The sequence below is a fragment of the Mobula birostris genome, chromosome 5 (genome assembly GCF_030028105.1).
Source record: "Mobula birostris isolate sMobBir1 chromosome 5, sMobBir1.hap1, whole genome shotgun sequence".
Classification (NCBI taxonomy): Eukaryota; Metazoa; Chordata; class Chondrichthyes; order Myliobatiformes; family Myliobatidae; genus Mobula; species Mobula birostris.
The window spans coordinates 99,297,247-100,194,041 of record NC_092374.1 but is presented as its reverse complement, the minus strand read 5'-3'; the positions used below and the strand labels follow the sequence as shown (position 1 = coordinate 100,194,041).

Genomic DNA, 896,795 nt, shown 5'->3' with positions numbered 1-896,795 from the left:
CTGTACTCAGAGTGTGGAGGTGTGGGAAGGTCTGTACTCAGGGAGTGTGGTGGTGTGGAGGGTCTGTATTCGGAGCATGGAGGTATGGAAGGTCTGTATTCGGAGTATAGATGTGCGAAAGGTCTGTACTCGGAGTGTGGATGTGTGGGAAGGTCTGTACTCGGAGTGTGGAGGTGTGGAAGGTCTGTACTCAGGGAGTGTGGAGGTGTGGGAAGGTCTGTACTCGGAGTGTGGAGGTGTGGGAAGGTCTGTACTCGCAGTATGGCGATGTGGAAGGTCTGTAATCAGGGAGTGTGTAGGTTAGGAAGGTCTGTACTCAGGGGGTGCCGAGGTGAGGAAGGTCTGTACTCAGGGAGTGTGGAGGTGTGGAAGGTCTGTATTCGGAGTATAGAGGTGCGGAAGTTCTGTACTCGGAGTGTAGAGGTGTTTGAAGGTCTGTACTCGGAGTGTGGATGTGTGGAAGGTCTGTACTCAGGGATTGTGGAGGTGTGGAAGGCCTGTATTCAGAGTATTGAGGTATGGAAGGTCTGTATTCGGAGTATAGATGTGCGGAATGTCTGTACTCGGAGTGTGGAGGTGTGGGAAGGTCTGTACTCGGAGTGTGGAGGTGTGGGACGTCTGTACTCAGGGAGTGTGGAGGTGTGGGAAGGTCTGTACTCGGAGTGTGGAGGTGTGGGAAAGTCTGTATTCAGGCAGTGTGGAGGTGTGGAATGTCTGTACTCGGAGTATGGAGGTGTGGAAGGACTGTACTCAATGAGTGTGTAGGTTAGGAAGGTCTGTACTCAGGGGGTGCGGAGGTGAGGAAGGTCTGTACTCAGGGAGTGTGGAGGTGTAGAAAGGTCTGTACTCTGAGTATGGAAGTGTGGAAGGTCTGTACTCGGAGTGTGGAGGTGTGGGAAGGTCTGTACTCAGGGAGTGTGGAGGTGTGGAAGGTCTGTACTCGGAGTGTGGAGGTGTGGGAAGGTCTGTACTCGGAGTGTGGAGGTGTGGGAAGGTCTGTACTCAGGGAGTGTGGAGGTGTGGAAGGTCTGTACTCGGAGTGTGGATGTGTGGAAGGTCTGTACTCAGGGAGTGTGGAGGTGTGGGAAGCTCTGTACTCAGGGAGTGTGGAGGTGTGGAAGGTCTGTATTCGGAGTATGGAGGTATGGAAGATCTGTATTCGGAGTATAGATGTGTGGAAGGTCTGTACTCGGAGTGTGGAGGTGTGGGTAGGTCTGTACTTGGAGTGTGGAGGTGTGGGAGGTCTGTACTCAGGGAGTGTGGAGGTGTGGGAGGTCTTTACTCGGACTGTGGAGGTGTAGAAGGTCTGTACTCGGAGTATGGCGATGTGGAAGGTCTATAATCAGGGAGTGTGTAGGTTAGGAAGGTCTGTACTCAGGGGGTGCCGAGGTGAGGAAGGTCTGTACTCAGGGAGTGTGGAGGTGTGGAAGGTCTGTATTCGGAGTATAGAGGTGCGGAAGTTCTGTACTCGGTGTGTAGAGGTGTTTGAAGTTCTGTACTCGGAGTGTGGATGTGTGGAAGGTCTGTACTCAGGGACTGTGGAGGTGTGGAAGGTCTGTATTCGGAGTATGGAGGTATGGAAGGTCTGTATTCGGAGTATAGATGTGCGGAAGGTCTATACTCGGAGTGTGGAGGTGTGGGAAGGTCTGTACTCGGAGTGTGGAGGTGTGGGAAGGTCTGTACTCAGGGAGTGTGGAGGTGTGGAAGGTCTGTACTCGGAGTGTGGATGTGTGGAAGGTCTGTACTCAGGGAGTGTGGAGGTGTGGGAAGCTCTGTACTCAGGGAGTGTGGAGGTGTGGAAGGTCTGTATTCGGAGTATGGAGGTATGGAAGATCTGTATTCGGAGTATAGATGTGTGGAAGGTCTGTACTCGGAGTGTGGAGGTGTGGGAAGGTCTGTACTTGGAGTGTGGAGGTGTGGGAGGTCTGTACTCAGGGAGTGTGGAGGTGTGGGAGCTCTTTACTCGGACTGTGGAGGTGTAGAAGGTCTGTACTCGGAGTATGGCGATGTGGAAGGTCTGTAATCAGGGAGTGTGTAGGTTAGGAAGGTCTGTACTCAGGAGGTGCCGAGGTGGGGAAGGTCTGTACTCAGGGAGTGTGGAGGTGTGGAAAGTCTGTATTCGGAGTATAGAGGTGCGGAAGTTCTGTACTCGGTGTGTAGATGTGTTTGAAGTTCTGTACTCGGAGTGTGGAGGTGTGGGAGGTCTGTACTCAGGGAGTGTGGAGGTGTGGGAAGGTCTGTACTCGGAGTGTGGAGGTGTGGGAAAGTCTGTATTCAGGCAGTGTGGAGGTGTGGAATGTCTGTACTCATGGAGTGTGGATGTGTCGAAGGTCTGTGGTCGGTGTGTGGAGGTGTAGAAAGGTCTGTACTCGGAGTATGGAAGTGTGGAAGGTCTGTACTCAGGGAGTGTGCAGGTTAGGAAGGATTGTACTCTGAGTATGGAAGTGTGGGAAGGTCTGTACTCGGAGTTTGGATGTGTGGGAAGTCTGTAATCAGAGTGTGGAGGTGCAATAGTTCTCTACTCTGAGTATGGAGGTGTGGGAAGGTCTGTGCTCGGAGTGTGGAGGTGTGGGGTGTCTGTACTCGGGGAGTGTGGAGGGTCTGTTCTCGGGGAGTGTGGAGGTGTGGAAGGTTTGTATTTGGACTGTGGATGTGAGAAAGGTCTGTACTCAGGGAGTCTGGATGTGTGGAAGGTTTGTAATCGGAGTGTGGAGGTGAGGAAGGTCTGTACTCGGAGTGTGGAGGTATGGGAAGGTCTGTACTCGGAGTGTGGAGGCGTGGGGAGGTCTGTACTCGGAGTGTGGGGGTGTGGAAGGTCTGTACTCAGGGAGTGTAGATGTGTGGAAGTTTTGTATTCAGGGAGTGTGGAGGTGTGGGAAGGTCTGTACTCAGGGAGTTTGGAGGTGTAGGAAGGTCTGTACTCAGAGTGTGGAAGTGTGGGAATGTCTGTACTCAGAGTGTGAACGTGCAGAAGGTCTGTACTCAGGGAGTGTGCAGTTGAGGAAGGTCTGTACTCAGGGAGTGTGGAAGTGTGGGAAGCTCTGTACTCAGGGGTGTGGAGGTGAGTAAGGTCTGTACTCAGGGAGTGTGGAAGTGTAGGAAGGTCTGTACTCGGAGTATGGCGATGTGGAAGGTCTGCAATCAGGGAGTGTCGAGGTGTAGAAAGGTCTGTACTCGGAGTATGGAAGTGTGGAAGGTCTGTACTCGGAGTGTGGAGGTGTGGAAGGTTTGTATTTGGACTGTGGATGTGAGGAAGGTCTGTACTAAGGGAGTGTGGATGTGTGGAAGGTTTGTAATCGGAGTGTGGAGGTGAGGAAGGTCTGTACTCAGAGTGTGTAGGTTAGGAAGGTCTGTACTCAGGGGGTGCGGAGGTGAGGAAGGTCTGTACTCAGGGAGTGTGGAGGTGTAGAAAGGTCTGTACTCGGAGTGTGGGGGTGTGGAAAGTCTGTACTCAGGGAATGTAGAGGTGTGGAAGTTTTGTATTCAGGGAGTGTGGAAGTGTGGGAACGTCTGTACTCAGAGTGTGAAGGTGCAGAAGATCTGTACTCAGGGAGTGTGGAGGTGAGGAAGGTCTGTACTCAGGGAGTGTGGAGGTGTGGATGGTCTGTACTCGGACTGTGGAGGTGTAGAAGGTCTGTACTCAGGGGTGTGGAGGTGAGTAAGGTCTGTACTCAGGGAGTGTGGAGGTGTGGAAGGTCTGTACTCGCACTGTGGAGGTGTAGAAGGTCTGTACTCAGGGGTGTGGAGGTGAGTAGGGTCTGTACTCAGGGAGTGTGGAAGTGTAGGAAGGTCTGTACTCGGAGTATGGCGATGTGGAAGGTCTGTAATCAGGGAGTGTGCAGGTTAGGAAGGTCTGCACTCAGGGGGTGCGGAGGTGAGGAAGGTCTGTACTCAGGGTGTGTGGAGGTGTAGAAAGGTCTGTACTCGGAGTATGGAAGTGTGGAAGGTCTGTACTCAGGGAGTGTGCAGGTTAGGAAGGTCTGTACTCTGAGTATGGAGGTGTGGGCAGGTCTGTACTCGGAGTTTGGTTGTGTGGAAAGTCTCTAATCGGAGTGTGGAGGTGCGGAAGATCTGTACCCAGAGTGTAAAGGTGCAGAAGGTCTGTACTCGGGGTGTGGAGGTGTAGAAAGGTCTGTACTCGGAGTATGGAGGTGTGGAAGGTCTGTACTCAGGGAATATGGAGGTGAGGAAGGTCTGTACTCAGGGATTGTGGAGGTTTAGAAAGGTCTGTACTCGGAGTATTGAGGTGTGGAAGGTCTGTACTCAGGGAGTGTGGAGGAGAGGAATGTCTGTATTCGGAGTGTGGATGTGTAGAAGGTCTGTATTCGGAGTATGGAGGTGCGGAAAGTCTGTACTCGGAGTGTGGAGGTGTGGAAAGGTCTGTAATCGGAATGTGGAGGTGTGGGAAGGTCTGTACCTTGGGAGTGTGGAGGTGTGGAAGGTCTGTATTCTGAGTGTGGAGATATGGAAGGTCTGTATTCAGAGTACAGAGGTGCGGAAGGTCTGTACTCGGAGTGTAGAGGTGTGGGAAGGTCTGTACTCGGAGCGTGGAGGTGTGGGAAGGTCTGTACTCAGGGTGTGTGGAGGTGTGGAAAGTCTGTATTTGGAGTGTGGAGATTTGGAAGGTCTGTATTCGGACTATAAAGGTGTGGAACGTCTGTACTCGGAGTGTGGAGGTGTGGGAATGTCTGTACTCGGAGTGTGGAGGTGTGGAAGGTCTGTACTCGGATTGTGGAGATGTGGAAAGTCTGTACGCAGGGGATGAGTAGGTGAGGAAGGTCTGTACTCAGGGAGTGTGGAGGTGCAGAAAGGTCTGTACTCTGAGTATGGAGGTGTGGGAAGGTCTGTACTCGGAGTTTGGATGTGTGGAAAGTCTGTAATCGGAGTGTGGTGGTGTGGAATGTGTGTACTCAGGGAGTGTGGAGTTCTGGAAGATCTGTACTCGGTGTGTGGAGGAGCGGAAGGTTTGTATTTGGAGTGTGGAGGTCAGGAAGGTCTGTACTCAGGGAGTGTGGAGGTGAGAAGGTCTGTACTCAGGTAGTGTGGAGGTGTGCGAAGGTCTGTACTCAGAGTGTGGAGGTGTGGGAAGGTCTGTACTCAGGGAGTGTGGTGGTGTGAAGGGTCTGTATTCGGAGCATGGAGGTATGGAAGGTCTGTATTCGGAGTATAGATGAGCGAAAGGTCTGTACTCGGAGTGTGGATGTGTGGGAAGGTCTGTACTCGGAGTGTGGAGGTGTGGAAGGTCTGTACTCAGGGAGTGTGGAGGTGTGGGAAGGTCTGTACTCGGAGTGTGGAGGTGTGGGAAGGTCTGTACTCGCAGTATGGCGATGTGGAAGGTCTGTAATCAGGGAGTGTGTAGGTTAGGAAGGTCTGTACTCAGGGGGTGCCGAGGTGAGGAAGGTCTGTACTCAGGGAGTGTGGAGGTGTGGAAGGTCTGTATTCGGAGTATAGAGGTGCGGAAGTTCTGTACTCGGAGTGTAGAGGTGTTTGAAGGTCTGTACTCGGAGTGTGGATGTGTGGAAGGTCTGTACTCAGGGATTGTGGAGGTGTGGAAGGCCTGTATTCAGAGTATTGAGGTATGGAAGGTCTGTATTCGGAGTATAGATGTGCGGAATGTCTGTACTCGGAGTGTGGAGGTGTGGGAAGGTCTGTACTCGGAGTGTGGAGGTGTGGGACGTCTGTACTCAGGGAGTGTGGAGGTGTGGGAAGGTCTGTACTCGGAGTGTGGAGGTGTGGGAAAGTCTGTATTCAGGCAGTGTGGAGGTGTGAAATGTCTGTACTCGGAGTATGGAGGTGTGGAAGGACTGTACTCAATGAGTGTGTAGGTTAGGAAGGTCTGTACTCAGGGGGTGCGGAGGTGAGGAAGGTCTGTACTCAGGGAGTGTGGAGGTGTAGAAAGGTCTGTACTCTGAGTATGGAAGTGTGGAAGGTCTGTACTCGGAGTGTGGAGGTGTGGGAAGGTCTGTACTCAGGGAGTGTGGAGGTGTGGAAGGTCTGTACTCGGAGTGTGGAGGTGTGGGAAGGTCTGTACTCGGAGTGTGGAGGTGTGGGAAGGTCTGTACTCAGGGAGTGTGGAGGTGTGGAAGGTCTGTACTCGGAGTGTGGATGTGTGGAAGGTCTGTACTCAGGGAGTGTGGAGGTGTGGGAAGCTCTGTACTCAGGGAGTGTGGAGGTGTGGAAGGTCTGTATTCGGAGTATGGAGGTATGGAAGATCTGTATTCGGAGTATAGATGTGTGGAAGGTCTGTACTCGGAGTGTGGAGGTGTGGGAAGGTCTGTACTTGGAGTGTGGAGGTGTGGGAGGTCTGTACTCAGGGAGTGTGGAGGTGTGGGAGCTCTTTACTCGGACTGTGGAGGTGTAGAAGGTCTGTACTCGGAGTATGGCGATGTGGAAGGTCTGTAATCAGGGAGTGTGTAGGTTAGGAAGGTCTGTACTCAGGAGGTGCCGAGGTGGGGAAGGTCTGTACTCAGGGAGTGTGGAGGTGTGGAAAGTCTGTATTCGGAGTATAGAGGTGCGGAAGTTCTGTACTCGGTGTGTAGATGTGTTTGAAGTTCTGTACTCGGAGTGTGGAGGTGTGGGAGGTCTGTACTCAGGGAGTGTGGAGGTGTGGGAAGGTCTGTACTCGGAGTGTGGAGGTGTGGGAAAGTCTGTATTCAGGCAGTGTGGAGGTGTGGAATGTCTGTACTCATGGAGTGTGGATGTGTCGAAGGTCTGTGGTCGGTGTGTGGAGGTGTAGAAAGGTCTGTACTCGGAGTATGGAAGTGTGGAAGGTCTGTACTCAGGGAGTGTGCAGGTTAGGAAGGATTGTACTCTGAGTATGGAGGTGTGGGAAGGTCTGTACTCGGAGTTTGGATGTGTGGGAAGTCTGTAATCAGAGTGTGGAGGTGCAATAGTTCTCTACTCTGAGTATGGAGGTGTGGGAAGGTCTGTGCTCGGAGTGTGGAGGTGTGGGAAGGTCTGTACTCGGAGTGTGGAGGTGTGGGAGGTCTGTACTCAGCGAGTGTGGAGGTGCGGGAAGGTCTGTACTCAGGGAGTGTGGAGGTGTGGAAGGTTTGTATTTGGACTGTGGATGTGAGAAAGGTCTGTACTCAGGGAGTCTGGATGTGTGGAAGGTTTGTAATCGGAGTGTGGAGGTGAGGAAGGTCTGTACTCGGAGTGTGGAGGTATGGGAAGGTCTGTACTCGGAGTGTGGAGGCGTGGGGAGGTCTGTACTCGGAGTGTGGGGGTGTGGAAGGTATGTACTCAGGGAGTGTAGATGTGTGGAAGTTTTGTATTCAGGGAGTGTGGAGGTGTGGGAAGGTCTGTACTCAGGGAGTTTGGAGGTGTAGGAAGGTCTGTACTCAGAGTGTGGAAGTGTGGGAATGTCTGTACTCAGAGTGTGAACGTGCAGAAGGTCTGTACTCAGGGAGTGTGCAGTTGAGGAAGGTCTGTACTCAGGGAGTGTGGAAGTGTGGGAAGCTCTGTACTCAGGGGTGTGGAGGTGAGTAAGGTCTGTACTCAGGGAGTGTGGAAGTGTAGGAAGGTCTGTACTCGGAGTATGGCGATGTGGAAGGTCTGCAATCAGGGAGTGTGGAGGTGTAGAAAGGTCTGTACTCGGAGTATGGAAGTGTGGAAGGTCTGTACTCGGAGTGTGGAGGTGTGGAAGGTTTGTATTTGGACTGTGGATGTGAGGAAGGTCTGTACTAAGGGAGTGTGGATGTGTGGAAGGTTTGTAATCGGAGTGTGGAGGTGAGGAAGGTCTGTACTCAGAGTGTGTAGGTTAGGAAGGTCTGTACTCAGGGGGTGCGGAGGTGAGGAAGGTCTGTACTCAGGGAGTGTGGAGGTGTAGAAAGGTCTGTACTCGGAGTGTGGGGGTGTGGAAAGTCTGTACTCAGGGAATGTAGAGGTGTGGAAGTTTTGTATTCAGGGAGTGTGGAAGTGTGGGAACGTCTGTACTCAGAGTGTGAAGGTGCAGAAGATCTGTACTCAGGGAGTGTGGAGGTGAGGAAGGTCTGTACTCAGGGAGTGTGGAGGTGTGGATGGTCTGTACTCGGACTGTGGAGGTGTAGAAGGTCTGTAATCAGGGGTGTGGAGGTGAGTAAGGTCTGTACTCAGGGAGTGTGGAAGTGTAGGAAGGTCTGTACTCGGAGTATAGCGATGTGGAAGGTCTGTAATCAGGGAGTGTGTAGGTTAGGAAGGTCTGTACTCAGGGGGTGCCGAGGTGAGGAAGGTCTGTACTCAGGGAGTGTGGAGGTGTAGAAAGGTCTGTACTCGGAGTATGGAAGTGTGGAAGGTCTGTACTCAGGGAGTGTGCAGGTTAGGAAGGTCTGTACTCTGAGTATGGAGGTGTGGGCAGGTCTGTACTCAGAGTTTGGTTGTGTGGAAAGTCTCTAATCGGAGTGTGGAGGTGCGGAAGATCTGTATTCAGAGTGTAAAGGTGCAGAAGGACTGTACTCGGGGTGTGGAGGTGTAGAAAGGTCTGTAGTCGGAGTATGGAGGTGTGGAAGGTCTGTACTCGGAGTGTGGAGATGTGGAAAGTCTGTACGCAGGGGGTGAGTAGGTGAGGAAGGTCTGCACTCAGGGAGTGTGGAGGTGCAGAAAGGTCTGTACTCGGAGTATGGAAGTGTGGAAGGTCTGTACTCAGGGAGTGTGCAGGTTAGGAAGGTCTGTACTCTGAGTATGGAGGTGTGGGAAGGTCTGTACTCGGAGTTTGGATGTGTGGAAAGTCTGTAATCGGAGTGTGGAGGTGTGGAATGTGTGTACTCAGGGAGTGTGGAGTTCTGGAAGATCTGTACTCAGGGTGTGTGGAGGAGCGGAAGGTTTGTATTTGGAGTGTGGAGGTCAGGAAGGTCTGTACTCAGGGAGTGTTTAGGTGAGAAGGTCTGTACTCAGGGAGTGTAGATGTGTGGAAGTTTTGTATTCAGGGAGTGTGGAGGTGTGGGAAGGTCTGTACTCAGGGAATTTGGAGGTGTAGGAAGGTCTGTACTCAGAGTGTGGAAGTGTGGGAATGTCTGTACTCCGAGTGTGAATGTGCAGAAGGTCTGTACTCAGGGAGTGTGCAGTTGAGGAAGGTCTGTACTCAGGGAGTGTGGAGGTGTGGAAGGTCTGTACTCGGACTGTGGAGGTGTAGAAGGTCTGTACTCAGGGGTGTGGAGGTGAGTAAGGTCTGTACTCAGGGAGTGTGGAAGTGTGGGAAGCTCTGTACTCAGGGGTGTGGAGGTGAGTAAGGTCTGCACTCAGGGAGTGTGGAAGTGTAGGAAGGTCTGTACTCGGAGTATGGCGATGTGGAAGGTCTGTAATCAGGGAGTGTGGAGGTGTAGAAAGGTCTGTACTCGAAGTATGGAAGTGTGGAAGGTCTGTACTCAGGGAGTGTGGAGGTGTAGAAAGGTCTGTACTCTGAGTATGGAGGTGTGGGCAGGTCTGTACTCGGAGTTTGGTTGTGTGGAAAGTCTCTAATCGGAGTGTGGGGGTGTGGAATGTGTGTACTCAGGGAGTGTGGAGTTCTGGAAGATCTGTACTCAGGGTGTGTGGAGGAGCGGAAGGTTTGTATTTGGAGTCTGGAGGTCAGGAAGGTCTGTACTCAGGGAGTGTGGAGGTGAGAAGGTCTGTACTCAGGTAGTGTGGAGGTGTGGGAAGGTGTGTACTCAGAGTGTGGAGGTGTGGGAAGGTCTGTACTCAGGGAGTGTGGAGGTGCGAAAGGTCTCTATTCAGGGAGTGTGGAGGTGCGGAAGGTCTGTACTCAGCGAGTGTGGAGGTGCGGGAAGGTCTGTACACGGAGTATTGAGGTGTGGAAGGTCTGTACTCAGGAGTGTGGAGGTGTGGAATGTCTGTACTCAGGGAGTGTGGAGGTGTGGATGGTCTGTACTCAGGGAGTGTGGAAGTGTGGGAAGGTTTGTAATCAGAGTGTGGAGGTGTGGAAGGTCTGTACTCGGAGTGTGGAGGTGTGGAAGGTCTGTATTCGGAGTGTGGAGGTTAGGAAGGTCTGTACTCAGGGAGTGTGGAGGTGTGGGAAGGTCTGTACTCGGAGTGTGGAGGTGTGGAAGGTGTGTACTCAGGGAGTGTGGAGTTCTAGAGGATCTGTACTCAGGGTGTGTGGAGGAGCGGAAGGTTTCTATTTGGAGTGTGGAGGTGAGGAAGGTCTGTACTCGGGGTGTGGAGGTGTGGAAGATCTGTATTCAGGGAGTGTGGAGGTGTGGGAAGGTCTGTACTCAGGGAGTGTGGAGGTGTGGGAAGGTCTGTACTCAGGGTGTGAAGGTGCAGAAGGTCTGTACTCAGGGAGTGTAGAGGTGTTGGAGGTTTGTATTCAGGGAGTGTGGAGGTGTGGGAAGGTCTGTACTCAGGGAGTGTGGAGGTGTAGGAAGGTCTGTACTCAGAGTGTGGAAATGTGGGAAGGTCTGTACTCAGGGAGTGTGGAGGTGCAGATGGTCTGTATTCAGGGAGTGTGTAGGTGCGGAAGGTCTGTACTCAGGGACTGTGGAGGTGCAGAACTTCTGTACTCAGAGTTTGGAGGTGCAGAAGGTCTGTACTCAGGGAGTGTGGAGGTGTAGAAAGGTCTGTACTCGTAGTATGGAGGTGTGGAAGGTCTGTACTCGGTGAGTGTGGAGGTGTAGAAGGTCTGTACTCAGGAACTGTGGAGGTGCGAAAGTTCTGTACTCGGAGTGTGGAGGTGCGGAAGGTCTGTACTCAGCGAGTGTGGAGGTGCGGGAGGGTCTGTACTCAGGGAGTGTGGAGGTGTGGATGGTTTGTATTTGGAGTGTGGAGGTGGAGTAAGGTCTCTACTCAGGGAGTGTGGATGTGTGGAAGGTTTGTATTTGGAGTGTGGAGGTGAAGAACGTCTGTACTCAGGGTGTATGGAGGTGTGGAAGGTCTTTATTCAGGGAGTGTGGAGGTGTGGAAGGTCTGTTCTCAGAGCGTGGAGGAGTAGAATGTCTGTACTCAGAGAGCGTGGAGGTGAGGAAGGTCTGTACTCAGCGAGTGTGGAGGTGATGAAGGTTTGTACTCGGAGTGTGGAGGTGTGGAAGGACTGTTCTCAGGGAGTGTGTAGGTTAGGAAGGTCTGTACTCAGGGGGTGCGGAGGTGAGGAAGGTCTGTACTCAGGGTGTGTGGAGGTGTAGAAAGGTCTGTACTCGGAGTATGGAAGTGTGGAAGGTCTGTACTCGGAGTGTGGAGGTGTGGAAGGTTTGTATTTGGACTGTGGATGTGAGGAAGGTCTGTACTAAGGGAGTGTGGATGTGTGGAAGGTTTGTAATCGGAGTGTGGAGGTGAGGAAGGTCTGTACTCGGGGTGTGGAGGTGTAGAAAGGTCTGTACTCGGAGTATGGAGGTGTGGAAGGTCTGTACTCAGGGAATATGGAGGTGAGGAAGGTCTGTACTCAGGGATTGTGGAGGTTTAGAAAGGTCTGTACTCGGAGTATTGAGGTGTGGAAGGTCTGTACTCAGGGAGTGTGGAGGAGAGGAATGTCTGTATTCGGAGTGTGGATGTGTAGAAGGTCTGTATTCGGAGTATGGAGGTGCGGAAAGTCTGTACTCGGAGTGTGGAGGTGTGGAAAGGTCTGTAATCGGAATGTGGAGGTGTGGGAAGGTCTGTACCTTGGGAGTGTGGAGGTGTGGAAGGTCTGTATTCTGAGTGTGGAGATATGGAAGGTCTGTATTCAGAGTACAGAGGTGCGGAAGGTCTGTACTCGGAGTGTAGAGGTGTGGGAAGGTCTGTACTCGGAGCGTGGAGGTGTGGGAAGGTCTGTACTCAGGGTGTGTGGAGGTGTGGAAAGTCTGTATTTGGAGTGTGGAGATTTGGAAGGTCTGTATTCGGACTATAAAGGTGTGGAACGTCTGTACTCGGAGTGTGGAGGTGTGGGAATGTCTGTACTCGGAGTGTGGAGGTGTGGAAGGTCTGTACTCGGATTGTGGAGATGTGGAAAGTCTGTACGCAGGGGATGAGTAGGTGAGGAAGGTCTGTACTCAGGGAGTGTGGAGGTGCAGAAAGGTCTGTACTCTGAGTATGGAGGTGTGGGAAGGTCTGTACTCGGAGTTTGGATGTGTGGAAAGTCTGTAATCGGAGTGTGGTGGTGTGGAATGTGTGTACTCAGGGAGTGTGGAGTTCTGGAAGATCTGTACTCGGTGTGTGGAGGAGCGGAAGGTTTGTATTTGGAGTGTGGAGGTCAGGAAGGTCTGTACTCAGGGAGTGTGGAGGTGAGAAGGTCTGTACTCAGGTAGTGTGGAGGTGTGCGAAGGTCTGTACTCAGAGTGTGGAGGTGTGGGAAGGTCTGTACTCAGGGAGTGTGGTGGTGTGGAGGGTCTGTATTCGGAGCATGGAGGTATGGAAGGTCTGTATTCGGAGTATAGATGTGCGAAAGGTCTGTACTCGGAGTGTGGATGTGTGGGAAGGTCTGTACTCGGAGTGTGGAGGTGTGGAAGGTCTGTACTCAGGGAGTGTGGAGGTGTGGGAAGGTCTGTACTCGGAGTGTGGAGGTGTGGGAAGGTCTGTACTCGCAGTATGGCGATGTGGAAGGTCTGTAATCAGGGAGTGTGTAGGTTAGGAAGGTCTGTACTCAGGGGGTGCCGAGGTGAGGAAGGTCTGTACTCAGGGAGTGTGGAGGTGTGGAAGGTCTGTATTCGGAGTATAGAGGTGCGGAAGTTCTGTACTCGGAGTGTAGAGGTGTTTGAAGGTCTGTACTCGGAGTGTGGATGTGTGGAAGGTCTGTACTCAGGGATTGTGGAGGTGTGGAAGGCCTGTATTCAGAGTATTGAGGTATGGAAGGTGTGTATTCGGAGTATAGATGTGCGGAATGTCTGTACTCGGAGTGTGGAGGTGTGGGAAGGTCTGTACTCGGAGTGTGGAGGTGTGGGACGTCTGTACTCAGGGAGTGTGGAGGTGTGGGAAGGTCTGTACTCGGAGTGTGGAGGTGTGGGAAAGTCTGTATTCAGGCAGTGTGGAGGTGTGGAATGTCTGTACTCGGAGTATGGAGGTGTGGAAGGACTGTACTCAATGAGTGTGTAGGTTAGGAAGGTCTGTACTCAGGGGGTGCGGAGGTGAGGAAGGTCTGTACTCAGGGAGTGTGGAGGTGTAGAAAGGTCTGTACTCTGAGTATGGAAGTGTGGAAGGTCTGTACTCGGAGTGTGGAGGTGTGGGAAGGTCTGTACTCAGGGAGTGTGGAGGTGTGGAAGGTCTGTACTCGGAGTGTGGAGGTGTGGGAAGGTCTGTACTCGGAGTGTGGAGGTGTGGGAAGGTCTGTACTCAGGGAGTGTGGAGGTGTGGAAGGTCTGTACTCGGAGTGTGGATGTGTGGAAGGTCTGTACTCAGGGAGTGTGGAGGTGTGGGAAGCTCTGTACTCAGGGAGTGTGGAGGTGTGGAAGGTCTGTATTCGGAGTATGGAGGTATGGAAGATCTGTATTCGGAGTATAGATGTGTGGAAGGTCTGTACTCGGAGTGTGGAGGTGTGGGTAGGTCTGTACTTGGAGTGTGGAGGTGTGGGAGGTCTGTACTCAGGGAGTGTGGAGGTGTGGGAGGTCTTTACTCGGACTGTGGAGGTGTAGAAGGTCTGTACTCGGAGTATGGCGATGTGGAAGGTCTATAATCAGGGAGTGTGTAGGTTAGGAAGGTCTGTACTCAGGGGGTGCCGAGGTGAGGAAGGTCTGTACTCAGGGAGTGTGGAGGTGTGGAAGGTCTGTATTCGGAGTATAGAGGTGCGGAAGTTCTGTACTCGGTGTGTAGAGGTGTTTGAAGTTCTGTACTCGGAGTGTGGATGTGTGGAAGGTCTGTACTCAGGGACTGTGGAGGTGTGGAAGGTCTGTATTCGGAGTATGGAGGTATGGAAGGTCTGTATTCGGAGTATAGATGTGCGGAAGGTCTATACTCGGAGTGTGGAGGTGTGGGAAGGTCTGTACTCGGAGTGTGGAGGTGTGGGAAGGTCTGTACTCAGGGAGTGTGGAGGTGTGGAAGGTCTGTACTCGGAGTGTGGATGTGTGGAAGGTCTGTACTCAGGGAGTGTGGAGGTGTGGGAAGCTCTGTACTCAGGGAGTGTGGAGGTGTGGAAGGTCTGTATTCGGAGTATGGAGGTATGGAAGATCTGTATTCGGAGTATAGATGTGTGGAAGGTCTGTACTCGGAGTGTGGAGGTGTGGGAAGGTCTGTACTTGGAGTGTGGAGGTGTGGGAGGTCTGTACTCAGGGAGTGTGGAGGTGTGGGAGCTCTTTACTCGGACTGTGGAGGTGTAGAAGGTCTGTACTCGGAGTATGGCGATGTGGAAGGTCTGTAATCAGGGAGTGTGTAGGTTAGGAAGGTCTGTACTCAGGAGGTGCCGAGGTGGGGAAGGTCTGTACTCAGGGAGTGTGGAGGTGTGGAAAGTCTGTATTCGGAGTATAGAGGTGCGGAAGTTCTGTACTCGGTGTGTAGATGTGTTTGAAGTTCTGTACTCGGAGTGTGGAGGTGTGGGAGGTCTGTACTCATGGAGTGTGGATGTGTCGAAGGTCTGTGGTCGGTGTGTGGAGGTGTAGAAAGGTCTGTACTCGGAGTATGGAAGTGTGGAAGGTCTGTACTCAGGGAGTGTGCAGGTTAGGAAGGATTGTACTCTGAGTATGGAAGTGTGGGAAGGTCTGTACTCGGAGTTTGGATGTGTGGGAAGTCTGTAATCAGAGTGTGGAGGTGCAATAGTTCTCTACTCTGAGTATGGAGGTGTGGGAAGGTCTGTGCTCGGAGTGTGGAGGTGTGGGAAGGTCTGTACTCGGAGTGTGGAGGTGTGGGAGGTCTGTACTCAGCGAGTGTGGAGGTGCGGGAAGGTCTGTACTCAGGGAGTGTGGAGGTGTGGAAGGTTTGTATTTGGACTGTGGATGTGAGAAAGGTCTGTACTCAGGGAGTCTGGATGTGTGGAAGGTTTGTAATCGGAGTGTGGAGGTGAGGAAGGTCTGTACTCGGAGTGTGGAGGTATGGGAAGGTCTGTACTCGGAGTGTGGAGGCGTGGGGAGGTCTGTACTCGGAGTGTGGGGGTGTGGAAGGTCTGTACTCAGGGAGTGTAGATGTGTGGAAGTTTTGTATTCAGGGAGTGTGGAGGTGTGGGAAGGTCTGTACTCAGGGAGTTTGGAGGTGTAGGAAGGTCTGTACTCAGAGTGTGGAAGTGTGGGAATGTCTGTACTCAGAGTGTGAACGTGCAGAAGGTCTGTACTCAGGGAGTGTGCAGTTGAGGAAGGTCTGTACTCAGGGAGTGTGGAAGTGTGGGAAGCTCTGTACTCAGGGGTGTGGAGGTGAGTAAGGTCTGTACTCAGGGAGTGTGGAAGTGTAGGAAGGTCTGTACTCGGAGTATGGCGATGTGGAAGGTCTGCAATCAGGGAGTGTGGAGGTGTAGAAAGGTCTGTACTCGGAGTATGGAAGTGTGGAAGGTCTGTACTCGGAGTGTGGAGGTGTGGAAGGTTTGTATTTGGACTGTGGATGTGAGGAAGGTCTGTACTAAGGGAGTGTGGATGTGTGGAAGGTTTGTAATCGGAGTGTGGAGGTGAGGAAGGTCTGTACTCAGAGTGTGTAGGTTAGGAAGGTCTGTACTCAGGGGGTGCGGAGGTGAGGAAGGTCTGTACTCAGGGAGTGTGGAGGTGTAGAAAGGTCTGTACTCGGAGTGTGGGGGTGTGGAAAGTCTGTACTCAGGGAATGTAGAGGTGTGGAAGTTTTGTATTCAGGGAGTGTGGAAGTGTGGGAACGTCTGTACTCAGAGTGTGAAGGTGCAGAAGATCTGTACTCAGGGAGTGTGGAGGTGAGGAAGGTCTGTACTCAGGGAGTGTGGAGGTGTGGATGGTCTGTACTCGGACTGTGGAGGTGTAGAAGGTCTGTACTCAGGGGTGTGGAGGTGAGTAAGGTCTGTACTCAGGGAGTGTGGAGGTGTGGAAGGTCTGTACTCGCACTGTGGAGGTGTAGAAGGTCTGTACTCAGGGGTGTGGAGGTGAGTAGGGTCTGTACTCAGGGAGTGTGGAAGTGTAGGAAGGTCTGTACTCGGAGTATGGCGATGTGGAAGGTCTGTAATCAGGGAGTGTGCAGGTTAGGAAGGTCTGCACTCAGGGGGTGCGGAGGTGAGGAAGGTCTGTACTCAGGGTGTGTGGAGGTGTAGAAAGGTCTGTACTCGGAGTATGGAAGTGTGGAAGGTCTGTACTCAGGGAGTGTGCAGGTTAGGAAGGTCTGTACTCTGAGTATGGAGGTGTGGGCAGGTCTGTACTCGGAGTTTGGTTGTGTGGAAAGTCTCTAATCGGAGTGTGGAGGTGCGGAAGATCTGTACCCAGAGTGTAAAGGTGCAGAAGGTCTGTACTCGGGGTGTGGAGGTGTAGAAAGGTCTGTACTCGGAGTATGGAGGTGTGGAAGGTCTGTACTCAGGGAATATGGAGGTGAGGAAGGTCTGTACTCAGGGATTGTGGAGGTTTAGAAAGGTCTGTACTCGGAGTATTGAGGTGTGGAAGGTCTGTACTCAGGGAGTGTGGAGGAGAGGAATGTCTGTATTCGGAGTGTGGATGTGTAGAAGGTCTGTATTCGGAGTATGGAGGTGCGGAAAGTCTGTACTCGGAGTGTGGAGGTGTGGAAAGGTCTGTAATCGGAATGTGGAGGTGTGGGAAGGTCTGTACCTTGGGAGTGTGGAGGTGTGGAAGGTCTGTATTCTGAGTGTGGAGATATGGAAGGTCTGTATTCAGAGTACAGAGGTGCGGAAGGTCTGTACTCGGAGTGTAGAGGTGTGGGACGGTCTGTACTCGGAGCGTGGAGGTGTGGGAAGGTCTGTACTCAGGGTGTGTGGAGGTGTGGAAAGTCTGTATTTGGAGTGTGGAGATTTGGAAGGTCTGTATTCGGACTATAAAGGTGTGGAACGTCTGTACTCGGAGTGTGGAGGTGTGGGAATGTCTGTACTCGGAGTGTGGAGGTGTGGAAGGTCTGTACTCGGATTGTGGAGATGTGGAAAGTCTGTACGCAGGGGATGAGTAGGTGAGGAAGGTCTGTACTCAGGGAGTGTGGAGGTGCAGAAAGGTCTGTACTCTGAGTATGGAGGTGTGGGAAGGTCTGTACTCGGAGTTTGGATGTGTGGAAAGTCTGTAATCGGAGTGTGGTGGTGTGGAATGTGTGTACTCAGGGAGTGTGGAGTTCTGGAAGATCTGTACTCGGTGTGTGGAGGAGCGGAAGGTTTGTATTTGGAGTGTGGAGGTCAGGAAGGTCTGTACTCAGGGAGTGTGGAGGTGAGAAGGTCTGTACTCAGGTAGTGTGGAGGTGTGCGAAGGTCTGTACTCAGAGTGTGGAGGTGTGGGAAGGTCTGTACTCAGGGAGTGTGGTGGTGTGGAGGGTCTGTATTCGGAGCATGGAGGTATGGAAGGTCTGTATTCGGAGTATAGATGAGCGAAAGGTCTGTACTCGGAGTGTGGATGTGTGGGAAGGTCTGTACTCGGAGTGTGGAGGTGTGGAAGGTCTGTACTCAGGGAGTGTGGAGGTGTGGGAAGGTCTGTACTCGGAGTGTGGAGGTGTGGGAAGGTCTGTACTCGCAGTATGGCGATGTGGAAGGTCTGTAATCAGGGAGTGTGTAGGTTAGGAAGGTCTGTACTCAGGGGGTGCCGAGGTGAGGAAGGTCTGTACTCAGGGAGTGTGGAGGTGTGGAAGGTCTGTATTCGGAGTATAGAGGTGCGGAAGTTCTGTACTCGGAGTGTAGAGGTGTTTGAAGGTCTGTACTCGGAGTGTGGATGTGTGGAAGGTCTGTACTCAGGGATTGTGGAGGTGTGGAAGGCCTGTATTCAGAGTATTGAGGTATGGAAGGTGTGTATTCGGAGTATAGATGTGCGGAATGTCTGTACTCGGAGTGTGGAGGTGTGGGAAGGTCTGTACTCGGAGTGTGGAGGTGTGGGACGTCTGTACTCAGGGAGTGTGGAGGTGTGGGAAGGTCTGTACTCGGAGTGTGGAGGTGTGGGAAAGTCTGTATTCAGGCAGTGTGGAGGTGTGGAATGTCTGTACTCGGAGTATGGAGGTGTGGAAGGACTGTACTCAATGAGTGTGTAGGTTAGGAAGGTCTGTACTCAGGGGGTGCGGAGGTGAGGAAGGTCTGTACTCAGGGAGTGTGGAGGTGTAGAAAGGTCTGTACTCTGAGTATGGAAGTGTGGAAGGTCTGTACTCGGAGTGTGGAGGTGTGGGAAGGTCTGTACTCAGGGAGTGTGGAGGTGTGGAAGGTCTGTACTCGGAGTGTGGAGGTGTGGGAAGGTCTGTACTCGGAGTGTGGAGGTGTGGGAAGGTCTGTACTCAGGGAGTGTGGAGGTGTGGAAGGTCTGTACTCGGAGTGTGGATGTGTGGAAGGTCTGTACTCAGGGAGTGTGGAGGTGTGGGAAGCTCTGTACTCAGGGAGTGTGGAGGTGTGGAAGGTCTGTATTCGGAGTATGGAGGTATGGAAGATCTGTATTCGGAGTATAGATGTGTGGAAGGTCTGTACTCGGAGTGTGGAGGTGTGGGTAGGTCTGTACTTGGAGTGTGGAGGTGTGGGAGGTCTGTACTCAGGGAGTGTGGAGGTGTGGGAGGTCTTTACTCGGACTGTGGAGGTGTAGAAGGTCTGTACTCGGAGTATGGCGATGTGGAAGGTCTATAATCAGGGAGTGTGTAGGTTAGGAAGGTCTGTACTCAGGGGGTGCCGAGGTGAGGAAGGTCTGTACTCAGGGAGTGTGGAGGTGTGGAAGGTCTGTATTCGGAGTATAGAGGTGCGGAAGTTCTGTACTCGGTGTGTAGAGGTGTTTGAAGTTCTGTACTCGGAGTGTGGATGTGTGGAAGGTCTGTACTCAGGGACTGTGGAGGTGTGGAAGGTCTGTATTCGGAGTATGGAGGTATGGAAGGTCTGTATTCGGAGTATAGATGTGCGGAAGGTCTGTACTCGGAGTGTGGAGGTGTGGGAAGGTCTGTACTCGGAGTGTGGAGGTGTGGGAAGGTCTGTACTCAGGGAGTGTGGAGGTGTGGAAGGTCTGTACTCGGAGTGTGGATGTGTGGAAGGTCTGTACTCAGGGAGTGCGGAGGTGTGGGAAGCTCTGTACTCAGGGAGTGTGGAGGTGTGGAAGGTCTGTATTCGGAGTATGGAGGTATGGAAGATCTGTATTCGGAGTATAGATGTGTGGAAGGTCTGTACTCGGAGTGTGGAGGTGTGGGAAGGTCTGTACTTGGAGTGTGGAGGTGTGGGAGGTCTGTACTCAGGGAGTGTGGAGGTGTGGGAGCTCTTTACTCGGACTGTGGAGGTGTAGAAGGTCTGTACTCGGAGTATGGCGATGTGGAAGGTCTGTAATCAGGGAGTGTGTAGGTTAGGAAGGTCTGTACTCAGGAGGTGCCGAGGTGGGGAAGGTCTGTACTCAGGGAGTGTGGAGGTGTGGAAAGTCTGTATTCGGAGTATAGAGGTGCGGAAGTTCTGTACTCGGTGTGTAGATGTGTTTGAAGTTCTGTACTCGGAGTGTGGAGGTGTGGGAGGTCTGTACTCAGGGAGTGTGGAGGTGTGGGAAGGTCTGTACTCGGAGTGTGGAGGTGTGGGAAAGTCTGTATTCAGGCAGTGTGGAGGTGTGGAATGTCTGTACTCATGGAGTGTGGATGTGTCGAAGGTCTGTGGTCGGTGTGTGGAGGTGTAGAAAGGTCTGTACTCGGAGTATGGAAGTGTGGAAGGTCTGTACTCAGGGAGTGTGCAGGTTAGGAAGGATTGTACTCTGAGTATGGAGGTGTGGGAAGGTCTGTACTCGGAGTTTGGATGTGTGGGAAGTCTGTAATCAGAGTGTGGAGGTGCAATAGTTCTCTACTCTGAGTATGGAGGTGTGGGAAGGTCTGTGCTCGGAGTGTGGAGGTGTGGGAAGGTCTGTACTCGGAGTGTGGAGGTGTGGGAGGTCTGTACTCAGCGAGTGTGGAGGTGCGGGAAGGTCTGTACTCAGGGAGTGTGGAGGTGTGGAAGGTTTGTATTTGGACTGTGGATGTGAGAAAGGTCTGTACTCAGGGAGTCTGGATGTGTGGAAGGTTTGTAATCGGAGTGTGGAGGTGAGGAAGGTCTGTACTCGGAGTGTGGAGGTATGGGAAGGTCTGTACTCGGAGTGTGGAGGCGTGGGGAGGTCTGTACTCGGAGTGTGGGGGTGTGGAAGGTATGTACTCAGGGAGTGTAGATGTGTGGAAGTTTTGTATTCAGGGAGTGTGGAGGTGTGGGAAGGTCTGTACTCAGGGAGTTTGGAGGTGTAGGAAGGTCTGTACTCAGAGTGTGGAAGTGTGGGAATGTCTGTACTCAGAGTGTGAACGTGCAGAAGGTCTGTACTCAGGGAGTGTGCAGTTGAGGAAGGTCTGTACTCAGGGAGTGTGGAAGTGTGGGAAGCTCTGTACTCAGGGGTGTGGAGGTGAGTAAGGTCTGTACTCAGGGAGTGTGGAAGTGTAGGAAGGTCTGTACTCGGAGTATGGCGATGTGGAAGGTCTGCAATCAGGGAGTGTGGAGGTGTAGAAAGGTCTGTACTCGGAGTATGGAAGTGTGGAAGGTCTGTACTCGGAGTGTGGAGGTGTGGAAGGTTTGTATTTGGACTGTGGATGTGAGGAAGGTCTGTACTAAGGGAGTGTGGATGTGTGGAAGGTTTGTAATCGGAGTGTGGAGGTGAGGAAGGTCTGTACTCAGAGTGTGTAGGTTAGGAAGGTCTGTACTCAGGGGGTGCGGAGGTGAGGAAGGTCTGTACTCAGGGAGTGTGGAGGTGTAGAAAGGTCTGTACTCGGAGTGTGGGGGTGTGGAAAGTCTGTACTCAGGGAATGTAGAGGTGTGGAAGTTTTGTATTCAGGGAGTGTGGAAGTGTGGGAACGTCTGTACTCAGAGTGTGAAGGTGCAGAAGATCTGTACTCAGGGAGTGTGGAGGTGAGGAAGGTCTGTACTCAGGGAGTGTGGAGGTGTGGATGGTCTGTACTCGGACTGTGGAGGTGTAGAAGGTCTGTACTCAGGGGTGTGGAGGTGAGTAAGGTCTGTACTCAGGGAGTGTGGAAGTGTAGGAAGGTCTGTACTCGGAGTATAGCGATGTGGAAGGTCTGTAATCAGGGAGTGTGTAGGTTAGGAAGGTCTGTACTCAGGGGGTGCCGAGGTGAGGAAGGTCTGTACTCAGGGAGTGTGGAGGTGTAGAAAGGTCTGTACTCGGAGTATGGAAGTGTGGAAGGTCTGTACTCAGGGAGTGTGCAGGTTAGGAAGGTCTGTACTCTGAGTATGGAGGTGTGGGCAGGTCTGTACTCGGAGTTTGGTTGTGTGGAAAGTCTCTAATCGGAGTGTGGAGGTGCGGAAGATCTGTATTCAGAGTGTAAAGGTGCAGAAGGACTGTACTCGGGGTGTGGAGGTGTAGAAAGGTCTGTAGTCGGAGTATGGAGGTGTGGAAGGTCTGTACTCGGAGTGTGGAGATGTGGAAAGTCTGTACGCAGGGGGTGAGTAGGTGAGGAAGGTCTGCACTCAGGGAGTGTGGAGGTGCAGAAAGGTCTGTACTCGGAGTATGGAAGTGTGGAAGGTCTGTACTCAGGGAGTGTGCAGGTTAGGAAGGTCTGTACTCTGAGTATGGAGGTGTGGGAAGGTCTGTACTCGGAGTTTGGATGTGTGGAAAGTCTGTAATCGGAGTGTGGAGGTGTGGAATGTGTGTACTCAGGGAGTGTGGAGTTCTGGAAGATCTGTACTCAGGGTGTGTGGAGGAGCGGAAGGTTTGTATTTGGAGTGTGGAGGTCAGGAAGGTCTGTACTCAGGGAGTGTTTAGGTGAGAAGGTCTGTACTCAGGGAGTGTAGATGTGTGGAAGTTTTGTATTCAGGGAGTGTGGAGGTGTGGGAAGGTCTGTACTCAGGGAATTTGGAGGTGTAGGAAGGTCTGTACTCAGAGTGTGGAAGTGTGGGAATGTCTGTACTCCGAGTGTGAATGTGCAGAAGGTCTGTACTCAGGGAGTGTGCAGTTGAGGAAGGTCTGTACTCAGGGAGTGTGGAGGTGTGGAAGGTCTGTACTCGGACTGTGGAGGTGTAGAAGGTCTGTACTCAGGGGTGTGGAGGTGAGTAAGGTCTGTACTCAGGGAGTGTGGAAGTGTGGGAAGCTCTGTACTCAGGGGTGTGGAGGTGAGTAAGGTCTGCACTCAGGGAGTGTGGAAGTGTAGGAAGGTCTGTACTCGGAGTATGGCGATGTGGAAGGTCTGTAATCAGGGAGTGTGGAGGTGTAGAAAGGTCTGTACTCGAAGTATGGAAGTGTGGAAGGTCTGTACTCAGGGAGTGTGGAGGTGTAGAAAGGTCTGTACTCTGAGTATGGAGGTGTGGGCAGGTCTGTACTCGGAGTTTGGTTGTGTGGAAAGTCTCTAATCGGAGTGTGGGGGTGTGGAATGTGTGTACTCAGGGAGTGTGGAGTTCTGGAAGATCTGTACTCAGGGTGTGTGGAGGAGCGGAAGGTTTGTATTTGGAGTCTGGAGGTCAGGAAGGTCTGTACTCAGGGAGTGTGGAGGTGAGAAGGTCTGTACTCAGGTAGTGTGGAGGTGTGGGAAGGTGTGTACTCAGAGTGTGGAGGTGTGGGAAGGTCTGTACTCAGGGAGTGTGGAGGTGCGAAAGGTCTCTATTCAGGGAGTGTGGAGGTGCGGAAGGTCTGTACTCAGCGAGTGTGGAGGTGCGGGAAGGTCTGTACACGGAGTATTGAGGTGTGGAAGGTCTGTACTCAGGAGTGTGGAGGTGTGGAATGTCTGTACTCAGGGAGTGTGGAGGTGTGGATGGTCTGTACTCAGGGAGTGTGGAAGTGTGGGAAGGTTTGTAATCAGAGTGTGGAGGTGTGGAAGGTCTGTACTCGGAGTGTGGAGGTGTGGAAGGTCTGTATTCGGAGTGTGGAGGTTAGGAAGGTCTGTACTCAGGGAGTGTGGAGGTGTGGGAAGGTCTGTACTCGGAGTGTGGAGGTGTGGAAGGTGTGTACTCAGGGAGTGTGGAGTTCTAGAGGATCTGTACTCAGGGTGTGTGGAGGAGCGGAAGGTTTCTATTTGGAGTGTGGAGGTGAGGAAGGTCTGTACTCGGGGTGTGGAGGTGTGGAAGATCTGTATTCAGGGAGTGTGGAGGTGTGGGAAGGTCTGTACTCAGGGAGTGTGGAGGTGTGGGAAGGTCTGTACTCAGGGTGTGAAGGTGCAGAAGGTCTGTACTCAGGGAGTGTAGAGGTGTTGGAGGTTTGTATTCAGGGAGTGTGGAGGTGTGGGAAGGTCTGTACTCAGGGAGTGTGGAGGTGTAGGAAGGTCTGTACTCAGAGTGTGGAAATGTGGGAAGGTCTGTACTCAGGGAGTGTGGAGGTGCAGATGGTCTGTATTCAGGGAGTGTGTAGGTGCGGAAGGTCTGTACTCAGGGACTGTGGAGGTGCAGAACTTCTGTACTCAGAGTTTGGAGGTGCAGAAGGTCTGTACTCAGGGAGTGTGGAGGTGTAGAAAGGTCTGTACTCGTAGTATGGAGGTGTGGAAGGTCTGTACTCGGTGAGTGTGGAGGTGTAGAAGGTCTGTACTCAGGAACTGTGGAGGTGCGAAAGTTCTGTACTCGGAGTGTGGAGGTGCGGAAGGTCTGTACTCAGCGAGTGTGGAGGTGCGGGAGGGTCTGTACTCAGGGAGTGTGGAGGTGTGGATGGTTTGTATTTGGAGTGTGGAGGTGGAGTAAGGTCTCTACTCAGGGAGTGTGGATGTGTGGAAGGTTTGTATTTGGAGTGTGGAGGTGAAGAACGTCTGTACTCAGGGTGTATGGAGGTGTGGAAGGTCTTTATTCAGGGAGTGTGGAGGTGTGGAAGGTCTGTTCTCAGAGCGTGGAGGAGTAGAATGTCTGTACTCAGAGAGCGTGGAGGTGAGGAAGGTCTGTACTCAGCGAGTGTGGAGGTGATGAAGGTTTGTACTCGGAGTGTGGAGGTGTGGAAGGACTGTTCTCAGGGAGTGTGTAGGTTAGGAAGGTCTGTACTCAGGGGGTGCGGAGGTGAGGAAGGTCTGTACTCAGGGTGTGTGGAGGTGTAGAAAGGTCTGTACTCGGAGTATGGAAGTGTGGAAGGTCTGTACTCGGAGTGTGGAGGTGTGGAAGGTTTGTATTTGGACTGTGGATGTGAGGAAGGTCTGTACTAAGGGAGTGTGGATGTGTGGAAGGTTTGTAATCGGAGTGTGGAGGTGAGGAAGGTCTGTACTCAGAGTGTGTAGGTTAGGAAGGTCTGTACTCAGGGGGTGCGGAGGTGAGGAAGGTCTGTACTCAGGGAGTGTGGAGGTGTAGAAAGGTCTGTACTCGGAGTGTGGGGGTGTGGAAGGTCTGTACTCAGGGAATGTAGAGGTGTGGAAGTTTTGTATTCAGGGAGTGTGGAGGTGTGGGAAGGTCTGTACTCAGGGAGTGTGGAGGTGTAGGAAGGTCTGTACTCAGAGTGTGGAAGTGTGGGAACGTCTGTACTCAGAGTGTGAAGGTGCAGAAGATCTGTACTCAGGGAGTGTGGAGGTGAGGAAGGTCTTTACTCAGGGAGTGTGGAGGTGTGGAAGGTCTGTACTCGGACTGTGGAGGTGTAGAAGGTCTGTACTCAGGGGTGTGGAGGTGAGTAAGGTCTGTACTCAGGGAGTGTGGAAGTGTAGGAAGGTCTGTACTCGGAGTATAGCGATGTGGAAGGTCTGTAATCAGGGAGTGTGTAGGTTAGGAAGGTCTGTACTCAGGGGGTGCCGAGGTGAGGAAGGTCTGTACTCAGGGAGTGTGGAGGTGTAGAAAGGTCTGTACTCGTAGTATGGAGGTGTGGAAGGTCTGTACTCGGTGAGTGTGGAGGTGCGGAAGGTCTGTACTCAGCGAGTGTGGAGGTGCGGGAAGGTCTGTACACGGAGTATTGAGGTGTGGAAGGTCTGTACTCAGGGAGTGTGGAGGTGAGGAAGGTCTGTACTCACGTAGTGTGGAGGTGTGGAAGGTCTCTACTCGGGGTGTGTGGAGATGTGGAAGGTTTCTATTTAAGGGTGGAGGTGTGGAAGGTCTGTACTCAGGGAACGTGGAGGTGTGGAAGGTCTGTACTCGGACTGTGGAGGTGTAGAAGGTCTGTACTCAGGGGTGTGGAGGTGAGTAAGGTCTGTACTCAGGGAGTGTGGAAGTGTAGGAAGGTCTGTACTCGGAGTATAGCGATGTGGAAGGTCTGTAATCAGGGAGTGTGTAGGTTAGGAAGGTCTGTACTCAGGGGGTGCCGAGGTGAGGAAGGTCTGTACTCAGGGAGTGTGGAGGTGTAGAAAGGTCTGTACTCGGAGTATGGAAGTGTGGAAGGTCTGTACTCAGGGAGTGTGCAGGTTAGGAAGGTCTGTACTCTGAGTATGGAGGTGTGGGAAGGTCTGTACTCGGAGTTTGGATGTGTGGAAAGTCTGTAATCGGAGTGTGGAGGTGTGGAATGTGTGTACTCAGGGAGTGTGGAGTTCTGGAAGATCTGTACTCAGGGTGTGTGGAGGAGCGGAAGGTTTGTATTTGGAGTGTGGAGGTCAGGAAGGTCTGTACTCAGGGAGTGTGGAGGTGAGAAGGTCTGTACTCAGGTAGTGCGGAGGTGCGGAAGGTCTGTACTCAGCGAGTGTGGAGGTGCGGGAAGGTCTGTACACGGAGTATTGAGGTGTGGAAGGTCTGTACTCAGGAGTGTGGAGGTGTGGAATGTCTGTACTCAGGGAGTGTGGAGGTGTGGATGGTCTGTACTCAGGGAGTGTGGAAGTTTGGGAAGGTTTGTAATCAGAGTGTGGAGGTGTGGAAGGTCTGTACTCGGAGTGTGGAGGTGTGGAAGGTCTGTATTCGGAGTGTGGAGGTTAGGAAGGTCTGTACTCAGGGAGTGTGGAGGTATGGAAGGTGTGTACTCAGGGAGTGTGGAGTTCTAGAGGATCTGTACTCAGGGTGTGTGGAGGAGCGGAAGGTTTCTATTTGGAGTGTGGAGGTGAGGAAGGTCTGTACTCGGGGTGTGGAGGTGTGGAAGATCTGTATTCAGGGAGTGTGGAGGTGTGGGAAGGTCTGTACTCAGGGAGTGTGGAGGTGTGGGAAGGTCTGTACTCAGGGTGTGAAGGTGCAGAAGGTCTGTACTCAGGGAGTGTAGAGGTGTTGGAGGTTTGTATTCAGGGAGTGTGGAGGTGTGGGAAGGTCTGTACTCAGGGAGTGTGGAGGTGTAGGAAGGTCTGTACTCAGAGTGTGGAAATGTGGGAAGGTCTGTACTCAGGGAGTGTGGAGGTGCAGATGGTCTGTATTCAGGGAGTGTGTAGGTGCGGAAGGTCTGTACTCAGGGACTGTGGAGGTGCAGAACTTCTGTACTCAGAGTTTGGAGGTGCAGAAGGTCTGTACTCAGGGAGTGTGGAGGTGTAGAAAGGTCTGTACTCGTAGTATGGAGGTGTGGAAGGTCTGTACTCGGTGAGTGTGGAGGTGTAGAAGGTCTGTACTCAGGAACTGTGGAGGTGCGAAAGTTCTGTACTCGGAGTGTGGAGGTGCGGAAGGTCTGTACTCAGCGAGTGTGGAGGTGCGGGAGGGTCTGTACTCAGGGAGTGTGCAGGTGTGGATGGTTTGTATTTGGAGTGTGGAGGTGGAGTAAGGTCTCTACTCAGGGAGTGTGGATGTGTGGAAGGTTTGTATTTGGAGTGTGGAGGTGAAGAACGTCTGTACTCAGGGTGTATGGAGGTGTGGAAGGTCTTTATTCAAGGAGTGTGGAGGTGTGGAAGGTCTGTTCTCAGAGCGTGGAGGAGTAGAATGTCTGTACTCAGAGAGCGTGGAGGTGAGGAAGGTCTGTACTCAGCGAGTGTGGAGGTGAGGAAGGTTTGTACTCGGAGTGTGGAGGTGTGGAAGGTCTGTACTCAGGGAGTGTGTAGGTTAGGAAGGTCTGTACTCAGGGGGTGCGGAGGTGAGGAAGGTCTGTACTCAGGGAGTGTGGAGCTGTAGAAAGGTCTGTACTCGGAGTATGGAAGTGTGGAAGGTCTGTAATCAGGGAGTGTGCAGGTTAGGAAGGTCTGTACTCTGAGTATGGAGGTGTGGGCAGGTCTGTACTCGGAGTTTGGTTGTGTGGAAAGTCTCTAATCGGAGTGTGGAGGTGCGGAAGATCTGTATTCAGAGTGTAAAGGTGCAGAAGGTCTGTACTCGGGGTGTGGAGGTGTAGAAAGGTCTGTAGTCGGAGTATGGAGGTGTGGAAGGTCTGTACTCGGAGTGTGGAGATGTGGAAAGTCTGTACGCAGGGGGTGAGTAGGTGAGGAAGGTCTGCACTCAGGGAGTGTGGAGGTGCAGAAAGGTCTGTACTCGGAGTATGGAAGTGTGGAAGGTCTGTACTCAGGGAGTGTGCAGGTTAGGAAGGTCTGTACTCTGAGTATGGAGGTGTGGGAAGGTCTGTACTCGGAGTTTGGATGTGTGGAAAGTCTGTAATCGGAGTGTGGAGGTGTGGAATGTGTGTACTCAGGGAGTGTGGAGTTCTGGAAGATCTGTACTCAGGGTGTGTGGAGGAGCGGAAGGTTTGTATTTGGAGTGTGGAGGTCAGGAAGGTCTGTACTCAGGGAGTGTGGAGGTGAGAAGGTCTGTACTCAGGTAGTGTGGAGGTGGGGGAAGGTCTGTACTCAGAGTGTGGAGGTGTGGGAAGGTCTGTACTCAGGGAGTGTGGAGGTGCGAAAGGTCTCTATTCAGGGAGTGTGGAGGTGCGGAAGGTCTGTACTCAGCGAGTGTGGAGGTGCGGGAAGGTCTGTACACGGAGTATTGAGGTGTGGAAGGTCTGTACTCAGGGAGTGTGGAGGTGAGGAAGGTCTGTACTCACGTAGTGTGGAGGTGTGGAAGGTCTCTACTCGGGGTGTGTGGAGATGTGGAAGGTTTCTATTTAAGGGTGGAGGTGAGGAAGGTCTGTACTCAGGGAATGTGGATCTGTGGAAGGTTTGTAATCGGAATGTGGAGGTGAGAAAGGTCTGTACTCAGGGAGTGTGGAGGTGTGGGAAGGTCTGTACTCCGGTAGTATGGAGGTGCGGAAGGTCTGTACTCTGGGAGTGTGGAGGTGTGGGTCGATCTGTACTCGGAGTGTGGAGGTGTGGTTAGGTCTGTACTCAGGGAGTGTGGAGGTGTGGAAGGTCTGTATTCGGAGTTTGGAGGCGCCGGAAGGTCTGTACTCAGGAACTGTGGAGGTGCAAAAGTTCTGTACTCAGAGTATGGAGGTGCGGAAGGTCTGTACTCAGCGAGTGTGGAGGTGCGGGAGGGTCTGTACTCAGGGAGTGTGGAGGTGTGGATGGTTTCTATTTGGAGTGTGGAGGTGGAGTAAGGTCTCTACTCAGGGAGTGTGGATGTGTGGAAGGTTTGTATTTGGAGTGTGGAGGTGAAGAACGTCTGTACTCAGGGTGTATGGAAGTGCGGAAGGTCTTTATTCAGGGAGTGTGGAGGTGTGGAAGGTCTGTTCTCAGAGCGTGGAGGAGTAGAATGTCTGTACTCAGTGAGCGTGGAGGTGAGGAAGGTCTGTACTCAGCGAGTGTGGAGGTGAGGAAGGTTTGTAGTCAGAGTGTGGAGGTGTGGAAGGTCTGTACTCAGGGAGTGTGGATGTGTGGAAGGTCTGTACTCAGGGAGTGTGGAGGTGAGGAAGGTCTGTACTCACGTAGTGTGGAGGTGTGGAAAGTCTCTACTCGGGGTGTGTGGAGATGTGGAAGGTTTCTATTTAAGGGTGGAGGTGAGGAAGGTCTGTACTCAGGGAATGTGGAGGTGTGGAAGGTCTGTACTCGGACTGTGGAGGTGTAGAAGGTCTGTACTCAGGGGTGTGGAGGTGAGTAAGGTCTGTACTCAGGGAGTGTGGAAGTGTAGGAAGGTCTGTACTCGGAGTATAGCGATGTGGAAGGTCTGTAATCAGGGAGTGTGTAGGTTAGGAAGGTCTGTACTCAGGGGGTGCCGAGGTGAGGAAGGTCTGTACTCAGGGAGTGTGGAGGTGTAGAAAGGTCTGTACTCGGAGTATGGAAGTGTGGAAGGACTGTACTCAGGGAGTGTGCAGGTTAGGAAGGTCTGTACTCTGAGTATGGAGGTGTGGGCAGGTCTGTACTCGGAGTTTGGTTGTGTGAAAAGTCTCTAATCGGAGTGTGGAGGTGCGGAAGATCTGTATTCAGAGTGTAAAGGTGCAGAAGGTCTGTACTCGGGGTGTGGAGGTGTAGAAAGGTCTGTAGTCGGAGTATGGAGGTGTGGAAGGTCTGTACTCGGAGTGTGGAGATGTGGAAAGTCTGTACGCAGGGGGTGAGTAGGTGAGGAAGGTCTGCACTCAGGGAGTGTGGAGGTGCAGAAAGGTCTGTACTCGGAGTATGGAAGTGTGGAAGGTCTGTTCTCAGGGAGTGTGCAGGTTAGGAAGGTCTGTACTCTGAGTATGGAGGTGTGGGAAGGTCTGTACTCGGAGTTTGGATGTGTGGAAAGTCTGTAATCGGAGTGTGGAGGTGTGGAATGTGTGTACTCAGGGAGTGTGGAGTTCTGGAAGATCTGTACTCAGGGTGTGTGGAGGAGCGGAAGGTTTGTATTTGGAGTGTGGAGGTCAGGAAGGTCTGTACTCAGGGAGTGTGGAGGTGAGAAGGTCTGTACTCAGGTAGTGTGGGGGTGTGGGAAGGTCTGTACTCAGAGTGTGGAGGTGTGGGAAGGTCTGTACTCAGGGAGTGTGGAGGTGCGAAAGGTCTCTATTCAGGGAGTGTGGAGGTGCGGAAGGTCTGTACTCAGCGAGTGTGGAGGTGCGGGAAGGTCTGTACACGGAGTATTGAGGTGTGGAAGGTCTGTACTCAGGGAGTGTGGAGGTGAGGAAGGTCTGTACTCACGTAGTGTGGAGGTGTGGAAGGTCTCTACTCGGGGTGTGTGGAGATGTGGAAGGTTTCTATTTAAGGGTGGAGGTGTGGAAGGTCTGTACTCGGAGTGTGGAGGTGTGGAAGGTCTGTATTCGGAGTGTGGAGGTTAGGAAGGTCTGTACTCAGGGAGTGTGGAGGTGTGGGAAGGTCTGTACTCAGAGTGTGGAGGTGTGGAAGGTGTGTACTCAGGGAGTGTGGAGTTCTAGAGGATCTGTACTCAGGGTGTGTGGAGGAGCGGAAGGTTTCTATTTGGAGTGTGGAGGTGAGGAAGGTCTGTACTCGGGGTGTGGAGGTGTGGAAGATCTGTATTCAGGGAGTGTGGAGGTGTGGGAAGGTCTGTACTCAGGGAGTGTGGAGGTGTGGGAAGGTCTGTACTCAGGGTGTGAAGGTGCAGAAGGTCTGTACTCAGGGAGTGTAGAGGTGTTGGAGGTTTGTATTCAGGGAGTGTGGAGGTGTGGGAAGGTCTGTACTCAGGGAGTGTGGAGGTGTAGGAAGGTCTGTACTCAGAGTGTGGAAATGTGGGAAGGTCTGTACTCAGGGAGTGTGGAGGTGCAGATGGTCTGTATTCAGGGAGTGTGTAGGTGCGGAAGGTCTGTACTCAGGGACTGTGGAGGTGCAGAACTTCTGTACTCAGAGTTTGGAGGTGCAGAAGGTCTGTACTCAGGGAGTGTGGAGGTGTAGAAAGGTCTGTACTCGTAGTATGGAGGTGTGGAATGTCTGTACTCGGTGAGTGTGGAGGTGTAGAAGGTCTGTACTCAGGAACTGTGGAGGTGCGAAAGTTCTGTACTCGGAGTGTGGAGGTGCGGAAGGTCTGTACTCAGCGAGTGTGGAGGTGCGGGAGGGTCTGTTCTCAGGGAGTGTGGAGGTGTGGATGGTTTGTATTTGGAGTGTGGAGGTGGAGTAGGGTCTCTACTCAGGAAGTGTGGATGTGTGGAAGGTTTGTATTTGGAGTGTGGAGGTGAAGAACGTCTGTACTCAGGGTGTATGGAGGTGCGGAAGGTCTTTATTCAGGGAGTGTGGAGGTGTGGAAGGTCTGTTCTCAGAGCGTGGAGGAGTAGAATGTCTGTACTCAGAGAGCGTGGAGGTGAGGAAGGTCTGTACTCAGCGAGTGTGGTGAGGAAGGTTTGTACTCGGAGTGTGGAGGTGTGGAACTTCTGTAGTCGGGGAGTGTGGAGGTGTGGAAGGTTAGTATTTGAAGTGTGGAGGTGTAGGAAGGTCTATACTCAGGGAATGTGGAGGTGAGGAAAGTCTGTACTCGGAGTGTGGAGGTGAGGAAGGTCTGTTCTCTGGGAGTGTGGAGGTGTGGGTCGATCTGAACTCGGAATGTGCAGGTGTGGGAAGGTCTGTACTCAGGGAGTGTGGAGGTGTGGAAGGCCTGTATTCGGAGTGTGGAGGTGCGGGAAGGTCTGTACTCGGAGTGTGGAGGTGTGGGAAGGTCTGTACTCAGGGAGTCTGGAGGTGAGGAAGGTTATACTCTGCGAGTGTGGAGGTGTGGGGTGTCTGTACTCGGGGAGTGTGGAGGGTCTGTTCTCGGGGAGTGTGGAGGTGTGGAAGGTTTGTATTTGGAGTGTGGAGGTGAGGAAGGTCTGTACTCAGGGAATGTGGAGGTGAGGAAGGTCAGTACCCAGGGAGTGTGGAGGTGTGGGTCGATCTGTACTCGGAGTGTGGAGGTATGGAAGGTCTGTATTCGGAGTATAGAGGTGCGGAAGGTCTGTACTCGGAGTGTGCAGGTCTGGGAAGGTCTGTACTCGGAGTGTGGAGGTGTGGGAAGGTTTGTACTCAGGGAGTGTGGAGGTGTGGGAGGTCTGTATTCGGAGTGTGGAGGTATGGAAGGTCTGTATTCGGAGTATAGAGGTGTGGAAGGTCTGTAGTCGGAGTGTGGAAGTGTGGGAAGGTCTGTACTCAGGGAGTGTGAAGGTGTGGAAGGTCTGTATTTGGAGTGTGGAGGTATGATTGGTCTGTATTCGGAGTATAGAGGTGCGGAAGGTCTGTACTCGGAGTGTGGAGGTGTGGGAAGTTCTGTACTCAGGGAGTGTGGAGGTGTGGGAACGTCTGTACTCAGGGAGTGTGGAAGTGCAAGTGGTCTGTATTCAGGGAGTATGTAGGTGTGAACGGTCTGTACTCAGGGACTGTGGAGGTGCAGAAGTTTTGTACTTGGAGTGTGGAGTTGTGGAAGGTCTGTACTCGGAGTGTGGAGGTGTGGGAAGGTCTGTACTCAGGGAGTCTGGAGGTGAGGAAGGTCTATACTCTAGGAGTGTGGAGGTGTGGAGGTTCTGTACTCGGGGAGTGTGGAGGGTCTGTACTCGGGGAATGTGGAGGTGTGGAAGGTTTGTATTTGGAGTGTGGAAGTGAGGAAGGTCTGTAGTCAGGGAATGTGGAGGTGAGGAAGGTCAGTACCCAGGGAGTGTGGAGGTGTGGGTCGATCTGTACTCGGAGTGTGGAGGCGTGGGAAGGTCTGTACTCAGGGAGTGTGGAGGTGTGGACGGTCTGTAGTGGTGTGGATATGTGGATGGTTGGAAGGTGTGGAGGTGTGGATGGTTTGTATTTGGAGTGTGGAGGTGGGGGAAGTTCTGTACTCAGGGGGTGTGGATGTGTGGAAGGTTTGTACTCGGAGTGTGGAGGTGAGGAAGGTCTGTACTCAGGGAGTATGGAGGTGTGGAAGGTCTCTACTCAGGGAGTGTGGAGGTTTGGAAGGTCTGTAGTCGGGGAGTGTGGAGGTGCAGAATGTCTATACTCAGAGAGTGTGGACGTGAGGAAGGTCTATACTCAGGGAATGTGGAGGTGAGGAAAGTCTGTACTCGGAGTGTGGAGGTGAAGAAGGTCTGTACTCAGGGAGTGTGGAGGTGTGGGTCGATCTGTACTCGGAGTATGGAGGTGAGGAAGGTCTGTACTCAGGGAGTATGGAGGTGTGGAAGGTCTCTACTCAGGGAGTGTGGAGGTTTGGAAGGTCTGTAGTCGGGGAGTGTGGAGGTGCAGAATGTCTATACTCAGAGAGTGTGGACGTGAGGAAGGTCTATACTCAGGGAATGTGGAGATGAGGAAAGTCTGTACTCGGAGTGTGGAGGTGAGGAAGGTCTGTACTCAGGGAGTGTGGAGGTGTGGGTCGATCTGTACTCGGAGTGTGGAGGTGTGGGAAGGTCTGTACTCAAGAAGTGTGGAGGTGTGGAAGGTCTGTATTCGGAGTGTGGAGGTGTGGGAAGGTCTGTACTCGGAGTGTGGAGGTGTGGAAGGTCTGTAGTCAGGGAGTGTGGAGGTGAGGAAGGTCTATACTCTGGGAGTGTGGAGGTGTGGAGGGTCTGTACTCGGGGAGTGTGGAGGTGAGGAAGGTCTGTACTCAGGGAATGTGGAGGTGAGGAAGGTCAGTACCCAGGGAGTGTGGAGCTGTGGGTCGATCTGTACTCGGAGTGTGGAGGTGTGGGAAGGTCTGTACTCAGGGAGTGTGGAGGTGTGGAAGGTCTGTAGGAATGTGGAGGTGTGGGAAGGTCTGTACTCGGAGTGTGGAGGTGTGGGAAGGTCTGTACTCGGAGTGTGGAGGTGTGGGAAGGTCTGTACTCGGAGTGTGGAGGTGCGGAAGGTCTGTACTCAGGGAGCGTGGAGGTGTGGAAGGTCTGTAGTGGTGTGGATATGTGGATGGTTGGAAGGTGTGGAGGTGTGGATGGTTTGTATTTGGAGTGTGGCGGTGGGGGAAGGTCTGTACTCAGGGGGTGTGGATGTGTGGAAGGTTTGTACTCGGAGTGTGGAGGTGAGGAAGGTCTGTACTCAGGGAGTATGGAGGTGTGGAAGGTCTCTACTCAGGGAGTGTGGAGGTTTGGAAGGTCTGTAGTCGGGGAGTGTGGAGGTGCAGAATGTCTATACTCAGAGAGTGTGGACGTGAGGAAGGTCTATACTCAGGGAATGTGGAGGTGAGGAAAGTCCGTACTCGGAGTGTGGAGGTGAAGAAGGTCTGTACTCAGGGAGTGTGGAGGTGTGGGTCGATCTGTACTTGGAGTGTGGAGGTGAGGAAGGTCTGTACTCAGGGAGTATGGAGGTGTGGAAAGTCTCTACTCAGGGAGTGTGGAGGTGCAGAATGTCTATACTCAGAGAGTGTGGACGTGAGGAAGGTCTATACTCAGGGAATGTGGAGATGAGGAAAGTCTGTACTCGGAGTGTGGAGGTGAGGAAGGTCTGTACTCAGGGAGTGTGGAGGTGTGGGTCGATCTGTACTCGTAGTGTGGAGGTGTGGGAAGGTCTGTACTCAAGAAGTGTGGAGGTGTGGAAGGTCTGTATTCGGAGTGTGGAGGTGCGGGAAGGTCTGTACTCGGAGTGTGGAGGTGTGGAAGGTCTGTACTCAGGGAGTGTGGAAGTGCAAGTGGTCTGTATTCAGGGAGTGTGTAGGTGTGGACGGTCTGTACTCAGGGACTGTGGAGGTGCAGAAGTTTTGTACTTGGAGTGTGGAGTTGTGGAAGGTCTGTACTCAGGGAGTCTGGAGGTGAGGAAGGTCTATACTCTAGGAGTGTGGAGGTGTGGAGGTTCTGTACTCGGGGAGTGTGGAGGGTCTGTACTCGGGGAGTGTGGAGGTGTGGAAGGTTTGTATTTGGAGTGTGGAAGTGAGGAAGGTTTGTAGTCAGGGAATGTGGAGGTGAGGATCGTCAGTACCCAGGGAGTGTGGAGGTGTGGGTCGATCTGTACTCGGAGTGTGGAGGTGTGGGAAGGTCTGTGCTCAGGGAGTGTGGGGGTGTGGGAAGGTCTGTACTCAGACTGTGGAGGTGTCGGAAGGTCTGTACTCAGTGAGTGTGGAGGTGTGGGAAGGTCTGTACTCGGAGTGTGGAGGTGTGGGAAGGTCTGTACTCAGGGAGTCTGGAGGTGAGGAAGGTCTATACTCTAGGAGTGTGGAGGTGTGGAGGTTCTGTACTCGGGGAGTGTGGAGGGTCTGTACTCGGGGAGTGTGGAGGTGTGGAAGGTTTGTATTTGGAGTGTGGAAGTGAGGAAGGTCTGTAGTCAGGGAATGTGGAGGTGAGGAAGGTCAGTACCCAGGGAGTGTGGAGGTGTGGGTCGATCTGTACTCGGAGTGTGGAGGCGTGGGAAGGTCTGTACTCAGGGAGTGTGGAGGTGTGGAAGGTCTGTAGTGGTGTGGATATGTGGATGGTTGGAAGGTGTGGAGGTGTGGATGGTTTGTATTTGGAGTGTGGAGGTGGGGGAAGTTCTGTACTCAGGGGGTGTGGATGTGTGGAAGGTTTGTACTCGGAGTGTGGAGGTGAGGAAGGTCTGTACTCAGGGAGTATGGAGGTGTGGAAGGTCTCTACTCAGGGAGTGTGGAGGTTTGGAAGGTCTGTAGTCGGGGAGTGTGGAGGTGCAGAATGTCTATACTCAGAGAGTGTGGACGTGAGGAAGGTCTATACTCAGGGAATGTGGAGGTGAGGAAAGTCTGTACTCGGAGTGTGGAGGTGAAGAAGGTCTGTACTCAGGGAGTGTGGAGGTGTGGGTCGATCTGTACTCGGAGTATGGAGGTGAGGAAGGTCTGTACTCAGGGAGTATGGAGGTGTGGAAGGTCTCTACTCAGGGAGTGTGGAGGTTTGGAAGGTCTGTAGTCGGGGAGTGTGGAGGTGCAGAATGTCTATACTCAGAGAGTGTGGACGTGAGGAAGGTCTATACTCAGGGAATGTGGAGATGAGGAAAGTCTGTACTCGGAGTGTGGAGGTGAGGAAGGTCTGTACTCAGGGAGTGTGGAGGTGTGGGTCGATCTGTACTCAGAGTGTGGAGGTGAGGAAGGTCTGTACTCAGGGAGTGTGGAGGTGTGGGTCGATCTGTACTCGGAGTGTGGAGGTGTGGGAAGGTCTGTACTCAAGAAGTGTGGAGGTGTGGAAGGTCTGTATTCGGAGTGTGGAGGTGTGGGAAGGTCTGTACTCGGAGTGTGGAGGTGTGGAAGGTCTGTAGTCAGGGAGTGTGGAGGTGAGGAAGGTCTATACTCTGGGAGTGTGGAGGTGTGGAGGGTCTGTACTCGGGGAGTGTGGAGGTGAGGAAGGTCTGTACTCAGGGAATGTGGAGGTGAGGAAGGTCAGTACCCAGGGAGTGTGGAGCTGTGGGTCGATCTGTACTCGGAGTGTGGAGGTGTGGGAAGGTCTGTACTCAGGGAGTGTGGAGGTGTGGAAGGTCTGTAGGAATGTGGAGGTGTGGGAAGGTCTGTACTCGGAGTGTGGAGGTGTGGGAAGGTCTGTACTCGGAGTGTGGAGGTGTGGGAAGGTCTGTACTCGGAGTGTGGAGGTGCGGAAGGTCTGTACTCAGGGAGCGTGGAGGTGTGGAAGGTCTGTAGTGGTGTGGATATGTGGATGGTTGGAAGGTGTGGAGGTGTGGATGGTTTGTATTTGGAGTGTGGCGGTGGGGGAAGTTCTGTACTCAGGGGGTGTGGATGTGTGGAAGGTTTGTACTCGGAGTGTGGAGGTGAGGAAGGTCTGTACTCAGGGAGTATGGAGGTGTGGAAGGTCTCTACTCAGGGAGTGTGGAGGTTTGGAAGGTCTGTAGTCGGGGAGTGTGGAGGTGCAGAATGTCTATACTCAGAGAGTGTGGACGTGAGGAAGGTCTATACTCAGGGAATGTGGAGGTGAGGAAAGTCCGTACTCGGAGTGTGGAGGTGAAGAAGGTCTGTACTCAGGGAGTGTGGAGGTGTGGGTCGATCTGTACTTGGAGTGTGGAGGTGAGGAAGGTCTGTACTCAGGGAGTATGGAGGTGTGGAAAGTCTCTACTCAGGGAGTGTGGAGGTGCAGAATGTCTATACTCAGAGAGTGTGGACGTGAGGAAGGTCTATACTCAGGGAATGTGGAGATGAGGAAAGTCTGTACTCGGAGTGTGGAGGTGAGGAAGGTCTGTACTCAGGGAGTGTGGAGGTGTGGGTCGATCTGTACTCGTAGTGTGGAGGTGTGGGAAGGTCTGTACTCAAGAAGTGTGGAGGTGTGGAAGGTCTGTATTCGGAGTGTGGAGGTGCAGGAATGTCTGTACTCGGAGTGTGGAGGTGTGGAAGGTCTGTACTCAGGGAGTGTGGAAGTGCAAGTGGTCTGTATTCAGGGAGTGTGTAGGTGTGGACGGTCTGTACTCAGGGACTGTGGAGGTGCAGAAGTTTTGTACTTGGAGTGTGGAGTTGTGGAAGGTCTGTACTCAGGGAGTCTGGAGGTGAGGAAGGTCTATACTCTAGGAGTGTGGAGGTGTGGAGGTTCTGTACTCGGGGAGTGTGGAGGGTCTGTACTCGGGGAGTGTGGAGGTGTGGAAGGTTTGTATTTGGAGTGTGGAAGTGAGGAAGGTTTGTAGTCAGGGAATGTGGAGGTGAGGAACGTCAGTACCCAGGGAGTGTGGAGGTGTGGGTCGATCTGTACTCGGAGTGTGGAGGTGTGGGAAGGTCTGTGCTCAGGGAGTGTGGGGGTGTGGGAAGGTCTGTACTCAGACTGTGGAGGTGTCGGAAGGTCTGTACTCAGTGAGTGTGGAGGTGCGGAAGGTCTGTATTCAGGGAGTGTGGAGGTGTGGAAGGTTTGTATTTGGAGTGTGGAGGTGAGGAAGGTCTGTACTCTGGGAGTGTGGAGGTGTGGAAGGTTTGTATTTGGAGTGTGCAGGTGAGGATGGTCTGTACTCCGGGAGTGTGGAGGTGCGGAAGGTCTGTATTCAGGGAGTGTGGACGTGTGGGTCGATCTGTACTCGGAGTGCGAGGTATGAGAATTTCTTTCCAGTGAGTGTGTAGAGGTGTGAGAAGATGTGTTTTAAGAGTATGGAGGTGCAGGAAGGTCTGTACTTGGAGTGTGGTGGTGTGGGAAGGTCTGTATTCGGAGTATGGATGTGTAGAAGGTCTGTATTCGGAGTATGGAGGTGCGGAAGGTCTGTAGGAGTGTGGAGGTGTGGGAAGGTCTGTACTCGGAGTGTGGAGGTGTGGGAAGGTCTGTATTCAGGGAGTGTGGAGGTGTGGAATGGTCTGTACTCAGACTGTGGAGGTGTGGGAAGGTCTGTACTCAGGGAGTGTGGAGGTGCGGAAGGTCTCAATTCAGTGAGTGTGGAGGTGTGGAAGGTCTGTACTCAGGGACTGTGGAGGTGCGAAAGTTCTGTACTCGGAGTGTGGAGGTGCGGAAAGGTCTTTACTCTGAGTGTGGAGGTGCGGAAGGTCTGTACTCAGAAAGTGTGGAGGTGAGGAAGGTCTGTACTCGGAGTGTGGAGGTGCAGAAGGTCTGTACTCAGGTAGTGTGGAGGTGTGGGAAGGTCTGTACTCAGGCAGTGTAGAGGTGTGGAAGTTCTGTACTCAGGGAGTGTAGAGGTGTGGAAGGTCTGTTCTCAGAGTGTGGAGGTGCAAAAGGTCTGTACTCAGGGAGTGTAGAGGTGCAGATGGTCTGTATTCAGGGAGTGTGGAGGTGTGGACGGTCTGTACTCAAGGACTGTGGAGGTGCAGAAGTTCTGTACTCGGAGTTTGGAGTTGCGGAATGTCTGTACTCAGGGAGTGTGGAGGTGTACAAAGGTCTGTACTCATATTATGGAGGTGTGGAAGGTCTGTACTCGGAGTGTGGAGGTTAGCAAGGTCTGTACTCAGGGAGTGTGGAGGTGCGGAAGGTCTCTATTCAGGGAGTGTGGAGGTGTGGAAGGTCTGTACTCAGGAACTGTGGAGGTGCGAAAGTTCTGTACTCGGAGTGTGGAGATGCAGAAGGTCTGTACTCAGCGACTGTGGAGGTGCGGGAGGGTCTGTACTCAGGGAGTGTGGAGGTGTGGATTGTTTGTATTTGGAGTGTGGAGGTGGGGAAATGTCTGTACTCAGGGAGTGTGGATGTGTGGAAGGTTTGTACTCGGAGTGTGGAGGTGAGGAAGGTCTGTACACAGGGAGTATGGAGGTGTGGAAGGTCTGTACTCAGGGAGTGTGGAGGTGTGGAAGGTCTGTAATCGGGGAGTGTGGAGGTGCAGAATGTCTGTACTCAGATAGTGTGGAGGTGAAGAAGGCCTGTACTCAGGGAGTGTGGAGGTGTGGGTCGATCTGTACTCGGAGTGTGGATGTGTGGAAGGTCTGTACTCAGAGTGTGGAGGTGTGGGTTGATCTGTACTCAGAGTGTGGAGGTGTGGAAGGTCTGTATTCGGAGTATGGATGTGTAGAAGGTCTGTATTCGGAGTATGGAGGTGCGGAAGGTCTGTAGGAGTGTGGAGGTGTGGGAAGGTCTGTACTCGGAGTGTGGAGGTGTGGGAAGGTCTGTACTCAGGGAGTGTGGAGGTGAGGAAGGTCTGTACCCGGAGTGTGGAGGTGCGGAAGGTCTGTACTCAGGTAGTGTGGAGGTGTGGGAAGGTCTGCACTCAGCGAGTGTGGAGGTGCGGAAGGTCTGTAGGAGTGTGGAGGTGTGGGAAGGTCTGTACTCGGAGTATGGAGGTGTGGGAAGGTCTGTACTCAGGGAGTGTGGAGGTGTGGAAGGTTTGTATTTGGAGTGTGCAGGTGCAGATGGTCTGTTCTCCTGGAGTGTGAAGGTGCGGAAGGCCTGTATTCAGGGAGTGTGGACGTGTGGGTCGATCTGTACTCGGAGTGCGAGGTATGAGAATTTCTTTCCAGTGGGTGTGTGGAGGTGTGGGAAGATGTGTTTTCAGAGTATGGAGGTGCAGGAAGGTCTGTACTCGGAGTGTGGTGGTGTGGGAAGGTCTGTACTGGGAGTGTGGAGATGTGGAAGGTCTGTGCTTGGAGTGTGGAGGTGCGGGAAGGTCTTTACTCAGGGAGTGTGGAGGTGTGGGATGCTCTGTATTCAGGGAGTGTGGAGGTGTGGGAAGGTCTGTACTCAGGGAATGTGGAGGTGTGGGAAGGTCTGTACTCAGGGAGTGTGGAGGTGTGGGAAGGTCTGTACTCAGGGAGTGTGGAGGTGCGGAAGGTCTCAATTCAGGGAGTGTGGAGGTGTGGAAGGTCTGTACTCAGGGACTGTGGAGCTGCGAAAGTTCTGTACTCAGAGTGTGGAGGTGCGGAAAGTCTGTACTCACCAAGTGTGGAGGTGCGGGAAGGTCTGAACTCAGGGAATGTGGAGGTGTGGAAGGTTTGTATTTGGAGTGTAGAGGTGAGGAAGGTCTGTACTCAGGGAGTGTGGATGTGTGGAAAGTTTGTATTTGGAGTGTGGAGGTGTGGGAAGGTCTGTACTCTGAGTGTGGAAGTGCGGAAGGTCTGTACTCAGGGAGTGTGGAGGTGAGGAAGGTCTGTACTCAGGGAGTGTGGAGGTGTAGAAACGTCTGTACTCGGAGTATTGAGGTGTAGAAGGACTGTACTCAGTGAGTGTTGAGGTGAGGAAGGTCTGTACTCATGGAGTGTGGATGTGTGGAAGGTTTGTATTTGAAGTGTGGAGGTGAGGAAGGTCTGTACTCAGGGAGTGTGGAATTGTGGAAGGTTTGTAATCGGAGTGTGGAGGTGAGAAAGGTCTGTACTCGGAGTGTGGAGGTGAGGAAGGTCTGTACTCAGGGAGTGTGGAGGTGAGGAAGGTCTGTTCTCAGAGTGTGGAGGTGCAGAACGTCTGTACTCAGGGAGTGTGGAGGTGTGGAAAGTCTGTACTTGGACTGTGGAGGTATGGAAGGTCTGTACTCAGGGAGTGTGGAGGTGAGGAAGGTCTGTACTCAGGGAGTGTGGAGGTGTGGGTCGATCGGTACTTGGAGTGCGAGGTATGAGAATTTCTGTCTGGTGGGTGTGTGGAGGTTTGGGAAGATCTGCACTGTGGGAGCACCACACAATGACTTGCAATACATGGGCATGTCTGCACAGTGAGGTGAGCCTTGTTTCTTACAATAACCCAAGTTCCCATCTGCTTCTTCGAATATAAATTCTACAAATATAATTTTTAGGAGCTGATACTTTGCTAAGACCATTAGACCCAAAGTGCAGATAAAGGCACTTGGCACATCGATTTCGCTACCCCATTCCATCACAGCTGATTTACCTTCCCTCTCAACCTCTGTCTACTGTCTTCTCCCCATAACCTTTGACACCATTACTAATCAAGATGTATTAACCTCTGCTTTAATTATACCCACTGCTCGTCCCTACAGCCATCTATGGCAATGAATTCCACAGGTTCACCACCCTCTGGCTGACAAAATTTCTCCTTATCTCTGTTCTAAAGGGATGTTCTTCTATTCTAAGTTTGTGTCTTCTGGTCCTCGACTTTCCCCGCTATTGGAACATACACTGTGTCCACTTTAACTAGACTTTTCAACATTTGATAGGTTTAGATGAGATCCACCCCCAGTCTTCTTAACTCCAGCAAGTACAGGCCCAAAGCCATCAAACATATGTTAACCCTTTGAGTCCTGGGAGCATCCTCGTGAACCTTCTCTGGCCCCTCCAATGCCAGCATGTCCTTTCTTAGATCAGGGTCCTGACACTGCCCACAATACTCCAGTTGCAGTCTCAGCAGTGGCCTATAAAACCTCAATGTTAAATCCTTGCTTTTATAATCTAGTTCTCTCAAAAATTCCTGAAACAACATTCTCAATCCAGTAACTCTGGTCATTGCTGTCTGGGAGTTTTGGGAACTTGCTGAATGCAGACTGACATTAGGACGATATGAGTGTCTGTACTACGGAAAATTATTACTTTTCTGCAAGGTGCCTTGGGAAGTGTTGAACATGAACGACTTTTTATAAACATGTGAAAGTTGACAGCACTTTATTCAGTGAGATCTCACAGGTACATGCAGCAACTCAGCTGTGCTGGCAGGGCGCAGGGGCACTTGGGTCGTCTTCCTCATCTTCGGCAAGTTTCTTCAAAGATGCACTGTATTATTTAATTCAAATTTTTTTCTAAACTTCGTGTGAATTTGAGCGCCCATTACGCTCGGAAAAGTTGAATGCAGATGTGTAGAGGGAGAGGGTGTAGAGGCAATTTACCACAATGATGGGCAAAACACACAAAATGCTGGAGGAACTCAGCAGGTCCAAATAAAGGGTCTTGACCTGAAACTTTGACTGTTTATTCATTTCCATAGATGCTGCCTGACCTGCTGAGTTTTTCTAGCATTTTGTGTGTGTGGTCTTGGATTTCCAGCATCTGCAGATTTTCTCATGTTTCTGTCACCAGGATGCTGCCTGGATTAGCAAGCATATCTTATGAGAATGGGCTGAACGAGCCAGGGCTTTTCTTTCTGGAGCGAAGGAGGATGAGGAGTGACTTGAGAGAGATGTACAAGATGATAAGAGAGATACAGTAGATAGCCAGAGACTTTTTCCCCAGGGTAGCAATCTCTAATATCAGGGGGCATCATATTTAGGTAAATGGAGGAAAATATAGAGTGGTGTCAGAGGTAGGTTTTTTTTTAAACACAGATTACTGGCCGTGTGGAATGCACTGCTAGGTTGTGATAAAGGCAGATACATTAGGGCCATCTAAGAGACTGTTAGATAGGCTCATGGATGATAGAAGAACTATGTGGGAGGGAAGGGTCGGATTTGATCTTAGAGTAGGTTAGAAGGTCGGCACACCATTGTGGGCCAAAGAGCCTGTGCTATTCAATGTTCAATGATCTAAACTGGTCAATAGAAGGATCAGAGGAAGGCTGTTCTCACTCAGAAGGTGATGGAGTCTGGAGCTTGCTGCATGAAGGGATGGGAGGGGCAGAAAGCCATGTTACACTTGATCTTGAACAGCAGAGACCTAGCAGGTAGGACCCAGTGCCTAGAGGTGGTGTTTACCTGTTTCTGAATGAGTGGACCAAGTTGTCTGCTCTTCTGCTGTGAAGTTTCTACTATCCATTCAGACTCAGTTTTAAATTTATTTATCACGTGTTCTTCGAAACATTGAAACATATAAGATTATTAAGGGATTGGACACCCTAGAGGCAGAAAACATGTTCCCGATGTTGGGAGAGTCCAGAACCAGAGGCCACAATTTGAGAATAAGTGGTAGACAATTTAGAACGGAGTTGAGGAAAAACCTTTTCACCCAGAGAGTTGTGGATCTGTGGAATGCTCTGCCTCAGAAGGCAGTGGAGGCCAATTCTCCAGATGCTTTCAAGAAAGAGTTAGATAGAGCTCTTAATGATTGCAGAGTCAAGGGATATGGGGAGAAGGCAGGAACGGGGCACTGATTGTGGATGTTCAGCCATGATCACAGTGATTGGCGGTGCTGGCTCAAAGGGCCGAATGGCCTACTGCTGTACCTGTTGTCTATTGAAACATTCAGTGAAAAGTGCCAATTGCGTAAACAAGCACCCAAGGGTGCATTGGGGCAGCCCACAGGTGTTGCCACACATTCTGGCATCAACATAGGTGTCCACAATGCTCAGCAGTACATCAGAGAGCACAACATGCAACAAAGGAACAACAGCAAAACAAGCTCCATTCCTCCCTCCACCCCCACCCACACACACCATCCATGCACAGACACAATCTTCTAACCCCAGGACAGGCTGTCTTCTTCGGTTTGCAGCAAGTTCCTGGATCCACAGACATGGAGCCCCGACTTTCCCAATGGAGTTGCAGAGATTTACAGACGGGTTCAGACTTCTAGACCTCCAGCTGACCTTCGGGCTTCGATCTAGGCCTCCGATTTATTCTCTGGGAAGAGTTGAGTCCCCTGGTCGAGCTGACGTTAGAGGTGTCAGTAACTCAGAACTGGTCAGACACTGACTTTCACGAACAGCCTCTTCCACACTAACCAACCCACCCTTCCAAGCAGAGGGAGCACAGTCACTGGGGTGGGGGCAGTGTGTGGGAGAGACACTGAGCAGCCTGTGACTTGAATGACTACTGTGGAGGGAAGATGTTTTCTGGAGGTAGCTGGACTGGGTCACTATGTTGGACACCATCAGCTGCTTGATCAGTACAGCTAATCACTGTATCACTGCTAGTCACTCTGATAATCCTGCAGATTACTATATTGCTCTGCTAGATACTATGCTAATCCTGATGGTTATTGATTCACTTTGATAGTTTCTATGCTAATCCTGCCAGCTGCTGTACTAATCCTACAGTACACAGATCCCTGAAAGTTGCCTCACAGGTGGATAGGGTAGTTAAGAAAGCTTATGGGGTGTTAGCTTTCATAAATCGAGGGATAGAGTTTAAGAGCCGTGATGTAATGATGCAGCTCTATAAAACTCTGGTTAGGCCACACTTGGAGTACTGTGTCCAGTTCCCGTCGCCTCACTATAGGAAGGATGTGAAAGCATTGGAAAGGGTACAGAGGAGATTTACCAGGATGCTGTCTGGTTTAGAGAGTATGGATTATGATCAGAGATTAAGGGAGCTGGGGCTTTACTCTCTGGAGAGAAGGAGGATGAGAGAAGACATGATAGAGGTGTACAAGATAATAAGAGGAATAGATAGAGTGGACAGCCAGCGCCTCTTCCCCAGGGCACCACCGCTCAATACAAGAGGACATGGCTTTAAGGTAAAGGGTGGGAAGTTCAAGGGGGATATTAGAGGAAGGTTTTTTACTCAGAGAGTGGTTGGTGTGTGGAATGCACTGCCTGAGTCAGTGATAGAAGCAGATACACTAGTGAAATTTAACAGACTACTAGACAGGTATATGGAGGAATTTAAGGTGGGGGGGGTTACATGGGAGGCAGGGTTTAAGGGTCGGCACAACACTGTGGGCCGAAGGGCCTGTACTGTGCTGTACTATTCTATGTTCTATGTACAGGATATTATATCACGTTGCTGGTTCTTATGCTGATACTGCTAGTTATTGTTTCACTCTGCAATTTACTATGCTCGTCATCTTGGTTACTATTTCATTCTGCTGGTTATTGTTTCACTGTGATAGTTACTGTGGTAATCCTACTGGTTATTGATTCACTCTGCTGGTTACTCAAAGTAGTGAGAGCCATCGGCCCACATGCTGACCATTTGTTCTTTTGCACCAATCTCAATTGCCTGGGGTAGGACTCTGTCCCTCTTTATTTTCCCAATTTAAGTGCCTGTCTAAATGTTTCTTAAATGTACTGACTCTGTCCAATTCCACCATATCCTCTGACAGCACGTTCCATATCCCAACCAGTGTCTGGAAAAATAAACTTACCTTCAAATCCCCTTCAAATTATATAGCAGCTAAACCCTGTCATTGTAACCTCTACAATGGGAAAAAGCTTCTGTCTATCCACCCTAGGCATGCTCCATCATTTTACATCCCACCATCAGGTAATCCCTCAGCCCCCTCCACTCCAGACAAACAAGCCAAGGCTATCCAATCTCTCCCTAAAGTTCTCTGATCCAGGTGACATCCTAGTGAATTTTCTCCAGTGTAAACACATTCTTCCTAACATGGGATCATCCTGATCAACAGTGCCACCGTGTGGTATGCCAGCTGCACAGCCGCTGAGCGACAAGACCTGCATCGCGTGGTGAAGGCGGCTCAGCGAATTGTCAGGATGCAGCTCCCACGACTGGACACCATCTATTCCAGCAGACTCAGGAGGAAAGCGATCAGCATAACCAGAGATACCACACACCCCGGCCACTCCCTGTTTGACCCACTGCCATCCAGCAAAAGGTTCAGGACACTAAAAACCAGAATAGACTGAGGAACAGCTTCTATCTCAGAGCTGTGGCCTCCATCACACCACTCTCACAGAACAATGACAAACTGTGAGCACACACATGCAGACACAAGGACTCAAATACTTGCACTAACAGCACTTTGTGCATTATTGTGATATCCTGGTGTTGCTGCAACTTATTTTCTGCTACTTATCCATTTAATACTGTTTTTCTATTACTACCATGTTTTTATCTACCGCTTTATTTAATTGCCTGAGAGGAAGCCAAACAGAGTTTCATTGTACCTACGTATAATGACAATAAAGATCATTCAATTCAATTCAATTTAATAATCAGATCTGTAAACAGTACCCCATGTGGGTGCTAACCAGTTTTTGGTAAAGTTGCCACATAACCTCCCATCTTTATATACTGGGGTGCCCGCTACAGTTACCTGATGAGGAATCGTAGCCTTTGGCCGGGGCAGATGTTGTCAGGTGATGCCCAACCTTCACAGAGTGTTTCCACCCTTAACACTCTCCAGTTGGCAGGTCAAGAGTGGTGGCCAAGTCACTGCTCATCTGCTCCTGAATTACAGCTCAACTCCTCTCACCTGCTTCATATCAGCAAGAGGCTCTTTCTGCTCCCCCTTCTCCCCATCCCGTGAGCTGCTTGGTTCTTGCTCTTTTCATCAAGGCCCAGCACACACATCAACCTCCATGCTCACCTTGTCGGGAACCATCTACAACTGATCTCCATGGGGAATAGCCACATCTACCATCCTTTGTTCCTGTACGCCAGGACTAAGGACTGGTATTTCAGGGTCTTCCTCTCGTGAGCCTCCTCACATCTTTCCTCCCATGGTACTGAGAGTTCCACCAGAATGATTTTCTTCTCTCCGGTAGACCACAATACCATGTCTGGTTGAAGTGTGGTTTGCACCACCTCCAGGAACTGTAGCTTCCTCCCCACATCGACCCTCATCTCCCATGATCTGGCAGTTTGCAGCAGGTTGGATTTAGGCCTCTATGATATGACCGGTGTGGCCCTCTCCTTGATGAAATTGACTGCCCTGTTTGCCTCTCAGCCAGCTGGTCTCCTTTTACACCTCTCCCTCTCCGGTGTGTCAGCAAGGGTCAGCAGGACCTTGTCGTGGTGCCACCTATAGTGTCCTTGTGTTAAAGCTGTTTTGCATCCTGACAGTATGTGTGCCAGTGAACCCTGCGGACCACAAAGCTTGCAGTTAGGGTCCTCTCAGCCCCCATGTGTGCAGCTGTGATGATGTAGGGACACAGACCATAGGAGGAAAGAAATGTGGAAAGGCTGTAGTCTCTGCCCAAGTGATCTTGCGCTTGGGAAGATTTCATTTTGTCCAAGCGCCTGTAACCCCAACTCCACTGCCTTCGATACCCACCTTTCAGCCTCACAGTTCCGAACCTCTGCCTGGACCATGTCACGCCTATCCCTTGCACTTGTCCCCATTGTAGGAAGTGTGCAGAGCCAAGGCCTTGCCATCCAGGCATGAGTTACCAATAATGTCTCTCAATTAAAGGGAACTCACTGTCTGGTCTATGGCCGAGTTGGCGGCCCACTTTTGGCCCAATCTTGTTGTGACTCCTGCTTGACTTATTAACATCGTTGGAGCCTCTCAGTGCTAACACTTTTTGCCACTACTGATGACAATAGAAGCTGTAGCTGGCCTGATCTTATGTCAAGCCCCACTGAAGAAAAACTTGGGATCCCCAGCCACCTCCGCATTTTCCTCTTGATGCCTTCTACAGTGGCTATAGGGAACTCCTACACCGTGAAAAGCCAGAGCAGACTTGGTAGAAGACCATGTTAGTACAACCATGTCTTAAATTTACCAGGGAGTCCAGTTTTGTCGATCTTCTTCAGCCACCCTTCAGTCTGCTTTACAGTGTCAGTGATGTTGGCACTGTCCGTCATTGCTGCATTAAACCACTTTGCAAGACACTTTACTGGGTTGTCCTCTATGGATGGAATGACTTCTCCCTGTACTTGAAGACTGAACTTGCTAGTAACCTTGCCCTTTTTGATCACCATGCATCTGGACTTCTTGAGTTTGAAGGTCATCCTAGCCCAGGTAGCTACATTGTCCAGGCTTTCCAATATCCACCTTGCTTGGACATGGGTTACAGTGGTCACTGTGATGTTATCCATGAATCCCCATGTTGCAGATCGTCAGATGCCGGGCTCCAACACTGGGTCTTGGGTTACGCCTGCTGCTACTGATATGAGGAGGTTCATACCCATGACAAACAAAAGGGGGAAGATCATACAGCTGGTTAGAATCCCTTTTTAGAGGTCTTGCTACCTAGTTGTAAAGTGGGCTGAAGTGAAGTGTAGCTTGAATCCTCCTAGGTAGCTGGTGATCATGTCTTGTGTTACTGGCGAGATATGGTAGTGGTTCAGGCCAACCTGGATGAGGACGTGTGGAATTGATCCACAGGCATTGGCTAGGTCGAACCAGTCACCTTTCTTCTGCAACACTCACGGATCTATTGGCTGATTATTGAGGTTGTTCCAGGCACCCAGAAAAACCCGGGCTACCACCTTTCTGGATGGATGTGTTGCTATAGTGATTCTCCATTAAGTAATAGGTCAACCTTCTCACAAGCACCAAGAACAATATCTTGCACTCTACACTAAGGAGGGAGATTGTCCTAATCTGGGTGATTGTAGAGGAATCTTACTCCTTGGGAACAAAGCTTCCTTCAGTCATTTTCCACCTTGGTGGGATAGAGCCTTTAGTCCAAATCTTCCTCATTATCTTCCACAACCTCCAAAGGAGTTTTGGGCATTTCTTATATACCTTGTAGGGTATACCACTTGGTCCTAGGGTAGCAGATGACTTTGCTCTGTTGATGATATCCTGGACCTCCTGCCAACGTGGGCTCTGCCACATTCAGTTCAGTTGCTGGGATTCTTGGTTGGAGGACTTTTGGATTGAATTCTAGTCCCTGTTTCCTACAGGAATCACTGTGTGATTCCCACAGAAATTCATCCACCTCCTGCTTTGAGCTGGTTAGGGAGCCAGGTTTTTGGTGGCTGACAATAGCCCTGATGAATCTAAATAGGTTTTTAACAAACTGCATTCTACTTCTCTCTTTCTCCCTTCTTCGATTTCGCAGCTGATCCACTCTCCTGAACTTGTGCAGCTGTTCCCGCAGTTTGCTAGTCAGATCTCTGAAGCCGCCTTTTTCGTCAGGTGAGCTGTATTTGAATTGTTTGTTCAGGGTCTTTATCCTACTTCCCAGGTGGTGAATCTCCCTTTCATTCCTGTTTGGTTTCCTTGATGTTTTAAGATCCCCTTTCTTCTCCAGTGGGCCGAACTATGGAGCTGAGTATTCCAAAAACTTTCTTCACCACCTGTATTGCCACTTTCAGGGGACTATGGACTTGACATCAACACTCCCTAGGGGCTTACCACTTACACATCTTATCTCCATTTGACTCTCCAAAATGCGTCACATTATCCTCGTGAGAATTAAATTCCATGTGCCGATACACTGCCCAACTTTCCACCTGATCGACATCCTGCTTTACCCTTGCTATCCACAACACCACTAATATCTGTGTTGTCTTCCAAGATTCTAATCATACCTCCTAAATCCACATCCAAGTCAAGTGCACATATCAAAAATGATAGAAGTGCCAGCAATAATCCCTGTGGTATACCATTAGTCATGGACTTCCAATTAGTAAAGCACACCACCACCACAACCCCCTGTCCCTTATCATCAGGCCAGTCGTGGGTCCAATCAGTCAGCTCACCTTGGATTCTATGTGGCTTAGCTTTGAGACCAACCTACCATCCAGGACCTTGTCAAATGCCTTCATAAAGTCCATGTAGACAAAATCTACTTCTTAATTCTTCTGGTTATTACATTAATCAATTGGGTCACTGTTTCACGCTGGGGGTTATTGTGTCAATTCTGCTGGTTACTGTTTAATTCTTGCTGGTTATTGACCTGATTCTGCTGGTTATTGTGATAATGCTGCTTGTTATTGCTTCACTCTGCTGGTTACAGTTTGCTCAATTACATATCAACAAGAACTTACTGCTTAGAGTCATTGTCCCTGGGCCCCGAGCAATCGTGGCATCCTTGGGCCCTGGTGTGTGTGTGTGTGTGTGTGTGTGTGTGTGTGTGTGTGTGTGTGTGTGTGTGTGTGTGTGTGTGTGTGTGTGTGTGTGAGAGAGAGAGAGAGAGAGATAAGATATAGTGAAGGTGGATGAGCGGTGTCTTGATAGAGGTATGAAAGAGACATGATAAGTGGATAGCCACAGACTTCACCCTAGCACAGAAATGGCTAATATGAGTGACCATAATGTTAAGGTGATTGGTGGGATGTCAGTGAAAGGTTTTTTTTACACAGAGTGTGTGAAGTGCTCTGCCAGGGGTGGAGGTAGAGGCAAATGCATTAGGGACATTTAAAAGACTCTTAGATAGGTACATGGCTGATAGAAATAATGGAAGACAATGAAGGAGGGAATGGTTAGATTGATCTCAGAGTAGGTTAAAGGATGACATAACATCATGGGATGAAGGACCTGTACTATGCAATGACTATAATGAGGTAGGTTGTGGGATTGGAGTGAGATGCAGGCACTCACAACAAGTAGCAACTGAACCTAAACTGAGCTGAGGCTGTAGATAACAGGCCAGGAGTGGTTGATCTGTCACTGTGGGTGGGGAGGAGGAGAGGGTGGCGGGATCTCATAGAGACATGGAGAAACAACCCATCTAGTCCATGCCCAAATGTTACTCTGCATGGTCCCATCAACCTGGATCTGGGCCATACCTTTCCATACCCCTTTCAACCAGGTACTTACTCAAACTTTTCTTAACTGTTGCAATTAAATGCACTTTCCCACTTCTACTGGCAGTTCATTCCACATTCATGCTATCCTCTGAGTGAAGAAGTTCCCCCTAAACATTTTGCTGTTCAATCTTAACCTATGACCTAGAGGATCTAATAGAGTGAGTAGGGGAGATGGAAATACAGAATGGGGAAGAAGGTGACACAGAGAAAGAGGAGGGTGTGAGAACCTGGTAGGGAGAGAATGGGGTGAGGAGGAGAGAGATTGAGAATGGAGGAGGATGGTAGATATGGTAGTTAAGAAAGCTTATGGGATGTTAGCTTTCATAAGTCGAGGGATAGAGTTTAAGAGTCACGATGTAATGATGCAGCTCTATAAAACTCTGGTTAGGCCACACTTGGAGTACAGTGTCCAGTTTTGGTCACCTCACTATAGGAAGGATGTGGAAGCGTTGGAAAGGGTACAGAGGAGATTTACCAGGATGCTGCCTGGTTTAGAGAGTATGGATTATGATCAGAGATTAAGGGAGCTAGGGCTTTACTCTCTGGAGAGAAGGAGGATGAGAAGAGACATGATAGAGGTGTACAAGATAATAAGAGGACTAGATAGAGTGGATAGCCAGCGCCTCTTCCCCAGGGCACCACTGCTCAATACAAGAGGACATGGCTTTAAGGTAAGGGGTGGGAAGTTCAAGGGGGATATTAGAGGAAGGTTTTTTACTCAGAGAGTGGTTGGTGCGTGGAATGCACTGCCTGAGTCAGTGGTGGAGGCAGATACACTCGTGAAGTTTAAGAGACTACTAGACAGGTATATGGAGGAATTTAAGGTGGGGGGTTATACGGGAGGCAGGGTTTGAGGGTCGGCACAACATTGTGGTCCGAAGGGCCTGTAATGTGCTGTACTATTCTATGATTCTATGAGGAGAGTGCAAAAATGGGGGAGAAAGAAGTGGGGGTGCGAGAGAATGAATGATTTTTAATGGGAGAAACTAAAGGGCGGGAGTATGAACATCCTGCTCTGAGACCCTTCCACAGAGTCCCAGATCAGGAGCCAGGTGGAGGAACTCAAAATACAGAAAATACTGGAGGAACTCAGCACATCAGGCAGCATCTATGCAGGAGAATAACCAATCAATGTTTCTAGCTGAGACCCTTCATCAGGACTGAAAAGGAAGTTCGATGTTCAAAGATAATTCTTATCAAAGTACATAAATTTCATTGTACACAACCTCAAGATTCATTTTCTTGTGGGCACACTCAACTAATCTATCAAATAGTAACGATAACAATACCAATGAAAGACCACCCAATTAGGACGTTCAACCAGAGTTCAGAAGACAGCAAACTGTGCAAATATAAATGAATAGCAATAAATATGGAGAACATGAGACGAAGAGTCGTTGGTATTGGGTAAGGGGAGCAGTGCAAGCTGGCAAGAGATAGGTGAGACCCGGTGAAGGGGATGGTGGGTGGGAAGGGAAGGGGATGAAGTGTGAGCAGGCAAGACACAGGTGAGACCAGGATTAGGGGATGGTAGGTGGGTAGAGAAGGGGATGAAGTGTGAAGCTGGCAAGAGATAGGTGAGGCCAGGTGAAGGGGATGGTGGGTGGGTAGGGAAGGGGATGAAGTGAGACACTGGGAGGTGATAGGTGAGACCAGCTGAAGGTGATGGTGGGTGAGTAGGGGAGGTGTTGAAGTGAGAATCTGAGAGGTGATGGGTGAGACCAGGTGAAGGGGATGGTGAGAGGGTGAGTAGGGGAGGGGATGAAGTGAGACACTGGGAGGTGATAGGTGAGACCAGGTGAAGGGGATGGTGGTAGGGTGAGTAGGGGAGGGGATGAAGTGAGACACTGGGAGGTGATAGGTGAGACCAGGTGAAGGGGATGGTGGTAGGGTGAGTAGGGGAGGGGATGAAGTGAGAAGCTCAGAGGTGATAGGTGAGACCAGGTGAAGGGTATAGTGGAAGGGCGGGTAGGGGAGGTGATGAAGTGAGAAGCTGAGAGGTGATGGGTGAAACCAGGTGAAGGGGATGGTGGGTGGGGAGGGGAGGGGATGAAGTGAGAAGCTCAGAGGTGATAGGTGAGACCAGGTGAAGGGGATGGTGAGAGGGTGAGTAGGGGAGGGGATGAAGTGAGACACTGGGAGGTGATAGGTGAGACCAGGTGAAGGGGATGGTGGTAGGGTGAGTAGGGGAGGGGATGAAGTGAGACACTGGGAGGTGATAGGTGAGACCAGGTGAAGGGGATGGTGGGTGGTTGGGTAGGGGAGGGGAAAAAGTGAGACACTGGGAGGTGATAGGTGAGACCAGGTGAAGGGGATGGTGGGTGGGTCAGGGAGGTGATCAAGTGCGACACTGGGATGTGATAGGTGAGACCAGGTGAAGCGGATGGTGAGAGGGTGTGTAGGGCAGGGGATGAACTGAGACACTGGGAGCTGATAGGTGAGACCAGGTGATGGTGGGTGGGTGAGTAGGGGAGCGGATGAAGTGAGAAGCTGAGAGGTGATAGGTGAGACCTGGTGAAGGGGATGGTGGGTGGGTGGGTAGGAGAGGGGATGAAGTGAGACAATAGGAGGTGATAGGTGAGACCAGGTATTGGTTGGTGGGTAGGGGAGGGGATGAAGTGAGAAGCTGAGAGGTGATAGGTGAAACCAGGTGAAGGGGATGGTGGGTGAGTAGGGGAGGGGATGAAGTGAGACACTGGGAGGTGATAGGTGAGACCAGGTAATTGAGGGAGGGTGAGTAGGGGAGTGGATGAAGTGAGAAGCTGAGAGGTGATAGGTGAGACCAGGTAAAGGGGATGCTAGGTGGGTAGGGGAGGGATGAAGTGAGACACTGGGAGATGATTTGTGAGACCAAGTGAAGGGGATGGTGGGTGGGTGGGTGGGTGGGTAGGGGAGGTGATCAAGTGCGACACTGGGAGGTGATAGGTGAGACCAGGTAAAGGCGATGGTGCGAGGGCGAGTAGGGGAGGTGATGAAGTGAGAATCTGAGAGGTGATAGGTGAGACCAGGTGAAGGGGATGGTGGGTGAGTAGGGAAGGGGATGAAGTGAGACACTGGGAGGTGATAGGTGAGACCAGGTGTTGGTGGGTGGGTAGGGGAGGGGATGAAGTAAGAAGCTGAGAGCTGATAGGTGAGACCAGGTGAAGGGGATGGTGGGTGAGTAGGGGAGGGGATGAAGTGGTAAGCTGAGAGGTGATGAGTGAGACCAGGTGAAGGGGGATGGTGGGTGGGTGGGTAGAAGAGGGGATGAAGGAGACACTGGGAGGTGATAGGTGAGACCAGGTAATTGAGGGAGGGTGAGTAGGGGAGTGGATGAAGTGAGAGGTGATAAGTGAGACCAGGTGAAGGGGATGGTGGGTGATTAGGGGACGGGATGAAGTGAGACACTGGGAGGTGATAGGTGAGACCAAGTGAAGGGGATGGTGGGTGGGTGGGTGAGTAGGGGAGGGGATGAAGTGCGACACTGGGAGGTGATAGGTGAGACCAGGTGAAGGGGATGTTGGGAGGGGAGGGAAGGGGATGAAGTGAGACACTGGGAGGTGATAGGTGAGACAAGGTGAAGGGGATGGTGGGTGAGTAGGGGAGGGGATGAAGTGAGACACTGGGAGGTGATAGGTGAGACGAGATGAAGGGAATGGTGGGTGGCTAGGGGAGGGGATGAAGTGAGACACTCGGAGGTGATAGGTGAGACAAGGTGAAGGGGATGGTGAGAGGGTGAGTAGGGGAGGAGATGAAGTGAGACACTGGGAGGTGATAGGTGGCACCAGGTGATGGGGATGGTGGGTGACTAGGGAGGGGATGAAGTGAGACACTGGGAGGTGATAGGTGAGACAAGGTGAAGGGGATGGTGAGAGGGTGAGTAGGGGAGGGGTTGAAGTGATACACTGGAAGGTGATAGGTGAGACCAGGTGATGGTGATGCTGAGTGGTGAGGGGAAGGGATGAAGTGAGACACTGAGAGTTGATGAGAGAGACCGGGTGAAGGGGATGGTGGGTGGGTCGGGGAGGTTATGAAGTGAGACACTGGAAGGTGATAGGTTAGACCAGGTGAAGGGGAAGGTGGGTGGGTGGGTGAGTCGGGGTGGTGATAGGTGAGACCAGGTGAAGGGGATCGTGGGAGAGTGAGTAGGGGAGGAGATGAAGTGAGACACTGGGAGGTGATAGGTGAGACCAGGTAATTGAGGGAGGGTGAGTAGGGGAGTGGATGAAGTGAGAAGCTGAGAGGTGATAGGTGAGACCAGGTGAAGGTGATGCTGGGTGGGTACGGGAGGGATGAAGTGAGACACTCAGAGGTGATAGGTCAGACCAGCTGAAGGGGATGGTGGGTGGATAGGGGAGGGGATGAAGTGCAACACTGGGAGGTGATAGGTGAGACCAGGTGAAGGGGATGGTGAGAGGGTGAGTAGGGGAGGAAATGAAGTGAGACACTGGGAGGTGACAGGTGAGACCAGGTGGAGGGGATGGTGGGAGGGTGAGTAGGGGAGGGGTTGAAGTGAGACACTGGGAGGTGATAGGTGAGACCAGGTGATGGTGGGAGGGTGACTAGGGTAGGGGATTAAGTGAGAAGCTGAGGGGTGATAGGTGAGACCAGGTGAAGGGGATGCTGGGTGGGGAGGGGAAAGGATGAACTGAGACACTGAGAGGTGATGAGTGAGACCAGGTGAAGGGGATGGTGGGTGGGTCGGGGAGGGGATGAAGTGCAACACTGGGAGGTGATAGGTGAGACCAGGTGAAGGGGATGGTGAGAGTGTGAGTAGGGGAGGGGATGAAGTGAGCCACTGGGAGGTGATAGGTGAGACCAGGTGAAGGGGATGGTGGGAGAGTGAGTAGGGGAGGGGATATAGTGAGACACTGGGAGGTGATAGGTGAGACCAGGTAATTGAGGGAGGGTGAGTAGGGGAGTGGATGAAGTGAGAAGCTGAGAGGTGATAGGTGAGACCAGGTGAAGGGGATGCTGGGTGGGGAGGGGAAAGGATGAACTGAGACACTGAGAGGTGATGAGTGAGACCAGGTGAAGGGGATGGTGGGTGGGGAGGGGAAAGGATGAACTGAGACACTGAGAGGTGATGAGTGAGACCAGGTGAAGGGGATGGTGGGTGGGTCGGGGAGGTTATGAAGTGAGACACTGGAAGGTGATAGGTTAGACCAGGTGAAGGGGAAGGTGGGTGGGTGGGTGAGTCGGGGTGGTGATAGGTGAGACCAGGTGAAGGGGATCGTGGGAGAGTGAGTAGGGGAGGAGATGAAGTGAGACACTGGGAGGTGATAGGTGAGACCAGGTAATTGAGGGAGGGTGAGTAGGGGAGTGGATGAAGTGAGAAGCTGAGAGGTGATAGGTGAGACCAGGTGAAGGTGATGCTGGGTGGGTACGGGAGGGATGAAGTGAGACACTCAGAGGTGATAGGTCAGACCAGCTGAAGGGGATGGTGGGTGGATAGGGGAGGGGATGAAGTGCAACACTGGGAGGTGATAGGTGAGACCAGGTGAAGGGGATGGTGAGAGGGTGAGTAGGGGAGGAAATGAAGTGAGACACTGGAAGGTGACAGGTGAGACCAGGTGGAGGGGATGGTGGGAGGGTGAGTAGGGGAGGGGTTGAAGTGAGACACTGGGAGGTGATAGGTGAGACCAGGTGATGGTGGGAGGGTGACTAGGGTAGGGGATTAAGTGAGAAGCTGAGGGGTGATAGGTGAGACCAGGTGAAGGGGATGCTGGGTGGGGAGGGGAAAGGATGAATTGAGACACTGAGAGGTGATGAGTGAGACCAGGTGAAGGGGATGCTGGGTGGGGAGGGGAAAGGATGAACTGAGACACTGAGAGGTGATGAGTGAGACCAGGTGAAGGGGATGGTGGGTGGGTCGGGGAGGGGATGAAGTGCAACACTGGGAGGTGATAGGTGAGACCAGGTGAAGGGGATGGTGAGAGTGTGAGTAGGGGAGGGGATGAAGTGAGCCACTGGGAGGTGATAGGTGAGACCAGGTGAAGGGGATGGTGGGAGAGTGAGTAGGGGAGGGGATATAGTGAGACACTGGGAGGTGATAGGTGAGACCAGGTAATTGAGGGAGGGTGAGTAGGGGAGTGGATGAAGTGAGAAGCTGAGAGGTGATAGGTGAGACCAGATGAAGGGGATGCTGGGTGGGGAGGGGAAGGGATGAAGTGAGACACTGAGAGTTGATGAGAGAGACCAGGTGAAGGGGATGGTGGGTGGGTCAGGGAGGTTATGAAGTGCGACACTGGGAGGTGATAGGTGAGACCAGGTGAAGAGGTTGGTGAGAGGGTGAGTAGGGGAGGGGATATAGTGAGACACTGGGAGGTGATAGGTGAGACCAGGTAATTGAGGGAGGGTGAGTAGGGGAGTGGATGAAGTGAGAAGCTGAGAGGTGATAGGTGAGAGAAGGTGAAGGTGATGCTGGGTGGGTAGGGGAGGGATGAAGTGAGACACTCGGAGGTGATAGGTGAGACCAGGTGAAGGGGATCGTGGGAGAGTGAGTAGGGGAGGAGATGAAGTGAGACACTGGGAGGTGATAGGTGAGACCAGGTAATTGAGGGAGGGTGAGTAGGGGAGTGGATGAAGTGAGAAGCTGAGAGGTGATAGGTGAGACCAGATGAAGGGGATGCTGGGTGGGGAGGGGAAGGGATGAAGTGAGACACTGAGAGTTGATGAGAGAGACCAGGTGAAGGGGATGGTGGGTGGGTCAGGGAGGTTATGAAGTGCGACACTGGGAGGTGATAGGTGAGACCAGGTGAAGAGGTTGGTGAGAGGGTGAGTAGGGGAGGGGATATAGTGAGACACTGGGAGGTGATAGGTGAGACCAGGTAATTGAGGGAGGGTGAGTAGGGGAGTGGATGAAGTGAGAAGCTGAGAGGTGATAGGTGAGAGAAGGTGAAGGTGATGCTGGGTGGGTAGGGGAGGGATGAAGTGAGACACTCGGAGGTGATAGGTGAGACCAGGTGAAGGGGATCGTGGGAGAGTGAGTAGGGGAGGAGATGAAGTGAGACACTGGGAGGTGATAGGTGAGACCAGGTAATTGAGGGAGGGTGAGTAGGGGAGTGGATGAAGTGAGAAGCTGAGAGGTGATAGGTGAGACCAGGTGAAGGTGATGCTGGGTGGGTACGGGAGGGATGAAGTGAGACACTCAGAGGTGATAGGTCAGACCAGCTGAAGGGGATGGTGGGTGGATAGGGGAGGGGATGAAGTGCAACACTGGGAGGTGATAGGTGAGACCAGGTGAAGGGGATGGTGAGAGGGTGAGTAGGGGAGGAAATGAAGTGAGACACTGGGAGGTGACAGGTGAGACCAGGTGGAGGGGATGGTGGGAGGGTGAGTAGGGGAGGGGTTGAAGTGAGACACTGGGAGGTGATAGGTGAGACCAGGTGATGGTGGGAGGGTGACTAGGGTAGGGGATTAAGTGAGAAGCTGAGGGGTGATAGGTGAGACCAGGTGAAGGGGATGCTGGGTGGGGAGGGGAAAGGATGAACTGAGACACTGAGAGGTGATGAGTGAGACCAGGTGAAGGGGATGGTGGGTGGGTCGGGGAGGGGATGAAGTGCAACACTGGGAGGTGATAGGTGAGACCAGGTGAAGGGGATGGTGAGAGTGTGAGTAGGGGAGGGGATGAAGTGAGCCACTGGGAGGTGATAGGTGAGACCAGGTGAAGGGGATGGTGGGAGAGTGAGTAGGGGAGGGGATATAGTGAGACACTGGGAGGTGATAGGTGAGACCAGGTAATTGAGGGAGGGTGAGTAGGGGAGTGGATGAAGTGAGAAGCTGAGAGGTGATAGGTGAGACCAGGTGAAGGGGATGCTGGGTGGGGAGGGGAAAGGATGAACTGAGACACTGAGAGGTGATGAGTGAGACCAGGTGAAGGGGATGGTGGGTGGGGAGGGGAAAGGATGAACTGAGACACTGAGAGGTGATGAGTGAGACCAGGTGAAGGGGATGGTGGGTGGGTCGGGGAGGTTATGAAGTGAGACACTGGAAGGTGATAGGTTAGACCAGGTGAAGGGGAAGGTGGGTGGGTGGGTGAGTCGGGGTGGTGATAGGTGAGACCAGGTGAAGGGGATCGTGGGAGAGTGAGTAGGGGAGGAGATGAAGTGAGACACTGGGAGGTGATAGGTGAGACCAGGTAATTGAGGGAGGGTGAGTAGGGGAGTGGATGAAGTGAGAAGCTGAGAGGTGATAGGTGAGACCAGGTGAAGGTGATGCTGGGTGGGTACGGGAGGGATGAAGTGAGACACTCAGAGGTGATAGGTCAGACCAGCTGAAGGGGATGGTGGGTGGATAGGGGAGGGGATGAAGTGCAACACTGGGAGGTGATAGGTGAGACCAGGTGAAGGGGATGGTGAGAGGGTGAGTAGGGGAGGAAATGAAGTGAGACACTGGAAGGTGACAGGTGAGACCAGGTGGAGGGGATGGTGGGAGGGTGAGTAGGGGAGGGGTTGAAGTGAGACACTGGGAGGTGATAGGTGAGACCAGGTGATGGTGGGAGGGTGACTAGGGTAGGGGATTAAGTGAGAAGCTGAGGGGTGATAGGTGAGACCAGGTGAAGGGGATGCTGGGTGGGGAGGGGAAAGGATGAATTGAGACACTGAGAGGTGATGAGTGAGACCAGGTGAAGGGGATGCTGGGTGGGGAGGGGAAAGGATGAACTGAGACACTGAGAGGTGATGAGTGAGACCAGGTGAAGGGGATGGTGGGTGGGTCGGGGAGGGGATGAAGTGCAACACTGGGAGGTGATAGGTGAGACCAGGTGAAGGGGATGGTGAGAGTGTGAGTAGGGGAGGGGATGAAGTGAGCCACTGGGAGGTGATAGGTGAGACCAGGTGAAGGGGATGGTGGGAGAGTGAGTAGGGGAGGGGATATAGTGAGACACTGGGAGGTGATAGGTGAGACCAGGTAATTGAGGGAGGGTGAGTAGGGGAGTGGATGAAGTGAGAAGCTGAGAGGTGATAGGTGAGACCAGATGAAGGGGATGCTGGGTGGGGAGGGGAAGGGATGAAGTGAGACACTGAGAGTTGATGAGAGAGACCAGGTGAAGGGGATGGTGGGTGGGTCAGGGAGGTTATGAAGTGCGACACTGGGAGGTGATAGGTGAGACCAGGTGAAGAGGTTGGTGAGAGGGTGAGTAGGGGAGGGGATATAGTGAGACACTGGGAGGTGATAGGTGAGACCAGGTAATTGAGGGAGGGTGAGTAGGGGAGTGGATGAAGTGAGAAGCTGAGAGGTGATAGGTGAGAGAAGGTGAAGGTGATGCTGGGTGGGTAGGGGAGGGATGAAGTGAGACACTCGGAGGTGATAGGTGAGACCAGGTGAAGGGGATCGTGGGAGAGTGAGTAGGGGAGGAGATGAAGTGAGACACTGGGAGGTGATAGGTGAGACCAGGTAATTGAGGGAGGGTGAGTAGGGGAGTGGATGAAGTGAGAAGCTGAGAGGTGATAGGTGAGACCAGGTGAAGGTGATGCTGGGTGGGTACGGGAGGGATGAAGTGAGACACTCAGAGGTGATAGGTCAGACCAGCTGAAGGGGATGGTGGGTGGATAGGGGAGGGGATGAAGTGCAACACTGGGAGGTGATAGGTGAGACCAGGTGAAGGGGATGGTGAGAGGGTGAGTAGGGGAGGAAATGAAGTGAGACACTGGGAGGTGACAGGTGAGACCAGGTGGAGGGGATGGTGGGAGGGTGAGTAGGGGAGGGGTTGAAGTGAGACACTGGGAGGTGATAGGTGAGACCAGGTGATGGTGGGAGGGTGACTAGGGTAGGGGATTAAGTGAGAAGCTGAGGGGTGATAGGTGAGACCAGGTGAAGGGGATGCTGGGTGGGGAGGGGAAAGGATGAACTGAGACACTGAGAGGTGATGAGTGAGACCAGGTGAAGGGGATGGTGGGTGGGTCGGGGAGGGGATGAAGTGCAACACTGGGAGGTGATAGGTGAGACCAGGTGAAGGGGATGGTGAGAGTGTGAGTAGGGGAGGGGATGAAGTGAGCCACTGGGAGGTGATAGGTGAGACCAGGTGAAGGGGATGGTGGGAGAGTGAGTAGGGGAGGGGATATAGTGAGACACTGGGAGGTGATAGGTGAGACCAGGTAATTGAGGGAGGGTGAGTAGGGGAGTGGATGAAGTGAGAAGCTGAGAGGTGATAGGTGAGACCAGGTGAAGGGGATGCTGGGTGGGGAGGGGAAAGGATGAACTGAGACACTGAGAGGTGATGAGTGAGACCAGGTGAAGGGGATGGTGGGTGGGGAGGGGAAAGGATGAACTGAGACACTGAGAGGTGATGAGTGAGACCAGGTGAAGGGGATGGTGGGTGGGTCGGGGAGGTTATGAAGTGAGACACTGGAAGGTGATAGGTTAGACCAGGTGAAGGGGAAGGTGGGTGGGTGGGTGAGTCGGGGTGGTGATAGGTGAGACCAGGTGAAGGGGATCGTGGGAGAGTGAGTAGGGGAGGAGATGAAGTGAGACACTGGGAGGTGATAGGTGAGACCAGGTAATTGAGGGAGGGTGAGTAGGGGAGTGGATGAAGTGAGAAGCTGAGAGGTGATAGGTGAGACCAGGTGAAGGTGATGCTGGGTGGGTACGGGAGGGATGAAGTGAGACACTCAGAGGTGATAGGTCAGACCAGCTGAAGGGGATGGTGGGTGGATAGGGGAGGGGATGAAGTGCAACACTGGGAGGTGATAGGTGAGACCAGGTGAAGGGGATGGTGAGAGGGTGAGTAGGGGAGGGGTTGAAGTGAGACACTGGGAGGTGATAGGTGAGACCAGGTGATGGTGGGAGGGTGACTAGGGTAGGGGATTAAGTGAGAAGCTGAGGGGTGATAGGTGAGACCAGGTGAAGGGGATGCTGGGTGGGGAGGGGAAAGGATGAATTGAGACACTGAGAGGTGATGAGTGAGACCAGGTGAAGGGGATGCTGGGTGGGGAGGGGAAAGGATGAACTGAGACACTGAGAGGTGATGAGTGAGACCAGGTGAAGGGGATGGTGAGAGTGTGAGTAGGGGAGGGGATGAAGTGAGCCACTGGGAGGTGATAGGTGAGACCAGGTGAAGGGGATGGTGGGAGAGTGAGTAGGGGAGGGGATATAGTGAGACACTGGGAGGTGATAGGTGAGACCAGGTAATTGAGGGAGGGTGAGTAGGGGAGTGGATGAAGTGAGAAGCTGAGAGGTGATAGGTGAGACCAGATGAAGGGGATGCTGGGTGGGGAGGGGAAGGGATGAAGTGAGACACTGAGAGTTGATGAGAGAGACCAGGTGAAGGGGATGGTGGGTGGGTCAGGGAGGTTATGAAGTGCGACACTGGGAGGTGATAGGTGAGACCAGGTGAAGAGGTTGGTGAGAGGGTGAGTAGGGGAGGGGATATAGTGAGACACTGGGAGGTGATAGGTGAGACCAGGTAATTGAGGGAGGGTGAGTAGGGGAGTGGATGAAGTGAGAAGCTGAGAGGTGATAGGTGAGAGAAGGTGAAGGTGATGCTGGGTGGGTAGGGGAGGGATGAAGTGAGACACTCGGAGGTGATAGGTGAGACCAGGTGAAGGGGATGGTGGGTGGGTTGGGGAGGTTATGAAGTGCGACACTGGGAGGTGATAGGTGAGACAAGGTGAAGTGGATGGTGAGAGGGTGGGTAGGGAAGGGGATGAAGTGAGAAGCTGAGAGGTGATAGCTGAGACCAGGTGAAGGTGATGTTGGGTGGGTCGGGGAGGGGATGAAGTGAGACACTGGGAGGTGAAAGGTGAGACCAGGTGAACGGATGGTGGTTGGGTTGGGGAGGGGATGAAGTGAGACTCTGGGAGGTGATAGGTGAGACCAGGTGAAGGTGATGCTGCGTGGGTCGGGGAGGGGATGAAGTGACACACAGGGAGGTGATAGGTGAGACCAAGTGAAGGGGGCGGTGGGTGGGTGGGTGGGTGGGTAGGGGAGTGGATGAAGTGAGACACTGGGAGGTGAAAGGTGAGACCAGGTGAAGGTGATGCTGGGTGGGTCGGGGAGGGGATGAAGTGAGAAACTGGGAGGTGATAGGTGAGAGCTGGTGAAGGGGATGGTGAGAGGGTGGGTAGGGGAGGGGATGAAGTGAGACACTACGAGGTGATAGGTGAGACCAGGTGAACGGATGGTGGTTGGGTTGGGGAGGGGGATGAAGTGAGGCTCTGGGAGGTGATAGGTGAGACCAGGTGAAGGTGATGCTGCGTGGGTCGGGGAGGGGATGAAGTGACACACTGGGAGGTGATAGGTGAGACCAAGTGAAATGGGTAGTGGTGGGTGGGTGGGTAGGGGAGTGGATGAAGTGAGACACTGGGAGATGAAAGGTGAGACCAGGTGAAGGTGATGCTGGGTGGGTCGGGGAGGGGATGAAGTGCGACACTGGGAGGTGATAGGTGAGACCAGGTGAAGAGGTTGGTGAGAGGGTGAGTAGGGGAGGGGATATAGTGAGACACTGGGAGGTGATAGGTGAGACCAGGTAATTGAGGGAGGGTGAGTAGGGGAGTGGATGAAGTGAGAAGCTGAGAGGTGATAGGTGAGAGAAGGTGAAGGTGATGCTGGGTGGGTAGGGGAGGGATGAAGTGAGACACTCGGAGGTGATAGGTGAGACCAGGTGAAGGGGATCGTGGGAGAGTGAGTAGGGGAGGAGATGAAGTGAGACACTGGGAGGTGATAGGTGAGACCAGGTAATTGAGGGAGGGTGAGTAGGGGAGTGGATGAAGTGAGAAGTTGAGAGGTGATAGGTGAGACCAGGTGAAGGTGATGCTGAGTGGGTACGGGAGGGATGAAGTGAGACACTCAGAGGTGATAGGTCAGACCAGCTGAAGGGGATGGTGGGTGGATAGGGGAGCGGATGAAGTGCAACACTGGGAGGTGATAGGTGAGACCAGGTGAAGGGGATGGTGAGAGGGTGAGTAGGGGAGGAAATGAAGTGAGACACTGGGAGGTGACAGGTGAGACCAGGTGGAGGGGATGGTGGGAGAGTGAGTAGGGGAGGGGATATAGTGAGACACTGGGAGGTGATAGGTGAGACCAGGTAATTGAGGGAGGGTGAGTAGGGGAGTGGATGAAGTGAGAAGCTGAGAGGTGATAGGTGAGACCAGGTGAAGGGGATGCTGGGTGGGGAGGGGAAAGGATGAACTGAGACACTGAGAGGTGATGAGTGAGACCAGGTGAAGGGGATGGTGGGTGGGGAGGGGAAAGGATGAACTGAGACACTGAGAGGTGATGAGTGAGACCAGGTGAAGGGGATGGTGGGTGGGTCGGGGAGGTTATGAAGTGAGACACTGGAAGGTGATAGGTTAGACCAGGTGAAGGGGAAGGTGGGTGGGTGGGTGAGTCGGGGTGGTGATAGGTGAGACCAGGTGAAGGGGATCGTGGGAGAGTGAGTAGGGGAGGAGATGAAGTGAGACACTGGGAGGTGATAGGTGAGACCAGGTAATTGAGGGAGGGTGAGTAGGGGAGTGGATGAAGTGAGAAGCTGAGAGGTGATAGGTGAGACCAGGTGAAGGTGATGCTGGGTGGGTACGGGAGGGATGAAGTGAGACACTCAGAGGTGATAGGTCAGACCAGCTGAAGGGGATGGTGGGTGGATAGGGGAGGGGATGAAGTGCAACACTGGGAGGTGATAGGTGAGACCAGGTGAAGGGGATGGTGAGAGGGTGAGTAGGGGAGGAAATGAAGTGAGACACTGGGAGGTGACAGGTGAGACCAGGTGGAGGGGATGGTGGGAGGGTGAGTAGGGGAGGGGTTGAAGTGAGACACTGGGAGGTGATAGGTGAGACCAGGTGATGGTGGGAGGGTGACTAGGGTAGGGGATTAAGTGAGAAGCTGAGGGGTGATAGGTGAGACCAGGTGAAGGGGATGCTGGGTGGGGAGGGGAAAGGATGAATTGAGACACTGAGAGGTGATGAGTGAGACCAGGTGAAGGGGATGGTGGGTGGGTCGGGGAGGGGATGAAGTGCAACACTGGGAGGTGATAGGTGAGACCAGGTGAAGGGGATGGTGAGAGTGTGAGTAGGGGAGGGGATGAAGTGAGCCACTGGGAGGTGATAGGTGAGACCAGGTGAAGGGGATGGTGGGAGAGTGAGTAGGGGAGGGGATATAGTGAGACACTGGGAGGTGATAGGTGAGACCAGGTAATTGAGGGAGGGTGAGTAGGGGAGTGGATGAAGTGAGAAGCTGAGAGGTGATAGGTGAGACCAGATGAAGGGGATGCTGGGTGGGGAGGGGAAGGGATGAAGTGAGACACTGAGAGTTGATGAGAGAGACCAGGTGAAGGGGATGGTGGGTGGGTCAGGGAGGTTATGAAGTGCGACACTGGGAGGTGATAGGTGAGACCAGGTGAAGAGGTTGGTGAGAGGGTGAGTAGGGGAGGGGATATAGTGAGACACTGGGAGGTGATAGGTGAGACCAGGTAATTGAGGGAGGGTGAGTAGGGGAGTGGATGAAGTGAGAAGCTGAGAGGTGATAGGTGAGAGAAGGTGAAGGTGATGCTGGGTGGGTAGGGGAGGGATGAAGTGAGACACTCGGAGGTGATAGGTGAGACCAGGTGAAGGGGATGGTGGGTGGGTTGTGGAGGTTATGAAGTGCGACACTGGGAGGTGATAGGTGAGACAAGGTGAAGTGGATGGTGAGAGGGTGGGTAGGGAAGGGGATGAAGTGAGAAGCTGAGAGGTGATAGCTGAGACCAGGTGAAGGTGATGTTGGGTGGGTCGGGGAGGGGATGAAGTGAGACACTGGGAGGTGAAAGGTGAGACCAGGTGAACGGATGGTGGTTGGGTTGGGGAGGGGATGAAGTGAGACTCTGGGAGGTGATAGGTGAGACCAGGTGAAGGTGATGCTGCGTGGGTCGGGGAGGGGATGAAGTGACACACAGGGAGGTGATAGGTGAGACCAAGTGAAGGGGGCGGTGGGTGGGTGGGTGGGTGGGTAGGGGAGTGGATGAAGTGAGACACTGGGAGGTGAAAGGTGAGACCAGGTGAAGGTGATGCTGGGTGGGTCGGGGAGGGGATGAAGTGAGAAACTGGGAGGTGATAGGTGAGAGCTGGTGAAGGGGATGGTGAGAGGGTGGGTAGGGGAGGGGATGAAGTGAGACACTACGAGGTGATAGGTGAGACCAGGTGAACGGATGGTGGTTGGGTTGGGGAGGGGGATGAAGTGAGGCTCTGGGAGGTGATAGGTGAGACCAGGTGAAGGTGATGCTGCGTGGGTCGGGGAGGGGATGAAGTGACACACTGGGAGGTGATAGGTGAGACCAAGTGAAATGGGTAGTGGTGGGTGGGTGGGTAGGGGAGTGGATGAAGTGAGACACTGGGAGATGAAAGGTGAGACCAGGTGAAGGTGATGCTGGGTGGGTCGGGGAGGGGATGAAGTGAGAAACTGGGAGGTGATAGGTGAGACCAGGTGAAGGGGATGGTGAGAGGGTTGGTAGGGGAGGGGATGAAGTGAGACACTACAATGTGATAGGTGAGACCAGGTGAAGGGATGGTGGTTTGGTTGGGGAGGGGATGAAGTGAGATACTGGAAGGTGATAGGTGAGACCAGGTGAAGGTGATGCTGCGTGGGTCGAGGAGGGGATGAAGTGACACACTGGGAGGTGATAGGTGAGACCAGGTGAAGGGGATGGTGGGTGTGTGGGTGAGTAGGGGAGGGGATGAAGTGAGAAGCTGAGAGGTGATAGGTGAGACCAGGTGAAGGGGATGGTGGGTGGTTGGGTAGGGGAGGGGAAAAAGTGAGACACTGGGTGGTGATAGGTGAGACCAGATGAAGGGATGGTGGGTGAGTAGGGGAGGGGATAAAGTGAGAAGCTGAGAGGTGATAGGTGAGACCAGGTGAAGGGGATGGTGAGAGGGTTGGTAGGGGAGGGGATGAAGTGAGACACTACGATGTGATAGGTGAGACCAGGTGAAGGTGATGTTGGGTGGGTCGGGGAGGGGATGAAGTGAGACACTGGGAGGTGAAAGGTGAGACCAGGTGAAGGTGATGCTGGGTGGGTCGGGGTGGGGATGAAGTGAGAAACTGGGAGGTGATAGGTGAGACCAGGTGAAGGGGATGGTGAGAGGGTGGGTAGGAGAGAGGATTAACTGAGAAGCTGAGAGGTGATAGGTGAGACCAGGTGAAGGGATGGTGGGTGGGTGGGTTGGGGAGGGGATGAACTGAGAAGCTGAGAGGTGACAGGTGAGACCAGGTGAAGGGATGGTGGTTGGGTTGGTGAGGGGATGAAGTGAGACACTGGGAGGTGATAGGTGACACTAGGTGAAGGTGATGCTGGGTGGGTCGGGGAGGGGATGAAGTGAGAAACTGGGAGGTGATAGGTGAGAGCAGGTGAAGGGGATGGTGAGAGGGTGGGTAGGGGAGGGGATGAAGTGAGACACTACGAGGTGATAGGTGAGACCAGCTGAACGGATGGTGGTTGGGTTGGGGAGGGGGATGAAGTGAGGCTCTGGGAGGTGATAGGTGAGACCAGGTGAAGGTGATGCTGCGTGGGTCGGGGAGGGGATGAAGTGACACACTGGGAGGTGATAGGTGAGACCAAGTGAAGGGGGTGGTGGGTGGGTGGGTAGGGGAGTGGATGAAGTGAGACACTGGGAGGTGAAAGGTGAGACCAGGTGAAGGTGATGCTGGGTGGGTCGGGGAGGGGATGAAGTGAGAAACTGGGAGGTGATAGGTGAGACCAGGTGAAGGGGATGGTGAGAGGGTGGGTAGGGGAGGGAATGAAATGAGAAGCTGAGAGGTGATAGTTGAGTCCAGGTGAAGGGATGGTGGGTGGTTAGTGGAGAGGATGCATTGAGACACTGGGAGGTGATAGGTGAGACCAGGTGATGGTAGGAGGGTGAGTAGGGGAGGGGATGAAGTGAGAAGCTTAGAGGTGATAGGTGAGACCAGGTGAAGGGGATGCTGGGTGGGTGAGTAGGGGAGGGGATGAAGTGAGACACTGGGAGGTGATAGGTGAGACCAGGTGAAGGGGATGGTGGTAGGGTGAGTAGGGGAGGGGATGAAGTGAGACATTGGAAGGTGATAGGTGATACCAGGTGAAGGGGATAGTGGGAGGGCGGGTAGGGGAGGTGATGAAGTGAGAAGCTGAGAGGTGATGGGTGAAACCAGGTGAAGGGGATGGTGGGTGGGGAGGGGAGGGGATGAAGTGAAAAGCTCAGAGGTGATAGGTGAGACCAGGTGAAGGGGATGGTGGGTGTGTGGGTGAGTAGGGGAGGGGATGAAGTGGGAAGCTGAGAGGTGATAGGTGAGACCAGGTGAAGGGGATGGTGGGTGGTTGGGTAGGGGAGGGGAAAAAGTGAGACACTGGGAGGTGATTGGTGAGACCAGGTGAAGGGATGGTGGGTGAGTAGGGGAGGGGATAAAGTGAGCTGAGAGGTGATAGGTGAGACCAGGTGAGGGGGATGGTGGGTGGGTGCGTGAGTCGGGGAGGTGATAGGTGAGACCAGGTGAATGGGATCGTGGGAGAGTGAGTAGGGGAGTGGATGAAGTGAGAAGCTGAGAGGTGATAGGTGAGAGAAGGTGAAGGTGATGCTGGGTGGGTAGGGGAGGGATGAAGTGAGACACTCGGAGGTGATATGTGAGACCAGGTGAAGGGGATGGTGGGTGGGTTGTGGAGGTTATGAAGTGCGACACTGGGAGGTGATAGGTGAGACAAGGTGAAGTGGATGGTGAGAGGGTGGGTAGGGAAGGGGATGAAGTGAGAAGCTGAGAGGTGATAGCTGAGACCAGGTGAAGGTGATGTTGGGTGGGTCGGGGAGGGGATGAAGTGAGACACTGGGAGGTGAAAGGTGAGACCAGGTGAACGGATGGTGGTTGGGTTGGGGAGGGGATGAAGTGAGACTCTGGGAGGTGATAGGTGAGACCAGGTGAAGGTGATGCTGCGTGGGTCGGGGAGGGGATGAAGTGACACACAGGGAGGTGATAGGTGAGACCAAGTGAAGGGGGCGGTGGGTGGGTGGGTGGGTGGGTAGGGGAGTGGATGAAGTGAGACACTGGGAGGTGAAAGGTGAGACCAGGTGAAGGTGATGCTGGGTGGGTCGGGGAGGGGATGAAGTGAGAAACTGGGAGGTGATAGGTGAGAGCTGGTGAAGGGGATGGTGAGAGGGTGGGTAGGGGAGGGGATGAAGTGAGACACTACGAGGTGATAGGTGAGACCAGGTGAACGGATGGTGGTTGGGTTGGGGAGGGGGATGAAGTGAGGCTCTGGGAGGTGATAGGTGAGACCAGGTGAAGGTGATGCTGCGTGGGTCGGGGAGGGGATGAAGTGACACACTGGGAGGTGATAGGTGAGACCAAGTGAAATGGGTAGTGGTGGGTGGGTGGGTAGGGGAGTGGATGAAGTGAGACACTGGGAGATGAAAGGTGAGACCAGGTGAAGGTGATGCTGGGTGGGTCGGGGAGGGGATGAAGTGAGAAACTGGGAGGTGATAGGTGAGACCAGGTGAAGGGGATGGTGAGAGGGTTGGTAGGGGAGGGGATGAAGTGAGACACTACAATGTGATAGGTGAGACCAGGTGAAGGGATGGTGGTTTGGTTGGGGAGGGGATGAAGTGAGATACTGGAAGGTGATAGGTGAGACCAGGTGAAGGTGATGCTGCGTGGGTCGAGGAGGGGATGAAGTGACACACTGGGAGGTGATAGGTGAGACCAGGTGAAGGGGATGGTGGGTGTGTGGGTGAGTAGGGGAGGGGATGAAGTGAGAAGCTGAGAGGTGATAGGTGAGACCAGGTGAAGGGGATGGTGGGTGGTTGGGTAGGGGAGGGGAAAAAGTGAGACACTGGGTGGTGATAGGTGAGACCAGATGAAGGGATGGTGGGTGAGTAGGGGAGGGGATAAAGTGAGAAGCTGAGAGGTGATAGGTGAGACCAGGTGAAGGGGATGGTGAGAGGGTTGGTAGGGGAGGGGATGAAGTGAGACACTACGATGTGATAGGTGAGACCAGGTGAAGGTGATGTTGGGTGGGTCGGGGAGGGGATGAAGTGAGACACTGGGAGGTGAAAGGTGAGACCAGGTGAAGGTGATGCTGGGTGGGTCGGGGTGGGGATGAAGTGAGAAACTGGGAGGTGATAGGTGAGACCAGGTGAAGGGGATGGTGAGAGGGTGGGTAGGAGAGAGGATTAACTGAGAAGCTGAGAGGTGATAGGTGAGACCAGGTGAAGGGATGGTGGGTGGGTGGGTTGGGGAGGGGATGAACTGAGAAGCTGAGAGGTGACAGGTGAGACCAGGTGAAGGGATGGTGGTTGGGTTGGTGAGGGGATGAAGTGAGACACTGGGAGGTGATAGGTGACACTAGGTGAAGGTGATGCTGGGTGGGTCGGGGAGGGGATGAAGTGAGAAACTGGGAGGTGATAGGTGAGAGCAGGTGAAGGGGATGGTGAGAGGGTGGGTAGGGGAGGGGATGAAGTGAGACACTACGAGGTGATAGGTGAGACCAGCTGAACGGATGGTGGTTGGGTTGGGGAGGGGGATGAAGTGAGGCTCTGGGAGGTGATAGGTGAGACCAGGTGAAGGTGATGCTTCGTGGGTCGGGGAGGGGATGAAGTGACACACTGGGAGGTGATAGGTGAGACCAAGTGAAGGGGGTGGTGGGTGGGTGGGTAGGGGAGTGGATGAAGTGAGACACTGGGAGGTGAAAGGTGAGACCAGGTGAAGGTGATGCTGGGTGGGTCGGGGAGGGGATGAAGTGAGAAACTGGGAGGTGATAGGTGAGACCAGGTGAAGGGGATGGTGAGAGGGTGGGTAGGGGAGGGAATGAAATGAGAAGCTGAGAGGTGATAGTTGAGTCCAGGTGAAGGGATGGTGGGTGGTTAGTGGAGAGGATGCATTGAGACACTGGGAGGTGATAGGTGAGACCAGGTGATGGTAGGAGGGTGAGTAGGGGAGGGGATGAAGTGAGAAGCTTAGAGGTGATAGGTGAGACCAGGTGAAGGGGATGCTGGGTGGGTGAGTAGGGGAGGGGATGAAGTGAGACACTGGGAGGTGATAGGTGAGACCAGGTGAAGGGGATGGTGGTAGGGTGAGTAGGGGAGGGGATGAAGTGAGACATTGGAAGGTGATAGGTGATACCAGGTGAAGGGGATAGTGGGAGGGCGGGTAGGGGAGGTGATGAAGTGAGAAGCTGAGTGGTGATGGGTGAAACCAGGTGAAGGGGATGGTGGGTGGGGAGGGGAGGGGATGAAGTGAAAAGCTCAGAGGTGATAGGTGAGACCAGGTGAAGGGGATGGTGGGTGTGTGGGTGAGTAGGGGAGGGGATGAAGTGGGAAGCTGAGAGATGATAGGTGAGACCAGGTGAAGGGGATGGTGGGTGGTTGGGTAGGGGAGGGGAAAAAGTGAGACACTGGGAGGTGATTGGTGAGACCAGGTGAAGGGATGGTGGGTGAGTAGGGGAGGGGATAAAGTGAGCTGAGAGGTGATAGGTGAGACCAGGTGAGGGGGATGGTGGGTGAGTAGGGGAGGGGATGAAGTGAGACACTGGGATGTGATAGGTGAGACCAGGTGAAGGGGATGGTGAGAGGGTGTGTAGGGCAGGGGATGAACTGAGACACTGGGAGCTGATAGGTGAGACCAGGTGATGGTGGGAGGGTGAGTAGGGGAGCGGATGAAGTGAGAAGCTGAGAGGTGATAGTTGAGACCTGGTGAAGGGGATGGTGGGTGGGTGGGTAGGAGAGGGGATGAAGTGAGACAATGGGAGGTGATAGGTGAGACCAGGTATTGGTTGGTGGGTAGGGGAGGGGATGAAGTGAGAAGCTGAGAGGTGATAGGTGAAACCAGGTGAAGGGGATGGTGGGTGGGTGGGTAGGGGAGGGGATGAAGTAAGAAGCTGAGAGCTGATAGGTGAGACCAGGTGAAGGGGATGGTGGGTGAGTAGGGGAGGGGATGAAGTGAGACACTGGGAGGTGATAGGTGAGACCAGGTAATTGAGGGAGGGTGAGTAGGGGAGTGGATGAAGTGAGAAGCTGAGAGGTGATAGGTGAGACCAGGTAAAGGGGATGCTAGGTGGGTGAGTAGGGGAGGGGATGAAGTGAGACACTGGGAGATGATTTGTGAGACCAAGTGAGGGGGATGGTGGGTGGGTGGGTGGGTGGGTAGGGGAGGTGATAAAGTGAGACACTGGGAAGTGATAGGTGAGACCAGCTGGAGGGGATGCCGGTTGGGGAGGGGAGGGGATGAAGTGGGACACTGAGAGGTGATGAGTGAGATCAGGTGAAGGGGATGGTGGGTGGGTCGGGGAGGTTATGAAGTGCGACACTGGGAGGTGATAGGTGAGACCAGGTGAAGGGGATGGTGGGTGTGTGGGTGAGTAGGGGAGGGGATGAAGTGAGAAGCTGAGAGCTGATAGGTGAGACCAGGTGAAGGGGATGGTGGGTGGGTGGGTAGGGGAGAGGATGATGTGAGACACTGGGAGGTGATAGGTGAGACGAGGTGAAGGGAATGGTGGGTGGCTAGGGGAGGGGATGAAGTGAGACACTGGGAGGTGATGGGTGAGACCAGGTAAGTTCATGGTGGTTGGGTAGGGGAGGGGATGAAATGAGACACTGGGAGGTGATAGTTGAGACCAGGTGATGGTGGGAGGATGAGTAGGGGAGGGGATGAAGTGAGAAGCTGAGAGGTGATAGGTGAGACCTAGTGAAGGGGATGGTGGGTGGGTGGGTAGGCGAGGGAATGAAGTGAGACACTGGGAGGTGATAGGTGAGACCAGGTCTTGGTGGGTGGGTAGGGGAGGGGATGAAGTGAGAAGCTGAGAGGTGATAGGTGAGACCAGGTGAAGGGGATGGTGGGTGGGCGGGTAGGGGAGGGGATGATGTGAGACACTGGGAGGTGATAGGTGAGACGAGGTGAAGGGAATGGTGGGTGGCTAGGGGAGGGGATGAAGTGAGACACTGGGAGGTGATAGGTGAGACCAGGGGAAGGGGATGGTGGGTGGGTGGGTAGGAGAGGGGATGAAGTGAGACAATGGGAGGTGATAGGTGAGACCAGGGGAAGGGGATGGTGGGTGGGTGGGTAGGAGAGGGGATATAGTGAGACACTGGGAGGTGATAGGTGAGACCAGGTAATTGAGGGAGGGTGAGTAGGGGAGTGGTTGAAGTGAGAAGCTGAGAGGTGATAGGTGAGAGCAGGTGAAGGTGATGCTGGGTGGGTAGGGGAGGGATGAAGTGAGACACTTGGAGGTGATTGGTGAGACCAGGTGAAGGGGATGGTGGGTGGGTTGGAGAGGTTATGAAGTGCGACACTGGGAGGTGATAGGTGAGACCAGGTGAAGAGGATAGTGAGAGGGTGAGTAGGGGGGGAGATGAAGTGAGACACTGGGAGGTGATAGGTTAGACCAGGTGAAGGGGATGGTGGGTGGGTGCGTGAGTCGGGGAGGTGATAGGTGAGACCAGGTGAATGGGATCGTGGGAGAGTGAGTAGGGGAGTGGATGAAGTGAGAAGCTGAGAGGTGATAGGTGAGAGAAGGTGAAGGTGATGCTGGGTGGGTAGGGGAGGGATGAAGTGAGACACTCGGAGGTGATATGTGAGACCAGGTGAAGGGGATGGTGGGTGGGTCGGGGAGGTTATGAAGTGCGACACTGGGAGGTGATAGGTGAGACAAGGTGAAGTGGATGGTGAGAGGGTGGGCAGGGAAGGGGATGAAGTGAGAAGCTGAGAGGTGATAGCTGAGACCAGGTGAAGGTGATGTTGGGTGGGTCGGGGAGGGGATGAAGTGAGACACTGGGAGGTGAAAGGTGAGACCAGGTGATGGTGATGCTGGGTGGGTCGGGGAGAGGATGAAGTGAGACACTGGGAGGTGATAGGTGAGACCAGGTGAACGGATGGTGGTTGGGTTGGGGAGGGGATGAAGTGAGACACTGGGAGGTGAAAGGTGAGACCAGGTGAAGGTGATGCTGCGTGGGTCGGGGAGGGGATGAAGTGAGAAACTGGGAGGTGATAGGTGAGAGCAGGTGAAGGGGATGGTGAGAGGGGATGAAGTGAGACACTACGAGGTGATAGGTGAGACCAGGTGAACGGATGGTGGTTGGGTTGGGGAGCGGGATGAAGTGAGGCTGTGGGAGGTGATAGGTGAGACCAGGTGAAGGTGATGCTGCGTGGGTCGGGTAGGGGATGAAGTGTCACACTGGGCGGTGATAGGTGAGACCAAGTGAAGGGGGTGGTGGGTGGGTGGGTAGGGGAGTGGATGAAGTGAGACACTGGGAGGTGAAAGGTGAGACCAGGTGAAGGTGATGCTGGGTGGGTCGGGGAGGGGATGAAGTGAGAAACTGGGAGGTGATAGGTGAGACCAGGTGAAGGGGATGGTGAGAGGGTGGGTAGGGGAGGGGATGATGTGAGACACTACAATGTGATAGCTGAGACCAGGTGAAGGGATGGTGGTTTGGTTGGGGAGGGGATGAAGTGAGATACTGGAAGGTGATAGGTGAGACCAGGTGAAGGTGATGCTGCGTGGGTCGAAGAGGGGATGAAGTGACACACTGGGAGGTGATAGGTGAGACCAGATGAAGGGGGTGGTGGGTGGGTGAGTGGGTAGGGGAGTGGATGAAGTGAGACACTGGGAGGTGATAGGTGAGACCAGGTGAAGGTGATGCTGGGTGGGTCGGGGAGGGGATGATGTGACACACTGGGAGGTGATAGCTGAGAGCAGGTGAAAGGGGTGGTGGGTGGGTGGTTGGGTAGGGGAGTGGATGAAGTGAGACATTTGGAGGGGATAGGTGAGACCAGGTAAAGGTGATGCTGGGTGTGTCAAGGAGGGGATTAAGTGACACACTGGGAGGTGATAGGTGAGACCAGGTGAAGGGGATGGTGAGAGGGTGGGTAGGGGAGGGAATGAAATGAGAAGCTGAGAGGTGATAGTTGAGACCAGGTGAAGGGATGGTGGGTGGTTAGTGGAGAGGATGCATTGAGACACTGGGAGGTGATAGGTGAGACCAGGTGATGGTAGGAGGGTGAGTGGGGGAGGGGATGAAGTGAGAAGCTTAGAGGTGATATGTGAGACCAGGTGAAGGGGATGGTGAGAGGGTGAGTAGGGGAGGGGTTGAAGTGAGACACTGGGAGGTGATAGGTGAGACCAGGTGATGGTGAGAGGGTGACTAGGGTAGGGGATTAAATGAGAAGCTGAGGGGTGATAGGTGAGACCAGGTGAAGGGGATGGTGGGAGAGTGAGTAGGGGAGGGGATATAGTGCGACACTGGGAGGTGATAGGTGAAACCAGGTAATTGAGGGAGGGTGAGTAGGGGAGTGGATGAAGTGAGAAGCTGAGAGGTGATAGGTGAGACCAGGTGAAGGGGATGCTGGGTGGGGAGGGGAAGGGATGAAGTGAGACACTGAGAGTTGATGAGAGAGACCAGGTGAAGAGGATGGTGAGAGGGGGAGTAGGGGTGGAGATGAAGTGAGACACTGGGAGTTGATAGGTTAGACCAGGTGAAGGGGATGGTGGGTGGGTGCGTGAGTCGGGGAGGTGATAGGTGAGACCAGGTGAAGGGGATCGTGGGAGAGTGAGTAGGGGAGGGGATATAGTGAGACACTGGGAGGTGATAGGTGAGACCAGTTAATTGAGGCAGGATGAGTAGGGGAGTGGATGAAGTGAGAAGCTGAGAGGTGATAGGTGAGAGAAGGTGAAGGTGATGCTGGGTGGGTAGGGGAGGGATGAAGTGAGACACTCGGAGGTGATATGTGAGACCAGGTGAAGGGGATGGTGGGTGGGTCGGGGAGGTTATGAAGTGCGACACTGGGAGGTGATAGGTGAGACAAGGTGAAGTGGATGGTGAGAGGGTGGGTAGGGAAGGGGATGAAGTGAGAAGCTGAGAGGTGATAGCTGAGACCAGGTGAAGGTGATGCTGGGTGGGTCGGGGAGAGGATGAAGTGAGAAACTGGGAGGTGATAGGTGAGAGCAGGTGAAGGGGATGGTGAGAGGGTGAGTAGGGGAGGAGATGAAGTGAGACACTGGGAGGTGATAGGTGAGACCAGGTAATTGAGGGAGGGTGAGTAGGGGAGTGGATGAAGTGAGAAGCTGAGAGGTGATAGGTGAGAGAAGGTGAAGGTGATGCTGGGTGGGTAGGGGAGGGATGAAGTGAGACACTCGGAGGTGATATGTGAGACCAGGTGAAGGGGATGGTGGGTGGGTCGGGGAGGTTATGAAGTGCGACACTGGGAGGTGATAGGTGAGACAAGGTGAAGTGGATGGTGAGAGGGTGGGTAGGGAAGGGGATGAAGTGAGAAGCTGAGAGGTGATAGCTGAGACCAGGTGAAGGTGATGTTGGGTGGGTTGGGGAGGGGATGAAGTGAGACAGTGGGAGGTGAAAGGTGAGACCAGGTGATGGTGATGCTGGGTGGGTCGGGGAGAGGATGAAGTGAGACACTGGGAGGTGATCGGTGAGACCAGGTGAATCGGGATGGTGAGAGGGTGGGTAGGGGAGGGGATGAAGTGACACACTGGGAGGTGATAGGTGAGACCAAGTGAAGGGGATGGTGGGTGGGTGGGTGGGTGGGTAGGGGAGTGGATGAAGTGAGACACTGGGAGGTGAAAGGTGAGACCAGGTGAAGGTGATGCTGGGTGGGTCGGGGAGGGGATGAAGTGAGAAACTGGGAGGTGATAGGTGAGAGCAGGTGAAGGGGATGGTGAGAGGGTGGGTAGGGGAGGGGATGAAGTGAGACACTACAAGGTGATACGTGAGACCAGGTGAACGGATGGTGGTTGGGTTGGGGAGGGGGATGAAGTGAGGCTCTGTGAGGGGATAGGTGAGACCAGGTGAAGGTGATGCTGCGTGGGTCGGGGAGGGGATGAAGTGACACACTGGGAGGTGATAGGTGAGTCCAAGTGAAGGGGGTGGTGGGTGAATGGGTAGGGGAGTGGATGAAGTGAGACACTGGGAGGTGAAAGGTGAGACCAGGTGAAGGTGATGCTGGGTGGGTCAGGGAGGGGATGAAGTGAGAAACTGGGAGGTGATAGGTGAGACCAGGTGAAGGGGATGGTGAGAGGGTGGGTAGGGGAGGGGATGAAGTGAGACACTACGATGTGATAGGTGAGACCAGGTGAAGGGATGGTGGGTGGGTGGGTTGGGGAGGGGATGAACTGAGAAGCTGAGAGGTGATAGGTGAGACCAGGTGAAGGGATGGTGGTTGGGTTGGGGAGGGGATGAAGTGAGACACTGGGAGATGATTTGTGAGACCAAGTGAGGGGGATGGTGGGTGGGTGGGTGGGTGGGTAGGGGAGGTGATAAAGTGAGACACTGGGAAGTGATAGGTGAGACCAGCTGGAGGGGATGCCGGTTGGGGAGGGGAGGGGAGGGGATGAAGTGGGACACTGAGAGGTGATGAGTGAGATCAGGTGAAGGGGATGGTGGGTGGGTCGGGGAGGTTATGAAGTGCGACACTGGGAGGTGATAGGTGAGACCAGGTGAAGGGGATGGTGGGTGTGTGGGTGAGTAGGGGAGGGGATGAAGTGAGAAGCTGAGAGCTGATAGGTGAGACCAGGTGAAGGGGATGGTGGGTGGGTGGGTAGGGGAGAGGATGATGTGAGATACTGGGAGGTGATAGGTGAGACGAGCTGAAGGGAATGGTGGGTGGCTAGGGGAGGGGATGAAGTGAGACACTGGGAGGTGATGGGTGAGACCAGGTAAGGTCATGGTGGTTGGGTAGGGGAGGGGATGAAATGAGACACTGGGAGGTGATAGTTGAGACCAGGTGATGGTGGGAGGATGAGTAGGGGAGGGGATGAAGTGAGAAGCTGAGAGGTGATAGGTGAGACCTGGTGAAGGGGATGGTGGGTGGGTGGGTAGGCGAGGGGATGAAATGAGACACTGGGAGGTGATAGGTGAGACCAGGTCTTGGTGGGTGGGTAGGGGAGGGGATGAAGTGAGAAGCTGAGAGGTGATAGGTGAGACCAGGTGAAGGGGATGGTGGGTGGGCGGGTAGGGGAGGGGATGATGTGAGACACTGGGAGGTGATAGGTGAGACGAGGTGAAGGGAATGGTGGGTGGCTAGGGGAGGGGATGAAGTGAGACACTGGGAGGTGATAGGTGAGACCAGGGGAAGGGGATGGTGGGTGGGTGGGTAGGGGAGGGGATGAAGTGAGCCACTGGGAGGTGATAGGTGAGACCAGGTGAAGGGGATAGTGGGAGAGTGAGTAGGGGAGGGGATATAGTGAGACACTGGGAGGTGATAGGTGAGACCAGGTAATTGAGGGAGGGTGAGTAGGGGAGTGGATGAAGTGGGAAGCTGAGAGGTGATAGGTGAGACCAGGTGAAGGGGATGCTGTGTGGGGAGGGGAAGGGATGAAGTGAGACACTGAGAGTTGATGAGAGAGACAGGTGAAGGGGATGGTGGGTGGGTCAGGGAGGTTATGAAGTGCGACACTGGGAGGTGATAGGTGAGACCAGGTGAAGGGGTTGGTGAGAGGGTGAGTAGGGGAGGGGATATAGTGAGACACTGGGAGGTGATAGGTGAGACCAGGTAATTGAGGGAGGATGAGTAGGGGAGTGGTTGAAGTGAGAAGCTGAGAGGTGATAGGTGAGACCAGGTGAAGGGGATGGTGGGTGGGCGGGTAGGGGAGGGGATGATGTGAGACACTGGGAGGTGATAGGTGAGACGAGGTGAAGGGAATGGTGGGTGGCTAGGGGAGGGGATGAAGTGAGACACTGGGAGGTGATAGGTGAGACCAGGGGAAGGGGATGGTGGGTGGGTGGGTAGGGGAGGGGATGAAGTGAGCCACTGGGAGGTGATAGGTGAGACCAGGTGAAGGGGATAGTGGGAGAGTGAGTAGGGGAGGGGATATAGTGAGACACTGGGAGGTGATAGGTGAGACCAGGTAATTGAGGGAGGGTGAGTAGGGGAGTGGATGAAGTGGGAAGCTGAGAGGTGATAGGTGAGACCAGGTGAAGGGGATGCTGTGTGGGGAGGGGAAGGGATGAAGTGAGACACTGAGAGTTGATGAGAGAGACAGGTGAAGGGGATGGTGGGTGGGTCAGGGAGGTTATGAAGTGCGACACTGGGAGGTGATAGGTGAGACCAGGTGAAGGGGATGGTGAGAGGGTGAGTAGGGGAGGGGATATAGTGAGACACTGGGAGGTGATAGGTGAGACCAGGTAATTGAGGGAGGGTGAGTAGGGGAGTGGTTGAAGTGAGAAGCTGAGAGGTGATAGGTGAGAGCAGGTGAAGGTGATGCTGGGTGGGTAGGGGAGGGATGAAGTGAGACACTTGGAGGTGATTGGTGAGACCAGGTGAAGGGGATGGTGGGTGGGTCGGGGAGGTTATGAAGTGCGACACTGGGAGGTGATAGTTGAGACCAGGTGAAGAGGATGGTGAGAGGGGGAGTAGGGGTGGAGATGAAGTGAGACACTGGGAGGTGATAGGTTAGACCAGGTGAAGGGGATGGTGGGTGGGTGCGTGAGTCGGGGAGGTGATAGGTGAGACCAGGTGAAGGGGATCGTGGGAGAGTGAGTAGGGGAGGGGATATAGTGAGACACTGGGAGGTGATAGGTGAGACCAGTTAATTGAGGCAGGATGAGTAGGGGAGTGGATGAAGTGAGAAGCTGAGAGGTGATAGGTGAGAGAAGGTGAAGGTGATGCTGGGTGGGTAGGGGAGGGATGAAGTGAGACACTCGGAGGTGATATGTGAGACCAGGTGAAGGGGATGGTGGGTGGGTCGGGGAGGTTATGAAGTGCGACACTGGGAGCTGATAGTTGAGACCAGGTGAAGAGGATGGTGAGAGGGGGAGGAGGGGTGGAGATGAAGTGAGACACTGGGAGGTGATAGGTTAGACCAGGTGAAGGGGATGGTGGGTGGGTGCGTGAGTCGGGGAGGTGATAGGTGAGACCAGGTGAAGGGGATCGTGGGAGAGTGAGTAGGGGAGGGGATATAGTGAGACACTGGGAGGTGATAGGTGAGACCAGTTAATTGAGGCAGGATGAGTAGGGGAGTGGATGAAGTGAGAAGCTGAGAGGTGATAGGTGAGAGAAGGTGAAGGTGATGCTGGGTGGGTAGGGGAGGGATGAAGTGAGACACTCGGAGGTGATATGTGAGACCAGGTGAAGGGGATGGTGGGTGGGTCGGGGAGGTTATGAAGTGCGACACTGGGAGGTGATAGGTGAGACAAGGTGAAGTGGATGGTGAGAGGGTGGGTAGGGAAGGGGATGAAGTGAGAAGCTGAGAGGTGATAGCTGAGACCAGGTGAAGGTGATGTTGGGTGGGTCGGGGAGGGGATGAAGTGAGACATTTGGAGGTGATAGGTGAGACCAGGTGAAGGTGATGCTGGGTGGGTCGGGGAGAGGATGAAGTGAGAAACTGGGAGGTGATAGGTGAGAGCAGGTGAAGGGGATGGTGAGAGGGTGGGTAGGGGAGGGGATTAAGTGAGACACTATGAGTTGATAGGTGAGACCAGGTGAATGGATGGTGGTTGGGTTGGGGAGGGGGATGAAGTGAGGCTCTGGGAGGTGATAGGTGAGACCAGGTGAAGGTGATGCTGCGTGGGTCGGGGAGGGGATGAAGTGACACACTGGGAGGTGATAGGTGAGACCAAGTGAAGGGGGTGATGGGTGGGTGGGTAGGGGAGTGGATGAAGTGAGACACTGGGAGGTGAAAGGTGAGACCAGGTGAAGGTGATGCTGGGTGTTCGGGGAGGGGATGAAGTGAGAAACTGGGAGGTGATAGGTGAGACCAGGTGAAGGGGATGGTGAGAGGGTGGGTTGGGGAGGGGATGAAGTGAGACACTACAATGTGATAGGTGAGACCAGGTGAAGGAATGGTGGTTTGGTTGGGGAGGGGATGAAGTGAGATACTGGAAGGTGATAGGTGAGACCAGGTGACGGTGATGCTGGGTGGGTCGGGGAGGGGATGATGTGACACACTGGGAGGTGATAGCTGAGAGCAGGTGAAAGGGGTGGTGGGTGGGTGGTTGGGTAGGGGAGTGGATGAAGTGAGACATTTGGAGGTGATAGGTGAGACAAGGTAAAGGTGATGCTGGGTGTGTCGAGGAGGGGATTAAGTGACACACTGGGAGGTGATAGGTGAGACCAGGTGAAGGGGATGGTGGGAGGGTGAGTAGGGGAGGGGATGAAGTGAGACACTGGGAGGTGATAGGTGGGACCAGGTGAAGGGATGGTGGGTGGATAGGGGAGGGGATGAAGTGAGACACTGGGAGGTGATAGATGAGACCAGGTGAAGGGGATGGTGGGAGGGTGAGTAGGGGAGGGGATGAATTGAGACACTGGGAGGTGATAGGTGAGACGAGGTGAAGGGATGGTGAGAGGGTGGGTAGGGGAGTGGATGAAATGTGAAGCTGAGAGGTGATAGATAGAAAAGGCAGAGTGTTGAAGTGGAAGAAATCTGATCGGAGAGCAGAATGGATCATGAGACGAAGGGAAGGAGGGGGCAGCAAAGGGGGGTGATGGGCAAGTGAAGGAAAGAAAAGTGTCAGAGGGTAAGTGGCAAAGGGGATGGAAAAAGGTTTTAAAATGTTGTTGTACCTGTCTCCTGTAGCCCATCCCATTTACCCACTGCCCTCTGTGTGGAAAGCTTTGCCCCTTTTAAATTTTCCCTCTCTTGCCTTCCAGTTTTATTCCCGAACACTTGGGAAAGGAGAACATAGACTAGTACCGCACAGGAACAGTCCTTCCGCCCACATTGTTGTGTGTGGAACTAATCATATTAATAATCAAATACCCGGCTAAACGAATCCTTCAACTTGCATTCACTCTGTCTACGCCGCTGGTGATGTTAAAGACCTCTGTAAAATCACCCCTCAGTCCCCTACACACTGAGGAATAAAATCCAAGCCTGCCTGCCTAACCCTCTTTCTTTCAATCTGGATTTCTGGCCGCATCCTTGTTAAAGGCGTTAACGGGAGTTAGTGGAGGAGATAGAGGCGGAGGGGTTAAGGGACGGGGTTACTGTGCACTGGCAGGGGAGAGGTTAAGGGGGGCTGGCAGTCTCCTGGCACAGAGGGAGGGGCAGGGTTCCTGTAAAGTGCGAGTGTGCGATGCAGGTCGTTGGTGGGGGGCAGAGAGGATCTCGCTCATCATCCGCTGGCCAGGCATCGGCGGTAAAACCGCAGCTCTCCGACTCAGCCCCGGCGCCAGCAATGGGCAGCCGGGCTGAACAGTGAAAGCGGTAACGAGCGCGGGGGTCGCTCATCAGGGCGGGCAGCGATGTTCGTGTCCGTCTGGTACGCGAAGAAGATGGGGCGCCGCTTTATCAGCAACGTCAGGAAGGCGAAGCGGCAGCGACACTCGGTGCCGGTAAGGTGCCCAGAATCCCCTCGCTGCTGGGCCCCGCGATCCTCCTCCTGGTCACCCTCACCTTCTCGCCTCCCTTATCTCCCCGTTACCCTCAACCCCAGCCCCACCCCCGTGAACCCATCCCCGTTACCCTCCCCCCATCACCGCCATCTCCCATTTAAATCCCTGTTAGCCTCTCATTCCTCTATTACCCCCGTTGCCTCCTCTTTCATTTAACTGTTTCAATTCCCCCCCCCCCACTCTCCATCTATCTTTTCCACTTCCCAGTCAACCACTTGGTACTCCCCTGTCATCTGTTATCCCACTATCTCCCACCTACCCTCTTCAATTACCCTCTGTCATTTCCTCCAACTTCCCAGTTACCAGATTTGTTCCTACTGTCTCTGTTTACACCACAGAACTTTGTCCTTTCCCTGAATCCCCCCTTTGCTTCTCACTTTTACAACCAATTTCTCCCCTGTGTTTGTTTTACGCTTTTTGACTGGCTGTTCTGTTAACTCCTATCCCCATTCCCCACACCTCACTCTTATCTCATATTCTGGAATGTACATACTTTCCCAACCCCTTCTCCATGTGATGCACCACTTATGTCCCCTTCAAACTATTTCCCCAACTATCCCCAGCCACTTCCCCCAGTGCCCTGGCCCCCCACTGCCTCTTCATGTCTCCTCCCACCATCCCCCTGCCCACCCCACCTATCATATCTCCCTCCTCCCCAACCCCCGGCACCCTGCTTCTTCATTGTCCTTGTGCCCCCGCGGTGGCTTTCACCCCTTTGCCGTCTCTCCCCATCCCCCCGTCTCTTCCCCCCCCACCAGTGCCCTGCCCCCACCTACCATCTCTCCTTCCCCTGGTGCCCGGCACCCTGCCCTGCTCCTTCAACATTTCTCTCCCCCTGCTGTCTCTCCACCCCAACACTCTGCCACCTCACCATCTCTCCCCCCATCTCTCTTTCTCCCTTTGAGGGAGTTGCAGTCACTGATTTTAAATTTGTTCAGCCTTGTAACTGTGTGACTGGATTGAATATTGCTCGTTGTTTTATTGGTGGGAGTGTGTGCATGTGTGTCAGTACGTATGGAGTTTGTCTGTCCAATGCCAGTTGCCCACTTGCGTTTGTGGGGTTGTGCCAGGTTGGTACAGGGCCGTATAAATTGTTGCTTTGTTCACTGAATTTTATGTCTCAATGCAGATTTCTGTGTGGAGGTTGTGTAGTGAGAAGTCCAGTGCCTTCCACAACACTTTCCTACTGCTTCTGACAACCATATACAAATCTTTCCTAATTGTGCTCTGTACCCTGGCCATCCAGACACAAAGTGGTTATCCAGTCCTCATTGTGTAAATGAGAACTGTCTTAACTTAAAATGAAGCCCTGCAGACTCTCCACAAACCCAGCAGTTCGCACCTCTCCCCCTGAGCCCCTGCCCTCCCGCAGCCTCTGCCCCCTGAGCCCCTGCCCTCCCACAGCGTCTGCCCCCGAGCCCCTGCCCTCCCGCAGCCTCTTCCCTCCGCGCCTGCCCCCCCGCAGCCTCTCCCCCCCCCCCCCCCCGACGCCCTGTCCTCCCACTGCCTCTCTCCGCCCCCTGGCACCCTACCCTCCCACCACCTCTCCCCCCATGACGCCCTGCCATCACGCCGCCCCTTCTTGTCACCACCCAGCATTCTGCCCCCTCGTGTCTGAGGTGTTGAATAGTAAGGATGTCAAGGTTATGGCGGGAAGACTGAATAATAGGGTTGAGTTGGATAATTCAGGCATGGTAGAATGGTGGAGCAGAATCGATGGGCTGAGTGGCCTAACTCTGCTCCTATGTCTCATGGTCTTATGAGTGTTCAGGGTGAGTGAAGCTGTGAGCTGCTATGTCCTAGATGGGGTCAGTCTGTTGGCCTTGTACTTATCTGGATAGAGAAAATGATTTCCATCAGGTGGTTCCTTGTGCTGGGTAGCAGCAGGTGAGTTACGTGGATACTCCGCCTCTGTAACAGTGTGATCACGTGGCTCGTCTGCTTGAGTTTCAGGTCGCTGCTCACACCAGATGGCTGATGGTGAGGCATCCAGTCAGACTCCTTGTATAGACTCTTCGTCTTTCTTGTCCATCAGTTCAGTTGCTCCATACCGGGACTGTAAACTCTGTAGTGCGTCAGGAATGGTCCAGTGCAGATTCCGTGTGCTCACAGCCCACTCCAGTTCTCCCGTCCCTGAGTCACATCTGTTTTCTGCTGACCAAGCCTTGCTTTTGTGACAATCTTAAATGCCTGTGGAAGTTCAAGGTACATTGTCCCACCTCGTTCATCATAAGTGTTGTAACGATGTGTAAGGGCTGGGGCAAGTGAGACCCCGTCTGTTGTCACACACTGTCGGTTTTTTTTTGTGAGACACTAGACTGTGTGAGAAGGGGCTATGCCAGTGGGGGGTGGGAGGGGGTTGGTGTTAAGTGTGAGAGGTGGGTAGTTCCTGAGGGTGGTGAGCCTGTGACAAGGGGTGGGGTGTCACAGTGTGAGAGGGTCTGTGACGAAGTAGGTCGTTCCTGAGGGAGGTGAGCCCGTGAGGATGGATCTGTCAGGAGGCTCTGCAGTGATGAGCTGTCTCACACACTAAGATCAATCTCCCATGTGTCTGTTCCTAGTGAGAGTGATAATGAACAGTATGCTCTGTACCAAATGGAGCTCAGTGTGAGAGAGGGACCTTACAGCCCCATTGTTGTTCACCACCTCAGGACCTCACAGCTGCTGTAGGACTCTGAACCGTGTAAGGAAATATTAACAATCTTGTGTGCAGAGCAAGCTGGCTCAGTCTGAGGAAATAACAGGGTGAGTTCTGTTTGGGGTGTGGGATCTGAGTAACCAGCCCACAGCAGCAATTAGGTCGTAGAGAAACCCAGTGAAACCAAGAACTGCTGAGAAACTGCAGCAAAAAATATCTTGATGGAAATTCTATTTTTATAGTGTGTGGTCTAGCATCACCCCTAATTATTATTAACTTTCTGTTGGGAATTCTGTGTGTGGGGGTGAATGGGAAAGGGGTTGGCTCCGTTGAGTGGAAAACAAAAGGGAGTTGAGGGGGATAGTTAGAAGTTCTGGGTGCCTCATTATAGGAAGTATGTGGAAGCTTTAGAGAGGGTGCAGCGGAGATTTACCAGAATGCTGCCTGGATTATAGACCACAGTTTGTGAGGAAAAGTTGAGCAAGCTATGGCTTTTCTCTCTGGAGCGAAGGAGAATGAGAGGTGACTTGAGAGAGGTGTACAAGATGATAAGAGGCACAGACAGAGCGAACAGCCGGAGACTTTTTCCCAAGGCAGAAATGGCCAATGTCTGGGCGCATAATTTTAAGGTGATTGGAGGAAAGTATGGGGGTGGGGGAGTATGTCAGAGGTAGTGTTTTTTTTTACACAGAGAGTGGTGGTTGTGTGGAACGTGCTCTCGGGGTGGTGGTAGAGGCAGAAACATTAGGGGCATTTAAGAGACTTGGGCACATAGATGACAAAAAATGGAGGGCTGTGTGGGAGGGAAGGGTTAGATTGATCTTGGTGTAGGTTAAAGTGTTAGAACAGCATTGTGGGCCAAAGGGCCTGTGCTGTGTTGTATGTTAACGGGAAAGGGAGGAGGGGAAAGGGAAGGGTGTGTCGCTGGAAAATCGGGGAGCTTTTTGGATTAGTAAATATCAGGTTAGCGGAAGGAGAGTGTTGTTTGAAGTTTCTGATCCTACTCAGTGTGGAGCGAGCCTGATGTTTGACATTACCCTGTCTTGTCAGTTGATAGGTTCCTGTTCAGTAAACATGGCTTCCCAGATCATTAGGCATCCACACTAATCAGCCCACTTTTTGTGGTCTGTCTCTCTCTAACCCAGCCTGCAGTTGATGAGAAGCTGTGGACTAGCCTGTGACCCTCTCCCTACCTAATTTGCCCACCCCCACCCACTCCCCTGAAACTCTGAATGACCGAAGTGTAAAAGCTCATCTGAAAGGTTCAATTCATAGTGACAAAACTGTGGACTCTGGCCATTGGGAGGAGGCACTGAATTCCCCAGGCAGGTGAGGTACAACATCCTCACCCTGTTAACTCCTACTGCTCAGTGTGTGTGACCATCATACTGACGATACTTGTCTCCTTCCGTAACTCTCCCTAACCTCATGCTCAAGAGGCTGCTACCTCTGGTTGTAAGATTTTTGAATGGCACTCTTACAATTAAGGTGTTCTCCTGATCTCTCAATCTCTCGCATCGTGGCTCTTGCACCTTTATTCGTGTGCCTTTCTCTGTTTCATAGCACTGCATTGCTATTGTTTTCCCTTGTACTACCTCAGTGTATTTGTGTATGGAATTATCTATGGATTGCATGGAAAATAAACCCTTTTCACTGTATGTCAGCACACATGACAAAAACAATCTTCTGCCAATTGCCTTTCTGTCCCCTCTATTCCCACACATTCTCCCCTTCCTCCTTACATCATGGGAGCGAGAGTCACTCAGTACCCAAGGTTTTGTACTGGGTGAAACTAGATTTACTCCAGATAACAAAACTGGTCCCAAGATGTTTCCAAAACTCCTCTCAGCTGAAGTCAGTGAGAAGTATCCCAGCCTTTCCCCATAGGTCTAAAGGTGCAACCCTATTTCTTGTTCACCCTGGTTGTTATCAGTTGTAAAGGTTTGTCCCTCAGTGTAAAGAACAAGCTTACTGTAGGTCTGTAGCCATAAACAACTTCTTTGTATTCTTGCAAACTGACTTGATGCGGCGCTGGTCATAGGTACTTCATGTAGACCATGTCGCGTGAGCTTTTATGTGGCCTTGACCTGAGAGTTTGATCCCGGTGCTGTCTGATTTTGGTCTTAATGTATGCACCCTGAGGTTATGGGCTGAAGGCTTTGCACAAGGGCCTACTCTGTGGCCCCACATCCTACACTCTGGGCCTCACTCTTGGGCTGCGTATCATGAGACACTTCAAACAGGGCATTCCTAGATCCCACCCTCACTGTCTGCCAGCACTTTTTTGTAGCTTGGCAGCTGAGTAGAGGCTCATTGGGAGTCCAAAAGCACTATCTCCGTCACTATGGAAACAGACAACCTTGAGGAATAATTTAGAATCTTCCTCCCTTGCTTCTCCACCTACGCCCAATTTAAATGGTTTTCCTGCAAAGGATTTTTTGTTTTGCCTTGTGTTTCAGGCCCATTAAAGTTTTAACTTCTGACAGAAGCATTCTCCCAAGTTAATCTAATAGTTTCGGATTCCTCACTGTTCTCTTTCAGGATGGTGGTAGCACCTCTCTCCAGTGCTAAACTAGAGAAAGACTAATTTTATTTGTCATGTACATCAAAATGTAGAGTGAAATGGTCATTTGCATCAAATCAAATCAATGAGGATGTGCTGGGGCAGTCTGCAAGTGGCACTCACAGCTTACTTAATCCTAACTGGTACATCTTTGGGAAATGGGAGGAAATCAGAGCCTCTAGAGGAAACCCACTGGTGATAATGTACAGATTTTTTACAGAAAGAGACGGGAACTGAACCCTGAGCATATAGTTTGTGCTATAAAGTGATGGTTTAACTGCTGCTTTACTGTGCTGTTTCCTCCTATGATTTATATCCCTTTAACCAAGTCCATCGACCTCCTGCTTATATCTCTGATCACTAATGAATGTACTGCTATATATTCGTGCTACTGACCCACACCTTGGGCTGCCGGACTCACTTTGGAGATCACCGGATAGCCTGATACCTGGATAGGGAGTGGCCTGGGACAGACTGATGAGGAGCTCTCCTAACAGCTTGGGTGCTCGCAGATCAGCAGGTTAGGCAGCAGGGTTGCGTATCCCTCAGCAGTCCATTGACAGCATCAGTTTGTCCACAGTAAGAGTAAAGCTCCTGTCTCCTGACTGAAGGAAGGGCTCGGTGACTCAGGTTTGATGTGGGCCCTGGACAGTCGGTGTAGGCCCTGCCTTTGCCCATTCCCCCACCGATGGCAAGGCCCGGTGGTTCTGGGAAGCATGGATACTGGAAGCAATGAAGACGAGAGTAAGGGTACACTAGGAATGGTCAGGAGTCAGTGAGAATGGGAATGTCAGGGCAATGATGAAAGGCAGAGTGACTTGGAGCCCAAGGAGTTAAATTCAGAAGATGGGTGGAAGTTTGAAGAGTGCTCTTACCAAGATCATTCAATACCTTATAACCATGCTATCCCGCGATTGCGATTGCGCTTCCAGCCTTCTTCATACAGCCCTGCCCAGTGTCCAATGAACCCTGAAATATGGAAAAGGATGTTCCTCACACTGTGGGAGTTGGCAAATCTCTCCCACCCTCCACTCCACCCTCAATCCAGAAGTAAGATGGAGACCAGTCAGAACTATTAAAGTGAGGTTGGTTGTGTGAGGGGACAGAGGATGATTGTGGTAGTGTAGTCAGCATAATATTATAGCAGCACCAGCGATTGGTAGATTGGAGTTCAATTCCTGCCGCTATCTGCAAGGAGTTTGATGTTTTCCCTGTGACCACGTGGGTTTCCTCTGGGTGCTCCGATTCCCTCCCACAGTTCAAAGATGTACAGGTTAGTAAATTGTGGGCATGCTATGTTGGCACCAGACACTTTGGGGGCTGTCTCCAGCACATCCTCAGACTGCAAGTAACGCACCTTACTGGATGTTTCGAGGTATATTTGCCAAATAAAGCTAATCTTTAAAAGAAATCTTTAAATGAGCTGGAGACTCGCCATGATGTAATTGAGTGAAGGTGCAGGCTTGAGGTTGAGTTGCCCCCCTCTGCTCCTGTGTTCATGGATTGTTCTAGTGGAACTATTAGTCCCACTTCCAAGTTGTGCTGGCTCGATGTTAATCCACCGACTGTGGAGAAGCATTTCATTAAGCAGTAGTGTTTTGCAGTAATGCGCCCTGTCTACTGTTCAATAATTCAGCATTTGCTGCACCATATTTGGTGACTTACACAAGGTTTGGCCAAGTCAAGGCCTCTGGCAAGCATCTACCTAACAATAATTCTGACCCACAGCCTCCGCCAGCCGGCTCAGCTTCCAAATATAGCTCCCAGCAATTGTTGTATGTGACGACACTGTAAACCCCCTCCCCCACATCTGTATCCAGCTGCACCTTTATCCCAGCTAGCTGTTATCTGTATGTCAACCTCCTGGAGCCCTGGAATGGATTCCAGTCAGTGACCCATTCCCAAAAAAGTCTTTCCCCTTCTCTTCCTGTCCTGATGGAGGGTCTCAGCCCGAAATATCGACTGTTTATTCATTTCCATAGATGCTGCCTGACATCCTGAGTTCCTCCAGCATTTTGTGTGTTACTTTGGGTTTTCAGCATATGCAGAATTTCTCAAGTTTATAAATTAAACTTCTGAACCACTCAATTAAATTCTAGTCAGTAACATTACTACAAATTTGATATTCTACTTCCCAGATACCTAACAGTCTGTACATACGAAGTAAATTTATTATCAAAGTACATACATGTCACCATATACTATCTTGAGATTCATTTTCTTGCAGGCATTGGCAGTAAATACAAAGAAATTTTATAGAATCAGTGAAAAACTATACACAAAGAGACTGACAAATAACTAATGTGCAAATGTAGACAAACTGTGTAAACATGTAAACAAATTCTGAGAACATGAGTTATAGACTCCTTGAAACTGAGTCTGTAGGTTGTGGAATCAGTGCAGTGTTGTGGTGATTGAAGTTACCCTCAATAGTTCAGGAGCCTGAGGGTTGAAGGGTAGTAACTGTTCCTGATTCCGGTGTTGTGGGACCTCAGGCTCCTGTACCCCCGCCTGATAGTAGCAATAAGAAGAGAGCATGGCCTGGGTGATGGGAGTACTTAATGATGGACGCTGCTTTCTTGTGGCAGCATTCTGTGTAGATGTGCTCAATGGTGGGGAGGGCTTTTCCTGTGATGGACTGGATTGTATCCACCACTTTCTGTAGCCTTTTCTGTTCAAGGACAGTGGTGAAGCAACCTTCTGAACCCCTCATTTAAACTCCAGTCACTATCATTGCTACGTATTTGTTCTATATATTAGAATCAGGTTTATTATCACCGGTATGTGCCATGAAATTTGTTAACTTAGCAGTAGCAGTGCAAAGCAATGCATGATAATACAGAAAGAAAAATAAATACCCAATGATGGTGTTAAACACTGAGTCAAGGAACAACATCCTGATATAGGTGTTTGTATTGTCGAGATGATCTAAGGCTGTATGAACAGCCATTGAAATTACGTCTGCAGACATCCCACCCTGCAAAGACTCATTTCAGGGAGGTAGCACCATCAATTTGCGGAGACTTCCAGGAGAGGTGGGATGTCTGCAATAGAGTAGCTCCTTAGCAGCTGGCCAACTAGTTTAAATAACGTTAGCTATGCTAATGAACGAATGACACCTGTTAAACTCACCTCAACATGTCTTTTACTGTCTTAACCCACCATGGGCAATAGAAAAGTCACTGTTGCAAACAGTGCAGCGAGCAACACTGTCATTATTTTGACCCATTAATAGGCAGGGGTACACTTTAGTGTAGTCTGGGGTAACGTACGTTTTCTATTTTCTCTTTTTGGAACACTCTGCCACTCTGACTTTTTTTGGAACTCTCTTGCTCTCGCTCTCTCTCTATCGAGCGTGCGCGCTCTCTCACTCATGGTCGCTCTCATTTGCGCTTGCTTTCTCGCTCTCACACGCATGTGCTCTCTTGTGGTCGCTCTCGCTCTCTCTCGCGCTTGCTTTCTTGCTCTTGCACTCGCTCTCTCGCGCGTTCTCTCACGCTCGCTCTCAAAAAATCAATTTCCGGGACCTTGTATATAATTTGTGGGCATCAGGGAGCCACTATTCATTTGCAAGAGACCCCCAGAACTTCCGGGAGAGGTGGGATGTCTGCGTCTGCTGTAGGCCTATTGTGGCGATTGGCAAATTGCAGTGGGTCCAGGACCTTGCTGAGACAGGAGCTCTTTCTAGCCATGACCAAGCTGTCAAAGCATTTCACCACTGTAGATGTGAGTGCTACTGAGCAATAGTCATTAAGGCAGCTCACACTATTCTTGGGCACTGGTATAATTCTTGCCTTTTTGAAGCAGGTGGGGACTTCCTATAACCCCACCACCCAAGCCATCAGTTTGATTCTAGCCTGTGACTCACTCCCCCAAGTTCCTCAGTTAGATCCCAGCTTGTAACTCACTCCTAGATATCTGCTGTTCCATTAGTAAACCCCTGAACCCACTCAGTTAAACCCAAACAAATGAATCTTTCCTTGGTGTCTGTTTCTTGGTATTTTAACCCACCAAACCCCTTGATTTCAGCCTGCTATTAAATCAGCTCTGTAAAGGGGAATATTTGTGCGTAGCATGGCTGCTGTGGGAATTGATTTGAGAAATACAGTGTCTGGGCGCTGTGAGGAATAAGGCTTGGCTGTGGCACTCTGGGTGGGTAGGGTTTGAGTCAGGCCTGTTGGACAGGACAAGGCAGGCCCTTGGAGAGGTGAACAGCACTCAACAGGCTGGGAGGAAATTGGATTGCCCTCACAAGGAGGGGTGAGAAAAGATGGGGACGGGATTCTCTGAAGCTAAACACATGAAACGGTGAAGATATGAAAGCCAGCTTAGTCTGAGAGGCTGCAGTAAAGGGTAGGCAGTGGACAGGCAACAACCAATGAATAAATAATTTGTGATAAATATTTAGCCGTTTGATGGTCTATCCATGGCTTACAAGAGGAATTAAAGGCAGGTATTAAATTTGGGAAATGTTGCCTGAGGATTGGAGGTTTAAGTTGAATAAAGAGAACTTGATAGAGTGTAAGTAGAATCTGGAAGTGGGCTACTGAGAGAGAGAAATCTCTCTGGAAGAACTTCTGTAGGTATGTGGAAGGGAAGGGAATAATGAGAGCAAACGTGTGTCCCTTGTGGACAGAGCCAGGAGAATTTATGATGGGGATGAAAGAAGTAGCAAAGGAATTAAATAATTACTTGGTGCGGTCTTCAGAGAACAGTCTTCTCTGACTGGAGCAAAAGGAGTCCAATGTAAATGAGGAAATCAAAGAAATTAAGCGCTCTAGTTGCATTTCTTTGTTGCCTGAAAACTGATAAATCCCAATGACCCATAGATCTGTATTGCACAGCTTTGTTAGAGGAATCATTAGAGCTACTGACAGCACAATGGTGTAGCTGTTAGTATAACGCATTATAGTGCCAACAATCACAAGATTGAAGTTCAATTTCCACCACTGTCTGTAAGGAGTTACATTCTCGCTACGGCCGCTTGTGTTTCCTCCCATGTTCCAAAGAGGTCCAGTTAGGGTTAGTGAGTAGTGGGCATGCTTTGTTGGTGCCGGAAGCCTGGTGACACTTGCGTGCTGCCCCCAGCGCAGCTTAATGCTGTGGTCATTGATGCAAATTACACATTTCACTGTATATTTTGATGTACATATGACCAATAAAAGTAATTTCTTTACTGGGGGGGCATGGTGGTGTAGTGGTCAGCAAAAAGCTATTAAAGCGCTTGTGACCCAGGTTCAATTCCCACCACTGTGAGAAATTAGTTTGTTCTCCCCACATGTTCTAAGACATGTGGTTTGTATGGGTGAATTGATCACCTGGGTGTAATTGGCCTATCACCATGCTGTATCTTTAAATAAAAAATAAAATAAAGGATTCTCCAGCTGTTGTCTTCTATAACATGAGACCAGCTCCTGGCAACTACAGGCAATGAGAGGTGATACAGTATATATAGCTTTGAGCAGTACCCAATCAGAGAATGGGAGCCTGAGAAGACATAATTCACTCAGGTTTGCCGATTGAGTAGAAAAGGCAGTGAGTTGCAGCAGTTTGGAGCTTTGAGCAGTGCCTAGTCAGCATTTGGGATTCATTGGCAAGAACAAATTAAAGTAAGGCAGGGACAAGCAGAGAGTGGTCATCATTGGAGTGGACAGAGTTAGAGTGGGGATTTGAAGATGTAGCTCTTAGAGGCTTCAACTTGGAGAAACTTGAGTAAGAAATGGCAAAAAAAGGCTGTAGGTAGAGATTCCTCCACCCCCCACCCCACCACCACCATCACAGTTTATTGTTCTTGCTTCTTTATATTTCCTCAGTTAGAACAGTAGAGATGCCAGACAGAGTAGTGGAATGCCCCTCTTGCGGGATGTGGGATGGCAGGGAGACCTCCAGTGTCCCTGAAGAATACTCCTGCAAGAAATGCATCCAGCTGCAGCTTATAACAAACCATGTTAAGAAGTTGGAGCTGGAACAAGATGAACTCCAGATCATTCGGAAGACTGAAGGGTGATGGACAGGACATATAGAGAGGTAGGACACAGGAAATTGGGTGACAGTCAGGAGAGTGAAAGTGGTTAAACAGTCAGTGCGGAGTAACCCTGTGGCCAGCCCTCTCAACAACAGGTATACCACTTTGGATACTGTTGGGGGAATGACCACAGTGGAAAGTCACAGCAGTCAGGTCTCTGTAACTTAGAGGGGAAGGTGGGCGAAGAGGCAGGCTGTGGTGATAGAGGATTCATTAGTTAGGGGAACAGAAAGGAGATTCTCAGATGGTCCTCCTATATATGGAAAAATAAACATCTTCATTTAAGTAAAGTTCATCTTCAAAAACCTAAAAAGTCTGGAGGTTTAGCCTTACCTAATTTTAGGTTTTATTACTGGGCAGTTAATATACGATAGCTTACGTTTGGGATATATTATATTAATTGTGCAGACTGTCCGGTATGGGTTTCTTTAGAAGCTAATTCTGTTAATAAATTTAATATTATTTCTCTTCTTGGATCCTCACTTCCTTTATTTGTAAGTAAACTAACTGATAATTTAATAGTTAAACATACTCTGAGGATCTGGATACAATTTAGAAAACATTTTGGTTTATTGAGATTTTCCCTTTCTAGTCCCATTTATTCTATCTTTTTTAAACCCTCCATGACTGGTTTAGTTTTTAAAGAATGGGACAGGTTGGGCATTAAATGTTTTAGGGATCTGTTTGTTGGAGGAAATCTTTTTTCATTTGAGCAATTGTCAGCTAAATATAGCCTACCCAAAACCCACTTTTTTAGATATCTGCAAATTAGAGACTTTCTAAGATCTCAATTATGTACATTTCCTATAAACTCAGATAAGAATTTACTAGATGTAATTTTTAATTTGACACCTTTTTATCATGGTTTAATATCTAATATTTATGGTATGTTACTGGAGACGAGGAATGTTCCTTTAGATAAAATTAAGAATCTCTGGGAACAAGACTTACTGACATCAATATCTGAGGAAACTTGGAATGAAATTTTTAAACTGGTTAATACATCATCGCTATGTGCTCGCCATTCCTTCATACAATTTAAGGTGGTACCTAGAGTCCATATGACTAAGGATAAGCTATCTCGTTTTTATTCGGATATATCTCCCTACTGTGACAGATGCAATAATGGAGAAGCTTCATTAATTCATATGTTTTAGATTTGTCCATGTCTTGAAAAATATTGGAAGGAAGTTTTTCTTTTTCTTTTTAAATCTTTTTATTGAATTAGTACACAAAAGGTAAACCATATAGGCACTAATACACTGTTGCAATATAACTTTACAAAAGATATTAATACCCAAAATATTTATTAGATAATTGTTCAGAAGATATAAGGGAACCATCTAAAAATAAATCCAAAAACCGTGAAATACCATTAGTCTTCCAAATTTGAAAAGCACGGTCTGTGGAAGAGGGGGGAAAGAATATGTTGCCTAAAATAGGAATCGCAAGCCCAAATTGATTAAGATTGAAAAATTTTCGGAATTGAAACCAAATACGTAAGGTATATTTAACTATCGGGTTACAAACCTGTTTGTGGCGTTTCAAATCGAAAGGAAGAGAAGAACCTAAAATGGAGCCAAGTGCATAACCTTGAGCAGATTGTAATTCCAATACTACCCATTTAGGAATGGATAGTGTATCTTGATCAAGTAACCAAAATTTCATGTGTCGAATATTAATTGCCCAATAATAGAATCTAAAGTTAGGTAATGCCAAACCTCCATCTCTCTTAGCTTTCTGTAGATGTATTTTACCCAGTCTCGGGTTTTTATTTTGCCAAATAAATGAAGAAATTTTAGAGTCAACTTTGTCAAAAAAGGATTTTGGACAAAAATCGGTAGTGCCTGAAATACATATAAAAAATTTTGGCAGAATAAGCATCTTAACCGCATAAATACGACCAATCAAAGTTAAGTAAAATGGAGACCATTTAAATGAAAATTGTGTAATGTGATCAGTTAAGGGTAGGAAATTAGTCTTAAATAAATCTTTATGTTTACAGGTAATTTTAATCCCAAGATATGAAAAATGATTATTAATCAATTTAAACGGAAGTTGCTTATTAATCGGGAAAAGTTCACTCTTACTAAGATTTAACTTGTAACCGGAAAAAAGACTAAATTGTGCTAATAAATCTAAAACAGCAGGGATAGATTTTTGAGGATTAGAAATATATAAAAGTAAGTCATCAACATAGAGTGATACTTTATGGGACTTTAAGCCTCGAGTTATCCCAATAATATTTGAAGATTCTCGAATAGCAATTGCAAGAGGTTCTAATGCAATATCAAATAATAAAGGACTAAGAGGACAACCTTGTCGAGTACCTCGAGAAAGAGGGAAAAAAGGTGAGCTTAAAGAGTTAGTACGAACTGAGGCCATAGGAGAATGATATAACAATTTGATCCAGGATATAAATTTCGGGCTGAAATTAAACATTTCAAGCACCTTAAATAAGTAAGGTCATTCGACTCCGTCAAAGGCTTTTTCAGCATCTAAGGAAATGACGCACTCAGGATCGTTTTGTGAGGGAGCATAAACAATGTTTAACAGTGTGCGAATATTATAAAAAGAGTAACGACCTTTAATAAAACCCATTTGGTCTACCGAAATAATATAAGGAAGTGCTTTTTCTAATCTGCTAATAATTTAGAAAAAATTTTGGAGTCAACATTTAATAAGGATATTGGTCTCTAAGATGCACATTGAGCAGGATCTTTATCCTTCTTTAATATTAAAGAGATGATGCTCTATAGAAGGATTTCCGGAAGTTTACCAAGTTTTAATGAAGCCTCCAGAACCTTAAGTAACCAAGGGATTAATGAAGATGCAAAAAATTTATAAAATTCCGCGGTAAACCCATCAGGGCCAGGAGCTTTCCCTGGGTTCATAGAGAAAATAACATTCTTAATCTCATCAGTGGTAAAGGAAGTGTCTAGCATAGAAGATATATCCTGTGAAATCTTAGGGAAATCTAGGTTATCTAAAAAGTCATGCATATATTTAGAGTCTCGTGGAGACTCTGATTGATATAAGGAGGAATAAAAATCAAAAAAGGATTGATTAATCTCAGCTTGATCAAATATCAGTTGATCTTTTTGATTATAAATCTGATTAATTTGAAATTTAGTATAATTAGTCTTCAACTTTGTCACTATGTACATAAAATTCGCTTCTTGTTTTCATTAATTTGATTTGCAATCGAGGACGAAAGTAATAAACTGTGTTCCAACTGAAGTTCAGTTCTTTGTTTATACAACTTCTCAGAGGGAGCTGTAGCATATTTCTTATCAATTTCCTTAATCTTGTCCACAATAACCAGCTCCTCCTGCTTCAACCTCTTCCTCAAAGCAGCAGAGTATGAGATGATCTGACCACGAATATAAGCTTTAGAAGTATCCCAGAGGATGTTCATAGAAATATCTTCTGTATAGTTGATTGTAAAAAAGAGATCAATCTGTTCGTTCATAAAGTTAACAAAATCCGAATCCTGAAGCAACAGCGAATTAAAACGCCATTGTCTATTATTTTGTGTATTGGCCTGAAATTTAATAGAAAGCTTAAGTGGAGCATGATCCGAAATGGTTATAGAGTCCTATTCACATTTAACCACTAAAGAAATAAGACGAGAGTCAATAAAAAAATAATCAATTCTTGAATAGGAACGGTGAACATGTGAAAAAAAGAAAAATCTAGAAGGAAGTTTTTCAAACTTTTTCTTTACTTTTCAAAGTCAATTTTAAGCCTAATCCTCTAACGGCCCTATTCGGTATTGTTGCTGGACAAGATATCAAGTTGAAGACATCAGATTTACGTATTTTGGCCTTTAGCTCTCTTATAGCTTGGAGGGCGCTTTTGTTTAAATGGAAAGATATTTCTTCTCCTACTCATGCTCAATGGTTATGCGAATCTATGTCATGCTTAGATTTAGAGAGGATTTGTTGTTCAATTTCTGAATCTCGTCAAGACTTTCAAACATTGTGGGGACTGTTTCTGAATTATTTTTAAAACTTTCAAAATCCTCAACTCATTGTTTAAATTTAGATGTTGGCTATTATTAATTTTTATTATACAAAAAGGTATTTTACCTTTTTTCTCCTTAATTAACAGCTTCGGTCTTGGTAGGGGTTAGATCTTTTTTTGTAATAAATTAGTATATTTCAATATAACTGTGATTAACCTGCATGAATACGGGGTAATGAGATTGTTATTATGAATAGATATAATGTAATTGGTAGTTGTTTTTTTTGACCTTTATATATACTTTCTTGTACTCTGTATTCTTTTATGTAGAAACTAATAAAAATATTGAAAAGAGATTCCCAGATGGTAGCTTACCTTCCAGGTGCCATCTCGGATCAAGTCCTCAGCATTCTTAAGTGGGAGGCTGGACAACCAGAGGTTGTGTTCCATGTTGGTACCAATGACTTGGGTAGGAAGAATGACAAGGTTCTGCAAAGTGAGTTCAGGGAGTTGGGTGCTAATTTTAATGCAGTATCTCCAGGATTGTGATCTCAAAATTGTTGCCTATGCCACGTGCTAGTGAGGCCTGAAATAGGAAGATTGTAACTCATGGCTAAGGAGTTGGTGTAGGAGGGAGGGCATAAGATTTTTGAATCATTGGGCTCTCTTCCAGGGAAGGTAGGGTGTGTACAGAAGAGATGACCTGAACCTGAACTAGAAGGGTACTAATATCCTGCAAAAAGGTTAGTTAATGCTGCAAAATGGGTTTAAACTAGAGAAGCAAGGGGATGGGAGCCAGAGTGCCAGAACAGTTAGTGGAGAAGTTGTGGAAACAGATGTTGGTAAGACCTCAGACAAAGTCAGGAGCCAAGAGTTTGAGCATGGTGCGACCCATATCCTGAGCTGCGCGTATTTCAATGCAAGAAGTATCATCGAAAAGACAGATGAGCTCTGGGCATGTATCAACACATGGAATATTGTAGCCATTGGTGAAGTTTGGTTGCAGGAGGGATTAAAGGAAATGTCACAGCAGTGTTCAGTCAGGTCAGACTGGAGAACTCATCAAGTGAGGCATTATTGGTGGAACAGAGAAATAAGAAAGGTATAATCACATAACTGGGCTATATTACAGACCACCGAACAATGCAGAGAGATTGCAGACATAAAATTGTTTTAGTAGGTGATTTTAACTTTCCACATATTGACAGGGAACCCCTTCTGTAAAAGGATTAGATGGAATAGAGTTTGTCAAATGTGTTCAGCAAAGATTCTATAATCAGTATATAGAAGTCCCAATGAGATAGTGTGAGATACTTGATTTGCTATTACGAAATGAGACAGGGCAGGTTATGGACATTAGTGTAGGGGAACACTTTGTATCTAGTGATCACCATGCCATTAGTTTCAAAGTAAATATGCAAAAAGATAGGTCTGGTCTGCAGGTGAGATTCTAAATTTGAGAAAAGACAATTTTGATGGTATCAGAAAGGATCTGCCAAGTGTCGATTGGGACAGGTTGTTTTCTGGCAAAAGTGTACTTGGTAAATAGGAAGCCTCCAAAACTGAAATTCTGAGAGTTCAAAGCTTGTACTTGCCCGTCAGAATAAAAGGTAATGTTAACAGGTGTAGAGAAGCTTGGTTTTCAAGAGATATTGAGGCCCTGTTGAAGCAAAAAAATGAAGTGCATAGCAGGTGACGTCTGGAATCTCTTGGGCTGTATTCCCTGGAGTTCTGGAGAATGAGGAGGAGGACCTCATAGAAACCTTACTCTTCTAGGACCCTTACTTTTTGTGATTTTTGTAAGTGACCTGGATGAGGAAGTAGAGGGATGGGTTAGTAAGTTTGCTGATGACACAAAGGTTGGGAGTGTTGTGGACAGTGTGGAGGGCAGTCAGAGGTTACAGCGGGACATTGATAGGATGCAAAACTGGGCTGAGAAGTGACAGATGGAGTTCAACCCAGATAAGTGTGAAGTGGTTCATTTTGGTAGGTCAAATATGATGGCAGAATATAGTATTAGTGGTAAGACTCTTGGCAGTGTGGAGGATCAGAGGGATCTTGGAGTCCAAGTCCATAGGATGCTCGAAGTAGCTGTGCAGGTTGACTCTGTGGTTAAGAAGGCATACGGTGTATTGGCCTTCATCAATTGTGGGATTGAGTTTAAGAGCCGAGAGGTAATATTGCAGCTTTATAGGACCCTGGTCAGACCCCACTTGGAGTACTGTGCTCATTTCTGGTTGCCTCACTACAAGAAGGATGTGGAAACCCTAGAAAGGGTGCAGAAAATGTTGCCTGGATTGGGAAGCATGCCTTATGAAAACAGGTTGAGTGAACTCGGCCTTTTCCCCTTGGAGCAACGGAGGATGAGAGGTGACCTGATAGAGATGTATAAGATAGTGAGAGGCATTGATCGTGTGGATAGTCAGAGGCTTTTTTTTCCCAGGGCTGAAACGTCTAGCACGAGAGGGCACAGTTTTAAGGTGCTTGGAAGCAGGTACAGAGGAGATGTCAGGGGTAAGTTTTTGATGCAGAGAGTGGTGAGTGCATGGAATGGGCTACAGGCAATGGTGGTGGAGGCGGATACGATAGGGTCTTTTAAGAGACTTTTGGATAGGTACGAGGAGCTTAGAAAAATAGAGGGCTATGGGTAACTCTAGTAATTTCTAAGGTAGGGACATGTTCACACAACTTTGTGGGCCGAAGGGCCTGTATTGTGCTGTAGGTTTTCTATGTTTCTAAACATTCTGAATGTTAAAAGGCCTGAACAGATTAGATATTGCAAAGTTATTTCCCATGGTAGGTGAGTCTAAGACAAGAGGGCACGACTTCAGGATTGAAGGACGTCCATTTGGAACAGAGATGCGAAGAAATTACTTTAGTCAGAGGGTGGTAAATTTGTGGAATTTGTTGCCAGGGCGCTGTGGAGGCCAAGTCATTGGATGCATTTAAGGCAGAGATAGACAGGTTCTTGATTAGCCAGGGCATCAAAGGGTATGGGGAGAAGGCTGGGGATCGGGGATGTCTGGAAGAATTGGATCAGCTCATGATTGAATGGCACAGCAGACTCGATGGGCTGAATGGCCTACTTCTGCTCCTGTATCATGGTCTTGTGGTACAAGTAGGTTGGAGTAAATGGGATATTTATGTAGTATAAGAAATTTAAAATATATCAGGAGGGCTAAAAAAAAGGCATGAGGTTGCCTTAGCAGAAAAGGTGAAGGAGAATTCTAAGGGATTCTACACATACGGTAAGAGCAAAAGGATTGTAAGGGAAAAAATTGGTCTCTGGAAAATCAGAATGGTAGTCCATGTGTGGAGCCAAGGAAATTGGGGGAGATCTTAAGTACCTTTTTTCACATCTATATTTACTCAGGAGATGGACCCAGAGTCTATAGAAGTGCAGCAAAGCATCATCAACTACATGGATCCTATACAGATTACAGAGGAGGAAATATTTGTTGTCCTGAGACAAACTAGGGTGGATAAATCCCCAGAACCTGACAAGGTGTTCCCTCGGATCCTGCAGGAGACACCTGCAGAAATTGCCAGGGTCCTAGAGGAGATATTTAAATCATTCTTAGCAACAGGTGAGGTGCCAGAGGATTGGAGGACAGCCAATGTTGTTCTGCTGTTCAAGAAAGGTTCTAAAAACCAGGAAATTATAGGCCGGTGAGCCTGATATCAGTAGTGGGAAATTTACTGGAAGGTATTCTGAGGGACCAGGTATACAAACATTTGGTTAGACATGGACTGATTAAGGATAATCAAGGCATTTTGACAAGGTCCCATATGGGAGGTTGGTCAAGAAGGTTCAGTCACTCAGTGTTTAAAATGAGGTAGTAAATTTGATTAGGCATTAGGCATTAGGCATGGCTCGAAATGTCAACTGTTTACTCTTTCCATAGATGCTGCCTGGCCTGCTGAGTTCCTCCAGCATTTGTGTGTGTTGATGAGGGGAAACTTCTGCACTGTGAGAGTGTGGAACAAGCTGCCCGCACAAGTGGTGTATGCAAGCTTGATTTCAATGATTAAGAAAGCTTGGATAGATACATGGATGGTAGGGGTATGGAGGATTGTAGACTGGGTTCAGGTCAATGGGAGAAGACAGTTTAATAGTTCAGACTAGATGGGCCAAAGACCCTGTTTCTGTGCTGTACTTTTCTATGACTATAAGAAGTGCAAAAAGAGGGGAAAATAGTGAGGTTGTGTGCATGGGTTCATTGTCCATTGTGAAATCTGGTGGCAGAGGGTACACAGTAATAGCAGAACTCTTGATTGTGATTATGTACAGAGGGATCTTGGGGTACAAATGTATAGTTCCCTAAAAGTGGCTGCACATGTTGATGGGGTGGTAAAGAAGGCATGTAGATTAACTTTATTAGTCAAGACACTGAGTTCACGAGTCAGGAAGTTATGTTGCAACTTCACAAAATTTTAGTTGGGCCACATCTGGAGTATTGGATTCAGTTCTAGTCACCCCCATTATAGGAAGGATGTGGAGACTTTGGAGATGGTGTAAGAGAGGTTCACCAGGATGCTGCCTGGATTAAAGGGCATGAGCTGTAAGAAAAAGTTGAAAGGTGCGCTGCAATCATCACGAGAGGGCATTTGTTTGTGAGGCTGCGTGGCTTTAAAAAAGAGCTTGGGATCTTTCAGAAGTTTTTGGCGTGCTACAATTATCACAGTCTTTCAAATACTCAGCAGGAGTCAATGAAAAGTGAGGCGGTTACTGTTGGAGTGGAAAGTGTTAGTGGTCAGGCTTGGGTGAGGACAGATGCACACTAGAACTTAAGCTTGAGAAGTTAGAGGTTTAGCAAGTGTAGGCAGTATGGTAGTTCAGGCAGTGGAATTCTCTTCCTGTGAGATGTGGGATTTTGGGGTATATAACAGTCTCCCTGATCACTACACCTGCAAGAATTACACCCAACACTAGCTGCTGACTGACAAGGTCAAGGAGCTGGAGTTGGATATACTCAGGATTATCTAGGAGGCTGAAAAACTAATAGATGAAACTTTTACCGAGGTTGTCACACCCAGAGTGCAGGATTCAGATAGTAGATGGATGACCCCAGGAGAGGTAAGGGGAGTAAGCAGTCACTCTCTCAGCAACAGGTATACTCCTTTGGATACTGCTGATGGGGATGACATATCAGGGCACAGCAACAGGAGCCGGACCCGTGGTACTGTGGTGGCTCTGAGGCCCAGCAGAGAAGAGTAAAGTCAGGCTGAGCGAAGTTGATAGGGAATTCAATGGTTTGGGGGTGGCGGGGAGACAGCAAATTCAGTGGCTACGAAAGAGAAGTCAAGATGATGTGTTGACTCCCAGGTGCTAGGGTCCATGATGTCTTAGAGTGGCTACAGAAGATTCTCAAGAGGGAGGGTGATCAGCCAGAGGTTGTGGTGCACATTGCCACCGATGACATAGGTAGAAAGGCGGAAGAAGTCCTGCACGGTGAGTATCGGGAGTTGGGGAATAAGCTGAAGAGCAGAAACTCCAAGGTAGTAATCTCTGGATTACTCCCAGTACCTCGCGCTAGTCAGGGCAGGAATAGGTTGATAATACCGATGAATGAGTGGCTCAGGAAGTGGTGCAGAGAGGGTTTCAGATTTCTGGATCATTGGGATCTCTTTTGGGGAAGTTATGACCTGTACAAAAAGGACAGATTACATCTGAACCAGCGGGAGACCAATATCCTTGTGGGCAGGTTTGTTAGAGTTGTTGGAGTGGGTTTAAAATAATTTGGCAGGGAGATGGGAACCAAGGTGATGGGGCTGAGGATGGGATTGGTATACAAATTGATGCAGTATGTAGTGAGACTGTCAGGAAGGATGGGGGAAGATAGGGCAAAATTGCAGTCAGTGGAATGAGTTGCAGTGTGACACGGGGACAAATTTGAAAAGGGTGATAAATACAGGACTGAAGATGTTGTTTTTGAATGCACGCAGTATACAGAATAAGTTAGATGATGGGGGTTATATGCAGGCCCTCTAAATGTAGCCAGGATTTGGAATATAAGATAGGTCAGGAGATAAAGAAGGCATGTAATAAAGGCAATGGTACAATAGTCATGGGGATTTCAATATGCAAGTAGATTGGGGCTGGAAACCAAGAGAGAGAATTTGTAGAATGCCTTTGAGATGGCTTTTAGAGTAGCTCATGGTTAAACAGACTAGGGGAAAGGCTATTTTGGATTGGGTGTTGTGTAATGAATCAGATTTGATTGAGCAGCTTAAGGGTTCATTTACCTTAGGAGACAGTGACAACAAATTCATCCTGTAGTTTGAGAGGGAGAAGATAAAGTCAGATACATCAATATTACCGTGGAGTATAGGAAATTACAGAGCCATGAGAGAGGAGCTGGCCAAAGTTGAGTGGAAGCGGACACCAGCAGGGATGACAGCAGAACAGCAATGACTGGAGTTTTAGGGACCAATTTGGAAGGCACAGGATAGATAAATCCCAAAGATGAAGTATTCTAAAGGGAGGAGGGGACAACTGTGGCTGACAAAGACATAAAAGGTAAAAAAAGAGGGCATATAATATAGCAAAATTTAGTGGGAAATTAGAGGATTGGGAAGCTTTTAAAAACCAACAGAATGCAACAAAAAACATAAGGCGATAAAAGATGAATTATGAAGGTAAGCTACCAATAATATCACAGGGGATACCAAAAGCTTTTCAGATATACAAAGAGTAAAAGAGAGGTGAGAGTGGATATTAGACAGCCGTAAAATGATGTTGGAGAGGTAGTAATAGAGCACAACAAGTGTCAGATGAATTTAATAAGTATTTTGCATCAGTCACTGTGGAAGACACTAGCAATATGCCAGAAATTCTGGAGGGTCAGAGAGCAGAAGTGAGTGTAGTTGCAATTACTAAAGTGAAGGTGTTTGGGAAGCAGAAAGGTCTGAAGGTAGATAAGTCACCTGTACAAGATGGACTACACCCCAGGGTTCTAGAATAGGTGGCCGAAGAGGTTGTGGAGGCATTAGTAATAATCTTTATAGAATCGCTAGATTCTGGAATGGTTTTGGAGGACTGGAAACTTACAAATGTCACTCCACTCTTTAAAATAGGAGGGAGGCAGAAGAAAGGAAATTATAAGTAAATGAGCCTGACTTCAGAGGTTGGGAAGATGCTGGAGTTCATTATTAAGGATGGGGTTTCAGGCTACTTGGAGGTGCATGATAAAGCTGGCCAAAGTCAACATGGTTTTCTTCAGGGGAAATTTTGCCTGACAAATTTGTTGGAATTCTTTGAGGAAATAACAGGTAGAATAGATAAAGGAGAGTCAATGGATGTTCTTTACTTGGATATTCAGAAGGCCTTGGACAAGGTGCCACACATGAGGCTGCTTAAGATAAGAGCCTGTGGTATTGCAGGAAAGATACTAGTATGGGTAGAAGATTGGCTGTCTAGCAGGAGACAAAGAGTGGGAATAAAAGGGGCCTATTTTGGTTGGCTGCTGGTGGCTAGTGGTGTTCTGCAGGGGTCACTATTGGGACCGCTTCTTTTCGCGTTGTATGTGAATGATTTTGCTGATAGAATTGATGGCTTTGTGGCCAAGCCCACAGACAATACTAAGATTGGTGGACTGACAGGTAGTGTTGAGAAAGTAGGGAGTCTCCAGAAGAATGTAGATAAATTGAGAGAATGGTCAAAGAAGTGGCAGATGGAATATAGTGTAGGTAAGTGTATTATCATGCACGTTGGTAGAGCGAGTAAAGGCATACAGGTGCAAAGGGTCTTAGAAGTCCTCATGCAGGGTTCCCTAAAGGTTAACTTGCAGGTTGAGTTGGCAAAAGTAATGTTAGCATGCATTTCAAGAGGACTAGAATATAACAGCAAGGATGTGATGCTGAGGATTTACAAGGCATTGGTCAGACTGTTCTTGGAGTATTGTGAGCAGTTTTGTGCCCCTTATCTAAGGAAGAATGTGCTTGCATTGTAGAGGGTCTAGAGGAGGTACACGAGAATGATTCCAGGTATGAAAGGGTTAGCATATGAGCTTGGTGGCTTTGGGCCTTACTTGCTGGGTTTAGAAGAATGAATAGGGATCTCATTGAAACCTACTGAATATTGAAAGATCTAGAGAGAGTGGATGTTTCCTATAATGGTTGGGTCTAGGATCAGAGTGCACAGTCTCAGAACAAAGGGCATTGATTTAGAACAGAGATCAAGAGGAATTTCTTTTGCCAGAGTGTGGTGAATCTGTGAATTTCATTGCAACAGACAGCTGTGGAGGCCAAGTCACTTGATACATTTAAAGAAAAGGTTGATAGGTTCTTGATTAGCACGAGTGTCAAAGGTCACGGGGAGAAGGCAGGAGAACAGAGTTGAGAGGGATAATAAATCAACCATGATGGAGTGGCAGAGCAGACTTGATGAACCAAATGGCCCAATTCTGTTCCTATGTCTTAAGTCTAACTTGTGTTGTTTTCTCTGGAGTATCACAGGCTGAGAAAAGAGAAATTTGACAGAGGTTTATTAGATTATGAGAGACATAGATAGAGTAGGTAGCAGGGATATTTTTCACACAGTCAAATTGCCTCATATTAGAGGGCATACATTCAAGGGGAGTTCAAATTTATTTTATTGTCATTCAACTGTACACATGTAAACAAAACAATGTAGCTCAGGGACCAAGGTGCAAATCAAAGTACATATTTCAATAAAGTGATATTAACATAATATATTAACAGATTTTTAAAAAAGGGTACGAGGTGTACGAGGGGACATGGACTACATATATGTAGTTAAATATGCAACAGTATACTGCCATTGCAGCTGTTATAAATATGTACTGGGATATGTACAGAAATCTCACAGACTGGGTGAAGAGGCTGTTACCCAGCCTAACAGTCCCCGTTCTTCTACTGCGGGTAGTGCGCTACCTTCTGCCTGATGGTAGGAGATGAAGGAGATTGTGGGATGGATGCGAGACGTCCTTGACAATGCTGAGGGGGAGTAAATTCGAAGGAGCTGTGCAGGGTAGGTTTTTTTTACCTGCCTGGAATCCTTTGCCAAGGGCAATGATGGGAACAAATATGATCGAGGTGTTTGAAGAGGTTCTTAGACACATGAATATACAGAAAATGGAAGGATATGGATTGTGTAGGCAGAAGGAATCAGAATCTGGTCTCTTATCACTGTTATATGCCATGGATTCACGGACTGTTCATAAATCTGATGGTGGAGAGGAAGAAGCTGTTGCTAAAATGTTGAATTATATCTTCAGGTTCCTGTACCTCCTCTCTCATGGCTGTAATGAGAGTAGGACATATCCAGGGTGGTAGGGGTCCTTAAAAATGGATGCAGCCTTTTTGAGGCATCACCTTTTGAAGATGTCCTCATGGCGATGGAGCTGGCTGAGTTTTACAACCCCCTGCAGATTTTTCTGATCCTATACAGTGGCCCCTCCGTCACAAGACGGTGACGCAGTCAGAATGCTGTCCACGGTGTCCAATTACTAATTTAATGAGATTGGCAGAACATCATGGGCCAAAGGCCCTGCTCCTGTGCTGTACTGTTCTGTGTATTAAAGTATGTGATTTTAAAATGCATGATTGATCAGGGTGAAGGTGGATTTATTCAATGGAAAATGTTGATGTTCAGAGGGACCCGGGTCTCCTTGTACACAAGTATCTGAAAATTAATGTGCAGATGCAGCAGGTAATTCTGATGGCAAATGGTATGCTGTTAAATAATTTGATAGAAGAATAAAGGTCTCTTATTATAATTATACAAGGCCTTAGTGAGGCCCCTTTGGAGTGTTGTGTACAGTGGAATGCATTGGTTGTATCAAATCAGATCAGCAGAGTTTGTGCAAGTGTCATCATGCTCCGGGCACCAACTCCCCACCCATAACTCGTATGTCTTTAGAATGTGGGAAGAAACCGGAGTACCCCAAAGAAACCTATGCAGTCATGCATTGAACGTACAAACCCTTGACAGGCAGTGGCAGAAAATGAACCCTGATCGTTTACCCCTGGCTCTGCGAAACAATGCACTAACACTACACCGTCCGAGCACCAAACCATTAATTCTAACCTGTGCTGTTAATTCGAGGGAGTGAGGTATTACTTAGTTAAGAAGATAATTGTAGCCGTGCCCATCATTTGTAATCTAGTTATCCATTTTGTCAAGCAAACCTGCTTCACAGCAGTACCTGCAGCTGTTTCTGTGGAGTTGCCACGGTGACTGTTGCCTATGAGACTGCATTTTTTTCCTTTCAATCTTTTTTTTTATTGAAAGAATAAGGATAAATACAAACCAGAGGAGAGGTTATCTCAAATATGTATTTCAATAATAGTACAAACAAAGGAATATACACTGTCAAAATCATATATAGTATTAAGCTAATATAAAGAGACAAGAGAACTACTTCTCCTCGTAACAGTTCATAGAAAAAAAAAGACTCAAGATTTCCTGTTATTGGGGGAAAAAAAAACCACTAAGCTAACCTAAAACCAAGAAAAAGGGGGACTGGGCAGTCCATTTTGAGGATACAGTTTTAAAAAAAAAGGGAAAATCCTTCTGTTCAAATCTAAAACTTTGCGGAGAAAAAAAAACTGGAAAAGTAAAAAGAATTAGATCATATGAAAATATTGAATAGAAGGTTGGCAAGTTTGCTCAAATTTAAAAGATATATCAAATGTCCGACTCCTTATTTTCTCCAAACTTAAAGAAGACATAATGGAGGAGAGTCAAAAAAAAAGTATGTGGACTGGGACCCTTCCAGTACAATAGAATAGCTCTCCTAGCCAATAAAGTTGAGAAAGCTATCATGCGTTGAGCGGAAGCAGGAACGTTTCCTGCTTCCGTTGGAATAATCCCAAAGATTGCCGTAAGTGAATTAGGTTGTAGGTCCAGACCTATGACTTTTTGATAACATTCTAAAAACATCTCTCCAAAAGTTATTTAACTTTATGAAGGACCAAAACGTATGAGTTAAAGTGGCGAGACTGCACTTTGCAAAGAGCAGCATTCTGGTTTATGATTCGGAAGTGACGGCATCATGGGAGTTGGTTCACTTTTATTTAACATTATGCTAATGTTTTGTCAGAGGCTCTAATATTCGGAGCTGTCAAGGGGATTTCTTCCCAATGATGCAGGAGCAAAGATTATCCACACGAACTGAGAACCCAGTGTCACTCTCCTCTTCTGGGTGTCGTGGCTTTTTAATAGCCCCACTGTGGTGCAGCAGGTAGCACTGCTACCTCTAGTAAGTAGTCCAAGCTCGATCCCCACCTCCAGCACTGTCTGTGTGGAGTTTGCACACTCTCCTGGAGACAGCATGGGTTTCCTCCTGCACCCTTCTTCTGCTTAGTAGATGGATTGGCTACTGTTAATTATCTCCAAAAGCGCAGGTATGAAAAATTTGCTTTATTTGTCACATGCACATTGAAACATTTGGAGAAATGTGTTGTTTGAGTTGATGACCAACGCTGGTTTCAATAGGTACATTTAATGCCAGAGAAATGTACACAATATACATCCTGAAAAACTTTTTCTTTGCAAACATGAGGGGACTGCCCCAAAGAATGAATGATAGTTAAAACGTTAGAACTCCAAAGACCCCCCAGCTCCCCCCTCCCATGTATAAGCAGCAGCAAGGCAATGACCCCTCCCCACCACCACCAGGAAAAAAACATCAGCACAGTCCTGATGAATGCCCAAAATGTTAACTGTTTATTCCCCTCCATAGATGATGCCTGACCTGTTGAGCTCCTCCAGCATTTTTTGTGTATTTCTCCTCATTGTGATGGTGAGGGTGTAGGTTTGCACAAATAAAACAAAGTGAGGTGCTTTATGTTTAATGAAATCCACAACACACTTTATTGAACTTCAAAACCTACACAACAAAAGCCCATTAAAAACCTTTCAAAAACCAAAAGTGCATAAAAAACAGTAACCTCATGGATCCTTGATTACCTGACTGGCAGACCCCAATACGTGTGCTTGCAACACTGTGTGACCGACAGAGTGATCAGCAGCACTGGGGCTCCACAGGGGACTGTCTTGTCTCCCTTTCCCTTCACCATTTACACCTCGGACTTCAACTACTGCACAGAGTCTTGTCATCTTCAGAAGTTTTCGGATGACTCTGCTATAGTTGGGCATCAGCAAGGGAGATGAGGCTGAGTACAGGGCTACGGTAGGAAACTTTGTCACACGGTGTGAGCAGAATTATCTGCAGCTTAATGTGAAAAAGACTAAGGAGCTGGTGGTAGACCTGAGGAGAGCTAAGGTACCGGTGACCCCTGTTTCCATCCAGGGGGTCAGTGTGGACATGGTGGAGGATTACAAATACCTGGGGATATGAATTGACAATAAACTGGACTGGTCAAAGAACACTGAGGCTGTCTACAAGAAGGGTCAGAGCCGTCTCTATTTCCTGAGGAGACTGAGGTCCTTTAACATCTGCCGGACGATGCTGAGGATGTTCTACGAGTCTGTGGTGGCCAGTGCTATCATGTTTGCTGTTGTGTGCTGGGGCAGTAGGCTGAGGGTAGCAGACACCAATAGAATCAACAAACTCATTCGTAAGGCCAGTGATGTTGTGGGGATGGAACTGGACTCTCTGACGGTGGTGTCTGAAAAGAGGATGCTGTCCAAGTTGCATGCCATCTTGGTCAATGTCTCCCATCCACTACATAATGTACTGGGTGGGCACAGGAGTACATTCAGCCAGAGACTCATTCCACCGAGATGCAACACAGAGCGTCATAGGAGGTCATTTCATAATTTCCTGGCATAATTTACATATTACTATTTAACTATTTATGGTTCTATTACTATTGATTATTTATGGTGCAACTGTAACGAAAACCAATTTCCCCCGGGATCAATAAAGTATGACTATGACTATGTTTTTACGTAATAACATCATCATGTCTGAGAGCCTCAAAGCAAAACCCCAACTCAATGTCGGTGGCTGTGAATTGTGTGCATTTCTTCCAATTATATTTCCCTACAAGGATCTGTTTCTCTCAAAAGAAATTTTAAAAATTAAAGAAAGATTAGCTTTATTTGTTAACAACAGAAATTCTGCAGATGCTGGAAATTCAAGCAACACACATCAAAGTTGCTGGTGAACGCAGCAGACCAGGCAGCATCTCTTGGAAGAGGTACGGTCGAGATTTCTTACTAACTCTTCCTTCAGTTAGTCCTGATGAAGGGTCTCGGCTGTACCTCTTCCTAGAGATGCTGCCTGGCCTGCTGCGTTCACCAGCAACTTTGATGTGTGTTGCTTTATTTGTCATGTGTGTATTAAAACATACAGTGAAGTGTGTTGTTTGCATCAATGATCAACACAGTCCAAGGATGTGCCCTGGACAGCTGGCAAGTGTTGCCATGCTTCTGGTGCCAGTATAGTATACCCACAACTTACTAACCCTAATTCCTACATGTTTGAGGAAATTGGAACACCCATGCAGTCATAGGGAGAACATACAAACTCCTTACGGACAGCAGCAGGAACTGAACCCTAATCTTCCGATTGCTAGTGCTGTAAAGCATTACGCTACTGTGCTGCCTTAGTGACCACAGGGTGAGAGAAGGCGAGTGGGGAAAATGAAGTAATTGGCATGCTCTGACAACCAATTAGACCTGATGGACCAAATAGTTTCCTCCTTAATGTGGGGATCTACGTAAGGGGTTAGATATGAGAAGTCATCTGTACCGATTGCCTTCCACATCTCCTGCCTTCAACCTTGTTTCTCCCTCAATGTTGGGGTTCAGTTACCCCAACATTTTGGGACACCAGGACACTATGCCTCTTTTTTACCTTGTTACTAATGGCTGGTTGGTACTCTTTCCTTGAAGCTACGTGGCTGCGCGGCTGTGCTGTAACTGAAGTTCTCCTGCACACATAGCCTTTGTTGCTGTGCAGTTATATAATGCTAATATAATTTTGAAATCTATGTCAATATAATTGAAATGCCCTTCAGTTAATTATATTAATAAATATAATTCATAAATTTTCTAAATAATAGATTTAGCACAACCTTAGAGCTTCAAAGTACTTACACTGTTAGTGTAACAATGGAAGTTGGTGGCTTTTGTTAATAAATCTCTGGCCTACTGAAAGCTGACGCAGTAATATACTTATTACAGAATATCATATAAAGTGCTGCCCTGTTTAAAGGCCATATAAAAATTTCCTGCTCAGAGCAATGGTTGGCTACACAGCTGAGGGAAAAGAATCGAGGGAATGTTGCTGTTTAGTCACCCAGAGACCCTTCACTCCTGTTCACTGCAATCCCCTCGCTCTCGCCAGCTAATCCATGCAGCAGAGGTTCCTTCAACTTTGTAACACAGCCATTAACCTCAGTCCTGAGAGTTCAAGGTGACCAGCAATTAGGTACTCATTCTTTAACTCCATGTATAAAATTACAGGGGGTATGGAGCGAGTGAATACACTCAGTCTTTTTCCCAACATTGGGGAATCAAGAACTATCAGATCCTGTTATTTTCTCCCGAGTTTATAATTCCATATTTCATGAACTTTATTTGACCTTCTTTCCCAATCTTCTCTCAGTGTAGAATTTATTTCCCTTTCTCTAATAGTTGTAAATCCAATTCACCCAATTTCTTTTCCTTTGATTTTTTACTCTTCATCCTATCAATAACTCCAGCACATTGTTCACCTCCCTGAAGACTTGAAGACATCCAAATTTCTGCTTTCTCATGTCCTAGCTCCCAACTTCCTGTTCAGTCATCATTGCCGAAACCAACTCCTGGTCTGCCAACATCTCCCTGCTTGTCTTTAAATTCTTCTGTGATCCTGCCCTCTCCTCATCTTTGTAACCTCAGACATCAAGGGGAGACTTGATGGAGCAGGGCTCAGTGCAGTCCATTTCTCCAGTGACACAGGTTCACTTCTGACCGTGGGCACTGTCTGTGTGGAGTTTGCAAGTTCTCCCTGTGATCCAGTGGGCTAGCCCTAGGGATGCTGGTTTCCTGTGCTGCAGAATTAACCCCCTTCACGTAAGTAATGGCCAAATTAATCAGTTGAGAGCTAATAGAATAGTTAAAGGGAATAGATTGAAGGAGTACAAGGAACCAGGGAATATAGTGAGTGATTGTCTGTCAAGAGCTGGGATAGACCCAGTGAATCAAATGGTTATTCAAGAGCGGTAATAGGGATAATGCTGGGAATTCTGGACCAGTGAGTCTTGCATCAGAGGCTGATGATTTAGGGGCAGTAACTGTTCTTGAGCCTAGTGGTGTGAGTCCTGAGGCTCCAGTGCCTTCTACCTGATGGCAACAACAAGAAAAGGGCATGGCCTAGGTGATGGAGATTTACCAGGATGCTGTCTGAATTACAGAGCATGTCTTGTGAGGATAGGTTGAGTGAGCTTGGGCATTCTCTTTGGAGCAAAGGAGGTGATAGTGGTGTTCTGCAGGGGTCAGTGTTGGGGCCACTTTTTATGCTGTAGGTCTATGATTTAGATGATGGAATAGATGGCTTTGTTGCCATGTCTGCAGTTGATACATAGATTGATGGAGAGGCAGGTGGTGTTGAGGAAACAGGAAGGCTGTAGAAGGATTTAGACAGATTGAGAGTATGGGCAACAAAGTGGCAAATGAACTACAATGTTGGAAAATGCATTGTCATGCATTTTGGTAGTAGAAATAAATGTGCAGACTATTTTCTAAATGGGGAGAAAATCCAATAATCTGAGATGCAAAGGGACATGGGAGTCCTTGTGCAGAACACCCTAACTTGCAGGTAGAGTCAGTGAGGAAGGCAAATGCAATGTTAGCACTCATTTCAAGAGGTCTAGAATACAAGAGCAGGGATGTGATGCTGAGGCTTTATAAGACACTGGTGAGTCCTCACCTTGAGTATTGTGAACAGTTTTGGGCTCCTCATCTAAGAAAAGATGTACTAGCATTGGAGAGGGTTGAGAGGAGGTTCACAAGGATGATTCTGGGAATGAAAGGGTTATCATATGAGGAACGTTTAATAGCTCTGGGTCTGTACTTGCTGGAGTTTAGAAGGATGAGGTTGGATCTCACTAAAACCCTTCGAATGTTGAAAAGCCTCAACAGAGGAGATGTGGAAAAGGATGTTTCCCATGATGCGGGAGTCTAGGACAAGAGTGCACAACCTCAGGATAGTGGGGTGTCCATTTAAAACAGTGATACAGAGAAATTTATTTAGCCAGAGAATGGTACATTTGTGGAATTTATTACCACAAGCAGCTGTAGAGGCCAGGTCGTTGGGTATATTTAAGACAGAGATTGATAGGTTCTTGATTGGACACGACATCAAAGGTAACTGGGAGAAGACTGGGGAGTGGGGCTGAGGAGGGGGAAAAATGGATCAGCCATGATTGAATGGTGGAGCAGACTCAATGGGCCATGTGGCCTATTTCTGCTCATATGCTTATATGCTCATGGTCTAAAAAAGGATCTAATGCTTTCCCAGCATATATGATGCATAAAAGAATTTCTTTAGCCAGAGGGTGGTGAAGCATTGCCACAATTGACTGAGGAGACCAAGCTATTGGATTAGTTTAAGGCAGAAGTTGATAGATTCTTGATTAGTAAGAGTGTCAAAGGTTATGGGGAGGAGGCAGGAGAAGTGGTTGAGAGGGAAAATGAATCAGCCATTTTGGAATGCCAGAGGAGACAATGTGCTGAATGGCTGAATTCTGCTCTTATGTCTTGGCTGCTGCATCGCCTGCTTGGCACTGCCCCTTGCATAGTGCAACACCCATCATTAATACTCTCGAGATCACACTGTTCCAACAGCTGTTCGTTATACTTCTATGCAGAGACTTCTATCCAAAGACAGTTGGTCTCTGGAACTCTGTCAGAGCCAGACGGACAGAAGTGATGACTCAATTATGCTAAGTGATGCAGGGGATGGGAGTTAAAGTTTAGGTTTGATCTCTTTCAAGGATGTCCATAGTTTTCCTGTGGCTACATTCCAGATATGGCCCATGGCGAATGCCTCCAGTTTTTAGGCTGAATAGCATGGAAGTTCAGGGTATCCATATTGCAGTTTTGCTATTGATCCATCCTGTCCCAAGGAAATTGCCTGCATGCACCTGCAATGAACACACTGGTGTGAACCATTGCCAAAAACAAGCCAACGTTGCACCAAAAATCTGCTAAAAGTCAGGGTGCATTTGGATGGGTTCCTGTGAAGCTCCAGTAAATTTTCCACTTATATTTCAGCACTAGGCTGAGTTCTACCGCGATCATCTGTCCAGTCAGGTTCATCTGTGTGTGTGTGTGTGTCTGTCTATGTGCCTGTGTGTGTGTATGTGTGTTAATGTCACTGTGTGCATGTGTTGGTGTGACTTTGTCACTGTGTACTTCTGTATTACAATGTCACTGTGTGTGTTTGACCATGTCTGTGCATGACTATATCACTGTATGTGTTTGTATTACTGTCACTGTGCGTGCGATTCTGTCACTGTCACTGTGTGTGTTTGTACGACCATGTCATCTGGTTTGCTTGTATCACTGTCTCACTGTGTTTGTAATACTATGTCACTGTGTGTGTTTGTATGACTGTGTCTGCGTGTTTGTTACTGTGTCGCTGTTTCTGTTTGTATTCCTCTGTCACTGTGTGTGTCTCTATTACTGTGTCATGATTTTTTGTTACTATATCACTGTGATTGTTTGCATTACTATGCCACTGCATATGTATTTCTGTTATTGTGTGTTTGTATGTCATTGTGTATCTTGGTATGACTATATCAATGTGTGTCCGTCGTACTATGTCACTATGTGTGTGTCTGTATTACTATTTTACTGTGTTTGTATTACTGTGTCACTGTACATGTTTGTATTAATATGTCACTGCATGTGTGTTTTTATGACTGTGTGTTTGTATTCCAATGTCACTCTCTGTGTTTGTATTACTGTGTGTGTGTTGGCCTACAATGTCACTATGTGAGTGTTTGTATGACTACGTTACTGTGTGTGTTGTATTAGCATATCGCTGTGTTGGCCTACAATGTCACTGGGTGTGTGTTTGTCTCTGTATAATTGTATCACCGTGTATGTGTGCTACTGTGTCTGGTTTTGAAATATATTACTTTAGAGGATGTGGGGCTTGCCAGCTGAGCCAACGTTTGTTGCCCATCCCCAGTTGTCCTTGACAAGGTGGCGATGAACTGCCTTCTCGAACTGCTGCAGTCCCTGAGGTGTAGGTTCACCCACAGTGCTGTTAGGGAGGGAATTCCATGATTTTGACCCAGTGAACATGAAGAAATGGCGATATGTTTCCAAGTCAGGATGGTGAGTGACTTGGAGGGGATTTCCAAGTGGTGGTGTTCCCAGGTATCTGCTGTTCTCGTCCTTCTAGATGGTAGTGGTTGTGGGTCTGGAAGGTGCTGCCTTAGGAACTTCTGCGTGTTGTTGCAGTGTATCTTATAGATAGTACACACTGATGCAACTGTTCATCAGTGGAGGAAGGATTGGATGATGGTGGAGGGATTGGATGCTTGTGGAAGGGGTACCAATCAAGTGGGCTGCCTTGTACTGGATGGTGTCAAGCTTCTTGAGTGTTGATGGAGCTTCACTCATCCAGGCAAGTGGCAAGTATTCCATTACACTCCTGACCTGAGCCTTGTAGATGGTGGACAGGCTTTGGGGAGCCAGGAGGTGAATTACACGCTGCCGGATCCCTAGCCTTCGACCTGCTCTGATAGCCACGGTGTTTATATGGCTAGACCAGTTCAGTTTCCTGTCAATAGTAAACCCCAGGATGTTGATAGTAGGGGATTCAGTGATGGTAATGCCACTGAATGTCAAGGGACGATGGTTAGAGCCTCTCTTGTTGGAGGTGGTCATTGCCTGGCACTTGCGTGGCTCAAATATTACTTGCCACTTGTCAGCCCAAGCCTGGATATCGTCCAGGTCCTGCTGCATTTGGGTATGAAGTGCTTCACTATCTGAGGAGTCCTCACTTCCGACCTTATGACGGAAGGAAGGTCATTGATGAAGCAGCTGAAGATGGTTGGTCTGAGGACACTTCCCTGAGGAAATCCTGCAGTGATGTCCTGAGGATGAGATGATTGACCTCCAACCACCACAACCATCTTCCTTTGTATCAGGTATGATTCTAACCAGTGGAGGGTTTTTCCCCTAACTCCTATTGACTCCATTTTAGCTCCAATTTGTTTGTATTACCATCTCACTGTGTGTGTGTGTATTTGTATTTTTATATCACTGCGCGTGTGTGTGTGTGTGTGTATGACTATGTAACAATGTGTGTTTGTTATACTTGTCTCTGTGTATGTGTGTTTGTATGACTGTCAATGTGTGCATCCCCGTATTACTATGACACTGTATGTGCTTGTATGGCAATGTTACTGTGTGTTTGCATTACTGTGTCAATGTATTTGTATGACCATGTCACTGTGTGTGTTTGTATCACTGTTACTTTGTATATTTGTATGGCTATGTGACTGTATGTGTTTGTATTACTAATTACTGTGTTTTTATATTTCTATGTGATTGAGTGTGTCTGTATGACTATTACTGTCTGTGTTTGTAGTACAATGTAACTGTGTGCATTTGTATAACCAGGTCACTGTGTATGTTTATATGATTATGTTACTGTGTGTTTGTATCACTTACTGTTTGTCTGTTTGTATTACTAATCACTGAGTCTGTGTATGAATATGTTACGGTGTGTTTGTATTACTTTGTCACTGTGTGTGCGTTTATATTACTATGTCACTGTGTGTGTCTGTATGACTATGTTACCGTCTGTGTGCTTGTATCACTATGTCACTGTTTGTATGACCATGTCATCATTATCAATGGGGACAGGAGAGGTTCCGGAGGATTAGAGGGTTGTAGATGTTGTTTCCTTATTCAAGAAAGGGGGTAGAAAGGAGATTATAGACCAGTGAGTCTTACTTCAGTGGTTGGTAAAATTGATGGAGAACATCCTGAGAGGCAGGATTTATGAACATTTGGAGAGGCAGAATATGATTAGGAATAGTCAGCATGGCTTTGTCAAAGCCAGGTCGTGCCTTACGAGCCTGATTGAATTTTTTGAGGATGTGACTAAACACATTGATGAAGGTAGAGCAGTAGATGTAGCAAGGATATGGATGAGAGCAAGGCATTTGATAAGGTACCCCATGCAAGGCTTATTGAGAAAGTAAAGAGATATGGGATCCAAGGGGATCTTGCTTTGTGGATCCAGAATTGGCTTGCCCACAGAAGGCAAAGAGTGGTTGTAGGCGGGTCATATTCTGCATGGAGGTCGGTGACCAGTGGTGTGCCTCAGGGATCTGTTCTGGGACCCTTTCTCTTTGTGGTTTTTATAAATGACTTGGATGAGGAAGTGGAGGGATGGGCCAATAAATTTGTTAATGACACAGAGGTTGGGGGTGTTGTGGATAGTGTGGAGGGCTGTCAGAGGTTATATCGGGACATCCATAGGATGAAAAGTTAAAGTTAAACCCAGATAAGTGTGAGGTGGTTCATTTTGGTAGGTCAAATATGATGGCAGAATATAGTATTAATGGTAAGACACTTGACAGTGTGGAGCATCAGAGGGATCTTGGGGTCAGAGTCCATATTTCATTCAAAGCTGCTGCGCAGGTTGACTGTGTGGTTAAGAAGACCTTCATCAACTGTGGGATTGAGTTCAAGAGCCGAGAGGTAGTGTTACAGCGAAAGGACCCTGGTCAGACCCCACTTGGAGTACAGTGCTCAGTTCTGGTCACCTCACTGCAGGAAGGTTGTGGAAACCATAGAAAGGGTGCAGAGGAGATTTACAAGGATGTTGCCTGGATTGGGGAGCATGCCTTATGAAAATAGGTTGAGTGAACTTGGCCTTTTCCACTTGGAGCGATGGAGGATGAGAGGTGACCTGACAGAGGTATATAAGATGATGAGAGGCATTGATCGTGTGGATAGTCAGAGGCTTTTTCCCAGGGCTGAAACAGCAAGCACTAGAGGGCACAGTTTTAAGGTGCTTGGAAGTAGGTGTGGAGGAGATGTCAGGGGTAAGTTTTTTACGCAGAGAGTGGTGAGCGTGTGGAATGGGCTGCTGGCGACGGTGATGGAGGCAGATACAATAGGGTCTTTTAAGAGACTTCTGGATAGTACACGGAGCTTTGAAAAATAGAAGGCTATGGGTAACCCTAGGTAATTTCTAAAGTAAGGACGTGTTCGGCACAGCATTGTGGGCCAAAGGGCCTGTATTGTGCTGTATGTTTTCTATGTTTCTATGTCATTGTGTATGTGTTCGTATTACTGTGTCACTTTGTGTGTTTGTATCACTGTCACTGTGCTTTTATTACTGTGTTTCTTTTACAATGTCATTGCGTGTGTGTTTGTATGACTATAACTCTGTGTGTGTGTGTGTTTTACTGCATCACTGTGTTTGTAGTACTGTCATTGTGTCTGTTTGTATGACTATATTACAGTCTGTTTTTATGACCATGTCACTGAGTGTTTGTGTGACTCTGTCACTATGTGTGTTTCTAATACTACGTCATTGTATAGTAACTATATTACTATAACTATATTTGTATGACTATGTCACTGTATATTTGTATGACTATGTCACTGCGTGTGTGTGTGTGTGTGTGTTTGTATGACCAGCCACTGTTTGTTTGTATGAGTGTGTAACTGTGTTTGTACTCATTTGTCTCTATGTTTGTATTAAAATGTGTGTTTTTGTATTACAATGTCACTGCGTCACTGTCACTTTGTGCGTGTCTGTTATATGACTATCTCACTGTGTGTTTGTGCTACTATGTCACGGTGTTTGTATGACTGTACTGCTGTGTGTGTGTCTGTATTACTGTCACTGTGTGTGTTTGTATGATTGTGTGTATCAGGTACATTCAATTAGTAGTTCAGTGGTTTGCCGTCCCTGGGAGGGTTACACTGTGGGAAGAGTTTTATCTGAGGCAGGGTCACACGGTGGGAGGGACGGTGCTGAGGGAGTGTCACACTGTGGGAGGAGTTTTATCTGAGGCAGGGTCACACGGTGGGAGGGACGGTGCTGAGGGAGTGTCACACTGTGGGAGGAGTTTTATCTGAGGCAGGGTCACACGGTGGGAGGGACGGTGCTGAGGGAGTGTCACACTGTGGGAGGAGTTTTATCTGAGGGAGGGTCACACTGGGATGAGTAGTAACTGGGAGGGTCACACTGGGATGAGCAGTAACTGAGGCGGGATCACACTGTGGGAGGATTAATAACTGAGGGAGAGCCACACTGAGCAAATGGAGCTAACAGGGAGAGTCACCCTGCAGGAAGGGAGGTAACTGAGTGATAGTCACAATGCGAGAGTAGTTGTTTCTGGGGAAGGGAGGTAACTGAGGGATAGTTGTTTCTGAGGGAGGGTTACACTGAGGGGAGGTGACTGAGGGAGGGTCACACTGTGGGAAGGGAGGTGACTGAGGGAAGGGAGGTAACTGAGGGAGGGTCACACTGAGGGAAGGGAAGTAACTGAGGAAAAGTCACAATGTGAGAGTAGTTTCTAAGGGAGGGTTACACTGAGGGGAAGTGACTGAGGGAGGGTCACACTGTGGGAAGGGAAGTAACTGAGGAAAAGTCACAATGTGAGAGTAGTTTCTGAGGGAGGGTCACACTGAGGGAAGGGAAGTAACTGAGGGATAGTCACAATGTGAGAGTAGTTGTTTCTGGGGAAGGGAGGTAACTGAGGGAGAGTCACACTGCATGAAGGGAGGAAATTGAGGGTGTGCTGCGGCACTTCATTGTTTCAGTTGAGGTTATAAGCCCTCCAAAATGTTATGTAAGATACTCCTATCTGAAGATGGGTAGGTGAGTTCTAGCCAACTGTTCTCCCTCAGTAATCCTCCCTGAAGCATGATATTTGGCCAGGAATAATCCTCCTTTTCCTCTTGAGATGCAGGTTTTGAAGCTGTTCCAGAATGATGCGGTGACAACATTTCATTTCTCTTGCCTGTCAGAGTTCCAGATCACAAAGCAGTCTGTCAGAAAAAAGAATTTCCTCAGGGACTTGGAGCCTGTGGCAAATTCAGTTAATAATTCAGCACTAATTAGCATTGAATGTACAGGCGCTCTCTGCAGTTCTGCAGAGCTGGCTCGTGGGGGACTGGAGATTATGTTGTTCAGTTTCTGTTGGAGTGAGGCAGTACTTTGCTTTATCCAAAGCGAGCTACGGATGGCTTTCTATGATTTTTCCTAAATATCCCAGCACAATCCAAACTGATGCTCTGACTAAACCCTATGAGGTCCCTTATACCTCTGCAGGGTCCTCCAGCCCTCCAAGATGTCCAGCCTTCGCCAGTTCCTAGCACCTATTTATTTCTCTTTTTCTCTTTGCATCGAGGTGGTCATGTGCTCCTCTGAATCAGTTGTTGAAATACTGTATGTGAGGCAACTCCGATTTCTGAAACACCAGGAGTTACATACCTTCCTATGGGGGGAGGGATCTGTATTTGGGAGGGAGCTTCCCTGTGATAGGTGGGAGGGATCGTCTCTGCATTTGGGAGGGAGCTTCCCTGCAGGAGGAGGGACCTGTGTTTGGGAAGGAGCTTCACTGCATTTGCGAGGGATATTCCCTGTGGTAGGAGGGGACTTCACTGCTGTGGCACCTTCACTGTGTTTGGGAGGATGCTTCCCTGAAGTAGGAAGGACCTTTATTTGGGAGAGACAAGGGGTCTGGCACAGCCAGTTCCTTTCTGGGCTTCCGCAGAAACTCTTCCTCCAAAGGGCAGGTTGTGTGGGGGGTGGGAGAATTGGTTAACTGGTATCCGAAGCATGGAAAACCTATGCAAAGGATCTCACCACCTCCATCTCCAGAGGAGTGGAGTTTAATGTAGGACAAGCTGCTATCAGCTCATACACAGCAAGATGCCGCCTCCACTTGGCCATACTCTCTTCTCACAATTACCATTGGACAGGAGGTACAGGAGCTTTAGGTCCCACACCACCAGGTTCAGGAACAGCTATTACTCTTCAATCATCAGGGTCCTGAACCAGTGTGGATAACTTCACTCACCTCAACACTGAAGTGATTCCACAACCAAGGACTCTACAACTCGTTCTCAGTATTATTTATGTATTTATTTATTTTTATTATTTGCATGATTTGTCTGTTACACATTCATTATTTGTTTATGCACAGTTTCTCGTAAAGTGTTTTATTGATTTAGAGATACATTGTGGAACAGCCCCTTCCAGCCCAACTCCCAGCAACCCACCTATTTAATACTAGCCTATTCACAGAGCAACTTACAATACCAATTAACACACACAAAAGTTGCTGGTGAACGCAGCAGGACAGGCAGCATCTCTAGGAAGAGGTGCAGTCGACGTTTCAGGCCGAGACCCTTCGTCAGGACTAACTGAAGGCCTGCACTCTTCCTTCAGTTAGTCCTGACGAAGGGTCTCGGCCTGAAACGTCGACTGTACCTCTTCCTACAGATGCTGCCTGGCCTGCTGCGTTCACCAGCAACTTTTATGTGTGTTGCTTGAATTTCCAGCATCTGCAGAACTCCTGTTGTTTACAATACCAATTAACCTACTAACCTGTACATCGTGCACCCGGACTGAACCAACGCTGTTCACGGGAAAGACGTGCATTCTCCTTACAGGCAGCGCCGGAATTGAACTCTGAACTCCAGAACACCCTGGGCTGTAATAGTGTCCTGCCCCCCTCCTCACTTCCTTGCATTAAAATAGAATTCTATTTTTTATTTTCCTGTGAATGCCTGCATGAAAATGAATCTCAAAGTAGTATATGGTGACATATGTACTCTGATGATAAATTTATTTTGAACTTCGGGGTAAGGAGATGGCATGTTTTGCTGATGGTAATTGTTGAACTGGAGAGAATTCTCAGCTTGTGGAAACACTTCCCCTTCCCCATCATAAGGATATGCATGGGTCGTGGAGCTCCCACTCTAGAGGTTTGCCATTGTCACAGGCGTTCCCTTGGCATGGCAGTGGTGTAGCTTGCTGCACCACCCCCATTAGATAGCTCTCCCCTCCATCACCGCAGTACTCTGTTGGGGTTGCCTCTCAATAACACAGTGAAATTAGAAATGTGCTTTCTCACCTTCTGATGCCCGGCTCTGGCTTAAGCTGCTGTCCATAGGCACTGTGCCGCAGGGCTCGTTTGATCAGTGGCTGAGGCATCTCTGGCTTCAGGGGGCTGTGTATGGAGACGTGGAATTGTTGCAGGGGTGTATTCCTTGTTCTGCCAGCTACACCGAGAGACAGGACGATACAACACACTGGGAGCCAGATATAGAGGAGCTGTGGATAGATGGACCTCCCCTAATATGGGGGTGTGTAGGCCAGCTTGTCTGCCCTCTGCAAGAGAGAGAGAGCCAGACAGACAGAGTCATTACAGGGAACTCGTAGTATAATACATCTAGGGCAGAAGTGACTAAAGCAAGGTGGTGTAATTTTAAGCTGATTGGAAGGAAGTATAGGGGGATGTCAGAAATAGTATTTTTAATGTGTGTGAAACATGCTGCCTGGAGTGGTGGCAGAGACAGATACATGAGGGATATTTGAGACTCTTAGGCAGGCACATGGATGAAAGAAAATAGAAAGTTATGTGGGGGAGGAAAGGTTAGACTGATCTTGATGTAGATTAAAGGTCAACACAATATTATGGACTGAAGGGCCTGTACTGCCTGATGTTTTATGAAGAAGGGGTTGGTGGGACCTCTCCAGTTAAAGGCGAATTCTCAGCCCTCTGTCATCAGGAATGGTGCAGAGCAGGGGGTAGGAAGTGTCGTCAGAGAGGAGTAAACAGGAGAGGGTTTACCAGAAGATGGCAGGTGATAATTTTCACCAACAGCCCATGCTGATGTGATTGTGAGGGAGCTGTATAATAACAATGTAAACCGATTATATGATCCAGGCTTCATCTCACTCTCGCCTCAACACAGCGGGGTGGGGGGTGAGGAGACTTTGTTTCTATAGCTTCCCTTGAATAATTAAAAGAAAGGCTTTAAAAAGCTGAATTAAAAATATTCAAGGATTATTTCCCTTAAAGGAGTCTCCCCTGTTGGGAGCTGACTATTAGAATGTGGGTCACACACATCCACATCTTTGTTTATAGAAAGAAAGTTACACAGGGAGGGGTTATGACTATGTGCACATGATAACACGTTCACAACGTGTTTCTGTTTCCCCCCCCCACCCCCCCACAACATAATCACACTGTTTCACACACACAAAATGCCGGAGGAAATTAAGAGATCAGGCAGCATCTACGGTGGGGAGTAAACAGTTGGTTTCAGGTCGAGACTATTAGAACTTGAATATCTCACGACTTCAAAGACTTTGGCCCAAAATGTTGAATATTTATTCCCCTCCATCGATGCTGCCTATTTCCTCCAGCATTTATATATGTAGTGCAACAAATTTCATGTTATTTAAATTTGGTTTGTGACCATTTGGCACATCCAGCTTGTGCTAGTTCAGTGAACAATTCTCGCCACCCCATATCCCAGCATGTTTCCCCCAAATTCCCTGTTGAATCCACTTCCTCCACCCTTCCAGGCAACACCTTTCCAACCACAACTCGCTGTGGAGAAAGCTTCCGCTTCTCTGCCTTCTGGTTCTTCTGCCGACTCCCTTCACGCCGAGACTTCTGCGCACCGACCTTCCTGCCCCAGGAAGAGTTCCCCCTTATTCACTTTGGCCCATCCCTCCCTGTTTCTCCATTAATCCATCCTCTGAGGGAGCAGCCCCAGGTCCCTGGTCTTCCTCTCCCTCCATCTTCTTATCCAGGCTTTCTTACCAGCCCTGATGAAGGATCTTGGCCTGAAACGTCGACTGTTTATTCCTCTCCATAGACTGTGCTCAACCTGCTGAGTTCCCCAAACATTTTGTGTGTAGCTCTCTCAGCTCACTCCAGGTTGGCCCTGTCAATGTCAGTCGAGATTTTTCACTTTGATTCTCCGCAGAACGGCTTAAATCCTGGTCAGACTCACTGACAACATCCTGTTTTATTTTGTGTTCCTGGGATCTGTCCAAGTGGGTAACTAACACAACACCCAGACTGAATGAAGGGGGATAACTAGGTAACAGCCGCCCCACAGCAGATTAGGGCTTTAATAACGTGCAGGGTGTCAGAACAGATGTAAATCAACCTTCTCTTTAAGTTCTCAGAACAGTTGGAGATATTTTGACATCAGATCTGATTACTCTAATTGGTGCATCCTCTTGGCTGGTCCCAACAAGCCGAGGTCTTAGTTCCTTGGTGTCTCGGCTTTACACTCCACTAAGTGAGAAGCTGTTTGCCAAGTCAATGTTGCTGTCAGCTCTTTTGTCAGTCCCTTCAACCAGGATACTGTACTGCTCCATTCACAGCTCCCATTCTGACTTGTCTATTCACGGCTCCCATTCTGACATGTCTATCCACGACCTCCTCTACTGTAAAGATGAAGCCACACTCAGGTTGGAGGAACAACACCTTATATTCCGTCTGGGTAGCCTCCAACCTGATGGCATGAACATCGACTTCTCTAACTTCTGCTAATGCCCCACCTCCCCCTCGTACCCCATCCGCTATTTATTTTTATACGCACATTCTTTCTCTCACTCTCCTTTTTCTCCCTCTGTCCCTCTGACCATACCCCTTGCTCATCCTCTGGATTCCCCTTTGCCAATCAACTGTCCAGCTCTTGGCTCCATCCCTCCCCCTCCTGTCTTCTCCTATCATTTTGGATCTCCCCCTCCCCCTCCCACTTTCAAATCTCTTACTCACTCTTCCTTCAGTTAGTCCTGATGAAGGGTCTCAGCCTGAAACGTCGACTGTACCTCTTGCTAGAGATGCTGCCTGGCCTGCTGCGTTCACCAGCAACTTTGATGTGTGTTGTTTGAATTTCCAGCATCTGCAGAATTCCTGTTGTTTACTGTACTGCCCGCTTGTTTCTCGATGTGCCCTGGAATGAGAGCAAACGCTCTCCTCCAGAGTACTGGGGATGCTGAAGGAATGTTTGGGATCTCGTCCAAAATCAGTGCCCTCACTCCTATTACACATAAAAGAGTATTCACCCACTTGGAAGTTTTCATGTTTTATTGTTTTACAACATTGAATCACAGTGGTTTAATCTGTTTTTTTTTACACTGATCACTGATCAGAAAGACCCTTTTGTGTCAAATAGAAATATAAAACTCAAAATAATTGATAGCATAAGTATCCACTGTGATTCAATGCAGAAAGTTTGTGAATCCCGTAGAATTTTCTCTATTTCTGCATAAAACTGTGATCGATCTTCACTTAAGTCCTAAAACTAGATAAAGAGAACCCAGTTAAATAAATAACACAAAATATTATACTTGTTCATTTATTTATTGAGAAAAATAATCCAATATTACATGCAACACACACAAAAGTTGCTGGTGAACGCAGCAGGCCAGGCAGCATCTCTAGGAAGAGGTGCAGTCGACGTTTCAGGACGAGACTCTTCATCAGGACTGAGTATATTACATGTATTTGTTGGAAAATGTATGTGAACACCTGGAGTGATGGCTTCTACAAAAGCTATTTGGAGTCAGGTGTTCCAATCAATGAGATGAGATTGGAGGTGTGGGTTGTACAGGTGCCCTGCCCTACATAAAAAAAACACACAAAGTCAGGTTACTGACAGAACCGGCTCTTCTCAAGAAATCAAAACAACTTTCAGAGAACCTTAGAAGAAGAATTGTAGAGATGCATGAAGCTAGAAAGGGCTACAAAAGCATTTATAAAGATTTCTCTGTCCAAAGTAAGAGAAGTTGTCTACAAATGGAGGAAATTCCTGCAAAGGTCACGCTAAGAACACAACGTACAATGCTGAAGGAGGTGAAAAGGAACCCAAACGTAACAGCAAAAGACCAGCAGAAATCTCTAGATTTTGCTAAAGTCTTTGTTGATGTGTCCATTATAAGAAAAACACTGAACAAGAAGGGTGTTCATGGAAGGACACCATGGAGGAAACTACTGCTCTCCAAAAAAAAAAGATTGCTGCACGTCTCAAGTTTGCAGCAGACCACCTGGATGTTCCACAACACAATGTTCTGTGGACGGTTGAGACAAAAGTTGAACTTTTTGGCAGAAATACACATTGTTATATTTGGAGGAGAAAGGGCACTGCACACCAAAACCAAAATCTCATCCCAACTGTGAATTATGGTGGAAGGAGCATGATGGTTTAAGGCTGCTATGCTGCCTCGGGGCCTGGACAGCTTGCATTTATTGAGGGAGCAATAAACTCAAAATTGTATCGAGACATTTTACAGCAGAATGTCAGAGTAGCAGTCCGTCACCTGAAGCTTAATAGAAATTACATAATGCAACAAGACAATGATCCAAAAGACAAGATTAAATCAACAACAGAATGGTTTAAAATGAAAATTTGTGATTTGGAATAACTAAGTCAATGTCCTGACCTTAATCCTATACAAAAGTTGTGGAAGGACCTGAAACAAACAGTTCATGCAGGGGAGCCGGGAGTTGAAGCAGTTTATTAAGGAGGAATGGCTTGAAGTTCCTCCATGCCAACATGCAGGACTTATCAACAGTCACCAGAAATGCTTGATTGAAATTTTTGCTGTACAAGGAGGTCACACCCATTACAGAAAGCAAAGGTTCAAAGACATGTAATATTGGATCATTTTTCTCAATAAACAAATGAACAAGTATAATTTTTTTTGTGTTATTTATTTAATTTGGTTCTCTTTGTCCAGTTTTAGGACTTAGGTGAAGATCTGATTACATTTAGGTCATATTTATGCAGAAATAGAGAAAATTCTACAGTGTTCACAAACACTCTAACACCACTCCCCCTCTTCCCCCCCCCTTCACTCCTAGATCTCTCTGTCTCCCTCTCACTTGCCTGGATCTACCTCTCTGTCCCTCATCCTTAAATCCTCTTCACTCCCAGGTCTCCCTGTCTCCCCTCACACCTGGATCTGCTCCCTCTCCCTTTCTTACTCCCGAAAACTCCTCACTCCCAGATCTCTCTTCCTCGAGTTGATTCTGCTGAGGTTTCTCCTGTTCCTTCCTCTCCGCACTGCCTTGCATCAGATGTGTTATTACACTGCTGTACAGGAAAGATCCTCTGATGCTATTCTGAAGATCAGGAGTATTTTCCCTTTCTACACGGCTGCTGTTCCGTGACTGTGTTGGAGCTTTCCTCACTTATACCAGATTGACCTCCATCGGTGCCCAGTGCTTTGGGATGTCAGGACTACAACACTCTCACTCACTGACCTGGGACTTGCCCACCTTATCAAGTCACCTCTCATCCACCTTCACTCCAAAGAGAAAAGCTCTAGCTCAGTCAACCTCTCCTTATAAGACGTGCTTTCTAATCCAGACAGTTTTACGCATTATGTCAACAGGGAAAGTTTTAACCCTTGTAATAACTGCTCTTTCTGTGCTCTCTGTTTTAGGCAAACTCACCTCCAGTGATCGTGAACACCGACACCTTGGATGCACCCCCTTATGTAAGTCTACATTGTTGAGCTGGGATGTGTGGGTGTTCAGATGTTCAGCTACACATGTGCTCATGTCTCAACATGCATCATAGTGGAACATGGTGCAAGTGTCCCTGTAATGTTTGTATTCTTGTGGGGAAAGTTGTGGACAGTTTGTATGGATGTAGTCTGCAATGCAATGGACGTCTATATATGGAGATCACTGAAGCTCTCTCAGAACCAGACTGGTGTGACTGCACCCAGAGTATAGAATTTCAGTCACTAAACTATGGATAGGATGAAATTAAATCAGATACTGTGCAGAAAGGATTCACAATGATATTGGTGGGAATTGGAGGGCTTGAGTTATGAGGAGAGACTGGGTAGGTGGCATGGTTTTCCCTGAAACAGAAGAGGTGGAGGGGTAATTTTATAGTGATTTGTAAAGGCATGAGGGGTGGATGGTCACAGTATTTTTACCCAGGGTACGGGAGACTAAAACAAGAGGGCATAGGTTGAAAGGGAGAGGGAAGAGGTTTGTGAGTTGCGCAGGTTTTTCAGTATCTGCACTCTTTCTTGTGGCAGATGTTTATTTATTTATCTATTCATTGCTTATTTTTAATCTTTTTTTTCATTATCTGTCGGTACAGCAAGGCTCTGCTGGCTGAATTACACCATGTGACCTATTAGTCTAGTAACCGGTTGGAATGTGGGAGGAGACTGGAGCACACAGGGAGAATGTACAAACTCCTTATAGGCAGTGGTGGTCGCGAACCACTACGCCACCATCCTGCCCCAAAAGGGCAAGGGCCAGATTTTCAGAGAGGGTTGTAGGGAACGGAACCAGCTGGCAGAGGATGCGGTAGAGCTGGGTACAATTATAAACCATCTGCATAGGTTCATTGGTAATGTTTTGGGGGATAGGGACCAAATCCAGGCTCAGGAAGGCACCTTGGCAAGGATGAGGGGCCGAAGAGCCTGCTTCCTTCCACATAACTAACTCTTGTGGCCCTTGGCAGCTCTGATCCTGGAGACAGGTTCTGATTCATTTATCACAACTGTGTACGGTATATTGAAATACGTCATTTGTATTAACATGAACAACCGAGGTTGTACTGCGGGCAGCCTACAAATGCCTCCATACATTCCAGTGCCAACACAGCAAGCCCATCATGTTCCACAGAACAACAGAAGCAGTAATTGGTGTCATCTCTGTTTTGTTCCATTGGACCTGGTTGGGACAGGACTAGGCAGATTGAGCCTGGTCTGGTTGGGCCAGGGCAATTTGGATTTGCTTGGGTCAGGAACAGTTTGTTTGGGATGGATAGGGTTCAGGTCAGGAGATGGGAAACAGTCAGATTGACAGGATTGAGGGGACTGGTTGGGTTGACTGGTCTTTACTTGTAGAATATAGAACAGTACAGCACAGTAGGCCCTTCAGCCCACAATATGCCAACCCTTTAACCTACTCCAAGAACAATCTTAACACTTCTCTCCCACTTAGCCCTCCATTCTTCTCTCATCCATGTTCCTACCTAGGAGTCTCTAAAATGCCCCTAATGTCTCTGCCTCCACCGCACCCCTGGCAGAGACATTAGGGGCATTTTAGAGACTCCTAGGTAGGAACATGGATGAGAGAAGAATGGAGGGCTACCACCACCCCGGCAGAGTATTCCATGTGCCCTCCACTCTCTGTGTTTATACTTAAAAGAAAACTTGCCTCTGACATACCCCCTCTACTTTCCTCCAAACACTTTAAAATTGGAAAAGTGTGTATGGAACTGGAGGAGAGAGCAGAGGTACTTAATGACTACTTTGCTTCAGTATTCACTACGGAAAAGGATCTTGGCAATTGTAGGGATGACTTACAGTGGACTGAAAAGCTTGAGCATGTAGATATTAAGAAGATGTGAAGGAGCTTTTGGAAAGAATCAAGTTGGATAAGTCACCGGGACTGGATGAGATGTAACCCAGACTCCTGTGGGAGGCGAGGGAGGAGATTGCTGAGCCTCTGGCGATGACCTTTGCATCATCAATGGGGATGGGAGAGGTTCCGGAGGATTGGAGGGTTGCAAATGTTGTTCCATTATTCAAGAAAGGGAGTAGAGATAGCCCAGGAAATTATAGACCAGTGAGTCTTACTTCAGTGGTTGGTAAGTTGATGGAGAAGATACTGAGAGGCAGGATTTATGAACATTTGGAAAGGCATAATATGATTAAGAATAGTCAGTATGGCTTTGTCAAAGGCAGGTCGTGCCTTACGAGACTGATCAAATTCTTTGAGGATGTGACTTAAACACATTGATGAAGGTGGAGCAGTAGGTGTAGTGTAGCAACGCACACAAAATGCTGGTGGAACACAACAGGCCAGGCAGCATCTATGGGAAGAAGTACAGTCGACGTTTCGGGCCGAGACCCTTCATCAGGACACAGGCAGAAGGCCAGAGCGGGGTGTCCATGAAGAGGAGGAGGGTTGAAGGCGGGAGAAGGGGTCATCTCCTTGCCGAAGAAGTAGGCTTGAAGACAGAGCCGGCGGAAGAATAGTTCAGCAACATGGCACACGTGGAACTCACTGAGGTGTGGGCGAAGGGGGACAAAGGTAAGGCCCTTTTTGAGGACAGAGCGTTCTTCCTCAGACAGTTGAAGGACGGAGGGGATGATAAAGACCTGGCATGGATGAGAGCTGGGATCAGAGGGGGGAGGGAGGCTGGTAGTGTCAGTGGAGAGGGGAGGGGAGGGTTGGGGTGAGAGGAAGATGGAACCTCTGAGGGTCCAGGAGCTGACGATGGGGTCTGAGGGAGATGGAATTGCAGAGTGGTGGTGGGGGAAAGGGAGCCGGGAGTCACAATAGCAGGACGTGAAGACCCGGCCTAGAGTTCAAGGCTGGATTCGCAGTTGGAGGTTGCGCAATGGCTTTGAAGGTGTCCATGGTTGTTGGAACCCGCATTGATGGTGCTGGAGTCCGGGTTTTGAATATGTCCTGGGTTGGTAGAGCCACTGAGATTGACAGCGGGGGCCGCGATCCGAAGCTCATGCCTGCTAGCGTCAGGGCCGGCAGGCTCTTGGGTCTGCAGATGGAGGATCTTGCGATCCTTGCCTAACATGACAAAGTCAAAGAAACAGCGATTGCACGCATGGATCTGATGGAGAATGAAATAACGGGCAGGTCCATTACAAACGGCGAAGAAAGTGTCCTGGAGGTGTGGAAGGGACTGGGATAGGGATGCCAGGTACCTCCTCATGGCGGAGAGTGTCGCCCTCAGAGCTGACCTGACGAAGGGTCTCCGCCTGAAACGTCGACTGTACTTCTTCCTGTAGATGCTGCCTGGCCTGCTGCGTCCACCTGCATTTTGTGTGTTTTGCTTGAATTTCCAGCATCTGCAGACTTTCTCGAAGTGTAGTGTATATGGGTTTCAGCAAAGCATTTGATAAGGTACCTCACACAAGACTTATTGAGAAAGTAAGGAGGCATGGGATCCAAGGAGACATTGCTTTGTGGAACCAGAATTGGCTTGCCCACAGAAGGTAAAGAGTTTTTGTAGATGGGTCATATTCTGCATGGAGGTCGGTCACCAGTGGTGTACCTCAGGGATCTGTTCTGGGACCCCTACTCTTTGTGATTTTTATAAATGACCTGGATGAGAAAATGGAGGGATGGGTTAGTAAATTTGCTGATGACACAAAGGTTGGAGGTGTTGTGGATAGTGTGGAGGGCTGTCAGAGGTTACAGCGGGACATTGATAGGATGCAAAACTGGGCTAAGAAGTGACAGATGGAGTTCAACCCAGATAAGTGTGAGGTGGTTCATTTTGGTAGGTCAAATATGATGACAGAATATAGTATTAGTGGTAAAACTCTTGGCAGAGTGGAGGATCAGAGGGATCTTGAGATCCGAGTCCATAGGACACTCAAAGCTGTTGTGCAGGGTAACTCTGTGGTTAAGAAAATATACGATGTATTGGCCTTCATCAATCGTGGGATTGAGTTATAGGAGCCGAGAGGTAATGTTGCAGCTATATCGGACCCTGGTCAGACCCCACTTGGAGTACTGTGCTCAGTTCTGGTTGTCTCACTACAGGAAGGATGTGGAAACCATAGAAAGGGTGCAGAGGAGATTTACAAGGATGTTGCCTGGATTGGGGAGCATGCCTTATGAGAATAGGTTGAGTGAACTCGGCCTTTTTTCCTTGGAGCGACGGAGGACGAGAGGTGACCTGATATAGAGGTGTATAAGATGATGAGAGACATTGATCGTGTGGATAGTCAGAGGCTTTTCCCCAGGGCTGAAAGGGCTAGCGCGGGAGGGCACAGGTTTAAGGTGCTTGGAAGTAGGTACAGAGGAGATATCCGGGGTAAGTTTTTTTTTAACGTAGAGTGGTGAGTGTGTGGAATGGGCTGTCGGCGACGGTGGTGGAGGCGGATACGATAGGGTCTTTTAAGAGACTCCTGGACAGGTACATGGAGCTGAGAAAAATAGAGAGGCATGGGTAACCTTAGGTAATTTCTCAGGTAAGGACATGTTCAGCACAGCTTTGTGGGCCAAAGGGCCTGTATTGTGCTGTAGGTTTTCTATGGCCCCTTGTATTGGCCATTTTCTCCCTGGGAAAATGTCTCTGGCTCTATCTATTGCCTCTTATCATTTTTTACTGCTTTAAGAAGTCACTTCTTGTTCTTCTTCACTCCAAAGAGAAAAGTCCTAGTTCACTCATGAGAGATGCTCTCTAATCCAGGCAGCATCTTGGCAAATCTCCTCTTCACCCTCTCTGAAGCTTCCACATCCTTCCTGAAATAAGGAGACCACAACTGAACACGATATTCCAAGTGTGGTCTAACCTGGGATTTATAGAGTTGCAACATTATCTTGCAAATCTTGAACTTAATCCCTTGAATAATGGAGGCCAACACACCAGACATCTCAATTACCTACAATCTTTGAAGGATCTATGCACATGTACCGCAAGATCCCTCTGTTCTCCACGCTGCTAAGAATCCTGCCGTTAACGCTATATTCTGCCTTCAAATTTGACGTTCCAAGTGAATCACTTTCACACTGTTTGCTGGGGTTGTGTTGAAATGGGCTGGTTCAGCCAACCTGGGCCAGGATCGAGACCCATGTCACGTAGGTCACTCTGATGATCATGTCTGTGTTGGGGCTGGTTGTGAGGTATCAGAGCAGAACACCAACTGCACGAGAAGCTTAATTAATCTCTTGAATATGGAGTGAGGAGGGTAAAGTCATGTCTTTTGTGCTGCAGATCAATGGTACAGATGGAGAGATCGAATATGAGGAGATCACACTGGAGAGGGTAAGTCATTCATTGAGATGTGTCCTTGTTCGGAACATGGACGTTGCTGAAACACTGACAGATCTGCCCCCATGGCCATTCGATACATATAAAGATTAATTTTATTTGTCACATGTACAGTACATCGAGATGCATAGTAAAAATGTGTCATTTGCATCAAATCAAATTAGTGAAGATTTGCTAGGGGCAGCCCACAAGTATCACCATGCTTCCGACACCAACATAGCAAGCCTACAACTTATTAACCAAATCCGTATGTCATTGGAACATGGGAGGGAACTGGGGCACCCGGAGGAGACCCACACTGTCATGAGAAGAGCGTATAATCTCCCGACAGCAGGAACTGAACTTGGTTCACTGGCTCGGTAAAGCATGACACTAACCGTTATGCTACCACTTCTGTAGCTTAGGCACTGCACTTTGCCCACTGACAGTTCCACCCTCAGCATAACCCACTCTCCAACATCATTCCTTCCATCACCCCTCACCTCCCTCAGAACACACACTCTCAGACTCTCCAATGTCAGCATCTCCGTTGTACCCTCCCATATACAGTCCTATCCTCAGCCAACTACCAGACCCTCTCTCCCTCTTCCCCACTCACTGACAAACTATCTCACATCTGGCTCCCAATATCAAACCCACCCTCCCACATGCAACCTGTCCCACAGACAGACACTGGTTCCACAGGAGGGAGCTCAAAACCCCCGCCATCGACCTCACTCCCCCTCTACCCAATTACTTCCTCACCGCTGTTTTGTGTCCTTTCCCAGGGGAACTCTGGTCTTGGATTCAGCATTGCAGGAGGCACGGACAACCCACACATTGGAGACGACCCCAGTATCTTCATCACCAAAATAATCCCTGGTGGGGCAGCAGCTCAAGATGGCAGACTCAGGTATATGGGGGAGGGGAGTCTCTGCCTCGCTCTGGTACCATGCAATAGTGCGAACAACAGCAGGAGTTAATAGTGACAGAGTGTCATTCAGTCTTATAAACATGACTGTGCAGGTAACTCACCACCTTTAACCGCAGGAGTGTGTGATGGGACAGTGTAGAGAGAGCTATACTCTTTGTCTGACCCCAGGAGTGTGTGATAGTCTGTATCTGACCCCAGAGGTGTGTGGTGGGACAGTATGGAGAGAGTTTCACTCTGTCTGACCCCAGAAGTCTGTGATGGGACAGTGTGGAGGGAGTTTCTCCGTGTCTGACCACAGGAGTGTGTGATGTGACTGTGTAGACAGAGCTTCTCTCCATGTCTGACCCCAGGAGTGTGTGATGGGACAGTGTGGAAGAAGCTTCACTCTATGTCTGACCCTAGGAGTGTGTGATGGGACAGTTTGGAGGGAGCTTTTCTCTGTGTCTGACCCTAGGAGTGTGTGATGGGATGGTGTAGATGGACCATCACTCTGTGTCTGACCCCAGGCGTATGTGATGGGATAGTGTGGAGGGAGCTTTTCTCCATGTCTGACCTCTGGTGTGTGTGTGTGATGGGACGCTGTAGATGGAGCTTCTGTCCGTGTCTGACTCCAGGAGTGTGCGGTGGGACGGTGTAGACGGAGCTTCTCTCCGTGTCTGACTCCAGGAGTGTGCGGTGGGACGGTGTAGACGGAGCTTCTGTCTGTGTCTGACTCCAGGAGTGTGTGGTGGGACGGTGTAGATGGAGCTTCTCTCCGTGTCTGACTCCAGGAGTGTGCGGTGGGACGGTGTAGATGGAGCTTCTCTCCGTGTCTGACTCCAGGAGTGTGCGGTGGGATGGTGTAGACGGAGCTTCTCTCCGTGTCTGACTCCAGGAGTGTGCGGTGGGACGGTGTAGACGGAGCTTCTGTCCGTGTCTGAATCCAGGAGTGTCCGGTGGGACGGTGTAGACGGAGCTTCTGTCCGTGTCTGACTCCAGGAGTGTGCGATGGGACGGTGTAGACGGAGCTTCTGTCCGTGTCTGACTCCAGGAGTGTGTGATGGGACGGTGTAGACGGAGCTTCTCTCCGTGTCTGACTCCAGGAGTGTGCGATGAGACGGTGTAGACGGAGCTTCTCTCCGTGTCTGACTCCAGGAGTGTGCGATGGGATGGTGTAGATGGAGCTTCTGTCCGTGTCTGACTCCAGGAGTGTGCGATGCGACGGTGTAGATGGAGCTTCTCTCCGTGTCTGACTCCAGGAGTGTGCGCTGGGACGGTGTAGACGGAGCTTCTCTCCGTGTCTGACTCCAGGAGTGTGCGGTGGGACGGTGTAGACGGAGCTTCTGTCCGTGTCTGAATCCAGGAGTGTGCGGTGGGACGGTGTAGACGGAGCTTCTGTCCGTGTCTGACTCCAGGAGTGTGCGGTGGGACGGTGTAGACGGAGCTTCTGTCCGTGTCTGAATCCAGGAGTGTCCGGTGGGAGGGTGTAGACGGAGCTTCTGTCCGTGTCTGACTCCAGGAGTGTGCGATGGGACGGTGTAGACGGAGCTTCTCTCCGTGTCTGACTCCAGGAGTGTGCGATGGGACGGTGTAGACGGAGCTTCTCTCCGTGTCTGACTCCAGGAGTGTGTGATGAGACGGTGTAGACGGAGCTTCTCTCCGTGTCTGACTCCAGGAGTGTGCGATGGGACGGTGTAGACGGAGCTTCTGTCCGTGTCTGACTCCAGGAGTGTGCGATGGGACGGTGTAGATGGAGCTTCTCTCCGTGTCTGACTCCAGGAGTGTGCGATGGGACGGTGTAGACGGAGCTTCTCTCCGTGTCTGACTCCAGGAGTGTGTGATGAGACGGTGTAGACGGAGCTTCTCTCCGTGTCTGACTCCAGGAGTGTGCGATGGGACGGTGTAGATGGAGCTTCTGTCCGTGTCTGACTCCAGGAGTGTGCGATGGGACGGTGTAGATGGAGCTTCTGTCCGTGTCTGACTCCAGGAGTGTGCGATGAGACGGTGTAGATGGAGCTTCTCTCTGTGTCTGACCCCAGGAGTGTGTGATGTGACGATTTAGAGGGTGCTTCACTCTGTGACCTAATCATTGTCCCTGTTAAAGTAATACAGATGCGCAGGTGACGGGACTTCAGATCTCTGGATGTCTGTTTGTAAGGGTGAGTTAGATTTTGATTGTTTTCGAGGTGACTGAGATGTGGCAAAGTTGCCAGTGAGCCTTGGCTGCGGTTTGGGAGCAGAGTGCCAATGATTCTCCCAGTGTGGGGCCACTAGTCACTGAGCGACAGGCTCATGGTAGGTAGAAGGCCACTCTGGCCCAGCATCTGTGCTAGATGAAAACGGCAGTTCCACTGTACCTGACCTCTTGGCATATGGACTGGTTGTTGGTGGGTGTGTGCACCAACCTCCGCTTATGGGTAGTGACAATGGATCTGTTCCCCTTTAGTGATCACTGTGATATCTGTTCCTATGCATGACCATGGTAACACCTTCTGTCATGGCTGTGTGTGTCGTCACATTGTATAGGGTAGTGTTAACACCCATGGGTCTGAACCTTAATATCGTATGGGAAGAAGCATTGATATGGGTGGGACTGTCAAACCATGGGTGGATTAACACCCTTTGGGGGTTTGAACATGGGTGGGAGCATTGATACCCCCAGATGGGAAGGTTGTTATACACCCCATGGCTGGTTCCATCAAATTCTGACAAATTCTGTTCCCTGGCTGTGCAGGGTGAATGATAGCATCCTGTTTGTGAATGATGTGGATGTCCGGGAGGTGACCCATAGCACAGCTGTGGAAGCGCTGAAGGACGCTGGCTCCATCGTCCGGCTCTACGTCATGCGCAGGAAGCCGACAGCTGAGAAGATCGTGGAGATCAAACTCATCAAAGGACCCAAAGGTAATAGCAACCCAGGATGGGGGAGAGGCTGACTCAATTACTGAACCCCTCCTTCCCTTCGCCCTCACAATGACTGAACCCCTCCCTCCCTTCACCCTCGCCATCTCCATCCCTCCCTCTGACTCAGCTGCTTCGATTCTAACAGTACAACAATTCTGCAACATCCAATTACACTATACAACAGGCCCTTCCAGCCCAACGAACCAATGTGATCTACAAACCTATTAACTTGTACATCTTTGGAATATGGGAGAAAACCAGAGCCCCCAGAGGAAATCCACACGGTCACGAGGAGAACGTTCAAACTCTTGCAGACAGCTGCAGATTTGAAACTGGGTTGCTAGTGCTGTGTTACGCTACCTTGCCACCCCAAGGTTCTCTGGCTTTGATTTCTGGGTGAATCTCTACTCGATTTTTGCCAAGACCAGTGTGCCTTCTGCTCCTGAGCGAAATCAGTCATTGTAATTCATAGCAACAGTTTTGGGATAATGGCTTTCTTGGAACAAGACCTGTTTGCCATTAGTCTTGGCACAGGAGAGTGTGATGACATCACTGCAGTGTATGCTGAAGGTCAGGAGATGCAGAGGGAGGATCAGAGTCAGACCTCCCCCTTCCCTTCCACCTTCCTTGCCTCCTTTGACCCCACCCTGGTGTCTCCTCTGAAGGTCCACTGCATGTTACATCCCATCTCCATTCCTACCTCTCTAGGGTTTCCTCTGGGTGCTCTGGTGTCCTCCCACATTCGAAACATGTACAGGTTAGGTTAGTGAGTTGTGGGCATGCCATATTGGCACCAGAGGCACGGCAACGTTTGCAGGCTGTCCTTGCTGATTTTCAGTGAGAGAAATTTCCCTGGAATTTCCCGTCAGATTTTCCATGGACTACCTAGTTCCTACTGTGGTCTTCTGCATCATGCGTCTGCTCTTTAGCTCTTTGTCCAAGTGCACCTTCATCCTTCCAAGAGGAGCCTGACCTGTCCTGGGATCATTTCAGTCACTCGCCTTTTGGTCCCTTGTTGTTTGTCATCTAAATCAACAGTCTGGATGATAATGTGATAATGTGGTTAACTGGATCAGCAAATTTGCAGATAACACCAAGATTGGGGGTGTAGTGGACAACAAGGAAAGTTTGCAAAGCTTGTAGCAGGGTCTGGACCAGCTGGAAAAATGGCAGATAGAATTTAATGCAGGCAAGTTTGGGGTGTTGCACTTTGGTAGGACAAACCAGGGTAGGTAGGGTAGGAGCAGTAGGACACTGAGGAGTGTGGTAGAACAGGGTTCTGGGAATACATGTCCATATCACTAAAAGTGGCATCGCTGGTACATAGGATCATATAGAGAGTTTTAGGCACATTGACCTTCATAAATCAAAATATTGAGTTCAGGCATTGGAGTTGCATAAGATGATGGTGAGGCCAAATTGGGAGTATTGTGGGCAATTTTGGTCACCTACAGGAAAGAGTACAGAGAAAATTTGCAAGGATTTTGCCAGGACTGAGGACCTGGAAAGTTTGAATAGGCTGGGACTTTATTCCCTGGAGAGTAGGAGAATGAGGGGAGATTTGATTGAGGTATACAAAATTATGGGAGGTATAGATAGGGTAAATGCAAGCAGGCTTTTTTCCACTGAGGTTGGGTGAGACCAGAACTAGAAGTTATAGGTTAGGGGTGAAAGGCAAAATGTTAAGGTGAAACTTGGAGGGAACCTCTGAGGTGGTAAGAGTGTGGAATGAACTGCCAGCAGACATGGTGGATTTGAGTTTGATTGCAATATTTAAGAGAAGCTTGGATAAGTACATGGACGGGAGGGGTATGGAGAACTACAGTCTAGCTGTGGGTTAATGGGACTAGACAGTATAAATTTGGCAGAGTTGATGGCTCAACGGGCTTGTTTCTGTGCTGTAGTGCGTTTTGACTGTGAAATGTAAAGTAGCCATGGCAGTGTTGGTCTCTCCTAATCAACAATGGCATCCTGACAGTCTCATTTTGGGAGGGAGTGTCACATTATGTACCCATACATCCTATTCCTTTGAGTGTGGTCCAGACAATTCCAGCTCACTGTGCTGTTTTACACTGCAGGGCTTGGATTCAGCATTGCCGGAGGGATCGGGAATCAACACATTCCAGGGGACAACAGCATATATGTCACAAAGATCATCGAGGGTGGAGCAGCGCACAAGGACGGCCGTCTACAGATAGGAGACAAGATCCTGGCGGTGAGTGAGTCTTGTGTTGTGTGTGGCAAACCATTCTACCCGGAGTCCCCAGTCTTAACTTCCAGGGACCCCCAGTGTTCTTCCAACATTAACGATGAATCAAAGAAAGTGTGCTCCATTTAACATTGGAAACTGTAGCTGCTGTGCTCAATAGCAATAATAAAGTGCAATGTGTCACACTGCGGTACAGAGAGATCTGGAGATCCTCCTACATTAACCAAAATCATCGTGTAGATTCAACATGTCAGTGGGAAGACAGCTGCAATGTTAGTCTTTAATGGGGTGTAAACATAGGGAGGATTTGTTACATTTGTTTGCCTCATTATAGGAAGGACAATCTCAGTCCTGATGAAGGGTCTTAACCCAAAACATCAACTCTTTCATCCTGTCCATAGGTGCTGCCTGACCTGCTGAGTGCCTCCAGCACTGTGTGTGTGTAATACGGGAAGGATATGGAGTCTTTAGAGATGGTGCACAGGACATTTACCAGAATGCTGCATACCACAGTTGAGCAATCTAGGGCTTTTCTCTTTGGAGCAAAGGAGAATACAAGGTGACTTGATGGAGGTGTACAAGATGATAAGAGGCAAAGATCAAATGGTTAGCCAGAAACTTTTTTGGAAATGGCTAATATGAGGGGGCATGATTTTAAGATGACTGAGGGAGAGTTTAGGAGGGGGATGTCAGAGGTAGATTTTTGGACACTGTGTCCAGAGAATGTTTTTTACTCGGAGAGTGGTTGGTGTGTGGAATGCACTGCCTGAGTCAGTGGTGGAGGCAGATACACTCGTGAAGTTTAAGAGACTACTAGACAGGTATATGGAGGAATCTAAGGTGGGGGGTTAAATGGGAGGCAGGGTTTGAGGGTCGGCACAACATTGTGGGTCGAAGGGCCTGTACTGTGCTGTACTATTCTATGTGCTCTATATATAGGTGTGTGGTGAGTGCGTGCCAAGTAGAGGCAGATGCATAAGGGACATTTAAGAAAGTCTTATATAGGCACATGGATGATAGAAAAATGGAGGGCTATCTTGGAGGAAAGGCTTAGATTGATCTTAGTAGGTCAAAAGGTCGGCACAACATTGTGGGCTGAAGGGTCTGTACTGTGTTGTAGTGTTCTATGTTCTATTTGTTGGTCTAACCATGCACATTTGGACTAAACACCAGAACATGGTGGAGATATTCAACAGGTCAGGAAGAATCTGTGGAAAGAGAAACATGGTTATGGTTTCTGGCTAACAACTTGTACCAGATAAGGAAGAGCCTGTGCATTGGGGACAGTTTAGAGAAGGCTGACTAGTTAGATGATATAAGATTGTTATCAGCAAGCAGTTTGCACCAATCTTCTTTAGAGTTTCGATGGATGAGAGTCACGGATCAATACAGCACAGTAACAGGCCCTTCAGCCCATCTAGTCCTTGCCAACCACGGCGTCCACTCACCTAGTCCCAACTATCTGCATTTGGCCCATATCCCTCCAAGCCCCACCCCACAATGTATCTATCCAAGTGTGTCTTAAATGATACCACGAACCTGTCTCAACTGTTTCCTCTGGCAGCTCGTTCCATATACTCACCACCCGCTGTGTGAACAAGTTACCTCTCAAAACTCTTTTAAATCTTTCCCTCTTGTGCTAAGTCTATATCCCCTAGTTGTAGACTCTGCTGTCCTGGGGGAAAAAGTCTGTTCCCATCCATCTTGCCCTCACTTGTCATTTCTATCAGGTTCTCCCTCATTCTCCTACGTTTCTTTGTTTTGTGGCTGTCTGTGGGAAGACAAATCTCAGGGTTGTATACTGCACACATACTTTGATAATAAATGTACCTTGAACCCTTGAATAAAGACATAGCCCGGCCAACCTCTCCCTATAACTCAGGCCCTGTTGTTGTTCAGTCGAGTTTTTATGACAAGATACACAAGTAGATTGCCAGGCCTTCTTGCTTCCACATAGATACTGCTGCTGCCCAGGTTGGGACCCGGCTGGGTTTGAACACAGGACCATCTGCCTGAGAAATAGTCAGAGATGTTTCCCAGTATGGAAAGGGCACATAATTTTAAGGTGATTAGAGGGAGGTAGAATGGGGATGTCAGAGATAAGTTTTCTTTTACGGAGAATGGTGGGTGCATGGAGGAACAGACAGATACATTAGGGACATTTAAGAAACACTTCTATAGGCACATGGATGATAGGGAAATTAAGAGCTATGTAGAGAGGAAGAGTTAGGTTCATCTTAGCATAGTTAGAAAGTTAGTAGGCCAAAGGGCCTGTGCTGTAATGTTCTATAAGAAGCAGAATTAGATATTCTGCCTATCAAGTTTTCTCCTCCATTCCATCATGGCTGCTTTATTATTCCTCTCAACCGCATTCTCCTGACTTGACCCCATAACCTTTTATATCCTTACTAATCAAAAACTTGGCAGCCTGTGGCAATGAATTCCACAGATTCATCACCCTCTGGCTAAAGCAATTCCTCTTCATTTCTTTTCCTAAAGGGATGATCTTTAAATTTAAATTTTTAAATCCTTCCAGTAGAAAGATGAGAGTTTTAAAACCATACCACTCACTGGAACCCAGAGTGGGTTGGCCGGTATGAAAGGAGTGGTGGGACATGGTGATGAGGGAACAGGGTCCCAGTACAAGTGAGCACTCTGGGCAGTGGAGGTACAGAGAGTCAACAAAGGATTTCGAAGGCTTGACAATGAACTCAACAATTCAGGTAGGCTTTTTTTTATTGGATTTCCAGCATCCAGTCAGCAACAATGGTGCAGTTCCCATTTATTTTTCCCATTACTGTTGCCTCCCTTCCAGGACCATCACTCTCTGGTCCTCACCTTTCCTTTGTTCTGTCCCTTTCAAACTAGTCCTCCTCTAACTGTAAAGGGAAAGAACTGCAGATGCTGAATATCTAAAATAAGAACCCAAAAGTGCAGGTTAGGTCAGGCGGAATTTGTGGAGAGTTTTAAAGTTAGACCATAGAACAGTACAGCTCAAAGGTCCACGATGTTGTGCTGACCTTTTAACCTACTCCAAGATTAGTCTCCTCCTTCCCTCCTACATAGCCCTCCATTTTACTTTCATCCATGTGCCTATCTAAGAGTCTCTTAAATATCCCTAATGTATCAGCTTCTCCCTCCACCCCAGCAGTGCGTTTCATGCACCCACCACTCTGGGGGGGGGGTGAAAATCCCTACCTCTGACATCCCCTATACACTTTTCACCAATCACCTTAAAATTATGCCCCCTAGTATCTATTCTGGGGAAAAAGTCTCTGGCTGTCCATTTGATCTATGTTTTCTATCAACACCCATATCACTTTATCTTCCTTCACCCCAAAGAGAAAAGCTCTAGCTCGATCAACCTATTCTCATATGACATGCCCAATATCCCAAGTGTGGACTAAACGGGGTCTTAAAGAGCTGCAACATTATTTTGCAGCTCTTGAACTTACAGTTCTTCCCACTTCTGTAACTTCCGAACATTAACAGTAGGAATGTAAATATGTGTGGATGGAGCCCCCAATGATCCCAGGCCTGAACTGCAGTGAGACCAACAACTGTTTACAGAGAATGAACAATGAGTTTGTTAAATGTTGGGTAAAGTTCAAAACAACATTCAAGGAAGTACTCCAGGTCTCTGTGGGTGTGCTGGAATCTTTAGAGATCCATTGGAATGCTTTCCCACACCTCAACTTTTCTGATTTATTTGTGCTTCAGGTAAACAATGTGGGGTTGGAGGATGTGATGCATGAAGATGCAGTGGCCGCCTTGAAGAACACGTCAGACATTGTGTACCTCAAGATCGCCAAACCCACCAGTCTCTACATCAATGACACCTATGCTCCTCCTGATATCACAACCTGTAAGTGAAGATGGGGGAATGTCCTTACACTGCCTGGCTGGTCACAGTCACTTCCTGTAGTCCTCCAGTCATCCAGATACACAAGCTCAAATAGATGATTGACCAGACACCAACAATACCATGGATACTGTAGTGTCTCATAGGACAATGGGTTGTATCGCACGCTCCCAGGGTCAGACACTTTCATAGAACTTCACTCTGTGTCTGACCCCAGGAGTGTGTGATGGGACGATGTGGAGGGAGTTTCACTCTGTGTCTGACCCCAGAAACGTGAGATGGGACGGTGTGAGGAGAGACATATGTGATGAGAGATGGAGGTTGGGGCTGGGGTGATTTGCACTCATCTTGTGCTGTAGCTGTTCCTGTTTCCTCTCCCCACGCACCTTCTCTAACAGTCTCTCCCTGTGCTCAAGCCTACTCCCAGCCCCTGGACACCGAGCTTGGACACTCAAACTACCTGGGCACAGACTACTCGCAGACCCTCACCCCCTCCTCTCCACGCCGTTACTCGCCTGTGCCTAAAGGGTTGATGGGAGAAGACGATATCCCACGGTGAGTGACCTTCTGTTTGTGAAGTGACCACTCCCCATTAGTGCCAAAGTTTCTTCAGTTTGTTTTTATATGTGTGTGTCTGTGACATCCATCATCTCTGCTTCTGTCTCACATGGCAATATGGGATCGCACTGTGCTGGGGTTTGAGTTGATCCCCTGACTCCTATGTTACCATCAGTTCCCAATCTACCCCTGTCCATCATGGGCAAAGCCCTCACTGCCATTGAGCACATTTACAAGGAGTACTGTCACAAGACTTTTTTCTTCAGCGGTTTGATCAAGGGACGACTGCGTAAGCGCATGGATATGAGCGAGTTAGACAGGCGCGAAGTTTAAAAGGAGACAGCTTTACAGAGCGGGACGCAGAGGAGCTGGCGACAGAGTAGAGGGAGACAGTAGGAGGGCTTTGGTTCAATGGGGCTTCGGTGATAACGGGTCGAGACCAGATAGGTTATCTGAAGAATAGAAACAGGAAGTATGTCTGTGAGGCTGGTGATCTGTACTGGGTGTCGGATGTGGGAAGTCCGGGAAACTCCCAGCCTCTCAGAAGACCACATCTATGCCAAGTGCGTCGAGTTGCAGCTCCCTAGGGACTGGGTTAGGGAACTGGAGCTGCAGCTCGATGACTTTCGTCTGGTCAGGGAAAGTGAGGAGGTGATAGAGAGGAGTTATAGGTAAGTAGAGACACCGGCGCCTCACGAGACAGATAAACGGGTAACAGAAGAGGGAAGGGCAAGAGGCAGATACTCTAGACAGTAGCCCTGTGGCTGTCCCCCTTAACAATAAGTACTCCTGTTTGAGTACTGTTGGTGGGGATGGACGGAGTCTGGCCCTGTGGCTCAGAAGGGTAGGGAAAGGAAGAAGGCAGCAGGGGACTCTAGTTAGGGGGTCAGACAGGCAATTTTGTGGACGCAGGAAAGAAATGCAGATGATAGTTTCCCTCCCAGGTGCCAAGGTCCAGGATGTTTCTGATTGTGCCCATGATGTCCTGAAGTGGGAAGGTGAACAGCCAGAGGTTGTGGTACATATTCGTACCAATGACATGGGTAGGAAAAGGGAGGGGGTCCTGAAAACAGACTACAGGGAGTCAGGATGGAAGTTGAGAAGCAAGACCTCAAAGTAGTAATCTTGGGATTACTGCCTGTGCCATGCAACAGTGAGTATAGGACTAGAGTGAGGTGGAGGATAAATGTGTGGCTGAGGGATTGGAGCAGGGGGCAGGGATTCAAATTTCTGGATCATTGGGACCACTTTTGGGGCAGGCATGACCTGTACAAAATGACGGGTTGCACTTGAATCTGAGAGCGACCAATATCCTGGCGGGGAGGTTTACTAAGGCTATTGGGGAGAGTTTAAACTAGAATTGCTGGGGGGTGGGAGCCGAACTGAAGAGATGGAGGAAGGGGCTATCAGCTCACAAATCAAGAAAGCTTGGAGACATTGCGAGAGGGCGGATAAGCAGGCAATAGAGGAGGGATGCGCTCAGACCGATGGTTTCAGATGTGTCTATTTTAATGCAAGAAGCATCATGAACAAAGCGAATGAGCTTAGAACTTGGATCAGTACTTGGAGCTATTATGTTTTGGCCATTACAGAGACTTGGATGGTTCAGGGGCAGTTAGAGTGCCATAAAGGACAGGGAGGGAGGCAAAAGGGGTGGGGGTGTGGCACTGCTGATCAGAGATAGTGTCACAGCTGCAGAAAAGGAGGAAGTTATGGAGGGGTTGTCCACTGAGTCTCAGTGGGTGGAAGTTAGAAACAGGTAGGGGTCAATAATTCTACTGGGTGATTTTAATAGACCACCCAATAGTAACAGGGACATCGAGGACCAGATAGGGAGACAGATTCTGGAAAGGTGTAATAATAATAGGGATGTTGTGGTGGGAGATTTTAATTTCCCAAATATTGAATGGTGTCTCCCTAGAGCGAGGGGCTTAGACGGGGTGAAATTTGTTAGGTGTGTTCAGGAATGTTTCCTGACACAATATGTAAGTAAGCCAATATGAGGAGAGGCTGTACTTGATCTGGTATTGGGAAATGAACCTGGTCAGGTGTCAGGTCTCTCAGTGGAGAGCATTTTGGAGACAGTGATCACAATTCTAGCTCCTTTACCATAGCATTGGAGAGGGATAAGAACAGACAAGTTAGGAAAGTGTTTAATTAGAGTAAGGGGAAATATGAAGCCATCAGGCAGGAACTTGGAAGCATAAATTGGGAACAGATGTTTTCAGGGAAGTGTATGGTGGAAATGTGGCAAGTGTTCAGGGGATATTTGTGTGGTGTTCTGCATAGGTACGTTCGAATGAGACAGGGAAAGGGTGGTAGGGTACAGGAACCGTGGTGTACAAAGACTGTTGGAAATCTAGTCAATAAGAAAGGAAAAGCTTACGAAAGGTTCAAAAGACTAGGTATGTAGATAGAGATCTAGAAGATTATAAGGCTAGCAGGAAGGAGCTTAAGAAGGAAATTAGGAGAGTCAGAAGGAGCCATGAGAAGGCCTTGGTGGGCAGGATTAAGGAAAACCCCAAGGCATTCTACAAGTATGTGAAGAGCAAGAGGATAAGACGTGAGAGAATAGGACCAATCAAGTGTGACAGTGGAAAAGTGTGTATGGAACCAGAGGAGATAGTGGAGATACTTAATACTTTGTTTCAGTATTCACTACGGAAAAGGATCTTAGTGATTGTAGGGATGACTTACAGTGGATTAAAAAGCTTGAGCATGTAGATATTAAGAAACTATCTACTGGAGCTTTTGGAAATCATCAAGTTGGATAAGTCAAAGGGACCGGATGAGATGTACCCCAGGCTCCTGTGGGAGGAAAGGGAGGAGATTCCTGAGCCTCTGGCGATGATCTTTGCATCATCAGGAAGAGGTTCCAGAGGATTTTAGGGTTGCAGATGTTGTTCCTTTATTTGAGAAAGGGAGTAGAGATATCCCAGGAAATTATAGACCAGTGAGTCTTACTTCAGTGGTAGGTAAGTTGATGAAAAAGATCCTGAAAGGCAGGATTTCTGAACATTTGGAGAGGCAAAATATGATTAGGAATAGTCAGCATGGCTTTGTCAAAGGCAGGTCATGCCTTACGAGCCTGATCAAATTTTTTGAAGATGTGAGTAAAAGCATTGATGAAGGTAGAGTAGTAGATGTAGTGTATATGGATTTCAGCAAGGCATTTGATAAGGTACCCCATGCCAGGCTTATTGAGAAAGTAAAAAGGCATAGGATCCAAGGGGACATTGCTTTGTGGATCCAGAATTGGCTTGCTCATAGAAGGCAAAGAGTGGTTGTAGACGGGTCATGTTCTGCATGGAGGTCAGTGACCAGTGGTGTGCCACAGGGATCTGTTCTGGGACCCCTTCTCTTCGTGATTTTTAAAAATGACTTGGATGAGGAAGTGGAGGGATGGGTTAGTAAATTTGCTGATGACACAATTGTTGGGGGTGCTATGGATAGTGTGGAGGGCTATCAGAGGTTACAGTGGGACATCGATTGGATGCAAAACTGGGCAGAGAAGTGGTAGATGGAGTTTAACCCTGATAAGTGTGAGGTGGTTCATTTTGGTAGGTCAAATTTGATGGCAGAATATAGTATTAATGGTAAGACTCTTGGCAGTTTGGAGGATCAGCGGGATCTTGGGGTGTAAGTCCATAGGACACTCAAAGCTGCTACGCAGGTTGACTCTGTGGTTTAGAAGGCATACGGTGCATTGGCCTTCATCAACCATGGTATTGAGTTTAAGAGCCGAGAGGTAATGTTGCAGCTAAATGGACCCTGGTTAGACTCCATTGTGCTCAGTTCTGGTCACCTCACTACAGAAAGATGTGGAAACTATAGAAAGGGTGCAGGGGAGATTTACAAGGATGTTTCCTGGATTGGGGAGCATGCCTTAAGAGGAAAGGTTGAGTGAACTCGGCCTTTTCTCCTTGGAGCAATGGAGGATGGGAGGTGACCTGATAGAGGTGTATAAGATGGTGAGAGGCATTGATCGTGTGGATAGTCAGAGGCTTTTTCCCAGGGCTGAAATGGCTAACACGAGAGGGCACAGTTTTAAGGTGCTTGGAAGTAGGTACAGAGGAGATGTCAGGGGTAAGTTTTTTTACGCAGAGAGTGGTGAGTGCGTGGAACGTGCTGCCGGCAACAGTGGTGGAGGTGGAAACGATAGGGTCTTTTAAGAGACTCCCAGATAGATACACGAAGCTTAGAAAAATAGAGGGTTATGGGAAACCCTAGTTAATTTCTAGGAAAGTACAGCTTCGGCACAGCATTGTGGACTGAAGGGCCTTTATTGTGCTATAGGTTTTCTATGTTTCTAATAAAGCAGCATCCATCAGGGACCCCCCACCATCCAGGCAATGCTCTCTTCTCACTGCTACCACTGGCCAGGAGGTACAGGAGCCTTGGGTCCCACACCACCAGGTTCAGGAACAGTTATTACACTTCAACCATCAGGCTCCTGAACCAGTGTGGAACTCACCTCAACTCTGAACTGATTCCACAACCTACAGATTCACTTTCAAGGAGTCTAAACTCATGTTCTCAGTATTATTTTTAAAAATTATCACAGTTTGTCTTTCTTCTGTGCAAAACTATGTATCTAAACTATCTTATGTATTCATGTTTATTGTGCTTATTATTGTGTCTTTATTGCTGCATTGGATCTGCAGTGATAATTGCTTTGTTGTTCTTTACACTTGTGTACTGGAAATGGCATTACACAGTCTTCAACTTGAACTCGATTGTTTGTCAGTTTTTGTTTATGTCTAGTTTTTCCTGAATTCTAATACCTGTATTTCTTTACTTTCCTGTAAATGCCTGCAAGAAAGCGAATCTCAAGGTAGGAGATGGTGATGTACACAAAGTTCAAATTAAATTTATTAGCAAATACATATATGTCACCACACACAAACAACCCTGAGAGATTTATTTTCTTGCGGGCATTCACAGTATTTACAAATAAACACAATTGAATCAATGGAAGACCGCAGATAACAAGACGGACAAACAACTAATGTCAAAAGACAACAAATTGTGCAAATACGAAAAGAAAAAACAATGTGATAAATAAGCAATAAATATTGAGAACATGAGATGAAGAGTCCATAGGCTGTGGTAACAGTCCAGTACTAGGGTGAATGAATTGACTGAAGTTATCTCCGCTGGTTCAGGAGTGTGATGGCTGAAGGGTAATAACTGTTCCAGAACCTGGTGGTGTGGGTGCTGAGGTTCCTGTACCTCCTTCCTGATGGCAGCAACAAGAAGAGAGCATTGCCTGGCTGGTGAGGGTTCATGACGATGGACGCTGCTTTCCTGTGACAATGCTTCATAAAGATGTGCTCAGTGGTGGGGAGGGCTTTACCCATGATGGACTGGGCTGAATCTATTACTTTTTGTAGGTTTTTCCATTCAAGGGCATTGGTGTTTCCAATACCAGGCAACCAGTCAGTATGCTCACCACTGCACATCAATAGAAGCTTGTCAGTAGATGCTGAATCTTTGCAAATGTCTAAGCAAGTAGAGGTGCTGCTGTGCTTTCTTCGTAATGACATATATATGCTGTACCCAAGACACATCTTTTGAAATGATAAAACCAAGGAATTTTAAGTTGCTAACCCTCTCACTTTGATAATGAGTTTTACTTTAAACACAAAGAGATTCTGCAGATGCTAGAAATCCACAGTAACACACACAAAATGCTGGAGGAATTCAGCAGGTCAGGCAGCAGCAGAGAGGAATAACCAGTAGACACATAGGGACAAAACCCTTCATCAAGACCTACTGATGTCCTCCAGCTAGATGTAACTTTGACTTTTGACCTTTGACCTCATCTTCCAGGGAGCCTCGGAGAGTGATGATCCACCGTGGCTCAACAGGCCTGGGCTTCAACATCGTGGGCGGTGAAGACGGGGAAGGCATCTTCATCTCCTTCATTCTGGCTGGTGGCCCAGCGGACCTGAGTGGGGAGCTGAGGAAGGGAGACCAGATACTCTCGGTAATGTTAACTCCACTCGGGGTGATGGGCAGCAGGGGCAGGGTGTTCATTTATTGTTCTACAGTAATTGCCCCTGATGAGTGCCTGGAACTACCACTGCCCTTCAGGAGAGAATGCCTCCAAGGCACACTCAGAGAAATCCATTGTCTGGACTATTGAAGGAGAACTAGCAAAATATTTCCAAGTCAATTAGACGTAGGAGCAGAATTAGGCCATTTGGCCCATCAGGTCTGCTCCGCCATTCCATCAAAGCTGATTTATTATCCCTCTCAACCCCATCCTCCTGCCTTCTACCCATGACCATAAGATCAGAAGATATAGGAGCAGAATTACGCCATTTGGTCCATCGATTCTGCTCTGCCATTTCATCATGGCTGATCCAATTTTCCTCTCAACTCCAATCTCCTGCCTTCTCCTCATATCCCTTCATACACTGACCAATCAAGAATCTATCAGCCTCTGCCTTAACTATATATAAAGACTTGGCCCCCACAGCAGCCTACGGTAAAGAATTCCACAGATTCACCACTCTCTGGCTAAAGAAATTCCTCTTCATCTCTGTTCTAAGTGGCTGCCCCTCTATTTTGAGACTGTGTCCTGTGATCCTAAACACTCCCACCACAGGAAACATTCTCTCCACATCCACCTTATCACCATTCGATAGGTTTCAATGAGATCATCCCTCATTCTTCTGAATTCTAGTGAATACAGGCTCTGAGACATCAAATATTCTTATATGACAAGCTATTCAATCCTGGCAAACATGAGGAATTCTGCAGATGCTGGAAATTCAAGCAACACTCAGGTTGGAGGAACAACACCTTATATTCCGTCTGGGTAGCCTCCAACCTGATGGCATGATCATTGACTTCTCTAACTTCCGCTAATGCCCCACCTCCCCCTCGTACCCCATCCGTTATTTATTTATATACACACATTCTTTCTCTCTCTCTCCTTTTTCTCCCTCTGTCCCTCTCACTATACCCCTTGCCCATCCTCTGGGTTTTTCCCCCCTCCCCCTTTTCCTTCTCCCTGGGCCTCCTGTCCCATGATCATCTCATATCCCTTTTGCCAATCACCTGTCCAGATCTTGGCTCCATCCCTCCCCCTCCTGTCTTCTCCTATCATTTTGGATCTCCCCCTCCCCCTCCCACTTTCAAATCTCTTACTAGCTCTTCCTTCAGTTAGTCCTGATGAAGGGTCTCGGCCCGAAATGTCGACTGTACCTCTTCCTAGAGATGCTGCCTGGCCTGCTGCGTTCACCAGCAACCTTGATGTGTGCTTGCATTCAATCCTGGAATCATTTTTGTGAACCTCCTTTGAACCCTCTACAGTTTCAGCACATCCTTTCGAAGATAAGGGGCCCGAACCTGTTCACAATACTCCAAGTGAAGCCTCGCCAGTCCTTTATAAAGTTTCAACATTACATCCTTGCTTTTATATTCTAGTCCTCTTGAAATGAATGCCTTCCTCACTGCAGATTCAACCTGCAAATGAACCTTTAGGAAATCCTGCACAAGGACTACCAAATCCCTTTGCATCTCAGGTTTTTGTATTTTCTCTACATTTAGAAAATTGTCAACATTTTCATTTCTTCTACCGAAGTGCATGACCATACACTTCCTGACACTGTATTCCATCTGCCATTTCTTTGCCCATTCTCCTAATCTGTCTGTCCTTCTGTAGCCTCTCCACTTCCTCAAAACTACCTGTCCCTCCACCTATCTTCATATTGTCTGCAAACTTTGCAACAAAGCCATCAATTCAATCATTCAAATCATTGACATATAATGTAAAAAGAATCGGTCCCAACACTGACCCCTGTGGAACACCACTAGTCACCGGCAGCCATCCAGAAAAGGCTCCTTTTATTCCCACTGTTTGCCTTCTGCCAACCAGCCACTGGTTTATCCATGCTAGTATCTTCCCTGTAATACCATAGCTCATAGCTGGTTAAGCAGCCTCATGTGTGGCACTTTGTCAAAGGCCATCTGAATTTCCAAGTACACAATATCAATCGATTCTCCTTTGTCTATCCTGCATGTTATTTCTTGAAAGAATTCCAACAGATATGTCAGGCAAGATTTTCCCTTGAGGAAACCATGCTGATGATGACCTATTTTGTCAAGTGCCTCCAAGTACCCTGAGACCTTACCTTTAATAATCGTGTCCAACATCCCCCCAACCACTGAGGTCAGACTAACTGGCCTGTAGTTTCTTTTCTTCTTTTCTCCTTTCTTGAAGAATGGAGTGATATTTGCACTTAACTTTTGACAGCTTTACTGATCAAGAAACTATCAACCTCCACTTTAAATATACCCAATGACTTGGGCTCCAGAGCTGTCTATGGCAGTGAATTCCACAGATTCACCACCCTCTGGTTAAAGAAAATCCTCCTCATCTACAGGGATGTCCTTCTATTCAGAGGCTGTGCCCTCTGGTCCTAGACTCCTCCACTATTTGAAATATGCTCTTCACGCCCTTTCAATATCCAATAGTTTTCAATGAGATCACCCCTCATTTTTCTGAACTCCAACAAGAATAGGCCCAAAGCCACCAGGTGCTCCTCATACATTAACCCTTTGATTCCAGGTCGTGTCCAACTTAAAGGGAACCTGCAGGGAGTGGTATGTTTGTAACGGGAGGTTTTATTACTGTTATACACTTGGAATGGTGTGCGAAGTTACCATTCCATTACCGAAGCACAGCGAGTCATTAGAAAATTGGTTAATTGTTGTCACATGAACCAAGGTAGAGTGAAAAATTGTCCTTTTTGCGTGTCTTCATATGGATCATTTCATCACATCAGCTCATTGAGGTAGTAGGAGAGAGTGCAGAACAAAGTGTCACAGTTACAGGTTATGCAGTACAGGCAGACAATAAGGTGAAAGCGTCATGGTGAGGTCGATTCTGAGGTCAAAAGTGCATCTTATCATATTAGGGAAGCATTCCATTGCAGGTTAGAAACTGCCCTTGAGCTCGGTGCTTCGAGCTGTCAGGCTTTGCATCTTCTACCTAATGGAAGGGTGTGAATGTGCAGGGTGGGACACTGGTTCTTTTACTGAGGCATCATGTTTCCACAATCTACTGAGCTGTGAGGTTTCTTGTGGTTACAGGCAGAGCAGTTACCATACCAAGCCATCATGCTTCTGGAATGTGTAGAGTCTATTTTTTTTCTTTCCTTGGATTGGGAAATCAAGAACTAGAGGGTATAGATTTAATGTTGAGGGGGGGAGATTTAATAGGAATCTGGCAAGCAACTTCTTCACCCAGAGGTGGTTCAGGCAGGTACACTAACAACATTTAAAAGGCATTTGGACAGGTACGTGCTTAGGAAACGTATGGGATGTGGGCCAAATGCAGGCAAGTAGGGCTAGTTTGTTTATTTATGTAGTGATTCAGCACGGAGTCAGCCCTTCTGGCCCTTTGAGCTACACCATCCCTGCATCCCTCGATAAACCCGATCAACACTCACCTAATCACGGGACCAATTAACCTACTGTGTATGTCTTTGGAGCATGGGAGGAAACCAGAGCGCCCAGTGAAAACCCTCACATTCAGACTCCTTACAGATGTCGCCACAGTTGAACTCCAAGCTCCGGAAAGCCCTGAGCTATGATAATGCTACTTTACCATGGTGCCCTACCGTTTAGATTGGTGTCTTAGTCAGGGAGGGGTGTAGGGCCAGAGAGGGTCACAGAAACAGGGAGGGGGTAGGAGCCAGGGAGGGGGCTACAGAGAGAGGGAGGGGTGTTGGGGCCAGAGGGAGGGTCACAGAGAGAGGGAGGGGTGTTGGGGCCAGGGAGGGGGTTACAGAGACAGGGAGGGATATTGGGGCCAGAGGGAGGGTCACAGAGAGAGGGAGGGGTGTTGGGGCCAGGGAGGGGGTTACAGAGACAGGGAGGGGTGTTGGGGCCAGGGAGGGGGGTTACAGAGACAGGGAGGGATATTGGGGCCAGGGAGGGGGTTACAGAGAGAGGGAGGGGTGTTGGGGCCAAAGACATTTACAAAGGTGGGGATGTGATAACAGCACATTTGGAAAGCGGTGAAATCATCGGACAAAGTCAACATGGATTTGTGAAGGGAAAATCATGTCTGACGAATCTCATAGAATTTTTTGAGGATGTAACTAGTAGAGTGGATAGGGGAGAACCAGTGGATGTGGTATATTTGGATTTTCAAAAGGCTTTTGACAAGGTCCCACACAGGAGATTAGTGTGCAAACTTAAAGCACACAGTATTGGGGGTAAGGTATTGATGTGGATGGAGAATTGGTTAGCAGACAGGAAGCAAAGAGTGGGAATAAACGGGACCTTTCCAGAATGGCAGGCGGTGACTAGTGGGGTACCGCAAGGCTCAGTGCTGGGACCCCAGTTGTTTACAATATATATTAATGACCTGGATGAGGGAATTAAATGCAGCATCTCCAAGTTTACGGATGACACGAAGCTGGGTGGCAGTGTTAGCTGTGAGGAGGATGCTAAGAGGATGCAGAGTGACTTGGATAGGTTGGGTGAGTGGGCAAATTCATGGCAGATGCAATTTAATGTGGATAAATGTGAGGTTATCCACTTTGGTGACAAAAATAGGAAAACAGATTATTATCTGAATGGTGGCCGATTAGGAAAAGGGGAGGTGCAACGAGACCTGGGTGTCATTATACACCAGTCATTGAAAGTGGGCATGCAGGTACAGCAGGCGGTGAAAAAGGCGAATGGTATGTTGGCATTTATAGCGAGAGGATTCGAGTACAGGAGCAGGGAGGTACTACTGCAGTTGTACAAGGCCTTGGTGAGACCACACCTGGAGTATTGTGTGCAGTTTTGGTCCCCTAATCTGAGGAAAGACATCCTTGCCATAGAGGGAGTACAAAGAAGGTTCACCAGATTGATTCCTGGGATGGCAGGACTTTCATATGAAGAAAGACTGGATGAACTGGGCTTGTACTCGTTGGAATTTAGAAGATTGAGGGGGGATCTGATTGAAACGTATAAAATCCTAAAGGGATTGGACAGGCTAGATGCAGGAAGATTGTTCCCGATGTTGGAGAAGTCCAGAACGAGGGGTCACAGTTTGAGGATAAAGGGGAAGCCTTATAGGACCGAGATTAGGAAAAACTTCTTCACACAGAGAGTGGTGAATCTGTGGAATTCTCTGCCACAGGAAACAGTTGAGGCCAGTTCATTGGCTGTATTTAAGAGGGAGTTAGATATGGCCCTTGTGGCTACGGGGGTCAGGGGGTATGGAGGGAAGGCTGGGGCGGGGTTCTGAGTTGGATGATCAGCCATGATCACAATAAATGGCGGTGCAGGTTCGAAGGGCCGAATGGCCTACTCCTGCACCTATTTTCTATGTTTCTATGTTTTAGGGGATGGAGGGAGTTACAGAGACAGAGAAGGGCATAGGGGCCAAAGGAAGGGGGTCATAGAGGCAGCGAGGGGATTGCATCATGTGGTGGGGAGACGGGGAAGGGGTAGGTGACGGGCACAGAGAGGCTGCAGGTGGACCATCCCAGAACAGTTACTGGCCCACAATAATCCATCTTGTGCTCCCAAATATGATCTCTAACACCAAAAGAGTCACGGGCATCACTATTTTAATCTTCCTCTCTCTGCCACATGGCAAGCACTGAAGGGAGAGAGAAATGGCCTTCCCCTGCCCCTTGAGTGTCTAACTGGTGGTCCCTGTATGCTGACCCCTGCTCCTCGTCGCTGGCAGGTGAACGGAGTGGACCTGCGGAATGCCACCCACGAGCAGGCTGCTGCTGCGCTGAAAAATGCAGGACAGACCGTGACCATCATTGCTCAGTACAAGCCAGAAGGTAGGACCCAGGGTGAGGGTGAGGGTGAGGCTGGGGTGGGTACAGCTGAGGGGCATGGTGGGGAATGAGGGATGAGGTGGTGAATATGGCCAACGCAACAGTATGATCTGGGAGGTGAGGCAAAGGATGGAGGGTGAGTGTCAAGGTCAGGGCAAGGGCAAGAGTGGTGGGTACTGCTGGGGGCGGGAGGGCAAAGGATAGAATAAAAGCTAAAGGCGAGGGTGGTAGGTGAGGGTGCGGACTTGGCTGGTGAATATGACCAAGAGTGAGAGTCATGGTGTGAGCAGCAGGCGAGGGATGAAGAATGAGAGTAGTGGGCGAGAGCGAGCGTGGTGGAAGGGCGAGGTTGGGTTTAGGTGAGGGCAGTTGGTGAGGATGAATGTGAGAGTGGTGGACTTTGCTGTGTGTGGGAGGGGTCTGTCCTTACACTTGCAACCTCACTCCCCGGCACTGCCTAAGGTGGTGACACTCGGGGAACCCGTGCCGAGGAATGAGGGAGCTGCAGGGCCATTGGGCGGGGGGAGCCCCTGAGCCGCTGGTTGTGTTCACCATTCCTTCCTCACTGCCAGAGTACAGCCGGTTTGAGGCGAAGATCCACGACCTGCGGGAACAGCTGATGAACAGTAGCATTGGCTCAGGGACCAGCTCGCTGCGCAGTAACCACAAACGAGTCTTCTACATCCGGTGAGAGCGAACCGCCCATCGCTGCCCTGCTGCTCCTCCGGATGCTCTCATCCACCCTGCCCACCCCATCACCCCATCCCTTCATCTCCCAGTATGCCCCATCATGGCCGTTGCCTGCCTGCACTTTCACTGTAACCGTGACACTTTATTCTGCATTTTCTTTGGTGTGCTTATGGATGGCACAAACAAAAGCTGCCAATCTGTGACAATAACAAATACCGGTGACTTCACGGCATCCATCCAGATCGTTTCACAGCATTGAGACTGAACCAGGGAAAAGCAGTGACAGAATGCAGAATAAAGTGTCACAGTTACTGAGAAAGTGCAGTGCAGGCAGATAGCAAGGCACAAGGGCCAACATGAGGTAATAGATAAGATTTTCAAGATTAGCTTTAATTGTCACAAGTACAGTACACTGAAACACAGTGAAATGTGTCATTTACATCAACAATCAGGACAGTCTGCTGGGGGCAGCTCTGAAGCTCTGACACCAACATAGCATGCTCACAATTCACTAACCCTAACCTTGGAACTGGAGCACCCAGAAGAAACCCACACAGTCATGGGGAGAACATACAAACACCACACGGACAGTGGTGTGAATTAACTCTGATCGCTGATGCTGTAAAGCGATTGTGCTTGTCACTACACACCATGGCATCCAACCATCCATTACAAGGAATATTAGCATGGAGAGCATTGAAACCCCATACAGACAGTGTCAGGAAAAGTATTACACTAGCCCTACACTACCAAGGTAGATTGGGAGATCTAGAGTTCATCTTTATGTTCTAAGAGGTCTTTTCAATGGGGTTAGAAGCTGTCCTGGAGTCCAGCGCTACCCTGTAATCACTCCCTCGTCGACCTGTACCTTGCTCCAACAATACGTCCAACCTCTGACCCTCACACATTCCATCTACCATGTCCTGATGTGGCTTGGGTGGAGGGGAGTAGAGTCCAGTAGTTGTGTGAGTGGTAGGAGTTGTCTCTCTCAGTGACTGCACAGCCCCATGTCTGAAGTAATCTCTGTTCACCTCTGGTTCTACCACAGGGCCCTCTTTGATTATGACAAGACGAAGGACTGTGGCTTCCTCAGCCAAGCCCTCAGCTTCCACTTTGGGGACATCCTGCATGTCATTGACGCCTCAGACGAGGAGTGGTGGCAGGCCCGCAAGGTGCACTCAGATGGAGAAAGCGAAGAGATCGGTTTCATCCCCAGCAAGAGGAGGTATGGCGAACGGCTGTTTGGGCTGCAGGGAAAGGGGGAGTGCGGCCAGATCTTGCGAGTAGCTGGAGGGGCAGCAGAGTCTGATCTCATCACCAACCAGGGGCCTGGAGCCACAGGACCCATTCCTCCATTGGAGTCTTGGGGTAGGGGGGGTTCAGGCACCAAAAATTGTTCTACATAGCACTGTATTTGTAGTTATCGCCAGGACCCAGAGAAGGTTGATAGACTTCTTTTGGGCAATAGGAGGCTGCTATCCTCAGTCTTCCAGTTACGAAGGGCGGTAGTCACGTGTGTGTGTGTGTACATATGTACGTACCCAGTTGGCAGCTCTCTGCCTCAGGACCCTACAGAGATGCCTGTACACTGAGCACCCTCCAAGGTGGCACTGCTTTCGCTGGGGGCACTGCCCTTAGGAGGATACTCAACTCCTGGAAGAGGGCTTCAGGCACTCTGCTATGTGGGAGCTGCCAGGCTTTTACCAGGAACTATGGCGGGTCTAGAGTCTCCTCCGGTGAAAGGGCTCCTGCGCTTGCAGAGAGTGGCATTCAGGCCATGAAAGGGACCACTTTCCATCCCGTTGCAGTGCATGCAGAGTGGCTCTGGTTATGCCAGTCCCTGCTCAACTGGAGGTGCTCACCAGATCCAAACCCTGAGATTTCCTCTGGGAGCTGGTCCCACACAGCATGAGTCACCTCGTGGAGATACCCAGTGTGCCGTCCGCAAAGCACCGAGACAGTTCCTGTACGGGCAGCTCTTGCACACTTTTCACTTTATTGCCCTCGCCTGCTGTCGGCATACACGTGGCCATCTGTCTTAGCATTACGTGATGAGAGCGGCCCCCGGTGGAAGGCTCTTTATACAAGGCTTTTCCCCTGTACATTGGGAACCCACAGAATCAGCCATAGATTCCTGATCAGGTTCACTGATACCCCGTCCACCTGTCCTTTCTGTGGACGGGGGGAGTCATGTCTGCATGGAGTGTGAGAGGTTGCAGCTCCTGTTTGAATATCTGAAGGGGCTGCAGTACAGCCCCACACTCCTAGTTTATGGGCACCCAGTACAGGGGTGGGGGGAGTGGGGGTCTGGTCACTCAGAGGATATCCTGTAGCTTGCTCCTGGGCCTGGCCAAGGTGGCCATTTGTGGGTCCAGTTAGTGGGGCTGTCGAGTGCTGTACCCAAACCGACTCCTGCCCCTTTTCCGGTGCCACATTCAAGCCGGGGTGTCCTTGGAGAGTGAGCATACAATCATTATAGGTTCAGTGGGGGATAGCCAGGAATGGTGGGTCCCCTGGGAAATTGAGTGCATTATAGATGGTAGTAACTGTAATTTAAATTTAATAACTCTATTGCAAACCCTAATCTTTGCATGTCTTTTGTATTTGAATAAAGTTTTGTATATTTGTTTTAAAAAAAGGTAACAGTACAGAAGGAGAGTCATACAATGGGAGGGGTGATATTGAGGGAGTGTCACACCCTCTGGGGTGATACTGAGCGAGGGACAGTGCTGAGGGAAGGTCACACTGTGGGAGGGGCATTCTCTCACTCATATGAACTGTGGTGTCAATGACTGTTTGTTTCAATTGCAGGGTTGAGAGGAAGGAGTGGCCGAGACTAAAGGGCAAGGAACGGGTAAGGAAGGTGTTGGGTTCAGCCTGTGGTGAGGATGGGGGGATGAGGGGTGTTGTCAATGCCATTGAAAGGTCTCTCCTCTGATGCTGCTGTATCTGTCGAATTCCCCAGCTGCTTACTTCTTGTTGCAGATTCCAGTATCTGCAGTTTCCTGTGTCTGCTGATTTGAATGAAAACCCTCCCTTTTGATGTTGGAACCATTTAGTTGGGTCAGTCTGTGTCTGTGGGGGTGGGGGAGCAGAGAAATGGCACTGGGCCTGCTTCAGGTAAAAGATCAGATTCATTTGTCACCTGTACATCAAAGCATAGAGTGAAATGTGTTGTTCGTGTTAGGGTTATAATATGAGGAGTGTTTGATGGCCCTGAGCCTCTACTCACTGGAATTCAGAAAAAATGAGGAGGGGACCTCATTGAAATCTATCGGATGTGGAGAGGATGTTTCCTATGATTTGGGGGGGTCGGGAGCCAAGCCCAGAGGACACAGCCCCAGAGTAGAGGGATATCCATTTAGAACGGAGGTGAGGAGGAATTTCTTTAACCAGGGAGTTAAAGAAATTGTGGCAATTTGTGGAATTAATTGCCACAAGTGATTGAGCAGGCCAAGTCACTAGGTATATTTAAGATAGAGGTTAATAGATTCTTGATTAGTCAGGGCATGAAGAGATATGGGAGAAGATAGGAGACTGGGGCTGAGGGAAAATGGATCAGCCATGATGAAATGGCAGAGCAGACTTGATGGGCCAAATGGCTTGCTTCTGCTCCTTTATCTTATGATCTAACCTGATGATATGCTGGGGGTAGCCTATAAGTGTCGCCACACTTTCCAGTACGACATATCATGCCCACAGTGTTTCGTGGAACTGCACACAGATATGTGCGGTGGGCTTCTAATATTGGACTACACCAGTTTGGGTCTTGACCTTCCTGATGAACGGATCTCCAACTCCAATGATAGGCCCTCGTGGCCCATTGCCAGAGCCTGGAGTCAATCCATCTTTTGGGTCTGTTTCGTCAGTTTTCACTGAAGGGGAAGAACTCTGATCTTTTTGGCTTCAGGCACTTGGGATCCAGCAGTCTGACTGCAGAGGCTCTGGGAAGATAATGTCAGTGTGTAGGAGAACACTTGGATTTAGTGATCATAATTCCATCCGTTTCAAGATTATTCAATGTTGTTCCGCTGTTTAAGAAAGGATCTAAGCATAAACTAGGAAATTATAGGCCAGTGGGTCTGACATCAGTTGTGGGTAAGTTATTGGACTGTAAGTTACTCTAGGGACTGGATATATAAGAATTTGGATAGACATAGACTGATTAAGGATAGTCAGCATGGTAGGTCATGTCTAAACAATCTTATAGAGTTTTTTCGAGGAAGTTTACCAGGAAAGGGGATGAAGGCAAGGCAGTGAATGTTGTTTACGTGGAACTTAGCAAGGCATTTGACAAGGTCCTGCATAAGAGATTAGTCTGCATTAAATTCCATCTGCCATTTTTCCAGATGATGCAGATCCCACTGCAAGCCTTGATAGCCTTCCTCGCTGTCCACTACACCTCCAGTCTTGGTGTCATCTATTAATTTTCTGATCCACTTGACCACGTTATCAGTCACTCGGCATTCAAGATGAAGTAGTAAATTGGATTAGACATTGGCTTTGTGGGAGAAGCCAGAGAGTGGTAGTAGATGGTTGCCTCTCTGACTGGAGGGCTGTGACTAGTGGAGTGCCGCAGGGATCGGTGCTGGGTCCGTTGTTGAAAAGAGATTCAGTGCTTTCCCGGCGTATATGCCAAATAAACTCTCCTCAAGCTTCTAGCCTGCTACAAGTATTGATTATAACCAATGTTTTGATGACAAACTCCACTCTCTTCATCTTACTTGATGAAGATAGCGGAGTTTGTCATTTAAACATTAGTTATAATTGATGCCTGTACTTGGCTGGAAGCCCAAGAAGAGTTTATTTGGATCCGTTGTTTGTCATCTATATCAACAATGATAATGTGGTCAACTGGATCAGCAAATTTGCAATTACGCCAAGATTGGGGGTGTAGTGCATAGCAAGAAGTGCTATCATGGCTTGCAGAGGCATTGGCTGGAAAAATGGGCGGAAAAATTGCAGATAGAATTTAATGCAGACAAGTGCAAAGTTTTGCATTTCAGTAGGACTAACCAGGGTAGGTTTTACACAGTGGGCGGTAGGGCACTGAGGTGTGTGGTAGAATAGAGGGATCTGGGAATACTGGTATATAATTCATTGAAAGTGGCATCACAGGTAGATAGGGTTGTAAAGAAAGCTTTTGGCATATTGGCCTTCATAAGTCAAAGTATTGAGTACAGGAGATGGGATGTTATGTTGAAGTTGTATAAGATATTGGTAAGGCCTAATTAGGAGTACTGTGTGCAGTTTTGGTCACCTACCTACAGGAAAAATGTAAACAAGGATGTTGCTGGCTCTGGAGGACCTCAGTTATAAGGAAAGATTGAATAGGAAAGGACTGTATTCCTTAGAACGTAGAAGATTGAGAGGAGGTTTGACCAAGTTATACAAAATTATGAGGGGTATAGATAGGGTAAATACGAGCAGGCTTTTTCGACTGAGGTTGGGTGAGTCTACAACTAGAGGTCATGGGTTAAGGGTGAAAGCTGAAATATTTAAGGGAAAGATGAGGGGAAATTTCTTCACTCAGAGGGTGGTGAGAGTGTGGAACGAGCTGCCAGTGCAAGTGGTGCATGTGACCTTGATTTCAACGTAAGTGAAGTCTGGATAGGTACAATAATAGTAGAGGTATGAAGGTCTATGGTCTCAGTTCAGGTCGATGGGAGTAGGCAGCTTAAAGTTTTGGCATGAACTAAATGGGCCGAAAAGCCTGTTTCTGTGCTGTACTTCTATATGACTATAATTAGAGAAGGCTAGGTCAGGTCCTCTGTTTAAGATTCTAAAATGGAGAAAGCCCAATTTTGGTAGTATCAGAAGGGATCTGGTAGATGTGGATTGGGTAGGTTGTTTTCTGGCAAAGGGATGCTTGGTAAGTGGTAGGCCATCAAAGGTAAAATATTGAGAGTACAGAATCTGTATGTTCCTGTGATCACAAAAGACAAGGCTTATGGAGCCTTGACTATCAAGGGATACTGATACTGGTAAAGAAAAGGTAGTGTACATCAGGTATAGGCAGTTAGGATCAAACGAGGCACTTGGAGTAACTATGTAACCATATAACAATTACAGCACGGAAACAGGCCATCTCAGCCCTTCTAGTCTGTGCCGAAATCTTACCCTATCCTAGTCCCCCTGACCTGCACTCAGCCCATAACCCTCCATTCCTTTCCTGTCCATGTATCTATCCAATTTAACTTTAAACGACAACATCGAACCTGCCTCAACCACTTCTGCTGAAAGCTTGTTCCACACAGCCACGACTCTCTGAGTAAAGAAGTTCCTCCTCATGTTACCCCTAAACTTTTGCCCTTTAACTCTCAACTCATGTCCTCTTGTTTGAATCTCCCCCACTCTCAATGGAAAAAGTCTAACCATGTCAACTCTATCTATCCCCTTCATAATTTTAAATACCTCTATCAAGTCCCCCCTCAACCTTCTTTGTTCCAAAGAATAAAGATCCAAGTAGAAGAAATGCAAGAGAATACTTTAAAGGGAGATTAGGAGGGCTAAAGAGGTTGCTCTAGCAGTTAAGGTGAAAGTGAACCCCAAGGGCTTTTTCAGTACTGGGGCAATTTACAGCAGCTAATTAACATACATCATTGGGATGTGGGAGGGAACCAGAGCTCCCGAGGGAAAGACACATGCTCACAGGAAGAGCATACAAACTCCACATAGACAGCACTGGAGGTCAAGATCAAACCTGGGTCTTTGGGGTTGTGAGGTTCACCTGCTGCTCCACCCAATTCACATGCTCTTGATGCAGATTCCCGAGAGAGCATCGCTTCCAAGCAGTGACCTCAGCAGACTAAAGCACAAGGCGTGCAACTGAATACTGAGGTCAGCCAGAGCAGATGCTTGCGGTTTGGCAGCTGGGAAACGTTGGACTTGTGGCTTCTTGGTGAGAGCCTGCCAGGAGTGCAGCTGTTGGATGGAAGGGCAGGTGAACAATAGTTGCCTTCGTCTAATGACCCATAGAGCATGCTGGAGGAACATAACAAGTTAGGTAGCTTCTATGCAGAAGAATAAAAAGTCAAAGTTTCATAAGGAGGAAGAGACCCTATTCAGTACAGATTGGGGGGACTGCTTTGTTTAGCACTTTTGCTCCATTCGCTACAACAGGCAGGATTTCATGGTGGCCACCCATTTGAATTCTCCTCCCATTCCCATTCTGACATGTCAGTCCTCCTCTACTGCCATGAAGAGGCCAAACTCGAGTTGGAGGGGCAACACCTCATCTTCCACCTGAGTAGCCTCAAACCTGCTGAATGAACAAAGATCTGTCTATCTTCTGGTAACTTCTTCCTCCTTCCCCTTCTCTCTTTTCCTATTCCCCATTCTAGCTCTCCTCTTACCCCTTCTCTTCTCCATCACCTCCCTCTGCTGCCTCTCAACCTTCCCTTTCTTCCGTGGTCCACTGTCCTCTTCTATCAGATTCCTCCTTCAGCTTGATGAAAGGTCTTGGCCCAAAACGCCGACTGTTTGTTCTCCTCCATAGATGCCTCCTGATGTGCTGAGTTCCTCCAGCTTTTAGTGTATGTTCTTCTTCAGTCCTTTACCTCTTCCACCGATCCCTTCCCAGCCACTCACTTCATCACCTCTCCCCCATACACCCACCTTCTCCCTCACCTATCACCTGCCAGCTTGTACTCCTCTCCTCCCCCCCCTCCACCCACCTTATTATTCTGGCTTCTGCACCATTCCTTTCCAGTTCTGATGAAGGGCCTTGGCCCAAAATGGCGACTGTTTATTCCTCTCCATAGACGCTGTCTAACCGGCTGAGTTCATCCAGCACATTGGGTGTGTTACTCTGGATTCCCAGCATCTGCAGAATCTCTTGTGTTTATGATTTGCCTCTTCTAATGAACTCTCTGCTTCCTTTCTGCTGCCCAGGACATTCCTGGTGTTGGAGACGTGGGTCTACAAGGTGAGCTGTGATGTGCTGCTTAGGTTTCTAGCTCCTTCACTGGCCCTTGGGATGGGTTTCAGTCCACCTAAGTGTTCATATTTTCTTTGGACACTTTCCCACCCCTATGTTCACCTCCATCCAAACTTGTTCTCGCAGCTGTGGGGGCAACTCAGCGTCGATCTGCCTCCCTACAGTCCTGAGCACACACCTGGGCTAGGGTTAGGTGCTAGGGAGGGTTCAAGTAGCAGCCCATCCCCTCTCACTGTGAGGCCCCTGGCAGGACAAATATTTGCTGTTGCCCATATCTGTTCTCTACCGTCTCTGTACCTACTCACTCTGAGACCTCTTCACCCATTGGTCCAGTGCTCTCCAATCCCAATGACTTCCTATCACACCTTCTTCTACTATTAACTCTATCGTTTCACCCCTCTCTATCTCTGTAATCCCTACATTCCTTGTTACCTCTGTCAACACCCCCTTCCCCCGGTCCAGCCCTTACACCCTCCCCGTCTCTGTAACCCTCTCTGCCCCCTACACCCCTCTCTATGTAACGCCTTGCAGCCTCTACATGCCATCCCAAATCTGTAACCCCATCCAGTACGTACACACCTTCCCAGCTCGGTGATTCCCTCTGGCCCCTACATCTAACCCCTCCTGGTCTCTGCACTCCTCTCCATCTCTGTAACCCACTTTGGCCCCTACACACTTCTCTGTCTCTATGAAACATCCCTCCCCAATTCTTCCCCCCCTCCCCATCACTGTGACCCTCCACCAGATCCTGCTTTCTCCAGGATACCAACGCAGTACTTATTCCTACCTCTCTGACCATTGCACCCTAGTCTCCGGAATTCCCTCTCCCCTGTTAATCATTCCAGTGCAGTCCCTTCTCACATGTCGGATTAGCTGGGGCTGGAGTGTGTAAGCGGCCATGTCTCGCCCTCTATGTGGTTCATGCTCTCGGCTTCGGGTGATGAGTGTGACATGTCACCTAACGTGTGGGCCTTCCCCACAGGGAGCCGTGACGATCGGGTCTTGAGCTACGAGGCGGTTGTACAGATGGAAGGTGAGTGAGAGATGCTGACCCCCTTCATGTTCCAGCCTCTCAGCATCTGGTGACAGTGTCCCATTGTGGGAGGGGTGGTGCTGAGGAAGAGCCACTATGGGAGGGATAGTACTGGGGGAGGGTCACTGTGGGAGGGGTGGTGCTGGGGGAGAGTCGTTGTGGGAGGGGCGGTACTGAGGGAGGGTCACACTGGGAGGGGTGGTACTGAGGGAGGGTCACACTGTGGGAGGGATGGTAATGAGGGAGGGTCGCAGTGTGGGAGGGGTGGTACTGAGGGAGGGTCACACTGTGGGAGGGGTGGTACTGAGGGAGGGCCCCACTGTGGGAGGGGTGGTACTGAGGGAGGGTCACAGTGTGGGAGGGGTGGTACTGAGGGAGGGTCGCACTGTGGGAGGGGTGGTACTGAGGGAGGGTCCCACTGTGGGAGGGGTGGTACTGAGGGAGGGTCACAGTGTGGGAGGGGTGGTACTGAGGGAGGGTCGCACTGTGGGAGGGGTGGTACTGAGGGAGGGTCCCACTGTGGGAGGGGTGGTACTGAGGGAGGGTCACAGTGTGGAGGGATGGTACTGAGGGAGGGCCCCACTGTGGGAGGGGTGGTACTGAGGGAGGGTCACAGTGTGGGAGGGGTGGTACTGAGGGAGGGTCGCACTGTGGGAGGGGTGGTACTGAGGGAGGGTCGCAGTGTGGGAGGGGTGGTACTGAGGGAGGGTCCCACTGTGGGAGGGGTGGTACTGAGGGAGGATTGCACTGTGGGAGGGGTGGTACTGACATACCACCCTGGGAAGATAGGGCAATACAGCACAGGAACAGGTTGTCCATCTCTCTCTCGGGTGAATATCGAAGATTCACTCGTTATGATTTATTATCAGAAACAGAAGGAACTCTCAGAGCCAAAGGGACAGTCACCATCTCCAAACCCAGTGTATGTACAGCCAAGTTTGTACTGTGCTCAGGACGACACCCTGTGTGCGGGTGTGGGTGATATGTGTGTGTGGGATTGTCAATGTTTGCACGCAGGGTATGTGTGCTTGCTTCGCAACATTGGATCAGTGAGATCGCTGGAGGGGATGAATGTCTGTCTGGGGAGCTTAAGTCTCTCTGTCCTCCTCCTGCAGTGCACTATGCTCGCCCTATCATCATTCTGGGTCCCACCAAGGACAGGGTGAACGATGACCTGCTCTCCGAATTCCCAGACAAATTTGGATCCTGTGTTCCACGTGAGTTTGACATTGGCCTCTGTCTGATCCCATTACATGTAAACTGCTAGTGTCACAGAGTGGGATCTTGCTTTGTCTGAGCCAGAGACTAGGGTAGAGAAAATCCACAAAGGTCAGCTCACACACTGGAGTCTTTTTTCCGTGAATTTATGCTGAGGGATTCTGGCAACTAACCACTCCATAGGGTCAGTAAATGAAGCGAAACTGCACCAACTTTGCCTGAAGGCAGCAGGAACATATTTAAATGCAGCGAGGGGAGGGGAGTTATTCTCGCTGTCCACAGTGAGGCTGCCAGTGACATAACTCTGCTGTCTCTGTTTGATGGGAATAGTGGGGTAACTCTGGATGAAGCATGTGGATTGAACCCAACCCGTCTCTCTTGTTACTCCGCAGATACGACCCGGACCAAACGTGACTACGAGGTGGATGGACGGGACTATCACTTCGTAGCGTCCCGCGAGCAAATGGAGAAGGATATTCAGAACCACAGGTTCATCGAGGCAGGCCAGTACAACACACACCTGTATGGGACCAGCGTACAGTCGGTGCGTGAGGTGGCGGAGCAGGTAATCACTGGGGAATATTCCCAGCATCACCACAGGGTCGGACTGCTGCTGTGCCACAGAACTGGCACGGTCATGTAGTGGGTTTCAGTCGAAGCAAGCAGCTGAGAAGGGAGTGAAGAACTCGGGTAGAAAAAGTCGTTTCTTTTTAAACACTGCTTGGGGAGAAGGGTCTGCACTGCGCAGGCGCGTGACGTAGCACGCCAAGGTTTAAAAGCAGACCACCATATACAGCGGCCATCGTCGGAGTGGACTGAGTCAGAGTGGGACGGCTTTGGCTCAACAGGCTTCGGCGAGAACAGGCAGAGGCCAGGGTAGGTTTGGATAATTTTTTTTTGTTCTGATTATTTAGAGTAGAGAGAATGCCAGGCAGGATGTTGGAATGCTCCTCTTGCAGGATGTGGGAAGTCAGGGAGCCTCCGGTGTCCCTGACAACGACACCTGCAAGAAGTGCATCCAGCTGCAGCTCCTAACAAACCGCGTTAGGGAACTGGAGCAGGAGCTGGGTGACCTGCGGATCATTTGGGAGAATGAGGAGATTATAGATCGTAGCTACAGGGAGGTAGTTACGCCAAAGGAGCAGAGGACAGGAAATTGGGTCACTGTCAGGCGAGGGAAGGGGAAAGGGCAGGCAGAGCAGGGTTCCCCTGTGGCCATTCCCCTCAACAACAAGTATACCGCATTGGATACAGTTGCGGGGGATGACTTACCTGGGACAAGCTGCAGCAGCCGGATCTCTGGCACGGAGTCTGGCTCTGCAGTGCAGTAGGGAGGGTGGAAAAAGAGGAGAGTGGTAGTGATAGGGGACTCGATAGTTAGAGGTACAGACAGGAGGTTCTCTGGTCGTGACAGAGAATCCAGGATGGTTTGTTGCCTCCCGGGTGCCAGGGTCAAGGATGTCTCTGATCGATTGCATGACATTCTGAAGTGGGAGGGTGATCAGCCAGATGTCGTGGTGCACATCGGTACCATTGACATAGCAAGGAAGAGTAAGGAGGTCCTGGAGAGTGAGTATAGAGAGCTTGGCAGGACCTCGAGGGTGGTAATCTCAGGATTGCTACCTGTGCCACGTGCCAGTGAGGGTAGGAATAGGATGCTCTGGAGGAGGAACAGGTGGCTGAGGAACTGGTGTAGGGGGCAGGGTTTCAGATTTCAGGATCATTGGGACCTCTTCTGGGGCAGGTGGGACCTGTACAAGAGAGACGGGTTACACTTGAACCACAGGGGGACCAATATCCTTTCAGGGAGGTTTGTTAGTGCTATTGGGGAGGCTTTAAACTAGATTTGCAGGGGGATGGGAACCAGAATGCCAGAGCTGACAGTGTGGCTGGGGTGAAAATAAATGATGTTGAAAGTTTAAGCAAATCCGCCGATAGAAAGATTGTGAGTGGTGGTAAAAATCTTCTGAGGTGTATATATTTCAATGCTAGGAGTATTGCGGGGAAGGCGGATGAGTTGAGGGCGTGGATTGACACGTGGAATTATGATGTTGTAGCAATTAGTGAAACTTGGCTACAGGAGGGGCAGCACTGGCAGCTTAATATTCCAGGGTTCCGATGTTTCAGATGTGATCGAGGCAGAGGAATGAAAGGTGGGGGAGTAGCATTGCTTGTTAGGGAAAATATTACAGCAGTGCTCAGGCAGGACAGATTAGAGGGCTTGTCTACTGAGTCTTTATGGGTGGAGCTGAGAAACAGGAAAGGTATGGCCACATTAGTGGGATTGTATTACAGACCACCCAATAGTCAACGAGAATTGGAAGAGCAAATCTGCAGAGAGATAGCAGGCAACTGCAGGAAACATAAAGTTGTAGTGGTAGGGGATTATAATTTTCCATATATTGATTGGGACTCCCATACTGTTAAGGGTCTAGATGGTTTAGAGTTTGTAAAATGTGTTAAGGAAAGTTTTCTAAATCAATATGTAGAGGGACCAACTAGAGGAGATGCAATATTGGATCTCCTGTTAGGAAACGAGTTAGGACAAGTGACAGAAGTCTGTGTAGGTGAGCACTTTGGTTCCAGTGATCATAACACCATTAATTTCAACTTGATCATGGACAAGGATAGATCTGGTCCTAGGGTTGAGGTTCTGAACTGGAAGAAGGCCAAATTTGAAGAAATGAGAAAGGATCTAAAGAGCGTGGATTGGGACAGGTTGTTCTCTGGCAAGGATGTGATCGGTAGGTGGGAAGCCTTCAAAGGAAAAATTTTGAGAGTGCAGAATTTGTATGTGCCTGTCAGGATTAAAGGCAAAGTGAATGGGAATAAGGAACCTTGGTTCTCAAGGGATATTGCAACTCTGATAAAGAAGAAGAGGGAGTTGTATGACATGTATAGGAAGCAGGGACTAAATAAGGTGCTTGAGGAGCATAAGAAGTGCAAGAAAATACTTAAGAAAGAAATCAGGAGGGCTAAAAGAAGACATGAGGTTGCCTTGGCAGACAAAGTGAAGGATAAACCAAAGAGCTTTTACAGGTATATTAAGAGCAAAACGATTGTTGGGATAAAATTGGTCCTCTTGAAGATCAGAGTGGTCGGCTATGTGCGGAACCAAAGGAAATGGGGGAGATCTTAAATAGGTTTTTTGCGTCTGTTTTTACTAATCTAAGCATGAGGTCCAAGCAAATTGCCTGTTTGGATTCAGAACTGGCTCGTGCATGGAAGACAGACGGTAGTACTTGAAGGGAGTTGTTCAAGCTCAGGTTTGTAATTAGTGGAGTTCCACGGGGATCTGTGCTGGGACCTCTGGAGGTCTGTAATTAGTGGGATCTATGCTGAAACCCCTGCTTTTTGTAATGTATATAAAAGACCTGGATGAAAATATGGATGGATGGGTTAATAAATTTATGGAGTGGAGTTGTAGATAGTGTAGAGAATTGGCAAAGAATACAGCATGATATAGATCATTTGCACATCTGGGTTGAGAAATGGCAGATGGAGCTTAACCCAGATAAATGTGGTGTTGCACCTTGGTAAGGCAAATGCAAGGAGGCAGTACACTGTGAGGGCAACATTCTAAACACTGTTGCTGAGCAGAGAGATCTTGGGATCCAGGTTCATAGCTCCTTGAAAGTGGCTAGACAGGTCAATGAGGTGGTTAAGAAGGCTTATGGAATGCTTGTTTTTATTAGTTGAGGCACTGAGTTCAAAAGTCAGGAGATTACATTTGCAACTTTATAGAACTCTGCTTAGGCCACATCCTCTGTCTTCAATGAGCAAGCCAGTTCTGATCCAAACAGCCAATTCGCTCAACCTTAGGCCCTGCTATAGGAGGGATGTGGAAGCTTTGGAGAGGGTGCAGAAGAGGTTTACCAGGATGTTGCTTGGTTTAGAGGACATGTGCTATCTCAAGAGACTGGATAAACTTAGGTTGTTTTCTCTGAAGCGTCAGAGGCTGAGGTGAGATCTGATAGAGGTTTACAAGATTGTGAGAGGCATAGACAGAGTAGACAGAAATGATCTGTTTCCCAAGGTTGAAATGTCTAATACCAGAGGACACATATTGAATGTGAGAAGGGGTATGTTCATGGGGGACGTGATGGGTAAGTTTTATACTCAAAGAGTCGTGAATGCTAGGAATGCGCTGCCTGGTATGGTGGTAGAGCCAAATATATATTAGAGGCTTTTAAGAGATGTTTGGATAGGCACGAGATACAAGGAAGGTGAAGGGAAATGGACATGGTGTGGATAGGAAGGATTAGTTCTGGGTGGTTTTGATTTGTTTTTTAGCTGGTTCAGCACAACATTGTGGGCCAATTGGCCTGTTCCTGTGCTGTACTCTTCTATGTTCTAATTTTGAGAGGACTAGAATATATAAACAAGGACGTAGTGCAAAGGCTTTATAAGTCACTGGTGAGGCTTCACCTGGAGTAATGTGAGCAGTTTTGTACCCCTTATTTAGGAAAGGATGTGCTGACATTGGAGAGAGTGCAAAAGAGGTTCACAAAATTGTTTCTGCGTTCGAGGAGCACTTGATGGCTCTGGGCTGTACTCAGTGGAATTTAGAAAAATGAGGGGGAATCTCATTTATTGAAACCTATCAAATGTTGAAAGTCAAACATAGAGTGGACGTGGAAAGGATGTTCCCTTTAGTGGGGGAGTCCAGGACCAGAGGGCACAACTTCAAAATAGAAGGACATCCATTAGAACAGAGATAAGGAGGAATTTCTTTAGACAGAGGGTAGTGAATCTGTGGAATTCATTGCCACACAGCTGTGGAGGCCAGGTCATTGTGTGTATTTAAGGTGGGGTTTGATAGGTTCTTAATTAGTCAGGGCATGAAAGGTTATGGGAGAAGGCAGGAGAATGAGGCTGAGGGAAATGGCAGAGCAGACTTGATGGGCTGAATGGCCTAATACTGCTCCTATGTGTTAGGCAGAAACCAGAATATGAAAGTGGGGAAGGGGGAAAGAGTACAAGCTGGCAGGAGTCCAGTGGAGGCGAAGGTACATGGGTTGGGGAACTAGATGAAGTGGAAGAGGTAGGAGGAATCTAATAGGAGAGGAGAGTGGACCATGGGAGAAGGGGAAGAAGGAGGGGAACCAGAGGCAGGTGATGGGCAGGTAAAAGGAAAAGAAGGGGCAAGAAATTACTGGAAATTAAAGTAATTGATGTTCATGCCATCAGATTTGAAGCTACCCAGACTGAGTATGAGGTGTTTCTCCTCCAACCTATTCCCTGCTCACCCTGCGCTCACACAGTAACAACACCTGTCTTTTCCCCACAGGGCAAGCACTGTATCCTGGATGTGTCAGCTAACGCAGTGCGGAGATTGCAGGCAGCACATCTTCACCCTATCGCCATCTTCATCAGACCAAAATCCCTGGAAAACATCCTGTGAGTGTGCACACTGGAGTTGAGGAAGGGTCACACTGTGAGAGGGATGGTACTGAGGGAGGATCATACTGTGTCATGTGTGAGCTATCTGGAAAAAATTGATTTATTTCAGAAATAAACCCTGAGAAACAGTGACGAGCACAGAGGAAGATGTAGGAGAGAGGTGTCTCATTTTTGGCTGTGGACTGCAGCAGTTTTCTTCTCAGAGCAAGGTGGCTTTCCTGAGGTTGTTGAGTCTGCTCCATCAACAGTGGCTGGTGGCTTGTGAAGGTTCATCTCTGCAACTTTTAGTGAGCTGGAATGAATTTCTCTGGCTGCTAAACCTCTCCCACCCGGCTAGGATGACCAGAAGAGTTTTATGGTTAATCCTTGGACTTTTGTGTGGACAGAGGAGCATTGGGGTGGCCCGGTTGTGCATCGGCAGGGTCAGTGCTGAAGTTTCATTGCACAGACTTTCCTGCCTGTCTGGAGGAGATACCTGTCCTTTCTCTCTTCTCAAAACTGCTCTTTGAAAGACTGCTAAGTGCTGTGACTGTGTTAATTCAGTGACATTTTGATCGCAGCCTTTGTGGGGCTTTAACATGGCGGGCTGCAGCTCCATAATGGCGGGACCTAGTCCCTACACAGGAGCCATAGCTTCTGGTAGAAGAACTCCTTTAGAGCTACAACTTTCAAACTGATAACTCTGTAAAACGTGGTACAATGTGATAACCCTTCATGATGGAGTGCTGAGAAGTTAGCTATTATGACTTTGTCTGTGGGTGGAGATGGACACATTATTGAGATCAGCAAGATGTACCAAAAGTCCCTTTTCTACCTACGATTCGCTAGAGCTGTCCCTGGCCCTGAGTAGGGGTGAAAACGGAAGGGATCTTCATGCTGGTAGAGCAGTAACAGTGACCCTCTGAATGCACCTTCACCTCCTCCCTCAGCTGCATTCTGTGGGTGAGGTGTTGTCATCGGTCACCGCTATACTGCTCAAACCAGACAGAGGTGATTTTGGACATGTGTTTACCTTCCACCGTGTGGTACTTGTGGAGATGGAACAGCCGGGGAATGCTGAGGGATCTGCTGGACTATAGGCTGGCCATGATGCCACGCCTGCAAGGAGTTTGGACATATTCATAAGAATTACCCTCACCACCAAATCCACCATGGTGGCAGGGGAGGGCACCACACAGCTCCTCCCACTGTTGCCTCTCCTGCCCCTGTAGGGTGGGGATGAACACAGTACAGTTGGCAAGGTGGGTTGAGGTAAAGGGCAGGAAGAATAAGAGAAAAGAAACATCTCCAGACCTCTCTGCTGCAGGAGAAGGAGCCAGGGGTTTCCGTTAGGCCTAACCTGGAGGGCACAGATATCTCGGTGGCTCAGCAAAGCCTTGGAGAAGCTGTGAGGGAGGTTCTGGTGCTGATTGGCAAAACATAAAGGAGGAGGTACATTTCCTCTGAATCTGTACATTGGGAACTGACTAAGGGGATAGATTTTGTGGTGGTGTGTTCAAAGAATGTCGCTGTTGGATGGGGGGATTTTTGTTGATGACAGCGGGTTGCTTGTGTCCAGGGTGGCAGTTTTTGGGATTGCAGTCTCCATGGAAGCAAAGTTCCCTTCCGGAGGTTGTTGGGCCCCAGGGTCTGACAGGGTGTGGAATACTCCTGGGTCACCATCCTCCTCAGACGGTAGGGTATCTGGGTCCTAATGAATGGGGAGGTTGAGGGTCCTCCACATGTTACCCTAGAGGTGGGCGACCAAGGCAAGTGACACCCTTCTCTCGGACTTTGAGGAGACCATTGGGATATCCATACTGGGGGTGTGAGGCACCTTAGCTAGGGGCCAGACCTGCCCTTCATGGGTGTTATTGTCAATCCAGGGTCGGGGGGAGAGGGGAGAGAGTTTTCTCCTCCTAGCACTAGTCCTGAGGTTGGGCCCACTCGACAGGCTGCTTCCAGTAGTGGGGTGAGCGTGTAGGAAAGAGACAGGGGCGATGTGGGTGACCTGGGATGAAGAGACAGGAATGAGGAAGACTCTCGAAGCAGGGATGGCAGAGGAGCTCGTCCCTGGCAGTGAGTTTCAGACTGTTACTGTGAAAGAAATTTGAGAGTTTGTTGCTGAGTCTTGGCAGACAGCATAAAGTCCGACTAGCCACTGACTGATGGACCAACCTGCCTGGGGTTGTGCAATCTGTCCACACCATCCTTAAAACAAAGGGGAAGGAGGTGGGCGTGGTTAGAAAGGAGCAATGCCATTTAAGGAGCTCCTGAAAGCTCTGTTCGGGATGCATAGACACACGGTAAGGAAGCCTGCTCCCGCTAGCCAGCGCATTGGCAAGGGTTTGTAGCACAATCATGAAGGCCACAATAGTGAGTAATAATATAAATGGTGACAGAGAGTCTTTCAGTACGTTCCAGCATCTCTCGGTCTGTAGGGAACAGAGAGCTTCCTGCAGGAAACCCACAGAGATTCTCTGAAATAGCAGCCTGAGATATTGAAAGTTAATGAGCCTGCTCCATCTCACCATGCCCTTCGATGGACGTTATTAAGAAGTCCCACCCAATGTAGGCATTCTTGTTTCATGAGACAGCTGTGCTGTTGGCTCCATTGATAGAAAAGTGTGCATTGTCCTTGGGGTGATTTCAACTGTAACCTCAGAGAGAGTTTGCTTTGGTTCGGTCTTATGATTTGGCTGACGTCTGGCAGAACCTGCACCCTGTCTCCTGTGCCTCCTCCAGGATGACAGGAGGTGGGGGAGGGGAGGGTCATGACTTGCTGGGGCACACGTTTCCAGAATGCATGTCTCCTGGTTGTCTGTGGCCTCTATGTGGCCAGTGTTCTTCTCAGACCACCGTCTGGTGCAGGTGGAGATTAACCCACTGCCTACATGGATGGGGTCTGCATATTGACATTTCATCAACCAGTTGCTGGAGGATGACCGATTCTGACTCTCGTTCTGTTTGTTCTGGGAAATTTGGAGGGGAGAGCAGAGGGGTTTCCCCTCCCTGAAACTCTGGTGGGACATGGGCAAAACGGGTGTCCCAAATCGAGCGGTTTGAGAAAGAGCTGCTTGACCTGGAGTTTCAGCTGACCCCAACCACAGGGGACCAACCCACTACTTTGGCAGAAGTGCCTTCTTTTACTCTGTGGAGAAATGTAGTGGTGTGTGCAGGCAACTTGTGGAGTTGCTAGAAGAGGATGGCTCTAACAGCGCAAATTGTTCACGAAGTTCGCCCATTTTATGTGACCCTGTTCTTGCCAGACTCATCAAGTGAGGAGGTACAGGAAGTGCTGTGGGAAGAGCTTCCAAGGGTCAGCCCAAATGCTGTCCAGCGACTGGACTTACTCTAGCACTGGAGGAACTGACAAGTGTCCTTAACCAGCTATGGGGACGTAAGTCCCCTGGCTTGGACAGGTTGCCTGTGGAATTCAACAGGGTCTTCTGGGACATACAGGGTGCTGATTACTCCAGGATCCTGGGTGAAAGCTTAATGACAGGTGAAACACCCTCTCTTGGCGTAGGGTGGTCAGGGTCCTGCTTCCAAAGAAGGGGGATATTTGCCACCTGAGGAATTGGCACCCAGTGTCTCTCCCGTGCACCAAAGATAAGATCTTTGCCCAGGCAATGGCTGATCAGCTGGGTTCCGTGCTGGCCCAAATGATCCACCCAGACCAGTCCATTCAGGACAATATCCACCTCATCCAGGACCTGATCCATCTGTCCCATGAGGCTGGCTTGGTCAGGGTGGATCATGTCTACCTCCTTGGGACTCTGTGCGCATTTGGACTCAGACTACATTTTATCACACATGTCCATCTGATGTACACTGCTGCGGAAGGCCTGTTGAGTGTTAATGGATCCTTGATGGCATGCTTTTTGCTTTGAGAGAGGCTGCCAATGACAAGGCAACTGTACTGTCTGTGTACGGCCTTTATTGTGCCACCTTTGGAAGCAGTTGACAGGTCTAGTTCTGCATGAGCCGCAGATGAAGGTAGTCCTTTTGGCTTATGGTGATGATGATCACCGACCCTGGCTGTGCGAGACCACCAGCGGATCTTCTTAGCTGTCCTCTGCCAGAGTCAGCTGGGGAAAGTGGTCTGGTCTTTTAGTGGGTCAGTGGGGGTTTGGACTTCCTGCCAGAGGAGCTAAGACCACTTGTGTGGAGCACCACCCACCTCCTCTGTCTGGAGGTCTACCCAGGCTCCACTGTGGAGACTTAGCTGGTGAACTAGTGGGACTTAGAGTCAAAAATCTCTGCCTGGCCAGGATGCTAGTCAGGTTTGCTCCACACAATCTCGAACAGGGCAGGATGTTGGTCATTAACCAACTGGTAGCCTCCATGCTTTGGTATCAGCTGGTCACTTTAGTCCTGCCCACTGTATTTTTCGACAGGGCCCAGAAATTGTTTGTGGGTGTCTGGAGGAACAGGAAGCATTGGGTCTCTGAGTATTCCTATTGCGGAGGGCAGTCAGTCACTGATGTGCGTAAAGACCCAGCTGGTGGTCCTCTGCTTCAGGACCCTGCGGAGATATATGTACACTGAGTACCCTCCAATGTAGCTCACGCCGGTGACACAGTTTCTTCGCTGGGAGAACTACCTACAGGAGGGTATGTGGCTTCCTGTGGCAAGCACCAGGCAGACAGCTATGCAGAAGCTGCCAGGATTTTGCTGGGAGCTATTGCGGGTCTGGGGTAGGGTTTCCTCTGGTTAGAGTGCTCCTGTACCTGCAGGAGCGATGCTTGGGCTGCAGAATAGTTTGTTTCCCATCCCGGCATGGAGGGTGCAGATCTGGCTTAGGGGTGTGGAGTGGTTCCCACTGCGCCAACCCCTACTCCACTGGAGGAGCTTGTGGGACCCAAATCCCAAGATCTTCTAGCATGCAACACACATCAAAGTTGCTGGTGAACGCAGCAGGCCAGCAACAACTTCGCATTTCACCAGCAACTTTGATGTGTGTTGCTTGAATTTCCAGCATCTGCAGAATTCCTGTTGTTTGCATCTTCCAGCATGAGCAGCCTCACAGAGATGACCACTGAGCCGCGATGGTGCCATAATGCACCAAAACAGTTCCTGAACGGGCTGCTCTTGCACTCTTTTAACTTCATTTCCCTCGCCTCCCTTGGCAGTCTGTCTTACAATCAAGTGGTGAGAGGGAGTGTCGGTGGAAGTCTGCCTATGCAGGGGTTTCCCCCTGTACATTGGGGACCTGTGTGGAAGGTGTTGCACAGGGCAGTACCATGCAATAGATTTCTGTCCCTCTTCCGGGGTTACATTTGTGCCAGGGTGCCTTGGAGTGGGAGCATGTGATCATTATGGGTACAAGGAGAGATTTCCAGGAATTGTGGGAATTTAGTGCATTATTGATGGTAATAACTGTATTGCATTTGAATTCAGTAACCATTAACCTTTGTATTTGAATGAAGTTTTATATGTTGTATAAAAAAAGTGGGGGCAATACTGAGGGAAATTCACACTTTGGGGGTGGCACACTGTGAGAGAGATCCACACTAAGGGAGGGGATGCTTCTCCCACCATTCACACTGTTGGATTATACCCCTATCAATGTGCCAACCACGATGGGTCTCGGCAGCTTGGGGAAGTTGTTTCTGAAGGGCCGGTCCTGTGCGCTAACTCACTGTGCACTTACCAGGCTTGAGGGATAGTGGGGAGGGGTTTCTGCTGGGAAGGTCTGAGTTGAGTTCTGTGGGATATGCCTTACAGGGAGATCAACAAACGGCTGACAGAAGAACAGGCCCGGAAGGCCTTCGAGAGGGCGGTGAAACTGCAGCAGGATTTCACCGAGTGTTTCTCAGGTGAGTGCTGGCACTTGCTTACTCCACAGCTAAGCCGCTCTGCAGAGAGAGAGTGCCCACTAGAGAACAAAGGCTTGGTGATTTCCAGGTTCCGGGCTGGAGGAGAGTGCGTGAAATCTGTTGCTGTGGAAGTTGGGGGGAGCGGCGCATTAGTGTTGTGGTTAACGTAACGTTATTACAGCCCCGTCACTGTCTGCATCTTCTTCCTGTGACCACACTGGTTTCCTCCAGATGCTCTGCTTTCCAAAGGCATACACATAAGAAGATTAATTGGTCACATGGATGTAAGTGTGCAGCACAGGCTCTTTGGAGCAGAAGGGCTGTTCTGTAACTGTGCTGTACCATGAAAAATAAAAAAAAATAGTGCGGATTGGATGGATGTGGTGAGAAGGCTTTATTCCAGGAAGGAAACTGGATCAATCAGCATCTCTGTGGGGTGGGGCGGTGAGAACAAGATTGTGGGGAGGTGAGGTTATTGTATAGGGCAGTGCTCCCAACCATTTTTATGCCATGAATCCCTACTATTAACTGAGGGGTCTGAAGTTGGGAACCCCCGGTCTAGGAAGAGCAAGAGGTTGGATGAGGTGTGCAGTGTGGAGAGCCACCCTGAAATATGAGCCAGGCCTTTCAGTGATGGCACCCAGATCTTTCTCACACTGCCCATGGTCTGTAACTCTCCCCCAGTGGCATCACAGCTGGGTCCAGGTCAAAGTGTGGAGGCATGAGGAGATGGACCGGGAGAGGGAGGCTGCTGGCACTGAAATGCAGGGCTCCCAAATGCACATTAGTTTATTATTGTCACATAGAACATTACAACATAGAAACAGGTCCTTCAGCCCATTTCTATTTTGCCTAGCCCCTCTATAACCCTCCTGTCCATGTATCTATCCAAGTGCTGCAATCAAACCTGCTCCACACTTGCACCACCCCTGAATGAAGACGTTCCTTCTCAGATTTCTCTCAGACATTTCACCTTCCAGTTCTAGCCTCTTCCAACCTTCGTGGAAAAAGCCTGCTTGCATTAACGCTTTCTATGCCCTTCATAATTTTGTATACCTCCACCAAATCTCCCTTCATTTTCTTATGCTCCAGGGAATAAAGTCCTACTCTATTCAACCTTCAAAGTAAATGTATTATCGAAGTATATATATGTCACCATATCCAACCCTGAGATTCATTCTCATGGGCATACTAAATAAATCCCTAATAGAATCAATAAAAGAGCACACCAACTCGTGCAAAATGACAAAAAACCTCAAATACAAAAGTAAAGAAATAAAAAAAAATCGAGAACATGAGATGAAAAGTCCTTGGAAGAGGACATGGTTGTGGGAACATTTTAGTGAAGGGGCAAGTGAAGTTACCCCCTGTAGCTCAAGAGCCCGTTGGTAGAGGGGTAATAACTATTCTTGAATTTGGTGGTAAGTCCTGAGGCTCCTGTACCACCTTCCTGATGGTAGCAGCTGGGTGGTGGGGTTCCGTCATGATGGACACTGCTTTCCTGCAACAACGTCTCATGTAGATGTGCTCAATGCTGGGGAAGGCTTTATACCTATAATGGACTGGGCTAAATCCACTACTTGTTATGGGATTTTCCATTCAAAGGCATTGGTGTTTCTATACCAGACTGTAATGCAGCCAGTCTATATGGTCTCTACCACACGTATTTAGAGATTTGTCAAAGTTTTAGATGGCATGCCAAATCTTTGCAATCTTTCCTTACAACTCAGATCCTCAAATCCCAGCAACGTCGTTGTGAATTTTCTCTGTACTCTTTCAATCTTATTGTACTAAGGTGCAGGGGAAATCATAGTTTTGCATCTCATCTGTACACTTCATCATATCAGTGTACTGAGGTGGTACAAGGTACAACAGTAACAGAGCACAGAATAAAGTGTAAACACAAGAGATTCTGCAGATGCTGGAAACCCAGAGCAACAGACACAAATTACTGGAGGAATTCAGCAGCATTTATGCTTCAGGCTGAAACGATGAAGGTTCTCGGCCTGAAATATCAACTCTATTCCATTCCTTGGGGGGGTGGGGTGTGTGTCTAGATTTCCAGCATCTGCAGAATCTCTTGTGTTAAGATTGTGAGGTCAAAAGTTCTTATCATACTAGGGGGCTGTTCAAACAGTGGGGTGGAATGATACAGATACCTTTGTGTAAGTTGGTCTTGTGCCAGTAACATCCTCTCTCTATCCTCCCTACAGCTGTGGTTGAAGGCGACAGTTTCGAGGAGATCTACGTCCGTTGCAAACACATCATCGAGGAGCATTCTGGACCTTACATATGGGTCCCTTCCCGGGAGAGACTGTAGAACATCCTCCCTTCACACCTCTCCCCAATCCTCCCCACCTCCAGGCTGACCAATCTCACGTGTCCATGACCTGCCCCTTCCCCACAGCTTCTGAAGCCGCTATTGCCTCCCGCAGGATCCGACCTCCCCCCCTCTGCGCACCACGCAGCTCTTTTGTTCTGTCACTTGTTCCATTTCCAGGATGGAGAGTCAGGGGAAAAAAAGATGGAAATTTTTGTCAAAGAATGGAAGAGGCGGACAGCCTCACGTGTGACCTATTAGTTTCTGCTCTCTCCATGATGACCGCTTTGTGCATGCTTCATGTTAAAAGCAAGCAAACAGCAAGGATCCGATGAAGCAGCTTTATCCTGCATTGAACGAGGAGCTGCATTTGCCTAGCCTGGGCTGTGGATAGCACAGACTGTGGCTCGCTGTCTGGGTGACTGTAAATAATTTACTTATTTAACTGAAGAACATACACATGCGAGTGAAATGAAACGGCAACAAGATCTGAAAATTGATTGCGTTCCATTCTTTTCTGTTCATCCCGTGTGCCGCCTGCCTGTGTCCCAAAGACAGAGGAAAAACCACAAACTTCAGAAAAACTAACTTTTAAGAAGCAAATGGATTCAGAGAGGCTTCCATCCAAAGAGCAAGGCTCTGTGCTCTCTGGCTCACTGTCGCACCCCGTGGGAATCGAGATTTTCCTCTATGCCTGTTATGAGACATGGCCATTTGCCCCCTCCCCCTCCCTCTCCCCCTCTCCCCCTCCCCACCGGCCTTGGGAAGAATGGGCCACCACTGCATGGAGACCGTGACTGCGCTGTCCACCTGCTTCCTTCACTCTTTTTCACTGCTCTTACCCTACGACAGTCGTGCTTCGACCCTGTTTTCTTTAGTTGCTGGGACCCTCAACACCTCTGTTCCCTTCCCACTTATCTGATGGAACAGGCCTGACAGGCACATGCAGAGTTAAATGTCGAGTGGTTTAGGGGGCTGCTGGTCTTTCATATCCCAGCACTCGAATCGTATTACTGTTGGTTGGTTCTCTGTGTGAGACTAGGCTATGGGTTAGTGGGGTGGGGTGGTTGGGTGAGTGGGGAAGTGCTTCTCGATGTTTCCATCACTGTTATAATCTGGAATTGGAGGAGGAGGCCAAGCAGTTAGTGTGGACAGGTTTTGGATTCCCAGCAGGGCAGAGGTCATCTCTTTCTCAGTCCAGACAACTTGACCTCGTAAACTCTCCGAGACCCAGTCACCCATGGCAGCTTCTGATTTAGTATGGCCTCCGGTACCTTTCTTTAGGAAAACGCTAAGTGTTTGAGGTATAGCCACTTTGGGGTAAGGAAGGGTGTCCTCTCAGTCTGGAGAGCTGTGACACTACCCCCTGGCCCAATTGTCATTGCCCTGTGAATCACTTGCCCCCTGTTGAGGGCTGGTTGACAGGATCTCTCTCCTGTCACAGGCTTTTAACTAGATGCACCATCTTCTACTAGTGGGATATCAGAAGGGAGGGAACAGTTCAAAGGCTGTGACCTCCCCTACCTCACTTTTCCGTGTCACCCAGACTTTTCTCTGGCCTTCTGAGCAACTACTCTTTGGACGTAGGAGCCAGGTTGTCTCCTGGAGGGGAGGGAAAACGGGAAGGGCTGAGGGAGACACGGGATCTGGGAGTCCAGCATTAGAACTTGCCCAGGAGACCCACACTCAAATTTTCAGGTTGGCTGGGGTCACCTGTGATGATGAACTGCTGGGAAATGAGGATTTTGTGGAAGAGGAGGTTGAAAGCAGAGGGAGGGGTGTGCCCATGCCAGCTAGCCCTGGGGAACAGGGTCTCCCACAGGTAACTATTTATCACTAACCCACAGTGTTGGCTTGGGATGGTCCAGAGTGGGGCAGGAGTCAGCGGTTACCACACGGACTTCCACACCCCACCCTCCACCTGATCCCAAATCCCACTGGTGTGCTACAATTCCTACAGGAGTGAGTTTCTGGGGTCTACAAGCATCTGATCCATGAGGTGTTTCAGTAAATGGATTCTGAGGCTCCCAAGATGGCAGAGCCTGAGGATAACTTGTCCCACCCAACCTCTCCATTGCCCACCTGACAAGGAGGTTCAGTACCCAGCAGATCAGAAACTGGGCCTAGATTGGGCATGTGTGGTTTGCAAAACTGCTGTCATCGATTCCTCCCCTGAATTAGCTGTGATCATCCCACCTGTGATGTTATGATGGACTGGATGCTATTGTAAGTGAGTGAACAAAGTTATAAAAGTTTTATTTTAAATGTTTGTCAAAGTCCCACATCTGTTTTACAACTGACTCTGTGCTTTCGTCATTCTTGAGAAAGTGACCAAGATCGGCCAGTGGATGTGGGAGGGGAGGGACTGAGTAACTCAGAGACCTGAAGTTATTCTGGTGGTTAAGATTAACCATCTTGGATTTAAAATCTCATCCTCAGTAGAAATCATAAACCCACTAGATTGTACAAAGTTGTCTTGCCCAGTATGGACCATCCTTGTGTTCAAACCAACCAGCGGTTCTGGCACTAAAACATCAGCTGAAATGGTCAGTGAGATACTTTACTCAAGATCAGTAGGGACTCATCTATTCCCCTCACTCAAAAAAGGACAGTAAAGAGAAACTACTTTGTGGCTAATCCTTTTATCAAACTTGTGTTGCCACCATGTGACAGGATAATGTACAGGGAGCTTCACGCTGTGTCTGACCCCGGGAGTGTGTGATGGGACGGTGTGGAGGGAGATTCACTCTGTGTCTGGCCCTGGGAGTGTGTGATGGGACGGTGTGGAGGGAGATTCACTCTGTGTCTGGCCCTGGGAGTTTGTGATCAGATGGTGTAGAGGAAACTTTGATTTGATGAAGGGTTGTAAGAAAGCTTATGGAGTACTTATTAGTTGGGGGATTACATTCAAGGGCAGGAAGTAATGTTGCAGTTCTATAAAACCCTGGATAGACCATATTTGGATTATTCTGTTGCTTCATCGTAGGAAGGATTTGGAAGCTTTAAAGATGGCGCAGAGGAGGTTTCCCAGGATGCTGCCTGGATTAGAGAGCATATTTTATGCGAACAAATTGAGTGAGCAAGGGCTTTTCTCTTTGGAGTGAAGGAGAATAAAGCAATAGGGATATTCATAAAAGGTATAGAGCACGTGGATTTTTCCCAGGGTGGAAATGGCTAATAAGAGGGGCATAATTTTAAAATGATTGATATTGCCAACACTTTTCTTAAGAGTTAAGCTACACAGATAGTGGTGGGTGAAATGCCCTGCCAGGAGTGGTGGTAGGGGTATTTATGATACTCTTCTAGATAGATGGAGGGCTGTGTTGGAGGGCAAGTTTAGCTTGATCTTAGAGTAGGGTAAAATGTTAGCACAACATTGTGGACTGTAATGTTCTATATTTTTAATAGAGGAGGAAAATCTATAAACTACTAGCTACAATATATGTAGATCTGTTACCAATGGAGATGGTGTAGAGAGATTACATTGAGATTATTCACCACCCAGAGAAGGACTAAAATGACGAAACAGGAGGCTAAAAGGGATACTGGAGCCCCATTCCTACATCAGTGAGGACTTGTTAGTGCTGGAAACGTGAATGAGATGCCAGGAGGAACACCCGAAATGTTGGAGAAATTCAATGGGTCAAGCAGCATCTGTGGAGGTGGGGGGGGGGGGGGCACTAAAGGAACAGTTGATATTTCAGACAGAAACCTTGAATCGTCCGGTGCTAGGTTTTGACTCAAAACATTCACAAATCCCTCAGCTGATTCAGGGTTTCAACCTACAATATCAACTCTCCTTTCCACCACAACAGATGAACAACACTGAGTTCCTCCAGATTCCTGTATCTGAAGTCTCCCGTGTCTCAGTTTAACTTTAGTGTCAGCAAGTTATTGGAATGTACTCTAGGATGGAGGATAAATCGTTTTAATTCATTCAACGTAGTCAAATTTGTCAATGTAGATTAGACTAACAGAATTCTTTTATGTGGGTGCTGATATCCATAAGGGATTGATGTGAAAGTTTTAACAAGCTCTTGAAAGGATGTGCTGACATTGGAGAGACTTCCAAGAAGATTTCATGAGAATGATTCTGTGAATGAACTGGTTAACATGTGAGGAGCATTTGATGACTCTGGGCCTGTACTCGTTAGCATTTAGAAAAATGAGGGGGGTAATCTCCTGTGCCTTCTGTCCTTGGTGGAGAGGTTCCTGGCCAAGTAGATAAGGTGAGTGAAAACTGCATTTTGTAGATGGTGAGAGTGAATGTTTGCAAGAAGCCAACCAATCTGTCATCCCAGACGTTGGCTATCAAAGCTGAGCCCAGACTGCAGCTTGGTGTCATATTGGCTGGGAGACCATGGAGATTGGTGGCAGTCAAATCCACTGAAGGGTCAAGGCTATCAGTGAAAGAGAGTATACCTCATCAGTGTAAAAAAACATTTATTTCCATGTAGTAAATTGACAGACAACAACTTACATCGCCACTGTGTTCCAACCTTGATGATTCTGTTCTGTGCGTGGTGTGGGTGAGCGCTGCGTAGTGACTAGGGGGTCAAAGCTGAGGGGATCTAATAGTCGAGGCTCATGAGGAGGGCGGTGCCCCGTTTGATCCAATGATCAGGAAGCTTCTCTCCGGTCTTCAGCTCGATGCCTACCACAAAGGAGGGATGTCGGCTGCTGCCTGCTCGCTGAGAGTAATAGTAACAGGGGCAGAGGTAGGTACCTGCAACACAAGATGGGCAGCTTGTGACCACTATCCATGTGGTATGGGAGGGGGGGGTGGGAAAGAGAGATTTGGTTGGTCCTTCATCCCCTTCCTCCTCCCTCCTCCCCTCCGTCCACTCACTCCCTCTCACCTCGGGAGGACTTCTTCCTGTTCTCCACGGGTTTGAAGTGGATGGTGGGGATGGGACACACCAGCTGCATCGGTTCAGCCTCCACCAGGCAGGCGTTGCGTTTGTCCCAGCCTGCCCCTTCCAGGTACATCCCCCTGACGAACACTCCTTCCTGCAGGTAGGGAGCAGAGGAAATGGTCAGCTTGGATGATGGGGAGCACTGTAGCCCTAAGTGTTCTTCCCTTGTGCATGGCAGCCATTCAGTAGCCAACCCACTGTTCCTTTTCACCACAGTTAGGTCCAAATGATGGGTTGGTGATGTATAGGTTCACTTGATCCTCCCCTCAGCCACCAATCACTCAGATTCTGGGATCTCAGAGTTTCTGTGTGACGTGTTTGAGGAAAGCACCTTTCTTTGAGGGTTTGGACCTACCTTGGGGGGCTCCAGCAAGTTGTTGTCATCGACCACAGCAACGATGAACTCCCAGGAGAGCGAGTCAACGGAGATCTGGGGGACAGAAAGTGATCACTAGAGCCATCAGCCTATCTTCGCAGCTCTGTCTGAGTTTCAGACTAACCCCAGTACAACTCAGTGCCCCAATTCCCTCCAGCCATTCCCACCATTCTTCCTAACAACAACTCGCTGCAGGTAAACCTTCCTCTCCCTTTCTGGCCACCCATACTCCCACATTTCTGCCCTGGGAACAGTCTCCCAACTGCTCAATGCCCTCCTTGAGGGCAGTCACTCTGTGCCCAGCACCACTGTGCTTACCATGTTCTTGCGAGCGGAGAGCTGTAGCACAGCGGTAAGAAACCCCGTGGGGAAGGTGAAGCCGGAGATCCAGAAGATGACAGGTGGGTGTGTGGAGTCAGCCCACTTGGCAAACTGTTCTACCCTGTGCCCCAGGTCACGAGTCCAGGCTCCTAGTGGCTTCATGGACGGGTACGCCTGTCACAAAGGCAGGCACATTAGAAAGGATGTATATTCGGTCATACAACTTTGAACGGTACAGGCCCTTCAGTCCACAATGTTGTGTGGACATTTTAAACCACACGATATAGGAGCAGAATTAGACCATTGGCCCATCAAGTCTGCTCCACAATTTCATCATGGCTGAACCAATTTTCCTCTCAGCCCCAATCTCCTGCCTTCTCCCCATATCCCTTTGTACCCTAACCAATCAAGAATCTGTCAACCTCTCCCTTAAGTATACGTGAAGACAGCCTTTACAGCTGCCTGTGGCAAATAATTCTACAGACTCGGCACTCTCTGACCAAAGAAATTCTTCCTCATCTCAGTTCTGAAGGACACCCCTCTATTCTGAGGCTGTGTCCTCTGGTCTTAGACTCTCTACTCTATCAAGGCCTTTCACCATTCAACAGGTTTCAATGAGGTCACTCCTAATTCTTCTGAATTCCAGAGCCATCAAATCCTCATCATTATGTCAAGCCATTCAATCCTGGAATCATTTTTGTGAACCTTTGAACTCTCTCCAGTTTCAGCATCTCCTTTCTAAGATAAGGGGTCAAAACTTGCTCACAATATTCCAAATGGGGCCACCACTAGTGTTTTATAAAGTCTCAACATTACACCCTTGCTTATATATTCTAATCCTCTTGAAACAATTGCTAACATTGCATGGCTTCCTCACTACAGACTCAATCTGCAAATTAACCATTAGGGAATCCTGCACAAGGACTCCCAAGACCCTTTGTATCTCAGTATTTTTTTTAAATTTTCTCTCCATTTAGAAAATGTCAACCCTCTCATTTCTTCTACCCGCTCATTTCTTCTACCCTCTCATTTCTTTAACCAACTCCACAATCATCTAACTCTTCCCTCCTACATAGTCCTCCATTATTCTATCATCCACGTGCCTACTTAAAAGTCTGTAAAATGTCCCTGATGTTTCTGCCTCTACCAACCACTCTCTGTGTAAAACCTACCCTTGACATTCCCCTATACATTCCTCCAATGATCCTAAAGGCATTTCCTCTGTCAAGATACCGCTCATCCTCTTTCACTCCAAAGAGAAAAGCCCTAGCTCATTAAACTGATCCTTCTAATGCAGGTGGCATCCTAGTAAATCTCCTCTGCACCCTCCCTAAAGCTTCTAAATCTTTCCCGTAAGGAGATTACCAGAACTGAACACAATGTTGGGGGGATGTTTAAAGGCAGGAAGAGGCAGAAAGTTTCACCTTCAAACCTTCAGTTCCATGCCTGTAGTTAAACAGGCCCCTTGTTCCACCCTGACACCTCTCTACAGTAATCTCACTTGTCTTCATTGGGCCAGTGTTCCTCTCTGCTTTTCCTATCCTGCCTCTGCAAGCTCATCCTATACACCTAGCACCCTCTGTGTGGAAATACTTACCCCTTAATCTCCTATAAATTTTCTCCCCTAGAGGGCTATGCTCCAAGTGTGGGCCGATGGGACTAGGCAAAATAACAGTTTGGCATGGATTAGATGGGCCGAAGTGCCTGTTTCTGTGCTGTAATGCTAAAGTCTCACAAAAACTTTCCGCTTTGAGATTCTCCTATCCTGAGAAACAGACAACAAACACAAAATGCTAGAGGAACTCAGCAAACCAGGCAGCATCTATGGAGTTGAATAAACAGTCAACGTTTCAGGCTGAGACCCTTCATCAGGACCACTGTCTACTTATTCCTCTTGGAATTTTATATACGTCTAGGTTTCTCCTCAGCCAACCCGATTGCAGTGAGAGCAACCTCAGTCTATACAATCCCTCTTATACCCAGAGCTCTCCATTCCAGGCAACATCCTGGTGCATTCTCTCTATTGCTATGACCTTCCTCCTATAGTGTAGTGACCAGAACTGTACCTAATATTTCAATTGCAGACTGAACAATGATTTTTATGGCTATATTATGACATCTCAGCTCTTACGTCAATACCTATGAAGGCAGGCTTGCCAAATGCCCTTTCACGACCCAATCCAGTGCCATTTACTATTACTATAGCTGGGTATACATATCTATACTCACATCATTCTACAAATGTGCAGTAGAGAGCATCCCAATATGCTGCATCACCACACAGTACAGAAACTGCACAATGGTGGACAGGATGGTTCGACAATGGGTACTCAAAACTGCCCAATGCATCATGGACATATATACAGGGACCTGTCATCGAGGACATATATACAGAAAGGTGTTGGGAAAGGCCAGTGTCATCATGAAGGTTCCATCCACCCTACTCATGGATTGTTTGCACCACTCCCATCAGGGAGGAGGCTATGTAGCATCCACGCCAGGACCACAGGACTCAAAAACAGTTACTTTTCCCAAGCAGTAAGGCTGATCAACATGTCGACCCACTAACCCACCCCTCCACACCCCCAACTGCAACTATATTTCCTGTCAGAGTCAGCTTATGTACAGACACTCCTGTGCCTAGCATTGCTTAATAGACATTCACTCAATCTCTGCATGTGTATATACGGTGGTGTGCAAAAGTTTGGGCATCCCTGGTCAAAATTTCTGTTACTGTGAATAGTTATAGTGAATAGAAGATAAACTGATCTCCAAAAGTCATAAAGTTAAAGATCAAACGTTCTTTTCAACATTTTAAGCAAGATTAGTGTATTATTTTTGTTTTGTACAATTTTAGAGTGGGGGGAAAAAAAAAGGAAAGGAGCACCATGCAAAAGTCTGGGCACCCCAAGAGATTTGGGCTCTCAGATAACTTTTACCAAGGTCTCAGACCTTAATTAGCTTGTTAGGGCTATGGCTTGTTCATAATCATCGTTAGGGGAGGCCAGGTGATGCAAATTTCAAAGTTTTATAAATACCCTGACTCCTCAAACCTTGTCCCAACAATCAGCTCCTCTAAGCAGCTGCCTAGCACTCTGAAAATTAAAATAAATGATGCCCACAAAGCAGGAGAAGGCTATAAGAAGATGGCAAAGTGTTTTCAGGTAGCCATTTCCTCAGTTGGTAATGTAATTAAGAAATGGCAGTGAACAGGAATGGTGAAGGTCAAGATGAGGTCTGGAAGACCAAGAAAACTTTCCGAGAGAACTGCCCGTAGGATTGCTAGAAAGGCAAATCAAAACCCCCATTTGACTGCAAAAGACCTTCAGGAAGATTTAGCAGACTCTAGAGTGGTGGTGCACTGTTCTACTGTGCAGCGACACCTGCACAAATCTGACCTTCATGGAAGAGTCATCAGAAGAAAACCTTTCCTGCGTCCTCACCACAAAATTCAGCGTCAGAAGGTTGCAAAGGAACATCTAAATAAGCCTGATGCATTTTGGAAACAAGTCCTGTGGACTGATGAAGTTAAAATAGAACGTTTTGGCTGCAATGACCAAAGGCATGTTTGGAGAAAGAAGGGCGCAGAATTTCATGAAAAGAACACCTCTCCAACTGTTAAGCACGGGGGTGGATCGATCATGCTTTGGGCTTGTGTTGCAGCCAGTGGCACGGGGAACATTTCACTGGTGAGGGAAGAATGAATTCAATTAAATACCAGCAAATTCTGGAAGCAAACATCACACCGTCTGTAGAAAAGCTGAAGATGAAAAGAGGATGGCTTATACAACAGGATAATGATCCAAAACACACCTCAAAATCCACAATGGACTACCTCAAGAGGCACAAGCTGAAGGTTTTGCCATGGCCCTCACAGTCCCCCAACCTAAACATCATCGAGAATCTGCAGATAGACCTCAAAAGAGCAGTGCATGCAAGACGGCCCAAGAATCTCACAGAACTAGAAGCCTTTTGCAAGGAAGAATGGGCAAAAATCCCCCAAACAAGAATTGAAAGGCTCTTAGCTAGCTACAGAAAGCGTTAACAAGCTGTGATACTTGCCAAGGGGGGTGTTACTAAGTACTGACCATGCAGGGTGCCCAAACTTTTGCTTCAGGCCCTTTTCCTTTTTTGTTATTTTGAAACTGTAAAAGATGGAAATAAAAAAGTGTTCTTGCTTAAAATATTAAACAAATGTGTCATCTTTAACTTTATGCCTTTTGGAAATCAGGTCATCTTTCACTCGCTTAGCTATTCACAGCAACAGAAATTTTGACCAGGGGTGCCCAAACTTTTGCATGCCACTGTAAGCTATCTTATGTAATTTATGTTTTTACTTTCCAATCTGGAGTAACAATTACTTCATTCTCCTTTACACTTACATACTGGAAATGACAATAAACAATCTTGAATCATCTTTGCAATCTACTGCTCCACCAACTTTTGGCCTCAGTAAACTTATTCATCAGCCTGTCTATATTCTCATCCTTTCATCCTGTCATCCAAATCATTTACACAGTTAATGAAGAACGATGGTTCCAGCACCGATCCCTGTGGCACACCACTGGATAAACCTCCAGGCAGACAAATGTTTCTCTGCCATTACCATCTGCCTTCTATCACCAAGGCAATTTTGGATCTAGTTTACCATCATACCTTCAATACTATGAGCCCTAACCTTCTGGATGACCTACCATATGGAACTTCGTCAAAAAGTTTGCTAAAATTCATGGAAAATTCTACTTTATTAGTTACCTCCTCAAAAACCTTAGATATGAGAGACAGAATTTCCCTGCACAAAACCATACTGACTTATATTAATCAAACCTGTCCTTCTAAGTGAACATCAATCCTGTCCCTTAGGGTTTTTTCAAATAAATTCCCAACTATTAATGTTAAGCTCACCAGCCTGTAGTTCCTTCTGTTATACCTACTGCCTTAAATTAACAACGTTGGCTATGCTCCAGTCTGGTTACTATCTGGCTGCAGAAGATGCAGATGTTGCCATTAGAATGCCATAGTGTCCTTGAAGATTTATCCCCCTTAATGTGTGCCAATACAGCGAACAGTTACTCCTTGCCCCAAGATATCAGCAAACCCCTTCCTTGACTCTGCATCCAACATTTGCTGCTCCTGGTGAATGAGTAATTAAGGATACTGCTCACTTCCCTGGCCCCACACACAGATTTCCCTGTTCATCCCTGAGAGGACCGACTCTATCCTGCTTCTAACGTACATAGGAAAGGTCTGGGGATCCTCTCCAACCCTTAGTTGCCAAGATAATTTCATGTCTTCATTTTGCCCTCCTACATTCTCTCTGAATCTCAGACCAAATGCCCATTCCTCAAGTGCATCCTTATTTCTAATCATACCTTTGGAGACACAGGAGACTGCAGACACTGGAATCTGGAGCAACACACAATCGGCTGGAGGAACTCTGTAAGTCCAGCAGCATCCGGGGAGAGGACTTATTGACATTTCACATCAATACCCTGCATCAGAACTCAGCCCTGATGTAGGATAATCAATGATCCCTTCCATCTCTCTACAGACATTACTTGTCCCACTGAGTTCCTCCTGCCTCTTCTTGTCACTTCATTTTCCTTTGTTATCCTAAACTTTGCTCCATCTTCTTACAAACCTTGTCACCAACTGCCCTGTGTCTATCTCATTGATTTACAATGGGTCCTGGTTAAAATCCACACTCTAGATTCTCATTGCAATGTTTGATGTCCTTAGACTCACCCCTCCACACCTGAAACCTGCTGCTCCATGGTCCTTCCTTCACAGTCTTTCCCACACCAATGTGTAATTATCAAACCTACCCACAGTTGTCTCTGTTCTGCCATTCTCTGCCTCCCTTATTGCACTTTTTAAAACCTATCTCAATCACTACTGATCACTAGCCCTAGTTATTGGTCACCCACCCTAGTTACTGGACAGTAGACCCATTTCGTGCCTCTGCTGATCCAAGTCAAAGCTCATCTCCTTGGGGTTCCCAAGAAGCACCTGGGGACACAATCAGTATATGAATCTACCTGTTGCAGTAATGTTTTGCCGGCCTGGGACAATCCCCTCACACTGTTACCTGCCGCTCAGTCTGCAAACACTTCATGGAGTCAATAGCAAGAAATAGGCTGTTTGGCCCACCGTGTCAGTTTTCATCATCGAGAATCATCCCATGTCAATCCCATTCCCATCACTAGGTTCATACCTTCTCATCCTTGATGATTCAAGTACTAGTCCCAATATTTCAGTGTTGGGAGAGTCTCTCTCCACCACTCACTCATACCGTGTGTTCCAGACTCCAAACCCCCATCTCCTGAGGATACAACTCTTCACCTTAGGCCAATGCCCCTTGACTTTAGATACCTCCGATACAGGGAATGTTTCCTAGTCTCTACACCTCATAATTCTGTAAACCTGCAAAGTTCTAACAACCCCCACTCCCAGCCTTTGACATTCCAGAGAGAACAGACCCAGCCTCTACCATCTCCTCTTGTAACCAAACAGCTCCCCCCTGCCTCAGAGGGTGACTTATCTGGCTCTGTACACCCTGATTGGCAGAGGTGGTGCCAAAAGAATGGTGACCTGGGGAGGAGTGTCTGCCATGCCCAGCAAGAGCTGAGGTGGTGGATATCCTCCCCACCACCGCAGGCAGGGGGCTACTGGAGACCATGGCTCTGTCAAGGGCAAGACTACCTTCTCCATGCCTCTCTTACCAGCTCCCACAAAAATGGCACGCGGGCATCATGGATACAGTTAAATATCTCCTCCAGATCGGTAGACATGACCACCAGCCCCTGAATTGCCATCTTCAACTCAGTCAGTGATACCCTGTAGAGACATGAAGGGGACCGGTTCAATGGCAAATGCCAGAATGAGGCAACGAGAGAGAGGGAACAGAAAAACGTTTGCCAGCCCACGCTGAGGTCAATGAGAACCTCCAATGCACTGATACCTGACAATATCAAGTCTGGGGATGGCTGAAACTCTCGTGACATCTGCCAGGTTAGACAGGACGGTCAAGTCAGCACACAGCCATTCAGTCCAAGGATTATGCACCCTTTTTTTTCACTGTGTGTCTGACATTGAGAGTGTGTGATGGGACAGTGTGGAGGGAGCTACATTCTGTGTCTGACGGGATGGTGTAGAGGGACCTTCAGTCTGTGTCTGACGGGATGGTGTAGAGGGAGCTTCACTCTATGTCTGACGGGATGGTGTAGAGGGAGCTTCAGTCTGTGTCTGACCCTGGGACAGTGTGGAGGGAGCTTCACTCTGTGTCTGACAGGATGGTGTAGAGGGAGCTTCAGTCTGTGTCTGACCCTGGGACAGTGTGGAGGGAGCTTCACTCTATGTCTGACGGGATGGTGTAGAGGGAGCTTCAGTCTGTGTCTGACCCTGGGACAGTGTGGAGGGAGCTTCACTCTGTGTCTGACGGGATGGTGTACAGGGAGCTTCAGTCTGTGTCTGACCCTGGGACAGTGTAGAGGGAGCTTCACTCTGTGTCTGACGGGATGGTGTAGAGGGAGCTTCACTCTGTGTCTGACCCTGGGACAGTGTGGAGGGAGCTTCACTCTGTGTCTGACGGGATGGTGTACAGGGAGCTTCAGTCTGTGTCTGACCCTGGGACAGTGTAGAGGGAGCTTCACTCTGTGTCTGACGGGATGGTGTAGAGGGAGCTTCAGTCTGTGTCTGACCCTAGGACAGTGTGGAGGGAGCTTCACTCTGTGTCTGACGGGATGGTGTGGAGGGAGCTTCACTCTGTGTCTGACGGGATGGTGTAGAGGGAGCTTCACTCTGTGTCTGACCCTGAGATAGTGTAGAGGGGTCCTGCCAGTGTTTTCTATGCTAACACAACATGATTTGTACAGTAATTGTTTGAAGAGCTTCCCTCTGTGAACGTTATACTGTAACTCTGACAACAGTTGCTGGCAAATGACAACCTGTGGAGGACCTGGTGAGGCAGAAATGGACTGTGCTGTGCTCTGACCTGATGATGTTAAGGAGAAGGTTGTAGCGCTGAATCTCCTGCAGCAACACTACATTCAGTGGGGAGCTGTCCTCCTGAATCATTGCCCTTGTTCCTTCATAGTCCAGGTCTTCTGGGGTCTTCTGCAATACGTCACCCGACAGCTCAAAGACCTGCCGGACACAGATCAAGACAGGTTGGCTTTATTTGTCAAATGGAAACGTACAATGAAATGTGTCAGTCTCAAAGCAACTATTCCCTAAGCAACACCTACATTTCCATTGTGCATTTCTCTGAGAATATCCATTCCCAATTTATGTTCCCAAGTTCCTGGCTAACAACCATATAATTTCCTCCTCCCTCAGTGAAATACTTCTCCATGTAGTCTGTTCCTATCCCTGTCTAAGTCTGTGGTAAAGGTCAGGAAGTTGTGGTCACCATCTCCGAACAGCTCTCCCACCAGAGATCTAACATCTTATCTGGTTCATTGCCTAGTACCAGATTTTGCACTATTCATGATATTTACTTATTTATATTTATATATTATAACAAATTTACAACATATTCCAGTGATATTAAACCTGACTTTGATTCTGATCCAGTATGGTCTCTCTAATCATCCTGTCTATATATTGTGTCAGAAATCCTTCCTGGACATGCCTAATTGTACCCCATCTAAACCTTCTGCACTGAGAAGAAAGGAAGTAAAATGAGGAGCTGCTGATATCTGGGAGCCAGAGTCTAGTAATCACTAACAGGTGCAGTGCAGCGGGCACTGCAGACAGAGGCTACATCAGCTGAGATGGGTAGCGGTTAAACACCACTTGTGCAAAGCAAAATTATGCCGGAGCTCAGGTCACCTCTGCCCAGAGCCTGAGGAGGAACTATCTCTTCGCTTAGTGAAATAACATTCCCCCTGAACCTGCTACCTCCTCAGCAAACGAAGTACTTGACCAAAACACTGAAAATATAGAAATCTACAGCACATTACAGGCCCTTCGGCCCACAATGTTGTGCCGGCCATGTAACCTACTCTAGAAACTGCCTAGAAATTCACTACTGCACAGCCCTCTATTTTTTTAAGCTGCATGTACCTAAGTCTTTTGAAAGACTCTATTATATCTGCCTCTACCACCATCACTGGCAGTGCATTCCACACAACCACCACCCTCTGTGTGAAAAACTTGCCTCTGACATCCCCCTTGGTACCTACTTTCAAGCACCTTAAAACTATGCCCCCTCATGTTAGCCATTTCAACTGCGGGAAAAAGCCTCCGGCTATCCACACGATCAATGTCTCTCATCATCTTATATACCTCTGTCAGGTCACTTCTCATCCTCCATCGCTCCAAGGAGAAAAGGCCAAATTCACTCAACCTATTCTCATAAAGGACACTCTCCAATCCAGACAACATCCTTGTAATTCTCCTTTGCACTCTCTCTAAAGTATCCACATCCTTCCTGTAGTGAGGTGACCAGAACTGATCAAAACATTCCAAGTGGGGCATGACCAAGGTCTTGTATTGCTGTAACATTACCACATGGCTCTTGAACTCAATCCCACGGTTGAATAAGGCCAACACACCATACGCCTTCTGAACAACACTGTCAACCTGGTTCTCTCTGATCCTCCACACTGCCAAAAATCTTAACATTAATATTATATTCTATCTACTGAATATACTGAAATGAACCACCATACTTATCTGGGTTGAACTCCATCTGCCACTTCTCAGCCCAGTTCTGCATCCTATCGATGTCCCACTGTAACCTCTGACAGCCCTCCACACTATCCACAACACCTCCACCTTTTGTGTCATCAGCAAACTTACTACATCACCCTTCTACTTCTTCATCCAGGTCATTTATAAAAATCACAAAAAGAAGGGGTGCCAGAACAGATCCCTGAGGCACACCACTGGTCACAGTCTTCCACGCAGAATACAAATCATCCACAACTCATCTTTGCCTTCTGTGGTCAAACCAATTCTGAATCCAAAAGGCAAAGTCTCCTTGGATCCCATGCCTCATTACTTTCTGAATGAGCCTTGCATGGGGGACCTTATCAAATGCCTTACTGAAATCCATATACACTACATCCAGGGCTCTACCTTCATCAATGTGTTTTGTTACATCCTCAAAGAATTAATCAGATTCGTAAGGCATGACCTGTCCTTGACAAAGCCATGCTGACTATCCCTAATCAGATTATATCTCTCCAAATGCTCATAAATCCTGCCTCTCAGGATCTTCTACAACAATTTGCCCACCACTGAAATAAGACTCACTGGTCTATAATTTCCTGGGTTATCTCTACTCCCTTTCTTGAACAAGGGAACAACATTTACAACCCTCCAATCCTCTGGTACTTCTCCCATCCCTTTTGATGATGCAAAGATCATCAGCAGTAGCCTGGGGTATATCTCATCTGGTCCTGGTGATTTATCTAACTTCATACCTTTCAAAAGCTCCAACACATCCTCTTTCTTAATGTCTATATAGTTAAGCATTTCAGTGCACTATAAGTCGTCCCCACAATTGCCAGGGTCCTTTTCACTGGTGAATACTGAAGCAAAGTATTCATTAAGTACCTCCGCTACCTCCTCTGGCTCCAAGCACACATTTCCACTATCACACCTGACTGGTCCTATTCTCACACAGGTCTTCTTCTTGCTCTTCACATTCTTGTACAATGCCTTGAGGTTTTCCTTAATCCTGCTCACCAAGGCATTCTCATGGCCCCTTCTAGCTCTCCTAGTTTCATTCTTGAGCTCCTTCTTGGCACCCTTGTAATTTTCTAGAGCTCTAACAGTACCTAGTTTCTTGAACATTTCATAAGCTTTTTTTTCTTAACTAGATTTTCTACACCCTTTGTACACCATGGTTCTTTTATCCTCCCATCCTTTCCTTGCCTCAATGGAACATACCCATGCAGAAAGCCATGCAAATGTTCCCTGAACATTTGCCACATTCCTGCTGTGCATTTCCCTGAGAACATCTGCTCCCAATTTATGTTCCCAAGTTCCTGCCTAATAGCATATTTCCCCCTACCCTAATTAAATGTTTTCCAAAATTGTCTGCTCCTATCCCTCTCCAGCGCTGTGTTAAAGGAGATGGAGTTGTGGTCACTACCTCCAAAATGCTCTCCACCAAGAGACCTGACAACTGACCAGGTTTGTTTCCCAATACCAGATCAAGTACAGCCTCTCCTCTAGTTGGCTTATCTACATATTACATCAGGAAACCTTCCTGAACACACCTAACAAATTCCATCCCATCTAAACCCCTTGTGCTAAGGAAATGCTAGTCAATGTTAGGAAAGTTAAATCACCCATCACAACAACCCCATTATTATTGCACTGTTCCAGAATCTGCCTCCCTATCTGCTCCTCCATGTCTCTTACTATTGGGAGGTCTATAAACAACACCCAGTGGAGTTATTGCTCCCTTCCTATTTCTGACTTCCACCCATAATGGTTCAGTAGACAATCCTTCTATGACCTCCTCTGTTTCTGCAGCCATGATACTATGTCTGATTAACAGTGACACTCCCCTACCTCTTTTGTCTTCACCCCAGTCCTTTTTGAAACATCTAAAGTCTGGCACACTCAGCAGCCATTCCTGCCTCTGAGTCATCCAAGTCTCTGTAATGGCCACAATGTCATAGTTCCATGTATTGATCTACACTCTAAGTTCATCCACCTTGTTTATGATACTCCTTGCGTTAAAATAGACACATCTCAAACCATCTGGCTAAGTGCTTCTTTACCCTATCATCTGCTTATCCTTCCTCATAAACTCCCTACAAGATGTCGTTACTTGTGCATCAACCATCCCATCCTCTGCCTCTTCACTTCAGTTTCCACCCCCACCCCCGATCTGGTTTAAACCCTCCCCAATAGCGTTAAGAAACCTCCCTCCCAGGATATTAGTTCCCCTCCAGTTCAGGTGCAACCTGTCCCACTTGTACAAGTCAACCCTTCCCCAGAAAAGGTTGAAATGACCCAAGAAATTGGTGCAGGGGGCAGGGTTTCATCTCCTCAGCCACTTACTTTTCCATCTGCGCTATCTTCCTGTTCTGCCTTCACTAGTTCATGGCACTGGAAGTAATCCGGAGATTACCACCTTGGAGGTCCTGCTCCTCAGCTTCCTTCCTAACTCGCTAAACTTACTGCGCAGGACCTCTACTCCTCTCCTGCCTAAGTCATTGGTACCAACATGTACCACAACATCCGGCTGCTCACCCTCCCCTTCAAGAATATTCCGCAACCGGTCAGAGCTATCCTGGACCCTAGCACCTGGGAGGCAACACACCATCCTGGTGTCTCTTTTGTTGCAGCAGAATCTCCTATCTGTCCTCCAAACTATTGAGACTATTGTAACACTCGACTTCACCCTACTCTTCTAAGTACTCAAAGTTCAGGCAGTATTTGTGGAGAAAGAAACAGGTCATATTTCATGTCACAGGTCTGGGAACGGTTGAGAGCAGGTACAATTTACATTGTTGCTGCATGGGGTAGGGGAGAACAATGAAATGTCTGCGATAATGTGGAGATTGAGAGGGATTGAATGAAGGAAACAGAGAGGTTGTTAAACACTTCTGAACTTCTGCAGGAGTTCCAAGTGGAGGGAGACAAAGTGAGGACAGAGGAGAGGTGCAACATCTCTGGGAGACACACATTTTACTCATTTCTCTCTCTCTCTCGGCAGATACTGTCAGACTTTCTGAGGACTTCCAGCGTTTCACTTTATTTAAGATTTTCAGCAGCTGCAGAACTGTGTGTGTATTCAGCTCAGAACTGACATCTTGTCCAGACATCATCTGCAATGAAGAACTCCTTGTTGCCATCTCTCAGTCACCACCCACCACGTGGGTCATTCAGCCTCCCTGGTCTCCTTCCTGCCACAAACATTACCTTTGTTTCCTTACCCGGCTCTCAACATAAAACACAATCCACATTCCAACAAAAGGGCAGTGAGGCAGAACATTAACTGTTTCTCTCCCTGGATACTGTCTGACCCGCTGACTATTTGAAAATTTTCAGTTAATAAACCACATCTCCAGGGCTTTTTCCCCCACTTTTCTAAGTTTTTTTTGCTATCCTGCTGGAAGCTGAAGACCAGAGTTGTATTAGTGATATTGACAGGTAGAAACATGAACCCCAAACACTGCTGGACAAAGAAATGTTTACACATATTTTAGATAACGAGAGGGCAGGACATCTACTGAGTCAAAAAGATGGCACCTCCTACACACCTCAGCTCCATTAATAATGTGAGATTCAGATTCATTTATTTATTGCATGTACATTGAAACATACAGTGAAATCCATCATGTGCGGTAACAACAAACACAAACCAAGGATATGCCTGGGGCAGCTGCAAGTGTCGCTATACATTCCAGTGCCAACATAGCATGCCAACCGTGCTCAGAAGGACAAAGAACACAACAAGCCTCTGTCTCCTTCACAGTACAGAATACAGGTAATCCCCGTGGCCAACAATCTACACCCCCACATACTCTTATTTTGACATTAAAGTCTGAAGTACAACCCTACACACAAATGTTTGTTCCTATGGACATTGAAAATAGATTTCTCTCTCCAGGTTTAGTAGTTGTTCTTTCTGACCTGTCTTGTGTGTTTTCTGTCAATCATTACAGCACTGTTGATGTATAGTTATCATTCTGAGTGATTTTTGTGTAATTTCCAACAAAATCAACCATGTATGCCATTAAAAATGGGATCCATTCCTTACCCAGGTCAGCCTGTACCCTATGCAACCAGTCCCCCTGATAGTATTGTATCCCCTCAAAACAGCAAACCTACCGTCCAAACTCTTGTGACTACAGAACTCCCCCTCTGTACCACCTCTCCTACAGTGTGACCTTCCCACAGTGTGACTCTCTCAGTACCACCCCTCCCTCAGTGTGAACCTCCCCAGAACTGCCCCTCCCACAGTGATGTATCGCATCACCCACCATGTGACCCTCCCTCAATCCACCCCTTCCATCAGTGTGACCACCCTTCCCACAGAGTGACTCTCCCTCAGTACCACTCCTTCAATCAGAGTGACCCTTCCTCAGTATTGACCCTCCCACCATGTGACCCTCAGTAACACCCCTCCCATAAGTGTGACCCTCCCTCAGTACAGCCCCTCCTGAAGTGGAGTGAGGTGTGGGTGTGTATGGCTGTGGGAGGAGCAGTGACCTGCAGCTTACTGTGAGGGTGGATTTGGTGAAGGCTGGGAGCTCTGCTCCCTCTCCTTCAGTCATGCCGTGTTTACCTTCTCCTCCCGGCTTAGGCCCCTGCCCTCAGCTGTGGTGACCTGAGGCTGGAGGGACAGTAGTGTGTCGAAGAGTCTGCGGGCCTCTGCGATCTCACTGGCCACATCTGCATTGGGGTGCTGCCCAAAGGCCTCGGGGTGTTCCACACTGGGCAGCATGCTGATATATTCCTTGTAGGAATTCAGATCGCCATCTTTGGGGATGTAGTAATTATCCAGGCTGGAGAGTCTGAAACACCAGCACAACCCTTGTTACATTAACTTCTTTTGGGCAAGAAGACAGTTTAAGTCATGAATGGGACAGGAGTCTGGGCCACACACAATAATATCAACAATGAAAATCATAGCAGATCTTGATTAGCAATGGTAAATGCAGTTTAATTCAGACAAGCTCAAAGCATTGGACTTGGGAAAGTCAAACCAAGGTAGGGCTTTCATAGTGAACTGAAGAGCCCTCGGGAGTGTTGTAGAACAGAGAGAGTTAGTGGAACAGGAACATGGTTGTCTAAAAGTGGAGAAATAAATAGGCAGTGTAGCAAAGAAGGATTTGGCACTTTGACTATCATCAGTCAGGGCATTAAGATTAAGAGTGGGGAGGCCATGAAATTTGTATGATGTTCAATTTTGGCCATCCATAAAATAAGTTATTAAATTGTATAGAGGGCAGAAAGGATTTATGAAGATGCTGCCAGGACCAAAGAACTGAATTATAGGAAGAGGTTGAACAGGCTAGGACCTTCCTTTCCTTAAAGATTATTGCGCCATTTGTATAAAATCAAATCAGCGAGGATTATGCTAGACACCCTGCAAGTGTTGCCGTGCTTCCAGTGCCAAAATAGCATGCCCATAACTCACTAGCCCTAACCCATACGTTCAGAAAGTGCGAGGAAACTGGGGGGAATCCATGCCAGCATGGGGAGAATGTACAAGCTGTTTACAGATAGCGGTGAAAATTGAACCCCGTTGGTAATCGCTGGCGCTGTAAGAACGTTACCATGTTACATTTGGAGACTGAGGGGTGATCTCAGAGATGTGTAAAATCACGAGGGGCATAGACAGAGAGAATGCACTGTCTTTTTTTTAATGGGTTATCAAGAACTAGAAGGCATATGGTTAAGATAAGGGGGTAGAGATTCAAGAGAGAAACTTCAGGGGCAACTTTTGTTTTTCACACATTGGGTGAATATATGGAGGAAGTGGTTGAGGCAGCTACAATAACATTTTTCAAAGATGTTGGACAGGTACATGGATAGGAAAGAGTTAGAAGGATAATGGCCAAATGTAGGCAAATGTGACTAGGTTGAGCGGGCATCGTGGTTTATATGGACCATTTGGGCCAAAAGGCTTGTTTCTGTGCTGTGTGACCATATGAATGGCATAGACCAGAGAAAAGTAACATTTTGCATGCTTTAATGCTCTGTTTCTGTAGAAAGCATCCCAAACAGCGTGGACTCTGTCCCTTCATCAAGTCCCTCACCAGCATGAAGGGAATAACAACACTTAAGTACATAATATTTAATAACTAATACTTAATAAGTATTTTGCGTCAGCCTTCACCGTGGAAGACACTAGCAGTATACCAAAGGTTTGAGAATGACAGGAGCCAGAAGCATGTGAAGTTGCTATTAGTAAGGAAAAGGTGCTTGGGAAGCTGAAAGGTCTGATAGGTAAGTCACCTGGACCAGATGGACTACATCTCTGATTCAGAAAGAGGTAGCTAAAGAGATTGTGGAGGCATCACTAATGATCTTTTAGCAATTGGTCCGTATGATTTGAGGGTATCACTGAGGTGTGGCTGAAAGGAGATCATAGTTGGGAGCTTAACATCAAAGGATATAATTTGTATCAAAAGGACAGGCAGGAAGGCATAGGCAGGAAGGTATGGCTCTGTTGGTAAGAATGGAATTCCATCTTTAGAAAGAGGTGACATAGGGTCAGAGAATGTTGAATCTTTGTGGGTGGAGTTAAGAAACTGCAAGGGTAAAAAAATATTAAGGGAATCATATATAGGCCTAAAAATAGAAGCCAAGATGTGGTGTTGAGATTGCAAAGGGAGCTGGAAAGGACATGTCATAAAGGTAATGTTACAATTGTAAAGGAGGACTTCAACATGCAGAGGGATTGCGAAAATCACAATCACAAGATCACAAGAGAGGGAATTTGTTAAATGCTCCAAACAACTTTACAGCAGCTTGTGTTGGTGCTTACTAGGGGAAAGACTATCTTAGATTGGGTGTTGTATAATAATCCAGATCATATTGAGGAGCTTAATGTAAAGGAACACTTAGGAGGTAATGATTATATGATTGAATTCATACTGCAAATTCAGAGAGAGAAGCATAAGTCACATCAGTATCATAATGGAATAAAGGGAATTACAGAGGCATGAGAGAGTAAGTTGCCCAGGTGGATTAGGGGAAGATACTGGTGGGGATGACAGCAAAACAGAGGTAGCTGAAGTTTCTGGAAATAGTTCACAAGGCACAGGATAGATAATTCCCACAGAAGTAGTTCTCAAATGGCAAGGGAAGTTAAGGATTGCATAAAATCCAAGGAAAGGGCACATAAGGTAGCAAAAGTGAGTGGGAAGTTTGATGATTGGGAAGCTTTTAAAATCCAACAAATGGCAACTAAAAAAGCCATAAGGGAAAAGATGAAATATGAGGGCAAACTAGTCAATAATATAATGCAGGATATTAAAAGTTTTTCAGTTATATATAAAATAAAAGGGAGGTAAGAGTTGATATTGGACCACTAGAAAATGATGCTGGTGAGGTAGTAATGTGGGACAAAGAAATGGCAGATGAACTTAATGGGTACTTTGCACCTATTTCACTGTGGACGACACCAGCAGTGTGTCAGAGGTTCGTGAGTGTTGGGGAGCAGGAGTGATGCCATTGCAATTACAAAGGAAAAAGTGCTCAGCAAACTCAAAGGTCTTAAGGTGGATAAGTCACCTGGACCAGATGGACTACATCCCAGAGTCCTGAGAGAGGTTGCTGAAGAGATAATGGATACATTGGTCATGATCTTTCAAGAATCACTTGATCCTGGCATGGTCCCGGAGGACTGGAAGATTGCAAATATCACTCCACTCTTTAAGAAGGGAGGAAGGCAAAAGAAAAGAAATTATAGCCCAGTTAGCCTAACCTCAGAGGTTGGGAAAGTGTTGGAGTCTATTATTAAGGATGAGGTTTCAGGATACTTGGAGACTAATGATAAAATAAGTCAAAGGCAGCACAGTTTCTGTAAAGGGAAATCTTGCCTGACAAATCTATTACAGTCATCCCACCTCTCCCGGAACTTCCGGGAATCTCCGGCATATTAATAGTGGCTCCCTGATGCCCACAAATTATATACAATATCATGGAAATCAATTTTTTTGAGAGGGAGCGAGCGAGAAAGCAAGTGAGAGAGGGAGAGAGCGCGAGCAAGAGAGAGAGAGAGAGAGAGAACACGCCATTGCAGAGTGTTCCAAATAAAAATATAAAACGTACGTCACCCCAGACTACACTAAAGTGTACCCCTGCCTAATAGGGGTCAAAATAATGACAGTGTTGCTCGCTGCACTGTTTGCAACAGTGACTTTTCTATTGCCCATGGTGGGTTAAGACTGTAAAAGACATGTTGAGGTGAGTTTAACAGGTGTCATTCGTTCATTAGCATAGCTAACGTTATTTAAACTAGCTGGCCAGCTGCTAAGGAGCTACTCTATTGCAGACATCCCACCTCTCCCGGAAGTCTCCCGCAAATTGATGGTACTACCTCCCTGAAATGAGTTTTTGCAGGGTGAGATGTCTGCTATTAGAGTTCTTCAAGGAAGTATTTATTTATTTATTATTATGATTTTATTTTGTTTTTTTTCCTTCTATATTACATATTGCATTGAACTGCTGCTGAGCTAACAAATTTCATGACACATGAATGCTGGCGATAATAAATCTGATTCTGATTCTGAAGTAACAAGCAGGGTGGACAAAGGAGAGGCAGTGGATGTCATGTACTTGGATTTTCAGAAGGTGCTTGATAAGGTGCCACACATGAGGCTGCCTAACAAGATAAAATCCCATGGCAGTACAGGAAAAATACCGGCATGGATCGAGGAATGGCTGACAGGCAGGAGGCAGCAAATTGGAATAAAAAGGTCCTTTTCTGGTTGGCTGCCAGTGACTAGTGGTGTTCTTCAGGGGTCAGTAATGGGACCACTATTTTTCCCATTATTTGTCAATGATTAAGATTGTGGAATTGATGGCTTCATGACAAAGCTTGCAGATGATATGAGGATAGGTGGAGGGGTAGGTAGTGCTGAGGAAGCAATGCGACTGCAGCAAGACTTAGGCAAATTGGAAGAATGGGGAGAAAAGTGGCAGATGGAATACAGTGTTGGGAAATGTATGATAATGCATTTTGGTAAAAGGAACAATGGTGTGGACTAAATGAGGAGAGGGACCTAGGAGTTCTTGCGCAAGACTCCCAGAAGGTTAATATACAGGTTGAGTCTGTGGTAAACAAGAGAAATGCAATGTTGGCATTTATTTCAAGGGGAATAGAATATAAAAGCAGGGAAATAATGCTGAGCCTCCATAAGACACTAGTCAGGCTGCACTTGGAGTATTGTCAACTGTTTTGGGCCCCATATCTCAGAAAGGATATGTTGTCATTGGAGAGAGTCCAGGGGAGGTTCATGGGGATGATTCTGGGAATGAGGGGGTTAACATATGGGGAACGTTTGGCAGCTTTGGGCCTGTACTCACTGGAATTTAGAAGAATGCAGGGGGATCTCATTGAAATCTACCGAATGTTGAAATGACTAGACAAGGTGGATGTGGAGAGGAAACAACAGGAATTCTGCAGATGCTGGAAATTCAAGCAACACACATCAAAGTTGCTGGTGAACGCAGCAGGCCAGGCAGCATCTGTAGGAAGAGGGTCTCGGCCTGAAACGTCGACTGCACTTCTTCCTACAGATGCTGCCTGGCCTGCTGCGTTCACCAGCAACTTTGATGTGTGTTGGTTGGATGTGGAGAGGATGTTTCCTATGGGGGAGATATCCAGAACTAGAGGGCACAGCCTCAGAATTGAGGGGTGACCTTTCAGAACAGAGGTAAGGAGCACATTTTTTCGCCAGAGAGTAGGAAATCTGTGGAATGCTCTGTCACAGGCTGTGGTGGAGGCCAAGTCTGTGGGTATATTTAAAGTGGAATTTGATAGTTTTCCGATTGGTCAGGATGTCAAAGAATGTGGCAAGAAGTCAGGTGTATGAGGTTGAGTGGGATCCGGGATCAGCCATGATGGAATGGCAGAGCAGACTCGATGGGCTGAATGGCCTAATTCTGCTCCTATGTCTTGTGGTCTTATGGTTTACGTTAGAACTTTATTCCTTGGAATGTAGAAGATTGAGGGAAGATTTGATAGAGGTATACAAAATTATGAAGGGTATAGATAGGGTAAATGCAAGCAGGCTTTTTCCGCTGAGGCTGGGTGGGACTACAATCAGAGGTCATAGGTTAATTGGTAAAGATGAGAAGTTTAAGGGGGACATGAGGGGAAACTTCTTCACTTAGAGCACTGTGAGAGTATGAAATGAGCATGCAATCTCAATTTCAACATATAAGAGAAGTTTGGGTAGATATATAGATGCTAGGGGTATGGAGGGTTATGGTCCCAGTGCAGGTCAATGGAAGTAGGCAGTTTAAATGGCTTGGCACAGACTAGATGGGCCAAAGGGCTTGTTTCTGTGCTGTACTTTTCTAAGATCTATGAGACTAGTGTTGAGGAAGCAGGGAGTCCACACAAGATCTTGGACCAATTAGGAGGATGACAATGAAATGGCAGATGGAATGTAGTGCAGGGAAGCGTATGGCCATGCACTCTGGTAGAAGGAATAAAGGCGTAGACTACTTTCTAAACTGGGAGAAAACTAAAAATAGGAGGTGCAAAGGAACTTCGGAGTCCTTATGCAGGATTCCCTAAAGATTAGCTTGTAGGTTAAGTCGGCAGTAAGGAAGGCAAATGCGATGTTAGCATTCATTTCAAGAAGACTAGAATATAAGAGCGAGGATGTAATGCTGAGGCTTTATAAGGTATTGGTCAGACTGAGCTTGGAGTATTGTGAGCAGTTTTGGGCCCCTTATCTATGAAAAGATGTGCCGGCATTGGAGAGGGTCCAGAGGAGGTTCACTAGAATGATTCTGGGAAGAAAAAGGTAAACATATGAGTTGCGTTTGATGGTTCTGGACATGTACATCCTGGGATTTAGAAAAATTAGGGGAATCTCATTGAAACCTATCAAATATTGGAAGGCTGAGATAGATTGGATGTGGAGAGGATGTTTCCTATAGTGGGGGGAATCTAGGCCAGAAGGTACAGTTTCAAAATGGAGAGATGAGAAGAAATTTCTTTAGCTAGAAGATGGTGAAGCTGTGGAATTTATTTTGACACTGATCAATGGAAAAAGACTCATGTCAAAGTGAAAACAGATCTCGACAAAATGATCAAAATTAATTACACGTATAAAACACAAAATAATGATTGCATAACTGTTCACCCCTTTCAAGTCAGTATTTAGTAGATGGACCTTTGGCAGTAATTACAGCCTTGAGCCTGTGTGGATAGATCTCTATCAGCTTTGCACATCTGGACACTGCAATTTTTCCCCATTCTTCTTTATGAAGCTGCTCAAGCTCTGTCAGATTGCATGGGGATCGTGAGTGAACTTCAAGTCCAGTCCCAAATTCACAATTGGATTGAGGACTGGACTCTGACTTGGCCACTCCAGACATTAACTTTTTTGTTTTTAAGTCATTCCTGTGTAGCTTTGATTTTATGTTTGGGGTTATTGTCTTGCTGGAAAATGAATCTTCTCCCAAGTCACAGTTCTCTTGCCGACTGTATCAGGGTTTCCCTGTATTTTGCTGCATTCATTTTACTCTCTACCATCATAAGCCTTCCAGGGCCTGCTGCAGTGAAGCATCCCCACAGCATGATGCAGCCACCACCATGCTTCACAGTAGGGATGGCGTGTTTTTGATGATGTGTAGTGGTTGGCTTATACCAGACGTAGTGTTTAATCTGATAGCCAAAATGCTCAATTTTAGTTTCATCAAACCACAGAACCTTCTTCCAGCTGACTTCAGAATCTCCCACTTGCCTTCTGGCAAACTCTGACTGAGATTTCAATTGAGTTTTTTTTAACAGTGGCTTTTTCTTTGCCACTCTCCCATAAAGCTGTGACTGGTGAAGCACCCAGGCAATAGTTATTGTATGCACAGTCTCTCCCATCTCAGCCACTGAAGCTTGTAACTTCTCCAGAGTTGTCATAGGTCTCTTGGTGGCCTCCCTCACTATTTCCCTTCTCAGTTTTTGAGGACAGCCTGCACTAGGCCGATTTACAGCTGTGCTATATTCTTTCCATTTCTCGATGATTAATTTAACTGTATGCCAAGGGATATTCTGTAACCTGGAAATATTCTTGGATCCATCTCCCAACTTGTTCTTGGAGAGTTCTTTTGTCATTATGATGTAGATTTTGCCAGGATACTGACTCACCAGCAGTTGGACCTTCCAGATACAGGTATATTTTTACTACAGTCAATTGAAACGCCCTGACTGCACACAGATCTCCATTTAGCTAATGATATGACTTCTAAAACCATTTGGCTGCACCAGTGATGATTTCATGTGTCATATTAAAGGGGGGGGGGGCTGAATACTTATGCAATCAATTATAAAAAATGCTGGTGAATGCAGCAGGCCAGGCAGCATCTATAGGAAGAGGTAGAGTTGACGTTTCGGGCCAAGACCCTTCGTCAGGACTAACTGAAAGGGGAGATAGTAAGAGATTTGAAAGTGGGACGGGGAGGGTGAGATCTGAAATGATAGGAGAAGACAGGAGGGGGAGGGATGGAGCCAAGAGCTGGAAAGTTGATTGGCAAAAGGGATATGAGAGGATCATGGGACAGGAAGACTAGGGAGAAAGAAAAGGGGGAAGGAGGAAAACCCAGAGGATGGGCAAGGGGTATAGTCAGAGGGACAGAGGGAGAAAAAGGAGAGAGAGAGAGAGAGAAATTTGGTAATAATAAATAAATAAATAATGGATGGGGTACGAAGGGGAGGTGGGGCATTAGTGGAAGTTAGAGAAGTCAGTGTTCATGCCATCAGGTTGGAGGCTACCCAGACGGAATATAAGGTATTGTTCCTCCAACCTGAGTGTGGTTTCATCTTGACAGTAGGGGAGGCCGTGGATAGACATATCAGAATGGGAATGGAACTTGGAATTAAAATGTGTGGCCACTGGGAGATCTTGCTTTCTCTGGCAGACAGAGCGTAGGTGTTCAGCGAAACAATCTCCCAGTCTGCGTCAGGTCTCACCAATATATAGAAGGCTGCATTGGGAGCACCGGATGCAGTATATCACCCCAGCTGACTCATTGGCGCTGCTTCCTGCACGAATGCTGAGCTCGTTGACTTCATTAACTTTGCTTCCAACTTTCACCCGGCCCTCAAGTTTACCTGGTCAATTTCCGACACCTCCTTCCCCTTTCTTGATCTTTCTGTCTCTATCTCTGGAGACAGCTTATCTACTGATGTCTACTATAAGCCTACGGAGCCTCACAGCTACCTGGACTATTCCTCTTCCCACCCTGTCTCTTGCAAAAATGCCACCCCCTTCTCGCAATTCCTCCGTCTCCACTGCATCTGCTCTCAGGATGAGGCTTTTCATTTCAGGATGAAGGCAATGTCCTCCTTTTTTAAGGAAAGGGGCTTCCCTTCCTCCACCAGCAATTCTGCTCTCAGACACATCTCTCCCATTTCACACACATCTGCTCTCACCACATCCTCCTGCCACCCCACTAGGAATAGGGTTCCCCTTGTCCTCACCTACCACCCTACCAGCCTCCGGGTCCAACATATAATTCTCCGTAACTTCCGCCACCTCCAATGGGATCCCACCACTAAGCACATCTTTCCCTCCCCTCCCCCCCTCTGCTTTCCGCAGGGATCGCTCCCTATGCGACTTCCTTGTCCATTCATTTACCCGCCCCCCCTCCCATCCCTTCCCACCAATTCTCTTCCCGGCACTTATCCGGTAAGCAGAACAAGTGCTACACATGCCCTTACACTTCCTCCCTTACCACCGTTCAGGGCCCCAGACAGTCCTTCCAGGTGAGGCGACACTTCAGCTGTGAGTTGGCTGGGGTGATATACTGCGTCCGGTGTTCCCGATGTGGCCTTCTATATATTGGCGAGACCCGACACAGGCTGGGAGACTGTTTCGCTGAACACCTGCGCTCTGTCCGCCACAGAAAGCAGGATCTCCCAGTGGCCACACATTTTAATTCCACGTCCCATTCCCATTCTGACATGTCTATCCACGGCCTCCTCTACTGTAAAGATGAAGCCACACTCAGGTTGGAGGAACAACACCTTATATTCCGTCTGGGTAGCCTCCAACCTGATGGCATGAACATTGACTTCTCTAACTTTCGCTAATGCCCCACCTCCCCCTCGTACCGCATCCATTATTTATTTTTTTTTATTATTATCAAAAATTATTTCTTTTTTTTCATTTTCTTTCTCTCTCTCTCCTTTCTCTCCTTTTCTCTCCCTCTGTACTTCTCACTATACCCCTTGCCCATCCTCTCATATCCCTTTTGCCAATCACCTGTCCAGCTCTTGGCTCCATCCCTCCCCCTCCTGTCTTCTCCTATCATTTTGGATCTCCCCCTCCTCCTCCCACTTTCAAATCTCTTACTAGCTCTTCTTTCAGTTAGTCCTGATGAATTAAAATTAAATCAACTGTGTTTCAATATTGTAAAACAATAAACCATGAAAACGTCCAAGGGGAGGGGGCGTGAATACTTTTTATGGGCTCTGTATATTCAGGGCATTTAAGGAGTTCTTAGACACTTGCATTAGGGAAAAATAGAGGGCTATATGTGGGAGGAAAGGGTTAGATTGACCTTAGAGTGGGTTAAAAAGGTCGCCAGAACATCATGGGCTAAAGGATCTATGCTGTGCTCTACTGTTTGATGTTCTAGGTTCTATGTTGAGGCATTGCCCCAAAAGTCTTCCCGCCCGTGGACGGATCTGTCTCAGCAGTAGTTGAAGCAGGGCAGAGACACAGCTTACTTGTAGTAATTGGTGGTGATGGCTTTGTCACAGAAAAAGTCGTTGATGTAGGTGGTGAGGAGGCGACGGTCCCAGTCGTCTGTCACATGTCCCCCGTAATTCACACCTGCAATCAGGTACTTGAGGGCATCCCAGGGGGTAGTATCATATTCGTCCAGGTAAATGCTCAGTAGGTTTTCAGACACCTGTAGCAGAGAGAGCAGGACTGGGTTTCAAACTGGTATTTGAAGCAGACTTACAAACCTTGTACTAGAGTTAGAACTATACTTTAGCCCATCTCTTCCATGTGGTGATGCCTGTCGATGTAAACTCCATAGCTTTATTAGATCAGAATCCAGAACCCACCACCACCATCCCCACACCCCACCCATGCCTTTCCTATTGAACTACCTGGCCATATGCCAGGAACTCAAATAGGCACATGGATGGCAGAAAAATGGAGGGCTATGTTGGAGGGATGAGTTAGATTGATCTTAGAGTAGATTAAAATGTCTGCGCAACATTGTGCATCAAAGGTCCAGTAATGTATTATAGAGTTATATGTTCTACATGTCTTTTAAATGTGTACCATGCACAAAATACCGGAGGAATTTAGGTCAGACGGCATCTATGAAGGGGAATAAAAGGCCAACATTTTTGGCCAAGACCCTTCATCAGGAAGGGGGCAGAAGCCGGAATAAGGTGGCGTGGGGAGGGGGAGGAGTTCAAACTGGCAGGTGATAGGTGAGGGGTAAGGTAGGTGGAATGAATAAGAAGCTGGGAGGGGATAGGTGGAAGAGGTAAAGGCTTGAAGAAGGAGGAATCTGATAGGAGAGAAGAGTGGACCAGGGGAGAAAGGGACAGAGAGGGGCATCAGAAAAAGAGAGAAGGGGTAGGAGCAGAAATTACTGGAAGTTGGAGAAATCAGAGTTCATGACATCAGGTTGGAGACTATCCAGACGGAATGTGAGGAAAGTGAGTGTGTCCTCAGCACAGTAGTAGAGGAGGTCGTGGGCAAATACATCAGAATTGGAATGGAAAGTCCAGTTGAAATGGGTGGCCACCGGGAGATCCTGCCTTTTGTGGCAGACAGAGCAAAGGGGCGCAATGAAGTGTTGCAAATCCATGTCAGATCTCACAAATGAAGAGAACCAGATACCGTAGGTGACCCTGACAGACTCACAGGTGAAGGGCCATTTGGGGCCTTACCTGGAAGGGCCATTTGGGGCCCTGAATGGTGGTGATGGAGGAAGTAAAGGGGTAGGTGTAGCACTTGTCCCACTTGCAGTGATAAATGCCAAGCGGGAGATCAGTGGGGGGGGAGAGGGTCGAGTAAACGTAACTGTTTCCATCACTCTCATTCAACAGCTGTTCTGTACATCCTACACCCTCACCCCAAGTCACCTCACCTCATATCACATCTTAAATCTGTGTTCTCTATTCCGAGACTTATCCACTTTAGGGGTAAAGACTCTGAATACCCAACTAATATCCCTCATTATTACAAATCTCCACAGACTTAAAGCGGGTCAGTGTGAAAAGACCTGGCTAATCCAATCTCTCCTGGTAACTAAAGCCCCCAATTCCAAGCAATATTTTGGTGAATCTCTTCTGCACTCCTAGCACTACCATAAGGCTTCTGCAAGGCTTATTGAGAAAGCAAGGAGGCATAGGGTCCAAGGGGACATTGCTTTGTGGATCCAGAACTGGCTTACCCACAGAAGGCAAAGAGTGGTTGTAGACGGGTCATATTTTGCATGGAGGTCGGTCACCAGTGGTGTGCCTCAGGGATCTGTTCTGGGACCCCTACTCTTTGTGATTTTTATAAATGACATGGATGAAGAAGTGGAAGGATGGGTTAGTAAATTTGCTGATGACGCAAAGGTTGGAGGTCCTGTGGATAGTGTGGAGGGCTGTCAGAGGTTACAGCGGGACATTGATAGGATGCAAAACTGGGCTGAGAAATGGCAGATGGAGTTCAACCCAGATATGTGTGAAGTGGTTCATTTTGGTAGGTCAAATATGATGGCAGAATATAGTATTAATGGTAAGACTCTTGACAGTGTGGAGGATCAGAGGGATCTTGGGGTCCGAGTTCATAGGACACTCAAAGCTGCTACGCAGGTTGACTCTGTGGTTAAGAAGTCATATGGTGCATGTCCTTCATCAATCACGGGATTGACTTTAAGAGCCGAGAGGTAATATTGCAGCTTTATAGGACCCTGGTCAGAACCCACTTGGAGTACTGTGCTCAGTTCTGGTTGCCTCACTACAGGAAGGACGTGGAAACCATAGAAAGGGTGCAGAGGAGATTTACAAGGATGTTGCCTGGATTGGGGAGCATGCCTTATGAAAACAGGTTGAGCGAACTTGGCCTTTTCTCTTTGGAGCGACGGAGGATGAAAGGTGACCTGATAGAGATGTATAAGATGATGAGAGGCATTGACCATGTGGATAGTCAGAGGCTTTCTCCCGGGGCTGAAATGGCTAGCACTAGAGGGGACAGTTTTAAGGTGCTTGGAAGTAGGTACACAGGAGATGTCAAGGGTAGGTTTTTTACGCAGAGAGTGGTGAGTGTGTGGAATGGGCTGCAGGTGGCGGTGGTGGTGGAGGTGGAAACAACAGGGTCTTTTAAGAGACTCCTGAAAAGGTACATGGACCTTAGAAAGGTAGAGGGCTATGGGTAACCCCAGGTAATTTCTAAGGTAAGTACATGTTCAGCACAGCTTTGTGGCCGAAGGGCATGTACTGTGCTGTGGGTTTTCTATGTTTCTATGTTATCATGTTCTTTCTGTAACATGGTGACCAGAACTGTATGCAAGACCAAAGTATGGACAACTAATCTTTGGTACAGCTGCAGGTATTTTTGCTTCTCTTGTATTCATCAAGTAGAGAATTTCAAAAGAAAATGGAGAGGGAGCTTCACTCTGACCCCAAGAGTGTGTGATGGGACGGTGTGGAGGGAGTTTCAGTCTGTCTGACCCTAAGACTGTGTGATGGGACAGTGTAGAGGGAAGTTTCACTCTGTGTTTGACACCGGGAGTGTGTAATGGGACAGTGTGGAGGGAGTTTCACTCTGTGTTTGACCCCAGGAGTGTGTGATGGGACAGTGTGGAGGGAGATTCACTCTGTGTCTGACCATGGGAGTGTGTGATGGGACGGTGCGGAGGGAGATTCACTCTGTGTCTGAACCTGGGAGTGTATGATGGGACGGTGCGGAGGGAGATTCACTCTGTTCCTGACCCTGGGAGTGTGTGATGGGACGGTGCGGAGGGAGATTCACTCTGTGTCTGACCCTGGGAGTGTGTGATGGGAAGGTGCGGAGGGAGTTTCTCTCTGTGTCTGACCCCGGGAGTGTGTGATGGGACGGTGTGGAGGGAGTTTCACTCTGTGTCTGACCCCGGGAGTGTGTGATGGGACAGTGTGACGAGAGCTTCACTCTGTGTCTCACCCCGGGAGTGTGTGATCTGACAGCGTGGAGGAAGTTGCACTCTGCGTCTGACCCCGGGAGTGTGTGATGGGACGGTGTCGATGGAGTTTTACTCTGTATCTGACCCCGGGAGAGTGTGATCAGATGGTGAGGAGTGAGTTTCTCTCTGTGTCTGACCCCGGGAGTGTGTAACGGGACGGTGTGGAGGGAGTTTCTGACCCCGGGAGTATGTGATGGGACGGTGTGGAGGGAGTTTCACTCTGTGTTTGACCCCGGGAGTGTGTGATGGGACGGTGTGGAGGGAGTTTCACTCTGTGTCTGACCCCGGGAGTCTGTGATGGGACAGTGTGGAGGGAGTTTATCTCTGTGTCTGACCCCGGGAGTGTGTGATGGGATGGTGTAGAGGGAGTTTCACTCTGTGTTTGACCCCGGGAGTGTGTGATGGGACTGTGTGGAGGGAGTTTCACTCTGTGTCTGGCCCCGGGGTGTGTGATGGGAAGGTGTGGAGAGAGTTTCTGACCCCGGGAGTGTGTGGTGAGACGGTGTGGAGGCAATCTGTATCTGGCCCCGGGGTGTGTGATGGGATGGTGTGGAGGGAGTTTCAGTCTGTGTCTGACCCCGGGAGTGTGTGATGGAACAGTGTGGAGGGAGTTTTGCCCCTGGAGTATGTGATGGGCTGGTGTCGAGGGAAATTCTCTCTGTGTCTGACCCTGGGGTGTGTGTGATGGGACGGTGTGGAGGGAGTTTCACTCTGTGTCTGACCCCGAGAGTGTGTGATGGGACAGTGTGGAGGGAGTTTCACTCTGTGTCTGACCCCGGGAGTGTGTGATGGGATGGTGTGGAGGGAGCTTCACTCTGTGTCTGACCCCGGGAGTGTGTGATGTGACAGTGTAGAGGGAGTTGCACTCTGTATCTGACCCCGGGAGTGTGTAATGGGACGGTGTGGAGGAAGTGTCTGACCCCTGGAGTGTGTGATGGGCTGGTGTGGAGGGAGTTTCTCTCTGTGTCTGACCACAGGAGTGGTGATCGGACAGTGTGGAGGCAGTTTCTCTCTGTGGCTGACCCCGGGAGTGTGTGATGGGATGGTGTGGATGGAGTTTTACTCCGTATCTGACACCAGGACAGTGTGATGGGATGGTGTGGATTGAGTTTCTCTCTGTGTCTGACCCCAGGAGTGTGTGATGGGACGGTGTGGAGGGAGTTTCTGATCCCGGGAATGTGTGATGGGACAGTGTGGAGGGAGCTTCACTCTGTGTCTGACCCCGGGAGTGTGTGATGGGATGGTGTGGAGGGAGCTTCACTCTGTGTCTGACCCCGGGAGTGTGTGATGTGACAGTGTAGAGGGAGTTGCACTCTGTATCTGACCCCGGGAGTGTGAGATGGGATGGTGTGGAGACAGTTTCAGTCGGTGTCTGACCCCGGGAGTGTGTAATGGGACGGTGTGGAGGAAGTGTCTGACCTCTGGAGTGTGTGATGGGACGGTGTGGAGGGAGTTTCTCTTCTGTCTGGCCCCAGGAGTGTGTGATGGGACAGTATGGAGGGAGATTCACTCTGTGTCTGACCCTGGGGAATATGTGATGGGAAGTGTGGAGGGAGATTCACTCTGTGTCTGACCCTGGGAGTGTGTGATGGGACAGTGTGGATGAGCTTCACTCTGTGTCTGACCCCGGGAGTGCGTGATTGGATGGTGTGGAGGGAGTTTCTGACCCCGGGAGTGTGTGGTGAGACGGTGTGGAGGGAGTTTCACTCTGTATCTGACCCCGGGGGTGTGTGATGCGATAGTGTGGAAGGAGTTTCACTCTGTGTCCGACCCCGGGAGTGTGTGATGGGACGGTGCGGAGGAAGTGTCTAACCCCTGGAGTGGGTGATGGGACGGTGTGGAGGAAGTGTCTGACCCCTGGAGTGTGTGATGGGATGGTGTGGAGGGAGTTTCACTCTGTGTCTGACCCCGGGAGTATGTGATGGGATGGTGTGGAGGGAGTTTCAGTCGGTGTCTGACCTCGGGAGTGTGTGATGGGATGGTGTGGAGAGAGTTTCTCTCTGTGGCTGACCCCGGGAGTCTGTGATGGGACGGTGTGGATGGAGTTTTACTCCGTATCTGACCCCGGGAGTGTGTGATGGGACGGTGTGGAGGGAGTTTCTGACACCGGGAGTATGTGATGGGACGGTGTGGAGTGAGTTTCACACGGTGTATGACCCCGGGAGTGTGTGATGGGACGGTGTGGAGGGAGTTTCACTCTGTGTCTGACCCCGGGAGTGTGTGAAGGGATAGTGTGGAGGGAGTTTCTCTCTGTGTCTGACCACAGGAGTGGTGATCGGATAGTGTGGAGGGAGTTTCTCTCTGTGTCTAACCCCTGGAGTGTGTGATGGGACGGTGTGGAGGAAGTGTCTGACCCCTGGAGTGTGTGATGCGATGGTGTGGAGGGAGTTTCTCTCTGCGTCTGACCACAGGAGTGGTGATCGGACAGTGTGGAGGTGTTTCTCTCTGTGTCTGACCCCGGGAGTGTGTGATGGGACGGTGTGGAGGGAGTTTCACTCTGTGTCTGACCCCAGCAGTGTGTGATGGGACAGTGTGGAGGGAGTTTCACTCTGTGTCTGACCCCAGAAGTGTGTGATGGGATGGTGTGGAGGGAGTTTCACTCTGTGTCTGACCCCGGGATTGTGTGGAGGGAGTTTCTGACCCCGGGAGTGGGTGATGGGACAGTGTGGAGGGAGTTTCTGACCCCGGGAGTGTGTGGTGAGACGGTGTGGAGGGAGTTTCACTCTGTATCTGACCCCGGGGGTGTGTGATGAGATAGTGTGGAAGGAGTTTCACTCTGTGTCTGACCACAGGAGTGGTGATCGGACAGTGTGGAGGTTGTTTCTCTCTGTGTCTGACCCCGGGAGTGTGAGATGGGATGGTGTGGAGGGAGTTTCAGTCGGTGTCTGACCCCGGGAGTGTGTGATGGGATGGTGTGGAGAGAGTTTCTCTCTGTGGCTGAACCCGGGAGTCTGTGATGGGACGGTGTGGATGGAGTTTTACTCCGTATCTGACGCTGGGACAGTGTGATGGGATGGTGCGGAGTGAGTTTCTCTCTGTGTCTGACCCCGGGAGTGTGTGATGGGACGGTGTGGAGGGAGTTTCTGACACCGGGAGTATGTGATGGGACGGTGTGGAGTGAGTTTCACACGGTGTATGACCCCGGGAGTGTGTGATGGGAGAGTGTGGAGGGAGTTTCTCTCTGTGTCTGACCACAGGAGTGGTGATCGGATAATGTGGAGGGAGTTTCTCTCTGTGTCTGACCCCGGGAGTGTGTGATGGGACGGTGCGGAGGAAGTGTCTAACCCCTGCAGTGTGTGATGGGACGGTGTGGAGGAAGTGTCTGACCCCTGGAGTGTGTGATGCGATGGTGTGGAGGTGTTTCTCTCTGTGCCTGACCCTCGGAGTGTGTGATAGGATGGTGTGGAGGGAGTTTTTCTCTGTATCTGACCCCCGGAGAGTGTGATGGGATGGTGTGGAGTGAGTTTCTCTCTGTGTCTGACTCCGGGAGTGTGTGATGGGACGGTGTGGAGGGAGTTTCACTCTGTGTCTGACCCCGGAAGTGTGTGATGGGACGGTGTGGAGAGAGTTTCTCTCTGTGTCTGACCCCGGGAGTGTGTGATGGGACGGTGTGGAGGGAGTTCCACTCTGTGTCTGACCCCAGCAGTGTGTGATGGGACAGTGTGGAGGGAGTTTCACTCTGTGTCTGACCCTGGAAGTGTGTGATGGGATGGTGTGGAGGGAGTTTCACTCTGTGTCTGACCCCGGGATTGTGTGGAGGGAGTTTCTGACCCCGGGAGTGGGTGATGGGACAGTGTGGAGGGAGTTTCTGACCACGGGAATGTGTGATGGGACAGTGTGGAGGGAGTTCCTCTCTGTGTCTGACACCAGGAGTGTGATGGGACAGTGTGGAGGGAGATTCACTCTGTGTCTGACCCTGGGAGTGTGGGATCGGACGGTGTGGAAGGAGTTTCACTCTGTGTCTGAACCCGGGAGTGTGTGATGGGATAGTGTGGAGGGAGTTTCTCTCTGTATCTGACCACAGGAGTGGTGATCGGATAGTGTGGAGGGAGTTTCTCTCTGTGTCTGACCCCGGGAATGTGCGATGGGACAGTGTAGAGGGAGTTGCACTCTGTATCTGACCCCGGGAGTGTGTGATGGGATGTTGTGGAAGGAGTATCAGTTGCTGTCTGACCCCGGGAGTGTGTGATGGGATGTTGTGGAAGGAGTATCAGTTGCTGTCTGACCCCAGGAGTGTGTGATGGGACAGCGTGGAGGGATTTTCTGACCCTGGGAGTATGTGATGGGAAGGTGTGGAGGGAGTTTCACTCGGTATCTGACCCCGGGAGTGTGTGATGGGACGGTGTGGAGGGAGTTTCTCTTCTGTCTGGCCCCAGGAGTGTGTGATGGGACAGTATGGAGGGAGATTCACTCTGTGTCTGAACCTGGGCAATATGTGATGGGAAGTGTGGAGGGAGATTCACTCTGTGTCTGACCCTGGGAGTGTGTGATGGGACAGTGTGGATGAGCTTCACTCTGTGTCTGACCCCGGGAGTGCGTGATTGGATGGTGTGGAGGGAGTTTCTGACCCCGGGAGTGTGTGGTGAGACGGTGTGGAGGGAGTTTCACTCTGTATCTGACCCCGGGGGTGTGTGATGCAATAGTGTGGAAGGAGTTTCACTCTGTGTCTGACCCCGGGAGTGTGTGATGGGACGGTGCGGAGGAAGTGTCTAACCCCTGGAGTGGGTGATGGGACGGTGTGGAGGAAGTGTCTGACCCCTGGAGTGTGTGATGGGATGGTGTGGAGGGAGTTTCACTCTGTGTCTGACCCCGGGAGTGTGTGATGGGATGGTGTGGAGGGAGTTTCAGTCGGTGTCTGACCTCGGGAGTGTGTGATGGGATGGTGTGGAGAGAGTTTCTCTCTGTGGCTGACCCCGGGAGTCTGTGATGGGACGGTGTGGATGGAGTTTTACTCCGTATCTGACCCCGGGAGTGTGTGATGGGACGGTGTGGAGGGAGTTTCTGACACCGGGAGTATGTGGTGGGACGGTGTGGAGTGAGTTTCACACGGTGTATGACCCCGGGAGTGTGTGATGGGACGGTGTGGAGGGAGTTTCACTCTGTGTCTGACCCCGGGAGTGTGTGAAGGGATAGTGTGGAGGGAGTTTCTCTCTGTGTCTGACCACAGGAGTGGTGATCGGATAGTGTGGAGGGAGTTTCTCTCTGTGTCTGACCCCGGGAGTGTGTGATGGGACGGTGCGGAGGAAGTGTCTAACCCCTGGAGTGTGTGATGGGACGGTGTGGAGGAAGTGTCTGACCCCTGGAGTGTGTGATGCGATGGTGTGGAGGGAGTTTCTCTCTGCGTCTGACCACAGGAGTGGTGATCGGACAGTGTGGAGGTGTTTCTCTCTGTGTCTGACCCCGGGAGTGTGTGATGGGACGGTGTGGAGGGAGTTTCACTCTGTGTCTGACCCCAGCAGTGTGTGATGGGACAGTGTGGAGGGAGTTTCACTCTGTGTCTGACCCCAGAAGTGTGTGATGGGATGGTGTGGAGGGAGTTTCTCTCTGTGTCTGACTCCGGGAGTGTGTGATGGGACGGTGTGGAGAGAGTTTCTCTCTGTGGCTGAACCCGGGAGTCTGTGATGGGACGGTGTGGATGGAGTTTTACTCCGTATCTGACGCTGGGACAGTGTGATGGGATGGTGCGGAGTGAGTTTCTCTCTGTGTCTGACCCCGGGAGTGTGTGATGGGACGGTGTGGAGGGAGTTTCTGACACCGGGAGTATGTGATGGGACGGTGTGGAGTGAGTTTCACACGGTGTATGACCCCGGGAGTGTGTGATGGGAGAGTGTGGAGGGAGTTTCTCTCTGTGTCTGACCACAGGAGTGGTGATCGGATAATGTGGAGGGAGTTTCTCTCTGTGTCTGACCCCGGGAGTGTGTGATGGGACGGTGCGGAGGAAGTGTCTAACCCCTGCAGTGTGTGATGGGACGGTGTGGAGGAAGTGTCTGACCCCTGGAGTGTGTGATGCGATGGTGTGGAGGGAGTTTCTCTCTGCATCTCACCACAGGAGTGGTGATCGGACAGTGTGGAGGTGTTTCTCTCTGTGCCTGACCCTCGGAGTGTGTGATAGGATGGTGTGGAGGGAGTTTTTCTCTGTGGCTGACCCCAGGAGTGTGTGATGGGACGGTGTGGATGGAGTTTTACTCTGTATCTGACCCCCGGAGAGTGTGATGGGATGGTGTGGAGTGAGTTTCTCTCTGTGTCTGACTCCGGGAGTGTGTGATGGGACGGTGTGGAGGGAGTTTCACTCTGTGTCTGACCCCGGAAGTGTGTGATGGGACGGTGTGGAGAGAGTTTCTCTCTGTGTCTGACCCCGGGAGTGTGTGATGGGACGGTGTGGAGGGAGTTCCACTCTGTGTCTGACCCCAGCAGTGTGTGATGGGACAGTGTGGAGGGAGTTTCACTCTGTGTCTGACCCTGGAAGTGTGTGATGGGATGGTGTGGAGGGAGTTTCACTCTGTGTCTGACCCCGGGATTGTGTGGAGGGAGTTTCTGACCCCGGGAGTGGGTGATGGGACAGTGTGGAGGGAGTTTCTGACCACGGGAATGTGTGATGGGACAGTGTGGAGGGAGTTCCTCTCTGTGTCTGACACCAGGAGTGTGATGGGACAGTGTGGAGGGAGATTCACTCTGTGTCTGACCCTGGGAGTGTGGGATCGGACGGTGTGGAAGGAGTTTCACTCTGTGTCTGAACCCGGGAGTGTGTGATGGGATAGTGTGGAGGGAGTTTCTCTCTGTATCTGACCACAGGAGTGGTGATCGGATAGTGTGGAGGGAGTTTCTCTCTGTGTCTGACCCCGGGAATGTGCGATGGGACAGTGTAGAGGGAGTTGCACTCTGTATCTGACCCCGGGAGTGTGTGATGGGATGTTGTGGAAGGAGTATCAGTTGCTGTCTGACCCCGGGAGTGTGTGATGGGATGTTGTGGAAGGAGTATCAGTTGCTGTCTGACCCCAGGAGTGTGTGATGGGACAGCGTGGAGGGATTTTCTGACCCTGGGAGTATGTGATGGGAAGGTGTGGAGGGAGTTTCACTCGGTATCTGACCCCGGGAGTGTGTGATGGGACGGTGTGGAGGGAGTTTCTCTTCTGTCTGGCCCCAGGAGTGTGTGATGGGACAGTATGGAGGGAGATTCACTCTGTGTCTGAACCTGGGGAATATGTGATGGGAAGTGTGGAGGGAGATTCACTCTGTGTCTGACCCCGGGAGTGCGTGATTGGATGGTGTGGAGGGAGTTTCTGACCCCGGGAGTGTGTGGTGAGACGGTGTGGAGGGAGTTTCACTCTGTATCTGACCCCGGGGGGGTGTGATGCAATAGTGTGGAAGGAGTTTCACTCTGTGTCTGACCCCGGGAGTGTGTGATGGGACGGTGCGGAGGGAGTTTCACTCTGTGTTTGACCCCAGGAGTGTGTGATGGGACAGTGTGGAGGGAGATTCACTCTGTGTCTGACCATGGGAGTGTGTGATGGGACGGTGCGGAGGGAGATTCACTCTGTGTCTGAACCTGGGAGTGTATGATGGGACGGTGCGGAGGGAGATTCACTCTGTTCCTGACCCTGGGAGTGTGTGATGGGACGGTGCGGAGGGAGATTCACTCTGTGTCTGACCCTGGGAGTGTGTGATGGGAAGGTGCGGAGGGAGTTTCTCTCTGTGTCTGACCCCGGGAGTGTGTGATGGGACGGTGTGGAGGGAGTTTCACTCTGTGTCTGACCCCGGGAGTGTGTGATGGGACAGTGTGACGAGAGCTTCACTCTGTGTCTCACCCCGGGAGTGTGTGATCTGACAGCGTGGAGGAAGTTGCACTCTGCGTCTGACCCCGGGAGTGTGTGATGGGACGGTGTCGATGGAGTTTTACTCTGTATCTGACCCCGGGAGAGTGTGATCAGATGGTGAGGAGTGAGTTTCTCTCTGTGTCTGACCCCGGGAGTGTGTAACGGGACGGTCTGGAGGGAGTTTCTGACCCCGGGAGTATGTGATGGGACGGTGTGGAGGGAGTTTCACTCTGTGTTTGACCCCGGGAGTGTGTGATGGGACGGTGTGGAGGGAGTTTCACTCTGTGTCTGACCCCGGGAGTCTGTGATGGGACAGTGTGGAGGGAGTTTATCTCTGTGTCTGACCCCGGGAGTGTGTGATGGGATGGTGTAGAGGGAGTTTCACTCTGTGTTTGACCCCGGGAGTGTGTGATGGGACTGTGTGGAGGGAGTTTCACTCTGTGTCTGGCCCCGGGGTGTGTGATGGGAAGGTGTGGAGAGAGTTTCTGACCCCGGGAGTGTGTGGTGAGACGGTGTGGAGGCAATCTGTATCTGGCCCCGGGGTGTGTGATGGGACGGTGTGGAAGGAGTTTCAGTCTGTGTCTGACCCCGGGAGTGTGTGATGGAACAGTGTGGAGGGAGTTTTGCCCCTGGAGTATGTGATGGGCTGGTGTCGAGGGAGATTCTCTCTGTGTCTGACCCTGGGGTGTGTGTGATGGGACAGTGTGGAGGGAGTTTCACTCTGTGTCTGACCCCGGGAGTGTGTGATGGGATGGTGTGGAGGGAGCTTCACTCTGTGTCTGACCCCGGGAGTGTGTGATGTGACAGTGTAGAGGGAGTTGCACTCTGTATCTGACCCCGGGAGTGTGTGATGGGACGGTGTGGAGGGAGTTTCTGATCCCGGGAATGTGTGATGGGACAGTGTGGAGGGAGCTTCACTCTGTGTCTGACCCCGGGAGTGTGTGATGGGATGGTGTGGAGGGAGCTTCACTCTGTGTCTGACCCCGGGAGTGTGTGATGTGACAGTGTAGAGGGAGTTGCACTCTGTATCTGACCCCGGGAGTGTGAGATGGGATGGTGTGGAGACAGTTTCAGTCGGTGTCTGACCCCGGGAGTGTGTAATGGGACGGTGTGGAGGAAGTGTCTGACCTCTGGAGTGTGTGATGGGCTGGTGTGGAGGGAGTTTCTCTTCTGTCTGGCCCCAGGAGTGTGTGATGGGACAGTATGGAGGGAGATTCACTCTGTGTCTGACCCTGGGGAATATGTGATGGGAAGTGTGGAGGGAGATTCACTCTGTGTCTGACCCTGGGAGTGTGTGATGGGACAGTGTGGATGAGCTTCACTCTGTGTCTGACCCCGGGAGTGCGTGATTGGATGGTGTGGAGGGAGTTTCTGACCCCGGGAGTGTGTGGTGAGACGGTGTGGAGGGAGTTTCACTCTGTATCTGACCCCGGGGGTGTGTGATGCGATAGTGTGGAAGGAGTTTCACTCTGTGTCCGACCCCGGGAGTGTGTGATGGGACGGTGCGGAGGAAGTGTCTAACCCCTGGAGTGGGTGATGGGACGGTGTGGAGGAAGTGTCTGACCCCTGGAGTGTGTGATGGGATGGTGTGGAGGGAGTTTCACTCTGTGTCTGACCCCGGGAGTATGTGATGGGATGGTGTGGAGGGAGTTTCAGTCGGTGTCTGACCTCGGGAGTGTGTGATGGGATGGTGTGGAGAGAGTTTCTCTCTGTGGCTGACCCCGGGAGTCTGTGATGGGACGGTGTGGATGGAGTTTTACTCCGTATCTGACCCCGGGAGTGTGTGATGGGACGGTGTGGAGGGAGTTTCTGACACCGGGAGTATGTGATGGGACGGTGTGGAGTGAGTTTCACACGGTGTATGACCCCGGGAGTGTGTGATGGGACGGTGTGGAGGGAGTTTCACTCTGTGTCTGACCCCGGGAGTGTGTGAAGGGATAGTGTGGAGGGAGTTTCTCTCTGTGTCTGACCACAGGAGTGGTGATCGGATAGTGTGGAGGGAGTTTCTCTCTGTGTCTGACCCCGGGAGTGTGTGATGGGACGGTGCGGAGGAAGTGTCTAACCCCTGGAGTGTGTGATGGGACGGTGTGGAGGAAGTGTCTGACCCCTGGAGTGTGTGATGCGATGGTGTGGAGGGAGTTTCTCTCTGCGTCTGACCACAGGAGTGGTGATCGGACAGTGTGGAGGTGTTTCTCTCTGTGTCTGACCCCGGGAGTGTGTGATGGGACGGTGTGGAGGGAGTTTCACTCTGTGTCTGACCCCAGCAGTGTGTGATGGGACAGTGTGGAGGGAGTTTCACTCTGTGTCTGACCCCAGAAGTGTGTGATGGGATGGTGTGGAGGGAGTTTCACTCTGTGTCTGACCCCGGGATTGTGTGGAGGGAGTTTCTGACCCCGGGAGTGGGTGATGGGACAGTGTGGAGGGAGTTTCTGACCCCGGGAGTGTGTGGTGAGATGGTGTGGAGGGAGTTTCACTCTGTATCTGACCCCGGGGGTGTGTGATGAGATAGTGTGGAAGGAGTTTCACTCTGTGTCTGACCACAGGAGTGGTGATCGGACAGTGTGGAGGTTGTTTCTCTCTGTGTCTGACCCCGGGAGTGTGAGATGGGATGGTGTGGAGGGAGTTTCAGTCGGTGTCTGACCCCGGGAGTGTGTGATGGGATGGTGTGGAGAGAGTTTCTCTCTGTGGCTGAACCCGGGAGTCTGTGATGGGACGGTGTGGATGGAGTTTTACTCCGTATCTGACGCTGGGACAGTGTGATGGGATGGTGCGGAGTGAGTTTCTCTCTGTGTCTGACCCCGGGAGTGTGTGATGGGACGGTGTGGAGGGAGTTTCTGACACCGGGAGTATGTGATGGGACGGTGTGGAGTGAGTTTCACACGGTGTATGACCCCGGGAGTGTGTGATGGGAGAGTGTGGAGGGAGTTTCTCTCTGTGTCTGACCACAGGAGTGGTGATCGGATAATGTGGAGGGAGTTTCTCTCTGTGTCTGACCCCGGGAGTGTGTGATGGGACGGTGCGGAGGAAGTGTCTAACCCCTGCAGTGTGTGATGGGACGGTGTGGAGGAAGTGTCTGACCCCTGGAGTGTGTGATGCGATGGTGTGGAGGGAGTTTCTCTCTGCATCTCACCACAGGAGTGGTGATCGGACAGTGTGGAGGTGTTTCTCTCTGTGCCTGACCCTCGGAGTGTGTGATAGGATGGTGTGGAGGGAGTTTTTCTCTGTGGCTGACCCCAGGAGTGTGTGATGGGACGGTGTGGATGGAGTTTTACTCTGTATCTGACCCCCGGAGAGTGTGATGGGATGGTGTGGAGTGAGTTTCTCTCTGTGTCTGACTCCGGGAGTGTGTGATGGGACGGTGTGGAGGGAGTTTCACTCTGTGTCTGACCCCGGAAGTGTGTGATGGGACGGTGTGGAGAGAGTTTCTCTCTGTGTCTGACCCCGGGAGTGTGTGATGGGACGGTGTGGAGGGAGTTCCACTCTGTGTCTGACCCCAGCAGTGTGTGATGGGACAGTGTGGAGGGAGTTTCACTCTGTGTCTGACCCTGGAAGTGTGTGATGGGATGGTGTGGAGGGAGTTTCACTCTGTGTCTGACCCCGGGATTGTGTGGAGGGAGTTTCTGACCCCGGGAGTGGGTGATGGGACAGTGTGGAGGGAGTTTCTGACCACGGGAATGTGTGATGGGACAGTGTGGAGGGAGTTCCTCTCTGTGTCTGACACCAGGAGTGTGATGGGACAGTGTGGAGGGAGATTCACTCTGTGTCTGACCCTGGGAGTGTGGGATCGGACGGTGTGGAAGGAGTTTCACTCTGTGTCTGAACCCGGGAGTGTGTGATGGGATAGTGTGGAGGGAGTTTCTCTCTGTATCTGACCACAGGAGTGGTGATCGGATAGTGTGGAGGGAGTTTCTCTCTGTGTCTGACCCCGGGAATGTGCGATGGGACAGTGTAGAGGGAGTTGCACTCTGTATCTGACCCCGGGAGTGTGTGATGGGATGTTGTGGAAGGAGTATCAGTTGCTGTCTGACCCCGGGAGTGTGTGATGGGATGTTGTGGAAGGAGTATCAGTTGCTGTCTGACCCCAGGAGTGTGTGATGGGACAGCGTGGAGGGATTTTCTGACCCTGGGAGTATGTGATGGGAAGGTGTGGAGGGAGTTTCACTCGGTATCTGACCCCGGGAGTGTGTGATGGGACGGTGTGGAGGGAGTTTCTCTTCTGTCTGGCCCCAGGAGTGTGTGATGGGACAGTATGGAGGGAGATTCACTCTGTGTCTGAACCTGGGGAATATGTGATGGGAAGTGTGGAGGGAGATTCACTCTGTGTCTGACCCTGGGAGTGTGTGATGGGACAGTGTGGATGAGCTTCACTCTGTGTCTGACCCCGGGAGTGCGTGATTGGATGGTGTGGAGGGAGTTTCTGACCCCGGGAGTGTGTGGTGAGACGGTGTGGAGGGAGTTTCACTCTGTATCTGACCCCGGGGGTGTGTGATGCAATAGTGTGGAAGGAGTTTCACTCTGTGTCTGACCCCGGGAGTGTGTGATGGGACGGTGCGGAGGAAGTGTCTAACCCCTGGAGTGGGTGATGGGACGGTGTGGAGGAAGTGTCTGACCCCTGGAGTGTGTGATGGGATGGTGTGGAGGGAGTTTCACTCTGTGTCTGACCCCGGGAGTGTGTGATGGGATGGTGTGGAGGGAGTTTCAGTCGGTGTCTGACCTCGGGAGTGTGTGATGGGATGGTGTGGAGAGAGTTTCTCTCTGTGGCTGACCCCGGGAGTCTGTGATGGGACGGTGTGGATGGAGTTTTACTCCGTATCTGACCCCGGGAGTGTGTGATGGGACGGTGTGGAGGGAGTTTCTGACACCGGGAGTATGTGGTGGGACGGTGTGGAGTGAGTTTCACACGGTGTATGACCCCGGGAGTGTGTGATGGGACGGTGTGGAGGGAGTTTCACTCTGTGTCTGACCCCGGGAGTGTGTGAAGGGATAGTGTGGAGGGAGTTTCTCTCTGTGTCTGACCACAGGAGTGGTGATCGGATAGTGTGGAGGGAGTTTCTCTCTGTGTCTGACCCCGGGAGTGTGTGATGGGACGGTGCGGAGGAAGTGTCTAACCCCTGGAGTGTGTGATGGGACGGTGTGGAGGAAGTGTCTGACCCCTGGAGTGTGTGATGCGATGGTGTGGAGGGAGTTTCTCTCTGCGTCTGACCACAGGAGTGGTGATCGGACAGTGTGGAGGTGTTTCTCTCTGTGTCTGACCCCGGGAGTGTGTGATGGGACGGTGTGGAGGGAGTTTCACTCTGTGTCTGACCCCAGCAGTGTGTGATGGGACAGTGTGGAGGGAGTTTCACTCTGTGTCTGACCCCAGAAGTGTGTGATGGGATGGTGTGGAGGGAGTTTCACTCTGTGTCTGACCCCGGGATTGTGTGGAGGGAGTTTCTGACCCCGGGAGTGGGTGATGGGACAGTGTGGAGGGAGTTTCTGACCACGGGAATGTGTGATGGGACGGTGTGGAGGGAGTTCCTCTCTGTATCTGACACCAGGAGTGTGATGGGACAGTGTGGAGGGAGATTCACTCTGTGTCAGACCCTGGGAGTGTGGGATCGGACGGTGTGGAGGGAGTTTCACTCTGTGTCTGACCCCGGGAGTGTGTGATGGGATAGTGTGGAGGGAGTTTCTCTCTGTATCTGACCACAGGAGTGGTGATCGGATAGTGTGGAAGGAGTTTCTCTCTGTGTCTGACCCCGGGAGTGTGCGATGGGACAGTGTAGAGGGAGTTGCACTCTGTATCTGACCCCGGGAGTGTGTGATGGGATGTTGTGGAAGGAGTATCAGTTGCTGTCTGACCCCGGGAGTGTGTGATGGGATGTTGTGGAAGGAGTATCAGTTGCTGTCTGACCTCGGGAGTGTGTGATGGAATGGTGTGGAGGAAGTGTCTGACCCCTGGAGTGTGTGATGGGATGGTGTGGAGGGAGTTTCTCTCTGCGTCTGACCACAGGAGTGGTGATCGGACAGTGTGGAGGTTGTTTCTCTCTGTGTCTGACCCTGGGAGTGTGTGATAGGATGGTGTGGAGGGAGTTTTTCTCTGTGGCTGACCCCAGGAGTGTGTGATGGGACGGTGTGGATGGAGCTTTACTCTGTATCTGACCCCGGGAGAGTGTGATGGGATGGTGTGGAGTGAGTTTCTCTCTGTATCTGACCCCGGGAGTGTGAGATGGGATGGTCTGGAGGGAGTTTCAGTCGGTGTCTGACCCCGGGAGAGTGTGATGGGATGGTGTGGAGAGAGTTTCTCTCGGTGGCTGACCCCGAGAGTGTGTGATGGGACGGTGTGGATGGAGTTTTACTCCGTATCTGACCCTGGGACAGTGTGATGGGATGGTGCGGAGTGAGTTTCTCTCTGTGTCTGACCCAGGGAGTGTGTGATGGGACAGCGTGGAGGGATTTTCTGACCCTGGGAGTATGTGATGGGAAGGTGTGGAGGGAGTTTCACTCGGTATCTGACCCCGGGAGTGTGTGATGGGACGGTGTGGAGGGAGTTTCTCTTCTGTCTGGCCCCAGGAGTGTGTGATGGGACAGTATGGAGGGAGATTCACTCTGTGTCTGACCCTGGGGAATATGTGATGGGAAGTATGGAGGGAGATTCACTCTGTGTCTGACCCTGGGAGTGTGTGATGGGATAGTGTGGAGGGAGATTCACTCTGTATCTGACCCTGGGGAATATGTGATGGGAAGTGTGGAGGGAGATTCACTCTGTGTCTGACCCCGGGGGTGTGTGATGCGACAGTGTGGAAGGAGTTTCACTCTGTGTCTGACCCCGGGAGTGTGTGATGGGATGGTGCGGAGGAAGTGTTTAACCCCTGGAGTGGGTGATGGGACGGTGTGGAGGAAGTGTCTGACCCCTGGAGTGTGTGATGGGATGGTGTGGAGGGAGTTTCTCTCTGCGTCTGACCACAGGAGTGGTGATCGGACAGTGTGGAGGTTGTTTCTCTCTGTGTCTGACCCCGGGAGTGTGTGATGGGATGGTGTGGATAGAGTTTCTCTCTGTGGCTGACCCCGGGAGTCTGTGATGGGACGGTGTGGATGGAGTTTTACTCTGTATCTGACCCCCGGAGAGTGTGATGGGATGGTGTGGAGTGAGTTTATCTCTGTGTCTGACTCCGGGAGTGTGTGATGGGACGGTGTGGAGGGAGTTTCACTCGGTATCTGACCCCGGGAGTGTGTGATGGGACGGTGTGGAGGGAGTTTCTCTTCTGTCTGGCCCCAGGAGTGTGTGATGGGACAGTATGGAGGGAGATTCACTCTGTGTCTGACCCTGGGGAATATGTGATGGGAAGTATGGAGGGAGATTCACTCTGTGTCTGACCCTGGGAGTGTGTGATGGGATAGTGTGGAGGGAGATTCACTCTGTATCTGACCCTGGGGAATATGTGATGGGAAGTGTGGAAGGAGTTTCACTCTGTGTCTGACCACAGGAGTGGTGATCGGACAGTGTGGAGGTTGTTTCTCTCTGTGTCTGACCCCGGGAGTGTGAGATGGGATGGTGTGGAGGGAGTTTCTCCCTGCGTCTGACCACAGGAGTGGTGATTGGACAGTGTGGAGGGAGTTTCTCTCTGTGTCTGACCCCGGGAGTGTGTGATGGGACGGTGTGGGGGGAGTTTCTGACCCCGGGAGTATGTGATGGGATGGTGTGGAGGGAGTTTCACTCTGTGGCTGACCCCGGGAGTGTGTGATGGGACGGTGTGGAGGGAGCTTCATTCTGTGTCTGACGCCGGGAGTGTGTGATGTGACAGTGAGGAGGGAGTTTCACTCTGTGTCTGACCCCGGGATTGTGTGGAGGGAGTTTCTGACCCCGGGTGTGTATGATCGGACGGTGTGGAGGGAGTTTCTGACCATGGGAGTGCGTGATGGGATGGTGTGGAGGGAGTTTCTGACCCCGGGAGTGTGAGGTGAAACAGTGTGGAGGGAATTTCACTCTGTATCTGACCCCTGGAGTGTGTGATGGGATGGTTTGGAGGGAGTTTCGCTCTGCGTCTGACCACAGGAGTGGTGATCGGACAGTGTGGAGGGAGTTTCTCTCTGTGGCTGACCCCGGGAGTGTGTGATGGGACGGAGTGGATGGAGTTTTACTCTGTATCTGACCCCGCGAGAGTGTGATGAGATGGTCTGGAGAGAGTTTCTCTCTGTGTCTGACCCCGGGAGTGTGTGATGGGACGCTGTGGAGGGAGTTTCTGACCCCGGGAGTATGTGATGGGACGGTGTGGAGGGAGCTTCACTCGGTATCTGACCCCGGGAGTGTGTGATGGGACAGTGTGAGGGAGCTTCACTCTGCGTCTGACCCCGGGAGTGTGTGATGGGATGGTGTGGAGGGTGCTTCACTCTGTGTGTGACGCCGGGAGTGTGTGATGTGACAGTGTGGAGGGAGTTTCACTCTGTGTCTGACCCCGGGATTGTGTGGAGGGAGTTTCTGACCCCGGGAGTGGGTGATGGGACAGTGTGGAGGGAGTTTCTGATCCCGGGAATGTGTGATGGGACGGTGTGGAGGGAGTTTCTCTGTGTCTGACCCCGGGAGTGTGTGATGGGACGGTGTGGAGGGAGTTTCACTCTGTGTCTGACCCCAGCAGTGTGTGATGGGACAGTGTGGAGAGAGTTTCACTCTGTGTCTGACCCCGGAAGTGTGTGATGGGATGGTGTGGAGGGAGTTTCACTCTGTGTCTGACCCCGGGATTGTGTGGAGGGAGTTTCTGACCCCGGGAGTGGGTGATGGGACAGTGTGGAGGGAGTTTCTGACCACGTTAATGTGTGATGGGACGGTGTGGAGGGAGTTCCTCTCTGTGTCTGACACCAGGAGTGTGATGGGACAGTGTGGAGGGTGATTCACTCTGTGTCTGACCCTGGGAGTGTGGGATCGGACGGTGTGGAGGGAGTTTCACTCTGTGTCTGAACCCGGGAGTGTGTGATGGGATAGTGTGGAGGGACTTTCTCTCTGTATCTGACCACAGGAGTGGTGATCGGATAGTTTGGAGGGAGTTTCTCTCTGTGTCTGACCCCGGGAGTGTGCGATGGGACAGTGTAGAGGGAGTTGCACTCTGTATCTGACCCCGGGAGTGTGTGATGGGATGTTGTGGAAGGAGTATCAGTTGCTGTCTGACCCCAGGAGTGTGTGATGGGATGTTGTGGAAGGAGTATCAGTTGCTGTCTGACCCCAGGAGTGTGTGATGGGATGGTGTGGAGGAAGTGTCTGACCCCTGGAGTGTGTGATGGGATGGTGTGGAGGAAGTGTCTGACCCCTGGAGTGTGTGATGGGATGGTGTGGAGGGAGTTTCTCTCTGTATCTGACCACAGGAGTGGTGATCGGACAGTGTGGAGGTTGTTTCTCTCTGTGTCTGACCCCGGGAGTGTGTGATGGGATGGTGTGGAGAGAGTTTCTCTCTGTGGCTGACCCCGGGAGTGTGTGATGGGACGGTGTGGATGGAGTTTTACTCCGTATCTGACCCTGGGACAGTGTGATGGGATGGTGCGGAGTGAGTTTCTCTCTGTGTCTGACCCAGGGAGTGTGTGATGGGACAGCGTGGAGGGATTTTCTGACCCTGGGAGTATGTGATGGGAAGGTGTGGAGGGAGTTTCACTCGGTATCTGACCCCGGGAGTGTGTGATGGGACGGTGTGGAGGGAGTTTCTCTTCTGTCTGGCCCCAGGAGTGTGTGATGGGACAGTATGGAGGGAGATTCACTCTGTGTCTGACCCTGGGGAATATGTGATGGGAAGTGTGGAGGGAGATTCACTCTGTGTCTGACCCTGGGAGTGTGTGATGGGACAGTGTGGATGAGCTTCACTCTGTGTCTGACCCCGGGAGTGCGTGATTGGATGGTGTGGAGGGAGTTTCTGACCCCGGGAGTGTGTGGTGAGACGGTGTGGAGGGAGTTTCACTCTGTATCTGACCCCGGGGGTGTGTGATGCGATAGTGTGGAAGGAGTTTCACTCTGTGTCTGACCCCGGGAGTGTGTGATGGGACGGTGCGGAGGAAGTGTCTAACCCCTGGAGTGGGTGATGGGACGGTGTGGAGGAAGTGTCTGACCCCTGGAGTGTGTGATGGGATGGTGTGGAGGGAGTTTCACTCTGTGTCTGACCCCGGGAGTGTGTGATGGGATGGTGTGGAGGGAGTTTCAGTCGGTGTCTGACCTCGGGAGTGTGTGATGGGATGGTGTGGAGAGAGTTTCTCTCTGTGGCTGACCCCGGGAGTCTGTGATGGGACGGTGTGGATGGAGTTTTACTCCGTATCTGACCCCGGGAGTGTGTGATGGGACGGTGTGGAGGGAGTTTCTGACACCGGGAGTGTGTGGTGAGACGGTGTGGAGGGAGTTTCAGTCTGTATCTGACCCCGGGGGTGTGTGATGCGATAGTGTGGAAGGAGTTTCACTCTGTGTCTGACCCCGGGAGTGTGTGATGGGACGGCGCGGAGGAAGTGTCTAACCCCTGGAGTGGGTGATGGGACGGTGTGGAGGAAGTGTCTGACCCCTGGAGTGTGTGATGGGATGGTGTGGAGGGAGTTTCACTCTGTGTCTGACCCCGGGAGTGTGTGATGGGATGGTGTGGAGGGAGTTTCAGTCGGTGTCTGACCTCGGGAGTGTGTGATGGGATGGTGTGGAGAGAGTTTCTCTCTGTGGCTGACCCCGGGAGTCTGTGATGGGACGGTGTGGATGGAGTTTTACTCCGTATCTGACCCCGGGAGTGTGTGATGGGACGGTGTGGAGGGAGTTTCTGACACCGGGAGTACGTGATGGGACGGTGTGGAGTGAGTTTCACACGGTGTATGACCCCGGGAGTGTGTGATGGGACGGTGTGGAGGGAGTTTCACTCTGTGTCTGACCCCGGGAGTGTGTGAAGGGATAGTGTGGAGGGAGTTTCTCTCTGTGTCTGACCACAGGAGTGGTGATCGGATAGTGTGGAGGGAGTTTCTCTCTGTGTCTGACCCCGGGAGTGTGTGATGGGACGGTGCGGAGGAAGTGTCTAACCCCTGGAGTGTGTGATGGGACGGTGTGGAGGAAGTGTCTGACCCCTGGAGTGTGTGATGCGATGGTGTGGAGGGAGTTTCTGTCTGCGTCTGACCACAGGAGTGGTGATCGGACAGTGTGGAGGTGTTTCTCTCTGTGTCTGACCCCGGGAGTGTGTGATGGGACGGTGTGGAGGGAGTTTCACTCTGTGTCTGACCCCAGCAGTGTGTGATGGGACAGTGTGGAGGGAGTTTCACTCTGTGTCTGACCCCAGAAGTGTGTGATGGGATGGTGTGGAGGGAGTTTCTCTCTGTGTCTGACACCAGGAGTGTGATGGGACAGTGTGGAGGGAGATTCTGACCCCGGGAATGTGTGATGGGACGGTGTGGAGGGAGTTTCTCTCTGTGTCTGACACCAGGAGTGTGATGGGACAGTGTGGAGGGAGATTCACTCTGTGTCTGACCCTGGGAGTGTGGGATCGGACGGTGTGGAGTGAGTTTCACACGGTGTATGACCCCGGGAGTGTGTGATGGGACGGTGTGGAGGGAGTTCCTCTCTGTATCTGACCCCGGGGAATATGTGATGGGACAGTGTGGAGGGAGATTCACTCTGTATTTGACCCTGGGAGTGTGTGATGGGACAGTGAGGGGGCAGATTCACTCTGTGTCTGACCCCGGGAGTGTGTGATGGGACAGTGTGGATGGAGCTTCACTCTGTGTCTGACCCCGGGAGTGCATGATCTGACAGTGTGGAGGGAGCTGCACTCTGTATCTGACCCCGAGGGTGTGTGATGGGACAGTGTGGAGCAAGTTTCTGATCCTGGAGTGTGTGATGGGATGGTGTGGAGGGAGTTTCTCTCTGTGTCTGACCACAGGAGTGGTGATCGGACAGTGTGCAGGCAGTTTCTCTCTGTGTCTGAACCCGGGAGTGTGTGATTGGACAGTGTGGAGGGAGTTTCTGACCATGGGAGTGCGTGATGGGATGGTGTGGAGGGAGTTTCTGACTCCGGGAGTGTGTGGTGAGACGGTGTGGAGGGAATTTCACTCTGTATCTGACCCCGGGGTGTGTGATGGGATGGTGTGGAGGAAGTGTCTGACCCCTGGAGTGGGTGATGGGACGGTGTGGAGGATGTGTCTGACCCCTGGAGTGTGCGATGGGATGGTTTGGAGGGAGCTTCTCCCTGCGTCTGACCACAGGAGTGGTGATTGGACAGTGTGGAGGGAGTTTCTCTCTGTGTCTGACCCCGGGAGTGTGTGATGGGACGGTGTGGAGGGAGTTTCTGACCCCGGGAGTATGTGATGGGATGGTGTGGAGGGAGTTTCACTCTGTGGCTGACCCCGGGAGTGTGTGATGGGACGGTGTGGAGGGAGCTTCATTCTGTGTCTGACGCCGGGAGTGTGTGATGTGACAGTGAGGAGGGAGTTTCACTCTGTGTCTGACCCCGGAATTGTGTGGAGGGAGTTTCTGACCCCGGGTGTGTATGATCGGACGGTGTGGAGGGAGTTTCTGACCATGGGAGTGCGTGATGGGATGGTGTGGAGGGAGTTTCTGACCCCGGGAGTGTGAGGTGAAACAGTGTGGAGGGAATTTCACTCTGTATCTGACCCCTGGAGTGTGTGATGGGATGGTTTGGAGGGAGTTTCGCTCTGCGTCTGACCACAGGAGTGGTGATCGGACAGTGTGGAGGGAGTTTCTCTCTGTGGCTGACCCCGGGAGTGTGTGATGGGACGCTGTGGAGGGAGTTTCTGACCCCGGGAGTATGTGATGGGACGGTGTGGAGGGAGTTTCACTCGGTATCTGACCCCGGGAGTGTGTGATGGGACGGTGTGGAGGGAGCTTCACTCTGCGTCTGACCCCGGGAGTGTGTGATGGGATGGTGTGGAGGGTGCTTCACTCTGTGTCTGACGCCGGGAGTGTGTGATGTGACAGTGTGGAGGGAGTTTCACTCTGTGTCTGACCCCGGGATTGTGTGGAGGGAGTTTCTGACCCCGGGAGTGGGTGATGGGACAGTGTGGAGGGAGTTTCTGATCCCGGGAATGTGTGATGGGACGGTGTGGAGCGAGTTTCTTACCTCCGGAGTATGTGATGGGACGGTGTGGAGGGAGTTTCACTTGGTATCTGACCCCGGGAGTGTGTGATGGGACGGTGTGGAGGGAGTTGCACTCTGTATCTGACCCCAGGGGTGTGTGATTGGACGGTGTGGAGGAAGTTTCTGAACCTGGAGTGTGTGATGGGACGGTCTGGAAGCAGTTTCTGACCCCGGGAGTGTGTGGTGAGACAGTGTGGTGGGAGTTTCACTCTGTATCTGACCCCGGGGTGTGTGATGGGAAGGTGTGGAGGGAGTTTCAGTCTGTGTCTGACCCCGGTAATGCGTGATGGAACAGTGTGGAGGGAGTTTCTGCCCCTGGAGTGTGTGATAGGCTGGTGTGGAGGGAGATTCTCTCTGTGTCAGATTACAGGAGTGGTGATCGGACAGTGTGGAGGAAGTTTCTCTCTGTGTCTGACACCAGGAGTGGTGTTGGGAAAGTGTGGAGGGAGTTTCTCTCTGTGTCTGACTCTGGGGTGTCTATGATGGGACGGTGTGGAGGGAGTTTCACTCTATATCTGACCCCGGGAGAGTGTGATGGGATGGTGTGGAGGGAGTTTCTCTCTGTGTCTGACGCCAGGACTATGTGATGGGACTGTGTGGAGGGAGTTTCTGACCCCCGGAGTGTGTGATGGGACGGTGTGGAGGGAGCTTCACTCTGTGTCTCACCCCGAGAGTGTGTGATGGGACAGGTGGAGGGAACTTCACTCTGTATCTGACCCCGGGAGTGCGTGATGGGATGGTGTGGAGGGAGCTTCACTCTGTACCTGACCCGTGGAGTGTGTGATGGGATGGTGTGGAAGGAGTTTCTCTCTGCGTCTGACCACAGGAGTGGTGATCGGACAGTGTGGAGGGAGTTTCTCTCTGTGTCTGACCCCGGGAGTGTGTGATTGGACGGTGTAGAGGGAGTTTCTGACCCCGGGAGTATGTGATGGGACGGTGTGGAGGGAATTTCACTCTGTATCTGAACCCGGGTGTGTGTGATGGGACAGTGTGGAGGGAGTTTCTCTCTGTGTCTGACCCCAGGAGTATGTGATAGAACAGTGTGGAGGGAACTTCACACTGTGTCTGACGCCGGGAGTGTGTGGAGGGAGTTTCTCACCCCGGGAGTGGGTGATGGGACAGTGTGGAGGGAGTTTCTGACCCCGGGAATGTGTGATGGGACGGTGTGGAGGGAGTTCCTCTCTGTGTCTGACAGCAGGAGTGTGATGGGATATTGTGGAGGGAGATTCACTCTGTATCTGACCCCGGGGAATATGTGATGGGACAGTGTGGAGGGAGATTCACTCTGTATCTGACCCTGGGAGTGTGTGATGGGACAGTGTGGAGGGACCTTCACTCTGTGTTGACCCTGGGAGAGTGGGATTGGACGGTGTGGAGGGAGATTCACTCTGTATCTGACCCCGGGGGTGTGTGATGGGACGGTGTGGAAGAAGTTTCTGATCCTGGAGTGTGTGATGGGATGGTGCGGAGGGAGTTTCTCTCTGTGTCTGACCCCGGGAGTGTATGATGGGACGGTGTGGATGGAGTTTCTGACCATGGGAGTGCGTGATGGGATGGTGTGGAGAGAGTTTCTGACCCCAGGAGTGTGTGGTGAGACGGTGTGGAGGGAATTTCACTCTGTATCTGTCCCCGGGGTGTGTGATGGGATGGTGCGGAGGAAATGTCTGACCCCTGGAGTGTGTGATGGGACGGTGCGGAGGAAGTGTCTGACCCCGGGAGTGTGTAATGGGACGGTGTGGAGGAAGTGTCTGACCCCGGGAGCTTGTAATGGGACGGTGTGGAGGAAGTGTCTGACCCCTGGAGTGTGTGATGGGATGGTTTGCAGGGAGATTCTCTCTGCATCTGACCACAGGAGTGGTGATGGGACGGTGTGGATGGAGTTTTACTCTATACCTGACCCCGGGAGAGTGTGATGAGATGGTGTGGCGTGAGTTTCTCTCTGTGTCTGACCCCGGGAGTGTGTGATGGGACGGTGTGGAGGGAGTTTCTGACCCCGGGAGTATGTGATGTGATGGTGTGGAGGGAGCTTCACTCTGTGTCTGACCCCGGGAGTGCGTTATGGGATGGTGTGGAAGGAGTTTCAGTCTGTGTCGGACCTTGGGAGTGTGTGATGGAAAAGTGTGGAGGGAGTTTCTGCCACTGGAGTGTGTGGTGGGACGGTGTGGAGGGACCTTCACTCTGTGTCTGACACCGGGAGTGTGTGATCTGACAGTGTGGAGGGAGTTGCACTCTGTACCTGATCCCCGGGCTGTGTGATTGGAGGGTGTGGAGGAAGTTTCTGACCCTGGAGTGTGTGATGGGATGGAGTGGAGGGAGTTTCTGACCCCGGGAGTGTGTGGTGAGACGGTGTGGCGGGAGTTTCACTCTGTATTTGACCCCGGGCTGTGTGATGCAACGGTGTGGAGGGAGTTTCAGTCTGTGTCTGACCCCGGGAGTGTGTGATGGAACAGTGTGGAGGGAGTTTCTGCCCCTGGAGTGTGTGATAGGCTGGTGTGGAGGGAGATTCTCTCTGTGTCTGACCACAGTGGTGGTGATCGGACAGTGTGGAGGGAGTTTCTCTCTGTGTCTGATACCAGGAGTGGTGATGGGAAAGTGTGGAGGGAGTTTCTCTTTGTGTCTGACCCTGGGGTGTGTGTGATGGGACGGTGTGGAGGGAGTTTCACGCTGTATCTGACCCCGGGAGAGTGTGATGGGACGGTGTGGAGGGAGTTTCTGACCCCCGGAGTGTGTATTTGGACAGTGTGGAGGTAGTTTCACTCTGTGTCTGACCCCGGGAGTGTGTGATGGGATGGTGTGGAGGGAGCTTCACTCTGTGTCTGACCCCGGGAGTGTGTGATGGGACAGTGTGGAGGAAGTGTCTGACCCCTGGAGTGTGTGATGGGATGGTGTGGAGGGAGTTTCTCTCTGCGTCTGACCACAGGAGTGGTGATCGGACAGTGTGGAGGGAGTTTCTCTCTGTGTCTGACCCCGGGAGTGTGTGATTGGACGGTGTAGAGGGAGTTTCTGACCCCGGGAGTATGTGATGGGACGGTGTGGAGGGAGTTTCACTCTGTATCTGATCCTGGAGTGTGTGATGGGATGGTGTGGAGGGAGTTTCTCTCTGTGTCTGACCACAGGAGTGGTGATCGGATAGTGTGGAGGGAGTTTCACTCTGTGTCTCACCCCGAGAGTGTATGATGGGACAGTGTGGAGGGAGTTGCACTCTGTATCTGACCTCTGTATCTGACCCCGGGGGTGTGTGATGGGACAGTGTGGAGGGAGTTTCTGATCCTGGAGTGTGTGATGGGATGGTGTGGAGGGAGTTTCTCTCTGCGTCTGACCCCGGGAGTGTGTGATGGAACGGTGCGGAGGGAGTTTCTCTCTGTGTCTGACCCCGGGAGTATGTGATGGGACAGTGTGGAAGGAGTTTCACTCTGTGTCTGACCCCGGGTGTGTATGATGGGACGGTGTGGAGGGTGTTTCTGACCATGGGAGTGCATGATGGGATGGTGTGGAGGGAGTTTCTGATCCCGGGAGTGTGTGGTGAGACGGTGTGGAGGAAATTTCACTCTGTATCTGACCCCGGGGTGTGTGATGGGACGGTGTGGAGGAAGTGTCTGACCCGTGGAGTGTGTGATGGGACGGTGTGGAGGAAGTGTCTGACCCCTGGAGTGTGTGATGGGATGGTTTGGAGGGAGTTTCTCTCTGTGTCTGACCACAGGAGTGGTGATCGGACAGTGTGGAGGGAGTTTCTCTCTGTTCCTGACCCTGGGTGTGTGTGATGGGATGGTGTGGAGGGAGTTTCTCTCTCTGGCTGACCACGGGAGTGTGTGATGGGACGGTGTGGATGGAGTTTTACTCTATATCTGACCCCGGGAGAGTGTGATGAGATGGTGTGGCGTGAGTTTCTCTCTGTGTCTGACCCCGGGAATGTGTGATGGGACGGTGTGGAGGGAGTTTCTGACCCCGAGAGTGTGTGGTGAGACGGTGTGGCGAGACGGTGTGGCGGGAGTTTCAGTCTGTGTCTGACCCCGGGAGTGTGTGATGGGTCGGTGTGGAGGGAGTTTTTGACCCCGGGAGTGTGTGATAGGACGGTGTGGAGGGAGTTTCACTCTGTGTCTGACCCCGGGAGTGTGTGATGGGATGGTGTGGAGGGAGTTTCACTCTGTATCTGCTCCCAGGGTGCATGATGGGATGGTGTGGAAGGAGTTTCAGTCTGTGTCTGACCCCGGGAGTGTGTGATGGGACGGTGTGGAGGGAGTTTTTGACCCCGGGAGTGTGTGATAGGACGGTGTGGAGGGAGTTTCACTCTGTGTCTGACCCCGGAAGTGTGTGATGGGACGGTGTGGTGGGAGTTTCACTCTGTATTTGACCCCGGGGTGTGTGATGCGACGGTGTGGAGGGAGTTTCAGTCTGTACCTGACCCCGGGAGTGTGTGATGGGACGGTGTGGAGGGAGATTCTCTCTGTGTTTGAGCACAGGAGTGGTGATCGGACAGTGTGGAGGAAGTTTCTCTCTTTGTCTGACACCGGGAGTGGTGATGGGAAACTGTGGAGGGAGCTTCTCACTGTGTCTGACCCTGGGAGTGTGTGATGTGACAGTGTGGAGGGAGTTGCACTCTGTATCTGACCCCGGGAGTGTGTGATGGGATGGTGTGGAGGGAGTTTCACTCTGTGTCTGACCCCTTTTTTTTTAATCAAAATTCTTATTTCAAATGTCGGTGCGATACAATATTTACAAAACCAGTGACTAACATATTTACTACACTACAAACAGACAATACATGTTAAACCAATATATTGCCATCCTCATCAATGATGGCATTTACACCCCGCGGAGCCCAACGGTCCCGGAACACCTCTACGGTCGCCGTGGACTGTGCGTATTCCTTTTCAATGTTCACCCGGGCACGAACATACCCCCTAAACATAGCCAGGCAGTCCGCCCGGGGAGAACCTCCTGCCACCCTTTTCCAGGAGCTACGGATGGCAATTTTCGCCAGCCCCAGGAGCAAGTTGACAAGGACATCCTCATCCCTCTGTGCCTCCCTCCTTACTGGATGACCATATATGAATAGGGTGGGACTGAAGTGCAACCAGAAGGTGAGAAGCAGCCCACGCAAATACGCCAAAACGGGCTGCAGCCTCACACACTCCATGTACATATGGTACACGGTCTCCTCCAGCCCGCAGAAGTGACACGCGGCTGGGAGATCCGTGTACAAACTAAAGAACTTATTGCAGGGCACCGCTTTGTGCAGCACCCTCCAGCCGAGATCCCCAAGGTGCATGGGGAGGACTCCCTTATAAAGGGACTTCCACTGGGGACCCCCCTCACCTCCAGGTGGGAAGACCGACCGCCATGGCGTGTCGGGACGGTGGACAAATGCTAAGAAGTGGAGGGTGTGGAGCAACAGCCCATAAAGGTACCTCCTGCCTGCATCCCTGAATGGGATTGTGGGTGTTGATGAAAGACGGCTCAAGTTGTGTGGATTCGTCTCTCGGGTAAGGCTGCGGGGCCTGGGCCCGACAAGCAGCTCAGCTTGAGTCGATCCACACACCTGAGCCGCACTGACATCCGTTGAGACAGGGCAAGGGTCGGCCAGGACCCCGCTCTCTGCCAGAGGAGGGGATTCCCGGCCTGAGGCAACCATGTTCCAGACTCTCAGTAGGTCCTGATAGAAGCCGGGCAGCCTCTGCAAAGCAGCACGGCTAACGCCCGCCGGTGGTAGCTGCATACCTTCGGCAAGACAGCAGCCCCTCCGGAGGAAGAAAGTCGCCAACACGTGCCACCTGGGAGGGTGCTCGGCGTACAGGAATCTCTGCAGAGTCCTGAGGCGGAGAGCCGCCAGTCGTGTGCGTACACACACCAGCGACTGTCCGCCCTCTCCTACTGGGAGACTCAGAACCGCTGCAGAGACCCAGTGCTTCCTGTTTCCCCAGAAGAAGTCCACTAGCTTCCTCTGCATTCTCGCGACAAAAGGGGCGGGGGGGCCAAGGTGACCATCTGGTACCACAACATGGAGGCCACCAGCTGGTTTATGACCACCACCCTGCCTCGATAGGAAAGCACCCTGAGAAGCCCTGACCAGCGCCCTAGCCGGGCCATGACCTTTGTCTCCAGGTCCTGCCAGTTCGCCAGCCAGGTCTCCCCAGAAGGACTCAGGTGGACTCCCAGATAGAGAAGACGTCTGGTGCTCCACTCAAAAGCTCTCATCTCCTCCGGCAGGGAGTCCACCTGCCACTGGCCTACTAAGAGTCCGGAACATTTCGCCCAGTTGATCCTGGCGGAGGATGCAGCCGAGAAAACATCTTGGCACTCGCGCATCCTCCGCTGGTCACAGGGGTCTGTCATCATGAGGAGTACGTCATCGGCGTAGGCCGAGAGGACGACCCCCATGTCCGGTTCGCGCAGAACCAGACCTGTCAGCCTTCGCCGAAGAAGGCTGAGGAATGGCTCGACACAGATCGCATACAGTTGACCGGAAATGGGGCACCCTTGACGCACTCCTCTTCGGAAGTGGATAGGTCCTGTCAATGATCCGTTAATCTTAACTAGGCACTCTGCGGCAGAGTACAGGAGCCGAACTCGGGCCATAAAGTGTGGTCCGAGCCCAAAAGCCTGCAGGGTGCCCACCAGGAAACTGTGGTCCACCCGGTCAAAAGCCTTCTCCTGGTCAAGAGAAAGAAACGCTGCCAGGGTCCCAGTCTCCTGGAGTAGGTGGATCAGGTCCCGTACTAGGTGGACATTGTCCTGGATGGAGCGGCCCGGGACTGTGTAAGATTGGTCAGGATGGACCACCTGTCCAATTACCGAACCCAGACGGTTGGCCATTGCCCGGGCGAAGATCTTGTAGTCCGCGCACAAGAGGGAGACCGGCCGCCAGTTCTTATCTGACCCCGGGAGTGTGTGATGGGATGGTGTGGAGGGAGTTTCAGTCAGTGTCTGACCCCCGGAGTGTGTGATTGGACGGTGTGGAGGGAGTTTCTCTCTGCGCCTGACCACAGGAGTGGTGATCGGACAGTGTTGAGGGAGTTTCTCTCTGTTTCTGACCTCGGGAGTGTGTGATGGGACAGTGTGGAGGGAGTTTCACTCTGTATCTGCTCCCAGGGTGCATGATGGGATGGTGTGGAAGGAGTTTCAGTCTGTGTCTGACCCCGGGAGTGTGTGATGGGACGGTGTGGAGGGAGTTTTTGACCCCGGGAGTGTGTGATAGGACGGTGTGGAGGGAGATTCAGTCTGTGTCTGACCCCGGAAGTGTGTGATGGGACGGTGTGGTGGGAGTTTCACTCTGTATTTGACCCCGGGGTGTGTGATGCGACGGTGTGGAGGGAGTTTCAGTCTGTACCTGACCCCGGGAGTGTGTGATGGGACGGTGTGGAGGGAGTTTCAATCTGTGTCTGACCCCGGGAGAGTGTGATGGGATGGTGTGGAGGGAGTTTCTCTCTGTGTCTGACCCCGGGAGAGTGTGATGGGACGGTGTGGAGGGAGTTTCTCTCTGTGTCTGACCCCGGGAGTGTGTGATGGGACGGTGTGGAGGGAGTTTCTGACCCCGGGAGTATGTGATGGGACGGTGTGGAGGGAGTTTCACTCAGTATCTGACCCCGGGAGTGTGTGATGGGACGGTCTGGAGGGAGTTTCACTCTGTGTCTGACCCTCGGAGTGTGGGATGGGATGGTGTGGAGGGAGCTTCACTCTATGTCTGACCCCGGGAGTGTGTGATGTGACAGTGTGGAGGGAGTTGGACTCTGTATCTGACGCTGGAGTGTGTGTGATGGGACGGTGTGGAGGGAGTTTCTGACCCCTCGAGTGTGTGATGGGATAGTGTGGAGGGAGTTTCTCTCTGTGTCTGACCACAGGAGTGTGTGATGGGATGGTGTGGAGGGAGTTTCTCTCTGTGTCTGACCCCGGGAGTGTGTGATGGGACGGTGTGGAGGGAGTTTCAATCTGTGTCTGACCCCGGGAGTGTGTGATGGGACGGTGTGGAGGGAGTTTCAATCTGTGTCTGACCCCGGGAGTGTGTGATGGGAAGGTGTGGAGGGAGTTTCTCTCTGTGTCTGACCCCCCCAGTCACTGTCAGGATGGCTCCCCACTACTCCCAGTGCTGACAGAACAGGATACTAATGAAAGGTGAGATTGATGGGAGGGGCCAGGCTCTAAAGAAACTCTAGCAGCCTCAAACCCACCTCAAAGTCAGAGTCATTGAAGCTGTAGACAATGTTCCAGCCAAGCTGCAGGAATTTCTTACGCTCGAGCAGAAGGCTGTGGAAGAAGCACATGGCGAAGAGCAGCTTCTTGTACTTCCTGGGTTTGGAACAGCGGCTGAACTGTTGTGGGGTGACCAAGTTGTAGAGGCGCTTCATATTTGCTTTGATACCCTGTGAAGAACCGGGGAGGAGGGGTGATAAAGAAGGGGAGAGAGGGGAGAGGGGACAGGGAACAGAGCAAAGGGCAAACACAGTGTTACCCTCCATCCCACAGCGTGATGGTCTCTTGGTACCACTCCACTCTCATTTAGAAAACTATAAAAGGTTATTCACTCACATAATGATCAGGAATTTGCAAAACTATTTACAATTTCAAATACGATTACATTTATTGACAAAACAGTCAATTCCCTCGGGGCCCACTGTTGCCAGAAACCCCCCTGAACCCCTAGTGACCTCTCCCTGGGCACCCGGGCATGAATGTAACGTCAGAGAGGGCAGCTGTTGGCTCAGGCAGAGGATCTGAATGTGCACTACCTTAATCCATGAATGGTCTTCTTGACCAGGCCCAGGAGCAAGCACACCAGGAGATCCCCCGAGCGATCCACCCTTCCCACGTTGTCGCTCCCTCAGAGCTGGCAGTCTACATGTGCCAGGTGCCTGTAGTGGGATCTTCCTGTGCTGGGCATATGTGAGGGAGCTGATACCAGGTGCAGGTCTCTGCAGGGATAGTGAACCTGGTTTGTGAGCTTTGCAGTGGAACTCAGGCACAGGGACAGGGACGGGAGAGAAGGATTACCTTCGGTGGTTCCGTTGTGATCTTGATGCTGCTCTGCAGGATGGAGACCGGGAAGTCCGGGTGGGGGCTGGAGCTGATCCACAGTCGGAAGTCAGAATGTGGATCTTCGACCTGCAGCTGTTCAATGAGTTTATCCAGTTGGGGCATCCAGGAGAGTGAGAGGTGGCAGTTGGCAAGAAAGACCCAGTTCCCTGCCAAAGGTACCAATGTAAGGACAAGCCATTTCATCAGCCCCTCCCACCCGCCCATACAGGCATAATCCGCCCCCCCGCTCCCAGTGGCTGACCGACACTGCAGACGTCTCTGCTGGTTCAGCTTGGGGACAGTGGGAGGTACATTACTTACGGGAAGAGATTGGGCAGGGGCTGGGATTGTTTTCCCTGGAGTGAGTGAGGCTGAGAGGTGACCTGATGGAGGTTTATAGAGCTACAGGAGGTGTAGGTAGATGGATCACTGGGAACGTTCTCTTGTAGTAGTGTCACAGACAAGAGGGTGTAGGTTTAAGGTGAGAGGTTTATGTCCATCTCCCTCTGCCTGTGCAGAATCAGCTGCCACAGACAATTGCTATATTGAAAAGACATTTAAATAGGTAAGGTATAGAGGGATGTGACACTAGAGCAGGGAAATAGGATTAGGGTAGATGAGCAACAGGGGTCAGAATGGATGTGGTGGGCCAAAAGGCCTGTTTCTGTACTCTGTGATTAAAGAACTCAAAAATAACATCATAGTTTGCAAATCCCAGGGGTGACATGACAAAGGTTCATATGATTATGAGTAGACAGCTGGGTTGAAATGAGGACATTCGTTTAAGGTGAGAGGGGTTAATTACAAAGAGATGCGCAGGACAAGACTTTTTACACTGAGTGGTGGGAACTGGAATGTGCCCTTAGAGGTGGTGGTAAAGGCAGACACAATAGAGGTGCTTAAGAGGCTATTAGACACATGGATGTACAGAAAGTGGAACATATGGACAACGTACAGACACAAGGTTTCAGTTTAGCTGGGTGCCATTAGCTTAATTAGCTTGATTCAACACTGTGTGCTGTACTGTTTCTGTTTTTGTTAGCTCAGGACAAGATTTGCCCCAGAAATCTGAGAGAACTCCCCTGTTCTTAAAAATACCAGAATACTTGATTCCATCCTGTCAGCTTGTCCAGCAAACTTCCAGTGCAGGGTCCCCCAGAGACGAGCTATCCTAGTACAGGTATTCCCCCCCTCCCCCAGGGATTACACCCCCCAGAGCAGGGATTCCTCCACCCGCAGGGATTACACCCCCCCAGAGCAGAGATACTCCCCCCAATTCAGGGATTACACCCCCAAGAGCAGGGATTCCCTCCCCCAGGGATTACACCCCCCAGAGCAGGGATTCCTCCACCCGCAGGGATTACACCCCCCCAGAGCAGAGATACTCCCCCCAATTCAGGGATTCTCCCCCCCCCCAGAGCAGAGATACTCCCCCAATTCAGGGATTACACCCCCGAGAGGAGGGATTCCCCCCCCCGGGATTACACCCCCCCAGAGCAGAGATACTCTGCCAATTCGGGGATTACACCCCCCAGAGCAGAGATACTCCCCCCAATTCAGGGATTACACCCCCGAGAGCAGGGATTCCCTCCCCCTGGATTACACCCCCCAGAGGAGGGATTCCCCCCCCTGGGATTACACTCCCCCCCAGAGCAGAGATACTCCCCCCAATTCAGGGATTCTCCCCCCACCAGAGCAGAGATACTCCCCCAATTCGGGGATTACACCCCTCAGAGCAGAGATACTGCCCCAATTCAGGGATTACACCCCTCAGAGCAGAGATACTCCCCCCAATTCAGGGATTACACCCCCGAGAGCAGGGATACTCCCCCCAATTCAGGGATTACACCCCCCAGAGCAGAGATACTCTGCCAATTCGGGGATTACACCCCCCCAGAGCAGAGATACTCCCCCCAATTCAGGGATTACACCCCCCAGAGCAGGGATTCCCTCCCCCTGGATTACACCCCCCAGAGGAGGGATTCCCCCTCCTGGGATTACACCCCCCCCCAGAGCAGAGATACTCCCCCCAATTCAGGGATTCTCCCCCCCCCCCCAGAGCAGAGATACTCCCCCAATTCAGGGATTACACCCCCCAGAGCAGGGATTCCTCCCCCCCCCCGGGATTACACCCCCCCAGAGCAGAGATACTCTGCCAATTCGGGGATTACACCCCTCAGAGCAGAGATACTCCCCAATTCAGAGATTCCATACCCCTCCAGAGCAGACAGGGAGGTGTGGTGGGGAGAGGGAGGTGTGGGGGGAAGAGGAAGGTGTGGGGGGGAGGGGGTGTAGGGTGGAAGAGTGAGGTGTGGGGGAAGAGGGGGTGTAGGGGGTAGATGGGGTGTAGGGGTAGAGGGGCTGTGAGGGGTGTAGGGGGTAGAGGGGTGTAAGGGGTACAGGGGGTGTAGGGGGTAGATGAGGTGTAGGGGTAATGAGGGTGTAGGGGTAGAGGGGATGTAGGGGGTTGAGCAGGTGTGAGGGGAAGAGGGGGTGTAAGTGGTAGAGGGTGTGTAGGTGGTAGAGGGGTGTAAGGGGTAGAGGGGGTGTAAAGGGTAGAGGGGGTGTAAAGGGTAGAGGGGGTGTAAAGGGTAGAGGGGGTGTAAGGGGCAGAGGTGGTGTAGGGGGTAGAGAGGGTGTAGGGGGCAGAGGGGTGTAAGGGGTAGGGGGGTGTAAGGGGCAGAGGGGGTGTAGGGTGTAGAGGGGGTGTAAGGGGTAGAGGGGGTGTAAAGGGTAGAGGGAGTGAGGGGAGAGGGGGTGTAGGGGGTATAAGGGGTAGAGGGGGTAGAGAGGGTGTAGGGGCAGAGGGGTGTAAGGGGTAGACGGGGTGTGAGGGGGTGTAGGGGGAGAGATGGTGTAGAGTAGAGGGGGTGTAAGGGGCAGAGGGGGTGTAGGGGTAGAGGAGGTGTGAGGAGTAGAGGGGGTGTGAGGGGTATTGAGGCTGTTGGGGGTATAGGGGGTAGAGGGGTGTAAGGGGTAGAGGGGCTGTAGGGGGTATAGGGGCTGTTGGGGGTAGAGGGGGTGTAGGGGGTAGAGGGGGTGTGAGGGGTAGAGGGGGTGTGAGGGGTAGAGGGGGTGTGAGGGGTAGAGGGGGTGTGAGGGGTAGAGGGGGTGTATGGAGCAGAGGGGTGTAAGGGGTAGAGGGGGTGTAGGGCGTAGAGGGGGTGCAGGGGTGTAGGGGGTTGAGTGGGTGTGAGGGGGAGAGGGGTTGTGAGGGGGTGTAGGAGGTAGAGGGGGTGTAGGGGTAGAGGGAGTGTAGGGGGTAGAGGGTAGAGGGGGTGTAAGGGGTAGAGAGGGTATAGGGGTAGAGGGGGTGTAAGTGGTAGAGGGTGTATAGGGGGTAGAGGGGGTGTGGGGGAGAGGGGTTGTGAGGGAGTGTAGGGGGTAGAGGGTGTGTAGGGTGTAGAGGGTAGAGGGGGTGTAAGGGGTAGAGAGGGTGTAGGGGTAGAGGGGGTGTAGGGGTAGAGGGGGTGGAGGGGGTTGGGGGGTGTAGGGGGTAGGGGGGTGTAAGCGATAGAGGGTGTGTAAGGGGTACAGGGGGTATAGGGGGTAGAGGGGGTACAGGGGGTATAGGGGGTAGAGGGGGTGTAAGGGATAGAGGGAGTGTAAGGGATAGAGGGGGTGTAAAGGGTAGAGGGGATGTAATGGGTAGAGGGGTTTAAGGGATAGAGGGCGTGTAAGGGGTAGAGGGGGTGTAGGGGGTAGAGAGGGTGTAGGGGTAGAAGGGGTGTAAGGGGTACGGGGGGTGTAGGGGGGTGAGGGGGTGTATGGGGAAGACGGAGGTTTGGGGCAGAGGGAGGTATGGGGGAGAGGGAGGTGTGTGGGAGAGGGGGTATGGGAGGAAGAGGGGGGTGTGGGGGAAGAGGGAGGTGTGGGGGAAGAGGGGGTATGGGAGGAAGAGGGAGGTGTGTGGGAGAGGGAGGTATGGGGGAGAGGGAGGTGTGTGGGAGAGGAGGTGTGTGGGAGAGGGGGTATGGGGGAGAGGGAGGTGTGTGGGAGAGGGGGTATGGGAGGAAGAGGGAGGTGTGTGGGAGAGGGGGTATGGGAGGGAGAGGGAGGTATGGGGGAGAGGGGGTGTGGGGGAAGAGGGGGTATGGGAGGAAGAGGGGTATGGGGAAGATGGAGGTGTGGGGGAGAGGGAGTATTGGAGGAAGAGAGAGGTGTGGGGGAGAGGGAGCTGTGGGGGGGAAGAGGGGGTGTGGGGTGGAAGAGGGAGGGGGTGTGGGGGAGAAGGGTATGGGAGGAAGGGGGGTGTGGGGGAAGAGGGGGTATGGGAGGAAGAGGGAGGTGTGGCTGGGAGAGGGAGGTGAGAGGGGGTATGGGTGTAGGTGTGGCAGCCCAGCAGTGTAGTGGTTGGCACAATGTAGCTATCACCAATCAGGGTTCAATTCCCATCGCTGTCTGTAGACGTTTGTACGCCCCCATCAGGTGCTCCCGTTTCCTCCCACAGTCCAAAGACATATGGTTATGGCTAATAAGCTTGGGCATATTATGTCGGCGCTGGAAGTATAAGGTTACTTGTGGGCTGCCCCAGCACTTCCTCAGACTGTGTTGGTCATTGATACAAACAACCCCTTTCACTGTTTCAATCTTTTGATGTTAATGTGACAAATATGACTAATCTTTAAGAATCTAAGCTTGAAAACTGAATGAAATTGGAGAAGAAGATGTGTTTGCCCTCGTGGGCAATATCAGTGTGGGGGTAAAGTAGCAAGACAGGTGGTGAAAAATTCAGTGGGGAATACAGGAGGCTCCTCTCACTCAGAGAGGGAGCAGTTGAGGGGAATCGTAGGAGTTACGGACACGGGGGAATGGAGGAGAATGGTATGTTGATGGGGATGGTGATAAGGTGGAGAGGGCCGGTCTGGGGCCAGGGTAAACTGTTTGGTGCCACCTACCTTCTGCTACTCCCTCGGTGATCATCCGTGTGGCAATGGGGGCCTGGCCCTGACCCAGTGACAGTGCATGGAAGCGGGCTGCCATTCCTGAGTGTTCAGCCAGCTGTAGCAGGGCATTGGTGGGATCAACCCCCGGCGAAAGCACAAATATCAGCGGTGTCCTTGTGTTGGAGTCATCAATCACCTACGCAGGATATAGACCATCATAGCACAATGTTGTGCTGAACTTTTAACCTATTCCAAGGTCAAACTAATTCTTCCCTCCCATATAGCTCTCCATTTTTCTTACATCCCAGTGCCTATCTAGCAGTCTCTTAAACGCTCCTGAGGTATCTGCTCAGGTATCTTAGCAGGGTGTTCCACGCACCCACCACTCTGTAAACATTCTACCTCTGACATCCCTCTCTACAATTTCCTTCAAATACTTTAATATTATTCTCCTCATTTCTGCCCTAGGAAAAAGTCTCTGGCTGTTCACTTTGTCTATGTCTCTTATCATGTTGTACACCTCTTTTAAATCATGTCTGATCCTCCTTTGCTCCAAAGAGAAAAGCCTATCCTCATAAGACATGCTCTCTAATCCAGACAGCATCCTGGTAAAACTCTTCTGCGCCCTCTCTAAAGCTTCCACATCCTTCCTATGATAAGACCATAAGACATAGGAGCTGAATTAGGCCACCTGGCCCATCAAATCTGCTCCACCATTCAATCATGGCTGATCCTTTTCTTTTCTCCTCCTCAACCCTAGCTCCCTGCCTTCTCCCCATAACCTTTGATGCCATATCCAATCAAGACCCTATCAATCTCTGCCTTAAATACACCCAATGACCTGGTCTCCACTGTTGCATGTGGCAACAAATTCACCATCCTTTTGGCTAAAGAAATTTCTCAGCATCTCTGTTTTGAAAGGACGCCTCTCTATCCTGAGGCTGTGCCCTCTTGTCCTAGACTCTCCCACCATGGGAAACATCCTTTCCACATCTACTCTGTCTAGGACTTTCAACATTTGAAAGGTTTCAATGAGATTCCCCCCTCATCCTTCTAAATTCCAGTAAGTACAGACCCAGAGCTATCAAACGTTCCTCATATGATAACCTTTTCATTCCCAGAATCATCCTTGTGAACCTTCTCTGAACCTTCTCTAATGCCAGCACATCTTTTCTAACCTGCAAGTTAACCTTTAGGGTGTTCTGCACAACACCCTAAAGTCCCAAGTCCTTTTGCATCTCAGATTTTTTGGATTTTCTTCCCGTTCAGAAAATAGTCCGCACATTTATTTTGATAACCAAAGTGCATGACCATGCATTTTCCAACGTTGTATTTCATTTGCCACTTTCTCGCCCATTCTCCAAATCTGTCTAAGTCCTTATGCATTCTACCTGTTTTCTCAACCAACCTTTGTATTATCTGCAAACTTGGCAACAAAGCCATCTATTCCATCATCTAAATCATTTACAGTTGAAGTCAGAAGTTTCCATATACCTTAGCCAAATACATTTAAACTCAGTTTTTCACAGTTCCTGACATTAAGTTGCTGGAATTTTGTTCCATTCCTCCAGACAGAACTGGTGTAACTGAGTCAGGTTTGTAGGCCTCCTTGCTCGCACACGCTTTTTCAGTTCTGCCCACAAATTTTCTATCGGATTGAGGTCAGGGCTTTGTGACGGCCACTCCAATACCTTGACTTTGTTGTCCTTAAACAATTTTGCTACAACTTTGGAGGTATACTTGGGGTCACTGTCCATTTGGAAGACCCATTTGCGACTGAGCTTTAACTTCCTGGCTGACGTCTTAAGATGTTGCTTCAATATATCCACATAATTTCCCTTCCTCATGAATCGATATAGGACTCGTTTTACTGTGGATATAGATACTTTTCTACCTGTTTCCTCCAGCATCTTCACAAGGTCCTTTGCTGTTGTTCTGGAATTGATTTGCACTTTTCGCGCCAAAGTACATTCATCTCTGGGAGACAGAATGCATCTCCTTCCTGAGTGGTAATGACAGCTGTGTGGTCCCATGGTGTTTATACTTGCATACTATTGTTTGTACAGATGAACGTGGTACCTTCAGGCATTTGGAAATTGCTCCCAGGGATGAAACTAGCCTTGACATAATTTTCTGACCTCAATCCGATAGAAAATTTGTGGGCAGAACTGAAAAAGTGTGTGCGAGTAAGGCGGCCTACAAACCTGACTCAGTTACACCGGTTCTGTCTGGAGGAATGGAACAAAATTCCAGCAACTTACTGTGAGAAGCTTGTGGAAGGCCACCCAAAATGTTTGACCCAAGTTAAGCAATTTAAAGGCAAAGCTACCAAATACTAACAAAGTGTATGTAAACTTCTGACCCACTAGGAAAGTGATGAAAGAAATAAAAGCTGAAATAAATCATTCTCTCTACTATTATTCTGACATTTCACATTCTTAAAATAAAGTAGTCATCCTAACTGACCTAAGACAGGGAATATTTTCTGGGATTAAATGTCAGGAATTGTGAAAAACTGAGATTAAATGTATTTGGCTAAGGTGTATGTAAACTTCTGACTTCAACTGTACATACAGCATAAAAAGTAGTCCTAACACTGACCACTAGTCACTGGCAGCCAACCAGCAAAGTAACCTTTTATTCCCACTTGCTGCCTCCTACCAATCAGCCATGTTAGTAATTTTCCTGTAATACCATGGGCTCTTAATTTGGTAAGCAGCCTCATTTGTGACACCTTGTCAAAGGCCTTCTGAAAGTCCAAATAAACAACATCCACTGCATCCCCTTTATCTATCCTATTTGTAATCTCCTCTGAGGATTCCAACAGGTTCGGCAGGCAGGATTTTCCCTGAAGGAAACCATACTGACTTTGTACTATCTTGTCCTGTGTCACCCAGTACTCCATCACCTCATCCTTAACAATTGACTCTAGCATCTTCCCATCCACTGAGGTCAGGCTAATTGGTCTATAATTTCCTTCCTGCCGCCTTCCTCCTTTCTTAAAGAGTGGAGTGACATTTGCAATTTTCCAGTCCTCTGGCACCATGCCAGAGTCCAATGATTTTTGAAAGATCATTTCTAATGCTACCACAATCTCTAATATTACCTTTCAGAACCCTAGGGTGCAGTTCATCTGGTCCAGGTGACTTATGTACCTTTAGGTCTTTCACCTTTTTGAGTACCTTCTCCCTTGTAATAGTAACTGCACCCACTTCTCTTCCCTCACACGCTACAACATCAGACATACTGCTAGTGTTTTCCACAATGAAGACTGATGCAAAATCAGTCTTTTAGTTCATCAGCCATCTCCTTGTCCCCCGTTATTGTTTCTCCTGCTTCATTTTCTAGCGGTCTTATATCCACTCTCATTTCTCTTTTATTTTTAACAACTTGAAGATACTTTCTCTATCCACTTTGATATTATTTGCTAGTTTGCTTTCATATTTCATCTTTTCCCTTCTAATGATTTTTTTACTCGTTCTCTGTAGGTTTTTAAAAATTTCCCAATCCTCTATCTTCCCACTAATTTTTGCTTTGTTGTATGCCCTTTCTTTTGCTTTTATAATAGCTTTGACTTCCCTTGTCAGCCACGGTGTACTATTTTACCATTTGAGAATTTCTTCATTTTTGGAATACACACGTCCTGCACCTTCCTCATTTTTCCCAGACATGCACACCATTGCTGCTCTGCTGACATCCCTGCCAGCAGCTCCTTCCAATTTACTTTGGCCAACCCCTCTATCATACCATTGTAATTTCTCTTACTCCACTGAAATACTGCTACAACAGACTGTACTTTCTCCCTATCAAATTTCAAGTTGAACTCAATCATACTGTAATCACTGCCTCCTAAGGGTTCTTTTACCTTAAGCTCCCTAATTGCTTCCAGTTCATTACATAACACCCAATCCAGTATAGCTGATCCCCTAGTAGGCTCAATGACAAACTGCTCTAAAAAGCCATCTCTTAGGTTGGTCAAACTCACTCTTGAGATCTATTACCAACCTGATTTTCCCAATTGACCTGCATGTTAAAATCTCCCATGACTACCATAACATTGCCCTTTTGACACGCCTTTTCTATTTCCTGTTGTAATCTGTGATTCACCACCCAGCCACTGTTGGGAGGCCTGCATATATATATATATATGCAGTTTCTTAACTCAACCCACAAGAATTCAACATCTTCCAATCCTATGTCACATCTTTCTATTGATTTGATGCCATTCCTTACCAGTAGAGCCACACCACCCCCTCTGCCTACCCTGCCTATCCCTCCAGTTAATGTGTAACCTTCTACTCCCAACTAAACCATCCTTCAGCCACGATTCAGTGATGGACACAATGTCATACCTGGTAACCTGTAATAGTGCAACAAGATCATCCACCTTATTTCTTATACTACATGCATTTAGATACAACATCATGAGTACCGTATTTGCTATCCTTTCTGATTCTGCATCCCTAATGATTTGATACTCAGCTTGTTGGCTGCAACTAAGTCCCATTACCTGCCTGCTCTTCCTGACAATCTGACTGCACGCTACCTTTACTTTTTTACCATACATCCTATCCTGAGTCCCTTCACTCCAGTTCCCACTCCCCTGCCAAATTAGTTTAAACCCTCCCCAACAGCTCTAACAAACCTGCCTATGAGAATATTGGTCCCCTTCGGGTTCAGGTGCAACCCATCACTTTTGTACAGGTCATCCCTCCCCCAGAAGGGATCCCAATGTTCCAAGAACCTGAAGCCCTATCTCCTGAACCAACTTCTCAGCCGCACATTTATCTGCCAAATCACCCTGTTTCTACCCTCACTGGCGTGTGGCACGGGCAGCAATCCAGAAATTACTACCCTGGAGGTCCTGCTTCTCAGATTCCTACCTAGTTCTCTAAATTCTCTTTCCAGGACCTCATTGCTTTTCCTTCCCATGTCATTGGTACCAATATGTACCACAACATCTGGCTGCTCCCCCTCCCTCTCCAAAATGTTGTGGACGGGATTCGAGATGTCCCCGACCCTGGAACCTGGGAGGCAACATACCATCCGGGTGTCCTGTTCATGCCCACAGAATCCCCTGTCTGTTCCCCTCACTATTCAGTCCCCTCTCACTGCCACTCCCCTCTTCTCCCTCTTTCCCTTCTGCACCACGGACCCACGCTCAGTGCCAGTAACCCAATCACCGTGGCATTCCCCTGGGAGGTCATCCCCCACAAAAGTATCCAAAATGGTATACTGTCTTTGAGGGAAATTGGCCACAGGTGTGCTCTGCTCTAACTGCCAATTTCCATTTCTCCTGACAGTCACTCAGCTACTCGCCTCCTGCAACTTTGGGTTGACTACTTCCTAGTAACTTTGACCAATTATCTCCTCACTCTCCCGTACAAGCCGAAGGTCATCCAGTTGCTGCTCCAGATCCCTAACATGGTCTTCAAGATGTATTTCATGCAGATGTAGTTCCCCGGGAGACTCTGGGTCTCCCGGTTCTCCAACATCCAGCACAAAGCACACACCACAGCCATTTAAATGGTACAGTAAGAGAGAGGAAAAAAACAAAAATGAAACCTTAACAGACGCTTAATGAAGAGACCAGAACTGAACACCATTCTCCAAACATGCTTTAACCAGGGTTATATAGAGCTGACGCACTTCTTCACAGCCCTTGAACTCAATCCCCCGATTAATAAAGGCTAACATACCATAACCCTATCAACTTGGGTGGCAACTTTAAGGGATCTATTGATGTGGATCCCAAGATCCTTCTGTTCCTCCACACTGCTAAAAGTCCAACCATTACGCCTATATTCTGCCTTCAAGTTTGACCTTCTGACGTGTATCATTTTGACCAATAAGAAGGGGAAGAGTGGTTTAGGATTGTGTGGTGCTGGGTGTTCAGTGAAGGCCATTCGGCTGCCCTGTTTCACACTGACCGAATGCATGTCTAGCACCGGGGGTTCCACAAACTTGGAGCCAAGGTTGTTGACGATGAAGGACGTCACGCATAAGGCTACACGGTCCTGCCGCAGGGATCGTACGATCAGCATCCGCTGAAGCTCATTGCAGGTATTCTCCCATTCCACTGGTGAGGGGAACAGAAGCATCAGTCACACAAAGCAACAAACGCAAAATGCTGAAGGAACTCAGCAGATCAGGCACATCTATTGAGACAAATGAACAGACAACATCACGGGCTGAGACCCTTCATCAGGACTGGAAAGGAAGACCAAAGTTCAAAGTAATTATCAAAGTAGGTGTATGTCACTATGTACTATCCTCAGATGCATTTTCTTGCAGGCATATAGAATTAATGAAAAACCACACACAACAATTGACAAACAACGCACAAGTAATGATAAACCATATAAATACAGAACAACAATAATATCAATAATATGATCAGTACGGAATAATGAGCTGACGGAATATTCCCCAGGCTGCTCCACGAGGTGAGAGAAGAGATTGCTGAGCCTCTGGCTAGGATCTTTATGTCCTCGTTGTCCACGGGAATGGTACCGGAGGATTGGAGGGAGGTGAATGTTGTTCCCTTGTTCAAAACAGGTAGTAGGGATAGTCCGGGTAATTATAAACCAGTGAGCCTTACGTCTGTGGTGGGAAAGCTGTTGGAAAAGATTCTTAGAGATAGGATCTATAGGCATTTAGAGAATCATGGTCTGATCAGGGACAGTCAACATGGCTTTGTGAAGGGCAGATCGTGTCTAACGAGCCTGATAGAGTTCTTTGAGGAGGTGACCAGGCATATAGATGAGGGTAGTGCAGTGGATGTGATCTATATGGATTTTAGTAAGGCATTTGACAAGGTTCCACACGGTAGGCTTATTCAGAAAGTTAGAAGGCATGGGATCCAGGGAAGTTTGGCCAGGCGGATTCAGAATTGGCTTGCCTGCAGAAGGCAGAGGGTGGTAGTGGAGGGAGTACATTCAGATTGGAGGATTGTGACTGGTGGTGTCCCACAAGGATCTGTTCTGGGACCTCTACTTTTCGTGATTTTTATTAACAACCTGGATGTGGGGGTAGAAGGGTGGGTTGGCAAGTTTGCAGATGACACAAAGGTTGGTGGTGTTGTAGATAGTGTAGAGGATTGTTAAAGATTGCAGAGAGATATTGATAGAATGCAGAAGTGGCAGATGGAGTTCAACCCAGAGAAGTGTGAGGTGGTACACTTTGGAAGGACAAACTCCAAGGCAGAGTACAAAGTAAATGGCAGGATACTTGGTAGTGTGGAGGAGCAGAGGGATCTTGGGGTACATGTCCACAGATCCCTGAAAGTTGCCTCACAGGTTGATAGGGTAGTTAAGAAAGCTTATGAGGTGCTAGCTTTCATAAGTCGAGGGATAGAGTTTAAGATTCGTGATGTAATGATGCAGCTCTATAAAACTCTGGTTAGGTCACACTTGGAGTACTGTGTCCATTTCTGGTCGCCTCACTATAGGAAGGATGTGGAAGCATTGGAAAGGGTACAGAGGAGATTCACCAGGATGCTGCCTGGTTTAGAAAGTGTGCATTATGATCAGAGATTAAGGGAGCTAGGGCTTTACTTTTTGTAGAGAAGGAGAATGAGAGGAGACATGATAGAGGTGTACAAGATAATAAGAGGAATAGATAGAGTGGATAGCCAGCGCCTCTTCCCCAGGGCACCACTGCTCAGTACAAGGGGACATGGCTTTAAGGTAAGGGGTGGGAAGTTCAAGGGGGATATTAGAGGAAGGTTTTTTACTCAGAGAGTGGTTGGTGCGTGGAATGCACTGCCTGAGTCAGTGGTGGAGGCAGATAAACTAGTGAAGTTTAAGAGGCTACTAGACAGGTATATGGAGGAAGCTAAGGTGGGGGCTTATATGGGAGGCAGGGTTTGAGGGTCGGCACAACATTGTGGGCCAAAGGGCCTGTAATGTGCTGTACTATTCTATGTTCTATGTAGCCACTGCAGCTCGTTGATCATTTCTGATTGTTGAGGATTGCTCTTCTACGCTACCGGCGAGGGAAGAGCCTGCTGTTGTGCCTGGAGAATGTTGCCCAGGTTTTCTGCGTTTTGGATGTGAACTTGGACTATACACTTTTTTTCAGTCTTACAGTTTTTTCTTTGTATTCTGGGTTCCCCCTCCAATCTTTCTCGTTTTTTGTGGGGGGATTTGGGGGTCGATGTGCCTGTTTCGATTTTTTCACTCTTTTGTGTGGGGAGGGAGATTTGGGGGTTGATGTGCCTGTTCTGTTTTATTTGTTTTTTTGTGTGGGAGGAGGGGTTTGGAGGTTGATGTACCTGTTCCACTAGGTTAACTCTTTTTTGTATGGGGAGGGGGGATTTGGGGCCTTTCCTTTCTTTTCTTTTTTGTTCTCACGGCTACCCAGAAAAGAATAATTTCAGAGTTGCATACTTTGAACCTTTAATGAATAAATAATGCTGGGAACATAAATTGTGGAGTCGTTGAATGTGAGTCTGTAGGTTGTGGAATCAGTTTAGTGTTGTGGTGAGTAAAGTTAGCCATGCCGGTACAGGAGTCTGATGGTTGTAGGATATTAACTGTTACTGAATCTGGTGGAGTGGCACCCAAGGATCTGATGGCAGCAGCAAGAAGAGAGCCTGGCCTAGATAATGGGGATCAAGATGGAAATTTAAGACTGATAATTGTCATTCTTCAGTGTATGAGTGCAAAGGAGAACAAACTGAGTGTAATGATGAATAAGCTTTGGGATGACATGGGAATGTGGGAAGAATGGGCTAGATTGATATCAGAGTAGGATAAAAGTCAGCACAACATAGTGGACTGAATGGCCTGCACTATGCTGTACTGTGATGTTCTTTGAAGCCAGTGGCAACGGTGAATAAACTGCAGAAGGTTCAGCAGGATATTGCCTGGATTAGAGTGTTAGCTATAAGGACAGGACAGATATCTTACTGTTTACTGCACTTTCTCTGTAGCTGTTACACTTTATTCTGCATAATGTCAATGTTTTACCTTGTTCTACCTCAATGCATCATGTAATGATTTGATCTGATGAACTTATCCAGAAACACTTTTCACTGTACCTCGGTACATGAAACAATAATTCTGCATACCAATTCCAATTCCAGTTCCAAAATTTGGATTGTTTTCTCTGGCTGGGGTACAAACTAACAGGGGTTTATAAAATAATGAGAGGTGTATTTAGCACAGAGAGAGTCTTTTTTTCTGTGTGATATTTCAGTGTGACTCATGGCAAACTGTGGGTCCCACCACCTGTCTGAATGTTCCTAACGCACTCACCTGGCAACAGTGCGGTTTCTGGCACTGAGCTGGTGTACCAAGCATTCCAGTCCTTGGGATACTGTTCAAATGAGTTCATAATTCCATGGAAGTTGGTCAGCTTATCGAGCTCTGTGATATTGTCCCAGTTGGTATCTGCAAGCCACCCGGGGCATGGGTTGTCCATCTGCTCCTCTCTGTCCAGCACCTACAAGGGGAAAAGTGCACTGGAGCAGGAACTTTCCAACTCATCACAAACTGTGCACCATCATCTCCCCTCCCATATCCAAGGAGGCTCCTCTACAGCTCATCTATGGTCCTAGATGGAACACTAACAAAGCTGAATAATTCATGGCAGATCTTACTCACCCCAATCTCTACCTGTCTCCACCAGAGTGGACGACACAGTAGTGTAGCGTTTAGAGTAATGCATTACCGTGTGGACTGTAGAATTGGAGTTCAGTTGTGTGTACGGAGTTTGTATGTGATCCCTGTGACCACAAGGTTTCCTCTGAGTGCTTCAGTCTCCTCTCCCATTTCAAAGACATTCTGGTTAGGGTTAGTGAGTTGTACGCATGCTCTGTTAGTGCCAGAAGAATGGTGACACTTCTTCAGAGGAGGTGTGCAAGGTGCAGCATCTGTTGAAGGTAAGACCACAACAGGGGAGGGAGGGACCAGGACATATTCAGTAATGGAGGTGTGTGTCTGGAAATGGGTGGGGCTCATTTTGCCCTCGTCCTTGGTCGTAGCGGTCAGGGAGATACTGACAGGGGGGGATAAGTGCAGTCCGGTTATATGACCCTCTGGATTCACAAACATTTCCTCTCCGTATCCACACGCTCAGATTCATTTACCACAGGCACATTGAAACATACAGTGGAATGTGTCAACAAGCAACGCACCTAAGGGATGTGCTGGGGGGGCGGGGGGGAGGTAGCCTGCTAGCATCACTCCACTTCCCAGCACCGACAGCATGCCCACCATGCTTGGCAGAATAACACACAAGCGACAAAGCAACAGCCACAAAAACTAACCCCGTTCCTGCACACTCACCCACTCATCCACGCACATATAGTCCTCTAACAGGCCATCTCTTTGGCCTCCAGCCAACTTGTGCAATCACAAACGTTTGGCCTTCAACGTCCCTAACAGGCTTATAGAGGTTCACAGACCCCTTTAAGGTAGGTTCAATGACTAAACCCCACGTTCTGGAGCTCCACTCAGCTTTAAGTTGCACGCCACCGTTCCCACTGGATGCACTCACCACACCCCCACGCAAGAAGAAGTTGTACTCATCCATGTTGAGTTTTCCGGCTACCTCCAGGATCTTGATGCAGACCTGGAAGCTGAAGAGCAGCTTGTGCCTCTCAAAGAGCCCACGGCACGTGTACCTAAGATGGAAAGGCAGGGTTGGCCAAATTTCACACTGTCCACGGCACTCAGCCATAGGCAGAAGGAACGGCTCCAGCAACTCGCACTAAGCTGGTGACCCACCAGAGGAGGTGGTGGATGGAGTTTAGATTGAGTCAGACATGTCAGGGTTTGAGGGGTTTAGGGAAAGGAAGTTAAACACACATAATGCTGGAGAACTCAGCAGGTCAGACAGCATGTACGGAAATGAATAAACAGTCATCAGGACTGGAAAAGAAGGGAAAAGAAGCCAGAATAAGAAGGTGGGGGGAAGGAGAAGGAGAACAGGAGTGGCAAATGAGAGGTAAGACCAGGTGAGGGGGAAGATGAGTGGGAGGAAGAGGGGTGATTACCAGAAGTTAGAGAAATCAATGTTCAGGCCATCACGATGGAGGCTACCTGGAATGAATATGAGTTGTTGTTCCTCCAACCCGAGAGTAGCCTCATTGTGACAGTAGAGGAGACCATGTTGGAATGGAAATGGGAAGTCAGGTTGAAGTGGGTATCCACTGGGAAATCCTGCCTGCTGTGGTGGACAGAGTGAAGGTGCTTGATGAAGCAGCCACCCCAATCTCTCTCTGATGTAGAAAAGGTTGCATCAGGAACATCGAATACAGTAGACAACCCCGACAGACTCATAGGTGAAGTATTGTCTCTCCTGGAAGGGTTGTGTTTGGGGCTTTGATTGGTGGTGAGGCATGAGGGTTAGGGCAGATGTAGCATTTGTCCTGCTTGCAGAGGTAAGTGTAAGACGGATATTGGTGGGGAAGGGGGTCATGTAGAGAGAGATCCCTGTGGAAAGTGGAGAGTGGGATGGTGAGAGGAAAGAAGGTGAATGCCAAGTAAAGCCAAGTATAAAGACTGGAGACTATCCAGAATCAAAGAGGAAAGAGGAAGAGGGAAGGAGAAGAAATAGATGCCTAGAAGGCAGGAGTAACTGCAGACGCGTGGTGACCAGTTGGTAAATTGGTTTATTATTGTCATATGCCTTGGTGCAATGAAAAGGTTTGTTCTGCATTTTATCCATACATACTATTCACATCAGTGCATTGAGGTAGTGCAAGGGAAAACAATAACAGATTGCAGAATATATCTGTTTCAAGCAGAGGTGGATAGGTTCTTGATTAGTCAGGGCATCATAGGTTATGAGAAGGCAGGCAAGTGGGGTTGACAGGGAAAATAACTCAGCCATGAATGGTGGAGCAGACTTTATATGCCTTTGTGTGGAAAATCCTACAAAAGGTAATGGATTCGGCCCAGTACATTATGGGTAAAGTTCTCCCAACCATTGAGCGCATCTACATGAAACACTGTCGTAGAAAAGCAGTATCCATCATCAAAGATGCTCACCACCCAGGCCATGCTCTTTTCTCACTGTTGCCATCAGGTAAGTGGTATAGGAGCCTCAGGACTCACACCACCAGGTTCAATAACAGTTACTACCTCTCAACCGTGAGGCTCTTGAACAAAAGAGGATAATCACACTCATCTATTGAGATGTTCTCACAAAAAATTATCTCACTTTAAGGACTCTATGTTGTTATTTCATGCTCTTGTTATTTATTGCTATTTATTTATATTTGCATTTCAATATTTTGTTGTCTCCTATACTCTTGCTCTTCCATTGATCCTGTTTACAGTTACTGCTCTGTACATTTGCTGAATATGCCCACAGGAAAAAGAATCTTGGGGTTGTATATGGTGACATGTATGTACTCTGATAATAAATTTTACTTTGAACTTTGATGGGCTGAATAGCCAAATCCTGCTCCTTTGTCTTACTGTCTTATCGAATAAAGTATTACAGTTACAGAGAAAATGCAGTGCAGGCAGACAGTAAGGCGCATGGTCGTAATGCGGTAGACTGTGAGGTCAAGAGTGCATCTTATCGAACTAGGGGATCGTTTAACAATGGGATAGAAGCTATCCTCGAGCCTAGTGGTACATGCTGTCAGGTTTTTGTATTTTCTGCCCGATGGGAGAGGGGAGAAGAGAGAATATCTAGGGTGGGAGGGGTCTTTGATTATGCAGCTTTATCAAGGTAGTGAGAAGTATCGACAGAGAAGAAGCTGGTTTCTATGACATGCTGAGCTGTGCCCACAACTCTCTACAGTTTCTTGAAATCATGGGCAAAGTAGTTGCCGTACTGAGTCATGATGCATCAGGGTGATGCTTTTTATGGTGCATCAATAAAAGTTGGTCAGGATCAAAGGGAGCATGCCAAAGTTTCGTAGCCAGCTGAGAAAGTAGAGGCACTGGTGGTCTTTCTTGGTTGTGGTTGTGGTGTCTACGTGGTTGGGCCAGGAAGGAATAAACCCAGTGAGAGATGGAGGAGGAAGGAAATAAGCCATGAAAGAGGAGGGTTAATTTGTGAACTGTCACACTGAACACAGTTCTGCAACCCCAGCACACCATATTGGGCTGCTCAAGACATCTGTCAAATTTTTCAGCCAGTACTGTATCTGTTTAAAGTATTGTAAGAGTAATAGATTTAAGGGAGAGGTCATGATGAGAGAGAGCGTGTGTTTCTCCCTGTGTGTGGCAGTTGTCCCAGAGCAACATCGGATGGACTGTGAGTGGCAGCTCACCTGTACACAGCGTAGGTGTGGTATTCATTGAGGTTGACGATGCGCTCGTGCAGCTTTGGAGTGCGTTTGCTCTTCTCAATGCTCAAGTTGAAGAGGTCAATGTAGGCATCCAGTGAGAACTGGTACATGGGGTCAATCTTGCCCATGTCATTCAGCACAAAGAAGAGGATGGAAGCTCGTTCAGCGCATGGGCGATAACCCTGGAATTGGACAACAGGCGGGGAGATCATTGTCACATCTTCCTTCCCTGAGTTCTCAGATACTGAAGACTCTGCCAACTTTGCCTTCAGCCTCCCCACCTACACAATCACCTATTGCAGTCTGAAGTACAGGGGACAGATCTCATAGTATTAACATTTTGATCCCTGCAATTGGTTTGTTGACCGGAAAGAACTAAAATCTGCAGATTGGGCAAGGGCAGAGGAAGCAGACAAAGCAAATGTCTTTGTTCCTGCTGTGTGGTGGAAGGACAGAAGCTGTCATTTTGTCATACTGTGCTTTGCAGCCACTATTTTGTGAACTGGTTCTTGCTCAGAGTTGGCTGAATCACAGCAATTGAAAATGGACACATTACGAAGACATACAGACGGGTTAGTGGGTTAATTGGTCATATGGGTGTAATTAGGCAGCGCTTGTTGGGCCAGATAGGCCTGTTATCTCTAAATAAACAAAGAATAATAAATCAAAGTCCAGCTGGACAGAGTAGACTCCATTTCCTGGGTATGAACTTTTCCGTTTTTTGTTCAGGGAAGGTCAGCAGAACCTGGTGGGTGAACACACAGGTACTTTGATCATGTGATTGTTAACTGAGCCCATTTACAGTATCAGTTAATACAGATTTTCTCTGTGTCTAGGTGATCATTATTGTTGAGGATTGATATCAGTAACAGCTTAAGCCATGTTCTTTGTGATGAAAGGTCAGGTGTATCCCATTACACCTGCGGTCAGAGGAAACAGTTCCCTTCGCGAGGCAAGTTCAGTTACACTAACCTCTCGAGCAGCATCAATCTTCACCTCAGTGGTCTCACTGTTGTCTATCTGTTCTGCTACTTCTGTGGCAGTGACCTTTGAAGTCTGTAAGGCGTTAACCAACTGGACATCATCCAGTAATGACCCCGTGGCCTCATTCAATAACCTGGCAAGACACAGAGCAGCGGGTTAAATGCTTCATCCCATCCAGAACCTCCAGATACAGGGCACGTTCCCGAATCCCAGCTCTCCAACGCAAGGGTTCCCCCACCTCCTCTTCAAAGTTAATACATGAACAAAGTAGGTATATACTAGCCAGAGGTTCACTTTCTTGCGGGCATTCACAGTGGAAGAAATGAGAACGACACACAAAGGCTGGCAAGCAATCAATGTGCGAGAGAAGGCCAACTGTACAAATACAAAAAGAAAATATTAAATATATAAGCAAGCAAGGGCTTTTCTCTTTGGAACAACGAAACTAGAATACAGAACACTACAATGGTACAAGCCACAATGCAGTGGCAACTTCTAACCTACTCTAAGATCAATCTAACCCTTCTCTCCCACATAGCCCTCCATTTTTCTGTCATCTACATGCCAATCTAAGAGTCTTTTAAATATCTCTATCACCACCTCTGGTAACACATTGCACATACTCACTGCTTTCTTTATAAAAAAAATCTACCTCCGACATCCCCTTTACTTTTCTCTAAACACTTTTGTCCTAGCCATTTCTGCCCTGGGAGAAAGGTGATGACTGTCCACTCATTCTGTGCCTCTTATCATCTTATACACCTCTATCAAATCACTTTTCATCCTCCTTCAGTCCAAAGAGAAAAGCCTTAGCTCGCTCAACCTATTCTCATAAGGCATGCTCTCTATCCAGGCAGCATCCTGGTAAATCCCCTCTGCACCCTCTCTAAAGTTTCCACATCCTTCCTATAATGAGGTGACCAGAACCGAACACAATATTCCAAGTATGGACTAACCAGGTTTTATAGAGTCGCAACATTACCTCATGGCTCTTGAATCCAATCCCCTGACTAATGAAGGCCAACACACCATACACCATCTTAACAACCCTACCTACTTGTGCTGCTAAGTTAAGGGATCTCTAGATGTGAACTGCTCTCTTCTACACTGCTTAAAAATCCTGCCAATAATCCTATACTGGCTGAGGGGTGGCTTGATAGAGGTCTAGAAGAAGATAAGGGGCATTGATAGAGTGGAAATCAGAGACTTCTTTCCCAGGACAGAAATGGTTAAAACAAGAGGGCATAATTTTAAGATGATTGGAGGAAAATATGGTGGGGGGGAGTAAGAGGTGAGGTTTTTTACACGGAGAATGATGGATATGTGGAACACACTGCCAGGGGTAGTGGTAGAGGCAGATTCTTTCAGAATATTTAAGAAACTATTAGATAAGCAAAAGGATGAAAGTAAAATGGCTACGTGGGAGAGAACAGTTAGATTGATCTTGGAGTAGGTTAAAAGGTTGGCACAACATGGTGGGCTGGTAGGCCTGGACTGTGCTGTACACAGTGCTGTGATGTTAAAAATCAAATAGAGTCTTCTCTGTTGCCTTTAGAAGAACGAGAAAAGGTAATATTGAAAGGGACACAATTATTTACTAGTATTTGCAGTGCTAACAGAACCTGCCTCAAAGTATCGGTCTTGGTTACACAGAGCAGAGCTGAGGGTTGTTTCTTCACTTGATGGCTGGTGAATTTTTGAAACTCTTCAGTCATTGAAAATATTCAATATGAATTGATAGATTTTTGGATGTTAAGGGAACAGATAACAAGTAGTGGTAAAGAAAGATTGGCTACCACCCGGTTGAATAGTGCAGCAGATAGGAGTGGCTGAACAGCTTCCTTCACTTGTATTTCCAATGCTTGTATTCCATGTTTAGTAAATTTCCCCAACTGCACACTGGGACTCACACTCAAAAACAGGGGATTCTGCCGATCCTAGAAATCCAGAGAAATACACATAAAATGTTGGAGGAACTCAGCAGGTCAGGCAGCATCCATGGAGGGGAATAAACAATAAATATTTTGGGCGGAGACCCTTCATCAGGACTGCTGAGTTTCTCCAGCATTTAGTGTGGGATTTACACTCAGTAGTATCTGTTCACCCAACCATTCAATGGGATATCAGTGTCCTGTGACCACTGGCTAATTACTGGTGTGCAGAAGTGACCACGGGTCTGGCTGGTTTGGTCTGGTCTTGCCCAGGCATTAGTCAATCTCCTTACCTCAGGATCTCATCTTCCAGTTCTTTCAGCTTCTTCTTGCCGGCAGCAATGTTAATGACGAGTGAGTCCTTTTGTTCTTCCAACTCTGGCCTCTCCTTCCTCACCACGATGCCCAATAACTGTGCCTCAAGGCCCTACAGTGGACAACAGGCGGTAAGGCCATCAGAAATGCAGGCCCTCCTCCTCCTTTCTGGCCAGGCACCAAACTCCCACACTGTATAGAACCAACCCAACCAGAAGCCTATCCTCCAATATCCAGATTCCAATTTTCCAAGAAACAGTTCCTTGATTTGTCATGGCAATGGACCACCTTTTCCAAAGTGTTACAGGGCTAATAAAACAAAAATTTCATGCCATCTTCAAAATTTCTTGCCCAACACTGTTAATCTGATCAACCATTCTAGTTAGCCCCCCACTCCCCTCTATTACCCCCATCACTGTACTGCCCTGGAAACACTTTAAACCACTTCTTATAATGCTGTTTACATTGTAAATACAGGCTGGTATTTATGTATTTTATTCATTACCGCCTGGTATTGGGGATGGGGTGTGGGGCGTACACTGAACAGGATCTAAGTAAGCTGCAGAGAGTTGTAAAATTATTCAGCTCTATCATGAGTATTAGACTCCATGATGGTGGACATCTTCAAGTAGTGATGCCTCAAAAAGATAGCATCCATTATTAATGACCACCATCACCCAGGACATGCCCTCCTCTCATTGTACAGTTAGGAAGGAGGCACAGAAGCCAGCAGGCACACACTCAATGATTTAGGAACAGCTTCTTCCCCTCTGCCATCCGATTTCTGAATGGGCATTGAACTCATGGACACTCTCTCACTACTTTTTATTCCTATTTTTGCACTACCTATTTAAATTAATGACATGTGCCCGTGATATTAAACTTGATTCTGATGTCCATGCTTTAACTTTATATTCATATAATCTTTATCATTGTTGATTGTTGTTATTTGTTGTATGTCACACCCTGACCAACAGACAGCAAATTCCTAATACTACATGCAAATATATATGGTGAATAAAGTTAAAGAAGTTGTGGCTGAACCAGCAGTACCAGTATTCCCAAACCCCATTTACTCTCCCCTCCACGATCCATGTCCATTCTCCCTCTAATCCATCTCCAGATCAGCATGGCACAGCAGTGCAGTGGCTAGTATAATGCTTTACAACACCAATGATCAGCGGATCAAGGTAACATTCCCATCACTGTCCATAAGGGGTTTGCATGCATTTTGCGTGTGTTGCTCTGGGTTTTCAGCATCTACAAAATCTCCATTTTCCCTTTTGACACCAACATAGCATGCCTTAACTTACTAACCCTAATGGGCATTCTATGTTGTTGTTGGAAGGGAAAACACGAGAGATTTTCCAGATGCTGAAAATCCAGAGCAGCACATGTTTTTGGAATGTGGGTGGAAACCCAGACAGAGGTGAGCGTCGAAAGCACAAGAGATTCTGCATATGCTGAAAAATCCACAGCAACACACACAAAATGCTGGAGGAACTCACCAGATCAAACAGCATCAACGGAGAGTAATAAATAGTCAGCATTTTTGCTGGAGACCCTTCGCCAGGTCTCAAACACAATTGGTGATCATTGGCATTGTAAAGCAATGTGTTAACCTCTGTGCTACTGTACCAACCCTCCCTGGCCTCACACTCTACTGAGCCATCCCTCTGCCTTGTCCTTCCCTCTTCTTGGCTACTGACCAACCTGGAGTTTGACTGCAAAGTTTACGATGGTGGTGGTGCTGGAGATCTCAGGAGGGTAGTGCGGATTTGACAACTTGGTGGTGATGTAAAATCGAAAGTCGGGATTGTACTCGATCTCTTTGTCCCCCAGTTTCAGCAGCAGGCGGCCACCTATGCAAAAAATGTAAACACCAGCCGAAGTGTCAACCAGAGGTCTACATGAGTCCGTAAGGTCAAACCTGTGATCGGTATCCTGGGGCCAAGCCTAAAGATGAAATCCTGATGTCTGCAAATCCAAGAGCCTGTCATGGGGTTGGAGGCGTGTCTATCTGTATGAGGGGCTTGTATAACTGTGACTGTCGTTCTGTTCAACGTGCTGCACATGCTATGTTGGTGCTGGAACATGTGGCCACGCTGGCGGCCTCCAGCATATCATCAGGTGTGTTAGTTGTTAAAGCAATCAATGTATTTCACTGTATGTTTCCATGCACTGTGACACATAAAGCTGACTCTGAGTTGGGCTGCATTAAGAGGGTGTGCAAGACCCACCTGGACATCATCCTTGGTCTTTCATAGAAGGTACTGCTCTAATCATCGTACCCAACTATCCCACATTGATTTCCCCTTATTTACTTTGTAGACCCTGCTCAGGAGCAGGTTGTGTCAGAGTCTGAACAATGGGCATTTTACCAGGGGCTCCCATACTTTCAGGACATCCTGGAGTACATGGGGAGTGCAGCAGGAAACACAGGTTATGCTCCCGAGACATGAGGTGATCATTGCCATTTAACTGCTTCCAGCAGAATGATTTCTATTAGGCTGAGGCACCAGGAGTAATTCCCCTCCAGTGGGGCATAGCTCTCTCAGTCCCACTCCTCCAGCAGGTCAGAGCTCCCTCAGTCCCACTCCTCCAGCAGGTCAGAGCTCCCTCAGTACAGTCCCTCTGTTAGGGCAGTGCTCCCTCAATCCCACTCCTCCAGCAGGGCAGTGCTCAATCAGTCTTGCCCCCCAGTGCTCTCTTAGTCCTACCTCTCAAGTAGGGGAGTGCTCTTTCAGTCCTGCCCCTTCAATAGGGAGTACCCCTCAGTACTGCCCCTCTGGTAGAACTGTGCTCCCTCAATGCTGTCCTTTGCTCCCTCAGATCTACTCTCTGGTAGGGGAGAGCTCCCTCAGTCCTGCCCCTCTAGTAGGGGAGAGCTCCCTCAGTCCTGCCCCTCTAGTAGGGAGAGCTCCCTCAGTCCTGCCCCTCTAGTAGGGAGAGCTCCCTCAGTCCTGCCCCTCTAGTAGGGGAGAGCTCCCTCAGTCCTGACCCCCGTCAGTGCTCCCATAGCCAGGGTTGACTCCTCAGAGACAGGCAGCTGTGCCCACCTGCTTTGGTGACAGATTTGTTGAGAATGGGGCCAAGCGAAGGGTCCAGTTCTTCATGGACATTCTGCAGGAGGATGGGGGAACCAAACTGCACTCCGCTCTCCAGCACTTGCATATAGTCGCTCATCTGGAAGTCAATTATTTTCAGTCCCTGTAGAGAAGGCCACAAGTTAGTTTGAGGCATCTGATAGGACCATAAGACAAAGGAGCATAATCAGGCCATTTGGTCCGTCGAATCTGCTCCATCATTCCCCCAAGTCTGATTCATTATCCCTCACAAACTCATTATTCTGCTTTCTCCCTTAGCCTTTAATGCCCTTACTAATCAAGAACCTATTTATTTCTGCTTTAAATGTACCTAATGACTTGGCCTCCATAGCTATCCATGGCAATAAATTCCACAGATTCACCACCCACTGGCTAAAAGTCTGGAGGTTATAGCCCAATAGTCGAAGACTGCAGGCCAGTGTGTCCACGTGTTTGGGTGGGATCAGTGAGGGGCTTGTTTTGCTGTTGTTGTGTTGCTTGTCGTGTTGTATGTAGCTCTGCTGAGCACCGTGGGCAGGCTATATTGGCACCAGAACACATGGTGACACCGTGGGCATGCTATATTGGCACCAGAACACATGGTGACACTGTGGGCATGCTATGTTGGCACCAGAACACATGATGAGACTGTGGGCATGCTACATTGGCACCAGAACACATGGTGACACTGTGGGCATGCTATGTTGGCACCAGAACACATGATGAGACTGTGGGCATGCTACATTGGCACCAGAACACATGGTGACACTGTGGGCATGCTATATTGTCACTAGAACATATGGTGACACTGTGAGCTGCCCCAGCACATCCTCCTTGTGACCTCGTGTGTTTCCTCTGGGTCTCCCGTTTCCTTCCACATTCCAAAGACATGCAGGTAGGATGTGGGCACGCAATGTTGGTGAGGGAAACACGGCCATACTTGTGATCTGCATCCAGTATACCCTCAGACTGTGTTGGCCATTGATGGAAATGACACATTTCACTGTATACTTCGATTAGATGTGACAAGTAAAGCTAATCATTTTAAAGGGTATTTTCTTCTATTAGAGTGTTCTCAGAGCTGAGGTGTTCTGGAAAGATTGTGGGAGGTGGAGGTGCTTTCCTCTCAGAACAAAATCCTGAGAGACTGCACAGGTGAACATGGAAGGTGGAGCAGACAGCAATAATGTTACTAACAAGAGAAAATCTGCAGATGCTGGAAATCCAAGCAACACACAAAATGCTGGAAGAGCTCAGCAGGCCAGGCAGCATCTATGGAAAAGAGTACTGTCGACATTTCCATAGACCCTTCAGCAGGACTGGAGAGAAAAGATGAGGTGTCAGACTGTGAAGGTGGAGGGAGGGGAGGAAGAAACACAAGGTGATAGGTGAAACTGGGAGGGGGGTGAAGTAAAGAGCTGGGAAGTTGATTAGTGAAAGAGAAGGCGGAATCTAATAGGAGAGGACAGAAGGCCATGGAAGAAAGAAAAAGGGAGAGGAGCACCAGAGGGATGCAATGGGCAGGTAAGGAGATAAGGTGAGAGAGGGGAAGCAGGATGGGAAATTGAGGGGGGGGGCATTACTGAAAGTTTGATAAATCAATTTGCCAGAAAAAGCAGGATCTCCCAGTGGTCGCCCATTTTAATTCCACTTCCCATTCTCATTCCGACATGTCAGTCCACGGCCTCCCCTACTGTCACAATGAGGCCACACTCAGGTTGAAAGAACAGCACCTTATATCCCGTCTGGGTAGCCTCCAACCTGATGACACGAATATCGATTTCTCGAACTTCCGGTAATGCCCACCTAACTCCACCCCCTCTATTCCCCATTCCGCTTTCCCTCACTCACCTTATCTCCTTGCATCTCCACTGCCTCCTTCTTGTGTTCCTCCCCCTTTTTCTTTCTTCCATGGCCTTCTATTCTCTTCTTTTAGACTCCCCTTCTCCAGACCTGTATCTCTTTCACCATTCAATTTCCCAGCTCTTTACTTTACCACCACCCCCTCCGATTTCACTGATCACCTTGTGCCTCTCCCTCCCCCCTGACCCCCGCCACCTTCTAACTCAGACTCTTCATCTTTTTTCTCCAGTCCTGCTGAAGGGTCTCAGCCCAAAACATCGAGTGTACTCTCCTCCATAGATGTTGCCTGGCCTGCTGAGTTCCTCCAGCATTTTGTGAGCGATGATGTCAGTTCGGTGTTGGAGCTGCAGTCCCCAGTGCAGCCAGCAGATGGTGGTGTATCCCCTCCATAATATCCCTGCACTCAGCTCTGGAGTCTAATACAGAGCCGGGGGTCCTCCCATCCGGTTGTTTCAGTGAGTCCAGTAGTGAAATTCTCCTCCTCAAATCATCGAATGTATGAGGTAGTATACCTTGATCTCTGTCTACGCAATTGTCACTAACACTTTACAGCACTAGTGACAAGGGTTCAGTTCCACCGCTGTCTGTACGTTCTTCCGTAACCACGTGTGTTTCCTCCAGGTGCTTCATCTTCACATTCCAAAGATGTACAGGTTAGGGTGAGTAAATTGTGGCCCCATGTTACACTGACACCAGGGGCACGGTGACAACGGTTGGTTTCTACAGCACATCCGTGGACCGTGTTTGTTGTTGGAGCAAACAATGTATTTCACTGTATGTACGAATTCCTTATGGACAGCACAGGAATTGAACCCTGATCATACAGTAATAGCACTACACTACCACTGTGTTACCATGCCCCTTGTGATAATGGCATCTTTATTTAGTTTTATATAATTTTTTTTATTTAGAGATACAGCACAGAACAGGCCCTTCCAACCCAAAGAGGCACACTGCCCAGCATCCCACCGATTTAACCCGAACCTAATCACAGGACAATTTACAATGACCAATCAACCTATTAACCAGTACGTCTTTGGACTGTGGGAGGAAAGGCACGTGGTTCACGGGGAGAAGGTACAAACTCCTTACGGACGATGCCAGAATTGAACCCAAACTCTGGAACAGCCCGAGCTGCAGCAGCAGTCTCCATCCCACGAGCTCCTGGATTATTGCTGGTGCTGTGGGCCATTAGCTCAGCCTCATACCTTGGAATGTTCCATGTTCTTGATCCACTTTAGCGCTTGTCCCTGTGGGTCGACCATGAGGGGCCACCTGTGGAAAGCAGAGTTACCCACTCACTTCCTGTGCTTTTAGAATCAGAATCACGTTCATTATCACCGGCATTCGTTGTGGAATTTGTTGTTTTATGGCAGCAGTACATTGCAATACATCATAATAAAAAACTATAGATTACAATAAGAAATATATCTTAAAAATTAAATAATTAGTGTAAAAAGAGAGCAAAAAACTGGAGGTAGTGTACATAGGTTCATTGTCCATTCAGATAGCGAACAGGAAGAATCTGATCCTAAAACATTGAGTGTCTCTCTTCAGGCTCCTGTAACCTCCTCCTTGATGAGAAGGGGGCATCTCCTGTAGATGTAACTGTGTGTTATAATCACAACCTCATATGTGGCCACTCACTTCAATTCCAGTCCCCAGGATAGAACCTTAAGATACGGGGAAATTATTTCCCAGGCTACCATCAAATAGAAACACAGCAGAAATTAGTCACATAACAGTGTTTCCTCTACACTGTTCCATCAAACAACCTTTGGGCAGGGATATCACTGATTAGAAAGAGTAAAGACACACAAGAGTTATATCATGTTTGCTATAGGGGAAAGTTGAATAGGTTAGAACTTTATTCTGTGGAGCATTGGAGAATGAGGGGAGATTTGATAAAGCTTTTCAAAATTATGAGGGCTAAATGCAAGCAGACTTTTACCACTGAGGTTGGGTGGGATGACAACTAGACGTCGTGGGTTAAGGATGAAAAGAGTTAATGGGGAACCTGGAGGGAATTTCTTCACTCAGAGGCTGGTGCAAGAGAGGAATGAGCTGTCAGTGGAAGTGCTAGATGTGGGTTTAACTATAACATTTGTTAGTTTGGATAAGTACATGCATGGAAGGGGGATGGAGAGCTCTGATCCAGGTGTAGGTTGATTGGACTAGGCAGAATAACAGTTCAGCATGGACTAGATGGGCCAAAGGGCCTGTTTGTGTGCTGTAATGTTCTAAACTCTGATGGCAGGTGCTTGAATCTCTGTCTGTCTGTCTGCTCATTCCTCCCCACATAACCAAGGAAGGGACAGGCCAAGCTGGGACTCACTCTAGGACCTTTATCTTGGATTTTTACAAAGTTGCAGGGATGGAAAATGAGTCCTGCTGTGCAGTTGGAAGTGTTGGTGGAGGAGAAATGGTGAGGTTGTAATTCCAGAGGATCAGAGGACCCAAGACCTTCCCAGATGGGGATAATGGTGTACAGAGTCTGGGAATCTGTGAGAAACATGAAAGGCACAAAATGGTGAAGGGCATGACAGAAATCCCCAAAGACGTGGGCAGACTGGACAAGGAGAGATAGGTTAGGGTCAAATAATGAAGAGCATGAAATATAGAACAGTACAGGCCCTTCGGCCCATGATATTGTGCTGACCATTTAACCCTCCCCTCCTACATAGCCCTCCATTTTTCTATCATCCATGTGCCTATATAAGAGACTTAAATATCCCTAAAGTATCTGTCTCTACTATCACCCCTGGAAGAATGTTCCACACACACACCACTTTGCTCCCCCTATACTTTGTTCTAATCACCTTAAAATTATGTCCCCTCATGTAAGCCATTTCCGACCTGGGAAAACATCTCCGTCTATCCACTTGATCTATGCCTCTAATCATCTTGTACACCTCTGTCAAGTTACATCTCATCCTCCTTCACTCAAAAGAGAAAAACCTTAGTTTAATCAACCTTTCTTCATAAGACATGCTTTCTAATCCAGGCAGCATCCTGTAAATCTCCTCTGCATCCTCTCTAAAGCTTCCATAGCCTTTCTATAATAAGGTGACCAGAAATTAACTCAATACTCCAAGAGTATTACTCAGTGGATGCAGAAACAGTGGGCCCACCTGCACAGTCCTTTTCTCTAAGAGTTTAAGTAGGAGATAGAAGTGGACACGTCTGCTGTTCATGGCGTTATGGCTCAGGAATGTGGGTATGGAGAGATGTCCAAGACCTGTCATCAGGACTCTGCCGGCTGTGCCCGATCACAGCGGCATGACCTTTCCTCTGGGCTAGAAAGTGACAAGCTCCCTTTACAGTGCAGAGTCTACACCCTCCCATTAAATACTTTCAAGGTGAGACAGCATGAGTTAAGTCATGTTCTTCTGTGCTGTCCACTAAACTCTCTGAAGCTCTGAACAATATGTCATTAAACGGGCCCTTGAGCACACTGTTACTGCTTTGCTATGGTTCCAGATGAACACTTCGAGCTGGGCTGGTCCCAGTGCCCTGAATATTTCTCTCTGCTCCAATATACCTGTTGCCCCTGGTTACGATAACTCCATTCTCCGTGGAGAAGGCATCCGTTGGCAGTCCCTGAATGTTCCAGTCTCGCACGGTCGTTGGGTTCGAGAGAAAGTTTGCAAAGGCAAATTCGGGTGAGTATGGGACAGTGCGCACGTTCACCTGTGGACAAAGTCATTCAGAAAATGTGACTGTAACTCAACTCCCTCTCAGAAACGTAAGGATAACCCTGGGAATTATAGACCAGTGAGTTTTACCTTCAATGGTAGGCAAATTATTGGAGAGGAGCTTAGAGACAGGATTTAATGAGCACTTGGAGAAGGACAGTTAAATTAGGGATAGTCAGCTCGGCTTCGTGAAGTGCAGATCATACCTCATGAGCCTGACTGAATTCTTTGAGCATGTGACAAAGCATATTAATGAAGGTACAGCCATGGATGTGATGTATATGGATTTTAATAGGGTATTTGATAAGGTTCCCCATGGTGGGATCATTCAGAAAGTCGGGAGGAATGGGATCCAGGAAAACTTGGCTGTGTGGATTCCGAACTAATTTGCCCATAGGAGGCAGAGGATGATTGTACATGGAGCATATTCTGCTTGGAGGTCTGTGACTAGTGGTGTTCTGCTATTGTGGAACCTCTGCTGTTTGTGATTTTTATTAATGACTTGCAGGGGTTAGTAAGTTTGAAGATGACACGAAGGTTGTGGTGCTGTGGACTGTGTAGAAGGTTGTCGACAGGATGCACAGCTGGGCTGAGAAATGACAGATGATGTTCATTCCAGAAATTCAAGTGAGGCATGGATTAAGTGGATATCTGGAGACTCCCAAGGACAAAGATGGCTAATATGAGAGGACATAATTTTCAGGTGATTGCAGGAATGTATAGTAGGGATGGCAGAGGTAGTTTGTTTTTTTACACAGAGAGTCATGGGTGCCAGTGGTGGTGGTAGAGGCAGATACATTAGGAACACTTAACAGACTCTTAGATAGATACATGGATGATAGAAAACTGAAGGGCCATGTGTGTGTGTGTGTGGGGGGGGGGGAGCATTACATTGATCTCTATGATGGTGTGATGGAGAATAAAAACCTCACCTTGATTCTGGGTGAACTGTAAGCTACAAAGATGAGATCAGATGAAGATCAGATGAGCCTTTATCTCTCACATGTACATCTTTGGACTGTGGGAGGAAACCGGCGTAGGGAGGACACACACATGGTCACGGGCAGAAATTGAACGGTAATCAGTTATTGCTCATGCTGTAAAGTGTTACACTAGCCATGATGCCAGCTTTAATGGAGGAGGGAGTGGAGATCTGGCACTCACCTCCTTCATCCAGATGTCAGTGACGATCTCGTCGCGGTAGTTGGACAGGAACGGACCCATGTAGGAGAGGAAAGCTGAGGCCAGGAGACAGTCGCCAACCAGGTAGCCCATGTCTGAATCCAGGCCCTGACACAGAGCAGAGAAACAGCTTTAGGAGCCAAGCACAGAGGTGAAGCTGTTGATAAGGCAGTTCACAATCAGTGGAGATGCTGAGGTGTGAGGTTTGCTGTGTGGAGAGCTTCTCCTGACTGATATGTACAACGTTTCCAGGCCTCTTGCCAATTTCTATTTCCCTATTTTTTTTGGAGGAAATGAGATGATTATATTTCTCAACGCAAATCAGTCATTCAGCATTAGCAACTGGAAGAGATAGGAGAAAGATTAGTTTTCTTTGTCACATTTTCATCAAAACAGAGTGAAGTGCGTTGTTAATTTCCACAACCAACATAGACTGAGGATAGGCTGAAGGCAGCCTGCAAGTGTTGCTGTGCTTCAGGCACCAACATAGAACGTCATAATGCAACTAACCTTAACCAAATGCCTTTGGAATGTGGGAGGAAACTGGTGTGCCTGGAGGAAATCCATGCAGTCACAGGGAGAACCTTACAGACAAAGGTGGGAACTGACTGTCACTGTAACAGTGTTACACTAACCACTCTGCTACCATGAAAGGTTTAAATTCTATAGTAATGCAACATTTAGTTTTACATACTCAGGCTCCCTCTTTTTGCCCCTGTATACACGACTCAGAGGCTGAGCTGCTGATGATGTGCACGGACACCCACTGATGCTGGAATGCACAAGCAACACATCACACACCGGGCAGTTTCGTTCCCCTTGCGGTTTGGACCTTGGCTGCTGAGAGTGCAATCAGGTGGAGAAGGTTGCAAACTCCCAGTAACACTCATCTACAGTGGCCGGGTGGCATGCTGTTTGGAATTGGAGTTAAACTGGTTTGGCAGGGGCATGGGACCTCAAAAGAAAGTAGAGCAGTTGAGAGAAAGTGGATGTCGTGGCCAGTAAGAACATATAATAGACATATGTAATGGTAAACACAGGAGGTTCTGTGAAGCACACAGACAAAATGCTGGAGGAACTCAGCAGGTCAGGTGACACCTATGGAAAGGAATGAACAGGTGATATTTCAGGCTGAAACCCTTCTTCAGGTCTGGAAAGGAAGGGGGAAGAAGCCAGAATTAGAAGATGGCCTTACCCATCATTTGTCAGCTTGTACTCCTTCGGTTCCCACCGTCTTATTCTGGTTTCTTTTCCATTCCTGATGAAGGCTCCCGGCCTCTCCATAGATACTGTCTGACCTGCTGAGTCCCTCAGCGTTTTGTGCGTGTTGCAATAGACAAGGTTTGAAGTGGGTCTGTTTTAATGCTTGGAGTATTATGGGTAACAGATCAGTACATGGAACTATGATGTTGCAATCATAATGGAGACTTGGTTGAGAGGAGGACAGGAATGGATGCTTAATGTCCCAGGGTTTCTATGTTTTAGAAAAGATAGAGGAGGAGGTAAAAGTTGGGGGGTGTGGTTGCACTCTTAATCAGGGACAATATTCTGTACTTAGAATGGACATAATGGAAAGCTCATCCATTGAGTCTGTATCAGCAGAACTCAAAAATAGGAAGGTTGCAATCTTTGATGGGGTAATATTACAAACACTCCAACAGCCTCTAGGACACTGATGAACAGATAGGGATAGGCAGGCAGATTAAGCAAAACTGTATAAACAATAGGGTTGTTTTCATGGGAGACTTCATCTTCTATAATAGAAACTAGGATTTCTGACTTCAAGATGTTTAGATGGGACAGAATTTTTTAGATACATCCAGGAAGGTTTCTTAAATCAATATGTAGATAGTCCAACAAGAGGAGGGGCTGTAATGGACCTGATGTTTGGTAATGAGCCTGGTCAGGTGACTGAGGTTTCAGTGGGAGAACAGTCATTTCAACTACAAAGACCAGGATAAGTATGGAACTTGTGGGAGAATATTGAATTGAAACAGGGCAAATTTTGAGAATATTAGACAGGAACTGGGGAGAATTAATAGAGACCTAATCTCTGGATTGCTGCCTGTGTCACAGACCCATGAGAGTAAGAATAGAAGAATCAGGCAGGCAAATGTGTGGCTGAAGAGCTGATGCAGGAAGCAAAGGGTTCAGATTTATGAATGATTGGGATTTGCTCTGTAGAAGGTATGACCTGTTCAAAAGGGAAAAGGTTACACCTAAACTCAAGAGGGACCAATGTTTGGGGCAGGTTTGTTAGAGCTGTAGGGGAATACGTAAACTAGTTTGGCAGTGGGATGGGAGCCAGAGTGATAGATCTGAGGATGGGGAAGTTGGTGTAGAGGTAGATGCAATGTGTAGAGACTAGGAGGAAGGATAGGGCATAAATGTAGTCAGCTGGATGGATTGAAATGTACTTACTTTAATGTGTTAAGAATGTGGGTGATGAATTTAGAGCATAAGTCAGTACATGGAACTACAACATTGTGGCCATTACAGAGACTTGGCCGTCACAAGGGCAAGAATGGCTGTTGGATGTTCTGGGGTTTAGATGCTTCAAAAGTGAGTTAAAAGAGATGAACTTAGGACAGCTAGAAGGTGCCATGAAAAGGCTTTGGCTAGGAAGATTAAGGAAAAACTTAAGGCTTTCTACATGTACATAAAGAACAGGTGGATGACTAGAGTGAGGGTAGGGCCAATCAGGGATAATAGGGGAATCATGCCTGGAGTCAGAGGAGGTGGGGTGGTCTTAATGAATACTTTGCTTCAGTATTCACCAATGAGAGGCATCTTGAACAACGTAAAGCTCTGTGTAATTTCGGGCTGATATGCTGGAACATGTCGATGTTTAGAAAAGATGATGTTCTGGAACTTTTGAACAATGTTAGGATAAATAAGTCCCTGGGATTAGACCCCAGAGATATACTGCAGGTTACTACAGGATCTGCTCTTTGTGATTTTTATAAATGAGGAGGCTGAAGGTGAGTTAGTAAGATTGCAGACAGCACAAAGGTTGTAAAGTTGTGGAGAGTATTGTAGGTTACAGCAGAACACTGTGGCAGATGGAGTTCAACTTGTTAAAATGTGATGTAATTCACTTTGAAAGATGGGACTTCAGGGCAGAGTATTGGGTTATTGGCAGGATTCTTAGCAGTTCTTAGAGGAACAGAGGGATCCTCAGACCCAAGTCCATAGACCCCTCAAAGTTGCCATGCAAGTTGATAGGCTAGTTAAGAAGGCGTATGGTGTGTTGCCCTTTATTTGTCGGGGGGGGGTGGGACTGAGTTCAAGATGAGATAATGTTGCAGGTCTATAAAACTTTGCTTAGACCACGCTTGGGATATTGTATTTAGTTCTGGTCACCTCATTATAGGAAGGATGTGGACACTTTCGAGAGGGTGCGAAGGTGATTTACCAGGATGCTGCTTGGATTATAAGGAAAGGTTGGGTGAGATTGTTTCTTTTTGCAGTGAAGGAGGATGAGGTGTGACAACGATTTATAAAATGATAAGAGGCATAGATTGAGTGGACAGCCAGAGACTTTTCCTGGAATAAGTCAGGGATAGTTTTTATTTTACACAGAGAGTTGTGGGTGTGTGGAACAGGCTGTGGGGGGTGGTGTTAGAAGCAAAGACATTAGGGACATTTAAGATACTCATAAAATGAAACATCAACCATAAAAACCAGGAGGGCTATGTGGGAGGGAAGGGTCAGATTGATCTTAGAGTAGGTTAAAGGATCAGGACAATATTGTGGGCTAAATGGCCTGTGCTGTGCTGTACTGTTCTATGTCCTATCTTAATTATAGCTGGGAGCTTAACGTCCAAAGAAAAATATTGTATCAAGAGGATAGGCAGTTAGGCAGAGGGGGTGGTGTGGATTTGTCGGTAAAAAATGAAATGAAATCATTAGAAAGAGGAGGCATAGCATTGGAAGGTGTTGGATCTTTATGGGGAGAGCTAAGGAAATGCACGGATAAAAAGACCCTGAGGGGAGTTGTATACAGACCCCCAAACAGTAAAAAGAATGTGGTCTACAACTTATAATGGGAGGTAGAGAACGCATCCCAAAATGGCAATGTTACGATAGTCATGAGGGATTTCAATATGCAGGTAGATTGGGAAAATCAGATTGGTGCTGTATCCCAAGAGAGGGAATTTCTAGAGTGCCTACAAGATGGCTTTTCAGAGCAGCTCCTGGTTGAGCCCACTAGGGGATCAGCTATTCTGGATTGGGTATTGTGCAATGAACAGAAATTGATGACAGAGTTTACAGTAAAGGAACCCTTAGGGGCTGGTGATCATAATCTGATAGCATTCACCCTGCAATTTGAGAAGGAGAAGACAAAGACAGATGTATCAGTATTACAGTGGAGTAAAGGGAACTAGAGGCATGAGAGAGGAGCTGGCTACAATTGATTGGAAAAGAACACTGGTAGGGATGATGGCAGAGCAGCAGTGGCTGGAATTCTGGAATTTGGAAGGTGCAGGATATGTACAAAAAGTATTCACCCCTCTTGAAAGTTTAAATGTTTTATTGTTTTCCAGCACTAAAACACAATGGATTTAATTTGGCTATTTTTCACACTGACTAACAGAAAAAAACACTTCATGTCAAAGTGAAAACAGACCGCTACAAAGTAATCTAAATTAATTACAAATATAAAACACAAAATAATTGATGCACAAGTGTTCACACCCCCTTTAATATAGCATGCCAAATCATCCCTGGTGCAGCCAGCTGGTTTTAGAAGTCACATAATTAGTTAAATGGAGATCTGTTTTTGGGGACCTGTGTGCAGTCAAGGTGCTTCAATGAGGGATAGATACTCTATTGATCCCGGAGGAAATTACATTGTCGCAGGTAGCATCACAAGTGCATAGGTATAAATATAGAAGACAATCACTTCCCTGGCTATAAGTTGGCTCATTATACAGCCTAATGGCCAAGGGTAAGAATGACCTCATATAGCGCTCTTTGGAGCAGTGCAGAAATGGTGGTAGTAAATCGAATGTAAGCAATTAATTGTAGTAAAGACACACCTGTACCTGGAAGGTCCAACTGCTGGTGAGTCAGTTCCCTGGCAAAAACTTCACCATGAAGACAGAAGAACACTCCAAGCAACTCTATGAACAGGTTACTGAGAAGTACAAGTCAGGAGATGGATACAAGAAAATTGCCAAGTCACTGAATATCCCTTGGAGTACAGCCAAGTCAATCATCAAGAAATGGAAAGAATATGGTGCAGCTGTAAATCTGCCTAAAGCAGGCCATCCTCAAAAACTGAATGATCGTGCAAGCAGGGTATGAGTGAGGGAAGCCACCAAGAGACCTATAACAATTCTTGAGGAGTTACAAGCTTCAGGGCTGAGATGGGAGAGACTATGCATACAACAACTGTTGCCCCGGTGCTTCACCAGTCACAGCTTTATGGGAGAGTGGCAAAGAGAAAGCCACTGTTGAAAAAAAAACTCACATGAAATCTCGGCCAGAGTTTGCCAGAAGGCATATGGGAGACCCTGAAGTCAGCTTGAAGAAGGCTCTCTGGTCTGATGAAACCAATATTGAGCATTTTGACCATCAGACTAATGCTATGTTTGGCGTAAGCTAAACATCACACATCATCAAAAACATACCATCCCCTACGTGAAGCATGGCGGTGGCTGTGGGAATGCTTCACTGCAGCAGGTCCCGGAAGGCTTGTGAAGGTAGAGGTGAAAATGAATGCAGCAAAATGCAGGGAAACCCTAGAGGAAAACCTGATGCAGTCTACAAGAGAACTGTAACTTGGGAGAAAATTTGTTTTCCAGCAAGACAATGACCCCCACGCATAAATCCAAAGCTAAACTGGAATAGCTTAAAAACAACAAAATTAATGTCCTAAAGTGACCAAGTAAGAGTCTAGACCCCAATCCAATTGAGAATTTGTGGCTGACTTGAAAAGGGCTGTTCACTCACAATCCTCAACCTGATGACATGAACATCGATTTCTCAAACTTCCAGTAATGCCCCACTTCACCATTCCCCATCCCCTTTTACACCTCTCACCTTATCTCCTTGTCTACCATCTCCTCCCTCTGGTGCTTCTCCCCCGTTCTTTCTTCCTCTTCTATCAGACTCCCCCTTCTCCAGCCCTGTATCTCCTTCACCAATCAACTTCCCAACTCTTTACTTCATCCCTCCCCCTTCAGGTTTCACCTATCACATTACGTTTCTCTTTGCCCTTCCCCCATCTTTTAAATTTACTCCTTATCTTTTTACTCCAGTCCTGCTAAAGGGTCTCGGCCCGAAACATTGACTGTACTTTTTTCCATAGATGCTGCCTGGCCTGCTGAGTTCCTCCAGCATTTTGTGTATGATGACGTATTTCACTGTATGTTTTGATGGGTGTGGGTGTGAGTGCATGTGTGGATATGAATGTGACTCTGAATGTACTCAGTGACTGAATCTCCACTGCTCTCTCTTTGGGAGAACTTCAGATTCAGTGTCTTCTGGGTGGAAAAGAATCTTCTCTCTCCTTTTGAGAGGGCAAGCCACAGATGGTGACCCCTGGTTCACGGTCTCCTCACCTTCACAGTTTCCTCCCAGCGTACTTTCTCTGCAGCAAGCCCCAACAGCAGCTTGGCGGCCCGGTCCAGTTTGATTTCCATCTCCTCTGACCTTTTGCGCAGTTCCTCTTTCTGAGCCAGTTTCTCATCATACTGCTTCTTCAACATTTCCAACTTCTCGGCAACCTGCAAAAAAGGAGGAGAAATACTCACTAAAAACAACCACCTCTCTCTTGCAACACACATCAAAGTTGCTGGTGAACGCAGCAGGCCAGGCAGCATCTCTAGGAAGAGGTACAGTCGACGTTTCGGGCCGAGACCCTTCGTCAGGACTAACTGAAGGAAGAGCTAGTAAGAGATTTGAAAATGGGAGGGGGAGATCCAAAATGATAGGAGAAGACAGGAGGGGGAGGGATGGAGCCAAGAGCTGGACAGGTGATTGGCAAAAGGGATATGAGAGGATCATGGGACAGGAGGTCCGGGGAGAAGAAAACGGGGGAGGGGGGGAACCCCAGAGGATGGGCAAGGGATATAGTGAGAGGGACAGAGGGAGAAAAAGGAGAGAGAGAGATAAAGAATGTGTGTATATAAATAAATAACGGATGGGGTACAAGGGGGAGGTGAGGCATTAGCAGAAGTTTGAGAAGTCAGTGTTCATGCCATCAGGTTGGAGGCTACCCAGACGGAATATAAGGCGTTGTTCCTCCAACCTGAGTGTGGCTTCATCTTTACGGTAGAGGAGGCCGTGGATAGACGTGTCAAAATGGGAATGGGAACAAAACCTCTCTCATGTCTCCTTCCTGGTAGTGCTGCTAGGTACTCGCACCCTTCACTTCAACTCTCCCATTATTGTCACTGGAGCATTTCTTCTTGCCCTACTTGAGACTGTGCAGCTGTTCTGTGCTTCTATCTGCATTTGCTCTGTGTGCTCTTTATTCAATGAACTTCATGCAGGCAAAGGAATTTCACTGCACTCTGCTGCATGTGACGATAAACTCATCTACCATCGAACCAGAAACAGGCCTTATTGCTATTGCTCTCCATGTCACCGCCCACCCACAGGAGGAGTTGCAGTTTTTTTTATGATTAGTTTTATTTATCACACATCCATTGAAACATACAGTGACATGCATCGATTGTGTTAACAAGTAACTGAGGGTGTGCTGGGGGCAGCCCACAAGGGTCGCCAGGCTTCCATCACCAACACAGCATGGCCACAACTCACTAACCCCAACCCACACACCTTTAGAATGTGGGAGGAAACCCACACAGACACAGGGAGAATGTAAAAACTTACAGACTGCAGTCGGAGCCAACCTCCAATTCTGATTGTTGGCTCTATAAAGCATTACCTAAACCTCTACCGTGCTGCCCTGCAGTTCACCTTGAAGCTCTCTCATTTCCTGTGGCCTATAAAGGGAAGGAGATATTGTGGTGGACACAAAGGAATAAAGCTTTGGCTGGTTTGGGCTGCCTGTCACCGATGCAGTTAACACAGAACAGTAGCATATTAGAAAAAAGCAGCATGTATTTTTAACTTGGTCTGTCATTGTAATTAGACACAGTGAGCTGTTTTGATCAGGAGCACAATATCTGAAAGAGCAGTGGGAGCAGATTCAATAGGAACTTTCAAGAGGGAATCAAATAAGACCAAGGATCGAAGCCCAAATGTCGATCAGAAGTCTGGAGGTCTGCAGACGCCCCGGTCTGTGCGTTCTCTGGAGAAGTTAGACTCCAACATCTGCGAATCCACGAGTCTGCTCGAGGCCAAACACACCTTGTCCAAAGGACTGTGTATACAAGTGGGTGGGAAGAACCGGGCTTGTTTTGCTGTTGTTGCTTTGTGTTCTGTGAGCATTGTGGGCATGCCATCTTGGCACTGGAACATGTGGCGACACTAGCAGGCTGTTCCCAGCACATATTATTTTATTAAAAGATACAACACAGAACAGATCCTTCCAGCCCCGTGAGCCGCACTGCCCGGCAACCCACCCACTTAACCCCAGCCTAATCCCAGAACAATTTACGGAGATACTATCTGGTACATCTTTGAAAAATGGGAGGAATTCACAGGGATATGGGGAGAAAGTACAAACTCCTTACAGATAGTGCTGGATTTGAACTCTGAACTCTGCCACCCCAAGCTGTAATAGTGTCGCACTAACTACTGAGCTACTGTGGCACCCCAAACCTTGTGTTGATTGTTAAAGCAAACAACACATTTCACTGTATGTTTTGACGGATATGTGATAAATAAACTTGAATCTTGTGCACAAAAAACAACAAAAGTAGTGCTGTCCTGATGAACTGTCCATTTCCCTCTATAGATGCTACCTGACCTGCTGAGTTCCTCCAGCTCCTTTGTGTGTTGCATTGCAAAAGAGTGATTGGCTGTGTGTGACAGCTGGTGAAGAAGGTGGATGTGCTGAAAGGAGTTTTTGCCTGATTCTCGTTGGTTGTAACAGAGAATTAACAAAGCAGAACACAAACGCACACACCTCCTTTAACTTTGCCTGTGCCTCAGCGAGAGATGCCTGCTTCTCTGCCAGTTGCGCCAAGGCAGCATTCAGCCGGAGACGCTTGGGTTCAACCACACGGTACAGTCTGCCATACAGCTATGGCGAAAGAGATAGAGACCATGTTACACAGAGGGATCTCCACACAACTGAACCATGCATGAGAACACACAAAATTAATACTTCCCAGTGTTGGTTCACTCGTTCTCAGAGTGCAGAAGTGTCGCGTGTGGAAGCTTAGCTTCGGAATCTGAAAGCCGCACCGCTGAGGCCTCCGGCTAACATTCACACATTTATAAATCATTCTTACATTTATAATCAATGTTTTCAATTCTGTTCTGTTATACTCCTTAAAACCAATAGGACCGTTGCCATTCATGTGGCCCTCTCGGGTGGTACACTACTACAATAATTCCTCACCCAATCCGACTCCTCCCTCTCCAGTGGCAGAAGAACCTTCCCCAGTAAGCTTCAGTGCATTCCTCAACATCTACTCTCACAGCCTGGACTGCGCAAGTCGGCAGCATTCCTCCATAGTCATTCATGAACCAATGACAATGCTTTGTGAATGTTACCATTCCTGCCTCCTTCATTTCTTCTAACAGCTTATTCCAGGTACCAACTCCTCTATGTAAAAAATGCACTCCAAATCTCCTTAAAACACCTCCCTATCACCTTAAGCCTGTACTCTCTAGCTTAGACTCACACAGCATGGGAAACAGACACTGACTATTGACCTGAGGTTTCCTTCACATAATTTCATATCCATGTTACCTGTCAATTGCCTTCACTCCAGGGAAAACAGACCTAATATATCCAACCTCTCCTGAGAACCCAAACACTCTACTCCTGTTAATATCCATGCAAGTCCCTTCTGCACTCTCTGGCTTAATCCTATAGTGTGGTGACACACAGGTTCCAGAAAATCACAATACAGATAGTAACGGTCAAGGCAAATTTACTATTAAAGTGTGTATATATATATATATATATATATATATATATATATATATATATATAAAATCATATCCTACCTTGAGATTCACTTTCTTGCAAGCATTTACAGGAAAATAAAGTAATACAATATAATCAATTAAAAACTATACATAACTGCAACAGGGGGAAGCTGGAGAGGAAACTACAGCAGAACAATACAAAGGATGTGTGGAGTGGTATGAAAACGATCTTCAGGGTACAGAAAGACCAGAGAGCAGGTGATTGAAGGGGACCAGGATGGGATCAACAAGTTAAACTGTTTTTTCAAGCAACACACATCAAAGTTGCTGGTGAACGCAGCAGGCCAGGCAGCATCTGTAGGAAGAGGTGCAGTTGACGTTTCAGGCCGAGACCCTTCGTCAGGACTAACTGTTTTTTCAACAGGTTTGATGAGGAGGCTACTGTTTACCCTCTACAACCCATCCACCCCCAACTCCTCCCCTCTCATCCCTCGCCCTCTGTCTCTCTCCAAGGACACTGGAGACCCAACAACCACAGACACATGGGCTGTCACTGAGAAGAGAGCTCAGCAGACCTCACCTGTTCGACCGGACAGCATCAGCGCTAAGGGTACTCAAGATATGTGCTATTCAGCTGGGTGCAGTCTTTCAATCCATCTTTAATCTGAGCCTGAGCCTGAGCCTGACCCTGGAGAGGGTCCCTGTGCTGTGGAAAACATACTGCCTAGTTCCAATATCCAAGAAGACATGTCCCACCACGACCAGTGACTACAGTGGCATTGACTTCACATGTTATGAAGTCATTAGAAAGACTGGCCTGACACACCTTCCGACCATCGTAAATCCAGCACAGAACCCCTGCAGTTTGCTTACCAACAACATATTGGAGTTGAGGATGCCATTACCTTCCTGCTTCAACAGGCTTACACACATCTCGATGAGACAGACAGCACTGTGAGAATCATGTTCTTTACTAGGGAGTAAGCTCATGGAGATGCAGGTGGATGCTTCACTAGTGTCCTGGATTACAGACTACCGGTCCAGACGGCCACAGTATGTGAGATTGCAGAGCTGTGCATCAGATACTGTGGTTAGCAGCACAGGTGCATGACTGTTCTATACCCCTTCCTGTTCACTGTCTACACCTCGGACTTCAGATACAGCTCAGAGTCCTGCCACCTGCAGAGGTTTTCAGACGATTCAGCAGTCATGGGCTGTATCAGCCGGGGTGTAGAGGCTGAGTACAGAAGCGTGGTGGACAACTTTGCTGAGTGGTGTGGGCTGAATCACCTGCATCATTAAGACAAAGGAGTTGGTGGTGGACTTCAGGAAAGTGAAAACACTTCGCATTCCCATCTCCACCAAGGGAACGGATGTGGAAGTCATCCGGGACTAGAAATACCTGGGAACTCACCTAAACAATAAGCTGGACTGGACTAAAAATACAGGGGCTCTGTACAAGAAGGGACAGAGCTGACTGTACTTCCTGAGGAGGCTCCAGTCATTCAACGTCTGCAGTACTATGCTGCAGATGTTCTACAACTCACTGGTGGCCAGCATTCCATTCTACGCTATAGTCTGCTGGGGCAGTGGGATGAGAGCTAATTCTGGTTCTGTTCTGGGGGTGGAACTGAATTCCCTGGTGGTTGCGTCTGAGAGGAAAATGCTGTAGAAGCTACAAAGCATTATGGACAATCCCTCTCACCACCTCCATGATGTACTGGACAAACGGAGGAGCACCTTTAGTAACAGGCTGATTCCACTGAGGTGCACCACTGAACGCCACAGGAGATCCTTTCTCCCTGTTGCTGTAAGACTCTACAACTCCTCCTCCTTAAGTATAGAAGTACATGGTTTTGTTGCACGTCTGTATTTTGCACTATTACTTTTTACTGAACATTTTGTATTTTAAGGTATATATTTCTGACTGAGCAATCTTGCAATAATAATTTCCTTCAGGATAAATAAAATTTTATCTTATAAACAAAGACTGACACATTGTTCAAATTAACAAATCAATAATACTGAGAACGCAAGTTGTAGAGTCCTTGAAATTGAGTCTGTAGGTTGAGGAATCTGTTTAGAGTTGAGGTGAGTGAAGTTATTCACGTGGTTAGGAGCTGATGGTTGAAGCATAATAGCTGTTCCTGAACCTGGTGGTGTGGGAACCTCCTCACTTCAACACTAACCAAAGTTTATGACAACATGAAGTCTTAAACTCAAAGGCAAGCATGTGATATGTTTTTCTCATTGTCTTGTCTATACAGCCCAATCCATCGCAGGCAAAGCCCTCCCCACCATTAAGTACATTTACAAGGAGCACTGTCTCAAGAAAGCAGTGTCCATCATCAAGGCCCCCACCATCCAGTCTATGATCTCTTCTTGCTCCTATCATCCAGTAGATGAGGTACAGGAGCCTTGGGTCCCACACTACCCTTCATCCGTCAGGCTCCAAACCACGTGAATAATTTCACTCACTTCAACTCTAAACAGATTTCACCACCTCCAGATTCAATTTCAAGGACTCTACAATGCATGCTATCAGTATTTCCTTATTCATTTGCACAATGTTCCCATTTTTGTTTATGCACAGTTTTTCATAAATTCTATTATATTTCATTATTTTCCTGTAAATGCCTGTAAGAAAATGAATCTCAAGGTAGAATATGATAATACATATAATTTGGGTGGAGGAATGGAGATACATCTCTACCAAAGGAGGTGTAAGGTGCTGCTTCCTTTTGCTAGCCTTGGGCAAGGTGCAGCACCTATTTCGCACCCGCCCCCCCCCCCAATCAGGGTCACATGAATCCATGCAAGCAAGCAGAGGTGGTGGATGAGTGTATGAGCAGCCAGTGCGGATCACAAGTCCTGGTTATGAGACCACTGACACCAGGCAGACAATCTCTGAAGAGTATTGATAATGGCGATAATGGCTGGGGTCACCCATCTTGTAAAAACACTGCCAGAAGAAGGCAATGGCAAACCACTTCTGTAGAAAAATTTGCCAAGAACAGGCTGTTCTGTCTTTGCAGTGGATGGTGAAGCCCTTAGCCTGCAGCGCTGCTCCAAAATGGCGGGAGTTAGTGAGCCATGTTTCAGTGAAGCAAAGTACACAACAGTTCCTGATGTCCCACTGATACTGTAATTTTGCCCTGACGTCTTTAATTTTATTTTTAGAGACTGTACATTCATCAGTAGGATAGCAGGGAGTGGAGAAGGGCTCTAAGGACTCTGTGTGAGTAGGGGGGATCTAATGGCTCTGTGTGAGTGGGAGGGGCTCTAAGGACTCTGTGTGAGTGGGGGGAGGGGGCTAAGGACTCTGTGTTTCAATCTTATTTGCATTCCAGCACACTGTCCCCATTTCCTTTTTCTCAAAGGGAAACTACACTCATGGCTGCAGTCCAGTGTCTGCAGATTTTGAGGATCAATAGGATTTTTAAATCATGTTGCTTACTGAATACTCATGGCTGTGACTGTGGATTTCAACTGTAGTAGCGGAAAATGGGAATATTTGATGATTCCTTCTGGAACTGCATCTAAATCTGATCTGCTGATCTAAATCCTGTTGTAACCTTGGACAACTTTCTTCACTGCTCACTATAGGACTAATTATGGTGTCATCTGCAGTCCAATCAGCTTAGAACCACATGTAAGCTAATATATAGGCTGAATGGCCTAATTCTGTTTCTCAGTCATATGGTCTTATATCATAAGGTAATACAGGAGCCTGAAGACACACACTCAATGTTTTAGTACCAGCTTCTTCCCCTGCACCATCAGATTTCTGAACAGACAATGAACCTATGAACGCTACTTCACTATTTTTGCTCTTTGTTGCTGTTCAGTTGTTAAGTCGAGACTGACTCTTTGTGACCTCATGGACCATAGAGTCCATAGGATTTTCATGGCAAGATATGGAAGTAGATTGCTGGGCACTACACCACCAGCTGGCCCAACTCCATTTTTGCTCTACTTACTTAATTTTTTTTTTAAAAATGCAGTCCTGTGCAAAGGTCTTAGGCACATATATATAGCTAAAGTGCCCAAGACTTTTGCAAAGTACTATATTTCTCAACGTGGACTGGAGTACTAGTTTGTAAATCCAAATGGTGAGGCTGGAGCACCATGGGAGGGGTGTGGGACAAGTGGCAGAGAAGGGGAAGGTTGCCAGGGCCAGGGGTGGGGGTGACCCAGCCTTGACACACTAGGTGAGGCCATTTGATTCCAAACAATTGGTTCCCAACTCCGATTCCCTTCTTCCTGCCCCCTTCCCACTCTCAGTCCACAATATCAGAATCAGGTTGATCATCACTCACATGTCGTGAAATGTGTTTTTCTAAATAAATTACATAAAATTACTACAGTACTGTGTAAAAAATCTTAGGCACCCTCGCTATATGTACTGTACGTGCCTCAGACTTCTGCACAGCAACGTAAAGTTTCAAAGGTACATTTTAATGTCAGAGAAATGTATACAATATATGTTGTGAAATGCTTTTTCTTATTGTAATTCTTTATGTAGTAATTTCTTATGAATTGCCTTGTACTGCTGCCACAAAGCCATACACTTCATGACACGTCAGTGAGAATACACCTGATTCCAATCATTTCATGTTTGAAAAAAAATTTAATTTATCCTTCTGAAATAATTGTTTATTAGTAATGTTGTTAAAATAGAGAGAGAGATGAGGTGGGAAAGAACAGCAGGGAGATAAAATGAGAAACCAAGCTTCCCAAAGGCCAGGATGCCAGGATGAAAGGTCGAGGGAAGGGAGTGAAATCGGAGTAAACAGTGAGGAGAAACAGGAAGTACGGGGTGGTCGATGAAAACTTACCTCCATGGCGAGAACCCACATGCAGAGGGACTTGGCTGCCACAGACACCCGTCCCACAATTTCTGGCTGGAAGTCGGGCTGTGCACAGTATGTCCCAATCTTTTTCAACACTTTATCTGAAATATTGTCTTTATCAAAGTTTATCAGCTGTTTGATGAAGTTTGGCTCACCTACAAAGCAAGAGTTCCTGATCAAAAATCAAACCTTTTTGTCATGTCCAATACCTGAACATTTTCAGTAATCAGCAAAGTCCAAAGTTCATCTGTCCCATCAAAATGTAGTGACCATCCATCACCACCCAAACCCGGAGACCACTGGTCCTTGCACGCCCCAACCTGTGACCACCGGTTCGCACACCGACACCTCATGACAAGCCCCGGTGACTGGTCCATGTGACCTGACACTGAGACCGGTCTGCATGCTCAGTTCCTGTGACTGATCCCTGCACCGATATTCAATTACTGATCACCATGCCTTGACCAACGACCGACTGGTTTCCGCATCTGGAGGCAGTGACCAGTCCCTGAAACCTCATGACCTGTCCCCACACTCCAATCTGGCTAATGATCCCGGCAACCTGACTCAACGACCAGTCCCTGAAACCTCATGACCCGTCCCCACACTCCAATCTGGCTAATGATCCCGGCAACCTGACTCAACAACCAGTCCCTGAAACCTCATGACCCGTCCCCACACTCCAATCTGGCTAATGATCCCGGCAACCTGACTCAACGAGCAGTCCCTGAAACCTCATGACCCGTCCCCACACTCCAATCTGGCTAATGATCCCGGCAACCTGACTCAACGAGCAGTCCCTGAAACCTCATGACCCGTCCCCACACTCCAATCTGGCTAATGATCCCAGCAACCTGACTCAACGAGCAGTCCCTGAAACCTCATGACCCGTCCCCACACTCCAATCTGGCTAATGATCCCGGCAACCTGACTCAATGAGCAGTCCCTGTGCCGACACATTGTGATTGCTTTCGGCACCCCGATCCAATGAGCACTGGGCCATTTCCACATGATCGGGAATCCTGAGGTCACCTTCTCTCTCTGTCTGCTGCAGTAAGTAATGTGGAAACCACACGACATCACCTCACAGCGATCCCGTCGCCATTCTCTGGCCTTTTACCCAGCTCCTTCTTTGCCTCAGCCCAAGTGGGCTCCGAGCCTCGGAGGATCATGACAGCCTGCATCACTGTCTCGACCAGGACGGGTGGACGTCCATACGATTTGATCTCTGTCATGTCCTTCTTATTCAATGACTCCAGAGCCTGGAATTGAGAGAGAGAGAGAGAGAGAGAGAGAGAGAGAGAGAGAGAGAGATCAACACCAGTGGCATGGTACAAGGAATACAGAGAGAGATGGAGATGGAGACGGAGACGGAAACAGGATTCTCAGCAGTGCAGAGGTACAAAGGGATCTTGGGGATCCATGGCCATAGATCCCTCAAAGATGCCATGCAAGTTGATTGGGTTGTTAAGGTGGTGTATGGTGTGCTGGTTTTTATTAGTTGGCGGGTGGTGTTCCAGAGCTGTGAGGTAATATTGCAACTCTACACAACCCTGGTTAGATCACACATGGAATATCGTGTTCAGTTTGGTCGTCTCATTACAGGAAGGACGTGGAAGCTTTAGAGAGCACAAAGGAGATTTACCAAGATGCTCCCCTGATTAGAGATCCTGTCTTATGAGGGAGCTTGGAATCTTCTATCTGCAGTGAAGGAGGATGAGAGGTGACTTGATAGAGGTGTACCGGATGTTTAGAGGCGTACATAGGGTGAAGAGCCAGAGACCTTTTCCCTATGGCAATAATGGCTAATAGTTTAAATGTATGACCACTTGGACATAATTTTAAGGTGATGGAAGAAAATATAGAGGAGATGTCAGAGGTAAATATTTTACACAGAGCCTGGTGGGCGGGTGGAACGTGCAGCCAGGAGTGGTGGCAGAGACAGATATATTAGGGACACTTAAGAAACTCTTAGATAGGCACATGAATGATAGAAAAATGGAGGGCTATGGAGATGGAAAGGTTAGGTTAAAAGATTGATACAAAATTGTGAGCCGAAACTAGTGTACTGTGCTGTAGTGTTGCACAGTCTTAACCCTTAAAGATAAATGTCAGGGAGCTAACAGAAATAATGGATGCATACTGTCCAGTTGTGGGCTACGGTAGGAAAGCTGTCGAATCTGACTACCGTAGGAATCTGAGGTATTTATCCGGGGTGTGAAGGGGTCCAGATCAGGTGGGATTGTAGTTGACAGGATGGATCCCAGAGCCAAGATATGGGGCGGGGGGGGGGGGGCTGCAAGGTTTAATCACAGGTTGATAACCCAAATCATGCCTGAACAGAGGAAGAGGTCAATGACCCCTGAACACGATGGAAGGGAGCCCACAGAAAGAACACAGGGGAGCAGAGGAGGACAAGCTAGCATCATAGGTTGAGAGTTAGACCAGGCTGTGCAAAAGATGTCAAAGTACAGTTAAGAAAGGTACTGAATCGTTACTGGAAAGTAATAAATTCCCGGATGAGTGGGGACAAAGAGGGGTGTTGGGGATGGACAGGAGCTGACAGCATGCAGATTGGAGGTGAGGACTGAGTGGGACAGAGGGGATTGGAAGGGATAGTAGGGACAAAGAGGGGTGGTAAGAACAGAGTGGGATTATGAAGACTGAAAGGATGTGTGATGATGGAGTGGGCAGTGGGGATGGAAATGATGGAGTGGCCAGATATGACAGAGAGGATTTCTGATGATGGAGTGGACGGTGGAGATGGGGAGAGTCAGTGATGATGGATGGGCAGGACAGAAAGGGTCAGTGATGATTGAATGAACAATGGGGACAGAGAGTGTTGGTCAGGTGGCAGAGTGGACGGTGGGGACAGAGAGGATGGAGAGGACGGTGGGGACAGAGAGGATGGGGTGGATGGTGCGGACAGAGGGGGTGGTGCAGACAGTGGGGACGGAGAGCATGGGGTGGACGGTGGGGATGGAGAGGGTGGGGTGGACGGTGGGGATGGAGAGGATGGAGTGGACGGTGGGGACAGAGAGGGTAGGGTGGACGGTGGGGACGGAGAGGGTGGAGTGGACGGTGGGAACGGAGAGTGTGGGGTGGACAGTGGGGACAGGGAGGATGGAGTGGACATTGGGGACAGAGAGGATGGAGTGGACGGTGGGGATGGAGAGAGTGCAGTGGACGATGGGGACAGAGAGGATGGAGTGGACATTGGGGACAGAGAGGATGGAGTGGACAGTGAGGACGGAGAGGGTGGAGTGGAGGATGGGGACAGAGCGGATGGAGTGGCCATTGGGGACAGAGAGGATGGAGTGGGCGGTGGGGACAGAGAGGGTGGAGTGGACGGTGGGGACAGAGAGAGTGGAGTGGACTTTGGGGATGGAGGGGATGGGGTGGACGGTGGGGATGGAGAGGGTGGGGTGGACGGTGAGGACGGAGAGGGTGGAGTGGACGGTGGGGACAGAGAGGATGGAGTGGACGGTGGGGACAGAGAGGGTGGGGTGGACGGTGGGGACGGAGAGGGTGGGGTGGACGGTGGGGACAGAGAGGATGGAGTGGACGGTGGGGACGGAGAGGGTGCAGTGGACATTGGGGACAGAGAGGATGGAGTGGACGGTGGGGACGGAGAGGGTGCAGTGGACGGTGGGGACAGAGAGGGTGGGGTGGACGGTGGGGAAAGAGAGGATGGGATGGACGGTGAGGTCAGAGAGGATGGTTTGGACGGTGGGGACAGAGAGAGTGGAGTGGACTTTGGGGACGGAGAGGATGGGGTGGACGGTGGGGACGGAGAGGATGGAGTGGACGGTGGGGACAGAGAGGATGGGGTGGACCGTGGGGACAAAGAGGGTGGAGTGGACATTGGGGACAGAGGGGATGGAGTGGACGGTGGGGTGGAGTGGACAGTGGGGACGGAGAGGGTGGAGTGGACATTGGGAACAGAGAGGGTGGGGTGGACGGTGGGGAAAGAGAGGATGGGGTGGACGGTGAGGACAGAGAGGATGGTTTGGACGGTGGGGACAGAGAGGGAGGACATTGGGGACAGAGAGGGTGGGGTGGACGGTGGGGATGGAGAGGGTGGACATTGGGGACGGAGAGGGTGGAGTGGACATTGGGGACAGAGAGGGTGGAGTGGACGGTGGGGACGGAGAGGGTGGAGTGGACGGTGGGAACAGAGAGGATGGAGTGGACGGTGGGGACGGAGAGGGTGCAGTGGACGGTGAGGACAGAGAGGATGGTTTGGACGGTGGGGACAGAGAGGGTTGGTGAGGTTGGAGTGAACACATTAGGGATGGAGAGGGTTGGTGAGGTTGGAATGGACATTGGGGATGGAGAGGGTTGGTGATGACGGAGTGGATGGTAGGGACTGGGAAGTTTGGTGACGATGGGGTGAACGATGCGGACGGAGAGGGTAGTGACAATGGAGTGGATGGCAGGGGCAGAGAGGGGTAGTTGGGAATGAAAAGGATGATGGATACTGACAGGTGCGGCAGGGATGGAGTGTACACCAGGGTGGTGTAGACGTGCGTGGCCGTTAAATAGAGATGTGGTCGGGATGGATCGGAACAGTAGGGCTGATTGGGATGCTTTTTGTCACAGGCAATGAATGCTCAGTGGTGCTTGCTCGGATGGGACTATAACAACAGTAAAGAGTTGTGAAAATGACCCATGTTCTTCTACCTCTGCTGTTGAGTAACAAACTGTAGATTACACTCCCTGGCTGACATGTCTTATGTTTTGTGTAAGGTTCTACATCCAAGGGCTTGTCCTGCACTGAATACAGCCAAGTCCTGATCAACCATTTGGTTATCAATCGGCCATGTGAGCACACTGTGTGAAAAGCCAGGTCTCATGACCTGCCCTTCACACACAGCTCAGCACCATTAATGCAGGAGACCCTGGAACTCTCAATCTTTTGCTCAGAGATGACAGCAAGATCATGTTCGACCTAAGGATGTGAGTGAGTCACAGATCACCATCTCCAATTTCATACCCTCATGGCATCCTGCAATGCCGGCAAGGCCTCGTCCAGTTCCTTCTGGGCTCCTTCTGCCATCACTTTGCACTTGATTTCTTCTGCTGCGATCTTCTCACTGTGGGAGCTGACAGTCTGTGTGGACAGAAACACTCAGTTGGGCCACAAGCACAACAGTCAGTGAAGGAAGAGACACACCCTGGTGCTCGCCTTCCATGGCAGCTGATTCTAGTCAAGACACGTAGGTATGCTATGTTACAAATGGGCACAAGTTTGCAAAGACCTCAGAAATGGAATCTTGATATGTCCCAGGAGTGTGAGAGGAATAACTACCCCATCATTACCATGTCACAGAAACCTGCCTCCCCTCCACCGACTCTGTCTACACGTCTTGCTGCCTTGGTAAAGCAGCCAGCAGAATCAAAGACCCCACCTACCCCAGTCATTGTCTGTTCTCCTCTCTCCCATCGGGCAGCAGTTGCAAAAGCACGTACCACTCGTACCACCAGGCTCAAGGACAGCTTACATCTCACTGTTATCAGACCATTGAATGGCTTCCTTGTACAGGAGCCAGGGAACTAACATCAATGCACAAAGTGAAATCGAACAGAGGTGGAAAAAGGTCACAGAATATTAAAACATTTGGAAAGTGGTTTAACTGGATGGCCGATGCCTAGAAACTGGAGGTTAGAGGCTGGAGACTGGACATGTGTCCTGGAGTTGGAGGACAGGGTGAGGGGTAGGAAAAGGGCTTGTTTTGCTGTTATTGTTTTGTTGCTTGTAGTTGTTCTGCTGAACCTTGTGGGCATGCCATTTTGGTGCCAGAATGTTTAGCAACTTGAGACCTGCCCCAGCACATCCTCAGATTGGTTTAGCTAGTAACAGAAGCAATACACTTCAATGTCTGTTTCCATATACTTGTGATAAATAAATCTGAATCTGCATTTGAGAAGCACCAACAGCCCTATCTGATGGAGCACTCTGCACACCGAGTAGATAGCTCATAAACCTGAGGATGAAATGGACACTGACTCAGAGAGCCAACGAGGTTTCATAAACACGAGAGATTCTGCAGATGCTGGAAATCCAGAACAACACACATAAAATGCTGGAGGAACTCAGCAGGTCAGGTAGTATCTATGGAGAGGAATAAACGATCAACATTTCAGGCCAAGACTCTTCATCAGCACTGAGTTGAAGGGCCTGGAGAGATATCAGGTGGAGCTCAACCCTTTCGGTGAAAGGTAAAAGTAAACTGGTAATAAATAGTTCCTTGGAAAAAGTGCAAAGAGAGAAGATTAAGGGAGTTCAAGAGGTATGACAAGGCATTTGAAGGCACTATTGGACTGGTGTGTCGAATTGTTTTGTCTTATAGTTTATCATTCCTATACTTGTTTGTATTTTTATATAATCACCTGTATGCATTCAGTGGCCACTTTATTCGGTACAAGAGTGGAACCCGGTGTGCTCTTCTGCTGCTGTAGCCACCCACGAAAAGGTTCACATGTTGTGCTTCAGAGATGTCCTTCTGCACACCACTATTGAAATGTGTGGTTATTTGAGTTACTGTCACCCTCTCTGACCTCCCTCATTCACCAACAGAACTGCCACTTACTGGATGTTTTTTGTTTCTCACACAATTCTCTATCAACTCTGTTGTGTGTGAAAATCCCAGGAGATTAGTTTCTGAAATAATCAAACTACCCTGCCTGGCAGCAACAATCACCCCACAATCAAAGTCACTTAGATCACATTTCTAATGTTTGGTCTAAATAACAACTAAACCTCTTGACCATGTCTGCATGCTTTATGCATTGAGTTGCTGCTACGTGATTGACTAAGTAGATATTTGCATTAATGAGCAGGTGTACTGTACTAATAAAGGGACACAAAGCTGAAGGAATGTTGCTGAAGGGAGGTGAGTGGAAATTGGAGGATCAGCATGCCTCGCCGTGGGGTGGTGTACAATGGAGGGGATGGGCTCTGTGGCCCTACCTTCTGCTGCTCATCAGCCTCACGCTTCTGCTGTACAATGATCACCAGGTACTCCTCACATTGCTTCTGGAACTCGGCTACTTTCACCTTTGCCTGCTCCAGCTCGACGGACATCACCTCCACCTTATCCCGAGTGTCATCGATTTTGGACAAACCATTCCGCAACTTGTTGGCCTGACTGCTGATCTCAATTCGCTTCTCCTCCAGTAATCTGCAGACAAGAGCATAGATACATTAACATAGGACACAGAATACTATAGCCAACAATCACCAGTTGGGGTACAGCCCATTTACAGCAGACCACTTAACCTAATCTAAAATCCATCTAACTCTTCCCTCCCAAATAACCCTCCACCTTTCTTTCATGTGCCTATCCAAGCACCTTTTCAATCCCCTAATGTATCTGTCTCTACTGCCATCTTTCGCATGCACCCAGCACAGTCTGTGTAAAAAAAAACCTACCTCTGATATCCCCCATTACACTTTCTTCCAATCACCTTAAAATTATGCACGCTTATATTATCTATTTCCACCCTGGGGAAAAAAGCCAATGGCTGCCCATGTATCATGTACATCTAAAGATTAAGATAAAGATTAGCTTCATGGTATTTGTCACATGTAAATTGAAATATACAGCGAAATACATTGATTGCATCTACAACCAACGAAGTCCGAGGATGTGCTGGGTAACCCATAAGTGTTGCCATGCTTCTGGTGCCAACATAGCATTCCCACAACTTTCTAATCCTAACCTTTGTTGTGTGAGAGGAATTTGGAGGACCCAGAGGACACCTATGTATTTATGGGGAGAATGTACAAACTCCTTAAAGGCAGTGGCAGGAATTGAACCAGGACTGGCGATTGCCATGATTGCCACTGCTGTAAAGCTATACTAACCACTATGTTACCATCCTGCTCTTGGATAGGCAATTGAATGGGTACATGGAAGGTCAGGGGTTCCCAACTTGGGGCCCATGACATAAAATAGGAGTTCACAACTATGGCATAAAAAGTGTTAGGAACCCCTGGTTTAGAGGGATATGGGCCAAATAAGGAAAATTTTATTTATCATCAGAAATACAACAGAATAACAGGCCGTTCTGGCTCAATGAGCCTGAGCTGCCCAGTTATATCCATGGGACCAATTAACCTACTAACATGGACGCTTCTGGGATGCGGGAAGAACCCAGACCAGCTGGAAGAAACCCACACAATCACAGGGAGAAGGTACAAACTCCTTAAAGACAGCAGCAGCAATTGAACCTGAGTTGCTGCAAAAACTCCGTCGTCATTGGGTGACCAAAGACAAAGACTTAGGCAGCAGCCCCAGCTGAATGCGGGTGCAATGGGATCGACTGCTCCTGAAACAGGCATTCCCTGTGAGAAACTGAGTGGGAGCAGCAGACGGCACAGCCTGGTGCTGACCAGTGGCATCCCATGGGGATCTGTTCTGGGATTTCTGCTATTTGTGACTTTTACAAGTGGAAGTTTGCAAATGAAACAAAGGTTGGTGGTGTTGTGAAGAGTGTAGAAGGCTGAGGCCTGGAGGTAGCCAGTCCACCAGTTGGAAGCCTGGTGTTTGGTGAGTGGGTTGGAGGAAAGGGGCTTATTTATTGATTGTTGTTTTTGTTCAGTTGTTGTTGCTGGTGGGCAGTCTATGTTTGCGTCGGAACGTGTGGTGACACTTGCAGGATTCCCCCAGCACGTCCTTAAGTTGTATTGGCTGTTAACACAAATGACACATTTCACTGTATGTTCCAATCTACTGCTGATAAATAAAACTGAATCTGAACCTGACATATGAAGGCTGTCATAGCTTACAAAAGAACCATGGCAGGAGGCACAGCTGGGCTGAGAAGTGGCAGATGGAGTTCAATTTGGAAAAGCGTGAAGTGATTCACTTTGGAGAGTTGAACTTGAAGTCAGAGCGCAGGGTTAAAGGCAGGATAGTTAAAAGTGTGGAAGAGGGATCTTGGGGACCATGTCCATTGATCCCTCAAAGTTGCTGTGCTATTTGATAGGGTGGTTAAGAAGGTGTATGATGTGCTGGACTTCAATAGTCGGGGGATTGAGTTCAATCTCTGTAAGGTAATGTTGCAGCTCTATAAAACTCTGTTTAGACCACACTTGGGATATTGTGTTCATTTCTGGAAGGATTATAGGAAGGATTTGAAAGCTATAAAGACAGTATAGAGGAGATTTACCAGGATGCTGCCTGTATTAGAGAGCATGTCTTATAAAGATAGGATGAGCAAGCTAGGGCTTTTCTTCATGGAAAGGAAAATAAGAGGTGATTTGATAGAGGTGCAGCCAGAGACATTTTCCCCAGGGCAGAAATAGCTAATATGACAGGGCATAATTTCAAACTGATCGCAAAAAAGCAGAGAGGGTATGTCAGAGATAGGTTTTCACACAGAGGATGGTAGGTGAGTGGAACATGCTGCCAGGGGTGGGAGTAGAAGAAGATACATTCGGGACCCTTAAGTAAGCACAGAGATTTTAAAAAAATGTATAAGCTATGTGTAGCCATCGGGCTTTGGTAATTCAAAGTACTGCAAGTCCGGTTCATTGGTTTATTGTGGAGACTGACGGCACAGGAGCTGTGTGGCCTTGGTGGTTGGGTGGAGCAGGTCCTCACGCTGTGACATCACCTGTTTATACCACAGAACAGAGGCACCAGACTCCATGTCCAAGGACTAGGTCCTCATGCCATGGCTTCACCCAGAGGCGATACGGGAGAGAACAGAGACACAGTGGATGCACCAGAATTGGTGCCAGGTTGGGGGCTGTCCATGTTCGCTCCCTGAAAGACAAGCTGGATTGCCTTTTTTGGTAGTTCAAGAGATGAGGAACTTCTGCACACTTGTCCTTGCAGGGATGTGGCTCTATGCCAATATCCTGTGCATCAACAATCTTTAGGACATGTCACTCAATGACTCGCACTAATATTATTTTATGACTGTATGTGCTATTGTAACTGTATGTGCTCTGTGCAACTATATGTAATGTGTTTTGCATCTTGGCCCCAGAGGAATGCTACTTCCTTTAGCTATATACACGTGTATAGTTGAATGACAATTAAACATGAACCTGAACTTAGATTGAAGTTGGAGTAGGTTAAATACCTGGCACAGCATCACGAGCCGAAGGCCCTGTACTGTGGCGTAGTGTTCAATGTTTTACATATAATCCATACTCCCACTGTTCATTAACCTATGGGAATACTCCGTGTCAGGCTGTGCTGGAGGGGATAGGAACAGAGCTAATGAAAGGCATAGACATTTCGGCAAAGCAACAGAAGAATTATCGGACTGAAAAGTTCGATTCTGGTCCTCATCAGAGGTTTATAACAACCACTGTGCAGGAGAGTTACAAAATGAGAAAAGGATACCCCAGCCGAGGCTGTCTCAGATCACAGGAGACTGGGAACTGATTTACTTGAAGCATATGAAGCTCTCAAGATGGAGTGATTACAAGGAGGCACTGAGCTACAGTCTCCACCAAGAATGTGGTTCAGACTTGGCTGTTCTTTCAATTCGCAGGTAAGATTTGGGGGACAGAGAGGGAAGCTGCAGGTCAGGTTAGGGTTCGGGGTATGGAAGTGGAAGAGTTTGAGGTCAGGCCTCTGCTCTGCGTTCGAAAGCCAGCAATGTAGACGTGTGACAAATGATAATAGACTGTCCCAGCAGCCTGCGATTGGATATCCATGCAAGCAGGAGGCATGAGGGCCAGTGAGTCAGCGAGCCCAGAGTTTGAGCCTGATGGGAATTTGGAGTCCCATCATCAGTCAATACCGAAGATCAGAACTCAAAGCTCAATTGGAAATCTTAAAGTCCAAGGCCACTGGCCAAAGCCTGGAGACTGGAGACCTGTCTTGGAGTTGGATGCTGCTTGTGTGGGTGGATGGGAGGAACAGGCTTATTTTGCGGCTGCCGCTTGTTGTATTCTATGTTGCTCTGATGAGCTTTGTGGGCATACCATGACAGTGCCAGCTGCCGCAGCACATCCCTAGGTTGTAGGTTGTCACCACAAACAATACATTTCACTCTATGTTTCTACGTACATCTGATAAATAAACATATCTGAATTTGAATCTATCAGAGGATGAACAGCCTGGAATTATTTTCCTCTGCAGAGAACTCAATAACTAGGGTTGCAATAACAGCAAGAGGATGAGGAACGATTGATGAAATAAATTTTCAAACATAGGATGACAGGAATTTACACCTCTCCGAGCCAGAAGCAAAAATGGGATGAACTATGACCGAGGGCAGAGTGAGGTTAATCTAAACAGCATCTTCACAACTCTCCGGACATGATCACATAAAATCACCTATGTCTGAATTCTCTTTACATTTAATGCTGGATGTAGAGGGAGCAGCCTGGAATCTCCACCAACCATTGGCACACACAAAAACATTGAGGGAACTCAGCAGGGCAGGCAGCATTCATTGAGGGAAATAAACAGTTGATGTTTCAGGCCAAGACCCTTCATCAGGACTGGAAAAGAGGGAAAAGTCCTGAATAAGGAAGAGGCAGGACAGGAAGGAGAAGGACAAGTTCACAAGTGATAGGTGAAGCCAAGTGAGGGGTAAAGTCCGTGGCGGGGGGTGGAAGCCGGGAGGTGACAAGTGGAAAAGGTAAAGGGTTAAAGAAAAAGGAATCTGATAGGAGAGGAGAGTGGACCATGGAAAAAAGGGAAGGAGGAAGGGGAACCAGAGAGAGGGAGGTGATGGGCAGGTGAGAAGAGAAACGGTGAGAGGGGGACCAGAATGGGGAGTGGAAAAACAGAGAAAGGAGGAGAGAGGAAAAATTACTGGACATTGAAGAAATCAATGTTCATGCCGTCATATTTGAGGCTACGCAGACGGAATATGAGGTAATAGAGGAGGCAACAGACAGACATGTTTTAATGCGACTTCCTACTCTGACATGTGGCCAAAGGGAGAATCTGAATCAGGTTTAATACCATCAGCATATGTAATGAAATTTACAGACGATGTTTCGGGCTGAAAGCTTTTGGCAGGACTGGAGAAAAAAAGCTGAGGAATCCTGCCAAAGGGTTTTTGGCCAAAACATCGACTGTACTTTTTTTCCATAGAATCTGCATGGCCTGCTGAGTTCCTCCAGCGCTCTGGATTTCCAACATATGCAAGTTTTCTCGACATGAAATTTGTTGTTCTGCGGCAGCAATACATTGCAATACATATTAATAAAAACAATAAACTACAATAAATATATTAACCTACAAATAAATTAAATAAGCAGTGTCTTTGATGGAACTGGCTTAGTTCACAACTTTCCGCAGCTTTTTCCAATCCTGTGCAATGGCCCCTCCATACCAGACAGTGATGTAACCATTAGAGTGCTCTCCATGGTACATCAGTAGAAATTTATGAGTGGCATACACCAATTCTTCTCAAACTCTTAATGAAACATGCCTTCTTTGTACTTGTATTTGTATCAATGTTGGGCCCAGGATAGATCCTCGGAAATGTTGACACTCAGGAACTTGAAATTGCTCACTCTTTCCACTTCTAATCCTTCAGTGAGGACTTGTGTGTGTTCCTTTGACTTGCCTTTCCTGAAGTCCACAATCAATTCCTTAGTCTTACTGATGTTGAGTGCAAGATTGTTGCTGCAACGCCATTCAGCTAGCTGATCTATCTCACTCCTGTATGCCTCCTTGTCACCGTCTGAAATTCTGTCAATAATAGATGATGTTTGAGTATGCCTATCCACACAGTTGTGAGTGCAGAGAGAGTTGAGCAGCAGGCTAAGCATGCATTCTTGAGGTGCACCAGTATTGACTGTCAGCAAGGTGATGTTATTTCTCATCTACACAGACTGTGCTCTCCCAATTAGGAAGTCAAGAATCAAGTTACAGAGGGAGGTACAGAGGCCCAGGTTTAGGAGCTTGTTGATTAGAACTGAGGGTTTGATGGTGTTGAACACTGAGCTGCAGTCAATAAACAGCAGCCTGACACAAGTATTACTATTGTCCAGGTGATCCAGGCTGAGCGGAGAGTCAGTGAGATCACGTCCGCTGTAGACCTGTTGTGGTGATAGACAAATTGCAGCAGGTCCAAGTCCTTGCTGAGGTGGGAGTTGACAGAGGCCATGAGCAACCTCTCAGGGCACTTCATCACAGTGGATGTGAATGCCACTGAGCAACAAGTTGTTGAGGCAGATCACCCTGCTCTTCTTGGGCACTGGGTATGATTTGTCACCTTTTTGAAGCAAATGGGAACCTCCAACTACAGTAGTGAGAATGAAGATGTCTTTGAACATTCTTCCCAGCTGATTGGCACAGGCTTTTAATGCGTTACCAGGTACCGTAGTAGTCTGGCGGATGGACCTCTACCTCACTGAGGCCAAATGGCAGCTCTCTGACACCTCCTCTTACTTACTCCTGGAACAGGACCCCACCAAAAAACATCAAACTATTGTCTCCCGCACAATCACCGCCCTTATCAACTCCGGAGACCTTCCATCCTCAGCCGCTAAACTCGTTATTCCCACACCCCGTACCACTCTGTTGTACCTCCTCCCAAAGATACACAAGCCTGACTGTCCCATTCCCATTCAGACATGTCCATACATGGCCTCCTCTACTGCCATGATGAGTCTAAACTCAGGTTGGAGCAGCAACACCTCATATACCGTCTAGGTAGTCTCCAGCCCCTTGGTATGAACATAGAATTCTCCAACTTCCGGTAATTCCCTCTTCTTCCCTTCCTCTATCCCTATTTTATATCACTTCCCTCATAGTTCTGCCTCCTTCTACTACTTCGCATTGTTCTCCTGCCAATCACCTCCCTGCTTCTCCTCCCCCACCCCCTTGTCTTTAAAATTACTGTTTTTTTCAACTACCAGCATTCTTCAAACCCTCCCCAAAGTTCTTCCTTCACTCCTGACGAAGGGTTTCGGCCCGAAACGTCGACTAATCTTTTCAACTGATCCTGACTGACCTGCTGAGTTCCTCCAGCGCATTGTGAGTGTTCCTTTGACAACAGCATCTGCAGATTATTTTGTGTTAAAGATGTTTTGATGTTGGCCTCCCAGGCTGAAATCACAGGGTCACCAGATGCTGCAGGGATCCGCATAGATGTAGTCTTATTCTACCTTTCAATGCATACATAAAAGGTGTTCAGCTCATCTGGGAGTGAAGTATTACTGCCATTCATGATGTTAGGTTCTGCCTTGTAGGAAGTAATGGCCTGCAAACTCTGCCAAAGTTGATGTGTGTCCGATTCCATCAATCAGAAATTAGGTCTACCTTCAATCAGAATTGTTTTAGGTTGTACCTAAATTACTTGTATAATTCTGGATCACCAGTCTTGAATGCCATTGATACAGCTTTAACAGACTAAAAACTTCCTAGTTCATCCATGGCTTTTGATTGGGTATGTCTGGTATGTTCTTGAAGCCACACAGGTTTTAAGACCATAAGACAAAGGAGCAGAAGTCAGCCATTCGGCCCATCGAGTCTGCTCCGCCATTTTATCATGCACTGATCCATTCTCCCATTTAGTCCCACTCCCCTGCCTTCTCACCATAACCTTTGATGCCCTGGCTACTCAGATACCTATCAATCTTTGCCTTAAATACACCCAATGACTTGGCCTCCACTGTTGCCCGTGGCTTCAAATTCCATAGATTCACCACCCTCTGACTAAAAAAATTTCTTCGCATTTCTGTTCTGAATGGGTGCCCTACAATCCTTAAGTCATGCCCTCTCGTACTAGACTCCCCCATCATGGGGAACAACTTTGCCACATCCACTCTGTCCGTCCCTTTCAACATTCAAAATGTTTCTATGAGGTCTCCCCTCATTCTTCTAAACTCCAAGGAATACAGTCCAAGAGCAGACAAACGTTCCTCATATGTGAACCCTCTCATTCCCGGAATCATTCTAGTGAATCTGCTCTGTACCCTCTCCAACGTCAGCACATCCTTTCTTAAATAAGGAGACCAAAACTGCCAACAGTACTCAAAGTGAGGTCTCACCAGCGCCTTATAGAGCCTCAACATCACATCCCTGCTCCTATACTCTATTCCTCTAGAAATGAATGCCAACATTGCATTCGCCTTCTTCACTACCGACTCAACCTGGAGGTTAACCTTAAGGGTATCCTGTACGAGGACTCCCAAGTCCTGTTGCATCTCAGAACTTTGAATTCTTTCCCCACTTAAATAATAGTCTGCCCATTTATTTCTTCTGCCAAAGTGCATAACCATACACTTTCCAACATTGTACTTCATTTGTCACTTCTTTGCCCATTCTTCCAATCTATCCAAGTCTCTCTGCAGACTCTCCGTTTCCTCAGCACTACCGGCCCCTCCACCTATCTTTGTATCGTCAGCAAACTTAGCCACAAAGCCATCTATTCCATAATCCAAATCGTTGATGTACAATGTAAAAAGAAGCGGCCCCAACACGGACCCCTGTGGAACACCGTTGGTAACCGGCAGCCAACCAGAATAGGATCCCTTTATTCCCACTCTCTGTTTCCTGCCAATCAGCCAACGCTCTATCCACGTATGTAACTTTCCCGTAATTCCATGGGCTCTTATCTTGTTAAGTAGCCTCATGTGTGGCACCTTGTCAAAGGCCTTCTGAAAATCCAAATATACAACATCCACTGCATCTCCCTTGTCTAGTCTACTGGTAGTTTCCTCAAAAAAATTGTAATAGGTTTGTCAGGCAGGATTTTCCTTTAAGGAATCCATGCTGAGTTCTGCCTATCTTGTCATATGCCTCCAGCTACTCTGTAACCTCATCCTTGACAATCGACTCCAACAACTTCCCAACCACCGATGTCAAGCTAACAGGTCTATAATTTCCTTTTTGCTTCCTTGCCCCCTTCTTAAATAGCAGAGTGACATTTGCAATCTTCCAGTCCTCCGGAACCATGCCAGAATCTATTGACTTTTGAAAGATCATCGCTAATGCCTCTGCAATCTCCACAGCTACTTCCTTCAGAACACAAGGGTTCCCTCCATCTGGTCCGGGTGATTTATCTACCTTTAGACTATTCAGCTTCCTTAGTACTTTCTCTGTTGTAATTGTGACTGCGCACACTTCTCTTCCCTGCCACCATTGAGTGTCCGGTATACTGCTGATGTCTTCCTCAATGAAGACTGATGCAAAATACTTGTTCAGTTCCTCTGCCATCTCCTTATCTCCCATAACAATTTCTCCAGCATCATTTTCTATCAGTCCTATATCTACTCTCACCTGTCTTTTACTCTTTATATACTTGAAAAAGCTTTTAGTATCCTCTTTGATATTATGTGCTAGCTTCCTTTCATAGTTAATCTTTTCCCTCTTAATGACCTTCTTAGTTTCCTTTTTAAAAACTTCCCAATCCTCTGTCTTCCCACTAATTTTTGTTTCCTTGTATGCCCTCTCCTTTGCTTTAACTTTGGCTTTGACTTCTCTTGTCAACCATGGTTGCATCCTTTTTCCATTCGAAAATTTCTTCTTTTTTGGAATATACCTGTCTTGCACATTCCTCATTTCTCGCATAAACTCCTGCCACTACTGTTCTGCTGTCTTTCCCTCCAGTGTCCCTTTCCAGTCAACTTTGGCCAGTTCCTCTCTCATGCCACTGTAATTTCCTTTACTCCACTGAAATACCGACGCATCAGATTTCGGCTTCTCTTTTTCTAATTTCACAGTGAACTCAATCATGTTATGATCACTGCCTCCTAAGGGTTCCTTCACCTCAATCTCTCTAATCACCTCTGGTTCATTACACAATACCTAATCCAGTACAGCCGATCCCCTAGTGGGCTCAACAACAAGCTGTTCTAAACAGCCATCTCGTAGACATTCTACAAATTCTCTCTCTTGAGATCCAGTGCCGACCTGATTTTCCCAATCCACTCGCATGTTATAATCCCCCACAATTATCATAACACTGCCCTTCTGACAAGCCTTTTCTATTTCCTGGTGTAATTTGTAGTCCACATCCCTGCAGCTGTTTGGAGGCCTATAAATAACTGCCATCAGGGTCCTTTTACCCTGCAATTTCTTAGCTCAACCCATAAAGATTCTGCACCTTCCGATCCTATATCACCTCTCTAATGATTTAATATCATTTCTTACCCATAAAACCACGCCTCCCCCTCTGCCTACCTTCCTATCCTTCCAGTACACCGTGTATTCTTGGATGTTCAGCTCCTAGAGACATGCATCCTTTAGCCACGTCTCAGTGATGGCCACAATATCATACCTGCCAATCTGTAGCTGTACGACAAGATCATCCACTTTATTCCTTATGCTGCGTGCATTTAAGTATAACACCTTAAGACCAGTATTTGGTACTTTTCACTTTGATTTCACTGCAACTTTTTTGCACTGCAACTCATCCCAATGGCTACAAATTTGCCCCATCACCTGCCTGTCTTTCCTGACATCTTTACTGCTCACTATCTTAGATTTATTTCTGTTTTCCCCTTCCTCCGCTCTGTCATTCCGGTTCCCATCCCCCTGGCAAATTAGTTTAAACCCTCTCTAACAGATCTATTAAACTTTCCCGCCAGGATATTGGTCCCCTTCGGGTTCAGGTGTAACCTGTCCTTTTTTGATGAAGTTGTAAACAACTGTTGCATATTCACTCAGATCCTCCCTTTTGCAGCAAACAGAGCAAAGGTACTCAATAAAGCGAACACCAATCAGCGTTGGGCCTCACCAACGTAGAAGAGGCTACATCAAGAGCGCCAGATACAGTAGATGACCGTGACAGACTTACAGGTGAAGTGACCTCCACCAAGCTCCTGGCAGTGCAGTCCAGCTGCCCTCTGGCTCTGCATGTTTGAAAGGAGCGATTTGTTGTGTCTGCCAACCTAAACCCCAAAACACCTCCTGTCATGGGGAAGGTAGTGCTGACCCCACCCTTGCAGTGAGGGCTATGACCTGGTTACTCTCCACTACTGAGGAACCATGTTACTGTAAACTATAACTTTGCAAATGTAACTCTCAGCTCAAGACAAATGTGATCCAAATTCGCAGGTTCGAGAGGACCCAGTCACGCCAGCTGTGGGAGACTTAATGTTCAATCCTCAAATGGACTGTCATTATTCTTTAATGCTCAGCACAAGATCTTCCTCACAACGGAAGCTCATGTCAGGAATCAAGCTATACTTTGTGCACAGTGTTTCCTTTGTTCCCAAGCTTTGTTCCAAATGAATTACTGAATGACATCTCCCATGTTCTCATGTTTGTCAATGGCTTCTTTTATTTATTGGCGGGGGGCGGGGGGGTGGCGTGATTGAATTCAGAGTGAGGCAGAGCTTTATTCCCAGGTCAGCTACACTAAAGACCACTGCCTCCACCACTCTGCACCAATTTAATTGGGTATAAAGTATGCCTGTGGTTGCTGGGTTTGGAGTCACAACACCATACAGGCTGGATAGTGCACTACAGTTCCCTCCTTTTCACCGGTTGTCAACCTGGAACACTCTTTCAAAGAGTCATAGAACACTACAGCACAGAAACAATGGACCCAGCACCGGTCCTTGCAGCACACCACTAGTCACAGGCCTCCAGTCAGAGAGGAAACATAGCAAAGGCGAGTGGGAAGCCGGAGGATTGGGAAACTTTTAAAGAGCAACAGAAGGTAACTAAAAAGGCAATACGTGGAGAAAAAATGAGGTACGAAGGTAAACTAGCCAAGAATATAAAGGAGGATAGTAAAAGCTTCTTTAGGTATGTGAAAAGGAAAAAAATAGTTAAGACCAAAATTGGGCCCTTGAAGACAGAAGCGGGTGAATTTATTATGGGGAACAAGGAAATGGCAGACGAGTTGAACAGGTACTTTGGATCTGTCTTCACTAGGGAAGACACAAACAATCTCCCAGATGTAATAGTGGCCAAAGGACCTCGGGTAATGGATGAATTGAAGGAAATTTATATTAGGAATTTATATCAGGAAATGGTGTTGGATAGGCTGTTGGGTCTGAAGGCTGATAAGTCCCCGGGACCTGATGGTCTGCATCCCAGGGTACTTAAGGAGGTGGCTTTAGAAATCGTGGATGCATTGGTAATCATTTTCCAATGTTCTATAGATTCAGGACCAGTTCCTGTGGATTGGAGGGTGGCTAATGTTGTCCCTCTCTTCAAGAAGGGAGGAAGAGAGAAAACAGGGAATTATAGACCAGTTAGCCTGACGTCGGTGGTGGGAAAGATGCTGGAGTCAATTATAAAAGATGAAATTACGACACACCTGGATAGTAGTAACAGGATTGGTCCCAGTCAGCATGGATTTACGAAGGGGAAATCGTGCTTGACTAATCTTCTGGAATTTTTTGAGGATGTAACTATGAAAATGGACAAGGGAGAGCCAGATTAACGGGTCCCTTTCGGAATGGCAGGCGGTGACCAGTGGGGTACCGCAGGGTTCAGTGCTGGGACCGCAGCTGTTTACAATATATATTAATGATTTAGATGAGGGAATTATAAGTAACATTAGCAAATTTGCCGAGGACACAAAGCTGGGTGGCAGTGTGAAATGTGAGGAGGACTTGGACAGGCTGGGTGAGTGGGCAGATGCATGGCAGGTGCAGTTTAATGTGGATAAATGCGAGGTTATCCACTTTGGTGGTAAGAACGGGAAGGCAGATTATTATCTAAATGGAGTCAAGTTAGGAAAAGGGGAAGCACAGCGAGATCTAGGTGTTCTTGTACATCAGTCACTGAAAGCAAGCATGCAAGTACAGCAGGCAGTGAAGAAAGCTAATGGCATGCTGGCCTTCATAGCAAGGGGAATTGAGTATAAGAGCAAAGAGGTCCTTCCGCAGCTGTACAGGGCCCTGGTGAGACCACACCTGGAGTACTGTGTGCAGTTTTGGTCTCCAAATTTGAGGAAAGACATTCTTGCTATTGAGGGACTGCAGCATAGGTTCACAACGTTAATTCCCGGGATGGTGGGACTGTCATATGTCGAAAGATTGGAGCGACTGGGCTTGTATACTCTGGCATTTAGAAGGCTGAGAGGGGATCTTATTGAAACACATAAGATTATTAAGGGATTGGACACGCTGCAGGCAGGAAGCATGTTCCCACTGATGGGTGAGTCCAGAACCAGAGGTCACAATTTAAGAATTAGGGGTAGGCCATTTAGAACGGAGTTGAGGAAAAACTTTTTCACCCAGAGAGTGGTGGATATATGGAACACTCTGTCCCAGAAGGCTGTGGAGGCCAAGTCTCTGGATGCTTTCAAAAAAGAGATGGATAGAGCTCTTAAAGATAGCGGAATCAAAGGTTATGGGGATAAGGCAGGAACTGGATACTGATAGTGGATGATCAGCCATGATCACAGTGAATGGTGGTGCTGGCTCGAAGGGCTGAATGGTCTACTCCTGCACCTATTGTCTATTGAAACCATCTACTACCACTCTCTGGCCTCTCCCACTAATCCAATTTACTACCTCATCTTGAATGCCAAGTGACAAAATTTTCTGGACTAGCCTTCCATGTGGAACTTTGTCAAAGGCCTTGCTAATAACCATGTAGGCAACATCCACTGCCTTGCCTTCATCAACTTTCCTAGTAACTTTCTCAAAAAATTCTACAAGATTGGTTAGTCAAACACAAAGTCACGTTGACTATACCTTCGTTCTTTGCACTTCTCAAACAGAACTGTTGATTGGGGGTTTCTAAATGAGAATGTAAAGGCAGGCGGGTGGGGGAGGGCAAATAGGTGGAAGAGGTAAAGGGCTGAAGAACAAGGTATCAGATAGGAGAGGTGGAGGGGAACCAGAGGGAGGTGATGGGCAGCTAGGAAAGGCCCTCCAATCCTGTCCTGGGCACATGGTCAACATTTACAGCACTACACAAGACATAACATAGACATAAGAGTAGAATTAGGCCATTCAACCCGTTGAGACTGGACCACCATTCCATCACAGCTGATTTATTATCCCTTTCAACCTTATTCTTCTGACTTCTTCCCATAAACCCTAATGCCCTTACTAATCAAGAATTCATCAACCTCTGTTTTAAATATTCTCAACGACTTGGCTTCTATAGCCATCTATGACAACGAATTTGACAGATTCACCACCCTCTGTCCAAATAAACTCCTCCTCATGTCTGTTTCAAAGGGACATCTTTCTATTCTGAGTCTATGCCCTCTGGTCCTAGTGACTGCCCCACTATAGGAAACATCCTCTCCATATCAAGTTTCTCTAGACCTTTCGATAAATTTCAATGAGATCCCCCTTCATTCTTCTAAACTCCAGTGAGTACATATCCAGAGGCAGCAAGTGCCCTTCATATATCATCCCTTTCATTCCTTGGATTATTCTCGTGAACCTCCTCTGAACCCTCTCCAATACCAACATATCCTTTCTTAGATAAGGGACTCAAAACTGCTCACAGTATTCCAAATGTGGTCTGTTCAATGTCTGATAAAGCCTCAGGATTACATCTTTGTGGTCCTCATACATGACTCCCACATGTGATGTTCCTTACGGTAGAAACAGTAGCACTGTAAGAACGGTGACCTGTTTTGATACAAAACAACAGGTTGCCTGGACACTATCTGAGATGCATCCGATGGAACCAACAAGGTCAATGCTGTTGTGTATTCACCCACTATGGAATAATCCCATTTGCTTGGCCTTTCAATCCTATCTATTATAATATTCAGACTGAAGTTTACATCGAAGATAATGAAGCACATATACACTAATCAACTTCCATATTTCAGGGCTAACACTGCCAAGATTGTGCACTCCCTCTGATGGTCCATGCAGTGGGGAACTGCAGCATGTGGGAAACTTTGGAGTTGCTACTGTTAGGACGATGAAAGAGCTTACAGACAAGGTCCCAGTCTCTCCATGTAACAATGAAGATTATATTAGATTAGTTTTATTTGTTACACATGAACATTGAAACATACAATGAAATGTTTAATTTGCGTTATTGATTAACAGAGTTATAAAATGTTGTGGGGGCAGCCCACCAGTGTCGCCATACTACTGGCGCCAACATAACATGTCCACAACTCAACAACCCTAACCTGTACATCTTTGGAATGCGGGAGGAAACTGGAGAACCTGGAGGGATCCCATGTGGTCATGGGGAGAAAGTACAAGCCCTTTGCAGATAGAAACAGGAATCAAACCCTGATCTGGCAGTGACTGCTGGCACTGAAAAGTGATTGTGATAACCGCTACACTATCACGCCATCATAGCTCACTTTTAGCTTACTTTCTCTCCTGACGAAGGGTCTCGGCCCGAAACGTCGACTGTACCTCTTCCTAGAGATGCTGCCTGGCCTGCTGTGTTCAACAGCAACTTTTATGTGTGTTACTTTCTCTCTCCACACTTCCAAGAGGACCACAACTTTGTCATAGGGTTCGGAGGCTTGCGTGCCTCAATGACCCGGACAGTAATGTTGGCTGGAGTCAAGGCTCTTAGTAGAGTCACCCATGCCAAACAGGTCAAAGGGTAGAGGCCAGACGAAGAGTGGTCCTCCAGTACTCCAGGTTTGGGAGTTCAGCTCAGGGTTAACAACCTGTCTGGTCAAACAAAACTGTTGCAGAAACAGCAATGAAGAATCCTATAGCTGTGTGCAATGGTATTCCTGGGATTTGCATGATTGACAATAGTGAATACCGAAAGGAAGTTACTGGCACGACGAAGGAAGCCTGAAGCAAAAACAACTTGGTGCCATAGGGTAGAGGCAGAAATGAGCACCTTGAACAACACCTGAGGCGCAATAGAGAAGATAGCTATGGATAGACAGAGATGGAGGACCTTCACTGCTGCCCTAAATGCCAGCAGCGTAACAGGCATTTTATGATGATGGTGATTCTCTCTCCACAGATGCTGTCTGATTTGTTGAGCCTTTCCAGTGTTCATTTTTATTTCAAACACCCAGTAATTGCAGTATTCTATATTTAACATTTCCAGCGCTGATTTCCCTCGCTCCTTTCCTCTCTCTGTTTACACATCTTTAACAAGCTTTCACCACCCACTCCCGACCAACACCAATGTGCGTCACTCACATTTTCTTGGTCTCCACTTTACCTCAAACATTCCCTTTGTTCTCACTCTCTCCGCCTCTTCTCTGCGACAACAATTTGTCCATTTGCTTACTCTTCCAGGCTCTGATGAAAAGGTCTGAAACATTAACCATTTCCGTCTCCACTGGTCCTGCCTGATATGTTCAGTGTTTTCAGCACATTCAGTTTTAACTTCAGATTTCTATCATCTACAGCTTAATTTTTGCTTTTCAACCAGCGAGTCCTCTGGCGCAGTCAAAGCCGGGTGTCTGCAGGCCTGAGGCTGGAGTTCTGTCCTGGGGTTAAAGCTGTGTGTGTGTGTGTGTGTGTGTGTGTGTGTGTGTGTGTGTGTGTGTGTGTGTGTGTGTGTGTGTGTGTGTGTGTGGCAGGGAGGAATGCAGCTTGTTTTTGTGGTGGTTGTTTGTTGTTCTGCTGATCATTGTGGGGATACTATATTGGCATCAGAATGTGCGGCAACTCTTGTGGGCATCTCTCGGGTGTATTCATTGTTAACACAAATGACACATTTCACTGTATGTTGCCATATACCTTTGATAAATAAACCTGAATCTTAAATCATACAACCACACACTCACAAGCATGCGGATAGGCACACAGCCTGTCACAAATGCACGAGCCACATACAAACTCACCCATGTGTACACATGATAACACAGTAACAAGCTGGTCAAGATGGCGCTGAGCTGTGGTCTCTGCAAGGCGTGGCTCTGAATTGGTTGTTTATTTAGGTTTGTAAGGATGGTTTTGCAGACAGAGAAGGGAGTTCGGATCCATAAGACCATAAGGCAAAAGAGCAGAATTAGGCCATTCAGCCCATTGAGTCTGCTCCGCCATTCCATCATAGCTGAACCCAGATCTCACTAAACCCCATACACCTGCCTTCTCGTCGTATCCTTTGATGTGCTGACCAATCAGGAGACGATCAACTTGCACCTTAAATATATGCATGGACTTAGCCTCCACCAGAGTCTGTGTCTACTCGGTGGCTAAAAAAAATCCCACCCCACTTCCGTTCTAAAGGGTCGCCCCTCAGTTTTGAGGCTGTGCCCTCTAGTTCTGGATATTCCCACCAAAGGAAACATCCTCTTCACATTCACCCTATCTAGTCCTTTCAACGTTCTGTAGGTTTCAATGAGATCCCCCCACCCCCCGCGTTCTTCTAAATTCCAGTGAGTACAGACCCAAAGCTGCCAAACGCTCCTCATATGTTAACCCCATTTATTTCCGGAATTATCCTCATGGACCTCCTCTGGACTCTTTCCAATGACAACATATCCATTCTGAGATTTGGGACCCAAAACTGTTGACAATACACTTAGTGCGGCCTGACAAGTGTCTTAAAAAAGCTCAGCATTATTTCCTTGCTTTTATATTCTATTCCCCTTGAAATAAATGCCAACAATGCATTTTCCTTCTTTACCATAGACTCAGCCGGTAATTAACCTTCTGGGAGTCTTGCACAAAGACTCTAAAGTCCCTCTGCATCTCTGATGTTTGAAACTTCTCCCCACTTAGTTAATAGTCTACACTATTGTTTCTTTTACCAAAATGCATTATCATACATTTCCCAACACTGTATTCCATCTGCCACATTTTTGTCCATGACACAGTTGTAATGGAGGCTTTAAAATTAAAATTGTGTCATTATTCTTATTATATGTCTTTTCCAGCTCCCTTTGCAATCTCAACCCCACAGCTTGGCTACTATTTGGAGGCCTATATATGATTACCATAATGGTTTTCTCACCCTTGCAATTTCTTAACTCCACCCACAAATGACCCTGTCACCTCTTTCTAAAGATGTATTTCCATCTCTTACCAACAGAGCCACACCACTGCCTATGCCTTCTTGCCTGTCCTATTGATACAAAGTATATCCTTTGATGTTAAGCTCCCAATTATGACCTTCTTTCAGCCACGGCTCAATGATGCCCAAAAAGTCATACCGACCAATCTCCAATTATACCATGAGTTCATTCATTAGGATTCAGGGACAGATATGTGGGTCAGGCTAGGGCTCAGGGACAGGGATGTGGAGGAATTAGAGGGCAGGGCACAGTCCAGATAGAAGCACTCCGTGGTCAAAGATCAGAGACACCTGAGGTCAGAGATTGAGTTGGCAGGCACTGAGGATTGTAGTTAATGATTAAGGTTGGCGGGTCCCATTAAAAAGGGCCATTGACCCACCCAGGTCAGCAGATCCCATGGATAACCACTGCTGAGCCCCATCTCCCCCCCACCGCCCAGGTCAGCAGGTCTCATGGACGAGGGCTGGTGACCACCACCTCCCCTCCCCAGACGGGCAGGTCCTATGAACAAGGACTGTTGATCCACCCAGGTTGACAGATCTGGTGGATGAGGGGTGTTAACCTATCCAGGCTGGCAGATCCCATGGATGAGGGCTGTTGACCTCAACCCAGGGTTTGTTGGTTTGTGTGGACAGGAGGCACAAAGGCCACTGTTGTGTTCTGTGTTCTCAGCAATGGACAGTGTAACCCAGCATCTATAACGTAAAGGACCACAGTATCCACAAGATATCTGGCATGCACACTCATGCACAGACACCCCATTACACGCATACCCCAAACAAAACACCCACACGTGTCATCAGTGGCCAGAGTCAGCTCTCTCCTACACTTTGAAGGCATTAATAAAGCAAAATGTCTGTCCCAGACAGTACCGGGCACTTACTTTTTATAGCCAGATACAAGCTCCAGGTAGTTGGTTGGGGTGACGTAGTTGTGTCTCCGCAATTCCAGCAACATCTTTTGGGAGTACATGCTGACCGAACGATGCATCGTGACGAAGATGTGTGCCAGGTTACTGCGGAGCTGGAGAGGCAGAGGGAAGCACTGACCATGAGCATGAGGTCATGTCTACTCCCTGTTCTCTTTCTTTTTCCAAATCCCCACCGTGTCAGAGTCAAGAGTTACTCTATAGAGGTGCACAAGATGATGACAGGCATAGATAGAGTGGATAATCAGAAATTTATTCTCAGGGTGGAAATGGCTAATACGAGGGGGAATACAGTAATTTTAAGGTGATTGGAGGAAAGCACATTTTTGACACAGAGAGTGGTGGATGTATGGAATGCTCTGACTGATTGACTTTGGAGTAGATTGAAGACAGCTTGCAGGAGGTTTGAGACATTTGAGTGGGTGAAAGTTTTGAGTGCCATATTCCATTGAGGAAACCCTGCATTGGAGATGGTTGATGGTGAATCCAAGCCGAGCCAAAAGATTGCAGTTTACAATGAGTTGCAGAAGTTCTGGACTGGAGTCTGGAGGGAAAGGCATTCAAAGGACAAGGAACATTACAGCACAGTACAGGCTCTTTGGCCCATGATGTGTGAACTTATTAATTACTCTAAGATCAATCTAACCCTTCTCTCCCATATAGCACTCGATTATTCTATCAGCCATGTACCTATCTAAGAGCCTCTTAAATGTTCCTAATGTATCTGCCTCTACACCTGGCAGCATGTTCACCACCTACTACCCTCTGCAAAAACTTGTGTTTGCCAATCTCTCTATACTTTCCCCAAATCTCCTTAAAATTATGCCCATCTACTGAGAGCCGTCAGTAAGGGTGTAGGTAACAGGTTTCAGAGCACTTACCTCTTCAGATCCTCCGATATCCACCTTCATCAGATACCGTTCAGCCACTTCAAGCAAAGCATCCTGTGGCCACTCCGAGAACCAATCGATGGTGGTACAGTTCACCAACGCTGGGTACTGGCGCATGCGGTTCCTTTAAAACAGTTCAGGGGAAAACAACATGTTCTTGGGTCAATCAAAATCTGGACTGGCAATAAAATTCACAAAATTTTATTGAAGCAGTGTTAACATTCCTCTTCTTACAGAGCCTATAAAAAGTACCAGACCCCCTTGGAAGTTTTCATGTTTTACTGTTTTACAACATGGAATCATAATGGATTTAATTTGGTTTTTTTGACACTGGTCTACAGAAAAAAAACTTCTGTGTCAAAGTGAAAACAGATCTTTACAAAGTGATCTAAATTAATTGCAAATATAAAACACAAAATAATTGATCGCATAAGTATTCACCCCTGTTAATATGACACACCAAATTATCACTGGTGCAGCCCATCGGTTTTAGAAGTCACATTATTAGTTAAATGGAAATCTGATTTTGGAGGCCTGATTGTAGTACAAATACACCTATATCTGGAAGGTCCAACTGCTGGTGAGTCAGTATCCTGGCAAAAACTACACCATAATGACAAAAGAACACTCCAAGTAACTCTGCAAAAAGGTTTTTGAAAAGTACAAGTCAGGAGATGGATACAAGAACATTTCTGAGTACGGTTAAATCAATCATCAAGAAATGGAAAGAATATGGCACAGCTGTAAATCTGCCTGGAGCAGAACATCCTCGAAAACTGAGTGACTGTGCATGAAGGGGACTAGTGAGGGAGGCCACCAAGAGACCTATGAGAACTCTGGAGGAGTTACAAGCTTCAGTGGCTGAGATGGAAGAGACTGCATACATCAACTGTTGCCCGGGTGCTTCAGCAGTCGCAGCTTTATGGTAGAGTGGCAAAGAGAAAGCCACTGTAAAAAAAAATTTGCATGACATCTCAGCTAGAGTTTGCTAGAAGGCAAGTGGGAGACTCTGAAGTCAGCTGGAAGGTGGTTCTATGGTCTAATGAGATCACAATAGAGCTTTTAGGCCATCAGATTAAATGCTATGTTTGGCACAAGCCAAACACCACACATCATCAAAAACACACCATCCCTACTGTGAAACATGGTGGTGGCTGCATCGTGCTGTGGGAATGCTTTCCTGCAGCAGGCTCTGGAAGGCTTGTGAAGATAGAGGGTAAAATGAATGCAGCAAAATGCAAGGAAATCCTAGAGCAAAACCTGATGTAGTCTTCAAGAGAACTGTGACTTGGGAGAAAATTTGTTTTCCAGCAAGACAATGACCCCAAATAATAAAGTCAAAGCTACACAGGAATGGTTTAAAAACAACAAAGTTAATGTCCTGGAGTGGCCAAGTCAGAGTCCAGACCTCAATGCAATTGAGAATTTGTGGCTGGACTTGAAAAGGGCTGTTCACTCACAATCCCCTCCAATCTGACAAAGCTTGAATAGTTTGTAAAGAGGAATGGGGTAAAATTGCAGTGAATTGAATTGAATTGACTTTATTTCTTACATCCTTCACATACATGAGGAGTAAAAATCTTTACGTTATGTCTCCATCTAAATGTGCGATATGCAATCATAGTAATTTATAATAATTTATAATAAATAGAACAGTCAATGCAACATAGAAAAACACTCAGATCAGAGTGAATTAATCAGTCTGATGGCCTGGTGGAAGAAGCTGTCCCGGAGTCTGTTGGTCCTGGCTTTTATACTGCGGTACCATTTCCCGGATGGTAGCAACTGGAATAGATTGTGGTTGAGGTGACTTGGGTCCCCAGTGATCTTTTTCACACCTGTCTTTGTAAATGTCCTGAATCAAGGGAAGTCCCTCTTCCCTCCGGGAGAAGGCTCAGGAACCTGAAGACTCATACGGCCAGATTTGGGAACAGCTTCTTTCCAACTGTGATAAGACTGCTGAACGGATCCTGACACGGATCTGGGTCGTACCCTCCAAATATCCGGACCTGCCTCTCGGTTTTTTTTACACTACCTTACTTTCTATTTTTCTATTTTCTATTTATGATTTATAATTTAAATTTTTAATATTTTCTATTGATTTGTAATCCAGGGAGTGGGAAGCGCAGAATCAAATATCGCTGTGATGATTGTACGTTCTAGTATCAATTGTTTGGCGACAATAAAGTATAAAGTTCACAACTGCAGATGCGCTGGGCTGTCCGCACTACTCTCTGCAGAATCCTGCGATTAACGGAGGTACAGTTCCCATACCAGGCAGTGACCCAGCCAGTCAGGGTGTAGAAAGTTCGTAGTACTTGGGGGCCAATAGCAAACTTCCTCAACTATCTGAGGTGAAAGAGAGCTGTTGTGCCTTTTTCACCACACAGTTAGTGTGTACAGACCATGTGAGGTCCTTGGCGATGTGGATACCGAGGAGCTTAAAGTTGTTTATCCTCTCAACTCCCAGATCCATTGATGTCAATAAGAGTTAGTCCATCTTCATTTCTCCTCTGATCCACAACCAGCTCCTTTGTTTATGTGACATTGAGGGAGAGGTTGTTTTCTTGACACCAGTGTGTCAGAGAGATAACTTCTTCCCTGTAGGGCCACCTTGTTATTGTTTGAGATAAGGCCAATCAATGTAGTGTCATCATCAAATTTAATTAGCAGATTAGAGCTGTGGGCGGCAACGCAGTCATGGGTATGCAGGGAGTAAAGGAGGGGATTTAGTATACGGCCCTGAGGGGCTCCTGTGTTGAGAGTCAGAGGGGCTCCTGTATTGAGAGTAAGAGGTATGGAAGTGAGGGAGCCCACTCTTATCACCTACCGGCGATCTGACAGGAAGTCCAGGATCCAGCTGCACAAGGCAGGGTCAAGGCTGAGGTCTCTGAGCTTCCTGTTGAGCCTGGATTTAATTATGGTGTTGAATGCTGAACTGTAGTCCAAGAACAGCATTCTCACATAAGCATCCTTCTTCTCCAGATGTGTAAGGACGGTATGTAGAGCTGTGGCTATTGCATCATCTGTCGATCGGTTGTGTCAGTAGGCGAATTGTAGAGGGTCCATTTTGGGTGGTAACAAGCTGCAGGTGATACCTTTGATCAGCCTCTCAAAGTGTTTGCTTTTTTTTTGAGGTGAGTGTGACAGGGCGCCAGTCGTTCAGGCATGTTACCTTAGTCTTTTTCGGTACAGGGACAGTAGTGGATAATTTGAAGCTGGAGGGCACTCTACACTGGGAGAGGGAGAGAGAGCAGGAAGATACTCTATACTGCAAGGCTGTAATTACTGCCAAAGGTGCATCTACTAATACTGATTTGAAGGGGGTGAATAATTATGCAATGAATTATTTTGTGTTTAATAACTTTAGTCTAGTTTGTAGCGATATGTTTTCACTTTGACCCGAGTTTTTTCTGTTGATCAGTGTCAAAAAAGCCAAATTAAATCCGCTGTGATTCAGTGTTGTAAAACAATAAAACACGAAAACCTGCAAGGGGGGTGAATACTTTTTATAGACTCTGTAAATGAGAATCTCGGGACACAACTTTGACCAGCAGGTCATATTCATTCATTGATTTGCAAGGGATGGAATAGGGAAAGATCTATCAAAGTCTTGAGAGAGATCTATGACAGACATCACACAGTACAGTAGGGCAGTTGTTCCCACTATTATGGTAGTCCACCATCACCCACTTGGATCCCACGCAGTCTTACTTCCCAGACCAGCTTGCCACGAGGGACCCTGTCAAAGGCCTTGTTAACTCTATGTACACTAGATAAGATCTATATGTTATCTATTTAGGGTAGCTTAGTACGGTAGCAGTTTGAGTAATGTTATTGCAGCTTTAGCTGTAAGATTAGGTTTCGATTCCTGCCGCTGTCTGATAGGTGTTTGTATGTTCTCCTCGTGACCACGTGGGTGTCCTCCCACATTCCCGGTTAGGGTTAGTAAATTGTGAGCATGCTATGATGGCATCAGAAGTGTGGCAACACTTGGCCCAGTACAATCCCTGCTGATTTGATTCAAATGACACATTTTGCATGCTTTGTGTACATGTGACAAATAAAGCTATTCTCTAACAACTCCTTCACTCAGCACTAAATATTGTCTGTGACTTGCTGACACAGTGGTTATCATTTCCTGACCGTTGGGAACTACAGCTAGAGAATGGAGAACATTGGATGGACCTTAACCACACCCAAAACATCACTCACAGAATATTACTGCAGCTGACTGGTTTGGAGCAGGAGGAACCCAGGGGAGATAATCAGTTGTAAAAGGTGCTGGCAAAGGGCTTCACGAGCTACACCCAAGACAGTTTAGCCCTGTGTTATACAACTGCAGTCAATAGCATCTTAAGATGCTTCTTGCAATCTGGGTGACTCTGTCTGTAGCAAGTGCTACCAGCCCAGATTCAGCTGCAGATTTATCTACCACATGTACATCAAAGCATACAATAAAATGTGTCATATGCTTCAATAACAATCACACATTTTCATGCCAACAAAGCAGACGGTTATAATGCTCGGCACAACAACACAGAATACAACAAAGCAGAACACAACAAAATATGCCCATTTCCTCGCTCGCACCCTTTCTCCCACTCACACTCACACACAGTCCTCCAGCTCCAGTTCAGGCTCTGGGCCTCTAGGCTTCGGCCATCAGCTGCAACTATCAGACTGCTAATTGACCTTTGGGTCTCAATCTTTGGTATCAATCCCAGGACTAGATGATGGCAGAACCCTGCAGCTCAAACTCCAAGCACGCTGATTGACCGGCCCTCATGCATCCAGCTCACACAGACATGCATATGGGCAGCCCAAAACCAAGGATGTTCCTTGACCAGCTTGAGGACCAGGGCTCAGGGCCTGAGCAAGAGCGTGAGGCACTGTGCTTTACCGGTAAGGCTGAGAGTTACACAGATAACATGGTATTCTACTGCCGTTACAGAGGGGATGTGTGAACTCAGCACAGGCAGGTTATCAGTAAAGTGAGAAATGAAGGCTAGTGTGTTACTGTAATGGTGAAGAGCAGGGTCAACAAGTCCAAGGATCCCTGATTGTCAACACATATCACAGGGTGAGTAACAGAAACTTATGACAGATATAGAGAACTGGAATTGTTCTCATTGTTCACATGCACCAAGATACAGTGAAGAACTTGTCTTGTGTACTGCTCCTACAGATCAAATCATTCTGCAGTGCACTGAGGTAGAACAGGATGAAGTGTAACAGTGACACAGAAAGTACAGTGCAAGTGGACAGGAAGGTGAAAGGTCATAATGAGGTAGATCTTATTGTATAAGAGGTCTGTTCAAGGTGACAGCAGGGTAGAAGCTGTGGTTGTGCTTTCAGGCTTTAGTATCTTCTGCCCAATAGAAGGGTGAGGGGTGGGTGGGGACTTCCATTATGCTGGCTGCTTCACTGAGGTAGCAAGAAGTGTAGACAGAGTCCATGGAGGGGAGGCTGGTTTCCGTGATGTACTGAGCTGTGTCCACAACTCTCCGAGGTTTCTTGTGGTCACAGGCAGAGTTGTTGCTGTACCAAGCTGTGGTGTATCCAGATAGGATACCTTCATTGATAAAATCTGTTTGTTATTGTACCTGCAGAAAGCATTTCCTATGGCAGCTCATTCCACATAGATACCACTCTCTGGGTGAAAAATTTGCCTCTCAAGTGCCCACTAAATCTTTCCCCTCACACCTTAAACTAATACCCTCCAGTTCTTGATTCCCCCAACTCTGGAAAAAGACTTGAGTGTGCTCACCCTGAAGGAATTAACAATCAGAGTGCATGGGTTTAAGGAAGGTATGGATAGATCTGAAAGAGTTTAAAAAAGACTTCACCCAGGAGTGATTAACCCCTGGAACTCATAGAGGGTGATGGAAACATTTCAGAAATATCTACTGAGGCATTTGAAATGCCCTTGTATAGAACATTATTAGGAGAGTTGCTAGGTGACTGGCATGGACTCAGTGAGGGGAAGGCTGGATGAACTGTGATATCTGATTCGGAAAGCGAATGGGAGTAAGACAGACAGGAATAACTTCACACTGTGAGCTTATTAGAAACAGATCATGAAAAGAACAGTCCCAGGATTTGAATTAGAAGTCCATTGTTGATGCAGAACGAAAGTCCTCAGTGTTGTAACATGATATCATCACACAGGATTCTCTACAGACTGGCCCTGAGAAAAGTATAGACCCCACCACTAGGCCTCACCTGAACTGGTCTCCAACAGGACTCATGCACAACACCACATGCAGATTGCTTTGCACTCTTTCCATGAAGAAATTAAAGATTCCTTCAGTTGTTTCAGGAACAGATTCATTTTTTGCTTCATTTAGAAGAGCATTTTTGATCTAGAGGTGGAGAAAAGTATTAATAACCACATCAAGTTAGAGGTTAAAATACAGACATGGAATAAAGTGTGCACCAATACATAAATACCAGAGTGTATTTACAATGTAAACAGCATTATATAAAGTGGTTTAAATTGTTTACAGTGCAGTGCAATATGAGGATGGGGGGTGGGGGCTAACCAGTATAGTTGATCAGATTAACTGCCTGGGGAAAGTAACTTTTAGGATGGCATGAAGCTTTTTTTTTGTTTGTTTTAATAGTCCTATAGTATTTTGGAAAAGTATTGTCCAAAGTATATAGTATTTTGAAAAAGGCAGTTTTCAGGGTGGGTGGTGTTTGCAATGACTTTTCCTGCCTGCTTCTCTTCCTGGACATGTACAAGTCCTGCAAGGATGGGAGACTGCAGCCAATGACCTTTCCTACGGACCTGACAGTTCACTATAGATTTGTAATTTTGTGAAAGAGTACTGCACAAAACCAAAGAGCAATGGCTCATGTGAGGATGCTCTCTATGATGGCAGAGTATAAGTAATTTTTATCAACTACCATAAGAAGTACATCCTAATGAGATCCCATGTCATAATGATGCCCAAGAGCCTGAATGTTGAAATGGTGCTTACTGTAGAGTTGTTGATGGTGAATGATAAGACTACATTTGGAGTTTTGATCTGCTTACCTAAAGGAGGCATTTGCATTGAGGAGTTGCACTGCAGGTTCAGCAGAGAGACTCCTGGGACGGAAGGTTTAGGTAAACTAGGCCTGCAATTTCTGGACTTTAGAAGAACACAAGAGAATCTCAGTGAATCCATTAATACTCCGAAAGAGTAGATGTGGGTCAAATTTTTCCCAGGACTATATGTGCAATGGCTTACAGTTTCAGCATGTGCAACAGATGATCAAGATTGAGCTAAGAAACATTCTCTCAGAGGGTGGTCAACCTGTGGAACTCTTTACCACTGAGGTCTGGAGAGGCCACATTCCCGGAGACATTTGAAAGGCATCGAGAACGGTGGGGACAGAGCAGGAACACAGTATTAACGTAGCAGGTCAGCTTAAGCGACCTAATAAGACCATAAAACCATAAGATACAGGAGCAGAATTAGGCAATTTGGTCCATCAAGTCTACTCTGCCATTTCATCATGGATGATCCAATTTTCCTCTCAGCCCCAATATCCCCATATCCCTTCATGCCCTGACCAATCAAGAATCTATTAACCTATGCTTTAAATCTACAAAAAGACTTGGCCTCCACAGCTGCCAGTGGCAAAGAATCCCAGAGATTCACCACTCTCTGCTAAAGAAATTCCTCCTTGTCTCCGTTCCAAAAGCATGACCCTCTATTCTGAGGCTGTGTCCTCAGGTCTTGAACTCTCCCGCCATAGGAATCATCCTCTCCACATCCAGTCTATGAAGGCCTTTCACCATTCGATAGGTTTCAATGAGGTCACCCCTCATTCTTCCGTATTCTAGTGAATACAGGCCCAAAGCCGCTCTTCATGTGACAAGCCATTCAATCCTGGAATCATTTTTGTGAACCTCTTTTGAACCCTCTCCAATTTCAGCACATCCTTTCTAAGAAAAGGGGCCTGAACCTGTTCACAATACTCCAAGTAAAGCCTCACCACTGCTTTATAAAGTTTCAACATTACATCCTTGCTTTTATATTCTAGTTCTCTTGAAATGAATGCTAATTTGTATTTGTCTTCCTCACCATAGAGAATCCTGCACAAGGATTCAAGTCCTTCTGCAGCCTCCCTACTCCCTCAAAACTACCTGACCCTCCACCTATTTTCATATCATCTGCAAACTTTCAATAAAGCCATCAATTCCATCATCCAAATCATTGACATAGAATGTAAAAAGAATCAGTTCCAACACAGACCCCTGTGGAACACCACTAGTCACCGCAGCCAACCAGAAAAGGTTCCCTTTATTCTCATCCTTTACTTCCTGCCAATGAGCCACTGCTTTATCCTTGGTAGAATCGTTCCTGTAACACCTTGGGCCTGTAGCTTGTTAAGCAGCCTTATGTGCGGCACCTTAAAAATGCTTTCTGCATATCCAGGTACACAACGTCAACAGATTCTCCTTGATATATCCTGCTTTGTATTTCTTCAAAGAATTCCCTTGAGGAAATCATGCTGCCTATGGCCTATTCTGTCATGTGCTTCCGAGTACCCTGAGACCTCATCCTCAATACTGCAACATCTTCCAAACCACTGAAGTCAGACTGGCTAAGAGTCTTCCTTTCTTCTGCCTCTTCCCCTTCCTGAAAAGTGCAGTGACATTTGCAATTTTCCAGTCCATTCAAGAACCTAGTGATTCTTGAACAATCATTACTAACGGCTCTATGATCTCCTCAGCTACCTCCTTCAGAACTCTAGGGAGCACACCATCTGGTTCAAGGTTACTTATCTACCTTCAGACCTTTCAGCTTCACAAGAATCTTTTCTCTCGTTATACTAATTTCACACACTTCATGCCTCCTGACACCTGGAACTTCTACTATATTGCTAGTGTCTTTCACAGTGAAGACTGATGCAAAATACTTATTCAGTTTGTCCACCATTTCATTGTCCTTCATTACTACCTTCCAGGATCATTTTCCAGTGGTCTGATATTCACTCTCACCTCTCTTTTACACTTTATGTATCTAAAGAAACTTTTGGTATCTTCTTTAATATTATTGGCTAGTGTACTTTTGTTTTGCAACATTACCTTCTTAATGACTTTTTTAGTTGCCTTCAGTTGGTTTTTAGAAGCTTCCCAATCCTCTAACTTCCCACTAATTTTTGCTCTATTATATGCCCTCTCTTTGGCTTTTATATTGGCTTTGACTTCTCTTGTTAGCCAGTTTTGTCATCTTGCCTTTAGAATACCTATTCCTCTTTGGGATGTATATATTCTGTGCCTTCCAAATTACTTCTAGAAATTCCAGCCGTTGCTGCTTGCCATCATCCCTGCTAGTGTTCTCTTCCAATTAATTCTGGCCAATTTCTCTCATACCTCTGAAATTCCCTTTACTCCGCTGTAATACTGATACATCTGACTTTAGCTTCTCCTCAAATTTCATGGTAAATTCAAAAATATTATGATCACTTTCCCCTAAGGGTTCTTTTACCTTAACCTCTCTAATCAATTCTGGTTCATTGCACAACACCCCATCCAGAATAGCTAATCCCCACGAGCTGCTCTGAAAAGCCATCTCGTAGGCACTCTAGAAATTCCCCCTCCTATAATCCAGGACCAACCTGATTTTCCCAATCCACCTGCAAATTAAAGTCCCCCGTGACTATTGTAACATTGTCCTTTTGGCATGTATTTTCTCTCTCCCGTTGTGACTCGTAGGCCATATACTGTTTGGTGGGGGGGGGGGGGGAAGAGTCTGTATACAACTCCCATCAGGGTCTTTTTTTACCCTTGCAGTTCCTTAGTTCTATCCACAATGATTCAATATCATCTAAGCCTAGGTCACCTTTTTTTTAATGATATGATTTCATTTTTTACCAAAAGAGCAATGTCACCCCCTCTGCCTTCCTGCCTGTCCTTTCAATACAATGTGTATTCTTGGACATTAAGCTCCCAGTTATAATCTCGCAGCCATGATTCAGTGATGCCTACAACATCATACCTGACAATCTGCAACTGTGCTGCAAAGTTCCTCTACCTTATTTCGTCCACTGCGCATTTAGATACATCTTCAGTCCTGTATTCACCCTATTCAATTTTGTCCGGCTTTTATGTTGCAACTCTTTGATTCCTAACTTTGTCTGAGGTCTTACCAACATCTGCCTCGACAACCTCTCAACTAACTGTTCTGGTACTTTGGTTTCCATCTCCCTCCAACTCTCATTTAAACCCCACTGTGTAGCATTAACAAATTTTCCTGCTAGGATATTAGTACCCCTCCAGCTCAGGTTCTAACAGCCCTTTCTGTACAGGTCCCACCTTCAATGATCCAAAAATGTTATGCTTTCCCTCCTACACCAACTCCATGGCCACGTGTTAAGCTGTATAATCTTCCTAGTTCTGTAGCACATGGCACATGTAGCAATCCTGAGATCACAACTCTGGAGGTACTGCCTTTTAACTTAGCATCTAACATCCTGAACTCCCTACATAGAATCTCATCACTCGTCCTACCCGTGTCATTGGTACATACATGGATCACGACTTCTGGCTGTTCACGCTCCCACTTAAAATGCTGAGGACTCGATCTGATATGTCCTGGAACCTGACACCCAGGAGGCAACATAGCATCCGGGAATCTTGTTCTTGTCCACAGAACCTACAGATCCTCTATCATCACAGCATGCTTCTACCCTCTTCCATTCTGGGTCACAGAGGTAAAATCATTTCCAGAGATCTGACCACTGTGACTCTCCTCTGATAGGTCATCTGCCACGGCAGTATCCAAAATGATATATCTGTTGCTGAGGGGGATGGCCACAGAGTTCTCTGCACTGGCTCCTTAACCCCTTCCTCATTCCTGAGTGTCACCTAGTTTCCTGTGTCCTGCACCTTGTGTGCAACTACCTCTCTATATGTCCTATCTATCACCCCTATAGTCTCCTGAGTGATAGAAGCTGCAATTGGATGAACTTCTCGCAGGGTCACTGGAGGTCTCCCTGCTTTCCCACATCCTGCAAGAGGAGCATTTCACTCTACTGTCTTAGCTGAGCAGATATAAGGAGGAAAAAAACCTTGAGCTTTTCTTCCCTTTGCTCTCTGAGTGAAGTCTCTCTTCACTGAAGTCTCAAGATCACCACAATGACTATGTCCACTCAGTTGACAGCCACTGCGCTTGCCCCTGCCTTCCTTTAATTTGCTCTTACTAATCATTCTCAGACACCGATTTGTCACTGGTCAAAGCTCTATTATGCTGCCGCGAACTGCTGCTGCCCTTTATCCTCGGGCAGTGGACCTGATTGAAGTCCCCTCCTCTCCAAACATCCGATGTCTGGATTCATTGCCACAACCCACTGCTGCCTTTTATCCTCAGGCAGTGGATATGATTGAAGTCTCCTCTTCTCCAGACTTCTGGTCAAAGGTCTATTATAACTTAATATTTCTGTTACTTTGCCACCATTTTAAGTATATTCTGTTTATTCTCCCTCAGAAGGACGTCCCTTCAGAACAGGGATGAGGAGGAATCTGAGGAATTTATTGCCGCAGACGGCTGTGTAAACCAAGTCACTGGGTATATTTAAAGCAGAGATTGACAGGTTTTATATTACGACAGATGTCAAAGGTTACAAGGAGAAGGCAGGAGAACAGGGTTGAGAAGGAAAATAAATCAGCAATGATCGAGTGGCGGAGCAAACCTGATGGGCCGAATAGTCTAACTCTATGGTCTTATGGTCTTACAGAAGCAATGAAACTCCACACCTTTCCCAAGATGTGCGGGATCCTAAAATCCAAACATCTAGTCACTAACCAATTTATGTTAGTCTAATGTGTCTTTCTCTCTGTATCCTTATTCAATGGACCATCCATCAGTTACACTTTCTGCTCATTTTCTCATGGATGTGTGTAAGTTCCTAACGTGTGTCTCCTCCATTGTAACAAAGACAAATGGTGTGTTGGCCTTTAATCTAAGAAACTTGAATTATAGGAGGAAGGAAGGTGCTGTAATTCTACAGATCTCTGGTGTTGATCTCAGTGTGATGTAAAGGAACTCTGCATGAAGCTGGGAGGTTTAAACCAGTTTGCATGTCTATCATTCACTCACCTCCTCAAGTTCATCTGCTTTAAACAAATTTGGAACTTGTCCTGAGCTCAGGATATTATTAATATCTTCCAAGAAGCTCTCTTCAACTAATTGGGTATCCGTGAAGAGAAACATTGTTGGATTATTTCGAACTCCAGCTTCTTTGTAAATTTTCTTGAGATCTGCGAAGGTACAGGTGAGTTCAATAAACATGAAAGCTTTTAAAGTCATATTTGTTTCCCATTTCTTCAAGACTATGGGATGTCATTCTACAGATTCCATTCAGATATAAATTTCTACAGATGTACATCAGGTGTGACACCAAAGACTCTAGCGAATTTCTACAGATGCAGAGAGCTGGTTGCTTCAGTTTGGTAAAGAGACACCAATGCACAGGATCGGAAAAAGCTGCAGAAGCTTGTTAACTCAGCCAGCTCCATCATGGGCACTGGTCTCTCCACCATTGAGGACAAAAGGAGGTGCCTCAGGACGGCAGCACTAGTCTTTAGGGAACCACTCCAGCCAGGACACAGCCTCTTCTTGTGGCTATCACAGGATCTTGAAATGTTTTCATTTCTGCTTCTTCTCCTTCACCATCAGGTTTCTAAACAGTCCAAGAATCCATTAACATTACCCTCCCTATTTTGCACTCTTCTTTCCCTACTTAGTTTTTAAAATATATTCCTTATTATAATCTAGTATATTTTATGTATTGCATTGTACTGCTGCAGCAAAACAACAAATTTCACGTCATAAGTATGTCAGTGATAATAAACTTGATTTTGATTCTGATGCCTGTGTAAGCTCCACAAGATAGCATGCTAGGGAGTTTCTCTTTGGAGCAAGGAAGGATGAGAGGTGACTCGAAAGAAGTGTACAAGATGATGAGAGACTTTTCCCTGAGGTAGAAATGGTTAATACGAGTGGGTGTAATTTTAAGCGGATTGGAGGAAAGTATAGGGGTGGTCTCACAGAGAGTGGTGGGTGTGTGGAACACACGGCAGAGGTGGTGGTAGAGACTGATACATGAGGAGTATTTAATAGCATTTTAGATAGACACATGAATAATAGAAAAATGGAGGGCTATGTAGGAGGGAAAGGTTAGATCAGAGGTTCCAAACCTGAGATCCACAGACAGCTTGCTTAATCGTATCGGTCTGTGGCATTATAAAGGTTGGGAACCCCTGGGTTAGATTGATCTCAGAGTCTGTTAAAATGTTGGCAAAACATCATGGGCCAAAGGGCCTGTAATGTGCTGTAAGGTTTGACTTTTTATGTTCTATGAATCATAGGATGCCCATTGTAACATCACCAGCACAACATGAAGTTGGTACAGGGAGAGGACCTACCGTCTCTAAACTCCAGCTTGCGATAGACCTTAGTAACTTCGATTTTGTACGTTTTGTAGACAGAGATGAAGGCTGATAGCTGGGAGAGACTCTGCCGCCCACTGCCCCCAATCCCAACCAAGAGCATGTTTCCTCGGGGCTGGCCAATCACACGCACTATCCGGGTCACTGTGGGAGGAAGAGCGGGGGATTCAGCTGCAGGCAGGCCAACATGCGTAGCACACATGGAGACAACTGGTCTCCTTGCTTACCATCAATACAGAAGATCTTCTACCTGATATACTAACAGTCTCTTCCCACAGATGCTGCCTGATCTGCTGAGTATTTCCAGCATTAGGGGCAGCGTGGTAGCATAGAGGTTAGTGTAACACTTTGCAGCAACAGCGATCAGAGGCTTGGGGTAGAATTCCTACTGCTGTCTGTAAGGAGTTTGTACATTCTCCCCATGACTGCATGGGCTTCCTCCATGTGCTCCGGTTTCCTCTTACCTTCCAAATATTAAAAGGACCAAACAGATTAGATATGGCGCAGTTATTTCCCATGGTAGGGGAGTCTAGGACAAGAGGGCACGACTTCAGGATTGAAGGACATCCATTTAGAACTGAGATGCAGAGAAATTACTTTAGTCAGAGGGTGGTAAATCTGTGGAATTTGTTGCCACGAGCGGCTGTGGAGGCGAAGTCATTGGGTGTATTTAAGGCAGAGATAGATAGGTTCTTGATTAGTCAGGGCATCAAAGGGTATGGGGAGAAGGCAGGGGAGTGGGGATGACTGGAAGAATTGGATCAGCCCATGATTGAATGGTGGAGCAGACTTGATGGGCCGAGTGGCCTACTTCTGCTCCTATATCTTACCTTATCTTATTCCAGACACATACGTGTTAGTAGGTTAATTGATCTTGTCGGTGTAATTGGGCAGCGTAGGTATCTCGAAATAAATAATAGGCTCAGAGGACACCTGAAGGCTGGGCTGGGATCAGGGAAAAGGTTTTCTTGGTGCTTTATCCATTGTGATAGCACAAACATCTTTCTTAAAACATTTTGTAGCCTTTCAAAGACTGAAGGCAGCTATGGTCAAGTTGAGAAAGTGGGAAGGACAAGTAGCCAAGTTTTGAAGGTCTGTGCTTACTGATTTGATATAAGAGCCCCAGAATAGTTTTATTTTGGTTACCGTGTTCAATGGCATCTTTGAATAGAACAAGGCTCATTGGCACCACCCCAGGGGTGGCGTTATACTCCTCCAGCTGGGCCTCCATGTAGGCTTTCAGTGCCTTGAAGTTGGGGAGGTCTTCATAGACATCTCCTCGCATGAAGTCACCTGGCCAAGAAAGAAAGACTTCCACATTAATCAGGGCCTACCTGTAGGAGAACTGTTGGTGCACTTTGGTAGGTGAAAGGGATTTGGTGTGGGGAGGTGGCACTTGATTCTTGAACTGGGCTTCCATTTTGTATGCATTGCAAACAAAGATGAAGTCTGATATCTGGGAGAGACTCTGCCACCCACTACCCCCAAACCCAGCCGAGATCATGTTTCCTTGGGGCTGGCTGATTGCACGCCCTGGGCTGACAGCTGAAGGTGCTGCGCTGGAAAATGGGGCTAAACCACCTCATGTAGCACTGGTGAACCTGGAACAGGAAAGCAGTCAGGTTTGGGGTCCCCTTTCGAAGGGTGATGATTGAACATTTCAGAGAGACCATTTCTCTTTGGAGTAAAGGAGGATTCAAGGTGTACAAGTTAATCAAGTGGACAGCCAGAGACTACTTCCCAGGGTGGAAATGGCTAGCACGAAGAGGCATCATTTTAAGATGACTGAAAAAAAGTGATTGGTAGGGGGTGGCAGAGGTGAGTTTTTCCCCACACAGAATGGTGGGAGCGTGGAACATGTTGCCAGGGCTGGTGGCAGTGGAAAGGATATTAAGGACATTTAAGAGGTACATGGATGATAGAAAAATGGAGGGAAATGTGGGAGGAAAGGGTTAGATCAATCCTGGAGTAAGTAAATATGTCGGCACAACTTCATGGGCCAAAGGGTTTGTACTGTGCTGTACTGTTCTATCTCCCTTGGTGATAATTTTGATGAGAAAGTGGCCAAAGGTGTAATATTCCACAGTTCAGGTGACGCTGCTCATAAGCACTGAGAGAGCTTCCCCCTGATAACTGCTTCACCTGTACCCGCTGCCCAAATCCAGAGGGATATCAGAACTCTCTGTATGAAAGAGGTATTTCAGCTTGTATCTCACAGGGTGTGATGGCTACCACTGGATTTCAGTCATCTGTTTCCCCCATGTACGGTGGGAATTCCCACTTAGCCTGAAGCTTTCTCCAACATCGAGCTTTGGGAAGAATTTCCTAGAGCAGTGAGAGGCCATAATGCTAATGGAATCATGATGGCCCTCGGGAATTAGGTCAGGGATCAAGCACGGAGACCCATATCTGTACACAAGTCCATCTACTAGGGGAATGAGGCTGGGGTTTTAGTCGATAAACAGCCATTCACTGTGATAGTAAGTGCCATCGGTATGAATATTTTTCTAATGAAGCCACAGCTTTTGGCAGAAACCTATTTCCTACCCTATGTCCAGCAGATAGACCACAATCCTAGCAATGCACTTTCCATCTGTCGCCATTGCATCAAAAGCGGATGGTTCAAGTAAACACCATAGACTGCACTGTAGACACAGCCGCAAGAGGTATTATTTTCCAGTGGCCAGCCATTTTAATTTACTTCCCAATCCCATTTTCATTCCAACATGTCTGTCCTCCACCCTCAGTTTCCTCTACTGCCATATTGAGGCCAATCTCAGGTTGGAGGAGCAACACATGACATTCCGTCTGGGTAGTCTCCAACCTGTGGTATGAGCATTCATTTGTTTAACCTCTGATAATTTCTCCCATACCTCCTCTCTCCTTTTCCATTCCCCTCTCACTCCATCTCTATTGCCTCCCTTTGGTTCATTCCTCCTTCCCTTTTTCCCATGGTCCACACTCTTCTCCTATCACATTCCTCCCTTTTCAGTGCTTTACCTCTTCCACCTATCACTTCTTAGCTTCCCACTTCATCCTCCTCCCCCACCCACCTTCCCCCTCACCTGGTCTCACCTATCACCTGCCAGCTATACTCCTCCCACCTCCCCACATCATCTGGCCCCTTCCTTTCCAGTCCTGATGAAGGGTCTTGGCCTGAAATTTCAACTGTTTATTCCTCTCCATAGCTGTTTCCTGACCCTCCGAGTTTCTCCAGCACTCTGTGTGAGTTGCTGTGGATTTCTGGCATCTGCAGAGTCTCTTGGGTTTATGAACTGGTCAGGAAGGCAGCCTGGTATTCTAAACACAGCATCTTCCCCAGGTACCTCAGGAAAGTCCTGGATAGAATTCCAAACCATTACGCAATGTTGACATGAAAAGGAACAGATGCTTAAACCTAGTCATACTCACCACACAAATCTTCTGGCAAATGATACACATGGAACTTCAATAGATGCTGTGTAAGTGCCTGAGCTCAATGGACACCATGATGCAGGGGAGCAACTCCTGGCCTATACCACTAGTAAGTCCATACTTACCGAAGATGGGTGGTTGCTTGTTAGGACAGAGATTGTGGAATGTCATATCCAAGAAGGTTCCCAACTTCTCATTCAGCAACGTCATAAACAGTTCCATGTCCTTCTGGTCCACAAACCGATCAGAAAACACCCTAGGTCAGGGAGATGGGAGTGTTAACGTGGATCAGGGAGTGTTACCCTAGATCAGGTGGACAGATTGGTTAACATGGAATATCCCAGATTAGGGAGATAGGAGGGTTAATGTAGAGCATCTCAGAATCAGACACAAGGAATGGTTAACATGGAATATACTGGATCAGGAAGATGGGAGGTTTATTGTGGAATACCTCGGGATCAGACACGTGGTAGGATTAATATGGAATATCTCAGATCAAGGAGATGGGAGGGTTACTGTAAAATATTTTAGATCAAGGAGATGGGAGGGTTAATATGGAATATCTTGGGATCAGGCACATGGTAGAATTAATGTGGAATATCTCAGAACATGGAGACGGGAGAGTTAATGTGAAATATCTCAGATCAAGGAGATGGGAGGGTTATGTGAAATATCTCAGATCAAGGAGATGGGAGGTTTACTGTGAAATATCTCAGATCAAGGAGATGGGAGGGTTAATATGGAATATCTTGGGATCAGGCACATGGTAGGATTAGTATGGAATATCTCAGCTCAAGCATACGGGAAGGTTAATGTGGAATATCCCAGTTCAGGAAGATGGGAGGGTTAACGTAGAATATCTTATCAGGCACATGGTAAAATTAATATGGAATATCCTGGATCAAGGAGATGGGAGAGTTACTGTGTAATATCCCAGATCAGGAAGACAGGAGGGTTAATGTGGAATATCTCAGATCAAGGAGATGGGAGGGTTAATATGGAATATTCCGGATCGGGGATGGGATAGTTAACATTGAAAACCTCAGATTAGAGCGAGTATTGCTCCGATTGGAAATTCTGCTAATTTTTGATTTCTCAAACTTGTGTAGACCCCCCTGGCCACCCTCAGGGTCGCTCGTTTAAATTCGGTACCGGCTCAAGGCTGCTACACACGTCCTCAGACGCAACTCGACATGCTGGGTGCCCAGAAAATGCCCCCATGAACTCCAGGGTCATTAACCAATCATCGTCTTCTGGATAACTACTGCCACTAGTACCCAAAGTCTCTGGTGCCCTTGCGGTTGTCAAGGGTAAAGGCTTCAGACACAGGTTGTAAAACAAACTGTACAACAACTTGATCTGTGCCCCGGGGTCGAGGATAGCTTTAGCATCGCTTCCCTCTATCCATAGCGACACCCTGGGGCGTGGCCCCTCTAAACCTTCAGGAATAGGGTCTTTTCCTTTCGGAAGTTCATTGATACATTGCTGGGAACATGCTTCCCCAGAGACCCCAAGCCGTTGGAGCTCAAGGACCTTCTTCTTCACCCTGCGACCCCCTCGGACCACCTCGACCGGCCGCCTGGGACCAACAACGGTGGTCGACCAGACGCTCCACACGAGTCCGTCTCCGTCTCCTCGCCGAATGTCCCGCTCGGGGTCCGACCCCATTAGCGGACTCACAGCACCTCGTCCATCATCTGTCTCGCTCTCCCGCCTTCTCCCCCAAAACCCCGCGCATACAGTATCTCCAAATACACCAAAACCATAACAAGTATCCCAATTGGTTCATAACACTCTCTTATCACACACTAAAGCAAAAACAAACTGTTAGCGCAAACTTTCTCAGCGTTTAACACAACAAAGCCGCATTCCCCAGATTAACATAACAAAGACGCCATTTTAATTAGCCTCTGCAGTTGTGTTAAAAGTCGAAACCCCCTTACACTTGGGGAAAAGAAACATGTCTACCCTATCTATGCCCCTCTATGAGATTACTCCTCAATCTCCTACACTCCATGGAGAAAAGGCCTCTCCCTATAACTCTGTAGTCCTGGCATCATTTGTTGATTTTTTTGCACTCTTTCTAGTTTAATTACATCTTTCCTATATCAGGGTGACCAGACCTGTACACAATACTCCAAGTGTGGCCTGGGCAGCATCCTGTAAAATTGCAGCTTTGGTACTCTTTACCCTGATTGATGAAGGGTAGCATGCCAACAGCCTTCTTCACAGGACCCAGGGGTGCATTGGGAAAAGCTCTGGGGGAAAGGTAGAGAGTAGGAAAGGTACCTGAAACATTCATGGACCCACAGCCGAGCGATGCTGGATTTGGAGTCATGGTAATCTTTGTGCACACGGAGCATCCCTTGGAAGACCTGTGGGCAGCAGTCAAACCAATGCAGGATTTAGTGTAAACAATGGTGCTGTGTGAACTCAACTTAAACAGGGAGCAGTACAAAGTAAAACAAATTTTCACCATAATCATAGTGCACTACAGCACAGGGGGAGGCCCTTAGGCCGATCTGATCAATGCTGAACTGTTGTTCTGTCAAACTCCATCAACCCGCACATAGGCCTCCATTCCCCTCCCAAAAATATACTTATCCAAATTCATCTTAAATGTTGAAATCGAATTCCTGTAGACCAGTGACCAGAGCTGCACACAATACTCCAAATTATGTTAGGACTTCATCCCTGGTTCATAGACGAATGAGGGAGAATTTGATAGAGGTATCAACAATCGAGGAAGAAGGGTAAAAGAATGGGAAAAATACAGTGCAGTAGTGGGAGATAGGTGAGAGCTTGAAAGAGCAAGAGAAAGATGGAGATGAGGGTAAATGATGGAGAATGGTACCTTGGAGATATCTCGGAGGTTGAAGAGGTAGTGAATCCTGGTTGGCGTTGGCAGAAATCTCTGAACAACCTCATTGTAAAGCTCAATGGTGGCATCTGTGATGATGTTGCCAATCGGTTTTATCTGCTCTTCAAAGTCCTGCAGCTTCTGGTTTATCATCGTACTGAAAATACGCTTAATCTGGGAGGTCTGTCAGGGGAAAATGTTCACGTCAGTCTGCTGAAGAGCATGAGGAAACAGGAAATCAGGTTGAGTGAGGTACATCTGTGCACAAACTTATATGACCACAACACGTTTAATGGGTGCATATGATATTGCAGATAGAGCAGATAAAACTCAGTAACTAATACAGTAAAAAGGAATAACACATTTAAAATGCTGGAGGAACTCAGCAGGTCAGACAGCATTTATGGAGAAGAAGAAAGAGTCAGCATTTTGGACTGAAACCCTTCATCAGAACCTGTCTGCAGAAGCTCAGTACAGTATGACACTGTCAATGACACAGTGAAGCCCCTTCATTTCTGATCACTAAGATGGTAGAAGAGGAATTTCAGAGATGTTTCCCCTACATTTGTTGCTACTTTCAGGATAGCATGGATAGCACGGTAGTAGAGCGGTTAGCTGTCGGACCGGGGTTTAATTCCCGCCGCTGTCTGTAAGGCTTTTCTCCCCATGAGATTGTGGGTTTCCTTCGAGTGATTCGGTTTCCTCCCACAGTCCAAAAGAGGCACAGGTTAGAATCAGTGAGTTGTGGGCATGCTACGTTACTGCTAGAAGAATAGTGACACTTGCAGGTTGGCTCCGGCACAATTCTCTCTGATCTGATTTGAAGCAAATGATACATTTCACTGTATGTTTTGATGTATATTTGACAAAGAAAGCTAATATACTAAAAAGGAATAACAAGTTCCACGTGAAATGGGAAGTGTAGATAATACAAATTACATGTGACAGACTCAAGGACCACAAACATTGTCCTGTCCATCTCCCAATTTCATGAAATTTTTTCACCTTATTTTAATTGTTAAGATGCTGGAATTATGTCAGGTATTGCTGGAGAGTGACCACCTACCACAGGAAATGTCATGTTGATCAGGTTAAAGCGGCTTAGCAGGCGTGGAGAGATAACTGTCCGGCCACCTCCGGGGGGACCCATCGCACCCATCAGAAACATCTCCTGTGAAATGAATGGTAGCAGCTGGTAAATGTCTCAAGCATAAAACCAACACACTCCACGCCACAACGCTTTACAGTGTGTACTTTGATTAACTCCACAGCTCCTGGCAGATGGAATACAGTGTAGGGAAGTGTATGGTCATGCACCTTGGCAGAAGGAACAAAGGCATAGACTGTTCTATGAGTGGGGAGAAAATTCAGAAATTGGAGGTGCAAGGGGACTTGGGAGTCCTCGTGCAGGATCCTCTAAAGGTTAACTTGCAGGCTGAGTCAGTGGTAAGGAAGGCAAGTACAATGTTCGCACTTGTTTTGAAAGGACTAGAACATAAAGCTAGGAGGTAATGCTGAGGCTTTATAAGGCATTGATCAGATCACACTTAAAATATGGTGTGCAGTTTTAGGCCCCTTATCTAAGTGCAACCCTGACAAAAGACCATGAAATCCCTGCTCCCAGACCCACAAGAAAGAACAACATGTCTCTCATTGGCTAGCATACATTCCAAAGCCCCCATTATCTCTAGTCATAACCCAAACATTGCTGCTACAGAGAAACCATTATATTAGCAGTGAAACCTTACAGTGCATTACACTCTCCCCCCCATCAAATTTAGTCATGTCCTCATGACGTTGAGATAATTCACCAACCCTTCCTGCAAAACACAAAGTCCAATCCAGGTGCAAAAGGCAGTGACATAGCTCTCCAAACCCGTAGGGGTCACGCTTTGTTTCCCTGGTGTTATGTAGGCCAGCCTGTCCAGTGGTCTCCTAAGTTTCTGAGATCTTCGTACCCCCTCACCTAACTCTTCAGATTCAGACACTACTGGGAATACTTTTGGTCTACCTGTGAGGCCTCCCCCGACCTATCACTTGTACCCATCTGCAACTCAGACACCTCTGTTCCGTGGCCAAGCCCCACTTCATCCCTTGCAGGGTCCCGCTGCAACCCAGGCTGTCCTCCATTTCACCTGACTCAGCAGGAGAAGGGTTGGAAGTCTCTTCCTCAATCAATAGGGAGTTAGAAAAAGGCAGCATATACCACACATCCAGGTCCTTATCCTCCGAATCAGTAGCCCTTCTCAGGGGTAGGGGCCAGCCTAACCTCTCCTGCTGTGGGCCCTGTAGCTGCCCACATTTCTGCAGAGTCCTCTTTCTAAGTGTCGGCTCCAAGTTGGGCTCTGGGTCTAGGGGCAGCAGGTGGTTCCGATGGAGAATCTTGACAGGCCCACTCCCATCCTCTGGTTTCACCCGAAAAACTGGTAGGTTTAGCATCTGATAGGGCTTAGTTACCCAGTGGTCTGCCAATTTATGTTTAGCAGGTAGCCTCAGATTCCTAATGAGGACCCAGTCTCCCAGCAAGAGTTGGGAGAACCTCACCTTTTGATCATACCTCCTCTTATTTCCTTGATTCTGCTCGGCAGGCAGGCACCGGCTAATTCATAAGCCCTTTTTGGCTTTTTTCTCATTCCAGACACATACTTCAGATAAGTCTTCGGCAGTAAGTCACCTTCGTCAGTCCCAAAACAAAGGTCAATGGGCAACCTCGCCTCGCACCCAAACATCAGATAATATGGCGAGTACCCAGTAGCTTCATTTTGGGTACAGTTGTAACCATGAACCAGGTGTCCAATGTGTTGACTCCATCTGCTCTTCTTGCTGATCTCCAGGGTCCCAAGCATGTCTAGCAAGGCCCGATTAAACCTCTCTGGCTGGGGATCACGCTGCGGGTGATAGGATGTGGTACTCGACTTCTCGACTCCAAGAATGCCCAGTAACTCATAGATGAGTCTGCTCTTGAAGTCCCATCCCTGGTCACTATGTATCCAGCTGGGAAGGCTATAATAATAAATTAAATACTTCTCCCATAACACTTTGGCCACCATCGACGCCCTCTGGTCCTTGGTAGGAAAAGCCTGCGCATATCTGGTGTAGTGGTCCGTGATGACTAAGATATTTGCCGTGTTGCTGGCATTGGGTTCTATGGACAGGAAATCCATACACACTTGTCCAGGGGCCCTGCATTCTGCAAGTGGGACAAGGGAGCTGCCCATGTAGGCAGTGTCTTCCACCGTATGCAGCGAATGCACAACTTGCAGTATTCTTTGACCTCCGGCTTCATTTTAGGCCAATAAAACCAATCTCTAAGCAATCCATAGGTCTTTTCAACCCCCAAATGTCCAGAATCATCACGAAGTGACTTCAACGCAATCCTCCGATACTTCTCCAGCAGAACCAGCTGGCAAAGCCGAGGTCGGTCCAGGGGTGACTGACCCGGTACAAGATCTGGTTCCACAACTCCAACCGAGGATATTCTCGTAGTAATGGAGACACCGATGCCTGTTTCGTCTTCTCCGCCTGAGCCATGTCTCCCTTTTTGACCGCCAACCAAATGGCATCAGGTCCTGGGACCTCGCGCCCTTGGCTATCTGGTCCATTCTTAACTGATCCACCTCAGCCACCTAAATGACCCCTCTGAGCTGCAAACAATTGAGCTGCCTCTCTAGCCTACAATGTAAGCGGAAAGCTTCTCCCCTTCTCCTGATGCATGTTCTGAAACCCCGCCATGAGCTCCAGTGGGCTCCCTGTCGTGCCAAAAGCGCTCTCCAGTGTGCCCAGATAATCAGCAATGTTAGCTAAGGGTTGGCGTGTTTTCACAGCTCTCACCACATCAGCCCACTCAAACTTTCAACAAATCTCTTGTCGCTTTACGTGGCAGTGCCACTCATCTAACAACTGAGAGGTCTTCTCCGCCCAAGTCTCATACTCCTCTTCCCTTTCAGGGGTGGGCGTTATTCCAGAGAATAGGTGGAGCCTACCACAGCTGGGACTTTGAACCTGGGCTTTTTTCCATTAATTCGCCAGAGAGGTAACTACCTTAGAATTCTCTCTTTTCACTGGGGGACAGGGACTAAGACATTCCAAATCCAACCATTCCTTCCCCTCTCTCCTTCACAATGATAGAATCCTGTCTTTGAAGTCTCCGTCCCCAGCTACGGGACTCGGCCCACGCTGCTCCCTTCTCCTCCTCCCTGACAGTATGGACAGGCCGTGGCCCCGCCTCACCTGGGGCACCGATAGACACTGGCGGTTCCACTACCGCTACGTCAGCACTAGTCTGAACTAAAACAAGGTCTGAGCCTGCCACTTTATCAAACCTCCATGCTACAACCTCAACGAATATCCACCCCACTCAACACACACACATTAGTTACCAGTAACACCACAGAGGCGCGCCACCACTCCACCCCGCCAGTATCCATACCAGCACAGACTTAAACACACAACCCACTGGTTCAATGCTCAGGGCAATCACACAGCATCCAACAGAATCAATCCCGGATGAGGCCCCACAATTGTAAGCCTGAGGTTCAGCCTGCATGTGTTTGTCTAGGGGAAGACAGCCTCTGGCCCAGCCAAACTGAGAAATCTCGTTTGTGTGGATGCTGCGTGAGGTGTTGCCCGGTTACCAACCCAAATTTCAAAATATCAGACAGTACAATTTATGTAATTAAATGATTGGACTTTATAAATCTTAATCTGACTATAGGGTTAGTAAAGAAAATAAAAAGAAAAAAGGTCCATTGTAATGAAACAGTCTAAAGTGCACGTTGGAGCTCACAGAATCGTCCATTTGTTCCCCCATCGACCTCCTATGAGGGTTGCTGACCATCCGACCCTCACTCCAAGTCCACTCCATCCAGTGGTCTACCAACTCTTTCCATTCAGGTCTTCTCTCTTCATCACTTGCCAACAAAAGACCAAAAAATCCCTGCTCCCAGACCCACAAGAAAGAACAATATGCCTCTCATTGGCTAGCGTATATTCCAAAGCCCCCGTTATTTGTAGTCATAACCCAAAGATTGCTGCTACAGAGAAACCATTACCTTAGCAGTGAAGCCTTACTGCGCATTACATATGGAAGGAGAAGAGATTTACAAGAATGATCCCAGGACTATGAGGAGTGCTTGCTGGCGATGGGTCTGCACTCACTGGAGTTTAGAAGAATGAGTGAGTATCTCATTGAATCTATCAAATATTGAAAGGCTTAGATAGAGTGGATATGGAGAGGATATTTCTGTACTGGAAGAGTCTCCGATCAGAGGGCACAGGCTCTGAATACAAGAACATTCCTTTAGAACAGAAATGTGGACAGATTTCTGTGGAATGAATCTGTGGAATTCATTGCCACAGCATTGTGCAGGCCAAGTCATTGGATATATTTCAAAGTTTAAAAATATTTATTATCAAAGTATGCATACAATATATAACCTTGAGATTCTTCTCCTTACGGGCCACCACAAAACAAAAAAACCCTATAGAACCCATGAAAAACAAGACAGAACACACAATGTGCGAACAAAAAAAGATTCAAGATTCAGGTACATTTATTATCAAATTATATATTATACAACCTTGAGATTTGCTTGCTCACAGGTAACCAGAAAGCAAGGAACCCGAAATAACCCAATTAAACGAAAAAAAGAATAAAAATAAAAGTAAAAGACCAACACCCAAAACACGAGAGAGAGAAATAAATACAAATCATGCAAACAATTGAAACGAGCGACAGATTTCCGAACCAAGATTGAGTCCTCAAATCTGGACCCCGGAGCAGCCTGAATCAACCGACTCTTAAAAGATCATTACTAATGTCTCCACAACCTCTTCAGCTACCTCTTTCAAAACTCTGGGGTGTAGTCTATATTGTCCAGGTGACTTATCTGCCTTCAGATCTTACAGCTTCCCAAGCATCTTTCCTTATTAATAGTAACTACACTCACATCTGTCCATTGACACTCTTGAAATTCTGGCATTCTGTGAAGACTGATGCAAAATACTTATTAAGTTTGTTCGTCTTTTCTTTGTCCCCATTACTACCTCTCTGGCATAATTTTCCAGCAGTCCACTCATCACTCTTTTTCTCTTTATATATCTAAAAAAACATTTGGTATCCTCTTTTATAGTATTGACTAGCTTACGTTCATATTTCATGTTTTCTCTCCTTATGGCTTTTTTTTGTTTCCCTCTGTTGGTTTTTAAGAGCATCCCAAACCTCTAACTTTCCACTAAATTTTGGTTTTATGCTGCCTTTAACTTCCCTTGTCAGTCACAGTGGCATAAACTTCTCTTTAGAATACTTCTTTTTATTTTGAATACTTCTGCATTTTTGGGGTATATCTATCCTGTACCTTTTGAAATGCTTAAAGAATCTCTAGCCATTGCTATTCTGCCATCATCCCTGATAGTGTCTCCTTCTCATCAACTTTGGCCAGCTCCTCTCTCATGCTTCAGGAATTCCCTTTACTCCATTGTAATACTGATATATCTGACTTTAGCTTCTCCCTCTCAAACTGCAGAGTGAATTCTATGATCACTGTTTCCCAAGGGTCCTTTACCTTAAGCTCCCTAATCAAATTTGACCCTGGATTAACAGTTCTGTACGAGCAACACTTACCATGCGACACAGAGCTTACATTTCTGGGAATCAGCAGGAGCTCAAGAAATGCAGCTACGATCTGTGTAGTCATCAAGGCAGCAAAACAACAATACAGGGACAGCATTCAGGCTCAGTTCTCCACCAACAACACACACAGCTTATGGCAACATCTGCACACCATCACAGACTTCAAAGGTAAACGCAGTGGATTTACCAACATCACTGCCTCTCTGCTAGACAAGCTAAGTCTTCTTTTACACTCAATTCAGTGGTGCCAATATTGATGAGCCCGAGGAGAGCTGCTGATGTGACCTGCAGCCTGGTCATCTCTGAGGCTGAAGTACACAGGTGTTTCCAACAAGTCTGTGCAACCAGACAGCATCCCAGGACGGGTACTCAGGGTGTGTGCGGCACAACTGGCAGGTGTGTTTACAGACATTGTTAACCTCTTCCTCTCCCAGTGTAGAGTGCCTTCCTGCTTCAAATTATCCACCATTTTTCCTGTATCTAAGTAACATGTCTGAACAGCTGGCGTCCTGTCACATTCACTTCACTAATAAGCAAATGCTTTGAGGGGCAGGTCACCCACACTGCACCCCCTACAATTCACCTACTGACACAACCAATCGACAGATGACGCAATAGCCATAGCTCTACACACCGCCCTTACACATCTGAAGAGGACGGATGCTTATGTGAGAATGCTGTCCTTGGACTACAGTTCAGTATTCAACACCATAACTCCATCCAGGCTCAACAAGAAGCTCAGAAAGCTCGGCCATCACCCTGCCTTGTGTAGCTGGATCCTGGACTTCCTGTCAGATCGCCAACAGGTGGTAAGAATTGGCTCTCTCACCTCTGCTCTTCCTACTCTCAACACAGGTGCCCCTCAGGGCTGTGTACTAAGCCCCCTCCTTTACTCTTTGTATACCCATGACTGTGTCGCCACCCACAGCTCCAATCTGTTGATGACACTACACTGATTGGCCTAATCTCAAATAATAATGAGGCAGCCTACAGAAAAGAAGTCATCACCATAACACAGTGGTGTCAACAACCTCTCCCTCAATGTCGCAGAAACAAAGGAGCTGGTTGTGGAGGAGTGGAGACAGACTTGCCCCTATTGACATTAATGGATCTGAGGTTGAGAGGGTGAACAGCTTTAAGTTTCTCAGCATAAACATCACTGAGGGTCTCACGTGGTTTGTACATACTGGCTCTGTGGTGAAAAAGGCATAACAGCGCCTCTTTCACTTCAGATGGTTGAAGTTTGGTGTGGGGCCCCAAATCCTAAGAACTTTCTATAGGGGCACAATTGAGAGCATCCTGACTGGCTGCATCACTGCCTGGTATGGGAACTGTACTTTCCTCAATTGCAGGACTCTGCAGAGTGGTGCAGACAGCCCAGCGCATCTGTAAGTGTGAACTTCCCACTATTCAGGACAGTTACAAAGGCAGGTGTGTAAAAAGGGCCCAAAGGATCATTGGGGACCCGAGTCACCCCAACCACAAACTGTTCCAGCTGCTACCATCTGGGAAATGGTACTGCATCATAAAAGACAGGACCAACAGGCTCCGGGACAGCTTCTTCCACCAGGCCATCAGACTGCTTAATTCATGCTGACAGAACTGTATTTCTATGTTATATGGACTATCCTGTTGTATATACTATTTATTATAAATTATATAAATTGCACATTGCACATTTAGACAGAGACGTAAAGATTTTTATTCCTCATGTATATGAAGGATGTAAGTAATAAAGTCAATTTAATTCAAATTTGGTTAATTACACAACATCAAATCCAGAACTGCCTTTCATCTCGTGGGCTCAAACATTAAATGCTCTAAGCATCCATCTCCTAGGCTTTCTACAAATTTCCTGTCTTGGGATCCAGCACCAAGCTAATATTCCCAATCTACCTGCATATTGAAATCCCCAATGCTCTTTTACATGCCCTTTTTGTCTTCTGTTGTAATTTATATTCCACGTCCTAGCTACTGTTCAGAGGTATATAACTCCAACGGGTCATATACCTCAGGGTCATGTTACCCTTCCAGTTTCTTAACTCTACCCACAAGGATTCTGCATCTTCTGATCCTATGTCACCTTTTTTTTAAAGTTGTTTTTTTTTTAACCAACAGAGCCACACCACCCCCTCTGCTAACCTTCCTATCCTATGGACTTTTGACACAATGTGTATCCTTGGATGTTAAGGTCCTAACTATGATCTTCTATCAACCAAGACTCTGTGATGGCCACAACATCATACGCAAGTCAACGTCAAACTCCCACAATTGCTGCTCCACCATCATCCCCGCTAGGATCCCATTCCAATCAACTTTAGAAAGCTCTTCTCTCATTACAACAGAGCTACCTATCCCCTCTGCTTATCTGCCTGTCCTTAGAATATTCTTAGAATATAACGACCCAATGGTGCCCACAACATCATACCTGCCAATCTTTAGCTGCTACTTTATTCTGTTTATTGTGTGCATTCAAATAGAACAACTTCAGTCCTGTTTTCATCACCCTCTTCAATTTTGCCCCATGTTGCAATTCAACTAACTGCAGTTTTGCCCTATCATCTGCCTGTCCTTCCTCACAGTCTCACTACACACTGCATCTAGATATTGGCCTCTCTCTAAGTTTCAGTTATAATGCGTCCCTTGTGTACAGATCATACCTTCTCCAGTAGAGATTCCAATGATCAAGAATCCTGAAACCCTGCCTGCTCCCTGCACCAATTCCTCAGCCACGCATTCGTCTGCCAAATTATTTATTGGTGCGTGGCAGAGGCAGCAATCCAGAGATTATTACCCTGGAGGTCCTGTTTTTCAGTTTTTTCCTAACTCTCCAAGTTCTCTCTCTTTAGGACCTCTCTTCTTTTCTTACCTATGTCGTTGGTACCAAAAGGTATCACAATTTCCAGCTGCTTGCTCCCTTTAGAATGCTGTAGACCTAATCTGAGACATCCCTGACCCTGGCATCTGGGAGGCAACATACCATCTGGTGTCACTACTGCATCCACAGAATCTCCTACCTGTTCCTCAATCTATGGAATCCCCTATCACTACCGCAGTCCTCTTCTCCCCCCTACCCTTCTGAGCCCAACATTATCTAAAGTGGTATACCTGTTGTTAGGAGAACAGCCACAGGGGTACCCTGCACTGGCTGCCTATCCCCTTTCCCTCTCCTGATGGTCACCCAGTTACCTGAGTCCGGCACCTTGGTTGTTGCTACCTCCCTGTATTGCTTGTTGATCAGCTCAGGCTCCTGAATGACCTGGGGTTCATCCAATTCATTTTCACAGTCTGAAAGAGCTTACATCTGGATGCATTTCTTGCAGGGGTAGACACTGTAGGTCTCTCTCTGCCTTCCCACATCCTGCAAGAGCAGCATTCTACTATCTCAGCTGGCATCCCTACTGCTCTAACTGTGCAATGAGAAAGAAAGAAAAATTAAACAAAAAAGGTCTACCTATAGCTTTCACCCTTCCTCGCCAAAGCCTCAATGAGACAAAGCCTGAACTCTATAGGGGGATAACGGGATACAAGATCAACCAGGATCTTACTGAACACCAGACTCAGTTTGAGGACCGAATGGCTATTCAGATGAGTCGGCTGGAACATTTTCCACACTGTGACTGACTACAGTTCAAAACTTCCTCAACGGCTGCAGGTTATTTTGGAACAAGCCTAAGTAGTGAAAAGGAAAGCTTTATTACCTTGATGTGCTTTACAGTCTGCTTGCGTCGGTCGTACCAGAAACCGTAATGGATCCAGAGCCTCAGCAGCTCCAGGGGCGGCTGGGAGCCGAATGTGTCTTTGGCCGGCATGCTCAAGTCATCCACAAAGGTGAGGAGCCTCTTGCCGGCGAGAGGAACGTAAACACCTTTGGTTCTCTTTTCCACATGGCTCTCGATGATTTCCTGGACGTTATTGGATGTAGTCTGTGAAGAAGAGTGAAGAGAGTCAGGAATCACATTCACAACTCCAAAGGAACCATGCCGTGATCCACTTTCCCATTATCTCTAACATCTATGCCCCTTTGCCTTTCCAGCTGTCTATCTTCAATGTTGAGATCCTAAAAGCTCAGCAATCTCTTCCCTCACTTCCTTAAGTATAATCAGGGGTATATCCCATCTAGCCTGGTGACCTATCAATCCTAATGTTATTCAAAAGTTCCCGCATATCCTCTCATAACAGCAACATGTTCAAGCAAATCAGCCTGTTTTACACTGTCCTCACTTACATTAAGGTCCATTTCACTGGTGAACACTGAAGCAAAGTATTCATTAAGGACCTCCCTACCTGCTCCAGCTCCAGACATGTTTCCTCTACTATCCTTGATCAGTCCTACCCTCACTCTGGCCATCCTCCTATTCTTCACATATGTGTAGAATGCCTTGAGGTTTTCCTTAATCCTACTCACCAAGGCCTTCTCATGCCACCTTCTCGCTCTTCCAAGTCCATTCTTTAGCTTCTTCTCTCTAACTTGTAACTCTCCAGATCCTATCTGATCCATGTGTCCTTAACCACACCGTTCACTTTTTTCCTTCTTATCTGCACCTTGACTGCTCTGATATTAACCAGCTCTGACAGTTTCAAGTTACACCTACCCTCTTGCTCTACAAGGTCCTGCCTAGGCTCTTGAGCATCACCATCACCTTTTGTTTAAACCTAAGCACAGATTTCACTGTCCAGAGAACTGAAATCTGTCTGTGGTCAGGAACTCCACTCAACCTTCCCTTTAACCAGGAGCTTCTGGACCATGAATGTTCCATGGGTTCACACTCAGCTGCAACCAATCCATTACTCGACCTTTGTGTGAAGTTATGGTCACCCACCTACAGGAAAGATATCGATAATATTGTAAGAGACAGAGAACTTTAGAACTTCATTCCTGAGCATAGGAGAATGAGTGATGGTTTGATAGAAGTATACAAAATTATGAGGCATATAATAGGATAAATACAAGCAGGCTTTTTCTACTGAAGTTGGGTAAGACTAAAATTAGAAGTCATAGGTTGAGGGTGAAAGATGAGATGTTGAAGGGGAACCTGAGGGGGAATTTCTTCATTCAGAGGATGATGTGAGTATGAAATGAAGTGGTAGATACTGCTTTGATTGAAACTTTTCGGAGAAGTTTGGTAAGTACAAGGATGAGAGGGGTATGGAGGGCTGTGGTCCATGTGAGGGTTGGTGGAACTAGGTAGAATAACAGTTCAATAAGGATTAGTCAGTCAAAATAAATTTATTATCATATTATTATCTCTACCTTCAGATTCATTTTCTTACAGGCATTCATGGGACAATAAATTCAATAGAATTTATTAAAAGCTATACATAAACAAAGACTGACAAACAGCATGCAAAAGAAGACAAATTGTGCATATGAAAAAATACCAAGAACGTTGTAAAATCCTTGAAAGTGAGCCTGCAGTTTGTGGAATCATTTGAGAGTTATGGTGAGTGAAGTTATCCACACCAGTTCAGAAGCCTGATGTTTCAAATGGACCCGTTTCTGTGATGTAGTGCTCTCTGATCTGCGTGGATATTGCCAGGAAGGTCAGCATTCACTGTCCATTCCCCATCTGCTTGAGAAGGTGGTGAACCTCCTTCCTGAACCTGGGCACACCACGAGCGTGAAGCTGCCATGGTGTCATTTCAAAAGAAGGTCCGTGATTCCAATTCAGTACTGACGGAAGAACAGCAATAGATTTCCACATCAGAAAGGGTAGTGGTAGCTGGCGGTCCCATGTCCCAGTCCCTCTGGTCTTCTACAGCAGCTGAACTTTGGAGCTCTTCACTCATAACATGAGAAAGCTGTTTGGGGAGATGATTCTGCCTTAGACAGAACAATGGGGCTAAGGCAGCTGGAGGGGTTACACAGAAAGTAGTACAGCACAGGAGCAAGCCCTTCAGCCCACAATGTTCTGCAGAATTAATTTAAATTAATAATCAAATGGCTAACTAAACTAAACCCTCCACAATCTCTATTTCCTTACATTCCTGTGCCCATCTAACAGCATCTTGAATGGCTCTATCGTATCTGCCTCCTCCACCACCACCCCAGCTAGCTACCTCTCTCTGTTTAAAAATTTGCCCCATACATCTTATTTGAACTTACCCCCTCAAATACATGCCCTTTGGTATTAGACGTTTCAATTTTGGGAAAAAGATGCTGTCTGTCTACTCTATCTATGCACCATAATCTTATCTGTCATATCTTCATCACTGTTATATCTTCTGTCAGCCTCCTCCACACCAGAGAAAACAACCCAATTTGTTCAACCTTTTCTTATGGCTCATACCCTCTAATCCCAGCAGCATCCTGATGAATCTCTTCAGCATCCTCTCCAAAGCTTCCACATCTTTCCTGTAACAGGGGTGACCAGAACTAAACATTCTACAAGCAAACAAATAAACTAAGTATTTTACAAATAGACCAGGTCTACAAGTATGTGAAGAGTAAGAGGTTGAGCCATGTGAGAACAGGACCAATCAGATGTGATAGTGGAAATGTGTGCATGGAGCCAGAGGAGGTAGCGGAGGTACTTAATGAATACTTTGCTTCAGTATTCACCAGTGAAAAAGACCTTGGTAATTGTGGGGATGACTTACAGTGGACCGAAACGCTTGAGCATATAGACATTAAGAAAGAGGGTGTGCCGAAGCTTTTGAAAATCATTAAGTTAGGTAATTCACTGGGACAGGATGAGGTATACCCCAGGCTACTGTGGGAAGTGAGGGAGGATTTTGCTGAGCCTCTTGCGATGATCTTTGCATCATCATTAAGGACGGGAGAAGTATTGGAGGATTGGAAGGTTGCAGATGTTATTCCCTTGTGGGCTGAAGGGCCTGTAATGTGCTGTAAATTTCTATGTCCTATGTTTTCTATGTTAAGTGCTTAGTGGGATGTGTTTGTAATCTTGCTGTGTGAACTACACGGTTTAGTGTCAATTCTAGGCAGTGTGCAAAGCTGCTGACTGCTCTTCACAACAGAGAATGCATCCACTCAACCAGTAAGAGCTGAAGTAACCAGCTCATTTCCAAAGGGCAAATACGAGGGCTGATTGATAAGTTTGTGGCCTATGGTAGAAGGAGTCAATTTTAGAAAATCTGGCACATTTACTTTTCAACATAGTCCCCTCCTACATGTACACACTTAGTCCAGCGGTCGTGGAGAATACAGATCCCTTCTTTGTAGAAGTGGTCCGCAGCAGGGGTGATTGATAAGTTTGTGGCCTAAGGTAGAAGGAGATGAGTTATTAACTTCAAACTTTCTGCATTATCACTCAGAGTTGAACTGCACGTGCATGTAACGAGAGCCTCTTGGACCTCCAGGTGGTCCACAGCAGGGGTGATTGATAAGTTCCTGGCCTAAGGTAGAAGGAGATGAGTTATACAGCTCTCATTACATGTACGTGCAGTTCAACTCTTTGAATGAAAATGCAGAAAGTTTGAAGTTAATAACTCATCTCCTTCTACCTCAGGCCATGAACCTATCAATCACCCCTGCTGTGGACCACTTGTGGAGGTCCAAGACGCCAACTTCTACGAAGAAGGGATCCGGATGCTCCACGACCGTCGGACTAAGTGTGTAAATGTAGGAAAAATAAATGTGCTAGGTTTTCTAAAATTGACTCCTTCTACTTTAGGCCATGAACTTATCAATCACCCCTCATGGAGCATGACCGCACAGAAACAGGCTCTTCAGCCCATCTAGTCCATACCAAACTATTATTCTGTCTAGTCCCATTGACTGTCCCAAACCACAGCCCTCCATGCCCCTGCCATCCATGTACTTATCCAACCTCTTAAATGGTGCATCCACCACTTCTACTGGCAATTCATTCACACTCACACCACTGTCTCAGTGAAGAAGTTGCCCCTAAAGTTCTCCTTAAATATTTCACCTTTCATCCTTAACCTATGACCTCTAATTCTAGTCTAATGTAGTAGTATCAGAAACAGCATGTGTCGTGAAATATATAGTATAGAGAAAAAGCATAATAAGTAAATCAATTACAGTGTACACATATTGAATAGATTAAAAAGCGTGCAAAAACCAGAAATAATATATTAAAGAAGTGAGGTAGTGTTCACGGGTTCAATGTCCATTTAGGAATCAGATGTCAGAGGGGAAGTAGGCAGCCGTCGATCTCAGGGATCAGAGGTTTGCACCTCTGGTGGACTGTGTCCTCTCCAGGGCGCAAGCCTGGGTGGGAAGATTTGAAGAACTGGCTGTTGCCCATGCAACGGGCTCCCCCTCTCCACGTCACTGATGTAGTCCAAGGGAAGGGCAAGCGCCGATACAGTTTGGCACCAGTGTCGTTGCAGAGGTTGCCAGAGTGAAGATGTAAACAACATCAAACTGCCTTAGGGACCCCAGCTCCGGATTTCTTCCTCGGGGTTTACTCCCAAAGCCTTTCCCATGGGTGGGTATGGGTGGTATGGCCACAAGGCAGCAGAGGTTTAAAATCAGAGTTTTCCTCCTCTTAGGTGGGCTGCCGTCCAATGCTGACGAGCACTACTTGTCTCATGCAACCTCAGTGGAAAAAACCTACTTGCATTTACCCTATCTGTAACCCTCAAAATTGTGCACACATCCCCTCATTCTTCTACACTCCAGGAAATAAAGTCCTAACCTATTCAACCCTTCCCTATAACTCAGGTCCTCAAGTCCCAGCAACATCCTTGTAACTTTTCTCTATAATACCATGAATAAGGGGGAATTTTCCATACCTGAGCAGACATGTTGACAGTCAGCACTGACCAGGTAACTGGATCAAGGCTCTGAAGTGCACTCTGAGCCACCGAGGTCTTCCCCGTGCCCACTGGTCCAACCAGCAGCACAGGGCACTGGTTGGCCACCAGGTTGGTGACCAGGAAGTTGTACCGCACCGTATCCACTGTAGGGACAATGATTTTGTAGAAAGGCAGGCTGTGGAAGAGAAAGAAAACATAGTACAACAGAGCAAGATGTCAGATAGCTGCTGTGTAACAGAATGACTCTAACACTGAGTACCACTCCTGCAGCACAAGAGATTCTGCAGATACTGGAAATCCAGAGCAACAGACACAAAATGCTAGAAGAACTCAGGAGGTCAAGCAGTGTTTATGGAAGGAATCATCTCCCCTACCCACTCACTTTCCCCCTCACCTGGTCTTACCTATCACCTGCTAGCTTTATTGTTTCCTCCCTTACCTTCTTATTCTGGCTTCTTCCTCTTGCCTTCCCAGTCCCCATAGAAGGTCTCAGTCCAAAATATCAACTGTTTATTCCCCTCCATAGATGCTGCCTCACTTGCTGACACCCTCTAGAGCCTTTTCCAAAGCACTTAGAGAGACTCACCTTGTCAGAGGGGTGGTCCTGAGAGGACACCACTGCTGGGGTAACATCGTAGAGGAAGGGCCACAATGTCATGGGGGTAGGGCTGTGCCAGACCGATACCGCCACAGTGGGAGGAGGGAGCAGTTCTGAAGGAACTTCCACTAGAGGGGCTGAGGTGAAGGAAGCTGACTGTCCTTCAGCTCATATGGGAGAATGAAAAGATGATAGATAGGGAGGTGATCACCCCTTGGGTGCAGAAGACAGGTACCTGGGTGACTCTCTGGAAAGGGAAAGAGAATAGGTAGCTCGTGCACAGTATCCTTGTGGCTGAACCCTTCAATGATATGTATACCACTTTGGATACCATTGGAGGGGGTGATAACCTACCAGTACGAAGCTGCAGCAAATGGGTCTCTGTGGATCAGAAGGGAAGAGGAGTGCAGTAGTGATAGGGGATTCCACAGTCAGACAAGAGACTCTGTGGATGTGAAAGAGACACCCGGAATGGTATGTTGCCTCCCAGATATCAGGTCAGGGATGTCTCTAAGCTTATCCACAGCATACTAAAGGGGGCTGAGTCAGCAGCTGGAAGCTGTGGTAGAACACAGGTAGAAAAAGGAAGGAAGTCCTGAAAAGTGAATATAGAGAGTTAGGTAGACAGCTGAAAAGCAGGATCTTCAGGGTAATAATCTCTGGAATGCTGCCTGTGCCACATGTCAGTGTGGGTGAGAATAGAATGATTTAGTGGCTGAGTGCGTGACTGAGGAATTTGTGCAGGGGGCAGTGTTTCAGATTTCTGTATCATTTTGATTTATACTGGGAAGGTATGACCGGTACAAAATGGATGGGTAATACCCGAACCCAAGAGAAATGAGAAATCCTTGTGGGCAGATTTGTTAGAGCTGTTAAGGAGAGTTTAAATAGGAACCGGGGAGATAGGGCAGAGGATGGGGCAATTGGTATACGAGCAGATCCAGTGTTTGAGACTGTGAGGAAGGACAGGCAGATGATAGGGCAAACCTACAAAGAATAGGATGAGTTGAAGTGTAACATGGGGCAAAATCAAAGAGGGTGAGGAATACAGGACTAAAGTTGTCATACTTGAATGCACACAGTGTACGGAATAGGTACAGAATAGGGTAGATAACCTAGTAATGCAGCTTAAATTTGCCAGGTGTGAAGTTGCGGGCATCGTTAAGTCATTATCACCCAAGGATTCACATTGTATCAAAAGGACAGGCAGGTAGGCAGAGGGGTTAGGGTGGTGTTCTGTTGAAATGAAAGAGGAGCTGACCAAAGTTGATTGGAAGGGGACACTAGCAGTGATGACAACAGAGCAGCAATGGCAGAAGTTCCAGGGAGCAATTTGGAATGCAGAATAGATTGCAGGAAAGATGAAGAAGTATTCTAAAGGGTAGATGATGCAACTGAGGCTGACAAGGGAAGTCAAAGACAGCATAAAAGCAAAGGCGAGGGGCACGTGATGTAGCAAAAAGAAGTGGGAAGTCAGAGGATTGGGAATCTTTTAAAAACCAACAGAAGTAAACTAAAAAAAGCAATAATAAGAGAAACGAAATGTGGAGGTAAGCTAGCCAGTAATATAAAAGAGGGTATCAAAAGATATTTCAGATATTAAGGGCCTTGTAAAAGTATTCTGTTCCCAACCTTTAGTTCACGCGAGTATTACAACCAGGGATTTTAATCAATTTAATTGAGAAATTTGATGTGTGAATCACATACTCCTTTTTCTACAGTGGAGCTCAATAAACAGGGAAAATTGTAAAGCATGAAAAATTAAAAATTCAAAAACTGAAATGTCAGGAGTTCAAAAGTATTCATCCCCCTTAGTTCAGTACTTAATTAAGCCACCTCTCTGAGCTATTATAGCCATTAGTCTTCTTGACTAAGTCTCTATTAGCTTTGCACATGATGGAGAAAGATTTTCCCATTCCTCCTTGCAAAATTGTTTAAGCTGTGATTTGGGGAGTGGTAGTGGACAGTAGTCCTGAGGTCTTGCCAGAGATGATCGATCGGGTTAAGGTTACGACTGAGTGGACAATTCAAGGACGTCAATTTTCTTCATTTGAAGCCACTCCATGGTGGTTCTGGTAATGTACTTTGGGCCGTTGTCCTGACAAACTTGCTCCCCAGTTTAAGCTATCTAACAGAGGCCAGCAGATTTTTAATTAAGGATTTTTCTGTATTTAGCAGCATTCATTTTCCCATCAATCCTGACCAGATTTCCAGTCCCTGCTGCTGAAAAGCATCCCCATGGCACGATGCTACCTCCACCGTACTTTACAGTAAGAATGCTATTATCTGGCTGATGCACATTATTAGATTTACACCACATGTACTGCTTAATGTTGAAGCTAAAATATTCCATTTTAGTCTCATCTGACCACAAAACCTTCTTCCACATTTTTACAGTATCTTTTCAGTGACGCTTTGCGAAATCTCTACGGGCGAGGATATGCTATTTTTTAGCCAGTGCTTCTTCCTTGCCACTCTTTCATTAATACTCTTTCTGAGCAAGTTCTTAGAGATTATGGAGCCTTGAACTTCTTCTCCAGTTGCAGCCACTGACTTCTGCAGCTCTCGGAGTAGCTCTCTTACAAGTACAATTCTTCTCCAGTGATCAAGTTTAGAGAGTCGGCCTGACCTTGGCAGAGTGGCTGTGGTTTCAAAATTTTTTCCACTTTTTCATAATGGACTGTACTGAGTATGTTCAGTGCCTTTGAGATGTTCTTGTACCCTTCCCCAGATTTGCACTTCTCTATTATCATTTCCCTGACCTGCTTTGAATGTCCTTTTGTCTTTATCTTGGTTTGGTCTGTTGGGCCTTACAGAGACGGGGTACTTATTCAAGTGATCCTCCAGTTCTCTACATGAACAAACTGGGTGAGTTGGAAAGGTATTGCACCTGAGGAAAACTATAGGGGATGAATACTTTGTCAGCTTCACAATTCTGGTTTTTAATTTTTAGTAAATTGTTGACAGTTTTTGGAATCTTTCTTTTGATTTTTACATGATGCACAATAATCTTTAGATTAGCTCAAAGAATCCTACTCCAAAAATATTTTAAATTTAGAAAATGAGTCAATAAAATGTGAAAAAAGTGTGGGGACAGAATACTTTTCAAGGCATTGTATAAAGAGGAAAAGGAGAAGATACAGTGGATATCAGACTGCTGGAAAATTATGCTGGAGAAGTAGTAATGGAGGACAAGGAAATGGCAGACAAAAAGAGAATCAGTGGATCGTGTTTACTTGGATTCAGAAGGCCTTTGACAAGGTGCCACACATGACATTGCTTAACAAGAGCCCATGGTATTACAAGTAAGCTACTAGCATTGATAGAAGATTGGCAGGAGACAAGAAGTGGAAATAAAGGGAACCTTTTCTGGTTGGCTGCCAGTGGCTAGTGGTGTCCTTCAGGGGTCATTTCAACAGCACTAAAATATAAGCACAAGGGTGTAATGCTGAGGCTTTATTAGGCATGTTCTGGCATTGGAGAGGGTCCAGAGGAGGTTCACGAGAATGCTTTTGGGAATGAAAGGGTTAACATATGAGGAGCATCTGGTGGCTCTGGGCCTGTATTCACTAGGGTTTAGAAGAATGAGAGGGATCTTTATGAAACCTATTGAACATTGAAAGGCCTACATAGAGTGAATGTGGAGAGGATGTTTCTTATGGTGGGGGAGTCTGGAACTAGATGGTACAGCTTCAGAAGGAATGGCTATTTAGAACAGAGATCAGGAGTAATTTCTCCAGCCAGAGGGTGGTGAATCTGTGGAATTTATTGCCACAGATGGCTGTGGAGGCCAAGTCATTGGCTATTTTAAAGTGGAAGCTGATAAGTTCTTAATTAGTCAGGGTGACAAAAGTTAGCGGGAGAAGGCAAGAGAGTGGGGCTGAGAGAGATAATAAACCAGCCACAATAGAATGGTGGACCAGTCTTGATGGGCCGTATGGCCTTATTCCGTTCCTATGTCTTATGGAAGCCCAGACCAAAGCATTGCAGTCAGAGGAGTGCCACACTGTTGATGAGGTAACGCTGTCCGACAGCAGTGCGGAGACATCTCTACACCACTGGGTGGGTAGCACTGAGGAACGCTGCACTATTGTGCTGCTGGGAATGCTGTTTCTCAAAAACAACATAAAGGAAGGATCTCTTAACTCCCTTGGGTTGGAGGATTAGAAGGTTAGAAGAACCTTTGTAAAGAGGATTATGGGATTAATTTACATTAACTCCATTTTCAGCCAATATTCCAGACTATCTGGTGGCTATTTTATTTTTATTTAGTGATAGAGCAGGGAGTGGGCCCTCTCGGCCCTTTGAGCCATGCAGCCCCAGCAACCCCACAAACCTGGTTAACCCTAACCTAATCTCGGGACAATTTACAATGCTCAATTAACCTACCCAATGCATTTTTGGACTGTGGGGGGAAACCGAGGACCCAGAGAAAACATACACATTCCACAGGTGACAAACAAAGACTCCTTATTGAATGGGGTGGAATTTAACTCCAAACTCTGGAGAGCCCCAAGCTGTAATAGCATCATGCTTACCACTATGTATTTTAATACTCTGAGTGAGTATTTCTCTATTTTAGAATGATGATAAAAGGTCCACAGCCTTCATTGACTATAAGGAGCTCTGGGATATTCTGAAGCTTTCCTTAACATAAATAGTCCAGGCTGTGGGATTCTTTCAGCTCAGGCATTTTACAGAAGGTCAATTAAAAACATCACTTCTCCACCACCGTTCACCACAAAGCCTCTCTACACAGAAAGGAAACTGTGCCTCACTGTTCAATAAGCCCCTTCTATCTTTCACCTTGCCCAGAACGTACTGGTCCAATTCTACACTGCCACCATAGACAGCTTCCTCACATCAGCTGTTATGTCTGGTTTGGTGCAGCATTCTTTACAATCTACAAACACTACAGCAGACCGTCAGGTCAGCAGAATGTGACGGTTTGCTGCAGTTTTGTATACTGTATTGCAAAGGTCATTACAGAACTTGAGTAAGTCCAGGACAAAGAAGTAGACAGGAAGAATCATTGTAGACACTACCCACCCTGGAAACTGCCTTTTCCAAAAACTCCAATCTGGAAAGCACCATGGGGCTATTAAAACACAAACTTTATGTCATCTTAAAAATTTCTTCCCACAGACAGTTAATCTGATCAATCATTCTAGTCACCCCCCCCCCACCCATATTACTGCATTGTTAACACTTCAAACCACTTTTTATAATGCTGTTTACATGAATACACTCTGGTATTTATGTATTTATGCACATTGTGTTCCATATCTGTACTTTAACCTCCAAGTTTGTTTATTAATAATTATTTATTCTTTATAATTGTTGAGTGATGTTGTTTTTGTTGCATGTTGTGCCTAACCAATACACCACAGCAAATTCCTAAAATGTGTAAGTGTGTACGGTGAATACAGTTGATCCTTGAACTTGGAACTGGCTTGTCAGTGGTTTACACAGAGACTAGCAAACTGCTATCACTGACTAGAGGCACAAGACAAGCAATGGTGAAGAAAGTTATTCTCAAACTATGTACTCAAGCAGTGTCCTTACTTGGAGGGATAACGCCAAGATTTCATCAACTTTTCCTCAAATGAGGTCCAGACTTTGGTTTTTGGATCAACATAATACTCGTAGACAGTTTCCTGTGCAAGAGAAAATGGGGCAGTTAGAGGGAGATGTATAACAGTAATGATTTTACTGGATCACAGCACACTTATCATCTTGACTCGACCTGTTATATGATAAGATGCTCTCTTGACCTAACAATCTACCTTGTTATGACCTTGCACCTTATTTACCAGCACTTCACTTTCCCCGTAGCTGTTACATTTTAATATGCACAACTCTTGATTTACCTTGTTCTACCTCAGTGCTCTGTGTAATAATCTAATCTGTATGAACAGTATGCATGACAAGCTTTTCACTGTATCATGGTAATGTGATAATAATAAACCAATTCCAATACTTAACAACACAAATAAGATGATATACAATAGCATATGATCTTCAGCTTTCAGTGACACTCAACCTCGAGTCCAGCATGTAGGAAATACGTAGGAAATTAGTAAATTACTTTATTATTGTTACACGTACTGAGATACAGTGAAAAGTTTATCTTGTACACTATTCATCCATATCAATTCAGCACATCAGTGCATTGACATAGAATAGAACATAAGACATAGAAATCTACAGCACATTACAGGCCCTTCGGCCCACATTGTTGTGCCGACCATGTAACCTACTCTAGAAACTGCCTAGAATTTCCCTAGTGCATAGGCCTCTATTTTTCTAAGCTCCATGCACCTAAGAGGCTTAAAAGACACTATTGTATCCACTTCTACCACCTCTGCTGGCAGTGCATTTCACACACCCACCACTCTCTGTGTGAAAAACTTACCCCTGACATCCCCTCGGTACGTATTTCCAAGCACCTTAAAACTATGTCCCCTTGTGTCAGCCATTTCAGCCCTGAGAAATAGCCACTGACTATCCACACGATCAATGCCCCTCATCATCTTATACACTATCAGGTCACCTCTCATCCTCCGTCTCTCCAAGGAGAAAAGGCCAAGTACACTCAACCTATTCTCATAAGGTACGCCCTCCAATCCAGGGAACATCCTTGTAAATCTCCCCTGCACTCTCTCTATAGTATCCATATCCTTCCTGTAGTCTATTGACCATAACTGAACACAATACTCCAAGTGGGGTCTATCTAAGGTCTTATATATCTGTAACATTACCTCACAGTTCTTGAACTCAATCTCATAGTGCATTGACATTCATCAACCATACGCCTTCTTAACAACAATCTGCGCAGCGGTTTTGACTGTCCTAACAACACAGACCTCAAGGTCTCTTACATCCTCCCCACTGCCAAGAGTCTTAACATTTACGTTATATTCTATCATCAAATTGGACTTACCAAAATGAACCACTTCACACCTATCTGGGTTGAAGCCCATCTGCCACTTCTCAGCCCAGTTCTGCATCCCATCAATGTCCCACTATAACCTCTGACAACCCTCCAGACTATCCACATCACCCCCAACCTTTGTGTCATCAGCAAACTTACTAACCCACCCTTCTACTTCTTTATCCAGGTCATATATAAAAATCACAAAGAGGAGGGGTCGCAGAACACCACTGGTCACCAACCTCCATGCAGATATAAACCATCTACAACCACATTTTGCCTTCTGTGGGGAAGCCAATTCTGGATCCACAAAGCAAAGTCTCCTTGGATCCCATGCCTCCTTACTTTCTGAAGGAGCCTTGCATGGGGAAACTTGTCAAATGCCTTACTTACTGCATCCACTGCTCTACCTTCATCAATATGTTTTGTTACATCCTCAAAGAATTCAATCAGGCTTGTAAGGATCGGCCTGCCCTTGACAAAGCCATGCTGACTATCCCTAATCAGATTACGTCTCTCCAAATACTCATAAATCCTGCCTCTCAGGATCTTCTCAAACAATTTGCCCACCACTGAACTGGTCTATAATTTCCTGGGTTATCTCTACTCCCTTTCTTGAACAACGAAACAACATTTGCAACCCTCCAATCCTCTGCTACCTTTCCCATCCCTATTGATGATGCAAAGATCATCGCAAGAGGCTCAGCAAAATCCTCCCTCACTTTCCACAGTAGCCTGGGGTATATCTCATTCAGTCCTGCTGAGTTATCTAACTTAATGCTTTTCAAAAGCTCCGGCACATCCTCTTTCTTTCAGTGCACTGTAAGTCATCCCCACAATTGCCAAGGTCTTTTTCACTGGTGAATACTGAAGCAAAATAATGATTAAGTACCTCCGCTACCTCCTCCGGCTCCATGCACATGTTTCCACTATCACACCTGACTGGTCCTATTCTCACACAGTTCATCTTCTTGCTCTTCATATTCTTGTAGAATGCCTTGGGGTTTTCCTTAATCCTGCTCACCAAGGCATTCTCAAGGCCCCTTCTGGCTCTCCTAATTCCATTCTTAAGCTCCTTCCTAATAACCTTGTAATTTTCTAGAGCTCTAACAGTAGCTACTTTCTTGAACTTTTCATAAGTTTTTATTTTCTTCTTAACTAGATTTTCTACATATTTTGTATACCATGGTTCTTTAACCCTACCAACCTTTCCCTGCCTCAATGGAACATACCTATGCAGAGAGCCACATTTCTGCCGTGCACTTCCCTGGGAACATCTGCTCCCAATTTATGCTCCCAGGTTCCTGCCTAATAGCATCATATTTCCCCCTACCCCGATTAAATGTTTTCCCAAATTGTCTGCTCCTATTCCTCTCCAGCACTATGGTGAAGGAGATATAGTTGTGGTCACTACCTCTAAAATGCTGTCCACCAAGAGATCTGACACCTGACCAGGTTCATTACCCAATACCAGATCAAGTACAGTCTCTCCTCTAGTTGGTTTATCTACATATTGCGCCAGGAAATCTTCCTAAACATACCTAACAACATCCATCCCATCTAAACCCGTTGTGCCAAGGAGATGCCAATCAACATCAGGAAAGTTAAAATCTCCTTTCACAACAACCCTACTATTATTGTACAGTTCCATAATCTGCCTCTCTATCTGCTCCTCGATATCCCTGTTACTATTGGGTGGGGTCTATAAAAACACCCAGTAAAGTTATTGCCCCTTTCCTGTTTCTGTCTTCCACCTACACTGACTCAGTAGACCTCCATGACTTCTACCTTTTCTGCAGCTGTGACACTATCCATAATTAGCAATGCCATGCCCCCAACTGTTCTTTTTGAAATATCTCAGCAGCCATTCCTGCTCTTGAGATATCCAAGTCTTCACAATGGCCACAACGTCACTGTTCTATGTACCAATCCACGCTCCAAGTTCATCCATCTTGTTTATTATACTTCTTACATTAAAATAGACACATCTCAAACCATCAGGCCGAGTGTATCTTTGCTTTAACATCTGTCCATCCTTCCTCACAAACTCCCTACAAGCTGTCTATACTTGTGCTCCAACCTCCCCATCCTCTTGCCTCCTCACTTTGGTTCTCACCTCCCTGCAATTCTAGTTTAAACCCTCCTCAATAGCATTGGCAAACCACCCCAGGGTAAAACAATAACAGAATGTAGAAATGTTACTCCACAGGCACAACGTTCCTGTCTGTGTAATTTTCCCATCTCCATAACCCCCTCGGTCTCCGTGACCCCTCCACTTCAGTAACTCTGTGGGATTTCTGTGCTGATGCGGCAACTTCTGGTATGTCACCAAGTTTCTACAGATATACTATGGAGGGCATTCTGACTGGTTACATCACCACCTAGTATCGAGGTACCAATGCAAATGATCGGAAAAAGCTGCAGAGGGTTGTAAACTCACCCAGCTCCATCATGGGCATGATGGAGAACATGTTTTTGGGGCCACCCATCAGTAAGGACTCTCACCACCCAGGACATGCCCTCTTCTCATAACTACCATCAGGGAAGCCACACACTATGATTCAGGAACAGCTTCTTTCCTTCCGCCATCGGATTTCTGAACAGTCCATGAACGCTACCATAAGACCATAAGACAAAGGAGCAGAAATCGGCCATTCGGCTCATCGAGTCTACTCCGCCATTTTATCATGAGCTGATCCATTCTTCCATTTAGTCCCACTCCCCCGCCTTCTCACCATAACCTTTGATGCCCTGGCTACTCAGATACCTATCAATCTCTGCCTTAAATACACCCAATGACTTGGCCTCCACTGCTGCCTGTGGCAACAAATTCCATAGATTCACCACCCTCTGACTAAAAATAGTGCTACCTCACTATTTCGCTCTTTTTTTGCACTACTTACTGATTTTTCATATTTCTGTGGTAGGTTTTGGTAATTTTTTTAAAAATTTGCACGATACTGCTATCACAAAGCAACAAATATCAAGACATATATCAGTGATAATAAGCCCAATTCTGTTTCTGTCAAGAGTGCAGGAAAGGCTTAAAAAAGCTTGAAGAGATGTTAATGGAAATGAATAAACAACTGAGAGAGAAAAAATGGAACTATGAGATAAAGATCACTGTAGTTGCTGGAAATTGGTGAACAGATTAATGTCTTAGTGCACAGATTCTCATATACTTTAGCTATCTTGACTGCATCTCTTCCAGTTTCTTTGACTCTTAATACTGATCAATGGTGGTCTGTAGACACCTGAGGTGGGACAACAGCGCCTCAGCCTTAGGACTGATTAAGCAATTAGTGCTGTCAAAGGAGAGATTCAGCTCATTGTGTCTGAGCTCGCTCTGGACCAGCTCTCCATTAGCTGCACTGCACCTGTTCTTTTTCTAACAATTTTCTGCACTTCATGAACTTGTCCAATGGCTCACATCCTTTTAAATTTTATTTCAAGATACAGCACAGTAACAGGCTGTACAGCAACAGGTGGACCCAACAAATCCACGCCATCCAATTACACCTATGTAAACAATTAAATTACTAACCCATACGTCTTTGGACTGTGGAAGGAAAATGGAGCATCCGGAAGAAACCCACAGAGTCATGGGGAGAATGTACAAACTTCTCACAGATAGCAACAGAAATTGAACCCATTTCTGGTGCTGTAATACCATTATACTAACCACTACATTACCATGCCGCCCCAATTCATAAGCATCTGATGCTGCATAGCCCTAGCCTCTGAAATTCTCCAACATCTTCCCGGGCTGCCTTCCTTTGTTTCATTCCCTCACTCTTTGTATACGTAAAGGATCACTGGAACAAAAGAGCATCCCTGGAGTTTAATGAGACACATCCCAGGGAGCATCTCACCTTGCTGGGGAAGCTGCCGTCCATCTCCCGCAAGAAGTTGTCCATCTTTTTCCTCCCCTCTTCATCCACGGATGCGCACACGGACCAGATCAAACTGAACAGAAAGACCATGGAAATCATGTGCATGTAGTTATCAGGATCTGCGGGGTTCACCTAAAAAAGACACCATGCAAACTGAGATCTGCCTCTGCCGGGACACAAAGCACCATTGCCCCAACACCTCCTCCGTCTCCACTGTCTGGGGACCCAAACAGTCCTTCCAGGTGAGGCAACATTTCACCAGCTGTATCCAAAATGGCCACCTCTACATCAGTGAAGCCTGATGTGGACTGTCGTACCACTTTGTTGAGCTCCTTCACTCTGACCACTGCAAAAGGCAGGATTTCTCATTGACCAACTTTTCAATTTGACTTCACATTCCCATTCAACCATGTCCATCCCTGGCCTCCTCTTCTGCTACAATGAGGCGACACTCAGGTTGAAGGAGCAACTCCTCATATTCCATCTGGGTAGTCTCCAACCTGATGGCACAAACATCAATTTCTCTAACTTCCGGTAATTTCTTCCCCCATCCCACTCCCTTTCTCTCGGCCTTTTCCACCTATCACCTCCCAGCTTTTTACTTTATCCCCTCTCCCCAACCAACCCACCTTCCCCATCACCTGAAAGCTTGTACTCCTTCCCCTCCCCGCACATTCTTATTCAGGCTTTCTTTCCAGTCCTGATGAAGGCTCTCAGCCCAAAATGTTGATTATTTATTCCCTCTATAGATGCTTCTGACCTGCTGAGTTCCTTCAGCAGTTTGTGAGTGTTGCAGGAGGAATATCCATCTTTTTCCTTCATATTTTAAATTTTAGGAAATATTGAGAACCACAGAACTGCTGTACCTAAAGACCAGCTTCACTGCTGATCTGAGACAGATTGTACATTGCCTCTCTGTCCTTTGCAACCACAATTGAGTTTCCAGACACTTATCTCTTCTAACTGGACCCATAAGACCATTAAACATTGGGTCAGAATTAGGCCATTTGGGCCATTGCGTCTGATCTGCCACTTGATCATGACTGTCTATATTCCTTCTCAACCCCATTCTCCTACCTTCTCCCTATAGCCTTTCATACCCTTACAAATTATGAACCTATCAACCTCCGCTTTAAATAGACAACTGTCTGTGCAATTATTTCCACAGATTCATTACCCTCTGGCTCAAGAAATTTCTCATTATTTCTGTTCTTACTGGATGTTCCTCTATTCTGAAGCTGTGCCCTCTGGTCCTAGACTCCCCCACCATAGGAAACATCCACTTCATGTCCATTCCATCCAGGCTTCTCAATATTCAGTGGGTTTCAATCAGACTCCCCACATTCTTTTAAACTCCAGTGAATATAGGCCCGTAGCCATCAAACACTCCTCATAATTTAACCATTTAATTGCTAGGATCATTCCAGTGAACCTTCTCTGGACTGTAATGTGAACTTCATAATACCAACTCTTCATTGGTCCTCCAACTGCATGCTCCTGTGGCCTCCAAACCTGATTACTTCAAAGCTTTTCTGGCTGTTCTTTCAACTTCCTGTCCCTCCCACTTCACAAATAAGCAAAATAACAGTTCAGTGTTGAATGGATGTGTCACAGTGCCTGTTTCTGCCCTGTTGTTCCCTGTCCATCCATCACACCTTATTCTGCCTCTATTCTGAAGTTCACATCCTGGTTTCCAATTGCCTTGATGGGCTAGCCCCCACCCCCTTCTTCTCCACCCTCCTGCCATATAACTCTCAGAGTTCTTCATGTCCCTCCAACTGTGGCGCCTCATACATCTTTGAATTAAATGTCCCATCTTCAGCAGCTCAGATTTCAGCTGCCTTGTCCAGAGCTATGCAATCGCCCCCTGTAACCTTTTGGCCATTTTCTTCCACAAAACTCTCCATTAATAAGAGGTCTCAGCAAACTTTTGTCCAAATATCTTCATGTCTGGTAACTCTCTGGTGAGGTTCCCTGGGGTATGCTACTTTCTTAGAATTACAGAGCACCACAGCAGAGAAACTGGCCCTTTCAATCTGTGCTTTTCTTACTCTGTCTAGTTCCATTGACCCGCACTTGGACCATAGCCCTCCATACACTTCCCATCCATGTACTTACCCAAACTTCTATTAAATGTTGCAATTGAACCCGCATCCACAACTTCCACTGGTAGCCAATTCCATTCTTGCACCACATTCCAAGTGCAGAAGTCCCCCCTCAGGTTCCTCTCAAAGATTTCACTTTTCACCCTTAAACTATGATCTCTAGTTCTAATCTCACACCTCAGTGGAGAAACCCTGCTTGCATTTATCCTATCTAAACCCCTATCAAATCTCCCCTCATTCTCCTATGCTCTAGGGAATAAAGTTCTAACCTATGCAACCTTTCCCTATACTCCAGGTCCTCAAGTCCTATCAATATCCTTGGAAATTTTCTCTGCATTCTTTCAAACTGATTGACCTCTGTCCTAAAGGTAGGTGACTAAATGTACAGATAATTCTGCAAATTAGGCCTCTCCAACATCTTACACAGCATCAACATAACATCCCATCTCCTGTACTCAGTACACTGATTTATGAAGGCCATTGAGTCAAAAGCTTTCTTTATGACCTTATCTATCTGTGACGCCACTTTCAAGGAATTATGGATCTGTATTTCCAGATCCCTCTGCTCTACCATACTCCACCATGTCTTACTGCTTACCATGCAAATCCTACCCTGGATGGTCCTCCCAAAATGCAACACCTCATGCTTGTCTGCATTAAATTCTATTTGCTACTTTTAGTCCATTTTACCAGATCCCACTGCAGGCTTTGATAGTCTTCCTCGCTGTCCACTATACCCCCAATCTTGGTGTCATCCACAAATTTGCTGATCCAGTTTACCACATTATCATCCAAACTATTGACATATATGACAACCAGCAATGGACCCAGCACCAATCCCCAAGGCACTTCACTAGTCACAGGCCTCCAGTAAGAGAGGCAACCCTCTACAACCACTCTCTGGTTTCTCACACAAAGCCAATGCCTAATCCAATTAATTACCTCACCCTGAAAGCCGAGTGACTGAAGCCACTTGACCAACCTCCCATGGTCAGAGGCCTTGCTAAAGTCCATGTACATGAAATTGCCTTCACCAACTTTCTTGGTAACTTCCTCGAGAAACTCTGTATCGTTGGTTATACGTGACTTACTACGCACAAAGGCATGTTGACTGTCCCTAATCAGAAACTGTCTATCCAAATACTTTTATATCCAATCCCTTATAATGCCTTTCAATAACTTTCCCATTATTAATGTCAGGTTCACCAGCCTATAATTTCATTAATTATTCTTAGAGCCTCTCATAAACAATGGAACAGCATTGGCTACCTCAATCCTCTAACACCTCCCCCTTGGCTAAGGATGTTTTAAATATCTCTGCTAGGGCTCATGCAATTTCTGCTGGTCCCACAGGGTCAGAGGGAACATCTTATCAGGCCCTGGGGATTATCCAGCCTAATTTGTCTCAAGACAGCAAAAACCTCCTCCTTTGTAACCTGTATAGAGTCCATAAACTCACTGCTGCTTTGCATCATTATGCATCCATCTCTCAAGTAAATACAGATACAAAAAAATCCATTTGCAATCTCCTCCAACTCTTTCAGCTCCACATATTGAAATTCCAGAGGACCAATTTTGTCCCTTGCTATCCTTTTGCTCTTAATATCTTGGGATTCTCCTTCAACTTATCCACTAGAGCTAACTCATGACTTCTTTTAGCCCTCTTGATTTCCTTCTGAAGTGTTTTCTTGCAAGTACCTCCTCAAGTACCTCATTTGCTCCTTCCTGCCTATACCTGCTATGCACATTTTTCTTATTAATATCTACGGCCTCAATAACTTTTGAAAACCAAGGTTTGCTAAACCTGTTGTCTCCCAAAATTTCACTTCTGAAGGCCTCCCACTTATCAAGTACACCTTTGCCAGAAAACAGCCTGTCCCAATCCACAATTGCCAGATCCTTTCTGATACCATCAATACTGGTCTTCCTCCAATTTAGAATATTAGCCCAAGGACCAGACCTATCCTTCTTCATAATTATCCTGAAAGTAATGGCATTATGATCAATAGATGCAAACTGTTTCCCTACACAAACTTCTGTCACCTGCCCTGTCTCATTCCCTAACAGAAGACCCATTATTGCACTCTGTAGCTGGGACCCATATACACTGATAAAGGAAACTTTCCTGAACACACTTGACAACCTATTCCATCCAGCCCTTTATAGGAGTCCTAGTCAAAATGTGGAAAGTTAAAATCACCTCTTATCACAGACTTATGTTTCTTGCAATAGTCTGCTGTCTCTCTACAAATCTGCTTCACTAAATCCCACTGACTATTGGGTGGTTGTAATATAGCCCCATTAATGAGGTCATACCTTTTATATTCCTCTACCCGTAAAGCCTCAGTAGATGAGCTCTCCAGTGCCACCCTTCCCCCTTTAGTCCCTCCCACTCTATCACCCTGGAATATTGAGCTGCCAGTCCTGACCCACCAGCAACCAAATCTCACTAATGACTACAGTACTGATCCATGCCCAAAGTTTATCTGCCTTTCCCACAATACTCATTACATTCAAATATAAACAACTCAGAACATTAGTCCACCAAGCTCAACCTTTCGATTCCTGGTTTTGTTCATAGGCCTACCAACATCTTTCCCCTTAACCACTTCACTATCTGCTCTAACACTCTGGTTCCCATACCCTGCAACTCTACTTTAATCCACGCCCCCACCCTCATGCAGCACTAGCAAAACTTTTCGCAAGGATACTAGTCCCCTTCCAGGTAGAAACTGTCCCATCTGTACACGTCCCACCAATGATCCAAAAATCTGAAGCGCTCCCTCCTGAACCACCCACTTAGCCACTTGTTAAACTGTATGAGCTTCCTATTTCTGGCCTCACTAGCATGTGGAATCAGTAGCAATCCTGAGATCACAACCCAGGAGATTATGCCCTTTAACTTGGCACTTAACTATCTGAACCCTCTTTGCAGGAGCTCATCAAGCTTCATAAGCTATTCATTGGTATTACATGGACCACAACCTCTGGCTGGTGATCTTCCCACTTAAAAATGCTGCTGACTCAATCCAAGATGTCCCTGACCCTGGAATCCAGGAGGCAACACATCATTCAGGAATTTTGTTCTCCTCCACAGAACCCACAGTCTATTCCCCTAACCAATCACTACAGCTCAGCTCTTCTGCCTCCTTTCATCTGACTCAGAGCCAGAGACCTGACCACCTCTTGCAGGTGTAGTTGTCAGGGACACTGGAGGCCTCTCTGCCTTCCCATATCCCGCAAGAGGAGCATTCCACTAACCCTCAGATTGTGTTTGTCAAATGATGCATGTTTCAATGTAGATGTGATAAATAAAACTCATTATAATCATAACGTTAACACGTATCACTACAACTGTTGCCATGTATTGTCCTTGGGTTACTGAATTACCCCATTTTCCACTGTAGCCATGGTCTCGTAGAGCTTGCACAGAGATACCACTCCAGAATGTTCAGCAATAGGGATCAGTTCCTTACAATTTTCTGCCTTGAAACACAGTGTTTTTTCCATGCTTTTCTGAAACATTTCCTGAAGCTGCTCCTGCTCCTCCTGTGGATCACAGGGATAACATGATTCATTAGTGGGCAACAAAGGCAGATGGACCGGAGAGTGAAGAAAGGCCTGTTCTCCACTGTGTGCCTCAGGCCGAGGCTGGAGTAGGTGGTTCATTATCTTGTTCTTGTGTATAGTTGGAAAGAGACTTTACCAAATGTATACAGAGGCATACAGTGCGTTGACTTTCATTCTTAACGGTGAGGAACAGAGGAATCCTGGGGTCCATGTCCATAGATCCCTCAAAATTATCACACAAGTCGACAGGTGTGTGGTATGTTGGGCGACTGGGCTCAGCAGCTGCGAGGACATGTTGCAACTCTATAAAACCCTGGTTAGACCACGCTTGGAGCATAGTGTTCAGTTCTGGTTGCCTCATTACAGGAAGGATGTGGAAGCTTTAGAGAGGGCACAAAGCAGATTTACCAGGGTGCTGCTTGGATTAGAGAGCATGTCTTATGAAGATAGGTTGAGTGAGCTGGGATTTTTCTGTTTGGAGTGAAGGAGGATGAGAGATGACTTGATAGAGGTATGTAAGACGATAAGAGGTATTGATAGAGTAGATAGCCAAAGAATTGTTTCCGAGGGTGGAAATGGCTAAAACAACAGGGCATAATTTTGAGGTGTTTAGAGGAAAGTATAGGGGGGATGGGAATGTCAGAGGTAGGTTTTTTTTTTACACAAACTGGTGGGCGCATGGAGCACCTTGCCAGGGTTGGTGGTAGAGGCAGAAACATTAGGGGCATTTATGAGACTCTTAGGCACATGGATAATAGAAAAATGGAGGCCTAAATGGGAGGAAAGGACTAGATTGATATTAAAATAGTTAAAAGGTCAGCATGACATTGTAGGCCAAAGGCCCAGTACTGTGCTGAACAGATCTACGCTTCTGTGTGGCCTTTGGCAAAAATTTGTAATTTCTCAGTTTAGGTATTCTAATATTTGGATATTGTTAAAACGGTACCTCTAACTCACTTTCTATGTGTTTAAAAGGGACAGAGAGGGCTAATCCCATGAATGGCTCAGGGGTCCAAGAACGCAGATTCACAATGATGGGCAGGAGATGCTGAGCAGATGCAAAGAATACAATTGTCGAATGCAGGGAGGTGGCAATCTGGAATTTCCACCTGTGTGGCTGATGGAAATGAAAGGGAACTGGAGACACCTCAGTGAAAGTAATTTTCAGAGCCATGTGCATATAACAGAGAAATTGGACTGATGGTGCAACAGCACAGACACAACAGATCACACAGCTTCCTCCAGTACTCTATAAATTCATTGACTGAATAAAACATCATATCTGATTTTCTCCCAGTACCACTTAAGTGAAACATTATCAAATGGAGGAGTGTCAATCACATCAATCCTTCCTGACATTAGGAGGGCCATTGCTTACACAGTAGGCCAGAGATGTAACAAGTGGAAGGGGGTTTCATGCAAAGTGAAGCAAAGAGAATAAAACAAAAGTTTCATTCCCCCTCCCCACATGCTGCTCCAATTTTCTTGAACAGACATGCCCAAAGGACTCCTAAGAACATTGATCACTATCGCACAGTACTGGCCCTTCAGCCTACAATATTGTGCCAACCTTTTAATCTACTCTGAGATCAATCTAACTATTCCCTCTTGCACAGCCCCCATTTTTCTAACATCCATGTGCCTACCTAAGAGTCTCTTAGATGTCCCTAGTGTATCAGCCACCACCACCACTCCTGACAGGGTGTTCCACACACCACCACTCTGTGTAAATAAAACTTACCTTTCCCTATACTTTCCTCCAATCATCTTAAAATCATGTCCCCTCATATTAGCCATTTCTGCCCTGGGAAAAAGGCTCCAGCTGCCCACTCAGTTCATGCCTCTTATCATCTGTACATCTCTAGCAAATCACCTGTCATCATCCTTCACTCCAGAGAGAATAGCCACAATTTTCTCGATCTACCCTGATAAGACCTTGCGTTCCTAGATCTTGCCCCAAGGTTGGCTAAAAATATCACTGAGAAATCATTTATTTCTTTTAAAAGAGACACGTGGTTTTGTGTTACAAAACTCCGCCAAAACAACTGTACATTGACTGTGACAATTTCCATATTATGAGTGTGAACTTCACCCACTGTATTTCCGGTGAGTGATTAAAGAAGCGTACTTGTTAGTATAATGCTATTATAGTGCCAATAATCCAGGTTCAATTCCTGCTACTCAGCTGTAAGGAACATAGAACAGGAACAGTTCCTCTGGCCCACAATGGTGTGACAAACCAGCTACAAATCAAAACACACACAAACACTAATCCCTCCTACCTACACCAGGTCCATATCCCTCCATCTTCCTCACATCCATGTGCCCAACCAAACATCTCTTAAATGCCTCTACCACCACACCTGGCAGCGCATTTCAGACTTCTGAGTAAAAAGCTTACCCCTCACATTCCCCTTGAACCTGCCCCCCCCCACCTTCAAAGCATGCTCTCTGGTATCTACTTCAACCCTGGGAAACAGATACTCTCTGTCCACTCTATCTATACCTCTCATAATCTTGTAAACCTCTATCAGATCTCCTCCAGCTTCTCACACTCCAGAACAATCAACCCAAGTTTATCCAGATCTCATGATAGCACATGCCCTTTTAACCAGGCAACCTCTTGAAGCACCTTCAATAACTCCAAAAGACTGAAGTAGGGTAAATACTGAAAGGCTTTTATTCGCTGTACAATATGACCTCCATGCTGAATGTCTGCCCCCGGACTGAGGGAGAGGGGCAAGGCAAAACACCTTTATTCAGGATTCTGTGGGAGGAGCCACAGGGGCAGTCAGCAAAAGGGTGTGTCCAGACAGTTAACCCAGTTATAACATATGTATGGTTTACCACACCTCTCTACTGCCTCTCCAAAGCCTCATTATCCTTCCTATATTAGGTCGACAAGAACTGCACACAAGACTCCAGATGGGCCCGAACCAGAGTTTTATAAAGTTGCAACATAACCTCCTGACCTTTGAAGTCAATGCCTCATCTAATAAAAGCAAGCATTCCATAAGCCTTCTTAACCACTTAACCTGTGTAGCCACTTTCAAGGAGCTATGAACTTGGATCCCAAGATCTCTCTGCTCAGCAACACTGATTTTGCCCTTAACAGTGTATTGTCTTCTTGTATTTGGCTTACTGAGGTGCAACATCTCGAATTTATCTGAGGTAAACTCCATCTGCCATTTCTCAGGAGTTTGTATGTTCTCCTTATGACTGCGTGGATTTCCTCCAGGTACTTCAGTTTTCTCCCATAGTTCAAAGACGTATAGGTTAGCAGGTTAATTAGTCACATAGGGGTAATTAAATGGCATGAGTTTGTTTAGCTGGAAGGTCATGCTGGATCTCCAAATTAAATCCTTGAGATGTGGGCACACTGACAGCAAGGGCAAGGGAGTCACTGCTTTGAAGGGGAGGGGCTGCCTGTGATTGACCAGCTTCACAGGCAATTAGCAACAAATGTACGACATTGTGGGATGGAGTTCCCACAGTGAACAAGTTGGGTTTGTGCTTTAGTCCATCATCTTACAGTCCAACAGCAACACTTCTGAAAACAACAAACTTGAAATGGCATTTAATTGATTCCAGGTTCATGAGTGTGAACTCAGAAGAATAGGGGAAGGTCATGGCTGAGGATGGGAAGGGTTCCCAGTGGAGAGACAAGCCCAACCTTACACTTGTCCATAGATACACGCACCCACAATAAGGAAAGCTCTTGAGCAAGTCTGTGAAAGATTCAATAGATCAGCCAGGTAGACCTTGGGCTTCTACCAACCAAGCATCTTAACAAGTACCTTGGGCCGTTTGTTCAACCACGACTCAACAAATGGTTTCCATCCTAGGTCAGTGTAATCAGTGTAAACCATCCCACAGCGTGAAACTGTGGCAGGAGAGGCCACCGCCAGATTCTCCACCTCAAACAGCAAAGAAACCTGGCAGTAAGAGAGAAAGCACACTGTCAAAGAACCAGGGTGTTCCAAATTACCTCTGGTACGGTTGAAAAATGGTTCACAGATCAGTAGGTCTTAGGTTCAGCTATTCAAGTTCATTTATTGTCATTCAACTATACACATAAATAAAGCTAAACAAAATATCATTCCTCTGGGACCAAGGTACAAATCACAGTACATATAGTCATTCACAGCACATCACACACAAAGTTATGATCCAGCACAAACAGTCACAAAATAGTTATTAACAGAAGTCCCTGAGTGGCATGGTCTGAATACTGACATAAAGTATGAAGTGTATAGTTATGTAAGACAGGATATGATACTGACACAGTGGGGTGGCGGGGTAGAGATATGTCTCTACCAAAGGAGATGTGAGACACTCCTTCCTTCTGCTAGCCTACAGGTCACCCTTGGGCAAGGTGTAGCACCTGCTTAGCAGCCAATCAGAGTCATATTAAGCCATGGAGCAGGTGGTGAATGGTAATTTTGGCAGCCAGTGCATATTACAAGTCCTGGTTATGCGACCACTGGCACCAGGCAGACAATTACTGAAGAGTATTGATAATGGCTGGGGTCAACTGTCTTGAAAAGCCGCTGCCGAGAAGGCAATGGCAAACAACCTCTGTAGAAAAATTTGCCAAGTACAAGCATGGTCATGGAAAGACCATGATTGCCTACCACATAGTACACGGCACATAATGAACGATTATAATAAAACAATGCCACCTTGAGGGCATGTTGCTCTGTTTACTCCCTCCCCCCAGTATCTCTGCACCAGGGCACTGCATGATCCAGTGGGCTCTGTCTATCGTTCATGCACATACTGAATCACAACTACTCAAATACGTTTCACCACTGAATTTGGTGAACAGATCTTCAATATGTCAGAATGAGATCTGATTTTCCTACTCATGGGAGTGGAAAGGCAGAATTGAACTCCAGACACACCACCCTCTGGATGTCCAGAGACAAGGATCCAAGCACTCCACTTCCTTCAAAAGAGGTTGGTGATGGAGCCTACCTGATCGGGCATCGATATCCGCTCCCCATTGATCAATGTCAACACTTTGTTGTCGTCCATGACTGAGTTCATGCTCTCAATCCAGAGCGTGTCCACTGGCCCGTCAAACACAATCCATTTCTCATCTGGTTTCTCATCTGTGAGTAAATCAAAAGTTTTGTTCAAACATTTGCCTCCAGTGGATAGGGCTACAACTATTGATAAGACCACTGTGTTTGATCAATCTGACGGTCAGCTATCACGATCAGCCATTCATAACTCTATACATTGTACTTAAGCACACTATCCATAGCAGCAGGGTGTCCCCTGACCCCAGTCTGGAAGGTACTGATTGATCCGCTGCCTCTGCATTTCCCCACCCAGGTCCTTGCACCTTTGTGCTGTGCAGAGATCTCAGGCTGAGTCCTGAGCACACTTGCTGCTTGTTGAGCAGGTGCGTTTCTCTGGAGGGGCAGTTGAAGAGAGGGCATAATTTAAGGGCAATTGGAGGAAAGTATACAGGGGATGTCAGAGACAAGTTTTCTCTGGTGTGTGTGTGGAACTTGCTGCTGGGGTGTTGGTAGAAGTGGATAAATTCACTGCTTCTTCTTAGACAAATGGAAGATAGAAAATTGGAGGGCTATGTGGGAGGATAGGGTTAGATTGAACAAAGTGCAGGTTAAAAGGTCGGCACAACTTTTTGAGCCAAGAAGCCTGTACTGTGCTGTACTGATCTATGTTCTACTCACAACCCTCCTTAAGGGCATAGTAGATCACTTGGTTTCTATTTCCATCTTCCTGCATAAAAACATTGGCTGCAGTGTTGTAACCAGGTCCACGAAGAATCGTGCTGATGTTAGAAATCTAGAGCAACACACACAAAATGCTACAGGAACTCAGCAAGTCAAGGAGGGGAATAAACAGAAATTCTTCTGCATCCCTGTCCTAACTAAGCTAACCTTTGTTCAAGACAGTTACCCCAGTTTCTAGTGTCTTCAACCTGTTCTCCAGCAACTTTAGATAGTTAGAGACTTTCTCTCAAACACTAGAGGCATATAAAAAGATTAGCTTTATTTGTCACATGTAAATCGAAGCATCAAAACATACAGTAAAATGCATCGTTTGCATCCATAAGGCAGGAGCAGAATTATGCGATTCAGCCCATCAAGTCTGGTCCACCATTCCATCATGGCTGATCCTGAATCTCATTTAAGCCCATACACCTGCCCTCTCACAATATCCCTTGATGCCCCAACCAGTCAGGAATCTATCAACTTCCACTTTAAATATACCCACAGACTTGGCCTCCACCACAGTCTATGGCAGAGCATTCCACAGATTCACCACTCTTTAGCTAAAAAAAATTTCTCCTTACTTCTGTTCTCAAAGGTTGTCCCACAATTTGCCCCTCTAGTTCTGGATACCCCCACCAGATGAAACATTATCTCCACATCCACCTTATCTAGTCCTTTCAATATTTGGTAGGTTGCAATGAGATCCCCCACACATTCTTCTAAATTCCAGTGAGTACAGGCCCAAAGCTGCCAAATGCTCCTTATATGTTAACCATTTAATTCCTGGAATCATCTTCGTAAACCTCCTCTGGACTCTCTCCAATGATAATATATCCTTTCTGAGATACGGGGCCCAGTGCTGTTGACAATACTCTAAGTGCAGCCTGACAAGTGTCTTATAAAGGCTCAGCATTATCTCTTTGTTTTTATATTCTATTCCCCTCAAAATAAATGCCAACATTACATTTGTCCTTTTTTTTTTTTACCACAAACTCAACCTGTCAATTAACCGTCTGGGAGTCTTGCACGAGGACTCCTAAGTCCCTTTGCATTTTGAATTTGAATTTTTTGAATGTTTGAATTTTCTTTCCATTTAGATAATAGTCTGCACTATTGTTCCTTTTACCAAAATGCATTACTGTATCATACATTTCCCAACACTGCATTCCAGCTGCCACTTTTTTACCCATTCTTCCAACTTATGTAAGTCCTGCTGCAATCATATAGCTTCCTCAGCACTACTTACCCCTCCACCTGTCTTCCTATCATTCGCAAACTTTGTCAGAAAGCACTCAATTCCACTATCTAAATCATTGAAAAAAAAAATTTGAAGTAGCGGTTTCAATACTGACCCCAGAGGAACACCACTGGTCACTGGCACCCAACCAGAAAAGGCCCCCATTATTCCCACTCACTTCCTCCTGCCTAACAGCCATTCCCCTATCCATGCCAATATCTTTCCTGTAACATCATAGGATTTTATTTTGTTAAGCAGCCTCTTGTGAGGCACCCTATCAAATGTCTTCTGAAAATCCAAGTAAATGATATCCACTGCCTCTCCTTTGTCCACCCTGCTTGTTACTTCTTCGAAGAACTCCAACAGTTCTGTCAGGCAAGACTTCCCTTCACAGAAACGATGCAGACTATGACTTATTTTATCATCAGCCTCCAAGTACCCCGAAACCTCATCCTTAATAATGGACTTCCAACACTTTCCCAACCACTGAGGTTAGGTTAGCTGGCTTATAATTTCCTCTCTTTTGTCTTCCTCCCTTCTTAAAGAGTGGAGAGACATTTGCAATTTTCTAGTCCTCCGGGATCATGCCAGAATCAAGTGATTCTTGAAAGATCATGACCAATGTATCCATTATCCCTTCAGCAACCTCTCTCAGGACTCTGGGATGTAGTCCATCTGGTCCAGGTGACTTATCCACCTTAAGACCTTTCAGTTTTCCTGGCACTTTATCCTTTGTAATTGCAATGCCATTCACTTCTGCTCCCCAACACTCACGGACCTCTGGCATACAGCTAGTGTCTTCCACAGTAAAGACTGAAGCAAAGTACATATTAAGTTCATCCGCCATTTCTTTGTTCCCTATTACTACCTCACCAGCAGCATTTTCCAGTGGTCCAATATCAATTCTCTCCTCCCTTTTATTCTTTATATAACTGAAAATTTTTAGTATTCTGCTTTATATTATTGGCTAGTTTGCCCTCATATTTAATCTTTTCCCTTATAGTTTTTTAGTTGCCTTTTGTCGAATTTTAAAAGTTTCCCAATCATTCAACTTCTATTCATTTTTGCTACCTTATATGCCCTTTCCTTGGCTTTTATGCAGTCCTTAACTTCCCTTGTCAGCCTCGAATGCCTACTCCTGCCATTTGAGAACTACTTCTTCTGTAGGACATATCTATTCTGAGCCTTGTGAACTATTCTCAGAAACTACTGCCACCTCTGTTTTACCAACATCCTCGCAAGTATCCTCCTCCAATCTACCTGGGCAAGCTCCTCTCTCATGCCTCTGCAATTCCCTTTATTCCATTGCGATACTGATACTTGTGAGTTATGCTGCTCCCTCTCAAGTATGAATTCAATCATATTATCATCACTGCCTCCTAAGGGTTACTTTACATTAAGCTCCCTAATAAAATCTGGGTTATTTCACCTAACATAGCCTTTCTCCAAGTAGGCTTGAGGACAAGCTGCTCTAAAAAGCCATCTCATGGGCATTCAACAAATTCCCTCTTACAATCTGACACCAACATGATTTTTCCAATCTCCTTGCATATTGAAGTCACTCACTACAATTGTGACATTACCCTTATTACATTCCTTTTCCAGCTCCCTTTGCAATCTCAACCCTACATCTTGGCTATGATATGGAGGCCTTTATATGATTCCCATTATGGTTGTTTTTACCCTTGCAGTTTCTTAACTGCACCCACAAAGATTCAACATTCTCTGGCCCTGCGTCAACTCTTTCTAAAGATGGAATTCCTTCTTTTACCAATGGAGCCACACCACCGCCTATGCCTTCCTGTCTGTCCTTTCAATGCAAGGTATATCCTTTGATGTTAAATTCAACTATGACCTACTTTCAGCCACAACTCAGTGATTCCTACAATGTCACACTGACCAATCTCTAATTGCGCCACAAGTTCATCCACCTTATCCTGAATGCTACACACATTTAAATACAGCACCTTCAGTCCTGCATTCTTTGCCCCTATGAATTTTGCCTCAGTGGTACAATTTCACTCTTTGCTCTGTTTGCATTTGTACTCAATCATTGGCTTGTCCTTCCTTACATTCATGTTACACCCATCACCTACTTGTAAACCTGCTGGCTCATTCTCAGCTCTATCATACTGGTTCCCATTCCCCTGCCATATTGGTTTAAAACACTCCCAACAGCTCTCACAAACATGCCACAATATATTGTTCCCCCCTGGATTCAGGTGCAACCCGTCCCTTTTGTACAGGTCACACCTGCCCCAGAAGAGATCCCGATAATCCAGAAATCTGAATCCCTGCCCCCTCCCCCCAGTTCCAATTCTTCAGCCATGCATTTATCCACTACCTCATTCCATTCCTATCCTCACTGCTGGGAGGCGTAGGTGCTCAGCGAAACGGTCTTGCAATCTATGTCGGGTAACAGGCAGAACTAATCCTACACTTGCCCCAATACTTTCTCCCTCACTACTATTCATGGCCCCAAACAGTCCTTCCAGGTGAGGCATCACTTCACCTGTGAGCCTGTTGGGTTAGATGTTGCCTCACCTGGAAGGACTGTAGACTGGGAGACCGCTTTGCTGAGCACCTGGGAGACCCGACGCAGATCAGGAAACTGTTTCGCTGAGCACCTACACTCCATCTGCCAGAAAAAGTGGGATCTCCCAGTGGCCACCCATTTCAATTCCAATTCCCATTCTTATTCTGATATGTCTATCCAAGGCCACCTCCACTGTCATAATGAGGCCATACTTAGGTTGCAGGAACAACACCTTATAGTCAATCTGTGTAGCCTCCAACCTGATGGCATGAACATCAATTTCTCGAACTTCCGGTAACTCCTTCACCATTCCCCATCCCCCTTACCCTCTCTCACCTTTTCTCCTTGCCTGCCCATCACCTCCCATGGTGCTACTCCCCCCTTTTCTTTTTCCATGGCCTTCTGTACTCTTCTATTAGACTCACCGCTTCTCAAGCCCTGTATCTCCTTTACCAATCAACTCTTTACTTCATCCCTTCCCCTTCAGGTTTCACCTATCACCTCGTGCTTCTCTCTTCCCTCCCCCCAGCTTTTAAATCTACTTCTCAACTTTTTTTCTCCAGCCCTGCCAAAGGGTTTCGGCCTGAAACGTCAACTGTACTCTTTTCAATAGATGTTGCCTAGTCTGCTGAGTTCCTCCAGCATTTTGTGTGTGTTGCCTCTGGCATACCTTCTGTAATTTCATCCATCTTAAAATTATGTCCCCTGATATTAGCCACTTCTGTAAAAAAGTCTCTGGCTGTCCACTCAATCTATGTCTCTTACACCTTGTACATCTCTCTCATGTCACCTCTCATCTGTCTTCACTCCAAGGAGAAAAGCCCTAGCTGTTTTAACCTATCCTCATAAAATTGTTGTGTTTTTGTTCCTAGGTCTTGCCCCAAGGTTGACAGAGAATATCACTGAGGAACCATTCATTTCTTTTAAAGAGAGACAGGGAATTTGCTGCTACAAAATTCCTCCGAAACAACAGTACGTTGACTGTGATAATTCCTACACTAAGAATGTGAACTTGTCCCATAACAATTCCACGGAGTGATTAAGGAAGCATAGTGGTTAGTGTAACACTATTACAGTGCCATTAATCTGGGTTCAATTTGCATTGCTGTTTGTAAAGAACACCCAGAGGAAAGCCACACAATCATGGAGAGAATGTGAGGTGACTTGATAGAGGTGACAAGATAATGAGAGGAATTGATCGTGTGGATAGTCAGAGGCTTTTCCCCAGGGTTGAAATGGCTAGCAAGAGAGGGCATAGTTTTAAGGTGCTTGGAAGTAGGTACAGAGGAGATGTCAGGGGTAAGTTTTTTATGCAGAGGATGGTGAGTGCGTGGAATGGGCTGCCGGTGACGGTGGTGGAGGCGGAAATGATAGGGTCTTTTAAGAGACTCCTGGATGGCTACATGGAGTTTAGAAAAATAGAGGGCTATGGGTAAAGCCTAAGGTAGGGACAGCTTTGTGGGCCGAAGAGCCTGTGTTGTGCTGTAAGTTTTCTATGTTTCTAATGTACAAACTCCTTACAGACAGGATGGGAATTGTGCCCTGATCACTGGTGTTGTAAAGCGTTACACTACTGTGCTGCATAGGTTTAAGGTGACAGGGGAAAAGGTTAAAGGAGAGTTATGAGGCAAAGTTCTTTTCACAGTGAGTACAGGTGCCTGGAACACTTTGCCAGGGGAGGTGTTGGAAGCAGAAATGAGAGCAATGTTTAAGATACGTTTAGACAGACAGGGAATGGACTGTATGGACCATGTGCAGGCAGATGGGGTTGGTTTAAACTGGTGATAAGCACATATACAGTGGGCCTGTTTCTGTGCTGTACCTTTCCTCTCAATCCCTTTCAGAATGACGTCTGTCTCTATAAGATCAACTCTCATTCTGCTAAACCCCAATGAACAAAACCTCCTAAACCTCCCCTCATAGTTTCATCAAAACTTGAGACAAAATTGCTTCTTTTTTTTTAAGTTTTCACTGCGTGGTTTTAAAGCTACAACTGGAAACATCTGCTAGTCTAACCATGATATTTAACTTTGCTGGTGTAATGTATCTTTAAAATTATTTTCATCGTTCTCTTTCCCTCTCTGAACCTATATTCCTATGATGCTGCTGCAAGCAAGTTTTTCATTTGTACCTGTATCTCACTGTACTAGTGCATGTGACAATAAACTGAACTGGATTTGAATTTAGGGTTACAACCTTCTGAGAGCTCTGGTCTCTTCATCACCCTGAACTTAATCATGCAGCTCTGTGTATCTTGGGCCCTGCATTCCTCCAGCCCTTCCCAAACCACTCGGTCTTTCGTGTTTTAAGATGCTCCTTAGAGCCTCTCTCACAACCATGTTCCCAGTCACCAACACTATTATTTTCTTCTTTCTGCAGGTAAACATTGTCAATGATTTTGAAGGGAATGTGTTTACTCCACTGGATATGCTCTATAAATGGAACTGATTTTGTGCCAAAGAGTCAATTAAATACTTGAAGGTGAAATATTTCCAGTGATTGCACCAGTTAGAGGATTCTTTCACAAAGCTGATACAGGCAAGGAGAGGTACAATGTCCTCGTCCTGAGCTATAATAATTATCATATTCCCTTTTGGCTTATGATCAAATCAGTCTGCTTAAAGAAACCATAAGACCATAAGACATAGGAACAGAATGCAGCCATTCGGCCCATTGAGTTGCTTCATCATTGCTGGTTTATTTTCCCTCTCATCCACATTCTCCTGCTTTCTCCCTATAACCTCTAACACCCTTACTAATCAAGAACTATCCACTCCGCTTTAAATACACCCAATGACTCGGCCTCCACAGCCATCTGTGGCAATGAATTCCATAGGTTCACCACACCCTGGCTAAGGGAATTCCTCCTCATCTCTGTTCTCAAAGGAAGTCCTTCTATTCTGAGGCTGTGCCCTTTGATCCTAGTCTGTAAATATTCTCTCCATTTGCACTTTCTCTAGGCCTTTCAATATTTGATAGGTTTCAATGAGGTCTCCCTCATTCTTCCAAACTTCAGAGAATACAGGCCCAGAGCCATCAAACGCTCCTCATATGTTAACCCTTCCATTACCAGGATAATTCTTATGAACCTCTTCTAGACGTTCTCCAATGCCAGCACATTCTTTCTAAGATAAAGGGCTCAGAAAGCTGAAACAGGTCAAACCCCCACAAAAGCTGCAGCTTAACTTCTAAGGAAGCACAATTGAAACCATCCTGACCAACAGTGCCACCGTGTGGTATGCCAGCTGCACAGCCGCTGAGCGACAAGACCTGCATCACGTGGTGAAGGCGGCTCAGCGGATTGTCAGGATGCAGCTCCCACGACTGGACACCATCTATTCCAGCAGACTCAGGAGGACAGCGATCAGCATAACCAGAGATACCACACACCCCGGCCACTCCCTGTTTGACCCACTGCCATCCAGCAAAAGGTTCAGGACACTAAAAACCAGAATAGACTGAGGAACAGCTTCTGTCCTAGAGCTGTGGCCTCCATCACACCACTCCCACAGAACAATGACTGAAACTGTGAGCTCACACATGCACAAGGACTCAAATACTTGCACTAACGGCACTTTGTGCATTACTGTAATGACAATAAGATCATTCAATTCAATTCAAAATGCCTTGCAATACTTCAAATGTAGTCTGGCCAATGCCTTAAAGACTCAGCATTATATCCTTGCTTTTATATTTTAGTCCTCTTGAAATTAGATCAAACAGTCATTGAAGAACAATTACACTGAGCATAGTGTTGGATATGAAAATAAATAAATAAATGGAGACACCCAACCTGCTGGGGAAGGTTAAATGATGACCCGTATCAGCTACAGGAATGGCCCAACACTGAGCAACATCTGCAAAATTAAACCAGGTCACAACCATAGGAGGCCGACATGAAAATAAATTATTAAGCAATACAAATTATCCTAAAATCACATAAACAGGTGGAGGGAGAAATTCATTCATGGAATCCTCTGGGCTAGCTGCATGGTTTCTCTCATTCTGAGCTGTCACCAGGTACTGTGGAGAGCCAAAATTAAACTGATGGCCAACCGACCGAGTCAGCGGCAAGGTAAATGAGAAATGGTGCAATACAGCTTAACCTGGAAATTAAATAAATAATGCATTGTTTACCAGCTACAGATGATTTTATCAAATAGCAGAGATTAACCACTTCAGAGTTGCTCTGCACATCTGTGTGAGCTATAGGGGCGTTCAATGACAAGGTGCCCCAGACACACAACACTGAAACAAGCAGCTAATCCATTTGGAACAAATCACAATCCTCTGCACCCTTTGGAATTGAACTCTCCCTTAATCAATTTCACAGCCTGTGTTAGTGGGGCCTCATATAAGACCATAAGACAAAGGAGCAGAAGTAGGCCATTCAGCCCATCGAGTCTGCTCTGCCATTTTATCATGAGCTGATCCATTTTCTCCTATTCAGTCCCACTCCCCCACCTTCTCACCATAACCTTTGATGCCCTGGCTACTCAGATACCTATCAATCTCTGCCTTAAATACACCCAATGACTTGGCCTCCACTGCTGCCCGTGGCAACAAGTTCCATAGATTCACCACACTCTGACTAAAAAAATTTCTTTGCATTTCTGTTCTGAAAGGGCGCCCTTCAATCCTTAAGTCGTGCCCTCTCATACTAGACTCCCCCATCATGGGAAACAACTTTGCCACATCCACTCTGTCCGTCCCTTTCAACATTCAAAATGTTTCTATGAGGTCTCCCCTCATTCTTCTAAACTCCAGGGAATACAGTCCAAGAGCAGACAAACGTTCCTCATATGTTAACCCTCTCATTCCCGGAATCATTCTAGTGAATCTTCACTGCACCCTCTCCAACGTCAGCACATCCTTTCTTAAATAAGGAGACCAAAACTGCCCACAGTACTCCAAGTGAGGTCTCACCAGCGCCTTATAGAGCCTCAACATCACATCCCTGCTCCTATACTCTATTCCTCTAGAAATGAATGCCAACATTGCATTCGCCTTCTTCACTACTGACTCAACCTGGAGGTTAACTTTAAGGGTATCCTGTACGAGGACTCCCAAGTCCCGTTGCATCTCAGAACTTTGAATTCTTTCCCCATTTAAATAATAGTCTGCCCGTTTATTTTTTCTGCCAAAGTGCATAACCATACACTTTCCAACATTGTACTTCATTTGTCACTTCTCTGCCCATTCTTCCAATCTATCCAAGTCTCTCTGCAGACTCTCCGTTTCCTCAGCACTACCAGCCTCTCCACCTATCTTCGTATCATCAGCAAACTTAGCCACAAAGCCATCTATTCCATAATCCAAATTGTTGATGTACAATGTAAAAAGAAGCGGCCCCAACACTGATCCCTGCAGAACACCACTGGTAACCGGCAGCCAACCAGAATAGGATCCCTTTATTCCCACTCTCTGTTTCCTGCCAATCAGCCAACGCTCTATCCACGTATGTAACTTTCCCGTAATTCCATGGGCTCTTATCTTGTTAAGTAGCCTCATGTGTGGCACCTTGTCAAAGGCCTTCTGAAAATCTAAATATACAACATCCACTACATCTTCCTTGTCTAGCCTACTGGTAATTTCCTCAAAAAAATTGTAATAGGTTTGTCAGGCAGGATTTTCCTTCAAGGAATCCATGCTGAGTTCTGCCTATCTTGTCATATACCTCCAGGTACTCTGTAACCTCATCCTTGACAATCGACTCCAACAACTTCCCAACCACGGATGTCATTTCCTTTTTGCTTCCTTGCCCCCTTCTTAAATAGCGGAGTGACATTTGCAATCTTCCAGTCCTCCGGAACCATGCCAGAATCTATCGACTTTTGAAAGATCATCGCTAATGCCTCCGCAATCTCCACAGCTACTTCCTTCAGAACACGAGGGTGCATTCCATCTGGTCCAGGAGATTTATCTACCTTTAGCCTATTCAGCTTCCTGAGTACTTTCTCTGTCATAATTGTGACTGCGCACACTTCTCTTCCCTGCCACCCTTGAGTGTCCAGTATACTGCTGTCTTCCTCAGTGAAGACTGATGCAAAATACTTGTTCAGTTCCTCTGCCATCTCCTCATCTCCCATTACAATTTCTCCAGCATCATTTTCTATCGGTCCTATATCTACTCTCACCTGTCTTTTACTCTTTATATACTTGAAAAAGCTTTTAGTATCCTCTTCGATATTATTTGCTAGCTTCCTTTCATAGTTAATCTTTTCTCTCTTAATGACCTTCTTGGTTTCCTTTTGTAAGGTTTTAAAAACCTCCCAATTCTCTCTCTTCCCACTAATTTTTGCTTCCTTTTGCTTTGGCTTTGACTTCTCTTGTCAACCACGGTTGCATCCTTTTTCCACTCGAAAATCTCTTCTTTTTTGGAATATACCTGTCTTGCACATTCCTCATTTCTCGCATAAACTCCAGCCACTGCTGCTCTGCTGTCTTTCCCACCAGTGTCTGTTTCCAGTCAACTTTGGCCAGTTCCTCTCTCATGCCACTGTAATTTCCTTTACTCCACTGAAATACCGACACATCAGATTTCGGCTTCTCTTTTTCTAATTTCACAGTGAACTCAATCATGTTATGATCACTGCCTCCTAAGGGTTCCTTCACCTCAATCTCTCCAATCACCTCCGGTTCATTACACAATACCCAATCCAGTACAGCCGATCCCCTAGTAGGCTCAACAACAAGCTGTTCTAAAAAGCCATCTCGCAGACATTCTACAAATTCTCTCTCTTGAGATCCAGTGCCGATCTGATTTTCCCAATCCACTCGCATGTTATAATCCCCCACAATTATCATAACACTGCCCTTCTGACAAGCCTTTTCTATTTCCAGTTGTAATTTGTAGTCCACATCCCTGCAGCTGTTTGGAGGCCTATAAATAACTGCCATCAGGGTCCTTTTACCCCTGCTATTTCTTAGCTCAACCCATAAAGATTCTGCACCTTCCAATCCTATATCACCTCTTTCTAATGATTTAATATCATTTCTTACCAATAAAGCCATGCCTCCCCCTCTGCCTACCTTCCTATCCTTCTGATACACAGTGTATCCTTGGACATTCAGCTCCCAGAGACATGCATCCTTTAGCCATGTCTCAGTGATGGCCACAATATCATACCTGCCAATCTGTAGCTGTACAACAAGATCATCCACCTTATTCCTTATGCTGCGTGCATTTAAGTACAACACCTTAAGACCAGTATTTGATACTTTTTGCTTTTTGGGGTGTCCCAGACCCACCCCACATATCACCCACAAAACCCAGGCTAAATCTGAGGAAGCCCTGTATTGCACTGAGGGGTTGTTCTGTCCCAAAGCAAGCTTGAGGGAGCATGGAGGAGGGGCTGTGTATCAGAGAGAGATCAATAAGGGAGGGCTGGACTGTAGGTGGGGCTGTCACTCAGGTGTGATTTTAAACCTTGGCTCTGTTGTACACAAAAAACTGCCACTGCCATTGCCCTGCAGTCGATATTTATCCTTCAGCCGGTGAAAGCACAGGTACTGATGATCATCACACTGCTGGTTGTGGGAGCTTGCTGTATGTCGGATTCCGTACTCCTACCTTGCCACAGTGTCTATACTGCATTTCACAAATACTTCTTACAGGACTGTGAAGCACTTGGAGATGCACTGAGCTTGCTGTTGGTGTTGCTTTGACATTTAGACCCCTCCACTAGCTAACCTTCTTAAATTAGGTCCAAAGCCCAGAGTTCAAATTTAACGTAGAGCAATACAGCACAGTACAGGGTTTTCAGCCCAAACGTTGTGTGGACCTTCTAACCTACTCCAAGATCAATCTAATTCTTCCCTCCACATAGCTCTCCATTTTACTGTCATCTATATGTTTATCTAAGAGTCTCTTAGAGGCACCTGATGTATCTGCCTCAACCACCATCCCAGCAGGGCGCTCCATGCACCCACCACTTTGTGTAAAAAGCCTACCCCTGACATCCACCCTATACCTTCCTCCAATCACCTTAAAATTATGACCCCTTGTTTAAACTGTTTCCGCTCTGGGAAAACATATCTGGCTGTCCACTCGGTCAATGCCTCTTATCTTCTTGTAGACCTCTATCAAGTTACCTCTCATCCTCCTTTGCTCCAAAACAGAAAAGCCTTAGCTCACTCAACATATCTTCATAAGACATGCTCTCTAATCCAGACAGCATCCTGGTAAATCTCCTCTGCACCCTCTCTAAATCTCCTACATCCTTCCCATAATGAGGCGACCAGAACTGAACAGAATACTCCAAGCATGGTCTAACCAGGGTTTTGTAGAGTTGCAACATTATATTGCAGCTCTTGAACTCAGTTCCCCAACATACCATACCCCTTCTTAACAACACTATCGACACGCAACAACTTTGAGGGATCTATGGACATGGACTCCAGGCTCCGTCTGTTACTCCGCACTGCAAAGAACCCTGACATTAACCACCATGTTCCACACACCCACTTTCCCTAAGCAAAATATTTTTACAAACTTAAAAACTTGCCTTTGACATCCTCATATTTGGTCTTGTCTCCCTTTCTCCTCACTTTGTATGCTCCGAGCCAGTGGACCGGGCGTTAAGTCTTACATATTACTCCTGTCCTTCCACTTCCACTATCCAACAAACCAATGGACAAAGCCAACAGCTACCAGATCCATGTGTCAAGCCGCTGTGAACTTTCTTGTGCTGATCTCAGCAGAGTCTGTGCACTGGACAAGTGGTCGTCTACCATGGATCAGAGAAGGTGATTTCTGAGGCCCACCTCCATCAGGCTAGGGTGATATAAGGATAGGAGGTGTGAGTGATCCCCCTAGTCTAACAATCAAATTAAAAAGACTGTGCATTCATCCACAGAATTTTAAAATGAGTATCATGCTTGCCTGATCCTTCTAAATGCTTTCCCCTTGTAGCCTTCTCTCAAAATCAGTCTCCAGGTGTACCTTCCACATCAGACACTTCCTCGCTTATTTGTTATCTTTTTGCACTACTTACTTAATTTAAATTTTTTAGAAATACACGATGTTACAATAATATATATACAGTTTGTAATACATTGCACTGCTGCCACAAATCAACAAATTTCATGACATGTCTGTGATAATAAACCGGATTCTGATTCTACAGGCTTGCAGATTGATAGGTTATTGATTAGTGAGGGTGTCAAAGGTTACGGGGAGAAGGCAGGAGAATGGGATTGAGAGGGATAATAAATCAGCCTTGAAGGAATGGTGGAGCAGACTCGATGGGCTGAATGGCCTAATTCTGCTATGTCTTATGGAAGCCCAAGGTGATGTACACAGTGACACAGAGGATGTTTCTAAGGGGCATTAAGGACCTTCAGCATCTTGGAGAAGATACTGTACAGGAGCCTGACGACCCACACTCAACGCTTCTTCCCTCCGCCATCAGAAATCTGAACAATCCATCAGCACCACCTCACTGTCCCTTTCTGCAGTATTTATTTATTGTAACAAAGTCAATTTTTATGTATTACACTGTATGCTGCCACAAAACAGCAAATTCACGATATATGAGGGGTGATTGATAAGTTCGTGGCCTAAGGTAGAAGGAGTCAATTTTAGAAAACCTAGCACATTCATTTTTCCTACATGTACACACTTAGTCCAGCGGTCATGGAGCATACGGATCCCTCCTTTGTAGAAGTCGGCGTCTTGGACCTCCAGAAGTGGTCCACAGCAAGGGTGATTGATAGGTTCGTGGCCTGAGGTAGAAGGAGATGAGTTATTAACTTCAAACTTTCTGCATTATCACTCAAAGAGTTGAACTGCACGTGCATCTAATGAGAGCTGTATAACTCATCTCCTTCTACCTTGGGCACGAACTTATCAATCTCCCCTGCTATGGACCACCTGGAGGTCCAGGACACTCTCGTTACATGCACGTGCAGTTCAACTCTGAGTGATAATGCAGAAAGTTTGAAGTTAATAACTCATCTCCTTCTACCTTAGGCCATGAACTTATCAATCACCCCTGTTGTGCTCCACTTCTACAAAGAAGGGATCCACGACCGCTGGACTAAGTGTGTACATGTAGGAGGGGACTATGTTGAAAATAAATGCGCTAGGTTTTCTAAAATTGACTCCTTCTACCTTAGGCCATGAACGTATCAATCACCCCTCGTATGTTAGTGCTAATAAACTTGATTCTAGTTCTCAGAACAACACTCCAGCCAGATGCTCTGGTACCACATCAGAGTGCAGCTCACTTTCTGACCCAGTTCTCCCTCAGCACACTTCCCCAACGTGGCATCACTCCCTCAGTACAGCCCCTCCCACAATCACCCCTCAGTGCGATACTATCATCCTGTCATCCCTTGGACCCCTGTCTGCTCTCTAGTGCACAAGAAGCACTACAACAAAGACAACTTGGGTGTTAGATAGTATTGTATTAGAGTACAGAATTGCCATTTTTTCTTGCAAATTAATTTTCCTATGCTTCCTTGTTTTTTTATATGATCATCCATATACATGTAATTATTCAGTGAATTTTCCAGTAACTATTTTTCCAGGGTAAAAATGTCCAATACGAGAGGACGTGCATTTATGCTGAGAGGTGGAAAGTTTAATTAAAGGCAAAAAAATCGTTTTTATGCAGCGTGGTAGGTGCCTGGAACACACTATTAGGAATGGTGGGCAAGCAGAGCGGCCATTGTGTGAATGGATCAGTGCTAAAGTGGGAAGGTTTTGAATCAACAGGCTTGGGTGAGGCAAGTTCCTGGTAATTTTAGTCTTCTTCATTCTTCCTCACAGTTAGTGAGTGAGGATGGCTCCAGGGCTGTGTTGTGTTCTTTAAGTGAGATGTGGGAATTCTGGGTGACCTCCAGCCTCTCAGATATACAGGTGCACTAAGCTGCAACTCCTCAAGAAATGCATTAAGGAAACAGAGCTGAAGCTCGATGACCTTTGGCTCATAGGGGAAACTGAAGAAGTGATAGATAGGAGCTACTGGGAGATAGCAAAAAGCAGGTATCTGGGTGATGGTTAGAAGAGGGAAAGGGAATAGACAGCTAATACAGAGTACCCCTGTGGCCATTCCTATCAATAATAGGTATAGCACTTTGGATACTGTTGAGGCTAGGAAGCAACCAACTAGGAGGGAGCCGAAGCGACTGCGCCTCTGACAGTGAATCTAGTTCTGTGGCTCTGAAGGGAATGTGGGAGAAGAGGACCACAATATTAACAGGGAATTCCATAGTTAGAGGAGTAAGGATGAGATTCTGTGGACATGAAAAGGATACCCAGATGGTATGTTGCCTTCCAGGTACCAGGATCTTGTAGCACAGTTAGAGATTGGCAGGTATCACAGTGTGGGCATCACTGAAAGAAGATCATAGTTGGGAGCTTACCATCCAAGGATGCACATTATATCGAAAGGGCAGCCAGATCAGCAGAGGGCGGGGGGTGGCTCTGTTGGTAAAAAATTAAATCAAATCCTTAGGAAGAGGTGACATAGGATCAAGAAGATGCAGAATCTTTGTGGGGGTGTTAAGAAACTGCAAGGGTATAAAGATCTATGAGAGTTATATACAGGCCTCTGAACAGTGGCCAGGATGTGGGCTACAAATTACAGCAGGAGATAAAAAATACATGTCAAAAGGGCAATATTACGATAATCATGGGGAATTTCAATATTCAGGTATATTAGGAAAATCAGATTGGTGCTGGATCCCAAGAGAGGAAATTTGTAGAATTCCTACAAGTTGGCTTTTAGAGCAGTTTTTGGTTGAGCCCACTAGGGAAAAGGCCATTTTGGATTGGGTGTTGTGTAATGAACCGGATTTGATTAGGGAGCTTATGGTAAAGAATCCCATTAGAAGCAATGATCATTAGATTTCATCCTGCAATTTGAGTGGGAGAAGCTAAAGTCAGATGTAAGTCGAGGGAAGGAAAGTACAGTGGATTAAAGGGAATTATAAATGCATGAGAGGGGAGCTGGCCAAAGTTGACAGGAGGGGGACACTAGCAGGAATGATGGCAGAACAGCAATGGCTGGAGTTACAGCAAGAAGTTTGGAGGCACAGGATAGATACATCCCAAAGAAGAAGAACTATTCTAAAGGCAGGATGACATAACTGTGATTGACAAGGGAAGTCAAAGACAACATAGAAGTGTGGGCATATGATATAGCAAAAATTGCTGGGAAGGTAGAAGATTGAAAAGCATTTAAGAACCAACAGAAGGCAACTAAAAAAAACCATAAGGATGGAAATGATGGAATACAAAAGTAAGCTAGCCCATAATAAAAAAGAAGATACCAAAAGTTTTTTTGCAGATATATAAAGAGTAAAAGAGAGATGAGAGTCCCATATCAGACTGCTGGAAAATGACGCTGGAGAGGTAGTAATGGTGGTCAAGGAATTGGCAGATGAACTAAATAATTATTTTGCATCCATCTTCACTGTAGAAGGCACTAGCCATATGCCATAAGTTTAAGTGTGTCAGGGGGCAGAAGCGAGTGTGATTGCTATTACTAGGGAGAAGGTGCTTTGGAAGCTGAAAAGTCTGAAGGTAGAAAAGTCACCTGGATCAGATGGACTACATCCTAGGGATTCTGAAAGAGGCAGCTGAAGAGACTGAAGAAGCATTTGTAATGATCTTCCAAGAATCATTAGATTCTGGCATGGTTCTGAGGACTGGAAAATTGCAAATGTCTCTCCACTCTTCAAGAAGGGAAAGTGGCAGAAGGAAGGAACTTATAGGCCAGTTCGTTTTTCACTAGTTGGGAAGATACTGGAGTCAATTATTCAGGATGAAATCACAAGTTACTTGGATACAGATGATAAAATGCACATGGTCTGTGTTGGGACCACTTCTTTAAACATTGTATGTCAACGATTTGGACAACGGAATTAATGGCTTTGTGGCCAAGTATGCGGATGATACGAAAATATGTGGAGGGGCAGATCATCTTGAGGAAGTAAAGAGGCGGCAGAAGGACTTGGACAGATTGGAAGAATGGGCAAAGAAGTGGCAGAAGTAAAATAGCGTCAGAAAGTGTATGATCATGGACTTTGGCAGACGGAACAAAAACGTAGATTATTTTTGAAGCAGGCAGAAAATTCAAAGATCTGAGGTGCAAAGGGTCAAGGGAGTCCTCATGTAGGGTTCCCTGAAGGTTAGCTTGCAGGTTGAGTCTGTGATGAGGAAGGCAAATGCAATGTTAACATTTATTTCAAGAGGACTAGAATATTAAATAAATGAGCAGCTTAGAGCCCCTTATCCAAGAAACGATGTACTGATGTTGGAAAGGGTTCTGAGGATGTTCAGGAGAATGATTCCAGGAGAGAAAGAGTAATCACTTGAGCAGCATTTGGTGGCTCTGTGCCTGTACTAGCTGTAATTTAGAAGAATGAGGAGGGTTCTCATTGAAATCAATCGAATATTGAAAAGCCTAGACAGAGTGTATGTGGAGATGATGATTCCTAGAATGGGTGAGACTAGAACCAGAAGGCACAGCCTCAAAATCCATGGTCGTCTCTTTAGAATGAAGTTGAGGAGAAATTTCTTTTGCCAGATGATGATGAATATGTGAAATTCTGGCTGTGTGTATTTAAGGCAGAGATTGATAGGTTCTTGATTAGTCAGGGTGTGAAAGGTTATTGGGAGAAGGCAGAAGAATATGGTTGAGAGGGAAATGGATCCGCCATGATGAAATGGCAGAACAGGCTCGATAGGCTGAATGGCCTAATTCTACTTCTATCTCATATGGTCTTACAGTCCAATAGAGGTGTTTAAGATGCTTTTAGACAGACTGGCTGCCTAAATAGTTGGCTGTCTCCAGCACATCCCAAGGTTGTGTTGGTTATTAACATAAACAACATATTTCACTGTATGTTTGATGAACATGTGACAAATAAATCTGAATCTACCCATGAATGTGAAGGAAATAGAAAGATATGGATTGTGTGCAGGCAGAAAGGAGTTAGTTTAATTTGGCATTGTGTTTGGCACAGACGTGGTGGCCCATGCTGTGCTGTTCAGTGTTGTGTTTCTGTTGATGCTGCTGTTGCTGTGTACAAACCTGAATGCCACACAGCAAACTGCTCTCCAGTGGCTAGAGAAGGCTTTATGGCATTATCAAAGAGATGTGAAATGAAGTCTGCGCTGTGCAAGTCGTTCCCCCTAACACTGTAGGCAAACACAGCCCATGCCTTTAAATCGAGCCTTTAATTGCACTGGTGTTAACATCTCCTATTTCCATTCAAACCTTAAGTATCTTTACTCTCCAGTGCAAGGTGAGAGATTCGTGGGGTGAGGAATGCTCAACAGTTCATTGTCAATGACACAGAAGTGGTGGTGGGAGGGGTGGAAATTTGTCAAGTTGCAGTGATGTTACACATGGGAACCAACAGGCTCAAGGAGGACGGACTCTGTGATCGATATGCACAATAAATTAGACGACATTCTCCTTCTGGGCACCTACGCTGCATGTTCATGTCCTCACTCACATCATCGTTCACCTTCTCTCTCCAGAGCCACTTTGATTCAGTAGCTAGTAAACGTTTTATACACAGTACTGTTTTTAAATGGAGGGGGGAGAACGGCTGGAGTTAACTTATTAGTGTGGGGAGAAAACAAAACATACAGATACCTTCTGAACGGAAAGGACTGCAGTTATTTAGCACCTTTTACAACCTCCACAGGGCAGGAAGCCAGAAACTGAGGACTCAATAAAGTGACAGGCAGAGCCTTAAGGGAAGGTACCTTCACAGCAAGTTGGTGTAGGGAGGCACAGTAGTGTAGCGGTTAGTGCAATCACACTACAGCACTAGCAATCAGAAATCGGGGTTCAATTCCCACCATGTCAAGTCCTGAGCCCCGAGTCTGTGAATTTCAGCGAGTCCAGAGGGAAAATCGGAGGCTCAATGTCTGCAAATCCACAAGTCCGCTGAAGGCTGGAGGCCGAAGGAGACAGCTTGTCCTGGAGTTAAATGGCTCTGTAGGTGCGTGGTGGGTGGGTGGTACACATAATGCATCCTGAGCAGTGAGTTCACTCTTAGCTGCCTCATTATAAGAACAAGGTGGAAGCTTTAGAGAGGGCTCAGAGGAGATTTGACAGGATGCTGCCTGGATTGGAGAGCTTGTCTTATGAAGATTGTTTGACGAAACCAGGTCTTTTCTCTTTGGAGTGAAGGATGCTGGGAGGTGACTTGACAGAGGCATACAAGATAATAAGAGGCAGAGGTCAAGTGGACATCCCTTTTCCCCAGGGCAGAAATGGCTAATATGTGAGGGCATATGTTGAAGGTGATTGGAGGAATTATAGGGGTGGATGTCAGAGGTAAGTTTTTTTTACACAGAGTAGTGGATGTGTTGATGCCAGGGGTGGTGGTGGAGGCAGATATATTAGAGACATTTAAGAGATATTTGATGTAGATAGAGAAATGGAAGGCAATGTGGGAGGAAAGGCCTAGATTGATCCTGGAATAGGTTGGCACAGCATTGTGAGTGGATGGGCCTGTGCTGTTGCTGCAATGTTCAGTGTTCTATGTTTCATGTAGGCACACTTCTGCACTCATCCCAGTGTTTCCTCCTGGTCCCCATAAGTCCTTTCTCTGCAGTTCTACCCCTCACTTACACTAGGGACAATGTATAGCAGCATCCAACTACCCAACCACGTGTTCGCATGTGGGAGGAAAGCCAAGTTCCAGGGGGAAACTCCACACAGACTCACATCAGCTCAGGACTTAAGCTAGATCACCAATCCTGTGAGGCACCACTGCTTCACCCCTCCTTTCTTTCACACTCCATTAGTTTTCTGGTCAGAGGTGACTCTGGGATGTTGACAGGAACACCATCTAATGTCAGCTGTGGGAGGTAGGTTCTCCATCATTGGGAAAAGGACAGGGTTGGTGGGATTAAGGTAAGGCCTGTCAATGCCAGTGTGGACACATTGGGAGAGTCAGTCACCTCTATGGTACATAGAGCATAGAACAGTACAGCACAGGAAAAGGCCCTTCAGCCTACAATGTTATGCTGAACCAATTAAATTAGTAATCAAACAGCTAAACAAATTAATCCCCTTAAATGTCCATATTTTTCTATTTTCTTCACATTCTCTAAATGTCTCTTAATAGTCTCAAATGTTTTCCCCTTTACCGCCACCCCGGGCAATGCATTCCCGGCTCCCACCATTCTCTGTGTGAAAAACTTGCCCCTCACATCTCCTTTGAAATTACCCCCTTAAATACTTACCTTAAATACATGGCCTCTAGTATTAGCATTTCAGCTCTGGGGGAAAAGGATACTGTCTACTCGATACCTCTCATAATATTATAAACCTCTATCAGGTCTCCCGTCAGCCTTTGATGCTCTGTAGAAAACAACCTAAGTTTGTCCAACCTTTTATTATAATATATGCACTCTAATCAAATCAATATCCTGATAAACCTCTTCTGCACCCTCTCCAAAGCCTCAATATCCTTCCTATAATGGGGCAACCAGAACTGTATGCTATACTCCAGATGACATAACAACATAACTACTTGAACATCCCCCCCAGTCTACAAATCTCCCTCTGAACCCTCCCTAAAGCCTCCACATCCTTCCTACAATGAGGCAACCAGAACTAAACATAATATTCCAAGTGTCGTCTAACCATGGTTTTATAGAGCTGTAACGTTACCTCACAGAGATTGAACTCAACAACCCCCACTCCAGACTAATGAAGGCCAACACACAATACGTGTATCTTCTTCACCACCCTATCAACTTGCACGACATCTTTGAGGGATGTGTGGATGTGGACCCCAGGGTCCTCTGCTCCTTTGTGGTGTGGTGTGGTGAGGGAGATGCGATACAGCAGCGGTCCCCAACCTTTTTTGCACCGCGGACCGGTTTAATATTGACAATATTCTTACGGACCGGCCGATCGGGGGGATGTTCAAGTAGTTATGTTGTTATGTCATCTGGAGTATTGCATACAACATAACTTCCTGCCTTGTGATCTCAATGACTGGACTAATAAAGGCCAGCATGCCATATGCCTTCTTAACCACCCTATCAACATTCATGGACCCCAAGATCCCTCTGCTCATCAACACTGTTAAGGATCTTGTCCTTAACTGTGTACTCGCTCTTTACATTTTACATACCAAGGTGCAACACTTCACACTTGGCTGGGTTAAACTCCACCTGCCATTTCTGTGTCCATATCTGCAGCTGATCTACAGGTGTATGATCTATATCCCATTGTATTTTTTGCTATTCTTCTACACTATCCACAATACCACCAATTTTCCTATCATCTACAAACTTACTAAGCCACCCATCTACATTTTCATCCAAGTTTTATATATATATTTATCACAAAGGGAAGTCCTAGTACATGTCTCTGCAGAATACAATTAAACACAAACCTCCAGCTAGAATAAGTCCCTTCAACCACTACCTTTATCTTCTATGGGCAAGCCAGTTCTGAATCCAAAAACGGCCAATTCACCATGGATCCCATACATCTTAATCTTCTGGATGAGTCTCCCATGAGGGACCTTGCCAGACGCCTTACTAAAATCCACGTAGACCACATCCACAGCCCTTCTTTCATCAATCACCTTTGTCATCTCAACACGAATTTCCCCACACAAAGCCATGCTGACTCTCCCTAATTAGGCCATGCTTTTCCAAATACTCATAAACCTTATCCTAAGAATTCTCTCCAGTAACTTCCCTACCACTGATGCAAGACTCTCCAGTCTATAGTTTCCATGATTATCCCTGGTTCCCTTGAATAATGGAACAAGATTAACTACTTGCTAGTCCTCCGGAACCTCACACCTGTGGCTACGTACATATATCTATTGATGCTTCTGGACACATCTTCAGTGATGTTCCTGGAATCATCCGGTGTTTCGGGTTTTTCAACATCATACAACCTCCTCCAGGTGACCCATCCGGGGCTGATCAGACCCCAGCTTGTGTCCAGATGGCCAGCTACTTATGACTCCATGGCTCCCCTCTTTTGAGCCACAGCCATCTTGAGGCCCTCCCTGCCGCATCGGTGGTACCGCGGATGGCTCTCCTCTTCCTCCCTCCCTCGATGCCCAAAATGCTGAAGGCTCTAACTAAAGAATGGGCTACGAATCCCCTACAACCAACCTCCACTGGGAGACACCTCGCTCTCCATCCAGCCTGCTGACAGTTGCTGACCAGTCCTGTGTACTTGGAGAGTTTCCTTTCAAAGGCCTCCTCCAAGCCATCTTCCCATGGGACTGTCAGCTCCAGCAGCACCACTTGCTTAGTAGACTCAGACACTAGGACAATGTCTGGTCGCAGGGTGGTGGCTGCCATATGGTTGGGGAACTTCAGCTGCCCTTCGAGGTCCACTAACAGCTGCCAGTCCCTTGCAGAGTTCAGAATGCCTGCAGATGTTCTTTTGGCAGGTATTGGCTGCTCCCCAGCTCTGACAAAGGCAATGGTCTGCTTGGAGGGTCGGGACCGCTTCGCCCACTCAACTCCTGCACTGACGGCTTCAGCGATGGCCTCCAGGACCTGATCATGCCTCCACCTGTACCGTCCTTCACCAAGTGCCCTTGCACAGCCGCTGAGGATGTGCTCCAGGGTTCCTCACTTGGAGCACAGTGGGCACGCAGATGACTCTGCCTTGCCCCACGTGTGCAGGTTTGATGGGCTTGGAAGCACATCGTACACTGCCTGGATGAGAAATTGGATGCAGTGTGGTTCGGCTTTCCAAAGATCAGCCCAGGTCACTTTCCTCTCAACCGCATTCTCCCATCTTGTCCAAGCTCCCTGCTGCTTCATTCCCACCACCTTGCAGGCTCTTATCTCCCTCACTACTGCTCTCACCTCCTCCTGAACTAGACGACGCCTTTCCTTCCCTCTGGTGTCCATTTGGGGAGTTGGAAAGGATCCTAGCCCAGCTTGGCCTCGTGTGACCACTCCCACCAGCCTCCTGTGACGCAGCCTCGCCTCTGCGACGCAGCCTCGCCTCTGCCTCCTGAACAGCTTCCTCTGCCCTCCACTTCCTGCCAGTACTTACTTGGATCCCTGCTCTAGCCACTTTCAGGTCACTTGAGTCCCTATACTGTAGCACTTCTCTGGCTCTTGTTACCTTGAATTCCTCCTCCAAGGATTTGAACGGCAGTTGCAGTTTGTTGTGGTGTCCATAGAGTGCGATGCTGCTCAGGCTCTTTGGCAGCCCCAGCCATCTCCTGAGGTGGTTGCTAACCCTCCTGTCTAAGGTTTCAACTGTCGAGTTCGAAACTGCATAGACGAGGAGGGTCCACAGGATTCTGGGAAGAATGCCATGCTGATACACCCAGGCTTTAAACTTCCCAGGCAGGCCTGACTTGGCCACAGATTTCAGCCAGCCATCCAACTCGGTGCAGGTTGCCTGAATGGATGTTGTGTCCCTTAAAGGGCTGTCAAAAACTTTGCCTAAGCTCTTGACTGGCTTTTCTGTGATGGTTGGGATGGCTGTGCCTGCGGTGCTGAACCGGAACTTGTTCTCCACCTTCCCTTTCCTCAGCACCATCGATCTTGATTTGGCGGGTTTGAAACGCATCCGGGCCCACTCCACCAGCTTTTCGAGCCCTTGCAGAATCCCCCGGCAGCCTGGGACTGATTCTGTGGTTACTGTGAGGTCATCCATGAATGCCCTGATAGGTGGTTGCCGTTGAGCGGAATTCATTCTGGGTCCTCTGCACTCTGGTTCAGCAGACTTAGTGAGCATGTTCATGGCTAGGGAGAACAGTGTCACTGAATAGTGCACCCTGTGATGATGCCGATCTCCACCTTGTGCCAGGTTGATGTAATTGCTCCTGAAGAGACCCTCATCCTGAAGTTGCTGTAATAATCAGCAATAAGGTCTCTGATTCTATTGGGGATGTGATATTTGGTCAGTGTGAGCTGCACCAGCTTGTGTGGAATGGAGCCATATGCATTTGCCAGGTCGAGCGACAACACTGACAGGTTGCCCTTGTTCTCTCGGGCCTCCCTGATGAGCTGTGTCACCACACCGATGTGCTCCAGACAGCCCGGCATCCCTGAAATGCCACCCTTCTGGACTGATGTATCAATATAGGTGTTCTTTGGTAGGTAGGTGCACAACCGGTTAGAAACGGCACTGAAGAAGATCTTCGCCTCGACACACAGCAGGGAGATGATGCAAAACTGATCTATCTGGGTGGCATTTTCCTCCTTCAGAATCCACACCCCCTCAGCCACTCTCCACTGTTCTGGGATCTTCCCCCTTCTCCAGAAGATTCTCAGGATCTTCCACAGACATAGCAGGGGTTTGGGGCAGTTCTTGTACACTTTGTACGAGGTGTTGCTTGGTCCTGGAGCCGAGCTTGCCCTTGCTTTGCGGACAACCTATCTGACTTCTTTTAGCTGCAGCTCTGACATGTCGAACTGCACATCCGGTTCAGGTGGGTCTATTAGGATGTTGCACTCTCCCAACTCCTGCTCTCTTTCAGGATCATTATATATCTTCTTCAGATGTTGGTCTATGTCTTCCTGCAAACAGGCCAGTTTCCCACTGCGTTTCTCCCCCAGCAACTCCTTGGTGAACTTGAAGAGGATGGCGATAAAGGCAGCACGTTTTCGAGCCCTTTCACGCCGCCACCTCCGATGCCACTCTGCCCGGCGGAGGACCCTGATCTTCTTTCGTAGTATGCACATCAGCTGGGCCAAGCCAATGCGCTCCTCTTCTCCTGCCTCCTTGTATTGGGACTTCAGCGCTTTTATCTCCTGCCTGATGTTGTGGATCCTCAATGCTCTTTGGTTCTTCGAGTAAGATGTTTTGGAGCCTTCCTTCTCCTCTTCTCCGAACCATTCAGCTGCGATACTGACAATAATTGTTGTCATGGCTTGCGGCTTCCTATCAACCCCTCCCTTCGCCGTTGCCTCCAGAATTTGGTTAACATCTTCATCAAACTGCTTCCATAGTGAAGTCATGTTAGCTGCAGGCCACTTGATCCGCCTCCTGTTAGACTTCATGCTCGAGGGATTAGTTTGCAACACTTGGAGGTTCCGGGCACTATGGGGTGACTCCGGGCCTGGCCCCTCCTTCGTCTCGCCAGGTTGGACACCTGCGCGTTGTGCTGCTCCTGCTCCCGTCAAACACTTCATCCTCGCTTGGTGGATCTTCAAGCCGCGATCGTTCTTGCAGATTTTGCCACATGCACACTGCTTCCTCATCGTCGTTTGTTCATTGCCTGGGTCTGATGTCGTTGTGTCCATCTGACTGGGGTGCTCATCCTCCCCCCCTCTCGGGCACCCCTGGGGGTATCTTTTCCTTAGATTCTTTGTGGCTTTTGTGGGGGTCCTCCTCTCAGAGGATGCAGATTGGGTTGCCAGCCCGTTCTGCCCTGGTTGCCGTCTCTCCGGGCTGTCACTGACTCTCCAGTCGTCACCACTCTTTTCGTGGTTGTCACCCAGTCTTTCCCGGTTGTCACTGATTAACTCAGGGTGTAAGCTGTGTACATACATCTATTGATGCTTCTGGACACATCTTCAGTGATGTTCCTGGAATCATCGGGTGTTTCGGGTAGAGAGGACATGAAGATATTGGTCAAGGCCCCAGTAGTTTCTGCTCTTGCCTCTCTCAGGGTCCATATAATCTGGGGTGTATTCCATTAGGTGCTGGGGATGTACCCACCTTAATGCTCTTTAAGAGAACCAACACTACCTCCTCCCTTACCTCAAAATGCCCTAGGATATCAATACACTCAGCAGTGATCTCTCTATCTTCCACATTCTTCTCCTTGGTAAATACTGATGTAAAGTACTCATTAAGGACCTCACTCACATCCTCCTCATCCAATCATGTTCCCCACTCAATTAGCTTTAAGTGGTCCTAACCTTTCTCTGGTTATCCTTTGCTCTTGATGTATATATAGAATGCCTTGGGATTCTCTTTAATCTTACTTGCCAAGGACTTTACATGGAGCTCCTAGCTTTCCTAATTCTCTTCTTCAGTACTTTTCTGGCTTCTTTATAATCCCCAAAGGCTCTGTTTGATTCTAGTTTCTTAAACTTTACATACTTTTCTTTTTAATTTGGACTAAATTCGTCACCTTTCTAAACATCGAAGGATCTATTACCTTGCTATCATTGTCCTTCCTTCTGACTGGAACATACCTGTACCCGCCTTGTACTCTGTACAGTTGGTCTTTAAATACCCTCCACATGTCGGATGTGGACCTGCCCAAAAATAGCCGTTCCCAATTAACTTTCCCTAGTTCCAGCCTAATGCTCTCGTAATTTGCCCTGCTCCAGTTCAATATTCTCCCACGAGGTCTATACTTACCCTTATCTCTAGGCATCATAAAACTTAAGGAGTTGTAGTTACTGTTGCCTAACTGTTTACCAACTGGTTAGTCACCTGGCCAGGCTCATTACCCAGCACTAGGTCCAGTACAGACCCCTGTTATTGGACTACGACCTACATATTGACTTAAGAAACCCTCCTGGATGCACCTAAAATTCTGCCCCATCTAAACCTTTTGCACTCAGAAAGTCCCAATTTATATTAGAGAAGTTCAAGTCCCCCATGACAACAACCCTATTGTTTTTACATCTTTCCTTAATCAGTTCCTCAATGTCCCAATTGCTATTGGGGTTCTGTAGTACATCCCATCAGAGTGATTGCACTCTTCTCATTTTTGAGTTCTACCCATATAGACTCAGTTGATGATCTCTGTTATGTCCCCTCTGAGTGCAGCTGTGATATTGTCCCTGATCAGCACTGCAACTCGCTACCTTTTCTAAAACATCAAAACCCTGGGACAATAAGCACCCATTCCTGTTCTTCTCTCACCCAAGTCCACAACATCACAGTCCGTGCACTGATCCATGTTCGAAGTTCATCACCTTTACCCATAATACTCCTAACATTAAAATGCACACACTACAAACTATCCGTCCCATTGTATCTATTACTTTGCTCCTGCCTGCTTTTACTGGCCCTGACATCTATCTTCCTCTCCATCCCTCCACTTCCTGAGCTGGTGCTCTGGTTCCCATCCCCCGTCAAACCAGTTTAAATCCTCCTGAGAAACACTAGTGAAACACCTGGCCAGGATATTGGCTCCCCTCCTGTGCAACACATCCCTCCTGTACAGGTCACTTCTGCCCTAGAAGAGGTTCCAATGATCCAAGAATCATGCCCTCCACACCAATTCCTCAGCTGCTCATTCATCTGTATAATCATCTTATTCCTGCCCTGATTGGCATGTGGTACTGGAAGTAATCTGGAGATTATTTCCTTGGAGGTCCTGCTCTTCAGCCTCTTTTCTAACTCTCTATATGCACTGCACAGGACCTCTTCCCTTTTTCTACTTTTGATGTTGGTGCCCACTCTTCCTCTTGAGAATATTCTACAACCACTCTGAGACATCCTGGACCCTAGAATGTGGAAAGCAACACACCATCCTGGCTTCTCTTTCACAGCCACAGGATCTCCCGTCCATCCCCCTAATGGACGAGTCTCGTATCACTATTGCTCTGCTTGACTTTACCATTCCCTGCTGACCTCAGTACCACAAGTTTGACTGTGGCTGCTATGGCCTGATAGGTTATCACCTGCCAGTATTATCCACAGGGGTATACTTGTTGCTGAGGGGAATGGCCACAAGGGAATCCTGCACTGACTGCTTACTCCCCTCACTTCTCCTGATGGTGCATTATCAGAAGCTTGGATTCTGAGTGTGACCACCTCAATAGAAGTTTCATCTGTGAGGTTTTCAGCCTGCAGGATGGTCCTGAGTACACCCAGCTCCAGCTCCAGATCCTTCACCTAGTCAGTCGAGAGGTAAAGTTGGATGTATTTCGACAAACATAGTCATCAGGGAGACCATTAGGTACCCTGCAATCACACATGTTACAGGAGGAGTATTGCATGGCTTTAAATACGATCCTCGCAACACACATCAAAGTTGCTGGTGAACGCAGCAGGCCAGGCAGCATCTCTAGGAAGAGGTACAGTCGACGTTTCAGGCCGAGACCCTTCATCAGGACTAACTGAAGGAAGAGCTAGTAAGAGATTTGAAAGTCATCCTGCGTACATTTGTTATACCTTTGGAACTAACTTCTTAAACTTAAGTTCTTCAATTATATAAATGATACCAAATGACTCAGCACCCTTAGCTTCCACCTATTCTCATCAAAGCCTGTTGAGCCAAAACTTCCCACTCTAACCCTGGCCAGTCCAACACATGCTTCTCCACTTAAACCTCACTTCTTTTTATTGGCCCTTGCTAAGTTACAAACAAAGCAATCTCCTGTCTGCAGGCAAGTCCCGACAGGCCTTGGTCATTTTTTAAAAACTAGCATGTAAAGTCTACAAGGAACTGCCTCCAACTCACACTACTATGTCCTGCTCTGCAGACAAGTCCTGACAGGCCCCATTCGTTTTTTAAAACTGCTGGAGATGGTGCCGTTTGTAACTGTGTGGACTCACCTGCACAGGCAACCCTCATGAGGCTGGAGAGCACTCCATCCGTCCACTCGTTCGTTGACAGGTCATACTCGCCGTACAGCTCTCCCAGTGACACTGCCTTTGGGTTCAGGGGATAGTCCTGCCCACAAATCACATGGTCAGAGATCAAATCAAAAAAGGAGCAGCTATCAAACAGACAGGAAGACAGCTTGGAGAGGGCTAGTATCTGCAGTGGACAAATATTAAGGTAATGTTACCTGACTGGTCAATTGGTCCATTGGGTCTATGGCAATATTTCTGTCCACACAAGGCACAGAGTTTCCTGCACCATGCCACGTCTTCCCTTCCCTTGTTCCTCCTTTCCAAACAGCTTCTTCCCTCTACCATCAGATTTCTGAACAGACCATGAACTACCTCATTATTTTTTCTCTCTTTTTGAATTACTTATGTATATTTTTATTGTAACTTGTATATTTTATGTATTGCACTGTACTGCTGCTGCAAAACAGCACATTTCATGACAAATGTCAGTGATAATAAAGCTGATTCTGATTCCCAAATCACCTCTCTCATGTACTCAACAATCATTTGAGAATGTGTTCCAGTCCCATATTGTTAGTAGGTCAGTCTTTGTTCACTAATCTTTCAGACTCTTCCTTCCCACCTTGATAACCCTCCTCTATCCCTCCCCTTTCTCTTTCTCTATTTTCCCATTCTTTCATTCACCCCTTCACCTCTCCCTCTTTTTACACTCCAACCCAGTGGAAACAACTGTGGATTAAGACTTAAAGGTTAGCCTAATCCATCCCATGTACATTGAAACATACAGTGAAATGCATTGTTTTCAATCAATGACCAACACAGTCTGAGGATGTGCTGGGGCAGCCTGCTTCCAGCGTCAACATAGCCTGCCCACAACTTACTAACCTTAACATGTACACCTTTGGAATGTGGGAGGAAATTGGAGCACCTGGGGGAAACTCGTTCAGCCCTGGAGAATGTACAGACTCCTTACTGACAGCAGTAGGAATCAAAGGCAATCTTCCAATCACTGGTGCAGTAAGCACTGCACTAACCACTACACTACCATGCTGTCCATGGTAATTTTGAGGTAATTTGGGGGAAAGTATGGGGGGAGGGGTTGTCCAATGTAGACTGTTTTTTAACACAAAGTGATGGAATGCGTTGTGAGGTGCAGTGGTAAAGGCAGATATATTAGGGACATTTACAAGATTCTTAGATTGGCACATGGATAAAAGAAAAATGGGGGGCTATGTAGGAGGGAGAGGGTAGATTGATCTTGGAGCAGGTTAAAAGGTCAGCACAAGATTGTGGGCTGAAGGGCCTGTACTATGCTCTATTTGTGCCTTAGCCAGATCCTCACCTTGACCAGATTGTAAGGCTCTCCATTCCGATGGAGAGCTGACAGTGCCCCCTGCAGCGTGCGCCACACCACTGTCTTGCCACTGCCGGTTTTGCCCACAATCATGACAGAGTGCCGGGAGCTCTGAGTCTCGTGCAGTTGGATCACCTTTGACACGGAGAACTCTGTGACCTTGTAGCCTGACTCCACGAGCTCTACCTCAATGGCTTCCTTCAGCTGACACACAAAGCAGAGAGAAATCAGTCCGTGCCTCAGTTTCCTTAGAAATCCCACCACCCCGCCTCACTCATTGAAAAGGGTGGGATGATGGGAGTAGCCAACAATATTTTTCCTTGCCTTGGGCTTAGAAAGGGATTTAGCTATACAATGCCAACCGCTGAATCCTGAGGTATCATGAGACTAAGCCTAATCATAGGCCTGCTGCCGCCAGTAATTACAGCTGCCCAAGGACATATCTGTCTTGAAGTGATCACATATGTATCTGTTCACTTCAAACATGAGCAGCACACATTCCCTTATTTCAAGCCAACTTGGCAATGGGCTGCCCAGGCAGGTGTGAGGGCCCACATTCTTCATCATGCAGTGGGAGAAACAGCTTGGGCAAGGCAGGAACATGTTTTAGATCTTTACTACTGAGACAAGTGCTGGGACAGGCCTTGGAAAAGCAAATGCTTCCTGTCTGCAATATTAGGGGCCTGGAGAGCCACTGAGTTTTATGTTCTACAAATGACTTTGGCTGAAAACGTCGACTGCTAATTTCCCCTTCCACAGATGCTGCCTGACTTGCTGAGCTCCTCCAGCATTTTGTGTGTGTTATTCTGGATTTTCAGCATCTGCAGAATCTCCTGTCAAATCGTGGGTCTGATAGGCCTACCTTTCCATAATCCAGGACTGGAGTTTCCACCCCTGGGAACAGGTCATGGATAACGCCAGAAAACAGCGGTAGGTCGACGGAGGTGAGCTTGGCCATATTCATGTCCTTCATGGACATCAGGAGGATCTGTCCAAACACAAAACATTCAGTCACAAGATAAACCAGATCAGCCCTGCCATGGACCCTGGAATTGTGTCCAACTACACATCATTCCAAAGGATTGGAATACGACAGTCTGACTCTTTGCCCTATGCCAGTGCTTCTACCCCACACCAGTCTTCAACAGCCCCTAGCTCACATCTATTTCTCCCCTTTCTGGGTCTAATCTTTGCTTATCCTTTTTAAATATCTGATATCAGAGAGCATTCATTTAAGCTGAGAGGACGTAAATTCAAAGAAGTTGTTCAGGACAACTGAGCAGTGGGTGGCTGGAATGAGCTACTAGGGGTGCTGGTGGAAGCAGGTATGATAGTGACTTTCAAGAGACTCTTATATAGGAACATGAATGTGCAAAGAATTGACAGAATGGGCTATTGACTTCACAATCCACCTCATTATAAACTTGCACCTTATTAACTGCCTGCACTGCATTCTCTTTGTAACAGTAACTATTTATTCTGCATGTAGTTATTCTTTTACCCTGTACTACCTCAATGCACTGTGTAATGATCTGACTTAGACTAGCTTTTCACTGTATCTCAGTACATGGGACAACTATAATACAAAACGTCGACTGTAATCTTTTCCATAGATGCTGCCTGGCCTGCTAAGATCATCCAGCAATTTGTGTGTTGTTGAATTTCCATCATTTGCTGATTTTCCCTTGTTTATGATAACATAATACAGTAATCAATATAGACATAGTGTAGGCAAAAAATATTAGATTGGTTCAACATTTATTTACTAATGTAGTTAGTTTGGCATAATGTTATGGGCGGAAGGGCCTGTTTCTGTGCTGTACAGTTCTAATTCTACGTTCCCTGAGCGAGGGCGCTCCACATTCTCCCTGCTAGGTAAAGGATGATTCTTCTGAATTTATTGAAACTGATCTCGAATTGATGTCCCTTAGTTCGTCCCCATTAGTGACAGCTCTTTCTCTGTATCAAGCCCTTCAAACTGTCATAACTCTCACGCTACCCTCAACACACGAGTGAACACACAAACTCAAATACACACGCATGCACAGACGAGCAGACACACGTGGAGTGGGGGAGAGACAGAGAGTGGGGGAGAGGAGAGAGGAGAGAGAGGGGGAGAGAGAGGGGGGAGAGAGGGGGGAGAGAGAGGGGGGAGAGAGGGGGGAGAGAGAGGGGGGAGAGAGAGGGGGGAGAGGGGGGGAGAGAGGGGGGGAGAGAGGGGGGGAGAGAGGGGGGGAGAGAGGGGGGGAGAGAGGGGGGGAGAGAGGGGGGAGAGAGGGGGGAGAGAAAGGAGGAGAGAGGGGGGAGAGAGGGGGGAGAGATGGGGGGAGAGAGGGGGGAGAGAGGGGGGAGAGAGGGGGAGAGAGGGGGGAGAGAGGGGGAGAGGGGGGGAGAGGGGGAGAGGGGGGGAGAGGGGGAGAGGGGGGAGAGAGGGGGGAGAGAGGGGGGAGAGAGGGGGGAGAGGAGGGGGGGAGGAGAGGGGAGAGAGAGGGAGAGAGAGGGGAGAGAGGGGAGAGAGGGGGGAGAGGGGAGGGGGGGGAGGGGGAGGGGGGAGAGGGGGAGGGGGAGAGGGGGAGGGGGGGAGAGGGGGAGGGGGGAGAGGGGGAGGGGGGGAGAGGGGGAGGGGGGAGAGGGGGAGGGAGGAGGGGGGAGGGGGAGAGAGGGGGAGAGGGGGGAGAGGGGGGAGGGGGGGAGAGGGGGGGAGAGGGGGGGAGGGGGGGAGAGGGGGGGAGAGGGGGGGAGAGGGGGGGAGGGGGGGGGGAGAGGGGGGGAGAGGGGGGGGAGAGGGGGGGAGAGGGGGGGAGAGGGGGGGGAGAGGGGGGGAGAGGGGGGGAGAGGGGGGAGAGGGGGGGAGAGGGGGGAGAGAGGGGGAAGAGGTAGAGGGGGAGAGGGAGATGGATGAGGGGGGGAGAGAGAGGGGGAGAGAGAGGGGGAGAGAGAGGGGGGAGAGAGAGGGGGAGAGAGAGGGGGAGAGAGAGGGAGAGGGAGAGAGGGGAGAGGGGAGGGGGAGGGGGAGGGAGGGGGAGAAGAGAGAGGGGTAAAAGAGGGGGAGAGAGGGGAGAGAGAGGGGAGAGAGAGGGAGAGAGGGGGAGAGAGGGGGAGAGAGGGGGAGAGAGGGGGAGAGAGGGGGAGAGAGGGGGAGAGAGGGGGAGAGAGGGGGAGGGAGAGGGGGAGAGGGAGAGAGGGGGGAGAGAGGGGGGGAGAGAGGGGGAGAGAGAGGGAGAGGAGGGGGAGAGAGAGGGGGAGAGAGAGGGGGGGAGAGGGGGGGAGAGAGGGGGGGAGAGAGAGGGGGGGAGAGGGGGGGAGAGAGGGGGGGAGAGAGGGGGGGAGAGAGGGGGGAGAGAGGGGGGAGAGAGGGGGGAGAGAGGGGGGAGAGAGGGGGGGAGAGAGGGGGAGAGAGGGGGGAGAGAGGGGGGGAGAGGGGGGGAGAGGGGGAGAGAGGGGAGAGAGAGGGGGAGAGAGGGGAGAGACGGGGGAGAGAGGAGGAGAGTGGGGGAGAGAGGAGGAGAGTGGGGGAGAGTGGAGGAGAGGGAGGAAAGGAGGAGAGGGAGAGAGAGAGACCATAAGGCCGTAAGACATAGGAGCAGAATTACGTCACTCTGCCATTCCATCATGATTTATTATCCCTCTTAATCCTATTCTCCTGCCTTCTCCCTATAATCCTTGACACTCTTACTAATCAAGGACCTATCAAACTTTATTTTAAACATACCAAATGACTTGGCCTCCACAGCATTCATCGTGTTCCGGCTAAAGAAATTTCTCATAATCTCTGTTCTAAAGAGATATCCACTGAATCTGATGCTGTGCCCTCTGATCCTAGACTTCTCCTGTATAGATAACATACTCTTCACATCTACTCTATTTAGCGTGCATTTGCGCGCGCACACACACACACAGAGACAGACGCACACAAATGCACACACACCAGCTCCTTCTACAGACCACAAGGAGGACAAACTAGTGGAGCCAAGGCTCAGTTCTCACCTCCTCATCAGAGAGCTGGGGCTTGTCGCGCCGTTTCTTGCCAGCATAACGAAGCAGGGACGTGAGGGCTCGGAGGCCGAAGTCATAGTGATCTTGCTTGGAGAGCTGCTGCACAGCCAATGAGTAGAGGGTGTAGACTTTCTTGGCCAGGGCCTGATGGTGCACAGAAAGCAGAAAGCAGCCTTTAGCAGGAATTAGTCACATTTGCGAGGTGAGACTCGGGGGGAGATGGAATGCTCTCACTCTCATGCTCCAACAACAGTGAAGGAGCTCCATTGATTGGAGCCACACAAAATACCATAAGTATTCAATACCCCATCTGTGCCAGCTACAAAATGTTCAGGGGGTGGTCTTGGTGAGTAAGGAAGTGTGGGGACACTACTGCCTCAAAGCTTCCTTCCTGAGCACACTCAAAATGCAGGGGGAAGTCAGCAGGCCAGGCATCATCTATGGAGAGGAGTAAATAGTCGACATTCTGGGCCAAGACCCTTCATCAGGGCTCAGCCCAAAATGTCAATTCATTATTCCTCTTCATCGATGCTGCCTGACCTGCTGAGTTCCTCCAGCATTTTGTGACCTGCAGAATCTCCTGATTTCCTTCCTGAAAATGTAAAGACCACGTTGGAGAGTGTGTGACTTTGGATGGACAAGAGGTTCGGAATCAGAATCCGGTTTGTTCTCACTGACATACAGAACTGTGCACGATTATCCAGCATGTAGCTATACCTAGGGTGACATACAGAACTGCGCACAATTATTCAGCAATTACCTATACCTAGGGTGACATACAGAACTGTGCACAATTATTCAGCCTGTATCTATACCTAGGGTGACATACAGAACTGTGCACGATTATTCAGCATGTACCTTACCTAGGGTGACATACAGAACTGCGCACAATTATCCAGCATGTAGCTATACCTAGGGTGACATACAGCACTGCGCACAATTATTCAGCCTGTACCTATACCTAGGGTGACATACAGAACTGTGCACAATTATTCAGCCTGTACCTATACCTAGGGTGACATACAGAACTGTGCACAATTATTCAGCATGTACCTATACCTAGAGTGACATACAGAACTGTGCACAATTATTCAGCAATTACCTATACCTAGGGTGACATACAGAACTGCGCACAATTATTCAGCCTGTACCTATACCTAGGGTGACATACAGAACTGTGCACAATTATTCAGCCTGTACCTATACCTAGGGTGACATACAGAACTGTGCACAATTATTCAGCATGTACCTATACCTAGAGTGACATACAGAACTGTGCACAATTATTCAGCCTGTACCTATACCTAGGGTGACATACAGAACTGTGCACAATTATTCAGCATGTACCTATACCTAGGGTGCACAATTATTCAGCATGTACCTATACCTAGGGTGACATACAGAACTGTGCACAATTATTCAGCCTGTACCTATACCTAGGGTGACATACAGAACTGTGCACAATTATTCAGCAATTACCTATACCTAGGGTGACATACAGAACTGTGCACAATTATTCAGCAATTACCTATACCTAGGGTGACATACAGAACTGTGCACAATTATTCAGCCTGTACCTATACCTAGAGTGACACACAGAACTGTGCACAATTATTCAGCCTGTACCTATACCTAGGGTGACATACAGAACTGTGCACAATTATTCAGCCTGTACCTATACCTAGGGTGACATACAGAACTGTGCACAATTATTCAGCAATTACCTATACCTAGGGTGACATACAGAACTGTGCACAATTATTCAGCAATTACCTATACCTAGGGTGACATACAGAACTGTGCACAATTATTCAGCCTGTATCTATACCTAGGGTGACATACAGAACTGTGCACAATTATTCAGCCTGTACCTATACCTAGGGTGCCTCAAACTTTTGCACAGTACTCTAGTTATTTTATGTATTGCACTGTACTGCCGACACCGCCGCAAAAAAAAAACAAATTTCATGACATAGTTATGTAATTGATGATAAACTTGATAATGATATGGGTCTCTTTTGTGGACTGAATGGGAAAGGGGCAAGGAGAGGGGAATCATGGTTGGGAAAGGGGGAAGGGAGAGGGGCAAGAGCAGGAAGCACCAGAGAGACATTCTGTAGCAATCAATAAAACAATTGTTTGGAACCTAATGACCTTGGCTGGTGTCTCAGGGCTGGGTGTGTCTGCACCCGCACCACCCCATGCCCCTGGCCGTCCCTCCCTGCCACCTATCCACACCCCTACCATAACACTCCACCTTCTCCGTTCCCAACATCCTTTGCTCCCGTCAGATTTACAAACTCGCTTTCTGCTCCACGTTGACAAATGCGGTACTGAGCAAAAGTCTTTATACATGCGCCTCAGACTTTTGCACAGTACTGTATGTTGTGAAATTTGTTGTTTTCAGGCAACAGTACAGTGCAATACTTTAAAAAAAATAATATAAGTTACAATAAGGATTATATAAATAAATAAATAAATAAATAAATAGTGCAAAAAGAGGCCAAAATAGTGAAGCTGCGTTCACAGACCATTCAGAAATCTGATGGCGGGGGGGGTGGGGAGGGGGCAAGAATTTGCCCGTAAAATGTTTAAAGCATGTGTTTGAGTTGATTATCAGTGAGAAGGAGATGCACTGACTGTGGTCTCCCAGTGAGGAAGTCAAGGATCTCCCTTGTTGCAGAGGGAGGTACAGAGGCCCATGTTTTGTTGCTTGTTGATTAGTATAGAGGGTACAACGCTGATCTCAAAGTTAAAAGTAAATTTATTATCAAAGCTCATATATGTCACCATATACAACCCTGAGATTCATTTCCTTGTGAGCATACTCAATAAATCTATAGCATAATACCCATAATAAAATCAACGGAAGACCACCCTACTTGGGTGTTCAACCAGAGTGCAGAAGGCAACAAACTATAAAGGCAAAGAAATAATAATGATAATAAAGTAGCAAGCATCATTCATCAAAATCTTGTTTTAAAATACAGACTCATAAAAGAAGTTATACATTACAATAAATACAAGCATGATCCAGTTTCAGAATCAGAATACCACAAATTATATTATGACTGATCAGTTGTTACAGACAGGACAATCCATAAAAACTGTCCAGATATAATAATATTGGATAAACAAACAAGTACAACTTATTTAATAGATATAACCGTTCTAAACACACATAACTCACAGAAATCAAGAAGTGAAAAACATCAGCAATATACTGAATTAGAAGAGGAAATTGAGAGACTTTGGAACAAGATATGCATTGTCTTGGTTAGTAATGTCTATCACAGGTACTATCCCAAAGTCACTACACAATAGCATTAAACAACTAGGGCTACACAGCAATATCTATGTAAATCTTCAGAAAGCCACAATACTAAACACCATTAGAATATCCTGAAAGTTCCTAGACATTGAGAAACGAGTATGCTTGGCTATGCTCATACCTCAGGTTTTACCAGCTTGAGCTGAGAAAATATGAAAATAATAATAACAAATGAGTAATAAATATCTAGAACATAAGAAGAGTCCTTGAAAGTGAGTGCATTGGTTGTGGAAACAATTCAATGATGAGAGAAGAGAAGTTGAGTGAAGTTATCCCCTTTGGCTGAAGAGCCTGATGCCTGGAGCAGTGAGAAGAGAGGATGTAGTGGGTGGTGGGGATCCCTGTCAATGGATGCTGCTTTCCTGTGACAACGATCCACGTAGATGTGCTCAATGGCTTTACCCATGGCAGACTGAGCCGTAAACATTTTCCATTCAAGGGCATTGGTGTTTCCATACCAGGCTGTGATACAGCCAGTCAATATACACTGCTTTCATTCCTGGAATCATTCTCATAAAACCCAAACAGAAGGCAGTAATGTCCAGTTACAAGGGGGGCAATTCTCATCAATTTCTTTCTTTGGTCGGACAGCCAGGTGACATCTGTAAATTGCAAATCAAAGAAGTCCGAACAGAGTCCATCTTCTCATCAGGACTCACATCATTTAACTAAAATTATCTGACCACTGGTACAGACTTGCAGAGAGCTGTGGACACAGCTCTGCACATCACAGGAACTAGCTACCCCTCCAAGGGCTCTGTCTACACTTCTCACTGCCAATTTCAATTCCATTTTGATGATTGGTGGTCAGGAGCTCCCAGGTGCTTCACTATACATAGCACTGACCATTGGAAAATACCAATGCCCCTTGCAGCTTGCAGTACTGGTGCCATTTCACTCATAGGACATTCTGCAGTGGGGCAAGAACAATGTCAGCATCTGTTTCTTGCTTCACAGATGCTGAGTGACCTGCTCAACGTTTCCAGCATTTTCAGTTCCATTACGGGTATCCATCCTCAGCAGTATTTTGCTAAACAGGATCATGTTGACCCCTAGGAAAGGCCACATCCCTCAGCTATATGCTGGCTCCCAGAAGCAAAAACAACTCACATTCTACATACCCTGAGGAGGGAAGTGGAAAGAAAGGAACTCATAAGATTCTGTATTTTATCGGTGAAGGGACGCCAGCTGAATGCATGTACAAGAGGTATGGGAGAAGGAATGCACATGAAGGAGGTAGCTAGCCAAATGTGCATGAAGGAAATGTACCTTGCAGTTGTTGAACCCCTCTGCAAACAAGATGATCTCTGCAATCAATGTTGAGTCAGGGACCACCATGGAGATAGGTCTGAACATTGACTTCAGGTTATCTGGCAGTTCTGTGCGGCCAGCGTACCCTGTAATAAATAACAACAGTGTTTTACTTATTTCCTCCTGACTCTCCGTGCCTGCACTGGTAGGGACATGCATAGATCTCTGAGCCTCTCCATCCCACTCTGCTGCACATTAAGACTGCGGTTGATCGGCTCTTCAGCTCAATTCACCTGCCTTAGTTCTCTACAGTGCAAAGCCCTGACAGGGTCTTGAAGCTCCTGTTTGAAACCCAGCCTCCACAGAGTCATAGAACACTACAGGACAGAAACAGGTACTTCAGCCCATCTGGTCCAAGCCAACGTGATTCCTGCCTAGTCCCGTCTACCCACACCCAAGCCAAAACACTCTATACCCTTCCTATCCATGTTCTGATCTGAACATCCCTTAAGTATGACCATGGAGATTTCTTCCGGGTGCTGCACTTCCCTTCCATATTCCAAAGACATACAGGTTAGTAAGTTCATTGATCGCATGGGTGGAACTGGAGGGTGTGGGCTCGTTGGGCTGGGAAGGCCAGTTACTATGCTGTATCGCTAAATAACAATAAATAATAATGATAATATGATAATAAATACTGTAATTAAACCCACATCTACCACTTCCACTAGCAGCTCATTCCACATTCATACGACTCTTAGAGTGAAAAAGTCCTCCCTTAAATGTTTCATCTTTCAGTCAAAAGCTAATTCTATTCTCACCCAATCTCAGTGCAAAAAGCCTGTTTACATTTACAGTGGTGCGAGAAAGTTTGTGAACCTGTAGAATTTTCTCTATTTCTGCATAAATATGACCTACAATGTGATCAGATCTTCACATAAATCCTAAAACTAGATAAAGAGAACCCAATTAAAGAAATAACACAAAAATATTATACTTGATCATTTATTTATTGAGAAAAGTGATCCAATATTACATGTATTTGTTGGAAAAAGTATGTGAATCTCTGGGGTAATGCCTTGTACGGAAGTTATTTGGAGTCAGGTGTTCCGATCAATGAGAAGAGATTGGAGGTGTGGGTTGTACAGGTGCCCTGCCTTATAACAAAGACACACAAAGCCAGGTTACTGACAGAGCCTGCTCTTCCCGAGAAAGATCTGCTTATGTACACCATGCCTCGATAAAAACAACTTTCAGAGGATCTTAGAAGAAGAATTGCAGAGAAGCATGAAGCTGAAAAAGGTGACAAAAGCATTTATAAAGACCTGAATTTTCATCAGTAAGAGAAGTTGTTCTACGAATGGAGGAAATTCAGTACTGTTGCTACTCTCCCAAGGAGTGAGCATCCTGCAAAGATCACACCAAGAACACAACGTGCAATACTGAAGGTGGTGAAAAAGAACCCAAGGGTGACAGCAATAGACATACAGAATACTCTAGAACTTTCTAAAGTCTCTGTTCATGTGTCCACTATAAGAAAAACACTGAACAAGAATGGTGTTCATGGAAGAACACCATGGAGGAAGCCACTGTTCTCCAAAAAAAACACTTCGTTGAAAGTCTCAAGTTTGCAAAAGATCACCTGGGTGTTCTACAACATCTCTGCGAAAATGTTCCATGGATAGATGAGACAAAAATTGAACTTTCTTGTAGAAATGCATATTGCTATGTTTGGAGGAAAAAGGGCACTGCACACCAACACCAAAACCTCATTCTACTATGAAGCATGGTGGAAAGAACATCATGGTTTGGGGCTGCTTTGCTGCCTCAAGGCCTGGACAGCTTGCAATCATTGAGAGAACAATGAATTCAAAATTGTATCAAGACATTTTACAAGAAAATATCAGGGTAGCAGTCCATCACCTGAAGCTTTACAGAAGTTGGATAATGCAACAAGTCAATGATCCGAGCAGACAAGAGTAAATCAACAACAGAATGGTTTGAAAAGAAGAAAATTTGTGTTTTGGAATGGCCAAGTCAAAGTCCTGACCTTAATCCTATAGAAATGTTGTGGAAGGACCTGAAACAAACAGACCATGCAAGGAAGCCCAGAGTTGAAGCAGTTTAGTGAGGAGGAATGGCCTAAAATTCCTCCAAGCCGATGTGCAGAACAGATCAACCAGAAATGTTTGGTTGAAGTTATTGCCGTACAAGGGGGTCACACCAGTTACTGAAAGCAAAGGTTCACGTACTTTTTCCAACAAATACATGTAATATTGAATAACATTTCTCAATAAATAAATGATCAAGTATAATGTTCTTTGTGTTATTAACTTAATTGGGTTCTCTTTAGCTAGTTTTAGGACATGTGAAGATCTGATCACATTTTAGTTCATATTTATGCAAAAATAAATTCTACAGGGTTCACAAACTTGCTAGCAGCACTGTACCTATCTATACGATTCATAATTTTGTATAGCTCTATCAAATCGTCCCTTATTCTCCTACACTCCAGCAAATAAAGTCTTTCCCTCCAACTCAGGTCCTTAAGCCCCGGAAACATCCTTGTAAATTTTCTCTGAACACTCTCAGGCTAATTGATGTTGTAATATTAATATTGTGAGGACATGTTTTAGATTCCATAAGACCAGAAGACAGAAGAGTAGAATTAGGCCACTTGACCCATCGAGTCTGCTCCACAATTCAATCATAGCTGATCCTTTTTTCCCCTCCTCAGCCCCACTCCCTAGCCTTCTCCCCATAACATTTGATGCCATGTCCAATCAAGAACCTATCAAGCTTTGACTTAAATATACCCAACAACCTGGCCTCCACAGCTGCCTGTGGTAATAAATTCTACAAATTCACCATGCTCTGGCTAAAGAAATTTTCCCCCATCTCTGATTTAAATGGACACCCCTCTAGCCTGAGGCTGTGCCCTCTTGTCCTGCACTCTCCCACCATGGGAAACATCCTTTCCACATCTGCTCTGTCTAAGCCTTTCAAAACATTCAAAACATTTCAATGAGATCCTCCCCCCATCCTTTTAAATTCCAACAAGTACAGATCCAGAGCTACCAAACATTCCTCATATGATAACCCTTTCATTCCTAGAATCATCCTCGTGAACCTTCTCCAATGCCAGCACATCTTTTTTTAGATGAGGAGCCCAAAACTGTTCATAAAACTCAAGGTGAGGTCTCACCAGTGCCTTATAAAGCCTCAGCATCTCATTCCTGCACTTGAATTCTAGACCTCTTGAAATGAATGAACATGACACTTGCCTTCCTCACCACTGAGCTCTACCTGCAAGTTAACCTTTAGGGTGTTCTGCACAAGGACTCCCAAGTCCCTCTGCACCTCAGATTTTTGGATTTTCTCCCCATTTAGAAAATAGACTGCCACCTATTCCGTCATCTAAATTATTGATATACAGCATAAAAAGAAGGGGTCCCAACAGCGACCCCTGTGGAACACCACTAGTTACTAGCAGCCAACCAGAAAAGGATCCTTTTATTCCCACTCGCTGCCTCCTAGCAATCAGCCAATACTCTAACCATGCCAGTAACTTTCCTGTAACATCATGTGCTCTTAACTTGGTAAGCAGCCTTCTGTGTGGCACTTTGTCAAAGGCCTTCTGGAAGTCCAAATATACACCATCCACTACAACCCCTTTATCTATCTTACATGTAATCTCCTCAAAGAATTCCAACAGGTTCATCAGGCAAGATTTTCCCTTAAGGGAACCATGCAGACTTTGTCCGATCTTGTCCTGTGTTACCAAGTACTCCATAACCTCATCCTTAACAATTGACTCCAACATCTTCCCAACCACTGGGGTCAGGCTAACAGGTCTATAATTTCCTTTCTGCTGCCTTCCTCCTTTCTTAAAGAGTGGAGTGAGATTTGCAATTTCCAGTCCTCTGGCACCATGCCAGAGTCCAATGATTTTTGAAAGATCATTACTAATGCCTCCACAATCTCTATCGCTATCTCTTTCAGAATCCTAGGGTGCGGTTCATCTGGTCCGGATGACTTATGTACCCTTAGGTCCTTCAGCTTTTTGAGCACCTTCTTCCTTGTAATAGTAACTGTACTCACTTCTCTTCCCTCACCTCCTTCAACATCTAGAACACTGCTAGTGTCTTCCACAGTGAAGACTGATGCAAAATATCTGCCATCTCCTTGACCCCTGTTATTACTTCTCTGGGCTCATTTTTAGTGGTTCCATATCCACTCTCATCTCTCTTATTTTTTACATACTTGAAAGAGCTTTTGCTATCCACTTTGATATTGTTTGCTAGCTTGCTTTCATGTTTCACCTTTTCCCTCCTAATGATTCTTTTAGTTGCTCTCTGGAGGGTTTTAAAAGTTTCCCAATCCTCTGTCTTCCCACTAATTCTTGCTTTGTTATATGCCCTCTCTTTTGCTTTTACATTAACTTTGACTTCCCTTGTCAGCCGCAATTTTGCTATTTTGGCATTTGAGTATTTTTTTCATTTTTGGAATAAATCTATCCTGCGCCATCCTCATTTTTCCCAGAAACTCACACCATTGCTGCTCTGCTGTCATCCCTGCCAGCACCTGCTCCCAATTTACTTTGGCCAACTCCTCTCATACTGTTGTAATTTCCTTTTCTTGACTGAAATGCTGCTATGTTAGACTTCACTTTCTCCCTATCAATTTTCAAGTTGAACTCAATCATACTGTGATCACTGCCTCCTAAGGGCTCTTTTACCTTAAGCTCCCTAATCACCTCCGGTTCATTACATAACACCAATCCAGTATAGCTGGTCCCCCAGTAAGCTCAGCGACAAACTGCTCTAAAAAGCCATCTCATGGGCATTCAACAAACTCACTCTCTTGAGATCCATTTCCAACCTGATTTTCCTAATCAACCTGCATGTTAAAATCTCCCATGACTATCAATACATTGCCCTTTTGAGATACCTTTTCTATTTCCTGTTGTAATCTGTGGTCCACACCTCAGCTACAGTTGGGAAGCCTGGATATAACTGCTATCGGGGTCCTTTTACTCTTGCAGTTTCTTAACTCAACCCACAAGGATTCAACATCTTCTGATCCTACATTACATCTTTCTACTGATTTGAAACCATTCTTTACCAACAGATCCATGCCACCCCCTCTGCCTACCTTCTTAACCCTTCAATACAACATGTAACCATGGACATTCAGTTCCCAGCTACAACCATCCTTCAGCCACGATTCAATTATTCCGCTGTCCCCAAACCTGAGCAGCCTACCCTGTAGATATTGCCTAGATCGGCTGAGATGGGAGAGTTCTGCCTCGGATGGGGAACATTCCAAGCTGCCTCTCCCAGTCCACAGTCCCAACAGCCTTACCTGGGTTCATGGTTATGAAGATGCCGCACGAGCAGATCAGGTTGATCTCACGCCCTTCAAAGACGAAGCGGTTTAGCCCAGCGGACAGGGCGGACAGGATGGAAAGGATCTGCTGAGCCACTACTGACAGCACCTCAATGTTGATGCGATTAAATTCATCAAAACAACCCCAGGCTCCAGTCTGTACACACAAACATTCAATACTGTCGCATCAGCACATTAATGACCCACAACAAGAGACAGAGTATTTCATGATTACTGCAGGTATATTCACCACCTTCTGCTGACATAAATGCAAGGCCCTACTTCTACATTCTCTCCTCCCTCAGGACATCCCAAAGCACTTTCTAGCCACAAGTAGTGTTGAAGTTATTATCATAACATGGCAACATAAGGAGCTCCCACAGATGACAGTTTTTCAATATCAGATCAGATTAGATCCATGTACTTATCACACGTATATCACAATGAAATATGTTGTTTGCATTAACAACCAATGTAATTTAGGGGTGTGCTGGGGCCAGCCACAAGTGTCACCACACATTCCAGTGCCAATATAGCATGCCCATCACGTTCAACACAACAGCACAAGCATCACCAACAACAACAGCAACAACAGAAGCTTTTGGCAGTCTCCATGTTCAACAACACAGTTCCTCCTCCCCCTGTTCCTCTGACATTACCGTAGGACTGCACCTGCCCGTTCCCAATATGCCGAGCTCTCTTTCAGCACTGCCCCTCTGATGCAGGTGGTTTCCACACTACGGCCGTTCAGTAAGGCAGCATAGCAGTTAGCGTAATACAATTACAACAGCAGAGACTCGGGTTCAATTTGCAACGTAAGGAATTTGTACGTTCTCCCTGTGACTGCATGGGTTTCCTCTTGGTGTTTCAGATTTCTCCCACCTTCCAAAGATATATTGTACAAGAACAGGTTAGGGGTTACTAAATTTTGGGCATGTTATGTTGCTTTCAGAAGCATGGTGACATTTGTGAGCTGCTCCCAGCACACCTTTGAGGCAAACAGTGCAATTCACTGCATGCTTGGATGTTTTGATATACATCTGACAAATAAAGGTGATCCTTGAAATTCCCAACTTCTGATGACAATGACAAGATTGGTTTCCTCTTTCACCTGTGCCAGTCCAGAATACATTCGGCCCATGGATTTGTAGTCAAGGCCTTCGGAGCAGTTGACCACAATCACATACATTCCCAGTGCTTTCCCTAGATCTTTCACTGTTTCAGTCTTCCCTGTTCCAGCCGGACCCTTGGGGGAACCTCCTCGATGCAGGTGGAGAGCAGTTGTCAGTGTCATATAGCACCTGGAAAGAGAAGAAAGGGCGGGTTGATGAGGGGGAGATTCTCTGAGGTGTCTATGCCTTTAATGACAGTATACCTTAAATGACAATGCCTGCATGCAGGAAGAGATAAAGAGCTGAAGAAGAAGGAATCTAATACGAGAGGACACTGGACCATGGGAGAAAGGGAAGGAGGACTGGAATCAGAGGGGGCTGAGAAGAAAAGGGATGAGAAGAGAACTAGAATGGGGAATAGAAAAAGAGAAAAGGGGAGAGTGAGGATAAATTACTGGAAGTTGGCGATACAGATGTTCATGGCATGTTAGGGGATTCTAGGACAAGAGGGCATGACTTCAGGATTGAAGACGTCCGTTTAGAACTGAGATGCAGAGAAATTACTTTAGTCAGAGGGTGGTAAATCTGTGGAATTTGTTGCCACGAGCGGCTGTGGAGGCGAAGTCATTGGGTGTATTTAAGGCAGAGATAGATAGGTTCTTGATTAGCCAGGACATCAAAGGGTATGGGGTGAAAGTAGGGGAGTGGGGATAACTGGAAGAATTGGATCAGCCCATGATTGAATGGTGGAGCAGACTCGATGGGCTGAATGGTCTACTTCTGCTCCTATATCTTATGGTCATCTGGTTGGAGGCTATCCAGACAGACTATGAGGTGTTGCTCCTCCAAGCCAAGTTTGGTCTCATTGTGGAAGTACAGGAGGCCATGGATGGACACGACAGAATAGGACTGGAAGTCAAATTTAAATGCATTGCCACCAGGAGATCCTGTCTTTCATCGCAGGAAGGGCAAAGGTGCTCAACAAAGGGCTCCCCCCAATTCTGTGTCTGGTCTCATTAATGTTGAGGCTGCACTGAGAGTACTGGATATGGTAGATAATCCCTTCAGACTCACAGGTGAAGTGTCGCCTTACCTGGAAGGACTGTTGTGAGTCCTGAATGGTGGTAAGGGAGGACTTGCCCCTATGGAGGGCAGAGAGTGGTTGAGGAGAGGGTAACATGTTTAGTGGTAGGATCGCATTATAGTGTAAAGACCAGCTGTCTGATAATTTGCCTTTAGTAACAGACATAAGAATACAATGTGAACTGAGTGCTGGTCATGCTTGGATTGACAGACAAGGTGAACTGAATAGTTCCAGTAATTATGTTCCTGCATTTCCTTAGCAGTGCTGTGGTTAACAGGGCTCCCTGCTTTACATCCGCATTTACTGTCCCACCGATTGCCACTCTGATGTTGTGTCAGTTCAGGCACTAACAGCACTGAGTCAAGTCCCACTGCCGGTAAGGCAGAGAGGGGAGGGGAGATGTGGGCCCCACCTGTCCGTCAGTGGAGTGATCACCAGGCGTCCAGAGTTGCCCAGATACTCATAGCCATACTGGAAATGGGTGTTAGTTTGCCGGATTAGACAGTCATCCAGATCCTGTGGAAAACACAAGAGTGCAGAGACATTAGGCAAAGCCATCTCCCACTACACATCAGGCAATGTAAAAAATCAACAGGTTACAGACCCTTATTGCTACTCTGTGAAGTTACCTCCGATTCTGGGAAAAGTTCAACTATCCTTGTGTAAGGGGTCTTTCTTTTGTTACATTTAAAATGGCGATTTTGTTATGTTAATCTGGGGAATGCGGCTTTGTTGTGTTTTAACGCTGCAGAGAGTTTGCGCTAACAGTTTGTTTTACTTTAAAATGAGATAACAGGGTTCTATTAGCCAATGGGTAGTTGTGTATCGTTTTGTTTTCGGATACCATGCTGTATGATATGACTGTGGACTGAGTTTTGGCGGGGAGTCGGAGGAGAGACGAGGAAGACCGCGGACATGTGGGGAGGCTCCGGTCGATCACTCAGGGTGGTCCCGAGCCGTGAGTCGACGGAATTCGGGTGGTCGTCTGACGTCGAATTGAGCTCCAACGTAGCGCGCGAAGAACTTGGACTTTGATAAGTGTTGGCGCCTTTTTTTTTCCATTACTTTCCTCTCTGTATCAAATGCATATTAATGTCATGGAATTAGTAATATCTATAAAGTGTATTTGTTAAAATTTACTGGGTGGGCTGGCTGATGATTGATGTTTGTGATTGATTCGGGCGGCGACTTACCCTGAGGGGAGTGTTGAAGCAGGTGCTGGGCGGGATTTCCCCGAGACATACACGAGCCAATATAACGGAACGTTACAAGTGGGGGCTACCGTCCTGGATTTGAACTTCTTTTCGGGAAAGTTGTACTTGTTGCGGTAAGTGGTGTGAAGATGGATCGAGATAAGATTGTAAGGAGGTGTGAATTGGAGGAGGTACCGGTGAATCACGCGTGTGTGGTAAACGGGGTCGATTATCGCATTCCGGCAGAGGTACTGATGCGAGGGTTGAGTTTGATTAAATGTATTGGGCAGGTAGAACTTGTAGCTAGAAGGGGTGGGAAAGAACTGGAGGCCAGCTGGATGTTGGTGCGGACGAGTGCCGACGTCATGACGTTGGAACTACCAGCGACAGTCCACGTCCAGAGGGAGGCGGGGCCGTGGGGTCTCCACACTCTCCCCGAGGACGCAAGTGAGGAGGTGCCGGAGGAGGAGGAGGAGCTAGATGAGGCCCCAAGGGAGGTGGCCAGTAGCCAGGGGTGGAGGTGTGGAGTGGGAAGGTTTGGCCAGGCCCGGCCCCCATGGGCGGGATGAGACTGCCGAGTTAACGGCTGCCATTACCTCCCTGGCGAGAAGGGTTGAGGGGCCCCGCCCGAAGCTGAGAATTTTCTCGGGAGCCAGGTCCACCCCGGAAGGGGAGGATGACTATGATTCCTGGGTTGAAGATACATCCCAATTGTTAGAGGTGTGGCCAGTTTCGGATGAGGAAAAGAGACAGCGATTGGTGGAAAGCTTAAGGGGCGGGGCGGCCCGGGTGGTCCGCGATCTGAGAGCGGCACGCCCCTTGGCTTCCCTATCGGAGTGTTTGGACGCTTTGGAGGAAGTGTTTGGACTGTCAGGGTGGCAGTCTGGCGGCATTTAGCAGAGTTTCAACGGATGGGGCAGAGAAGCGGGGAAAAGCTCTCAGACTATGCTTTCAGGCTGGAGGGAAAGCTTACGGGGTTGCTGCGACGAGGGGTAGTGAGGGAGGACGAAGTGGCGGGGTTAAGGATGAGCCAGATATGTAGCGGTTCCCGGGAGGATGACAGGGTGGCTTGGAGTATACGGCAGTCATTTAAGCGGAGCTCCCCTCCATCATTCGGACAGCTGATCCGAGAGGTACGGGCCGAGAAGTGTGCTTTGGGCCGACCAGGGGGCTCGGACCCTCAGGGACGGTCTTCAGCGGTTCAGGAGGTGGCAGCCGGGGTGAGACCAGAGAAATCCAAGGGGTCCCCAGGGGCCCGTATCGGGAGGAGAGAGGCGGCGAGTAGTGGCTGCTATAACTGTGGGAGAGAGGGGCATTTCCGCCGGGAATGTGAGTGGCCGGGGGCGTGCTACCGCTGTGGGGAAGCTGGCCACTTGCGGAAGGATTGTGAGAGACGAGATGCGCCGAGGGGGGAGGGCCCCCGGGCCACCAAGAAGGGAGAGGTGTCGGGGAACTTAGGAGAGGCTCAGTGAGGGAACGGACTGGAGTCTCGGGAGGAACACGTTCCCAGAAAACCGCTATGGAACCCCGGAAAGAACAAGCCCAAATTCCTGATGGACTGGTGGGACCCTGTTCCAGCGTGTCCCTACGGATAGAGGGAATCTTTGCGAAAGCCATCCTTGACACCGGGTCGCAGGTTACCTTACCCCCCCCCCGGGGGGAGGGAGAACTTTCTGGAGACCCTCTCGGTCCACCCCGTGTTCCGAGCGGTGTACGAAGGAGTGAGTGACCCCCAGGGGCTGGATCCTGAGTGCAAACGAGGGACGGTGTGGTGCACTCAGGCGAGGCCTAAGGTGATACGGCCAGGGGAGGCGGCATTAGTGATGGGGACCCCCAGATTCCCTGGATTACCGCCGGGAGAGGCCCTGCTAGTAGACGCCCCCGACGACCTGGAAAGGGAGTCCCGGTTCCCGGCTGGGGCGCTGGTGAGACCAGAATTGCAGAGGCCCTCAGCTGTACAGGCACGGCGGATGGGGGTGATGGTAAGGAACATAACGGAGAGGGAGATCACCTTGAAGCGCGGGATGCCCCTCGCGCACTTGTTCCCGGTGACGGTGCTGTCCAGCGCCCCCGTGAAGCCCACTGGAGGGAAACTATTGGGAAACGGGGGGCGGCTGACCGAGGAGGCCTTTAATTTTGAAGATTCCCCTGTACCGCGGCGTATAAGAGCAGGCTGGTGGAGAAGATGCTGAAGTTAGGGGGTGTCTTTTCTCAGGACGAGTTTGATGTAGGGTGTTCCAAGAGCACTCGGCACACCATTCGGGTAACAAATGACACCCCTTTTAGGGAGAGGTCGCGGCGGTTGGCCCCGGCAGATGTGGAAGATGTGCGGCAGCACTTGGCGGCAGTTGAAAGACGCAGGGATTATTGCGGAGTCCCGAAGCCCCTATGCGTCCCCCATAGTGGTGGCAAGGAAGAAAAATGGGAAGGTAGGCATGTGCGTGGACTATAGGACCATGAATCGCCGCACTGTTCCCGACCAATATACGGTCCCGAGGGTGGAAGATGCCTTGGCCTGTCTGCGTGGTGCAGAGTGGTTCAGTGTATTGGATTTGCGGATTGGGTATTACCAGATTCCGATGAGTGAGTGATAAAGAGAAGACGGCCTTTATCTGCCCCCTGGGGTTTTTCCAGTTCGAACGAATGCCCCAAGGCATCTCGGGGGCCCCAGCCACCTTCCAGCGGCTCATGGAGCGGACAGCGGGGGACATGAACCTGCTGGAGGTATTGGTGTACCTGGACGACCTGATAGTGTTTGGATCTACGTTGGAGGAACATGAGGAGCGGCTGCTGAAGGTGCTGAGTCGGCTGAAGGAGGAAGGGTTAAAACTTGCCCTGGATAAATGTCAGTTCTGCAAGACGTCAGTCAGTTATGTTGGGCACATAATCTCGTGAAATGGAGTGGCCACCGATCCGGATAAGATAGCCGCAGTCACCACCTGGCCGAGACCTCAGAAGGTGAGCGCCTTACGCTCGTTTTTGGGGTTTTGCAGATATTACCGGCGATTCGTGAAAGGACATGCGAAAATGAGTCATCCATTGAACCAGCTGCTGTGTGGCTATCCACCTGTGGGGAGGAGGAGGAAGGGAGACCGAGGGTCGGAGGTAGGAGGATACTTGAACCCGGGGGAGCCTTTTGGATTGAGGTGGGATGCTCAATGTGAGGAGGCGTTCCAATCTCTAAAAAGGATGCTGACGCAGGCCCCAGTGTTGGCTTTTGCTGATCCCTGGAAGCCGTATGTTCTACACACTGATGCCAGTCACGACGGTCTGGGGGCTGTTCTGTACCAGGAACAGGGAAACGGCTTGAGGCCGGTGGCATTTGTCAGTCGGAGCTTGTCGCCATCTGAGAGAAACTATCCCACTCACAAGCTGGAGTTCTTGGCGTTGAAATGGGTGGTGGTGGACAAGTTGAGTGACTACCTATATGGGGCCCAGTTTGAGGTGAGAACTGATAACAACCCCCTCACTTATATCCTGACCTCGGCCAAGCTGGACGCTACTGGGCACCGGTGGTTAGCAGCCTTGTCTGCCTATGAGTTCAGCCTGAAGTACCGCCCGGGGAGTCGGAACATCGATGCAGATGCCCTGTCTCGTCGGGCGCACGACGAGTGGAAGAGTGTCCCTGCCCAGGGAGTAAAGGCCATGTGTCAAGTTGGGAGCGACGGGGAAGTAGGATCCCCGATGGGAACGGATAGGGCAGTGGATCAACTGGGGGCTGACGGTGACGCGCTGCCCACTGTTTACTGTAATGTGACTGCTCTGAGGAACAGGCAGCTGCCGGAGTTGAGTCCCCAGGAAGTAGAGGCGGCTCAGCGTGATGACCCAAGCATTGGCACTATCTGGTACGCGGTTAGCCAGGGTGATATGGGGCAGGTGGAGAAGGCAAAACATGCCTCCGTTCCCCTACTACTGAAGGAGTGGCCCCAGTTGAAGCTGAAGAACCACGTCCTGTACCGGGTCACGTCGCCTCCGGACCACCCCCGGCGCTGGCAGCTGGTCATGCCTGAGAAGTATCGAAAGGCTGTGCTCCAGGCTCTACATGATGATTCCGGGCACTTAGGGGTAGAGAAGACCTATGGATTAGTCAAGGACCGGTTTTACTGGCCCCGGATGAGGGGGGAGGTGGAAGAATACTGTAAGACCTGTAGCCGTTGCGTCAGGAGGAAGACCTTGCCTGCGCAGGCGGCTCCGTTATCCCACTTGCAGAGTGCGGGACCCATGGACCTGGTGTGTATGGATTTCCTGTCTATTGAGCCAGACACCAGCAATACCACGAATGTCTTGGTCCTCATGGATCACTACACTAGATATGCGCAGGCTTTTCCTACCAAGGATCAGAAAGCGACTACAGTGGCGAAGGTGTTATGGGAGAAGTACTTTGTTCATTATGGCCTCCCCCCGTGGATCCATAGTGATCAGGGACGGGACTTCGAGAGCAGGCTTATACATGAATTGCTGGATATGCTTGGGGTTGAAAAGTCCAGAACCACCCCCTATCACCCGCAGGGTGATCCTCAGCCCGAGAGGTTTAACCGGACCCTGCTGGACATGCTCGGCACCTTGGAGATTGGACAGAAGAGTAAGTGGAGTCAGCACATTGCCCATTTGGTTCATTGTTACAATTGTACTTGCAATGATGCTATGGGGTACTCGCCCTACTATCTGATGTTCGGACGGGAAGCGAGGTTGCCCATTGATCTGTGTTTTGGGACTGAAGCGGAGGAAATACCTTCGAAGCCATGTCTGAAGTATGTGTTCGATATGAGGAGAGAGTTGTAAAGGGCGTACGAGTTGGCTGAGGCGGTAGCCACCAAGCAGAACCAGCGGAGTAAAAGGTGGTATGATCAGAAGGTAAAGTTCGTCCAGCTATTGCCGGGAGACCGAGTCCTTATCCGGAATTTAGGACTACCTGGTAAGCACAAGTTGGCGGACCGTTGGGCAGCCACCCCCTATGTGGTGGAGAGTCAGATGCCGAATCTCCCGGTTTACCAGGTGAGACCTGAGGGCGGGCAGGGGCCTGTCAAGGTACTCCATCAGAACCACCTGTTGCCTCTGGGTCGAGAGGTGAAGATGGACCCAGAGCCCGAATGGGAGTTTACTCCTATTACGAGGACTCTGCGAGGGCGCGGATAGAGCCCGCTGCGAAGAAAACGGGGCCGGTCCCCACCTCGAGAAGGGATACGTCATCGGAAGATGATGATTCGGACGTGTGGTACCTGCTTCCGTTCGCTGATTCCCCGGTGCCAGGAGAAGAGACTCTTGGCTCTTCCATCACTGAGGCAGGGGAACCGAGGGAGGGTGTTGCAGAGCCGCCTGTATTACAGCCGGGATTGGGGGAGGAGAGGGTGGAGGCAGAACCCGAGCCAGAGGGCTCACAGGGGCAGAGGGATCCCGGTGAAGGGGAAGGTCCGACAGATAGGCTCGAGGGGTCAACTAGGGTGTCTGAACAGGGAGAATCAGCAGAGGAAGTACAGAGGCCTCAGAGGAGTAGGCATCCCCCGGAAAGACTAACTTATATAGCGCTGGGAGAGCAGGGTGTGATCTCTACTGCCCTGCAAAGTTATGTCACTGCTTTATGCACCTGGGTTGGGTTTTGTGTTTTACAAGGAGCACTGGTGAACTCTGTTAGCGTCATGAGGGCATGACTTTTTGTGGTGGGGGGAGAGTGTACGGGGTCTTTCTTTTGTTACATTTTAAATTGCGACTTTGTTATGTTAATCTGGGGAATGCGGCTTTGTTGTGCTTTAACGCTGCAGAGAGTTTGCGCTAACAGTTTGTTTATTTTAAAATGAGATAACAGGGTTCTATTAGCCAATGGGTGGTTATGTATCGTTTTGTTATGAGATGCCATGCTGTATGATATGACTGTGGACTGGGATTTGGCGGGGAGTCGGAGGAGAGACGAGGAGGACGGCGGACGTGCAGAGAGGCTCCGGTCGATCACTCGGTGGTCCTGAGCCGTGGGTCGACGGAATTCGGGTGGTCGCCTGACGTCGAATTGAGCTCCAACGGTAGCGCGCGAAGAACTTGGACTTTGATAAGTGTTGGCGCCTTTTTTTTCATTACTTTCCTCTCTGTATCAAATGTATATTAATGTCATAGAATTAGTAATATCTATAAAGTGTATTTGTTAAAATGTACTGGGTGTGCTGGCTGATGATTGATGTTTGTGATTGATTCGGGCGGCGACTTACCCTGAGGGGAGTGTTGAGGCGGGTGCTGGGCGGGATTTCCCCGAGACATACACGAGCCAAGATAACGGAACTTTACACTTGTGTGATCAAGTCCCTTCATGAACTCATCCCTGTCCATCACCACGATGCAGTGACCATGCTATGGGTTTACTGACCCATCCACACTCAGATGTGGGCAATATGGGAAGTGTGACCTGTCCACTCTGTGTGGGAAGTGTGACCTGTCCACTCTGTGTGGGAAGTGTGACCTGTCCACTCTCAGTGTCAGGTGGGTGACCTGTCCACTCTCAGTGTCAGGTGGGTGACCTGTCCACTCTGTGTCAGGCGGGTGACCTGTCCACTCTGTGTCAGGTGGGTGACCTGTCCACTCTGTGTCAGGTGGGTGACCTGTCCACTCTCAGTGTCAGGCGGGTGACCTGTCCACTCTCAGTGTCAGGCGGGTGACCTGTCCACTCTCAGTGTCAGGCGGGTGACCTGTCCACTCTCAGTGTCTGGTGGGTGACCTGTCCACTCTCAGTGTCTGGTGGGTGACCTGTCCACTCTCAGTGTTAGGTGCGTGACCTGTCCACTCTCAGTTGTTTCCTTCTGGGACCCTCATCATTTCGGCTTGGAAATCTATGCCCAGTCCTTCATTGTCTCTGAATCGCAACCCTGGAAGCCCTGAGCCTTCAGCACTGGGAAGTCCCTTCACTGGAAACGCCACAGTGATCCCCAGGTGACTCACCTTGTCCCAGTAGAGCCGAAGCTGGCTGAGCCACTCAAATGCCGTCACATCCATACAGTTAATCTTGTACAACTTGTCAATGACATCTCGGGCGTGGACCTCCACTGTCACCAGGGCTACTATCTTGAGGCGCATGAGCTTGGTCAGGCTTCCTCGTATGACCTCAGAATACTTGTGCAACATGCTCACCTGCACAGAACAATATGATAGTAGCAGCTATATCAATGCACCCACCACTGGCTGACATATCATCAAAGATCACTGAACAGTACAGGTCCTTTGGCCCACGGTGTTGTACTGACCTTCCAACCTGCTCCAAGATCTAACTCTTCCCTCCCACATCGGCCTCCACATTTTTTTCATCCATGTGCCTGTCTGAGAATCCCTTAAATGCCCTAATGTATCTAACCCTACCGCCACCTCTAGCAGCCACTTCCATGCACCCATCATTCTCTCTGTAAAAACCTACCTCTGGCATCCTCTCTATACTTTCATCCAATCACTTTAAAAGCATGCCCTCTCGTATTTGTCATTTCCACCTTGGGAAAAAAAGTTTCTGGATATCCATTCTATCTATGCCTCTTATCTTACACCTCTATCGTCTCCTCTCGTACTCCTTGACTCCAAAGAGAAAAGCCCCAGCTCACTCAGACTATCCTCATAAAACATGCTCTCAAATCTAGGTAGCATCTTTGCAAATCTCCTCTGCATCCTCTCTAAAGCTTCCACATCCTTGCTATAATGAGATGACCAGAAATGAACACAATATTCCAAATGTGGTTCTTTTCACACAGTGCAGCAATGTTTTTTTTTCCTTTTTTAAAAAACTGATACTGAATCCACTCCCATTCGCCAGCACTCATCCAGCTGCCTCGGATTGTTTTGCCAATTTCCCTCAATCTGTGCCCCTCGGTTCACAAACTTTTCTGATAATCTTCCTGCTCTGATCTGAGAACAATCCCAGCTCCTCCCACCCACCCACATTTGCACGGTTATAAGACAGTATGCCATTTGGCCCATCAAGTCTGCTTGCCATTCTACCATGGTTGATTTTTTTTTATCCCTCTCACCCCATTATCCTGCCTTCTCCCCATAACATTTAACACCCTTTCTAATCAAGACCTATCAAGCTCTGCTTTAAATACTACCAATAACGTGGTCTACACAGCCTTCCGTGACAATGAATTCCATAGATTTCACCTCTGATGAAAGAAATTGTTCTTCATCTCTGTTCCAAAGGAACGACCTTCCATTCTGAGGCTCTGTCCTCTGGCCCTGAACTCGCCCACTGTCGTGAACATCCTCTCCACACCCACTGTATGCAGGCCTCTCAATATATGATAGGTTTCAATGAGACCCAACCCCCCAACCCCCATCATTCTTTTTAACTCCAGCAAGTATAGGCTCAAGCCATCAAATGCTCCTCAGATGTTAACCCTTTCATTCTCAGGATCATTCTCGTGAACCTGCTCTGGATCCACTCCAACGCCAGAACATCCTTCCTTAGATAAGGAGGCTAAGACTGCTCATAATACTGCAAGTGTGGTCTGACCAATGCCTTATAAAGCCTCAGCACTACATCCTTGCATTTATATTCCAATCCTCTCAAAATGAATGCTGATAATGCATTTGCCTTCCTTACAACCATCTCATGAAAGGCTAGAGATGCATACTGGAAAGGATGCCCATTCAGAAAACATCGTCTCTCTTCTCAGCTAGAAGAGATTTGTCCTCCCATCATTAGTGAGGCTGCAATACCATGAAGAAATTCAACATTCATCTCACCTGTTTCCGTTTAATAACTCGCAGTGGCTTCTTATCATCCAGATCTTTGGCTGATATCAGTGCCTTGGTAACATCTGTAGTCCACTGAATCTGGCTGGCAGTGATTAGCATCTGAGGAGAAGTACCGGCAAAGTGAGAGGACAAAGAAGTTCAATTATTGTTAAGAAAGAGGCAGAGGTTAGATACTCTGAGAGGGGTGGTTACTACAATGGGTAGCCTGTTAGCCTGTGGAAGTTGCAAAAAGGTAAGGGTTGAGGTAATGTCCAGGCAAGGACAATTTACAGATCATGTGCAGTCAGTCCAAGCAAGAGAGGCAGATGAAGAGTCTTTCTACCCTTTACACCGCAGGGGACCAGAACTATTTGGCACACTGAGACAAGATAAGTACGCAAATGAAAGACTCAAGGGTGATACTGCTGACAGTTTATATTTTTGTTTAGATTTACTGCACTATGCAGCATCTTTGGCACATATATATAGCTAGAGTGCTTAAGACTTTTGCAGAGCACTGTATTTGTTAACGGAGCGGACAGCGAGTTTGTAAATCTGGCAGGAGCAAAGGATGTTGGGAATGGTGAGGATGCAGCACTATGAGATGGATGTGGGACAGGTGGCAGAGGAGTGCCAGGGCCAGAGAGTGCAGGCACACCCAGCCTTAAGCAATCACAGTCATTTGATTCCAAACAGTTGGTTTATTGATCATTACAGAATGTCAATCTGATGCTTCCCGCTCCCTCCCCTCTCCCTTCCCTCTCCCTTCCCCTTTTCCCATCCATGATTCTCCTATCTCTTTTCCTTCCCCACGCTCAATCCACAATAGAGACCCATATCAGAATTAGGTTTATCATCATTCACATGTCATGAAATATGTTGTTTTGTAGCAGCAGCAGTACATAAAATTACTACATTACTGTGCAAAAATCTTAAGCACCCTAGCTATATATATGTGCCCAAGACTTTTTGACAGTGCTGTACGACACAGTAACAGGTTGCTTGCAGCCCACGAGCCTGCGCCGCCCAATCACACCCATGTGACCAATTAACCTGCTAACCCGTATGTCTTTGCAACATGGGACAAAAATGGAGAACCTGGAGGAAACCCATGGGGTCACAATGAGGACGTACAAACTCCTTACACACAACAGCAGGAATTGGACACAGGTTACTGGCACTGTAATAGCATTATGCTAACTGCTACGCTTATAGTGCCACCCTTTACTAAATCTGAAGTATTATTTTAGATTCTATCCACTATTACTATTGGTATTATCAGTGTGATTGGTGGGTGATTATGCAAACATCTACAAGGTTACTAACTGGTCAATATCTGTATCTAGTCAATTTCCGTATAAGAAAGGCACTTCTTTGTTCGAACTTCAGAGCAGCTTCGTGACAGGGCCACACTATTCTCCTTGTACACAAGTAAATAAAGTGTGCTTGAGGAATCAGAATCAGGGTTATTATCCCCAGCATGTGCTATGAAATCTGTTAACTTAGCAGGAGCAGTTCAATGCAATACATAATGATATAGAAATAAATTAAAATAAAAAATACAATAAGTAAATGAATTACAGGAAGTATACACTGTATATATATTAAACATTAAAAATAGTGCAAAACCAGAAATTATATATATTTAAAAAATGTTCATGGGTTCAATGTCCATTTCAGAATCATATAGCGGAGGGGAAGAAGCTGTTCCTGAATCGTTAAGTGTGTGCCTCTTTCCTGACAGTAACAACCAAGTTTAATATCACTGGCATATATTGTGAAATTGCTAACTTTGTGGAAGCAATATACATAATAATAAAAACTGTAAATTACAGTAAGTATATATACAATAAAAAGTTAAATAAGCAGTGCAAGAAGAAAAGAAGTGAGGTTGTGATCATGGTTTCAATGTCCATTCAGAAATCTCATGGCAGAAGGAAAGAAGCTTTTCCTGAATTATTGAGTGAGAATCTTCAGGCTTCTACATCTCCATCCTGATGGTAGCAAAGAGAACAAGGCATGTTCCTTCATTATGGATGCCGCCTTTTTGAAGCATTTCTCCTTGAAGATGTCCTCGATGCTAAGAAGGCCAATAATGGAGCTGACAGAGTTTACTACTTTCTGTAGCTTATTTTTCAATCGTGCACAGTGCAGCCCTAACCGCCCCCCATACCAGACAACGATGCAACCAATTAGAATGCTTTCTATGATACATCGGTAGAAGTTTGCAAGTGTCTTTGGTAACATACCAAAGCTCAACAAACACCCAATGAAATATAGCCATTATCGTGCCTTCTTTGTAACTGCGTCAATATGTTGGGCCTGGGACAGATCCTCAGAGATGTTAACACTTAGGAACTTGAAATTGCTCACCCTTTCCACTTCTGATCCCTTGATGAGGACTGATGTGTGTTTCCTCGTCTTACCCTTCCTGAAGACCACAGTGAATTCTTTGATTTTACCAAAGTTGAGTGCATATTGTTGTTGTGACACCACTCAACTAGCTGATCTATCTCATCCCTGTATGCCTTCTTGCCACCATCTGAAATTCTGACAATAATTGTGTCATCAGCAACTATTCACACAGCCTAGTCACACAGTCATGGGTGTAGAAAGAGTAGAGCAGTAGGCAAAGTACACATCCTTGAGGTGCGCCAGTGTTGATTATCAGTGAGGTGGAGATGTTCTTTGTGATCCGCACACACCGTGGTCTTCCAGTGAGGAGGTCGAGGATCCATTTGCAGAGGGAGGGAGGTACACAGGCCCAGGCTTTGGAGCTTTTTGATCAGAACTGTAAGAATGATTGGGTTAAACGTGGAGCTGGAGTCAATGAATAGCAGCTTGAGGTAAATGTAAGTATTATCCAGATGATCCAAGGCCACATGAAGAGCCAATGAGATCCGATCCACTGTAAACCTATTGTGGCAATAAGCAGTTTGCAGTGGGTCAACGTCCTTGCTTGGGCAGGAGTTGATTTTAGTCATAACCAACCTCTCAAAACACTTTGTAACCTTAGATGTGAGTGCTACTGGACAATAGTTGTTGAGGCAGCTCACCCCCGCTCTTCTTGAACACTGAAACCAGGTGGGAAGTTCCACTTGCAGTAATGTGAGATTGAGGATACCTTTGAACGCACCTGCCAGTTGGTTGGCACAGGTTTAGAGAACCTGGGGGCCTGTCGCCATGCGAGAGTTCACCCTCTTGAAAGACATCCTGACATCAGCCACCGAGGCAGAGATCACAGAGACACCAGATGCTGCAGGTGTTTGTTTTATTTCCCTTTCAAGGCATGTACGAGTTTTCAGAATTCAGGGAAATGCCTGCCAGGTGCAACTTGGAATCTGAAAATATTGTCAATTCTGTTTCAAAAGACAAATCATGGAAGCCCAGAAATAGATCCTACAAATATGAATCTTACGTCTTTCTCTGCTATCACCAACAGTAACATCTAAGGTTATACACTCAGCTTCTCTCCAAGATGTCCAGACATTCAAAGGGGTTAAAGGAAAGCATTATTCTGTATCCAACTGTATCCAAAGTTCGAATTTCAAAGAAATTTAATTATCAATGTACATATATACCACCATATACAACCCTGAGATTCATTCTCCTGTGGGCATACTCAGCAAATCTATACAAGAATAAATATAACAGAATCAATGAAAGGCTACCTAACTAGGTTGTTCGATAATAATAAATGAGCAATAAATATTGAAAGCATGAAATGAAGAGTCCTTGAGAGTGAGTCCATTGGCTGTGGGAACATTTCAGTGATGGGGTACGTGAAGATGAGTGAAGGTTCAACAGCCTGATGAAGCTTGCTGTTTGTCTTTACTGGGGCAGTATTGAGGGAGCTTCACTCTGTACCTAATCTCAGATGTCCTGCCCTGCCCTGCCCTGCCCGTGTCTAATGCATGGGTTCCCAACCTTCTTTATGCCACGGACCCCTGATTTCGTGGGCCAATGCAGAGTGAATTTCACATCTAACCCTAACTGATTATGAAATAGCGATGGGGACCCTACAGTGATGTGAAGAAACTAATTTGCTGTATTAACTCTGCACAGGATCAGGAAAAAGCCGTAGAGTTGCAAACTCAGCCAGCTCTATCATGGGTACTAGTTTCCCCACCATCTTGAAAAGGCGGCATCCATCAGTATCCAGGACATGCCCTCTTCTCATTACTACCATCAGGGAGGAGGTACAGGAACCTGAAGACACACACTCAACATTTTAGGAACAGCTTCTTCCCCCTCTGCCATCAGATTTCTGAATGGTGCATGAACCCACGTTCACTACCTCACTAGTGTTGCTTGCTTTTGGCATTACTTAATTATTTTTAATATACCATTATTTATAGCATATATTATTGCACTGTACTGCTGCAGCCAGCAAATTTCATGACATATTTCAGTGATAATAAACCTTATTCTGATATCTGTTCCATTGCTAACTACACCGTCAGAAAAGATCCGCTTTCAGTCTTTGGTCAAGATTGTGGCTCAGACTTAGTTGCTTTCTGAGTTTGTAGGGAAGGTTTTGGAGACAGAGGTAGGACTTGTGATCAGGTTAGGGTTTAGGGACACCGATGTAGAGGAGTTAGAGATCAGGTCTCCAAAAGCCAGTGACGTGGATGAGTCTTGAAGGACATCCATGGATGTCAGGCTGTCTCAGTCAGTGGGACCCAGGTGTCCCAGGATAGGGCATAAGGGTCAGTTAATCAGTGTACCCAGAGTTCGAGCCTGGAGTTTGGGGTCCCATCAGCACCAAGTCCAGGGGTTGATACTGAAGATAGGAGACTTGATTGACTGCAAGTCCAAAAGTCAAAGCCCAATGGCCAAAATCTGGAGACTGAAGGCAAGTCAAGGAGTTTCAGGACTGTCTATGTGCATGGACGGGTGGAAGGAAGGGTGGGGTGAAGGGGAAAATGGGCTTGTTTTGCTGTTGTTTGTTGCTTGTTGTGTTCTGTGCTGTTCTGCCGAGCATTGTGGGAATGTTATTTTGATGCCGGGATGTGTAGCTACCCCCAGCACATCCTCAGGTGTTTCTCATTGCATTTCACTGTATGCTTCTATGTATTTATCTATATACTACTAAAACTCTCATGCTCTGTCTGTCTGTTTGTGACCTTCAATTAGTGCAAACAGTGCATTACAGCAGCACTTTTCTCAGCTAAATCAAATTAAAATGTGCTAACTTACAGAATGCAGGCAAAGTTCAGTGTTATATATTTGTATAAAATTGCTCATTTGCCAAAAATCAACAGGCTGCCTTTCACCTGAGACCCCATTGGCCATCATGGAAATCACAACGCCACAGCCCAACGCATGCGCACGGCCAGCCTCGGCACCACCTCACGATGTTCACAGAGCCGGCTCCACCTTCCATGGAAATCACAACGCCACAGCCCGACACATGCGCACAGCCAGCCTCGGCACCGCCTCACGATGCTCACAGCAGCCACACCAACCGCAGCAAAAGGGCAGGGCTATCACGTCCATTTAGGAGAGCACCAACCACATCATCAAGAAACAACAGCACCTTGGAGGCTTTGGTGTTACTGCTTCCTATCTTCTATCAAGCATTAGGGTAAAAATATATGGATAGCCTAATTACGCCGCATGGAAAGAGAAGGGGGTCATTATGGTCAAGAGATGACGCCAAATGTCGTCGGGAAGCGGCAAGGAGAGGGAGAGAACAACAATCGGATGAGGCCGGGGCTGCACGACTCCGAGAACAAAGAGTCAGGATAAAAAAGATGAGAGAAGACGAGACAGCGGAGGACAGGCATACACATCTTCAAAATGACAACAATAGGCACAGATGGAGGAGAGAACAAGAATTTGATCAGGCCAGGGCCGTATGACTCCAGGATCAGAGGGAAAAAACAAATAGTAGAGGAGATGAAGAGATGAAGGATGAAACAGCTGCGCGTCTCCAGAATGACGAAAACAGGCAGAGAAGGAGGAGAGAGGAAGAGACAGAGGAGAAAAGGAAAGATCAACTCGAGAATATGCGGCACAGAGTAATTATTGTGAGAGATGTGGTCATAAAAAGTGTCCTCCGTTAAACCAGAAATGTGGTCATAAAAAGTGTCCTTCATTAAATGAGGAGGAGCAATATTTGTCTTGCTACATGTCTTTCTTCTTTAATACACTGAGTTCTTCTTCTTTAATTTCCAAAGCACATCACATCACACTGCACTACCTTTCTCTCAAAAGGTGCCCCAACGGGTCACCCGGTTATCTAGTAATAAGTAAATCTGAATCAGCACCTGATATTCAAGTGCCCTACTCATCATCCTTCCTTCTTTCAAAACCACCAATAACTTGCATTTATCTCACAAAAGCAAAGGTTGGCACATTCTGCTAGCAAAACAACAATTACTGTATTTCGAAGTTTGTTTTGGAACCGTGATAGGGTCTGGTACAAAGAACATTAAGAATTTAAGGATCTCTCAGTCAGATGGTCATAGAAATATAAAGGCTCCATCAAAGACACAGGCTGGCCTGGGCCTCTGCAGAGTATCCGGCCAATCTGAATGAAAGGTTACCACTCACCTGGCCTGGCCACTCCTTCACCCACTTGTCCCGTCGAGTGAGCATTTTCTTTAGAGACACACGAGTGTCCCTGAGAAGGTCTTTTAGAGTAAAGCGCATGGTACGTTCCACATCACAGAGCCAAGCCTGAAGGACAAGCACAACAACACAGAGTGAAAAGGGGCAGTGTGGCAGGTAACAGTCAACCTCCAACACTTAACAAGACCCTGAGGCCATAGCCGAGCTTCACACTGGCCAGGCCGTACTGACATCTTATGTTCTAAGACATGACCTTGTGGTCTCCCAATTGACCTTTTCATGGCCCTCGTCTTCCTGCTCTGCACTTTCTCTGCTGCTGTAACACAACATTCTGCATTATTTTCCCTGTAGTACTGCTTCCATGTACTTGGCGTGCTACAGACACATGAACAGAAATATAAAGGGCTCCATCATTCCTGGGAGAGGAAGGGTAAGCTGACACTAAGATGGGCTACAACTGGGGAGAACTTGAAAGACTGGCCCAGGACAGAGGACTCCGCTGAGTTTCTGTCAGCGGCCTATGCCCCAGAAGGAGTGGTTGGCTTAGCACCATGTACCTGGGTACGGAACGATAAGTCTGAGAGACAAAGTTTTTCCACTGTATCTCGGTACATGTGCCAATAATAGCTCATTTCCATTTCCAACTCTCCAAGATCATTATGTTTCTCCTCATTTCTAAGAGCTCCGCCCTGTTTCGTCTCCCCTTCTCGCCCACCCTTTTAGCTCTGGCATGACTAACATTCAACATAGAACAAAGAACAGTACAGCACAGAAATAGGTTCTTTGGACCATAATGTTGTGTCAAACCAATTAAATTAGTAAATAACTGAGCAACAAAACTAATCTCTTCTGCCTACACAATGTCCATAACCTTCCATTTTTCTCACATTCATGTGCCTATCTAATCATCTCTTAAAAGTTCCTGATGTTTCTGCCTCTCCCACCATGTCAGGCAACACATTCCAGGCACTCACCACTTTGTGTAAAAAAAAACACTTGCCCTGCACATCTCCTTTGAAATTACACCCCCCCCCCCACCTTAAATGCATACCCTCTGGTATTAGTCATTTTAACCCTGGGAAAAAGACACTGTCTACTCTATCTATGCCTCTCATAATCCTGTAATTCTCTATCAGATCTCCCCTCAGCCTCAACCGCTCCAGTGAAAACAATACATTTGCTCGAACTCTCATTATAGCTAATGTTCTCTAATCCAGGCAGCATCCTAGTTAACCTCTCCTGCACTCTCTCTGAAGCCTCGGAATACTTCCTATAATGGGTGACCAGAACCTCATGCAGTACTTGAATTGCATCTAATTAGAGTTATATAAAGCTGCAATGTAACTTACTGACTACTGAACTCAATACTACAACTAATAGAGGCAAGTATGTCATGTGTCTTAACTACACTATCAACCCCTGTAGCCACTTGCAAGGAGTTATGAACTTTAACCCAAGATCCCTCTGCTGAACAGCACTGGTTCTGATCATGCCCTTAACGTATCGTCTCTTAACATTTGACCTACCAAGGTGCAACACTTCATCTGCCATTTCTTTGCCCATATCTGCAACTGATTTCCCACTGTATTCTTTGCCAGTCTTCTCTGCTACTCTCAACACCACCAATCTTCATATCATCTGTAAACTCACTACCCCACCATTTTCATTTTCATCCAAGTTATTTGTATAAATCACAGACAGCAGAGGTCACAGTACAGATCCCTGCAGAACAACACTAATCACAGATCCAGCTGGATTAGAATAAGTCCCTTCGAACACTACCTTCTGTCTTTAAAGGGCAAGTCAGTTTTGTATCCAAACACGGGTTCCATACATCTTAAATCTTCTGGATGAGTCTCCCATGAGGGACCTTGTCAAACACCTTCCTAAAATCCCCATAGAAATATCCACAGCTCTACCTTCATCAATCACCTATCACCTCATCAAAAAACTCAAACTTAACAATAAGATACAATTTGACCCACCCCAATGCTCACTCTCCCCAATCAGGCATCATTTTTCAAATGCTCATGAATTCTATCCCTAAGAATTCCTTCCAGTAACTTCCCTACTACTGATGCAAGACTCACCCATCTATAGTTTCCAGGATTATCCCTGATTCCCTTCTTGAATAATGGGACAACATTAGGTACTTGTCAATCCTTCTGGAACCCGCTAGAAAATATCAGTATAAAAAACTGCACCTTCTCCTTTGACCTTTAGTAACATGAGGTGCTGCCAGGTCAGCTGGAAAGGTCAGGCTATATCACTGCAGGTCTTGGATGGATTACTGTGGACACTACCCACCCTGTAAAACTGGTTTTTCCAAAACCACCCTTCCAGAAAGCACTATAGGGCTATTAAAACAAAAATTTCACACCATCTTAGAAGTTTCTTCCCCAGGCAGTTAATCTGATCAATCATTCTAGTTAGCTCTCCCCCTCCCATCTGTTACCCCTGTCACTGCTCTGTAAACACTTAAAACCACTTTTTATAATTCTATTTGTATTGCAAATACATACTGATATTTATGAAATGGTGCACATTTTATTCCTATTACTGTACTTTAACCTCCAACTTTATTTTTAATATAATTCTTTATAATTGTTGCATGTCACACCCTGACCAACACACCACAGCAAATACCCAAGACATGTAAATAAAGTTGATCATCGATCAGTAAATGTATATAATGTGCAGTCTAGCCAAGCTTTTACATGTTTACCACAATGAGTCTTTGATCTTCAATTTGATTCATCTAGAAATGAACCTCTGTGGTTCATTTTATGGCCCTGCAATAAAAACCTCTAAGAATTATACATTTCACCAACACCTTACTCCTCAACTCCATTTCAACTCTCACACTAAACTTTCTCCCTCACAGGCTCACCCACTGTGGACCTTTGGGATGGGGCTCAATGGCTGTGAGAGTGCCGAGCTGAGGCTATGATATGATGACAGTATCTCCACCGGATTTACCCTCCAATCCACTCCATAAGTGGAAGGGCCAAGATGACACCACTGAAGGCAAGCAACAGCTTACTGGTAGTTCTAAAGGCAAGAAATATGACTAAAATCATTATTAATAATACCTTTTCTGAAGTAAATTGTGGTTAACTATCATGGCAAACATTCAAGAAGCAAGCAAAGGCAAAGCTGATTGGAGGGATGAGCCATGCAGGTGCATTGCAAAGCCGGAGCATAATGTGTTTGAAACGGGGTCACATATGGAGTTGGAGAGCGTGATAAGAGAGGAGACAAGGTGGAGGAGTTTTGCTGTCTATCCAACTACCCCGGGTGCGAAGTTGGATTGCTTTAAGTGCCGAGCCAATTTGGATAGGACAAGATAGGCTTCGGGCTAGGCGGTGAGGACTAGGCCCAGAGTTTATCATTGCCATGGGGCTCTGGTCGGAATGTGAGGCATGATCCACAGTTTGGACAACTTAAACACTGACCCAGATATACTGCAAAGACAGGGTGTCGGGACCAGTGGTGAGGGATGGGCCGATTTTGCTTGCTCTCCTGTCCTCACTCCTCTCTCCAATACGCTGAGGCTGTGAGACTGCCCCGGCTGCTGTGCTTCGTGTCTGTGAGCTTAGTGGCGATTTGCCCCACGAAAATGATGAACTGAGATCAAAACTTTGGGCCTACATCAGGCTGCTCTGAGGATTTGGATCGAAGGACTTCATTTGGGTCAGAATGCTGTTGCTCATTTTTATTGTTCGTACGATTTGTGTTTTTTCCTTTTTCTCTGCGCATTGGGCATTGATCTTTCTTTTTTAAAAAAGTTGTTTTTTCTAGGTTTTTTGCTTTGTGGCTGCCTGTAAGCAGACAAATCCCAAGATTGACAAATTTATACATTCTTTGATAATAGATGTACTTTGAAACTTTGGAAGGGTTTGCAGGGATGCTGGTGAGATGGTGATTGGGTCTATGGGGAAGTGTTTATTCCCACAGTTCACGCACAGTCCTACCAATGAACATGTTTGAGTGAGCATTCTCCCTACCTCCACGGGGCCCTCAAGCAGAGTGGGATGCTTGAATTCTACATACTCCCCATCAGCTGAGAACATTCCAGTCGCCTCCATTCTGTTCGTTGCTCCAACCTGGACACACAGATCAGAGCACAAGTTGCCAGAGACTACAGCAGTAGGAAATAATCATCAATTCAAACCTATGAGAGGATCTAAGATGAGGAATACTTTGGTGGGGAAGCTGAGAGAGGATGTTGGTGAGCTAGACAATGGGTCTGTTTGAGCGCAAGAGGGCAGTGATAGAGATCAGTGAGGATGGGTCAGCAAGAGAGTGAGCACAGTTCAAAGTTAATACATATCAAAGTGAGGGCAAATATCAATACAAGAGGCTATGAGAGTGAGAGAGAACGAGTGTGAGTGAACAGTCAGTGCATGGGCACAGGCAGGGACTGGGGTGAATGGTCAGTGGGTGGGGATTGGTCTAACCCTGGGGTGAATGGTGGGTACAGGACAGGGTCAGGGTGAATGGACAGTTGGTGGGGACAGGACGGGTACTGGGGTGAATGGTCAGTGAGTGGGGACAGGACAGAGTCTGGGGTGAATGGTCAGTGAGTGGGAAAGGACAGGATCAGGGGTGAATGGTCAGTGAATGGGGACAGGACAGAATCTGGGGTGAATGGTCCGTGAGTGGGGACAGGACAGAGTCTGGGGTGAATGGTCAGTGGTGGGGATTGGTCTTGGTCCCAGGTGTATAGTCGGTGGGTGGGGAAGGACAGAGTCTGGAGTAAATGGTCAGTGGGCGGAGACAGGGTTGAGTCTGGGGTGAATAGTCAGTGAGTGGGGACAGGAGAGAGTCTGGGGTGAATGGTCAGTGGGTGGGGACAGGACAGAGTCTGGGGTGAATGGTCAGTGAGTGGAAAAGGACAAGGTCTGGGATGAATGGTCAGTGGTGGGATTGGTCTTGGTCCCAGGTCTATAGTCAGTGGATGGGGAAGAACAGAGTCTGGAGTAAATGGTCAGTGGGCGGAGACAGGGTTGAGTCTGGGGTGAATGGTCTGTGGTTGGGGACAGGAGCGGGTCTGGGGTGGACAGATCTAGGTCTTGGTCTGGAATGAATGGTCAGTGAGTGGTGATAGGTCTAGATCTGGGGTGAATGTTGAGTGGGTAGGAACAGGGTAGGGCCTGAGGTGAATGATCTGTGGGTGGGTACCGGGAGCGATCTGGGGTGAATAGTCAGTGGGTGGGGACAGGATGGGGTCTGGGATGAATACTCAGTGGGTGAGGACAGATCAAGTTCTAGAATGAATGGCCAGTGGGTGGAGACAGGACGAGATCTGGGGTGAATGGTCAGTGCGTGGGAAAGGACAGGGTTTGGGGTGAATGGTCAGTGAGTGGGAAAGGACAGGGTTTGGGGTGAATGGTCAGTGAGTGGGAAAGGACAGGGTTTGGGGTGAATGGTCAGTGAGTGGGAAAGGACAGGGTTTGGGGTGAATAGTCAGTGGGTGGGGACAGGACGGGTTCTGCGGTGAATGGTCAGTGAGTGGGGACAGGATGGGGTCTGGGATGAAGGCTCAGTGGGTGAGGGCAGATCAAGTTCTAGAATGAATGGCCAGTGGGTGGAGACAGGACGAGGTCTGGGGTGAATGGTCAGTGCGTGGGAAAGGACAGGGTTTGGGGTGAATGGTCAGTGAGTGGGAAAGGAGAGGGTTTGGGGTGAATGGCCAGTGGGTGGAGACAGGACGAGGTCTGGGGTGAATGGTCAGTGAGTGGGAAAGGACAGGGTTTGGGGTGAATGGTCAGTGAGTGGGAAAGGACAGGGTTTGGGGTGAATGGTCAGTGAGTGGGAAAGGAGAGGGTTTGGGGTGAATGGCCAGTGGGTGGAGACAGGACGAGGTCTGGGGTGAATGGTCAGTGCGTGGGAAAGGACAGGGTTTGGGGTGAATGGTCAGTGCGTGGGAAAGGACAGGGTTTGGGGTGAATGGTCAGTGAGTGGGAAAGGACAGGGTTTGGGGTGAATAGTCAGTGGGTGGGGACAGGACGGGTTTTGCGGTGAATGGTCAGTGAGTGGGGACAGGATGGGGTCTGGGATGAATGCTCAGTGGGTGAGGACAGATCAAGTTCTAGAATGAATGGTCAGCGGGTGGAGACAGGGCTGGGTCTGGGATTAATGTTCAGTGGTCAACTATTGGTCTGAATCTGGCTGCCTGAGTATCAGCTGATGGGAAGGCCTTGTTTTGTCTGTGAAGTGGTGGGAAGCCCTCTCAATACCATTCCAATATTGGTACTGATTAAACCACCACGGCCCTAGGTAATGCTACCTTCTGCATTTTGAGAGTCTTGATGTTGTCGAAGCATTTCTTCATGTGGGGTTGCACTGCTGGAGGATTGCGCGACTGCCCCAGTATCTCCAGCAGGTCATCGTTGGACAGGAAGTAGAAGCGAGGGAAGATCTGCCGCTTGGTTTCCAGGTACATATCCAGGGACTTCTCAATCTCTTCCAGCTTCCCATTCATTCCATTCAAGGAATCCAGGAGACCTGCAAAACACCAGAGCAGCAGTGACCTTACACCATTCTGATGTCCCAGCAGAACCAGGGCAATGGCAAGCAGGAAGGAAATGGACAGGACCCAATGGGCCATGCAACTAGCAACAGCCCCAGAAACGGCACTGGTCACCACCACAGCATCACTTCCACCTGGACTTCCCCTTCATTTCTGCTCAATTGCCTAAACTCTTATCCTGAATCCTGCTGGCTGCAGACCAGGGTTCTGGCATAAGGCAACAACAAATGGCAGGCTAATAAGCTGGTACAATACTATCAAAACAGGCCTAACTGACATAGCGAGCAAGCAGACCTCTGAAACAGAGTGAAGAACAAGAGGGAGCATTGGTGTCTTACATCTCTTACCCCTTGCATCTGGATGGTGATGGATTTTAACTCCAGCTTCATGCCTTGGTTCCAATATCCTCAACCCCCCTTATCAGCAAAAGCCTGCTTTAAATTTTCAGTTGAAACTTGATTTCAACAGATGTTCGGGAGAAAGAACTCAAAATTTATCACCCAATAGTTCAAATTCTTCCCCTTTGCTCTGGAGTCCCCCAGCCAGGGGTGACTCAGCCGTATCCTTTAATCGTCTTCAGTCTTGATTCTCTGTCTCAACCTATCCCAACCACCCCCCCTCCCAACTCCCGTCCCATCAACACTCAAGAGAACACAGATCCAGTCTGTGACCTTAGATCATTTTGGAAGGTTCCCTCTCTATATACGATGGGGAACGCAGAAATGAACACTGGAGTTACAAGCTTCGGGTCTTTGCGGGAATGGGACCCATTCTCAGGGTTTCAGGACTGGCTGTTGTTTGGCACGCCAGGGTTCGGCCTGAGAGTCCGGCTCAAATTCAGAAGCCTAAGATCTCGGGGCTCTGGAGACGGGCGGATCGAGGGTCAGCGTCACGGCAGGAGACCCATGTGCCATCAGGGGAGTCGGAAAATCTACTGCTGTGGGCCTGAAGACCTGGGATCTTTGAGATCTTCAGGCACAGAGCTCAAAAAAAGTGACGTAATAGACTTCTAAAATCATAAACCAGCAATTTGTTTGTTATGTCTCCCTGCTTTCTGGGAAAATGGAGACACCTCTTTCTCCCTTATTAGGGAAAGAGAGAACCTGTGGTATGTCGTATATCGGGTGAAACTCAAAGTCTTTGGGGTAACTGCAAGTCTGTGTCTTTGCTCACGCTTGAGAGCTTGGTGGTGGTGCTGAAGCTTTTTTTTGCCGTTGGAGGGAGGGGGGATTGTTGCTTGCTGCCGCTTACACACAAGAGGGAGGGGAGATGGGGGAGGGCTCTGGGGTTCTAATGTTTAACTGTTGCTCATTCTTTGGGGCACTCCTCTGTTTTCACGGATGTTTTGCGAAGAAAAAGCATTTCAGGAAGTATATTGTCTACATTTCTCTGACATTAAATTGGACCTTCAAAATTCGAACCTTTGGACATACCTGGGTAATGGGTTCCTCTCAGCGCATTGGGTTCATGGACCAAACGGTGCATGATCACTTTCCACTGTTCATTGATGCTGTCAAACTCCGCTGACTCCTGAGGGAGTTGTTTACGGATGTCTTCACCGAGAAAAATATTCTGTAGTGACAAAGCCACCAGGAGGTAGTTAGGTACAATTAATGACCACTCCCCTCCCAGTCTTTCTCCACTGAAGCTAAACACCCAAGCTCACTGAACAGAGAGTAGAAAGCAAAGTCAGGTCCTTCGCAATCTGAACTGCTTACTCCTGAGTAACCCTGCATCAGCCCACGGCCTCCTCTACTGGCACGATGAGACTACCCTCAGACTGGAGGATCAACGCCTCATATTCAGTCCGGCTAGCCTGCAATCTGACAGTATGAACACTGAATTTTCTGCTTCCAGTAATTTCTCCCCCCCTCCCCTTTTTTCTTTTTCTATTTGCCATACTGGTTCCACTCCTACCACTTCTCCTCATCTGCCCATCATTTTCCTATTTCCCTTTCTCCCATGGTCCACTCTCCTCTCCAATCAGATTATCTTCTTCAGGCCTTTACCTCATCCACCTATCATTTCCCAGTTTCCTACTTCATCACTCTGCCCACCCCCACCTCTGCACCTTCCCCATCACCTGATCTCACCTATCACCTGCCAGCTTGTACTCCTGCCCTTCCCTCCACCTTCTTATTCTGGCTTCTTCCCCTTTCCTTTCCAGGCTTGATGAGGAGTCTCAGCTTTTCATTTCCTTCCATAGATGCTGCCTGACCTGCTGGGTACCTCCAACATTTTGTGGGTGTTATCCTTACAGGATACTGATTCACCCATTGTAATCCTAGTCCTAGAGTCATATAGCACAGAAACGTGCCTTTGGCCCAAACAGTGCATGCCAACCAATGTCCCCTTATTCCCATGCCTGGACCATATCCCTCTAAACCTTTCTTTTCCATGTACCTGTTCAAGTATCTTTTTAATGTGGTTTATGTACCTGTCTCAACCACTTCCTCTGGCAGCTCGTTCCATATACTGACCACTCTCTGGGTGAAGAAATTTCCTCTAAGTCTCTTCCCTCTCACCTTAAACCTATGCCCTCTGGTTCTTGATTCCCCAACTCTGGGGAAAGAACTGTGTGCATTCACTCCAGCTGCATTCAATCTCGTAACAACAAGAGATTCTGCAGATGCCGGAAATCTTCAACAGCACGCACACAATTCTGGAGGAACTCAGCAGGTCAGACAGAATCTATGGAGGGGAGTAAGCAATCAACAGTTTGGGCCAAGACCTTTCAACAGGACTGATAAGGGGGCAGAAACTAGAATAAGGTGGTGGGGAGGAGTACAAGCTGATAGGTGATAGATGAGAACAGTTGAGGGTAAAGATGGGTGGAAGAGGGAGGGGGATGAAGTGAGAAGCTGGAAGGTGATTATTCAACTGTTTATTTCCCTCCATAGATGTTGCCTGACCTGACAAGTTCCTCCAGCATTTTGTATGTTGTTCTGTACCCCTCATGATTTTACACCCCTCTATAAGATCACCTCTCATTCTCCTACACTCCAATGAGTTGAGACAAAACCTGATGAACCTCTCTCCATAACAGAGTCCCTCAAGCCCAGCAGAGGGAGACGTAAAGCTGCTCTGTGTCCAAAGTGTACAGCTTTCCAATGCAGGCGTGAGTGGATCCTGCATTGATGTTACACATGGAACTCAAGTTCCAACTTGCTGTTTAGGCCAAAGAAATTTGGTGCAGGGCTCTCCAGCAGGGTCCTGAAAACAGACTTCCACTTCCTCATTTTGAGTAATGTAAAATTTAACCCCACCATCTGGTAGGCCAGGCACTAAACCATTTCCAGTCGTCTTTTAGGTGAATACAGAAGAACCCAAAGCAACACACAATCTGCTAGAGGAACTCAGGGGGGTTGAGCAGTATCTGCAAGAGGAAAGGGACTGCCAATATTTTGGGTTGAAAGCCTGCATCACGCCTCTACCTATACAGATGCTGCTCAGCCCACTGAGTTCCTCCAGCAGGCTGTGCGTTGCCTCTGCTTCCACCATCTTTAATCTCTCATACCTCCAAAATTATTATCAAAGTATGTACATGCCACCTTATACTAACCTGAGAGTTGTTTTCATACAGGCATTTCGAGGAAAATAAAGAAAGTCAATACAATTTATGAAAACTACATAAAGACTGATAGACAACCAATATGCAAAAGAGACAAATTGTGAAAATAATAAATAAATAAATAAATAAATAAATAGATAGATAGATAGATAGATAGATAGATAGATAGATAAATAATTAATAAATAAATACCAAGAACGTGAGTTGTGGAGTCCTTGAAAGTGAGTTAGTAGGTTGTGGAATCAGTTCAGACTTGAGGTGTGTGAAGTTATCCATGCTGGTTCAGGAGCCTGACGGTTGTAGGGTAATAACTGTTCCCTAACCTGCTGGTTAGGACTGAAGGCTCCTATACCTCCTTCCCAATGGCAGCAGAATAAAGAGAACACGACCCGAATGCTGGGGTCTTTGATGGATGTTGCTTCCTTGTAAATACGCTCAGCGGTGGGCAGGGCTTTTCATGTAATGGACTGGGCTATACCCACCACTTTCTGCATTCATTGTCTTGGTGCTTCCATACCAGGCCATGATACAAACAGTCAGGATACTCTCGACTGTGTACCTATATAAGTTTGATCCCATCATTTCAGGAGGAGTGCAGTGTCCTCCACCAACAGTACCCAAAAATGGATTATTTGGTCAATGTCAGCTTCCAGTTTGGAGGAGCTTCTGTGTTACAACAGTGACTGTATGAAGTACTTTACAGGATGCAAAGGCTTTGACTATGTAATAATGTGAGATTGTAGTGGTGATAGGAGCACCTGCCCCCATTAGTCCAATTTACCTCCAGGTACAACCACTGCCTCTGCACAGTTAGGATCGTTTCTACCACCTCCAGAATGAGAGAGAGACACCGCTCCCAGTAATCCACCTGCTTGTCAAACGCCTTTAAATAGGGAGAAGACTTCATGGTTGACAACATGAGCTGGTTTTCCTCCAATGTCTGGAAGATGTCATCAGTTCCTCTGCGCACAGATAAATACAAGTGAGTCACAATGCAACAATGCTTCACATTCATTGCAGAGTCTCAGACAGTTTTTCCAACTGGGAACTAATCAGGGGATTACATAAGGGAAGAGAGAGAGAGAGATAGATAGAGAGATAGAGAGAGAGAATGAGAATGTTCACAGGGGCAAGTCACAATATTACTCAGCACAGCAATATTCAAGAAACCAACAGCACCTCCTCTGGACAGCACAGTAGCATAATAGTTAACACAACTGTTAACAGCACCAGTTGTATGACCAAGTTTCACCTCCTGCCACTGTCTATAATGAGTTTGTACATTCTTCCCATAACCACATGAGTAAGGGCTGATGAGTTATGGGCATGCTTTGTTAGTGCCAGAAACATAGAGACACTTGCAGGCTGCCCCCAGCACAATCCTTGCTGACAACACACACAAAATTCTGGAGGAACTCAGCAGACAAGGCAGCATCTATAGAAAAGTGTTTAGTCAATGTTTTGGCCAAGACCCTTCATCAGAACTTGTTTTGACACAAAAATTACGCTTTACACCATATATCTCAATGGTTTCGATGTTCAAGTGATAAATAAAGCAAATCTTTCCATTAACTGCCAAGGCTCCGCTCATAGACAACTGACGTGTATCTGGTGTGCTGTCTACAAAGCTCAATGTGTGGGAACACAAGGAAACAGGAGCAGGAGTAGACCACTCAGTCTGTCAAGCCTGCTGCACCATTTAAGATGATAATGGTTGCTCTATCGTGAATTGAACTCAACTCCTCCTCTGTGCCATTTTTTCATGCCCTTCTATGCCTCCATCTCTTGAACATTTACCCATCCTGACTTCAAATACTTTTGATAATCCAGCTCCCACCATCCACCAGAGCAGAGTCTTCCAGAGATTCACCAACTTCTGTGAGGACCTTTCTATGTGCCTCAATTTTAAAAGACTGGCCCCTTATCTTGTTGTTACATCCCATTGTGTGAGACTCTCTCACCAGCGAAAACATCCCAAGAAGCCCCCTTAGGATCTAATATAATTGCATAAACTCACCCTTCATAATTCTGAACAGCAAGGATACAGCCCCAAATTATTCAGCCTCTCTTGAGAGGACAAACTTCTCGTCCCAAGAATTACCCAGGTGGACCTCCTTTGGACGCTTCCACTGTTACCATAGCTTTTGCATAGGTTACCATAGGTACAGGGACCAAAACTGCCCAGTATTGCGAATGAGGCCTCACCAACACCATGTACAACTGGAACAAAACTACCCTATTTCTAAACTCCAACCTCTTTGTAGCAAAGGTACCAAAATGCCCTTTGTTTTAACTATTTGTTGGACCTGCCATTTAAGTTTTATGATTCACATACTAGAACACCTAGAATCCCTGAACTTCAGTCACGTTCAGACTCTCTCTCCACTTAGAAAGTCATCTGCCTTTTATTTCTCTTATCAAAGTAAATGACCTGCCAGTTGCCCACATTAAGCTCCACTCACTCAATTTGTCCATATCCTATCGCAGGGTCACAGTATCCTCATCACAACATGACTTTCATATCATTAGCAAATTTGGAATCCTTACACAATGTTTCTTACTCCAGGTCATTAACACAGAAAATGAATGATCATGATCCAAGAACTGATCTCTGGGACCTCCTTCCAGTCTGGAAAGGAACCATTTATTCCAACTTTGTTTTTAGTTCATTCTAACCACGTGCTTTTGATTTATGTATCAGCCTCTGATGCAACACCTTGTCAAATGCCTTTTTGAAATCTAGATGCATCACATCCACAGTTTCCCCTCTATCAGCTCTCCCTGTTACATCCTCAGATAAAAAAAATCAAGCAAATTTCTGAAACATAATTCACTTCCATAAAACCATGTTGACCGGGTTTAATAATGTTCACCTAAATGGTTAGCTATTTCCTCTTTAATTATTGATACAGGTACCTTGTCAAGAATAGCTGTTAAACTACCTGACATGTAGATCCCTGCCATCTGCCTTTCACCTTTACGGAACAAGACATTGGCTCTTTTCCGATCTTCTGGCACCTTCTTGGAGTTTAGTAAGCTATGGAAATTTTCAATCAATGGGGCCATTATCTCTGCAAATACACAGTACCATTGGCCATGCGTGCTGAATGGACAAATCTGCCCACAGGCGCGTTACACAGACTAGCCTTGGTTAAGCACATATTGTTGAGTAGCTGCATGCTGCACAGTCTGGAACCAGGTGCTTTGCATGTTGCCTGGCCAGCACTGACTATGCCTGTCTCTCTGGTCTGGAATGGCCACACCCCTCTCCAGGCCTCTCGCCGTTGGAACCACTTCCTTCGGTCAACCCATCTCTCTCCTTCTTGAAGATATTTTTCAAAACCTATTACTGTGGTCAAGTTTTTTGGTGACCATCCAACATTCTTTATCACATAGAACAGTACAGCACTGGACAGGCTAATCAGCTGACAATGTTATGTCAATCTTAATGTAAATTTATACTAAATATCCTACTCCTGTGTATCATCCATGAGCTTCCATGTGTCTGCCTAAGCACCTCTTCAACTCCACCAAGCTGCCTGCTTCCACTACTATTCCTGGTAACCCATTCCAGGCATCTTCCACATGTTACAAAAACCTTGCCCCTCACATCACCTTTTAACATTCACCATTCCACCACCCACCCCACAACATTAAAGCATAAGGTCTTTGACATACTCATCCTGGGGAAAAGATTATGAATATCCACCCCATCTGTACCTCTCATAATTAAAATAAAAACTCTATCAGGTCTCCCCTCAGACTCCAGTGCTCCAGGGAGAACAACCCAAGTTTGCCTAGCCTTTACTTAAAGCTCATACAGTACCCTTTATAATCCAGGCAGCATCCTGGTAAACCTCCGCAGTACCCTCTCCACATCCTTCCTGTAATGGGTTGACCAGAAGTACAGCAATATTCTAGCTCTGGTCTGACTTAAGTTTTATATAGCTGCAGCCTTACTATAATACTCAAAAGCCCTACTTTCTTTACCATCTTATCCACTTGTGTAGCCACTTCCGGCGCATAACAGACTACCATCTGTACCTCAGTGCTATCAAGGGGCCTATAATTAACGGTATACTTTCTCTTTTCATTTGACTCCCAAAGTGCAACTCCTCACACTTGCCTGGATTAAGCTCCAGTGCGGTTCACATTATTTGGTATTGATCCAAGGAAGCACCCAAGGACAGTTCACTGCTACATTAAAGCAATTTTTGTTTTAAAAATGAGAACACAGAACATAAAAAATTACAGCACAATACAGGCCCTTCAACCCATGATGTTGTACCAACTTTTTAACCAACTTTAAGACCAACCTAACTCTGTCTTCCCACATGGTCCTTCAGTTTTCTATTATCCATGTGTCTATCTAAGAGTTTTTTAAATAGCCCTCATGTATTTGCCTCTACCACCACCCTTGGCAGCACGTTCCATGCACCCACTACTCCCTGTGTAAAAAAAATTATCTCTGACATCCCTGCAATTACCTTAAAATAATGCCATTATTACCTTAAAATAATACAGGGATATTAGCCATTTCCACCTGGAAAAAAAGTCACTGGCTTTCCACTCTATCTATGCCTCTTATTATCTTATACAATTCTATAAAGTCACCTCATCCTCCTTTGCTTCAGAGAGACAAGCCCTAGCTCGCTCAACCTATCCTCATAAGACATGCTCTCTAATCCAGGCAGCATTCTTGTAAATCTCCTCTGCACACTCTCTAATGCTTCCATATCCTTTCTATAATGAGGCGACCAGAGCTGAACACAATACTCCAGGTGTAATCTGACCAGGGTTTTATAGAGCTGCAACATTACCTTGCAGCTCTTGAACTCAATCCCCAACTAATGAAGGTCGACACACTGTACGCCTTTTTAACCAATATGTACGGCACCATCTATGGTTGTGCACCCCAAAATCCCTCTGATTCTCCATATTTCTATAAATCCTACCATTAATCCTGATTTCTGCCTTCAAATTGGACCTTCCAAAGTGAATGACTTCACAGTTTTCTGAGTGTTAGATTATGAGGACACTCACGTCTTCGTTTATTGTCATTTAGAAATGCATGCATTTAAAAAGTGATACAATGTTCCTCCAGAAAGATATCACAGAAACACAGCTCAACTGCACCTACACTTACTTCAGCTTGTAATGGCCTTTGTCTTTGTAAGGCACAAGATCCAGTGTTGTCACTTCCCAGGTTTTCTTTATTCCTTCCAGAGCCTGTTGGGAGACACAACCACTGAGAGTCACTTTAATACATGGTTAGAGTTTGTCAGTGACAATCAGCTGTTACTGCCTTGCTGGACGTATATGTGCTGAGTACAGTTGCCAGTCATTTTATTACAGTAGCTCAGTTGACACTCTCCTCTCCCAAGAGCCCTGATTGGTGGGGGATGGGTAGATCAGGTAGATGGAGCATGGGTGAGTGGGAATAGCAACAGTGGCTGTGAGGTGACGGGAGGACTGACAAAGGGCTGCAGGTGGCTAGATCTGGTGGGAAAGATTGGAGGAGAGTGGAACCAAATATAGGAAGTGGAGAAGGTATATGGGAACACTAAGATACAGGCACCACAGACACACAGAGTGCTGGAACAGGTCAGGCAACATGTATGGTGAGGAATACGCAGTCAATGTTTCAGGCCAAGTTCCTTCTTCAGGACAGAAAAGGATGGGGGCAGAAGTCAGAACAAGAGTTATGGGGGCGGGGGAGTACAAACTGGCAGGGTGTAGCCTCATGAAGTCCTGATGAAGGGTTTTGGCCCGAAGTGTCAACTATTTATTCCCTTTTATAGATGCTGTCTGACCTGTTGAGTTCCTCCAACATTTGTGCGTGTTGCTCTGGATTTACAGCATTTTCAGAATTTATTGTATTTAACTTCAATTTGGCAGTCTAACTGGGTGAAATGGAGGTGTGCAGTCCCTACCATTTCAATGGAGAGCTCCTTGCTGGCTGCTGCTGAGATACTGCTGATTACATCTGCATACTGCTCTAAGCCCAGATCGATGATGCGCTCTAGCGTGAAGTCATCACTGGTGTGGTCAAACACCTTCTGCACGTCGTCCTTGATGTTGTTCCAGTGCCTGAAAGCCAGTAACAGGGGAGAAACAAAAATCGATTACCATTTTAACCTGATTTCAATGACACGGGAGAGTCATCCTCTCACAGGCCTCTCCACAAGTATGGGTTTGGTATGGTGGGCTGTTAGGTTTAATGGATATGCTTAGGATGAGAGGTGGTGTTGATTAGAGAAGGAGATGCTTAGGATTAAAGGGTGTAGCTTTGTACAAGTGTGGTCGGTCAGTGTGTGTGTGTGTGTGTCTGTGTGAGTGTCTGTGTCTGAGTGTCTGTGTGTGTGAGTGTGTGTGTGTCTGTGTCTGTGTGTCTGTGTGAGTGTGAGTCTGTGTGAGTGTGTGTGTGTGTGTGTGTGTGTCTGTGTGAGTGTGTGTGTGTGTGTCTGTGTGAGTGTGTGTGTGTGTGTGTTTGTTTCTGTCACGTTGGATGATGAATTAGGGTTAGGGTTAGGGGTGCTGTGGAATGTACCCATTTATGTGGGAAGATGCCTGGGAGCACAATTTTGTTGTATAGCTATGGGCAGGATGATTAGGGGTGCCGCTCGGGGTGATTTGTGCTGGTGGAGCTACCCGAGGCCTGGGTGTAAGTGTGTAACAGGAATATATGGAAATGTATGTGTGCTGCCTGGCCTGTTTGGGGAGAGAATGACCACAAACGTTTTGAGTGTATGGTGATATATGCTAGATAGAAGCATATGACACATTTCACTTTTCCATGTGCTTGTGATAAATAAATCTGAACCTGCAATGGCTTTTCATTATGAAATGCTCAGAACTGATAGTGAGAGGTGGAGAGTGTGACAGCACGGTGAAGTGGTGGGATGACCGGTTACAACTGTACTGAACACAATATCACAGAATTGTTACAGCACAAGGGCCATTCAGTCCATCAAGTCTATGCTAGCTCCCTACAGAGAAATCCCAGTTTCTCCCCTTCCCCCCAGCCCAACCAAGAAATCCATTCCTGAGAAGAAAAAATAATCCTGATACAAGAACAGAATAGGAGGAGTGAGTCACCAGGATTCTTGAACCCCAGTTCTCCAATAACCTTCGGTTCCATTACCTCGCAAAAAATTCTCCCTCCACCTTAAGTATTTCCAACAATCTTGAATCCACAACTCTAGGGCACGAATTCTAGAGATTCATCACCCTCTGTACCTCCACCTTAAAGAACTTATCATGTAACTATGTTTCCTCATTCGAGACTCTTCCACTCTTGCATAAGACGATGCTGAGGCCTTATCTGAACCATTGTGTGCAGATTTGCTCACTACCTACAGGAAAGATATCAATAAGATTGAAAGAGTGCAGAGGAAATTTACGAGGATGCTGCTTGGACTCGAGGACTTGAGTTACAGGAAATGGTTAATTAGGTTAGAACTTTATTCCCTAGAGCGTAGGAGAATGAGGGGAGATTTGATAGAGGTATACAAAATCATGAGGGGTATAGATAGGGTAAATACAATCAGGCTTTTTCCACTAAGGTTGGGTAAGACTACAACTAGAAGTCAGAAATTAAGAATGAACTGTAAAACATTTAACGGGAACCTGAGGAGGAACTTCTTCACTCAGAGGGTGACGTGAGCGTGAAATGAGCTGCCAGTGGAAGTAGTGGATGTGGGTTCAATTTCAACATTTAAGGGAAGTTTGGTAAGTACATGGATAGGAGGGGTATGGAGCGCTATGGCAGAGGTGCAGGTCAATGGAACTAGGCAGAATAATATTTCAGTTTCTGAGCTGTAGTGCTCTATGACTCTTCTCCCCAGTTTCCTCTACACTCCATGTCCCAGCTATGAATCTGGCAGAGGTAACAGTCCACAGGCTGAATGCCAACGTCAGAAGATCCATCTGTATTGAGGAAATAGCTGTCCCAGGGAAAAGTGAAGGACTAAGAATAGGGAAGGACTGCAGAAAGGATTGCAAATTCACCTGTAACGCATGGCTGGGTTCTTCAGGTCAGTAATCAGGGGCATTGTTTTCTTAAACTGCTGGACTTTGTTCTTTGATGTAGCTATGACATCCCAGTTTCTATCCTATAGAGTGGAACAAAATCAGGTGATTAATCCAGCTGAAGACATGAGAGATTGTAGATGTGGAAATCTGGAGCAACAAGCAACCTGTTGGAGGAACTCCGAGGTCGAACAGCATCTGTGGGAGGACAGGAATTATTGATGTCACGGGTTGAAACCCTGCACACTGGTTGGCCCCAATGGTTTTTTTTCTTTGCAAGAGTTCTCATGTCCAAAATGGTCATGATAGACAAGGAAGGAAATCATTTGCAGAACAGCGATCCTTTACGCTGTCTCAGTATTGGCAGGGAAAGCCCTCTATCTCTGACACAGAGCTGGGCAGAAGAAAAGATCATGGTAAAGATCTTCCCCATTCATACAAGCCTGCAAGTGCTGATCACACAGCGAACAGCCTACGTTGATGGGAATACTGGGAGGTGGGATGAGACGGGATGTGATGACAAGTTGAGAAAGCCAAGCAAATGGAAGTGGCAGTCGTAAACAAAGCAGCTTTCCATTAGGCTGTATCCCATGTTTCTGCTGCAAAAAACTCTCCAAAACTTTTTCAACAGTGCCTGTCAAGCCCGTTCAAGGAGAACAAGGGTGGCAGGTGCATGGGAACACCATCCTTTCCATTTTCCCCACCAATTCACTAATCATCACTTATTGTCATTTCTGAACTTCAACATGAACACCCCACCATTTCCAACACTAGGGGATCAACGGAACTAGGACTGTATTCTGTCGATGGCATGAACATCAATTTCTCAAACTTCTGGTAATGCCCCCACTTCTCTACTCCCCATCCCCTTTTCCCTCTCTCACCTTATCTCCTTGCCTGCCCATTGTCTCCCCCTTTTTCTTTCTTCCATGTCCTCTCCTATTAGATTCCCCCTTCTCCAGCCCTGTATTTCTTTCACCAATCAAATTCCCAGCTCTTTACTTTACTGCTCCCCTCTCCTGGTTTCACCTATCACCTTGAGCTTCTCCCTCCCCTCCCCCCACCTTCTAACTCTGACACCTCATCTTTTTTACTCCAGACCTGCTGAAAGGTCTCAGCCCAAACATCGACAGTACTCTTTTCCATAGATGCTCTCTGGCCTGCTGAGTTGTGTGTGTTGCTAGGTCAGTATCAATTCCAAAACCATCACTTGGAGAGATACTGTCATTCTTGGGTCTCAACCCTGCACCTCCCCCTTCCCCTTTTCCAGTAGTAAAGAAGCATTGTAACCAGGATTGTTTCAGTTCCAGGAAGAACAAACAGTCATTTAGAGATTCACTGCCATTCCTGAGTCTCAACCATGGGACTCCCCACCTTTTCTAGCACTTTAGAAATAATGTAAGCAGGACTGTATCAGTTCCAGGTGGTTTCTCACTGCCATCTTTCCAAGTTCAAATAGGTACGGGAAATAAACAATGGCCCAGCTGGTGCACGCACATGATTTTTTTTTAAGGAGAGTCAGTTGTGAATCAGCCACTCATGCCTCCCCACTGATCTCCCTCCTGGCACTTACCCCTACGTGAGGGGCAAGTGCTACACCTGCTCCTTTATTTCCTCATCATTACTCAGAGCCCTAAGCAGTCCTTCCAGGTTAGGCGAGTCTGTCAAAGTCATCTAATGTATCCGGTGCAGCCTTCTCTTTCTTTTTCAATATTTTTATTGATCTCTTACATAAAAGAATACAGAGTACAGTAGGATATATAATATATATCAATTACAGTATATTGGAATCACAAATATAGTCTCATTACCCCATATCCATATATATTAAATTTAAACATAATATTGAAAAGAAATCATTTTATTATACAAAAAAAAATCTAAACCCACTGCCAGAATAAAAAACAGCTGGTTGGTTAAAAAAAAAGGAAAAAAATCCTTATCATATAATAAAGCATAGTGTTAGCCAACATCCGTGCTTAATAGCATATCAAAGATTTTGAAAATATTTGAAGAAAGGTCCCCACAATGTTAAAAAATCTTGTCAAGGTTCAGAAATTGAACAGCGAATCTTCTCTAAATTTAAGCATGACATAACATCGTGTAACCAATGAGTATGAGTAGGCGGAGTGGCAGCCTTCCACTTAAGCAACAATGCCCTCCTGGCTCTGAGTGAAATAAAGGCCAAAATATGCAAATCATGTGTCTCCAAAATATTATTTCCTCCAACAATAAGGCAGTCAAAGGATTAGGTTTAAAATTTACTTTAAAAAGCACCAAAAAAGTTTGGAATATTTCCTTCCAATATTTTTCAAGACTCGGACAAGTCCAAAACATATGAATTAGCGAAGCTTCTCCATTGTTACATTTATCACAATAGGGAGATATATCCAAATAAAAATGAGACAGCTTTTCTTTAGTCATGTGGGCCCTATGAACTACTTCAAATTGTAGAAGGAAATGACGGGCACATAATGATAAGGTATTAAGCAATTTAAAAATTTCATTCCAAGTATCCTCAGAAATTGTAATCTGTAAATCTTGTTCCCAGAGATTTTTAATTTTGTCTAAAGGAATATTTCTCATTCCCAACAACATACCATAAATATTAGATATAGATCCATTATGGAAGGGTTTCAAATTAAAAACTGTATCAAGTAAATTCTTACCTGGACTTTTAGGAAATGTATGTATTTGAGAACGCAAAAAGTCTCTAATTTGTAAATATCGAAAAAAGTGGGCTTTGGGTAAGCTATACTTAGCTGACAGTTGATCAAATGAAGAGAGACTATATCCAACAAACAAATCCTGAAAACATTTGATACCCAATCTATTCCACTCTTTAAAAACTACATCAGTCATGGAAAGTTTAAAAAAATAGTTAGAAAAAATGGGACTTGAAAGTGGAAAAACTCAATAAACCAAAATATTTTCTAAATTGTACCCAAATCCTCAAAGTGTGTTTAACTACAAAATTGTTAGTTAAATTACTTAAAGATAAAGGAATTGAGGATCCGAAAAGAGAAATGTCAGAAAATTTATTAACAGAATTAGCTTCTAAAGAAACCCAGACTGGACAGTCCTCTCGATTAATATGATATAACCAAAACGTAAGATTCCGTATATTGACTGCCCAGTAATAAAACCTAAAATTGGGTAAGGCTAAACCTCCATTCTCTTTAGCTTTTTGAAGATGAACTTCATTTAATCGAGAAATTTTATTTTTCCATTGATAAGAAGATATAATAGAATCCAGAGAATCAAAAAAGGATTTAGGAATAAAAACAGGTACAGCTTAAAATAAATATAAAAATTTAGGCAAAATATTCATTTTAATAGAATTAATTCAGCCAATCAACGATAAAGAGAGGGGTGACTAATTTGATAGTGCCTTCTTAACATAATTCAGAAGTGTAAAAAAATTTTCTTTAAAAAGGAATTTATAATTCCTAGTAATTGTTATGCCCAAATAAGTAAATCGATTTCTTACAATTTTAAAAGGAATTTTAACTAATACCAAATTATTCAAAGGAAAAAGTTCACTCTTATGAAAGTTAAGTTTATATCCTGAAAACTGACTAAAGCAGGAGAGTAAAGAAAGTACGGAAGGTAAAGAAGACTCCATATTAGAAATGTAGAGCAAAAGGTCATCAGCATAAAGCGACACTTTGTGAGTAATACCCCTCCTTAAAATCCCAGTGATGTCATTAGATTCCCAGAAAGCAATAGCTAAAGGTTCTAAGACCAAATCAACAAAGACTCAAAGGACAGCCTTGTCTAGTTCCATGTTGAAGTTTAAATGGTTTAGAATTCTGAGAGTTAGTAAGAATCTGAGCAGAGGGAGATAAATAAAGTAATTTAATCCATTGAATAAAATCGGGCCCAAAGTTAAATTCTTCTAAAGTTTTAAATAAATAATTCCATTCAACCCAATCAAAGGTTTTCTCAGCATCTAAGGATACCACACATTCTGATATCTCTTTAGAAGGAGAATAAATAACATTCAATAAACGACAAATATTAAAGTGGGAGTATCGATTTTTGATAAATCCAGTCTGATCATCAGAAATAATAGATGGCAAAATATTTTCAACCCGACAAGCCAAAAGTTTAGATAAAATTTTAGTATCAACATTAAGTAAGGAAATTGGTCTATATGAAGAAAATTCAGTTGGATCCTTATTCTTTTTAAGAATAAGCGAAATAGAGGCTTATAAAAAGATTGTGGCAACCTACCTAATTTAAAAGAGTCCGAAAGGACTGAATATAAGTGAGGTATAAGAAAGGAGGAAAAAGCCTTATAAAACTCTCCAGAAAATCCATCAGGACCCAGAGACTTCCCCGAGTGCAAAGAGTGAACAACCTCGGCAATTTCCTCATAAGAAATGGGTTGATCCAGCAATTTTTGATTATCACCAGAAAGTGTAGGAATGTTTAATCGATCTAAGAAATTATTCATTACAGTATTATCTTTAGGAGGATCAGAACTATAAAGCTTAGAATAGAATTCTCTAAAAGCATTGTTTATTTCTAAATCATTAGATGCTTTATCACCATTAGCTTTACAAATTTCTTTAATTTGGCATTTAACTATAAAGGTCTTTAATTGGTTAGCCAATAGTTTGCCCGTTTTATCTCCATGAACATAAAACTGACTTCTATCTTTTAAAAGTTGAATTTCAATTGACTAAGTTAAAAGCAGATCATATTTAGTTTTAATTTCAACACGTCTTTTATATAAAGCAGGATCTGGAGCCAAAGCATATTTTTGGTCGAATTGTTTCAACTGATTGGCTAATTCAATTCTCTCCTTATTAGCTTTTTTCTTAACACTTGCAGTAAAAGAAATAATTTGTCCTCTAATATAAGCCTTAAAAGCATCCCATAAAATAAGAGTAGAAGTCTCTTCTAGTGTATTTTCTTCAAAAAAAGAGTAATTTGTCTCTCCAAAAATTTTTTAAAATTCTTATCGGATAACAGAGTTTGATTAAAATGCCAGAATCTGTTTATTTGGGAGACATCTGGAAGATTTAAAGATAAAAACACAGGAGCATGATCTGAAACAGCAATTTCTTTATATTCACAGGATCGAACCAATAGAATCAATTAGCTATCAACAAAAAAAAATCCGTCCTGGAATACGTATGATAAACATGAGAAAATAGTGAGTACTCTTTATCTGTTGGATACAGAAAGCGCCAAACATCAACAATATCACATTTCATTAGAAAAGTCTGGATAAAGGAGGCAGATCTACTAAAAGTCAATCACTTAAAAGATGAACGATCTAAAACAGGATCTAAACAACAGCTGAAGTTTCCTCCTAAAACCAGAGAATACAGTCTTAAATCTGGTAAAAGCGAAAAAAGTGTTCAAAAACACGTGGATCATCTATATTCGGGGCATACAAATTAGCAAAAACCATTAATTTTTTACCTAATTTCCCTGACACTATAACAAAACGCCCATTGGTATCAGCCACTACATTATGTTGAACAAAGAAACTGAATTGTCTATAAGAATCGACACTCCTCTGGCCTTAGCCTGAAAAGAGGAATGAAACAATAAGTCCTTCCAACGGCTGAAAAGATGTAAAATATCATATTTACGAACATGTGTTTCTTGTAAAAAAATAATTGAGGCATTCAATTTCTTAATATAATTAAATATATTATTACGTTTCACAGGATGGTTTAATCCTTTCACATTAGAACTAAGTAAATTAATAGTATGATCCATTTTAAATATTGCTTAAAAGAGAGGTTAGAATAAAAACCACTGGAATGTATATTAAATCCAAACAATGAGCTTTAAGATAAAGTAACCAAGCAACAAATGAAGCTAAGAGAACCAAACAGCTGATAGAAAAGAAGAAACCCACCCCCCACCCAAAGAGAGAAAGTCGACCAAAGGACAGTCGACAGTTAAACCTACCAATATTACCCTCCCAAAACAATCTACTGGCTGAGCTCCAAAAAATTTCCAAGGCTAACTGCATTCCAACAAGACATAACAAAAAACAGCAAAATTAAACTTATTAAAAAAACCATATGAAAAAATATAGTATAAAATATTAAAAAGAACTAAGAAAATTCAGAACATATTAACTTGGAAAGTATTAACTCAATGAAAAATTACTGATGTTAGGTCCTTAATTCTCTAAGCAAAGAAATAAAAGAACAAAAAAAATTAGATATGCAGGTATACCAAAAGTAAAAACAAATCATTCATAAAAGAAAGTAATAAAAAAAGGATCCATCAGGCAGACGCAACATAGATTTAGGTAGGGAAATATTGAACAGTTAAATTTCTGATACTGATTTGGAAGTTAAAAAATCCTGCACCTCTTGAGTCGAACAGAACCATTTCTGAGAGCCATTTTTCAAAATGATTCTAAGACGAGCAGGGTAATGAAGAGAGGGTTTAAAACCTTTATTATACAACTCCAACATAACCTTTTTAAAATTGAAGCGTTTATTCAACACCTCGGGTGAAAAATCCTCCACAATTCTGATCTTCTGGTCTTCATAATCAATCATACCTTTCTGACAAGATCCACGAATTAAAACTTCCTTTGTTTGAAAGTCGTGAAGACAAATTATCACTGAATGGGGTTGTTCTCCTGGACGAGGTCTTGGTACTGACGATCTATGAGCTCGGTCTATTTTAGGTAGAGATTTTAAAATATTCGGAAATAAGTTAGCCAAAAGGTTTGCAAAAAATTCCGAAGGCTGATTGCCTTCTATTAACTCTTTAAAAACTAGAATACGTAAATTATTTCTTCTGCTTCTATTTTCTAAGTTGATAATCTTCTGTCTTAATTTTTCATTAACCTTTGACTATTTATCACAGATCTTTTCCAGGTCATCAATCTTCGCATCCAACATCGTCAAAGTGTCTTCATTCTCTTTTATCCGTTTATCGTGTTCACTTAATGTTTTTTGAATAGAATCCAATTTTACATCCATTCGTTTAAATTCAGCGCTGAGTTGCCGGAATTGGTGTAGCCTTCTCGGCATCAGTGAGATCCGATGTAGATTGGAGGACTGCTTCATCGAGCACCACCACCACAAAAAAGCAAGATCTCCTGGTGGCCACCCATTCCCATTCTGACATATTAGTCCTTGGTCTCCTCTACTTCCACGAAGAGGCCAAACTCAGGTTGCAGAAGCAACACCTCATTCTCCATCTGGGTAACATCTAATTGGCATGAATCTTGATTTCTCTAACTGCTGGTGATTTTTACCCCTCCTCTTCTCTCTTTCTCTATTCCCCATTCTGGTTTCTCTCTATCCCCTCCCTTCTCACCTCCCTCTAGATTCCCCCCCTTCTTGTCTTGCTCTCATGGTCCACTTTCCTATCAGATTCCTCCTTCTTAAACCTCTTACTGTCTCTCTTCCACCTATCCCCTCTCAGCTTCTTACATCACCTAGTCTCACACACCTATCACCTACCAGCTTATACTCCTTCAACTCCCCTCACTACTTGTTCTGGCTTCTGCCCCTTTCTGATGAAGTGTCTTGGCCCAAAGCTTCAACTACTTATTCCACTCCATAGATTCTGCCTGACTTGCTGAGTTCCTCCAGCATTTTGTGTGTGTTAATGAGGTGGTGTGTATGTTCTGGATGAGATACATGATATTCAAGTGAAATACCTTGAGTATCTGGCTAAGCTTGTGGAGCTTCCTATAGTAGCCAGTTGCGGTGTTCTCCATAACCTGAGTCATCAATGAGCTGAACTTCTCCCCCTTCCACTCCACCCAAGATTCTTCCCACTCCTTGGTGACCTCCCATGCCTGCTGGAGGTAATCCAAGTCCTGGAGACAAAGCAAAAGCGGAGTGACATATATAATACGGACAGGAACAGTTTCCAGTGCAATATTACATACGTTTCTGGTCAACCTACTATAGGAGGATGTTGAGGCTGTGGAGAGGATGCAGAAGTAATTAACAAAGATGCTGCATGATTTAGATGGCATGTGCTATCATGAAAGGCTGGACAAACCTGGGTTGTTCCCTTTGGAGCGGCGGAGGCTGAGGGAAAATCTGATAGAGGTTTATAAGATTATGAGAGGCATAGATAGAGTAGACAGAGAGTATCTTTTTCCCAGGACAGAAATGTCTAATACCAGAGGGCATGCATTGAAGGTGAGAGGGGATAGGTTCAAAGGGTATGTGAGGGGTATGTTTTTTTACCCAGATCATAACGGATGCCTGGAATGCACTGCCTGGTGTGCTGGTAGAGGGAAATATATTAGAGGCTTTTAAGAGATGTTTAGATAGACACGAGACACAGAGAGTGAGAGAACACGAGAGAGAGCACACGTCGGAGAGTGGCACAATCCAGATTGTAGGGTCAGAATGGATTCCTTCTGGTCATTAGATTCAACAACTGACACTTGCTTACTCTCTCCAGAGCCTGGAGCTCCTTGGACAAGGGCTGATCGATCTTGAAGACATTGAGGCCATTGTGGATTTCAATCTCTTCAGCTTTCAGGGCGTTCAGGTTACTGCGCAGTTCGGCTATGAGGCCCAATGCAGCATCAGGGCTCAGTGCACTGCTGAAGGGACCTAGGAGAGAGGGGAGAACGTCTGATCGGTCTTCAGTCTCAGCTGGCCACTTGCTGGCAGTGTAATGGGAAGGGAGGAGGCAGTGAGGAGCAGCAGAATCCACAAGAGCTTTCAGTCATTGTAGTTTGATTAATAAGCACTAGGAGATAATTCAGAACCCCTGACCACTGTATCCAACTTTCCTTCACTCCCTATAGCAGGATCTGTGAGGCTCATCACCATAAGACGTAGAAGCAGAATTAAGCCATCCATCCCATCAAACCTGGCTCTGTCATTCCATCATGGCTGATTTATTTTCCCTCTCACCCCCATTCTCCTGCCTTCTCCCTGGATGTGGCAGCTTGCTGTGCATCAAGTTAACTGGTCACACTGCCTGGGATACACATACATTCAGTGCCCACTTTATAAGGTATCTAATAAAGTGGCCACTGATTGTATGGTTATGGTCTACTACTGCTGTGGCCCATCATCTTCAAGGTTTGCATTTAAAGATGTTTTTCTGCACACCACTGTTGTAACATATGGTTATATGAGTTACAATTGCCTTCCTGGCAGCTTGAACCAGTCAGGCCATTCCCCTCTGAGCTCTCTCATTAACAAGGCATTTCTGCCCACAGAACTGCTGCTCACTGGATGTTTTTGTTTTGTTTTTCACATCGTTGTCTGTAAACTCTAGAAACTGTTGTGTGTAAAAATCACCAGTTTCTAGGATGCTCAAACCATCAACAATCTATCCCTAGTCAAAGTCACTCAGATTACATTTCTTCCTCATTCCAATGTTTGGTTTGAACTGCAACTGAACCTCCTGACTATATCTGCATGCATTGAGTTGCTGCCACACGATTGGCTGATATTTGCATTTACAAGCAGGTGTACTCAGTAAAGTGGCCACTGAGTGTATACCCTGAGTTCACCATGTCCCATGACTCAACAACTACCTCTTACTCAATGTCAGCAAGACCACAGAGCTAATTATTGACTTCAGGAGGGGAAAATAGAGGTCCTCATTAGAAGATCAGAGGTAGAGGGGATCAGCAACTTTAAATTCTTCAGTGTTATCATTTTGGAAGACCTGTCCTGGGCCCAGCATGTAAGTACAATTAGGAAGAAAGAACGTCAGCACCTCTACTTCCTTAGGAGTTTGCAAAGATTTGGCATAACATCTAAAACTCTGAGAAACATCTATAGATGAGTGGTGGAGAGTATATTGACTCACTGCATCACAGCCTGGTGTGGATACATCAATGCCCTTGAACGAAAATCCTATAAAAAGTAGTGGATACAGCCCAGTCTATTATGGGTAAAGCCCTCCCCACCACTGAGCACATCTACATGGAGTGTTGTCACTTTGGGACCCCGACCACCCATGCCATGCTCTCTTTCCACTGTTGCCATCAGGAGCCTCACGGCTCACAGCTTGAGGTTCAGGAACAGTTCTTACCCCTTGACCATCAGGTTCTTGAACTAAAGCGGATAACTTCACTCAATTTCTCTAGACCCATCACTGAAATGTTCCCACAACCTATAGACTCATTTTCAAGGACTCCTAATTTCATGTTCTCAATGGTTATTGCTTATTTATTTATTTATTATTATATTGGGTTTTTTTATATTTGCATATTTATTGCCTTTTGCACACTGGTTGTACACCTATGTTGGTACAGTGTTTCACTGATTCTAATGCAGTTAGTATTCTATTGAGGATTTATTGAGTATACCCACAAGAAAATGAATCTCAGGGCTGTATATGGCAACATATTTACTTTGAACTTTGAACCTCAAAAGGGTCTTTAGAAATGCATTTGATTTGTTAGGAAGATGGCTGCTGTGCTTTAACAGTTAGAGAGGCAGGTATTGCAGGCTTCTGAGCAGGAGAGCCCCCTCTGGGTCTGCTGTGGTTGAGTGCTGCCTACCCCTCATGGAGAAATCTTCAATTGCTAACTGGGTTTTCCGTTTCATCTCCTCCGCAGAGTGGATAAGGCCTGCCCTGAACTTTTCCTTGTGTTTCTTCAACATGCTCTCGCTGTCAATCAGCGTCTGCTGGAAATTCATCCATTCACCATTCAGGGACTCCAGTCGGTAATGGACCTTTGGGAGAGGAACAAGAGAGGGTGAGAAAATGGAAAAGCGTGGGGGACTTTATCAATGGGCTACTGCTGACAGCACGAGTAAGCACTTACATTTTCATCGATCTGGAACTCGTACTTGTCCAAGATGCTGAACTGCTCATGGATGGGTGGGATGCGTGCCTCCATCTTTGGGAGCTCACTCTGAAGCACCTCCAGTAACTGGATACCAGATGTCAGCTCTTCTAGGTTTTGTGGAACATGGCTGACTCTGAGATTGGGGGTGGGAGTAAGTCAGAGGAGAGAGGATGTGTTAGCATTGAACTTGATCCTTATCACATCGATAATTCCATTCTCATGACTGATAGAGGCTCACAGTTATTCCATAAGACCATAAAACATATGAGCAGAATTGGTCCATTCAGTCTGCCATTCTATCATGGCTGATTTATTTTTCCTCTCAATCCCATTCTCTTGCCTTCCCTGTAATCTTTGATGTCCTCACTAATTAAGAATCTATCAACCTCTATCTTAAATATACCCAGTGATCCTCCTCGGCCATCTGTGGCAATGATTTCCACAGATTCACCACCCTCTGGCTAAAGAAATTCCTTGTCACCTCTGTTCTAAGGGGACAGCCTTCTATTCTAAGGCTGGGCCCTCTAGTCCTAGACTCCCAGACTGGAGGAAACATCCTCTCCATGTCCACTCTATCCGGGCATTTTAATATACAGTGGGCTTCACTGAGATTCCAAACTACCCTCCCCCCACCACACACACACTTCTTTCTTCTAAGCTCCAGCACGTACAGACCCAGAACCATCAAACACTCCTCGTATGTTAAAGCTTTCATTTCCAGGATGATTGTCTGATGATGGCTGGACCCTCTCCAGTGCCAGCCTGCTCTTGGAACCCAAAGTTGGAGTGGCACAGTAGTACAGTGGTTAGTGTAACACTATTACAATGGGTTCAATACCACTGCTGTCTGCAGGTATGTACGTTCTCCTGTGACCAGATCGGATTCCTTGGGTGCCCCAGTTCTCCTCGCACCTTCCAAAGACATACAGCTTAGTAGGTTATTGGTCATAGGGAAGTAATTGGGCAGCATGGGCTTTATTGGGCCAGAAAAGCCTGTTACTGTGCTGTATCTCTAAATAAATAAAATAAATCTCCTCACAATACTCCAAGTGTGGTCATATACTCCAATGTTGCCTGTAGAAACTGCGCATAAATATGAGTGGCCACATCTTTCTGCCTCCCCTTGACACGCTCTTTCAACAATCTCATACAACAAAGACTGGTACAGCATGGTACGGCCCTTCCACCCACAATGTCATGCCAACCTCAAAAGCTACTCTGAGATCAATCCAACCCTTCTTCCCTTCATAAGCCTCATTTTTTTCTTCCATTTATGTGTCTATCCAAAAATCTTGTAGATGTCCCCAATGTATATGCCTCTACCACCACCTCTGCCAGTCCCCCTATACTTCCCTCCACTCACCTCAAAATTATAATAAATAAAAATTATAAATACTTTATTGTTGCCAAACAATTGGTACTAGAACGTACAATCATCACAGCGCTTCACACTCCCTGGATTAAATATTAAAGATATTAAAAACAGTTAAAATTAGTAAATATTAAAAATTTAAATTATAAATTCGGGCCTCTAGTGGGGCTGAGACATGTTGGTATAACTTTGGCAGCGCCCTTCCGAGGTTGGCCTGGTTAAAGTTCCCGGATGTAATGAGCAAAGCCTCCAGATACCTGGTCTCAAGTTCACTGATGTTGGCATACAGTATGTTCAGAGCACACTCCACGTCCGCCTGGGGGGGAATGTAGACTGCTGTCAGTATGACCGATAGTAGGGACGACACTTCACCGACAGGTGTTCCAGGTCCGGGCTGCAGGAGCTTGTCAGGGCCACTGTGTCCGAGCACCACCCAGTGTTGATCAGTAGGCAAACACCACCTCCCCTCGTCTTGCCCGAAGGCGCTGTGCGGTCCATCCGATGGATCAAAAATCCCTCCAGTCGGATGGCACAATCGGGAGTGGCAGGGGAGAGCCAGGTCTCGGTGAAACAGAATACACAGCAGTTCTGCATCTCCCTGCAGTAGGTGAGTCTCCCTTTAAGATCATCCACCTTGTTCTCTATGGCTTGCACATTAGCTAGTATCAGCCATTTCCACTCTGAGAAAAAGGCTCTGGCTTCCACTCCAACTATGCCTCTTATTTTATACACCACCATCAAGTCAGCTCTCATGCTCCTTCATTTAAAAGAGAAAACTTCTAGCTTGCTCATCTAATCCTCATAAGACACATACACCAATCCAGGCAGCATCCTGATAAATCTCTGTATCCTCTCCAAAGCTTCCACATCCTTTCTATAAATGAGGTAACTGGAACTGAACACAATTCTCCTAGTGTGGTTTAACCAGGGTTTTATAGAGCTGCAACGTTACCTTACGGCTCTTGAACTCAATTCCTTTACAAATAAAGGTCAACACACTATATGCCTTGTTAACCACCCCATTACTTATGTGGCAACTGTGAGGTTCTAAGGGCGTGGACCCCCCAAAATCCCTCTCTTCCTCCACACTGCTGGCAATCTTTTACAAGTATCACGGAATCAAGTGATTGATAGTAGATTTGATGTTTGTCAAGAGAGAGAACTCCCAGTAACCACTGAACCTTGAAATTGATGGAGTCTAATATAGAGTCAACACTTCATATCTATGTTTCTATTGTGCTGTCTATCTTAGACCCTATCAATAGCACAGCTGGGAGAGTCAGATATCAAATAAAGATTTAATAATTGTCTCTCAGGTCGTGTTCAGCACTTCAAAAACTAATTATTCTCAGGAAACCACAGTATGCAGCCCGGGGAGATTAGCAGTCTGTTGACTGTTGCTCAATACACACAAGTCTTATGCAAAGAAGGTGGCCATTCTGTCCATCCTGTTTATTCACATTCAAGTTTAGAGCAAGAGAGATCGATCGGTGCTCCTGCCATCTGTCACTGTGCAGTGCTCCTGGTTGTTAAGGAATGAGTGACTACAGTCCTGTCTTAGGAGTTACAAAGGCCCCTAGTTCAGAGCATTGATGAGTTGTAAAGACAATGGAGGGAAAGACATCCCGTACCAGTAACTGAGGGTGGCTGGAAAGAGAGCCAGCACAATTGTAGGAAGATACTACAAGCTGGTACAGTAGCATAGTGGTTCTTACACTATTACCATGTCAGTGACCCAGGTTCGATTCCCACTGCTATCAGTAAGGAGTTTGCACAATCTCCTCATTACCATTTATGGGGGCTTCCCTCGGTGCTCCGGTTTCCTCCCACGTTCCAAACACGTACACGTAAGGGTTAATTAGTGAGTTGTGGGCTTGCTATGTTGGCACCGGAAGCATGGTGACACTTACAGGCTGCCTTCAGCACATCCGTGGACTGTGTTGGTTGTTGATGCAAACAGTACATTTCACTCTATGTTTTGCTAAGGATAACACCAGGGAGCATAATTTTGAAGTGATTGGAGGGAAATATAGGGAGGAATGTCAGAGTTAAGTTTTTTGTTACACAGAGGATGGTGGGTGTGTGGAATGCCTTACCAGAGTGGTGGTAGAGACGGGTACATCAAAGGTATTTAAGAAACTCTTAGACAGGCACATAGATGATGAAAAATGGAGGACCATGCAGGAGGGAAGGGTTTGATTAGGGGTTCCTAACCTGGGTACCACAGACACCCCGGTTAACGTTAAGGGTCCAGGGCATAAAAAGGGTTCAGAACCTCTGCGTTAGATTGACCTTAGAGGGCTTCTACTGTGCCATTGTATTCCATGTTCCATGTTCTATGTTCTATGCAACAAATAGAGCTGATCAGCTGCAGACAGGGCTATGATACAGGTCTAGAGCAGAGTGATCACTCACTTTTTTCTGTTCTCTTCCAGGAACCCGAGTAAATCCATCAGCACATTGCTTGCCATCTCACTCAGTAGGGTGGTGAACTTGTTCTGCCACTCACTGCAGTGCTGGACGAGGGAGAACTTGAGTGGAGAACAGTCCAGGAGCACAAACTGAATCTGTATGACCGTCTCTTCCTTCTGCACATTGTTGGCCACCTCTGTGTATCTGCAAACAAAGAGCAGAATTGCAGAGGGATGACGTGTGCAACTTCAGTGACAACTGAGATCCAAAAAGGAATAAGCAAGTGCCACAGTTCAGGAAGCAGGAGGGTAAATAACGTCATTCTGATTGAAGCCAGAGGATTGGTGAGTTGCTTGCTAGGGCTCTCCACTTTGGTTCCATTCATCATCCCAAGTCCTAACTCACAAATGCTGGAGGAACTCAACAGGTCAGGAAACATCTATGGATAGGAATAAATAGTCTACATTTCAGGCCAAGATGTTTCACCAGGAGAGTGATAAGCCTTCCTTCCCAGTCCTGATGAAAGGTCTCAGACTGAAACGTTGACCATTTATTCTTCTCCATAGATGCTGCCTGGTTAGGTGAGTTCCTCCAGCATTTTGTGTGTGCTACTCTGGATTTCTAACAACAGCAGAATCTCATGTGTTTACCATTAAATGATGTTTTTCTCACTGACAATAGGTAAGCCATAGCATGGTCAGTCTATGAAAAATCTTATTAATTTTCTCTTTCACATCCTTCAGCAATGATCTATAGCCCCTTATTACTGATTGGCCAACTTCTGTAAAACCTTTACATTGCTATTTCAGACCCCTACAAGGTTTACCCATCCCAGGAAGGAGTTGAAGTTCCTTACGCTTTTCTTCAGAAGTGGAAGTGTTGCACCTTGGATGGACAAACTAGAGTAGGACTTACACAGTGAACAGTACAATCCTGAGGAGTGCAGTAGAACAGAGGGACATGGGGATACAGATCCATAATTCCTTCAAAGTAGCAACTCAGGCAGACAGGTTCATATAGAGAGCTCTTGGCACACTGGCCTTCATAAATCAGAGTATTGAGAACAGGAGTTGAAATGTTATGTTGAAGTTGTATAAAACTTGGTAAGGCCAAATTTAGAGTATTGTGTGCAGTTTTGGTCACCTACCCACAGGAAAGATATGTAAAACTTGAAAGAGTGCAGCGAATTTACATAGGTATTGCTGGGGCTTGAAGACCTGAGTTATAGGAAAGGGTTGGATAGGTTAGAACTTTAATCCCGGGAGCATAGGAAAATATGGTATGTTGGCCTTCATTAGTCAGGAATTTGAGTTTAAAAGCCACAAGGTAACGTCAGAATCTGAATCAGGTTTAATATCACCGGCATATGTTGTGAAATGTATTGTCTTTGCAGCAGCAGTACATTGCAATACATAACAATACATAATAATAGAAAAAAATGTGAATTGCAGTAACTATACAGGGCCTATAAAAGCATTCACCCCCCTTGGAAATTTTCATGTTTTATTGTTTCACAGTGAATCACAGTGGATTTAATTTGGCTTTTTTGACACTGGTCAACAGGAAAAAATACTCTTTCATGTCAAAGTGAAAACAGAGCCCGACAAACTGGTCTAAATTTATTACAATTATTAAACACAAAATAATTGATTGCATAAGTATTCACCTCCTTCAAGTTAGTATTTAGTAGATAGTCATTGTCATAGTCATACTTTATTAATCCCGGGGGAAATTGGTTTTCGTTACAGTTGCTCCATAAATAATAAATAGTAATAGAACCATAAATAGTTAAATAGTAATATGTAAATTATGCCAGTAAATTATGAAATAAATCCAGGACCAGCCTATTGGCTCAGGATGTCTGACCCTCCAAGGGAGGAGTTGTGAAGTTTGATGGCCACAGGCAGGAATGACTTTCTATGACGCTCAGTGTTGCATCTCGGTGGAATGAGTCTCCGGCTGAATGTACTCCTGTGCCCAACCAGTACATTATGTAGTGGATGGGAGATGTTGACCAAGATGGCACGCAACTTAGACAGCATCCTCTTTTCAGACACCATCGTGAAAGAGTCCAGTTCCATCCCCACAACATCACTGGCCCTACGAATGAGTTTGTTGATTCTGTTGGTGTCTGCCACCCTCAGCCCGCTGCCCCAGCACACAACAGCAAACATGATAGCACTAGCCACCACAGACTCGTAGAACATCCTCAGCATCGTCCGGCAGATGTTAAAGGACCTCAGTCTCCTCAGGAAATAGAGACGGCTCTGACCCTTCTTGTAGACAGCCTCAGTGTTCTTTGACCAGTCCAGTTTATTGTCAATTCGTATCCCCAGGTATTTGTAATCCTCCACCATGTCCACACTGACCCCCTGGATGGAAACAGGGGTCACCGGTACCTTAGCTCTCCTCAGGTCTACCACCAGCTCCTTAGTCTTTTTCACATTAAGCTGCAAATAATTCTGCTCACACCATGTGACAAAGTTTCCTACCATAGCCCTGTACTCAGCCTCATCTCCCTTGCTGATGCATCCAACTATGGCAGAGTCATCTGAAAACTTCTGAAGATGACAAGACTCTGTACAGTAGTTGAAGTCTGAGGTGTAAATGGTGAAGAGAAAGGGAGACAAGACAGTTCCCTGTGGAGCCCCAGTGCTGCTGATCACTCTGTCAGACACACAGTGTTGCAAGCACACGTACTGTGGTCTGCCAGTCAGGTAATCAAGAATCCATGATACCAGGGAAGCATCCACCTGAATTGCTGTCAGCTTCTCCCCCAGCAGAGTAGGGCGGATGGTGTTGAACGCACTGGAGAAGTCAAAAAGCATGACCCTCACAGTGCTCGCTGGCTTGTCCAGGTGGGTGTAGACACGGTTCAGCAGGTAGACGATGGCATCCTCAACTCCTAGTCGGGACTGGTAGGTGAACAGGAGGGGATCTAAGTGTGGCCTGACCATAGGCCGGAGCAGCTCCAGAACAAGTCTCTCCAGGGTCTTCATGATGTGGGAGGTCAATGCCACTGGTCTGTAGACATTGAGGCCGCTGGGGCGCGGCGTCTTCGGCACAGAGACGAGGCAGTACGTCTTCCACAATACAGGAACTCTCCGGAGCCTCAGGCTCAGGTTGAATACATGGCGAAGTACTCCACATAGATGAGGGGCAAGATGCAACGTTGGTAGCAATTACAGCCTTGAGTCTGTGTGGATAGGTCTCAATTAGCTTTGCACATCTGGACACTGCAATTTTTCCCCACTCTTCTTCACAAAACTGCTCAAGCTCTGTCAGATTACATAGGTATTGTGAGTGAAGAGCCTGTTTCAAGTCCAGCCACAAATTCTCTATTGGATTCTCAATCTGGACTCTGACTTGGCCACTCCAGGACATTAATTTTGTTGTTTTTAAGTCATTCCTGAGTAGCTTTGGCTTTATACTTGGGATTATTATCTTGCTGGAAAACAAATCTTCTCCCGAGTCACAGTTCTCTTGCAGATGGCATCAGGTTTTCCCTCCAGGATTTTCTTGTATTTTTTCTACATTTATTTTGCCCTGTACCTTCATAAGCCTTCTAGGGCCTGCTACAGTGAAGCATCCCCACAGCCTGATGCAGCCAGCACAATGGTAGGGATGGTGTGTTTTTGATGTGTGGTGTTTGGCTTATGCCAAACATAGCATTTAGTTTGATGGCCAAAAAGCTCAATCTTGATTTCATCAGACCATAGAACCTTCTTCCAGCTGACTTCAGAGTCCCCCAGATGCCTTCTAGCAAACTTTAGCCGAGATTTCATGAGAGTTTCTTTCCAACAGTGGCTTTCTCTTTGCCACTCTCCCATAAAGCTGGAACTGGTGAAGCGCCCAGGCAACAGTTGTATGCGCAGTCTCTCCCATCTCAGCCACTGAAGCTTGTATCTCCTCCAGAGTTGTCATAGGTCTCTTGGTGGCCTCCCTCACTAGTCCCCTTCTTGCACAGTCACTCTGTTTTTGAGGATGGCCCACTCTAGACAGACATAAAGCTATGCCATATTCTTTCCATTTCTTGATGATTGACTTAACTGTACTCCAAGGGATATTCAGTGACTTGGAAATGTTCTATTCATCTCCGGACTTGTGCTTTTCAATAAGCTTTTTGTGGAGTTGCTTAGAGAGTTCTTTCGTCATCATGGTGTAATTTTTGCCAGAATACTGACTCACCAGCAGTTGGACCTTCCAGGTTCAGGTGTATTTTTACTATAATCAATTGAAACACTTTAATTGCACACAGGTCTCCAAAAACAAATCTCCATTTAAATAATAATGTGACTTCTAAAACCAATTGGCTACACCCAGTGATGACTTGGTGTGTCATATCAAAGGGGTGAATATTTTTGCAATTAAATATTTTGTGCTTTATATTTGTAATTAATTTAGATCATTTTGTAGAGACCTGTTTTCTCTTCGTTGTGAAAGAGTGTGTGTGCATTTGTGTGTGTGTGTGTGTGTGTGTGTACGTGCGCAGAACAGTTAAATAGGTAGTGCAAAAAATAGAAATAAAAAAGTAGTGAGGTAGTGTTTATTTCTGATCGTTTCATTGTAGGAAGAATGAGGAAGCCTTAGAGAGGGTACAGAGGAGCTTTACAGGATGCTGTCTGGCTTGGAGAGCATGTCTTATGAGGAAAAGTTGAGTGAGCTTGGGACTTTCTCTTTGGAGCAAAGGAGAACGAGACCTGACTTGATAGAGGTGTACAAGATGACAAGAGGCATAGATCAACTGGACAGCCAGAGACTTTTTCGCAGTGCAGAAAGGGCTAATATGAGAGGGAATCATTTTAAGCTGATTGGAGGAAGTATAGAAGGAATGTCAGAGGTAAGTATTTAACACAGAGAGTGCTGGGTGTGTGAAACCACCCAAGGGCATTTAAGAAACTCTTAGTTAGGCACATGGATGATAGAAAAATGGAGGGCTATGTGAGAGGGAACAGAAGAGTTAATTGAGCTTAGAATAGGTTAAAAGATCAGCACAACATTATGAGCTGAGGGACCAGTACAGTGCTGTAGTGTTCTATTCGCTATATACAGATTCTGTCCTGTGTCTCTCCACCTCTGGAGACATGTTTGTGCCTAGACTCACACAAGAAGTGAACTGTGGTCAGAGGACTGTAAGAACCCATTGTTCTTCAGCAAGATGGTAAAGGGGCTTTGACTGGAGGGCAGAAATAACATTTAGTAGAAAAACCCCTCACCGAGCAATATCAGCGTCAAAGGATGAGACAGCGGGTTTGAGGCGCTGGTAACGGCGGATGAAAGAATCTTTGTTGATCTCCCAGATCTCACGGTAGGTATCCCAGGTTTTCAAATAGTTCTGAAGGTTGGAGGCATTGGTTGCCATGCCGTTGCTGATCTGAGCTTGGATCTTCTTAATCTCCTCATCATGCTCTGCAAGAACAAGATGCATTACATCATCAACAATTATTTTGCACCTTTCCCATTGTGAAATCTCCTGAGATCCACCACTGGAGTGCAAGCAGATGCTAGGGTGTGTGATCAGAGGGTCAATTAAGGAGACATAATTTAGAAGGATGTTGCTAGGACTTGAGGAACTGAGGCACAGGAAAAGGTTGAATAGGTTACGACTTCATTCCCTAGGGTGTAAATTAAAGAGGGGAGATTTAATAGAGGTAGACAAAATTATGAGGGGTATAGACAGGGTAAATGTAAGCAGGCTTCTTCCACTGAGGTTTGGTGAAACTAGAACCAGAAGTCATGGTTTAGGGGGTGAAAGGTAAAACACTTAAGAGGAAACTTATTCGCTCAGAGGGTGGTGCAAGTGTGGTATGAGCTGCTAGCAGAAGTAGTGCAAGCTGGTTCAATTTCAACATTTAAGAGAAATTTGGATAGGTACATAGATGGGAGAAGTATGGAGGACGACTGTCCAGGTGCGAGTCAATGGGAGTAGACAGAATAACAGTTCAGTATGGACTAGATGAGCCAAAGGGTCTGTTTCTGTGCTACAATGCTCATGACTCAAAGTGCCAAGGAGCATGCCAAGAGATGACAAAAAGGCAGGATGGGAATTTCAGACGTAGCCAGTGGTGTCCCCATTGAAGTAGAGACTCTGCAGGAAATCACATCTGAAGGAGCAAGGAAATCCAAAGTACAAAACATACAAGAAACTTGCTCCCAATTCCTCTCTACGTTTCAGAAAGATGGTCTATTTGTGTATGGTTTGGCTTAGTGAGTTGTGGGCATGCTATGTTGGCGCAGGAAACATTTCAACACTTGTGGGCTGCCCCCAGCACATTCTAAGACTGTGTTAGTCTTTGACACAAATGAAGCATTTTCACTTTATGTTTTGATGAATATGTGACAAATAAAGTTAATTTTTTATCTTAATTATTAAACAATAACACACACTGCTGAATGTTACATAACACCAACATACTGTATTTATACCAAATGGAAATTAAATGATGATTGCCACAGCCACACAGGTTATTATTTCTCACTGTAGATGTGCACATCTCCATAAAACACCCTAAAACATGGGAGCAAAATTGGGCCATTCAGTCCAACAAGTCTACTCTGCCATTCCATCATGACTGATTTATTATCCCTCTCAACTCCATTCTCCTGCCTTCTTTGATGTCCTTACTAATGAAGAACCAATCAACTTCCACTTTAAATATACTGAGTGACGTCCTCCACAGCCATCTGTTGCAATGAATTCCACAGATTCACCAACCTCTGGTGAAAGAAGTTTCCTCTCATCTCTGTTCTAAAGGAATGTTCTTGTATTCTGAGGCTATGGTCTCTGGTCCTATACTCCCCGACAATTGAAAGCATCCTCTCCATGTCCATTCTATCTAGGCTTTCAATATTTGATAGGTCTCAATGCTGCATTCTTCAGAACTCTGGTGAATACTGACCCAGGGCTATCAAACACTCCCGTTACATTAACTCCTTCGTTATCAGAATATTTTGCGTGAACCTCCTTTGCACCCTCTCCAATGCCAGCACACCTTTTCTCAATGAGGAGCCCAAAACTGCTCACAATACTCCATATGAGAAATAGTGACACATCCTCCTGCCATTATGATTTCACAAACTCTTACATGTTGTGATATAATACGTAACATGATGGAATCTCAGGCTATGATGTATTGTGGTGCAATATTTCATGGTGTAATAACGAAGAGACAGATGTTGTGGAGGACCCATGGTAGTGAGGAAGTGGAGGTCTCGTGGCCTCTGCTTACCAATGTTTAAGATGATAGATTGCAGAGTAGATTTCCTCTGGGTCAGAAGTTCTGGTATACGCTTGAAGACACTGAGGGAGTTCTTAATCTGATTGCTAATGTGGTTGACACAATTGGCAAGTTTAGAAAGTGTAGGCGAGAACTCCACCTAAATGAATCAGAATCAGAATCAGGTTTATGATCACTGACATATGTCATGAAACTTGTTGATTTGCAGCAATATGCAAAATATACTAACAATTATAATAAGAAATATATATTAAAAAAGATTAATAAATAGTGTAAAAAGAGAGCAAAATTAATGAGGTAGACTTTATGGGGTCACTGTCCATTCAGAAATCTGATGGCAGAGAGGAAGAAGCTGTTCCTGAAATATTGAGCATGTGTCTTCAGGCTCCTGTACCTCCTCTCTGATGGTAATAATGAGAAGAGGGCATACCCTGGGTAGCGGGGGTCTTTAATAATGGATGCCGTCTTCTTGAGGTATTACCTTTTGAAGATCTCGATGGTGGGTTATCTAATGCTCATGATGGAGCTGGCTAAGATCAAAACTTTCTACTGCTGCTTTTAATCCTGTGCAGAAGCTCCTCCATTCCAGATGGTGATGCAACCAGTAAGAATGATCTCCAAGATATAATATCAGGGAAGATCAGAAATAGGATATGAACAAGTGTAGAATACCAGGCCATTGTCACAGGACAAGGCTTGCAAACTCTGTTCATTTTCAATTCACCCCTTCGCTCCAGTGAGCACCCAATCTGTCCATTCCTACCTTGTAACTGAGATGCTCCAATCAACAGGCAACAACCGCAGGGAATCTCTGCATGATTTCCAGTCCAGTCAGCTACTTCCAGTGGTGTAGCAACTGGAACAGCACATAAATTTCAGCTGTAGCCGAGCCAATATTTTCTCAACTTGTCAGGTGACATCCCAGCTCTGATATTCTGTGCCACAACTGATGAAGGCCTTCGTTACCACCCAATCCACCTGTGCTGCCACCTTCAGGGAGTTATGAACGTAGAATACAGATCACAGAAAATTAAAGCACAATACAGGCCCTTCAGCCCACAATGATGTGCCAACCTTTTAACCTGTTCTTGTATAGAGAAAGTTCTATATTGACCAGAAGCTCTGCATTGATAGAGATGTACAAGATGATGATAGGAAGCCTGCTAAGGGGGGACTGCCAGAGGCTTTTACCCAAAGTGGAAAAGGGTTTAGTTTTAAGGTGATTGGAGGAAAGTTGTCATGTAGGTTGATAGTGTTCTTAAGAAGACATATGGTGTTTTGGCCTTCATTAGGGATTGAGTTCAAGAGCTTTTAGGTAATATAAAATCCAAGTTAGACCACACTTGGAATAGCCAGCTTGGTCATAGTGGCCTCTCTGGGTCAAACAATGGTGTAATTGTTTATCCTTGACAGTGCAGGACACTGATGGATATTAAGAACATCGAGTAATTCAGGTTTACCCCACTAGCACGTTGCTGAATAGTGGCAGATCTGGACTTGTTGCGTGCCATGTCATCACCTGAACTTGTTGCATATCATTGATGTGCGAAGATGGTGAGCGGTCCCACAAACAGTGCAAGTCATTGTCGTGGACATTTTTATTGTGAACACGAGATCCTGTTGTTCATTGGTCAGTGCATTCCACTAGTTCAAAAAGGTGGCATCCATCATTATCACCCAGGACATGCCCTGTTCTCATTGCCACCATCTGGTAGGAGGTTCATTGGCGAGATTGATGCCAGGGGAGCTGCATTACCTTGGTTGTTGCATGGACCAGGCCCCCATGCCACGGTGTCGCCTGTCGCAGCCACCCAGGAGATAAGACGCCAGAGGCAGTACTGGGTTGGGGGCTGGTCCCTCCTGTTGGTACTGCCCTCCAGTGTTCACTTCATGGAAGACAAGCTGGACTGTGCCCAAATAAACTCTTCTTGAGCTTTCAGCCAGGTACAGGTATCAATTTTAACTGAGGTTTCAACAACAAACTCTGTCACCAGACTAGACATGCCTAGGCATCATCCCTGAAATCAAAAATCGGATGGCAGAGGGGAAGAAACTATTCCTGAATCACTGACTGTGTGCCTTCAGGCTCTTATACCTCCTACCTGAAGGTAGCAATGACAACAGGGCACGTCCTAGGTGATGGGGGTCCTTAATGATGGATGCTGCCTTTTTAAGGCATCGCTCCTTGAAAATATCCTGGATACAACAGAAACTACTGCCAATGATAAATCTGACTAAGTTTACAACTCTCTGAATCCTGGGCAGTAGCCCCCACATGCCCCCCATACCAGACAGTGATTCAGCCAGTTAGAATGTTCTCCATGGTATATCGGTTTGCAATATAAATACAAAGTTCAAAGTAACATGTATTATCAGAGTACATACATGTGACCACATACAACACTAAGATTCTTTTTCTGTGGGCATACTCAGCAAATGTATAGAAGAGTAACTGTAAACAGGATCAGTGGATAACAAACTATGCAAAGATAAATATAAATAAATAGCAATAAATAACGAGCATGAAATAACAAGATAAAGAGTCCTTAAAATGAGACCATCAGTTGTGGGAACACCAGAAATAAAATGAGTGTAGTCATCCCCTTTTGTTCAAGAGCCTGATGGTTGAGGGGTAATAACTGTTCTTGAACTTGGTGGTGCAAGTCCTGAGGCACCTGTACCTTCTACCTGATGGCAACAGCGAGAAAAGAGCATGACCTGGGTGGTGAGCATCTTTGATGATGAATTTTGCTTTTCATGTAGATGTGCTCAATGGTTGGGAGGGTTTTCCCTGTTATGTACTGGGGCAAGTTGATGATCTTTTAGGCATTGGAGCTGCCATACCAACCCATGAGCTAATACATATATATATATGCTGGACATCTTGAGCAGCACACACAGATGCTGGAGGAACTCAGCAGGTCAGGCAGCATCTCTGGAGAGTCCCGATTGTTAGAGTGATATTTTGGGTAGGTGATTTGTTTACACTTAAATGACTTTGGCCACCAGACTTCTATTTGACAAAGTACTGTGGATTGAGTCCACAACAATGCACTTCCTAAAAGGTGTGAATACCAGATGCTTCTGGCGCTGTAGTTTGACCTGATGCTGTAGTTTCGAAGACAGTATTATCTATACATTATAAATATTAATAGTCTTCTATGTTAGCACGGGAAATGCCAAATAAATGTATCGTGGACTTAACTTGCATTCCTAAAGGCTGTGGATACCAACCCAGACATGTTGGCATCAGAAGGAAAGGATAGTGTGAAATTTTGTATGTAGCTTCAATAGGAAACATTGTCCATGCATTGTCTATAACTTTTTAAGTAGCGATTGCCTTTGTGTTCAGCATATAAATATCGAGCCCACATTGGGCTAGCAGACCTTTCTACCGAAAGCGTCTCCATCCGTATGATGCCTGCTGTACCTTGTTGTGTCGAATAAAGAAGCTGCTTTGTATCTACCAGTGACTGTCTCTCTGGTGATTTCATCCACCCCACAACACTGGTGAACTGTTTATTCCTTTCTATAATTGTTGAATGTTGTTTCTTTTTATTGCATGTTGCATCAACACACAACAGCAAATTCCTAATACATGTAAATGTATAATGGCAAATAAAGATGATCCTTGATAGGAAGGGGGCACAAAGACAGGGCCAGGATCTGCCCTTCGTTTCTGGATTATCACCACTAGAGAAACTGGATCCTCTCACTCTCCCTGACCAAATCCCTCCAACATTGATTCAATTTGACTCACTGTTCACTGCACAAGAAGCTCACGCACCTCAAACCCAAGCTGGCCACTGAGCTGTGAAATTGCATACCTTTCCTGGAGTGCTGTCCTGGAGAACCACCAGGACCCTGAACAGTGCGTTGGGTGTGGATTTGGGATCACCATTGATGGCCTTGGAGAGCTCCAGCAGTGACCGCTTAATGTTCAGTCTGAAGGATTCTTCCACCAACCGATCAACCTTCTTGGCATAATTTGACCAAAAATGCTGCACCTGAGAGAGTGAAAAAATAAGGTCCATGGACAGGCTCTAAGCTCACTCATTTATAATGTTTACCTTTCAATGGGCATGTGATAGATAGAAGCAGCACACAGGTCAGGCAGCATCTATGGAGGGAAATAAACGCTACAGCACAGTGCAGGCCTTTTGGCCCATGATGTTTTGCCAGCCTTATAACCTTCTCTATAAGGGAGGTACAATAACATTTAAAAGGCACTTTCCTACATAGATAGGAAAGGTTCAGAGGGATATGATGGGTAAATATAGAGTGAACGCAAGCAGGCTTTTTCCACTGAGTCTAGGGGAGAAAAAAACCAGAGGACATGGGTTAAGGGTGAAGGGGGAAAAGTTTAAAGAGAATGGGGGGACTTCTTCACACAGAGAGTGGTGGGAGTGTGGAATGCGCTGCCAGATGAAGTGGTAAATGCGGGCTCACTTTTAACATTTAAGAAAAACTTAGACAGGTACATGGATGAGAGGTGTATGGAGGGATATGGTCCAGCTGCAGGTCAGTGGGACTAGGCAGAAAAATGGTTCGGCACAGCCAAGAAGGGCCAAAAGGCCTGTTTCTGTGCTGTGATGTTCTATGGTTCTATGAGCCAAACACATCGATCCGTACAGTACAGTACAGGCCTTTTGGTCCACGATGTTGTGCCAATCTTATAACTTACTCTAAGATCAATCTAACCCTTCTCTTCCACATAGCCGTTCATTTTTCTATCATCTATTTTTTGAGCCAAGACCATTTATCAGGACTTGTGTTTATGATAGATAGAAAGAAGAAGTGCAGCTGGGCAGGAGGAGAAGATGACGGCGCGACGCAGTGCGCGCAGCTCTCTGGTGAAATGATATTGTATTTGTAACTAGGATGCCATGCACAATTCTGATTTGATGAAGACAGACGTGAGAAGCAGAGGAACATCTGGAGTAATTTCTGAAATGCCCGGTTCGCTGCCACTGCTACTGTGCCATCGAGAATCTCCGGAGGGAAGGCCCCAAAATCCCCGGCTTTGCCTGCTGCTGGCGACCAAGGCTGAGGTCGAAGCGTTCAGCAGAGATGGTGCTCGGTACTCGGTGTCGGAGGGCTGATCAGAGCTCGAAGTTTTCGGACGACTCAGAGTCGGACTGTGGTCGGGCATGGCAGGAAGAGATTTCTTCCTTCTCCCGTCTGCGTGAGATGTGGGACTTTCAAGGGACTTTGAACTTTTTTACTGTGCCATGGCCTGTTCTTTATCAAGTTATGGTATTGTTGCACTGTTGTAACTATATGTTATAATTATGTGGTTTTTGTTAGTTTTTCAGTCTTGGTCTGTCCTGTGTTTCTGTGATATCACACCGGGGGAATATTGTATCATTTCTTAATGCATGCATTACTAAATGACAATAAAAGGGGACTGCGTGTCCTCATAATCTAATCTAATAACTGTGGGAAAAAAGTTTGGCATGAGCTAGATGGGCCAAAGGGCCTGTTTCTGTGCTTTAGTGCTCTGTGACTCTAACAGTTAACAGTACTGGTAATTAACTTAGGGAATTTACATCAGTGTTTCTAAAGTTCTCTGCATAAATTCATTCTACGAAACAGCGAGAGAGGGATTGGGGCCAAATACAGTCATAATGTGCCAAATGGTCTCATAAAATGCCATAACCCTCTGTCAGTAAACAGAGCAATGACCACTAGCTTTACACTGTGATACTTTTTCTTGAAAGCCCAGCCTCTCATGAGATTCCACCACCAAGATTTTCATTCCTATTATAGTGATTGGCCGCAACCACCCATTATTGCGACAGGCTCCCTGAATAATGGGGCCCACCACAACGGGACCCAGTCTGGTCAGCACCACTCCATCCAGATCTCAACCTTCTCTGAGTGCACAGTTGTGCCCAGTGCCGATCTCTTGTTGCTCTCCAAGCTGTGGTCAGCTAAAGACACATACTATCAGGGTGCATTTCTCCTCTGCTCCAGAAACCAGCTGCTTCTAAGTCACACAGACTGCATCATTTTTAAATCAATAGTGTATATAAATATTCATAGTAAAATTACTTACAAGAATAAATAGTGCAATGCCTTTTCATTCTTGCATTCATAAACAAGACATTAAACAGTGTTCTGTTACCCTCCTTAAAACCAATAGGACTGTTACCACTCATGTGGCCCCCTGGGGTGGTACACTACTGCAATAATTCCTCACCTAACCTGGTCCCTTCTTCTCCAGAAGCAGAAGAACTTTACACTGTGGTCCTGCCCCACCGAACCACTGCAGTGTGCTCCAAGCTTCAGTGCATCTCACACCAGGTCCTCCTGCAGCCCGGAATGTGTTAGTTACAGACATCTTGATGTGCTGGCAGACCAACTGGTTTGGGACAGCCCAAACCATGTCTTTCACCAAGTTGTTGATCTTCTAGCAGCACTTGATCTCCATGTGTATATGTACCCCGGAGACAGCCCATAACTCAGAGAGTCCTCTATCAAGCAGCTGCTCAGGACGAACCGTGACACAGAAAAATGCATCATTTGCACTAACCACCAGCACAACCTAGACATGTGCCGAGGGCAGCCACAAGTGTCGCCAACATAGCATGCCCATGATACTCGGGAGAACAACACAGAAAACACAAGCAACACAACAACAGCAGCAAAACAAGCCCCATTCCTCCTTCCCACCCACCCACACACAGGTAGATTTCCAAAGCCAGGACAGGCCTCCAACAGTCTCAGGTCTCTGACTTGCCAGTGGACTTCAGACTTGTAGACCCATGGCTATGATTCACTTGTCATCATTGCTTTATAGGCATCCGTTACTCTCGTGAGACCATGGATTTGCGCCTTGGAAGGTTTCCAGGGCGCAGGCCTGGGCAAGGTTGTATGGAAGACCGGCAGTTGCCCATGCTGCCAGTCTTCCCTCTCCATGCCGCCGATGTTGTCCAAGGGAAGGGCATTAGGACCCATACAGCTTGGCACTGGTGTCATCGCACAGCAATGTGTGGTTAAGTGCCTTGCTCAAGCACACAATACGCTGCCTCAGCTGTGGCTCGAACTAGCGACCTGCAGATCACTAGACCAACGCCTTAACCACTTGGCCATGCGCCAACACATCATTGCTATTAATATGGATAATAGAAAGATGGAGGGTAACGTAGGGTTAGATTGATCTTGGAGTAGGCCAGAAGTGGGCCAAAAGGCCTGTACCGTGTAATGTTCTATGTTCTAAACCTTTGCTGAACCATGCTACAAACAATTTCCATTTTGTGGAGACCAGGATGCTCACAATGTTCCAGCCACGGCAGACAAACCCTTTGGTCCTGTCCTAGGAATGATATGCAGTGTATGGTCATAAACCACAAGACCCCCCCCCCCTTCCACCACCATATACTGGCCTTGTTTTACTCATTTGCCTTGCTTTCTTCTGCTTTAAATTATGCGGTCATAAGGCTCACTGAGCTGCTGTGCACTGGTTCCCCAGAATTACACAGTGGTCTCCCTGGATTCCCTCATGATCCTATGGATCAGCTTTGGGAATGGCAAGTTGTCTGAAATACTTTAGGAATGGAAGTCAAGATGGCACCAAACAGTGGTCTCTGTTGAGTTGTTTTTTTAGGTTCGTAGGGATGGCTTTGAGGACAGAAAGGGGAGTTAGGGGTTTTGCAACTCTGATGTGGAGGAAATTGAGATCAAGCCAGAGTCAAAGCCTCCACCTTGTGCTTGAAAGCCCGCAACATAATCCCGGGACACCTCAAAATCCATTTATTATCAATGTATGTATACATTATCCAACCTTGAGATCCGTCTGTGAAGGCTCTCAGTCATCCAGCTCATTGTATATCAAGCAGTAATAAATCAAGGCAACTGGGCTTGCTGTGTTGTCGAGAAGACATTTCGCCCCTCATCCGAGATACTTCTTCAGTTCTGATCCATGGTGGGTAATTTTCCAGTTTATAAACTCAGTGAGTTGTTTAAAGGTACACAATCATATGAGGGTCACTAAGAGTCTTAAAGGTAATGAGAGGATCATTCATCTTATCTTTGGATGAATGAAGGTGTGAACTACTGTGGAAATGCTGGGGTAGAGATGTTAGGACTGCATTATAAGTAGCTACAAACGCACTTAGACAGCTGGTTGTGGATTACAGGAGGAATGGAGACGGGCTAACCCCTATTGACATCAATGGATCTGGGGTTGAGAGGGTAAACAGCTTTAAGTTCCTCAGCATCCACATCACCGAGGACCTCAACAGTGCCCCTTTCACCTCAGACGGTTGAGGAAGTTTGGTATGGGTCCCCAAATCCTAAGAACTTTCTACAGGGGCACAATTGAGAGCATACTGATTGGCTGTATCACTGCCTGGTATGGGAACTGTATCGCAGGATTCTGCAGAGAGTGGTGCAGACTGCCCAGCGCATCTGCAGTTGTGAACTTCCCATGATTCAGGACATTTACAAAGACAGGTGTGGAAAAAGGGCCCGAAGGATCATTGGGGACCCGAGTCACCCCAACCACAATCTACTCCAGCTGCTACTATCCAGGAAATGGTACCTCAGCATAAAAGCCAGGACCAACAGGCTCCGGGACAGTTTCTTCTACCAGGCCATCAGACTGATTAACTCATTTTGATTTGATTGTATTTCTATGTTACATTGACACTTCTATTTATTATAAACTATTATAAATTACTATGATTGCACACTGCACATTTAGATGGAGACATAACGTAAAGATTTTTACTCCTCGTGTATGTGAAGGATATAAGAAATAAAGCCAATTCAATTCAATACTTACAATGCAGTCCTAACATCTCTACCCCGGTGTCTCCACAACAGTTCACACCTCCATTCATGCAAAGATAAGACTAATGACCTTCTCTATGACTCTTAACAACCCTCATATGATTGCTATACCTTTAAACAGCTCACTGAGTTTATAAACTGGAATATTACCCACCATGGATCAAAACTGAAGAAGCCTCGCAGATGAGTGGCAAAAACTCATCGAGATAACACAGCAAGTCCAGTTGCTTTGAATTACTATTGCTTAAAAAACCTTGAGATCCATCTCCTTAAATGCAGCCACGAAACAAGAAACCCAAAAGAACCCATTAAAAAAAAGACCAACAAACACTCAATGCACAGAGAAAGAGAAAACACAAATTGTACAAACAATAAAAGCAACAGCATTCCGAAGGCAGTTGATGTCGGGTGGGCAGACCAGTGTGGATGAGGGCTGCTGGCATCCTGTTCCCAAGTGTGTCAGTGGGTTCCAGATTTGGAGTTCCACGCAGGCAGGGGACATGAGGTCCACTGTTTCCCTGGGTATGCAAATTGGTGAGACTGCAGTTTGAGGGCTAGTGTTGGGTTCCCATGATTGGCAAATACAGAGATTGAGGCCCAGTGTTTGGTGACTGGCAGCTCCAGGTGTTGAGGCCAATGATCAAGGCCCGAGGGTTAATCAGGAATTCTGGAAGTGGATGCGAGATGGCCGGAGCCTTGATTGTGCAAATCTGTGCAAGACCACTGGAGACTGAAGGCCAACAACAACTTACCCTGTGTTTGGAGGACTGAGTGTGTGGGTGGGAAGGAGGAACAGAGCTTGTTTTCCCCTTAATGCTTTGTTGCTTGTTGTGTTCTGTTTTTGTTGTGTCATATGTTGTTGTGCCAAGCTTGGTGGGCATGCTATACTGGTACTGGTATGCGTGGTAACACTTCTGGGCTTCCCTAGCATGCCCTCAAGTGTGTTGTTTGTAAATACGAACAATGCACTCCACTCTATGTTTTGAGGCACATGTGATAAATAAATCTGAAGGTCTACTCTGGAGGTTGTGTCACATGCCCTCTAAACTCTAACCTTTCCTTTTCCTCATTTCCCTGATCATGATGAGCTAACAATCCCAAGTCGGATGGGATTGTTCTCCGGTTGAGCGGGATCATTCCCAAATTGGGTGGGATTATTCCCAAATTGGGTGGGATTGTTCACAGGTCAGGCAGGATTGTTTACTGTTATAGTTTATAGTGGCATGGGATCGTAGCTGTTAGTGCAATTGTTTTATGGAACCAGCAATCACCAATTAGGATTCAATTCCCGCCATTGCCTAAAGGATTTTGTACATTCGCCCCATGACCACATGGGTTTCTTCCAGGTGTTCCAGTTTCCTCCTATATTTAAAAAATATGCAGGCTAGTAAGTTGTGAGCATATTATGATGGTGCCAGAAGTGTGGCAACAATTGTGGGCTGCCCACCATAATCCTCACTGATTTGATCTGATGCAAACAACACACTTCACTCTATGTTTTGCTATATATGGACAAATAAATCTAATCTTAAAATCTCTTTACCTTTATAACAGTGGCTAGAAGCCATCTCCCCCCACCCCCCCCCCCCACGGCTTTGGAATCTCAGGACAGCAGGGAGCTTATGCTGAGGGAAGGAATCTGGGGAATGAGTCAAAGAAACTCACCTCATATCCATCATTCTTGAAGACAAGGTACGTTTGTCGCATGATAGCCACAATCTCGCTGTGTATGTTTAGGAGCTTGGACTGGACGTGCTCCTGGTGGACATGCTGTGCTTCTTGGAAGTCCCTGTCGCTGTATGTGCGCCTGCTGTCAATGTGCACCAGCAGCAAGTCGCTCATTTGGTAGGCGTACTTCTGGATCTGTAGACTCGCGGCCTTGTACTCGTCAAACGTCAGCTGCAGCTGCTCGGGAGCAAGGGAACATTCAGGGTTCTTTAACATCAGCAAGCAAATATCACTGCTTTCCTTGACTGAGGACAGGCTTGGTAGTTAGTAGAGTGGAAGTCGTGACAAGGCAAGGTTTTAGTTAATGGCCGGGTAAGATAACATACAGATATAAACAATAAGATTGAAAATCTTATTTTTAATAAGAACGTTTACAAAGACAATACCGGGACATGAGAACTTGAGTTCTAGTGAAAAGTTGAATAGGTTAGGATTTTATTACTTGGAGCATAGGAGAATGAAGTGAGATTTGATAGAGATATACAAATTATGAAGGTAACTGCAAGTAGGCTTTTCTACTGAGGTTGGGTGAGACTAGAACTAAAAGTCATATCGTCATCATTATGTGCTGTGTCATATGACATTGGCGATCATGGTCTTTCCATAACCATGACTGTTCTTGTCAAATTTTTCTATATAAGTGGTTTGCCATTGCCTTCTTCAGGGCAGCATCTTTACAAAACAGGTGACCCCAGCCATTATCAATACTCTTCAGAAATTGTGTGCCTGGCGTCAGTGATCTCATAACCAGGAATTGTGATATGCTTCACCTGTTCATACGACCATCCATCACTTGCTCCTATGGCTTCACATGACCCTAAGCAGGTGCTACAGCTTGCCTAAGAATGATCTGCAGTCTCATGGAGGGAAGGAGCACTTTCACCCTCCTTTGGCAGGGACAATCTCCACTCCACCATTCTAAAAGTCTTATATTAAGGGTGAAAGGTAAAATATTTAAGAGGAAACTTCTCTCAGAGGGTGATGCAAGTGTGGTATGAGCTGCCAGTGGGAGTGGTGAATGTGGGTTTAATTTCAACTTTTAAGAGAAGTTTGGATAAGTACATGGACGGGAGGGGTACAGAAGACTATGGTCCAGGTTCAGGTTGATGGGACTAGGCAAAACAATTGTCCTGCACGGACTGGATGGGTTGATGTGCTGTAGTGCTCTGTGACTCTATAGCGTGTCATCAACCCAGGCAAGAAAGATCGTTGAAGAGCATAGTTAGCATGGTTTCCCTTTGTTTAGCAGAGGACTGGAGCCATTTGGCATACCGAGACAAGATAAGGATGCAAATTAAGGACTCTAGGGTGACACTTACTATTGATCAGTTACTTTACTAATTCTGAAATATTATCGGCCTTGATTGAATAGATTCTTTTGCTTACTAATACCTGTATCACGGAGGTGTGATTGGTGATTGATTATGCAAATAAGGAATTTGAACATACAAAGGTTCCTAAATCAAAGTTGCCGGTGAACGCAGCAGGCCAGGCAGCATCTCTAGAAAGAGGTACAGTCAACATTTCGGGCCGAGACCCTTCGTCCTGGTGCTGCGTTCACCAGCAACTTTGATGTGTGTTGCTTGAATTTCCAGCATCTGCAGAATTCTTCGTGTTAAGGTTCCTAAATGTTCAGTATCTCTATACAACTAGTCAGTTCTGTATAAAAATGGCATCTCTAGGTTGTAACTTTAGTATGGTTTGATGGCAGGGATCGGGTCAGGAATGTTCACACCGCGACCCTGTTAATCTGAAAGGAGACCAATCTTGACATTACACGCCAGACCAACTGATCCAGCGGGTAGTAAAAGGATAAACCCGCGACCCACTGGAAATCATGAAAATCGTTAGCCACAACATCGAAGGCTTCAGCCACAGTAAAGCAGAAATCCTGGCAAACTTAAAACCGGACATCTTGTGCATACAAGAAACTCATAGGCTGAACAACCAACCCCATGTGCCAGGAATGCACTTGGCTATTGACACCCCTAGCCAAACTTACGGAAGTGCAATCTTTGTTAAAGAGAAATCTACAGTAATGAGCACAGCAAACATCCAAGCTGGCTCAATGGAACTTCTGAAAGTTGAAACAAAAACACATAAATATCATCTCAGTCTACAAACCCCCTAATGAACCATTCATGTGGCCACCTAACCTAGATCTCCAGGACAAAATGTACCCCATTATTGGTGACTTTAATAGCCATAGCATCAACTGGGGATACGAAGATGACGATGCAGATGGAGAAGAAGTTGTATCATGGACTCTAAACAACAGCCTTGAGCTACTATATGAGTCAAAGGACACCCCTACCTTCACAAGTGCCAGATGGAGAAAAGGATACAACCCAGACCTTGCTTTTGTTACCTCGGCAAGCTCCAACCTCTTCACACGAACAGTCCTCCAACATATACCCAAATCCCAACATCGTCCAGTCCAGGTAGAATCCCTTCCAGTTCTGAGATCTGTACCATCAATGTACTTAGCAAGATTTAACCTGAGGAAAGCGAATTGGACATCTTTCACAGAATCCCTTGATCAACTTATCGATACCATACCACCAGAACCTGATCATTATGATGAATTTGTCTGACTAATCTGGAAAGTAGCACAGCAGAACATACCTAGAGACTGCAAAACCAAATACATTCAGGGATTGACTAGTGATATCAAGCAAAGTTATGATGAGTATGTCAACTTGTATGACCAAGACCCGTTTGGTCAAGACATAATTGAAATGGGAGAGTCAGTTCTGTCCCTAACGAGCCAAGACAGACAACAGTGTTGGCAGGAACTGATAGAAAACACAGACATGACCAAGAGCAGTAAGAAGGCATGGGCAACTGTTTGGAAACTCAATTCAGACAATAGACCACCACAGTGAATTGCTGTAAAATCCAATCAGGTTATCCACCAACTAATACTAAATGGTCAACCAAATAATAAGGAACAGAGGCAAAAGAAAAAGCAACATCAGAAGGTGGAGTCAGGTCTCTCAAACGGGAATAACAACTTCCCACCTCTCACCCTAAAAGAATTAAAGGATGAAGTATCACAGCTAAAATTCAACAAAGCCGCTGGCATAGATCGGATTCTTAATGAATTCCTTAAACATCTTGGACCTAAAGCACTCCGCTGGCTTCTGACGAAGGGTCTCGGCCTGAAACGTCGACTGCACCTCTTCCTAGAGATGCTGCCTGGCCTGCTGCGTTCACCAGCAACTTTGATGTGTGCCGCTGGCTTCTGTCCCTTTTTAACTGTTGCCTAAGATCATTAAAAATACCTAAAAAGTGGAGAAGAGCCAAAGTTGTTGCTCTCCTAAAACCCAGTAAACATTCCTAAAAATTACAGACCAATTTCCTTGCTCTGCACCCTCTATAAACTCTATGAGAGACTCCTACTGAAAAGAATATCCCCCTTAGTCGAAGATCTTCTAACACCCGACCAAGCTGGGTTCAGGCCAGGCCGCTCTTGCTGCAGTCAAGCCCTGAACTTAACCCAGTATATCGAGGATGGCTTTGAAATGCGACAAATTACAGGGGCAGTAGTCGTTGACTTAACAAATTATTAGCAAAGTAATAAGCAGCTTCCTAGAAAATCGCAGATTTTATGTAGAAATGAATGGAATTAAGAGTAGATGACATCCACAAAAGAACAGACTACCACAGGGATCAGTCCCAGCACCTCTACTATTCAATGTTTACACAAACGACCAACCAACCTTTCTTAACACATGCAGGTTTATCTATGCAGACAACCTATGCATAGCAACACAAGCTAACTCCTTCCAAGAAGTTGAACTACGACTTACAGCAGTCCTCAAAGCAATGAAGTAGTATTATGAATTGTGGTCTCTGAACCCAAATTCATCAAAAACTCAAGTGTGTGCATTTCACCTGAGGAATCGAGAAGCAGCTCGGAAACTCAAGATCTTCTGGTGTGGGAAGGAGCTCAAACACCAACCGACTCCAATTTACCTGGGCGTGACACTGGATAGGGATAGGCCGCTCTCATTTGCCACCCACATCCAAAACCTTCAAGGGAAAGTTGGCTCTCACAATTCTCTCTTGAAAAAATTAGCAGGCATGAAATGGGGAGCCAATGCGCACACACTTAGATCAACTGCCCTAGCATTCTGTTATGCACCTGCAGATTACTGTGCACCTGTGTGGGGCAGATCAGCCCATGCGAAGAAAATAGACCCGTTGCTTAACAAAGCCTGCTGAATAATCACAGGCACACTGCGCCCCACACCCACTAACATCATTTACAGACTTGCAGGCATTGCTCCCCCCGAGATCCGAAGACACACTAGAACAAAAATTGAAAAAGGTAAACAGAACTCGGATCCACGGCACCCATTACATCATCATGTGCCACTTTCCAACCGCCTAAAATCACAGTGGAGGAACTACCGCATGGAACATCCCCCCCAAACATACAGGATTGACCTCTGACAACAAACAGAAGCCAGAACCCCACCAAACAATACAATGCCCCACAGAAATGTTACCAGACGGGGCACTGCTTGACAGACGGAAGTGGTGCACTCTCAACAGAGCGAGAGCAGGAGTTTGTAGGACGGGAGACAATATGGTGAAGTGGGGTTTAAAGACCAGCGAATCCTGTGAGTGTGGCGAAAGGGTGCAGAACATTGAACACGTTCTGTGCAACTGCCCACTCTCACCTGATTTAGCTGACACTGACCTGCTCAACGTCAACCAAACAACACTAGAGTGGCTGACTGTCTGGTGTGACAAGCTATGATGATGAGGGGTCACGTTGATCTCCTTGTATACAGTTTTGGTGACGCTGTTATTGAAAAGATGCTATTAAACCAGAAAGAGCACAGAAAAGATTCACCAGCATGTTGCCTGGATATTGGGGGGTGGGTCTGAATTACAAGGAGAAGTTGTGTAGATTAGTACTTTATTCCCTGGGACACAGGAAATTGAGGGGTGACCTGAGGTCAAGAGGGAGACAGACAGGGTGAAAGCACACAGTCCTTCCTAGGGAGAGGGAGCTAAAAAACAAGACAGTATACATTTAAGAATAGAGGCAAGAGATTTAAAAGGGCCATCAGGGGGAGTTTCTTCATGCAAATAATTGTGCATATTTAGCATGAACTACCAGAAACAGGAGTTGAGGTGGGCACATCAGCAACATGAGAGTCTGAATCAGAATAAGGTTTAATATCACTGGCATATGTCATGAAATTTGTTGTTTTGCGGCAGTACATTGCAATACATAATTTTAAAAATCTATCAATTACAATAAATATATATATTGCATCTAATATATTAAATAAGAAGTTAAAACAGAAGGAAAAAAATAGTGAGGTAGTAATTATGGATTCATTGTCCATTCAGAAATCTGATGGTGGAGGGGAGGAAGCTGTTCCTGAAATGTTAAGTGCATGTCTTCAGGCTCCTGTACCTTCTCCTTGATGTTAAACATCTAGTTTTGCCATAGATAGGAGCAGTGGACCAAACACAGGCAGATGGGACTAGCTAGCTAGGTAACACAGTCAGCAGGGACAAGTTGTGCTGAAAGGCCTGTTTCTCTGCTGTGTGGCTTGATGACATTGAACAGGTTATCGGGTCATTATCACATTGCAGTTTCTGGGAGTTTGCCGTGCACAGCAAGGTTATTGTGTATACCATATTACAGCAGAAATATAATGTTTCCTTGGCCAAGATGCACTTCAAGGTATCCTGAGAGGATGGAGAACACAAAAGAAAAGCAGCATCTTTACTTCTTTGTGGTAAACTGACAGTAACTCGTAGCTGCGGACTTCAGGTGGCATAATAAATCACAGGACACTTTTATTACATAGAATTTCAAGGTTTTTACTAGAGATGTGGGAATCACATCCTGAAAATGGATGGAAATGGAGTCCCTCCCCACTGAAGTAGCGAGTGGCTGCAATTCACATAAAACAGGACCACTGGTTTACTGAGACAGACCCTGCTCAAAGGGATATGTTTGTTACACTCAGTGATGCATTTGCGGCAGTCTCCACATGAACACATCACAAAAATCTTTTCATTTCTCTTGGAAAGAGCAGCCTGTAGTGTGTTTCACATGGTCCTTGATAGACCTAATCTTTTTATTCACATTTCTACTCACATTCACGTTCAGATATTAACTCAACTCCTTATGCAAGTGAAATAATAATAAAAATAATTTATTTATAGATTATTATTCAGACAGAAGATTTAATTCAAAGGGATAAAGTGCAAACATGAAAATAAAAGATAAAAAATGTTAGTTGAAAGCAAGTTTCTAAACAGGTTTTGAGCCAGCATTTAAAAGTGTCAACTGAGTCTGCATCCCTTATGGTTTTAGGCATTGAATTGCACAGTTTATTAGTTCAGAAAAGCTGACGTGCCAATTATCTTTTGAGGGAGATTGTTTAAATTTAAGGGACCAGCAAAAGAAGGTCTGAGAGCTCGAGCAAGATTATAAAATAAAAGCAATTCTGAAGTGTACTCACAGACCATTAAGAGCTTTAAAAAGTAAGAGAACTTTAAAAAATAATCTTAAAAGATATAAGAAGCCAATGCAGAGAAGCTCAGGTGGGAGTGATATACTCCCTCACCCTAATTTTAGTTAAAAGTCTAGCAGCAGCATTCTGATTGATGTTTGTCAATAGATTTTTTTAATTTATTCATTTACAGGATGTAGGTGTCGCCAGCTAAACCAGCATTTATTGCCCATCCCTGGTTGTCTTTGAGAAGGTGGTGATAAGCTGCCTTCTTGAACCGCTGCAGTCCCTGAGGTGTAGGTACACCCACAGTGCTGTTAGGAAGGGAATTCCGTGATTTTGACCCAGTGACAATGAAGGAATGGCGATATGTTTCCAAGTCAGGATGGTGAGTGACTTGGAGGAGGACCAAGTGGTAGTGTTCCCAGGTATCTGTTGTTCTCATTCTTTAAATGGTAGTGGCCGTGGCTCTGGAAGGTGCTGCCTTAGGAACTTCTGCGTGTTGTTGCAGTGTATCTTGTAGATAGTACACACTGATGCAACTGTTCATCGATGGTGGAGGGATTGGTTGCTTGTGGAAGGGGTACCAATCAAGTGGGCTGCCTTGTACTGGATGGCGTCAAGCTTCTTGAGTGTTGATGGAGCTTCACTCATCCAGGCAAGTGGCAAGTATTCCATTACACTCCTGACCTGAGCCTTGTAGATGGTGGACAAACTTTGGGGAGCCAGGAGGTGAGTTACACCCTGCAGGATTCCTAGCCTTTGGCCTGCTCTGGTAGCCACGGCGTTTATATGGCTAGACCAGTTCAGTTTCCTGTCAATAGTAACCTCCAGGATGCTGATATTAGGGGATTCAGTGAAGGCGATGCCATTGAATTTCTCTTGTTGGAGATGGTCATTGCCTGGCTGAATGTTACTGGCCACTTGTCAGCCCAAGCCTAGATATTGTCCAGCTCCTGCTGCATTTGGGTATGAACTGCATCACTAACTGAGGAGTCACAAATGGTGCAGAACATTGTGCAGTCATCTGCAAACATCCTCACTTTTGACCTTATGACGGAAGGAAGGTCATTGATGAAGCAGCTGAAGATGGTTGGTCCGAGGACACTTCCCTGAGGAACTCCTGCAGTGATGTCCTGAGGATGAGATGATTGACCTCCAACCACCACAACCATCTTCTTTTGTGTCAGGTATGATTCCAACCAGTGGAGGATTTCCCCCAATTCCCATTGACTCCATTTTAGCTAGGTGCCATACTCAGTCAAATGCTGCCTTTGGAAAGCTAGTAAAAAGTATATTGCAGTAATGTCAGGAGGCCAGGCAGTATCTCCCAGCCCGAAGTGTCAACCGTTTACTGTTTTCCATAGATGCTACCTGGCCTGCTGAGTTCCTCCAGCATTTTGTGTGTGTTGCTTGAATTTCCAGCATCTGCAGATTTTCTCTTAGTTGCAGTAATCTTGTCTATTCGATATAAAGGCATGAATTAATTTTTCAGAATCATTACATGACAAGAACAGGCATACCTTTGCAATATTTCTTAAGTGCAGCTCTGGTCACTTAAATGCAGCTCTGGTCACTTTCTTTATGTGGGATTTAAAATTCAAATCTGAATCAAGGATAACACCCAGGCTTGTTACTTCTGATTTTACAATATCTGTGTTTTATCACAGAATCTACTCCGCCTCGACCAACCCCACCCTCCTATCAGGCAAAATCATGACAGCACATACCACCAAGCCTAAGGACATCTTCCAGCCTGCTGTTGTTAGACTAATGAAAGGTTCCTTAGTATACGATGGACTCTTGACCTCAAAATTACCTCTGTTGGACAATACAGGCTGCAGAGAGTGAAAATGGAGCAGATAATACGTAGAAGCATCCCACCCTAAGCAAGGTACACACCTGTCTGGCCTGCATCCTGCACTCATCAATGAAGTAACTCGACAGGATTCTGGATGACCACTTAAGCTTGGTCAACCCTGGAGAAATTTTCATGTCCAGGAATTTGATTCTGTCTTTGAAGAGATTCCTTTGCTCCTTTGTCAACTCATCAAGGATGCTAAAAAAATAAATATACAATTCTAATTTGGACTTCTTTCTTGTACCTGCACAATCTCTCCTCCTCACAGAGCCTTTGGATCTTGGCCCTGGACTCAGGAGTGTCTTTGGCCTGAAACATTATACCTGTTTCTCTTTCCACAGATCTCTCATCACTGAGGGATTCACGCAGTTTGCTGCATACAATTTGACATTTGACAGTTGTGGCTACGCTTCAGATGGTGAACTTGGGGTGGTGTTAAAGTGGCTGCCAGTCTTGCCTAGGGACATCAAAGATGAACACTTCCTAAGAGAGTCACTCGGTACTGCTGAGAAGCAGAGAAAAGTGTAGCCCTGATAGAGCAGGGTGGGAATTTAACCCTGGGCAATCAGACACCTAAACTTGCAAATTGGGTGCTTGGGTGGAGATACAGGTTGTCTCTACCAAAGGAGATTTAAGGAACTTCTTCTCTCCGCTAGCCTGCAAGGTGTAGCACCTGATTAGCCCCTGCCCCCGATCAGGATCACGTGAAGCCGTGGGAGCAGGTGGCTTCCTGCTCTTCAAGCTCATGAGCAGCCATTGCTGGTGTCTCCAGGAGCAGCTTGGAAGATGTGCAGTTTGGGGTGCAGCCACGTGAACTCGATTCCAAGCCAGGCTCATCAACTGAAGCGTCCCAGGAGATCGGAACATTAAGAGAGCTGTTAGAGGCCTCTGCACTCAGTCTACCGTGCTCTCTCTATCTCTCTTGATGGTGAGTTTGCTGTCAATTCTCAAGTCGGGGAACTCGAAATAACAAACAACACTGCAAACTGTAACATCAAAACAGAGAGCTGTTGGTCTCCTCTCTCGCTGTGGCAGGAGTGATACTTCTCTCCTCTTGTCAGCCAGAGAGAGAGAGCCTGTGCTATGTTCAACTGTTGGGTGAACAGGAGTTTTTAATGGCCTTTCGATCATGGTCTCTTTGGAGACTTTACTACTGCTTGCATAGTAGGTGATAAGGAGGCTACTGCTTTTTTGCTGTAATAAGTTGGGGAAGGGGAGGGTCAAAGAGAGCATTGATGCTTTGTTGCTGCTTGTGCGTGGAAGGGAAGGGAGCTTTGGGGTTATAATGTTTTTCCAGTCACTCATTATTTGGTATTTTTCTTGTTTTGTAGATGTCTGGAAAGAGTAAGAATTTCAGGTTGCATACTGCATACATTCTCTGATATTAAGTGGATATATTGAACCATCGACAATCCGTTTTCCTCTCTGTCCTCTCCCCATGCCTCAGATTGTTACATATTATTTTATCTATTAGCATGGTAAAAGGTCTTTCTGCCCCGACAAACCTGTGCCACACAATTAATCTACTAACCCATACATCTTTGGGATGTGGGAGGAAACCGGAGCTTTTGGAGGAAATCCACGTGCTCACAGGGAGAACATACAAACTCCTAACAGGTAGCAGCAGGAAGAGGTGCAAGAGGAGGCCAAAATAGACAACAAATGTTGGCGAGATTGCATTATGAATCTACAGCCATGAATATAGGACTCCCTCTTCGGATGGCACGTGGTTAACAATCTCAATCAAAAAGTAATGAGTCTTCACTGACCTGTTGTAATCACGCACGACCAGAAGAACACTCTCCCGGAGCTTCCTGAGTTCCTCCCGGCGCTGATAGATCTCCATTACATAGTGAGGGATCTCAAAAAGTAACCGTTCCCAATAATGGATTTCATCAAACAACTCCAACAGGTACCTGCACAGAAGCAGAAGGAGTAACACAACTAGCAGCACTTTCTCTTGAGTAATGTCTGCTGATCAGGATTGTCACAGACTGCTTTTAGTTATATTTAGGAAAAGCATTTATACCATAAAGGGAATTTAAGACCAAAAGATATAGAAACAGAATTAGGCCACTTGGCCCATTGAGTCTGCTCCACCATTTCATCATGGCTGATCCTTTTTCCTTCCCAACCCCAATCTCCTGCCTTCTCCCTGTATCCTTTCATGCCCTGACCAATCAAAAATCTATCAAGCTCTGTCTTAAATATACCCAATGAATTGGCCTCCACAGTCACCTGTGGTAATGAATTCCACAGATTCACTACTCTCTGACTAAAGAAATTCCTCATCTCCATTTTAAAAGGATGCCCCTCTATTCTGAGGCTGTGTCCTCTGATCTTAGACTCCCCACTAAAGGAAATATTCTCTCTACATTCAGTCCATTGAGGCCTTTCAATATGCAATTGCTTCCAATGAGATCACTCCTCATTCTTCTAAATTCCAATGAGTAGAGGCCCAGAGCCATCAAACACTCCTCATATGACAAGCCTTTCAATCCCAGAATCATTTTCGTGAACCTCCTTTGAACCCTCTCCAGTGTCAGAAATTTCTTACTTAGATAGGGGCCCAAAACTCCAAGTGAGGCCTCACCAGTGCTTTATAAAGCTTCAATATTACATCCTTGCTTTTATATTCTTGTCCTCTTGAAATGAATGCTAACATTGCATTTGCCTTCCTCACCACCGACTCAACCTGCAAATTAACCCTTAGGGAATCTTGCATGAGGACTCCCAAGCCCACTTGCACCTCAGATTTTTGTATTTTCTCCACACTTAGAAAATAGCCTACACTTTTATTTCTTCTACCAAAGCGTATGACAATACATTTCCCAACACTGTAGTCCCTCTGCCACTTCTTTGCCTATTCTCCTAACCTGTCTCAGTCCTTCTGTAGCCTCTCTATTTCCTCAAAACTACCTGCCCCTCCATCTATTTTGTGTCATCCGCAAACATGTCCACAAAACAATCAATTCTGTCATTCAAATCAATGACATATAACGTAAAAAGACACAGTCCCAATATCGACCCTTGTGGAATACCACTAGTCACCGGCAGCCAACAAGAAAAGGCTCCTTCTATTCCCATTCTTTACCTCCTGCCAATCAGCCAATGTTTTATCCATACCAGTATCTTTCCCAAAATACTATAGGCTCTTGTTAAACAGCTTCGTGTGTGGCACCTTGTTAAAGGTCTTCTGAATATCCAAATACACAACATTTATCAATTCTCCTTTGTCTATCCTGCTTATTATTTCTTCAAAGAATTCCAAAAGATTTGTCAGGCAAGAATTTCCCTTGAGGAAACCATGCTGACTATAGCCTGTTTTATCATATGCCTCCAAATAACCTGAAACCATCTCTTAACAATCAACTCCAACCACTGAGGCCAAACTAACTGGCCTATAATTTCCTTTCTTCTGCCTATTCCCTTCTTGAAGAGAGGAATGACATTTGCAATTTTCCAATCCTCTGGAACCATGCCAGAATCAATTGATTATCGAAAGTTCATAACTAATGCCTCCATGTTCCCTTCAGCCACCTCTTTCAGAACCCTGGGGTGTACACCATCTGGTCCAGGTGACTTATCTACCTTCAGACCTTTCAGTTCCCCAAGAACCTGCAACTTCACTCGTTTCTGCCTGCTGACACTCTCGAACTTTTGGCATACTGCCAAAAGTGAAGGCTGATGCAAAATACTTAATCATTTCTTCTGCCATTTCCTTGTCCCCCATTACTGCCTCTCCATCATCATTTTCCAGCAGTCCGAGATCTATTCTTGCCTCTCTTTTACACTTTATATACCTGAAGAAACTTTTGGTATGCTCTTTAATATTATTGGCTAGCTTACCTTCGTATTCCATCTTCTCCTTCTTTATGATTTTTTTAGTTGCCTTCTATTGGTTTTTAAAAGCTTCCAAATCTTCTAACTTACCACTATTTTTTGCTCTATTATATACCTTCTCTGGTTTTATGTTGGACTTTGGACTTCTGTCAGCCACAGTTGCATCATCCTGCCTTTAGAATACTTCTTTCTCTTTGGGATGTATATATCCTACGTCTTCTGAATTGTTCCCAGAAATTCCAGCCATTGCTGCTCTGTTGTCATCCCTGCTACTGTTCCTTTCCAATCAATTTTGACCAGCTCCTCTCTCATGCCTCTAATTTTCACTCCCCTTTTGCCTGTGGAACACCCAAGAAGAATACCAGACAACAGATAGTACAGTCAAATAAGATACGCTAACTTTTTGGCTGGATAGTGAGGCCACTGAAGATAGAGAACTGTAAGAACATTGAACACCGCAGGGCCGTGCTGGTGCTTCATCACACAATGCTGTGTCAACCTTATAATGTACTTTAAGATCAATCTGACCTATCCTTTCAAAAATAGCCCTCCAATTTCTTATCATCCATGTACCTAAGATTTTGTTAGATGTCATAATGTGTCTGCCTCTACCACCACCACTGATAGTGTGATCCATGTACCCACAATTCTTTGCGTAAAAACACGGTTACCCCTAACATTCCCCTTATACTTTCCTCCAACCATCTTAAAATTATGCATCCTTGTATTGGCCATTTCTGCCCTGGGAAAAAGTCTCTGGCTGTCCATTCTATCTTTGCCTCTTGTAATCATATACACTCCTATCAAGTCACCTCTCATCCTCCTTTGCTCCAAAGAGAAATGCTCAACCTATCCCCATATGGCATGCCCTCTAATCTAGGCAGCATCCTGGTAAATCTCCTCTGCACCATCTCTAAAGCTTTCTATAATAAGGTGACCAGAACTGAACACAATACTCCAAGTGTGGTCTAACCAGGGTTGTATACAGCTGCAAAATTACCTCATAGTTCTTGAACTGAGTCCCCTGAGGGCAAACACACCATACACCTTCTTAGCAACCCTATCAACTTGCATGGCATATTTGAGGGATCTATGGATTTAGACTCCAAGATCCCCCTGTTCCTTCAGACATTCACATGTAAGAATCCTGCTATTAACCATATATTCTGCCTTCAAATTAGACCTTCCAAAGTGAATCACTTCAAATTTTTTTCAGGTTGAACTTCAACTGCCCAGATCTGCATTCTGTCAATGATCTGTTGTAACCTACATCAACCTTCAAGATTCAAGTTTATCTGTCACGTGTACAGAGAAACATACAGTGAAATATGTTTGCATTCACCTTCAACATGAACCGCAACACCATCAACCCGCGTGCCAGCATAATAAATTCTATCAGCATGTTGACTTTGCTGAGAACACATTAGACCTCGTTGATAATAACATCCCTGGCGCAAACAAAGCTGCTCCCAGCCCTCATCTCTGGTTCTCTGACCACTAATTCAACCACAAATTAAACCAGTTAAACTAATTCAAAGTGAGATAACACACACAAAATGCTGGAGGAACTCAGCAGGTCAGGCAGCATCGATAGAAATGAATAAACAGTCAATGTTTTGAGCTGAGATCCATCTTCAGGATTGAGAAGGAAAGGGGAAGATACCAGAATGATAAGGTTGGGAGAGGGGAAGGAGGCTAGCTGGAAGGTGATAGGTAAAGCCAAGTGCATGGGAATGGTCAACAGCTGGAGGAGAGTGGACCACAGGAGAAAGGGAAGGAAGAAGTGACCCAAGGGAAGTAATAGGCAGGTGAGAAGAGGTAAAAGGTCAAAGTAGAAAATAGGGAAAGGGCATGGAATTTACCTTCCAGAAGGAGAAATCGATATTCACGAGGGTACTCAGATGAAATATAAGGTGTTTCTCCATCAACCTGAGGGTGATCTCATCTTGGCACAAGAGGAGGCCATGGACCGTCACATGGGAATGGGAATGGGAATTAAAATGTTTGAACACCAGGAAGTCCTGCTTATGACAAATGGTGCGGAGATGCTCAACGAACAGGTCTCACCAATGTAGAGGAGACTGCATCGGGAGCACCAAACACAACTGACGACCCTAGCAGATTCACAGGTGAAGTGTTGCCTCACCTGCAAGGATTGTCAGGGCCCTGAATAGAGGTGAGGTAGGAGGTGAAAGGGCAGGTGTGGCACTCAGGCCACTTGCAGGGATAAGTGCAAGGAGGGAGAATAGTGGGGAGGTATGAATGGACAGCAGAATCATGGAGGCAGCGATCCATGTGGAAAGCAGTGGGGGTGGGGGAGGTAGGTAAAAATGTGTCTAGTGCTAGGATTCCTTTAGAAATGGTGGAGGTTGCAGAGGATAATGTGTTGGATGAAGGACTGGCCAGAAGGAGCAACCTCATAATTGAGGGACTGTCTTGAAAACATGGACTGGAACACGTTCAGGGAGGCGGCTACCTGCAACAATCACATTAACATCAACGAATATGTGATTGGCTAAATGGAGAAATGCATTGAGGGCGTCATCATTATTAACGACATCTACAGTATGTGAGGATAAATGGATGATCTCACTTAGTCCCTCAACACTACCTCCTTGGTTAAGAAAGCACAGCAGTATCTCCACTTCGTGAGGAGATTGAGACGAATGAGCCTTCCAGATACCCCCCATTTTCATTCTAACCAATTTTTACAGGAGCACTATCGAGATTGTCCTGACCAGCTTCATCACCGTCTGGTATGGGAATTGCAAGACATCTGACTACAAGTCCCTCCAAAGTATTACAAGGACTGCTGAGAAGATCATTGGTGTCTCTTCCAACCATTAGAGATATTTATCAGGGGTGCTGTGTATGCAGGGCCCTTAGCATTGTCAATAATCCCTCCCATCCATCCTACAATCTCTTTGACCCCCCCCCCACCTCCCCAGCCATCAGGCAGGAGGTACTGTAGCATCAGGACAAGGACTGTTAGGATGAGAAGCAGCTTCCTGCCCCCAGACCGTAAGACTACTGAACTCCCTGCCACCACCCAGGTCTCATCACATATCAAGTGCCAGTAGCGTGATGCAGTTTACTTTTTAACTTGCATCATAAATGCACCTTATTATCCATTAAAATAATATTGCCAGTAGTAAATTACGTGTTATATGTGTGAGTTGTATGTACTGTGTTGTGCACCTTGGTCTGGAGGAACATTTGGTGGTATACATACACACAGATGAATGACAATAAACTGAATTTGAACTTGCACTACTGACTTACTACCTTCCACTTCCTCATCCAAGTCATTTATAAAAATCACAAAAAACAGGGGTCACAGAACAGATCCCTGAAGAACATCCTCCTCCTGGCAGAAAATGCTCCATCTACTGTCATCCACTGCCTTCTGTGGGCAAGCCATTTCTGAGTCCATGTAGCCAAGTCCCCATGTATACCATGTCTCATGACTTTCTGGACAAGACTATCATTGGTCACCTTATCAAAAGCCTTACTAAAGTCCATATACACCATATCCACCACTGTACTGTAATCAGTGCCTGGGGTTTGTCCATGATGACACTTGTGATTAGTTGGCACACACTATCAGCCCCACCTTGTTCCCTGTCTTTCCCAGTAACTACCAAAAACTGACATGTCGAAGTTTACGCTGAGTCGGCCATATTCATCATTAGTTCGAACCATCAGAGGTCTCTCCAAACGTTTTATGTTCTCCCGGTCCACATTGACAGTCCATTCAGTGAAGGTCTTGCGCACAAATTCATCCAGTGACTGCTCCAGTGACTTGTAGAATGCTATTGACTCATCTCCCAGTCCAATTTTGGGCAGGAAGGTGGCTTGTGCCAGAAACTGTGGATTACAAAGCAAAGAATGATATGAAATTAACATTTTATTACTTGTCAAAGTACCTGATAAACAAAGTTGTATCTACCAGTTCTGATTCTGCCTGTTGTGGAGTTGAATTTCCAGAGAAATAACAATGTTGTATCAGTTGACCTGTCCTGAGCCATGCAAGTAGGCACAATCTCAAGGAAGGCAAGCCAACATCTTTTCTTTCCTAGGAGTTAAAGGAGCTTCTACTTGTCACCAAACACTCTAACAAACTTCTACTGATGTACTGTTGGACGTACCCTGACTGGATGCATTACAGTCTAGTACAGCAATTTGAATGTACAGGATTGTAAGAAATTGCAGAGAGCAGTGGACTTTTCCCAATACATCACAGGCACATCACTCCCAGTAGTATCTGTAGGATGCACTGCCTCAAGAAAGCAACATACATCATCAAATCATCAGGGCTACGCCATCTTCCGCAATTCCCATCGGGCAGGAGATTTAAAAAAACCTGAAGGTCCTACACCACGTTCAGGAACAGCTACCATCCATCAATCATTTGGTTCTTAAACCAACTGACACATAGTTCAGCAACGCTGTGACTACTTTGATCACTTTGCATAAAATAGACTTTGAATCTTTTTAATTCTAATTCTGCTTTTTTTGTATGTTAAACACGTGAGATTCTGCAGATGGTGGAAATCCAAAGTAACATACACAAAATGCTGGAGTAACTCAGACTGAAAAGGAAAGCAGAAGAAGCCAGGAAAAGTTGGTTGGGGGAGGGGAAGGACCCACCCATCTATCTTCTCCCTTACCTGGACTAACCTATCACCTGTCAGCTTGTACTATTTCCCCTTTGCTCAACTTCTTATTCTGGCCTCTTCCCCCTTCCTTTCCAGTCCTGATGGTCTTGACCCAGAACATTGACTGTTTATTCCTCTCCATAGATGCTGCCTGACCTGCTGAGTTCCTCCACCATTTTGTGTTCAATTTATGCTGAAGTTTTTCTTGTGAATGTTGTCTATCTGATACTTTGTGCCTGTGATGCTGATGCAAGTAGGTGTTTCATTACACCTGTGCACACACATATTTGTGCATGTGACAATAAACTCAGCTTAGACTCTGTACTTTGACGTCCTGCTATTTATCCCATAATATATTCAAAAAGTCCATGAGTTTATAATTGATTCAGGGTGTTGATTTTGCAGGATGAATTTCAGAACAAAGAATATCATTACAACTATTCTGACTGTCCACAGGGAGGTATTGTGATTGGGAACAGGCAGCTCAGAAGGATATAGGAAGCAGATTGAAGATGTCAGAGGGGCCTTTTTTTTTTCCAAACAGAGTTATGGGTGCACCCTACCAGGGGTGGTAGTAGAGGCAGGGTGCATATAAGAGACTCTTAGATAGGCAAATGGATACAGAAAAATGGAGGACAATATAGGAGGAAAAGGTGAAATTGATCTTGGAGAAGGTTGAAATGTTGCACAACAATATGGCCAAAGGGCCTGTACTGTGCTGTAATGTTCTATGTTCTACAAGGAGTTTGCAAAATAGAAATGCAAAATACTGAAAGGGAAGCATTGGCAAGGCTGCAGATGAGGATCAGGCCAGGACTGACTGGAGTTCTTTCACAAAGCCGTTTGGGCACCATGGACTGAAGAGTATCCACGATGTCATGGTTTGTCCACTTCAGGGACTCCAGCTTTCTTTGCATCTGCAGCTTTGTCTGAATGTCAACATCCAGCTCACCTCCATGGACCTCTCAATGCGCCGGCGGAGAGTCCGTGCCCAGTGCGCCTGGCCAGCGAAACATGGCATCTGCGGAGGCAAGTAGATGGCCTTTCTGTTCAGATCTTTATTCACCCGAGAGAGCTCCTCATTGAACAGGATGTAGACTTCCACAGTCTTTTTATCAATGGTGCGTTTGATAGTCTGGAAGGAAAACGTGTGAGAGAGTAGTCTTTATCTTCATCTGAAAGGCATTCAAACATAGAACATTATAGCACAGTACAGACCCACAAAGTTGTACCATCCTTTTAACCTACTCCAAGATCAATCTAACCCTTCCCTCCTACATAGCCATCCATTTGCCAGTCTAAGAGTCTCTTAAATGTCCCTTTAGATTCTGGACTAGTTCCTGAGGATTGGAGGGTGGCTAATGTAACCCCACTTTTTAAAAAAGGAGGGAGAGAGAAACCAGGGAATTATAGACCGGTTAGCCTAACATCGGTGGTGGGGAAACTGCTAGAGTCAGTTATCAAAGATGTGATAACAGCACATTTGGAAAGCGGTGAAATCATCGGACAAAGCCAGCATGGATTTGTGAAAGGAAAATCATGACGAATCTCATAGAATTTTTTGAGGATGTAACTAGTAGAGTGGATAGGGGAGAACCAGTGGATGTGGTATATTTGGATTTTCAAAAGGCTTTTGACAAGGTCCCACACAGGAGATTAGTGTGCAAACTTAAAGCACACGGTATTGGGGGTAAAGTATTGATGTGGATAGAGAATTGGTTGGCAGACAGGAAGCAAAGTGTGGGAATAAACGGGACCTTTTCAGAATGGCAGGTAGTGACTAGTGGGGTACCGCAAGGCTCAGTGCTGGGACCCCAGTTGTTTACAATATATATTAATGACTTGGATGAGGGAATTAAATGCAGCATCTCCAAGTTTGCGGATGACACGAAGCTGGGCGGCAGTGTTGCTGTGAGGAGGATGCTAAGAGGATGCAGGGTGACTTGGATAGGTTAGGTGAGTGGGCAAATTCATGGCAGATGCAATTTAATGTGGATAAATGTGAAGTTATCCACTTTGGTGGGAAAAACAGGATTATTATCTGAACGGTGGCCGATTAGGAAAAGGGGAGGTGCAACGAGACCTGAGTGTCATTACACACCAGTCATTGAAAGTGGGCATGCAGGTACAGCAGGCGGTGAAAAAGGCGAATGGTATGCTGGCATTTATAGCAAGAGGATTCGAGTACAGGAGCAGGGAGGTACTACTGCAGTTGTACAAGGCCTTGGTGAGACCACACCTGGAGTATTGTGTGCAGTTTTGGTCCCCTAATCTGAGGAAAGACATCCTTGCCATAGAGGGACTACAAAGAAGGTTCACCAGATTGATTCCTGGGATGGCAGGACTTTCATATGATGAAAGACTGGATGAACTAGGCTTATACTCGTTGGAATTTAGAAGATTGAGGGGGGATCTGATTGAAACGTATAAAATCCTAAAGGGATTGGACAGGCTAGATTCAGGAAGATTGTTCCCGATGTTGGGGAAGTCCAGAACGAGGGGTCACAGTTTGAGGATAAAGGGGAAGCCTTTTAGGACCGAGATTAGAAAAAACTTCTTCACACAGAGAGTGGTGAATCTGTGGAATTCTCTGCCACAGGAAACAGTTGAGGCCAGTTCACTGGCTATATTTAAGAAGGGAGTTAGATATGGCCCTTGTGGCTAAAGAGATCAGGGGGTATGGAGGGAAGGCTGGTACAGGGTTCTGAGTTGGATGATCAGCCATGATCATACTGAATGGTGGTGCAAGCTCGAAGGGCCGAATGGCCTACTCCTGCACCTATTTTCTATGTTTCTATGTTTCTATGTCCCTAATGTACCTGTCTCTATCACCCCTGGCAAGCTGTTGGGAAGGTTTAGAGCAAGGATTTTCTAAATGGAGAGAAAATCAAAAAAAATCTGAGACGCAAAGGGACTTGGGAGTCCTTGTGCCGGATTCCCTAAAGATTAATTTGCAGGTTGAGTCTGTGGTCAGGAAGGCAAATGCGATGTCACCATTCATTTCAAGAGGACAAGAATATAAAAGCAAGGATACAATGTTGAGGCTTTATAAAGCACTGGTGAGGCCTCACCTTAGGTATTGTGAGCAGTTTTGGGCCTCCTATCTAAGAAAGGATGTGCTGACATTGGAAAAGGTTTCACAAAAATGATTCCAGGATTGAACGGCTTGTCATATGAAGAATGTTTGATGGCTCTAGGCCTCTATTCACTGGAAGTCAGAAGAATGAGAGGTGAGCTCACTGAACCTATCGAATGGTGAAAGGCCTTGATAGCGTGGATATGGAGAGGATGCTTCCTATGGTGGGAGAGTCAAGGACCAGAGGACACAGCCTCAGAATAAAGGTGTGTCCTCTTGGAACAGAGATGAGGAGGAATTTCTTTAGCCACAGTGGTGAATCTGTGGAATTTGTTGCCACAGGTGGCTGTGGAGGCCAAGTCTTTATATATATTTAAGCAGAGGTTGACAGATACTTGATTGGTCAGTGCATGAAGAGATAGTGGGAGAAGGCAGGAAGTTGGGGCTAAGAAGGAAAATAGATTAGCTGTGATGTAATGGCAGAGCAGACTCGATGGGCTATATGGCCAAATTCTGCACCCTGTATCTTATGGTCTTACGGGTTCCCAACTTGGGGTCCTTGTTTAATAATATTGGTCCATGGCATAAAAATGGTTGGAAACCTCTGGTTTAAAGGGATGTGGGCCAAATGCAGGTAAACGGAGTCCTGATGAAGGTCTCAGCCCAAAACATTAACTCTTTATTCCTTTCCACAGATGCTTCCTGATTTGCTGAGTTCCTCCATCATTTTGTGTATGCTACAAGTGGGGTCAGCTTAGACAAGTACTTTGATTGGTACAGGCCAGCTGGGATGCTTCTGTGTTATATAGCTCTCAGAATCTATAATTTACTGTGGCTAGATTGCTGGAAGATTCCAATAAAGGCTCCAGAAAACCGGAAACATCAACTGTTTTTATCTCGACAGACACTTTCTGACCTGCTGAGTAGCAGTTTCTATTTTTGTTAGTCTCCAGCAAAGTTGCTGCCTGAAACCCCTGTTCATTACTACGCGAGTACTGTCACTGAGATGAAATAATGATTCACTTATCACGTCTCAACACCTGCCTTGCAACCTCTCACAACCACATACTCCTAATTTTAACCTTGGGTGCACTTCACTGATATTTCACTTCTGTGTGGGAAACGAAAGATATCTATGGAAACGTGGGCCATTCAGCCCTTCAGTTGCTGCTTGCACAAATAGTTCATGGCTGATACTCTATTCTTCCTGTCTGATCATACATTCCCTGATATTGATTGACATCTCCTTAGCGCAAGGGGTTTAGATGGGGTGGAGTTTGTTAGGTGCGTTCAGGAAGGTTTCCTGATGCAATATGTAGATAAGCCAACTACAGGAGAGCTGTACTTGATCTGGTATTGGGTAATTAACCTGGTCTCTAGGTGGGAGGTAGTGACCACAACTCTATCTCATTCACCATAGTGCTGGAGAGGGATAGGAGCAGATAATTTGGGAAAACATTTAATTGGGGTAGGGGGAAATATGATGCCATCAGGCAGGAACTTGGGAGCATGAATAGGGAGCATATGTTCTCAGGGAAATGAACAGTAGAAATGTGGCATACGTTCAGGGATCATTTGCATGGAGTTCTGCATAGGTATGTTCCAATGAGGCAGGGAAAGGATGGTAGGGTTAAAGAACCATATGTACAAAGGATGTAGAACATCTAGTTAAGAAGAAAAGAAAAGTTTACAAAAGGTTCAAGAAAATAGGTACTGTTAGAGGTCTAGAAAATTACAAGGTTGTTAGGAAGGAGCTTAAGAATGGAATTAGAAAAGTCAGAAAGGGCCATGCTAAGGCCTTGGTGAGCTGGATTAATGAAAATCCCAAGGCATTCTACAAGTATGTAAGAGCAAGAGGATGAGCCATATGAGAATAAGACCAATCAGGTGCAATTGTGGAAACATGTGCATGGAGTCGGAGGAGGTAGCGGAGGTACTTAATAAATACTTTACTTCAGTATTCACCAGTGAAAAAGACATTGGCCATTGTGGGGATGACTTACAGAAAAGTCACCGGACCCGGACGGGATATACCCCAGGCTTCTGTGGGAAGTGAGGGAGGAGATTGCTGAACCTGTGGCGATAATCCTTGCATCATCAATAGGAATGGGAGAAGTACCGGAGGATGGCAGGGTTGCGGATGTTGTTCCCTTGTTCAAGGAAAGGAGTAGAGATAACCCAGGAAGTTATAGACCAGTGGTGGGAAAGTTGCTGGAGAAGATCCTAAGAGGCAGGATTTATGAGCATTTGGAGAGACATAATCTGATGAGGGATAGTCAGCATGGCTTTGTTAAGGGCAGGTCATGCCTTACGAGCTTGATTGAATTCTTTGAGGATGTAACAAAACACATTGATGAAGGTGGATGTTGTGTAGTAAGACATTTGATAAGGTTCTCCATGCAAGGCTCCTTCAGAGAGTAAGGAAGCATGGGATCCAAGGAGACCTTGCTTCGTGGATCCAGAATTGGCTTGCCCAGAGAGAGCAAAAGGTGGTTGCAGATGGTTCATATTCTGCATGGAGGTTGGAGCAATGGAGGATGAGACGTGACTTGACAGAGGTACATAAAATGATGAAGGGCATTGATCGTGTGGATAGTCAGAGACTTTTTCCCAGGGCTGAAATAGCTAACACGAGGGGGCATAGTTTTAAGGTGCTTGGAAATAGGTACCAAAGATATGTCAGGGGTAAGTTTTTCACAGAGAGTGGTGGCTGTGTGGAATGCACTGCCAGCGGTGGTGGTGGAAGCGGATACAATAGGGTCTTTTAAGAGCCTCTTAGATAGGTACATGGAGCTTAGAAAAATAGAGGGCTATGCGCTAGGGAAATTCTAGGCAGTTTCTAGAGTAGGTTACATGGTCGGCACAACATTGTGGGCCGAAGGGCCTGTAATGTGCCATAGATTGCTGTGTTCTATGTTCTAGTCCATTTGCACGTAGTAATCAATTGTGGCAACTCAGTAATCAATTAGCTTGTAGTATGTAGCACCATATTTAACATATAGTAACAATTTGCATGTAACAATCAATACACTACTCCCTTTTCTGTCTGATCACATGTGCTCTGATTCTATTAGTATGTAGTAATAAATTGATCATTCTCTTGGATTACTGTGCTCAGAGATCCAGAACTCTGAGTGAAGGAATTGCTCTTTTTCCAACTAAATAGCTAATCTCTTATCCTAAGACTTTATCTGTTCTTTGAGATCCTCCAGCAGAGGAAACTTGTGCATCTTAGCTGTCAATCCCTCTAAGAATCAGATTCAGATTTATTTATTATACATACAGTACTATGCAAAAGCCTTAGGTACATAACTATAGCTAGAGTGCCTCAGACTCTGGCACAGTACCATAGCAATTTTATGTATTATGCTGTAAAAAGAAGACAACCTTGAGTGATGATAAACCTGATTCTGATATGGGTCTTTATTGTGGACTGAGAGTGGGAAGGAGGGAGGGAGAAGGGAATTAAAGTAGGGAAAAGAGGAAAGGAGAGGAGAGGGAGTGGGAAGCATTAGAGAGACATTCTGTAATGATTGATAAACCAATTACTTGGAATCAAATGACCTTGTTTGGTGTTTCTGAGGGAGGGTGTGTGTGTGTGTGTGTGTGTGTGTGTGTGTGTGTGTGTGTGTGTGTGTGTGTGTTCGTGTGTGTGTGTGTGTGTATACGTGTGTACGCACAAGCGCCATTCCCCATCTCTGGCATTCCTCTCTGCCAGCTGCCCCACACCCCTCCCCTGCAGCTCCACCCTCGCCATTCCCAACATCCTTTGCTGCTGTCAGATTTACAGACTCCACATTGACAAACACAGCACTGTGCACCGGTCTCAGCCACCCTAGCTATTTAGATGAATTTTGCACAGTACGGCACTTCAAAACATACAGTGAAATGTGCCATTTGCATTAACAACCAACACAAACCAAGGATGTTCTGGGGGTAGCCACACATTCCAGTACCAACATAGCTTGTCCACAGCGTTTGACAGTACAACACAAACAGCAGCAACAGATCAAAACAACAACAGCTAAAGAAGCCCCTTTCCCATACCCCCACACAAAGATGTACAAACTGTTGCTTGAATGTTGTTTTTCTTTCTTCTTCAACACAGATTCAACAAGAGACAGATCAAATGAAAGTATTATTGTAACAGAATTACATTAAAAAATGTGTCCAAGACTGGCATCCATCACCAATCAAATTAAGGTGCCCGTATAAACCAGTTTAATGAGAAATTAGATACTGCCCCTGTATAAAATCAGCTCTTTCTTTGCAACACACACAAAATGCTGGAGGAACTGAGCAGGCCAGGCAGCATCTATAGAAAAAAGCACAGTCAATGTTTTGGGGTGAAACCCTTCGGCAGTGTTTCAGCCCGAAACGTCGACTGTTCTTTTTTCCATTGTTGCTGCCTGGCCTGCTCAGTTCCTCCAGCATCTTGTGTGTGTTGCTCAGATTTCCTGCATCTGCAGATGTTCTCTTGTCAACTCTTTCATTGCTCATTGTAAAGAGTCGCAGATTTATAGAGGATGTAAATAGGCCCTTTGGCCTGGCTCATTGGTGCCTTCCTGAGTTGATCCGATTTACCCAAGTTTGGCCCATGTTTCCCCAAGCCTTTCCTATCCATTAACTTGCCACCATGGTAGCGTAGTAACTAGTGTGACACTAATTCAGAAGGGGCATCGGATTTCGGGGTTTAATCCCGCATCCTTTGTAAGGCGTCTCTGTACGTCCTCTGTGTGGAATGCATGGGTTTTCTCTATATGCTCCAATTACCTCCTACAGTCCAGAGAGGTACCAGGTAGGCTAATTGGTCATTGTAAATTGTCTCATGACTAGGGTAGGGTTAAATCAGGGTTGTGAACTTGTGGGGACCTCTGGTAAGATGGTGGCGTGTTTGGACACAGTGGCCTCTCAGGGGCCAACCAAACATGTTTTTTCCTTTGTTAAATGTCTCTTTTATGATAGCAAGACATTGATGGACTCCAAGACTTTGAGTGCTGCAGGTCAGTGAGCTGCTCATTGGCAGAGGTGCCGGACTGGATGCAGACCATGTTGCTGCCTGCTACAGGAAGGCATCAGAGTTCACGAGCAAAGATGGCGTGCAGTGTAACCGCGGGTGATTGTCTTAAATGGTTCTCTTGGACATTGATAATGTAAGATGCCGCAGACCTGTTTACATTGTTTGGTGGGACAACAGACGTGGGGAGCTGTGTGGCCTCAGTTGTAGCGAGGAATAGGCCTCAAGCCGCAGGCTTGCCTGCTCCTACAGTCCAGGAGAGGAGATGCCGAAGGTGATGTAGCGTGGCGTCCATGCTAGGTTGGGTCTAGCCTTGCCCATCGGTGCTGCACTCTGTTGTTCGATTGGTGGGATGACAAGCTGGATTGTGTGCGTCTGCGCACTGCCGGGAACTGCACCATGGGTTTGCGGGACATGTCGCTCAGGGACTTGGGCTATATATACGTTTTTTTTGCACAACTGTTTTTTTGCTCGTAATTTTGAATGTGCTATGCATGTTTTGTGCCTTGGCCCAGAGGAACTCTCTTTCGTTTAACTGTATTCATGTATGGCTGAATGATAATTAAACTTGAATTTGATTTGATTTGATTTGTTGGGTGGTATGGCTCAAAGGGCTGGAAGGGACTTTCCACATTGTATCTCTAGGTAAATAAATGTAAAGGTGCCAACCTCTACCACTTCCTATGGTAGCTGGTTTTACATACCACTGCCCTCTGTGTGGAAAAGTCTTTCCTCAGATATGATTTAAAAGTTCCCCTTCTCATATAAGAAATGAGAAAATTATAAGAGGCATAGGTTGAGTGGACAGACAGACATTTTCACAGGGTGGAAATGGCTAATGCAAGGGAGCATAATTTTAAGTTGGCTGGAGCAAAGTACTTCAGGGGTAAGTTTTTAAACAAAGATTAGTGGTGAGTGTGTGGCGTGTAGAGTGCCTGGAGCAGTGGTAGAGGCAGACAAATTAGGTACATTTAAGAAACTCTTAGATAAATACATGGATGATAGAAAAATGGAGGGATAAGTAGGAGGGAAGGGTTAGGTTGAGCTTAGAGTAGGTCAAAAGGCTGGCACAACATCATAGCCCAAAGGATCTGTACTGTGCTGTAATATTCTATGTTCGTCTTAAATATATGGCGTCTAGGATTGGACTCCCCTACCCTGGGAAAATCTCCATGGCCATTCATCTTATCTGTACCACTAATGGTTTTATACAAGGCCAACCGTCAGCCACCGATGCTAAGGGAAAATGGTCTCAGCATATCCAATCTTTCCTTCTAACTCGCTCTCTCCAGTCCCAGTAACAATCTTGTGAAATTTTTTTGTGCCCTTTCCAGATTAATGAGATCCTTCTTATATCTGTGTGATCAGAACTACACACAGTACTGTGATCTCACCAGCATCTTGCATAACTCTATACTTACAACCCAATTCCTGTACTCAGTGCTGTGACCAATAAAGGCGAGTGTACCAAATGCCTACTTAAGCATTTGTCTACCTGTGTCTCAACATTCAGGGGATTATCTACTTATATTTTTGAGTCTTGCTGTTCTACAACATTCTCGAGGGCTCACCATTTACTATACAAATCCTACATTGGTTTAACTTACTAAAATACATCACCTTGCACTCGTCTGAGTCAAACTCTATCTGCCATTCCTTGACTCACTTTCCCAGTTAGTCTTGTTCCTGTTGTACCCTTAGACAACCTTCCTCACTGTACACCACAATACCAAGTTTGGTGTAATCAAAAAGCTTACGTTCTCATCCATATCATTAATATAGATGACAAATAACAATGGACCCAGCACCTATCCCTACTCACAACACAGCATTGGTCAAATACCTCTACTGGTTCCTTCTACCAAGCTGATTTTATATCCAATTGACCAGCTCACCCCAAATCCCATGAGATCTGATCTTGGACCTTGTTAAAGATCTTGCTAAAATCCATGTAGAAGACATTCTTTTGTAATCCAGGTATGTTTCAAAATGTCACCATTCTCTTCCCTGAATTCCAGAGCTTCCATGATCTTTTCCATAGTAAATACAGATGAAAAATATTTGTTTAAGGTATTTTTGGTGAAATCTCCAACATTCTTCGAATGCTGGAGGTCCCGCTCTCCTCCAAAGCAGAGGCAATTTCAGATTGAGTTTCATTTTATTTTATTTATTATGTGTACGTCAAAACATGGAGTGAAATGTGCGATTTGTATTAACAACTATCACAACCTAATGGTGTGCTGGGGGCAGCTCACAAGTCACCACACATTCAGGCACCAACACAGCATGCATGGCAGAACACAGAACACACCAAATCCCACCCACCCACCCATGCACACGCACACACAAAGACACACACCAACACACACGCGCAGTCCTCCAACCCAGGCCTCCAGCATACTTCGTGTTCAAGTTTACTCTTGTCTGACTGTACATATATACAACAAAACAATGAAACCACGGTACACCCACAAAAAATATAACGCACAACAGATAAACCAAAATATTACAATAAGTTAATAAAATATAACTTAATATGCAAGTAGTGTACAGCACAAGTAAACAGTAAAGAGTTTACTGGCCTTGTGACTCGACCTTGGTGGTGAAAGGGTATTCATTAATCTCACAGCCTGAGGGAAGGAGCTGTTATCCAGTTTGACAGTCCTAGTCCTGATACTCCTGTACCTCCTTCCAACGGTAGTGGGTCAAAGAGATTGTGAGATGTGTGTTAAGGATCTCAACAATGCTTCAGGCCCTTTGTCTGCATCATCATCACCATGTGCCACACTCTGCCAGGGCCTCGGCGACCACTTCCTTCCACTGCGGTCTGTCGGCAGTCAAACCTCTGGCATCTCTGGCAGTGAGGCTGGTCCACTTCCTGATGTTGCCAATCCAGGATGTCCTCCGTCTGCCTTGGAAGCGGCTTCCTTCTACTCCGCCTTCAAGCACAGTGCGTTCCAGTGTGTCATCAGTTCTTGAAATGTGTCCAAAATAGCAAGGTTTCCTTTGGGTAACGGTTTCCAGAAGTATTGGTTTCGTACCAATCTTTTCTAGAATGAAATTGTTGGATCTCTTTTCAAGGTATGATACCCTGAGGATCCGTCTGTATGTCCACATCTCAAATGCTGTCAACTTCTTTTCATCAGCTGCTTTTAGGGTCCATGTTTCACAGCCATATAGGGTTACTGGCTTGAGGAGGCGTGTCTTGGTGTCAGTGATCACAGATCTATCTTTCCAGATGTTCCAGAGCTTGGTAGTGCTTGTGCGTGTCATTGCTAGCCTTCGCCTTATTTCCTTGCTGCATTCATTTGTGTCATTTAGTTCTGCACCAAGGTATATAAAGGAGGACACTTGTTCGATCTTGTCGTTTCCCATGTAGATATCAGCTTGAATTGCAGTTTTGCTTATCACCATAACTTTGGTTTTTTTGCCATTTATCAGCAATCCAAATTCAGCAGAGACTTTTGCAACATTATTGAGTAGTGCTTGTAGGTCTTCTTCTGTTGTGGCTAGCAGGGCTGTGTCATCTGCATATCTCAAGTTACTAATGGTTCTTCCTTCCATTTTAATGCCAGTGTTGTCTGGAATTGCCAGTCTTATGATCATCTCAGTGCAGATGTTAAGAAGGTGTGGAGAAAGGATGCAGCCTTGACAGGCTCCTTTCCCATTGCAGAATGATTCAGTCTCCCAAGATGTGGTCCGAAGGCTGGAGGACTGCGTAGCACACAGTGTCTCTAGAAGAGCCACTAGGTGGGGTGCCACGCCCAGTTGAACCATTGTCATCCACAGTTTGGTGTATTGAACCAAATACAGCAAATTTGGGCCTTTGAGTAGTCTATGAAGCAGATGCACGGGGGGGGGGGGGGGGCGGGTAGGTATTGACCTCTCTCATTTTCTCCATTATTAGGTGCAACACTCCCAGTAAATATCACAAATAGAGGGGAGGGAGACCCCAGTGACCCTCTTAGAGGTTTTTACTATCCTCTCCAGGGTCTTGTGGTCCAATGCCTTGCAGCTTTCACACCACACAATGACACAGCCAGAGAGGACACTATTGATGATGCTTTTGTAGAAAGTTGTTAGAATGGGGGCAGAGAGTCTTGCACACTTCAATCTCCTCAGAAAGTGTAGATGCTGCTCTGCCTTCTTGACTAGTAAAGAAGTGTTGTGGGTCAAGGTTAGATCGTCCATTATGTGCACACCAAGAAACTTTGAGCTCTTCACTCTCTCCACAGCAGAGCCATTGATGTGCAATGGAAAGCGGTCGATTTGTGGCTTGCTGAAAACCACAATCATTTCTTTTGCTTCTCCACATTGAGACTCAGGTTGTGACCTCGAACCATTTGACAAGCCTCTCTACCTCCTCTCTGTACACTGACTCATCATTGATGCTGATGAGGCCAACCACTGTAGGATCATCAGTGAACTCGATGATGTGGTTTGAGCCGGATCAGGCAGCGCAGTCGAGCGTCAACGGTGTAAACAACAGTGGGCTGAGCATACAGCCCTGGAGGGCACCGGTGCTCAGTATGACGGAGCTTGAGATGTTGCTGCCAACTCAGACTGACTGGGGTCTTTCCATCTATGCCCAAGATCCTCTTACAGAGAGTTGCGTTGAGTCCCAACAAGGATAGTTTACCCACTAGCCTCTCAGCGGTGATCATGTTAAATGCCAAGCTGAAGTCAATGAATAACACATCCTGGTGTATGAGTAACCATTTTCTAGGTGGGACAGGATAGAGTGGGAGGGCCGAGGCTATGGCATCATCAGTGGACCAACTTGAGCGGTAGGTGAACTAGAAAGGGTCTGGTATAGCTGGAGGGTGGGATTTTATAAGATCCATTAGCAGCCGCTCAAAGCACTTCATGATGTTGAAGTCAGTGTCACTGGGTGGTAATCGTTTAGGCCATTTGCCATTGGTCTCTTGGGTGCTGGAATGATGGTGGTGCCTTGAAACCTGCAGGGCCAGTGGACTGTTACAAAGGGATATTAAAGATGTCCATTGTTAGCTGGGCCACACAGTCCCTCGGCGCCTGACCAGATATATTATCCAGTTCCACAGCTTTCTGTGGGTCTACCCTGGCTAGGAGCCTCCGCACCTTGGCTGTGGCCAGACAGGGTGCCTGTTCCTTAGGGGAGAGCGAACTTTCCTTGATGTCACACCATTCAATGCATCAAATTGTGCATAGAAGGCATTCAGTCTATCAGGAAGGGAGCATCGCTGTCATTGATGTTCAGGATGGACTTGTAATTGGTTATGGTTTGTATACCTTGCCATATGCACCTTATGTCCCTGGCCTGGTGTCACAGAAGTGTCTGTTAACTCTCTGTGCATACTCCTGCTTTGCCTTCCTGATGGCATGGGACCTTAGAGTCATCCTAATCCCCGATCTGAATGTAGCATCTTGATCCCGAAGCAGTGTACAAACCTCTGCAGTCAGCCTTGGTTTCTGGTTTGTCCTGCCAGTGTAGTGTTTAATCACAGTAATGTCCTCAGTGCATTTTCTATGTAGTCAGTCACCAATCACCCATATTCATCATTATTGACTTGATGCTTGTAGGTAGCCACCTCCCTGAATATACTCCAGTCTGTGCTTTTGAAGCAGTCCTGCTGTGCTGAAATGGCGCCTTATGGCTAGGTCTTGATCTCCCAGTAAACTGGCTTAACCAGTTTAAAAACTCTCTCTGCTGTGAGCAGAGAGCCGTTACTACTGAGGTGTTCAGTTACCAGTTCTTATTGACATAGATACACAGACATCCACCACGAGCCCTGCCAGAGGTTGCAGCACTTCTGTCCACCCGAAAAGAGATTAGGCCCTCGAGTTGGATGGCCGAGTCTGGAGTCTGTCAGGACAAGTGTGCAGTAGTCTCTCATCTCCCACTGGTTCTGACGCAGAAACAGGTAATCCAACGTATTTCCTAGCAACTGAACGTCAGCGAGTAGAATCGTTGGGAGCGTGGGCTTGCAGGGATCCACTTTAAATGTCACTTGAGTACCAGCATGCTTACCACAGTTATGCATTTCCAGGGGAGTAGCTGTAGTAGACTGGACACTGACCGAGGACCCACTCCACACGTTAGTCCGTATCTACAAAGAACCTTCATGATTACACTTGCTTTCAAGTTAGTGCTCTTTTATGATCAGCGGTGTTTTTTGATCATAGAAGAGATGAATAAGGCAAGAAATTTAGAAATATGGGTGTCACAATAGTGAAGCAGTTAGCCCAGTGCTATTATGGCTCAGAGTTCAATTCCAACACCATCTGTAAGAAGCTTGTACATCTTTCCTGAGAGCACATAGACTTCCCCACTCCTGTATCCTCCAATAGTCCAAAGACATTCTGGTTAGTAGGTTAAATGGTCTTTGTAAATTGTCCTGTGATTACGTTAGGACCATAGGCGGATTGCTGGGCAGTGTGGCTCATTGGGCCAGAAGGATCTGTCCTGCACTGTATCTCTAAATAAATAAATTCCACTGATGATTGAGGTCACAGTGGTCACTACGACCATGTGCACTGCCATCCACAGAGTCTTCGACTTCTCCAGTGGACTCACAGACTCAGGATTACAGTTTTTGGGCTTCGATTTCTAGACTTTCAATCAGCCTTGGGGCTTCGATCTACAATACCGACCCTAGGACCCACCAAAGACGACGAATGAGGACCCCAAACCCCAGATCTCCACGTGGACTTGCCAAGGAGGGAATCCCGAACACTAGACCTTGAATGCAGGTTTCACAGGTTCAGGGTCACCAACCCTTGTACCTCCTGCCCACGGGAACTCTGATCCCAGAACCCGCCATTGACCTGATGACCTGGGGGGTGCAACCAGTCCTCTCCTCACTGGTCTTCTGGTCCAACATCCAACCATGTCCTTCATCACGTGTCCACCATCACATGTCCACTTTGCTGGCCTTAAATGTGAAGCAGTAGCCTAGGCTTGGACCTGGCCTCTAACTCCCCTTCATCCTTGCCCCTAACTTGACCCCTAACTCCCTTCTCTGGTCCAAAAACCATCGCTACAGAAACAAAGTTTGTTTGTCAGTCCACAGCTAGCCCTAACGTTATACATACCTCTCGATAGGAGAGATGATGGAACACTTCCAGGAGTTCCACGCCATGTTGCACTGTGGTCACAGTTTCAAACGCTGATGAAATCAGGTTCTGCATCATCACTTCCAGGTCCTTGATACCAGAGCGGAACCTGAATGCACACAAACAATCAGTAAATCACCGACCAAGAGATCCTGAAAGTGCTGGATACCTGAAGCAACATACACACAAAATGGTGGAGGAACTCAGCAGGTCAGGCAGCATTTACAGAGGGGAATAAACAGTCGGCATTTCATCAGAACTGGAAAGAAAGAGAACAGAAGGCGGAATAAAAGATGGGGGGAGCACGAGCTGTTGGGTGATGTGTGAGACCAAATGAGTGGGTGAAGGACTGTGGATGAAGTGGGAAGCTGGGTAGTGCTAGATGGAAGAGGTAACAGGCTGAAGATGGAATCTAATAGACAGGACTGTGGACCGTGAAAGAAAGGGAAAAAGGAGGGGCACCAGAGGCCGGTGATGGGTATGTGAGGAGAAATTAAGGGGTGAACTGGGAGCCAGAATGGGGAATAGAAAAAGAGAAAAGGAGGCGGGACAGAGGTTGGATAAATTGATATGCATGCCATCAGTTTGGAGGCTGCCCAGATGGGATATGAGGTGTTGTTCGTCCAAAGGGAATGATGTGAGAAGCTGGGAGAGGAGAAGAACTGAAGAAGGAGAAATCAGACAGGAGCAGACAGTAGACTGTGGGAGAAAGGAAAGGAGGTGAGAAACCAGAGTGAGAAGGATGTGGGAAGAAAGCTGTGAGAAGGACGGAGGGAGAAGAAATGGGTAACAGGGCCACAGGGATGAAAACCAAAGGGGTGGGACAGAACAGAGGGTAGTGATCACCGAGACCAAGGTAGAAACATGACTCTGGCTCAGAACTGAATATACCAATGTGTGCAGCACAGGGGTGACCGAAGGATTGCGCTATGGTCAAGGCTTCCTCAACACTTCCCTGAAGGTGTCAGCAGGGAGAGCAAGGGTCCTGTAACAGCCAGAAAGAAGAACAAGTGTTTGGAGTTTCACCACAGAGGCAGAATAGGAATTTAACCACTAAATTGAGCAAGCCAATCCTGCAAATGCCTCTGGGTTCCTTTTTTCCAGTGATGTCGATTAAGAGTACAAATATCACCACCCTCCCCGAAAAATTAAGAAGAGTTGAACTACTGTCTCAGCAGTACCATGGAATCTTCATGGTTACCTAGAAAGATACTTTGGGGCCACAGTTTCATGTCTCAGCCAGAAGATGTTATCTCTGGCAATATGGCATAATCAATCATGCAGCACACCCTCAATACACCCTCGCACAGTGTGACTCTCGTTCAATATTACCCATCCCACAGCGTGACCCTCCCTCAGCAGCACCCCCCCACTTGCGTGACCCTCCCTCCGTACCGCCCCCCCACTGCGTGACCCTCCCTCTGCACCGCCCCTCCCTCAGTACCACCTCTCCCACAATGTGACCCTCCCTCAGTACCACCCCTCCCACAGTGACCATTCCTCAGTACCACCCCTCCCACAGTGTGACCCTCCCTCAGTACCACCCCTCCCACAGTGTGACCCTCCCTCAGTACTACCCCTCCCACAATGTGACCCTCCCTCAGTACCACCCCTCCCACAGTGTGACCCTCCCTCAGTACCACCCCTCCCACAGTATAACCCTCCCTCAGTACCACCCCTCCCACAGTGTGACCCTCCCTCAGTACCACCCCTCCCACAGTATGACCCTCCCTCAGTACCACCCCTCCCACAGTGTGACCCTCCCTCAGTACCACCCCTCCCACAGTGTGACCCTCCCTCAGTACCACCCCTCCCACAGAGTGACCCTCCCTCAGTACCGCCCCTCCCACAGTGTGACCATTCCTCAGTACCGCCCCTCCCACAGTGTGACCCTACCTCAGTACTACCCCTCCCACAGTATAACCCTCCCTCAGTACCACCCTTCCCACAGTGTGACCCTCCCTCAGTACTACCCCTCCAAAGGTGTAGCATTTTCAGGACATTTTGCCCCCTGCACCTACAATGACTTTGTTCCTCAGCACCTAATGGGACTGTGCATACAGGATAAATGGCAAAGCATTATCAAAGAAAAGATTGGAATCATTGCTGGCACCACGCTCTGCCTGAATGTTGGCAGTACCTTTGAGTCTGGGTAACCTGCTCTCAAAGCAACCCTACTAGTGCAATGGCTCTGACCTGCTGTAGTCATCATGCCAATAGGTGTTCTTAACATCCAAGATCTCAGTCTGTGAGTTTATCAATATTTGCAGGTTCTTGTTGAATGTGGCTTCAATCTCCAGTAGACCCCGTGTTATCTCAGGGCCACGATGTCCTCCAAAACATGGAAGGGGTGTCTGTTTCCCTTCGTCCCAGCGGGCAAAGAGCTCCTGGCAGTCACAGACCTAAGCAGGTGGGGATAGAATACAGTGACATTTTTAAACCAGGCACTGGCCGGTCCAGGTTTCCAATAACTGATTTGCCATTCACCACATCAGCCATTACTGTCTGGTGTTGTGTAGCATTCCCTAACAATATGGGAAAACCACAGCAAACAGTCAGTTCAGCAGAAAAGGTTGCAGTCTGCCATCACAGCACAACTGGGATATGTCTGGAACAAAGAAGTGGGCAGGAAATGCAGACACTACCTTTTCCAAAAGCTCCCTTCTAGGAAGTGCTGTAGGGTTACTAAAACAAAAACTTTATCCCATTTTAAAAGTTTCTTCCCCCAGGCAGTTAATCTGATTAACCATTCTAGTCACCCACCCACTCCCCTCTATTTATTATTCCCATCACTGCACTATAAATACTTTAAACCACTTTTATAATACTGTTTATATATTTATGCACATTGCATTCATATCTGTACTTTAACCTATATCTTTTATTTTTCATGTAATTGTTTATCCTTTATAATTGCTGAATGTTGCTTCTTTTTGTTACATGTTGCACCAACACATCACAGCAAATTCCTAAAACATGTAAATATATATGTATGTGGCAATTAAAGTTGATCCTTGATGCACAACTCTCTTAAAACTCAGGGCTGTCAGTAGGAAAGCTCTGATTGCCTGGACCAAATGTTCCCAGGGACATTAGAATTGCTGGGATAATGCTCGTGAACCTCCTCTGGACCCTCTCCAATGTCAGAGCGTTCTTTCTTAGTTATGGGGCCCAAATCTACTCTAAAATGTCATAGAGGGGGACCTTAACTTTTCCAGTATTAACTGGAATTGGCTTAGTACAAGAAGCTTAGATGGAGTTGAATTCATAAAATAATTCCAAGGTTTACTTAAGCAGTGCCTAGTCCACAAGGGAGGAGACTTCACTTGACCTAGTGAATGAAGATGGCAAGTGAGAGCAGAGTCTGTACGGGAAATCTTTTAAGAACAGTGTCCATAGAGAACAGGGAAGCTTCATAGCAGTTACAATAAAAATAAGGTTGGTCCTTAAGACAGAGTTCCAAACTGGGAAAAGGTGGAATTCCATAGTATTAGACAGGACGTGGTGAGAGTAGACTGCGAACAGCTGTCAGAGGGGAAATCAACATCTGATAAGTGGGAGGCATTTAAAAATGAAATAATAAAAATTCAGAAAGTGTGTCTCAACAGTAGGGAAGATTAAAGGTAAGTTTAATGATGAGCTCCATCTGCCATCAGTACATCGAAACATAAAATAAAAAGTGTCATTTGCATCGGATCAGATCAGCAAAGACTGTGAACCTCTGGAACATTAACTGATACTGCTTGACTGCTGAGAACATCACAGCACAGTACGGGCACTTCAGCCCACAATCTTGTGCTCACCTTTAAACCTACTCTAGGATCAATCTAACCCTTCCCTCCAACATAGCCGTCTATTGTCCTATCATCCATTGTCTGTCTAAGAGTCTATTTAATGTCCCTAACATATCTGCCTCTACCACAACCCCTGGCAGGCCATTCCACATACCTATCACTCTCTTTGAAAAAGTCTCTGGCTATCCACTATGCTATGCCTTTTATCATCTTGTACACCTCTATCAAGTCATCTCTCATTCTCCTTTACTCCAAAGAGAAAAGCCCTGGCTCACTCAACCCCATCTCATTCTTCATAAGACTTCTCTCCAATCCAAGCATCCTGGTAAATCTGCTCAGCATTCTCTCAAAAGCTTCCTCATTCTTTCTTTAATGGGGCAATCAAAACGGAACACAATATGCCAAATGTGGTCTAACCATGATTTCTGGAGCTTCCTTATTACCTTGTGGCTCTTGAACTCAATCCCCCAATTAATGAAGGCCAACACACCAAGGCCTTCTTAACCACCCTTTCAACTTGTGAGCAACTTCCAACATTATCTATTTTGCTTCTGATTCCCAGCATCCGGCATCACTGCTTACTCCAAGTATTAAACCCTTCCTGTAGTCATACCTCCAGTAGATCTCTGCACCGCTGTATGAAGGCATCCACTTGAGCAAAAATACTCGTGTGATCCAGGACCCAGGGGATGTCTGAGAACCTGTAGATTGAGATCACTTAAGTTTAAAAAAAAATAAATAAATCTTTGTCCTCATACTTACAGAGTCATAGTCATAATCATCTACAACATGGAACTAGGCCCTTCAGCCCATCTAGTCCATGCTGAACTGTTGCTCTGCCTAGTGCACACTGACACACACCCACACCATAGCTCTCCATACCTCTCCCATCCATGAACCTATCCAAACTTCTCTTAAATGTTGAAATTACCACTTCCACTGGCAGCTCGTTCCACACTCCCACCACCTTTTGAGTGAAGTTCTCCCTCATGTTCCCCTTAAGTATTTCATCTTTCACCTTTAAACTGTGACTTCTAGTTCTAGTCTTACCCAACCTAAAAGGAAAAAGCTTGCTTGCATTTAACCTATATACAGTATATCTTTCATAAATACGTGCATCTCTATCAAATCACCTCTCCTTCTCCTATATTCCAGGGAATAAAGTCCTAACCTATTTAAACTTTCCCGATAACTCAGGTCCTCAAGTCTCAGCAACATCTCTGTAAATATTCTCTTAGTATTCTTTTAATCTTATTGATATCTTTCCCATAGGTAAGTGACCGGAACTGCTTTCAGGTGGATCCATCATTGATCAAATACGGCACTTCAGCACAGAAACAGGCCCTTTGGCTTATAGAATCTAGACAATACTGTTATCCTATCTAATCCCATCGACCCACACCGAAGCCATGGCCCTGCATACCCCTCCCTTGTATTTACTCCTCATCATTTTGTATACCTCTATCAAATCTCCCTAATTTCCTGCTTTCTTTAGGAATAGATTGCTGTGTGTCTGTGAAGTGGGTGTCAGGATGCTTTGAATGGCACTCCACCATGACACCAAACAAGTTCAAGTTTAATTGTTATTCAATCATACACATAAATGCAACCAACTGAAACAACACTCCTCTGACGCCAAGCTGCAAAACATAGCACCAACAGTTACACGCAGTACAAAACACATCCTCTATCGCACATATAATTACAATAGCAGAAAACATACAGTCACAAAAATTCACTAACTACAATATAGACCAAGTCCCTGAGTGTCATGGCCTGTAGATAGATGGTGCATGGATATTGTCCTCGAGCAACGTTTCTGTAAGACAAGAATGCAGCATTTCGACTCCTCCTACTGGCATTGCATGGAGTAGACACGTTTCTCGAATGGCTCCGTTCTTTTTAAATTACTGAATCCAATCTGCTTCGAAAAACTTACTTTTGGAATATTATGATGTCTCATGCTAAAACTTCCAAAAAAGAAGAGGATCCTTCTGTGACTATGGAAGCTATTCTGGAGTTAATTTGAAAAGCTCAGAGCAAAACATCTGAACAACTTTCGGGTGTATGTTTAAAAGTTACCTCAGAGGTTTAATGAATGGAGATTCTGCTGCAGACTTTGCAAAATACTTTACAGGAACATACTACTCAGATTCAAGAACATGAAGATGCTTTAACCAGACTGGACACTAAGACAAATGAATTGGAAAAGCTTGGAGATAAACAATCGAAAATTGTTAAATCTTTAAGATTCAATTAATTAATTTAATTAAGATTGTTGCTTTGGAGAATAGATCAAGAAGGAACAATATACGAATTTTGGGTCTTCCTGAGTTGGTCGAAGGCAAGCGACCTGCAGAATTTTTTGCAAATCTGTTGGCTCGTTTGTTTTCTGATGTTTTGGATACTCCACCAAGAATAGAGTGGGCACACCGAATCCCAGTGTTTAGAACTGCTTCTCAACAAAAACTTCAACCTGCGATAATTGCTTTTCATGACTTCCAAACTAAGGTTTCTATAATTCGCCAATCTCGTCAGTTTGGTATGATCAACTTTGAAGATTATAAGATAAGGCTGGTCGAAGATTATTCGCCTGAGGTATTAAATGAATGTTTTAAGTATAAAAAGGTTATGGCCGAGTTATACAACAAAGGATAAAAACCTTCACTAAATTACCCCGCTCGCCTCAGGATCATTTTGGAAAATGGATCTCCTAAGTTGTTTCGTTCGATTGAGGAAGTGCATGATTTTCTTCAGGCCAAATCAAGTCCAGAAGACTAATTGTTTATTACTGTATCATATAAATTACACTTCCTTAGCTTGACTGATTCTTTGTTGTTGGATGTTTGCAATCTAATGGTTTAGTACGTCTTTTTTTTTGAGCAATTCTCTCTTCTACTCTCTTATACTCTTATAATTAGTTTCTGTTCTTATCGTATTTTCTTTGCTGAGTTAATTTTTTTCAACATGATGTTTTGAACTCTTTAGCTCTTTGGAATAATATTTTTATCTATCAACTCCAGAAGTTTAAATGTTTATTTCTGCTTCATATAACCTTGTTCCCTCAGCTTGTCTGATTAATTTGTTGCAATTGTGCAGTTTATTTGTTTATTACTTTTCTCTTTGAATAATTCTTTTTCGATATATTTTTATAAATAATTCTTCTTTTTCTTCTCTTTTTTATTTTTTCTGCTTAGTAAATTAATAGAGTTAACTTCAGTAAGTTTTCTTTGTCATTATTTTTTGCAAAACATTGTGTTTTGATTTGTTTTAGTTCATTTGAAGGTTATTTAGTCTAGGTTGGAATTCGTTCCGTACTGATCTTTTCTTCTCTTGGAGCTCTGCCAGTAGGATGTCGGGGGAGGGATTTATCAGTAGATTAGCTTTTGCCCTCGCATGGGTGATTTTTTTCCCTTGGGAGGGGGGTGGATGGGAGTGGGCTGTTTTTTTTTCTTTTTCCTTTTTATCAGCTGTTTGGTTACCCCTGCCTCATCTATTGCTTGGTCAAGTATTTTGAATTTTAAGGTTTGGATTTTTGGTATATTCCAGTGGTTTCTATGTTTAAGCTCTATTTTAAACATAATCAAATGGTATACAATATTAATTTTCTTAGTTTAAATGTGGAAGATTTAAACCACCCTGTGAAACGCAATAAAGTTTTTACCTATGTTAAGAAATTGAATGCCTCAATTATTTTTTTTACAAGAGACACATGTTCACAGATCTAACTGCAGGCGGTTGTTCAAACGTTGGAATGGTCTAGTTTTTCATTCTTCCTTTCAAGCCAAGGCCAGAGGTGCTTCAATTTTGATTGACAATTCAGTTGCTTTTGTGCAACATGATATAATGTCTGACCCCAATGGGCGGTTCGTTATAGTCTAAGGGAAACTAGATAACAAACTGTTTTTTGCTAATCTCTATGCTCCAGATATAGATGATCCCGGTTTTTTTGAACGTTTTTTTTTTCCTTTTTACCAGGCTTAAACTTGTACTCTTTAATCTTGGGAGGGGATTTTAATTGCTGTCTTGACCCTGTTTTAGACCATTCATCTTCGAAACGATTGAATATTAGTAGATCTGCCTCCTACATCCAATCTTTTCTAATGTAATGTGACATTATTGATGTTTGGCATTTTTTACACCCAGCAAGTAGAGAATATTTCTTTTTTCTCATGTTCATCATACCTATTCCAGGATTGATTACATTTTTGTCGATAGTCATTTGATACCCTCTGTTCGATCCTGTGATTATAAAAAAATTGCTGTTTCAGATCATGTCCCCATTTTTTTAGCTTTATATCTTCCGGGTGTTTCTCAATCAAACAGATTTTGGCGTTTTAATCCAATTTTACTATCAGATAAGGCTTTTTTACAATTTTTAGAGAGTTAAATTACTTTTTTCTTTGAAGAGAATATGCTAGAATGCACTTCTAGCCTTATTATTTGAGATGCTTTCAAGGCTTATATTAGAGGCCAAATTATTTCCTATGCAGCAAGTATTAAGAAAAAAGCTAATAAGGAGAGAACTGATTTAGCCAATTAGCTGAAGCATTTAGATCAAAAATATGCTTCTGATCCAGATCCCATTTTGTATAAAAGACGCGTGGAAGTTAAAACTAAATATGATCTGTTCTTAACTTACCCCGTTGAAACTCAACTTTTAAAGGATAAAAGTCAATTTTATGTTCATGGTGATAAAACATGCAAACTTTTGGCTAATCAACTTAAAACTTTAACAGTTAAACGTCAAATTAAGGAAATCTCCAAAGCGAATGGTGATAAAAACTCCTGATCAATTAGAAATAAACGATACTTTTAGAGAATTTTACTCTAAACTGTATAGTTCAGATTCACCTAAAGCCAATTTTGCTATGAATAATTTTCTAGATCGTTTAAACATTCCCTCACTTTCTGAGGTTAATCGAAAATGGTTAGATCAATCTTTTCCTTCTGAGGAAATTGCCCGGGTTGCCCATCCTCTGAGGTCGGGGAAGGCTCCCGGTCCTGATGGATTTTCTGGAGAGTTCTACAAGGCTTTTGCTCCTTTGCTTATTCCTCACTTACTTTCTGTTCTTTCTGACTCTTTTAAATTAGGTAGGTTGCCACAATCTTTTTATGATGCCTCTATTTCAGTTGGCGTGTGGCCAAGTGGTTAAGGCATTCATCTAGTGATTCAAAGGTCACTAGTTCGAGCCTTGGCTGAGGCAGCGTGTTGTGTCCTTGAGCAAGGCACTTTACCACACATTGCTCTGCAACAACACTGGTGCCAAGCTGTATGGGTCCTAATGCCCTTCCCTTGGACAACATCGGTGGCGTGGAGATGGGAGACTTGCAGCATGGCCAACTGCTGGTCTTCCAGACAACCTTGCCCAGGCCTGCGCCCTGGAAACCTTCCAAGGCGCAAATCCATGGTCTCACGAGACTAACGGATGCCTATAAAAAAATTATATGTTTAAATTTACGACTAAATGTCAGAGATTTTTTTTCTTTTCTTTTAACCAAACAGCTGTTTTTTTCTCTCTTTTTTCTGTTTTGTTATGGGGTTTTGATTTTGCTTTAGATTAGAATAAAATATACCTTTTCAATATTATGGTAAATTTACTATACATAGTTATGGGGCAATTCAATCTTGATTCTGTTTCCATAATATCATAATGTATTTTGTATTTGTCTATGCAAGTAACTAATAAAAATATTGAAAAAGAAAGAATGCAGCATTTCCTCATTTCATGCTAGTGAGAGCCGTGCACTACTCAAACTAGAAACATGGCCCACCCAAATTCTTGAAATCTTTTATTCTTGGATCATGGCCTTCACAGACATGACTGCATCTGTGGATGAGCCCGCAAGCTATTCCTGTGCAGTGTGATGTCACAGCACGTTTCCCAAGGTATGATGAATTAATCACACATTATAAACTGGAGGTATGCACAGGTCAGAGGGCAAGGTAAAGGCCAGACTGAGGTCTCACACTGGACATGATGAAGGGGATGTTCGACAAACTGGGTCTTGAGGAATCGGGCAGTGTGCTGTGAGTATAGAACAAGCTTGGAAAAAGGGAGAGTGACCCTTTCATAGAGGAGATGGATAATATCATGATAATCCAGGAGCATTCCTTGTGGTTTAAAGTGGCCAAGTCACAGAGTGTCACTGTTATAGTTTCATTTCACAGCCTGTCATCAGAGAATTAGAACTTAGTCTCCTGGGTCCTATAACCATGGCTCATATCACAATAGATTCACACTTGAATATGTGTACACAAACTCATACACACACATGCACATAGATAGAAGATAAAAGCACAGTATAGAACTTTCTGCCCACAATTCTGTAACTCACTCCAAGGTCATTCTAACCCTTCCCTCACATATTTCTCTCCATTTTTCTGTCATCTATGTGCCTAAGAGTTTCTTAAATGTTTCTAATGTATCTGCCCCTACCACCACCCCGGCAGAGTGTTCTATGCACCAGACAGCCCACCTCTCCCGGAAGTTCCAGGAGTCTCCCGCATATTAATAGTGGCTCCCCAATGCCCGCAAATTATATACAATGTCCCGGAAATCAATTTTTTTTGAGAGCGAGCGAGTGAGAGAGAGAGCGTGAGAGAGAGCAAGCAAGAGAGAGGGCGAGAGAGAGCGAGTGCGAGAGAGACCACGAGAGCAAGAGAGAGAGAGAGTCTCAGAGAGCGAGAGAGAGAGAGAGAGCACGCACCATGGCAGAGTGTTCCAAAAAAAGAAAATATAAAACGTACGTCACCCCAGACTACATTAAAGTGTACCCCTGCCTAATAGGGGTCAAAAATAATGACAGTGTTGCTCGCTGCACTGTTTACAACAGTGACTTTTCTATTGCCCATGGTGGGTTAAGACTGTAAAAGACATGTTGAGGTGAGTTTAACAGGAGTCATTCATTCATTAGCATAGCTAACGTTATTTAAACTAGCTGGCTAGCTGCTAAGGAGCTACTCTATTGCAGACATCCCACCTCTCCCGGAAGTTCCGGGAGTCTCACGCAAATTGATGGTGCTACCTCCCTGAAATGAGTTTTTGCAGGGTGGGATGTCCGATGCACCCACCATTCTCTGTGTAAAAAACTTACCTCGGATATTCCACCCATACTTTTCTCCAATCACCTTAAAAATTATACCCCCGGGTATTAGCCTTTTCTGGTTGGGAAAAATTCTCTGGGTGCCCACTTGACCTACCATATTGTACACCACTATCAAGTCACCTCTCATCCTCCTTCACTCCAAAGTAAAAAGCCCTCGCTCACTCTACCTATGATGAAGAGTCTCGGCCCAAAATGTCAACTGTACTCTTTTCCACAGATGTTGCCTGGCCTACTGAGTTTCTCCAGCATTTTGCATATGTTGTTTGGATTTCCAGCATCTGCAGATTTTCTCTTGCTCATAACACATGCCCTCTAATCCAGGCAGCTTCCCGGTAAATCTCCTCTGCAGCCACTCTACAGCTTCCATATCTTTCCTATAATGAGGTGATCAGGACTGAATACAATATTCTAATCTAAGTCTAACTTAAGGTTTATAGAACCTCAGCATGCGTGCACAAATGCAGACATATAAATGAATGCATCTCTGCAGTCACACACACTGCTATGCACGTACCCACTGGTCATCTCAAGATGAGAGATTGACCATTGCATGGTTTGCTGTTCCCAGTCACCCTATAGTGACTGATAAACCATGCCAAAATTCCAGCCTTACTCAAAGTTCTGTAGATCCCGTAGGCAGCTGCAAGAAAGCCAGTATGTGCAGATCGGACCGAGACCCTTCATCAGAACGGGACAGATTGGGGAGGGGGCAGGCAGAAGCCAGAATAAGAAGGCGTAGGATGAATAGGGAGGAAGACAATGTGGCGGGTGACAGATGAGACTATGTGAGGGGGACGTGTCAAGGGCTGAGTCTCTAAGGGGGAAGGTGTTGATCAGACTCACCTGCTGTGAACAGAGGAAGCATGGGCAAAGTTCCTTCTCCATGCCTGGCAGCACTCGATGCACTCATTGAGAGTAGCCTTGCTTGATTTAGTGTGACCCTCAAATATCTTATCCAACCAGATCTCTTTGGAGCACAGGTGAATTATTTCATTACTCAGCTGCAAAGGGAACAGAAGGTAGGGAGTAAATCGTAAACACGGGAGATCCTGTAGATGCTGGGAATCCAGAGTAACACACACAAAATGCTAGAGGGACTCAGCAGGTCAGGTAGCATCTATAGAGGGGGATAAACAGTCAATGTTTTGAGCTGAGACCCTTCATGCCCAACATATTGATGCATTTATGAAGAAGGCTCACCAACAGCTCTACTTCTTTAGAAGTTTGAGGAGAATTGGTATGCCATCAAAAACTAGCAAATTTCTACATATGTATAAGAAACAGCATTCTGACTGGTTGCATAATGTCTGGTATGGAGGAACCAATGCACAGGATTAGATAAAACTGCAGAGGGTTGTAAACTCAGGTTTACCACCATGAGCACTAGCCTCCTCACCAACAAGGACATCTTCAAAAGGCAATGCCTCATAAAGGCACCATCCACTATTAAGGAACCCCATCACCCAGGACATGCTCTCTTTTCATTACTACCATCAGACAGAAGGTACAGGAGCCTGAAGACACACACTCATTAGGAATAGCTTCTTCCTCTCCATAATCAGATTTCTGAATGGACACTGAACCAACCCATGAACACTATCTCACTATTTTTACTCTCTTTTTGCATTACTTATTAATTTTATTTTCACATACATAGTGTATTTCTTACTGTAATTTATAATATATTTTTATGTATTGTACTGTACTGCTGCCACAAAACAACACATTTCATGACATATGTCAGTGATTTTATCCTGATTCTGATTCTGATGCAGAGGGGTAAAACAAATCAGTTTGCCAATGGTGATGGGTGATGCCTGGAACAGCCATGGCCACTGATTTACTGCTTCAAGCTTTTCATGAATTGAATTCTTTGAAACTAAAGAGGTTATGACCACATCAACACTACAAGTTAAATCACACAAACAATTTATCATTTAAAATTTACCCCACTGTTCAATGAGGTATTATACACAAAATATCTTTAATCCCCAATGCCCAGAGGCAACAAAGCTTACTAAGCTATTCTATGAGACACTGACAAATTATCCATTCTTCTGATGACAAACCTGCTTTCCCCAAAAGGCATTAGACAACCAGATGGGTCTTCACAACAAAGTCACTGTACTAGATTTCTATCCCAGATTTGCAGTATAAAGATTAAAGATCTTCAAGACTAGCTTTATTTGTTATGTACATCAAACATACAGTGAGATGCATCAATGACCAACACAACCTGAGGATGTGCTGGGGGCAGCCCACAAGTGTTGCCATCTTTCGGTGCCAACATAGCATGCCCACAACTCTTACCCTAACCCATAAATCTTTGGGATGTAGGAGGAAACTGGAGCACCTGGAGGAAACCCACATGGTCATGAGGAGAATGTACAAACTCCTCACAGGCATCAACAGGAACTGAACCCAGCTCACTAGCACTGTAACAACCTAATGCCAACTGCTATGTTACCATGCCATACAAAGAAGACAGCTGCAGTTTCTTTCTCCTTTTACAGGAGAGATAGCATCGCAAATTTGGAAGACTGCTTCCAGATCCCAGACTCCCTCATTAGCAGAAACAATGTCTCCTGTCATGTCCCTGGGTATCTTGAAATCAAATTGTGTTATAACAATCTAAATTACAGAAAATATTTGAAGCTTGTGTCTTCACTCCATAGCCTGGAGTCCATGTATCACCATGGTATAATCTATGCTACAATATCTCCTTCCTAGGGGGACATGGTAGTGTAGCTGTTAGCATAACACTTTAAAGTGCCAACAATCAATAACAGGGTTCAATTCTCGCCGCTGTCTCTAAGGGACTTGTACATTCTCCCCATGACCGTATAGGCTTCCTCCAGATACTTTGGACACCTCCCATATCCCAAAGATGTACGAGTTAAGGTTAGTAAATTGTGGGATCACTATGCTGGCAATGGAAGTATAGTGGCTCGTGGGCTGCACCCAGCACATCCTCGAATTGTGCTGGTCGTTAACACGAACAATATTCCATTATTTGTTTTAAAGTTACAATGTACATGTGACAAACAAAACTAATCTTTAATCTTTAATATTTGCAGCCCAGAACAGTCAGTACTAACCAGGGCTTTGTATCACTATCAAAACATTCAGCCTCTTGTGCTCATACAGGTGTCCCCCGCTTTTCGAACGTTGGCTTTATGAAACCTCACTGTTACGAAAGACCTACATTAGTACCCTGTTTTCGCTTTCAGAAGGTGTTTTCACTGTTACGAAAAAAAAAGCAGCACGCGATAAAAGGCAGCAGCAGCTCTCCCCCGGATTCTCGCCGGCATTGCTTTAACACGTGCCTGTGAGCAGCCGTTTGCAAGATGAGTTCTAAGGTATCAGAAAAGCCTGAAAGAGCTCGTAAGGGTGTTACACTTAGTGTAAAACTAGACATAATTAAGCATTTCGATCATGGTGAACGAAGTAAGGACAACATGAGTTTGGCTTGTGGAAGCTGGTGAACATGATGTTGAAGAGGTTTTGGCATTCCATCACCAAGAACTGACAGATGAAGAGCTGATGCAATTGGAAGAAAAAAGGGTAACAATCAAAACCGAATGAGTAATGATAAAGTACAACTTTAATTTTGAAAGGGTAGATCCGTTTAGGAGATATTTGCAGGATGGGTTGAGTCCTTACAAAGAACTGTGTGATAGAAAAATGCGCGAGGCTCAGCAGTCAAGCAAGCCTTCCACATCAGCCACAGCAGACAACGAACCTCAACCTTCGACATCAAGGCGGGCAGTCATAGGAGGAGATGAGCTGCCTGCTCTAATGGAAACAGATGACGAGATGACACCCCAGTGTCCCACCACCCCAACACCCAGGCCACGTACAGATACTGTACCGATTCGTGGAGAATGAAGCAGTAGCCGGGAGGCACACAGCACATCTTTAAGAAAAAAGCCGAAATAAACATGCTAATTAATTAGGTGCCGCCAACACGTAATTGTCAGCCCAGATCAGAGGCGACGCAATCGGAAGTCGGCACTGATCTGGGCGACAATTATGTGTCGGGCAGCACCTAATTAATTAGCATGTTTGTTTCGGCTTTTTTCTTAAAGATGTGCTGTGTGCCTCCCGGCTACCGCTGCATTCCTGAGTGCTTCGCAGCAATGTATCAGTCGGCGGCCTGGAGGGTGGGGGCCACTGCACCACCCCAGCTTGCGACAACTCAGTCTAACACACCATCATCAGTGTGCTCTGCGCTGTCTTCCCGATCCCCGTAAGTGATACTACACTGTACATACATTATTTCTACTTTATATAGGCTGTGTATTTTTATGTGTTATTTGGTATGATTTGGCAGCTTCATAGCTTAAAGGTTACTGGAGAGAGTGTTTTTCCCAACAGCGCTTGCGTGAGATTTTCTGCCGACGGCACTTGCATAAGATTTTCGCTACGGAGAACAGTTCAGTAATGATTGTGGAAAAGTATTTCTACTTTATATAGGCTGTGTATTTATCATATCATTCCTGCTTTTACTATGTGTTACTGTTATTTTAGGTTTTATGTGTTATTTGGCATGATTTGGTAGGTTATTTTTGGGTCTGCGAACACTCACAAAATTTTCCCATATAAATAAATGGTAATTGGTTCTTCGCTTTATGACATTTTGGCTTACGAACCGTTTCATAGGCACATTCTACCTTCGGATGGCGGGGGAAACCTGTACAATCAATGGCCAATTTATTCAGTATCCCTTGTACCTAATAAAGTGGCCACTGAGTGTATGTTTGTGTTCTTCTGCTGCTGCAGCCCTTCCTGTTAGCATGAACCAGTTTGGTCTATCTTCTCTAACCCTTCTCATTAACAAGGTGTTTTCAACCGCAGAGCTCATTGGATGCATTTTGTATTTCATACTATTCTCTGTAAACTCCAGACACTGTTGTACATGAAAAACCCTCGAGATCAGCACTTTCTGAGATATTCAAACCACCCCATCTGACACCAACTATCATTGCTAAGTCAAAGTGCCTAAGGTCACATTTCTTCCGAATTTGGATATTTGGACTGAAGAACAACTGAACCTTTTGACCGTGTCTGCATGCTTTTATGTATTGAATTCGCCACATGATTGCCTCATGAGATATTTGTATTAATGAGCAGGTGTACAGGTGCCTTATTAAGTGTTCTGAATTAGTGATCTAATTGCCTCTGTAATTATTTATGAACTTGACTGTGACCTAGTAATTACCTACCATTGCAATAGTAGTCCTGCTCAATGCAAGAGAATACAGCAAGTCTGGACATATGCTGTGTCTGCTGACACCAGTGCAGGATTCTGACTGAATGCCCCGGCTTGAAACTGCAGCTTCCGTTCACAAAGTGACCTCCTCAAGTACAAATACTCTCACGGACAAAGGAAGTATTGCATTTTTGTAGCACCGATCATCACCACTAGATGTCGCAAAGGACTTTACAATCATCGAAATACTCTCTGAAATACATTTTTTGACATCTAGGAAGTGACAAAGAACTCTGTAGACTCCCACCAACAGTATCATCAACCCTCTGTACTGCCCGAACAATTTGATCCGACCTCTGCACTGTCCCCACAGTGTGACCCTCTCTTCGTACTGTCCCAATAGTGTGACCCTCTCTCCGTACTGTCCCAACAACAGTGTGTCCCTCCCGCTGTCTATCCCAACAACAGTGTGACCCTCTCTCCGTACTGTCCCAACAGTGTGTCCCTCCCACTGTCTATCCCAACAACAGTGTGACCCTCTCTCCGTACTGTCCCCACAGTGTGACACTCTCATCATATTGTCCCAACAACAGTATAACCGACCCTCTGTACTGCCCGAACAATTCGATCCGACCTCTGCACTATCCACACAGTGTGACCCCAACAACGGTGTGACCCTCTCTCCGTACTGTCCCAACAACAGTGTGACCCTCCCGCTGTCTATCCCAACAAAAGTGTGAGCCTCTCTCTGTACTGTCCCCACAGTGTGACCCTCTCTCCGTACAGTTGCAACAGCGTGTCCCTTTAGAAACATAGAAACATAGAAAACTTACAGCACAATATAGGCCTTTTGGCCCACAAAGCTGTGCCAAACATGTCCTTACCTTAGAACTTACCGGGGGTTACCCATAGCCTTCTATTTTTCTAAGTTCCATGTACATACCCAAGAGTCTCTTAAAAGACCCTATTGTTTCCGCCTCCATCACCGTTGCTGGCAGCCCATTCCACGCACTCACTACTCTCTGGTAAAAAACTTACCCCTAACATCTCCTCTGTACCTGCTTCTAAGCACCTTAAAACTATGTCCTCTCATGCTAGCCATTTCAGCTCTGGGAAAAAGCCTCTGACTATCCACACAATCAATGCCTCTCATTATCTTGTACACCTCTGTCAGGTCACCTCTCATCCTTCGTCGCTCCAAGGAGAAAAGGTCGATTTCATTCAACCTATGCTCATAAGGCATGCTCCCCAATCCAGGCAACATCCTTGTAAATCTCCTCTGTACCCTTTCTATGGTTTCCACATCCTTCCTGTAGTGAGGCGATGAGAACTGAGCACAGTACTCCAAGTGGGGACTGACCAGGGTCCTATATAGCTGCAACATTACCTCTCGGCTCTTAAACTCAATCCCACGATTGATGAAGGTCAATGCACATTATGCCTTCTTAACCACAGAGTCAAGATGCGTGGCAGCTTTGAGTGTCCTATGGATGCCAAGAGTCTTACCATTACTGTCCAAACGGCAGTGTGACCCTCTGTCTGTACTTTCCAAATGGCAGTGTGGCCTTCTTGCCCTTCATTCCCAAAATCAGTGTGACCCTCCCTCAGCGCTGTCCCAACAGTGTGATCATCCCTCCATACTGTCCTAACAGTCTGACCTCTCTCTTTTCTGTCCCAACAACAGTGTGACCCTCTCTCCGTACTGTCCCAACAACAGTGTGACACTCTCTCCGTACTGTCCCAACAACAGTGTGACACTCTCTCCGTACTGTCCCAACAACAGTGTGACCCTCTCTCCGTATTATCCAAATGGCAGTGTGACCCTCCCTCAGTACTGACCCAACAGTGTGACCCCCTCTCTCCGTACTTTCCCATCAGTGTGTTCCTCTCTCCATACTGTCACAACAGCAGTGACTGTCCCAACAACAGTGTGACCCTCTCTGTACTGTCTCAACAGTGTGACCCTCTCTCCATACTGTCCCAACAATGACCCTCACTCTGTAGTCCCAACAGTGTGACCCTCTGTCCATTCTGTCCCAACAACAGTGTGACCCTCTCTCTGTTCTGTCCCAACAACAGTGTGACCCTCTCTCCATTCTTCGACAATAACAGTGTGACCTACTCTATATGCTGTCCCAACAACAGTGTGACCATCCCTCTGTACTGTCCCAACAACAGTGTGACCATCTCTCCGTTCTGTCCCAACAACAGTGTGACCCTCTCTCCCTTCTGTCCCAACAGTGTGATCCTCTCTCCGTTCTGTCCCAACACCAGTGTGACCCTCTCTCTGTATGGTCCCAATAATGTAATCCTCTATCCGTTCTGTCCCAACAACAGTGTGACCCTCCCTTTGTACTGTCTCAAGAAGTATGACCCTCTCGCTATACTGTCCCAACAGTGTCACTCTCTCGCTGTACTATACCAACAACAGTGTGACCCTCTCTCCATACTCTCCCAACAACAGTGTGACCCTCTTTCCATTCTGTCCCAACAGTGTGACCCTCTCTCCATACTGTCCCAACAACAGTGTGACCCTCTCTCCGTTCTGTCCCAACAACAGTGTGACCCTCTCTCCATTCTGTCCCAACAACAATGTGACCCTCTCTCCGTTCTTTGACAATAACAGTGTGACCTACTCTATATGCTGTCCCAACAACAGTGTGACCATCCCTCTGTACTGTCCCAACAACAGTGTGACCATCCCTCTGTACTGTCCCAATAACAGTGTGACGCTCTCTCCGTTCTGTCCCAACAAGTGTGACCCTCTCTCCGTTCTGTCCCAACAACAGTGTGACCCCCTCTCCGTTCTGTCCCAACAGTGTGACCCTCTCTCCGTTCTGTCCCAACACCAGTGGGACCCTCTCTCTGAACTGTTCCAATACAGTATGACCCTGCCTCTGTACGGTCCCAATAATGTAACCCTCTGTCCGTTCTGTCCCAACAACAGTGTGACCCTCCCTCTGTACTGTCTCAAGAAATATGACCCTCTTTCCGTTCTGTCACAACAGTGTGACCCTCTCTCCGTAGTGTCCCAACAATGTGTCCCTCTCTCCATACTGTCCCAACAACAGTGTGACCCTCTCCCCCTTCCATCCCAACAGCAGTGTGACCCTGTCTCCCTTCCATCCCAACAGTGCAACTTTCTCTGCATACTCTGCAACAGATGGACGAAATTGCCCATATCTTTGATTGGACGCATAAACATTCTAAAAACGTCAATTTTACCGAAGTTCCTGTACCCTTTCCAATCTATCCCACTTTCTCCTCCATCATCTTTCTTTTATTTATTACAGAAATTTTTTTCTAATTTTATCTGGAATGATAGACGTCGAAGACCCAGGCTTTCCCTGTTATATCTGCCATGTGATAGAGGCGGCTTACAGCTGCCAAATCTTATATGGTATTTCTGGGCGGCCCAAATTAGAGCAAGAATGTTTAACTTTCTCCCCCTAACGTTTAACTCACTCCCCTACTTGGGTCTCAATGGAATCCCAGTCGATCAATATCCCTCTAGAAGTATATATGTATTCAGCAGATAAGGAAAAACTACAAACTAAAAGCCCTTTCTTAAAAAATACAATAATGGTTTGGCATGATGCTCTTGCGTATTTGGGACAGACATCACAGTTATCCCAGTTTACTCTTATCTTTGGTAATGATAGCTTTCCGGCCCGGCAGAGCAGACCCTGGTTTTAAAACTTGGTCGACCCGAGACATAGCTAAGGTGTCTGATCTTTATAGTGGCAATACATTTATGTCAATTGAAGAGCTCAAGGCCACATATGGAATTCCAATAAAGCAATTTTTTTAAAATACCTTCAGTTGCGAAGTTTTTTTACGTCCAGGCAAGGTTACAGTTTGAAGCTCCCTCCTTTATCTACCCTAGAAGACATCACTGAAATTATCTGAAGCTAGGGGACATGTTTCTGTATTATACAATGTGTTTGCAAGTAAATGCATCAAACAACATACTACAAGCATGGAGAACTGATTTGCATGAGAATCTGTCAGAAAAAGAGCGGTCAGAAGCTTGTTCCTTAGTTCAAACCCAATCAGTGAACACTCATTCTAAACTACTACAATACAAATGGATAATCAGACAGTACATTACTCCAGTCAGTTTGCATCATTTTAACCCCAACATTCCAGACACATGCACTAAATGTAATCATCAAAGGAGGTCTCTGTTTCATTGTATGTGGGAGGGCCCCCAGATAATCTGCTTCTGGAAGAAGGTGCTGGATTTGATTAGTCATATTATTGGAAAAAAGGTGCCCCTTGATCCTAAATAATATATTCTGAATATTTATCCAAAGGACTTTGTAACCTCCAAATATGTAAAGTCTCTGCATAATATTTGTTTTCGGAAGCCAGACGCTGCATAGCCTATTCATGGAAGGAACCAGCAACCAGTGGACTCTCACAATGGCTGAAAGGAATGACTTCTTCTCTAGCTACATAATAAAAAACAAACTTGGCAAATTTCAGGAAATTTGGGATATTTTCTACAAGTTTCTGGACAACAATATTCAGGATGATGAAAGTCACAAACTGAAGTGACTGTTTTTTTAATGGCAGGGTGTTTGTCTTTTTTGTGTGTGTTTTTTTTCTTTTGATTCCTCATGTATTTTATTTTTTTCTTTTCCTTAACTTTGTTGTACTTTCAAACCTATGGATGATCTAATGTGTTTTCATTTCATTCAATAAAGAGATGTTTATAGCAACAACAGTGTGGTCATCTCTCCATTCTGTCCCAACAACAGTGTGATCATCTCTCCATTCTGTCCCAACAACAGTGTGATCATCTCTCCATTCTGTCCCAACAACAGTGTGGTCATCTCTCCATTCTGTCCCAACAACAGTGTGATCTTCTCTTCATTCTGTCCCAACAGTGTGATCATCTCTCCATTCTGTCCCAACAACAGTGTGATCTTCTCTCCATTCTGTCCCAACAACAGTGTGATCATCTCCCCATTCTGTCCCAACAACAGTGTGATCATCTCTCCATTCTGTCCCAACAACAGTGTGATCTTCCCTCCATTCTGTCCCAACAACAGTGTGATCATCGCTCCATTCTGTCCCAACAACAGTATGACCATCTCTCCGTACTGTCCCAAAAACAGTGTGATCATCTCTCCATTCTGTCCCAACAACAGTATGACCATCTCTCCGTACTGTCCCAACAACAGTGTGATCATCTCTCTGTACTGTCCCAACAACAGTGTGATCATCTCTCCATTCTGTCCCAACAACAGTGTGGTCATCTCTCCATTCTGTCCCAACAACAGTGTGATCATCTCTCCATTCTGTCCCAACAACAGTGTGGTCATCTCTCCATTCTGTCCCAACAACAGTGTGATCTTCTCTTCATTCTGTCCCAACAGTGTGATCATCTCTCCATTCTGTCCCAACAACAGTGTGATCTTCTCTCCATTCTGTCCCAACAACAGTGTGATCATCTCCCCATTCTGTCCCAACAACAGTGTGATCATCTCTCCATTCTGTCCCAACAACAGTGTGATCTTCCCTCCATTCTGTCCCAACAACAGTGTGATCATCGCTCCATTCTGTCCCAACAACAGTATGACCATCTCTCCATTCTGTCCCAACAACAGTGTGATCTTCTCTCCATTCTGTCCCAACAACAGTGTGATCTTCTCTCCATTCTGTCCCAACAACAGTGTGGTCATCTCTCCATTCTGTCCCAACAACAGTGTGATCATCTCTCCATTCTGTCCCAACAACAGTGTGGTCATCTCTCCATTCTGTCCCAACAACATAGAAACATAGGAACATAGAATATAGGTGGAGTAGACCATTTGGCCCTTCGAGCCTGCACCGCCATTCAGTATGATCATGGCTGATCATCCAACTCAGAACCCTGTACCTGCCTTCTCTCCATATCCCTGATCCCTTTAGCCACAAGGGTCATATCTAACTCCCTCTTAAATATAGCCAATGAACGGGCCTCAACTGTTTCCTTTGGCAGAGAATTCCACAGATTCACCGCTCTCTGTGTGAAACAGTTTTTCCTCATCTCGGTCCTAAAAGGCTTCCCCTTTATCCTCAAACTGTGACACTCGTTCTGGACTTCCCCAACATTGGGAACAATCTTCCTGCATCCAGCCTGTCCAATCCCTTTAGGATTTTATACGTTTCAATAAGATCCCCCCTCAATCTTCTAAATTCAAGCGAGTATAAGCCTAGTCGATCCAGTCTTTCATCATATGAAAGTCCTGCCATCACAGGAATCAATCTGGTGAACCTTATTTGTACTCCCTCTATGGCAAGAATGTCTTTCCTCAGATTAGGGGACCAAAACTGCACACAATACTCCAGGTGTGGTCTCACCAAGGCCTTGTACAACTGCAGTAGTACCTCCCTGCTCCTGTACTTAAATCCTCTTGCTATGAATGCCAGCATACCATTCGGCTTTTTCACCACCTACTGTACCTGCATGCCCATTTTCAATGACTGGTGTACAATGACACCCAGGTCTTGTTGCACCTCCCCTTTTCCTAATTGGCCACCATTCAGATAATAATCTGTTTTCCTGTTCTTGTCACCAAAGTGAATAACCTCACATTTATCCACATTAAATTGCATCTGCCATGAATTTGCCCACTCACCTAACCTATCCAAGTCACCCTGCATCCTCTTAGCATCCTCCTCACACCTAACACTGCCGCCCAGCTTCGTGTCATCCGCAAACTTGGAGATGCTGCATTTAATTCCCTCACCTAAGTCATTAATATATATTGTAAACAACTGGGGTCCCAGCACTGAGCCTTGCGGTACCCCACTAATCACTGCCTGCCATTCTGACAAGGTCCCATTTGTTCCCACTCTTTGCTTCCTGTCTGCAAACCAATTCTCTATCCGCATCAATACCGTACCCCCAATATCGTGTGCTTTAAGTTTGCACACTAATCTCCTGTGTGGGACCTTGAGGGAGTAGAGATAGCCCAGGGAATTATAGACCAGTGAGTCTTACCTCAGTGTTGGTAAGTTGATGGAGAAGATCCTGAGAGGCAGGAATTATGAACATTTGGAGAGGCATAATATGATTAGGAATAGTCAGCATGGCTTTGTCAAGGGCAAGTCATGCCGTACGAGCCTGATTGAATTTTTTGAGGATGTGAAGCGTGATCTTCTCTCCATTCTGTCCCAACAACAGTGTGATCTTCTCTCTGTACCGTCCCAACAACAGTGTGATCATCTCTGCATTCTGTCCCAACAACAGTGTGGTCATCTCTCCATTCTGTCCCAACAACAGTGTGGTCAACTCTCCATTCTGTCCCAACATCAGTGTGGTCATCTCTCCATTCTGTCCCAACAACAGGTATCTTTTCTCCATTCTCTCCCAACAACAGGGTGATCTTCTCTCCATTCAGTCCAAACAACAGTGTGATCATCTCTCCATTCTGTCCCAACAACAGTGTGATCTTCCCTCCATTCTGTCCCAACAACAGTGTGATCATCGCTCCATTCTGTCCCAACAACAGTATGACCATCTCTCCGTACTGTCCCAAAAACAGTGTGATCATCTCTCCATTCTGTCCCAAGAACAGTATGACCATCTCTCCGTACTGTCCCAACAACAGTGTGATCATCTCTCTGTACTGTCCCAACAACAGTGTGATCATCTCTCCATTCTGTCCCAACAACAGTGTGGTCATCTCTCCATTCTGTCCCAACAACAGTGTGATCTTCTCTTCATTCTGTCCCAACAGTGTGATCATCTCTCCATTCTGTCCCAACAACAGTGTGATCTTCTCTCCATTCTGTCCCAACAACAGTGTGATCATCTCCCCATTCTGTCCCAACAACAGTGTGATCTTCTCTCCATCCTGTCCCAACAACAGTGTGATCTTCTCTCCATTCTGTCCCAACAACAGTGTGGTCATCTCTCCATTCTGTCCCAACAACAGTGTGATCATCTCTCCATTCTGTCCCAACAACAGTGTGGTCATCTCTCCATTCTGTCCCAACAACATAGAAACATAGGAACATAGAATATAGGTGGAGTAGACCATTTGGCCCTTCGAGCCTGCACCGCCATTCAGTATGATCATGGCTGATCATCCAACTCAGAACCCTGTACCTGCCTTCTCTCCATATCCCTGATCCCTTTAGCCACAAGGGTCATATCTAACTCCCTCTTAAATATAGCCAATGAACGGGCCTCAACTGTTTCCTTTGGCAGAGAATTCCACAGATTCACCGCTCTCTGTGTGAAACAGTTTTTCCTCATCTCGGTCCTAAAAGGCTTCCCCTTTATCCTCAAACTGTGACACTCGTTCTGGACTTCCCCAACATTGGGAACAATCTTCCTGCATCCAGCCTGTCCAATCCCTTTAGGATTTTATACGTTTCAATAAGATCCCCCCTCAATCTTCTAAATTCAAGCGAGTATAAGCCTAGTCGATCCAGTCTTTCATCATATGAAAGTCCTGCCATCGCAGGAATCAATCTGGTGAACCTTATTTGTACTCCCTCTATGGCAAGAATGTCTTTCCTTCAGATTAGGGGACCAAAACTGCACACAATACTCCAGGTGTGGTCTCACCAAGGCCTTGTACAACTGCAGTAGTACCTCCCTGCTCCTGTACTTAAATCCTCTTGCTATGAATGCCAGCATACCATTCGGCTTTTTCACCACCTACTGTACCTGCATGCCCATTTTCAATGACTGGTGTACAATGACACCCAGGTCTTGTTGCACCTCCCCTTTTCCTAATTGGCCACCATTCAGATAATAATCTGTTTTCCTGTTCTTGTCACCAAAGTGGATAACCTCACATTTATCCACATTAAATTGCATCTGCCATGAATTTGCCCACTCACCTAACCTATCCAAGTCACCCTGCATCCTCTTAGCATCCTCCTCACACCTAACACTGCCGCCCAGCTTCGTGTCATCCGCAAACTTGGAGATGCTGCATTTAATTCCCTCACCTAAGTCATTAATATATATTGTAAACAACTGGGGTCCCAGCACTGAGCCTTGTGGTACCCCACTAATCACTGCCTGCCATTCTGAAAAGGTCCCATTTGTTCCCACTCTTTGCTTCCTGTCTGCAAACCAATTCTCTATCCGCATCAATACCGTACCCCCAATATCGTGTGCTTTAAGTTTGCACACTAATCTCCTGTGTGGGACCTTGAGGGAGTAGAGATAGCCCAGGGAATTATAGACCAGTGAGTCTTACCTCAGTGTTGGTAAGTTGATGGAGAAGATCCTGAGAGGCAGGAATTATGAACATTTGGAGAGGCATAATATGATTAGGAATAGTCAGCATGGCTTTGTCAAGGGCAAGTCATGCCGTACGAGCCTGATTGAATTTTTTGAGGATGTGAAGCGTGATCTTCTCTCCATTCTGTCCCAACAACAGTGTGATCTTCTCTCTGTACCGTCCCAACAACAGTGTGATCATCTCTCCATTCTGTCCCAACAACAGTGTGGTCATCTCTCCATTCTGTCCCAACAACAGTGTGATCATCTATCCATTCTATCCCAACAACAGTGTGACCCTAGCTCCGTTCTATCCCAACAACAGTGTGACCCTATCTCCGTTCTGTCCCAACAAGTGTGACTATCTCTCTGTACTGTCCCAACAACAGTGTGACCATCACTCCATTCTGTCCCAACAACAGTGTGATCTTCCCTCCATTCTGTTCCAACAACAGTGTGATCATCACTCCATTCAGTCCCAACAACAGTGTGACCATCTTCCCATTCTGTCCCAAAAACAGTGTGAACCTCTCTCCAGTTTGTCCCAATAACAGTCTGATCATCTCTCCATTCTTCCCAAAATCAGTGTGATCATCTTCCCGTACTGTCCCAACAACACTGTGATCATCTCTGCATTCTGTACCAACAACAGTGTGATAATCTCTCCATTCTGTCTCAACAACAGTGTGGTCAACTCTCCATTCTGTCCCAACATCAGTGTGGTCATCTCTCCATTCTGTCCCAACAACAGGTATCTTCTCTCCATTCTCTCCCAACAACAGGGTGATCTTCTCTCCATTCAGTCCAAACAACAGTGTGATCATCTCTCCATTCTGTCCCAACAACAGTGTGATCATCGCTCCATTCTGTCCCAACAACAGTATGACCATCTCTCCGTACTGTCCCAAAAACAGTGTGATCATCTCTCCATTCTGTCCCAACAACAGTATGACCATCTCTCCGTACTGTCCCAACAACAGTGTAATCATCTCTCTGTACTGTCCCAACAACAGTGTGATCATCTCTCCATTCTGTCCCAACAACAGTGTGGTCATCTCTCCATTCTGTCATAACAACAGTGTGATCATCTCTCCATTCTGTCCCAACAGTGTGATCACCTTTCCATTCTGTCCCAACAACAGTGGGGTCATCTCTCCGTTCTGTCCCAACAGTGTGACCTCTGACCATTCTGTCCCAACTATAGTGTGATCATCTCTCCATTCTGTCCCAACAACAGTGTGATCATCTCTCCATTCTGTCCCAACCACAGTGTGATCATCTCTCCATTCTGTTCCAAAAACAGTGTGATCATCACTCCATTCAGACCCAACAACAGTGAGATCTTCTCTCCATTCCGTCCCAACAACAGTGTGATCATCTCTCAATTCTGTCCCAACAACAGTGTGATCATCTCTCAATTCCGTCCCAACAACCGTATAATCATCTCTCCATTCTGTCCCAACAACAGCGAGACCCTATCTCCGATCTCTCCCAAAAACAGTGACTATCTCTCTGTACTGTCCCAACAACAGTGTGACCATCTCTCCATTCTGTCCAAACAACAGTGTGATCATCTCTCCATTCTGTCCCAACAGTGTGACCTCTGCCCATTCTGTCCCAACAACAGTGTGATCATCTCTCCATTCTGTCCCGACAACAGTGTGATCATCTCTCCATTCTGTCCCAACAACCGTATAATCATCTCTCCATTCTGTCCCAACAACAGCGTGACCCTATCTCCATTCTGTCCCAAAAACAGTGTGACCATCTCTCTGTACTGTCCCAACAACAGTGTGGTCATCTCTCCATTCTGTCCCAACACTGTAACCCTAACTCCGTTCTGTCCCAACAACAGTGTGATCCTCCCTCCATTCTGTCCCAACAACAGTGTGATCTTCTCTCCGTACCGTCCCAACAACAGTGTGATCATCTCTCCATTCTGTCCCAACAGCAGTGTGGTCATCTCTCCATTCTGTCCCAACAACAGTGTGATCATCTATCCGTTCTATCCCAACAACAGTGTGACCCTAGCTCCGTTCTATCCCAACAACAGTGTGACCCTATCTCCGTACTGTCCCAACAAGTGTGACCATCTCTCTGTACTGTCCCAACAACAGCATGACCATCACTCCATTCTGTCCCAACAACAGTGTGATCTTCCCTCCGTACTGTCCCAACAACAGTGTGATCATCTCTCCATTCTGTCCCAACAGTGTGATCATCTCTCTATTCTATCCCAACAACACTGTGATCTTCTCTTTGTACTGTTCCAACAACAGTGTGATCATCTTTCCATTCTGTCCCAACAACAGTGTGATCATCTCTCTGTACTGTCCAAACAACAGTGTAATCATCTCTCCATTCTGTCCCAACAACAGTGTGATCATCTCTCTATTCTGTCCCAAAAACACTGTGATCTTCTCTTCGTACTGTCCCAACAACAGTGTGATCATCTCTCCATTCTGTCCCAACAACAGTGTGATCATCTATCCATTCTGTCCCAAAAACAGTGTGATCTTCTCTCCATTCTGTCCCAACAACAGTGTGATCATCTCTCCGTACTGTCTCAACAACAGTGTGACCATCACTCCATTCTGTCCCAACATCAGTGTGATCATCTCTCTGTTCTGTCCCAACAACAGTGTGACCCGATCTCCGTTTAGTCCCAACGACAGTGTGACCATCTCTCCATTCTGTCCCAAGAACAGTGTGATCATCTATCCATTCTATCCCAACAACAGTGTGATCTTCTGTCCATTCTATCCCAACAACGGTGTGACCCGATCTCTGTTCTGTCCCAACTACAGTGTGACCATCTCTCCATTCTGTCCCAACAGTGTGATCATCTCTCCATTCTGTCCCAACAACAGTGTGATCATCTCTACATTTTGTCCGAACAGTAATATGATCTTCTTCCATTCTGTGCCAACAACAGTGTGAACCTCTCTCCATACTGTCCCAACAACAGTGTGACCATCTTCCCATTCTGTCCCAAAAACAGAGTGATCATCTCTCCAGTTTATCCCAACAACAGTCTGATCATCTCTCCATTCTTCCCAAAATCAGTGTGATCATCTTCCCGTACTGTCCCAACAACACTGTGATCATCTCTACATTCTGTACCAACAACAGTGTGATAATCTCTCCATTCTGTCCCAACAACAGTGTGATCATCTCTCAATTCCGTCCCAACAACCGTATAATCATCTCTCCATTCTGTCCCAACAACAGCGTGACCCTATCTCCGATCTGTCCCAACAACAGTGTGACTATCTCTCTGTACTGTCCCAACAACAGTGTAACCATCTCTCCATTCTGTCCAAACAGTGTGATCATCTCTGCATTCTGTCCCAACAGTGTGACCTCTGACCATTCTGTCCCAACAATAGTGTGATCATCACTCCATTCAGTCCCAACAGTGAGATCTTCTCTCCATTCTGTCCCAACAACAGTGTGACCATCTCTCCGTAGAGTCCCAACAAGTGTGATCATATCTCCAATCTGTCCCAACAACAGTGTGATCTTCTTTCCATTCTGTCCCAACAAATGTGTGACCATCTCTCTGTACTGTCCCAACAACAGTGTGACCATCACTCCATTCTGTCCCAACATCAGTGTGATCATCTCTCTGTTCTGTCCCAACAATAGTGTGACCCGATCTCCGTTCAGTCCCAACGACAGTGTGACCATCTCTCCATTCTGTCCCAAGAACAGTGTGATCATCTCGCCATTCTGTCCCAACAACAGTGTGATCATCTCTCCATTCTGTCCCAACAACAGTGTGATCATCTCTCCATTTTGTCCGAACAATAGTCTGATCATCTCTCCATTCTGTCCCAACATCAGTGTGATCATCTTCCCGTACTGTCCCAACAACACTGTGATCATCTCTGCATTCTGTACCAACAACAGTGTGATAATCTCTCCATTCTGTCCCAACAACAGTGTGGTCATCTCTCCATTCTGTCCCAACATCAGTGTGGTCATCTCTCCATTCTGTCCCAGCAACAGCTATCTTCTCTCCATTCTCTCCCAACAACAGAGTGATCTTCCCTCCATTCTGTCCCAACAACAGTGTGACCATCTCTCCGTACTGTCCCAACAACAGTGTGATCATCTCTCCGTACTGTCCCAACAAGTGTGGTCATCTCTCCGTACTGTCCCAACAAGTGTGGTCATCTCTCCATTCTGTCACAACAGTATGGTCATCTCTCCATTCTGTCCCAACAGTGTGACCTCTGTCCATTCTGTCCCAACAACAGTGTGATCATCTCTCCATTCAGTCCCAACAACAGTGTGGTCATCTCTCCGTTCTGTCCCAACAGTGTGGTCATCTCTCCATTCTGTCCCAACAACAGTATGATCTTCCCTCCATTCTGTCCCAACAACAGTGTGATCATCTCCCCATTCTGTCCCAACAGTCTGACTATCTCTCCGTACTTTCCCAACAACAGTGTGGTCATCTCTCCATTCTGTCCCAACATCAGTGTGGTCATCTCTCCATTCTGTCCCAACAACAGCTATCTTCTCTCCATTCTCACCCAACAACACAGTGATCTTCCCTCCATTCTGTCCCAACAACAGTGCGATCATCTCTCCATTCTGTCCCAACAGTGTGAACCTCTGTCCATTCTTTCCCAACAACAGTGTGATCATCTCTCCATTCTGTTCCAACAAGAGTGTGGTCATCTCTCCGTTCTGTCCCAACAGTCTGGTCATCTCTCCATTCTGTCCCAACAACAGTGTGGTCATCTCTCCATTCAGTCCCAACAACAGTGTGATCTTCCCTCCATTCTGTCCCAACAACAGTATGACCATCTCTCCATACTGTCCCAACAACAGTGTGATCATCTCTCCATTCTGTCCCAACAGTGTGACCTCTGCCCATTCTGTCCCAACAACAGTGTGATCATCTCTCCTTTCTGTCCCAACAACAGTGTGATCATCTCTCCATTCTGTCCCAACAGTGTGACCTCTGTCCATTCTGTCCCAACAACAGTGTGGTCATCTCTCCATACTGTCCCAACAACTGTGATCTTCTCACCGTACTGTCCCAACAACAGTATGACCATCTCTCCGTTCTGTCCCAACAACAGTATGACCATCTCTCTGTTCTGTCCCAACAACAGGGTGATCTTCTCTTCAGTCTGTCCCAACAGTGTGATCACCTCTCCATTCTGTCCCAACAGTGTGACCTCTGTCCATTCTGTCCCAACAATAGTGTGGTCATTTCTCCATTCTGTCCCAACAACAGTGTGGTCATCTCTCCGTACTGTCCCCACCAACAGTGTGATCTTCTCTCCATTCTGTCCCAACAATAGTGTGACCCGATCTCCGTTCAGTGCCAACGACAGTGTGACGATCTCTCCATTCTGTCCCAACAGTGTGATCATCTCTCTATTCTGTCCCAACAACACTGTGATCTTCTCTTTGTACTGTCCCAACAACAGTGTGATCATCTTTCCATTCTGTCCCAACAACAGTGTGATCATCTCTCTGTACTGTCCAAACAACAGTGTAATCATCTCTCCATTCGGTCCCAACGGTGTGACCTCTGCCCATTCTGTCCCAAAAACAGTGTGATCATCTCTCAATTCTGTCCCAACAGTGTGACCTCTATCCATTCTCTCCCAACAACAGTGTGATCTTCTCTCCATTCTGTCCCAACAAAAGTGTGGTCATCTTTCCATTCTGTCCCAACAACAGTGTGATCATCTCTCCGTACTGTCTGAACAACAGTGTGACCATCACTCCATTCTGTCCCAACATCAGTGTGATCATCTCTCTGTTCTGTCCCAACAACAGTGTGACCCGATCTCCGATTAGTCCCAACGACAGTGTGACCATCTCTCCATTCTGTCCCAAGAACAGTGTGATCATCTATCCATTCTATCCCAACAACAGTGTGATCTTCTCTCCATTCTGTCCCAACAACGGTGAGACCATCTCTCCGTTCTGTCCCAACAGTGTGATCATCTCTCCATTCTGTCCCAACAACAGTGTGATCATCTCTCCATTCTGTCCGAACAATAATGTGATCTTCTTCCATTCTGTGCCAACAACAGTGTGAACCTCTCTCCATTCTGTCCCAACAGCAGTGTGATCATCTTCCCGTACTGTCCCAACAACACTGTGATCATCTCTGCATTCTGTACCAACAACACTGTGATAATCTCTCCATTCTGTCCCAACAACAGTGTGGTCATCTCTCCATTCTGTCCCAACATCAGTGTGGCCATCTCTCCATTCTGTCCCAACAACAGCTATCTTCTCTCCATTCTCTCCCAACAACAGAGTGATCTTCCCTCCATTCTGTCCCAACAACAGTGTGACCATCTCTCCGTACTGTCCCAACAACAGTGAGATCATCTCTCTGTACTGTCCCAACAAGTGTGGTCATCTCTCCATTCTGTCACAACAGTATGGTCATCTCTCCATTCTGTCCCAACAGTGTGACCTCTGTCCATTCTGTCCCAACAACAGTGTGATCATCTCTCCATTCTGTCCCAACAACAGTGTGGTCATCTCTCCGTTCTGTCCCAACAGTGTGGTCATCTCTCCATTCTGTCCCAACAACAGTATGATCTTCCCTCCATTCTGTCCCAACAACAGTGTGATCATCTCTCCATTCTGTCCCAACAGTCTGACTATCTCTCCGTACTGTCCCAACAACAGAGTGATCTTCTCTCCATTCTGTGCCAACAACAGTGTGAACCTCTCTCCATACTGTCCCAACAATAGTGTGACCATCTTCCCATTCTGTCCCAAAAACAGAGTGATCATCTCTCCAGTTTGTCCCAACAACAGTCTGATCATCTCTCCATTCTTCCCAAAATCAGTGTGATCATCTTCCCGTACTGTCCTAACAACACTGTGATCATCTCTGCATTCTGTACCAACAACAGTGTGATAATCTCTCCATTCTGTCCCAACAACAGTGTAATCATCTCTCAATTCCGTCCCAACAACCGTATAATCATCTCTCCATTCTGTCCCAACAACAGCGTGACCCTATCTCCGATCTGTCCCAAAAACAGTGTGACTATCTCTCTGTACTGTCCCAACAACACTGTAACCATCTCTCCATTCTGTCCCAACAATAGTGTGCTCATCACTCCATTCAGTCCCAACAGTGAGATCATCTCTCCATTCTGTCCCAACAACCGTGTGACCATCTTTCCGTAGTGTCCCAACAACAGTGTGATCATATCTCCAATCTGTCCCAACAACAGTGTGATCTTCTTTCCATTCTGTCCCAACAAATGTGTGACCATCTCTCTGCACTGTCCCAACAACAGTGTGACCATCACTCCATTCTGTCCCAACATCAGTGTGATCATCTCTCTGTTCTGTCCCAACAATAGTGTGACCCGATCTCCGTTCAGTCCCAACGACAGTGTGACTATCTCTCCATTCTGTCCCAAGAACAGTGTGATCATCTCGCCATTCTGTCCCAAAATCAGTGTGATCATCTCTCCATTCTGTCCCAACAACAGTGTGATCATCTCTACATTTTGTCCGAACAGTAATATGATCTTCTTCCATTCTGTGCCAACAACAGTGTGAACCTCTCTCCATACTGTCCCAACAACAGTGTGACCATCTTCCCATTCTGTCCCAACAACAGTGATCATCTCTCCATTTTGTCCCAACAACAGTCTGATCATCTCTCCATTCTGTCCCAACATCAGTGTGATCATCTTCCTGTACTGTCCTAACAACACTGTGATCATCTCTGCATTCTGTACCAACAACAGTGTGATAATCTCTCCATTCTGTCCCAACAACAGTGTGGTCATCTCTCCATTCTGTCCCAACATCAGCGTGGTCATCTCTCCATTCTGTCCCAACAACAGCTATCTTCTCTCCATTCTCTCCCAACAACAGAGTGATCTTCCCTCCATTCTGTCCCAACAATAGTGTGACCATCTCTCCGTACTGTCCCAACAACAGTGTGATCATCTCTCCGTACTGTCCCAACAACAGTGTGGTCATCTCTCCATTCTGTCACAACAGTATGGTCATCTCTCCATTCTGTCCCAACAGTGTGACCTCTGTCCATTCTGTCCCAACAACAGTGTGATCATCTCTCCATTCTGTCCCAACAACAGTGTGGTCATCTCTCCGTTCTGTCCCGACAGTGTGGTCATCTCTCCATTCTGTCCCAACAGTCTGACTATCTCTCCGTACTGTCCCAACAACAGAGTGATCTTCTCTCCATTCTGTCCCAACAACAGTGTGGTCATCTCTCCATTCTGTCCCAACATCAGTGTGGTCATCTCTCCATTCTGTCCCAACAACAGCTATCTTCTCTCCATCCTCTCCCAACAACACAGTGATCTTCCCTCCATTTGTCCCAACAACAGCGCGATCATCTCTACATTCTGTCCCAACAGTGTGATCACCTATCCATTCTGTCCCAACAACAGCGTGGTCATCTCTCCGTTCTGTCCCAACAGTGTGACCTCTGTCCATTCTGTCCCAACAACAGTGTGATCATCTCTCCATTCTGTCCCAACAAGAGTGTGGTCATCTCTCCGTTCTGTCCCAACAGTGTGGTCATCTCTCCATTCTGTCCCAACAACAGTGTGGTCATCTCTCCATTCAGTCCCAACAACAGTGTGATCTTCACTCCATTCTGTCCCAACAACAGTATGACCATCTCTCCGTACTGTCCCAACAACAGTGTGATCATCTCTGCATTCTGTCCCAACAACAGTGTGATCATCTCTCCATTCTGTCCCAACAGTGTGACCTCTGCCCATTCTGTCCCAACAACAGTGTGATCATCTCTCCATTCTGTCCCAACAACAGTGTGATCTCTGTCCATTCTGTCCCAACAATAGTGTGGTCATTTCTCCATTCTGTCCCAACAACAGTGTGGTCATCTCTCCGTACTGTCCCACCAACAGTGTGATAATCTCTCCGTTCTGTCCCAACAACAGTGTGATCATCTCTCCATTCTGTCCTAACAGTGTGATCACCTCTCCATTCTGTCCCAACAGTGTGACCTCTGTCCATTCTGTCCAAACAACAGTGTGATCATCTCTCCATTCTGTCCCAACAACGTGATCATAGAAACATAGAAAATAGGTGCAGGAGTAGGCCATTCGGCTCCTTGAGCCTGCACCATCATTTATTATGATCATGGCTGATCATCCAACTCAGAACCCCGCCCCAGACTTCCCTCCATACCCCCTGACCCCCGTAGCCACAAGGGCCACATCTAACTCATATAGCAATATTCCCACTACGGAAAGCTGTTTGTAAACAGAGGTTGTTTCCAGGGTTGTGGGGTTTTACTTCCGGTCTTTTCTGCGCATGTATAAGCCCCTCCTCCGCATTGGTTTTGCCGCCCTAGATAAAGTTGATCCTTTGGACATGAAGTTGTCGAGTGGTACTTTTTGAAAGTAGAAGTTACTGCAAAAGGTATGAAGTATTGTAATATTCTTAAAGAAAGACAGCTATGGCCCGTTTGATATGCTAGTTACAGTGTTTTCTTGGTTGAATTAATTTGAAAGTTTGGCAAAAGCATTTTATGCAATTCAAATACAATTAGCCCAAATAAAAGGCCTCAAATTGGAAGTACAATCTGAGTTGTTTTTTCTCTAAACGATTTAGTGGGTAGATCTTGCTTTCACTAAGGCCATCTCTCTATTCTGTACCAACAGTGTGACCTCTGTCCATTCTGTCCCAACAACAGTGTGATAATCTCTCCATTCTGTTCCAATAAAAGTTTGGTTATCTCTCCATTCTGTCCCAACAACAGTGTGATCATCTCTCCATTCATTCCCACCAAGTGTGATCATCTCTCCATTCTGTCCCAACAACAGTATGACCATCTCTCCGTACTGTCCCAACAACATTGTGATCATCTCCCCATTCTGTCCCAACAACATTTGATCATCCCTCCATTCTGTCCCAACAACAGTGTGATCATCTCTCCATTCTGTCCCAACAGTGTGACCTCTGTCCATTCTGTCCCAACAATAGTGTGATCATCTCTCCAGTCTGTCCCAACAACAGTGTGATCATCTCTCCATTCTGTGCCAACAGTGTGACCTCTGTCCATTCTGTCCCAACAGTGTGATATCTCTCCATTCTGCTCCAACAAAAGTGTGTTCATCTCTCCATTCTGTCCCAACAAAAGTGTGGTCATCTTTCCATTCTGTCCCAACAGCAGTGTGGTCATCTCTCCTTACTGTCCCAACAACACTGTGATCTTCTCACCGTACTGTCCCAACAATAGTATGACCATCTCTCCATTCTGTCCCAACAAGTGTGATCTTCTCTTCATTCTGTCCCAACAGTGTGATCATCTCTCCATTCTGTACCAACAACAGTGTGGTCATCTCTCCATTCTGTCCCAACAGTGTGGTCATCTCTCCATTCTGTCCCAACAACACTGTGGTCATTTCCCCACTCAGTTCAAACAACAGTGTATTCTTCCCTCCATTCTGTCCTAACAGCAGTGTGATCATCTCTCCGTACTGCCCCAACAACAGTGATCATCTCTCCATTCTGTCCCAACAACACTGTGATAATCTCTCCATTCTGTCCCAACAGTGTGAACTCTGCCCATTCTGTCCCAACAACAGTGTGATCATCTCTCCATTCTGTCCCAACAACAGTGTGATCATCTCTCCATTCTGTCCCAACAGTCTGACCTCTGCCCATTCTGTCCCAACAACAGTGTGATCATCTCTCAATTCTGTCCCAACAGTGTTATCATCTCTCCATTCTGTCCCAACAACAGTGTGATCTTTCTCCATTATGTCCCAACAACAGTGTGATCTTCCCTCCATTCTGTCCCAACAACAGTGTGATCATCTCTCCATTCTGTCCCAACAACAGTATGACCATCTCTCAGTAATGTCCCAACAACAGTGTGATCATCTCTCCGTACTGTCCCAACAACAGTGTGATCATCTCTCCATTCTGTTCCAACAGTGTGACCTCTGTCCATTCTGTCCCAAAAACAGTGTGATCATCTCTCCATTCTCTCCCAACAGTGTGACCTCTGCCCATTCTGTCCCAACAACAGTGTGATCATCTCTCCATTCTGCTCCAACAGTGTGACCTCTGTCCATTCTGTCCCAAAAACAGTGTGATCATCTCTCCATTCTGTCCCAACAACCGTGTGATCATATCTCCATTCTGTCCCAACAGTGTGACCTCTGAGCATTCTGTCCCAACAACAGTGTAATCATCTCTCCATTCTGTCCCAACAACAGTGTGATCATCTCCCCATTCTGTCTCAACAACAGTGTGGTCATCTCTCCATTCTATCCCAACAACAGTATGACCATCTCTCCGTACTGTCCCAACAACAGTGTGATCATCTCTCCGTACTGTCCCAACAACAGTGTGATCATCTCTCCATTCGGTCCCAACGGTGTGACCTCTGCCCATTCTGTCCAAAAAACAGTGTGATCATCTCTCAATTCTGCCCCAACAGTGTGACCTCTATCCATTCTGTCCCAACAACAGTGTGATCTTCTCTCCATTCTGTCCCAACGACAGTGTGATCTTCCCTCCATTCTGTCCCAACAACAGTGTGATCATCTCCCCATTCTGTCCTAACAACAGTGTGGTCATCTCTCCATTCTGTCCCAACAACAGTGTGATCTTCTCTTCATTCTGTCCCAACAACAGTGTGATCATCTCCCCATTCTGTCCGAACAGCAGTGTGGTCATCTCTCCATTCTGTCCCAACAACAGAGTGATCTTCTCTCTATTCTGTCCCAACAACAGTGTGATCATCTCTCCATTCTGTCCCAACAACAGTATGACCATCTCTCAGTAATGTCCCAACAACAGTGTGATCATCTCTCCGTACTGTCCCAACAACAGTGTGATCATCTCTCCATTCTGTCCCAACAGTGTGACCTCTGCCCATTCTGTCCCAACAACAGTGTGATCATCTCTCCATTCTGCTCCAACAGTGTGACCTCTGTCCATTCTGTCCCAAAAACAGTGTGGTCATCTCTCCATTCTGTCCCAACAACAGAGTGATCTTCTCTCTATTCTGTCCCAACAGTGTGATCATCTCTCCATTCTGTCCCAACAACAGTGTGATCTTTCTCCATTATGTCCTAACAACAGTGTGATCTTCCCTCCATTCTGTCCCAACAACAGTGTGATCATATCTCCATTCTGTCCCAACAACAGTATGACCATCTCTCAGTAATGTCCCAACAACAGTGTGATCATCTCTCCGTACTGTCCCAACAACAGTGTGATCATCCCTCCATTCTGTTCCAACAACATTTGGTCATCTCTCCATTCTGTCCCAACAACAGTGTGATCATCTCTCCATTCTGTCCCAACAGTGTGACCTCTGCCCATTCTGTCCCAACAACAGTGTGATCATCTCTCCATTCTGCTCCAACAGTGTGACCTCTGTCCATTCTGTCCCAAAAACAGTGTGATCACCTCTCCATTCTGTCCCAACAGTGTGACCTCTGTCCATTCTGTCCAAACAACGTGATCATAGAAACATAGAAAATAGGTGCAGGAGTAGGCCATTCGGCCCTTCGAGCCTGCACCACCATTTATTATGATCATGGCTGATCATCCAACTCAGAACCCCGCCCCAGACTTCCCTCCATACCCCCTGACCCCCGTAGCCACAAGGGCCACATCTAACTCATATAGCAATATTCCCACTACGGAAAGCTGTTTGTAAACAGAGGTTGTTTCCAGGGTTGTGGGGTTTTACTTCCGGTCTTTTCTGCGCATGTATAAGCCCCTCCTCCGCATTGGTTTTGCCGCCCTAGATAAAGTTGATCCTTTGGACATGAAGTTGTCGAGTGGTCCTTTTTGAAAGTAGAAGTTACTGCAAAAGGTATGAAGTATTGTAATATTCTTAAAGAAAGACAGCTATGGCCCGTTTGATATGCTAGTTACAGTGTTTTCTTGGTTGAATTAACTTGAAAGTTTGGCAAAAGCATTTTATGTAATTCAAATACAATTAGCCCAAATAAAAGGCCACAAATTGGAAGTACAATCTGAGTTGTTTTTTCTCTAAACGATTTAGTGGGTAGATCTTGCTTTCACTAAGGCCATCTCTCCATTCTGTCCCAACAGAGTGACCTCTGTCCATTCTGTCCCAACAGTGTGATATCTCTCCATTCTGCTCCAACAAAAGTGTGTTCATCTCTCCATTCTGTCCCAAGAAAAGTGTGGTCATCTTTCAATTCTGTCCCAACAGCAGTGTGGTCATCTCTCCTTACTGTCCCAACAACACTGTGATCTTCTCACCGTACTGTCCCAACAATAGTATGACCATCTCTCCATTCAGTCCCAACAAGTGTGATCTTCTCTTCATTCTGTCCCAACAGTGTGATCATCTCTCCATTCTGTCCCACCAACAGTGTGATCTTCTCTCAATTCTGTCCCAACAATAGTGTGATCATCTCTCCATTCTGTCCCAACAACAATGTGATCATCTTTCCATTCTGTCCCAACAACAGTGTGGTCATCTCTCCATTCTGTCCCAACAGTGTGGTCATCTCTCCATTCTGTCCCAACAACACTGTGGTCATTTCTCCACTCAGTTCAAACAACAGTGTATTCTTCCCTCCATTCTGTCCGAATAGCAGTGTGATCATCTCTCCGTACTGCCCCAACAACAGTGATCATCTCTCTATTCTGTCCCAACAACACTGTGATAATCTCTCCATTCTGTCCCAACAGTGTGACCTCTGCCCATTCTGTCCCAACAACAGTGTGATCATCTCTCCATTCTGTCCCAACAACAGTGTGATCATCTCTCCATTCTGTCCCAACAACAGTGTGATCATCTCTCCATTCTGTCCCAACAGTGTGACCTCTGCCCATTCTGTCCCAACAACAGTGTGATCATCTCTCCATTCTGTCCCAACAACAGTGTGATCATCTCTCCATTCTGTCCCAACAGTGTGACCTCTGCCCATTCTGTCCGAACAACAGTGTGATCTTCCCGCCATTCTGTCCCAACAACAGTGTGATCATCTCTCCATTCTGTCCCAACAACAGTATGACCATCTCTCAGTAATGTCCCAACAACAGTGTGATCATCTCTCCGTACTGTCCCAACAACAGTGTGATCATCTCTCCATTCTGTTCCATCAGTGTGACCTCTGTCCATTCTGTCCCAAAAACAGTGTGATCATCTCTCCATTCTGAACCAACAGTGTGACCTCTGCCCATTCTGTCCCAACAACAGTGTGATCATCTCTCCTTTCTGCTCCAACAGTGTGAACTCTGTCCATTCTGTCCCAAAAACAGTGTGATCATCTCTCCATTCTGTCCCAACAACCGTGTGATCATCTCTCCATTCTGTCCCAACAGTGTGACCTCTGAGCATTCTGTCCCAACAACAGTGTAATCATCTCTCCATTCTGTCCAACAAAAGTGTGTTCATCTCTCCATTCTGTCCCAACAAAAGTGTGGTCATCTTTCAATTCTGTCCCAACAGCAGTGTGGTCATCTCTCCTTACTGTCCCAACAACACTGTGATCTTCTCACCGTACTGTCCCAACAATAGTATGACCATCTCTCCATTCTGTCCCAACAAGTGTGATCTTCTCTTCATTCTGTCCCAACAGTGTGATCATCTCTCCATTCTGTCCCACCAACAGTGTGATCTTCTCTCAATTCTGTCCCAACAATAGTGTGATCATCTCTCCATTCTGTCCCAACAACACTGTGGTCATTTCTCCACTCAGTTCAAACAACAGTGTATTCTTCCCTCCATTCTGTCCGAATAGCAGTGTGATCATCTCTCCGTACTGCCCCAACAACAGTGATCATCTCTCCATTCTGTCCCAACAACACTGTGATAATCTCTCCATTCTGTCCCAACAGTGTGACCTCTGCCCATTCTGTCCCAACAACAGTGTGATCATCTCTCCATTCTGTCCCAACAACAGTGTGATCATCTCTCCGTACTGTCCCAACAACAGTGTGATCATCTCTCCATTCTGTTCCAACAGTGTGACCTCTGTCCATTCTGTCCCAAAAACAGTGTGATCATCTCTCCATTCTGACCCAACAGTGTGACCTCTGCCCATTCTGTCCCAACAACAGTGTGATCATCTCTCCTTTCTGCTCCAACAGTGTGAACTCCGTCCATTCTGTCCCAAAAACAGTGTGATCATCTCTCCATTCTGTCCCAACAACCGTGTGATCATCTCTCCATTCTGTCCCAACAGTGTGACCTCTGAGCATTCTGTCCCAACAACAGTGTAATCATCTCTCCATTCTGTCCCAACAACAGTGTGATCATCTCCCCATTCTATCCCAACAACAGTGTGGTCATGTCTCCATTCTGTCCCAACAACAGTGTGATCATCTCCCCATTCTGTCCCAACAAAAGTGTGATCATTTCTCCATTCTGTCCCAACAACAGTGTGATCATCTCTCCATTCGGTCCCAACGGTGTGACCTCTGCCCATTCTGTCCCAAAAACAGTGTGATCATCTCTCAATTCTGTCCCAACAGTGTGACCTCTATCCATTCTGTCCCAACAACAGTGTGATCTTCTCTTCATTCTGTCCCAACAACAGTGTGATCATCTCCCCATTCTGTCAGAACAGCAGTGTGATCATCTCCCCATTCTGTCCGAACAGCAGTGTGGTCATCTCTCCATTCTGTCCCAACAACAGAGTGATCTTCTCTCTATTCTGTCCCAACAGTGTGATCATCTCTCCATTCTGTCCCAACAACAGTGTGATCTTTCTCCATTATGTCCTAACAACAGTGTGATCTTCCCTCCATTCTGTCCCAACAACAGTGTGATCATCTCTCCATTCTGTCCCAACAACAGTATGACCATCTCTCAGTAATGTCCCAACAACAGTGTGATCATCTCTCCGTACTGTCCCAACAACAGTGTGATCATCTCTCCATTCTGTTCCAACAACATTTGGTCATCTCTCCATTCTGTCCCAACAACAGTGTGATCATCTCTCCATTCTGTCCCAACAGTGTGACCTCTGCCCATTCTGTCCCAACAACAGTGTGATCATCTCTCCATTCTGCTCCAACAGTGTGACCTCTGTCCATTCTGTCCCAAAAACAGTGTGGTCATCTCTCCATTCTGTCCCAACAACAGAGTGATCTTCTCTCTATTCTGTCCCAACAGTGTGATCATCTCTCCATTCTGTCCCAACAACAGTGTGATCTTTCTCCATTATATCCTAACAACAGTGTGACCTTCCCTCCATTCTGTCCCAACAACAGTGTGATCATCTCTCCATTCTGTCCCAACAACAGTATGACCATCTCTCAGTAATGTCCCAACAACAGTGTGATCATCTCTCCATACTGTCCCAACAACAGTGTGATCATCTCTCCATTATGTTCCAACAACATTTGGTCATCTCTCCATTCTGTCCCAACAACAGTGTGATCATCTCTCCATTCTGTCCCAACAGTGTGACCTCTGCCCATTCTGTCCCAACAACAGTGTGATCATCTCTCCATTCTGCTCCAACAGTGTGACCTCTGTCCATTCTGTCCCAAAAACAGTGTGATCATCTCTCCATTCTGTCCCAACAACAGTGTGATCATCTCTCCATTCTGTCCCAACAGTGTGTCCTCTATCCATTCCGTCCCAACAACAGTGTAATCTTCTCTCCATTCTGTCCCAACGACAGTGTGATCTTCCCTCCATTCTGTCCCAACAACAGTGTGATCATCTCCCCATTCTGTCCTAACAACAGTGTGGACATCTCTCCTTTCTGTCCCAACAACAGTCTGATCTTCTCTTCATTCTGTCCCAACAGTGTGATCATCTCTCCATTCTGTCCCAACAGTGTGACCTCTGCCCATTCTGTCCCAACAACAGTGTGATCATCTCTCCATTCTGCTCCAACAGTGTGACCTCTGTCCATTCTGTCCCAAAAACAGTGTGATCACCTCTCCATTCTGTCCCAACAGTGTGACCTCTGTCCATTCTGTCCAAACAACGTGATCATAGAAACATAGAAAATAGGTGCAGGAGTAGGCCATTCGGCCCTTCGAGCCTGCACCACCATTTATTATGATCATGGCTGATCATCCAACTCAGAACCCCGCCCCAGACTTCCCTCCATACCCCCTGACCCCCGTAGCCACAAGGGCCACATCTAACTCATATAGCAATATTCCCACTACGGAAAGCTGTTTGTAAACAGAGGTTGTTTCCAGGGTTGTGGGGTTTTACTTCCGGTCTTTTCTGCGCATGTATAAGCCCCTCCTCCGCATTGGTTTTGCCGCCCTAGATAAAGTTGATCCTTTGGACATGAAGTTGTCGAGTGGTCCTTTTTGAAAGTAGAAGTTACTGCAAAAGGTATGAAGTATTGTAATATTCTTAAAGAAAGACAGCTATGGCCCGTTTGATATGCTAGTTACAGTGTTTTCTTGGTTGAATTAACTTGAAAGTTTGGCAAAAGCATTTTATGTAATTCAAATACAATTAGCCCAAATAAAAGGCCACAAATTGGAAGTACAATCTGAGTTGTTTTTTCTCTAAACGATTTAGTGGGTAGATCTTGCTTTCACTAAGGCCATCTCTCCATTCTGTCCCAACAGAGTGACCTCTGTCCATTCTGTCCCAACAGTGTGATATCTCTCCATTCTGCTCCAACAAAAGTGTGTTCATCTCTCCATTCTGTCCCAAGAAAAGTGTGGTCATCTTTCAATTCTGTCCCAACAGCAGTGTGGTCATCTCTCCTTACTGTCCCAACAACACTGTGATCTTCTCACCGTACTGTCCCAACAATAGTATGACCATCTCTCCATTCAGTCCCAACAAGTGTGATCTTCTCTTCATTCTGTCCCAACAGTGTGATCATCTCTCCATTCTGTCCCACCAACAGTGTGATCTTCTCTCAATTCTGTCCCAACAATAGTGTGATCATCTCTCCATTCTGTCCCAACAACAATGTGATCATCTTTCCATTCTGTCCCAACAACAGTGTGGTCATCTCTCCATTCTGTCCCAACAGTGTGGTCATCTCTCCATTCTGTCCCAACAACAGTATGACCATCTCTCCATTCTGTCCCAACAACAGTATGACCATCTCTCCATGCTGTCCCAACAACAGTGTGATCATCTCTCCGTACTGTCCCAACAACAGTGTGATCATCTCTCCATTCTGTCCCAACGGTGTGACCTCTGCCCATTCTGTCCCAACAACAGTGTGATCATCTCTCCATTCTGTCCCAACAGTGTGATCATATCTCCATTCTGTCCCAACAGTGTGATCATCTCTCCATTCTGTCCCAACACTGTGACCTCTGCCCATTCTGTCCCAAGAACAGTGTGATCATCTCTCCATTCTGTCCCAACAGTGTGGTCATCTCTCCATTCTGTCCCAACAACAGAGTGATCTTCTCTCTATTCTGTCCCAACAGTGTGATCATCTCTCCATTCTGTCCCAACAACAGTGTGATCTTTCTCCATTATGTCCTAACAACAGTGTGATCTTCCCTCCATTCTGTCCCAACAACAGTGTGATCATATCTCCATTCTGTCCCAACAACAGTATGACCATCTCTCAGTAATGTCCCAACAACAGTGTGATCATCTCTCCGTACTGTCCCAACAACAGTGTGATCATCCCTCCATTCTGTTCCAACAACATTTGGTCATCTCTCCATTCTGTCCCAACAACAGTGTGATCATCTCTCCATTCTGTCCCAACAGTGTGACCTCTGCCCATTCTGTCCCAACAACAGTGTGATCATCTCTCCATTCTGCTCCAACAGTGTGACCTCTGTCCATTCTGTCCCAAAAACAGTGTGATCATCTATCCATTCTGTCCCAACAACAGTGTGATCATCTCTCCATTCTGTCCTAACAGTGTGATCACCTCTCCATTCTGTCCCAACAGTGTGACCTCTGTCCATTCTGTCCAAACAACGTGATCATAGAAACATAGAAAATAGGTGCAGGAGTAGGCCATTCGGCCCTTCGAGCCTGCACCACCATTTATTATGATCATGGCTGATCATCCAACTCAGAACCCCGCCCCAGACTTCCCTCCATACCCCCTGACCCCCGTAGCCACAAGGGCCATATCTAACTCCCCCCGTAGCCACAAGGGCCACATCTAACTCATATAGCAATATTCCCACTACGGAAAGCTGTTTGTAAACAGAGGTTGTTTCCAGGGTTGTGGGGTTTTACTTCCGGTCTTTTCTGCGCATGTATAAGCCCCTCCTCCGCATTGGTTTTGCCGCCCTAGATAAAGTTGATCCTTTGGACATGAAGTTGTCGAGTGGTCCTTTTTGAAAGTAGAAGTTACTGCAAAAGGTATGAAGTATTGTAATATTCTTAAAGAAAGACAGCTATGGCCCGTTTGATATGCTAGTTACAGTGTTTTCTTGGTTGAATTAATTTGAAAGTTTGGCAAAAGCATTTTATGCAATTCAAATACAATTAGCCCAAATAAAAGGCCTCAAATTGGAAGTACAATCTGAGTTGTTTTTTCTCTAAACGATTTAGTGGGTAGATCTTGCTTTCACTAAGGCCATCTCTCCATTCTGTCCCAACAGTCTGACCTCTATCCATTCTGTCCCAACAACAGTGTGATAATCTCTCCATTCTGTTCCAATAAAAGTTTGGTTATCTCTCCATTCTGTCCCAACAACAGTGTGAACATCTCTCCATTATGTCCCACCAAGTGTGATCATCTCTCCATTCTGTCCCAACAACAGTATGACCATCTCTCCGTACTGTCCCAACAACATTGTGATCATCTCCCCATTCTGTCCCAACAACATTTGATCATCTCTCCATTCTGTCCCAACAACAGTGTGATCATCTCTCCATTCTGTCCCAACAACAGTGTGATCATCTCTCCGAACTGTCCCAACAACAGTGTGATCATCTCTCCAGTCTGTCCCAACAACAGTGTGATCATCTCTCCATTCTGTCCCAACAATGTGACCTCTGTCCATTCTGTCCCAACAGTGTGATATCTCTCCATTCTGCTCCAACAAAAGTGTGTTCATCTCTCCATTCTGTCCCAACAAAAGTGTGGTCATCTTTCTATTCTGTCCCAACAGCAGTGTGGTCATCTCTCCTTACTGTCCCAATAACACTATGATCTTCTCACCGTACTGTCCCAACAATAGTATGACCATCTCTCCATTCTGTCCCAACAACAGTGTGATCTTCTCTTCATTCTGTCCCAACAGTGTGAACATCTCTCTATTCCTTCCCAACAATAGTGTGATCATCTCTCCATTCCTTCCCAACAACAGTGTGATCATCTCTCCATTCTGTCCCAACAACAGTCTGATCTTCTCTTCATTCTGTCCCAACAGTGTGATCATCTCTCCATTCTGTCCCACCAACAGTGTGATCATCTCCCCATTCTGTCCTAACAACAGTGTGGTCATCTCTCCATTCTGTCCCAACAACAGTATGACCATCTCTCCATTCTGTCCCAACAACAGTATGACCATCTCTCCATACTGTCCCAACAACAGTGTGATCATCTCTCCGTACTGTCCCAACAACAGTGTGATCATCTCTCCATTCTGTCCCAACGGTGTGACCTCTGCCCATTCTGTCCCAACAACAGTGTGATCATCTCTCCATTCTGTCCCAACAGTGTGATCATATCTCCATTCTGTCCCAACAGTGTGATCATCTCTCCATTCTGTCCCAACACTGTGACCTCTGCCCATTCTGTCCCAAGAACAGTGTGATCATCTCTCCATTCTGTCCCAACAGTGTGGTCATCTCTCCATTCTGTCCCAACAACAGAGTGATCTTCTCTCTATTCTGTCCCAACAGTGTGATCATCTCTCCATTCTGTCCCAACAACAGTGTGATCTTTCTCCATTATGTCCTAACAACAGTGTGATCTTCCCTCCATTCTGTCCCAACAACAGTGTGATCATATCTCCATTCTGTCCCAACAACAGTATGACCATCTCTCAGTAATGTCCCAACAACAGTGTGATCATCTCTCCGTACTGTCCCAACAACAGTGTGATCATCCCTCCATTCTGTTCCAACAACATTTGGTCATCTCTCCATTCTGTCCCAACAACAGTGTGATCATCTCTCCATTCTGTCCCAACAGTGTGACCTCTGCCCATTCTGTCCCAACAACAGTGTGATCATCTCTCCATTCTGCTCCAACAGTGTGACCTCTGTCCATTCTGTCCCAAAAACAGTGTGATCATCTATCCATTCTGTCCCAACAACAGTGTGATCATCTCTCCATTCTGTCCTAACAGTGTGATCACCTCTCCATTCTGTCCCAACAGTGTGACCTCTGTCCATTCTGTCCAAACAACGTGATCATAGAAACATAGAAAATAGGTGCAGGAGTAGGCCATTCGGCCCTTCGAGCCTGCACCACCATTTATTATGATCATGGCTGATCATCCAACTCAGAACCCCGCCCCAGACTTCCCTCCATACCCCCTGACCCCCGTAGCCACAAGGGCCATATCTAACTCCCCCCGTAGCCACAAGGGCCACATCTAACTCATATAGCAATATTCCCACTACGGAAAGCTGTTTGTAAACAGAGGTTGTTTCCAGGGTTGTGGGGTTTTACTTCCGGTCTTTTCTGCGCATGTATAAGCCCCTCCTCCGCATTGGTTTTGCCGCCCTAGATAAAGTTGATCCTTTGGACATGAAGTTGTCGAGTGGTCCTTTTTGAAAGTAGAAGTTACTGCAAAAGGTATGAAGTATTGTAATATTCTTAAAGAAAGACAGCTATGGCCCGTTTGATATGCTAGTTACAGTGTTTTCTTGGTTGAATTAATTTGAAAGTTTGGCAAAAGCATTTTATGCAATTCAAATACAATTAGCCCAAATAAAAGGCCTCAAATTGGAAGTACAATCTGAGTTGTTTTTTCTCTAAACGATTTAGTGGGTAGATCTTGCTTTCACTAAGGCCATCTCTCCATTCTGTCCCAACAGTCTGACCTCTATCCATTCTGTCCCAACAACAGTGTGATAATCTCTCCATTCTGTTCCAATAAAAGTTTGGTTATCTCTCCGTTCTGTCCCAACAACAGTGTGAACATCTCTCCATTATGTCCCACCAAGTGTGATCATCTCTCCATTCTGTCCCAACAACAGTATGACCATCTCTCCGTACTGTCCCAACAACATTGTGATCATCTCCCCATTCTGTCCCAACAACATTTGATCATCTCTCCATTCTGTCCCAACAACAGTGTGATCATCTCTCCATTCTGTCCCAACAACAGTGTGATCATCTCTCCGAACTGTCCCAACAACAGTGTGATCATCTCTCCAGTCTGTCCCAACAACAGTGTGATCATCTCTCCATTCTGTCCCAACAATGTGACCTCTGTCCATTCTGTCCCAACAGTGTGATATCTCTCCATTCTGCTCCAACAAAAGTGTGTTCATCTCTCCATTCTGTCCCAACAAAAGTGTGGTCATCTTTCTATTCTGTCCCAACAGCAGTGTGGTCATCTCTCCTTACTGTCCCAATAACACTATGATCTTCTCACCGTACTGTCCCAACAATAGTATGACCATCTCTCCATTCTGTCCCAACAACAGTGTGATCTTCTCTTCATTCTGTCCCAACAGTGTGAACATCTCTCTATTCCTTCCCAACAATAGTGTGATCATCTCTCCATTCCTTCCCAACAACAGTGTGATCATCTCTCCATTCTGTCCCAACAACAATGTGATCATCTTTCCATTCTGTCCCAACAACAGTGTGGTCATCTCTCCATTCTGTCCCAAAAGTGTGGTCATCTCTCCATTCTGTCCCAAAAACAGTATGATCATCTCTCCGTACTGTCCCAACAACAGTGTAATCATCTCTCCATTCTGTTCCAACAACATTTGGTCATCTCTCCATTCTGTCCCAACAACAGTGTGATCATCTTTCCATTCTGTCCCAACAGAGTGACCTCTATCCATTCTGTCCCAGCAACAGTGTGATCATCTCTCCATTCTGTCCAAACAGTGTGACCTCTGCCCATTCTGTCCCAACAACAGTGTGATCATCTCTCCGTTTTGTCCCAACAGTGTGACCTCTGTCCATTCTGTCCCAACAACAGTGTGATCATCTCTCCATTCTGTCCCAACAACGTGATCATCTCTCCATTCTGTCCCAACAGTGTGACCTCTGTCCATTCTGTCCCAACAACAGTGTGATAATCTCTCCATTCTGTTCCAATAAAAGTTTGGTTATCTCTCCATTCTGTCCCAACAACAGTGTGATCATCTCTCCATTCTGTCCCAACAGTGTGACCTTTGCCCATTCTGTCCTAACAACAGTGTGATCATCTCTCCGTTTTGTCCCAACAGTGTGACCTCTGTCCATTCTGTCCCAACAACAGTGTGATCATCTCTCCATTCTGTCCCAACAACAGTGTGATCATCTCTCCATTCTGTCCCAACAGTGTGACCTCTGCCCATTCTGTCCCAACAGCAGTGTGATCATCTCTCAATTCTGTCCCAACAGTGTGACCTCTGCCCATTCTGTCCCAACAACAGTGTGATCATCTCTCCATTCTGTCCCAACAACAGTGTGATCATCTCTCCGTACTGTCCCAACAACAGTGTGATCATCTCTCCATTCTGTTCCAACAGTGTGACCTCTGTCCATTCTGTCCCAAAAACAGTGTGATCATCTCTCCATTCTGACCCAACAGTGTGACCTCTGCCCATTCTGTCCCAACAACAGTGTGATCATCTCTCCTTTCTGCTCCAACAGTGTGAACTCCGTCCATTCTGTCCCAAAAACAGTGTGATCATCTCTCCATTCTGTCCCAACAACCGTGTGATCATCTCTCCATTCTGTCCCAACAGTGTGACCTCTGAGCATTCTGTCCCAACAACAGTGTAATCATCTCTCCATTCTGTCCCAACAACAGTGTGATCATCTCCCCATTCTATCCCAACAACAGTGTGGTCATGTCTCCATTCTGTCCCAACAACAGTGTGATCATCTCCCCATTCTGTCCCAACAAAAGTGTGATCATTTCTCCATTCTGTCCCAACAACAGTGTGATCATCTCTCCATTCGGTCCCAACGGTGTGACCTCTGCCCATTCTGTCCCAAAAACAGTGTGATCATCTCTCAATTCTGTCCCAACAGTGTGACCTCTATCCATTCTGTCCCAACAACAGTGTGATCTTCTCTTCATTCTGTCCCAACAACAGTGTGATCATCTCCCCATTCTGTCAGAACAGCAGTGTGATCATCTCCCCATTCTGTCCGAACAGCAGTGTGGTCATCTCTCCATTCTGTCCCAACAACAGAGTGATCTTCTCTCTATTCTGTCCCAACAGTGTGATCATCTCTCCATTCTGTCCCAACAACAGTGTGATCTTTCTCCATTATGTCCTAACAACAGTGTGATCTTCCCTCCATTCTGTCCCAACAACAGTGTGATCATCTCTCCATTCTGTCCCAACAACAGTATGACCATCTCTCAGTAATGTCCCAACAACAGTGTGATCATCTCTCCGTACTGTCCCAACAACAGTGTGATCATCTCTCCATTCTGTTCCAACAACATTTGGTCATCTCTCCATTCTGTCCCAACAACAGTGTGATCATCTCTCCATTCTGTCCCAACAGTGTGACCTCTGCCCATTCTGTCCCAACAACAGTGTGATCATCTCTCCATTCTGCTCCAACAGTGTGACCTCTGTCCATTCTGTCCCAAAAACAGTGTGGTCATCTCTCCATTCTGTCCCAACAACAGAGTGATCTTCTCTCTATTCTGTCCCAACAGTGTGATCATCTCTCCATTCTGTCCCAACAACAGTGTGATCTTTCTCCATTATATCCTAACAACAGTGTGACCTTCCCTCCATTCTGTCCCAACAACAGTGTGATCATCTCTCCATTCTGTCCCAACAACAGTATGACCATCTCTCAGTAATGTCCCAACAACAGTGTGATCATCTCTCCATACTGTCCCAACAACAGTGTGATCATCTCTCCATTATGTTCCAACAACATTTGGTCATCTCTCCATTCTGTCCCAACAACAGTGTGATCATCTCTCCATTCTGTCCCAACAGTGTGACCTCTGCCCATTCTGTCCCAACAACAGTGTGATCATCTCTCCATTCTGCTCCAACAGTGTGACCTCTGTCCATTCTGTCCCAAAAACAGTGTGATCATCTCTCCATTCTGTCCCAACAACAGTGTGATCATCTCTCCATTCTGTCCCAACAGTGTGTCCTCTATCCATTCTGTCCCAACAACAGTGTAATCTTCTCTCCATTCTGTCCCAACGACAGTGTGATCTTCCCTCCATTCTGTCCCAACAACAGTGTGATCATCTCCCCATTCTGTCCTAACAACAGTGTGGACATCTCTCCTTTCTGTCCCAACAACAGTCTGATCTTCTCTTCATTCTGTCCCAACAGTGTGATCATCTCTCCATTCTGTCCCACCAACAGTGTGATCATCTCCCCATTCTGTCCTAACAACAGTGTGGTCATCTCTCCATTCTGTCCCAACAACAGTATGACCATCTCTCCATTCTGTCCCAACAACAGTATGACCATCTCTCCATGCTGTCCCAACAACAGTGTGATCATCTCTCCGTACTGTCCCAACAACAGTGTGATCATCTCTCCATTCTGTCCCAACGGTGTGACCTCTGCCCATTCTGTCCCAACAACAGTGTGATCATCTCTCCATTCTGTCCCAACAGTGTGATCATATCTCCATTCTGTCCCAACAGTGTGATCATCTCTCCATTCTGTCCCAACACTGTGACCTCTGCCCATTCTGTCCCAAGAACAGTGTGATCATCTCTCCATTCTGTCCCAACAGTGTGGTCATCTCTCCATTCTGTCCCAACAACAGAGTGATCTTCTCTCTATTCTGTCCCAACAGTGTGATCATCTCTCCATTCTGTCCCAACAACAGTGTGATCTTTCTCCATTATGTCCTAACAACAGTGTGATCTTCCCTCCATTCTGTCCCAACAACAGTGTGATCATATCTCCATTCTGTCCCAACAACAGTATGACCATCTCTCAGTAATGTCCCAACAACAGTGTGATCATCTCTCCGTACTGTCCCAACAACAGTGTGATCATCCCTCCATTCTGTTCCAACAACATTTGGTCATCTCTCCATTCTGTCCCAACAACAGTGTGATCATCTCTCCATTCTGTCCCAACAGTGTGACCTCTGCCCATTCTGTCCCAACAACAGTGTGATCATCTCTCCATTCTGCTCCAACAGTGTGACCTCTGTCCATTCTGTCCCAAAAACAGTGTGATCATCTATCCATTCTGTCCCAACAACAGTGTGATCATCTCTCCATTCTGTCCTAACAGTGTGATCACCTCTCCATTCTGTCCCAACAGTGTGACCTCTGTCCATTCTGTCCAAACAACGTGATCATAGAAACATAGAAAATAGGTGCAGGAGTAGGCCATTCGGCCCTTCGAGCCTGCACCACCATTTATTATGATCATGGCTGATCATCCAACTCAGAACCCCGCCCCAGACTTCCCTCCATACCCCCTGACCCCCGTAGCCACAAGGGCCATATCTAACTCCCCCCGTAGCCACAAGGGCCACATCTAACTCATATAGCAATATTCCCACTACGGAAAGCTGTTTGTAAACAGAGGTTGTTTCCAGGGTTGTGGGGTTTTACTTCCGGTCTTTTCTGCGCATGTATAAGCCCCTCCTCCGCATTGGTTTTGCCGCCCTAGATAAAGTTGATCCTTTGGACATGAAGTTGTCGAGTGGTCCTTTTTGAAAGTAGAAGTTACTGCAAAAGGTATGAAGTATTGTAATATTCTTAAAGAAAGACAGCTATGGCCCGTTTGATATGCTAGTTACAGTGTTTTCTTGGTTGAATTAATTTGAAAGTTTGGCAAAAGCATTTTATGCAATTCAAATACAATTAGCCCAAATAAAAGGCCTCAAATTGGAAGTACAATCTGAGTTGTTTTTTCTCTAAACGATTTAGTGGGTAGATCTTGCTTTCACTAAGGCCATCTCTCCATTCTGTCCCAACAGTCTGACCTCTATCCATTCTGTCCCAACAACAGTGTGATAATCTCTCCATTCTGTTCCAATAAAAGTTTGGTTATCTCTCCATTCTGTCCCAACAACAGTGTGAACATCTCTCCATTATGTCCCACCAAGTGTGATCATCTCTCCATTCTGTCCCAACAACAGTATGACCATCTCTCCGTACTGTCCCAACAACATTGTGATCATCTCCCCATTCTGTCCCAACAACATTTGATCATCTCTCCATTCTGTCCCAACAACAGTGTGATCATCTCTCCATTCTGTCCCAACAACAGTGTGATCATCTCTCCGAACTGTCCCAACAACAGTGTGATCATCTCTCCATTCTGTCCCAACAATGTGACCTCTGTCCATTCTGTCCCAACAGTGTGATATCTCTCCATTCTGCTCCAACAAAAGTGTGTTCATCTCTCCATTCTGTCCCAACAAAAGTGTGGTCATCTTTCTATTCTGTCCCAACAGCAGTGTGGTCATCTCTCCTTACTGTCCCAATAACACTATGATCTTCTCACCGTACTGTCCCAACAATAGTATGACCATCTCTCCATTCTGTCCCAACAACAGTGTGATCTTCTCTTCATTCTGTCCCAACAGTGTGAACATCTCTCTATTCCTTCCCAACAATAGTGTGATCATCTCTCCATTCCTTCCCAACAACAGTGTGATCATCTCTCCATTCTGTCCCAACAACAATGTGATCATCTTTCCATTCTGTCCCAACAACAGTGTGGTCATCTCTCCATTCTGTCCCAAAAGTGTGGTCATCTCTCCATTCTGTCCCAAAAACAGTATGATCATCTCTCCGTACTGTCCCAACAACAGTGTAATCATCTCTCCATTCTGTTCCAACAACATTTGGTCATCTCTCCATTCTGTCCCAACAACAGTGTGATCATCTTTCCATTCTGTCCCAACAGTGTGACCTCTATCCATTCTGTCCCAGCAACAGTGTGATCATCTCTCCATTCTGTCCAAACAGTGTGACCTCTGCCCATTCTGTCCCAACAACAGTGTGATCATCTCTCCGTTTTGTCCCAACAGTGTGACCTCTGTCCATTCTGTCCCAACAACAGTGTGATCATCTCTCCATTCTGTCCCAACAACGTGATCATCTCTCCATTCTGTCCCAACAGTGTGACCTCTGTCCATTCTGTCCCAACAACAGTGTGATAATCTCTCCATTCTGTTCCAATAAAAGTTTGGTTATCTCTCCATTCTGTCCCAACAACAGTGTGATCATCTCTCCATTCTGTCCCAACAGTGTGACCTTTGCCCATTCTGTCCTAACAACAGTGTGATCATCTCTCCGTTTTGTCCCAACAGTGTGACCTCTGTCCATTCTGTCCCAACAACAGTGTGATCATCTCTCCATTCTGTCCCAACAACAGTGTGATCATCTCTCCATTCTGTCCCAACAGTGTGACCTCTGCCCATTCTGTCCCAACAGCAGTGTGATCATCTCTCAATTCTGTCCCAACAGTGTGACCTCTGCCCATTCTGTCCCAACAACAGTGTGATCATCTCTCCATTCTGTCCCAAAAACAGTGTGATCATCTCTCCGTACTGTCCCAACAACAGTGTGATCATCTCTCCATTCTGTTCCAACAGTGTGACCTCTGTCCATTCTGTCCCAAAAACAGTGTGATCATCTCTCCATTCTGTCCCAACAACGTGATCATCTCTCCATTCTGTCCCAACAGTGTGACCTCTGCCCATTCTGTCCCAACAGCAGTGTGATCATCTCTCAATTCTGTCCCAACAGTGTGACCTCTATCCATTCTGTCCCAACAACAGTGTGATCATCTCTCCATTCTGTCCCAACAGTGTGACCTTTGCCCATTCTGTCCTGACAACAGTGTGATCATCTCTCCGTTTTGTCCCAACAGTGTGACCTCTGTCCATTCTGTCTCAACAACAGTGTGATCATCTCTCCATTCTGTCCCAACAACAGTGTGATCATCTCTCCATCCTGTCCCAACAGTGTGACCGCTGCCCATTCTGTCCCAACAACAGTGTGATCATCTCTCCATTCTGTCCCAACAGTGTGACCTCTGCCCATTCTGTCCCAACAACAGTGTGATCATCTCTCCATTCTGTCCCAACAGTGTGACCTCTATCCATTCTGTCCCAACAACAGTGTGATCATCTCTCCATTCTGTCCCAACAGTGTGACCTTTGCCCATTATGTCCTAACAACAGTGTGATCATCTCTCCGTTTAGTCCCAACAGTGTGACCTCTGTCCATTCTGTCCCAACCACAGTGTAATCATCTCTCCATTCTGTCCCAACAACAGTGTGATCATCTCTCCATTCTGTCCCAACAGTGTGACCTCTGCCCATTCTGTCCCAACAACAGTGTGATCATCTCTCCGTACTGTCCCAACAACACTGTGATCTTCTGACCGTACTGTCCCAACAACAGTATGACCATCTCTCAGTTCTGTCCCAACAACAGTGTGATCTTCTCTTCAGTCTGTCCCAACAGTGTGATCATCTCTCCATTCTGTCCCACCAACAGTGTGATCTTCTCTCCATTCTGTCCCAACTACAGTGTGATCTTCCCTCCATTCTGTCCCAACAACAGTGTGATCATCTCCCAATTCTGTCTCAACAGCAGTGTGGTCATCTCTCCATTCTGTCCCAACAACAGAGTGATCTTCTCTCCATTCTGTCCCAACAGTGTGATCATATCTCCATTCTGTCCCAACAACAGTGTGATCTTTCTCCATTCTGTCCCAACAACACTGTTATCTTCCCCTCATTCTGTCCCAACAACAGTGTGATCATCTCTCCATTCTGTCCCAAAAACAGTATGATCATCTCTCCGTACTGTCCCAACAACAGTGTAATCATCTCTCCATTCTGTTCCAACAACATTTGGTCATCTCTCCAATCTGTCCCAACAACAGTGTGATCATCTCTCCATTCAGTCCCAACAGTCTGACCTCTATCCATTCTGTCCCAACAACAGTGTGATCATCTCTCCATTCTGTCCCAACAGTGTGACCTTTGCCCATTCTGTCCTAACAACAGTGTGATCATCTCTCCGTTTTGTCCCAACAGTGTGACCTCTGTCCATTCTGTCTCAACAACAGTGTGATCATCTCTCCATTCTGTCCCAACAACAGTGTGATCATCTCTCCATTCTGTCCCAACAACAGTGTGATCATCTCTCCATTCTGTCCCAACAGTGTGACCTCTGCCCATTCTGTCCCAACAACAGTGTGATCATCTCTCCATTCTGTCCCAACAGTGTGACCTCTGCCCATTCTGTCCCAACAACAGTGTGATCATCTCTCCATTCTGTCCCAACAGTGTGACCTCTATCCATTCTCTCCCAACAACAGTGTGATCATCTCTCCATTCTGTCCCAACAGTATGATCATCTCTCCATTCTGTCCCAACACTGTTACCTCTGCCCATTCTGTCCCAACAACAGTGTGATAATCTCTCCATTCTGTCCCAACAGTGTGACCTCTATCCATTCTGTCCCAACAACAGTGCGATCATCTCTCCATTCTGTCCCAACAGTGTGACCTTTGCCCATTCTGTCCTAACAACAGTGTGATCATCACTCCATTTTGTCCCAACATTGTGACCTCTGTCCATTCTGTCCCAACAACAGTGTGATCATCTCTCCATTCTGTCCCAACAACAGTCTGATCATCTCTCCATTCTGTCCCAACAGTGTGACCTCTGCCCATTCTGTCCCAACAACAGTGTGATCATCTCTCCATTCTGTCCCAACAGTGTGACCTCTATCCATTCTGTCCCAACAACAGTGTGATCATCTCTCCATTCTGTCCCAACAGTGTGACCTTTGCCCATTCTGTCCTAACAACAGTGTGATCATCTCTCCGTTTTGTCCCAACAGTGTGACCTCTGTCCATTCTGTCTCAACAAGAGTGTGATCATCTCTCCATTCTGTCCCAACAACAGTGTGATCATCTCTCCATTCTGTCCCAACAACAGTGTGATCATCTCTCCATTCTGTCCCAACAGTGTGACCTCTGCCCATTCTGTCCCAACAACAGTGTGATCATCTCTCCATTCTGTCCCAACAGTGTGACCACTGCCCATTCTGTCCCAACAACAGTGTGATCATCTCTCCATTCTGTCCCAACAGTGTGACCTCTATCCATTCTGTCCCAACAACAGTGTGATCATCTCTCCATTCTGTCCCAGCAGTGTGACCTTTGCCCATTCTGTCCTAACAACAGTGTGATCATCTCTCCGTTTTCTCCCAACAGTGTGACCTCTGTCCATTCTGACTCAACAAGAGTGTGATCATCTCTCCATTCTGTCACAACAACATTGTGATCATCTCTCCATTTTGTCCCAACAACAGTGTGATCATCTCTCCATTCTGTCCCAACAGTGTGACCTCTGCCCATTCTGTCCCAACAACAGTGTGATCATCTCTCCATTCTGTCCCAACAACAGTGTGGTAATCTCTCCATTCTGTCCCAATAACAGTGTAGTCATCTCTCCGTACTGTCCCAACAACACTGTGATCTTCTCACCGTACTGTCCCAACAACAAGATGACCATCTCTCAGTTCAGTCCCAACAACAGTGTGATCTTCTCTTCAGTCTGTCCCAACAGTGTGATCATCTCTCCATTCTGTCCCACCAACAGTGTGATCTTCTCTCCATTCTTTCCCAACTACAGTGTGATCTTCCCTGCATTCTGTCCCAACAACAGTGTGATCATCTCCCAATTCTCTCTCAACAGCAGTGTGGTCATCTCTCCATACTGTCCCAACAACAGTGTGATCATCTCTCCGTACTGTCCCAACAACAGTGTGACCTCAGCCGATTCTGTCCCAACAACAGTGTGATCATCTCTCCATTCTGTCCCAACAGTGTGATCATCTCTCCATTCTGTCCCAACACTGTGACCTCTGCCCATTCTGTCCCAACAACAGTGTGATCATCTCTACATTCTGTCCCAACAACAGTGTGATCATCTCTCCATTCTGTCCCAACAGTGTGATCATCTCTCCATTCTGTCCCAACACTGTGACCTCTGCCCATTCTGTCCCAACAACAGTGTGATCATCTCTCCATTCTGTCCAACAGTGTGACCTCTATCCATTCTGTCCCAACAACAGTGTGATCATCTCTCCATTCTGTCCAAACAGTGTGACCTCTGCCCATTCTGTCCCAACAACAGTGTGATCATCTCTCCGTTTTGTCCCAACAGTGTGACCTCTATCCATTCTGTCCCAACAACAGTGTGATCATCTCTCCATTCTGTCCCAACAACGTGATCATCTCTCCATTCTGTCCCAACAGTGTGACCTCTGTCCATTCTGTCCCAACAACAGTGTGATAATCTCTCCATTCTGTTCCAATAAAAGTTTGGTTATCTCTCCATTCTGTCCCAACAACAGTGTGGTCATCTCTCCATTCTGTCCCAACAGTATGACCATCTCCCCGTACTGTCCCAACAACAGTGTGATCATCTCTCCATTATGTCCCAACGGTGTGACCTCTGCCCATTCTCTCCCAACAGTGTGATCATCTCTCCATTCTGTCCCAACAGTATGATCATCTCTCCATTCTGTCCCAACACTGTTACCTCAGCCCATTCTGTCCCAACAACAGTGTGATAATCTCTCCATTCTGTCCCAACAGTGTGACCTCTATCCATTCTGTCCCAACAACAGAGCGATCATCTCTCCATTCTGTCCCAACAGTGTGACCTTTGCCCATTCTGTCCTAACAACAGTGTGATCATCTCTCCATTCTGTCCCAACAGTGTGACCTCTATCCATTCTGTCCCAACAACAGTGCGATCATCTCTCCATTCTGTCCCAACACTGTGACCTCTGCCCATTCTGTCCCAACAACAGTGTGATCATCTCTACATTCTGTCCCAACAACAGTGTGATCATCTCTCCATTCTGTCCCAACAGTGTGATCATCTCTCCATTCTGTCCCAACACTGTGACCTCTGCCCATTCTGTCCCAACAACAGTGTGATCATCTCTCCATTCTGTCCAACAGTGTGACCTCTATCCATTCTGTCCCAACAACAGTGTGATCATCTCTCCATTCTGTCCCAACAGTGTGACCTCTGCCCATTCTGTCCCAACAACAGTGTGATCATCTCTCCATTCTGCTCCAACAGTGTGACCTCTGTCCATTCTGTCCCAAAAACAGTGTGATCATCTCTCCATTCTGTCCCAACAACAGTGTGATCATCTCTCCATTCTGTCCCAACAGTGTGTCCTCTATCCATTCTGTCCCAACAACAGTGTAATCTTCTCTCCATTCTGTCCCAACGACAGTGTGATCTTCCCTCCATTCTGTCCCAACAGTGTGGTCATCTCTCCATTCTGTCCCAACAACAGAGTGATCTTCTCTCTATTCTGTCCCAACAGTGTGATCATCTCTCCATTCTGTCCCAACAACAGTGTGATCTTTCTCCATTATGTCCTAACAACAGTGTGATCTTCCCTCCATTCTGTCCCAACAACAGTGTGATCATATCTCCATTCTGTCCCAACAACAGTATGACCATCTCTCAGTAATGTCCCAACAACAGTGTGATCATCTCTCCGTACTGTCCCAACAACAGTGTGATCATCCCTCCATTCTGTTCCAACAACATTTGGTCATCTCTCCATTCTGTCCCAACAACAGTGTGATCATCTCTCCATTCTGTCCCAACAGTGTGACCTCTGCCCATTCTGTCCCAACAACAGTGTGATCATCTCTCCATTCTGCTCCAACAGTGTGACCTCTGTCCATTCTGTCCCAAAAACAGTGTGATCATCTATCCATTCTGTCCCAACAACAGTGTGATCATCTCTCCATTCTGTCCTAACAGTGTGATCACCTCTCCATTCTGTCCCAACAGTGTGACCTCTGTCCATTCTGTCCAAACAACGTGATCATAGAAACATAGAAAATAGGTGCAGGAGTAGGCCATTCGGCCCTTCGAGCCTGCACCACCATTTATTATGATCATGGCTGATCATCCAACTCAGAACCCCGCCCCAGACTTCCCTCCATACCCCCTGACCCCCGTAGCCACAAGGGCCATATCTAACTCCCCCCGTAGCCACAAGGGCCACATCTAACTCATATAGCAATATTCCCACTACGGAAAGCTGTTTGTAAACAGAGGTTGTTTCCAGGGTTGTGGGGTTTTACTTCCGGTCTTTTCTGCGCATGTATAAGCCCCTCCTCCGCATTGGTTTTGCCGCCCTAGATAAAGTTGATCCTTTGGACATGAAGTTGTCGAGTGGTCCTTTTTGAAAGTAGAAGTTACTGCAAAAGGTATGAAGTATTGTAATATTCTTAAAGAAAGACAGCTATGGCCCGTTTGATATGCTAGTTACAGTGTTTTCTTGGTTGAATTAATTTGAAAGTTTGGCAAAAGCATTTTATGCAATTCAAATACAATTAGCCCAAATAAAAGGCCTCAAATTGGAAGTACAATCTGAGTTGTTTTTTCTCTAAACGATTTAGTGGGTAGATCTTGCTTTCACTAAGGCCATCTCTCCATTCTGTCCCAACAGTCTGACCTCTATCCATTCTGTCCCAACAACAGTGTGATAATCTCTCCATTCTGTTCCAATAAAAGTTTGGTTATCTCTCCGTTCTGTCCCAACAACAGTGTGAACATCTCTCCATTATGTCCCACCAAGTGTGATCATCTCTCCATTCTGTCCCAACAACAGTATGACCATCTCTCCGTACTGTCCCAACAACATTGTGATCATCTCCCCATTCTGTCCCAACAACATTTGATCATCTCTCCATTCTGTCCCAACAACAGTGTGATCATCTCTCCATTCTGTCCCAACAACAGTGTGATCATCTCTCCATTCTGTCCCAACAATGTGACCTCTGTCCATTCTGTCCCAACAGTGTGATATCTCTCCATTCTGCTCCAACAAAAGTGTGTTCATCTCTCCATTCTGTCCCAACAAAAGTGTGGTCATCTTTCTATTCTGTCCCAACAGCAGTGTGGTCATCTCTCCTTACTGTCCCAATAACACTATGATCTTCTCACCGTACTGTCCCAACAATAGTATGACCATCTCTCCATTCTGTCCCAACAACAGTGTGATCTTCTCTTCATTCTGTCCCAACAGTGTGAACATCTCTCTATTCCTTCCCAACAATAGTGTGATCATCTCTCCATTCCTTCCCAACAACAGTGTGATCATCTCTCCATTCTGTCCCAACAACAATGTGATCATCTTTCCATTCTGTCCCAACAACAGTGTGGTCATCTCTCCATTCTGTCCCAAAAGTGTGGTCATCTCTCCATTCTGTCCCAAAAACAGTATGATCATCTCTCCGTACTGTCCCAACAACAGTGTAATCATCTCTCCATTCTGTTCCAACAACATTTGGTCATCTCTCCATTCTGTCCCAACAACAGTGTGATCATCTTTCCATTCTGTCCCAACAGTGTGACCTCTATCCATTCTGTCCCAGCAACAGTGTGATCATCTCTCCATTCTGTCCAAACAGTGTGACCTCTGCCCATTCTGTCCCAACAACAGTGTGATCATCTCTCCGTTTTGTCCCAACAGTGTGACCTCTGTCCATTCTGTCCCAACAACAGTGTGATCATCTCTCCATTCTGTCCCAACAACGTGATCATCTCTCCATTCTGTCCCAACAGTGTGACCTCTGTCCATTCTGTCCCAACAACAGTGTGATAATCTCTCCATTCTGTTCCAATAAAAGTTTGGTTATCTCTCCATTCTGTCCCAACAACAGTGTGATCATCTCTCCATTCTGTCCCAACAGTGTGACCTTTGCCCATTCTGTCCTAACAACAGTGTGATCATCTCTCCGTTTTGTCCCAACAGTGTGACCTCTGTCCATTCTGTCCCAACAACAGTGTGATCATCTCTCCATTCTGTCCCAACAACAGTGTGATCATCTCTCCATTCTGTCCCAACAGTGTGACCTCTGCCCATTCTGTCCCAACAGCAGTGTGATCATCTCTCAATTCTGTCCCAACAGTGTGACCTCTGCCCATTCTGTCCCAACAACAGTGTGATCATCTCTCCATTCTGTCCCAACAACAGTGTGATCATCTCTCCGTACTGTCCCAACAACAGTGTGATCATCTCTCCATTCTGTTCCAACAGTGTGACCTCTGTCCATTCTGTCCCAAAAACAGTGTGATCATCTCTCCATTCTGACCCAACAGTGTGACCTCTGCCCATTCTGTCCCAACAACAGTGTGATCATCTCTCCTTTCTGCTCCAACAGTGTGAACTCCGTCCATTCTGTCCCAAAAACAGTGTGATCATCTCTCCATTCTGTCCCAACAACCGTGTGATCATCTCTCCATTCTGTCCCAACAGTGTGACCTCTGAGCATTCTGTCCCAACAACAGTGTAATCATCTCTCCATTCTGTCCCAACAACAGTGTGATCATCTCCCCATTCTATCCCAACAACAGTGTGGTCATGTCTCCATTCTGTCCCAACAACAGTGTGATCATCTCCCCATTCTGTCCCAACAAAAGTGTGATCATTTCTCCATTCTGTCCCAACAACAGTGTGATCATCTCTCCATTCGGTCCCAACGGTGTGACCTCTGCCCATTCTGTCCCAAAAACAGTGTGATCATCTCTCAATTCTGTCCCAACAGTGTGACCTCTATCCATTCTGTCCCAACAACAGTGTGATCTTCTCTTCATTCTGTCCCAACAACAGTGTGATCATCTCCCCATTCTGTCAGAACAGCAGTGTGATCATCTCCCCATTCTGTCCGAACAGCAGTGTGGTCATCTCTCCATTCTGTCCCAACAACAGAGTGATCTTCTCTCTATTCTGTCCCAACAGTGTGATCATCTCTCCATTCTGTCCCAACAACAGTGTGATCTTTCTCCATTATGTCCTAACAACAGTGTGATCTTCCCTCCATTCTGTCCCAACAACAGTGTGATCATCTCTCCATTCTGTCCCAACAACAGTATGACCATCTCTCAGTAATGTCCCAACAACAGTGTGATCATCTCTCCGTACTGTCCCAACAACAGTGTGATCATCTCTCCATTCTGTTCCAACAACATTTGGTCATCTCTCCATTCTGTCCCAACAACAGTGTGATCATCTCTCCATTCTGTCCCAACAGTGTGACCTCTGCCCATTCTGTCCCAACAACAGTGTGATCATCTCTCCATTCTGCTCCAACAGTGTGACCTCTGTCCATTCTGTCCCAAAAACAGTGTGGTCATCTCTCCATTCTGTCCCAACAACAGAGTGATCTTCTCTCTATTCTGTCCCAACAGTGTGATCATCTCTCCATTCTGTCCCAACAACAGTGTGATCTTTCTCCATTATATCCTAACAACAGTGTGACCTTCCCTCCATTCTGTCCCAACAACAGTGTGATCATCTCTCCATTCTGTCCCAACAACAGTATGACCATCTCTCAGTAATGTCCCAACAACAGTGTGATCATCTCTCCATACTGTCCCAACAACAGTGTGATCATCTCTCCATTATGTTCCAACAACATTTGGTCATCTCTCCATTCTGTCCCAACAACAGTGTGATCATCTCTCCATTCTGTCCCAACAGTGTGACCTCTGCCCATTCTGTCCCAACAACAGTGTGATCATCTCTCCATTCTGCTCCAACAGTGTGACCTCTGTCCATTCTGTCCCAAAAACAGTGTGATCATCTCTCCATTCTGTCCCAACAACAGTGTGATCATCTCTCCATTCTGTCCCAACAGTGTGTCCTCTATCCATTCTGTCCCAACAACAGTGTAATCTTCTCTCCATTCTGTCCCAACGACAGTGTGATCTTCCCTCCATTCTGTCCCAACAACAGTGTGATCATCTCCCCATTCTGTCCTAACAACAGTGTGGACATCTCTCCTTTCTGTCCCAACAACAGTCTGATCTTCTCTTCATTCTGTCCCAACAGTGTGATCATCTCTCCATTCTGTCCCACCAACAGTGTGATCATCTCCCCATTCTGTCCTAACAACAGTGTGGTCATCTCTCCATTCTGTCCCAACAACAGTATGACCATCTCTCCATTCTGTCCCAACAACAGTATGACCATCTCTCCATGCTGTCCCAACAACAGTGTGATCATCTCTCCGTACTGTCCCAACAACAGTGTGATCATCTCTCCATTCTGTCCCAACGGTGTGACCTCTGCCCATTCTGTCCCAACAACAGTGTGATCATCTCTCCATTCTGTCCCAACAGTGTGATCATATCTCCATTCTGTCCCAACAGTGTGATCATCTCTCCATTCTGTCCCAACACTGTGACCTCTGCCCATTCTGTCCCAAGAACAGTGTGATCATCTCTCCATTCTGTCCCAACAGTGTGGTCATCTCTCCATTCTGTCCCAACAACAGAGTGATCTTCTCTCTATTCTGTCCCAACAGTGTGATCATCTCTCCATTCTGTCCCAACAACAGTGTGATCTTTCTCCATTATGTCCTAACAACAGTGTGATCTTCCCTCCATTCTGTCCCAACAACAGTGTGATCATATCTCCATTCTGTCCCAACAACAGTATGACCATCTCTCAGTAATGTCCCAACAACAGTGTGATCATCTCTCCGTACTGTCCCAACAACAGTGTGATCATCCCTCCATTCTGTTCCAACAACATTTGGTCATCTCTCCATTCTGTCCCAACAACAGTGTGATCATCTCTCCATTCTGTCCCAACAGTGTGACCTCTGCCCATTCTGTCCCAACAACAGTGTGATCATCTCTCCATTCTGCTCCAACAGTGTGACCTCTGTCCATTCTGTCCCAAAAACAGTGTGATCATCTATCCATTCTGTCCCAACAACAGTGTGATCATCTCTCCATTCTGTCCTAACAGTGTGATCACCTCTCCATTCTGTCCCAACAGTGTGACCTCTGTCCATTCTGTCCAAACAACGTGATCATAGAAACATAGAAAATAGGTGCAGGAGTAGGCCATTCGGCCCTTCGAGCCTGCACCACCATTTATTATGATCATGGCTGATCATCCAACTCAGAACCCCGCCCCAGACTTCCCTCCATACCCCCTGACCCCCGTAGCCACAAGGGCCATATCTAACTCCCCCCGTAGCCACAAGGGCCACATCTAACTCATATAGCAATATTCCCACTACGGAAAGCTGTTTGTAAACAGAGGTTGTTTCCAGGGTTGTGGGGTTTTACTTCCGGTCTTTTCTGCGCATGTATAAGCCCCTCCTCCGCATTGGTTTTGCCGCCCTAGATAAAGTTGATCCTTTGGACATGAAGTTGTCGAGTGGTCCTTTTTGAAAGTAGAAGTTACTGCAAAAGGTATGAAGTATTGTAATATTCTTAAAGAAAGACAGCTATGGCCCGTTTGATATGCTAGTTACAGTGTTTTCTTGGTTGAATTAATTTGAAAGTTTGGCAAAAGCATTTTATGCAATTCAAATACAATTAGCCCAAATAAAAGGCCTCAAATTGGAAGTACAATCTGAGTTGTTTTTTCTCTAAACGATTTAGTGGGTAGATCTTGCTTTCACTAAGGCCATCTCTCCATTCTGTCCCAACAGTCTGACCTCTATCCATTCTGTCCCAACAACAGTGTGATAATCTCTCCATTCTGTTCCAATAAAAGTTTGGTTATCTCTCCATTCTGTCCCAACAACAGTGTGAACATCTCTCCATTATGTCCCACCAAGTGTGATCATCTCTCCATTCTGTCCCAACAACAGTATGACCATCTCTCCGTACTGTCCCAACAACATTGTGATCATCTCCCCATTCTGTCCCAACAACATTTGATCATCTCTCCATTCTGTCCCAACAACAGTGTGATCATCTCTCCATTCTGTCCCAACAACAGTGTGATCATCTCTCCGAACTGTCCCAACAACAGTGTGATCATCTCTCCATTCTGTCCCAACAATGTGACCTCTGTCCATTCTGTCCCAACAGTGTGATATCTCTCCATTCTGCTCCAACAAAAGTGTGTTCATCTCTCCATTCTGTCCCAACAAAAGTGTGGTCATCTTTCTATTCTGTCCCAACAGCAGTGTGGTCATCTCTCCTTACTGTCCCAATAACACTATGATCTTCTCACCGTACTGTCCCAACAATAGTATGACCATCTCTCCATTCTGTCCCAACAACAGTGTGATCTTCTCTTCATTCTGTCCCAACAGTGTGAACATCTCTCTATTCCTTCCCAACAATAGTGTGATCATCTCTCCATTCCTTCCCAACAACAGTGTGATCATCTCTCCATTCTGTCCCAACAACAATGTGATCATCTTTCCATTCTGTCCCAACAACAGTGTGGTCATCTCTCCATTCTGTCCCAAAAGTGTGGTCATCTCTCCATTCTGTCCCAAAAACAGTATGATCATCTCTCCGTACTGTCCCAACAACAGTGTAATCATCTCTCCATTCTGTTCCAACAACATTTGGTCATCTCTCCATTCTGTCCCAACAACAGTGTGATCATCTTTCCATTCTGTCCCAACAGTGTGACCTCTATCCATTCTGTCCCAGCAACAGTGTGATCATCTCTCCATTCTGTCCAAACAGTGTGACCTCTGCCCATTCTGTCCCAACAACAGTGTGATCATCTCTCCGTTTTGTCCCAACAGTGTGACCTCTGTCCATTCTGTCCCAACAACAGTGTGATCATCTCTCCATTCTGTCCCAACAACGTGATCATCTCTCCATTCTGTCCCAACAGTGTGACCTCTGTCCATTCTGTCCCAACAACAGTGTGATAATCTCTCCATTCTGTTCCAATAAAAGTTTGGTTATCTCTCCATTCTGTCCCAACAACAGTGTGATCATCTCTCCATTCTGTCCCAACAGTGTGACCTTTGCCCATTCTGTCCTAACAACAGTGTGATCATCTCTCCGTTTTGTCCCAACAGTGTGACCTCTGTCCATTCTGTCCCAACAACAGTGTGATCATCTCTCCATTCTGTCCCAACAACAGTGTGATCATCTCTCCATTCTGTCCCAACAGTGTGACCTCTGCCCATTCTGTCCCAACAGCAGTGTGATCATCTCTCAATTCTGTCCCAACAGTGTGACCTCTGCCCATTCTGTCCCAACAACAGTGTGATCATCTCTCCATTCTGTCCCAAAAACAGTGTGATCATCTCTCCGTACTGTCCCAACAACAGTGTGATCATCTCTCCATTCTGTTCCAACAGTGTGACCTCTGTCCATTCTGTCCCAAAAACAGTGTGATCATCTCTCCATTCTGTCCCAACAACGTGATCATCTCTCCATTCTGTCCCAACAGTGTGACCTCTGCCCATTCTGTCCCAACAGCAGTGTGATCATCTCTCAATTCTGTCCCAACAGTGTGACCTCTATCCATTCTGTCCCAACAACAGTGTGATCATCTCTCCATTCTGTCCCAACAGTGTGACCTTTGCCCATTCTGTCCTGACAACAGTGTGATCATCTCTCCGTTTTGTCCCAACAGTGTGACCTCTGTCCATTCTGTCTCAACAACAGTGTGATCATCTCTCCATTCTGTCCCAACAACAGTGTGATCATCTCTCCATCCTGTCCCAACAGTGTGACCGCTGCCCATTCTGTCCCAACAACAGTGTGATCATCTCTCCATTCTGTCCCAACAGTGTGACCTCTGCCCATTCTGTCCCAACAACAGTGTGATCATCTCTCCATTCTGTCCCAACAGTGTGACCTCTATCCATTCTGTCCCAACAACAGTGTGATCATCTCTCCATTCTGTCCCAACAGTGTGACCTTTGCCCATTATGTCCTAACAACAGTGTGATCATCTCTCCGTTTAGTCCCAACAGTGTGACCTCTGTCCATTCTGTCCCAACCACAGTGTAATCATCTCTCCATTCTGTCCCAACAACAGTGTGATCATCTCTCCATTCTGTCCCAACAGTGTGACCTCTGCCCATTCTGTCCCAACAACAGTGTGATCATCTCTCCGTACTGTCCCAACAACACTGTGATCTTCTGACCGTACTGTCCCAACAACAGTATGACCATCTCTCAGTTCTGTCCCAACAACAGTGTGATCTTCTCTTCAGTCTGTCCCAACAGTGTGATCATCTCTCCATTCTGTCCCACCAACAGTGTGATCTTCTCTCCATTCTGTCCCAACTACAGTGTGATCTTCCCTCCATTCTGTCCCAACAACAGTGTGATCATCTCCCAATTCTGTCTCAACAGCAGTGTGGTCATCTCTCCATTCTGTCCCAACAACAGAGTGATCTTCTCTCCATTCTGTCCCAACAGTGTGATCATCTCTCCATTCTGTCCCAACAACAGTGTGATCTTTCTCCATTCTGTCCCAACAACACTGTTATCTTCCCCTCATTCTGTCCCAACAACAGTGTGATCATCTCTCCATTCTGTCCCAAAAACAGTATGATCATCTCTCCGTACTGTCCCAACAACAGTGTAATCATCTCTCCATTCTGTTCCAACAACATTTGGTCATCTCTCCAATCTGTCCCAACAACAGTGTGATCATCTCTCCATTCAGTCCCAACAGTCTGACCTCTATCCATTCTGTCCCAACAACAGTGTGATCATCTCTCCATTCTGTCCCAACAGTGTGACCTTTGCCCATTCTGTCCTAACAACAGTGTGATCATCTCTCCGTTTTGTCCCAACAGTGTGACCTCTGTCCATTCTGTCTCAACAACAGTGTGATCATCTCTCCATTCTGTCCCAACAACAGTGTGATCATCTCTCCATTCTGTCCCAACAACAGTGTGATCATCTCTCCATTCTGTCCCAACAGTGTGACCTCTGCCCATTCTGTCCCAACAACAGTGTGATCATCTCTCCATTCTGTCCCAACAGTGTGACCTCTGCCCATTCTGTCCCAACAACAGTGTGATCATCTCTCCATTCTGTCCCAACAGTGTGACCTCTATCCATTCTCTCCCAACAACAGTGTGATCATCTCTCCATTCTGTCCCAACAGTATGATCATCTCTCCATTCTGTCCCAACACTGTTACCTCTGCCCATTCTGTCCCAACAACAGTGTGATAATCTCTCCATTCTGTCCCAACAGTGTGACCTCTATCCATTCTGTCCCAACAACAGTGCGATCATCTCTCCATTCTGTCCCAACAGTGTGACCTTTGCCCATTCTGTCCTAACAACAGTGTGATCATCACTCCATTTTGTCCCAACATTGTGACCTCTGTCCATTCTGTCCCAACAACAGTGTGATCATCTCTCCATTCTGTCCCAACAACAGTCTGATCATCTCTCCATTCTGTCCCAACAGTGTGACCTCTGCCCATTCTGTCCCAACAACAGTGTGATCATCTCTCCATTCTGTCCCAACAGTGTGACCTCTATCCATTCTGTCCCAACAACAGTGTGATCATCTCTCCATTCTGTCCCAACAGTGTGACCTTTGCCCATTCTGTCCTAACAACAGTGTGATCATCTCTCCGTTTTGTCCCAACAGTGTGACCTCTGTCCATTCTGTCTCAACAAGAGTGTGATCATCTCTCCATTCTGTCCCAACAACAGTGTGATCATCTCTCCATTCTGTCCCAACAACAGTGTGATCATCTCTCCATTCTGTCCCAACAGTGTGACCTCTGCCCATTCTGTCCCAACAACAGTGTGATCATCTCTCCATTCTGTCCCAACAGTGTGACCACTGCCCATTCTGTCCCAACAACAGTGTGATCATCTCTCCATTCTGTCCCAACAGTGTGACCTCTATCCATTCTGTCCCAACAACAGTGTGATCATCTCTCCATTCTGTCCCAGCAGTGTGACCTTTGCCCATTCTGTCCTAACAACAGTGTGATCATCTCTCCGTTTTCTCCCAACAGTGTGACCTCTGTCCATTCTGACTCAACAAGAGTGTGATCATCTCTCCATTCTGTCACAACAACATTGTGATCATCTCTCCATTTTGTCCCAACAACAGTGTGATCATCTCTCCATTCTGTCCCAACAGTGTGACCTCTGCCCATTCTGTCCCAACAACAGTGTGATCATCTCTCCATTCTGTCCCAACAACAGTGTGGTAATCTCTCCATTCTGTCCCAATAACAGTGTAGTCATCTCTCCGTACTGTCCCAACAACACTGTGATCTTCTCACCGTACTGTCCCAACAACAAGATGACCATCTCTCAGTTCAGTCCCAACAACAGTGTGATCTTCTCTTCAGTCTGTCCCAACAGTGTGATCATCTCTCCATTCTGTCCCACCAACAGTGTGATCTTCTCTCCATTCTTTCCCAACTACAGTGTGATCTTCCCTGCATTCTGTCCCAACAACAGTGTGATCATCTCCCAATTCTCTCTCAACAGCAGTGTGGTCATCTCTCCATACTGTCCCAACAACAGTGTGATCATCTCTCCGTACTGTCCCAACAACAGTGTGACCTCAGCCGATTCTGTCCCAACAACAGTGTGATCATCTCTCCATTCTGTCCCAACAGTGTGATCATCTCTCCATTCTGTCCCAACACTGTGACCTCTGCCCATTCTGTCCCAACAACAGTGTGATCATCTCTACATTCTGTCCCAACAACAGTGTGATCATCTCTCCATTCTGTCCCAACAGTGTGATCATCTCTCCATTCTGTCCCAACACTGTGACCTCTGCCCATTCTGTCCCAACAACAGTGTGATCATCTCTCCATTCTGTCCAACAGTGTGACCTCTATCCATTCTGTCCCAACAACAGTGTGATCATCTCTCCATTCTGTCCAAACAGTGTGACCTCTGCCCATTCTGTCCCAACAACAGTGTGATCATCTCTCCGTTTTGTCCCAACAGTGTGACCTCTATCCATTCTGTCCCAACAACAGTGTGATCATCTCTCCATTCTGTCCCAACAACGTGATCATCTCTCCATTCTGTCCCAACAGTGTGACCTCTGTCCATTCTGTCCCAACAACAGTGTGATAATCTCTCCATTCTGTTCCAATAAAAGTTTGGTTATCTCTCCATTCTGTCCCAACAACAGTGTGGTCATCTCTCCATTCTGTCCCAACAGTATGACCATCTCCCCGTACTGTCCCAACAACAGTGTGATCATCTCTCCATTATGTCCCAACGGTGTGACCTCTGCCCATTCTCTCCCAACAGTGTGATCATCTCTCCATTCTGTCCCAACAGTATGATCATCTCTCCATTCTGTCCCAACACTGTTACCTCAGCCCATTCTGTCCCAACAACAGTGTGATAATCTCTCCATTCTGTCCCAACAGTGTGACCTCTATCCATTCTGTCCCAACAACAGAGCGATCATCTCTCCATTCTGTCCCAACAGTGTGACCTTTGCCCATTCTGTCCTAACAACAGTGTGATCATCTCTCCATTCTGTCCCAACAGTGTGACCTCTATCCATTCTGTCCCAACAACAGTGCGATCATCTCTCCATTCTGTCCCAACACTGTGACCTCTGCCCATTCTGTCCCAACAACAGTGTGATCATCTCTACATTCTGTCCCAACAACAGTGTGATCATCTCTCCATTCTGTCCCAACAGTGTGATCATCTCTCCATTCTGTCCCAACACTGTGACCTCTGCCCATTCTGTCCCAACAACAGTGTGATCATCTCTCCATTCTGTCCAACAGTGTGACCTCTATCCATTCTGTCCCAACAACAGTGTGATCATCTCTCCATTCTGTCCCAACAGTGTGACCTCTGCCCATTCTGTCCCAACAACAGTGTGATCATCTCTCCATTCTGCTCCAACAGTGTGACCTCTGTCCATTCTGTCCCAAAAACAGTGTGATCATCTCTCCATTCTGTCCCAACAACAGTGTGATCATCTCTCCATTCTGTCCCAACAGTGTGTCCTCTATCCATTCTGTCCCAACAACAGTGTAATCTTCTCTCCATTCTGTCCCAACGACAGTGTGATCTTCCCTCCATTCTGTCCCAACAACAGTGTGATCATCTCCCCATTCTGTCCTAACAACAGTGTGGACATCTCTCCTTTCTGTCCCAACAACAGTCTGATCTTCTCTTCATTCTGTCCCAACAGTGTGATCATCTCTCCATTCTGTCCCACCAACAGTGTGATCATCTCCCCATTCTGTCCTAACAACAGTGTGGTCATCTCTCCATTCTGTCCCAACAACAGTATGACCATCTCTCCATTCTGTCCCAACAACAGTATGACCATCTCTCCATGCTGTCCCAACAACAGTGTGATCATCTCTCCGTACTGTCCCAACAACAGTGTGATCATCTCTCCATTCTGTCCCAACGGTGTGACCTCTGCCCATTCTGTCCCAACAACAGTGTGATCATCTCTCCATTCTGTCCCAACAGTGTGATCATATCTCCATTCTGTCCCAACAGTGTGATCATCTCTCCATTCTGTCCCAACACTGTGACCTCTGCCCATTCTGTCCCAAGAACAGTGTGATCATCTCTCCATTCTGTCCCAACAGTGTGGTCATCTCTCCATTCTGTCCCAACAACAGAGTGATCTTCTCTCTATTCTGTCCCAACAGTGTGATCATCTCTCCATTCTGTCCCAACAACAGTGTGATCTTTCTCCATTATGTCCTAACAACAGTGTGATCTTCCCTCCATTCTGTCCCAACAACAGTGTGATCATATCTCCATTCTGTCCCAACAACAGTATGACCATCTCTCAGTAATGTCCCAACAACAGTGTGATCATCTCTCCGTACTGTCCCAACAACAGTGTGATCATCCCTCCATTCTGTTCCAACAACATTTGGTCATCTCTCCATTCTGTCCCAACAACAGTGTGATCATCTCTCCATTCTGTCCCAACAGTGTGACCTCTGCCCATTCTGTCCCAACAACAGTGTGATCATCTCTCCATTCTGCTCCAACAGTGTGACCTCTGTCCATTCTGTCCCAAAAACAGTGTGATCATCTATCCATTCTGTCCCAACAACAGTGTGATCATCTCTCCATTCTGTCCTAACAGTGTGATCACCTCTCCATTCTGTCCCAACAGTGTGACCTCTGTCCATTCTGTCCAAACAACGTGATCATAGAAACATAGAAAATAGGTGCAGGAGTAGGCCATTCGGCCCTTCGAGCCTGCACCACCATTTATTATGATCATGGCTGATCATCCAACTCAGAACCCCGCCCCAGACTTCCCTCCATACCCCCTGACCCCCGTAGCCACAAGGGCCATATCTAACTCCCCCCGTAGCCACAAGGGCCACATCTAACTCATATAGCAATATTCCCACTACGGAAAGCTGTTTGTAAACAGAGGTTGTTTCCAGGGTTGTGGGGTTTTACTTCCGGTCTTTTCTGCGCATGTATAAGCCCCTCCTCCGCATTGGTTTTGCCGCCCTAGATAAAGTTGATCCTTTGGACATGAAGTTGTCGAGTGGTCCTTTTTGAAAGTAGAAGTTACTGCAAAAGGTATGAAGTATTGTAATATTCTTAAAGAAAGACAGCTATGGCCCGTTTGATATGCTAGTTACAGTGTTTTCTTGGTTGAATTAATTTGAAAGTTTGGCAAAAGCATTTTATGCAATTCAAATACAATTAGCCCAAATAAAAGGCCTCAAATTGGAAGTACAATCTGAGTTGTTTTTTCTCTAAACGATTTAGTGGGTAGATCTTGCTTTCACTAAGGCCATCTCTCCATTCTGTCCCAACAGTCTGACCTCTATCCATTCTGTCCCAACAACAGTGTGATAATCTCTCCATTCTGTTCCAATAAAAGTTTGGTTATCTCTCCATTCTGTCCCAACAACAGTGTGAACATCTCTCCATTATGTCCCACCAAGTGTGATCATCTCTCCATTCTGTCCCAACAACAGTATGACCATCTCTCCGTACTGTCCCAACAACATTGTGATCATCTCCCCATTCTGTCCCAACAACATTTGATCATCTCTCCATTCTGTCCCAACAACAGTGTGATCATCTCTCCATTCTGTCCCAACAACAGTGTGATCATCTCTCCGAACTGTCCCAACAACAGTGTGATCATCTCTCCATTCTGTCCCAACAATGTGACCTCTGTCCATTCTGTCCCAACAGTGTGATATCTCTCCATTCTGCTCCAACAAAAGTGTGTTCATCTCTCCATTCTGTCCCAACAAAAGTGTGGTCATCTTTCTATTCTGTCCCAACAGCAGTGTGGTCATCTCTCCTTACTGTCCCAATAACACTATGATCTTCTCACCGTACTGTCCCAACAATAGTATGACCATCTCTCCATTCTGTCCCAACAACAGTGTGATCTTCTCTTCATTCTGTCCCAACAGTGTGAACATCTCTCTATTCCTTCCCAACAATAGTGTGATCATCTCTCCATTCCTTCCCAACAACAGTGTGATCATCTCTCCATTCTGTCCCAACAACAATGTGATCATCTTTCCATTCTGTCCCAACAACAGTGTGGTCATCTCTCCATTCTGTCCCAAAAGTGTGGTCATCTCTCCATTCTGTCCCAAAAACAGTATGATCATCTCTCCGTACTGTCCCAACAACAGTGTAATCATCTCTCCATTCTGTTCCAACAACATTTGGTCATCTCTCCATTCTGTCCCAACAACAGTGTGATCATCTTTCCATTCTGTCCCAACAGTGTGACCTCTATCCATTCTGTCCAGCAACAGTGTGATCATCTCTCCATTCTGTCCAAACAGTGTGACCTCTGCCCATTCTGTCCAACAACCAGTGTGATCATCTCTCCGTTTTGTCCCAACAGTGTGACCTCTGTCCATTCTGTCCCAACAACAGTGTGATCATCTCTCCATTCTGTCCCAACAACGTGATCATCTCTCCATTCTGTCCCAACAGTGTGACCTCTGTCCATTCTGTCCCAACAACAGTGTGATAATCTCTCCATTCTGTTCCAATAAAAGTTGGTTATCTCTCCATTCTGTCCCAACAACAGTGTGATCATCTCTCCATTCTGTCCCAACAGTGTGACCTTTGCCCATCTGTCCTAACAACAGTGTGATCATCTCTCCGTTTTGTCCCAACAGTGTGACCTCTGTCCATTCTGTCCCAACAACAGTGTGATCATCTCTCCATTCTGTCCCAACAACAGTGTGATCATCTCTCCATTCTGTCCCAACAGTGTGACCTCTGCCCATTCTGTCCCAACAGCAGTGTGATCATCTCTCAATTCTGTCCCAACAGTGTGACCTCTGCCATTCTGTCCCAACAACAGTGTGATCATCTCTCCATTCTGTCCCAACAACAGTGTGATCATCTCTCCGTACTGTCCCAACAACAGTGTGATCATCTCTCCATTCTGTTCCAACAGTGTGACCTCTGTCCATTCTGTCCCAAAAACAGTGTGATCATCTCTCCATTCTGTCCCAACAACGTGATCATCTCTCCATTCTGTCCCAACAGTGTGACCTCTGCCCATTCTGTCCCAACAGCAGTGTGATCATCTCTCAATTCTGTCCCAACAGTGTGACCTCTATCCATTCTGTCCCAACAACAGTGTGATCATCTCTCCATTCTGTCCCAACAGTGTGACCTTTGCCCATTCTGTCCTGACAACAGTGTGATCATCTCTCCGTTTTGTCCCAACAGTGTGACCTCTGTCCATTCTGTCTCAACAACAGTGTGATCATCTCTCCATTCTGTCCCAACAACAGTGTGATCATCTCTCCATCCTGTCCCAACAGTGTGACCGCTGCCCATTCTGTCCCAACAACAGTGTGATCATCTCTCCATTCTGTCCCAACAGTGTGACCTCTGCCCATTCTGTCCCCAACAACAGTGTGATCATCTCTCCATTCTGTCCCAACAGTGTGACCTCTATCCATTCTGTCCCAACAACAGTGTGATCATCTCTCCATTCTGTCCCAACAGTGTGACCTTTGCCCATTATGTCCTAACAACAGTGTGATCATCTCTCCGTTTAGTCCCAACAGTGTGACCTCTGTCCATTCTGTCCAACCACAGTGTAATCATCTCTCCATTCTGTCCCAACAACAGTGTGATCATCTCTCCATTCTGTCCCAACAGTGTGACCTCTGCCCATTCTGTCCCAACAACAGTGTGATCATCTCTCCGTACTGTCCCAACAACACTGTGATCTTCTGACCGTACTGTCCCAACAACAGTATGACCATCTCTCAGTTCTGTCCCAACAACAGTGTGATCTTCTCTTCAGTCTGTCCCAACAGTGTGATCATCTCTCCATTCTGTCCCACCAACAGTGTGATCTTCTCTCCATTCTGTCCCAACTACAGTGTGATCTTCCCTCCATTCTGTCCCAACAACAGTGTGATCATCTCCCAAATTCTGTCTCAACAGCAGTGTGGTCATCTCTCCATTCTGTCCCAACAACAGAGTGATCTTCTCTCCATTCTGTTGTCCCAACAGTGTGATCATCTCTCCATTCTGTCCCAACAACAGTGTGATCTTTCTCCATTCTGTCCCAACAACACTGTTATCTTCCCCTCATTCTGTCCCAACAACAGTGTGATCATCTCTCCATTCTGTCCCAAAAACAGTATGATCATCTCTCCGTACTGTCCCAACAACAGTGTAATCATCTCTCCATTCTGTTCCAACAACATTTGGTCATCTCTCCAATCTGTCCCAACAACAGTGTGATCATCTCTCCATTCAGTCCCAACAGTCTGACCTCTATCCATTCTGTCCCAACAACAGTGTGATCATCTCTCCATTCTGTCCCAACAGTGTGACCTTTGCCCATTCTGTCCTAACAACAGTGTGATCATCTCTCCGTTTTGTCCCAACAGTGTGACCTCTGTCCATTCTGTCTCAACAACAGTGTGATCATCTCTCCATTCTGTCCCAACAACAGTGTGATCATCTCTCCATTCTGTCCCAACAACAGTGTGATCATCTCTCCATTCTGTCCCAACAGTGTGACCTCTGCCCATTCTGTCCCAACAACAGTGTGATCATCTCTCCATTCTGTCCCAACAGTGTGACCTCTGCCCATTCTGTCCCAACAACAGTGTGATCATCTCTCCATTCTGTCCCAACAGTGTGACCTCTATCCATTCTCTCCCAACAACAGTGTGATCATCTCTCCATTCTGTCCCAACAGTATGATCATCTCTCCATTCTGTCCCAACACTGTTACCTCTGCCCATTCTGTCCCAACAACAGTGTGATAATCTCTCCATTCTGTCCCAACAGTGTGACCTCTATCCATTCTGTCCCAACAACAGTGCGATCATCTCTCCATTCTGTCCCAACAGTGTGACCTTTGCCCATTCTGTCCTAACAACAGTGTGATCATCTCTCCATTTTGTCCCAACATTGTGACCTCTGTCCATTCTGTCCCAACAACAGTGTGATCATCTCTCCATTCTGTCCCAACAACAGTCTGATCATCTCTCCATTCTGTCCCAACAGTGTGACCTCTGCCCATTCTGTCCCAACAACAGTGTGATCATCTCTCCATTCTGTCCCAACAGTGTGACCTCTATCCATTCTGTCCCAACAACAGTGTGATCATCTCTCCATTCTGTCCCAACAGTGTGACCTTTGCCCATTCTGTCCTAACAACAGTGTGATCATCTCTCCGTTTTGTCCCAACAGTGTGACCTCTGTCCATTCTGTCTCAACAAGAGTGTGATCATCTCTCCATTCTGTCCCAACAACAGTGTGATCATCTCTCCATTCTGTCCCAACAACAGTGTGATCATCTCTCCATTCTGTCCCAACAGTGTGACCTCTGCCCATTCTGTCCCAACAACAGTGTGATCATCTCTCCATTCTGTCCCAACAGTGTGACCACTGCCCATTCTGTCCCAACAACAGTGTGATCATCTCTCCATTCTGTCCCAACAGTGTGACCTCTATCCATTCTGTCCCAACAACAGTGTGATCATCTCTCCATTCTGTCCCAGCAGTGTGACCTTTGCCCATTCTGTCCTAACAACAGTGTGATCATCTCTCCGTTTTCTCCCAACAGTGTGACCTCTGTCCATTCTGACTCAACAAGAGTGTGATCATCTCTCCATTCTGTCACAACAACATTGTGATCATCTCTCCATTTTGTCCCAACAACAGTGTGATCATCTCTCCATTCTGTCCCAACAGTGTGACCTCTGCCCATTCTGTCCCAACAACAGTGTGATCATCTCTCCATTCTGTCCCAACAACAGTGTGGTAATCTCTCCATTCTGTCACAATAACAGTGTAGTCATCTCTCCGTACTGTCCCAACAACACTGTGATCTTCTCACCGTACTGTCCCAACAACAAGATGACCATCTCTCAGTTCAGTCCCAACAACAGTGTGATCTTCTCTTCAGTCTGTCCCAACAGTGTGATCATCTCTCCATTCTGTCCCACCAACAGTGTGATCTTCTCTCCATTCTTTCCCAACTACAGTGTGATCTTCCCTGCATTCTGTCCCAACAACAGTGTGATCATCTCCCAATTCTCTCTCAACAGCAGTGTGGTCATCTCTCCATACTGTCCCAACAACAGTGTGATCATCTCTCCGTACTGTCCCAACAACAGTGTGACCTCAGCCGATTCTGTCCCAACAACAGTGTGATCATCTCTCCATTCTGTCCCAACAGTGTGATCATCTCTCCATTCTGTCCCAACACTGTGACCTCTGCCCATTCTGTCCCAACAACAGTGTGATCATCTCTACATTCTGTCCCAACAACAGTGTGATCATCTCTCCATTCTGTCCCAACAGTGTGATCATCTCTCCATTCTGTCCCAACACTGTGACCTCTGCCCATTCTGTCCCAACAACAGTGTGATCATCTCTCCATTCTGTCCAACAGTGTGACCTCTATCCATTCTGTCCCAACAACAGTGTGATCATCTCTCCATTCTGTCCAAACAGTGTGACCTCTGCCCATTCTGTCCCAACAACAGTGTGATCATCTCTCCGTTTTGTCCCAACAGTGTGACCTCTATCCATTCTGTCCCAACAACAGTGTGATCATCTCTCCATTCTGTCCCAACAACGTGATCATCTCTCCATTCTGTCCCAACAGTGTGACCTCTGTCCATTCTGTCCCAACAACAGTGTGATAATCTCTCCATTCTGTTCCAATAAAAGTTTGGTTATCTCTCCATTCTGTCCCAACAACAGTGTGGTCATCTCTCCATTCTGTCCCAACAGTATGACCATCTCCCCGTACTGTCCCAACAACAGTGTGATCATCTCTCCATTATGTCCCAACGGTGTGACCTCTGCCCATTCTCTCCCAACAGTGTGATCATCTCTCCATTCTGTCCCAACAGTATGATCATCTCTCCATTCTGTCCCAACACTGTTACCTCAGCCCATTCTGTCCCAACAACAGTGTGATAATCTCTCCATTCTGTCCCAACAGTGTGACCTCTATCCATTCTGTCCCAACAACAGAGCGATCATCTCTCCATTCTGTCCCAACAGTGTGACCTTTGCCCATTCTGTCCTAACAACAGTGTGATCATCTCTCCATTCTGTCCCAACAGTGTGACCTCTATCCATTCTGTCCCAACAACAGTGCGATCATCTCTCCATTCTGTCCCAACACTGTGACCTCTGCCCATTCTGTCCCAACAACAGTGTGATCATCTCTACATTCTGTCCCAACAACAGTGTGATCATCTCTCCATTCTGTCCCAACAGTGTGATCATCTCTCCATTCTGTCCCAACACTGTGACCTCTGCCCATTCTGTCCCAACAACAGTGTGATCATCTCTCCATTCTGTCCAACAGTGTGACCTCTATCCATTCTGTCCCAACAACAGTGTGATCATCTCTCCATTCTGTCCAAACAGTGTGACCTCTGCCCATTCTGTCCCAACAACAGTGTGATCATCTCTCCGTTTTGTCCCAACAGTGTGACCTCTATCCATTCTGTCCCAACAACAGTGTGATCATCTCTCCATTCTGTCCCAACAACGTGATCATCTCTCCATTCTGTCCCAACAGTGTGACCTCTGTCCATTCTGTCCCAACAACAGTGTGATAATCTCTCCATTCTGTTCCAATAAAAGTTTGGTTATCTCTCCATTCTGTCCCAACAACAGTGTGGTCATCTCTCCATTCTGTCCCAACAGTATGACCATCTCCCCGTACTGTCCCAACAACAGTGTGATCATCTCTCCATTATGTCCCAACGGTGTGACCTCTGCCCATTCTCTCCCAACAACAGTGTGATCATCTCTCCATTCTGTCCCAACAGTATGATCATCTCTCCATTCTGTCCCAACACTGTTACCTCAGCCCATTCTGTCCGAACAACAGTGTGATAATCTCTCCATTCTGTCCCAACAGTGTGACCTCTATCCATTCTGTCCCAACAACAGTGCGATCATCTCTCCATTCTGTCCCAACAGTGTGACCTTTGCCCATTCTGTCCTAACAACAGTGTGATCATCTCTCCATTCTGTCCCAACAGTGTGACCTCTATCCATTCTGTCCCAACAACAGTGCGATCATCTCTCCATTCTGTCCCAACACTGTGACCTCTGCCCATTCTGTCCCAACAACAGTGTGATCATCTCTACATTCTGTCCCAACAACAGTGTGATCATCTCTCCATTCTGTCCCAACAGTGTGATCATCTCTCCATTCTGTCCCAACACTGTGACCTCTGCCCATTCTGTCCCAACAACAGTGTGATCATCTCTCCATTCTGTCCAACAGTGTGACCTCTATCCATTCTGTCCCAACAACAGTGTGATCATCTCTCCATTCTGTCCAAACAGTGTGACCTCTGCCCATTCTGTCCCAACAACAGTGTGATCATCTCTCCGTTTTGTCCCAACAGTGTGACCTCTATCCATTCTGTCCCAACAACAGTGTGATCATCTCTCCATTCTGTCCCAACAACGTGATCATCTCTCCATTCTGTCCCAACAGTGTGACCTCTGTCCATTCTGTCCCAACAACAGTGTGATAATCTCTCCATTCTGTTCCAATAAAAGTTTGGTTATCTCTCCATTCTGTCCCAACAACAGTGTGGTCATCTCTCCATTCTGTCCCAACAGTATGACCATCTCCCCGTACTGTCCCAACAACAGTGTGATCATCTCTCCATTATGTCCCAACGGTGTGACCTCTGCCCATTCTCTCCCAACAACAGTGTGATCATCTCTCCATTCTGTCCCAACAGTATGATCATCTCTCCATTCTGTCCCAACACTGTTACCTCAGCCCATTCTGTCCCAACAACAGTGTGATAATCTCTCCATTCTGTCCCAACAGTGTGACCTCTATCCATTCTGTCCCAACAACAGTGCGATCATCTCTCCATTCTGTCCCAACAGTGTGACCTTTGCCCATTCTGTCCTAACAACAGTGTGATCATCTCTCTGTTTTGTCCCAACATTGTGACCTCTGTCCATTCTGTCCCAACAACAGTGTGATCATCTCTCCATTCTGTCCCAACAACAGTGTGATCATCTCTCCATTCTGTCCCAACAGTGTGACCTCTGCCCATTCTGTCCCAACAACAGTGTGATCATCACTCCATTCTGTCCCAACAGTGTGACCTCTATCCATTCTGTCCCAACAACAGTGTGATCATCTCTCCATTCTGTCCCAACAGTGTGACCTTTGCCCATTCTGTCCTAACAAAAGTGTGATCATCTCTCCGTTTTGTCCCAACAGTGTGACCTCTGTCCATTCTATCTCAACAACAGTGTGATCATCTCTCCATTCTGTCCCAACAACAGTGTGATCATCTCTCCATTCTGTCCCAACAGTGTGACCTCTGCCCATTCTGTACCAACAACAGTGTGATCATCTCTCCATTCTGTCCCAACAGTGTGACCTCTGCCCATTCTGTCCCAACAACAGTGTGATCATCTCTCCATTCTGTCCCAACAGTGTGACCTCTATCCATTCTCTCCCAACAACAGTGTGATCATCTCTCCATTCTGTCCCAACAGTATGATCATCTCTCCATTCTGTCCCAGCAGTGTGACCTTTGCCCATTCTGTCCTAACAACAGTGTGATCATCTCTCCGTTTTGTCCCAACAGTGTGACCTCTGTCCATTCTGACTCAACAAGAGTGTGATCATCTCTCCATTCTGTCACAACAACATTGTGATCATCTCTCCATTTTGTCCCAACAACAGTGTGATCATCTCTCCATTCTGTCCCAACAGTGTGACCTCTGCCCATTCTGTCCCAACAACAGTGTGATCATCTCTCCATTCTGTCCCAACAACAGTGTGGTAATCTCTCCATTCTGTCCCAATAACAGTGTAGTCATCTCTCCGTACTGTCCCAACAACACTGTGATCTTCTCACCGTACTGTCCCAACAACAAGATGACCATCTCTCAGTTCAGTCCCAACAACAGTGTGATCTTCTCTTCAGTCTGTCCCAACAGTGTGATCATCTCTCCATTCTGTCCCACCAACAGTGTGATCTTCTCTCCATTCTGTCCCAACTACAGTGTGATCTTCCCTGCATTCTGTCCAAACAACAGTGTGATCATCTCCCAATTCTCTCTCAACAGCAGTGTGGTCATCTCTCCATACTGTCCCAACAACAGTGTGATCATCTCTCCGTACTGTCCCAACAACAGTGTGACCTCTGCCCATTCTGTCCCAACAACAGTGTGATCATCTCTCCATTCTGTCCCAACAGTGTGATCATCTCTCCATTCTGTCCCAACACTGTGACCTCTGCCCATTCTGTCCCAACAACAGTGTGATCATCTCTACATTCTGTCCCAACAGTGTGACCTCTATCCATTCAGTCCCAACGACAGTGTGATCTTCCCTCCATTCTGTCCCAACAACAGTGTGATCATCTCCCCATTCTGTCCTAACAACACTGTGGTCATCTCTCCATTCTGTCCCAACAACAGTCTGATCTTCTCTTCATTCTGTCCCAATAGTGTGATCATCTCTCCATTCTGTCCCACCAACAGTGTGATCATCTCCCCATTCTGTCCTAACAACAGTGTGGTCATCTCTCCATTCTGTCCCAACAACAGTATGACCATCTCTCCATACTGTCCCAACAACAGTGTGATCATCTCTCCGTACTGTCCCAACAACTGTGTGATCATCTCTCCATTCTGTCCCAACGGTGTGACCTCTACCCATTCTGTCCCAACAACAGTGTGATCATCTCTCCATTCTGTCCCAACAGTGTGACCTCTGTCCATTCTGTCCCAACAACAGTGTGATCATCTCTCCATTCTGTCCCAACAACGTGATCATCTCTCCATTCTGTCCCAACAGTGTGACCTCTGTCCATTCTGTCCCAACAACAGTGTGATAATCTCTCCATTCTGTTCCAAAAAAAGTTTGGTTATCTCTCCATTCTGTCCCAACAACAGTGTGGTCATTTCTCCATTCTGTCCCAACAGTATGACCATCTCCCCGTACTGTCCCAACAACAGTGTGATCATCTCTCCATTCTGTCCCAACGGTGTGACCTCTGCCCATTCTGTCCCAACAACAGTGTGATCATCTCTCCATTCTGTCCCAACAGTGTGACCTCTATCCATTCTGTCCCAACAACAGTGTGATCATCTCTCCATTCTGTCCCAACAGTGTTACCTTTGCCCATTCTGACCTAACAACAGTGTGATCATCTCTCCGTTTTGTCCCAACAGTGTGACCTCTGTCCATTCTGTCTCAACAACAGTGTGATCATCTCTCCATTCTGTCCCAACGGTGTGATCACCTCTCCATTCTGTCCCAACAACAGTGTGGTCATCTCTCCGTTCTGTCCCAAGAGTGTGACCTCTGTCCATTCTGTCCCAACAATAGTGTGATCATCTCTCCATTCTGTTCCAACAACAGTGTGATCATCTCTCCATTCTGTCCCAACAAGTGTGATCATCTCACCATTCTGTCCCAACAACAGTATGACCATCTCTCCGTACTGTCCCAACAACATTGTGATCATCTCCCCATTCTGTCCCAACAACATTTGATCATCTCTCCATTCTGTCCCAACAGTGTGATCATCACTCCATTCTGTCCCAAAAGTGTGACCTCTGTCCATTCTGTCCCAACATTAGTGTGATCATCTCTCCAGTCTGTCCCAACAGTGTGACCTCTGTCCATTCTGTCCCAACAGTGTGACCTCTGCCCATTCTGTCCCAACAACAGTGTGATCATCTCTCCATTCTGTCCCAACAGTGTGACCTCTATCCATTCTGTCCCAACAACAGTGTGATCATCTCTCCATTCTGTCCCAGCAGTGTGACCTTTGCCCATTCTGTCCTAACAACAGTGTGATCATCTCTCCGTTTTGTCCCAACAGTGTGACCTCTGTCCATTCTGACTCAACAAGAGTGTGATCATCTCTCCATTCTGTCACAACAACATTGTGATCATCTCTCCATTTTGTCCCAACAACAGTGTGATCATCTCTCCATTCTGTCCCAACAGTGTGACCTCTGCCCATTCTGTCCCAACAACAGTGTGATCATCTCTCCATTCTGTCCCAACAACAGTGTGGTAATCTCTCCATTCTGTCCCAATAACAGTGTAGTCATCTCTCCGTACTGTCCCAACAACACTGTGATCTTCTCACCGTACTGTCCCAACAACAAGATGACCATCTCTCAGTTCAGTCCCAACAACAGTGTGATCTTCTCTTCAGTCTGTCCCAACAGTGTGATCATCTCTCCATTCTGTCCCACCAACAGTGTGATCTTCTCTCCATTCTGTCCCAACTACAGTGTGATCTTCCCTGCATTCTGTCCAAACAACAGTGTGATCATCTCCCAATTCTCTCTCAACAGCAGTGTGGTCATCTCTCCATACTGTCCCAACAACAGTGTGATCATCTCTCCGTACTGTCCCAACAACAGTGTGACCTCTGCCCATTCTGTCCCAACAACAGTGTGATCATCTCTCCATTCTGTCCCAACAGTGTGATCATCTCTCCATTCTGTCCCAACACTGTGACCTCTGCCCATTCTGTCCCAACAACAGTGTGATCATCTCTACATTCTGTCCCAACAGTGTGACCTCTATCCATTCTGTCCCAACGACAGTGTGATCTTCCCTCCATTCTGTCCCAACAACAGTGTGATCATCTCCCCATTCTGTCCTAACAACACTGTGGTCATCTCTCCATTCTGTCCCAACAACAGTCTGATCTTCTCTTCATTCTGTCCCAATAGTGTGATCATCTCTCCATTCTGTCCCACCAACAGTGTGATCATCTCCCCATTCTGTCCTAACAACAGTGTGGTCATCTCTCCATTCTGTCCCAACAGTGTGACCTCTATCCATTCTGTCCCAACAACAGTGTGATCATCTCTCCATTCTGTCCCAGCAGTGTGACCTTTGCCCATTCTGTCCTAACAACAGTGTGATCATCTCTCCGTTTTCTCCCAACAGTGTGACCTCTGTCCATTCTGACTCAACAAGAGTGTGATCATCTCTCCATTCTGTCACAACAACATTGTGATCATCTCTCCATTTTGTCCCAACAACAGTGTGATCATCTCTCCATTCTGTCCCAACAGTGTGACCTCTGCCCATTCTGTCCCAACAACAGTGTGATCATCTCTCCATTCTGTCCCAACAACAGTGTGGTAATCTCTCCATTCTGTCCCAATAACAGTGTAGTCATCTCTCCGTACTGTCCCAACAACACTGTGATCTTCTCACCGTACTGTCCCAACAACAAGATGACCATCTCTCAGTTCAGTCCCAACAACAGTGTGATCTTCTCTTCAGTCTGTCCCAACAGTGTGATCATCTCTCCATTCTGTCCCACCAACAGTGTGATCTTCTCTCCATTCTGTCCCAACTACAGTGTGATCTTCCCTGCATTCTGTCCAAACAACAGTGTGATCATCTCCCAATTCTCTCTCAACAGCAGTGTGGTCATCTCTCCATACTGTCCCAACAACAGTGTGATCATCTCTCCGTACTGTCCCAACAACAGTGTGACCTCTGCCCATTCTGTCCCAACAACAGTGTGATCATCTCTCCATTCTGTCCCAACAGTGTGATCATCTCTCCATTCTGTCCCAACACTGTGACCTCTGCCCATTCTGTCCCAACAACAGTGTGATCATCTCTACATTCTGTCCCAACAGTGTGACCTCTATCCATTCAGTCCCAACGACAGTGTGATCTTCTCTCCATTCTGTCCCAACAACAGTGTGATCATCTCCCCATTCTGTCCTAAAAACACTGTGGTCATCTCTCCATTCTGTCCCAACAACAGTCTGATCTTCTCTTCATTCTGTCCCAATAGTGTGATCATCTCTCCATTCTGTCCCACCAACAGTGTGATCATCTCCCCATTCTGTCCTAACAACAGTGTGGTCATCTCTCCATTCTGTCCCAACAACAGTATGACCATCTCTCCATACTGTCCCAACAACAGTGTGATCATCTCTCCGTACTGTCCCAACAACTGTGTGATCATCTCTCCATTCTGTCCCAACGGTGTGACCTCTACCCATTCTGTCCCAACAACAGTGTGATCATCTCTCCATTCTGTCCCAACAGTGTGACCTCTGTCCATTCTGTCCCAACAACAGTGTGATCATCTCTCCATTCTGTCCCAACAACGTGATCATCTCTCCATTCTGTCCCAACAGTGTGACCTCTGTCCATTCTGTCCCAACAACAGTGTGATAATCTCTCCATTCTGTTCCAATAAAAGTTTGGTTATCTCTCCATTCTGTCCCAACAACAGTGTGGTCATTTCTCCATTCTGTCCCAACAGTATGACCATCTCCCCGTACTGTCCCAACAACAGTGTGATCATCTCTCCATTCTGTCCCAACGGTGTGACCTCTGCCCATTCTGTCCCAACAACAGTGTGATCATCTCTCCATTCTGTCCCAACAGTGTGACCTCTATCCATTCTGTCCCAACAACAGTGTGATCATCTCTCCATTCTGTCCCAACAGTGTTACCTTTGCCCATTCTGTCCTAACAACAGTGTGATCATCTCTCCGTTTTGTCCCAACAGTGTGACCTCTGTCCATTCTGTCTCAACAACAGTGTGATCATCTCTCCATTCTGTCCCAACGGTGTGATCACCTCTCCATTCTGTCCCAACAACAGTGTGGTCATCTCTCCGTTCTGTCCCAAGAGTGTGACCTCTGTCCATTCTGTCCCAACAATAGTGTGATCATCTCTCCATTCTGTTCCAACAACAGTGTGATCATCTCTCCATTCTGTCCCAACAAGTGTGATCATCTCACCATTCTGTCCCAACAACAGTATGACCATCTCTCCGTACTGTCCCAACAACATTGTGATCATCTCCCCATTCTGTCCCAACAACATTTGATCATCTCTCCATTCTGTCCCAACAGTGTGATCATCACTCCATTCTGTCCCAAAAGTGTGACCTCTGTCGATTCTGTCCCAACATTAGTGTGATCATCTCTCCAGTCTGTCCCAACAGTGTGACCTCTGTCCATTCTGTCCCAACAGTGTGACCTCTGCCCATTCTGTCCCAACAACAGTGTGATCATCTCTCCATTCTGTCCCAACAGTGTGACCTCTATCCATTCTGTCCCAACAACAGTGTGATCATCTCTCCATTCTGTCCCAGCAGTGTGACCTTTGCCCATTCTGTCCTAACAACAGTGTGATCATCTCTCCGTTTTGTCCCAACAGTGTGACCTCTGTCCATTCTGACTCAACAAGAGTGTGATCATCTCTCCATTCTGTCACAACAACATTGTGATCATCTCTCCATTTTGTCCCAACAACAGTGTGATCATCTCTCCATTCTGTCCCAACAGTGTGACCTCTGCCCATTCTGTCCCAACAACAGTGTGATCATCTCTCCATTCTGTCCCAACAACAGTGTGGTAATCTCTCCATTCTGTCCCAATAACAGTGTAGTCATCTCTCCGTACTGTCCCAACAACACTGTGATCTTCTCACCGTACTGTCCCAACAACAAGATGACCATCTCTCAGTTCAGTCCCAACAACAGTGTGATCTTCTCTTCAGTCTGTCCCAACAGTGTGATCATCTCTCCATTCTGTCCCACCAACAGTGTGATCTTCTCTCCATTCTGTCCCAACTACAGTGTGATCTTCCCTGCATTCTGTCCAAACAACAGTGTGATGATCTCCCAATTCTCTCTCAACAGCAGTGTGGTCATCTCTCCATACTGTCCCAACAACAGTGTGATCATCTCTCCGTACTGTCCCAACAACAGTGTGACCTCTGCCCATTCTGTCCCAACAACAGTGTGATCATCTCTCCATTCTGTCCCAACAGTGTGATCATCTCTCCATTCTGTCCCAACACTGTGACCTCTGCCCATTCTGTCCCAACAACAGTGTGATCATCTCTACATTCTGTCCCAACAGTGTGACCTCTATCCATTCTGTCCCAACGACAGTGTGATCTTCCCTCCATTCTGTCCCAACAACAGTGTGATCATCTCCCCATTCTGTCCTAACAACACTGTGGTCATCTCTCCATTCTGTCCCAACAACAGTCTGATCTTCTCTTCATTCTGTCCCAATAGTGTGATCATCTCTCCATTCTGTCCCACCAACAGTGTGATCATCTCCCCATTCTGTCCTAACAACAGTGTGGTCATCTCTCCATTCTGTCCCAACAACAGTATGACCATCTCTCCATACTGTCCCAACAACAGTGTGATCATCTCTCCGTACTGTCCCAACAACTGTGTGATCATCTCTCCATTCTGTCCCAACGGTGTGACCTCTACCCATTCTGTCCCAACAACAGTGTGATCATCTCTCCATTCTGTCCCAACAGTGTGACCTCTGTCCATTCTGTCCCAACAACAGTGTGATCATCTCTCCATTCTGTCCCAACAACGTGATCATCTCTCCATTCTGTCCCAACAGTGTGACCTCTGTCCATTCTGTCCCAACAACAGTGTGATAATCTCTCCATTCTGTTCCAATAAAAGTTTGGTTATCTCTCCATTCTGTCCCAACAACAGTGTGGTCATTTCTCCATTCTGTCCCAACAGTATGACCATCCCCCCGTACTGTCCCAACAACAGTGTGATCATCTCTCCATTCTGTCCCAACGGTGTGACCTCTGCCCATTCTGTCCCAACAACAGTGTGATCATCTCTCCATTCTGTCCCAACAGTGTGACCTCTATCCATTCTGTCCCAACAACAGTGTGATCATCTCTCCATTCTGTCCCAACAGTGTTACCTTTGCCCATTCTGTCCTAACAACAGTGTGATCATCTCTCCGTTTTGTCCCAACAGTGTGACCTCTGTCCATTCTGTCTCAACAACAGTGTGATCATCTCTCCATTCTGTCCCAACGGTGTGATCACCTCTCCATTCTGTCCCAACAACAGTGTGGTCATCTCTCCGTTCTGTCCCAAGAGTGTGACCTCTGTCCATTCTGTCCCAACAATAGTGTGATCATCTCTCCATTCTGTTCCAACAACAGTGTGATCATCTCTCCATTCTGTCCCAACAAGTGTGATCATCTCTCCATTCTGTCCCAACAACAGTATGACCATCTCTCCGTACTGTCCCAACAACATTGTGATCATCTCCCCATTCTGTCCCAACAACATTTGATCATCTCTCCATTCTGTCCCAACAGTGTGATCATCACTCCATTCTGTCCCAAAAGTGTGACCTCTGTCCATTCTGTCCCAACATTAGTGTGATCATCTCTCCAGTCTGTCCCAACAGTGTGACCTCTGTCCATTCTGTCCCAACAGTGTGACCTCTGCCCATTCTGTCCCAACAACAGTGTGATCATCTCTCCATTCTGTCCCAACAGTGTGACCTCTATCCATTCTGTCCCAACAACAGTGTGATCATCTCTCCATTCTGTCCCAGCAGTGTGACCTTTGCCCATTCTGTCCTAACAACAGTGTGATCATCTCTCCGTTTTGTCCCAACAGTGTGACCTCTGTCCATTCTGACTCAACAAGAGTGTGATCATCTCTCCATTCTGTCACAACAACATTGTGATCATCTCTCCATTTTGTCCCAACAACAGTGTGATCATCTCTCCATTCTGTTCCAACAGTGTGACCTCTGCCCATTCTGTCCCAACAACAGTGTGATCATCTCTCCATTCTGTCCCAACAGTGTGGTAATCTCTCCATTCTGTCCCAATAACAGTGTAGTCATCTCTCCGTACTGTCCCAACAACACTGTGATCTTCTCACCGTACTGTCCCAACAACAAGACGACCATCTCTCAGTTCAGTCCCAACAACAGTGTGATCTTCTCTTCAGTCTGTCCCAACAGTGTGATCATCTCTCCATTCTGTCCCACCAACAGTGTGATCTTCTCTCCATTCTGTCCCAACTACAGTGTGATCTTCCCTGCATTCTGTCCCAACAACAGTGTGATCATCTCCCAATTCTCTCTCAACAGCAGTGTGGTCATCTCTCCATACTGTCCCAACAACAGTGTGATCATCTCTCCGTACTGTCCCAACAACAGTGTGACCTCTGCCCATTCTGTCCCAACAACAGTGTGATCATCTCTCCATTCTGTCCCAACAGTGTGATCATCTCTCCATTCTGTCCCAACACTGAGACCTCTGTCCATTCTGTCCCAACAACAGTGTGATCATCTCTACATTCTGTCCCAACAGTGTGACCTCTATCCATTCTGTCCCAACGACAGTGTGATCTTCCCTCCATTCTGTCCCAACAACAGTGTGATCATCTCCCCATTCTGTCCTAACAACACTGTGGTCATCTCTCCATTCTGTCCCAACAACAGTCTGATCTTCTCTTCATTCTGTCCCAATAGTGTGATCATCTCTCCATTCTGTCCCACCAACAGTGCGATCATCTCCCCATTCTGTCCTAACAACAGTGTGATCATCTCTCCATTCTGTCCCAACAACAGTGTGATCATCTCTCCGTACTGTCCCAACAACTGTGTGATCATCTCTCCATTCTGTCCCAACGGTGTGACCTCTACCCATTCTGTCCCAACAACAGTGTGATCATCTCTCCATTCTGTCCCAACAGTGTGATCATCTCTCCATTCTGTCCCAACACTGTGACCTCTGCCCATTCTGTCCCAACAACAGTGTGATCATCTCTCCATTCTGTCCAACAGTGTGACCTCTATCCATTCTGTCCCAACAACAGTGTGATCATCTCTCCATTCTGTCCAAACAGTGTGACCTCTGCCCATTCTGTCCCAACAACAGTGTGATCATCTCTCCGTTTTGTCCCAACAGTGTGACCTCTATCCATTCTGTCCCAACAACAGTGTGATCATCTCTCCATTCTGTCCCAACAACGTGATCATCTCTCCATTCTGTCCCAACAGTGTGACCTCTGTCCATTCTGTCCCAACAACAGTGTGATAATCTCTCCATTCTGTTCCAATAAAAGTTTGGTTATCTCTCCATTCTGTCCCAACAACAGTGTGGTCATCTCTCCATTCTGTCCCAACAGTATGACTATCTCCCCGTACTGTCCCAACAACAGTGTGATCATCTCTCCATTATGTCCCAACGGTGTGACCTCTGCCCATTCTCTCCCAACAACAGTGTGATCATCTCTCCATTCTGTCCCAACAATATGATCATCTCTCCATTCTGTCCCAACACTGTTACCTCTGCCCATTCTGTCCCAACAACAGTGTGATAATCTCTCCATTCTGTCCCAACAGTGTGACCTCTATCCATTCTGTCCCAACAACAGTGCGATCATCTCTCCATTCTGTCCCAACAGTGTGACCTTTGCCCATTCTGTCCTAACAACAGTGTGATCATCTCTCCGTTTTGTCCCAACATTGTGACCTCTGTCCATTCTGTCCCAACAACAGTGTGATCATCTCTCCATTCTGTCCCAACAACAGTGTGATCATCTCTCCATTCTGTCCCAACAGTGTGACCTCTGCCCATTCTGTCCCAACAACAGTGTGATCATCTCTCCATTCTGTCCCAACAGTGTGACCTCTATCCATTCTGTCCCAACAACAGTGTGATCATCTCTCCATTCTGTCCCAACAGTGTGACCTTTGCCCATTCTGTCCTAACAACAGTGTGATCATCTCTCCGTTTTGTCCCAACAGTGTGACCTCTGTCCATTCTGTCTCAACAACAGTGTGATCATCTCTCCATTCTGTCCCAACAACAGTGTGATCATCTCTCCATTCTGTCCCAACAACAGTGTGATCATCTCTCCATTCTGTCCCAACAGTGTGACCTCTGCCCATTCTGTCCCAACAACAGTGTGATCATCTCTCCATTCTGTCCCAACAGTGTGACCTCTGCCCATTCTGTCCCAACAACAGTGTGATCATCTCTCCATTCTGTCCCAACAGTGTGACCTCTATCCATTCTCTCCCAACAACAGTGTGATCATCTCTCCATTCTGTCCCAACAGTATGATCATCTCTCCATTCTGTCCCAACACTGTTACCTCTGCCCATTCTGTCCCAACGACAGTGTGATAATCTCTCCATTCTGTCCCAACAGTGTGACCTTTGCCCATTCTGTCCTAACAACAGTGTGATCATCTCTCTGTTTTGTCCCAACATTGTGACCTCTGTCCATTCTGTCCCAACAACAGTGTGATCATCTCTCCATTCTGTCCCAACAACAGTCTGATCATCTCTCCATTCTGTCCCAACAGTGTGACCTCTGCCCATTCTGTCCCAACAACAGTGTGATCATCTCTCCATTCTGTCCCAACAGTGTGACCTCTATCCATTCTGTCCCAACAACAGTGTGATCATCTCTCCATTCTGTCCCAACAGTGTGACCTTTGCCCATTCTGTTCTAACAACAGTGTGATCATCTCTCCGTTTTGTCCCAACAGTGTGACCTCTGTCCATTCTGTCTCAACAGCAGTGTGATCATCTCTCCATTCCGTCCCAACAACAGTGTGATCATCTCTCCATTCTGTCCCAACAACAGTGTGATCATCTCTCCATTCTGTCCCAACAGTGTGACCTCTGCCCATTCTGTCCCAACAACAGTGTGATCATCTCTCCATTCTGTCCCAACAGTGTGACCACTGCCCATTCTGTCCCAACAACAGTGTGATCATCTCTCCATTCTGTCCCAACAGTGTGACCTCTATCCATTCTGTCCCAACAACAGTGTGATCATCTCTCCATTCTGTTCCAGCAGTGTGACCTTTGCCCATTCTGTCCTAACAACAGTGTGATCATCTCTCCGTTTTGTCCCAACAGTGTGACCTCTGTCCATTCTGACTCAACAAGAGTGTGATCATCTCTCCATTCTGTCACAACAACATTGTGATCATCTCTCCATTTTGTCCCAACAACAGTGTGATCATCTCTCCATTCTGTCCCAACAGTGTGACCTCTGCCCATTCTGTCCCAACAACAGTGTGATCATCTCTCCATTCTGTCCCAACAGTGTGGTAATCTCTCCATTCTGTCCCAATAACAGTGTAGTCATCTCTCCGTACTGTCCCAACAACACTGTGATCTTCTCACCGTACTGTCCCAACAACAAGATGACCATCTCTCAGTTCAGTCCCAACAACAGTGTGATCTTCTCTTCAGTCTGTCCCAACAGTGTGATCATCTCTCCATTCTGTCCCACCAACAGTGTGATCTTCTCTCCATTCTGTCCCAACTACAGTGTGATCTTCCCTGCATTCTGTCCCAACAACAGTGTGATCATCTCCCAATTCTCTCTCAACAGCAGTGTGGTCATCTCTCCATACTGTCCCAACAACAGTGTGATCATCTCTCCGTACTGTCCCAACAACAGTGTGACCTCTGCCCATTCTGTCCCAACAACAGTGTGATCATCTCTCCATTCTGTCCCAACAGTGTGATCATCTCTCCATTCTGTCCCAACACTGAGACCTCTGTCCATTCTGTCCCAACAACAGTGTGATCATCTCTACATTCTGTCCCAACAGTGTGACCTCTATCCATTCTGTCCCAACGACAGTGTGATCTTCCCTCCATTCTGTCCCAACAACAGTGTGATCATCTCCCCATTCTGTCCTAACAACACTGTGGTCATCTCTCCATTCTGTCCCAACAACAGTCTGATCTTCTCTTCATTCTGTCCCAATAGTGTGATCATCTCTCCATTCTGTCCCACCAACAGTGCGATCATCTCCCCATTCTGTCCTAACAACAGTGTGATCATCTCTCCATTCTGTCCCAACAACAGTGTGATCATCTCTCCGTACTGTCCCAACAACTGTGTGATCATCTCTCCATTCTGTCCCAACGGTGTGACCTCTACCCATTCTGTCCCAACAACAGTGTGATCATCTCTCCATTCTGTCCCAACAGTGTGATCATCTCTCCATTCTGTCCCAACACTGTGACCTCTGCCCATTCTGTCCCAACAACAGTGTGATCATCTCTCCATTCTGTCCAACAGTGTGACCTCTATCCATTCTGTCCCAACAACAGTGTGATCATCTCTCCATTCTGTCCAAACAGTGTGACCTCTGCCCATTCTGTCCCAACAACAGTGTGATCATCTCTCCGTTTTGTCCCAACAGTGTGACCTCTATCCATTCTGTCCCAACAACAGTGTGATCATCTCTCCATTCTGTCCCAACAACGTGATCATCTCTCCATTCTGTCCCAACAGTGTGACCTCTGTCCATTCTGTCCCAACAACAGTGTGATAATCTCTCCATTCTGTTCCAATAAAAGTTTGGTTATCTCTCCATTCTGTCCCAACAACAGTGTGGTCATCTCTCCATTCTGTCCCAACAGTATGACCATCTCCCCGTACTGTCCCAACAACAGTGTGATCATCTCTCCATTATGTCCCAACGGTGTGACCTCTGCCCATTCTCTCCCAACAACAGTGTGATCATCTCTCCATTCTGTCCCAACAGTATGATCATCTCTCCATTCTGTCCCAACACTGTTACCTCTGCCCATTCTGTCCCAACAACAGTGTGATAATCTCTCCATTCTGTCCCAACAGTGTGACCTCTATCCATTCTGTCCCAACAACAGTGCGATCATCTCTCCATTCTGTCCCAACAGTGTGACCTTTGCCCATTCTGTCCTAACAACAGTGTGATCATCTCTCCGTTTTGTCCCAACATTGTGACCTCTGTCCATTCTGTCCCAACAACAGTGTGATCATCTCTCCATTCTGTCCCAACAACAGTGTGATCATCTCTCCATTCTGTCCCAACAGTGTGACCTCTGCCCATTCTGTCCCAACAACAGTGTGATCATCTCTCCATTCTGTCCCAACAGTGTGACCTCTATCCATTCTGTCCCAACAACAGTGTGATCATCTCTCCATTCTGTCCCAACAGTGTGACCTTTGCCCATTCTGTCCTAACAACAGTGTGATCATCTCTCCGTTTTGTCCCAACAGTGTGACCTCTGTCCATTCTGTCTCAACAACAGTGTGATCATCTCTCCATTCTGTCCCAACAACAGTGTGATCATCTCTCCATTCTGTCCCAACAACAGTGTGATCATCTCTCCATTCTGTCCAACAGTGTGACCTCTGCCCATTCTGTCCCAACAACAGTGTGATCATCTCTCCATTCTGTCCCAACAGTGTGACCTCTGCCCATTCTGTCCCAACAACAGTGTGATCATCTCTCCATTCTGTCCCAACAGTGTGACCTCTATCCATTCTCTCCCAACAACAGTGTGATCATCTCTCCATTCTGTCCCAACAGTATGATCATCTCTCCATTCTGTCCCAACACTGTTACCTCTGCCCATTCTGTCCCAACGACAGTGTGATAATCTCTCCATTCTGTCCCAACAGTGTGACCTTTGCCCATTCTGTCCTAACAACAGTGTGATCATCTCTCCGTTTTGTCCCAACATTGTGACCTCTGTCCATTCTGTCCCAACAACAGTGTGATCATCTCTCCATTCTGTCCCAACAACAGTCTGATCATCTCTCCATTCTGTCCCAACAGTGTGACCTCTGCCCATTCTGTCCCAACAACAGTGTGATCATCTCTCCATTCTGTCCCAAACAGTGTGACCTCTATCCATTCTGTCCCAACAACAGTGTGATCATCTCTCCATTCTGTCCCAACAGTGTGACCTTTGCCCATTCTGTTCTAACAACAGTGTGATCATCTCTCCGTTTTGTCCCAACAGTGTGACCTCTGTCCATTCTGTCTCAACAGCAGTGTGATCATCTCTCCATTCCGTCCCAACAACAGTGTGATCATCTCTCCATTCTGTCCCAACAACAGTGTGATCATCTCTCCATTCTGTCCCAACAGTGTGACCTCTGCCCATTCTGTCCCAACAACAGTGTGATCATCTCTCCATTCTGTCCCAACAGTGTGACCACTGCCCATTCTGTCCCAACAACAGTGTGATCATCTCTCCATTCTGTCCCAACAGTGTGACCTCTATCCATTCTGTCCCAACAACAGTGTGATCATCTCTCCATTCTGTCCCAGCAGTGTGACCTTTGCCCATTCTGTCCTAACAACAGTGTGATCATCTCTCCGTTTTGTCCCAACAGTGTGACCTCTGTCCATTCTGACTCAACAAGAGTGTGATCATCTCTCCATTCTGTCACAACAACATTGTGATCATCTCTCCATTTTGTCCCAACAACAGTGTGATCATCTCTCCATTCTGTCCCAACAGTGTGACCTCTGCCCATTCTGTCCCAACAACAGTGTGATCATCTCTCCATTCTGTCCCAACAACAGTGTGGTAATCTCTCCATTCTGTCACAATAACAGTGTAGTCATCTCTCCGTACTGTCCCAACAACACTGTGATCTTCTCACCGTACTGTCCCAACAACAAGATGACCATCTCTCAGTTCAGTCCCAACAACAGTGTGATCTTCTCTTCAGTCTGTCCCAACAGTGTGATCATCTCTCCATTCTGTCCCACCAACAGTGTGATCTTCTCTCCATTCTGTCCCAACTACAGTGTGATCTTCCCTGCATTCTGTCCCAACAACAGTGTGATCATCTCCCAATTCTCTCTCAACAGCAGTGTGGTCATCTCTCCATACTGTCCCAACAACAGTGTGATCATCTCTCCGTACTGTCCCAACAACAGTGTGACCTCAGCCGATTCTGTCCCAACAACAGTGTGATCATCTCTCCATTCTGTCCCAACAGTGTGATCATCTCTCCATTCTGTCCCAACACTGTGACCTCTGCCCATTCTGTCCCAACAACAGTGTGATCATCTCTACATTCTGTCCCAACAACAGTGTGATCATCTCTCCATTCTGTCCCAACAGTGTGATCATCTCTCCATTCTGTCCCAACACTGTGACCTCTGCCCATTCTGTCCCAACAACAGTGTGATCATCTCTCCATTCTGTCCAACAGTGTGACCTCTATCCATTCTGTCCCAACAACAGTGTGATCATCTCTCCATTCTGTCCAAACAGTGTGACCTCTGCCCATTCTGTCCCAACAACAGTGTGATCATCTCTCCGTTTTGTCCCAACAGTGTGACCTCTATCCATTCTGTCCCAACAACAGTGTGATCATCTCTCCATTCTGTCCCAACAACGTGATCATCTCTCCATTCTGTCCCAACAGTGTGACCTCTGTCCATTCTGTCCAACAACAGTGTGATAATCTCTCCATTCTGTTCCAATAAAAGTTTGGTTATCTCTCCATTCTGTCCCAACAACAGTGTGGTCATCTCTCCATTCTGTCCCAACAGTATGACCATCTCCCCGTACTGTCCCAACAACAGTGTGATCATCTCTCCATTATGTCCCAACGGTGTGACCTCTGCCCATTCTCTCCCAACAACAGTGTGATCATCTCTCCATTCTGTCCCAACAGTATGATCATCTCTCCATTCTGTCCCAACACTGTTACCTCTGCCCATTCTGTCCCAACAACAGTGTGATAATCTCTCCATTCTGTCCCAACAGTGTGACCTCTATGCATTCTGTCCCAACAACAGTGCGATCATCTCTCCATTCTGTCCCAACAGTGTGACCTTTGCCCATTCTGTCCTAACAACAGTGTGATCATCTCTCCGTTTTGTCCCAACATTGTGACCTCTGTCCATTCTGTCCCAACAACAGTGTGACCATTTCTCCATTCTGTCCCAACAACAGTGTGATCATCTCTCCATTCTGTCCCAACAGTGTGACCTCTGCCCATTCTGTCCCAACAACAGTGTGATCATCTTCCATTCTGTCCCAACAGTGTGACCTCTATCCATTCTGTCCCAACAACAGTGTGATCATCTCTCCATTCTGTCCCAACAGTGTGACCTTTGCCCATTCTGTCCTAACAACAGTGTGATCATCTCTCCATTTTGTCCCAACAGTGTGACCTCTGTCCATTCTGTCTCAACAACAGTGTGATCATCTCTCCATTCTGTCCCAACAACAGTGTGATCATCTCTCCATTCTGTCCCAACAGTGTGACCTCTGCCCATTCTGTACCAACAACAGTGTGATCATCTCTCCATTCTGTCCCAACAGTGTGACCTCTGCACATTCTGTCCCAACAACAGTGTGATCATCTCTCCATTCTGTCCCAACAGTGTGACCTCTATCCATTCTCTCCCAACAACAGTGTGATCATCTCTCCATTCTGTCCCAACAGTATGATCATCTCTCCATTCTATCCCAACACAGTTACCTCTGCCCATTCTGTCCCAACAACAGTGTGATAATCTCTCCATTCTGTCCCAACAGTGTGACCTCTATCCATTCTGTCCCAACAACAGTGCGATCATCTCTCCATTCTGTCCCAACAGTGTGACCTTTGCCCATTCTGTCCTAACAACAGTGTGATCATCTCTCCGTTTTGTCCCAACATTGTGACCTCTGTCCATTCTGTCCCAACAACAGTGTGATCATCTCTCCATTCTGTCCCAACAACAGTCTGATCATCTCTCCATTCTGTCCCAACAGTGTGACCTCTGCCCATTCTGTCCCAACAACAGTGTGATCATCTCTCCATTCTGTCCCAACAGTGTGACCTCTATCCATTCTGTCCCAACAACAGTGTGATCATCTCTCCATTCTGTCCCAACAGTGTGACCTTTGCCCATTCTGTCCTAACAACAGTGAGATCATCTCTCCGTTTTGTCCCAACAGTGTGACCTCTGTCCATTCTGTCTCAACAACAGTGTGATCATCTCTCCATTCTGTCTCAACAACAGTGTGATCATCTCTCCATTCTGTCCCAACAACAGTGTGATCATCTCTCCATTCTGTCCCAACAGTGTGACCTCTGCCCATTCTGTCCCAACAACAGTGTGATCATCTCTCCATTCTGTCCCAACAGTGTGACCACTGCCCATTCTGTCCCAACAACAGTGTGATCATCTCTCCATTCTGTCCCAACAGTGTGACCTCTATCCATTCTGTCCCAACAACAGTGTGATCATCTCTCCATTCTGTCCCAGCAGTGTGACCTTTACCCATTCTGTCCTAACAACAGTGTGATCATCTCTCTGTTTTGTCCCAACAGTGTGACCTCTGTCCATTCTGACTCAACAAGAGTGTGATCATCTCTCCATTCTGTCACAACAACATTGTGATCATCTCTCCATTTTGTCCCAGCAACAGTGTGATCATCTCTCCATTCTGTCCCAACAGTGTGACCTCTGCCAATTCTGTCCCAACAACAGTGTGATCATCTCTCCATTCTGTCCCAACAACAGTGTGGTAATCTCTCCATTCTGTCCCAATAACAGTGTAGTCATCTCTCCGTACTGTCCCAACAACACTGTGATCTTCTCACCGTACTGTCCCAACAACAAGATGACCATCTCTCAGTTCAGTCCCAACAACAGTGTGATCTTCTCTTCAGTCTGTCCCAACAGTGTGATCATCTCTCCATTCTGTCCCACCAACAGTGTGATCTTCTCTCCATTCTGTCCCAACTACAGTGTGATCTTCCCTGCATTCTGTCCCAACAACAGTGAGATCATCTCCCAATTCTCTCTCAACAGCAGTGTGGTCATCTCTCCATACTGTCCCAACAACAGTGTGATCATCTCTCCGTACTGTCCCAACAACAGTATGACCTCTGCCCATTCTGTCCCAACAACAGTGTGATCATCTCTCCATTCTGTCCCAACAGTGTGATCATCTCTCCATTCTGTCCCAATACTGTGACCTCTGCCCATTCTGTCCCAACAACAGTGTGATCATCTCTACATTCTGTCCCAACAGTGTGACCTCTATCCATTCTGTCCCAACGACAGTGTGATCTTCCCTCCATTCTGTCCCAACAACAGTGTGATCATCTCCCCATTCTGTCCTAACAACACTGTGGTCATCTCTCCATTCTGTCCCAACAACAGTCTGATCTTCTCTTCATTCTGTCCCAATAGTGTGATCATCTCTCCATTCTGTCCCACCAACAGTGTAATCATCTCCCCATTCTGTCCTAACAACAGTGTGGTCATCTCTCCATTCTGTCCCAACAACTGTGTGATCATCTCTCCATTCTGTCCCAACGGTGTGACCTCTACCCATTCTGTCCCAACAACAGTGTGATCATCTCTCCATTCTGTCCCAACAGTGTGACCTCTGTCCATTCTGTCCCAACAACAGTGTGATCATCTCTCCATTCTGTCCCAACAACGTGATTATCTCTCCATTCTGTCCCAACAGTGTGACCTCTGTCCATTCTGTCCCAACAACAGTGTGATAATCTCTCCATTCTGTTCCAATAAAAGTTTGGTTATCTACCCATTCTGTCCCAACAACAGTGTGGTCATTTCTCCATTCTGTCCCAACAGTATGACCATCTCCCCGTACTGTCCCAACAACAGTGTGATCATCTCTCCATTCTGTCCCAACGGTGTGACCTCTGCCCATTCTGTCCCAACAACAGTGTGATCATCTCTCCATTCTGTCCCAACAACAGTCTGATCTTCTCTTCATTCTGTCCCAATAGTGTGATCATCTCTCCATTCTGTCCCACCAACAGTGTGATCATCTCCCCATTCTGTCCTAACAACAGTGTGGTCATCTCTCCATTCTGTCCCAACAACAGTATGACCATCTCTCCATACTGTCCCAACAACAGTGTGATCATCTCTCCGTACTGTCCCAACAACTGTGTGATCATCTCTCCATTCTGTCCCAACGGTGTGACCTCTACCCATTCTGTCCAAACAACAGTGTGATCATCTCTCCATTCTGTCCCAACAGTGTGATCATCTCTCCATTCTGTCCCAACACTGTGACCTCTGCCCATTCTGTCCCAACAGTGTGATCATCTCTCCATTCTGTCCAACAGTGTGACCTCTATCCATTCTGTCCCAACAACAGTGTGATCATCTCTCCATTCTGTCCAAACAGTGTGACCTCTGCCCATTCTGTCCCGTGTGATCATCTCTCCGTTTTGTCCCAACAGTGTGACCTCTGTCCATTCTGTCCCAACAGCAGTGTGATCATCTCTCCATTCTGTCCCAACAACGTGATCATCTCTCCATTCTGTCCCAACAGTGTGACCTCTGTCCATTCTGTCCCAACAACAGTGTGATAATCTCTCCATTCTGTTCCAATAAAAGTTTGGTTATCTCTCCATTCTGTCCCAACAACAGTGTGGTCATCTCTCCATTCTGTCCCAACAGTATGACCATCACCCCGTACTGTCCCAACAACAGTGTGATCATCTCTCCATTCTGTCCCAACGGTGTGACCTCTGCCCATTCTGTCCCAACAACAGTGTGATAATCTCTCCATTCTGTTCCAATAAAAGTTTGGTTATCTCTCCATTCTGTCCCAACAACAGTGTGATAATCTCTCCATTCTGTCCCAACAGTGTGACCTCTATCCATTCTGTCCAACAACAGTGCGATCATCTCTCCATTCTGTCCCAACAGTGTGACCTTTGCCCATTCTGTCCTAACAACAGTGTGATCATCTCTCCGTTTTGTCCCAACATTGTGACCTCTGTCCATTCTGTCCCAACAACAGTGTGATCATCTCTCCATTCTGTCCCAACAACAGTGTGATCATCTCTCCATTCTGTCCCAACAGTGTGACTTCTGCCCATTCTGTCCCAACAACAGTGTGATCATCTCTCCATTCTGTCCCAACAGTGTGACCTCTATCCATTCTGTCCCAACAACAGTGTGATCATCTCTCCATTCTGTCCCAACAGTGTGACCTTTGCCCATTCTGTCCTAACAACAGTGTGATCATCTCTCCGTTTTGTCCCAACAGTGTGACCTCTGTCCATTCTGTCTCAACAACAGTGTGATCATCTCTCCATTCTGTCCCAACAACAGTGTGATCATCTCTCCATTCTGTCCCAACAACAGTGTGATCATCTCTCCATTCTGTCCCAACAGTGTGACCTCTGCCCATTCTGTCCCAACAACAGTGTGATCATCTCTCCATTCTGTCCCAACAGTGTGACCTCTGCCCATTCTGTCCCAACAACAGTGTGATCATCTCTCCATTCTGTCCCAACAGTGTGACCTCTATCCATTCTGTCCCAACAACAGTGTGATCATCTCTCCATTCTGTCCCAGCAGTGTGACCTTTGCCCATTCTGTCCTAACAACAGTGTGATCATCTCTCCCTTTTGTCCCAACAGTGTGACCTCTGTCCATTCTGACTCAACAAGAGTGTGATCATCTCTACATTCTGTCACAACAACAGTGTGATCATCTCTCCATTTTGTCCCAACAACAGTGTGATCATCTCTACATTCTGTCACAACAACAGTGTGATCATCTCTCCATTTTGTCCCAACAACAGTGTGATCATCTCTCCATTCTGTCCCAACAGTGTGACCTCTGCCCATTCTGTCCCAACAACAGTGTGATCATCTCTCCATTCTGTCCCAACAACAGTGTGGTAATCTCTCCATTCTGTCCCAATAACAGTGTAGTCATCTCTCCGTACTGTCCCAACAACACTTGATCTTCTCACCGTACTGTCCCAACAACAAGATGACCATCTCTCAGTTCTGTCCCAACAACAGTATGATCTTCTCTTCAGTCTGTCCCAACAGTGTGATCATCTCTCCATTCTGTCCCACCAACAGTGTGATCTTCTCTCCATTCTGTCCCAACTACAGTGTGATCTTCCCTCCATTCTGTCCCAACAACAGTGTGATCATCTCCCAATTCTCTCTCAACAGCAGTGTGGTCATCTCTCCATACTGTCCCAACAACAGTGTGATCATCTCTCCGTACTGTCCCAACAACAGTGTGATCATCTCTCCATTCTGTCCCAACAACAGTGTGATCAACTCTCCATTCAGTCCCAACAGTGTGACCTCTGACCATTCTGTCCCAAAAACAGTGTGATCATCTCTCCATTCTCTCCCAACAACAGTGTGATCATCTCTCCATTCTGTCCCAACAGTGTGACCTCTGACCATTCTGTCCCAACAATAGTGTGATAACCTCTCCATTCCGTCCCAAAAACAGTATGATCATCTCTCCGTACTGTCCCAACAACAGTGTAATCATCTCCCCATTCTGTCCGAACAACAGTGTGGTCATCTCTCCATTCTGTCCCAACAACAGTATGACCATCTCTCCATACTATCCCAACAGTGTGATCATCTCTCCATTCAGTCCCAACGGTGTGACCTCTACCCATTCTGTCCCAACAACAGTGTGATCATCTCTCCATTTCGTCCCAACAGTGTGATCATCTCTCCATTCTGTCCCAGCAGTGTGACCTTTGCCCATTCTGTCCTAACAACAGTGTGATCATCTCTCCGTTTTGTCCCAACAGTGTGACCTCTGTCCATTCTGACCCAACAAGAGTGTGATCATCTCTCCATTCTGTCACAACAACAGCGTGATCATCTCTCCATTCTGTCCCAACAACAGTGTGATCATCTCTCCATTCTGTCCCAACAGTGTGACCTCTGCCCATTCTGTCCCAACAACAGTGTGATCATCTCTCCATTCTGTCCCAACAACAGTGTGGTAATCTCTCCATTCTGTCCCAATAACAGTGCAGTCATCTCTCCGTACTGTCCCAACAACACAGTGATCTTCTCACCTTACTGTCCCAACAACAGTATGACCATCTCTGAGTTCTGTCCCAACAACAGTGTGATCATCTCTCCATTCTGTCCCACCAACAGTGTGATCATCTCTCCATTCTGTTCCAAAAATATTTGGTAATTTCTCCATTCTGTCCCAACAACAGTGTGATCATCTCTCCATTCTGTCCCAACGGTGTGACCTCTGCCCATTCTGTCCCAACAACAGTGTGATCATCTCTCCATTCTGTCCCAACAGTGTGACCTCTATCCATTCTGTCCCAAAAATAGTGTGACCTCTATCCATTCTGTCCCAACAAGTGTGATAATCTCTCCATTCTGTCCCAACAACAGTGTAATCTTTCTCCATTATGTCCTAACAACAGTGTGATCTTCCCTCCATTCTGTCCCAACAACAGTGTGATCATCTCCCCATTCTGTCCTAACAACACTGTGGTCATCTCTCCATTCTGTCCCAACAACAGTGTGATCATCTCCCCATTCTGTCCTAACAACAGTGTGGTCATCTCTCCATTCAGTCCCAACAACAGTATGACCATCTCTCCATACTGTCCCAACAACAGTGTGATCATCTCTCCGTACTGTCCCAACAACTGTGTGATCATCTCTCCATTCTGTCCCAACGGTGTGACCTCTACCCATTCTGTCCCAACAACAGTGTGATCATCTCTCCATTCTGTCCCAACAGTGTGATCTTCTCTCCATTCTGTCCCAACACTGTGACCTCTGCCCATTCTGTCCCAACAACAGTGTGATCATCTCTCCATTCTGTCCAACAGTGTGACCTCTATCCATTCTGTCCCAACAACAGTGTGATCATCTCTCCATTCTGTCCAAACAGTGTGACCTCTGCCCATTCTGTCCCAACAACAGTGTGATCATCTCTCCGTTTTGTCCCAACAGTGTGACCTCTGTCCATTCTGTCCCAACAACAGTGTGATCATCTCTCCATTCTGTCCCAACAACGTGATCATCTCTCCATTCTGTCCCAACAGTGTGACCTCTGTCCATTCTGTCCCAACAACAGTGTGATAATCTCTCCATTCTGCTCCAATAAAAGTTTGGTTATCTCTCCATTCTGTCCCAAAAACAGTGTGGTCATCTCTCCATTCTGTCCCAACAGTATGACCATCTCCCCGTACTGTCCCAACAACAGTGTGATCATCTCTCCATTCTGTCCCAACGGTGTGACCTCTGCCCATTCTGTCCCAACAACAGTGTGATCATCTCTCCATTCTGTCCCAACAGTGTGATCATCTCTCCATTCTGTCCCAACACTGTTACCTCTGCCCATTCTGTCCCAACAACAGTGTGATAATCTCTCCATTCTGTCCCAACAGTGTGACCTCTATCCATTCTGTCCCAACAACAGTGCGATCATCTCTCCATTCTGCTCCAACAATGTGACCTCTGTCCATTCTGTCCCAAAAACAGCGTGGTCATCTCTCCATTCTGTCCCAACAACAGAGTGATCTTCTCTCTATTCTGTCCCAACAGTGTGATCATCTCTCCATTCTGTCCCAACAACAGTGTGATCTTTCTCCATTCTGTCCCAACAACAGCGTGATCATCTCCCCATTCTGTCCCAACAACAGTGTGGTCATCTCTCCATTCTGTCCCAACAACAGTATGACCATCTCTCCGTACTGTCCCAACAACAGTGTGATCATCTCTCCGTACTGTCCCAACAACAGTGTGATCATCTCTCCATTCTGTTCCAACAATATTTGGTCATTTCTCCATTCTGTCCCAACAACAGTGTGAACATCTCTCCATTCGGTCCCAACGGTGTGACCTCTGCCCATTCTGTCCCAACAACAGTGTGATCATCTCTCAATTCTGTCCCAACAGTGTGACCTCTATCCATTCTCCCAACAACAGTGTAATCTTCTCTCCATTCTGTCCCAACGACAGTGTGATCTTCCCTCCATTCTGTCCCAACAACAGTGTGATCATCTCCCCATTCTGTCCTAACAACAGTGTGGTCATCTCTCCATTCTGTCCCAACAACAGTCTGATCTTCTCTTCATTCTGTCCCAACAGTGTGATCATCTCTCCATTCTGTCCCACCAACAGAGTGATCATCTCCCCATTCCGTCCTAACAACAGTGTGGTCATCTCTCCATTCTGTCCCAACAACAGTATGACCATCTCTCCATACTGTCCCAACAACAGTGTGATTATCTCTCCGTACTGTCCCAACAACAGTGTGATCATCACTCTATTCTGTCCCAACGGTGTGACCTCTACCCATTCTGTCCCAACAACAGTGTCATCATCTCTCCATTCTGTCCCAACAGTGTGACCTCTATCCATTCTGTCCCAACAACAGTCTGATCATCTCTCCATTCTGTCCAGTGTGACCTCTGCCCATTCTGTCCCAACAACAGTGTGATCATCTCTCCATTTTGTCCCAACAGTGTGACCTCTATCCATTCTGTCCCAACAACAGTGTGATCATCTCTCCATTATGTCCCAACAACGTGATCATCTCTCCATTCTGTCCCAACAGTGTGACCTCTGTCCATTCCGGCCCAACAACTGTGTGATAATCTCTCCATTCTGTTCCAATAAAAGTTTGGTTATCTCTCCATTCTGTCCCAACAACAGTGTGGCCATCTCTCCATTCTGTCCCAACAACAGTATGACCATCTATCCGTACTGTCCCAACAACAGTGTGATCATCTCTCCATTCTGTCCCAAAAGTGTTATCATCTCTCCATTCTGTCCCAACACTGTTACCTCTGCCCATTCTGTCCCAACAACAGTGTGATCATCTCTCCATTCTGTCCCAACAGTGTGTCCTCTGACCATTCTGTCCCAACAACAGTGTAATCATCTCTCCATTCTGTCCCAACAACAGTGTGATCATCTCCCCATTCTGTCCCAACAACAGTGTGGTCATCTCTCCATTCTGTCCCAACAACAGTATGACCATCTCTCCGTACTGTCGCAACAACAGTGTGATCATCTCTCCGTACTGTCCCAACAACAGTGTGATCATCTCTCCATTCTGTTCCAACAATATTTGGTCATTTCTCCATTCTGTCCCAACAACAGTGTGATCATCTCTCCATTCGGTCCCAACGGTGTCACCTCTGCCCATTCTGTCCCAACAACAGTGTGATCATCTCTCCATTCTGTCCCAACAGTGTGATCATCTCTCCATTCTGTCCCAACACTGTGACCTCTGCCCATTCTGTCCCAACAACACTGTCATCATCTCTCCATTCTGTCCAACAGTGTGACCTCTATCCATTCTGTCCCAACAACAGTGTGATCATCTCTCCATTCTGTCCAAACAGTGTGACCTCTGCCCATTCTGTCCCAACAACAGTGTGATCATCTCTCCGTTTTGTCCCAACAGTGTGACCTCTGTCCACTCTGTCCCAACAACAGTGTGATCATCTCTCCATTCTGTCCCAACAACGTGATCATCTCTCCATTCTGTCCCAACAGTGTGACCTCTGTCCATTCTGTCCCAACAACAGTGTGATAATCTCTCCATTCTGTTCCAATAAAAGTTTGGTTATCTCTCCATTCTGTCCCAACAACAGTGTGGTCATCTCTCCATTCTGTCCCAACAGTATGACCATCTCCCCGTACTGTCCCAACAACAGTGTGATCATCTCTCCATTCTGTCCCAACGGTGTGACCTCTGCCCATTCTGTCCCAACAACAGTGTGATCATCTCTCCATTCTGTCCCAACACTGTTACCTCTGCCCATTCTGTCCCAACAACAGTGTGATAATCTCTCCATTCTGTCCCAACAGTGTGACCTCTATCCATTCTGTCCCAACAACAGTGCGATCATCTCTCCATTCTGCTCCAACAATGTGACCTCTGTCCATTCTGTCCCAAAAACAGCGTGGTCATCTCTCCATTCTGTCCCAACAACAGCGTGATTATCTCCCCATTCTGTCCCAACAACAGTGTGGTCATCTCTCCATTCTGTCCCAACAACAGTATGACCATCTCTCCGTACTGTCCCAACAACAGTGTGATCATCTCTCCGTACTGTCCCAACAACAGTGTGATCATCTCTCCATTCTGTTCCAACAATATTTGGTCATTTCTCCATTCTGTCCCAACAACAGTGTGAACATCTCTCCATTCGGTCCCAACGGTGTGACCTCTGCCCATTCTGTCCCAACAACAGTGTGATCATCTCTCAATTCTGTCCCAACAGTGTGACCTCTATCCATTCTCCCAACAACAGTGTAATCTTCTCTCCATTCTGTCCCAACGACAGTGTGATCTTCCATCCATTCTGTCCCAACAACAGTGTGATCATCTCCCCATTCTGTCCTAACAACAGTGTGGTCATCTCTCCATTCTGTCCCAACAACAGTCTGATCTTCTCTTCATTCTGTCCCAACAGTGTGATCATCTCTCCATTCTGTCCCACCAACAGAGTGATCATCTCCCCATTCTGTCCTAACAACAGTGTGGTCATCTCTCCATTCTGTCCCAACAACAGTATGACCATCTCTCCATACTGTCCCAACAACAGTGTGATCATCTCTCCGTACTGTCCCAACAACAGTGTGATCATCACTCTATTCTGTCCCAACGGTGTGACCTCTACCCATTCTGTCCCAACAACAGTGTCATCATCTCTCCATTCTGTCCCAACAGTGTGACCTCTATCCATTCTGTCCCAACAACAGTCTGATCATCTCTCCATTCTGTCCAGTGTGACCACTGCCCATTCTGTCCCAACAACAGTGTGATCATCTCTCCATTTTGTCCCAACAGTGTGACCTCTGTCCATTCTGTCCCAACAACAGTGTGATCATCTCTCCATTATGTCCCAACAACGTGATCATCTCTCCATTCTGTCCCAACAGTGTGACCTCTGTCCATTCCGTCCCAACAACTGTGTGATAATCTCTCCATTCTGTTCCAATAAAAGTTTGGTTATCTCTCCATTCTGTCCCAACAACAGTGTGGCCATCTCTCCATTCTGTCCCAACAACAGTATGACCATCTATCCGTACTGTCCCAACAACAGTGTGATCATCTCTCCATTCTGTCCCAAAAGTGTGATCATCTCTCCATTCTGTCCCAACACTGTTACCTCTGCCCATTCTGTCCCAACAACAGTGTGATCATCTCTCCATTCTGTCCCAACAGTGTGTCCTCTGACCATTCTGTCCCAACAACAGTGTAATCATCTCTCCATTCTGTCCCAACAACAGTGTGATCATCTCCCCATTCTCTCCCAACAACAGTGTGGTCATCTCTCCATTCTGTCCCAACAACAGTATGACCATCTCTCCGTACTGTCGCAACAACAGTGTGATCATCTCTCCGTACTGTCCCAACAACAGTGTGATCATCTCTCCATTCTGTTCCAACAATATTTGGTCATTTCTCCATTCTGTCCCAACAACAGTGTGATCATCTCTCCATTCGGTCCCAACGGTGTCACCTCTGCCCATTCTGTCCCAACAACAGTGTGATCATCTCTCCATTCTGTCCCAACAGTGTGACCATCTCTCCATTCTGTCCCAACACTGTGACCTCTGCCCATTCTGTCCCAACAACAGTGTCATCATCTCTCCATTCTGTCCCAACAGTGTGACGTCTATCCATTCTGTCCCAACAACAGTGTGATCATCTCTCCATTCTGTCCAAACAGTGTGACCTCTGCCCATTCTGTCCCAACAACAGTGTGATCATCTCTCCGTTTTGTCCCAACAGTGTGACCTCTGTCCATTCTGTCCCAACAACAGTGTGATCATCTCTCCATTATGTCCCAAAAACGTGATCATCTCTCCATTCTGTCCCAACAGTGTGACCTCTGTCCATCCTGTCCCAACAACAGTGTGGTCATCTCTCCATTCTGTCCCAACAACAGTATGACCATCTCTCCGTACTGTCCCAACAGTGTGATCATCTCTCCGTACTGTCCCAACAACAGTGTGATCATCTCTCCATTCTGTCCCAACGGTGTGACCTCTGACCATTCTGTCCCAACAACAGTGTGATCATCTCTCCATTCTGTCCCAACAGTGTGATCATCTCTCCATTCTGTCCCAACACTGTTACCTCTGCCCATTCTGTCCCAAAAACAGTGTGATCATCTCTCCATTCTGTCCCAACAGTGTGACCTCTATCCATTCTGTCCCAACAACAGTGTGATCATCTCTCCATTCTGTCCCAACAGTGTAATCATCTCTCCATTCTGTCCCAACAACAGTGTGATCATCTCCCCATTCTGTCCCAACAACAGTGTGGTCATCTCTCCATTCTGTCCCAACAACAGTATGACCATCTCTCCGTACTGTCGCAACAACAGTGTGATCATCTCTCCGTACTGTCCCAACAACAGTGTGATCATCTCTCCATTCTGTTCCAACAATATTTGGTCATTTCTCCATTCTGTCCCAACAACAGTGTGATCATCTCTCCATTCGGTCCCAACGGTGTCACCTCTGCCCATTCTGTCCCAACAACAGTGTGATCATCTCTCCATTCTGTCCCAACAGTGTGATCATCTCTCCATACTGTCCCAACACTGTGACCTCTGCCCATTCTGCCCCAACAACAGTGTCATCATCTCTCCATTCTGTCCCAACAGTGTGACGTCTATCCATTCTGTCCCAATAACAGTGTGATCATCTCTCCATTCTGTCCAACAGTGTGACCTCTATCCATTCTGTCCCAACAACAGTGTGATCATCTCTCCATTCTGTCCAAACAGTGTGACCTCTGCCCATTCTGTCCCAACAACAGTGTGATCATCTCTCCGTTTTGTCCCAACAGTGTGACCTCTGTCCATTCTGTCCCAACAACAGTGTGATCATCTCTCCATTCTGTCCCAACAACGTGATCATCTCTCCATTCTGTCCCAACAGTGTGACCTCTGTCCATTCTGTCCCAACAACAGTGTGATAATCTCTCCATTCTGTTCCAATAAAAGTTTGGTTATCTCTCCATTCTGTCCCAACAACAGTGTGGTCATCTCTCCATTCTGTCCCAACAGTCTGACCATCTCCCCGTACTGTCCCAACAACAGTGTGATCATCTCTCCATTCTGTCCCAACGGTGTGACCTCTGCCCATTCTGTCCCAACAACAGTGTGATCATCTCTCCATTCTGTCCCAACACTGTTACCTCTGCCCATTCTGTCCCAACAACAGTGTGATAATCTCTCCATTCTGTCCCAACAGTGTGACCTCTATCCATTCTGTCCCAACAACAGTGCGATCATCTCTCCATTCTGCTCCAACAATGTGACCTCTGTCCATTCTGTCCCAAAAACAGCGTGGTCATCTCTCCATTCTGTCCCAACAACAGAGTGATCTTCTCTCTATTCTGTCCCAACAGTGTGATCATCTCTCCATTCTGTCCCAACAACAGTGTGATCTTTCTCCATTCTGTCCCAACAACAGCGTGATCATCTCCCCATTCTGTCCCAACAACAGAGTGGTCATCTCTCCATTCTGTCCCAACAACAGTATGACCATCTCTCCGTACTGTCCCAACAACAGTGTGATCATCTCTCCGTACTGTCCCAACAACAGTGTGATCATCTCTCCATTCTGTTCCAACAATATTTGGTCATTTCTCCATTCTGTCCCAACAACAGTGTGAACATCTCTCCATTCGGTCCCAACGGTCTGACCTCTGCCCATTCTGTCCCAACAACAGTGTGATCATCTCTCAATTCTGTCCCAACAGTGTGACCTCTATCCATTCTACCAACAACAGTGTAATCTTCTCTCCATTCTGTCCCAACGACAGTGTGATCTTCCATCCATTCTGTCCCAACAACAGTGTGATCATCTCCCCATCCTGTCCTAACAACAGTGAGGTCATCTCTCCATTCTGTCCCAACAACAGTCTGATCTTCTCTTCATTCTGTCCCAACAGAATGATCAGCTCTCCATTCTGTCCCACCAACAGAGTGATCATCTCCCCATTCCGTCCTAACAACAGTGTGGTCATCTCTCCATTCTGTCCCAACAACAGTATGACCATCTCTCCATACTGTCCCAACAACAGTGTGATCATCTCTCCGTACTGTCCCAACAACAGTGTGATCATCACTCTATTCTGTCCCAACGGTGTGACCTCTACCCATTCTGTCCCAACAACAGTGTCATCATCTCTCCATTCTGTCCCAACAGTGTGACCTCTATCCATTCTGTCCCAACAACAGTCTGATCATCTCTCCATTCTGTCCAGTGTGACCACTGCCCATTCTGTCCCAACAACAGTGTGATCATCTCTCCATTTTGTCCCAACAGTGTGACCTCTGTCCATTCTGTCCCAACAACAGTGTGATCATCTCTCCATTATGTCCCAACAACGTGATCATCTCTCCATTCTGTCCCAACAGTGTGACCTCTGTCCATTCCGTCCCAACAACTGTGTGATAATCTCTCCATTCTGTTCCAATAAAAGTTTGGTTATCTCTCCATTCTGTCCCAACAACAGTGTGGCCATCTCTCCATTCTGTCCCAACAACAGTATGACCATCTATCCGTACTGTCCCAACAACAGTGTGATCATCTCTCCATTCTGTCCCAAAAGTGTGATCATCTCTCCATTCTGTCCCAACACTGTTACCTCTGCCCATTCTGTCCCAACAACAGTGTGATCATCTCTCCATTCTGTCCCAACAGTGTGTCCTCTGACCATTCTGTCCCAACAACAGTGTAATCATCTCTCCATTCTGTCCCAACAACAGTGTGATCATCTCCCCATTCTCTCCCAACAACAGTGTGGTCATCTCTCCATTCTGTCCCAACAACAGTATGACCATCTCTCCGTACTGTCGCAACAACAGTGTGATCATCTCTCCGTACTGTCCCAACAACAGTGTGATCATCTCTCCATTCTGTTCCAACAATATTTGGTCATTTCTCCATTCTGTCCCAACAACAGTGTGATCATCTCTCCATTCGGTCCCAACGGTGTCACCTCTGCCCATTCTGTCCCAACAACAGTGTGATCATCTCTCCATTCTGTCCCAACAGTGTGATCATCTCTCCATTCTGTCCCAACACTGTGACCTCTGCCCATTCTGTCCCAACAACAGTGTCATCATCTCTCCATTCTGTCCCAACAGTGTGACGTCTATCCATTCTGTCCCAACAACAGTGTGATCATCTCTCCATTCTGTCCAAACAGTGTGACCTCTGCCCATTCTGTCCCAACAACAGTGTGATCATCTCTCCGTTTTGTCCCAACAGTGTGACCTCTGTCCATTCTGTCCCAACAACAGTGTGATCATCTCTCCATTATGTCCCAAAAACGTGATCATCTCTCCATTCTGTCCCAACAGTGTGACCTCTGTCCATTCTGTCCCAACAACAGTGTGGTCATCTCTCCATTCTGTCCCAACAACAGTATGACCATCTCTCCGTACTGTCCCAACAGTGTGATCATCTCTCCGTACTGTCCCAACAACAGTGTGATCATCTCTCCATTCTGTCCCAACGGTGTGACCTCTGACCATTCTGTCCCAACAACAGTGTGATCATCTCTCCATTCTGTCCCAACAGTGTGATCATCTCTCCATTCTGTCCCAACACTGTTACCTCTGCCCATTCTGTCCCAAAAACAGTGTGATCATCTCTCCATTCTGTCCCAACAGTGTGACCTCTATCCATTCTGTCCCAACAACAGTGTGATCATCTCTCCATGCTGTCCCAACAGTGTGACCTTTGCCCATTCCGTCCTAACAACAGTGCGATCATCTCTCCGTTTTGTCCCAACAGTGTGACCTCTGTCCATTCTGTCCCAACAACAGTGTGATCATCTCTCCATTCTGTCCCAACAGTGTGACCTCTATCCATTCTGTCCCAACAACAGTGTGATCATCTCTCCATTCAGTCCCAACAGTTTGACCTTTGCCCATTCTGTCCTAACAACAGTGTGATCATTTCTCCGTTTTGTCCCAACAGTGTGACCTCTGTCCATTCAATCCCAACAACAGTGTGATCATCTCTCCATTCTGTCCCAACAACAGTGTGATCATCTCTCCATTCTGTCCCAACAACATTGTGATTATCTCTCCATTCTGTCCCAACAGTGTGACCTCTGCCCATTCTGTCCCAACAACAGTGTGATCATCTCTCCATTCTGTCCCAACAACAGTGTGGTAATCTCTCCATTCTGTCCCAATAACAGTGTAGTCATCTCTCCGTACTGTCCCAACAACACTGTGATCTTCTCACCGTACTGTCCCAACAACAGTATGACAAAGTCTCAGCTCTGTCCCAACAACAGTGTGATCTTCTCTTCAGTCAGTCCCAACAGTGTGATCATCTCTCCATTCTGTCCCACCAACAGTGTGATTTTCTCTCCATTCTGTCCCAACTACAGTGTGATCTTCCCTCCATTCTGTCCCAACAACAGTGTGATCATCTCCCAATTCTGTCTCAACAGCAGTGTGGTCATCTCTCCATTCTGTCCCAACAGTGTGATCATCTCTCCATTCTGTCCCAACAGTGTGACCTCTGCCCATTCTGTCCCAACAACAGTGTGATCATCTCTCCATTCTGCTCCAAAAGTGTGACCTCTGTCCATTCTGTCCCACAAAAAGTGTGATCATCTCTCCATTCTGTCCCAACAACAGTGTGATCATCTCTCCATTCTGTCCCAACAGTGTGTCCTCTGCCCATTCTGTCGCAAAAACAGTGTGATCATCTCTCCATTCTGTCCCAACAGCGTGACCTCTGCCCATTCTGTCCAAACAACAGTGTGATCATCTCTCCATTCTGTCCCAACAGTGTGACCTCTATCCATTCTGTCCCAACAACAGTGTGATCATCTCTCCATTCTGTCCAAACAGTGTAACCTCTGCCCATTCTGTCCCAACAACAGTGTGATCATCTCTCCGTTTTGTCCCAACAGTGTGACCTCTGTCCATTCTGTCCCAACAACAGTGTGATAATCTCTCCATTCTGTTCCAATAAAAGTTTGGCTATCTCTCCATTCTGTCCCAACAACAGTGTGGTCATCTCTCCATTCTGTCCCAACAACAGTATGACCATCTCTCCGTACTGTCCCAACAACAGTGTGATCATCTCTCCGTACTGTCCCAACAACAGTGTGATCATCTCTCCATTCTGTCCCAACGGTGTGACCTCTGCCCATTCTGTCCCAACAACAGTGTGATCATCTCTCCATTCTGTCCCAACAACAGTGTGATCATCTCTCCATTCTGTCCCAACAGTGTGACCTCTGCCCATTCTGTCCCAACAACAGTGTGATCATCTCTCCATTCTGTCCCAACAGTGTGACCTCTGCCCATTCTGTCCCAACAACAGTGTGATCATCTCTCCATTCTGTCCCAACAACAGTGTGATCATCTCTCCATTCTGTCCCAACAGTTTGACCTTTGCCCATTCTGTCCTAACAACAGTGTGATCATTTCTCCGTTTTGTCCCAACAGTGTGACCTCTGTCCATTCAATCCCAACAACAGTGTGATCATCTCTCCATTCTGTCCCAACAACAGTGTGATCATCTCTCCATTCTGTCCCAACAACATTGTGATCATCTCTCCATTCTGTCCCAACAGTGTGACCTCTGCCCATTCTGTCCCAACAACAGTGTGATCACCTCTCCATTCTGTCCCAACAACAGTGTGGTAATCTCTCCATTCTGTCCCAATAACAGTGTAGTCATCTCTCCGTACTGTCCCAACAACACTGTGATCTTCTCACCGTACTGTCCCAACAACAGTATGACAATCTCTCAGCTCTGTCCCAACAACAGTGTGATCTTCTCTTCAGTCTGTCCCAACAGTGTGATCATCTCTCCATTCTGTCCCACCAACAGTGTGATTTTCTCTCCATTCTGACCCAACTACAGTGTGATCTTCCCTCCATTCTGTCCCAACAACAGTGTGATCATCTCCCAATTCTGTCTCAACAGCAGTGTGGTCATCTCTCCATTCTGTCCCAACAACAGAGTGATCTTCTCTCCATTCTGTCCCAACAGTGTGATCATCTCTCCATTCTGTCCCAACAGTGTGACCTCTGCCCATTCTGTCCCAACAACAGTGTGAACATCTCTCCATTCTGCTCCAAAAGTGTGACCTCTGTCCATTCTGTCCCACAAAAAGTGTGATCATCTCTCCATTCTGTCCCAACAACAGTGTGATCATCTCTCCATTCTGTCCCAACAGTGTGTCCTCTGCCCATTCTGTCGCAAAAACAGTGTGATCTTCTCTCCATTCTGTCCCAACGACAGTGTGATCTTCCCTCCATTCTGTCCCAACAACAGTGTGATCATCTCCCCATTCTGTCCTAACAACAGTGTGGTCATCTCTCCATTCTGTCCCAACAACAGTGTGATCTTCTCTTCATTCTGTCCCAACAACAGTGTGATCATCTCCCCATTCTGTCTCAACAACAGTGCGGTCATCTCTCCTTTCTGTCCCGACAACAGTGTGATCATCTCTCCATTCTGTTCCAACAATATTTGGTAATTTCTCCATTCTGCCCCAACAACAGTGTGATCATCTCTCCATTCGGTCCCAACGGTGTGACCTCTGCCCATTCTGTCCCAACAACAGTGTGATCATCTCTGCATTCTGTCCCAACAGTGTGACCTCTATCCATTCTGTCCCAAAAATAGTGTGACCTCTATCCATTCTGTCCCAACAACAGTGTGATCATCTCTCCATTCTGTCCTAACAGTGTGATCACCTCTCCATTCTGTCCCAACAACAGTGTGGTCATCTCTCCGTTCTGTCCCAAGAGTGTGACCTCTGTCCATTCTGTCCCAACAATAGTGTGATCATCTCTCCATTCTGTTCCAACAACAGTGTGATCATCTCTCCATTCTGTCCCAACAAGTGTGATCATCTCTCCATTCTGTCCCAACAACAGTATGACCATCTCTCCGTACTGTCCCAACAACATTGTGATCATCTCCCCATTCTGTCCCAACAACATTTGATCATCTCTCCATTCTGTCCCAACAGTGTGATCATCTCTCCATTCTGTCCCAACAGTGTGACCTCTGTCCATTCTGTCCCAACAATAGTGTGATCATCTCTCCAGTCTGTCCCAACAGTGTGACCTCTGTCCATTCTGTCCCAACAGCAGTGTGGTCATCTCTCCTTACTGTCCCAACAACATTGTGATCTTTTCACCGTACTGTCCCAACAATAGTATGACCATCTCTCCATTCTGTCCCAACAACAGTGTAATCTTCTCTTCATTCTGTCCCAACAACAGTGTGATCTTTCTCCATTATGTCCTAACAACAGTGAGATCTTCCCTCCATTCTGTCCCAACAGTGTGATCATCTCTCCATTCTGTCCCAAAAGCAGTATGACCATCTCTCAGTAATGTCCCAACAACAGTGTGATCATCTCTCCGTACTGTCCCAACAACAGTGTGATCATCTCTCCATTCTATTCCAACAATATTTGGTCATTTCTCCATTCTGTCCCAACAACAGTGTGATCATCTCTCCATTCGGTCCCAACGGTGTGACCTCTGCCCATTCTGTCCCAACAACAGTGTGATCATCTCTCCATTCTGTCCCAACAACAGTGTGATCATCTCTCCATTCTGTCCCAACAGTGTGACCTCTGCCCATTCTGTCCCAACAACAGTGTGATCATCTCTCCATTCTGTCCCAACAACAGTGTGATCATCTCTCCATTCTGTCCCACCAACAGTGTGATCTTCTCTCCATTCTGTCCCAACTACAGTGTGATCTTCCCTCCATTCTGTCCCAACAACAGTGTGATCATCTCCCAATTCTCTCTCAACAGCAGTGTGGTCATCTCTCCATACTGTCCCAACAACAGTGTGATCATCTCTCCGTACTGTCCCAACAACAGTGTGATCATCTCTCCATTCTGTCCCAACAACAGTGTGATCAACTCTCCATTCAGTCCCAACAGTGTGACCTCTGACCATTCTGTCCCAAAAACAGTGTGATCATCTCTCCATTCTCTCCCAACAACAGTGTGATCATCTCTCCATTCTGTCCCAACAGTGTGACCTCTGACCATTCTGTCCCAACAATAGTGTGATAACCTCTCCATTCCGTCCCAAAAACAGTATGATCATCTCTCCGTACTGTCCCAACAACAGTGTAATCATCTCCCCATTCTGTCCGAACAACAGTGTGGTCATCTCTCCATTCTGTCCCAACAACAGTATGACCATCTCTCCATACTATCCCAACAGTGTGATCATCTCTCCATTCAGTCCCAACGGTGTGACCTCTACCCATTCTGTCCCAACAACAGTGTGATCATCTCTCCATTTCGTCCCAACAGTGTGATCATCTCTCCATTCTGTCCCAGCAGTGTGACCTTTGCCCATTCTGTCCTAACAACAGTGTGATCATCTCTCCGTTTTGTCCCAACAGTGTGACCTCTGTCCATTCTGACCCAACAAGAGTGTGATCATCTCTCCATTCTGTCACAACAACAGCGTGATCATCTCTCCATTCTGTCCCAACAACAGTGTGATCATCTCTCCATTCTGTCCCAACAGTGTGACCTCTGCCCATTCTGTCCCAACAACAGTGTGATCATCTCTCCATTCTGTCCCAACAACAGTGTGGTAATCTCTCCATTCTGTCCCAATAACAGTGCAGTCATCTCTCCGTACTGTCCCAACAACACAGTGATCTTCTCACCTTACTGTCCCAACAACAGTATGACCATCTCTGAGTTCTGTCCCAACAACAGTGTGATCATCTCTCCATTCTGTCCCACCAACAGTGTGATCATCTCTCCATTCTGTTCCAAAAATATTTGGTAATTTCTCCATTCTGTCCCAACAACAGTGTGATCATCTCTCCATTCTGTCCCAACGGTGTGACCTCTGCCCATTCTGTCCCAACAACAGTGTGATCATCTCTCCATTCTGTCCCAACAGTGTGACCTCTATCCATTCTGTCCCAAAAATAGTGTGACCTCTATCCATTCTGTCCCAACAAGTGTGATAATCTCTCCATTCTGTCCCAACAACAGTGTAATCTTTCTCCATTATGTCCTAACAACAGTGTGATCTTCCCTCCATTCTGTCCCAACAACAGTGTGATCATCTCCCCATTCTGTCCTAACAACACTGTGGTCATCTCTCCATTCTGTCCCAACAACAGTGTGATCATCTCCCCATTCTGTCCTAACAACAGTGTGGTCATCTCTCCATTCAGTCCCAACAACAGTATGACCATCTCTCCATACTGTCCCAACAACAGTGTGATCATCTCTCCGTACTGTCCCAACAACTGTGTGATCATCTCTCCATTCTGTCCCAACGGTGTGACCTCTACCCATTCTGTCCCAACAACAGTGTGATCATCTCTCCATTCTGTCCCAACAGTGTGATCTTCTCTCCATTCTGTCCCAACACTGTGACCTCTGCCCATTCTGTCCCAACAACAGTGTGATCATCTCTCCATTCTGTCCAACAGTGTGACCTCTATCCATTCTGTCCCAACAACAGTGTGATCATCTCTCCATTCTGTCCAAACAGTGTGACCTCTGCCCATTCTGTCCCAACAACAGTGTGATCATCTCTCCGTTTTGTCCCAACAGTGTGACCTCTGTCCATTCTGTCCCAACAACAGTGTGATCATCTCTCCATTCTGTCCCAACAACGTGATCATCTCTCCATTCTGTCCCAACAGTGTGACCTCTGTCCATTCTGTCCCAACAACAGTGTGATAATCTCTCCATTCTGCTCCAATAAAAGTTTGGTTATCTCTCCATTCTGTCCCAAAAACAGTGTGGTCATCTCTCCATTCTGTCCCAACAGTATGACCATCTCCCCGTACTGTCCCAACAACAGTGTGATCATCTCTCCATTCTGTCCCAACGGTGTGACCTCTGCCCATTCTGTCCCAACAACAGTGTGATCATCTCTCCATTCTGTCCCAACAGTGTGATCATCTCTCCATTCTGTCCCAACACTGTTACCTCTGCCCATTCTGTCCCAACAACAGTGTGATAATCTCTCCATTCTGTCCCAACAGTGTGACCTCTATCCATTCTGTCCCAACAACAGTGCGATCATCTCTCCATTCTGCTCCAACAATGTGACCTCTGTCCATTCTGTCCCAAAAACAGCGTGGTCATCTCTCCATTCTGTCCCAACAACAGAGTGATCTTCTCTCTATTCTGTCCCAACAGTGTGATCATCTCTCCATTCTGTCCCAACAACAGTGTGATCTTTCTCCATTCTGTCCCAACAACAGCGTGATCATCTCCCCATTCTGTCCCAACAACAGTGTGGTCATCTCTCCATTCTGTCCCAACAACAGTATGACCATCTCTCCGTACTGTCCCAACAACAGTGTGATCATCTCTCCGTACTGTCCCAACAACAGTGTGATCATCTCTCCATTCTGTTCCAACAATATTTGGTCATTTCTCCATTCTGTCCCAACAACAGTGTGAACATCTCTCCATTCGGTCCCAACGGTGTGACCTCTGCCCATTCTGTCCCAACAACAGTGTGATCATCTCTCAATTCTGTCCCAACAGTGTGACCTCTATCCATTCTCCCAACAACAGTGTAATCTTCTCTCCATTCTGTCCCAACGACAGTGTGATCTTCCCTCCATTCTGTCCCAACAACAGTGTGATCATCTCCCCATTCTGTCCTAACAACAGTGTGGTCATCTCTCCATTCTGTCCCAACAACAGTCTGATCTTCTCTTCATTCTGTCCCAACAGTGTGATCATCTCTCCATTCTGTCCCACCAACAGAGTGATCATCTCCCCATTCCGTCCTAACAACAGTGTGGTCATCTCTCCATTCTGTCCCAACAACAGTATGACCATCTCTCCATACTGTCCCAACAACAGTGTGATTATCTCTCCGTACTGTCCCAACAACAGTGTGATCATCACTCTATTCTGTCCCAACGGTGTGACCTCTACCCATTCTGTCCCAACAACAGTGTCATCATCTCTCCATTCTGTCCCAACAGTGTGACCTCTATCCATTCTGTCCCAACAACAGTCTGATCATCTCTCCATTCTGTCCAGTGTGACCTCTGCCCATTCTGTCCCAACAACAGTGTGATCATCTCTCCATTTTGTCCCAACAGTGTGACCTCTATCCATTCTGTCCCAACAACAGTGTGATCATCTCTCCATTATGTCCCAACAACGTGATCATCTCTCCATTCTGTCCCAACAGTGTGACCTCTGTCCATTCCGGCCCAACAACTGTGTGATAATCTCTCCATTCTGTTCCAATAAAAGTTTGGTTATCTCTCCATTCTGTCCCAACAACAGTGTGGCCATCTCTCCATTCTGTCCCAACAACAGTATGACCATCTATCCGTACTGTCCCAACAACAGTGTGATCATCTCTCCATTCTGTCCCAAAAGTGTTATCATCTCTCCATTCTGTCCCAACACTGTTACCTCTGCCCATTCTGTCCCAACAACAGTGTGATCATCTCTCCATTCTGTCCCAACAGTGTGTCCTCTGACCATTCTGTCCCAACAACAGTGTAATCATCTCTCCATTCTGTCCCAACAACAGTGTGATCATCTCCCCATTCTGTCCCAACAACAGTGTGGTCATCTCTCCATTCTGTCCCAACAACAGTATGACCATCTCTCCGTACTGTCGCAACAACAGTGTGATCATCTCTCCGTACTGTCCCAACAACAGTGTGATCATCTCTCCATTCTGTTCCAACAATATTTGGTCATTTCTCCATTCTGTCCCAACAACAGTGTGATCATCTCTCCATTCGGTCCCAACGGTGTCACCTCTGCCCATTCTGTCCCAACAACAGTGTGATCATCTCTCCATTCTGTCCCAACAGTGTGATCATCTCTCCATTCTGTCCCAACACTGTGACCTCTGCCCATTCTGTCCCAACAACACTGTCATCATCTCTCCATTCTGTCCAACAGTGTGACCTCTATCCATTCTGTCCCAACAACAGTGTGATCATCTCTCCATTCTGTCCAAACAGTGTGACCTCTGCCCATTCTGTCCCAACAACAGTGTGATCATCTCTCCGTTTTGTCCCAACAGTGTGACCTCTGTCCACTCTGTCCCAACAACAGTGTGATCATCTCTCCATTCTGTCCCAACAACGTGATCATCTCTCCATTCTGTCCCAACAGTGTGACCTCTGTCCATTCTGTCCCAACAACAGTGTGATAATCTCTCCATTCTGTTCCAATAAAAGTTTGGTTATCTCTCCATTCTGTCCCAACAACAGTGTGGTCATCTCTCCATTCTGTCCCAACAGTATGACCATCTCCCCGTACTGTCCCAACAACAGTGTGATCATCTCTCCATTCTGTCCCAACGGTGTGACCTCTGCCCATTCTGTCCCAACAACAGTGTGATCATCTCTCCATTCTGTCCCAACACTGTTACCTCTGCCCATTCTGTCCCAACAACAGTGTGATAATCTCTCCATTCTGTCCCAACAGTGTGACCTCTATCCATTCTGTCCCAACAACAGTGCGATCATCTCTCCATTCTGCTCCAACAATGTGACCTCTGTCCATTCTGTCCCAAAAACAGCGTGGTCATCTCTCCATTCTGTCCCAACAACAGCGTGATTATCTCCCCATTCTGTCCCAACAACAGTGTGGTCATCTCTCCATTCTGTCCCAACAACAGTATGACCATCTCTCCGTACTGTCCCAACAACAGTGTGATCATCTCTCCGTACTGTCCCAACAACAGTGTGATCATCTCTCCATTCTGTTCCAACAATATTTGGTCATTTCTCCATTCTGTCCCAACAACAGTGTGAACATCTCTCCATTCGGTCCCAACGGTGTGACCTCTGCCCATTCTGTCCCAACAACAGTGTGATCATCTCTCAATTCTGTCCCAACAGTGTGACCTCTATCCATTCTCCCAACAACAGTGTAATCTTCTCTCCATTCTGTCCCAACGACAGTGTGATCTTCCATCCATTCTGTCCCAACAACAGTGTGATCATCTCCCCATTCTGTCCTAACAACAGTGTGGTCATCTCTCCATTCTGTCCCAACAACAGTCTGATCTTCTCTTCATTCTGTCCCAACAGTGTGATCATCTCTCCATTCTGTCCCACCAACAGAGTGATCATCTCCCCATTCTGTCCTAACAACAGTGTGGTCATCTCTCCATTCTGTCCCAACAACAGTATGACCATCTCTCCATACTGTCCCAACAACAGTGTGATCATCTCTCCGTACTGTCCCAACAACAGTGTGATCATCACTCTATTCTGTCCCAACGGTGTGACCTCTACCCATTCTGTCCCAACAACAGTGTCATCATCTCTCCATTCTGTCCCAACAGTGTGACCTCTATCCATTCTGTCCCAACAACAGTCTGATCATCTCTCCATTCTGTCCAGTGTGACCACTGCCCATTCTGTCCCAACAACAGTGTGATCATCTCTCCATTTTGTCCCAACAGTGTGACCTCTGTCCATTCTGTCCCAACAACAGTGTGATCATCTCTCCATTATGTCCCAACAACGTGATCATCTCTCCATTCTGTCCCAACAGTGTGACCTCTGTCCATTCCGTCCCAACAACTGTGTGATAATCTCTCCATTCTGTTCCAATAAAAGTTTGGTTATCTCTCCATTCTGTCCCAACAACAGTGTGGCCATCTCTCCATTCTGTCCCAACAACAGTATGACCATCTATCCGTACTGTCCCAACAACAGTGTGATCATCTCTCCATTCTGTCCCAAAAGTGTGATCATCTCTCCATTCTGTCCCAACACTGTTACCTCTGCCCATTCTGTCCCAACAACAGTGTGATCATCTCTCCATTCTGTCCCAACAGTGTGTCCTCTGACCATTCTGTCCCAACAACAGTGTAATCATCTCTCCATTCTGTCCCAACAACAGTGTGATCATCTCCCCATTCTGTCCCAACAACAGTGTGGTCATCTCTCCATTCTGTCCCAACAACAGTATGACCATCTCTCCGTACTGTCGCAACAACAGTGTGATCATCTCTCCGTACTGTCCCAACAACAGTGTGATCATCTCTCCATTCTGTTCCAACAATATTTGGTCATTTCTCCATTCTGTCCCAACAACAGTGTGATCATCTCTCCATTCGGTCCCAACGGTGTCACCTCTGCCCATTCTGTCCCAACAACAGTGTGATCATCTCTCCATTCTGTCCCAACAGTGTGATCATCTCTCCATTCTGTCCCAACACTGTGACCTCTGCCCATTCTGTCCCAACAACACTGTCATCATCTCTCCATTCTGTCCAACAGTGTGACCTCTATCCATTCTGTCCCAACAACAGTGTGATCATCTCTCCATTCTGTCCAAACAGTGTGACCTCTGCCCATTCTGTCCCAACAACAGTGTGATCATCTCTCCGTTTTGTCCCAACAGTGTGACCTCTGTCCACTCTGTCCCAACAACAGTGTGATCATCTCTCCATTCTGTCCCAACAACGTGATCATCTCTCCATTCTGTCCCAACAGTGTGACCTCTGTCCATTCTGTCCCAACAACAGTGTGATAATCTCTCCATTCTGTTCCAATAAAAGTTTGGTTATCTCTCCATTCTGTCCCAACAACAGTGTGGTCATCTCTCCATTCTGTCCCAACAGTATGACCATCTCCCCGTACTGTCCCAACAACAGTGTGATCATCTCTCCATTCTGTCCCAACGGTGTGACCTCTGCCCATTCTGTCCCAACAACAGTGTGATCATCTCTCCATTCTGTCCCAACACTGTTACCTCTGCCCATTCTGTCCCAACAACAGTGTGATAATCTCTCCATTCTGTCCCAACAGTGTGACCTCTATCCATTCTGTCCCAACAACAGTGCGATCATCTCTCCATTCTGCTCCAACAATGTGACCTCTGTCCATTCTGTCCCAAAAACAGCGTGGTCATCTCTCCATTCTGTCCCAACAACAGCGTGATTATCTCCCCATTCTGTCCCAACAACAGTGTGGTCATCTCTCCATTCTGTCCCAACAACAGTATGACCATCTCTCCGTACTGTCCCAACAACAGTGTGATCATCTCTCCGTACTGTCCCAACAACAGTGTGATCATCTCTCCATTCTGTTCCAACAATATTTGGTCATTTCTCCATTCTGTCCCAACAACAGTGTGAACATCTCTCCATTCGGTCCCAACGGTGTGACCTCTGCCCATTCTGTCCCAACAACAGTGTGATCATCTCTCAATTCTGTCCCAACAGTGTGACCTCTATCCATTCTCCCAACAACAGTGTAATCTTCTCTCCATTCTGTCCCAACGACAGTGTGATCTTCCATCCATTCTGTCCCAACAACAGTGTGATCATCTCCCCATTCTGTCCTAACAACAGTGTGGTCATCTCTCCATTCTGTCCCAACAACAGTCTGATCTTCTCTTCATTCTGTCCCAACAGTGTGATCATCTCTCCATTCTGTCCCACCAACAGAGTGATCATCTCCCCATTCTGTCCTAACAACAGTGTGGTCATCTCTCCATTCTGTCCCAACAACAGTATGACCATCTCTCCATACTGTCCCAACAACAGTGTGATCATCTCTCCGTACTGTCCCAACAACAGTGTGATCATCACTCTATTCTGTCCCAACGGTGTGACCTCTACCCATTCTGTCCCAACAACAGTGTCATCATCTCTCCATTCTGTCCCAACAGTGTGACCTCTATCCATTCTGTCCCAACAACAGTCTGATCATCTCTCCATTCTGTCCAGTGTGACCACTGCCCATTCTGTCCCAACAACAGTGTGATCATCTCTCCATTTTGTCCCAACAGTGTGACCTCTGTCCATTCTGTCCCAACAACAGTGTGATCATCTCTCCATTATGTCCCAACAACGTGATCATCTCTCCATTCTGTCCCAACAGTGTGACCTCTGTCCATTCCGTCCCAACAACTGTGTGATAATCTCTCCATTCTGTTCCAATAAAAGTTTGGTTATCTCTCCATTCTGTCCCAACAACAGTGTGGCCATCTCTCCATTCTGTCCCAACAACAGTATGACCATCTATCCGTACTGTCCCAACAACAGTGTGATCATCTCTCCATTCTGTCCCAAAAGTGTGATCATCTCTCCATTCTGTCCCAACACTGTTACCTCTGCCCATTCTGTCCCAACAACAGTGTGATCATCTCTCCATTCTGTCCCAACAGTGTGTCCTCTGACCATTCTGTCCCAACAACAGTGTAATCATCTCTCCATTCTGTCCCAACAACAGTGTGATCATCTCCCCATTCTCTCCCAACAACAGTGTGGTCATCTCTCCATTCTGTCCCAACAACAGTATGACCATCTCTCCGTACTGTCGCAACAACAGTGTGATCATCTCTCCGTACTGTCCCAACAACAGTGTGATCATCTCTCCATTCTGTTCCAACAATATTTGGTCATTTCTCCATTCTGTCCCAACAACAGTGTGATCATCTCTCCATTCGGTCCCAACGGTGTCACCTCTGCCCATTCTGTCCCAACAACAGTGTGATCATCTCTCCATTCTGTCCCAACAGTGTGACCATCTCTCCATTCTGTCCCAACACTGTGACCTCTGCCCATTCTGTCCCAACAACAGTGTCATCATCTCTCCATTCTGTCCCAACAGTGTGACGTCTATCCATTCTGTCCCAACAACAGTGTGATCATCTCTCCATTCTGTCCAAACAGTGTGACCTCTGCCCATTCTGTCCCAACAACAGTGTGATCATCTCTCCGTTTTGTCCCAACAGTGTGACCTCTGTCCATTCTGTCCCAACAACAGTGTGATCATCTCTCCATTATGTCCCAAAAACGTGATCATCTCTCCATTCTGTCCCAACAGTGTGACCTCTGTCCATCCTGTCCCAACAACAGTGTGGTCATCTCTCCATTCTGTCCCAACAACAGTATGACCATCTCTCCGTACTGTCCCAACAGTGTGATCATCTCTCCGTACTGTCCCAACAACAGTGTGATCATCTCTCCATTCTGTCCCAACGGTGTGACCTCTGACCATTCTGTCCCAACAACAGTGTGATCATCTCTCCATTCTGTCCCAACAGTGTGATCATCTCTCCATTCTGTCCCAACACTGTTACCTCTGCCCATTCTGTCCCAAAAACAGTGTGATCATCTCTCCATTCTGTCCCAACAGTGTGACCTCTATCCATTCTGTCCCAACAACAGTGTGATCATCTCTCCATTCTGTCCCAACAGTGTAATCATCTCTCCATTCTGTCCCAACAACAGTGTGATCATCTCCCCATTCTGTCCCAACAACAGTGTGGTCATCTCTCCATTCTGTCCCAACAACAGTATGACCATCTCTCCGTACTGTCGCAACAACAGTGTGATCATCTCTCCGTACTGTCCCAACAACAGTGTGATCATCTCTCCATTCTGTTCCAACAATATTTGGTCATTTCTCCATTCTGTCCCAACAACAGTGTGATCATCTCTCCATTCGGTCCCAACGGTGTCACCTCTGCCCATTCTGTCCCAACAACAGTGTGATCATCTCTCCATTCTGTCCCAACAGTGTGATCATCTCTCCATACTGTCCCAACACTGTGACCTCTGCCCATTCTGCCCCAACAACAGTGTCATCATCTCTCCATTCTGTCCCAACAGTGTGACGTCTATCCATTCTGTCCCAATAACAGTGTGATCATCTCTCCATTCTGTCCAACAGTGTGACCTCTATCCATTCTGTCCCAACAACAGTGTGATCATCTCTCCATTCTGTCCAAACAGTGTGACCTCTGCCCATTCTGTCCCAACAACAGTGTGATCATCTCTCCGTTTTGTCCCAACAGTGTGACCTCTGTCCATTCTGTCCCAACAACAGTGTGATCATCTCTCCATTCTGTCCCAACAACGTGATCATCTCTCCATTCTGTCCCAACAGTGTGACCTCTGTCCATTCTGTCCCAACAACAGTGTGATAATCTCTCCATTCTGTTCCAATAAAAGTTTGGTTATCTCTCCATTCTGTCCCAACAACAGTGTGGTCATCTCTCCATTCTGTCCCAACAGTCTGACCATCTCCCCGTACTGTCCCAACAACAGTGTGATCATCTCTCCATTCTGTCCCAACGGTGTGACCTCTGCCCATTCTGTCCCAACAACAGTGTGATCATCTCTCCATTCTGTCCCAACACTGTTACCTCTGCCCATTCTGTCCCAACAACAGTGTGATAATCTCTCCATTCTGTCCCAACAGTGTGACCTCTATCCATTCTGTCCCAACAACAGTGCGATCATCTCTCCATTCTGCTCCAACAATGTGACCTCTGTCCATTCTGTCCCAAAAACAGCGTGGTCATCTCTCCATTCTGTCCCAACAACAGAGTGATCTTCTCTCTATTCTGTCCCAACAGTGTGATCATCTCTCCATTCTGTCCCAACAACAGTGTGATCTTTCTCCATTCTGTCCCAACAACAGCGTGATCATCTCCCCATTCTGTCCCAACAACAGAGTGGTCATCTCTCCATTCTGTCCCAACAACAGTATGACCATCTCTCCGTACTGTCCCAACAACAGTGTGATCATCTCTCCGTACTGTCCCAACAACAGTGTGATCATCTCTCCATTCTGTTCCAACAATATTTGGTCATTTCTCCATTCTGTCCCAACAACAGTGTGAACATCTCTCCATTCGGTCCCAACGGTCTGACCTCTGCCCATTCTGTCCCAACAACAGTGTGATCATCTCTCAATTCTGTCCCAACAGTGTGACCTCTATCCATTCTACCAACAACAGTGTAATCTTCTCTCCATTCTGTCCCAACGACAGTGTGATCTTCCATCCATTCTGTCCCAACAACAGTGTGATCATCTCCCCATCCTGTCCTAACAACAGTGAGGTCATCTCTCCATTCTGTCCCAACAACAGTCTGATCTTCTCTTCATTCTGTCCCAACAGAATGATCAGCTCTCCATTCTGTCCCACCAACAGAGTGATCATCTCCCCATTCCGTCCTAACAACAGTGTGGTCATCTCTCCATTCTGTCCCAACAACAGTATGACCATCTCTCCATACTGTCCCAACAACAGTGTGATCATCTCTCCGTACTGTCCCAACAACAGTGTGATCATCACTCTATTCTGTCCCAACGGTGTGACCTCTACCCATTCTGTCCCAACAACAGTGTCATCATCTCTCCATTCTGTCCCAACAGTGTGACCTCTATCCATTCTGTCCCAACAACAGTCTGATCATCTCTCCATTCTGTCCAGTGTGACCACTGCCCATTCTGTCCCAACAACAGTGTGATCATCTCTCCATTTTGTCCCAACAGTGTGACCTCTGTCCATTCTGTCCCAACAACAGTGTGATCATCTCTCCATTATGTCCCAACAACGTGATCATCTCTCCATTCTGTCCCAACAGTGTGACCTCTGTCCATTCCGTCCCAACAACTGTGTGATAATCTCTCCATTCTGTTCCAATAAAAGTTTGGTTATCTCTCCATTCTGTCCCAACAACAGTGTGGCCATCTCTCCATTCTGTCCCAACAACAGTATGACCATCTATCCGTACTGTCCCAACAACAGTGTGATCATCTCTCCATTCTGTCCCAAAAGTGTGATCATCTCTCCATTCTGTCCCAACACTGTTACCTCTGCCCATTCTGTCCCAACAACAGTGTGATCATCTCTCCATTCTGTCCCAACAGTGTGTCCTCTGACCATTCTGTCCCAACAACAGTGTAATCATCTCTCCATTCTGTCCCAACAACAGTGTGATCATCTCCCCATTCTCTCCCAACAACAGTGTGGTCATCTCTCCATTCTGTCCCAACAACAGTATGACCATCTCTCCGTACTGTCGCAACAACAGTGTGATCATCTCTCCGTACTGTCCCAACAACAGTGTGATCATCTCTCCATTCTGTTCCAACAATATTTGGTCATTTCTCCATTCTGTCCCAACAACAGTGTGATCATCTCTCCATTCGGTCCCAACGGTGTCACCTCTGCCCATTCTGTCCCAACAACAGTGTGATCATCTCTCCATTCTGTCCCAACAGTGTGATCATCTCTCCATTCTGTCCCAACACTGTGACCTCTGCCCATTCTGTCCCAACAACAGTGTCATCATCTCTCCATTCTGTCCCAACAGTGTGACGTCTATCCATTCTGTCCCAACAACAGTGTGATCATCTCTCCATTCTGTCCAAACAGTGTGACCTCTGCCCATTCTGTCCCAACAACAGTGTGATCATCTCTCCGTTTTGTCCCAACAGTGTGACCTCTGTCCATTCTGTCCCAACAACAGTGTGATCATCTCTCCATTATGTCCCAAAAACGTGATCATCTCTCCATTCTGTCCCAACAGTGTGACCTCTGTCCATTCTGTCCCAACAACAGTGTGGTCATCTCTCCATTCTGTCCCAACAACAGTATGACCATCTCTCCGTACTGTCCCAACAGTGTGATCATCTCTCCGTACTGTCCCAACAACAGTGTGATCATCTCTCCATTCTGTCCCAACGGTGTGACCTCTGACCATTCTGTCCCAACAACAGTGTGATCATCTCTCCATTCTGTCCCAACAGTGTGATCATCTCTCCATTCTGTCCCAACACTGTTACCTCTGCCCATTCTGTCCCAAAAACAGTGTGATCATCTCTCCATTCTGTCCCAACAGTGTGACCTCTATCCATTCTGTCCCAACAACAGTGTGATCATCTCTCCATGCTGTCCCAACAGTGTGACCTTTGCCCATTCCGTCCTAACAACAGTGCGATCATCTCTCCGTTTTGTCCCAACAGTGTGACCTCTGTCCATTCTGTCCCAACAACAGTGTGATCATCTCTCCATTCTGTCCCAACAGTGTGACCTCTATCCATTCTGTCCCAACAACAGTGTGATCATCTCTCCATTCAGTCCCAACAGTTTGACCTTTGCCCATTCTGTCCTAACAACAGTGTGATCATTTCTCCGTTTTGTCCCAACAGTGTGACCTCTGTCCATTCAATCCCAACAACAGTGTGATCATCTCTCCATTCTGTCCCAACAACAGTGTGATCATCTCTCCATTCTGTCCCAACAACATTGTGATTATCTCTCCATTCTGTCCCAACAGTGTGACCTCTGCCCATTCTGTCCCAACAACAGTGTGATCATCTCTCCATTCTGTCCCAACAACAGTGTGGTAATCTCTCCATTCTGTCCCAATAACAGTGTAGTCATCTCTCCGTACTGTCCCAACAACACTGTGATCTTCTCACCGTACTGTCCCAACAACAGTATGACAAAGTCTCAGCTCTGTCCCAACAACAGTGTGATCTTCTCTTCAGTCAGTCCCAACAGTGTGATCATCTCTCCATTCTGTCCCACCAACAGTGTGATTTTCTCTCCATTCTGTCCCAACTACAGTGTGATCTTCCCTCCATTCTGTCCCAACAACAGTGTGATCATCTCCCAATTCTGTCTCAACAGCAGTGTGGTCATCTCTCCATTCTGTCCCAACAGTGTGATCATCTCTCCATTCTGTCCCAACAGTGTGACCTCTGCCCATTCTGTCCCAACAACAGTGTGATCATCTCTCCATTCTGCTCCAAAAGTGTGACCTCTGTCCATTCTGTCCCACAAAAAGTGTGATCATCTCTCCATTCTGTCCCAACAACAGTGTGATCATCTCTCCATTCTGTCCCAACAGTGTGTCCTCTGCCCATTCTGTCGCAAAAACAGTGTGATCATCTCTCCATTCTGTCCCAACAGCGTGACCTCTGCCCATTCTGTCCAAACAACAGTGTGATCATCTCTCCATTCTGTCCCAACAGTGTGACCTCTATCCATTCTGTCCCAACAACAGTGTGATCATCTCTCCATTCTGTCCAAACAGTGTAACCTCTGCCCATTCTGTCCCAACAACAGTGTGATCATCTCTCCGTTTTGTCCCAACAGTGTGACCTCTGTCCATTCTGTCCCAACAACAGTGTGATAATCTCTCCATTCTGTTCCAATAAAAGTTTGGCTATCTCTCCATTCTGTCCCAACAACAGTGTGGTCATCTCTCCATTCTGTCCCAACAACAGTATGACCATCTCTCCGTACTGTCCCAACAACAGTGTGATCATCTCTCCGTACTGTCCCAACAACAGTGTGATCATCTCTCCATTCTGTCCCAACGGTGTGACCTCTGCCCATTCTGTCCCAACAACAGTGTGATCATCTCTCCATTCTGTCCCAACAACAGTGTGATCATCTCTCCATTCTGTCCCAACAGTGTGACCTCTGCCCATTCTGTCCCAACAACAGTGTGATCATCTCTCCATTCTGTCCCAACAGTGTGACCTCTGCCCATTCTGTCCCAACAACAGTGTGATCATCTCTCCATTCTGTCCCAACAACAGTGTGATCATCTCTCCATTCTGTCCCAACAGTTTGACCTTTGCCCATTCTGTCCTAACAACAGTGTGATCATTTCTCCGTTTTGTCCCAACAGTGTGACCTCTGTCCATTCAATCCCAACAACAGTGTGATCATCTCTCCATTCTGTCCCAACAACAGTGTGATCATCTCTCCATTCTGTCCCAACAACATTGTGATCATCTCTCCATTCTGTCCCAACAGTGTGACCTCTGCCCATTCTGTCCCAACAACAGTGTGATCACCTCTCCATTCTGTCCCAACAACAGTGTGGTAATCTCTCCATTCTGTCCCAATAACAGTGTAGTCATCTCTCCGTACTGTCCCAACAACACTGTGATCTTCTCACCGTACTGTCCCAACAACAGTATGACAATCTCTCAGCTCTGTCCCAACAACAGTGTGATCTTCTCTTCAGTCTGTCCCAACAGTGTGATCATCTCTCCATTCTGTCCCACCAACAGTGTGATTTTCTCTCCATTCTGACCCAACTACAGTGTGATCTTCCCTCCATTCTGTCCCAACAACAGTGTGATCATCTCCCAATTCTGTCTCAACAGCAGTGTGGTCATCTCTCCATTCTGTCCCAACAACAGAGTGATCTTCTCTCCATTCTGTCCCAACAGTGTGATCATCTCTCCATTCTGTCCCAACAGTGTGACCTCTGCCCATTCTGTCCCAACAACAGTGTGAACATCTCTCCATTCTGCTCCAAAAGTGTGACCTCTGTCCATTCTGTCCCACAAAAAGTGTGATCATCTCTCCATTCTGTCCCAACAACAGTGTGATCATCTCTCCATTCTGTCCCAACAGTGTGTCCTCTGCCCATTCTGTCGCAAAAACAGTGTGATCTTCTCTCCATTCTGTCCCAACGACAGTGTGATCTTCCCTCCATTCTGTCCCAACAACAGTGTGATCATCTCCCCATTCTGTCCTAACAACAGTGTGGTCATCTCTCCATTCTGTCCCAACAACAGTGTGATCTTCTCTTCATTCTGTCCCAACAACAGTGTGATCATCTCCCCATTCTGTCTCAACAACAGTGCGGTCATCTCTCCTTTCTGTCCCGACAACAGTGTGATCATCTCTCCATTCTGTTCCAACAATATTTGGTAATTTCTCCATTCTGCCCCAACAACAGTGTGATCATCTCTCCATTCGGTCCCAACGGTGTGACCTCTGCCCATTCTGTCCCAACAACAGTGTGATCATCTCTGCATTCTGTCCCAACAGTGTGACCTCTATCCATTCTGTCCCAAAAATAGTGTGACCTCTATCCATTCTGTCCCAACAACAGTGTGATCATCTCTCCATTCTGTCCTAACAGTGTGATCACCTCTCCATTCTGTCCCAACAACAGTGTGGTCATCTCTCCGTTCTGTCCCAAGAGTGTGACCTCTGTCCATTCTGTCCCAACAATAGTGTGATCATCTCTCCATTCTGTTCCAACAACAGTGTGATCATCTCTCCATTCTGTCCCAACAAGTGTGATCATCTCTCCATTCTGTCCCAACAACAGTATGACCATCTCTCCGTACTGTCCCAACAACATTGTGATCATCTCCCCATTCTGTCCCAACAACATTTGATCATCTCTCCATTCTGTCCCAACAGTGTGATCATCTCTCCATTCTGTCCCAACAGTGTGACCTCTGTCCATTCTGTCCCAACAATAGTGTGATCATCTCTCCAGTCTGTCCCAACAGTGTGACCTCTGTCCATTCTGTCCCAACAGCAGTGTGGTCATCTCTCCTTACTGTCCCAACAACATTGTGATCTTTTCACCGTACTGTCCCAACAATAGTATGACCATCTCTCCATTCTGTCCCAACAACAGTGTAATCTTCTCTTCATTCTGTCCCAACAACAGTGTGATCTTTCTCCATTATGTCCTAACAACAGTGAGATCTTCCCTCCATTCTGTCCCAACAGTGTGATCATCTCTCCATTCTGTCCCAAAAGCAGTATGACCATCTCTCAGTAATGTCCCAACAACAGTGTGATCATCTCTCCGTACTGTCCCAACAACAGTGTGATCATCTCTCCATTCTATTCCAACAATATTTGGTCATTTCTCCATTCTGTCCCAACAACAGTGTGATCATCTCTCCATTCGGTCCCAACGGTGTGACCTCTGCCCATTCTGTCCCAACAACAGTGTGATCATCTCTCCATTCTGTCCCAACAACAGTGTGATCATCTCTCCATTCTGTCCCAACAGTGTGACCTCTGCCCATTCTGTCCCAACAACAGTGTGATCATCTCTCCATTCTGTCCCAACAACAGTGTGATCATCTCTCCATTCTGTCCCAACAGTTTGACCTTTGCCCATTCTGTCCTAACAACAGTGTGATCATTTCTCCGTTTTGTCCCAACAGTGTGACCTCTGTCCATTCAATCCCAACAACAGTGTGATCATCTCTCCATTCTGTCCCAACAACAGTGTGATCATCTCTCCATTCTGTCCCAACAACATTGTGATCATCTCTCCATTCTGTCCCAACAGTGTGACCTCTGCCCATTCTGTCCCAACAACAGTGTGATCACCTCTCCATTCTGTCCCAACAACAGTGTGGTAATCTCTCCATTCTGTCCCAATAACAGTGTAGTCATCTCTCCGTACTGTCCCAACAACACTGTGATCTTCTCACCGTACTGTCCCAACAACAGTATGACAATCTCTCAGCTCTGTCCCAACAACAGTGTGATCTTCTCTTCAGTCTGTCCCAACAGTGTGATCATCTCTCCATTCTGTCCCACCAACAGTGTGATTTTCTCTCCATTCTGTCCCAACTACAGTGTGATCTTCCCTCCATTCTGTCCCAACAACAGTGTGATCATCTCCCAATTCTGTCTCAACAGCAGTGTGGTCATCTCTCCATTCTGTCCCAACAACAGAGTGATCTTCTCTCCATTCTGTCCCAACAGTGTGATCATCTCTCCATTCTGTCCCAACAGTGTGACCTCTGCCCATTCTGTCCCAACAACAGTGTGAACATCTCTCCATTCTGCTCCAAAAGTGTGACCTCTGTCCATTCTGTCCCACAAAAAGTGTGATCATCTCTCCATTCTGTCCCAACAACAGTGTGATCATCTCTCCATTCTGTCCCAACAGTGTGTCCTCTGCCCATTCTGTCGCAAAAACAGTGTGATCATCTCTCAATTCTGTCCCAACAGTGTGACCTCTATCCATTCTGTCCCAACAACAGTGTGATCTTCTCTCCATTCTGTCCCAACGACAGTGTGATCTTCCCTCCATTCTGTCCCAACAACAGTGTGATCATCTCCCCATTCTGTCCTAACAACAGTGTGGTCATCTCTCCATTCTGTCCCAACAACAGTGTGATCTTCTCTTCATTCTGTCCCAACAACAGTGTGATCATCTCCCCATTCTGTCTCAACAACAGTGCGGTCATCTCTCCTTTCTGTCCCGACAACAGTGTGATCATCTCTCCATTCTGTTCCAACAATATTTGGTAATTTCTCCATTCTGCCCCAACAACAGTGTGATCATCTCTCCATTCGGTCCCAACGGTGTGACCTCTGCCCATTCTGTCCCAACAACAGTGTGATCATCTCTGCATTCTGTCCCAACAGTGTGACCTCTATCCATTCTGTCCCAAAAATAGTGTGACCTCTATCCATTCTGTCCCAACAACAGTGTGATCATCTCTCCATTCTGTCCTAACAGTGTGATCACCTCTCCATTCTGTCCCAACAACAGTGTGGTCATCTCTCCGTTCTGTCCCAAGAGTGTGACCTCTGTCCATTCTGTCCCAACAATAGTGTGATCATCTCTCCATTCTGTTCCAACAACAGTGTGATCATCTCTCCATTCTGTCCCAACAAGTGTGATCATCTCTCCATTCTGTCCCAACAACAGTATGACCATCTCTCCGTACTGTCCCAACAACATTGTGATCATCTCCCCATTCTGTCCCAACAACATTTGATCATCTCTCCATTCTGTCCCAACAGTGTGATCATCTCTCCATTCTGTCCCAACAGTGTGACCTCTGTCCATTCTGTCCCAACAATAGTGTGATCATCTCTCCAGTCTGTCCCAACAGTGTGACCTCTGTCCATTCTGTCCCAACAGTCTGACCTCTGTCCATTCTGTCCCAACAATAGTGTGATCATCTCTCCATTCTGTTCCAACAAAAGTGTGGTCATCTCTCCATTCTGTCCCAACAAAAGTGTGGTCATCTTTCCATTCTGTCCCAACAGCAGTGTGGTCATCTCTCCTTACTGTCCCAACAACATTGTGATCTTTTCACCGTACTGTCCCAACAATAGTATGACCATCTCTCCATTCTATCCCAACAACAGTGTAATCTTCTCTTCATTCTGTCCCAACAACAGTGTGATCTTTCTCCATTATATCCTAACAACAGTGAGATCTTCCCTCCATTCTGTCCCAACAGTGTGATCATCTCTCCATTCTGTCCCAACAGCAGTATGACCATCTCTCAGTAATGTCCCAACAACAGTGTGATCATCTCTCCGTACTGTCCCAACAACAGTGCGATCATCGCTCCATTCTGTTCCAACAATATTTGGTCATTTCTCCATTCTGTCCCAACAACAGTGTGATCATCTCTCCATTCGGTCCCAACGGTGTGACCTCCGCCCATTCTGTCCCAACAACAGTGTGATCATCTCTCAATTCTGTCCCAACAGTGTGACATCTATCCATTCTCCCAACAACAGTGTAATCTTCTCTCCATTCTGTCCCAACGACAGTGTGATCTTCCCTCCATTCTGTCCCAACAACAGTGTGATCATCTCCCCATTCTGTCCTAACAACAGTGTGGACATCTCTCCATTCTGTCCCAACAACAGTATGACCATCTCTCCATACTGTCCCAACAACAGTGTGATCATCTCTCCGTACTGTCCCAACAACAGTGTGATCATCCCTCTATTCTGTCCCAACGGTGTGATCTCTACCCATTCTGTCCCAACAACAGTGTCATCATCTCTCCATTCTGTCCCAACAGTGTGACCTCTATCCATTCTGTCCCAACAACAGTCTGATCATCTCTCCATTCTGTCCAGTGTGACCTCTGCCCATTCTGTCCCAACAACAGTGTGATCATCTCTCCGTTTTGTCCCAACAGTGTGACCTCTGCCAATTCTGTCCCAACAACAGTGTGATCATCTCTCCATTATGTCCCAACAACGTGATCATCTCTCCATTCTGTCCCAACAGTGTGACCTCTGTCCATTCCGTCCCAACAACTGTGTGATAATCTCTCCATTCTGTTCCAATAAAAGTTTGGTTATCTCTCCATTCTGTCCCAACAACAGTGTGGCCATCTCTCCATTCTGTCCCAACAACAGTATGACCACCTATCCGTACTGTCCCAACAACAGTGTGATCATCTCCCCATTCTGTCCCAACAGTGTGTCCTCTGACCATTCTGTAACAACAACAGTGTAATCATCTCTCCATTCTGTCCCAACAACAGTGTGATCATCTCCCCATTCTGTCCCAACAACAGTGTGGTCATCTCTCCATTCTGTCCCAACAACAGTATGACCATCTCTCCGTACTGTCGCAACAACAGTGTGATCATCTCTCCGTACTGTCCCAACAACAGTGTGATCATCTCTCCATTCTGTTCCAACAATATTTGGTCATTTCTCCATTCTGTCCCAACAACAGTGTGATCATCTCTCCATTCGGTCCCAACGGTGTCACCTCTGCCCATTCTGTCCCAACAACAGTGTGATCATCTCTCCATTCTGTCCCAACAGTGTGATCATCTCTCCATTCTGTCCCAACACTGTGACCTCTGCCCATTCTGTCCCAACAACACTGTCATCATCTCTCCATTCTGTCCCAACAGTGTGACGTCTATCCATTCTGTCCCAACAACAGTGTGATCATCTCTCCATTCTGTCCAAACAGTGTGACCTCTGCCCATTCTGTCCCAACAACAGTGTGATCATCTCTCCGTTTTGTCCCAACAGTGTGACCTCTGTCCATTCTGTCCCAACAACAGTGTGATAATCTCTCCATTCTGTTCCAATAAAAGTTTGGTTATCTCTCCATTCTGTCCCAACAACAGTGTGGTCATCTCTCCATTCTGTCCCAACAACAGTATGACCATCTCTCCGTACTGTCCCAACAACAGTGTGATCATCTCTCCGTACTGTCCCAACAACAGTGTGATCATCTCTCCATTCTGTCCCAACGGTGTGACCTCTGCCCATTCTGTCCCAACAACAGTGTGATCATCTCTCCATTCTGTCCCAACAACAGAGTGATCATCTCTCCATTCTGTCCCAACAGTGTGACCTCTGCCCATTCTGTCCAAACAACAGTGTGATCATCTCTCCATTCTGTCCCAACAGTGTGACCTCTATCCATTCTGTCCCAACAACAGTGTGATCATCTCTCCATTCTGTCCCAACAGTTTGACCTTTGCCCATTCTGTCCTAACAACAGTGTGATCATTTCTCCGTTTTGTCCCAACAGTGTGACCTCTGTCCATTCAATCCCAACAACAGTGTGATCATCTCTCCGTTCTGTCCCAACAACATTGTGATCATCTCTCCATTCTGTCCCAACAGTGTGACCTCTGCCCATTCTGTCCCAACAACAGTGTGATCATCTCTCCATTCTGTCCCAACAACAGTGTGGTAATCTCTCCATTCTGTCCCAATAACACTGTAGTCATCTCTCCGTACTGTCCCAACAACACTGTGATCTTCTCACCGTACTGTCCCAACAACAGTATGACCATCTCTCAGCTCTGTCCCAACAACAGTGTGATCTTCTCTTCAGTCTGTCCCAACAGTGTGATCATCTCTCCATTCTGTCCCACCAACAGTGTGATTTTCTCTCCATTCTGTCCCAACTACAGTGTGATCTTCCCTCCATTCTGTCCCAACAACAGTGTGATCATCTCCCAATTCTGTCTCAAAGGCAGTGTGGTCATCTCTCCATTCTGTCCCAACAACAGAGTGATCTTCTCTCCATTCTGTCCCAACAGTGTGATCATCTCTCCATTCTGTCCCAACAGTGTGACCTCTGCCCATTCTGTCCCAACAACAGTGTGATCATCTCTCCATTCTGCTCCAAAAGTGTGACCTCTGTCCATTCTGTCCCACAAACAGTGTGATCATCTCTCCATTCTGTCCCAACAACAGTGTGATCATCTCTCCATTCTGTCCCAACAGTGTGTCCTCTGCCCATTCTGTCGCAAAAACAGTGTGATCATCTCTCAATTCTGTCCCAACAGTGTGACCACTATCCATTCTGTCCCAACAACAGTGTGATCTTCTCTCCATTCTGTCCCAACGACAGTGTGATCTTCCCTCCATTCTGTCCCAACAACAGTGTAATCATCTCCCCATTCTGTCCTAACAACAGTGTGGTCATCTCTCCATTCTGTCCCAACAACAGTGTGATCTTCTCTTCATTCTGTCCCAACAACAGTGTGATCATCTCCCCATTCTGTCTCATCAACAGTGCGGTCATCTCTCCTTTCTGTCCCGACAACAGTGTGATCATCTCTCCATTCTGTTCCAACAATATTTGGTAATTTCTCCATTCTGCCCCAACAACAGTGTGATCATCTCTCCATTCGGTCCCAACGGTGTGACCTCTGCCCATTCTGTCCCAACAACAGTGTGATCATCTCTCCATTCTCTCCCAACAGTGTGACCTCTATCCATTCTGTCCCAAAAATAGTGTGACCTCTATCCATTCTGTCCCAACAACAGTGTGATCATCTCTCCATTCTGTCCTAACAGTGTGATCACCTCTCCATTCTGTCCCAACAACAGTGTGGTCATCTCTCCGTTCTGTCCCAACAGTGTGACCTCTGTCCATTCTGTCCCAACAATAGTGTGATCATCTCTCCATTCTGTTCCAACAACAGTGTGATCATCTCTCCATTCTGTCCCAACAAGTGTGATCATCTCTCCATTCTGTCCCAACAACAGTATGACCATTTCTCCGTACTGTCCCAACAACATTGTGATCATCTCCCCATTCTGTCCCAACAACATTTGATCATCTCTCCATTCTGTCCCAACAGTGTGATCATCTCTCCATTCTGTCCCAACAGTGTGACCTCTGTCCATTCTGTCCCAACAATAGTGTGATCATCTCTCCAGTCTGTCCCAACAGTGTGACCTCTGTCCATTCTGCCCCAACAGTCTGACCTCTGTCCATTCTGTCCCAACAATAGTGTGATCATCTCTCCATTCTGTTCCAACAAAAGTGTGGTCATCTCTCCATTCTGTCCCAACAAAAGTGTGGTCATCTTTCCATTCTGTCCCAACAGCAGTGTGGTCATCTCTCCTTACTGTCCCAACAACATTGTGATCTTTTCACCGTACTGTCCCAACAATAGTATGACCATCTCTCCATTCTGTCCCAACAACAGTGTAATCTTCTCTTCATTCTGTCCCAACAACAGTGTGATCTTTCTCCATTATGTCCTAACAACAGTGAGATCTTCCCTCCATTCTGTCCCAACAGTGTGATCATCTCTCCATTCTGTCCCAAAAGCAGTATGACCATCTCTCAGTAATGTCCCAACAACAGTGTGATCATCTCTCCGTACTGTCCCAACAACAGTGTGATCATCTCTCCATTCTATTCCAACAATATTTGGTCATTTCTCCATTCTGTCCCAACAACAGTGTGATCATCTCTCCATTCGGTCCCAACGGTGTGACCTCTGCCCATTCTGTCCCAACAACAGTGTGATCATCTCTCAATTCTGTCCCAACAGTGTGACCTCTATCCATTCTCCCAACAACAGTGTGATCATCTCTCCATTCTGTCCCAACAGTTTGACCTTTGCCCATTCTGTCCTAACAACAGTGTGATCATTTCTCCGTTTTGTCCCAACAGTGTGACCTCTGCCCATTCAATCCCAACAACAGTGTGATCATCTCTCCATTCTGTCCCAACAACAGTGTGGTAATCTCTCCATTCTGTCCCAATAACAGTGTCGTCATCTCTCCGTACTGTCCCAACAACACTGTGATCTTCTCACCGTACTGTCCCAACAACAGTATGACCATCTCTCAGCTCTGTCCCAACAACAGTGTGATCTTCTCTTCAGTCTGTCCCAACAGTGTGATCATCTCTCCATTCTGTCCCACCAACAGTGTGATTTTCTCTCCATTCTGTCCCAACTACAGTGTGATCTTCCCTCCATTCTGTCCCAACAACAGTGTGATCATCTCCCAATTCTGTCTCAACAGCAGTGTGGTCATCTCTCCATTCTGTCCCAACAACAGAGTGATCTTCTCTCCATTCTGTCCCAACAGTGTGATCATCTCTCCATTCTGTCCCAACAGTGTGACCTCTGCCCATTCTGTCCCAACAACAGTGTGATCATCTCTCCATTCTGCTCCAAAAGTGTGACCTCTGTCCATTCTGTCCCACAAACAGTGTGATCATCTCTCCATTCTGTCCCAACAACAGTGTGATCATCTCTCCATTCTGTCCCAACAGTGTGTCCTCTGCCCATTCTGTCGCAAAAACAGTGTGATCATCTCTCAATTCTGTCCCAACAGTGTGACCTCTATCCATTCTGTCCCAACAACAGTGTGATCTTCTCTCCATTCTGTCCCAACGACAGTGTGATCTTCCCTCCATTCTGTCCCAACAACAGTGTGATCATCTCTCCATTCTGTCCCAACAACAGTGTGATCATCTCTCCATTCTGTCCCAACAGCGTGACCTCTGCCCATTCTGTCCAAACAACAGTGTGATCATCTCTCCATTCTGTCCCAACAGTGTGACCTCTATCCATTCTGTCCCAACAACAGTGTGATCATCTCTCCATTCTGTCCAAACAGTGTGACCTCTGCCCATTCTGTCCCAACAACAGTGTGATCATCTCTCCGTTTTGTCCCAACAGTGTGACCTCTGTCCATTCTGTCCCAACAACAGTGTGATAATCTCTCCATTCTGTTCCAATAAAAGTTTGGTTATCTCTCCATTCTGTCCCAACAACAGTGTGGTCATCTCTCCATTCTGTCCCAACAACAGTATGACCATCTCTCCGTACTGTCCCAACAACAGTGTGATCATCTCTCCGTACTGTCCCAACAACAGTGTGATCATCTCTCCATTCTGTCCCAACGGTGTGACCTCTGCCCATTCTGTCCCAACAACAGTGTGATCATCTCTCCATTCTGTCCCAACAACAGTGTGATCATCTCTCCATTCTGTCCCAACAGTGTGACCTCTGCCCATTCTGTCCCAACAACAGTGTGATCATCTCTCCATTCTGTCCCAACAACAGTGTGATCATCTCTCCATTCTGTCCCAACAGTGTGACCTCTATCCATTCTGTCCCAACAACAGTGTGATCATCTCTCCATTCTGTCCCAACAGTTTGACCTTTGCCCATTCTGTCCTAACAACAGTGTGATCATTTCTCCGTTTTGTCCCAACAGTGTGACCTCTGTCCATTCAATCCCAACAACAGTGTGATCATCTCTCCATTCTGTCCCAACAACAGTGTGATCATCTCTCCATTCTGTCCCAACAACATTGTGATCATCTCTCCATTCTGTCCCAACAGTGTGACCTCTGCCCATTCTGTCCCAACAACAGTGTGATCACCTCTCCATTCTGTCCCAACAACAGTGTGGTAATCTCTCCATTCTGTCCCAATAACAGTGTAGTCATCTCTCCGTACTGTCCCAACAACACTGTGATCTTCTCACCGTACTGTCCCAACAACAGTATGACAATCTCTCAGCTCTGTCCCAACAACAGTGTGATCTTCTCTTCAGTCTGTCCCAACAGTGTGATCATCTCTCCATTCTGTCCCACCAACAGTGTGATTTTCTCTCCATTCTGTCCCAACTACAGTGTGATCTTCCCTCCATTCTGTCCCAACAACAGTGTGATCATCTCCCAATTCTGTCTCAACAGCAGTGTGGTCATCTCTCCATTCTGTCCCAACAACAGAGTGATCTTCTCTCCATTCTGTCCCAACAGTGTGATCATCTCTCCATTCTGTCCCAACAGTGTGACCTCTGCCCATTCTGTCCCAACAACAGTGTGAACATCTCTCCATTCTGCTCCAAAAGTGTGACCTCTGTCCATTCTGTCCCACAAAAAGTGTGATCATCTCTCCATTCTGTCCCAACAACAGTGTGATCATCTCTCCATTCTGTCCCAACAGTGTGTCCTCTGCCCATTCTGTCGCAAAAACAGTGTGATCATCTCTCAATTCTGTCCCAACAGTGTGACCTCTATCCATTCTGTCCCAACAACAGTGTGATCTTCTCTCCATTCTGTCCCAACGACAGTGTGATCTTCCCTCCATTCTGTCCCAACAACAGTGTGATCATCTCCCCATTCTGTCCTAACAACAGTGTGGTCATCTCTCCATTCTGTCCCAACAACAGTGTGATCTTCTCTTCATTCTGTCCCAACAACAGTGTGATCATCTCCCCATTCTGTCTCAACAACAGTGCGGTCATCTCTCCTTTCTGTCCCGACAACAGTGTGATCATCTCTCCATTCTGTTCCAACAATATTTGGTAATTTCTCCATTCTGCCCCAACAACAGTGTGATCATCTCTCCATTCTGTCCCAACAGCGTGACCTCTGCCCATTCTGTCCAAACAACAGTGTGATCATCTCTCCATTCTGTCCCAACAGTGTGACCTCTATCCATTCTGTCCCAACAACAGTGTGATCATCTCTCCATTCTGTCCAAACAGTGTGACCTCTGCCCATTCTGTCCCAACAACAGTGTGATCATCTCTCCGTTTTGTCCCAACAGTGTGACCTCTGTCCATTCTGTCCCAACAACAGTGTGATAATCTCTCCATTCTGTTCCAATAAAAGTTTGGTTATCTCTCCATTCTGTCCCAACAACAGTGTGGTCATCTCTCCATTCTGTCCCAACAACAGTATGACCATCTCTCCGTACTGTCCCAACAACAGTGTGATCATCTCTCCGTACTGTCCCAACAACAGTGTGATCATCTCTCCATTCTGTCCCAACGGTGTGACCTCTGCCCATTCTGTCCCAACAACAGTGTGATCATCTCTCCATTCTGTCCCAACAACAGTGTGATCATCTCTCCATTCTGTCCCAACAGTGTGACCTCTGCCCATTCTGTCCCAACAACAGTGTGATCATCTCTCCATTCTGTCCCAACAACAGTGTGATCATCTCTCCATTCTGTCCCAACAGTTTGACCTTTGCCCATTCTGTCCTAACAACAGTGTGATCATTTCTCCGTTTTGTCCCAACAGTGTGACCTCTGTCCATTCAATCCCAACAACAGTGTGATCATCTCTCCATTCTGTCCCAACAACAGTGTGATCATCTCTCCATTCTGTCCCAACAACATTGTGATCATCTCTCCATTCTGTCCCAACAGTGTGACCTCTGCCCATTCTGTCCCAACAACAGTGTGATCACCTCTCCATTCTGTCCCAACAACAGTGTGGTAATCTCTCCATTCTGTCCCAATAACAGTGTAGTCATCTCTCCGTACTGTCCCAACAACACTGTGATCTTCTCACCGTACTGTCCCAACAACAGTATGACAATCTCTCAGCTCTGTCCCAACAACAGTGTGATCTTCTCTTCAGTCTGTCCCAACAGTGTGATCATCTCTCCATTCTGTCCCACCAACAGTGTGATTTTCTCTCCATTCTGTCCCAACTACAGTGTGATCTTCCCTCCATTCTGTCCCAACAACAGTGTGATCATCTCCCAATTCTGTCTCAACAGCAGTGTGGTCATCTCTCCATTCTGTCCCAACAACAGAGTGATCTTCTCTCCATTCTGTCCCAACAGTGTGATCATCTCTCCATTCTGTCCCAACAGTGTGACCTCTGCCCATTCTGTCCCAACAACAGTGTGAACATCTCTCCATTCTGCTCCAAAAGTGTGACCTCTGTCCATTCTGTCCCACAAAAAGTGTGATCATCTCTCCATTCTGTCCCAACAACAGTGTGATCATCTCTCCATTCTGTCCCAACAGTGTGTCCTCTGCCCATTCTGTCGCAAAAACAGTGTGATCATCTCTCAATTCTGTCCCAACAGTGTGACCTCTATCCATTCTGTCCCAACAACAGTGTGATCTTCTCTCCATTCTGTCCCAACGACAGTGTGATCTTCCCTCCATTCTGTCCCAACAACAGTGTGATCATCTCCCCATTCTGTCCTAACAACAGTGTGGTCATCTCTCCATTCTGTCCCAACAACAGTGTGATCTTCTCTTCATTCTGTCCCAACAACAGTGTGATCATCTCCCCATTCTGTCTCAACAACAGTGCGGTCATCTCTCCTTTCTGTCCCGACAACAGTGTGATCATCTCTCCATTCTGTTCCAACAATATTTGGTAATTTCTCCATTCTGCCCCAACAACAGTGTGATCATCTCTCCATTCGGTCCCAACGGTGTGACCTCTGCCCATTCTGTCCCAACAACAGTGTGATCATCTCTGCATTCTGTCCCAACAGTGTGACCTCTATCCATTCTGTCCCAAAAATAGTGTGACCTCTATCCATTCTGTCCCAACAACAGTGTGATCATCTCTCCATTCTGTCCTAACAGTGTGATCACCTCTCCATTCTGTCCCAACAACAGTGTGGTCATCTCTCCGTTCTGTCCCAAGAGTGTGACCTCTGTCCATTCTGTCCCAACAATAGTGTGATCATCTCTCCATTCTGTTCCAACAACAGTGTGATCATCTCTCCATTCTGTCCCAACAAGTGTGATCATCTCTCCATTCTGTCCCAACAACAGTATGACCATCTCTCCGTACTGTCCCAACAACATTGTGATCATCTCCCCATTCTGTCCCAACAACATTTGATCATCTCTCCATTCTGTCCCAACAGTGTGATCATCTCTCCATTCTGTCCCAACAGTGTGACCTCTGTCCATTCTGTCCCAACAATAGTGTGATCATCTCTCCAGTCTGTCCCAACAGTGTGACCTCTGTCCATTCTGTCCCAACAGTCTGACCTCTGTCCATTCTGTCCCAACAATAGTGTGATCATCTCTCCATTCTGTTCCAACAAAAGTGTGGTCATCTCTCCATTCTGTCCCAACAAAAGTGTGGTCATCTTTCCATTCTGTCCCAACAGCAGTGTGGTCATCTCTCCTTACTGTCCCAACAACATTGTGATCTTTTCACCGTACTGTCCCAACAATAGTATGACCATCTCTCCATTCTATCCCAACAACAGTGTAATCTTCTCTTCATTCTGTCCCAACAACAGTGTGATCTTTCTCCATTATATCCTAACAACAGTGAGATCTTCCCTCCATTCTGTCCCAACAGTGTGATCATCTCTCCATTCTGTCCCAACAGCAGTATGACCATCTCTCAGTAATGTCCCAACAACAGTGTGATCATCTCTCCGTACTGTCCCAACAACAGTGCGATCATCGCTCCATTCTGTTCCAACAATATTTGGTCATTTCTCCATTCTGTCCCAACAACAGTGTGATCATCTCTCCATTCGGTCCCAACGGTGTGACCTCCGCCCATTCTGTCCCAACAACAGTGTGATCATCTCTCAATTCTGTCCCAACAGTGTGACATCTATCCATTCTCCCAACAACAGTGTAATCTTCTCTCCATTCTGTCCCAACGACAGTGTGATCTTCCCTCCATTCTGTCCCAACAACAGTGTGATCATCTCCCCATTCTGTCCTAACAACAGTGTGGACATCTCTCCATTCTGTCCCAACAACAGTATGACCATCTCTCCATACTGTCCCAACAACAGTGTGATCATCTCTCCGTACTGTCCCAACAACAGTGTGATCATCCCTCTATTCTGTCCCAACGGTGTGATCTCTACCCATTCTGTCCCAACAACAGTGTCATCATCTCTCCATTCTGTCCCAACAGTGTGACCTCTATCCATTCTGTCCCAACAACAGTCTGATCATCTCTCCATTCTGTCCAGTGTGACCTCTGCCCATTCTGTCCCAACAACAGTGTGATCATCTCTCCGTTTTGTCCCAACAGTGTGACCTCTGCCAATTCTGTCCCAACAACAGTGTGATCATCTCTCCATTATGTCCCAACAACGTGATCATCTCTCCATTCTGTCCCAACAGTGTGACCTCTGTCCATTCCGTCCCAACAACTGTGTGATAATCTCTCCATTCTGTTCCAATAAAAGTTTGGTTATCTCTCCATTCTGTCCCAACAACAGTGTGGCCATCTCTCCATTCTGTCCCAACAACAGTATGACCACCTATCCGTACTGTCCCAACAACAGTGTGATCATCTCTCCGTACTGTCCCAACAACAGTGTGATCATCTCTCCATTCTGTCCCAACAGTGTGATCATCTCTCCATTCTGTCCCAACACTGTTACCTCTGCCCATTCTGTCCCAACAACAGTGTGATCATCTCTCCATTCTGTCCCAACAGTGTGTCCTCTGACCATTCTGTAACAACAACAGTGTAATCATCTCTCCATTCTGTCCCAACAACAGTGTGATCATCTCCCCATTCTGTCCCAACAACAGTGTGCTCATCTCTCCATTCTGTCCCAACAACAGTATGACCATCTCTCCGTACTGTCGCAACAACAGTGTGATCATCTCTCCGTACTGTCCCAACAACAGTGTGATCATTTCTCCATTCTGTTCCAACAATATTTGGTCATTTCTCCATTCTGTCCCAACAACAGTGTGATCATCTCTCCATTCGGTCCCAACGGTGTCACCTCTGCCCATTCTGTCCCAACAACAGTGTGATCATCTCTCCATTCTGTCCCAACAGTGTGATCATCTCTCCATTCTGTCCCAACACTGTGACCTCTGCCCATTCTGTCCCAACAACACTGTCATCATCTCTCCATTCTGTCCCAACAGTGTGACGTCTATCCATTCTGTCCCAACAACAGTGTGATCATCTCTCCATTCTGTCCAAACAGTGTGACCTCTGCCCATTCTGTCCCAACAACAGTGTGATCATCTCTCCGTTTTGTCCCAACAGTGTGACCTCTGTCCATTCTGTCCCAACAACAGTGTGATAATCTCTCCATTCTGTTCCAATAAAAGTTTGGTTATCTCTCCATTCTGTCCCAACAACAGTGTGGTCATCTCTCCATTCTGTCCCAACAACAGTATGACCATCTCTCCGTACTGTCCCAACAACAGTGTGATCATCTCTCCGTACTGTCCCAACAACAGTGTGATCATCTCTCCATTCTGTCCCAACGGTGTGACCTCTGCCCATTCTGTCCCAACAACAGTGTGATCATCTCTCCATTCTGTCCCAACAACAGAGTGATCATCTCTCCATTCTGTCCCAACAGTGTGACCTCTGCCCATTCTGTCCAAACAACAGTGTGATCATCTCTCCATTCTGTCCCAACAGTGTGACCTCTATCCATTCTGTCCCAACAACAGTGTGATCATCTCTCCATTCTGTCCCAACAGTTTGACCTTTGCCCATTCTGTCCTAACAACAGTGTGATCATTTCTCCGTTTTGTCCCAACAGTGTGACCTCTGTCCATTCAATCCCAACAACAGTGTGATCATCTCTCCGTTCTGTCCCAACAACATTGTGATCATCTCTCCATTCTGTCCCAACAGTGTGACCTCTGCCCATTCTGTCCCAACAACAGTGTGATCATCTCTCCATTCTGTCCCAACAACAGTGTGGTAATCTCTCCATTCTGTCCCAATAACACTGTAGTCATCTCTCCGTACTGTCCCAACAACACTGTGATCTTCTCACCGTACTGTCCCAACAACAGTATGACCATCTCTCAGCTCTGTCCCAACAACAGTGTGATCTTCTCTTCAGTCTGTCCCAACAGTGTGATCATCTCTCCATTCTGTCCCACCAACAGTGTGATTTTCTCTCCATTCTGTCCCAACTACAGTGTGATCTTCCCTCCATTCTGTCCCAACAACAGTGTGATCATCTCCCAATTCTGTCTCAAAGGCAGTGTGGTCATCTCTCCATTCTGTCCCAACAACAGAGTGATCTTCTCTCCATTCTGTCCCAACAGTGTGATCATCTCTCCATTCTGTCCCAACAGTGTGACCTCTGCCCATTCTGTCCCAACAACAGTGTGATCATCTCTCCATTCTGCTCCAAAAGTGTGACCTCTGTCCATTCTGTCCCACAAACAGTGTGATCATCTCTCCATTCTGTCCCAACAACAGTGTGATCATCTCTCCATTCTGTCCCAACAGTGTGTCCTCTGCCCATTCTGTCGCAAAAACAGTGTGATCATCTCTCAATTCTGTCCCAACAGTGTGACCACTATCCATTCTGTCCCAACAACAGTGTGATCTTCTCTCCATTCTGTCCCAACGACAGTGTGATCTTCCCTCCATTCTGTCCCAACAACAGTGTGATCATCTCCCCATTCTGTCCTAACAACAGTGTGGTCATCTCTCCATTCTGTCCCAACAACAGTGTGATCTTCTCTTCATTCTGTCCCAACAACAGTGTGATCATCTCCCCATTCTGTCTCATCAACAGTGCGGTCATCTCTCCTTTCTGTCCCGACAACAGTGTGATCATCTCTCCATTCTGTTCCAACAATATTTGGTAATTTCTCCATTCTGCCCCAACAACAGTGTGATCATCTCTCCATTCGGTCCCAACGGTGTGACCTCTGCCCATTCTGTCCCAACAACAGTGTGATCATCTCTCCATTCTCTCCCAACAGTGTGACCTCTATCCATTCTGTCCCAAAAATAGTGTGACCTCTATCCATTCTGTCCCAACAACAGTGTGATCATCTCTCCATTCTGTCCTAACAGTGTGATCACCTCTCCATTCTGTCCCAACAACAGTGTGGTCATCTCTCCGTTCTGTCCCAACAGTGTGACCTCTGTCCATTCTGTCCCAACAATAGTGTGATCATCTCTCCATTCTGTTCCAACAACAGTGTGATCATCTCTCCATTCTGTGCCAACAAGTGTGATCATCTCTCCATTCTGTCCCAACAACAGTATGACCATTTCTCCGTACTGTCCCAACAACATTGTGATCATCTCCCCATTCTGTCCCAACAACATTTGATCATCTCTCCATTCTGTCCCAACAGTGTGATCATCTCTCCATTCTGTCCCAACAGTGTGACCTCTGTCCATTCTGTCCCAACAATAGTGTGATCATCTCTCCAGTCTGTCCCAACAGTGTGACCTCTGTCCATTCTGCCCCAACAGTCTGACCTCTGTCCATTCTGTCCCAACAATAGTGTGATCATCTCTCCATTCTGTTCCAACAAAAGTGTGGTCATCTCTCCATTCTGTCCCAACAAAAGTGTGGTCATCTTTCCATTCTGTCCCAACAGCAGTGTGGTCATCTCTCCTTACTGTCCCAACAACATTGTGATCTTTTCACCGTACTGTCCCAACAATAGTATGACCATCTCTCCATTCTGTCCCAACAACAGTGTAATCTTCTCTTCATTCTGTCCCAACAACAGTGTGATCTTTCTCCATTATGTCCTAACAACAGTGAGATCTTCCCTCCATTCTGTCCCAACAGTGTGATCATCTCTCCATTCTGTCCCAAAAGCAGTATGACCATCTCTCAGTAATGTCCCAACAACAGTGTGATCATCTCTCCGTACTGTCCCAACAACAGTGTGATCATCTCTCCATTCTATTCCAACAATATTTGGTCATTTCTCCATTCTGTCCCAACAACAGTGTGATCATCTCTCCATTCGGTCCCAACGGTGTGACCTCTGCCCATTCTGTCCCAACAACAGTGTGATCATCTCTCAATTCTGTCCCAACAGTGTGACCTCTATCCATTCTCCCAACAACAGTGTGATCATCTCTCCATTCTGTCCCAACAGTTTGACCTTTGCCCATTCTGTCCTAACAACAGTGTGATCATTTCTCCGTTTTGTCCCAACAGTGTGACCTCTGCCCATTCAATCCCAACAACAGTGTGATCATCTCTCCATTCTGTCCCAACAACAGTGTGGTAATCTCTCCATTCTGTCCCAATAACAGTGTCGTCATCTCTCCGTACTGTCCCAACAACACTGTGATCTTCTCACCGTACTGTCCCAACAACAGTATGACCATCTCTCAGCTCTGTCCCAACAACAGTGTGATCTTCTCTTCAGTCTGTCCCAACAGTGTGATCATCTCTCCATTCTGTCCCACCAACAGTGTGATTTTCTCTCCATTCTGTCCCAACTACAGTGTGATCTTCCCTCCATTCTGTCCCAACAACAGTGTGATCATCTCCCAATTCTGTCTCAACAGCAGTGTGGTCATCTCTCCATTCTGTCCCAACAACAGAGTGATCTTCTCTCCATTCTGTCCCAACAGTGTGATCATCTCTCCATTCTGTCCCAACAGTGTGACCTCTGCCCATTCTGTCCCAACAACAGTGTGATCATCTCTCCATTCTGCTCCAAAAGTGTGACCTCTGTCCATTCTGTCCCACAAACAGTGTGATCATCTCTCCATTCTGTCCCAACAACAGTGTGATCATCTCTCCATTCTGTCCCAACAGTGTGTCCTCTGCCCATTCTGTCGCAAAAACAGTGTGATCATCTCTCAATTCTGTCCCAACAGTGTGACCTCTATCCATTCTGTCCCAACAACAGTGTGATCTTCTCTCCATTCTGTCCCAACGACAGTGTGATCTTCCCTCCATTCTGTCCCAACAACAGTGTGATCATCTCTCCATTCTGTCCCAACAACAGTGTGATCATCTCTCCATTCTGTCCCAACAGCGTGACCTCTGCCCATTCTGTCCAAACAACAGTGTGATCATCTCTCCATTCTGTCCCAACAGTGTGACCTCTATCCATTCTGTCCCAACAACAGTGTGATCATCTCTCCATTCTGTCCAAACAGTGTGACCTCTGCCCATTCTGTCCCAACAACAGTGTGATCATCTCTCCGTTTTGTCCCAACAGTGTGACCTCTGTCCATTCTGTCCCAACAACAGTGTGATAATCTCTCCATTCTGTTCCAATAAAAGTTTGGTTATCTCTCCATTCTGTCCCAACAACAGTGTGGTCATCTCTCCATTCTGTCCCAACAACAGTATGACCATCTCTCCGTACTGTCCCAACAACAGTGTGATCATCTCTCCGTACTGTCCCAACAACAGTGTGATCATCTCTCCATTCTGTCCCAACGGTGTGACCTCTGCCCATTCTGTCCCAACAACAGTGTGATCATCTCTCCATTCTGTCCCAACAACAGTGTGATCATCTCTCCATTCTGTCCCAACAGTGTGACCTCTGCCCATTCTGTCCCAACAACAGTGTGATCATCTCTCCATTCTGTCCCAACAACAGTGTGATCATCTCTCCATTCTGTCCCAACAGTGTGACCTCTATCCATTCTGTCCTAACAACAGTGTGATCATTTCTCCGTTTTGTCCCAACAGTGTGACCTCTGTCCATTCAATCCCAACAACAGTGTGATCATCTCTCCATTCTGTCCCAACAACAGTGTGATCATCTCTCCATTCTGTCCCAACAACATTGTGATCATCTCTCCATTCTGTCCCAACAGTGTGACCTCTGCCCATTCTGTCCCAACAACAGTGTGATCACCTCTCCATTCTGTCCCAACAACAGTGTGGTAATCTCTCCATTCTGTCCCAATAACAGTGTAGTCATCTCTCCGTACTGTCCCAACAACACTGTGATCTTCTCACCGTACTGTCCCAACAACAGTATGACAATCTCTCAGCTCTGTCCCAACAACAGTGTGATCTTCTCTTCAGTCTGTCCCAACAGTGTGATCATCTCTCCATTCTGTCCCACCAACAGTGTGATTTTCTCTCCATTCTGTCCCAACTACAGTGTGATCTTCCCTCCATTCTGTCCCAACAACAGTGTGATCATCTCCCAATTCTGTCTCAACAGCAGTGTGGTCATCTCTCCATTCTGTCCCAACAACAGAGTGATCTTCTCTCCATTCTGTCCCAACAGTGTGATCATCTCTCCATTCTGTCCCAACAGTGTGACCTCTGCCCATTCTGTCCCAACAACAGTGTGAACATCTCTCCATTCTGCTCCAAAAGTGTGACCTCTGTCCATTCTGTCCCACAAAAAGTGTGATCATCTCTCCATTCTGTCCCAACAACAGTGTGATCATCTCTCCATTCTGTCCCAACAGTGTGTCCTCTGCCCATTCTGTCGCAAAAACAGTGTGATCATCTCTCAATTCTGTCCCAACAGTGTGACCTCTATCCATTCTGTCCCAACAACAGTGTGATCTTCTCTCCATTCTGTCCCAACGACAGTGTGATCTTCCCTCCATTCTGTCCCAACAACAGTGTGATCATCTCCCCATTCTGTCCTAACAACAGTGTGGTCATCTCTCCATTCTGTCCCAACAACAGTGTGATCTTCTCTTCATTCTGTCCCAACAACAGTGTGATCATCTCCCCATTCTGTCTCAACAACAGTGCGGTCATCTCTCCTTTCTGTCCCGACAACAGTGTGATCATCTCTCCATTCTGTTCCAACAATATTTGGTAATTTCTCCATTCTGCCCCAACAACAGTGTGATCATCTCTCCATTCTGTCCCAACAGCGTGACCTCTGCCCATTCTGTCCAAACAACAGTGTGATCATCTCTCCATTCTGTCCCAACAGTGTGACCTCTATCCATTCTGTCCCAACAACAGTGTGATCATCTCTCCATTCTGTCCAAACAGTGTGACCTCTGCCCATTCTGTCCCAACAACAGTGTGATCATCTCTCCGTTTTGTCCCAACAGTGTGACCTCTGTCCATTCTGTCCCAACAACAGTGTGATAATCTCTCCATTCTGTTCCAATAAAAGTTTGGTTATCTCTCCATTCTGTCCCAACAACAGTGTGGTCATCTCTCCATTCTGTCCCAACAACAGTATGACCATCTCTCCGTACTGTCCCAACAACAGTGTGATCATCTCTCCGTACTGTCCCAACAACAGTGTGATCATCTCTCCATTCTGTCCCAACGGTGTGACCTCTGCCCATTCTGTCCCAACAACAGTGTGATCATCTCTCCATTCTGTCCCAACAACAGTGTGATCATCTCTCCATTCTGTCCCAACAGTGTGACCTCTGCCCATTCTGTCCCAACAACAGTGTGATCATCTCTCCATTCTGTCCCAACAACAGTGTGATCATCTCTCCATTCTGTCCCAACAGTTTGACCTTTGCCCATTCTGTCCTAACAACAGTGTGATCATTTCTCCGTTTTGTCCCAACAGTGTGACCTCTGTCCATTCAATCCCAACAACAGTGTGATCATCTCTCCATTCTGTCCCAACAACAGTGTGATCATCTCTCCATTCTGTCCCAACAACATTGTGATCATCTCTCCATTCTGTCCCAACAGTGTGACCTCTGCCCATTCTGTCCCAACAACAGTGTGATCACCTCTCCATTCTGTCCCAACAACAGTGTGGTAATCTCTCCATTCTGTCCCAATAACAGTGTAGTCATCTCTCCGTACTGTCCCAACAACACTGTGATCTTCTCACCGTACTGTCCCAACAACAGTATGACAATCTCTCAGCTCTGTCCCAACAACAGTGTGATCTTCTCTTCAGTCTGTCCCAACAGTGTGATCATCTCTCCATTCTGTCCCACCAACAGTGTGATTTTCTCTCCATTCTGTCCCAACTACAGTGTGATCTTCCCTCCATTCTGTCCCAACAACAGTGTGATCATCTCCCAATTCTGTCTCAACAGCAGTGTGGTCATCTCTCCATTCTGTCCCAACAACAGAGTGATCTTCTCTCCATTCTGTCCCAACAGTGTGATCATCTCTCCATTCTGTCCCAACAGTGTGACCTCTGCCCATTCTGTCCCAACAACAGTGTGAACATCTCTCCATTCTGCTCCAAAAGTGTGACCTCTGTCCATTCTGTCCCACAAAAAGTGTGATCATCTCTCCATTCTGTCCCAACAACAGTGTGATCATCTCTCCATTCTGTCCCAACAGTGTGTCCTCTGCCCATTCTGTCGCAAAAACAGTGTGATCATCTCTCAATTCTGTCCCAACAGTGTGACCTCTATCCATTCTGTCCCAACAACAGTGTGATCTTCTCTCCATTCTGTCCCAACGACAGTGTGATCTTCCCTCCATTCTGTCCCAACAACAGTGTGATCATCTCCCCATTCTGTCCTAACAACAGTGTGGTCATCTCTCCATTCTGTCCCAACAACAGTGTGATCTTCTCTTCATTCTGTCCCAACAACAGTGTGATCATCTCCCCATTCTGTCTCAACAACAGTGCGGTCATCTCTCCTTTCTGTCCCGACAACAGTGTGATCATCTCTCCATTCTGTTCCAACAATATTTGGTAATTTCTCCATTCTGCCCCAACAACAGTGTGATCTTCTCTCCATTCGGTCCCAACGGTGTGACCTCTGCCCATTCTGTCCCAACAACAGTGTGATCATCTCTGCATTCTGTCCCAACAGTGTGACCTCTATCCATTCTGTCCCAAAAATAGTGTGACCTCTATCCATTCTGTCCCAACAACAGTGTGATCATCTCTCCATTCTGTCCTAACAGTGTGATCACCTCTCCATTCTGTCCCAACAACAGTGTGGTCATCTCTCCGTTCTGTCCCAAGAGTGTGACCTCTGTCCATTCTGTCCCAACAATAGTGTGATCATCTCTCCATTCTGTTCCAACAACAGTGTGATCATCTCTCCATTCTGTCCCAACAAGTGTGATCATCTCTCCATTCTGTCCCAACAACAGTATGACCATCTCTCCGTACTGTCCCAACAACATTGTGATCATCTCCCCATTCTGTCCCAACAACATTTGATCATCTCTCCATTCTGTCCCAACAGTGTGATCATCTCTCCATTCTGTCCCAACAGTGTGACCTCTGTCCATTCTGTCCCAACAATAGTGTGATCATCTCTCCAGTCTGTCCCAACAGTGTGACCTCTGTCCATTCTGTCCCAACAGTCTGACCTCTGTCCATTCTGTCCCAACAATAGTGTGATCATCTCTCCATTCTGTTCCAACAAAAGTGTGGTCATCTCTCCATTCTGTCCCAACAAAAGTGTGGTCATCTTTCCATTCTGTCCCAACAGCAGTGTGGTCATCTCTCCTTACTGTCCCAACAACATTGTGATCTTTTCACCGTACTGTCCCAACAATAGTATGACCATCTCTCCATTCTATCCCAACAACAGTGTAATCTTCTCTTCATTCTGTCCCAACAACAGTGTGATCTTTCTCCATTATATCCTAACAACAGTGAGATCTTCCCTCCATTCTGTCCCAACAGTGTGATCATCTCTCCATTCTGTCCCAACAGCAGTATGACCATCTCTCAGTAATGTCCCAACAACAGTGTGATCATCTCTCCGTACTGTCCCAACAACAGTGCGATCATCGCTCCATTCTGTTCCAACAATATTTGGTCATTTCTCCATTCTGTCCCAACAACAGTGTGATCATCTCTCCATTCGGTCCCAACGGTGTGACCTCCGCCCATTCTGTCCCAACAACAGTGTGATCATCTCTCAATTCTGTCCCAACAGTGTGACATCTATCCATTCTCCCAACAACAGTGTAATCTTCTCTCCATTCTGTCCCAACGACAGTGTGATCTTCCCTCCATTCTGTCCCAACAACAGTGTGATCATCTCCCCATTCTGTCCTAACAACAGTGTGGACATCTCTCCATTCTGTCCCAACAACAGTATGACCATCTCTCCATACTGTCCCAACAACAGTGTGATCATCTCTCCGTACTGTCCCAACAACAGTGTGATCATCCCTCTATTCTGTCCCAACGGTGTGATCTCTACCCATTCTGTCCCAACAACAGTGTCATCATCTCTCCATTCTGTCCCAACAGTGTGACCTCTATCCATTCTGTCCCAACAACAGTCTGATCATCTCTCCATTCTGTCCAGTGTGACCTCTGCCCATTCTGTCCCAACAACAGTGTGATCATCTCTCCGTTTTGTCCCAACAGTGTGACCTCTGCCAATTCTGTCCCAACAACAGTGTGATCATCTCTCCATTATGTCCCAACAACGTGATCATCTCTCCATTCTGTCCCAACAGTGTGACCTCTGTCCATTCCGTCCCAACAACTGTGTGATAATCTCTCCATTCTGTTCCAATAAAAGTTTGGTTATCTCTCCATTCTGTCCCAACAACAGTGTGGCCATCTCTCCATTCTGTCCCAACAACAGTATGACCACCTATCCGTACTGTCCCAACAACAGTGTGATCATCTCTCCGTACTGTCCCAACAACAGTGTGATCATCTCTCCATTCTGTCCCAACAGTGTGATCATCTCTCCATTCTGTCCCAACACTGTTACCTCTGCCCATTCTGTCCCAACAACAGTGTGATCATCTCTCCATTCTGTCCCAACAGTGTGTCCTCTGACCATTCTGTAACAACAACAGTGTAATCATCTCTCCATTCTGTCCCAACAACAGTGTGATCATCTCCCCATTCTGTCCCAACAACAGTGTGCTCATCTCTCCATTCTGTCCCAACAACAGTATGACCATCTCTCCGTACTGTCGCAACAACAGTGTGATCATCTCTCCGTACTGTCCCAACAACAGTGTGATCATCTCTCCATTCTGTTCCAACAATATTTGGTCATTTCTCCATTCTGTCCCAACAACAGTGTGATCATCTCTCCATTCGGTCCCAACGGTGTCACCTCTGCCCATTCTGTCCCAACAACAGTGTGATCATCTCTCCATTCTGTCCCAACAGTGTGATCATCTCTCCATTCTGTCCCAACACTGTGACCTCTGCCCATTCTGTCCCAACAACACTGTCATCATCTCTCCATTCTGTCCCAACAGTGTGACGTCTATCCATTCTGTCCCAACAACAGTGTGATCATCTCTCCATTCTGTCCAAACAGTGTGACCTCTGCCCATTCTGTCCCAACAACAGTGTGATCATCTCTCCGTTTTGTCCCAACAGTGTGACCTCTGTCCATTCTGTCCCAACAACAGTGTGATAATCTCTCCATTCTGTTCCAATAAAAGTTTGGTTATCTCTCCATTCTGTCCCAACAACAGTGTGGTCATCTCTCCATTCTGTCCCAACAACAGTATGACCATCTCTCCGTACTGTCCCAACAACAGTGTGATCATCTCTCCGTACTGTCCCAACAACAGTGTGATCATCTCTCCATTCTGTCCCAACGGTGTGACCTCTGCCCATTCTGTCCCAACAACAGTGTGATCATCTCTCCATTCTGTCCCAACAACAGAGTGATCATCTCTCCATTCTGTCCCAACAGTGTGACCTCTGCCCATTCTGTCCAAACAACAGTGTGATCATCTCTCCATTCTGTCCCAACAGTGTGACCTCTATCCATTCTGTCCCAACAACAGTGTGATCATCTCTCCATTCTGTCCCAACAGTTTGACCTTTGCCCATTCTGTCCTAACAACAGTGTGATCATTTCTCCGTTTTGTCCCAACAGTGTGACCTCTGTCCATTCAATCCCAACAACAGTGTGATCATCTCTCCGTTCTGTCCCAACAACATTGTGATCATCTCTCCATTCTGTCCCAACAGTGTGACCTCTGCCCATTCTGTCCCAACAACAGTGTGATCATCTCTCCATTCTGTCCCAACAACAGTGTGGTAATCTCTCCATTCTGTCCCAATAACACTGTAGTCATCTCTCCGTACTGTCCCAACAACACTGTGATCTTCTCACCGTACTGTCCCAACAACAGTATGACCATCTCTCAGCTCTGTCCCAACAACAGTGTGATCTTCTCTTCAGTCTGTCCCAACAGTGTGATCATCTCTCCATTCTGTCCCACCAACAGTGTGATTTTCTCTCCATTCTGTCCCAACTACAGTGTGATCTTCCCTCCATTCTGTCCCAACAACAGTGTGATCATCTCCCAATTCTGTCTCAAAGGCAGTGTGGTCATCTCTCCATTCTGTCCCAACAACAGAGTGATCTTCTCTCCATTCTGTCCCAACAGTGTGATCATCTCTCCATTCTGTCCCAACAGTGTGACCTCTGCCCATTCTGTCCCAACAACAGTGTGATCATCTCTCCATTCTGCTCCAAAAGTGTGACCTCTGTCCATTCTGTCCCACAAACAGTGTGATCATCTCTCCATTCTGTCCCAACAACAGTGTGATCATCTCTCCATTCTGTCCCAACAGTGTGTCCTCTGCCCATTCTGTCGCAAAAACAGTGTGATCATCTCTCAATTCTGTCCCAACAGTGTGACCACTATCCATTCTGTCCCAACAACAGTGTGATCTTCTCTCCATTCTGTCCCAACGACAGTGTGATCTTCCCTCCATTCTGTCCCAACAACAGTGTGATCATCTCCCCATTCTGTCCTAACAACAGTGTGGTCATCTCTCCATTCTGTCCCAACAACAGTGTGATCTTCTCTTCATTCTGTCCCAACAACAGTGTGATCATCTCCCCATTCTGTCTCATCAACAGTGCGGTCATCTCTCCTTTCTGTCCCGACAACAGTGTGATCATCTCTCCATTCTGTTCCAACAATATTTGGTAATTTCTCCATTCTGCCCCAACAACAGTGTGATCATCTCTCCATTCGGTCCCAACGGTGTGACCTCTGCCCATTCTGTCCCAACAACAGTGTGATCATCTCTCCATTCTCTCCCAACAGTGTGACCTCTATCCATTCTGTCCCAAAAATAGTGTGACCTCTATCCATTCTGTCCCAACAACAGTGTGATCATCTCTCCATTCTGTCCTAACAGTGTGATCACCTCTCCATTCTGTCCCAACAACAGTGTGGTCATCTCTCCGTTCTGTCCCAACAGTGTGACCTCTGTCCATTCTGTCCCAACAATAGTGTGATCATCTCTCCATTCTGTTCCAACAACAGTGTGATCATCTCTCCATTCTGTCCCAACAAGTGTGATCATCTCTCCATTCTGTCCCAACAACAGTATGACCATTTCTCCGTACTGTCCCAACAACATTGTGATCATCTCCCCATTCTGTCCCAACAACATTTGATCATCTCTCCATTCTGTCCCAACAGTGTGATCATCTCTCCATTCTGTCCCAACAGTGTGACCTCTGTCCATTCTGTCCCAACAATAGTGTGATCATCTCTCCAGTCTGTCCCAACAGTGTGACCTCTGTCCATTCTGCCCCAACAGTCTGACCTCTGTCCATTCTGTCCCAACAATAGTGTGATCATCTCTCCATTCTGTTCCAACAAAAGTGTGGTCATCTCTCCATTCTGTCCCAACAAAAGTGTGGTCATCTTTCCATTCTGTCCCAACAGCAGTGTGGTCATCTCTCCTTACTGTCCCAACAACATTGTGATCTTTTCACCGTACTGTCCCAACAATAGTATGACCATCTCTCCATTCTGTCCCAACAACAGTGTAATCTTCTCTTCATTCTGTCCCAACAACAGTGTGATCTTTCTCCATTATGTCCTAACAACAGTGAGATCTTCCCTCCATTCTGTCCCAACAGTGTGATCATCTCTCCATTCTGTCCCAAAAGCAGTATGACCATCTCTCAGTAATGTCCCAACAACAGTGTGATCATCTCTCCGTACTGTCCCAACAACAGTGTGATCATCTCTCCATTCTATTCCAACAATATTTGGTCATTTCTCCATTCTGTCCCAACAACAGTGTGATCATCTCTCCATTCGGTCCCAACGGTGTGACCTCTGCCCATTCTGTCCCAACAACAGTGTGATCATCTCTCAATTCTGTCCCAACAGTGTGACCTCTATCCATTCTCCCAACAACAGTGTGATCATCTCTCCATTCTGTCCCAACAGTTTGACCTTTGCCCATTCTGTCCTAACAACAGTGTGATCATTTCTCCGTTTTGTCCCAACAGTGTGACCTCTGCCCATTCAATCCCAACAACAGTGTGATCATCTCTCCATTCTGTCCCAACAACATTGTGATCATCTCTCCATTCTGTCCCAACAGTGTGACCTCTGCCCATTCTGTCCCAACAACAGTGTGATCATCTCTCCATTCTGTCCCAACAACAGTGTGGTAATCTCTCCATTCTGTCCCAATAACAGTGTCGTCATCTCTCCGTACTGTCCCAACAACACTGTGATCTTCTCACCGTACTGTCCCAACAACAGTATGACCATCTCTCAGCTCTGTCCCAACAACAGTGTGATCTTCTCTTCAGTCTGTCCCAACAGTGTGATCATCTCTCCATTCTGTCCCACCAACAGTGTGATTTTCTCTCCATTCTGTCCCAACTACAGTGTGATCTTCCCTCCATTCTGTCCCAACAACAGTGTGATCATCTCCCAATTCTGTCTCAACAGCAGTGTGGTCATCTCTCCATTCTGTCCCAACAACAGAGTGATCTTCTCTCCATTCTGTCCCAACAGTGTGATCATCTCTCCATTCTGTCCCAACAGTGTGACCTCTGCCCATTCTGTCCCAACAACAGTGTGATCATCTCTCCATTCTGCTCCAAAAGTGTGACCTCTGTCCATTCCGTCCCACAAACAGTGTGATCATCTCTCCATTCTGTCCCAACAACAGTGTGATCATCTCTCCATTCTGTCCCAACAGTGTGTCCTCTGCCCATTCTGTCGCAAAAACAGTGTGATCATCTCTCAATTCTGTCCCAACAGTGTGACCTCTATCCATTCTGTCCCAACAACAGTGTGATCTTCTCTCCATTCTGTCCCAACGACAGTGTGATCTTCCCTCCATTCTGTCCCAACAACAGTGTGATCATCTCTCCATTCTGTCCCAACAACAGTGTGATCATCTCTCCATTCTGTCCCAACAGCGTGACCTCTGCCCATTCTGTCCAAACAACAGTGTGATCATCTCTCCATTCTGTCCCAACAGTGTGACCTCTATCCATTCTGTCCCAACAACAGTGTGATCATCTCTCCATTCTGTCCCAACAGTTTGACCTTTGCCCATTCTGTCCTAACAACAGTGTGATCATTTCTCCGTTTTGTCCCAACAGTGTGACCTCTGTCCATTCAATCCCAACAACAGTGTGATCATCTCTCCATTCTGTCCCAACAACATTGTGATCATCTCTCCATTCTGTCCCAACAGTGTGACCTCTATCCATTCTGTCCCAAAAATAGTGTGACCTCTATCCATTCTGTCCCAACAACAGTGTGATCATCTCTCCATTCTGTCCTAACAGTGTGATCACCTCTCCATTCTGTCCCAACAACAGTGTGGTCATCTCTCCGTTCTGTCCCAAGAGTGTGACCTCTGTCCATCCTGTCCCAACAATAGTGTGATCATCTCTCCATTCTGTTCCAACAACAGTGTGATCATCTCTCCATTCTGTCCCAACAAGTGTGATCATGTCTCCATTCTGTCCCAACAACAGTATGACCATCTCTCCGTACTGTCCCAACAACATTGTGATCATCTCCCCATTCTGTCCCAACAACATTTGATCATCTCTCCATTCTGTCCCAACAGTGTGATCATCTCAGCATTCTGTCCCAACAGTGTGACCTCTGTCCATTCTGTCCCAACAATAGTGTGATCATCTCTCCAGTCTGTCCCAACAGTGTGACCTCTGTCCATTCTGTCCCAACAGTCTGACCTCTGTCCATTCTGTCCCAACAATAGTGTGATCATCTCTCCATTCTGTTCCAACAAAAGTGTGGTCATCTCTCCATTCTGTCCCAACAAAAGTGTGGTCATCTTTCCATTCTGTCCCAACAACAGTGTGATCATCTCTCCATTCTGTCCCAACAGTGTGACCTCTATCCATTCTGTCCCAACAACAGTGTGATCATCTCTCCATTCTGTCCCAACACTGTGACTTCTGCCCATTCTGTCCCAACAACAGTGTGATCATCTCTCCGTTTTGTCCCAACAGTGTGACCTCTGTCCATTCTGTCCCAATAACAGTGTGATCATCTCTCCATTCTGTCCCAACAACGTGATCATCTCTCCATTCTGTCCCAACAGTGTGACCTCTGTCCATTCTGTCCCAACAACAGTGTGATAATCTCTCCATTCTGTTCCAATAAAAGTTTGGTTATCTCTCCATTCTGTCCCAACAACAGTGTGGTCATCTCTCCATTCTGTCCCAACAACAGTGTGATCATCTCTCCATTCTGTCCCAACGGTGTGACCTCTGCCCATTCTGTCCCAACAACAGTGTGACCCTTTCTCCATACTGTCCAAACATCAGTGTAACTCTCTCGCCATACTATCCGAACAGTGTGATCCTCTCTCTGTGAAGTCCAACTACAGTGTGACCAGCTCTCTGTACTGTCCCAACAACAGTGTGTCCCTCACTCCGTTCTGTCCCAACAGCGTGACCCTCTCTCCATACTATCCCAACAGTGTGACCCTCTGCGTATTTTCCAAACAACAGCATGACTCTCCCTCAGCACTGTCCCAACAGTGTGATCATTTCTTCATAATGTCCAAACTAACAACAGTATGACCATCTCTGCATACTGTCCCAGCAGCAGTGTAACCCTCTGCCTGTTCTGTCCCAAAAACAGTGTGACCATCTCTCCGTACTATCGCAACAACAGTGTGACTCTCACTCCATACTGTCCCAACAGCAGTGTGACTCTCACTTTTAATGTGGATAAATGTGAAGTTATCCACTTTGGTGGCAAAAATAGGAAAACAGATTATTATCTGAATGGTGGCCGATTAGGAAAAGGGGAGGTGCAACGAGACCTGGGTGTCATTATACACCAGTCATTGAAAGTGGGCATGCAGGTACAGCAGGCGGTGAAAAAGGCGAATGGTATGCTGGCATTTATAGCGAGAGGATTCGAGTACAGGAACAGGGAGGTACTACTGCAGTTGTACAAGGCCTTGGTGAGACCACACCTGGAGTATTGTGTGCAGTTTTGGTCCCCTAATCTGAGGAAAGACATCCTTGCCATAGAGGGACTACAAAGAAGGTTCACCAGATTGATTCCTGGGATGGCAGGACTTTCATATGAAGAAAGACTGGATGAACTGGGCTTGTACTCGTTGGAATTTAGAAGATTGAGGGGGGATCTGATTGAAACGTATAAGATCCTAAAAGGATTGGACAGGCTAGATGCAGGAAGATTGTTCCCGATGTTGGGGAAGTCCAGAATGAGGGGCCACAGTTTGAGGATAGAGGGGAAGCCTTTTAGGACCGAGATTAGGAAAAACTTCTTCACACAGAGAGTGGTGAATCTGTGGAATTCTCTGCCACAGGAAACAGTTGAGGCCAGTTCATTGGCTATATTTAAGAGGGAGTTAGATATGGCCCTTGTGGCTACGGGTTTCAGGGGGTATGGAGGGAAGGCTGGGGCGGGGTTCTGAGTTGGATGATCAGCCATGATCATAATAAATGGCGGTGCAGGCTCGAAGGGCCGAATGGCCTACTCCTGCACCTATTTTCTATGTTTCTATTTTTGTCCCAACAGTAGTGTGACCAACTCCCCATTCTGTCCGAACAGTGAGACCCTCTCTCCATACTATCCTAACAACAGTGTGACCCTCTCACCCCACTGTCCCAACAGTGTGACCCTCTCTCCCTTCTGTTCTAACAACAGTGTCACCCTCTGTCCATACTGTCCCAACAACAGTGTGACCATCTCTCCATTCTGTCCCAACAGTGTGACCCTCTCTCCATTCTGTCCCAACAACAGTGTGACTCTCTCTCCATTCTGTCCCAACAGTGTGACCTTCTCTCCGTTGTGTCCCAACAACAGTGTGACCCTCTCTCCGTTCTGTCCCAACAACAGTGTGACCCCCTCTCCGTTCTTTGACAACAACAGTGTGACCTACTCTATATGCTGTCCCAACAACAGTGTGACCCTCTCTCTGTTCTTTCACAACAACAGTGTGACCTACTCTTTATGTTGTCCCAACAGTGTGACCACCCCTCTGTACTGTCCTAATGTATGTGACCCTCTCTCTGTTCTATCCTAAGAACTATGTGACACTCAGTGCATTCTGTCCCAAAAACAGCATGATCTATCCGTTCTGTCCCAACAACAGTGTGACCCTCTCTCTGTTCTGTCCCAACAAGTGTGACCCTCTCTCCATTCTGTCCCAACAACAGTGTGATCATCTCTCCATTCTGTCCCAACAGTGTGACCTCTGCCCATTCTGTCCCAACAACAGTGTGATCATCTCTCCATTCTGTCCCAACAGTGTGACCTCTGACCATTCTGTCCCAACAATAGTGTGACCATCTCTCCGTACTGTCCCAACAACAGTGTGATCATCTCTCCGTACTGTCCCAACAACAGTGTGATCATCTCTCCATTCTGTCCCAACAACAGTGTGGTCATCTCTCCGTTCTGTCCCAACAGTGTGACCTCTGTCCATTCTGTCCCAACTACAGTGTGACCATCTCTCTGTACCTTTTCCGTACTGTCCCAACAACAGTGTGATACTCTCTCTATACTGTCCCATCGTTGTGTCTCTAGATCTGTTCTGTCCCAACAAGTGTGACCCTCACTCTGTACAGTCCTAACAGTGTGATTCTTTCTCCATACTGTTCCTACAGTGTGATCCTCTCTCCATACTGTCCCAACAGTGTGACCCTCTTTCCGTACTGTCCCAACAACAGTGTGAATCTCTTACCATATTTATCAAACAACTGTGTAACCCTCTCAAAGTACTGTCCCAGCAACAGTGTGAACTTCTCTCCGTACTGTCCCAATGACTATGTGACACTCTCTCCGTACTGTCCCAACTACCATGACAATTTCTCCACACTGCCCCATCCGTGTTACTCTCTCTCTGTACTGTCTCAACAGTGTGTTCCTTTCTCTGTACTGTCACAACCGTGTGACCCTGTCCATTCTTTCCCAACAACAGTGTGACCTTCTCTCCATACTGTCCCAACATTGTGCCCCTCTCTGCATTCTGTCCCAACAACAGTATGACCCCTCCATGTCAAATCCCACCAACGGTGTGACTCACCCATGTAATGTTCACAAACAGTGACCTCCCCACTTACTGTCCCTCCAATGGTGTGACTCTCATGTATTGTCTCACCAATAGTTCAACTCCTCCCTTTATAATCTCAACAACTGTGCAAACCCCTCTCCCTTGTACTGTCCCAAGAACAGTGCAATGCTTCTGAGGGCTCCAGTACTGATTGACATGGATTTTGTCCTCATCATCGGCTCAGTGACTTGAACCTGATGCCACCACAAGAGCAGAGAGTGTGCCGTCGAACTGCAGGGTACTGCAGAGCCCCCTTTTCTTTTTAAACTCACTTTGCGGAAGAGCGCGGTGATACGATCCCGGGTATTGTAGAACTTGGAGTTGAGCCAGATGACCCGGACGAGGTTGAGGATGTGAGGCAGCTTCGGTGGAATGTCTCTCACCTTGAGAGTGGTGAGCTCCTGGCAGGGCACATTGAGTAAAGCCAGGAAGCTAAGGTTGGACTGCGCCTGAGCACGCCCATCCTAAAAGCAAAGCACAAATGGGCACAATGTCATCAGGAATACTACAAGTGGGCCAGAGTTTCACACCACGTATACTGCAGCAGGGGAGTTCCATGTCTTATGGAGTGAAGGCCGAAGCCCCTAGCAGCAGAGGCCAGTTGGTAAGGAAGCTAAGTGAAAAGGCATGTTCTTTCAAAGGTGCAGTAATGGGAGGGATGTTGGGGGAATAAGCCACAAGATATTGTAAGGAAGGAGGCGAGGCCATTGACAGAAGACCATCTTTAGAAATAGGTAATTTGCAAGCTCAGATCAGGGTCTGGATAACGCAGAAGTGAGTGGTGGTGAGGGGTTGGGGTTATGGAACAGTTTCCTGTTGGGGATAAGGCTGAACATGTGAGAAATACCAATTCTAGGACAGGAGGAAAGGGGACAACTCTGAGGGAAATTTAGTAAAATTAAGCCTCATCTCATGAGCCAAGGTTGCAGCAAGGTACAAGGTTTCAAAAGTATATTATTTCTGACCTAGCTGACATGAAAATTGTTATGTGGCAGCAGTACAGTGCAAAGACATAAAGTTACTATTAATTACAAAAGTACAGTGCAAACAAAAGGAATAATGTTGTATTGAACAATGAGTCCTGATGAATGGTCTCAGCCCAAAGCATCAACTGTTTATTCCTCTGCGTAGATGCTGCCTTATCTGCTGAGTTCCTCCAGCATTTTGTGTGTGTCATTTTGGATTTCCAGCTTCTACAGAATCTCATCATAGAGTCATGGAACACTACATCAAAGAAACCGGCCCATCTAGCATGTGTCAGACCATTAACCTGCCTAGTCCCATTGACCTGCACCTGGACCGTTGTCCTCCATAGTCCTCATAGTCCTCCAAGAAGACAGGCCCTGATGGTGTACCTGGTAAGGCTCTGAAAACTTGTGCTAACCAACTGGTGGGTGTGTTCAAACACATTTTCAAATTCTCATGGCTATAGAAGTTCTCACTAGCTTCAAAAGGCCAACGATTACACCAGTGCCCAAGAAGAGCTGGGTGAGCTACCTTAACAAATAAGGTCCAGTAGCACTCACATCTATGGTGATAAAGTAGTTTGAGAGGTCAGTTATATAGTTGGAAACAACTCCTGCTTAATCAAGGACCTGGACCTGCTGCAATTTGCCTATTGCCACAATAAGTCTACAGCGGGTGCAATCTCATTGATTCTTCATCTATTCTTGGATCACCTAAACAATACTAATACTTATGTCAGGCTGCCGTCCATTGACTACAGTTCAGTGTTTAACATTGTCATTCCTAGAGCTCTGATCAAAAAAGCTCCAAAACCTGGGCCTCTGTACCTCCCTCTGCAACTGGATCCTCAACTTCCTTACCTGAAGATCACAGTCTGTATAGATCAGAAATAACATCTCCACCTTGCTGATAATCAACACTGGTGCACCTCAAGGTGCTCTACTCTTTCTACACAGTAGAAATACCAGGAGGATAGTTGAATACTCCTCTTGTGGAATGTGGGAAGGCAGGGAGACCTCAAGTGTCCATAGAGACTACAACTGCGAGAAGTGGTGAATTCTCTGGCATTGTCTGCATTTGTGAATCAGAAGGAAAGTTGTCTTGTGATTAGGTGAGGATTAACTCAGGGAGGGGGGGAAATCACTGAGCAGCATGGCTTGAATGGCTGGTAGAGCCCATTCTGCACTGTAGCTCAATAAATAAATATTTATCCTATCTATACCCCTCATAATTTTGTATGCTTCTATCAAATCTCCACTCATGCTCCTCAATAACTCAGATCCTCAAGTCCCAGCAACATCCTTGTAAATTTTCTCTGCACTGTTTTAACATTATTGATACCTTTCCTGCAGGTAGGTGACCAAAACTGCACATAATATTCCAAATTAGGCCTCACCAACATCTTATATAATTTCAACAAAACATCCCAACTCCTGAACCCAATACACTGATTTATGAAGGCCAATATGCCAAAAGCTTTCCTAACGATCCTATCCACCTATGATGCCACTTTCAAGGAATTATGGATCTGTGTTCGCAAATCCCTCTGTTCTACCATATTCCTTAGAGCCCTACCGCTCACTGTGCAAGACAAAGTTACCTCTCAAAGTGCAACCCTTCACATTTATCGCATTAAATTCCATCTGCCATTTTTCCAGCTGGACTAGGTCCCACCTCAAGCTTTGATAGCCTTCCTTGTTATCACTGCACCCCCATTCTTGGTGTCATCTGCAAATATGCTGATCCAGTTTACCAGATCATCATCCAGATCGTTGCTATAGATGGCAAATAGCAACTGACCCAGCACTGATCCCTGCAGCACACCTCTAGTCACAGGCAAAGAAGCAACCATCTACTACCACTCTCTGGCTTCTCCCACAAAGCCAATGTCTAATGCAATTTATTACCTCATCTTGAATGCCTAGCAACTGAACCTTCTAGGCCAACCTCCCATTTGGGACCTTTTGAAAATCCTTGCTAAAATCCATGTAGACAACATCCACTGCCCTGCCTTCAACTATCCTGATAACTTTGTTGAAAAACTATAGAACTAGTTTGACATGACCTACTACACTCAAGACCATGTTGACTATCCCTAATATTCCGTTTATCTAAATATTTATATATCCGATCCTTTAGAGTACCTTCCAGTAACTTGCCCATCACCTCCCTCTGGTGCCCCTCCTCTTTCCCTTTCTCCCATGGTCCATTCTGTTCTCCAATCAGATTCCTTCTTCTTCAGCCCTTTACTTTTTCCACCTATCACCTCCCAATTTCTCATTTCAACCCCTTTCCCCTCACCCACCACCTCCCTCCCTCCCTTTCTTATTCTGGCTCCTGCCCCCTTCCTTTCCAGTCCTGAAATGTCACCTGTTTACCCTGCTCCATAGTTGCTGCCTAGCCTCCTGAGTTCATGTGTTGCTCTGTCTACAGTAAACTTTGCCCACTTTACTCAGGAGTTCCCTTGGGTGAAGGATTGTGTTGATGCTCCAAGACACCTTGTGGGAACAGAGCAAGGGATCCGTACACTTCACCTGTACAACAGTAGCCAGCTTCAGTTGTTTGATCTTGACACCTTCCCACAGGTGGTTTACTCAATAACATTTGCTGGCCGGCAGTGTAGTTGCATAAGTACCAGACTTAGAGGCAAATAGTTGGAATCCAGCCAGTCCCTTGCACACTTTCTATCTGTGCTGGATCGAGTGTCAAGCTATCAACTCACCCTCGACAAGTGCTAAGGAAATGGCCAAAAATGCCACCTAATACACCACAACGTGCGGAAAAGAAACGACAAATGAACATTTAGTTCTTCCCTCGGCTCCTGGATAACCAGTTACACCTACAACAATAGAATAACCAGTAACTTCCACAGGCAAAGGGCAAAGAATTTTACACAGGATGCAGAACAAAGGTGAAAGAGAAATTTAAAAAGCCGCAGTACAGCATCATAGACACAAGAGATTCTGCAGAAGCTGGATTCCAGATTCATTCCCATCCACAAATGCTGCTTGACCTACTGAGTTCCTCCAGCATTGTGTGTGTGTGTGTGTGTGCGCGCACGCGCGTGTGCACACGCAGTAGTACAGCATTATCATGTGACCAGAGACTGCAACTACACCGTGACAGTTGACATAGGAAAACTTAGGGTGGCATGATAACATACTGTTTAGCATAACGCTTTATAGTACAGGCGACCCAGGTTCAGTTCCTGTCACTGCCTGTACGGAGTTTGTATGCTCTCCCTGTGGGTTTCCTCTGGGTGCTTCGGTTTCCTACACAGTCCAAAGACATATCAATTAGTAGTTAAATGGTCATTGTGGCAACACTTGTGGGCTGCCCCTAGTACCTACGTCCTTGAGTGTGATGGTTGTTAGTGCAAACGATGCCTTTCACTGTGTGATTCAATGTACTTGTGATAAATACATGCAGAGATGGCAGAGGAACTGAATGCGTATTTTGCATCAGTCTTCACAGTGGAAGACGTCTGAAGTATACCGGACATTCAAGAGCATCAGGGAAGTGAAGTTTGTACAGTGAAAATTATGACTGAGAAGGTGCTCAGGAAGCTCAGTGGTCTGAGAGTAGATAAATCTCCTGGACCTGATGGAATGCACCCTCGGTTTCTGAAGGGAGTAGCTGAAGAGATTGCAGAGGCATTGACAATGATCTTTCAAGAATCGATAGATCCTGGCATTGTACCGGATGACTGGAAAATTGCAAATGTTACTCTGCTATTTTAAAAGGGTGGGAGGCAGCAGAAAGGAAATTATAGACCTGTTAGCCTGACATTAGTCGTTGGAAAGTTGTTGGAATCGATTGTTAGGAATGAGATTACGGACTACCTGGAGGCACATGACAAGATAGGCCAAAGCCAGCATGGTTTCCTGAAAGGAAAGTTCTGCCTGACTAACCTACTGCAATTTTCTGAGGAAATTACAAGCAGGGTAGGCAAAGGAGATGCAGTAGATGTGGTGTACTTGGATTTTCAGAAGGACTTTGACAAGGTGCTGCGCATGAGGCTGCTTAGCAAAATAAGAACCCATGGAATTACAGGGAAGTTACCAGCATGGGTGGAGCATTGGCTGATCAGCAGAAGACAGAGAGTGAGATTAAAGGCTGCCAGTTACCACTGGAGTTCCACAGGGGTTGGTGTTGGGACCGCTGCTTTTTACGATGTATGTCAAGGATTTGGACTACGGTATTAATGGATTTGTGGCTAAATTTGCCAATGATACAAACATAGGTGGAGGAGCGGATATTTGAGGAAACAGAAAGCCTGCAGAGAGACTTAGATAGTTTAGGGGAATGGGCAAAGAAGTGGCAAATGAAATACAATGTCGTAAGGTGTATGGTCATGCATTTTGGTGGAAGAAATAAACAGGCAGACTATTATTTAGATGGAGAGAAAATTCAAAATGTAGAGGTATAAAGGGACTTGGGAGTCCTTGTGCAGGATACCCTAAAGATTAGCCTCTAGGTTGAGTCAGTTGTGAAGAAGGCGAATGCAATGTTGGCATTCATTTCTAGAGGTATAGAATATAAGAGCAGGGATGTGATGTTGAGGTTCTATAAGGCACTCTTGGGACCACACAGAGTATTGGGCTACTTATTTTAGAAAGGATATACTGAGATTGGAGAGGGTTCAGAGAAGATTCACAAGAATGATTCCAGGAACAAAAGGGTTACCGTATGAGGAACGTCTGGCAGCTCTTGGGTTGTATTCCCTGGAGTTCAGAAGAATGAGGGGGGATCTCATAGAAACATTCAGAATGTTAAAAGGCCTGAACAGCTTAGATATGGCAAAGTTATTTCTCATGGTAGGGGATTCCAGGACAAGAGGGCTCGATTTCAGGATTGAAGAACGTCCTTTTAGAACTGAGATGCGGAGAAATTATTTTAGTCAGAGGGTGGTAAATCTGTGGAATTTGTTGCCACAAGTGGCTGTGCAGGCCAAGTCATTGGGTGTATTTAAGGCAGAGATAGATAGGTTCTTAATTAGTCAGGGCATCAAAGGGTATGGGGTGAAAGTAGGGGAGTGGGAATGACTGGAAGAATTGGATCAGCCCATGATTAAATGGCGGAGCAGACTTGATGGGCTGAATGGCCGACCTGCTCCTATATCTTATGGTCTTCTGGACTTAGGAACCTGAGTTACAAGGAGAGGCTACACAGACTGGGACTTTATTCCCAGGAAGATAGAAGATAGGGGTTACCTGATAGATCATGCAAAACATGCACAGGGTAAAACACATGGTCTTTTTTTGCAGGGAAGAGGGTGCTAGGTTTAAGATCAGAGGTGAGAGATTTTATAAGGACATTGGAGACACATTTTTCATGCCAAAAATGGTGCGTATTTGGAATGCGCTGCCAGAAATAATGGCTGAGGCAGACACATTAGCAATGCTTAAAAGCCATCTGGATAAGTATATAGATAGATGTCTAGAGGGCTTTGGGCCAAACGCAGACAGATGGGACTAGCACGCTGGGAAACAGTCGGCATGGGTGAGCCGGACCGAAGGGTCCCTTTTCCTTATGACTCTTGATAACATCTAAATTGGGATGGTGGCAGGAGCCCAGTGGTGGAAGAGAAAGCAACCTGGAATCCAGAGCAACAAGCGCAAATGCTGGAGGAACATCTTTGAGGCGGTATCTATTGTGGGGAAGAAACAGTTTTGGGCCAAAAGCCTACATTAGGACTGGAAAGGAATTCCTGGTCCTCCTCATACACCTAGCTGCCACCCAGGAGCCCTCGCAGCATGTACCCAGTTAGTGAAGCAGGTAACCAGAGTCACTGATGCCAATCGACACTTCACTTCCTGTTGGAGGTCAGGAATGTTTGATTATCATTCAGAGCAAGGAGTAATCATGCTGGATTCTCACAAGATAAATCTTCCTGTCACATACCTGAATCAGCTTGGCAAGTTTGAGGAAGGGAGCAATGTAAGAGGACTTGAAGAGCTCGAGGATGGACTGGATATGTTTGACTCCAGGTTTATCGAGTTGGAAACCAATTCCTGACAAGTCCACACAACGGTTTCGCCAGAACTGAATCTCCTCCAGTGGTCCGAGGATCTCCCCAGTGTCTACAGACTGCTGAGCACTGAGCACGTCTTTAATCTGACGAGTCCAATGGACGACAGCAGCTGAAGATTGAAGCACAAAGGTTAAATGCCTCTCCATCAACTGAGTCCTCTCAATCAACACTTGGAGTCACTTTGGGGACCAATTCTGCTCTTTCCTCCACTGAACATGCACAGGGGAATGTCATTCAGCCCTCAAGCCCACTTTGCCATTATATTAGGTTATAACCGATAAACATCTCACCCATTTTCACTTTATAATCCTTAATAATAACTATTCATTAAACTCAACTTCAGTACCTCCAGCTATGGTCCAAGATCCAGATTTAACTACCTTTGGTATGAGAAACTGGCCCTTGATTTCACTTCATTAGGACTAGCAAGGAAGGGGAAAAATGCCAGAATAAGGAGGTGTTGGCTATACCTCTTCCCACCCTGTCTCCTGTAAAAATGCCATTCACTTTTCTGAGTTCCTTAGTGTCTACCACATCTGTTCCCAGGGTGAGACTTTCCCTTCCAGGACATCAGAGATGTCCTCCTTCTTCAAAGAGTGGTATTTCCCTTCCTCCACCATTGGTACTGCCCTCACCCACATCTCCTCCATTTCATGAACACCCATGCTCACTCCATCTTCCCAACGCCTTATCAGGGATAGAGCTCCTCTTTGTCCTCATGAGCCTCCACACTCAACACATCATTCTCTGCAACTTCCACCACCTCCAACAAGATCCTACCATCAAACAACAAACCTTCTCTCCATCCTCCACTTTCTGCTTTCCACAGGGATTGCTTCCTTCATTCATCTGCCCCACTAATTTCCCTTCAGGTACATCCCTGAAAATTGAAGGAGTGCTACACCTGTCCATTCACCTGTCCTTCATCTCTATTCAGGGCCTCAAACAGTCCTTAATGGTGAGGCAACAATCCATTTACAAATTGTTGGGATCGTCTACTGTACCCAGTGCTCCCGATGCAGCCTCCTCTGCATTGGTGAGTTTTGATGCAGATTGGGGAATTGTTTCATCAAGCACCTCAGCTCCATCCACAAAATGTGGAATTTCCCAGTGGCCAGCCATGTCAATTGCTGTCCCCATTCCCATTCCAACATTTCACTCCATGGGCTCCTCTTCTGCATGATGAGGCCGCTCTCAGGTTGAAGAAGCAACAGCTTATTATATGTCTAGGTAGCCTCCAACCTGATGGCATGAACATTGATTTCTCCAACAACAGGTAATTTTTTCCATCACCCTTCCCTCTTCTTCATTCCCCCACTCTGGCCTCTTTCCTCTTCTCCTTACCTGCCTACTACCTCCCCTTGGTGCCCCTCCTCCTTCCTTTTCTCACATGATCCACTTTCCTCTCCTGTCAGATTTATTCTTCTCCAGCACTTTACTTTTTTCATTTATCACCTCCCAACTTCCCCCCATTCCACCCAACTAGCTTCATGTATCACCTTCCTCCTCCCCCTCCCCTACCTTCTTGTTCTAGTAGCTAGAGGTCATGAGTTAAGGATGCAATTCAAAGGTTGATTACAAGTCTGGAAGTCAAAGCCCAATTACTAAGCCTGGAGACCAGAGGCCTTTCCTGGTGTTGGAGGACTGCCCATGTGTGTGAGTGGGTGAGAGGGAGGAAAGGGGCTTACTTTGCTGTTTTTGTTTAGTTGTTTGTTGTGCTCTGTTATGGTATTGTGCACCAAGCATTGTGGCTATGCTAGATTGGCGCCAAAATGTATGGCTCATTAATAATGCAAATGACACATCTCACTGCATGTTTTCATGTAAATATGATAAACAAATTTGAATTCTGAAAAATTCTGAAAGCTGAAATATTTAAGGGGAACCCGAGGGAGAATTTCTTCACTCAGAAGGTGGTGTGAGTGTGGAATGAGCTGACAATGGTACTGGTAGATATGGGTTCAAATGGAATATTTAAGAGAAGCTTGGATAATGTCATAAACAGGACTGTGAGGGGTATGGAGGTCTACGGTTCATGTGCAGGTTGATGGGACTAGGCAGAATAACAGTTTGGCATTGAATGGTTGGGTCAAAGGTCCTGTTTCTGTTACTCTGATCACAGACAGAGAACATACATGTCTGTTCCACCACAGGGCCAAAATAGGCAAGCTCCCCCTGTCTGCTGAAGGAACTCAGTGGGTCGAGCAGCATCTGTGGGAAGAAAGGAACTGTCGATGCTTCAGGACAAAGCCTTGTATTTGTCCCAATGCAGAATTTTGACCCAAAGTGTAGACAATTCTTTCCAAGGATTCAAAGGTCCAATTTAATGCCAGAGAAATGTAGACAATATACAAACCCCATTTCCAAAAAAGTTGGGATATTTTCCAAAATGCAATAAAAACAAAAATCTGTGATATGTTAATTCACGTGAACCTTTATTTAACTGACAAAAGTACAAAGAAAAGATTTTCAATAGTTTTACTGACCAACTTAATTATATTTTGTAAACATACACAAATTTAGAATTTGATGGCTGCAACACACTCAACAAAAGTTGGGACAGAGGCATGTTTACCATTGTGTTACATCACCTTTCCTTTTAACAACACTTTTTAATCGTTTTGGAACTGAGGATACTAATTGTAGTAGCTTTGCAATTGGAAATTTTGTCCATTTTTGCTTGATATAAGACTTCAGCTGCTCAACAGTCCGTGGTCTCCATTGTCTGATTCTCCTCTTCATGATGCGCCATACATTTTCAATAGGAGATGGATCTGGACTGGCAGCAGGCCAGTCAGGCACACACACTCTGTGCCTACAAAGCCACGCTGTTGTAGCCCGTGCAGAATGTGGTCTGGCATTGTCCTGCTGAAATAAGCACGGATGTCCCGAGAAGAGACGTCGCCTTGATGGCAACATATGTCTCTCTAAAATCCTAATATACGCCTCAGAGTCAATGGTACCTTCACATACATGCAACTCACCCATGCCATGGGCACTGATGCACCCCCATACCATCACAGATGTTGGCTTTTACACCTTTCGCTGATAACAATCTGGATGGTCGTTTTCATCTTTGGCACGGAGAACTCGACGCCCGTTTTTTCCAAAAACTAGCTGAAATGTTCATCTGACCACAGAGTTCATCTGACTCATCTGACCACAGCACACGGTTTCATAGTCTTTCAGTCCATCTGAGATGAGCTTGGGCCCAGAGAACTCACCGGTGTTTCAGCATAGAGTTGATGTATGGCTTCCTCATTGTGTAATACAGTTTCAAGTTGCATTTCTGGATGCAGTGACGGACCGTGTTGAGTGACAATGGTTTTCCGAAGTACTCCCGAGCCCAGGTGGTTATAATTGTCACGGTAGCATGACGGTTTCTTAGGCAGTGCCGCCTGAGGGCTCGAAGATCACGCGCATTCAACAGTGGTTTCCGACCTTGCCCTTTATGCACTGAGATGTCTCTGAATTCTCTGAATCTTTTCACAATATTATGTACTGTAGATGTTGAAAGACCTAAATTCTCTGCAATCTTGCGTTGAGAAATGTTCCTTTTGAACTGACTCACAATTCTCTCATGGATTTTGGCACGAAGGGGTGAGCTACGACCCATCCTTGCTTGCAAAGACTGAGACTTTGATGGACGCTACTTTTATACCCAGTCATGATACCTCACCTGCTACCAATTAGCCTGCTTAATGTGGAGTCTTCCAAACCAGTGTTACTTGAATATTCTGTGCACCTTTCAATCTTATTTTAACTCTGTCCCAATTTTTGTTGAGTGTGTTGCAGCCATCAAATTCTAAATTTGTGTATGTTTACAAAATACAATTAAGTTGGTCAGTAAAACTATAGAAAATCTTTTCTTTGTACTTTTGTCAGTTAAATAAAGGTTCACGTGAATTAACATACCACAGATTTTTGTTTTTATTGCATTTTGGAAAATATCCCAACTTTTCTGGAAATGGGGTTTGTACATCCTGAAATACTTTTTCTTCACAACCATCCACGAAAACAGAGGAGTGCCCCAAAGAATGAATGACATTTATATGTTAGAACCCCAAAGCACCCCCCCCCAGCTCCCCTCCCTCCTGTGTGTAAGCGGCAGCAAGCAACAATCCCCCCTCCCCCACTGGCAAAAAAAAGCTTCAGCACCACCACCGAGCACTCAAGCGTGAGTAAAGACACAGACTTGCAGTTACCCCAAAGACTTCACGCGTCACCCGGTATACGACATACCACAGGTTCCCTCTCTCCCTACCAACACACTGGCCTGGTCAAAGAACACTGAGGCTGTCTACAAGAAGGGTCAGAGCCGTCTCTATTTCCTGAGGAGACTGAGGTCCTTTAACATCTGCCGGACGATGCTGAGGATGTTCTACGAGTCTGTGGTGACCAGTGCTATCATGTTTGCTGTTGTGTGCTGGGGTAGCAGGCTGAGGGTAGCAGACACCAACAGAATCAACAAACTCATTCGTAAGGCCAGTGATGTTGTGGGGATGGAACTGGACTCTCTCACGGTGGTGTCTGAAAAGAGGATGCTGTCTAAGTTGCATGCCATCTTGGACAATGTCTCCCATCCACTACATAATGTACTGGGTGGGCACAGGAGTACATTCAGCCAGAGACTCATTCCACCGAGATGCAGCACAGAGCGTCATAGGAAGTCATTCCTGCCTGTGGCCTTCAAACTTTACAACTCCTCCCTTGGAGGGTCAGACATCCTGAGTCAATAGGCTGATCCTGGATTTATTTCATAATTTACTGGCATAATTTACATATTACTATTTAACTATTTATGGTTCTATTACTATTTATTATTTATGGAGCAACTGTAATGAAAACCAATTTCCCCCGGGATTAATAAAGTATGACTATGACTAATAGCAGAGAAAGTGGTGTCTCTGTTTTCCCAGTGAGTGGGGAGACATAACAAACAACTCGTTGGTTTACGATGTTAAAAGTTCATTATGTCGCTTTTCTCAAGCTCTGTGCACAAAGATCTCGGGTCTCGGGCACAAAGCTGTCAATATTCTGACTCCCCCGACAACACACGGGTCTCCTGCCATGACACCGACCCTCAATGTCCATCTCCAGAGCCTCGAAATCCTAGGCTTCCAAATCCGAGCCAGAGTCTTAGCCAAGCCCTTGGCATACCAAACAACAACTGTCAGATATGAAACCCCAAGAGCGGGAACCATTCCCGCAAAGAACCGAAGTCAGCGTTTAACTGAAGCAGACTACAGGGAGTTAGGAAGGAAGTTGAGAAGCAAGACCTCAAAGATAGTAATCTCGGAATTACTGCCTGTGCCACGTGACAGTGAGTATAGGAATAGAATGAGGTGGAGGATAAATGCATGGCTGAGGGATTGGAGCAGGGGGCAAGGATTCAGATTTCTGGATCATTGAGACCTCTTTTGGGGCAGGAGTGACCTGTTCAAAAAGGACGAGTTGCACTTGAATCCCAGGGGGACCAATATCTTGGCAGGGAGGTTTGCTAAGGCTATTGGGGAGAGTTTAAACTAGAATTGCTGGGGGGTGGGAACCAAACTGAAGTGAAGGAGGAACGGGAGGTTGGCTCACAAATAGGGAAAGCTTAGAGACAGTGCGAAAGGGAGGATAGGCAGGTGATAGAGAAGAGACACACTCAGACCGATGATTTGAGATGCGTCTATTTTAACATGAGGAGTATTATGAACAAAGCGGATGAGCTTAGAGCAAGGATCAGCACTTGGAGCTATGATGCTGTGGCCATTACAGAGACTTGGATGGTGCAGGGGCAGGAATGCCAGGCTTTAGGTACCAGACTTTAGATGTTTCAGAAAGGACAGAGAGGGAGGAAAAAGAGGTGGGGAGTGGCACTGTTGATCAGGGATAGTGTCACGGTTGCAGAAAAGGAGGAAGTCTGGAGGGATTATCAACGGAGTCTCTGAGGATGGAAGTTAGGAATAGGAAGGGGTCAATAACTCAACTGGGTGTTTTTTATAGACCACCCAATAGTAACAGGGCCATCGAGGAGCAGATAAGGAGACAGATTCTGCAAAGGTGTAATAATAACAGGGTTGTTGTGGTGGGAGATTTTAATTTCCGAAACATTGATTGGCATGTCCCTAGAGTGAGGGGTTTAGATGGGGTGGAGTTTGTCAGGTGTGTTCAGGAAGGTTTCTTGACACAATATGTAGATAAGCCTACAAGAGGAGAGGTTGTACTTGATCTGGTATTGAGAAATGAACCTGGTCAGGTGTCAGGTCTCTCAGTGGAAGAGCATTTTGGTGATAGTGATCTCCTTTACCATAGCATTGGAGAGAGATAGGAACAGACAAGTTAGGGAAACGTTTAATTGGAGTAAGGGGAAATATGAAGCTATCAGGCAGGAACTTGGAAGCATAAAGTGGAAACAGATTTTCTCAGGGAAACTTACAGAAGAAATGTGGCAAATCAAATGCTCAGGGGATATTTGTATGGAGTTCTGCATAGGTACGTTCCAATGAGTCAGGGAAAGCATGGTAGGGTATAGGAACCGTGGTGTACAAAGGCTGTTGTAAATCTAGTCAAGAAGAAAAGAGCTTACAAAAGGTTCAAAAAACTACGTAACGATAGAGATGTAGAAGATTATAAGGCTAATGGGAAGGAGCTTAACGAATGAAATTAGGAGAGCCAGAAGGGGCCATGAGAAGGCTTTGGTCGACAGGATTAAGGAAAGCCCCGAGGCATTTTACAAGTATGTGAAGAGCAAGAGGATAAGATGTGAGAGAATAGGACCAATCAAGTGTGACAGTGGAAAAGTGTGTATGGAACCTGAGGAGATGGCAGAGGTAATTAATGAGTACTTTGCTTCAGTATTCACTACGGAAATGGATCTTGGCGGTTGTAGGGATGACTTGCAGCAGACAGAAAAGCTTGAGCATGTAGATATTAAGGAAGAGGATGCACTAGCTTTTGGAAAGCATCGAGTTGGATAAGTCACTGGGACCGGACGAGATGTACTCCAGGCTACTATGGGAAGCGAGTGAGGAGATCGCTGAGCCTCTGGCAATGATCTTCACATCATCAATGAGGACGGGAGAGGTTCCGGAGGATTGGAGGGTTACGGATGTTGTTTCCTTATTCAAGAAAGGAGGTAGAGATAGCCCAGGAAATTATAGACCAGTGAGTCTTACTTTAGTGGTTGGTAAGTTGATGGAGTAGATCCTGAGAGGTAGGATTTATGAACATTTGGAGAGGCATAATATGATTAGGAATAGTCAGCATGGCTTTGTCAAAGGCAAGTCATGCCGTACGAGCCTGATTGAATTTTTTGAGGATGTGATTAAACATATTGATGAAGGTAGAGCAATAGATGTAGTGAATATGGATTTCAGCAAGGCATTTGATAAGGTACCCCATGCAAGGCTTATTGAGAAAGTAAGGAGGCATGAGATCCAAGGGGACATTGCTTGAGGATCCAGAACTGGCTTGCCTACAGAAGGCAAAGTGTGGTTGTAGATGGGTCATATTCTGCATGGAGGTTGGTGACCAGTGGTGTGCCTCAGGGATCTGTTCTGGGTCCCCTACTCATTCTGATTTTTATAAATGACCTGGATGAGGAAGTGGAGGGATGGGTTAGTATATTTGCTGATGACACAATGGTCAGGGGTGTTGTGAATAGTGTGGAGGGCTGTCAGAGGCCAGAGGCAGGACGTTGATAAGATGCAAAACTGGGCTGAGATGTGGCAGATAGAGTTCAACCCAGATAAGTGTGAGGTGGTTCATTTTGGTAGGTCAAATAGGATGGCACAGAATATAGAATATAGTATTAATGGTAAGACTCTTGGCAGTATGGACAATCAGAAGGATCTTGGGGTCCAAGTCCATAGAACACTCAAAGCTGCTACACAGGTTGACTCTGTGGTTAAGAAGGCATTCAGAAGGCATACTTCATCAACCGTGGGATTGAGTTTAAGAGCCGAGAGGTAATGCTGTAGCTGTATAGGACCCTGGTCAGATTCCTCTTGGAGTACTGTGCTCAGTTCTGGTCGCCTCACTACAGGAAGGATGTAGAAACCATAGAAAGGGTGCAGAGGAGATTTAGAAGGACTGGATTAGGGAGCATGCCTTATGAGAATAGGTTGAGTGAACTCGGCCTTTTCTCCTTGGAGCGACGGAGGATGAGAGATGACCTGATTGAGGTGTACGAGATAATGAGAGGCATTGATCATGTGGATAGTCAGAGGCTTTTTCCCAGGGCTGAAATGGCTAGCACAAGAGGGCATAGATTTAAGGTGCTTGGAAGCAGGTACAGAGGAGATGTCAGGGGGAAGTTTTTTACGCAGAGGATGGTGAGTGCGTGGAATGGGCTGCTGGCGGCAGTGATGGAGGTGGAAATGATAGTGTCTTTTAAGAAACTCCTGGATAGGTACATGGAGCTGAGAAAAATAAAGGGCCGTGTGTAAGCCTAGGTAGTTCTAGGGTAAGGACATGTTCTACACAGCTTTGTGGGCCGAAGGGCCTGTATTGTGCTGTAGGTTTTCTATGTTTCTAACTCCAGGTCAGGGTCTTCAAAAGAATCCTGAAAGGGAAAAATAAAGATATTAAGCAAAGGAGTCACCGTTTAGCGCCATCATTACTCCCCTCCGCCTTCTGTCACAGATGCTGCTCGACTACTGGTTTCCACCAGCTGATTGCTTGTTGCTCCAAATTCCAATGTCCGTGGGCTCCTGTGTCTCCAAACTCACACAGTATGTAGTAGATAGACTGCCTGGGATCACCCAAGTGCAATGCAAAGGCGGATCATCAAACTACTGGTGTTTGACCTATAGTTTAGGTCAAGGCACAAGAGATTCTGTAGTTCTCTTCAGGGTAGTAATCTCAGGATTGCTGCCTGTGCCACGTGCTAACGAGCACAAGAATAGCATGATCTGACATATTAATGTGTGGCTGAGAGACTGGTGTAGGGGACAGGGCTTCAGATTCCTGGATCATTAAGGTCTCTTCTGGGGGAGGTTCAACCTGTACAAAAAGGGCAGGTTACACCTGAACCCAAAGGGGTCTAATATCCTAGCAGGCAGGCTGTTAGTGAGGGTTTAAACTAATTTGGCAGGGTATGGGAACCGGAGTGATAGGACTGAGGAAGGGGAAAACAGAAATAAATCAAAGTTAGCATGCAACAGAGATTATAGAAAGGACAGGCAGGAGATGAGGCATAGTCACAGCCAGTGGGATGAGTTACAGAGCTATAAAGGCATGGTGCAGTTAAAACACAAAGCAACAAATACTGGGCTGAAAGGGTTATATTTGAATGCACACAGCATAAGAAATAAAATGGATGATCTTTTAATTCAGCTACAGAGTGGCAAGTATGACATTCTGGCTATCTCTGAAAGAGCTTGTTGAGCCCACTAAAGGATTGGCTGTGCTGGATTGGGTGTTGTGCAATGATCCAGAAGTGATAAGAGAGCTTAAGGTTAAGGAACCCTGAGGGAATAGTGATCACAGTATGATCGAGTTCTCTTTGAAATTTGAGAAGGAGAAACTAAATTCCATTGTGTCAGTATTTCAGTGGAATAAAGGAAATTACAATGCATGAGAGGGGAACTGGCCAAAGTTGACAGGAAAGGAACACTAGCAGGAATGACAGCAGAGCAGCAATGGCTGGAGTTCCTGCAAAAAATGAGGGAAGTGCAAGACAGATATATTCCAAATAAGAAGAAATTTTTGAATGGAAGAAGGACACTACCATGGCTGACAGGTGAAGTCAGAGCCAAAGTAAAAGCAAACGCGAGGGCATAAAAGGAAGCCAAAGCTAGTGGCAAGATAGAGGATCGGGAAGTTTTTAAAAACTTGCAGAAGGAAACTGGGAAGGTCATTCCAAAGGAAAAGATGAATTATGAGAGGAAGCTGGTGACTAATATCAAAGAAGATACTAAAAGCTTTTTTAAGTACTGTATATGGAAGGCAAAAGAGAGTTGAAGAAAGATATAGGACCAATAGAAAATGACGCTGGAGATATTGTAATGAGAGACGCAGCGATGGCAGGGGAACTGAGTGCGTATTTTGCATCAGTCTTCACAGTGGAAGACATCGACAGTATACTAGACATTCAAAAGTATCAGGGAAGTGAAGTATGTGTAGTGAAAATTATGACTGAGAAGGTGCTCAGGAAGCATAATAGTCTGAGGGTGGATAAATCTCCTGGACCTGATGGAATGCACCCTTGGGTTCTGAAGGAAGTAGCTGAAGAGATTGCAGAGGCATTGACAACGATCTTTCAAGAATCGATAGATCCTGGCATTGTACCGGATGACTAGAAAATTGCAAATGTTACTCTGCTATTTAAAAAGGGTGGGAGGCAGCAGAAAGGAAACTATAGACCTGTTAGCCTGACATTAGTCATTGGAAAGTTGTTGGAATCGATTGCTAGGGATGAGATTACGGAATACCTGGAGGCACATAACAAGATAGGCCAAAGCCAGCATGGTTTGCTGAAAGAAAAATACTGCCTGACTAACCTACTGAAATTTTTTGAGGAAATTTCAAGCAGGGTAGACAAAGGAGATGCAGTAGATGTATTTTCAGAAGGCCTTTGACAAGGTGCCACACATGAGGCTTCTTAGCAAGATAAGAGCCCAAGGAATTACAGGGAAACCTCTCCAAAGCCTCCTATCTGTAATGCAGTGACCAGAGTGCACAAAGTACTCCAAATGTGTACGAACCAAAATTTTATATTGTTGCAAAATGATTTCTCAACTTTTGTACTCAGCACTCCAACTAATGAACGCAAGCGTAACATACTCTTTTTCCAGTCTTTCCACTTTCAGGCAGCTAAAGATTTACACCCCAATGCTCTATGTTATCAATGTTCCTATTGGCCCTGCCACTTATTGTATACTTTCCTTTTACATTTGATCTCCCAAAATGAAACTCTTCTCACTTGTCCAGATATGACACTTCAAGCTAAAAGGTAAAGATTAGCTTTAACTATCACATGTACATCGTAACATCAAAACAGAATGAAATGCATTGTTTGCATCAAATCAAGTAAGTGAGGATTGTGCTGGGGCTGCCCGCAAGTGTCACCATGCTTCTGGCGCCAACATAACATGCCCACATCTCATTGAACCTAACCTATCATCTTTGGAGTGAGAGAGAGTGAGAGAGTGAGAGAGAGAGAGAGAGAGAGAGAGAGAGAGAGAGAGAGTGTGTGTGTGTGTGTGTGTGTGTGTGTGTCCATGTCCACGTGCATGCGCTTGTGTCCACAGATATACATAGACTGACCAACACACACACACACACACACACACACACAGACACACAGTCCTCCAACCCCAGACAGGCTTCCACTTCTGAATTACTGATCGACCTTTGAGTTCTGATCTTCAGTATCGAGCCCGGACTAGTCGATGATGGGACCCCAAACTTTACATTCCTGTGCCTCCAGCTCACATGTTGGACCTGGCCAAGTCCTTCCTTCGATCTCTTAAAAACCTGGGATAGACCACATCAGACCCTGGGGACATCCACCTTAATGTTTGACAAGAGCCCCAACACCTCCTATTTCATTATATCAACGTGTTCTAGAGTGTCAGCACACCCCTACCTGACTGTGATATCCTCACAACAGATAATCTTTTCCTTGTCTCACTTCTAGACTATGTTAAACCCATGCCTGCTTGATATTGAGTTGCCTGCTCAATGCCTCCCTGTTGCTGAAGGAATTAAAATGTTGTACACATATAGTGCAGGTGAAATGCGACTTACTCTCCAGTCTCTGTACCAACTCCTTGTCCTTTGCCGCCTCTGCTGGGCTCAGATTCAAGCTCTCCTGTGGGATGTAGAGGACTGTGTGTCCATCCAACTTATACCGCGCATCTGAGTGGAACATTACAGGTGCAGTTATAACAAGAGATAAAGTCAAAGAGTGCAACAAGAGTCCATTTAGTTAATGCCAAACTGTTACTCTGTCCAGTTGTATCAAACCACACCTGGACCATAGCTCTCCAACCTCCTGCCATTCGTGCAGCAACCCAACCTCTCTTCAATGTTGCAATCAAACTTGTATCCACCACTTCTGCTGGCTGCTCGTTCCACACTCTCACCACCTTCTCAGTGAAGAAATGCCCTCACAGGCTCCCCTTAAATATTTCACCTTTCACCCTAAACCTATGACCTCTAGTTCTCATCTCACTCAACTTAATTGGAAAAAGCCAGCATGAATTTACCCTATCTGTACGGCTCATAATTTTAGATACCTCTATCAAATCTCTCTTCATTCTCCTACGCTCCAGGGAATAAAGTTCTAACCTATGCAACCTTTCCCTATAACTCAGGTCCTCAAGTCCCGCAACATCCCTGTAAAATGTCTCTGTACTCTTTCAATCTTATTGATACAAGATTATTTATCATCAGCCTGAAACATTAACTTTACTAATTGTTGTCCCTGACCTGCTGGGTCTTGCAGCTTCTATTTCAGAGTACCAGCATCTGTGGGAGTTGCCTTGAAATTAACAATCATACATATGGCTGTGACTCTAGACTTAGACCCAACTGTGTAAGCAAGACTGTCCTCAGTGAACCAGGTGGGTTGTAATGACAATTCAGTATGCTCACATTCACCTTTACCGATATCAATATTTTATTGTGGATTTATTTAAATTCTCCAGCTGACTAGGCTTTAAATTCATGCCGGCAAATCAATTGCCCAGAGACATAACCACCTGCTGCACATCACCTTTCTACTGTATTCTAAAAGAGTGGATGAGAAGATAGTCAAACACCACCCCTCATACAGTGTAACTCTCCCTCAGTAATGCCCTTTTTTTTACAAAATGTTAAGTTTATTTACACAACCTCACAAAGTACACACATTCAGTATTTACAAGACAGTGCATAAATTAAAATTAAAATATGATTATTACTGTCTATAAAACAGTCAATTTCTTGGGTTTAACTCCCCACCGCTCCCAGAAATCCCCCACTGTACCCATTGTGACCATGAACTCCTTCTCCAAGGACAGCCTGGCATGAACGCATCCTGAGAAGAGGGGCAGGCAGTCAGCCCGGGCACAGCCCTCAACGTTTCACCACCTCGACCCGTGAATGGCCATCTGAGCCGGGCCCAGGAGCAAGCCCACCAGTAGATCCTCCTCGCCACCTACCCCCTTCCATACTGGCTGCCCGTATATGAGGAGCGCGGGGCTGAAGTGATCCAGAACCTGAGCAGCAGGTTCAGACACTCAAACAGGGACTGCAACCTCTCACACTCCGTATATGTGTGGTACACTGACTACCCCCCGCCAGCCACAGAATGGACAGGTAGGTGGGGTGTCAGTGAACCTGCTTAAAGACCTGTTTACAGCCCAACGTAAGACCTTCCACCACAGGTCCCCAATGTACAGGGTGACTTTCCCTCAGAACTGCCCCTCCCACAGTGTGACTCTCCCTCAGTACCGCCCTTCCATTGGTTCAGCACTCCCTCTGATAATGCAAGTTTCAATGAGAGCTGTCTTTCTATCAGTGCTGGGATCAGATCAGATCAGATAAAACCTCGAGCCCTGGTACAAACACAGGGGCAGATTTAGGCCATTTGGCCCATTGAGTACACTCTGTCATTTGATGATGACTGATTTATTTTCTTTCTCAAACTCATTTTCCTGCCTCCTGACATAATCTCTGGATCCCCTACTATCAAGAACCTATCAATGTCAATGTCTGCTTTAAATATACCTCCACAGCCATCTGTGGCAATGAATTCCACAGATTCCCCACCCTTCGCCTAAAGAAATTTTTCCTCATCTCTGTTCTAAAGGAACATCTTTCTATTCTGAGGCTGCGCCCTCTGACCTTAGACTATCCCACTACTGGAAACATTCTCTGCATTTCTACTCTCTCTAGGCCTTTCAATATTTGGAAGGTTTTAATGAAATACTCAGTCATTCTTCTAAACTCGTGAATATAAACCCAAAGCCATAAAAATGCATATTATACATTAACCCTTTCATTCCTTGAATCATTCTTGTGAACCTCCTCTGGACCTTGTCCAATGTCAGCACCTCCTTTCTTAGACAAGGGGCCAAAACTGCTCACAATACTATAAATGCAATGTGACCAATACCTCATAAAGCCTCAGCAATATATCCTTGCTTTTATATTCTAGTCCTCTCAAACTAAATACTAACATTGCATTTCCCTTCCTTACTATTGTAGCTAGCACTGAGCAGGGAAACAGAGACCCTTGTCCAAATTGAATGGTTGAGCAGCTACCTGTGAGGCTCGCGAGGAATTTGTGTAAGTGTGCTGAAAAATTGTTCCTGATGCCCTCAGGCCACAATCGATTCTCAAAGAACTGAGGAGCAAAGACGCCCTGTACGTGTCTCAACAGGCTCTCCAAATGTCCATCTCGGATGCTGCCAAACTGCGTCACGTGGGTGAAATTATCCCGGTCAATCTCAACTCCCTCCTTCCGAATGAAGTAGATGAGGTAATCTGTGGCCTGTACATGTAAAAAAAATTGACAGCATATGCTTTTAACAATTAAAATTGGGCTTTATTTGTCACATGTACATTGAAACATACAATAAAATGCTCTGCTTGTGTCAAAAACCAACACAGTCTGAGGATTTTGCTGGACAGCCCACAAGTGTCATCATGCTTCCAGCATCAACATAGCATGCCCACAACTTACTCACATAACTGTATGTCTTTGGAATGTGGGAGAGAACGAGAGCACCTGGAGAAAGTCCATGTGGGGGGAATGTGCAAACTCCTTGTGGAGGTAACTGAACCTCGATCACCAATTCTGTAACTCCCACAGTAAAAGGTAGAAAGGTCAGTTGGCCATAAAGCTTATGGAGGTAGCAGTGGCTTGTGAGGAAATTTACAAAATTATTATACATTAGTATCCTCTGCAAGGGTTAATATTGAGACCATTTCTTTTCATGCTATATGTCAATGATTTGATAATGGAATTGATGACTTTGTGGCCACATTTATAGACAATACAAAGATAGGTGGAGGAGCAGCTAGTGTTGAGGAAGCAGAGAGTCAGTAGCAGAACTTGGACAGATTGAGAGAATGGGTAAAGAAGTGACAAATGGAACATAATGGAGTGAAGTGTATGGTCATGCCAAATGGTAGAAAGAATAAAGACATAGACTATTTTCTAAAGGGAAAAAAAATTCAAAAAATCATTGATGCAAAGGGACTTGGGAGTTCTTGTGTAGGATTCCCTAAAGATTGACTTTATCTTCTCCCTCTCAAACTGCAGGGTGAATTCTATCATATTATGATCACTGTCTCCCAAGAGTTCCTCTACCCTAAGCTCCCTAATCAAATCCGGTTTATTACACAACCCCCATTTCATAAGGTGCAGGATAGATACATTCCAAAGATGAAATTTAGATTTTAGATTTAGATTAGATTTAGATTAAGAAGTATTCTAAGGGGAGGATGAATAACTGTGGCTGACTAGGGAAGTCAAAGACAACATAAAAGCAAAAGGGGCATATAATATAGAAAAATAAGCGGGAAGGTAGAGGACAGGGAAACTTTTAAAAACCAACAGAAGGCAACTAAAAAAAAACTTAAGGAGAGAAAAGATAAAATATGAAGGTAAGCTGCCTAATAATATCAAACACAAACCAAAGTTTTTTTCAAATATATTAAGTGTAAACAAGAGGCCACAGTGGATATTGGACTCATGGAAGATGACTCTGGAGAGGTAGTAATGTGGGACAAAGAAATAGTGGACGAACTTCAGCAAAATAGGCTTCACTAGGGAAGACACAAGCAGTCTGTCAGAAATTCAAGAGTGTCATGGGGCAGAAATGAATGTAGTTGTTATTACTAAGGAGAAGGTGCTTAGGAAGCTGAAAGGCCTGAAGGCAGATAAGTCACCTAGACCAGATGGACGACAAACTAGGCTTCTGAAAGAAGTAGCCGAGGAGATTTCACAAGAGTTAGTAATGATCTTCCAAGAATCACTAAATGGTTCTGGAGGACTGGAAAATTGCAAATGGCACTCCGCTCTTTAAAAAGGGAGGAAGGCAGAAGAAAGGAAATTATAGATCAGTAACCTGACTAGTGGTTGGGAAGATGTTGGGAGTCCATTATTAAGGATGAGATTTCGAAGTACTTGGAGCTGCATGATAAAGTAGGCCAACGTTCACATGGTTTCCTTCAGGGAAAACCTTGTCTGACAAAACTGATGATATTCTTTGAGGGAATAACAGGCAGGATAGATAAAGGAAAGTCAATGGATGTTATTTACTTGGATTTTCAGAAGGTGTTTGTCAAGGTGCCACACATGAAGCTTGTACTTCTTCTTCCCCTCCCTTCACCTTCTTACTCTGACTTCTTATCTCTCTTTTTCCAGTTTCAATGAATGGTTTCAAGAGAAGATTCTGCAAGCTCGTCTCGAGTTGGCACATTTCTCTTTGACTGTGCCAGAGTTTTTGAACATCTCCAAGGATGAACAACCTCAAAGACAAAGTAAATTTATTATCAAAGTACATACAGTACATGTTACCACATACAGATTCATTTTCTTGCAGGCATTTACAGGAAAATAAAGAAAGCTAGATTGATATATAGATAAAAGTGGGAACATAACTTGCAGAGTCCTTGAAAGTGAGTTTGTAGGAAATCAGTTGAAAATGGAGATGAGTGAGGTTATCCATACTAGCTCCCTTCAGTTGCTTCCCACCAGTGAATTAGATGGACAAAGAGCAGGTTCACTATTCTCCAGTATCTCTTTAATTGTCTGATCTGTGTCTACGAGAAGGACACAGCATTAGGGTAAGTTACAAGTGATCTGAGTGGACTTTTTCCACACAGAAATGGTTGAGTACCTGAAACACACTACCAGAGAGAATGGTGAAAGTAGGGAACTTGACAACAGTTAAGAAATGTCCCTATGTCCACTTGAAATCCTAGGTAGAGAAGGCTTTCAGCCAAAGGTGTATTTAAAGTGGAAGTGGTTAGGTCCTTGATTAGTACCGGTGTCAAAGGTAACGGGGAGAAAGCAGGCGAGGGGTGTTGAGAGGGATAATAAATCAGCTGTGATCGAATGACAGAGCAGACATGATAAGCCAAACGACTCAAATTATTTATTTATTCACTTATGGGATGTGGCGTCACCAGCTAAGCCAGCATTTATTGTCCATCCTTAGTTGCCCTTGAGAAGGTGGTGATGACCTGCCTTCTTGAACCGCTGCACTCCCTAAGGTACACCCACTGTTCTGCTTCTAAGTTGAATGGTCTTAAGTACCAGAAGGTGGGATTAATACAGAAGGGTGCCCACTGGTCAGTCTGGCTGTGGTGGGCTGAATTACCTGTTTCCATGCTCTATGACCTTTGTCTCAGGGCTCCACCTATCCATTCACTTCCAGGGAGCTTAACCATGACGCTTGGGGTCCCACAGACCCCAAATCCTCCCTTTACTACTGGTAAAGACTTTAAGTTGTGTTGGCTTTCATTAGTCGGAGGATTGAGTTTGAGTCATGAAATTAGCGTAGAAGCCATGTATCTATTTTCTGTCTGTATTGTATTTTGTATTGCACATTTATTATGGGTAATTTGTCAGGTTTCACTGTACACATGAAACAAATCAGGGAAGAAAACACACCCTTATCTAGCGCCTCTCTTGATCCTGCTTTCTCTGGCGGACAGAGCGTAGGTGTTCAGCGAAATGGTCTCCCAGTCTGCGTTGGGTCTCACCTTTTATATAGAAGGCCACACCAGGAGCACCGGACACAGTGTATCACACCGGCCGACTCACAGGTGAAGTGTCACCTCACCAGGAAGGACTGTCTGGGGCCCTGAATGGTGGTGAGGGAGGAAGTGTAAGGGCATGTGTAGCACTTGAACAAGTCGGCTGGTGTGATATACTGCTCCCGATGCGGCCTTCTATATATTGGCGAGACCCGACGCAAGACTGGGAGACCTTTTTGCTGAACACCTACGCTCTGTCCCCCAGAGAAAGCAGGATCTCCCAGCGGCTACACATTTTAATTCCATGTCCCATTCCCATTCTGATGTGTCTATCCACGGCCTCCTCTACTGTCAAGATGAAGCCACACTCAGGTTGGAGGAACAACACCTTATATTCCGTCTGGGTAGCCTCCAACCTGATGGCATGAACATTGACCTTCTCTAACTTCCATTAATGCCCCTCCTCCCATTCTCACCATCTTTTATTTATTTATTTTCCCCTCTCTCTGTCCCTCTCACAATTATTCTTTGCCTGCTCTCCATCTTCTTCTGGTGCTCCCCTCCCCCTTTCTTTCTCCCTTGGCCTCCCATCCTATGATCCTCTCCCTTCTCCTGCCTTGTATCCCTTTCGCCAATCAACTTTCCAGCTCCTAGCTCTATCCCTCCCCCTCTTGCCTTCTCCTATCATTTCACATCTCCCCCTCCCCCTCTCAAATCTCTTACTATCTCTTCTTTCAGTTAGTCCTGACGAAGGGTCTCAGCCTGAAATGTCAACTGTGCTTCCTCCTATGGATGTTGTCTGGCCTGCTGCATTCCACCAGCATTTTGTGTGTCAGCTTATATCTTACTTTTAGCTCTTGTCATCAAAATTCTTAGAAGTATCTTGGTGATATGATTTATTAAACTTATGGTACTATGTAATTTACATTCTATTGCTCCAGGTTTCTTAGGAAGAGTGATAAATACTGACTTTTTTTTCATCTCTTCTGGTATTATTCCAGGTCTCATAAATGTCATTGATTAAATCAGTAAGTTCTTCAATTCCATAATCTTCAAGGGCGATAATTTGTTCTATTACTAATTCATCAGAACCTGCTGCCTTTCCTTTCTTCATCTTATTTATTGCATTATGAACTTCAGATTTTAAAATACTTGGACCTTCAATGTTGTTCTTAATTTCTGGTTTCTCGCCTCGATCGTCTTCAAACAATTCCTGAATATACTCAGTCCTTCTGTTCATAATCTCAATATTACAAAAAATAAGAGACATCTTGGGAATCAAAGTTGGCGGTGAAAACATCAATAATTTCAGATATGCGGATGACACTGTGCTAATTGCAAGTACGGAGGAAGAACTACAAAACTCAATTGACATAGTTGTTGAAGAAAGTGCAAAAATAGGTCTATGTATCAACTGCAAAAAGACAGAATTTATAGTGATATCCAAAAAGGAGAATCCTATCTGCAGGCTGAGAATAAACGGGGAAGACATAAAACAAGTACAGAGCTTTTGCTACTTAGGAAGCTGGGTGAAATCAGATGACAGATGCAACATGGACATCAAAAGAAGAATAGGGATGGCAAAAGACACCTTTACGAGACTGAAGAGTATACTGACCAACACTAAACTAGGCATGACAACCTGCCTCAGAGTACTGAAATGTTTCGGTTATAAGGCTCAGAATGTTGGACAATATCTAGTAACATGAGGAAACAAATTGTAGCAGCAGAGATGTGGTTTTTGAGGAGGATGCGAAGAATATCATGGAGTAAATAAATATCTAATGAGCATGTTATGAACAGAGCAAACACAAAAAGAAAAATTATGTATGAGATCATGAAAAGGCAACGTAACTTCATTGGGCATGTGATTAGGAAAGAGGAGTTAGAATGTACGGTAATTATGGGAAAGATCGAAGGGAAGAAAGCAAGAGGAAGACAAAGACAAATGATGATGGAGACAGCGGCCAGAGAACTGGAAATGAATACCAATGAATTGATCCACTCGACCCGAAACAGGCGTGTGTGGGCCATGGCAGTCAAAGCTCAAACTGGGCATGGCACCTGATGATGATGATGATGAATTTGTCAGGTGTCAGGGTGTGGTAGAAGTGAATAGTATAGTTATGTATTGTTCCATATTAGTTAGTTAATTTAGTCTAGTTGAGGGGAAGTGAGTTGAAGGTGTTTTTTTTTGTTGACTGCTAACTTCATGAATTGGAACGCTTATTTTGTTAATTTTGCAATATCACTAATTTAGTTTTGTTAGCTCTTTTAAAAATCACTATAAGATCATTATTCTTTGCTGGTTTCGTAATAAAGGATCAAAGATACTTTTTTCAACTTGGAGCTCAGTTGTTTGGAAGCACTTCATACAGTGTTGAATCCCATACTCAGTCTGTCAGTGGTCTTGGTTTGTTTTCAAGTAACCGCCATAGTAATGTTGCAGTTCTATAAAACCCTGATTAGAGCAAACTTTGGAATATTGTGTTCAGTTCTGGTCGCCACATTCAAAGTTGAATTTTATTATCAGAATATATACATATCACTACATACAGCCCTGAGATTCTTTTCCCTGTGGGCAAATGCATAGATCAGTAACTCTAAACAGGATCATCTCAATAGATGATTGTAGTTAGCCTCTTTGTCCAAGAGCCTGATGGTTGAGGGCTAGTAACTGTTTTTGAACCTGGTGTTATATAAATACCTGGTTTATAGAAATGATGTGGAAGCTTTCAAGAGGGTGCAGAGGAGAGTTAGCAGGATGCTACCTGGATTAGAGAGCATGTCTTATGAGGAAAGGTTGAGCCAGCTCGGATGTTTCTCTCTGAAGCGAAGGAGATGACAGGTAACTGGATAGAGGTGTATAAAATGATAAACATAGATAGAATGTATTGTTTGTTGCACCATCCGCACCAGACTTTGGGGTGAATGGTCCCAGGTTCGAATCTATCTGGCTCTTTCCACACCTTCCATCCACGCTGGGCTGAGCATCGAGCTAGCAACTTGGCCTCGTAAAGCCAACACTAAAGAAAGGGCAGGGTTGCTGTCCGATGCGCCAAACAAGGCACAGGGAGGAACTTAGATAGAGTGGATAGCCAGAGACTTTTTCCCAAGGCGAAAATGGCTAAGATGAAGCGACATAGTTTTAAGGTGATTGTTGGAAAGTGTAAGAGGGACGTCACCATTTCTTACACAGATAGTGGTGGGTGTGTGGCACACCCTGGCAGGAGCAGTGGCAGAGGCACATACATTAGGTACGTTTATGAAATTCTTAGATGGGTACATGGATGATAGAAAAATGAAGGGCTCTGTAGAAGGGAAGGGCTAAACTTATCTCCTATCAACTCTGAACTAGAAATGGATATAGTATGTAAGTAGATTCTTATGGGCCACAGCAATGTGCGTTGGGCAGAACTGACTCTTTGTAAATTTTGGACGTTCCTGCTGCAGAATCCAGTTGCAAATGGAACTGATTATGCCATACCCTTGGTGAGGAAGGGGATAGGGTGCCATGTATACTGACAAGAACCGATGCTAGGAGGCTTCTCTGGTTTGAGCTGACTCATAAAGCGTAGAACATAGGAACACAACTGTACAATACAAGCCCTTCAGCCCACAATGTTTGACTGACCTACTCTAAAATCAATCTAATTCTCCACTCCCACAAAGCCCTCCATTTTTCTATCACCCATATGCCGCTCTGAGGGTTTCTTAAATGTCGCTAATTTCCCTCTACCACTACCACTACACCTTTGGGTTAGACCACAAGACCATAAGATAGAGGAGCAGAATTAGGCCATTTGGCCCATCGAGTCTGCTCTTCCATTTCATCATGGCTGATGCATTTTTCCTCTCAATCCCAGTATCCTGCCTTCTCCCCATATCCCTTCACACCCTGACCAATCAATAATCTATTAACCTTTGCCTTTAATATATATAAAGACTTGACCTCCACAGCTGCCTGTGGCAAAGAATTCCACAGATGCACAAGAGGCTTAGAAAGTAAGAAACCTTTGACCTAAGTAGTTTTAAGGAGGATTAAGAGATGTACAGGGTATCTGAAAGAAATTTTCTTACACCCAGACAGTGGTTGCCTTCCAGAATGTACTGCCTCGAGAAACTGGTGAGGTGGCCGCTTCACAGGATTTAAGGATCATCTGGACAAGTACTTGAATTCCAAGGCATAGTAAGTTATGGACCAAGTGCTCATAAATGGGATTATTATCAAGTCAAGTCACTTTTTAATCACCATTTCAACCATAACTGCTGGTACAGTACCCGGTAAAAACGAGACAATGTTTTTCGGGACCATGGTACCACATGAACAATACAAAAACTACACTGAACTACGTAAAAGCAACACAAAGACTAGACTAGACTACAGACCTACCCAGGACTGCATAAAGTGCACAAAACAGTGCAGGCATTACAATAAATAATAAACAAGACAATAGGCACAGTAGAGGGCAGTAGGTTGGTGTCAGTCCAGGCTCTGGGTATTGAGGAGTCTGATGGCTTGCAGGAAGAAACTGTTACATAGTCTGGTCGTGAGAGCCCGAATGCTTCGGTGCCTTTTGCCAGATGGCAGGAGGGAGAAGAGTTTGTATGAGATGTGCGTGGGGTCCTTCATAATGTTGTTTCCTATATGGATGCAGCGTGTGGTGTAAATGTCTGTAATGGCGGGAAGAGAGACCCAGATGATCTTCTCAGCCGACCTCACCATCCGCTGCAGGGTCTTGCGATCCGAGATGGTGCAATTTCTGAACCAGGCAGTGATGCAGCTGCTCAGGATGCTCTCAATACAACCTCTGTGGAATGTGGTGAGGTGGGGGGTGGGAGATGGACTTTTCTCAGCCTTCACAGAAAGTAGAGACGCCACTGGGCTTTCTTTGCTATGGAGCTGGTGTTGAGGGACCAGGTGAGATTCTCCGCCAGGTGAACACCAAGAAATTTAGTGCTGTTAATGATCTCTATGGAGGAGTCGTCAATGTTCAGGGAGGTGATGTGTATAGATAGATACTTGCCAGCAAAGACCAATTTTGGTGCTATATAACTCTATTACTCTCTGCGGTCTACTGATTATCAGTGTAAAGGCAATCTGTGCATCTTGTCGAGCAATGACAGGTTAATAAAGAACACATCTTTTATCCCATTTTGACTTTCCACATAGTAAGTCAGATAAAATATAGCAGACACACTGCCTGGGTTGAAAAGAGTCATACAAATTCCTAGAATCAAGCCATTAATGATGAGATTTTCTTTAATTTACTCCCGAAAGGACACAAGTTGTATATTCAATGTATGCCTGAAGTGTCCCGGGATTGCAGTCTATCATGCTCTGAAACTCTGGGGAGCCTGCAAGCCTTGCAAATCCACATATCCACTCAGTCATATGATCCCTGCTCCTCCAGTCAGGAAATATCTCAATATTGCAAAATTCAGTAAACTGGCTTACACACACAGATCAACCAATGATGCCAAAAATTATCTAGAAGCTAGCAAAATCAATTACACAGTGATCTTGAATTCTAGAGCGTATCAATGGAATGGAGTAAGTCTTTCTTCCTTTCTCTTTCAACTGTCTTGTAGAACACATAGACACACAGAAAGCTGCCATAGTTAAGCTGTAATAACTGGACAAATGGCAGTGAACCACACCTGAAGTCACTCAGATTGCATTCACTTCCCAAATCCCCAAACAAATAGCAAAATTAAGTTCAGCACATTCCAAGAATAAATTTGATTAACTTCTTAAATTCCATAGCTGAATAAAATGTGATGTAAACCTAATTCCTGTTCATGCCCCACATTTCTAAAGCAGAACAACATGATCCAACTTCAGCCATGAATGGCCGAAAGAACATTTTTTTTGAGAGTGTTTTTGTGCATGTATTACACGACAAATGTGTGTGTATTACTGCATCGGAAATACTAGAATGATCTTAATAAGCTGCATTATTCATTCAGAAATAATGCATTTTCAATTATTTACCACAGTAAAGCATTAAAATTGAACAATATAAACTTCCAAGAGCTTTGTGTTTCTTTTCTAAACTAGGTAGTCCATAACAAAAGTACTTTTTATGTACTTTTGTTCCACACACCCACCACTCTCTGATACTAGGAAGCACCTAATTACACAATGAACAGTGGCGAAATGAAACCCTCTTCCCCAAAGGTCTAAAGCCTGCGGTCCACTGGAGATCTCAGAAATGAAAGATGAAGTATTTAAGGGGAAGCTTAGGGGGAATTTCTTCACTCAGAGGGTGGAACAAACTGCCAGTGTTAGTGGAGGTGTGTGGGTTCAATTGCAACAGTTAAGAGAAAGTTGGATAAGTACATGGATGGGGGGGGGAATTGAGGACTATGTTCAATGGGATTAGGCAGAGTAACAGTTCAGCACAGGTTAGATGGGCTGAAGGGCCTGCTATAGTGCCCTATGACCATGTAGTAAGATAGCACGGGTGTTACAGTAGCATATCTGTTAGCGTAACAATTTACAGCACCAGCTGTCAATTCCCACCGCTGAAATAAGAAGTTTGTATGTTCCTTCCATGATCACATGGGTTTCCTCTCGCATTCCAAAGATGTATGGGTTAGGGTTAATAAATTGTGGGTGTTGGAAACACGGCAACACTTGGAGATTTCCTTCAGCACATCCTCAGACTGTGTTGGTTGTTGATGCAAGCAATACATTTCAGTGTTTTTTGATGTTTCCACAAACATGTGAGAAATAAATGTAATCTTTAAAATATTTATCCTTAAAAATCTTGAACAGAATAATTTGTATTCAGTCTTGATGAATGAACAATGAAACGACTCGTGGGGCTAATAGCCTACCAGGTGCTCCCCACTCATCCTGTGCCCACTAGAATCACTCCACAATGTACCCACCTGTGCAGGTGTGCCAAGGGTCACCTGAAGCCCAGAGTATTGATCCATGAACACAGTCAGAACCCTCTGAGTAACATCTTGAGCGAACGCAGTCAGCATCTGGTCGTGCTCCAGGGTCCACATCTCTGGCTGGAGACCCTCCAGAAGCACACGGCTTTTGAAGAGGTCAACCTGCATTCAGAAACAGTGGGTTTGAGTTCAAGCACCTTTGCTCCATCTGCCACAGGAAGGATATCGCGGTGGCCATTTACATTCACCATTCCCATTCCAACTGCCAGAAGGGCCTGTTCCATCTGTATCTCTAAATAAAATGAAATAAATGAATTGTCAGTCCATTGCCTCCTCCACTGCCATAATGAGGCCACACTCTGGCTGGAGAAGCAATACATCATATTCCGTCAAGGTTGCCTCCGACTTGATGGCATGAACATTGATTTAGCCAACTCCCAGTAATTTCTACCCCTCTCCTTCTCTCCTTTCCATTCCCCATTCTGCTTCCCTCTTACCCCTTCTCCTCACCTCCCTCTAGTACCCCTTCTCCTTCCCTTTTTCCCATCATGCACTCTCTTCTCCCATCAGATTCCTCCTTCTTAAGCCCTTTACCTCTTCCACCTATCACCTCCCAGCTTTTACTTCTCCCACCTCCTTCCCCCCCCCCCACCACCATTCTTATTCTGGCTTCTTTCCCCATTCCTCCTTTTCAATTCTCATGAAGGGACTCTGCCCAAAATGTCTCCTACTTCAGGAACCTAATGTCGAAGCTCTGGGTTGACACTAGGATCTACAAATGAAAAAGTGCAAACTTGTCAGAGTGGCTGGCATTGGATTGAAATGTCAGTCTGGGGCTCCTTTTGCCTGTTCTGGTGAACATGGACAGTTCGGTGGCAGCATTCAAACAATCACAGTGCAGCAATGTCCTTTGCAAATGAGTACAAATTCCTAGGTTGATACTGTACATCAGACAACCTGGCCTGAGCCAGCACATAGATGGGAAACACGCCAGTGTCTTTACTTTCTTAGGAGGCTAAGAAACACTCTAGTAAATTTCTACAGATGTATTGTTAAAGTATGCTTGTTGCAGCAGGGTTTGGTAGAGTAATTTGAATGCACAGAAATGTAAGAAGTTGCAGGGAGTGGTGGATTCAGCCCAATACATCACAGGCACATCCCTCCCCACCATCAATAGTGTCTTCAGGAGATTCTGTCTCAAGAAGACAACATCCATCCAGGCCATGATTCCTTCTCACAACTACCATCAGGTAGGAGGCACAGAAACCTGAAGTCCCACACCACCAGGCTGAGGGACAGCTACTTCAAATGTTCAGTTATTGAACCGACTGACACAACAGTTGAGCAACATTTAACCACTTTGGTCATTTTGACTAAAATGTTTTTCTTTGTTCTAATTGTTCTTTCTGTTAAAAATTTGTTTATAATTTTGTTTAATTTATGCTTTTCCTGTGCATAAATTACTGCTTTGGTACTGCTGCAAGTAAGTTTTTCAATGTTCCTGTGCACTCACACATCTGGACTGACAATAAATTCGAGTGTCAGCATGACAATGATGACTAGGAGTGAAGTTTGGAGGGATCTAGGTGTTTTAATGAATGAATCACAGACACATAACAGGCAGGTCCATCAAATGAGTTACGACGACAAATGGTATTGACAATAGACAACAGACAATAGGTGCAGAAGTAGACCATTCGGCCCTTCGAGCCTGCACCGCCATTCTGAGATCATGGCTGATCATCTACTATCAATACCTGGTTCCTGCCTTGTCCCCATAACCCTTGATTCCCCTATTGATAAGATACCTATCTAGCTCCTTCTTGAAAGCATCCAGAGAACTGGCCTCCACTGCCTTCTGAGGCAGCGCGTTCCACACCTCCACAACTCTCTGGGAGAAGAAGTTCCTCCTCAACTCTGTTCTAAATGACCTACCCCTTATTCTTAAACCATGCCCTCTGGTACTGGACTCTCCCAGCATCTGGAACATATTTCCTGCCTCTATCTTGTCCAATCCCTTAATAATCTTATATGTCTCAATCAGATCCTCCCTCAATCTCCTTAATTCCAGCGTGTACAAGCCCAGTCTCTCTAACCTCTCTGCATAAGACAGTCCGGACATCCCAGGAATTAACCTACTGAACCTATGCTGCACCTCCTCCACAGCCAGGATGTCCTTCCTTAACCCTGGAGACCAAAACTGCACACAATACTCCAGGTGTGGTCTCACCAGGGCCCTGTACAAATGCAAAAGGATTTCCTTGCTCTTGTACTCCATTCCCTTTGTAATAAAGGCCAACATTCCATTAGCCTTCTTCACTGCCTGCTGCACTTGCTCATTCACCTTCAGAGACTGACAAACAAGTACTCCTAGATCTCTTTGTATTTCTCCCTTACCTAACTCCACACTGTTCAGATAATAATCTGCCTTCCTGTTCTTGCTCCCAAAGTGAATAATCTCACACTTATTCACATTAAGCACCATCTGCCAAGTTTCTGCCCACTCACCCAGCCTATCCAAGTCACCTTGAATTTTCCTAACATCCTCATCACATGTCACACTGCCACCCAGCTTAGTATCATCAGCAAACTTGCTGATGTTATTCACAATGCCCTCCTCTAAATCATTGACGTAAATCATAAACAGCTGTGGTCCCAATACCGAGCCCTGTGGCACCCCACTAGTCACCACCTGCCATTCTGAAAAACATCCATTCACTGCTACCCTTTGCTTTCTATCTGCCAACCAGTTTTCTATCCATGTCAATATCCTCCCCCCAATGCCATGAGCTCTGATTTTACCCACCAATCTCCTATGTGGTACCTTATCGAATGCCTTCTGAAAGTCAAGGTACACCACATCCACTGGATCTCCCGCGTCGATCTTCCTGGTTACGTCCTCGAAAAACTCCAATAGATTAGTCAAGCATGATTTGCCCTTGGTAAATCCATGCTGGCTCGGTCCAATGCTATCAGTGCTATCAAGATATGCCGCTATTTCATCTTTAATAATGGACTCTAGTATCTTCCCCACTACTGATGTTAGGCTAACAGGGCGATAGTTCTCTGTTTTCTCCCTCCCTCCTTTCTTAAAAAGTGGGATAACATTAGCCATTCGCCAATCCTCAAGAACTGATCCTGAATCTGAGGAACATTGGAAAATGATCACCAATGCATCTGCAATTTCCAGAGCCACCTCCTTTAGTACCCTAGGATGCAGACCATCTGGACCTGGGGATTTGTTAGCCTTCAGTCCCATCAGTCTACTCATCACCGTTTCCTTCCTAATGTCAATCTGCTTCAGTTCCTCTGTTACCCTATGTCCTTGGCCCATCCATACATCTGGGAGATTGCTTGTGTCTTCCCTAGTGAAGACAGATCCAAAGTATTTATTAAGTTCGTCTGCCATTTCTCTGTTTCCCATAACAATTTCTCCCAATTCATTCTTCAAGGGCCCAACATTGTTCTTAACTATCTTCCTTCTCTTCACGTACCTAAAAAAACTTTTGCTATCCTCCTTTATATTCCTAGCTAGCTTGTGTTCATATCTCATTTTTTCTCCCCGTATTGCCTTTTTAGTTAAGTTCTGTTGCTCCTTAAAAATTTCCCAATCATCCGTCTTCCCACTCACCTTAGCTCTGTTATACTTCTTTTTTAATGCTATGCTATCTCTGACTTCCTTTGTCAACCACTGTGGCCACTTTCCCCCCTTTGAATCCTTCAGGGGATGAACTGATTTTGCACCTTATGCATTATTCCCAAGAATACCTGCCATTGCTGTTCCACTGTCTTTTCTGCTAGGATATCCGACCAGTCAACTTTGGCCAGCTCCTCCCTCATCGCTCCATAGTTTCCTTTGTTCAACTGCAATACTGACACTTCTGATCTGCCCTTATCCCTCTCAACTTGCAGATAAAAACTTATCATATTATGGTCACTACCTCCTAATGGCTCCGTTACTTCAAGATCACTTATCAAATCCTGTTCATTGCACAACACTAAATCCAGAATAGCCTTATCCCTGGTCGGCTCTCGTACAAGCTGTTCCAAAAATGCATCCCATAGACACTCTACAAACTCCCTATCCTGGGGTCCAGTATCAACCCGATTTTCCCAGTTCATCTGCATGTTGAAATCCCCCATAACTACTGCGACATTTCCTTTGCCACATGCCATTGTTAACTCCCTATTCAACTTGCACCCAATATCCATACTACTGTTTGAGGGCCTGTAGATAACACCTACTAGGGTCTTTTTGCCCTTACTGTTCCTCAGTTCTATCCACACTGATTCTACTTCTCCTGATTCTATGTCCCCCCTTGCAAGGGACTGAATCTCATTCCTCACCAACAGGGCAACCCCACCCCCTCTGCCCACCTTTCTGTCCCTTCGATAGCACGTATACCCTTGTACATTCAATTCCCAGGTCTGATCCCCCTGCAGCCATGTCTCCGTTATCCCAACAACATCATAGTTACCCATTCGCACCTGAGCTTCAAGCTCATCCGCCTTATTTCTGACACTTCGTGCATTCAGATATAGAATTTTTAACCCATTTCTCCTCTCTCTGTTTAAATCGCTGCCTATTGTGCATAGCCCAGCTCCCCAAACTCTCACCGGGCTATACGCCCCTTGAATTTTGTTGTCCTTCTTAAATTTACTCTTTCTGCACATTTAACTCCATGCTCCGTCAGACCATCCCTCTGCACATGTATCCTCCTTATCACTCATTCTGCCTCACCTTTCTCTACTTCACACTTAATATTCCAGAACCATGTAGTCCCCACCTGTCCTTTATACTTCATCTCGCTATCCTCTCTCACATTCTGGATCCCTGCCCCCTGCAAATTTAGTTTAAACCCCCCCAAGCAGCACTAGCAAACTTTCCTGCAAGAATGTTAGTACCCCTCCAGTTCAGGTGTAAACCGTCCCGTCGGAACAGATCCCACCTTCCCTGGAACAAAGCCCAATTATCTAAAAACCTGAAGCCCTCCCTCCTGCACCATCCTCTCAGCCACGTATTGATCTGTATAATCCTTCTGTTCCTCGCCTCACTCACACGTGGCACAGGTAACAATCCTGAGATTGTTATCCTGGAGGCCTTGCCCTTCAGCTTCGCACCTAACTCCCTGAACTCACTATGCAGGACCCCCTCACTCTTCCTACCCACGTTGTTGGTCCCTACATGGACCACAACATCTGGATTCTTGCCCTCCCTCTCGAGAATAACCTGCACCCGATCTAAGATGTCCCAGACCCCGGCACCAGGAAGGCAACATACCATCCGAGACTCCCGATCTCCCCCACAAAATCTCCTATCTGCCCCCCTGACTATAGAATCCCCTATCACTACCGCTGTCCTCTCTTCCTTCCTTGTCGAGGGTCCAACCTCAGTGCCAGAGACAGGACCACTGCAACTTGTTCCTGGTAGGTCATCCCCACCAACAGTATCCAAAACGGTCTACTTATTGTTGATGGGAATGGCCACAGGGGTGCTCTGCTCTCTCTGCCTGCTCCCCCTCCATCTCCTGACAGTCACCCAGTTGCCTACCTCCCGTCTTTTCGATGTGACTACCTCCCGATAACTCTTATCTGTCTCTGCCTCCCGAATGATCCGTAGTTCATCCAGCTCCAGCTCCAATTCCCTAACTCGCTCTGATAGGAGCTGCAGCTGGATGCACCTTCTGCAGGTGAGTTGCAACTGAGTTGAGGTTTAAGAATAGAGAGCTTTGTACAGACTGCTGGTGAGGCCACACCTGGAATACTCTGTGGTCTTGGTCCCCTTACTGAAAAAAAAGTAACGGTAGCATTGGAGGCAGAGGATCACCAAGGTAACTCCTGGATTAAGAGGAATGCCCGATCAAAAAAGGCTAAACGGTTTGGGTCTATATTCTTGGCATTTAGAAGAATGAGACGTGACCTTAATCCAATATACAAGGTTCAAAGGGGACTTGACGGGGTGGATGGAGCATTGGAAGGAGTTTTAAGGCCCTTACCTAAGAAAGGATGTGCTCACATTGGACAGGGTCCAGAGGAGGTTCACAAGAATGATTCCAGGAATGAAAGGGTTACCTTATAAGGAGATGGCTCTGTTCCTGTACTTATTGGAGCTTTAGATTGAAACCTATTGAATACTTAAAAGCCTAGATAGAGTGGGTGTGGAGAGAATGCTTCCTATAGTGGAGGAGTGCAGGACCAGACAGCACAGCCTCAGAATGGAAGGACATCCCTTTAAATGAAGGGACTAGAGATGAAAAGGAACTTCTTTAGCCTGAAGGTGGTAAATCTATGGAATTCATTGCTACAGTCAGCTGTGGATGGCAAGTCATTGGGTATAAAGCAGAGATTGATGGGTTCTTGATTAGTAAGGACATCAAAGATTACAGGGAGAAGGCAGTGGAATGGGGTTGAGAGGGCCCTTCGACTAAGATCAACCTGCCCAGCCCTCCTACGTAGACCTCCATTTCACCATCATCGAAGAGTTTCTTAAATGTCCCTAATATATCTGCCTGTCTTTTTTGGTGATCCCTATCTGTTCTGGTGATCTGCCTCATTTACATTCATGATCTCATCCCTTTGGTGCTTATGGAACCTCCTATATGCAAGATGGCTGCCTTGAATTCCTCCTTGACAACCATACCTCACATGTAATTCAGTGGGAGGGAAGTGTCTTTAGGGATCACAAGGATCTGAAAAGTCAAAGGCTTTCAGTCCTACAGGGTGTTTGGTGTAAAATCTTCATTTCTCTGAAAGCTCAAAACCTGCATCCCTCAGATCTCTGTGTCCTTGAATCCCAACTTCGGATTCATTCCATGAATTTCCTGTTTCACAGAAGCCTCATTCTCTACTCTAGATTCCTCCTTAAACCCTGGAATTTCATTCTTTGAGACAGTTCATGAGCCTGTCACCTTGGCCAAACTCAAATTCAAAGTATTTATTATCAAAGTCTGTATGCAGTATTCAATCCTGAGATTTGTCTTCCCATAGACAGCCACAAAAGGAAAAAGACCATGGAATCCATTCAAAGTCAATTCTCTAATATCTCCTACTGAGGCTAGTTGTCAAATCTTGGGAAAAGATTGGGTGAGCCAGGGCTTTTCTCTTTGGAGCAAAGGAGGATAAGAGGTAATTTGATAAAGGGGTACAAGATAAGAGGCATAGATCGAGTAGACAGTCAGAGACTTTTTCCCTATGGCAAAATGGGGAGGCATAATTGTAAGGTGATTGGAGGAACCTCCAAACATATACTCAGAGAATAGTGAGTGCATGGAATGCCCTGCCAGGTATGGTGGTAGAACCAGATATATTAGGGGCATTTAAGAAACTCTCAGGCACATGGATGATAGAAAACTGGAGGGCTATGTGGGAGTGTAGAGTTAGAATGATCTTAGAATAGGTTAAAAGGTTGGCACAAAATTGTGGTCTAAAGGGTCTGCACTGTGCTCTACTGTTCTATGATCTGGTTTTTAAGCAGTCCAATTGAAAAAATGGGCTGAAAATGGCAGACAGAATTTAATGCAGACAAGTATGAAGTGGCGCACTTTGGGAGAACGAGCCAGTGTAGAAACTACACAGTGAATGGTAGGACACTGAGGAGTGCAGTGCAAAGGAGGGATCAAGGAATACAGATCCATCATTCCTGAAGGTGGAGCCACAGGTAGATAGGATTGTAAAGACAGCTTTTGGCACATTGGTCTTCATAAATCAAAGTACAGGAGATGGGATGCTATATTGAAGATGTTTCAGATATTGGTGAGACCTAATTGAGAGTATTGTATACATTTCTGGTCACCTACCTACCAGAAAGATATCAATGAGATTGAACAAGTGCAGAGAAAATTTACAGGGCTGTTGCTGAAACTGAGAACCTGAGTTACAGGAAAAGGGTGAATAGGTTAGGACTTTATTCTTTGGAGCAGAGGAGAAGGGAGATTTGATAGTGGCACACAAAATCATGAAGGGTTAATGCAAACAGGCTTTTGTCCACTGAGATTGGATGAGACTAGAACTAGAGGCTCTAGATAAGGGTGAAAGGCGAAATATTTGAGGACCTGAGGGTAACTTCTTCACTCAGATGGTGGTGCAAGTATGGAAGTGGCTGAAGCAGATTGGATTGCAACATTTAAGAGAAGCTTGGATAAGTAAATGGATGTAAGGTTGTGGAGGGCTATGATGCAGGTGCTGGCCGATAGGATTAGGCAGAATAAGAGTTTGGCACAGATTAGATAGAACTCCATCATGGATGGTCCCAAGACCAGCTGCAGAAGGAGGAGGGTTGGGCATGGGGTTAGCAACCACATCCCATAAAAAGCCAGAGCTAAAGAAACACCGATAGAACCTCCAAAGACCTCATCTCTGGGAGAGGATGGATCTTCACCTAGAGGTCCTGGGGACAACCTGAAAGACTGACCCAGGACAGAAGACCCTGGTGTGTTGCTGTTGGTGACCTATTATGCCCCAAAATGGATGATGGGCTTAAGCAGGTAGTAGTAATATAAATGCAGAATGATATTATTGCCCTTCCTTCAGTGGAATACATTTGTCTAAACCTTGTATCAAGTACATCAACAAGCCCAAGATATTTCAGACTTATTCTGAAGCAGTATTTTAAAACCAAAATAAATCACCAAGACCAAATTGCTGCTCATGACTACCTGGCAAATGTAGTACAGTATTAACAATTCAAGCACTCATTTGTTGCCCTAATGGTGGATTCAGATGTCCCCTGTGACATCTGAAGGTTTCCTCTGACTGCGTGCAGCATCAACTATTAAACTACATTCAGGTTTTCAGTATTAGCAGGTGCCTAAATCGGGAAACAGAGATTAATATGAATGGGTGCCCAGGGGTCAGCATGGGCAAGGTGAGCCACATGATCTGCTTCCATGCTGTCTGATGCAATCTCTTCCCTCCCTCCATAAAGATCTCAAATAATTCCACCACAAGCAGCGCAGCAATATCTGACTCCAAATCCAGAATCCAATAGGGTGGCACGTTAGTGTAATGCTTTACAGGACTAGTAATCAGGGTTCAATTCCCGCTGTTTTCTATAAGTTTTGTATATCTCCCAGTGACTGCGGGAGTTTCCTGTGGGTGCTCTGATTTCCTCCCACATTCCAAAAAACATACAAAGGTTAGTTAATTAGTAAGGTTCATAAGAAGTAGAAATGCTATGTTGGTGCCAGAGCCTCCAGCACCTCCTCAAGGCTGTGCTGGTCAATGATGCAAATGACATATCATAACGAGCACTATGGAGGGCATGGAGTGAGATCAGTTTGGAGTATTCTAACATGTTAGGTTGTAGAACAAGTTTGCAAGTGTCCTCATGAGCCCCTGATAATTCCTTAAGCTCTGTGACCAACTAGACTGCGTACTTGGGCAACACGTTAGTATAGAGGTTAGCGTAACACTATTACAGAGCTAGTGAACTGGATTCAATTCCCACCATTGTGTGCAAGGAGTTTGTACATTCTCCTCATAACTGCTTGGGTTTCCTCCGAGTGCCCTGCTTTCCTTCCACAGTCCAAAGTCATATGGATTAGTAGGTGAATTGGTCACGTAGGTGTAATTGGGTGACATGGGCTCGTTGGGCTGGAAGAGCCTGTTACTGTGCTGTATCTCTAAACTAAACCAAACCCAGGGCTGTTGGAAGACTCTGCAGGTCTATGAGGAAGCAAGTCTTACCAAGTCAGATGCCTCCATCTCCATCTGCCCCTGCACATCTGTGCTTGCATTTTCTTCGGCTCCACCTTATTAAGAAACATCAGAACAGCAAAACATGAGATTTCAATTCAAGCAACACACACAAAATGCTGGAGGTAGCATCTCCAGCATGCCAGGTAGCATCTAAGGAAAAGAGTACAGTCAAAGTTTTGGGCCGAAACCCTTCATCAGGACTAATTATTTTGCACTAAGATGGGCTTTGTTGCTTTTGTTCTAATTGTTCTTTCTTGTTAAAAATATTCATGATTTATGTTTAACATTTGTTTTTTCTTGTGAATACAGCTTATCTGATGTTATGTCTCTGTGATACTGTTGCAAGCAAGTTTTTCATTGTACCTGTGCACACATGGGCTTGTGCAGATGACATTAATGTTATGGCCACTATAGGGACTTGGTTGAGAGGGGGACAGGAATGGATGTTTAATGTCCCAGGGCTTTGAAGTTTTAGAAAAGACAGAGAAGGAGGTAAAACGGTTGGGGGGTGGGGGGAAGTTCCACTACTAATCAAGGATAATATCACAGCTGCACTCAGAGGGGATACAATAGAAGGCTCATCAACTAAGTCGGTATGAGTAGAACTCAGAAATAGGAAAGGTGTAATCACTCTGATGGGATTGTACTACAGACCACCCAATAGTCACCAGTACATTGAGGAACAGATATGCAGGCAGATTAAGAAAAGGTGCATAAACAATAAGGTTGATCTCATGGGGGACTTCAACTGAGACTTTATATAAACTGAGACCTTCTGAGTGCAAGAGGTTTAGATGGGGATGTGAAGGGGAAGTTTTTTTACACTGAGCACGGTGGGTGACTGGAATGCACTGCCTGGGGTGGCGGTAAGAGGCATATGCATTAAAGACTTCTAAGGAAAATTTAGACAGGCACATCAATGTAATGAAAATAGAAGGATATGGACAGAGGGAACGGTTAGATTGCCCATTTGATGACTAATTTAATTGGATTGCCACAACATTCTGGGCTGAAGGGGCTGTCACTGTGCTCTACTGTTCCATGTTCTAATATACTCAGTTTTGAATTCTCCATTTTACCCCCCCCCCCCACAAAACAGTGAGCATTTCCTCTGTATCGGATAAAGCTTTAGCAGTGTTGATCTGGATATTTGTGTTCAAGTCCCATGAACTAGAGCAGAATATAGAACATTCAGATGTGGCACAGGCATAGCCACTACCTCACTGCACCAGAGACCTGGGTGCTATTTCTGCGGAGTTTGCAAGCTCTTCCTGTGAACACATGGGTGCTTCTGTTTCCTCCCACATCTTAAGGATGTGCAGATTGGTCAATGTAATTTAGCCCTGGTTGTGTTTGTTCAGGAGCTGATGCGAATGTAGGGAGAATAAAATTTAGGATTAGTGTAAATGGGTGGTTGATGATCGGCACAGAATCAATGGGCTGAAAGACCTGTTTCTGTGCTGTATCTCTCTAAGAAGGTAACAAGGTTATTAACTAGAATTAGATTAGGTAAGTTTTATTTGTCACATATACATCAAAACATAGAGTGAAATGTTTCAGTTTTCATTCAAAGACAAACACAGTCCGAGGATGTACCAAGGGGCAGGCCACAAGTGTTGCCATGCTTTTAGCATCAACATGGTATGCCCACAACCCATGAACCCTAATCTTTAGAATGTGGGAGAAAACCGGAGCACCTGGAGGAAACCCACGGGGTCATGAGGAGAATGTACAAACTCCTTACAGACTGCGGCAGGAATCGAAGCCAGACCACTAGTGCTGTATGCGCACACCAAATCTCCAGCTGGTAGATACTAACAGATGTTAAAAATCTTGACTGATATTCTCACCACAGTTAGGGCATGAGGGGACTGCTGGCATTCCATGAACAACACCCGAGAGACAGTTTGGGACAAAACTGGCATGAAGTACTAGTAACACTCAAGTGAAGGGTCTACCAGCTGACCATAAGTGAGGACCATGACAAGGCAGTAAAGCTGCACATTCCCCACCTGCACTCTCACTGCTCTCTCCTGCCTCAGTTGTTTGGCTACGCTCCGTTCCAAACCTCAGTGATGTAGCAGACGATCCTGTGCTGAGAACCATGCTGGTCAACCGCGAAGGAGCAGTGACATCATTCATGCTTGTGCACCTTCCTATGAGACAGAAATATTTTGAGATAAGAGCGCATGCTCATCTCTAGCACAGATGAGCCAACATTCCATAATGCCCCATCAACTACTGCAGTTCTATAAAACCCTGGTTAGACCCTGATCATGTTTAGTTCTCATCACTTTGTTATAGGAAGGATGTGGAGGCTATAGAGAGGGTACAGAGGAAGTTTACCAGAAATGCTGCCTGGATTAGAGTGAATGTCTTATGAGGACAGGTCGAGTGAACGACGATGAGAGGTGACTTGATAAGAGGTGTACAAGGTGACAAGAAGCATAGATAGAGTGGACAGTGAGAGACTTTTCCCCAGTGTGGAAATGGCTAACACAAGGGTGCATAATTTTAAGGTGATTGGAGGAAAGTGTAGGGGGATGTCAGAGGTAAGTGTTCTTGTTTTTTTAACACACAGAGCAAGTGTGCGGAATATCCTGCTAGGGGATGGTGTTGGAGATATGTACATTAGAGTCATTTAAAAAAGCTCTTAGATACATGGGTGATAGAAAAAAATGCAAGTTTACGTGAGGGGGAAGAATTAGGTTTAAAGGTCAGCATAATATTGTGGGTCAGAGGGACATCTCACCAGTCACAGCATCACAAGATTATAAAACAAATTACTTTGCTACTTTGTTCCTGCCACAGGAAATGTTGGATGGGAAAGTGTAGAAATTAAGATTCAAGATAGTTTACTGCCATTTAAAGTAGACAAGCATAAAAGAGAAGAAAATAATTTTTACTCCAATTCCCATGCAGCATATAAAAATGACACTAAGGTAAAGAACACAATAATTAAAAAAATTTTAAAACACAATAAATACATCAGAAAGCTTATATACATAGATTGATTATATGACCATAAAGTGACGCTAAGCATGGGAGTGCTGTACATAAGGTAACTGACAAAAATTGATAAAGTAGTGGTGGTGGGGGGTGTGGAGATCAGCCTTACTGCTTGGGAAAAGTAACTGTTTTTAAGTTTGGTGGTCCTGGTGTGGATGCTATGTAGCCTCCTCCCTCATGGGAGTGGAACAAACAGTCCACAAGCAGGGTGTGTGCGATCTTTCATGATGGTACTGGCCTTTTTCCAGCACATTTCTGTATATACGTCCTTGATAGAGGATAGGCTGTTGCCAGTGACGCGTTGGGCAGTTTTGACCACCTGTTGTAGAGCCTTCCTGTTCGCCAGTCCAGTTTCTGTAACAGTTATTTATTTATTGAGATACAGAGTGGAGTAGGCCCTCCTGGTCCTTTGAGTCATGCCACCCAACAATCCCCCAGTTTAACCCCAGCCTCATCACAAACAATTTACAATGACTAATTAACCTACCAACAGGTACCTCTTCAGACTATGGGAGGAAACTGGAGCACCATGGAGGAAACCTATGTGGTCATGAGTAGCACATACAAACTCCTTACAGGGAGTGGTGGGAATTGAACCCAGGTCGCCTGTACTGTAAAGCATTGTGCTAATCACTGTGCATGCACGCCACCAGCATCATGTTAGGAAGTTCCTGACACCCTAACATGCTACAATTGATGCTCAGTTTTTTATCATCAATTTGTCTACATAAGAGGGAGCTTTATCCATTCCTTGTGCACCATTATTTCTTTCCTGAAACAGCAGGAACTACTCTCTGTGTAAAAGCATACCCCTGACTTTGCTCCAATCACCTTCTAATCTGCAGGAGCCATCCTTGAATCTATACAACTCTAAGAGATGATATAATAAAGCAGTCACTGATCCAATATTCCCCCAACATTGAGCACGCCTTCAAAAAGAAATGCCTCAAGAGGGCAGCATCCATTATGAGGAACCCTCCTTATGCCCTTTTATCATTACTATCATCAAGGTGGTGGTACAAGAGCTGCAAGGCAAACACACAATGTTTTAGAAACAGTTTCCTCCCCACTGCCATCAGATTTCTCAATGACCCATGAACACCACCTCACTATTTTTGGACCATTTTTTATTACTTATTGTAACATAGCTTTTATAAATGTTTTGCACTGTACTGCTGCTGCAAAACAACTAATTTCATGGCATATGTCAGTGATAATTCTGACTGTGATTCCATAACCACCATGTTCAAAGTTCTGAGATACAGATCATCAAGTTTTTGGGTAGCAAACAATCTGCTGGAGAAATTCAGCGGGTCGAGCAGCATCAGTGGTAGGAAAGAAATTATTAACATCTCAGGTCTAATCAGGACTCAACTTACTTCGGCTTAAAGGATAATTTCTTCCTACAGACGGTACCTCCAGCACACCTCTGCTCGAGATTCCAGCATTTACTATCTCTTGCATCTCCTTCAGGTCATTGGGATTTGCTGTCTCTGTATCTAACAGGAGTGTGTTGAGTGAGCTTATATCAAATGCATGATTTTTTTTTTTTGAGATTATAGGAAGGTTCTGTGGAAGTTCTCCTTGGTCAGTGGAGATTATATTCTGGCTCAAATGGAATACCAAATTTAAACAATATTCCAGTCCAACCTTTAATCAGAATCAGATTGATGATCACTGATACTGTTATGAAATCCATTGTTTTGCAGCAGTACAGTGTTACAATAAGAAATACAAAAATAAATTAGTGCAAAAAGAGAGCAAAATAGTGTGGTGCTCATGAGCTGCTCAGAAATCTGATGGCCGAGGGGAAGAACCAGTTCCTAAAGTGCTGAGTGTGTGTCTTCTATCTGCTGTGTCACCTCCCTGATGGAAGTAATGAGAAGAGAATATTTCCTGTATTGTGAGGGTCCTTCATGATGGATGGTACCTTCTTGAGGCATCGCCTTTTGAAGGAGTCCTTGATGGTAAGGGGGCTGCACGGTAGGAACAGGAACATAATGCCAGATGGAGGAACACATTGGCTTTGGATGGGGAATAGGTGGCATTGTGCTTAGAACATCAGAATGTTTTTGACAAGAACAGACCATCTGGCCCAACAAAGCTTGCCACCTTCCAATTTACATTTGTGTTTTGAAATAACTATTGAGTTTAGATTTGGAAGTCTCTAAGGTACTACTCTCAACTATACAACTAGGTAGTTTGTTCCATGCGTTCTTAAATTCTGTGTGAAAAAATGCTTCCTGATGTTAATCTGAAACCTCCCTTTAACGAGTCTCTACCATATCCTTGATGATGGGTTAATTTTGAAGTAGCACTTTACTTTTTCCCTTAATGATTTTGAACACTTCCATCATCTCTCCTCTCATTCTACATTTACTTAAGCTAAAAAGATTTAATTCTTTCACTCTTTCTTCATAGCTCATACTCTGCAGACCTGGAATGAGTCTAGTCACCCTTCGCTGGGCTCTCTCCAGTGTCTTCACATCCCTCACAAAATATGGAGACTAAAATTGTACACAGTACTCAAGATGTGGCCTCAAGTGCATTACACAGCTTAAGGAGAATGTCTCTTGACTTGAACTCCACTGAGCACATTATATAGCCCAACATTGTATTAGCCTTCCTAATCGCCTCGTGCATTGTCAAGATGTTGATAGTGATGGGTCTACCAGGACACCCCAATCCTTCTCATACAGTGCACTTTCTAACGCAAAACCACCCAATTGTATATTTATATTTAATATTTCTACTTCCTATATGTAATATTTTACATTTACTTTCATTAAATTTCATCTGCCATTTATCTACCCACATCTGGATTCTGCTACCTGAATGTTATCAGTCCGTCCCCCTAATTTTGTGTCATCGGCAAACTTTATTGATACATTATGTGCTTACACATATCATTAATGCAAATTAAAAACAACAGCAGCCCCAAAACTGATCCCTGCAGAACCCTACTTTTAACATCTTCTAGGTTTATGATAAATACTGTCTCTTCCCCAACAGAGTTCCCAACCTGGAGTCTGTGGAGCCCTTGCTTGGTGCAAGGAATAAAAAAGATTGGGAACCCCTGCTTTAAGAAGCATTTGATGAAACAGTGTAGCTAACTTCAGCTCTCCTCATGCTGGGACTATTTGATGGTAATAAATAAATAAGTATAAATATTAGAAAGTTATACTATTTATACCTATTAATTTATTGTAAGTTCAAAAGTTCAAAATCAATTTATTATCAAAGTATGTATATGTCACCAAATACCACCCTGAGATTCATTTCCTTACAGGCGTTCACAGTGGAACTAAGAAGTACAATAGAGTCAATGAAAAACTACACACAAAGACTGATAAGCAACCAATATGCAAATATCAAAACAAACAAACAAATAAACAAAAACTGGGAACACAAGTTGTAGAGTCCTTGAAAGAGAGTCTACTTTGTGGAATCAGTTCAGTGTTGAAGTGTGTGGAGCTATCCATGCTGATTCAGGAGCCTGATGGTTGTAGGGTAATAACTGCTCCTGAACATGGTGGTGTGGAACCCAAGGCTTCTATACCTATGGTGCGGAGGAACGCAGCAGGTCAGGCAGCATCTATGGAAATAATTAAACAGTCAACATTTCAGGCCAAGACTCTCCTTCAGGACTGAAAAGGAAGGGACGGGGGAAGATGCTAGAATAAAAGATGGGAAGGAGGATAGCCTGGTGAAAGGTGAAGCCATGTGGGTGGGAAAGATAAAGGGCTGGGGAGGGAGGAATCTGATAGGATAGGAGAGTGGACCAGAGCAAAGTGATAGAGGTGAAAATAGGTAAGACACCAGAGTGGGGAATAGAAGAAGAGGGGAGGAGAGGGGAAATTTTTTTTACTGGAAGGTGAAATCAATAATCATACCACCAGGATGGAGGCTAACCAGAGAGAATATAAGCTGCTACTCCTCCACCCTGAGGGTAGCCTCATTGTGGTACAAGTGGAAGCCATATGTCAGAATGGGGATTGGAATTGAATTGTTTGGCCACTAGGATGAAGCAGAGGTGCTCAACAAAGTGGTCCCCCCAATTTACAACAGCTCTCACCAATGTAGAGGAGGCCACATTGGGAGCATTTGACACAACAGATGACCCCAGCAGATTTGCAGATTAAGTGCTGCCTCATTTGGGGCCCTGAATGGAGGCGAGGGAGGAAGTGAATGGGCACAGCTGCTCACAGGGTTAAGTGCTGGGAATCACGGAGGGAGTGATCCCTGCAGAGAGTGGGGGCGGGAAGGTGAGGAGGCAAGGACATGTTTAGCGATAGGCTCCCTTTGGAGATGGTGGAAGTTGTGAAGGATGATGTGATTATAAAGTATCACCTCAGTGTGTATAACAAGATCCTGTGAGCACCAAAGTTGTAATTGTACCTATGCTATCAAATGGCTGCTGAACTATTTGCATTTCCAGCATCTGCAGCTTTTTTCATATTAGTGAATTATTTAGGGGTTAAGTGTTTCAAAAAGGACAGGGAGGCAGGTAAAAGGGGTGGAGGTGTGGCAATACTGATTGGGGATAGTATCAGAGGGGCAGAAAGGAAAGACAGATGGAGGAAACGTATTGAAACAGTGGGGTGGAAATCAATCCTTTTGACAGCTTGCCATAGAGCCCACCCCCATAGCAACAGGATCACTGAGAAGCAGATCAGGTCAGGTGCAAAAGTAACAGAACTGTCATCATGGGTGACTTGATAGAGATGTACAAGATGATAAGAGGCATAGATCAAGCAGAGACCCAGAAAGACCTTTATCCCAGGGCTGAATAAGAGGGGACATAATTTTAAGATGATTGAAAGAAAGCATAGGGGGCATATCAGAAGGAGTATTTTTTTTTACATGGAATGCACTGCCAGGGTATATACATTGGGAACATTTAAGAGACCCTTAGATAGGTACATGAAGGAAAGAAAAATGTTGGGCTACATAGAAGAGAGGGGTTAGATTGATCTCAGAGTAGGTTAAAAGATCAGCACAACATCATGACCCAAAGGACCTGTACTGTTCTACAAGTACCTGTATTGACCACTTCCTCTGGGAGCTCATTCCAGGTACTCAGTACCCTCTGTGTAAAGAGGTTACGTCTTCAATCGCTTTTAAATCTCCCCCCTCCATCTTATTTCTTTGCCCTCTAGTTTTGGACTTCCAAGCCTTGGAGAAAAGACCATGGCCAACACCCCCCTCCCTTACCCATACCACTCAATATTTTATAAACTTCTAAATCTAGAAATAAAGAATATATATTTTTGAACTAACATCTAGATATACCACCTTGCTATGGAAGCTCCAATGCACAGGATCAAAGAAGCTAACAGAAGCCGTAGTTCCATCACTGCACACACTTCCCCAGCATCAAGAACGGCGTCAAGAGGCAGCACCCATCACGAAGGACTCACACCATCCGGAACATACCCTCTTCTGATTGCTACTATCAGGAACCTGAAGACCCACTCACTCAGAATCAGGTTCATTATCATTAACATACATCATGAAATTTCTGATAACAACCTTGTGGGGACCAACACTGAAATCCACCATCCAGAATGTATATCTTCTGAGTGCTTGGAACAAGGTGCTTCATCAGGAGCACTGACCAGCTAAAAGGGAGGTGGAAATAGACAACATAGACAATAGGTGCAGGAGTAGGCCATTCAGCCCTTCGAGCCAGCACCACCATTCACTGTGATCATGGCTGATCATCCACCCTTTTCCTGCCTTCTCCCCCATATCCCTTCACTCCGCTATCCTTAAGAGTTCTATCTAACTCTTTCTTGAAAGAATCCAGAGAATTGGCCTCCACTGCCTTCTAAGGCAGAGCATTCCACAGAACCACAACCCCCTGTGTGAAAAAGTTTTTCCTCAATTCCGTTCTAAATTGTCTACCCCTTATTCTTAAACGGTGGCTCTGGTTCTGGACTCCCCCCAACATTGGGAACATGTTTCCTGCCTCTAGAGTGTCCAATCCCTTAATAATCTTATATGTTTCAATCAGATCCCTTCTCATTCTTCTAAATTCCAGTGTATACAACCTGTCGCTCCAATCTTTCAACATATGACAGTCCTGCCATCCCGGGAATTAACGTTGTGAACCTACGCTGCACTCACTCAATAGCTAGAATGTCCTTCCTCAAATTTGGACACCAAAACTGTACACAATACTCCAGGTGTGGTCTCACCAGGGCCCTGTACAGCTGCAGAAGGACCTCTTTGCTCCTATACTCAACTCCCCTTGTTATGAAGGCCAACATGCCATTAGCATGTGGCATGTCAGAAAGACTTGGTTTGAGAACTTCTAGGGCCACAAACAATAGTGATTCTGGTGATTCTATCCTAGAACCAGGGCACCCTAGACCTATGTTGGCGATGGCTAGGGTACAGGCTGTAAGGCATGGTTCTGTTCTCATCATCTGGACCACCATCCCCAGAGGTTAGAATGGAGGATGTTGCCAAACTGCGGCCTCGGGCCTAGAACTAAATGCGTTAACCAGCCCCACCTGCCTTTCTTGATTAACTTTGAATTATCCTCTCCTCCAGAGCTAATTTTCCTCACGTTTTCCCGCAACAGAGCAGTTAATTTCCAGTATAATCCTTGGTTTTAACCCGTTTACCTCCCTAGATCTAACTGTTAACCAACCTGTTTGTTTCAATTAACTTTATTTTAACCAGTTTTTGTTTTGTAATTCCGGTTTAGCACCTCTGTTTTAACCCGCTTCGCGCCGAGTCCTGATTCATCCACGTTGCTAGTCTATCCCGATTTAATTGTTATTTTTTCCTGGTTAACCCCTGTTCGTCCTGAGATTAACTAGTTTTAAGATTCGTTTTTTATTATTATTATCCCGGCTTAACGGCTGTTTTAACCCATTTCGCGCTGAGACCTGATTTGTCCTCGTTGTTCTGGTCGGTCCCGGTTCAACCGTTTGTTTTATCCCGATATTCCAGCCTGCTCTCACCTTGCTCCGCTGCGCCGCTCAACCCAACTTCGCCTCGGAAACCCCAACTCTTCCGCAGATTGAAAGCCACTAAACCAATCAGTCCGAAGATTGTGGTCTCCGCCCCGCCCACCTCAACCAATGGCAGCAGACTCCGAGCACGGTTGGTTGAGGAACAGGCTGGTCCGTTGGTGCTGTTTCCTTGGCAACCGAGGAGTGCTGCCGAGGTGGAACTAACCGTCCGTCAATTACCCTGACTCGGAGACTGATTGGCTGCTGCTGTCGTCGTCCATGGAAACCAGACGCGTTGGTCAATGGTACTTTAAGGTGCAGACCCTGAACCTAAACTGTGATTTCATCACACCGCCATCAAATAACAATGCGTTGACCTAATTAAACTAACTACTGCTTCCAGACTTTACTCATTTTCCCAATAATCATAAATTCACAGCAAATGGGGCCGTTCAGCCAGTCGACTCTGTACTAGGTCCGTTCACACTGCTGTGATCATATTCTCTGATCATATTCGTTTTCAATATGTATTCACTTCCCAGTGGGAATAAAATAAAATCTTGGGGGAACTCAGCTGGTCAGGCAGCATCTGTAGCTGAGACTGTTCATCAAAACCTTTCTGATTTGGAAATAGCAACACACTCACTGAATTCACCCCTGCTTCAAGAAATTGAAGCGGTTTCCCGCCGCGCATGCTGATGTCCTGCTGATGTTGCAAAAGCCTGTACTGTACTTAAATCCGGGGCAGCATCTTTGCCACTCGCTTATTTAAACATCTGGCTGGCGGCTCCGGTCTCTGTCCATTGGCCCTACAGCAGAGCTGCGGCAGAGCGAGCACTACAGAGGATGGGGAATGTTATCGGACACTCCAGCCGGGGAGAAAGGCGTGTGACTTCGAACAGTTATGCCCATACAGGTGGGCTGAGCCATCTGCTAGCCTGTAGCTTGAATCGAAGCAAGGCACTGCAAGTCCGCTGATTGATTTAATTAGCTCAGCATTCACTCTGCAATCTCCTTCAGCTGGTCTCCGTAGGCGAACCTGTCATCTTAATTCATCGCAGTTCGACGGAGTCACCTCCACAAGTCCTTGTGCTCTTTACCGCCCCGGGGTTGGAGCAACTGAGGCGCCGCAGCATATTTCTCGTTTCCACTGAAACACAGCGAGCAGAGAGAAAACCAGTCAGTCCTTGCATCCTCCTTCAAAGTGGAACTAATGTACCTCAGTGGCCACTTCTACTGCGGGAGAGAAACTCGGTGTGGTCTTCTGCTGCTGTAGGCCATCCATTTCAAGGTTGGACATGTTGTGCATTCAGAGATGTTATTCTGCAGACCACTGTTGTAACGTGTGGTTATCTGACTTCCTATCAGCGTGAGCCAGTCTGGCCATTCTCCTCCGACCTCTCTTTACGCCCAATTAACTGGATTGTCTTTTTGTTTGCTTGCTTTTAGACCATTCTCTGTAAACTTAAGAGATTGTTGTGCGGAAAATCCAAGGAAATACTCAACACCACCCTGTTGGAACCAGTCATTCCACTAAGTCACATTTCCCCAATTCTGATGTTTGGTGTGAACAACAGCTAAACCTCTTGACCATGTCTACATGCTTTTATGCATTGAGTTGACAACAGGCTGCTCCAGTCTGTATGTTCTCCCCATGACAACAGGCTGCTCCAGTCTGTACGTTCTCCCCTTGACAACAGGCTGCTCCAGTCTGTACATTCTCCCCATGACAACAGGCTGCTCCAGTCTGTACATTCTCCCCATGACAACAGGCTGCTCCAGTCTGTACATTCTCCCATGACAACACGCTGCTCCAGTCTGTACATTCTCCCCATGACAACAGGCTGCCCTAGACCGTACATTCTCCCAATAACAACAGGCTGCACCAGTCTGTATATTCTCCCCATGACAACAGGCTGTTCCAGTCTATACATTCCCCCCATGACAACAGGCTGCTCCAATCTGTACGTACTCCACATTTAAGCAGACATCTCTACTCTGTACAATCTCCACTTGACAAAAGGCTACTCCATTCTGTACATTCACTCCATGACAACAGGCTGCCCCAGTCTGTATATTCTCCCCATGACAACAGGCTTCTCCAGTCTGTACATTATCGCCATGGCAACAGGCTGCTCTAGTCTGTACGATCTCCACTTGACAACAGGCTGCTCCAGACTATACATTCGCTCCATGACAACAGGCTGCCCCAGTCTGTACATTCTCCCCATGACAACAGGCTTCTCCAGTCTGTACATTCTCCCCATGACAACAAGCTGCTCCAGTGTGTACACTCTCCCCATGACACAGGGTACCCCGGTTTGTATGTTTTCCAAATGACAACAGGCTGCTTCAGTCTGTACATTCTCCCCATGACAACAGGCTGCTTCTGTCTGTACATTCTCCCCTTGACAACAGGCTGCCCCAGTCTGCACATTCTCTCCATCACAACAGGCTGCTCCAGTCTGTACATTCTCCCCATGACAACAGGCTGCTCCAGTCTGTACATTCTCTCCTTGACAACAGCCTGCTCCAGTCTGGACATTCTCCCATGACAACACGCTGCTCCAGTCTGTACATTCTCCCCATGACAACAGGCTGCCCTAGACCGTACATTCTCCCAATAACAACAGGCTGCACCAGTCTGTATATTCTCCCCATGACAACAGGCTGTTCCAGTCTATACATTCCCCCCATGACAACAGGCTGCTCCAATCTGTACGTACTCCACATTTAAGCAGACATCTCTACTCTGTACAATCTCCACTTGACAAAAGGCTACTCCATTCTGTACATTCACTCCATGACAACAGGCTGCCCCAGTCTGTATATTCTCCCCATGACAACAGGCTTCTCCAGTCTGTACATTATCGCCATGGCAACAGGCTGCTCTAGTCTGTACGATCTCCACTTGACAACAGGCTGCTCCAGACTATACATTCACTCCATGACAACAGGCTGCCCCAGTCTGTACATTCTCCCCATGACAACAGGCTTCTCCAGTCTGTACATTCTCCCCATGACAACAAGCTGCTCCAGTGTGTACACTCTCCCCATGACACAGGGTACCCCGGTTTGTACGTTTTCCAAATGACAACAGGCTGCTTCAGTCTGTACATTCTCCCCATGACAACAGGCTGCTTCTGTCTGTACATTCTCCCCTTGACAACAGGCTGCCCCAGTCTGCACATTCTCTCCATCACAACAGGCTGCTCCAGTCTGTACATTCTCCCCATGACAACAGGCTGCTCCAGTCTGTACATTCTCTCCTTGACAACAGCCTGCCGCAGTCTGTTCCTTCTCCCATGACAACAGGCTGCTCCAGTCTGTACATTCCCCCCATGTCAACAGGCTGCTCCAGTGTGTACACTCTCCCCATGACACAGGGTACACCGGTTTGTACGTTTTCCCAATGACGACAGGCTGCTTCAGTCTGTACATTCTCCCCATGACAACAGGCTGCCTCTGTCTGTACATTCTCCACATGACAACAGGCTGCCCCAGTCTGTGCATTCTCCCCATGACAACAGGCTGCTCCAGTCTCTACATTCTCCACATGACAACAGGCTGCTCCAGTCTGTACATTCTCCCCATGACAACAGGCTGCTCCAGTCTGTATGTTCTCCCCATGACAAAAGGCTGCTCCAGTCTCTACATTCTCCCCATGACAACAGGCTGTTCCAGTCTATACATTCTCCCCATGACAACAGGCTGCTCCAGTCTGTATACTCTCCCCATGACAACAGGCTGCTCCAGTCTGTACGTCCTCCCCATGTCAACAGGCTGCTCCAATCTGTACGTCCTCCACATTTAAGCAGACAGCTCTAGTCTGTACAATCTCCACTTGGCAACAGGCTGCTCCATTCTGTACATTCACTCCATGACAACAGGCTGCCCCAGTCTGTATATTCTCCCCATGACAACAGGCTTCTCCAGCCTGAACATTCTCCCCATGTCAACAGGCTGCTCGATTCTGTACATTTTCCCGATGACAACAGTCTGCTTTGTCTGTACATTCTCCCCAGGACATCAGGTTGCTTCAGTCTGTACATTCTCCCAATGCCGACAGGCTGCTTTGTCTGTACATTCTCCCGATGACAACAGGCTGCTCCAGTCTGTACGTTTTCTCAGTGACAAAAGGCAGCTCCAGTCTGTAAATTCTACCCATAACAACAGGCTGTTGAAGTATGTACATTCTCCCCATGACAAGAGGCTGCTTCAGTCTGTACTTTCTCACCATGACAAAAGGCTGCTTCAGTCTGTACATTCTCCACATGACAACAGGCTACACCTTTCTGTACATTCTCCCCATAACAACAGGCTGCTCCAGTCTGTATACTCTCACCATGACAACAGACTGTTCCAGTCTGTACGTCCTCCCTGTGACAGCAGGCTGCTCTAGTCTGTACATTCTCACAATAACAACAGGCTGCTCCAGTCTGTATATTCTCTCCATGACAACAGGCAACCCCAGTCTGTACATTCTCCCAATGACAACAGGCTGCTCCAGCCTGTACAAGCTCCCCGTGAAAAATGCTGCTACAATCGGTACATTCTCCCGATGACAACAGGCTGCTACATCTGTACATTCTCCCCATGACAACAGACTGCTCCAGTCTGTACATTCTCCCCATGAAAACAGGCTGCTCCACTCTGTACATTCTCCCCATGACAACAGGCTGCTCCAGTCTTTACATTCTCCCCATGGCAACAGGCTGCTCCAGTCTGTGTATTCTCCCCATGACAACAGGCTTTTCCAGACTGTATATTCTCCCCATGACAACAGGCTGCTCCAGTCTGTAAATTCTCCCCATGTCAACAGGCTGCTCCAGTCTGTACATTCTCCCCATGACAACAGGCTTCCCCAGTCTGTACATTCTCCCCATGACAACAGGCTGCCCTAGACTGTACATTCTCCCAATAACAATAGGCTGCAACAGTCTGTATGTTCTCCCCATGACAACAGGCTGCTCCAGTCTCTACATTCTCCCCATGACAACAGGATGTTCCAGTCTATACATTCTCCCCATGACAACAGGCTGCTCCAGTCTGTACATTCTCCCCAAGACAACAGGCTGCTCCAGTCTCTACATTCTCCCCATGACAACAGGCCGTTCCAGTCTGTACGTCCTCCCCATGACAACAGGCTGCTCCAATCTGTACGTCCTTCCCATTTAAGCAGAAAGCTCTAGTCTGTACAATCTCCACTTGGCAACAGGCTGCTCCATTCTGTACATTCGGTCCATGACAACAGGCTGCCCCAGTCTGTATATTCTCCTCATGACAACAGGCTTCTCCAGCCTGTATATTGTCCCCATGGCAACAGGCTGCTCTAGTCTGTACAATATCCACTTGACAACAGTCTGCTCCAGTCTACACATTCGCTCCATGACAACAGGCTGCCGCAGTCTGTACATTCTCCCCATGACAACAGGCTTCTCAAGTCTGCACATTCTCCGGATGACAACAGGCTGCTCCAGACTGTCCATTCTCCCCATGTCAACAGGCTGCTCCAGTCTGTACATTCTCCCCATGACAACAGGCTGCTCCAGTCTGCACATTCTCCCCAAGTCAACAGCCTGCCCCAGTCTGAACATTCTCCCCATGTCAACAGGCTGCTCGATTCTGTACATTTTCCCGATGACAACAGGCTGCTTTGTCTGTACATTCTCCCCAGGACATCAGATTGCTTCAGTCTGTACATTCTCCCAATGCCGACAGGCTGCTTTGTCTATACATTCTCCCCATGACAACAGTCTGCTCCAGTCTGTACGTTTTCCCTGTGACAACAGGCTGCTCCAGTTCTCGACATTCTACCCATAACAACAGGCTGTTGAAGTCTGTACATTCTCCCCATGACAACAGGCTGATTCAGTCTGTACTTTCTCACCATGACAACAGGCTGCTTCAGTCTGTACATTCTCCACATGACAACAGGCTACTCCTTTCTGTACATTCTCCCCATAACAACAGGCTGCTCCAGTCTGTACATTCTCACCACAACAACAGGCTGCTCCAGTCTGTACATTCTCCCAATGACAACAGGCTGCTCCAGCCTGTACATTCTCCCCATGACAACAGGCTGCTCCAGCCTGTACATTCTCCCCATGACAACAGGCTGCTCCAGTCTGTATACTCTCCCCATGACAACAGGCTGCTCCAGTCTGTACGTCCTCCCCATGTCAACAGGCTGCTCCAATCTGTACGTCCTCCACATTTAAGCAGACAGCTCTAATCAGTACAATCTCCACTTGACAACAGGCTGCTCCATTCTGTACATTCACTCCATGACAACAGGCTTCTCCAGTCTGTACATTGTCCCCATGGCAACAGGCTGCTCTAGTCTGTACAATCTCCACTTGACAACAGTCTGCTCCAGTCTATACATTCGCTCCATGACAACAGGCTGCCCCAGTCTGTACATTCTCCCCATGACAACAGGCTTCCATAGTCTGTACATTCTCCGGATGACAACAGGCTGCTCCAGACTGTCCATTCTCCCCATGTCAACAGGCTGCTCCAGTCCGTACATTCTCCCCATGAAAACAGGCTGCCCCAGTCTGTGCATTCTCCCCATGACAACAGGCTGCTCCAGTCTCTACATTCTCCACATGACAACAGGCTGCTCCAGTCTGTACATTCTCCCCATGACAACAGGCTGCTCCAGTCTGTATGTTCTCTCCATGACAACAGGCTGCTCCAGTCTCTACATTCTCCCCATGACAACAGGCTGTTCCAGTCTATACATTCTCCCCATGACAACAGGCTGCTCCAGTCTGTATACTCTCCCCATGACAACAGGCTGCTCCAGTCTGTATGTCCTCCGCATGACAACAGGCTGCTCCACTCTGTACATTCTCCCCATGACAACAGGCTGCTCCAGTCTTTACATTCTCCCCATGGCAACAGGCTGCTCCAGTCTGTGTATTCTCCCCATGACAACAGGCTTTTCCAGACTGTATATTCTCCCCATGGCAACAGGCTGCTCCAGTCTGTAAATTCTCCCCATGTCAACAGGCTGCTCCAGTCTGTACATTCTCCCCATCACAGCAGGCTGCTCCAGTCTGTACATTCTCCCCATGACAACAGGCTTCCCCAGTCTGTACATTCTCCCCATGACAACAGGCTGCCCTAGACTGTACATTCTCCCAATAACAATAGGCTGCAACAGTCTGTATGTTCTCCCCATGACAACAGGCTGCTCCAGTCTCTACATTCTCCCCATGACAACAGGCTGTTCCAGTCTATACATTCTCCCCATGACAACAGGCTGCTCCAGTCTGTACATTCTCCCCAAGACAACAGGCTGCTCCAGTCTCTACATTCTCCCCATGACAACAGGCCGTTCCAGTCTGTACGTCCTCCCCATTTAAGCAGAAAGCTCTAGTCTGTACAATCTCCACTTGGCAACAGGCTGCTCCATTCTGTACATTCGCTCCATGACAACAGGCTGCCCCAGTCTGTATATTCACCTCATGACAACAGGCTTCTCCAGCCTGTATATTGTCCCCATGGCAACAGGCTGCTCTAGTCTGTACAATATCCACTTGACAACAGTCTGCTCCAGTCTACACATTCGCTCCATGACAACAGGCTGCCGCAGTCTGTACATTCTCCCCATGACAACAGGCTGTTCCAGTCTATACATTCTCCCCATGACAACAGGCTGCTCCAGTCTGTATACTCTCCCCATGACAACAGGCTGCTCCAGTCTGTACGTCCTCCCCATGACAACAGGCTGCTCCACTCTGTACATTCTCCCCATGACAACAGGCTGCTCCAGTCTTTACATTCTCCCCATGGCAACAGGCTGCTCCAGTCTGTGTATTCTCCCCATGACAACAGGCTTTTCCAGACTGTATATTCTCCCCATGGCAACAGGCTGCTCCAGTCTGTAAATTCTCCCCATGTCAACAGGCTGCTCCAGTCTGTACATTCTCCCCATCACAGCAGGCTGCTCCAGTCTGTACATTCTCCCCATGACAACAGGCTTCCCCAGTCTGTACATTCTCCCCATGACAACAGGCTGCCCTAGACTGTACATTCTCCCAATAACAATAGGCTGCAACAGTCTGTATGTTCTCCCCATGACAACAGGCTGCTCCAGTCTCTACATTCTCCCCATGACAACAGGCTGTTCCAGTCTATACATTCTCCCCATGACAACAGGCTGCTCCAGTCTGTACATTCTCCCCAAGACAACAGGCTGCTCCAGTCTCTACATTCTCCCCATGACAACAGGCCGTTCCAGTCTGTACGTCCTCCCCATTTAAGCAGAAAGCTCTAGTCTGTACAATCTCCACTTGGCAACAGGCTGCTCCATTCTGTACATTCGCTCCATGACAACAGGCTGCCCCAGTCTGTATATTCACCTCATGACAACAGGCTTCTCCAGCCTGTATATTGTCCCCATGGCAACAGGCTGCTCTAGTCTGTACAATATCCACTTGACAACAGTCTGCTCCAGTCTACACATTCGCTCCATGACAACAGGCTGCCGCAGTCTGTACATTCTCCCCATGACAACAGGCTTCTCCAGTCTGCACATTCTCCGGATGACAACAGGCTGCTCCAGACTGTCCATTCTCCCCATGTCAACAGGCTGCTCCAGTCTGTACATTCTCCCCATGACAACAGGCTGCTTCAGACTGCACATTCTCCCCAAGTCAACAGGCTGCTCCAGTCTGTACATTCTCCCCATGACAACAGGCTGCTCCAGTCTGTACATTCTCCCCATGACAACAGGCTGCTTCAGTCTGTACATTCTCCCCATGACAACAGGCTGCTTCAGTCTGCACATTCTCCCCAAGTCAACACGCTGCCCCAGTCTGAACATTCTCCCCATGTCAACAAGCTGCTCCAATCTGTACATTCTCCCGATGACAACAGGCTGCTTCAGTCTGCACATTCTCCCCATGACAACAGGCTGCCCCAGTCTGTGCATTCTCCCCATGACAACAGGCTGCTCCAGTCTGTACATTCTCCCCATGACAACAGGCTGCTCCAGTCTGTGCATTCTCCCCATGACAACAGGCTGCTCCAGTCTGTACATTCTCCCCAAGACAACAAGCTGCTCCAGTCTCTACATTCTCCCCATGACAACAGGCCGTTCCAGTCTGTACGTCCTCCCCATGACAACAGGCTGCTCCAATCTGTACGTCCTCCCCATTTAAGCAGAAAGCTCTAGTCTGTACAATCTCCACTTGGCAACAGGCTGCTCCATTCTGTACATTCGCTCCATGACAACAGGCTGCCCCAGTCTGTATATTCTCCTCATGACAACAGGCTTCTCCAGCCTGTATATTGTCCCCATGGCAACAGGCTGCTCTAGTCTGTACAATATCCACTTGACAACAGTCTGCTCCAGTCTACACATTCGCTCCATGACAACAGGCTGCCGCAGTCTGTACATTCTCCCCATGACAACAAGCTGCTTCAGTCTGCACATTCTCCGGATGACAACAGGCTGCTCCAGACTGTCCATTCTCCCCATGTCAACAGGCTGCTCGAGTCTGTACATTCGACCCATGACAACAGGCTGCTTCAGTCTGCACATTCTCCCCAAGTCAACAGCCTGCCCCAGTCTGAACATTCTCCCCATGTCAACAGGCTGCTCGATTCTGTACATTTTCCCGATGACAACAGGCTGCTTTGTCTGTACATTCTCCCCAGGACATCAGATTGCTTCAGTCTGTACATTCTCCCAATGCCGACAGGCTGCTTTGTCTATACTTTCTCCCCATGACAACAGTCTGCTCCAGTCTGTACGTTTACCCTGTGACAACAGGCTGCTCCAGTCTGTGTATTCTCCCCATGACAACAGGCTTTTCCAGACTGTATATTCTCCCCATGACAACAGGCTGCTCCAGTCTGTAAATTCTCCCCATGTCAACAGGCTGCTCCAGTCTGTACATTCTCCCCATGACAACAGGCTTCCCCAGTCTGTACATTCTCCCCATGACAACAGGCTGCCCTAGACTGTACATTCTCCCAATAACAATAGGCTGCAACAGTCTCTACATTCTACCCATAACAACAGGCTGTTGAAGTCTGTACATTCTCCCCATGACAACAGGCTGATTCAGTCTGTACATTCTCCCCATGACAACAGGATGTTCCAGTCTGTACAATCTCCCCATGACAACAGGCTGCTTCAGTATGTATATTCGCCCCATGACAACAGGCTGCTCCAGTCTGCATATTCTCCCCATGACAACAGGCTGCTCCAGTCTTTACATTCTCCCCATGGCAACAGGCTGCTCCAGTCTGTACATTCTACCCATGACTAGAGGCTGCTCCAGTCTATACATTCTCCCCATGACAACAGGCTGCTCCAGTCTGTACATTCTCCCCATGACAACAGGCTACTTCAGTATGTACATTCGCCCCATGACAACAGGCTGCTCCCATCTGCACATTCTCCACATGGCAACAGCGCGCTCCAGTCTGTACATTCTCCCCATGACAACATGCTGACCCAGTCTGTACATTCTCTCCATATCAACAAGCTGCTCTAGTCTGTATGTTCTCCCCATGACAACAGTCTGCTCGAGTCTGTACATTCTCCCCATGTCAACAGGTCGCTGCAGACTGTGGATTCTCCCCATCACGGCTGGCTGCTCCAGTCTGTACATTCTCCCAATGACAACAGGCTGATTCAGTCTGTACTTTCTCACCATGACAACAGGCTGCTTCAGTCTGTACATTCTCCACATGACAACAGGCTACTCCTTTCTGTACATTCTCCCCGTAACAACAGGCTGCTCCAGTCTGTACATTCTCACCATAACAACAGGCTGCTCCAGTCTGTACATTCTCCCAATGACAACAGGCTGCTCCAGCCTGTACATGCTCCCCATGAAAAATGCTGCTCCAATTTCTACATTCTCCCGATGACAACAGGATGCTACATCTGTACATTCTCCCCATGACAACAGACTGCTTTGTCTGTACATGCTCCCCATAACATCAGGCTGCCGCAGTCTGTACATTCTCTCCATATCAACAAGTTGCTCTAGTCTGTACGTTCTCCCCATGACAACAGGCTGCTCTAGTTTTTACGTTCTCCCCATGACAACAGGCTACTCCATTCTGTACATTCTCCCCATGTCAACAGTCTGCTCGAGTCTGTACATTCCACCCATGTCAACAGGCTGCTGCAGACTGTACATTCTCCCCATCACAGCTGGCTGCTCCAGTCTGTACATTCTTCCCATGACAACAGGCTGCTTTATCTGTACATTCTCCTAATGACAACAGGCTGCTTCAGTCTGTACATTCTCCCCATGACAACAGGCTTCTCCAGTCTGTACATTCTCCCCATGACAACAGGCTGCTCCAGTCTGTATACTCTCCCCGTGACAACAGGCTGCTCCAGTCTGTACGTCCTCCCCATGTCAACAGGCTGCTCCAATCTGTACGTCCTCCACATTTAAGCAGACAGCTCTAATCAGTACAATCTCCACTTGACAACAGGCTGCTCCATTCTGTACATTCACTCCATGACAACAGGCTTCTCCAGTCTGTACATTGTCCCCATGGCAACAGGCTGCTCTAGTCTGTACAATCTCCACTTGACAACAGTCTGCTCCAGTCTATACATTCGCTCCATGACAACAGGCTGCCCCAGTCTGTACATTCTCCCCATGACAACAGGCTTCCATAGTCTGTACATTCTCCGGATGACAACAGGCTGCTCCAGACTGTCCATTCTCCCCATGTCAACAGGCTGCTCCAGTCCGTACATTCTCCCCATGAAAACAGGCTGCCCCAGTCTGTGCATTCTCCCCATGACAACAGGCTGCTCCAGTCTCTACATTCTCCACATGACAACAGGCTGCTCCAGTCTGTACATTCTCCCCATGACAACAGGCTGCTCCAGTCTGTATGTTCTCTCCATGACAACAGGCTGCTCCAGTCTCTACATTCTCCCCATGACAACAGGCTGTTCCAGTCTATACATTCTCCCCATGACAACAGGCTGCTCCAGTCTGTATACTCTCCCCATGACAACAGGCTGCTCCAGTCTGTACGTCCTCCGCATGACAACAGGCTGCTCCACTCTGTACATTCTCCCCATGACAACAGGCTGCTCCAGTCTTTACATTCTCCCCATGGCAACAGGCTGCTCCAGTCTGTGTATTCTCCCCATGACAACAGGCTTTTCCAGACTGTATATTCTCCCCATGGCAACAGGCTGCTCCAGTCTGTAAATTCTCCCCATGTCAACAGGCTGCTCCAGTCTGTACATTCTCCCCATCACAGCAGGCTGCTCCAGTCTGTACATTCTCCCCATGACAACAGGCTTCCCCAGTCTGTACATTCTCCCCATGACAACAGGCTGCCCTAGACTGTACATTCTCCCAATAACAATAGGCTGCAACAGTCTGTATGTTCTCCCAATGACAACAGGCTGCTCCAGTCTCTACATTCTCCCCATGACAACAGGCTGTTCCAGTCTATACATTCTCCCCATGACAACAGGCTGCTCCAGTCTGTACATTCTCCCCAAGACAACAGGCTGCTCCAGTCTCTACATTCTCCCCATGACAACAGGCCGTTCCAGTCTGTACGTCCTCCCCATTTAAGCAGAAAGCTCTAGTCTGTACAATCTCCACTTGGCAACAGGCTGCTCCATTCTGTACATTCGCTCCATGACAACAGGCTGCCCCAGTCTGTATATTCACCTCATGACAACAGGCTTCTCCAGCCTGTATATTGTCCCCATGGCAACAGGCTGCTCTAGTCTGTACAATATCCACTTGACAACAGTCTGCTCCAGTCTACACATTCGCTCCATGACAACAGGCTGCCGCAGTCTGTACATTCTCCCCATGACAACAGGCTGTTCCAGTCTATACATTCTCCCCATGACAACAGGCTGCTCCAGTCTGTATACTCTCCCCATGACAACAGGCTGCTCCAGTCTGTACGTCCTCCCCATGACAACAGGCTGCTCCACTCTGTACATTCTCCCCATGACAACAGGCTGCTCCAGTCTTTACATTCTCCCCATGGCAACAGGCTGCTCCAGTCTGTGTATTCTCCCCATGACAACAGGCTTTTCCAGACTGTATATTCTCCCCATGGCAACAGGCTGCTCCAGTCTGTAAATTCTCCCCATGTCAACAGGCTGCTCCAGTCTGTACATTCTCCCCATCACAGCAGGCTGCTCCAGTCTGTACATTCTCCCCATGACAACAGGCTTCCCCAGTCTGTACATTCTCCCCATGACAACAGGCTGCCCTAGACTGTACATTCTCCCAATAACAATAGGCTGCAACAGTCTGTATGTTCTCCCCATGACAACAGGCTGCTCCAGTCTCTACATTCTCCCCATGACAACAGGCTGTTCCAGTCTATACATTCTCCCCATGACAACAGGCTGCTCCAGTCTGTACATTCTCCCCAAGACAACAGGCTGCTCCAGTCTCTACATTCTCCCCATGACAACAGGCCGTTCCAGTCTGTACGTCCTCCCCATTTAAGCAGAAAGCTCTAGTCTGTACAATCTCCACTTGGCAACAGGCTGCTCCATTCTGTACATTCGCTCCATGACAACAGGCTGCCCCAGTCTGTATATTCACCTCATGACAACAGGCTTCTCCAGCCTGTATATTGTCCCCATGGCAACAGGCTGCTCTAGTCTGTACAATATCCACTTGACAACAGTCTGCTCCAGTCTACACATTCGCTCCATGACAACAGGCTGCCGCAGTCTGTACATTCTCCCCATGACAACAGGCTTCTCCAGTCTGCACATTCTCCGGATGACAACAGGCTGCTCCAGACTGTCCATTCTCCCCATGTCAACAGGCTGCTCCAGTCTGTACATTCTCCCCATGACAACAGGCTGCTTCAGACTGCACATTCTCCCCAAGTCAACAGGCTGCTCCAGTCTGTACATTCTCCCCATGACAACAGGCTGCTCCAGTCTGTACATTCTCCCCATGACAACAGGCTGCTTCAGTCTGTACATTCTCCCCATGACAACAGGCTGCTTCAGTCTGCACATTCTCCCCAAGTCAACACGCTGCCCCAGTCTGAACATTCTCCCCATGTCAACAAGCTGCTCCAATCTGTACATTCTCCCGATGACAACAGGCTGCTTCAGTCTGCACATTCTCCCCATGACAACAGGCTGCCCCAGTCTGTGCATTCTCCCCATGACAACAGGCTGCTCCAGTCTGTACATTCTCCCCATGACAACAGGCTGCTCCAGTCTGTGCATTCTCCCCATGACAACAGGCTGCTCCAGTCTGTACATTCTCCCCAAGACAACAAGCTGCTCCAGTCTCTACATTCTCCCCATGACAACAGGCCGTTCCAGTCTGTACGTCCTCCCCATGACAACAGGCTGCTCCAATCTGTACGTCCTCCCCATTTAAGCAGAAAGCTCTAGTCTGTACAATCTCCACTTGGCAACAGGCTGCTCCATTCTGTACATTCGCTCCATGACAACAGGCTGCCCCAGTCTGTATATTCTCCTCATGACAACAGGCTTCTCCAGCCTGTATATTGTCCCCATGGCAACAGGCTGCTCTAGTCTGTACAATATCCACTTGACAACAGTCTGCTCCAGTCTACACATTCGCTCCATGACAACAGGCTGCCGCAGTCTGTACATTCTCCCCATGACAACAAGCTGCTTCAGTCTGCACATTCTCCGGATGACAACAGGCTGCTCCAGACTGTCCATTCTCCCCATGTCAACAGGCTGCTCGAGTCTGTACATTCGACCCATGACAACAGGCTGCTTCAGTCTGCACATTCTCCCCAAGTCAACAGCCTGCCCCAGTCTGAACATTCTCCCCATGTCAACAGGCTGCTCGATTCTGTACATTTTCCCGATGACAACAGGCTGCTTTGTCTGTACATTCTCCCCAGGACATCAGATTGCTTCAGTCTGTACATTCTCCCAATGCCGACAGGCTGCTTTGTCTATACTTTCTCCCCATGACAACAGTCTGCTCCAGTCTGTACGTTTACCCTGTGACAACAGGCTGCTCCAGTCTGTGTATTCTCCCCATGACAACAGGCTTTTCCAGACTGTATATTCTCCCCATGACAACAGGCTGCTCCAGTCTGTAAATTCTCCCCATGTCAACAGGCTGCTCCAGTCTGTACATTCTCCCCATGACAACAGGCTTCCCCAGTCTGTACATTCTCCCCATGACAACAGGCTGCCCTAGACTGTACATTCTCCCAATAACAATAGGCTGCAACAGTCTCTACATTCTACCCATAACAACAGGCTGTTGAAGTCTGTACATTCTCCCCATGACAACAGGCTGATTCAGTCTGTACATTCTCCCCATGACAACAGGATGTTCCAGTCTGTACAATCTCCCCATGACAACAGGCTGCTTCAGTATGTATATTCGCCCCATGACAACAGGCTGCTCCAGTCTGCATATTCTCCCCATGACAACAGGCTGCTCCAGTCTTTACATTCTCCCCATGGCAACAGGCTGCTCCAGTCTGTACATTCTACCCATGACTAGAGGCTGCTCCAGTCTATACATTCTCCCCATGACAACAGGCTGCTCCAGTCTGTACATTCTCCCCATGACAACAGGCTACTTCAGTATGTACATTCGCCCCATGACAACAGGCTGCTCCCATCTGCACATTCTCCACATGGCAACAGCGCGCTCCAGTCTGTACATTCTCCCCATGACAACATGCTGACCCAGTCTGTACATTCTCTCCATATCAACAAGCTGCTCTAGTCTGTATGTTCTCCCCATGACAACAGTCTGCTCGAGTCTGTACATTCTCCCCATGTCAACAGGTCGCTGCAGACTGTGGATTCTCCCCATCACGGCTGGCTGCTCCAGTCTGTACATTCTCCCAATGACAACAGGCTGATTCAGTCTGTACTTTCTCACCATGACAACAGGCTGCTTCAGTCTGTACATTCTCCACATGACAACAGGCTACTCCTTTCTGTACATTCTCCCCGTAACAACAGGCTGCTCCAGTCTGTACATTCTCACCATAACAACAGGCTGCTCCAGTCTGTACATTCTCCCAATGACAACAGGCTGCTCCAGCCTGTACATGCTCCCCATGAAAAATGCTGCTCCAATTTCTACATTCTCCCGATGACAACAGGATGCTACATCTGTACATTCTCCCCATGACAACAGACTGCTTTGTCTGTACATGCTCCCCATAACATCAGGCTGCCGCAGTCTGTACATTCTCTCCATATCAACAAGTTGCTCTAGTCTGTACGTTCTCCCCATGACAACAGGCTGCTCTAGTTTTTACGTTCTCCCCATGACAACAGGCTACTCCATTCTGTACATTCTCCCCATGTCAACAGTCTGCTCGAGTCTGTACATTCCACCCATGTCAACAGGCTGCTGCAGACTGTACATTCTCCCCATCACAGCTGGCTGCTCCAGTCTGTACATTCTTCCCATGACAACAGGCTGCTTTATCTGTACATTCTCCTAATGACAACAGGCTGCTTCAGTCTGTACATTCTCCCCATGACAACAGGCTTCTCCAGTCTGTACATTCTCCCCATGACAACAGGCTTCTCCAGTCTGTACATTCTCCCCATGACAACAGGTAGCCACAGTCTGTACATTCTCCCCATGACAACAGCTGCACCAGTCTCTACATTCTCCCCATGACAACAGGCTGCTCTAGTCTGTACATTCTCCCCATGACAACAGGATGCTCCAGTCTGTACATTCTCCCCATGACAACAGGCTGCTTCAGTATGTACATTCGCCCCATGACAACAGGCTGCTCCAGTCTATACATTCTCCCCATGACAACAGGGTGTTCCGGTCTGTACATACTCCCCATGACAACAGGCTGCGCCAGTCTGTGCATTCTCCCCATGACATCAGGCTGCTCCATTCTGTACATTTTCCCCAAGACAACAGGCTACTCCAGTCTGCACGTTCTCCCCATGGCAACAGCGCGCTCCAGTCTGTACATTCTCCCCATGACAACATGCTGACCCAGTCTGTACATTCTCTCCATATCAACAAGCTGTTCTAGTCTGTATGTTCTCCCCATGACAACAGTCTGCTCGAGCCTGTACATTCTCCCCATGTCAACAGGCTGCTGCAGACTGTACATTCTCCCCATCACAGCTGGCTGCTCCAGTCTGTACATTCTTCCCATGACAACAGACTGCTTTATCTGTACATTCTCCCGATGACAACAGGCTGCTTCAGTATGTACATTTGCCCCATGACAACAGGCTGCAACAGTCTGCATACTCTCCCCATTGCAACAGGCTGCTCCAGTCTGTACGTCCTCCCCATGACAACAGGCTGCTCCAATCTGTACGTCCTCCACATTTAAGCAGACAGCTCTAGTCTGTACAATCTCCACTTGGCAACAGGCTGCTCTATTCTGTACATTCACTCCATGACAATAGGCTGCCCCAGTCTGTGTATTCTCCCCATGACAACAGGCTTCTCCAGCCTGTACATTGTCCCCATGGCAACAGGATGCTCTAGTCTGTACAATCTCCACTTGACAACAGTCTGCTCCAGTCTACACATTCGCTCCATGACAACAGGCTGCCCCAGTCTGTACCTTCTCCCCATGACAACAGGCTGCTCCAGCGTGTACATACTCCCCATGAAAAATGCTGCTCCAATCTGTACATTCTCCCATTGACAGCAGGCTGCTACATCTGTACATTCTCCCCATGACAACAGACTGCTTTGTCTGTACATGCTCCCCATGACAACAGGCTGGTCCAGTCTGTTCATTCTCCCCATGACAACAGGCTGCTCCAGTCTTTACATTCTCCCCACGGCAACAGGCTGCTCCAGTTTGTCCATTCTCCCCATGACAACAGGATACGCGGTTTGTACGTTTTCCCAATGACAACAGGCTGCTGCAGTCTGTACATTCTCCCCATTACAACAGTCTGCCCCAGTCTGTACGTCCTCCCCATGACAACAGGCTGCTCCAATCTGTACGTCCTCCCCATTTAAGATGACAACTCTAGACTGTACAATCTCCACTTGGCAACAGGCTGCTCCATTCTGTACATTCACTCCATGACAACAGGCTTCTCCAGTCTGCACATTCTCCGGATGACAACAGGCTGCTCCAGACTGTCCATTCTCCCCATCACAGCTGGCTGCTCCAGTCTGTACATTCTTCCCATGACAACAGGCTGCTTTATCTGTACATTCTCCTAATGACAACAGGCTGCTTCAGTCTGTACATTCTCCCCATGACAACAGGCTTCTCCAGTCTGTACATTCTCCCCATGTCAACAGGCTGCTCCAGTCTGTACATTCTCCGGATGACAACAGGCTGCTCCAGTCTGTACATTCTCCCCATGTCAATTGGTTGCTTCAGTCTGCACATTCTCCCCAAGTCAACAGGCTACTCCTTTCTGTACATTCTCCCATAACAACAGGCTGTTCCAGTCTGTACGTCCTCACTGTGACAGCAGGCTGCTCTAGTCTGTATATTCTCTCCATGACAACAGGCAGCCCCAGTCTGTACATTCTCCCAATGACAACAGGCTGCTCCAGCCTGTACATGCTCCCCATGAAGAATGCTGCTCCAATCTCAACTTTCTCCCGATGACAACAGGCTGCTACATCTGTACATTCTCCCCATGACAACAGGCTGTTCCAGTCTGTACGTCCTCCCCATGACAACAGGCTGCTCCAAACTGTACGTCCTCCCCATTTAAGATGACAGCTGTAGTCTGTACAATCTCCACTTGGCAACAGGCTGCTCCATTCTGTACGTTCTTTCCATGACAACAGGCTGCCCCAGTCTGCATATTCTCCCCATGACAACAGGCTGCTCCAGACTGTACATTGTCCCCATGGCAGCAGGCTGCTCTAGTATGTACAATCTCCACTTGACAACAGTCTGCTCCAGTCTACTCATTCGCTTCATGACAACAGGCTGCCCCAGTCTGTACATTCTCCCCATGACAACAGGCTTCTCCAGTCTGCACATTCTCCGGATGACAACAGGCTGCTCCAGACTGTCCATTCTCCCCATGTCAACAGGCTGCTCCAGTCTGTACATTCTCCCCATGACAACAGGCTGCTTCAGTCTGCACATTCTCCCCAAGTCAACAGGCTACTCCTTTCTGTACATTCTCCCATAACAACAGGCTGTTCCAGTCTGTACGTCCTCCCTGTGACAGCAGGCTGCTCTAGTCTGTACATTCTCACCATAACAACAGGCTGCTCCAGTCTGTATATTCTCTCCATGACAACAGGCAGCCCCAGTCTGTACATTCTCCCAATGACAACAGGCTGCTCCAGCCTGTACATGCTCCCCATGAAAAATGCTGCTCCAATCTCTACATTCTCCCGATGACAACAGGCTGCTACATCTGTACATTCTCCCCATGACAACAGACTGCTTTGTCTGTACATGCTCCCCATGTCAACAGGCTACTCCAGTCTTTACATTCTCCCCATGGCAACAGGGTGTTCCGGTCTGTACATACGCCCCATGACAATAGGCTGCCCCAGTCTGTGCATTCTCCCCATGACATCAGGCTACTCCAGTCTGCACATTCTCCCCATGGCAACAGCGTGCTAGAGTCTGTATATTCTCCATATGACAACATGCTGCCCCAGTCTATACATTCTCTCCATATCAACAAGTTGCTCTAGTCTGTACGTTCTCCCCATGATAACAGGCTGCTCTAGTTTATACATTCTCCCCATGACAAAATGCTGCTCCTGTCTGTATGTTTTCCCCATGACAACAGGTTACTCCATTCTGTACATTCTCCCCATGTCAACAGTCTGCGCGAGTCTGTACATTCTACCCATGTCAACAGGCTGCTGCAGACTGTATATTCTCCCCATCTCAGCTGGCTGCACCAGTCTATACTACCTTCCCATGACAACAGGCTGCTTTATCTGTACATTCTCCCCATGAATACAGGCTGCTTCAGTATGTACATTCGCCCCATGACAACAGGCTTCTCCAGTCTGTACATTCTCCCCATGACAACAGGTAGCCACAGTCTGTACATTCTCCCCATGACAACAACCTGCCACAGTCTGTACATTCTCCCCATGAAAACAGGCTGCTCCAGTCTGTACATTCTCCCCATGAACCAGACTGCTCCAGTCTGTACATTCTACCCATGCCAACAGGCTGCTTTATCTGTACATTCTTCCCATGGCAACAGAGTGTTCCGGTCTGTACATACTCCCCATGACAACAGGCTGCCCCAGTCTGTGCATTCTCCCCATGACAACAGCCTGCTACAGTCTTTACATTCTCCCCATGACAACAGGCAGCCCCGGTCTGTACATTCTCCCCATGACAACCAGTAGTCCCAGTCTGTACACTCTCCCCATGTCAACAGGTTGCCGAGTCGGTACACTCTCTCCATGACAACAGGCTACCCCAGTTTGTACATTTTCCCAATGGCTGCAGGCTGCTCCAGCTTGTACATTCTCCCCATGACAACAAGATGTTCTAATCTGTACGTTCTGCTCATGACAACAGGCTGCTCTAGTCTGTATGTTCTCCCCATGACAACAGGCTGCTCCAGTCTGTACATTCCCCCCTGTCAACAGGCTGCTCCAGTCTGTACATTCTACCTATGCCAACAGGCTGCTTTATCTGTACATTCTTCCCATGACAACAGGCTGCTCCAGTCTGTACATTCCCCCATGTCAACAGGCTGCTCCAGTCTGTACATTCTACCTATGCCAACAGGCTGCTTTATCTGTACATTCTCCCCACGGCTAAAGGCTTCTCCAGTCTGTAAATTCTGCCCAAAAAAACAGGTTGCTTCAGTCTGTACATTCTCCCCATGACAACAGGCTACTCCAGTATGTACATTCACCCCATGACAACAGCCTGCTACAGTCTTTACATTCTCCCCATGACAACAGGCAGCCCCTGTCTGTACATTCTCACCATGACAACCAGTAGTCCCAGTCTGTACACTCTCCCCATGTCAACAGGTTGCCGAGTCTGTACACTCTCTCCATGTCAACAGGCTGCCCCAGTTTGTACATTTTCCCAATGGCAGCAGGCTGCTCCAGTTTGTATATTCTCCCCATGACAACAAGATGTTCTAATCTGTACGTTCTGCTCATGACAACAGGCTGCTCTAGTCTGTATGTTCTCCCCAAGTCAACAGGCTGCTCTAGTCTGTACATTCTCCCCATGACAACAACCTGCTCCAGTCTGTACATTCTCCCCATGACAACAGCCTGCTTCAGTATGTACATTCGCCCCATGACAACAGGCTTCTCCAGTCTGTACATTCTCCCCATGACAACAGGTAGCCACAGTCTGTACATTCTCCCCATGACAACAAGCTGCCACAGTCTGTACATTCTCCCCATGAAAACAGGCTGCTCCAGTCTGTACATTCTCCCCATGACAACAGGCTGCACCAGTCTGTACATTCTCCCCATGACAACAGAATGCTCCAGTCTGTACATTCTCCCCATGACAACAGGCTGCTTCAGTATGTACATTCGCCCCATGACAACAGGCTGCTTCAGTCTGTATATTCTCCCAATGACAACAGGCTGCTCCATTCTGTTCATTCTTCCCATGGCAACATGCAGCCTCAGTCTGTAAATTCGCCCCATGACAACAGGCTTCTCCAGTCTGTACATTCTCCCCATGACAACAGGTAGCCACAATCTGTACATTCTCCCCATGACAACAGGCTGCTTCAGTGTGTACATTCTCCCCAAGACAACAGGCTGCTCCAGTCTGTACATTTTCCCCATGACAACAGCCTGCCCCAGTTTATACATTTTTCCAATGACAACAGGCTGCCCGAGTCTGTGCATTCTCCCCATGACATCAGGCTGCTCCATTCTGTACATTCTCCCCAAGACAACAGGCTACTCCAGTCTGTACATTCTCCCCATGACAACAGGCTGCTCCATTCTGTACATTCTCCCCATGACAATAGGCTGCTCCAGTCTTTACATTCTCCCCATGACAACAGGCTTCCTCAGTCTGTTCAATCTCCCCATGACAAAGGCTGCCGCTGTCTCTACATTCTCCCCAAGACATCAGGCTTCTCCAGTTTGTACATTCTCCCCATGGCAAACGGCTGCTCCAGTTTGTACATTCTCCCCATGGCAAACAGTTGCTCCAGTCTGTACATTCTCGCCATGAACCAGGCTGCTTCAGTCTGTACATTCTCCCCACGGCAAAAGGCTTCTCCAGTCTGTACATTCTCCCCATGACAACACACTGCTCCAGTCTGTACATTCTCCCCATGACAACACACTGCTCCAGTCTGTACATTCTCCCCATGACAACACACTGCTCCAGTCTGTACATTCTACCCATGCCAACAGGCTGCTTTATCTGTACATTCTTCCCATGGCAACAGAGTGTTCCGGTCTGTACATACTCCCCATAACAACAGGCTGCCCCAGTCTGTACATTCTCCCCATGACAACAACCTGCTCCAGTCTGTACATTCTCCCCATGATAACAGGCTGCTTCAGTCTGTACATTCTCCCCATGACAACAGTCTGCTCCAGTCTGTACATTCTCCCCATGGCAACAGGCTGCCCCAGTCTGTACATTCTCCCCATGACATCAGGCTGCTCCAGTCTTTACATTCTCCCCATGACAACAGGCTTCCCCAGTCTGTACATTCTCCCCATGGCAACAGGCTGCCCCAGTCAGTACATTCTCCCCATGAACCAGGCTGCTCCAGTCTGTACATTCTACCTATGCCAACAGGCTGCTTTATCTGTACATTCTTCCCATGACAACAGGCTGCTTCAGTCTGTACATTCTCCCCACGGCAAAAGGCTTCTCCAGTCTGTAAATTCTGCCCAAGAAAACAGGTTGCTTCAGTCTGTACAGTCTCCACATGACAACAGGCTGCCCCAGTTTGTACATTCTCCCAATGACAACAGGCTACTCCAGTATGTACATTCACCCTATGACAACAGGCAGCCCCGGTCTGTGCATTCTCCCCATGACAACAGGCTGCTTCAGTATGTACATTCTCCCCAAGACAACAGGCTGCTCCAGTCTGTACATTTTCCCCATGACAACAGCCTGCCCCAGTTTATACATTTTTCCAATGACAACAGGCTGCCCGAGTCTGTGCATTCTCCCCATGACATCAGGCTGCTCCATTCTGTACATTCTGCCAAAGACAACAGGCTACTCCAGTCTGTACATTCTCCCCATGACAACAGGCTGCTCCATTCTGTACATTCTCCCCATGACAATAGGCTGCTCCAGTCTTTACATTCTCCCCATGACAACAGGCTTCCTCAGTCTGTTCAATCTCCCCATGACAAAGGCTGCCGCTGTCTCTACATTCCCCCCAAGACATCAGGCTTCTCCAGTTTGTACATTCTCCCCATGGCAAACAGTTGCTCCAGTCTGTACATTCTCGCCATGAACCAGGCTGCTTCAGTCTGTACATTCTCCCCACGGCAAAAGGCTTCTCCAGTCTGTACATTCTCCCCATGACAACAGGCTGCTCCAGTTTCTACATTCTCCCCATGACAACAGACTGCTCCAGTCTGTACATTCTCCCCATGACAACACACTGCTCCAGTCTGTACATTCTCCCCATGACAACACACTGCTCCAGTCTGTACATTCTACCCATGCCAACAGGCTGCTTTATCTGTACATTCTTCCCATGGCAACAGAGTGTTCCGGTCTGTACATACTCCCCATAACAACAGGCTGCCCCAGTCTCTACATTCTCCCCATGAGAACAACCTGCTCCAGTCTGTACATTCTCCCCATGATAACAGGCTGCTTCAGTCTGTACATTCTCCCCATGACAACAGTCTGCTCCAGTCTGTACATTCTCCCCATGACAACAGGCTGCTCCAGTCTGTACATTCCCCCATGTCAACAGGCTGCTCCAGTCTGTACATTCTCCTGATGACAACAAGCTGCGCCAGTCTGTACACTCTTCCCGTATCAACAGGCAGCTCCAGTCAGTACATTCTCCCCATGACAACAGGCTGTTCCAGTCTATACATTCTCCCCATGACAACAGGCTGCCACAGTCTGTACATTCTCTCCATGACAACAGGCTGCTCCAGTCTGTACATTCTCCCCATGACAACAGCCTGCCCCAGGTTATACATTTTTCCAATGACAACAGGCTACCCCAGTTTTTACATTCTCCCCATGACAACAGGCTTCTCCAGTCTGTACATTCTCCCCAAGGCAACAGGCTGCCCCAGTCTGTACATTCTCCCCATGACATCAGGCTGCTCCAGTCTTTACATTCTCCCCATGACAACAGGCTTCCCCAGTCTGTACATTCTCCCCATGGCAACAGGCTGCCCCAGTCTGTATATTCTCCCCATGAACCAGGCTGCTCCAGTCTGTACATTCTACCTATGCCAACAGGCTGCTTTATCTGTACATTCTTCCCATGACAACAGGCTGCTTCAGTCTGTACATTCTCCCCACAGCAAAAGGCTTCTCCAGTCTGTAAATTCTGCCCAAAAAAACAGGTTGCTTCAGTCTGTACAGTCTCCACATGACAACAGGCTGCCCCAGTTTGTACATTCTCCCAATGACAACAGGCTACTCCAGTATGTACATTCACCCTATGACAACAGGCATCCCCGGTCTGTACATTCTCCCCATGACAACCAGTAGTCCCAGTCTGTACACTCTCCCCATGTCAACAGGTTGCTGAGTCGGTACACTCTCTCCATGACAACAGGCTACCCCAATTTGTACATTTTCCCAATGGCTGCAGGCTGCTCCAGTTTGTACATTCTCCCCATGACAACAAGATGCTCTAATCTGTACGTTCTGCTCATGACAACAGGCTGCTCTAGTCTGTATGTTCTCCCCATGTCAACAGGCTGCTCTAGTCTGTACATTCTCCCCATGACAACAACCTGCTCCAGTCTGTACATTCTCCCCATGATAACAGGCTGCTTCAGTCTGTACATTCTCCCCATGACAACAGTCTGCTCCAGTCTGTACATTCTCCCCATGACAACAGGCTGCTCCAGTCTGTACATTCCCCCATGTCAACAGGCTGCTCCAGTCTGTACATTCTACCTATGCCAACAGGCTGCTTTATCTGTACATTCTTCCCATGACAACAGGCTGCTTCAGTCTGTACATTCTCCCCACGGCAAAAGGCTTCTCCAGTCTGTAAATTCTGCCCAAAAAAACAGGTTGCTTCAGTCTGTACATTCTCCCCATGACAACAGGCTACTCCAGTATGTACATTCACCCCATGACAACAGCCTGCTATAGTCTTTACATTCTCCCCATGACAACAGGCAGCCCCGGTCTGTACATTCTCCCCATGACAACCAGTAGTCCCAGTCCGTACACTCTCCCCATGTCAACAGGTTGCCGAGTCTGTACACTCTCTCCATGTCAACAGGCTGCCCCAGTTTGTACATTTTCCCAATGGCAGCAGGCTGCTCCATTCTGTACATTCTTCCCATGGCAACATGCAGCCTCAGTCTGTAAATTCGCCCCATGACAACAGGCTTCTCCAGTCTGTACATTCTCCCCATGACAACAGGTAGCCACAATCTGTACATTCTCCCCATGACAACAGCCTGCTTCAGTATGTACATTCGCCCCATGACAACAGGCTGCTTCAGTATGTACATTCTCCCCAAGACAGCAGGCTGCTCCAGTCTGTACATTTTCCCCATGACAACAGCCTGCCCCAGTTTATAGACTTTTCCAATGACAACAGGCTGCCCGAGTCTGTGCATTCTCCCCATGACATCAGGCTGCTACATTCTGTACATTCTCCCCAAGACAACAGGCTACTCCAGTCTGTACATTCTCCCCATGACAACAGGCTGCTCCATTCTGTACATTCTCCCCATGACAATAGGCTGCTCCAGTTTTTACATTCTCCTCATGACAACAGGCTACTCCAGTCTGTACAATCTCCCCATGACAAAGGCTGCCGCTGTCTCTACATTCTCCCCAAGACATCAGGCTTCTCCAGTTTGTACATTCTCCCCATGGCAAACAGCTGCTCCAGTCTGTACATTCTCCCCATGAACCAGGCTGCTTCAGTCTGTACATTCTCCCCACGGCAAAAGGCTTCTCCAGTCTGTACATTCTCCCCATGGCAAACGGTTGCTCCAGTCTGTACATTCTCCCCATGAACCAGACTGCTCCAGTCTGTACATTCTACCCATGCCAACAGGCTGCTTTATCTGTACATTCTTCCCATGGCAACAGAGTGTTCCGGTCTGTACATACTCCCCATGACAACAGGCTGCCCCAGTCTGTGCATTCTCCCCATGACAACAGCCTGCTACAGTCTTTACATTCTCCCCACGACAACAGGCAGCCCCGGTCTGTACATTCTCCCCATGACAACCAGTAGTCCCAGTCTGTACACTCTCCCCATGTCAACAGGTTGCCGAGTCGGTACACTCTCTCCATGACAACAGGCTACCCCAGTTTGTACATTTTCCCAATGGCTGCAGGCTGCTCCAGCTTGTACATTCTCCCCATGACAACAAGATGTTCTAATCTGTACGTTCTGCTCATGACAACAGGCTGCATAGTCTGTATGTTCTCCCCATGACAACAGGCTGCTCCAGTCTGTACATTCCCCCCTGTCAACAGGCTGCTCCAGTCTGTACATTCTACCTATGCCAACAGGCTGCTTTATCTGTACATTCTTCCCATGACAACAGGCTGCTCCAGTCTGTACATTCCCCCATGTCAACAGGCTGCTCCAGTCTGTACATTCTACCTATGCCAACAGGCTGCTTTATCTGTACATTCTCCCCACGGCAAAAGGCTTCTCCAGTCTGTAAATTCTGCCCAAAAAAACAGGTTGCTTCAGTCTGTACATTCTCCCCATGACAACAGGCTACTCCAGTATGTACATTCACCCCATGACAACAGCCTGCTACAGTCTTTACATTCTCCCCATGACAACAGGCAGCCCCTGTCTGTACATTCTCACCATGACAACCAGTAGTCCCAGTCTGTACACTCTCCCCATGTCAACAGGTTGCCGAGTCTGTACACTCTCTCCATGTCAACAGGCTGCCCCAGTTTGTACATTTTCCCAATGGCAGCAGGCTGCTCCAGTTTGTATATTCTCCCCATGACAACAAGATGTTCTAATCTGTACGTTCTGCTCATGACAACAGGCTGCTCTAGTCTGTATGTTCTCCCCAAGTCAACAGGCTGCTCTAGTCTGTACATTCTCCCCATGACAACAACCTGCTCCAGTCTGTACATTCTCCCCATGACAACAGCCTGCTTCAGTATGTACATTCGCCCCATGACAACAGGCTTCTCCAGTCTGTACATTCTCCCCATGACAACAGGTAGCCACAGTCTGTACATTCTCCCCATGACAACAAGCTGCCACAGTCTGTACATTCTCCCCATGAAAACAGGCTGCTCCAGTCTGTACATTCTCCCCATGACAACAGGCTGCACCAGTCTGTACATTCTCCCCATGACAACAGAATGCTCCAGTCTGTACATTCTCCCCATGACAACAGGCTGCTTCAGTATGTACATTCGCCCCATGACAACAGGCTGCTTCAGTCTGTATATTCTCCCAATGACAACAGGCTGCTCCATTCTGTTCATTCTTCCCATGGCAACATGCAGCCTCAGTCTGTAAATTCGCCCCATGACAACAGGCTTCTCCAGTCTGTACATTCTCCCCATGACAACAGGTAGCCACAATCTGTACATTCTCCCCATGACAACAGGCTGCTTCAGTGTGTACATTCTCCCCAAGACAACAGGCTGCTCCAGTCTGTACATTTTCCCCATGACAACAGCCTGCCCCAGTTTATACATTTTTCCAATGACAACAGGCTGCCCGAGTCTGTGCATTCTCCCCATGACATCAGGCTGCTCCATTCTGTACATTCTCCCCAAGACAACAGGCTACTCCAGTCTGTACATTCTCCCCATGACAACAGGCTACTCCAGTATGTACATTCACCCCATGACAACAGCCTGCTATAGTCTTTACATTCTCCCCATGACAACAGGCAGCCCCGGTCTGTACATTCTCCCCATGACAACCAGTAGTCCCAGTCCGTACACTCTCCCCATGTCAACAGGTTGCCGAGTCTGTACACTCTCTCCATGTCAACAGGCTGCCCCAGTTTGTACATTTTCCCAATGGCAGCAGGCTGCTCCATTCTGTACATTCTTCCCATGGCAACATGCAGCCTCAGTCTGTAAATTCGCCCCATGACAACAGGCTTCTCCAGTCTGTACATTCTCCCCATGACAACAGGTAGCCACAATCTGTACATTCTCCCCATGACAACAGCCTGCTTCAGTATGTACATTCGCCCCATGACAACAGGCTGCTTCAGTATGTACATTCTCCCCAAGACAGCAGGCTGCTCCAGTCTGTACATTTTCCCCATGACAACAGCCTGCCCCAGTTTATAGACTTTTCCAATGACAACAGGCTGCCCGAGTCTGTGCATTCTCCCCATGACATCAGGCTGCTACATTCTGTACATTCTCCCCAAGACAACAGGCTACTCCAGTCTGTACATTCTCCCCATGACAACAGGCTGCTCCATTCTGTACATTCTCCCCATGACAATAGGCTGCTCCAGTTTTTACATTCTCCTCATGACAACAGGCTACTCCAGTCTGTACAATCTCCCCATGACAAAGGCTGCCGCTGTCTCTACATTCTCCCCAAGACATCAGGCTTCTCCAGTTTGTACATTCTCCCCATGGCAAACAGCTGCTCCAGTCTGTACATTCTCCCCATGAACCAGGCTGCTTCAGTCTGTACATTCTCCCCACGGCAAAAGGCTTCTCCAGTCTGTACATTCTCCCCATGGCAAACGGTTGCTCCAGTCTGTACATTCTCCCCATGAACCAGACTGCTCCAGTCTGTACATTCTACCCATGCCAACAGGCTGCTTTATCTGTACATTCTTCCCATGGCAACAGAGTGTTCCGGTCTGTACATACTCCCCATGACAACAGGCTGCCCCAGTCTGTGCATTCTCCCCATGACAACAGCCTGCTACAGTCTTTACATTCTCCCCATGACAACAGGCAGCCCCGGTCTGTACATTCTCCCCATGACAACCAGTAGTCCCAGTCTGTACACTCTCCCCATGTCAACAGGTTGCCGAGTCGGTACACTCTCTCCATGACAACAGGCTACCCCAGTTTGTACATTTTCCCAATGGCTGCAGGCTGCTCCAGCTTGTACATTCTCCCCATGACAACAAGATGTTCTAATCTGTACGTTCTGCTCATGACAACAGGCTGCTCTAGTCTGTATGTTCTCCCCATGACAACAGGCTGCTCCAGTCTGTACATTCCCCCCTGTCAACAGGCTGCTCCAGTCTGTACATTCTACCTATGCCAACAGGCTGCTTTATCTGTACATTCTTCCCATGACAACAGGCTGCTCCAGTCTGTACATTCCCCCATGTCAACAGGCTGCTCCAGTCTGTACATTCTACCTATGCCAACAGGCTGCTTTATCTGTACATTCTCCCCACGGCAAAAGGCTTCTCCAGTCTGTAAATTCTGCCCAAAAAAACAGGTTGCTTCAGTCTGTACATTCTCCCCATGACAACAGGCTACTCCAGTATGTACATTCACCCCATGACAACAGCCTGCTACAGTCTTTACATTCTCCCCATGACAACAGGCAGCCCCTGTCTGTACATTCTCACCATGACAACCAGTAGTCCCAGTCTGTACACTCTCCCCATGTCAACAGGTTGCCGAGTCTGTACACTCTCTCCATGTCAACAGGCTGCCCCAGTTTGTACATTTTCCCAATGGCAGCAGGCTGCTCCAGTTTGTATATTCTCCCCATGACAACAAGATGTTCTAATCTGTACGTTCTGCTCATGACAACAGGCTGCTCTAGTCTGTATGTTCTCCCCAAGTCAACAGGCTGCTCTAGTCTGTACATTCTCCCCATGACAACAACCTGCTCCAGTCTGTACATTCTCCCCATGACAACAGCCTGCTTCAGTATGTACATTCGCCCCATGACAACAGGCTTCTCCAGTCTGTACATTCTCCCCATGACAACAGGTAGCCACAGTCTGTACATTCTCCCCATGACAACAAGCTGCCACAGTCTGTACATTCTCCCCATGACAACAGGCTGCACCAGTCTGTACATTCTCCCCATGACAACAGAATGCTCCAGTCTGTACATTCTCCCCATGACAACAGGCTGCTTCAGTATGTACATTCGCCCCATGACAACAGGCTGCTTCAGTCTGTATATTCTCCCAATGACAACAGGCTGCTCCATTCTGTTCATTCTTCCCATGGCAACATGCAGCCTCAGTCTGTAAATTCGCCCCATGACAACAGGCTTCTCCAGTCTGTACATTCTCCCCATGACAACAGGTAGCCACAATCTGTACATTCTCCCCATGACAACAGGCTGCTTCAGTGTGTACATTCTCCCCAAGACAACAGGCTGCTCCAGTCTGTACATTTTCCCCATGACAACAGCCTGCCCCAGTTTATACATTTTTCCAATGACAACAGGCTGCCCGAGTCTGTGCATTCTCCCCATGACATCAGGCTGCTCCATTCTGTACATTCTCCCCAAGACAACAGGCTACTCCAGTCTGTACATTCTCCCCATGACAACAGGCTGCTCCATTCTGTACATTCTCCCCATGACAATAGGCTGCTCCAGTCTTTACATTCTCCCCATGACAACAGGCTTCCTCAGTCTGTTCAATCTCCCCATGACAAAGGCTGCCGCTGTCTCTACATTCTCCCCAAGACATCAGGCTTCTCCAGTTTGTACATTCTACCCATGGCAAACGGCTGCTCCAGTTTGTACATTCTCCCCATGGCAAACAGTTGCTCCAGTCTGTACATTCTCGCCATGAACCAGGCTGCTTCAGTCTGTACATTCTCCCCACGGCAAAAGGCTTCTCCAGTCTGTACATTCTCCCCATGACAACACACTGCTCCAGTCTGTACATTCTCCCCATGACAACACACTGCTCCAGTCTGTACATTCTCCCCATGACAACACACTGCTCCAGTCTGTACATTCTACCCATGCCAACAGGCTGCTTTATCTGTACATTCTTCCCATGGCAACAGAGTGTTCCGGTCTGTACATACTCCCCATAACAACAGGCTGCCCCAGTCTGTACATTCTCCCCATGACAACAACCTGCTCCAGTCTGTACATTCTCCCCATGATAACAGGCTGCTTCAGTCTGTACATTCTCCCCATGACAACAGTCTGCTCCAGTCTGTACATTCTCCCCATGGCAACAGGCTGCTTCTGTCTGTACATTCTCCCCATGACAACAGGCTGCTCCAGTCTGTACATTCCCCCATGTCAACAGGCTGCTCCAGTCTGTACATTCTACCTATGCCAACAGGCTGCTTTATCTGTACATTCTTCTCATGACATCAGGCTGCTTCAGTCTTTACATTCTCCCCACGGCAAAAAGCTTCTCCAGTCTGTAAATTCTGCCCAAAAAAACAGGTTGCTTCAGTCTGTACATTCTCCCCATGACAACAGGCTACTCCAGTATGTACATTCACCCCATGACAACAGCCTGCTATAGTCTTTACATTCTCCCCATGACAACAGGCAGCCCCGGTCTGTACATTCTCCCCATGACAACCAGTAGTCCCAGTCTGTACACTATCCCCATGTCAACAGGTTGCCGAGTCTGTACACTCTCTCCATGTCAACAGGCTGCCCCAGTTTGTACATTTTCCCAATGGCAGCAGGCTGCTCCAGTTTGTATATTCTCCCCATGACAACAAGATGTTCTAATCTGTACGTTCTGCCCATGACAATAGGCTGCTCCAGTCTTTACATTCTCCCCATGACAACAGGCTTCCTCAGTCTGTTCAATCTCCCCATGACAAAGGCTGCCGCTGTCTCTACATTCCCCCCAAGACATCAGGCTTCTCCAGTTTGTACATTCTCCCCATGGCAAACGGCTGCTCCAGTTTGTACATTCTCCCCATGGCAAACAGTTGCTCCAGTCTGTACATTCTCGCCATGAACCAGGCTGCTTCAGTCTGTACATTCTCCCCACGGCAAAAGGCTTCTCCAGTCTGTACATTCTCCCCATGACAACAGGCTGCCCCAGTTTCTACATTCTCCCCATGACAACAGACTGCTCCAGTCTGTACATTCTCCCCATGACAACACACTGCTCCAGTCTGTACATTCTCCCCATGACAACACACTGCTCCAGTCTGTACATTCTACCCATGCCAACAGGCTGCTTTATCTGTACATTCTTCCCATGGCAACAGAGTGTTCCGGTCTGTACATACTCCCCATAACAACAGGCTGCCCCAGTCTCTACATTCTCCCCATGAGAACAACCTGCTCCAGTCTGTACATTCTCCCCATGATAACAGGCTGCTCCAGTTTGTATATTCTCCCCATGACAACAGTCTGCTCCAGTCTGTACATTCTCCCCATGACAACAGGCTGCTCCAGTCTGTACATTCCCCCATGTCAACAGGCTGCTCCAGTCTGTACATTCTCCTGATGACAACAAGCTGCCCCAGTCTGTACACTCTTCCCGTATCAACAGGCAGCTCCAGTCAGTACATTCTCCCCATGACAACAGGCTGTTCCAGTCTATACATTCTCCCCATGACAACAGGCTGCCACAGTCTGTACATTCTCTCCATGACAACAGGCTGCTCCAGTCTGTACATTCTCCCCATGACAACAGCCTGCCCCAGGTTATACATTTTTCCAATGACAACAGGCTACCCCAGTTTTTACATTCTCCCCATGACAACAGGCTTCTCCAGTCTGTACATTCTCCCCATGACATCAGGCTGCTCCAGTCTTTACATTCTCCCCATGACAACAGGCTTCCCCAGTCTGTACATTCTCCCCATGGCAACAGGCTGCCCCAGTCTGTATATTCTCCCCATGAACCAGGCTGCTCCAGTCTGTACATTCTACCTATGCCAACAGGCTGCTTTATCTGTACATTCTTCCCATGACAACAGGCTGCTTCAGTCTGTACATTCTCCCCACGGCAAAAGGCTTCTCCAGTCTGTAAATTCTGCCCAAAAAAACAGGTTGCTTCAGTCTGTACAGTCTCCACATGACAACAGGCTGCCCCAGTTTGTACATTCTCCCAATGACAACAGGCTACTCCAGTATGTACATTCACCCTATGACAACAGGCATCCCCGGTCTGTACATTCTCCCCATGACAACCAGTAGTCCCAGTCTGTACACTCTCCCCATGTCAACAGGTTGCTGAGTCGGTACACTCTCTCCATGACAACAGGCTACCCCAATTTGTACATTTTCCCAATGGCTGCAGGCTGCTCCAGTTTGTACATTCTCCCCATGACAACAAGATGCTCTAATCTGTACGTTCTGCTCATGACAACAGGCTGCTCTAGTCTGTATGTTCTCCCCATGTCAACAGGCTGCTCTAGTCTGTACATTCTCCCCATGACAACAACCTGCTCCAGTCTGTACATTCTCCCCATGATAACAGGCTGCTTCAGTCTGTACATTCTCCCCATGACAACAGTCTGCTCCAGTCTGTACATTCTCCCCATGACAACAGGCTGCTCCAGTCTGTACATTCCCCCATGTCAACAGGCTGCTCCAGTCTGTACATTCTACCTATGCCAACAGGCTGCTTTATCTGTACATTCTTCCCATGACAACAGGCTGCTTCAGTCTGTACATTCTCCCCACGGCAAAAGGCTTCTCCAGTCTGTAAATTCTGCCCAAAAAAACAGGTTGCTTCAGTCTGTACATTCTCCCCATGACAACAGGCTACTCCAGTATGTACATTCACCCCATGACAACAGCCTGCTATAGTCTTTACATTCTCCCCATGACAACAGGCAGCCCCGGTCTGTACATTCTCCCCATGACAACAAGATGTTCTAATCTGTGCGTTCTGCCCATGACAACAGGCTGCTCCAGTCAGTACGTTCTCCCCATGTCAACAGGCTGCTCTAGTCTGTACATTCTCCACATGACAACAACCTGCTCCAGTCTGTACATTCTCCCCATGATTACAGGCTGCTTCAGTCTGTACATTCTCCCCATGACAACAGGCTGCTCCAGTCTGTACATTCCCCCATGTCAACAGGCTGCTCCGGTCTGTACATTCTCCCGATGACAACAAGCTGCCCCAGTCTGTACACCCTTCCCGTATCAACAGGCAGCTCCAGTCAGTACATTCTCCCCATGACAACAGGCTGCTCCAGTCTCTACATTCTCCCCATGACAACAGGCTATTCCAGTCTATACATTCTCCCCATGACAACAGGCTGCTCCAGTCTGTATACTCTCCCCATTGCAACAGGCTGCTCCAGTATGAACTTCCTCCCCATGACAGCAGGCTCCTCCAATCTGTACGTCCTCCACATTTAAGCAGACAGCTCTAGTCTGTACAATTTCCACTTGGCAACAGGCTGCTCCATTCTGTACATTCACTCCATGACAACGGGCTGCCCCAGACTGTATATTCTCCTCATGACAACAGGCTTCTCCAGCCTGTACATTGTCCCCATGGCAACAGGCTGCTCTAGTCTGTACATTCTCCCCATGACAACAGGCTTCTCCAGTCTGTACATTCTCCGGATGACAACAGGCTGCTCCAGACTGTCCATTCTCCCCATGTCAACAGGCTGCTCCAGTCTGTACATTCTCCCCATGACAACAGGCTGCTCCAGTCTGTACATTCTCCCCAAGTCAACAGGCTGCCCCAGTCTGAACATTCTCCCCATGTCAACAGGCTGCTCGAGTCTGTACATTCGACCCATGACAACAGGCTGCTTCAGTCTGCACCTTCTCCCCAAGTCAACAGGCTGCTCGAGTCTGTACATTCTCTCCATGTCAACCAGTAGTCCCAGTCTGTACACTCTCCCCATGTCAACAGGTTTCCCAGTCTGTACACTCTCTCCATGTCAACAGGCTGCCCCAGTTTGTACATTTTCCCAATGGCAACAGGCTGCTTCTGTCTGTACATTCTCCCCATGACAACAGGCTGCCCCAGTCTGTACATTCTCCCCATGTCAACAAGATGTTCTGATCTGTACGTTCTGCCCATGACAACAGGCTGCTCTAGTCTGTACATTCTCCCCATGACAACAACCTGCTCCAGTCTGTACATTCTCCCCATGATAACAGGCTGCTCCAGTCTGTACATTCTCCCTATGACAACAGGCTGCTCCAGTCTGTACATTGTCCCCATGACAACAGGCTGCTCCAGTCTGTACATTCTCCCCAAGACAACAGGCTACTCCAGTATGTACATTCACCCTATGACAACAGCCTGCTACAGTCTTTACATTCTCCCCATGACAACAGGCAGCCCCGGTCTGTACATTCTCCCCATGACAACCAGTAGTCCCTGTCTGTACACTCTCCCCATGTCAACAGGTTGCCGAGTCTGTACACTCTCTCCATGTCAACAGGCTGCCCCATATTGTACATTTTCCCAATGGCAGCAGGCTGCTCCAGTTTGTATATTCTCCCCATGACAACAAGATGTTCTAATCTGTACGTTCTGCTCATGACAACAGGCTGCTCTAGTCTGTATGTTCTCCCCATGTCAACAGGCTGCTCTAGTCTGTACATTCTCCCCATGACAACAACCTGCTCCAGTCTGTACATTCTCCCCATGATAACAGGCTGCTTCAGTCTGTACATTCTCCCCATGACAACAGTCTGCTCCAGTCTGTACATTCTCCCCATGACAACAGGCTGCTCCAGTCTGTACATTCCCCCATGTCAACAGGCTGCTCCAGTCTGTACATTCTACCTATGCCAACAGGCTGCTTTATCTGTACATTCTTCCCATGACAACAGGCTGCTTCAGTCTGTACATTCTCCCCACGGCAAAAGGCTTCTCCAGTCTGTAAATTCTGCCCAAAAAAACAGGTTGCTTCAGTCTGTACATTCTCCCCATGACAACAGGCTACTCCAGTATGTACATTCACCCGATGACAACAGCCTGCTATAGTCTTTACATTCTCCCCATGACAACAGGCAGCCCCGGTCTGTACATTCTCCCCATGACAACCAGTAGTCCCAGTCTGTACACTATCCCCATGTCAACAGGTTGCCGAGTCTGTACACTCTCTCCATGTCAACAGGCTGCCCCAGTTTGTACATTTTCCCAATGGCAGCAGGCTGCTCCAGTTTGTATATTCTCCCCATGACAACAAGATGTTCTAATCTGTACGTTCTGCCCATGACAATAGGCTGCTCCAGTCTTTACATTCTCCCCATGACAACAGGCTTCCTCAGTCTGTTCAATCTCCCCATGACAAAGGCTGCCGCTGTCTCTACATTCCCCCCAAGACATCAGGCTTCTCCAGTTTGTACATTCTCCCCATGGCAAACAGTTGCTCCAGTCTGTACATTCTCGCCATGAACCAGGCTGCTTCAGTCTGTACATTCTCCCCACGGCAAAAGGCTTCTCCAGTCTGTACATTCTCCCCATGACAACAGGCTGCCCCAGTTTCTACATTCTCCCCATGACAACAGACTGCTCCAGTCTGTACATTCTCCCCATGACAACACACTGCTCCAGTCTGTACATTCTCCCCATGACAACACACTGCTCCAGTCTGTACATTCTACCCATGCCAACAGGCTGCTTTATCTGTACATTCTTCCCATGGCAACAGAGTGTTCCGGTCTGTACATACTCCCCATAACAACAGGCTGCCCCAGTCTCTACATTCTCCCCATGAGAACAACCTGCTCCAGTCTGTACATTCTCCCCATGATAACAGGCTGCTTCAGTCTGTACATTCTCCCCATGACAACAGTCTGCTCCAGTCTGTACATTCTCCCCATGACAACAGGCTGCTCCAGTCTGTACATTCCCCCATGTCAACAGGCTGCTCCAGTCTGTACATTCTCCTGATGACAACAAGCTGCCCCAGTCTGTACACTCTTCCCGTATCAACAGGCAGCTCCAGTCAGTACATTCTCCCCATGACAACAGGCTGTTCCAGTCTATACATTCTCCCCATGACAACAGGCTGCCACAGTCTGTACATTCTCTCCATGACAACAGGCTGCTCCAGTCTGTACATTCTCCCCATGACAACAGCCTGCCCCAGGTTATACATTTTTCCAATGACAACAGGCTACCCCAGTTTTTACATTCTCCCCATGACAACAGGCTTCTCCAGTCTGTACATTCTCCCCAAGGCAACAGGCTGCCCCAGTCTGTACATTCTCCCCATGACATCAGGCTGCTCCAGTCTTTACATTCTCCCCATGACAACAGGCTTCCCCAGTCTGTACATTCTCCCCATGGCAACAGGCTGCCCCAGTCTGTATATTCTCCCCATGAACCAGGCTGCTCCAGTCTGTACATTCTACCTATGCCAACAGGCTGCTTTATCTGTACATTCTTCCCATGACAACAGGCTGCTTCAGTCTGTACATTCTCCCCACGGCAAAAGGCTTCTCCAGTCTGTAAATTCTGCCCAAAAAAACAGGTTGCTTCAGTCTGTACAGTCTCCACATGACAACAGGCTGCCCCAGTTTGTACATTCTCCCAATGACAACAGGCTACTCCAGTATGTACATTCACCCTATGACAACAGGCATCCCCGGTCTGTACATTCTCCCCATGACAACCAGTAGTCCCAGTCTGTACACTCTCCCCATGTCAACAGGTTGCTGAGTCGGTACACTCTCTCCATGACAACAGGCTACCCCAATTTGTACATTTTCCCAATGGCTGCAGGCTGCTCCAGTTTGTACATTCTCCCCATGACAACAAGATGCTCTAATCTGTACGTTCTGCTCATGACAACAGGCTGCTCTAGTCTGTATGTTCTCCCCATGTCAACAGGCTGCTCTAGTCTGTACATTCTCCCCATGACAACAACCTGCTCCAGTCTGTACATTCTCCCCATGACAACAGGCTGCTCCAGTCTGTACATTCCCCCCTGTCAACAGGCTGCTCCAGTCTGTACATTCTACCTATGCCAACAGGCTGCTTTATCTGTACATTCTTCCCATGACAACAGGCTGCTTCAGTCTGTACATTCGCCCCACGGCAAAAGGCTTCTCCAGTCTGTAAATTCTGCCCAAAAAAACAGGTTGCTTCAGTCTGTACATTCTCCCCATGACAACAGGCTACTCCAGTATGTACATTCACCCCATGACAACAGCCTGCTATAGTCTTTACATTCTCCCCATGACAACAGGCAGCCCCGGTCTGTACATTCTCCCCATGACAACCAGTAGTCCCAGTCCGTACACTCTCCCCATGTCAACAGGTTGCCGAGTCTGTACACTCTCTCCATGTCAACAGGCTGCCCCAGTTTGTACATTTTCCCAATGGCAGCAGGCTGCTCCAGTTTGTATATTCTCCCCATGACAACAAGATGTTCTAATCTGTGTGTTCTGCCCATGACAACAGGCTGCTCTAGTCAGTACGTTCTCCCCATGTCAACAGGCTGCTCTAGTCTGTACATTCTCCACATGACAACAACCTGCTCCAGTCTGTACATTCTCCCCATGATTACAGGCTGCTTCAGTCTGTACATTCTCCCCATGACAACAGGCTGCTCCAGTCTGTACATTCCCCCATGTCAACAGGCTGCTCCGGTCTGTACATTCTCCCGATGACAACAAGCTGCCCCAGTCTGTACACTCTTCCCGTATCAACAGGCAGCTCCAGTCAGTACATTCTCCCCATGACAACAGGCTGCTCCAGTCTCTACATTCTCCCCATGACAACAGGCTATTCCAGTCTATACATTCTCCCCATGACAACAGGCTGCTCCAGTCTGTATACTCTCCCCATTGCAACAGGCTGCTCCAGTATGTACGTCGTCCCCATGACAGCAGGCTCCTCCAATCTGTACGTCCTCCACATTTAAGCAGACAGCTCTAGTCTGTAATATTTCCACTTGGCAACAGGCTGCTCCATTCTGTACATTCACTCCATGACAACGGCTGCCCCAGACTGTATATTCTCCTCATGACAACAGGCTTCTCCAGCCTGTACATTGTCCCCATGGCAACAGGCTGCTCTAGTCTGTACATTCTCCCCATGACAACAGGCTTCTCCAGTCTGTACATTCTCCGGATGACAACAGGCTTCTCCAGTCTGTACATTCTCCCATGTCAACAGGCTGCTCCAGTCTGTACATTCTCCCCATGACAACAGGCTGCTCCAGTCTGCACATTCTCCCCAAGTCAACAGGCTGCCCCAGTCTGAACATTCTCCCCATGTCAACAGGCTGCTCGAGTCTGTACATTCGACCCATGACAACAGGCTGCTTCAGTCTGCACCTTCTCCCCAAGTCAACAGGCTGCTCGAGTCTGTACATTCTCTCCATGTCAACCAGTAGTCCCAGTCTGTACACTCTCCCCATGTCAACAGGTTGCCCAGTCTGTACACTCTCTCCATGTCAACAGGCTGCCCCAGTTTGTACATTTTCCCAATGGCAACAGGCTGCTTCTGTCTGTACATTCTCCCCATGACAACAGGCTGCCCCAGTCTTTACATTCTCCCCATGACAACAGGCAGCCCCGGTCTGTACATTCTCCCCATGACAACCAGTAGTCCCAGTCTGTACACTCTCCCCATGTCAACAGGTTGCCCAGTCTGTACACTCTCTCCATGTCAACAGGCTGCCCCAGTTTGTACATTTTCCCAATGGCAGCAGGCTGCTCCACTTTGTATATTCTCCCCATGACAACAAGATGTTCTAATCTGTAGGTTCTGCTCATGACAACAGGCTGATCTAGTCTGTATGTTCTCCCCATGTCAACAGGCTGCTCTAGTCTGTACATTCTCCCCATGACAACAACCTGCTCCAGTCTGTACATTCTCCCCATGATAACAGGCTGCTTCAGTCTGTACATTCTCCCCATGACAACAGTCTGCTCCAGTCTGTACATTCTCCCCATGACAACAGGTTGCTCCAGTCTGTACATTCCCCCATGTCAACAGGCTGCTCCAGTCTGTACATTATACCTATGCCAACAGGCTGCTTTATCTGTACATTCTTCTCATGACAACAGCCTGCTTCAGTCTTTACATTCTCCCAACGGCAAAAAGCTTCTCCAGTCTGTAAATTCTGCCCACAAAAACAGGTTGCTTCAGTCTGTACATTCTCCCCATGACAACAGGCTACTCCAGTATGTACATTCACCCCATGACAACAGCCTGCTATAGTCTTTACATTCTCCCCATGACAACAGGCAGCCCCGGTCTGTACATTCTCCCATGACAACCAGTAGTACCAGTCTGTACACTCTCCCCATGTGAACAGGTTGCCCAGTCTGTACACTCTCTCCATGTCAACAGGCTGCCCCAGTTTGTACATTTTCCCAATGGCAGCAGGCTGCTCCAGTTTGTATATTCTCCCCATGACAACAAGATGTTCTAATCTGTACGTTCTGCCCATGACAACAGGCTGCTCTAGTCTGTACGTTCTCCCCATGTCAACAGGCTGCTCTAGTCTGTACATTCTCCCCATGACAACAACCTGCTCCAGTCTGTACATTCTCCCCATGATTACAGGCTGCTTCAGTCTGTACATTCTCCCCATGACAACAGGCTGCTCCAGTCTGTACATTCCCCATGTCAACAGGCTGCTCCAGTCTGTACATTCTCCCGATGACAACAAGCTGCCCCAGTCTGTACACTCTTCCCGTATCAACAGGCAGCTCCAGTCAGTACATTCTCCCCATGACAACAGGCTGCTCCAGTCTCTACATTCTCCCCATGACAACAGGCTATTCCAGTCTATACATTCTCCCCATGACAACAGGCTGCTCCAGTCTGTATACTCTCCCCATTGCAACAGGCTGCTCCAGTATGTACGTCCTCCCCATGACAGCAGGCTCCTCCAATCTGTACGTCCTCCACATTTAAGCAGACAGCTCTAGTCTGTACAATTTCCACTTGGCAACAGGCTGCTCCATTCTGTACATTCACTCCATGACAACGGGCTGCCCCAGACTGTATATTCTCCTCATGACAACAGGCTTCTCCAGCCTGTACATTGTCCCCATGGCAACAGGCTGCTCTAGTCTGTACATTCTCCCATGACAACAGGCTTCTCCAGTCTGTACATTCTCCGGATGACAACAGTTTGCTCCAGACTGTCCATTCTCCCCATGTCAACAGGCTGCTCCAGTCTGTACATTCTCCCCATGACAACAGGCTGCTTCAGTCTGCACATTCTCCCCCAAGTCAACAGGCTGCCCCAGTCTGAACATTCTCCCCATGTCAACAGGCTGCTCGAGTCTGTACATTCGACCCATGACAACAGGCTGCTTCAGTCTGCACCTTCTCCCCAAGTCAACAGGCTGCTCGAGTCTGTACATTCTCTCCATGTCAACCAGTAGTCCCAGTCTGTACACTCTCCCCATGTCAACAGGTTGCCCAGTCTGTACACTCTCTCCATGTCAACAGGCTGCCCCAGTTTGTACATTTTCCCAATGGCAACAGGCTGCTTCTGTCTGTACATTCTCCCCATGACAACAGGCTGCCCCAGTCTGTACATTCTCCCCATGTCCACAAGATGTTCTGATCTGTACGTTCTGCCCATGACAACAGGCTGCTCCAGTCTGTACATTCTCTCTATGACAACAGGCTGCTCCAGTCTGTACATTCTCCCCATGATAACAGGCTGCTCCAGTCTGTACATTCTCTCTATGACAACAGGCTGCTCCAGTCTGTACATTGTCCCCATGACAACAGGCTGCTCCAGTCTGTACATTCTCCCCAAGACAACAGGCTACTCCAGTATGTACATTCACCCCATGACAACAGCCTGCTACAGTCTTTACATTCTCCCCATGACAACAGGCAGCCCCGGTCTGTACATTCTCCCCATGACAACCAGTAGTCCCTGTCTGTACACTCTCCCCATGTCAACAGGTTGCCGAGTCTGTACACTCTCTCCATGTCAACAGGCTGCCCCAGATTGTACATTTTCTCAATGGCAGCAGGCTGCTCCAGTTTGTATATTCTCCCCATGACAACAAGATGTTCTAATCTGTACGTTCTGCTCATGACAACAGGCTGCTCTAGTCTGTATGTTCTCCCCATGTCAACAGGCTGCTCTAGTCTGTACATTCTCCCCATGACAACAACCTGCTCCAGTCTGTACATTCTCCCCATGATAACAGGCTGCTTCAGTCTGTACATTCTCCCCATGACAACAGTCTGCTCCAGTCTGTACATTCTCCCCATGACAACAGGCTGCTCCAGTCTGTACATTCCCCCATGTCAACAGGCTGCTCCAGTCTGTACATTCTACCTATGCCAACAGGCTGCTTTATCTGTACATTCTTCTCATGACATCAGGCTGCTTCAGTATTTACATTCTCCCCACGGCAAAAAGCTTCTCCAGTCTGTAAATTCTGCCCACAAAAACAGGTTGCTTCAGTCTGTACATTCTCCCCATGACAACAGGCTACTCCAGTATGTACATTCACCCCATGACAACAGCCTGCTATAGTCTTTACATTCTCCCCATGACAACAGGCAGCCCCGGTCTGTACATTCTCCCCATGACAACCAGTAGTACCAGTCTGTACACTCTCCCCATGTGAACAGGTTGCCCAGTCTGTACACTCTCTCCATGTCAACAGGCTGCCCCAGTTTGTACATTTTCCCAATGGCAGCAGGCTGCTCCAGTTTGTATATTCTCCCCATGACAACAAGATGTTCTAATCTGTACGTTCTGCCCATGACAACAGGCTGCTCTAGTCTGTACATTCTCCCCATGTCAACAGGCTGCTCTAGTCTGTACATTCTCCCCATGACAACAACCTGCTCCAGTCTGTACATTCTCCCCATGATTACAGGCTGCTTCAGTCTGTACATTCTCCCCATGACAACAGGCTGCTCCAGTCTGTACATTCTCCCGATGACAACAAGCTGCCCCAGTCTGTACACTCTTCCCGTATCAACAGGCAGCTCCAGTCAGTACATTCTCCCCATGACAACAGGCTGCTCCAGTCTCTACATTCTCCCCATGACAACAGGCTATTCCAGTCTATACATTCTCCCCATGACAACAGGCTGCTCCAGTCTGTATACTCTCCCCATTGCAACAGGCTGCTCCAGTATGTACGTCCTCCCCATGACAGCAGGCTCCTCCAATCTGTACGTCCTCCACATTTAAGCAGACAGCTCTAGTCTGTACAATTTCCACTTGGCAACAGGCTGCTCCATTCTGTACATTCACTCCATGACAACGGGCTGCCCAGACTGTATATTCTCCTCATGACAACAGGCTTCTCCAGCCTGTACATTGTCCCCATGGCAACAGGCTGCTCTAGTCTGTACATTCTCCCCATGACAACAGGCTTCTCCAGTCTGTACATTCTCCGGATGACAACAAGCTGCTCCAGACTGTCCATTCTCCCCATGTCAACAGGCTGCTCCAGTCTGTACATTCTCCCCATGACAACAGGCTGCTTCAGTCTGCACATTCTCCCCAAGTCAACAGGCTGCCCCAGTCTGAACATTCTCCCCATGTCAACAGGCTGCTCGAGTCTGTACATTCGACCCATGACAACAGGCTGCTTCAGTCTGCACCTTCTCCCCAAGTCAGCAGGCTGCTCGAGTCTGTACATTCTCTCCATGTCAACCAGTAGTCCCAGTCTGTACACTCTCCCCATGTCAACAGGTTGCCCAGTCTGTACACTCTCTCCATGTCAACAGGCTGCCCCAGTTTGTACATTTTCCCAATGGCAACAGGCTGCTTCTGTCTGTACATTCTCCCCATGACAACAGGCTGCCCCAGTCTGTACATTCTCCCCATGTCCACAAGATGTTCTGATCTGTACGTTCTGCCCATGACAACAGGCTGCTCCAGTCTGTACATTCTCTCTATGACAACAGGCTGCTCCAGTCTGTACATTCTCCCCATGATAACAGGCTGCTCCAGTCTGTACATTCTCTCTATGACAACAGGCTGCTCCAGTCTGTACATTGTCCCCATGACAACAGGCTGCTCCAGTCTGTACATTCTCCCCAAGACAACAGGCTACTCCAGTATGTACATTCACCCCATGACAACAGCCTGCTACAGTCTTTACATTCTCCCCATGACAACAGGCAGCCCCGGTCTGTACATTCTCCCCATGACAACCAGTAGTCCCTGTCTGTACACTCTCCCCATGTCAACAGGTTGCCGAGTCTGTACACTCTCCATGTCAACAGGCTGCCCCAGATTGTACATTTTCCCAATGGCAGCAGGCTGCTCCAGTTTGTATATTCTCCCCATGACAACAAGATGTTCTAATCTGTACGTTCTGCTCATGACAACAGGCTGCTCTAGTCTGTATGTTCTCCCCATGTCAACAGGCTGCTCTAGTCTGTACATTCTCCCCATGACAACAACCTGCTCCAGTCTGTACATTCTCCCCATGATAACAGGCTGCTTCAGTCTGTACATTCTCCCCATGACAACAGTCTGCTCCAGTCTGTACATTCTCCCCATGACAACAGGCTGCTCCAGTCTGTACATTCCCCCATGTCAACAGGCTGCTCCAGTCTGTACATTCTACCTATGCCAACAGGCTGCTTTATCTGTACATTCTTCTCATGACATCAGGCTGCTTCAGTCTTTACATTCTCCCCACGGCAAAAAGCTTCTCCAGTCTGTAAATTCTGCCCAAAAAAACAGGTTGCTTCAGTCTGTACATTCTCCCCAGGACAACAGGCTACTCCAGTATGTACATTCACCCGATGACAACAGCCTGCTATAGTCTTTACATTCTCCCCATGACAACAGGCAGCCCCGGTCTGTACATTCTCCCCATGACAACCAGTAGTCCCAGTCTGTACACTATCCCCATGTCAACAGGTTGCCGAGTCTGTACACTCTCTCCATGTCAACAGGCTGCTCCAGTCTGTATACTCTCCCCATTGCAACAGGCTGCTCCAGTATGTACGTCCTCCCCATGACAGCAGGCTGCTCCAATCTGTATGTCCTCCACATTTAAGCAGACAGCTCTAGTCTGTACAATCTCCACTTGGCAACAGGCTGCTCCATTCTGTACATTCACTCCATGACAACGGGCTGCCCCAGACTGTATATTCTCCTCATGCCAACAGGCTTCTCCAGCCTGTACATTGTCCCCATGGCAACAGGCTGCTCTAGTCTGTACAATCTCCACTTGACAACAGTCTGCTCCAGTCTATACATTTGCTCCATGACAACAGGCTGCCCCAGTCTGTACATTCTCCCCATGACAACAGGCTTCTCCAGTCTGTACATTCTCCGGATGACAACAGGCTGCTCCAGACTGTCCATTCTCCCCATGTCAACAGGCTGCTCCAGTCTGTACATTCTCCCCATGACAACAAGATGTTCTAATCTGTAGGTTCTGCCCATGACAACAGGCTGTTCTAGTCTGTGCGTTCTCCCCCATGTCAACAGGCTGCTCTAGTCTGTACATTCTCCCCATGACAACAAACTGCTCCAGTCTGTACATTCTCCCCATGATAACAGGCTGCTTCAGTCTGTACATTCTCCCCATGACAAACGTCTGCTCCAGTCTGTACATTCTCCCGATGACAACAGGCTTCTCCAGTCTGTACATTCTCCGGATGACAACAGGCTGCTCCAGACTGTCCATTCTCCCCATGTCAACAGGCTGCTCCAGTCTGTACATTCTCCCCATGACAACAGGCTGCTTCAGACTGCACATTCTCCCCAAGTCAACAGGCTGCCCCAGTCTGAACATTCTCCCCATGTCAACAGGCTGCTCGAGTCTGTATATTCGACCCATGACAACAGGCTGCTCGAGTCTGTACATTCGACCCATGACAACAGGCTGCTTCAGTCTGCACCTTCTCCCCAAGTCAACAGGCTGCTCGAGTCTGTACATTCTCCCCATGTCAACCAGTAGTCCCAGTCTGTACACTCTCCCCATGTCAACAGGTTGCCCAGTCTGTACACTCTCTCCATGTCAACAGGCTCGCCCAGTTTGTACATTTTCCCAATGGCAACGTGCTGCTTCTGTCTGTACATTCTCCCCATGACAACAGACTGCCCCAGTTTCTACATTCTCCCCATGACAACAGGCTGCTTCAGTCTGTACATTCTCCCCATGACAACAGGCTGCCCCAGTCTGTACATTCTTCCCATGTCAACAAGTTGTTCCGATCTGTACGTTCTGCCCATGACAACAGGCTGCTCTAGTCTGTACGTTCTCCCCATGTCAACAGGCTGCTCTAGTCTGTACATTCTCCCCATGACAACAACCTGCTCCAGTCTGTACATTCTCCCCATGATAACAGGCTGCTTCAGTCTGTACATTCTCCCCATGACAACAGTCTGCTCCAGTCTGTACATTCTCCCCATGACAACAGGCTGCTCCAGTCTGTACATTGTCCCCATGACATCAGGCTGCTCCAGTCTGTACATTCTCCCCATGACAACAGGCTGCTCCAGTCTGTACATTCTCCCGATGACAACAGGTTGCTCCAGTCTGTACATTCTCCCCATGACAACAGGCTGCCCCAATTTGTGCTTTTCCGAATGACAACAGGCTGCTCCAGTGTGTACATTCTCTTCATGACAACAGGTTGCTGCAGTCTGTACATTCTCCCCATGACAACAGGCTGCTCCAGTCTGTAGGTTCTCCTGATGATAACAGGCTGCCCCAGTTTGTTTGCTATCCCCATGACAACAATGTGCCCCATTTTGTAAGTGCTCCTGAAGACAACAGGCGGCCCCTGCCTCTACATTCTCCCCGAAGACAAAAGGCTTCTCCAGGTTGTACATTCTCCCCATGACAACAGGCTGCTTCAGTCTGTACATTCTCCCCATGACAACAGTCTGCTCCAGTCTGTACATTCTCCCATGACAACAGGCTGCTCCAGTCTGTACATTGTCCCCATGACAACAGGCGGCCCCTGCCTCTACATTCTCCCGAAGACAAAAGGCTTCTCCAGTCTGTACATTTTCCCGATGACAACAGGTTGCTCCAGTCTGTACATTGTCCCCATGACAATAGGCTGCCCCAATTTGTGCTTTTCCGAATGACAACAGGCTGCTCCAGTGTGTACATTCTCCCCATGACAACAGACTGCCCCAGTTTCTACATTCTCCCCATGACAACAGGCTGCTTCAGTCTGTACATTCTCCCATGACAACAGGCTGCCCCAGTCTGTACATTCTTCCCATGTCAACAAGTTGTTCCGATCTGTACGTTCTGCCCATGACAACAGGCTGCTCTAGTCTGTACATTCTCCCCATGACAACAGGCTGCCCCAATTTGTGCTTTTCCGAATGACAACAGGCTGCTCCAGTGTGTACATTCTCTTCATGACAACAGGTTGCTGCAGTCTGTACATTCTCCCCATGACAACAGGCTGCTCCAGTCTGTAGGTTCTCCTGATGATAACAGGCTGCCCCAGTTTGTTTGCTATCCCCATGACAACAATTTGCCCCATTTTGTAAGTGCTCCTGAAGACAACTGCCTCTACATTCTCCCGAAGACAAAAGGCTTCTCCAGGTTGTACATTCTCCCCATGACAACAGGCTGCTACAGTCTGTACATTCTACCCATGCCAACAGGCTGTTTTATCTGTACATTCTCCCCATAACAACAGGCTGCTTCAGTCTGTACATTCTCCCCACGGCAAAAAGGCTGCTCCAGTCTGTAAATTCTCCCCATGACAACAGGCTGCTCCAGTCTGTAAATTCTCCCAATGACAACAGGCTACTCCAGTCTGTACATTCACCACATGACAACAGCCTGCTCCAGTCTTTACATTCTCCCCATGACAACAGGAAGCCCCAGTCTGTACATTCTCCCCATGACAACCAGTAATCCAGGTCTGTACACTCTCCCCATGTCAACAGGCTGCCCCAGTTTGTACATTTTCCCAATGACACAGGCTGCCCCAGTTTATAAATTGTCCCCATGACAACAGACTGCTCCAGTCTGTACATTCTCCCCATTACAACAGTCTGCCCCAGTCTACATTCTCCGCATGACAACAGGCTGCTTCAGTCTGTACATTCTGCCCATGACAACCGGCTGCCACAGTTTGTACATTCTCCCCATGACAACGGGCTGCTCCATACTGTACATTCTCCCAATGACAACAGGTAGCCGCAGTCTCTGCATTCTCCCCATGACAACAGGCTGCTTCAGTCTGTACATTCTCCCCATGACAACAGGCTGCCCTGTTTGTACATTCTCCCAATGACAACAGGCTACTCCAGTATGTACTTTCACCCCATGACGACAGCCTGCTACAGTCTTTACATTCTCCCCATGACAACAGGCAGCCCCGGTCTGTACATTCTCCAGGACAACCAGTAGTCCCAGTCTGTACACTCTCCCCATGTCAACAGGTTGCCCAGTCTGTACACTCTCTCCATGTCAACAGGCTGCCCCAGTTTGTACATTTTCCCAATGGCAGCAGGCTGCTCCAGTTTGTACATTCTCCCCATGACAACAAGATGTTCTAATCTGTAGGTTCTGCCAATGACAACAGGCTGCTCTAGTCTGTACATTCTCCCCATGCCAAAAAACTGCTCCAGTCTGTACATTCTCCCCATGATAACAGGCTGCTTCAGTCTGTACATTCTCCCCATGACAACCGTCTGCTCCAGTCTGTACATTCTCCCGATGACAACAAGCTGCCCCAGTCTGTACACTCTTCCCGTATCAACAGGCAGCTCCAGTCAGAACATTCTCAACATGACAACAGGCTGCTTCTGTCTGTACATTCTCCCCATGACAACAGGCTGCTCCAGTCTGTGCATTCTCCCCATGACAACAGGCTGCTCCAGACTGTATATTCCCCCATGTCAACAGGCTGCTCCAGTCTGTACATTATACCTATGCCAACAGGCTGCTTTATCTGTACATTCTCCCCATGACAACAGGCTGCTCCAGTCTGTGCATTCTCCCCATGACAACAGGCTGCTCCAGACTGTATATTCTCCCCATGACAACAGGCTGCTCCAGTCTGTAGATTCTCCCCATGTCAACAGGCTGCTCCAGTCTGTACATTCTCCCCATCACAGCAGGCTGCTCCAGTCTGTACATTCTCCCCAAGACAACAGGCTTCCCCAGTCTGTACATTCTCCCCATGACAACAGGCTGCCCTAGACTGTACATCCTCCCAATAACAATAGGCTGCAACAGTCTGTATGTTCTCCCCATGACAACAGGCTGCTCCAGTCTCTACATTCTCCCCATGACAACAGGCAGCCCCAGTCTGTACATTCTCCAGGACAACCAGTAGTCCCAGTCTGTACACTCTCCCCATGTCAACAGGTTGCCCAGTCTGTACACTCTCTCCATGTCAACAGGCTGCCCCAGTTTGTACATTTTCCCAATGGCAGCAGGCTGCTTCAGTTTGTACATTCTCCCCATGACAACAAGATGTTCTAATCTGTAGGTTCTGCCCATGACAACAGGCTGTTCTAGTCTGTGCGTTCTCCCCATGTCAACAGGCTGCTCTAGTCTGTACATTCTCCCCATGACAACAAACTGCTCCAGTCTGTACATTCTCCCCATGATAACAGGCTGCTTCAGTCTGTACATTCTCCCCATGACAAACGTCTGCTCCAGTCTGTACATTCTCCCGATGACAACAGGCTTCTCCAGTCTGTACATTCTCCGGATGACAACAGGCTGCTCCAGACTGTCCATTCTCCCCATGTCAACAGGCTGCTCCAGTCTGTACATTCTCCCCATGATAACAGGCTGCTTCAGTCTGTACATTCTCCCCAAGACAACAGGCTTCCCCAGACTGTATATTCTCCTCATGACAACAGGCTTCTCCAGCCTGTACATTGTCCCCATGGCAACAGGCTGCTCTAGTCTGTACAATCTCCACTTGACAACAGTCTGCTCCAGTCTATACATTCTCCCCATGACAACAGGCTTCTCCAGTCTGTACATTCTCCGGATGACAACAGGCTGCTCCAGACTGTCCATTCTCCCCATGTCAACAGGCTGCTCCAGTCTGTACATTCTCCCCATGTCAACAGGCTGCTCCAGTCTGTACATTCTCCCGATGACAAAAGGCTGCTTCAGTCTGCACATTCTCCCCAAGTCAACAGGCTGCCCCAGTCTGTACATTCTCCCCATGTCAACAGGCTGCTCGAGTCTGTACATTCGACCCATGACAACAGGCTGCTTCAGTCTGCACCTTCTCCCCAAGTCAACAGGCTGCTCGAGTCTGTACATTCTCCCCATGTCAACCAGTAGTCCCAGTCTGTACACTCTCCCCATGTCAACAGGTTGCCCAGTCTGTACACTCTCTCCATGTCAACAGGCTGCCCCAGTTTGTACATTTTCCCAATGGCAACAGGCTGCTTCTGTCTGTACATTCTCCCCATGACAACAGACTGCCCCAGTTTCTACATTCTCTCCATGACAACAGGCTGCTTCAGTCTGTACATTCTCCCCATGACAACAGGTTGCCCCAGTCTGTACATTCTTCCCATGTCAACAAGTTGTTCCGATCTGTACGTTCTGCCCATGACAACAGGCTGCTCTAGTCTGTACGTTCTCCCCATGTAACAGGCTGCTCTAGTCTGTACATTCTCCCCATGACAACAACCTGCTCCAGTCTGTACATTCTCCCCATGATAACAGGCTGCTTCAGTCTGTACATTCTCCCCATGACAACAGTCTGCTCCAGTCTGTACATTCTCCCCATGACAACAGGCTGCTCCAGTCTGCACATTGTCCCCATGACAACAGGCTGCTCCAGTCTGTACATTCTCCCCATGACAACAAACTGCTCCAGTCTGTACATTCTCCCCATGATAACAGGCTGCTTCAGTCTGTACATTCTCCCCATCACAAACGTCTGCTCCAGTCTGTACATTCTCCCGATGACAACAAGCTGCCCCAGTCTGTACACTCTTCATGTATCAACAGACAGCTCCAGTCAGAACATTCTCCACATGACAACAGGCTGCTTCTGTCTGTACATTCTCCCCATGACAACAGGCTGCTCCAGACTGTATATTCTCCCCATGACAACAGGCTGCTCCAGTCTCTACATTCTCCCCATGACAACAGGCTGTTCCTGTCTCTACATTCTCCCCATGACAACAGGCTGTTCCAGTCTCTACATTCTCCCCATGACAACAGGCTTCTCCAGTCTGTACATTCTCCGGATGACAACAGGCTGCTCCAGACTGTCCATTCTCCCCATGTCAACAGGCTGCTCCAATCTGTACGTCCTCCACATTTAAGCAGACAGCTCTAGTCTGTACATTCACTCCATGACAACGGGCTGCCCCAGTCTGTATATTCTCCTCATGACAACAGGCTTCTCCAGCCTGTACATTGTCCCCTTGGCAACAGGCTGCTCTAGTCTGTACAATCTCCACTTGACAACAGGCTGCTTCACTCTGTACATTCTCCCCATGTCAACAGGCTGCTCCAGTCTGTACATTCTCCCGATGACAACAAGATGCCCCAGTCTGTACACTCTTCCCGTATCAACAGGCAGCTCCAGTCAGTACATTCTCCCCATGACAACAGGCTGCTCCAGTCTCTACATTCTCCCCATGTCAACAGGCTGTTCCAGTCTATACATTCTCCCCATGACAACAGGCTGCTCCAGTCTGTATACTCTCCCCATTGCAACAGGCTGCTCCAGTATGTACGTCCTCCCCATGACAGCTGGCTGCTCCAATCTGTACGTCCTCCACATTTAAGCAGACAGCTCTAGTCTGTACAATCTCCACTTGGCAACAGGCTGCTCTATTCTGTACATCCACTCCATGACAACGGGCTGCCCCAGACTGTATATTCTCCTCATGACAACAGGCTTCTCCAGCCTGTACATTGTCCCCATGGCAACAGGCTGCTCTAGTCTGTACAATCTCCACTTGACAACAGTCTGCTCCAGTCTATACATTCGCCCCATGACAACAGGCAGCCCCAGTCTGTACATTCTCCCCATGACAACCAGTAGTCCCAGTCTGTACACTCTCCCCATGTCAACAGGTTGCCCAGTCTGTACACTCTCTCCATGTCAACAGGCTGCCCCAGTTTGTACATTTTCCCAATGGCAGCAGGCTGCTCCAGTTTGTACATTCTCCCCATGACAACAAGATGTTCTAATCTGTAGGTTCTGCCCATGACAACAGGCTGCTCTAGTCTGTACGTTCTCCCCATGTCAACAGGCTGCTCTAGTCTGTACATTCTCCCCATGACAACAAACTGCTCCAGTCTGTACATTCTCCCCATGATAACAGGCTGCTTCAGTCTGTACATTCTCCCCATGACAACCGTCTGCTCCAGTCTGTACATTCTCCCGATGACAACAAGCTGCCCCAGTCTGTACACTCTTCCCGTATCAACAGGCAGCTCCAGTCAGAACATTCTCCACATGACAACAGGCTGCTTCTGTCTGTACATTCTCCCCATGACAACAGGCTGCTCCAGTCTGTGCATTCTCCCCATGACAACAGGCTGCTCCAGACTGTATATTCTCCCCATCACAGCAGGCTGCTCCAGTCTGTACATTCTCCCCAAGACAACAGGCTTCCCCAGTCTGTACATTCTCCCCATGACAACAGGCAGCCCTAGACTGTACATCCTCCCAATAACAATAGGCTGCAACAGTCTGTATGTTCTCCCCATGACAACAGGCTGCTCCAGTCTCTACATTTATACCCACGACAACAGGCTGTTCCAGTCTCTACATTCTCCCCATGACAACAGGCTTCTCCAGTCTGTACATTCTCCGGATGACAACAGGCTGCTCCAGACTGTCCATTCTCCCCATGTCAACAGGCTGCTCCAATCTGTACGTCCTCCACATTTAAGCAGACAGCTCTAGTCTGTACAATCTCCACTTGGCAACAGGCTGCTCTATTCTGTACATTCACTCCATGACAACGGGCTGCCCCAGACTGTATATTCTCCTCATGACAACAGGCTTCTCCAGCCTGTACATTGTCCCCATGGCAACAGGCTGCTCTAGTCTGTACAATCTCCACTTGACAACAGTCTGCTCCAGTCTATACATTCGCCCCATGACAACAGGCTGCCCCAGTCTGTACATTCTCCCCATGACAACAGGCTTCTCCAGTCTGTACATTCTCCCCATGTCAACAGGCTGCTCCAGTCTGTACATTCTCCCCATGACAACAGGCTGCTTCAGACTGCACATTCTCCCCAAGTCAACAGGCTGCCCCAGTCTGAACATTCTGCCCATGTCAACAGGCTGCTCGAGTCTGTACATTCGACCCATGACAACAGGCTGCTTCAGTCTGCACCTTCTCCCCAAGTCAACAGGCTGCTCGAGTCTGTACATTCTCCCCATGTCAACCAGTAGTCCCAGTCTGTACACTCTCCCCATATCAACAGGTTGCCCAGTCTGTACACTCTCTCCATGTCAACAGGCTGCCCCAGTTTGTACATTTTCCCAATGGCAACAGGCTGCTTCTGTCTGTACATTCTCCCCATGACAACAGACTGCCCCAGTTTCTACATTCTCCCCATGACAACAGGCTGCTTCAGTCTGTACATTCTCCCCATGACAACAGGTTGCCCCAGTCTGTACATTCTTCCCATGTCAACAAGTTGTTCCGATCTGTACGTTCTGCCCATGACAACAGGCTGCTCTAGTCTGTACGTTCTCCCCATGTAACAGGCTGCTCTAGTCTGTACATTCTCCCCATGACAACAACCTGCTCCAGTCTGTACATTCTCCCCATGATAACAGGCTGCTTCAGTCTGTACATTCTCCCCATGACAACAGTCTGCTCCAGTCTGTACATTCTCCCCATGACAACAGGCTGCTCCAGTCTGCACATTGTCCCCATGACAACAGGCTGCTCCAGTCTGTACATTCTCCCCATGACAACAGGCTGCTCCAGTCTTTACATTCTCCCGATGACAACAGGTTGCTTCAGTCTGTACATTCTCCCCATGACAACAGGCTGCCCCAATTTGTGCTTTTCCGAATGACAACAGGCTGCTCCAGTGTGTACATTCTCTTCATGACAGCAGGTTGCTGCAGTCTGTACATTCTCCCCATGACAACAGGCTGCTCCAGTCTGTACATTCTCCCCATGACAACAGGCTGCTCCAGTCTGTAGGTTCTCCTGATGATAACAGGTTGCCCCAGTTTGTTTGCTATCCCCATGACAACAATCTGCCCCATTTTGTAAGTGCTCCTGAAGACAACAGGCGGCCCCTGCCTCTACATTCTCCCGAAGACAAAAGGCTTCTCCAGGTTGTACATTCTCCCCATGACAACAGGCTGCTACAGTCTGTACATTCTACCCATGCCAACAGGCTGTTTTATCTGTACATTCTCCCCATAACAACAGGCTGCTTCAGTCTGTACATTCTCCCCACGGCAAAAAGGCTGCTCCAGTCTGTAAATTCTGCCCATGACAACAGGCTGCTCCAGTCTGTAAATTCTCCCAATGACAACAGGCTACTCCAGTCTGTACATTCACCACAGGACAACAGCCTGCTCCAGTCATTACATTCTCCCCATGACAACAGGAAGCCCCAGTCTGTACATTCTCCCCATGACAACCAGTAATCCAAGTCTGTACACTCTCCCCATGTCAACAGGCTGCCCCAGTTTGTACATTTTCCCAATGACAACAGGCTGCCCCAGTATATAAATTGTCCCCATGACAACAGACTGCTCCAGTCTGTACATTCTCCCCATTACAACAGTCTGCCCCAGTCTACATTCTCCCCATGACAACAAACTGCTCCAGTCTGTACATTCTCCCCATGATAACAGGCTGCTTCAGTCTGTACATTCTCCCCATGACAACCGTCTGCTCCAGTCTGTACATTCTCCCGATGACAACAAGCTGCCCCAGTCTGTACACTCTTCCCGTATCAACAGGCAGCTCCAGTCAGAACATTCTCCACATGACAACAGGCTGCTTCTGTCTGTACATTCTCCCCATGACAACAGGCTGCTCCAATCTGTGCATTCTCCTCATGACAACAGGCTGCTCCAGACTGTATATTCTCCCCATGACAACAGGCTGCTCCAGTCTGTAGATTCTCCCCATGTCAACAGGCTGCTCCAGTCTGTACATTCTCCCCAAGACAATAGGCTTCCCCAGTCTGTACATTCTCCCCATGACAACAGGCTGCCCTAGACTGTACATCCTCCCAATAACAATAGGCTGCAACAGTCTGTATGTTCTCCCCATGACAACAGGCTGCTCCAGTCTCTACATTCTCCCCATGACAACAGGCTGTTCCTGTCTCTACATTCTCCCCATGACAACAGGCTGTTCCAGTCTCTACATTCTCCCCATGACAACAGGCTTCTCCAGTCTGTACATTCTCCGGATGACAACAGGCTGCTCCAGACTGTCCATTCTCCCCATGTCAACAGGCTGCTCCAATCTGTACGTCCTCCACATTTAAGCAGACAGCTCTAGTCTGTACATTCACTCCATGACAACGGGCTGCCCCAGTCTGTATATTCTCCTCATGACAACAGGCTTCTCCAGCCTGTACATTGTCCCCTTGGCAACAGGCTGCTCTAGTCTGTACAATCTCCACTTGACAACAGGCTGCTTCACTCTGTACATTCTCCCCATGACAACAGGCTGCTCCAGTCTGTACATTCCCTCATGTCAACAGGCTGCTCCAGTCTGTACATTCTCCCGATGACAACAAGATGCCCCAGTCTGTACACTCTTCCCGTATCAACAGGCAGCTCCAGTCAGTACATTCTCCCCATGACAACAGGCTGCTCCAGTCTCTACATTCTCCCCATGTCAACAGGCTGTTCCAGTCTATACATTCTCCCCATGACAACAGGATGCTCCAGTCTGTATACTCTCCCCATTGCAACAGGCTGCTCCAGTATGTACGTCCTCCCCATGACAGCAGGCTGCTCCAATCTGTACGTCCTCCACATTTAAGCAGACAGCTCTAGTCTGTACAATCTCCACTTGGCAACAGGCTGCTCCATTCTGTACATTCACTCCATGACAACGGGCTGCCCCAGACTGTATATTCTCCTCATGACAACAGGCTTCTCCAGCCTGTACATTGTCCCCATGGCAACAGGCTGCTCTAGTCTGTACAATCTCCACTTGACAACAGTCTGCTCCAGTCTATACATTCGCCCCATGACAACAGGCTGCCCCAGTCTGTACATTCTCCCCATGACAACAGGCTTCTCCAGTCTGTACATTCTCCGGATGACAACAGGCTGCTCCAGACTGTCCATTCTCCCCATGTCAACAGACTGCCACAGTTTCTACATTCTCCCCATGACAACAGGCTGCTTCAGTCTGTACATTCTCCCCATGAAACAGGCTGCCCCAGTCTGTACATTCTCCCCATGTCAACAAGATGTTCTGATCTGTACGTTCTGCCCATGACAACAGGCTGCTCTAGTCTGTACGTTCTCCCCATGTCAACAGGCTGCTCTAGTCTGTACATTCTCCCCATGACAACAACCTGCTCCAGTCTGTACATTCTCCCCATGATAACAGGCTGCTTCAGTCTGTACATTCTTCCCATGACAACAGTCTGCTCCAGTCTGTACATTCTCCCCATGACAACAGGCTGCTCCAGTCTGTACATTCTCCCCATGATAACAGGCTGCTCCAGTCTGTACATTCTCCCGATGACAACAGGTTGCTCCAGTCTGTACATTCTCCCCATGACAACAGGCTGCCCCAATTTGTGCTTTTCCGAATGACAACAGGCATTGTTGTCATTCACAAAGCACAAATGTACAACAGTGTGTACATTCTCTTCATGACAACAGGTTGCTGCAGTCTGTACATTCTCCCCATGACAACAGGCTGCTCCAGTCTGTAGGTTCTCCTGATGATAACAGGCTGCCCCAGTTTGTTTGCTCTCCCCATGACAACAATCTGCCCCATTTTGTAAGTGCTCCTGATGACAACAGGCGGCCCCTGCCTCTACATTCTCCTGAAGACAAAAGGCTTCTCCAGGTTGTACATTCTCCCCATGACAACAGGCTGCTCCAGTCTGTAAATTCTACCCATGCCAACAGGCTGCTTTATCTGTACATTCTCCCCATAACAACAGGCTGCATCAGTCTGTACATTCTCCCGACGGCAAAAGGCTGCTCCAGTCTCTAAATTCTGCCCATGACAACAGGCTGCTCCAGTCTGTAAATTCTCCCAATGACAACAGGCTACTCCAGTCTGTACATTCACCACATGACAACAGCCTGCTCCAGTCTTTACATTCTCCCCATGTCAACAGGTTGCCCAGTCTGTACACTCTCTCCATGTCAACAGGCTGCCCCAGTTTGTACATTTTCCCAATGGCAGCAGGCTGCACCAGCTTGCACATTCTCCCCATGACAACAAGATGTTCTAATCTGTACGTTCTGCCCATGACAACAGGCTGCTCTACTCTGTACGTTCTCCCCATGTCAACAGGCTGCTCTAGTCTGTACATTCTCCCCATGACAACAAACTGCTCCAGTCTGTACATTCTCCCCATGATAACAGGCTGCTCCAGTCTGTACATTCTCCCCATCACAGCAGGCTGCTCCAGTCTGTACATTCTCCCCAAGACAATAGGCTTCCCCAGTCTGTACATTCTCCCCATGACAACAGGCTGCCCTAGACTGTACATCCTCCCAATAACAATAGGCTGCAACAGTCTGTATGTTCTCCCCATGACAACAGGCTGCTCCAGTCTCTACATTCTCCCCATGACAACAGGCTGTTCCTGTCTCTACATTCTCCCCATGACAACAGGCTGTTCCAGTCTCTACATTCTCCCCATGACAACAGGCTTCTCCAGTCTGTACATTCTCCGGATGACAACAGGCTGCTCCAGACTGTCCATTCTCCCCATGTCAACAGGCTGCTCCAATCTGTACGTCCTCCACATTTAAGCAGACAGCTCTAGTCTGTACATTCACTCCATGACAACGGGCTGCCCCAGTCTGTATATTCTCCTCATGACAACAGGCTTCTCCAGCCTGTACATTGTCCCCTTGGCAACAGGCTGCTCTAGTCTGTACAATCTCCACTTGACAACAGGCTGCTTCACTCTGTACATTCTCCCCATGACAACAGGCTGCTCCAGTCTGTACATTCCCTCATGTCAACAGGCTGCTCCAGTCTGTACATTCTCCCGATGACAACAAGATGCCCCAGTCTGTACACTCTTCCCGTATCAACAGGCAGCTCCAGTCAGTACATTCTCCCCATGACAACAGGCTGCTCCAGTCTCTACATTCTCCCCATGTCAACAGGCTGTTCCAGTCTATACATTCTCCCCATGACAACAGGATGCTCCAGTCTGTATACTCTCCCCATTGCAACAGGCTGCTCCAGTATGTACGTCCTCCCCATGACAGCAGGCTGCTCCAATCTGTACGTCCTCCACATTTAAGCAGACAGCTCTAGTCTGTACAATCTCCACTTGGCAACAGGCTGCTCCATTCTGTACATTCACTCCATGACAACGGGCTGCCCCAGACTGTATATTCTCCTCATGACAACAGGCTTCTCCAGCCTGTACATTGTCCCCATGGCAACAGGCTGCTCTAGTCTGTACAATCTCCACTTGACAACAGTCTGCTCCAGTCTATACATTCGCCCCATGACAACAGGCTGCCCCAGTCTGTACATTCTCCCCATGACAACAGGCTTCTCCAGTCTGTACATTCTCCGGATGACAACAGGCTGCTCCAGACTGTCCATTCTCCCCATGTCAACAGACTGCCACAGTTTCTACATTCTCCCCATGACAACAGGCTGCTTCAGTCTGTACATTCTCCCCATGAAACAGGCTGCCCCAGTCTGTACATTCTCCCCATGTCAACAAGATGTTCTGATCTGTACGTTCTGCCCATGACAACAGGCTGCTCTAGTCTGTACGTTCTCCCCATGTCAACAGGCTGCTCTAGTCTGTACATTCTCCCCATGACAACAACCTGCTCCAGTCTGTACATTCTCCCCATGATAACAGGCTGCTTCAGTCTGTACATTCTTCCCATGACAACAGTCTGCTCCAGTCTGTACATTCTCCCCATGACAACAGGCTGCTCCAGTCTGTACATTCTCCCCATGATAACAGGCTGCTCCAGTCTGTACATTCTCCCGATGACAACAGGTTGCTCCAGTCTGTACATTCTCCCCATGACAACAGGCTGCCCCAATTTGTGCTTTTCCGAATGACAACAGGCATTGTTGTCATTCACAAAGCACAAATGTACAACAGTGTGTACATTCTCTTCATGACAACAGGTTGCTGCAGTCTGTACATTCTCCCCATGACAACAGGCTGCTCCAGTCTGTAGGTTCTCCTGATGATAACAGGCTGCCCCAGTTTGTTTGCTCTCCCCATGACAACAATCTGCCCCATTTTGTAAGTGCTCCTGATGACAACAGGCGGCCCCTGCCTCTACATTCTCCTGAAGACAAAAGGCTTCTCCAGGTTGTACATTCTCCCCATGACAACAGGCTGCTCCAGTCTGTAAATTCTACCCATGCCAACAGGCTGCTTTATCTGTACATTCTCCCCATAACAACAGGCTGCATCAGTCTGTACATTCTCCCGACGGCAAAAGGCTGCTCCAGTCTCTAAATTCTGCCCATGACAACAGGCTGCTCCAGTCTGTAAATTCTCCCAATGACAACAGGCTACTCCAGTCTGTACATTCACCACATGACAACAGCCTGCTCCAGTCTTTACATTCTCCCCATGTCAACAGGTTGCCCAGTCTGTACACTCTCTCCATGTCAACAGGCTGCCCCAGTTTGTACATTTTCCCAATGGCAGCAGGCTGCACCAGCTTGCACATTCTCCCCATGACAACAAGATGTTCTAATCTGTACGTTCTGCCCATGACAACAGGCTGCTCTACTCTGTACGTTCTCCCCATGTCAACAGGCTGCTCTAGTCTGTACATTCTCCCCATGACAACAAACTGCTCCAGTCTGTACATTCTCCCCATGATAACAGGCTGCTTCAGTCTGTACATTCTCCCCATGACAACCGTCTGCTCCAGTCTGTACATTCTCCCGATGACAACAAGCTGCCCCAGTCTGTACACTCTTCCCGTATCAACAGGCAGCTCCAGTCAGTACATTCTCCACATGACAACAGGCTGCTTCTGTCTGTACATTCTCCCCATGACAACAGGCTGCTCCAGTCTGTAAATTCTACCCATGCCAACAGGCTGCTTTATCTGTACATTCTCCCCATAACAACAGGCTGCTTCAGTCTGTACATTCTCCCCACGGCAAAAGGCTGCTCCAGTCTGTAAATTCTGCCCATGACAACAAGCTGCTCCAGTCTGTAAATTCTCCCAATGACAACAGGCTACTCCAGTCTGTACATTCACCACATGACAACAGCCTGCTCCAGTCTTTACATTCTCCCCATGACAACAGGAAGCTCCAGTCTGTACATTCTCCCCATGACAACCAGTAATCCAAGTCTGTACACTCTCCCCATGTCAACAGGCTGCCCCAGTTTGTACATTTTCCCAATGACAACAGGCTGCTCCAGTTTATAAATTGTCCCCATGACAACAGACTGCTCCAGTCTGTACATTCTCCACATGACAACAGGCTACCCCAGTCTGTACATTCTCCCCATTACAACAGTCTGCCCCAGTCTACATTCTCCCCATTACAACAGTCTGCCCCAGTCTACATTCTCCCCATGACGACAGGCTTCCCCAGTCTGTACATTCTCCCTATGATAACAGGCTGCTCCAGTCTGTACATTCTGCCCATGACAACCGGCTGCCACAGTTTGTACATTCTCTCCATGACAACGGGCTGCTCCATACTGTACATTCTCCCAATGACAACAGGTAGCCGCAGTCTGTGCATTCTCCCATGACAACAGGCTGCTTCAGTCTGTACATTCTCCCCATGACAACAGGCTGCCCCAGTTTGTACATTCTCCCAATGACAACAGGCTACTCCAGTATGTACTTTCACCCCATGACAACAGCCTGCTACAGTCTTTACATTCTCCCCATGACAACAGGCAGCCCCGGTCTGTACATTCTCCAGGACAACCAGTAGTCCCAGTCTGTACACTCTCCCCATGTCAACAGGTTGGCCAGTCTGTACACTCTCTCCATGTCAACAGGCTGCCCCAGTTTGTACATTTTCCCAATGGCAGCAGGCTGCTCCAGTTTGTACATTCTCCCCATGACAACAAGATGTTCTAATCTGTACGTTCTGCCCATGACAACAGGCTGCTCTAGTCTGTACGTTCTCCCCATGACAACAAACTGCTCCAGTCTGTACATTCTCCCCATGATAACAGGCTGCTTCAGTCTGTACATTCTCCCGATGACAACAAGCTGCCCCAGTTTGTACATTTTCCCAATGGCAGCAGGCTGCTCCAGTTTGCACATTCTCCCCATGACAACAAGATGTTCTAATCTGTACGTTCTGCCCATGACAACAGGCTGCTCTAGTCTGTACGTTCTCCCCATGTCAACAGGCTGCTCTAGTCTGTACATTCTCCCCATGACAACAAACTGCTCCAGTCTGTACATTCTCCCCATGATAACAGGCTGTTTCAGTCTGTACATTCTCCCCATGACAACCGTCTGCTCCAGTCTGTACATTCTCCCGATGACAACAAGCTGCCCCAGTCTGTACACTCTTCCCGTATCAACAGGCAGCTCCAGTCAGTACATTCTCCACATGACAACAGGCTGCTTCTGTCTGTACATTCTCCCCATGACAACAGGCTGCTCCAGTCTGTGCATTCTCCCCATGACAACAGGCTGCTCCAGACTGTATATTCTCCCCATGACAACAGGCTGCTCCAGTCTGTAGATTCTCCCCAAGTCAACAGGCTGCTCCAGTCTGTACATTCTCCCCATCACAGCAGGCTGCTCCAGTCTGTACATTCTCCCCAAGACAACAGGCTTCCCCAGTCTGTACATTCTCCCCATGACAACAGGCTGCCCTAGACTGTACATCCTCCCAATAACAATAGGCTGCAACAGTCTGTATGTTCTCCCCATGACAACAGGCTGCTCCAGTCTCTACATTCTCACCATGACAACAGGCTGTTCCAGTCTCTACATTCTCCCCATGACAACAGGCTGTTCCAGTCTCTACATTCTCCCCATGACAACAGGCTTCTCCAGTCTGTACATTCTCCGGATGACAACAGGCTGCTCCAGACTGTCCATTCTCCCCATGTCAACAGGCTGCTCCAATCTGTACGTCCTCCACATTTAAGCAGACAGCTCTAGTCTGTACAATGTCCACTTGGCAACAGGCTGCTCCATTCTGTACATTCACTCCATGACAACGGACTGCCCCAGTCTGTATATTCTCCTCATGACAACAGGCTTCTCCAGCCTGTACATTGTCCCCTTGGCAACAGGCTGCTCTAGTCTGTACAATCTCCACTTGGCAACGGGCTGCCCCAGTCTGTACATTCTCCCCATGACAACAGGCTTCTCCAGTCTGTACATTCTCCCCATGACAACAGGCTGCTTCAGTCTGCACATTCTCCCCAAGTCAACAGCCTGCCCCAGTCTGAACATTCTCCCGATGTCAACAGGCTGCTCGAGTCTGTACATTCGACCCATGACAACAGGCTGCTTTATCTGTACATTCTCCCCATGACAACAGGCTGGTTAAGTATGTACATTCGCCCCATGTCAACAGGCTTCTCCAGTCTGTACATTCTCCCCATGACAACAGGTAGCCACAGTCTGTACATTCTCCCCATGACAACAAGCTGCCACAGTCTGTACATTCTCCCCATGACAACAGGCTGCTCCAGTCTTTACATTCTCCCGATGACAAGAGGCTGCTCCAGTCTATACATTCTCCCCATGGCAACAGGGTGTTCTGATCTGTACATACTCCCCATGACAAAAGGCTGCCCCAGTCTGTGCATTCTCCCCATGTCATCAGGCAGCCCCGGTCTGTACATTCTCCCCATGACAACCAGTAGTCCCAGTCTGTACACTCTCCCCATTTCAACAGGTTGCCGAGTCTGTACACTCTCTCCATGTCAACAGGCTGCCCCAGAATGTACATTTTCCCAATGGCAGCAGGCTGCTCCAGTTTGTATATTCTCCCCATGATAACAGGCTGCTTCAGTCTGTACATTCTCCCCATGACAACAGTCTGCTCCAGTCTGTACATTCTCCCCATGACAACAGGCTGCTCCAGTCTGTACATTCCCCCATGTCAACAGGCTGCTCCAGTCTGTACATTCTACCTATGCCAACAGGCTGCTTTATATGTACATTCTTCCCATGACAACAGGCTGCTTCAGTCTGTACATTCTCCCGATGACAACAGGCTACTCCAGTATGTACATTCACCCCATGACAACAGCCTGCTACAGTCTTTACATTCTCCCCATGACAACAGGCAGCCCCGGTCTGTACATTCTCCCCATGACAACCAGTAGTCCCAGTCTGTACACTCTCCCCATGTCAACAGATTGCCCCAGTTTGTACATTTTCCCAATGGCAGCAGGCTGCTCCAGTTTGTATATCTCCCCATGACAACAAGATGTTCTAATCTGTACGTTCTGCCCATGACAACAGGCTGCTCTAATCTGTACGTTCTCCCCATGTCAACAGGCTGCTCTAGTCTGTACATTCTCCCCATGTCAACAGGCTGCTCCAGTCTGTACATTCTCCCGATGACAACAGGTTGCTCCAGTCTGTACATTCTCCCCATGACAACAGGCTGCCCCAATTTGTGCTTTTCCGAATGACAACAGGCTGCTCCAGTGTGTACATTCTCTTCATAACAGCAGGTTGCTGCAGTCTGTACATTCTCCCCATCAGAACAGGCTGCTCCAGTCTGTAGGTTCTCCTGATGATAACAGGCTGCCCCAGTTTGTTTGCTCTCCCCATGACAACAATCTGCCCCATTTTGTAAGTGCTCCTGATGACAACAGGCGGCCCCTGCCTCTACATTCTCCCGAAGACAAAAGGCTTCTCCAGGTTGTACATTCTCCCCATGACAACAGGCTGCTACAGTCTGTAAATTCTACCCATGCCAACAGGCTGCTTTATCTGTACATTCTCCCCATAACAACAGGCTGCATCAGTCTGTACATTCTCCCGACGGCAAAAGGCTGCTCCAGTCTCTAAATTCTGCCCATGACAACAGGCTGCTCCAGTCTGTAAATTCTCCCAATGACAACAGGCTACTCCAGTCTGTACATTCACCACATGACAACAGCCTGCTCCAGTCTTTACATTCTCCCCATGTCAACAGGTTGCCCAGTCTGTACACTCTCTCCATGTCAACAGGCTGCCCCAGTTTGTATATTTTCCCAATGACAACAGACTGCTCCAGTTTATAAATTGTCCCCATGACAACAGACTGCTGCAGTCTGTACATTCTCCCCATGACAACAGGCTACCCCAGTCTGTACATTCTCCCCATTACAACAGTCTGCCCCAGTCTACATTCTCCGCATGACAACAGGCTGCTCCAGTCTGTATATTCTCCCCATCGCAGCAGGCTGCTCCAGTTTGTACATTCTCCCCATGACGACAGGCTTCCCCAGTCTGTGCATTCTCCCCATGACAACAGGCTGCTCCAGTTTGTACATTCTCCCCATGATGACAGGCTTCCCCAGTCTGTACATTCTCCCTATGATAACAGGCTGTTCCAGTCTGTACATTCTGCCCATGACAACCGGCTGCCACAGTTTGTACATTCTCCCCATGACAACGGGCTGCTCCATACTGTACATTCTCCCAATGACAACAGGTAGCCGCAGTCTGTGCATTCTCCCATGACAACAGGCTGCTTCAGTCTGTACATTCTCCCCATGACAACAGGCTGCCCCAGTTTGTACATTCTCCCAATGACAACAGGCTACTCCAGTATGTACTTTCACCCCATGACAACAGCCTGCTACAGTCTTTACATTCTCCCCATGACAACAGGCAGCCCCGGTCTGTACATTCTCCAGGACAACCAGTAGTCCCAGTCTGTACACTCTCTCCATGTCAACAGGCTGCCCCAGTTTGTACATTTTCCCAATGGCAGCAGGCTGCTCCAGTTTGCACATTCTCCCCATGACAACAAGATGTTCTAATGTGTACGTTCTGCCCATGACAACAAACTGCTCCAGTCTGTACATTCTCCCCATGATAACAGGCTGCTTCAGTCTGTACATTCTCCCCATGACAACCGTCTGCTCCAGTCTGTACATTCTCCCGATGACAACAAGCTGCCCCAGTCTGTACACTCTTCCCGTATCAACAGGCAGCTCCAGTCAGTACATTCTCCACATGACAACAGGCTGCTTCTGTCTGTACATTCTCCCCATGACAACAGGCTGCTCCAGTCTGTGCATTCTCCCCATGACAACAGGCTGCTCCAGACTGTATATTCTCCCCATGACAACAGGCTGCTCCAGTCTGTAGATTCTCCCCAAGTCAACAGGCTGCTCCAGTCTGTACATTTTCCCCATCACAGCAGGCTGCTCCAGTCTGTACATTCTCCCCAAGACAACAGGCTTCCCCAGTCTGTACATTCTCCCCATGACAACAGGCTGCCTTAGACTGTACATCCTCCCAATAACAATAGGCTGCAACAGTCTGTATGTTCTCCCCATGACAACAGGCTGCTCCAGTCTCTACATTCTCACCATGACAACAGGCTGTTCCAGTCTCTACATTCTCCCCATGACAACAGGCTGTTCCAGTCTCTACATTCTCCCCATGACAACAGGCTTCTCCAGTCTGTACATTCTCCGGATGACAACAAGCTGCTCCAGACTGTCCATTCTCCCCATGTCAACAGGCTGCTCCAATCTGTACGTCCTCCACATTTAAGCAGACAGCTCTGGCCTGTACAATGTCCACTTGGCAACAGGCTGCTCCATTCTGTACATTCACTCCATGACAACGGGCTGCCCCAGTCTGTATATTCTACTCATGACAACAGGCTTCTCCAGCCTGTACATTGTCCCCTTGGCAACAGGCTGCTCTAGTCTGTACAATCTCCACTTGGCAACGGGCTGCCCAGTCTGTACATTCTCCCCATGACAACAGGCTTCTCCAGTCTGTACATTCTCCCCATGACAACAGGCTGCTCCAGACTGTACATTCTCCCCATGTCAACAGGCTGCTCCAGTCTGTACATTCTCCCCATGACAACAGGCTGCTTCAGTCTGCACATTCTCCCCAAGTCAACAGGCTGCCCCAGTCTGAACATTCTCCCCATGTCAACAGGCTGCTCGAGTCTGTACATTCGACCCATGACAACAGGCTGCTTCAGTCTGCACCTTCTCCCCAAGTCAACAGGCTGCTCGAGTCTGTACATTCTCCCCATGACAACAGGCTGCTTCAGTCTGCACCTTCTCCCCATGTCAACAGGCTGCTGCAGACTGTACATTCTCCCCATCACAGCTGGCTGCTCCAGTCTGTACATTCTTCCCATGACAACAGGCTGCTTTATCTGTACATTCTCCCCATGACAACAGGCTGTTTAAGTATGTATATTCGCCCCATGTCAACAGGCTTCTCCAGTCTGTACATTCTCCCCATGACAACAGGTAGCCACAGTCTGTACATTCTCCCCATGACAACAAGCTGCCACAGTCTGTACATTCTCCCCATGACAACAGGCTGATCCAGTCATTACATTATCCCGATGACAAGAGGCTGCTCCAGTCTATACATTCTCCCCATGGCAACAGGGCGTTCTGATCTGTACATACTCCCCATGACAAAAGGCTGCCCCAGTCTGTGCATTCTCCCCATGACATCAGGCAGCCCCGGTCTGTACATTCTCCCCATGACAACCAGTAGTCCCAGTCTGTACACTCTCCCCATGTCAACAGGTTGCCGAGTCTGTACACTCTCTCCATGTCAACAGGCTGCCCCAGATTGTACATTTTTCCAATGGCAGCAGGCTGCTCCAGTTTGTATATTCTCCCCATGACAACAAGATGTTCTAATCTGTACGTTCTGCTCATGACAACAGGCTGCTCTAGTCTGTATCTTCTCCCCATGTCAACAGGCTGCTCTAGTCTGTACATTCTCCCCATGACAACAACCTGCTCCAGTCTGTACATTCTCCCCATGATAACAGGCTGCTTCAGTCTGTACATTCTCCCCATGACAGCAGTCTGCTCCAGTCTGTACATTCTCCCCATGACAACAGGCTGCTCCAGTCTATACATTCCCCCATGTCAACAGGCTGCTCCAGTCTGTACATTCTACCTATGCCAACAGGCTGCTTTATCTGTACATTCTTCCCATGACAACAGGCTGCTTCAGTCTGTACATTCTCCCGATGACAACAGGCTACTCCAGTATGTACATTCATCCCATGACAACAGCCTGCTACAGTCTTTACATTCCCCCATGTCAACAGGCTGCTCCAGTCTGTACATTCTACCTATGCCAACAGGCTGCTTTATCTGTACATTCTTCCCATGACAACAGGCAGCCCCGGTCTGTACATTCTCCCCATGACAACCAGTAGTCCCAGTCTGTACACTCTCCCCATGTCAACAGATTGCCCCAGTTTGTACATTTTCCCAATGGCAGCAGGCTGCTCCAGTTTGTATATTCTCCCCATGACAACAAGATGTTCTAATCTGTACGTTCTGCCCATGACAACAGGCTGCTCTAGTCTGTACGTTCTCCCCATGTCAACAGGCTGCTCTAGTCTGTACATTCTCCCCATGACAACAACCTGCTCCAGTCTGTACATTCTCCCCATGATAACAGGCTGCTTCAGTCTGTACATTCTCCCCATGACAACAGTCTGCTCCAGTCTGTACATTCTCCCCATGACAACAGGCTGCTCCAGTCTGTAAATTCCCCCATATCAACAGGCTGCTCCAGTCTGTACATTCTCCCGATGACAACAAGCTGCCCCAGTCTGTACACTCTTCCCGTATCAACAGGCAGCTCCAGTCAGTACATTCTCCCCATGACAACAGGCTGCTCCAGTCTCTACATTCTCCCCATGACAACAGGCTGATCCAGTCTATACATTCTCCCCATGACAACAGGCTGCTCCAGTCTGTATACTCTCCCCATTGCAACAGGCTGCTCCAGTATGTACGTCCACCCCATGACAGCAGGCTGCTCCAGTCTGTACATTCTCCCCATGTCAACAGGCTGCTCGAGTCTGTACATTCTACCCATGACAACAGGCTGCTTCAGTCTGCACCTTCTCCTCAAGTCAACAGGCTGCTCGAGCCTGTACATTCTCCCCATGTCAACCAGTAGTCCCAGTCTGTACACTGTCCCCATGTCAACAGGTTGCCCAGTCTGTACACTCTCTCCATGTCAACAGGCTGCCCCAGTTTCTACATTTTCCCAATGGCAACAGGCTGCTTCTGTCTGTACATTCTCTCCATGTCAACAGGCTGCCCCAGTTTCTACATTTTCCCAATGGCAACAGGCTGCTTCTGTCTGTACATTCTCCCCATGACAACAGGCTGCCCCAGTTTCTACATTCTCCCCATGACAACAGGCTGCTTCAGTCTGTACATTCTCCCCATGAAAACAGGCTGCTCCAGTCTGTACATTCTCCTCATGTCAACAAGATGTTCTGATCTGTACGTTCTGCCCATGACAACAGGCTGCTCTAGTCTGTACGTTCTCCCCATGTCAACAGGCTGCTCTAGTCTGTACATTCTCCCCATGATAACAGGCTGCTTCAGTCTGTACATTCTCCCCATGACAACAGTCTGCTCCAGTCTGTACATTCTCCCCATGACAACAGGCTGCTCCAGTCTGTACATTCTCCCCATGACAACAGGCTGCTCCAGTCTGTACATTCTCCCGATGACAACAGGTTGCTCCAGTCTGTACATTCTCCCCATGACAACAGGCTGCCCCAATTTGTGCTTTTCCGAATGACAACAGGCTGCTCCAGTGTGTACATTCTCTTCATGACAACAGGTTGCTGCAGTCTGTACATTCTCCCCATGACAACAGGCTGCTCCAGTCTGTAGGTTCTCCTGATGATAACAGGCTGCCCCAGTTTGTTTGCTATCCCCATGACAACAATCTGCCCCATTTTCTAAGTGCTCCTGAAGACAACAGGCGGCCCCTGCCTCTACATTCTCCCCAAGACAAAAGGCTTCTCCAGGTTGTACATTCTCCCCATGACAACAGGCTGCTCCAGTCTGTACATTCTACCCATGCCAACAGGCTGCTTTATCTGTACATTCTCCCGATAACAACAGGCTGCTTCAGTCTGTACATTCTCCCCACGGCAAAAGGCTGCTCCAGTCTGTAAATTCTGCCCATGACAACAGGCTGCTCCAGTCTGAAAATTCTCCCAATGACAACAGGCTACTCCGGTCTGTACATTCACCACATGACAGCAGCCTGCTCCAGTCTTTACATTCTCCCCATGACAACAGGAAGCCCCAGACTGTACATTCTCCCCATGACAACCAGTAATCCAAGTCTGTACACTCTCCCCATGTCAACAGGCTGCCCCAGTTTGTACATTTTCCCAATGACAACAGGCCGCCCCACTTTATAAATTGTCCCCATGACAACAGACTGCTCCAGTCTGTACATTCTCCCCATGACAACAGGCTACCCCAGTCTGTACATTCTCCCCATTACAACAGTCTGCCCCAGTCTACATTCTCCGCATGACAACAGGCTGCTCCAGTCTGTACATTCTCCCCATGACAACAGGCAGCTCCAGTTTATAAATTGTCCCCATGACAACAGACTGCTCCAGTCTGTACATTCTCCCCATCGCAGCAGGCTGTTCCAGTCTGTACATTCTCCCTATGATAACAGGCTGTTCCAGTCTGTACATTCTGCCAATGAGAACCGGCTGCCACAGTTTGTACATTCTCCCCATGACAACGGGCTGCTCCATACTGTACATTCTCCCAATGACAACAGGTAGCCGCAGTCTGTGCATTCTCCCATGACAACAGGCTGCTTCAGTCTGTACATTCTCCCCATGACAACAGGCTACCCCAGTTTGTACATTCTCCCAATGACAACAGGCTACTCCAGTATGTACTTTCACCCCATGACAACAGCCTGCTACAGTCTCTACATTCTCCCCATGACAACAGGCAGCCCCGGTCTGTACATTCTCCAGGACAACCAGTAGTCCCAGTCTGTACACTCTCCCCATGTCAACAGGTTGCCCAGTCTGTACACTCTCTCCATGTCAATAGGCTGCCCCATTTTGTACATTTTCCCAATGGCAGCAGGCTGCTCCAGTTTGTACATTCTCCCCATGACAACAAGATGTTCTAATCTGTACGTTCTGCCCATGACAACAGGCTGCTCTAGTCTGTACGTTCTCCCCATGACAACAAACTGCTCCAGTCTGTACATTCTCCCCATGATAACAGGCTGCTTCAGTCTGTACATTCTCCCGATGACAACAAGCTGCCCCAGTCTGTACACTCTTCCCGTATCAACAGGCAGCTCCAGTCAGTACATTCTCCCCATGACAACAGGTAGCCACAGTCTGTACATTCTCCCCATGACAACAAGCTGCCACAGTCTGTACATTCTCCCCATGACAACAGGCTGCTCCAGTCTGTACATTCTCCCCATGACAACAGGCTGCTCCAGTCTGTGCATTCTCCCCATGACAACAGGCTGCTCCAGTCTTTACATTCTCCCCATGACAAGAGGCTGCTCCAGTCTATACATTCTCCCCATGGCAACAGGGTGTTCTGGTCTGTACATACTCCCCATGACAAAAGGCTGCCCCAGTCTGTACATTCTCCCCAAGACAACAGGCTACTCCAGTATGTACATTCACCCCATGACAACAGCCTGCTACAGTCTTTACATTCTCCCCATGACAACAGGCAGCCCCGGTCTGTACATTCTCCCCATGGCAACCAGTAGTCCCAGTCTGTACACTCTCCCCATGTCAACAGGTTACCGAGTCTGTACACTCTCTCCATGTCAACAGGCTGCCCCAGTTTGTACATTTTCCCAATGGCAGCAGGCTGCTCCAGTTTGTATATTCTCCCCATGACAACAAGATGTTCTAATCTGTACGTTCTGCCCATGACAACAAGCTGCTCTAGTCTGTACGTTCTCCCCATGTCAACAGGCTGCTCTAGTCTGTACATTCTCCCCATGACAACAACCTTCTCCAGGCTGTACATTCTCCCCATGATAACAGGCTGCTTCAGTCTGTACATTCTCCCCATGACAACAGTCTGCTCCAGTCTGTACATTCTCCCCATGACAACAGGTTGCTCCAGTTTGTACATTCTCCCCATGATGACAGGCTTCCCCAGTCTGTACATTCTCCCCATGACGACAGGCTTCCCCAGTCTGTACATTCTCCCTATGATAACAGGCTGCTCCAGTCTGTACATTCTGCCCATGACAACCGGCTGCCACAGTTTGTACATTCTCCCCATGACAACGGGCTGCTCCATACCGTACATTCTCCCAATGACAACAGGTAGCCGCAGTCTGTGCATTCTCCCATGACAACAGGCTGCCTCAGTCTGTACATTCTCCCCATGACAACAGGCTGCCCCAGTTTGTACATTCTCCCAATGACAACAGGCTACTCCAGTATGTACTTTCACCCCATGACAACAGCCTGCTACAGTCTCTACATTCTCCCCATGACAACAGGCAGCCCCGGTCTGTACATTCTCCAGGACAACCAGTAGTCCCAGTCTGTACATTCTCCCCATGTCAACAGGCTACCCCAGTTTGTACATTCTCCCAATGACAACAGGCTACTCCAGTATGTACTTTCACCCCATGACAACAGCCTGCTACAGTCTTTACATTCTCCCCATGACAACAGGCTTCTGCATTCTGTACATTCTTCCCATGTCAGCAGGCTGCTCCAGTCAGTACATTCTCCCCATCGCAGCAGGCTGCTCCAGTCTGTACATTCTCCCTATGATAACAGGCTGTTCCAGTCTGTACATTCTGCCAATGAGAACCGGCTGCCACAGTTTGTACATTCTCCCCATGACAACGGGCTGCTCCATACTGTACATTCTCCCAATGACAACAGGTAGCCGCAGTCTGTGCATTCTCCCATGACAACAGGCTGCTTCAGTCTGTACATTCTCCCCATGACAACAGGCTACCCCAGTTTGTACATTCTCCCAATGACAACAGGCTACTCCAGTATGTACTTTCACCCCATGACAACAGCCTGCTACAGTCTCTACATTCTCCCCATGACAACAGGCAGCCCCGGTCTGTACATTCTCCAGGACAACCAGTAGTCCCAGTCTGTACACTCTCCCCATGTCAACAGGTTGCCCAGTCTGTACACTCTCTCCATGTCAATAGGCTGCCCCATTTTGTACATTTTCCCAATGGCAGCAGGCTGCTCCAGTTTGTACATTCTCCCCATGACAACAAGATGTTCTAATCTGTAGGTTCTGCCCATGACAACAGGCTGCTCTAGTCTGTACGTTCTCCCCATGACAACAAACTGCTCCAGTCTGTACATTCTCCCCATGATAACAGGCTGCTTCAGTCTGTACATTCTCCCGATGACAACAAGCTGCCCCAGTCTGTACACTCTTCCTGTATCAACAGGCAGCTCCAGTCAGTACATTCTCCCCATGACAACAGGTAGCCACAGTCTGTACATTCTCCCCATGACAACAAGCTGCCACAGTCTGTACATTCTCCCCATGACAACAGGCTGCTCCAGTCTGTACATTCTCCCCATGACAACAGGCTGCTCCAGTCTGTGCATTCTCCCCATGACAACAGGCTGCTCCAGTCTTTACATTCTCCCCATGACAAGAGGCTGCTCCAGTCTATACATTCTCCCCATGGCAACAGGGTGTTCTGGTCTGTACATACTCCCCATGACAAAAGGCTGCCCCAGTCTGTACATTCTCCCCAAGACAACAGGCTACTCCAGTATGTACATTCACCCCATGACAACAGCCTGCTACAGTCTTTACATTCTCCCCATGACAACAGGCAGCCCCGGTCTGTACATTCTCCCCATGACAACCAGTAGTCCCAGTCTGTACACTCTCCCCATGTCAACAGGTTACCGAGTCTGTACACTCTCTCCATGTCAACAGGCTGCCCCAGTTTGTACATTTTCCCAATGGCAGCAGGCTGCTCCAGTTTGTATATTCTCCCCATGACAACAAGATGTTCTAATCTGTACGTTCTGCCCATGACAACAGGCTGCTCTAGTCTGTACGTTCTCCCCATGTCAACAGGCTGCTCTAGTCTGTACATTCTCCTCATGACAACAACCTTCTCCAGGCTGTACATTCTCCCGATGACAACAGGCTGCTTCAGTCTGTACATTCTCCCCATGACAACAGTCTGCTCCAGTCTGTACATTCTGCCCATGACAACCGGCTGCCACAGTTTGTACATTCTCCCCATGACAACGGGCTGCTCCATCCTGTACATTCTCCCAATGACAACAGGTAGCCGCAGTCTGTGCATTCTCCCATGACAACAGGCTGCCTCAGTCTGTACATTCTCCCCATGACAACAGGCTGCCCCAGTTTGTACATTCTCCCAATGACAACAGGCTACTCCAGTATGTACTTTCACCCCATGACAACAGCCTGCTACAGTCTCTACATTCTCCCCATGACAACAGGCTTCTGCATTCTGTACATTCTTCCCATGTCAGCAGGCTGCTCCAGTCAGTACATTCTCCCCATCGCAGCAGGCTGCTCCAGTTTGTACATTCTCCCCATAACGACAGGCTTCCCCAGTCTGTACATTCTCCCTATGATAACAGGCTGTTCCAGTCTGTACATTCTGCCCATGACAACCGGCTGCCACAGTTTGTACATTCTCCCCATGACAACAGGCTACTCCAGTATGTACTTTCACCCCATGACAACAGCCTGCTACAGTCTCTACATTCTCCCCATGACAACAGGCAGCCCCGGTCTGTACATTCTCCAGGACAACCAGTAGTCCCAGTCTGTACACTCTCCCCATGTCAACAGGTTGCCCAGTCTGTACACTCTCTCCATGTCAATAGGCTGCCCCATTTTGTACATTTTCCCAATGGCAGCAGGCTGCTCCAGTTTGTACATTCTCCCCATGACAACAAGATGTTCTAATCTGTACGTTCTGCCCATGACAACAGGCTGCTCTAGTCTGTACGTTCTCCCCATGACAACAAACTGCTCCAGTCTGTACATTCTCCCCATGATAACAGGCTGCTTCAGTCTGTACATTCTCCCGATGACAACAAGCTGCCCCAGTCTGTACACTCTTCCCGTATCAACAGGCAGCTCCAGTCAGTACATTCTCCCCATGACAACAGGTAGCCACAGTCTGTACATTCTCCCCATGACAACAAGCTGCCACAGTCTGTACATTCTCCCCATGACAACAGGCTGCTCCAGTCTGTGCATTCTCCCCATGACAACAGGCTGCTCCAGTCTTTACATTCTCCCCATGACAAGAGGCTGCTCCAGTCTATACATTCTCCCCATGGCAACAGGGTGTTCTGGTCTGTACATACTCCCCATGACAAAAGGCTGCCCCAGTCTGTACATTCTCCCCAAGACAACAGGCTACTCCAGTATGTACATTCACCCCATGACAACAGCCTGCTACAGTCTTTACATTCTCCCCATGACAACAGGCAGCCCCGGTCTGTACATTCTCCCCATGACAACCAGTAGTCCCAGTCTGTACACTCTCCCCATGTCAACAGGTTACCGAGTCTGTACACTCTCTCCATGTCAACAGGCTGCCCCAGTTTGTACATTTTCCCAATGGCAGCAGGCTGCTCCAGTTTGTATATTCTCCCCATGACAACAAGATGTTCTAATCTGTACGTTCTGCCCATGACAACAGGCTGCTCTAGTCTGTACGTTCTCCCCATGTCAACAGGCTGCTCTAGTCTGTACATTCTCCCCATGACAACAACCTTCTCCAGGCTGTACATTCTCCCGATGACAACAGGCTGCTTCAGTCTGTACATTCTCCCCATGACAACAGTCTGCTCCAGTCTGTACATTCTGCCCATGACAACCGGCTGCCACAGTTTGTACATTCTCCCCATGACAACGGGCTGCTCCATCCTGTACATTCTCCCAATGACAACAGGTAGCCGCAGTCTGTGCATTCTCCCATGACAACAGGCTGCCTCAGTCTGTACATTCTCCCCATGACAACAGGCTGCCCCAGTTTGTACATTCTCCCAATGACAACAGGCTACTCCAGTATGTACTTTCACCCCATGACAACAGCCTGCTACAGTCTCTACATTCTCCCCATGACAACAGGCTTCTGCATTCTGTACATTCTTCCCATGTCAGCAGGCTGCTCCAGTCAGTACATTCTCCCCATCGCAGCAGGCTGCTCCAGTTTGTACATTCTCCCCATAACGACAGGCTTCCCCAGTCTGTACATTCTCCCTATGATAACAGGCTGTTCCAGTCTGTACATTCTGCCCATGACAACCGGCTGCCACAGTTTGTACATTCTCCCCATGACAACAGGCTACTCCAGTATGTACTTTCACCCCATGACAACAGCCTGCTACAGTCTCTACATTCTCCCCATGACAACAGGCAGCCCCGGTCTGTACATTCTCCAGGACAACCAGTAGTCCCAGTCTGTACACTCTCCCCATGTCAACAGGTTGCCCAGTCTGTACACTCTCTCCATGTCAATAGGCTGCCCCATTTTGTACATTTTCCCAATGGCAGCAGGCTGCTCCAGTTTGTACATTCTCCCCATGACAACAAGATGTTCTAATCTGTACGTTCTGCCCATGACAACAGGCTGCTCTAGTCTGTACGTTCTCCCCATGACAACAAACTGCTCCAGTCTGTACATTCTCCCCATGATAACAGGCTGCTTCAGTCTGTACATTCTCCCGATGACAACAAGCTGCCCCAGTCTGTACACTCTTCCCGTATCAACAGGCAGCTCCAGTCAGTACATTCTCCCCATGACAACAGGTAGCCACAGTCTGTACATTCTCCCCATGACAACAAGCTGCCACAGTCTGTACATTCTCCCCATGACAACAGGCTGCTCCAGTCTGTGCATTCTCCCCATGACAACAGGCTGCTCCAGTCTTTACATTCTCCCCATGACAAGAGGCTGCTCCAGTCTATACATTCTCCCCATGGCAACAGGGTGTTCTGGTCTGTACATACTCCCCATGACAAAAGGCTGCCCCAGTCTGTACATTCTCCCCAAGACAACAGGCTACTCCAGTATGTACATTCACCCCATGACAACAGCCTGCTACAGTCTTTACATTCTCCCCATGACAACAGGCAGCCCCGGTCTGTACATTCTCCCCATGACAACCAGTAGTCCCAGTCTGTACACTCTCCCCATGTCAACAGGTTACCGAGTCTGTACACTCTCTCCATGTCAACAGGCTGCCCCAGTTTGTACATTTTCCCAATGGCAGCAGGCTGCTCCAGTTTGTATATTCTCCCCATGACAACAAGATGTTCTAATCTGTACGTTCTGCCCATGACAACAGGCTGCTCTAGTCTGTACGTTCTCCCCATGTCAACAGGCTGCTCTAGTCTGTACATTCTCCCCATGACAACAACCTTCTCCAGGCTGTACATTCTCCCCATGATAACAGGCTGCTTCAGTCTGTACATTCTCCCCATGACAACAGTCTGCTCCAGTCTGTACATTCTCCCCATGACAACAGGTTGCTCCAGTTTGTACATTCTCCCCATGATGACAGGCTTCCCCAGTCTGTACATTCTCCCTATGATAACAGGCTGTTCCAGTCTGTACATTCTCCCTATGATAACAGGCTGTTCCAGTCTGTACATTCTGCCCATGACAACCGGCTGCCACAGTTTGTACATTCTCCCCATGACAACGGGCTGCTCCATACTGTACATTCTCCCAATGACAACAGGTAGCCGCAGTCTGTGCATTCTCCCATGACAACAGGCTGCCTCAGTCTGTACATTCTCCCCATGACAACAGGCTGCCCCAGTTTGTACATTCTCCCAATGACAACAGGCTACTCCAGTATGTACTTTCACCCCATGACAACAGCCTGCTACAGTCTCTACATTCTCCCCATGACAACAGGCTTCTGCATTCTGTACATTCTTCCCATGTCAGCAGGCTGCTCCAGTCAGTACATTCTCCCCATCGCAGCAGGCTGCTCCAGTTTGTACATTCTCCCCATGATGACAGGCTTCCCCAGTCTGTACATTCTCCCTATGATAACAGGCTGTTCCAGTCTGTACATTCTCCCCATGACAACCGGCTACTCCAGTATGTACTTTCACCCCATGACAACAGCCTGCTACAGTCTCTACATTCTCCCCATGACAACAGGCAGCCCCGGTCTGTACATTCTCCAGGACAACCAGTAGTCCCAGTCTGTACACTCTCCCCATGTCAACAGGTTGCCCAGTCTGTACACTCTCTCCATGTCAATAGGCTGCCCCATTTTGTACATTTTCCCAATGGCAGCAGGCTGCTCCAGTTTGTACATTCTCCCCATGACAACAAGATGTTCTAATCTGTACGTTCTGCCCATGACAACAGGCTGCTCTAGTCTGTACATTCTCCCCATGACAACAACCTGCTCCAGTCTGTACATTCTCCCCATGATAACAGGCTGCTTCAGTCTGTACATTCTCCCCATGACAACAGTCTGCTCCAGTCCGTACATTCTCCCCATGACAACAGGCTGCTCCAGTCTGTACATTCTCCCCACGGCCAAAGGCTTCTCCAGTCTGTAAATTCTGCCCAAAAAAACAGGTTGCTTCAGTCTGTACATTCTCCCCATGACAACAGGCTACTCCAGTATGTACATTCACCACATGACAACAGCCTGCTACAGTCTTTACATTCTCCCCATGACAACAGGCAGCCCCGGTCTGTACATTCTCCCCATGAGAACCAGTAGTCCCAGTCTGTACACTCTCCCCATGTCAACAGGTTGCCGAGTCTGTACACTCTCTCCATGTCAACAGGCAGCCCCAGTTTGTACATTTTCCCAATGGCAGCAGGCTGCTCCAGTTTGTATATTCTCCCCATGACAACAGGCTGCACTAGTCTGTACGTTCTCCCCATGTCAACAGGCTGCTCTAGTCTGTACATTCTCCCTATGACAACAACCTGCTCCAGTCTGTACATTCTCCCCATGATAACAGGCTGCTTCAGTCTGTACATTCTCCCCATGACAACAGTCTGCTCCAGTCTGTACATTCTCCCCATGACAACAGGCTGCTCCAGTCTGTACATTCTCCCCATGATAACAGGCTGCTCCAGTCTGTACATTCTCCCCATGACAACAGGCTGCTCCAGTTTGTACATTCTCCCCATGACAACAGGCTTCCCCAGTCTGTACATTCTCCCTATGATAACAGGCTGCTCCAGTCTGTACATTCTGCCCATGACAACCGGCTGCCACAGTTTGTACATTCTCCCCATGACAACGGGCTGCTCCATACTGTACATTCTCCCAATGACAACAGGTAGCCGCAGTCTGTGCATTCTCCCATGACAACAGGCTGCTTCAGTTTGTACATTCTCCCCATGACGACAGGCTTCCCCAGTCTGTACATTCTCCCTATGATAACAGGCTGCTCCAGTCTGTACATTCTGCCCATGACAACCGGCTGCCACAGTTTGTACATTCTCCCCATGACAACGGGCTGCTCCATCCTTTACATTCTCCCAATGACAACAGGTAGCCGCAGTCTGTGCATTCTCCCATGACAACAGGCTGCTTCAGTCTGTACATTCTCCCCATGACAACAGCCTGCCCCAGATTATATATTTTTCCAATGACAACAGGCTGCCCCGGTCTGTACATTCTCCACATGACAACAGGGTGCTACGGTCTGTACATACTCCCCATGAGAACAGTCTGCCCCAGTCTGTGCATTCTCCCCATGATATCAGGCTGCTGCATTCTGTACATTCCTCCCAAGACAACAGGCTACTCCAGTCTGTACATTCTCCCCATGGCAACAGCGTTCTCCAGACTGTAAATTCTCCCCATGACAACAGGCTGCCCCAGTCTGTACATTCTCCCCATATCAACAAGCTGCTTTAGTCTGTACGTTCTCCCCATGACAACAGGCTGCTCAAGTCTGTATATTCTCCCCTTTTCAACAGGCTGCGCTAGTCTTTCCATTCTCCTCATGAGAACAGGCTCTTCCAGTCTTTATGTTGTGGCCATGACAACAGGCTGCTCCTGTCTGTACATTCTCCCCATGGCTACAGGCTGCTCCAGTCTGTACATTCTCCCCATGACAACAGGCTGCTCTAGTCTGTACGTTCTCCCCATGACAACAGGCTGCTCTAGTCTGTACATTCTCCCCATGACAACAGGCTACTCCAGTCTGTACATTCTCCCCATGACAACAGGCTGCTCCAGTCTGTAAATTCTCCCCATGGCGACAGGCTGCTCCAGTCTGTACATTCTCCCCATGACAACCGGCTGCTCCAGTCTTTACATTCTCCCCATGGCAACAGGCTGCTCCATTCTGTACATATTCCCCATGAAAACAGGCTGCTCCTGTCTGTACATTGTCGCCATGACAATAGGCTGCTCCTGTCTGTACATTCTACCCATGACAACAGGCTGCTCCAGTCTGTACATTCTACCCATGCCAACAGGCTGCTCCAGTCTGTACATCCTCCCGATGACAACAGGTAGCCCCAGTCTGTACATTCTCCCCATGACAACAGGCTGCTCCAGTCTGTACATTCTCCCCATGACAACAGGCTGCTCCAGTCTGTACATTCTCCCCATGACATCAGGCTTCCTCAGTCTGTACATTCTCCCCATGACAAAGGCTGCCGCTGTCTCTACATTCTCCCCAAAACATCAGGCTTCTCCAGTTTGTACATTCTCCCCATGGCAAACAGTTGCTCCAGTCTGTACATTCTCGCCATGAACCAGGCTGCTTCAGTCTGTACATTCTCCCCACGGCAAAAGGCTTCTCCAGTCTGTAAATTCTGCCCAAGACAACAGGCTGCTCCAGTCTGTACATTCTCCCCATGACAACAGGCTGCTCCAGTCTGTACATTCTCCCCATGACAACAGGCATCTGCAGTCTGTACATTCTCCCGATGACAACAGGTAGCCCCAGTCTGTACATTCTCCCCATGACAACAGGCTGCCCCATTTTCTGCTTTTCCGAATGACAACAGGCTGCTCCAGTGTGTACATTCTCTTCATGACAACAGGTTGCTGCAGTCTGTACATTCTCCCCATGACAACAGGCTGCTCCAGTCTGTAAATTCTCCTGATGATAACAGGCTGCCCCAGTATGTTTGCTCTCCCCATGACAACAATCTGTCCCATTTTGTAAGTGCTCCTGATGACAACAGGCGGCCCCTGTCTCTACATTCTCCCCAAGACAAAAGGCTTCTCCAGGTTGTACATTCTCCCCATGACAACAGGCTGCTCCAGTCTGTACATTCTACCCATGCCAACAGGCTGCTCCAGTCTGTACATCCTCCCGATGACAACAGGTAGCCCCAGTCTGTACATTCTCCCCATGACAACAGGCTGCTCCAGTCTCTACATTCTCCCCATGACAACAGGCTGCTCCAGTCTGTACATTCTCCCCATGACATCAGGCTTCCTCAGTCTGTACAATCTCCCCATGACAAAGGCTGCCGCTGTCTGTACATTCTCCCCAAGACATCAGGCTTCTCCAGTTTGTACATTCTCCCCACGGCAAAAGGCTTCTCCAGTCTGTAAATTCTGCCCAAGACAACAGGCTGCTCCAGTCTGTACATTCTCCCCATGACAACAGGCTGCTCCAGTCTGTACATTCTCCCAATGACAACAGGCTACTCCAGTCTGTACATTCACCCCATGACAACAGCCTGCTACACTCTTTACATTCTCCCCATGACAACAGGCAGCCCCATTCTGTACATTCTCCCCATGACAACCAGTAGTCCCAGTCTGTACACTCTCCCCATGTCAACAGGTTGCCCAGTCTGTGCACTCTCTCCATGTCAACAGGCTGCCCCATTTTTTACATTTTCCCAATGGCAACAGGCTGCTTCTGTCTGTACATTCTCCCCATGACAACAGGCTGCCCCAGTTTCTACATTCTCCCCATGACAACAGGCTGCTTCAGTCTGTACATTCTCCCCATGACAACAGGCTGCCCCAGTTTCTACATTCTCCCCGTGACAACAGACTGCTCCAGTCTGTACATTCTCCCCATGACAACAGACTGCTCCAGACTGTACATTCTCCCCATGACAACAGACTGCTCCAGTCTGTACATTCTCCCCATGACAACAGGCTGCCCCAGTCTGTACATTCTACCCATGACAACCAGTAGTCCCAGTCTGTACACTCTCCCCATGTCAACAGGTTGCCCAGTCTGTACACTCTGTCCATGTCAACAGGCTGCCCCAGTTTGTACATTTTCCCAATGGCAACAGGCTGCTTCTGTCTGTACATTCTCCCCATGACAACAGGCTGCCCCAGTTTCTACATTCTCCCCATGACAACAGACTGCCCCAGTCTGTACATTCTCCCCATGTCAACAAGATGCTCTAATCTGTACGTTCTGCCCATGACAACAGGCTGCTCTAGTCTGTACGTTCTCCCCATGTGAACAGGCTGCTCTAGTCTGTACATTCTCCCCATGACAACATCCTGCTCCAGTCTGCACATTCTCCCCATGATAACAGGCTGCTTCAGTCTGTACATTCTCCCCATGACAACAGGCTGCTCCAGTCTGTACATTCTCCCGATGACAGCAGGTAGCCCCAGTCTGTACATTCTCCCCATGACAACAGGCTGCCCCAATTTGTGCTTTTCCGAATGACAACAGGCTGCTCCAGTCTGTACATTCTCCCCATGACAACAGGCTGCTCCAGTCTGTACATTCTCCCGATGACAACAGGTAGCCGCAGTCTGTACATTCTCCCCATGACAACAGGCTGCCCCAATTTCTGCTTTTCCGAATGACAACAGGCTGCTCCAGTGTGTACATTCTCTTCATGACAACAGGCTGCTCCAGTCTGTAAGTTCTCCTGATGATAACCGGCTACCCCAGTATGTTTGCTCTCCCCATGACAACAATCTGCCCCATTTTGTAAGTGCTCCTGATGACAACAGGCGGCCCCTGTCTCTACATTCTCCCCAAGACAACAGGCTTCTCCAGGTTGTACATTCTCCCCATTACAACAGGCTGCTCCAGTCTGTACATTCTACCCATGCCAACAGGCTGCTTTATCTGTACATTCTCCCCATGACAACAGGCTGCTTCAGTCTGTACATTCTCCCCATGGCAAAAGGCTGCTCCAGTCTGTAAATTCTGCCCATGACAACAGGCTGCTCCAGTCTGTAAATTCTCCCCATGACAACAGGAAGCCCCAGTCTGTACATTCTCCCCATGACAACCAGTAATCCAAGTCTGTACACTCTCCCCATGCCAGCAGGCTGCCCCAGTTTGTACATTTTTCCAATGACAACAGGCTGCCCCAGTTTATAAATTGTCCCCATGACAACAGACTGCTCCAGTCTGTATATTCTCCCCATGACAACAGGCTACCCCAGTCTGTACATTCTCCCCATTACAACAGGCTGCCCCAGTCTACATTCTCCGCATGACAACAGGCTGCTCCAGTCTGTACATTCTCCCCATGACAACAGGCTTCTGCATTCTGTACATTCTTCCCATGTCAGCAGGCTGCTCCAGTCTGTACATTCTCACCATCGCAGCATCTGCTCCAGTCTGTACATTCTCCCCATGACAACAGGCTTTCCCAGTCTGTACATTCTCCCTATGATAACAGGCTGTTCCAGTCTGTACATTCTCCCTATGATAACCGGCTGCTCCAGTCTGTACATTCTGCCCATGACAACCGGCTGCCACAGTTTGTACATTCTCCCCATGACAACGGGCTGCTCCATACTGTACATTCTCCCAATGACAACAGGTAGCCGCAGTCTGTGCATTCTCCCATGACAACAGGCTGCTTCAGTCTGTACATTCTCCCCATGACAACAGCCTGCCCCAGATTATATATTTTTCCAATGACAACAGGCTGCCCCGGTCTGTACATTCTCCACATGACAACAGGGTGCTACGGTCTGTACATACTCCCCATGAGAACAGTCTGCCCCAGTCTGTGCATTCTCCCCATGATATCAGGCTGCTGCATTCTGTACATTCCTCCCAAGACAACAGGCTACTCCAGTCTGTACATTCTCCCCATGGCAACAGCGTTCTCCAGACTGTAAATTCTCCCCATGACAACAGGCTGCCCCAGTCTGTACATTCTCCCCATATCAACAAGCTGCTTTAGTCTGTACGTTCTCCCCATGACAACAGGCTGCTCAAGTCTGTATATTCTCCCCTTTTCAACAGGCTGCGCTAGTCTTTCCATTCTCCTCATGAGAACAGGCTCTTCCAGTCTTTATGTTGTGGCCATGACAACAGGCTGCTCCTGTCTGTACATTCTCCCCATGGCTACAGGCTGCTCCAGTCTGTACATTCTCCCCATGACAACAGGCTGCTCTAGTCTGTACGTTCTCCCCATGACAACAGGCTGCTCTAGTCTGTACATTCTCCCCATGACAACAGGCTACTCCAGTCTGTACATTCTCCCCATGACAACAGGCTGCTCCAGTCTGTAAATTCTCCCCATGGCGACAGGCTGCTCCAGTCTGTACATTCTCCCCATGACAACCGGCTGCTCCAGTCTTTACATTCTCCCCATGGCAACAGGCTGCTCCATTCTGTACATATTCTCCATGAAAACAGGCTGCTCCTGTCTGTACATTGTCGCCATGACAATAGGCTGCTCCTGTCTGTACATTCTACCCATGACAACAGGCTGCTCCAGTCTGTACATTCTCCCCATGACAATAGGCTGCTCCATTCTGTACATTCTGCCCATGACAACAGGCTGCTCCTGTCTGTAAATTCTCCCCATGACAAAAGGCTGCTCCAGTCTGTACATTCTCCCATGACAACAGGCTACTCCAGTCTGTACATTCTGCCCATGACAACAGGCTGCTTGAGTCTGTACATTCTCCCCATGACAACAGGTAGCCCCAGTCTGTACACTCTCCCAATGACAACAGGCTGCCCGAGTTTGTGCATTCTCCCCATGACAACAGGCTGCTCCAGTCTGTACATTCTCCCTATGGTAACAGGCTGCTCCGGTCTGTACATTCTCCCCATGGCAACAGTCTGCTCCAGTCTGTACATTCTCCCCATGCCAACAGGCTGCTCCAGTCTGTACATTCTCCCCATGGCAACAGGCTGCTCCAGTCTGTACATTCTCCCCATTTCTACAGTCTGCTCCAGTCTTTACATTCTCCCCATGACAACAGGCTGCTCCAGTCTGTACATTCTCCCCATGTCAACAGGCTGCTCCAGTCTGTACCTTCTCCCCAGATTACAGGTCAGATTACATTGATGACATGATTGAGATTTGCCTCCTTCCAGGGATCCATGAAACAAAGAAGCCCAATAAAACCCAGTAAAACAAAAGCCCATCGTCCACCCAATATGCAAAAACCAAACAAATTCTGTGCAAACAATAAAAGTAAGCAAATTACATTCAGAACTGAAGTTCTTTGAAGTGAGTGCACAGTCAGAAATAAAACAATGTGATCAGCTACTGTATTCTGTTCCGGCCGTGCATGTTTTGCTTGATAATGAACGGAAATTCTTCCATCTCTCACAGACACACACCTTCTTTTGGGTTTTACCAGAACACTGATGGCCAGGAATGATTGGATACTTACCAGTATTGAGGGGTGATGTGCAAGTCCACATATTCTTAGAACTAGCTCAACAGATCAATAGGCTGATTACATAGGAACTGCCTTCCTATATTAGCAGAGACACGTGGTGGTATTTCAGACGAGATTCTCGTGCAGCTGTATACCACCTGAATCAAACTACATTTCCCAAGTGATGTCATAGAACTTTGAGGGTGTGGAGCGGATTTATGAGGGGCTTTTTGGTCATTTCCCAAGCTGCACCATTCTATGACCGAAGAAAAGTAGGGTGTGAGGAAGGAATTCCCTCTCACAGGCTCCCCTCATCCTTCCCTTTCTCCCACTTTCCTCTCCTATCATATAACCGTATAACCATATAAACCATATAACAATTACAGCATGGAAGCAGGCCATCTTGTACCTTCTAGTCCGTGCCAAACTCCTACTCTCACCTAGTCCCACTGACCTGCATTCGGTCCATAGCCCTCCATTCCCTTCCTGTCCATATATCTATCCAATTTAACTTTAAACGACAACATTGAACCTACCTCAACCTCTTCTTCTGGAAGCTCATTCCACACAGCCACAAATCTCTGAGTAAAAAAGTTCCCCCTCATGTTACCCCTAAACTTTTGTCCTCTAACTCTCAACCCATGTCCTCTTGTTTGAATGTTTCCCGCTCTCAATGGAAAAAGCCTATCTACGTCAACTCTATCAAGCCCCCTCATAATTTTAAACACCTCTATCAAGTCCCCTCTCAACCTTCTACGCTCCAAAGAATAAAGACCTAACTTGTTCAACCTTTCTCTGTAACTTAGGAGATGAAACCCAGGCAACTTTTTAGTAAACCTCCTCTGTACTCTCTCAATTTTATTGACATTTTTCCTATAATTCAGTGACCAGAACTGTACACAATACTGCAAATTTGGCCTTACCAATGCCTTATACAATTTCAACATTACATCCCAACTCCTATTCTCAATGCTCTGATTAATAAAGGCCAGCATACCAAAAGCTTTCTTCACCACCCTATCCACATGGGATTCCACTTTCAGGGAACTATGAGATTCCTCCTTCTTCAGCCTTTCCACCTATCATCACCCAGCTTCTTACTTCAGCAATGCCTCTCCACCTTCTGACCTTTCCCCTCACCTGGTTTGACCTATTACCTGCCAGCATGTACTCCTTCTCCTTTTCCTCCCCTCACCTTCTTATTCCCCTGATTTCCTTGTTGGATTTATCAGTCTTATTTTGGTCTCCAGTTCTGGTTGCCCCACCCTCTCTCTATAAGTGGACTTGTTTGTGTCCCAGCACAAAGATGCAGACGGGAAAAATCATTGAGGTTTAATCATTAAGCCAGAAGTTTATACCTACCCACCCACCAAACTGCCTTTTCCAAAAGCTCGCCTCCGGAAAGCACCAAAGAGCCATTAAAAGAAAAAAACACATCATCTTAAAAGTTTCTTCCACCCAGAAGTTGGTCTAATCAACCATTCTCGTTAGCCCACCCCACTCCCTCTATCTGTTGACCCAGAGGAGATCCGGAGGTCATGGAGAGAACCTACAGAAACCTTGCAGTCAGCAGCAGAATTGAATCCAGACTGCTGACTCTGGAATAACGTAACACTGATTGAGCCACCCTCTAAAATCCATAGTAGATTTATCAGTCTTATTTTGGCCTCTGATCTCTGGGTGGCAGGGTGGAGATACGCCCCTACCAAATGAGGTAGAAGGCACTCCTTCCCTCCGCTAGCCTGCTAGTCACTCCTGGGCAAGCTGTAGCACCTACTTAGCACTTCCCCCCGATCAGGGTCATGTAGAGCCTTGGGAGCAGGTGGTGGATGGTCGTATGAGTAGCTGGTGCACATCACAACTCCTGGTTAGGTGACCACTGACACCAGGCAGATAATCTCTGAAGAAGGCTGCCCAGAAGAAGGCAACGACAAAGCACTTCTGTCGAAATATTTGCCTAGAAGGTTCATGGTCATGGGAAGACCATGACCACCCATGTCATACGACATGGTACATAATGATGAGAATGATGAATTCTGGTCTCTCCCCAGAAGTGGTCCTAACACAAAGATCTCTACAGACAGGATTCTCCATGGAACCGCAGCTAGGTAGTATATATCCCATCAGCCTCCGTGCAACAATCACCTGTACTGTGTCACAAGAGAAGATCAAATTCAAACAACAATCCAACTGTGTAACTGAAGCCCAGATGCCAGATGTTTGAGCAGCACAGAGCCAGGTGTCCCACACAGCAGGCCATCTGAGAAGAAGAGTTACTGGTTGTGGAGTGATTGATATCGAAAAAAAATCTTCCTGTTAAGGTAACAAAAAAATAGATTTTACTTGTAAATGGATATGTGGAATCTTAATTTTGTTCCCTGGATGAATTGAAGGCAATGTCCCCTCTAATTTGTAATGACCAGTGTGCACAAAAATCTTGTGCTGTGCAATTTTTGCCCAATGACAACAACATGCGCACACTGAACTTTATATGTAGAGGTATTCAAGTTAACAGCTAGCAAAACACAGTCAATTAAAAACCTTGATCTCCTCTAGGTTTAATAATTTTTGATCTCGTTCATCTATCGTATTTCATGGTCTTTGTTTCTCTAGAAATCCACATAGTGAGTCAATAATTCCTCAATAAAGACAGTATAAATAAGCCAATTCTAAAATCTGCAGACAAATCATCGCAAACTGCATTGTCAACACCATCTGCATCAGAAACCAGAAAAGTAGAGGGTGACAACTTTTTGTGTGCAGTTTAAATTCCTTTGTGCGCTAATAGCAAAATATGAGTGTGCGCACATACAAACTCGACTCCAGAGGCTGGTCCTATGCGGAGAAATTCGGTAAAATAGACATCTCCTTGGTTTATAAGAATGAAAGGCACTCACTCCTCCTTCGACCCCTCTCCTAGCATTCCTGCTGCAACTCCCTCCACTTTCAGGAATCATGCACGATCATAGAACATAAAACAGTACAGGTCTTTCGGCTCACAAAGCTGTGCCAACCTTTCAAACTACCCCAAGATCCATTGAACTGTTACTTTCCAGTTTTCTTTCATCCACGTGCCTTTAGAAGAGTCTCTTAAACATCCATAATGTATATTTCTCCACCACCACCTCTTCCAAATCCCTGTATAAAACAACTTACCTCCTACATCCCCCACATACTTTCGGCCAACCGCCTAAAAATTATGCCCCCTCATATTGGCATTTTTGCCCTGGGAAAAGTCACTGGCTGTCCACTCAATCTGAGCCTCTTATCATCTTGTCTACCTCTATCAAGTCATCTTCAGTCCAAAGAAAAAAGCCCGCAGCCTTTCCTCACAAGACATGATCTCTGACCAGACAGCTAATCCTAATCCACCAGTGTCTGGGCAGGCTGGACATTGACATTCAGGCCTCAGTTTCTGGAACCAAGGGGTGGGGAGGGGAGGGGTAAGGGTGGGGGGCAGTGACAAGTGCAAGACACAGAGCAACACCACTTCCTCCGGCAGCTCGTTCCATATACTCACCATCTTCTGTGTAAAAATAGTTGCCCCTCAGGTCCCTTTTCAATTTTTCCCTCTCACCCTCAATCTATCACCCTTAGCTTTGAACGTTGGGTCACCAGAGAGGTAATGGAGGAGGGTGATGGGATGAGAGGTGAGTGGAGGCAAAGGGGTGGGTAGAAGGGGTGGAGGAGTGGTCTGTGTGGGTGGGAGAGGAGGGGAGGGGAGTGGGGTGAATGTAGGAGAGTGTAGAGGGTGATTGAGGGGTGTGTAGAGGTGGGTGAGGGGGAGAGAGTGGGGTGATGGAGGGGTGTGTAGGGGTGAGTGAGGGGGAAGGGAGTGGGGGTGATGGACGGGTGTAGGGGTAGGTGAGGGGGAGGGAGTGGGGGTGAGGGAGGGTAGAGGGTGCTGGGTTGACTGAAGGGAGGAGCAGGAATCCTCGGACTCTGCATTGATTCTCTGCCTCTCTCCCCGCAGGCAATGGCGGCCCACGTCCCTGTGGCTCCAGGCTTCCCGCAGATGGTGCCGAGTGGATCTCGGTACCAGAGCGGCCCAGAGGAGGTTTTGCTGTGGAACGTGGAGGCCTGCACCGAGCTGGCTCGCTCATTGAGGGCCACCTTCGGGCCAGCCGGCCTGCGCAAGCTTGTGGTGGGTGACAGCCCTCGGGGCCTGCTGAACGGCAGCGTGGCCGCAGTGCTTCGTGAGCTGCACGTCGAGCAGCCGGCTGCCAGGCTGCTGGCAGAGGCGGTGCAAGCTCAGGCTGAGGCAGTGGGCGACGGACGGGCCACTGTCCTGCTACTGGGTGGCTCACTGCTTGAACAGGCCGGGGCTGCGCTGCAGAGCGGCCTGCCCGTGGCCGAGCTGAGCGGCGGCCTGCGCCAGGCGGCTGACCGGGCGTTGCAGCTCCTGGACGGCCTGTGCTGTGGTGAGCTGGAGGCTGAGGCGGACACCGGGCGGGTGGAGAGGGTGCTGCGGGTTGCGGTGGGAGCCAAGCTGGGTAGCGAGGTGGGCCCACTGCCACAGCTGTTGGCCGAAGCCTGCGTGGCAGTACAGCAGGTCTTGGACCACGGCTGGGAACTGGACCCCGAAAGGGTACGGGTGTGCTGGGTCCCCGGCGGCGGCCTGTCTGACTCGCGGCTGGTCCACGGCCTGGTGATGTGCCTGGGCTCCGGGGACAAGGCTGAAGCGGAGGCCGAGGGTCTGGTCCACGCCCTGGGGCAAGTGCGCGTCGCTGTCTACGACTGCGCCTTTGAGCCGGCGCGGCCGCCACGGCGCTCGCACGCGGCCCCAACGAGCTGCGCGTGCTTAGCAGCTCCGAGCAGCGCGCCACGGAGGCATTGGTGGTACAACTGGAGAAGGCAGGCGTGCAGCTGGTGGTGGTGGGCGGCCGCTTGAACCCGGTCGCGCAGCATTACGCTGAGCGCCGAGGCCTGCTGTCGCTGCGGCTGTGCTCCGGCCGGCTGCTGACCACTGTGGCCCGGGCTGCACACGCCAGGCCGCTGCTCTACCCAAGGCCCCCAGAGGCTGATGAGCTGGGTCACCTGCAGCGTGTGGGCTTGAGTGAGGAGGGTGGGTGGCTCCTGGTCACACTGGAGCCTGAGGAGGAGGAGGGGGGCACAGTGCAGCGTACCATCCTGTTGCGGGGCTCCACGCCAGGCCTGCTGGACACCGTTGAGCAGGCTGTCCATGATGGACTTTGCACCTACCAGCTTCTGGGGCACGATGGGCGCCTGGTGCCCGGAGCTGGTGCCACTGAGCTGGCACTGGCAGTGCGGCTTGCGGCCGAGGCCGAGGCCTGCGCTGGCCTGGAGCGACATGCCTTCAGTGCCCTCGCGCACGCTCTCGAATCGGTGGCGGGTGCCTTGGTGTGGAATGCAGGTGGAAAGGAGCCGCAGGCCGTGGCCCGGCTACGGGTGCTGCACCAGTGTGGCAGAGCCAGCCTGGGCTTTGACCTGGAAGCGGGCGGTGAGGAGGCACTGGACGTGGTGCAAGCCGGCATCTGCGAGCCGCTGCTGCTGAAGCACTCGGCACTACAGCTGGCTACCCAGGCTGCACTGGCCATACTCGGCGTCGACCAGGTCTTTCTGGCCAAGAAGTCAGGCGGGCCCAAACCCCGGCCTGAGAACCCCAACTGGGATCTGCCGCCCGATCACATTGACTGAGGGCAGCCCCTGCCTGAGCACTGTCTGCACCCCTTCCTTACCCCTCCCCATCACTGCCTTCCCTTCCCCTTCCTCTTGTATCTCTCCTCCCCAAGTCCCCCATACGTTTCAGCCCCTGCCATCAGTAATGTCTGTTCCCCTTCCCCACTCTCCTGCTTCCCATTCTACACTCTCCCCTCCTTTCTCTCTTCTCCACTGTCCTCTGCGCTCCACCCATCTCCCTCCCTCCTCTCCTCCCCATATCCTCTGCCTTCATCATCCCAACACCTCTCCTTGGATCTATCTCCAGCTCTCCCTTCTCCACTTCCCACATCTCCCCCTTCCCCCTTCATTGTCCCGCTTTCCCCTCCCCTTCGACCCATACACTACCTACCTAACCATTCCCCCTTCCCAACACATTTTCCCCATCTCCCTGCCCATTTCGCCTAACCTTCCCCTTGCCCATGCAGACTGCACCCCACACATAATATGTTGATGTTAATAAACTCCAGGTTCTACACTGCTGTCTGCTCTCTCTGCTGGTTCGCAAGTTCAAGGTTATTGTCATTCGACCATACACATGTACACAGCTAAATGAAAAAATGTTCCTCAGGGACCAGAGTGCAAAACACCGTAATACATCATATACAGCACATAAAAGAATATTAACAGAGATTCCTTAAGGTTGTTACAGCCGGGGGTGGTAATGGGGACAAGCTCCCACTACCTATTAGTGGCGTGTGCCTCAAATAGCCTCTGACAACCAAGTCCAGCTCTTGGCCTTCACGTGTGGGTTTCCTATTAAGCCCAGCGGAACCATTTCTACTGACAGGAGCTGGGCAAAAGCAGGTTATTAGCTCCTTAAAATCAGTCGCTTTAGGCAGATGGGGCTCGTCAGCTGTGGTTGGTAGCTCATCTCGGAGAAAGAAAATCTGATCGCAAACCTCCACTGCCTTACGGTTATACCCACTCATGGGGAAAGCTTCAGAGTAAACCCTGAGGAAAAATCCCGAAGGCAGCCCTACATTGAGCTCAGCACTGACTGGCAGCTCCTGCAACGCTGCAGGCACCTGACTGAATCGATCTCTGCCGTTCCTCTGGGTTCATCAGATGCTTGGAGACGGGAGCTTGCTACATGGGCAACAGCTTGCTCTCTGTATCATACTGCTCAGGCTTGCCTATCTAGTCAGCTCAGACACAATATCCATGGTCAATCTGACTGAGAGAGGCCTCAGAATATTAACAGACAAATATCCACGCACACACAGAGAATTCCCCGGAACACACCTTCTATCTGATGTTTGTCACATTAGGGTGTGGATTCATAAGTACAGGGGATTAGGGTGACTATAAGTTGATGGGGTAGAGAGAGAAATATTGTGGGAAGGGTCTGTCCCAAATGCTAGATGGAGGTTATACTGGAAGGTACAGATGCCATTTGTCAGAAAAGTGCCAGGATCAGGAGACTCCAACATCACCATCTTGAAGCACTAAAGGCTGTGCCAGAATGCAGTAGTTTAGTGGTTAGCATAACGTTACAATGGCAGCTGTCGGATCGGGGTTCAATTCCTGCCACTGTCTGTAAGGAGTTCATACGTCCTCCTTGTGACTGCGTGGGTTTCCTCTGGGTACACTGTCTACCTCTCACTTCCCAAAGACATACAGGTTAGTAGGTTAACTGATCACTGCGGTGTGATCGGATAGTGCAGCCTTGTTGAGCCAAAAGGGAGATCTCTAAATCGAAACATGACCAGTGACTGCTTCCTACACACCTTGCTTCCTAAGTGCCTTAACCTCACCACCCAGGACATGCCCTCTTCTTATTGCTGCCATCAAGGAGGAGATACAGGAGCCTGAAGACACACTCAACGATTCAGGAACATTCACCATCAAACTTCTGAACGGACCATGAATCCATGAGTACTACCTCATGGTTATGTCTTTGCACTAAACCTCTGCCACTGAACCAAGTTCATGTCATGTAAGACAATGATTCTGATCCTGTTGTGGGAGTGGGTTTGGATTTCAGGGACAGGAGAAGCCCCCTTTCTGAGGAGACTGGGGTGGGGGCAGGAGATCCCATTATCCTAGAGAGACATTGGCAGGGGACAAGCACAAGACTTTGTCACTACTACCCTCCTCACAGGTGCCCCTTTAGACCATAAGACATAGGAGTAGAATTTGGCCCATCAGGTCTGCTTTGTTATTCCATCATGGCTGATTTATTATCCCTCTCAACCCCATTCTCATGCCTTGAACCCATAACACTCTGACTAATCAAGAACCTATCAGCCTACACTTTAAACATACCCATTGACATGATAACCACAGCCATCTTTGGCAATGAATTCCATGGATTCACTACCCCTTGGCTAAAGAAATTCCTCCTCATCTCTGTTTGTAATTGGATGATCCTTCATTCTAAGGCTGTGCCCTCTGCTCCTAGACTCCCCCCACTATAGGAAACATCCTCTCCACATCCACTCTATCCATGCCTTTCAATATTCAATGGGTTTCGATGAGATTCCGCCTCATTCTTCTAAACTACAGTAAGTACAGACCCAGAGCCATAAAACGCTCCCCATGTATGAACACTTCGATTCCTGAATCATTTTTGTGAACCTCCTCTCGACCTTCTCCAACATCAACTCATCTTTTTTTAGACAGGGAGCATAAAACTGTTCACGATACTCCATGTGATCTAACCAAAACCTTATAAATCCTCATTAACATCCTTACTTTTATATCCTAGTCTTCTTGAAATGCATGCTAATATTACATTTGCCTTCCTTACCACTGACTCAACCTGCAAGTTCACCTTTAGGGAATCTTGCACAAGCCTGGTATGGAAACACCAATGTCCTTGAATGGAAAATCCTACATGAAGTAGTGGATACAGCGCAATCCATCATGGGTAAAGCCCTCCCCACCATTACACAGGAAGTTAGTGTCCATCATCAGGGATCACCTCCACCTCCAGGAAGAAGGTACAGGAGCCTCAGCACTGACTCCACCAGGTTCAGAATCAGTCACTACCCCTCAGCTATCAGGCTCTTGAACTAAAGGGCCATTTACCATTTCTCTGCCTGTATCTGCAACTGATCTATATCCCATTGCATTCTCTGCCAGTCCTCTACAGTATGGATAACACATTAACCTCGTCTCTTGCCTCTCTCAATAACCTGGGGTATATCCCATCAGCCCCTGGGAACTTCCCTCAATTTCACTTGCCCCATCATTGAAAATGTTCCCACAACCTGTGGATTCAATGACAAGCACTCTACATCTCATTTTCTCAATATTTATTCCATATTTATTTATTAATTATTATTTCCTTTTTTTGTATTTGAACAGTTTGTTGTCACCCAGGTTAGTGTAATCTTTCAGTAATTCGACTATGGTTATGCTACAATTAATTTATTGAGTATGCCCACAAGAAAATGTATAGTGACATACTGTATATGTATTTTGATAATAAATTTACTTTTAACTTCATTTTGACCTTTGAATTTTGAACAAGGACAAGGACTCCCAAGTCCCTTCGCACCTCAGATATTTGCATTTTCTCACTGTTTAGAAAATAGTCTACCGTTTTACTCATTCTACCAAAGTGCATGACCATACACTTCCCGACTCTGTATTCCATCTGTCACTTCTTTGCCCATTCTCACAATCTGACTGCGTCATTCCGCAGACTCCCTGATTCTTCAACACTATCCGCCCCTCCACCTATCTTTGTATCATCTGCAAAGTGGCTACAAAGCCATCAATTCCATCGACCGGATCATTAACATATAACATGAAAAGAAACAGCCCCAACATCAACCCCTGTGGAATACCACTGGTCACCAGCAGCCAACCAGAAAAGGCTCCCTTTATTCCCACTCTTTGCCTCCTGCCAGTCAGCCAATCTTTTATCCATGCTAGTATCTTTCCCGTAATACCATGACTTCATGTGTGACACTTTGTCAAAAGCCTTCTGAAACTCTAAATAAACAACATTAACTGATGCTCCTTTGTCTGTCCTACTCATTATTCCCTCAAAGAATTCCAAAAGATTTGTCAGGCTAGAATTCCCCTGAAGAAACCATGCTGGCTTTGGCCTATTTTATTTTGTGCCTCCAAGTATCCTGAAACCTCATCCTGAATAATGGACTCCAACATCTTCCCAATCATTGAGACCAGGCTAAATGGCCCATAATTCCTTTTCTTCTACCTTCCTCTCTCCTTAAACAGTGGAGTAATATTTGCAATTTTCCAGTCCTCCGGAACCATTCCAGAATCTAGTGACTTCTGAAAAATCATTACTACTGCATCCACAATCTCTTCAGCTACCTCTATCAGAACCCTGTGGTGTAGTCCATCTGGCTGAGGTGATGTATCCACCTTCAGACCTTTCAGCTTCCCAAACACCTTCTCCTTAGTAATAGCAATGACACTCACTTCTGCCCCCTGACACTCTCGCATTTTTGGCATTCTGCTAATGTCTTCCACAGTGAAGGCTGATGCAAAATGCTGAGTAAGTTCATTTGCCATTTCTTTGTTTCCCCATTACTACCTCTCCAGCATCATTTTCCAACAATCCAATATGCACTCCTGCCTCTATTTTACTCGTTATATATCTGAAAATAGATTTGGAATCCTCTTTTCTCTCATTGGCTAGCTTTCCATCAAATCACCTCTTTTCTCTTCTTATAGGTTTTCTGATTGACTTCTTTGGTTTTTAAAAGTTTTCCAATCCTCTAACCCACTAGTTTTTGTTATATTTTATTCTGTCTTTGACTTTCCTTGTCAGCCATGGTTGTGCTATTGTCCCTTTAGGATAGTTCTTCATCTTTGAGATGTATCTATCCTGTGCCTTCTGAATTGCCCCCAGAAACATCAGCCATTGCTGATCTGCTGACATCGCCTTCCGAATTGACCCCGTCCAGTCAGCTTTGGCAAGCTCCTCTCTCGTGCCTCTGTAATGCCCTTTACTCCGCCTGTAAAAATGATGCACCTGATTTTAGCTTCTTCTTCTCAAACTGGAGGATATTATGATCACTGTCTCCTCAGGGTCCCTTTATCTTAAGCTCCCTAATCAAATCTGGTTTATTACACAACACCCAATCCAGAATTGCCTTTCCCCTAGTGAGTTCAACCACAAGCTGCTCTAAAAAGCCATCTCCTGGGCACTCTATAAATTCCCTCTCTTGGATCCAGAAGCAGCCTGATTTTCCCAACCTGCCTGCATATTGAAATTCCCCATGACTATCATAACATTGTCCTTTTGACATGCCTTTTCTATCTCCCATTGTAAGCTGTACCCCACATCCTGGTTACTGATTGGAGGCCTGTATATAATTCCCAGCAGGGTCACTTTATCCTTAAGTTTCTTTAGCCTACCCAGAAGGATTCTGTATCTTCCGATCCTATGTCACCTCTTTCTAAGGATTTGATTTCTTTTTTTTTAACAAACAGAGCCAGCCACCCATTTGCTTATCTGCCTATCCTTTGATACAATGTGTAGACGTGGATCTTAACTATGATCTTCTTTAGCCATGATTATAACATCATACCTGCCGATCTCCAACTGTGCTACAAAGATCATCTACCTTATTGCGTATGTTGTGTGCATTCAAATAGAACACCTTCAGTTCTGTATTCATCACCTTTTGATGTTGTCCTCATGTTACACTTCAACTCATCCGAGTGACTGCAATCTTCTACCTGTCCTTCCTCACAGCCTCACCACACACAGCACCTACTACATACCCTTTTCTCATTACTATCACCAGGGAGAGGTACAGGAGCCTGAATACACACACCTTGTGCTTTAGGAACAGCTTCTTCCCCTCTGCCATCAGACTTCTGAACAGACTATGAACCCACAAACACTACCTCACTTCCTGTTCTATTTTTTCATGACTTATTTGTGATTTTATATGTTTCTTATTTTTTATGCATTGCTCTGTACTGCTGACTCATAATTACAAATTTTCCTACATATGTCAGTGATAATAAAGCTGACCCTGATCCCTCTGAACAGCCTCCCGTGTGGGACTTGGCCAAAAGCCTTGCTAAAGTCCACATAAACCACGTCTATTAACTCATCTTCTTCAGTTCGCTTACTGACCTCCTGTGAAAAACTCAGAGTTGTGAGACATGGTGGCCCCGCACCTAACACACGCTGACTCCTAATCAGTCCCAGACTTCCCCAGTGAATATTAATTCTGTCCCTCAGATTTCCATCAGAATCAGCTTTACTCTTGTTGTGTATTTAGTATTTAAATAATATTTGAGTACTCTCAGAATGAGAAACAGATTTAATCTCACCGGCATATGTCAGGGAATATGTTAACTTTGTGGTAGCAATACAATGCAATACTCAATAATAGAGAAAAAACTGTGAAGTACAGTAAGTATATATATAAAGTAAAATATTTTTGTTAAATTAAATAAATAGTGCAAAAAATAGGAAATAAAGAAGTAGTGAGACAGTCTCAGGGTTCAATGTCCATCCAGAAATCAGATGGCAAAGGGGAAGAAGCTGTTTCTGAATCATTGAGTGTGTGCCTTCAGGCTCCTGTACCTCCTTCTTGATTTTGTCTTCCTCTGAATTAGTTCAGTATTTTGAAGTTACAAAATGTAACAATTACCACTAACTATTTTGATATGAAATTTATTGTTTTGTGGCAGAGGTACAGTTCAAAGACATAGAATGACTGTAGACGACCAAACAAAGAACACAAGGAAAGGAATGACGAGGTAGTGTTCATGGACCGTTCACAAATTGATGGGGAAGTTACCTGATGGGTAATTTCCGATAATGATATAAAACTCACTGGTCTGTAGATTCCTGGGTTATCCCTTATTCCCCACTTAATTAAAGGAAAAACATTAACGCTCTTACAGTCTTCTGGTACCTCACACATGCCTAACGAAAATGCAAAATATCTCCATTAGAGTCCCAGCAATCTCCTGCAAACTCCGCCCCCCCACCCCCCACTGCCCTTGCTGCTCCTGGCATCTGGGATACATCCTGTCATGCCCTGGGGAATTATCCATCTTAATTATGCCAAGAGCTATAACACAGACATGTTCCAGAGTATCGGCGTCACCTCCCCTAACTCCCTATCTCCACATCCCTTCTCCTGGAGGATACTGACGAGAAGGACCCCACCGTAACCCCTGACTTCACACATAGATTTCCTATAAGGTCCCTGTGGCGACACCCTCCATTCCGAACTACCTTCTTGCTTTTAATGTACTTGCAACAGAACAGAGGAGAGTACAACACAGGGACAGGCCCTTCGGTCAACAATGTGTGTGCTGAACCAGATAAATTAGTAATCAAATAGCTGACTAAACTAATGCCCTCTCTCTACAGAATGTCCCTCCATTTTCCTCATATTTAATGCGCCTGCCTAAACGTTTCCTAAAAGTCCCTGATGTTTCTACCTGTACCACCGCTCCAGGCAGCTCATTGCAGGCACCCATCCCTCTCTGTGTAAAACACTTGCCCCTCACACCTCCTTTAAAATTACCCTCTTTTACCTTAAAGCCAAGTCTCCTTAATCCAGCTTGTGAATACTGTTTTACCCTCTTACTTTCTTTAAGTTGTCTCCCTCCCTCCTCTACAAACCTCAAAGAACTCATTCTGTACCAAATGCCTACATTTAACGTGCTTCCTCTTTTATAGTCATAAAAAAGTACAGCCCCTTCAGCCCATCTAGTCTGTTTCGAACCATTTAAACTGCTTACTCCCATCGACCTGCACTGGGACCATAGCCCTCCATAACCCTACCATCTACGTATCTATCCAAACTTCTCTTAAACTTTGAAATCGAGCTTGCGTGCACCACTTGCACTGACAGCTCATTCCACACTTTCACGGCCCTCTGATGAAAGCAGATTTGCTCTCAAATTCCCGTTAAACTTTTCACCTGTCACTCTTAACCCATGACCTCTGATTGTAGTCCCATCCAGCCTCAGTGGAAAAGCCTGCTTGCATTTACCCTATCTGTACCTCTTATAATTTTGTATACCTCTATCAAATCTCCTCTCAATCTTCTACATTCCAAGGAATAAAGTCCTAACCTATTCAATCTTCCCTTATAACTCAGGTCTTCCAGTACTGAAAACATCCTGGTAAATTTTCTCTCTACTCTTTCAACCTTATTTACATCTTTCCTGTATAAGGCGACCAAAGTGCACTCAATACTCTGAACTAGGCCTCACCAACATCTTGCACAACTTCAACATAACATCGCATCTCCTGTACTCGATACATTGATTTATGATGGCCAACGTGTCAAAGCTTTCGTTACGACCCTATCCACCTGTGATGCCACTTTCAACGAATTATGGACCTGTATTCCCAGATCCCTTTTGTCTACCACACTGATCTGATTATATCTGATCAGATGTTCCACTTATTTGTTAACAAAGATTCACAAAATATTACGAGGGCTATAAATAGGGTAAATGCAAGCAGTCCTTTTCCACTGAGGTTGGGTGGGACTAGAACTAGAGGTTATGGGTTAAGGGTGAAAGGTGAAATGTTTAAGGGGAACGTGAGAGGAGAACTTCTTCATTCAGAGAGTGATGAGAGCGTAGAACAAGCTGTCAGCAGAGGTGGTGGATACTGGTTCAATTTCAACATTTAAGAAAATTTGGGTAAATGCATGGATGCGAGAGGTATGGAGGGCTATGGTCCGGGAGCAGGTCAATGGGACTAAACAGACCGTAAGTTCTCCATGGACTAAGATGGGCTGAAGGGCTGTTTTTGGGCTGTAGTATTCTATGATTCTATGACCAATCAGCAGGCAGGTCCCACCAGTAGTTAAGAAGGCAAATGGCAAGTTGGCCTTCATTGCAAAGGGGCTTGAATTTAAGAATAGGGAGATTTTCCTTACATTTGTACAGGGCGTTGGTGAGAGAACAGCTCATTATGTGTGTAGTCGTGGACCCCTTCCCTAAAAATAAGTGCCCTGTTTAGGCATTGGAAGCAGTCCAAAGGAGATTCTGGGAATTGTCCCACCAAGAGGCTGAACAATTTGAGTCTGTATTCCTTAGAGTTTAGAAGACAGACAGAATCAGAATCAAGTTTATTATCACTGATATACATTACGAAATTTGTTGTTTTGTGGCAGCAGAACAGTGCAAGCTGGTGAAATGTTTAAGGGGAACGTGAGGGGAGTGTTAAGCTGGTTTTGCTCTCTGCTCTGTGGTGCTTGCTCTTCTCTTCTCCGCACTGAGTCTTGAGGCTGTGGGCCTGATCTGGCCTGCTCCGGGCTTCGTGTCTGAGGGCTCCGTGATGTTTTACTCCACTGTGTGATGAACTGAGGCTGTGGCCCTGCTCCGGGCTTCGTGTCTGAGGGCTCTGTGATGTTATACTCCACTGTGTGATGAACTGAGGCTGTGGCCCTGCTCCGGGCTTCGTGTCTGAGGGCTCTGTGATGTTATACTCCACTGTGTGATGAACTGAGGCTGTGGCCCTGCTCCGGGCTTTGTGTCTGAGGGCTCTGTGATGTTATACTCCACTGTGTGATGAACTGAGGCTGTGGCCCTGCTCCGGGCTTCGTGTCTGAGGGCTCTGTGATGTTATACTCCACTGTGTGGTGAACTGAGGCTGTGGCCCTGCTCCGGGCTTCGTGTCTGAGGGCTCTGTGATGTTATACTCCACTGTGTGATGAACTGAAGCTGTGGGCCCTGCTCCGGGCTTCGTGTCTGAGGGCTCCGTGATGTTTTACTCCACTGTGTGATGAACTGAGGCTGTGGCCCTGCTCCGGGCTTCGTGTCTGAGGGCTCTGTGATGTTATACTCCACTGTGTGATGAACTGAGGCTGTGGCCCTGCTCCGGGCTTCGTGTCTGAGGGCTCTGTGATGTTATACTCCACTGTGTGATGAACTGAGGCTGTGGCCCTGCTCCGGGCTTCGTGTCTGAGGGCTCTGTGATGTTATACTCCACTGTGTGATGAACTGAGGCTGTGGCCCTGCTCCGGGCTTCGTGTCTGAGGGCTCTGTGATGTTATACTCCACTGTGTGGTGAACTGAGGCTGTGGCCCTGCTCCGGGCTTCGTGTCTGAGGGCTCTGTGATGTTATACTCCACTGTGTGATGAACTGAGGCTGTGGCCCTGCTCCGGGCTTCGTGTCTGAGGGCTCTGTGATGTTTTACTCCACTGTGTGGTGAACTGAAGCTGTGGCCCTGCTCCGGCTGCTCCACGCTTCATGTTTATGGGCTCACTTTCGTTCTGATTGCTTTTATTGTTTGCAGGATTTATATTTTTCTCTCTCTCTGCCCATTGGGTGTCTGCTAGTCTTTTTTGAATGGGTTCTTTTGGGTTTCTTGTTTTGAGGGTGCCTGCCAGGAGATGAATCTCAAGGTTATATAACTTGTATATACTTTGAACTTAGGACATAAAGTAAATATTACAAGATACAATATGAAATATAAAAAAGCAGTGCAAATAGAGAGCAAAATATTATTCATGATGATTATGAAATCCGCTGGCGGGGGGAAGAAGCTTTGGGGCTTCAGGCTCCTGTACCTCCTCCCTGATGGTAAAAACGAGAAGAGGGCATATCCTGGGCAGTGAGTGTCCTTCATGATGGATGCTGCCTTCATGAAGTGCCATTGGCAAGACAGGTGACCTCATTCAAACATATGAGATCTTAAGGAGGCTGACAGGGTGGATGTTGGGATGTTCTCGCCAGCAGGAAGGTCTCACACAACTGGACATAATGACAAGGTAAGTGGGTAGCCTTTAAAAACTGAGGTACATAGAAAGGTAGAGAATCTCCTGAAGTCTCTGCTGGTGGGAGCAAGATCATCGGAAGTATTCAAAGTGGAGATGCATAAATAGAGCCTTAGAGTACTGCTGCATAGAAGTAGGCTCTTCAGCCCATCTAGTGCTTGCCAAAATGTTATTCTGCCTAAATATTCAAGAGATCGAGGTATAGAGTGGGGTGGAGAAATGGCATAGAGGAGGAGCTGAGGTCAGCATAGATCATAGTAAATGGTGGGGCAGGCTTGAGGCCTACTCATGCACCTATTTTCTTGTGTTCCTGTACACTGAGCTTTGTCAACGGCACGCCAGCTACAGGTCATTTCTCTGTGACCAGAGCCCTGTGAGTTACATAGAACATAGAACTTAGAATAGTACAGCACATTACAGGCCCTTCGGCCCACAATGTTGTGCCGACCCTTAAACCCTGCCTCCCGTATAAACCCCCACCTTAAATTCCTCCAGATACCTGTCTAGTAGTCTCTTAAACTTCACTAGTGTATCTGCCTCCACCACTGACTCAGGCAGTGCAATCCACACACCAACCACTCTCTGAGTAAAAAACCTTCCTCTAATATTCCCCTTGAACTTCCCACCCCTTACCTTAAAGCCATGTCCTCTTGTACTGAGCAGCTGTGCCCTGGGGAAGAGGCACTGGCTGTCCACTCTATCTATTCCTCTTAACCGAGAAGGTACTGTTGTTTCTTTATAGATGGCACACCAGCTACAGGTTGGTTCTCTATGAGCAGAGCCCAAGCGTTAACCAAGAAGGTGCTGTTGGTTCCTTGGACACTGTTGTGCCATTAAAGATCAGCTTTACCTGTCAGTTGATGTTTCAGGCTGAGGCCCTTCCTCAGGATTACTAGATGACCACAAAGGCTTCCTCGGGTGCTCCAGTTTCATCCCACATCCTAAAGACATACAGCTTCGGGTCATAAACACAAGAGATTCTGCAGATGCTGGAAATCCAGAACTCAGCAGGTCACACAGCTTCTATGGAAATGAATACAGTCGATGATTCGGGCCGAGACCCTTCATCAGGACTGGAAAGTGAGGGGGAAGATGCCAGAATAAGAGGGTGGGGGGAAGGGGAAGTAGTACAAGCTCAGGTTAGGGTCAGTGAGCTGTGGGCAGGCTATATTGGCACTGGAAGCACGGAGACCCTTGCCCCCAGCACATCCTCGGACTGTTGATGCTAAACGGCGTGATGCACTGTTCATTTGTGTTGTAAAGTGTTACACTAACTGCTTTGCTATCTTGATCTTTCAAGTAATCCTGAAGAAGGGTCTCGGCCTGAAATGTCGACCTTATTCATTTCCATAGAAGCTGTCTGACCTGCTGAGTTCTTCCAGCATTTTGTGTGTATTTCTTTCAAGTTCAATGTACAGTACATGTGACAAGTAAAGGTAATTTCGAATTTTAAAAAAGAATCGGGAGTAATGGGAACAGGCAAAGTAGAGTCAGGGCCAGTGTATATCAGCTGTAGTTACATTAGTGGGCAGACTGACCTCCTCCCAGTCCTATTTCCTTGTGTCCTTGTGAGGCTGTGGAAGGTGTGGTCTGGCAGAAGGAGCTGGCAGGTAGCATTTCATTTAGGGAGCTTGAGGTGATGTGTGTTGGCATTGAGATTGGGAAGGACGTAGACTAAGTGGAACAGCAGTGAAGCATGTGTGAAGTCCTGGGCAAACATGCGCATCAGTTCCTCGCAGTAGTGAGGCCTGTGGAGAGAATTAGTAAAACAGATGGGATTTTGGCGATTCTGTACAGCCTGAGGGAGGTGGTGGTGAACGTTGCAGACACTGGTTAGACTACAGCCTCCCTTTCTGGTTAATCACATCAGGAAGAGTCCAAAGGTCGCAGAGCTTTGAGCAAGCCGTTCAACCTACAGTCCTGCTCCACCATTTAATAAGGCGATGGCTGATCTTCCACTTCAGCACCATGTTCAAAGTTCAAATTAAATTTCTTACCAAAGTATACTGTATATATGTGTCACCATATCCTCTAATGAGATACATTTTCTTGCAGGCATTCACAATAGAGTAAAGGAATACAATATAATCAATGAAAAACACACACACACACACACATAACAAACAGCCAAAATACAAAAAAAGTCAAAGTGTGCAAATAAATAAATAGATAGCAAGATAGATACATACATGCGTACATACTGAGAACATGAGCGGAATAGTCCTAGAAAGTGAGTGTGTAGGTTGTGGAATCAGTTCAGTGTTGAGGTGAGTGAAGTTATCCACACCTGATGGTGGGAGGGTAATAACTGTTCCTGCCGTGGTGGTGTGGGACCCAAGTCTCCTGCAGCAGCAAGTACAGTGCAGGGCCTGGATGGCTGGAGTCCTTGATGATGGACGCGGCTTCCCATTGCAGCTGTCCATGTAAGTATGCTTAACGGCAAGGAACATTCCTGCACTAAATTACGTAATACCTCAGAGCCTAAGGATTTGTGTCTTCAATACTCTGAGGGATTTTGACTGAGTTTTCACAACTTCCTTTGGTAGAGAATTACAAAGATTCACCACTTCCTGGATAAAAGAGTCTTCCAAATGACTAACCATCTATTTCGAGACCTATAAGCCCAGGTTCTGGACACCCCTGCCAAGGGAAGAGCCTCCAGCAACCTAGCAGATTCCTACAGATGTACTGTGGAGAGCATTCCAACTGGATGCATTGCCATCTGGTATGGAGTCACGGAAGGACAGGATCAGAAAAAGCTGCAGAGTGTTGTAGACTCGGCTAGCTCCAACAAGGGCACGAGCCTCTCCACCATCGAGGACATCTTCAAAAGGTAATACCTCAAAAAGGCAGCATCCATCATGAAGGACACTCTCCACTCAGGGCATACCCTCTTCTCATCACTGTCACCGGGAAGGTGGTACAGGAGCCTGAAGACATGCACTCAAAGTTTTAGGAACAGCTTCTTCTGATCCACCATCAGATTTCCGAATGGTCCACGAACCCATGATCACAACCTCACTGTTTTTGCTCTCTTTTTTCATGACATTTAATTTTTATGTATATTTCCCATTGAAATTTATCGTATATTTTATGTATTACACTGTACAATAAATTTCATGACTCATGTCATGAACCTGATTTTAAACTCCATCCAGCCCTTTAGAAGTGTTCAAATTTAATCAAGACCATGTCTCATTCTCCGAAGCTCAACAGAATCTGAACTTGTGAATTTCAGCTGTACTGTAATGTAAGGACGTAAGAAATATGAGCAGGAGTAGGCCATCTGGCCCATCGAGCCTGCCCCGCCATTCAATAAGATCATGGCTGATCTGTCCACAAACTCAGCTCCATCTACCTGCCTTTTCCCCATAACCCTTAATTCCCCTACTATGTAAAAATCTATCTAACTGAATCTTAAATGTATTTAGTGAAGAAGCCTCAACTGCTTCCCTGGGCAGAGAATTCCACAGATTCACCACTCTCTTGGAAAGACAGTCTCTCCTCATCTCCGTCCTAAATCTTCTCCCCTGAATCTTGAGGCAATGTCCCCTAGTTCTAGTCTCACCTACCAATGGAAACAACTTTCCTACTTCTATCTTATCTATCCCTTTCAAAATTTTGTATGTTTCTGTAAGATCCCCTCTCATTCTTCTGAACTCCAGAGAGTATAGTCCAGGCAACACAATCTCTCCTCATAGGTTAACCCCTTCATCTCTGGAATCAACCTGGTGACCCTCCTCTGCACTGTCTCCAAAGCCAGTATATCCTTCCTCAAGTATGGAGACCAGAACGGCACACAGTACTCCAGGTACAGCCTCACCAGTACCCTGTATAGTTGCAGCATGACCTCCCTGCTCTTGAATTCAATCCCTCTAGCAATGAAGGCCAACATTCTGTTTGCCTTAATAACCTGTTGTACCTGCAAGCCAACTTTTTGCAATTCATGCACAGTACTCCCAAGTCCCTCTGCACAACAGCATGCTGCAATCTTTCACCATTTAAATAATAATCTGCTCTTCTATTATTCCTTCCAAAGTGGGTGATCTCACATTTACCAACGTTGTATTCCATCCGCCAGACCTTGGCCCACTCACTTAACCTATATATATATCCCTCTGCAGACTCCATATCCTCTGTACAATTTGCTTTTCCACTCAGTTTAGAGTCATCAGCAAATTTGCTACACTACACTCAGTCCCTTCTTTCAAATCATAAATGTAAATGGTAAACAGCTGTGGGCCCAGCACCGACCCCTGCGGCACCCCACTCACCACAGACCGCCAACCGGAGAAACACCCATTTATACCAACTCTCTGCCTTCTATTGGTTAACCAATCCACTATCCATGCCAATACACTTCCTCCAACTCCATGCATCCGTATCTTATTTATAAGTCTCTTGTGGGGCACCTTAACGAACGCCTTCTAGAAATCCAGGTATGCAACATCCACCTGTTCCCTTCTATCCACTGAACTCATTATGTCCTCAAAGAACTCCAGTAAGTTTGTCAAACAGTAAGACACCTCTGCTCTGTGTGTCTTTTGGATTATTGTAAAATGGCCTTAGGTAGAGGTATCAAGCTTGTATATAATAGTCCAGGAGAGGTCAAACCAAAGTTCAAAGTAAATTCATTATCAAAGTATGTATGTGTATGTTACATATACTATCCTGAGGTTCATTTTCTTGAAGACATATATACAGTAGAACGAAGAAATACAACAGAAGCAATGAAAAATGACAAATAATGAAGGGGTGCCACGGTAGTGTAGTGGTTAGCACAAGGCTTTACAGTGCAGGAAACCTGGGTTCAGTTCCTGTCACTACCTGTAAGAAGTTTGTACATTCTCCCCATGATCGTGTGGGCTTCTTCTGGGTGATCCAGTTTCCTCCCACAGTCCAAAGACGTAGTGGCTGGCAGGTTAATTGGCCATTGTAAATTGTCCCGTGATTAGGCTAGGGTTAAATCAGGGGTTGCTGGCAACATGGCACAAAGGGCCAGAAGGGCCTTCTCCACTTTATTCAGCTGTATAATTTTTTTTTAATTTTAAAGAGACAAATGGTGCAAATACAAAAAAAATTACGACTAATAATAATAAATAATACTGGGAATGTGAATTGTAGACTTGTTGAAAGTGAGTCCATAGGCTGTGGAATCAGTTCAGTGTTGAGTGAAGCTATTCACTCTGGTTCAGGAGCCTGATAATAAGGAGGAGAAGATGGTGGCACGACGGCAGCGTGCACGGCCTCTCCGGTGAATGAATGATATCTGTAATCTGTCAAGTAGGGGACCGTGCACAATTCTGATTTGATGGAGACGGATGTGACAGTACGGTGGAACATCTGGAAAACTTCTGAAATGCCCGCTTTGCTGCCACTGCTACTGTGTGGTAACCGGAATCTCCGGAGTAGAGGCCCCAAAATCCTCGGCTTTGCATGTTTCAGCGGCCGGGGCAAGGTCAAAGGCACTCGGCAGAGGATGGCGCTCGGGAGGCTGTATCGGAGGGGCTGGTCGGAGGCTCGAAGTTTTCGGACAGACGGACTCAGTGTCGGCTGGGGTCGGCTGCTTCCAAGGCATCGGCAAGTTGACGGTGCCTGGAGGTTTATGGCAGGGAGTTTCTCCCTTTTGTCGCCTGCTATTGGGAACTCAGGAGTCGATCAACTCAGGGACTTTGAGACTATTTTTACCGTGCCCATGGTTTGTTCTTCATCAAATTATGGTATTGCTTTGCACTGCTGTAACTATATGTTATAATTATGTGGTTCTGTCAGTGTTAGTCTTTGTTTTGTCCTGTTTTCTGTGATATCACTCCGGAGAAACATTGTATCATTTCTTAATGCATGTATGCATTTCTAAATGATAATAAAAGACGACTGAGTGCTCTCATAATCTAATAACTGAGGCCAACTGTTATCGAAACCAAGCGTCTTTACTCTTGAACTCCACACAAAATGCAGAAGGAACTCAGCAGGTCAGACAGCATCTATGGAGGGTAATAGACAGGGTTTCAGGCCGTGAACCTTCATCAGAACCTCACCATAGACTAGGACCTTTAATAGGGAACTGGTACCTAAGAGGATAATTAACAGAGCTGTGGGAACAGGGCAACATTTGAGTCTGTTTTCCTTGGAGTTTGAAAGAATAAGGCATGGTCTCACAGAGTCATAGAACACTACAGCATAGAATCAGGCTCTTTGGCCCATCTACTCCATGCTGAACTATTAATCTGCCTAGTCCCATTGACCAACACCTGAACCATAGAACTCCATACCCCTCCTATCCATGTACTTATCCAAACTTCTCTTAAAGGGTGCAGTCCAACCCACATCTACCACTTCCTCTGGCAGCTCATCCCACCCTCCAATGAAGATGTTCCCCCTCATGTTCCACATGCTCCATAGTTGGCCTCACCAACATCTTATACAACTTCAACATAGCATCTCAACTCCTGTACTCAGTACTTTGATTTACGAAGGTCAATATACCAGAAGCTCTCTTTACCACCCTGTTGAACTGTGACACAACTTTCAAGGAATTGTGCATCTGTATTCCCAGATCCCCTTTTCAACTGCACTCCACATTGTGGTAGAACAAGGTAGTTCACTGTATAAATCCTACCCTGATCTGTCCTCCCAAAATATTAACATCTTACACTTGTCTCATTCAAACAAATAAGATCCTAAGAGGGTTGGCAGGATGGATGTTGGGATTGTTTCACTGGTGGGAGAGTTACGAGCAAGGGGACGTCATGACAAGATAAGGGCTGGTCACTTGAAACTGAAGGTAGTGGTTAAGGTGCTGATTATTGACTTCAGTGGGAGGAAATTGGTGGTCCCTGAGCCAGTCCTCATCAGAGAACTAGATGTGAAAAGGATCAGAAACTTCAAATTCTTCTGTGTTATCATTTCAGAGGATCTATCCTGGATCCAACATACAAGTACCATTATCAAAAAAGCACAGCACAGCCTCTACTTTCTTTGAAATTCACGAAGATCCAGCATTCCATCTAAAACTTTGACAAAATTCTGTAGCTGTGTGGCTGAGCGTATATTGACTAGCTGCGTCACAGTCGGTATGGAAACACAAGTGCGCTTGAAAGAAAAAGCTTACAAGAAGCGGTGGATATAGCCCAGTCCATCATGGGCAAAGCCCTCCCCACCACTGAGCACATCTACAAGGAGCACTGCCACAGGAAAGCAGCATCCATCATCAGGGACACATCCAGGTCATGATCCCTTCTCACACTACCATCAGGAAGAAGGTACAGAAGCCTCAGGTCCTACACCACCAGGTTCAGGGACAGTTATTACCCTCCAACCATCAGGCTCCTGAACCAAAGGGAATAACTTTTCTCACCTTCACTTGCCTCATCACTAAACTGTTTCCATAACTTATGGACTCACTTTCAAGGACTCTTCATCTCATGTTCTGGGTATTTATTGCTCATTTATTTATTATTATTATTTTGTTTCTTTTTCACCAGTTTGTATTTTTGTTGTCTTTTGCACATTGGCTGTTGTATATGGTCTTTCATTGATTCCATCGTGTTTCTTTGTATTTGCTGTGAATGCCTGCAAGAAAATGAATCTCAAGGTGGCATAAATGTGCTTTGATAATAACTTTACTTTGACATTTGAATCTCTGGAGATCTGACCCCAAGAATGCTGGAGGTCAGATCATTGGAAATATTAAAAGTATGGATATATAAATATATATATATTTAATATTTAATATCAGTTCCCTGAAAGTGGAATCTCATGTGTATACGGTGGTGAAGAAAGCTTTTGGTATGCTGGCCTTTATAAATCAAAACATTCAGTATAGGAGTTGGGACGTAATGTTGACATTGTACAAGGCATTAGTGAGGACAAATTTGGAGTATTGTGTACAGTTTTGGTCACCGAATTATAGGAAAGATGTCAACAAGATAGAGTACGGAGAAGATTTACTAGAATGTTACCAGGGTTTCATCACCTAAGTTACAGAGAAAGGTTGAACAAGTTAGGTCTTTATTCTTTGGAACGTAGAAGGTTGAGGTGGGACTTGATAGAGGTATTTAAAATTATGAGGGGGGTAGGTAGAGTTGACATGGATAGGCTTTTTTCCATTGAGAGTGGGGGAGATTCAAACAAGAGGACGTGAGTTGAGAGTTAAAGGGCAAAAGTTTAGGGGTAACATGAGGGGGAACTTCTTTACTCAGAGAGTGGTATCTGTGTGGAACGAGCTTCCAGCAGAAGTGGTTGAGGCAGGTTCGATGTTGTCGTTTAAAGTTAAATTGGACAGCTATATAGACAGGAAAGGAATGGAGGGTTATGGGCTGAGTGCAGGTTGGTGGGACTAGGTGAGAGTAAGAGCTCAGTACGGACTAGAAGGGCCGAGATGGCCTGTTTCCGTGCTGTAATTGTAATATGGTTATATGGTTAATATATTTATATTATAGATAATATAACATAAATGTATACAAACGTTTGTAAATAAGTATATAAATATATAAAATAATATAAATATATAAATATTTGAAATATCGAAACACTAGTGTTGTGGGGAACTGGCACAAAAGAGAGGTTAAGGGTTCATGGAGCAGATTCAATGGGATGAACGGCCTAATTCTGTTCCTATGACTTAAGGTCTTAAGGCACAGGTCACCCATGCTCATACTGAATGATGGGACAGATCTGAAGGGCCAAGTGGTCCACACTCCTATCTTCCTATGCTCTTGTGAATGAGACTAATGAGAGTAAGACCATAAGATATAGGAGCAGAAGTAGGCCATTTGGCCCATTGAGTCTGCCCCACCATTCAATCATGGGCTGATCTAATTCTTCCAGTCATCCACACTCCCCTGCCTGCCTTCTCCCCATATCCTTTGATGCCCTGGCTAATCAAGAACCTATCTACCTCTGCCTTAAATAAACCCAGTGACTTGGCCTCCACAGCCACTCATGGCAACAAATTCCGTAGATTTACCACCCTCTGACTAAAATAATTTCTCCACATCTCTGATCTAAATGGACATCCTTCAATCCTGAAGTCATGTCCTCTTGTCCTAGACTCCCCTACCATGGGAAATAACTTTGCCATATCTAATCTGTTCAGGCCTTTTAACATTTGGAATGTTTCTATGAGATCCCCCTCATTCTCCTGAACTGCAGGGAATATAGCCCAAGAGCTGCCAGACATTCATCATATGGTAACCCTTTCATTCCTGGAATTATTCTTGTGAATCTTCTCTGAACCCTCTCCAGTTTCAATGTATCCTTTCTAAAATAAGGAGCCCAAAACTGCACACAATGCTCCAAGTGTGGTCTCACAAGTGCCTTATAGAGCCTCAACATCTCATCCCTGCTCTTATGTTCTGTACCTCCAGAGAATCCAACATTGCATTTGCCGTCTTCGCCACTGACTCAACCTGGAGGTTAAACTTTAGGGTATCTTGCACAAGGACTCCCAAATCCCTTTGCACCTCTGCATTTTGAATTCTCTCCCCATCTATATAATAGTCTGCCTGTTTATTTCTTCCACCAAAGTGCATAACCATACAATTTCCAACATTGTATTTCATTTGTCAATTCTTTGCCCATTCCCCTAAACTATCTAAGTCTCTCTGCAGGCTCTCTGTTTCCTCAACACTACCCACTTCTCCACCTATCTTTGTATCATCGGTAAATTTAGCCACAAATCCATTAATCCCATAGTCCAAATTATTGACATACATTGTAAAAAGCAGCAGTCCCAACAATGACCCATGTGGAACTTTACTGGTAACCGGCAGCCAGCCAGAATAGGATCTCTTTATTCCCACTCTCTGTTTTCTGACGATCAGCCAATGCTCCATCCATACTAGTAACTCACCTGTAACTCCATGGGCTCTTATCTTGCTAAGCAGCTTCATGTGCGGCACCTTGTCAAAGGCCTTCTGAAAATCCAAGTACACCACATGTACTGCATCTCCTTTGTCTACCCTGCTTGTAATTTCCTCAAAAAATTGCAGTAGGTTAGTCAGGCAGGATTTTCCTTTCAGGAAACCATGCTGGCTTTGGCCTATCTTGTCATGTGCCTCCAGGTATTCTGTAATCTCAACCCTAATAATCGATTCCAACAACCTCCCAACCACTGAAGTCAGGCTAACAGGTCTATGGTTTCCTTTCTGATGCCTCCCACCCTTCTTAAATAGTGGAGTAACATTTGCAATTTTCCAGTCATCTGGTACAATGCCAGAATCTATTGATTCTTGAAAGATCATTGTTAATGCCTCCGCAATCTCTCCAGCTACTTCCTTCAGAACCGAGGGTGCATTCCATCAGGTCCAGGAGATTTATCCACCCTCAGACCACTAAGCTTCCTGAGCACTTTCTCAGTCGTAATTTTCACTGCACATACTTCACCTCGCTGTCACTCTTGAATGTCCGGTATACTGCAGATGTCTTCCACTGTCATTCAGTTCCTCTGCCATCTCTGCATCTCTCATTACAATATCTCCAGCATCATTTTCTATTGGTCCTATATCTACCCTCAACTCCCTTTTACCCTTTATGTGCTTAAAAAAGCTTTTGGTATCTTCTTTGCTATTAGTCACCAACTTCCTTTCATAATTCATCTTTTCCTTTCTAATGGCCTTCTTAGTTTCCTTCTGCAAGTTTTTAAAAGCTTCCCAATCCTTTATCTTCCCACTAGCTTTGGCTTCCTTGTATGCCTTCTCTTTTGCTTTTACTTTGGTTCTGACTTCACCTGTCAGCCACGGTAGTGTCCTTCTCCCATTCGAAAATTTCTTCTTATTTGGCATTTATCTGTCTTGTACTTCCCTCTTTTTTCACAGAAACTCCAGCCATTGCTGCTCTGCTGTCCTTCCTTCTAGTATCCCTTTCCAGTCAACTTTGGCCAGTTCCCCTCTCATGCCATTGTAATTTCCTTTATTCTACTGAAATACTGACACATTGGAATTTAGTTTCTCCTTCTCAAGTTTCAAAGTGAACTTGATCATATTGTGATCACTGCTCCCTCAGAGTTCTTTAACCTTAAGCTCTCTTATCACTTCTGGATCATTGCACAACACCCAATCCAGCACAGCCAATCCTTTAGTGGGCTCAACAAGCTCTTTCAGAGATAGCCAGAACGTCATACCTTAAGGGTATCCTGTACGAGGACTCCCAAGTCCCGTTGCATCTCAGAACTTTGAATTCTTTCCCCATTTAAATAATAGTCTGTCCGTTTATTTCTTCTGCCAAAGTGCATAACCATACACTTTCCAACATTGTATTTCATTTGCCACTTCTTTGCCCATTCTTCCAATCTATCCAAGTCTCTCTGCAGACTCTCCATTTCCTCAGCACTACCGGCCCCTCCACCTATTTTCGTATCGTCAGCAAACTTAGCCACAAAGCCATCTATTCCATAATCCAAATCATTGATGTACAATGTAAAAAGAAGCGGCCCCAACATGGACCCCTGTGGAACACCACTGGTAACCGGCAGCCAACCAGAATAGGATCCCTTTATTCCCACTTTCTGTTTCCTGCCAATCAGACAACGCTCTATCCACGTATGTAACTTTCCCGTAATTCCATGGGCCCTTATCTTGTTAAGTAGCCTCATGTGTGGCACCTTGTCAAAGGTCTTCTGAAAATCCAAAATACAACATCCACTGCATCTCCCTTGTCTAGTCTACTGGTAGTTTCCTCAAAAAATTGTAATAGGTTTGTCAGGCAGGATTTTCCTTTAAGGAATCCATGCTGAGTTCTGCCTATCTTGTCATATGCCTCCAGGTACTCTGTAACCTCATCCTTTACAATCGACTCCAACAACTTCCCAGCCACCAATGTCAAGCTAACAGGTCTATAATTTCCTTTTTGCTTCCTTGCCCCCTTCTTAAATAGCAGAGTGACATTTGTAATCTTCCAGTCCTCCAGAACCATGCCAGAATCTATCGACTTTTGAAAGATCATCGCTAATCTCCACAGCTACTTCCTTCAGAACATGCAGGTGCATTCCATCTGGTCCGGGAGATTTATCTACCTTTAGACTATTCAGCTTCCTGAGTACTTTCTCTGTCATAATTGTGATTGCGCACACTTCGCTTCTGTGCCACCCTTGAGTGTCTGGTATACTGCTGATGTCTTCCTCAATGAAGACTGATGCAAAATACTCATTCAGTTCCTCTGCCATCTCCTTATCTCCCATTACAATTTCTCCAGCATCATTTTCTATCGGTCCTATATCTACTCTCACCTGTCTTTTACTCTTTATATACCTGAAAAAGCTTTTAGTATCCTCTTTGATATTATTTGCTAGCTTCCTTTCATAGTTAATCTTTTCCCTCTTAATGACCTTCTTAGTTTCCTTTTGTAAGCTTTTAAAAAACTTCCCAATCCTCTGTCTTCCCACTGATTTTTGCTTCCTTGTATGCCTTCCCCTTTGCTTTAACTTTGGCTTTGACTTCTCTTGTCAACCACGGTTGCATCCTTTTTCCATTTGAAAATTTCTTCTTTTTTGGAATATACCTGTCTTGCACCTTCCTCACTTCTTGCATAAACTCCAGCCACTGCTGCTCTACCGTCTTTCCCGCCAGTGTCCCTTTCCAGTCAACTTTGGCCAGTTCCTCTCTCATGCCACTGTAATTTCCTTTACTCCACTGAAATACCGACACATCAGATTTCGGCTTCTCTTTTTCAAATTTCACAGTGAACTCAATCATGTTATGATCACTGCCTCCTAAGGGTTCCTTCACCCCAATCTCTCTTATCACCTCCGGTTCATTACACCATACCCAATCCAGTACAGCTGATCCCCTAGTGGGCTCAACAACAAGCTGTTCTAAAAAGCCATCTCGCAGACATTCTACAAATTCTCTCTCCTGAGGTCCAGTACTGGCCTGATTTTACCAATCCACTTTTATTTTAAAATCCCTAGTGATTACCATGACATTGCCCTTCTGACACGCCTTTTCTATCTCCTCTGTTAATTGTAATCCACATCCCAGCTGCTGTTTTGATATCGGTATACAACTGCCATTAGGGTCCTTTTACCCTTGCCATTTCTTAATTCAACCCATAGAGACTCTACACCTTCTAATTCTATGTCATCTCTTTCCAATGATTTTATATTATTCCTTATACACAGAGCCACACCACCCCCTCTGCCTACTCACCTATCTTTCCAATACATAGTCATAGTCATACTTTATTAATCCCGGGGGAAATTGGTTTTCGTTACAGTTGCTGCATAAATTATAAGTAGTAATAGAACCATAAATAGTTAAATAGTAATATGTAAATTATTTATGCAGGAAATAAGTCCAGGACCAGCCTATTGGCTCAGGGTGTCTGACCCTCCAAGGGAGGAGTTGTAGAGTTTGATGGCCACAGGCAGGAATGACTTCTTGTGACGTTCTGTGCTGCATCTCGGTGGAATGAGTCTCTGGCTGAATGTACTCCTGTGCCCACCCAGTCCATTATGTAGTGGATGGGAGACATTGACCAAGATGGCATGCAACTTAGACAGCATCCACTTTTCAGACACCACCGTGAGAGAGTCCAGTTCCATCCCCACAACATCACTGGCCTTACGAATGAGTTTGTTGATTCTGTTGGTGTCTGCCACCCTCAGCCTGCTGCCCCAGCACACAACAGCAAACATGATAGCACTGGCCACCACAGACTCGTAGAACATCCTCAGCATCGTCCGGCAGATGTTAAAGGACCTCAGTCTCCTCAGGAAATAGAGACAGCTCTGACCCTTCTTGTAGACAGCCTCAGTGCTCTTTGACCAGTCCAGTTTATTGTCAATTCATATCCCCAGGTATTTGTAATCCTCCACCATGTCCACACTGACTCCCTGGATGGACACAGGGGTCACCGGTACCTTAGCTCTCCTCAGGTCTACCACCAGCTCCTTAGTCTTTTTCACATTAAGCTGCAAATAATTCTGCTCACACCATGTGACAGTTTCCTACCGTAGCCCTGTACTCAGTCTCATCTCCCCTGCTGATGCATCCAACTATGGCAGAGTCATCCGAAAACTTCTGAAGATGACAAGACTCTGTGCGGTAGTTGAAGTCCGAGGTGTAAATGGTGAAGAGAAAGGGAGACAAGACAGTCCCCTGTGGAGCCCCAGTGCTGCTGATCACTCTGTCGGACACACAGTGTTGCAAGCACACGTACTGTGGTCTGCCAGTCAGTTAGTCAAGAATCCATGATACCAGGGAAGCATCCACCTGCATCGCTGTCAGCTTCTCCCAGAAGAGTAGGGCGAATGGTGTTGAATGCACTGGAGAAGTCAAAAAACATGACCCTCACAGTGCTCGCTGGCTTGTCCAGGTGGGCGTAGACATGGTTCAGCAGGAAGGCGACGGCATCCTCAACTCCTAGTCGGGTATACACCATATACCCTTGGACATTCAACTCCCAATGGCAGCTATCCTTTAGCCAAGTTTCAGAAATGGCCACAATGTCACACTTGCCAGTCTGTAGCTGAATTTCAAGATCGTCCATTTTATTTTTTATGCTGCATGCATTCAAAAACAACACTTTCAGTCCAATATTTGTTGCTTTCTGTTTTAAATGCACCATGCCTCTATTGTCCTACTGGAATGTTCTACTGGAAGCCAACATAATTCAATGGCCTGAATGGCATCATTCTGTCCTACACAATTGTGTGAGGACTTTAGGATGATTAAGGAGAGGCTAAGGCAATGATGAAAATCGTTTCCCTCTTGTTGGTGAGGAGGGTTGGTGGGCAGGGGGTGTTTGAAAAACAGGATCTCACTAGGCCCATGCTATTGAAGGGTTGACTTCCTCCCCTCTCTACATCTCACCCTGGCTTCACCAACCCCCATTCGTTCTGCCCTACTGTCCCTCACCATCCACCTCCATCTGGTTGTGGTCAGTCCCTTGGGCTGGTCCATCCCATGGGCCAAAGGAGCATTAACAGAGTCATAGATGGAGTCATGGAGTGATACTGCATGGAGGTTGTCGGGTTCTTGTTTAGTCAAAGGTTATGGGGGAGAAAAATAGCAAAACAGACTTGATGGGCTGAATTTCCCTATTCTGCTCCTATGTCTTATGGTCTATTGAAATAGGCTACATGGTCCTCCCAGTGGGCACTCCTCTGTATTAATCCCATCTTTCAGAATTTGAGTGTAGAACATCACAGAACATTACTGGCCATTCGGCCCACCATGTTGTGCTGAGTTTTTAAACTACTCCAAGATCAAACAGCATGTCTTAGGAAGATAGGTTTTTTCTCTTTGGAGTGAAGGAGGATGAGAGGCAACTTGATAGAGGTGTACAAGATTTTGAGAGGCATAGGTAGAGTGGAAAGCCAGAGATTTTTTCCCAAGACAGCAATGGTCAATAGCAGAGGACATCCTTTTAAGGTGTGTGGAGGAATGTTTAGGAGAGATGTGAGAGGCAGGTTTTTTATACAGACAGTGGTAAGTGTCTGGATTGCACTGCTTGGGCTGGTTGTAGAGACTTACATTAGGGATATTTAAGAGACCCTAAAAGGATAAAAGGTAAATATAGGAGCAGGTGTAAGTGAAGAGTTCTTAAAGCGGTAAAGTCAAACACAGTTCTTTAAATAGTAAATTCAAAAGTCCAACAGATTTATACATTCAATTGGGAGAGACTTCTCTGGAGAAGGATTTCTTCATAGATGCAACTTTCCTGCTGGTTCTGTCCAAAGGATTCACGATGAAGGAAATAAACAGCTTAAAACAACCGACGTTAATTTCTAGAGAGCAAATCCTGCATGAACTACCTTGCTCTTTCGGCAGGAGTTATCTTCGATACAGGTCACTACTTCTTCAATGAAGACTCAATAAGGTCGATCCTTTATCAAACTGCCGAACATTCCCGATTTCTCTTAATCCTTCATATCCTGTACTTCGATGAAGTCTTCACTCTCCAATACTACTGAAAAGATACACTAACAAACCTAGCAGCGATTGGTCAAACTGCTGGCTCAGATTTCTGTACCTTACGTTAGAACATAAAACTCTGTTTAAAATCAAAACTGCGTCATACTGCAATTACACAGCAGCGCGGAGTATCTCGTTAGCATTCTAACTGGAAAACTAACTGCGTCACCAGAGGTCTTCCCTTTTATACTCATGGTGAACGTGTCCTCACGTGACCTCACATCGGCGGGAAAATTACATCAGGTGACCTCCAAAAGACCATTACATCATTCTCACAAGAAAGTCACAAGATCTCCTTGAGGTATGTAACAGTAGCTATTTATTATCTCTGACGTATGTCATGAAATTTGAAATTTGCAGCAGTATAGTGCAATACACCTTTTAAAAATTCCATTAGTTACTATAAGGAATAAATAAATAAAAAGGTAGACCAAATAGGAGCTCCCAGCCAGCAAATCTCTGCTGGGGGTCTGTGAATCCACGACTCTGCTAGAAGCTGGAGGCTGCAGAAGACAATATCCTGAGGTTAGAGGATTGTGTATACAGAAGGTGTGAGGTAGTAATGAGGTGAGTTTTGGTGTCTCACTTTGTTGCTTGTTATGTTCTTTGTTGTTTTGTTGTGTTCTGTGTTGTTCTGCTGAACTTTGTGGGCATGCTATGCTGGCACCAGAAAGTGTGGAGACACTTGCAGTCTGTCCCAAGCAAGTCCATGGGCGTGTTGGTTGTTAACACAAACAGCACATTTCACTGGATGTTTCAGTGTACATGTGATAAAATAGAGAGCAAGATACTGAAGTAGTGTTCATGGTTTCATGGACCATTCAGAAGTCTGATGGCTGATGCTAAAACATTGAATGTGTGTCTTCAGGCTCCTGTACCTTTTGCCTGATGGTAGTAACGAGAAGAGAGCATGTCCTGGGTGATGGGGTGATAGGGCAACCTCTTTTGAAAATGTCCTCAGCGATGGGGAGGGTGGTAGAAAGCCCAGTCTTCTAGATGCATTTACAAACACCAACCCTGCCATTTTTGGTGAAATGTTCTCACGTACACCCCAGTCTCTGCGTTCTTGTAACTCTTCTGGAATCACATACTCTCATTTAAAGTCATGAAGTCATGGAAAATTACAGCACAGTTAGACCTTCCGGCCCATCTTTTAACCCGCCTACTCCCATCGACCTACACCCAGACCACACCCCTACCATCCATGTACCTATCCAACTTCCCTTAAACATTAAATTCAAGCTCTCATGCACCACTTGTTTCACACTCTCACGACCCTCTGAGTGAAGAAATTTCCTCTCTTGTTCTCCTTAATCTTTTATCCTTTCACCCTTAACCTATGTAGTCCCACTCAACCTCAGTGGAAAAGGTTTGCTTGCATTTACTCTATCTATGCCCCTCATAATTTTGTTTACCCCTACAAAATTTCCTCTTAATCTTCTACGTTGTAAGGAATACAGTCCTAACCTATTCAATCTTTCCTCATAACTCTGGTCCTCCAGTCCCAGCAACACCCCTGTAAATTTTCCCTGTACTCAGTCAACCTTATCTACATCTTTCCTGTAGGTAGGTGAACAAAACTGAACAGAAGACTCCAAATTAGGCTTCACCAATGACTTATGCAACTTCAACATAGCATCTCATCTCCTGTACTCAGTACTTTGATTTATGAAGGCTAATGTGTCAAAAACTCTCTTTATGAGCCTCTCTAACTGTGATGCTACTTTCAATGAATTATGGACCTGTATTTCAAGATCTCTTTGTTCTACCACACCCCTCAGCGCTCTACCGTTCACTGTCTAAGACCTACCCTGGTTGGTCCTTCCGAAGTGCAAAACCTCAGACTTGTCTGCATTAAATTCCATTTGCCATTTTCAGCCCATTTTTCCCGCTAGTTCAGATCCCTCTGCAAGCCATGCTAGCCTTCCTCACTGTCCACCACACCCCCAATCCTGCAAATTTGCTGGTCCAGTTTACCAGATTATCATCCAGATCATTGATATAGATGACAAATAACAATGGACCCAGCACCGATCCCTGTGGATCCCTAGTCAGAGGTCTCCAGTCAGAGAGGCAACTATCTACTGCCACTCACTGGCTTCTTTCACAAAGCCAGTGTCTAATTGAATTTACCATCTCATTCTGAACGCTGAGCAACTAAACTTTCTTGACCAACTTCCCATCGGGACCTTGTCAATGACCCTACTAATGTCCACGTAGACAACATCCACTTCCTTGCCTTTATCCACTTTCCTGGTTGCTTCCTTGAAAAACTCTATAAGATTGGTTAGACATGATCTACCATGCACATAGCCATGCTGACTATCTTTAAACCCTCCATGTCTATCCAAATTCTTATCTGCCTGGTGCCTTTCTAGCCTCACTAGCATGTGGCATGGGTATCAATGAGATCAGAACCCTGGAGATCCTGCCCTTAGTCAATTTAGTTCCTAGCTCCCCGAGTTCACTTCACAGAACCTCATCCCTCTTCCTACCTATGTCATTTGAACCTATATGGACCATGACCTCTGGCTGCTCACCCTCCCACTTAAGAATGCTGAGGACTCGATCTCAGATGTCCTGAATCCTGCCACCCAGATGTCAACATACCATCTGGGAATCTCATTCTCATCCACAGAACTTCCTTTCTTTTCCCCTAACTAATGAATCCCCTATCACCACAGCTTGTCTCTTCTCTCCCCTTCCCTCCTGAGTCACAGAGTTGGACTCAGAGCCAAAGTCCTGACCACTGAGATTTTCCTCTGCTAAGTCACTTCCACCCCCACCCTACCCCCGACAACTGTAACCTATTGTTGAGGGGGATAGCCACAGGGGTACTCTGCACTGGCAAGGGTACTTTCCCCATTCTGACTGACACCATCTGTCCTACACCTTGGATGTAACTACCTCTCTATGTGTCCTATTTATCACCCCCTCAGCCTCCCGAATAAGCTGGAGTTCGTCCAGTACACCAGCTCCACCTCCTTAACACGGAGTGTTAGAAGCTGCAGCTGGATGCACTTCTCAAAGGTCTCCCTGCCTTCTCAAATCCCTCGAGGAGCATTCAACTATCTTACCTGGCACTTCCACTGTTCTAACTGAACAAATATAAAGAAGGAAGAATAATAGAAAACATAGAAAACCTACAGCACAATACAGGACCTTCAGCCCACAAAGCTGTGCCGAACATGTCCCTACCTTAGAACTACCTAGGCTTTACCCATAGCCCTCTATTTTTCTAAGCTCCATGTAACCATCCAGGAGTCTCTTAAAAGACCCTATCGTTTCTGCCTCCACCACCACCACCGGCAGCCCATTCCACGCACTCACCACTCTCGGCGTAAAAAACTTACCCCTGACATCTCCACTGTACCTACTTCCAAGCACCTTAAACAATGCCCTCTCATGCTAGCCAATTCAGCCCTGGGGAAAAGACAATAAACAATAAACTGTGGGAGAGGGGAAGATCCCTACCTACAGTTTCTTTGCCTTCTGTCACTGAAACCTCTCCTTGCTGAAGCCTCAAAAAACTAAAGCCTAAAAACCTTCCACTCTAACTCTGACCACTCCAACAATGATTGCTGCTCCACTTGCCCCTGCCTTACTTTAATGTGTCTTGTCAATCAATCCTAAGCACTGATTTGTGGCTCCTCAAAGTACCAATGCTGCAAGTCGCTGCCTTTTCTACTCGATGGGTGAACCTGAATAAGCTATCCCTCCTCATTTGCTTACCTAACTGTAGCACCCCACCTCCCCAGCATTAAGTTTCACCCATTAACTGTTCACTGCTCCCACCCTGTCTGCATCCTGCCCTCCCCACAATTCACAACACTTCCAAACAATCTGCATGTCACTGGATCACTCCCTCTCTTTAGAAGCCAACAATCCAATGCCTGGCCTGGAGCAGGCTGACACAATTGGAAATGAGTAGAGATTGTTGTCCGAAGAGAGTTGCAAATGATTAAGGGGCTGAAACCCAGCAAAATCTTGACAAGAATTAACTGTTCTATTAGAATGCGTTACTGTATGTAATGACTCCTAAACACCTTCATCATTTCAAACTGCTGGTGGGACTTTACAGAGACAACACTGGGAGCATAAAAGAAAAAAAAAGAAGGCAATTAATCTTTTAAAATATAATAGTTAGTCAATTTCCACACCCAGCTCAATGCCCTAATCCTCCTCATTCTGCTATTTACTGTCAAATTTTAATCTACCTGTCACTTTCAGTGTCGATCAATCTCATTGTGTGCAATCTCATTGCATGTTAAACTCTGATAAGTGATCTACTCTCTCATCCTCCACCTCTCTTCATCGCCTTAAATGTGGCATGCAAAGACAGCTGATCACCTCACTCCACTTCTGCCCCTCTGCCCCCCCCGCCCCCATTCCATCAACACCATCTGCACCAAACAGTTTGCAAAAGTTGACTTCAGCCCGAAGGGTAATTTGTTACCTCGGCGGGGGGGGGGGTGTACTGCCAAGATTGGCGGAGGGGACGGACAGGAGATATAATTAGCAACACACACATACAAAAAACACTGGCGGTCAGGAAGCATCTATGGAGGGGAATAAACAAAGTTTCCAGTTGTTGGATCCTGGTGTTTTTGGGATTCAAAGCTTCTTCAAAAGACAAGAATGAGGCTTAAAATTTGTTGCTCACGGCCAGTTACAAGAACAAAGAAAAGACAAAGAAGTCATGGTGGTCTCATAGTCTGACTAGAGATAAGACCATTCCGGTGATGACGATTAACCTATGAAATAGTCAGATTCGAGTGGTGTGACACCTACTGCAGGGAATCTGAGGAGCTGGTTGGGTTGAGTTGTTCTCCGATCTTGGCAATCCATTTGCAAATGTTTCATCACCAAACGAGGAGACATTCACTGTTGAATGTGATTTGTCCTCTGAATGTTTGGTCTTTATAAACTTAATAATCAGCTGAGTGGCTGTCATTACAGAAACTCAACTGTGACATAGGGAGGGAACCTAGTCGCCAACACGTTGTGTGTCAAACTCGGTGGAATTTAGCTCACATTGGTTTATAAACAGGATTGAGGTTTACATGTCTGTTTACAGAATTGTTTGTGGAAAACCATCCTTCTAGGAATTCTCATGCCATGTAACGTGTCGGGAACAAGACTCCCTCCCTACGTCACAACTGAGTTTCTGTAATGGCAACCGCTCCACTGACTGATAAATATGCGTGACGCATGTGGACGACACACCACAATCAACAGCACACTGACGATGTCTCCTTGTTTGGTGTGGAAACATTTACAAACGGATAGCCAAGGTCAGAGAACAACCCAACCCAACTATCAACCACCCCAGCTACACATTATTTCCAAACGGAGAAGCTTCTAGAAAATGCAGAATTGCAGAATCAGCTGAATTAGAAAATCCACTGAACGATTAAATGTGTATAGGTGATTATATAAAAATACATGATGAAGTTAAACTACAAGACAAATAATAATTCTGCCTCCTAACCCAACAGAGCAGATACAGAGTTGTGCGTGTCGCTCAAGCTGCCCAGCATTGGCAGAATCTCTCATGTTGGCAATATAACAAGGGAAGGATTGGGGAGTGGCAGAGGTTCACTGAAGGTATGGAGGTTACACCGAAGGTATGCTGAACCTTGTGACAGAGACAGACACCAGCTGCTTCCTAAGCTCTTGGCTGTTGATGTTTTCCTGCTGCCCTGTTGCTGAGGAGGGAGGGTTGGCCAATTCATGTTGTCAGCAGAATAGTTTCTGATGGTTGCAGCTGCTTGGTCATTGTGTGAAAGGATTGGTGTACATGGTACACTCAGACACACCTCATGGTACAGCACCCTCCCTTCCAGCCCCTGAGTGGAGAAGGGGTGTGCAGTGGGGTTGGGGGGACCCCAAAATATTGACCAACCACTGAGGAAAGGTCATCACTGATCAGACCATGTGGGAAATCAGAAGGGCCAAATGGCCTTTTCCTGTCCCCTGCCTCCTCCACATGGACCTGCCAGATGCGGAATCCGTCACGACTGCCTGTCAATCTTCACAAGCACATTTTGATCTCCACTCCCCAGGGCCCCAGCAATGATCCTGGGAATAAAAGGGTTAACATATGAGGTGTGTTTAATAGCTCTGGACCTGTACTCTCTGGAGTTTAGAAGGATTATTGATACATACCAAATATCAAAAGGCCTAGATAGACTGGATGTGGGAAGACCAGGACCAGAGGGCACAACTTCAGAATAGAAGGATGTACCTTAAGCACAGAGATAAGGAACAATTTCTTTAGCCAGAGGGTGATGTATCTATATCAGCTGTGGAGGCCAAGTCACTGGGTGTATTTAAAGTGGAGGTTGGTAGGTTCTTGATTGGTAAGGATTTCAAAGGTCTCAGGGAGAATGGGGTTAAAGGAAATGAGCTGCGCTTGAATGGCGGAGGACATTTGATGGGCTGAATGGCCTAATTCTGCCCTTTGGAACTCCCCATTTCTCCAGTTCTGACCTCCATCCTCTCCAATATCATCCCATCGCTGGTGGCCATGCCTTCTGCTGCCCAGCTCTAACCTCTGGAACCCCTCCACACCTCTTCACCTTGGGAGAACTGGATGTACCACACTCTGCCTGATGTTCCCAATGCTTTTCCCTGTCTGTTTACTTGCCAACACCCCTAAGGGTGTCCCACACAATGCTGCAAGGGGAAAATATTAATGCAAGTGTGTTGTTGATATGAAGCTGTCTATTTTTAACAGTCAGGAATAAATTTGGAACTCATAGTGATAGCAATGTTAAATTCTTCTGCGATATGAAGGTGCCAGGAAGGTGGTGGGAGGTGGGAAACATTCCGTAATCCATTTCGCAGCGATAGTTCCAGACACCATTCACTGCAGCGCCAGTAACACGGGTGAATTCCCGCCACTGTCTGTAAGGAGTTAGTACATTCTCCCCGTGACTGACTGGGCTTCCTCCAGGTGCTCCGGTTTCCTCCCACGTCCCAGAGTCATACGGGTTGGTGGGTTAATTGGTCACGTGGGTGCAGCTGGGTGGTGTGGGCTTGTTGGGCTGCCGTGCTATGTCTCTAAATAAAATGTCAGTGGGAGACAAGTGGTGGAAATTCAGGGAGAAGTCGACTCAGTTCTGTACCACACCAGCAGGGGGCAACGGGTGACTGCTGTGCTCCGGCTCGGCAGCCCAGTTTCCGCTTTTCCCCAAGTTTTCCCAACGTTTGTCAAGCGAAGGCCCAGGAAACTTGGGACAGCGCTGCGTCGCTGCAAGCTCCCACAGACAGCTAATGGCCTCAAAAGTAGCACGAACCCACAGTTCTGCAAAATGGAACCAGGGCACTGCTAGATCTGGCCTCATCTGAAATACATCCCCTCCCACAGTGGGACGTTCTCTCCCCCCTAGTGAGTGTCATGTGCAGATCAGGCACTGATCTTAGATTTTTCAGTTAAATGGGGTGACACTAATGTTGTAGGAGTCTCCCACATACACATTGACTTTCTGAATTAGCTCTCAGATCCATTGCCAATGGGTAATTTCACTCAGGCCAGTGTCCACTCTGGCAGTGACAGATGCCCCACAGGCTGCACTATGGGGCATAGTTGTGAGCAGTAATGATTTTCTGTGACCTGAGAGGACTGGGCTCAAGACCGAGGAGCACTGGGCCTGGGGTCTGGGAGGACCAAGCTTCGGAAGACTGGGCCCGGGGTCTGGGAGGACCAGGCCTTGGAGGAATTTGCCCTGATATGTTTTGAAACTCCAGAAACTATTTGAAAGAAAAACACAGGAGCTGGGATAATGTTGGGTTTTTCTTTAGTGAGGCGCTCATTCATGACATGGTGGTGTAATAACGTATGCCATTCACATACTTCATACATGTAACTCATAATGAATTATGTAAACAAACAAAGAATGCTTAATCAAACATCTTTGATAGACTCTTCTTCCATCTCCATCTGTAGGTAGGCCTCAGCTCAGTCCACTTTGCTGAAGTACTTCCCTCCAGAAAGGTTCACAAAGATATCCTCTGTCCTGGGCAGAGTGTATTGATCTACTTTCAATACCAGATTTATGATAACCTTGAAATCACCACAGACCCTGACAAACCTATCCTTCTTGGATACTTCATGGACTCTGCGCAACCTTAGTGAGAATTCTTTCAGCCTCCATGCTATCTAGCTCTCTGGCTACTTTATCACAGATGGCATAAGTTTACCCTTGATATGGTTGAGTCTTCCAATGCCAGCCTTGAACACTTCTGTGGCATTCAGTACCTTTCTTCATTTGCTTTCAGTTGGCCCTATTACAGGGTATGTGGCATGCTAATGATGGATGGACCTCCAATCAAGTTATAGTTATCTCAGCTAATCACATCCCCACAGTGCTGGCTCTCCTGTTTTTACCACATGCAAGCCCAGTGTGGCTTGTTGGTTGTTGTATTTCACTGTTACAAAAGTCATTCCCACAGGAGTTATCTTTTCTCCAGTACAAGTTCTTAGATGGATATCTGAAGGCTTCGGTGGACAATTCTGATCTGATGGAGACAGACATGAAAGCACAGAGGAACACCTGGAGAAATTTCTGAAACACCGGTTCACTGCCGTTGTTACTGCGCGATCGAGAATCTTCCGGAGGGAAGGCCTCAAAATCCCCGGCTTTGCCTGCTGCTGGCTATCAAGACTGAGGTCAAATCGTTCCAATAGAGATGGTGCTCGGTACTCGGTGTCGGAGAGCTGATCAGAGGCTCAAAGTTTTCGGACGACTCAGAGTCGGACTGTGGTCGGGCATGGCAGGGAGAGTTTTCTTCCTTCTCCCGTCTGTGTGAGATGTGGGACTTTCGAGAAACTTTGAACTCTTTTACTGAGCCATGGACTGTTCTTCATCGAGTTATGGTATTGTTGCACTGTTGTAACTATATGTTATAATTATGTGGTTTTGGTAGTTTTTTCATTCTTGGTCTGTCCTGTGTTTTGTGATATCACACCGGAGGAATATTGTATCATTTCTTAATGCATGCATTACTAAATGACAATAGAAGAGGACTGTGTGTCCTTATAATCTAAACTAATCTAAACTCATTTTGTGGAATGTCCGAAACTGCCAAGCCAGAGCCCAATTTCATTTTAATTAATTTGCCATTCACTTCTTGTGCTGTCTCTTGTTGGTTTTCACATTGTAAATCTCAAGACTTTTCAGTCCTGTGTCACTCTCATTATTATCAGATTTTTCACCAATAGCATAGTGCTCCATTTAAAGTTGCAATTTGACTTTATCTTTATCTCTTGTCTGTGCAGTCCGTTTATTTTTGCCTGCTGGACATGCTGTTTGTGTGTGTCCCACTTGGTTGCATTTTCTGCAAATTTTGCCTTTAAATCTGCTTTGGTCTGTTATATGTGAACCCCTGCCACAACAATAATACAATTTATTCAGTCAGGCTGGTTTCTGTTTAGATGTTATAATTTTATTCATGCTCACTTTCATTTCTTACTGTAATTCAATAGTGTCTGTCTGCTGTTTCCATGAAACGGTGGTTTCAATTGCTCTTTTAAATGTGAGTTGTGCTTCTGTTAGGAGCCATGTTTGAATTCTCGTAATATTCCACAAACTAAACTTACTCTTCCAACGTTGTCAAGCCGAGGAGTGGTAGTGGGGACAAGCTCCCACTACCTAAAAGTGCTCCTCACGGCATGTGCCTCAAATAGCCTCTGATAACCAAGTCCAACTCCTGGCCTTCTTATGTGGCTTAGCCGCCAAGCCCAGCGGAACTGTTTCTACTGACAGGAGAAGGGGTGAAGGCGGGTCCTGGTGCCTTAAAACCAGTGCTTCGGGTAGATGGAGCTCGTCAGCTGGGAAGGCAGTCCATCTAAGGGAGGGAAAACTCTGATCTCAAACCTCTGCTGCCTTGCGGCCATACCTACTCATGGGAAAGGCTTCGGGAGTAAACCCTGAGGACAAATCCGGAGCTGGAGTCCCTAAGGCAGTCCGACGTTGCCTTCAACCTCGCTCTGGCAACTCCTGCGACGACATTGGTGCCAAGCTGTATCGGCCCTTGCCCTTCCCTTGGACAACGTCGGTGTCGTGGAGAGGGGAGACTTGCAGCATGGGCAACTGCCAGTCTTCCACATAACCTTGCCCAGGCCTGCATCCTGGAGAGACTGAAGCAAGACTTTCCAGGCGCAGATCCATGGTCTCGCGAGACTATCAGATGCCATCCAAACTAACTCTCAATGCATCATTTAGAACTTAGAATTTATTTAAATCTTACATCCATCCCACAACATGAGGGAGTAAAACTCTTAGCATTATCTAAGCCCATCACTGAAATGACAATGCTCAGTCAATCTCTTCAATTCAGCCATATAAACTAAAATAGACACCCTTTCCTTTTGATTCTGATAATGAAGCTTAAGGTGTTTTGTAATCAATAATGGCATTGGTTCTAAATGTTCATGCAATATGTTCATGATATCATCTGAGCCCATTTCAGCAGGTTTTATTAGAGTAGATAAACTTCCAACTAAACTGGATGCTTTTCCACTGAATGCACTCAACAACATTGGCATTGCTTTTTATTGGCTATTTCATTTGCTTCAAAATACTGCTCAATTCATACAGTATACATTATCCAGTTATCTGTTGTGCAATCAAATCCGTTTATCTTTCTGATACAGCCAGCCACTCCTGCTTATTTATTTATTTATTTGTTTGTTTGTTTGTCAGTTTGATTGTTTAATTTTTTTGTCCATTTTCTGCCTTTTTCTTATCTTGAACATCTCCCTCCCCTTCCGAAAAAAAAAACATGCTGCTCTCAACAGCTAGGTAGTCATCTCAGGTTTGTTTTAAAACTTCCTCATCACCACTGTTGCGTGCTGTAACTCCAGAAACTAATTAAAAGAAAAACACAGGAGCCAGGATGTCGTATCTACTTAGTTTTTCTTTAGTGAGGCGCTCATACATAATGTTGTGGCGTAATGACGTATACCATTTACACACTTCATACATGTAACCCATAATGTAAACAAACAAAGAATACTTAATTAAACAATGTATTTAAAATATTACTCAAATATTACTGAAATATTAAATACACTACAGGCCTTAGGCCTGGGAGGACTGGGCCAGGGTCTTGGAGGACTGCGTATGGGAGGACTGAGCCTGGAAGGACTGGGAGGACCAGGCCTGGGAAATGCTCTGGTTTGACCTCTGTAGGCCCCAAGGCAGTGGTCTCCAACATGATCCCACTCCCACACTTTCCCATTGCCCAGTATCCGTTCTCAATAATCTCCGCAACTCAAGGAATGATTCCTGCTCCGAGGTTTTGTAAAGACCGGGCGGGGACAGCGTTAAAGTCAGCTGGGTAACCATAACGACCCTCGCAGAACCTCCCCTCCATCTCTCACCCCCAATTAGTGCTACAGCCCCTGCCTCCCCCACTGTCCAGCTGAGATCAGAATTGGATGTAAATCCATCGCCTGAAAAAAACATTCATTTTCAGTCTTAAAGAGAATGGAAGTTAAATATTGACACCTCGTACTGTCTCTGGGAGAAAGGGCATAAAAAATGTTGTAATATAACCCCTGCTAGGCTTAGGTCTGTGAGAAGATGAAGACCTTTCTGTAAAGATGGACATAAAAATGAATTGACTGGTGTGAAACAGGTCTCCCACAGGGACCGCTGTTATAAATGTGTATAACCTCATCCGTACAAACAGTGCAGGCCTGTCCTCCCACACTGTATGCCATTCTGGACAAGCCTCCCCATTGCTTGCTCAATATTGGACATTGGCAGAATGGTCCTGAGTCACCAGGTTAAGTGTGCACTGTCTCCCAGGAGCTGGGTAGTAATTTGGGAGATTCATTGCCCTGTCAGTGAGTAAACTCTCTCTTGCAACTAGAAAGCATTCGATCTCCAGATCCTGCCGTGTGCACTCATAGAGCCGACACATTTCGTTACAGTCACTGGCTCCGACCAGAGACGGAGAGGGAGGGAGGCAGACAATGCTGTGGGAGGCAAATCTATCACTCCTGGAGACTCTGACAAGGTGGGGGCAGCTCTTTGGCTGGTTTCCCCCTCCACTTGTACCTCCAGCAAAGATGCATCTGTGAAGAGTTGGTTTCCCACACTTTCTGCCTCTGGTCAACAAGTCACCAAATCAGAGCAGTAGGCTGAGGCAGCGGAGGGGCTGATTGGGAAGAACCTCTCTGGAGTTGGGATACAGAGGACAGAGGTCCTTGAGGTCCAGGTAAAAGTTCAGATTGTGTGACCCCCCCACCACCACCACAATCAGGGGATGAACCACAGAGGGGTGCAGGATTCCATATAAACGTGAGCTTTATTTGCCACGTCTACATTGAAAACTACAGTGAAAGAGGCTGTCTGTGTCAACAAACCAACACAATCTGGGGATGTGCTGGGGGCAGCCCACAAGTGCCACCAGGCTTCCGGTGCCAACATAGCATGCCCACAACTCACTTACTCTAACCCACCTGTCTCTGGAATGTGGGAGGAAACTGGAGCACCCAGAGGAACCCCTCATGGTCACGGAGAGACCCTGTATGCAGGTGTTGTAAGTGTTACACTAACCAAGCCGCCCGGAGTGGAATTTGAGGGGGTTGTTAGAGGCAGATACGTTAGCGGCATTTGACAGACTCTTAGATAGGCACATGGATGATAGAAAAATGGTGGAGTATTTGGGAGGGAAGAGTTAGATTGATCTTAGCATCGGTTAAAAGGTCAGCACAACATGGTGGGCTGAAGGGCCTTACTGTGCTGTAATATACTAATTTTTATGACTTTACCTCAACTTCTGTTTGCACAATCCCATACTCCCTCTGCACTGTCCCTCCTCCTGATCTTTAGGAGAGGGGGACTGAAATGAACAGTTCGGACACTGGAAGAGGTACAGTGCTGAAGAAGGTGGAACGGTCTCACCTATCACCTCCCAGCTTCTGGCTTCATTACCACCCCACCCACTCACTTTCCCCCCGGTTGGTCTCACCTATCACCTGCCAGCTTCTGGCTTCATTACCCCCCCCCACCCACTCACTTTCCCCCCGGCTGGTCTCACCTATCACCTGCCAGCTTCTGGCTTCATTACCCCCCCCCCACCCACTCACTTTCCCCCCGGCTGGTCTCATCTATCACCTGCCAGCTTCTGGCTTCATTACACCCCCCACCCACTCACTTTCCCCCCGGCTGGTCTCACCTATCACCTCCCAGCTTCTGGCTTCATTACCCCCCCCCACCCACTCACTTTCCCCCCGGCTGGTCTCACCTATCACCTCCCAGCTTCTGGCTTCATTACCACCCCACCCACTCACTTTCCCCCCGGTTGGTCTCACCTATCACCTGCCAGCTTCTGGCTTCATTACCCCCCCCCCACCCACTCACTTTCCCCCCGGCTGGTCTCACCTATCACCTGCCAGCTTCTGGCTTCATTACCCCCCCCCACCCACTCACTTTCCCCCCGGCTGGTCTCATCTATCACCTGCCAGCTTCTGGCTTCATTACACCCCCCACCCACTCACTTTCCCCCCGGCTGGTCTCACCTATCACCTCCCAGCTTCTGGCTTCATTACCCCCCCCCACCCACTCACTTTCCCCCCGGCTGGTCTCACCTATCACCTCCCAGCTTCTGGCTTCATTACCACCCCACCCACTCACTTTCCCCCCGGTTGGTCTCACCTATCACCTGCCAGCTTCTGGCTTCATTACCCCCCCCCCCACCCACTCACTTTCCCCCCGGCTGGTCTCACCTATCACCTGCCAGCTTCTGGCTTCATTACCCCCCCCCACCCACTCACTTTCCCCCCGGCTGGTCTCATCTATCACCTGCCAGCTTCTGGCTTCATTACACCCCCCCACCCACTCACTTTCCCCCCGGCTGGTCTCACCTATCACCTCCCAGCTTCTGGCTTCATTACCCCCCCCCCACCCACTCACTTAACCCCCCGGCTGGTCTCACCTATCACCTCCCAGCTTCTGGCTTCATTACCCCCCCCCCCACCCACTCACTTAACCCCCCGGTTGGTCTCACCTATCACCTCCCAGCTTCTGGCTTCATTACCCCCCCCCCACCCACTCACTTTCCCCCCGGCTGGTCTCACCTATCACCTGCCAGCTTCTGGCTTCATTACCCCCCCCCCACCCACTCACTTTCCCCCCGGCTGGTCTCACCTATCACCTGCCAGCTTCTGGCTTCATTACCCCCCCCTCACCCACTCACTTTCCCCCCGGCTGGTCTCACCTATCACCTCCCAGCTTCTGGCTTCATTACACCCCCCCCCCCACCCACTCACTTTCCCCCTGGCTGGTCTCACCTATCACCTGCCAGCTTCTGGCTTCATTACCCCCCCCCACCCACTCACTTTCCCCCCGGTTGGTCTCACCTATCACCTCCCAGCTTCTGGCTTCATTACACCCCCCACCCACTCACTTTCCCCCCGGCTGGTCTCACCTATCACCTGACAGCTTCTGGCTTCATTACCCCCCCCCCACCCACTCACTTTCCCCCTGGCTGGTCTCACCTATCACCTCCCAGCTTCTGGCTTCATTACCACCCCCCCACCCACTCACTTTCCCCCCGGCTGGTCTCACCTATCACCTGCCAGCTTCTGGCTTCATTACCCCCCCCCCCACCCACTCACTTTCCCCCCAGCTGGTCTCACCTATCACCTGCCAGCTTCTGGCTTCATTACCCCCCCCCCACCCACTCACTTTCCCCCCGGCTGGTCTCACCTATCACCTCCCAGCTTCTGGCTTCATTACACCCCCACCCACTCACTTTCCCCCCGGCTGGTCTCACCTATCACCACCCAGCTTCTGGCTTCATTACCCCCCCCCCACCCACTCACTTTCCCCCCAGCTGGTCTCACCTATCACCTCCCAGCTTCTGGCTTCATTACACCCCCCACCCACTCACTTTCCCCCCGGTTGGTCTCACCTATCACCTCCCAGCTTCTGGCTTCATTACCCCCCCCAACCACTCACTTTCCCCCCGGCTGGTCTCACCTATCACCTGCCAGCTTCTGGCTTCATTACACCCCCCACCCACTCACTTTCCCCCCAGCTGGTCTCACCTACCACCTGCCAGCTTCTGGCTTCATTACCCCCCCCCCACCCACTCACTTTCCCCCCGGCTGGTCTCACCTATCACCTCCCAGCTTCTGGCTTCATTACCCCCCCCCCCACCCACTCACTTTCCCCCCGGCTGGTCTCACCTATCACCTCCCAGCTTCTGGCTTCATTACCCCCCCCCACCCACTCACCTTCCCCCCGGCTGGTCACACCTATCACCTGCCAGCTTCTGGCTTCATTACCCCCCCCCCAACCACTCACTTTCCCCCCGGCTGGTCTCACCTATCACCTGCCAGCTTCTGGCTTCATTACACCCCCCACCCACTCACTTTCCCCCCGGTTGGTCTCACCTATCACCTCCCAGCTTCTGGCTTCATTACCCCCCCCCCACCCACTCACTTTCCCCCCGGCTGGTCTCACCTATCACCTCCCAGCTTCTGGCTTCATTACACCCCCCCCACCCACTCACTTTCCCCCCGGCTGGTCTCACCTATCACCTCCCAGCTTCTGGCTTCATTACCCCCCCCACACCCACTCACTTTCCCCCCGGCTGGTCTCACCTATCACCTGCCAGCTTCTGGCTTCATTACCCCCCCCCCCACCCACTCACTTTCCCCCCGGCTGGTCTCACCTATCACCTCCCAGCTTCTGGCTTCATTACACCCCCCACCCACTCACTTTCCCCCCGGCTGGTCTCACCTATCACCTCCCAGCTTCTGGCTTCATTACGCCCCCCCCCACCCACTCACTTTCCCCCCGGCTGGTCTCACCTATCACCTCCCAGCTTCTGGCTTCATTACTCCCCCCCCACCCACTCACCTTCCCCCCGGCTGGTCTCACCTATCACCTCCCAGCTTCTGGCTTCATTACCCCCGCCACCCACTCACTTTCCCCCCGGCTGGTCTCACCTATCACCACCCAGCTTCTGGCTTCATTACCCCCCCCCCACCCACTCACTTTCCCCCCGGCTGGTCTCACCTATCACCTCCCAGCTTCTGGCTTCATTACACCCCCCCCCCACCCACTCACTTTCCCCCCGGCTGGTCTCACCTATCACCTGCCAGCTTCTGGCTTCATTACACCCCCCACCCACTCACTTTCCCCCCGGTTGGTCTCACCTATCACCTCCCAGCTTCTGGCTTCATTACCCCCCCCCCACCCACTCACTTTCCCCCCGGCTGGTCTCACCTATCACCTCCCAGCTTCTGGCTTCATTACCCCCCCCCACACCCACTCACTTTCCCCCCAGCTGGTCTCACCTATCACCTCCCAGCTTCTGGCTTCATTACCCCACCCACCCACTCACTTTCCCCCCGGCTGGTCTCACCTATCACCTCCCAGCTTCTGGCTTCATTACACCCCCCACCCACTCACTTTCCCCCCGGCTGGTCTCACCTATCGCCTCCCAGCTTCTGGCTTCATTACCCCCCCCCCACCCACTCACTTTCCCCCCGGCTGGTCTCACCTATCACCTGCCAGCTTCTGGCTTCATTACCCCCCCCCACCCACTCACTTTCCCCCCGGCTGGTCTCACCTATCACCTCCCAGCTTCTGGCTTCATTACCCCCCCCCCACCCACTCACTTTCCCCCCGGCTGGTCTCACCTATCACCTCCCAGCTTCTGGCTTCATTACCCCCCCCCCACCCACTCACTTTCCCCCCGGCTGGTCTCACCTATCACCTCCCAGCTTCTGGCTTCATTACCCCCCCCACCCACTCACTTTCCCCCCGGCTGGTCTCACCTATCACCACCCAGCTTCTGGCTTCATTACCCCCCCCACCCACTCACTTTCCCCCCGGCTGGTCTCACCTATCACCTCCCAGCTTCTGGCTTCATTACACCCCCCCCCCACCCACTCACTTTCCCCCCGGCTGGTCTCACCTATCACCTCCCAGCTTCTGGCTTCATTATCCCCCCCCCACCCACTCACTTTCCCCCCAGCTGGTCTCACCTATCACCTCCCAGCTTCTGGCTTCATTACACCCCCCACCCACTCACTTTCCCCCCGGCTGGTCTCACCTATCACCTCCCAGCTTCTGGCTTCATTACCCCCCCCCACCCACTCACTTTCCCCCCGGCTGGTCTCACCTATCACCTCCCAGCTTCTGGCTTCATTACCCCCCCCACCCACTCACTTTCCCCCCGGCTGGTCTCACCTATCACCTCCCAGCTTCTGGCTTCATTACCCCCCCCACCCACTCACTTTCCCCCCGGCTGGTCTCACCTATCACCTCCCAGCTTCTGGCTTCATTACCCCCCCCCCACCCACTCACTTTCCCCCCGGCTGGTCTCACCTATCACCTCCCAGCTTCTGGCTTCATTACCCCCCCCACCCACTCACTTTCCCCCCGGCTGGTCTCACCTATCACCTGACAGCTTCTGGCTTCATTACCCCCCCCCACCCACTCACTTTCCCCCCAGCTGGTCTCACCTATCACCTCCCAGCTTCTGGCTTCATTACCCCACCCACCCACTCACTTTCCCCCCAGCTGGTCTCACCTATCACCTCCCAGCTTCTGGCTTCATTACACCCCCCACCCACTCACTTTCCCCCCGGCTGGTCTCACCTATCACCTGCCAGCTCCTGGCTTCATTACACCCCCCACCCACTCACTTTCCCCCCGGCTGGTCTCACCTATCACCTCCCAGCTTCTGGCTTCATTACCCCCCCACCCACTCACTTTCCCCCCGGCTGGTCTCACCTATCACCTGCCAGCTCCTGGCTTCATTACCCCCCCCCACCCACTCACTTTCCCCCCGGCTGGTCTCACCTATCACCTCCCAGCTTCTGGCTTCATTACCCCACCCACCCACTCACTTTCCCCCCGGCTGGTCTCACCTATCACCTCCCAGCTTCTGGCTTCATTACCCCCCCCACCCACTCACTTTCCCCCCGGCTGGTCTCACCTATCACCTCCCAGCTTCTGGCTTCATTACCCCCCCCCCCACCCACTCACTTTCCCCCCGGCTGGTCTCACCTATCACCTCCCAGCTTCTGGCTTCATTACCCCCCCCACCCACTCACTTTCCCCCCGGCTGGTCTCACCTATCACCTCCCAGCTTCTGGCTTCATTAAACCCCCCACCCACTCACTTTCCCCCTGGCTGGTCTCATCTATCACCTGCCAGCTTCTGGCTTCATTACCCCCCCCCACCCACTCACTTTCCCCCCAGCTTGTCTCACCTATCACCTCCCAGCTTCTGGCTTCATTACACCCCCCCACCCACTCACTTTCCCCCCGGCTGGTCTCACCTATCACCTCCCAGCTTCTGGCTTCATTACCCCCCCCCCACCCACTCACTTTCCCCCCGGCTGGTCTCACCTATCACCTGACAGCTTGTACTCCTTTCTCTACCCACCCCCCACCCCCCACACCCACCCTTCTTACTCTGGGTCCTGTCCCCTTCCCTTCCTTTCCTGTCCCATGGGAAGGGTCTTGGTGCAAAACTATTCATCATCTGCTTATTCCCCTCCAAAGGTGCTGCCTGACCTACTGAGTTCCTCCAGCATTGTATGTGTGTTGCTCTGGATTTCTCGCACCTGCAGAATCTCTTGTGTTTGTGGCCTGTCAAATCCGATCTGGCAATCAGGAGCCAATCTTCCCCAGGGGCTATGAGAGTTTGAAACTTGCTCCAACAGGGCTAAACTTCAGAGATGGGGATGGACTGAGGGCATAGCGGAGTGGTGGGAGATGGAAAGAGCTGCTGGAACAGAGACAATAAATGTTCCTTGGGGATCGGCAAGTTGGGCCAGGTCTTCAAACGGGCAGGAAAGCTGCGATCGGAACCCTCTCATCTTCCAACTCTCTGACATTGTTGTAGTTCAGCAAGTTTGTTTGCAAAAGAAGAAGGGAACTTCACAGAGCAAATAAGATCCACCCTCACCCGAGGGTCTGACTCACCCTCACTGTCTCACTCCGCCTGTAAGGTGACAGCCACAAATGCACAGGTCTGTCTGCTTGTACAGTGGAACAGAGTCAGAGAGAGGTTCCACTTCCTCACCTACACAACTGGAAGATTCACGTCGGCAGGAACTTCATCCTGTACAGAGAACTGTGTTTGGTTGAGCGAGTCTCTGTGTGTGTGTGTGTGTGTGTATGTGTGAGTCTGGGTGTTTGTGTGTGTGTGGTTGGGTGAATGTGTGTGCATGTGTGTGTGTGGGGGGGGCGCGAGTGTGTGCGTTTGTGTGCCTGTGGTGCGTCTGTGTGTCTGTGGGGTGCCTGTCTGAGTGAGTGTGTGGGTGTTGTGTGTTGTGTGTAAGTGTGTGTTTACATGTTTGTTTAAAGGTGTGTGTAAATGTGTATGTATGTAAGTGTATCTTGTTTGTGTATACATAAATGTGCATGTGTGTATTTGTGTACATATATGTGTATGCTCAAGGGTGTATGTGTATGTATTTGTGTGTACACATGTATGTTCATATGTATATGATATTCATGTGTGCATATATGCATTTGTGTGCAAGTGTGGGTATACACATGTGTTATGTGTGTGCACTCTACACTAGCAGGGCATTCCTGCTGTCACTGATACCAGGACCCCTGGTGCAGAGTTTTGATCTGAAACATTGTCAGTTCTACCATCGACCCCCTCCCTGCCCTCCCAATGTTGACTGGCCCATCACTTGTTTATTGCTCCAGATTCCAGCATCAGCAGTTACTTGTAACTCTTGTTACTTTCCAGTCCTCTGTCACAGAGTCATAGAATGCTAAAGTACGGAAACAGACTCTTCAGCCCATCTAGTCAGAGAACTGTTATTCAGCCTAGTCCCATCAGGACCATAGCCCTCCTCACCCCTCCCATTCACGTACTTATCCAAACTTCTCTTCAAGTGTCGCAAACGAACTCAACACATTGATGAAGGAAGAGCAGTAGATATAGTGAATATGGATTTCAGCAAGGCATTTGATAAGGTACCCCATGCAAGGCTTATTGAGAAAGTAAGGAGGCATGGGATCCAAGGGGACATTGCTTTGTGGATCCGGAACTGGCTTGCCCACAGAAGGCAAAAAGTGATTGTAGACGGGTCATATTCTGAATGGAGGTCGGTGACCAGTGGAGTGCCTCATGGATCTGTTCTGGGACCCGTACTCTTCGTGATTTTTATAAATGATCTGGATGAGGAAGGGGAGGAATGGGTAAGCTTGCTGATGACGCAAAGGTTGGGGGTGTTGTGGATAGTGTGGAGGGCTGTCAGGGGTTACAGCGGGACATTGATAGGATGCAAAACTGGGCTGAGAAGTGGCAGATGGAGTTCAACCCAGATAAGTGTGAAGTGGTTCATTTTGGTAGGTCAAATATGATGGCAGAATATAGTATTAATGGTAAGACTCTTGGCAGTGTGAAGGATCAGAGGGATCTTGGGGTCTGAGTCCATAGGACATTCAAAGCAGCTGCACAGGTAGTTAGGAAGGCATACGGTGTATTGACTTTCATCAATCGTGGATTTGAATCGAGAGGTAATGTTGCAGCTATATAGGACCCTGGTCAGACCCCACTTGGAGTACTGTGCTCAGTTCTGGTCGCCTCACTACAGGAAGGATGTGGAAACCATAGAAAGGATGCAGGGATGTTGCCTGGTTATGAAAACAGGTTGAGTGAACTCGGCCTTTTCTCCTTGGAGCGACGGAGGATGAGAGGTGACCTGATAGAGGTGTATAAGATGATGAGAGGCATTGATCGTGTGGATAGCCAGAGGCTTTTTCCCAGGGCTGAAATGGTTGCCACAAGAGGGCACAGGTTTAAGGTGCTGGGGAGTAGGTACAGAGGAGATGTCAGGGGTAAGTCTTTTTAATCAGAGAGTGGTGAGTGTGTGGAATGGGCTGCCGGTAACGGTGGTGGAGGTGGATATGATAGGGTCTTTTAAGAGACTTTTAGATAGGTACATGGAGCTTAGTAAAATAGAGGGATATGGGTAAGCCTAGTAATTTCTAAGGTAGGGACATGTTTGACACAACTTTGTGGGCCGAAGGGCCTGTATTGTGCTGTAGGTTTTCTATGTTTTCTATGAACTGCATCCATTGGCAGCTGGATATTAGACCTTCCAGCTTAGGTACAATCCGTCCTGCCTGTACATGTCCCACTTTCCCTGGAAGAGAGCCCAATGATCCAAAAATCTGAAAACCTTCCTCCTGCACCATCTCCTTAGCCATGTGTTTAACTGTATGATCTTCCTATTTCTGGCCTCACTAGCACATAGCACAGATAGTAACACTGAGTTGTCCAACCATGAGTAGCTCCCACGTGAACCTCCAACCTGAAACCAAATCCAGTTCCAGTATCTGCTGGGCTTGTCACCGTCTGCAGCTGTTGTCTCCCAGTTCCCCCCACCCCCTCGGGCCAGGACCCTTCAGGACTCAGGCACACACACACACACACACACACACACACACACACAGCACATGCACGTGCACACACACACGTACGCACACACAGAGCACAGAGAACATGCGCACACACACACACACACACACACACAGCACATGCACGCGCACACACACACGTACGCACACACAGACACACACACACACACACACAGCACATGCACGCGCACACACACACGTACGCACACACAGAGACACACACACACACACAGCACATGCACGTGCACACACACACGTACGCACACACAGACACACACACACAGAGCACAGGGAACATGCGTACACACACACACACACAGCACATGCACGTGCACACACACACGTACGCACACACAGACACACACACACAGAGCACAGAGAACATGCGTACACACACACACACACACACACACACACACACAGCACATGCACGTGCACACACACACGTACACACACACAGAGCACAGAGAACATGCGTACACACACACACACACACACACACACAAAATGCTGAGTGCCCATGATGCTGTTGAAAATTCAAAGTAAATTTATTATCAAAGTACATATATGTCACCATATACAACTCTGAGATTCTAGGTTATTTTAGTCGATATAGTAGCTGTGACAGAATCAATGAAAGATCAACCAGAGTGCAGAAGACAACAAACTGTGCAAAGGCAAATATAGATAAACAGCGATAAATAACAAGAATGTGAAATGAAGAGTCCATCAAAGTGAGATCATCGGTTGTGGGAACATCTCAACGATGCAGGAAGTGAAGTTGAGTGTAGTTTTCCCTTTTTGTTCAAGAGCCTGATGGTTGGGGAGTAATAACTGTTCCTGAACCTGATGCTGTGGGTCCTGAGGCTCCTGTACCTCCTTCCTGATGGCAGCAGTGAGGAGAGAGCCTGGCCTGGGTGGTGGGGATCTCTGATGATGGATGCTGCTTTCCTATGACAACATTTCAGTGGTTTTCCCATGATGGACTGTTGCAAACTAGATTTTCATTACACCTGTGTGTACTTACTGCAATAAATGCCAGATGGTCTAGTTTCCTTCCTAAGATGTAGGGATTAGTGTGAGTAAATTGTGTGCATGTTATGTTAGCACTGGAAGCATGGTGACACTTGCAGGATGCCCAGCACCATCCTCACTGATCTGTTTTGACACAAACGACGCATTTCACTGTAATGTGACAAATAAACTCATCTTTAAATCTTTGATCTTCTTCCAGCATTTTGTGTGCATTCTCCAATATTATACCTTGCCCCTTTACTAAACCTACCCACATCCCTCATGTCACGTCACCTTCCCAGGACAGCTTCTTACCGCTCTGTGTGGCATCTACATACCAGGCACTGGACCACCAGTTACAGAAAGCCCCAGTGTCCCAGCACTCCTAGTTAGCCAGGGAAGGGCCTGTTTATATCCCCTCGTAGCCATGAAACCACAAGCTTTCAATTTCCACACTAACTTCGTCCCATAGTTGAGAAACCTCAGTGTGGGATACCCACTTCTGAGTCTTTATAAGGCTTTGGTCAGATTGCACTTGCACTATTGTGAGCAGTTTGGGGCCCCACATCTGAGAAAGGATCTGCTGGCTTTGGAGACAGTCCAGAGAAGGCTTACTAGAACTATCCCGGGAATGAAAGAGCCATTTGAATCTCTGGGCCTGTACTCACTGGTGTTCAGAAGAATGAGGTTGGATCTCATTGAAACCTATCGAATACTGAGAGGCCTAGACAGACTGGACATGGGGAGGATGTAAAGGGAAAGTCTAGGACCAGAGGGCAGAGCCTTAGATACAGTATAGTGACATCTTTTAGAACAGAGATGAGGAGGAATTTCTTAAGCCAGAGGGTGGTGAATCTGTGCAATTCATCACCACAGACAGTTGTGGAGGCCATGTCACTGGGTATTCTTAAAATGGAGGTGAATAGGTTCTCGGTTAGTAAGGGTGTTTAAGGTTACAGGGAGAAGGCAGAAGAGCAAGTTAGCCACGATGGAATAGTGTGCAGGTTCTCTGGGCCCAGTGGTCTATTTCTGCTCCTGTGTCTTACCGTCTTCCCTTTACCAATGTCAGTTCCCCTACATGTTCCACTACAACTCATGTTCTCAGTATTATTTATTTATTTCTCTCCTTTTTTTTTGTATTGGCACGGTTTGTCTTCTCTTTCACACTTGTTGCTTGTCAGTATTTGTAGGTGTGTAGTTTTTCATCGATTCCATTGTATTTCTTTGTTCTACTATGAATGCCTGCAAGGAAATAAATCTCGGGGTAGTATGGTACTTTGAACTGTTTCACAGATCACAAGAGTTCTCACTCACTCCTCTCCCTGACTCCAACCTTCTTCTCTTTTGGCCCCCTCACACGTACAGTATTTTGCCCCACTTCCCTCTCCGCCTGGCTCTCCTTTTCCCCTCCCGCTCTCCACTCCGCCCTCTCACATTCCTTTACCCTCCTGTTAAACCTCCTTTCCCTCATCCCTTTCTCCCCAGCGTTCCATGTCCCCCACCCATTCCCTCCCTCCCCAACTCCCCCCTCCTTCGCCTGCCCCCCCGTCCCCACGCCCTCGCCTCTCCCTTCACGTCTCTCATTGCTCACCCTGGACACTAAGCTGGCCCCGATCCGAGCTCCCTCGAGCTGTGGGAACACAGCCAGACTCTCTCTGACAACACTACAAAACACTGCAATTATAAACTAAATTTAACCCTGACAGACTTGTCAGAATTATTTTTAATTTTCACCGTGAGTCTGGAAGGGGAGGGAAGGGTCAGATTCCGGGAGGGGAAGAGCTTCAGTCACACGCGGTTGGGGAGGGGAGGCGGGGGCGGGTTTTAGAGTGGGATGCGGAGTCCTCCCAGTCTCAGTAACGAGGGACTAAAGTCCTGACAACCCCGAGGGTGTCGAGGGAAAAGAACCAGAACGGTAGGGTGGCTGTATGGTAGCGAAGTGATTAGCACAACGCTTCCCAGTACAGGCGGCCCGAGTTCAAATCCCGCCGCTGCCTATACGCGCTCTCCCACAGACCGACCGGTTAGTAGGTGAATTGGTCATTGTAAGTTGTCCCGTGATTAGGCTAGGATTAAATCAGAGGATTGGTCTGGTGTGGCGGCTAGAGAGGCCGATTAACTTAGACCCGGCGCAGCGGCTGAACGGACAGAGGGCGAGGCGGAGAGGAATCAGGGGGTTCAGGAACCAGCCGGCAGTGGTGGGTGACCGAGAGAGAGGCCACGATTGTCGCCGCTTTCTTTGTTCTCCACCACACTAGCATTCACTGTGAAAGTCCTGCCCCGGTTTGTCTTCCTGAGGTGATAACCCTCCCACATCTCAGAGGTGTGAGCCTACCCAGCACTCCTGGTTGGTACCTGTCGTCGCTACAGTCCTCGATTCATTGACGTTCCTGGCAACAAGGACAGTGTACACCACCTCCTTCGGATCCCCTCGCCACACAGCCCTGCCACCCTCCCACCATAAAGTACTCCAAAATATCTGTTATTCTACATAGAACGGCCCCACCAAAAGCTCCGGATGAGACCTCACAAAATGCTGGAGGATCTCAGCAGGCCAGATAGCATCTATAGTAAAGAGTACAGTCGATGTTTCAGGCCGAAACCATTCGGCAGGACTGGAGGGAAAAAAGCTGAGGAGCTGATTTAGAAGGTGGGGGAGGGGGAGAGAAACACAAGGTGATCGGTGAAGCCTGAAAGGGGAGAGAGGATAAAGCAAAGAGCTGGGAAGTAATTGGTGTAAGTAACAGAAGGCCATGGATGAAAGAAGATGGGAAGGGGGGGGGGAGGAGCACCTGAGGGAGGCAATGAGTGGGCAAGGAGATGAGGTGAGAGAGAGAAAGGGATATAGGAAATGGTGGGGGGCATTATTGGAAGTTCGAGAAATCGATGTTCATGCCACCAGGTTGGAAGCTACCAAAATGGAATGTAAGGTGTTGTTCCTCCAACCAAAGTGTGGCCTCATCACAACAGTGGAGGAGGCCTTGGATAGAGGTATTGGAATGGGAATGGGAAGTGGAACTAAAATGGGTGGCCACTGGGAGATCCTACTTTTTGTGGCAGGCAGAGCGTGGGTGCTCAGCCAAGTGGTCTCCCCACCTACATCGGGTCTCACCGACATACAGGAGGCCAATCTAGGAGCACCGGACACAGAATATGACTCCAACAGACTCACAGGTATCTCGCTTGGAAGGACTGTTTGGGGTCCTGAATGGTAGTGAAGGAGGAGGTGTCAGGGCAGGGGTAGCACTTGTTCCACTTGCAAGGGTAAGTGCCAGGAGGGAGATCAGTCGGGAGGGACATATGTACAAAGGAGTCACATAGGGAGAAAGCAGAAAATGGGCAGGGGATTGGGAAAGAAAGATGTGCTTGGTGGTGGGATTCCGTTAGCGATGACGGACGTTTTGGAGGATTACGTGCTGGTCGCGGAGGCTGGTGGAGTGATAGGTGAGGATGGTGGGAGGATGGAGTTAGAGCAGACGTGTGTGAAATGTAAGAGATGCAGATGAGGGCAGCGTTGATGGTGGAGGAAGGGAAGACCCTTTCTTTGAAAAAGGAAGCTATCTCCTTCGTTCTAGAATGAAAAGCCTCATCCTGAGAACAGATGCGGCGGAGATGGAGGAATTGATAGAAGAGGATAGCTTTTTTTTACAGGTAACGGTATTGGAAGAAGTATAGTCAGGTAGCTGTGAGAGTCCATGAGTTTATAATAGACATCAGTGGATAAGTTGTCTCCGCAGATAGAGACAGTGAGATTGAGAAAGGGGAGGGAGGTGTCGGCAATGGACCAGGTAACTTTGAAGATCAAGAAAGAGGAGGGAGGTGTCCTTCATCTCCACGGTCCACGAAATGCCAGTAAAAAAGCCGAGATACCAAAGTTGCGAGAGGAAACCAGTAAGTTAAACCAAGCTGGGACCACAGAAAACAAGTCACCACTAAGCTCAGTGACAGGGTGGAGGGACACTGAATCTCCAGTAAGCCCTGTTAATTTAACCCATGCAATCCCAGGCAAATAGATGCAAAAGAAAGACCAGTGTAAATTTAAAATAGGGCAGTTGAATCTTACTTTGAGATTAAGCCTCAGAACACTCTACTCCCCAAATGGTCAAAATAAGCCAGGTAATGAGGTCTAAAATACTAAAACCCTCAAAATTACATGCCTCCCATTATTGTGGTCCATGGGATAAACACAAGCCAGGCCAGATCAACCCTGGCTGGGTTGGCTGGTTGAGGATGTCTAGTGATTAAAGACCAGAAACACCTGAAGACTCCGGATTGCATTACTGATGATGTGTCCCAGTGCACATCCAATTAATTAAGCCAAGTGGTGTTGGACCAGGTTAGTGAAAGGCATGGGCCAGATTAAAGTGGCTCTACTACCCTATACCAACATAACTCACCACACTAAACTCCACAAACTTATCTCTCCCAGCCCCACATATACAACCCCAAACCCTATCCTAACATCCAAGGGCTTGCACACCCCAATTAACCCTAAACACATCTCAACTAAACCTGGCTACACCCCCGCAAACCCACTGACTTGTGCAAGGAGGAGGAAGATCCAATAAAGGCCAGTGATGTTGTGGGGATGGAACTGGACTCTCTGACGGTGGTGTCTGAAAAGAGGATGCTGTCCAAGTTGCATGCCATCTTGAATAATGTCTCCCATCCATTATATAATGTACTGGAGTACATTCAGCCAGAGACTCATTCCACCGAGATGCAACACAGAGCGTCATAGGAGGTCATTCCTGCCTGTGGCCATCAAACTTTACAACTCCTCCCTTGGAGGGTCAGACACCCTGAGCCAATAGGCTGGTCCTGGACTTATTTCCTGCATAAATAACTTACATATTACTATTTAACTATTTATGGTTTTATTACTATTTATTATTTATGGTGCAACTGTAACGAAAACCAATTTCCCCCGGGATCAATAAAGTATGACTACTACTACGACTACTACTACTAAAGGCAAGTGTTGGACCAGGTTAATGAAGGTGTGGGCCTTCATTACCATTCAGGGCCCCAAACGGACCTTCCAGGTGAGGTGACACTTCAACTGTGAGTCTGCTGGGGTCATGTACTGTGTTTGGTGCTCCCAGTGTGGCCTCCTGTATATAACCATATAACAATTACAGCACAGGAACAGACCATCCATGCCGAACGCTTACTCTCACCTAGTCCCACCGACCTGCACTCAGCCCATAACCCTCCATTCCTTTCCTGTCCATATAGCTGTCCAATTTAACTTTAAACGACAACATCGAACCTGCCTCAACCACTTCTGCTGGAAGCTCGTTCCACACAGCTACCACTCTCTGAGTAAAGAAGTTCCCCCTCATGTTACCCCCAAACTTTTGCCCTTTAACTCTCAACTCATATCAGTGAGTGCCGACGTTTTTGGGAGACCACTTTGCCAAGCACCTATGCTCTGCCCGCCACAAAAAACAGAATCTCCCAGTGGCTACCCATTTTAATTACACTTCCCATTCCCATTCTGATATGTCCATCCATGGTCTCCTCCACTGTCGTGATGAGGCCACACTTAGGTTGGAGGAACAACACCTTACATTCCATTTTGGTAGCTTCCAACCTGATGGCATGAACATCGATTTCTCGAACTTCCAGTAATGCCCCCCACCATTTCCTATATCCCTTTCTCTCTCTCACCTCATTGTTTCTCCAACCTGAGTGTGGCTTCATCACGACAGTGGAGGAGACCATGGATGGACATATCAGAATGGGAAGTGTAATTAAAATGTCTAGGTAGTCTCCAACTTGATGGAATGAACATTGATTTCTCAAACTTCGGGTAATGCCCCACTTCCCCCATCTCCTTCACTATTTCCCTATCTCTTTTCTCTCTCTCACCTTATCTCCTTGCCCACCCATCAACTTTCTGGTGCTCCTCCCCCTTTTCTTTCTTCCATGGCCTTCTGTCTCTTTCACCATCAACTTCCCAGTTCTTTACTTCATCCCTCCCCCTCCAGGTTTCACCTATCACCTCGTGTTTCTCGCCCCACTTCCCCTACTTTTTAAATCTACTCCTCAGCTTTTTTTCTCCAGTCCTGCCAAAGAGTCTCGGCCTGAAACATCGACTGTACTTTTTTCCATTGATGCTGCCTGGCCTGCTGAGTTCCTCCAGCAGTTTGCGTGTGTTGGTTGGATTTATAGCATCTGCAGATTTTCTGTTGTCTGGGATGAGACCTCAACCTGTAACTCACTCCTGGGGATCTATTACTGTGTAAACACTCCAAACCCTGGATTATATCCCAACCTGTAACCCACTCACAGGAATCTGTTATTCTATATATAAACCCTCAAACTTCCGGATTAGATCCCAGCCTGCAAATCTCTCCCGGGAATCTGTTGTTCTATATATATAAATCTTAAATCCCCTGGATTGGATCCTAGCCTGTAACCCACTCCCGGGAATCTGTTACTCTATGTATAAACCTTCAAACCCCTGGATTAGATCCCAACCCGTAACTCACTCCCGGGAATCTGTTATTCTATATACAAACCTAGATTGGATCCCAACCTGTAACTCACTCTCGGGGATCTGTTATTCTATATATAAACCTCAGACCTCCTGAATTAAATCCCAGCCTGTTACACACAACCTTTAGCCCGTTGACCGGTTCCCCACACAGGCCGGGGTGGGGTCGGCAGAAATCCTGCACAACGTCGCTCGACCGGCGCCCCGAAGACCTCCGCTGATCAGCGCTCAAAGGGCCAGCGGAGGGTTTGCATTTCCCTGGCGCCTGTCAGCGCAGCGGGTGCTGGACAAGTCCTGCACAAAGACACACAGCAAGATCCCACAGGCAGGATGCCGCCAGTCATATTCCTCAGTAGATTTGAGAGAGCTGGAGAGGTGGTGCTGCTTCAGCGCCGCATCTTTGACCGATACAGCTGTCGACAGCTGGAGCGGTTCAGTGGTCATGGACAGAGACCGCGGCGAGACACGCCCTACTACGATCCAACCGTCCGGCTCACTGGGTGGAATCCCTCTCCACAGTACAGGACGGGTAGAAGAGCGAGTAAAGGAGTCCGCGAAGGACAGGTCTCTCCCATCTCGCCCCAACCTTACCCCTCTGATTCTCGTATCCCTCTATGTGTCTTTCTCACTCGTAGTCCCGCCTCCCTACCCACTCATTTTTTTCTCTTTTCCCACTTTCTCTCTTTCCCTTCCTTCCTCATGATCCACCTTCTTCTGGTCGTCTCTCTACCACTTCCTCATATGTTAAACTTTTCATACCCAGGGTTATTCTTGTAAACCTCCTCTGGACCCTTTCCGATCCAGCATTAGATGAGGGGCCCAAAACTGTTCAATACTCCAAGAACCATCCGACCAGTGCCCTTATAAAACTTAAGCATTACATCCCTTGCAGTTATATTCTAGTCCCCTCTTTTATATTCTGGTTGAAATGAATGTTAACATTGCATTTGCCTTCCTTTCCACCATCTCAAAATGCAAGTTAATCTTTAAGGAATTATACACAAAGAGTCCCAGGTCCCTCTGTACCTCCGATTTCTGAATTTTCTCCCCATTTAGAAAATAATCTATGGCTTTATTCCTTCTAAATAGTAGGATGCATGACCATAATATTCCTTATGCTTTATACTATCTCCCTCTTCTTTGCCCATTCTCCTAATCTGTCCAAGACCTTATGCAGACTCTCTGATTCCTCAGCATTACCTTTGTATCATCTGCAAACTTGGCCAAAGAACTATCAATTCTATCAACCAGATCACTGGCATACAATGTGAAAAAAGCGGTTTGAACACCAATCCTTGTGGAACACCACTAGTGACCAGCAGCCAACCAGAAAAGGCTTCCTTTATTCCCACTCTTTGCCTCCCCCCAAGTCAGCCAATCTTCTGTCCATGCTAGTATCTTTCCTGTCACACCTGGGCTTTTATATTGTTAAGCAGCTTCATGTGCAGCATTTTGTCTGAGGCATTCTAAAAATCCAAGTAAACAACATCCATTGACTGATCTTTGTCCATTCTGCCTGTTATTTCCTCAAAAAATTGCAACAGATTTGTCAAGCAAGATTTCCCCAGAAGGATGCCATGCTGACTTCAGCCTATTTTATTGTATGCCTCCAAGTACCCCAAAACATCCTTAATAATGGACTCCAACGTCTTCCCAACCTCTCATGTCAGGCTAACTGGCCTATAATTTCCTTTCTTTTGTTTATCTTCCTTCTTAAAAAGCAGAGTGACATTTGTAATTTTTGTGTCCTCCATAACCATTCCAGAATCTAGTGGCTCCTGAAAAATCATTAATAATACCTACTCAATCTCTTTAGCTACCTCATTCAGAACCCTGCGATTAGTCCATCTGGTCTGGTGACTTATCTACCTCCAGATATTTCAGATTCCCAAGCATCTTCTCTTTAGTTATAGCAATGACACTGACTTCTGCCCCCGACACTCTGGAAATCACTAGAATACTGCTAGCATCTTCCACAGTGAATGCTGACGCAAAATATTTCTTTGCAGCATCATTTTCCAGAAGTCCAATATCTGCTCTCATCTCCCTTTTACTCTTTAGATATCTGAAAAGACTCTTGGTATGCTCTTTTATATTATTAGCTACCTTAACTTGATATTTCATCCTTTCTCTCCCTTGCTTTTTTAGTTGCCTTCTGTGGGTTTTTAAAAGCTTCCTAATCCTCTAGCTTCCCACTCATTTTTTTTGCTATATTTATGTTTCTCCTTTGCTTATATGCTATCTTTGATTTCTCTTGTCAGCCACAGTTGCCTCATCCTCTCTTTAGAGTATTTTTTCATTGCCATGTATTTACCCTGTATCTTCTGAATTACTCCCAGAAACTCCAGCCGTCGTCATCCCTGTTAGTGTCCCCTTTCAATCAATTTTGGTCAGCTCCTCTCTCATGCCTCTGTAATTCTCTTTACTCCACTGTAATACTGATACATCTGACTTTATCTTCTCACTCTCAAGATGCAGGGTGAATTCCATATTATGATCATTGCCTCTTAAGGGCACCTTTACCTTAAGGTCCCTAATCAAATCTGGGGTAGTTACACAATACATAATCTAGAATTGCCTTTTCTCTCACAAACAAGAGAAAATCTGCAGACTGCAGAAGGCTCTCGGCCCGAAACGTTGATTGTACTCTTTTCCATAGATGCTGCCTGGCCTGCTGAGTTCCTCCAGCATTTTGTGTGTGTTGCTTGCCTTTTCTCTAATGGGTGTGCTGCTCTAAAAAGCCATCTCATAGGTATTCTACAAATCTCCTTCAGTCCTGCATTCATTACCTTTTTCAATTTTGTCTCCATGTTACCTGAAGTTAAACTCTTATTCCTGTTTAAGCTTTTTGTTTTATCCTTTATTCTGGAGACTTCCATAACCTCCCCTGCACTCTACTCTTTTACTTTATCTATACTTTCCCAAGCTCTTGAACCAACCCAAGTTTAAAGCCCCATTGTGTGCAGGTAGAAGGGATTCAGTTTAATTCAGCACTACGTTCAGGACAGACACTGTGGGCCAAATGGCTGTTCCTATTCTGTGTTCAGTCTAACGTAAATTACCAGCTTCCCTAAGTGCATTTATAAGGAAAGGTTTGTGTAGTGTTAGGATCAGGACCGCAGGTGGATGTTCTCTGTGTAAGTTCGGCTGGAGGGGGAGTCAGGCTGGGTTGGCACAGTGCAGGGTTAGAATCTGAGGGCTGATTTCCGTGGGGGTTGGGGTTGGGGTTCGGGCTGAGAATATGAATGGGTAGGAGGGGTTCATTGGGCAGGTAGGTGGTTAGTCCTCTTCAATTGCAGCAGTCACAGATGGAGACGGTTCCATTTTTCACAATTCACAACACCACAATTCTTATTTCAAAAGAGCTAATGTTATGAAATAATTATAGAACACACCAGCTAATGGAACTGTTCACTTTAGTTATTTATATCCACTTTCTGGAATGTTCATTCTTTCTGAAATTCAGGTAAGCCTGTTGCCATATCAGTTTGACCTGCAGGGGAGAGGGGGAGAGGTTTCTGTTTGACCAACTTTCCCCTCTCTTACACCGGCCCCTCACGCTGAGGATAGACTGAGGCAGAACGTAACACTTCCCCATTCTGATTCATCCCACAATGATCGCACACTTCAATGAGTCCCAAATACTCATCCCGTCCTATACTGAGCACCCACACCATCCTACACTGAGCACCCACCCTGTCCTTCACTGAACACTCACACCATCCTGCGCTAACCACTTGCTGACATGATTCACAGTGACCTCTCACCATGGCATGCTGATGACACAGACAGTACCATACTCCAGATTCCTTCAGACCCCTGTGTCCAGTGGCCTGAAATTTTGTCTCCCAAATCTCCTCCCATCTCTTGGATGGATGTGATTAAGCTGGAGAGGATGCAGAAATAACTCTTAAGAATGTTGAAAAATTATAGAGTCCTACAGCAGAGAAAAAGGCCTTCTTATGTTGGATATACAGGATATAGTTATATATCCTAACCCTTATAATCCTTTCTAAAAACTTACCCATGACATACGTCAGGCACATTTACTGGCTTATTTTTAAAGTCTTTCTTAAACAACAAAACAACATTAGCTATCCTCCAATCCTGCAGCACCTTTCCTGTGGCTAAGGATGTTTAAATATCCTGCAATTTCGACACTAGCTCCCCACAAGGTCTGAAGGAACACCTCGTCAGGCTGTGGGACTTAGACACCCTGATTTGCCTCAAGGCAGCTAACAACTCTTCCTCCATAACCCATATAGGGTCCATGACCTCACTGCCTCTCTTCTGTCTGTCTCTCAAGTAAATACAGATGTAAAAATATTCAGTTGGGTTCTCCTCCAACCTTTTTCAGCTCCAAGATGATGTCCATGCTAATCTTCAAGTGGTCAGGTTTTGTCCTTGCTATTCTTTTGCTCTTTAATATATCTGCAGTAGCTCTTGGGATTCACCTTCACGTTGTCAGCCAGAATAATCTCTCTTCACCCTCCTGATTTCCCTCATAAATTCCCCTCTTGGGTTCCTTGTACTCCTCGGTGTCTCTCTTGTTCCTGCCTGCCTATACCTGCAATGCACTTCCTTCTTCTTCTTGTTAAGCAGGGCCTCAATATCTCTTGAAAACCAAAGTTACCTGAACTGTTAGGTTTGCTTTTTGTTCTGACAGGAACAGATTCTGTGCTCTCAATATTTCACTTTTGAAAGCCTCCCACTTACCAAAGGGTTACCAAACATCCTTTTGCCAGAAAACAACCTGTCCAAATCCACACCTGCCAGATCTTTTTGATACCATCAAAATTGTACTCTCTCCAATTTAGAATCTCAGGCCAGGAACCAAACCTATCCTTCTTCATAATTATCTTGAAACTAATGAAATTATGGTAGCTAGACGTAAAGTGTTCCTCTACACACACTCCTGTCACCTGCTTTGTCTAGTTCCCTAATAGGAGATCCAGCATCGCACTCTCTCTAGTTAGGACCTCTATATATTGATTAAGGAAACTTTCTTGAAAACATTTGACAAACTCTCTACCATCCAGCCCTTTTACAGTATGAGAGTGGAAAGTTAAAATCACCTACTATCATAAGTTTACGTCTCTTGCAAGTGTCTGCTAACTCTCTATAAATTTTCTCCACTAAATCCTGCTGACTATCGGGTGGTCTATAATATAATCCCATTAACACAATCATCCCTTTCTTATTCCTCAGTTCCATCCATACAGCCTCAGCAGACGAGCTCTCCAGCCTGTCCTGTCTGAGCACTGCTGTGACATTTTCCCTGACTAGCAACACCACTCCTCCCCATTTAATCCCTCCCACTCCCTCATGTCTAAAACAATGGAACCCCAGAACACTGAGCTACCGGTCTTGTCCCTCCCGCATCCAAGTCTCACTAATGGCTACAAAGTCATAACTCCATGTGCTGACCCTTGCCCAAAGCTCATCCAAGCTCTTTGCATTGAAATAGAACCTTTCAGTTCCTATCTTTGTATAGTAAAGTATTGTAAGTAGACTTAACAACATCTTTCCTCAGAACCACTCCACTATATTTGTCTGGCACTCAGGTTCCCATCGCCCTGCAACAATAGTTAAAACCTTCCATTTGGCACCAGCACACCTTCCTGCTGCGAGAATATCGGTCCCCTCCAGTCCAGATGCCAACCATCCTGTCTGTACAGGTCCCAATTTCCCTGGAAGGGAGCCCAACGATCCAAAAATCTGAAGTCTGCCATCCTAAACCATATCCCTAACCACAAGTTAAACTGTGTAATCTTCCTATTTCGAGCCTCACTAGCACGTGGCACAGGAGCAATTCTAAGGTCATACCCCAGGGTCTCCTGTTCTTTTTCTTAGAACCTAACTGCTTGAATTCACTTTGCATGACCTCGTCACCCTTCCCACCCACGTCATTGGTACAGAGGTGGACTACAACCTCTGACTGCTCACCCTCCCCTTTTAAAATGCTGTGGCTGAGATGTCCCTGACCCGGGCACCCAGGAGGCAACATACCTGGTGTCCCTGTCATGCCCAAGTATCTTCTGGCTGTTCCACTAACCAGTGAATCCCCTTTCACTACAACTCGCCTCTTCTCCCCCTTCCCTACTGAGTGACAGAGAGACAACCACAGTGGCTTTCCTCGGCTAGGTCATTCCCCCCCCCCCAGTATCCAAAGTGGTATACCCATTATCGAGGGGACTGGCCACTGGCCACAGGCATACCCTACACTGTCTGCCTATTCTTCCACCCCAGCTACCTGCTTCCTGCATTTTAGGAGTAATTGCATCCTTGCAACTTGCCAATCAACCCCTGTCTCCTGAATGATCCAACTGTGGTTCCAGTTCCAGTTTCCTAACACGGTCTGTAAGAAACACTGCTTGCTTGCTGGTGTAGTCGTCAGGGACTCTGGAGATCTCCCTGCCTTCCTACATCCCGCAAGAAGCCTTCCAGGATCCAACTAATCTCCCCACTGCTTTACCTGTGCAACAAAAAAAAGAAAAAGAACTTAGCAGACCCTTCCCATAGCCTCCTCTCACTCCCTCCACCTCTTCATGGCAAAGCCCCAACTCTCCACTCCAACACTGTCCGCTCACACAATGGCTGCTCTGTTAATCTGCTTTCTTTTTATTGACTGCTCTGTTAATCTGGCTTCTTTTCATTGGCTTCTCTGTTAATCCGGCTTCTTTTCATTGGCTGCTCTGTTAATCCAGCTTCTTTTCATTAGCTGCTGCCAGTTAACTAACTGACTGATCAATTTTGAACTAACAATTTGTGAATGTGCATCTGTTAGCTGACCCTGAGCAGAGAGAACCGAGGCTGAACACGGCGGGCATGCTATGCTGGCAACACTCGCAGGCTTGCCCCCAACAAACCCTTGTTGTTAAGCAAATGATATATTTCCAAAAAGCCATGAGATATAGGAGCAGAATTAGGCCATTTGGCCCATCGAGTCTGCTCCACCATTACATCATGGCTGATCTAATTTTCCTCTCATGCCCTGACTAATCAAGAATCTATCAACCTCTGCCTTTATTATACCCAATGACTTCACCTCCACTGCTGCCTTTGGCAACAAATTCAACAGAATCACCACTCTCTGGCTAAACGAATTCCTGCTCATTTCCGTTCTAAATGGACATCCCCCTATTCTGAGGCTGTATCCTCTGGTCTTAGACTCTCCCACCATAGGAAACATCCTCTCCGCATCTACACTTTCGAGGCTTTACAAATTTTGATAGGTTTCAGTAGGATTCCACCCCCCCACCCCATTCTTCTGAACTCCAGAGCACAGACCCAGAGCCATCAAATGATAAGCCTTTCAAACCAGGAGTAACCTGTGTGACCTCCTTCACTGTGAGATTCCATGTACGTGTTAAATACATCTGATCTGAACCTGACTCACCGCTTTTCAAACCTCCCACCTCTCACTCCATGGCCTGGCCCCTGCTGGGAGGAACTGAACTGGGGGTGTGAGTTGTGAAGGGAGGCTGGACTGGTTTCCCTGGAGCAAAGCCAGCTGAGGGGTTTATAAAATCATAGGGTTGTAGATAGTCAGTCTTTCCCCCAGGGTGGGGAAGTTTAAAGCTAGAGAGCACAGGTTTAAGATGGGAGGGGTGAGATTTAAAGGGGATCTTTGGGGCAACAACTTCTCACAGATGATGGTGGGTGTGTGGAATGAGCTGACAGGTGAAATGGTAGAGACAGGTAGAATTACAATGATTCAAAGAGTTGGACAGGTACCTGGATAGAAAGGTTTAGTGGGGTACAGACTGCCCGCCAGGGAGGGGGAGTCCCTCAGTATGGGTAACATTTTTTCAAAGCATCAGGGACCTTCCTTCACCACCTCCACCACCCCCCTCTCAGAGTGATGGCATTAACCTGTCCATTCACAATCTCTCTGCCTTCTCTATTCCTTTATTGGTGTGATGTTTCCCTCCCTCACATCTTGCCTTTATTCATTCCCTTTCCACTTCGTTCTGCCTCTCTCTTTCCTTTCCCCTCCCTCTGTCCTGGTTGACTCTGCTGATGGTTTCAGTCTGCTATTAATATTTGAGTTCCTCTCTGCTCCTAGTCCGTGTGAAAAGTAAAACGTTGCGACATAAATCACAGCCCAGCCGAATGACTCTCATGTGCGTTGGTGGCACAAAGACTAAAATAATCCATGTTTATCTCACCACTGACATGAGCAGAAATCTTTCCATGAGACTCCGCGATGCTCCAAGCACGCAGGCAAGGTGCAACTGAGAACAGATGGGGTCAGACCTCAGACCCAGTGACCCCGCGTCTGTCTGTCTGTCTGTGCATGTTCCTGAGAACATGTGTGTCTGTACACGTATGTGCCTGTGCATTCGTGCATCTTTGTCCACGTGTGCGTGCTTCTGCCTGTGCTTGTCTGTCTGAGCGTGTATGAGTGCATCTGTGTCTCCGTGTGTGTGCATTTATGTACGTGCGTGTGTGGCTGTGCAAGCAAGTGTGTGCCTACATCTGTGGGCGTGTCTGTATGTGAGAGAGAGTGCTTGTGTGTGTCAGCATGTGTGACTGCGTGTGTGTGTGTGTGTATGTGCACATATGTATGAGAGTGTGCATGTGTGACTGCATGTGAGTGTATATGAGTGTGCGTATGTGCACGCGTGTGCGTGTGTGTACGTGTGTGTGTGCATGTGTTTGTTCCTAAGGTTTGTGAGAAAAGAATCCCACAGACCACATTCCAAAGCTGGGGATCAAGGCCTCTCTCCAGCCCCCTGTTTCAGGAGAGAGCCACAGGTGCGGGGAGGGGTAGTGTGTGGAGATCTGTGACTGTTACCCGAGCAGCTGGGAGGGACTCTGTTCACAAACCACACAAGCAGCTGCCTAACTGAGCAGGGGACAGGCCGGGTGGGGAGAGGGAGATGTAGGGGACAGGCTGGGTGGGGAGAGGGAGATTGAGGGGACAGGCTGGGTGGGGAGAGGGAGATGGAGGGGACCGGCTGGGTGGGGAGAGGGAGATTGAGGGGACAGGCTGGGTGGGGAAAGGGAGATGGAAGGGACCGGCTGGGTGGGGAGACAGAGGGGAGGGCTGGGATGGCAGATGGATGGGAGAGGGATCCACACTGTGGAAGAGGCGGTGTGAGATGGAGGGGTGGGGGGGGTGAATGGAAGTGTTGGGGTGTCGGAGAGTGGTAGGATGGAATGAATGAGGGGGAGTTGCTCCCGAGGCAGGAGGCCGGGGTGCCCAGAAGACACAGAGTGGAGGGGGTCGGCAGAAGAACCAGAGGGGAAGACAGGTAACTTTTCTCTTCAGTGAGGTGTTGTGTTGGGAGTGGATTCAACAATGGCTTCCGGAGGGAACTCATGGGAAATACTGGAGAGTTTGATCACAGAGCCTGCTCGGCGTCAATAGGTCGACTGACCCCCTGTGCTGAAGAAAGAAAGGGCCAACGAATTGATGGAGACAGGTTGTTAAAAAAAAACTCATTTATTGACAGTAAGTCCAGTGAGGTTACCATTACAAAAGAACATCAGTAATCCATTTGCGAACAGAACCAAAATTAACAATGAAACAGATTCCTGGTCACTCAATAAGCAGACACGTTTGCAATTCTGAAAATTCATTTTACACCAAACACAACCTCCTTTTTGTTGAATCCAGTGCTAATTTGTTTTTTTTAAGTATTTTTTGCATAATTTAAAATCTACGCGCATTTTTCAGTCAAGGGAAACAGGTATTTCTTTACAAGAATTAAAAAAGGGTAAAAAATGTAATTATGTACATCACTTACAAACAGTGTGTGTAAAACGAGACACGTGCTCAGCCAAGTTACCTTTTTTCTCAAATACTTTCAAAAATACACGGAGTTTATAAAAGAGTTGGGGAAGTTCGGCTGCTACACACAGATCCTTACATCCACATTGTGGAAGGAGGGAAGAGGTAGCAACTAATGGCAGATCGAGAGAGAGAGAGAGACGGGACGAGTGTGCAGAGACAGATGGGAAAGGAGAGGCAGGTGGAGTAGAGAGTGAGTGAGAAGGTTAGAGGGAGAGTGTGATAGAGATGGATATTGGGATAAGGTGGGGGGAGCAAGAGGCGAGAGGGAGAAGGTGAGGAGAGAGTGGCAGCGGAGGAAAGAGAAGCAGGGAAGTGGAAAGGAGAGAAATGAAGAGAGGTGGGGGTAGAGGAGAGGGCAGAAAGCTATCTCAGGAAGGGAGGTAGTGAAGTGACAATGAGATGTAGGTGGTGGTGGAGTGGGGTTGGCTGAGATGGGGAGGGGAGGAAGTGTGAGTCTTCACCCTTGTGTGGAGGGCAGCATTCACAGTTCAGGGAGTTGGGGTGGGGGTTCTGAAGGGTGGGGACACCTCACTCCATGCACAGTCTGGGCAAATCCCACACAAATCCCATTCCCTCCCCTGCTCCTGGGAGGAGGAGTCAAAGGGTGTGGGACACCTCGTTCTATGCACTGAGTCTGAGCAAAGGTGTGCAGAGCTGCTGCAGTTCTCACCAACCCCTACCTCTCACCCAGCGGCCAAATCCATCTCAGCAGCCAGCAAGACAACCATCGACACAGGTCAGGAAGGGGCATCAGGAGTCAGCCACACTCGGCCAGTTGACAGGCCAAACACTTGCTGCAATGGTGCAGATAATAACTCTGAGCTCATTATTGAGGATGGAAATGGAATCCCAGGATAGGGCACACAAAATAATCTGCAGATGCGGGAGTCAAAGCAACACTCACAACACGCTGGAGGAACTCAGCAGGTCAGGCAGCATCAGTGGAAAAGATCGGTTGATGTTTTGGGCCGGAACCCTGACGAAGGGTTCTGGCCCGAAACGTCGACTGATCTTTTCCACTGATGCTGCCTGACCTGCTGAGTTCCTCCAGTGTGTTGTGAGTGTTCCCAGGATAGGACAGTGTGGCGGGAGCTTCACTCTCTGTCTGACGCCAGGAGTGTGTGATGGGACGGTGTAGAGGGAGCTTCACTCTGTGCTGACCCCGGGAGTGTGTGATGGGATGGTGTAGAGGGAGCTTCACTCTGTGGCTGACCCCGGGAGTGTGTGATGGGATGGTGTAGAGGGAGCTTCACTCTGTGTCTGACCCCGGGAGTGTGTGATGGGATGGTGTAGAGGGAGCTTCACTCTGTGGCTGACCCATGGAGTGTGTGATGGGACTGTGTGGAGGGAGCTTCACTCTGTGGCTGACCCCGGGAGTGTGTGATGGGATGGTGTAGAGGGAGCTTCACTCTGTGTCTGACCCCGGGAGTGTGTGATGGGACGGTGTAGAGGGAGCTTCACTCTGTGGCTGACCCCGGGAGTGTGTGATGGGATGGTGTGGAGGGAGTTTCTGACCCTGGGAGTGTGTTATGGATGATGCAGAGGGAGCATCACTGTGTTTGTCCATGTCAGTGTGTGATGCGTTGGTGCAGAGAGAGTGTCATTCTGTGTCTGAAAATTTGGCAAGAGACCATTACGGTACAGATGAGTGAGGGGTGACACAACCCAATTCTCCCCAGTGAGCAAAACATTGGTGAAATGGTGTCAGCTGGTGCGGGACCCTCTGGATTTGCAGATTGTGGTTTTCAGAGGGAACTTCTCCAAGTCCTGCGGGCCCGCTCTCACTCCAGTCCTCCTGTGTGGTTCCTGCCTGCCCCATGAAGGAGCCTACACCCTCCCCCTCCCCTCACCACGTAGCCTCACACCTTGTAGTAGATGTTGGCGGGACTCTGGGGCGGCATCTCCTGCACGATGTAGACCGGGTGTCCGTAGTCTCCACTGACCTTCTCGTAGTGAGGACAGTAGGCACTGTCCGAGCTGCGGAGGGGGATGATGATGTCGCTGGGCTCCGAGCCATTGTTGTTGCCACCGCCCCCGACCCCGCCGCCACGCTTGGGCGTACCCAGGGCGCCAAGGTGGAGGCCTGACCTCAGGCTGTCCGGCGGCTGCCCCCGGTGGAGTCGCCTCTTCCGCCGATGACACGCTAGCGCCAGGCCACCGGCCACCAGGAGCAGCAGGAAGGCTGACGCCCCGCAGGAGCCTGCGATCAGTGCTGTGTGGGAGGGGGCAGCCGAGCCAGGCCCAAGATCCATGTTCCCGCTGCTGTTGCCCAGGGAGGCTGGAGGGAGGGAGGAAGAGAGGGACGTGAGGCAGAGAGGCCAACACTGCACCAACAACCCCCAATTCCCAAAGGTTCCCTCATCCCAAATGTCACCCCTCCTCCCTAAGGTCCCCTTCACGACATCCCCAGAAGGACATTCTCCCCCAAATGTCCTTAAAGGTCCCCTCCCTCCGAATACCCATCTCCACTCCCCCGCGGAACCCTCTGCAAAGATCATCCTCCTTAAAGATCCCCCTCCCTCCGAATACCCACCTCCACTCCCCCGAGGAACCCTCTGCAAAGATCATCCTCCTTAAAGATCCCCCTCCCTCCGAATACTCACCTCCACTCCCCCCAGGAACCCTTTCCACAGATCATCCTCCTCAAAGGTCCTCCCAACCTGTAAAAGTCCTCACCCCTGAATGGCCCTTTCCCCATAGATGCCCCTCGGGTATTCCTGCCCAGCAGTTCCCTTCTCCACCCCCCCACACTGCAGGATTCCCCTTCTCCCTGAAGGATCCTCTTTATTCCCCCACCGAAGTTCGTCTCCCTCACTGTCGGTCCCCCTCCCAAAAGTTGCCTCCCCACCCCTGTAGAAGTCTATGTGTCCACAGCCCACCCTGATCTATCCCTCCATCACAGAACATGGAGTACAGCACAGGGACCTGCCCTTCGGCCCATCATACCTGTGCTGACCACAATGCAAATTAAACTAATCCCATCTGCCCGCGTACGGTCCAGCACCCCACTCGCTGCGTGTTTATCTGCCTCTTCCAAGCTACTGTATCAGCCTCTATTACTACCCCAGTTGCATACACACAATTGTTTAAAAATTTTTTTGGAGACCCAGTGATATTAACCCTGATTGTGATTCCGAGAATACCGGACAGAACAAGCCCCCTCAGGCCCAACAAGCCACTCCATCCAGCCACCTACAATTTAACCCAAGCCTAATCACAGGACAACTGTCTCTCTTCCAACAGGTCACCCCAAACTCAAACCACCCAGCACCCAGCTATGAAACCCCCCGTCATCTCCCTGGTTGATGTTTACTACTCTCCCACTGGGATCAGTCTGAACTCTGACACCCTTGGGTGTCACCATGAGGAAACCAGCCCATCACAATTAGAGGGCTGAGGGAGGGGAGGTGGGCAGGAGGAAGGATGGGTAGAAGCAGGAGGAAGAAGAGGGCACGAATGCACAGGAGGTGGGGAGTGTCACTGAGGAATGGGAAGATGACGACAGTGAAAGATGCGTGGGAGGGGAAGGGAAGTGGTCCTGCACCGGGGAGACTGTATTCTCGGTTTCCACTGTGTGCAGAGACAGCTGGGGAAGCTGGCAGTGTGTATAATCAGCCCACAGGCTGCTGGGCAGGAACGGTGACAGTCCCTCAGCTCAGCCAGATGCTGAGAAGCTGCTGCTCGGTGGTGAGCGCAGAGTGATAGAGCAGCCAGGAGCCCCTGAGCTGGTGAATCCCTCTCTCGCCTCACTCTGTCCGTCTAACACCCCCTCCCTGTCTTCCATTTGCTTCCCTCCCTCCCTCCCTATCCCCATCCCTCTCCCCCTCTCTCACCCCCACCCCTTCCCTCTCAACACTGAGACCATGGATCAGTGCAGACACCCCAGCCCCTGCATTCCACCCCTCTCCCTCACCCCCAGACCCTGCTTTCCCCACCACTCCCTCACCCCCAGACCCTGCGTTCCCCCCTCTCCCTTACCCCTGCATTCCCCACTCTCCCTTACCCCCAGCCCCTGCCTTTCTCACCTCTCCCTCACTCCCAGCACCTGCATTTCCCCCTCTCCCTCACCCCAGACCCTGCATTCCCCCCTCTCCCTCACCCCTAGTCCCTGCATTCCCCTCTCCCTCACCCCGACCCTGCGTTCCCCACCGCTGCCTCACCCCCAACCCCTGCCTTCCCCTCTCCCTCACCCCCACGTCCCTCCCCTCTCCCTCACCCCCAACCCCTGCGTTCCTCACCTCCCCCTCACTCCCAGCACCTGCATTCCCCCCTCTCCCTCACCCCCAGCCCCTGCATTCCCCTCTCCCTCACCCCAGCCCCTGCATTCCCCCCTCACCCCCAGCCCCTGCATTCCCCTCTCCCTCACTCCCAGCCCCTGCATTACCCACCCCCCTCCCTCACCCCCAGCTCCTGCCTTCCCCTCTCCCTCACCCAGCCCCTGCATTCCCCCTCCCCCCCACCCAGCCCTGCATTCCCCCCTCACCCCCAGCCCTGCATTCCCCTCTCCCTCACTCCCAGCCCCTGCATTACCCACCCCCCTCCCTCACCCCCAGCTCCTGCCTTCCCCTCTCCTCACCCAGCCCCTGCATTCCCCCCTCACCCCCAGCCCCTGCATTCCTCCCCTCTCCCTCACCCCCCAGACGCTGCACTCTGTCCCAGCCCAGAATCTCTTCCTCCCCTCTCCCTCAACCCCCCTCCCCATATCTCTCCTTGTCACCACACCCTCTCACTTTGCCCCCTTTCCTTCCCTTCCCTAAGACCATCACCCACAGGCCAGCAGCCCCGTGTTTACTGTTGTGCCACAGTCCAGAACCACCCCCACAACAAACACCCTTTGGGAGGGACAGCCCCCCAACTCCAGTTTCCACAAACCAGGACATCTGACCCATCATGGGGAACTATCCTCACTGTCCATCCCCTCACTCCCCAAGAACCCCCTGAGGTCATTCCAGACTCTCCCATGACATAGGAGCAGAATTAGGCCATTCAGCCCATCGAGTCTGCTCTACCATTCCATCATAGCTGATTTATTATCTCTCTTAACACCATTCTCCTGTCTTCCCCCCGTCACATTTGACACCCTGGCTAATGAAGATCCTATCAGCCTCTGCTTTAAGTCAACCCATCAGTATCCCCAGTCCCTGGGAGTGGATATGTTCAGAGTGGCGTGACTGCATAGGAATGGGACAGATTGAACATGCCATCAGATTTAACAGCAACACTTCCCAAGGGCTGTACAGGTTGTCCGGCCACACACCATCACACACACAGGCTCTAGATCACACAACAGCCCCTGGCTCTCACACACAGCACACCCGAGACGGAGAGAGAGATCTTGCTCCAGTGCACAGCAGCCTGTTTGCCTCCAAGGCACCTCCTCACACAGGAGGCAGCTTCTCGCTGCTGCTGTGAGTGAGTGCACCAAGCACAGATGGTCTTCAGCACTGCCCCCAGACCATCGTGGCTGCCTTCAGGAATCCCTGCACTGGTCTGGACTCCAGGACACATCTTGAGGTGTGGGAGGACAGCAGGTACACAGGCCTGCCCTGGGCACGTGTGTCCGGTCTGCAGAAAACCCTCCTGCAGGTCTGTGAATTCACACAAACACACACATCCAGGTACTGTCTCTCACCGACAGATACATGCACACACACCCAGATACAGTCCCTCTCACACAAACACACCCACCCACCCCAAGATACAGTCTCTCTCTCACACACACACCCAGATATAGTCTCTCTCACACACACACACACACACACACCCTGTGATACAGTCTCTCTCTCACACACACACAGATACAGCCTCTCTCTCACACACACACACACACACACAGATACAGTCTCTCTCTCTCACACACACACATTGCAGATACAGTCTCTCTCTCTCACACACACACCCAGATATAGTCTCTAAAACACACACACCCAGATACAGTCTCTCCCTCTCTCTCTTACACACACACCCAGATACAGTCTCTCCCTCTCTCTCTTACACACACACCCAGATACAGTCTCTCCCTCTCTCTCTTACACACACACCCAGATACAGTCTCTCTCACACACACACACAGATACAGTCTCTCTCTCTCTCTCTCTCTCACACACACACATACACACCCAAATACAGTCCTCTCTGTCTCTCTCACACACATCCAGATACAGTCTCTCTCTCTCTCACACACAGACACACACCCAGGTAGAGTCTCTCTCACACACACACCCAGATACAGTCTCTCTCACACACAAACACACCCAGATACAGTCTCTCTCTCTCTCACACACACACACACACACACACACACACCCAGGTAGAGTCTCTCTCACACACACACCCAGATACAGTCTCTCTCACACACACACCCTGTGATACAGTCTCTCTCTCACACACACACACCCAGATACAGTCTCTCTCACACACACCCCGAGATACAGTCTCTCTCTCTCTCACACACACACACACCCAGATATAGTCTCTCTCACACACACACACTGAGACACAGTCTCTCTCTCACACACATCCAGATACAGTCTCTCTCACACACACACCCAGATACAGTCTCTCTCTCACACACACCCAGATACAGTCTCTCTCTCTCACACACACACACATACAGTCTCTCTCTCACACACACACAGATAGTCCTCTCTCTCACACACACACCCAGATACAGTCTCTCCCTCTCTCTCTTACACACACATCTAGATACAGTCTCTCTCACACACACACCCCCAGATACAGTCTCTCTCACACACACACACAGATACAGCCTCTCTCACACACACACACACACACACACACACACAGATACAGTCTCTCTCTCTCACACACACACCCAGATATAGTCTCTAAAACACACACACCCAGATACAGTCTCTCCCTCTCTCTCTTACACACACACCCAGATACAGTCTCTCCCTCTCTCTCTTACACACACACCCAGATACAGTCTCTCCCTCTCTCTCTTACACACACACCCAGATACAGTCTCTCTCACACACACACAGAGATACAGTCTCTCTCTCTCTCTCTCTCTCTCACACACACACACATACACACCCAAATACAGTCTCTCTGTCTCT

General features: G+C 47.2%; 3 protein-coding genes and 1 pseudogene across 3 annotated transcripts in view; 2 read left to right on the top strand and 2 right to left on the bottom strand.

The window, feature by feature from the left end:
• The first annotated feature begins 81,075 nt into the window (after nt 1-81,075).
• LOC140197923 (disks large homolog 4-like) lies at nt 81,076-181,013 on the top strand. The gene is made up of 19 exons (XM_072258533.1): nt 81,076-81,165; nt 126,807-126,860; nt 132,086-132,136; nt 132,910-133,034; nt 135,769-135,938; nt 138,017-138,153; nt 141,868-142,012; nt 142,426-142,564; nt 148,400-148,556; nt 154,275-154,377; nt 154,947-155,061; nt 156,113-156,289; nt 157,876-157,913; nt 163,989-164,036; nt 165,152-165,253; nt 165,647-165,819; nt 170,545-170,654; nt 176,367-176,458; nt 178,672-181,013. The coding sequence occupies exons 1-19, from the start codon at nt 81,076-81,078 to the stop codon at nt 178,776-178,778; spliced, it is 2,133 nt and encodes a 710-aa protein (XP_072114634.1). The 3' UTR covers nt 178,779-181,013.
• dnah2 (dynein, axonemal, heavy chain 2) lies at nt 124,789-734,123 on the bottom strand. Its single transcript, XM_072258532.1, has 89 exons — nt 734,096-734,123; nt 726,125-726,268; nt 724,101-724,165; nt 714,408-714,578; nt 704,064-704,292; nt 701,562-701,672; nt 689,693-689,931; nt 683,095-683,286; nt 529,252-529,409; nt 521,912-521,999; nt 519,701-519,906; nt 517,484-517,613; nt 503,269-503,451; nt 501,311-501,525; nt 495,585-495,731; nt 493,857-494,013; nt 485,404-485,643; nt 478,770-478,949; nt 474,934-475,081; nt 472,921-473,113; nt 467,708-467,908; nt 463,897-464,053; nt 463,630-463,804; nt 461,553-461,716; nt 460,801-460,962; nt 453,126-453,229; nt 451,049-451,205; nt 450,262-450,344; nt 445,897-446,077; nt 442,978-443,116; nt 441,302-441,519; nt 439,017-439,115; nt 434,992-435,117; nt 428,443-428,553; nt 426,658-426,846; nt 418,956-419,059; nt 417,459-417,648; nt 416,324-416,504; nt 410,978-411,105; nt 406,369-406,521; nt 403,244-403,369; nt 402,370-402,585; nt 401,007-401,124; nt 372,015-372,151; nt 370,835-370,972; nt 366,858-367,016; nt 361,342-361,494; nt 356,101-356,192; nt 349,914-350,112; nt 344,891-345,115; nt 335,625-335,729; nt 334,553-334,741; nt 333,988-334,073; nt 331,824-331,954; nt 329,431-329,577; nt 328,261-328,428; nt 326,933-327,093; nt 321,060-321,199; nt 314,826-314,958; nt 313,900-314,039; nt 295,168-295,378; nt 293,191-293,307; nt 289,315-289,456; nt 288,180-288,349; nt 282,368-282,484; nt 279,891-280,055; nt 273,304-273,429; nt 271,986-272,134; nt 269,653-269,719; nt 266,555-266,705; nt 265,209-265,357; nt 263,474-263,607; nt 261,238-261,382; nt 260,248-260,447; nt 257,514-257,640; nt 256,271-256,457; nt 252,941-253,089; nt 247,023-247,206; nt 242,101-242,291; nt 241,281-241,472; nt 208,780-208,964; nt 198,649-198,877; nt 192,385-192,536; nt 191,114-191,228; nt 184,389-184,565; nt 184,050-184,124; nt 183,638-183,788; nt 183,259-183,504; nt 124,789-124,982 (listed from the first exon to the last, which is right to left on the bottom strand). Exons 2-88 carry the CDS (start codon nt 726,252-726,254, stop codon nt 183,350-183,352), a joined length of 13,479 nt encoding a protein of 4,492 aa, XP_072114633.1. The 5' UTR covers nt 726,255-726,268; nt 734,096-734,123; the 3' UTR covers nt 124,789-124,982; nt 183,259-183,349.
• An 88,530-nt stretch (nt 734,124-822,653) lies between these two features.
• LOC140198391 (T-complex protein 1 subunit theta pseudogene) lies at nt 822,654-824,335 on the top strand (annotated as a pseudogene).
• A 66,411-nt stretch (nt 824,336-890,746) lies between these two features.
• efnb3b (ephrin-B3b) overlaps nt 890,747-896,795 on the bottom strand; it is a 123,894-nt gene continuing 117,845 nt past the window's right edge. The window contains exon 5 of the mRNA XM_072257248.1: nt 890,747-891,991. Within this exon, the coding sequence (XP_072113349.1) occupies nt 891,573-891,991 (419 nt within the window). The 3' untranslated portion in view covers nt 890,747-891,572. The remainder of the gene's footprint in view (nt 891,992-896,795) is intronic.

Coding starts and splice junctions, on each gene's coding strand:
- LOC140197923 (XM_072258533.1), top strand. CDS start 81,076: ATGTTCGTGTCCGTCTGGTACGCGAAGAAGATGGGGCGCCGCTTTATC. Junction 155,062..156,112: donor AAACGAGTCTTCTACATCCG/GTGAGAGCGAAC, acceptor GTTCTACCACAG/GGCCCTCTTTGATTATGACA. Junction 165,820..170,544: donor TGCGTGAGGTGGCGGAGCAG/GTAATCACTGGG, acceptor TTTTCCCCACAG/GGCAAGCACTGTATCCTGGA.
- dnah2 (XM_072258532.1), bottom strand. CDS start 726,254: ATGAATGATGTCACTGCTCCTTCGCGGTTGACCAGCATGGTTCTCAGC. Junction 345,116..349,913: donor CTGTCAACATGTCTGCTCAG/GTATGGAAAATT, acceptor TCTTCTTCACAG/ACTACATCCAATAACGTCCA. Junction 265,358..266,554: donor CAAATCTGTCACCAAAGCAG/GTGGGCACAGCT, acceptor TTTTTTGCATAG/GTGGCCGCCTGCTGCTGAAA.